The sequence below is a fragment of the Meriones unguiculatus genome, chromosome 3 (genome assembly GCF_030254825.1).
Source record: "Meriones unguiculatus strain TT.TT164.6M chromosome 3, Bangor_MerUng_6.1, whole genome shotgun sequence".
NCBI classification, from domain to species: Eukaryota; Metazoa; Chordata; class Mammalia; order Rodentia; family Muridae; genus Meriones; species Meriones unguiculatus.
The window spans coordinates 1,412,501-2,297,500 of NC_083351.1; the positions used below are offsets into that span (position 1 = coordinate 1,412,501).

Genomic DNA, 885,000 nt, shown 5'->3' on the forward strand with positions numbered 1-885,000 from the left:
TACCTGGGTATGCATACTCTTGCTCATGTGTATCTTGGCATGTCTTAGGGATGTGACTCCCACATGCTGGGTTTTGGGCTCGGTGATTAAGGAACCAGCTTTCACTGGCTTCTGCTTATTTCCTAAGCAAAGCCCCGGAGTCCAGGTGTAAAGGCAGTAAGGACAGGGGAGGAGTCACAGGGAGAACAGGCTCACAGTAGGGCTGCTGGTCTCCAGTGCCTCTCCTGAGACCCCAGCCTTTAGCAGACAAGGGTGGGGAAGAGCGGGACCCTTGGGATGCAGGGCTGTGGTAGGCAGGTAGCCAAACTCGGGTGAGCCTGGGGCATCAGCGATCATGCCGCAGTAGGTGTGTGTGTGTGTGTGTGTGTGTGCAGCCTTTGGGGGTTTCTACTCCCCCCTGGGCTCAGTCAGCAGGTTGGGAAGCATCAGCACCAGGCAACCGTTTTAGCTGAAAACCTCGGATTTATTGACTTTCCTCCAGAAGCCAGTGCGTCTGTTATTTATGCTACTTTGATCTAAAAAGCTGTTTGTTTACACTTTATTGGGTTATAAATTCCCCATAAGCAGGCGTGATATTTTTATGGTGCCCAGTGAGGATCCTCTGGTGGTGCATGGAGAGCGCCCAAGGCTCGGCTACCATGCACCTCTTCCCTGCACACAGGGAGGCTTCCCTCCCCAGCTGTCTGCCCATCATCTGGACACACCAGCTGGCAGATGTGTTTCTGCAGAATGTCTGTGGTGGCTGCCCTGTCTTCCTGGGTTAGGGGTGGCTTCCTGCTTCATGGAGCCCTGTGGGCTGGGCTGACCTCCAGCAGGACTAAGAGGAACAGTCCTCACTTGCCTGACTGGTGCTGGCCTGGGGAGGATTGCTAGTCGCCTGGCTTTGGCTCCTGTGTAGCTCTGAAGCAAGGACCTTGTGTGGCTTTCAACCTTAGTGAGAACTTGGGATGGGGCCACCTTTGGCATTTTGCAGGCGGGGAGCAGCACTCGTGCCACCCGGATGGTCTGGGAGAGCTTCCAGCTCAAAGGGGTCTTCCTCATCCACAGCGGGGTTTAACTGGGGCAGAGAGACCAGTGAGCAGCAGCAGACCCCACGTGCCATGGTGCCAGGAACAGCTGCTGATTCAGTACAGACAAACAGACAGCACACCAGACAGGGGCTCAGAGAGGCTGTTGATATACTTAGTTGATATACTGTTGATATACTTAGAAAGGCCAGTGATATACTTAGTCATATTCCCGTGGGTCTTCTGTGTCATTGGCTCTCCAGTCCTCACAGTCAGGTGTGCTTCCACTATGGCTGGGGAAACTGAGACACAGGCTTAGCATCCAATCTGACTGCTAAGAAAGCAGGAATGGTCTCCAAACTTGGCTCTTCTGCTTCCAGGCCCTTCTGATCACCACCTGAAGCCATTTGGGACCTCAGTCTGCAGCCTCCCATTCCTTCCCGCAGGAAAAGGAAGGAGATGGTCAGATGGTGGGTATGTGCTGAGAGCAGAGGCAGAGGATGAACTTGGGTAGGAGGGAGCACCCTTAAGAATAAATCCGACCTTGCGGGGAAGTCTTGAAAAGGGGAGAAGCAGTGTCCCCCAGTGTCTGAGCGAACGCTTGAAGCAGAGAGTGGTGGCCCAGGAGAGCCAAGTACTGAGGGGTGATGGGGCTGGCCACGTTGAAGACAGCATGTGTGCCTGCCCCAAAGGGCACAGCAAGAGGTGGGGGTGAAGATCTTGGGTCCCAGGGGATCTGCAGACCCACTGTCTGTGGGAGATGGCAGCACCTCTTCCCCCAGCTTGGGTGCACACACTAGGGTGAGGTGTGGCCGGGGCAGCTCTGCGCCTATGGTTTAGAGCTGCTTTTTACAGCTCTGGTTGGCAGTGGCTTGGATTAGTGAGACACTGGCCTTGGCTGAGAAGCCAGCACTGTGGGCTGTTATTCGGGGAAGCCATGTTTCCAGGTGGGCTCCTCTCTTGTCCTCCCTACAGAGCTCAGCAGGTGTAGCACTTGTGCTCCTATGCCCGGCACCTACCCTCCTTTGCTTCCTTTCTGCCAATTCTCTTCCTGCAAGAGCCCCAGGCCAAGCCTCCAGGCTCAGAATCAGGGTTCTCTGACCTTGAACGGGATGCTTACCTGCTGATAGTGCAGCCCTGCCTGTTCCTGCATTTCCAGCTGCCCATGGCTCTGAGCTTTGGGGATACAGGGCACAATGGAAAGCCTTGAGAGTGGGTGGACCAGTTTGGGGCGCAGCAGTGTGGGGAAGACCTGGCCTCTTCTCCTGAGCCACGACTCAGCTGGAAGACCTCGAGTAAGCTGGTTTCCTTTCTTCCTTGTTCAACAGCAGCTCCTGGGGTGAGACACAGGCAGCGGAGGGCGGTGCCATGGGTCCCCCGGGAAGGCAGAGCCTTCTCCCCATTCCCTATCTACCTCACTTAGCTCTTGGAAGTCAGACCCTGACGTGGGGTCTGAATGGGGCGGGGCTTGATCTCCGTGAAGGACAACTCTGAGTGTTGGAGGTTGGGTTTCATATTTGACCTTCTGCAGGAGGTTAAGCCATGTTGGGCCCAGGAGGACTTTCCCTTCGGCTTTTATGCTTGAAGATTTTCAGGTAGAAAATAAGGCTAAACCTAATATGGGGTCATGGAAAGCACTTACAGCCGGCGCGGCCCATCTGTGTCTGTGATCTCCTGGACCCAAGCCGGGAGAGTGCACACTCATTACCCATGGCCTTGCGTCGGCTGGGCTAGGCCCCGACCTGTCATCAGCTTTCAGGAAACTGGACCCAAAGAATAAGTATCAGATGAGCTGCTAATGTTGGAAAAAACGAGAAGAACATGCTTAGGGTCTCAGTTTTATGGCCGCTCTTGAAGTCAGAATTGGCGATTGTAACCCAATGCCGGCCTCCGCAACGTGTTCGCAGTACTGTCGGGGTAATTGAAAGTCCAGGCCAGTCTGGCTGTTAGGACTCTGACCAGCGGCAGCCCTCGCTGCCCTGGAGGGAGGATCTCAGAGATCCTGCCTGGCCCCACAGCTACCATGACACTCAGAACCAGGCCCTCATGGTCACTTATCACCACACAGATTTCCTGGACAGACGCAAAGGCTGGCACCAGCGCCAGGCCTTCTGTAGGACATGGACTGGGGCCTTCTTCTGGGTGTGCTCCCTTCTCAGACTGGGACACCCAAGTTGGATACCTTTCCAGGTTTCTGATGTCCAGAGGGACTTTTGTGCCTCCTGTGACATATGGATAAAAATCCATATGTTGGAGTCCTGGCCCCAAATATCTTAAAAGGAGACTTTATTTTGAAAAAAAAGTTTGTTGCAGGTGGTCAAGTTAAGATGAAGTCGTTGCTATGGGCCCTTGTCCGCCATGGCTGGTGCCCTCGTATGAAAGGGGAAGGTGGACACTCAGGGACACATGACTGTATGGCCACTATCTGGCCAGCAAACCTCTGGAGAAGAGGCCAGCCTGAAGCTGAAGCCCCTGAAGCAGCCTAGGAAGGGGTCGGCCAAGCTGTGCCTCATCCTGCACGCAGCCCCCTGGTTGGGAGAAGGGCGCACCTCCTGCTCAGTCTGCTGTTTACGGCTGAGGCACACTCTCGGTTCTCTGCCGCTGCCCCCGGGGCCACACTCCAGAGCTCTCGGAAAGGCTGGTTTTGTCAGCCCGGCGATGCTTGAGTTGTGTTCGGGATCCTCGGGATCCTGGGGTGACGTCCTAGTTTAGAGGAGTTGGGAGTGGCCACGCTGGTGGGACGGGTGATCTGTGCTGCGAGGCCGCCAGACTGACCATTTACAGCCTTCTCCCAGAGGCTGAGCACACTCAGGGCTGAGTCAGACGGAAGCTGCCGTGCCTGGTGGAGTTGCCTGCCTAGAAGGACAAGCTCTGCACAGGTCTGAGCACCCTTGCTCAGGACCCACCTGCATCTCCAGCCGCTCTGGCTTAAGGCCAATGGCGGTCATGCAGCCAAGCCCCAACCTGACTGTGGGTACCTGCAGTCCTGTTGTTTCACTGGGCTGAGCCAGCGGAGGTCAGAGCCGTTCTGAGCAGGGGCAGTCAGCAGCTTCTTGACCACCACAGTGTGGGGACATTCATAATGGAGACAGAGCCATCTCACCCCTCAAGACACCTGTGGAGGAGAGGCAGCGGGAGGGAAAGGCTGGCATGGAGACAGAGCAGCCTAGCCATGCCCGGGGATGCCCGGTACCTCTCTGGTAGTGGCATCTACCATGATTGGCACCTTCTTGGTACCGGCACCTCCCTGGTTCTGTTATCTCCCCTGTTTTGGTACCTCCTTGACTGGTGTCTCCCCTGTGTTGGCACCTCCCTTGGCCCTGGTGTTGGTATCGCTTTGGCTCTAGCTTCTCTCCATTGCTGGAAAGCCACTGGTGCTTGGATTTAGCCCAGGCCACATGCTGTATGGGGGATTGACCCAGATGTCATGTTTTCACAATTGGCCATTCTTCACACACCTGGGCTGGGGAATTCCAGAGAGGACCAATAGGCCAGGAGGAAGCAGGGTCTTATGGGGTGACTGCTGGAAAGAAGAGGTGCAGAGGAGAGAGAGGAGAAGGAAAGCTGCAGGCCTTGCAAACCCTCGCACCTGGGCCTCTAGGAAGAAATCTGCTCTCTGGTCCAGTCCCCGGGGCCAGGCCCTCCAGTGAATCGGGCCTTTATGAGTGGTGCAGCCTCAGCAGGGAGATTCATGGCCCTGCATCCTGGGCTCTGGGCTCTGAATAGCAGCCCTCAGCCATTTCCCTCTCATTCCATCCATCACTGTCACCATCTTTCAACACCAGTACTGCCCGCCTTTTGGGGACATGGGCCTGCCCAGAAGTGCTGCCATGGTTAGAAGTGTGCCCAGGAGAGTGAGAACACTGGACAACGCCCCTCCTCTTGGGGGACTGGCCCAGTGTGGCCTCTTCCAAGTGACCCCACACAGACCTTGGAGGCAAGCAGTGGCCTTGGGTTCTCTGTCCTTCATGTAGGACACAGAATTTAGGTTGATTCCTTGGCCCTGAGGCAAAGAAAAACCTCCCCCTTCTCCCAGGATGAGGAATGCCTGTGTCCTGAAGAGTGACATGACCAGGTTCCAGGCCCCGCATGGCACAGTAACTGTGGTTTGGAAGGGCCACTGTGGGTCTGGGTGGTTTTGCTAGTTTGGCTTCATCCAGGCCAGACCCTCCCACCCATTGCCGGTAGGTGGATGATGAGGCCTGTGTTCTCCATGACAGCATCTGCTGGAGCTGTGGCCTTTGGGCCATTCTGGGGAAACTCGAGGGCTGCCTGAAGGTCCCACGAAAGACTGTGAGCTCAGGAAGTGCACGCCTCATCTGGCCCTGCCACGAGGCAGGAAGTGACCCCGACTCTGACTTTTCATGCACACATCCCTGCCTGTCTCCTGAGCTGGACAGCACTTTCGGGTGCTCTGAGCAAATGTAGCGTGTACACACAGAAACACCTGCACATGTTTACCTATATGAGGTATATACACAAGTGACACAGTCTCAGAAGAGCACACATGCACACATATACATGCACCTGTGGTGTGCACACATGTACACACACATATACACATGCACACACATATACATACACACATGCACCTGTGGTGTACACACATGTATACACACATACAAACATACATATATGCACATACAGATATACATACACACACATTGATACATCACACACATATACAATACATACATCATCACACTCACATACACACATACAAACACACATATACACATACATACACACATAGATACACACATACACACATATACACATACATACACACATAGATACACACATACACACACACATACGAACACACATATACACATCCATACACACACTCAATGGGGTGACAGGTCGGCACAAGGTTCGGGCTCCGGAAAGGGGCGGATACTGGCAGCTGGTCCTTCCGGGTGTGATCGTTGTGCAAAGGCGAGATGTCACGTCACATCCGTCTCTCGGGGGTCTGTGAGGAGCTGGGCTGATGCCATCCTGGGTTGTGAGCAGCACAAGCCTGGGTTTACCTTCATACTTGAACGTGCGTGCTTTGGGTCAGGATGCGGCATAGCAGAGGAGGTCCTGTGTACATGAGGGAGGCTCTGGGTTCTGTGCGGAGAAGTGAAAACACGGAGTGACGGGCTGTAGCTATGCAGCACACTCGCCTCGGTCTGAGTGTCTGCTGAATGAATCGCCGCCTTGGCCCTGTTCCTCCTTGCCTCTCCCTCCGCACTGACAGCGAGGGTTCGGAGCCTGTGAGGGTTCGGGGCTGGATTTTCCTGAGGATGTTCACAACTGAGCCGCAGACAGCAGCGGCTTCACCTCTGTTCATCCCCTGTGTGCTCGTGCTCACCTTCTGTCTTATTTCCAAGTTGATGGCCATCACTGACGTCTCAACCACCAAAGGACATAAATGTCCCAGGAACAGCCGAGCGCATGGTGGCTCTGCTGCTGTCACTTATGTGTCAAGGATTGGTCCTCTTGGGGTCTTCTTTTTCCTCCCTGTAGTATGCTGGCCGCTTATCAGTTCATATCCTAATCAGGACATAGGAGGCAGTGAAAGGAATGCTGGGAAGTAGGCATGGATCAGTCTGGGCACACACACACATACTTCATACATGTTTTTCTGAGAACTTTATTTATTCGTCCCTCTATCATCTATCTATTTATCACCTATCATCTATTGATCTATCTATCATCTATTGATCTGTCTGCCATCTATCTATCATCTATTGATCTATCTATCTATCATCTATCTGTCTGTCTATCATCTATCAACCAATCTATCATCTGTCATCTATCTATTGATCTACCTATCTATCATCTATTGATCTATCTATCATCTATCAGTCTATCATCTATCTGTCTGTCTATCATCTATCAATCAATCTATCTATCATCTGTCATCTATCTATCTATTGATCTATCTATCAATCATCTATTGATCTATCATCTATTGATCTATCTATCCATTGATCTATCTATCATCTATCAGTCTATCTATCATCTATCTGTCTGTCTATCATCAATCAATCTATCTGTCTATATATCATCTGTCATCTATCTATCTATTGATCTATCATCTATCTATCTACTATCTATCATCTATCTATCTATCATCTATTGATCTATCTATCATCTATTGATCTATCATCTGTCTATCATCTATAATTATTTATCTATCATCTATTGATCTATCTATCATCTATCTATCTATCATCTATTGATCTATCATCTATCATCTGTCTGTCTATCATCTATCACTATCTGTCTGTCTGTCTGTCTGTCTATCTATCTTTGATGTCCATTCTGGGACCTGCCCATCAGTTTTGGACTCTTTATTGTCTGAATCTTATTCATACAGTTTTCTTCCTTTGGGTTTAATCTTTGGTTGACAGGACACTTCCTCTGGTAGGTGAGAAAAGGTTTTTCTATGAGAAAGGGTTCAGGCCTTGTAAGTTTTCCATGTTGCAGCAATACTTCTGAAAACTCAGAATTCTGAGAGTTGCTTCTGATCTTCTTCTTGGGCTGAGGTCTGAGCATTCCTATTTCTGATCCTCTGCACTTCACCTCTTGTGGCTTCCTCTCTCCTGCTGATGCCCACCCTCAGCTACAACCTCACCATGCTGCAGCCAGGTTTTCCTGGGTTTCCTTTGATCTTCCTGGCAAGGTGCTAGGCTCCCGAATCTGCCTCTATTTTCACCCATTTCCCCTCTTGACATATGATGGCATATCCCGGGAACTGTGGGCTCTTGGGCCTCATTGCAGCCTGGCAGTTTGCCCAGGCTCTCCAGTTCTCCTGGCGCTAACAGGACCTTACTAGGCACCCTTTGTGGTGCTGGGAATGAAACGGAGTTCATCCACGCTGGGGGCAAAGATGAGGCTCTTGGTCGGGAAGCAGGTGGACTTACTTTGTCCCTGTGTGTCTAGCAGGCTCCACAGGCAACACGTGCATGGCCCTGCAGCAGCTGCCCACTCTGCCTGCCCCGTCCTGAGGGCAGCTCATCCGGCTGGCCGGGCCCGACCTGGGCTCTGAGGAGGCTCTGAGCCTCCCTCATTCCCGCCAAGGAGCACAGTGGCCTGGCTGGTCCAGACACTCTCACCTCTGCTCATAGGAAAGGAGGCCAATCACAGACAGGGACCCCAAGCCCCGGCCATGCCTCCACACAGCCCTCCTCCCGATGGCACACTCTTTAATCAGTCCCAAGTCAACCACAAAGTCTCAGTGGAGATTAATCTGTCTCATGTCCCGCCGGTCCCTGTGCCCCTCTGGACTCAGGTCGCCTCGGCCCTTGCTCTCCTGGGCCTCTCCACCTTGGCGGGGCGCCAACCTCACAAGGGCCTGATTTATTGTCTCTGAAACAACCTGCACATGTGGACCTGACTTGTCTGCTGGCTGCTGCCAATTAAGATGCTCCTGGCGCTGCTGCTTGGAGAGCTTGCTGCACACAGGTTCGGTGCTGGCCATGTCCTGAGCAGAGGGCTGGCTCTGGGTAGTCCCAGGGCAGGTCATCTCTGTGGCTCAGGCCCCGAGGGGAAGGGTTTGGCTTTCTGCGTCCGGCCTGTGGTTAGCAGTGACAATGGACCTGCCCAGAGTCCTCTCCCATCAGCACCAGGACCTGCTAGCTCTGATTTGGTGGTACCATCCCAGTCTCAGGAAAGGAAGTGTAGGCACAGAAGCCAGCACACACCGGGGCTGCGGAGGCTGGTGCTGACCCCAGCCCTCGTCTCCGCAGACGGGCAAAGCCACCAGTCACATTCTGATGTCCACAGATCCTGGGTGTGTCGAACTGTCATTGAAAGACGAGAGCAACCCACCTGAAAAGCAAGTCTGTGCCTTATTTAAAAACAGACCCGTACTTCACAGTAACACACGTCAGGAGCCCCTTGCCAGCCCCGAGTCTTTGTTTGAGGACAATAAAGAGTCAGGACATGTGCAAGGGGCCTCTCCCTCCAGGTCAAAGCATGCCAATGCCAACCACACACCCTTCTTCAGATGGATGGTGCCGGTCACTGTGTGTGGGTATGTACTTGTGATGTCACTGTATCTGCGCACACGGATTTATGTTAGAATATGTGGCACACAGCTTATTCCATGAGACCCCCTCCCCCTGGAGAGCGGCCATGGGCCTCTCAAGTATGCTTTGGATGAAGGACCCTCCTGTGAGCAGACACCCAGATCTGACAACCTGTCTCCCCCGAAACCTCACAGCAGCGTCAAAGGCTTGTAATCTTTCCTAGAGATCCAGCGAGCAGTTTTGTTACGAATACATGGCCACACCTGTCTGTGAAGGTCTGAGGGAACCTGGCCCCGAACATGCATGCGTGCATCATGCTTTTATGTCTGAAGCCGTGGCTGCCAGCCGGCTACGCTGGGGCTTGAGGGTGCAGGCTTCAGGCTGGGACAATTTGCCCCTGTGCTATCTTCTTGCCACCTGTGCCTCTAGGGCTGTTAGCCTGAAGTCCTGGGTCTGTGGCCAGCAACAAGGAGAGCGGGGTCTGGGAGGGCTGACACTCACACACTGCCCCTGAAGCAGGAAGTGTGCACTGGGTGGGCATGTGTGTCTGCTGGGGGCAAGCACCCGTCTTGCCAGCCATCAAGGCCCCATCTAGGTGAGGAGCCGCGTTCCCAAGCTGGCCAGGGCCACTTTAGGTCCGTCCTGTGGAGCAGGGTCCCTCAGCCCCCAACCTGCCACTGGGGCCTTGCCTGTGCTCACTCTCAGCTCAACAAGCCACCAGCTCCTCCCCCAGGAGGCTCATGATAGGGGCAGTGGGGGGGACGGAAGAGGGTCGATGGCCCTGGAAGCTGGAAAGCTGAAACCGGCCTTCAGTGGGGGATCACTGGAGTTGGGAGGCCGTGAGTGTCCACACCGTCCTCCCCGCCGTCCCTGCGTCTTCTGCGGCCAGTTCCGCCGTAGGAACGCCCATCAGTTACCTGCCACTGCCCTCTGACCAGAAAGTGACGCACATGCTGTGCAGTAAGACATTTTTTTTTTCTTTTTCTTTGTTTTTTCCCCTCAAGACAGATTTTTTTCTGGCTGTCCTGGACTCACTCTGTGGACCAGGCTGGGCTCGAACTCACAGAGATCCACCTGCCTCTGCCTCCGGGTGGGATTAAAGGCGTGAGCCACCATACCTGGCTGCTAGCAGACTTTTAGACAACTGAACCCATTAAAAGTGTACTCACGCAAGCAGGCAAAATGGGCCCCAATTAGTAACGAGAGCAAAGCCCACCCCTGGCGCCCCAAATAGCCCAGGAGCCCGTCATGTTCCCAGCACCCTGTTGTCGCATGGTTCATCATGTTTAAGAACTGAGCTGTTTTATTATTAAATTTATTTATTTATATTGTACGTCCTGATCACAGATCCCTCCCCCTCCCTCTCTTCCTCCTCCCTTCCGCAGAAAAGGGGACCCCTCCATACACACCCACCCGGCACATTAAGTCACATCAGGACTGAGCGCATCCATCCTCTTTCACAGAGGCCGGACAAGGCAGCCTGAACTGAGCTGGTTTGTATGAATTTTCCTGCAGGCCCCTGCTCTGTGTGTGCAAGGGGCGCCCCCGATGGTGCAGGGCACAGACGAGGTGGGGGGCGTCCTCTGCCACTGCGAAGCATGAGGGCAGTTGCTGGAGTCAGCTCAGCTTGGCTCCTCGGCACTGGGACTTAGATACTGGGATAGGACACAAGCTCCCTGAACCTGGCCTTCCATGGGGAAGGCAGCCATGGCTGCTTGGAGGCCAAGCCCAGTGCCCTGTGGTCCAGGGTTTTGTTCCTCTGTGTCGCCACACCCAGCATCTGCGTGGCCTCGATGTCCGTGGGTCCCGCCTGCCACAGCTTCGTCACTGATGCAGCCTTGGGCATCACGATTTAATGGATTAGTTAAAGGGATGTGGAAAACGGACCTCTGATTTACGACCTGCAATTTTTTTGCTGACTGCGGCATGTTTTTTCCAAGGCCTAGCATTAAAATCGCGGGTACATAAGGCGAGGTTGTTCCTCTGGCTGCCCTCGGGGCTCATCCGTGGCCCCTTTGCCCAGGGCCCCTCCAGACCTTTAAACAGGAAGTTTAATTTTATAGAATTAAAAAAGAGAAAACGGTACTTAATTATCGGGCTGTGAAACAGCACTGCCCTTTCTTAATTTTAGTAGCTAATAAAATGCCGAGCCTGGAGTTAACTACTTCTGGTCCAAACGCCTTACAGTTTGGGCTATTTGAATAGAATATTTTATGAACTGTTAGATATTGCACTATGGTTTTTAAACTCTGCTATGACATATTTCTCTCAAGATTTATTAGGATTTTTTATTTAAAACAATATATTAAACAGGGAAGAAAAAGTAATCTTAGGTAAAATTCAAATATTAGCAAAACATAGCATGGTTCTAAAACCTCACTCATTTGAAGTTTTCTCTCCACCCTCACCCCTCCCCACCCACCTTCACCATAAAAAACATGGCCCAGGGAGCAACGGCTCACAGCTGCATCATTAATTCAACATGTCTTCCAACCTGGCTCCAATCAGGGACCAATCTCAAGGCCAGTTGCCACTTAAGTGACTTTATGGAAACAGAACAATGACCTATGAGGCGTAAAGAGCCCTGGGCGCCTTCCCACTTTCCAGCAGGCTCTGAGGATGGCCACACAGGCCTGTACCTGGAGATGCCAAAACTCCTGACCCCCTCGTCCCGTCCACGTCCCATTTCTGGATGGTTGGCTACCCAGGTCACTTGAGAGGACTGTTCTTTCCTTTACTTCTCATGATGCCCCTTGCTGCAGAGGACCTACTGTGTGCCAGCACAGGGAATCCATTTAGCAAGAGGGAGGGGTGTGGCACCCAGATCCACCCACCTGGAAGGCAGGAAGGAGGGCGAAGGAGGGGCCAAGGCTTCTGCTCACAGTGCACTGTGCCAGCACTTACTGAGAGACAGTGCTAAAGGGTCCCCAAACTACAGGCTGGACCCCATGCTGGGGAGACTGGTCTACCAGTTCTGCTGCTCGGGGGACACAGAGGGAGGCTTGGAATGCAGTTTGGCTCGGGGGGGGGGGCTTATTGGATAGGAGTCTTGTAAGAAGCACAGCTGGGGACCCCAAGGGTAAGTAGGAGCCCAGTGCCTGCCTGAGCCCTTTGCTCATCCTTAGTACCAGGCTTACTGAAGGCTGGAGATGGCAGGAGGGGGCCGGTCAGATCTGCCTTCATAGCACAGGCACCAGACAGGCAAAGGGCATGGTTAAAGCTTGCAGTTACACATGAGGAATCCTCACGTGTCTCCACCGACCATGAGGCATTTTTTGCTGAGACCTTAAGGCTCAGCCCAGGCCCACTCCCAGCCATGGAGGCAAGCATGAAGACTGAGCAGGATAAGGACAGGGAGGCAGGTGCCTGGTGAGAGGGTAACAGGGGTTGGTAGGGGCAGTGTGCCAGGGTCTCTGTGATCTTTGGGAGCCTTAGGTTCAGCCATTGCCCAGGGACAGACCTGAGTGCTCTTAAAGATGTCATGAATGTCATTCCTGTTTGCGACTTGGGACGCACCTGCTGCTCTCTACGGTAGCTGGGTGCCAGACCGCCCCGGGCTGGCTCAGCCTCCCAACTGTGGGCAAGCCAGGAGGAAGTCATCCTTGTCAATTACAGTCATCGGCTGCTTCCAAGAAGCCTCCTCACCAGCTGTGTGCCTACCCGTTAGCTGTGTGTAATTAGCTAATTTGTGGGCATTTGAGGCTTCGAGCAAATATCAGCAATGGGAGACTGGCATCAGGCTGCTAGCATCCGCACAGGTTTTATTGCTCCCCAACCCCACAGGCTGGTCAGCTGGCAGACTTAATACACACAGTTCCCGCGCTGCAGGCTTAATACGCAGCAACAGGCTAGCTTTGTACACCAGGAGGCACCAATATCTCTTAACTGCCACGGGGCTGCCTCTCACCGGAAGGTGCCAGTGGCTACGTAGTGCAAGGGGCCATTGAAGATTTGCAGGCCTGGGGGCTTCAGGGGGTGTCATGGCTGCTCTGCACGGTGCCAGTATGCTGGGAGCCAAGAAGAAAGAGGGGCTAAACTGTTTCATCTCCCCTCTGAATCCCTTCTTTCCCTCTGCCACTGCTTTTTTTTTCTATTATCCTCCTGCCTCAGCTTCCAAAGTGACAGGTTACAGCTGAATCTGCCACCCTGATGCCCTCCCGTCATACCTATTCTTTTTGGAGCCAGCTCTTGTGCCATCAACTCGGGAACATCCTCTCCCTGGAAAAGAGGCCATGGAGCAAGCCTGTGAATGCTGTCACACACAGGAAGGGGGTGGGTTAGATGTTGGGTCAGAGCGAGGCTCCTCCTCTGGGTTGACCAGCATCTCTTTGTTCCTCAGACTCTCAGGACGGGGCCTTATTCAGAAAGGGAAACAGAGTCTTTTAGAAGTAATTAAAACGAGATGATACTGGATTGGGGTGAGCCCTAACCCTCAGAACAGGCATCTCATGAATGAGGGGAGAAAGCATGCAGACACAGTCAGGACAGGAGCTCGGTGCCCGTGGAGGCAGAGGGGCAATGCAACCAAAAGCTAAGTGCTGTTGGCGGCTGGGAGAAGCTGGGGAAGGGAGGAAGGGCCCTGCATAGCCTCTCAGAAGCACCCATTCCAGCTGGTGTCTTTCCTAAAACGATGAGGCAGAGGGCAGAGGCTTCATAAGCTTTAGCGAGTTTTGATACTGGCACGGTCACATAGCTGGCAATATTGCAAAATAGGGACAGACTGTCTCCCCCAGGCCCCAACACAACGTCTCTCTCCAGGGTTGTCCGGGTGGCGAGATGGTATCGCTGCCAGCCCAGCCTGATGGAGGCCCCCTCCCGTCTGCCATGGAACTGCTCCCTGTGGGGTTTCAGTAGTTCGGCCCATGCAGCCAAGACGACAGCAGCAAGGAGCCTGCTGTCCCTTGCAGGTCCAGGCAAGACCATTTAGTGGGGAAGCAAGTGAAACTAGTCTCTCGGTGCCAAGGCTGCTGAGTAGCCATGCCCAGTGTTTCCTGTTCATCCAAGACTGCAGGTAGGGGTAGGGTGGGAAGCATGTCTGGAGGCAAAGGAGCATGGGTACATGAAGTCACCCTGGTGCCAGGCTGTGCCAGAGGCACAGGATTCGAGGAACGGAAGCTTTACTTGGATCTGGGTTGTTAGGAGGGCATGAAAACTTGCCTCACGGAAGGAACAGGAGGCAGCGACAAAGCAGAGTGCTCCTGGGGCAGAGAGCCCCCGCAGCCAGTGTAAGCAGCCCCCACACATCTGGCCGTCTGTGAGGGCTCCCCTTACATTCTAATGTGCCTGCATGCCCAGGGGATTCCCCCAAATCTCATAAATGCCCTGCTTTGTTTGGGGCAATGCTGGGTTGGTTTTGATTTCCTTTGGGCCAGCCCTCCCATCTTCACTTGGAAGTAAATGGAGCCGTCTAGGGTCTATTTTGAGTAACCCCTGAGCTAAAAAATACTTCTGGGATGATAAAAGCCTCTTGGAGAGGCATTTAATGCTGTCTTCAAAGGCGACATTGGGATGGAAATAGGACCCGCCACCTTGCAGGAGTGAGAGAAGGGCAGGCCTTGGGGGCAGTCACAGGCCCTTAGTGAGAAGTGAGGAAGATGGAGCTGAGCAACTCTGGGGCTGGAATTCCAACTTCGGCCCAAAGCGTCATCTGGGATTAGAAGCGGTGTAGAGAAATGGTGGCAGCCGTGGAAAAGTGCTTGGCTGGCCCTAACTCACTCCCCCACCCCCAGGCTGCCTGTTGCCATTTCTCCCAAGGCTCTGTTGGGATGGAGCGCAGTGGGCTGGGCAGGAGCTAAGCTTTTGCCAATGAGAGGGTGAGGGGTGGGAGGAGCAAGGGTCTGAGCGGGGCTATTTATAGCACTGGGCTGCAGAGAGACTGGGAGAAGCCCCCACCGGGGGTTCTGTCCTGCCCCTTCCCACCCCTTGCCATTCCCTCCCAAGCATCCGGAGTGTCAAAGAGTCTGAGAACTGGGGGCCACTCAGGCAGAGATGGCAGCCATGCCAGATCCATATGGAGGTCATTACTGGCCCTGGGAGGCTGGATTGGGGCTCCAATGTCCAAGGTGACAGCCTGCATCACTGAGGGTGTGGGGGAGGGGTGACAGAGAACACGGCTTACAACTAGGCCAAAGCTGCAGAAACTGGGCCCAGGGAGCGGAAGTCTCCATCCTGGGTGCCTGGCCAGTGAGGCTGATGTCCTCTGGCAGATGGGACAGGACAGGCATCGGTCTGGATGTGAGGGGACCAGTCCTAAGCAAGTACATGGCACGTTATGTGTAAGGGCTTTCTCAGCTCTGCCCCTGCCTCCCTGGCTCTTCCTGCATCCCTCACTATCTCCCTGCTTACTCCCCTGAATCACTCACTGGCCTGCTTTTGGCATTTTGCTTCTGTGCACCTGCCAGGCTCCTCCTTCCTCCTTTGTCCAATGTGCCTGACCTCTGTTATCCCTCTCCCATCGCTGTGATACTCAGATATTTGGTTTGAAGAGAAACCCGCTCTGGCAGGCCAGAGTAAGAGCTTCTAGGGACAGGAGACTGTCTGCATTTGCCATTCTAAGTCCAAGCGCACAACTGGAGTCCTCTTAGCTGTGCCAACCCCAGCTCCCCTGCTCTTTCCTAGCAAAGCTGGTACTGTCTGGACCTAGCAGGGCCATCTTTATCATCCACATGCCAAGGCCCTGGATCACATAGCCGCTGTGTCTGCCTCAGTGCAGTGTAGGTGAGAAGGTATGTGTTGAGCACAGACAGTTCAGACCAATGAATCTGCTGAGGACAACAGGAAAGCCCGGCAAAGGCAATTAGAGTAGAAAGTAACGAGGGAGTGAGCAACAAGTCTCAGGAGAAGATGCCATCCCAGAGACAGGATCTTGGCATTGGACAACACCCGCTTATTCTAACTCATCAGCACCAATTATACCTAGGCAGTCCTGGTGCCCCCAGGTCCATAGTGTTCCCATCTAATCACCAGAAACAAAGCAAGCCCTCTCTGGAGGAGGTAAGCTCAATTCTGAATTTTGGTTATCTTAGCAAAACATATGATGTCCGGTCTTCTACAAAAAATAACTAGACACACAGAGATAAGATAGCATCAATAAAGTCTAAGAAAGCAACAAGCAGTATAAATAGACAGAAACCCAAATATTTCACTATTCAGACACAAACATTATCTGTGTTTAAAATGTGTGAGGAGATAAAGTTAATATGTTGGAATCTTAGCAGAAAACCATAAGCTGTAGAAAAAAAAAAACATGTATAACCAAGGACTGAAAATTGCAATACAAAATTATGAATTTAGTAGCTATTTTGAACAACAAGTTAGACATAGAATGGGAGAATTTGACAAGCAAGAAGGTGTGTGAAGAAAAAAAAATCTGTACTGAGTCTTGTGGGATTAAACCTATGAAGAATACAAAGGAAACTTTAAGACCATGGGATGAAGTGAAATTACACATTCTTCTAATCAGATGCCAAGGGAGAGGCAGGAGAGATCAGAGAAACAATATTCATGCTGGTAATCACTGAGTTTATTCTAAAGTTATTGAATCATTAATACTTCTAATCTCATTCAGGAATCCCTCCAGCCCCATAACAGTCTGTGAGAGTTGAGGTTTCAAATGTGTGTATGTGTGGAGGGGTTGGGGCACAGAGATGTTGAAGAGAGGACCACCATGCGAAGTGTCTGTTTTCTATCTGGTTCATCGGACAAATGTGGCCTTTCCCCAGCTCTCTACTCTTCTTCCTCTTCCTTACCCTCTGTACCTCCTGAGTCACTGTTGCAAACACTAAAAGCTAAAGAACAAGAGAAATAGTTAAATAACCAGAAAATAAGAGACAAAACTAGACCCAATGTTAACCTAGACAGAAAGCAGAGGAGGGTGAAGCGATCTCTGTATAGCTGCAAGTAAAAGACACGCAACACGGAGAGTCCAAGGTAGGAGGGTCACAGCTCAAGAACAAAGACCAACTATGTAGCAAGAGCCTGGCTCAAGAGTTCATTCTTGATTTCTTCTTCCTTGAAGTTTGGGCTGGGAGCCTTAGCCTTTGATGGCTGAACTAGCTCTCTAGCCCCAGCCTAGACTCCTAAGGACAACCAAAATAAAGAGGTGAAACAAATGTCTTTCTGGGCAACAAAATCTGAGAAGCAGTTGTGAGCGTGAACACTTGAAGAGTGTTTCAATAGAGAAGGAGAGACTTCGAGGGTCAAACATTCAGACAGGAACAGAGGGATTTCGTCATTCTAGATAGAAACGAGCTGCCCCTTGTATGCAAATAATGATCCTTTAAACAAAGATTCCTAATGGATTTAAGAAACACACAATTAGGATCAATAATATATGAGAATATACAATACCTAATGCAAATTAAAGGGGTAAAATGAAATTATTCCTAAACACTTTCATGGTTCCATAAGAGACATTAAATTTGGTCCAGGCAAGTCTGGATGATGTAATCTCTTGGGTAACGTCTAAGTGAGCAGAAATCTATGTGTAACTGATATCTACACAGATAAAAGAAGCATAGAAAAAAATGGAATCAACCCAAAAGAAGCAAAGGGGGGGCATAGACTCTTCAGGGTGAATAGGGAAAGACTAAATATACCAGTAATTACACGAAGTGTAAATACATCAAATGATTTAATTAAAGAGATCGCCACACCCAATACTTTTTGTTTATGAAAGGCACAAAACCTAAGTATGTATTTAAGTATATATCATTTATAACTCCTACAGAGATTCAGTCTAAGGAGAAGGACAGGGAGGAGTTGAAATAAAGGCCAGGAGTGGTTGTGTGGGAAAGCTGGGGAGGCTACACAGATATTAGATAAAGTCAACCTCAAGGTAAAAAGCATTACTAGGGAGGGAGAGGGAGAGAATGGGGAAAGAGAGACGAGAGGAAGGAAGAGGGAGGAAGAGAGGGTAGGTAAAGGGGGAGAGAGGTTGTCAAGAATTTTCTATGAAGATCTCCCATGCTCATGGGTCAGCAGGGTTAACAGTAAAAATGGCCATCCTACCAAAAGCCATCCACAGATTCAATGCAATCCCTGTCAAAATACTAACACAATTCTTTACAGACCTTAAAAAGACAATTCTAAACTTCATATCAAAAACAACAACAACGTAACCCCTCAGGATAGCTATCCTGAAGAAAACAGAACTCTCAGGTATCACCACCCCGGATTTCAAGTCGTGCCACAGAGCTATAGTAAGAAAAACTGCAGCCGAGTGGAGCCATACACCTTAATCCCAGCATTCAGGAGACAGAGACAGGGGGATCTCTGTGAGTTTGAAGTCAGCCTGGTCTACAGTGTGAGGTCCAGGACAGTCAGGGCTACACAGAGAAACACTGTCTCAAAACACACACACACACACACACACACACACACACACACACACACACACACATACACACACAAAACCCACAACAACAACAAAAAAAAACAAACCAGCAAAAATGCATGATATTGGCATAAAAACAGATATGTTGATCAATGGAATTAAGTAAAAGACACAGACATAAATCCACACACCATGGACACCTGATTTTTGATAAACCAGAAATCCTGGAAAAAAGACAGTGTGCTCAACAAATGGTGCTGGTAAAAATGGATACCTATGTGTAGAAGAATAGAAAAAGAGTTGTAGCTGTCACCCTGCACAAAACTCAAGCCCAGTGGATCAAAGACACACTGAGCCTGATGGAAGAGAAAGCAGGGAAGAGTCTTGTAGTCTCTGGCAGAGGAGATGACTTTCTGAACAGAACACCAACAGTGCAAGCACTAAGATCAACAATTGCTAAATGGCACCTCATGAAGTGAAAAGCTTCTATAAGGCAAAGGACACCAGCATTCAAAGCAGCAGCTTACAGAATGAAAAAAGGTCTTACCAGATGTAGATCTGACAGAGGACTAATATCCAAAATATATAAAGAACTCAAGAAACTAGACCAAATAATCCAATCAGAAATGGGCTACAGATCTAAGCAGAGAATTTTTGACAGAGGCATCTCAGTGGCTGAGAAACACTTGAAGAAATGGTCAGCATCCTTAGCCATCAGGGAAATGCAAATGAAAACTACTTTGATATTCCATCTTATACCTGCTAGAATCAATAAAATCAATAACACAAAGGACAGCTCATGTTGGCAAGGATGCGGAGTAAGGGGAACCATCCTCCATTGTTGGTGGAAGTGTAAACTTGTATGGTTACTTTGAAAATAAATATGGCGGTTCTTCAGAAAACTAGAAAAGTGATCTACCTCAAGAAGCAGCTACTCTACTCCCAGGCGAATACCCAAAGCGTGCTCCATCCTCTCACAAGGACGCTTGATCAACTATGTTCATTTTGGCTTTATTCATAATAACCAGAAGCTGGAAACAACCTAGGTGTCTCCCAACTGAAGAATGAATAAAGAAAATGTATAAACTCCCCTCCCATACCCCCCGAGACAGAGCTGTATAACTGCCCTGGTTGCCCTGGAATTCACTCTGTAGACCAGGCTAGCCTCAAACTCCCAGACACCTGCCTGCTTCTGCCTCCCTAACGAGTGCTGGGATTAAAGGTGTGTGCTGCCACGCTCAGCATGTACTTACACACATATACATAGCCTAAACTGGAATAAGGGTGGAGAGACGGATAGAGATTAGGGAGGTATGTCACGTTCTTTCCTGGTTGTCTAGCGTGAACTGTGCAGGGCAGGCTACAAGGCTGATAATGCTATCACGTGTGAAGTTGCAGGCGTGAGACAGAAGGCCACTGGGGCACAGACTTCCTCCTCTCCCTCCCTACAGGACCTTGCACTTTTCTCTTAAGCTCTACAATTGATCACGTAATGATCCCTATACTATGAACGGTGTTACATTTTTCTCAAACTCCACTGACTTAAACATTGTCTCATAGAAAACATACATTGGCACTAATATTTAGGCTGTTTTGTTGACTAAGAAATTAGGTATTATGGATTAACTAAATGTTCAAAATATAAACATAATGTGTGACTATCCACAAAACGCATGTGAATGTGTGTATGTAAGTGTGTTCACTAGTGTGTGACATGTGTGGTGTGTGTGTATGAGGATGATTTTAGTGAGCCTATCATGCTTCCTGATTTCACCAGGGTAATGTGACATCCTGATTTTTTATAGCAAGACTGTTCTGTTCTTTATGTAGTATCTTATCTCTTTCACACTGAAACAATAAGCAGATCACACATAGATATTGAGTAAGATATGTTTGGGATATCTGATTCTGTGCTGTCTTGTTTGGACAATAGATAAGTGATTAAGTAATAGTTTGGATGTTTCTGTGAGGCTGTTTTTTTGATAATTTTAAATTTTATATCTGGGGAAAAAAGAAAATGTGGTACATTCACAAAATGGAGTATTACTCAGCTGTTTAAAAAAAAAGACATCATGAATTTTGCAGCCAATGAATGGAACTAGGGAAAGTATTACCGAGTGAGGTAACCTAGACCTAGAAAGATAAATACGGTGTGTACTGACTTACACATGGCTATCAGGTGTGGAGTGGATGATAGCTGGCCCCGTCCGTAGGCTCGGAGAGGTAAGGTGCGGACCAAGTGAGCTGTGTGGCCAGGGGGGCCGGCCTGGAGCAGGAGCAAGGTCAAGATGCATCCAAACCCAGACAGCTTATCCTGAGACTGGCGGGGTAAGGACCGCTCCCTCCTTGCTCTGGGTCTGCGTTGCATGCTCTCGTGCATGCAGCCTTGCAATCCCACCTTTGCCACCCCTGAGGTAGTCAGGTAGCCTGGTGGCCGGGTTTCAGATAAAACTTCCCATTCCTTGCCATCCTATGTTCCTCTACGGAGAGTTCTCTGCTTAGCTCTGTTCCTCATTTTGGTTTGCTGTTTTTCAGCTTCTTTGGTTCTTTATATATACTGGATATTAGCCCTCTGTCAGATAAAGTGTTGGTGAAGATTCTTTCCCAATCTGTAGGCTGTCGTTTGGTTTTGATGACGGTGTCCTTTGCTTTACAGAAGCTTTTCAGTTTCGTGAGGTCCCATTTATTGATTGTGACTGTGAGTCTTAGAGACTGTGCTGTTGGTGTTCTGTTCAGGAAGTTGTCTCCTGTACCAATGAGTTCTAGGCTCTTCCCCACTTTTTCTTCTAACTGATTTAATGTGTCTGGTTTTATGTTGAGGTCTTTGATCCACTTGGACTTTAGTTTTGTGCAGGATGAGAAGTATGGATCTATTTTCATTTTTCTACATGTAGACATCCAGTTAGACCAGCACTATTTGTTGAAGATGCTATTTTTTTTTTCCATTGTATGGTTTTGGCATCTTTGTCAAAGATCAGGTGTCCATAAGTTTGTGGGTTTATTTCTGGGTCTTCTGTTTGGTTCCATTGATCCACCAGTCTGCTTCTATGCCAATACCATGCAGTTTTTATTACTGTTGCTCTATAGTACAGCTTAAGATCAAGGATGGAGATACCTCCAGAAGATCTTTTATTGTAGAGAATTGTTTTAGCGATTCTGGGTTTCTTGTTATTCCATATGAAGTTGAGAATTTTTCTTTCCAGGTCTGTAAAGAATTGTGTTGGTAATTTGATGGGAATTGCATTGAATCTAGATTGCTTTTGGTAAGATGGCCATTTTTACTATGTTAATCCTGCCAAGCCATGAGCATGGGAGATCTTTCCATCTTCTGATATCTTCCTCTGATTCTTTCTTCAGAGACTTGAAATTTTTTTTCATACAAGTCTTTGACTTGCTTGGTTAGGGTTACAGCAAGGTACTTTATGTCATTTGTGGCTATTGTGAAGGGTGTTATTTCCCTAATTTCTTTCTCAACCCTTTTGTCTTTTGTATACAGGAGGAATACTGATTTTTTTTTTTTTAGTTAATTTTGTATCCAGCCACTTTGCTGAAGGTGTTTATCAGCTGTAGGAGTTCCCTGGTAGAATTTTTGGGGTCACTCAGGTATACTATCATATCATCTGCAAATAGTGATAATTTGACTTCTTCCTTTCCAATTTGTATCCCCTTGATCTCCTTCAACTGTCTTATTGCTCTAGCAAGGACTTCCAGAACTCAGCGCCATTAGCCATTAGGGAAATGCAAATCAAAACGACCCTGAGAGTTCACCCTACACCCATCAGAATGGCCAGGATGAAAAACTCAAGTGACAACACATGCTTGAGAGGTTGTGGAGAAAGGGGAACCCTCCTCCACTGCTGGTGGGAATATAAACTTGTACAACCACTCTTGAAATCAATCTGGCACTTTCTCAGACAACTAGGAATAGCACTTCCTCAAGACCCAGCCATACCACTCCTAGGCATATATCCAAAAGAGACTCAAGTACACAATAAGGACATTTGCTCAACCATGTTTGTAGCAGCTTTATTTGTAATAGCCGGAAGCTGGAAACAGCCCAGATGCCCCTCAACTGAAGAATGGATGCAGAAATTATGGTACCTCTACACAATGGAATATTACTCAGCAATGAAAAAATAAGGAAATCATGAAATTTGCAGGTAAATGATGGGACCTGGAAAGGATCATTCTGAGTGAGCTATCCCAGAAGCAGAAAGACACACACGGTATATACTCACTCATATAGACATATAATATAGGATAAACCTACTAAAATCTGTACATCTAAAGAAACTAATCAAGAGAGAGGACCCTGACTAAAATGCTCAATCCCCATCTTGAAAGGCAAATCCCCAGAAGAAGAAGAAAACAGGAAACAAGTTAGGAACCTGCCACTGAGGGCCTCTGAAAGGCTCTGCCCTGCAGACTATCAAAGCAGATGCTGAGACCTATGACCAACTGTTGGGCAGAGTGCAGGGAATCTTATGAAAGAAGTGGGAAATAGTAAGATCTGGAGAGGACAGGAACTCCACAAGGAGAGCAACATAACCTGAAAATTTGAACACAGGGGTCTTCCCAGAGACTCATACTCCAACCAAGTGCCATGCATGGAGAAAACCTAGAACCCCTGCACAGATGTAGCCCATGGCAGTTTAGTGTCCAAGTGGGTTCCATAGTAATGGGAAAAGGGACTGCCTCTGACATAATCTGATTGGCCTGCTCTTTGATCACCTCCCCCTGAGGGGGGAGCAGCCTTACCAGGCCGCAGAAGATGACAATGCAGCCACTCCTGATGAGATCTGATAGACTAAGATCAGAAAGAAGGAGAGGACCTCCCCTATCAGTGGACTTGGGGAGGGGCATGTGTGAAGAAGGGGGAGGGAAGGTGGGATTGGGAAGGGAGGAGGGAGGGGCTTATGGGGGGATACAAAGTGAATAAAGTGTAATTAATAAAAGTTAAAGAAAAACTTCCTATTTCCGGGGCCCTGTTGCTATTCACCAATTTGCATCATTATTTCTCCACCAACGCTGCCTCCGCCGCCACTGGTGTCCTCATGCTTTCCACTGCGGATGCTGTCAACCCTTCAGCCTCAGCACTCGGTTTATGTATCGCCCACGCCACTGCTTCTCGGCCTGCATTAGCGCTGGGAGCTACAGTACCCACCAGCGGTTAGGTAAAGATGGGGGCTCAGAGGGACACAGGGGTCTCTCAGGGAAGGAGAAATAGAATAGATTTTGTGGGGGAACTGGGGACAGGTGGAGATGAGAATGGGAGGGAGCAGCTGGGGTAGGGAGACGGAATGTAGGGAGAGAGAACTGGCATCAAGGCCACTGAGGGAGCAGTGTGGAAAGTTCCTAGACTCTATGAGAGTGAGCCTAGGGAGGATTCCTGCTAATGGGAGATACCAAGCTTGGACTGGCCATCTCTGGTAGCCAGGCAAGGTTTCCACCTTGGCAGTGGAGTTGTTGGCTGAGGGGGTCCTCGAACAATCCAGGCTGATGGTAGGACAGAGGGCTGCGTTCCACAAACTGACAGCAGCATCCCATCGTGGAGGACAGTGTCCACACAGCTCACCGAATGTGAAGAGGTCGAGCTGGTACCTGCACGGAGCCTTCACCCCTATCTCTAGTCTCTTTTGGGTGGGAAGGTTCTTTGCAGGTTCTGAGAAGCATGACATCAACCCAGCCACAAAAGCTGTGACCAGCAGTCGCTGTCACCTGAAAGCTGTGCTAGAGCGATGATAGCACAGAACTTGTAAGCAAGCCAGGCAATGGCTGATTTCACTCACGCCCACTCCGTGTGGGGGCCCACGTGGAGAGAGAGAGTCTAAACTTGAGGTCTCCATTGGGTCCATCCCCCCGGAGCTTGGGAATCCCGTGGAAGAGGGAGCAGAAAGACTGTAGGAGTCGCAGCAGGCCCTCCGTGTGTGTTGTGACTGTTGGCTTGGTGTATTCACGGGAGTCCTAACTGTGGGACAGGCTGTCTCTGACTCATTTGCCTGTTCTTGGGGCTCTTTTTCCTGTTGGATTGCCTTGTCTTATATTTTATTTTGTCTGTTTGGTTATTATCTCTTGGAGGCCTGTCCTTTTCTAGAGTGGATCTGGGGAAGATCCACGGTGTGTGTGTGTGAGAGAGAGAGCTGTGAGGAGTAGAGGGAGGGCAGATTATGGTTGTGGTGATGTATTGTATGAGAGAAGAATATATTTTCAATAAGAAAGTTTCCATGAAGACATATGGATTTTAGGCACATATGCACTCAATAACAGTTTTGGAAAAGATAACAGGATAAAAGGAAGAAGCTGCTGGTACACAGGAAAATGGAAGTTTATTTATTTATTTATTTATTATTTTTTTAAAGCACAAATTTCTTTGTAAGGAGCAAGTAGACAAGCTAACAAAGGATGTAGAAGATTTAAACAACACAGTTAGCAATGTAAACTAATGGACACAAATACACCTTAAAGTGGAAAATGTCAGGGCTGAAGAGATAGTTGTTGAGAGCACATGCTCTTCTTTTGGAGAACCCGAGGTCAGCTACCGGACCCCTGTGGCAGCTCACAACTGCCTGTGACTCCAGACACAGGTGATCTGACGCCCTCTTCACCAGAGGGCGAACACGTGGGGGCTGCACTCATGCTCACACCCACGCACAGGCAGACATGGGCCACAGACAAAAACAAGACCTTTAAAAACACAGAAAACACAAAACAAAGTCCCAATTTATTTCTAATATCAGAGATCAGACCTGTACTCTTGCCTGATGCGTCTAAAACAAAAAGGGGGAACTGTAGAGAGCTTCGGAATGCTATGCCTTAAAGATGGAGCTGGTTTCCGCCTTCCACCTTCCCGATGGTGAGTGCTCTCTGTCACGAACAATTCCACATTTGGCTAAGGCTGAGGATCTGGCTTGCTTCCATGTATGTGGACCTATCTGCATTGCCCACGTGGCACACCTGGGTTGGCTACCCAGAGGCTATTTAAGCTGTGGGCTGGCTTTCCCCAGGGTCCGAGGATTGTTCAAGGTTCCTGAATAAACTGCATTGAAAAAAAAAAAAGGAAATAAAGTGGAGAGACTAAGAAAAAAAAACACAGAAAACAAACTTTTAAGTAAAATCACACACACAGTGCTTACGAAATTAAGATTATGCAAGAAAATAAAACAGATTTCAAGCACTCTAAAGGAGTAAAATCATAAAAAGAAAGGAGTCTGACCACAAGGAACTACTATTATTTGAAAAAACAAACAAACGTAACAAACAATAATCTTTAAAGATTGAGAATTTAAAATGCTATTTTTAAGAAAAGCATGTAAGCTAAAGAAAGTACATTGGAAATAAAAATTTTAAAAGTCTAAAACAGTAAAATTCATTTTACCTGAGTGGGAAAGAGTTAACTTGCTGAAAGAAAGACAGACTGAAAATCAATTATATATGTAGTTATTTCAGGAAACCAGTTCTGAAACCAAAGGCAGTAAAAGAAATAAAATAATGAAGAGAAAAAATAGATAAAATAAAAAGCGAGAAAAACGGTTACAGACAGCAGCTCTGAGATGAAAATCCTATAAAGAAAACCTCAGGTCTGCCTAACTTCCCTGCACAAATCCACCAACGTTCAGGAAATCACTGCAGCCCCACACAAACGCCTCCAGAGCAGAAAAGGAAATCTCTTTCCTTTGTGTGCTCTGAGAACCAAGCGTAATTTTGATGCCAAAGCTTACTGTAGACGCTCTAAGAAAACTCCCCTGCACCAGCCCACCAGTCACCCCGGAAGATGGGTTCAGAGACTGCCCAACCTTAGATGCCGAAGCTCCATTGCTCACTCTCTGCACTGAGGTCAAGGCTAGCCCAAATGGAGCACCTTGACAGAAGCCAAGGGTCTCTCTTTTGGAAGCTCCACAGCCTTGCCTTGTGGCTGTCCTTGGCTAGCTCTCTGACTGGAGAAGGCCTGCGGGTCTTTCATTCAGGGGACTATGAACCATGCTGTCGTTCTTCCTCCCTGTGCTTGGGAGCTCTGTGGTCAGAGCAGAGCTGGTGACATCAATGATAGCCGTTCCTCATGGGTCAGGAAGTGGATCGGGCACAGAGAGGGAAGGAATGTCTATCTCTTGCATTATCACAGTGGTGAGGCAAAAGTTATGTCCTCATAAAACAAATGCCATTTCCTATTCTTGCAGGGACACACCAGCCCTGTGGCTCTCTCACTCACGTGCCTCCAGCTCCAATCAGCCAGGACAAGCTTTGGAGGGCCTGGAAGGGCCTCTGTGCAGGGCTCTATTCCATTTCTCCAGAGTTTCCCTCAGCTGCTGTGGTGTGGGCTGGCAATAGCTTTGATCTGGTGCTTCTTGGCAAGTCCCTGGGCTTGGGCAGAGGCCACAATTCTCAGCTTAAATATCATGCCCAGAACAGAAGTAGACAGACAGGGCATGGCCTAGAAACAGCCAGACATTTGCCTCTGTCACTGTCCTCGCTTCCTGGTGTCAGTCACTGCTGTCCAGAGGCCCAGGCCCTACGACACACATTGGTGGCCTGCCATGAATCCTAGCCTTTATTTAAAACCTGGAGAAAGGAGAGAACATAAGGGCAGGCGAGGCAAGCCTTGAGGGATTAGGATTCATGCCTCTCTCTCCTGGTAGATGTCTCCTGGGGGCCTGCTGCAGGACCTCCTGTAGATATCTCTCTCTCACGGGGACATCCAGTGTGCCCCCAGACAGAAGATGTCATGTCCCACTTGAGAAAACAAACCCTCTTCAGCAGGGAGGTGCGGCAGCCTGGGAGACCTTGTGTTTCCCTGAAGTCTTGTGGCTGTGGGTGGTTTTTAGGCATCTGCATCCCTGGCCTGGAACACGGGAGGAAGGTCCAGCCCTTCGGAGGTGGCACTTCCATTTCCCTCCTTGCTCAGGGCCATTTGATGTCAAGCGAGGAGCTTTGAAACAGGAAGGCTAGGTTTGCCTTCTTCAACCATAGGTGTCCATTTCTTCAAGTTGCTCTTGGCCAGGAGATGGGAAATTCAATGTAGGGACATGCATGTAGGAAGGATGGTGGACCCTGACCACGCCCCGAGTCTCACTGCCTTGGGTTGGACACTTGTCCTCTCTCTGATGGGTGGTGTGGTGGCAACAGATCTCTGAAAACCTGCCTGCTCTATAACTCCATTAGCATAGATAGGTCAAGTGACTCTGAGATGCCCATTTCAGAGCCAGAGGTCATCTTTCTGCAAGCCTCTTTATAAAGGGCTGAACTTACTCCTTCCCCACCTGCTGAAGTCCTGAGCACCCAAAACCCTAGGATACACACAGCTGTACCTGGAGATGGTGGCCCCTACAGGAACGCTTGTGTTATAACAGGCCGTTATGCAGATCCGAGGTTGATGTCTGATAAGAAGAAATTATACCAGTATTTAAGGACCCTGGGAAAAGACAGAATCTACCAGAGAGAGAGGGAGGAAGAGAGAGAGCAGGAGCAGCCAGCCCCGCCATGCCTGGCCAGTGAACTCCAAGCCTCCAGGATTGTCAGCACTCACTGTGCAGCAGTGACAGCCTACAGAGTTTCACTACGATCAGCCTGAGCTGACCAATGCCCCTGCTTAGAGGGCCGAATGGAACAGTCCCTGATGCCGGGCACAGCTGCCGAGGAGTGATGGCGCTGGGTAGAGATGGGGTGGTGGCAATAATGTGTAAACAGGATCCAGACACAGGGTGTCACTAGCTGGTCAAGCAAATATTTGCTCAGAGCTTTCAAAAGGTGAGCAACACACACAGTGCCCATCCTCACGGAGCAGACGGGCTATTAGTGGAATTAATAGTCACTCAGAGAAGCTAATGAGAACATATGTGCTCATTTGCACTGTTGCTTAGCAGATTGTCATTGTCTCCCATTGCTCTGGGTGGGGCAGCTTCCCTGCCGTGCACACGGGCTTGGCCAGAGGGGATGCTGGTGACAGGGTGTGACTAGAGTTCTCCTACCTGCTGAGAAAATGCCCTGGCAGGACTTACCACTGTCCTGCAGCTAAGCCCACCTATGGCCTCAGGTAGAGTTACCTCCTAAACCAGCTGGGGCAGGCATTCAGTCCAACCCACTTGAGTGTGAAGACCATGGGTTGCATGGAGGACCCATCTTTGGGAGTCTTTGCTACAAGGGTTACTTTTAGCTCATCTGGGACATTTGGAGGATAAGAAGAAGCATGCCAGCATCATCTCCTGAAAGCCCCTAGAAGGAGCATCATGTCCTAGGATGTTACAGAGAGAGGGACCTCTACTTTAGGATGAGGTCAGCAGGTCAGAGCCTGGTGATCCAGCCTAGCCCACTGCTGTTTAAATCTACAGTTTCAAATCGCGTGAAATCCAGGCTTTCCTGTTCATTGTCACGGTTTTGTTACAGTGTAGACGTGCTCACTCGACCACTTTCCTGAGTAACAGGGGGACTGAGGGCTCCTTATTCACTTCCTGGGAGTTTCTAAAAGCACGCCCACTCCCTATCCAGCTCCTCATGCATTCTCTTACTCAGCCAGCCACCCACCAAGAAGAGGAAGCCTGGAGTCAAAACATGGCACCCCTCATCTTGTTACAACTTGCTTCCACAAGGGCTGTGCAGGGCTCTGAGCACAAGGAAGCAAAAGCTTGTCCCCATGAACACCTGAGGGAGGGACCCTTTCCATATCCTGCGCTTGCCCCTGTGTCTGTGCCTCCTTCCGGTCTGCATGTCCCTGAGCACTTTCCATATACAGTGTGTGCTCAGAAAGAGGATGAAGCCCTAAGACAGTTGCCCACCCACTGTTCAACCCATCTGTGCACCCATTCACCCACCCATTCACCCACCCATCCACCCACCCATCCACCCACCCATCCACCCACCCATCCACCCACCCATCCACCCACCCATCCACCCACCCATCCACCCACCCATCCACCCACCCATTCACCCACCCATTCACCTACCCATTCACCCACCCATTCACCCACCCATCCACCTACCCATTCACCCACCCATTCACCCACCCATCCACCTACCCATTCACCCACCCGTTCACCTACCCATTCATCTACCTGTTCACCCACCCATTCATCTACCTGTTCACCCACCCATCCACCCACCCATCCACCCACCCATCCACCCACCCATTCACCCACCCATCCACCCACCCATCCACCCACCCATTCACCCACCCATCCACCCACCCATTCACCCACCCATCCACCCACCCGTTCACCCACCCATTCACCCACCCATCCACCCACCCATCCACCCACCCATCCACCCACCCATTCACCCACCCGTTCACCCACCCATTCATCTACCTGTTCACCCACCCATCCACCTACCCATCCACCTACCCATCCACCTACCCATCCACCTACCTGTTCATCTACCCATCCACCTACCCATTCACCCACCCATTCACCCACCCATCCACCTACCCATTCACCCACCCATCCACCTACCCATCCACCTACCTGTTCATCTACCCATCCACCTACCCATTCGCCTACCTGTTTGCCTACCTGTTCATCTATCCATACACTCACCCACCTGCCCATCACACATCTACTTGCCACCCCCCCATCATCTACCATCACCGACCGTCGTCTACCATCACCGACCGTCACCGACCGTCATCTACCATCCCCGACTGTCTCAGCATCCATCCACCTGACTACCACCTACCTACCTCTCACTCAGCCATCCACCTACACTGTCTATCCACACACTAACCCATTCCCTTACGTTTCCATCCACCCACAAACCATCCCTTCATTTAGGCCCCATCTACCCATTTACTCACCACGCACCTGCCTATCACCCACATATTTACCATCTATCCATCTACCTGTTGTCTAACATAGCTGTCGGTCCACCCACCCTCCTGCCCATTCATCTACTCATTTGTACACTATCCATCTACTCATCCATCCTCTTGCCCATTTATTCATTCATCCAGTGACCATCCATCTACCCACTTATCCCCTTATCTTTTTTCCATCTGCCATCCTCTCATGCATCCACGCCCTCTCCTGTCATCTGTGTACCATCCATACACTCACCCCACTCTCTGTCCACTCATCCATTCCTTCACACCCCTGGCCATCTACTCTTCATTGACCCATTCATTCACTTCTCCACCCACCCATCTGCTCATTCCAGCCAGCCATCCATTCATGCTCCCATGTACTTGTTCAGTAAGGGTTTCTCAGGAACCCAAGCTCCATGCTGGCTGGCTCAGAGACACACTGGAGGATGAGCAAGTGGATCTCTGCCTTGTGGAACACATATACATGACCTATTCTGTTTTTACAAGTCAACAGCAGCAGCCATGGAGATGGCTCAGTGCAGGAAGTGCTTGTTACATAAAAGTGAGGTTGGCATTCATATCCCCACAATCCACATAAAAGCCAGGTGGGTTATAGTCCAAGCCCATGGGAGGCAGAGACAGTGAATCCCTGGAGCAAGCTGGAGTAGCCACAGTAGCCAAACCTGGATTCAGCGTGAGGGCCTGCCTCAGTATATAAGGTAGGGAGTGACTAGGCCCAGCATCATCCTCAGGCCTCCACCGCACATGCCTGTGTATCCCTCAGTGTGCGCTTGCACACACATACACACACACACATGCAAAAAATCTCCCAGAAAATGAAGAAAAGAAGGAAAAAGCAGAGGTGTCCTGGTGGCCGCTGTGGGGGAGGGGTTCCCACGTAGGACTATCAGGCCCGCACTTGTGGAAAGGTGGACACACACACAGCTAAGAGGCTGAGGCTGGACTAAGGTGACCCCCTAGACCTGGGACAGAGAAGGGCAAAGCAGTTTGAAAGGCCACAACAGTGCTAGGGCCACAGGGGAGCTGCATCTCGTCTCGTCTTGTGTTCATAACAATTGCCACAAAGCCTGTGTGCCAGAACTCTGGGGCAGGGAAGGGCAGAGCCTCTGGGGCCGAGTGGGGGTCCTGTTCCCCGGAGGACTTTGTCCCCGGCCTGGATAAGTGTCCCTAAAAATCCTGGAGGCCACGTTGCTGAAGATGTAACTACTTAAAGTGCGCCATACTGGCTATCAGGTGGGTGTTCAAGCCAGTGACTGGAATCCTCTCAAGAGCAACTTCAGAGCTGCAGAGGAGACCCTCTGAGGAGGCAGAGCTAAGGGATGCTTGCAGGAGCCACAGAGGCCGTGTGGGGAGGGGAAGGGGCCTCTGGCCCCTCGGCATGATGGTGCTGTTCTTTTGGTCTCCAGACTGAAGAATGAGCTTCTGTTGCTCCAAGGCACCGTTTTCGGTGATGGTGCTGTGACCCCTGGGAAGCAGCCCCCAGCTCAGCCCCCGCCCCTTTCCGGGCATGGCCACCCTGCATGGGACTGCCGCCGGCCCCGGATGCAGCAGCTCATCACCAAGACTGGAGGCAGCGGAAGAACTGCCTGCTCCACCGTGGGTGCTTTAGACCCACCTTCGTTCCCTTGTTTTTAACTTTTTATGTGTGGTATGCATGCGTGTGCATGTGAACGCGTGTGTGAGCGTGGATGTGTGTGTGGATGTGTGTGTGTCTGTGTGTGTGTCTGTGTGTGTGTCTGTGTGTGAGAGTGGAGACACTACATTAATTACATTGAGGTCTGGAATCATCTTTGATCGCTCTTCCATTTTATTTACTGAGGCAGAATCTCTCAATCAACCCCAGAGCTCATTGATGTGGCTACTCTTGCTAAGCAGCTTCCCCTGGGGATTACTAGGCCCAGTCGGCTTTTTCATAGGTTTCTTGTGTTCCAAACTTGGGTCCTCATGCTTACATAGAAAATGCTTTAGTGACTGAGCTATCTCCCCATTCCACACCTTCATCTTCTAAGACAACCTGCCTCTAGGAACCTTGATCTGGCCACTGCAAGCCACACCCTGTCCTGAACCCCACAGCTCCTACCTGCAAGCGCTCAGCAGCTCACCCTGGCAAAGCTGACGAGGGTCTGCCATTGCTGGCTGTGAGAATGAGATGTCCCTCATGAGGTCCCTGCCTGCCTCAGCACTGAGACTTGGTGGGTATTCAGTTTCCCACTCCTGCAGATGATTTATAAAGGATTCGGAGGCCAAGGAGGTCGGTCTGGAATGCCGGCTAGACAAAATAATGGATCAGAAAATTCCAAGCGGCCGTCGGTCACAACCAGAATGTGGCTGGGGCAGTCTTTCCCAGCCAGGGATAGGGCTCTGGGGGGAGGTGTCTTACATCTGGATCTGCCTGGCTGGACTCCTACCTCTGCCAGTGACTCTCACTCCTGGCTTGGTTCAGAGCCTGATGGACAGGCAGGCAACAGTCTGCCCTGCTCACAGCCCCGTTGTTTGAAAGCATGCTTTCTCTGAGGACCCACTGTTCTTGAACACGTAGGCCAGGTGGGTTTGGAGCTCTGAGGCTCCCCCCTCAGGGCCAGGATTACTGTAGCAGTGAGGACTTAACTGAGCAACCATTTCTTCTCATGGGAAATCTGGGGCAGGAAGTTTGGGACAAATGATGACCTTGGCAATGGGGTGACCAGTGGGCTGTCTTCAACCAGAACTTCCGACGATGGTCACCCACGTGTACCCCACCTTTTCCCTTTCTGGCTTTAAACGGCTGTGAATCAAGATGGACCATACTTGCCCAGCTGTCTCCCAGGGACCAGCCCTCTTGTCCAACCAGCAGCTGCAGGTAGTGACCATCTGGGGGGTTGGGAGCCATTGTCTTGCTGTGGGGAGAGCTATGTTGCGGTCAGGAGGTCAACGGTGCCTTTATCTCCCCCAGGTTTGAATTCGTCCAGATCACATGCCCCTCAGTGGGAAGGTTCACTCCCCAGGACCCAGGCTGCTTTTGAATTTGGATGAGCTGGAGGATATGTCCTAACAGGTGGCCTGGGGCATCTCTGACACAAGAGCATGACACCAGCTGGGTCATCTTTGGTATGGTGTTCCCGTGCCACCCTATGGCGAGAGGACACTTGGTGCTCCCTGTGGCCTGCAGGGGCCTGGCCAGCGCTGGTGACAAGGAGAGGGGCCTTGTGGTCATGTGGGGGGCTTCACAGCTTCCATGCCTTTCACTCTGAGGGTGTCACGTTGTCCTCACAGTGGAAGTAAACCAACACCTCTGTGCCACATGGAGGCTCAGGTGGACGCTGGCTTGGAAACCATCCCGAAAGGACAGGAGGGAGGTTTAACTTGGAAAAGAGGCCTTTTTCTTCTTTGCATGAGTCACTTTCCTGGAGCGCAGAGAGATGGGCAGGCCGTTCTTATCTTTAAACCCCATGTACTTAACGCTTATTAAAATCAATACCGTCCATTAGCCGGCTCCGTTTCCATTTTTAATCATTTATTGATATACGGCCTGTGCTTTTATAGGACTAAGCAAATTTCCGCTCTCCATGTTCCTCTGCAGCCCGGGGGCAGGCCGTGCGCGGCCGCGGGACGTAAATGTTTATTTACTGCCTGCTTCCTGATTGAGAACATACCTGGTCCAGAGCTTCAGATGGCTTTTACACGGGGGACTCGGGCCACTTCCTGTTCTCCAGACACACAAGGCCATTTTTAAGGAGCATAATGAAAGCAAGGCATTGTGGCCACAGTCACAGGCCGGGCGGCCAAATGGGCAGTGGAGTGGGACTCTCAAGAGTTTGCTGTTTAATAGCACACTTGCTTCTTGCTGGGGGCAGGGTGAGCCCGTCTCAGCTGGGGCTGTAACACCTACCTCCCTGCACCTCTGTGGCTCCCTGCTGGGAGTCACCGGCTCCAGCCTGTGGCTTTTTGTCTAGGAGGAAGCAGGAGACCCAGGCGAGAGCAGGTTTCTGCATGTCTGTGTCCCCAGGAGGTCTGTTGGCCCCAAAGGATGGTGATTTCTGTCCCTCACCGACCTCTTGACATGGCCTGTGTCTTGACTTACCTCCTTGGTTTCTTTGAGCTTCTGTGAACTGGCCAAGGGGCTGAGCCCAAACTGTCTGAACACATCTTCAGACCTGCTGCCCTGCTTGGTCTAGGGAAAAAATACAGATGATTCCGCAGAACAGGAAGTCCTCCATATTGACACCTCATAAGGATGCATGGCTGAGAATCAGTTGTCAGCGAGGAGAGGCAGAGGGATGGACGGCTGCAGATGAGGCTCCAGGGCTGGGGTGTGCTCTCCCTCTGCACTCCATCAGCTCAGCACTCTTGCTGGTCCAGGAATATCTTGCAAGAACTGCCCCTCTGCCCAAGATGTGCTGGCCTCTAACAGCCCCCCAGAGGCTCAGGCTCACCTCTGGCAAAACTCAGCTTCACCTGGCCTCAAAACCAAGCACATACTCAGATACTGGTGGGTGGCTTGGAGGACATGAGAATCTGTGCATCTCCTTCCTGTCGGGAAGCCTGGAGCCCAAGGCTGCCCTGTCACGGGGGTTACAGCCATAGGGCTAGAGGAGGGGCACCCAGGCCCCAACTGTTTCCAGACCCCCCAGGAATTCTGGGTGCTCTCAGGGCCTCCTGGAGTGGAGTGGGTGGGATCCAGTAGCTGTTTTACATGTATAGAATCAGCTTTATTTCTGACTCTTGGTTTTGTTTTCATACCACTTAGTGGTTTGTGGGAAAATATAGTTGCTACTAAAATAAGCTGAAAGACACTTGTCAGCCAGGATACCTTGGCCTCACACACAAGAGCCTGAGGCCCAGAGAGGAGCAAGCAGCAGCTCAGGTCTGTCGGAAGCATGCTTGGAGACACCCTGACTTTCTTCAGTATGCCTCGGATTCCCAGCTGCTCCTTCGTTAGGGGCTTTGGTTGGTATGAAAGGAGAGGGGCCTGTCCATGCATGGTCCTGCAGACATCACTACAGGCATGCAAAAGGCACGCTGTTGGCCACCCAACTCAGGACACCAGGCAGCAGTTGTGGGTTGCATGAGCATCTGTGATCGGTGGCTTCATAAAATGCCTTCTAATGAAAGTAACACACGCAGAGGGGCAGGCAGCCCAGGATGCGGGGCTGCGTGCTGAAGAAATGCGCTTGTTAAAATGTGTAATGAGAGACAGAACAAATCCCCAATATCGGCCAACGCTGTCGTTAAATCCCTTAATGATAGGGGCATTTTCTCTGGTGTGCCGCACAGTTCGTTATAAACCTCTTTGGCCTGGCGGAGAGGGGGCCCGGGGGTGGAGTAAGAGGGTTGGGGGGAAGCCTGAAAAATGGTCTTTCATGGAGGCTGAGGTCAAACTTGCTGGGTCTGTCCTCAGCTTTGCCCTCCTGTGCTGGAGCCAGGCTACATCTGGTAAGTTGGGCTTCAACTCAAGGTCTTTGGAGCTGCCGGTGGTTCATCACCGGGGCTCACTGGGTGCCTGCTAGGTATTTGCACCTAAACCCGAGACCTTCTTTTCCTTGTGGCTTATCAACTTTTCAGAAAATGCTCATGGGTCAAGTATAGTTGGCCCAAGGGTGCAGCCCAGAAGTCCCACATGGAAAAGGCTCTCCTGGAGAGTGGAAATTGACCATTGGCTATGGAGTAGGGACAATAAATCACCTGAGTGTTGAGAACCTGAGAGATGAGCAAGAGTCAGGGCCTATTGCTCAGGGCAGCACATGGACCCTGAAGCCTGTGCTGACCACCAGTAGGTGGTCCGGGGGCTGGGGAGGTTCCTGTTGCCAGGCTCCTGCTTGAGGGTCGAGAAGGACTTGGGGGCTTTGTCTGGACCTAGCATTACTTTCCGGCATCTTCTCCCCTGTTGGCACACAGCCAGTGAGCCTTGGAGGTACTGTTCGTGTCCAGTCCTGACCTCTGTGGCTCCACTAAACCTAAGGCAGAGGCCTGCCGAAGTGAGGTAGACGAGGAAGCCATGTGCATGGGAGAGTAGGGCAGGCCGTGGAGTCCTGGGCCACCACCTCAGAGCTGTAACCACCCTGGTTCTTCCAAGCATAGGCTGGGCTGGGGCCCCTGCCTCTTGTAGCTCCAAGAATTTGACACTGAGGGGTCTCGCCTCTGCCCCGGCCTCAGGCTCCACAGAGACAGGCGCTTCCATGGGACAGGACACATTTCCCTGTGATGGGGACATTGCTCTCAGCACAGGATGGGGTGAACTCCCCAGAGTCCTACTCAACTCCTTGGAAAGAGCTGGGCACATCTTTACTGGAGGTGGCCATGTTGGTTGTGAGTGTTGAGTGGCGAGTGGCGTAAAGGGAGGAAGACACTGGGGCTGACATAGACCCCAAGGCTGGCGGCTGGGCTTAGGGGATGTCTTCTACCTGTTGTGAGCCACGGAGGGTGGCTGGGAGCATGTCCAGCAGAAGTCTGTGCTATGCACACTCTTGAGATCCAGTCCTCTGCACTGGGGTCTTTGCCCACCTTCTCCCGGGTACAGCCTCAAGATCAGGGAGAATATGATAGTCTAACTCTTAGGGGTAGGCTACAAAATTCGCACAGGATGCCCGAGGGACAAAACTACATCTGCGACTCCAGGACCTCTGGTGGATGTTGCCGCTCTGTGTCTTATGTCCATCTTTCACTCCCTCCAGCCCGTCACCCCACCAGCACTGCCCAGACTGCTCAGCCAGTGTCTTCTCATGGTTCTAGAAATTCAGACCATGCCAGGCTTCGCTGGGTTTCTCAGCACCCTCATCCAGGACCCCTGCCTGGGAGAAGACACAGCTGTGCTCAGTAGGTGGAGTCCATTCCTGTCTGGCTCTCTTCTGGGGTCTGGCTGACATGCCAAGCTCTGCTGGGTACACAGGGCTGGGCTCTTGGGCCCCCAGGCTCCTCATTTTTACATAGAAGTCCCCAGAATTTGATTACCTCCTGGAGCAGAGGCAAATTCTCCTCAGTGGGGGCTAAGAGGGGCCTCTGACACATCCAAGGGCCACATTCCAGAAATTTTGGAAGAAGGAGGCTAGTGCTCCCAGTCCAACCATGGTGTCCACCTCTGGGAGGTGAAAGTCAGAGCATGGTGCAATCCCTGCTCTCTGAGGTGGTGGCTGGCTGCCTTTCATGCCTCAGTTTCCTTGCGCTGTCTTGTCCACCAGGCAGACCAGCTGGGAGGGGCTATGAAGCTGCTCTGCTGTGTCCATGCTTAGAAAAGAGTGGGTGGGAACAGCCTGACAGCGGCCACTGTCCTTCCTACTCCAAGGCAGCAGAAGAAACCTCACAGGCATCCTCAAAGGAGATGGGTCAGAAAGAGCCTGAGGTAGTCAGAGTCGGCTGCAGTGACGGGCCAGCACATGGCGTCCTGGGGAGCGTCAGGTACTTCTGCTGAAGACATTCTTCATCTGTGCCATGGGTAGAACGCGGGCAAAGACATGATGCCGCAGCCCCCCGCCCCCAGGAGCCACTCTAAACCAGAAGCTCCTGGTGTGCTTGCTCCTCGGGTAACCTCCGGGGCCTAGAGTTAGGGATGCCCATGTGTGCCCCAAACCTTTGGCAAAGGATGGCAGTGATGGCAGATGCAGAGGAGCAAAAAGGCCAGGACAGGTTGGGCAGGTGCCCTCTTGCCCTCATACAACCTGCTTGGCAGGCATGTGGATCCCTTGGCTGGACTCTCTCTGCCCAGGGCAGTGGTTAAATGGGCTGCCTGAGGGCCCAGGTGTGGATATTTTTAATAGTCTGTGACCTGCCATCCACTCTTGGCTGGGTGTTAATGGCCAAATGTTTTGCAAGTAAATTACCAGAAAGAATTATTCCTGAGAGGCAGAGATTTGTGGAAAGGTGTTAGAAAACTGGACAGCCAGCAATGTTTGTCTTCATCCCTCCCCACAGGCACACAGGCCAGCTGGCATGGCCAGCTGGGCCACTCCTGAGGCCAGAGTAAGGTACAGGTTGGAAGAAAGGGTGATAATCCTCTTCGTAGGACCTGCTTTCCCAGAGTGGGGCCTGTGGTGAGCTCTCCCCTCAGCTTCCTTCCGCAAGCCAGGGTTGGGGTGAGGACTAGAACAGTTGTCTTTGACACCTCTCTGAAATGTCCTGCATATATCTTAGGAGTTGGGGCTGGATCTGAAGGAAGCTGTCGAGATAGTAGCCATGATCCTGGAGACAGGAGCTGGAAGATGGAGGGGTATGAGCTTCTCCAAAAGACAGTCGGGATTGACCTGCATTCCAGCCCATCCAGGAGCTCTGGGGAAGGAAGGGTACCAGGAAACAGTTGGAGATGGGGCATTCTTTATTCTAGGGGGCTCCTGGAAGGCTCTTAAGAGGAGAGCAGAAGTGTTCAGGGGACAGTGGCCAATCTTCCACGGCCAGGACACTGGTAGATGAACCTGAAAGGAGCAGGCTCTGTAAGGGCCTATGGTGCTCTATCTTTGGAGGGAGGCAATGAGGCCAGAAAGGAGGGTGCCAAGGTGCCTCAAGGCTGAAAGATAATGACAGCAGAAGGCACATTCCACTGTCACTGTGCAAGGGCCCATGTTGGGGACAGTGCCTAGAGCGAGGTTGGGCACAGGGAAATGTTGAGCTCGTTCCAGGGATGGTGACTCCAGAAATGGCTGGCATAAAAGCCATCCCCAGTTATCATTGATAAAAGTGACATCTGCTTCCTAAAGTCACGTCAGGGACCATGGGGCTACTCACCCCGCCTGCTCTTTCCCTACAACAGACTCTCCCCAGACTGCGGGCATTAGGAGCCGTGCTGCTGGGGCTCCTCAGCTGCTGGTCTGCTGCTTCGTGGGAGGGAAATACTGTGAGCCAGGCCAAGGTTGGTAGTTGGGCTGTGTGTTCCTGGCCAGCACTGAACATCCTGCAAAGCTCTTTAACCTGGTGAGCGACTGCCCCCACCCCCACACTCACAGTGTGAAAGAAAACCTCCACCTTAGAGCTTTGTGGACACTGAGTGATACACAGCCCAAGACCGGACTCGAGAACCACTGCTGGATTGACCTGGGATTCTTCCATTGCTTCTGGGGGCTGAGAGCTCCCTGAGGCCCCGAGGATACTCTCCGTGCTGTGTGGACACTTTAGTGTTGGGCTATTGACCTCGCCGGGTTTGTGCCCTGCACTGGGGCTGGCAGGTGGGCATCACTGCTGTTCTTAAGGAAGGCATCCTGGGAGGTAAGGGCTCAGCCTCTGTGGTCCTGGAATGAGTGTGCCCAGTCTGGCACACTGTCTGGGCAGTGGGAAGTTAGAGCGGCGAGAGGGCGAGAAAAGGGCATCTGTGAGATTACAGCAGTCCTGTCCCTTCCCTTCCCCCCCCCGGCCCACCCCCGTGGGCACTTTGAACAAACCCTTTGCTCTCTGCATCTTTAAGACACTAATGGGCCCTCTTTTAAAAAATGACAGTTTGCTCGCACACTCACAGGTTCTCGCCTGACATCAGCAGGGAATCAAAGATATTTTATTATTTGGAAATTCCATATAGGGAAGGCAGCCTCGAGGGTCTGTCATGGCTCCAAAACCCACACCTCCCCCGGGAGTTAATTATTTTCTTAAAATGCAACTTGCACTGTTGGTCTAAAACATTCCAACTGTGTTCACAGTCTTTAAATCTTCAGTAAACCTTAGACTTTAAATCACTTGCAGATAAGAGTAATTCTGCTGGGGAGAGAGGGAGCAAGGCTGCAGCAGAGGTGAAATCAGATGAAATGAAAAGCCCATTGACGGAGGCTCCCTGGGTCCCTCCTGGCCCGCCGCTCAGAGCATGGTGGCTGCAGATGGAACCTGGCCGGGCCTGGATCCCAGCACTCCAGCTGGAGCTTCCCATCTGCCTTCCTGGTAGGCTAGGCACAGGCCCTGTGGGCTGTCTGTGGGTGAGGCTAAGCTGAGCACCTCCAAGGAAAGCTGAGATGCTTGTCTGATAAAAGCCTCCACTCTCTATGATGGAGGTCCCCAGAGCAGGTGTCTGCTGGGGCCTGAGTGTGAGCCTGGATGTCGGCCGCAACTAGGGCCTGATGTCCACCTGAGGCTTGATGCCCACCTGAGGCCTAGTGCCCACCTGTTATGTAAGCACTCACCTGGGCCTCAGTGTCCACTGGAGCTTCACAGCCCCCCAGGGCCTACTGTCCACCTAGGGTCTGCTGTCCCCCTGGGGCCTGATGGTCACTAAGACACTGTTAATTGGGGCCTGGGCTTGGAGCCTGTTTGTTAGATACTGGAATTGGGATCTACCTGAAACCTAATATAAACTTAGACCCTGAGTGTGCACTGAAGCATGACAATGCTTGTGTAGCTTACATGAGGCAACCTGCCCTAGGGTGGGCAGCCTTTGGGTCGGCCCTGGACTCCTTTGGCTCTGGGCACAGGTAAGCTACCAGATCATCACGAAGGCTGTTCCCCCCAAACACACACACAGCAGGCTGTCCCCCCAAACACACACACACATAAAGCAGGCTGTACCCCCAAACATACACACACACAGCAGGCTGTCCCCCCAAACACACACACATAAAGCAGGCTGTACCCCCAAACACACACACACACAGCAGGCTGTTCCCCCAAACACACACACACAGCAGGCTGTTCCCCCAAATACACACACAAAGCAGGCTGTCCCCCCAAACACACACACACATAAAGCAGGCTGTACCCCCAAACATACACACACACAGCAGGCTGTTCCCCCAAACATACACACACACAGCAGGCTGTTCCCCCAAACACACACACACAGCAGGCTGTTCCCCCAAATACACACACAAAGCAGGCTGTCCCCCCAAACACACACACACATAAAGCAGGCTGTACCCCCAAACATACACACACACAGCAGGCTGTTCCCCCAAACACACACACACACAGCAGGCTGTTCCCCCAAATACACACACAAAGCAGGCTGTCCCCCCAAACACACACACAAAGCAGGCTGTCCCTCCAAACACACACACAAAGCAGGCTGTCCCCTCAAACACACACACACACAGCAGGCTGTCCCCCCAAACACACACACACAGCAGGCCAGCAATAGAGACAGCCAGGGATGGGCCGGCAGAGGGATTGGCCAGGCTTCGCTCCAGTCAGTTCTGAGTTTCTGAAGTACCTGATGCTTGCTGCCTCGGTCAGAATTAGATCACCTCCAGCTTACCTGGCCGCCATGCCCAAAATGAGCTGTGGTTTTTAACTGCCTCACCACTCCATGCTCTCCTCACCATCAAGCCTGGTCAATCTTGGCGGATGTGGGTGGACTGTCTTTCTCCCTCCTTATCCCCGGGCTTGACTGAGACATCCGTCCTTGGCTGGACCAGAACTCACTCACTCACCCCAGGCTTTCCACAAGCTAGGCCTGTCAAAGAATGACAGAGGAGTGGGCAGGAGAGTGAGTTGCCCCTCCCATTGTCACTGAAGCCCCTAAGCTGGGTTGGACTGTCCATGAACAACTGCTGCCCATCAGAATCTGAAACTCCCAGGACACCCACCACCTCAAGGACATCCCTAACCCAACCTCCAAAGTCAGTGAAAGGCGCTAGGGTGAGGAAGCAGGGCTTCCAGCTGGGCTGGGAAAGGAGTAAGTCTTAAGAGAGCTGGTTGGTTAGGATGAGTCTCCTACGCCCCACAGTCTGCAGCCCTGGGCCCACCTGACCACTTCAGGTCAGAGCATGGAAGGCACTCGTGGCATGTGTCCTCACTCAGGCTCCCCCTGCCCCTTGCTCCGTCTTGGAAGAGAGGACAGTGAAAAGGGCGGAGGAGACCTGTGGCTCCTGAGGACCCAGCATGCATTTGAGAACTCTCCCTGCCAGCCCCTCCACTCCAACACCCACACACAGTGGGGGCGGCTCTCAGGAGCCTGTCAGCCCTGGCTTCCCGGCTACACTTGCACATGCTTTCGCGCCCCATTTCCAGCAGCTTTGCAGCTACTTTGGGGTGAGTGTGTGCTGGTCTCTCAGTCACCCTGCCCCCAGAGTGTGGGAATGTACTTTTTGCCTCTTCCCCCCGGGCCCGCCAGCTGGCCCTCTCCCGGTCTCAGAACACTCGGCGACGGTAGGCGTGTGAGACACAGTGATGCTGCCTTTAGATGAAACCCAGCGGCACTGGCCACTGGTGAGCACAGCGTGTCCACCTGCTGGCACCCCGCCCTGTGGCTTCGCTCCTTCCTGAGACTGTCTGCTGCATTAAAGAGGCAGATGTGGCAGGTGGGGAGCACCAGGAATGCTGTCCAGGCCCTCATACCCACCCTGTGTTCTCAGTGTCCTCAAGAGCTGGAGCTGGAGAAGTTACAGGATCCAGATCCAGGGAGCCAGGATTCTCTGCAGGAAAGAAGGGTCTCCATCCTATCTCCCTGCACGAGCATCCCGGCGGCAGGAAGACTTTCATGCGCACCGCCCCAGCCCGTCAGCATCCTGAGAGAGACTGGCCATGCTTGGCCATGCCTGGCCACGCAGCCCTCGCAAGCAGAGGCTCTAGAGACAGCCTTGGCCTGGCCCTGTTCTCACTGAATAGCATTTTGATGAGTTAAGTGTAAGAGAATTAAAAACAACCCGATTAAATTTCCTTTATAAATACACATGGGTTTGAAAATCAAGGGGAAAGCGGCTTTGGGCAATAAAACTCTATGTCCATGTTCCCCGAAAGCCGAGGGCGGGCTACTGGCGCGCTCTCCCTCAGCCAGTTGCTCTGTGCTTGGCCCACGCACACAGCCTAGGCCCCACAGGCCCCTTCTCCACCTCATCTCTGCTCTGTATCTCTCATAGACCCGGCTTGCATCTCCTCACTTCCCCCAACCGTGACAGTGCCCACAGCTGCCAGCAAGACTGTCAGTCTCACCTCCGGCGGCCAGCCCAGCCCCAACTGGTTAGGAAAGTGAACTGCCACAGGGGGAGGGCGCCCTGGACACGTGCCTTTTGTCCCTGTCATGGAGACATCATCCACATGCCAGGGAGCAGCCAGGAGCGTGGGGAGGGGCGCTCAGGTCCTTAGCTTCTTTGCTTGTGGTCTGTTCCGGGAAGAGGGGGGCAGGGCAGTTGGGCATAGATGGCAGGGGGCGGGGTCTGGGGCAGTGGAACTTTTGAGGTCATTGGAAAGGCAAACAGAATCATTAACAGTTTCCGAAAATAACCAAGCAAGAGTGAGGTTCCCAGGAGCCTCTCCAAGTGGCAGGGCTTGGCCAGGGGCTTCCTCAAGGGAGCGGGCATAGGGCAGGCCTGGGGCTGGCCGCGTTCCTCCCAGTGGACCTCAGGTTACCTGAGCTTCATCTGTAGCATGGGTCGGTGGTTGAGAAGGGAACACAGAGTGCATGTGTGTGGATGTGAGTCCCTGCACTCTGCATGCCTTGGGGTTCAAATATCGGCCTGTGAGTTGTCGGGGTGCTCATTGGCTCCCACCTCCTCATACCACTGCTCACCCTTCCTCTACAGGCTGGACACACAATCACTGGTCTTCTTGTTGCTCCTGAGCTGAGTGTTCCTGAAATTCTGTAACAGTGGAGTTACGTAGCATGCACAGCTGCTGTGCTTTGTCAGTGGATGGCTTCCAGCACCTGGCGTGTGCCTGACAGCATACACCGTTCTTCGCTTGGGTTGCTGCTGCTGTGGTGAAACACCACATCCAGAGAAACCCAAGGAGAAAGGGTTAATCCAGCCTACACTGCCATATCTGTTCATCACTGAAGGGAGTCAGCGAGGAACCCACACAGGGCAGGAACCTGGAGGCAGGCGCTGATGCCGAGGCCATGGAGGTGCTGCTTCCTGGCCTGCTCTCCCCGGCTTCATCAGCCTACTTTCTTACAGAACCCACCCACAATAGGCTGGGTCCTCCTCCATCAATCACTGATTAAGAAAATGCCCTCCATGCTTGCCTACAATGATTTTGTATTTGTTTTTGGTTTTTAATGGTTTTTGAGACAGGTTTCACTGTCTCAAAAAATGAGTTCCTAGCTGTCCAGGAACTCATTCTGTAGACCAAGCTGGCCTACAACTCAGCCTCTCTAATGCTGGGATTAAGGGTGTATGCCACCCCACTTGGCTAGGGTACAGCCCGATCTTATGAAGGCATTTTCTCAACCCAGGGTTCCTCCTCTCAGCTGACTTTAGCTTGTGTCAGGCTGACATAACGCTACCCAGCAGAAGCATTCACCTAGAGTGTGGAAAGCCCCTTTCAGTCCCTCCCTCCCTCCCTCCCTCCCTCCCTCCCTCCCTCCCTCCCTCCCTCCCTCCCTCTGTGTGTCTGTACCTGAAGGTACTCATGAATGCATGTACACACATGTGCAGAGCTCAGAGGCTAACCTTGGATCACCCACAGGGTTTTGGTGACAAGGTCTCTTATTGGGGTCTTGTAAGCATTCGTTATGAAAGGCTCCTTGGCTGACAAACCCCAGGGACACTTCTTTCTCTGCCTCCTTTCTCTGGTGGGACACACTGCCTCATCCGACTTTTTAAGGTTGTTGCTGGAGACTGAACTCGAGTCCAGGGTCCTTGTAAGGCCAGTATTTTACCCACTGAGACACCCAGCCCCCTTGCTGCAACTTGGAGCTGAGTTGTAACTGACAGATTTGTGCTGAATCATTGAGTCTCAGAGTGGAGGGTTGCCTTGCCCGGGTCACTTGTCTGGCAAGTGCCTCGGGCAGATCCAGGGCATGTCCTCTGCGCATAGCTACCCTGGCAAGTGGTGCCAAGCCCAGTTGTGGGCAGGGGTTGTGAGCTCCAAGAACCCTGGACCACCCGTGAAGAGCAAGGACTTCTCCTGTACACAAGTAAAATGTGGAGCCCCAGGGGAGGAGAAAGGAGCTTACAGGAGCCTTGAGGGGATGGAACAAAGTCCCCCAGCCTATTCCCCGCCCTGACGGCAGATGGTAGATGCTGTGCAGATGTTGTGAATGGCCACAGCGAAGCCTCCTTCCTCCAAATCTTTTCCTCCGTTATCTTGTCAGGCTGAGCTTGACCTAAGTTACTATTTAGCCATTCTGACGCTTGAGCGAGTCTGGAACCCTGAAGATGGCCTTGTATTCCCTGAAGATGGCCTTGTCTGACCCTTCCCAAGCTACTTCAGGCCAAAGAGGTAGAAAGACAAGCCACCAGTTCTCAGGACCCAGCTTCTCAGGACAGCCTTTCTGAGCTGTGTCCCAGGTATCAGGCCAACCCCACACCTTGCCCACATTTGCAGGCTGAGGGTCCACTTGCCCTCCTACTCTGGGGTCCCGGTGAGCACCATGCTATCTGGCACGTAGGCGAGGGAACCCTGAGGAGAGAGCAGCAGTATTCTGTGCCTTTGAGATCTTTCACTGTGCTCCTAGAAGGACAACCCTGGTGTAAACATACAGAGCCCTTGGCTACTTCAGAAAGAGCAGTGAGGCCAGGATGGGTGACTTCCTTCACAGACCTTAGGTCTGGGGAGTTCTCAGTTGTAGATGGTGGGCCTGCATGCTGGCGAGAGAGAGTCCTGAAGCCCCAGTGGGGTGCAGTGCCGTGGCCTGCGGAGGACAGGCTTGGTCCTACTGGGTGCCTGGCCCTCACTCTGCCTCTGTGTGCGAACATATCACTTGGGAGTCCACATTTGCCAGTGTGCCGAGAAGTCTTTTTGGATGCTGGATTGGCTTGACCCCTCCCCTGCTGGGCCTGGTCCAGGACTACCAGAGAGCGAGACTGCACCTGAAGAGGCATCTTTGTTTCTGTAATTCCGCCCGTTGGAAAACTCCCCGGTATTAATATTTATGAGAAATGACCTAATATCCCCGCCGCCTGCCGTGTGTTTGCTTAACATATTTAATGTGATTTGGGGGCTGTGTTACTTTTTAACTGCCTCAGCGAGGGGGCCTGACCTGTCGCTCCCCTCCTGGCCATGCTGCAAAGGCAATGCCCTCCACATTCCCTATTTTAATGGCTTCAGAAAAGCCGTGGGCCCTGCCGGCCTGGGCCATGGATGGCCAGCCCTGCTTGAGGGAGGCCCAGTGCTTCATTCTGGGGGTCTAGGGACTCTGCAGGCCTAAGCAGGCGCACGGGGGGAGTGGCAGCAGGATTGTGTGGGAAGGAAAGGAAAAAGCATTCAAGGGGTTTCTGAAAATAGCTTCTGTGTAGTTCTAAGACAGCAATTTAAATAAGTGCTTTCTCTCATTTCTCTGGAACACAAAGGTGATTGTTTTTACTCTGAAATAGATGGCCATTCCACTGTAAATTGATTTTTTTTTCTTAGCATCCCTTTGTGTGTTGCATTAGCTAATGCAGGGCATCAGGCAAGCTCCTTGGGGTGACTGGACAGTGTACTGGCCTGCACCTGACTCCAGGAAGCCACATTCTAAGCAGCAGGCCTGCACAGCCCTGTGCTGCTTCCCAGAAGCTGTGTGACATTAACTCTTTTTCTTCATTTCTCTGAGCCCAGATCCTCAGGGGTGGTGAAAAATTGGGAGCCACAACTCTTTCAGGCTTACAGAGTCATTTGAAAAGTCAGGAAGGTCCATGCTAGCACCTTCCTCAAAGTGGCAAAACAAACAAACAAACAAACCATGGTATTAGCTGGGGCCTCCCTGGTGTGGCAGCTCAGTTCTGATACTATTGTTGAGTGCAGCTATCTGTCATCTTGGTGACCTGGAGTGGATAGAGACAAGGACTTTCAGGAACAAGGGCATTTCTGAGCCCAGGTATCGCAATCCTCGTAGTGATCGGTGAGGGCCCCACATTGCCATCAAGACTGTGGACTATCTGTGAGAAGTCTGAGCTCTCCCTTTCCTATAAGAAGATGACCAAGGGCCTGGGAACTCATGCACTGAAACCCAGGTTATTTCAAAATGAGGCAGAGACTGCCCTTGGCCTGGCACAGAGTATCCACTAGGATGAAAAGAATGCCACACCTCACCTGGTGGAGGGGGAGGACAGCCCAGTACCACCTTACAGGAAAGTCTAGTGGATGGGAGCAGAGGTGAGTCCCCTGGTCATACCAGAAACTAGGGTTCCAAGTCCTGTTCAGGTGCCCGCAGAACCATGAGCTGGTCACTCCCTGTGTCTAGGCACCCAGCTGATGGCTCATGTCTTTTCTATGACCACCTTTAGGGTGGACAATTTCCCATTTTATAGTCTGTAACTCTGAGGCTCCCAGGAATTAAGTGTCTGTGCCTTACAAGAGGGCCAAGTGGGAAGATACTCCCTGAGTCTGAGAGACCACTGCCCTGACCCTCATAAGACCCTGCTCATGATCAGACCCCAACAATGAGACAATAAGCAGCAAAGCAGCAGCTCAGGCCTCTCCCAGGTGTTGGTCCAGTAGCCCAGACAGTGCCTACCTCCAGACTAGTAAATTGGCTTCAACATCCAGGGGTACCTAGACAGCCTTCCCCAGCCCTCCCCACCTCCCGCCTTCTCTGTGGAGAAAAGGCAACAACTGTGGCCCACCCAAGGAGCCAGGCAGGGCCAGGCAGATAGGGTGGGGAGGAGGGGTGGGGACCTTGGGAAGGGACCATGCACACACACGTGTTTCCTCCAAGGCCCATGCCAGTGCCCAGTGTGCTCACTGGAAATGTGACGCGCACACACAGCATGCTCTTCCAGTTTCTGGACTGTGGGGTGAAGATGCAGCCCCGTCCCCAGTGAGAGACACAGCCAGCTGCCGTCTCGGGCTGGCCCCTCGGCCTCCTGGACACCAGCACACAGATCAATCAGCTCCAAGGCTTCCCACAGTGCTTCTCGAGTTTCACACTGTGGGGATGATGTCATGGCAGAGGCTGCCTGGGCAAGGAAAGAAAGAGGCCCCTCTGTTTCAAATGTGAAGGCTGCGACAAACCAGCTTCCTGGCACTGGGTGTTGGAATTCCTCTTCCTAGGGTCAGGAATTAGAGGCCAGTGCTTTCACTCCGGAGTTTGGAATGAAGATACCTGTCTGTCTGTCTGTCTGTGTCTATGTCTAAATATATACAGATATTTATGTATGCTTAACTACAGGAGTAATCTATCATCCATCCATCTATCCATTTTTTGCATCTATCTGCCTGCCTGCTTACTACAGAGGACTTAGAAAATACAGACAATAAGAGGAAATAGAAAACATTAAAAACCTTACCATTCAGTTATATTTTTCTACTACATGTTTCTACTTTTAGTCTGAGCAACTCATCAAATTATCAATCAATTGGTTGACCAATCAATTGATCCATCCATCATCCATTCATCATTTTCTTTCTTCCTTTTTCCATCCAGCCACTCACCCACTTATCTGTCATCCATCCATCCATCCATCCACCTACCCATCTATCCATCCATCCATTCACCATCTATCCACCTACCCATCTGTCCATCTATCCACCTACCCATCTGTCCATCTATCCACCTACCCATCTGTCCATCCATCCACTCACCATCCATCCACCTATCCTTCTATCCATCCATCCATCCATCCACTCACCATCCATCCATCCACCTACCCATCTATCCATCCATCCATCCATCCATCCATCCATCCATCCATCCACATATCCATCCATCCATCTCTTGTCAACCATAGGTCATTGTTATCTTTAAATCACATTCAATCTCTTTAAATGAGAAAAGTGGTGTTTTCATATGACTTAACCTGGTATCAGTGATCTATTCATCCTCTGTCTCTCTCAGATAGCATCTACATCCATGTGTCTTATGCAAGCTGTCTGTCCCTTAATGACAGTGTGAGAACTTTTGTCAGAGGCTCTGCAGGAAATGCTGACCTGGCAGCAAGGCGGCTATGAAAGTCTTCTGCTGGCTAGCAAGGTGGCTGAGGCTCTCCTCTGTGGAGCACAGCCCGTGTGATAGATGAAGAGGGGCTTGCAGCCCGTCACGTCACTGTGCTGCAGTGTGTGGGGTCAGCACGCTAGCGCTAGGTGGCTCAGTGTGTGGGGTCAGCACGCTAGCGCTAGGTGGCTCAGTGTCTTCTGAGTCAGTGTCAGGTGAAGCGACTTTTCTAATGAGCAGTGTGACATCTCCAAGGCAGCCCAGAGTCCCGAGGTGGGGCCAATGCTGGACTCTGACCTGGTCCTGGCTTGCTATATGATCCTCGAAGAAGACAGGCTTCTATTTGCTTAGCTGCAGATGGTGACCACTTCCTTGAGTGAGAAGCGTTGTCCAGCACAGGCTGGGCCAACTCAGAGAGGGCATCTCCAGGAGAGCCCTGTCCGCCACTCTCCACAACTCAGCTGAGCATACGCCCCAGCCCTTTTCCTGTGGTAACCTGCCCAAGTGGATGTCTGAGGCTCTGCTGTAGGGGCAGTGGATGTCTGAGGTTCTGACATTTAACTGACGCGTGGAAAGGCACACATTCACTAAGAGAGCATGCTCAGAACAGTCACGAACTGAGCATGTGTGTCACCAGCTCCTGGACTGGGGTTTCACTTTCTATGTGGACTTAGGAAAGCCTTACTTCTGTCTACAAGCAAAATGCTCTGGGAGGGACAAATGTGGCTGAGGATGATTTCTCTGCCCAGGTACACAGACCTTGCTGTTCAGAACAGGGTCCATGTCGGCTCTATGAATGGAATTCTTTGGCTTGAAGCTTTTTGTGGACTTGTAGGTCAGGAACCTTGAAAACGCCAGGTTGTGTCTCTATGCTTGACATTAAAGCAGAAACTGGGCAGCCCCTGAAGTAACATCCTTCCAACCCGGGACCTGGGCATTCATGTGGTAGGACACGCACAGCGTAGGCGTGACCGAGTGTGAAAATGCATATGCAGACAGGTGAGTGTGCCCGTGTGCTGCTGCAGGCTGGGAGAGCCTGGTGAGTAGAGCAGCGTAAGCCTGCTGGCTCCTCCCACGAGCTGAGTGCTCTGGGTCCTGCAGTTAGCCTGGAGCTGTTTCCCAGCCTCACAGATGACTGCCCCTCAACACTTGGCCACCACATCCGAGCAGTGGGTCACTTCAAGACGGATGAGCCTCGTCATGGAGCCAGGGCCTTGCATGCCGAAGCCCACCCTCTCCACACATGGACTGCGTTAGCCACCCCTCCCCCTCTCCGTGTCCATCCAGTGTTGTGCCCTGGTGGTCAGCCCCTGCCCCACAGCCAGCCCACCTCCACTTCTAATTGGGCCGCAAAGCCGTTTAATGGTGTCTGAGCGTCTGCAGGGCTGCTCGGGGCGGAACAATGCGCCATTCATGTCCCAAACAGAACACTAGTGATCGGACTAATATCTTTAAGCTAAAAAACAAGACTTAATTGGGACAGATGCTGCAAATTCCAGCGCAAAAGCCCAGCTCCCCTGCGATCTGGACCAGGCTTGTGCCAGGGCTTCGATTTTAACAGCGGCTTTTACTTTTTTATTGGCAGGCACAAAACCCACTAATGCTCTGTGCAGCAGGCCAGTGTGGGTCTCTGTGGAAGCCTCCGCGGGTGCAAGGGACTGTGGAACCTTGTGGCTGGCCTTGTTGTTTGGGTGGCAATAAAAAAATCCCACGTGGTGAACTGCTTCCCTACGGAACCCGGTGGTCTCTTCCTTCCTTCCTTCCTTCCTTGAGGATGGGACTGTGATTTTCGCCCAGACAGAGCCTTGGCGGGGCCGTCTCCTCTGCTGAGCCTTCCCTGCCTGCCGCGGAGCTGTTAGCCTTCTTGGGTGTGGCCTTTCCATGCCAGGAAGCCTTCTGTCCTTGCTCACGGGTTCAGCTCTTCCCCGTGGAGGCTTTACTTCATGCTATTCAGCAGCAAACACTCACCTTTACTGTGTAGCCTGAGCCTCCTGACAGTCCAGGAAGCTCTTAGAGGCCAGCTGCTGACTGCATTTTAGACAGTGTCCAATACTTGTTGAGAAGAATATTATTTCCTTTTCTTTCTATTTTTCTTCTGGAGGAGAGAAAGCCAGGGAGGCTGGGGAGGTGGCCCAGTGGTTGAGAGAGCATAACACTCTCACTGGGGACGTCACTGTGGTTCCCAGGAACTCCACCGAGTGAATCTCAACTCCTGGAATGCAGCTGCAGAGGCTCCGATGCCTTCTCCTGGTTTCCCTGGGCGACAAACACATGAGCACTTACCCACACAAAGCAGACACATGTACACATAATAAAAATAAATATAAATATATTTAAGTACTCTATCTAAACCCCACCTCCTTCAGCTGATGAACGTTATTGCTGCTGGCTCTGGCATCTGTTGGACACACTGAGAACATTGTTTCTGTTGGAGAGGGTAGAACGAGCACATCTTTCTGCCAGTGTGGATGCTCATTGGTTAGAATCCCTGAGACCCAAGAGCTGTTAGTGGGATTCCATTGTGTAATAAAAGCTTCCGGTGGGGGCTTCAGCGACAGGAAGATCCCATCTTCTATCATCTATCCATTCATCATCCACCTGTCTATCCATCCTTCCATCCATCATCCATCCACCCATCCATCCATCCATCCATCCATCATCCTTCCTTCTCTCCTTCCTTCCTTCCATCCATTCATTCATCCACCCATCCATCCTTCCATCCAACATCCATCCATCTACCCACCTATCATTCACCTATCTATCCTTTCATCCATCCATCTCTCTATTGATTCATCCATCTAGTAATATGCCCATATATCAATATATCATCCATGTATTTATTTGGTAATCCAACCATATATCACTCTATCATCTCTCCACTCCATCCATTCATCTTACATTTATGTAGCCATCAAACTATCCACCATTCATCTACCTAGTCCATACATCATATACTCATCTGTCCATCCACTTATCCATCCCCATCATCTAGTTCCCTATCCATCAGGAAACCCACCCATATATTTACATTTATCTGCCTTCCATCTACGCTACCCATTCTGTCTACCCATCCATCTAGCTATACTCAAGTATCTACTATTAATTCATTGATTATCTAGTCATCTATTTACCTACTCGCCCACTCCAGTCATCTACTCACCCACCCATCCACCCACCCCCCCCCACCCCCCCCACCCCCCCCACCCCCCACCCCCCCCACCCAATAGAGACTTTGCTCCTAAGTGCTACCTTTTGTGTACTCTTGTCTACTGGTACCTCCTTGTACACAGATAGGATGTGTTTTTGTGGACCACTGGGTAGCTCCTGGGATAGGCTGGCAGCTTGAGCAGGTATCATAGGCCCATGGGAGGCCACAGGGCCTCAGTAAACAAACCCTTAGTAAGAGCTCTGATGCTCCTGGTTGAAATGTAGATTTAGCTGTAAAGCTGATGGATACTTGCTATATACAAACTTCAAGATGGATGGATGCATTGACCAGGTCTTAGGAGTATTTACAAATGTCCGTCAAGGTGGGGGTGCTTTCTGCCAACACAAACCAGCATGAAAGACCTGGGTGAAGCCTGTGGACAGTTTCTCAGAATGTTTATTTTTTCCTCGGTGGTTCACCAGCCTCTCTCTCTGGCTTCTATGTCTGTGTGGTGCTAGCTCAAGGCAGTCTTGGCCATCATTATCCCCATGACAGTGAGGGTGAAGACTTTCTCTTCCCTGCTCCTCATTTCTTTTTCCTTTTTTTAAATTTTTGTTTTCAAGGCAGGGTTTCTCTGTGTAGCTCTGGCTGTCCTGGAACTCATTCTGTAGACCAGGCGGGCCTTGGACTCACAGAGGTCCGCCTGCCTCTCTCCCAAGTGCTGGCACTAAAAATGTGTGCCACTGCTGCCTAGCTTGCCTGATCCCGCTTAACAATCTCCTACCCAACACCCACCAAAACCTTTTGGACTTTCCACAGGGTTGCCCAGTTCCTTCCTAATTGCTCACGGTCTGTGTGCCATCCAGGCGTGAGTCTGTGCCGGCTTCACCATGTCCACACCATTGCTGCCGCTTCTCTTCGCGGCAGTGGCGGCAGTGGCCGGCCTCGGTGGTCCCACTTGCCTGACCCGACTGTTAGTGCTTCTCCAGGTAGCCTGTGACCCAGCGCCTGTGCCACTCCCCTTCGCAGCTGTGGTCTAGCACATGCTCATCTGCTGTGAGGTCAGGATGGCTGTTTTGTCTCTCCTCTCCCATGTCTTCCAGCCCAGTATTCTCCCCACTAGTTTGTACTGTCGTCTTAAGCAGAATCCACATTAAAGTACCCATGTTTGCGGACTTGCTTCTGTCCCTCAGGCCTGCCTGCACGGGACCAGCATGGTGGACCCTGCTGCTCTCAACGGAGAGAAGGTGCTTCGGATGTCTATGCCTAGACTCCCACAGCCTGGGCCACCCACCCGCCTGTGGGCTCTACAGTCAGCGATCAAGTGTGTTCTTGACTCAGGACTCATGTGAGGTGGTGCTGTTCCCTGCTGAACTTCAGGAGCTTCTTTCAAAGCTTCTGTGGCTGCTGGCAGAAGCAGTTCCTGCCCCAGCTGCCTTCATTTCTGGCTATCATTCAGGTTTTGTTGTCCTTGCTGTGTAGCCTCCTATGTCTTCAAAGCCACCTGAAGGGCCAAGCCCCTTGTTCAACTTCTCATAATCAATTCTCTTCCACTGAAAGAGCCCTGCCCATCTTTAGGGGATCATCTCATTAGGCAAGAACAGTCTCTCCGTCAGCTGATTTGTCACCCTAATGGCACCTGCAAAGCTCTCTAGTTCCTCTCAATTTGATTGGGGGTCCTTTGGGGTGTGGGGTACCACGCTCTGATGCAGAAAAAGGAACCACATTCTTGGGAGACAGAAGTTGGAAACAAAGTCACAACTAGATACAAATTTAGTCTCTCAGGACAACAAAGGGCCTGGCTGTGACCTTAGCCTCCGCCCAGTCTCTGCGGCACCCACTTGCAACAGTTTGACTAGTCGGGTGAACACTGTCCACTCTCTTACCTGCAGCTGTGTGCTCCAACTTTTCTCAGACCTTGTACACTACTGATGCGGGGCTGCAGTTGTGAGCCAGTCATCTTGGAGCAGACATCTGAGAATGAAGTCTTAGAGAAGGGAGGATAGAGCAAAGCAGATTCCCAGTTTCTCAGGTGACTTCCAGGGGCCTACTCCAAAATGCTAGTGAGGGCATAAGAACAAGTCTGCTCAAGCAAGCCTAACAGTCATAGTGCCTGACTCGTTCCTAAGCTGGCTGTGGTGGCACACACCGTTAGTGCCTGTAGTCCCAGCACTCAGGAGGCAGAGATGGATCGCTGAGTTTGAGGCCAGCCTGGTCTACAAAGTGAGTCTAGGACAACCAGAGCTACACAGAGAAACCCTGTCTCGAAACAAAAACAAAGACGCTTGCCTGTTTCACATTGCTGAGCTTAATTTTTAACTTAATTTTTAAAAATTCATTCCTATAAATAAATGTAACCTGTACTTTCCCCCTTTTGTAAGATCCACTTCTGATAGCAAATATTAAAGCAATTTCAGCAATATTAGATAATTCAGAGGGCCGGGAGGTGGCTCAGTGAGCACTCTCTGCTCTTGGCTGAGGACTCTCCTTGGGTCCCCAGCTCCAACACGATGGGTCACAAACATCTGTAACTCTAGCTGCAGGGGCCTCACACCTAGTTACAGCAACTCCAGACACCAGGCTGGCACGAGGAGCACAGACACACATAAAGGCAAAATCTTCATGCACATAAAATAGCTGACTCTTAAAAAATGAAGGAATAATGGCAATTGGTAAGTGGCATTTTGTTCTATGATCTGAAAGTCTGTTTAGACCCAGGGATTTACATTTATTTAGTATTTTAGAGACTATTAAAATACTCTATTCTGAAAGATTCCTTAATCACATTTAGGGCCACAGTCCCAGTTGTCTATGCTTCTTTTAGTCAGCTTTTAAGAGAAATCATGGACTCCGTTTGAATTTCATCTGTTTCCCGTCTACTCTACTCCTCTGTGCCAACATTCAGCTGTCATGTCCCTTGGCCTCTGAAGAGAGGTCCTTCTGCTTTTCCTTACAGTCTGTGGGCATGTTACTACTTCATCCTCCTGACTCACACACAGAACACAGCAGACAATTTATTTTGGCTCCTGGTTTTCGAGCTTGGCTGCCTGTCCATGGGCAGGATGCCCTAGCAGCTGAGATTTGGTGCAAGGAGCCCAGAGTGAGGTGAGAACGGAGGGCCAGGTATCACCTTCTACAGCAGGCACGTCTGGTCCAGCCATGCTGCACCTCCTTTAGTCACCCCAAAGCACAGCTGGAGGATGGCCCTCTTCCAGCCATGACCACGGGCCTCCAGACTCCTGAAGAGTACAGGTCAGGTACTTTGAAGAATGCACAAGCGAGTTCATTTTGTTTTCTTAGAATTTTGTGGTTCTAGATTCCGGTCAAGAATGTCTGAGAACATCATATCCTGGGTGTGAGATTTCACTTTACCCTTTGGGTGTGTTGACCTTGACCCTAGATTAAGATTAACGTGGTATCTGCCGTTCTCTTTTGTGAAGTTAACCACTCTTCCACTTGCAATTAGAGAATAGTTTGAGGCTCTTCAAAGCTCCATTTTTTTTCTGAAAAATTTGTCTACTAACTTCATTGGAGGATTTTTTTACCTGTAGCAATTACTACTGCATTTGTTTTTTAAAAATAAATTTTGTTTATTTACATGTGTATGCATGTTGCGTGCATGCGTGCATGCGTGCGTGTGTTTGTGTGTGCTGTTTGTGTCTTGGCATGTGCCTGCGAGTTCAGGTTCCAGAAGAAGCTGAGCAAGGGCGTCAGGTCCCGAGGAGCTGGAGTTCCATGCTGTTGTGAGCTGCCTCATGTGCTGGGAACCAAGTCATCTCTCCAGCCCCGTTACTGCCGTTTCCAGAGGAGGCGTTTCAATTGACGTAGCGTCGTTTGCATGACCCCATTGCCGTGCTGCTTTGGGAGAGTACTGCTTCTCTCGTGTTTACTCATCATTCATAGACTAGTTTTTTCCTCTCACCGTCACTGTTGCAGTTATTACTGACATCAGCAGCTTCGGCCAGTCGGAGCGCCTCGTGATAGGTCCCGTTTCCTTTGGACACCCCCGCTCCACTAAGCAACACACTTGTGTTAGCTCCATCCCTACTTGCTGGCTTCATAAGCTGTGTTGCTTCACATTTTCCCCACTCCAATCTTAGAATCAATCACGTCTCTGTGAATTTTTCCCCTGATCAACTTTGTTCCTGGAAGCTGGAGATTCATATACTGTGGCAAAGCCTGTGTGAGCGGGTCTCCTGATCGGTCCCTGCTGGAATGGTGAGCTTAAGGGGCAGAGCCCAGTGCAAGGTCCCCAAGTCAGGGATGTATGAGAGGGAGCGGGGCAATTTCAGCAGAGGTACTAGGCGCTTATTGCCAAGGCCATACCCAGCCATTCTGGCTTCTCACTTGAGGATCTGGCTCCTTCCCTTTGTACGCTTTGCCATCCACGAGGGCCTCTCAGCCCCTTCATTCTCTCAATCTGTGAGCTAATTAACCTCTTTTCTTTACAGCCTGCCGTAGGTGTTTCATTAATTGGATTTTGTATGTTGAACAGGACTTAAGTTCTTGGGACATATTCCATAGACTACAAGGAATAGAGTCCTCTGTATTGCTGGGTTGAATTTTAGTATTTTTTCAGCAATGCTAATAAGGGGTTCTGCTGGGCAGTCCCTCCTCACCCTCTGGATTAGTCTGATTTAGATATCAGGATAACTTTGACATATGGGGTCTGGTTTTTGCCTCTTTGCTTTCTGACAATTGTTAAGTGCTCTTTGAGTTCATTCTACTCAAAAATTAATCAAGTTTCTAGAATATGTAGACAAATTTTAAGTTGATTTCGGAAGTTCTGATCTTAATTTGCCCAGTGTCCAGTTCATTGGCTCTGTTGTTAAGTCTGTCTGCTGTTCGTTTCATCTAGTAAATTTTCTCATTTAGTTATACTTTTCAGAGCAGAGTCTCCGTTTGATTATTTATTGATTTATTCTCTGCTTGGTAAAGCATCCTTCTCATGGCTTTCTTTAAACATGTTTATAACATATGACTTAAAGTTTTGCCTAGTACATTTAGCATTTGATTTCCTCAGAGACAGATTTTTATCGATTAGAAAAACATCTTCATTTATTGGCTATATTGTCCTGTTTCCTTGAAAGTTTCATAAGTTTTTGCTGAAATGCAGACATTTTGAGCAATAAATTGTGAAACTAAAAAAAGTCATATTTTCCTTCCACACTCTAGAGTTTTGGTTCTTCTTTTTGGTTTGTTGATACTTTGTTTTTTTTTTAACCTGGTGGATTTCCTGTGAGATCTGCTTTCTCTTTCTTGTGTGGCCACTGAAGTGTCTGCTCTGTCTGCCTGGCGGTCAGTTACTGTTTGGATATGAATTTCTTTATTTTTTCAGCACTCTAGGTAAGGGTGGGGTAAGCAGAAGCATGTTGCGGCACGTGTGTGTTAGATGCTATTCCAGGAGTCTGCTCTACCTTCCTCGAGTTTCTCCTGCACTAGCACACTACATACACCTAGCTAGCTGGCCAAAGAGCTTCTGGAAGATTCTATCTCCAGCTCCATCTTGCTGTTGGAGGGTGGCATGCTGGGATTGCAGATGTGCATTACCACATCTGGCTTTTGTCGTGGGTTCTGGGAATCAAATTCAGGTGGTCAGGTTTCTGTGACAAGCCCTTTCACTGCTGAGTCACCTCACCAACCCCAGATAGAGAGGGGGTCTCTGAGAGTTCCGTGAGACCTCAGTCTCCTAGTGGGCACGTGCAACTCTGGCAGCTGCTTCCCAGGATCTCAAGGTCAGTCAGAATTCAGAGATTAATTTTTATCGATTCTCCCAGCACTCTCCTTGATTTTCTGGAGTTATAGGATTTAGAGATCACTAGCGCATTATTCTGTAAGTTCTTTTCAGAAGAAACCTTAAAACTATTATTATCATCACCACCATCATCACTTTATATCTATGTGTGTTTACCTGCACACACATCTGTGTATCACATTGTGCAGTACCTGTGGAGGCTAGCAGGGGGTACTGGATCCTCTGGAGTTACAGTTCTGAGCTGCCCTGTGGGTGCTGGAAATTGAACCTGAGCCCTCTGGAAGAGCAGTGAGCGCTCTTAACTGCTGAGCCATCCATCTCTCCATCCCCAGGAGTCACTTTCAAACCTCCCACCTCTATGCCTTCGTTGTGCTATTACAGTGGACTGTGTGAGACATAAAGCAGTATGGTCTCCTTAGCACTCAGCCATAGGGGCTCAGCTTTAAGACCAGGTAACATGACTGATTTGGGTCTCTGATGACCTCCGATGGCAGGCACACACTTGTAGCTCAAGCCAGGAAACTGAGAGCCTGAAACAAGGGCCCCAGTGACCAAAGCTCCTCCCACTAGGACCCTTCCTCCTAAAGACACTGCAGTGTAGAGGAATGTTAATTCAGAACATGGCTGTTCTGGCAAGAGAGCACATCCAAAGGCCTTGTAGGTCTATGTGATCCAGTAAATACAAACACGCCTTTAATCCAGGAGACAGAAACAAACAGATGTCTGAGCTTAAGGCCAACTTGGAATAGAGCAAGTTTCAGGTGAAGAAAAGCTTAGCTCCAGGTGTGGCAGTGCACACCTTTGATCCCAAACAAGGTAGTGGGTTCGCAGAAGGAAGCACCTGTGTTTGAAAGTGATGTCTGAGTGGCAGAAAACATAACAAATCAGAGAGAGATTTCAAACAGGATCTGCCCAACTCTCATGAAAAGAGAGAGGAAAGGGAGGCTACTTAAGGGGCAATGAGCGATAGAGAAAAAGACAGTTTTACTGTGACAGTAATAGAGAGACGGGTTGCAGAGAGAGAACTCAGGTGAAGCCAGAATGCGCCAGAGAATGAGAAGGAGCCCAGAGATGAGAGCAGATTGCTTGAGTTACTTTGAGGCCAAGCAGAGCAATTCAGAGGCCAAGAGAGAAGCCAGATTGAATAAGTCAGCTGGGAGAGGAGTTTGAGCCAGAACAGCTGAGCTGAACCAGCCAGCCCAGAGCTCAGAAAGGACAAGAAAGGGTGAAGTTACTAAGAGGTCAGTCTCAGAGGCTGAAAATGTTCTAGGCCTAGATTAGATTGTATGGAGGCTAGACACTTCCAGGAATAGGCCTAGGTGAGCAGACTGAGGCAGTTTATAAAGCCTCAGAGACAACATTTGAAACAGGTGAATAAAAGTTCTTTTTACACTGCAGGGACCAAGATAACTCATTCCAACCAGCCTGCAGCAGCGTCGTAGTCCGTAGTCAGAGCCAGGCAGACAGTCTTTCCCATCACACCCTGTTCTGGGGGCAGGTTTGCTAATACCCACACTGAGGTGGAGGCAGGGACAACAGCTTTACGCAGAAGTCATAGGTCTGGCTTTTGCCCTTGAGGGCTGGAGGGCCTCCTTGTTCTAGGAACCCATTCTAAGCCCCTTGACACCAAGACCAACATTTGCAAGCCAGCCCCCAGGCAGCACAGCATCACCTCACATCATTACTACTTTGGGTCGTGTTATTCATTTTGAGCCCCTAGAAATTTCCATTACTCTTTTGAAAGCTCAGTTCTGCATGGAAGATGCTCTTACCTTACCTGGCCTTTCTTAGCTTACTCTTCTGTAATGGGAGTGTTCTCGGATCATCTCAGCTGAGATACTCTTGGTGAAAGGCATTCTTCCTATTTAAAAGTCACACAAGCACCCACACACAGCTGTGGAAACAGGACAGGCAGGCCTGAACCTGCGTGTGTCGAGTGCTGGGTGCAAGCAGGGGACCTCAGTTCTTGCATGTTGCCTCAGCCTCCTTGATGTTCTCCAGAGGTCTTTATGATGTCAGTACTGGGGCCCAGCTGCTGACAGGGCCCCAAAACACAACAGAGAGACGATTTACCCAGGGCAACCAGACCAGGGGAGGTGTTGGAAAGGAAGGCCACCGGAGAGTAGGCAGGTGAGGCAGATGACCCCGAGGTTGGACATGATGGTGAGGACTGGAGCAGTGCCCAGGGCAGCCTGGGACGGTATGGAAGCCGTAGTCCAGGGAGGGAGCCAGGGTCCTTGTGGCATCCTCCTTGTGGTCCACACGTCCTCAGAACATCAGGAATCTCTCACTCACAGACACCCTATCTCATTGCTCAGTGTCCCATCGCTGTGAAGAGACACTATGACCACAGCCACTCTTACAAAGAGAGCATTTAATCAGGGACTGCTTAGAGTTTCGGAGGTTAGCCATTATCGTCACAGCAGGAAGCATGGCAGCACGAAGGCAGACACAGCAATGGAGAAGTAGATGAGGGTTCCACATCTGGACCCAAGAGCAGCAGGAAGAGACAGACTCTGGGCTTGGCTGGAGCTTTTGAAAGCTCAAAGCCCACACTTTCTACAGCACGGCCACACCTCGTTACTTCTCAAGCAGTGCTGCTCTGACGACGGAGCATCCGGATAGTGAGGCCAACAGGGGCCTTTCTCATCCATAACATCCCACTCCCTGGGCTCATAGCCACATCACAATATGGAAATGCATCCGGTCCAACTTCAAAAGTCCCCGCAGTCTTTCACAGTCTCAACCCTGTTTCAAAGTTCAAAGATCAGTCTCTTCTGCGACTCAAGACAATCTCGAAACTGTAACCCCCTGTAAAATCGAATTCAAAAGGCAGAGCATACACTTCCACATACATGGCATCATGACACAGTACACGTTACCACTCCAAAAGGGAAGATCTGAGCAAGCCTGGCATTTGGTCATGGTACCTAGAACATGTGCCAGCCCACAAGGGTAAATCACTGTCCTTCCCAGCATGCAAAGGGTTCTATGGAACCAACATGGCCTAAGCATGACAACTGCCAGGCTGCTGAGTCACCTTGGGGGTTCTAGTACTCCCACCGTGCTGCTGGGGGGGGGGCGGTGGTGAAGTTTGCTCAGGCCTGCCACTATCCACGTAACGTTTCCACCTCCCCAGGCCACTGACGTGGCTTCTCTCCACCAGTCTTTGACGTCTGACATTTTTCTTCTCAGGCTTGGGCTACACATTAATTATTCACTGTGGCACGGGAGCTGGTATCTGTCTCTCCACAAGGTTTATACCCAGCATGATACCCACAGCTCTGCCAACTGGGAATATCCCCATCTGGGAGGTCTGGTTTGAGGGAGCAGAGAGTGGTTGCCTTGTTTTAGCTTACACTGAAAGCCATGCCAAGTTTGAGGTTTAAGCTTGCCTTTCTTTCAGGAAGCCCAGGTGTGAACAGTGGGAGAGGGATTGGTGGGACAGGGCGGTGGGTGTGGGCTGAGGCCTACTCTCTGGGCAGTGGCATTATGCCCTCTGTGCTGGCTTGAGCTTATCTCTAGATAATCTACATCATCTGAGGGTGGCATGCAAACTCTGACTTGGTGGGTCTGTCAGCACACAGTTCTTGATGGGTTGTTTTGGCTGCATGGTTTCCTGGTGACTTCCAGACAGAGTCTTCACTCTTGCCAGAGGGGAATGCCAGGGCAGCTAGAAAAGATGGTGTTAATACAGCCCTGCAGGTAACTCTCTGTCCCTGGCACCGAAGCACAAGGCTATGGGCGGTATACCTACTTCTACCCACTGCTCCAATGTCTCTGTCCTGGGAGTCGGGTGGACAGGAGAGTGGAGCCCACCCTCACTTCGGGTTGAATGCCCTCTGGAGAGCTCCAGGTCTGCCTTAGGGGCAGGTGCATGGAGGACAGTGGAGCCCTGCCTCTAGCAGCACCAGGGTGACTACCGCGGCAGCCTCTCCGGTCTCACTGTACCGGTTGGTGCTGATGTCGCTGTGGAGCTAAACCACTGCAGCTGATGAGACTGGCAGGGCAGGTGTCAAGCCGGTGACTCAAATAAGAGGTGGACACCTGGTCACTGTGATCCAGATGCTGAGTGTGGAAGTGCCCCCGGTCTTAGGGGAGCGGGGCCCTGTGCTTCCTGGATCCGGGCTGGCCACGTGATCAGTTCTGACCAGTGGAGTGCGTGAGCAGAAGCCTGTGCACAGTCTTGCAGAGTATTTCTCCTCATGGCGAGCGGATGGCAGCTCAACGACAGGACGCTCACTACCCCGGGATCCAGGAGATCCCAGGAGACAAGCACACAAGCTCTGTGTGCTGAGATGGGCCTGGAGCTTTAGGAGCCTAGGACCTGCTCACACTTTCTGTGCCCACACTCGGGGAGTCTAGGCCAACTGATGGGCTGTCACCAGCAGATTCCCTCAGAAAAAATACTCAACTGCTCTCCTGGAAGACCCAGAAGACTGGGACAAAGGAACTGTGACAACATGAGGCTACAATGAAACTCTTGTCCTCAAAGTCCTTGGATGAGCTTTGGAGCAGTGTCTCTTCGTCCCTCTGATGGAGCTGCCTCTGTCCATCAGCACTCACCACAGTGTCTTCCCTTAAGGGGGAAGAACCAAGGTCTCAGGGAATGGCAGGTCCTCAGGACCTGGTGGGAGCCCCAAGCAACTCATTTTGAGCTCAATGTTGTGTGTTTTAGAAACTCTCATTTTCACTCTTCCAAAGTCCTGAGTCTGTTGCCCTTAAAACGTGGCTCTGATTAATGTGGAGCCTTTACTGAGGCCTCCCTGGGGGAGAGAGAATGAAACTAGCTTTGCTTGCTGAGGTCACTGCACTCTGAACCCCTGGCCTCCACACCTCACAGAAGCCCTGTCAGCCACGCTGGCATACTCTGGAAGAGACGTTGCCTTTTCTGGTACCTTTTGTTCCTGTGGGTTTCCTTTAAAAGGCGATGTCAGGGTGAGGGAAGAGGATTTTGAAAGATGAACTGGCTTCAAAGATAATTGTGGAATACAGTGAAGACACTCTGAGGAGACCCAAGCACCCAAGGACTTCCCTTGAAGGGGCATGGGGCAGGGCTGCTTCATACTGTCTGGCATACGTGTTTGCTCTCTCGTTAGACAGTTGTATATGTGAATTAGCAAGAGCTGGCGATGTTTTGAGAATCTGACTGACAGATAATTTCTGTGGCCACTGTAACGGAGAGCAGAATGGAACAGATAGAACACAGGGATGCCTTCCCTCTGGAGTCACACGGCCACTCCCAGAATCTGGCTAGGGACCTCCTGTCTCTCTGACTACTGGACACACCTGTGTTGTCACATCTTCCCGTTCTGGGGGTGCCAGAGGTAGTGTTTGAGGCCCACCCTAATTCAGCAGCCCTAATTTTAGCTTGCTTCATTAGATCTGCAAAGACCCAACCTACAAGTAAACTTGTATTCTGAAATTCTGAGTGATATAAGTTTGTGTGTATGTGTGTGTTTGGCAGGGGGAGATACAGTCTGGTCCAGGCAAAGGCCCAGCCCGAGTTTTAGGGAGCTTCAAACCTTTGTGTGCAGTCTCTCGTGACCCAAGTCCTTCTTGTTTGGTCTGAGACTAGACAAGAGGGAAACAGGTGGCCTTGGCCAGGCAGAGCACGTCTGGCAGCAGGGAGCTCCCAGCATTCCCCACCTCTTCTGAGGCAGCAGAACTTGCACACGGTGCAGCCAAGCACGTGTGGGGGTGCTTACTCTGCATCCGGCGTTCCAAGGTCCCCAGGGCCTCCCAGGCCGCGCACATTGGGCCAGGGCGCTCCATCTCCTCTTGGCAGGGCTGGGTCAGCAGCAAGCTCACCGTGGACATGGACAAAATCATTCCACCTGGAGCTGCAACTCCTCGGCGATGATAAATCTTCCCCCCTCATCGTGTCTGGCTTTTGGAATCACAGCCTGCCATTTGCAACATGAAAAATGTTGGTGTGCTGGCTGGAAGTGGCAGGCGCATGGTAAGACAGTTAGCGCTCCAGCCTCAGCCTCAAACACAAAGCCTTTTCTTTCTCCAGCTGGAAATGGGTATGGCCCATGAATGCAAAGAGCTCTTTCAACATTAGATTTTAAATTATTTGAATTAAATCTGGAATCCTTCCGGGCCCTGAGCCCTCTCGGTTATTCATCATTGGCTAAGTGCAGAAGTCTGCTTGGCCTCTCCAGGGACTGCCTGACTTCGAAGCCGCATCTGAAATGCTATAAACTATTTAAAACCCAAAGCTTGGCTGTGTTTGGTTGTAGGGAGCGCATTAACACGCACTCTTTGGGGAACGGACCGCTAGTTCCTCGGTGCGCTTGCTCTCCTCTGGGTAATCACCGTAATACACTTGAAAACAGACCTCTTCTCCACTGAGACAGGGTGATGCCTTTCCCTTATTTAGCAAACATTGATTCTTTTCTCTCTCTCCTAGTGTCCTGTCTTGCCCAGAAATTAACAAGCCTGCTTGCTCCTGCCCAAGATTCCCCAATTCTCCCACCCCCAGACCCTGTGGTAGTTCCACATGGGCACCAGCAGGGGGCAGAAAATGCTTTTTGTAACTTAGAGGGTCAGGGCACAGCTCCTCTGGGACTAGCCTGGGATCCTGGGTTCTGTATTTCCAGCTGCCTCAGCTGTCCAAGCTGGGGAAAGTAGCAAACAGAGGAATCCCGCAGAGAGAGCTGGGACCAGAGATACAGAGCTGAAGACAGGAGGGAGGAATCCCAAAGACACAGCCAAGGAGAGGAGTGAGGGGAAGGGCCTCTACAAACAAAGTTAAGGCTGGGAAGGTGGATGGGGGCTCAGGGAGGCCCTGAGCGGAGAAGAGGACTCCCACAGGCAAAAGTGGGGCCAGGGAGACAGGACTCTCCCTGGATGCTGAGAGGTAAACCCTTCTTTGTTTGGATCAGGTCACGACATTTTGAGAAAGTAAGAACTGGGCAGCAGTAGCATGAGCCATTTAAAGAGAGGAGATGGAAGGCCACTGGGAACTTCTCAGGCACTGTCTAGGTGCATCCCTGCTGGCTTGCACTCACTGGGCGTGTCAGGCAAAGCCGGACGCACTGGCCTCTCGGGGAGTGCGGCCCAGAGGGTTGCGCTTGACACACTGGGGAGCAGAGTGGGCTGACGACAGGAGAGGCAATGAGGGGCCCTGACTGGCCTGGGAGTGTCAGCTGGGAGTCTGGTGGTCTCTCTCCACTTTGTAGCCCTGACCTCATAGTATGGCCTAGATTGACACAGGCTTTCACAATGAGCTGAGACAATGAAACAAAGTAAGTCAGATTGTACCTGGTGAAGCTTCTCAGTACTGGGGTGCACAAGGGTGGGGTAGAGCAACAGGGTCCGTGATCATCACTGGGCATCTCAGTGGACCATGGATAGCCTTAAGGACTCCAGAGAAATGAGGCCAATAGGATGCTACAGGGATCAGGCCCTTTATACAGGATTGGGTTACATGAGGGTTTGTGACCCTTAGCGAGAAATGGCCAGCTGGCCTCAGATTGCTTTTCCAAGAACTGGGAAGGTCTGCTTCCCTTTGCCTACCCAAGGAGCTTCCACAGAGCCCCACAGGGACGATGCACCAAGGGCTTTTCTTTGGCTCCTCAGTGAGGGTCAAGCTTGTATCAAGTCCTCCCTCTCCCTGGTTCATGAGGTGGGAGGGCAGGCTGGTTGGCTGAGGTGGTGAGGCCTACCCCTTCAGTTCCACATGGGGGTGTGGTCTGGTTATCTTCTCTGACCCCACAGAATCGGAGGGATATTGGAGTGTGGAGGATTCCTGATGCTGGAAAGGCGTGGGCAGGGCGATGACTGTGAGTCTAAGCTTAAAATTATCCAAAGAAAGAGGGATAAGGCAAGAGGAGATGCTGACTTCAGTTACTGGATCAGGAAGGAGGAAGGAGTGGATGGAAAGGCATATAGATGAGTAATGGCTGGATCTGTGGATGATCCATGGAAAAATGAATGGAAGGAAATAATGAAAAAGAAAGGAGAGAAACAAACAAAATGAGAGAGAGGAGGAGGGAAGGAAGACGGGGAGGGAGGAAGGGAGAAGAGAGGAGAGGTTTGTGATATGACTGTGCTGGTAGAAAGTGAATGTTTACGTGAATAATTGAGCAGCGAGTGAGTAAATGAGAAGTAGATACATGGTATCTATGGGGTATGGTGTGGATGGTACCATGGTATAGATGGGGTAGGTGTGTGCCTGATAGATGCATGAATGATTGGGTGGGATAGATGGGTAAATGGGCGGATGGATGGATGGATGGATGGATGGATGGGGGATGGATGAGCAGAAGAATGGGCATATGTGTAGGTAAGCAGGGGGATGAAAGGATAGGTAGGTAGATGGATGCATGGGTAGGTGACGGATGGATGGATGGATGGATGGGTGAGTGAGTGGATAGGTGGGTGGACGGGTGGGTGGGTAAACAGGAGGATGGGCAGATGGATAAGTACATTGGTAAGTGCCTGGATGACTCCAGTTGCATCTCTGAGACTCAGAAGGGTGTAGTTGCTGGGAACACACTCTGGGTTCCAGCATGTTTGGGAGAGCACAGAGTGCAAAGGTAGCCTTCTGTGGAGCTATGTGTGGCCCCAGACTGACCCTCAGACAGCACTGATCTTACAATGACAGTGTGTATCCTGTCACCTGGAGGGCCACCCTGCTCCTCTGGGCTGCTAATGTGTGGACCAGTCCCTTGTAAGAGGATCTGGCCACCAGATGTTAGGTTGGTACTAATGAGCCCAGCCTGCTGGTCACTAATGGGCTGCGGTGCTGGGACACTAGTGAGAGATGGAACTACAGATGATGGTAAGACAGACAGGTAGGCCTGTCTCAGGGCTTAGGGACCCATGCATTTCAAGACAGGCTTGTGCAAAGGCAGGGATGTTGGAAAGGTACGGGGCTAGCCACTCCTACAGATGAATGTCTAGTACCTTCTCGGGCATCCCAGGGCCTTCTCCCACCTCCCACCATGACCTTAAATGGAGAGGTGAGATCATATGGAGGCAGGTGGGAGCGACTGCCATTGATACACACCGTGGGGGAGACACGAGGCACGCTTGCTGTGTGGGGGAACAGTGGCCCTCCAGAGCGAGCACTGGGGAGGGGTACGTCATTACAGCCAGTTTGCCCATAAACTTGTTCAAGCGATTTATGAGGCTTGGTTGGCTTAGGGTAGGGGCGGCAGACTGGGGCAGCTTCTAATTGGAGCCGGGAGAGGAGAGATCCCGTGTTAATGGCAAACATACCCTTGTAGTGGCTGCCCCTGAAACTGCACTGCTGGCCAGCTACCAAATGCTTGTCTTGCTGACAGCACGTCCTTGCAGGGACAGGAGACTCAAGGGTCTCAGCCAAGCTAAGGTGTGCACTGTCCTTCCAGGACATACAGACCCTGGGACTCAGGGTCAGAGTGTTTCTGAGGTGGACTGACATCAAGGATTCTAAACAGGGCAGAGGAAGTTCCCAGTACCCGAGAGGTGGAATTTCTGCCCCAGGGCAGCTCCCAACCAGCCCAACGTCACATTCACAGGCCATGGTTCATAAACCCACCCCTTTTGTTTTCTTTTGTTCTGTTTTTTGTTTTTCAGTAGCCATGTGGTGTTACTCCAAGGGATGCCTTGGCTCCTCCGTGCACAGTGTTCAGAACCTCCGAGTTTTTGTCCCTTGTACGGTTAGACACTGGTATTAGGACAGAGTTTGCTGAGCCTGCGCTATGCTCTGGGCTGGGCCTTGCCTCCTTTAGACTTCAATAGAAAAGCCAAGAAAGAAAATCCAGTCCTATCCTGTCACCCACTGAATTTGGCACCTGGCAAAGGTCTGCTCACCATCCTGTGGGACAACTCAGCTGGGTGTGACAGCCACAGCTGTCCTGGGACAGAGAGGAGGTGGTACCATACCAAAGCCCGTGCCTCTCCTGGGCTCAGCAGCAAGAAGAGAGACACCTGAAGAGGAGGGGTGGGCACAGGTGGGCGGCTGGCTGCTGCAAGGCCGCTGTCCTGTTCTCAGCTGTCTGCTCCAGGCTACAGATGTGCTTTCTCAAAAGCAAGGGGATCGTGGGAGAAAGGCCTCATGTGGGGTTCTCAGCCTTCCTAACTCGGTGACCCCAAGTTATCTCATTGCCTCCTCATCACTAATTTTGCTTGTTATGAATCATAAAGCGAGTGTCTGAGGGTCCTCATGACAAGGTTCACCGACCAGGTGCCAACACCAAGGAACAATACTCTTAGTCACCCTGAAGCTGTCCTCTGGCTTCCACGTGTACCTATACACAGGCACACACAGACACCACACACACACACCACAGACCGTGCACACACCACACACACTGCACACACTACACACACACCACACACTACACACACAGACACACACACAGCGCACATACTGCGGACACTGTGCATACTGCACACTCTACAGACATGCTGCAGACATGCTGCACATACGAATTGCACACACACACATTCACGCACACACACACATGCACACACACACACACATTCACGCACACACACACACATGCACACACACACATTCACGCACACACACACACATGCACACACACACACATTCACGCACACACACACATTCACGCACACACACACATTCACGCACACACACACACATGCACACACACACACACATGCACACACACACACATGCACACACACACACACATTCACGCACACACACACACATTCACGCACACACACACACATGCACACACACACACACACACATGCACACACACACACATGCACACACACACACACATTCACGCACACACACACACACACATGCACACACACACACACACATTCACGCACACACACATTCACGCACACACACACACATTCACGCACACACACACACATGCACACACACGCACACACACACACACACACATGCACACACACACACATTCACGCACACACACATGCACACACACACACACACACACATGCACACACACACACATGCACACACACACACACACACACGCATGCATGCACGCACACACACACAGAAGTGTGGAGGATGAGAGACCTGAGAGACTTGGGACCCTAACTTGGAGGCTAAGAGGTGAGACAGGCTGGGCTTGCCTGCCTGTGCTTGTGTCAGAATCTTCTGGCCCCTGGCACACTGCTATCACATGCTGTTATATCAGCAGGGTGCCAAGGAGCCTCAGTGCCCCATGACAACTGTGCACGGCAAACCCTCAGTGAGCCCTGGCCACCGAGACACTGGCCCACGCACCATTTCATCCCCTCCCACCACAGACCATGCTCACAGCCAGGAGGATCTGGCTGAGCTAGAAAACGAAGGCAGGGCCTGAGGTGAGCACACGGGGCCTTTGTGATGCAAGCAGGCTGGAACCCCAAGTCACAGCGTTCCATCACCCATCCCCCAGGCACTCAGATAACAATATTGACCTCAAAATGTGGGACTTTAAGTCTTAGCGATCCCGCAGCAAAAGCAAACGGGCAGATCATACAGAATCGGGTCTAGGCAGAGGACACGGTCAGCTCAGTGTTCACGGCCACTGGGTCCTTTTCAAGGTCGAGGCTGCCTTGTCGGGCTCAGTACAGAATGAGCCTCACATAAGCAGGATGCTCTATTGCTGAGGGCCACCATCTTGCCAGTCCAATATGACACCCCCAGGCATGCAGAACACCTTCAGGGAGGCAGAGCCCACGGTCTGCAGACCGTAGCCTCTGGGGAACCTCCTGCTCTGGTGGGACCTGACCCCAGCCCTGCAGCTCACTCTTACGCCTGTGTTCATGGGAGCCCAGCCCTGCAGCTCACTCTCATGCCTGTGTTCCTGGGAGCCCAGCCCTGCAGCTCACTCTCATGCCTGTGTTCCTGGGAGCCCAGCCCTGCAGCACACTCTCACACCTGTGTTCTGTGTTCCTGGGAGCCCAGCCCTGCAGCTCACTCTCACGCCTGTGTTCTGTGTTCCTGGGAGCCTGGCCCTGCAGCACACACTCACGCCTGTGCTCATGAAGGTCCCTCTGTCCCCTCTGTTCACCCTTTCCCCTCTGAGCCTCCTGATGGTTTCCTCTGGCCTCCTTTGGGGCAAAGCCTCCAGTGACCACCAAATTCCCCTCGCCACCCCGGTGGGGTTCAGGGGTGCTCAGGAAGCTGCATCTTAAGTAGATGTCCACACTGACAGCTCATGACATGTCCTTTCATGTGAGTGCTCAGCCCACTTCCCACTTTCACGGTGTCTGTGTCATGTCTATGTGTCTGAATGGTGTGGCCCCACGGTGGCTTTTCTTAGTAAGGCCTAGTGATGGATCAGCAGGGTCGAGCAAGTATCGAGGGACCCCCAGGCACTGGGAAGGCTGTGGCACCAGAAAGCGATGCTCTGGCATAATTTTCAGGATGGAGGAGACATTTAGCTTACCTGTGTCTTTGTGCATGATGGGAGGGGAACAGCTGGATGAGTCTACCTTTCCAAGGCTCCTGCCATCATTAAGGAAGAGGAAAGCTGTGTCCAGGCTCAACCCTCAACCCAAGCTAAGTGCCAGGTCGGCTCTTGAAGCCAGTGTACGCCTCTGTGTGTCTCTGAGGTCATAGTAGGTGACACCAGCCACCTTCCCAGTCTTGCTCAGTCTTTGTTTAGCAGTTTCTTTTCATCTGTCCATGGGCGTGCTTTGACTGTCCTGCAGGCCCAGACACACAGGTGTCCCAAACTTCAGGGGACACCTCTGCATGAGTGACATTGAAACGAAGTAGAAATTGCTGGTAGGCACCTTAGGGTGTGCACAGAGAGATGGACCCCGACCTGAACAGGAGCATGGACAGAGAACCAGAGCCAAGTAGACAGAGTGAGAAGACATTCCTGAGGGCTTCCTGGGATAGGGCATATTCAAAAAGAAATGTTCTGAGGGTCTGTGAGACATGGCCCCTTGGGCCTGGGAAGTGAAATGTCATCCTATACAAGGCATCGCCCTCAGGCTTCCTCATTCTGAAAGGAGGCCCCTGGAGTGCGGTCCCTCACAGCATCACCCAGATATTTTCTGCTGAGTACCTCACCCTGGAAGGACGCAGGGCTGCGGGGCCACTGTGCAGGCAGGGCTCTGACACCCACCAAGGACACTTGTTACTTCACTGCATTGTTGCATATTGACAAACACCCCTGAAAAGGCCTTGCAGGTCAGGGTGACCCGAGTGGAAAGCAGGCCACCCGAGAGCATGGAGGATTCCCGGGCACTGGAGTCAGTCTGCTAGCTGTGCCTGGGAGACCTCCAGGAACCCTGGAACCCTGTGAGCTTCCGGGGAAGCCTATTGTGACACGAACTGGCCCACGGAGGCTCATCGAGCTGTCTTGTGTCACTCAGGAGGGGGTGCTGCAGACATGTTCAACCCACAGGCGCTAGAGTCCCCTGCTGTCATTTTTGACAACGGTTCCGGGCTCTGTAAGGCAGGGCTGTCTGGGGAGATTGGGCCTCGGCATGTCACCAGCTCCGTCGTGGGACACCCGAAGCTCAAGATGGCCTCGGCGGGAGCCAACCAGAAGAAATACTTTGTTGGGGAGGAAGCCCTGTACAAACGGGACACCCTGCGCCTGCACTCGCCCATCGAGCGGGGCCTGGTCACCAGCTGGGACGATGTGGAGAAGCTCTGGAGACATCTCTTCGAGTGGGAGCTGGGCGTGAAGCCCAGCGAGCGCCCTGTGCTCATGACGGAGCCCTCCCTGAACCCCAGGGAGAACCGAGAGAAGGCAGCAGAGGTGATGTTTGAGACCTTCGAGGTGCCCGCCTTCTACCTGTCAGACCAGGCGGTGCTGGCACTCTACGCCTCGGCGTGCGTCACGGGCCTGGTGGTGGACAGCGGGGACGGGGTCACCTGTACCGTCCCTATCTTTGAGGGTTACTCCCTGCCTCACGCCGTCAGCAAGCTTTATGTGGCCGGCAGAGACATCACAGAGCTCCTCACGAGGCTCCTCCTGGCCAGCGGGAGAGCCTTCCCGTGCCCTCTGGATAAGTCCTTGGTGGATGACATCAAGGAGAAACTCTGCTACGTGGCCCTGGAGCCCGAGGAGGAGCTCTCTCGGCGGGCAGAAGACGTCCTGAGGGAGTACAAGCTGCCCGACGGGAACATCATCTACATCGGAGACCAGCTGTACCAGGCTCCCGAGGTCCTGTTCTCGCCAGACCAGCTGGGCACCCACGGCCCAGGGCTGGCACAGATGGCATCCAACAGCATAGCCAAGTGTGACACTGACATACAGAAGACGCTGTTCGGGGAGATTGTGCTGTCCGGGGGCTCCACGTTGTTCCAGGGGCTGGACGACAGGCTCCTGAAGGAACTGGAGCAGCTGGCTTGCAAGGGGGTCCCCATCAAGATCACGGCGCCGCCCGACCGCTGGTTCTCCACGTGGATTGGCGCCTCCATTGTCACGTCTCTGAGCAGCTTTAAGCAGATGTGGATCACGGCTGCAGACTTCAAGGAGTTTGGGGCTTCCGTGGTCCAGAGACGGTGTTTCTGAAGGAGTGCTTCACGCTCCCGGTAACCACATTGTCCCGTGCAAGGGGCACCCTTGGGAAGTCAACTATCCCCACGGCTTTAAAACCATATTCAATAAAAGAATGGTGAAGCATTTGACTGTGTCAGGCTCTTCATCCTCTGAGGAAGCATTGTTTTGGTGTGTGTGTGTGTGTGTGTGTGTGTGTCCATCCATGTGACCTCAGGTATCCTTCCTCAGGAGCATCCATACCTTTCTTTCTGAGACAAGCACTAGGACCTGGTGCTTGCCACTTAGGGTAGGCTGGCTGGCTATGGAGCCTCCTGTTTCTGCATCCCCAGCACTTTGTGGCAAGTACTTTACCAACTAAGCCATCTCTCCAGGCCTATACCAGGATCCTTGGGACTCTGTGGCAGTTCTTCTTAGGCCCCATGCTCCTGCCCTTTCTTCTGAGAGAGCCCTGGTGCTGTCCAGCTGCAGAGCTCTGACCCAGAGGCCAAAGGCTGCTCAGTAATGCTGCACGGGAAGGTGAGAGCTGCTCAGCAGTCAGCAGGAGGCTGAAGAGCAGGTCTAAGTGCTGCCGGGTCCTGAGAGCCCAAGGGCCGTCCCCTGGAGTCCCTGCCAGGCAGGACAGGGCTGTCCTGGAGCCTCTGTCCTCCGCAGGAGGTGACAGCCTGAACCTGGGGGCAAGCATCAGCAGTTCTGGACTCCTTACACCTCTTTGGGTGATTCTGTTTGTTTTCACTTTCAAGGATGTTTATAGCATCAGTTTGGGCTGAAATACTGGAAACAAAGTTAATGGCTGTCAGTAAAGTAACGGTTGAATAGCTGATGCATGAAGGGAATTTCCACATGCATTTGGTGGACCTCTCCCAAAATGTAATTGTCAGAGAAATGGAAAATACATAGAAATCCTATGACCCCTTACCCCTCCTCCCTGTCTTTGTGCATGCATGTGTGTGTGTGTTCATGTGTGCAGGTCATGTATTGTATGCATGCGTGTGGAAGCCAGAAGCAAGCCAGAAGCCTGGTGTCATTCACAAGGAGCTTGTCCGCTTTGCGCTTAGATCACTGCGTTGGATAGGTTGGCCAGCCATCGGGCCCACAAAGAGCCTGTGACTACGTCCCCAACATTGGAGCCACAGATACAGGCCTTCACATTGGACTTCAAAAAGAATAATTTTATTATTTTAGATACTTTATTTTATAATTGTGAGTGGTTTGCTTGCATGTATGATGAGCACACTTGTGAGAAGTTCAGAAGAGGGTTTCAGATCCCATGGAGCTGTGAGCCACCACTCTGTGACAAACCTTTTCTACGGGTTCTAAGTGGTTCTAACACACACTTCTATTCACTCCAGATAGGGATCCCACGACAGACTTAAGTATTGATGCCAACAAAATTCAACTTGGTGAGCCACGGGTTTTACGGGGGTCACTTACAGGGATAGAAATAATTCAAAGGATGCTACGTTACCAAAACTCACCCCAGTATGGCTGACAGACTATAAAAGCTGGAACCTGGAGAACATTGCAGTCTTTAGACGGATCAATGGGTTGGAGGGTATTTTTTTTCCTAGTGACTCAGTTGCTCTAAACCTTTTCCAGGCAGATAAAATGGTTTGTCCTTCCAGGCAGCTTGTCTGGTCTTGAGAGTCTTCTTAGCAGCTTGGCTCTTTTGACCTGAAGGTGACTCTCGGCAGGGAGGGGACTAGTAAGTCTAGTCAGTTTCAGGGACTTCCCGAAGCTCTTTGAGTTGTTTACCTTCCTGTTTAAGGAGCTTCCCTGTAGGATGAAATGTTTACTCTCAGAGGAAACTATAAAACAGCCATTGAAGCCATGCTCTCTGGAAGGGTGGCCAGTGTTCTTAACTGCTGAGCCATCTCTCTAAGCTCCTCTGTGTCTGACTGGAAATTAAATCTGAGCCCTCATACTTGGGTATAAATAACTTTACTGACTGGGTTATCTTCATAGTAACCTGACCCCACACCTCTTTAAAAGAAAACGGTGGTGTCCTCCCAGGCATAAGCAAACTGATGTTCATTTGTGCATGTTTCATCCATCTTAAAAGGAGTTCTGTGGGGGAAACCACAGAAGGTGACTTTAGGACCAATATAGTAGTTGACTGTTCTCATGAATAACCCCAAGTTAGACCAGCCATGTGGTACTCCCTGCACAGACAGGAGCAAGCTGCTATTTGGAGTGTGAGGGGGCTGTTGCCTATGTGGGCAGTGTCCTCCGCCCTGTGTTCCACAGTGTGCCCTGTCTTAGGCCTTGACTAGCAGCATCTTCCAATCTCAGCTCCTCCTCTGGAGGACAGCTCAGGGGTTTGCAAGTAGAACTCTCAGGAGCAGGTTTCCCAGAGGCCCAGAGGCCCACACTCATGGTGGAGAGTAGACAAAATTGAAGCAAGGTCTGGCCAAGATGTCCCTTGTACCCCGTCACCCATGGGCCATCTAGCAGCACAACCTGCCCCTGAATATCACCATGTTCAGTTACTTGTCTCTGCTGTGGGATCCGCTTAAATCCAACACAACTCAAACACCAGGTCAATGCAGATGATGAAAATTGATTGTAATCAAGCTGCTGCTGATTGATCAGGGCTGTAGAACAGATTGGGGAGCTGAACGGCAACCCTGAAGGGACCATGTTCGGCATATTTAAAGGAGGAAGCCATAAAGTGATCAGGAGAAGGCTGGGCTGTGGCATTGTCCAGTCATATCTGTCATAAGAGGTTGAGCAAGGGAGTTTCCGTCAATCAGGATAGGAATAGGTTCTGGGCCTGAGAACATGAGCTTAGTTGATCCTGTCAGCAAGATGGAGAAGTTGTCTCTGAGATGTGCTGGACTCAGACAACTGTCTCCTTACAAGTTGCCCCTGAGATGTCTGGACTCAGACAACTGTTTCCTTACAACAGAAGCTATTCAGCTATTGGGAAGTCCCCAGCTCCCCTAGGGCCTGGAACCTTGAACTTAATTTCTCCCTATGACTAAATGGAATCTGAAAACGAAACGGTAGTACCTAGAATGTGTCTCTTCTGCTCGTCCCCAACAGTCTCAAACTGCTCTTGGCTGCTGGTGCTGGGGCTGTCTCTATCACCTCCACGGTATCTCAGGGTCCCGGCACTCAGTTCAGGTTCAGAAGGAACGTGGCAGGTGACTGAGCTCAGCCCGACATGTGAGGCTGCCTCGATTTGGTACTTTGTTACGGCAGCTAGGGTGGCTCACCTGTTCCTCTTCCCGTCAAGAGCTATCCTCAGAGACCTCATTCTCCTAGGATGCTCATGCCAGGAAGCCTGTCCTGTGTACTTACTCATCCATCCATTCACTTACCCATTCATTCACTTATTCATTCACAAATCCGTCATGTCACCCACCCACTCATTCATAGTCAGGTGCTTCATCATCTCACAGGCACTCAAAGGAATCCGACCAGTCCGGAGCACCCCCAGGAAGAGGACCCTCGAGGGCAGGAGCTGGGCTGGCTGGCCATGCACTGACAGACTAAGACCCAGGAAGTGTGGAGCAGAATTCCATGTCCCTCAGCTGGTCCCCAGCTCTTTTTTGGCATAGGGTGGGTGCACCGTGGGGTTTCAGACTCTGTGCACCTGTGAGGACAGATGCTGTCCAGATGTGTGCCATGAGAACCAAAGAGCCCCAGGTGTAAAGTCCTTCTGGCCCTGGCCTCCTGTGAAGTTTTAATATCCCAATGGGATGCTCCCAGGGGCAGAAGATCTGTGCGAGAGAGATGGTATCCCTACCAGGCAGCTGGCCAGAGTCTGAGTCTGAGCAGCCAGCTATTCTGTCCTTCTCTGGAAAGAGCTGGAACTAGCAAGAGACAGGGCTCTTAGGCTCCTTCGTGCCACAGGTAGGGAAGAGCCTCTGACTCTACATGCACACCTGTGCCTCTCCCCAGCTCCCTTCTTAGGACAGTAGGGTTGGACAGGAGCCTGTGGGGACTTCCAGCCTCCTGGTCCTCTATGCTAGTGCAGGAGTCCTGTCAACCAACGAATCTAAGCACACATCCCCTCCAATTCCTCATGAGAGATGATGCTCAAGAGTTCAGACTTGTCTCCACATTCCAACACAGAAAGCCGAGCGGGGGTTGCTGGGAAGCCAGGTTATCTTGACGGCCCTGAGTGTGGTAGCCAGGACCTCTCCCCAGGGCTGTCCCTCCTACATACTCTTGCTGACTTCATGCCAACTCAGAGGTGGCATCCACCCTTTTCAAGATGTAGGACATGGCCATTCCAGGTGAGCTTGGCTGCAGGAGGAACCGTGGCCCGGGGCCACCACTTTCCAGTCCTCTCCGGAGTGATTATGTAAGATGGCCAGCAGTCTAGAGGAAATGGCGGGCTGTGGTTGGGGAGGGCTGAAGTCCCGCATGCTGCGAGGCTGGCTGGTGCTCTCCTCTCTGGGGGTATGGAGAGGAGAGGCTTCCCAGCCTCTGTGTGTGACAGAAAACTAGTGTCTATCCCTAAACCTGAGTCAGCAACCTGGTGTCCCCCTGCTTCCCGAACAGTATACTGTGCTTTCTTTGTTCTGAGACAGGACCTGAGCATCAGACTCTGAAGGCAGGTCCAACAGCTCAGGGGCAGGGAACATCCCCTCACCTGGCCCCAGGTGAGAAAACAAAGCCAGTTTCAGTCTAGTTATGTCTCAGGAAGGAACCTCTGAAGCCCATGTGCACTGGCTACCGGGGTGTTCACAGCTCCCACATGCCAGGCCCTGCCCAGCTGTGTGCCCAGCTGTCACCAGGCCACTTGTATAAAACTGTAATTCCCTGCAGACTCGCTAGTCCCTGCCCCCAGCCTTCGTCTTTCTACAGATGCCCGTGGTTTCAAGCGTGCTCTAGCCTACGCCCCGTAGCCGTGTTTCAGGGCACTGTCATCGGATAACAATACCCCGGCACAGGAAACAATGTGCGTATTGTCATGGCTGGCCTTGGCTCTGAGCAGGAGAAATGTAAGACGCCCCCAGTTATCACACCCATGGGGAGCAGGGCTGAGCTCCAGCTCACATGAAGACATAATAATTTTCTTCCATTATTCAAATCTCCCATTTCTCTGGCTCCACCTTTTGGCGGCAGCAGAAGGGCTGTGAGGGCCTTGCACACTGGGACCTCTTCACACCTGGGCCAGCTGGGCCGTGTCCAGGGGCCCACAGGGACCTGGATGCCAGATGCTGCTCCCAAGGCTCCTTCAGGGGCCCAGGCAGCGACAAGGGCACCCAGCAGGCCGTTTTCTGGATCTGTCCCCCAACTACACTGCTGTCTCTTGACCCAGGGCCCGCAGTGCTCTGGCAGAACCAACGATGACGTAGAGGCTGGGAAGAGAAGTGAGCAGTGGGTGGAGGCAGCCCCTTGCCCGCCTACACCCACCAGGGCCAACTCCGGCCAGAGGTGGCTGCTCTTGGCTCCTGGAGGCTCAGGCACCACGTGGCCCTGCCAGCTGCTGGGGGGGGTTGAGAGGTCCAGGAGACCCTACAGCTAGTCTGGTGGGGCTGGGCACCTCCCAGGGAGGCTGCTCCACCCAAGGAAGGCTGCCCAGGCCTTGCTGCAAGGAGGCAGCCGGCGTAAGCGGATACCTCACCGTTATGCAACCCGGGGTCTGCGAGGATGGGCTGCCTGCACCGGCCAGCCAAAACAAGCACCATCCCGGCTCCAGAGTGTGAAATCTTCAGGCCTGATTGCAGGGGGAGAGTGGGGAGGGTTGGACACCAATTGGAGTCTTCCTTGGAAGGGCAGCCTGCTGGGAGGTCTGGCCCACTCTTGCAGCCAGCCTGGCCCTGCAGCCGCCCCAGCGCCTCAGGGAAGGCAGGAGGTCCAGAGTCTCCTCTTTCCCCTAGTTAGACAGGGACATTTCACACACAAACCCTGTGCACGGCGGGGAGGGGGAGGGGATGGCGAGGCTTTTGCTCTCTTTCTTTGCGCTAGGATTGCACGGTGGGTGACGTGTTCTGTGCCTGGCAATGGGCGTTAGAGAGTCCCATGGGGGCCAGCTCACTGCAGGTGCCGACAACTCGGCTGTCACTGGAGAATCACTATGCGGAGTTGACACACACGAGCCGGCAAAGCAGGGCTATGCCTGTTTCACAGGGTGTCCTAGAACCGGGCGGGGCTGGGAGTGTGAATACCCCGGGTACTGGGAATGGAGGGCCCAGGGGATGAGCTGGAGGCACTCACTAGCTTTTGGAGTGAGAGGGCAAGTGTGGCGTGAGAGGAAGATGAAGAGTGGGGTCCTTGGTGGGACCCTGCTGGAAAAGAAGATGCCAACCAACTCCTGGTACCATCTGTGGCCAGCAAGTGTTGTGTGAAAAAACTCTTCCTGAGGAGACACTTTATATGTCTGTTCAACCCAGACAGGAAGCCCACAACAGAGCAAAGTATAGATACCACTAAAATCAACTTGGTTTACCATGCGTTTTTGTTTTTGTTTTTGTTTTCCAAGTGAGGGGTAGTTACTTATAGGAATGTGGGTGTAGGAGCAGAAAATGACTCAAAGACTCCATCACCAAAGCCCACCCAGCATGGGTGACAGATCACAAAAGCTGGGGCCCGGAGCACACTGCACAGCTTGCAGACAGCTCAACAGGTTGGAGGTTGCTTTTTCCAAGTGACTCAGTTGGCCTAAACCTCTTCCAGGCAGATGAACTCCTTTTGTCCTTTCAGGCTGCTCCTAAGAGTCATGTTAGCAGCTTGGCTCTTTTGATCTGAGGGTGACTCTGGGGTGGGGCATGTGCATGAGTGGGCCGGGACACACCCCACCTCTCCCCAACATTGTGAGTCTGCTCAGTTTCAGGGACTTCCTGAAGCTCTTTTGAGTTGTTTGCCTTCCTGTTTAAGGAGCTTCCTTGTAGTGTGAAATGTTCAATCTCAGAGGGAACTGTTACACAGCAAGGATGGCTATCGCGCAGAGGAGAGTCTCACAGACATTCTTCTGCACCAGGCCGAGGTTGATAGCAGACGGAGGCAGCCGTGTGGGAGGCTGCAGCTGAGCCCAGAGTGTTAAGATCTATGAGCGGTGGGGTGAGCGTCTCCATCTTGCAGGAGCAGGAGCTGCCTTTTATCTCACGGGAGCTCAGAGGCTGTTTCCTATAAAACTCATCCCCAGGAACATAAATCAGAGAAGAGGAAGCGGGGCTCTGTAAAAGCCTAAGATGTCAGCTCTAGGCAGTGCATGTAGGGGACAAGGATGATAAACAGAAAATCCTGTGCTCAGAATGGACTCATCCTGGGGATCAGAAACCAAAGGCAGACCACTCTGCTGACCCCCTGTGCCTGCGTGTTCCTACCCAGAGCCAGGGACTGGCCAGACAGATCTGGTCACGATAGTCTGTAACCCGGAAGCCCTGAGCTGGAAGCTGCCAGGGGAGAGTGCCCGGGGTGGGACAGCAGTAATTTCCAGGCAGAACCATGCCAGCGGGTGGGATGGAGGCACCTCCAAACCAGCTGTCCTTGCAGGGTCCTCTCTGAGGCTGGGCAAAGGGCATGGTCATTTCCAGGCTAAAACCCGTTAACCAGCTCTAAGTCAGCTGCTTGGCTCTCCAGCACAGCCACTGGGCAGGGGGACCACAGCAGGATGCTCCCCTCAGAACCTGGTGCTCAGGACATGGGGGAGGGGGTGTCTTTTCTTACGTGTGGCAGAAGCTCGGGGCACAAACTGTCCCCATCTCCTTCTAGCAGAAAGGGGGCCTCCTAAGTGGCCTTGGTCTCTCTGCTCTGTGTCACCCAAAGCTCCCTGTGATTGGGGGACCCTGACAATCAGCAGACCCAGAATTTATCTATCGGGCCAGGACTGGGCCAAGTCCACAGACTAGCCTTTTCTGAGCCAGAGGGCAGGGAAGAGATGGGGCGTTAAAGACAAAGCTGAAGACCCAGGTAGCCTGCAGGACCTTGGGCAGACTGCCGTAGGTAGTCTGGGTCCCTGGGTGGTTCGCAGACTAAGAGCCCTGGCTGGTTGTCCACCCACTCACAAGGCTGAGGACACACCCGCTTGCCTTGCCTCTCAGCAGGCACATCCCTGGGGAGACAGCTCTGTCCATCCCTGGTGCCACAGGCTCTGTGAAGCTACCCTAGCTGAGGCGACTCAAGAGCCTGACCAGCCAGACTGCAGAACTGGCTCTCTGCTGTGCTCTGTGCAGGTAAACCATCCACATCCAGTCGGCAGCCTGCTCCAGCCTCCTCTCACCTCCTCACCTCCCTACCCCAGCCAGGCTGTCTCGCTGGGGCTTCTCGCTTCTCCTGACGGTATGGACAGTGAGATGTGAGTGTAGTGTGCGTGCGTGCGTGTGTGTGTGCGTGTGTGTGTGTGCGTGCGTGTGTGTGTGCGTGTGTGTGTATGCGTGCGTGTGTGTGTGTGTGTGTGTGTGCGCGTGCGTGTGTGTGTGTGTGTGTGTGTGTGTGTGTGTGTGTGTATGCGTGTGTGTGTGTGTGTATGCGTGTGTGTGTGTGTGCGTGCGTGCGTGTGTGTATGCGTGTGTGTGTGTGTATGTGTGTGTGTGTGTGTGTGCGTGCGTGCGTGCGTGTGTGTGTGTATGCGTGCGTGTGTGTATGCGTGCGTGTGTGTGTGCGTGCGTGCGTGTGTGTGCATGCGTGTGTGTGTGTGTGTGTGCGTGCGTGCGTGCGTGTGTGTGTGTGTTCAGATTCAGCAGCCAAAGGGTTTTCACCCTTAATGAAGCACATCCCAAAAGTGAATTGACCATACCTCCACCTGAATGACCCCTGTGAGGTGTATGATGCTGCCCCTCCCCCCACTTATCCCCAGGGGAGGACCCTGACTCTCTTCTGCCTGATTCAGCTTTCTTTTCAGGAGACAGGCGGGCTTTTTGAGAGAATGGTGGTGAGACTGAATGTCCAAGTGACCCAAGCCACAGGGCCCTGCCTCAGCTCTGCCCCTGCCCTCAGCTGTCCACGTGGCCATTGCATTTCCAGTCCTCAGAGATCAAACATCTTCCCTCCCTCCTCAGAGAAGATCAAACATCTTCCCTTCCTCTCCTTGAAAGATGTTCTGAGTCCTCTTGGCCAGCTTGTAGACTCTTCTGCTCCTGCAGCTTCAGGCTCAGCTCAAGCCACCTGCCCATGCCCAGAGTGGATGAGTGTTAATAGCTACATTTACTGTTTACTCCTTTATTATCTCTTTATTTATTTTGAGGCAGGGTTTCTCTGTGTAGTTTTGGCTGCCCTGGACTAGCTTTGTAGACCAGGCTGGCCTTAAACTCAGAGATCCACCTGCCTCTGCCCCTCCAAGTGCTGAGATTATAGGTGTGTACCACCAAGCCTGGCTTTACATCTCTGTTTTTGCGTCTTTGTGCTTTGCATACTTAGGTAAATGCTGTACCATTAAGTGGCATCCCAGTCACAGCCTTGGTTTTTTTGTTTTGTTTTGTTGTTTTGTTTAGAAACTATACCCCTGCTCCTCTCACCTGAATTCCCAGGGAGCAAGACATGCAAGTCCCAGGCCTTGGGGGCTTCAGAGATGATGCTCTTCACATCTGCCAGGATAGAAGGTGGTACCCACAAATTGAATCAGAGAGTGGTTGACATTGCTGTGGAGATTTTTTTAAAAACATCAACACTTGAGTCAGTAGTCTTTGAGGAAAGCAGGCGCCCTGCTGTGGGTGACCTCACACTGTCAGCTGAAGGCCTCACGGGCACGACAGCGGCCTCTCAGGAAGGAGGGAGTCCTCCCTCCTGGCTCCAGACTGCAACCTCAGCTTTTGCGGGGTTTCCATCCCAGCACACCTGCCGCGGCTGAAATCATAGGAGCCAGCGCTTGAAAGAGACCTCACCTGTGCAAACACACACGCACACAGTGTATACAGATCATAGCACACAGGTGTAGACTTAGAGGCACGCATGAATATGTATGTATACACATACATGAGCATATATAGACTACAGCAACACCTGCATGCACATGCATGCATGAGCATATCCAGACTATAGCACATACATGCACACACAATGTGTACCCATAATAGAGCACACACACAGACTGGCACAGAAGCATGCATTTTGAACACATATGCACCATGCTATACAGATCACAGAACACATACATACACATATGCACACAGCCATGCATGAACACATTTCTCTACTTAAGCATATATATGCACACATATGTATCAACAGCGATGTGCATATCTACACACGTATGTATTTATGAATACACACATGTGCGAACACTGCAGACTATAGCACACATATGTGTATACAGAAAACATCATACTTTCTAGTGACTCTTTTTCCTAGAAACCCAGCTTGACTTTGATTTTTACTTTTTGAGGAAGAGCCTTACTGGGTAGCCCAGGCTGGCCTTGGACTCATGGCAATCTTCCTGCTTCAGCCTCCTAAATGCGAGCTTACAGGTGTGAGCAACCAAGTCTGGCCCCAGCTAGATTTTCTGAAAACTATTAAAGAAAAAATGATTCTACCTTTCAAGAATACAAATAAAAAACTTAAGTCCTTGCAACAAAAGCACAGCCAAGTCTCGGCTTAGAAATCAGTCCCAGGTTGCCAACGGCTCTCGGGTTTCAGGAGCTGGTGTGAATGCTCGTGTGCGGGCAGCCTAGCGATGCCTTCAGCTGCCAGGCCCTGGAGTCTGAAAGAGTTGTGACTGTCCCTGTGGCTGAGACACACTGTGGAAGGGCTCCCTCCCTGCAGCCCTGGCCCTTCCCTAGACCAGTGCCTGCTTCCTGGGGTGCATCGGAGATGCCAGGTGGTTCAGTGCGTGCTCTAGAGCAGACAAACATGTGCAGTCACAGACGCCCCAGGTATGTACATGAACACACAAACACCCATACATTTGTGTACCCTGTACTGGCAAGTGAGCACACAGGCACCACACATATGTGTAAGCACACACAGCTAAACAGCTAAACAGCTGCAGTCAGCCCCACCTCCAGCCTGGCCCCACAATGACCATCATATCGCTATGCAAACTAAATGTGTGACTTTCCAGGGTGCTGAGTGTGTGATACCTTACCTTCAAACCTGCTCTTGCAGAAGGAATGCCTCCTGAACAAGGTAAGATAGGGACCTGCCAGAGGCAGAAGCTCCCTGGATAATGGATATGGTGAGCCTTGGGCTTTGCTTCGTCCTCACAGTGCATCACCAGAATGAGTCCGTATGTCCTTTGCTCCCCACATCCCAGGAACAGTGGCCTTAAGAACTGGCTGCAATGTCAGGGCTCAGACTCAATTGACTCTGTGTTCTGTGCTCGATGCCTGGTCAAGTACTTGACCGACAGAAGGCTGGAGTGTCTATTTTCCTCATGTGGGGGGTCAAGACGCAGGTAGGCCTGTAGTCCCCTGGTCTAGGAAGGACCGAAGAAGAATGTCCTGGACCCTCCCCTTAACTCACACACAGATCGTCCAGCACAGGGTGTTGGGGAGCACAGCCCCTCCTGGCCTGGCTCCACCCTGAGCGGCAAGCTTCTGGACCAGAGCTTTTCTTATTTCCAAGGCTCTCCACTCTCTTGAGGTCAAAGGTCTCACTCTAGGGGCTACCTGTGTAGATGGGATCAGGAGAGGCAGTCCACCTGGGAGGTGATAGCCGAAGGGGTAGTTACCCAGGCTCTGCGGACATCCCCACCCTCGCCCCTGCGGTCAGTCCCTCCCTGCTCCAACATTAGCAGAACTAGAGTCTGAATAATGGCAGGATTTCTGCTGGGACTTCACGAAGCCAAAGCCATTCTTTCCACCAGGGTTATGCAATAGTTTTTGTCTCTCTCCCTGATGTAGGGATGAGTGAGACCTTCTACCCCCTGGCCACAGCACAAAACCACGGGGAAGATAAGGAGGCCCCTTCTCAGAGGGGAGCTGGCGACAGGGCTTCCAGCTGGGAGGGCGATGTCTGGCAAGGGCCGTGCCTGACATGGCTGACAGGGCCCACTCTTCCCCCAAGGAAGCTGCCTGCATCTTGGACTCACACTTGGGAATGTCCACATCTGAGTGTGGAGACACACTGGACCATACAGTGCAATGGAGGAAATCACCCGTCTTCTGAGAGGCTCCTCCACGCTGGGCACTGGGCGGCTCTCCCTCTGGGTAGCCTGGTTAGACATCTGAGTGGGCTCAGGCAAAGTAAGGCTCAGGCTACGTGTGAATGCAGTGGGGTCACGGCTGCCTGTGGAGTGCAGGCGGCCCACACCGTAGGGCTCAGCAGGGCCAGTTCTGAGGGCCATTCTTGAGGCCAGGAAGACAGCAGTGAGGGGACCTTGGCTTTGCGTCAGCAGGACCCTGCTGAGTGGTTTGGCAAGTGCTATGGTTGAAGAGTAGTTTTTCTCCTAAGTTTCTGGCAAAGCCTGGCCAGGGTGGTAGGTTGGGTGTACTGAGGTGCTGGAGTGGACCCCTCAAGAGTGGTTGGAGCCATTAAGAAAGTGAGATCTGCCAAGAACTGAGGTCATCCCAGTGAGGGCAGCTGCTGGGCCGTGGCTCCTGCTCTCTTTCCTGCTAGCTCCCCTTGTCCTGCTTCCTGTCAGAGGCTGAATGAAGCAGCACGGGAACTAACAGGAAGCTGGACCTCATCTTGGAGTCCCAGCCGCCAAAACCAGAAGCCAAACAAGCCTCTATCCTATGACCACTCAGTCTTGGGAATTCTACTCTAGTCACAGAAAATGCATCAAGATGGTGGAATTACCTTGGCCTTGTGAAGGATGACGGATAGCTGTTCTTCAATGTCAATTTGCCTAGATTTGGGAATCACCCAGAAGACTGAAGTTTTCAGAGAGAATCAAACGAGGAGACAGACCCACTCATGAACTGGGGTACTCAAGAGAAACAGTTTGGAGTTTGTCTTTCTCTGCTTCCTGACCCATTGAGATGAGAGCACTCAGAAATGGCCTCCTTCCCGAGTCCTGACAACTGAACAGGCAGGAAAAGCAGGAATGGCAAGGTAAGCAGAGCTGGCTGAGAATACGTGCAAAGGTCCTGAGGCCAGGAGACCAGAAAACAGCCAGTAGTGGTGTTCCACTCTCTGCTCCCTCAACACTGGCCCTCGGTGTCCTTCAGGTGACCTTGGTCCTGAGGCCCCTGTGCCTCCTCAGTGTAAGAACCGAAACAGCAAGCCAGCCAAGTGTCAGAGCCCAGCTCTTCAACCTTGGGAAGGGCAAGTTCCTCATCCGAAAAATACAGACAATGTGCAGTCTTGTGGAGGGTGAGAACTCTGCCCAGTGACAGGCAACAGGCACATGAGACTGAAGTGGAAACTGTCGGCAGGGAGGCAGCTTCAGCCCTGCTGCTGGTCCCGTGTGGCAGCCACCTCAGCAACACCTTGGTGGGGCCTGCAGCAGCTGGTGTAGGGTCCAGCATGGGGCAGCCGGGAGTGGACGGGGAGGTAGCGAGGGCAGGGGAAAGCCTCTTCTCACAGTCTCTGTCCCGCTGAGATGCAGCTGGGAACAGCTGCCCTTCTACAGCTAAACCCTGAGAGCGAAGGGACATCCCCCTGCAGCAGCCTGGGAATGGTGGGCTGCGGGCCGCGTGTTGCCGGGAGGCAGCCCTGCCCCTGCAGCTGGAAGTCCACCAGACAGACAACTGGCTGGAGGGCATCGGGTTTCTGGAGAGTAGTTGTGGCAGACCACCCAGACACTGGTCAAGTGTGGGCCCAAACCTCGGGGACTCTGGCCCGGGCAGAGCAGGGTCACGGGGAAGGAGACGTGCCCTTCCCCTTTCCGGGCTCCAGGGATGCCAGGGCTTCAGAGGTGTGGGGCACTCACGAGGACAAAGGCGTGTAGAGATGGGTGCCAAAGCCGCATAACTGAGCCCTTTAGCCTGAGTGTGGCATCCCATCCCTGCCCCCAGCCCAGCTACCTGAGCTCCTAGTTGATGGTTGTGGCTGCCTTTCCTCAGCACCTGCCTCTGTCATTTTACACTCTATCCCAATCCTTCCTCTCCATCCTTCCTCTTCTGCCTTGGGCAGCCATCTGGGGCATAAGTATGGTGGTGGAATATATACATATATATACATACATACATGTATATACACACATATGAACACATATGTGCACATACGTGCATATAAATATATGAACATATACATATGTGTGATTTCTGTGTACAGTGTTGACTATATGTATGTGTGTCCTGTATATAGATCGAAGGTATACACACAGGTATGTGTTGTGTGTGCATGTTACACTCTCTGTATGCATGCTATGTGTATCTGGATATGTGTTCTGTCCATGTGTTCTCAGTATATGAGTTGTGGGTGCATGTATGTTGTGTGTACACATACTGTGTGTGCATGTATTTTATATACTTGTGTGTTGGGTGTGTATGTGTTGATTTTTTATCTAGAATAGTACTGATAATGACAATAATGTTTTGTCTTTGTTTATTCAGAATTTTTGCACAGATGCTCACAGTTCATCTGTAGGAACGGGCTCTTTGTTTCTTTTGGTGTTTTGCTTATGTAGGCTTGACTGAACTCAGAGAGATCTCCCTACCTCTGCCTCCTGAATGCTGTTGTTGAAAACACATGCCTTAAAGCTTATAAGTCTCTGCACCCTGGTTTCTCATTTGCCTCTGGCAGCTGTGGCTAGTGGTCGTGGCTGTCCAACAGTCATAAAATGATGGTGGGTACACTTGTCTGGTCTTGGCAAGAATGTTTCAAAACTCTAGTGAAGTACGTGTGATAAGTTAGTTAAAATCATATTTACGCAGGGTCTTTGCTGTGTAAGCCAGGCTATCTGGCCAGTGTCCACCTACTTCCCATAGAGCAGCTGGAATTACAAATGTTGGTACTGTGCATCTGGCTTTCCCATGGCTTCTGGGGAGCCAAACACAGGTCAGGAGAGCATGGCAAGCACCTTTACCCACAATTAGGCACCAGCAGATCTGGTGTCCAGCGAGGAGCTGGAATGGCATGACAACCCGTCTTTCAATGTAGACCTATAATCCCAGCATCTGAGACAGGATCACAAGTTCAAGACCAATCTACCTAGTCAGATGGTGCCTCAAAAAAATTGAACAGAGTGTTTTTTTCCCTTTGTTACATTCTAGAAAATCCTTTCTAAAATAGACATCTGCCCCTTGCAAGAACTGGTCTGCAATCCATGCAGGCAGAGGGCTCTGCTGCAGAAGGGCAGAAGGACGGAAGGACGGAAGGGTGTTTCTTATTCCCATTTTGACCCTTTGTAACTTTTTGTTTTCTCTTGGGCCAAGCTCGACACTTAGTATCCATCCAGAAATATGTCTACTCTATCTCAGGGCCTTAAATCTTTCCCCACCCCAAAATGTTTATTTCATCTCACACAGTGAGAACCAAGAAATGTCACCCAGAGTGCAAGGGGCCTACGTCTATGGAGCTGGAGCTCAGCGCCATTAGGAAGGCAGGACTCCCGAACCTGGGCCAGCAGATTCAATGGCGCCTGGAGACGGAGCCGTTCTCATGCTTACATGGAGAGGAGCTAAATTTGTTTAGTTAGGATTATTATTGCTGCCATGAAACATCATGACCAAAAGCAAGTTGGGGAAGAATTTATTTGTCATCACATCACAGTTTATTATCAAAGGAAATCAGGACAGGAACTCTAACAGGGCAGGAACCTAGAGGCAGAGACCACAGTGCTGCTTACTGGCTTGCTCGTGGAGGCTTGCTCAGCTGCTTTCTTACAGACCTCAGGACCACCAGCCCAGGGATGGCACTGCCCACAGTGGGCGGGCCCTCCCCTATGGATCACTAATTTAGAAAATGCTTTAGAGGCAGATCTTATAGAGGCATTTTCTCAACTGAGGTTCCTTCCTCCAGCTGACTGTAGCTTGTGTCAAGCAGACATAAAACTAGCCAGCACAGTAGCCTAAACAAACCCCACCGAATTTGAAAGACATGGTATATTTTGGAGCATGTTGTAGCTGGCATTCACTTAGTCCCAGCACTCCGGAGGCAGAGGCAGGTGTTACATAAAAGTTACAGGCCATTCAGGGTTACACAGGGAGGCTCTGCTTTAAAAAACAAAACAAAGAGACCAAGCACACAAAACAATAAGAACAATAATAACATCCCCCAAAATATATTATGGAGCAATAGCGATGCAAGCAGTGTGGTATTGGTGGGATGAAGGACAGACAGACCCGGTGGAGCCCACGGACTCACTCCTGTCTGTTAGCTTTTGCAAGGTTGTCAACCCAAGTGATTCAGCCTGTTACTCTGTAGACACACTTGAGGTAAACAACCTAAACAGAGGAAAGGTTTTCCTTGGCTCGCTGTTTCTGAGGTCTCAATGCAGGGTGTCTAAGCTCTGTGTGCTGGTGGGAATGTGTGGTGAAGGCTCCTCCAACATAGAAGTACTAGCTCAAAATAGACCCTACATGAGTTTGCTATTTAGAAAATATTTAGTTTTGTTTATACATAGGTTTGTGTGTTTGAGGTAAAAAGGTAAAAAGGTAAAGAGGTGGTGCTGGCTCCCCTGCACCTGGAGCTCCAGTTGGTTTCAAACCACCTGGTGTGGGTGCTGGGAGCCCGGCCTCTGCCAGCGCAGCCAGTTCTGAACCGCTGGGCTCCAGCCCCTCCACTCTCTGTTAAGGACAGGCCTTCTGCTCTGCTGTCCTGACCCGCCCACAAGTTCTGGGCACATGTGACCCCCTTGCCCCTAGCTGGGACTGCTGCTCTATATCTTTGGTCTAAAAATAAATATATACAATTTTAGGGTTAACATGGTAGACAGTTTTGGCTTTGAGTTAGGCAAGGATTTTTAAAAGTGTAACAAAAGTGGAAACAAATTGTGAGTGGAAAAAAATATAGGATGCTGCTAAAATGTAAATGTGGGCTTTTGTTTTTGTTTTTTTTAAGCTCAAGAGGCTGAATGATGGCTTTCCTAGAAGGTGTGATGCTCTGAGTACTGTCCACAACACAGAATAAACTGGAGTGGGCTGCTGTGTGTGTGTGTGTGTGTGTGTGTGTGTGTGTGTATGTATGTGTGATCCTAACATGGAGGAGGTAATTTCAGGTTATCTTCAGCTGCATACAAAGCAGGGTCAAGGCTAACCTCGGCTACATGAGACCCTGTCTCAATTGTTTTATTTATTTATTTTGAAATAAGCAAATGTGCAGATGGGCTGGGGTGGAGTGCTTGCATAGCTCTTGTAAGACCCGGGCTGCTGAGAGGACTCAGCAGGTAAAGGAACCTTGACAACCTGACTTCAATCCCCGGGACCGACACGGTGAAGGGAAGGAACCACATGAGTGACGTGCACGCCCACGCATATAGCCTATATATACAAATAAACGAGAAATTTAAGTCCCACGGCATACCGAAAACAATGGAAAGAAAAGGCAAGCAGAACAGGAAGACATGTTTCCACCCTTGCCCGTGTGGCCGGGAGGAGCAATCTCTGGCAGTGGGAGCGTCAGGCACCCCTGAATCTGAGCACCCTGATGCCGTTCCTCTCACAGTACCACCTTAACGAATTCCCATTCTCCAGGCTCTGACCCTCTCTCCGGACATGCAGGCTGGCTACAGTCCAGCTGGGCTTGCTGCCCTACTCTGAACTGCACCCATCCGCAGGTAAAGCCCCTATCAACGTTCCCAGGACAGAGTGGGCAGGGGGTCGCCACTGTGCTCCCCACCAGCTGGGGGCCAGATCTGTTCTCCAGGTTTCCCCACGCCACCATCAGGTCGACCTCCAGAAAAGGCCTTGCTCCTCTCTGCTGCCAAGAGCTGGATGGAGGGCAGCTGGGCCAGTGCCTGGGTGCCTTTTGGAAGAAATCCACCTTGGAGGCGAAAGGGCGAATGATCCCAGTGTGGTTGCCCTGGCAAGAACGGGAAGAGAAACAGCGCGGACTTTACAGTGGAGTCAGCCGAACACTTTACGTTCTTCCCCAAATTGACTAAGCCATTTTCACAACATAAAATGCGCAAAAATGTAATTATTTCAAGGTGTCCTTCACCTCGAACTCACTCAAGGCCCACAGCTGAGGGTTTTTTAAAAAAACATATATTTAAAGCAAATATTATCGCAAATGACTACTCTGTAATTTGAATTAATTGCTTTGGGTTTTTTCTGGAATAAAATCTTTAAGGCAAACCTATAAAAGCCTTGGATCCTGGGGCAGCTGTTTCTGCCATGGCTCGTTTGCAGGGAGTCCACATTATCCCACAGGCAACTGTGTGGGATCACGGGGATATTTGGATAGAGGTTGTAGTGAGGATAGCCTCCGACCCAAACAACATGCCCCTGCTTCACCTGGCTGGAGTCATTGTGAGCCTCAGAGTGACCCAGACTCTACACAGGAGGGTCTCAGAGGGGCCCAATTCAGCTTCATCCTCTTTCTTTTTTTTCCTGCAGGATGAGGCCAGCGCCTCAGCCAGATCTGCTGAGTTCACCCACAATAGGGTCCCATATAGGGAAGAAAGTGCCAGAAACATGCAGGAAGAACACTGCTCCCTGAATTACATGAAAACACGCAGGGACTAAGCATGAGTCAAGGCAGCAGGAGGATACTATGAAAGGAGGAAGGCTTGGCAGACTCCCCTGTCGCAAGCTCCTGCCTTGGGGTGTCCTGCCCTCCTTGGAATCTTGAGGAAGATAGTCACTGTAAGGTCCTGGAGAAGCGCTGTCCTCGAGAACCAGATGCAAGAACATGCAGGGTGAGCAACGGTCGGAGCTTACCTTCCCTCGAGAATCTGGGTTACATCAAGCTGTTCATCTCCCTCTTTCCTGTCTTCTGCACAGGAAATGCCCCTGTGTTGGGGGTGGAGAATCACCCTCCTGCAGGACCTGCTGGTTCTGGGATCACAGCTGAAGTCTATGTAAATCCTAGAGAACACGAAACAAGAGGAATACTCCCCTGGGCTAGAGAAGAGAGCTCCCTAAACTCAGGATTAATAAGAACACTCCTGGAATTTAGGAAGAGTATGCTATAAGCAAGTTAAATTCCTAGCTCCCCTTCACTTCTCCACGAAGCAACTGTTTTCCCCTCCTGTTAGCAGAAATCCAAAGGTCTATTCTCCCGAAGCTGCAGAGACTCCCACCTCTTCAGTTTGGCTACTTAAGGCTGACAGCCAGACCCACCCCCAACAGCTTCCTGGAAAAGTCCCTGGGAGACTAGATGGGTTCCTCAAGATGGCAACACCTAGGATTCTTAGCAGCATCCAGTCATGGAGCTCAACCATGGAGATAAGCAGCTCCAAATCCTTTCTGTTAGTAAGTTCCTTGGCATGAATGGCCAGCCAAGGAGAGACAGACATTTGGGGTATGCATGTCCTACATGGGGAAATGAAAGCAGTACAGTCTTCAAGTTTCAAAATCCAAGGACAGATAATTCAGAAAATAATTCAGAAAATCAACAATAGCAATTCAAGAAAATTACCTTAAGTTGAAGGTTCCAGTATCGATGAAAAGAGATGCTTACTCTAGGACACAAGCTCAGGAAACACTGGAACACCAGGGACAAAGAGACGATTCTATGATTTTTCCAAGAGCAAAAGCAAGTCACACAAAACCCAAGGTAGTGAAATCTCTCAGGGACTTCTTAGCTCCCCTGGAAGAAAAGATGGCCAACACTCTCTAAATCTGAATGAAGAGGTCATCACTACGCTAGAATTCCATACCTAGCTCAACTATCCCCCTGCTATGCTGGAAAAAGACAACTTCAGACAGGTAAAGTCCTAAAAGAGTTACATCTCAAACCTTTCTTGAGTTACATCTCATTCCCTGTTGTGTCCTTAGCGTTCAGAACTTTCTAGCCTACTAGGAAAGTCTCCCAGCTTGTGAAGTGTTGCCTTTCCACAAGGATGTGACCTCAGGAAAATTAGAGGCCTGATTGGGACACTACTGTATTCTTAGGGCACTGGATCCCCTAGAACCCATGTTACAGAAGGTTGTGAGCCATCACATGGGTACAGCAAGTGTTCTTAACAGCTAAGGCATTCCTCCAGCTCTTGCAATAACTCTTGAAGAATAAAAGGCTCACAGTTCAGTCTGCTAGGCACCTGATCTGGGTCAGTGCTGTTTTCCTCAGCACATCCTCAGGGGGATGAAGCTGGACTTATAAGGCACACCTGCTCTCAGACCCAGAACTTCCATCTGCTCTGGTTGAGACATCACCACTTTTCCAGCTCTTGCCAGTGGTACGTTCTGTCTCGGTAACTTTGCCTGAAATCTCGTGCCATGTGACCTTCGGCAACTGGCTCTCTTCAGGTCTTCGTGTAGTTGCCAGGGTTCATGCACATTGAGGTGTAAGAGCGCCCTCCCATTCATGGCTCGCTGTACCCCAGAGAATGAATGGAGGACATTTTACTCACCCTTTAGAAATGGAAAGATGCCTGTCTTCTTTTGCTTTGATTTTGGCTAATTACGACTGCACATCAAATGATGGGGAAGGCTTCAAACCTCCAACTACAGGGAGAGCTGTGAAGGATATACACCCATCCTTTAGCTGAGCGCCTGTGTACTGCTCTCCAAGCTGTGTGAGGATACAGTCCTTATCCATGTGATCACTTTGAAAGTTAAAGCTTTGACGATGAGCGTGGAACTGTGTAGCCTGCTCTCCTGGCATAACATGGCAGCTGCTGTCTTGAATCTTGAGCAGCGGCGATTACCTATCAGAAACCATAAGCCCTCACAAGTTTGGACTAACATTCCCTCATGGCGGGGAGAGCTCGGGATCAGTACAATTAAGGCACCATAATCCGCATCCCTGGGGACATATATGCAGTTAACAGTTTGGGGGAGGGGAAGGCTTAAGTGGCTTGTGGTCCTGTAAATAAGCGGAATCATGTATTTGCTCTGTCCTTAGTGCCAGATCTGGGATGAATAGTATTTGTTTATGTCCACTGGGAAAAGTAAGAATGTTTCCTTAAATTTGAATGCTGGTTTTTGTGGTAATTATATTTTAATTTTTAAAAACTCAAATGCTGATTTGTGATGTGTAAGTAACTTTATTAGGGTCAACAAAACGGTGACATTTAAACTTCTCCATGTGCAGCCTGTACCATGCTTACTACAGAGATTCATCACTGGACACTCCACCAGCAGTCACTCCCTCTATCCCCCTCCCCCTCCCCATTTTGTCTCTGTGGATTTTCTGGTTCTGGACATATTGTACTGTGAATCATGTGGTGTGTGGCCTTTAATGGACAGCGCCATGCATTTGCCATATTTCTGAGGTTCATCCATTTTGAAGCACAGGTCAGTGTCTCATTCCCTTTGAGGTCACACAGCACCGTGTATGGATAGCCTGGCTTTTGTTTGTTTACCTCTCTGTGGCTGTAATGTTCCTCAGTCATTTCAGCATGGCTAAGCTTCTGTGGCAGTGCCATCTCTAGCTGGACTCATTCCAAAAGTCAGAAGACCAGAGGGACCATGACCAACAGCAAGAGCTTACTGTGCTCTTTGGGCAAGCCCAGCTTTCTTCCTCAGCTGCAGGAGAAGAATGCTCTTGCCACTTAGGCCTGCTTCTGCTGGGCTGACACAAGGCACGATCATCTCGATGACCTGAGACAGAGAAGAACATCCAGGGTGCTAGAGAAGTTGTTCTCTCTCTCTCTCTCTCTCTCTCTCTCTCTCTCTCTCTCTCTCTCTCACACACACACACACACAGAGACTGATCTGATTGAGAAGGCAGCCTTCAATGAATGACATCATTCCTTGAACATAAATCTTGGTTTGTATGATTTATTTATGTTAAGAAACCCACATATGATGCTGAGTTTTCAATAGCTTTGTTTAAGTGATAGCTTTGCCTTTTTTAGTGAAAGTTGGAGCGATGATAAACAGCTCCAGCTGTAAAAATTAAAGGCGGAAGGGAAGCCAAGGTGATTATTACAGAGAAATGCTGAGTGGGGAGGGAGGGGCATCTGGTCCTTCCACCCTCAAAAATGAAAATTACTCTCTGCCACATCGTGCCACGAGCAATTACCTGCTGTTTATTAATTAACCTCTTTTAAAAGTGCTGCATTTCTACCAGAACTGTTATTTCTCTAATGTGAAAACTGGCTTACTTGTGTTCACTGGAACCACTGTGTCCCATGTGCTCCAGGCCTCACGAACACTTAACGGACACTGTTTGTTTCTGTCCTGGTGACGTATTTTATAATTAAAAATGCCTCACTAGAAGCTCAAATACAGAATATACTGGTGTGTCAGAACATGACTCACTGTGTTAGTACCGTGATGAGACCCCCAAAGCGACTGTCTCAGGCATGAGGGCTTCCCTCAACCCAAACAGCCACAGCTCAGCCCTGAAATGAGATTAGGTTAAGGGCCTCCTGATTGCCCATGGAGTACTGGACTCTGGAAGCACAGAGCCCAAGCGGCTGCATCTGCTCAGTTCCAGACAAGCCTGGAGCTCAGGGGCTGTGAAGCCTGTAAGAAGTCCACAGGGAATGAACCCCACACATGGCTCCAATGGCCCTCTCTGTCCAGCCAAGGACAGGCACTTTCCAGGGCTTCAACTCGAAGCTCTGGGGACAAACTCCAGGTTCTGGGAGAGGAACTGAGAAAGTAGCAAAGGGAAAGGGGTCTTAGCCTCTGCTGTCACCGATCCACAGAACTGTAGGGAGCTCCTGGCAAGCGGAACCTTCTTCTCCTGAAGGCTGTTGCCAGGGTACTGTCAGATTCACCCACCCACTCACCCCGTGCCACCAGGAAACAGGGTTCTGTAAAGCTGAGGAGCTGAGGGAGGCTCCCAAAGGAGTGTGGGCTGTCAAGATTACAGGCCACCCAATCCCCTCCCTCTCCCTCCCCCCCCCGCCCCCCCCCTCACACTCCATGGACAACACAGTACGGGTGGAGGATTCCTCATGGGAGCATGAGTGACCCGGAGCTGCATCCAGCTTGGATGAAGTCCCCAGGGCTGCACAGTTAGAACTGTCCACCCCCATTTAGTCACCAAGACCGCATACTTTAGCCCTCTGGGACCACCTGCAATTAGGGCAGCATTACATACAAAAGGTGGGCTGAGGGAAGCAGGATCTCTGAGGCAGGTGCAATGCCCCTCCCCACTCTCACCTTCTGCAAGCCTGACCTCAGGGGGTCGCCTCCAAGGAGTCAAGCTGCTCTAATCAAATGGCTTCATGCTGGCTTAGAGGATAGTTTCTCCAGCAGCGGGCAGGACCCAACCCAGCCCTCCTTTGCTGATACTTGATGCCTATCTGTTACAATTATGACAGCCACCTTACCCCCAGAGAAGATGCTCAGGGGAGACCAGTCAGCTTCACCCCATCCCTATTCTCTGCACACAGACACCACGCTGAACCCAGGTGTGTCTTCCTCAACGCAGCTGAGGAGCCATGCGCTGACCGTCAGGAGGATTGAGGGCAGGATGCCAGTGAGCCAAAGTCATAAAGCCAGGTGAAGCCCTTAGGACTCCCTGCTGCCCTGGGCTTTTCCACTTTTGGGGCTTGGGAACAGGTGGGGATCTGGCACCTTGTCCCTGGAGGACACGGACCACTGAGTCCATCACCTTTAGTGACCCTGCAGAACTGTTAATTTTTTTCCCAGCCTCAGGCCATACTGGTCTCTGCCCTTTTCTTGCTGGCTCACAAAGCATGTCTACAGAGTTCTGCTGTTACTGCTTTAGTAGAAAGCAGAAGGTGTGTGTGTGTGTGTGTGTGTGTGTGTGTGTGTTTGCAGAGACCTTTTGAGCATCTCCCTGGCCTCTCTCGGTGTCTGGATCAGAGGTCTTAGTGGTGACAAAAGACAGGAAGTTTCTCCTCTTGCTGGACAGCACTCCGCCTTCTCCCAGAGAGAAGTTCTTCAGAAGCCCCAGTCGGGGCTTGGTCTCTGCAGTGCGCACCACACACGTCAGGCTAAGGTGGCCAGGTGGAGCTGGGGTGGTGTGAAGCTGTGTATGTGAGGGTGAACCAGTGTCCCCCAAAGCGGCTGGAGCTAGAGCCTCTGTAGGTTGTTCCCTTCTGGCTGCACCATGACCCCGTCCACCTTCTTCAGGATGTTGAGTGCCAAGTGGAGAGGCCTTGTTAAATCTTCTCCCGGGCCAAGAAGAGACTCTCAACTCCCCCACCCAACACGGAGTGAGGGAGGCAAGAGGGAGGAAGCAGGGACTGCAGAGGCATGACAGATAGCCCCACTGCTGCTTGGGAAAATTCCTCTCTGAGCACCCACGTCTCTCGGTCTTAAACTGTGGCTCATGAGGGTGGGCTGCGCTGTGCCACTCTGCCGGCTCAGCCTTCAGCCTGGCCCTGAAAACTAACCGTTCTTGCCTGCCAATCACGCAGAACTCTGAAGGGAAGGATGAATGGCCGAGTCACAGAAGGGTAAAGGAGGAGAATTTCCTAGCAGCTCCCACCCAACACTGTGAACTGTGAGATCCAACACTGCACAAGCCCAAACACAGAATCTGGTTCCCAAACAGTGTCCGCTGTACCGAACTGTACCGAGCCGAATCTACGGCCGAATCGTTAGGTAGTAGGCGACTCTGCAAAAACGAAATGTAGTTTCGGATTCGAGATGAGCCGAGGAGACTTGGTTGTCTGGCTAGCCTACCCAGCTCTGGACCTGGCTGCGCTTGGGAGGCAGGCTCCCACAGTGCGGCTCTGGAGCCCGGTCTTGGGGCGGGAGGCGCCGGCAGCTCGCTGTTTTCGTTGCTGCCAGGGCCCTCCCTGCTCGCACTCGCTGGAAGCGGGGGCATCCTAGACTGGCGGCAGCGTGGAGCCGGAGCGGTGCCACTCGGCTGCACTGTCTCAGCGCACGCCTCGGCTTTTACCTGCAAGAACGAAGTTGCTGCCGGTGAGCTCGGGCGAAGGGGAGGAAGCTACGGGCCGCGCCGCTGCCCGGTCCGGGATGAGCACGTGCCTCGCGGACACTCGCAGCGCCAGCCGCAGCTCCGGATTCGTTGGCGGATTTTCGAAGGTTAAGGGATCAGGAGGGAAGGAGCGGGGAACAGAGTCCGTTTATTGCTCCCGGTGGCCGCAGCCTCCGCGCAGCTGGAAGAGCCCAGGCTTCTCTGCACTCGATTCCGTACACTGTGCTCTCCAGGCGGGAAGGCGTCCTTGGGAGCGTCCAGCGCCTTCTGGAGCGGGTTTTCCCCTCCGCAAGACAGAAAAGCCAACTCCCTCCTGGACTCAAGCAGAGAGAGGAAAAGGGAGTGCAGGAGGCCCAAGCTATCGATATTTTAAAGCAAAACATCCCCCCCACTTTGTCCTCACTGTCCAAAAGGCGTGCAGGTGAGCGGCAAATCATCTCCTGTGCGTCCCGTCGGCAGGGGCTCAGGACGGAGGCCAGACGAGATTCTGCTGGAATCCCTAAGCCGCCACAGCCCTCCGCGCGAAGACTCCCGTGCAGACCTCTAGGACGCTGCATACGCAGGGACAAAAGTCGTCCTGTGATCCAAAGACGTCTGTTTCTGAACATCTGGGGGCTGTTCAAAATCGCTAAGCTTGCACTCCTGGGTCGGCTTGGTTGAGAGAGCCCCCACGCTCCCCAGAGCCACACTCTGGCCCTGGGAGGTCCAAAACCTTCAGAGAGAACCCCTTGGGCAGAAAGTCTGACCACTGTCCTTCCGTTCTCAAGGTCATTCAAGTCCCGTCATGGTTCCCCGGAGCTGGGAGGGCAGCTGGGCAGAACGGGATGTAAAAATGTGCCCAGCGTGGGGCACATGCAGTAGAGCCTGGGTACTGGGGGACCCCCATTTGGGGACACTTTCTAGGCCTGCCTGGAACCAGTTCTTTAGGTATTTTGAAGCCTATCCTAAGTGCGAGGTCAGACCCAAGCTGCAGCGAGCAGTCCGGCCTCCTTGCCTCAGGCTGTGACTCTCCCTGCCTCAGTCTCTGCTCTCTTTGCCAGTCTGTGCAGTGGTAGCCAGCCACCACCTCACCAAAAACGTGGAGCATGAAAACACAGCTCCTTGGTGAGGAGACTCTCACCCGTCCCGGCTTGGTGGCCCACGTGCCAGGGTAGGGTGAGTCCGATTGAGCTTCTTCCCGTGACACTTGCACGAGGAAGCTCGTGGCAACTCAGGGAGAGGTGCTTTTATCTCCTTTGCCACCGGCAGGACGGGGCCACAGCCAGGAGGTTGTACAGACTGAACTTGTGGAGAACACGGTGGAAGAGCTTCATGCGCGGGGAGGAGAGAGGAGGAAGACGCTGTGTGGCAGGCACACCTAGCCAGGCTGCACAAGGGGCTGCCCGCCCCGCTGAGAGGGGTAAAGACGGGGCTTCTGAGCCCCAGCCTCTCCAGAGGCTGGCTTCCCCCAGGAGGCCTGGGGCTGGGTGTGGCTAAAAAAGAAACTCCGTAGACCAGAGCAGCAGGAAGGCTGGGGGCACTCAGCACTCCCTAGGGGACTGAAGACCACTCCCGCAGTCTGGTCCTTCCCCAGGCCGGATGGTGATCTGACCTGGTTCTGCAGCCTCTTTCTCAGCTAGAAGGGGAGTCATCTCCCTAGCAGGGAGCACAGTAGAGGTTGCTGGGCTTCTCTTCACTAGCCTGCCCCTCCCCCGCCAGCAATGAAGCTGGTTCTTGAACTTGGCAGTGTTAGCAGTTGTCCAGCACAGGGGATTATTTAGCCAGCCCCAAAGTGGGCAGCATTTCTCACCGCAGGACCCCACACTCCCCCAAGGCCTGACTCGATTTTAAAAAACGGTCCCTGAAGCATCGCTCCCGCAGAGGCCCTCCGCTTGCCCACACTTGTTCCTGTGTCCACCACCATTCCTGCCAAAAAAAAAAAAAAAAAAAAAAAAAAAAAATTCTCTGTGGGATGGAAGCACAAAACTGCCTCCAAGGGGACTGGAGTCTGCGTTCCTTTGCTTTCCCACTCTCCTTGAGGAATTCCTCCATTTCTGACCTCTCAGGTTCTAACTCCGGCCACGTGGGGGCAGGGCCTGGCCAGGGCCACGGCCTTTCCAGGCCTGGAGGTCCGGCATCTTAGAGCCCCTGCCGCACCTGGGGGCTCCTGGTCAGCCTGGGTTCCCAAGCCTCCTCCCCAGGCAGCCACCCCTCCGGGCTCAGAGGGTGGCAGCTAAGAGCAGGAGGGACTTGCCCCCGCCAGCTCTGCACACCTCTACTGGCAAGGGTAGGCGCCTGCTTCCATCCTGGGCTGAGCTGGTCCAACCTGCCCAGAGCTCTGCGTCCTCCTTAGCAAAGAAGGGACCCGAAGAGGGGCTCCAGCAAACCGGAATCCCTGGAGGAAGCAGGGGCTTCTGCCTCGGCCGGGGTGTGTGTGTGTGCTCAGGGTCCCTCTGCAGCAGAGAGCTCTTTACCAGTAACTCTGTGTCTTCCCAGGTGTTCCCCAAATATCAAGGGCCGCCTGGGGTGCTACACTGGGTGACCTGAGCCTTCTCGGCTACGCTAGCCAGATTCAGCGCACACACTAGGGTCCCTCCGGGCCCAGGTGGAGCAGTGTCGCCGGTACTGCCGGCTCCGTCACCCCCCCTCCCGGGGGTGAGCAGGTTCAGGGCCCTCCAAGACCACCGGGAGCTGCAGCAGCGAGATCCGGGAGTGGATCTGTGACTCCGCCTAGGTAGAGAGGCTGAGAAAGGGAGAGGAGTGAGGCCTTTCCACAAAAGGGCCTCAGTCGGTGCAGCCAGCTGGGTGCAGGGCCAGGCACCCAGAGCTGTGGGCTCCTCAGAGACTTTGGGTCTCTGCGGGGAATCCTTTGGCGGTCAGAAGGCTCAGCACGCCACCGCCGCCGCCGCCGCCGCAGCCGCCGCTCGCCTGCCCTGGGGCTTTTCTCTGGGGTAGCCCGGGCCCAGCAGCGCTCTCCATTAGGTGAAGAACCTAAAGGAAGGAGTCTCTGGGGACTGCTGTTTAACAGGGACTCGGTGTGCGGATTTTAGTATTAGGAGACTGCTTTCGTTGCACAACAAAGGGGTGAGGGTGGCGAGAAGCCCCACCTGGGAGGCAGAAAGCCCCAAATGGCGCCTGACCCTGCTAAGGCTCAGGTGACGCCCTGACAGTTCTCAATCTCGTTGCCTGGAGGGACCTCGGTATTCGGGAAGGGCGCCCAGGGCCGTGACCCAGCCCGGGCAGCGCCTCCGTTTGTTCCCAACTGAAACTCAAATCGTGGCCGTGCTCGAACGGGGAATCCGTTCACCCCGTTAGGCCTCTTAGTTGGGGCCACCCTGCTCGCCCGGCCAGGCCCCTCGCTGGCCTGAGCTCCGAGGGGCAGGCTGCGGAGACGGAGGCGCCGGGCTTTCTCCAGCGCGCACTCCTCCACCTGTGCCTCGGGCTCCGCAGCCCAGGACGCACCAGGGCCGGGAGAGGCCGGAGGGGAGTGTCCGGAGAGGACCCCGGCTTCGGAGAGTGGCCGAGCTCCGGCGCTTCGGCGCCCGGTACTCACCTGGGGGCCGCGGCCGCAGCCCAGCGGGGCGCGGAGGCCGGGGCCCGAGGGCCCGCCCCGGAGGCGCAGAGGTGCGGGACGCCCCGCTCGGCCTCGGCACGGCCGCCCCCCGGCGCGGGGAGCGCTGCCCTCGGCCGCCGCGCCCGACCGAGGACCGACGGGTCCGGCGCGGCTCGGCGTCCCGGGCGGTGGCGAAGCGCGGAGCCGGCGGCGCCTCGGCTGTTTGTTTTCGAGCCGCGGAGCCCGAAGCGGCGGCCGCCGGGTGGGGGCGAGGGGGAGGGGCGGGGGCGGGGGCGGCGGCCGGCGGGGGCTTCGGAGGAGCCGGGTTCCGGGGCGCGCGGGCCCCGACACCCCCTCGGCGGGCGCGGGGTGCGGGCGGGGACCGAGGGGCGTTCGGGAGAGAGCGCTCTGGGGCGACGGCGAACGAAAGCTTTTTAATTAGTAATAAAACGCAACCAAACGCCGCGCGGCGGCCCGGAGCCGCGTCCGGACACTGCGCGCGTCTGCGGGGAGAGCCGAGGGGTCGGCGGCAGGCGGCGGCCGTCTCCTCCCTCCGCCGCCCGGCCAGGGCGGGAGCGGCGGCGCCGCGCGGCGCGGGGCGGGGGCCCGTCGCCTCGCCTCCGGGGCTACCTGGGTCCTTTTAAAGTGTCCGGGGTGCGGGCCCCAGGCGGGAGCGGCGGGCAGGGAATGTTTTCTTAAAGGGCCAGTTCCGAGCTGCGCAGAAAAGGGGGGGAGGGGGAGGGCGAGAAGTGAGGTGAAGACCGGGAAGGCCTCGGAGAGCCCCCCAATCCCGCGCCGAGGCGGCGGCGGCGGCGGCGCGACGAAGAGGATGATGAACACATTGCAAAGTTTTTTTGGCCCCGGCGAGGGGTGTCAGATTGAGTGCTCTGTGCGCATGTGCGAAGGTGTCCAAACTGACAATGCTAGGGAGATGAAGATAGTGTGTAGCTGCTTCTGGGCTCAAGGAGGAGGAGAGAGATTCCGCGAGCCGACACCATGCGATCCAAGGCGAGGGCGAGGAAGCTAGCCAAAAGTAAGTCTCCCGCGCTCCGCCGCGCCGCGCCGCCGGGCCCGGGCCGCGGGGCCGGGGTACCCGGGCCAGGGGTGCGCGTCGGGGCGCGGTCGGCGCGCCCGCGGCTCCGGCCCCCGGTCGGCCGCGCGGCCCGGGGGCTGCTCCGCCTCCCGCGCTCCGGGGCGGCCGGGCTCGGCGCGGAGGCTCGGGGCGCCCGGGCCGCGCGCTCCCCGAAGGCGCCGGCCCCCTCCCCGCCGAACCCCCTCCCCCCCACAGTGTCAGGCGCTCGGGCCCGGGAACCCGAGGCGCGCGGTGGGGGCCGGGGAGGGGGGCGGAGGGGGAGGGCCGGGGGTGGAGGAGAGAGAAAAGCGAAAGTTAGCGAAAAGTTGACGAAAGGGGAGAGTAACTTTTCCTCTCGCTCGCTCTCTCCCTCTCTCTCTCCGAGTGGCTCTCAGTCCTGGTCAAATCATATTCCGGGCTTTTGAAATAGTGGGCGCTAGAGCACCGCCTTTGGCGTCCGCCAGCCGGGCTCAGAGGAGGGAGACCCTGAGCCGGGGAGGGGGCGGAGGAGGGGGCGCGGGCCGGCGCCCACCCGGCTCCCCGGGAGCGAGGGCGCAGTTGGCGCTGGCGGGACGGCCGCGGCCGCTGGGGGAGCGACGTGGAGACTTTTTCCTGCGCTGGGAACTGCGGCCGCGAAGTTCCTGACCAAGCGGTGCCCCGCGTGGTGGCCCGCGCTCCTCCGCGGTCCAGCAGTCCGCTCGGGCCCGCGGGCGCCGGGCCCCGGCAGCGGGTCCCCCCGGCCGCTCGGCGGCCCTCCGCCCCGCCTCGCTTGCCCTCGCTCCGACCCTCCCGCACACGGTCTCCCTGGCACCCGCGAGGCCCAGCGGGACGGACTGCCCGGGCGCGGCTGCCCGGCTGCCCGGCTGCCCGGGCCCGGGTCTTACTTTCTCTTTCGCTCCGCCCTGGGCCGAGCCTGGGGCTCCGCGTGCACTCCGCCGCGGGCCGGTCCCCACCGCGAGCTCCCGCCGTCCGCGCTGCCGCCGCCGCGTCCCGGAGCAGCCCTCGCGCCCTCCCGTCCCCGCGCCGCCCCACGCCGCGAGCCGGGCCAGGGGCTGCGGCCCGGTAGCCAGCAGGTGGGACCCGCCGCACCGCGGCCGGGGAGCACGGCGTCGGCAGACCGGGCCGCGGTCCGGCTGCAGCGAAGTGGTGAGCGCCGCGCGCCGCGGGTCCGAGTCGCTCGCCCCTGCCGCCCCCTCCTCTACCTCGGGCCCGCGAAAGGGGCGCCCGGCCGCACGCTGGCTGGAGGTCCCTGCCCCATCAGCAGGCCGCGGGGGCTGCGCCTCCGGGCCCCGCGGCGTCCAGAGCCGAACTCTCAAGTCCCTGAGCCCAGCGGGTCTGGGATTCGTGATAGTTTTCCGAAAAAGCCGGGCACGTTCAGCTCGGGACCCTGCCGAACGTGGCCCCGCGGCGGCTGCCTTAGGCCGCGCGCCCACCCTGCAGGGAAAAGCAACTTCCAGCCTCCGCCAGGCTTCCCTGAGCTCCGCCGTTGGAGTTCGTGGCCCCTCGGCTAGGAGCCCCTTTCCCGCCGAGCTCCCAGGCCGGCTGCCCTTGACCTCAGCCTCCTGGGCCAGCCCTGACCTCTGACCCCTCTTGGTGCGAACTGGGCCGGTCGTTTCCCCGTGGATACGAAGGGGCGGTGTGCGAACTGTGGGACCGTCCACGACGCACGGAGCGGGTGTGCTGTGTGCTATGTGCTGTTCAGAGCCTGGTGTGCACCCTGGGCCTTTTGGAATCGCGATCCCCTGGCTGCAGGCCTGGGCTGGTCGGGCTCTCACAGAGGAAGAACCCAAAGCTGGAAGGAGAGAAGAGTAAAGCCATTGCGCCCTTTCTGTCGCCGCCGCCTTCGCTGCAAGCGAGAGACTAGCTCAGCGCTCCCTGCGCGGCCCCGGAAACTTCGCAGAGGTCCACACCCGCTCCGCGCCCTACTGGGCCTCAGCTCTCCGCCTGCTCCTCCTCCGCCAGGTGTGGAAGGTTACCCGCCCCGGCCCTATCCAGGATCGAAACGGGGTGCCCAGCCAAGGTCTTTGAGGCCTTCCCTGGAGGCCTAAAACTGGAGGACACAGCTGGTGGGAGCACGCAGTTCAGGCTTCTTTCTGGAGCGTCCTTGGAAACAGCCCACAGAAGCTTGCCCGACAGACCCAGAGTCCCCGCCTGGGTGGCACTCTGAGACCTGGTTCCAGGCTGCTACCACTCAGGCCCCCTCAAGAAGATGGTTGGCGCAGCTCGGGATGGAAGAGAGCCCGGGGGCCCGCTGGGGACTGTTGTGTTTCATTAGACAGTATTTTAAGAGGATGTGGAAGGCTCCTGGGAACCTGATTTCATTACCTGAAGAAGCAAGGGTGACCGGCAGGCACTCGCTAGACCAGCACCCTCCTAGGCTGGCCCCGGGGCTAGGGGAAGGAGCAAGGTCATGGCTGCTCAGGGTTCTGAGCTGCCCTTGCACGCGGGCCCCTGAGCTGTGGCTGAAACTTGCTGAGTGTAGAAGGACAAATGGACCGAAGAATGTAACCTCCGGACACGGGGCATGGGTTTGGGGCCTGGCCCAGGCTGTGTATCTTGAGGTACAGTTTCGTTTGTATTTCCTGGTGATCCTACTCCAGGTCTCTGTTACACCTACAAGGCGTACTCAGGCCGGGCCTTTGAGAACGTCCCACTTGGTGGGGTTTAGGGTCCCAGAGCAGACAAGCGGAGCTTTCTAAGAACGGAGGTCTCCAGGGTCCCCCCAAGGGTGATTGCGATGCAGATGGTGGGAACCGAAGCCTAAGCCAGGGGCAGAGTGAAGACGTTCAAGGCAGGGGTCCTGTTCAGCCTGGGCCCACGCTGGCCCGTACTTTAAAAAACGAAATTCTTGACAATAGCTTATTGTTCTCGCCACTGCTGGGACCCAGGTGGGCAGGTGGGGGTTTGGTTGATGATGGTGCTTTCCTGACCTTCAGCAACTACAGAACACAACTCGGACTCTGGGGCTAGGACCCCGTCAGAGCCACCCTTGGAGGCCTGGCTTCTGTGGAGGTGACAGGCCCTGCGGTCCCCCGGAGGGTCGAAGGTGTTGGGGGTGACGAATTGCTGATTCAGTGTGAAGGACTGGAGTCCCGGCTCAAGGCCTATGCCCTTCGAGTTGAGACAAGCAGGGGGCCGAGGTCTGGCTGGCTTTTGCCCTCCTTCTACCCTCCCCAGGACCGGGACCGGAGAGCCCAGGGGACAACCTTTTCTCTGGGACTGACAGGGCTGCAACAGCAGCATGAACCTGTAGGTGGGAATTGATTGTCTCGCCCGCTTTAGGCGAATGGTGGAGCCCGCTTGGTAGAGGGGCGGAGTGCCCGGCTGGTGGCCAGTGCCCTGAGGCTCTCAGGCCTTGCTTCCGCCTCCATTGGATGGTGTTGGAGGGGTCAATGCCAGTTCGGAGAGCCAGTTCGGAGAGCCAGCTTGCTGGATCTAGGTCTCCCCTCAGGCTGTGTCCCAGCGACTCTAACCATCCTGGGATTGGGGCTGCCTGCTTCTCTGCAGTCTGGAGGCCTGGGAAAGAGGAACAGGTGCAGATTAGACCTCGTAGTCCCTCCCAGTCCTGCAGCTCCCACTATCCCAGAACCCCTACCTGCACAGTGCTAGGGGCAAAGAAGTAAGTCCTCACTTTCTGTTCGGAGGGAGGCTAGATGAGGGTGCCGCGAGCTCCCTCCCCAGAGAGCAGGGCTGCCTCAGCTCCTCAGCTTCCAGGACTTTGGTGGGGTGTGATTAGCCCTCTGTTTTATTCAATTAGGAGGCAATTAGGGATCCTTGGGGGGAGGGGGCTGGTACTGGTAATTAAGGTTATGTATAATTAGAGTTTCAACAAAATTGTCCAGGATTAAAAAAACCTTTTGAGTAAATTTTGTTTTAAAAATTCAAATAGTACTAAATACAATTTATCAGGTTTTGACTTGTGTTCGGAAGCTCAAGGAGAAGGCTCTGGGGAAATGATGCTAGCACCGGTCAGAAAAGAACTTCGTGAGATGGAGGGAGTCTCTGTCTCTCTGTCTCTGTGTGTGTGTCTCTCTCTTTCTCTCCGTCTCCCCACCCACCCACCCACCACGGGCTTCAGCTTTGCAGAAAGGCAGCCTGGGGCTGGGAGTGCAGATTCCTTCATCTCAGACTGCCTGTCCCTGCCGGGGCACCTGCCCAGGGAACTCCCAGCCTCCCAGCTCTCTCTCACAAAGTCTAGGCAACAGTGGAGCCAGCAGCATGTCTGCCCTGCCCCAGAGCCACTTCAGCAGTGCCTGTCTACTTGGGGGCCACCTTCGGGCTTCCTGGGTGTCCCCCTTGAATTTCCAGACCCCTCCAGCTGGCCCCCAAGTCCCCAGTGCACTCTTCCTAGGCACACAGGTGTGTCGGCTCACCCTGGGTTTGAACTGGGGTGGGGAGTGTGATCCAGGTGGAGGGTGGAGGGTGATGCTGCTTTGTGAGCAGCTCTGCCCCTTTCTGAGAGGCAACGGCCTGGGAAGTGACCCTCAGAGCACCTGTGGGTATCCTTTTGCCCCATCCCCTTCACTGGCCCAGGGAGGGAGAGGAGGGAGCGTGCACCTCCAGATGTAGGAGACCCTAGGTAGGTGCAGAAACTCATGCTATTGCATATCAAGTTCAAGACCTTCAGGGTGCCTCAGTATGGCACTGCTGACGATGGTTAATTCGTAGTGTTTTTTAGTTAATTAATGAATCGAGTAGTTAAATGTGTCAGGGTTACAGTATCTAGAGACCAGTGCTTACCGTGGTCTATTCTTAAAGGGCAAGTAGAGTCCGTGCATCATGACCCCTGAATGCAGCCGTCAGCTCTATTCCCCACTTGCTGCAGGTAGAGTCCTGCTCAGAGCTGGACTCTCCCCTCCGGGAAATGACCACACAGCTTCACCTCCCCGGCTGTGGCTACCGTCTCTAAGGGCAGATTCTCTAGGTAGTCAATATTGCCAGGGATGGCCTTGACTTCCCATCCCCCATTGCCTTCTGCCCACCACAAGTACAAAAACCTCTCACAGAGGTGTGAGACTGCCCACTCGCCCCACCCCCAACTGCTCAGGGAAAAAATCCACCTGTCTCCTCAGGGAGATCTGGTGCCCTGCACTGCTTCTGCTGCTGTCACCAATAGACCGAGGGGCAGGACTAGGGCAGGGTGCGTGCTGCGGCCTGTTGTTCCTCAGGCTGGGACCTCATGGAAAGAGCCACTGTTCAGCACCCAGAGCGCCCTCCTCTCTAGTGGTCCTCAGACAAGGGATGGGTGGTCTCCCCCATGCCAGCCACTCCCTGCTCTCAGACCGTCCACCCTCTGGAGGGACATCTCAGGAGAAAGAGGAACAATACCACGAGAAAGCTGAAGACAGGAGAGCCGGCCACTTGAGATACATATTTGTTTAATAGTTAACATTTTGTGTAAAAAAAGGGAGGGAAGGCAGATTCTGGTGAAGGCTTTGCTTATTTTATATCCACTATAACTATTTCTGTCCATGAAAATTGGCTTAATTATATCAATGGAATGTTTCTTTTTCAATTCTGTATGCAATTAGTCCATCTTGCCGGCTGCAATTTATTTTAATAAAAAAATAAACCAGTGGTGTGTTCAGTTCCTCGTCCCCTGGGGACAAACGCGATTGGTGTGTTTAATTTCATTAAGTACAATGTGGCCTACTGGAAAAAATGTCTGAAATCAGCTTTGTGCAGCTTAAACACTGGCATTTGAAACAAATCATTATTGCATTAGCTGTCATACTGGTAATTCTAGAATCTAAGGAAAAAAATATATTATGGCTGTTTTTATAACCCTTTGCAAATGCACTGTTAAAATAATTTATAATCATTTTAAAACATGGCTGATCCTAGTGAATATTTCATCTCCCCTAAATATGGCTCTGCATTTTCCTGTGCACATGCACATCCAGGCTTGTGCAGCTCCCAACCCCAAGTGCTCATCCTTCAAAGCTGAGGTAGTGAAGTGTGTGTTCAGGCAAACCTCGTGACGACAGCACCTTTGCCACTCTGGCCAGAGCTCCAGACTGGAGAGCACAGGGAGCTGAGCAAAGTTATCAGAAGCCCCTCAGCCAGAGGGCACTCCATGGGGCCTGTGGCTCACGCAGCCTCTGGCTCAGGTGGGAAGGAAGGCCTTTAGAGGTACGGGAGCAAACCATCCATCCACATTCCGGCTCTGTGCAGGGCTCGCTGCGTTCACATTGCATTCCTGTTCCGGGAAGCAAGAAAAGCACAGTCCTCACACATTGGCTTTCTGAGCCCAGTCTCAGGGTGCAGCCGCATAGACTTGGCGATGACACTCAGTGGGAAACATACACGTGTCAGAAAACGGGGTTACCTCTTGGTCAGTGCTTTGTGATCAGTGCATGCATGTGTGCTTTCATGTGTGTGTGCTGGATCTACAGTTTATGGAAGTCTTGGATGAGCGGAGGATGAGTTTGCACTTGCTGAGAGGACCCTCATTCCTCCCAGCATGCATTGAGGCAGAATTGGAGGGTCTTGGAGCGAGCGGGTGGTGGGTGAGTGTGCGGGCCCTTTGGATTCTTGCTTCTTTTAGTTTCTGAGTTGTGCCCCCAGGTGGTTTGAGATAGTGGCTGGAAGCCAGTTTTTATAGTGGTGTCTCAAAGTGTGTGTCTGTGTGATGGAGCTGGCTGCACGGTGTGGCCGTGGGGTCACTCCATACCCAGGCAAAGTCAGGAGGACTATGACTTAGCCAGTGTGGTGGGTGTCCTGTTCTCTTCCCAGGCAAAGCTAACCCTGAGCCACTGAGGAAGAAAAAGCACCAGGTGACTGAGTGGGACAGCAGGAAGTGGGCCTGTTGGGGAGTGAGGTTTCCCAGGCCTTGGGGATTTCATGGGTGATTCTCTCGGGCCTCCTTCAGGATTTTCGTTCACTTCTTTTGCCCCCCTCATTTACCTAGATGGAATCGGGCAGACTTCGTTTTTCCCCTCTTCTGACAGAATATATTCCAAATGAATTTCAGTATTGGTGGGTTAGGTAGGGCGTTGGTACACCGCTTTCTCTGCATTGCCTGCTAGAGCAGGCGGAATGTCTGGGCCGTGTGTGGTGCTGGTCTCCGCGGATCCCTGCTTCTGGGAGCAGTCCCCACTGAAGTGACCTCCATATGCCTGCAATTTGCTTTCCAGTCGGTCCACTGTCGAGTTGAGAAATAAGTGGCATTGTCTACTTCCCTGCTTTAGAAAGAACAACAAAGCTGAATGCTTGGTGCCAATGGCAAAGCCTGGCCCAAGTGCCCTAGAAGCTACCCATGAGGGTTCGCATGGGCCTCGCTGCTTCTGCTGCACAGGCTTGGGGGAGCATTCCCTGTGGGGGGGGTCTTCCCCCGCCTGTGCTGTGTGTGCTGTCTGCCTTGTCGTGATCCATGGGTCCCAGCTAGGATTTGCCAGATAAGAGGTGAGAATGCTGTAGAGGAATCAGGTCAGTTTTAACTTGGGTGAGGCATTGCAGCATTTGTACGTGTTTGACTCTGTCCCAAACACTGCCGCTCCTTGCCTTTCTCCGGGAGTGCTGCCTTGAAGGACCCGAGAGAGTCTGGGGCCTGGGGCCACTAGAATCTCGCTCAGATAAGACAGGGAATCAGAGCAATTTTCCCCCTAACTTTTCCGTTTGGAAATGGCTTTGTCATTCTTCAGCTTCCTGCCCTGGAGGGTGCTGAGGGCAGGCGGAGGGTGTAGAGCTGTCTCAGGACAGCTGTGAGGGAGTCTAAAACCCGATCATGAAGCCTGTTGTGGCCTTGCTCCCCCCAGCAGGGTCCGCTTTTGATTCCTGCCATTTAATCGTGTCCTGAGATAAAGCATAACACAGATCATTCACTGTTTCTTTCATTTTCCAGCTCAGAGGCACAGGTGTCTGGGCCTGTTGTGGATGTGTGTGTGCAGAGGGGTTCAGTGTGTTCAAAGCTAGCTAGCCCCCCTCCCCACTGCTTTCCTAGCTTAGTCGAGCAACCCTTTTCAACATTACATCTGTCTTTGGGTCTGAAACAGCTGTTGGCATCTGCCAGCTCTTTCCTTATCAGAGGCCTCCCAGGTCCGTCCTACATTGGTGGGAGAATGGTTTGTGTTGGCAGCTCCGTCTCTGTAAAGGCCTGTTCACCTCTCTTAGAAGCCCAGCACAAGGTCTCCTGTGAGTGGGGCTCTGAACTTGGCTCACAGGGGTTAGAGGACCCTCATGACAGACTGCTGCTCAGAAGTTTAATCAGAGAAAGACATTAGATCTGGGTTCTTTGTGCCAGGTACTGCCTTGGGGTTTGTGTGTCCGTATCCAGTCTCCTCAGATGGGGAGAAGTTTCCTGGCCTACGCTGGCTGACTTATGGACCCTGCCCTGTGCTGGTGGAGAATGCTGGGGCCCACCTCTCCTTCACACTGGGAGAGCGGAAAGAAGAGAGAGAGGGAAGGAAGTTTGCTGGAGAACCTCGCCGGTTCGGTTGCAATGCGCTCTCTAGCCCCGAGCGGCAGGGCCGCTGCATCTCAGAAGAGAGCGGGACTGGGCCAGCGCATGAAGAACGAGTTCCGAAAATGATTAGGACACTTTGCTGTGCTGCTGTTTAATCCTGTGTCTATATTCACAAGCTGACAGTCGATATTACACCAAAATATAGATTTCCATAATAGATTCAGGTTGTTCCTTGCAGCCAGGTCTCCGAGGGAAAGGGGCATGAATTGAAAAGGCTCAGACATTTATATCTGCCCAATGGGCGGCCACAGTCTCCTCAGAGGCCCAGTCACATCAGCCCATAAAACATTTAAACAAAGACTGAAAATTATGCTCACCAGAGGAGCCTGAGTGGTGACCACAGAGAGACCATGCAGTTCCGGGGCAAAGAGGAAGATGGCAGAACGGCCTGGGAAATCCTGGACATTAATCTCTGACACCCCCATTGCCTCCTCCCTCTCTGGAGGCTCCATTGGAACCCCATGTGGAGGAAAAGCCACATGATGAGGGCTACCCTGGTCTCAGAATTGATGTCTCTGGTAGATGCAGGCCGCATTCGGAAGGTCCTGTAGGTTAGTCCTCTGGCACCCTGGCCAGGGCAGCCTCAGGGTCATCAGTGGAGTTCCTGGGCTGTCAGCATGCAGGCAGGCAGCACTCTTCCTACAGGTCTGGGTCCCTTGTGGACACCAGAGAACACCTGCAGGATTCGAACAGAATAGCATGGCTTCAGGTGGCAGCGGCCAGCAGAGATCTGGCCTGGCTTGTGGCATGGTGGATGCTGCCCTCCTCTTTGCCACATGCATATCTGGGTCAATATCTCCCTAGGAAATTCCTGGCCTTTCTTCCAGGCTCTCCAGGCTCTTATTCCTGGAAGTGCTGACACATTCCTCAAGTACCAGGACACCAGCGTGTTCTGCTGGCGGTGTTAAAAGGGCTGCAGAGGAAAATGGCCGCTTAGGTGGAGCCTTCATCCGGCAGACACGATGGGGCTGACTCCATACAGTAGATAGTCACGTCAGGTGTGTACCTGTGTGCTGTATGTCTGCACACACGTGTGCGCTGGCATGCAGGGGAGTTGCTGCTGTTTGAGGTTTACACTGTAGTTCTGTTTACCACAGGCTTCTCTGCCCTCTTAGTCCCTGTGCCCCTCAGTCTTCAAGGTGTGGAGAGCATTGCCACCAGCAGCTGGGGCCAGGCCTACCCTGAGCTGCTTGGTAGTCTGACTGTCATGGAAAAGAAGAGAGGCTGGGCGGTGTGAAAGTGTGTGTCTGCGGCCCTGAGGTGGAACAAAGAGGAGATGGGGCTGTTTAGACAATCCTGGGCCCTGGTGCTCACGTTGAGGAAAATCAGGCCTCTTGAAAATCACGGAATTATGCTGCCAGTGTCGGGTTGCGAGATAATGACGCGTCTCCGTGTGAGAATATTAAATTGCAATAACATGCCGTGTGAGTGCCCTTTGAATGGGTATTCAGTTCCCAGCTCAGACGGAGCATGGCTAGTGACTGACAGAGTACAAATGGCGTCAGAAGACGTGGGGCACTCACAGCTGGCCCCGGTCCTCCCGGCCGGCCTCGCTGTCCCGGCCCACCTCATTGCCCTTTCTTTTGACGAGATGACTCAGTGATGCAGCTAATTATTTATTTATCATATCAGCGGGAGGGAACGCTGTCAGAGACAGATCAGTTCCTCCCTGGAAGTGATTTTGGCTGCGTCGCTGGGCTGGGTGGTGTCCTCAGACCTTCCCGAGTTCATTATCTCATCTGTGCTGCCACCAGCCCATTCTGTGAGCCTCCTGAGGGCCGTGCCCCTGCACCTGCAGCCTTTCGCACAGGCCGGTGCTAGCAAGGCCAGCTGCTCGCCAGCAAGGCCGACTTCTCTTGGATTTGGTGCGGAAGAACGGGCTGGGGCAGCCATCCCAGGGCTTCTTGCAGGCAGGCAGCAGGTGGAAGATGGTCAATGTCCCGTGGAACCTGTGGGAGCCAGGCGTCTCCAGTGAAAGGCTGCATTGATCCCTAAGGCTTGAGACTTTCCAAGGGTCACGTGTCTGAGAGCGCACCGTGGAGGGGCAGTTTGGAGGCGCACATTTGGCTGAGTGCCCTTAAGACGAAAGTTCTATAAACTGTGGAGAGTAAGTGCTCGGAAGCCTGGGCAGATAGCCCCAGGAGGCACTCTCCAGTTTCAGGACTGAGAATCAGAATTGCAAAGCAGAGGCCCTGAGTTTTAACTTTCCCTTCATCCGAGGTGTTAATCTTACCTTCCCAAAGGTTAGGTAAAGCCCTGAAAGCAGCAGCTTGGAATTGAATCTCATCTGCTAATGATGGCGGCAGTGGCCTCAAGTTCAAGCTGCCTCCCCCAACCCCACCCCACCCCTGCACCTGGTTCCTGACATTGGCAGCCTCCATTGGGAACCCTTCTTCTCTCTTGTCCCAGCTCTCTTGTTGCCCAGGGTTTTAGGTTGCCTCCATCTTGACAGACTATCCTCGTTCAAAGGGGAATAGGAGCTGCTGGCCACAGGGTGGGGATAGGACGTGAGTAACCTGGGCCTTATTGGAGAGTTCCCCTCCCTGGACCACCGGACAGAGTGTGGCAGTGTGAAAGGAAGGAAGAACACAGCCTCTTGTCTGCTGCCACCAGGATCTGGGTAGATGTGTGGTCATCCCTGCCCTGGAGGCTGCGAGGGGAGGGACATAGACTAGTTCCCCGTCTGTGGGGGGGGGAGGAGCCGGGGACAATCCCAGCAAGGCTGTCGTGGCTGTGGCAGGACACCTGGGTCTCCAGCTCCGTCCTCGTGTGCTGGGCACTAGGGAGTGGTCTTAGGCTGGCCCAGGTACAGGGAAGGGCACGTTGAGGGCCAGACCAGTTAGCTGGCCCCACTCCCTGAGGCCTCTGGCCCTTCACTGAATGTGTAAAAGCAAAACCTAATACTGAGCATTCTCGTCTCACGTCTGACCAGAGGGTTTCAGGGCCTGCAAGCAAGACCCGGAGAAGCCAAGCCTGCGTGCCTGCTAGGCATGGAAAAGAACCCTGTGAGTGTCGCCTCCAATCTTCAGGCCGCCCCACTGCCTTTCCAGGGGTGCCTCTGAGCTGACTCCACCACCTCCAGACTCACTGATGGCCCCTGGATTTTACTTTCTGAACTCAACCCCAGGGTCCACCACCTTGTCTGACTTTGGGCCATATAATGAGGACTAGATGGACAGGCGGCAGGCTGACCCTTGTGTTCTGGTGTGACTAAGTGGTTTCTGTGTGGTCAGGCCATGGTAGCCATAGAGGCTTAGCAGAACCCCTCCCCATTCGCTGTGACATTTGGGATCTAATGGAGGCCCCTATAAGGCTGGGTCAGTGGCTCACTCTCTCCATCTGGCCATGCCCTTAGGATGGGAATGCGACTCACCTGCTAGGAACTCAGGGTGACAGAGTCAACTATGGCTTCCAAAGAGGCTTCAGGCTGAGGCTGGGTTTAGTTGCTAGGGATAGAACCTCAAGAAATGATATTTCATTGAGGAGGGAAGCGTGGGCCTTAGCCCCAGGGCCTCAGCTGTGCAGCAGGGCCTCAGAGGAGGAGGTACTCTCCTCCTCTGCTGGGTCAGAATACAGTGAGAAACCACAGGTCAGTGCAAGCTCCCCCTGCCCAGGGCCTTGAGCTGGACCCTCTAGACAGAGAGGCACAGCCAGAGCCCATTTTCTTTTCTGTCTCCTCCAAGCCACCAGCATGTGAAGGCACAAACTCACCTTCTCGGCCCCAGTGCCTGGTGATGCTGGAGGAAGGGAACAGGGAGTGTGTGACTGAGCTCCTTAGAAGTGAAGTTCCCACCTGCATCTTTCCTCTTCCTTGGGGAAGGGGCTCATCTCTGCCTAGGGCATGACGTATCCAAACAATACAGAGGAGACTTAAGAGGCTGCAGTTAGCACACACAGAGCCCAGCTAAGCCCTGCTGTGATAATGGCCAAACAGTCCTGTCCTCAGGTGCCAGGTTGTCATTGTTAGCAGCTATTTTGGAGTGTGTGTGTGTGTGTGTGTGTGTGTGAGCAGAATTGGGGAGCCTCCCTGGATTTCATCTTCCTGTTCACACAACTTCGTGAGCAGAGTGTAATGGCAGAGACTCATTGACTGCCCCAGACGCATCTAATCCCACTGGCACTTAGATACCCAGTGTCCCACACCTGCGTTAGCCCTGCTGTGGGATCGCAGGAGGCCTTATGAGGCCACCGTCCAGGCCGTGGACAGTTGGCACAAGCACCTGATGGACTGTCTAGTGTGGGGCTGGCAGGAAAGGCATCATTGTTGGATTGGGGTCCGTCCCACCTTCATGCTCCCACAGAAGACCACAGGTTCCATAGTAGCCTTTCGCTGAGGTGTACCAGCTGCTCAGGGACACCCTGTAGCAGGACAAAAATGCCAGCGCATAGGAAAGGAGATGGCGCTTCTTGTCCCTGTGAGGAGGAACAGGGTCAATGGCTCTAGGCCTGCACCCTCCTTTCAGGGGTTGCTTGTCACCTGTGTCTCCAGGCTCAGGAGGGATGTTTTTCTGAGCAACTAAGTTTTGCTTGCTTCTGTGCCCTCAATAGTCTCCCTCCTGACATTGTGGCATGCTTCAGGCTTACTTAGGGGTCTCCTTGGCAGTCAGTTTGAGCTCACACATGTGCACTTGTGAATACCTGTGGTTGTGAGATATGTCAGTACATATATACACTACTGTGAGCACATGCAGGCCACACCAACGCACATACGCTCAGAGAACCTTGCAGAGACATGACGGCATACACCAGACTAGACCGTCCTGTCAGGTATACAGGACTCTTGTTCAGGGATGGTGAGCCATTCCTGGGTCTCCACTCCCCGTAGGCTGTGGACAGAGCAAGAGGAAGGTGCGAGCTAGGGAAGCTAGCTGTGAGTTCCTGAAGGAGAAGGTGTTGGCATCTGTTGGGACATGATATGGTCTTTCCCTCCTCCTTCCTCTTCTCATTACTGACCAGGACCATGGTCTTGGGGGGGGGCTCAGTTTGTCGAGGGGGCTATCCTCTTCAATCACCCCTAGATCTGGTGTCAGACAGACCAGAGCAGAGCACAGGGGTTGCCTCCGACCCTTTCAAAGGGATATTCGATCTGAGCCCCGGGGCCCAGTAAGAAGATTCCAGCAAACCCAAGGCTCCCGGCTGGAGAAAGCACTTTCTAGTGTCCAGACTCTGGCACGAGGCCCTTTGTGGGATTATCTGCCCCCCTGGGAGGCATGGAATGCCAGGGTGAGGGGCCATGGCAATGGAGAGCTGTGCCGGCGGTGATAAAGCGGGCTGCTTTCTGTGGCTGCTCTGTCTCCGAAACCCGAGGTGCAGCCCCAGAACGGAGGCTGCTGTCCGGGACATTTGAGCCAGGGAGGCATGGTCCACTCTTGGGAATTTGATTTGAAGCCACATCTGCCTCTACCCAGGGCCCTTGCCACCTGTAGAAAAAGAAGTAGAAGAAGATTCAGAGGCCCCGGCAGATCTTCACATGGCTACTGCCTCAGGCCTCTCCTGGAGCACACCAGCCGGCTTTGTGGAGGGCGAATGCTGTGGCCACATGTTCTTAGACTGGGTTTGGGAAGGCTGAGGGTGCTGGGTGGAAGAGGAGCCTTGTGAACCTGTGCCCATCAGGTACTGGCCTAAGCTGGTCCTGGCAGTCGGGACAATTCAGGCCCCCTTCCCACCTGTTCTTTGTCCCTCCATGATCGTCAGGATTAGCTTAAGGCTATTCCCCGAGGCTGGTGCTCTTGACTCATCTCATCTATCTGCACATGCCTGTGTACTGAGGCCTCGGGAAGAAAGGGGCTGCTCAGGCCACCTGTATCCTCGATTGGAAGCTGGGAGGTGCTCAGGACCTGGTAAAGCTACAGTAATGGGGACCAGGCCTTCCTGGGTTAGAGTCGTCTGTGGTGAGGAAAGTTCCTTTATCTTACTGCCAGCAGGACTTGGGAATACTGCAGATGTGGCTTCATTCTCATGGAGTGGCTCGCCACAGTGGAAGACCCTGGGAGGCCTCTCAGGCTGTGGAGCGGCTGCCCTTGGAGTGTGGCTGACAGTGCTCGGAACAGGCCTGGGACTCAGGCAGGCTGGGTGGGATGGCAACACCTCCCACTTTTGTAAGCTGTGTGCCACAGCCAGGACTCCAGGAGCCATCTTCCCCCAGGAGTGGCACGCCCTGGGAGCTTGCCTCGTGGCGATCCTGTTCAGCACCCTGTTCAAGGGCTTGCTCTTCTCCTGGTGGCCAGGATGGAGGATTGACCTTTGGGGTCCTACAGCAGCAGTTGGCAGGAGGTCTTTGGTCAGATCGCTTCCCCCAAGGACTGCTGGAGCGTGCATGCCTAGTGCTGCCTTGGGCCTGACAGCGTTTCTGGTGTTGTGTATCTGAGCTTCACAAACATATGGCCATGTTGACTGGACTCTGGCAAAGCACCTTTTTCAGAGCTCAGGCTGACTACAGTGGCCACCACTCAGCCTCATAATGAATGCATGGGCACTGGCAGCCAGGAGCTGGTGAAGGGCACATGGCCTCTATGGAGGCTGGACAGGAGCCTTTTGCTGAGGGTCTTTTGGCTGGCTCCCAAACCAGGTTCCATTTCTGCATGGCAGAAAGATGGGTGGCAGCCTGATTCTTTCTCAGGGCGCTTGATGCTTACTTAATTTTTGTACACTCCCAAGATGCTTGCCTGGGTAAGGGTCTTGTGTTGTCCTAACCAGGCCATGGCCTGAAAGAGTGCCATAGTTGTCACCTGTTCAGACCCTTAGCTCATGTGTTCTCACCTGCAGCTGCTGCCAAAGGTCAAGATTCCTTGAGCCCTGATGTTGGCATTGAGAACAGCAACTCAGGACTGCTGACAGGCCCTTTCTGTCCACACGGAGATTCTACTAGCTGGAGCTGTTAGCCTACTTCCCTCCCTTTCCTCCTTCCCTCCCTCCTCCCCTCCTTTCCTCCTCTCCCTCCTTCCCTTCCTCCTCCCCTCCTTTCCTCCTCTCCCTCCTTCCCTTCCTCCTCCCCTCCTTTCCTCCTCTCCCTCCTTCCCTCCCTCCTCCCCTCCTTTCCTCCTCTCCCTCCTTCCCTTCCTCCTCCCCTCCTTTCCTCCTCTCCCTCCTTCCCTCCCTCCTCCCCTCCTTTCCTCCTCTCCCTCCCTCCTTCCCTCCCTCCTCCCCTCCTTTCCTCCTCTCCCTCCCTCTTCCCTCCCTCCTCCCCTCCTTTCCTCCTCTCCCTCCTTCCCTCCCTCCTCCCTTCCTTTCCTTCCTTCCCTCTTCCCCTCCCTCCTCCCCTCCTTTCCTCCTCTCCCTCCTTCCCTCCCTCCTCCCTTCCTTTCCTTCCTTCCCTCTTCCCCTCCCTCCTCCCCTCCTTTCCTCCTCTCCCTCCTTCCCTCCCTCCTCCCCTCCTTTCCTCCTCTCCCTCCTTCCCTCCCTCCTCCCTTCCTTTCCTTCCTTCCCTCTTCCCCTCCCTCCTCACCTCCTTTCCTTCCCTCCTTCCTCACCCCCTTTTCTCACTTCCCTCTTCCTCTTCTTCCTCCCCTCCCTCCTCACTTGAGCACTTCCTGGGCTTGGGCATGCTCAGCAGTGGCCTCTGTGGATGAATGAGAGGTCTTTCAGGACTGTGATGTATACGAAGTGGATGCTAAACCCAAGTCCAAGGTCCCTGCCCTCTCCTAGGACCCTTTGAATGGAGATTCTTTTTTTTTTTTTTTTCTTTTCATTAACTGTTCTGCAGTGGCTCAATTATTTGAAACTAGGGAGTAACTCTTGGCTCACTCCATCAGCGTTTGCTTTCTTTATTTTTATGACTTATGGCTGTCTATTAGGCAAAAAGCTCTGTAGAAATATGTCAGGCATGGAGATTCCCACATAAAATGGGAACCCACCTGAAATTTCCAGGAACGAGGCAACTAAGTGATGACATCTAAGATAGACACAGCATCATCCTTCCTCAGTGACAGTTGTTTTTAAAGGAGGAAAAAGAAGATCTGAAATCTAAGGTAGTTCTCATGCCAACACCCATATGTCTGTAGGGAAAGCAGAAACGACCATGAAATAAACACATTTCTGTCCTTCATCTCCGAAGCTCTGGTCCCTTCTGAGAGGGCACTACTCTTGCACTCTGGGTGGGTGCCGGCCAGCCCTGCCTGGAGCTGTGGGCCCAGGTGAGTTCAGAGAACATGGCTGGGCTGGCAGCAGAGGGCAGGTAGTGGCTTTTCTGCTCACTGTCACAGAAGGCCACGGCCTCGGAGCCTGGTCTAGCTACTGCTGCTTGAGCCAGGCCTGGAAATAAACTTCCCATATTAGGGTCAGGTCTGCAGTCGCCCCCCCCCCCCCCCCCCCGGCGTGCTCCACAGGGGACCCAACCTCAGAGGAGGAAATTCACAGTTTGTAGGTCAGAGATGACCAATTTTGATTCCTTTGTTTGCATGGGGCAGGAGGGGTCTGTAGTCTCAGACAGCCAGTCAGCCCAGTTCCTCGAACATTGTAAGCTTAACATTTCTACCTACCATACGAGATGCTTGGTGGAGCTGTCACCTCTTCCAGAAGCCATCTTGTGTTCTTGTGGCCATTCATGTAGTGCATTTATTTGTTTGTTTGTTTGTTTTAGATGCCTTTAGACAAATCTCTGGTTATTGGCAAATCATTTTTTTCTTGGGAGTCACATGTGTTGCTGTGGCTCTGGGTACACACTTCAGTTTGAGGACTGGACTGAATTTCCTCTTGAAGCACCTGCTTTCCTTGTCTCCCCTGGCTTCCCTGCCCCTCGACCTTCCTGCCTCATTGTTTCTGTTGTCCTGATTCAGTCTGGTAAGGCCATACTCACCTTCTAAAACCAGCCCTCAGTGTGGAGATTTATGAGCCTGTGCTAACGGTATTTTTTATTTTATGTTTTTTGTTTTGTCTTGTTTTCCTGCTGTGTTGCTTGACCTCAGCCATGGCTCTGGGTACAGCAAGTCTGTGCTGGAGTTTGAGTTGAGAAATCTCTTCCTGGCGGCAAAGGTGGGGCTCTGGAAGCTGAATTCAGGCAGGAGCAAGGGGCCTGAGTCACTGGGCTCAGCCCTGAAACCAGTAGCAGAACCCCGCCACCTTTTCCTTTCACTATGCCAAAGCAGGGAATGAGGGGCTTTGCTGTGAGCCAACCACAAGGGCAAAAACCCCCAACAGGTTTTTCAACATATGTGCTCTTTGTGTGCCTGGCCCTCTGGTGGGGTACCCCAGAGTGTGGAGAGGGACAGTCCCAGGGAATTTCCCTTTCCGTGCTTTTTCAGGTGAGAAAGGACAGGAAAATATGGAGACTGCAGCCAGTAGCCACCTTTCCATCGGCTTCTAAGTCCTGTGGGGGCAGGCAGCCCTGTAGCTATGCACTAGGCAGAGAAGGGGTGCATGGGGGTACCTCCTCCCCCACCCTTGCCTTCTGTTTCTCCCTACTCACATGGGGTCCATTTTCCAGGTCAGAACCCCAAATCCACTCCTGGAAGCATTTGGAAGTGTGGGTACTCCTGAGAACTGCCTGCTCAGCACTAGCCACCCGCTTGCTAAGGGAATTTGCAGCTGGATGGAAGCAGGAGAGGAGGTGTAGACTGTGGTTGCTCTACAATCTACCTACAAGCTGGAGCCTAAGCCTAGCCAGGCCAGCATGTAGACTCTGGAAGATCTGGGCTCTTGGTGTTTTCCTTTCCAGCCCCGGACTCATGGACCCTACAGTTGCTCTCCTGGGTCTGGAATCGAGCTGTGAAAAGATGCTGGGCCATAGGCCCAGAGAGGTGGGCGCCCCTCAGTGTAGCAGTCTGCTGTGATTTCGTTCAGGAAAAACAAACCCCATCAGAGTGTCTCTGGTCCATAAAACTCGATCAGTTGGCCTTTTTGTAGGACAACTTCCTCATTTAAACAGAAACACCCTTCTGGACATGGGCTTCTCGGTGGTTTGCTCATGGGGAGCTAACCCTGTTGAAACCTGTGAAGGAGCCTCTGTCTATCCCCTGTGAATTCCCCATCTCTTGGCTCCCCCAAATCTAGGACATGTGCATGAGCTCAAGTCCTCCCACCTTCCCTGTGTCTCTTTCCACTTCGTCAGGAGTGCAGGGACCCAGAGCATGCTGGCTGCACCCAAAGCTAACGGATCAAACATGTTCTATGCCGTCTGTGACCCATTCATGCTGGTTCTCTCCTTTGCTCTTCGGCTTAGTGGCTATGGAGGACTCCCCCGTGAGGCTCTGCCCTCAAAAGTCAGTCCCCACCTCCCACACATACAGACGAGGTATAAACACTCCATATTTAGGGCTGAGGAAATGGTTTGGTCGGTAAACTACTTGCCCAGGCAAACAGCAGGATCTTGGTTTCGACAACTCCCCAAGCCCCACGTGAGAAAAGCCAGGCATGGCGCTACATACTGCATTCCTAACCCTGACATGCAGAGGCAGGAGGGTCAGTTGGCTTTCCTGGCTATCCAGGCTAGTTGAATTAGTCCACTCCAGGTCCAGTGAGAGACCTTGTCTCAAAAAATAAGGAGAGCAAAAGAAGGCCCCAAATGTAGACATTTTTCCACATGAGCACACATCCCAGCACACGCATTCATATACAAACTAGCACATGCATGCACATACTACATGAGTATATACAGACAGAGCCAAAACAGAAACTACCACAACAAAAGAAACCCCCAAACAAAATGAAACCGCCACCACCACAGACCCAGTTTGCATTCAGTAGTTAGGTAAGCACAAGACCTGGGCTGCTCCAGCCTGTGACATGGCCGAGGACCCTGGCTTCACACCGACCACTGTTCTACTCTTTGGGGGTCCTACTGGTGTCACTTAACTCTGTCCACTTGTCATTTGGGGTGAGAGAGGAGGATTCCTGGAACCTGTCATCACAGGACACAGGATCCCGACCCTGCCAAGGACAGCCAGGCAGGGTGGAGTGAAGCCGAGGACCGGGATCCCCCAGGACCCGAGGCGCCTCTGGGCAGAGTCAGGTGTGAGGTCTTGCCACACGCGTGTCCATCCAGTCGGGGCAGAAGGCACCCTAGGGCTCTAAAGTCAGTCTTCATGTCCTGTCTGTGTACCTGGTGGGCCTGCTTCTCCTGGCTGGGTCCTTGGCTTTCCTGACCAGTCCAAGGCAGTACTAACAGTTACCTGCTTCGCTGCTTGACATCTGTGGCCCTCTCACTGAGGAAGCTTGCATGCCTGGCTCCACCTTGGATGAATTAAGGTGGTGTTGCTTCTGGATCAGTTCTCTGCCTAGATAAGATGTGTGTACCTAGGTAGTTCCCTTTACACTGTAGTTGTCCATGTGCCAGGGAAACAGTTGTCAGTTTTTTCCCTAAAATTCCAGACTCCTCTACTTCCCAGGAGACCAGGCATCCTCTCTCTTCTACCTGTGAGTCTCAGCCCTGGGCTGTGGTACAGAGCTGCCTTCAGATACCCCAAGCCCCGCCTCGCTGCTCCCACAGATTCCAAGGCCTTCTGTGAGTGCCTGAGAGACTTTTGACTTTGAACTTCTGGCCATACATGGAGACCTTACTTTGGGGCCCAAGAAGGGAAAATAGATGTCTGTTTAAGTTTTTAAAAGTGGCTGACGTTGCCCTCCTGCTGGTGGCCATCCAGCCTCCACCGGAACTTAGAGTAAGGTCCTTTTGGAACCTGTCCCCGACACTGTGGATGGTGGCAGCGGTGACCTTCGGGAGCTTGCCTGCACGGCCAGGCTACCCAAGCTTCCAGAGTGTGCAGGCAAGTGCCCACGGGTCATCCAGTTGTCCCTGGTTTGTCTGCAGCCACAGTGAAGCAGGTGTATGTGGATGGGAGGTTCTGTCACGCCTCCAGCCATGCAGAGACTAGAGAGTGACATCAGAATGCTCCTGAGGCCATGGGACCATTAGAGCTGGATAGAGGGCCACCCTGGGTTTTCCCAGGTCGACATTTGTCATGGCTGAGCCAGCCAGGCTCTCAGGTCCCCATGATGGGGAATGTGGCCTCAGGGGTGAATGCTCAGGAATTGTGTCACCCATGGGTGATGTCAGCACTGGAGGCCGTTAGGAGGCGCACCTGTACTTGCACAGGGTGCCAAGTTTCTGTTTTCTTGTTCTTGTTTAAGCCGGCCAAGATACCCCAGAGTGCATGGTGCTGGGCTCCGGGAGTGCCTAGACCCTGCAGGAATTAGGGGAAGGGCTGGGAAGAGCCCTGTGTGCCCTGAGTTCCAGCTCCTCCCTCTGCGGCCCCGGAGTCATGTCCTGCCACGCGCTGCAGGGACATAGCCACCAGGAAAGGATGAGATCTTGCAGGGTCACACACTGCTCTGCAGGGACCTTACTGAGCAGGGTGAGAACTCTGCCTTCAGCCTAGGAGATGTCTTCACTGTGGACATGCAACACAGGTGCGGGCTATGTCCCTGCCATGGACGGGGCACAGCCACCAGTCTCCAGCAAGAGAGCCACAGAAGTATATAGCCTTTGCTAGCAAGGCTATCAAAGAGAGAGGCCTGATCTCGGGGACCCAGGTGAATGTCAGGTGCTAAAGAGTCAGAGTTCAGGAGCCCCAGGTAAAATCAACAGGGTCTCTGGAGTGCCCAGGATAGGAGAGTCGCTTTAGGTAGGTGGGGCAGGAAGGTTTTCTGAGGAAGGGACGCAGGACTGTCCCTAAAGGAGAGATGCAGACAACTGTAGACAAAGGCTGGCATGTAGGCTGCACCCTCATTTCTGGGACCGGCGATGCTGTGCAGGCATCAGCTGCTTACGGACGAAGTCAGAAGTCTCGGCAGCTGGGAAACACGTCTGGATCTCCGTGAGGCCCAGACTCGAGGGGTTCAGAGAGGCAACTTGGACACAGTGTTGTATGTCTTCCCCCAAAGTGTGAGCCTGTAAGAGCCGACAGCCAGTTCACAAGCTTTCTCATGTCCATGTCCTCTGAGTGCCACTGGTCAAGGCATAGAGAAGATTCAGGCAGTGAATAAGATGGACATTTGTTCCCTTTGGTGTTTCAAGACAGGGCTTCTCTGTATAGCCCTGGCTACCCTGGAACTCACTTTGTAGACCAGGCTGGCCTCGATCTCACAGAGATGTACCTGCCTGTACCTCCCCAGTGCTGGGATTAAAGGCGTGGGGTGCTGCCACAGCTGGGCTGACATTTGTTCTCGTTATCTTTGTGGTAAAACACACCACTTGGTATATATGTCACACCCACTGTCTGTGACCAGTAAGTGGGAAATCACGACAGTCCCTCCAGGACTGCATGGACCTGGGGAAGAGGGACGGGTCTGCCTGCTGGCCAGGCAGCCCCCATTTGGCAAGGGCTGGAGTACTGTGGTTTTAACTCTGTAGGCCTAGGGACTAGGGCTGCGATGGAGGCAGAAGCTGCTCCCGCTAGCCTCAGAGACCTTGGGCCAGGGCACTGGTGTGGCCTGGCGCACATCATGGGTTGGTGGGGAGGAGATTGAGCTGCTGCAGGGTCTCCGTGGGCTGTGTTGCAGTCCCTCCTGGACCTCACCACCACTCCCTGCTAGTCAAGGACAGTCAGCCTTACTGACTGCCCTTGTTGTGGCTTCTCTGCTCTTCCTGTTCTCACCAGGACAGAGGACTGTCACCCACTCACAACCCCTTAGCCCACCCTCCCAAGGTCCCAGACAGCTGACATCAAGTGTTGAGCCCAGTCTGGGCATGGTGGAGCACATGGTGCCTCTCTCTCAGGGAGGCAGAGGCAGGCGAATCGCTGTGAGTTCCAGGCCAGTCTGGTCTACAAAGTGATTCCAAGATGGCCAGGGCTATGACACAGAGAAAGCCTATCTCAGAAAAGGGCCCAGATGAGCCCGGTGTGAAGGGTTGATTTTAGAAGGGCTGGAGCCTGGCACTGTGTGGTATGGGGATAGCACTGAATGGGTGGCCACCCTCTGCTGAGCTCCACGGACCACACTGCCACAGAGCTAGAAAGGGGCTCCCTAGGTATCTGTTCTGCATAGCTAACCAGCTCATGGTGTGGGTCTCTGCAGACACGCTGATGAAGCAGGGTGAGACAGTGAGAGTGTCCAGCATGGTAGGTCTTCATGTGCTCAAGACTCCGGGCATCCCCCCAGCGTTCTTCCTCCCTTCTCAGTGTTTCCAGGCCACAGACACTCACATTGGAGAGCGGAGGACGGGAAGGGCTACACTCGGCCCAGCCGTGCCACTGTGTGGAGCCGGGGCTTCTGTGTTGGTGCTGTCCCTGTCTTCTCACGAAGAGGTGATGGGGGCATGTGCAGGGAGAGGCTGAGCACTGGCTGCCGGAGCCTCTTCCGTCTACGGCTGGGGCACACAGCATTCGGTCCTTGTTAAAGCACGGGGGAAACCTTGGCTGTTAACCTGGCTGCACCCAGGCATGGGTCCCAGAGTGCAGGAAAGGACTGAGAACGCACGGGAGAGCTTGTGGGGCCTGTGCACCCAACACACCTAAGCAGGGAGTGGCTGGCAGAAGGAACGGGTCCCTGACAACTTTCACTGAGCTCCAAGAACTGTGTAAAAGAAGCCACCGCGGGTTTGTGGATTTCTGTGGTCCGTGGCCAGGTGCCGTGTTTTGGGAAGTGCCAAGGAGAAGTGGAGACTTTGGCGAGTGACTTTGGTCTGGAGAAAGTGGTGGCTGCAGTCAGTGTGGTCTGTGGCTGCCAATGACCCAGAAAATGAACACTTGAGGGTGCAGGGTGGAGGGTGGCTGGGTGCCATGTGAGACTGAGCTGGCTGCAGGACAGGGGAATTCTCAGTATATAGAAGCCAGCAGGCCATAAAGGCAGCCACAGGTGGTGTGTGTATGTGTGTGTGTGTGTGTGTGTGTGTGTGTGTGTGTGTGTGTGTGTGTGAAGAGCACTGGGCAGGAGGCTATGCCCTGTGATTGCTAACCTGTCCCTGTAATATCCTTGTTTCTGAGAACTGCCAGGTGGCCACAAACACTTAGCATGGAGAAAGGGCACAGGCCTGTGTTCAGCACAGCCGTGTTGCCATACAGAGAAGAGGGCTGTGAGTCAGTGATGGTTCCCAAGCTCCCCAGTCCAGGACCGCAATAAAGGGGTACAGTCCTTGGTGTGGTGTCGGAACCAGGGCTGCAGGAGGTTAATCCTGAGAGCGGGCGTGGCCAAGAGAGCAGACTTCTGGGCTGGGCTGCTGCCATGTTTGCTGTCGCTTTGACTATGTCCTCATGAGCTGTGATGGGAGGTGGTTGTCACACTGGTGAACACAGAGCATTTGGCTTATTGGCATTGAGAGACTCATTAGGCTGGGAAGCGTGGGCCATGCCCTGTGCTCTGGACTGAAGACTGCAAACAAGCAAATCTGGGCAGAGGCTCATGGTATAGCTTGGAGGCCAGGGTCTCATTCCTGTTGTTGGTGCCACATGGAGTCCAGGCAAGCACTGTCAGGTCTGGGGAGGAGGCGGGGCTTTCTTTTGTGTCTTCCTTGATGGAGCTTGGAGGTGGGAGATTGATCCAGCACCTTCTGTGGCAGCAAAGGTGCCGGGACAGCGGTGAAGCTGCTTGTCATGGCTGCTGGAATCTGACCTTCAGATACCCTTTCCCACCACAGCGTGGGATTCCTGGCCTCCACTCTCAGGCATGGTGACCTTGGCATCCCAGGCACTGACCCTGGCTAAGTTCTCATTGCCCAGCCTGGCCAAGGTGAAAAGGCCCTTCCTGTACTGGGTCAAGAGGCTTGAATGTCCCTTTCCACTGCTTGCCTAGAGTTGCTGAAGGAGTCATTCAGTGGCAGGCTGGGCTTGGCATCGAGGGCTGGGAAGAAGGGCTAGTTACCTTAACTGTTAAAGCTATTTGGGGTGCATCTGAGCCCTCTGCAGCCTGGCCTCAGTTTGCCCTTGGTGAGCACTGGGATGGTAGTGTCTTCTCAGAATTGGGGGCTGGCTCTCCAGAGCAAACTGGAGCCTACTGGGGGAATGGGGAAGACCTGTTCTCCAGGGAGAAGATGGAGATGGGGCAGCTGAGGGACACTGCGGAGATGGCATGGGGGCTTCCCATCCAAGGTGGGCATGAGGGCCGACCAGGACAGCCTCGCAGCCTTTCCTGCTGGTGAGCTTGGTTTTTGCTCAGTGTGTGGTTTGGGACAGAGCTTGGGCTTTGGCCTCATGCAGACAGGCCTGGGACCCCTGTGTGCTGTAGACAGCTTTGACCTTAGCGATGGCAGACAGGGAAGCTTTGGGGTCTGCTCAGGGCTATGTGCAGGCCCCGTCTTTGCTGCAGGCTCACTGTGGCTGGCATTTTGCTCCCCAGGGTGGACTCAGTGGAGGTTTCAGGGTATCAGAACATTCAGAGCAGAGCAGGGGGTGGGCTCCTTGCTCCCTCCCTCATGTTCTTCACCGTACAGATGGCTTAGTGAGTTCTGGCCTAGGGTGTCTGCCATCCTGCAGAGCTGTGGCAATTGTCTGCTCCTGACTGCCTCTCAGCCAGTGTGTCTGATACTTATCCATTTATGGTAGCACTGGGCCCCCAGAAAGGCCCAGCACCCCTAGAATTCTGAAAGGAAGACACAGCAGCTCTCCACCTCCTCTCTGGCACATCTGCTTGGGCTCTTACCACAGGCCCTGTTTGGAGGTTCCCATGCTATGCCTTCTCCCTGTCTGACCTCTCTAGCCCAGACCCTTGGCTTCCCCCTCAGCTCCCCCTCAGCTCCCACTCGGCTTTCTCGGGAGCCCCCCGTCTGCCTTGCCTCTGCAGAACTCTGGCCAAACTGGAACCACTGGGAAAGAATGAGGTCATGGGAGGGGCGGCTGGTCGTGCGTGCAGGCCAGAGGGTCTGTTTTTAGAACCTGTACCTCTTGGCTGAGTCTGGAAAAAACTTGCAAGGCCAGAGCTTCCCCTCCGTGCAGGGCTGTTCCTCTTTTGCCACACGGGCATCTGCCTACCCGCCTCCAGGTTCACAGCCTCTTTGCTGCACTCCTTTGGGCCCTTGTAGCTGCCACACAGAAACCCTACAGGCTGAGAAACGGGCTCTCCCATTCCCGAAACCTGGTCCCAGGCTGGCAGCTCTCCGACGCCTCCCAAACAGCTGGTGAACGGGCGGGCCTGCCTGGAGAGCAAGGTGGGTATGCCTTTGGCTTTGGTTCTCCTCCTTTCCCCGGCAGACCGAGAAGCACTCAGAACCTCTTGAGTTTTCATGCTGCATTCCTTGTCCAGTCCACTCACTGAAGTGGAACAGGCCCACGGTGAGGCTACTTCAGCCTTCAGATGTTTGGTTTCATGTCTGCTGAGGCCCTCCTCTAATCCCTGACATATTGTTAAGATTTTCCTGTGAGTGCATGGATGTGTGTATGTGTGTGTACATATATGTGTCTGTGTGTTTATATGTGTTTATGTGTATGTGTGTATATGCATGTACGTGAATGTATGCATTTGTATTTTTGAATTTATGTGTATATGTCTATGAGTATATGCGTATATACATATGTGTATGTATATGTATATATTTGCATATGTATGTTTGCATGTATGTATATGTGTATGCATGTGTGTATATGTGTATGTGTATTATGTGTATGTATGTCTGTGCATGTGTGTATGTGTGTATATGTGTGTATGATCTTTGTTTCCTGGAGACCTTCCTTCTGAGATGCTAGGTGCATTATTTGTGTCTGCGGTATGTGCTGACAACATGTGTATCCCTTGGGGATCATAGATTGGAACTGAGGTCAAAAGCAGAGCCATTTCTCAGGTAAAGAAGAGCCACTTGGAGAATTTCTGCCTGAGTTATTGAGGTCGCAAGGGGCCAGGGACAGTACTGGAGGTCCTTCCCATAAGCCAAAGGGGACATCATGGCTCCATATAGGAAGGGCTTTGGGTGCTTTGGGCTCTTCAGTGCTGGTGTGACCTTGGGCATAGTTTCTGACCTCTCTGGGGGCTGCTGAGGCCACGTGTTCGAAAGGCCTGGAGAACCCCGGCATGCTCTGGGCCTTGTGAGCCTTTTTTAGTGATGGCTCCAGCAGTGGACAGGCAGTCATGTCTATGTTCTGGCCTGTGCCCCTGCCCTGGGCAGATCCGGTTGTACCAATGGTCATTGACTTCCAGCACCCTGCCTGTCCCTCACCAGGTGTGCACTAAGCTGGAGCTCAGGGGCCTTCGCAGAGTGGCCTCTCCAGCCTAGGTGTGACCATGCTGACAGCTGCCTGTGCTGTTGGTGGTGAACAGCCTCTGAGCCTGAGTGGGACCCCATGGGTGGCTTTGGTGCCACCTTGCTGGATTCAGGTCCCAAGCATCTGCATGGCCGTGGGGACAAAGGGACCTTTCCAGACCTGCCTTGCCCGCCTCAGCTCAATGGGTCTTTTCAGGGCTAGTGTCACCATGAGCTGTCTCAGGCTGCTGTACTTGGGGCCTTTGTCTTCTGGGCAATGCTACCCTTACTGCCCAGCCAGGGCTCCCAGAAATACTTGATGTGTCTGGGCCAGGGCCTTCCTTTTTGCCTTTACTCTAACCCTTTCCTATGTAACGCCCCCTCAGAATCCCTTCTGGAAGCCGGAACTCTCCAGGAAGGGGAGAGGAAATGGTCCTCAGAGGGCAGAGTTGTTACATCAGTGGGCATGAATGGCTGTCGGGGTGGCTAGAAAGATGCTGAAAGGTCTGGCTTCCCCATTGGTTCTCATGGCAAAACCACAGAAGGGAGGTACCTGCCCAGAGTGGGTGCCCATACTGGTACCCTGCCTTATAAAAGGTGCCTGATTTTCTAAAGCGGGTGAACATACTTCTGAAGCCTCAGAATATCTTGAATCCTAAAGACACAAAGGGGCCACCCAGCTGGTCTCAGAGCCCCCTTCCTGTCCACCCAGCAGAGCTGACCATGCCCCTCTCACCATCCTGGTCTCGTAATTCTGCTGGCAATGGCAGGTGCTGTCCTGTGTCTCGGCCCAGCTAGCTGGATGAATTGGAGGGAGGTACCGTGTTCCTTCAGTGGTGACACTGTCGCCTAGAGCTGTACAGAGTGTTTGGCCAGCGCGTGTTTGGATGATGAGGGGTAGAGAAGGAACTGCCTCTCCCTTGATGATCACGGAGGGTCAGTACTTTGCTATGAGCCATGGTTGGCACACCCAGAATGCCAGGAGACATCACGAGGGCAGCTGCTTAAGAGTCAAGGCCACATGCAGTGGGAATTCTTAGGGCTTTCTCTTTGTCCGGTGAGGTGATGATCCTGAGACCGTCAGTGTATAAACTGAGACATCTGAACCTAGCCTGGCCCTCCCACTGTAGAACCCTGGGTCCCCAGACTCTCAAAATGCCCCAAAAAGGTGGGTAGTGCTGGTTCCCCACCGCACATCAGGGCTGCTCAGGGGACCCAAGGAGATGGGTCTAAAGGGATCTGGATTCAGTTTTTTCAGTAAACAGCTTGATGGTGGTGGGGCCTGGGCTTGGCACTGTATGCCCTAGAGCCATTTGCTTGACATTGGGCCCCTGTCCAAGAAGGGTAGAGGCTCATGAGTGTTGGCACTGCTCTCCGGTGGCTCTGGTCCTTGGTTATTTGTAGTGCCCTGAAATGTTCTAAGTGTTTCCTAGGAGGTGTTCCTCCCCCTGAACCTGGGACACAGAGAGCTGCCACTAGATTCAGAAAGAACTCAGGAAACGGCCTTCAGTTGATGTTTATTTATTTTTTTAAGGGTCTACATAGAGGGTCTCTCTACGTGGCCCTGGCTGGCCTGAGACTTCTGTGTAGATGAGCATGGCTTCATATTTACAATGATTCCCCTGCCTCTGCCTCTTCAGTGGTGGGGTTCAGACATGTACCACCAGACCTGGGTCAGTGAAAGCTAAAAAGGGGGTGGGAGTCGGGGGATCTGGAGAGAGACAGCATTTAGGAGCCTTTGCTGCTCCTGCGGAGAGGGCTGGGAGTTGGTTCCTAGTACCCACATGGCATGTCACAACTGTTAAGTCCAGTTCCAGAGGATCTGACGCCCTCTCCTGGTCTTCCTGGCATAGCACACATGCTACACATGCATTCATGTACACTAACACAGAAACACATGAAACATTTTTTAAAAATTCTTAACAAAAAAGAGAAAAGAAAGAAAATCTTCCCACTGCTCTCCAAATGAGGGCATACACATTCTTCAGATCATGAATGTCTGCGGGGAGTCAGGCCAGCCCTGGGCCCTCTCTTCTAACCTTGTATTTACCTTACCATCAGGTGAGTAATAGACCCCACAGCAGACAAATGAGGCCAGGAACAGGAAGAAGGTGGCTTGCTTGAGGACCCCAGCAAGTACAGCCCGCTAGTCCAGTAACATGACTCTTGGGAGGGGCTTCTCCTGGCCTGTCAGACTTCAGGGTCCCGGCTATCCCAAACGAGGCCCTCCAAAGGACCAGCGGCCCTGTGCCTGACTAGTGTTACCCTGTAGGTCCCCAGAAAAAGCCTTCTCAGTCATTTTTGGCCCTAGTAGGAAGGAAAGTCATAGGATTAGCCTTGATTCCCTTCTCTGTTTTTTTCTACCCTATTTTAATAGAACTCTGGGCATCATGGATACAGTCTCAGCCCAGGCAGAGGGGCTTCCCTGCGGTCACCCTATTGCCCTTTGGGTGACCGGCCTGGGCAGTCTCGGCCATTCTGCTTCCTGTCAGCTCCTGTCTCCAGTTCCTTTCTTGGGGGTATCATCAGATGCTGTTCTGTTCTTTATGCCTCAGGCTCAGACTGTGCCGTGTTCATTTAAGGTGTATGGAGAGGGGACCTTTGGCCTTTCTCTGGCTGGAGGATAGGAAGCAGAACAGGACACTCCTGCCCAGTCTGTGACTTGGCAATGATCTACATCCGTTCTCTGGAGGTGGGATGGGTGGACACCTGTGACTGGCCTTTCGAGTATCTTTGCAGGGGCATTTCAGGCAGGTCCAGGGTAAGTTTCTGGAGCTAGCTCTGTGGGCAGCTGTTCTGGCTTCTTGGGCAATCAAGGTGTGGGACCAGGTCAGCACAACAGCTCAGTAGGCCTAGACAGTCCTGTGGGCAGAAGCTACACCCCAGCTTGGCTGCCATACCTCATGGGGTAGACTAAAAGTAAGGCTTTCGGCCACTGTGGGTCGAGCTGTACAGATCCAAGATCTGAGTCAAGCACCTGTCTTCAGGAGTGGACAGCATAGAGGAGGCCCGCTGTCCCAGTAGAGGGAAGACTGTGTATTGTGGGAGCTGATGGCTCACAGGAGCCTGAGCCCCAACCTGGAGGAGCTTATAAGCATGAGAGCAAGACAGAGCAGCAGCATGCTGTGTGTCTGAAACACCTTTCTCCACGTGCCCAGGCTGAGAGCGTGCTGGGCTCCTACACAGCACAGCAAACACTGTCGTCCGGACAAGTTTCTTCCGTTCGTAAACAGCTGTTCAAAGAGGAGATCCTGGGGTGTGGAGATAACTCTGGCATAAAACACAGCCACACAAATATGAAGTGCTATGTTCCGATCCCAGAACCACGAGAAGCCAGGTGACACGCACACATGCAATTCCAGCGCCCCTGTGGGAGGGACAAGGAGCCCCCGGAAGCCTGGAGTGTGCAGTATCGAACAGTCTTGTTGAGACTCTGTCTCAAGCAAGGTGGAAAGTGAGGCCTGAGGCCCGAGGATGACCTCTGACATCCTTAGAGCGTACAGGCACATGTGACACACTCAAGAAGATTTTTTTAAAAAGCAGAAACCCCCATTTTCTCCAAAATATGTGATCACTGAACTCATGCTCTTTGTATTTTGACCATCTTTCATGGTTTAGATTTTAGACTACAAAACCTTCCTGCATGGCAGCTCAGCCTCTTCCTGTCGTCCTGCAGGGCGGTGACCACCCCGTTTTGACATGGACTTGCCCCTGAGAGGTAACGGCAGAGTCAAGTCGGAGTCTTTGTGGGGGCACAGTGAGCTTCAGAGCTAGCTTCTGCTGAGAGACAAGTTTGTGAAAAGGGGAGAATTGCTCTAGGGACAACTAGGCAGGTGCATCTTCCCAGGAGGATGGCTTCCTGCATGACCTGGAATCTTCCTTTGGAGTTGTCCTTGTGTGTGAAAATCATGCATGCCGGCTGCTCTGCTTACTGTTGTCAGGTTCTTTACTGCTTCCCTCTGCTTGCTGGCTCCAAGGACAGGCCATTCCTACAGCACTGGTCAGAGCTCTGTGCAGGAGGTGGGGGTCTTTAAGGGTTTGAGAACACAGTGGCACCCTTGAGCCGAGCCAGCTGGGACAGAAGCAGACGACCATGGGATTCAGGGACCGTCCTCTGCAGAGCATGTTTCCGGGGCCCACGCTGGGGCTATGTGCAGAGGCCTCGCAGGATGAAGAGATGAGGGAGGAGGGTAGTCTGCAGAAGCTGGATCTAGAAGATCCAATGGCTTCAGCGCCCTGTGGGCCTCGGCTGTATGGCCAAGGACAGGTGGTGTCCAGGGCCGCACTAAGGAGCATCAAGTGAGGAAGACGCAACAGACACAACAGCTCTGAGTGGACCGTGAGTCCTGTCAGCAGTGGAAATGATTCCTACGTGCTCTCCACGGTTGTTCCTGTACAAAGTAGCGCACAGCAGTTTTGACACTGCATCACGTATGTGTCTGTACACCGATTGCCACTCTCCTTCCAGGGACAAATCCTCCACAGCGGTCCTGAAGCGTCTCAAGGCCTTGGAGAAGCAGGCTAGATTTTCCTATGAGACACTCACAATTGTCTTCCTTCACCACCTTCCATCTTCCTGGAGCCCCTTTCGCTGCTGAGGAATAAGATGCCTCTCGTGGTATTTCTGGGCTGGGAAGATGAGTGAACATCCTTGTGAGGAGGACTGAGGGGGTTTTCGTCAGGTATCCATGGTAGGTGCTGTGAATCTGAGGCCTTGCCTGGAGTGGCCTTAGACTGTGGAAGATGGGGAGGGGAGAATTACTGTGGTCCTGAAGAAGGGAGGTGACAGAGGTCACAAAGACTGTACTCAACATCCCTTCAGGAGGTGAAGAGCAAGCAAGGCTAGGGGGCGGGAAGGGGTCAGCTTCAAGATTTCCGTGATAGGAGCCCGCCTGACATTCTGACCTTGCTCAGGGGCAGGGCAGTGACATCTTCAGCCGCAGGAGCTGCTCCCCCGTGGGAAATGCAGTTGGACTTGAGGGGCGTGGATCTCTCATGGCTTGCGCCCTGCGGGGCACGGGGGACTTTCTTGCTGTGCCCCCTGATACGCTGGGATGAGATAGCTTGGCTCTCTCCTCCTCACAGCCCTGGGCGGAGGAGCAAACACTTCCTTGAGAGATAGTGGCTTCCATCCAACGCACCTCGGCTAATCAGCAGCCATCGTGGGAAAGCTGCGAAGAGGGCCGAGAAGCAGCGCATTGTCTGGGCGAGATTAAAGCCCCAGGGCTGTATTGTCTGGCCAGGGGATAAATCTTCGTGCTGTCACTCAGGCACTGAATTAAATTCCCCCTTGATTCTAAAGGGCTTATCTGTGCTGAATGGGCGGCCGTACCACAAGGCCGAGTGGACGTCCAGGCACCTTCCAAACGGCTGGGGGAGCAGCGGCCTTCGGAGAAGCCAAGGCCAGCAGCTGGTGAGGCCTCGGCGGTCCTGGCAGAAAAGAGTGGGCTTACTTTGAGTCTATCCATCATCTGCCCCAAGTAACTCACACGGAGGGGCCTAGAGCCAGTGGGGATTTCTGCTGCAGGCACGTGGAATGAAAGGCTGTGCCTACCAAAGGGCAGTGGAGGCCATCAGTAAGAATTTAGGCTGAGAGAGCTAGCCCAGTTCAACAGGCAATGGCTGGAACTTTCTACGTGTGATGACATTAGTATGGGGCAGAGCTGGGAAGTTGCCTCATTTCCCTCTCCAGCCTCCCACAGCCTGGTGAGACCGAGCAGGGGAGCTGTGGGCTGGGCACCATCTCTGCTGGCCAGGCAGTGCGACCCTTGTCCATGCTCCATGGGAAGAAGGAGGTCCAGTGGTTTCCAGAACTTGACACAATGAGGCATGCTTTAAACAGAAACCCATCCCGCAGAGCAGTCAAAGGCAGAGTTGGGGAGGACCCCCCAGCCAGACCAGAGCCTCGAGAGTCTTTCCCAATACTCCCAAGACACGTCTGAGAACACACAGCTCAGAGCAGGAAGACAGTGAGCCCAGGACATACACGTAGTGAGGTGTCGCAAGGCGAGGCTAGCAGGGAAGGAGTGAAGTGAGTTTTGGCTGCATTTAGCTGTTCCCTGTATGTTCTTGGGAGAGGCGCACCCCAGCCCACCTATACACAGAATCACCAGGACAGACAAATGCCCCTCAAAAGGAAGCTGAGGGAGCCAAGGTTGTCCGGGAAGACACTTCCGGGTATGGAGCAGGTGAGGAACTGCCCAAGGCCATCCTGAGCCCTGACTAGCCCTATACTAGGTTTGGATACAAGCCCAATTTTTGGCTTTCTCTGTTCTGAGCATGGAACGCCCCCTTGACGTGAGCTTTAACATATGTGGGGAAAGATGTTTAGCTAGGAAGATACCTCTAGTTGTCCTTAGGAATAATACAAAATGCTTTCAAAGAGGTTTGGCTTGTTGCTGGTCTCTGAGCACATCCAAGGCAGAGCCAGAGCTTGTCAAAGATGGGAGACAAGGCACAGCCCACACTGGGACCCTGTGAGACCCTAGAGTAGTGGTTCTCAACCTGTGGGGCTCAACCTCTTTGGGTTGAACAACGCTTTCACAGGTGTTGTCTAAGACCATCAGAAAACATTGTGATTCATAACAGTAGCAAAATTACAGTTATGCAGTAGCAATGAAATAATTTTATGGTTGGGGTCACCACAGTAGAAACTATTAAAGGGTCGCAGCAGTGGAAGGTTGAGAGCTGCTGCTGTGGTGGTTCAGGAGCTCTGGGCTCCTGGCTGGCCGGCTTCCAGCCTCTCTGAGGAGGTGCCTGGGCCACGCAGTTCTGTTATTGCACATCTCCCTGCTCCTCCACAGACAGCAGTGATGGAAGCTGTCTAACTGTACTTGGGCTTGCCACCCTCCAAGTAAAGCTGAAGCCAGCAGTTTCAGGTGTCTCCAGGTGGGATGGATGTGCTGGTGTGAATTCCGAGCATCCCAGGTGGGGGTGGGAAGGTTGGCTGTCCCCTTCTTCTCTGACACAGCCTGCCTTGGGACTGTGGTGGAGGATGGGAGTCTTGGCCTTTCCCCTTATGTTCATCGTTGGGCATTAAACCTATGGGTTTATTATAGTCTCAAGTCCTGCAGGCTGTAAGTCCAAAATTAAGATATGGCAGGCTGTGTCTCCTGACACTACTCTACTTGGCTTACAGACGGTGCCCTGTGTCTACCTGTTGTCCTGTGCGTCTGTGTCCTGAGCCACAGACCTTGGCCACCTAAAGATCAAATTTAATGTAACCATCCACATAAATCCCCCCCCCCCGCAAACAGTCATATTCTTAGATACTGAGGGTAAGACCTGCAATACAGGAATTTGGGGGAACATGATTCAGCCACCCCAGCGTACCCTCTGTGACTCTCTCGTGACTTGTGACTGCTTCATTTTGACTCTACAGCCACCTTTCTCTATACTGTCTTAATGCAACCTCTACCCCTAAAATTACTGGCAGAGGGCCTGCAGGGGCACTATAGAACACCTGTGGGGGCGTGGGTCATCTGAGCCTCTCAGGAATGGGGGTTCAGGGTTGGAGGGTGAGAAAGCTGTAGTCAACCCCCACAATTTCCTGAAAGGATCCAACCGATTTCAAAGAGAGGCCTGCAGCCTGGAAGCGTCTGAGGAAATCAGTGCTGGAGTGCACAATTTTTCCCATTTTGTGGGGTTGATCCTTTTCAATAAGATTTCAAGGGAATGAAATCAACAGGCCCCAGGAAATTTGCATACGGCTACTTAACAGCAATTCTGTATTTTTTTTTTTTTTTCAAGAAATAAACACATCCACAACTTCCCCATCCACTGGGCGGGACTACCCTGGGAGTTAACAGTTCAAACCTTTACAATTTTTTAAAACCCAGCAGCTCTCCATAACAAAGGGCAAAATTCACAAACAAATTGCCTTCCTCCCGCTCGTGGCCTGGTGTTGATAACACAGTTAGGCCACCACTGAATGGTGGTTCCCACAGAGGCCGGCTCCCGAGGTCTGCCGAGAGCAGTGCGGCTCGGGGTGTAAGTGCGTGCTCTGCCCTGCCACTCTTTTCAAGGCTCCAGCGAACAAGCAGCATTGTGGGACCAGGGAGGCAGCACCGCAGGAAAGGAGGCTGGCAAAAAGCCAGGAGATGCTGTCCCTGCGAGGTTCTGGAAGGTCTCAGGAGACACTGGAAGACACATGCTCACATTGTTCCTGCGTGTATCACCCCTGGTGCATCTCTCCAGGGGGAGACAAGGCTTTCCTGGGGGCCTGCTCTAGAGACTAAGGAGATTTATGCTAAAGATGGTGCTTAAGAAGCCCTAAGCCCACCCAAGTGAAGGGGATGAGGTCCACCCCTCAAAGTTCCTGGGAGCTCAGCCCTAGGGGTTACCCTTTGATTCTGAGCCCCAGCTCCCCTACCACCTAGGAGAGCATCCTGGCTTTCGCACCCCAGTGATGCCGTCTTTGGTCAGGACCCACAAACCCCCTCTTACATGTGCCATTCTGTTCCTAGCTGAGCATTTCTAAGCTGTGGTCATTCCCACCAAAAGTCTGTGACCCCTGAGGGACAAGGAGGACGTTCTTGCTCTGGACAGTTGGTAGTCAGCACTTGTGCTGAACACATGAAGGATGAGGGATGAATGCTCACTGAGAGGGCACAGGTTGGAGGGCGTGGTCCTTGTAGTCAAGGACAGGACAGAGCAGTATTATCTGGGGGGTCCAGTTAAGAACACCTGGGAGGTAGGAAATTTAGGGCCATTCCAGAGAGCCGCCCTCTCACAAGCAAAGGAAGTAAGCCTTCCCTAACGGGAGGGGCCTCTGCTGCCCAACAGTCTCCTGAAGGTCAAGAGCCAGCTAGCCTGTTCCTGCATTACTTTTGGCGGCAGGTCCTCAGAGGCCGGGACCTGTCTCTCGCCAGGACCCAGCAGAGGAAGCAGGGGCGGGCCTGGTTGTTGGACCTGACCAAGGGGCCCTTTAGACGGTCATCACTCTGGACCCCAAAGGGTTAAGGAGCAAGTGCTGGGGGCTTTGTTCAGGGGCATCTCATCAGATGTTAACCTACAGCCTGTCCCCAATCCCTTCCTTATGACTGTGATTAGTGTTGCGGGATGAATAGCCCTCGGATTCCTATGGTAACCTTCAGAATGCATTCCTTGGGCGGGCCCTGCCTCCAACAGTAATTACATTCCTAACTCAGGCCCAAACAGCATGCTAATTAGCTGCTCGGGAGCCTGGCTTCAGGTCCCTGAGAAAGGGGCCGGAGGAGGCCACTTCTGTTTACAGCGTCCTTCCTCTTCTCTTCCTCATATAGGGACAGCACCCTGGGAGATGCCCAGGGCAGCAGGGTCAGTCCACAGGCCAACACAGCACCAAAACCTCTCCCAGTCGTACCCAGTGACCCTGAAAATCACCTTGACTGTGTCCTTACGGTGTGAGGGTAGAGTAGGCCCCAGTAAGTTACTGTCTGCCGGTTTTCTATGATAGGCCCTTGGGTACAGGACCCAGGGCCAAGAAGGGACTGGAGTAAGACCCCCCCTTGTCTTGGGAAGTCTCCTTCCAAGGGGTGCCAGCCCTGTCTCGCTTTTAGCACAGTAATGCAGTCATTTGGGTAAGCGGAGGCGGGGGGAGAGCAGAGCTCATCCTCTGGGGAGAGCAGCCCAGCAGACGGGAAACCAGGCCTGCACCTGCTTCTGTGTGGGAGACAGGCAATGTTTGTGCGATGGGAGCTGGGCTCTTCAGATGAGGTGGGACGATGGATCGTCCTGCCTGGAGCCTGAAGAAAGGACTCGGGATGTTAAAGGCAGGGGCTGGTGCAGCAGGGAGGAGAAGATGCAGCCTTGGTGCTGGTGTAGCAGGGAGGAGAAGATGCAGCCTTGAGGCTGGTGCAGCAGGGAGGAGAAGATGCAGCCTTGGGGTTGAGGAGAGCCTGGGGCCTCCAGAACCTGGTTATCAGTGGGGGCAGGAGGCAGTGGAGGGGAAGGGTCAGAATAGAGGGCTGTGGCTGTACAAGGCAGACCTGCTTTGCTCCAGGGGTTAGCGCAGGGATGGCCTTCAGCAAGGGAGGAGCAGGAGTCAAGTTCTGTTTGTTGAGTGAAACAGGTGGGTCTGATGCTAGGCTTTGGGGTGCACAGAAGGAGCGGGGGCCAGGGGATTGGAGTGGCAGGAAGTGCTGGTGGGTTGTAGAGAGGGATATGTTTCTCCTTATTCCTGAATACCAGTGGATGGCCAGGATTGACATAGGAAGGGGACACTTTTGCCGAGCTGCAGGGTCCAAGCGGGCATTAGTGAGGTGGCACTGCCCATTGCTGGGCCGCCACAGGTGGGCAGCAGAGGTATAGAGGCCAGCTGTGGTCCAGTAGGTGTTACTGCCTGATGGACAGGTATGGCCCCATGACTGCTTATTCCCTCCAGCATAGCCCTTCCCATAGTCCCTCAGGGCAAGGACAGTGGGTGTCACTGAGATTTGGTGTCTTGTGTTACCCTGACCTCAGAGGAGGACCCGGGATCTTAGAAGGACCCACTCTATTACTCAGGATTGTAGGGGGATGGCATCTCTCTGTGCTGTGTGGACAAGAGCCGCACTGTTCCCTCCAGCCTTACCCCTGCCGGCGTTTTGGCTGACTGGTCTTGGGGACCAGTCTGGTGGGTTGCAGATGGCTTGGCCTGCATGCAGCCATGGGGGCTGTGGCTCCTACCCAGAGTAGCCTGGCCCCAAGGAGCCTAGACTGGAGATTCTGCACCCAGGTGGTTTAGCGTATGGGGCTTAAGGAAGGATTAGCAGGCTCAGGTCTGGAAGCCAGCGGATCCTTGGTGTCAGTCTGCACAGCTAATTCTACTGTAAATAGAGCAATCTCTTAAGTATATATCATTTAATGCTCGGCAGGGAGCCCACAGAGCTCCCTGACAGCAGCCTCTTCGCATCACACCTGCTGGTTAACTTCTCTGGTCTCAGCCCATTTCCCTGTGGCAGTGTTTGTGGTGAGCCTGTGAGGGTAACACGGTAATTATGGAAAGCGTTCTGGATAGATTCTAGTCTCGTATTGTCCTTCCTCCCGGACTAACACCTTGGCACCACCTTCCCTTGTTAGGGAGACACATGATCCCTGAGAACTCTCCTGGCCAAGTGTGCGCCCCCCCCCACTTCCCCTCCCATCCGGGGTGCCTGCCCCTGGGCCTAGGACTTGGTTTCTTCAATTCAGGTGAGGTTTGGTCTTACTCAGCTCGTTGTCTGCCTGTGACCGCTACATGTGCAGCCTGAGGCTGGGCTCTCTTGAGTGACCCACACAGAGTACCGGTCAACGTAAAAGAAATCTGAGGCTCTTGTCTGAGAGGATGTCTGGGGAGCAACTACAGGCAGCTACAGTGTGGCTTGTCACAGGAAGCAGAGAACGAGCCATACCATTCCCTGACTGGGACAAACCCGTGAGTTGGGGGCTGTCAACATTCTGATTTTGTGGCCCGGGAGACACTGTCACAGCACTCTGAGTGCATGCCAGGCAGGCACTCCAGCCTAAGTTTTGAAGTTTTGATTTTTTTTTTTTTCTGTAATTAAAGGTTCTTACTCCTTGTACTGGGAATCTGAGTATGTGGGGTGAGGCTGGGACCTCTGTGAATTCATTTGTGGTGTGGAGTGGGGATCTAGCCCAGCTGTTGGTGTGAGTACCTCGTGCTAATAACAAACTCATTGATGGGGGTGTCCTGGGTCATGTGCTCATATCTGCCCTGGGAGTGGACGGAGGTCCTGAGAGATTGAGGTATTGCTGTCACTCAAGGCTTGAACTCAGAGAAGCATGTAGCCAGGCTCTGGACTCACTAACCTGGAGGCCACAGTGTAGTCAGTTCCAGGGAAGTTTGATGTCATCATAGGCTGGGGACAAAGTACAGGACACCAGCCCTGTGCTTAAGGCCCCTGGCCTGAGACAGAGACACTGGCTGCGCCAGTATGGAGTTTTCCTGACAGTGCTGGCAAACAAAACCCAAACAATAGCAGAACAGAATGGGTGTGTTCTGGGCGATGCTCTAGCTAGGTGCGTGGTTAACTGGTCTCTGGTGGTGAGAATTTTCCTTAACCTGGAGTGTTTTTTCTCCTTGGCACCAGCGCCTTCAGCTGGAGTAAAAGCTGCAGCTTCTGACTTCTGCTCATTGTCAGTATGACTTTCCCATTGGTGAAGGGAGGCGGGCCATCCCATTCCACCGGGGACACTGGTTCTGCCTTCTTCATGTGTGATCAGAGCAGCTCTGTGAAGAGAGGTAGGGTGAGGTCTCTCTGCAGAGCCCAGGGCTCAGCTGGCTTTATAAAGGTCTGGGCCTCAGTGCTCACAGAGGCCCTCCTGGGGCATCTTGCTTACCTTGGGCGGAGGGTGGGATGATTTGGAAAGGCTGTGTGTTCACTCTGGCGAGGTGGTCCTCAGGGAGCAGCCTCCACCTCCATGGAAACAGCGCTGGGGAGGGGAGTCTCCCTCTCATCCTCTCTGACTGACGATGAGCCCCATCACCCTGCAGTTGGGGCCGGTAGTGTCTCTGGTCATGTTGTGTTCCACAATCCCATGGACAGGACACAGTCACCGTTTGCAGAGCAACGATCGTCTTGTGCCCTGCAAAGAGCTTCAGGAGTGCGTTATTGGCAGGTAAAGGGGTGTCCTAGGCTGTGGCCTGCTCTCCACATGAGGGCTGCACACATTGAGCAGCTCCAGCTGGGGTCCTTAGGCATTCCCAGGGGTGTCAAAGACACCCTGTTTCCTCAGTTTTCAGCCTTTTCTCTCCCCAGATCTCTGGCTAGGGTCGAGGATACCGGCACAGCCAGAGTCCTAACAGATGTGGAATCTAGGTAAAAATGAAATGAGGAAATCTATCCTCGTCTGCACCAAAAAGGCTTCAGAAAGCCTGGGCAGCCTCCAAGAACGAGGTTCACTTCATGATGGTTGGGAGGACAGCAAGGCTCCCGGCACGCTGACCCTATAGAGGCTGATTCCCTGAGATGAGCAGAGGTGAGGTCCCACGTGGGCCTTGGTTCCATGCACACTTGCCTCCTGTTCTTCTAGTACATGTTGGTATTGGGGCAAGGCCCAGCTGACCTCAGTAAAGGCCACCTACCCCGACTGCCTTGACTGTCAGGCCTCACCCATCTGTCCTTGACTCTTAGTCCTGAGAGGAGCATTTTGTTTTGTTTTAGTAGTTACCATTTCTCAAATGTTCACGAATATGAGTACAAAAGCAATGGCTCATTTCTAAGAGTGGAGAGTGGTTTGATGTGACAGTCTTCCCCTGGTTGACATCTCTGGTCTGGGGGTCCCTGTGGTACTGGATAAGGCAGCCATGGCAGCCAGAGGATTGCCAGCTGAGCTGAGGGAGGCAGGGAGCACACATGTGGAGACAGAACATGGGTTGTATTGATGGAAACAGTTGCTGGATTCTTGTCTTTAGCAAGGGTAGGCATGCCAAGAGCAGGAAGCCCAAGGCTGACCAACTCTGAATAAGATGGTGAACACGAGTACCTGGCGGGCATGGAAGGAAGGGCCGGGAAAATTCGGTGGGGATGCCCCGTGGGGCCCAGCAAGCACACACATGATGATGGTGAACTTGGGGTCATTCTACCTTGGCTCAATTACAGGAGTCTGGACAGTTTGGGGAGCGCCTGGCCCCATGCGCTTGCAGCACTCCCCTCATTTCCACCCTTAGCTAGGGGGCCCAATGGCCCACTCTGGTCCCTGTGCCCACACTCCCAGCCTGCCTGCCAAGTCCCCTGGGAACAGCAGAGAGGAGGGAATGGCTTTGCCCTTTGCCACCCCTGGGTGGGGGAAGGTCTTCACAGGCCTCTGTGTGTTCTCTGTGCTGGGGGGAGGGCAGGGAGGGGTGGCGTGATGGGCAGGATTCTCCCTCTTTCCGAGGGTGAGGCTGTGGAAAGGAGGAATCCACACAGAGGCAGGATTCTTGTGGAAGGGCTAAGAGCCAGGCAGGGCACTGTGAGGACCCTGGTGCGCAAGGACCGCTCTGGGAAGGAAGGAAGGGAGGAGGGAGGAAAGATAGGGGAGGGTGAGAGACTAGGCGAGTACCAGAAGGAGGAGGAAGGGGAGGAGGGCAGAAAGAGAGGAGGAAAGAAGAGGAGGAGGAAGAGGAAGAGGGGAAGGAAGGCAGAGGGGAGAGGATGAGAAGGAGAGGAGCAGAAGAGAGATGAGAAAGGAGAGGGCAGGAGGTGGGGGGCCCAAGCAAGGTGGGGGCATGGGGCACACGCAGCCACAGCCTGTCAGGGCAGTGTGCACACCCCCTCAGGGCAGGGGCTCGGCCCGGCTTTCAGGTACGGCCTTTTGTCTGCTGCCCCAAGCTCGCCTGTCAGCCCCGCCGTCAGAGGCCTAATCTTTTTTCTTCACTGGCTGAAAAGGCCCAGCATCCCATCAGGCGACACACTGCTGCCTATTCTGTGTCCCCGCGGAACCCAATCACTGGACAGCGCGGCTATAATTCACTCCCGGCCCGCCCTTTGAAAAGGTGGGCCGCCTCGGAGCTGCTCCCCGGCAAGATAAATCATGTACTCGGAATTAACTTCCATTGAGAGGGAGGCCAGGAAGAAAGGCCGATGGCCCAGCGCGGGCGGCGTGGAGGACGGGCGTTGATAAATGTCAGCCCAGATAATTTGGGGGCTGTGATTAAGATCTTATCTAGGTAGGAAGTAGTAGAAAAGGCTGGCGTCAAACTCCTGCCCACCTCCTGCTTACTACCTGGCCTTCCCTGTGTTTCTGGGTGGATTAGATGGCAACATCAAAACGTCTTAGGGAAGGAGAAGTTGGATGGGGACCTTGGGAAGGCTGTGTCTCTCCCCTGGTGAAGGGCGGAGACATAGAATAAAGCACCGTCTTTGTCTCCAAGTTCCCGCTTTTAAGAAATGTTTAAAATCGTGAGCCGAGCCCCCGGTGTCCAGGGATCAGCCTCCCGCCTTGGCGTTGCTTCCCTGCCCTGTGCGTGATTCGGTGCTTTCAAAGTTTCTCTAGAATACAGTGTCACCAAGCCTCCCTGCCCCCAGCCTGTGTGCACACAGGCTCTGAGGGCTGTGTGCCATGTGATTATAAATGCACGAGTTGAGTGGCGCTCGGGAGATGCAAACCAATGGCCTTCTGTTAGAGGCCTGGCCTGGTGGACTTCACTTGGATATTTATTTTTGCTACCAGCAGCTTTGGCAACCAACAGTTCTGACTGAGCTACTGGAGGAGAAGTGGGTGCTTCTGTGGGCGGTGCCTGCCACGGCCACTGGCCATGCTTCCCCCTCCATCCCACACAGCCAGCCACACTGCTGGAGTCAGGGCTCGGGTGGGGGCTTCCGAGGCTCCCTGCTGCTGGGCAGCTGCTAGGTAATGATGAGGTCACACGTTTATGACAGACTCATGTGATATTGTCAGGGTCCATAATTGGAGGCTCTTGGGCTGATCATTGGGGGAGAAAGCTTACTGAGGGAATGTGGCCCTCCAGCCCAAGGTCCAAGCCTGCAAGTGACCAGGGATGGCACACAGATAGTGTACAATCAGTGAGTTCAGGAAGAAGGAGCAGATGGGGGAAGAGGTCAGGAAGATTAAGACAACAGATGCTTAGGCCGAGGCAGGTACTCAGCTCAGAGGGACGGAACGGGCAGTACCCAGAGCTCAGTACCCATTATCACACTGTTTTCTTGCCTGCCAACCTTGTGTTCCATTGTTTTTAATCCCACTGAGAACATGCAGAGACGTTTCGTGGGGCAATGCCACCCAGTTTTAAGCATAGATGTGTATGCAGATGCTCACTCATAGGACTGAGCTGTGTTAAGGCAGTGGTACTTGGGAATACGACCACACAGACACACCTGTAGAGCGGGGTGGGTGGTCCCTTCCGGATGATCTCAAGTCTCCTACTCCCCACCAACCACTCACTCTCAACCTCACCAGAAAAAGTCCCCAGGCCAACTCTGGAAGGACGGAGGGGCACTGTACAGACGCAGGACTAGGGCAGGGGACCCGGGTGTGAGAGGGGCTGCACCCCTTTGTTCTTCTGCTCAGCTTTGTTCTGGTGCTCACTTACCGCCAGCCCCGGTGTGGGAACATCATGGAATTGCAGAACGTGACTCCTGGAGTCAGAAGTTGTTTGGTTTTCAGCCCTAGCTTGAGTGCGGTCTCGAGGGAGTGCCGCCTTTGTCTGTGCCCCTCTGTTCACCCTGTATCATTGGACTTTGTTGAGTGGCTGGAGGGACGCTTGCTGAACAGTCAACCCTGTTAGCTCCAGACCTGCTAGAGAAGGCCTCGTGAGGAGGAGGGGGCAGGGGGCCTGTGAGAGCGTGGTAGCCCATTACTGTCCACCAGAGAGGACCAGGGAGGGCTTGGAAGTGGCAGGTAAAACAAACACCCGGCTCCTGAGCAAACCCGGCAGGACAGGCAACATGACAAATGGTGGGATTGTGTCAGCTCTGTGCAGATCCCACTACCGGCACGCTGGACTTTGCACTCGGGGAATCAATACTCCATCAGGCAGGAGAGCTCCAGGCCCATGAAAGCATTTATGTAGACAAAAGAGAGGCCAGGGATAGTCTGCACACACTGCCCGTGGCAGCCTCGCTGTAATCTAACTGAAGCCGCACCCTGCAGGGGCCCCAGAAGCTACAAGTTCCGAGAACCCCCAAAGTCAGGCTGACAGCAGCCCCTGGCCCTGGCATTCGGCTTTGGCCCACAGTCCGCCCACAGAGGTGCCTCTCAGGCGGGCGGAGTGCTGAAGGGGTACTTGGGGGCTGGTGATAGGTTCTCGATGATGTCTCTTGAAGCTGTCTTGCCTCTGGCTGCCCACCTTCCTCATCCCCTCCTCACTGGCTTCTCTAGAGGAGTGAGACCAACACCATGGCCTCCTGCCCTGTGTCCCAGCACCTGGAGTGGCTATGTGGGCTTTGCAGACTTGAGACTGTCTGGAAGGACCCCAGGCAGCCTGTTCATGGCGGTTGTGTGGTCTGTATGTGTATGATGTATACAGTAGCAACGGAGCCAAAGTCCAGAGAATGTATATGGAGGGCCTCTCATATGGAGAAAGTCCTGAGAAGTCTTTAATAGTTAGGGAGAGAGGCCAAGGCCAACCTAGTTGAGGAGACCATTTGGCAAGCAGATGCAGGCCCTAGTAGTCATCTGTGGGACTGCATCAGCTCTTATTGACAGCAGGCTGCAAGGGTGGGTGGCTGCCTTATAATGCGGAAGATGGTCCCAGGCCACAGGGCGCCTCAGGCTTCTGATACTGTCCTCAATTCCTGCCCTGTAACTCCCTGAGGTGTCCCTGCTTGCTAAAACTGATGGCTTAGCATAAGGCTATGGCCCTCCCTGCTGATCCTGGCACCTCTTCCCTGCCCCAGCCAGCCCAGCAACCAACATGTTTCCGAGCACAGCAAGGCACTTGTTCGAACCTTGTCTTGCTGGCACTTATGTCCTTTGGCCCATCAGGAATCACAGCTGAGGCCATTCCCAAAGTGCAGAGAGGGAGTTTGAATGTTGGATGACGAGGGTTGGCCTCCAGGGAACTGCTGTGGGGGAAGCAGCTACTGGTGTGGGTGACAGGCCAGAGTGGTTCTCCAGGCAGCACCCGTTACAGCACAGGAGGCTGAGTGCTCCTGTCAAGGGCAATGTGGCTCCCACAGAAGGGGACTCGCTCTTTCTGCAGCTCTCCTTGAAGTCTTTGGCCACGGTTTTTAGCCTGACATCCTCTGGCATAATTCTTTCCTGGTTTTCACCTCCACTGCTGCCTCTGTGAGCTGCCCCAGGCTGGCCTGGGTTCAAGGGCACTTTAAATACAAATGTGGCAAGCAGGGGCCAGGGGTATTGGCCCCACATTCCGGTGGTCATGGCCGTGGCTTCTTTAGAGTAGGAAATCGGATTAGACCGTGCGTGAACCAGGCCAATTGAAACCAGGGGTTTGAGGGTCTATGCAGAGGTGGTTGGAAGGTGGCCGGTGTGTGTGTGTGTGTGTGTGTGTGTGTGATGCAGGGTTGGGAGGGGTCTGGAGCCTCGGTGGACCATGCCTCCCCTGCTGTCCATTGGGGTTGCCATGCTGGCTTTTGTTTCCTGTTCTCTTCGTCATGAGTCTTTGAATGGCCATGGAATCCTGGGGCTGGTCTCCAGTGCCAGGAGGCCACCTGGGCCTGCCTAGGACTGTGAATGTCCAGTACTTCTGATGGGTCTGAGGAGTGTTTATGTGTAACTTGGAGATGAACAGCATTGGCTGAGCCAGGACCACAGGCCACCCTGACCTGTATCTAATCTCAAGGCTGTCACTCCATGGGGATTGCAGATCCCAATTTTAAGCACTTTTGCAATCTTCCTTCACCCGCAGAAGGAGCCTCTGTGGATCCTCATACATACATGTACAACATGGATATACACACAGGTACCACACAGATCCTTGGCCCCTCCTCCTAGCTCCCGTTCATGAATCATGAATAAGAACACCATACACACACAGATACATGGACACAAGCAGATAGATACACATGAATAAATGATATATAAACACTTTTACATATCTACATGATACACACACACACACACACACACACACACACACACACACAGGCCTGGGTCCATATACTCAGATAGGTAAATACAGACAGACAGGTACACATAAACATACAAATACACATTGACAAACAGACACACAGATACACACATACACAGATATGTACATACACAAAGATAAACACACATGACATTATAATACCATATACACATGGATGCACACAATACTACAACACACACAGATACACACAGACATGTATGCACACAGCTAAACACATACACATACCACACAGACACAGATGTACTTACACATAGATATGACACAGATACAAAACCATCTTCCCTTGAAAACAGACATTCCTGAGTTTTGTTCAGACCTGCTCATGGGCAGAAAGACAGTTATTCAGAAAGGAGTTGTGGCTCCAATGGCAAGTTCCCTTCCTACCCAGTGTGTGGGAAAATGCTAGCACCCTGTGATGAGAGTATGAGGTCATGCTGCCGCTGGAGGATGTCAGGGTACAGTGTGGCCCTGACACCACCAGCCATCCTTCCCTGTTTTCCTTCCTCTCTGGTGCTGCCTTCATGCCCAGGGCTGTTGTGGCCAACTTGCTGGCCTTCCGGCTTCCAGTGAGACGGCCATCGACCGTAGGTCTGGTGTGGACGGCTCCCTGCCTGGCAAGCCTGGCTGTTTTCTTTCAGTGGTGGCAAGCTCCCTGCGCCTCTGGGCCACAGTGGGGCTCCCCTCCGGGCACAGGGGGAGCGTGTCACCTGGCTTGTATGATGCTAGCAGAGTGCTGCAGCCCGGCCCTGCACAGTGGTGGCTCTTTGTGCGCGCACACAGGTGAACTGCGGCAGGCCTGGCCCTCTGGGGTCAGCTTAATTACCTCTCTCCAGACCTCAGTGTGGAGAGCCATTTTCCTGGAGGATGTGCTGTGTGGGGGAATGTCTCAGAGCCTTGGCCTCCCCTAATAGCCCCTGGTGGAAGTGGGCAAGAGTGTTCTCATGGCAGTTTCTTTGGCCCAGGACCTGGGGGCATCCTATTGAGAGACTTGGGCTGCTCTTCTGGTGGCTTGTTTCTAGGACAGGGGTTAATGCTGTGTGTATTTGTGTAGGGGTGTGTGTGTGTGTGTGTGTGTGTGTGTATGTGCGTGTGCTCACATGTGTGTTTCTGACTTGACCAAGCAAGCACACTGGGGAGAGGATGCCTGTCTGCAGGCCTTGAGGAAGCCGAAGCCTGAGAACCTAGGAGTGCCTGCCTGTGCTAACTTTACACAATGAGATTCTTGCAACAGGGTCTCTTTTAAGGCAACCAGATCACCGCTGACGCTGGGAAAGGCTTTCCCTTGGTCACACCACATTGTCCCCACTCACCGCTGACACGGCCCATCTGTGGAGCTCTAGAGAGAGAAGGCAGCCGGTAGAGGTGCTGTAAGTCTCCGCAGCCCCTGAGGGCTCCCACCACACACAGAGCCAGAAGATTGCAGGTGCCAACAGGCCCAGATCAGGGAAACTGAGGCCAGGATGCTGGGCCTCCCTGCTCCAGGCAGACAGAAGCAGTCGTTTTGCCCGCTGTTGGTTCAGGCTCCACAGGCAGCCATGGGACTTCTGTGGGGATGGTAGGAAGTTGAGGGCCCAGCCCAGCTGCTGGCTGTTACCAATTCCAGCTTGAAATCCAAGCAATTAAGGAGACTGACTGAATTTGTGCCTCCATGCTGGCCCTGCTTCACGCTGTCACATAAAGACAATGTGTCTCCCTTTGGGTCTGGTCAGGGTTATTGACTTGTTCAAGATTCTTCTAGCTGCCACCGTGTCGCTGATATATCAAGAAAAGCAGAGAGCCATACAAGCTTCCCTTGCTTGAAAGGACACTTGTAGGCCCGGGAGCTTGGCACAAAGACAGAGCAAGAGGAAGCCCCTGAAGTCCTGGTTCATGAACCTGAGGGATTGCCAGATGTCAAAAGAACATTCCACGTGTGAACTTGGTCCTTGGTTATCAGGCTTCCAGGGGTCTGCTGCCACCTCCTAAAAACCAAGAAAGAGAGGCAGAGACAGCTAAAGAGAAGCCAGAGCCCTCGGGCTCTCTCCCAGGCCTCTGCAGACCCACGGGCAGGTAAAAGGCTGGTGAACTCGGCACGGGGTCACCTGGGACCAGTGGGTCTGGGGGAGCTACCCCAGCCACATAGGGTCCTGGTCATAGTGACCAGGAGGAGGGAAGCTGCCAGCCGAGAGAGAACCGTTGGAGGCTGGTTTCCTACTTCTGCCCAGAACTCCTTCTGTGTTTAGATTAGAAACAGGATATAATAAACTTGTTAACATGTCAGAATCTCGTGTTGGGACAACATAAGTGGTGTTTTCTCCTCCTTTCTTTCTGTTGTACAGGAAAACGCTGCAATTAGTGCTGAGCTCTTAGGCAGGGCTGGGGGAACCAGGGGAGATTGGAGGCCAAGGCCAGCCTGCCCTGCAAAAAGCTTGTCTGCTCCAGGGGCAACTGGACCCTGTGGCAGCATGGGACCAGCAGGTCCAGGAAAGCCCTCCTGAACAGGACTGTCCCCAAGAACTTCACGAGTTAGCAAGGCCGAGGATGGGTGCTTAACACGTGTCTGCCTGTGAAAGTGGCATTGCACTGGCAGGAGAGGACAGAACTTGCTTTTTAAAGACAATTTTTATTTTAAAAGCTGTCTCCCCTGAAGGAAAGCCCTGAGCTGCTGGATCAGCCTTGATTAAGATGAAGTGCAGCAAAGGTGGCAGGGAGCCAGCAGACCCTGAGTGGAATAGCCAGGGTCTAGGACTCCTGTGAGTGGCGGAAGCCTTCAGAGGCCCATGCTCGCTCATCCCAGTTCTTTCTAGAAATAGTAAGTGTGGGACAAAGCGTGGCAGTGAAAAGTGAACAGACTTCCAAATGCAGAGAAACAGATGTGAGTGTGTGCCCGTGAACGGCAGACAGGTAGCCAGTCCAGGAAGCTCTGGGCAGGGCTGAAAGGCAGCCTTGAAACTGTGAGCTTGGTGAGCCTTGCTTGCTCGTTGCCCTACCCATCCCTGCAGGACTCCCTTCACCGAGCACCCCCTCCTCTGTGGAAGAATGAGACCACTGGGACTGTGACCCTGGGTGGAGCTGGGAGGGAGGAGAGGCCAGGCCCACGTCAGTAACCCCATGATATAGGGAGAGAACCGTCACGTGGTGTGAAAGCGAACCCCACTGTAATCTCCTCAAACAAAGGCCCTTCAGTTGGGCTGGTGCATGAGTCTTGGCTGGGGCTATCGCCAGATCTTTTATATTGAATGTGCACCCGGGTATGGATCTTATTAGAGGAACCACACTACACCATGAGCCTCTTTCCTGCCCTCAGTGATGGGGAGGTCAGGCGGGTGAGGGCTGTCTCCTGGTCCCAGCATATGGCACCCTCAGGTTGGCACCCTTGGGACTGCCTGTCAGGCATTTCTGCCTGCTCGCCTGCCTCTCCCTTTCCAGCCTCCTCATTTGAGGAAAACTAACCCGGTCTAATGACTTGTAGGCCTTCCGTGAGACCCCCTGGCTTCCAACTTCTCACAGCAGGATAATGATCCCTTTTGCCAACAGCATGTCCTCCTAAACCTTCCAGGGAGGCCAGCGTGCTTAGGAAGGCCCCAGAGTGCTCCGTCACAGGAAAACCATTTTCTCAGGAAGGGCAGACGTCTGATGCGAGCGGCATCCCCTCTGATGCCTTTAAGTTTTTCATAAGCCTGACGCAATGTCTTTAAAAAGCTCTATCTGAGAGGCCCACAGGCCACTTGAAGGTGACCAGCCTGCCCTGGGCCCCTTTGGCAGCTCTGAGCAGCAGTGTGGAAGAGTGTAGGGTTTAGGCAGAATAAACAAAACTCAAGTACCTGCAGGGAAAGAAAGGGTCATTCTATGAGTGAAAAAAGTAAGCATTTGATTCAACAAATCCCAGGACGCTGCCTTCCTCCAGGCTCAGCCCCCTGTGCTAAAAACAGCCTAGGAAAGGAAATCAAATTTAGAGTTTCCCTTACTGGCTAGAATTTTTAATTTAATAACGGGGTGGGGAGATGCTGTTGCATTTTATTTTATTCCTACTTTGAACAGGTTGAATCTTCCTGTAGGCTCTAGGAAGGCGGCTGCCAGAGAATGAAAACCAGCCCTAGCCTTGCAAATTCAAACCAGGACTCAAGTGCAAGAAGAAGCTGAGAGGCAGGGCACCCGTGTGTGGTGCTCATGGGCCCAGGAAGCATTGGTTCTCTGGGCAGCTGGGCACAGCTGTTCAGGTAGCCAGGGAAGAAAGGCATCTATCATGTCCTGGTGGAGGGATCAACCCTCCGTCCTGGTATCTGCTCTTACACATGGATGAGGCTGAGGCCCAGCATGGGGAGGACTTTGAGGTTGTCTGTGATGGCTGTGTGGGTCTGGGATGGAGTCTTTGGAGCAGTTCTGTTCCCTAGAACCTCGCATCACTTAACCTCAGTGCTTGATCACTTAGCCTGAGGCCCTCACGAGAGGGAAGCACCACTGCAGGTTCCCAGCAGGGTTCATGCCCCATGCCAGGGCACCAGAGAGCTGCCTGTCATCATAGGAGCCAGTCCCCAGTGGGGGGAGCAGTCGCCGAGGCAGCGTATTCCTGGGCACCTGCCAAGAATATAACCCCAGCTGTGATACTCAGGACAGCTCGAGCATATAGGGGGAAGGGGTGCTTGTCAACAGAGTTGGGGAGGGCCGCCTGCTACCGCCTGGAACCCTTCTGAGACAGGCTGTGATGCAGACACTGCCACTATCTGTAGACTTCTCCAGCGTAGGCCTCAGGGCTCCACTCCCATTCCCCAGCCAGGTGTAGAGGCCCAGGATTTTCTCAGGTGGCCATGGCTAGACAAGGAAGGTGTGACCGTTCATTTTAGGACTCCCGTAAGGTCAAAAGGTCAGGTCTCTACGGCCGTTGACTTCTGGGAGAATAGGGCCAACACATCTTGAGGGCTTTCTGCTTGCTCCTGGGAGGTGGCTGACGAGAGCCCCAAACCTTCTGAGGCAGTAAGACCACCAACTTTTAAGTTTCTGTGAAGGCACTTCAGGCAAGTCACTTGACTCCTGTTGATCTGGGGGAAAAGAATGAGGTAAGGCCTCTGGGATGCTTACCAAACCATCATGGAAGGTTGCTGTCTGGGAGTTTGCATGTCCCTAGACCCCCTGTCGTTGGGGTTGAAGTGACCTTCCCCTGGACAGGTGGTGGCCCAGCCTGAGGAAGAATCTTCTAGTAGGAAGATACTCCTGCTGTCTCCCGTTTCTGAGAACCACTGGAAGTGGGAGGCCCAGGCTAGCCTGAACACCATTGCCTCGGGAGAAGATCTAACTTCTGAGCCCCAAATGGCCTCTTTACCCATGGCCAGGCTGGGTTGGCCAGTGACTTTCGGCAGTGTCTGGTGCCTTGTGGCCTCTAAGCGCTGTATCATCTAGGAAAGGAGTGTCCAGGAGCCCCACTAGATTCCAGGTCTGCTCACTCAAGCAGCTCCAGCCATGTCGCCAGAACCCTCCAGGGCATTAGCCAAGAGGGCCCTGGACAGACAAGTCTGAGCCTGTGTCCCCACCCTGCCTGGTAGCCCCAGTGCATCACCCCTCTTGGCTTGGGAGTGTGAACAGAGTAGGGAGATATTAACAATTTCAAGACTGATTTCAGGTTCCACTGAACATGTACTCCCCACCGCCACCCCCTAACTCCCTCTTCTCCAGCTGGACAGGCACCCTGGAGAAAAGGGACTAAGGAAGAAGGCAGTGCTCATGGAGTGATGACTTGCTGTGGTGGCTGGGCAGCGCTTAGGCTCCCGCTGGCCAGACATGTCTTCAGGCCCGACTGCTCTCCGGGTTCTGTGCCTCCAGAAAAGCCTGCCCGCCAGAGCTAGCCGAACGCACCTCTCTTGAGTTTTCACTTTGCCTGAGCCTCTGACTTTTTTGACTTGCTGAGGCTGGTCAGCAGCAGGGGCAGTGGAGCCCGGTGGTTAGCACTGTTGGCAGCTGTACCTCTTGGAGAAGGCCCAGGCCTCCCCTGGCCTTATTTCCCAGATCATTCCATCATGCAGACCTGAGTCTGGGTCTGAGAGTCGCAGAGTTGACCAGTGCGTTCTGGGCTTGTGGGCATTGCTGTGGATGGAAGGAGAGGGCAGTTCCAGGCAGGAGCAGTCTTCTGTCCCCCATCCCACCCCATCCTGCACTTGCTGTCACTCACAGATCATGCAGGGTAAACTGAGGCATGGCAACTTGCTCAGAGCCACTCCATTGCTGCTGGTTCCTTGAAAGGTAGAGCAGCCATTAGGCTGGTGAACTCTGAACGTCTAGGGGTTTGTGTGGCTGGTGCTGGTCCAGCATCCAGAGGAGTGGGAGTTGGGGTGGTGCACAGCTCCAGACCGGGTTATCTTTGAAGAGAGTTCTTTCCCTTGGAGCTTGGCTACTGGCTACTACCAAAGCATACCATGTCATTGTAACCTGCTTGGTCCACTTGAGGGGTGCTGACCCTCCTGTGCCAGGCCCCTCAGAGCGCAGCGCATGACAGGACAGGCGAGGCGCAGGGCCAACGGGACCAGGTCCCCGCGCTGCTCTGATTCATTAAGGGCTCCAGTCCTTTGTGGGGCCTGAGCTCAGGGACCATTGCTGTCAAGCAAGCTGTTATGGGCATAATGACAGGGGCATTAGAGGCCCGGGAGCAATTAACAGGCTGCTTAATTAGCAGGAGGAATTAGAGTCTGAGTGGCTGGTGTCCCGTAAAGCCTTGCTGAGCCGGGCAGTTATCTGATTATGCATTGATCGCCCAGCGAACCTCGTCCTTAGGTAATCGTCTCTCGTCTTGCGATCTGTGAATATACAACTGTTTAAATATTCCACACTCAACTGTCTCAATCAACCAAGGGAGAAAGGGGCCATTGTGGGCCTGGGCGCTGCTGGCCTCTCTTCCCGGCCTAGCGGGTCCCTGTGGCTCTCACTGGCTGCTCATCTAGCCTGGGAAAATATCTGCCTGTCTCATGATGTCCTGAAACCGAAGCTTCACTTCTGCCTGGTCATTTCCTTCCTCCCTGTGCTTGGGATCCGATAAACAGGGACAGACCCATTGTACAGATGGGAACAGTAAGACCTGGGGTTGATGAGGATCACGTAGGTGACCTGCTGGCAGCATGTGGATGTTTTTGACTAGATTAAGTATTCATGGTCCTCTAGGAGAGAGTTTATAGATCACCTGGCTATTCTTCCAACGCCACCAGGTGCCATGAAAACCCAGGGCTGCATGACCGACACCAAGTTCCAGAGTCCCTCAATGCTCCGCAGACAAGCATTGCCTCCCAGGCTCCCAGGAGGACTTTTGAGAAGGCAGGAGAAAGTAAGGCAGGATGCAGGCCGGGAAGTGGCCCCAGCTCCTCCCGGATGAGCCCATAGGCAAAGCAGAGGAGGGTTTTGCTGAGGCAGGACAGGATCATACGGGATAGAGGGACAGGAAGATGCAGGGAATAGGTCAGAAAGGCTCGGGATTCAGGTGTAAGGGTTGGGATGGGCAGGAGCACGGAGATGCCAGTCAGCCCTTGCTGGATACACTCTGCAAACTATTTACATAGATCTGATACATTCTGCAAACTGAGGAGTTGGGGCCTGCTTCCCCAGATCCAGGGGTGAACCTAAGCCTGACTGTGAAGCCTCTTGTGGTACCTAGGAGCCTAGCAGGACTGCCTATCTGCCTTGCACAGATTTGCTGAGTTCCCCTCTCACACTAGGCTCAGCCCTCCTGGGTAGGGTTCGAGTCTGGCGGTGGGGACTCAGTTTAGATGTTAGTTTTAAACTGAAAAGGGAAATGCCGAGGGGGAGGGTAAAGAGAGAGACCCAGACGGTCTCTTGTTTTGCAAAACCAAAATAGATTTCAGCACTGTGCTTTTTAAAGACAAATCTTTGCACTCTTCTGCGATCCTCGCTTGACCTCTCCTGGTTCCTGGCAAGGAGCGCCTGCCGCGATCTGGCACCAAGCTACTTCGAACGCATAACAGGGAGCACACACTCTGCCAAAAGCTGATATATGTTGGTTTCTTGAACTTTGCTTTTCTTGTTTGCTACATCTGATATCATCCTACCCAGACGATGCCCCCGTGAGATAGGCCCCCACCCCTTAACTCAGTGGGTGCAGCCAACGTATTTCATTTTGTTGCTCGCACGATCCATGTGTCTGGGGAGAAAGGAAACCGGTTGCCTGTGTGACCCAACCCTGGCTTCCCCGGGCACTTGGGGAGTCTTTATCAAGCTCAAATGATTAGACCTGGTTTCTGGTTTCATTTTGGAAGACTAGCTGCTGAGCAGATCCCTTCGGCCTATAAAAGGATCCAGATGCTCTGAGCCCCTGAGCTGGGACAGTAGGCCGGGGGTCAGCAGGCCACTCTTGGCTGTGCCCACGGCCCGTGCAGATGTTGATGTACTCTGAGCAGGAGCAAGCTTCCCCATGAGAGTGGGGAGGTCAGAGGGTCCCTGTGGATGTAGAATATTCTGGGATGCCGTGGAGCAGTGGGATAAGAGGTAGAATGGACTGTAGTGCCCAGATGCCTGTAGGCTTTGGCCTCCTGCTGAGGTTACCCAGAGCAGAGATGCCTGTGTGAGGCTCCCCGGGGAGGGCTCTGAGCCAAGGGTCAGCTTCTGGCTCTAGCAGCTATCAAGGGGCTCCTTGTGTCTAGGGACCCTTTCTGGAACCTTTACCTAAGTAGCCAGTTCCAGAGAAAAGGGCCACCAGCTTCCTTCCATTGAAGGAATGAAGCCTTAGCATCAGCCCTGCCCCCAAAGGAGCCAGTCTCAGTTCTGAGTGCTTTAAAATGAAAAGGAAGGTTGCAGTCTGTTCCCTAACACAGTCTGCCTCATAGCACCGAGGAAAACAAAGACCAGAAAGTCTGAAGGGCAGCGAGGGACCTGGGTATATGTCCCCATGACTTGGCAGTCTTCAAATACTTTTGAAGTAGGATCCGAACTATTTTGAGGTTACTTCTGTGCCTTTCTACTCTTCACGGTGTTCCCTGAGAGGCTGTGGAGAGTGAAGACATGGAAATCATTCTGAGCCCAGCATTCTGCGTAGCTGTGATGATAAACTTTTATTCTGAAGTGGGAACCACTTGGCCTGGGAGTAAGAGCCGGGGATTTTCAGTTCAGGGACCTAAAATGCAGTCAGCTTGTAGCTCGGAGGAGCAAGCAGTATAAGGAAGCACCCAGGGAGGTGGAGGAGCCCAGAATGCTTGGAAGTTTTGGAATAGATTTAGGGAATGCTCAGGCTGGCAGCATGGTATGCACATGGCCCATCCACACGGCCCATACACACAGGACCATGTCCTCGGCGCCTCTGTATACCTAAAGACCCAGCTCAGACCCTGTGCCACCTTCTGCCTGAAGCCCTCCAGCTCTGCACAAGGTCTCCATGCTGCTGCTGCTCCTGTCCCTGCTTCCAGCTCAGAAGGGCTCAGACTAGCCTCTACCACTGCTATTGGTATGAGCAGCTTAGGACAAGATGGATAGAGACAGAGTCTGCTGGGGTGCCTCGCAAGCTGCCTTGTGGGCCTGGGCAGTACCTGGGTGGAGAGTCCTCTGTTCCCGTACCAGCCCCAGAGGACAAGATGTGTCTCCATCTTGTCTTGCTGTTATTGTGAGCTGCTATTTCTGGGTGGTTGCAGCCCTGGCTGCCCCGGTGTGAGTCGGTAGATGTGTTTTTCTGTGTGAGATAACGTATTCTTAGTCTACATGAAAACATATAAACACACTAGAGAAGGAAGCCATGGCCCAGGAACTGGAAGTCCTACCCCACCCCGTGTGGGATTAGTGCCCAGAAGTTTCTATACCACCGTCTGAAAAGAAGAGTTAAGGCCTTAAGCCCCAGGGACATACCAGAATAGACCTTGTTGGTCCCGGGCTGCATACTCAGTAACCCAGGTTTTGGGGTCCCGGGATCTTGGAGGCAGGTACTGCAGAGGCTGCCCATCTTAGTGAGAAGCTCACAGGCCCCTCTGTTTTTGTCCTGACTCTAGCCTGGCTGTTCCCAAGGCTCCGTGTATCCTCAGCAGGAAGTGTGGTCTCAACCAGGAGTGAGGCCTTGTCAGTCAGGTCCTGAAGAAGAGGGGCAGCTGCGGCCGCAGAGGCCAGTGCAAACAGCAGCGCCACGCCAGTGGCAGGACCCAGGGAAGAGCTGGATCCTGGCGTACCTGGGTGTGTAGCGAGGAGCAGCGAGCTAGCTTCTGAGCCCCCATGGTGTGCCACCCTGTCGCTGTGTAACACACAGTGAAATTTGGAGGAGATGAAAGTGTCCCGTTCGCCTTTCTGCCTCCAGGGGACCTTCGTATCTGGTTTCTTTTTTTTTTTTTTTTTTTTTTTTTTTTTTTTTTTTTTTTTTTTGATGAGGTCACCTTCCCCTGTTTACCTGTTTATCCTGTGGGACAGACCTCACCTCTGCACTGAGGTGCCTGGTTTCTGGACTCTTGTTTTGTGGGGATCCAGAGCGGGAAGCAGCCATTTGGCCCCCTGCAGGATCTATTGGCCAGGCTCACTTTCTTCCTGGGCATGTAGCTGTGTGTGGCTTACTCTGCTGCTCCTAACTGCAGCCACCCAGACACCCCAAAACACATGGTAAGGTGAGGTTCCTTTTTCACTGTTAAACACATGGGAAGGCAAGGCTCCTTTTTCACTGCTAAACACTCCTTTTGTTTCACTTTTTCCCCCTTTGAGGAAAACTTGAAAGTCATTTTATTTTTTTGAGTTTAAAGCGAAAATAAAAAGTTTTTATCTCTTGTAATATTAGCACATTGCTGGATGGGGGGGGGACCCTGGAAGAGGCTCTGTTACTTTTTATTCTTCCATGGAGGAATGTGACATTTTTGTTTTCAGTCGATGTTTAAATGAAAATAAGTGAGACCCTTATGCCCTTGCAATATAAGGATTAATTTAACGAGACAATTCTAGAAACAAGAAGCAAATATTCTCACACCACTGGAGAAGGAGAGGCCATGTTGGGCTCTGGTTGGCACCTGGTAATAAGAGATGGCCCCATTGTAGGTGTGGTGGTGGCCTCAGTGGAACCTGTGCGGCTCAGGAAGGCTAGAACTCCTAACTCGGAAAACCTCACACGGAAGCCACTTCCCTGTGCTCCCCAGTGATGAGCCTGCTTCCTGGAGCCCTCCCCAAGCCCAGGCTTTCAGCGAGCTCTCCCTTCCTCCCCTCCCCTCCAGACCTATGTCCCAGACAAGCTGTTAAATTAGTCCATAATACTTAAAATGCTAGTCCATTTAATATGTAAACAATGACAATTTTTTCAAAGGGTTTAGGATTTAAATTAGTTTTTTAAAAACCCAATTACTGCCATTTAATTCAGAGGGGAGAGTTCTTTACATGCTAATTATATAATGGGAAAATGAGCAATCAAGGGCACAATGGGCATTAAGGGCACTTTTTCAAGGTTTAAACTTACTTATCTGAGTTTAGGGTTTAGAGTCAGTGTTCTGGTCTCTGTAGTGTAGGCAGACAGGATGTTGGGATGCAAAGGGTAAATTCTGGAACTAGGATGAAGTGCACAGCAGATAGCCATGGAGGGTCTGAGCAGCTCTGTATCCTGGGCAGAGGAGCGGAAGCTGCTGAACAGAAGGAGAAAGGAGACATGGCCTTGCCAGAGGCTCATGAGGGCAGGTCTGGAACACAGAGATTTTTAGAACATCTCAGAACCCTGTAGAACTTTCTAGAGCCTTCCACAGTGCTGCACGGCCCACCAGTTGGCTGAACTAGGGAGAGTCCTTACCATGTGTGTAGTTCACCATTGCAAACCCCAGAGGCCAGGCAGAGGTGATAGGTGCATCTTTAATGCCTCTCTCCTCTTTCTGTCTTGCGTCTTTCCTCCTCTGACATGGCTCCATAGATCTAGAACCCGTGAAACTGGAGGATTCACACTGTTGTCTGGAGACATCGACACCTCTGCTTCCTGACAGAGAGTAGATGTTCATTTTAAATAGAGCCATTTTTACTCCTTTGGTCCAGCCTCCTTTGAGCGTGGGAATCTGGGAGTGGGTGCAGGGGAAACAGAGACAAAGGCCTAGAGCCTAAGAAGTTTGGCGTGCAGCCCACCCAAGCACACATCCAGGGTCCTCGCTGCTTGCAACCCATTTCCTGCTGTGCAGGACACACACACACCTTACGATGCTAATTACAGGACCCTCAGTATTGACAGGAAACACTGCTGTGGGGCTCAGGGGAGCTTAGCCTGTTTCTGTAGGGTGTCACTGTGGAGCCTTGTATGTTTGGCTGGAGGCTTGAGCAGGCGAGTGGTCTTGAGCCCAGAGTGTCCCTCAGGGAAGGCTGTCTCATCAGACAGCAGCCCCATGGCAAGCGTGACTCCCAGGCTCCCATGTGGTACCCGCACTGCCCGCTAGAGTACCATACAAACTCCAGCTGTGCCCAGAGCAGCTCTGTCCCCGGGGAGGCACTGTGTCAGCTCGACTAGGAAGAGCTTTGTATAGAAGAGGGAGGCCTTCCCCGGCTCTGGCTCCACGTATCCAAGCCTGCTTCTCCCATGGCCAAGGTAGGGTGAGGCATTTTCAGGCTTGTGGAGTTCTTTCGACAGTGTCTTCAGACGGGCCATTTTCAGGAGGCGGGGTGGGGATGGGCAGAGAAGCATGGCATGGCTCCTTGAAGCTTCTGTTCAGAAACACCCAGTTACAAAACCTAGACTCTCACCCGTCCTTACTGTGCCGTGTGTACCCAGGGCCCCTGTGCTAACTCTGTGGTCATTGGGTCAGGGCCTGCAAGAGTTGTTTCTCAGCATCCACCACCAATGGGAGTGGTCCTCAGTGATCATCCCTGACTGTCACTGAGGTCGCCTCCCTGTAAGCCCTAAGCAGTTGTGCTAAGCCCCATCTGATTTCCCGTGGAAGTTGACAACTCATGGAGATCAATCAGCTAGGGGTAAGAAAGCCAGCTGGCCCCGGTTTATGAGCTTCCTGTCATCCTGGAGGGCCATGGGAGGGGGCCTCTTGCACAGGCTGTGCTGCCTGCCAGAGGCAAAAGATGCGGGGCCAGGGGCCTTTTATAGGTGCTCCTCCTTTCCCTAGAAAGCTGGATATCACCTTGATGGGAAAATCATCCACCTACCCAAGGACACCCCCCCCAAAGGCCAATCACTTCAGAAGGAGAGCAGCCAACACCTTAGCTCCAACTGCAGTTAGAACCTGAGTCCTGGGGGCTAAGGTGTCCTACCCTACACCTTGAGAGTAGATACGTAATGGGGAAGGAAGCTGTTCTCAGGTCCGAGGCAAATAGGAAACATGCCAAGAAGACTAGAGTGGAGCTAGGACTGGTGAAGAGAAATGGTATTCAAGAAAGATCCATGGCTAAGGCAGCCATCTTTGTTTCTAAAGACAAAGAATTAGCCAGCCAAAGAGTAAGGGTGTATAAGGTAGCAGCGATGTCGTGCTGGGAGGGGTGCTGGGCTGGGAAGATGGCAGGGAGAAAAGCACTCACTCTTTAGATCCAGCTTTCTGCCCCAGAGAAGCCATGTCCACTGCAGGGTCACCTGTGAGGGTGTATGGGCTCTGTGGAACCTGCCTCCCTTCGGTGGGAGATAGGGTAAGGACTGAGACAAGCCCAGAGAGTTTACAGACAGGCCTTGAAGGACCTTGACCTCACTGATCTGCAGAAGTCGCTCTGGGCACCTACAGTGTTGGATGAAGCGAAGATTAAACTTAACACGATCAGACAACTTATTTTTCTTTTTCAAGACGTTAGCTGGTCAAAAATGAGAAAAATGTCCTTAAGCTGAGTTGAGGCGAAGGCGGAAACAGGCCACCTTTTGTTCTACTGAGGCCTGACCACTGAGCCTGCGTGGGGGTACCCGGGACCCACCTCTCTGAGAGCCAGCAGAGAGGATCGCCTCAAATTAGTCAAGGATTAGGCGGCCAAGCTGCTGGTGTGGCCCGGAGCCACCGACCACCCACAGGCCAGGGCCTGAGAGCCCAGCGTCCACATGGGAGCTACCAGCTGGGTCAGGGGTGGCTGGGAGAAAGGACACCCTCCCTACAGTACTGGCTGATTTGCCTACTGGAGGGCTGCAGAAGCCATTCCCAGACCAGCAACGAGTCCTCAAGGAGAGGCGCCAACCAGAGCTGAGTCTCCAGCGGCCATGAGGGAGTGGGCCCAGTGGGTCCTGGGCGGTGGGAAGGGTGGATTGAGAGAGGCCCTTCCCCTCCGCACCCAGCTCTTCCTGTCTGGCAGACACCGTCCAGGGACCTGACATTTTCTCAAGGAAAGAAAACACACGAGCCCGTGTTTCTTATCTGAGGGCAAACAATGAGATCGCGCCATCCTGGGAGGGGGCTCCCTGGACATTCAATGCACCAAGAGCTTCAGTAGTCATTGCCAAGGTCAGGAACTGACTGCCCCTCGAAGCCCTCGGCAGAGCCGCCCTTTCTGCTGAGGCAGGTGATACACCAGCTGTGAGCTCAGGGAACATGATCCCATCTGACTCGATCACCCTGCCATGGCAATGACAATTGGGCGTCTCTTCACCCAGCCTCCAAGTGTAGGCATTGTGGGCCCTGCACACCCGCCCAGGGCTTAGCCATAATTACAGGGTCGGGTTACCCGGGAAACAGGTATTTGTGCCATTCAGTCCAAACTTCCACCAAGCTGGACACAGCCATCTTTGGCCCTCCATAATTTGCCCTTTTGTCCCCGGGCTGGGTCTTCCTGTGCCCTCTCTGAGATTATTTATCAGTGTCCCCCAGACCCACACCCAGAATGGGGTCCTGGGGCCTGGGCATGCTGGGGAGCTAGGTATGGGGAGCAGAGCCCAAGGATTTCCTTCTGTTTCCCCAGCAGCTGAGGCAGAAAGCCCAGGTGCAGGATAGCGCGATCTCATTGTGTGCCCACATTGTCCAGGAGGCACAGGACACCGGGCAGGTGGGGCCTGGGCTCAGGACCTGCCCCCTGAATGGCTTGCCGTAGGACTACCAGCCTCAAGTCTTCTTTCTGCTGAACCCAGCAGAGCAGCAGTGCTGATGCCAACGAATCCTCTGGTTCCTGCACCACCTGTCCCCACCCCAGTGTGGGGCTCCCAGTAAGAGGGAGGGTGGCATAGGCATGGGCCTGAGTGGTGAAGTCTCATGTACAGATTAAGGAGGGGAGGTAAGGAAGTGGTGGGCCAGGGGGAGGGGAGGAGAGTCTTGGAAGTGGCTGAGCCGGAATTCGAACCCAGCCACCTCCAGGACCATCACTGGTCACAGAGGCGCTTTACATAGTCACTGAGTTGGAGGGCAGGGATGAACTGACCTTTGTTTGCACAATAACCACCCCCTCAATCTCCGTGTCCACAGGTACCAGTGGACAGCTGCTAAGGCCTAAGGGCATGTAGTTTTCAGGACTGAAAAAAAAGCAGTTTTTAGTGTCCCTTGGCTCTGGCTGGCTTCTATGGACAAAGGAAGGGGTTCAGGAGCTCTATCCCAAATGGCACCCCACCTTTTGGCTTCTGACAGGCTCAGATCTGCTCTTGAGATGGCAGAAGCTCCCCACCCTCAGGCACACAAGCCTCTCCTGGTGCTGCAATCAGGGCTTCTCTTGTCCCTTGTCTCATGCTGGGTGATTGGGCAATCCTAGGCTCAGGGATGCTGGGGGCTGCCCTGGCTATGGACCCCTGCTGGCCCCAGGCATTAGCAGCAGTGCCAATCTGTAAGTGGTGGCCATCTCTCCCACTGCTCCTGTCTGGAAGGAGCGGGCACAGAGAGCAGCCACAGCCTCCAGGGGCTTACTGCCCCCTGCAAGGTGGTCAGCAGGCAGATGGGTGACAGGGAGAATTGGTAGGAGTCCTATCCCATTTTACAGACAGAGAAATGGAGACAGAGAGAGGCAGTATGGGAAGCAGGGATCCTGCTCCAGCCTAGGTTCAAGGCATGGGTGACCATGATTGTCTCCAAGGTCTCCTTCCCAGCCTGAGTATATCGGGATCCAGAGCAGGGGCCTAGCTCTTCTCTCTCTGACCTGGCCACCACCCGGCTTGTGTGAGCACACAAGATGGAGCACAAAGTACAGATTTTGACTCAAGCCTGTGAGTCTGAGCAGGAGAGCAGGTTGCCCTGCCTCTTCCTGTAAAGCCTCATTATGTGTGAGGAAAGTTCTAGGGACAGTGTGGCTGCCTGGAGGCAGGGCCTGCTGGGAGCCAGGGGCTGGAGTCAGCTGAACCAAGAGGGCTTATCGGGAGACTCACCTTGGGGCTTCTTTCTTGTGGCTTCTTTCTCACGCTCAACCCCCTACCCAGGTATATGGCTCACTCCAGAAGTTAATGGAAATATTGCTAACTAGAATATCGGTTTCTCAATTCCTTCTCAGCCATCCTAGAGGGTCTCAGCTCTGAGTGGGACATCTAGCAGCCCCCCAGTGCACTACAGGCTTCAAACACTCCTGTGCTGAGCCGCCCTAGAATCCCCTAGGGCCCTCCTTGGGCCACGTGAGTAAGGCATGTGTGCAGAGCTGACCAGACAGCAGGCAGCCTGCTGAGAGTCTGGGTCCTGTGCCTCTTACAGAGGATTCTGCTCGGCAGACACAGCTCCCTTTACATTGGTTATGGCATGGGTTTGTCTTAGTTGTTGGCAATGGAAAGGACCCAACTTTTTCAAATTATCTTTAATTATCTTTTGTGTCTCTTGCTATTTCTTACTGCCACCCTCAATCCTGTCTTCAACGGTCTTGGAGCATTCTGTTAGAAATGGAGTTCATATGTAACCCCAATGAAGTGACTGGGCATCACTGTTAGAGAGAGAGAGAGAGAGAGAGAGAGAGAGAGAGAACATGAGCTCAGCTCACCAAAGCTGAAAGAAAAACCCACCAATTATACACAAAGCTGAGGTCCTGGGTCTTAAAGGGACAGGTCTCTACAGCTGGCTGGGGCTGATACTAGTTTTGGGCCCCAGAACTCTTTGGGGGTGCCTGTACCCATGTTCTGAAGGTTTACTTCATATGCTCATAAAGGGACTGTGCTTACCCCCCACAGGGTGGAAACCCCAATTGAGGTGCTTGTGAGAGGCGGCAAAGTTTGGCTGCAGAGGAGGAGGGGGAAGCTGGGAAGCTGCAGACCTGTGCCCTGGAATAAGATGCCAGCACTGTGTGGAAGTTCTAAGTAGTTCTCCAGGCAGTGAGGACCAGCATTTTGGATGTTTTGGGGTAGGTTTGTTTTGTATAGAGGCTTTGAAGGTTGAGCGAGGCTAGCCTGTCACAGGTTGGTTGGCGGACTTGCGGTTCATCTCTCTTATTGCTGTTTCTGGGTGCTTCTGAGGAGGACGATGGGTGAGCACCATTCCTGGTACTGCTCTCACTTCCCCTTCAGCAGTTTTCTCGTGTGTTGTGAGCATTCGACTTTGCCCTTTGGGATCAGGACAGGGGGCAGCTGTTGGAGGAGACTTTGGAGCTTGGACTTGAGAGATTCCAGTCTGACTTGTCCTTGTAGATCAGCCAAAGCACAGCCAACTCTGCAGCTTTTGGATTTTGTTTTGAGGGGATGCAGGGCATGGAGGGCTGCATGGTGATGGGACGGACGCCTCAGCCTGCTGGCCACCGTCCGGCTCTGGAGTGCCCTCCTGCCCAGAAGCCGAGCCTGTGGGAAATGTGGCAAATCTTCCAGCCTCTCCCAGGAGATCCATGGTGTCCATGAGGATCTGTGCGAGGAGCAGAGCTACAGGCCGCTCTCCATGACCCTGGGGTGCAGAGGCCCACTGTTTAAATAATGACCCAAGGCGGGCAGCAACCTGATGGTGCTTTTCACTTTTGTGCCTGCTGATCTGCAGCTGGCAGAGCCACTGGATGGAGCAGTCAGCAGGCGTGGAACTGGCTGGGGCTGCAGACCCCTCCACCCTGCGTCCTTCTGGGGCTTGGTAAGCAGTGCCGTGTCTTGGGGACAGTCAGTGCGGCCAGCTTGCTGCTGCTATTGGTGCTGTGGGGAATAATGCTGGATTGTCACTCAGGGCTCTGGAGTGGCCTGGGTACTCCTCGCCTAGGCTGGTGACTAGTCCTTCTCTGTTCAAACTAACATTTTTCAGAGTAAAGGGGCCCGCAAGCACAACCCCTTAGAAATGCTTGTGCCTCAGCCTGCTTCTGGGGCTGCTTCCACCCAGGGGGAAAGTTCCTGGCTGAGTGTGGTCTGGCTGGGCAGGGGTAAATGGAAGAGCACACAGGCTCTCGTTTCCTGTCTCAGACCTGACCCTTTTGTGGCCTGAGGACTATGCACCCTGACCTTGAGCCTTGACAGACCACTTTTAATCATGGCCGTTGGTCAAACAGGTCAGCTCTGAGTGGCTGTCACTGGCCAGCTACAAATCTCCTTCCAAATCTTTGGTGGAGTCTGGCTTAAACAAAATTGTCATCGAGATTGGGCTTTTAAATCAGTGAGTTAGGGACCCAGAGGCCCCAAGAGATTTATTATTTTATTATTATCATTATTTTATTATTATTATTACTATTATTTCAGACCCTGTATGTGCTGGCAGCACCCACAGGCGGGTGCAGTCTCTGGATGGCCACACTTGCTATGTATCTTTGTTCAGGAACCTGGTTTTTATTAAATTTAATTGCTTCCTTTTCTGGCCTTAAATCAAGGGTGGCCTCAAAACAGGGACAGCATCAATTTAATTTAATTACTCTGTACTGCAGCCTTCAGAGCCAAAATGTGGCTACTGGAGCCTCACTCAGGCCCCAAATTCAGGATGAGCCCAGAGGCCCCAGGACGATGGGCAGAGGCGTGAGCCCTCTAGGAAGGGAGAGAGTCTGGGACCCCAGCTCCGAGCCCGCTGACCTCCCTCCCCTCCCTAGTGCTCTGTTGAGCACCAGACTCTGCACCATAGTTCTCACTCTCTTATTGACGTGTTTATTTTTCATTTGCCATTAAAACCGCGTCGGCGCTTTAACTCAGAGGCAATTCATTAAGGGCCATTTATCTTTCGCACTGATATTTTGCCCGAAGAGCCCAGCCCGGGAAGGAGGCAGTGCAGGTGCTCCACAGCAGTGTGTGCACGTTTGCAGCCCCTTCAGGTGTAAGGGCAGGACCTGGGTGTGAGTCTCTGTACACGTCTGGTCCTCATCTGGGTTCTGGAGTGGGCGTCTGACGCCCGGATGCTCCATCTCCCTCAGCAACGCCAACACCATCCGAGGAAAATCTAGCCTGTCTGTAGATGGTCCTGGCTGCTCGGGCGGCTGAGCAGGAGCACAGACACTCCGTTCTCCCGGCATGTCCCTGTCCCCCAATTCAGCATGCCACAGCCCGCAGCCAACACAGCACAGAAGCAGCCCCTGGCAAGGTCTATTGCACATCCTCAATGGCTAGTGTGCAGCCAGAGTGGTCCAGCCTGTTGGGTTGCAGTGAAGTCTGAGGAAAAACACTGGGAATTATTAAGATGGTTTGTTAAATAATAGAAAATGTTTTTCATTTCCCAATTCCCAGTTCTCACTAAAGCCATCCTCTGGCTGCCTGCTTCTCATTCCTTAATATTTAGACTTATGGGCCAATTTGAGGGTATTTTCTCTTTCCTCCGTGATTAATGCTTCCATGAAACAATGTCATCACAAGTCACCCACCTGCCCTGTCAGCCCGGCATCAATCTCGCTGGGCTGGACGGTAATTTATGACTGGTGCTGGCAATTTGCAAACCTAATGGGGAGGAGGGTCTGAGGAGCCGGCTCGGAGCGCTGTCTGCAGCCTCGTCAGCCTCCCCCATTAGCAGAACAAATGGCACAGAGATCAGACATCATCTCCAAGGCTCGATAAATATTTTATCAGCCATAATGGGAATTGTCAAATTGATCTAATTGTACAATACGTTATCAGTGAGATATCAAAGGCAGCCTGGCCTAGACCCTCCTCGGCCACCCGGCTGTGGAGTTGTGAGCCAGGAGCTGCTGTTGTCCATCCATCCCGACGAGATGTGAATAACACCTTGGTCACAGAGCCCTGTTAAGGAGACGATAAATTCTGGGAAAATGAACGGCCTTATTCCCTTGTGCTTTGCCAAGCTTGGCTTTTGAGAGAGGGGAGCAGAAATAGCAGGACAGAGAAAGTGAGACAAGTTTAGAACTTTCCACAAACAGCAGACCAATCCCACCCTCTCAGCTTGGGGACAGTGATGGTCCTTCCTCAGTTATTCACATAGGTGCCGAGAGAAGGACTTGGCCTGCCTCAAACTCCCCTGGCCCTCGGGAGCCTGAAACCCTCAGGTACACCAAGAAGGAAAACATACACTATGCTGGGCTTTGCCTTAAAAACTGGGGCGGGGGGTGTCACACTCTATGCCGCCACCCAGGGGCACTTGGTAGCAGGGGCACAGAGTGGTGTAAGACAAGCCCAGGCCTCCAGTACCCAGCCTGTGGGAGCTCCATAGGCTTGCGAAGCTGAACCGCTACCATAGCATCCACCCCTCCTCTTGTCTGGGGGCACTTGTGGGTTTGGGCCTCCAGGAAGGGGGGAGGGGCTCAGGGCGGGTGGCGGTCAAGCATCTTTCACAGCCAGGCAAGACCTTTTGATTTCTAGAATAAACAGCGACGTATTAGGCCTGGAGCAGATTTGCAGAACCGAGTGGAAACATCTGGGCACGCTAACAATGAGCGTCCTCCTGGACGTGGGGAGCCGCACCCCCGAAGTTGGGGTGAGCGCTTCCCCCCAGGTCTGTTGGAGGGAGGCCTGACCTGAAGCCTCCTCCCTGTCCTAGCCCATGCTGTCCCATGGAAGCCTTCTTCTCTCTAGCCAAGCTACTTCTGGGTTTCCATGATGCTGGTGGAGGGAACAGCAAACCAGGGGATGCGTCTCATCCAAGGCAGGTAGTGGAGGCCGGTGGCCAGAGCGTGCAGCGTACAAGGTCTCAAGGAGGTCTGGGCTTCAGGATGAGTGGCCTTCACCGGCACTCCCTGCAGTGCGGTCTGGTGTGGACACGTGCGGCCCAGGGACATCTGCGTTCCCGTATCTCCTGCTCCTGAGAGAACGGGTGTTTACCTGAATGTATACGGTACGAACAAGGAAGCCCAGGAAGTTCGTATAATCACCTGCCACCCATGCAGCTGGAAGCAAGCAGCAGGGGAAGGGCCAGAGGGTTTGAGCAGAGGAAATGACTCTAACAGCTTGGCTGGGTCCTGCGCATTGTAGTACATGTTGGAGAGCGAGGGTTAGCTCAGGGCACAGGGTGGCTGGGACAGCCGCCCGCCATCTCAGGCTCCCAAGGCAGGATGGGAATCTCTCCCGGCAGCAGCTTTCCTGTTAGGGAATCCTAAATGTTTTTCCTTGGATATAGGCTGTTTCTCATTAGATCACACAGGGGGCTGGTGAGCTCCTGCGCGTACACAGAAGCTTGAAGTCTGTCTTTCTGGTGGCCTGTCATTTTAAATAAAAACAAGAAGGGGGAGTGAGTTGGTGGATCAGCAGCTGCAGGCAGGGCTTATTCCCCCTGCAGGAGTAGTTGGTGTTGCCTGTTGCCGTAAATGGGGCCGGGTATTCAGCTGCTGCTTGGCCTCCCTGCTGGTGTCCTGGCCATCTGGGCAAGTATGATCAGCACAGACAAGGCTGGGGCTCGACAGAGTCAGGACTCAGGGCACGGGGCTCCCAGAGTAGAAGGGGCTCTGAGGAATGGCTTGGATGTTGGGCTGCAGCTTGGCTTCCATGGCTGGCTCTTCAACTCTCTCCGTCTCATTTTCTCCTTACGTAAGAATAGCTAAGCTTAAAACTATGCTTCTCTTTCTCTGCCTTGAGTTGTCAAGTTCATGGAAAGACTGTGTCCATGTCTGTGCCCAACTTACAAAAGGACATCTGAGCTGTGGGAGAAGAAGGATCTGAGATCTGGCTGAGGAGGGAACAGGGGAGACAGACTGATCTGATTATCTTCGGAGCTTCTCCTTAGTGTCCTGAAGGAGTGAAAAACCTGTAAGAATGTTGAGGTGGGAAGAGAGCTGTGTTTGAATATGTATGCTCACCCAAATTGGACTTTCTCCTGCCCGCCTAACCCACTGAGCCCCCATTTTATTTTGTCCTCCTTTGTACTCTCTGGGTCCCCCTGCACGTCTCTGCTGGCTTCTGTGGATACGACCCAGGGAGAAGAAATGGCTCCTGCCTTTTAGGCTCTGATACAGTGAGAGAGAGGCCCAGAAGCACTGTCGCTGTGTCCCACCTTCCTGGGCAGCACATGCCTGGCCACCACAGCCCGTAGAGGGACACTGAGCACCCTGCCCAGGACTCAGCCCCTCAAGGACCTAGCAGCTCTAGACAGTGGGGGCCTGAGCTCCCAAGGGAAACAAGCCCATGCGGGCTGATCTTAGCTAGGCCTGGGCGTGGGCACACAGCTCCCTGCAATTTTAGGAAATGGTTCCTCATCCCTAGTTTCCTCATCCTCAGAGTTGGCCAGCCCCTGCCTCACAGATCCAGTATGTTTGTGCAGAGTGGGAAAATCCCCAGGTGGTCCCTCAGCTAGTGCAGACCCTGACTCCATCCGGGATGATGGAGGTTGGGGCAGGTGGTTGAGACGATTTGGAAGGCCATTCAGAGTATGTGCTGGGGAACCACCAGTAAAAGCAGCCCAGCTCCCCACCTCTGTCACAGATGCTTAGCACCCTGGCTGGAGTCTGATCTGTTCTCCCCACTCTCAGAAGAGAAAACAGAGGCATAGATGGGCCAGAGCTAGCCCTACAAAAAGTATTCTCATGGCCTCAACAACTAGACAGGAACAGAGATCTGAGACCCAGATGTTTCGGGCCACCTCAAACCCAGGGCTCTGCTCCGCTGCTCACATGGTGAGGGAAGGCCAGAGCCTGCTCTGCCTTCTTGTTCCTCCCCCAGCACCAACCCAAGGTCTCACCTGGAAGGACAGAAGCCATGTACAGAGCTGGGGAGAAGGCTTGGCTGGTAAAGGACCTGTGTTTAATCCCTAGACATCATACAAAAAGGCAGTCGTGGTGGTAGGTGCTTGCAGCCCTAGGGCTGGCGCAGCGCAGGCAGCACAGCCCGAGCTTCACAGCCCACCTTCACTAAGTGGCCTATTCTGACTGGTGCGATACCCTGTCTTAATCTGAAAAAGAATGGAAACGAGAAGGGTGGAGACTGAGGAATGACGCCCATGGTTGTCTTCGCTTCTAAACACATGTACGTACACATGTGTGCGCACTAATAAGCATACATGCACAAAGACATACATGTACACACGCATGAAGAACCATGCATAGACATTCCATGAGGGAGAAACACTAGAAAGGTTCCTTCTTTTGCCTTGATAAAGCCCTAAGGTCCCAGGCACCTGGCAGGCAACTCCCTGATGCCCAGGCTCCCTGATGCTTGCAGGTTTGCCGAGGATGTGGAGTCACCTGCTGTCCTTCCTCCCTGAATCTAGAATCCCAAGATGCCACCCAGCGGAGTCTGCTGATGAGTCTGAGGTGTCTGACACCTCTGCATAGCAAAGGCCACACAGAAAGGGGCCAGGCACTGCTGGCCCTTCCCAGACTCGGCTCTATGGTGGGTAATTTGTGGCTTTGGTTTTCCTTTTGAGACAGCCTCACTGTGTGGCCCATGCTGCTGCTCTCACCTTTGCCTCCTGAGTTCTGGCATGGTAGGCATATACCACTGTGCCCACTTTAGGGGTGGGCATTCAGGGGCTGGAAGCATGGCTTGTGGCCACATTCCCACCAGCTGGTCCCTCCACCTCCCCCTGGCAGGTGGAGCAGGACTCTGTGCCGTGGCCGGGGCTGGGATCCTTAGAGAAGTTTTCCAGCTGTCCTCCACGGGAGTGGGGCCTCTGTTGCCCTGGGGCATGTGTCCTTACCCAGGGCAGGATCAACAGAGTCTGGGGAACTCCCTGTCTTCCGTGTCCACTGTGCAGGCATTATCTGAAGGATGGGGTGATGTGTTCCTGGGTCTCCAGGCCAACAGCAGGGCTGGCCAGAAGAAAGCCAGTCGGTCTCATTGCACGCAGCCTCGCTGCAAGGACACTGAGGTCATGGCTGCCCACGAAGGTTCTTGATAATCTCATTTACAAAGTGAATGTATATAGTTGGGTTCCATTTAATTATCTAATTTGTCTGAGTGAGTCCTGGCTCCCTATCGCCCCAGCATGTGAACGGCTCCGTCACCTAGAGGTCAGCTGCCATCCCCAAGGTCCCCAGACAGCCCCCTGGGTCACACAAATCATGCAGGTGTGAGCGCCATCTCAGCAGACCCATGCTTGAGGCTGCTAGGCTCTGCTAAGAACGGACGGGACCCAGCTTTCTGCTCTGCCAGGAGCCATGAGCGGGTCTCCTGTGGGCCCCCCTGGGTGCATCAGGTTTCCTCGTGCATTTGGGGGTGTCCCTTATGCACCCCCATCCTGCTTATAGTCTCTGTCCTCCTCTCACCTATGGATGGTCATTAACTTCATGTGGAATTTAGAGCCTCTCACCAAATATTCCCAGTCTGTGAAAGATGGACCATCTGGGAGATGGAGGCGTATATCACGACCAAATGAAAGTGACTCACAAAATCAATGTTCTCTAGAAGTCCCATACTGTGCTGTAGCCTGCTATCAGAGATGGCGCACACACGTGAGCATGTGTGTGTTCGCTTGAGGTAGCAGCTTGAAGGTGCTCTGTAAATGCTGGCCGGTTGGGGCCCTGAAGGGGAGAACACTGGACCCCACTCATGCTCCTGATCTCCACTTCTCCAGCGAATCATTCTCAGGACCATGAGTGCATAGGAAACATGGCCAGAGTCCCCGGGCTCAGGCGCACCGACGCCGAACCTGAGCCCGGGCATCCAGGCTTCCAGCTGCCTGTGCCCGCTCTCTGTTCGCTCTTCTCGCGCCTGTTTGGGAAGTGGAACCTTGGTACTTAGAATAGGCCGTTGTTGCTCGGCAGTGTCTTGTAAAGGAGGAGACCCCCAAATCTGATTTTAGGTTCCTGAGGGGCTCCTTAGCTCCAGTTGACACAGAGCTTTATTTTCAAGTGCAGTTCAGGGTGCTTAGAAGCTGGCATCCCAGCAACATGGTCCTCCTCTGTTGAGCCTGAAGCCAGCACAAGCCCTCTGCCTGAAGCTGCCTGGTTTGCAACTACAGACCAGGCGTGTAGGCCAGGAGGAAGCTCTGTTATCACAAAGGCAAGTCAGAGGCTCCCCAGGGAGGGGGGGAAGCTGAGAGGGGGATATTGGCCTGGTCCAACCAAAACAGTGGGGTTGTTCTGCGCCTCCGGCACTCACAGACCCAGGTCCGTGGGGGTGAAGTGGGCTGTTGTGTGTCCTCGCTGGGCTGGTCTCATTGACTCCCTCTTGTCCTGTGTGTAGTTCTATCTGTATCATAGCAGCTGACACCGAGCCAAGAGCAGTGATGCAGGAGACTGCCTAGAGTTGGCCAGCAGGGTTCAGAGGCCCCAGAAAGACCATTTCCAGGTCCACTTCAGATATGCTACCATCAACACTGCCCAGTGATAATGTGGACCAGGCTTAGTGCCTGACAAAGATTCAGGAAAGACAAGGCTGAGGGCGCCGAAGTGATGGATGGGGGATGGGCAGTCACTATTTACGAATGGCAGGATGATGTGTGATGGAGCTAAGGTCGAGCTGGGCACTTCTGGGGTGTCGCCTTTGGCACCCACACAATTCTGGGGCAGAGGCTGGTGGACTTAGAGGCCCTCAGTTCTGTGGAACCTGCCATTGGGGTCAGGGAGTCTTTGGCTTTGATGTGAGAGACAGCGCTGTTGGGAAAGTGTAAGGGAACGCACTCGCGAACAGGCTGTGTGCAGTGGATGCCCCACCCCACTCCCCACCTCGGTTCCCAGCTCCGCCTCTGTCTAGCTGACACCCAGTGGCATGGCAAAGGCTGACCCCAGCGTAGTTGGCGTGTTCAGACACCCAGCTCTTCCTGTAGAACAGAGGAAAGTGTCAGGGCTGAGCTCAGAGGCCGTACGCAAGTGTGCCGTCTCCACAGGGCAGAGGTGCCGCAGGGGTGGGGCTGGGTAGCCCTGGCCTTCAGCATCTTCGCTAGATATGCTCAGAGTGATGGCAGCTTGATCACACAGCGCAGCAGGTGTGCCGAGTGCCCCGGTGGAGGATCGAGTAAGGCCATCTCACATAGCTCAGGCGGCTGAGTCAGTCTGGGCTCTGCAGCCTCTCCCCAGCTCTGGGCTCCACTTTTCCCAGATTTAGCATCTACTACAGAACGTTCTTGTTCTTCAGTTTGGCAGATGCTTGACAGTGTCTTTAGTATCTTCCAGAACGATGCAGGGCCTCCTGGAGGAGATTCCTCCCACTGTTTAGTTCAGAGACCCCCTTGACTCGCTGGTCTTCTCAGGAACAGTTCAAGAGTGTGCCAGTGGCAGAGTTAGTGCTCTGGGAGCTGCCGTGCTGGCCAGATTAGCCAGGAGAGCCAGCCACCTACGAAAGCACCACCATCTTCTCCCTGACAGGCCCAGTGAGCATGTGCCTCTCTCCTGCCTGAGCATGTGAGTGTTCTGGGTGTGATGGTGACTTTTAATGACCTTGAGGGCTTCAGTGAGAAGAGAAAGGAGAGGATTGGAACACATGGACACCCATGTCTATGCTTGTAAGAGCAAGCATGCCACACATCTCACATCCCCTCAACCCCTGCATCTCTTCCTGACAGAAACAGCGCACACCAGCTCCGTGGGGAGCAATTGGACACCTGCTGGTTTTGTTTGTTTTGTGTGCACATATGTGCACATGCACACAGAGGACAGAGGTTAGGCGTGCGTCTCAATTACTCTATCTTTTAAAAGGGTGAGTTCTATCTCTCAGGCACTAACTATACTGCATTCATTTTGACTTGTATGAGAGAGTTTGACTGTGTGTGTATCTGTGCATCATGTGTTTGTCTGGTGTGGGCGTGAGCTGTCCATGTGAGTGCTGGGACTTGAACCTAGGATCTCTGCAGAAGCAGCCAGTGCTGTTAACCACTGAGCCATTTCTCCAGCCCTTCCCACCTCACTGAACCCGGTGCTTGCAGTTTAGGCTACCTTGGCTGGCCATGGAGATGGGGGATCTGCCTATCTCTGCCTGCCTCGTGCCTGGGTTACATATGCATGCTACCATGCCTGGTACTGGATGTGAAAACTCAGATCTCCATGCTTGTGTGACAAGCAACCAACAACCCACTCTGCCTCTGGGGCCCTAGCATTCATATACCCTCTGAAAAGTCCCCAGCATTCCAAACATCACACAACCGCAGAAAGTATATGCAGCTGGCAAAATTATGCCCCCCCCAGAGCACAAGGCAAACCATAGTCAGCAGCTGCAAAGCAGGCCCACATCCCCACACTTGGGATTAAAATGGAAACAGGCTCTTATAATATTTTTGTGTTTTTAAAGAAATCAAAATTCCAGAATCCTCACCACAAGGGCTTACATGTCCATATTGCTGTTTGTTGTCAAAGGAAGTCAGGACAGGAACTCAACAGGGCAGGAACCTGGACAGGAGCTGAGGCAGAGGCCACGGAGGGGTGTGGCTTTCTGGCTTACTTCCCTGTGGCTTGCTCAGCTGCTTTCTTACAGAACCCAGGACCACCAGCTCAGGGATGGCACCATCCACAATGGTTGAGGCACTCCTCCATCAATCACTAATTGAGAAAATGCCATACAGCCGGATGTCATGGAGGTGTTCTCTCAGTGGAGGTTCCCTCCTTTCAGATGCCTCCAGATGGTGTCAAGTTGACACTGTGCAGCACACTGTGAGAGCTGTTTTATCACAGAACAGAGAAGCGAACTAAACATGTCACATGCGGTGGGATCCGGATACCCTGGGAGGAAAGACTCCTGGCTCCATGCCATCCAGCGCCATGTCCTGACTCATCACACAGCAGACTCCAGAGTCCTGCTGGACCTCACTCAGCCATGGCAGCAGCTGCTCAAGAAGCTCTGGGAAGCTTCACTTCCCACCTGTATCTCTGAGGAAGCCAGGGTCCCTAAGAGCTTCTTCAGATTCCCCTGATCCATCCTTGACCTAACTTGTCTTGGAAGCCATTTCATAAAGCCAAGACATTGTTAAGACATTCTGTAGTCTGTGAGGTCACAGTTCTGAGCAGGCACCTCTCTCATATGGAAGAGAGTAGGGGAGGGGTCAAGACTTCAGTCAGAGCTCTGCTGGCATTCATGGCACACCCCAGTTCTTTGGCCTGTAAATTCCTCCTTTTCAGATTGGTGGGAAGCCAGTGTGTGTGTGTGTGTGTGTGTGTGTGTAGGATTCAAGTAGTTGTGAGGCTGTGTGGGCTAGTAGGGTGAGTTAAGATGGAGACACATCCAAGCTTGACCATGGTCCAGGCACGTAGAGGAAGCCTCTCCAGGGGTAGAGATCTTGGGGAGAGAGAAAGCCCAATCTTCAGTTCTTTCTTTAGGATAGATCAAGCTAGCTAAGTCTACTTACCAGCAAGGATTTCTCCTCAAGAACCCAGTGATTTCCCTCCAGCAGATGGGGGCAGAATCAGATCTGGGCAGAGAACGAGGAGTGCAGGGAGCAAGTGGATCTGGTTCTCTGAAACTGACCAGGCAGCCGCTGAGGGCCCAGGGAGGCTGAGCAAGTGGCCTGGCTTATAGGAGGGTACTTGTTAGCTAATCCCACACTGCCCTCTGGGGTTCGCCTCAGTTGGCTAGGCTGGCATGCACACGCTCTTGCAGGGAGCATCATTTTATGCTGAGATTTTGCTGGGCATTGTCTCACTAAAGAAAGCCCACAAATTCATGAACTTAGCTTTTGTTTACTTCGTGGATTAAAACAGAGAGGCCCTGGCCCATTCAGGACGCCACTGATTTGAGGAAGCACAGCTCCCCAAAGGGGCAGAGGCTTTTCTGAAATGGATTCACAGTCGGTGCCACTTGGAAAGAGCCCCTGTGTCTTAGTTAGGGTTTCCATTGCTGTGATGAAATGCCATGGCCGAAAAGCAAGTTGGGGAGAAAAGGGTTTATGTCACTGTTCATCACTGAAGGAATTCAGGACAGGAACTCAAGCAGGACAGGAACCTGGAGGCAGGCGCTGATGCAGAGGACAGGGCGGGCACTGCTCACGGCTTTGCGCCTACGCCTGCTTAGGCTGCTTTCTCACAGATCCCAAGACCACCAGGCCAGTTATAGCAGTGCCCACCATGGGTCGGGCCCCCTACATCAGCCACTCATAAAGAAGATGCCCCACAGGCTGGCTCATAGCCTGGCCTTCCTGAAGCATTTTCCCAGTGGAGGCTCCCTCCTCTCCAATGACCCTACCTTGTGCCAAGTGACATAAAACAACCCAGCACACCCTGAGACCTGGGATGGGATACACTCTCCTGGAAGCAGCATCCAGAGCCCTAGGAGGTCAGGGGCCCAGGTGGTTTCCTAGACTCTGACACCCAGGAGACCAAGAGGCCAAGGTCTCAGCTTGGAATATGTCCAGGATTGACTCAGTACATGGATTTGACCCATCGTGGCCCTGCCAGGGAGAGAGAAGATGGTGGCCTCAGATAGCCAGGGTGGGCTCCAGATTCCTGCAAAATATGTTAGAAGCCGGTACCTGCAAGAAGGAGCACCAGTCTGAAACATGAGCTCACTGCAGAGTGGCCAGAGGAGAGAAACCAGGGCTCCAAACTGCTTCTCGTTGGATGAAGACTATGGAAATGGACATGGCTCCTAGCTGCCTAAAGAGTAAGGCTGGAGAGACAGCTCAGCGGTTCAGAGCACTTGTCTTAAAGAGGGCCAGACTCAGTTCTCAGAACCCACGCAGCAGCTCACAACTCCAGTTCCAGGGGATCTGATGTCCACTTCTAAGTTCTTTGAGCATTGCACACATGTGGTACATGGCAATACATGTAGACAAAGATTCATATTAAAAATGTTTAAAAATTTTAAAAGAAAAAGAAAAAAATCCTTGTAGTGTTCCAAGGAGATAGCTGAGCTGGCAGAGTACGCATCTAGAATGCACAAGGCCCTGGATCCAATCCCTGGCACCCACATAAACCAGGTGAGGTGGTACATGCCTGTAATCCCAGCACTTGGGAAGTGGAGGCAAGAGAATAAGGAGTTCAAGATTATCCTCGGCTACACAGCAACTCTTAAGACCAGCTTGGGCTACATGAGACACTGTCAATCAATCAATGAATCTCTTCAGTCCAAAAGCTCACCTATGCTAGGGTATGGGATAGTGTTCTCTCTCTCTCTCTCTCTCTTTCTCTCTCTCTTAAGTCCTCAGAAGGGAAAGAAAAGAGGTCCACAGAAGCCATCCTTTAGGGCCTCTGTGTCAGAAAATTATCTAGGGAGCTAAGCAGGCCAGAGCCAGCTCCTCACTGGAACTTGCCTCTCTCTTGCTATTTGCCTTTCCTGTCTGCAGGCTTCCTTCTCTCTACTTTGTGTTCTTAGACCACTCGCTGCTGGAGAGGCATGGAGACGGTGGGTGGATTGGTGCCAGGAGAGATCTGGGAAGGCTGAGGACCACGGGTTGTGAAGGGACAGGGTGGGCCTGGAGTCCTGGGCTAGGTATGCGCATATGCGTGCAGGTGTGTCTTTATCTATCTGAACAAGCACACAAGCGCATGCAAGCCTGTGTGCTGAGTCTGTGTCATGCGATTTGAGTCGTATTCTGTCTGGCTACAAACCCTGGGAATGTGGCCCATGTACGGCTGAAGCAGACACGCAGCTGACTCACAGCCAGTGAGCAACTGGCTGTCCGGGGCAGGAGCCGCACACATGCCCTCCTGATGGCTCCACTGCCCAGGGCTGACCACCAGGCTGAGCCGCAGCGGGCTCGGTAGAAACAACCTGACTTTAGCCAAAAGGAAAATGGGTTGGGGAAAGTTACTGGGCGTCATTTTGGAGGCTGGTCCCCAAAGCTGGCAGTGGTTTCTCTTGCTATCGTTTGGTCCCCGGAGAGCCCCCGATCCACCCTTCTGGAAAAGGCAGTCCTGTTTGGATCAAAAAATAATTATCTGGGCTTTAAGTGAGGGTTTCAAGTACACATTTAATTTACGCTGATTAACAGTCAGAGGCTCAGTAAACACCAGCTGAACATACCCCTTGTACCATTTAGAAGCACGGAGTGCAAAACGATAGCGAAAACGCAATAAATACACCGTTTCCACAACTGGCAATTATATTAATAACACGCGGCACTTGTCTTAAAAATTCAAATTAATATGTGCATATCTGCGTCGCCATCCGCCATCGGCAACTTTTGATTTAGCATGTTACCAGGGAGTCTCCCCTTGCTTGCTCCGTGTCAAAGAAAACCACAGCTTCCCAAGCAATTAGGCTGATGAGGGAAATACAAAACGAAACCAGCCTCGGGATTCCTCTCGCTCCCACCGGCCTCGGCATCCCGAGCCCTTTTGTCTGTGAGTTTCTGATTTTAGAGTTGCAGGTCCCACTGGGCCTACCACTGTTTGCCTCTGTGTGCCGCTGGGCTGTCACCGGGCTGGGTCGGTGATGAATCATTAGGATCTGCCTGACAGTCCACCACTGAGCCCCTAAATGGACTGTCGGGCTGTCACTGTGGGCTGGTGCACTCTCCCACGGAGTGGGGGCTGATGAGCACTCTGGGCAGGGGGAGTTCATACCAACTCGTCAATCTGGTGGGTGGGTGGCTTTAGGGACAGAGTGTGCACTTTCTGGTGGACGTTGACGAGTGTCAGAGGAATGGCTTCAAACTTCAGGGAGACAGACGCTGGAGTGTGGGGTGCGCTGACTCTGGGGTCCACCCTCTGCCCCTTTCAGCCTCTGGGCCGTGAGCTGGTTCACTTGGGCAGCTCACAGGGACACCCTTCCTCTTTCCACTCCTCTGTGCCCCCGGATTCAACTGGATCCCCAGGTCTTCTGAGCCCTTCAAAATGGGCAGATGAGGAGCCTTGATGCCCTGAAGAGAAAGGGAAGCAGAGCCCAGGTTAGGATGGCTGCAGATGACACCCCCCTCCAGGGACCCAGCATTCAGAGACAACATTATAGGAATTGCTGGAAAAATCTTTAGATTCACAGAGGGGAAACAAGTCTGGGCAAAAGAAGAGGAAACTAGGCCCTGGTAGTAAACAAAACAAGTAAAAGATCCAGATGAGGTCTTTGGTACCTGTGAGTGGATGGAGGCTTTTCGTTGTTCTGCTCCCCAGCCCGATTGATTGTCTTGGGCTCCTAGATAGTCCTGACCTCTTAGGAGGGGTCTAGATCTTTCCCTGTACCTTCCAAATCTGTGAGATGCTGCCAACCCCACTGAGCTCCCGAGGAAGGTCCCTGGAAGAGATGCCTTTGCAGGGAGAGTCCAGAGCCGACTTGATCCCTGCAGACACATTTTGTCGGCCAAGGCAGGTGTTGAAATCTGGGGCCCACGCTCCTTTCTTGGAGGATTTTGAAAGAAAAGAAAATAGTAGGAATGAAAATGTAGGCTTCAGGGTTTGGCGGTGGCTGCCGAGGTGCCTGCTCCTGATTAGTGCGGTCTCTGGGCCCTGGGGATGCCTGCATTATCACTGTTAGCCAGACTTGCTTGGTCCAGCCACTGTGGCAATACTCCTGCTTCTACCCAGCACCTTCCACCAGCCGTCTGTGTTCTCTCCCATGTGAGCGGCAGTTCTGTCTCGGGGGAGATGAGGGAAAGAACCGCTCCCCATCTCCATCGCCATCAGAGCCTTTGTAGTCACTGAGAAAACGAGATCCTTTCACATCACTCCCATCCCCTACTTTGCAAAATGAGACTGTGTCTGAGGGAGCAAATGTTTTCTTTTAGTAACTAAAGTAAGGTGGTCGGAAGGCTTCGGATGTGGTAAAAGAACAGCCTGCAACTCTCCCCCCCCCCTTCTCAAGGGGCTGATCTTGCTTTTTCTTTCTCTGACCCCCACGGGCAGAAGCCATTCTCCATTACCCCGTCTTCCTTTTCAGAGCTGTTGGGTGTAATGGACTCCTTTAAATTAATAATGCGTAGAAGGAGATTTACAACACATTGCTCAAATATTGTCTTTGCCTTTTATTCATGCATTTGTCACTGTGGCCTCTAATCGAGGTGCACAGAGAAGGGATAAATAATGAAGAGAGAAAAGAGGTCTGTCACAATCCAGAGCCATTTGCAAATTCATCACCGATATTCCTGGGGAAGGAAGGACAGAGGCGATGACGAATACCCCGCCACGCTAATATATCTCCTTGATTTCTTCTCCCATTTATTTAGATAACCTACTTTGAGCTGTGATAGAATGAGGGAGGGTCCGGCCGCCCCAAGCAACAGATGGGCCATTGCTGCTCCCGGGAGGCAGGCCCTCGCCCTGTGTTTGGCTGCGGCCCTTTGAATTTTGTTTGTTATCACTGGATTTTAGGTGACTTTTGGGGGAGGTGATTCTGCGTAAGAGCCTATAGCTTCTGTTTTCAAGGTTAGATTGTGTCAGTGTCTGTCATTCAAAAGGTGCCTTGGCTCAAACCGAAATCTACACTTCTAAAGATAGACAAAATGCTTTTCTAGTTTGGGGAGATTCTGTGAACTGGTGAAAGCTGGACTGTGCGTAGAGTTCCTGCCCCTCTCTGTCTGTCTCTGTCTCAACGCACAGGAACTGGGAGAGGAAACATAATTCTGCTCCGAGGACTGTTTTTCTTTAGACCCGTTTAAAGAGGCCCTGTGCTCAGGCTCCAGGGAAGGACCCAGCATGCGGCTTCTTCCCAGCACTGTCTCAAAGTCAGACCCTAACCCCGAGCCTGACATCAGGCTTGGTGTCTGCACTGGGAGGGGAACAAAAATAAGATTTATCTGGGTCACCTCATCAACCATGTGGCTTCCAAAGCTAAAGGGTGGGCATTAGCTTTCAGGGAGCCACCAGATGCCTTCAGCACACCAGCGGTTCCCATAAGTGTCAGGAGCAGGGAACCAGAGGGATTATAAGGTCTGCCTACTGGACTTGCACACAGTACTTGGTGGGGTCAGTAAGCATCTGGGCAGAGCTGGGAATAGGTAGGAAGCTCAGAGCTAGCTGTTACTGCCCTGTTTCCCAATAGAGAGGCCTTAGTACCCGCCTGCCATCCCACAGAGAGAGATGAGGAGTCACTGGACAATGGCTGACCTGTGGGGAAGCTATGCCCACTGGGATGTCCAGACTGAGAAGAGACAAGTGCAGGGGCCCAGTCAAACCTGAATTTCAATAAACAGCTGATAATCTTTTGGTACGTGCATGTCTGGAATGCCACCTGCATGTTACTATGTTATGGGCCCCTGCTGCATTTTATTGTGCTTGTGGCATTCTGTCTGACTTCTTTCTCCCAGGCTCCAGGCACCTCTTTAATCCCTCAGAGGCTGGGGCATGGTTCTTCTGATTTTCCTTCTTGCAAATGGACTGATACAGGAGCTAGCTGCTGGGAAGAAGGGCCAAGGCATACAAAAGGATTGTAGATGAGAGGGTTAGAGTGGCCACACACAAGATGAGCAGAGTCTCTGGGCTGGTTGGGGTCACCCAATGCTGCCCCAAATTCTGAGGTTATCCCAGGACCCACCCCCGCCCTGCCAGTAGCCCCCTTCCACTACTCCAGAGGTAGGCGGGTCTACCCCAGCTTCAAGACTTCATTTTGTTCCCATTCTCACATTTCCTTTGACATGAATGAAACTTACACATTATAAAAACATACACTATAGAGAAGTATACGTTGTAGAAATAACGGATGAATTCTGACTGGAGTGAGCATAGGCACGACCTGAATGTTAAAGCCTGATATCCCATTATCTGGAGAGGATATCTGAAACACTTTTTGGTCTGTGTCTCGTGTCTCTTACACTCACAGGATGATTCCTTCTGAGTCAGCATGGTGGCTTACTCTTCAGCTTGCCTGTCTTACAGAAGCACACCAGCTCCCTGACTGGGACATCAGCTGTCATATACTTGATGGACTTGTGTTCTTTGTAAACACATTTCCCTGCAATGGGTGGGACATGACAGTACCAAGGCTGAAACCGGCTCTAAACCAGCAAACTTGGCCAGCCTGGGCAGACACTGGCGAAGGACACCCAGCCAACTTTGAGTTTCAGTAAACAGCCCGTAATCTTTTGGTACACGTATGTCCCGAACACAGCCTGGACGTTACTTTTTTATGGCACTTGTGTCGTTTCATAATTCCCTTTGTGGTGCTCTGTCTGGCAGTGCTTCCCCCAAGTTCCAGGCCCTTCTTCAACCCCTCTGAGAGGAGAGTGCTTTGATCCCCTTCTTGTAAACTGACTGTGGGTGGACCTTGCTGCTCAGAAGAGCTGGCCCTAGGCAGAAAAGGGCTTGCAGATTCCTGCAAGGAGCTGATTTTCCCAAAGAGGTAATCAGCACTAACTGGGTCCTTAGAACTTATCTTGCGTTGAATATGTGGGTGATTATTTAAATTAGAGCCACTTAATTATTATTTTTTTAACATATTTTTCCACTTCGAATTTTAAAATTGGTATTTTTACATTGATCTCACAAGACCTGGAGAAAGCTATGATTTGTATATACTGAGTCTAAGGGAGGGTCCAACATTATGGAGGGAGAAGGGGCTGAGCTGAGGGCTTGTTGACTGTTTTCCTTTAAAAAGGCTAGAGAGTTAGTCCACCCGCAGCCGTTGGGGCAGCCACCAGCCCTGCCAGGATATGGACTTGGCCCCGAGGCAGACGGGGAGACAGCTGTGGGAAGGAAGAGCTTTGGGTCTGTTTCGGCAGCCGTAAGCGACATGAACACAGCACCTTAAGCTCACAGAAGTTCTGGAGTTCAGAAGCCTGAGGTCTTTGATCTGGCTCCTCCCGAGGCGTCTCTCCTTGGCTTGTAGATGGCTCATTCCCCCCTCCCCCACCCCATGCCTTCACAGGACTATCCCTGTGTGTGTCTGCATCTTGGTCTCTTCTTACAAGGGCACATGTTGTTTTGGGTAAATCCCATCCTACTGGCCTCATTCTAGCTCTTTAAATACCCCATTTCCAAACAACCACATTCTAAGGTGCTGGAGTCAGAATTTCACATGGGATCAGGCAGTTGGCACATTTCTCACTGCAGCAGAGGACCAGAGAGAGGCACTGCCAGGGGAGGCAGCTGGGGAAAGGTGATCACCAGAAATCAGGTGTTGCACAAAATGCAGGCTACATGGGACTCCGGGAAGGAACCATGCCATTTCCCTAGGGTCAGAATGTCCCACTCTTATGTGGACACGCTTGCCCAGCAATTCTCTGCTGTTTATCACAGTATCACAGCCACTGGGGGTGGGGGTCTTGACACACTCCATCAGGATCATGCCTGGGGAGTTCTGGCCAAGGGCAGCTGCATGGCTACACTGTGGCACCAAGGAATAATGGGCCACTGGCACCCAGACACAGCAGTGAGACCTTAGGTCGTTTGGGCAGGACAGAGAGGGAACATACAACCCGTGGCTGCCAGAGTCTTTTCTGGGGCAGTGTGGCCACCTCAGCTCCCCCAGGCTCCCAGGGTTGCAAGGTGCCCAGTGCAAACCAGTCGGGATGGCACGGCCAGGAACGCCATATCCCCTGCTACCCTGTCTCCTACCTTCATTTACGAACTCACCATGCACTGCTGTCATTACTGTGCACAGAGGCTCCCTGACACTGCGAGGTCACAGTAACTCTCTGACCTTCAGAGCTGCCCCTCCCACCCCTCCCACTCCTCCTTCCTGGGGAGGACCCTCAACCGGCCCTGAGTCTAGAGTCTCTGTCAGTGTCCTAGATTCGTATCAAACTGTAGCAGCATGATAATGATAAGATTATCCACCATGATAACGATCTCTGCCCTGAGACAGCGAGCCAGAGCCCAGAGGAACGACCTGTTTACTCTTCCCACTGCGTAGGTGAGTTCCCTTCCGACATGGACTTCCGAGAAGAACAGCCAGCGCTCCTACACATAGATCCAGGGCCGTACACTCGCGAAGGGGCTGAGCGGGTACTGCTTGTCAGTCAAGAAGTCTCTGTGGGCCTGAGCCTTTCCCCTGCTCTACCACTGTCCATCTAGAGACCATAAAAGGCTCAGGAAAATGCAGCCCAATGCTACCCCTCCCTGCTGTTCTTCCTCCTCCCTGAGAAGCCCAGAGGTAGGCAGGGAGTGGACTTTGCATTACTAAAAACAAGGCCCTTCCTCAGGTCTTTACTGTTGGAGACACACAGAGCTCCAGAGAGCAGCTGACAGGTGAGAGCACACACCAGCAAAGGAGACTGACACAGAATGTTCTGGCAGAGCAGAGCGGGTTCAGAGGTTCTTAAAAAGTGGCAAAGGAGCACTCAGATCTTACCAGAAAACACACACAAAAACACACTTGCTTGGTGCGTCCGGAAAAGTTTACTTGAAACTTGGCCCCCGGATCCGGCGAGGGTTCTTTGTTTTCTGGTCACAGCCACACCGAGCACAAATCGAGGTGGTTTCCCACATCTTGTCAAAGAACGGCATTTCCTCTTTCCTTTCTCCTCGAGCTGATTAGCGGGTCGGGCAATGGTGTGAGGAGATGTTGGGGGTAGGAAAATGGGGGTCATTTTGGAAACCCTCTTTGTGGATGGGTCGGGAATGGGGAGAAAATGAATAGTTATAAGCTCATTTCCATAGAAACTGTCTCATTATCATGCTGGCTGCCCGCTGGACGAGGCAGGGCTTCCTGCCAGCAAACAGGCTCCACAATTAAGTGTCCCCTGCCCGCTCGGCTGCAGGAGAAGCTGGTCACCAAAGATGGCCCCCGGCCGCAAACTCACCCAGGCCAGGAGGAAGCAGGAATGATTTTTCCTATACATCAGACATTTGTGCAAGGATTTTACCCAGCATGTAGAAATTTGCACGCAGCACTTCTTGTTTTTAGGTAGAAGCGGCCGAATCTCAGTCTTGTTTACAAGTTCCGCGGTGTGCGCCTTCACACGTATTTTTTTTTTTTCTGCATTCCCTGCTAGCAGATCTCCAGGCACCCCTAAAGACATTTAACAAAAGAAATGGGAACAATTAGGTTTAAAATCACTTCCTTGGCAGTGCCCTTTGTGTTCCGAGTGACATGGCCAGGCCGGCTCAGGAGGCACTTTGTCACAAGCCCCTGGAACACGAAGGGTGTCTGCCAGCTGCTTCCTTTCTGTGCCTCTGAGGCCCCGGAGAACCCAGCCCACTCTGGACCTTCTTCATTTCTTGTGCGAAGTCACTTTGTGCTAGTGTGTCACCAAAAACAAGTGTGACTGTGGCTGGAAGGGGGTCTGAACCCGGCCGGGAAGAAGGGTTACCCCTGAAGACCTCAGGGAAGCTTGCCTGTGATGTGAGAAACGGTTTTGTGTTTGCATTCTGGGAAGATGCTAGACATAATATATGATCCAGCTTCCTATCAGCGTGCTCTTTGGTGGCATTGAATCTATCCTGTGGGCCCTGTGGCCGCCAGCACTCTATACCAGCGATTGTCTTATCACATAAGGCCACCGCCCTTAGCCTCTTTCGCCGTGGATCTGCTAGGACGATCACTTCTTCAGGTTCTGGCCTCCTCAGGATTCTCTGTGGTTAGCAGCCTGCTCAGTGCCAGGTTCCTTTTTTCCTTTCTGCTCTGGTCCAGGCCATTGGCCTGCAAACACGGCCAGGCACCAGTCTTCATTAAGTGGCCCTTCCTCAGCTTTGTGAGGACCTGGTTAGGAAAATGACACTGTCTTCAGGAAGCAGGTCACTGAGGATCAACAGCACCCAGGCAGCTGAGTGGAAGGCGGTGGCTGCACTGGGTTAGAGAGGTTTGCTTTCAGGTAAATGCTGCTGTGCCTCTCCTCATTTATTCCTGCTATCCCTGCTTTGTAGAGAAGGAATATGAGCAGTCAGAGAGCAAGGTTCGAAGATGAAGGGCCACCTCAGCCAGAGATCTTGAAAATAGGTATGTGTAGAAAGCTGTGACATGGTCCTGCCTCCGATGAGTCTTTCAACATCACTCTTCCCACCTGGGAGTCTCCAGGTGCAGCATATAGACCTGCTGGGTTTGCATAACCCACCAGGCCCCGGAACCCCTTATGGCTGGCATAGCAGTGCTGGTTAAAAGTCATTACACAAACCCTGACTACCAAGGTTGTGGGTGTATTGGTTTTCCCGGGCTGGATAAGCAAAGAGCCCAAGCCAGGCATCTCGGGCAGAAGGAGTTTATCCTTTGGAGAGTCTAGAGTCTGAAGTGCAGGTTTCCCAAGTGGCTTGGAAGGCTCTGAACCCCCTTCTGTGCTCACATGGGGCACTTCCTTGGCGTGTGGGTCTGTTTTCCTGTGTATGATGGCACCGTCACATGGGTGAGGGCTCACCTTAGGAATCCACCCTCAGCTAAGAACTCAGTCCTGCCAGCATCCTGGTGGCCGACGGAGCTGGGGACAGAGAGCCACACATGAAGTTGGAGAGCACTAGGACAAGGGGGCAAACATGTTCACTAACACCCTAGACCTCGAGTTCCCACGGTAGCCTCTGGGGACAGTGGCTGGGAGACGTCTGGCCACTCTTTCCCTCTACAGCCGTTTCTTCGGAGACATCACACTTGCCTGTAGCTCTGAGACCCATGTCTCCTGTGAACTTCCACTGTGTGATTTATGCCCCGTTCAGACACCCAGCCAAGAGCTCAAGTGTAATGTGTGATAAAGACACCCATTCTGTTTTCATGGTTTTCTAAGATTTAAAAAAAATTATCTAAAATAATTTTAGGTTGTCTGAGGTTGGCAAGCAATGTGGCAGGCGATCTGAGAAGGCAAAGTTTCGTGGACTGAAAGGTTTTGCCTCCTTGTTCCCAATTTCTGGAAACATGATTGATGTCACTCTTCTGGGGCCAGGCAGGGACTGGCAGCTTGCAGGAGTGAGTTTCTTGTGTTCTGAGTCGCAGGCCGGGCTGGGCTGGGTGAGAAGGGCTGAACTCTGCAGACTGGAGCTGCACCCAGGCCCTTCAGCTGGGCTCTGTCTTAGCAATCCAGAAACGCTGCTGACCACAGAGCAAGCTTCAGGAGAAGTGTCCCTGGAAGGCGGCTCGGCCTTGTGAGAGATTGCTCTGTAAGTGCCTGAGGCAGGCGAGCTGCCTGCAAGAGGCATGGTCAGGTGAGCTGACCCACAAGGGAATGAGGTCACAGTTTTGTTGTGGTCATGAGGCAGGGCTTGCATCAGGGGAGGAGGCTGTGTTGAATAAGGAGGTGCTATAGTGGAGGGCAGAGCCCCAAGTGTGCCTCAACTTTCAGGTAGGTACCCAGCTTCTAAAGGACGTGCTGAGCTGGGCAGGAGCAGACAGACTATCTCACGGGTGGACTTGCCCCCCACCTTGGCTGTGCTGGTGCCTGGTGGAGTCTCCGCTCTTCCCCACCATGGTCACCATTCCTCGGCCATTGGTTGGTTCGTGCTTGACAGCTCACCCAGACACAGACCATTTGGATCAGTAACAAAGGCTCTGGGTGCCTCCTTTGTCTGGGCCTTCTGACATGACCTACCATGTGGCCAAATGCTTAATGACGTATCAAGTTGAATGGGGGCTCAGGGAGGAGTCATTGTGGGGTGTGGCTGGGTGAACACATCCCAGCCCTGAGCCTCTTTCTGCCTGGTCTGGATGACACAGGGAATGACGTGGGTGTCACCTCGCTTGTTTTCTATTTGAGTGAAATTCATGAACTGCTGGAAAACCACAGATTTGAGGGTCGAGCTCTGCCCATCCCCTTTCGATTAGCAGAGAAAATCAAACTGGTGCTAGCAGGTGAGGAGAAACAGCCCAGAGCACTGCTCAGAAGCTGTGGGCTTCCTGCTGGGCTGGGGACACCAGAGCGCTGCTCAGAAGCTGTGGCCTTCCTGCTGGCTGGGGACACCAGAGCGCTGCTCAGAAGCTGTGGCCTTCCTGCTGGGCTGCGGACAGTGATACCCAGACACACATCTCAGCTGCCCGGGAGGCCCAGCGGGCACAGTAGGATAGGTGTGTTGGTCTTAGGAGCAGCACTCTAAGGTCTACGTATAGAAGACTCTAGAAACAGAATGGCCCCCAGGCACCGCAGGGAGTAGCCCAGATGTTGGAGAACTCAGCTTCTGTTACGCATGGCTGCTTCGGGCCCCATTAATCGGAGCCTTCTTGGCCACTGCTGCTGCCCTGGGGTTAGACTCTTCTGGAGGCCTTAAAAGAAAGAACTGAGGGCCCCCAAGATAGCTCAGTGGGTAAAGGCACTTACTGCCAAGCCTCATGACTGAGTTCCATCTCCAGGACCCGCATGATGGAAGAAGAGAACCAACTCCTGAAAGAGGTCCTCTGGCCACTACACATATATAAATACGTGGAGAAACAAAGATACACAATTACTTTTTATGTAATTAAAATAAAGAGATGTTATCTTTTTTTAAAGAAAGAAATAAGGGGATAGAATTAAGAATTAAGGGGACAGTATCCATGCCCTGCTCCTGTCCTGCTGGCTCATTCTCCTGAACAACAGGGTACAAACCTCATGTGCCCCTCAATTATTGGCACATTCTGCTGGTTGGAGAGACAGGTGGGTAGAAGCCAGTGCCAAGCATGAGGCAGTCTTTCTGCCTCTTCGAGAAAACCCAAGATTGTCCCCTGTGAAGTGAAGCCGCCTCATGCCAGCACATCCTGGGTGCTGGCTAGATCACTGACCCAAGATGAAGCTGCTTAGTCTCAAGGCAGTCTTGCTGCATAGACACCAGGAGGCCCAGAGACCTCAGGACCCTTGGACAAGTAGCTACAACTGGACCCTGGAGTAAGTGTGCTTAGGCCTTAAACCAACTTCTGTTCTGCCTCTTCCTGCCTCCTCTGGAGGGACTCCTGTGGAGAGCTGTGGTGCAGTCCAAATTGTGTCTTTAATAGCAAGGGCACAGTGGATGCTGGCCTACACTGAGGTTACCACCACTGAGCTTGAGAGTGTCATGTCCAAGGCCAAAACCTCAGCTGAGGCATAAACCTACCAGTTATTTGAGAATTTCTGAAGAAGATCCCAGACAAATCCATCCTCAGACTCAGCAAGTGTCCAAGTGCAAAGCTGCCCTCAGTTCCCTGGGAATCCGGATGTGAGACTTGAATTCAGGCCACCGACTAGGGGGAGAGGTAGGTGGCAGAGTACTGGCCACAGGAGCCACGTTTGTATTCTGGTATTCTGACTCTCCCGTCGAGAACCCCCCGCAGGCAGAAGGGCCCCCCTTGCCACTCCATAGGGCTTTGGGCTTGTCTCTGGTCCCCATTCTGCATTTCCCTGTTTGCTGGAAGCTGAGAACCAGCATCATACAAGTGAGCGAGTGGCTATTTCTAAAAGTCCTCCATGAAAGAGACAGGGGAAAGAGACTTGTAAATTAGTAGCTAATGAGGAAAATTAGGAAATTTGCTGAGGCATAAAAATGAGAAGTCGGGAGAAAGGAAGAGTGCGAGCAGCATCCCCTCCCACCTCCTCAGTGCCTTCAGACTCTGGTTCAGCCTGGGCTAAGGTACAAACCTGATGCCTGGGTTAGTTCAGAGAAATTGGTTTAGGATGTAGAGCTGATGAGTCGGGTTAACGTGAAAAATATGGTGAAAGTCCAGGATTGGGGCCAGGGTGGCACTGGCGGGTACAGTCACCTGAGCTGCCTGTGAGAAGAGCTCCCTGGGTCCTGGAGGGCCCCAGCAGGTTGGTGCCTTCCAGCCGGGTTGGCGTCTCCAGCCAGAGCTGGTGGGCCTGCTCTCAGGGCTCCCTGTGCAGGAGAGCTCCAGCCACACCAGGGGACGCGTTTGGAGGCAGTAGGTGGCATGGGGGGGCTACAGCCCTGGACTTGTGATCCTCAAGAAGTAAGATCTAGCAAGACTGAATTCCAAGAAATGGCAGAGATGCACAGCCCTCAGGGTCTTCTTTGGAGAAAGGGCGTCTTGGGCAGCCCCTGGGGACTTTCCTGTTGGAGCCTCTGTGACGGAGCCTTCCCAGTGCAGTGTCCAACATGCACGTGAAGAAAGCTCCCTTTCTGCCATAAAAACCACCGATTGGAGCTTAGACATCAAACTCCACAAGAACAATTCCTGAGACCCTTGACCCTGGGGCCCTGCCGTTCTGTGTAGGGTTGGCATGCCCTCTCTTGAAGCCCATCAGAGTGGCAGACACACCCCAGCTCCCCAGCACCTCCCTTCAAGGCCGAGAGCGGGGCATGTTAGAGCCTAGACTGGGGGGATATTGCAGTCACTGGGCCTGGATCAGCACTCTGGGGATGCTCCTCGAGGGTTCACCACCTTGGGCAGGTCCTGGTCTCTCTGTCTAGTTTGTGAACTGTAAACTGGGATGCTAATGTCAATGCTCCCAGGCAGTGCTCCCAGGATGGGCGGTGAGGAGTGAGGGTAGGTCACTATGGCTCTGGGCAGGGAAGCACCTGGAACCCTGCTGCCCTGCGGCCCTGCCACCCTGCTGCCCATCACTGTCCACCACAGGACAGCTTGGGGGCTGTCCTGCTTACCTTGTCAGGACCTCAAGGGGCAGGCAGGGAAAGCCTCCCCCCAGGACTGTCACCTCCCCCAGCTTGCGGCCTTCTCCCCGGCTGCTGTGTCCGTGGGCCGTGTTCGGGTCAGCGGCGAGCTAACGCCTTTGTCAGGGTGATTAATAGTGGTGGGGACTGCCGTTAATTCACTGCCTAATGACTGCGGCCGGCGCGCTCCGAGTAATCGGGTGATGTATGTGGGGAGCGCGCACCTCGTGGCAGAGGTGAAAATCATTTCGACAAGTCAAATATTGTCACAGGGAACAAATGGCTCTCCCTGTTAATAAAAATTAATGAATTTTTTTCTTTCTTTTTCCTTCTCTCTCCCCTCTCACCACTGGCCTGCTAAATGAAGCTGCAGAGTGGCTGGACGGGAGAGGAATAAGGTGGCATTAGGCACTTTATTTGATGGGTAAAGCTGTGAGCGTCTTTATTAGGGAGACCGGGCCAGAGGCCAGGGCGACCTCTCACCTGCAGCCTTCTGGAAGGGAGGGAGGAGGTAGCGGCTCCTCTCGGGTGGGGAGCTGAGGGTGCCACCCCCAATTCCAGAGAGAGGGGGCTCTGGACTGAGGAGGGGAGGGTGCTCTCAGAATGACCTCTCATCCCTGTGAACACCCCTGGACAGCATTAGGCAGAACAGGAAAAAACAAAACAAAACAAAACAAAAAAAACCTAAACCCCAAAACAAAACAACAGAAAGCAGGTGTCCCTAGGAAGTACAGCCTCCCCAAACTGTCTGCCCGGCCCCCAGGAGTCAGGTCACAAGGTGGCACTACCCTCCCACAAAGCTTTGTGGTGCCCCCTGCCCCAGCCCTGGTGGCAGAGGGGCTCAGCATCTGTAGCTCTTTACCCCTGATTTGGTGGGAGGCCAGGACACGGCACAGAGCCAGTGGCCATAGTGCCCAGAAGAGGCGGAGCCTAGGAGAGTCTAGAAGGAGGCAGAGGACCCAGGTCCAATACTGAGCAGAGCCGTGCCAGTGGCTCCCCAACACTGAGGCTGGAGGCCGTGAACGTGCTGACCCGTGCCCCTCCCTAATGTTGACCTCCAAACATTCACAGCTATTGGAGGACTGATGCCGTGTCTACAGCCAAGGCCACAGGGGAACAGGCACAGAATTCAGTACCACCTTTCACCCTCTGCCTCATGGTGCCAATCAAACCACATATCCTCCCATTTCCCACCCTATCAAGAGATCCGGGTGGGTTCACCGTATCCCTGAGAGCAGCTTGGGAAAATGGCAAGCCAGCCCCAGCACCCGAGTTCCCAGAAGCCAGCAATCCAGGCAGAGGGCAAGCCCTCCCAGCATGCTTCCTCACCCTCATTTTCTTGAGGCATATGGGTTTACTTGCAACCTTACTCTGGCCTGTGAATGGCAGCCATGGGCTGGCTGGTAGGAGCTACAGAGATAAATGTGTCTATAAATAGTTTGGTGACAGTTGTCACAGCGTTTGCTCAGCATTTAACCCCTTGCTCCTCTACCGTGCTGCCGGGGGCAGAGGCACAAGGGAACCAAAGCAGAGAGCAGACATCAGGAGAGCGGTTTAGCTCACCCTGGCCAGACACAGTGCCGCACCCAGTGGCCCAGAGCCTTCTCTGGAACCCTGCAGCGGGCAGGTGTGGACTGCTCGGAAACGTGCCATCCCTGCCTGGGCCATCGCCAAGTGTTTCACCATGAGTGTGTAGATAGTATGGAGGCTGTGCCTGAGTCTTCTCCTGAGGCCTCTTTAGGCTGAGTAGGCCAGGTCTATCCTGGGCTCTGGTTGGCTACTGAGAGACTCTGGGACTCTGAGGCCTTGGCTGTAGACAGGGCAAGCCTTAGGTCCTCCAATGGCTCTGAATGCTTTGTGACTTGGGGGAGGGCACTGGCCTAAGCAAGCCTAGCTTAGCACCCCGGAGGAGCTGAGTGACCCCAGGAGGACTGACGCTTTCCCCCAACCGTGAGCGATTAGAAATCTTCTAAGCATAAAACCCCCAAACAGCCACTTACCTAAGAGACCAGAGCTCAGCTCCCTGGTGCTTCTCTGGGCACCCCACTCGCCACCTTGACCTGGGGCCACGGTGCATAAGAATCGGGGGCCATCGCATAAGTCAGTCACCAGGGCCACTCGCCCTAGGTGGCCACGTGGACAAATCAGACTAACTGTGGAGGTGGGGAGACTCAGTCTAGGGCAGGGTGTCAAGGTGGGCATCTCCTTGCCTCTAGAGAGCGGCAGGAAGCCGGCTTAACTCTGGGGGAACAGCTGTGACCCTGTTCCAAGTATTCAAAGATACGCCATGGACTCAGAGGTGTTTGCATACCCACATTCACTGTTGCACTATTCACGCCAGCCAAAGCGTGGAAGCACACGTGTCTGCGAGGGAAGCACGGCCTACTCACAGGCAGGAAGTTAGTTTCAGCGTACCCTGCAATGGGCGGGGGGTGGGGAACACCGTCAACACAAGGTGAGATGAGCCCATCAGCAAAGGCCGAGTCCTGTGGGAGTCCACCAGCATCTGGTCCCTAGAGGAGTCTGATTCATTAGAACAGACAGTGGAAAGGTGGCTGCTCAGAACCGGAGGGGTAAGTAGGTGGACTGTACTTAATGGACACAGTTTCAGCTCCAACACGGGGAGGGGTCAGAAGAAGGACCCGTGAGTACATTGTGTTACACAGTGTGCCCGTAATACCACTGACTCGCCGCTAAGAATGGCTAAGATGGTGGCTTTTATGTGATGTGTGTTCTGCTGCCATTTAATTGAAACTTCTTCATTGCTGGGTATAGGAACCGGGGCCTGGCCTTGCTTAGGTCAAACTGGTTCCGAACCCCTGAGCCCCACTCCAGCCCCACGCCGGTTGTTTGTGGAGACCCTGTCTCACCGCCGGGTCGGCGGTTTCAGAGCTGGTGTCTGCAGCCAACACTCCCACCCTGAAATTTGAGGTGCCTATGTGTTGCCCATTCAGGAGGCAAAGGGTTAAGGAGGGCACCCGCTCAGCCCGCCAACTCAGACTGGGCTCAGCAGGGCCAGGGAGCCTTGCTGTGATTTAGAAGAAAAACACTGAGATTTGAGCGATCCGTGGGCTACCTCGCTGCCCCCGGGGCTCGGGGAAGTGGTATATTAACCAAGGAATAAAGGAGAGGAAGAAAAAGGCCAAATCACATCTCTCTGAAACAAAGAGGCTTTTTACCAGGAACAAGCCTTGATAAAAATTACAGAGGCATCACAGCCATTCAGTGCCTGCCCCGGGCGATGGAGGCGGCCAGGAAATGGAAGATGCGGGTTTGCCGCAGAGCTCAGTGTCCCCAGAGCATTGCAGGACAAATAATCGTCCTGGAATAATGCATCAGCCTTAAGTGGGGCCAGGTGGCCGGGGCCAGAGCCTTCCACGGCCCTCAGGAAGGGCTGGATTCAGGAGGCTGGCCTTGGGCTTCTGGACCCCAATGGGTTGTGCGCTGGCCCTGGGCTGCATGGGAGTGGGTGTGGGGCAGGAAGGGCCTGGCTTTTTAGTATGCTTGGGCCTGGCTGTTTAATATGCCTTCTCTTCTGGATGGATCTGGTTATCTTTGAGCCCAAAGGCATGTGAGTACTTTGAGGTAGGCTGGGGGCTGACCTTGGCCAGCAGGTGGCTCAGAGTCTAGGAGAGGTGGTCCACAGGATACCCTAGTTAGCGTGGGCTGCTGGGTCTCAGCCATCTGAAGAGGGGTCCTAGAGGTGGCGCTTCATCCTCAGCTTGGCTTCTCCGTCGTGAAATGGTTGAACAGGAAGGGCATGCCAGCGTGGCAACACTGGGATAAACTGCCATGAACTGGGTGATGGAGGCTGGAAGTCTGCAGTGCTGGTGTGGCAGAGCTGCATTCCTCCAAGGACTCACTTTGGGCTGGAGTCCATCCTGATGTTACATCTTCAGTCCACACATTTACAAAGAATTTATTTCTAAGCCTCATTCTGAGGCATTTGGACGTGAGGACATGAGGGAGCCAGCCCTTACTGTACATGGGTGGCAGGAGACCCACCTACCAGGCTAATGCGGGCCCCACCAGGGGCAGGCCTGGAGCTGCCTCTACTGGGTGGGTCGAGCCCTGTTCTCTGCAAAGAGGAGGCAGTTCTGTGGGTCCCTGCTTCCTGTCATAACTGTGACAGAGACTAACATCCACATGACATGACCAGGTCACATGCTGACTTATGCCAGGCTGGAGAAACCAGGTGGGCAGCCCACGCTCCTGGCCAGGATGTTTCCATACACCCTGTCTTTGAAGAAGTATCTCAGAGAGGCCCAGGCCAGATTCAGGTCAGCCAGCACTAGCACCAACCCACTCAGGCTCCCCCAAGCCCTAATGGCAATTTGGTTGCTTCAGCCCTGCAGATGGGGACCATCCCCGCGGGCAGGGTTGCGGATGTAAACGGCGATTGATTATTATTAACATTTAGCATGTTTGCAGTGCCATCATTCCTCGGCTCTATTAATCTGCTGTGCTAACAGCTGCTGGGGTCAGTCCCGGCTCTGGAAGAATGTTGACAAGCTACAGATGAGGCAGGGCCCTGGTGGCCTGTCAGGGGAGGGATGCCCAGCCTCTTACCAGGTTGCCCGTGAGAGTTTCCAAGGCTGAGGGCTGGGGGCAATCACTGTAGCACAGGGTGTTTCAAAGACAGAGGACCAGGCAGATGGGAGCTGATCAGCTCCTGGGTATCCCTTCCTAAAACCCGCTTTGGGGAACAAGTCTTCAGGAAACTCCTGTGGGGCCCCACAGTCCTCTGGAGGAAGTGTCTGTCACCATGGCTGTGGAGAATCCCCCACCCAGGCTTCAGAACCTCTCACTGTCCCCTGAGAATGACATCTCGCTCTGCTCCCCTCAGTGGCTCCGGCAGTCCAAGCACGATCTGCCCTTTTCTGTCCACTCAGTGATGTGCGCAGCTCCTGTGAGATGTAGGCCTCCAGGCAGGAGAACTTTGCTGGGTTTTCTGAGGAAATCATTTGCAACCCTCTTCTCCACTTGTCTCTGAGGAGGAAAGGGAGATGAAAGTCAGGGGCCAAGTTCTTCCTTTTCTTCAAGAAAGTTCAGGTCGGAAGGAGGCAGCATCTCAGAGCCAGGCAGGCTACAAGCATGACCATGGATGTTAGACCAGGCAGGCTACCACACCTGAGTGGAAGGAGGGGAAAGGGTTGGCTTTGAAGGGACACCAGGGAAACCTGGCCTGCTTTCAAGAGGAGGGGGCTGTGGGAAAGAAATATCTTTCTAGTTTAACTGATTAGAGTGGAGGAAAGGAGGCTGATCATATCAGTGAGCTTCCATTTTCAGGAAGGAAAGGCAGGGTCCCCACGTTCACCACCCACACTGGGAACGTTCTCCAACAGCTGGCTGTGGTGGCACACCTATAATCCCAGCACTTTGGGGGCAGAGGCAAGAAGACTGTGGCTTCCAGGCCAGGCTGTGCTACAGAGTAAGTTCATGGCCAGCTGGGGATATAGAGTGAGTCCTTGTCTCAAAAACAAAAGCAATGACCTGCTCCCAGGGGCTTCCCTCATCCGTACCCATCCATCTTTAGAGTCATCCATACTATAATTTGTCCATTCATTCGTCTGCCCACACATTCAGCATCAGCTTGTCTGCACTTCCATTCACTGATCCATCCACTTGAGTCCATCCACTTTTCCACTTGCCTACCCACCCCTCATCCCTAACCTAGCCATCCCTTCACTCATCTTTCCTCCCATCTACTCACCCATCTATCCAGTCACCCATCCATTTACCCACCCATCCGTCATCAGTTAACCAAACCGTTCATTCGTTCCCCTGCTCATCCGCGCATCCAGCATTCGTGCGTTTCTATCCATCTGTTCACACATCCAGGCCTCACTCATCCATCTCTCTGTCCGTCCACCACCCATTCACCCATCCACTCCGTCCCTAGGCTAGGGCCAGCAGTAGATACCCCTGTGAAAATGTTGCCGCTGTGGATGTGGATAAAGTTGGGATTCCTTAGCGTGAATACTTGGTGGGTCCTCAGCTAGCTACAAGTGAATATGTGGCTTTAAGTCCGTCACCCACTCTCTAGGCTTCATGTCCTCGATGTAACAATGCTGTATGTCTTGTGGACTCTGAGAATTAGATCAAGTGCCATAACAGCCACATATTCCATGGGCTCAATTAATAACTGAATCACCAGGTAGTGAGCCTGAATCAGTGTCAGCAATGCCCAGCAGGACCGACAGGGGTGGGCGAACCAACGAGAGGCAGCATGCCGTAAGACCCCCTTGGGTCATCCCTATAATGTCCAGAGTTTGATGCCATATGGCCAGCTGGACACTGTGTCCTCAGCCTGAAGTGTGGCCACATGTATTACACAGGTCAAACTGAGTTAGTTGATCAGTGGGTGTTAAACTCTGCTTTCAGCTGGCTAGCGAAGCTTAACATACCTTTGGGGAGAGGTGCCCTGTGTTTGGTCCCGCCATTTTCTTCAGGAGAAAGCACCCTGGGAGCCCTTGCTTCTGGCTGGTAGGATGGCAGTTGCAGGTCACTGCTGACTGCCACATGGTGGCTCCTCTGGAAGATGAGGTGCTTGTGGCCCCGGCCACCTCTATATTCCCTTCAAAGAGATACTTACAAGGCGTGGCCAGGGTTGGCTTTTACTGAAACCATTGCTCGTCATTCTGTGGAAGGGTGTGTGAATCTGCTCTCTGCCCACATTGTTAGAGGGGCCAGTGAGGAGAGCTGGAAACATGGTAGGCTCTGGTTCTCCCTCACCCAATAAAAAGCTGCTGCAGTGAAAGGAAGCTGCTCATGGGGTTGGAGCTGGAGGCTTTGGTGCCCTGAGGAGCCAGCTCAGGGGAGCGTGACCCTGCCCTTCTGCAGCACCTGGTGCTTTTCTACCTCTTTGCCCAGATCTAAGTAGGTCCCGAGGACTGCTAGGGTCTCCAGAGACACAATGCAGCTTGAGCAGGAACCCTGCTATGACAGGCCAGAAGTCCCTCAACCCCACTGGGTCCACCTCGTCTGTGAAATTGTCCTACTGTGTTGCCCTTGGTGTCTTTCTCAGCCCTCCCCTTGGGCAAGACAACCCCCACCCCCACACTGAATATGTGAGTTCAGAGGAGGACACTCAATGGTGGCCCTTCTGGACACTGCAGGGCCCCGAGTGTCCTATGCTAATTGCCAGGGGCTCACACAAGCAAACCTTACCATATCACAGCGTTCCTTACAGGAGGCTTCTTCACTTCGGAATCCCTTCTCGCTGAGTGGTCCCACGCCACTGTCAGATGGACACTGCCAGGGAAGACTGTGAGTCTCCTAGTCTCTTGCCTCGCTCCCCTGAGAGCCCGCAGGGTTCTCACAAGGATGACGCACCACTGCTCATGGTGGACGGCGGAGATGCTCAGGCGACTTGTCATTCAGCATGACACTCTTGGGCCAGCTTGTCTGTGGACAGTGCGCATGGCTCGTGGGGCAAGGGGTCTCTTGGTCCACCGAGGTTTCTCTGCACACATGGGATGACCCACAGCCGGAAGTCCCGAGTACAGGGTTTTGTTTGAGACAGTTAGGGTGAACCTTGTCTCAGGCAAGGCTTCCTTTTCCTTGAGCATGGGGTGGCCTTTCTTTTGTTACCAGGTCAGTTCTAAGAGTTCTGAGAAGATTCCCTTCGACCCTTCAACTCTGTACTGGGCCCCTGACCCCCGGTAAGCTAGGAAAAGGCCCTCAGACTTGGGGCTGCTGTTAGGCCAGACAGGGAGAGAAATTACCCACACGAAACCACAAGCTGTGTAGCTTTTGGACAAGCACAGCTGCAAATCCCCAACAGAACGAGCATTTGCTGCTCATGGCTGCACGTTACTCCTGATCATGCCTTGTGGGGCTGGGCCAGGCAGCTTCTGCAGAACCAGCTCTGAGCTCAGCTCCTGGATACCTGTCACTGTTTCCTTGTGATGTCTCTTCAGCCCAGATTGTCTCCTGGGCAGAGATGGGGTGTCTGGGTGCTGCTGGGAAGCCAATGGGCCGGGTGTGGCTGCCACACACCCCTCTGTGGTCTCAGGATATGTGATGTGATCTCAGCTGTACAGTGGGGCCACGTCAGCTCCAGAGGGCCGGCCAGATGTGAGGGTCACTGTCAGATGAGCTGCTGAGGATGGTGAGGTTCTCCAGTCTCTGCCATGTATCAGGAACACTTCCTTCATGGGGCCCCGGAGCCCAGCGATGGCCGTGGTGGCTGTGCGTGTCCTCACAGAGAAAGAGGTCCCTTTGCACACCCGTGAGCCCGGCAGGCCTACGCAGCCCACCCCAAATCCACTTGTGGAGCCCCTTGTGCACAAAGGGATCTGTGCTCTCCCTCTTCTCTCGCCCTCGGACAGTAGTGACTGTTTGGGGAGGACAGTGAGTTGTTGACCTCTGGCTTCAGAACAGTGGTCAGAGGGACTGTCACAGGGTGGCGACAGGACAAACTGCTGCGTTGCTTCAGCCCTCCCTGCATCTGGCCTGTAGGGTTCATCTCAGGCACCGTCCTCCTTTAGCTGCTGCTGTTTCTAAGCTTCCAGGATGGTGGCCAGAAAAGAAAACCCCAAGTTCTCAGTGTGTACCAAAGGTCACTGTTCAGTCTGCTTCTGATCCTGAATAGGCTCCTGTGTTTCTTCCCTAGAAGAGTGAGTGTGTGTGTGTGTGTGTGTGTGTGTGTGTGTATCTGTATGTGTGTTTTTGTGTCTGTGTATGTCTGTGTGTATGAACGTGTCTCTGTGTGTATCTGTGTTTTTGAGTGTCTGTGTAAGTATCTATGTGTGTGTCTGAGGGTGTCTGTGTGTGTGTGAGTGTGTCTCTGTATGTCATGTGTGTGAGCGTCTTTATGTGTGTATCTCTCTGTGTGTATATTTGTGTGTATGTGAGTATCTGTGTGTCTCTGTGTGAGTATCTGTATATGAATGTGTCTCTGTGTATCTGTATGTGTATTTGTGTGTGTGTCTGTGTGAGTGTGTCTGTCTGTGTGAGAGACAGAGATGGTCTGTGTGTGTGCACACACATGCACATATGTACCACATGGACATCACACATGTGCATATGTGTACCCAGGTAGAGGAGAAGCCTCAATGCTGGTCTTTGAGGAAGCCCAGACAGAGTCTGGGCTGATGAGAACCCCTCACCCCCCAATGGTGCAGGTGCCCAGGTGGGTTCTTCCAGGTCCTGACTTTTCCGCTCTTGGCTTGCAAGTGATACAGAGCACACAGCCACCAAAATGAGACACAGACCTGGACAGAGAACACCCAGGTCTGTGGGGGCTCATGATTGCCCACAGCAGGGCTTGGATCGGTGCATGGGATCTGGGCTGGTTGGCCTAGCCTGCTCTACCCCTGGCTGTGGGTCCCCGGGTGGGCAGTGTTACCTCAGAGCCCCTGGCTCCCTGTGTGTCAGTGAGGAGGCAGCACCTGCGCTGGTACCTCTCTTCTCCCAGGGCAGGTGCCTGTGGCACTGATGGCTCACTGAGCAAGGCAAGGTCTGGGGTTATCAGGATCACGTCCTGAGTCAGAGGGGCTCAGCGGACAGCTATTCACAACCACCTCTTGGGGAACTCATCATAACCCATCGTGATCTTGGGGTCCTGGGGTCCCAGGCAGGGCCTCGAACTCAGGAAGCTCTGGAGTTTCGCCGACCATGTCCATACGCACCGCCTTTCTTGATGGTGGAGACTCGACTCACTGGAGGACTGGGATCCAGTGCATGCTCAGCAACACTGCTAGATCCAGTCACAGCAGATCCAACAGAAGCAGGATGAAGTAGGCTCTAAAAAGCCATACCTCCACCCCTTGCATAGGCTTAGTCTGGAGGGGCCCATGTTCTGAGGCCTGCGACCTCACAGCTGACACTACCCAGCGAGGCCTGAATGATCTTTCTGTATCATGGGCCCAAATGAATCCTGCAGAACTCAGAGAGTAAATGCCCTGACCTGGGGTGTTACCTGGCGTTAGGCCTGGACTCAGCCAGTGTTGGACCTTGGGTGCACATTTAAAGGGTGCTGTCTTAGTTCCGTGTCTTTTGCAGTGAAGAGATAGAACGAGCCAGGCAACTTACAAAAAAAAAAGCATTTAATTGAGGCCTTCTTACAGTGTCAGAAGGGGAGTCTATAACCAGTATGGTGAGGAGTATGGCATCAGACAGACAGACAGGCAGACAGGCAGGTAGACAGACAGACAGGCAGACAGACAGACAGACAGGCAGACAGGCAGACAGACAGGAGGCAGACAGAGAGACAGACAGGCAGGCAGACAGACAGGCAGGCAGGCAGGCAGGCAGACAGGCAGGCAGGCAGGCAGGCAGACAGACAGACAGACAGGCAGACAGACAGACAGACAGGCAGACAGACAGACAGACAGACAGGTAGGCAGACAGACAGACAGGCAGGCAGGCAGGCAGACAGACAGGCAGGAAGGCAGGCAGGCAGACAGACAGACAGGCAGACAGACAGACAGGCAGACACAGGCAGACAGACAGGCAGGCAGACAGACAGGCGGACAGACAGGCAGGCAGGCATGGAGCTGAAGCAGTAGCTGAGGGCTTACATCCTTGATCTGAAACTTGGAGCCAGAGAGCCAGAGACATCCACCTCAGGGACGCCTCTCCTCTGTTAAGGCCATACCACTAGTCCTTCCCAAAACAATTTCACAAACTGTGGACCAAGCATTTAAAATTTATGAGCCTATGGGGGCTATTCTTATTCAGATCACCACACATCCCCACTCAGAGCTATGCATCATGTCTTGGACACCTTTCTACCCCACCTTGCTTTTTCTGATTTCCTTGGTACTGGCGTTTTCTGGTTCTGAAAGATGTTCCCAATACCCAGAGAGTTAAGGGTGAGCCTCAGGAACCTACAACAAGGAACCAGGGGCCAGAGCCCGGGCTGCTGCCTGCCCAGTCCCATTCTTGAAAATCATTTTTGCTGTATGCAGTGTTCCTGGCACCGCCAGTTTCCTTGGCACTTGTGTGACAAAGAAATTAGTGGCAGTCTGGTATGTGGGGTTCTTACCCCTTGTAACTTTTCATCTGCTTTTCTACTCTGTGGCTTGACTTTTTCTGAGGTCTAAAACTTCAAGGACATGCTTAGGAAGTGGGCCCCAGGCCTTCCATGTCCTGCCACCCACCACCCACCCTGTTCTTCCCCAGCATGACTTTGCCGTTCTGCTTGTTCCCGGGCAGGATGCAGAATCCCTGATTGGGCAGCACAGCCTGAGAGTGCACAGCCCAGCACGTGGGAGGGCGGGAGCCTGCTTTTGAAGGAAGCCCCTTCTCCACTGAGAGCTTAGCTGAAAAGTTATGGGTGCATGCGCAGCTACAAGGCCCGACTCAGGGGCCCAGTGATCCGGCTGCACAGCTCCACCAACTGTAGAGCTCTGCCAAGGTCCGGCAGTGCATCCCACCCCTCCAGCACAGGCTTTTAACGTAGGCGACACCCACCTTCTTCAGGTGGCCCCGCGGACTTGCTCCTAACACACGCGGTGTACACTGGTCGATGGCCCAGGGTGGGCCTGTGTTCCCACTGCAGTCAGGATGCAGGTGACACTGCGTCTCCGGAAGGCATCGGCTCCCCTGTCCTGGGCACCCTGGATCTGAGGTTGTGCCTCTCCAGAAGGTCCTGCCCTGCTGTCCTCCGGGAGACCCCTGCCTTGCCGTTGCTGAGCCGAGGGAACACTTGCTTGACTCTTCAGGGCAGACTTGCGGGTGTCAGCATGGTGTCCTCCTTTCTGGGCACAGATGGCACCGACATGTGTCCTGTGAGTAGGCTCTGCGGTGGTTTGGGGGTTCAGAATGAGGTCACAATGTTCCTATAGCCAGTTGGAGGTGTCACGAGAGAACAAAGAGTTGTAGAGCCTTGTCTGAGCCTCCTGAGGGAGGTGCCAGCTAAGGCCTAGAGCTACCCTTAGGAGAGGGCTCACCCTATCAGTGAGGGTCACCCCTAGTAATACCCAGGCCCTAGCAGGGTGCCCCAGGGACCTCTCATGGCCTCTGTCCAGTGTGTGTTGAGCAGGGGGTTGGGGGCTTCTGGCACCCTTCCATTTTTCCCATCTCCAGGACTCATAGGGAAGAGGGCAGTGAACTTGTGGCTGGTGGATCTGTGCAGGCCACAAGCGCTTGTTCTCGGGGCTCCCCGCCATTGCCCGGGCTCACATATGCATTCTCTCTTTCTCTCTCTGAACACATTTCCCTTGCTGTACCTGCTAAGTGTCACTTTCATACTGCCTACTCCAGGCCTTCAAGCTAAATGCCTTCTCCTTTCAACCTGGCCTTACAGTAAAACAGGAACTATCGTGAGATACCCATCAACTGGGAAAATTCCTCAGGCTCCCTCTGGCCACTGATTAGGTTTAAATCTGCCTGTTGGTGGCAGGACAGCCAGTGGCCACCCTTTACAGACGTTACTGGCATGTCTGATGCAGAGTGCCAGCCTGGGGGATAGCATGACAGCCCCTCTGCTGCTGGTCGACACTACAGAGTTCAGCATGTGAGCATGCTGCTCTCCGTCTGTCTGTGTGTCTTGTTTTCCTATACCTTGGTTTCCCATTCATGTTTGCTCGTCAGTGGGGTCTCTGAAGGGACAGTGGGTGGCTGTGTCTGAGCGAGGGGGCAGAAAGCCCCTGGTGTGGGGTTGGAAGACACCCAACACTAAAAATCAGGTTGGGTGGAATCCAGCAGAGTGAAGGACAACGTCATGGGGGGTTCCCAGCCCATGCTTCCCTGATTCTGGGGAGGAGCTGAGGTCTGATATCTGCCACAGGGTCACAGTGGTCACTTGAACACTGGCTGGCATGATTCTCAGAGGGAGTCGGTGTGGAGCTCACCAGGAATAGGCTCAGCTAAAACCGGGGCAACCCAGCAGGTGCGTCTAGGATGAAGAGTGGACGTTACTGTGACTCAGGGCCATTTGGCTTGAGGGACAGCCGAGCTCATGCTGCTCTCCCCTTCCTGCTGCTCCCTGTACCCTCCCCTCCCCTTCTCACTTTTATCACTTTGTGAATGACAGCCCCAGCCAAGAATCCCCAGCACGAAGCCATTGGCAAGATCCAAAAAAAGAATGCAGGCCTCCTGACCAGTCAGTGACACCCAGAACACTCCAAGTGCCCATGACCTTGGCCCTGCTCTTCTACCTGGAGGAGAACATGGTCTGGAAAATGCACCTGCCATTCCAGCGCTGAGACTGGGGCTGGAGAGCAAAAGCGGTACCTACTCGGGGAGCATCCTGATCACTTTGGGCTCTGCTTCCATCTCCGTTACTGCAGCTCAGGAAAACGGAAGGGTGATCTCTGAGTTAAACACAAGACTCCCCACTCCCACCAAAAACTGAGTGACTCCTGCCTGGCTCCCCCAGGACTCCAAGACCCAGTGCCGGTGGCCAGCTTCTTCGTGGCTTCAGGAGCCCTTCCGGCATCATCTCTCAAAATATGTTCTGTGCACACCTACTAGGCCTCCTATACCCTCAGCGCCCACCCATGAACAGAGAGCTGTCTCCCCAGTGCAGGGGACAGAGGAATACAAAGAAGGAAGCTGTCACTTAAGGCCACCTGGGCACAGGAGGCTGGGCTGGGGCACAGACCTGCCTCTAATCAGCAGGAAACACTGCCTTCTCTCCAGTTGTTTGCTGGGCCTCCAGTTAAGGCCTTTATTACAGTGCTGGCTTCTGTGAGTAGGTGAGGGGCTTCAGGAAGTAGAACTCAAACGGAAAAAGAGGAAAGAAAAAGAAACGGCGCGGAGGTGACCATGCGCTGGATGGGGACGTTTCCTGCCTGGACCCCTGTGGGGCTCCTGAAGGGCTGCTCTGCTTTCTAGCCATTCTGGAAGGCAAAGGCTTCCGCACCCCGAAAGAGTTGAGGGGCACTTCGTGAGGAGGGTGGGCTTCGGCACGATCTTGTTTGTGAGCTCTGCAGTTACCAGTTTCGAATAATAGGGTGGCTTGTTAATTACCCCCTTCTAATTTACCTTTCTGCCGCACACAGGCAACGGGAAGGTTTACGGGGGTGTTCTTTCAAACCTAAACAACACCAGGCTTTTCGGTGGAAGGAACTGTGCTGCCTTCATGTTGCCGAGTCTCTGAAAGGATCCCACCAGCCAATTAAAAAGGAACCGTTGGCCACTTAAAACATAGTCATTACTTCTGTGAATGCTGCTAAATTAAATAAGTGTTAGCGGCATGATTTTTTTTTCCCTGAGACTTTGGTTTCTTTTGAAAGAAAACATTTTGTTACTCCCCCAGCCGGTTTGTTTGCAGCCAGCATGGGGAATCTGAAATCGTTTTTCTTATGCTTGAAAGTTCTTGTCTCCCTGGAGGCTTCTATTTCAGCAGCCAACGTCAAGGAGCAGGGAGGGGCGTGGGGTGACTTCCACAGGTCAGCAGACCAGTGGCAGGATGGACCTGACCTGGGAGATGTGGATCAGGGGTCAGAGGCTGAGCGAGGAGCCGTTCTCTGGGCCCCACCTCTGGCTTTCCTCACCGACTGAGGTCAAGTTCACAGTACAGAAAAAGTAACCATTTTAAAGCATGCAATTCCGTGGCACTTAGCACAATTCCCTGTGTTGTGCAACCAACCTCTACCTCTCTCTAATTCTGGAGCATTCTCACCACCCACAGGAGAGTCAGCTCCCAGCCCCTCGTGACCTTATGGAGTTCCCTCTTTGGGAAGCTTTGTATAAGCATGGTATTTGCCTTCCATTTTGCATAATGTATTTTTAAAGTTTCCGTGGACAAATAATGATCATTTGTATTGACAAGATGCAGTGGAGTTTCCATTCGTGTGCACACTGGGAAATGAGTGGGCCTTTATTGGAGTAGTGTGATTTTACATTGGGGAATGAGTAGGGATTTATAGGCTATCGTGTGAGGTTTACAATGTGTACACATGGTAGGCCTTGGGGAATGGTCAAGTCAGGGTGACCAGCGTGACACCTCTTGGGGGAGGGGCAGGGAACGGGAAGAGGCTGGTTAATGGGGACAAAGTCACAAACGGGAAAAATGAAATGGAGGTGTTTTCTGAGCACAACAGGATAGTCAGTCCTGTATGTTTCAAAATAGCTGCAGGACGGCACTGCCAGCATTCTGAGGTCTGTCTGCACTGCAGAGAGGTGGGCTCCTGGTGCGTAGCCTGGTGTGGACATGACAGAGTCTGATCATTTGCTTGTTCGGGCTGTTGGGAGCTTGAGCTGGTCTGGCCTTCCGGCTCCTCTGAGTCCTTGCTGGTCTCAAGCCCTGTTTGTGGTGCTATGGGGTAGATGCCAGGAACGGGCTTGTTTCTCTTTCTGCCTCATCTCCTCCTTCCCCAGCACCCCTGACCCTTCCTATCCAACGCCATGATAGCCTTAGTGTGCCACGGGTGCCCCTGTTATTTTCACCTTGACATCAGCCTTTGCTTATGATGGCCCTTAGAGAAAAGCCCACCCCTACCATAGGCTGGGGGCCTCTTCCTTTTGCTAGGTCATGTGAGCTGCAGCCTAAGTACCATGCCCATGACTGCAACTTTTCCTGCTCTGCCTCGATCTACCAGGAACTTAGAACAACCCCATACGGGACCTGGCTAGTCCAGTGTGAGTGGTTCCACAGCAGACAGCTCACCATCGCCACGACAGCCTTGCCTCCCCCGACACTGCTGCTCCACACCAGGATGGGCATCACCTCCTCGGGTGGCTGCGGAGATGATGCTTCCCCCCTCTAACAAATGAGGGAGAGCTCAGCTGTGAGACCTCTGGCATGTTGGGGTCTCCTCTCGGGGAGCTGCTGGCACTGCATGCCCACTGCCAAGCTTGGGGTGGTGCAGAGGTGGCATCTGCTGGGCACAGGGTGGTGGCTAGTGCTCTCGGGTCCCGTAAGGGCCACATCCCTGCTGCAGAGGCTGATGCTACGTTATCTCTTTAGGTGACGGTGACGTTGTAAATAATATGTATGAACCTGACCCGGACCTGCTGGCCGGCCAGAGTGCCGAGGAGGAGACTGAGGACAGCATTCTGTCTTCCATCCCTATGGGGCCGCCATCCCCCTTCCCCACCAGCGAGGACTTCACTCCCAAGGAGGGCTCGCCCTATGAGGCTCCTGTCTACATTCCTGAAGACATTCCAATCCCACCAGACTTCGAGCTGCGAGAGTCCTCCATCCCAGGAGCTGGCCTGGGGATCTGGGCCACGCGGAAGATGGAAACTGGGGAGAGGTTTGGCCCCTACATGGTGGCACCCCGGGCTGCACTGAAGGCGGCCGACTCTGGATGGGAGGTGAGTGTGCTCAGGCTGAGCATGATTGATCGTGGCCATTTATCTTGTGTTCAATCTATTTATAAAGCCGGTGCAGCCGCTGCCCCAGGCAGGAGGCTCAGTCTGTCGGAGAGAGAGCGTTCGAATGTCACATTTCCCAGGGTTAGTTCATCCAGCCGCTCGCATGACGTGACTCAGAAAACATTGCGGTCCCCTCCGATGCCCATCAGCCCGACGGCTGCGGCACCCTCTTCCCAGAAATGAGTCTTTTATGAGCTCATGTTTTAAAACAGCCGCCTCCACTGGATGGAGGTGCTAACCCACCCTCACTATAGGATAGCTGAATGTTCCAGGAGAAGCAGCTTGATGCTGAGAGCTTCACTCTATCTCCATCAGGTTGAGGCAGCTTGCAAAGCAGGCGTGGTGGCCACGCAGCCCCCACAAACGCTAGCATAGTTTGACGGAGCTCCTGACCGACAGACCATAATGGGGTCTCACGCTGATTTGGGAGCAGAAGCCTTGCCTACTTAAACTTCCTTACCCCGTCTCCATTGAGCTTGGTGGGACTGAAACTCGTGTGTGTTAACCTGTGCAGGTGGGCTGCGCTGTACGGGAGAGTGTTGGGATCTACAAGGTGTGTCAGGGGCAGTTCCAAACCAGAAGCGTCCAGAGATGTCTGCTCGGGCACGAGGCACACCCAACCCTGCTTTGAGGGGCTTGCCAAGGTGGCCTCGTGGGGACTAAGAGTGCCACAAAAGCATGCTTTCCCATAGGCCCTGGCCTTCCTGCGGCCCACAGGGCTGGGTTCCAGTGGTAGTCTTGGCGTGGAGCCTGCCTGGGTGGAAAGCAGGAATGTGGATCCAGATTCCTTTTGGTGTTTCACAACCTCCACAAGTGCCTGCATGGAGGTCAGTGCCAGGAAGGGCAAATGGTCCAGGGCAGGGAGAGAGCGGCTGGCCTGCTAGGCCCGTGGCGGTGGGGCTGGGGTGGGGCCAGGTGGGACGAGGTAAGCCCCTGGGCTGTCTGCCTCTCCCAGCCTCTTGACAGCCTGGGGAACATTCTTGAGCAGCTCTGGATGTTGGTTTTCTTTGTGGAGCAGGGACTTACGGCCTGGCTGTCTCACTGTCTCCAAACTTTGCACAGCTGCCCAGAGGTTCTGGTGAAATGTCTGCATGCGCGTAGTGTCCTCTTGCAGACCCTGGGAACTCTGGGCACAAGCACCAAGCTCACCCTCATCCCTGTCATGTGTAAAGCCTGTTTTGGGGCTAGCATGGAGAGGCAGGGGAGCTGACGCATCTGCCGGTGGTAGCTAGATGACGCTCATATGCTGTTCACGTGCCCTGCAAAACTCCGGGTGTCTCAGAAGGCAGTTGGATGAGGTCCCCGGTACCACAGGATCTTTGGTTCATCACCAGCCACCCTCACTCGCTCTTCAGTGGGCTTGGAGGGTCCAGGTGAGATGCTGGGTTCACCAGACAGCTGAAGAGATGCTGAGCTGGGCTTCAGCGTGGTGGGAACAAGTAGCTCAGGAGCTGACTTCCGTATCCAACCTTCAGAGGCAGCAGCTGTAGGTTAGGGGGCCCGAGGTTGAGATGGTGTTCGTGCCTGACTAGCTGGGGACCAGCCAGGTGAGGCAGGAGAGGAGGGTATGGAATCCCACCCCTCCAGTGGGCACACACTCTGCTGTGTGGCCCAAGGACAGTGTTTGTGAGCAGCACGGCAGCTGAGTACTTTGGGCTCAGTTGGATTTGGCTTTGCAGAGGGCCTCTCCTGCCTTCCCTGCTGGTGTGCTGGTGTGCTGGTGTGCTGGGGGTGTTTATTTAGCCAACTTGAGGCTCTTCACTATTTAATCAGCAGGCTGGCTTGCAGATGCTGATTAAATATACCTTACAGGTAATAGGGAGTTTCTTTGGATGACCTTGGAGTGACTTTGTTCTTGTCTGCTCCGTGGCTGATAGAAGTTTCTGTTTGATTTTGGTTTTTAAAGAAAAGCCCCGTATCACAGCGGCTCCCTGGGTGCCAGGCCTGGTACCGGCTGTCGCTATCACTCCTCGGGACCTGTTGACTTTTGCAGCATTGTTTACTCTCGGTGTAGGTGCTTGAGAGCGAAGGTGTGTGTGTGTGTGTGTGTGTGTGTGTGTGTGTGTGTGGTGTGTGTGTGTGTGTGTGTGTGTGTGGTGTGTGTGTGTGTGTCGCTGTTTCTGCAGAGAGCTCAGTTCCACAGCAGTGACCTGACGGCTACTTTTCACGAGGGTGCTTAGAGATAGAAATCGCTCCCAGGTCAATTCCCTGAAACCCAGGCACCCCTCATTATCTCATCTGACCTTGTTTTCTTTGCGAGTTCAGGCAGCGTCACCCGTTTCCGTGACCCTTTTCTGTGCTCTGTGTCCTTCCACAGCAGCTGGCTGAGCAGTTGCTGTGTCCTTGGATTGGATCCTTGGACCACTGGCAGAACTGAAGTGGAAACCACTGCTCTCCAGGGAGAAAAAAGGAGGCTCTTGGGGAGGCAGGTGGAAACTTGCTCAGTTCCTGGGGTCAGAAATGGGTTCTGTGGGTTCCACAGGCTAGGGCCTCTGGGACTGGGAATAGTCCTGAGACCTCTCCTCTCCTTACAGCCTTACTTTTCATGGCCCTCTCCCTTTTTCAAATTTATTTTTAATTTTAATTTTTTTTCTTTTTTTGGTCTTCCTTGAAGTAGGCTGGTAGCTCAGCAAAGTCAGTGAGTCCTGGTGGTCCTCCCAGCATTCCCTAATTCACTTAGCCTTCGTGCCTTATCTCCTGATCATGACAGAAAGAAAACCAAAGACCCAAGGTCCAGGTCTCTCCTTCATCCAAGAAAAGGGCCTTCCTTCAACCACCCCAGGTCCTTTTCCCGCCAGCCCACCAGCCACTCTGCAAGTGCAGGAAGAGGCAGGGGCTACCTGAAAGTGCCTGTGTGCAAGCGTGTTGAAGGCTGCGGAGCCCCAGTCACTCAGGGCAGTCTGAGGCGTGCCTGGGTGTAATCTCAGAATGGCCCCAGATTGCACACATAATTATTCACTCTCACCCTCATAATTAAGTTCTGTAAATCAGAGTAATTGAATTTTGCGATCATTAACGTGGTACTCATTTGCTGCAAGTGGTGACATTTTAGCAAAGATGACAGATGAAAGCCAAGGAGGGTCTGTTCCATTAGGCTTCCCGGAGGAGTGGCTGAGGAGTGGGGCACACCAGTCTGGGGACACCAGTCTACACTCCAGGAGGAGGAACCGTGCGGTCCTCTGGTGGATGATACCATCACTTGGGATGCTGTGAGCATACGTGATTTCCTTTTGAGGGCAAAGTTCTCGTTTCAGGTGACAAAAAGAAAGGATGGGTATCAGCCTGACTAGCACGAGGTTTCAGGGTAACTAGGAAGGAAAAAGTTCTTCTCCCCACATGGGTCAGACTAGGATGACTGCACAATCCACAGATCAGACAGTGACCTGTAAGTGGCTTTGACTCCCTGTCCCTGGTGGGGGCAGCCCCACCCCAGGAGAGTCTCCTCAGAGAGCAGAGCTAAGCTGGAGCCGCCGAGCCTGCCCAACTCCACCTTTAGGTGGGACCAGCCCACCCCTCTGCCCAGGACTAGCCCTGGACACTGGCCCTCTCCTTTTCTCTCATGCATGTATTGGAGACCTTCAGTGACTCTCAACCCCCTTGCCTGAGCGCACTGGAACCGTCAGGCTGCGACATGGTCATTTTAGAAGGAAGCATGTCAATTGTCCTGGGCCTGGATGATAGGTCTGTGTGTGGGTGTGGATGTGGTTTAAGTGCTGGGCCCCCCTGTATCCTCTGTCCCTCAAGGAGGTGGTTTTACAGAAGGGCATTCCAATTCCCAGGCTCCTCCATCTGGCCACCATCCCCCCATGTCACGCCCTGCTTACTGACACGAAGCCTTGCGCTCACCCTGCCGGTGGGAATAAATCACCCCGTGATTGCATTTTATTGCCCTGAGGTCTGCAAAAGCAATGATTTTGATCATGTGTTGAGTAAATTATGACATTTATCATTGTGCTATTTATTTTGCTAATTAAGAGATGGCTGCTCTGACAGCCGGGAGGGATGGGCTGTGGATGGGCTGCTTGGAGGCCACCTGCCCCAGGCGGGGTCTGTAGCTGTGTGCCTGAGCCTGCTTGGGTGAGGCACGTAAGTCGGGGTACCTGGGTAGGGACGGGGGCAGGCTTCTCACTGAGGCCAGCTGCACTCCTGCAGGGTTAGACTAGGCTCTTGCAGAGGATGTCTCCAGAAACTCACTCTCTGAGATTGTGTTGACTCAACTGTCACTCCAGAAAGTCTCTCTCTGAGATTGCGTTGCGCCTGTGATTGTCAGGCAAACATCATCTGCTGGAGGAGTGTCTCAGTGTTTAAGGGTGTTAATGTGGACTGATGGGGTTTCAATCATCTCAAGAATTTGTTCAAGTGGACTGCATCATTTGCTGGAGTGAGCGCATGAATATTAACGCGACCAGTCATCTGTTCAATCAACAAACAGGCCAAGGTAACAGGACAGGGAAACAGGGGAGGCAGCTGAGACCTCAGCCTGCCCATTCCTCCCTCTGTGCCAGGGTCTTGGGGTTTTCTGCCACCTCCTTCAGGGTCCTGAGACCCACAGATGTCTGTGGGGAGGGTCAAGATTCACTGCTCACTTTCAGGGACCCCCAGGTTACGCTAATGACCAGAGGTTCCAGGGCTGGAAGGCCGTGTGGATGAGATGCACCCTCGCCCTGTTCGGACCTGAGGAGCTTCTGTCCGTTTAATGTGAGCCTTCAGTAGCTTGGCTGGAAAGAGGAGAGTGTGCACTTGTGTATAGACATGTTAGCTCTCTCTGCACACTGCGGGGAATCTTGGCCTTTCTGTTCCTGAGAGTGGGGAACGAGAAGTACAAGTTTGGGGGCCAAAATGGTGGGATGGCAATGTTTGGAGCAGTCTGGCTGGTGTGTTTAGTAGGGAAGGCAGAGATATCCATAGAATGTGGCCTTAGCCTCTAGTCCCCAATCCCCCTCCAGGATGAAGAGTTTCTGAAAGACTGTTAAAGCCACTGTGACTTAGCACTAAATGGCTGTACCAAGAATGAGCTTCTCCACACTCAGAAATGCACTCAGGGGCTTGAAATGCTGACACTAAATTCAGTCCTGTGGCAAGAAGGATAATTGGTAGGTTTGCCAGTTCCCGGAGAGGGGCCTGACTGCAGGGGTCTGCGGTCTCACCAGGACCCCAGCCTGGGTCCAAGATTCAGCTTCAGGGCTTCCAGAGGCGGCGACCTTGTCCTTTCTCCTCCAGCCTTCACAGACCCTCACACCGAGCTGTTTCCCTCCCTTGGGCCTATGCAGACAGAGGCCTCGCCCTCCGTGCGCGTCTGTGCTTTGGGGTATGCCAGCCACTCCCCGCTTAGTGATAGACTGAAGTCCTGACGCTGGGCTCTGACCACCCAGGGCAGGGATCACCTGGATGTCTCCCCTGCCTGCCTTGGCTGCTTTGGGGGACCAAGCGCAGGGTAGAGGAGACCCTAGGGAACACCCTTCTCGCCAGGCACTGCCCCCAGCGGCGAACACCCTCATCTGCATCAGAGTCTGCACGCCTGGCCTGCAGTAACCATGCAGGACTGGGGCACAGAGCTGTGGGTCGGGGTGTGGGTCCCGAGACTATCCTTTTAAGGGTGTATTTTGGTGCTGGTGACAGAGCCCATGTAAGAAGAGTTCTTCCTGAGTCCCGGGATGAGGAGCGGCTTACTGTCCCAGCTCTGGAAGCAGTGCTCCCTCTGCAGATGGAATCATCTGAGCTACTGGGAGTCTGCCTGCCCTCTGTGATCCCATAGCAGGTGCAGGAGAAACGGAGTCTGGCTTAGAAGCCCCTGCCCATCCCGGCACAGCCCACGAGTGCAGCACTGCCTGGAGGCCTTCTGGACAAGGAGCTTCGCCGAGTCGCCGTGTGCTTCTGGGCATGGTCTGCCTCAGGTGTGCAGAACCATTTGGGCCAGATGGGCCAGACAGTTTCTGCCCAGTGGGCATGGTCAACTTGGGAAGGAGGCAGCTTACGGGCTTGCTTCCCAAGCTGCACAGGGAGGGCGTGATGCGCTCCCCGCTCTATTGAGCACCAGGCCCCTTCTGATTCCACATGAGCACATCCGCACGTGCCTGATGCTTTGGCTATCAACAAGCTGCCCGCTCCAAAGTGGGGAGTCCAGGGCCAACTGGTCAGCAGCCGAGAGCTTCCTAAACCGATGCCTGGAACTGCGCATAGGGAGGAGCTGGGTACAGACCCAGTGTATATGCAAATCATCCAAGAAGTGAGTGCACCCAGCTTGGGAATGAGGCCTCACAATTCCAACTTAGTTTGCAAAGAAAGCTTTCAAGGTGACAAGTTAATATGCCATTCTCCGTGGGTCAGGGGTGTTTCTCAGAGTCCCTTTTAGGTATCTTGGCCTCAGTACCAAGGTTAGGGTCATGACTCTCACTTGACCGCTGGCTGGTATCACCTGATCGCTGCCAGCAACACAGGAACCCAGGCTCTCTCCAGGAAGGGGCTGGTGATTGCTGCCAGGAGACCCGCATTTAAAACCCATAGTTCTCACACTCATCCAGAGCCAGAGCATGTGGCAGTGCCTGGAGATTATACTCCACAGTCGAGGTACAGAGCAACTGACCCAGGAAGGAAGAGGGAGAGCCCCTTCTGATACATGATACCTCAGCAGAAGGCCCAACACAAGGACAGCTATGGCAGGGCCTATTCTGGGCACGCTGCAGAGAGGCCACGATGCAGCTCTGTGGGCAGTGGCGGGCCTTAAAGTGCTCGGGAGGCGTGTTGCTTCCAGGAACAGGCAGTTCGGGGCGGTTTCTAGGTCCTGTGTGTTCGGTACCACACGGAAAGACCAGCACACAGCGTTCAGCCTTCCAAGTAGACTCACGCAGGCACACACTGCTGGAGACACTCAGACACTGATGGACACACCCACACACTTACATACTTCCACGAGCAAGGCGTGCTTGTCCCATGTGGTGGGAATTCCACCTCCCTGCGCAGGGGCTTCCCCTCTCAGTCCCACCGCTCTCCAGGGAAGGCACCTGTTCCTTCAGCTCTTGGACCCTCTTGTATGTCTTCTACACTTCCACCAGTGAGATTGAGTGCCACTAAGGTATTGTACGATGTGGGTCCTGGGCAGGGAGGCCAGCAAGGGCCTGTGTCCCTTGGATGGCCACACCCTCTATGGCCATGGCTCTCAACCTTTCTAATGCTGCGACTCTTTAATACGGTTCCTCATGTTGAAACCCCAACCATAAAATTATTTTCATTGCTACTTCATAACTGTAATGTTGCTATGGTTGCGGATTGTAGTGTAAACGTCTGAGATGCAGGACATTTAATGGACAACCCCTGTGAAAGAGCCATCAACTTTTAGAGGGGTCACGACCTGCAGGTTGAGAACCACTGCTGTGGGCTTTTCAGTGGTGGCCCCCATCTCATCTAAAAGCCAAATTCATCTTCTCGCTGTGCTCTCTCTCCGGTCCCGGAATTTTGCAAAGCCTTGCCCTCTACCTGGGTACTCCATGAATCCTTAATGCTGGGCAGCCTCTCTTTGTCCAGTTGCTGGAGGGATTTAACGAGGCTAAGGCATGCTGTGGGCTTCTCTTCCCAGTGACAGTTAGGAATGTGCTTATGGAGGCTAATGGAATGTCTGAAACTATCGCTGGCCTCGCTGAGCACACACTCCTGGGTGGACACCGTGAAGGCAGCACGCTGGCCACGCAATGCTGCCTCAGGGGCCCCTTCCCGGCCTCAGCCCACCATGTCTCCCTGGGAAAGAGCTTAGCTCAAGAACCCCTCAAAACCTAGGGAGAAAGCCACATATGGCCATTTCTCAAGGACAACTGTAGGGCCCAGGAGTCAACCTTTCCCGCCTCTTTCTCCCAAGCACACTGACAGCAGCCCCACATTTTCAGCCCAGGAATGCCATGGAATCCTGTACTATCTTAGGCCCAGCTCCGAAGCCGGGTATATAAGGAATTTTAGAAAAAAGGAGAGAGAATGGCTAAGAATACCTCCCGGTGGCTCTCCTCCACTTCCTTAAGGGGTAATAACTCTGCCACAACCCGGCAGAGGGCACTTGCTTTAAATAGAGCGCTCTGATTCACAGGCGAAAAAGGGAAATAAATGTTTTCTTTTCATATTCGAGAGACATCTGCGAATGCCAACTTCTTAAATGGTATTTTGCCATCCGCCTCACACACTACTGCAGTGACAGCCAGCGCCCATCCGGACTCGGAACGCTGCCTGTGAGCTGACATGTGAAAGTATGAGGCTGAGGTGGCGTGGGAGGTCCCAGCAGAGGGGAGGCTGGGGTGGAGGAGAAGGTGGGCCACTCTGGGCCTTGACCCGGTCTGCCTGTGGCCCCTTCAGGACCTCCTGGCTCTTTTCTTTCCTCTTATCTCCCACCTTCCTCGTTTCCTTCAGGAAAACAAATAAGGGCTGTGCACGAATGCATGCTCACAATGTCCCCTGGCTGTCTGTGCCTGGCCGCTTGACAAGCTGGTCAGGAGAGGCCCAGCCCTCAGGAGGGACTTAGCAGGCACCTGCTCAGGCCCACGTAAGGCTCAGTCTACTCGGGTGCCCTCTCCTAGCCGCACTGCGATTAACACGTGGCCATCCTCCTTTGGCTGAGAGGACCAATGAAGACAGGCTTAACCAGCCAGGTAGGGCAGGCTCGGGCACTGCCTGGCCGCTGCCCTCTTCCCTAGCTCCCGGGGCAGGAAGCTGACCTGCTGATGCAAGGGAAGAAAGGCAAGCCTGGTGCAGTGGGCCCACAGGGAGGGGCCTGCCTCCGTGAGGCCCAGGCTGAGCTCCTTGGGTGTCACTTTCTCCCCAGAGCTATGATTTCCTCTCCTAAAATCAAGTCCTCAGCCTCTGCTGTGTGGAATGCAGTGGGACCAGGCAAGGACCCCTCGGTGCCTGAGGTATCTGGGACGGACCATTCTTCAGACGACAGAGAGAGCTGTAGCCATCCTGAGGATGTGTGTAAGGGTTCTGGAGCAGCCTCCAGGGTGCCCCCCCCAGCAGGTAGGCAGACTGCAGAGGACAGGGGTGTATTTAAGGCGAGAGCCGTGGGGCTCTGGCCCTGACGGCCAGCAACACACAGCTTCTAGACCTGTCCCACAGTGCATCCGCACCCCTATATGGCCCCACGGCTGCTCCAGGCAGGCCTGGCCATGGCGAATCTTCAGTCAGCCTGGCAGCCAGTGACCTTGGAGGCTCAGAGAAGATTCAGAAGGTTTGGAGGGTGCTGCCTGGGCCCGGCATGGAGTAACATAGACACGTCACAGAGTCCAACTTCCAGTGCATTCCCACAGGGATAGCCTGGGCTGCTCTGGGATGACCCTTGGAGGAAGAAAATAGCCAGACCACCAAGGCTGCAGAAACTGTGGTATCAATCATCTGCACTGATGTCCCAACTGCAGGTTTCGTAAGGAGCAGGCTGAGCCAGGAGGGCAGCCCTCCCTCGGGTGTCTCCCTAGGGACCCCCAGCCACCATGCTTGACATCTGTCCCTTGTGAGCCCTCCCGCCTGCTGTGCACAGGGTCAGGCAAGAGCCCAGGCGTTCCAGGCCATAAAAGGTCTCCCTGGGCCTGGGTTGGGATGCGAGCCCGGGGGCTCCCTCCGCAGGCAGAGGACAGCCTCCTCGCCTGCTGATCAGCTTCTCTGTGGCCTATGTCCTCTGGCACTGGAGTGTGTTCTTAGTGTGTCCCAGCCACCTTGGCCTCAGCCAAGAGTGACACCTGCCACTCACAGGCCACCAAGCACCCCACGGTGCACCTGTGCTGCCTTTGCTCGGTGCAGGATGAGACACCTTAAGTGGGTTCTCTTGGCCCTGAGGATTGAGTTGTCTCCCGGTTTGTCCCAAATGAATGTCAGCAGCCACGTCCAGGAAAGTTCATTCTCAGAGGTAGGCTGACCAAGTTTTCCACTGATGCTTGGGAAACGGCAGTGCTGGACACCTTCCTGTGCAATGAAGGTCTGATGGGCCTGGAACCCCTCCCCCTCACACTGTTTGAAACCCGAGTCGGGCAGAGCCAGGGCCCACCTAGAGTTCACGAAACTCTGGGTACCATCCTAGCTGCATGGGGGTCAGCATGGTGGCACATGCCTGTAAACCGAGCACAGGAGAGGTAGGAGCAAGAGGTTCAGAAGTTCAAGTCATTCTTAGCTACACAGAAAGGTAGAGGCCAGCCTGGGCGGCAAAGAGATTTTCTTAAACAAACTTGCAAGCGAGAATCTATGTGCACCGGGCACAGTGGCCCACGACTGTAATCCCAGCACTCAGGGAGGCAGAGGCAAGCAGATCTCTGCATTCGTAGCCAGCCTGGTCTACAACGCGAGTCCAGGACAGCCAAGGCTACACAGGCAAACCCTGTCTCAAAACACCAAAACCAACCCAACAAAAGAATCTGTGTGCATTTTGGTGCCAGGACATCGCTAGGCTAGCCCAGGCTTGAGGGCAGCCTGCCCCGACTCCTCATCACCTATAGCACTGACTTGAGGCTGCCTGCGCACTGTGGCCTTGCCAGTGCTCTGGAACTGGCTGGCTGTGCCGTCAACACTTAGTGACGTAGCCACAGGCAGCAATGACAGCAGCCCAGATGCTGCACTTGGATGTCCTCATCCTCCTGTCCCAGCCTCACCCCTCAGCCGTGCGGGGCAGGAACACGGATTCCCGGCCCCGAGCAGGACCACAGGAGCCACCTTTGTCTGCCTTCTAGGCTGTTTCCCCTCTGGGCTAATGCCCAGCTTAATTGTGCATCCTATTGTGTCATCGCTGTTCAGTCATGTCCAAAAGTACCTACATCCACTCCTTTCCCATTTAGATCTCTCCGAAGTCCATTCTGCCTTATCAGCACAGTAATTCCACGAGCAGAGCTAAGATTTCTGCCATTTAGGCCCCAGGCATTGTCCGACGCTGCGGCAGCTGAGATAAACCCTCACCCAGAACAAAGTCGAAATGACCTTTTACAAGTAGAAGCAGCCTTGTTTCCCTCTAGACTAATTCGTCAGCCTTTGCCTCTGCCTCCGTGCTCAGCAGCGGCCTGAAAGAGTGCTGGGGAGTTGGGGGGCAGGGTTAGGATGCTTGGCTTTCAACAGGCGCCTCTGGAGCCATTGGCTGCCAGTGGACTCAGGAAGCAAAGGTAGGCCTACGGGCTGGAGAACACGGCCAAATGTGTGCTGCAGAAGGTGGGCCCTCTGGGTCTGGGTGCACAGGAGAGGCAGCCAAGACCTCCTCTAGCCTCCCTCAGCACTGCAATACAAATGAGTCAGCCGGACAGGGGATGCATAAAATAAAGAGAAGTCAGAGGCCACAGGTGCCTCCCCTGCCCCTGGGTCCACTCTGGGTGTGCTGATCTCAGCTCCAGCATTCTGCTTACAGAACTGTGACCTTGCCGCCTCCATGAACAAGATCCAACAGAGCCTGCTTAGGCTCCTGGGCTAAGTTTATAGTTCTAGAAGGTTCCAATAGGCCTGTCTGCTACAACTTAGTCCCCTGGCCCCTTCAGACATTAGCATCCCATAGGGTGGGTTGTGAACCCGTTATGTGTGAAGATCCGTGCTTTCAGAGAAGTGCCCAAATCCATAGCCAAAGGGTTTCCCTGGACAGAAGCCCCAGGGACACTCCAGGTCTCAGTGCCCAGAGCTGTGGGCAAAGGATGTCAATCTGCTAGTCCTAGGACCTGCAGTCTCTGTGATGTGTCCCTTACTCAATTCTCAGAGAGACCGCTGGTGACATGTTCTCCAGTGTGAGCCTTTAAGGGCAATGCCACCCTTATCACCTTGAAAGGACAGCTGAGCAATACTGTCAGCATCTCTTAGGGAGGGCCACAGAGGGGCCACCCCTGCCAAAGGCAGCACATTCCTATTTCTTCTTCTAGAGGCATAGCGCCCAGCCTGCTTAGTCTCTTCCAGCAGGGACTCCACTTCTACTCTAGCCCAAGACCCATAGATACTCAGACTGTAAGTGAGTCAGGACCCGGGGTAGAGGAACAGTGGGACTGAAAGAGGAAGTACAGGACCTGCCCAAACCTGATTGCTGCAAAAGATGCCAAGCCTAGGCCCTTAGACCAGAGGCCAAGCTTTGAAAGGTCATCCCACACCCTTCTGTGTCTGCCCTGGAGCAGCGGGCTTTCCCCGAGTATGGAAGCTGATGGTTAATCCCGGAGCGTCCTCACCTCTCTGCAGCTGAGCAAGCCCCTCGTGGAATCCAGCCTTGCAGGGTTCTGACTCACCTAGGGCAACCCTGCTCATCTGGTAGCAGGGGACATCTCCTAGTCAAGTGTCCGCACTGTCTTCAGACCGAGGTTGCAAGCAAGCTTCCCTGGGCTTCCGGGGACACTGCTTCATGTCGCCCAAACTACCTCAAACTCACTATGTAGCAGGAATGCTTCTGATTCTCCTGCTTCTTCCTCCTATGTGTGTGTGTGTGAATCCGTGCACCACCATATTTAGTTATTTTGACGTCAAACAGGCTGCCGGCTGAGCTTCATCTCCAGCTGAAAATCAACGCACAGTGTAAGATGGCAGGAGCTCAGCGGCAGGGTGCAGGGCCGTGCAGTGGAGAAAGGTGCTTCAGACCCTGGGCCACCCACTGAAGTCTCTAGGCCTCAGTTTCCCCACTTGTTCAACGAAGGCATTGAAATAAGTTTTGTAGAGATTCCATCCTAGACTGAATTCTGATGCTTTATCTGTTCGGATTTTGTTTTGTTTTGTTTTTCGAGACTTAGTTTCTTTGTGTAGTCCTGGCTGTCCTGGAACTTGCTCTATGAGCTAGGCTGGCCTCGAACTTTGATATCTGCCTGCCTCTGCCCACCAAGTAATGGGTTTAAAGGCGTGCACCAGTGTACCTGGCCTTTGAATTCTGGTGCTTAGGATATGTGAGAATGCATCTTTGAGAGTGTACCTGGTGGAATCTGAAACAAAGTCAGTGACTTTTCACTGTGGCCCCTCCCAAAGCTTTGCTCCTGTCTTGAGCTCTTCTATCCCCAATGAAGCACCTGCTGAGGTCACAGAGGTGTCTCCAGCAAATGGACTCAGCTCCCTATGACCTCCTTAGAGATTTGGAAAAAGCATGTTCCCAGATTGTGTGGGCAGGTCCTTGAAGGCCCCAGCTGTCAGTGGGAACCTGCTGATAGTTTCTCTGATGCTTGGGACATAGGTTTGGTAAATCCTGGTTGTGCTGCCTGGTCTCTGGTGGTTGTCAGAGTCAAGTCAGTCTTCTGGGGCACAGTGGGAAATGCCTGATCCTATTGCACGTGGCTAAGGAGGATGCCTATTTTAGGGTCCTGAGACTGCTGTAGCCAGTACTGGGCCGTGTTCTGGTGTGGGTGGGGGTGTTGTGGTGTGGGTATGGGTGGTCTAGTTTATGTCTCTCTAGACTTCTGGAGGCTCTCTGGGTCGTTGGCATTCTATGGCTTGTGGCCTTGTCACCCAGGATCTCCAGCTTACGTGCTCCTCCTGGGGTCTGTGTCTATTTCAGCTTACGTGCTCCTCCTGGGGTCTGTGCCTATGTACCACATGCATGTAGTGCCCACAGAGGCTAGAAGAGGGTGTTGGATTGCCCAGAGCTAGAGTTACAGATGGCGGTGAGCTGCCATGTAGCTATGGGACTCAGACCTGGTCCACTGAGACCACAGGCCTGCGAAGGCACCTCTCCAGTTCCAAATGTCACCTTCCTAACAGGAGGCCCCCAGACTGGAAGAAAGTGCACTATGCTCATCCTCAGTCAGTTTATCCCACCGGCAGAGGCTGTCTCAAAATATGACCACATTCCCTCGTGCTGGAGGCTTGGACTTTAGTGTGCAGAGTTAGGGGCGTGGCGCACAGGTCTGCCTGCAACAGATCCCCAAGGGATCAGATATCTGGGCTGAGTAATTCTCAGGCGGAAGGAATGACCAAAGATGGTGCAGAGTCATGCCTGAGCCATGGTGGCTCCCAAGACCCCTGGGACACAAAGGGTGAATGTGCCTGGCCTAGGGGTGTGCAGTAGTCCCAGGAGTGGGTAAACTTCACTACTGGCAACACCCTGACATTAAGACCATGCCTGGCTATAACAGTAACCTGCTATTTTAATGTTAGCGCTCTTTAAATTTTTAGATTCATTTATTTTATTTTATGTGTAAGCGCTTTGCATGCCTTACTGCCCGTGCAGGCGAGAAGAGGGAGTCAGGTCCCCTGACCCTGGAGTTACTGACGTACATGGCGATGAGCCAATGTGTAGGCGCTGGGAACAGGAACCTAGGTCCCTGGCCAGAGCATCCAGTGCTTTTTACCACTGAGCCATCTCGATCGACAGCCCCCAGTTTCCACCTATGTCATACTAGCAGCAAAATGTCACTTGCAGACACCGTGGAGGATCAGGTCCCTGGAGAGTTCTAAAACTCCGAATTTAGGCAGGAAGGTTCGTGGGTCTGTTGTGGGGTACAGATTTTCAGGATAAAGATAGAAATCTTAGATTCACCCCGCTCTGATTCTGAATTAGCAAGTGAAAAGAAAAAATAAAAACCACCCAAGGAAAAATTCAGGAACACCCCAATTTCTGCTGGCCAGGTAGCATCAGCTGGAAGGACTCAGAGCCTGTGGTGAGGCTAGGGAGACGGGAGAGACATGGCTATTCTTCCTCATGCAAGCTTTCAGACACTGTGCCGACCAGCTTCACACAACCTCACCGTGTCCATGCCTGCTGGCCACTCAGGGCCTGACCCGCAGTGAGCGATGCTCGCCCTTGAAGCTCTTGGGTGTCTAATTCAAAAAGGAAATGGTTAAAAAAAATGGGCGGGCAGACAGGAAAGGAGTGGAAAGGGACTGGGGCCCAGCAGTTGGCTAATTGGAATGGGGGACCCCCGTGTGGGGGGGCCACTCTGCCTGGACAATGTGCTCCGGAACGGGGGGCTGAGAAGGCCCAGTGGGATTACGATCGAATTAGTTGAAGTCAGAAGCCCCCTGAATGAGGTAAAGAAGGGAAGGGGAAATGAAGGTCCTGGTATAATGCTGCCTAAATGAGGGCCCCCATTCACTGCCCTGAAAAGCCCAGGACTCCTTTCTTGGGGAAGCTTACTTTTGTTTGGCTGGGGGCGGGGCGCCCCGAGGACATACTTACCTACTGCCAGTGACAGGCACAGAAGGAAAATTGAAAATAATCCCAGGGCTGGCAGTGGGAACCCACAGGCTCCAGAGGCTCCTCTGAGTTTCCCTTGGTCCCCAAGTTCACTGGGGTTCACCATTCAAAGAGGTGTGCCCCCAGTTACGGGTTACACCGTGTAAAAGTTTGAGACTCTGCATAACTGGCGACATAAAGAAACATCTTTAAAGTTTTACTGGACAAAAACCTGTTTTTATAATTAGCAATAAAAAAAATATATGTATAAAATACAGGAGCAGACCGGCCCAAAACTTGAACGGCAAAAAACTCTGTGGAGGGAGGTGCCCCGGGGTTATAAAAAGAAAAGTGCTTAACAAAATGCTATGCTCAGTAAATATTTGTTGAATTCATACATTAATTAATTTTCCAGATGAGATTTGCCTAATCCATCTTTTAAAGAAAGTGAGGATTAAGAAGGGCTCGGAATCTGATGACGGGGAGGCCTGGCGGAGATGAAAGGCCTGCGCGTGAGGTTTGGGGGCCCAGCCCTCCCGAGGCGCAGCAGGCCGGCCTGGCCTTCTGTAACTGCCTGCTGCACAAGCCCGTTTGCTGCTGGAGTTGAGTTCCCTCCCTGGGGGAGTTCACGGTGTCCATCCCCAGCACAGTGCTGAGCTCCTCCCCCAGATCCTAAGCTGTGAACGGTGAACGCTTTTGCGGAACTTCCATCACTGTTACCCACTCACTGGTGGGCTTGCACTGTCCTTCCTGGATATTGTCTTGTGGGAACTTAAGCGACTGCAGATGGATTTGGTGCCAGCAGTGCCGTTTCCCCGTCGCCACTGTCACCCAGAGGTCCCACCCAGAGGTCCCCAGCTTCTTAGCGATAGAACTAGAGCACGGGGACCTTGGAGTGATAGCACCCTAACATGGATCAGTGATCTACACTGGTGTGGGACCACCCTTGTAAATCCGATTGACAGTCCTGTCCAGGAAAGACCCCACTAGACAGCGAAGTTGGATCCTTTCCCTGGGTATTGAGAAAGCTCCAGTGTGCAGACTCCCTGGCCCCTGTGATCATCTCTGACACGGAAGATACAGCCAGCATTGAGCCCATCTAGGGACAGAGGCACCCCAGAAAGCCCTTGAAATCCTGTGGGTGAAATCCTGGCTGCGTGCTAAGATTAAAACTGCACCGTTTATAAGCATAGTGAGTCCAGTTTTCTGACCCGTGTCAGGGAAATTGCTATGGGGATGCTCAGTCTGTCCCACCTCCTGGGTCTCCCTACTGAACACAGTCCCACATTCCACCCCAAGTCTGTCCTTTCCAGTGCTAGTGACATCATAAATGATGGAAGGAGGCAGGGCTGGCTTCCTGCACCCTGTGAGTCTAGGATAGAGATGAGAGGAACAGACCCTAGAAATGATCTTGGCGAATGAATTCCAGGCATACTCTGATCCTTCCAAAGTCTGTGTGTGGCCCTGCACACAACGCTTTCATGCATAGCCCTGCTGTCTACACATACACAATTGCACAAACCCCTTCACATTCCCTGTGTGTGTGTCACACACACACACACACAGACATACTCCTCGATGTGGGTGCACATCCATGCATTTCAGGGAAGTGTGACCAGGACGGTCACCCACACAGGCTCTCAGCTGGTCACCATTCTAGATGTCTGTAAAGTCTAATACTGACACAGCATGGACCCAAATGGATCTGGAGGGAGGCTAGACGCAGGAAGATGGGAGAGCCATCCATCTTCCATGGTATATAGAATGAAGTATATCCTGGGCATATAGGAATGAAGGGTGGGGTAACCAGGAACTGGGCCACAGGCAAGGACTGATGGGCCCTGGAGCTGGCACCCAGGAGTACAGAGTGGAGGTGGTAGCCTGGTGGAGAAGGCCTCTCGGACACACACGGAGCCCAGCTAGCTCCCCAGCCTGCAGCCTCTAGGAGGACTGTGACCACAAGCTTCGCCTGAGGCATTTGGTCCCCTTCAAAAGAAATTCCTGTTCCTAAAGCTTAAGTTTCAAGTTGCAAGAGACCTATCCTGTCCCACTGCCCACACATCTTTCTATGGTGCAATGTGTAGGCCTAGGACTGTTTTTGGAGGGCAAGCTTTTGGGTCCTAGTGGTTTGACTTTCTGGATGGTGGCAGGAGGCGGGAAGGATTGCTTTCGGAGCCCTGCCCGCCTGCGTGGACAGTTTTGAAAAGGAGGAGGAACTTTAGTGAGTGCCCCCTGAACACTGATGAAGATGGCCCTGCTCCCGGAGAACACTATGCACAGTGGCAGCAGCCTCAAGCCCTTTGCCCAGTTCTCTGGCATCCTGCCCCTCCCTCTTGCCCTGGCTGATACCTGTCAGTTGCTGGCTCTACCGTTTGCTAGGGCACCTTCCTCGGGGCCTCAGAGAGAGGCCGACCTATCTTTGCCTGTCTTTCCCTGCTGACACATGGGCCTGGAGAGTCTCTGCCCTGTGTCTGCCGCCCGCATGCTTCACCTATTAAGCTGTGATAGATAGCAGGTCTCCCAGCTCAAGGCTGCCAGGTCAGTGATGGGAACTGGCCTCCATTTCCCCTCCCACGAGGAGCCTGCCAGCCCACCAGGGCCCCACCAATGGGCAGTAGGTCTCCAAGAGCTGTAAGGGAACCTTCCACACAAAGTAGTGTGAGGTTGGCATTCCTTGGGCTTGTGGTGACTCGTTTCATCTGTTCTGAGCTGCTGTCTGCTTCCTGGGCATGGGTTTGTCACTAGTCAGGGTGTTTCCACTGGTGAGTGGCTCCCTGAGCAAACCAGTGATCTTCAATTCCTGAGTGTGGGCCGATGGGGGGAGGAGGGCTCAGAACATGGCGTCCAAAATATGGGAAACTGTTGGTTCCAAGGGCAAGAAAAAAATTAATCATTTATAGGGTAGACGCTCATGCCTGAATGAAAAAGGAACAGAGTGATAAGGAGGCAGAATAACTCATAGATTGGGATTTATCAGGCTGAGACATGACTGGAGTCCAGGGAATGCCCCACCTTCTAAACCTGGAGCACAGTTCTTTTGTGGCCTATTTTGACGCTCACACCTGCTCAGGGTCACCTTGGACAGACCCGAGTCAGCCCACACCCCTTCTCCATGGAAAAATTAGGAAAGATCATGTTCCCCCACGCATGCCCTGGAAGAGGCAGGCAGGACAGAGGGAGCGAGGGCCAGAGCTAGGCATGGAGCAGGCTGGTGTGTGCCCTAAGTGTGGAAGCTGATCTCTCTGTGGACTGTTCTAGAACCTTGGCTAATATGATTCGTGTTAAATGCCGCCTCCTGCTTGGGAGCTAAGTTTGGACCACTGTGAGCATGAGGGGAATCCGGCTGTCCTGAAGAGGTGGCTGGCTTCCCTGGAGTTCGCCAAGGCTTATGGAATTTGTCAGGAGGCTTCACCTCCTTCATCCGTCTAGCTCTGAGCTGCTGAGGTAGGGAGTTATTTCAGTGTGGCAGCGGGGAAACTGAGGCCCAGGAAGGTTCACAGAAGGGACCACAGCAGGCTCATAATGTAGTCTCCCAACCAGAGGCTGCAACTTTGGCAGGCGGGCCTGAAGTGAGTGGGTATCTAAAGGAGAGAATGCTTTACTTTCAGTTGTGACTGGCTTCTATGCCGGTGTCCTATGCTGACCTGTATCTGAAGCAAGCCTGGAAGTGCAGGCGGGTTCTGGAAGGCTGGCTGTGGCGGTGTGCCCTGGGCTCAGAAGGCTGGAAAGAGCCCAACCCTGACCTCTAGGTGGGCACTTGGTTCTCCTCATTCACAAGATCTTCATACTTACTTGGTTTCTAGTATTTATTTCCTTATTCATCCATTGCCAATTAATTTATCTATTATTTCATTAGACATGTTGTTATAAATTAATTCATATAACCTGTGGGATCATTCACCATTCATTATATATTTATTTATTCATGCATTCATTATTTTTCATTCATCTTTATATATTCGTTAGTTGTTTATTCATTTAATATTTAATTATGAGTTTTTCTATACACTTACATAGATATTTGTTTATTGACTCTCTGTGTTTGTTAATAACACAAATTATTGTCATTCTTTAAATATGTATCCACTTGCTCATTTTTATTTAGCAGATATATTTGCTAATTCACTGACTAGCTATGAATTCATTAGATTTAGACTTATATAGTCAGTGGGTCTTTTTCATACGTTTATTGGAGATATTATCAGACACTCCTTCACGCATGTTTCCCCGGTTCCTCTTTAGATGTGTATGTCATATCATTCACTAGACACTGTGTTGGTAGCTCACTGGTCACTTGTGTGGGCTCAGGGCTGATCCCGCTTGTGTGGGCTGACAGCTGATCTGACTCGTCGGTGTGTCTTCCACCTAAAACGTAAAACGAAGAAAGCATCAGTGAGCATCTAGTGGGGTGGGGTCGGGGCTTGAGAAGCTGTGGGCTCAGCCTGGTGTGATGCAGGTGCTAATCGGGTTCCTGAGAAAGCCAGTTTAGCTACAAGGAGCCTCATCAGTTGAGCTGGGATTTTAGCTGAAGCCTAGAGGTGTCTCCCTTGGGGCTTGGGACTCTGTCTCAGAGGCCCTGGTCTCAGTCTTGGCCTAGCTGACTATGTGGAGCCATCTGCCCTGCCATTTGCCCTTCCCCAGCCAAGCCAGCACTGATTCTCAGAGAGTAGAGAATTGCACCGGCCCCATGGCTTCTGTGGCCTTGAGAGTGTGTGGGCAGGGTAGGCGTGGGTAGGAGTCTTCTGCTGGAGACGCCTCCGGGTCTGCAATGGCAGGCAAGATGGAGGCAACATGAAAGAAGAGACAATAAATAGCTTCCTACCTTGCTTTGATAATGGGCGAGCTCTCTGGATTGATTAATCCTCACGTTGCCTTTGGAGCTTCAGTTTGGGAGTGACAGTAACGAGGCTCCTGAGGACTCGGCTAATTTGCACGCCATTCACCAGCTCCTGAAAACCCATCAGGCTGCGGAAGAACTGCGCAGCGCTTGACCTCGTTCAATGGGAGAGTGATACGCTGGGAAAGGGGCCAGTTTGCACAATGCCCCAAAGAGCAAATTGGCGGAGCTTTGTTCTCCTGCCTCCCTTCCTCTTTCATGCAGCCCGGGGCTAGTTAAGCTCCTCGTGGTCCCACAGGGGATCAGGGCTTGGGTCACCCTTGGCTGCCTTTTCAGGTGATCCTGACACCCCCGCCCAGCTTGTTGGAGGAGGGGCACCCCAAGGATCTCCATTGTCTCCCACCAAGTACATGCAGAGACACCCAAAGCTGTCCTCTCCTTTAACAGCACCTGCCCTGCTCTGTCACTGAGGTCTCAGCTGGAGCCAGCCTCTCCCGCTTCTGAAGAGGATGGACATTCCTGGCCTGTCTTAAGCCCCGGCCGCTGTCCTATTTGTAGGGGCTCCAGCACATTGAAATGGATGAGATGGGGTCCTTCCGGTTCCTGTCAGTTTCCCATGGCAACCTTCACACAGAGATGCCCTCTTCCTTCTTCTTGGTCCCGCCTTCTTGTCCCCTCCCTCAAAGGTGGCCTCCAGGGACTATGTTTGAGATGTGTTCTTCATCAGACCCTCCTTTTGCTGGATGGAGTCCCTGAGCCTTCCCCTGCTGCCTAGCTCAGTCTGTGTTCCCCACATACAGAGACAGCCTGCTAGTGAACTCATGCATAGGTGACTTAAGACCCTCCCTGAAAGTAGGGAGGGTTCTCACTTCAAGAAAGAAAGGCCTGTCCCAAACTCACTCACACTTGTTTTCCTGGAGGGCTGCACTTGCAGATGTGGCCTTGGATCACATCCTGCATGATGGCAGCTCCATTTGCAGGAGGGAGCCACCAGCAGCAGCAGCAGCAAACACCCTATTCAGAGCTAGGAGGGAGAGAAACAGTAGGCTCCCTCCCCAGGTCTGCGTGAACTCAACATCTTGAACCCATCCAGTCCTAGGCAGGTGCTTCGCCTAATTTGCTGACACAAATCCCAACTGTCTTGTTAGGGACACGATGTTATACACAGGGCGGGGCAGGGTGGCAGGTCTGCAGGACTGCAAAGACTGTGATTTGCCTCTCACCACTGGTGACAAGGTGGTATGCTGGGTTTCATTTGGGTCCTTGAGGAAGCCTGCTTGGTTTCACCTGAGAGCCTCAGGGCTTCCCTCCGAGCACAGGTCCTGTAAGCACCCCTCCCCACACACACACACCTCAGGACTAGGTATCTGTGTTAGATGCACTAAACACTGTGCCAGGGTGCACCCTTCCAAGGAGGCCTGTGCTGTCCATGGAGGAAGTGAGATTTCCAGGACACTGTGAATGTTCCAGGTCGCCCACAAACAAGGTCACGAGCAAGGCTGGAGGCCAGGACTCTGGAGGCCAAATGCAGCCCTTCTGGGAGGCCTGGCCACCCCCCATTAATCCTGCAGTTCCAGATCTTTATCAGGGCACACTGCCTGGGACATTAACTCGGAAGCACGCAGGTGAGAGAGTGTGCTCTGAACCAAATGATGCAGCAGGGGAAAGCGCCAGCCAGGTGTCCAGGTCCCAGGGAGTCACCTGGGGAGACCGACCTGGAGCCTGCAGCCCCTACCTTATCACAGCCTGCTGTGTCTGGAGGCCGCATGACTGGCCCGGCAGAATGTTTGCCACAAACGGAAAGCATAACAAGTAGAAAATGGTTTCCTACTAGATGTAATCTAGAAACTTCCAGAACGAGGTGGGCAGCTTCCGGCCACCCTTCTCTCCTTCTCAGCAAACAGTGCTGGGCTTACATGGTGCTGAGCAGCTAGTTGCAGGGATGGAGGATTTGGGGAGTTTGTTTCCAGAAGGACCATCCTGTCAGCTTCTCTGGGCCTTGACCTCAGGCTGTGGACAAGAGCCTCCTCTGTAGAAACTTCAGGGGGGTGGGAAGAGGCAGCTCCAATGCTCCTTCTTCGCTTGGCACAACGTGGTGGGCTCTTCCTAGGAGACGATGCCTCTGGCCAGGGGCCAGGCCCAACATCCAGCCCTGTGGAGTGGAGCTTCCCCGGGAGACACAGGCCGGAAGCCCCCAAAGCCCCCCAAAGTTCCCTCCAATGGCTACAGCCTGTGTAGGGATGCTGAAGCCAGCTGACAAAGGCCATCCTTAGAGCGTCTTCACAGGAGACCCTCTGCTGAGCTGTTATCACCTTTTGTGGTGGAGGTGTCACCTTAGAGGACAGGCTTGAGTCAGAACCAAATGAGCATCTTGGGGAAAAAGGTGAATGAATGAATATGATGATATAGGAGAGAGAGGGTAACACGGCTAGAGCCTTGCCCATCGCACGCAGCCAGTCTACCAGCATCCCTTACGACTTTTATGTGTTAGAAGGTAGCATTTGAATCATGTCAGGAAGTCTGACAGGCTCCATTCACAGGACAAGTTCCATCTGGCCTCAGAAAAGCAGGAGCTCTTGGGAATGGGGCCATTCTGGGCTCAGACTCCTGTAGCAGGAGAGGGCAGGAGAAGGTGGGCTTGGGAAAGGCTCAGTGTTACAGCACGGTGGCAGCTCTGTCCTTCCTCTATCAGCTAAGCAGACACCTGACAGGCAGGTGGGCACCGGCCCAAGGACCCCCACCCTGGCACACTGTCTTCCACAGACCTGTTGAGTCACCCATCCATCAGGTCTGGTGGTTCTGAGGCCACACTTCCCAGCCCATCCTTTCCCACTGGGTGTGGAGGGGTGGCTGAGGCCTTCTCCCTGCCAGCCCCTGCCCTCCTCCTTCGATGCCCTCAGGTCCTGATTCCCCCTCGGCTCTCACAAATTCTGCCCGTGTCCGCACCCTCATTAATCAATGTCAGCGCGGCGTCGGCAACAAGGGCCGCATTCTTCCTCGGCCCCTCAGCCTCTTACATCCCATTGTTCCAGGCCGATTCAGATGGCAAGAAAACAGCCCAAGCAGCACATAAAAGAGATGAGACAAAAATGAAAAGAATCGAGGGAGAAAAAAGAGGAGGCATTTTCTCCCTGAAACACTCGAATAAATACTCAGCAATGATAATTTAAATTATTCATACATTTATGAAAACATCCATTGAAAGCCCGAGTGTATGATGCTCTTTGTCTCTGTCTCTTGTCTCTTGTTCGGGATTAATCTTTACTGTAACTCGGGCCGGCCGTGCCCTCCTTACAAAGGCCACACTTTCTTTCCATGGGAAAAATGTGTCCACATATCACAGTGAAATGTTGGGGGGAGAAATTTGTGCTGATGTGGCAGTTGCCAGGCCCTCGAGATGTAGGACGAACCACGTCCAAATAGTGTCCCACCAACAAAAAGAGCTGAGCAGTTCTCACGTTGTTGTCACACTGGTGACATCCATGCCTTGGGGCTGTGGAGCTGCAGAGGCTGCTGCAGAGAGGAGCTCCACTGAGCCCCTTGTAGCTCTGGCCCTGCTGAAGTTCCCACCTCCCGGAAGGCAGGCGCTGCAAAGGCTGGAGCGGCCTGCCTGGGGAGGATGGTTCAGCCGTGCTCCGTGCTCCGTCAGGAGCCAGGAGCCACAGGCCTCAGAGATGTTCCACGTGGTCCCTGCTGGCATGAAGACAGCCCAGGCCTGCAGCAGGTGACCCCTTCTTAGCCTGGAGGAGGGGCCACCCTGGGGCCTGACCTTTGATCCCAGTTAGCCTCGCAGAATGAAAGTTGGAGACCTAAACAAGAAGCCAGACATTTAAACTGTTCAGTATTGCAGAAAGCGGGACTTCAGCAGTGGCCCAACAGCACTGAGAACTGGGGTGGGCCGATTCCCTGACTCTTCACCCTTCCATCATGCTTCGATCCTCACCGCCTTCTCTGTGTCCCAGCCCTGTCCACGCCTTTCCAGGGCTGTGGCCAACCACAACTGGGCTCAGGCAAGGCTTCTTCCGGTGATTAATCTTGGAGTCCATTGCTGTTCCTGTTGGAATGTTGCAAGGGCAGAGGAGAGACAATTGCACCTGTGCCAGTAATGTTACCCTCCAGTGTCTTCCTTCCCAGGAGTCGTGATCAGTGTTGTATTTTCAAAGCTCATTCCCAAATCATGGGATTTCAAAAGCTCCGGTATAATTATATCCCTAACACTCTTCCACGAGGAAGCTGGGCTACTCAGTTCTGAACTAATCGGCGAGGATTGCTTCCTGCTGGAAATGGCCCAGGATGGCCTGGCCTTTGGAGCTGCCCTGCCAGCTCATCAGTGAGGAGTTCAGGATGTGGTGAGCACAGAGATGAGAGCATTGCAGGGCCTGTTCAGAGACTCTTGTTCAAAAAGCAACACCGTGACGTTCGGCTGGTGCCCCATCCCATCCGGACTCATTTGGTCTGGATTGGAAACAGGACCGCAAGGGAACAGCCCTCTGTGCTGGACTTAGTCTCTGGCTCAGGCCAGGTCAGAATCAGAGAAGAAAACCGTTCCTTTCACTCTTCCCTTTGGAGCCCCAGGAAATGGAATCCAGCCCCTTTGAACTTGGCCACTTGAACAGTTTGCTTTAGCTCAGGTTCATGGGGCAAGTGAGGGGTGCTCCAGCCCAAAGCAGCCAAGCTGGTGACTCCAGAGCAAGACATTCTGCTGAAGGCTCTCGCTGGCTCCCACTGCCGCTGCTGGGCTCTCTGCAGGCTGCTGCCTGCAACCATCACAGGTGCTACCTGCGTCCTATCTGCCCACTGCCTGACACCAAAACAAGAGGCTGGGAAGCCTCCCATCTCACTGGCCTTCTCTCCTCTGTCACCGGGGCTGGGGTCTTGGAAGGTAGCCAAGTGCAAGGCGGAGGGCATTCCTCATCCAGCATCAGCGGGAGAAGGCCAGCCCCACTGCCATCGCCTCTCCCTGCCTGTAACCGCTATTGTCATGGCCAAGTGAGGAAGACTCGGTTACATGGCCTGTTCAGAAGGCGCAGAAGTTGCAGTGTGGGCACTGTGGGGGCCAGTGGCTCTCAGCAGGGAGCCCGCAGGCCGCTCTTCCTTCCTTTCTGCTTCACACTTTTCCCTCTCTCGTCGGGGTCTCCCAAAGCCTTCGTTTGGATTTCATATTCACATGAAGACATCAAGAAAAGGTTCAACAGAAAGAATTATTAGGCATGGCTGTCAGAAGCTTTATCAGAAAAGCATGAGGGAGGGAGGAGGCTCATTAACCCTTTGTGTGCTGGCTTGCAGCCTGGAATTCCTGATCAGCATTGGACATAGAGGGGGCAGGGTCTGTGCATAAGGACAAGCTGTGACACACGTGTGTAGATGCCAAATCAGCCATGTACGTACGTGTATGCACATGCACACATATTCATACACAGGCAGGCAAGGATGAACCTGTTTATTGACAGACTTCTCAGCTCTCTGGGTCAGGTCCAGGAGACCTCTAGAAGATGGTCTTGGCTCCTCCATCTGTTTGTCTTTATTCTTCTTGAAGGACCACGTTCATCTGCCCCCTTCTCAGGTGCTGAGGCCTCTGTACCTTGGAACCAAGATGAAGGCAGACCGGGATGTCTCCCACCCTGGGCACACTGGGCAGAAGGGTGCAGAGTGAGCATCCTGCATGCTAGGCTGGAAGATGTGCTCTGTGCCAGGGAAGGTGTGAGCTGCTTCAGGAACCAGTCCTGTTTGCAGCTTCCCCTTATCTGGCGAAGAGCTTCCTCAGCAGCTTTCCCCAGAAAGCTTTGCCACCTGCAGGCCCTGGATAGTTCCTCACAGCATGGGATGGCCTCCAGAGGACCAGCCCTGGGCACATGGGGATGCTCAGCTGCTTGAGCACCTGGGGCTGGAGAAGGGACTGTCTCTGCACCGCTGACAGAAGGCCCCTCACATCTGTGGCAAGGGGCCCCAAGCCCCAGGGTGCACAGCGCCTTGGGATGCGTTTTCTACGCAGCCTTTCCTGTGCACAGAAACCGAAAACCGCATGCCGACAAACAGCTCCCTCGGCAAACGTTTTTATTTCCAATTAGCAAAAGAAAAATTGCTAATTTGCTGTAGTTGGACCGGGCTGACGTCTCAATCTGCGGAGTGTCAGGGCAGTGAAAGAAAAAGCTTCACACTGTGCCGAGAGAGCCAGCAGCTCTAAGAGGGTCAGGGCAGCGGGCCCAGAAACCAGATTGACTGGCCACAGTGCTAAATTACTCACACAAGACACACATTGTCTGCCGTGCCAGCTCCCGGAGGACCTGCTTTCTCATTCTCTCCCCTCAGAGCGCAGCGGAGCCGGGCGGGGGAAGGGTCCAGCGTGGGAGGAGAGGGCCAGGGCCAGGCAGTGAGCCTTTGGGAGGGTGGAATCGTCTTCAGAAAGGAGCTGGCAGAAGCAGGTTAATGATTACCTTGGCTGGTCCGCATCAGTTGGGAACAGAACGATAAAATCCCCCCAGCCCAGCCACAGCTCTGCGCCCTGGAGATCCAGGGTAGATAATGTCTTAGGGCTGACCCGGGAGAGGGACACATCCAGCAGGCAGTTGGGAGTCCCCTTTTGTGACCTGGAGGACCTCACTCCCCCGGAGGCTGAGCAGTGTCTCTCCCAGTCTGGGATGCTAAGAGAGGGCTGTGCCTGCTTCCAGGACTCCTCTAGACATGGGACCTTCTTCACAGAGCTAGGGCAGAAACGGATGGAGTCTCCCGTGGGAAGTAGTGAGGCGGTCGTTGGGCCACAGATGTTTGGCACTCAAGTAGTAATGAGCCTCCACATTGACCACATAACCTCGGCCAGCGCAGCCTCCCGGGCTCTCACAGGACGCAGACAGCTTTGCCCGCGGCTCCAGACAGAGGATAGTCATTACATGCCCACAGCAGCCCTGATGAAAGCACCGGTCTCCCTGCTCGGCCCACACCGTCTGTCCATCTGCATGCGATACCTCCTTCCGCATGTCTCTGTGGGTCCCGAGCCCACCCACCTCACAGGCCTGTTCCAAAAAGAGCTCCCAACGCCAGGAGACATCGCTGTCACAGTATTGTAGCCAGCCAGGTGGCCCAGGACTGGCTGTCAGACTGGTGTGGGCTCACCCCAGGAGATGCCTGTGGCCTTTCACCTCCAAAGAGCTTGCACTTCAGACCTGGTCGTGTAGGACCGAGACAAAGGAGGAAGCGGCTGGATGCAGGGCATGAGGCCTCGCTACTCCCGGGTCCTGCCGCCCACCTGTAATGCTTGGGGTTCCCTGCTGCGCCAAGCACAGGGAAGATGTCCAATAGAGCAGTCTGCCTTGGCCTGGCGGGAAGGAGCCCCTCATTCCCTGCCCCATTCTCTGGTCTGGCAGCTCCTTTGTGTCCAAACCACTCTAGGGGTGCAGTCTGCTCACCTCACTGGAGGATCTTTGGGACAGAGTAGATGGTGTCTGTGGAGCCCTGGTCACGGTGTCAGGAGAGGTGAGCCTGTCCCAGCACCAGGGAGAGCAACACCACAAGAACAAAGGCGCATCTGCCACTGGCCACCCAGAGGCACAGGCATTCCTGCGTCCAGCACACCTGGTCTGGGGAGCACTCGCCATCACACAGGCTAGGAGAATTCCTGAGGCAGAGGCTGTCAATGGACCTGGGAAAGCCTGTGCCCTGGCATCAGAGCTACCCACTGCTGATGTCTGGTTAAGACCTGCCATGTGCAACTCTCCCATAAAGTGATCTTGGAGAATGTTCTGGTGTTTGGCAAAGGCCTCAGAAGGACCCGCCGCTCCCTCTACTCTCTAAAGAAACAGACAGTCCACTAGGCAAGCCCGAGACTGTCCTTGGGCCATCCAGTAACAGGGCACAGCTCCCTGCTGTGTGTCTTAGAATAGTTACTTGGCCTCTCTGAGCCTCTGATTCACAATGTAAGAGACACAATCGAGCCAGATAATGTATGTGGGACTTTTTACACAAGCTGTAAAGAGTAGCCTGGGTGTGCTGTCTTTGTGCAAGCAGAGAGAGAATGCCTACTGCCGTATTGTTGGCGAACTCTTTGTCCTGAACGGACGCAGTCTATAAGTACTATATTTTCTTCAGTAAAAATAAAGAGTTACTGCCGGGGCCATCAATCACAGAAAGACATGCAGCCCTGTTCCCAAGCCAGTGGGGGCAGGACAGGCATTTGGAACTTGTCCCTCTCTCCTTGGCTCCCTTCCTGTCTGGCCTTGAGCTATCCAGAGCATTAGCGTGCTGGACACATGCACAAACACACATACACTGAGATGTATGTGTGTCATGCATGAGCCATGTAGTACTGGCATGAGCTCACATGCACAGATGTGTGCGTGTGTATGTGTGTGTGTGTGTGCGTTTATGCATGTTTGTGTGTGTGTAGTTCCCACACAGGGAAGATACTCTTAGCCCAGAGCACAGAACCTTGAAACCATCTCAGTGCCTGTGTGGTAGGGTGATCTCTGCAAGAAAGAGCATCATGGTTTCAGACATGGTGCAGAAAACCTCAGGAATAAGCATTCTGTCACTCCAGACCCTGGGATGCCCACGGATCCCCAGTGGCAGGCTGGGGACGGAGGCATGAGCATGAGTAGGAAGGGTAGAGGGGAAGGAGCGGCCACAGCAGGTGCACAGCAGGGCTGGCCTCGGCAGGTGCCCTGACCTTGAGCTCAGGTTCCCTCCCACTCGCCCCCTCCCCCACAAAGCAAACAGATCCCGGCTAGCCTCCCCAGGTAGAAGAGCCAATAACAATAGGCAAGATGCTCTCCGGGACTTGGGAGGTCCAGGCTGTGGGATATACATTTTTTTCCAGCATTCTGAGCAAGAAGGAGCCAAGCCTCTCAACAGACCTGAGTATCTCAATACTCTTTTCTCCAGTGAAGCCCCTGCCCCCGACACCCACCCGAGCTTCTGAGGAGTGGAGGTATCAACCAGTCCTTAACTGCCCCACCTTTGCTCCCTGAGGAAATCTGTCGTCTCCAGCAAGCGTCAAGTGTTATACCCCACTGGGCCCTGCCCAGAGATGGGCCTGGCACACAGGCCTTGCTCACTAGCTACTGTTCAGGGCCTGTGTACTGTCCTGGCTACAGTCCAGAACTGCTGGCGGCTTGGCCCAGGCAGAGCCCAGAACATGACCTCTGGCAGTGGGCGGGGCCTCGGTTCTTCACAGAGCCCGGCTGTTTTCACGTGCTGCTTGGGCTGGGGATCAGAAAGCCTGCCCTTGGAGTTGTGGCTGACTCAGAGCGCTGCCTTCCTGCCTCCGTGAAAACAATTCGATTTTCAGACCCTAAAGCTGAGGTGCTTTGATTCGGGGATTGCACTTATTTACTCTCAGCTGCAGGGCTGTAGAGTCTGCCATGGGACCCACGCCTGAGACCCACCTACAGAGAGCACTGCTCAGGCTGTGAGAGCCAGGGGAAGCGGCCCTGTCCCCACCGTGTCTTCAGAGGGCCTCAAGGATCCAGACTGGCCCTGCCTCTACCTTAGCCAAAATAAAGCCTCTTTCTACTATTAAGAAACTATCACATGAGCACAGCTGAGCCCCACTCTGAGCCGGGCCCAGCTAACCGCAGTGCGGAGCACGGGGTCACTGTCGATCTCTGAGGTGAGCAACCATTGTCTGCGTTTATTACGCCTCTTATCTTCTGACTAATAGGACTGCGCTGTGAGCCGAAGTTCATCTTTTGTCTGGGCTCGGCATGCCGGGCACACCCTACATGGGTGTGCTAGGGTCACACACAGACACAGATGTCTCCAACATGACAAGAGGAAGAGAGACATTTTGGCTATCACAGTGTGACAAAGGGTTGGGGTAGTGGCTCAGTCAGTAAAGTGTTTGCCTTGCAAGCATGAGGACCTGAGTTCAAGTCCCCTGGGATCCATGGGGAAAAAAAAAGCAAGGCACACTTCTCTCAGTGCTGGGGAGGGGAGACAGGCCTACCAGTCTTGCCTACCTATTGAGTTTCAGACCAGTAAGAGACCCTAGCTCACACACGCACACACACAAGTATGTGCTTTCCTGTGCATGTGTCTGTACACACAGACACAAAAGTATGGCCAGATTTCTAGAGTAAAATTGTGTGGACTCCCCCACCCTCTTAATTTAGGTCAAATTAAGTTCCTCAGCAAACTGCTTCTCCTGTCAGGAGTTGTGGGGAAATACAGTTTGAATCAGCTTTTTGGATGGTGGACGTATGTTGTGACCTTACGAACAACTTTCTTGACAAGTCACAGACCTGGCACAAATGCCCCAACCCCACAGGGCTTCCTGGCTTCCTGTTCTCTCCAGCCTTAACTGCCTCACACGGGGGAAAGCATAGAGCTGTTTCCCAGCTCCATCCTCAAATATTAAGACAAACGGATGTCACTTTCAAGAGCATTAAATATAATAGAAAATCCATGGAGGCAATTGAGGGATTTCTCTTCCAGAGACGCTCTTGTGTCAGGTAAAGAGGCTGCAGTATATCAGCCTGCTCCGCCCCTCAAATAGATAATCAATTTCCCTGAAAGCATCAATAATCAGAGTAGACATTTATTGTACCTCGGATGGTTTATCTTTGGGGCTGGGGGCAGCAGGGCCATGATGAATACCAAATCTTCTAGGGAACACAATTAAATGCTATATGGATAAAGGGTTTTATACCATGCACCAAAAAAAAAAAAAAAAAAAAGCAATCAAATTCATAATTGAACTCTATTGGATGAAATTGGCCAGAAAGAAATATCACACCCAAAAGAATACAACTTTGAGTCCTTGTGTTACAGTCAGGCAACAGTGTTGCGAGTACCCTGTTTGTTCCGGGCTGTAGCCTGGCTCACGGCTGCAGCAGGTGTGCCTCCTGCCCTCTCGCCTCCCCACGCTGCTCTGGGCTGGCGCTGTAGCTTCCTGTTTTCTTTTCTTGGAGAAGGAAAACACTTTTCTGGTCTGCATTAGCTCAGACTTTCAGGAGAACTGTGTCTGCTCACCTTTGTGAGGCGTCCTGGCAGTAAGACTGAGCAATTCAGACCATGGTTGGGATAGAAGATTAGAGTTCCACCAGACCAAAGAGAGAATTCCCCAGAAAGCAGGGATGACAGAGGGCCTGCTCTGCCCTCTCTCGGGGTGTCTGGGCGGCCCCCAGCTGGCCTAGGCAGGAGCTCTTGGGGAGGCTTGAGGTCCTGGTTATCAGTCTTGTCCTCAGAGAAGTTGCTGCCTCCTGCTGGATTCACATCCACAGGGCTTTAATGGAGTCATAGGCCAACTAAAGCTCCTCCTTGCACCACTGTGTCTCTGCTTGGGTAGGGGCGGGGCCAGGGGCTAGGAGGCACCTTTGGTCCCAGTTCAGGTCTGCTTGGACATCAGGAACTTGATTTTCAAAAGAACCTTGAGAACGTTAAGAGTTTAAGGTCATGCACGCTTGGCAGAATATGGCTTTTAGTTTGGAAGGGGAAAAAAAGCGTAAAGGGCATTTTGGATACAAAATAGCTCTTTAAAACAGCATTTTGATGAGTTAAGTATAAATAAATCAGAAACACACGGATTTCATTTCCTTTAAAATACCCGCGGGCTCAAACACTAGCGGGAAAAGTGCCTGGCAAACGGCGGTTTGGGATTTTGACAAACCCAAATATTTTGGAGAGGTTTCTGAGCTGTTTGCACCCAGTCTCCTCTTAGCTCTGCCGTTTGTGAGCGCCCGTGTTGACCGGTCCTTGGCTGCCTCCAGGGGACAGGTCCATTGAAGGTGGCACTGCCCAGCTCTGTGTTTTTAAAGAGTTGCCAAGACATGTTGCTTAGGTGTACACCGTGTGGGTACTGGCATATTGGTGTGCACAAGTGTTCAGAGGGAAGAAAAAGTGGCACCGATAAGGGACAAGCCTTCACGACTTTGTTTTGGTGTGGAGTGGAGACACACGCACACACACACACCCTCTTTTGAAGGCCTAAAATCAGGACCTATCTGTGCTGACAGAGCCCGTGGCATCTGCTTGTGGCCCAAGCCTCTGGGCTCCTGTTGAGAGACTCCACCTCCTAAGTGTGGGAGCGAGGGGACAGTTCCTGCAGTCAGAGCCACCAGGACAGCCGGATGTGTGGGCACAGTGAGGACAGAGCCCCGGTGGCTGCATCCCAGTCTCTCCCAGAGCAGATCTGGCTGCGTGGGGCCAGGTTACCTGTGCCGGTGGCTCAGTGTGAGCCCCGGAGTAAGGTAGGCCCCTGCGAGGCTGCTTCAGGACAGACAGTCTGAATGTGTGCCTAGGAAAGGCCAGAGCCACCTCCATCAGGCCCGGTGGATGGCCAGCTTTAAGGACACAGGAACACCAGCTTCCTTTCTTTTCCCGGAAGCTCGGGTGCCTGAGGGTCAGCCTTTGGGCGGCTCACGGTGAGCGGATCAGCTTCCGACCTGCTCAGAATTCAGGTCTGCCAGGATGTGCTGAGAGAGCTGCTCAGCCCAGTGGAGCTCGGTGTACAGATTATAAGCTAATAAAATTTAGAGGCATCCAAGGGGAACGTGGAAATGTGGTCGGCATGGCGGGGCTTTCTGGTGAGTCACCTGGGCGCATCGTTCAGCCAGGGGTGCCCGCACACGCTTTGTGTCCCCTGCTCTGCGGTCGCTGTACAGGGTCCTGAAGCAGCAGACAGGCCGCGCTCTTATCTGAGGTCTGGCCCATCCTGGTCGGCCTGCGTCTCACTGAGAGACGTAAACAGAGACGCTGCTTGGCCAGGGCTGCCTGAGACATCTTTCCCTCCACAATGTTCCTTTTGGCATCTGATTAGAAAAAAAATCTTGCAATCAATACCCAAAGTTGGATTTTGAGATTTTCTGCAGGACTGGGCTTGGAGCATTTAATAACAAGGTTCCTTACTGTACTCAGCCTCTAAATTTATAACAAAAACAAATATTTCCCCTTCTTGACGCAGAAGGCCATGCCAACGGCATAGAGGAGCCTGGATACAAGGGAGGAAGCAATTGGATCCGCTTAAGTGCCACAAACATAACCCCCCGGCGCTTCTCAGCAAGACCAGGTCCCTCGACGGGGACCCCGGGGAACAAGAACATTCCAGCTAATCTCCGACCACTTCTGCTAATTGTACGATGTTACGCGCTAATCAACAGCCAATGCCTTTGCTCTGTAAGACCAAGACAAAGCCTCAAATTACTAATTACACAAATACAGTGTCTTTTGCTAATTGGATTGGTTAATGTTAGTTCATAAAGCTCTTTAAGGATAGGCAGTGTGGTATGAAAGAGGCAATTCATACGTTTAATAACAGGCTAATAACTGTCAGCGATGAATAATCAGCCACTGTCACGTGTGTGGAACGTCCTGCTCTCTTTCCAGCTCCTCGCGCGTCTGTTACAAATTAATGCCTTCGCAAGAGCCAACTGGTGTGTCAAGCCCCGTCTCCTGTCGTTGCGTCCCCACCTTGCCTCTGGCCTCTGAGCCTTGGAGCACATGCCTGGCCGCAAACCTGGTGGCCTCGTGGGGAGTAGGTTCTCCTACATAAAGTGGAGCCCTGTTATTCCTATTATTTATGAAAGAGGTAGGCTATTGGGGGCAGGAGCCAGGGTCCTGAATCTTTGTCCTGAGGCCACAGGCTGAGCTGTTTTACTCAGTGACCCTGGGCAAGCTTCTTGACCTTCACAGGCCTCAGTCAATTCAGCTGGAAAATTGGGTAAAAAGATTGTGGTGGCTGTCAGGCACAGAGCTGCCGAGACAGACCAGGGGGTGGGCAGCCAGCATGGCCGGGTCTGCGTCCCTAGAGAAGTCAGGGCTTAAAGGACTTTGGGGCGCAATGACTGGTTTGGTAAAGTGCAGAGACCAAAGTCCCCAGCTCCTTGCTCAACTTCACGGCCTCACTGGGCCTCGGACTCAAGATCCGTATAATATATTAGAAAAAGCAGATACGCTGACCCTGTTGTGAGAATCTTCCAGGAGGGCCCAGTACTTGGGAAGTCGAGCACTGGCCATCATCCTGGGGGCTTTTTGTTTGCCATTAAGAGGCTAATGCAGGGGTTGGAGAGATGGCTCAGCATTGGTTGCTCTTCCAGGGGACCAGGGTTCAATTCCCAGCACCCATGTGACAGCTCACTACTGTCTGTAGCTCCAGTTTGTCACACAGACATACATGCAGGAGAAAAACAATGCACATAAAATGAAAATAAATCATTTTTTTAAGAAGAAGCTGGTGGAGTCTGGAAGGGAAGCACCCTTCCAGTCTGCTTGAAAGGGTGGGCTTCTTATTGTACCCCAATTTTTCCTGTCTTATCTGAATATGTTTCCATCAGGAATGAGCTTTAGGACAAAAGAGAGTCTTTTCACAGATCAGACAAAACAAGACGTCTCTGGGGATGAGAAGCAAGCTCTGAAGGAGATGCGGAGTATTTGCTCTCCATGAGCACGCCTCATTCTGTTTTGCTCTAGAGGTGACTTTGAAGCCACCAGGTGGCCCGTAGGCAGCCCCTCGCTAGCCCTGACTTAACTTTAAAGATTATAACTTTCTGCTGACACAAAACGCTATTCAGCAGAACCTGAACTTTTCCTGGGTCAGCCACACACAGTATGATCCTTTCTTACGGTACGGGGCAGCCACAGCCCCGGAAGCCGTGTCATCACCAGGGAAACAGCTGGCATTCTGCAGTGTGCTGAGCTATGCCGCCAGGCTGGCATGTTCAGAATTCGAGGTGTAGTCAGTACATTTTTGATTGGTGATATTTTAGGGTGTTTCACCAGGGCACAACCCCCTAGCAAGCCCAGGAGCATCTTTGCAGCAGCTCGTTACAATTAACACCATTAGACCAAAGCAAACAGAACGGGCTGTAAAGAGAAAAGGGAGTTTTGCCTGCTTCCCAGTATTGCTCTGCATTGCTGTGGCCCCTCCATTGGCTCCCGGGAGGAGGACCATGCCAGGCTGAGAGGGAGTCACAAAGAGGCTGAAGCAAAGCCTCAAGTGTCTTTATTGGCTCCTTCTCCATCCCTAGAGCTTAGGAGAGGCAGCTTGCCCAACCTGTGGAGCCAGGCCAGGTGGAGGATGGGAAGATGTATGGCTTCGAGCATCCCTGCTCAGGTGCCCCTCACCAGAGATTGTTCTCATTAGAGCCTGTGACCATCCACACTCGCCCCTCCCCATCTCTCCCTGCATAGAGCGTGCTGGGCTGTCACCCCTCTGGCCACACTACCCACGATTCACAGCTGGGCAGACTTCAGCTGTCTTTTCAGTCCTAAACAAATAAAATAAATGGCCAAACAACATGGCACCAGGACCAGAGTTTTCAAACCCTATCGAGACCTAGCACATCTTTCTCTGGCGCCGAGCCTCCCTGGTCCAGATGCCCTTATTGGATTGGAAGCACCATTTCTGCCATGTCCATGGGAGCAGACGGGCGCAGCTGGCTATAGGAACTGAGGCACAGAGAGAAGAGGCTGGCGTGTTCTCAAGCCCTTTGTCACCCACAGAGGATGGGCATGTCACACGTGCCCTGAGAGCTGGCTGTCCTGTGCTGATGGGTCATTCGTAGTCCACAGGCAGACAGATGGTGATCACGCCATGTTAGCTGCCCACCACACGGCAGCATGCCACTGGGTGAGGTGGCTGGGCCGAGCAGATCCATTCAGCGCCCAGGTCTGTGAGCTCAGCAGTGCAGTGGCTCCTTCCCACCGTGTCTTCTGACCTTGGCAGCTGGAGATAAGGAAGAATGGAAGGACGGAAGGGTCTTGTCTTCTCAGACCTCGAAGGAGAAGGGAAGGCTGCAGGCACCGGTGTGTTACCACAGCACAGAGGCAGCAGGGTGCTTCCAGGGAGCAGTAACAGCCTTCTTCGGGGGAGCACTGGGAAGCAGGGAAAGGTGACAAAGAGTAAAAGCCACACCCCACACTAGCACAAAACATGAATGTCCTGGGTATCTGGTTTGTATTAAGTACCCTGTGCTTCTGGTACTGTCGCTGAGTCTTGGGGCAGGAGTCCCGGCTTTCTGCACCAGTCTGAGATGAGAGCCCTGAACCTGCACAGGGCTGTCACAAAATAGAATACACGGGACACTTGCGTTTACCCATTGGTCTCTCTAGATGAAGCTTGAGAAGGTACAGACACACCTATTGTAACTCGTTACAGGCACCTACCTGATGTGCTGGACATTCCTCCTCAAGGAGGTGGCAGGGGTCCATCTGAAGGTCATTCTAGATTCCTGAAAGCACCAGGGCTCCCCCGAGACAAGGACACCCACCTCCTAGGTCTGTGGCCACCTAGGCCAGAGTCTTAACCAGCTCTGACCTCTGGACAGGGACCTGCCCAAGGAAGCGACCACTCTCCCCACCTCAGAGGTGGTTCACTGTCCCAGAAAGCATGTGACTGTAAGTCAACCTCCAGGGAGTACTTTGGGATTTCCTTTGTGACAATTGTTTGTGCTTCTTCCTAATGGAAAACAAGAGGGAGGGAGGAAGAGAGAGAGAGAGAGAGAGAGAGAGAGAGAGAGAGAGAAGCAAGAACCTTTGCAAACTGCTTCCACTTTCCCACCTTTATTCAAAGGAGGCTGAAGCTGAGAACTGTGGTCTTCTGGGTCCTGTAGGATAGGTCCCAACAGCTGCTGGCCAGATCAGATTTCCCACACAGCCCAGACAAGGCTCCTGATCCATTCTTTCCCACCTTCCCAGAGGCAAGCAAGCCCACGGGGCAGTTGGAGCTCTAGCCAGTGTTTTTCCTGCATGGGATTTCTGTCCTCATCAGTCATCACTGGCCGTTCTGTGGACAAGAGATAAGGCTAGAGCTCATCTCTGGATGCCCACTACAGTAGTCTATGCCTACTTTTTGGCTCACGCCTAACTATAAAAGTCCTGGCCCCCTTTGAGCAGTGATGTAGGCCAGGGTCAGTGGTCAGTGTACTTCTGTAAAATGCCTGTGTGCTGAATGCAAACCTCCTTTACACATTCTTTATTTGTGTGACCCCTCAAAACTGTAAAAGCTACACTCCTCTGTCAGGATGCACCAAGACAGAGCACAGGCTGGAGTAGACCTGTGAGAAATAGAGAGCTGATGGCTCCTGACCAGTGCTGGGACAACCAAGATGGCTCCGTCCTACCATGGGGTTGGATTACCTGGTATAGATTGACCTCCTCAGGGCTTGGTGGTTTTGGCATTAGTAGTCACAGAAGCAGGTTCATCTTTGGTAATATTATTATAGCCGAATGATAATCGGTTTCTTGTATCTCTTTATCATCCTTGGCAGCTTCAACTCGTCTTCTAGCTATGTGCCTCAGAAGAGAGGTAACAAGGCCGCCCAAAGCATGCGTGTCCAGAGAGTGTTTCCGGTCTCAGGACAGGCAAAGTGGCCTTGAGCCAGGTCCCTTGCCCCACTCCTGTAGCCTCTCCAAGCCCTGTGAGGGCTCCATACAGGGAGAAGGCAGAGAAAACATCAGAACCACATAGGAGCCTCCGAGGACATGCAGCCTCCTCGGGGTGCACTTGCTGAAGGCCTGCAGGCCGAGACAGTTGTGCAGAACCCCACAGCATTTTCATCATGCCTGGTCCCAAGCGAGGGCAAAGTGGGGCAGAGGAGGCTGCTTAGGAACGAGAGGCAGAGGGGGTGACACAAGCAAGCTGCCTCTCTAACCCTAAAGAGCAGATCTGAGCCCCAGGGCTCCTGGCTTCAGCCACAGCCTTGTGGATTCTGCAGGATCCTGAGACTGGAGCGTCACAGCCGCACACAGAATTCCTCCCCACAGCTGTTCCCGTAATCAGGTCCCATTAGGAAAGTGTGCAGTCTTGTCTGGAGGCAGCTCTCAGCCTCCTTCTGCCCTCTTGCACAGTGGTCTCAAGTTAGCACGGCAGCTGTGACCAAAACCAGACACTTGGGGCTCTGCTGCCCAGTCCCCTCCCAGCAGACTGAAAACATCATTTGTGAGAGAGAAGGCAGAACTCCTAGCAAGCCCCTCCTGCTTGTTTCTTCAAATGAAACCAGTTGTACAGAGGCCAGATGAGATAATGGCTCTGTGTATGCCCTGTGAAGTCGGTTGTGGGATGCTGGACACATGTCTCAGCCTCTGTCTCAGTCCCTGCATTCCCTAGCATCAACAGGGATGCCGACAGAGAGCAGGGTGAAAGACCCAGGAGTGACCAGCAAGAGAGCCAGCACAGCTTTTAGTCTCCTTGTTACTTTGTCATTGGTGGGAATGGGGGTGCTACAGCTGGCCTCCTTGCCTGCCAGTTGTTGAGAACCGGAGGGAGGTAAATTCAGGTGAGAACAGGATGAGAGGAAGGTGTGGGCAGATTGGGGGTTGTAACAGGGATACCTGGGGTGGCGCTGGTCTTTCTCCAGAGTGCTCTGTAGTTCCCCCTTTCTCTTTCTGTGTATGTGTGCGTGTTTCTGTGTATGCACAGGAGTGTGTGGTTGCAAATGCACATATGTGCACTATCGTGCACAGGCTAGAGGCTGCCGTCAGCTTCTGCCTCTGTTGTTCCCCACCTTAGTTTTTAAAGCAGTCTCTCACCAAACCTTAAGCTCACTGACTTGTCTAGAATTGATGGCTGCGAGCTCCACGGACCTTTCTGTCTCTCTCTACCTTTCCAACATTAAGGTTACGGGTGAATCCAGCTTTTAAAGAAGATTTTTAAATGTGTGTATGCCTCTGTGAGTTTATGTGTGCCACGCGCATGCAGGTACATGGGGAGGCAGAAGACTTTGGATCCCCTGGAACTGGAATTAAAGGCAATTTGAGCTACAGTGTGGTGCCAGGAACCACACCTGGGCCCTCTGCAAGAGCAGAGTGTGCTCTTAACCATGAGGCCATCTCTGCAGCCCCTGCAGCCCATGTTTTTACACAGGTGCTGTGAATTAGAACTCAGGACTTCAAGTTTATGCTTCAGACCCTTTGCCAGCTGAGCTAGCTGCCTTCTTGCCTTGTTGTTATTGTTTGTTTGTTTTCCACTGTCTGTTCTTTTCACAGGATCTAAATTTTTTTCGCCTTGATGCACTCCCACCTCCAGAAAATAAATGGTTGTCTCAGGCCCCAGGGAGAAAGTTACATCACAGCCCCGAGGAGCTGGACTGCGGGGACAAGCCCCAGGGCCTCCAGACGCTGCAGCTGTGACAGAATCTCCATCACAGGAGATCTATGAACTTTCTATTCACTTATGATTATTAAAGATTGCCATAACAAGCAAGCCGTCGATAAGTGGGGTCAGGTTGAAGTGCATTAATATAATTCTATCAATATCAAGGTTATTTCTATAACTAGAAAGGTTGAAAATAAAAGACAAATGTTTGTATGGAGCCATTAGTTAGCCTGGTGATTTGTTTTCCTCCACCTGGGAAGCAAAATGCCCTCCGGAGACAATGAGGCACAATGTCTGTAGGACCACTGTGGGTCTCTATTGGGCTGTCTTCATGGGCAACCTCCCTCCTGCCCGGGATGGGAGAAAACTGGCTGGCTGATGTCATCAGCTTAGTATCCTCATGTGTGCATATGAGGCTTTCCAGAGCTCTCTGAAGTAAGAGGGGAGAATGGCCACAAGGGTCCTAGGAGTGTGAGCCAAAAGAGCTACCTCTGGGTTTGTGATGGATATCGTTCAGAGTTGGTTGGAGCAATGGAGGACTGGACAAGGAAAGAAGGCTTGGGTGTCCCTGTCTGCAGTTGACATAGACATGTGTTCGTGGGGTTGGGAGTGCAGATCAGCATAAAGCTTAATGTGGTTCCATTGCTAGCATCCAAGAATGAAAGGAAGGGTGGGTGGGAAGGAAGGGGAAGGGAAGATGAGAGGAAAGGAAATGAAAAGAAAGGGAAGGGGGAAAGCAAAGAAAGGAAGAGGAGGGAGGGAGAAAGTTGGGGAAAGATGAATGGATGATGGATGGATGGATGGATGGATGGATGGGTGGGTGGATGGGTGGATGGATGGATGGATGGATGGATGGATGGATGGGTGGGTGGATGGATGGATGGGTGGGTGGATGGATGGATGTATGGATGGATGGGTGGGTGGATGGATGGGTGGATGGATAGATGGGTGGATGTATGTATGTAGGGAGAGGCTGTTCTGGTGCAGAAAGATTGCAGATGGCAGGGAGCCTCTCTTACTTAAGTAAGTTAGTCTCTTGGAACTTGCAAGAACATTCACAGCTACCTTCTGTTCCAGGTCCAAGTCTGCGTTTCGGGATCCCTCCTACAAATGCTCTACCACTGATTTCATCCCGGGCCTGGTGTAATGTCCCTCCGTCTGAACAGTTAGATCTTTGCTGAGAAGGAAGATCTTGTGTTGAGTGTTCATATCACAGAATAGCAACCATCACAAGCCTTGGGAGGTCACGGTGGCATAAGGCAGAGCATGTGGGGATGAGTGTGAGGCCGGTTGATGACTGTGAGGTGTACGTTGTCTCCAAGCTCATTATCCTGTGAACATGGAACACGCAGGGAAGCTTTTAGGCAGCCAGTCAGGGCTGCTGGAGAATGTTCCCACATGCCTACTGTCCATCTCTGGCACACTGGAGCCTCGACTCCATGTAACGCCCATTAAGAGCCTGTAGGGCTGGACCCACCTCTGCTGTTCACAGTGGCATGGGTTCCAATGGTCCCCATCAGTGTCCAGGAGTTGCTGTTCACAGTGGCATGGGTTCCAATGGTCCCCATCAGTGTCCAGGAGTTGCTGTTCGCAGTGGCATAGGTTCCAATGGTCCCCATCAGTGTCCAGGAGTTGCTGCCACCACAACTTAGCCCGTGACTGTTTAGTGTCTCTGGGACCTCATTCCTGACTTGTCCCTGCTTCTGGGTTCCTTACCTGCCTGTTGCCTTTTCTCCTCTGGTGGGTTGGCCAGCTGCTCTAGCTACACCAGTCTAACCTCTGCTGGACTTCACTGGGGCAGAAAGATGCAGAGCAAGAGAATAAAGATGGGAGAGTCAAGGTCAAGGGCCACACTAACTTGGAACTGATGTCTTTCACCCTACACCAGGCGCCCAGCACAGGAAGTTGAAATGAAGACCCCCCCCCCCAGCCCCTCAGCTCCTACCGTCTCTCACCTGTGTTCTCTGGATCCCAGCTCCTTAGAAAGATGCTCTGGAGTCAGGCTAAGGTACCCCATCTTCAATGCTGGCTGTGAGTCCCAGCTGCCCAGATGAAGAAAGAAAAGGGGAGACAGGATGCCCACCTCGAGGGCCCTCACCAGCTTCTGTCTTCAAGTCAAGGGTCATAAATTTCATGAAGAGACAGAAGTCCTTCCATATGAATCCTGCTGAGGATGTGCAGGAACATTTAACAGGCTGGCCTGTAGGTGGCCAGGAGCTGAGGGGTCTCTCCGCCCTCCTGGTCCTTTTTGGAGGAGAAACTTCTGTGGAAACTGTGCTGGCAGGTGCTGGGTGGCCTGGGGTCATAGCCGGGGCTAGAGCACAGCTTTTGTTTCAGTGTCCCTCAGGAGCGGAGACATCACAGTGGCCCATCACCGTCACCTGTACTGCCTCCCTGGGGCCTCACTTGGATGCGCGGCGGAGCCCACAGTGTCATCCCCAACCCTGGCTCCATCCAACTCCGTGCAGATCTGAGAAGGCTCTTTTGCATCTAAGTGCTGCTGCCTTCTCAGGAGAGAGATGATATAGCCCCTCCCACAGACTGTGACAAAAGTCCTCAGCATGGCAACTGACTCAGCCCAGCCCTTGGCTCTCCTCCTTCTGACTGTCTGATGGTGACACTCTTGTCTCTTAAACAGCCTCCAGATCTCCCAAGCCCAGCCTCCAGAACTTCCGGGCAGTTGGGCCACTGCTCCACCTTTGTTGGCTCTCTGCTACACCCTATCCTTGCTTACCCCTACTCCTGCCTCAGGATCCCTGTGTCAAGAGGAACCTAGGCTCACTGGCCTGTCCCCTGGCTTTTGTTAATGTTCACCTTAACTGTTGGACTGAGTAGAGTGAAGAAGTCACTGTTTGGTGTGTTATGGAGTGGCCCCAAGTCACTTCCTGTGAGGCAGTGTGGACAAAGGTACTCCATGACTGCCCACAGATAAGGGTAAGAAGGGATAGTAGCCTAAGACAGACAGAGACCCCATAACCTGTCTATCTGCTCATGCCGCAACAGGCAGCCACAAGCCAGCCTCTGCTGGACAAGGTGTCCCGGCAGTGCAGTCACAGACCCGGACTGCCAGTGGACAGAGTGTCCTTGGATCATCTGAGAACAGCCAGCTCGTGGCCAGGTTCTGGGTCTGCACCACCGTGTTGGCCAGGCAGCACAAGGCGGGCCCTGCCTGAGGGGAAATGTTTGGGCACACAGCTGAGACCACTGGCCCAGCAGGCTGCTTAGAGGGCCAGGCACACCCCATCCAAGTCATGAAGGGTGTGAAATATGGGTTCTACCACACATGGGGAGTGGGTTTCAGAGGACTTCTGAGAAAAATCACAACCAAAGTGACCCAGGGTCTTTGGTGAGCCAAACAGGAGGGCTTTAGCAGGTAGAATGATGCCAGCACTCCTCTGGGACTGGTCTCTCAGAAGGAACCCTGGCAGGGGAGGCAGGAAAAGCCCCTGAGGAGAGGAGGGCTGGCTGAGTGCAGATGACAGGCATGAAGACCTCTCTGCATCTCGGGGATGGGCCCGGGAATGGCCCTCTGCTGCCTTTAGTCCCCTGCTGCTGTGCTAGACTGTGTAAATATTTTCTTAGGAGGGAGGAGAGAGCCTCCATTCATTAGACAGCACTCGCTTGAAGGAACTGAGAAGTATCTGTTTAGGCATAAAAGCTAAAAACAGTGTCCACCGCTCTTAAAAAAATCATTTCTGCAGCTCAAACATGGCCAAGCTGATTTTTTTCAAGTGCAATAAATAAACAAATATGACCCCACTCTCCCAGCTGAGAGTACAGGAGTTTGTGTCAACACGGCCGGATCCTTTGCTCTGGAAGCCAGAACTGGCCTGGGGATTCAGAACATCTCTGGGTTCCCTCTAGAACTGCCAATGGGATGTGTCAGCTCAGCTGTGGCCAGTGCTCCAGCTGTGGGTGTGGCCCTCTCCTAGGCAGAACTGGACAGGCGTCAGGTGTGGGGCCTGTCAGGAGGGCGGGCACACGGCTGTTTTCTTCAGATGTGTCTGCCCCCGCAGCACTGAACAGAGGCCCACACTGATGCTCCCTCTCCCGCTGGCCATCTTCTTGCTTTTCCATCCGTGCTGTCAACTCCCCCTGTTCAGTTTCCTGATGACAAAGCCTAGATGCTGCCTCTGGGCCCTTGTGTGAAGGAGGTGTGTTCCGGAAACGTCAGACCAGGCAGGAGAGGAACAGCTGCTGATGTCATCATAGTCTCTGTGGATGGGGATCATGCACCATTTACACCAGGCAGAGTGCCGTGCCTGTAAGATGGTTTCACCTCCCAGGCTTTGGCCATTGCAAAGTGCTTCCTGCATAGATGTGAGGGCCCTTTTGGTCTCCCAGCACTTCCACCTAACAGCAGCAAAACCTATGCATGTGGTACATGATTCTAGTCCCCATGCTGGGGAGGTGGAGACAGGAGGGTGCCTAGAGCTCATTCGCCAGCCAGTCCAGCTGAACTAGTAAGCTTCAGACCAATAAGGGACTCTACCAGCAGTCTGGTAGCTTCTGATGCGTATGTGTACACGGCCAGTCATCCCAGAAAGAGGGAAGGTCCCGACAGCTCGAGGCTATTCCTCTCCTGTGGCTAGCTGGGCTAAAACCACCCCCTTGATGTCCTGTTCTTCAGCTTCTGAGCGTATGAGTAGAAAACCCTGCTGGAAGGGCAAGCCTCCTAGAGGTCAACACCACTGATGACAGAAGGCTCCATAGTTCCATTCTGTGTGCTCAAACAACCCTGAGCTCACAGCCTCCTCCAGTCGGCAAGACTCAGAGCCAGGATCCAATGCCTGGGAGTCTCCATCATCACTCCCTTAATAACATCACAAACACTCTGCCCTTCTCCCCAGGAGAGATCCTAGAATTAGCTCCCGGAAGGTTCTAGACTTATGCAAATCCATGGACCCAGAGAAACAACAACTTCAAACACAGATAAGAAAGAACTATGGGCCACAGAGACATGGGCTATATTCAAAGACTAGACAACGGCCCAGAGCAAGCAAGGACCATGCTCCCCAATCTGGCTTTGTAGTGGCCTATGTTGGGGCCCCAGCTGGCTTCCTCCCATAGGTCTGCTCCCAGATTCTTTGAAGGGAGAGACGCCTTCTGGGATCCATTTGTGACACCAAACAGAAAGTCGGCCCCTTTGGGGGACATGCCAGAGTTTCAGAGCTGTGAGCCTATGAGGTGTCTGTCTGTACGTGTTCTCTTCACCGACCTCCTGGAGAACAGAGGGTGTTTATTTTAAGAGTCAAAAAAGATGTTTTGAGCAACTCCACTTAGCTAAATCCTGGCACCGGTACTCGAGAGAGAAGCTAAATGCCGCAGGTCAAACCTCATTTTTTTGGCTAAAATGTTCAATCAAAACACACCTAATACTTCTGTCGGGGTGCGGGGAGGAGTTGAGAGCCTGGGGCAGCCATCGCCAGCGAGCAGCAGGCCAGCAGTGCCTATGCAGAGGCTGACTAGCGACATAAAGAGGGTTTTCAGTAGACGGCAGCCCAGCCAGGGAGGAAGCCAAGGCTGAGAGGCTCCGGAGTGCGCCCGGCACTTTCTCCACCCAAGGTCAGCATCAGGTGAGGAGGCCTCATTAAAGATACTCCTACCTGGCAAGGCTGCTAGTGAACCAGAACCCAGCTCAAACCTTCCCTTGCAGGAGGGCTCTGGAAACGCACCAGGTGCCAGCTTCCTCTGAGGGCTTGGGGCTCCCTCCTCAAGCACCAGTGACCGAGGAATGGTGCCATGTGGTGCTTTCCTGATCCTCAGCAGCTCCTCGAGCATCTGCTTAAAGGATGTGTGGGGAAGCCAAGGAACAGAGCTCCCCAGCGCCTGTCCCCAAGGATAGCCAGGCCCTGTGACCTAGAACGTGCAAGGCTCTAGCTGTCCCCTCCTACCTGGTAACTCCTGAAGAGTTGGGGATGAGGCTGTTGATGGCACTCTGTGTCCCGACTGATGGCAAACTCGAGGGCAGGCAGCATGCCCTGCACAGCTGTGCTGACCCTTCTGGGAATGAAGGAGCCCATAGTGGCACAGATGGGTTAACTGGGGTTCGTCCCACTTGGCTACTTAGCCTCTGGTGTGAAACACTCATCTGTAGGTCTGTGGGACTCAGTTTCTCTTCCACTAAGTTAAAGCACGGCAGGCCGGTTGAGAGAAGGCTGTATGGCCAATCACTGGCCGTCCTGCTAGTGAGTGCTGCAGTCTCCGTCACTCCTGAGCAGTGGGAGGCAGGCCCAGCTCTCCAGATGCCAACCCTTTTCCTCCCGGAAGGAAGGACTCTCTCCGTAAAAGTCCTCTCGGAGACAGCCTCCTACTCCAGAAGATGAGTGTGAGCAGGTGGTGAGCCCTTCCTGGGGAGGCCTGCTGGCTGCTGGTGGCCTTGCCGGCATCTGAGGCTTGGCTGAGCACGCAGAGAGCGGAGCAGACAGGTGTGCAGAGGCACGGGTCTAGCCTCAGCCCCACATTCCTTAGAGCAGTTTTCACCTCAGGAGGCTTGCCTGCGGCAGATATCCCTCTCAGATATCCCTCAGGGATGGGGCAAGGCACCCTTTCCATCGACTCCGAACAGCCCCTCTCTCTTGCAGTAGGTAGGAAAGCAGCTGGGTGCACCCGAGGCCCCGCCCTGTGCCCTCACCCTCTTTCCAGTGTCAAGCACCCAGGTGACCTCAGTGTGTTAGTACAAGGCGACTGTGGAATGCCGCCAAGCAAGCTCCTTAGACTGGTCCTAAAGCAGCACATGGTCTCTTGTGACCTGTCTGCTAACAGGTTCAGCACATACAGCACACACCGCGGCCTTGCTCTGAGAGAGAAGAGGAGCCCTAGAGAAGTACAGAAGGACAACTGCCCTCAGATATGGCTGGCTTCTGCGGCTGGCCGTGGGCAGAACCCAGCCAGGCTGGGCAGAGCACGTCGCTGGGTCCCAGCGGAGTCCTTGCTGGAGTCTTGAGTCTTGCCCGGCGCTCACCTTGCCTGGCCTCATTCTCGCTTTTCACTGAGTCACTTTCCAAACCACACTTTCAGAATTCATTACAAGAAACATAAAATTCACAATGGTTAGAATTCCCAACGCTTAGAATATGGCCTCTTGTCATTACAGCTGAGCCAGGCAGAGAGGGTTTGCTATGCCGCATTTTGGTTCCTTCCTGGCTGCACAGGCACACGCGGGCACCTCAGGCTAGTGTGAAGGGGAGGGAAAGAAAGCCCTTGGGCCTGACCTCACTCCTTGTTTTATTTTTCAAGTATGACTTTCCATCTTGGCTCTTATTCTTATGGAAGTAACATTATAACTTATGAATATGAGTGTAGGTGCTGGACTTTCAACCAGAAGGGAAGAGTCCAGTTTCTACCACTTGTTGGTTTGCACAGCGTTAGCACTGTGCGTCTGGTCACTGCCATACCAAGCTTCTAGGGCAGGTGGTGGTTTTCTGAGAGGATACACAGGGTAAGACGCCATAGCTGTGCAGATCCGAGCCAAGGAAAGCTGCATGGTGCTGGGGCGGAAGTATCCAAGGGTGGCGCTCTCCCTCTTCTGTGGCCAGATGTGTCTTTGAAGTAAAGGGATGAAGGGCTACTCTGCCCACAGCTGGATGGGGAGTGCCTCCTGTGGTCTGCCAGGCACCGTCATGGTGTCCCGAGCCACAGCTGAAGGAGGGCTCTCATACACCACAAGGGGCCATGCTCCTGCCCAGGCCATGCCAATATGAGCAGGTGACATGCTGCTGACTCTGCCTTAATGTTAGCGTCCTGTGCTTGCTCCCTCTGCATCTGCCGTCTCCTAGAGTTGAACTCATGGTCCCCTGAGCTCTGCCTCCTGAGCCAAACTGGAATCCCCAGGAGGACAAGGTCACACCCGCAGCCTACTCACCCTGTTGGAGGCTGGGCAGGTTGGAGCAGAGACTTTTCTCCACGTACTCTGGGTTTCTGGCAGAGCTCAGAGCCTGCCGTCCCTTTCAGGGTCTGAGCCCCCTGGATGTTGCAACCCCAGGTGGCCCTAAGATGCTGCCATGCCTGCACAGCACCCTGTGACGTGGGTTCTCACACTGAGTTCTCAGCAAAGCAACACCATCGCCGAAGTGGAGCTGTAAAGAGCCAACTACAGCCTTTACAGGGAGGAGACGCTGTGCTAAGGGGTGTTTTCCATCCCAGCCTAATGGAGGACCTCCGTTACAATAAGGACACTAAACCGAGTGATCAAGGATACTTATCTTCACTTTGCCCTTGACAGTGGATGTGATATGACTAGCTGTGAGAGTTCTGGTCTTCACTTTTTCAAAACGATGGATTGCAATCTACAATTGTAGACCAGGTTAGCCCTTTGCTCCCTTGTGTTACTTCTTGTCAGTGTTACTTTTTTTCCCACAAAAAAAAAAAAAAAAAAAAACAAAAGAAAGAAAGAAAGAAACTGAAATTGCCCCCAAGGAGAGTTCTGCTTCATTTCTCAGGGAAGCCACAAGATCTCGCCTTCATGCTGGTAGAGGTGCTGCTCTGCCGTGGTCCACAGCCCTCTGTGGCTTGAAGGCCGCGTCTGTCAGTCACTAACAGCCCTTTCCAATTTGTTTGCAGCAGATGCTGACAGATACGGAGGTGTCACCCCAGGAGAGCTGCACCAAAAAGGTAGGCGAGCACGACATCCCGGCCGTCACCAGCACCTTTATGCAGCTCCTGGGGGGCGGCTGTGAGGTCTTGGTTGTCTCTGAACTGCAGAGCACAGAAGCAGTCCATGGGCGCAGCGCTATCTGCACGGTATAGGAAAGCCATTAGGGGAGATGCTCATTTTCACTGTGTAAGCAAGCGGGGTGTCACCTCACTAGGCAACCCCAGCTCTTGAGAACAGAGAGAACCCAGTGCCCGTGGGAATGCTGCAGGCCGTGCGGACACATGGAAACTAAATAAAGGCAGGTTGTGTTTATTTAACTGTCTTCACTGGATACTCACATGAAAAGAATATTGGAGGGGGGTTGCACAGGGCCACAGATTCAACAGATCCTTTTGCTGCACTCTTAACTCCCAAAGAGGGCTCAAGCGTCGCTTTAAGTAAGCAAACCATTAGGCAAAAGAAAAGCATCAACTGGGTATTGTCTACGCCTTTCTCTCTGATGATGGCTCATAGCTGGTTGACAAACACGGCTCTGAAACCGGAGGCAGAGAGAGCTGTGCGGAGAGCAGGATGCACACGGCCGGGGGGAGGCGCACACAGAGGTTCGGGCATGCCTGGGTGTTCAACCTGCAGTCTGTGTAGTGGCAAGAAGATGCTCTCCCATCAGCTCCTGAGCCTTCCTGAGCTCACTCTCCAGGTACTGCTCACGGTGCATGTGTGCACAGGAAGACACGCGTGTGCACGGGTTCATGCAAGCATCCTAACCCGTGTTCAGGATCTTCCCATGAAATTAAATTAGCACCTCCTCTCTGGGCATCTTTGTCCAGGAACAAAAGTGGGCACCACGGCCTGTTTGCACACTCCCCTACCTGGAAGTGGTGGGGGCTCAGCTCAGGCTGCCGAGCACGATGTACCGGCACCGCGTGGTCCCCCCAGTGTTGTTCTCCTGGAGTCTTCCAACACAGAACATGTGTTGGAGGGGTCCTGCCACCCAGCTGAGCAGACAAGCCTGGCCTGATGTGCACTAAGGTAGGCACATGGGCAGAGCTCTCTGCCAGGGAGGGGACCTGTCCTTCCAGGCAAACCTTGGCAGCATTTCGGAGGGGATGTTTTGACAGTGGCTCTTCCTTCCTCCTTCCACCTCTCCCTCTTCCTTTTAAGTATACCATAGATCAGACTCTTCCCCACCTCCCCCTTTGCCTCTTCAGATAAATTTGTTTTCTCTGAAAAGAAGGGGTGGGGATGGGACAGAATTCTGTGACTCAAGAGCTGTGGAGAAGTGAATCACACACAGTCTCCAGTCCAGTCCATGCCATAAACAGAGCTGGGCACTGTGCTACCCTCTTGAGTGTGTTCTGTGGAGGTGGCCTAGCTGGAGGTTATAGGGCAAGATGGATTCTCAAGCCATCAAGGCTGCTCAGCCTGGGTATGGTGGTTAAGGTAGGAGATGAAAGGTTCAAATGGAAAGGGCCATGAAAAGTGCTGGATGCGTTTGAATGGAAACAAAGAAGCAAGGGCAGGAAGAGCCTAGCGGCTCTCCTCTTGCTCTGTGTGGGAGGTGAGCATGCTGTTTGTGATCTGTGCTCTTACATGTGGTTCTGTGAGATCTTGTATTACCTGGTCCTAGTCATCCTGAGAGGTGCTCACGTTCTGAGGTGCTCCACAGCCAGAGCTCCATGTGGTGCGTGGCTGACAGAGTTGCGTTGATTACAGCTCCTTGTGGTGCCCTAAGCTGCAGCCAGGCTATGGGTCTCAGAGACTCAGTGGGCCCACAGAGGCTGGAGCATCCTGGAAGGCTGTGTCAGTAGGAGAGCCTGGAGGGACCAGCATGGCTGGCTGCATCGTAGCTGCCTTCTTAACACCCAGCCCAGCCCTCTTCCTCTTTCCGCCATATTGGAGGAACTCAGAGGATGCTGGTGAGTGTTTCTGCCCAAGTTCCACAGTGCTACAATGGGCTGAGGAGCCGCTGCAGCACCCAGGGGCTGTGAACAGCACAGTTTCAGATACACATGGCATGTGGGCACGCCTCTGCCCAAATGCCATGTGCCCAGGGTCAGAGAACAAGAACTAAAACCTCGTCTTAGGTCTGGACCGGAGTAGTGGGAGATGAAGGGGACTGAACGGGAAATGACAGTTGTAAGTCAACAGCAAAGAGGCCACATGCCAGGGCCTAAGGGTACAGGGATACAGTTACCTTTGAACTTGCATCTGGATGGAAGTTTCCTCCTCACCAGTGGTTTGACACTTAAAGCCGTGGTTAGTATATTCTTGTGCCTTTTTCTTGCTGAGGCAATGCCATACCCACCTGTGTATTTTTTTAATGATGAATCCAGCAAGGCCCTAGGGTCTTATTTTGGTAGTTTGGATCATCCAAAGGAAGACATGCACACTCGTATTAAAAATATGGTAGGGAAAATGGCCTGTGGAGGCTTGGGTTGGTCAGCTGCCATCTCTGAGCTGTGTGTATTTCCTGCTGCCCGTCTGCTCCTGTGAAATGCAACCGACTTAGCTTGATTCTTTCCGCCCTTGACATTGATGTAGAAAGGAGAGATAGAGGAGGCTGTGACCATAAGTATTAAGTATTAGAGGGCAGGTTACTACAGAGCCACTGCACTCTTCTTAATTTATTCATAATTCACTGGAGAAGGGGCCCAGGACCGGGTGAGCCTGGCCGCCCATGGAACAGCTGTGTCAGGGCTCACACCTAAGACTGCAGGCTTGCACTGAGCGAATCCATGGCTGGATCAGGCTGCCCCCCTTTCCTTCTGCTCCCTTTGTCCCTCAGTGGACCCCGTCTCCTGCTCCCCCACCCCCACTAACTCCTGTCTCTCACTCTCAGTGTCCCTCTGGGCTCTATTGTCCCTAACATTGTAGCCTCGTGCCCCAGCTTTTGGGCCTGTGTTCTAACCTCCAGGGCCTAAAGGCCAGTGCTATCTCTGCCCTGGTCCTCTGTGCCCTCAGGACACACCACCTGAGCTTCCCCAGAGGTCACTTTGACTGTGGTCGGATCCAGTCAAGTCTCTTCCCACAGTGGAACCCAGGACCTCTGGGGCTGTCCCTCTGCCGGAGACTCTATTTAGTCTGTTTACTTAGAGGGAAGCCCGGGGCTCCTGGAGAGCAAACATCTGCGGGAGATAATCTAGCAAGCTGTCCATCCATCACTGGGCCGCAAGGCTCCCTGGAGAGCACGTCGGAGCCCGTAATAAAAAGGCCGGGAGAAGAGGCTTTGGGGACGAATAAAGAGCCGTGTTAAGGGCTCGCAGAAAATGGATGGAAGACATTATTAAGGCTCAATGGCCGCCTTATCAAAATCCAATAGGATAGACATTTGGCAAAGGCTTAAATTTATTCTTTGACTTTCTGGAGGGCTTGAATTTATCCGTTAACAAGAGTGTAGTCCACCCAGGGAGATGGTATCAGCCAAAGGAATTTTGATTCAATCTCTTCAGTGATATGAAAAGGGAAACACAGGGCCCCACGGCCTTTCCCTTTGTCCCACTTTATCTTGTTTTCTCTCAGCATCTTGCAAAGGAAAGAGGTGTTAATACAGGGCAACTGGGGAGAAAACACAAATGAAAGGAAGTGACCTTTTTCTCTCGTATTTTTATTTCCTCCCTTTCTCTGCTCCCTCTCCGCCCCCAAATAAAGAAATCAGGGATTTGTACCATTATAACTAGGACTCAGGGCCTGGAAAAGGTTCCTCCCTAGAAGGTCCCAGCCAGCACTCCTGGTCCATGGTGGGAGGCATGGAAAAAGCAAAAAATAAATTGAGAGGGTCAGCGATGGGTCTATAAATCTCTTCAGTTATTATTTCGTACAAAATGCTACAGGTCATAAAAGGAGCCTGATAGCCCTCAAGTGGTCCAAAGAGGATGACTGATTGATGTTATGAAAATCTATGAAATGATTATTTGGGTGTTAGAGCCGTAGCCTGTCCCACTGTACTTGGGGACATTTTTCCCATCCTACGGTCCTAGGTGAGCCGCCTCCGGTGACCAGAAGCCCAGAAGCCTCGGGCTTATGAAAGATGACTGGAGCCAGGGAGTGAACTCAGCCTGCTGTGGAGGTGGGAACCTCGGCAGCCGGGCAACTACCAGGTGGCTTTTTTGGGCAATTATTTGGATGTCACACATCCCGAGGTCTAAGCAGGGCCACAGCTGAGCGAGCTGTTTGCCTCTGTGGCAGTTTCTTCATAAGGATGGTGCAGCAGGAATTGGCTTATATTGTTGCTGTGTAGCTGGAGGGTGAGGTGGTGGAGACTCACACCCCAGTGCTCCGCAACAAGGCACTGACCTGCAGGTCAGGATCCGGCTGGTATTTATGGAAACCGGAAGGCTCTCCCCGCCTCCCCCCAGCTTGGTCAGCCTGGGTTACACTAGGGCTGACACTGAGGTGAGCCTAGAAACCTCTTCTTCTCCTACCCTTACCAGCCAGATGGCGATCATCAAGGTACATAACTATACCATGGTGTCCTTACAGATTCTCTTTATTACAAAAAAACAAAAGCAAAAAAATAGGGACACCACTAACACAACAAACTCTGCAATTGAAATTACTAATTTGCATGTGGGATCAGTTATGTCTTTATGAAATCAAAGTGTGTTTAGCTGCCCCAGAGACAGCCCTGAGTTGATTTTGATAATCTCAGGCTGAATAGACTTGCCTCGTTGCAGTAAGCCAGGGACAAAAGGCTGGACAGTGGTTGAAAGCCCTTTGAGGACATGTCTCTCTGTCCATTGTTCTGGGGTTGCTGATAAAAGAACCCGGAGTCCATTAATTCAGTGAATGAACATATAGCAAAGTCAGTCCCCTCTTGAGAACAATAATGTTGAGGTCAGCTTCAGTTGCCATGGAAACTAAGTACTCCTAAGAAGTTTGCATCCTTGATTTTGCTGAATCAAAGGCTGCAAACTGAAGAGGTGTGACACTGCCACGGAGACAGCAGAAAGTCGGGAAGCGCTGCCTCCAAGGGGCTCCTTCTCCTGAGGGGCCTGGGGCACTGGCCTTGGGACCCTCAGTGCCTCTCTGGAACCAGCCTGCGCCTGGCTTCTTCACTCACCCCTCCCTGAAGGACAGAGGATGCTGTTTTTACAACTTGAGACGTAACCAGAAGGGCACCTTCTAGGACTCTCTGCAGGGACAGGCGGAAAGCCGTCTGGGGGGAGGAGCTTCGGTGGAAGCTCCAGCCGCCCCTGTCCAGGCAGCTTGGGGCCCAACTGGACTCTGACCTCAGCCCCTTGCAGCCCTTGAACTAGCTTCTTAGGGCAGGGCCTCGAACTGTGGCTGCTTTGCATGACGATAAGGGTGACTAGTGGCCCGTTAGCGTGGCCTCCGTGAGTTATGGGCAGCCCCGAGCTTGGGGATGACTCTATAAAAGTACATCTCCTGAGCTTCGTGGAGGCTGATTGGCCCACCCCCACTGGAGGCTCCCTTAAATCAGCTTGAACCATCAGATTAGGTGGGCAGAGGTGCAGCTAATTAATTTCCTGGCGGTAATTTATTACCTGCTCCCGTGGTGTTGTCTCCAGGGCTGGGCTTGTCGGATAGAGGCCGAGACAGAGCTCAACCACCAACTGGAGGTACACAGGGCTTGGGGCTCACCATGGGCGGGGGGCCTCAGTTTATTTCTACTTTTCTGTGGGAAATAAGACAGGATTTGCCTTCTCAGAGACCTCTTCCGAGGCATCCATGAAGGATCTCTGGGGCAGTCTCTAGGGAAAAGTCTTAAGGGATGCCAGGAGGGAGAAGCCAAGTAGTAGGACACTTCCTGGTTTTCTGGCAGGGAGGGAGAGCTGTGCCCCTGAGCGTCTTCTCTGGCATCAGAACTGTCAGCTGGGGCACTGGCCGCTCCCCCAGAGGCCTGGGGTGGGAGCCATCAGCAGCCCACCTGCACCCAGGAGCCAGCTCTGCTTCTGCTTCATAGCCGGGGCTTTGAGGTTTGAAATTGTGAGCACACTGTCTCCTCTGAAAACTGTGCTTAGTAATTAGAGACCCAGTGTTCTGCAAGGTCTGGGGATTGGGGCGGGTATGCAGGGAGCGAGCAGCATTGCTCTGGACTGGACAGGCTGGGCAGCGGGGGCTGTGGCAGTTCCTTGATGGAGGTGAGAGAGAGCAGGGGCGGGGTTGTCTGAAATCAGGCAGCATCTGTCTCCAGGGCAGAGAGGCATCCACAGCACAGAATTCACAGGGACCCGCTGTCTGGTCCTCACAACAAACTGGCACCTCTGTGCATACAGGTGACCTTCTGTGGTTTCTCAGACCCTGTCACTGTCACCTGAGCAGCCCTTGCAAGAGAGCATTGGGGAAGACGGCCAAGTGGGACGGCCTCTCCCGCACCCGATCTGAGCAGGATTTATTGGCTGCATTACTGGCTTTATAGGAGCCAGATGGAAGTGTCAATAAAGTCGGTCCGTAATCTTCAGGTGGGTGCGATATTGAGTTAATTAAATTGTGCTGCACTATTAGGAGAGAAATATATATCAGCTGGAGGTGCTCCTCGGCCTCTTCTGTCCTAAACACCCTGAGTACAGACTCAGTCCAGAGTCAGGCGGGGAGGGTCAGCTGTGAGCTTCACCCGTCCAGACACCCGCTGCATTGCACAGTTCCCATCATGACCATGCGTGGCAGGGGTGCCACGTGGCTGAGCAAGGCTGGCTATCAGCTTGGGCACCACAGATGCTTTGAACACTTCCCTTCAGCCAATCGCCTTGGCATGCTGACAGCCCTGCATCCCTGGAGGAACTGCTCACAGAATACAAGTGGAGTCTGCTTCCTCCTTGTGGTGCTGAGCTTCCTAGGCCTCACAGACAGGTTTGGGGGTCCTGAGAGCATCAGAAAGCAGCACCCCTGTATTTGTGTGTTTCGGGCAGAACCTCCTTAGTGCTTTTTCTCCAGGTAGAATGTGGGTGGGCTCTGGGGCCTCAGGGTGGGGCTGGGGTGCGGGCTTCCCTAGACAACAGCTGCCTGGTTGTTGGGAGCTCTCTGGGGCAGGCAGGCCGTTGTGGAGGGCTGTGTCATCTCTCCACTTCTAAAACTGTTCTACTGTTACAGACTGCGCCTGACCTAGGTTAAGGGGTGGTCGCCATGGGGTGGAGCTGCCAGTGCTGGGAAACGGTGAGATCCCAAGGGGTCTCTGCTTGCTGATTCGTCTGTGGCTCCTTCTCAACCTTCCTACTTCTGTGACCTTTAACACTTCCTCGTGTTGTGGTGACCCCCAACCAGTTTTTTCACTGCCATTTCTTAACTGTAATTTTGCTACCATTATGAATTGTTATGAGAATATTTGATATCCCAGGATATCTGACCTTTGATCCCAAAATATCAAGACCTCCAGGCTGAGAACCTCTGCTCCTCTGCAGGGTGGTGCTGGCTCTGTGGCCACTGCTAACACGCCTGCTCTGGGGGCCCCAGGTGCAGATCTCACAGCTGCCCCAGGCCCCAGGCCCTAACAGGTGGAGTACACCTGCACTTTTCCTGGGCCGCAGTAGAGGCAGGAACGGAGGGTGTGAAGGGGCGGACAGACAGACACGGAGGGTTCCGCCTCCCTGGCCCAGGTGCCACACAAACTCACTCATAGCGTCTGCACTCGTGGTGGATGTTTACGGCCGTGTGGCGTGTTTGCTGTCCCCCAGCACACCTGCTAGCCTGGCTTTACTGAACGGGGGGTCCGGGCAACAGGGTGGGGCAGGACCCGACAGGACACTGTCAAATGCTAGCCAGTAGCCGCTTTGTAGCAAGGACTCCTCAGTGTGTGCTAAGTGGTTCCACATGGCTCCAGTGTTGCTCTGCACGCACCGTGTGAAGCTGATCGAACCCTTCCATAGCCAAAGTCACTATAGCTGTGCACTATGGTGCAGGTGCAGGTTCAGGACCTGGCAAGCCTGAGTGGGCGGCATTGTTGAAAGTAGATGTATCAGTGAGTTACTGTCATGGTGGAGCTGCATGGCAAAGCATTCTAGGAGCAGTGACTTGAAATCGCCTGACTCATTCAAGCAGACAAGCCAGGGTGCTCGTGGCTCAGCAGAGCAGGACTCTCCTCTGATGGCTGGGCCCAATCTATTATCAATTGTCTGGGTGTGTGACCCTGGGGGTTGGGGTGGAGAGGAAAAACTTGATGGGCTCACTGCTGTGTCAGGGTACAGAAAGAGCATGTGACCACTTCCGTCCAGGCCAACAGGGCAGGTGACCAGCCCTGGCCAACAGGGCAGGTGACCAGCCCTGGCCAACAGGGCAGGTGACCAGCCCTGGCCAACAGGGCAGGTGACCAGCCCTGGCCAACAGGGCAGGTGACCAGCCCTGGCCAACAGGGAAGGTGAGAAATGAACACTCTCTTTTTAAATTTATGCCACAAAAAAAGGATGGGCCAGCAGGCTTCCTGGAGGAGGCTGTGTCTAGGATGACATCTGGCTAGCTTGCAGGTCACAAGCAAGAGCATTGGTCATCCTTCTGGATGTGTTGAGAAAGAAGCCCAAGTCAAGCAAGCCTCACGTGCCAAGATGGATAGGATGAGGGCACACAGCCATCCTTACAGCACCCCTGCCCCTGCTGGGCTCAGGCCAACTGCGGCTCTGCATGCTCCATGAGAGTGACTGTGTAATCCTTGGGTGGGTGCTCTGGGCTTCCAGAGATGTAAGGCAAGTGGGCTTTGCTGCAGGAGATGTGAAGTGAATCTTTGGAGATGTCTTTTACTGGGAGAGAGCATGCCTGGGGCTGGGAAAGAAGACACTCAGGGCAGCTCCTGCCTGGTTGTCACTGACTAATGGTTGCAAGGTTGGGTAGCAGAGTATATAAATCAGATCAACCCAGTGTCCAGTGCCCCCAGAGTATCATCTTGACAAGTTGACATCAAAGATAGGACCTCCAGCTCAAACCACAAAACCAGAAAGAACAAGTGGACATCTTAAATGCTTGCGGACTTATGGGTGAGGCCCTTAGCAGATAAGCACATGGCAACACCCACATCTGCGACTGTGCATAGCTAGGAATGTAGTGAAATGATCAAAGAGGAGGGCCAGGGTACACAGGCTGGTCAGAGCTGCGGCTGCGCTATAGGCTGATGGCAAGAGATGCCAGGCAGTGTCTGTATGTTCAAACCCAGGGAAGGATCTACTCGGAGTTGGCCCTGCTGTAAGCCTGAATTCTGGTCAATTGCAATGTACAACATGGACAAGTGTGACTCTAAGTGTTAGCAGGGACAGTGTGCTCACCATTGGGAAAGCCCGCTGGGCTGGAGCGGAGCCGTGTGGAGCTCTACACGTGTGCTTTTGTTTCCGGGGGCCAAAACTTGTGAGAAAGGGGAGTTGTTACTTTCCTTAAGAGATGAGCCAATCAGCAAGGGTCTCCATGTGCTAGCATGAAGGTGTAGTTCAGATCCACAGAACTCAGTTAAAAAGCCAGCTGGAGCAACCTGTGCCTGTGAGCCCAGCACTGGGCAGGTGGGGGCAGGAGGAGCCCTAGAGTCCACTGGCTGGCCAGCTTGGGCAGTTGACGAGCTCCGGGTTCAGGGAGGGATGCCAGGCTGGCTAGTGAGACAGCTGATATTAACCCCTCACCTCTGCCTATCATGCCTGATGTAAGCCTGTGCACAGGTAATCTCGGCAAAGCGGCAGATCATACCTGTGTGGAAAACCCACACAGATGAACGTGCCTGAGGAGGCTAGAAGGAAACACCCCAGTGTCAGGCTGCTTCCTGGCGAGGCTTGTTTCAGATGATAACTTCGTGAAGTGTGCTGCAGCTGCTGAGACATTAGCTCATGTAGAGTATGTCCCAAGCTGCCAAGCACAGCAGCATGCCCATGGCAGACATTCTCAGCACCAGTAGTAATGGCCATCAGGCTCGGTTTGTTGAGTTACATTTTTTTTAATGCCTTCAAATGGGGCCTTTTGTCCCACTGGCCTGAATTTGGGGTGACATTCTGCCAGCTGGGGCCAGATGGAAACAGCTTGGGCATTCCTGGTCAGTCTCCATGACCGAGTCCCACAGAGCCCTTTGCCTTCCATCCTGCAACCACACTGGGCGTCCTGAGAAAACAACTCTGCGGGACTGAGCTTTGAAGGCTGCTGCAGCGGTGTGACAGCTCTCCTCACGGGCTCTCCAGCCCTCACAGGGGAAACCCAACTTGCTTCCTTCACCCACAGAACAAGCCTTCTTCAAGCACCTACTATGGGGGGCAGGGAGCTGTCCGGAGTGCTGATCTCCAGGTTTCTCCCCTGTGGAGTTGGGGTCCCGAGAACCCGGTTGCTCCCACAGCGGGCCCTGCTAGGCTGTGTCTTCTGTTGTGCTGCATTTCAAGCCAAGCACACCTCATGGAGATACGTTTTCACGACCTTCCTGTGGTATCTTGTCAGTGCTGTTTTTATTTTTAACTTGTCAGTCTTTTCCCTTTTTTTAGTTTTTAAGATTTATTTTTTGAGAATGTTGTATGTGAGTGTTGCACTTACATAGTTTTTTCGCCCTCCCCTCCCCCACTCTTCTTGAGAGCCGTCTGCTTCTCAGATTCGTGGATACCTATTGTCCAGTTGTAACTGTTACACATGCGTGTTCAGGACCCAGTATATACAACCTGCTAGGATGGGTTACTGCTGCTTGTGTGTCTTCAGGGCTCACCTCCTGGGCTTGGCTTATATCATAGGTTATATGGAGGGGTCACCCCAGAGAAGACTGATTCTTCGTCTCCAGCAACCATCAGTTGTGTGTAATTGATGAGGCCCCATACATGTCAACTGATAGTGGGTATTTTTCCCCCTCTCTTTGTTTAGGCAAACAAATTGTTGAAATTTCCTGGCTACACCTTCCCCGTCCTATATAGAAAACACAGTCTTAAGCCCACACACATCCTAGTGCTCTGGCTGTCACCGTGTTCCTGGCCCCTTCCTGTGACGTTCTCCCAGCCTTGGGTGTGGTGGGTAGAGGAGCTGCAGGTGCTTCAGAGGCTGGTCACAGCCACTTGTCACCTGCACTTTATCGGTTGGGGCTTTCTACAGTGATCTTTATCTACTGTCGTCTTTTTATGCTTAAAATTATGTTTCATTGTGTGTATGTGTGTGCTCACAAACATGTGAATTCCATGGCTATATGTGGGGGGCAGGCCAGAGGGCAACTTTCAGGAGTTAATTCTCTCTCCTTCCACCATGCGTGTCCTGGAGCTCCAACTTAGGTCATCAGGCTTCCCAACAAGCTCCTCTACCTGCGGAGCTGTCTTGCTGGCCCTGCCCTGTGGTTTTTGAGGCAGGAGTTCCCCGTGTGCAGATGGGCTGGGCTGTGCCCTTTGAGTACCAGGGAGCCAAGAGGCCCAGGCTGGTCCTCTGCCATAGACAGGGAGAAAGTGCAAGGATAACAAATTGGTTCTGGTAAGTGGGGGTGCAGCTCTTAATTTAACAGATTCAGCATGATCTGCCATTTTCTTATTTAATGCTCTTTTTTCCCCTGATGGATACCCTCTCCCTGCCTTAGCCTCTTTGTATGCTAACGGGATTCGTTATCCACCTGACACCCACGTCCATCAGCCTGCCGCGCCCGGCGGAACAGCTTCTTCTCATCCAGTTAGCAAGGTGTTGCTCCAGTGTGCCTTGATAAATGAAGTCATAAAAAGCAAGACGTATTCTTTTATGTTGGCGCCTCGGCTCTGCTATTTCTGAGCAATGGCTGAGACTTGGAGGATTAGCCTCAGAAATGTTTGCGTTGTCGGGGATGGAAAATGATCACCTAGACAGAGTGTGGCGTGATGTTCATCACAGACCATTGGTGGGGGCGGGGCTCAAAGGCTACAGCATCCACTTCCCAGGACTCCGGGGATAAGGAGGGAAGGGCTGAGCGCCTGCGGTTGCAATAGTTACTTACAAGGTCCAGTGTGCCATGGCCAGGCCAGGGCTTCCTTCTAGCCCTCCAGCCTGGGGACTCTGGGTTCCTAAGGCCCTGAAAGGGCAGATAATTATCGGAAGAGAATCTGAAGCATAGGCACCCCAAAGAGCTGCAAAAATAAACCGAGGAGGAGGGATTTTGAATAGCTTTCCTCCCTTTGTACTTCTGTTTTGGACAAGCAGTGCAGAGGCAGGAGTGAGAGGGAACTGGCAAGGTGGAAGAAAACATCAAATTAGACGGCAGAGGGAGCAGGGTTGGCGGCGCCTGCAGTGGAGAAGGGCTGGGGGCGTGGAGCACCTCTGTCCCGTGGCTGTCCATGTGCAGCTCTAGGAGACAGGGCTGGCCACAGAGACCACCTGAGTGGGGCCAGGGCAGGCCGTGAGGAGACTGCCTGCTGTAGGGGGTGGCGCAGCTGGGGCTCCGTGTGCAAGGGAGACATGAGGTGCAGCTGCTTCGTGGGGCTCAGTGTACAGGGGAGACGTGAGGGTGCGGCTGGTCTGTTGGCGGTCACGCCGTGGTAGCTCTGAGGCTGTGGTGGCCGAAGCCAACCTGTCTGTTCTTGGGCCACATCCCAGGAGCTCTAGGGGCCTCACAGCTACTCTGAAAGGCAGTAGCTATGCTTCCTCTTTGTGTACTTACAAGAAAGCTGATTTGGACAGGTACATTCACTCCTCCAAGGTCAGCCAGGTACAAAATGGAAGCCTGTTCCCAGTGGGGGAGGGGGAAGCCTCCTATCCAGGTGGATTCATGCTCTTGAGTACCCACTGTACCCAGAGAGGGCCCAACAAGCATTGACCTGGCAGCCAGCAGCCCACCTCCTGGGCCTCCCAGGAACCAGGAACCACACACAAAGGAACCCTGTGTTCCTTTCTGGCCCCTCCTAAAGCCTGGGGGACATCCCATCTCCTCTTCCTTGTTTTTTGGTGCTGTGGCCCCATTTTCCTATACCTAGTGTCATGGAAAGGAACTTCATTATTAAACCCCCAGGCTTCGTGCTGGCATGTAACTCAAATGTCCCTCAAGGCCTTTGCCCCATTGGGCCCCTGGCTTGCCAGCATGACTGTCCCTTTTCCCTTTTGCGGTTCCCTCTCTCATCTGGGTCTCCACGCTAGGGCAGTGCGGCTTCTCTGTTCACCCACCAAGCCCCTTCTGAGCAGAGGGAAACTGCTTCTCCACCAACCGAAGCAGGTCTTCTTGCCCTGTAGCCCACGGGCGCAAGCCTGTCATCATGGAAGTGTGGTTTCCGAGGCCCTCTGGAGCTTTGTTCCTCTCATTCTCCATGGTTTGTCTCTGTGAGATGCTGAAGAAATTTCATGTGGACTGTAGCATGAGGGACTCAGTAGTGAAAAGGACTCTGTGGAAGTCTAAAAGTCCCCATAGAACTTACCTGCTGAGCACATGGCTTCTTCATCTTTAGAATAGAGAGAATAGCAGCCCTCACTTCAAAGCTGTAGCTGTTTGCGTGGGTTGCTGTGTACAGAGCATGTGTGAAACAGCACCTGGCATGGGTTCAGAGCACACAGTGAGACAAAGGTTGGGGATGGTGGTTGTGAGAATGGCGACGGTGATGCTGATAGTGTGGTAATAGAGGTTAATGGTGGTGGTGGTAATGATAATGACGATGGAAATGAAAATGGTGATGGTGGGTGTTATGATGGTGGTGGTAATGATCTTGAAAAAGGAGATAGTGGTGAGATGGCAGTATGGTGATGATAATTGCCTCAGCCGTGAGTCCTTGAGGACCTCTCCAGATTCAGCCATTACCAAGGGCATCAAGAATCAGGAGAGGCTGCTTGCAGAGGGCTGTGAGAGCCACGGGTGGACCCGGGTGAATCACTTAGTTCCTTAGGGTCTTGGTTCCTGACTTGCCAGCACTGTGTGCCCACTCAAACTCTGCAGCAGTATGGACCCCAAAGATAAGGCCTGGGACAGCACTGTGGAGAATGTTCATTCAGCAAGACAAGGTATTAAAAAGAAAAAATAACAGGAAGAGGTGGAAGGAGAAGTCATAAACCTTCCTCACACCCTGGCCCTCATAGGCGACCTCTCACATAGAAAAGCAGGCCTTGGGGAATTAATAAGAAATACAGAACTTCCTGTGGGTTAGCAAGTAGATTGTGAGCCGTGAATTACTTTTTTCCTTTGAAAAATGATGTAGCCAGGTCAAAATATTTTTGCATTTCAAACACTTGAGTTCCTTTGTCCCGTGGGCCGCCGTGCCTTGGTTTCCATGCAGCCTCACAATGCAGGGAAACATCTTTTAACTGCCAGACAGGCCTCCTGATAAGCCTGCGACCCGCAGGGGTGAGAACGCAGAGGCCTTTGCAGACTGTGTTTACACAGCAGTGAGAGTCCCCTCTCCCTCTCGGCAAACAGGCCCCAGGGCACAAGTTACACAAGCCCGCACTCATGATGGCTGCGCACACCATGCTGTGCACCCAGCCAGGCCTGGGGAGGCCTGGCCTCCAGGTACCTTTTTTCATCTCTACATGACAGCCACCTGCTTTGCTGGTAGAGTCTGAGAGGCTGGCCATCTCCTCCCTCCTCATCTCATCCTTACCTGGGACCCAGTGCCCTGGAGTCTTTTTCATTACATCCTGGGAGAACCAGCCAAAACACAACTAGGTCAAGGTGTGCCAGGACTGGAGGCGGTGCCACGTTGCTGGGAGTTTCACCAGTTTCTCCTAAGATGCAGAACCTTGCGCTGAGCTCCCCCCCTGCTTGCGTCTGCCTTACGAGACCCTGCAGGCTCCAGCTGCCCCTAGTTTCTCTGGGCCAAAGCAACCTTCCCATTCAGTAAAACTTGACATTTGCTCCAAGGAGGCCAGCCTGGACAAGACAGGCACTAGCGGAAGAATCCCATCCAATAAGTTAGATAAGACGCGCTCGAAAAGGAACCTTTGACATTTCACGGGAAATCAGCCGCTGGTCAGATGACAAAAAGGGGTGAGTGAGCAGCGTTCATTCATCTATGTGTTCAGTGGCGGGATTCCCCTTACTTCACCTGTCCTGCATCTCACGTTAGTTCATTCACAGAGCCATTCAGTGGAAGAATTTCGCCCCATGTTGTAACCCTCCTTATCTCATTGACTCCTGGCTCTTCCTGAGGGTTCTGAGCTCAGGAAAGCCAGAGAGTGTCAAAAGCTCCGAAGTGACCAGCTGGCCTGTGGCCTGCCTGGCCTCGTTAGGGACTCTGTTCTGTATGTCTCTTAGCACACTTCCACCTGCTTGGGCCTCTAAGTCCTTAGTCCCTTAAACAGCAACGCAGAAGGTGAAAATCCCAGGGGAGTTTGTGAGTAAGGAGAAAAGTCATAGTAGCCATAGCCGGGGCTAGGGGACAGGGTCTAGGGTCTAGGGCCTCCTCAAGCAGACCTTGAAAGGTTGAGCTGAGAATTCTGGGGCTGGAGTGGCAGGATCACTTCCTAGTGGGGCTTGCCAGCCGTGAACTGCTGACTCCTTGTGTACCCAAAGGCAGTGGGCTGGCTACAGGGATCAAGAACGGGGATGATGGTGGTGGTGGTGTCGGTGGTGGCAGCAGTGGCGGCAACGGGGTGAGAATGGTGGTAGTGATGATGAAAACAGACATGTGCAGCCATGAGGGGCTGCTGCATCAGGCTCCTTTACTCAGGGTGGAGTTAAGATGAAATAACTCCATCACGGCCGAACATGCTGTAAGTGGAATGTGCTGAGTTTCCCCACCCTGGCGCACTGCTGTTTAGCAGCACAGCCCTCTGCAGGGTGAGAATTCTCCCCGTGTCCTCGGGGACTATGCAGGCATTCTGGCTTGCTGCTGCTGGCATACAGTGAGAGGGCGGGCCTGTGTATCACAGGACATCTCTGAGAAGAGACGTGAACTCGGAATTCAAAGTGTGGTTTCTGTCAAGTGTGGACCCGGTTGCGTGGTAGAAAGTGAAAGAGCTTCGAAGTGAAGCGTTAGAGTTGACAACTGAACCTGTGAACGTAAGATGAGGGCCTGGGACGACCCGTGTGTGAACAGCTGGCAGGCAGCTGTTTTCAGGGAGAAGCCCTGGAGAGGTGCGAGCAGGGGTGGAGGAGACAGAGACACGGATGTGGGCATCTCTGTCTGCTCTGTGAGGAACCACGTCTCCAGAGAATATTGAGTGGGGCCATAACTGGTGTGTGAGGCTGGTCCTTCATGCCCAGCGTCAGCCTGTCAGGAGGGGAGGCTGGAGCAGACTCAGAGCACATGCGAGACTTGGAATCAGGGTCAGGGGAAGCTGAGCCCCTGCGTCCCTGCCTGTGGATGACTGGGTTATTGACCTTGGGGGGACAGAAGCCTGGCAAGTACATAGCAGCATGTGTGCATGGTGTGGGCAGAAAAGATGCTAGAATAAGGCTAGAGTGGGCACAGCCGATAAGGGGTCCTGAGGTGAAGGGGAAGAGATAGGTGGTACTAGAGGAGCATAATCCCTTCTGGGTTCAAGATGGGGAGTAGAATAGGGAAAGGGGGTGCATTGAGGTGGGGAACAAAGGGGGATCAGCGATACATAATTTCACAGTGAGGAGGTTGGTAGCAGCACCATGAGCCTCAGACAGATACTCCAGTGACAAGGAGTCATGCTGAAAAGAGAGGTGGTGCCAGCCAGCTGCCTCTTCCAGTCTGGGAGCCTCACGCAGCAAGGGAGGGTGCTGCAGTTCACCCCGAGCACGGGAGCTGAGGGTGGAATGGGGAGATGGTGGTGAGATCCAGTGACCAACACAGAGTCTAGCCCGTGCAGCGTGTGTGGACAGCACCTGGTGGAGCCCTAGGGCCAAGGTCTGAGCTCCCCACAACCCTTGACCACCAGCAGCTGGTGCCATGTGAAGCCTGGACCCCTTCAGGGATGCCCCCGACCTGGGCGAGGCCGCATGGTCACTGGTTTCATTAAGTCCCCGTAGTTTGGGGCCCAGCCAGGGAGGCATGCAGCCCAGTTGCTCACTCAGCAAGAACCATCCTAGCTGCAGCCACCATGAATGCATATTTAATAACCATTTTCTCGAGAAACCATGCCGCTTCGGAAGTTCAGAAATGGGCCCTGCTCTTCAGCTGGTAATGAGAAGTTAATAAAAGTGGGATTTTGTGCAACATTGGCCCTCTGACATCTTAATCTTTATTAAAGAGACGTAAACTTCCATGGAACTGGCGGGCCTGCCTGGCACAGCTAGACGCCAGGAGAGTGGGTAGAGGTGGCTGAGGATGGCCATGGATGCCTAATCCACCTAGAACAGCTGAGCTGCAGCCTCCTCTCCCCTGGGGCTGCTGATGCTTACCTCAGCAGGTGTGACTTAATTACCAACCCCAAGAGCTCCAGAGAGGCTTGTGTGTGTGTGTGTGTGTGTGTGTGTGTGTGTGTGTGTGCAGAAAAGGGAAGAAGAAATTAGTTGGGGTGTTGCTGTCAGGCTTTGCTATGTGGAACTAGAGTGCTGCAAAGTCAGTGTCTTGTGTTTCCAAGGCCTTTTCCCACCATGGGTGGAAGGACCCAGAGGGTTTCCTGATGCCAGGCACTGCCATGCCAAGAGTGAGATATGGTGCGCTTGGAAGCCTGGCTGTTAGCTTCCTAATTTTATTTGGTGCATATGTTCATGTGTTTCTGGGTAGATGTGTTGGCACGTGCGTGACTATGGACGTCAGAGGTCAACTCTTGGTATCTTCCTCTGCCTCTTTCCACCTTTTTGTTTTGTTTTGTTTTAAAGATTTTGTGAGTGTGAGTGTTTATGTGTGTGTAATTCTCTGCATGTGTGTGCGTCTGTGTGGGTGTGGTTGTCTGCGTGTGTGCATGTGCACCACATGTGTCTGGTACCCTCAGAAGCCAGAAGAGGGCACTGGATGTCCTGGACCTGGACTTACGGAAAGTTGTAAGCCATTCGGATGCTGAAAACCACGCTCAGTCTCCTGCAAAATCAGCAAGTGCTCTGACCTGGTGACCTTTCTCTCTGGCCTTCCACCTTCTTTCTGGAGACACGGTCACCCCTGCAGCTGCAGCCATAGCTTCAGCTAAAGTCACCGGCCAGCAAGCCCCAAGCATCTGCCTGTCTCTGCCTCCCCAGAACTGGGAGTGTTGGTACACACGGCCACCCCTGACTCTTAAAATGAGCAGTGTTGTGGCATATGCATCATGGCATGTGCTCCATCTCAGAAAGCTTTCCTTAGCCCAGCGGGGACACTGCACCCATCCCTGAGAAGGCCCCAGTGTTTCCCCTCCCCCACCTCTCGGTCTCTGGACTAGCCCGCAGGGAACACAGAGCAGAAACAGAATCATGCAGCCGCTGTGGGATCAATGTGTTGGAGACTGACACCGGCCCCGCTGTGGGAGCTTCACTCAGCGCGAAGGATGGTGGGGCGGACTGAGCCAGAGCCGTGGCCCTGGCAGCCATTGCTCCCCTCGACTTCCAGAGAAGAAGCCTGTATCTGAGCTAGAGACAAGAATTGTTGGTGACCTCAGAAACCCTCAAGCTGTGGAATATCACAATTTGACATGAGCATGGGCACACACGTGCACAAAGGCCCTGGGTAAGTCACCCAGCATTAGCTGGCTGGGCTGCAGGTCGGAGCTCTGTGAGCATCTCATCCCGAGGGTCATGTGGAAGTGCACGTTTGTCACCTGCTAATCCACTGGGAAGAAGGGCAGCGTCTTTGTCAGTCTCCAAGCAATTAGGATAATTAAAAAAGAAAGCTTATTGGGTAAACATGCTCTGGGATTGTGACCCCTTAATTAATGGACTACAGGGAGAAATTACAGCAGTGGCAGGATAATTAACACGTGCTTGGGGAGGAGAGTTGCAGGCGAGGGTGAGAGGACAGGGCCACTCACCGGCAGGAGGCGGGCTGAGGAGGGTAAGTACGCACAGCCCTCAGGTCGCAGGCCCAACCCTGCCTCTGGGGCAGGTTAAGGGAGGCCTGCCCTCCACTTCTGGTGTCTGCCTCAGAAACCTGTCACACTAGGTCTCCAAGCTAGGTCTCCTCCTCAGCCATTAGGCCCTACCCGCTACCACTGTGGGGGGCTCTGGGCATATCACCAGAGACTGCCTGAGGCGGCTCCCTCTTCCCACCTCCATCTTGAGAGTCCATGGGGGTACCCAGTAGGTGGAGACCTGGGAGATCTCATCTGGCTGGGACCTCAGCCCTCCCTGTCAAGCATCCTCCTGAGGCCAGAGATGCTTCCACCCTCTGCACTGGGGACTAGAGTTGTTTGGCTTCTGTGTTGTGTCTCTGGGGCGCAAGACCCAGGCTGCCTGTGAGACACAGTGGGCCTTTTCTCATCTCCAGGCCTGCTGGGCACTGCAGAGATGGCTGCTCAGGCCTCACTCCACCCTTATAACAGTCGGGGACAGGGACCGATGTCAGATGTGGTCGACTTTTCTAGAAGGGTCCAGACAGTAGGACTAGTCATGTGCCGGTCTCTCACAGATGAGCTGCCTGTGCCTGGGTGGCTGAGAGCTAGTCAGTCAGTCCTGGGGAGGAGTAAGGCCTCCTTGCATCTGGGCATGGACCCTGCCTGACCCATGGTCTGGCATGGAGGAGGTGTCTGTGGCTTATAGGGACGTAGGCAAGACCAGCGTTCCATTTTCGGTCCTCTGGCTCTCAAGATCAGAACTGAAAGTGCCAATTCTCTCCTGGCACATACTCCTGAAGGAAGGACCCCAATGCTCCCCCAAAACAAGAGGCTATCCTACCACACACCTCACACCCAGCTACAGGGTGAAACCTGCAGGGCCTGGAGGCAGGGAGCCTGAGGTCACCTGTGAGGAGGCCCCATTGGTGGCCATAGGGATGGTCTCACAGAGGGGATGGCCACAGAAGTGCCCTGGGGTAAATAAAGTTGGAATTGGTTGAATGAGCTGGAGACCCAGGAGAGCCAGGTCCCCAGGCTGCCCACAGCCCTCAAGGACCATACAGTCACCTCAGGAGAGCCAGGTCCCCAGGCTGCCCACAGCCCTCAGGGACCACACAGTCACCTCAGGAGAGCCAGGTCCCCAGGATGCCCACAGCCCTCGAGGATCACACAGTCACCTCAGGTACCCAGCCTGAGATCTGACACACAAGCTGAGCCTTATGCTTTTCAGCTTCAGCTCAGGACAAGGTCAACTGGAAGAAATAGCTGGCGTCAGACTCCAGCCTCAAAATCAGACTGAACTAACACATCATTGGTCCCAGGAAGCAATGGCTCTGAATTAGGGTCCTAGACACAGGTCCCCCCACCCTCACCTGCCCATGCTGTCTGGTTATCTCCCAGCCCGACCCGGCCACCTGATGGCAGAGCAAGTGTCTTTGCTGCCAGACATGGTTTCCATGTAATGACATGATTCTCCTAGCTCTAGGCTGCCTGTCAGCTATCTGACTCGGGGTTGCCAGGGTGAGGAAAGTGTTATTGTGAGTAACAGGAGGACAAAAACTTCTAGAAGCCTCTTAAACGTTGTCCTGAGAGTGCTGGTGGCCTGGAGGTTCCCAGGGTCCTGGCTCTACTTTCTGTAGTGCAGGGGTAGGAGGGCTGTGCTGTCTCTCTCTTAGGCTTTGGTCCTGTGATATGATTTTTATTGGAAGCACAGCCCAGGGATAGCCACATCACAGGAATGAGAGTGAGGGGTTGCTGCATTTTTCATTGTAGTTCTTGGGGCCCAGGAAGTCTGTACCCGAGTGCTCAGGATCACGCCTGGCCTGGTCCTCTATAGAGAGGCAGCAACACACACATTGCACAGAATTGCACAGTCTCTACTGTCAGGCTCCTTCCAGGGACCCTGCTGTTCCTGCGGAGAGCCTGCCGGCATTGGCTCTGGAAGCACCTACCTCCCAGGCTCCTCCCCAGTGGCTGTCACAGTGGGGGCCTGTGAATAGTCACACCAGCTCAGGGCTTGCACAGGTTAGGACAGCCCGCTCTGTACTGGCTACCTCTGCTCAGGTCTGGAATTTTAAGGAAGGCATAAAAGCATTTCATCTGATTCCCCGCATCCTTGAGAGGCAGCAGGGTGGACTCTCTCAGCCTTGATATAGGGCTTAGAGCCAGTGCTCCAGGCCCTGAACAAGTTACATAAGGCCTTGGGCCCCCTCTATCCTTTCCTAAGTCCAGGGCCAGCTCCCACCACTCCATGCACTGAGGAGGTAGAGGACACACAGATAGAGCCACAGCTCTGCTACTCCCAAGCCTGGGCCCTGGGCATTGCTCTGACCACGGTCCTAGGATGGCACATGGGTTTGCTCTGAGGTTTGACTGGGACCTTGGCTGGGGCCTATCGTGTGGACGCCATGACAGCAGGAGCCTCTTTTCTTGGAGCCAGTCAATCCCTGCAGTCGGTTCCCAGTTCTTCTGCTCCACATCCACAGCAGACTCTGGCTACTTAGAAGGCTTTCCACTCTCTGTGAATGTTGGCCTTAGAAGAATCAAGGTGATGGTTACTGTGTGAGATCTACTTCAAATGACAGGACCCTGATGTCCACAAACCCACAGAGACTTGGAGGCTCAGCTAAAGGAGAGGTCTGCCACACGGAAGCCCTGCTTCTCCTGTGGTGCAAGCAGAGTGGATGTCAGTAACTGGCCTCTGAAATCGTTGTGCTGGTTCTTGCTCTTTTCTGAATCTCTCTGAACAAGCCAAGGAGATGCCAACTGTATCTTGGGAAAGCAAGAGATGGGGAGCGAGCCCACGCTTTCTTTTCCTTCTAGTGGAGACTCTATGTTAATTAATTTTCCATCATTGTGACCAAACTTCTGATAGGAATGACTTAAAAGAGGAGGGCTTACTCTCCATCACTCTTCAGGACTAGCTCATCACCATGGTGGGGCCACACTGGGATAGCTCTGCAGTGGTGGGGCGGGCAGAAACGAGGAAGGCTAGAACCCTCGAGGTGCAGTGCTCAGTGACCTACCGGAAATGGCCTCCAGAAGGCCCTGCAACCTTCAAAGCAGCACCAGCACCTGAGGATCAACTCCTGCCACATAGATTATGAGTATCTTCTGATATGTGCACACGTATGGTATGTTGGGCTCACATGAGCATGTGTGCATATGTATTTACACATGCATAAACATGTCTGTTTGCACATGTGGACATAACCATGCATGGATGTGTACAGGAAGTACATACACACATACAAATGTGTGGGTAGGTACACGCATGTGTCATGTGGATGTGTGGATATGGTGAGGTGTGTGCACACACGTGCATATGTGTGTAGGTGTGTGTAGGTATGAGTGTGCATACATGAGCATCTGTGTGTATGTATGTATGAGAATGTATCTGTGTGAGTTATCTTTGTGTATGTGTGATGTGTGAATATGCATATGTTTGAGGATCATGTACATACATATGTGTGTGTCTGTGTGCCTGTGTATGTGTGGACATATGGAGCATACATGCATGCACATGGGTAGGGCATCTGTGTAGGCGTGTGTGTGTGTGTGTGTGTGCGTGTGTGTGTGTGTGTGTGTATAACAGCGAGAGAGAGGAGAGGGGGGTGCTGTTTGTTCCCTTACCCTGGGCAAGCAGGGAATGAGCTGCTCAAAGTGAACCAGTCGCATCAATCTGTGATTAATGAGCCAGGATCCAAGTTTTAACTAATTGAGTACATTAAATAGAAAGTCCCTAAAAAAGCAAGGAGGAAAAAAAGACTAATACAAGACACTTTTCAAAGCTTCTTTAATAAAAAGTGTATTTGGGATTTGACCGTAATGGCTATCCTTGCTTGCCAAAACCTGACGCCCTAGCAGGTAACTTTCATCAGGCAGATCTGAAATGGTACCTAAATGAATTAGCAATAAAATGGACTTAGGCCGAGCAGTGGGGGCCCCCATTAATCTTGGGTTAATCACTAAAGAGGTGCCATTCACTTTTCTTAAGAAGCCACATTTTTCTCCCCTTGCTGGCGACCAGATTTCATAAAGTAACATATTTCTAATGAAAGGTCTCTGCTTGAATTAAACCCTGAAGGTTTATGCAGATTTTGCGTTTGATTACTGCTGGCATGGGCTCTTAGCCGGCTGCGGAAGGAAGGTCCGTTCTGAAAGGGCCCCAGCGTGCAGTTCATAATATTCTTTGAAATAAAATAGCGCACTTGTGCTTAGTGGCTTTAATCAGCCCTGACTTTTGATAGTCAAACAATAGCTAATTACAGTAGCACCTGCCTTCCAGGCCCTGTCACGTCGGCTCCTGCCGGAGAGAGGCCTTGTCTGGAAGCTGCATGATCGTTACCCTCTCCCTTCACAGGGTCTCGAGAACTGACACTCAGCAAGTTTGGTAGCCATTAGCAAACGGTTATTTTGCTACTGCCACTGCATTGCTGGCTTTTCTATTACATTCTTCTCCTTTGTATTTTCGGGGGGGGGGGGGGTGAGGGCAGGGAACAGAGAAAAGAGGTTGTGGGGGTGTGAGTCCCAGGTCCTTTGAACCCAGCTGCCAGGCGAGTGTGCTTGCTCTGGAGCCTCAGGGCGCCTGACATGCCGAGATTTGAATGGGGTGACCCTGAGAGTGGGCTCTACACAGAGGGCAAAGCGATGCCCTCAGGTCCCCGATGGGCTGCCCCAGACTAGGGCACAGGTCCAGAAAGCTCTCGGGCCAGCCTATCTCTGCTGGGCAGAGTGTATGTGCTACTGGTGTCAGGGGGGACCAGAGAGACCAGCCCAGTGGAAACCATAAATTACTATCTCGTTTAGGCCTTTCTTTTCTCATTAATTTTGCCTGGCAAATGAGCTCAGGTTTTCTAGAATCCAGCCAAGTGAGTAACATCGGGCTGTCAGCCCTGGGCTTGACAGGCCTGTGACAAGTTCCTGAAAATGAGCAAGGATGTCGGCAGTGAGGAGGTGGTGAACGCCATCCTAAAGGCGCTGGGAGCGCTGGCCCTCACTCTGCACACAGCAGCTGCCCTGGCCCTTCTGCACACCTGGCTCCTCCCAGATCCCAGACAAAGGCAGAGCCAGGGAAATGAGGATCTGATTGGATCTGCCCAAGGCAGGGTAGGGCAGAGGTCATCCCACAGGGGGTGTGGCTCTGGGAGCATGGTTATATGGCCATTTGTTTTTGTGGGGACAGTCTTGGGCACATGAAGCCAATGCCAGCTGGTACACTAGCACCCAAATTCCCCCAGGAGAATATTGAAGGGACACGAGGGCCTCTGTCCCACCACTTCAGGTGATGGGCGACATGGAAACTTAAGAGAGATACAGCTAGCCACAGTGGTCCCAGCACAGGGAGCGGAGCCCAGAGGTGTCCTCCTGAGCCATCTCCAGCACAGCCAAGACCAAGTGTCCCCTTCCCCAAGGTTGTGCCCTGGAGCATATACACATGCCAGCGCGTGAATGCCCACCAGCCAGACCCATTTGCCAGCAGCCCACCAAGGTCCTATCACTCTGTGGATGCCATTTCCATTCAGCTGGCTTTTTCCCCATGCTACGTCACGTCAACGATTGCCCACTGCCACGACTTGCCAAGGCCTAGCGTTGAAAAGGCTTCAGGGAGGGAAGGACAACTGGAAGGCTGTTTTCTGTTATAGCAGGTTTATTTTTCCTTGCAATTATGTCTGACTAAAATGTCCTTGTGCGGGGGTCACTTCCCAAGAAAAGGCTGATTCATCCTGCTTTGGACAGCCCCCCTCCCCTCCAGGCTGCTGCCAGGGTCTCTCTGAAGCTCAGCCCATGGGAGGAGACCTAGGCCCAGCGTGGCCATCCCCACCCGGGGCAGCTTTGGTGAGAGGCTTCTGGACTCTCCTTGGTAAAACAGCCCTTCAGCTCAGGAAGCAGGCGTGGGCTGCTTGGCTTCATCAGTTGGCCCAAGCAACTGGCAGCTTGAAGCCACCACCAGCTAGGGAGCTGGGATCCCCTTGGCATGTGGGTCACAGGTTTCATCTCTTTCCGTGTCTGTCCCTAGGGACACCGCATCCCTGGCTTTCACCTCCCTGTCTCCAGTCTACTCAAGTGACTATAAACAAGACCATTGACAAGAAAGGTCTCCTCTCTGATCATTTCAACTGCCTCCTTAGTTGGCAGCCCCAGCCCGGCCCTGGCCGGCCCTGAGCCTGCTGGTCTGGCCCTTCCCCTCACCAGGAGCCTGGCCCAGCTGGTGCCCCAGGCTGCACAGTAATAGAAGGTATTTGTGCAGTAAGGAGACTGGAGTTGAGTCAAGTGCAGCCTCTAGCCCACCACCCTCCCTACCAACACCAGTAGGCCAGCATCTGCCTCTCGTCTCTTGAGCATTTGCCATCACCAATCAGTTTGATTGATCATCTCTGTGGCAACAGGTTGGTAATAAAGCTGTTTTTAGAGTCCCTTGCATTTCCCCCAGGACCCCGTTGGTATGACAGGACTTGACACTAGCCATTCGTCACCTGCAGCCTGTGATCACTGTGGGCAATGACCAGCAGACAGACAAGAACCAGGCCCGGAGGGAGCAGCAGTGGTGAGCCGGTCTATTTGGGACAAATGGAAGAAGTCAGGCCTGTGCCTCCTACCTACCATCAGAATTCTAGGCAGCTGGAAAGGCTCCAGCCCCCAAGCCAGGGGCCTGCTATGCCATCAGGAACATTACTGTGTGCTGCAGGCTCTGCCCTCTGTAGATGGGCTTTGGCCCTGTTCTTCAAAGGCCTGCGGATGTACCATTGGAAGGGTGTGATGGCCTCAGCTGGGCCGTTGGTCCTCTTCTTGCCACCAGGCATCTTTTATAGACAAGGCAGCAGAGTGCAAGTGATCCAGGCAGCCCGCCATCCCCTTCTTGGGAGAAAAAGATCTGCTGTTGCCTGAGGACAGGGCATAAGGTCAGGGATAGGGGAAACTTCTCAAATACTGGGGCCTGGACACATTGGGACACTGGCCCCAGGCAAACCACAAAGCTGCAGAGAAAGTGGTATTTGCTGCCTCTACACAGAGAGAGACTCCAGACACACATGCACACAAATACATAAAAATACCAAATATACGTGTGCATACGTGTGCGGTGACAAACCAAGAGTCATGTGCATAGAGATAGAGAAGGCACATATGCACAGAGATAGAATAGACACATGAATACGTACACACAGACACACATGCATTCGCAGACACTGGAAACATGCACATAAATACACAGAAACACACATGCAGTACCTGCACAGGCATATGAGATATGCACGCACATATGCACAGATATACAACAAACATACATGCACATAGAAACACACGTGTACAGTGATACATCAGACACAAGCAGAGACACCCAATGCACAGACACAGAGCAGACCACACAAACACCAAGATATGTGTATATATGAATATATATGCATATACCGTCCCAAAATCTAAGTTCCCCATGGAGGCTAAAGCTGAGAGATTCCCATGCATGGGATATAGACCTCTCACCTAGAAAAGAGCAATATGCCGTGTGTTGGGGACCCCGTGTCGGTGCCTCAGCTCTATGGTCTCCCTTCTCCTTCTAGTTTATCACATCCCATCCAGGGTCCCAACCCTCTCACGAGTTGGGTATCATGGCTGTTGCTCAGTTTTTAGCATCCTCCACCCATTGCAGAACAAGACCTTCAGGTCCTCCCTGGCCAGTAGGACCCCTGATCCTCCCCATGGCCTGTCGCCCAGGGAGCAAGAAGAGCTGACTCTGCAGGATAGCTTGGCCTAGCCCCTTAGCCAGGACCCTAAGCATTTCGCTGTATGGGTGACAGAGACTAACTCGGCCACTGGTATGGAGCAGGACAGCAGCATCTGTCACAGGGCCTGTGTGCTTCCCACCACTGGGCTTTTGCTGAGCTGTGAAGCCCTCAGAGCCCACAGAAACAGTGTGCTCCTCTGCAGATGGACACACGGCCGTGTCAGCTGCAGCGGGGGAGCATGCGGTGAAGCGGATGCCCTTCAGGCAGGCCTCTCTGGAGCTCCTGTAGGTTCCTCCAGAGGCCCTTCATTCTGGGCCTGCTCTCATTGTGGCCCACACCAGCAGCAACCCCGAGACACTGACCCCTCCCCCAGTTTGGGTGACAAGTTCACTGGTAACACATCTCCGGAAGATCTAAAATCTCTGCTGATATGATGACAGGAAAGGTCAGCCTGAGTAATGGAACCAGACGTAGAAGATCCAGACATTTCCTCTTTATAAGGCAAGTCCTCCATAGCTTTCGGACCCCCTCCTCCTGCTGCCTCTCCATGCTTGGTATTTCCTGCTGGTCAGTCTTGGGAAAGAGCTAAGCCAACAACCGGTATCCGACACGCTTACAGTGTGTTTTCTGTCTGTCACCATCAGCCTGCTTCCTTCAGGGCCGGGCCGGGGCTGGGCTGGCTGCACTGTGCATTTCTTTTGCATAGCAGGCGTGGAGGTGGTTGCTAGTGGCTGCAGACGAGCTCACCCCACCATGGGGTGTAGTGAGAGCCTCCCCTTGCAGTGTGGCCTGTCCCACCTAGAGGGACAGTCTTGATGGGCTGGGGAAGGCTGGGTGGGTCTGAGTGAGAGGGAGGGCGGTAAGGATGGAAGGAACAGTAGAGGGAGGTGGCCAGAGAAAGAGCAGCTCTGCCACCCCCAGATGGCCCAGTACACAAGGACCAGTCCTCACGCAGCAGGGAGACTGGCCTATGTTCAGTCCCCTGAGCTCTGTACCCCAGAAGGTCAGCCAGTGTGTGGTGGACAGGTGAGCTGTTCACTCACCATCATTGATGGGTGCCTCCATGACACAGCCAGGGAAACATGAGTCTAGTTGCGGCAAAACCTTGTGGAAACCCAGTCTCTTATAAAAAAATACCAATTTACTCATGAAACAAACAGAAACATTTAAGTTTTAAAAAAATCAGTTATGAGCAGTTGCTCAGCTGTGTGGGAAGCTAAGATGCAGTTCAAAATTGATACATGACACACTGCAGAGGGACGCCCAGAGCCCATAGGCAGTGTCTGCAGACTGCATAGCTGACTTGAGCATGCATAAGAGAGAGAGGGAGAAAGAGAGTGATGGCGGTGGCCATGGACATCTCTCAGAAAATGTGAGTGTTCCTGTCAGAGTCACCCAGTGCAAGAGGTTCTGGGAAGGCACAGCTTCCTCTTGCTTTGCACATGGAAAGTGAGGGTTCTGTCACACACACACACAACCATGTGCCGCAACCCCACGAGAGTGAAACAGCCTCTTCCAGGGAGTCTAGTTTTGGTGGACAGAGGCAAGGAGGCTGTTTCCGCAATGCCACCGTCCCAGGAGATCTGCGCTCAGACCCCACAGCTCCCCATTCCCGTCTATGGAGTGACTGGTGGATCCCAGCTTCTCGCCCCAGTTCAGACCCATGGCTGAGGCTAAAACCCTCTCCAAGGTCTGATAACCACAGTTTAACTTTGAAAACAAGAAATGAGTGAAGGGAGTCTGAGGGGGGAAGGTTCCTGGGTTAAGAAGGAAGCACACTTCATTGATGAGCTGTGATCGGAGTCATTGATGACTTCCATCAGCTTGAAGGGCTCTGTTCGGAATTGCCGAAGAGCTATCATAAATCCTAGTACAACCACGATAGGATTGATAAGCTGTGTTTTTAGAAAATAAAGATCAGAGGCAAGGGGCAGAGGCCTCCTCCTCCCTCAGAGGGTGATGGTAACTGTGGTGGCAGAAGGTTTCAAACTGGCCAGGCCGACCATGACCTCTAAACACATGACAGGAGCTGAGCTTCCTCTAAGCCTAATTATCCTGACAGAGTCTGTGACTGTCTTAGGGCCGGTTTCTCAGTAGAGGCCCTTGACCCATGCCAGGTCCTCAGAGTGTGCTTTACAGGTGGGAGTGTGATGCTGAGGAAAGAGGTGGGCTAGAGATTCTGGAAGGGCAACCCTGGGCCACAGAGTTGTCAGAAGTCCCAAGGACTCTTCTGGAGGCAGGGCAGGGGTGTGACAAGGCCCCTGTGTAGTATTCACGAGCATACCTGGCCTGGGTGCCTATCCAGCTTCTGTGTGGGTGGAAAGGGACCCATCTTTGCCTCTTCTAAGAAAGCCCTTTAGATTTGCAAATTAAAAGCATCTGGTTTCCAACTTGGCCCCATTCTCCTACCTATAAACAGGCCTGAGCCATGAGTTCTCAGAATGTTCTAGAGGAGGAATGTGCTTGGGGCTGGGGTAGCCAAACATTAGCATGCAGACATTTCCATGGAGAGGCCAGAAAGTGCCAGGCACTGGCATCCACCCTGGAAACGGAGGCTGACTCTGCCAGCTGGGCAGCGCTGGCCAGTGCACAGGGCAGAGATGGAGGCACCCTGCCTAGCCCCCAGGTCCTCAGAGACTCTGACCCTAGGCCAGAACTCAGGACATGCTACAGCTGACTGCTCAGCCTTGTGAGCCCTGAACACCTTATGTACCACCTGGCAGCTCCAAGCTCTGTGCTTTTGCCAGCCAGGCCTTCTGCTGTATGCTCAGGGCCGGGACCTCAGAGCACACCGAACCCCTGCTCCTCACAATGCAGTCAAACAGAAAGGTAGCTTCCCAGAAACCGGGGAAGGGCTCTCTTAGCCACGGCACTTGAAATCTCGGTCTGAAATCACTTACTCCGTGAGCTAATGGATGCTTAGTCCTGGGATGAGAACTCGCTGAATCCCTGGGCTGAACATTATTTTCATGGCAGCTCTGTGACCCTTGGTGACCTAGAACTGCTACCTCCCTTCAGGGAGACACATTTTACCTCCCGAGGCACAGGGTCCCAAGAGCAGGCCTCACTCAGGCTTACGTTGTACTTAGCATCAGTCAGCCACCCTGAGGGAGTCACTCCTGGGGTCCCTCTGAGGAGAAGTTTCCCAAAGACTCAGGTGAGGACTGCAGTCACCTCCATTTCTGCTCACTCTCCTTGTCAGAGAGCCACCATATTTTTTTCAGTGGCAATGGCCAGAGCTTTTTTTTTTTTTTTTTTTTTTAGAAGTGCCTCCCCTCCTCTGCCCTGTGAAAGCCTCCGCAGGAAGAGAAGCAAGTGCTTTATAAGCAGGTGTGGTCTTTGATTCTGTCCCTCTCACAATTTATTTGGACCAGCACTAGTGGAGTGACCTGTGACCTTGGCCTTGTCACTTTCCCTCCGTCTCACTGCCAATCGGAGGTAGAACTTCTCCAAAGTCAGGGTGGAGAGAGAGCAGGAGTAAACACTGTGGAGAGGCTGCCTTTCTCACCATCTCCTCCAGGGGCCTCCACACAAGCATAGCAAGGCCTGAGAGCAGAGCTGAGCAACTCAGCTTTGGTGAGGAGACACTCGGGGACAGCCCCGAGGGCTGAGGGTAGAAGAGATTGAGAGCTTTCAGGGCTGGCCAGTGGTTGCTACTTGGGGTGCTCACCTCTGTCTAGTGGAGAGGGCTAAGGAGCCAGGCGGCTTTCTTCACTGTTCCTGACCAGGGGCTCTGGCCCACCTTGCCTTGAAGCTGGGATACAGGCGCCCTCTATTGCCCAAGCTGGGTCCACTTCACAAGCAAACATAAAATGTCACAGTTCCCCTAGATATGATCTGCCTTTTGGGAACCTTTAAAATAAAGACTGGTCCGTTTTAGTTGCTGTGTGAGTCCTTGTGTAAATCACCGTGTGGTCATTGAAACATGAACACTTTCAGAGTGTCTGTGTGGCAGGGAGACAACCTGGCATTCACCTGGTAGGCCAATGTTCACCAAAGGAAAATAAAGACAGGGCCAGGCAGAACCTCCCCAGAGGTTCTTTCCTCAGCAGTCCTGGGGTGTAGTAGCAGGGTCCTTCCCTGAGCCTTTGGGCAGATCTTGTGGGCAGAACCTACAGAGAAGGGAACAGCTGTGTAGCACCAGGGAGACCAGGGGTTCTGGAGATGTGTCAAACAGCCACGTGCCGTGCAATTTCCACGTGCCCCTACGTTAGGTGCCACAGCCTCCTCTTATGGCTTTGGAGGGAGGGCCAGAACTCTCAGACCTGGTGCCAGGATTAGCATTCAGCATCCCTCATAGGGGATTTGCACCTGAGACTGAAGGCAAGGATGCACTTTGGGGCCCTTGCCAAGGTGCCACCTCTGCCTCAGTGGGCCTCTGGTGTCTCATTGTCAGAGCCTAGAAGCGTAATTGGCCGGGATAGAGGGGGTGGGGTTGCCAGCAGGGCTTGGGCAGCTGGAACAGAAAATGGCTCCTCTCCAGCTCCCACGCTCTCTGTGTGTTCAGATGGGACACTAACCTACACCTTTTAAATGCCTGGCTCTGTTGTTGTTATTGTCCCGAAAATGTCAGTATTCTACCCTGGAGCCAAATGTTCTTCCTGGTCCCTGGCAACTTGTTCACCACTGACTCACTGAACAGCCGTGCCCTGGGGCTCTGGTCTGGAGTCCCTGACCCAGCCAGCAGGTGCCCATCTTTACTCCTTAGACCTCACCCAGAAGACAAATGTGTGGCTGGTGCTGGGGCCCCACAGGCACACAGGGACACACAGTGTGGCTGGTTGCCAGGGAGGGATCCTCAGAGCAGACTAGCCCTGAGAGGTGGGAGTTCTGAAGCCCTTCAGAGGCCATATCAGCTGGGCAGCATGTGAGTGGCAGGTGGGGCAGGGCTGGGGCCATGCAGAGCCAACTAACCAACCTGGCACTTCCAACATCAACAAACTTGTGGGGAGCCCAGGCTAGGCTCTAGAGAGGGCAGGGGAGGAGGGAGGCTCTTTCCAGGTTCTGAGAAGGTCCAGTGTATGAGACCTGTTCGGCCTTCATGGTTCTCTCCTCAGGGCCAGAGCTCATTTTAAAATTGTGTGGTTCCCTGAAACCTTTGGCACTCCAGAAAGAAGCTAGAAGCTGAGAAAATAGTGGCTTCACACACCCCAAACCGTGGGTTTATGACAGACCTGGAGGCAGTTCGGAGGAATTTGGGATTGATGTCACCAGCTACAATTTTATGAGTCCTGTGTTTGAGGATTTGCTCATGGAGGACAGAAGCCACTGTGTCCTTCCAGAGTGCTCTGTAGTACCTGCGATGGTGCTGGGCTGGTCTCCTATCTATGTAGCTGTCCTTGGGAATGTGTACCAAAAAGAGAGTACCTTGCTCTCCCACAGGCAGGTTCCAGAGAGGCCAGTCCTCGGGAGCTGCAGGCTGGGTGCGCTCTGGGAATGGATTGATGATCTGATCACTGGCCATGGAGGGGTTCTAAAAAGCTGGTAGTTGGGTCTCTAAAGGGAAACTTTCTTGTAGAAGGCCTCCATGAAAACAAAAGGGCTGTAAACCATAAAACGTAACAGTTTACCGCCCAGTGTCAGGGCAAGATTGCAGGCTGGACTCTGGGGACAATGGGGTGGGGAACACATTGGCAGGGGAATCTAATCTGCAGCAGCTGAGGGAAACTTCCAGATCAGTGAACTGGTGCCCTGTGTCACGCTGGTTCCTTCCCTGGCAGCAAGTTCTGGAGTGATGTGTTCCTAGGCAGAGGCAAGCTTTGAGAGTTGTGTGAGGCATGTGGTCCTTGATTCTGAACCCTCGGCTTTGATGCTAAGAAAACAGCAACAGGTGTGAAGGAAGCAGTCTGGCAATACCTGGGCCCCAGTTCCTGAGAACCCCAAAACACTCTGGTTAAGAGGCCCAGCATCCTTGGTGAGACTTCTAGAGCCTGCTGGGCAAACTGGGGCCATCTAAAGCGGATGTGGGGCATGTCTCATGGAGAGGGCTTGTCCCTGAGGTCCTCTTCCAAGCAGGTGGCCACCTGAGCTTCTTGTTACCTCTTCGGGTGCACTTGGGGAGCCAGCTCCGCTCTCCTCTCCACTCGTTGTTCCCCAGGCTGCTCTTAGCTCCTTTTATATTCTCATCTGATCCCTGCAATTCTGCAGAAGCCAGCTCTGGGCAGCTGAGTCCCCACTCCCAAAGCTCAGGGCCAACATGGGCCCTGTGGGCCTCTGGCTACCATGACCAAACACACTTACCGGGCTCCTCGTCTTCACCAATACCCACCTGTGGACGTGGGGCTGGGTCCTGGCCGGAGCCTGAGCACACCTGGCCCTGCTGCCTTCTAAAACAGCTCCCTGCAAGAGTTGATCCCAAGCAGCTAATGGCCCCTGTTCTCCCTGGAAAGGGTCAGCAAGGGCACACTGCAGCCACTCTCAACAGGCCAGTGACAAAGCAGGAGTGTAGCTACCACACGGACGCCGCATGGTATCCAGCCAGGAGTGGCATCAGGCCTCTGCACAGAGTGGCACACATCCTCCGACTGGAGGACGTCAGGCTCCGGCAGGTGGATGGTGGCGCTGTCTACACAGAAGCAAGCCCTGCATTGCTGACAGGGAGCTGGAAAAGACCCCACGGCGTGACACAGGGAAAAATAAATATCAAAAGAACATTTGAAGGGCTCAATAAATTGATCATATTCCCTGAACCTTCACCCCATAACGAAGGGACCATTTAAATGCTAATGCCGCTTTTTAAAAGTCAATTACAGGAGTTTGCCAGGAGTAGTCAGCATTCTTCAGCCTCTCCTGCCCCTCCCACCCCTCCATGGGCACTGAGCGGTGGCCAGCCCTGGAGGGAATATTCTGCAGTGGTCTTGGTAATTGAATCAACTTGACACAGACACCAACAATATTGTAAGCTGTGTGGGCAATGGGAGGTGCATGTTGATAACGCCGGCAGTGGTGGGTGCAGGGCCAAGGCAGGCGTGGTTAACCCTTCCAAGAGAACTGCCTCACCGCTTTTCTCAGGTGCAGAACCACAGCCTGGCCTGCCCGGGCCTGCCTGGGGAGGTCTTCCGGAATGTGCCAGACGGAGCTTGGTTCCACCAGCCCCTTCTGCATCCCCACTAGAGACAGCCAGGGCCCCGTGTCCTTCCCCCTGGTAGCACTTCGTTCTCTGTGGTCTCGGCTGAAGGCGTAGTGTGCCCTGCTCAGCACAGGTATCCTGACTGCATGGATACCATACAGACCCCTCCCAGTGACCTCTTCTGTACTTATGTGTTCATATCTTGAGCACTTAACTCACAAGCCTGTGGTCCTCCCTATGCAGAAAGGCAAACTGAGGCACAGAGAGAAAAGAAGCTGCTTAGCTCGCCCACTAGTGAATGAAAAGAGTTAGCACTCAAAGCCAGGTCTGCTACCACCCCGACACACACCCTGACCCTCCATCCCCACCCCACTGCTGGGGCTGTGCACTCCCAGAGGCTGCTTTTTTTCTGCCCATGCTCTAGGCTGTGGGGTCCTAGGGCTCTAGAATCCACCCAGTGGTCAGCACAAGGCCACAACAGTGGGGACAAAGGAAGATTATAGCAGCACTGTGGACATAGGCCTGGACTTCTGATGGCTGAAATGATGGTTTAGCAGGAAGCCTCATCCTTTGAGGCTTCTAGATGTAGCAGGGTTTGTGGTCCCCATGTCTGTGGCAGGAAGCACACATATCTGCATTGTTCACCTTCAAAGCTCGGCCAGCTGCCTGGGATCTGCCCACGATAGCCTAAATTTCCAAGGAAGTAGTCAGTTCAGGGTCCCAGAAAAAATACAAGTCTTGTTCTGCACTTGGGCCTACCTGTGGTCCCCAGAGTTGCCTCTCACCTCATACCCCAAGTCTAGCACTTGGGCTGGTATGGCAGAAGTTTAAGCAGCCATGAGCAGGTTCCTGAACATCCTGTGGGCACACCAGAACCTTTCTGTCCTCCATTTGTCCTCCCCTACCATGCCAGCTCCTGGGTAAAGCTACTTCTGTGCTCTTCACCAGAAGCTGCCAGGGAAAGCCAACTCTCTGGGTCACTGACCTGCTTTTCCTGATGCCCAGGGTACTTACTGGGAAATGCCAAATGCTGACTCCAAGCATGAGGCCCGGGACTGGTAAGGGCAGAGCTGTGCAGAGAGGTTAGTGCTTGCTGCTTTACCTGCGGGATGTGGGTCGCTGTGGGACATGGCAGCTGTGCTACCATGCCCATCCACCACGGTACAGGGATTTGAATGCCTGAGTACCATTAAGAATCCCTAGGCCTAGAGCCAGGAAGGCACCTGGCCCTTTAGAGGCCCAAGACAAGTTCAGCGTTTTAGCCATCCCAAGGGGAGGGCGAGGCCAAGGGTCCAGCTGTACCTTGCCTGGAATACAGCAATGCTGTCAAGCCTTCCAGAGTATTCTCCTGAGTGTGGCTGTTGCCCACAGAGGTGTGATCTCATCCCACTTCTGAACCCAAACCAGAGTCCCTTTACTGCTAGGGAGCACTGGTGTTTGGCTATCTGAGAGGCAGGTGGCTCTCATACACTGGGGTTCCTCTCCAGGACATGGGCTGAGTACCGGGTAAGCTACAGGAACTCTGTGCCCACCCAGGGGAAATTGGGTCAGAGGGTGATGCACAAAGAGAAGGAAACCCAAGACAGCCTGGGCTGTGGATGGCAAAACCTTGCAAAAGTTCCTGAGGCAGCCCTGTGAGCTGCCTGAAATGGGATCCACCAGACTGAACTTGGCCACATAATACAGCTCTGTTTAGGACGGGCAGGAGCACCCGGGCCCGAGCTGTCTTTCAAAGAGTGATAGTTACGGAAATTAGTGATGCAGAGATCCATACTCATCAGTCATCAGGAGCCTTATTAACTGTCTTAGACGAGACCAGAGTGGCTTGGCCTCCTGACTTCAGGGGCCTGGGAGAGGCCATCCACACCCTGTGCTTCCAAGAGAGAGGCCAGAGGAGCCCAGGGACTCCCAGCCCCTGCAGCAGCCAGAGGCCCCTGGAATACAGGGGGCAATTTTAATGTGTGACAATTGAGCCACGAGGCAGGACCAGGAAGAACAGTGTGTCTGTATACCACAAAACAGCCCACACGTTCCTGCTGGGACAGCAAAGCAAGCATCACGTGTGAAAGCAATGATGATGTTAGCCATGCCCCCTCCCCCATTGATTCCCACCAATTCAGAGAGCTCAGTCCTCCCGCTTCCCCCTTTGGGCCTTGGTTTCTCCATCTGCACCATGAGCACCCTGACAGTGGAGCCCTTTCCATGTTTAAGGAGGCATTAGGAAAAACACTTGACTTTTGGACAAAATCTAGTAAATGCTGTGATTATCCTGGCAGCCCCAGCAGCAGAGGACCATTCCAGGAGTCCACGAGCCTGCTTGATCTCAGAGCCCCACTTCCTCTCACCCTGCCAGCCCTAGGTCAAGGTTACAGTGCTGAACACAACCTTCGAGCTTGCTTTAAATGGCAGCCCCCCACCCAGGTGTGAGCCAAAGCATCACACATCACCCCAGAATGAAATCAGATTCTCGTCCCAGGCCCCTATCTTCCGTGGCTCAGTACTGTGTGGGTGGCTCTGTGCCACACTGATCAGGGACCTTGCTCCAATTTGGGACCCACTGATATGGACACAGAGAACAAGCTCTGCGTCTAGCCTCCCAGAAATCTCCTCAAGGCAGATGGCCTCCTATAGCCATAGGCCTAATCCTCCCGGGCCTGTCCCCTGCATCGGTGAAGCACCTTCCCATGGACCCTGGGGCCTGCTCAGCTCCTGGACTCTCCGAGGTGCCTTTATGTCCCCAGCAGGCTGAATAAAGTCGGAGTTCAGTGTGCAGGGTACAGCCACTTCAGAAAGGATGGTCTGGAGACCAAGGTCTGTTGGACTAGGGAGCCCTTGGCGGGATGTGTGCCTTTCAAGGTCGCACCAAGGACCTTGCACACATGACAGGTTTATTGAAGGGAAGCATGTTGAAGGGGGCCTGTTGTCCAATGGCAATGCTAGAAGGAATCTGCCTGGCTGGGCCCTGTCTTGTTACTCAACACTTGTGTTATTGCTCAGTGAAGCCAGAGGAGAGCAGGGGTGATAATGTGTGGGGAGGGCGTTTTGCCTTCCTAAATCCGTTCATTTTTAGCCCCTGGTGTCCGGCTCTGTTTGGTGGCCCTTGATCTCCTGCCCCCGCGTCTCCAGAGAGCATAAAAGATAACCACACTTGAGCAAACTGTACTCGTCCCCGGCAGCCCTGGCAGCCTGCCATGCTGAAAGGAGCCCCCTTGATGGCTGTGTACCGCCTTTCACCTTGACCGTACTGTTGGAGCAGGCAAAGGCTGAAGGTGTCCAGGAAGGATGTGGTCTGTCCACTGCCCGGAAGGAAAGATGAGGCCTGCTGGGAGGACAACTGCTGAGCTTCCTTGAGAGGTGGACGTTTGAATGACCCTGGGGTCCACGGCAGGATGCTGAGCGTCCTTGAGCCTCACACAGGTTAGGGGCCAGGAATGCAATCCCGCTACCAAACCTAGAAAACTGCCACATGCGGAGTGTTTTAAAACAGCATGAGTGGATTGTGACCCTGGGTTTTTGCCCGCCTTGGTTAGATTTTCCTAGGCAGATGTTACTTTCCATAGCCAGACTTAGACTGGAACACAGGCTCAGTGTGCACGGGGTCCCGAGTGTGCATAGAAGTGCAATAATTAATTTTTTTAAGTTTCTCTTTATTTGTGTGTGTATATATGTGTCTGCCATGAGTGTGCAGGTATCCTCAGGGGCCAGAAGAAGGCATCAGGTCCCCTAGAGCTGAAATTACAAGAGGCTGTGAGTTGTTCAGTGTGGGTAGAAGAGGCTGTGAGTTGTTCAGTGTGGGTGCTGGGAGCCAACAGGTTCTCATGCAGAGCAGCAAGTGTTCAACTACTGAGCCATCCTGCCAGCCCTCTGTCTTTCTTAGGAGTGGCGGCCGTGCCAAAACCACTCTAGAATCAAACAAGTGACTATGACTCAAAGATATTATTGATTGAAAAAGTGCCACTCTGGGCAGAGAAGAGACTGACCCCTATAGGGTCTCATTTTAGGACAGGGGAGACCCCGGAAGAACCTTCCCATCAAAGGTCCCTCTTCACCTGAGAAGCAGTACAACACCATCAGATCCCCAGGAGGAGGCGGCTGTAATGGGGCCAGCCATGGCCTCAGCGTCTGAGGCTGAGCTCATCAGCACCCCAGAATGGTCAGAATGAAGCCTTCACGCCAGCTGTAGACACTAGTTTGCTAATAGTGTGTGGGTAAAGGGTGCACTGCTCTCCAGGCCGCGATCCATCCGTCTGTGAACCAGGACAAGGCAGTAATAGGAAGGAGCAGATCGCCGGGGGCAAAGTTACGATGCAAACTTATCAGAGGCAGTGAACTCCGCGCTGCGCTGTTAAATAGAATTCCATTATTGTTTCATAAATAGAGAGATTGAAGTGCCCGGGCCGGGAACTGATGATCATAGGAGAATGCGCTTTAGCTAAACTCGTGAATAGTGTTGGTTTTGAGTAAGTGGTTGTCTCAGCTAATAGTTGGGTATTTCACTGTTGAGAGCTTGTTGAGCGGGATTTACGGCGGGACCCTGCTCAGCCGTTGCAGGGAGGCCGGCATCGATGACAGCGTCCCTCGTCTCTAGTGGCCTCCTCTGCATCTCCTGGCTAATGTCGGCCCTTGGAGACGTGGTGACGAGTCTGGCTCCCACAGGTAGAGCAGCACCTGAAGGGCACTGCCCGGAGCGTCCGCACAGCTCTGGGCAGGGGCTCAAAGAGTGTGCCTGGGGGTCAATGACAGCTGCCAGGGTTTGGCATTCTCTACAAATCCCGCCTGTCACCGCCTGCCATCCCCCGATTCTCTCAGGCCCTGGAGCTCTGTGGAATGTCTACCAGAGCTTCAGAGGCTAGTGATGGCGGCGAGTGACCCGGGACTGGTGTGAAAATGACTGGGTGGTGGTGGGAAGAGCTTGTGGTGGGGTAGAGGTGCTGGCTGGGAATGGCTAGGGTCGCTGCCCAGGCTGGGCGTTGTAAGCAGGCCTTCCGGGTGGAGAGAGCCAGCGAGCCTTCTCTCATCTTCTGATTCGCTGATGTTTCCAAGCACCTCCAGACATTCTGCTGACCCACAACCTTCCTCTGAGCTCAGCTCTGGAGACCAGGTGGAGAAAGGACCCAGAGAGCGGATTTGTTTCCAGATAACCAGGTCAGGACCCAGCCTCTCTCCACGGACACTGGTGGTCTCCCACCCAGAGCTTCCTGTGTGAGCCTTTCCCCTACTTCCAGATACAGTATCCCCAGGCCTGCTGTAGTGAGCGAGGCCCAGGAGATTGGGGGAACCTGAGCAGCCATTCCTGTCTGGCCTCACCTCACAGGGCCTGTTGCATTAAAAGGAACAACCATAGTTTTCCTCCAAGAATGCCCATGACAGCACAGTACCTGGCCTAGGCCCGTGGGGGCCTATACCAAAAAAGCCTCACAATTGTTTTTTGAGGTTGTTTTTTTTCAATTCCTTTTTTTTTTTTTTTTCAAAAGAAAGAAGCATTAGTCTCTCTCTCGTTCTCTCTCTCACACACACACCCTAGCACAAGCCCTATCTGCTCTCAGAAATGGCAGACCCAGGACAGAGTGAGGCAGGATATGAGGATTTTATCTGGACTTGCGGCCCTGTCACCAGGACCTTATCCCACCTGGATGCTGCTGAAGGACTACAGAAGGCCCTGGGATAGTTCACTCTGTGCTTGCACTTGGGAGAGCCCAGAAGCTGCCTGGTGTGGGAGGCCTAAGCATGTCAGAGTCACATCATTACAAGCTAGCTGCAGGCTTACCCCAATTCGCTGGCCTCAGTTTCCCTCTTCAGATGATGCTAGAGCTAGTCTGAGATCAGACATGGCAGTGTCCAGGAGTGGGAAGAAGATATTCTAAGACCAGCTCTGGAGGCAGTGCTGCTCCTAGATTCCTGCTGACCCCGGGTCTCCTCCCTGCCCTGTGCTCGTCAGCTCTCCATGATAGGATAGCAGCGTTCTCCAGCACAGGTGTGCGGTCCCCACGACCATCAAGCAGCTGGGGACGGAACGTGCGCCTTGTGAACAAAGAGCCCTTCACAGTCCCCGAGAGACTGCCGCCAGCCCTGTCTGTGGTGTGGAACCTGTGCTGTGTCTGCTCCCACTCACAGGCAGGGACAGATGCCACCTCCAGCTCCTGAAGCTGGTTCACCACAGCGTGCCCACCTCCAGCTTTGTTTAGTCTGAGGGCAGCTCCGTGGATGGGGGTTCTGGGTCCTGGGATCTTCTCTCCTCAAAATGCTCCCAGAATCTTCTAGCTGAAGATATCACTCTCTCTGCAGGGGGATGAATTATTGCCAAAGTAGAGACATTCCTCTCTCTCCTGAGGGGAAAGTGGGCAGAGCCCTGCCTGGAGAGAAAGGTGGCAACTGAGGCATAACGCCTCGTGGTTGAGGACAGTCATGGCGATGGTTGAGTGTGGAGCAGTGACCAGCTGCCTCTGTCCTGAGCCTGGGAGTCCCTGAAAGGCGGGGAGAGCTACGTTCAACCTCAGCCCAGCCTCCTCCCTTGCCTACACTCATGACAGAAGCCATGGGCAACAGCTTCCAACCTGGTTGAGTGGCTCCAACTGGTGCTCCCGTGCGTGGCCACAGGGACAAGGAGCCTCATTCCCTGTGTGGAGAACAGGAAGCTGGAGTCTGGGAGGCTGTGGGACTCGGGATGTCTGCACAGTTGGCCCTGCTGTCTGCTGTCTACAGGGTAGCAGCACCGCTGTATCTGAATGGTCACCTGACAGAGGTCCAGCTGCTGTTTGATGTGAACACTGATCTCCATGCTAGGGGTGGAGGAAAGTCGCAGCCACTGCCTGTGCAGAATCCACTGCAGATACAGGCAGGCAGTGGGGCCATCCAGTGACTCCAGAGGTCTTTGTTGCTGGGCGTCGCAAGAGAAGGGGAGCCAGGAGGGAGTGGGTGAAGTTCCTAGCAGGGCAGCCTGCCCCAGGGTGACAGGGAAGTCCAGCATCCCCGACCATCTGGGAGGAAGCGAGGATGCTCAGGGTGGCAGGGGCAGGGCCCCGGGTGAGTGCCAGGCAGCCTGAGCATCGTGTGTGGGCCAGCGCCAACAGCTGCAGGGAAGGGGAGCAGTGAGAGAAACAAGCCGAGCTGGGAGGGAGCCAGTTTGCTTTCAAGGAGACATTTTGAGTATCACTGGTGTGATGGCTTGAAGTACAGCTGTGGACTGCTAACACTGTGCTCTGCATCCCATCTGCGAGATGTCCCCACATCAGCTTGTCACAGAACAGAAAGTCACTGTTGCTTAGTCGCAGCCTTTGCCGTGCCATAATGCAAATGTGAACAGACCTGCCACTGTGTCCACCCTCTAGTGATGAGCCCACGTGGCCACGACACTGGCTTGTGCATTTGCCACGCTTTAGAGTGCAGTCCGGCTCACGAGAGTGCTGTGAGACGTCGCCATGCCATGGGCAGCAGATGCCTTAGATCCCACGGCCCAGCATCTCCTCGACTTCCTCTCGAGCCTCATCTGAGAAGTGGCTGAACCCTTCAGGTTATGCTATACTCTGCCAATTGCCCAACAGCAGACCTGACTCCACACCTTACCTCCCGGGTCTGTCCCCACTGTGAAGTGATTGTCCAGAGGACAGTGCTTGAGTGGGCATTGCTTGGCACTAACTTCCATGTTCTTCACTGTGGCATTGTGCAGGATGCCCACTCTGCAGTGTTCTCAGTCTCACAGAGTCCTTGGCCATCCTGGATTGGAGTGGGGTTTGCAGGAATGGTGTCCAGCTATTCTTCTGTTCTTTCTGTCTCTCTCCAAGGGCCTGGTGGAATGCGGGGCCCAGTGGGCTCCATCTCCATCTGGTGAGAGGGCTCTGAGGACAGGGGAACTGGAAGGAAGTGGGAGGAGTCTCAGAGGTAGGCTTTGGCATCCCGTTGAACCCAGCCACCATCTAGAAGGGCGGCCTGGTCGGGAGAACAGAATCAGGCAACACTGCCCAGGGGGAAGGAAGGATACAGAGGACTGGAATTCAGAGCCCAGCCGTCCAGAGGGAACCCAGCCAGATGCTGGCACCTGCGCATTACTGCGGCCCATGGAGGAGGATGTGGAGCTCTCAGGAGGTGGGAGATGGAGGCACGGGCCCCGCCTTAGAGAACATTCCTAACAGCCACACCTCTGGGGCTCAGGAGTAAGTGACTGAAAAACCTTAAACAGTACATTCAAATCAGGCTTTATGTTGGACAAATCCTGGACAAAATCAACTTAGAAGAGGAAGAACTTATTTTGGCTCACAGTTTCAAAAGGTTCAGTCCCATGGCCAGCTAGCCTCACTGCTTTGGGATGAGGCAGAGCATCATAGCAGAAGGGCATAGAATAGCTGCTCAGTCCATAGTGGGCAGACAGCAGAGGAGCCCGGGAAGTTGCAGGTGAGATCTGTCTCCTGAAGGCCTGGCTCAGTGGACAACTTCCTCCTTACAGCCTATGAGGTATGAACTCATTTGTGGATTCACCCATTGATTGCTGCCTTCACAGCACAGTGACCTACTACCAGGTAGCAAGAAACCTTCGACACAGTGCCTAGCTGCTCTTACTCAGACCCTAAACCACGTGAGACAGGCTCCCTAAGCCCAGATCCTGCTCCCACTGTCCTTCCCCATCCTTCTCACGGGGCTCTGAGCATCCAGGTCTCGGGCCAGCACAAGGGTCCACGGCGGAATCGGGCATAACGTCGGAGAGCCTTAGCACGGCACTGTGTTCGTAGAAGCCGTGGAGCTCACTGCTGAGCCCGGGAACGCAGTCAGTCTGCAAGGTTCTCTCAGATTTCCTTTTTACTAATTTCAGCTAGGTTGCGTTTGAACAGACCCTGATTGGGACAGGCAACACTGACTGATGGGCCCTTCAGGTGAGATGCTGGCTCACAGGGGACTCTTGCCTTCACCATGATGAGTTCTGTTGACCATAGTTTGTTTTTCATAGTCAGCTGTGTTACTCTGTATCTGATTCTACCAAGATCTGTGCATGATCACAACTTGAGAAGTTTCCCTTTTGGCTACAGTATATCTTTTTTATTTTTTTAAATATGTGTGTGAGTGTATATATGCCACATGTATGCAGTACCCGCAGAGACCAGAAGAGGGTGTCAGAGCTCTTGAACTGGGAGTTACAGGCGCTTGTGAGCTGCTTGGAATTGAACATGGAACCTATGGAAGAATAGCAAGAGTTTAGCTTGAGTCATGTCTCCTAACCCCCACCCCACCCCATGTGCCTTTTCCCCTTGTCCAACTTGCACCTGATCTTGTTAACCCATGTGAAATATATCACCCTGCCTATTAAGCCAGAGCCAGGCCCTGCAGGTGGAAGCCTTCCCCACAGCTTCCCTCTCAGGCCTGGATGTCCCTCTTTTCTTCAACATTAGAGGGAGTAGGGAACACTTTGTCCCTGAGAACCTGTGGTGCTCTGGTTATGGTGCTGCCTTTTGGCTTTGGAAACTTTTCAGCCAGAATTGTGATGACACCTTTGTGTCATGATGAGTCCAGCTTTGTTTGGCTGAGAACCCTTGTAAACAGCAAGGCTCTTGACTCCGCAAAGCTTTGCCAGGCAGATGGACAAATGAAGAATGGCCGAGTATGCAGTGTTTGGATGTGTGCTTTGGAGACAAAGGGGGACTTGGAATTGGCATTCTGATGGTCCTCGGTAATCAGTTCCCGAGAGTCTAGATTTGGTGGCCCTGCGCAAATCGGGCTCCTCTGACAGTCCAGCTCATAGCACAAAGGCTTCTCTAAGACTCAACTACGGACCGTGTCCAGGGATTAAAAACCTGGTATGGGGGCTGGTAAAATGTCCCAGTGAGAAAAGGAGCCACAGGCTATGCTCTTCATTGTAACTCCAGGACCCATGGTGAAAGGAGAGAAACAACTCCTTCAAGGTTATCCTTGAACCTACACACACACACACACACACACACACACACACACCCTCTCTCTCTAAATTAAAAAGAAAAAAACAAAACAAAACAAAACATACTAGGGGAAGACCGTGTTTGTAACCACAAAGACCCCCGGAGACAGGGGTCTGTGCTTTGCCTCAAGGTTGTTGGTTGTTCCCAAGCACAGCTGTTGTTGTAAGCTGCCCCACAACCAGCATCTGTTCCCTCACACACTCTTGGCGTGCAGAGTCATGCCAGGCCACGGGATTCTCAGAAATGCCTGCGACACCCCCCCCCAAGGCTCTGGGGGGAGTACAGCAGTCCGGCACCTGGAGGCCACAGACTTCTGAAATGCTGGGATGGCTCTACCTTCCTCTGTCCAGCCCATCTGTTTCTGTTTTGCTTCAGGTCACTTCTAAAAAGACCCACAACACTGAGTTGGTGAGCCTTGAACCCTTGGTCCTAGGGGTTCCCGCGTGTTCTGGTTGCAGCATTGCATCAGTTAGTGAGTACGCCGCGTTGCTCACATGTGCAACTGTGTAAAGGCACCAGACCTAAGCAGCGTGTAACTGGCACTCGGGCATTATGTGGGAATCCTAGATAAAAGTAAGTGGGTAGGTTAATTCATACCCAGGAATCTGCAGCTCAGGGCTTCAGGCACAGCCCAGATATAAGAGTTTGCTATGGCAGTATAGCGGCCTGCGTTTGCTCTTACAGAACTCACATGAAAAGGCCAAGTGTGGTGGTGGCACAGGCGACGCCAGGAGGATCCCTGGAGCTCATTGGCTAGCCAACCCAGACTATTGTCCCAGGCCAAATGAAGGACTGTCCCGAAACATCAAGAGTACAGATACAAATAGAAATATATATACGTGTGTATGTGCATTGACTTTGAGAAACAGTTTACATGCTGTGAAAAGACCCTGCCTGGTAAAGGGATGACTTTGAGTCACAGTGTTCAAGTGTCAACATTATCTACAGTTAGAGAGCCATTGCCCCCCACAGGGGCCCCCACAGCCAAGGGCTGCCACTCTCCCCCACCTCCTACAGCCCCTGGAAATGCTCCCTGGATTAGCCAAGGCTAGACATTTCATATGGGAGGAGCCAAACGTTGCAGTCCCTGTCACGGGGCCTTCTGTCCTTGCATAGTGCTTCCAAGTTCAGCCACTGCATTCCCTGGGTGCTCTGTTGGGTCAAATAGCATTCGGTGGCACAGACAGGCTATGTGCCATTTTCCATCCATCCATCCTCAGACCTTCAAGCCATCGCCACTGAGGCGAATGTGAGCTGGGATGCAGTGTCTACCTTGCAAAAGCGGCTGCGTGGCCAGCTGTCTCCATTCCTGCTGGGCACGTCCTCGGCAGTGCGTCCTGTGGCAGCTCCAGGAGTTCCAGGCTGCGCCCCGTGGTGGTGGAGTGTCGGCCTCTCCTCAGCAGCTAGTGAGGGCGGTCTCTCTGTGTCTTTGCTGATACCTGGCAATATCCATCAGTAATAGTGGCCACTTGTGACGTGACGTCTCTTGCTGAGTTCCTCTGTGCTGCTTCTTGAACGGGCATCTGGAAAGTGCAGGAGGGGGTCGTGCTATATTTGTAAGGATGCCGGTGAGACGGCAGATATGCCTGGGGACTCCCACCCAGGTGGCTGGAGCCACACGTACAATGCTGTGTGATGGCGGGGTGGGGAGAAGCGATTTCCTGTGGAAACGTTCCCTTGACAGATCATCTCCGTCGCTGAAATGGAGCCTGTGGTCCAGGATGGAGGCCTGCCCATTTGTAGGGAACAAAGAAACCTTTCATGCCATCTGGGTACTGCAGAGCCACTGGCTGGGACCCACGCTTGGGGGTGAAGGGTGTGACACAGAGCCTCTGACTCTTGACACAGCCATGCCAACCTTTGTGCACAGATGGTGGTGTGTGTGAGGCCCTGTACGAGCTGACCCTGTGGCCCCCAACAAAGCTTGCTGTCCTTTCTCCTTCTTTAGGTGGCCGGCAGGGCTCTGGGCTCTTCTGTCCGACAGTGGGGAGTGGCCTAGAGTACCCCCTTGCCTCTGAGACTTCCTTCCCAGCCGCAGCTCTGAAGCCAGAGGAGAGTCAGGGAGGTGGTCACCCAGACGGCTCCTAATCCTTCATGGACTGTCTCCCTGCCTCTCTGCCAGCCTAAGCCTATTCTTGAGTCCTGGCTGAAACAGGGTATGTCCTGTCCACCTCTGCAGTTCTGACCGGTTGATGAGCTGACCAGGAAGCACTCCAGGCTCAGCATAGCCAGGTGAGCTGATGGAGGGGTCCAGCAGGGTCATCTCTGGTCCCAGCAACAGCAAACACTTTGGTCCCTGAGAGAGCCTTTCTAATAAAACTTACTGGGGACCACTGTAGGTGAGGTCTCCAAACCCCCAAAGAAAAGGCATTAGCAGAAGATACAGGAACCCCGGAGTCTAGAGCCCCTGGCACAGTCAGGACCCAGACAAGCATTTCTGGATTCCTCACTCAGAGCGTCCCAGCCCTGTGTCAATTCAGCTTCAGCTCTTCTGTGTCTCTGGCCAGGCAGAGGCAACCATCCAGCTACATGGCCCTGCATTGGTGGCTTTGCCTCTGTTGTTTTGGTCTGGGTTCCCACTCGGGTGCTTTTGTATCAGCAATCAGGCTCTGGCCAAGGTGTGCGGGAGTGGAGGGAGCCCGTCAGTGACGTCCTTCGTAATCAGACTGCCAGAGTGGCAGGAAGGGTGACTGACCCTTCAGGTGGCAGGCGTCCTACAGGCTGAGGAAACGCGCTGCCACGTGAGGAGAGGGAGGAGGGAAGGCAGGGCCGGGACCAGCAGGTGAGGGTCGCCCGTGTTAGAGGAAGCCTGTGTAGAACTCAGGAGGCAGGCAGCCTCGCCTGCAGGGCCTGCACCCTGCTCAAGGTGGGAGCAGGGAACTTCCTGGAAGCTGAGAACCTCATCAACTCTTCCTGGTCATCCTTTGATCCATTTGCTGCCTTTTAATCCTGCTGCTCACCCGACCTCCATGGCGGGTGCCTAGGCAGTGGGACCTTCACTTACCCTCCTCACCGTCGCATGCTTGGGGTGCAGGCTGGTGGGGTGACAGTTGGTAATGCCAGCGCTTGGACCAGAACCCGCCTTAGAGGTGCAGGTGGCAGAGCACCCTTCCCAAAGGAGAGGCCAGCTCCCCTCCAGCGCCAGACATCGGGAGCGGGGCTCCCTCCAGCATGAGCACATCTGGAGCGGGGCTCCCTGCATCTGCAGACAACCACACCCACCATCCAAGGGCCTTGAGTCACCGCTGTCATCCTAATAGCTGGGAGGAAGCACTGAGGACCGCTGTGGCCCTCAGAAGGTGACTCAGTGGCACTGAGAGTGTCACCTCTGGAGCGATGCACAGTTCACTTTTGAGAACATCAGGAAACAGGGTTCGAATCTTAGCTGTCCGGATGAGAATGGGTTGGGGAGAGACTGGTGGGCTCCGAGGCTTGGTCTGCAGGGACTTGGTCCCACTGTGCCATTAGCCTCACCGTGACATAGTTGCGTGTGACGCTCGTCTGTCTTGAGGATGGAGGTTGCCTCTGGGAATCCACTGTGCGGCCATCTACAGGAGGCAAGGGGCATTTGGGGAAGTGTAAGCACTCCAGAAACACACGGCTCCTGACACGTGTGCTCCCGTGTAATGAAAACTGCATTTAGAGCATGTTAGACCCAGCTCACATTCCCGAGTTAGAATGTGCAGTTCAAGGCTTCCCGCGTGGCCACAGAGAGGCTAGCAGTCACAAGCTGTTAGGAGGCACCCCAGTTCTCTCGTAGCCTCGCTCAGCACCAGGTGATCACTGGTCTACCTGCGTGTGGATTTCCCTCATCTGGACAGTTATACCAGTGGGACCACAAGCTGCAGCAGATTTCTTTCGTGTTTCCAAAGCCCATCCACGGTGTAACATGTGGCCTGCCTCCTTCTTTAACAAAACAAAATGTGCTTTTGTGTGTGTGAGGATGTGCATGTGCACCTGTGTGTCCAGACATGCTTTTACACATGTGCACATAGGTGTAGACAACACTTGATCCTGGGTGTCATTCCTCTGTCTGTCTACAAGTCTTCTCACTGGCTTGGAACTAGTCAACTAGGCCAAGCTGCCTGGCCATCAAGCCGCAGGGATCCTCCTGCCTCTGCCCCCCAGTGCTAGGCTCACAGCTGTGTCGCCATGCCTGGCGTGAGGACTGCGGATTGGGTCCCCATGCTCACAGGTAGGTGACTCACTGCGTCGCCCCTGTGCCTGGCCATCAAGCCGCAGGGATCCTCCTGCCTCTGCCCCCAGTGCTAGGCTCACGGCTGTGTCGCCATGCCTGGCGTGAGGACTGCGGATTGGGTCCCATGCTCACAGGTAGGTGACTCACTGCGTCGCCCCTGTGCCTGGCCATCAAGCCGCAGGGATCCTCCTGCCTCTGCCCCCAGTGCTAGGCTCACGGCTGTGTCGCCATGCCTGGCGTGAGGACTGCGGATTGGGTCCCATGCTCACAGGTAGGTGACTCACTGCGTCGCCCCTGTGTAATACAGAGTTCCGGGCTGGACAAGCCTCTTCCCTCCGTCGCTCTGTTGTCCCCTCTGTGCAGCTCTTGGAGCCGTTTCAAGCGCTCCGTTGCACATGTCTGTTGTCCTCTCTTCTGGAGACATACGTGGTCTAGACGTGCTGAGTCATTCGACAACCTTTTCTGTGCATGTAAGGCAAGCACTGAGCTGCGTGCCGGGCCTCTGTGTGCCTACAGGTTGTCTTCCATGGCAGCGCCCCTTGGTGTCTTCCTACCAACCGTGGCTCCCTCCTGGTTGCATAGCAGAGCATCTTCTGGGCATGTCTGATGGCAGTTTCTCATACACAGGGCATCCAGGCTTCAGGCCAGTCTGGGTGTCGTCTTGGCTGTTTGAGTGTGACTTCTCACTGCTGCACCTTGAGGCCTCCGCAGGCTTGGTGGGATCGTGGTGAAGTACCCAGGATGTTAGAGCGTCAGTCTCTCCCGAAAACCGGACCTGTGTTCACAGGTCCGCACCTGTGATAAATTCACGTACTCAGAGGGCTTCCCAGGCGTGTCTACGTGTGTCTCCTCCTATTTCCAGTGTTTCTAGACAGAGCTTAACGTACCCCGTAGCCGGTGAGTACTCTGGAGGACCCAGGGACGTCACCTACCTCTACCACCTGCTGCCTCCTCAGACAGTGGCTTCTGCAGTGAGTCAGTCACATATGCTGACCCCAAACTCTCCCGTCTGACCTCATATCTGCCCCCAGGCCATCTGTAGCTATGGCAAGAGCCAGCCAGCATGTAAGCATTTACCAAGAGAAGCTACGAGGGACGGGGCTGCTGCCACAGGCCCAGCGATCCCCAGGGCCCCCGTGCTGGCTCCAGTCCTCCCACACAGCATGGACTCTGTGGGAAGTTCACCTTTCTATCCCAGAGGCAAGTGTCTTAAAAAAGACCTGCGGACCTGTCAGGCGCTGCAAACTGCCATGCGTTGGCACAGCTCCGCCCTGTGCAGTCACCCTTGCTCTGTAACTGGGCTGAGTGAGCCTCCCCAAGGGCAGGGACATTTGTGACACATGCCACCTTGGAGGTGAAACAGCACCACGTGACCTCCCTTATGACCTTGAGCTCTTAGAATCCCCCAAATTTCCACTTCTGATCACCATGAACCCCAGGGTCTGGAAGATTGGCCCCACAGAGTTTCCACCTAGTTTGGCCATTGATGTTTTGTGGCCTTGGATAACATTCACACCCTCTCTGCTTCTTTCTCTTCCAGAGAATACTGTAGAGACATAAGGATTGAGTGAGGTGTAAAGTTTCTCAGCATGAGTCATGTGACCCGCTGTCAGCAGGGGTTACCAGGCTTCCGTGTTCCTCCAGGGCCAGCATGCCCCGCGCAGGGCTCAACCACACAGAGATGGACCCGTGACTCTGCAGGCCAAGGCACTTCCCTATAGCAGCCGCTGCTCTCAGAGGCCACGCTTGAGCTGAGCCCCTAATTACAGCCCCTGAGACTCGGATGTGCCACACTAGGCGTAGACCGTAAGTCCCCAGAAGAGCCCCAGGTGGCTTCCCTGCCTGGACCCACCAGGGAAAGCCTGGCTTGCAGAGGGGTGCCCTCAGCACCGTGCTGTCCAGTGCACGCTCGTGCCCATGTGCGTCAATGGGCGTGGCTTCAGTTGTCTTTTTGCACAGGGCGATACACCAGGGTGTAATCACACATGTGTCCCGTAGTCTGTGCCTGTCCCAGCATGCAGGCACTGCCCTGAGCTCTGTGAGCCTCAGTTCCCACACCTGTGAAATGGGCATCAATACAGCAGTGAGCTCCTTTGGGCCCTGGGTGGCTCCCAGGTGATTCCTGCAAAGCACACCGACAGGGAGAGTGGCTGGGAGCTGGGCTAGGGTGCACATCCTCTGGAGTTGAGCCTCCGATCACCCTCTCCTGAGAAGGCCCGGCCGTGCCAGCACACTCTCCGACACACCAGGTGCTGGGCACTGTTTGCAGGACATCGGCTTCTTGGACCCCGCACAGCACTTTCCTCTCTAGCTCAGCCCAGATGGTGACACCATAACTCACAGGGCTTTAAAGCTGTCCAGAGCCCTTGCCAGGCCTCTGTGGTGAGCTCAGAGTCACTGGGACAGCAGACCCCTCAAGATCACATCCCAGTGGGCCATGTGGCCCCAAAGCCCAGGCACAAAAGCCTCCTCACCCAAAGATAATGGCTGTCATGCACGCCCGGCAGGCTCCCCTTTCTCTGCCTCTGCCCTCTAGTGATGCTCTGTTCTTTGGAGCCTCAGCTGTAATGGGTCCAGAGAGGAATAAGGTGTGTGCATGTGTGTACATACATGAATGTGTGACAAGAGGAGCATATGTTAATATGCACATGGATGTGAGCATGTGCGTCTGTGAACATGTATGGGCATGTGTGTATATGAGATTTTGCAAATGTACATGAATGTGTATACACATGTGAGGTTGGGTGCGTGTGCAGTTACACTGTGAGAGTGTGCACATGCATGTATGTGCACGTGGCTGTGTGCATAAACATGCGCACACATGTGCTGCTGGCATGTGAACTTGTGTATAAGAGGCAGGAGCAGCATGGCGTAGGCTGCTGGGGTGCAGGCAGTCCCCAGCTGACGGTGACCCAGGACGCCTGAGCTTCAGGGCGGAGTGTGGTGAAGTGCAGGAGGGGTTAACCCCTGGGACCGGGCCTGAGCTGTCCGAGCCCTGGCTGTCTTCCTGCTAATGCCAACCAGAGTGTCCTGCGCACGCTGCTGCGTGCCCAGGGAGCGTGCTGGTCCGGAGTCGCCCTCTTCCCTCCTTTCCCTTTGGAAGTGGACAGGGAAGCTAAAGACAGAAAGGAATTCTTATTTTAAATACCACGCGCACGCGCGTACATGCACCGCGAGGGAGGTGTGCGTCACAGCATGTTCACAGCGAGTTCAAAGCGTGTTGTGGCGTTAGTTCTCCCTTTCACCTGTGCGAGGTTCTGGGAATCAAACTCCGGTCTGCAGACCTGTGCAGCAAGCGCCTCTCCTAGCCACCTCAACCGCTCAGGGAGACTCGGGTGGAACTCGGCTCTTTCCTGAGCTGCTTGGTAGCTGCCTGTCCGGTGCCATGTTAAACTCACGTGTCCACCATCCAGCATGTGACCCCGGCTCCTAGGAGACCTTTCCCGGCACAGAGCCCAAGGCCTAGGGGAAGCCCAGGGCTGCTGCAGGGAGAAGGCAGGGAGAGGAGAGACAGGGAGGAAGGAGGAAGGCGGGTGGGAGGAGGCAGGGGGAGAGCATGCAGTGGCCAAGGGTTGCTGGCAGAGGAGGACCAGCAGCTTCATGTGCCTAAGGAAGAGGTTTCACAGTCTGGCTTGGTGGTGCCATCACGAGATGCCCTGAGCCCCGATCCTGCTCTCCGCTGGGACTGAACCGGGGCAGGGTTCAGTCAGAGATGTCAGAGATGGCCGTGTCCACCTGGAGCTCTCAGCAGGTGGCTGCCACACCTGTGCAGCTTGTTCCCGTGCCCGCTCCTCCCCCAGGCTGTGACCCAGGGAGGGACTGAGGGAAGCAGCCGTCACAGTGCCGAGGACCACAGCCAGAGCACCAGGACAAGAGGATACACGTCACAGGACCAACGCCAGCGCAGCAGGCCTGAAGCCTTCCTCTGTCCTCCTGGAGGCCACCTCCCAGCTTTTCCTAACAATACCGTCAGCACGTCCTTCTGGGGAAGCCTCGGGAACCTGGGGCCAGCAGGCGTGGTCAGCAATGGGGTCACTGACTTGTCCACCGAGGTGAGGGGCTTCTGGGAAGAGACCCCCCCTTCTCCATGGAGACAGCTCTAGAGATTAGAACTTAGCTCTGATGATGGGATCTCAGACTCACACACATCCCTGTATTTGGGAGCATGCTCCAGACACAGGTTTGTGTTGGCTGAGCCAGTATTTTTCTTTTATTGCTGTTATGAGATTCAACATTTTTCCAGAAATAACTTGTGTGCTTGGATATGGAGCACGTGTGACCTTAGCATGCAGGGACAAGGGCTTCTCAAAGCATGCATGCACACATGTGCACATACCACACACATCTGTGCCTTGGGGAAGAGCATGAGGTTCTTCATGAAGGACCAAGTTTGTGCTCCCCTAGACTGGCACACTCGTGTGCTGAAACCTGCACAGGCACTCAGGCCATTCGTCCCTGAAGGAACCTGCCGGTGGCAGAGCTCCTGCTGCTGCTGTTAAAAGCCCGTTCTGGTGGGCGGTGGTGATGAGGATGTGGTTTCGGCTCATCCACGAGCCTTCAGCCCACGGAGGGTTAGACTTAAAGGCGAGAATACTCGCTGAAAAGGAATTTAACCACTAGCTGTCTACAAAATGATCCCGGGAGTTCCGCTTGGCTCTGGAGGCACCGGAGCCGATCCCTGCTCCCCTGCCACGATTAGTCATCCCTGAGGCCTGAGTCAGGGTGGAAAGCCTTGCCAGGCGTGGGAGCACAATGTCCCAGGAGCCCGGGGGGGGGAAGGGGGGAGAGGAGCCGGTGGCATTTAAAGCTGCTCCCAGAGCGGAGGGTCTCGGGGGCAGAGTCAGGCTCCCACCTCCCAAAGCAGGCAGGACAAGAACCAAAGCAGGAAAAAAAAAATTAAAATGTGCACAGAAACAAGCAACTGTCAGCTCAGGCCTGTGACAGTCACATCTCCTTGGGAGCCCTGCCATGCGAGTCTCAGGCTACTTTGTGTGCCCTGCCTGGGCGCCTTTAGGGTCCGCTGTGGCCCCTGACCCAGGGACCCCCAGCTGCGCCTGTACCCAAGCAGGGGTTTGTGAATGCGCTAAAGCATTAGCTGCCAGTGAGGACTGGAAGGCGGCCCAGAGGCCTCACTCCTCCTGCGGAAGGCTCCTCATGCAGCGGAGCTGGCCGTCGCCCGGCTTCCCGACACAGGAAGCCTTAATGGGAGTCAATGTGTGTGCTGTTAGCACTCCGCCACGATTTATCGCCGCCTGTGGGGGGCATGGGCTGGTGGCACAGACTCACAGGCTTGAAAATAAAACAAAATTGCTAAGTCACAGTGTCGGGAGATGAGGTACGATTTCCACAGTCCATCTTCGTAGTAAAATAGGAACAGGAAACAGATATAAGCCGTGTCACCTGAATTCAATGGAAGAAGATCCTGGGTCCTGAGTGGCCCTGGCAGTTCAAAGTACCAGTCTCTAGGGATGGTAATGAGGGTGTCTGGGAACAGGAACTTTGCAGGAGCAAGGCTGCACACGGCCGCTTTTGGCGGTTTTTCTCAACACCTCACTGCCAAGACTTTTTTAAATTGTCACTGGAAATTTGGAGAGAGAAGGGTGGGATTGGGGGAGAATGGGAGAGGAAGAAGAGATATGGGAGAAAGATGAAAGGGGAGAGAGGAGAGAAAAGAAAGGAGAGAGAGATGGAGGGACGGAACCTAAGTCTGAGCAGTCTGAAAGGTCGTTTTCACAGAGCTAAGTAGATAGCCAGATGACAAGAGAGATGCAGGTCAGATGGAGGCCAGAGAAGAGAGCGTCCGCTCGTGGTACCCTCCAGCCTCCATGCCCCGTACCACCCTGGTCAAGCCATTCTGCTCTGCCCTGGGAGCCAGTGTCATGTGCCATTGCCTCATCTCTCTGCCTCACTGGCAAAGGCGGGTGGGCTTTGGGGCATCTCCCATCACTGACACTCCCCCCCAGCTGCTTCTCAGGGCTTCTCCCCCCTCCCCACCTCGTCTTCTCCTGAGTTCTTAGTTCTTTGATCTCCTGGTTCAGGTTCAGTTGCTTCATTTTTCGCAATTACCAGCCTTGGGGGAGGATGTGTTAGGCCTGCAGCCACGGTCTGGCAGACAGATGGGACAGGAAGCCAGGAGTTGACTTCAGCTTTCGCCCCTCCTCATCTTGGATAGATTATAACAGTAGCCGCTTTAAATGTCTTCATTGCCAGTTTATGATAAAGTGATGGTTACATCACAGGAGCAGAAGGAGATTGACTGAGCACCCACAGCCTGCCGTTGAGAAAGCTGTTGAGACAGGAACCGGAGTGGGTGCAACTTCTGTCTGTCTGTCTCCATGTCTCTTCCCTTCTCCCTTACCTTTCCAAGTTTATGAAAGTCTACAGGGCAACCCCGCCACAGTTCCAATCAATCAAACTGCCAAGAATCTCGGTACAGGCCGGGATTTATATTCAAGTTCCAGGAAGGGGTCCATCCATCACCCAGGATGCTGTGGCTGTGGATTTGAACACTGCAGCAGCCAGGGTGGCAGGCGCAGGGGTGGGGTGGGACCGAAAGCCAGGAGGAAGTGCTTATGAAGGACTCGGAGTGTGCAGGGAGCTTCGCTTTGTTTCTGTCAGAAATAAGCCCAGCTGGCCGCTTTGTTAGAACATGGTGGCCGTCCCTGGCCGCCGAGGGGAGGGCCCCAAACGCTTTTGTCTTTTGCATTTTTCATCTTTTTACTTTACATGGAAACTGACAAGAAGTCTCCTGGTGAGGGAAAGCTGATCCACCCAAGCTGCTTTCAAAGGCTTCAATTGAGAGCATCCCCAGTGACTTCACCCTTAATCACGTTTTACTTTTCCAACCTTCCAATCGGAGTCCCCCCAGGTCTCTGGTTTACATTGATTAGAGCAGGCCTCCAAGCTGAGGCTGGGATCCACGGGGTGAGGGGAGCAGGGGTGGGGTGAGGAGATGCGTCGGCCAGTGGCTGTGGCCTGCCTGCAGAGGTCCGAGGGCTTGAATGTCCTCTCAAGGGACAGTATCGGGCTTCCAGATTCCTTTCATCCATCAGATGAGAGAACAGTGGCGGCTCTCAGTGGGCTGGGGGCCATCCTCCTGGAGGAGAGGGCTCGGGCCACACAGATAAAGAACAGTCCCTTCTCCTCCAGGAGCCAGGCTGCACAGGAATCCTCTGTCCCGCAGGCAGGCGGGCTGGAGGCTCCTTTCAGTTCTGATTAAAGTCACAGGTCCAGGGCCCCAGCCCAACTTCCCAGCAACAGTCTGGCCCTTTTCTCCAGTCTTTTCTCATGTTGACCCCATGCCACCCACAGGGTGGGGGTGGGGCGGGTCAGCCAGGCTGGCCTCCTGAATGCAGGGAGGGCCTACCCCCCTTCCTGAAAGAGCTTTGGAATTCTTCAGGACTCAACTGCACCTTCATCCGACTTCCAGGGAAGGCTGGTCGGATATTAAATGCCAACGACATGCATTAAGTGCTGAGAGCAAGGAGGGGAAGCAAAGAGCTGGAGTCTGGGCTGGCACTGTAGTCGGTAGGCAGGGCAGGCACCGTGATCCAACCAGGCCTGGGCTCGAGGCTCTGCACAGCCTTGTGTACAGAAAGCATTAGACGAACCTTGGCTGTGATCTGCCACTGTTGGCAGTGTGGCCAGTGTGATGATGTCTCTTCTTTCCTTCCTCCTTCCTTCCTCCTTCCTGCCTTCCTTCCTTCCTGCCTTCTTCCTTCCTTCCTCCTTCCTTTCTTCCTTCTTCTTTCCTTCCTCCTTCCTTCCTCCTTCCTTCCTTATTCCTTCCTTTCTTCCTTCCTCCTTCTTTCCTTCTTCCTTCCTTTCTTCCTCCTTCTTTCCTTCCTCCTTCCTTCCTTCCTTCCTCCCTCCCTCCCTCCCTTCTTCCTTCCTTCCTTCCTTCCTTCCTTCCTTCCTTCCTTCTTTCCTCCTTCCTTCCTTTCTCTTTCCTTCCCTCCTTCCTTCCTTCCATCTTCTTATGTGTACAATTGCATGTACACACGAGAGGAAGCCAAAGGTCAACCTCAGGTGTCCTTCCTCGGGTGCCATCCATCTTGGTTTTTGAGGCCTGAAGCCCCAGGATTCACGCGTCACCATCTCCTTGATGAGATTACAAGTGTGTACCGCTACACCTGTGTGTGTGTGTGTGTGTGTGTGTGTGTGCTGGGGCATTGAGCTCACGCCCTCATGCTTGCAAGGCAAGCCCCTTCCTTACTCATGTGTTGCCAGCCTACAGACATCTCTTTCATACCATTCGATGTAAGAGACATTTGCTACTTGTCTTTCTTTTCCTGTGACATAAGTAGATGTTCTGAGTAGACCTGAGAGCGATGACGGAGAAGAGATGGAACCAAGGACGTTCCTGGCTGGACTGTCACTGACCCTGCAAGGGAGCCCAGCAGACAAGGACAGACACAGGGGCCGCGTGTTCTCTTGCAACCATTCCTTCTTGTCTCCCTGCTGATTCACAGGGGCTGGTCCTGGACCACACATCCGTAGTAGGGATGACCCGCTGGAAGCCACAGGGCTGGCTCAGTAGCTTCTTGCTTGCCTTTTAGACGCTAATGTCCAAGCAGAAGCATCCTCGGAGCCAGCTCCTTCCTGGCCCTTCCCTGACTGGCCACCTGGCCTTCAGAGCTGTCCCTAGAAGCCACCTGAAGACAGACAGCCTCTCTGCTCTCCTGCCTCCACCAACCTTTACCCCCTCTCTCCTGGACACCCCAGTGCCACGAGGATGCACATTGCTTATGAGATTATTTCCTTTAATGGAGACCCAAAAAAAGTTTCCAAAAGTCAAATGACAGGCTGGTTAACTTTATATCCCAACTCCAAAAAGATACATTTTCATCTTTGTAATGCACTAGTTAGTGGTTACTGGCACATTACATTAACTAATTTGAGATCGAATTATCAAATTTGCTCATTGCTGCTAGCGCTAATTTGAAACCTTACAATAAAGACCGGTTTGAGAGGCACATGAAAGGTCGCCACCCACAGCGGCCCCGAGCGGCCCGGAGCATCGCAGCGAGCGCGCAAAGGGTTCGGGGTAATTGCAGTCATGAGTCAGGCTTGATTGAAGAAAATTATACCCCGGTTTTTCACTGCAAGGTTTTTTTTTGTGTGGCTTTTCTTAAATTATGCGGTGAAACCCAATTATAAGGAAGACACGGACCGGATTTTAATAACTGTATTAAGAGTGTCCTTGGAACTGCTTCCTGCTCTGTCTTGCCGGGTTCTTAACCCACAGCTCTCTCAGACCCATGCCTGCTCCCAGGACCTGGACACTGTGGCTGGTTGGTTTTTAAGAAAATTATTATGTAGTTCAAATTCCCTTTTTTTTTCTTCCAATGTTCTGTTTCTTTTCCTTCTTATTCTTTCACAACTTAAGCCAGACAATGTGGGCAGAGAGGACTCAGCACTCCACAGACATATAAAACTCCTTTTCTAACTTGGGGCCATTTGTGTCCTCAGCAGTCACCTCCATGACTTGTGAATGTCCCCAAAGGGCAGGGAAACCTAAGGACCACATACCAAGGTGAAAGTCACAAAACTAGAATTAGAAATGTTGAGTGTCATCAGGATACTTAAGGCTCTCCAAAAGGGAAGACTTCTCCGAGCTCACTGAAAACCAGGAACAAGGAAGAGAGTCACGGGGCCTCTGGAGCTTAGCACACCCAGTGGGCCCACTGATGACCCAAGGTGTCCATGTCCAGTGGTCAAGCTGTATAGGTTTCTGGTGGCCTTCCACTCCCTTGCAGGGACAAAGGAGCCAGGACAAGGCTTTGGTGTGGACTGAGCCTGCATCTTCTTTTCTAATGCCACCAGCATCAAGGGATGAAGGAAAGGAGGGTGAGTCTCCTTTTGCCAGCCTTGGGCATTGTGCCATGGCTGGGAAGGGCTGGACAGCAGGAAGGTGGGCAGTTCAGGCTGATGGGCTCTGCCTTGCTCCCAAACTGAGCGGAGCTTAAGGAGGGATCTGAACCACTATTGACGAGCTTGAGAGTCAGTGGAGCAGAAGGGTGAAACATCTTCAGAAGAGGTGGGAGAGGGCCAGCAGACTGCTGGCTGGCCCCGGGCTCCAGGTTGGAAATTGGGCAGGGAGTACAGGGTCCTCGTTGCATTAACCACTTCACAGTCTGGTAAGGAATGCTCGGTGTCAAGGGCAAGATCAAGCTGCCCAGGTCTATGGGCTCCCAGCTTGGCTTCTTCTACCCCAGCACAGCCACACTGCCCTGGAGCTACCTGCCATGGCCAGCCACCTGCTTCTTCACGGTTCTACCCGCCCTGCACAAGAAGCTTTATTCACATTCTCACAGAGACAGAAGATAGGCCAAGATCAGACCCTACCCTTAGGGACATCTACCCTTAGTCCCTCTGCTGAGGGTCCCAGGGACGGCTGTTGTCCTAGCCAACAAGATGCTGGCTCCACACAGCAGGTCACTCTGAGGAGAGAGACCAGCAGAGCCACTCCTGAGGAAAGGAAGCTTACAACTGCTAGCCATCCCCTGACGACAACGAGGCTTCCCCAGAGCCCTACTTTGTCTTCCTAGATGCAGAACCAGGCAAAGCGTACACCGCTGCCCTCTACTGCTCATCAGTAGTATCGCAGCCCCACAGTAAAACAACACACATGTGCCAACTAACAAGACAAAGAGTCTTTAAATATTTTTTTTATTATTTTTAAGTTATGTCTATGTGTGGGTATATGCATGTGAGTGCAGTACCAGTAGAAGCCAGAGGAGGGCACTGCATTCCCTTGGAGTTGACATATTAGCCATCTCTCCAGCCCCAGACAAGGAATTTAAACTGAAACAAACAATAACAAAAAAGCAATCACTGTTGAGTCCAGACCCTGGGGATAGATCCCTGGGGATTTGAGTGTGAGACACTGGAGTTTGCAGTGGCATGCTTCCTCTTCTTCCCTTCCCTTCTCTTCCCCTCTTCTTTCCTCTCTCTCCCCTCTTTCCCTTCTCCCTTCCCTTCCCTCCTTTGTACTCTCCCTCTCCACCTCCCTCTCCTTCTCTGCTTCTGCAAAGCAGTGTACTGAGGACTGCCTCTGGGGTGCAGAGACAGGAAGCCAGTGAGCAGAGGACCTGCACACTGGCTAGGCCTGGCGCCCTGGAACAACAGGCCTTGTTCCTATCATCTCTGAGGCCAAAGTCTGCATTGGTTCCCCTGACTCAGAGCACGGAAGAGACAGGAATCAATAACGTACTTGTTTAAAGAAAACCCTCGCACTTTTTGAAAGCCCCGTGCCTTCCTGCTGAATCTGCCCAAGGTGCTGCACAAAGGTCCTCCTGAGATAAGACAGAGTTCTTTGATCTCCATCGATCTCCACGTGGAAGCAGCTCTGAGGCCCTGCACTCCCAGCCACACCATGGCAGCCAGAGCTTCTGAGCTACACTCACTTGCTCTGTCTGCCTTCCTTGAGACCTGGGTGAGGTCAGGTCTCGGCACACATGGACCTGCTCACGCCTCGTCCACCACTTAGCCAGGTGGCATGGCCAAGCCAGACACCTGAGAGAGACTCCTGCCTTGCTTTGTCCGCAGTGCATGCTGTGTTAGCCCCAAAAGGGACAAAGGCTGGACAAGTTTGTCCATTCTACACACATGGGGAGCATCTCAGGATTGTTTGTATAATAATACCACACATGCACACGCATACACACACAGCAGCAGGAAGCTGAAAACAGCAGTTGCTGCTCTTCTGGAGGAGTTGAATTCAGTTCCCAGTACCCATACTGGGGGGTTCACAACCACCTGTACCTCAAGCTCCAGGGAATTTGACACCTTCACCAGGCCTCTATGGGCATTGGCATTCATATGGCAGAGACACACATAATAAATAAAAATAAATTTTTTATTGTAAAAAAAAAAGTGAAAGTAAAAAATTAGGGAAGGGAAGAGTTTGAAGTGTATGAAAGCAGCTACTCTCAGCTGGACAGACTTCCTAGGCAGCTACATGCTATAAGCATTTAGTCGTGTGTGTGTGTGTGTGTGTGTGTGTGTGTAAGATACAACATGGGTGAGTGCTTCTGTGTATAGGAGCCTGTGCATGTGTGTAAGTTTGTGTTTCGTATAGATATATGTGTGTTACTTATGTGAGTACACATGGTGTTTGCATGTACACTCATGCATTTGTGTGTATGGGGGGTCCGTGTGCCTCTGCACATGGCAGACGTGAGTGTGATCATTATCAGCACTGAGCACTGTGGCCGTGGGCAGCAGCTCTCCGTGCGGCCCCGGTGCTCACAGTCTCTGGCAGACCCTGAGAGAAGCCAGCCCAGCATGAACTGCTGCCGACTGACTCAGGTTACAGCCGTTGCTTCCCCTCCGGAGCCTGTAAATCTCACACTCCTTGTAAAAACAGAATTAAAGGCAGCAGAGCCTCCAGCCGCCCTTGGTCCGGTCCCTGTAGCCTGATCTTGAAGAAGGGCCAGTGAGTGTTCCCGAGATGGACGCTCCCCGTGTGTCCCCTGTGGGATGCTCCCGTTGGATCCGGGACCCCAGGCAGCCCACTCTAGGCAGGCAGACCCACAGCATGCCCGGGCTAGGGGGGCCTCGGAGAGCATCTGTCTTCTGCGGCGGACACTGGCATCCAAGCCCCCTCCCCTCAAACCCGGGATCTCCACTGTTGGGGCCCTCTTATACAACTGCGTACAAATACCAGATGCACTCACAGACACATATCTATACGCAACACACAAGCATACACCCATGCATACAGAAATACATAAGCAGTCCATGTCACACACAGATGCTCCCACTCCTACAGTCCACATGGAAAGACACCCACTCATGTTGTTGTCTTACGGCCTAACCACACACACACACACACACACACACACACACACACACACACACACAGAAAGAGAGAAAGAGAGAGAGAGAGAGAGAGAGAGAGAGAGAGAGAGAGAGACATGTGGGTGCAAGTGTGCTCGAATGCGCACGACAATGCTCATAGCACATATGAGCTCAGTCCAGCTGAGCAGCGGCTCCTTTCACGTGTCCTTCGAACTTTTCCCCCCACCCAGCTTTCTTGCTTTCACTTTTCCTCTCACATCCTATCTTACTCCCCATGCCTGTCAAAGCTGGGCAGAAATGACAGACAAAAGCATCTTAACCGAGAAGGCTTGAGGGGGTCCAGGCTGTGGCCCCGCTGTCTAGACTTCCTGTGTGCCTGCCTCCTCCAGGGCCCTCTCCAGGCTCCAGGAAGTTCAGATAGTAGGGGCGGCTTGTGGGTGGCTCTCTGTTGTCACCTGCCAGACAGCCCTGGCTCTCAGGCCGTGGCAGTGACCCTAGCAGCCCGCAGACTCTGTTCTTTGCTGGTGTCTCCTGCATGCTATTGTCAAATCTGGGGTTTTGTGGGGGTCTTATGAGTGTCGGGGTCCCCACTGCTTATGGACTCACTGGTCTAGTTGAGGCAAACCCCATACACATCCTTCATGCTCAAGGCTATCCCAGGGCTCAGAGCGACTCAGAGACGATGGCACCGCTTAGCCTGAGCTCAGTGAGGCAGACACAAGTCCCGTCCCTGCCTTCATGAGGCCTGAGCAGCCAGACCTGAGCATGTAAGCTGACAGAGCAGGCCTGGCTCAGCACCCGAGAAGGGTCTTCCTTCTGCCCCCAGGAGCGCCCTGCTGTCGAAGTACCTCCAGAACCAACGGAGGACACTGGCAGATTGTGGGCACTAGACTATCAGCCTGCGTGAATACCCAGAAGTCTTAGGCCAGAGGTTTCCCACTCCTCTCAGCATTAGGAAGCAAACACAGCCTGAAACATTCTGACGGTGGCTGCTTGGCTGGGAGCAGCAGGGCTTTCCAGCAGGCCTGATTGCCCTTAATCCAGAGCAGTAAAAACTACAGGCCTCATATCCCAGAACCTCATCAGCAAAGAGGGCTTTCCTCCAGTATTTACAACCTCTGGCCCCTGCAGGGAACAATGAAACGACTTAGTAACGATGTCAAAGAGGCCTTCTGAAGTTTTAGGGCACTCACTGTGCCCCAGCTCTGAATCCTGCATCCCCCGGGCTGCACATGCTGGCAGCAGGATCAGATTTTTCACTGGGAAAAGAGGAAGGGGTTCTCTGCCGTGGGGCAGTCCACCTCTTTTTTGTGGATGGGAGGAAGAGGCCCTGGCTGAAGGAGGATTCGTCAGCCAGACATTGGCAAGTGTTAGCATACAGAATGGTCTGACAGCCCATAGGTGTTTCCTCCCTCCCGTCCTTCCTTCTTCCTTTCCTCCTTTCCTTCCTTCCTTCTTCTTTTCTTCCTTTTTCCTATCCTTCCTTCCTTCTTTTTTCCTTACATCCTTCCTTCCTTCCTTCTTCCCTTCCTTTCTTCTTCCTTCCTTTTTCCCTTCTTTCCTTCATCCTTCCTTCCCTTTTTCTTTCCTTCTTTCCTTTTTTCTTCCTTCCTTCTTCCTCAGTTCTTCCTTCCTTTCTTTTCCCCTTCTTTCCTTTTTCACTTCTTTCCTTCATCCTTCCTTCCCTTTTGCTTTCCTTCTTTCTTTTTTTCTTCCTTCCTTCTTCCTCAGTTCTTCCTTCCTTTCTTTTCCCCTTCTTTCCTTTTTTCCTTCCTTCCTTCTTCCTCCCTTCCTTCCTTCTTCATTCCTTTCTTCCTCCCATCCTTCCTTCTTCATTCCTTTCTTTCTCCCTTCCTTGCTTTCTTTTACTTCCTACCCTTGTCTTTTCTTCCTTTCACTGTCCTTATTTCCTTCCCTCACACCCTGGTAGAGCCTCTCTTGATAACTGAAGTAGCATGGTCTGTGAACATAATTGCATGACCAAGCCACAGGCTTGCTTCTTGATTGGACATGTGCCCACCCCAGCATAAGCCTGTTGGTCTGGCCCTGAGGTCTGCACAGGGTCTGGATTTCAGTGATATGGCTGTCCCTTTCCATCTACCATGGCTTGGAAGGTGATGAGACACCCTAGAACATGACACACTGAGACCACAGACAGCAAGAGTAGGTATTTCCAGAGCTGGCCGAGCCATTATCCTCTGGCATCACCTGTGAGACAGGAGTGCCAGGGCTAACCAGAGGAATGGAGTCAGAGCAAAGAGCACATCCAGGTAGCAGCCAGCAGGTGGCCTTTGACAGTCTCCTCTCCTGGGGGCCTGCCAGCAGAAGTAGCTCTTTGTCTCAGGGCTGGGGACAGAGGTTGTCTCTTGCCCCAACACAGGCCACGCTTGGCCTCACTAGGCACAATGTCTCCTCTGTTTCAGATAGAAAAATTGCTCCTCACAGGAGTCGGCTTTCAGTCCTGCCAGGCAGGGCCTCCACAGGTACCTGGCCTGTGAGGATTGTGGACAGGCTGGAGCAGCTGAATGGCCCTCAGACTCTAAGCTCCTCATGGGCAGTAGGAGGCCATGGCCTGTACACAGGCAGGAAAACCCCAACACTCTCATGTGTGTCTGCACCTACATCTTGCCTTCCTCCTTTTGAATTCTCACTTGGTAAGGCGTCCCATGGAACCACCTCTTACAGCCTCTGAACCCTTCAGGACAAGCTCTGGATCCATGGGTGCTGGTCTGTGCTGGATCCCTTGGCTAGTGGGGAGTCTACGACCATTCTCAGTAGGGAAGCCTGGGGTTGCACTGGCAGCATCGAGGCCGGCATCCCTGCTTCTCTGTTCATTCTTTCCCTGGACAGTGCCCTCCATCCCTCCCTCTCACCCTTCCCCAGTCACGCACTTGGGAGTCATCTTTCGGTGACCTCTCCCTATAGTTAGGCCCAACAACGGGTGGCTGCAGCAGGTCCAGGTGGGGCTGCCATCCCAATGCTGTTATTTGACCCGGCACTGCTCCATTTACCCACGGGATGAGTATCAGCCACTGCTCATGGCTGCTGACCACGAGCAAAACTAAGCCCTTCTCAGAGGTGAGGGTCATAGAGACAGGGAGGAAGGCAGCCAGGCGACTGCATGGTACTCAGGGTGACATAAGACCCCAGTGCACTTCTGAGCTTGAGCTGCCTGCTCTGGAGGGAAGGGCAGCGAGAGGCTTAGGTAGCTCTGCAGGGTCTTGGAACCTTCTCTAGATCAGGCTTCATCCACCCTCTATCTTCTGACTCCACAGAGAGCATCCCAGGAAGCAATACACTGTCACCCGTTCTGGAGGCCCAGAGAACAGAAAAACAAGCTCTTCAGAGGGTGTGGTCTAGGGACACCACATATCATAGCTTCTTTCTCTGTTGCTACAAGAAAATGCTCTTATGCAAGCAACTTAAGGGAGGAAGGCTTTATTTTAGCTCATGGTTAAAAGCACAGACCATTATGGTAGAAAAGTCAGGGCAACGGGAGCTTGAAACAAGCAGATCGCATTAGAGTTGCAGGCAGGGAACAATGACTACATACCTGCCTGTGCCCAGCCTTCCCTCCTGACGTACAGTCCGCACACCCCTGCTAGGGAGTGGAGCCACCCATGGTTGGCAGGGTACCCCACCCCAGCCAAAATACTCAAGATAATTCCCTACAAACATGCCCACAGGTCAACATGTTCTAGATGGATTCATGTTAGACTCCCTTTCCTTCGAGGCGATTCTAGAATCTGACCAACACACTAAGGTTACCAGAGATACCCTGAGGACCTTGAATCCTCTCACACTGAGGAGACAGCTGAGGGAAGGGGACACAGCCAAGCCTGGGAGATTCTCCAGTATACCTTTTCTGCCTGGGGCTCTCAGCTGTTTTGTTGACCCTGGCAGGAATATTAGTACTTCCTGGTCCAGAGCTGTCAGCCTAAAACCTCCTAGTGCTTAGGGTCAAGTTCTGTCCTAGGGAGCTGCCTTGTGCCTTACAGTGTCTCTGCTGCCACTAAGTGACGGTGAGAACTGAAAGTGTCTCCCTGGGCGGTAACAAGGCCCTGGCTGTGTCAGCTGGCCTTCCAGAGGGGCCACAGGGAAGCTGACAGCATGTCTAGCAATTTCATCACTCTGCTGGCAGCTGGGCTCTTTACAAAGCTGGGTAGGAATGTGCAGATGTCCTCTTGAATCAAAGGCTTTGGTCTCAGTCGCCGGCTGAGGGATAAAGCCCAAACCGACCACTGACAGCACAAGCCTCCCTACGGGGCAAGGAAGGCTGCTGGAAGAGCCACTCCTGTGCCTGGAGCTTGTCTCTTCAGGCCTGGGGATGCGCCTCCACCCTGAGAACCAGGCTCGGATACCAGAACACAAGCAGGGCCCTAGAGCACCCACTCATCTCCAGCTACAGCTACAGCCCAGTGGGATGCTGGCTTGTTATCTAGCTCTTGTGGCTCAGTTTCCTTAGGAAGGAAGAGAAGTGTAGACACCAAGACACCCACTCAGAGTCTCAGGTTCAGGGTTCCCAGGGTCCACTCCACAGCACTGGAGGACTTTGGGTCCTGTTCCTCTGTAAGGCAGGAACCCCTTCTTCTTGAGGTTGAAAGAGCTCTCCCTCCCTGGACCAGTTCTAACAGAAACTGATCCTGCAGCCCCCCCCCCCCAGCCTTCCTAGCAGCCATCCCTCTTCCGTGGAGGCCTCCAGAACGTCCAAAGGCACAGAGATGCACTCAGTGCAGGGCAGATACGGGGCAAACCATCCCAAGTTCAGCAGCTCCAAGGTAATGTGAGACCTAACGGGGGTATAGGTCCTGGCACTCAAAGTCCACGCTGGATAGTTGGCCCCATTCCTGGGTTTCTGACGTAGGAACCCTTTCAGAACCTTTAGGTTCCCTCAGTCATGTGGCATCCTGTGCAGTGCGGGCTGGAGGCTGGGCCGCAGTGTGCTGGAGGTGAAAGTCTGTAAAGATGGGTGAGTTTAGCCCCAGTGGAGGCCTCGAGCCTGCGGAGGATGTTTTGATTTTGTGAGCTCTGCATTGGAAGGTCTAAGAAGCGTAGGACAGGACTCACTATGTTCCTTTCACTGTGCCTGACACCTTGAATGTAACGGGACTTGTCTAACCCCTGGATGCTGTCCATCCCTTGGATGGTGAGCCATGAGAATGCAACTTTGCTGGCCTGTCAAAGCTGTACTCTTAGGCCAGGAAGGGTGTCACCATCAGTACTCCAAATTAGTGAGGCAGGTTGTGGGCTCAATCTAGCATCATTATTCCAACCCCATCACAAAAGGAAGACCAGACAGAGGAAGGGCTGTGGGCTTGAGGGTGTGTGGCTCACTAGTCCAAGGAAGCTCCCCACAGGCTGGCAGCAGCCAGCCAGACAGCCCCCGGCATCTGAGGCCACCACCCAGTGTAAGTCCCCATTCTCTCCTCATTTTCAGGAGCTGAGTATAGCCCTGGCTGTGGGCAAATCAACATTGTTGGGGAAGAAAGCAGGGAGACCAAGAGAATCAGCTGTTGGGAAAGCTTTGAAGACCCCATGCTCTACCAGCCAGGAACCCCACTAGGGACTCTTTGAAGCTTCCAAGCCAAGTTCTTCCAGCTAGGAAGAAATGTACACAGAAGGTGAAGCAGGGGAGCGAAAGAAATCCAGGAGGCTTTGAGATCTGTCCCTTTAAGAATGCAGCTCTGTGCTCTGGGGCCTCTGATCCCTATCACAGGTGATAAAATCTGAGCCTGTCCAGAGGGCTGTGAGATTTCTCAGCCAAGAGGGGTTAAGGATGCCTCTGAGACTTCTGACCACCCACTTCACCTTGGACTTGTCAAATCACACAGAAGCACTTAACCCTTGCCTGGCCAGAGCTAAGTGGCCAAGCTGAGTGTTGGCAGTCAGTGTTGTGAATGCAGACCAGCCATCCTGTGTGACTTGCTTCTGTTTCCTGTTTCCTGGATGCTTCCCTGTCCCCCACCTCTGGGACCTTGGACATGCTTGGACCCCCAGGCCAGCTTCTAAGTCAATTCTGCCCTTTCGCTGACCTTCTCAGTGAGAGGATAGGGGTGCAGAGGGAGCTTCAGGCTGGGGGAGGCAAGCTGGCCCCCACCCCCAGGGGCAGGTGTCATAATCGCTTTTAGGGCCTCAGGCTGAACCTAGAGGTAGAAAGACTCAGGCCCAGGCTTAGAAGACCCCTCCCTACTCCTCTCCCTGCCCACCAGACCCTCCCTTCCCCTGCAGGCGCCTGTCTCACCTGCTGAAACGAGAGCAGCCTGGGCGTGTGCATCTGGGGTCAGGGGATGCTGAGATAAGGGACAGCCCTTTGTGTCTAGGGCTTGGCTCTCAGCTCACAGGAAGTGGACCTGAATGCTGGGAATTGAAGCAGCTCCATCTGATAAGCAGGGGACTGGGCCCACACAGCAGACAGCATTTGCCCACCACGGGCTCCCGGAGGAGAACCTGGAACAGGCTTTTCCCCAGGGAGAGGGCTCACTTCTGGGTGGGCTTGGACCCCCTGTGGGCTGAGGGGGTGGGAACTGCCAGGGTCCCAGGTTGCAGCCTGGTGGGAGCACATTGCATGGAGATGCTGGACACAGGAGGGAGCTTAGGGAGCCATCCTGACACCCCCTACATACCGGAGCTTACTGACTGGTGGGAAGGACCATCTCCTCGAGGGCCTGCTACACCTCATTATCAGAGGCTGGGGCACCAGTAGGGGAGCCCCGATGAGTAAGGAAGGAGTAAACACGGCTGCGCTGGCTGCAGGGAAGTAGTAGAGTTGGAGTGGTGCCCGAATCCTTGACAAGCCAGGTCTCAGGGACGAAGCCCACCTGTGTGGCCCTCCCCACAACCCTGACCCCCACTCGCCAGCGGCTGGATGGTACAGACTGCGCTGGCCTGGCGTCTCCCTCGGGGAAGGCCAGAACGCAGCTTTTCTTCTGGTTGCCAGCCCCTGGGCTGAGACCTTGGCTGAGCTTGTGGCTCTCACCATAGTTCCACCCTCGGTGCCATGGCTCTGCTCTAGGCTAAGGGAGCCCGCCACAGCTTCCTCTCTGGAAATGGTGGCTGGTAGCAGTGAGGACTTAAGAGCTTGCAGTTCTGTACAGACTGGGGATTCTGGGACTTCGGGACCACTGACGCACGTGTGGACTCCCACGCACTCTGAGGATGAGGGAAGGATGTCTCTTGCACCTGGACACCCACACATACCCTCAACAGAGCTGATGAGGGCATCTCCAGGGCAGAAAGCAGGCTTGGGGATCCTGTCTGGAAGACCCACCTGCCAGGAGCACCTGCAGGTACTTGGCCAACCCCTCCTATCAGCCTCGGCCACTCAGCCCCTTGGCCATCACGTGGAAGAATTCAGGCATGTTCCCCCTGCCAACATGAACCTGTTTTGGGGAGGAATGTAATTGTAGAAACTGCGTGTGTGTGCTTGCGAAGCCTTGTGCCCCGTGGAAGCCGTCGGCGTGCCTGTGGAAACCGAAACGCGATTCCGCCTCTTGTTGTGTACGCTTTTGGAGAAAATCACATATTAATTGATGCCAATTACTCTTAATTGTTTCTCATACATTTCAATTAGGGAGCCTGTTGTTTCAGCAGGAGCTGGATTAGACAAGCCATCCTCTTGCTGCTAATCACAGGGTGGAGGGGGGCCTTGGTGAAGGACTGCAAGAACAAGGCAGGGCTAGTCCCCTCCCCAGCCTCCTGGACAGGGTGGCTCCCATTGCTTCTTCTCAAAGCTGTCTCCACTTTGGGGCAGAGGGACACCGTGGGCCCGAGCCTCCTTATCTGAAAGGAGAGGGGTTCTTGGGCTTGTCTCAGCCTCATTCACCTTGCCAAGTGACATCCCCCTGCCCCCACCCCCCAACACAGACATGCCCTGCCCCAGGGGAGCGAAGACAGCTGACAGGAAGGGGGTCCTGAGGCTCCGGTGAAACACGTTTGGTTTTGTTTAGTGTTTGTTTGTTTCTTTCTTTCTGTTCTAAACCAACTTAAGTGTCAAGGGTTTGCTTATTTTTATAAATTGTGGCAAAATACATATGTTTAGCATTTAAGCTGTTTAGCACTCCCACGGAGCTGTGCTACCAAGGCCGCTCGTCTTTCCCACGGCACTCTCCTCTCCCCAGAAGCAGCCCCTGCCCCTGCCCCCAGCTCCTGCCCTGAGTTCTCCGCCTGGTTTGCCTGGCACTAGCATCTCCCAGGAAGGGAAATGAGCAGAATGTGCCCTTTAGCTACTGGCTGCTGTCCGTCCACATCCTGTTCTGAGGGCTGGCCCGTGTGTCTCCATGACCGGAGCCTCTGTCCTTGAGTGCGGCTGGACCTTGCTATGTGTCCAGCTCACACCTGCTGGTGGGGTGGGATCACCTCCAGCCCACAGGGCCAGACCCTGCGCAGTCCAGGGTGTAAGTTACCACCTCGACATTCAGCCTGTTAGGGCAATGTGTAGGAGGTCAGCCGTGGGCCAGGAGACCGACTGGCTGAGTGCGAGCATTTCGGGGAGGCAGGGGTGGTGAGGGGACACTGGGGAGAGGTCCCTGTCTCCTTGCTCAGATACATCACATATTCAAGGGAAAGGAAGCTGGCTGAGATGTGGCAGCGTGAACAGGGACCCTCCGTTGAGCAGGGCTCTGGCTCAGGCAGCCCTGGGCACCCACAGGGTGGATGGCAGCTCAGAACTGGAGTGACAGGATCAAGGAAGAAAGGCCTGCCAGCTGTGAGCACAGGAGACCCCTTTTTCCCAAGCGTGAGTCTTCCAACAGAGGCTTCTGGAAGCTTCTCTGAGATGTGATAGCCAGGCACGCATTTCACAGTAACCAGCATAAGCCTGGGCAGAGCCACAGTGCCCATGTGTCCATTTCCCATTGTCAGGTGAACACTGACTGCAGGAAACCTTGACCTAAGGGCGGGCAGGGCTGTGGTGGCCCTGTGCCTGATGGAGCCTTTGAGAAACAGATGTACTGAGCATCCCAGGAGAAAGACTGCTCCCTGGAGCCCACCCTGTGCCTTCCAGGGGTAGCTGAGATTGGATGCAGGGACAGCTGCTACCCCCCATTTGTGTTGTGGACAGAAGTGTCCATCAGGAAGGGCATGAGAGCTCATAAGACAAGCACACTGCTCCTCGGTAGTGTCCTGAGCTGAGTATGGCTGGGCGCCCAGTCCTCGGGCTCAGGCCGCTGCAGAGGCTTTGAGCTCCCTGGGTTATCATCAGCAGGTGGCAGCTCACCAGCCCCTCTACAGCTTGCCTGAGCATTCCATCAGCCACCTCATGGGGAAAGAAAACAGGACACAGGACCAGCCTGAGATTCCGGCTGGTCTTGAGGTTGGAGGCGATGGGGATGGAAGGTGCCAGGGCTCTGTTCTCCCAGCACCCCATCCAAACCTCTGTCTGTCCAGAGGCCCCTGTGTTTCCCACCGATGGTTCAGCCCTAGCTGTCGAGGCTGGAGCTTGCATTAGCTGTGATCTCCCAGACCTCTCATAGCTTCAGTGACACAGCAGCTTCTGGGGTTAGCAGGAAGAGGGGCCTCTGTGCTCCCCAACCTCCCCAAGCCTCCAAGACAGCCTGTGTGAATGTCACCTTGGTGCTCCAGCTATCACGACCAGTGGGACACCACTGGAGGCGAGGAGTGCTATGGAGACCCAGGTGCCATTAGAAGGTGCAGAACTCACTGCGAGATCCCAGCCAGACCCCGAAGAAGTGGTGGTGTCTGCCTGCCGAGCCTCCTGAGCCCGGGAAGGCACCTCAGAGGACTGTTCCACAGATGCACAGCAGAAGGTGGGTGAAGAACGGAGTAGACAGAGGGCAGGGGCGTGGAGACAGCAGGACAGTGAGGCCCCTGAAGAGCACGGGGAAATCCCTCCCATAGCATCAACAAAGAGCTCCTTCTTACTCGGGCCCAGGCAGCAGGTCGCATGTCCAGCGTGCGCTGAGCAAGATCCTAAAAGGAGCAGTTTAGTTATTTTAACTTCTGACTGGCCAATCCAAACAAATAAACAGAACTTCAAGCAGACAGAGTCAGCGGAGGATATCTGAAATCCAACCTCTGACTGAGACTTAAAGAAAACACACCCTTGGATGCAAACCTGCGAATGAACTTTCCAAAGGAAAGCGTCCACTCCATTCAGAACCCACCCCTAGCCCATGCTCCATCCTGCATCCCCAAGAAGGCAGAGGCCTGTCGGGGGAGGGGGTCACCAGAGCCAGCAAGACCTGAGCCTCCTCACCCACGGTCACAGGTCACTGGAGCCAAGCCGGCGCAGCAGACTGGGCTAGCTCCCCCAGCTCGTCCCTGTAAACAGCCCTTGCCCTCATCTCCAGAACGTGACAGCCACACAGATCCCTCATATAATTCCAGGCCCCACAGGCAGACTGTGGTGTCTCTCTCTACATACTTGCGAGTGGCTGACCCCACTGAGCGACTGTGCCCTGGGCAGAGAAGAGGGCTGGCAAGGAATCTGACTGGCAGCCCAGCCCCGCTCTTTTGTTTGGGATTTAAGACTCACCAATATCCCGAGGCAGATGTGAGTGCTCATGTAGCCTGTGGATTCACAGTCTGTGTATTTTGTGTGTGTGTGTATACATATGTATGTCCTGTGTCTGTGTAATTGACTGAAGTTTCTATGCTTGTGTGTGTGTGTGTACATGTGTGGAATATGAATGAGGGTGAGTATGTCATACTCTTGTGTGTGACTGTGTTTCTCCACGTGCATGCACTTCTGTGAAAAGCTGTTCAAGGGAGGCCTCTCGGTGCGGCCTGGCATCCCAGCGAGCCGCCCAGGTTCTGCCCGCGTCCAAAGCCAGCTCTCTCGGGCTGTGAAGCTGGGAGGGATCATTTAGAATCTTAGGAGGAGCCTGGGGTTCTTCACTGTGGTCCTTGGGGTGGAGCAGGGGCCATCCTGGTCACCAGGTCACCACGTGTGATCAGCGTGTTTTTATATTTCTAGCTTTAGCTGACACATGATAATGACACACTTGCGGGCTGACATTTCAATGAAGGTGTATATGCATGTATGTATGTATATATGATATGTGCTGGCCAGGTCAGGTGACTGCCTTAGCCATCATTCCCAACACTTTGTGTTAGGACTGTTCTCTATTAGATATTTTGAAACATGCAATTAACTGTCATGAGCTCCTGTTCTCTGCCATCCTTTCTCAGTTCAGCAAGCCACTATCTACTGAATGATGGAAGCTGGTTTTTAGCTTCCACATGTGAACAAAACACATGGCCTTCATCTTTCCGTGCTTGGCTCACTTAACGTGACCTCTTCTGTGCTCACTCATATTTTTAATGTTCGTCCATCATGTTTTTATGCTCACCCGTTTTGCTTATCACATTAAGGTTTATTTGTGTGGACTGACGTGGGTGCGTGTGCAGGTGTATGTGTGCATGTGTGTGCGTGCTCGTGCAGTTCAGGAACCAACCTCAGATGCTCTTTACAGGATGCTATCTGTCTTATTCTTTGGGACAATCCTGCTCTCATGTCTGCCTGTGCCTGTCCTTCTAGCACTGGTATTATGAGCACATGCCAGCATGCCTGGCTTTTTATACAGGTCCTGGAGACCAGCCTCAGGTCCTCAGGCATGCCAGGCACATAGTTAACTGAGCTGACTCCCCGCCCTCAAGCTGAATATTCATCATGCATACCATACTCTATCCACAGACCTTTCAATGGACACCTCAGTGGCTTTAGCACGGTTCTCAAGAGCAATGCTAAATAGGCCTGGGCGGGCAGGGGTCTCAGTGCCTTTGCACGTACATCCAGCAGTGGGGTTGCTGGCCTGTAAGTAACTCTGGCCTTACTGTTCCGAGGGACGGCCATGCTGTTTTCCAAAATGGCGGTACCATTCTATGCTCCCACTGGCAGTGTGAGTCCCCGCTCCCGGCATCTTCAGCTACAAGCATTTGCTAACTTTTGTCCTGTTGGTCATGGTCATCGTACATGAGTGAGGCAGTGTCTCGTCATGATTTCCTTGATGGTGATGCTGGACACCCTTCAGGTGCTTTTTGGCCACTTAGATATCTTCTTTTGAAAAATGTCGTTTCAGATGATTTTCCATCTTTGGATCCAGGTTCTGGGCTTTGCTGGGTCTGGGGTTCATGTGTGTTCTGAATATTGATGGCTGGATTATCTCCACCCCACGGGCGGCCTCTGCTTGGTGGTCACCTTTGCTGTACAGATCCCTCTTCTGACTGGAGATGATTCTGTTCATCAGTTGTGACATTTTACCGCCTGTGCTTCTGGGGTCACATCTGAAAGCTTTCTAGCATTCCTTTTCAGCTCATTTATCATTCTGGACCCCTGTGCTTTGACTGTATACCATTCACCTTTGTGAATTTGCTCTAATGTTTTCTTGGTAGAATCTCTCAGGTTTCTCTGTAGGAGGCACCGTGTTGTCTGCCTGTTGCAGCCCTGAGGATTCCTCTGTGTTTTCTTCTACTACTTCTGAGCTTTCCCAGACTTATATTTAAGGCTCTGATCGCTGTGATTTACCCTGTAACTGACGATGGTAAGATCTAGTCCTCCCCATTACAGACACTCAGTTTCTCCCCACCACCATTTATAGGGTAGACTTGCCTTTCTCAAATATATGCTTCTGTTCTCTTTGTCAAAAAACAGTTTTCTCTGGCTGGAGATACAGCTCAGTTGGCAGAGTACTTGTCTAGCATGCTTGGGGTCTGATTCTCAGCACTACAAAACTTGGCGTGGTGGAGCACACCTATAGTCCCGGCACTCAGGAGGTAGAAGCAGCAGGGTCCGAGGTTCAAAGTCACCCTCAGCCACATAGCAAGTCCAAGGTTAGCCTTAGATACGTGACAGTCTGTCTTTTAAAAAATAGGTTGATTATAAACATATTCATTTATTTTTAGATTTTTTTTTTTTTTAAATCTTATTCCATTAGTCCTTATGTTGATTCTTGTGTCAGTGTGGTTCAGCTCTGTGGCTCCTGAAGAGAGGTTTGTAGTCAGCTATTGTGATGCAGCTGCTTTGTTCTCTGTGTTCAGAATAGTTCTGGCTATTTGGGGGTCCTTATGGTTATTCTACAATTTTAAGAGTATTTATCCTATTCGTGACAAATGCATTAGTGTTTTTGGTAAGAATTGCACTGAGTCGATAAATTGCCTTCAGTAGTATGAACACTTAACAACACTGATTTTTTTTTCCAATCCATGAACATAGGCTGTCTACTCCCATTTCCTCTCTCTCTCGTTATCTCTGTGTCTCTCCCTCCCTCCCTCCCTCCCTCTCCAATTTCTTTCACTGGTATTTTATGACATCACTGTATAGCTATTTTGCTTCCTTTATCAGCTGTATTTGTGGGTGTTCAGCTGCAGCCGTTGGCAATGGGATCACCCGCATTTCAGCATGTTGTTATTGACAGGTAGCAACACCACTGATCTTCATGTGCTCATGTTCTGTCACGCGACTATAGAGCTATCAGCTCTAACAGCTCTATACTGGTGTTTTATCAGTTTTAATGCTTTTAGCATGTATAATTTCTTTGTAATAAAATCATATCAAGCAGGGGCTGTTTGACTCTCCTCTTTCCAGTTTGGATGGTCTCTGCTTTTAACTTGACTGGATTGACTAGGACTTCCACAATCATCATTTCTATGGGAAGGGTCCTCTTTCCTGAGGCCTCCTCGGAGGAGCTGAGGGAGACCAGCCATAGAAGGAAGAAGGGTTGGCTGGCCCCCTGGCCTTGGCAGAGTGATGGGCACACACCATGCTGCTCACTCTGTACTAACTCTGGTCATGTAAACCCCATGCAGTTTTCATCTGTTGTCTCAAACCTGGGGATCCCAGCATCTATGAGGCCCAATTTCTCACTGATTTCCATCTCTCCCCCCATCACTCTGGTAACCTAGAGCCCCACACCCTGGAAAACATGCTAGAAAGAGAGAAGAAAAGAAAACAAACACATATGCTCTAGCCCACTGACATACTGACATGCATGTGCACACAACTATGAATGTCTTTGTATGTACCCACATACGTCCAACTTGGTGGGGGTCGATTGTTTAAGAAAATCAAACAGAAGTGAATTCCCCCTGAGGCTAAAAGCAGCTGCTCAGGGAGGGAGCTGGAATCTGACCTCAAAGGAGGAAAAACTGCATGTTTCTTCCAGTCACCAAGATGTGGGGACTTCTACACCTAGCCAGAGGCTCCCCAGACCCTCTGGACATTTAGCCTTCAGAAGCATCACACACAGTCCAAGCAGAGTGCTCAGCTGTGTTTGATACCTGAACATAGCCAAGAATCAAAGACCCAGGAGGCACCCCTGGCTTCCACCCAATTCCTGACTTATGATCTTCTTTCAGAGTTGGAGAGGGGCCTCTCCCATCTGTCTATCTGTCTGGGTGCCCAGAGTAGGAGGTGGTTGATTGTCTCCAGAACTGCCCTATGGGTGCCTGCCTTCCGCATTCAGCCTGATAGCCCAGGATACAAGGTCACAGGTGCTGCCTGGCCGGTCATGAAAGCACGACCTGGTACTCCTCCTGGTACTGAGGAGTCAGGACCACCCGACCGGAAGGATGCAGTGTGGACGGGATGAGCATCTTCTCTATAGGACTCACTGTGACATGGCGCTGAGCCCTGTTGTCCTTGAGTCCTGCAGAGTCTTGCCAAGCTGACGTGCCTAAGAGAGGTGACAAGCCAGAGGGAAGACGAGCTAAACCATTTGTCCCCCTCACGTGGGCCTGGGCCAGCCTCCCCAAAGCTGATGCGCAGCGCTGATGCCTTCCTGAGAATGGCAGGAAGTGCCCTGCTGCTTGCATGGGGCCTTCTCTCTCTGGGTAGAGTTACAGTTTCAAGGCTGTTAACTGGGAGCTTCTGAGCCCCCAGATATGTAGGGGAAAGTACATATCATACCTGGTCCCTACCCTGCAGAACAATTTTCTGGCCACTGATAACTGAGCCACATTTTGTGGGATGTCACCTTGATGAGAAGTAGCTGTCACTCACTCTTCAAAGACAGAGTTACGCCAGCCAGCTTTGGCACCCTGGGCTCTTCTCAGGACAAGTGGAGGTCAGCCTCGGCATGTCAGTGATAGAGGGACAGGTGGACAGGCACCACTGATGGACACAGGCCCGAAATGTCCAGAGTGGAGGGGAAAGGACCTGTGTCTCCACGCAGTGGCTGTCTGCTGGTCTCTGGGAGAAGCACTGCTTGGATAAACATGGAGAAAACAAAAATCAAGGGACGTGGGCAGGGAGGCCAGAGCAGCATGGGAGGAACTGAGGAGGGACTCCTACCTTGGTGCCACATGACCCAAGCACTCCCTGCTAAGGCAGTGAGGACCGGTTGCAGAGGGGAAGCCAGAGGTCAGGAGATGCTACAGAACTGGAGGGGACCCCTCTCCATCCCCTGCTTCCACAGTGAAAGGGGAGTCCTTATTTCAGAAAGGAGCCATCCACCACCTGGAGCCAAGTGGTGGGAACAGCCGCCTCTGTCCCACAGGATGGTGACATTTGTGTGCGCAAGATGGACATCTCATTAGACAGATAGGCTGGGGCCCCAGGCTTGCCCAAGGTCAAGAAGTCCACCCTGTGGAATCCACTGTCCAGGGGCCTTGTTGGTGCTGAATGTGACCCCATCTTTCCTGGTGAAGTACTTGTGGAGGGCCTGGGTCTGCGTCTTAGGGTGTCTGGCAGGACAGCTGAGTTCTTACTGGGGTCCCACCCACATGGGGTGCAGGTGGCCCCTCGTGAGCTAGCATTGGGGTGATCGTCCTCCGAGGAGGGGGTGGTTGCTGATTGACACTCGCAAGCTCGCTGTTCCTGGAGGGCCTGTGTCATGGATCAGTGCACCGGGGGCTCTGAAACACTCCCAGGGAAATAAAACAATTATTTTTGACAACCCGCATCAATACCGTCTACAGCTCCCCACACACGGCACCCCTCCCCCGACAAGGCCGCCTCTTCCGCACTGGCCTGTGTCTTCAGGAAATAGAGCCAGGAAACTCCAGAAGCCAATTGTTAGCTCCATCGATCTCATTTGGGGGCCTGAAAATTCAGCAGACAGCACAGTGTTAAATTATTAACTAAATGTTTCCACTCGCCGGGGACATGCTTCATAAAGACCATCCAGAGGAACAACGGCCTATTTATGAAATCAGCAGCTGGAGGGGTTGGCGGGATAGGGGCAGAAGTCACTGCTCGGCCGGTGAAGGCAGCGCTGTGCCCGGCAGATGGAAGAAACGCTGAGCTGCGGGGCCTCAGGCAGAGGAGCTGGCTGAGGGCCGCCATGGAGGGTGTGGACCACCTGTCCATTGGCTTCACACTAGCACACCTTTCGTGGCAAGCAAACCTTGAGGCTGGGAAGTGGGGCTTGTCCCGTGGTGTGATTTACAGCTGGCCACGGCCTCACCTGGCAGAGTGTGACACCGTCTTCCCTAGCAGGGTTTCCACCCCGGCTGACGGGGGGTCTCAGAGGTGTCAATTGGGCCCAGCCAGGTCGCATGCTACGTGAGACTTCGGACCAGAGCCGAGTCTTAAGGGCTGTGCACGAGGCTGTCTCCTCGGGAGCTTCCCGTGGAGAGTAGGCAGGTGACGCAGTGCTCGGGATTTGTGCCCACAATGGACAGTCGGAGGGCCTAGGGGACCAGGGCCGGTGAGTCAGGGCAGCTGCTACGGCCTGTGGTGGGGAACAGGGACCCATGAGATGCCAGCGTGTCAACATATGCACCTTAAGCCAGAGGTGAGAAGTGCCATAATGAAGGACCCGAGTACAGTGACAGTCTCAGGTCCTGCCAGGTCGTGGGGCAAGGCCTGGGGAAGCCATGACACAGCCGCCTCGCGAAGGGCAGCTCATTCCACCCACACCACCGTGCTGCTCACGTCCTGCCGGCCCCCCTGAGGCAGCCCTGCAGCCCATAGGTCCATTCCAAGCTCGTGGAAAGCAAGAACATCCCCTGTGAAAACCTCAGTTCCATTCCCGGGTAGAGCCGAGCTCTTTGCGGGAAGCTCCCCATCCGTGACCCCAGGAAGCCCCAGGGCAAGAGGGGGCTGCCGGACCCCTCTGTCTAGGCCACGTCCCGATGCCTTGGCTGCTGGCTGCTGGCTGCAGGAAGGATGGCGGGCTGGATGATCTGCCCAGGCTGGCACTGTGACAACACCAGAGACCCCTGCCCCAGCACCCTGCCTCGGTCACCCATGTGTGTCCTGTGCATTTCACGATGAAATTCACGCACTGCGGGTGCGAGTGTGGGTGGCTACTGACAGGATCACGTCAGAAGGCGTTTCCATAGCCCTGGACTCTATCCATGGTGCCCCCGGGCAAGTAGGCAGCGGCTGACCTGAGGACCACTTCCTAGATTAAGCTCCCTGCCTTTGACCTCCACACAGCCTTCCACGGTCTGAGCTCCAGCTAGGTGCAGCACCGTCTGCCTGGGCTGTTGCCATGTTCCGTTTTATTGCCCGTGAACTTGCCACAGGCTGTTTGTTCACCATCCCGGCAACATTCTGGGTTATTTCCCATCCTGGCTGGTGTGGATGAAGTTTCCGTTAGGCTTTATGAGCCCACGCTGTTCGTTGTGTGAAGTAGGAGTGGTGGAACTGTTGAATGTGTGAGGAACGGCCGTTCCCCAGCACCGCGCTCCTTCCGATTTTCAGCTGCTTCTGTTCTGACAGGCTGTGATCTGAAAAGTTAACCGTTGCCTCGGGCGTACCGTCACGTCTCACATAGGTTCCACATGTATGCCTCGTGAGTGCTCACTCCCCTCTGGTGTGACTGCCCTCGTGAGTGTTTGCTCCAGGTTTTTGTCTACTTTTGTAATTGGGTTTTCTGTCTTCGAGTGTTTGATTTTTGTGTTGTTTTAAGATAGGGTCTCATCATGTAACCCTGACTAGCCTGGAGCTCTCTATACAGACCCAACTGGCCTTGAACTGACGGAGATCCACCTGCCTCTGCCCCCTGCCTGCTGGGATTAAAGGCGTGCATCACAGTGCCTGGGTACTGGTTGGTTCTTTTAAATATTTATATAAATACAACTCCTCGGTCATTTCTACCTATTGCGATCATTTTCTCCTGGTGTGTGGTTTGCCTTTTCATTGCCTTAACTGAGCCTTTTCATTAGGGGATGGTTTCTTTCTTTTGAATTCATTACTTCTTCAGCCAGCATGTCCTCCTTTTTTTAACTATTCCTTTTCCTCTGGAACTCCAGTTACACCTACCCCAGACACTGTCCCACAGGTCACAGGCTCTGTTCAATCTGTCTCAGGATTTCCTGTGCTGTGTAGACTGGGTGGCTCCAGTGGGCCTCTCCTTTGTCTCCACCCCTTCACCTTACTGTTCAAAGCCCATACTATTCAGTTTTAGAACTGAATTTGATTCTTAACTGTTGTTGTCTCTGCTGGTATTTTCAATGTTTTATTTCTTTGATCACCTTTTCCTTTACATCTTTGGATTTACTTAGAGTAATTATTTCCAAAGGTGCTAATTCGCCTGTCTGAGTTAGTTGCATTGACTAATGTTTCTATGGGTAGTGGGTCATATTTCCTGGAATTTTTGTACATTTACTAACTTTTGTGCATTACATTGGATGCTAGCTGATGCTTTGTACAAAGTCTGGATTCTGTGGTATTTCCAGAAAAATGTTGTTTTCCATGTAGCAGGCATTTTAATCCCTAGCTGCTCGCCTTGAGCTTGCCAAAACCCGAGTGTATTATACTTGACCAGGGTAAGTCTGTGCCGTCTGGCCCTTAGTCAGTGGGTATGGTCTCTGTCCTTGATACATACCCTTCTGTAGTCTTAAAGGAAAGTAAAAAAGCTTTACCAAGCCCTCTATACTGACAGGATTCTGAGTCCAGATTCCCCTTCCTCTGCTGTGTTGAGTGGCCTGAACCTTTGCTCGGCATCTTCGTCTTCGAGGCCTGCACTCCTGAGCTTCTTGCAGTGCTATTAGTAGGGATGATCAGGAGCAAGCGCTAAGGGTTTACCAGACACAGCGGGGCTTCCTCCTCTATGGCTTCTTCCTCTCCAGGACTCCTGCCTCTGGTTACAGATATGCCATTCCTGGACAACTTCCTCCCACAAGGTCCAGTTCTTCGCAGGGGCCTTGAAAGAAAAGCCCAATGGTAACCCATTTCCCTTCCTTCTTACAAGGGCCTCATCCCGCCTTGCTTGTAGCTGCGAATCATTTTTAAAGTATTTTGTGCATAGCATGTAATCATTTTTGTTGCAGGAGAGCAAATGTAATCCAAGCCAACCTTCCGTCACTACATCCCTGCCTCTTTATCATGCCACGCGCAGCACACGCTTCGCCAGTGAGAACACAAGTTTCTGATGTGTGCCTCATTACATCATCCTCACCACACCTGGGAGACAGACACCTCGTTTTACAGTTGGCAGGGATGAGGGTCACACTGGCCAGTGCCTCAGCTGAGAACCCCCAGCCAGCAAGGAAGGCCCTGGGCCGCAGGCACTGCTGTGCCGCTTACCGTTCCTCAGCTGTTCCAGGTGCACCCCGCGACAGCTCCTCTGCCGACCCCAGGTCCTCCCATGCTGCCTACTAACCCTGGATTTTTCTTGGCAGCCTTTTTGCTCCACCCAAGCCTGCACAGCCCCACCCCCACCCTGGGCTCCAGGGAGCTGACAAGAGACCCACAGAGACCGCGTGGCGGCGGTCCAGGGTCTCCACCACGCCGGGTAGTCTGGGGGGCTGCCTGTGGACAGCAGTATAAAAGGGGGCATTGAGGGGCGGACTCCAAGAAGACTCATTCTCCACCAGCACCCCACAATGTGGGCTTTGTGAGACCTGCCGGGGCTGAGCTGAGCAGGGACTTTTCCTTTTTCTCCTATGGAGAGGTTATTTAATTTAAAAATAATCGAATGTGGAAAATGTTGGAGATGGAAAGTGTTTATCAGTTTCCTTTCCTGCTTCTCCCCTTGGCGTTGCCCCCAGTGTGTCAGCAGAGCTGTTTATGCTCTGGTCACTGCATGACAAGGAGGAAGCTGAGGCCACAACATGGCTGTGAGGGCCAAGAGGGTCTTGAGCGAGGCACTCGGGCTTGCTCAACAGGAGGTGGCATTCCTGCAGTCTGGCGTTCTGGAGGCACCCTTGTTCCAGGGTTCTTCCCCGGGAGCAGCCCAGGGCTCCGTACAGCTTTCTGCCTTGCTCCTGCCCCAACCTGCTTCCTTCCTTCCTTCCTTCCTTCTTTCCTTCCTTCCTTCCTTCCTTCCTTCCTCCCTCCCTCCCTCCCTCCCTCCCTCCCTCCCTTCCTTCCTTCCTTCCTTCCTTCCTTCCTTTTTCCTTTCTTTTCCTTCCTCCCTTCCTTCCTTTCTCTCCTTCCCTTCCTTCCTCCCTCCTTCCCTCCCTCCCCCCTCTCTCTCTTTCTTTCTTTCTTTCTTTCTTTCTTTCTTTCTTTCTTTCTTTCTTTCTTTCTTTCTTTCATCCTTGCCTGTCCCAGTCTCCTGCAAACACACCCCTCCTTCAGATGACTTCCATACACCATCCAGGCTCCCTCTGTCCTCACCAGACAGTGTCCACTACCCTCCAAATGTATGTGGAAGATGTGCTATCTCACCAGGTGGCTCTGAAGCCAGTGCCTACTCAGGCAGCACCCTCAGGAGGAAGTGCAGGTTGGTGGCTCCTTCCACAGCTGTTTTGATCCATCAGTGCCCTGACGTGTCTGTTGAGTGGCTAGAGAGGCTGGGTGATTATTCAATGCGTCTGTTGGCTCTCGCTGCCAGCTTAGGTGCCGTCTCATCACCACCTCCCAGAAAGGAGGTCGATGGTCAGCTTCAGCTGTAACCTTGACTCAGCCTAGAGTGAGCTGGCAGCAGAATCTCAGGGATGGGCTGTCCGTGTCGGATTGGCCTCTGAGCATATCTGCGAGGGTTACCTTACGTTGATTGATATGGGAAGACTCAGTCCTCTGTGGGCAACACCATTTCCTAGGCAAGGGGTCCTGAACTAGACAAGTAGAGACTGAGCCACACACAAGCAAGCATGCAAACAGACAATGTGTGCACTCGTGTCTTGCTCTTGACTGTGGATGTGGTCTGACAAGCTGCTTCGAGTTCCTGCCATCTTCAACTCCACAATAATGGACTGTAACTTACAATTGTGAGCTAAAATAAACCCTCTTTCCCCAAAGTTGATTTCTGCAGGATGTTCTATCACAGTACTAGAGACCACAGAAATCAGGGTGCCGGGGTCGGGTTTAAGGATACAAAGGCACCTGCATTAGAGACTCAAGTTCTTGGCGCAGGCCTCAGGGATGCTCAAAAACACCTCACGGTGAGCATCTCAGCCTCCAGCAGGGCTTGGGAGATGCGCCCAGCCTCCCAAGGAAGACAGGGAAGTCTCTAAAGTCCCTCTGTGCCAGACAGAAGCCCACAGTAAGCCGGGAGCTTGCAGGGACCTCAGCCCGATGCCTGTGGACACGTCTGTCCCTGTGACAGACAAGGGTAGGGAAACCTTCAGCACCATCCCAAAACACAGCCAAGGACACTGGGACAAAGAACAGTCTTCATTCAGACCAGTGGGCATGGCTTGTGCAGCTCACCAAGGAGGCTCACCTGGAGGCACCACCTTTGAAGCTAGGACCTCTGTGGATGCCCCAGGTGATACAGGTCCTACTGCTTGTGCTGCTGGGTGTGCCCTGCCTTGCTGGGCTCTGCACATGGAAAACAGGTGCCTAACAATAGGGACCACAGGGCCCAGACATCAGCAGGTAGAGCAGTTTCCCCTGCTGAGCAGAGTGGGATCTGGGAGGAGCTATGGACGGTGGGAACCTGAGTGACAGGAGGGGCCGGGTCCCATGCAGTCCAGATCTGGTATAACTTGGCAATGCTGGGACTTATAAGACTCCCCAAAGAACAAAACCCAAACCTGTGTTTCCCAAAGTTGGCTCTGCTGCTGCTCCAGTTCCTGTAAGGCCCTGGGCTGGGCAAGAGAAAGAAGGCTAGAGCCTGGTCTTAGGGTTTAGAGAGACTCATTCCTTGTGGCCATGACCTCTTGGCACTACTTCTGGTCATCTTTGGGGTGAGTTCTGAGTCCCCTTGTATACCTGAATGCTGAGGCTCTGCGGAAGTGGCTTTGTCTGTTCTAGAAGAGACAAGAACCAGGCTGCCAGTCAGGCTACTGGGCCTCTGGCAAGACCATAGGCCCCTCTGGTGACAGGAAGCAGAGTGTTGCCTGGGACCCAGCAGGGGTTGGAGGGTCACCCCAGCCCCAAGTCCCTGGTGCAGCCCTGGCATTTCTAAGTGACTCCACTGTTGGGCTTGCAGTGGCATCTGTCCCTAGTGCTCTCATGCTGGCCCTGAGCTTCCTACAGGCTATAATCCAGCAGTTGCTTGGCCCCTGGCTGGGTCACTTTTTAGTATTCTGTGTGATGCCCTGACACAAGCAGAGTAGAAAGAGAAACAAGGGTAGGGAAACCATTCAACACCATCCCAAAACACAGCCAAGGACACTGGGACAAAGAACAGTCTTCATTCAGACCAGTGGGCATGGCTTGTGCAGCTCACCAAGGAGGCTCGAGCATGCAGAGCAGTGGGAGGGACCCATACTTTGCTCAAAGACACCCTCCTCTGCCGGCCTCTGACAGAGAGGACAGACAGAACGGGCTTCTCAGAGCCTTTGAACTCCAGAAGCTCCATTTGGGAGGTGGGAGGTGACCTTGGCTGTCAGGGGCCACTGGGCCCTGTCCTGGCTCTGGACACCAGCCATTCATTCGGTTCTTCCTAGGATGGGGTGGCTCCCAGGGGGCAGGCCTCCCCTCTCCTCCAGCAAGCTTGTGCTCTGAGCTCGCCCCCTGTCGGCAGCAGGCTGTTTCCCACTCAGGCCCTCCAAAGGTGTTGATTTGGAGACTAGGGGAGCCAAGATGATGAGCCCACAAGACACAGTCCATGAATAACCCCTGTAGTGATTATTGGACTATGAGAGCCAGAAATCAATGTGTTTCTGTACAATTTCATCAGCAAGAAATCACACAGGCCCCCCTGCCCCACCCCCATCACGTCAACACCTGATGACCTGGCTGTCTGGACCCAGCATTCCTGGACCTGCTCCCCGGCTCCTACAAAGGTCCCCACCCGAAAGAGATAAGATAGAGGCCGTGCTGGGGAGGAGGTGTGGACGGGGCTGCACCAGCTCCTCTCACTGTGAGTGATAAAAGGGGCTTTGGAAAGGTGCTGACGTGGCCACCACACTTAATGAGGTCATCGCCAAAGCTAGTGCCCCGGTAACCTGGAGGTCAGGTTCCCAAAGTGACAGCAGCGGGGAATGGGGCCATCTGCCACAGCCTGTCAACACCCAGCACCCCATCACAGCGGCCAGCTCCAACGCCTGCAGGGGCTGGGCTCCAGACTCATTTCAGGGCTGTCATCTTGAGCCCTGGGGCGTCCTGAGAAGCTGAAAGGGACCTGAGGCCCTATGCGGTGGTGGGGAGGGGCTGCTCAGGCCGTGCTTGTCAAGGCCAGCCTCGGGCAGTCCCTTCTCTGGCTCCCACTCAAGTTTCAGCTTTGAGGGTCTCTGAGGCTTCTTAGCTGAGCTTCCTGGAGGCACCCCAGTACTATTCTAAGCATTCCGCAAGGCTGGGCTCTGCCCTCCACCATGTGGGCTTGGCGACCTAGTGTGTGACCCTGACATAGCCTGGCCTGCTCAGGAACCTGGCTTTTTTTGGCAGACTGAACTAGGTGTCTGTCTTTGAGCGGAAAGTAGGGGAGGACAGAAAAATCTGAAAGCAAAAGAGGTGGAGCTCTGTTCCCCAGCAACTTCCCTGCTGTTCCCTGCTCTCTGTCTTTGCAGCCAGGCTTGAAGGTAAGTCAGGGCCCCACCTGGGGACAGTCCAGTCCAGGTGTAATGTGTGTTAAAATCCCCAGGGGGCAGCATGGCCCCCTGAGACCAAGAGGCCTTGGCTTCTCAAACGACAGAGCTCTCAGACCCGATACCCTGCCTATCTGATATTTACATTACAATTCATAACAGTAGCAAAATTGCAGTTATGAGTAGCAATGGAAATAGTTTTGTGGTTGGGGGTCACCACAACAGGAGGAACTGTATTAAAGGTCACGTCGTTAGGAAGGTTGACATCCACTGCTGTAGTCACTGGTATGAATCCCTGCCAGGACACGGGGACATGGCTAGGGGAACTTGGGTCTCCAGGGCCTCATGTAGGATCAGCTGAAGGCAGAGTCCTTTGAGAACACAGCTTCCCAGAGGACTGGGCTACCTCCTTCCTCCCTCCCATGATAAGAGCTTTGCATCTGGGAAACTTCTTACTTCAGTATCTAGTTTTCTCTTCCTGGCTGCAGTCTTCTCTGTGTCAGATATGCAGACAGTTGTGGGGAGCATAATCCGCAGTCTCGCAGACTGACCCTGAAAGTCGCTCAGGGCAGCATTCAGCTCTTTGTATTATGGGGCCTGGGAGAAAAACAAATCAGAAAATCATTTCCAAAAATAGAGCACCGACAGCAAGAAGCATGTGGTGTGGCTGGTTGGCAGCACTCTGGATTGGGACCAGGCCGGCCAGGGAATGGCTGTCACCTACTTGCGGACCATGAGCCTTGAAAAGGCTCATGTTGCCCACTGAGGCCTCCGGGTTCAGCCTTAGCAGAGGCACCTGCTACTCACGGGGGTCAAACAGGGTCCTGAAGAAGCCGCCGTCCGCTGAAAGAGTGTTGGGCAGAGAAGCAGGACTCCCCAAGGATGGTCAGCCTTAACCTTTGCTGTTCTGGTGACCACAGCTTGGCTTAGGTGCCACAGACCAGCTGCTGCTTAGAAAGAGGCTCCTGTTGGCCTTGGATTAGTTTTCCTGACCTCATAGCTATGGTGAGGTCAGGGCTCCCACCAAATAGCCTTGAAGCTAGGGAGCAAGGCTGGGCAAGTCTTCTGCCACTAGCCATTTGATGTTAGGGCTCAGAGCCATCGTCTTCCTCATCTCCAGGCTTCCTTGCACAGTTAGGTCTTTTTGAGTAGTCTCCCCAGCAGACACTCCCATGGCTCCACAGAACACTCCTTAACAGAGCAGGGCTCTGATGGTCTACTATGTGGGAAGAAGGCTGACTCCAGTCTGTCCCCAGCCCAGCAAAAGCACGGCTATGCTGGGCATTGTCTGCAGGTACCTCTCTCTCTCTCTCTCTCTCTCTCTCTCTCTCTTGCCATCTCTCATCACAACCCTTTACCTCTATTCTGAGCCCACTTAGGAGGCAGAGAGAAAGAAAATATACACATACCCAAACCAGGAGGGACCCTATGTCTGTGGCTTGCTGAAAGCTGGGGGCAGAGAGGGTAAATGGATGCCTTAGAATAGATAAATAGATGGCGAGTGTGGCCCCCTTCCTAGCCACCCTCCCCCAATCAGGACTTCCCCAAAGATAAAGATGATCACATACCATCAAAGGCTGGGGTAGGGGAACACACTGTGAATGTCTCTGCCCAAAAGCAGATGAACCCAGATAGCTCTGGACAGACAGGACAGTGGCCATCCTTTAGGGAATGGCAGAGCAGAGGCTGGTCTCACTGATAGGTGACCCTCGCTCTCACTCCTGGCCACCTCCCTCTTTGTTCCCACCATGCTCTTCCTCGGCACCAGGGTGCTGTCTCCCCTGTGGCCCCCACCCTGCCCCTGCCCGTGGCTGATTTATTTCGGCCACTGATGCCCACCCCTTGTAAGACTTCCCACGGACAGAGTTGTGGTCTCTGGCGGCTGGCTGCAGTTTTTAATTGTTTTTCTCCCCCTCTGCTGGCTCCCCCCTTGCTGCTTGCAGTGACTGGGGGAGGGGTCAGGGGTTCCAGTAGCATTTCCGGCCCTCTCGATTTGTTCTCTTTCTCTTTTCCCTTTCTTCTCCCTCCATGGGCCCAGCCTCTGTGATTAAGCCTGGAGGCCTCCCGCTGGTTCTAATAGGCCTGCGGGCTTGACCATCTGATTGAGAACTGCGCGGGCACAGCTTGTTCCCGAATGCTTGCACTGGAATCTCCTGATGCACGGTATTAATCATCACTGTCAGGCCGCTCAGGCCTAAACACATCCGCCCAGTATAAAATTATACTAAACAGAAGAAAGAGAGGCAGTGATTGGCTACATATTGAAAACAGACATTAGACAGCCCCGCCCCCAGCTTGCCCACTCCCTCCCCACTTCAGGTCCCCCAACAAGGCCTTTGCCCCTCTCAATGAACAATAGATGGCTCTGGGTGTTGATCGGGCCACGCTTGGTAGTCATCAAGTTCTGAGTGTCGTGTGCACAGTGACATGGAGGCAAGGAGGGAATTTACCTCTGCAACCAGGGGCTGGGGGTCCACCACGGGAGCTACCCCCACACCCCCGTGCTGTGGGAGCTTTTAAAAGCATACTGAAGGCAGGCAGGGGACTTCTGGAAAAGGCTGAGGCTACTTACCCCAAGGAGAGGGGAAGAATTGGTGAGGTGTAGAGCCCCAGGGCTTCCTGAGGGGTTAGGTGAGACAGAGATCCTAGGGACTAGAGAGCTGGCCCTGGCCTGGCCTCCCTGTACGCAGAGCCCTGGGAGCAGAGCCTGGATTTGGCTGCCCCAAGGGCGAGCACCCTCCTGTTCCCCAGAAAGCGAGCTGCTCATAAAAGTTAACTGGGTGTGAAATGCTTGCCTGAGGTTGGTAGAAGGGCATGAGGTGGCCGCCTGGGATGGCTGTTCCTCGCCTGCCTGGCCCTGGCTCAGCTTCATAGCCTGCAGGCAAAGAACCTCAGGGCCAACAGGAAGAGGCCCAGGATGCTTCCTGTCACACCTGGAAGGTTGACGGAGCCCCCAGAATGAGCCTTTCCAGGTAGCAGCTCAGAGGTCCTCTGCATTTGCCTCCATATCGTCTCAAAACGCCTTGCTGCAGAAGCTGAGTGCTGGTCGCCAGTAGGCACCATGTCCCCTGGCTACCTCCTATGCCCTACGTCAGAGGCCATGGTCCTAACCCATAGACCTTAGGCTGGGTCCCAGGGGTCAGGCCCCTCCTGTGGGTGGCTCCTCTTCCCTCCTGTGGGCAGCTCCTCTCCAACGTCACACTCCATCCTGAGGTAGAGAACTAGACCTCAGTTGATGATGGTGGGTGTCAGGCCATCCACACAGAGCAGACAAGGTCATGGTCTGTGAGGCTGAACCGTCTGCCCTCACAGGCATCCCTGTGTCCCTCAGACTGTCTCAACCGACTTCCCCCAGAAGTCACACTGGAGAGAACTCACCAGTGCCAGAGAATAGGAACCACATGGTCATGATGGCTGGACAGCCCAGCCATCTGTTCCACCGTCCTTTAGAGGGAGCAACGTCTGTGTGTGGACAGAGAGAGAGAGAGGGCTGCACTTGAACCTGGGTAGTAGGGAGAGCTGCAGGGAGAGTCTCTCTGGCCTTTTCCTAGCCTGTTGAGACCAGACACATGTAACCTCAGCACTTGGGAAGGTAGAGGCAGGAAAGCCCATCAGGAGTCACCCTTGGCTTATAACAAGTTGGAGGCCAGCCTGGTTTATGGGAGATGCCGACTGAAGAAACAAAGAGCAGAACCGTAAGGAGGGTTAGGCAGCATTTGCACTCAGTGCTGGATCAATGTTGGTCTGTGTATACATGTGGCTGGCTGCAGTGGGGCATTGTGGGTCAGTTAGCCAAGAAGTGGTGAGGCTGCCAGGACAGGGGCTTCCCCCGGGGAGGCAGCTGAGCTCAGATGGGAGGGGCTTTCCTCCAGTTCCCTCACCAGATGTTAAGCTCTTGTCTCCCTTTGCTCAGGAGCAAGGCTGCTTTGCTCAGTGCAGCCCTGAGCCCCGGGCACCCTCTGTTCTGGCCCAGTTGGAGGCAGCTTCCCTAACCCAAGACAGTTGCAGGGCTCGGAGGAAAGGCTGGGCTGGGCCATCTGAGCTGCCTACAGTCAGCCCTGCCCTGCCCGCCCGCATTGGCCAGTCCACTCAGTGAGATGACCTGGCTCCTGTGCCACCAGAGCTGGGCTGTGAGCAAGGGCGTCTGGCATCTCAGGCCCGGCCAGTTTCACCTGGGCCCCGGTCTGCCAACACCTGTGCTGTGTTAATGAAACACTTTCTTCAAGAACCTATGACAGCTGGACACAGGTGGCAGGGAGCCATCTCCTAATGCCAGGTAACCCATACCCAGCTTTCCCCACAGCACCAAGTCCTGGTGCTGGCCAGGGGAAATGAAACACTATGGTTTCGCACACTGGGAACTGTGACTGAGTTGCCTGGGCAGAGCTCTCTGGGGGCCGTCACACATTCTGTCAGCGTGCCTCCACTGTGGGTGTCTGTCTCCCTTCCTCCTCTTCTGGGAACCCAAGAAGCACAGTTTTCCTATATGGGCTCTGGCTAGAGCCCAGGAAACAGACACACGAGGTGATTTCCTAGTGTCCTTCCATACTGCAGTGGTCCCTCCCCGGTGCTCTGGAAGGCAGCAGCAGCACAGGCTGAGAGGTTTCCACCTTTGGTGGCTAGTGGTTCCCAGCCAGAGCCGTCCTGACCTCTCCTGCCCCTCTGCGACATGGGAAGCCTTTGCAGATGGCTGCGGTTGTCACCACGAGGGATGTCAGGGGGTGGAGCCCAAGGAGCTTGATGGACCCTCTGCAGGGTCCAGGCCAAGACCCAGAGGCTCGTGCAGTGAAGGTGGTGGAGGTCAGGGTCTTTCTTCTTTATGTGTGTGTGAGTGTGTGTGCATGCGTGTGTTTGTGCATGTGTGTGTATGAGTGCATGTGCATGTACGCATGTATGTGTGAGCGTGTACTTGCGTGCATGTGTGTGTACATGTGCACGTGACACAGCGAGTATGTGGAAGGCAGAAGAGAGTTTTCGGGAGTTGGTTCCCTCCTTCCTCCTTGAGGGCCTTGGGATGGAGCAGAGGTCTCCAGGCAGCAGACGCCTTTGCCCTCTGAACCGTCTCACTGGCCCGGTGGTTGACATCAGAGCGTGCAGACGTGGCCTGGAACTGGGTGGGATGTCTTGGGGAGGCTTGGCCTGTGCCAGTGTGACCATGTTGCTTATATCCTGGCTCGGCACATGTGTGCCCGTCGTCTGTGCCGATGTGGGACACAGGTCAAGGAACAGGGCCGCGTGCAGCTCAGACACAGAGTGTAGGATGGTAGGAGGACAAGATGGCCCTAGTCCTTGCCTTGTGCGCTTGAGAATCGCAATATAATGCTTGGCTCAGCCTCTCGCTCATCTGCTGCAGGGAATTCAGTTAAGACGCTGGCTTTTTCTGGCTGTAAGATCTTCCCCACACCCTGGCAGGCTGCTAGAGGCTGGAGCGATGAAGGCTGGCAGGCCCAGTGTCTGCAGAATCATTTGCCTCTGGTCTTCACTGAGGCCCGTGGCTGACAGCTCACCTTGCTCCAAACAGAGGGCCTTGCCTGGAAGCTAAAATAGAAATTGTCCTTTCATGCCCTCAGACTGAGACCTGGGTTCTCTCATCTCTGCACCCTGCTTAAAAGGTCTAGGATAGCCCTACAGTGTGGTCACAAGAGGGACAAGTTCCTGGAACAGCTAAGCCTGCTCTGTGAAAACAACCCTCCCCTGGGCTTCCGCTTCCCCCCAAGTCTGTGCACAGCCACTAACTAAGGGCCAGACACACTTGGCAGCACAGAGCACGGACGAACGCTCCCGAGAGCCACTGAGGAACCCTTCAAGGTTCCATCGCCTTTAAGAAGCTCAGGAGATTATAAGCAGATATCAGCCATCTAACACAGGATAACCATATTACAGTCCACAGACGTAAAGAAGCCAAGTAACAAGGAGGACCCAGGGGAGAATGCTTAATTATCATTCAGAGGGCAAACAGGACAGACACTGGAAGCTGTTGACGACTGGGAACAAGATGGGAGCCTACTAGAGATGTCCTCTGAAGGGCTCTACCCAGCGGGAGATCGAAACAGATTCTGAGATTCACAGACAAACTTTGGCCAGAGTTCAGGGAGTCTTATGAAAGAGTAGGAGGATAGAAGGACCTGAAGAGGACAGAAGATCCACAAGAAGACCAACAGAGCCAACAAATCTAGGCCCAGGGGGTCCTGCAGAGACTGATGCTCCAACCAAGGAGAGGACCTAGACCCCCTGATAGGAATCTCAGTCTCCATGTGGGTTCCCCAGCAAGGGGAGCAGGGACTGCCTCTAGCATGGACTTTGTTGCCTGCTCTTTGATCATTTCCCCCTGGTGGGGCAGCCTTGCCAAGCCACAGAGGAAGAGGATTCAGGCAGTCCTGATGAGACTTGATAGGCTAGGGTCAGATGGTAGAGGAACAGGGCTCCCCCTGTCTGAGGACTAGGGGATGGGATTGGGGATAAGTGGGAGGAAAGATGGGACCGGAGGAGATGAGGGAGGCGACTACAATCAGGATGTAAAGTGAGTAAATTATAAAAACAAATTAAAGATAAGACAAAGAAGAGGGAGAGGAGGAGGAAGAAGAAGAAGGGGCAGGAGCAGCAGCAGCTTAGGAGAAGCAGGGCTCAGTGACACATGCCTGTAATCCCAGCACTCCGGAGACAGAGGCACGCAGATCTCTGAGTTCGAGGCCATCCTGATTACAAAATGAGTCCAGGACAGCCAGAGCTACACAGAGGACCCAAAAGCTCAGGAGAGAATGTTAATGCCCTTGTGCCTGATGTTGTCAATGTGGTGTGTGTGTGTGTGTGTGTGTGTGTGTGTGTATGGGTGTGTGTCTCTGTGGGGGAGGGGCTGTGGAGAGTGGTTGTGTGTGTATTTCTGAGTGTGTCTGTGTATGTGGTGTGTGGTTGTGTGTGTTATCTGTGTGTGTGTTGCATATGCTTTGGAAATGTGAGGTTTCCTTCCACCTGCAGAACACCGTGGGCTGTCTTCGAGGCCTGTTGTTCATCCCTTCGTCCTGTGTGTCAGGGTTCAGGGAACAGCCCTCCCAGACTTGCACATCAGACTCAGTGGGGCTGCCCCGGGTCTAGGGGCTGAGGATTCCAGGCAGAGGCTTGAGCAGCGGGATCCAGGCCGCCGTCAGAAGCAAGGTGGCCGTGGCTTCCTGACATGGGCGCTGTCTCTGCCATCTGCACCAAATCTCATGGCAGTTATTGTGGGGCTCAGATTTCAGCCGCCCCTCCACCTGTCACCCCTGTTTACTCTTCCCCGCACTCACAACTCCATCCCAGGCCTCCCTCAGAAAAGTGTTTTTCGATCTCCACTCCTTTGCACTGGTGGGGACAGAGTCCCCTGTGTGCTGTGAGAAACACACGAGACTTGTCTGTCAGCACCCACCTGGGCTCACAGGCCCAGAGGACGCACCACCAGACACGCTGCCCTCGTGCCAATGACATTTATTTAGCAGTTGGCATTGGACGGGGGCTTCAGACATGAGCAATACACAAGGCTCCTGGAGAGCAGAGGCTGAGTGCGTGTGCCTTCATCTGGGCCTGGTGTGAATGAGACTGAGAAAAGCCTGTTTAACCCCAGGACAGGGAGCTGACCATCAGTAAAGAGCATGCTGTGCAAAAGTGAGAGCCTGAGGTGAGTATCAGAGCCTACGTAAAAGCCAGGTGTGGTGGTGTGGACTGGGGGAAGGAGGAGCCAGTGTCAGTGCCAGGGGAGACTGCCACAAAGGAGGGGGTATGGAGAGGCGGCTCGTTTGCTAAGAGCCCGGGCCTCTCGTGCAGAGGACTTGGGTTCTGTTTCCAGCCCCCACATCATGTAGCTCACAACTGCCTGTAACTCCCGTACCAGGAGATCCGACGGCCTCTGCTGGACTCTGTGGGTACCTGAGCATGCACACATGTGTGTGCACCGTGCATGTGAGAGCACATAAACACACACACACACACACAGGGGCGGGGAGCATCTTAGGACCAGGTCTCCTTGGCTGTCTGGCCAGCAGCAGCTGATATGATTGATTCCATGCATCCTATTAGCAGGCCACTGTCCTTGCCACTAATTGTCACATGGTCATAAGCTCTGGTAGATAAGCAAACACTTCTTTTATCTGTCATCTTGGACATGACACCTTAATGATGACCACATGTGCAGCGCTTATGGGTTGCTGACCAGGGACTTCAGGCCAAGAGATTCCAGCCTGGATGTGGTGCGGATACTCACAGGGGACAAAAGTGGGTCCCTCTGGAGGCCACAGATGGAAGGCAGCTCAGCTCTAGGTTCTGGAGCTCCTCCATCGAGTGAGCCACAGGTTCTTGGCCAGCACAGAAGACCGAGAACCTTGTGCATGGCTTGGGTTTGCTGTGGTCCAAGGGGACCAAATTCAGGGACTTGTTTCTGGGCAGCAGACTTCACATGAGGGAATACGAGGGAGCCGATTCCAGCACTAGAAGGTGGCACACTGCGGTGTGCTGGCCACGCCAGCCACCTCGACACACCACCTTGAAGCTGGCCTATGAGTCGGGCCTTCCTGGGTTCTCAGGGACATGGCCTCTAGGCAGACTCCCAAAAGACTGGAGCTGTGCCCTGCAAAGCCCCCAAGGCTGGGGTCTGCTGTAGCCCCTCCCCAGGGCTGGGGTCTACTGTAGCCATGATGTGGAGGGTTTGACAGCAGCAACCAGGGCAGCTAGAAGCTGCCTCGGCTCCCAGCAGGACGCCCTCCCAGGCCCCATTTGGAACCAGAGTGGAACCTCCCTGGAAAGTCACAAAAACGGAGCCAGATGTGCAGTGCCGTCTTGCGGCAGGAAGGAGGGGCGAGCTGCTGGCTGGGGCAGTGCAGCACTTTCATTCCTCCGGCAGAGCACTTGTGTGTGATTGAGTGAAGACGGCTGTAACAATGGTGGCAGTGTGTGCAGAACAGAGCTCTACTGAGCACCATGAAAGCCTTTTGAAGTGGGGGAACAGTTTGAAGACATGGCATTCCTCACCCCATGTTTTGACTCAGAGAGGCCAATGGACAGAGCCTTAGACGCCTCCAGAGAGGCCCTCGTCCACCTTTGAAGCATGCATCTGTTTCTGCTGCCCAGCCTGGGGACTCCTTCCCTGGGCTCATGTCAGGCGTGTCCTTCCCCGGCTGCCCACAACCAACCAGGGGTCTCTGTGGGAGACTGACTAATGTCTGAATCCAGAGGCAGCACCAAATACTCATTACCAGGACTGACCCCAGTGCCATACATAGCCATAGGGGTGCCATGTTCAGTGTATAGAGGCCAAAAGCAAAGTTCGCCTAGCTCGAACACTTAAACCTTACCCACTTGTAACCCTGAAGTTCTAAAACCCTCTCACGTGGATGCAGAGGAAGTATCCTGGGACCTTTGAGAGAAGGCCTGAATGAGTGGGCTGGAGAGTGGACTTGTGGCCACGACAGGAGTGGTGGGCACTATTCCTAGCTTAGTCCTGCGTTTGGGGGCATTCAAGAAGGTGTCGGTTCCCACCCCCACCCAGGGCAGACCTTCCTCCCGGGGTTGTGGAGTGGCTTTGAGCAAGCCTAGCCTGGCCTTTGTCTTCGTGTTAGCTCAGGGGACACGGCCCTTCTGTCTTCAAATGCCCCCACCTGGCATTTATTAAACCTGATTGAAAACTCTGAAAGGGGGAACGTAGCGACAGCAGCCCGTTTGCTCTGCACGCTGGGCTCCCGGGAGACTCCCCGTGAAGCTAAAGAAGATTCGGGCTTGTTCCCGGCAACATGGACGGGGATGGGGAGGAGAAACTGAAGCGCCTCCACCCTTAAAGCTCACTGGAAGGAGAACAGAATGCGGTTGGGAGATCAGGATCATCCAAGAACAGCAAGGGGATAGATGCAGACACAGCAAGGGCACAGAGAGCCGTAAAGAGGTGTAGTGGGGTCGCTTTGGGGAAAACACACAAACACACACACCACACACACATACACACCACACACACACCAAACACACACACCACATACCAAACACACACACCACATACACAAACAAACACACACACACACATACACACACACAACACACATACATATACACCACACACATACACACACACCACACACACACACATACACACACACACACACACACACAAACACACACACACACACACACACATACACACACACCATACCACACACACATACCAAACACACACACACACACACACAAACACACACACACACACAAACACACACACCACACCACACACACACACACACACACACACACACACACACACTAGGCTTAAGAAAACCTCATCTTGGATTGCCAAAGCCATGGAGAGTCTGAGATTTATATATTCCTCTCCAAAGAGCAGGCATGGCTGCCGTTAGATCGTCCTGGCAGCAGCTACCACAGATTCCAAAGGTGAAGAACACCGGCTCAGGGATGCCTCACCTTGAACCCTACGCAAAGCAGATGGGTGCCCCACACCTCCTGGCTCCAAGCATCCACACTCTGGTGAAATTGTACCTTACTGCTGCCCCAGGCAATGGTGGAGGGCAGGGCACTTACTGCTGCCCCTGCTGGCTGCACTCAGCTCCCAGGTCACTAGTGATTCAGACAGAGCTGCACCTCCATGCCACCTAAGCTGAGAGGGCACCCCCCCACAGCAATCATCTTTGCCCTGGCACCGCCGGTTTTGGGCTGAGTCGGGTGCCGAGCAGACCCTTGAGACCTCCGGCTGCAGTTTTCCTCTGGCAGGCCCTTCGGCACAGTGAAGAGCCAGAGCCGACAGCAGAATGGTGCTTGACTACACATCCCGGGAGGGTGTTGGGAAGGCCTCTAGGGAATGCCTCCACCTTGGAGTGGGGCTCCAGATTGACAGCCCTGGAGTGATTGGGTCTGGAGGAATCTAGGCCCAATGCCTCCCACCTTGGAGTGGGGCTCCAGATTGACAGCCCTGGAGTGATCGGGTCTGGAGGAATCTAGGCTGACTCCAAAGTCTCTTTCCCAGCCTGCACAGACCATGTCTCCCAGCATCAAGGCTGTGTTTCCTAGGAGTCCCCAAAGCGCCCTTTATACATGGAACCTCCCTGGGAAGTCTCAAGAACAGAAACAGATGTGTGATACCATCTTGCAGCAGGAAGGAGGAACTACCTAGGGCTATGAAGCAATTATTGCCATGTCAGAGACTCAATTTCATGAATGCGAAATTTGGGGGTTCTTTTCAGTCTTCCATAGGCTGCCTTCCAAACAAGCCCCCAGGAAAGCACCAAGAAAGGGCACTGCTCAGGGCTGGTCACAAGACCACCTGCCTTCTTGATGGCCTCTTCCCACAGTGATGACAGTCACCCCCGAGGAAAGCCCAGGCATAGAGATGTCGGGACCAAACCCTTCTGAAGAAGGAGGGAGCAGATGAAAGGAGGGAGGGGAAGAGGAGGAAGAGGAAGAGGAGGAGAGCAGCCCCGCACGAAGCGGCAAGGATGCAGGGAGCCATGACTGTGCATCTGCTGTGGAGGCAGACGTTTGAAGGGCTCCGACAACTCCTGTCACGCAGCAACCTGGAGGGTCTCTGTCAGCCTGAACCAGATGACTTCTCTGCGGAGTAGCGGTGCTCTCTGCCCACTGTGCTCTCTTGCCTCATGCGGCCTTGGACATGCCTATGAGATGCAGACAGAGGCTCCTACCAACCAGCCTGCTAGGCAGGTCAAGGTTCTCCAAGTTCTGTATGCATTCATGGAAGGTCATGAACCTGGATCATTGGATCCTTGCCACTCAGTGTCATGTGGCAGTGAATGATGAATGCTAAAAAAATAAAATAAAGACAGTAGTACTGGAGACAGAGGCCCCAGGGACCATGCTTTTCCCCTGGGGGAGGTCTGGGCTATAGATCTGTATTCAGATGGGGGTTAATGATTTAAGTCCTGGTTTACAACAGAGTGAATCCTACATCAACCTGCACTGCAGCCTCACTTGAACTTTATAACATTTAAACTCAAAAGCTCCAGGGCACAGCTGAAGCCTTCTGACTCCTAGAGAGACACCCCATGGACTCTTCCTGATACAGGGTGCTGCCTCCTCCATTCCTTCCATGCCTGACTGGGGCCACCCCTGCCTAGGGTCTCCACCCTGCCTCTCTCTCTCACACATCCCATCCCATCTTACCCATCCCCTCAGAGGCAACAGGGCCATTTGCAGCCAGACAACTACTTCCTCCCTTTGGGAAGCCGTGGGGACAGGTAGGCTGTATTGAAACTGGAGCCAGAACACAGTTTTAATTATCATAGCCTCCGGGTTGACAAGAAGCCCGAAACACAGCCACCTTTGTTTCCAGTCCCAGGCAAGGCATGTCCATTGCTTGATGGAGAAATTGCATATATGGAGCCCAGTGTATGAGCCTATCCTACCTCAGCCCAGGGAAGGCTTGTCAGTGCTGGGTTGCTGTGATTTCCCTCTGGGAAATACTCAGGGAAGAAAAGTACCAGGGATCCCCAAGTGGGGGAAGCCATGTGGCTTGTGAGCAAAGGCACAAGCTGTGTTTGGAGCTGTAGGCTCACTGTGCATCTGTTTTGGAAAGAGCGGAGCTGTGTGACCTCCAAGGGCTGAGCAGTAGCTGGAGAGCTCAGCAGCACTGGCAATGGCTTTGCTCCTGCCTTTCTTCTATGAGCATCCGCTGAGCTCCTATAGTTGGCATGAAGGGCCAAGGTTGCTGTTCTAACGCCGGCGTAAGGACGGTCAGGGAAAGGAAATGGGGTGCACTGGTATATACGGGAGGGATGGTGGCAAGTAGGACTTCCCGGCTGGTGTGGGATCCCCTCATTCTTTTCCTACTATCTGAGGCAGCTGCCTATACCCAGTCATTACCTACGGCTGCTGTGGCACTTCCAAGTTGTGGGAAATGTGGGACCCGTGAGCTCAGACAAGGAGGAGAGACACTGAAGCAATCTGTGCTGGGCATCCGGCAGCCCCGCATGTCTGACCTGATGTCATCCACAGGCCGGAGACATTGGGGCACAGTGTCGACTGCCAGCACATACACAGGTCAAAATACATCCAGTGGCCCCTGGCCGCAACCTCATTCCCATCCTGTAGCAGTCAAAGGTGATGAATGGAAATTCTCATTAGTGCTAATCAGAGCCGTTTGGAGGAGGCTGAAGCAGAAGGAAATGACTTTCATGAAGCTGCTGAGACTCCTTTGAAGAGTTTCAGGTGTGTGTGTGTGTTGTGTGTATGTGCATGCTCAGGTATAAGCTTGCAAACACATACTCATGCACAAAACGTGGGGCTGGCTAGTAGAAGAGGGTCCAAGCAGTTGGAATGAAGGTGAGGATAAAACAGCTCTGTCTTGTCTGATTATTATCCAGTCCTGGTGTTTCTGCCGCCAGAGAACACAGACTTCACACAGATCGGTGTGGCTGCGGTGAATTTCCTTCTCTGGCAGCTCTGATCATGACTTGCTGCTTGGAGCCTACACGGGCCAAAGTTAGAACAGGGACCCGGCTGGGGCCCTGGAGGAGGATGGCATCCTCTTCCCCCCAAGCACAAGGCCTTGACCACCACCCGTGGCCCAGTCACACCAGGATTGCCCCAAGGAAGGTAGACGGGGCTGTACCACAGCCTTCCTAGGCCAGCCTGGCTGCCAGATACAAAGTGTCCTTTTATTGGGAATATCAGAGCAGAAGGGGGCTAGTAGTAAGCTGAGAGTATTTGGATAAACTCGGCAGCCCCAAGACTGAAAAAGCCCTTTTGTTCCGCACAAGAAGGCAGCCCTGCCACCCTGGCTCCCTGGAGCCACTCCAGATAAAACTGAGGTTGGAATAGGAAAATGATTACGGTGTCTCGTGAAAGATCTGTGCTCCACACTCAATGTTTATTATTATTATTTTTTCATTAGAATGTGTGGCTAACATCCTATTGCGTGATGCCAGGCTATAACCATGCCTACAAATACCACGGCTCAGTCGGCCGGGTCTGGCCGGGAGGGGCCTGCATGCGAGTTTTAGTTTGCTCAGCTTTGTTTTTGAGGTGTTGGCGACCAATTCCAGAAGGTGAAAGCATCTTCTGGGGTTTGTACTCTCGCCACATGAGCCGGGGAAGCTGGGTACGCAGCAGCACGTGGGCATGGCCTTAGAGGAGTCTCACCCTGCAGGAAGCTCTTGGCGTTGCTGAGAAGGGTGCCTTAGAAGCTGCCTTTCTACTGACTCCACACCAGCGGGGTGGAAGGTCCAGAAAGAGAGGGACCCGGCTTTCTGTTGTTCAAAGACTGGTGTGGTCGTAAGGTTCCTCTTTTTCTAGAAGGAATTCTTGCTTCCACTGCAGAATACAGCTGTCCCTTGATATATGAAGACCAGCCTGGTCTACAAAGAGAGTCCAGGACAGCCAAGGCTACACAGAGAAACCCTGTCTCAAAAAACAAAACAAACAAACAAAACCATTAAAAAGTGTGTGTTCGTGTGTGTGTGTGCACGCGTGCATGCATTTGTCTGTGTAGGTTCTGTGCATACACCATTCTCTTTACATCAGGGACATGGTATTCTCAGATTTTTGTCTCTGGAGTTTCCTGGAACCAAACTCTTCTGCCTCTGCCTCCCTGAGTGCTGGGATTAAAGGTGTGTGCTGCCACACCTGTCACTCACACACTTTAAGTCATGTCTGTGCGATTCCAGTCTCTGGTACAATGCAAACAAACAGTTCTCACACTGTACTGTTTAAAGGACAGGGATAAGGAAAGTGTGTCCGTGTTCAGTAGAAACACCTTTTTAAAAAAAAAAAAATTTTTTTTTTGATCTATGTTTGGTTGAGCCCATAGAGTAGAATTTGATGATAAGGAGTGCTGGTTGCATATACAAACTATTGACAAAAAAGAAGTGTGTTCAAAAACAAATGCACTTCTGGGTTGATTTTTTACACCAATGAATGTTAAAGAATTACTGGAGTAGATAGTGAAAGTGCTCATTTTAAATGTTATGAGTCTGTCATATTTTTTTATTTATTTTGAAGATTAAGCTGGACATGAAATTGAAAAAAAACCACACATCTTTATACTAAGGCATTTGGGGAGAAATCATAGTAGTTCCTCTGACTTAACAAATCATTATAAGATATTATTTCAGATGTGGTGGTATAGACTTACAGTCCTCGCACTCAGGAGGTTCAGGAGGTAGAAACAGGAGGATGGTGAGTTCAAGGCCAGATTGAGCTATAGAGTGAGTCTGAAGGTTCAAAGTATACCAGATTATATAGTGAGACTGACTCTCTCTCTTCCTCTTTTTCTATCTATGTATGTATGTGTTTCTGTCTGTCTGTCTCTGTGTCTGTCTGTCTGTCTCTGTGTCTGTGTGTCTATATGTCTGTCTGTCTGTCTCTCATTCTGTCACACACACACACACCACACACACATACACATACACACACACACACACATACACACACACACACACACACACACACACACACTTCTTCTGTTCTTCCACATCCTAGAGCTGAATAGACTGGGGAGCCAAAAGAGACCCAGGCAGATGGTGGAGGGCACCCTCATTTGTTTGCCACATTTGCTCAGCAGTGGAGCCCAGAGCCAGTTGGATGGCTTCTGTCTGCTGTGCAAGGCTGACTTGGCTGTACCTTTGTCTATGACTCACTTCCAACAAGCTGAGCCTGAGGCAAGAGTCTCAGGTCGAGCTCACACCCAAGGGCAAGATAACACAAAGCCCAAATCCCATCACTAGCAAGGTGTGTGGAAGGCAATGTGAAATCTCTATGCCTGTGTCTTATCCTCTCACCTCAGGTGCCAAGACGGCTGGGCATGAGGAGAAAGCATGGCCCAGTTGGACTGTAGTCAGTGGACATAAGGCCCATCTCTTCTCAACCAAGTGGGCAATGGCTGAGGTCCGGACTCACTAGAAAAATAGATCATGAGAAGCACAGTCATCACAAAACAACATTTGGAGGAAAATCTCATGCCACACAGTCAAAATAAGGGCCGAGCCTCGCCAGCAGCTTTTCATGTGCGCATACCTGGGCCCGCTCAGGGAAGAAGCTGGCATTGGCCCTTTGCAGCACCTCCAAAGACAACACTGTCTGCACCAAGAATCCTTTGCCAATGACCATTTTTGTATGTCAAAGAGCTCCAAGAACTGCTCTTTGTGGAGATTGGCATTTGCTTAGACTTGGCCTGTTGAGATTTGCGCTGTTTCCAAGAGTTGACCTCAAACATTAGGCTGATACAGAAGGCGGTGAGTCACCGTGTTCCTCTGTCCCCATGTGTTCTAGTGAGAGGGACGGGTGCCCAGGAACTGTGTCTGCTGCAGCAGAGGCACCAGGCATAACCTAGCAGGCATGTCTAAGCACCTACCATGTGTCATGTCACAAGCCAGCCATAGCCTCTGCGCTGGGAGATAGAGGTCATCATTATGTTAAACCCCAGGAAACAGACTCGGGGTAGTGATTCAGCAACACTGGCCTGGAAAAGATGGTAACTGGTTTCCAGAGAGGACAGGAGGGTTGACAGGCCCTTCAGCAGAGTCCAGAGTGGGATGAGAAAGAAAATGACCCAGACTAAAAAGGGGAGATAAAGAAAGGAATTCCAGTGGACAAAGAAAGGTATGGGGGAACACGGGAGCCCTCCATGGTTATCCTGAAAGGCCTTCTCTCCTTCATTCATTCCCCATCCTTCTCTGAACACCTACCGTCTCAGTGGCCGTAGGACTCAGCCAGATGAAATCCTCGAGACCCTCACCACTTGAGGCAGGAGAAGTAAGCTAGAAAATGACCACTAGGGTCCAGTCCATCTGTGCTGCTGAGGGTCCCTGGCATAAGACATCAGAGCTGCCTCCCAGGAGAGGTATGCTGTGTTCTGGTGCACCAAATTACTGGAAAGAGGTTCTTTTCCGGCTCACCATGGAAGCTGGAGAAGACAGAGAGGTCTGGATAGGTTGTGTTTCCATCCAGCCATCTATCCATCCTCCCATTCAGCATCCATCAGTCCACTCATTCAGTATCCTCCCATCCATCCTCCCATTTAATGTCCATCTATTCACCCATTCAGCACCCATCCATCCACCCATCCAACATCCATCCATCTGCCCATTCAACATTCACCTCTCCATCCACCTCTTCAACACCCATCCATCCACCCATCCAACATCCATCCATCTGCCCATTCAACATTCACCTATCCATCCACCTCTTCAACACCGATCCATCCACCCATCCAACATACATACATCCACCCATCCAACATCCATCCATCTGCCCATTCAACATTCACCTATCCATCTGCCTCTTCAACATGCATCCATCCACCCATTCAGTATCCGTGTATCCTCTCATTTAATATCCATCTATTCACCCATTCAACTTCTGTCCATCCACCCATTCAGCATCTTCCATCCACCTGTTCAACATTCATCCTTCACCCATTTAACTTACATCCATCCACCCATCCGCCATCCACCCAGTCACCCGTTTAACCTCTGTCCACCCATCTACATCTCTTCGCTACACATTCAGCACACATGTGTCCATCCATCTACCCTCTAATGTATGCACATTAGATGTGAATACCAATGTATGCACATCCAACATTAGTTTAAAACGCATCCACCCCTCTGATATCTATGTACTCACTCACCATCCACTGTACATCCAACAGCAGTCCATCCCACTGATCCATCCAAAGTCCATCCATTCATACCCTCATCCATCTGCCTACTCATGAAGACATTTGGTGGGCCTCGACGAAACACTGAAGCTTCTCGCCTTAGAGAAGCTTCAGTTGCCTTAGGCAGCTCTGGGGTTGTGATCCGTTAAAGAGTAGAGGAGAGTTAGCTAGGGTGAGAAACAACACATCCTGACATAGTAGGAATGTGGTTGATAAGCAGCCAGTGCTCACTGCTTAACCCATCTGTGCCTTTCTATTTGTACAACCTATAGCACATTTCCAGATACTTTGTGCCTGAGGGGTAGCTCCAGCTGGGGAAACATGAGCTTTCAAAGTCTGGATGGCCAGCCTCAATGGTTACCACTGATCAGAGATCCCCGTCTGTAGGGAGATGACCCTCCTGCTGAGCATGTGGTAAGAGAGGTCAGGGCCAGCACAGTGGCCTGAGCTCTGCACACCACTGCCTTCTCCGAGGAGCAAAGGAGTGGGAGACAACCACTCGCAGCCAAGCTGCGCCAGGCTCTCCTGAAGCTCCACCTGAGAGGTACTCCGCACAGGCTTTCTGTGACAGCCGCTGGGGCAGCTGGTGATAGGCGTGGAGGAGAGGGGACCTTTAACACCCCAACCTGAAGCTGTATGACTAGAGCTCGGAAGTCCCACTGGACACCAAGCATGGCTCTATCCCAGCAAGCTGGGTGCAGAGGCCCAGGACTGTGTGTTGGTGGGCTCCTTGGTCTTGCATCCAACTCCCATGTATGTGGGCCTTTGTCAAACAGAAAGATCTGGGCTCGCGCCAAGGCCCTGCTCCCACAGGCCTGAGAACTCATGTGGCCCCAACCACGTGTTGGTGGCTAGCTTGTGGTGGGAACTCCTCCCGCATCCGCTGTGGGGGTTGCTACATTCACAAGCGCTGCAGTTTGTCACCATCTGAGAGCCAAAGAAAGGTTATGTGTGTGACACCTCCCAGGCCCTGGATGCCCTCAGAAGAGCCACTTCCTGTGGCAAACCTAACACTGCACCCCCTGAGCAGGGGTGTGGCCACAAGCATTTGGTTTGGGGTTGTGTGATCGTAATATATTTTATGATTAAAAGAAGCAGCAAGAGTGCCTTCCCTGCTTCGGAAGGTCAGGGCCAGGTCTGCACCAGCATGCAGGCTTCAGGCTTAGGATGCTGCCTGGCCTGAGCTTGACTCCGGGCAAACTTTGATTTGAACAACCCTTCACAAGGGTCCCTAAAACCATCGGAAAGCATGGATATTTACATTACGATTCATAACAGTAGCAAAATTACAGTTATGAAGTAGCAATGAAAATAATTTTATGCTTGGAGGTCCCCACAACATGAGGAACTGCATTAAAGGGTCTCAGCGTTAGGAAGGTGGAGGACCACTGCTTTAGAGCGTTTACACCACCGGGGTTCGGAAACTGTGCTCCCTTGTTGGTGAGATCCAAGGAGTCCCTTACAAGACCCACCTCTGGGCAAGCAGACACTGTGACTCCAGCAGTGTCTATGAGCAGCAGGGAGAGTGGCTCCTGAGTTCCTGGTTCCGGCTCACCCCTCCCCCAAAGCCTGGCTTTGAGCTTGTTCTCTGCGTACCAGCTGAAACCCTCTCTGTGCGTGCTGCTAGATCACGTTAGATGTTTGCCTCTAAAGAGCTGTTTATGGACTGGACTGCTGCAAGGGTGTTGAGTTTGCCAAAGCATCCCTTTGGAGGCATGTTACGTGACATTCAGATGGGTGACTCGGCCAGCCATGGCTTTGAGCAGTTGGAGCAGGGCAGAGAAGGAAGGCCTTTGTGAGAGTCACAGTTTGGCTTCACGGGAGGAGTGGAGGCATTAGCAGTGTAGAGAAACTTACCCTACGACCCCCACTCCAGAGATCCTGGGAAAGGTGCTCAGCGCTAACCACCGCACCACGCTGTCCATGCAGACAGCACACAGGTCACCTTTTTGTTTATGTGGTGAGGACGAATGTCCTGACTGTGTCCTCCCAGGAGCATTTAAGAATGCATCCCACAGACCCTAAATTCACACCCTTCTTTCGTCAGCAAACCCTCCTCAGAACTATTCGGGTTTTATAAGCCTAAGCACCACACTGCAATGTTCTGTTCAATGGCCCACTGTCCACCAGTCAGACTCATTTCCTGGTGGAACCCCAGGGACCCCTGCCCAGGGCGCAGACCGCTTCCCTCCATCCTTCCTGGAAGCTCGAGGCATCTCCAGCCTGGTGTGCCAGAACCAACGGGTGTCTCTGGGAGTCAGTATGGCTGCACAGTCTCTGGGCGCCTCCCTTGCTGCTGAATGCCTCAGCTGCCTTCCTCACTAGGACCTGAGTGGAAGGGGCTTGTCACAAGGGTCTGGCCACAGCGGCAGACCTCTGGTATTCCCAGTACTCTTTCCACCCCAGGAGGGCATCTGAGGTCATAGTCCCTGTCCTCCCTAGAGGGGCCCTTGCCTGGAGATCCCCATCACGCCAGGTCTCCTGCCCTCCTCCTCACTCACATACCGCACAGGAGTGTCGCCCCAGAAAGACCAGGGCTCCTCCCTACCAGCCACCCAGCAGCTGGTGTTTTGGGAGACCCCAGCTTCGTTTGCAGTGGCTGTGCAGTTTCTGTGGGGGACCATGCACACATCCAACAGCTGCAGACAGTGACGGCCCCCACAGGCGGAGCAGAGGCACAATGAGCAGTGAGCACTGTTACTTGGTGCCCTAACCCCTACTTACTACAAGGGTTGTTTGTCCCCTTCGCCTGTGTCTCACAGTCCCCACTGAAGGGCTTTCAATTGGCCAGAAATGGCTGTACTTCTTGTGTGTTATGAAGACCGAGGAGGGGCCTGCTCTGGGCACCTGTGGTGGTGGGCATTAGTCCCAAGTGCAGACACACAGGTTCAGCCTGGCCAAGAGAACAGCGCTACCATTGGTGTTCAGAAATGTGTGCACATAGCAGGAATGCTGGCCAGCCCTGCTCGTTCTTGAGCCTCCAGCGGCTGCCCAAAACCCACTCTCTATGCAGACAGCCATGGGCTAGAGAGCAGAGAAGATGCTCTCTGGTCTCCTGAGTGGACACTGAGGCAAGACCCCACACAGGCCACACTACCCAGCTGAGAGTGACAAGCACTCCGTAGTAGCTCCCCGGAGGCAGAGGCTGCCACCAGACCGTCCTGTACCCCCAGGGGTGCAGCACATTCACTTCAGGGCCCTCACCCCCTCTAGCAGTAGAGGTGTCCGGCCTGCCAGCCCAGCTGCCAGGGGACCCTCTTCCCAGCCGTTGCTGCTAACCACCCCAGATGCTCTGTGCTGGCCCCGTCTGTACCTTACACCTCTGCTTTGTGAAAGACACAGAATGCTAGTGAAAGAATGCCAACATGAATCACCAGGTTGACCTTTTATTTCTTGTGGCTCAGGCATGCAGCCCATGACCAACGAGACAAACCACAGATGCCAAGATAGATAAGACATATGCCCCACTTCAAATACCGGACTCAGACCACAGGGCCTGCAGTGTGCTGGTGGTGCGAGGGCGGTCGAAGGACCCCTTGGCATGTTTGTAGTAAGATCACGGGAAAGGCTGGTGACCCAGCCTCTGCCACGGGTAGCAAGAAAGAGCCCTCACAGCTCCAGGCTTCCAAGGCTTCTCTTCTGCTCTCTACCTGAGCTATGTGAGGCCTCTAGAGGCTTGCATCACTCAGGCAAAGCACAGGACACCCAAGTCCTTTTCCACTTCACCATCCTGCCCTCTTCCTTCAGGCAAAGTCATAGATGCTGGTGGAAGGATCATCCCCCTGCTCAGTGGAGCCTAAGCCAAAAAGCAAAGAAGGAAAGGGGGACATGATAAGCCAGCATAACACATGGAGAAGGTGTGAAGCGGGCCAGCATCAGGCTGTGTGCACAAGGCGTGGGCCCTGGGGCTCTATTGTACAGGGAGGCTGAGGACATGGGAGAGAGTGCTGTGTGCACTCAGCCCAGAGTCTGAGAATTGAACAAGAATGCCTGGAAGCTCAGCGTGTTCACAAGGCATGTGGATGTCTGAGCAAATTCTGCTGTGTGGCTTTCTTCAGATCTTCAAAGGCCTGAGTGGGGCCCAAATGCTGAATGTGGAATTCAGTGACTTTTTTATGACATGCATTTCTTGGTGTGGCTCTGAGCCCAGCAGATCTGCCTGTGACTGACACAGGAGCCAAGTTCTCCAGGTGTGGAATTGGGACAGCACCAGCACCTGTCAGCAGAGCCCGTGTCAGGCAGCAGCCCTCCTTTAGCAGCATCCAAACCCTGAGCCATGCTCTGGGGTCTGTCCAAGACCCTGTAACTCTACCCCTTACCTGCATTATGAACCACTACGCTGGCAGCCGGCCAGCGGAGGCCAAGGTCAGAGGGGATACAGTCCCAGACAACATACATACTCTCTTCAGCTCCCTCCTCCTCAGCTGGAGCGGGTGGGCCCCTGACCTCCTGGCCCAGCCAGGCCTTTTCTGCTGGCAGCCATAGACCCCATCCCGCCGCCGTGTTTCTGCTTAGCACTTGGTCATGTCACCACCAAGCCCATAATGAGCGTCAGGACCAGATTTATGAGCTCGCTCAGGCTCCATGTCCGCCACGCCGAGGTGTCTCCAGAAGGCCCACCCTCCTCTTTCTGTCACAAGAATGGACTTTCTGTTTTGGCTCTTTGTAGACGTCATAAATCATAACCATTGCATGTATGCTCGCACATGTGCCTATGTGTATCGGTGTGTGTGTGTGTGTGTTCCTGTTAGTGTGTGCACCCAAGTGTGCACAGAGGTGTAAAGGAGGGACATGTACAGCAGCCCCGCAGACACCCAGCACAGTGTCAGCTTTAGGGAGCTGCAGCCGGGGCACAGGCCGGCAAGGAGACTCCTAGGCCTCACTCCGTCCTGCAGGCTGAAATCCATTAGGTGAGCTGACGACAGATGCCTCTACATTCCTGCCGTATGCACATCCAATACGGAGCCAGCCGCTGGTCGTGCCCATTAAATGTGAAAGAGTGAGCCCAGTAGAGAGCCACAGATTAAAAGTGCAGGAAACCTCAAATGAAGTGCAAAAAAAATTGTCAAGGTTAAGAGGATTTTTTTTTCCATCTCTTCACTTCTTAACTCTGAGTTTCTAATGGGGGTGATCGATGAGCTGGGGAAACTGGCAAGGACATGGGGGCCAAGAGGCCAAGGGGGGGGGCAAATGGGCAGAAGGGCCACTTCTGCTGGCAATTATGGGAGTCCACAGGCTCAACTCCAACAACTCCAGAGCCAGGTTTTCAAGTGAGTAGGTACTGAACTGAATGAGGTTCGGCTCCATCGCCAAGAGAACACCACCACCCTTGATCATGACCCTCGTGTTGCGTGTGTGAACAGAGCCTAACGCGTGAGCCCTCGCTCTTTTGGCCCAACGCTACACAGCTCCCGCCAGAGCTGAGGTACCAGCAGAGGCCAGACTCCAGATCAGGAAGGCTGGGCCAATGCTATTGCCTATGGCACTAGGTCCCTGGCACTTGATCCAGTACAATGAGGATGTGCCCGGCTGCCTGGGGCTGTGGCCTTGACCATCTGACCCCCAGGCCTTCCTCTCAGCATCTGAAGAAACCCCAGAGCCAGAAAATATTGGTCAGAGTCTCAGCGGGCCACCTAGGGCCCCTCAGCTAGGAAGGGGCACTAAGGCCTCACACTGTGAGTGGGCCGAAGACCTGCTTCAGGGCAGCAATGCCAGGCCCGGGAGGGGCTAAGCTGTTGGTGGATTCCAGATCTTAGAGAATCTGGAATCTACCATCTCCTAGTGTGTCCACGCCTGCTCAAGCCTGAGACAGGAGGTCCTCCCTCCCTGGAAAAGGCAGCTTAGAATCCACTAGGCATCCCTCAGACAGAAAGTCTGGCCTCTGAGAGAGGGACTAGCAGACCCATGGTGACCACACTGGAGAGGGGAACTGTCTCGGGCCTCTAGGGGCCATCAGGAAGCAGCCATCCAGAGGGTCAGGAGCTGGTGAGAGACGGAAGCCTGGGCAGGCCACAGACGAAGACCGACAGGCACCCACATTACCTTCTCATAGGAGTGAATTTGTCTCTTTTAAAAATATACCAGCTGACTCATGACTGTGACCCCTGAGTGCAGGCATGCACACATGTGCACACATAAGTAGAGATTCTTGTGTATATGCATATGTACATGCATATATGGATAGACAGACAGACAGACAGATAGATAGATAGATTAGATAGATACATGATGGATGGATGATAGATAGATAGATTAGATAGATACATGATGGATGGATGATAGATAGGTAGGTAGATAGATAGATACATGATGGATGATAAATAGATAGATAGATAGATAGATAGATAGATAGATAGATAGACCTATACACACATACCTTCAGAGGTGCACAGCTGTATATGTATACCCATAACCATGTGCACACATGTATGCACTTTGCATGTACACATGTGAATCCATATAGTTATCTGGACCTCAACAAGCTCCCAAGCACTTTACCATAGTGGTTACTAGCTAATTAGTAAAGATTGTTCTTGGGGAAATAGGCCTCAACTATGAGAAATCGACAGCCAAACTCCAGGGAAGTCCTGGGGACCGAGCCCTGAATGCAGACACGGTCACTCACAGCATGGTTAACCAGCTCCCCAGGCTCGGCACCACAAAGGGGAAAACAGAGGCAGAGAGATGAGAAGGAGAAAGAAACACAGGGTGAGGGGCAGGTAGGCAGGCAGGACCTGGGGTTCTGTTCCACCTGCTCAGAAGTCTGTGTGGCAGGGACCCGTGGGGAGGCCCTTCCCCTCTGGCAGGGAGAAGGTCTCTCCGGAGCCCATCTCAATCTGCCTCGCGAGGTAGAGGTCTCACTAACATGGGCTGACCTCCTCAGCAGTTTCCTGCAGTGTCAGCAGTTGGGAAGAGGGTCTGAGACTGGGCAACTAAGGAGGGCGCTCCCTCTTTGGGCTTGGTGGCCGGAGCCAACTTCTTGGCGAATGGAAGGCCTGCCCTCCTGAACATCAGCCCTCGTGGCTTCATCACGTGGCCACTGTTCACTCTGCCTCCACCCCACAGGCTGTGGGGTCACCCAGTGGTGTTTGGGTCGGAGCATGGCAGGCAGAGGCCTCCAAGGACATGTAAGGAGCAGGGAAGGCGTCACCTAACCCTCGAGGGGCAGGGTCTTTAGTGAACTCTAGGCGGATGGATGAGACAGCCTCTACTGAGCTCAGATCCCTGGGAGATCTCTCTGGGCATGCACCTCCTGAGCCCCAGGGGACAGGCTCACCTGTGTCCTAATGTCTCTAGAGTTGAGGGTCCTGCCTCTCAGGAAGCAGCCTGCCCCCCTCGCCTGCTCCCTAAGCTCAGAGGAGTACAGTTGGGCTCCCAGCTTTGCCAGCAGTGTGTGAAGCCTAGTGTTTTAGTTTTGAGAGGAATGTCAGGATCCCTGGCTGGGTGGGGCGAGCCTCTGAGGTGTGTTCATGCTACCATCTGCTCTTTGAGCCTCTCTCACCCCGTCTTCTTCAGGCCCAGAACATAGCTTCTTCATGGCCTTATCCACAGCCAGCCTGGAGTGCTGAGGCCTCTTCTCTGATTCTGGGGTAAAAGGCAAAGTGGGGGCAAGTGGTGAGTCGGTGCTTAGCTCATTTCTGCCACTGCTGCCCCATGGGTAAGAAAAGCTTCCAGAGAATCCGCTTGTGACCCAAGGCGGCACACAGGGCCCCGGGAGCAGGCATTACAGTGTGCTACTGTGTACAACCACAGAGCCATGTGCTGGGATCTGATCCATGTTCTAAGTCTCTCCTACTCGGTACCTTCAGACCTTCATTGCCGCCTTTGTCAGGAGCCCAGGGGGTCAGGGATGGGCGTCAACTAAGAGACGAAGCGAGCTGAGGGGGAGAAAGACTGATGAGCCACTTCCTGCCAGTGTGCTCAGGGTCTGACTTTGGACCAAAGTCCTTGGGGAAGACGGAACAGAGGCAAGGCATGTGTCCCCATTGCTGTGTGCTGATGTTTTTCAAGAGTCTCAGTGTCTGCTCTGGGTGCACAAGGATCCTGAAGAGTGACGTGTCCACTGAATAGAGCCTCTCCTGCCACCCTCGCTGGGTCCCTCAGGCTCCCGTTTATCCTGCCTGCCTGCACTCCCCCACCCACCTGGTCACCCTTCCCACCTGGAAACACCTTCCCCGGGACACCCCTACCCACCCTCCGCCCTTCAGCCATCTGACTTTTGTGCCCAGTTAGCCACCCCAGTTGCTGCTGGCTTCAAAGGCTTTGGTTAGGGCTTACCATAGGCACGGGGCAAAGCAGGCAGGAGCAGGAAGGCGCTATTGCACCCGCAGCTGCCAGCCGGTGGTCCAGGTCTTCTTGCAAGCAACCCTCAGGGTGGGGGGTGGGGGACAGAGGTCAGCAGACAAGGCTCAGAAGACAGCAGCAGCAGCAAAGCTAAACCAGTGCTGGGGCCGCCTGCAGTGTGAGGAAGCAGGACCTCTGGCCACAGTCAAACTGAAACGTTCCAGTTAAAAGGAACAAAATGCTTTTCTGGCATTCCGGTGATGTGCAGTCTGACAGGAGCAGGTACACACAGGCACACATGTGCACTCTGGCACACACACGGAGACTCAGGTGCAGCTATCACACCCTGATAACACCTTTACCTTCAGAACTGCTTTTTCTGGCTCAGCGCACCCACTGTCCTTAGCAGAGGGCTTGTGTCAGACACAGAAGGCTCTGCTTTCTCACACCTGGACAGCTCACTGGAAAGTTTTAAAATGCTAGGGCTCGTCACTGCCTAACTTGCCTGTGAGCTGCTCTGTAAGAACAGGAGGGGGCACCCTCTTCTTTCCACCAGTCTCCTTCCTGGAGGATCCCAGGACCAGGTGGGCTAGGTGAATGGGGCCTCTCCAATGCCTGGGACTGGCTGAGGTCCCAGCCAACCTGCCATCCTGCCGGCGTCTGCCTACGCCTCTGAGGCCTCTGACACTGCACACAGGGCATCTCTGACCTCGGGTTGCTTCTTCCCCAGCAGATCTCTGAAGACTTGGGCAGTGAGAAGTTCTGCGTGGATGCCAGCCAGGCGGGGGCCGGCAGCTGGCTCAAGTACATCCGTGTATCATGTTCCTGTGACGACCAGAACCTCACCATGTGTCAGATCAATGAGCAGGTAGGTCTAGGCTGGTCAGCTGGGCTTCTGTCTTCGGGGACTGTCCTTGGGGACTGGACACCAAGGTGGCTGAGTGCTGAGGGGAGGGTCGGTGAACCTCTTGTAAGATCCTGGACCACCTGCCAAGCTCTGTCTTGCCCCGGGAGTGGCCATTTGACTCATGCCCAGCAGGGGATACCTGGAAAATTTAGCTGCTCCAGAGTACTCTACGAGAGCGATGACCTCAGAGCAAAGTTCAGAAGAACTTGTCTAAGGCTGGTGGCATTGGAGAACTGAAAGCGTGTTTTTAAAGGCCAGAGGGAATAAACAGGACACCAAGTCCAGGGGTCCACTTTCCCTACAAATGCCAGGAGACAGGGAAGAGCAGCAGATAAGAACCAATGGAAGGAATCTTGCCTCAACAGCCCTGGTCAAACAAGGTTTCCAAAAGGGTCCGCACTGGCCAGGTGCTTCCTAGACCAGGCTAAGGAAAAATGTTCAAGCCCACAAGTCATAACTGTGGCCTGACCTACTGCCAAGAAAATGGTCTTTCATTGGCATGGTCTCCTTTCTCCTAGGAGTAAACTGACCTCAGCTGCAGTCCCCTCAAAGGCTGAGGAACCACTAGTTCTGGGCGTAGCTTCTCAGAGCAAGAACACTCTGAAGTTCCCTGGCTCCTCCAGCTCCATGGCTGGCCACTGCATTCCCAGAGCAGGGGGTCCAGACCTGCCAGCCCCATCAGGGGAGGAGATATGCAGTTTCTTTCCACTCCACTGGGCACTGTGACCAGCACTGCTTTGTCCCTTCTGTAGCTTCAAGGTTGACCCTGCAGACTCGGTATTCCAGCAAAGCCTCCTGCTGGCAGAGCATGGGTTCCTCTGGGTACCAGCTCCCAGCCCTCCCGATAGAGCGGTTTATTCTGCCTATGTCTTTAGGGCTACATGTAAGATTTTGTTGGGAGAAAAAAAAGGCTCCATTTACTTTTAAAACGATTTGTGAAGACCACGTAACAAAGACCCCATTCTTGTGTAGCCTGTGCAAGTTGTCTGAAGTGGTTCAAGGCTCTTGACTCTAGAGAAATATTTTGCATTTAAAAAGACAACAAGGAAGCTGTAGCGAGGCCTCTGACCCTGCACACTGCCTCAGTGCTCCTCAGAAGCTTAGTCTCCTCAGCTCTTGGGCTCCATCTGGACCAGGCGGTGAGTCCACCAGACACCTGCTGGTTCCAGACAGCCGGGACCAGGGCCTTTGCCTCAAAGACTTCCATGACCTTCAGCTGGAACTAAAAACTTTGAGAACAGGAAAAAGAAGAAGAAGAAGAAGAAGAAGAAGAAGAAGAAGAAGGAGAAGGAGAAGGAGAAGGAGAAGGAGAAGGAGAAGGAGAAGGAGAAGGAGAAGGAGAAGAAGAAGAAGAAGAAGAAGAAGAAGAAGAAGAAGAAGAAGAAGAAGAAGAAGAAGAAGAAGAAGAAGAAAGAAAGAAAGAAAAAACTTTCTGACTAACCAAGAAACTTCAAGTGCAGAACCAATTGTGATGTTAACATGGAACATAGAAGGAAAACTTTCTGCCTCTAGAAGAAAGAGACAGGTGCCTGAAAGCTGGATTTAAGGTGCACAGAGCTTGGCGGTGCTCCTCCTCAAGCACCCTGTCCTGGGAAGCAGCGGGGTGGGGGCTGCAGCTGTTTGCAGGGCAGGCTTCTGCAAGGTTCGGGGAGACCAGAGGATGCAGGTTTTGCTACTTGGAAAACAGATGCTAGAACTCAGATTAACAGAAACAGTGAGGTATGAATCTTCTTGGGGCAAGCTTTTAGAAAACACAAAGTGTCATCCTTTCAAAGAAGAACTGGCCTTCAAAGCCTTTTTAAAAAACTCATTTCAGGGAAGGTTATTTTAAACTACCTTGTGAGTTTAAAGTGAAGTGATTGGCTTGCAGGGAATTGGCATTTCATTTCTGACCATGGGCAAGAATGCTCCAGGATAGGGTGAGTTACAACTGTCAGGTCCCTGCATCCTTATAACCCAAAGCCACAGCATGCCTAGCCTTGCCCTGTGCCCTGTGCCACCCACCTGACTATACTGTCTGACTAGCATCAGGTCAGACTTACCTGCTGGTTGTCTGTCTCCCACATGGCCTTGCAAAGTGAATTCTCCCTGGATTAAACTGGACAAAAAATAGCCTTGTGTTCAGAGGAACTGGAGCATTAGGCAAATGCCATCTTCTGAATGGCCCAGAACCAAAATCACCCCCAAACCTGGGACATTTCCTGCCCCTACATCTCACACTGAGACCCCTCTACTCTGAAATCTACTGAAACCCACAGACTCACAGCAAATATTCACCAGTTACATGAACTGGCTTCCTGAAAGGTAAAATAGGTTTCAGGCTATTTGTCGTTCTCCCCCCAAACAGAGATATGTCTACACACACACACACACACACACACACACACACACACACATGCATGAGTGCACACACCTGCCCCTCTTTTCCTCCCTTTCCTTTCCCCTGTCCTTCACTCTTCCCCAGATGGCCACAGCCTCCACATAAGCCTTCTACCCCTGGCCATCCAGTAGAGACCATTGACCCACAGAGTAGCACTCTGACCCTCTCTGTGGCTAAATAAAAGTTCCTAGAGATGCAGGACTAAACTGAGTTCTGAGGACATCCTTGTCTTTGAGAACGAAACACTGAAAAATCTCAGTAGTGTTTCTCAGGTTATTTCCCCCTCCCAAGAGTGTCTACAAAGACTTCTAGGCAGTCAGCAATGGCACAACCATTAGGCAGTTAGGAATGGACACGTAGACAATGCATGTGTGGACACATGGGTGCCCGGACATACCTAATGCGTATGGTGAGCACACACACACACACACACACACACACACACACACACACACAGCATTCCCAGGATGCCCCAGACCCTGGAAGGAAGGCACCCGTGACCGAACACCCAAATAGCAGCATTGCAGAAATGGGGCCATACTACCCAGGGCACTCGGTGAGGAAATACAGCAAGTTAGAAATGGATAGGCCTTGGTTCAAGGTTCAAGATACATGACCTCATCTCCAATATCCAAAAGAGATGTAAGAACAGGAGAAGGTCCCGGTGTCCTAAGAGAAAATTCTGGAGCTACAGTCACCAGAAGAGATGAGCTGTCCATCCTGTGGAGGAAAGGTGGCTGTTAACTGAAGGTCAGCACGAGGTTGGGGACCAGGATCCCTAGGCCTACGCTCATTGTGGTGGTCAAGGCTTGGGCTTGAGTCAGCTCAGAACCTGGCTTTCTGGTGTCCCATGTCCTTGGGAGAGACCCACATGTCCTCAAATGAATGTTGAGGAAAGTGAATCTGTCACTGTCAAGGGCTGCACCGGTCCTGCCAGCTGCTGCAGGGGGCTGTGACCCAATGAGGCTCTGGAAACCACAGCAATCCACCTTTCTCCTGGTTCAGCTCAGCTCCAGATGCTGAGAGTCCCCTCAGCCCAGCCAGGTGGCCTCGCCCCAGCCTTGCCTTGTCAGGAGAGGCTGGGGCAACAATGTTCAGACCTGCATTGGGCCAGAAGACAAAGGTTGTCTCATGTGCTCCTCTGCAGCTTTTGGAGTCAGGCCCAGGGCTCTGCTGGGCTCAGTTCCCAGCTTTCCTGAAACCTCCCTCCAGCATCTAGCCTCCCGGTGCCTGTGGAAAGATGTGAAGCAGGTGGCTCCTTTCTCCAGTAGGGCTACCCGGGTGGGCTCCATGACCCTCGTCCATCTCAGATGCCATCCTGCCTAGTGACAGTACGAGGTGCTCATTGACTAGTACCCAAGTTACCAACTGAGCCGTGACATTCCTCTCTGGGAACTGTGAAGCTCTAAGAGTCCTCCTTCCGGGGACCTCATGAGAAGGACTGGTCCCATCCCTTGAGTAAACCTGGGAATCTTCCTTATGGTTCTGGGAAGGCGGGGCAGGTAGCTGGAGAGACCATGCTAGGCCAAGGGCATTCCTCCGGTATACACAGAGGCCAACAGAATTCCTGGACCCTCAAGATCTTGCTTTTGAAAGGCAAAGGCTTTGGGCTGGTCCATCTGGTAAAAACAAGTGCAGAAGTGGGTGGTAGGGCTTCACCCTGGCATTTGGGGGATAGTGAAGTCACAGCTGTAGAACACGTCCAGATGCCAAGCAGTCACGAGCAGCCATTTCGGGGTGCTTTCGCTGTCCCTTACAAGGGCAAACAAGCACCCACAGGCCTCTCGGTTCACTCTGTTCACCTGAGGTGCGTCCCCCCCCCCACCAACCCCTTCTGTCAAGACCTCTCTCTCTCTGGAAAATTCAGAACATCCAGGTCACCCCTGGATGTGTGATTTTTTTCTCCCGCAGTTATGAGCAAATGAGTTGGTCTGAAACATTCAGGCAACACAAGCAGGCTCTGTTTCTGAATTTGTTTTAGTGTTAAGAAAGGAAAGGAAAGCTTGGAAGTGCTGTGCCCACAGGAAGAAGCAGGGGGTAAGCAGGGATCTATTCTCAGAAGGGCTGTTCTCTCTCTTTTTGCGCATTGCCTCAATTGGCGGTGGGGGCGGATGAAGGAGTGTTCGCTGGTCAGTCGGCTGAGGTTGGGGGCTGGCGGAGGCCATGCTCTTCAGCAGCCTGGGAGAGGCTGCTCCAGGATCCAGCTCTTTTGTCTGTAAGAACAGCCCAAACCTGTGCTCCTGCACAGCACCCCAGTACTGCAGCCCTCAGGATGCCCTGTCCCCCCTCTAGCTAGAAGGCTGAGATGGCCACAGCAATGAAGCTCAGGGGGCAGCTCTGCCCACAGCAGGGGATCAGCACCTCTCGAATGCATTGGACGAGGGCTGTCCTTGCTTCTTAACAAAAACCTAGTGCCGGTGTGCCCAGGGAAGCCCAGTGGCCCGTGGCAGCTCTCCTGGTCTCTCCCCGGCCGAGGTGTCTCAGTAGGTAAATGCACTGGCCACCTCACTTGATGACCTTAGTTCAGTACCTGGAACCCACATAGTGAAAGCAATAACAAACTTCTCCAAGTTGTCCTCAGAGCTACATGCACAAACACACACACACACACACACACACACAGACAATGCAATTTAAATTTTTTTAATCCTTAAAAAAATACATGTCAAATTCATTTTAATTAATTCATTCAGAAAACCCTATCCAGGGCTCTCTGTGAATCAAAAGGATCCTCTTTTTTTTTTTGGAGAGCAGTTAAATTTAAATTCAGGTTTCAGCTGTGGTGATGTCACAATACAATAACTGTCAAAATTACTCTTCCATCAATTAAACTCAGCCACATAATGGCATTGATTATTTAACTGTGGGCTAATACTTTATATTTTTATAATCCTTATCCAAACTGTGCAATCAAGGAAGAAATAAACACATGGGAATTTTTAGATTTTTAAGTGACAGAACATATAGTAAGTAACAAAATGATAAAGGCTTGGGCCCGGATGAAGCTGATCTGGCCAGGCGTGTGGTGCAGGGACCACGCCACGTGGGGACACTGCTGAGTAATAGCATGGTCAAAGAAAGGAGCCGCGTGCGCATCCACTGGATTCACACCTGTGCTCTGCTCAGTTTCTTCCTGAGTCACCTGCAGGGGCTTTATTTGTTCCAATGCTAGGATGCTAAGTTGAAGCAGGCCTGGGGCTTTGGTCTTACTCACTAAACAGCATTTTCGGTACAGGCCTAGGGCCCTAAGGCGCTGGGAGCTGACGGTCACCGTAAACTTTTCTGGGTGTTCATTTGTATGAAAAGCTTGAGCCTGATCTGCAGGTAGGTGTGTACCTTTGCTGGCAAGGCCCCAGGTTTCCCTTACCCACACAGAGACACCTCTTTGTGTCTGGGCAGCAGCGGGAAAGGCGGACAGTTGGGCTGCGTGAAGCACGGTTGCAAGCCACGGCGCTGGCCCGGATAAGGGAAGCTGGGGTCGGGGAATGAGGGCTCAGCTTCAGGCTGTCTGCTGTGCCCTTATTAGAGAGCCACTGACAGCAGCCATTTATTTGCCTTGTCATCTCAGCTGCTGGGGGAAAGGTTCCCACCCTCAGGTTCTCAGACAAGGAGTAGTCATGTGACCTGTGGTGACAGGACCCCAGAACTCAGATGTACCTAAAACGTGTGGCACTGTGGTTTAGAGAGAAGGCAGCTTGAGCCTTCCCTGCAGCAACCCACCCTGTACCCCAGGCTGCTGCTGGGGGCTAGGGCATCAAACTTATGCTTTCTTATTGTCCTTGTGAAAACTTAGTGGCAGCCTGGCTAGCATCTCGTGACACTGATGGTCAGGGGGCCAGAACATTCTAGATGGAGGCTATGTGATAAGTCAACTGCAAGGTTCTTAATAAGGGTTCTAGTTATAGTTTGTCACAGGCCGGCACAGAAGGGGCCTGGGCCATACAATGGGCAGCAATGTGTAATCCCCACCTTGTCCCCCTCAACCTGGCACCCCTGTCCACGCCACCAGTTCCTACTGAGGAGGCCTTTGTTAAGGAGAGTCACCCAGGCCCACAGAGCAGGAACCACCTTTCTCAGAATGCCTGGCTGATAAGGCCTTTGTGCCTCCTGGAACGGGTCATAAACGCATGGGTTGGCTCCTGTATCCACCTCCTGTGGTTGCCTAAGGCAGGGCCAAAACTTCAGGAGAGTCTGAAGACGCCTGGTCACTGCCCTAGCCTTCCGGGTGCAGGCAAGCTGAGACACCTCGCCCCGCCCCACCCTGGCCCCTGCAATTAGCGCTAATAGAGATTGATTAATTACGTCAGGGGTGGGGTGGGTGGGGGTGGGGGGGCTCAAAGTCCTGCTGGCCGCAGCTGCCTGCCACTGCTTTGTGTCCCCCACATGTCCCTGACAGGGGTCGCATGGCCATTCCGTCAGGCTGAGGAAGGAAGGCCTGGGGCCCCTTGTGGCTCCGGGTACAGTGTCCATGCTGGAGGGAGGGTCCCCAGAGGCTCCCTCTTCAGAACCGGAGCAGAGCTCCCTGGAGGCCTGGTGAGCTCAGAAGCAAAGGTGGGGGAGGGTGTGGAGCCCCAGGGTTCCCTGTAGTCCTCACCGGGGACCAGAGAGGGAAGTTGGGCCTAGAGCCAAAGTAGGGGTCAGGGGGCCCAGTGTCCCCAGAAATGGGGGCTTGGGATGGTCAGAAATGGCCCCAGGAGGACTGGCCACCAGAGGAATCAGGAAAGAAGCTGGTGGCCATATAGCTCTCAGAACCGGAATTGGGTGGCAAGGCTCCAGGTTCCTGTACCCAGAGAGGAAGCAGTGGGGTCTGTACAGAGGGGCCTTGACAGCCAGGCAGCTTACGCAGGGGGTGATGGGGAAGCAGGCCAGAAGGCAGGCAGTCTGGGAGGGGTGGAAGGGAAGGGTGCTCCCCCTTTACCTTCCAACCTTGGAATAGGCACCCAGAGTCGGGTGGTAGGAGGACACCTTGGCAAGGTAGCCGTGGCCCATGCATGATTACAGGCGGAGGGAAGGCCTGTGGTGGCAAGTTCTAACTCTAACCAGGACCTCAAGGGCCCAGGTTCTCATCATCCTCTCTTTCAGCCCTGTGCCCAGCACCAGGTTACCTACCACGCCGGGGCTGAGCTGTAAGCACAAAGCATGCATTTGCTGAATTCTTGTGTTTTCGCGCTGTGGCCAGAGGGAAATGTGGGTGAGCTTGTAACAGCTGAGCCCCCCTCCAGCTCAGGGGGTGCTTATGTGGCTGCAGCAGCTCCTCTGGGCAGCTGTGGGTGGATCCCCTTCGGAAGCAAGGGTGGCTGGAGTCTGACCTTCCAAAAGAAGAGTCCCTTGGCCGCAGTATGATGACATAAAGCCGGGGTCTTGGAGACTGTTGGTTTTATTCAAGGACTCTGATCTCGTTTCTAGTCTCCATTTTAAAACCTCTTTGTCTTACCTTCCCTGAGGGTACCGCCCAGCCAAGCAAGTCACTGCTGGGGACTGCTGGGGAAGGAATGTGGCCACTGATAAGATACCCGTCTACCTGCAGACTCCTGAGTGCGGACTTCCGCTGCCAGGTGTTCTGGAGTGACAGCCATGGGCACTGGGGAGCAACGCACAGGCTTCGCTCTGGGGCTATCTGCTGGTGCCTGGAGTAGGGCAGTGTTCCCAGGGGGGAGGGCAGGCAGCTGGCTCCCCTCAGTCTCTGGAGGGCACACCTCTGCCAGGATGGTGATCGGGAACAGAGGCGTTGCTTGTTTGCCGTTCACCCCAGGACAGGCTATTCACCTCTGTCCCTATGCTTAAGCCAGGCTGTCTTCCCTTAAAGTGCTCTTTCTTCTGTCCTTTCTCCTGCCGTGGACCCCTCCAGCAGTGCAGAAGGCCAGCCTGGGGCAGCTGGATGGGCCCTGCAAGGCCTCCTGGAGCAGCAGGTGTCCCTGGGGTCTGTCCCCTCAGCAGGTGTCCCTGGGGTTTGTCCCCCCGGCAGGTGTCCCTGGGGTCTGTCCCCCCCAGCAGGTGTCCCTGGGGTCTGTCCCCCCCAGCAGGTGTCCCTGGGGTCTGTCCCCCGGCAGGTGTCCCTGGGATATGTCCCCCCGGCAGGTGTCCCTGGGGTCTGTCCCCCCGGCAGGTGTCCCTGGGGTCTGTCCCCCGGCAGGTGTCCCTGGGATATGTCCCCCCGGCAGGTGTCCCTGGGGTCTGTCCCCCCGGCAGGTGTCCCTGGGGTCTGTCCCCCGGCAGGTGTCCCTGGGGTCTGTCCCCCGGCAGGTGTCCCTGGGATATGTCCCCCCGGCAGGTGTCCCTGGGGTCTGTCCCCTCGGCAGGTGTCCCTGGGGTCTGTCCCCCCCGCAGGTGTCCCTGGGGTCTGTCCCCCCCAGCAGGTGTCCCTGGGGTCTGTCCCCCCAGCAGGTGTCCCTGGGGTCTGTCCCCCCCAGCAGGTGTCCCTGGGGTCTGTCCCCCCGGCAGGTGTCCCTGGGGTCTGTCCCCCCCACAGGTGTCCCTGGGGTCTGTCCCCCCCGCAGGTGTCCCTGGGGTCTGTCCCCCCGGCAGGTGTCCCTGGGGTCTGTCCCCCCGGCAGGTGTCCCTGGGGTCTGTCCCCCCGGCAGGTGTCCCTGGGGTCTGTCCCCCCGGCAGGTGTCCCTGGGGTCTGTCCCCCCCGCAGGTGTCCCTGGGGTCTGTCCCCCCCAGCAGGTGTCCGTCCCCCCCAGCAGGTGTCCCTGGGGTCTGTCCCCCCCAGCAGGTGTCCCTGGGGTCTGTCCCCCCGGCAGGGGTCCCTGGGGTCTGTCCCCCCGGCAGGTGTCCCTGGGGTCTGTCCCCCCGGCAGGTGTCCCTGGGGTCTGTCCCCCGGCAGGTGTCCCTGGGGTCTGTCCCCCGGCAGGTGTCCCTGGGATATGTCCCCCCGGCAGGTGTCCCTGGGGTCTGTCCCCTCGGCAGGTGTCCCTGGGGTCTGTCCCCTCGGCAGGTGTCCCTGGGGTCTGTCCCCCCCGCAGGTGTCCCTGGGGTCTGTCCCCCCCAGCAGGTGTCCCTGGGGTCTGTCCCCCCAGCAGGTGTCCCTGGGGTCTGTCCCCCCCAGCAGGTGTCCCTGGGGTCTGTCCCCCCGGCAGGTGTCCCTGGGGTCTGTCCCCCCCACAGGTGTCCCTGGGGTCTGTCCCCCCCGCAGGTGTCCCTGGGGTCTGTCCCCCCGGCAGGTGTCCCTGGGGTCTGTCCCCCCGGCAGGTGTCCCTGGGGTCTGTCCCCCCGGCAGGTGTCCCTGGGGTCTGTCCCCCCGGCAGGTGTCCCTGGGGTCTGTCCCCCCCGCAGGTGTCCCTGGGGTCTGTCCCCCCCAGCAGGTGTCCGTCCCCCCCAGCAGGTGTCCCTGGGGTCTGTCCCCCCCAGCAGGTGTCCCTGGGGTCTGTCCCCCCGGCAGGGGTCCCTGGGGTCTGTCCCCCCGGCAGGTGTCCCTGGGGTCTGTCCCCCCGGCAGGTGTCCCTGGGGTCTGTCCCCCCCGGCAGGTGTCCCTGGGGTCTGTCCCCCCGGCAGGTGTCCCTGGGGTCTGTCCCCCCGGCAGGTGTCCCTGGGGTCTGTCCCCCCCGCAGGTGTCCCTGGGGTCTGTCCCCCCGGCAGGTGTCCCTGGGGTCTGTCCCCCCGGCAGGTGTCCCTGGGGTCTGTCCCCCCCGCAGGTGTCCCTGGGGTCTGTCCCCCCCGCAGGTGTCCCTGGGGTCTGTCCCCCCGGCAGGTGTCCCTGGGGTCTGTCCCCCCCAGCAGGTGTCCCTGGGGTATGACCCTGCCCCTGCCAGTCCTAACATCACAACAGAGTCTTGGGCATCCACCTGCCCAGGAGGCAGAGAGTCGCAGTGAGAGAAATGATGCCCGGGGTAACACCCCCAGATAAAGGACGGACTTTCCTGTGCCCCCGGGAGGCCTGGGCTCCCCACAGGGCCTTGGGCCTCTGGTATCTTTGACGCAGAGTCTGGGTGAAGCCAAAGAAAACACCCCCCAAATCACCCAAACCTGCGGTGCTTCGGTGACATGCAACAGTGAAGACCAGGCCTGGCTTTGAACACACACATGCACACACACTAGCACACACATCACATAGACACACACACACACACACGTGCACACACCACACAGGCACACACCTCCAACCCCTGTCACTAGATGTAGCTCCTGACAGGCACTCACTCCATCCCGTTCCTGCTGCCCTGGACTCACAGGCTGGCAGCACCCTCACCCACAGAACCCGTGCCTGCTGGAGAGCACCTTCACGGGCAGCCGTGCTCCGAGCCACCAGGCCCCCGGCCAGAGGCCTCCAATGCGCACTGACTAAGGAGGTTTGGGAGTGGACTGGAGCGTGGAAGTCGTCGTCATCTGTTTCCTAGGAAACTCCTGGTCGGGGTCTTGACACTGAGTGTCACCTGCCCTTCCTGTCAGCGCAGAGTGAAACTGAGCAAAATGGGCTCCATTCCTTCCTTTCTCCACAAAGCCGAAAAGTTCTGGAGAGGATGTTTTACCCTGTAGCCAGCAGCTGCGTGAGGCCAGTGCAGGGCTCAGCAGGCACTGCCAGGCCGCAGGAAGGACCCAAGTCAAGCCTCAGGACCCACACGGGGGAGGAAGGCATTGACTCCCCAAGTTCTCCCGTGACCTCCACATTTTGCCCCCACTACACACAAAAAGAAATACATTAACTTTTTTAATTTAAAAATAAACCGTTTGGGGGCAGGGGAGACAGCTCAGCGGTTAAGAGTAATCGCGGCTCTCAGCCTTCGTCACCCTCCGCCCTCTGACACACTTCCTCATGTTGTGGTGACCCCAACACTAATACTATGTTGCTGCCTCATACCTGTAACTTTGCCCGTCATGGACGGTAGTGTCAATAGCTGACCCGCACGATGCTGGACGTGTGGGCCCTGTGGAAGGGCCATTCGACCCCCAAAAGGGTCACGAGCCATGGGTTGAGGACCTCTGTTTGCGAGGCTTCAGCAGCTTTGAACTCCAGTTCCGGGGATCTCTTCTGCCTCCTCAGGCACCGCGTGCATGTGGCGCACATTCGTGCTGGCCAAACACTCTTACACATACCATAAAAAGAAATCTTTTTAAACAGTTCAACAGGCCAAGCGGCCACCCCCGGCAGCCCCTCCACATGCACCTGTGCGGTGAGAACACACATGTTCACGCATGGTCTTTACTCTCTCCTAGATTTACTACAAAGTCATCAAGGATATTGAGCCTGGAGAGGAGCTGCTGGTGCATGTGAAAGACGGCGCCTACTCCCTGGGTGTCATGGCGCCCAGCCTGGATGGTAAGACCCTGCTGCGCTGTGGCCCTGAGCCCCCACTCCGCGGGCTCTATCACCGCGAGGACCAGGTGTTGGCAGCTGATGCCCTGGGTGTGTAACTCAGGCGTCCATTGCTGTTATGACCAAAAGGGGACAAAGGGCTGCTTTGGCTTCTATGTCCCAGGTTACAGTCCATTGAGGGAAATTGAGGCAGGAACCTGGAAATGGAGACCCTGGAGGAGTGCTGCTTACAGGCTTGCGCCCATGCTTTCTTATACAACCCAGACTGCTCGGGGGTGGCCCCGCCATGGTGGGCTGGGCCCTCCCATACCAGTCATTGACTGGGAAGATGCTCCACAGGCTTGCCTAGTGGCCAGTCTGATGGACGAGCCATCAAGCACACGGGGCTACCAGCCCCTCGGCCCTGAGACTAGAGGTCCCTCCCTTGCCCTGGGGCCTCGGAGCACACCCTGAGCTTAAGAGGGCAATGCGGGCAAACTGGTGTTATTCTGAATTACATCCGCACAGTGTCAGTGACCCGGAACACTACTTCTTTGTGCGTCTGCTGTGTGTTTATGTACATGTATGCATGTGTGTGCGGGATGTCCCTGTGTACAGGCATGTGTACACAGAGGGCTCATGCACGTGGAGGCATACGGCTGTCTTGGTATCTTCCTGATCATGTTCCACTTTATTTCCTGAGGCGGGGTCTCTGGAAACTGGAGCTCACCAGTTTGGCTAGCCTAGCTAGCTAGCTCGGCCTGGGGACCACTGTCTCAACGTCCTGAGCATGGGGGCTACAGGGGGCCGCCACAGATACCTGGCTCTTGGGGGGAGCTGGGGATCCGAACTCTGGCCCTCACACTCATGAGCCAAGCCTTTTATCTCCCCGGCCCCTGCATAGGTCAAGTGGATTCTTTCTTGGTTTTGGTGTGTGTGTGTTTTGTTTTGTTTTGTTTTTGTTTTTTTGAGACAGGGATTCTCTGTGTAGCCTTGGCTATTCTAGACTGACTTTGTAGACCAGGCTGGCCTCAAACTCACAGAGAATCTCCTGCCTCTGCCTCCCCCAGTGCTGAGTAAAAGGACTCCAATCTAGTTTGGCACTTGGGAGCGATTCTGATGTATATAAGAGGAGAAAGCAACCAGGTTGCCTCTACAGTGATGCCCACCAGGAGTTAAAAGTCCTAGAGAGACGTGCATGGGGGGGCTGGGAGGAGGTTTTCTGTGTGTGCAGGGGAGATACATGTGTGTGGGCACGCATGTAGAGGTCAGAGGTCAACAGTGGCTGTCCTTCATCTGGTGAGGCCAGTGCCTTGGACTCCCTCAGGAGACACAAGGCTTCCTCAGTGAAGGCCGGGAGTTAGATGCTCACTGGATTCGGGAAGGCTCTGCGACCACACTTTTGGCAGCCTCAGTTTACCTGTTAACCTTACCTACAAGCCTGCCAGTGAGCAGAGCGCCTGGGGGATTTTGTTTGTTTGTTTTGTTTTGTTTTTGTTATCCTGTAGCAATGTATATCTCTAAGTTGTTCAGACAAGAAACCAGGGTAGAAGGACCTTTCCACCAGCCAGGTCCTCTCTGTCCACTCCTGTAAATTTTGGGTTTAATTGAGCCATTGAGAAAACAAGAATAAATTGCCAAGACTGTACAGCAAGGAGGTTTCATTTCCTCATGATGATTGTTGAGGGCACCTGTGAATTTTAGCCAGCACCTGAGAACCACAGAAGATAAATCTGAGCTCAGTGGAGAATCCTCAGCTATGCAATTGCCTTTGTATAATGAAATTTCTTTCTTCCAAAAGGTTTTTCTAAAGCCTTGATTCTTGATTCTTGATTCTTGTCCCTCTCCACACACACACCTCCCATCCCACCCCAAATATAAAAAAAAAACCACTCTACATTTTCCTAATAACTGATCAAACATTTGTGAGCTAATTACTTTCCACACATAATAGTCTGACATCAAATATTTGACTTTCTAACATCTGCTGTCAAGATCGTTCCCTTGCCGCCCCAACAGCTAACCCCCAACACACGCCCTAGTTAAACTCCAAATCGCACAGAAAGAAAATGCAAGCGCGTCCCTCACTAAGATAATTATCATAAAAAATCTTTTATCCCAGCCCTGGCTAAATGCAGCCAGCCCCTTATCGCCGCAGGAATTTGGAGTAGGCTCTTGAGCGCTTTTGAGCTGGAGCTGTAGATTAGGACGCGGGTGCCGCGTAATTGTGAACCCCTCGGTCTCAAAGCCATTAGGCAAGGATTTATTTTTCAGTTATGTTCCTGTTCAGCCGAGAACGTTGCTGATGGAACTTGAGCTAGACAAGCGAGGTGCAGGGTTGATGGGCAGGCAGCTGGCACAGTATAATTTGGCATAAGGTTGATCTACCCAGCCCAAGACCCCCACCACATTTAGGCAAGAATTTCTTTCCCAGTTGTTCTCTCCTGTGCTTTTGTGCGGGGTCTGGAGGTCTGGGCGGGTGCCGTTGTGCAGAGGACGCCCTGGTTTGCCTGCTCATGGTAGGAAACAGCACTGTTTCCCCAGAGATGGAGCCCTGGACAGATAGGCTGACTCAGAGTCCACACAGGTGACCAGAAGGACGGCACAGTCCACCCCTAGTCATGTGACCTTACTGTGTTTTGGTTATTGGATGGGGGAGGAAGGCTTCCTTTTCCTGAGAAGTACTTGCTCTTTTGTTTGTATTCAAGCCCTCTCTTCATCTGGAAAGCCTCCTGAGGACCCACTTCCCCTCTCCCAGATGTGGCCATTGTGTGTTGTGAGCAGGAAAGACGAGGGCTGTGGTGGCTGCAGTAGGCATAGTATAGCCTTCCCTTTCAGCATTCCCTTAAGTGGAACTTTGTGTGCTGGGAAAATGAAATGCCAGGCAGCGTGCCCCGGGTGTGTGCCAAGGCCAGCCCTCCCGCCTGGAAGAATCTAGGAGGCTCTCCCACCCCACCTGCCTGGACAGACTAGGCCTGGGCGTGGCCCTGGCCCTGGCCTATAGAGGCTGGCTGAAGTCAGAACATTCGGGTGATGCTATCACCAAAGTCATTCCTTCCTCTTGGGGTGACTCCTAATGCATGAGTGAGAGTCATGCTGGGTCTTCCTGTTAAGTCCCTGAATTTAAGGTTTAAGCTCAAGGCCTGATATGGTGGCACATGACCTTAATCTCACAGGTGGATCTCTGTGAGTTCAAGGCCAGCCAGGGCTACAGAGTGAGAACCTGACTGCAAACAACTTCTTAAACTTAATTTTAAAATAAGATAATTTTAAGGCCAAATTCCAAATCAGGTCCAGAAGCCTTAGCCAGCCAGTGATGTCCCGCTCCCCTTGAGCTGCTCCGACTTTTCCTCGCTGAGTCTAAAAGGACTCATGTCACTCCTGACATTCTGTGATTCTCACGTCCCTTCCACCTCTCAGGAGCAGCTCTGCAGAGCCACAGCGTGCTCTGTGATAGCCTGTGCCTACACACAGGATCCTTCCTGGTGGGGTTCTAACTCTGAAGACCAGGGTCAGTGTGCCGGGTGAACACCCTCAAACTCTGGATGTTGGCCTCAAAACCCTCTACGGGAAATCAGGGTGCGCTACCCTGAATCTCATGCTCAAATACTGAAAACGTCCAGCCACAGCTGACAAGTGTAAAGCAGGGACACAGGGCACCACCTTGAGTGGAAGGTCTTAGCCCCTCCCCAGATGGGGCCCAGCAAGCCTTAGCTTCACTGATGTGAACAGGCATTCCTGTGGAATGGAGAGCTCCAAGGCAAGGCGAGAATACAAAGCTCATTTCCCTAGTGCGGCACAGCGGGGCTCCGTGAGGAAAGAGTCCCACGACCCGAAGGACCTGCGGCGCCTTCCTTCCATAGAGCCCCGAAGAGGCTCGCTGTGTGACTGAGATAGGCCAGCAGGGCCGGGATGCCTGGGCCCGGGCAGTGACCGGGTTGTCTGGAGGAGAAGCAGTGCCTCATCAGCCCTGAACAGTCACGTGTCTGTTCCCGGCGTCCCGGGTACTGACCAGCTGCGCGCACTGGCGTGGGGGCTGGCGTCCCAGGCTCGGCAAGGTGTTTCATACCGGCTCTGCAGACTCCCGCCTGGATCGGGTGCCCACCGTGAGGAGTGCCAGGCACGGCCCAGACAGGCACGTCAGCACCACCCTGTACACACTTCCACTCCGGGCAGCAGGAACTCAAAACCCCTCACTGTCCAGGACAGAGTCTGGAGCAGCCCATGGCTGTGGTGGGAGACAGGATCGGGCAGCACTGCCCTTGCCCTAACCCCCGGTCCTGCTGGACACTAGGCCACTCCTCACAACCCCACACACTTGCACAAGCACACAGATGCAAGCGTACCTCCCACATACAAGCATTCATAAACACAGACACACATTAGCATACAGGGGCAAGTCCCCAACACATGCCCCATTCACATACAAACACACGGGAACATATTCACAACTGCATATACAGTGACACAAATCCACACGTGTACACAGAAACACTTCACACATAAGTATCCATGTCTTCAGATGTATAGAACATGTGACCCACAAAAATACATATAAAGTCACAAGAAGATGTTCATGAATGCATACTTGCCCTTTTTATGCAGACATGCAGACACTACATGGATGTGAAAATACGCTAACACATCACACACGTAGTTCGGCACATAAACATGGACACACGCTCACAGGCAGGCTCACGCGTGCATGCCCACTCTCCGAAGCCTGGGCGCACACTCCCAGGCTTGCCCTCTTAGCGAACCTGAGTGCAGGTGGCTCGGGACACACTCACACACAGTTGCACGAGCACACACATCCACGTGCAACTTCAGAGTGCGCACAGAGTGCGCACACTCATGCGCGCGCCCATGCGTGCACACAAGCCCTCTTTGTGCAAGCTCTCGGAGCAGGTGTTCTCTCTCCAGGCCTGGGTGAAAGCTGAAGGGCTGCCGCAGCAGGGGGCGGGGCGCACACCCGAGAGGCCCCGCCCGCTACAGCTCAGGCTGATTGTTTGGCTTGGCACTGCACTCGGGATGCTGCCTCATAAACTTAATAATAGCTGCCCCCCTTTAATTTGTTTGACCTTGACGACAATAATTTATTATATGCGATGGAGTTCTGCCTTCTTTTTTTTCTCCTAATTCATAAACAAAGCGCTTGGCCTGGCTTCCTTCTCCACTCTGACGCAGGGCCTCCTTGAATCCACAGTGGCCGCTAGGGATGCAGGGAGGAGCCTGACGAGGTTCAAGGTCTCCGTGGTGCTGAGATGGGAGCCTCCAGCATGGGCCCATCTGACCTGTGACCTCTGCACCCCTAGGCAGCCAGGAGGGCTGGGAGGAGGCCAGGCAGGAGCAGCCAAAGTGATGGAAGCCCTGGGGAAGTGGTGGGGTGGGCTGGTCTCTGGGGTCTCCTGTGCCTCTGGGGGGGGGCCTGGCTCTCCTGCACACCTCTTTGCCCTCTGTCTTGCAGAGGACCCCACGTTCCGCTGTGACGAGTGTGATGAGCTCTTCCAGTGCAAGCTGGACCTGAGGCGCCACAAGAAGTATGCATGCAGCTCTGCGGTGGCCCCGCTCTATGAGGGCCTGGGGGAGGACCTCAAGCCTGAGGGCCTCAGCGCGGCCAGCGACGGGCAAGCGCACGAGTGCAAGGACTGTGAGCGGATGTTCCCCAACAAATACAGGTGCTGGCCTGCTCCTCTCCCCACCCCACTCTGGTTTGGCAGCCCCCTCGACCCCTAGCCCACCTCCCCGTCAAACCTGGGCTCTAGGGCTAGGAGACCAAGGGCTTCTCTGTGCCATCTCCCTGCTCTGGAACAGAGCGGGTGCACATGGCAGGAGGCTGCAGACATTTTCTGATTCTTACCGTAAAGGGCCTGACCCCCACAGGAAGACCCACAGAGCCTAGGCTGCAGGCCACTGGCATGACTGCCCTACACAATCAGGGCTGTGGAGACAGCATGAAAGACAGAAGGAGCAGAGACCAGAATGGGTCTTGCCACCATCTGGCCCAAGTGCTACTTTTGAAATAAGGCCCCAGTCTGGAAGTTTCTGGGGACATAGATCAGCCTGGCTCTCTGGACATACATAGCCCTTCTCAATGGACCTGGGAAGTGATCACACAAGACTCTCATTCCTGAGATATCACATACACACAAACACATACACACACACACACACACACACACACACACACACACACACCCTGGCAGCCACCTGCTTGGGAGGGACTCCAGAGGCACCAGCAAAGAGCTTCAAGCCCAGATGTGTGAGAACCACACACAGGCAGCTGGAGCAGGCCCAACAGGACAGCTGCTCTGTCCTAAAGGCCTGGCATGGGTGAGGACCCAGGCACTGGGAGCCTTGGGGACCTGGGACAAAAGGGCATCCTGGCCTGCGGGCAGAGGAGACAGGACCTCTGGCCCCAGTGCTCTGAGGAATGGGGGAGCCTAGGAGCTTCCCTGGGCCGAGTGTCCCCCGCATTGAAGAGTTTGCTCAGGACAAGCTTGTGGAGTCAGAGCAGAACCCCTGTCAGGCTGCTAACGGGATTTACCACCAATCCCATCACAATCTCCCTGGGGACCGCAGATACTCCGCCCTGAACAGATGACTGAGAGCATGTGTTGGGCAAATCCCGCCTGAGTGCGTTGCAGGGAACAGGGCTGAGGAGGGCCCGTGTTTTCTTTACATAAACACATAAATCACAATTAACAACAGGGAAAAGATACAATCTCTGGGAGCTGGAGGAGCAGGCGTCCCTGCTCTAAACGGATGGCTGGGCCCCGTAATTAACGGGCCGTGATATATTACTGCTTTGCTCATGAAGATTAACGGTCATCCCGGGGACGGGAGAGGCAGAGTCCCCGGGGAGGAGGGGATTAGGAGTTGCTAGTGCAGCCGAGAGGAGCGGCCCCTCAGAGCAGCTGTTCTCACCACTGTAACGTGTCTCATTCAAGACCCTCTCTGCCACTGCCCACTGTGCCTGCACTGTAGTCAGCCAGCCAGCAAGCCTCTCAGAGGGCTGGCTGAATCATGGCCTCCGCCTTACCCTGGGACTTATGGCAGAGGTACCCTGGAACCCCTTTCCCTCAGGCCCAATCTTGGATCTTTATGTTTTCAAGATAGGGTCTCACCGGGTGGTACAGGCTGGCCTTAAGTTCCAAATTCTCCTGCCTCAGCCTCCTGGATGTTGGAATTATAGTTGTGTACCACAGCATCAGACCAAAGTTATCCCTAATGTTGAGGTCACCTAACAAGTGTCTAGGGCGCCCCACCCCTGCCCCTGACTGGCTGAGGAGTGGGTAGAGTGAGGTGGCTTGGGCACTGGGTGCTTCCTCTGGCATGGGCAGGCTGTCTCTGCCCTCCTCCCCAATGGCACAAGAAAGAGGTTTGGACCTGCTGCCAGCAAGCACTCCCGTGTGCCTGCAGCATGATGGCACCTACAAGGGGCCACCTGCAGGAGAACAGGCTAAATGGGTCAGGGGGCCTCCTCAGCCAGACAAACAGACCGTAGAGTGATCCCCATCCCCTGTACACAGCTTGGAGCAACACATGATTGTCCACACGGAGGAGCGTGAGTACAAGTGTGACCAGTGTCCCAAGGCCTTCAACTGGAAGTCCAACCTCATCCGCCACCAGATGTCTCACGACAGTGGCAAGCGCTTCGAATGTGAAAACTGCGTTAAGGTACCAGGCGCCCACCCCACAGAGCGTACACCGCTTGCACACCCTCCCTCCTTCCACCTACAAGAGCCTCCGAGAGATGTGCTGTGCTGGGTTAGATGCCCTGGGGTCATTCAGGTCCTTTCTCATTACTGGGAAGGGCAGGAAGTACCAGAGGTCATCAAACAGCCCTGAAGGGAACAGTCAGGACCAGAGCTGAGTCTTCTCCAGGGCAGCCCTGTGCCCCCTGACAGCGTGCAATGCTGAGGGTTGCGGGGGTGAAGCCCCCCAGGCCCAAGACCACCCAGGGTAGTGCTCTAGGAAACGCTGTGTATCTTTTGGCGCCTCAGGGTCACAGCATTCTGAGGCCTCCGGCAGAGAAACTGAGGCCAGAAAGTTCAGCATCCTGCCAAGGCTCTCTAGTAATCACTGCCACAGCAAAACCCATCTCAACCAGCAGGGCGGCAAGGGAGAGGGGCCTGGCCCAGCCTCCATAGGCTTCCGGTAGGTTCAAGACGGGCATGCAGCAACGGCATCTGTCTCCCCAGGTATTCACCGACCCCAGCAACCTCCAGCGTCACATCCGCTCACAGCACGTTGGTGCCCGGGCCCACGCCTGCCCAGACTGCGGCAAGACTTTCGCCACCTCCTCCGGCCTCAAACAGCACAAACACATTCACAGCACGGTGAAGCCATTCATATGTGAGTTGGCTAGCCTGGCCCCTCTGGTCCCTGCTGAAGACCCTGAACAGACAGGCCTCTGCTCATGCCATGCAGTTGGGGTGACACGCCTGTGTTAGATAATGTGAAAGAAATGCAAGCTGCACCACTGTGTGCATCTCAGAGAGCATGGAGTGTGCTTAAGGGAGGTAGGAGGCTGGGGGAGGGGGCTACAACCCAGGGGAGGGGACTTGAGTGAGGTGGCCCTCCAGGGCTCTAACTCCCAGGGACCAGCACCAGCCACAGATAAGCACACTCTGTGCCTGCCTAACAAGTGAGCCCTGGTGGACACCCCAAATCCTCCCTCGCTGGGCAGAGGCACAGATGACGTATTTCTAATTGGGGAGTTCTAGTGTGCAGGTGTGTACAGAGCAAAGAGACACGGAGAAAGGGTGCTGCAGAGGTGGTCTCACGAATGCTTTTCATAAAGGGAATCTTTGAAGCAGGAAATGTGCGTGTGTAAGAGAGTGTGGTATGGGCTGGCAAGTTGATGCTATTACTTCACACACACATAGTGTGTGTGTGTGTGTGTGTGTGTGTGTGTGTGTGTGTGTGTACGTTCACATGTGTGTCTGTGTTCATGCACACCTACACACATATCCAGAGGTCAAGGGCACTCCTTCCCAGGATCCCTTCCTGTTCTGGAGGTTCATCGGCTCTGCTCCTCATAACCAGCATGATATAGCTGCCAGGACTTCCTCCCATTCCCAAAACCGCCACGTTCTTTGGATGGCTCTGCACTGGCTGGCAGCCACTCTCAGTACCCAGGACCCACCCTTCCTGGGGCCTGCCCAGTGTCTCTGTAACCCCATACCACAGAACCCCCTGCCTGGGATGAGTAATGGGTCTGGGTTGGAACCAAAGGCCTCTCTGCCCCAGAAGCCCCTGAGTGTGGGGCTTGCTTATGACGGGTGATATCTGGGGGCCACCAGAGTCCCCTGGGGGCCCAAGAACACAACCAGGGTCTCAGGGGTTCCTTGTATGGCCTGCCTAGGTAACCTGATCTTGAGATCTGCCTTGAGGGTCCCTGTGAACAACCAGGTGTTACGAGTTAAAAATAACCAGGGACGGTTATTTATAGACCACCTAAATGTGGCGCCTCCTCACGGAACAGCGTCCCAAAAAGGGAAGATTCGATTAAATGAAGCAAAATTTTCTCCTTTCAGCCAGAAGACGCCCTGCCATGACGACCAGGAGGGCAGGGGCTTCATATAAATAGATCTTGAGCTTCAAATGGTGATAGTCTCAGAGGAAAAGCACAGCAGATGAAGTGGCAGATCACAATTTGTTGAGGGCAGAAGAGCAAGAGACAGGCTAGAACCACTGTTTCCACCATGCCACAGAGAGCAAACTGCTGTGGGAAGAGTCACAGAGTGACTGTGTGTGTGCATGTGTGTGTGTGTACTCTTGTATGTGAGAGTGCGGTGTGTGTATGTCAGTGTCAGTGTGTGTGTCACTGAGGGGAGAGAGATGAAGGTAAACAGGGTGTGTGAGGAGTGTAACATACACATGTATACCTCCTCCTTTCTTCACCTTGAGGCAAGTCGTGTGGACGCTGTGAGCTAGCCATCTAGTGGCCCCAGGGGGACTCTGCTGCGCTCTGCTCTGCCCTCACCCAGCCTGGACCACAGACAGCCTTCCCTGCGGCTTCCTGAGCTTAGTGTAGGCATTAGTGATGCTCCAGGGTGAGAATCGGCAACCAGGCTTCTCACCACAGAAGGCCGAAGCACCACGGTCCCCCGGGCCAGGACCGCAGGGAGTCTAGGCTGGGAGGCCGCCTCGGGGTGGGGCACCCGCACCCCAGCCTTCCTCTGTACCTGAGGCTCCTGGGGATCTCACTCTGCGTCTGTTTTAGGCGAGGTCTGCCACAAGTCGTACACGCAGTTCTCCAACCTGTGCCGGCACAAGCGGATGCACGCCGACTGCCGGACGCAGATCAAGTGCAAGGACTGTGGGCAGATGTTCAGCACCACCTCCTCCCTCAACAAGCACCGGCGCTTCTGCGAGGGCAAGAACCATTACACGCCGGGCGGCATCTTCACCCCGGGCCTGCCCCTGACCCCCAGCCCCATGATGGACAAGACGAAACCCTCGCCTGCCCTCAACCACGGGGGCCTAGGCTTCAGCGAGTACTTCCCCTCCAGGCCTCATCCCGGGAGCCTGCCCTTCTCGGCCGCCCCGCCGGCCTTTCCCACACTCACTCCAGGCTTCCCAGGCATCTTCCCTCCGTCCTTGTACCCACGACCACCTCTGCTACCTCCCACGCCACTGCTGAAGAGCCCCCTGAACCACGCGCAGGACGCCAAGCTCCCCAGCCCGCTGGGAAACCCAGCCCTGCCCCTCGTCTCCGCAGTCAGCAACAGCGGCCAGGGAGCCGCGACCGCCGGGCCAGACGAGAAATTCGACGGCCGCTTGGACGATACCTACGTGGAGAAAGTCAAGACCAGGAGCCCTGACATGTCTGACGGCAGTGACTTTGAGGATATCAACACCACGACGGGGACAGACTTGGACACCACCACGGGCACAGGCTCAGACCTGGACAGCGACGTGGACAGTGACCGAGACAAGGGCAAGGACAAGGGCAAGCCGGCGGAGAGCAGAGCCGAGTATGGGGCTGGCTCAGTGGCCCCGGGGGCCGTGAACAGTGTGGCAGAGGTGCCGGCCTTCTACTCACAGCATTCCTTTTTCCCGCCACCTGAGGAACAACTGCTGACGGCCTCAGGAGCTGCCGGCGACTCCATCAAGGCCATCGCGTCCATCGCGGAGAAGTACTTTGGCCCCGGCTTCATGAGCATGCAGGAGAAGAAGCTGGGCTCACTCCCCTACCACTCCGTGTTTCCCTTCCAGTTCCTGCCCAACTTCCCCCACTCTCTCTACCCCTTTACGGACCGAGCCCTCGCCCACAACTTGCTGGTCAAGGCTGAGCCAAAGTCACCCCGGGACGCCCTCAAGGTGGGCGGGCCCAGTGCCGAGTGCCCCTTCGACCTCACCACCAAACCAAAAGAGGCCAAACCTGCCCTGCTCACACCCAAGGTCCCCCTGGTCCCCTCATCCGGTGAGGAGCAGCCGCTGGACCTGAGCATCGGCAGCAGGGCCAGGGCGAGCCAGAACGGGGGCAGCCGGGAGCCCCGGAAGAATCACATCTACGGCGACCGGAAGCCGGGGGTCGGCGAGGGGCTGCCTAAGGTGTGCCCAGCGCAGCTGCCCCAACAGCCCTCCCTGCACTACGCCAAGCCTTCACCCTTCTTCATGGACCCCATTTACAGGTATTAACATGGTCTGCCCTCACTCGCTCTCCGCAGAGGCCCACATCCATGGATCCATCTCCTCCTATTTCCTTCTCTCCTTCTGTTTCTATCTCCTTCCTCTCAACCTCCTAATTCAAGGTTCCGCTATGCACATTTGCTGGCATCAAAGAGCTGCCTCAGCCCACGAGGGTCCCATGCACCCTCATGGAGCCTTGCGAGGAAGGGCAGGATCCCATCTCCGGAACCTGTGTGGTTCCCTTGCACTGATTACAACTCAGGCATTTTCCAGTCTCCCTCGAGCCTCTCCATCAGACCCTCCAAAGCCTCTCCCCCACCAGCTGTCTTTTCTGGAACAAAATCTCTGCTTCCCACAAAGGCCACTGTGCCCTACTCTACCTTGAGCACTTGTTCTATCCCCTGCTCTCCTGAGACTGCCCTGGGTCCCCACCCTACCCTAGGGCCACACTAGGCCCTACCCTAGAGCCACACAAGGGGGCCTCTGGTAGCCCAGAGCAAATCAGGCGGGTTGCTGGTCCCTGGTAGGGTGAATCCTTGCCCAGCTTCTGGTCCACTGCAGGGCGAGTCTGAGTCTACTGTGCTTTATGGAAAGGCGTTGAGCCTCCCAAAGAGAAGGGCGGGCTTGGAAAGAAGAGTCGGTTTCCATGTTTGGAGTCCTATGCCTGCCAGCCTATGCCACCTACGTTGCCATGTGAGGGAGTCACAGGGAGGAAGAAGTGAGCGAGCGGTCCTAGCAGAGGGTTGTGCATTTGACGCTGACGCTGCTTTGCCAGGCATTGTGCACAGATGTGGCATCCATCAGGAGACGTGCGGGGACCAGGCCTGTGTGCCCACTGCCCACTGAGTTGAGCATGGTGTACAGGTGGGGATGGACCCATAGCTCTGAAGGAGGCAGGCAGGCAAGGAGGATCTCAGGAGATGACGTTGTGAGGCAGACTCAGCAGCTGCCACACAGACAGTCACCTCCACCCACAGGTGCTCACTCTCCCTGCCCAGACCGTGCTTCTGTTTCCTGTTGGAGTCTGGCTTTGAAGTCCCAAGCAAGAAAAATACCCATCAGGTGTTTCTTAGACAGTGTGCCTCCTACAGCTTATGTGGGGGAAAGAGAGGAGGGAGTAGTGGCCAGGACCTCACTGAGACAGAAAGCGGGGGCCCAAGCTGCACCATGGACCCTGCAGACCAGAGGCAGGTACTTGGAGACCAATAGAACCTTCTATTTAGACTCTGTGACAGAGGGAACTCTACCTAAGCCTCCTCCTGCTTTTTCCTTCTGCCCTGCCTACCCCTTCTGCCAAGTTGGTTAGACCCTCATACCTTTCCTGTAAGCTACAAGGACTCCATGACTAGTCTAAGAGATGAGAATCATGGGAACTGACCACAGGACCCCAAGGCCTCCCTTCTATTCTTCTCATGATGGCAAAAGGCTAGGCTGAAGGTTTGTCCTTAGAAGCTGAGACCTGTGGCCACCGGAAGGCTGGCTTGGCCACTGGAGGGCTGGCTGGCCCCTGGAGGGCTGGCTGGACAAGCCTCTGTAGACAGATGGGTGCGAATGAAACAGCAGCAAAGCACCTCAGTGCAGATGCTCTGCAGAGTCGGTCCAGCCACAGTGGACAAATAAGCGTTTCCAGAATCCCCTCCAGGTGAAAACACAGGGCAGAGGGCAACCAGACCTTAAGGAGGGTCCTGAGCTGCCACAGGGGAGACCCATGGCTACTCAGCCTGTATCTCCTGTGGTCCTCAGGCCCCTCCTCCTGCTACTTGGGTCCCTTTCTCTGCCAGCGTCACCATCCCGAGATGACGGAAAGGCTGAATGTCTGCCACGAGAGACCTCTCCCTGAAGCAAGCGGGCCTGAGTGAAGCCCCGGGCTGACAACTCTTGCCAAGAGCCAAGTGCCTTGGTGTTCGTTTCACTCCTTCCCAAAGCCTTTTCTAGAGCCACCCCGGTTCTTTGCCTTGACTTCCTCACTGTCCCTGGAACAGGCCTCGGGTCCCCTCGGGGAACCCAGAGCTGCTGTCATCCTCCTATACCCCTCTGGCAGGCTCTTTGCCTCTCCTGCTGTTCCCTGGAAGGCAAGGAAACAAAGGCTTCACCTGGTAGAAGGAGAAAAATGAGTCAAGGCCAGGGCCCAGGTGGGATGCAGGTGAGCGACTTGGGAACAGCTTGTTCTGTTCCAGTGTCTTTGGGAGCAAGAGGGGACTTCTCCACCACTAAGACCTGAGACAGGGGATACAGCCTTTGCTGGGAACCATGGGGGCAAAAGAAAGGACCTGGCTGCCAGCCGTGCTGCGTGCAGATTTAACAGGTTGTCACTGGCACTTGAGGAAGATTCTAGAATTGCAATCCCCAGCAGCCTTTGAAGGTTTCCAGGTACAACCTGTCTGGCTGCTGTAGGGAGTCTCTGGTAACTTCCCCAGGACAGAAATCTGTTTGTCACTCACATTTGTCAGCACAAATAGGCAAAGTGCACTATGCCAGTGACCAGCAGGGACAGGGGATTTAGGGTGCAGGCTGCAAGGCCCTGGAGGAACCGCTGAGTAAGTAACAGGGCAGCTGGGAAAACTGGGGAGTCCGAGCAGGTGAGCAGGTGGGCCTTGCCCCCACTGTCCTGGACGCAGGCCCACTGGAGTTCAGGTAGGAGCTGGCTGGGCAGCCCTGTTGCCACCTCCACACAGCCTCACAATGGGTCTGGCACAGGCATGAGGAACAGTGGCTCCGTGGGGTATGTAACCCTCTGTGTTGCCGTCCAGCAGGGTAGAAAAGCGGAAGGTGACCGACCCTGTGGGAGTCCTGAAAGAGAAGTACCTGCGGCCGTCCCCCCTGCTCTTCCACCCCCAGGTAACAGCTGCGGAGGGCATCTGAGGGGGTTGCGGTCAGTGACCCCGTGCGAACAGGCTCTGGGCCTCGGGTTTCTGGCTCCCAAGAGGCAGAGGGGGCGTTCTGCGATCCAGCAGGTCACTGTGGAGCTGGAGAGCAGAGAGAAGGGTGGGCTCTCATAAAGAATCCCCCGGGTCCGCCCAGGGGCCTCTTGCCCAAAGGAGTCCCATGCTTGGGAGGGCCCCAGGCCCCAAGAAGGGGTAGACAGGTGAAAATGGCAAGAGCAGCAGAGTCTCAGACCCAAGGAAAGAGATGCTGAGGCTAGTGTTCCCGGGTGGTTGATGCCTTAGCATGTTTCAGGGAAAGGACCAGAGAGAGGGAGAGGTGCGGGGGAGTCAAAGCAGGAAGGAGCCTTCCTCAGGACACAGAGGGAAGCCTGGAAATCCTGGCAGTCTGCAAGTGGAGTATAGGCTTCTCCAGCCTGCGAGTGCCCCGTCTGTGCCCCCAGCCCACATGCTCCCTGGGGAAGGGCACAGCCCAGGGTAAAGCCCTCCAAGTGTCCTGTTCTCCTGTCTACACTGCATGAGGCCTGGCCCCCTCCTATGAGCTGCAGGCCATAGCCCTTATGCCTCCCTCACCACCAGAGAATCTTCAGGCCAAAAGCCCCGCACAGGGCATTGTTCTTCTCTGAGCTTCCCGCCTTGGGTAGGCCCCAGTCTGTGAAACCTGTGCCCTGGCTGAGTTCACAGCTAAACTTAGAGCCTCCCATTGTTCCACTGGGCCTCGGAGTTTGCTTAATAGCTTCCCCCAATTTTCCCAGGGTCGGCTGGAAAGAGTCGCCAAGCCAGCCAGGCACATCCGGTGTTTGTGTTTGTGCTGGGAGCACACGGGAATGTCTGATGGGGTAGAGCAGGCCAGGCAGGCAGGACCCACCCGCCTGGGGAAGAGAGGCCTGTGGGGGGCCAGCTGCCCATTGTCCTTTCTGCCCACTGCTCCCGTGGGCCTACCTCCTCTGCCTGCCCTATGGCCCAGAGCCAGGATGAAGAGGCAGAGAGGATATGACTTATGGGCACCGATTAAATGGCCTGAGGCTAGGCTGGCTGTCACTCAGAAATCCTGGCAACCACAGACAGAAGGTTTCCACAAAGTGGACATCACTTCTAGGCAGGGACGCTAAATAAGCCATACCCTCTGATGCCTAGCCCCATCATCCCCAAGTCCTTCTGGGCCTGAGACTTTACAGGGTGCAGACAGAGTGGCCCTGCCCCAAAGCAGGCCCTTTCCAAGCCTGGGAGCCTCAGGGAGTCCCAATGTTCACAGGCCATTGCTAAGACCTATGGGGAGGTAGGCAGTTATCTCGGTGCCAAGGACCTCCGTGTCACCCTGAGGACCTGTCTTTCAGGCTTTGGAAAAGACTCTAGAGGGCCTGGTGGCAGCCTCGAGAGAAAGGCACCAGTGAGCATGGGCTGCAAAGGGCAGGCATGGCCTGTTCTGAAAGGGTCGTGTGTTGGTCCCATCTCGACGGGGCAAAGCCCGGATCTCTGCAGCCTGTGCACAGATGTCCAGCGGCCAAGAGGAGGCCTCGCCACTGTGGCTGGGCATGGTGTCCACTCACCAGCTGCTTTCTATGGGTTTCTGCTCCCTGCTGGCGTTCCCCAGATACCAAATGTCTCCACTGTGTCATGAGGCCTCCAAGTAGCAGTGGCACAAAGCCGTCTGTTCCCTGATGTCAGTGCCCAGCAAACAGCCCATAAAGATGCTTTGGGCATTCCAACAAGGTGCCAAGGGCTGGGTGGCTGGAGTCACGTGCCGTGCTGCCTTTGCTCATCCACAGGCAATTGGGTCCCAGATTCTGACATCTGTGAACAAGCGCCTAACACTAAACAATAAACACTCCCCAGAGGCAGCTGGCTGTGAACAAGGAGCCTCCGTGAGTCTCACCCATGCTCCGTGGTGATGGCGGTGGGTCAACATCGAGGCCACTTCTCCCAACATCCGCAGTGTCTTCATCTGTGCCTGTCCCACCTCTGTCTCCCTTTGCCTATCCTCCTTACCATCTCCTCCAGCCATCTCTGCCGTTTGCCAGACAAGCACCGATATCCGGGACAGATGTTCAGCAGAGGCATGTTAGCGCCTCCTGAGGACCAGGCCAGCAGGACACCTGCTAAGGACTTGTAGCAGGGACCAGGAAGTTGTTCCGTGTGTTCCTTTAACTCCTCTATTCTATTGGCCCTTGCCTCAGCCTCCCTTGGCCCATAGGACAGGAGGAAAAGGTACAGCTCCACGGTCAGTGCCCCTGTTAGCCAAGCCTTACGCCTCAATGGAGCCTGCATAGCCTGGAGTTCTCATCCAATCCTGTCTCCTAGGTCGAAAGAACCGCTCCAGATAACCCCAGACAATAGCTTCGGTTCTACAGTCGGGGCAGAGTAAGCTCTGGCCCTGGTCCCAGTGGCTGTCTGAGGGCTACTGAGATGGTTAGCCACAGGCCCCCAGGTGTGCACTCTCTGAGGACAGGTGACAGCTGTGCCGTCATTGATCTCTGTCCTCCCCATGCCTGCAGATGTCAGCCATAGAAACCATGACAGAGAAGCTGGAGAGCTTTGCAGCCATGAAGGCCGACTCAGGCAGCTCCCTGCAGCCCCTGCCTCATCACCCCTTCAACTTCCGGTCCCCACCCCCAACGCTCTCGGATCCCATCCTCAGGAAGGGCAAGGAGAGGTACACGTGCAGGTAAGGCACCGCATGGCCCTCGGGTGCCGGCGGGAAGGGGCCACACACAGCCGTGGCCGTGAACCCGCCTCTGCAAAAGCCCAGAGTTGCTGGTTAAACGGCCTGCTGTCTCCTGGACATCACGTTCTGCCCCTGAGTAACGTGGGTAGGCTTCTAAAGCCATCTTCTGTGCTGTGCCATCTGAGTCCAACATTGCAACTTAGCTGAGTTCAGAGGTCAGAGGAGAAGAGGCAGCCAGAATTTAGCCAGAGAGCTAGGAAGGGTGGTGAGCCCAGGGCTGCAGTTTCTGTAGCTGGTGAGGGGTGGGGAGGATGTGTCCCTCATCCTCATCCATGTCGGGCTGACCACAGACATGATGGCCCCAGACTGAGGCACTGATGCTGGTCCCTCTGCTCTGAGCCTGGGGGCTCGGGGCAAAGAGGAGATTATAAAGCAGGGTGCCGGCATGACAGGCCATGCCCCAGGTGTAAGGCCTCTGAGCTGGGCTCTGGATGAAGAGAATCTGGAAAAGGGCAATGTGGACCATCCTAATGTGTCTCCCACCTCACCCCCAGGTACTGTGGCAAGATCTTCCCCAGGTCTGCAAATCTCACAAGACATCTGCGGACGCACACCGGGGAACAACCATACAGGTAGGGGCCATAGAGTGTTAGTGACAGAGGGTTTTCCCTGCCTGCCTCCATAGGCCCTTAGTTCCCTACATTCAGATACGCCCACAGGGCTGTGGACACCAGGACGACTGTGGACAGGAGCCAGAGATCTGCCTCTGTCTCCTGGCCCAGCACCTTCCAGCCTAGTGTAAGGATAAGGCAGGCCCAGGAGATTTACTGAAGGCTCCTTCCATGCTCCCAGGAGAGCGTGTGAGAGAACCTGTCTCCTCCTACAGCAGGAGTGTCAGGGAGGGTATGACTTGAAGCCAGTGTCTCCTCAGGCCTCTGGGAAAACCTTAGCCAGCCAGTCTTGTCCCTGTCGTGTTGACCATAGCCACCCCATCCTGAGAACGAGTGCTTAACAAATGGAGAGTACCCTTGATTCCCTGAGCGGGAAAGTGTCCATATGTCACACGGTAGCTTGGGATTTGTCATTGAGTGACAGGGGCAGCCTCCCAGTGGATTTTTGTATCCCTACTTCAAAAATGAGGCCCTACAGCTAGACATGTCCCAAGGTTCTCCAAGGTTCTCCAAGGGACCGATGGCCACTTTTGCCAACTCTTCTGGTTCTGGGTCCCTGTCTTCTTTGTCCTTGAGCCTTTGTTTTTTGCACAAGAAGGGCTGAGAATGATGGTTTTTTTCTTATCCCGTGCTCCCGGTCAGGGAGTAGGCCTTTTTAAACAGAACTCAGGCAATTGTCACCCTGAGACAAACAGGGAAATGGCCACTTCTCTGCCAGGACCAGTTTAGCAACACGTTCTGGGGTGTGTCTGGCTGGCGGAGGCTTTGGGAAAGAGTCTGGCTTGGTTTTAGAGCGATGGCATCTGACTCCTGGGCTGTGCCCATGTAGAGCTGTGTCACCAGGAAATAGCCACATGATGACAGAGCCCTGCCGACTTACCTGTGTGCCCTTCCCTGTGGAAGGGTCCCATGTGGGTGTGCGTGGCGTGTGAGCCCCGCAGCCATGGGCCCAATCTGTACTCCCAGAGTCAACGACAGCTCTTTCTAGTGCTGCGTCCTGTGCTCACAGCCCTCCCTGACACGCAGCCCCCCTTGTCTGCTCTCTGAAAATAGTGACTTACAACTTAACAAAGGCAAGCAACAGAAAGATTTATTTGGTCTGGTCCTCGCCCAGAAAACGAGCCCTGTGTTTTTTCTGTAATGAGAGCCGACTCCTGGACAGCAAGTCATGCTAAGGGCCCCCAGAGGGTAGGGGCCATGTTTATAGAAGAATTTAATTATCATTGATTTCTTTTGCTCTCTCCAATCTGAGAGTTTCGACTTTGGTAACAATAATTGCTTTGCAAGTTTGTGTTGCAAATCCTGACTTTATCTGGCTGGAGGCAGGCCTCCGCCGGGGGGCGGGGGGTGAAGTGTGCAGCGTGCCTCCCGACACTGCTGGGGACCTTGGACTCTCTTTGATAGCTGGAAGGCGTTTAAGTTGGAGCTGGAGAATGTGTAGCCCATCCTAGAAGTCCACTGCACAGGGCATAGGCCTGCCAAGGATGCTTGGCCCCTACCCCAGCTGTGACGCCCACCTCAGTGTCAGCACACGTGTGTGGTCACTGTGTGTGCACATTTGTGTGCCCGTGTGGGTGTGTGTGTTCAGGGAACCTCCAAAAACAAAAAACAAGAAAAGACTAAGAGGGTTGCCTTGAGTGACCAGGAAGCTGTCGGAAATTTCTCTGTTTCACACATGTCTCTGTGTCCTGACATGGGGTGGCCTCTGCTTGCCCCAGGGGCAGCTCTTCCACATTCCAGCCAGATACAGTCCTTTGCACTCGGCTTCTCCTGGCTTTGGAATCTTTGCCTGAAGTTGGAGAACACACACCTAATGACAGTGTTACATCCTAAAACTCCAGCTTGTAGGTTTTACAGAACTTGGGCTACAGAGGTAGAAAGATCTGGTCAGCTGCAGCAGGGGAAGATGGCCTTGAAGGCATGGGATCCTGCATTCAGATCACAGGCACCCACAGAAAAGCTGAGCATGGCAGTGTCCCCCTGTAATCCCAGTGCCAGCTGGGCAGAGGCAGGAGGATCCCTGGAATTTTCCAGCCAGTCAATCTAGTCAAACCAGTAAGTTCCAGGCCTGTGAGAGATCCTCAAAACTAAGGTAGAAAGAAACAATAGAAGACAGCCTCTGGTCTCCTCACAAACGTGCACATACTTGCATATATACTTGCATAACACACCAGCACACGCACGTGAACATTTGTACACATATGTGCTCACATATGTAGTCGTTTTTAATTAAAAATTTAAAGGGGAAAATTACGAATTGAGGATGAAGGGACTGTACCCCCAGCACACCTTCCAGCTTCGAGGTAGAGGCTCTCCCCGCTGTCGGGAGAGCCTGCATCGTATGGGGACGCTAGCGTTCTCCTGAGCAGGTCTGTGACTCCTGCGTTGGGGATGCGCACCTACAGTGTGGAAGCCGTGCTGCCTTCATCTCCTCCTCCCCAGCTCCTGCTGCCTTCATCCCCTCCCCAGCTCCTGCTCTATGTCCTGAGTTTTAAAAGCTGACATGGTGTCCACTGGGGGCGACAGGTGGCTCCTGCAAGTCTTCTTTGCTGTTTACTTTCACCCTTAGAACACTTTTAATCCTCTGCTTTCTTCGTCTATCCTCACCCTTGCAATGATGGAGCAGTGCTGGCTGGTGGTGCTCCTAGGTCTCATGGAGGACGCTGCTGCGCAGGGGCTGAGGGGCCTGATTTTGCCCTCTCCTGCCTTGTGCACCCCTCACTACTCTGGACCTGCCACAGACTTGGTCACAGCAAGGTCCTCCCAACGCTCTCTGCTGGGCCGCCCGTGCCCTCTCCTTTCTGTGAGCACAATGGTGTGTTGCTTTATGCAGCACAGCTGTAAATTTCCCAGCTGCCTGTCAGCTTCCTCACAGAGCAGGGCCCAGCTGCTGGCTGAATCTGCTCCCTCACAGCCCTGGGCTCTCTGCTCCCCTAAATTTCAAGTGGACGTCTCTGCCTGGGCCATTTATTTAAATCAGAACAAGGAGAGGCTACATTCAGCACCCGCAAGCAGATGGATGCTGCAGCCTGTCCTGGCTCCAGAGTTCTGTGCACAGGAGCTCTGCCCCCCCCACTTCCCCCTCCCACCCCCTCTGCACCCCACTTCATCCCAGCTCCCACGCTTAGGAGCTATGCCAGAGTGTGGGGGGATGGGGTGTCAAAGGGTCTCTATTTCCTGAGGAGCCAAAACAGAAAGAAAAAGGAAGAAAGAAAAGAAGAAAGAAGGAAAGAAAGAGAGAGAAAGAAAGGAAGGAAGGAAGGAAAGGAAGGAAGGAAGGAAGGAAGGAAGGAAGGAAGGAAGGAAGGAAGGAAGGAAAGGAAAGGAAAGAAAGAAAGGAAAGGAAGGAAAGGAACTGTATGAACGTGCTTCAAGTGGACAGGCATGCTTGGGCTGGCTGGCTGACCTGTGGTCTACAGAGAACTCTCATGCCCAGCCCAACGGGCAGCTTAACCTTGGCTTTACACTGCAGATGCAAATCAAGCGGTTCCCTTCCTGAGCATTCGCCCCCCCCCCCAAAGAGTAGGAAGACCTGGGCCTGGCTCCTTCAAGGTGTCTCTGTGTTTTAGGGTGTGAGAGGTGAGAGTCCTTCTAAAATGTTGCATCCATAGGGGCTGCAGAGCATACAGGAAGAGGCCTGTGGATGCTCAGGCTAGGAAAACCAGCAGTGACACCTCCAGAGCATGCTCTGCAGGTGGTCACATGAGTCCCCCCAGCTGTGGGAGGAAAGGTTGTGACCAAGGACACCCATGTGCCCTTGAGGCCATTCAGGACTACCTAAGCAGAGGCCCAGACCTGGGCCAAAAAGGCACTGAGGTAGTTAAAAGTGCAAAAGGAGCCAGGGGGAGCCTGGGCTCAGATGAGGCTGGAGGCTGAAGTACTGAGGAAGGGAACCATGAAGGGTAACAAGAGCTCAAGGCTGGGAATTGTGGCCAAGCCTGAAAGAAGATCGGGGGGGGGGGCTCGCATCAGCCCCCCCCCCTTTACCAGGTATCCAGAGGCCTTGCAGGCTCTGAAAGTCCAAGGGCGAAGTTAATAACTGCAACCCCGGAGGGTTGGTTCTGGACTCAGCAGGGACACCCTGCAGAAGAACATGGCCATGTCCTCCAGACACCCTGGGCAGGCCCACGTAGACCTCCAGTGTCAATCTCTGGGCCTGGCCCCTCCTGTACCGGACAACGCGATGGCCCTCCTGGCTGTGTCCCTGGTGTCCCCTCAGGCACGTACTCAGCCACATGACAAAGGCTCGTGACCAGCGTACCAGGCTGGAGCAGGCCACCAGCTCCAAATTGCAGTGGGGTAGGGCCCCTAGGAATGCAGAGCTGCTCTGTTTAGAACAGTGGGTGGGGAAAAGCCCCCGCCTTTGCCCTGGCTGAGGCTGACATTGCAGCCTGCTTCACGGCACTGGCACTGGAAGCTCGTGTATTGCAGTCGCCTGGCTGGACTCGCTTCCCAAATAGGAGAGTATACGGTCAGGCAAACGTGGTCCTGAAGTGCCGTGTGCCTCCAAGATCCAGATAAGCACTCACAAGGCATTCTGAAGTCTGCCGTCCACTGCCGGGTGTATGTGCTCATATACCTGAACACACGCATGCACACACATACATGCAGTTTAAAAAACCAAAGCGTGGACTCCGAGTCCCTGCTGCAGGGTCTGCTGTGTGCACAGGCCCTCGGGAAAGGCATGCTGCCAGCGTTTGCTCCTCTTGCAGGCATTTCAGCATTTCACATGTGCTGCAGAGCTCGGAGCCCCCCCCCCCCAACCACCACCAAATTGCTTCCTGCTCTTTGCTTCAGGCTTGATTGCCTTATTGCGGGCATCGCTTGGGCTCTGCTGTAAGACTGGGGAGAGCAGGACTGTGCTCTCCTCTGCTGCCAGGCGTCACGCCACACCTGGAGGGCATCACACAGGACGTCCCTCACTGCACCACGCTTTCTGAGTGCTGGCTTTTTTTTTTTTTTTTATTTCTGAGTGCGTGGTCCATGACACTAGTGAGGCCCATGACAATAACCTGAGCACACAGGAGCTGGTGGTGCCAGCTCAACGTGGCTCCCAGCTGGCCTCAGCATCAAGGCCACGGAGGCCAAAAGCCCCCACCTAGCCTTCAGGCCTATTAAGAGCATTCAGTAGTCACCCTGAGTCCCCAAGTGAGATGGGAGCCAGAGCCAGGCTTTCCTGCCAGAGAAGGTAACCAGCCGGAATAGCGCTCTGCTTTTCATGGCTCAAGGCTGCCCTCTCGAGGCTGCCTAGCAAATGTCACCTCACACTGTATCAGCACCTCGCTCCCTCCACCAGCTCAGGGACAATTTAAACAGGGCCTAGAGACAACGACCCTGGGACATGTGTGGTCTCTCCCACTGGGTAGCCAGATGGCCTCGGGAGCCCCAGAGCTGCCGTGGAGACAGCGGTCCGGCCCTCTCCCCCCACATGCGATCTCGTCTCCTCTGAGGCAAGGTGCGCCTGTTTTCCAGGTGCAAGTACTGTGACCGGTCATTCAGCATCTCCTCCAACCTGCAGCGGCACGTGAGGAACATCCACAACAAGGAGAAGCCGTTCAAGTGCCACCTGTGCAACCGCTGCTTCGGGCAGCAGACCAACCTGGACCGGCACCTGAAGAAGCACGAGCACGAGGGCGCGCCAGGTGGGTGGGGCGTGGGGCGTGGCGGAGGAGGGGCCACGGGCAGCTTTGCCCCTCCAACAGCTCTCTAAGAAACGTTCCCTGAGGCCCTGGGGGCCGGGTGCACCCGGGAATGTCCCTGACACTCGCCCATCCACAGTGAGCCAGCACTCCGGGGTGCTCACGAACCACCTGGGCACCAGCGCCTCCTCCCCCACGTCCGAGTCTGACAACCACGCACTTTTAGATGAGAAGGAAGATTCCTACTTCTCCGAGATCCGAAACTTCATCGCCAACAGCGAGATGAACCAGGCCTCCGCTCGGATCGACAAACGGTAAGAAGCTAGCCAGCCCGGGAAGGTCTAGACCACTGCTCCGGCGCCCTTGCCCAAGAAGCATACCCCACCCCTGGGTCAGGCACGAGGCCCCCAGGGAGGAGGTGCCAGTCTCTGTTGCTAGAAACAGGAAGAGTCCTCCTTGCCAGCCTCCACGTGGGCATACCTGCCACAGCTTTTCCACTAAGGGAGGATGAGAACTTACACCTTGTGAGAGAATGAGCATTTGCACCCAGATGCCAGCGCAGGGCCGAGTGGCAACCCCACTGTGTGTTTAATCCAGGCACTCATTTTCAGACAAGAGTATTGCCCATGACACACACACACAAGAGAGACAGAGAGAGGCAGAGAGAGGAGACTGCAGAATTCAGCCAGGTTGTGGAGGTGTTCTCTGAAACCTCACATCCCAGCTTTACCTGGGGGTCTCCCTTCTGCAAGGACCTCCCCCTGTACACCAGGAAGTCAAAATGACAGAGAAGCCATTGAGAAACAGAAGTTCTGTAAGAGAACCGGAGGGCCATGGAAGTGGGGTGCCTTGCTATAGCCCAAAACTGGCCCAGAACCTAGAGCCAGGACTCAGCCTCTATCGCATGAGCCATCCTGGGTCAGAGCTCTGTGCCCAGCTTGCTCCGGTCCATTTTGAGGAAGTGAGGGAACAGGTCTTGTTCCCTCAGTAACCTGTCCGCAGCTCTAAGGCAGGCTGCCTCTTCCTTGTCGCCCGTGCTTTGGGGAGACCATCAGGGATGGTGCCCTGAGCTCTGTTTTTGCTCAAGCCTGTGGTCTTGCTGGGGATCCCTGATGGTGCAACAGAGCCCAGGTCACAGCCCGAGTGCCCTGACATGCCCACCCTGGCTTTAAGCACAGTGCTCTGAAAGGAACCTGGCCCTGCCGCCTGTTTGATGATCCCGTTCAGAGCAAGCTGTGGGGGGGTGGGGTGCCTCTACAGCAGGCCTTCCCCGGCCCACAGAGAGCCAGAGAACACATTGCTGCCGGAGACTAGCTCAAAGCGTGGCTTCCTCAGGCCCCTAGGAAGAACCACTCAAAGAACAATAAAGACTGGACCGGTGCCAGGTGTGGCTGGGCTGCCAGGGCCTGGGCACCCAGAAGGCTGCAAGACTCCCATGCTCTGAGCTATAGCAGCAGGCCAGAGGACCCTTACCATGGCTCAGCAGCACAAGAGGCATTTGTGGAAGGCAGAGGAGAAGCTGCGCGCACACACACACACACACACACACACAACCCTAACCACATCATGAGTACCTGACAGAGCTCCCAGCAACTCTTCTCTCATAATCAACGCTGCTGGCAACAGAGCTGGGCCTGGACAAGGCCCACCCCCTTCCAAACCTACCCCATTTTGTTGGAGAGAGGCCTCCAAGGTCCATCCAGCTTTTTCCTGAAGCAGAGGAAGGTTCCCCATGTCACCACTACTGTCGCAAGAGCAAGCCATTGTGAGGTTACCATTACTTGGAGATCTGGTGGGGAGGAGAGCAGTCACAGCTGGGGCTGGTAGCCATATTATCCTGGCATCTTTCACTGTTCAGTCCTTCAGTGATCGGTGAGAACCTAGCGCCTGCCAGGCCAAGCCAAGCCAAAGGAATGTCCATGTGCAGAACTGTGTCCCCAGAGATCACCCAGGAAATCCTAACCCTGTGTTTCAGATGGTGACTAGAGTCAGGGTCTCTCTGAAGGTGACAGAGTTATAGCAAAGTCCTACCGGATGGTGAGGATACTTCCACAAATGGGCACACAGGCACACACACCGCACACAGCATGAGAAGATAAAGGTGGACTGGGACACACCAGGTTCTCCCTCAGCCCTCAGGAACCAGCTGTGCTGCATCTTGACCTCAGCCTTTTACTTCCCTGTGTCTGGGGCTGTCCATTCCTGCTGCTGTGAGCCATGTCAATCAGGATGCTAGCACACCTGTCTAGGGCAGCTTTCCCGTCCCCACCAGAGAAGCTGCCCTCCTACCACAAGCTGACACGGGCCTGCCAGGGCCCGGCTGTCCCTGCTGGACCACATCTACTAGAGGGTGGGCATGCGAGGAGAGCGAACGTGGTCTCTGCTCCTGAGTAGCAGGGTTCCTTTAGCCTGGCCAAAGACCAGGCAGCAGGTGGAGCTTACCCTCACCAGACACCTGGTGAGAGTGACCCAGGGCCAGGCTAGGCTCTCTGCCCACACTTTCTCTTCCTGTCTTCAGAACTGTAAGGACTGAATTCTCTCATACTGCAACTACGGGGTGACAGGATCCAGACCCCACCTGGCCTAGAGCTTTCAGTGCCAGGAGATGAGTTTGACATATTCTTGGCCAGCCCCCAACACAGGTGACTTAGAAGCCAAGGACATAGAGAGCTCCCTCAAACCCTGTCAGAATTCTGTCTGGCCTGGAGGGCATGGCAGGAGGCAGTGTCATGGGTGGGGTCTATGGGGCACTACAGTAGAATCTCCCCAGTTCAGCTCCATCTGTACAACCACAGTCTTTGCCACTAAGATGCCATGTTCAGTGAAAAAGACCAAACAGACCTCTCCCCCAAGACCACAGGCACTGCCCATCAGACCCCAAGAGCCAAGTGAAAGTGAAGAGCAGGAAGAGCAGAGGACTCAAGATGTGGAATCCAAGAACTGTTTGTTTCACTGTGTCCTTTGCCGGAGTGGATCCTGCCAAGATAGCTGCAGCTCCTGGCACACTGATTATGGCCATTGAATTGAACATGAGCCAAACTGGGGGTGCTCTTTGAAGGATCTCACTCACCCTCCTTAGTAAGGAAACAAAGCAGGAAAGTCTTGCCTGGGGTCAGGACTCCTGCTGATCCTGCAGAGGACTGGTGTTGGCTTCTGTCAGCTGTCGCTCCAGCCCCAGGAGGCTCGGTGGCCTCCTTACTCCAGCTCTGGGAGACTCAGGGGCCTCCTTTGACATCTGAGCACCCACATGCATGTGCACACACAGGCACACACAAACGTGCAAAAAGATTATTTTAGAAAATGTAAGTCTTGCCCAGAGGATTGGGGCATGTCTCAGATGGAAAGTGTTTACTGTGTGAGCCTGTGATTCTGAGTTCAAGCCTCAAAATCCATGTTTACAAAAAAGAGACAGAGTGAGCACAGTATAAGAAACAGCCCATATTCCCAATGCTGGTGGTGCAGGGTCAGGTAGCCCTGGGGCTTGCTGGCCACACAGTTGAGCCAAATGGTGAGCCCAGGCCAATGGGAAACCCTCACAGTGGATAGTGACTGAGGAGGACATGGGTAGTTGACCTCTGTCCTCTGTGCACACACACACACACACACACACACACGATTGCACCCATACACAGTGTGTGTGTGTGTGTGTGTGTGTGTGTGTGAAAGACTAAGATAGACTGACAGACCAACCAACCAACAGACCCCTAGGACAGAGGACCAAGGACGGAGAGAGACTGAGTGTCTGAGAGCTGCCTAGGCTGCAGAGACCCTAGGAGCTGTGAGTTAGAGTCTGGGCTGCAAGCCGGGACCAACATTCCCCAATGCCAGCCCACCCTGGCAGTGCGTCTTGGTAGCAGGGGCAGCTGGAGCCTTCACTCCCAGGCTCTGCAATCGTGGATTCTCATGGCCAGCTGGGAGGTGTAAGCACAGATGCAAATCCCAGAGTCCAGGGCAGGAAGGGATCAGAACACTTCCCTGACAGTGTCCTCAGGGCATCCTTGGTGCAGCATCTGCCTCAGCACCAGCACAGGGCCCTTCCTCTCCAGGCCTGTTTGAAGCTTCTTCCCTAACACCTATGTTTCTCACTGGTCCCCCAAATGGCCTGGTATCTACTCCTCAGGGCCCTACCCTGAACTCCATCTCTCCCTCATGGTGCTTCCATCTCTTCCATATTTTCCTACTTTCCCCATCACTCTCAGTCCTCAGGGACTGAGGAAGTGGGCCATTGCTTTTGGACCTGTAACTCCATCTTTAGTGGCCACAGCCGGGAGGGCAAAGGGGGATAGCCACCTTTAGAGATATGCAGTAAAGAGAAAGACCCCTAAACACAGCCAATTTCCTCACTTGTCATTTCAGGCCTGAGATCCAAGACCTGGACAGCAGCACCCCGTGTCCAGGCTCAGCCAGTGCAAAGCCAGAAGATGTAGAGGAGGAGGAAGAGGAAGAGATGGAGGAAGAGGATGATGACAGCTTAGCCGGGAAGTCACAGGAGGATGCAGTGTCTCCCACACCTGAGCCCCAAGGAGTCTATGAAGATGAAGAGGACGAGGAACCACCCAACTCCCTGACCATGGGCTTTGACCATACCCGAAGGTGGGGGTGGTGAAGTGCCAGGGTGTGGGCTGGGTGGAAGGGCCTGAATACGAGGTGATCATTCAGGAGGCACCTCCTCCAACTGGGCCTCACTACTGCCCAGCAAATGCTGCTACCTCAGGGATTCAGAGCTAGGGTGATGCTAGCCAGAGTCCAGGGCCCCGGGTCTGCTTCCAGAAGCTTGGAGTGGGGAAAAGGAGGGGCCAGCTATGCTCTGATGAGCCTGAATCAGAGTCCCTGGCTCTGCCATAGTCGTTCATATCCACCTGGGGCAGCAGGGTCCAGCCTCTGGTAGGGCTGTGGCCTAGCACCCATGACTTTAGAAGTTGGGCAGGCACAGCCATTTCTTTGTGCCCTAACTGTTCACCAGTTACCTTCAGCAATGGGTGATACTACCAGCATTTGAAAGGCCCTGGGCTGGCCCTCTGGAGCCAGCATTTCTTCCCCAGCCCCTTGGTCCTGGGGGTGGGTAGGGTAGCCAGGGCCCTTCCAAAGTTGCCCAGAGCCTCAGAAAAGTAAAGGCTCCTTCTCAGCCCTGTATCCCTAAGACCAGATTGCCTGCTGCCTGTGACATGTGCACGCACTCACCCTTCCTGCTCTCTGTCCACTCACCTACGTCTGTGTGGCTTCCCATATAGGTGTCTGTGTGTCAGTGTGTCTGTCTCCTTGTGCATGTGCCTCGTGGAAACCTGCGGCATGCATGCAGGCACGGGGAACAGCCAGGAATCGCTAGAGAGGTGCCACCGGTGGCCAAAGAGCTGACCCCAGGCCTCTCCCTGGTCCTTGGTGCAGGTGTGTTGAGGAGCGAGGAGGCGGTCTGTTAGCTTTGGAGCCTACGCCGACCTTTGGGAAGGGGCTGGATCTCCGCAGAACAGCTGAGGAAGCATTTGAAGTTAAAGATGTGCTTAATTCTACCTTAGATTCTGAGGTTCTAAAACAAACCCTGTACAGGCAGGCTAAGAACCAGGTAGGTACCCAGCAGAGCCCTCGCCCCCTCCCACTTCCACTTGGCTTAGGGGCAAGCAGCCACCATGCCCCCTCACCACAGGACACCTGAGCACCTCCAGCTACAGCCACCCCGTGGCTGGAGGGCATTCAGATCCACAGCGCCACATGTCCACCACACTGTCGAAAGAGGCAGCCTGGTAGAGCAGGTGGGGATGTTAGAGACAGATAAACATGAGCTAACTCTCTCCCAGCCCCAGTGGGTAACATCTGTGCTCAGTTCTGGGTCTCTTGCTGGGCCTTCACACCTCTGGTCTGAACCAGGATGAGTGACCGCCCTGCTGTTTCAGGGACAGTCTCCATCAGGGGTTCACTGCATCTAAGCTGGAGCTAACACAGGGGCCTTGAGGGTGAAGGCTTGTCCTGGGCAATTGCTGTGTCACATCTCTGGGACAGCGGCCACAGGACTCTGGACCCCATTGCTGGGACAATCAAAGGGGCTTAGCTCTCAGTCTACCCTCAGCAGCCTACCCAGCACCACCTCAAGATTTCCACCCCGATTCGTCTGCGTGTCTGTCTTCGTCTTTAACTAATCCTGTCTAGTGTTTGCTCAAGGGTGGACAGATCCGTATTGGTCTTCCCTGGCCCACCTGTGGCTCATATACTGTGCTTCACACAGCCCACAGCTCTGTTGCCTCCTGCCCTGAGTGAGGCAGAAGGATGCCCCATGATCACCTGAGGCCAGCAAACACAGCAAATCACCCTATGACTGTGCATCTCAGAGACATTGCTCACTCTGCTCCAATGCCCACCACAGTCGTTCAGAGCCCCACTCCAGGCCTCCTGTCCAACTGCGCAGGGACAGACTCACCAGCAAGGATGCTCTCATAGCAGACACTGATCATTAGTTTCTGCCAGCCACTAGGCATAGAAACGGGGGTGGGATGCAATTGCAGGGGAGTACCCCACGAGGTCAAGGGATCCCAGTGGGCATAGAGGCCCCTAGAATGACCACTGTGTCCTGGTGTCACTCTGGGCAGGTGTACCCTGCTCTTATACACACCTATCTCCCTCTCCCAAGCCAGAGGAGTCTGAGCCTCTCTGAAGCCTTTGTTTCCCTTTCTCTATCTAAACTGGGTGGACTGGGGGGGCAGGAGGGGTGGACAGGCTGGGGACAGCTCTCTGGGGTGCCCCTCACCTGTCCTGTGTGTGCTGTCCTCTCCTCACCAGGCGTATGCAATGATGCTTTCCCTGTCTGAGGATGCCCCTCTCCACGCCCCCTCCCAGAGCTCACTGGATGCCTGGTTGAACATCACGGGAGCCTCATCAGAGCCTGGAGCCTTTAACCCCATCAACCACCTCTGAGGTCCTGGAGGCCCCAGGGCCAGAGTCCAAAGCCAGGGTACCAGCTGCAGGAGATGGAGGAGGGACCAGCTCCTGACCCTTTACTTGGCCTCACCTCTGCTTCTAACCCCGCCCGCCATGGCCCAAGTCCAGCTTCTCCAAGGAAACTCAGAACCTGAAGGTCCCTGGAGTAGCCGCTGACCTTCACCACGTCTCAGAACTGGCCTCAAGGACATGGTCTGCAGTGGTGCAGTGCTTGGCCACCAGGAACAGCTCACAGAGCTGTCAGCCAGCTAGTGGGCAAGGGTGGAATGTCTATCCCAGTAGGAGCCAGTTGGCCACATCTTGGCAGCTGCATGGCGCGAAGGAGGGGAACAGAACCAAGCATGTGCTATGGAGAGAGACCTCACAAATGATTTTTATAATGAAAATTACATGGATAACCCTTTTGGTAATCTTATTGACTATAGAATCTATTTAAGCATGTGCGTTTTAAAAATAGACAGTATTTTTTAAAAAATCAGAAATGACTTGCAAAATGTTTTTTAAAAGTAATTTTGCATTGCTTTGAAATTTCAGCTTATTGGCAAACCCATATCTTCCAGGACATTGAGCGCTGCTCGGGTGTGCCCTTTCTATGTAGATAATGGAGAATTTTCTATCTCTGACCCTGTTTGTACAAGCCAAGGTGATTCTGGGTGTGCCCAACACAGGATAAGGGGCATGGAGCCACTCATCTCAAGAGGACGCTGACTACACAGGACTTCAAGACATGGTGCCTGGCTGCAGGTTTGTGGAGGCCAGGATAGGGAGGTTGCCTTGCTCCATGTGGCCTGCAGAGGAATCCACAGGTCCCCACCCAAGACCCCCAATTGTATGGGGAAGTCGGGAGCCGGTGGCTCAGGTCTTCCATGCTGGACACCCAATGGTCGGTTCCCCTTCAGCAGCCCCAGTGCTGGCCTCAACTGCTGCTCTCTGGAGGGCGGGGATCTGGGCCACTTCTAGGCCTCCAGCCCTCTATGCCAAGCCCTGGCAGCCTGATGTCCTCCCCGTGGCCACTGGACAGCCTACCCACCCGCTCCGCCACTCTAGGACACCGAGCAGTACTGTGCCCAAGACTCCAGATCGTCCACATACCGTCACTTCTGGCCCTTGTGTGGGCTCCTGGAGAGATGTGGTCAGGAACAGGAGGAGGACACAGGGGACCTGCCACAGCAAAGAGCAGAGACAGCACACCCTAGGACTGGATGCCTCACTCCCTCAGGACAGTCGGGACGTGTCTACTCTGCGTGGATGGGCTTTAACTTATCCCATAGGGGCCAATTTCATAATTTCTTTCCCTGATGGAATTTACCTTAATCTGTATATAACTTGTAATTTTTTTTCTAATTCATTTCTTTCCTTATTTTATTTCTTCCTTAACAGTATTTTTTTGGCATTGGACAACTTATTCTGAAGAAATGATGTTAATATAAGTACGTAGTGAAGGACCAAAACCGTGTGATAAGGTTGTGTGCCGTGTGCTCGGTAGCCAGGGAGTGGGGCGGTTGTTAATGTGCCAAATACCCCCGTCCCTCTCTGGAGGAGCCCTGCGGTCACCGCTGCCCATTTACCAGACAATCATATGATTTTGTTAAATTTGAGTTTCAGTTACATTTTAAGACAAGTGTTCTATTTATTTTATTGTTTGGAAGGAAAGACAAACAAACAGTGAGTATTCCAACAAGAACAAAGGGGAAACTGCCTGGGTCGCCCTGTTAAAGAGTGAGAGCTAGTGTCAGCGTCATCAGCCATGGTGCAAGTATGTCACACACTGGGCGTGTCCCTGATTCTCTTGGGAGCACCTGAAACATCCAAGCAGGTGTGTCTCAGATGTGCTGTGGCTGTCCTGGGGCAGAGACAATCATGTCTGTCGATGTGGGGCAGCCCAGGGTATGCTGAGAGCCATGACAGGGCAATCCCCGAAGCCTCTACTGCCCTGCAGATTCCAAGGAAGCCCACTGACGTGGCAGAATAGCAATGTGTGGAGTCAACAGCTGGGGGGGGCAGCGGGGACACCCTGCCAAAGCCTTGTGGTGGGGACTTGTAGGCCCAGCTGCTCTACATGGCTCATGGTGTCCTCTCAATGATGGGCCGGGCCTCGGCTGAAGGATTCCAGTTTCCTCTAGGTGGGAGCAAGGTGGGATCTGTGTATAACTTAGACCTCAGATTTACATGTCCCACTTTTGTAAACCCCAAATAACTTGCCTGCTTCTGAGAAGGAAAAAAAAAGCTATGTGCTTTTTTCCGAGATGTGACTTAGTCTGTCCAGCATGGAGAGTCTCAGATGTAGACCTCTGTGTTCCTTTGGACGGCAGCAGAGCAGGTGTCCTCCTTGTCCTCTTTGGCATTCCCAACCCCTGTTCTCCCTTTCTAACCGTTATCCCTCTCTGCAGGAGTCCCAGCTGTGCTGAGCCACATGCTTTGCCCCCAAGCCAGGTTCTCTTCAGCACTCATCCCCTTGGGCACTTGGAACTTGAAGGGCTCTGTCCTTGTCCCCCACCCCGACCAACACTGCATCTCCAACACGCTGCCTCCACGCTGCATTGCTCCCAAGCAGTGAGCGCTGCCAGCCTGGCATCTCTGTACTCTTGCAGTGCCCAGCTGGCTCAAGCAAGCATTGGGGTTCAGGAGACCCACTCAGAGTCAGGGAGCTGGACCATGTCTTGACCATGCAGCCTAGGGGGGCAGGACAGGTGTCCGGCCAGGACTGCTTCCCCAGCGATACACTTCCCTCCCAAAACAAGTTCCAAGGAGGCCTCCCAGGTTGCATTCCCTCCAGCCCCGATAAGGCCACACTGTTGCCCTGTCATTGCTGCCGTTCCTAGGGTGATCAGGTAGGAAACACAGGGCTTCGCCTTCCTGCAGGTAAGGTAGAGTGTGCATGAGCGAGACCCAGAGCAAACCCAGGGCGCCTGTGTCAGTGCTGGGCGAGCACGCGGCCGAGCCTGCTGGCCTGAGGGGCCCTTCTCCCCAAGGCCAGGAGAGCAGGTGATCTACCCAAACCCTGGTTGACCTAATCCCTCTGCCTCCCAGAGGCCAGGCTCTCAGAGCCTTGGCTTCCTATGCCTCATCTGCTTCCCCAGTAAGTGTTTGTGAAAGCACCTGCTAAAATACATATCACGTGTTTTAGACGCGAAGCTCAAAGCACTGGATCATGGTCCCTATCCCATCCCGTCTCCATGCCCACGTGACTGAAACCTACTGAGCTGTTCATTGCGCTGTTCCTGGAAGGGAAGAGGAGGCTCCCTGGGCTGCTGCTGGGACAGGAGGGCGGGGAGGCCTGGGATAGACAGCGTTCCTTCCTGCCAGTGGACACTGGGACACCCCTGTCCACGGAGATCAGCCGGGTATCAAAAGCCATGGAAACTGTCTCTGTAGCCTTGAGCCGTACTGTGACAAGACATTCTTGCATTATCCCAGACGAGTTCCTTTCTCCATTCCAGTCATTTGTTTGTTCGTTAATTCCTTTCTGTCACCAATCCACATCACCACTTCTAGGAGGGAAGAGGCCAAGTCGAGGAAGGCAGCTTGAATTTCAGGATGTGCGATTCACTTGCAGTTAGAGGAGGCTGGGCACTTTCTGCAGTGCCTCCTGCGGCACTGATACTCTCTTTAGCACGGGGGGAGTGGGGCCCTGGTGTCAGAATACATAACTTAAAGCCTGTGTGTGTGAGTGCGTGAGGGTGCTTGAGTGTGTGTGTGTGTGAGAGAGAGAGAGAGAGAGAGAGTGATGAGTGCATGTGTGTGGTGTGTGCGTGCACTTTGAACCAATAGTATATAAATATAAATATAAATATATATATATATCCCTGACACCTGCGAGAATTCCTGACCTGTACGAGTGTGGCCATTGTTACATTCAGATCTGATCCAGTTTGTTTCTGTTTCTGTTTTTGGGTTTTTTGTTTTTGTTTTTTCTTTTTAGAACTATATAGCGTTGAGAAAGAAATCAAATGTAAATGTCTGGTTTTCATATAATGTTAAAAAATTAAAAACCATTAAGGAGGAGGCTGGTGTCTGCCCTGGCCCCCTTCCTTGTAAATTGCTGTTGTGTTGATAAGCTGTGCATGGCTCGTGTTTAGCGGTCATTATTGTGTCTGTTTGTGAAATTTTTATTACGAGGAAAATCCCGTAGATGCACTTATTGGCTATGTGATTAGGGTCTAAGTCAAGGCCAGGAGTCCTGAAATACCCATGGAAATGGACCGCGGTTCCGACGACTATGGAAACCACTGCGGCAGAATCATGAATTAAGAAGACACGATGTAGAGAGTAGTCAGAAGTGATTTTTGCAGATCTCATACTGAGGCTTGTGGCAAAGACAAATGAACTTACGTAGAGATTTCTGTGAGGGAAAAGCCGGGAGAGGCTGCCTTTGAGGTCAATGCTGTAGAATAGGACTGACTGGATACCAAATGTAATCTTTCCAATGCTACAATGAATTTATACATGAGATTGATATGCAATAAATCTGTGTGTTTTCTAAGTCTCATTGCCTCAGTTGATTAAGGGGAACCCTGGCGTCTGGGATGGGATGGGAGGGGTGTGACCTCCCCAAGCCTAGACTGACTGTGTCCAGGTACGAGGACAGCCACCCTCTGCAACTAGGCGGACACCCTGGCAGTGTCCACTTATTGCACTGCACCCAGCTGGACCTGGAGCTGCCCCAGTCGATGAAGGGGTTGAGAAAGGCCCCTAGGGCTGCTGGGGAGCATACTCGGCTCCCTCAGGGGTTTCTCTGGCCTCTCCTGCAGAGACCCAGGATGCCCCTCTACGGTACACGCCCTCCAGCGTCTGGTCCCCAGCTTGATTTAACTCTGATAGAGAAGCCTGAAAAGATGGGAGCCAGCTGTGTAGGCGGTCCCACGTGGAGCTCACCACGCACTGCTCTGCTCTGCCAGCTGTGTAGGCGGTCCCACGTGGAGCTCACCATGCACTGCTCTGCTCTGCCTCTTACAGCAGAGGCCAGCTCACTTCTTGGTGAACACTCTTGCCTCTCACTGTCCACCTCTGCCCAGAGGCTCTGATTTTCTCCGAAGCTCTTGGCTCTTCTCCACTTCCTCCTCGCCCCAGGTGATTACCCTTCTCTGTTTCTTTTCTTCCAAGCAGGCCTGGCTGGTTTTGGGCAGTTGGGCCAAGTAGTGCATGAGTTTGCTGCAGAACCAAGGTGGCAGGCCTGCCTTCCAGCTGATACCAGGGATGGCATTTTGTTTGCTTGTTTGCTTGTTTGTTTGTTTGTTTTGAGGCAGGGTCTCTCTGTGTAGTCTTGGCTGTCCTGGACTCACTTTGTAGATCGGGCTGGCTTTGAACTCACAGAGATCTGCCTGCCTCTGCCTCCCCAGGTGCTGGATTACAGGTGTGTGCCACCTTGCCCAGCTCAGGGATGACTTGTTTGGGGCTGCTGAAATCGCTCAGAGATAAAGGTGCTTGCCACAAATGATCCTTCAGATCCTCAGGGAAGCAGGAAGAAAACTGTCCGCCTCAAGTTCTCCTCTAACCTCCGCACACATGCCATGGCATGCACGTGCTCACACACATACACACCAAAAATAAATGTTGCTTTCTTTAGAAGACCCTGTTCTGAGTGGCCTGGGTTAATGACCTTGGACATGCTCTTACGATCTTTACATTCCGGGCTGTCTCACCTGCTGCTGGAGCTGCCCTTTGACCTCCCAAGACCCTTTGCCTCCCTGCCTCTATTTTCCTGCCTCCTATCTTCAGCTGCCTAAGGACTCTCTCCAGACTGACCCTGCCTTTGGCTTCTCCTTGTCCGTGGGACTGCAGTGATAGAGCATCTGGGCCTCCCACCAAGTCACCATGCCTCCCAGGTGTTACACCAACACGCTGCTGGGCACAAGACCGGCGTCTAGACTCCATCCAACAGCTTTGAAGCCCTTGAGGTGAGCAGGCCCCAAGACACAGAGAACCTCCTGACTCCAACAGCAGCGTGCTCTGGAAAATGGTCCTCAGTGCAGCTCTTGGTGCCCACAGCAGACTGGGTGCCGCCAGGGAAAGGCCACTGCACCAGTGGATGGCTGGGTGGAAGAGTGAATGGATGGTGGCTGGATGAATGAATGAACAGGTGGGTGGAGGAGTGAATGGATTCTGGGTGGAGGACTGAATCGATGGTAGGTGGATGAGTAGGTGGTAGATGCAGGAATGGAATGGACAGGGATAGAGAAGTGAATAGATGATGGGAGGAGTAAAATGGATGGATGGAGAGAGGGAGGGATGGATGGGTGGGTGGATGGATGGGGTAGATGGGTGGATGGATGGGTGGATGGACACATGGATGGATGGATGGATGGATGGATGGATGGATGGATGATGAATGGAGGGATACATGGAGGGATGGACAGATACATGGATGGGTGAGTGGATGGATGGGGTAGATGGGTGGATGGATGGGTGGATGGACACATGGATGGATGGATGATGAATGGAGGGATACATGGAGGGATGGACAGATACATGGATGGGTGAGTGGATGGATGGGGTAGATGGGTGGATGGATGGGTGGATGGACACATGGATGGATGGATGGATGATGAATGGAGGGATACATGGAGGGATGGACAGATACGTGGATGGGTGAGTGGATGGATGGGGTAGATGGGTGGATGGATGGGTGGATGGACACATGGATGGATGGATGGATGATGAATGGAGGGATACATGGAGGGATGGACAGATACGTGGATGGGTGAGTGGATGGATGGGGTAGATGGGTGGATGGATGGGTGGATGGACACATGGATGGATGGATGGATGGATGGATGATGAATGGAGGGATACATGGAGGGATGGACAGATACGTGGATGGGTGAGTGGATGGATGGGGTAGATGGGTGGATGGATGGGTGGATGGACACATGGATGGATGGATGGATGATGAATGGAGGGATACATGGAGGGATGGACAGATACGTGGATGGGTGAGTGGATGGATGGGGTAGATGGGTGGATGGATGGGTGGATGGACACATGGATGGATGGATGGATGATGAATGGAGGGATACATGGAGGGATGGACAGATACGTGGATGGGTGAGTGGATGGATGGGGTAGATGGGTGGATGGATGGGTGGATGGACACATGGATGGATGGATGGATGATGAATGGAGGGATACATGGAGGGATGGACAGATACATGGATGGGTGAGTGGATGGATGGGTGGATGGACACATGGATGGATGGGTGGATGATGAATGGAGGGATACGTGGAGGGATGGACAGATACGTGGATGGGTGGGTGGATGGATGGGTGGATGGGTGGATGGATGGGTGGATGGACACATGGATGGATGGGTGGATGATGAATGGAGGGATACGTGGAGGGATGGACAGATACGTGGATGGGTGGGTGGATGGATGGGTGGATGGGTGGATGGATGGGTGGATGGACACATGGATGGATGGGTGGATGATGAATGGAGGGATACGTGGAGGGATGGACAGATACATGGATGGGTGAGTGGATGGACACATGGATGGATGGATGGATGATGAATGGAGGGATACGTGGAGGGATGGACAGATACGTGGATGGGTGGGTGGACATGGGGTGGAGGAGTGAATAGTTTGTTGTTTGAACCATCACTGAACAGGGACTCTGGGACTTCCTGAGCCTCCAAAAGCTCTTCCAGGGACCAAGACATGCTCTGATAAACGTCATCAGAGCAGGGCTCTGAGGCTCCTAATCAGCAGTTCCTTGTAGCTGCCAGAAGAGAAAAAAAAAAAATGGAAGTTGATCTTGGCATAAGATTCTAGACCCCAATCTGGGTGCCGAGCCCTTCTATTTTCTTAACACCATCACATGGAGTGCGGTGGGGGTGGGCAGCATTAATGTTTCAGGTTGCTTTCCTTCCCACCATGATTGACGAAGTGCCGGTGAGAATCTGAGCCTGGATGGTCAGCTTTGGGGCCTGCCCAGGAGCCTGAAGCCCAGGGCGGCTTGAAAGGTTCTTTGGAAAGTACATTTCCGTTCTCTGTGAATCACAAAGCTGACTGCCATGCTCCCAAAAGTGGTTCTCCCAAACGGCGTGACAGTGACCCACAGATCCCTGTAATGGTGCTTCCCGGTGCTTGCCACGCTGGGGCTCCAGCAGAGCGAAAACTGTCCCGTTTTGTCCAACCTGGCAGCCTCACTCCTCGTTAGCCCTTGAGAGAGAGGAAAACTCTGCGGAATCAGAGAGGGCCGATAATGGCTGTATTGTTGTGAGAACCCCAGAGGGAAAGGGAACAGCAACTGAGAGGAGATTGCTGACAAGTGGACTTTGTCTCCTTGCAGCCCAGTCCCCACATAAAAGACTGAGGAAAAAGGCCCCATTTTGGAAAAGGGGGTGGGGTATTAAGAGGAGAAAAAACTGTGTCAAAGAAGAATCTGTTTTCTGGGAAGAGAGGGGCTTTTCATTCCCCTTCAGCTTCCCTCTGGGCCAAGGAACCGCTGGCCATTTGCAGGGAAGCTATTTTAGGGAGCCCTAAACCTTATTTCTCATGCAGCAGAAGTTTTCCACAGGGCAAGCTGTGTCATGCTTTTGGGGTACAATATCCAGGGCTGTGTGTTTCTGCAGTTGAGAATGCTGTGTAGGTTATCCAGGGGGCTCTGGGACATGAGGGGTCCCCGGCCATGAGCCTGCTGGGGAAAAGCACATCTCTCCCCACCAGGCTGGACAAGGCCGTTCCAGGACTACACCTACTCTAAAGGTGGAGGAGAAAGTGTGGTGGGCATTGGAGCCAGATTCCACAAAGTCAAGGTGGCCCCAACCAGGGGCTGGAGTCCCCAGAACCTGAGGGGTGGAGCAGGCCCTAAGTGGGGTTTTGTAGATCCTGTATTCCTAACCCCAGCAGGCAAAAGGTGGTTAGACAAAGACAGAAAAGTGGCAAAGTGGGATTGGGGAATCTGCCTTTCCAGTGTGGTGCAATGTGAATTCAGAAAGTCTGCAGTGCAGTGTCCAGAGTGTGCATGACCTCAGCTCTGCAGTGTGCTGTGTGCATGACCCCAGCTCTGCAGTGTCCAGAGTGTGCATGACCCCAGCTCTGCAGTGTGTTGTGTGTGCATGACCCCAGCTCTGCAGTGTGCTGTGTGTGCATGACCCCAGCTCTGCAGTGTGCTGTGTGTGCATGACCCCAGCTCTGCAGTGCAGTGTGTGCATGACCCCAGCTCTGCAGTGTGCTGTGTGTGCATGACCCCAGCTCTGCAGTGTGCTGTGTGTGCATGACCCCAGCTCTGCAGTGCAGTGTGTGCATGACCCCAGCTCTGCAGTGCAGTGTGTGCATGACCCCAGCTCTGCAGTGCGCTGTGTGTGCATGACCTCAATCTCTGCAGTGTGTACATGACCCTAAGGTCTGCAGTGTGTTGTGTGTGCATGACCCCAGCTCTGCAGTGCAGTGTGTACATGACCCCAAGCTCTGCAGTGTGTTTTGTGTGCATGAACTCAGCTCTGCAGTGTGCTGTGTGTGCATGACACCAAAGCTCTGCAGTGCTGTGAGCTGGACTCAGGTCCTCTGCAAGAACAGCAAGCGTTCTTAAATGCTGAGTAGAGTTGGTATTTTTAGAGCCATTGTAGGCTCATAACAAAGTCGCTCAGAAACAACAGAGTTTTAGCTCATACCCATGACCCCCAGCCTTCCCCAGCCTGGACACAAGGACTGTCAGTGACTGGTTTGTTACAGACATGGACAAACACTGCCATGTTGTCACCTGTACCTGCTGCAGGGCCCTGCTGCTAAGTAGGGCCTGTGGACCCTGGCAACTTTCTGAGAACGCTATGGCAATCCCTCTCCAGAACCTCTGATGGTGGCTTTCTGTTTTCTCCATAATTCCATCTTTCAGATTGTCAGTGTGCCATTCACTCACCATGCAGCCATGCAGCCATTCCCTCACCATGCAGCCATGCAGCCATGCAGCCATGCAGCCATGCAGCCATTCCCTCACCATGCAGCCATTCCCTCACCATGCAGCCATTCCCTCACCATGCAGCCATTCCCTCACCATGCAGCCATTCACTCACCATGCAGCCATTCACTCACCATGCAGCCATGCAGCCATGCAGCCATTCACTCACCATGCAGCCATTCACTCACCATGCAGCCATGCAGCCATGCAGCCATTCCCTCACCATGCAGCCATTCCCTCACCATGCAGCCATTCACTCACCATGCATCTGTTCACTCACCATGCAGCTGTTCACTCACCATGCAGCTGTTCACTCACCATGCAGCCATGCAGCCATGCAGCCATTCACTCACCATGCAGCCATGCAGCCATTCACTCACCATGCAGCTGTTCACTCACCATGCAGCCATGCAGCCATGCAGCCATGCAGCCATGCAGCCATTCACTCACCATGCAGCCATTCACTCACCATGCAGCCATTCACTCACCATGCATCTGTTCACTCACCATGCAGCCATGCAGCCATGCAGCCATTCACTCACCATGCAGCCATGCAGCCTGGCCTTTTGCACTTAGTAACATGCACATGCAAGTCCTTAGTATTTTTTTGCATGGATTGACAGGTCGTATTGTCTGAGCACTGAATGATCGTCCAAACTGGGATCTACCACAGTTTTCTCAACCACCCACCTGCTGAAGGACCTCTTGGCTGCTTCTTGCTTGGGCAATTATAAAGATAATCAGGGTTTTGAGTGGATCAAGGTTTCCAGCACCTTCGGGTGAATAAGAAGTCATGACTGCTAAATCAAATGGTGGACGTGTGCACGCCGTCTCGGCTACACAGCTCGACTTTCATCTGCAGTGTGACAGTTCCACAGCCTTGCCAGCTCTTGGTTTCATCAGTGCTCTGACCTTGGCCATTTGACAGTGTACAAAGCTATCTCACTGTTAATTTGATTTGCAGTTCCCTCTTCTCCAGTGGGACGGCGTGTAAGCCACCACAACGTGGCTGAATCTCGCACAGGGTGCAGAGTTGAAGGAAGAATCATGGCCATAATACCACCCAGCTGACCCTCTGGAAAGCGCAGTATGTGGATGGTCACCATGGTTGGGAGGGGACTGCACAGGGGAGGGAGGAAATGCCCAAGGTAATCAGCATGTTTTACATCAGACTGTGGTTACACTGCTGTGTATCTGTGAGAAACTGAACACTTTCAATGGAGGCTCCGCTGCACACAGACCAGGCCTAGATTAACCACTCCCCCACCCCAAAACAGTGTGTCAGACAGTCCTGCTATGAGAAATGAGTCTAGACGAGGACAGGAATTCAGTAAGGTTCTGGTATGAGTACAAGCTTTATGTCATGATGTCAGGGTCCTGCTGACCCTTGTCCCAGCTTCCCCTAGCAAGCCAGCCAGCCTCTGTGGAGGAGCCCTGCACCCTTCAAAGCTCAAGTTGCCCAAAAACCAAAATCAGCAGCCCCATGAGATAAGACAGACAGAGGATAACAGAAGGGCAGAGAGGAGAAGCAGCATGGAGGGGAAGGTGGAAGGCAGGGGAAAACATGGAAGGGCAGAGGAGCTGGTGGAGGGGGTAAGGGAAGACAAAGCGTGGAGGGGAAGGTGGAAGGCTGAGACCGTGAAAGGGTGGTAGGAAAGGGAGGGTGGTCAGCAGGGCATTTGGTTTTGACAAGCTACTTCTGCGGGGTCCAGAATCACTCACCCTTAGCCCTTGGCCTGAGTTCTGCCGGGACTCAAACAAGTCCAAGTGTATCTGCAGGGCTTTTCTCTGTAGGGTATCATCTACAGACTTCCAAAATACTCCAAGCAAGAACAGAGACTTTATGATCCATACGCAAGTAGCCTAAGAACAAAGCCATGTGTGAGATGGAAAAGTTCAATAGAGGGGAGAAAAGGGGAGAAGGAGAAACTGGAGTGTCTGGAAAAGGTTCAATGTCATCTTCAAGCACTCAGGCCCCCAACGGGGGGCTTTCTTACATACGCCTTATCATGTTGAATAGTTCCAACCCCCACGAGGCAAAAACAGCCAGTCAACCTCATGGTCTTGTCCAGAGCCTGAGAAAGCAGCCAGCCTTTCATCATCATCTGGTGTTAACTCTGCCCTGCCCTTATCAGGATTCACAAGTGCCCTTCTGTCTACATGTCACTGAGATTTTTATTATTAACAGGTGCTGGGGCATGTCAAATGCCTTTTCTCCATCTATGCAAAATAGCTCATGACTAGTCTCCTTTGTCGTGAATACAGTGAATGATGTTTGTGTTTTAAATATCAGACCACCCTTGCATTTAAAAAATAAAGCCTGACTTGATTATTTCATCCACCACATGCATGATTAGATCTGACCCACTGATACTTTTGTCAAAGGCTGTTGCCTGTATGTTCACGCAGGGTATGAGCCTGCAGTTCTGCGGGGGGTTCACAATGTGGTCAGTACTGATTTTAAGATAACAGGAGACACGTGAAGTGAGAAGGGCAGCATCTGCTTTCTTGAGTCCTTGATGTCCTCTGTATAAGGTAAATATTATTTCTTCCCTTGATCGGATCTTCAGCTGAGTTCACCAGCAACATCATGGGGCCTGGAGTTTCTCTTCAGAAATGTGTTTGTTTGCTTGGAGCTGCAGACTGTGCTTGAGTAGCGGTGCTTGCTGGCGAGTCGACAACCTGAGTTAGAGCCATAGGACCAACATGGCGGAAGGAAAGAACTCCCGCAACACGCACCATGACATATATGCCTCCCACACTAAATAAACAAATACATGCAAATTTTTTGTTGTTGTTGTTTTTTGTTTTTTGTTTTTCAAGACAGGGTCTCTCTGTGCAGACCTGGCTGTCCTGAACTTGCTCTGTAGAGCAGATTGGCCTCCAACTCTCCTGGCTTTGCCTCCCAAGTGCTGGCATTAAAGATATATGCCACTACTGTCCAGTGTAATTTTTTAACTCTAATTCTTCAATAAATACAATTCCATTTAGATAATTTATTTGTGCTTTGCCCATTTTGATGATTAGCACCTGTGGAGGGCCGTGGCTGATTTCCATAAACTGTTGAATCTACTGGCAAATCCCTCATCATTTCACTGTCTGTAAGATCTGTAGTGATGGTTCTCTCTCTCTCTCTCTCCTTCATGATAATCAGTCATTTGGGTCATACCTCTTTCCTTTTTGAGAATGTAGGGATATCAATTTTTGAGCTTTTCAAATTATATACCTGATGTCTATTGATTTTTTTGTTGTAGACCAATTTCCTGCTATACTATCATTCCATAATTTATATTTTATTTCTTCTATTTATTTTAGTTTTAATTTATGCTAATTTTAAATATTTGAAGATAAAAATATAAAGCATGGTTTTAAAATGTCTTATTTTTAAAGTGCAAGCGTTTGAAACTGAGCGTTTCCTTTGAGGAGTCAGGTGTGGTGGTCTTGGTTGGGATTTCCACTGCTCTGATGATACACAGTGTAACCAAAAGCATCTTGGGGAACAAAGGGCTTATTTCATCTTACAGCTCAGAGTCCAGGGATGTCACGGCAGGAACTCAGTAAAGACCGGTCCCTCCTTGTGTTTTGAGCTTTTGCTGTCGTTTTGATTCATTTTACTTCACAAATACCAGAGTTACTTTTTAAAAAAAAAATTATCATTATTAGTATGTTAAAAATTATTACTTTTGTTTTTTAAAGATTTCTTCAAAAATTTTAAAGCACATAAAAACGGTCTCTAAATATTTATGCACATGCTTGCCTCTAGTGGGCTTCTCCCCCTGTGTGGACCTGAAATTACACATGGTATCCTTTTTTTTTTTTTTTTTTAAAGAAGACAAAACCTTTCCCTGAGCTCTCTTGCTCTCTTGCAGAGTGCGTGTGTTGCGATACCCTCTTTCAGCTTTTGTCTTAAAACATCATTATTTCCTTTTCAGTTTTTGAGAGACATCTTCACTGGGAACAGATGTCTTGGTTGACAGTATTGTTCCTTTTGCTCATGAGAGGTGTTTGTCCTACCCTTGCTGTGCAGATTCTGACATCTAATTGGTGGTTACTTTTTCTCTAGCCCTAAAGACTCCCTGCACCATCCATTCATCTACCCAGCATGCTTTGCCTGGAGCATCTGCTGTCCTGAGGCTCTCTGATTGGAGGATCTGTGGCCCTTACTGTTATGATGAATATTATCATCAACTTGAAAGACTGGAATCAGGAGGCGGGCGCCTGAGCATGTCTGTGAGGATGTTTCTAGACTGGGTTGACTGAGTTTGGAAGACCACTCTGGATGTAGGAAACACCATCCTGTTGGCTGGGATCCCAAACAAAACAAAGGAGTAAGTGAACTAAGGACCAGCAGTAATTGCTGTCTGCTTTCTGACTGTGGCTGTAATGTGGTCTTGACTCACACTCCTGGGCCATGATTTCTCCACAATGACAAACTGTCCCTTCAAACTGTGAGCCAAAATAAGCCCCCCATTCCTCCAGTTGCTTTTGTTGGGCATCCTCTCCAGCAGTGAGGAAAGTAGCTAAGACAACTGCAATGTGAAGTTTTTCAGAAGACTTTTTATTTGTGTGCAGGTACCCTCAGAAACCAGAGAAGGTACCTTGGAGCTGATGTTACAGGCAGTTGCAGGCCACCCAACACGGGTGCTGGGACCCGAACTCGGGTTCTCTGGGAGAGCAGCAAGTGATCTTAACTGCTGAGCCGTCTCTCCAGGCCCCATATTTTGAATTTTCTCCTCTTTTTTATTGAAAATATATTCTTCTTTCATATACTGCATCCTGACTGGTTTCCCTCCCTCCAGTCCTCTCAGCTCCTCCCTCACCTCCCTTCTCCCCTGATCCCTTGCTGTTTCCCATCAGGAAAGAACAGGCTTCTAAGAGACAACAACCAAACATTGCCGCACTAGTTTTTAAACTATTCTATTTGGGTTCCTTAAAGCCTCTCCCTTCCAACCCCCAACCCCAGGAGAGAGGAGGTTAGTGGGGAGAGGAGCCACAGACCCCTGTACTTCTCCGGGCTGCTAGGGGTTGACGGTTCTTTGGGAGCTGTACCAATCTCCATCAGCAGCAAAGGCAGCAAGCCGTCTCTCTGTTTTTCTCCTCCAAGCTGCTGTACCATGAAGCATATCTCCAGGCTCTCTTCAAACTGCCACACCTTCTCTGGCTGGGCTCTCCTATTTCTATCCCTCAGAGTCCTGGACCACACCCTTCTCTGTGGTGCACAAGGCAGGCGCTTACCAGCTGGCAAAGACCACGACACACAGAGACAACTATCAGCCCAAACTAAAAGTAAAGCCAAACTAAAATCCCACACTTGGGATTAAAACAAAAACATATAACACAACTGAGTGTTTAAAGAAATCAATCCTTGCACTACAAAACTTGACAAAACAAAATACAGTAAGACAAGGCAAAGCCCTCACACTGACGCTGGACAGGGCAATCCACAGGAGGAAGAGAGTCAGAGACATACCTGCTCCACAGTTAGGAGCCCCACAGAAACCCCAAGCCAACAGTCACCATGCATGCAAAGGGCCTGGTGCAGACCCCTGCGGGCTCTGAGAGCACACATAAGTCCTGCTTGGGTCAGTGGGCTGCATTCTCCCTCCCTCCTGGCTCCTACACTCTTTCTTCCCCTCTTTCACAGGATTCCCTGAGCTCGGAGGGGAAGGACCCTATGGAGACCTCCAATCTCTCTTCATGTCTGGCTGTGGGTCTCTGCATCCCATCTGCTGCTGGAGGAAGCCTCTCTGATGACGCCTGGACAAGGCACCAAACTGGTACTGTCACCCTTTCAGCATCTTTCCTCCTGCCCACCCCTTCCTGAGCCTCCATGCACACAGCCTGTTAGACGGCCCAACACTGTCTCTCTTTGGCCTTTTCACTACACTTTACATAGTGCTTTTGGTTTCCCTAGAACCCTGAATAGAGTTGGGGACAGCTCAGCAGCAGTGCTGTTACCATGCATAGGGTCCCGGGCTCACACACATGCATGCCCACACACCTGGGTTTAGTCATGTTACTTGTGTGTTCATGCTAGCTGCCTCAGAAGCGTCACCCACTCTTCCATCTCCTGTATTGCTTCCGGGTCTGCCTCTGATGACCAGTTTCCCCTTCCTCCTGGGCCCAGCCTCCTTCCTTCAGGCAGCACTGTTGCACCTGGAAACCTCACGTTGCTAGAATTCTGCATTTGGCCAGCCTTTCACAAGTGCTGAGGACAGTGCTGGCAAGCTCTTGACTGGCCCTCAAAGGGCTAATTTATGCTTTCATGTGAGGTAGAGGAGCACAGCCTTCCAGGAGAGCTCCGCTGCCCCTGGGCGGGGCTGCTCTGACCTCTGCCGTGTCTCCCATGGACAGCAGGTTTCTTTACTTCGGATAGCTAGAATGAAGTATCCCTTATCTATGCAGAATCTGGGCCCGGCCCAGCCAGGGTGGTAACTACTGACTGATGGGCACTGAACCAATGCTATGAAGGCTGGAAAGCTGGAATCCACCTCTTCTGCCCAACCTGAGGGCACAGAGGCCCTCAGAACAAGCCATATTAGGTGGTCCAATCCTGTCTCGCCTTCCAGATGAGTTCTGTGCAGGCTTTGACCAGGTACCCTTCATGAGGGTAAAGGTAGGTGAACAAGCCTGCCACCCTCTGCCAATTACAGGTCTTAGAGCAAAATGATAGGACATTTATCTGACAGACAGACAGGCAGGGATAGGCATAGAGATAGATAATTTCAGGCCTCTGGTTTTCCTGACCTGAGACAGAGGCCTGGTGGCCGCTTGATACAAAAACCTGCCAGGCTTTCCCTAAATACAGAAAAGGGGTCCCGTTCCAACCTGACAAATGCCCTTAAAACAGTGCCATCCTCCAGGAGGAGACTGGACTTCAGTCTCCCAGGCCCCTCTGCTTCGCAGCAGTGGGGCGTCCTTCCCTACTGTGCCTTGCTATGTGCATTTGTGCTGTACACCTTTAACCCCAGCTCTTGGGAAGCTGAAGCAGCCAGATCGCCGAGACTTTGAGCCAGCCTGGGCTACACAGTGACACCCTGTCACACACAAAAAGGCATTTTTCATCTATCGATTCCACCTGCAGAGTCTGAGTTTTTCCCTGCTGTTAAAACTGTTTTGTGCTCGAGATTTTTCCCCCTGTCTTCTAATTCTTTAAGAGTCAGGTACCAAAAGAGGGTGTGATGAGACAGTGCCTAGCTGGCATGCCAGGTCTTGCTGGGGAGCCTCCCTGCCCGACCTTGGCCTTCCATTGGACATCAGTGTCCCACTTGGCCTCGGTTTCTCCACCAATTTGTCTGTGGCACACCGAGCAGCTTCAGGGAGGTGGAGTTGGGTGGGTGCAATACCCCACAATGGCCTCAAGAGGTCAGCAAGGACCAGCCTTTCCCAGGAGCCGGCTCGCAGCACACCCGCAGGGCCCCGGGGAGTTCAGGACCCAGGCTTCCGTCCACAGGTCACTGTGAGCTCCTCTTCTTCCTCCAGTGACTGACGCCATGTGGGCCTGGCCCTGTGGCCAGCTAGTGCCCTGCCCAGATGATATCACACCGGAAAGAGCCGAGGATGGCACAACCAAACCACCAGCTTCAGGGCTGAGGTCAGAGGTGGCACAGGAAGCCCCCAGGGTACAAGCAGTGGCTGGGCGGGCCTGGCAGCCGGGCACACCCCTCACACTGTCATTGCCAAGAAAGCACCAACCCAGAGTCTCCAACATCACCTCTCTCAGAAATGGGGTGCAAGCTCTTGGGCTACACTGCCCAGGCCACTGTGTGGAGAGCGTGTGTGGGGACCATGGCGTGAGGTCCCAGGTCTTTCCTGAAACACAGATGAGCGGGGTGGGTCAGGATGAGGACTGGAACTGGCTGTGACCCAGGGGCCCGGGTTACACGCAGGTCACCAGACATTCACTGTGTCCCCGTCACACGCGCCCTGGGCTCTGCACAGTGCGTCAGGCAAAGAGCACAGTGAGAGACGGCGCTTACACGGTCCCCACAGGGAAGAGCTCATCATTGCTCTTGTCGTCCTAGCGTGGGTGCGGGTCTGCTCTGATGACCAGGTTTTGAGGTGTCTTGGGGCTGTCAAACCATCTGAACACAATGTTGCATCAAGAAAAACTAAAATGCCAGACACAGTGGTGCCGGCGGGTAGGTAACTCCAGCTCTCAGGAACCTGGGGCAGCCTGGGGAGGTTCAGTCTAGGCTGAGCAAGTCAGGATGGCAGGGCAGGGCCGGTCCTGACCACCCTGCCTCTAAGGAGGCTCCTGCCTTTGGATGGGACTGGACACTCCCCGGCCCTGCCCTCAGCCCACCCTGGTCAGCCCCCTCCCTTCCCCCCCTTCCCCGTCATGTTCCCTCCACTTCTTGGTGCTTGCGCTCACTGTGGCTCTTGCCTGCTCTACCCCTCTCTCCCCTTCTTTCTGTTAACTGCTCACCCTTGGGGGCTCGGGTTTGGTGGCACTTTGTCCTTTCCCACACGAGGGCCTGACCCCTGAAGCCCCCATCGGGGGCGCTGTTACAACCTCATCCTTGAGGACACTACATGGACTTGGTAGCTGTTTTCCTGAGCTCGGCAGAATCGAGGCCGGCCAGCCCTTAGGGCTCTCTGTAAAGTGGGATGGTGGCGGATAGGCTACGCCCGGAAGGTTGCTCTAGGAGAGCCTGGCCACGGCTGCCCCGAAGCAGCCAGGTGCAAGGAACGCCGAGGGTGGGGCCTTCCAGCGGCAAACAGGTTCCCGCAGGCCCGGGCTCTCTCAGAAGGCTTCGTGGAGGAGGCGGCGGAGCCGGGAGAGGCGCAGGAAGGAAGCGGGCGTAGCAGCGGGAAGGAGGGAGGGCAGACGGTACCCGCGGGCGGACTTCGGGCCACCAGGCGGGTCACGTGAACGCAGGCGGGCGCAGGTAGCGCGGCGCGGCCAGGCCGGGCGGCGGCGGTGCAGCAGGTGCCCAGGGCTCGCCCCGCCCTCCGGCCGCGCAGCCACCGGCGGAGCCCACCTGGCCCGGGCCCCGCCCGCCCGCTCGCCCGCCCGCCGCGCAGGAAGTGGAGAGGGCGGGACCGGCCGGACGCGGGGCGCGGAGAGCCAGCGGCGCTGCAGGCTGCGCCGGCCCGGCTGCCCCTCGGCGCGCACAGGTGAGTCTGGGGCCGCCCCCTGGGGCGCTCGGAGCGTCTCCGCCCCTTCCGACTCCGGCGACCGCGGGTCGCGCCCCGCCCTCGCGCTGAACTTCAGGCCGGGGACTCGGAGCTTAGCTGCCCTGAGCCGCAATTCGAGGGACACTTTGCAGCCGACGGGGTTAGACCATGGGACGCAGAGACTCCTGGGAAGTCCTGGGAGCGTGGAAGTGACTCTTCCGGGAGCTGGAAAGACGGTCTGTTTAGATGCGCTCCAAGAATGAGGGACTTGACCCCCCTCGTGCCCTTTCCCCGCTTTGCTAGCCTTGGTGGGTAGCCCTCCAGCCGAGCTCCACAGTGCCTTCCAGTGGGAGGGGACTGCTCCGGAAAGCAGCGGGTGCCACTTACAGGCTGGACAGTGGGCACCTGGCCCCACCCTCTGCCTTGGACCCCATATCTGTAAATCAGGAGCGGGGATATATTTTGAGGTTGAGCTCGAAAGACGTACCTGGGCACCCGGGGCAGGGATCTGAGTTGATGAAGGGTTGGTGGCCTCCACATCATTGGAGGCCAGACGGGCGCTGATAGCCTCTACAGTGGACGCTTGGGTGTGTTGGTCACTTGAGTGACCAGCTGCGGGGTCCCAGGTACCGTGTGTGGGTCAGTTCGTGACATTATCCTGGCATGCCCAGATACCCGTGGCTTCCTGCCCAGGTGTGTGTGTGTGTGGACACTGGCTTGAAAGTTGCCATGTGTGAATTCAGCCAAGCTGCCGGCGTATCTTTCAGAGCGCGTTTATTCGGTCTGCTGCTGCTGTGTTCTCTTCTGGGGACCAACACCGTCGGCCCATGCTCTCAGGATGCACATGGCCCAGAGGGAACCGAACCCTTTGCCCATGAGGTCTCAGCACTGCCTGGTGGAGGGAAGGGCTCTGGGCTTCCTTGAAAATAATAATAAGGGTTCAGTCACCCTGAGAACAAGATGGGGAGAGCTAGGTAGATGTTCCCTGCTGCCGCCCTCCTCAAGCATCTGAAGTCAGACATCCCCCCTTTAGATTTACTTATTTTACGGGTTTAAATGTTTTGTCTGTATGTATGTATGGGCACCACAGGTGTTCCTTGTGCCTGGAAGTCAGAGAAGGCCATTGGATTCCCTGGGGTCAGAGTTACAGTTATGAGCCACATGTGGGTGCTGGGACTTGAACCCGACCTGGGAGGGCAGCTGGTACTCTTTTCTGTTGAGGGGCTGGTTGGGGTTCCCACGCTTGTTTGTGGAAGACAGACACAGGTCTGCTGCAGGGAAAGGGATGGTCACATTTCCGTTTGGCCTCTTGGCCTGGAGGTTTTGGTTTTGGTTTCCAGGTCGGTCCTGGCGTTGGCTGTCACTATGTGACATAATGTTCAGGTGACTGTCCCTCTGTAGCACCGTGAGTCCAGAATCCAGTCATCCGCATCCAGTTCCTGGTTTGAGAACAACCATCTAGGTCAAGATGGGGCCTCAGAGCTTGGCTCCTCCCCTTGTGCTCTGGCTGGCAGGGGCTTGACCCGGGCGGGTCACATTCCCTCTGTCCCCGCTGCTTCTTACTTCCAGCAAGGGAAGACACTCACTCTGGGGCCAGAAGTTGGGGCACAGGGTGCTGAGAGAGCCGGCAAGGGGGTACCTTCTGTGGGCCTGTTTTTCAGCTGGCGAACTGGGGTGGCCTGGCCCCAGGTTCCCATCAGGTCAGGACTCTACCTCCCTAACCCACGCTCCTTTAGGGATGCTGCTTGGGCTTATGTGAAAGGGGAGTGGAGAGTGATGGGGGGTGTCCTGGGCTAAGACTGGATGTGCCAGGTGGGGGAAGGGTGACTACCTAAGACCCGCTGTCCCCACCTCAGTTCCAGGAGCATTTGCTCCAGTCGGCTGGTACAGGCTGCTTTGTGCTCTGAGGAGCCTAGGCTCGGCCACAGAATGCCAATTGGTATGACCAGCAGTGTCTTGAGAGGTTACAGACTATCTCCAGGTGGGCAGAACAGCTCTCAGCTGAGATCCTCTGAGCTCAGGATTCTGCCCCCACACACCCACACACACTTGGAACTAGCTGGTGGGTATTAGAAGCAAATTTTGTATGTGACTCCATGTCCAGCTCAGGCAGGCAGAATCACCTAAGCAAAAGGCCACCACCGTGGGTTGGCTGAGGCCGATCCCTGCCAGGTAGAGATGGCCCCACCTCAGCTGGTGATGGAGGCCTCCATCAGGGCAGAAACTCAGGCTCGAGTGCTTTGGGTTCCTGTGACCAGCTGTAACAGGCTCAGACTAGGAAGAAATCAGGCTTAGGGAGCTAGAAGGCAGTACAGTATGGATACCTGCAAGACTTGTAGGAAGCTGAAGGGGTGAGGGAGCCGAGGACCACACCCCAGTGGTCCTCTGAGGTCTCACTGACTCTGCGTGGGACCCTGCTCCATGACTCTGCTACTCCTGTGCTCCCGGTTTGTTCCCACTGAGGTTTGTTTAGTGGTAAAGAGAATGCAGGCTAAGGCCTCAACCACAGGAGGCCATTTCCAGCCCACTCTGAGCAGGAACTGATAGGACTCGCCCCCACTGTTGCATATGGGACTGCTGAGTGGCTCTGACTCATTTTCTGCTCATTTTAATGAGAACCCCTGGGCAAATTGGTTCTCACAGAGTACCAGAGCTTCTTCAGTGAGACGCGAGGTGGGGCCAGGACAGAGAAGGTGCCAGCACCAGTTTGAGACCTGAGCCCTGGTGTTTGTGGAAACAAGAGAAATTAATCATCCCTGCATCCCAAAGGCCCAGACCTAGGGAGACAGTGGCCAGGCACCCAATTAGAGGTCCTCTACGTGGCGTCTTTGGTGATGCTTCCATGCTCCCTGCCCAGAGAGCCTGGGGTGCCTGAGACAGGGAGAAGACACCCCCCCCGCCCGCCCACGTGGAGTCTGCGTGGCCTCACACCAACTCTCAGAAGTGCCCCTGGTGGATGGCATGGCTGGTAGTGACCTGCAGGCCACTACCCCTGTGCTGCCAGGGTCGTGGTGAACCAAACAAGTGCCAGAAGTCAGCCAGTCTGGAGGAAAGGCTTCCCCACGGAGACATGGGCTGGAGTGGGCGAGCCTGTGCTCCTGGACCCCATGGGCCTGCCAGCAGCAGCAGAAGCTAAAGCAGCTTTTGAAAGTTTCATGTCTGAGAGATGGAGGCTGAGTGGCCGGTAGCTGCCCAGGAGACACCGGTGTCTCACACGTGTGTGTGTGTGTGTGTGTGTGTGTGTGTGTGTGTGTATGTGTGTGTGTGTGAGAGAGAGAGAGAGAGATTCTTACTGTCTAATAGATGATGTTGCATCTGTGAGACAACAGGACGCTGGCAATGAAGAGCAGTGAGGGTGCCAGGGAGCCCTTTGTGGGGGCACAGAAATGACAAAAGGCCGATGGCAGCATTGGAAGAAGGTTCAGTGGAGGCAGCTCCAGGGGAAAGACAAAGATGTAAGAAAAGTAAAGGGGGAAAGTAAGAAACTAGAAATTTCAGAGGGCTTTGGTCTTCATTAGTGCATGTCTGGAAAGGAAAAATAGTGTAAGGAATTAAATAGTCAGGCCCAGAGCCCCAGGAGGAGCACAAATTCAAAGGCTGCCTGGCTGCAGAGTGAGTTCAAAGTTAAGCTAGGCAATCTAGCAAGACCCCATCTCAGCAAAACATCCTAACAAGGTAAGGGGCTGAGGATATAGCTCGGTGGTGTAGCAGTTTTCTGATGTGGGTCCCAGGGTTGTCTCCCAGTAGGGGTGAGGAGAGGAAAGGAAATTATTCAAGAAATAATATTAAACCACGTGTAGACACAGGCATAAAAAAATAGACACAGCTGTTTGAAAGTCTACCTGGTGCCTGGCTCAGTGAGCAAGTGTGGGGCCCGAACCTTCTACGGGGCTGGCGTAGGGTTGGGAGAAGTTCAGGTCACAGTCTGAGGAAGAGAAGTCCAAAGAGTACTAAGAGGCTGTAACAGCAGCAAGAAGTGAAAAGGATGCTTCCAGATTCTAGAGGAAGATTGTCACCAATGGGAAGCCCAAACCTGAGGAGAGAAAGCAGTCTGGCAGTCCAAAACCCAAGTCCTGCCAGGCTTGATGGCACACCTTTAATCCAGCATCCAGGAGGGAGAGACAGGCAGATCTCTTGAGTTTGAGGCCAGCCTGGTCTAGTATAGAGTTCAGGCCAGCCAGGGCTACACAGTGAGACCTTATCTCAAAAAAAAATAATAATAAAATAAAGTAATACATAAAAGATCTGTGCCTGGAGAGATGGCCCAGCAGTTAAGAGCACTTGTTCTTGCAGAGGACCTGGGTTTGGTTTGGGATCCTAGCACCAACATGGTGGCTTACAACCCTCTTTAACTTTAGTTCCAGAGGATCTGAGCCCCTCTTGAGACCTCTGCAGGCACCAAGAGTGCCTGTGATGTTCGTGCACGCATGCAGGCATACGTGCATACATATTCATACATGCAAACACTCCTACACCTAAGACAAGTAAATATTTTTAAAAAAAGGTTTAAAGACATTAAAAATCTGCCCTCAACCCCTTCCTGAGACAGTGCCTTGAGTTTGGTTAGCCCTTGTGGCCCAAGGATAGCTGGAGCCTAGCCTAAGGAACACCCTCGCCCGCCCATCTGCCCTGGGCGAGGAAAGAGGGTGCCTGGCAAGACCCAGAAGTGGCCCCTGCACAGAGGGGCATTGAGAAGCAAAACTGGACAGGTGGGAGGGAAAGTAACAGGGGAGCTGGCTGTGAAGGAGTGGAAATGATTAACAAAGGCAGGTCACTGAGCGTGGAGCCCTGTGGCTATGCTATGTATGGCTGGCAGCCCAGGTCCCCTCCAGAGAGTGGCTGGCATTCACAGAGCTGTGTGGGGACGGGCCAGCGTCAGGATGTGTCCAGTAGGCCTGTCAGCGCTGTTTGGCAGGACAGGTATCTATAGCCCTCAGCCCTGCTCTCTGGGGTCCCAGGCAGGTTGTTTGCCAGGCCTCTGAGTGTAGTGCCAGGCTCGGAACAAAAGCCACGCCACGCCGCCCCGGATTCCCTTTGGGCACCTTCTAGCCCTGCAATGGACTTTGCCCTCTGCTGAAGGAGGCCACCGCCTGCCAGGGGCCATGTTGTCCTACAAGCCTGAGCTTAGGAGAGATGGATGTTTGTTGGAAGGAGGCAAGCTAATGATGCTGGGCCCTTCTGTGTGATCTGTTCCCGTGACATGATCACTGCAAAGGAAGAAGTCTGTCCTGGGACATCAGAAGTCAGTTAAACCAACTTCTCCAGGCCTCTGTAAACCAGACCCATTAACATGAGCGCAGTCCTACCCTACACCACACGTGTGTGACAGATGCCAGCTCCTTGTGGGAGGCCTGGTGTGACTGTTATCTTCCTCAGCCACAGTGTGGAATGTCCTTAGGAATGCACCCTCCCTTGCTCACAGGGCCCCAGGCTGCAGCCTGCCCCTCCCTGGGGCCAGTGAGGTTCAGCTGCACTCAGCTTCTTTGGATAATTTAGTCAAGAGAGTTTACCCTAGGAGAGCCTAGGGCTTCAGGGGGTGAGCTGGGGTCTAGCCAGCTTCCTGGGTACCTTATGGGTGTTCAAGCAGTGTGGATTCATATTAGCAGTGTGGCCAGGCCTACCCTGTCCCCTTCAGGAGGGACTGCTGGCACCATCCTGGGGTCTGAAATGGGTGGGATGAGTAGGAGGGAGCTGTGACCTGCCTGGAGGCCAGCATCATCGGATCCTCAGGCCCTGAACCATCCAAGCAGCCTTAGTCCCTGCCCTCTCTCTGGTAACTGTATGGGTAGCTGGTCCGGCTCAGTCTGGCTCTGTCAGGCAGAGCAGATAGGTACCACACCCTGGGATGCGATCCTGGACAGGGCAGATGACAAGGGGGCATTGTGGCCCCATGCTGAGCCTAAAGTCCCCCCTTTGGGAGTAGAGAGATGGAGCCTCGTTTAACCAACTGAAACTCAAACTTCCTCCTTGCAAGGCTCTTTCTTATCAACTGGTTGGTTTTTTTTTTTGTTGTTGTTGTTTGTTTTTGATGAGATAATCTCACTGTGTATGTGACTCAGGCTGGCCTTGAACTCAAAGCCTCCTGTCCCAGCCTCTTTGGTGCTTCCACAGCCCTCTTAGGCTCATGTCATTTCAACCCATAGAGTTCTGAGCATATAAAAGGTTTTCTCTATGTTGACTCCTTTGTTTCTAGGGAAAAAAATACAGGGAACATATTTGCAGAAGGATGTTTCCCCTCTTTACATTAGGGTCCTGCAAAGTGCTGGCTTCCTTATCACTGAGGGGTGAGATGCCAGGAATGGTGTTTGGTTCACGAAAGCCTTCGCTGCTGCTTTAGGACCCCTGCAGCCAGTCAGGAGTGTTTTCATGGATTTTGCAGGCCATTGAGGAGCCTATTAGGGCATCCTCGGATGAGGGCATTGTTCTTACTGAGCCCATTTTGCAGATTTGGAATTAAAACCGAGAGGCAGCACCTTTAATCATTGAGGACAGCAGGTTTCCAGCAGGGCGGCTCCACGCCGGAAGTGTGGAGGACCCCCCCCCCAATCACGAGGTAAGTGGTGGCACCGTGGAAAGGTGGCCCTCAGCACATTGGCCTGTGTTGCCTCCAGATAAGCATGTACTGAGGCTCCTGCTAGGTCTGTGTCAGAGCTCTGTTCACCTCAGTCTCTGGGTCACAGGCTCATGGGATTCCCTACCCAGGAGGGATACTTGTTCCTTCCAGTCACATCTCTCCTATTTGCCAGAGCCAACCTTAGGACCATGCTGCACCCAAGGGCACAGAAAATGCCAGTGCTGAAGAAAGAAATGGGACCTTTTGGAAAGCACTGCTCAGGGCTGTCTACTATTGCCCGAGTGGTAGATGGGCCAGGGTGGCAGGACAGGGCCAGGTCAGTACTGAGGAAGAAGGAGTCGGAGGCAGGCTCGGGGAGCATGAGCTGCTGGGATGGACGGGTGGCTTGGCTGAAGAGCAGCATTGGTAATGGCTGTCACTGGGCAGTGCGCAGCATTGGTAATGGCTGTCACTGGGCAGTGCGTCCCCACGGCTGACTCAGGCTGAAGCTACTGCTGCCATCACGCTTCACTGTGACCCGGGCAACTCCCAAGCTGACCCCTAACTTCAGAACCACGGAAAGAGCAGGTGTGTATTGGAGAGTGCTGTGAGGAAAGGTTTTGTGGCCAGCCTTGGCACTGTGGAGAACACGCTTGGCCAGGAGAAGGGGCAGCAGCCAGCTAGCAGCATCCTAGCTCTGCTGTCTCTGTTGTGGACTGAGCAGAAGGCCTTGGGCAGCTAGTGTCTTCTCCTTCCACCCTCCATCCTGCTGGCTCCTTGTCATGTTGTCAGGGTCAGACATTTGAGGCATGTCCCCAGGAGGTCCCTGGGCCTCTGGCTAGCCCATCCCCTTAGCAAGAATGCAGAGCCAGGCAGGGCCACAGTCACTGCCACAGCGGTTGCAGTCTCTAGAAACCATAATTGTTCCCACGAAAAACCCACACAGTACCCCGGCATCAGTAAGGGCCTAACCAGGATTCTAGTCCTGGCCTCTGGGCCCAGCCACAGACCTGCCCTTATCTGCACCCTGTCCAGGACCTAGTAGTTGGGTCAGAGGAATCAGGGTAGTCCTTGAGGCACAGTCCAGCCATAGACTGTTCCCACCAGGCCCCTCATCTCAGAATAGCTGCCTGCCTGAGGCACGGAGCCTCCATCCTGAGATAAGCCCAGACGCCAGCTTCCCAGGTGAGGGCCCTGGTGACCAGCCACAGCCAGCCCTGCTCCCCTTGTCATTGCCAGGGAACTGTTAGGCAATAACTGGACAGCAGGGAGGCTATATACAGGCAGCCCTTCTGAGCCTCTCACGTCTTGCTTCTCTCTCTAGGCCTCCTCTGCACCTCCAGCATGTCCCAGAGACATTCTGACAGCTCTTTGGATGAGAAACTACTGGAATATCGCTTCCATGCTGAGCTGCGGCTCGACGCCAATGGGAACCCTGTGCCGGGGCTGCCCATGGTCCGGAGCTCCTTGAGAGCCAGAACCAATGCTGCCTTTGAGCCTGAAGCCTCAGAACCCCTACAGCTGCCTCCAGGAGATGAGGAGTCACATTCCATCGTCCTCAGCACACAGAGCCCTGCGGCCCTCAAGATGGGCACCCAGCAGCTCATCCCTAAGAGTCTGGCTGTGGCCAGCAAGGCCAAGAACAAGTCCCCGGCCCGCCACCAGAGCTTTGGGGCAGCCGTGCTCAGCAAGGAGGCCGCAAGGCGGGATCCCCGGCTCCTCACAGCCCCCGGCTTCTCCTTGGATGACATAGATGTGGACACTGGCGCAAGTCTGAAGAGAAACCTGAGGAACCAGTCCTACAGGGCGGCCATGAAAGGCCTGGGGTCAACTGGCAGCAAGGGGGACCCAGTCCAGCTCGGTCCCAGGCTCCAGGCCCTCGCTGAGGAGACCGCTCAGCCCCCTCCCCGGTGCCCAGCCAAAAACAAGGTAGGGGCCTGCTGTGACAGCACTGTTGCTAGGGGCTCAAGAGTTCACAGGCAGGGAGCCCGCCTGGTCCCGTGTCTCCCTCGTCTGCATCATGCCTGGCAGCTGTCACTGGCCATTCTACTCTAGTTGAATCTATCCACATCTCATGGCTGTGGCTGGAAGAGGTTGGATCAGGCCCAGGAAGTAGGGGCTCTTCTCCATCCAAACTTCCACCCAGAGTAGACAGCACAGGGAAGCAGCCACTCTTGAGCCAAAGCATGGAGCCAGTCTCTCTGATGACACTCCAGCAGTGGCAGGCTCAGGCTGCCAGAGGGACAAGGAGGGACAGTGGGTAGCCCTTACCACCTGTCCCCCTGCCCTGATCTCCTGCCTGCCCTGGGGGGAGGGGCTGGGTGTAGCCCCAGCTGATCAGAAGAGCAGACTGGTGTCCTAGCTCTGTGAGTCTCCAGCCACAGCAGGAAGGCCGTGATCAGGTAGTGGCCTCTCCTTCCACCCTCCATCCTGTGTCTGGGCCACATGGGGAAATCTGTGTTTCACAGCCATTCATGGCAGCTGCTTCCCAGGATATAGGGCTGGGGCCTTCTGGGCCTCTGCCAGGTGCTTCTCAGATTTGCTTAGGGGCACCCCAGGCACAGGGCTCGGCAATCTTCCAAGAAGGCCTGGGATGGGCCTTTGTGGCTTTGTCGCTGCTCACAGATTCCTGGCACTTCTGAGCTTCACTTTCCCCATATAAGAGATAGCCACCATCCAGCTGTAGCATACTCCAGAGATGAATATATGCCCTGTGTTGCCTAGAGCTGACACAGTGTCATGGGAAGAGCATGTCTAGAGATGTACACAGCGTCATGGGAAGAGCATGCCTAGAGCTGACACAGTGTCATGAGAAGAGCATGTCTAGAGATGTACACAGCGTCATGGGAAGAGCATGTCTAGAGATTGTACACAGCGTCATGGGAAGAGCATGCCTAGAGCTGACACAGTGTCATGGGAAGAGCATGCATAGAGCTGTATGCAGCATCACAGAAAAAGCATGTCTAGAGCTGTACAAAGCATCATGGGAAAAACATGCCTAGAGTTGTGCACAGAGTCATGGGAAGAACATGCCTAGAGCTGTATGCAGCATCATGGGAAGAACATACCGAGAGCTGTACACAGTGTGGTGGGATGAACATGCATAGAGCTGTATACAGCATCATGGGAAGAACATGTTTGCTTGGGCGTTGGCTCCCTAGACCCTGAACCACAGTTTGGCTTTGGGAGAAGCAGACACCTGTCAGAATGGTAGCCACCAGCACGCAGTATGGGCACCGCAAGCTTCCGTGCAGGCCAGTGGTGGCCAAGGCCAGGCCTCCATGCCTACAGTGCCAGCCACTGTCCTTCATCATGGTTCCCATGCCACATCTACCTGAGGTGCCTGGGCCTCAGGAGCTGCATCCTTGCCAGCACTTCCCCAGAAGCAGGGCTGCCAAGGTCTCACTCATTCCTCTACTCCACAGTGAGTGCCGTCCCGAGCACATTCCTGAGTTCCTGTTGCATGTGTCATGCGGGGCACCAAGCTGTGGCTGCCCCTGGGCAGAGAGGGTACTGAGGGGGCATCGAGGGCTGGCAGGTTAAGGTGCAGGAGGCACTAAGAGCCTCCTTGGTGAGGGGACCTATGGTCTCAGGGCCAGGGGGCCGAAAGTAGAGCCTGGGGAAGGATTTGGAATGGAAGAGGTGAGGGAGTTAGGGTAGGTGAAAAGGACCTAGGCCAGCTGGATGGCCACGCTTTCCCAACCTGTAAGGGGAGTTTTCAGGCCCCAGCTGGTTCTAAGGAACCGGAAGCAACCAGCCTTTCTTTCCTGGAACCGGCATCCCTGAGAAAACCTGGTGTTCTGGCCAAGGAGTGGGACAGTGTGGACATGCCAGTGCAGACTGAGGATCCCCCAGAGCTCTGCCCTTGGTTTCCTCTGCAGTCCCCTCCCCAACCAGTGCCAGGGCCAGACTAACCAGCGGCATTCTGCCCACCTCGGCTCTTCTCCAGACCCCTCTTCATTCCCACCATGCCCCACTGTCTAGGTAACACCTCTTAACTGGTTCCCCTAGGCAGCCTTCCTGGGCTGGAGCAGGCCCCTGCTCTGAGCCCCAACTTTTCCCTTTCCTGGTCTCTCCTGTGTGAGGCTAGCACTTGATGAGCATCCTGGAGTCAGCAAAGCCCCTCCCACCAGGCATCTCTACAGTCTCTGGGCTGCCATAGCAACAGAGAGGAAGCCGACCCATCCCTCTCCACTGATTGCTGGGGTTTCTGTTTCTTGTCTGCAGAAAACTCTGGGACGGAAGCGTGCGCACAAGGGCTCCTTCAAGGATGGTGAGTGGCTCGGGGGAAGCTGAGGGCTGAGTGCGGTCAGGAAGGGGTCTCAGTAGGGCCAGCCTGGATACTGTGCGGCCTGAGATAATGAGGTCAGCCTGGGCAGGACACAGCACAGATCCCAGTCTGTGTGACTATGTGGCTTAGAATTCCCTTGGACTCCCAACTCTGTGGCCCAAGGACAGGAGACAGACCAGCCCCACATTATCTTGAACATCCAGTGGGACCCAGGTTGGATCATAAAGATACCAGGCCCCCAGAGAGGCAGATGCTCACCTCTGCTCTCTGTGTGGACTCTCCCTGGTGTGAAGAGAGCCTGCTGGGAACCACAGCGCATGAGAACGTAGCCAGTGTTCTGTCTGCCTGGTCCCACTGAGGCTTAGAAGTTTAGAAGCTCCAAGACACGGTGTCTCCAGTAAGAATGTCCTCCCTCCTGGCCATGTCAGCTCTATGGGTAGCCACAGGCCAGAACACAGGATCCAAGCCCCTGCGAAATCTCTGGGAGATGCCCTGTGCGGAGCAATAGCACTGATCCGGGTCTCAGGTGCAGGTGATGGTAGCTGCTTCATGGGCCCACAGATGCCTTCCACTGGGTTGGCCCATGCCAGGCCGGGCCCCACCTGAGTGCCCAGCCCCCCTCACCCAGACCGAGCGCAGCTGGCCACACACAGCTCCGCTTGGCCCGCTTGGCCTGACCTGGAGTGCCACATTCTGCACTGGGCTGCTACCCAGGCAGTCCTCCACCGCTGTAGGACGCAGCGGGGCACAGCAGAGCCTGCATGTTTTTGAGAGCTTTGTGGGGCCATTGGGAGGGCCAGGCCACCACCAAACCCTCCTGCAGACCAGTGGCTCTCCTCCCCCCAGACCCCCAGTTATACCAGGAGATCCGGGAGCGGGGTCTGAACACCAGTCATGAGTCTGATGATGACATCCTGGATGAGCCCTCCAGCCCAGGGGGACCTCAGAGAGCAGACACCACCATTGTGGTCAAGAGCTACCGGCCCGCCCAGCTCACCTGGAGCCAGCTCCCAGAGGTAAGAGTCCCACACCATCCTGAATGCCTAAGGGGACCCAGGGAGACCCCATGGCCTTCCCTTCCCCAGCTGTGGTGGTGCAGGCCCCTACAGGGAGTTCAAACAGTTTCCCGGGCCACTGGATACAGTCTGCCTGTGGGGCTAGCTGGGCTCCTTGGGGACATCACTGGAATGGGCACTAAGAGCGTCTGTCTTCCTGTGATTGGAGCTCTGCTCTGTGACCCAAAAGGGCATTGTGAGTGCCAGGAGCCCTTTCCTAGGATCCTCATCTCATTAGGGCAGGAAAGGTCCACAAAGAAGCAGGTAGAGGAGAGCAGCGTCCCACTCTCCCGACACTTCCCACGTTTGAAAATGGGGTCCTGTCCAGGCTGTGAGGGGTCAGTCAAAAGCACGGTAGGATGGCGGATCCAGTGCATGGGGGACTCACATGAGGGACGGGGCTGGCTGCTGTTAGAGGCACATGACCCTGCCCTCTTGGGTGTGGTAGGCTGTGGGGATGGTACACCAGCCTTTCCTATATTTCAGTACAGTGGAGCTTCTCGCTTGCTTCCTGTGGGGGGGGTGAGAGATTCCCCCCCTCCCCTGTGAGAGAGTCTACAGTGGGACCCCAGCTGGGGAGGGTCCAGCCCAGGGCTGCAGCCAGGCAGGCTCCGCTTCATAAGTAGCGATGTCCGGAAGTACACATTTATTATCCTGCTGAAGGCTAGCAGCTGGGGGGAGGTAATCCCCCCCAACTGGGATGGGGCCCGCACCCTGCACCCCATAACTTTGCCCGGTATTTAGGGCCTGGCCTGGCCCAGCTTGGAAAGCTGCAGGGGCTCGTGCACCGTCGACAGTGCTGCCCAGCCGTGGGTAGGAGGGCACACACCAAGGCCAAGCACCGTGGCAGCCAGCCTGCCCTGACACGTTCTGTAGCGACAGGTGTGGGGAGCCACACTAAGGCAGCCTGGGCTCCCAAAGGGGTGAAGAGTGCAGGTGATAAGAGCCTGTGCCTTTCCTGGCAGGACTGACTCAGCTGCCAGGTGTTGTCTGACTAACTCTCTCTCTCTCTCTCTGACACACACACACACACACACTTCCTCTGGACTCCCTGTCCATCTTCCTGGCCTTGTCCAGGGCTCTAGAGATGGAGTAGCATCATCCCGGGAGGTTTCCATGGAGAGGAAGATAAGCTGAGGAGACATGACAGCTGAAGTCTTCTGATGATGGCAGCTCTGCTGAGGCTCCTGCCTCCTCCAGGCTGCTCTGTACTCCTGGTCTGGGGGATGGAAGTGAGGGCCTGGCTCTGTCTGTGGGGCCTGAGACCCATAGCTCTGTGGGCTGCACTCTCCCTAGGTGCTGGAGTCGGGTGTCCTGGACTCACTGTCGATGGAGGAACGCAAGAGACAGGAGGTAAGGACGGGATGTGCTGAGCTGGCTACAGCCCAAGCTGTCTCACACGGTACGCTGGGAGTTAGAATAGGAGCCACAGTGATGCCCTCCCCTCCCCTGCCCTACTGGCCACCTCATGGGCCAGGTGCAGTGATGGCTAAAGACTGAGCCCCTCAAGCAGCGTCAGGGAGGGGCCCGCCTTCGCCTCCTCAGGCAGGGACCGGAGTACTGGCCAGAGACTAACATGGCTCAGAAGTAGAATGTTTGCTGCCAGGTGTGACCCTGTGCTCCATAGTCTCCTGAAAACAAAGTTCTGGCCGCCCTCGGGCAGCTTGAGCTGATGAGCCAGCCACATGGGGCTGTGGACTCAGCTGTGTGGTGGCCATGACAGCCCTGTGATGGATCCCTCCCTCCCTCCCTCCCTCCCAGACACGTTCTGTCATTCTGAGCACCGTCTTCTCATGCAGGCCATCTTCGAGATCCTCACGTCTGAGTTCTCCTATCTGCACAGCCTAAACATCCTGGTGACAGAGTTCCTGCAGTCCCAGGAGCTGAGGGCCACCATGACACAGACAGAACACCATCACCTCTTCTCCAACATCTTGGACGTGCTGGCGGCCAGTCAGAAGTGAGTGCCCTGTCCTTCCACAGCTATGTCCCCCTGAGCCCCAAGGATGCCACTTCACCTTACCTCCAGGAAGTCCTCACTGGTGATCTCCAGAAAGCTCTGGGTGGGCCCTGAATTGCATCTGTGGAGGAAGCTTGGAGCAGCCACTGGCTTGAGATAGACCATAACAACCTGTAAGAGCCCTTGAGAGCTGGCGGTGGGGATACCATGGCAGGGGGCGCCCCAGACTCTCAGAAAAGGGAAAGTGCTGCTCTTGTGTCCAGCCCTGTACTGCCAGTGGCCGTCTCGCCTCAGCCCTGGGCATCAGCAGTGCCCATGGTGCACTCACCCAGCCCTCTGGCAGCCTCGAGTTGCAGCCCCGGTCATGTTCTACCCAGCAGTGTCTGGTGGCCTAGCTGGGCTCTGGTTGCAGGGCCGAGGATCAGAGGAGATGCCAGGCGTACAGCTGCAGGCTTATGAGGGCATGTGTCTGTGTGTGTGCTTTGTGCATGCTACCAGGGGCATCTCATCCCAGCACTAGGCATATTGCTGTCCTGAGTTTGCTCATCCCTGTATAGTGCATACATCATTGGCCCCAGTCATGTGTGTGGGGTCAGCCCTTGCTACTGCTGCACTTTGATCCAGGAGACCCTGAGACTCCCTGTCCCTTTAGCCTCGATTTCACTATTTAATGAGGCTGGTGCCTTCTCCTGGGCCTCAGTGGGTTCAAAGAAGAGTAAGGGCTAGCTGCCAGTCTGGGCCCTCCAAACAGGATGCTGGTTCCGCTTGTCAGGATGAGCCTGGCCCTCACCGAGCACACTGAGAGGCTGCTGTTATGGGTGACCCCTCAGCAAGTTTCAGAGTGGTGTAGACAGAGAACAGAGGACTGACTGCCGTATCCCTGGAGACAGGGCCTTCCAGTAAGAGATTCGGTGGCTGGCTGTGGGAACTACCTACTCCTGGCTTCTCGGAGGTGGGGGGGTATCCTGGGAAGTGACCTCTCATTCAGGCAGACTCCTGCCCCCAGTGTGGTCCCACGGTGCTGTGCAGCCTCTAATCGCCCAGCATGGCCGTTGCTGTCCTGGGTGGGGCTCTCTAGCCTCCTCCCTAACCATTCACAGTGGTCTCTTCTGAGAACTGGTACTATTTGGGGCCACTAGGGGGAAGCTGGGCCTCCCAGACCTTTCCAGGAAACCCTAGGAATTACACAGAGTGGCCTGGCCTACCTGGTGGGCCTACATCCTCAGGCCACCTGAGGGCGGCCTCAGCTCATCCATGGGGCCATGTGCTTCTGAGCCTCTCTGCCAGTTAGATGGCTTCCCAAGCGCCAGTGGCTCTCAGAGTGTGCTTGCTTATAGGAAATGAGGCCCCTGTGGGCAGAGGGTCTGTCAGGAGCCGAGGGCGCATCCCATGCCTACATCCAAGCTGGGAAGGCTCTCCTCTCAGCTGCCTGAGGTAGGGCCTAGAGAGGTGGCCGCTGGCCCCACACAGCAGGTGGCCAAGGCCTGGAGAACCCTGGGCCAATCCCTGACGGCGTTTGCTCAGTTTGTCATCATCCTGCCTGGGTCACTGAAGGTCAGAGGCTGTCGAGGGCCGAGGCCTCCTCACTTGTCCTGTATGGGCTGAACTCCATGCTTGCAAGGAGCTTGGCTGGCAGAATCACCTCAGTTTGAAGACCCATCCCTAGAGAGAGGTGGCTGTTCCTGGTCCCTTGGGGCCCTCCTGTGCATCAGAGAGCTACTGCATCTCTGTCCTTGAGCTCACACCCAGAGACAGACATGGGGCCGGGTGTCACAATGGCCGTGTGGGGAGTGGATCTGTCAGGGGCCCAGACAGCCTGAGGTATACATGGAGACTCAGCCCCGCAGCTGAAGCATACAGTGAGGCCCCCACAAAATGGAGTGCAGTCAAGGCACCTCCACAACTGTTCCCCGTGAACGTGGATAGTCTGTGAAGCCTTGCACGGAAATGTGGCCCAGCCTACACAGGTTCTGCCCTACCCATTGGGAGAGCCGCCTGTGTGAGTGTTTTTGTCTGTATCACGTGTCTGTGGAGGTGTGTGCACCCCCCCCCCCCCCGGAACTGAGCCTTCTCTTCCCCAACCACACCCCACTCCAATGCTGCAGGTTCTTTGAGGCCCTGGAGCAGCGGCACAAGGCGCAGGTGTGTGTGGAGGACATCAGCGACATCTTGGAGGACCATGCTGAGAACCACTTCCTCCCTTACGTGGCCTACTGCTCTAACGAGGTCTACCAGCAGCGCACCCTGCAGAAGCTGTCGTGAGTGGGGCTCCGAGCTCCCAGCCCACCCCACGCAGTCCCCCCTGCCCAGCCGCTTCCCAAAGCCCAGGTGACGGAGTGTCCCTGTTGCAGGAGCAGCAACACAGCCTTCCGGGAGGTGCTGAGGGACATCGAGAAACGACCCGCATGTGGGGGCCTGCCCATGATCTCCTTCCTGATTCTCCCCATGCAGAGGGTGACCAGGCTGCCACTCCTGACAGACGTGAGTATCCTTGGGGCTTGGGTGTGGCCGTTGCCAGGGGAACCCCTGGAGGCCCTGGAGTTATCTCTCCAGCCTCTTTCTTCACCTCATACATCTGTAATTGGGATAATTGCGGTGCGCATAAGACGGTGTGATTAATCTTGATCACTTTGTGGTCTGTAACCTGATACTGTAGCCTGTAGACACACGTTTAGGCACATTCACCCTCCGCCTGGCAAAAACAGCGCCTCTGGGTCCGACGCTGCTACTCCCCGGGTGGGCAGTAGCAGCTCTCCTTTCCACCTGCCGTTTGTGGTCTGTAGACACACCGGTGGGCCCCTCTCACACTTTCCAAGTCTGCCCCATGCCGGGGCCCCTGGGAGGGGCTCCCGTGCTTCCCAGCTGCTCTGTCCCGCAGACACTCTGCCTGAAGACGCAGGGCCATCCTGAACGGTATAAAGCCGCCAGCCGTGCCCTGAAGGCCATCAGCAAGGTGAGGCAGCTTCTGCCCCAGCCCATTTAACAGGAGGGACCCCCGGTGGGGAGCCGGTGGGTGTACTGATGGGAACAGGGGCCAGATCCAGGCCACTGTCGCCTGGAGTGGAACACCCAGAGTCACGCCTGTGGTATCTCTGCCAATGACTCCGCAGCTGGTGAAGCAGTGCAATGAGGGGGCCCACAGAATGGAGCGCACAGAGCAGATGTACACACTCCACATGCAGCTGGACTTCAGTAAGGTCAAGGTAGGTGCTGTGCCCCCCACCCTACTCTGGGGTCACCGGCTGGAGCAAGCGGCCTCTGGGGACACCTGCCTGGGAGGGATGGCTAGGCCTGTTGGTCTCCCCAGGCCTCGGTTTCCCACACGGAAACGGAGACGTCAAGGCCGCTCCAGGACCATCCCCTACCCAGCTCATGCAGAACATTCCACAAGCACCCAGAAAATCAGGGCTGGCAGAGGCTGTCCTGCAGCCTTCTGTAAGGCTCAGGCGTTCTCCATGCGGTCCTGATGGCCCGGCATGCTCAGGGAGGCAGGGACTGTCCCTACCACCCCCTTTGCTGTGGGCCAGCTCGTCCATCTGTTCTCTCTGCCCCAGTCCCTCCCGCTCACCTCCTCCTCTCGCTGGCTGCTGAAGCGTGGAGAGCTCTTCCTCTTGGAGGAATCCAGCATCTTTAGGAAGATTGCCAGCCGGCCCACATGCTACCTGTTCCTGTTCAGTGATGTCCTGGTTGTCACCAAGAAGAAGAGGTGGGCACTGGGCTGCTGGTGCCAGGCTAGAGAGCAGCTTGGTGAGGGGGATGAACCTGACCCCGCTGACCTTGGCATTTAGTGCTGCATTCACCTCACTTGGCATCACCTCACTGATCGGGGGTGACCCACGCCTCTATAGAATTGGGTCTCAGCTCAGTGCAGGCTGGGGTTTCCCTCTGTGGCCACGGAAGCTCCTGGAAGCTCTGTCTCCAGGTCCAGAGGACTAGTCTGAGGAGCTCTCTTGTGGCCAGCTGACCGTGGCAGAAGGGGCCCTGACGATTCTGTGTCCCCACAGTGAGGAAAGCTACCTGGTCCAAGACTACGCCCAGCTAGACCACGTGCAGGTCAGGAAGCTGGAGCCCTCAGAGTCCTCGCTGCCAGGAGGCAGCAGCCGCAGCTCCTCCGTGCCCCACCCCTTCCAAGTGACCCTGCTCCGCAACAGTGAGGGCCGCCAGGAGCAGATACTGCTGTCCTCTGACTCAGCGTAAGATGTGGGCCACTGTGGAGGGGGCACTGTGCAAGCAGGAGCCCCGTGAGGAAGGATGTGCCTAGCTGTTTGAGAGCCTGCGAGTCAGTGCCAGGCAGGGACATGAGCAAACACAGCCTGCGGGCACACCAGATGAATGGCTATAGTGCCCCCTAGCCAGGGAGGGAGCGCCAAGGAGAAGAAGGGATGGGTGTGGATGGGAGTGATGGGAGCTTCACCACTGTCAAGGTGGCATTTAGGTCAAAACCCCAAGGGAGGGAGGGAATGAGGCAACGAACACGGGGATGGGTGCTCAGTCAGCTCAGCTGTGCAAAGGTCCTGAGGCAGAATCCTCGCATTGGGCAACAAGGTCAAAGTCGGGCTGAAGGACAGCGAACCTCAGGATGGCAGGGCAGCAGTCAGCAAACATAGAACAGGGGCTCATGGACTGTAAAGAGGGAAGCAGGGCCTCAGCTATACGCCCTGTGGCCCACAGGAGTGACCGAGCCCGCTGGATCACAGCACTCACCTACAAGGAGAGACGGTGGCACGGCCTCGCCAACAAAGGTGGTGAGTATATGTGTGTGTGTGGGGGGGGGGGGTTACAGGGTCACACTGGGCTCCAGCTGGTTTGTCTGGATCTTACACCACACCACGGCCTCCGAGGGGCACCTCACTTGGCAGCTGGACCTTGGCCTGCTGTATGTGCTTGTGCCTGTGTCCACGTAGCCTCAGCTTAAGCGGATTGATCCTTAAGAGGCCTGCCGTCCTGGGAACAGAACAGGCTGGGCCGCCACTATCACTTTGGCCCTGAATGGTCTTGGGAGAAGTCTGTCTGCAGCTGTCTGTCCTGCACCCCTGGAAGGCCAGGCTTCCCAGGGACAGCTGGTGTCAGGCATGTGTGGGAGAGAAGTGCTGCCCGGGCGCCCTCTTGGCCTAGCTCTCCCTCTTTGCCCCCAGAACTGCCCCAGGTGGAGGTCACCAAGGCATACTTTGCCAAGCAGGCTGATGAGATCACACTGCAGCAGGCTGACGTCGTCTTGGTCCTGCAAGAGGAGGATGGTGAGTGTGGGTGGGCAGGGGCCTGAGTGGGTGCCAGCCCGACTACTGGGGTGCAGCAACCAGCACTGGCTCAGCCCGCCTCGGCCCCCTAAGAGCTTCCTCAAAGGGAGGACTGTAGTACTAGAATCACGGGGTCAGAGTGAGTTCATCACTCAGGGCCCTGAGTGAAGCAAATGGGTGCTCCCCACGCAGTGGTCCCAGCATAAGGTCATGCTGGTGTGGTGGGAGCAGCCCCTTACCGCTCAGTGATGGACTCCTGGGAGGCCAGGAGCCCACGTTGCCCTGAGCAAGGCCTCCTTGGCTGGCTCTCTCCCTCCCCCCTCCTCCCAGGAATGGTCGGTTAGTCACCCACGCTCTAGAACCCTCCGGAGCAGAGGTGGAGAGGACAGAGCCCCTCTCATCTGCATGCAGGCTGGCTCCATGGCGAGAGGCTTCGCGATGGGGAGACAGGCTGGTTTCCCGAGAGCTTTGCTCACACCATCACCAGCCGTGTGGCCGTAGAAGGCAACGTGCGCAGGATGGAGCGCCTACGGGTGGAGACGGATGTGTAGCTGGACAGCGCAGCCAGCAGTGGCGGACACAGCCTCAGTCCTCCGACCAGCAGGTGGTCCTGCCTGCCTCCAAGGAATGAAGGGGCTTGTCCCGGGATGCAGCTCCGTGCCTGGGCCTTCCCACAGCCTCGTGGCTGAAGGCAGCGCACCGAATGTCCCTAGATTCCACTGCTCCAGGGACCTGCGTTCTAGGAGGAGCTCAGCCTGGCCTCTCTCTGGCCCCAAGGCCTCAGGCTAATAGTATGTAAAGCAGGACTGCTGCCTTCATTGAAGGCTACATAGGGTCACCTCCCAGATGCACCCCTCCTTCCCATATTCTGGTAGAAGGTGACTGGAGGAGCCAGCAGGGATTTCAGTAACATTAAAGTATTTCTTTAAAGCCTGGGTTTACATCTGAGCTTACGCCATTGCCACTTGGCTCAGTGAAATCCCGAGGTATGACAGGTGTGTGGAAACCAGCCTCCATCTGTCACCAGGGAGCCAGGGGGTCACAACAAGGCTCTGCTTGTGTGGTCAGGGATGGTAACAGAAGGACCTTGTACCGTAGAATCCTCCCCTTCCCACTGGGCTCAGCCTGGCTGCAGAAGCAACAGATCAGCTGCAGAGTCCCTCTGGCCTGCGGAACAGCTCTGCCTCAGGAGAGGCAGCTCCTCCCCATGGCCTCCATGGCCCAAGGCAGCCGAAGGGCCAAGTCCAGGCTCAGCCTGACACCAGTCCTCAGCAGGCTGAGCATTCACCCACACATGAGTGGCTGCTTGGAAGGGAGGGCCAGGCCAAGAGTTCAGGGAGTAGGCGTGGCTGGGCTGACTGAGGCGGGGCTGGGCTGACTGAGGCGGGGCTCCGTACCTCCTTCAACCTGAGAGATGAGTACCTCCATGTTCCCCACCACAGTGTGTGTGTGAAGGGGACAGCAGGCTGGTGGCTGTGGGGTGGTGAGCACATGCATGGGTGCTGTGTGTACACTGGTGTGTACTGTGACAGAAGCAGGGGCACCTTGGTGTAGACCCACTGCCCCGTGGCCTCTGGAGTGTTCCTCCCACCGATTCCTGTGGAGCAGCTGCTATCACCACGTGCATTCAGTAGGTAGGGTGAAGGGGACTGGAAGGCTGTGGGCTCTGACCCTGGACCCGTTGTCACTACAGACACCTGGAGCAGGTGACCCCGTTCCTAGTCTTGGCTAAGTGATGAAGACAAAGGACAAGAACAGTGCAGCACCTGGGGGAGGGTGGACAAGGCCAGTAGAGAGTGGGCAACAAGCAGACGTCTGGAATAGGCCCGGGTCAGGAAGCCTCCCCCAGTGACAAAAGCATAGGCCTAGGTTGCCAGTGGGGTGGGGGCTCCAGGGACAGAGCCAGCGCCCTCTCCTCCCAGCAGCAGATGGCCCGCCCTCCTCTCCAGTTACAGGGGTCATATGGGATACCCTGCCCACCCGCTCAGCGGGGGGGAATCACTGCACCCTCCTGGGAGATAGGGTAACTAAAGTCCAAAGGTCCTCTGCCCATGTTGGGCCAGTTGCTTACAGGAGCTGTCTCCAGGGAGGTCTGTGCCCTTGCTGGGGTTAAACGGGACCAGATCCGAAGGTCCGAGGTGTCCTGAGCCACCTGCAGTGGCATTGCCCGTCATAGATGCTTCAGCAGCTGCTGATCTGTGGGGCAAACCTCTGTGCCCAGCCCCACATGAGCAGAGTAAACCAGGCTAGGGCCTGGTGGGCACACGCCCTAGCTTTCTTGTGGAGACAGTAAGAGGCATCTGAAGCTTGGAGATGGAAGTCCAGCCATAAAGGTGTGCACACAGCATCATCCTCAGCCTTGGGATTGCTGTCTTCCCTGCCCATCAGGCTCATTTCTGGTTCTTCCAGAACATTCCTGATTCTGTGCCAGGCTGCCTAACTCCTATTACAACCGGCCAAAAGGTGGGAGTGCATTGCTCCCTCAGGCCCCTTGCTGGCTAAGAGGCGTTAACATGGGGGCTATGCCCTGGGACCCCAGCTTTTCTGCCTCTAGCTCTGACCCCAAGAAAGTGAAGCCACGGCCAGGACCCCTCCCAAGTCTTTAGCCAGTCAGTGTATGGACCATTGTTGCCCAGATTTTCATCTCTGCTTGTCCAATGGCACCAGCCACTACCTGTCCCCAATGCCCTGTCCCTTGCTGGACCCCTGACTACAGGCTAGGGTCAAATCTAGTTCAGTCCAGAGGTTATTCCTTTGGTCAGGACACAATGTCCCACTGTCTTCTATTTTCCTTTTTAGGAAAGGATTTAAGCCAGGCATGGTGGTGCACGCCTTTAGTCCCCACACTTTGGAGGCAGAGGCAGGTGGATCTCTGAGTTCAAGGCCAAGCCTGGCCTACAAAGTGAGTCTAGGACAGCCTGGACTACACAGAGAAACCTTGTGTGTGTGGGGGGGTTGTCTTTTTATTTTATGTGAAGGAGAGTGTTTTGTCTTCATGCCTAATACCACAAGTGAGGCCAGGAGAGGGTGTCAGAGTCTTTGGAACCGGAGCTACAGAGGATTGTGCTTCATCATGTGAGTGCTGGGAACTGAACCCAGGAGTCTGCAAGAGCAGCAAGTGCTCTTATTTTCGAGACAGGGCTCCTCTGTGTAGTGTGGGCTGTCCTGGACTCACTTTGCAGCCCAGGCTGACCTTGAACTCACAGTGATCCTCCTGCCTCTGCTCCTGAGCCATCTCTTAAGTGCCCTACCTTTCCTCCTTGTAGGTCCTGGGCTCAAACTCAAGTTATCAGGCACCTTTACCCACTGAGCAATCTTGCCTGCCCCAAGTTCCTTCAGTCTCTACTTAGGCCAGTTCCTGTCCTTTTTCTTTCCCCAAGATGTCTCCACAGTTCTGCTGTAGAGGTGTTAGCACCTGGCTGCCCGTCACATTTTCTCTGCTCTGTCTGCAGCTGCTGCTTCTCTACTCTTCTCACTTCATGTTTAAAACGCGTCAGTCTAGTGAGGCATGGCGGTGCAGGCCTGTAATCCCAATACTTGGGAAACAGAGACAAGATGGCATCTGAGTCCAGGTCAGCCTGGTTTACACAGCAAACTGCAGACTAGCCAGGGCTACATAGTATGGCCTGTCCCAATCGGTCAGTCAGCCAGCCAGCAGATTTGATCATTGCTTTTCCGTTGGCCTAATCAGTGCATTTTTCACTCCTGTGATAGCCACCAGTGCTCTATGGATTTTTGAGCATCTACTGTGTCTGTGTGTATGTGCATGTGTGTTTACAGACGGCCACATGCTTTGCACCTTCACAACTCCTTCCCCAGCGGCTGAAGAGATGGCTCAGTGGTTAAGAGCAATAATGCTTTTGCAGAGGGCCTGCATTCAATTCTTACATCGCACATCAGGCACTTCACACCCTGTAGCTTTAGTTCTGCTGGATCTGATGCCTCTGGCCTCCACAGGCAGCCTCACTCACAACTGAAAATAGACCTCTAAAAGTTTTTTTTTTTAACCTTCTTCCCCAGCTCTTCTGCCTATGGTTGTATTTCTACCTTCCAACTGGGTCTTACAGGCTAGATCCTATGACTGACTTTTAAAACTTTTTTAATTACATTATTTATTGGGGGGTATATAGGTGGAGGTCAGAGAAGAACCTGCAGAGGTCACTAATCTCCTTCCACCACACAGGAAACACACTCAGGTCATCAGGCTTGGCAGCGAGGACCTTAACCCACTGAGCCACCGTGCCAGCCACAAACATAAGACTGTTAGTGTGGTCTGCACCTCTTGTTTACCTAGGCCCTGTTAGCCTGCTCTTTCCTTCCATATTTCTCTCCCTTCCTACCGCTTAGTGGACCACTCCATCACCCGCCCATGCTTGCTGCGGCTCTCCCTCTCCGCCTGTCACTCACAGTACCAGTGATGCCCTTTCTAAATTCCCTTGCGCCTCCCCCATGGTGAACCACTCTGGGGTTGACCTCTGGGTTAGAAGGCCAACTCCAATTCTCTTCATGATGGCATTGCACTAAATGTGCTGTGTGTTCTCCTGGGGCTAGTGCCAAATTAGACACCGGTGAATGTGGTCATGGCATAGTTTAGCTGGATATAAAATCCAGCTAATTTTTCAGTACCAGTGACAGAACAGCACCATTTCCTAGCTGTCCCTTGTAGGGGTTCTGGCCAGTCTGATTCTTAATTCTTTTTCTGTCTGGGCACTTTAGAATTCCTCCTCCATTTCCATACTGCCTGCTTCACATTCACACAAAGCTCTTCCCCACTCACTGTTCTTCCTTTACATAAGTCTCTGTACAGTGGCCTGCTGGCTTGTTGGCTCCCGCTGCTGACCATCCCATGGGAGCCCTTGTGGTGTCCCTGGGTTTCAGCTGCCTTAGCTGCTATGGAAGAGGAAGGAGGCAGTCACTACCCAGATCCAAAACAAGGGGCTTCTTTGGGTGGGATGTGGGAGCAGAGTCTCAGGTCTAAGTCCATCCCTCGCCCAGTTTCTGCTGTTCTCAGCCTCCCTGCACTGCCTGCAGCTCTGCTCTGGGCTGTGCTCTCTACTGGGCATCAGCTCCACAGGGAGCCCTGGCTCCTGTGATGCTGCCTGACCCTCATGTTGAGGACGGGTGGTCTGCCTGGGGCAAGCCTTCCACACCAGCCCTGCCTTGCCCCTTCTGGCACATCCCTCCTCCTAGGTCTCTGGAGGAGTCTTAGGCACCAGTGCTTCTCTAGCACAATTCATCTCGGCCAGGCACTCCTCATGTCCCCAGAGGCCAGGAAGACTCCCAGTGGGACTGTTGAGGCACCTCTGTCACTACAGTGGGCTACAGAGCCCACCTGAGCCTCCCTGGTTGGGGGAGGTCCACTCTGAGAGCCCTCGTGACAGCTGCTCTTGGAAGGACCCAAGACTTTCACAGACTCTATGAAAAGCACAGAAACCCAGGCCACGATGACACCACTGTGCCTTTAACTCACTGGGTTTTACAAAACCCTTGATCCCACTTGCTAGAGACTCCACAGCCCGCCAGGCTGAGTCCGAGTTTCTGGGATCGGGCAGCTTCCAGCTGACCCAGGACCGTATCAGCAAGTGTAACTGCCCATAAATAGCTTTACATAAATACGGGCTGGGCTGGACTGCGCTGTAGGTAAACAGTTGGCTGGCTGCGGCAGTCCATAGCACCAAAAGGGCCTGGTGGGCCTTGCCTACTCCCACCTCAGTCCCAACCAGGTCCCGGAAGAGGGTCGGGGTTCCTCAGCAGTCTGCAGGGTCCCCATGTAAACGGCGGCCTGGGGCCTGGTCCACTTCCCTGGGTTCCTTGTGTCCACAGGCCCCGTAGGTGTCTATGTGAATAGCCACAGCCCTCCACAGGGACCAGAGCTTTCCGGAAGAGGCGTGGAGCCAGGAGTCCCGTGAACGTCCTCTCGGGCACCAGCAGAGGCTGGACACAGTGGTGGGAACACCGTGAGGGAGTCCTCCAGGTTAGTGCTTCATGCTGCTGGGGTGCTGGGGTGCTGGTCTGCTGGAGGGTAGCTGTGCGGGCGCTGGGGACGTGGAAGAAGAGAGGATCAGCAACAAGCTGGGGCAGGAACCTCCAGGCAGCCGTGTTCCCTCATCAGGCAAGCCCGGTAAAGGAGCCCATCCCTCTCCCAGCACGGTCCAGCCCCCACCTCCAATGTCCAGGCTCTGAAAGTACAGAGAAGCAAAACTGGCTATTGGTGGGCCTCTGGGAAAGCTGCCCTCCACCCATGACCTGAGCCCTGGGTTGGGAGTGGGCTCTCAGGGAGCTGGGTAACAGACAGCTCATGTTGTCCACTTGGGTAGATGCCAGCAATGCCATAGTGCAGTGTCGATTACCCACACCCACAGGGACCCACCCGTCCACCAGCACAGCCCTCTCCCTTCCATTCCCTTGTAAGCAGTGGGGGGTCTGCTCAGCTCCTGTTCTGCCACCTTCCACGAAGGGTAGAAGCAGAGCTTTAAGGCTGGTTGGGAAAGGCTTCACCCAAGGTTAAGCCAACTCCCCCCCCCCCCGGGGGGGAAAGGGTTGGCCCAGGCCTCCCATTGGCCAAAAGCGACAGGCTAAACAGCAAGGCTCTGGATGCAGGATGCCCTGGCATGTAGTGCCAGGTGTAGCCACTAGGGGTCACTGTGGACAGTATTATGTACCCAAAAACCAGTCAGCAAATTCCAACACAACCGTAAACGAATCCCTTGCATCTCAGGAGGCCAAGACCACCTTGGTGAGACTAGAAGGGATGAGGAATTACACACCAGTGCACACTGGTGCTTTCCAAGCTGAGGACGCCTGGACTGGGCCCTCCCCTCAACCGGCCCCAACCCTGAAGAGCACCACGCTGGCCTCCGGCCTCCCTCTGCAGACTGAGCCTGGAGAGCCACCAAGAGACCCACAGAGGGCGGGCTACCGCAGGGGTCCTCCAGAGCCACGGGGACTGCTGCCTTGGCCCTGAGTGTGGGTGCACGTGTCTGGTGCACACACAGATATTGGGACACATGCCTGGCACAGGCATGCACCGTAACACGTGCGTTCGAATTCAACACAGTCCGCATGCCTAGTGCGCAGACACCACTGGGACATGCATAGGCGCTCGTGTAACACACGCCTGGGAAACACATACCCAGTGCACATACGCCTGAAGAATGTATACATGAAACATACTTACACGCCCATAGAAAGTGTCCCTTGAGCACACATGTCAGGAAGCTACACGCCTGCAACACACACACACACACGCCAGGAGGACACATCCCTGAAGTGCGCCACACCTGGACTGCACACACGCCAGGAGGACATGTATCTGGAGCATATACACACACATGCACAAACACCAGTGTGTGCACACTTGCCTCACACGCTTGTGTCGATGCTCTGATGTGCACTAGCTTACAACAAGCTAATGAACATGCATATACTGGCTCGCAGACAAACACGGCTGCTCACAGATCCGTGGGCATACAGCGCACACACACACACCCCACACCCCTACCCCCACACTGAGTCATTTCACCGTTGCACACGGTCTGTGAGCTCCCACTGCATCCAGGTCACTCTCGGGAAGGGCCTGGTGCTCTGGGCTGGTGGTGCAGCCCTCTCCTGCCCTCATCACCGCCGGGAGCTGTGTGCACTGTGGGTGCCAGGAAGGGATGGCCACGCTTCTCGCTGACTGGTCTGGGGTGAGGGGTAGCTGTCTGGCCAGGGCAGCAGGGTCTTCAGTCCTCCCCACTCCGAGCCTGACTCACCTTCCCGGCAGGTGGGCCCCGTGTAGCCATCCACACAGCGGCACTGCCCACTGATGGGGTCGCAGTCAGACCCACCCCCGCAGTCACAGCGCAGGGCACAACCAGGCCCAAAGCGGCCCCTTCTGCAGTCTATAGGGCAGGAGGTGGGAGAGGGAAGCATAAATACCGTAGCATCTGCCTGGACCATGGATGGAGGAAGGTCCTCTGGGGAAGTGTAGACATGACGATGGGCCTCAGTTTCCCCTGAAGAGGACAGCGGTTCCCACCCACTTTCAAAAATCTGTGTTCTATAACCAGGTGCTCCTAAGCCCTGGGCACACACTCCTGCCTAGGGTCTGGGTTGGTGAGGCAGTAGCCACAGCTGCTGTCCCCAGGGCTGGATGAATCCAGAAGGCACAAGGTCAGTTTTGCATCCCCAGCGGGACAGTCTCCATCCTCAGGTGGTCTGGTCTCAGGGGACCATGGCCACAGTGGTTGAGTCAGGGACATATTCCCACCTCACTGGGGTCATTCTCATGCTAGCCAGACAGAGTCCCAAGCCTCTAGGCTAACGCAGTGCAGGGCCTAGCCTTGGCAGCTGCGATGGATGTCTATGCTTGGTGGATTGTGTCCTGGCTACTGCCACGACCCCCAGAGGTTGGAGGCTGGAGCAGAGATCACAGGGCCACAGTTTCAGTCAGAGGCCTGGCATGCAGGTGCCCCGCCCACATGATTGATACTTGATTAGTGCAGACCTACCCTCAGGTCCCATCCTGGGAAGGGCCCTGTACTCACCCAGGTCACACCTGGCTCCTGTGCGCCCCGGGGGGCAGAGGCAGAGGCCGCTGACGGGGTCACAGGGCGCACCATTGCTGCAGTGACACTGCTGTTGGCAGCCGTCTCCGAAATAGCCTGGCTTGCACCCTGGTGGAGACCATGGTCAGCGTTCCCTTCCCCAAGTCAAGCAAGGCAGGAAAGGGTAAAGGGACAGGATGGAGGCCGGGACACTCACCCCTCTCACAGAACTGGCCTTGGAAGCCTGCAGGGCAGAGGCATCGGCCACTGACAGGGTCGCAGGGGCCTCCCTGTTGACACTCACAGACTCCCTGGCACCCAGATCCATGGAAGCCAGGAGGACAGGCTGAAGAAGGATCTGGTTAGTCAGTCAAAGGTAGGAAGCAGCAGAAACCCCTAATTTTCCCAGGGCGATCATGTACCAAATCTGGGAGCTGAGAGAGGCCCTTTACGGTATGTTCCAGCCCCCCTCCTTCCCGGCTCACACTATGTCCTCCATCATGCCACCCAGGGCTCACATGCTAGCACGGGAGCCCATCTCCATGTGTCCCATGTGGCCCTGAGCAGGCACCTTCAGCCTCAGAGCCTGGTCAGGGTCATCCCATCTCTTCCTGTGAGCAATGAGTGGGAAGGGGGCCATCGCTCTCATGAACCAGGGCCAGCCTGGAAGATGTGCGCAAGGTAAGGGGACAGCCACTCACAGTGCTCACAAGCTTGACCATAGAAGCCAGGGCCACAGAGGCAAGCACCCGTGGTGGGCTCACAGGTGCCGTTGTTCTGGCAGGAGCACTCCAGGAGGCAGGCAGCACCGTAGCGCCCAGCAGGGCAGGCTGTGCAGGGACAGGATGGCTTCTTAGCTGCTTCCTGCCTCAGAGTCCCCGAATAGGCCCCCAGACTCTGCATCCTTCTCAGGGCCCAGAGCAAGGCCCTCCCCTGTCCGATAGCCAAGTGCACAATTAAGTCCAGCTGCCCTCACTCACCCTGCTCACAGCGTGGCCCCATCCAGCCCAGAGGGCAGGAGCAGCTGCCATTGGTAGCATGACACAGGCCTCCATTCCTGCAGGCGCACTTGAGCTCACAGCCCTTGCCAAACCGGTCCCGGGGACAGTCTAGGGGCAGACGGCAGGCACCTGAGAATGTTTCTGGGGCATGTCCCTCCACAGATTGGCATTCATTCAGCAAAAGCTCCCTAAGCTGTTAGTGCTGGCCTTGCTGGCACAGCATCTACTCTTCACTCCGAATCCCGGGCAGCCACAGCACCAGGTCCGAGGATCTCCCTAAGTAAAGGAGACCACAGGCTTCGGGGGGGCCGTAAGCACCTGCCCAGCCAGCAAGGCTGAGGCTGTGTGCCCTGGAGACCCACCATCAGGCATGGGCAGCATGTACCTACTCAGAGGTGGCCTGTGAGGACACATGCCCGGCCACACTGCTGCCTTTCTAGGTGGCATCCTAGCTACAGCCTGGCCCTGGGCTTCTGATCCCTGACTACACTGGTCCCAGGCACTAGGCTAAGAGCAAGCGTTCAGAGAACAGCCTAGCGAGAACTAAGAGAGGGCTGCGTGTGTGGCCTTGGGACTGCTGTCCCCCTTCTACCTTTCCTCACCATTACAGCCTGTCTCTGCCGAGGCCCCGGAGCATGGGCCTGGCAAAAAGGACCGAGAAGATACCCTTCCCAGACGACACCAGGACACAAGTGCTACCAGGCTCAGGAGGCGTCCACTGGCCACAGAGACTGGAACTGGCCAGAGTGGGTGGGGCCCAGGTTGGCATGGAATAGCGGGCTTGCCAACAGGTGTCTGGAGAATCCACAGTGGCTGTGAGTGTGCATGTGTCCCGGGGGTGGGGCACAACCCTCAGTGAGGGGTTCACTTCAGCAGCCAGCGCCACCGTGGCGCGTCAGTGAACCGGGTGTGCCCAGCCCCCAGCAGCCACTCACCGCGCTCACAGCGGATGCCAGTCTTCCCAGGAGAGCAGATGCAAGCCCCTGACACAGGGTCACAGGCCGCCCCGGGCCCGCACGCGCACATGTGGGCACAACTGGGGCCAAAGCGACCCTGTGGACAGGCTGTGGAGAGGGGCAGGTGAGTAGTTGCATTCACTTGGGCCCTGCCAGAGGCTGTGCTAGGCCCCAGGGACAGGACAGGAGAGACAGAGTCCCAGCGTCCCTTCCCATCTTCCTCCGTGGCTCTGCTGGGAGCTGGGCCCAGGCCATCTCTATAGACACAGCCACAACATGGCCTGGATTCCAAATGCGGAAAGTCCCTGTGTGTCTCAGGAGCTTGGCCACTGGGTTTTGCTCAGCTATCTGGATCAGAGCTGGACAGAAGCCGGGGCCTTTTGGGGTCACATTGATGGCCCAGGGCAGCGTACCTGCCTCATTGCTACTCTAGCTAACTTCAGCAACAGGGCATTTAGGAATCAGGGAAGCAGGTAGGCAGGGGGCTCTCCTCCCTCTCCTCCTCTCCTCCTCCCCCCCATGCTGGCCAGCAGAGCCCTGCCCCCTTCCCAGAAATTCAACAATAAGCTACCCAGCCCTGCAACTTGGCTCCTTACCAAGGCTGCAGTCAGCCCCAAGGAACCCAGCAGGGCAGTAGCAGGCTCCCGTGGCTGTGTCGCAGGAGCCACCATTGAGACACTTACAAGCTTGTTCACAGCCTGGCCCATAGTGCCCAGACGGGCATCCTGCAGGGAGAGGGAGGATCTGCTACACAGGCTGGGGTGGAGTCAAACATGCAGCACCCTGAACATGGCCTGGCAACCCTGTGAGCTGCGCACCCACCTCCCACCGTGCGACCGGAATGGCAGACAACCCCCAGACCCCAAGACAGCGGGGGCAGCACTCACGTTGCTGACAGTCAGTGCCATGGTAACCAGCAGCGCACACACAGGCCCCTGAAGCAGGGTCGCAGGCCCAGGTCTCACCAGGACACTGGCATAGGTGCGCACAGTCCTTCCCGAAGGTGCCAGGCTGGCAGGCTGGGTACAGGTCGGGTAATGTCAGGCCTGGCCAAGCCTTCAGGAGTCCCTCTCCACAGTTGTACCTCTCCACAAAGGAGATGTCAGGGTGAGCACCTACCCTGCTCACAGCCAGGGCCAGTGAGGCCAGGTGGACAATGGCACTCCCCAGTCACGTGGTGGCAGGAGGCACCGGGTGGGCAGTGGCAACGCTGGGCACAGGCCTTTCCAAACCAGCCACCTGGACAGGCTGTGGGAAGGGAAGACTTGGGTCGGCTTTCTGGGAAGGGGCAGTGGGGACCCCGAGACGACCATGCAGGACCAGCTGCCTCCTGTCCTGTGCTCACCACTCTCGCAGCGTGAGCCCCTCCATCCTGGGGGACAGAGGCAGGCCCCCGTGACGTGGTGGCAGGGGGCACCTCTCCGGCAGGTACAGCGCTCCTCACAGTGAACCCCAAACTTGTCCTTGGCACAGGCTGTAGCGTGAAAGACAGATAGACAGGCGCTGGGAATTACAGCCCCAGGGCCTCTGTCCATGGAAATGGAGGGAGAGGGGAGGTTAGGACTGGAAGCAATGGAGAGTCCCTGGGTCCCCCTGAGACCAGGACCCCAACTTGGCTTCCCAGTGTCAGTGGCCACAGGCTTGGGGCTGAGCCAGGGGTTCTCTAGTCTGGGCTGCAAATGGCAGTGGCTATGTAGAAGGCCATCCGGTGAATGGATGACTCAGGGAGGGTAGACTGAGGATGAGCCAAGTACATCTGGCCCAGCGTCGCTTGTCCGGACTCTAAAGGGGTTTGAATGGGGAGGGGAGAGCAGTGAACAAGGACCACAAAAGCCACAGCCTGAGCAGCATCCTGCAATCATGGAGCCCCAGGAAGTACAGGCCTCAAGTCCAGAGAGCAAAATCTTTCTCTCTGAAGCCTTGAGATGAGACACATGGCTCTCTCCAACAGAAGCAAACCAGCCAGTCAGGCTGATCTCGTAGGTACAACCAGAAGGCCCCAAACCCATTTAACAGTGGTTAGAACCAGTCCTGGCCCACGTCTTCAGCATGGAGTAAAACTGGGTCACCCTTGGCAGACCCTCCCAACTTCCCAGAACCCACTCACGGCTCTGACACTTGTCCCCAATCCAGCCAGCTGGGCAGAGGCAGTGGCCTGAGAGCCGGTCACATGTGCCCCCATTAAGGCAACTGCAGCTGAGCTGACAGCCGGCTCCATAGTGTCCCGGAAGGCACTCTGCAGAAGTAGGGTAGGATGAGGGTCTGCCAGGAGACACCAGCCCGGCCTTCTCACTGGTGTCCATGGAAGGCCAGACACCGCAGCCACCCCAGGACGCTGGCCCCCTGACGGGTGGTTCTCCTAGGCCTGAGGGCATGTCTACCACTGAGGCCGGACAGCTCACCACTCTCACAGGCCAAACCGGTCCAGCCCTCTGGGCACGTGCACTGGCCCAAGACGGGGTCACAGCTCCCTCCGTTGCGGCAAAGACAGGAATGCTGACAGTTCTTGCCATACAGGCCAGCGGGACAGGCTGAGGCCCAGAAAACAGAAGCGAGCCTCAGCGTCGGCCAGCACAGACCTTTGGGGTCCCCTAAGTTCCCACACAACCCCAAAGCCCAGCCTGACTTTCAAGCTGGAATCACCTGGCTTAGCAGTGTGACACTAAAGGCTGAAGTCATGCTCCCTTCCAGCCTCCCTGAAGGGAGGCTCCCTGGGTCCCTCATGCTGACAGGTGAGCCTTGCACCTAACATGGCATCTCATGCACACATGCCCCTCCATGGACCCACTGAGAGGCCATTACCCAGAACCGGGCCCCAAGCTCCTAAGCAGGGCTTACCCTGCAGGCAGGTGGGTCCCAGCCAGCCAGGGGCACAATGGCATTGTCCATGGACAGGGTCACAGGATGCACCATTGAAACAGGTACAAATCTGGCTGCAGTTAAGCCCATAGGTGAGGGATGGGCACGCTGCAAGGGGAGAGGAACCATTAGGAGCATAGCTAGGGGCTGCAGCAGGCGGTGCCAGAGAGCTGAGCAGATCTGCCAGGGGCTGGTGGCACTGGTCAGCAAAGCAGCCACAAAGGGATGGACACCTAGTACCTCATGGGCAAAACTGTGTCCTCAGTCGCATGCTAGGAAGGGGCCCCAGGGGTGCTCCCCACAGTACCCAGGCTGAGGCCCCTTACATACTCTGGGCACAGTGTGGGCCCCGGCGGCCAGCTGGGCAAATGCAGGAGCCGGTGACAGCATCACAGCTGGCCCCAGCGGAGCAGTTGCAGGCACTGCCGCAGTCTAGTCCAAAGAAGCCAGCAGGACAAGCTACAGACAGAGGTGGCGTTGGCAGGAGGCCCAGAGGCAAAGAACCCTGCCCTGCACCCAGGGCCCACCCGGCCTGCATCCAGCTTACCATGCTCACAGAAGCTCCCCCTCCAGCCAGCTGGGCAGGTACAGGCCCCACTGACATGGTCACAGGTTGCTCCGTGCTCACACTTGCACTTCTGCTCACAGTTAGGCCCAAAGTACCCCTGGCGACACCCTGAGGCACAAAGGCCAGCCCGCATTTGGCTAGGACACCAAGTCTGGCCAGAGCCCAGGACCAGGGGGAAAGGCCTAACTGACAAAGAAGCCCCTCCCACCCCAGCAGTGGAGACACCTCTTACCATACACCCCTCCTGCCCTTTCCCTAGACGGGAGGTGAGAGTCCAGACCCCATCTCACGGGGGGCTGCCTCTGGGACCAGCTACCCTGACCCACTCACAGCCTACCCACAAGTCTTGGAAGTTCTCACACAGACACCGAAGGGCTCCCCTCCCAGGCTGCGACAGCTCTGGCTCCCCAACTGCTGCCCCAGATGAGCCATAAGTCTGCCACTGACAGGTGGGAGAGAGCATGCACCTGCATGGTCTGTGTGCACCAGAGTACTCAGGTACATGTGTGCACACGTATGCGCATGTGCAAGTGTGCTGTGTGTGGGGCTGCACACGTGTGCCTGTGTCCACAGTGTGACAGGGGCACAGGTGCCAGACCAGTACTCACACTGCTCACACCGAGGACCGTCGTAGCCAGCTTCACACAGGCACAGACCACTGACGGCATCACAGCTCCCGTGGCCTACACTGCAGTTGCAAGGGTGAACGCAATCGGGCCCCCAGTGTCCACTGTCACAGGCTGTAACAGAGCTCAGGTCAGCACACAGGGCATCTCGAACAGGGGCAAGGGAGGGAGCGGGGACAAAGGGCAGGCAAAGGGCCCACACACCTCTCTGGCAGCTGAGGCCGGTCCACCCAGGGGCACAGCTACAGCGTCCAGTGGCTGGATGGCAGTGGCCGTCGTTGGCGCAAGCACACCTCATCTGACAGCCTGTCCCAAACCAGCCTGCTGGGCAAGCTGTTGGGGATGAAGAGGGTGAGCGTGGAAGCCTGGTGTGCCCACCCACGGCCACAGGCTGAGGCTGAGGCCAGACTCACCATCCTGGCAGCGGCTACCAACAAAGCCGGGGAGACAAAGGCAGGCTCCGCTCTCAGGGTCGCAGCTGGCACCATGCTCACACGCAGGGCAGATCTCCTGACAGCCAAGCCCCCAACGGCCCTCGGGACAATCTAGAGCCCACTCCCAGGGTCAGTGATCCTTCCCCTCCTGCTCTAGCTGGCATACTGGAGTGTGCCCAACACAGCACTGAGGGCCTCTCTTGCCACAACTCAGAAAGGGGACCACTGCTTCCATAAAGGACTACCCAGGAAAGAGGCAAGCCTCAGAACCCCAGAGCTGCAGGGCACCCACGCACAGATGAGTAAACCCAACCCCAACAGAAAGATAAGGCGCCTGCTAGAGAAGCGAAGCCTCCTTGCAGGGAGCCGAGGGTCCAGGGGGCACAGAGCAGGGCCAAGGCTTGCTGGGCAGCTGCAGACACTTCCCAGATCCCAGCTTGTTCTATCATGAGTCCCTGAAGCTATTGCTATGAAGGAGCCTGTCATTTCAGGGTCAGGGCTAAGGTCCCCAAATAGTCTATGGCAGGGTTCCCAAGCACCCCAGGTCTGGGTCAGGGGTTCCTCAAACAGAGCTTAAGACTGGGATCAGGGTTCCTACATGTGTTCCAGGATGGTATTCTGGCTGGGGCTGCCTGGGGCCATGTGTCTGTGGCTCACCTGCTCCACAGTCCTCCCCAGTCTTCCCTGGGGGGCACAGACACTGCCCCGTGACTCGGTGGCAGGGGGCCCCCACACAGGAGCAGGAACCAGAGCAGTTCACACCAAACGTTCCCACCGGGCACTCTGTGGGGAGAACAGGCCTCAGCTTCTCTGTGTGTGATGGTCAAAGCTGGGAGCTTTCTCTGTGGCCCCAGGGAGACCAGGACAGTCATAGGCAAAGGAACTTAGTGGGGAGTAGGAGTTGGGAGAGGTCGGTCTGGGCCATAGGCAGGAAGAGGCAGGGGCAGGGCAGCTGGAGGACTCAGCAGCCTGTCCAGCAGGAGCTGTGGTCATCCAGGACCCTGGAGAGCTCCCAGGAGTGGAAGCCCATTCCTGCCCAGGCTGCTGCTCCCAGGAGACCTTCTCCACCAGAGTCAACCCAGGGGTGAAATCCAGTCCCCTCCCCTTCATGCCGAGCTCCTCAGCCCCACAGCTGTAGCCATTGGCTGACAGACTGGCAGGATGAGGGGTGGGGTAGGAAGGAGGGACCCATACAAAGCATAAGGAAGGTCCCAGAGGTCAAACCTGAAACAAATCACACCAAGGAATAGAGCAGCACAGGAATCAGGTGTCAGAGGCAGGGGCTCAAGAATGCTCCCTGTACCTGCAACAGCCCTGAGTGGACTCACTTGGTAAAGGGCCTCTGTGCTCCCTACACCTGCCCTGCTCTCGGGGCCTGAGAACAGCGTGAGATGTGGGCAGGAACTTAGGAAGCACAGAGCTTCCTGCCTACCTAGTGCCTGCCCACTCTGCCCTTTGCTGGGATGAAACAGCAGGCTCGAGGCAGAGGTACAGCAGGCAAGGGCCACCCACTGGGGATCGGGGACAACACATGTGCATGCTTGAGCAAATTGTACATGTGCTTGCACACACACACACACACACACACACACACGCGCGCGCGCGCGCGGCAAGCACGGAGCACAGACCAGAGAGAAGCTCACCACTGCTAGTGAGGTGGTTCCTCAAGGCCTCAGGTGCTCCCCCCCCCCCCACTAAGTGAGCACAAACTTATGCAGCAATAGTTCCCAGACCTCAGAACGAGGGGAGCGAGGTGTGTGCCATTTCCTATGGTCTGTCCTGGGGGGCACTGGAGGTTTTAACAAAGGAAGGAAGGGGGATTCCTTTTCCTTTTAGCACAGGGGCCAGACTCCAGGACTGGTGGGAAGCAGGCTGCCCTGCACAGCTCTCACTGGGCCTCACAGGGCCTGGCATGAGGCACGGAATCTGGAAGAGAAGGACTTGGGCCTGGGGCGGAAGGTGAGCTACAAGCGTGTGTCTACACAGGCACATGAATGTGTGCGCGTGTGCGTGTTCCGGGTGGCTCTGTCAGGAGGCTCAGTCCTGTCCGCCGACCAGACGCTTGCACAGACAGAAATAGGGACACTCGGAGCTGGTAAACAGAGCCTGAGGCCATGGTGTCCTGCAAGCAGGTCAGGCCTGGGGACTCTAGACTGAGCTGGAGCCCTGCACATTCTCTCCTGTGCCAACAAGACCCGAGAACCTCACCAGGCCTCCTCCCACAGATGAATTCTGCCAAGCTGCCCTCTGTCCCTGGCTGGGTGGCACTGAGGACATCTCTGCCTTTATCCCCTACAGCGAGGGAAAAGGAGGGAGTTGCTGGGGGCTCCTGCATTCCTCTCCAGCCTTGTCCACCCGTAACTGGTCATACTCAGGCCCTGCAGCTCCCTTCTAATCTGACCAGGGTGTAGACAGCAAGCGCTATGCCAAGAGAGGCTCAAACCTCCCCAACCTGTTGGCACAGCTGTGCTGACCCCTCCCTTGAGGACTGCATGGCTGTGTCCTTTCCTGGTCATTAGCTTTAAGCTGAATGTCTGGGGGTCCAGCCTGCCATTCCACAAGTTACACAGGCTTAGATCTCATTTTAAAGACCACAGCGCACAATGACTGGTCACATGTCTCCTGCCAGTGGAGACCACAGCTCTCTGTCCTCCTCCTGGTCCTGCAGGTCACACTCAGCCCCATATACGTTGCCATCAAATCAGGGTGTGATTTATCCCTTCTCCCCTGCTCCCCAGCTCTGCCTCAGCCCCCCCTCCCAGTGACGCCTAGGACCCCATGTCACCAACCTACCCCACTGCAGTCCTGAGGCCCGTTCTTCTACCTGCCAAATAATGAAGTGTCCAGGCTGCGCTCACACACCCAGCATAAGACGCTCCCCAGGGGCCACTCGCTCCTCCTCACACCTGCTCTCTTGCTCCCTTCTCATCCATCTTGCCCCAGAGCCCAGCATGGAGCTTCAGTGAAGTGAAGTGAGAAGGGTCACTCTGCAGAGGTGCTGGCCTTTCTCTGGCCTGAACCAGGCGACAGAGCAGCCTTTCCTACAAGCACGTCTAGGACAGTCCAGGGACACACGCCACAGAGATGAGAGTAGGTAAAGGGGCCATTTACACCCAGGCACTGGGTGGCAGGTTCCAGCTGCACATGTTGGCAGCTCCGAAGTACAAGTGGCCCCAGGTCCCTGGAATCCCAGGGGACAGTCACTCACCTTGGCCACAGTCCTCCCCCTGGTAGCCAGGAGGACACTGCTTCCGACACACGCCACTCACAGGGTCGCAGGCTACACCAGGCGGGCAGCTGCAACGGTGTCGGCAGCCTGGCCCGAAGAAGCCTGCCCCACACTCTGCGGCGAGAGGCAAAACAGGTGTGGGATGGGTGAGGTTCTCGGTGGCCCCGGGACCTCCCTCTCCTCCAGACTCACCTGTCTGGCAGCGCTCGCCCTGGAAGCCGGCCTTGCAGGAGCAGCTGCCGTCCCTCGGGTCACAAGACCGTGTGTGTGCCTGCTCGCAGCGGCAATCCTCTGAGCAGCCCGGCCCAAAGGCCCAGGGAGGGCAAGCTGCAGACACAGAGCCGTGAGGGCCTGCCTCCTGCAGCGCCCACCCCCGTCAGCCTGAGTCAGCAAGGGTGACACCGGTGGGCTGCTGTCGCGGAGCGCCCTCTGGAACACTCTAGGACTCCTAGCATGTCTGCTCACGGGCTAAGGACCAGGGTTACACAGCGGAGGAGCTGTGCCTAGCTAGCACCACTTTCCGGCTAGCACCACTTTCTGGCTAACGCGACCCCAGCTTTCTCCTCTCTTTCCCTGCTGATGCACTGCCCCATTCCTTCCCAGAGTGTTTGGCACTCAGATGGGACTCTGTCAGGGGTAGGGGAGGTGTTTGTTCCCAAGCCGAGATCAGTGTCCCCAAAGCTTCCTGGGAAGAAGTCTGGCCTTCCTTGCCTCCACTACCAGCTGAGGGCAAGGAGGGACACCGGTGCAGGCAGCAGATGTCTGAAGGCCAGCACAGTAGTGATACAGGCCTTTAGCTGGTAACCTCAAGCCAGCCCGTGCACAAAGGCTGCCACCTGCTCACAGCACAGGAGGCCCAGGGCAAGGCCGATGGTCCCGTTCGAACTGACACATGCAACAGAACTCACCAAGGTGGCAGAAGCGGCCATAGAGCCCTGGGTCACAGAGGCAGGCCCCGTAGAGGCGGTGGCACCGGCCCCGGTTGGCACAGTGGCATTTCTTACGACAATGTTTGCCATAGAAGCCCTTGGGGCAGCCTGTGAGGAACAGTTTAGTGAGAACTGGAGAGCAGTTGGCCCACCCACACATGGTCCTCAGAGAAGAGACACTCGGGGACCTAATACCCAGGACAGGGGACTGGAGCAGCCATGCCCAACGGGCACAAGCTGAGCCTCCTGATGAGGCCGGTTGGTTGGGCTGGCCAGTCCCTCAGAGCCAGCAGCACCAAGGGAGGAGGCTGTGCACACTCATGAGCTCAGGCCTGAGAGGCACAAAAGCTCTCCCGACCTCTGACCCACACAGGCTGCTGAGGCCAACTCTCCACCCCAGAGGGAAGGTCTCAAGGTCCCACCTGGTCAGGGCCACACCCAAGCCTGGGAAGCCTCAGGGCTAAGGCTGCCCTCCTCCCTCTGCCTCTACCCTGGCCCATGTCCCCCTACAGAAAGGGATACAGAGAGTTGAAACCCCAAAAGCTGCCATGCCCTGATCTCCAAGATCTTGAGATAGGACCAGCCCACATTGCCTAAGTGGGCCCCCAAATCCAATAACAAATGATGTTCCTGGCTCAGGGGCAGGCAGCCACTGACACACAGAGAAAGGCATGAAGAGGCGTGAGCACACGGGGTCATGGGCAGAGAGAGACGAGAAGAATGATACCCCAAAGCAAGGGATGCCCAAGGCCAAGCGAGCACAGTGTCCTGTGAGGTCTGCACCCTGAAAACCTGCCTGTCCGCCCCCACAGGCCTCCTTCAGCTCGCCTACACGGTGCATTTCACATGCTGGGGAGACTGGCGGCCGTGACGTAAGTTCAGATCCTCTACCTGCCCTATGCCCCGAAGGCCACCTGGAGCCTGTCACATCGATGGCTCTTCCAGTCTCCACATACTAGCAGGAGACTGTGGAAGAGGGACAAGGGGTAATAAGCAGGGAGAAGGAGAAGCAGAAACACTGTGTGGCTGCCTGGGGGCCCTGCTGTCCTCAGGACCCTGGGTGGGTGCTGTCAAGTGTGTCTTCTCCCTCTAACACAGTGGTTCTCTCAAGCGGAGGTTTGGAGGTACAATGACCCTTTCTCAGGGTTGCTTAAGCTCGTCTGCATATCAGACATTTACCTTATGATTCATAACACCAGCAAATTACAGTTATGAAGTAGCAACAAAGATGGTTTTATGGTCGGGGTCAGCACAGCATGAGGAACTGTTAAAGGGTGGTGACACTAGGAAGGTCGGAGCCACTGCTCTAACAGGAGCAGCTAAAGCAGTAGAACCAAAGTGCAGAGACCCGAAGACTAAGCATATTAGTCTTAGAAGCTTATTCCCACGAACGGTAATTATCCCACAGTGCTGCAACTACAACTAGACAAGATGTCAGGCAGCCCCCGTCAGCCACCGGCTCAGACAGACTTCCTTCGACAAACCTCAGCCGGCCACCCCCCAGCTCTGCTTGAATGCTCCCAGGTCCGAGGACTCACCACCTCCCCGGCAATCCATTCAACCCATCGAGTTGAGTCTCAACCTCCTATGTGTAAGTCCCAGGAAATGACAACAAGGCAAAAGCAATCAATGCCAGTCTCCCTAAAGGCCTTTGCTCCTCCTGGGCACCGTCTAAAGCCCTGAGGGCAGAAGCATAGGTGTCTGCACCACATTGCTTCCCTTTCTCCAGTTTCCAGAGAGGTGACACATACCATCCTCACAGTGGACGCCACTGACACCCGGGGGACAGCGGCAGGCTCCTGACACCGGGTCACAGGTCCCACCGTTCTGACAGATGCAGGGAGAGCTACAATTCTTCCCAAAGGTGTCTGGAGGACAAGCTACAGGGGGATGACAGGGAAACCCCAGGGTTACCAACCAGCAGAACTCAGGTCTGCCTGGCATTACAGGCATCCATTTTAAACAACAGCCTGGAACAGCAAATGATGCTATTTGTGCCTCATGGGTCCAACCACACTAGTGGCAGACATCGCTAATCAATGAGTACATCCTGACATCTAGACACATGACACACACCAACCCTTTTAATCAGATGATCCTCACAGCACGAAGTGCCTAACGCCACCCTGGTCAGCAGGCATTGGGTGGGGGGAAAAAAAGGCTTGGGAAAGACTCATTTCCAGAGTGCTTCAGCTGCCAAGCTGTATAGTCCTAGGCAAGGTTCTGCTCCCATCAGATGGTTTCATAGTCCCCACCACCTCTCCTTCATAGTCACCTCCAACAGTCTTAGCTATTTGTTGACTTCACTGGATTCCTGGACTGACTGGGAGCAATATACACTCTGGCCTGCTGGTACCCAAATGTCCCACATCTTAGCACCATGTCTACTACAAAAGGGGATAGTCAACAGACTTAGCAAAGGGAGAGAAGGACTTATAAGATGATGGATGGATGGATGGATGGATGGATGGATGGATGGATGGGATGGATTGATGGGCTGGACTGATGGGATGGATGGGATAGACTGATGGAATGGATAGATGGATGGGATAGACTGATGGAATGGATGGATGGGATGGATGGATGGATACATGGATGGGATAGACTGATGGGATGGATAGATGGATGGGATAGATTGATGGAATGGATGGATGGGATGGATTGATGGGATAGATAGATGAATGGACCGGACTGGATGGATGGCTAGGTACTTGAGTGTATAAATAGATGGACGGGTAGGTGGGTAGATGGCGGGTGGTTAGACAGATGGATAGGTGACGAAGTGTGTAAATAGTGTGTAAATAAGTGTGTTTGGTAGATGGATGGACAGATGGATGGGTGGACACACTCAAGATTCTTTTCCCAAGAGTTTGGTAGCAGAAACCACACAGAATGGATGCACAACTCTTGGAGTTCCCAGACTCTGCCTAGCCCACCAGCAGCCTCACTTTCATTACAGATGATCCCAGTCCAGCCCTCTGGGCAGTCACAGCCATCCAGGCCTGGGAAGCAGGTCCCTCCATTTCTACAGTCATCACAGGTCAGGCTGCAGTCATGGCCAAAGGAGTGGTCCAAGCAGACTGAGGGAAGATGGGGAGGGGGATATCAGAACTAGAAAGAAGAGAGGACCGGCACATCCCTAGCATCTAAGTTCCAAGGTGAGATACTAGAGCCCCACCCTAGGACCTGGGGACAGCTGGGTGTCCTGAGCCCTGGACGAAGCATACAAACTGTAAGGAGCCTCTTTGGACCTTCCAATACCATAGGGCAGCCTAGCTCAGGAACTGCAAGATGCCATCCCCAAGGGGAGATGCCAAGGACAGTCTCGTGCCTCACCAAACTTCTCAGTGAGCGTGTGCTCTCCCCGCAGCTCCGCCGCCTCCTCCTCAGCCCCATAGTCATCCTGGAAGAGCTGAGGCAGCTCATCCCTCAGCACCGCAATGTGGGGCAGGGGCCGCACAAAGGGCAGCTGGCCATCCAGGTCCACGGACTCTTCTAGGGCTGGAGAAGGACACACAGGCCTCTCAGCCTTCGCCATCCACTACTTAGCATCAAGACTGCCTTAGGTTTCTCTTGGCTGGTTAGCGCAGCAACCAGATACCCAAGACCCCCAGAAACACTGTGCCATCCATCACCAACCACTTACCCGACCAGCCTGCTCCCCTCAGCCTGCTGGCCCTACCCCTACAGCAGGAGACAGGCCCACACAGGGCCCGAAATGGTGACTGTAAGCCAGCCGGACATGTGAGCTACCAGGCACAGGCACTCAGAAAGTAGTGGGCCTAGGGGAAGGCTCACGGGTGCAGCCCCTGCGGTCCTCATCCAACCGGTAACCAGCCTCACAGAAGCACTGAAAGGAGCCAGCCAGGTTTGAACAGTGATGCTCGCAGCCGCTGTGACCGGAGGCACACTCATCAACATCTGCAGACAAACATGGCGGCTGAGGCTCTGCTCCCACCGTAGAAGCCTGGAGGACCACTCCTGTCCTGGCTGGACCCCACCCACGGTCATCCCTCTAAACCCCCACCACCATCACCCCACCCCTGCCACAGTGACTACTCCGGTGAAGAGACAGTGGAAACCCGTCAGGAGAGTCATTTAAGGATCAGGCAGGAGCGTGTCACCAAGCCTGTGAGGGGAGTCAGTGACCACAGGCCAGAGGAAAGAAGGGAGGGGCAATGGCATGTGTGATTTAACAAGTACATTATTATACAAGTACGTGCCTCTGGCTAGATGTGAAATTGGCTAGCTACACGTACAACTTGTGTGTGGCATCCAAGAGGTCATATGCACATTTACGTGTGGTCGGGATGGGTTGTGTGGGTGTGAATGAGCATACAGCAGGTACTTAATCAATGTCCATGAGCAGAGCAGGAAGCAGGCTGACCCCATGCCCACCTCAGGAGGGCCAAGGCTGACCCCGATATTCCTCCCCAATCACCCATGTAGCGTGTGCTCACCCTCACAGCCACAGCCATCCGTGCTGAGCCGGTAGCCAGCGAAGCAGCTGCACTCATACCCACCAGGGGTGTTGGCACACACCTGCTGGCAGCATGGGGAGTTGGCACAGTCATCGACGTCTGCGGAGCACACACAGGCGCTACTGGCACCGTGGCCGTACCCTCCCACAATCCCACAGCAACAACCTCTGCACAGCCTCTGTACACGCCTCCCTGACCACAGGTGAACCTGTACAGTTACTTGCACACTACATACAATCATGCACACAGCCACAGGAACACATAGACCCGGGAGGGACAGTTACAGGGACATGAGATCTCGGTCTCTCTCTCTCTCTCTCTCTCTCTCACACACACACATACAGGACACATGCACAACCAGAGACCATAAGTGTGCAGGCAAGCGAGAGGCCAGCATCCAACGCAAGCACTCAGGACCCTTCTGAGCTGCGATGCTAACTCTCAGCTCCCCTGCAGCTGAGCCCAGGCAGTCAGAGAGAAACTTCCAAGCCGTGGCACCACACAAGCCCAAGACCGAGTGTGGCAGTGAGTCCTGGGGCTGCAGGGAAGGGCAGCCTGGAAGGAACTGCTCGCACCAGTGCAGGTCTTCTGGTCTTCCTCCAACTCGTAACCTCGAGGGCAGGTGCACAGGGGCCCCGTGCTGGTGTGACTGCAGCCGTGCGAGCAGCCGCCATTGCCAGCCTCACAGCTGTTCACAATCTCCATCTCGATCCCTGTGGCGACATTGACAGGGTTCAGCGCTCCCTGACCAGCCCCTGGGGACCCACACCCAGGGCTGCCCAACCGAAACCAACTCTAGGGCCTTCGGAAGCCACATTAGTGTCCCTAGCACCCCGCCCGGTCCGCTGCCTACTCACGGTAGCACTGCCGGCCGTCGGCACCCGGCTCATAGCCCGCGTGGCACACACACTTAAAGGACCCCTGAGTGTTGAGGCAGCCGTGAGCACACTGGGCCAGCCCCATGGCACATTCGTCCACATCTGAAAGGGAGAGGTGGAGAAGGGGTGTCACAGGCTCCCAACGGGGGGGGGGGGAGTGGCAGCTGATATCCTAGAGCACTTTAACAGCTTAGACAGCATAGTGTAGACCAGGCTGTCCCAACACCTGCTAGGCACAGCCTCACACACTCCTGGGCTGCAGGCTGACCCAGGCTGGGTCTTTTCTGTTGCACTAGTAATGACTTCCTCGTGCAGATGGGTATGTCGCCACCCACTGTCCCTACCCTTTGGGCATCCAGGCCTCTGACATGACACTTGGGAGGCTACCCACCATCTCCCTGATGGCCTTAGGAGCACCACACTCACCCTGAAGTCACAGGGCAAAGCACAGACTCCCCAAGGCTGCTCAGCCCAGACCTACTATTCACAGAGAAGATGGGACAGCACACAGCTGGGGATGTACCACAGCAGCCAGCAAGATGAAGGGGCAATTCCAGAAACAGCACTCAGCTAGTTAATGACACCTTTACCACCTGAGAAAGCACAGCACCAACTCGCTGCGACACTTTCTGGGGTGTACCAGTGGCCCTTGCTCACCTCTCCCAGGTCTTAAGGATCAGGGGCTAGTCAGGCACTATAGAAAGCATGTTCAAAACAGACACCCAGGTTCCCTCTGTTCTGCACAGTCATGATTAGCTGTAGACAGCCCCTTGGGTGCCTCCCTTCCTACCCAGGAGGGAGAGGACACTAGTCAACAGTCCAGGTCAACCAGAGCCCCATCCAGCAGGGTGCTCAAGGACGCTGGGCTGGGCAGAGTGTCCTACCTTCACAGGCCTTGCGGTCTGCAGCAAGCTGGTAACCTGTGTGGCAGCCACAGTGGGCAAGGCCCCGGAGCGCCTGGCAGATATGCATGCAGCCACCGTTGCCATCTGCACACGGACTTCTACCTGTACACCGGAGCCAGGGAGGGGGGATGGGGGTGGAGGCGAAGAGGAGAGATGGGGAAGGGGGCAGATTCAGAATCCCTCCCCTGTGCAGGAATCCCTCTGTGCCCCAGCCTGCACCACGGTCCCCCAGCTGTAGGTAGCTCTGAGTTCCCCCAAGGGGACTCCACAGCCAAGACCAGGGCTCTTAAGGCTCTTCCAGAATACCCACAACTTGGCAGTGTCATGGTTCCCAAAGATTGCTATGGCAGAAAGCAAAGTCTAGCCAGAAGAGGGCCTTAAGGCAGGTAGCCAGCCCAGCTCACCTCTGGCCGTGATCCTGGCCTGCTCTGCCCAGAGTTTGTACTTTGAGATAAGGTGTTGAAACTGACATGGGCTAGGAGCCTCAAATCCTGTGCTCCCCAGCCCCCCACATGCTCCCCAAGGATCTCATGTGATCCCCAATGCTATGATCCTCTAGGGCCTTGTGCCCCTCAACCCTGTGACTCCTCCAGCCTTGCGAAACTCTCATCTTCACACTCCCAGCTCATCACAGCTTCATCTCTGTGACTCCCTCCATCCCATAACCTCCAAAGTCCTATGACGTCCCATCTCAGCCCCATGACCCTCAGAACTTCCTAACACCCCCAACTCTGGCACCTGTTCAGCCCTGCATGTCCCCAGTTCTGTGGTCTCCCAGTCCTGGGGTCCTTTGCCCTTCCGCACACATGGCTGGCCTTGGCCCCCTCATATCTACACTCACTTCCGGCTGTGCTGGGGAAGTCTCAGCACCTGCTCTGTCCCACTTCCACATCTGGGAGAAGGGGCTCTGATCCTGACCTCGCCACGCACACACCACCACCACCACCCCTTTAGCAAAGTCTGTCTCCTATGCAAGCAGCCCAAACTCCTGGAGCACTGGCCTGGCTGCCTCCTCCGCCCAAACCCCAGACGGACATCTAGGAAACCAGGCGCTGTCTCCATCCTGAACTTCCTGCCCTAGGGATGTGCCAGCCAGTAGTGCTTCCCAGCCCAGCGCCTCAGCCCACAGCTGCCCGCGCCTCCCTCCTACCAGCAGGCACCATCACATCAGGTTCCTCCCTGGATTCCAGACCCCACCCCGCCCGTTCCCCCAGCTCCACACTACTTACGGACACAGCGCCTGCCATCCTCCTGCAGCTGGTACTGGGGCCGGCACCGGCAGCGGTGCTGCGTCGCCGTGAGCTGCACGCACTGCTGCTGGCAGCCACCGTTTCCCAAAGTGCAAGAGCTGATGGCTGCGGACACGAAGAGCTTGATCAGGCCACGGGGGCAGATCCTCACTCCCATATCAGCAGGACAGAATATGGCAACCTCCCACACGAACCCTCGCCACCCACTTCCTTGCTCTTGTTCCCGGCAGGCCTGACTTTACAGTCTCAGCCACCTACAGGGCCCACAGTACAGTGGATGTCTCTCTGAGTCCTCTCAACCCAGCCCCCGTGGGGTAGATCGGCCCACCTTGACGGGAAGCCAACATCCCCCGGCACAAAACCTGAAACACCAGGGTACTACTGAGGAGTAGCTGGCTCTTGCCCTAGCACCAGGCTAAGAGGCATGGAAAGATCTCCCTGTTCCCAGTACAGGACAGAGGGGGAGGTGTGGAACCTCTATGAATAGCCACCTCAGCCCACAGGCCAGGCCACACCTCGCACCCTATCAGTGTCCAGTCTTCCCAGCATTCCTAGGTCCTCAGTGAGACCACGGCCGAGAGGGCAGCATCCTGCCCTTCCTGGTTGGACAGCTGCTGGGCACGGAAGAGAGATGGGCTGGCCTCGTGGGTACCTGGGCACTCTATGAATGAACTCGGTCATACCCTCAGCTGGCCTGTGGAAACAGGAAAGATGCTATGCCTGGCAAAGCACGCAGGATGGATGCTGAGCTTCTACGGGCAGTGGCAGCCAGCTCCTGGCATGGATTTGGTTAGAATCAAGTCTCTGGCATTGGCCTTGTGGTTAAAAGAAGTTAGCCCTCAGTCTGGAAGGAAGCCGCAAGAATGCTGCCCCTGGCCCGGGCTGTTTGCCTACGGGCATGTGCCCAGAGCTGTGTCAGCAAACCTGAGACTCATTACTGAAGCACTCTGGGGGTGACCCTCAACCCTAAGATGCTGCATGAGATGTGGGGACACTGTTAACTTTAAGCAGCACTATCCCTGGCCTAGTTTGGGGTCTTGGCACCATGGAGGACAGCACAGCGAGGCCCAGGTGCTGGCAGCTGCATGGGCCTCGTGAGCTGCCTCGGGCTCTGAGAAGGCTGGGCTTCCTTCAAAGCAAGCTGGTTTAAAGGCCACATTGCTCACAAACAGCTCTCTTCTCACATGAAGCACAGCCGGAAGAGCACGTGGAGGCCGCCTTCCCTGGGGCAAAGCCAGCCATGGGGGGCAGTGACCAATCTCCTGGCCTCCCAGGGGCCCCAAGGGAGGAGCTGCAGCAACTTCCTGCAGCACTGAGGTAAGCCCACCAACCTGAGCCCTTCCCCAACTCTGCTCTGACCCCTAAACTGGATGGAAGCCATGCTGACCTCAGGCCTGGCTAGCCTCACCTGAGCCAGCTCTTCAGCCACCAGCCCTCCCTCCTGAGGTGCCTGAGCGCCCGTGCACATGGCCTCAGCTGGCCCCACATTCCTGGGGGCTCTGTTTACTTGTGCTCACCACACCAACTGCATCCCTACTCAAGACACGTAATAGGAACCAGAAGTCCATTCTGGCAAGACCAGGCAGGCGCAGAGGGGCGCAGGGTCTCAGCACCTCAGCAGGAAGGGCCATCACCCAGGAGGGAAAAGCACTTCATCTCCAAAGCAGCTGAGATGGCCCATGAGCCAGCCCACTGTGACTGGCATTAAAGACCTGGGATGCCAGCGCAGCTTCCCACACTCAGAACCATCCCTGTCCTTCACCCCAGAGCTCTGTCTCCCCAGATGCTCCCAAGCTGTGCACACCAGGGAGCCAGGCCAGCATCACCCAGCACATCCTCTCCGATTCCCGGAAAGCTGAGCCAGGCAGATTTTTCTCCTCTCTGTGCTGGGCTGCAAGGCTTCAGGAATGGCCAGGGTCTGTATGCCTGGGTGTCAGGGCTGATGCTGACATTTCCAGGCCCCTCAAATTACTGTAGGACACACACTCTGGAACCTCAGCCAGGGCCAAGGCCTGAGGATCACATTGGTTATGATCCTAGAAACCAGATCCAAGGCCAGACAGGAGCGAAGCTGAGTGACCTTCAGAGCAGAGGTCAGGGATTGGCCTGCCGCCTCCAGCCAGGGATGGCCTCAGCGAAGGGTAGTGACACACTTGAGATCACAGTACTAGGGATATAGGCAGGAGGGTCGGGAACACCAGGCCATCCTAGGCAACAGGGCTGGGTAGGTCTCATTCCACTTCTCCTTTTGCCACACACTCAGCCTGTGATCTGTGGACAAACCTGCAGGACCCAACAGTACTGCTCCACAGTCCCATCCCCCAATTCCCAAGCCCTCACTTAGGCCTCTACCCACTTCCAGATCAGACACATGTGACTATAGTTGGTGACACTCTATAGTAGACTCTCAATGTCTGTCCCTGCGCCTCCAACTCACCCGCACCAACTCACATGCTGAGGCCCTCTGATATGACAGTGTTCAGAGGCTGGGTCTTCTGCCTTAGCTAAGGTTGGGAGTGGTCACACACAGGGGACTCTGACCTTACCGGGGACCAGAAAGGCTGGCACCTTGGCTCTTGGACTTGCAACTATGAGGAACATAAAGCCCTGTTGCTTGCATGCAGGGGGTGTTTTGCAGCTCACCCTGACCTATTTGCATTTATAGGAGTTTGGAGTTCCAACAAGGCTGGGCTGCGACTCCACCCACAGCCAGCATGAGTCGCTCCATTAGGGGTAGGGTGTGAGGTGCAGAGAGCTCTGAGGAAAGAACAGTTTCGTGGAAGAACAGCCCAGACCTCATAGAAAATACTCCATCGCAAAAGTAAGGCTGGGCCCCGAGGCCAGAATAACGGGGACCCTCCCATCGTTCCTCCAATCACTTCAAGCCAGCACTGCCTTCACTCACCAGCCTTGTCTCCTGTGGCTGCATCTCCCTGCACGCCCACTGTGACTGCCAACCCTCCCTTGCAGGGCTCTGCCCCCAGCTCAGGGTCTGTACCCTCTTCCCTGGAAGCTCCAGGTTGGGAACAGAAACCCCGTGTGGGCTGCTGTACCTGGGGACCCCTGTTCCATCTCAGCCTGCTCTTCCAAGGTGCTGGCTGCCCTGTGACAAGCCCAGGGCGGGATCCTGAGACAGGAAGGGACTGACCGCAGCAGCCGCTTCGCTCTTCCCACCTCTCCTCTCAAGCTGCCCAGGGCTGGGATGCTGACCCCTTGTACAACTGCAAGCCCTGCCAGGCTTTGGAAGGATGGGAAACATGGGCAGAGCTGCATCTGTGGCTTCATGGGGATGAGTTTTGCAGAAGAGCCTGGCAGTCTGCACATTTGAGCTGCCTGTGGCTTTGGCCCCAGACCCAGGACTCTGCCAGCAGCAGCCATCAGGGCCCAGAAAGCTTTCTTTGAGGCTTTCCCTCTAGGAAGGAACCTTGGGGACAGACTAGAGCCCCTAAAGCCCATTACTATCCTGGTGCCTGGGGAGTGGAGGCTCTGTCAAGTCCACAGGTACACACAGGCAGGACCAGGCCAGGGGCAGGGCTGGGCAGCCTTCCTCCAGCCATGTACCCACTAGCACCCAGCTGACTCTGGCAATGGGACCACCATAGGTATGTATTGGCAGCAAAGCCCTCCCCAACGCTGACCACCCTGAGCCAACAGGTGTGACATAAGGAGAGGCCACCTCTGCCACAGGGCTAAGCCCGTGACAGCCACCATCCCTTAGACTGGAAACCGCCAGTGACAAGGCCAGTGACAAGGCCAGTGACAAGGCCAGGTCACTGACAGCCATTAGACAGGCACATGCCACCCACAGCACCTCTGCCCCATGGAGGAGGAGGGCCCCTTGTGGTATTATGATACCCTGAGGCTGCTTCACTCTGGAGCTCTGCAAAATGTCACAGGAACACAAAACGACACTCCTGGACCATCAGCCAAACCACCACGCTGGCCAGGCCTGACTTTCCATGGCCAGGGAAAGAAGCAACTAGCTCTGGCCCAAGTCCTGAAAACTAGAGCAGCCTTAGGCCTGGCTGCTCCCCATCCCAGAAAGGAGAGGGAGGACAGAGCACCCCAGGAGAGCACATCCCAAATCAGGGTGGGGCCTTCTGTCTCCACTGGAGTGGTAGCTCTGACAGGGGACAGTGTTCTTACCATAGTAGACTGAAGGCAAAGTCCTTGAAGTCCTCATTTTCAAGAGCAGGAGAGGGCTCACCAGTTAAGAGCACTGGCTGCTCCTGCAAAGGGCCTGGATTTGGTTCCCAACACCCACATGGCAGCTCACAACCATCTGTTAATTCCAGGCCCAGGAGATCCAACCCCCCCTTCTGGCTTTGATGGGCACCAGGCACACACATAGTGTACACACATACATACATACATACAGGCAAACACATACATACAAACACTCATGTACATAAAATAAAAATAAATAAAATTTAAAAAGAGAACAGAAGTGGAAATCTTTCTGTCTTTTATTTCTATGCTTAGACCATGTGAAGCAGGGTGTGGTGGCCCCTGCCTATAATCCTGACACTTGGGGCTGGAGGAACACAAGTTCAATGCCAGCTCTGGCCACACAGTAAGTTCAGGCCTGCCTCAATCTCATGACACCTTAGGAGGGAAGGAAGGAAGGAAGGAAGGGAGGGAGGGGAAGGAAGAGAGAGATGGGGAAGAAAGAAAGAAAGAAAGAAAGAAAGAAAGAAAGAAAGAAAGAAAGAAAGAAAGAGCCAGTGCAGAACTTATATGTCTCCTGGTTTGCCTGGCCTTGGGGGTGAGAATGTGGCATGGAGTCCTCCACAGGGCCCAGGACAAATACCTCTCAGCTCCCTTGGGCAACCTCCTCAGCTACAACCAGAGCTACTCAGACTCCTCCATCCTTGGCCAGCATTTCAAAGCAATGGTAGCTAAGGCAGCTTCCTCAGCACCTGGAAGAGGCACCCAGGCACCCTTGAAGGAAGCTCATAGGAGATCCTATAATTACTCAGGAAGCATTTGAACTTGAACTCTGCCTCCTCTGAGGTCTTTGCTAATCTTTGGGGGCCTTTAATGTGACCATCTCATGAGCTCACATCCTATACCACTAAAGGACAATTATGCCTCTTCTGGCCTCTTCTCCACCTTGGCCTCTGAAATCCTCGCCTCAAAAGGCTGCAGGGAGAGGCTGTCCAAGGCCTTAAGACCTGAGCCTGGAGGTGTGTTTGCAGGGCTCTCTGCCAGGAGCCCAGCAGGAAGGGGAAAGCCGGCACCAGCTGTGCGCCAGCTGACCTCCCAAGAAGGGAATGGCTCCAATAAATTCTTCCCACGTATGTCAGCCAAGGACCCACCACACTGTAGGTGTGGAGGGCACGGTGATGAACCAGGGACAGTGACCACTGCCTCAGCCTACACCATATGCTTCAGGAGTTCCAAAGAGGGCGATGAAGCTGGGGTGAGGAGATGAGCCCCTTGGCTCTTCAGAGACCTCAAAAAGTCTAGGAGGTTTGGCATGGCCTGTGTTGGGTCCTCCAAAGGGCCCAGGACTAATACCGCTATGCTGGCTCCCTCAGGTAACCCCCCTGGCCACAGGAGAGCTGCGCAGCCACCTCCACCCCAGGCAGTTTCCTCAGCAACTGGAAGGGGTGTGGGATAGGACATAGAGGAGCACCCAGAAACTCCTGAAGGAAGCTCCCAGGGGACCCCGAATTGCTCTGAAACCTTCTCAGGTCCCCCCAGGCTCATCATAGATGCTCCCTAGGAATTCTAGTCATACACACACACACACACACACACACACACACACACAAATCCATCACCCACAGCCAGATGGGTGGAATACAGAGAGATGACTGAGGATGGAGGATGAGTAGGGACCATATGCTCAGAGAACACAGACACAGCGCGGGAACAAGGATAAAATAATGCTCAAGGGTCCTCAGAACACCACCAGATGCTTGCAGGGAGAGCAGCAGAGAAGAGAAGCTACCACACCTGGAGAAGCCAGTGTAGAGTTTGCACTAGCATTCCCAGACAGGAGGCGGGAACCTCATTAAACATCAGTGTAAATCCCTTGTTGAAAGTTACAGACAGAGAGACGAGAGAAATGGAGAGAGAGGCAGAGAGAGAGAGAGAGAACATCTGAGCCACAGTTCCACATCTAACCAAAGCCAAGTCAGGCGAGCCCTCAGGTGTGAGGAGTGAGGAGGTGGGCACCAGCATGGAAGAAGGCTGAGAAGCCCCGAGAGGCCACCCATCTAAACAATGTCAGGGTGACGGCCACAGAGGTGCTGCAGACCACCTCCACACAATACACACAAGCCTACCCTTCTGGAGCCCCAAGGGTGCACAATCTAACATGTCTCATCCTGGCCCTTGGTCCTCTCGGGGCACCTCAGCGAGGGTCGCTATCAATGCAGACAGCAAAGAGAAACGCAGGGAATGAGTGTCCCAGTCCTGGAGCCAGCAGCAGGGGTCACCCCTCACACCAATCCCCAGGGTTACCCTTCTTTAAGGAGTACCTTGCATGACAAGGGTACCCAAGACTAAAGAGCCCAAGCCACAGGCTCCCAGAAGGGCCAGCAGGCCATCGCTGGACTCCGCTGTCACAGCTACCCGGAACACATGGCAACATTCCTGCATCTGCTTCTACTTCTCACTCAGGCAGCTGCCTGGCTCCCGCAGCGGAGCGGACAGAGGCTGCGACATGTGTGCGTGGGTGCAACCCCCCGGGGCTGGCGCACTGCCAGCCACGTAGCAGCCAAGACCAGGCTGTTCAGAATTGGCCCAAGCTGTCTGGATCTCCAAAGCAGACAGCAGGGGTGCCTCCCCAGAACAACACAGAAACAGGAAGGAATCACCCATGTCTCAGGGTGCCTGTCCCCAGGCCCAGGGTGAAGTGAATGGCTGCCTGACTCTGGATGTCTCTTTAGCCAAGCTAAAGAGTTTCTGTGTTCTCAAGAGGCCACTAAGCCCTTCCCTCGTAGCTGAGACCCCAAGATAATCATGGACCAGGGGCCTGCTCACACCCCCAGCTTCCAGGAAAGCCCTGTTCTGCAGATCAAGAAATGCTTTCTGTTGACAGGGCCAAGGCTCAGCCTGCCTCCCTACCCAAGAGCCATCCAGAAGGTCCGCCACGCCATGTCTCGGTGCAGCCCTGCTGGGCTGGGTCCCTGCAGACTGACCAACCCTGCAGGACTCGGCATAGTTGCAGGGCTGCGGGGAGGCTTTGACCCGTCCAAACCTCGGCCTTACCTGAGGGGGAGTGCAGTCCCACCCCGCAGGATGCGGCAGGACTCCCAGGCAGCTCCCCAGGAAGGAGCACAGAGCACAATGCCAGCCCACCCCGCCCCACTGGGCCCCTCCCCCAAGCACGTTCTGAACAGCCCCAGGCAGGCGACACATACTCACCCAGGCAGGTCCTGCCGTCTGTGTGAAGCCGGAAGCCAGGTCTGCACTCACAGAGGTAGGAGCCGGGGGTGTTCACACACCTGTGTTGACAGCCACCGTTGTGAGCACGGCACTCATCCACGTCTAGGTAGAGAGAGTGTGGTTACTGGCCAGGCTCACACTGGGCCAGGCCCACAGCACTGGGCACATGGTGCAGGAGCTCAAGACCGCATCAGACCACATCTGCCTCCCCAGACACAGGCAGTGCCTATCTTCCAGGGTGGAATATCCCGACGGGAAGAGCTACCGAAGGAAGGCTCAGCATGGGCCATCGTATTCTTCATACAGCTGCACGCAACCAAGGGCAGGCCCAGCCCAGGGACCCAGAAGGGGACAGTGAGGGTTCTCAAGAGGAGCTTCAGGGCCAGGATGGACTCAAGGCATGGAGGGTGCCTTTTCTTTGTCTGTGCAAGTGGCAGCCTCCTCTCTGGTTCTCATGCTTCCTGTGTGTCGAGAGTGTGCCCCTCCCTCGTGGTGCCCCTTCCAGGAGGGTTTTCTGGAATTTCCATGGTAAGAGCCACCAGGTATCTTTGGGCAAAAATAGGGATGTGGTGGAGTGCCGACCATTTGACTGGCAAGGGGCTCACCGGGAGCCTCACGAGGGTGTCCTGCTCTGTGTCCCTGTCACAAGAGGCAGGAAACAAGGGCACAAGTTCCATAAAGCCACTGTCACACGAGTCCTCGGGCTGGGGTGAAAAACAAAGGCCTGATGGCACTGACAAGGACATGAAATACTAAGGGAGACAGAAGAGCCAGGGCACGATGAAGGACTCAGGCCCCAGGCCAGAGGACTGTGGTGACAACATCCGTCCCAGGAGTCCAGAGAGGAGTGTTCCTGAGCTCAAACCCCTGGAGGGTCAGAGGGGTACACACAGCGCAGCTGAGGTGCACGCCAGGGACTCTCTCAGCCTGCTAGTCTATAAAGCCCCGGACGGTCTGAATGTTCCTGGGCTTCACTCCTGCCTGCCCCCAGCACTGACAGTAAGGTGAGCAGGCTTTACGAGAAATGGGCTCTGGGCCACTCTTGGCACCCTGGCAGGGGGTTCTCGATCCTCCCAGCCCAGGGAAAGCGGCCAGTCCACACACACTGCACGTTAAGCACAAGACCCTCAAGCAGAAAGTAGCCCGTGAAGGACCCACAAGGCGGGAGGGGAGTTTCCCAACAGGCCCTCCCTGCCAGCCCTCATACCCGGCTGTGGCAGTGAGGCTCTCCCTGATCACACGGTCTCGCCAGCTCTCCACAGTCCTTTGAGACAGGGACAGTCACTCCAGCCTCCCTGTGTGTGCAACCAACTCCCTACAAGGGTAGATCACCTCCATGATGGATAGGGCCTTTGTCAGCGTCCCCTGAATACCTCTGAAGAGGGGCCAGCACACTGACTGAAGCTTCCATCCTTCCTACATTTAAGGTGCTTCCTGGAAATGGAGGCTGCTATTGTGGGAGTGACGGCCTAAGACAGCAGAGGCTGGAGCTCTGTGGCACCACCATGGCTCTCAGGTCTGCCGGCACTGCCGTCCTCCCAAGCCAACATCTGGTGACAGCAGGCCCCTTCCAGGATGAAGGGTTTTGCCCCCTCACACACCCCTGAAGCCCTGACTGCCAGGCCTCTTCTGATTCCACACAAACCCGTTTACAGAAATAAGTGACTTTCTGAAAGCAGGGCCTAAGTCCTGCTCAGTTCAACACTCAGCGGGCCACATGGCGGCAGCACAGAGCTGCACTCAAACAGCCTGGAGGACCTCTGAGAAGCTGGGCCTACAGCCAGATCTTTGGCCATGAGCTGAGGAGCCATAGGCTCAGCAGTCCTTAAAGTTAGGAGGGCAGGCTAGAGGAAGGGTGCCCCTCAAGATCTTCATTCCCAGAACACTCTACAGGGAAATAAAAACCAAGGGCCTTGGCTTGGGGAGTGTTCTGGGTTATCTAGATAGACACAAGGCCATCAGGAGCCTGGGAGGGTCAGAGGAAGCAAGCCAGGCACGTTGGCGAGGCCTGCCATGTCAGTACTCAGGAGGCTCAGACAGGAAAAGCATGAATTCCAGGCCAGCTCGTGCTACCCGGTAAGGTACTGTCTCAAAGATTAAGGACAACAATTGACAAGGAGGGTCAGAGCAGGAGGAGCCCTCAGGATGGAGCAGGGGTCAGAGACTACAAGACACAGTGTGGCTAGTGTTGAGGATGGAGGACGGGCTGTGCATCCACAGTATGCCTGCCTCTGTGAGCCAGAGGGAAGAGACACCAGCTGTCCCGGGTTATGCCTCAGTTCTAGCCTCTTTGGACCTCCAGAGCCATCAGGTCGTCCATTTGGTTGTTGTTGCTGTTGTTTGAGATAGGCTCTCATACAGCTAAGCCAGCCTCAAGCCCACTATGGAGCTAGGGCTAGCCCTGAACTTCTAATCCCCTGCCTCCACCTCCTGAGTGCTGGGATCACAGACATATGCTACCACATCTGGTTTTTGACGCAGTCCTGGGAACCCAAAGCTTTGGCATTGTCAGGCAAAAGCTCTAACAACTGAGTCACACCTTAAGCCCATGATCATACTGCTTTAAGGTACCGAGTGGAGACTGGGAGAGTGGTCATGGGGAAAACAAAACAAAACAGAGCACAGACAGGTCTGTTGTTTGACTCAGTCACACGAGCTGCTTTTCTGTGAGCCCACAGTTCCTAATTCCTAGCTTAGCCTCCTGACTCAGCAGTACCTGCTGGAGGTCATCTTTGTGGCCGGGCTAGCAAGACTCTGTCCCCTGACATGGCCAGAGGCTAAGTTCCCCCAAAAGCCCATGCCCAGAACTGTGGTGTAACTCCCCCACACACAGTGCAGCTGGGGGCACACTGAGCCTGCAGTGGGGACCATCCTGACAGGCTCCAAATAGCAGAGCCCTCCGAACAAGCAAGAACAGCTGGGCTGCAACTGCAGTACGGATACCATCTTACTGAGGCAGTGAGAATGAGCCTGCGCAGAGCATGACGGCAGCATGACCTGAGAGTGAGAACAGAACCTGACTGGTCATGAGGCTGTGTCTGGTAGCAGGCAAACCACTGTGTGCTGAAGCCCCAGAGCGCCAGAGCAAGGCCGTCCAGCTAGGGGGACTACCCCCCCAATCTGCTATGACCAGTGACTGAGGATGTAGTGGCTTCAGGACAGGACCACATGGTAGCTTCGCTGTGCCAGCCTGGGCCAGGTCCCTTGGGAGCTGGTTAAGCCTGTAAGTAGCTGCTAAGCTGGGGCTGGCGGTGCTGCAGGGAAGCACTAAGAACGCCATCAGGAAAGGCCAGGGAGTCCTTACCCAACCCCCAGTTCCTGGCTCGGCGACATGCAACAGTCAGAGCTAGCCAGCCACCAAATGCTGCCTCTGTGGAAACCACCGCAGAGCTTTCTCAAGCTTCGACAGAGACCTTGGGACCTCACCAGCAAGCTCACTCCTCCAGGTACCAACTGAACGTCTCCTTGCCACACACAAGACACCCGGTTCTCACTCTTGTAAACTGTGCTCCACTTGCCTCTCTCCTCCTGCTGCCTCTGTGAAAGCCTCAGAGCAGGGACTGGGCTCCAAGCTCTCCAAGGCCTGGGCATGCCCAGCCGAGACCTTCTGATGGTACAGGCTCCCAGGCACCACTCGTAAGACAGTGACATGCCAGCCAGTCTAGGAAGAACCACTAAGCATGGCGTCAGCGTGTTGCTGGAGGCTCTAGGGCCCTTGGATTGAGTGACGCAAGAAGAGAGCGGCAGCATCTGATCATCCCAGGTATCCTTCAGGCATGGGGGAGTGAGACTCGCCCGGTGATATCACCCAAGAGCCTGGGGGGAGGCTTGAAGGGGGCACCAGCAGCCCTTATCACCCCCTGGGGTGCAAGTGGTGAGTCGCTGGGGAGATGAACACACCACAGCCCCTAGTTACATTCCTGAGGGTGCCCGCTCCAAGCTCTGTATAGCCACGTGGAGGGAGGCTGGCTCAGACATCAAATCCCGGCTTCCAGGGTGAGAATAAGAGGATGCTGATCCCCATGGCTGCTGCAGGCTCAGCCCAGAGCCTCTACGTGGCCCTGCCGGCTGGGCCTGAGAGGCTTGGGGGCCAAGCAACACCTACCATTCTCACACAAGCAACCCCAAAGGTCTAGCTGCTGGGACACCACCTCCAAGCACCCCTCTGCAGTCTGCCTTCTCAGCTGACTCCAGAGTGGCAGATGGAGGGGGGGACATCGGGGCACCGGAAGCTTTGAAAAGCAAGATGTTTGCCTCCCCTCTCAGGTGACTTCCCTGCTGCTTGCTCAGGACACATCTGGGCCCTGTCTCAGCAGCAGCAACCACCTGCTAAGCCCTTCTGGGTTCTGCTTTCTCCAACCCCTGTGCTAACTGGCTGGCATAAACTTTGAAAACAAGGAAGCAGGGCTGACGGCACTTGCTGCTTATCCAGAGGACCTGGGTTCGATTCCCAGCACCCACATGGGGCTCACAACTGTCTGTAGCTCCAGTTCAGAGGATCCAATACCTTCTTTTGGCTTTTGAGGTCATTGCATGCACCTAGTACACATACATACATGCAGACAAAACACCCAAATGCTCAAACAAAAAGAAATAAATTTAAAAGAAAGCATAAGAAGCAAAGGGAGCATGCTGGGGAGGGGCATCCTGACCCCACCCACCCTGGCTCCTGGGGTGCCCACCTGGCCTCTGATCTGTGGTGCTCACGGGGTAGCCGGCCTGGCTCAGGTGGCATGGATAGCAGTTCCTCCACAGAGAGCGGTAGTGAGTACCGGCGACACCCATAAGGCTGCCCAGGAGGCCAAGGCACCAGAGCACCACCAGCCTGCCCCAGCCTCGGGACGCCTCCATGCCAGGAGGGGTGGGCGGCGTGGACTCAGGGATCTTGTTGAGGGCTCACAGACGAGGGCTCCAGCTCCAGGCTCCAGTGCACACCCAGCCCGGACACAGACAGCCCAACTCTGAGGCACTGGGGCTGCGTGCGGCAGGGAGCAGCTCTGGTCTGGCACGTCCCGCCCCTTTGCCTTTATGGTCTCAGCTTTCCCTCCACCCCTTGCAGGTAAAGGCCAAATCCTCAAACTGCAGAGGGAGCCGCCCCCACTCCCAGCCCCGCCCCGCCCCCAGGGGGCCATGCTAGTCCCGCCAAACCCGCCCCGCGCATTCCTGCTGGCGCACTCACAATCAAACCACGATCCAGAGGCCCAAATCCCACAAAACCACAGGCACAGACAGCCACATACACAGACACATGTGCACACACGGGCCCACTGTACAAAAGCACACATGAGAATACACAGATGCACAACTTCAGACAGAGATGCACTCACAAACGTGCACAGACGTACAGTCACGGTGTCCTGGCCAACACAGAAAAGAAACCAAAGTAGAGAATGAAGCCATCCTGGCAAGGCTGGGAGGCCCTGCAGAGGAGGATCGGTGGGGAGCTAGGGGAGGTGGAGCAGTACAAAGCCAGAATCCTAGGCATGGAGATGCTACACCAGCCCCCTCAGCCCTCAGCCCCTCAGCCCAGTGTCCCAGTCTAATCACGAGCTCCATGAAAGAAACCCGGAAAGAGTCCCCACATCCCTCAGCATGTGGAGAGAGCTGGAGAGCGGGATAGACAAGCTAGGAGGGACAGCCAGGAGCACAGACATGGGTCTACAGGAGATGCTAATTCCAAGAAGCTGCACATTCAGGCCCTTCAGCAGCTGACCTGTAGCTGCTGCTACAGGTCTGGGGCTCCGGCTGCAGCCTGCACCTTTTCTGACATGTTCTCCCAATCACAGGCTCCCTCCCTCTTCCCAGGTCCTACATAAGGATGGAAAGAGACCTGTGCCCAGCGTGCGTGGACAGGGTGCTTGGTGACCATGTGACCCCTGTTAGACCGGCATTCTGACTCTAGGCCGAGTCCCTGCACAGGGTGGACGGTCCCGGCCTTCTGGGACACTGTTGACAGCGGCCCACAGAAGAGGCAGCGCAACATCCTAAGTGGAATCTGCTCTCCTGGAAGTGAACAGCGTCTGCCTATGCGCACTGCAGACCCTGAGCACAAGGCTGTGGTAGACAGCCTTTAGGGAAGAAGAGGAGTCATGCCCCCAGAGCCCCCAGAATATAATTAGAAAGGTCACGACCCATAGTTTGACCCACTGGCTATACATGGCAGACAGAAGCCCTGGCAGGCCAGTGGCCTTGCCCAGCAATCTGGAGCCTCTGGAAGAGGCAGCCTTGCAAGCACACACTGTCCCTCCTGCCCTGTCCTGTCCGGAATCTGGAGCCCAGCCTGCCCTTTCTCCTACCTGCTAGGACATGAAAACGCAGAGCCGCCTGTCTGGGATCTGCTGCTCTATGGGAAAGCCCCTCTCTTGCCTTTTCTAAATGGCACACCTAAGAGACTCCAAGCCCCTGCCTTGGTGTGCTTCCAGACACCTCCCCAAAAAGCATGATGTAGGCAGGGCCTGGGTGGCAGGCAACTCTTACAGTAGGGCGCTGCTTGCCAGTGTTTGTCATATACCCAACCTGTCAATGGCGTCTCGAAGGTCTCAACCGCTACAGTCACTGGCTGCTGGAAGGTTGGGGCTAGCTGAATCAGACCAACATAGGATGAAGTAGCCATCTCACCTGGAGAGACAGGAAGAAGATTCTCCAGCTCAAGTCACTTCACCAGTCAGGCACCCGCTGGGCCACAGGCGCAGTCACAGGCAAAGTGACACTAACTCCTGCTTAGGGGAAACACACTCTTGACACCTTCCACTCAAGACCCTGGAAGTAGGAGACCACCCACACCCACCTGGCTTTTTGTTTGTATGTTTGGTGTGCATGAGTAAATATGAAACAATCTCCAGTCATCTGAGAAAAGGAACCTCCATTAAGAAAATGTCTCAATCAGATTGGCCTGTAGTGAAGCCTTTGATTAGGCATTTTCTTGATTATGATTTATGGGGAAGGGTTCAGCCCAGCATGGGTGGTGCTACTACTGGGCAGGTGGCACCAAAAAGCAAACACAGCTGGACACGGTGGTGCACGCCTGTAATCCCAGCACTTGATGAGGCAGAGGCAGGTAGATCTCTGTGAGTTCAAGGCCATCCTGGTCTACAAAGCAAGTTCAGGACAAGCCAAAGCTACACTGAGAAACCCTGTCTCTGAAAACCAAAAAAAAAAAGAGGAAACTCTGCAAGCCAGTGAGAAACTGTTGTATAGCAGTATCCTGCAGGGAAGCTCCTTAAGATAAAAAGTAACAACTTAAAATAGCTTCAGGAAGTCCCTGAAACTGACCAGATTCATTAGGCCCTCCCCTCTTAAGAGTAAACAAGACTGAGCTGCCTGGAGGGGGCTTAGGCCAACTGGAAAGGGACCTGCAAAGCACTCCCCGACCATTTGAGCTACAGGCTGTGCAGTGAACTCCCAGTGCACAGCTTTTGTGAACAGTCACCCGTGCTGGGGTGGACTGTTTCTGTAATGCAGCAGTCTCCCAGTCCCAGTCATTTTCTACTCCTGCAAGTAATGCCTCACCCATATTCCTGTAAGTAGCTCCTCCCCTCCCCCCCCCAAAAAAAAAAAAAAACAACCTCCTCGGTTTACCAAGTTGGAATTGGATGGCAACCATGCTTTACTCTGTGGTGGGCTCCCCATCTGGGGTGAGTATAGACATTGCCTGTGCATGTCTGCCCAAGAGGTCGTCATACAGCAGCAGCATCCCTCCACGGCCCCCGCCTCTGCTCCTGCCACACTTCCTTCAGGCATCAAGTGTGTTCTGAGAGTTGTAAGCTGAAATAAACCCTTCCCCCACCCCCAACTTGCTTTGGCATGATGTTTGTGGTAGTCTGACAGGATGTCCCCTGTAGGACTCGGACATTTGAGGTCTTGGTCCCCAGTTGGTGGCTGTTTGGAGAGAACTGGGAGGAGGGCCTTCCTGTGTATCACTGTGGGTGGGATGAGGGATTTCCAAACGTTGTCACTTCAAGTTAGCTTTCTTGGCTTCCTGTGGTAGATCTCGTTGTAAGTTCTCAGCTGCTGCTACAGCACTGTGTCTCCCTGTCTTTCCCGTGCCTGGTCTCCAGCCACACACCTGCCTACACCTCAGTTTTCTCCTCTGTAATAAGGGTGACAGTGGCAGTACCTGCCTCCTGCAGAGAAAGTGAAGGCAGAATGGGGGGGGGGTGTCAGCCTTCCGTTCTTTATTGATGCCTAAACCCTATTAAGTCAGTGGCAGGGTCCAGAGCTGGTCTCTGAAGGACCTGTCCTTCCCTATCAGTCCTAAAGATGTCGGAGGAGGCAGCCAGGCTGGCCTGAAGTAAGCCAAAGGACTCCAGCACTGGCCCTGTCCACCCGTAGCCACATGCCTGACCTCTGCCCCTGCAGTCTGGGACCACTGGTGGCCTCTCATCCACGCTCCCTCATCTACCGACTCCAGCTCGTACCCTAGCCTAAATGGGGCCATTCATCCCCATGTCCTGCATCTGTCTGGCCTCACCTAAATGGCAGCTCAGGGACCTCCAGAGCCACCCACTGTCCCAACCATCTCTCATCAGTGCCATTAAACATATCCAGACACAGGACTTTGGGGTCTGGATGCCGTTTGGGAAATGCCTTCCCAATGCAAACCCGCTGTGGCTCTGCCTGTGGAATGTCTGTGTCAGCAGCAGGGGCCACTCCCACTTCCAGGCAGCCCAGCTCTCTCACCAAGCCAGCAGCCACCAGTCTCAGGAATCCCCCCAACACTAGCATGACACCCCGAACACCACTACTTCCTTCAGAGCTAGGAGGCCCCTAACTCTAGGCAGTAGGGCAGAACAGACATCTCCCAGGGCCACACATAAGAGAGTAGGCCCTGCTCTCTGGGCCTGTCCCCCAGCCTCCTCATTGGATACCCTCTGCATGAATCCTCCCCTGAGGGCAGAGCCAATTAGGAGAGCGAATACCTAGGCACGTGCTCCGAACCCCACGAGATGTGCAGTGCCCAGGCCGCCCAGGCTGAGTGCAGAGCGCCACTGGGTGAGACATCCAGCTGCACGGGGCATGGTGTCTGAGGGTGTGCGGATCTGTGTACACCTCCTCCAGGTTCCTGGGAGCTCAGAGACACTCCAATTCCAGGCGACCAGGCTACCCTGCCACCCACCCACATTACCCACCGGGCAATATCCCATAGGACCAGCCCTCGGTGGAACTGCTTATGTCGACCCGGTGGAGGAGCAAGCAGTAGCCAGGTCCACAACAGGAGGGGGGTGGGGGTATAAAGGATAAGAGGAGGCAGAGAGCTTTAGAGATGGTCCTAAAGGGATCTAGATCGGAGGTGCTAAGCCACCCCATGGTGGAGTGAGGCACGTGGGTGAGTAAGCAATGGTGCCCCACTGTGCTTGGACCATTGCAGCATGCTCCCAAGCATGGAGAGGGCTGAAGGGGCAGTCTTCCAGCCCAGCACAGGGACAGACTGCCCAGGCCAACTGCATCTCCAGCTACAGGGAGAAGGGCAAGGAAGGGGCTTGGGATCGTCACCTTTAATTGTCAACATGACACAAACCAGAATTATTTGAGAAAAGTCTCAGTGAAAGCCTGACTGGCCTGCAGCCATGTCTGTGGTGGACTGCCTTAACAGAGTTAATCGAAGTAGGAAGACCTGGGCTGGTGTGGGAGGCACCATTTCCTACGTGAAGAGGCTAACTGCATGAGTGGAGAAACTCAGCGCAAGCGTGTGTGCATGCATGATTCCTCTCTACTCCTGACCGTGGGTGTGCTGGAACCAGCTATCTGAGGCTCCCACAGCTAGGACTTCCCTTAGGGAAGAACCATAACCTGGAGTTGTAGCTAAAATAGACCCTTTTTCCCCTAATCTGCTTTCTGCTGGGGTATCAGAGCAGCAGAAAAGAAACCAGAACACAGCTTAAACCTGTGTGGAGAAAAGGAACTGAGCCGGCCCCCCTTACCCCTGAACCTTCTCCCAGACACCACATGCACCTGCTGGCTGTTTCTGACTCTTCACCTCCAGAGGAGGTCAGTCTGTAGTCTGTAGCCAAATATAGCTTAACTTACTTCCCTAAGGAGCCCAGAGCCCACAGCATTCCTCCCAAGTCTTCTCCTACTGGGCTGTGTGGAGGTTATTTCAGGAGCAGAGTGTGCCAAGGCCCCAGCCTGGCCTCAGAGTACACAGGGTCTGGCTGTGCCTCCTGGAATCATTCTGAATTAGCCTTCTGGCAAACCCATTACCAGTCTCTGCTCCTCACCCAAGCCGAGGAAGAAAAAGGAATCCAGCTGCCTTTCCTGCCCGAAGCCATTCCTGGCAGGGCCACGTGGAAATAGGGGAGGCCCCTATCCTGACAGATGGCGGTGAGCATTTCTGACCTGTGGCCTCTTTTAGAGGCCATACATCCTAGGGAACAATGGACCACACAAAGCATCTGAGACCCCAAACCAGAATAATGCCAGGAAGAACTACAGAACCGGACCCAGAGCCACACGGGGACCTCGGGCCCTGTGTACAGTGTATGTGAACAGACCTCAGGCCACAAACATAGTGTGTGTGAATAGTTTCTCATTGGTTGTCTGGTGTCGGGTGTCTCTTCTGAGGTTATGTGACACCCAGAACTGCCTGATGGGCACCCTACCCCAGGACACATTTCCCACCCTCGGGGCAGTCAGTCATCTCTCTGAGCCCCAGGAGAGCAGTAACCACAGACAGGCCCATGGACACCTGAGTCTCACATGGCACTAGTGGAGAAGGGAAAAACTGGCTCCAGTGACTGCAGCAGCTTCCTGGGGGAGGGAGGCTGGACCTGGCCTTTCGAAGTGACGTTTTCAGGAATACTAGCTTGTCAGAGAACATAAGCAAATAGGTGAAGGTCGCCAGGCAAGGAGGAGGGAGAGGCCTGCCCACCAGGCAGTAAAGGCAGGAGACCTAGACATAGTGCCTAGCCCACAGCAGGATAGAAGGCACTGGCAGACTGTGTGTTGGGACTGGCACCTGGATGCCTCCCTGTCACCTCCATGGCCCAGCGGCCCCTCTGTTTGCTCTTCCTCCACCTGCTGGATGTTAGGGCAAAGGTCGGCAGCCAGGTCCTGGTGGGCACCTGCAGGAGGCCCCAGAGGCTGCTCTCCCACAGTACCCATAGGACTGCTAACTTGTTATGCCCAGGGTCACTGGCATACACACTGCCCAGACTCGAAGGAGCAGTCTGCACCCACGTTCTGTTCCCGCCTGCTTCTCCCTCTCAGGATCCTCTATCGATGGCGGATCTGGCTGTAATGGGTGGGGAAGCAGATCAGCAGCAGCAGCCAGAAGGCCCCTAATCTAGGGCAGAGGCTTCCAGAACCAGATCTTTTATCATCTAATGGTCATTTTCTCAACCCAGGGACCTCGCCCTGCCATGGGACACTGGTTAGGAACACGGTGGGGTGCCCGCTCTACTGTCTACTTCCTTTCCTTATATGTAGTTTGAGAATGTAGCTTCTTTTAGAGTCAGTCTCTATATCCCAAAGCTGGCCTCAAGAGCGGAGGAGGGCGGCCTTGAACTTCTCCTCCTTCATTCCCTCCCAAGTCTGAGACTATAGGTATAAACGACCATGAAATCTGTGCAGTCCTGAAGAGTGAGCCTAAGGCTTTATGTATGTTAGGCAAGTGCTCGAGCCCCAGCTAGAGACTGGGGACCCTGAGTCATGCTGCCCTAAGTCGGCACTCAGGGCCTCAAACTTAGGCCTCCTGATGCTTATGTCCAGCTCTTTCTGCAGGTCTTCCAAGAAGGGTGTTGGTGTCCCCCAGAGGCTGAGGCTTCTGTCCTGGTGTCCCCAGGGATGCGCCAGACCCCTTGACTTAGGAAAGGTGAGCAGGCTGTTGCACCATTGTCACTGGGGCTGGCAATGCGTGGACCTTAAAGGCAATTACTTTCTTGCCTTGGCCTCAAACAAGAGTTTACCTTCCAGTTTGCTCACTGGAGGAATAATCGTGAGCCAGCAATGGGAAATGAGAGCTTTCAACTCTCAGCACCTCTGATGGAGGAAGGCCCTGGCCATGGACGTCTCTGGAAAACCTGCCACTGCCCTGGAAGGATTGCATTTATACTTGGGCTTCCTTTCCATTTCCAGAAGACACTGGACTGGGAAAGCCCCACTTCTGGACCTGGCACAGAGACGGTTATGACTCTCTGGCCAGAAGGCCAGGTTCATGCCTGACTCTAGGTCCCACAGGTACGTGGCCACATCCCCCAGCCTCAAGCTCTGCCTGTGGAGCAGGCCACTCTTCTGCTGTAACTAAATTCCTCATGTGGTGTGTGATCAACAGTAGAAACTGACTGATCAGAGCATTAGATGCTAAGCCAGGACAGAGGCCAGCAGAATTAGCATCTGGTGAGGCCTGTTCCTCATAGGTGGCTCTCGGGGCTTCCTTAGAGGGTAGATGGGACCACAGGATCCCTGTAAGGCTTTCTTATAGCCACTTCCTCCTTTCATGCTACCATACTGCAGATTAAACCGAACATCCAAGTTCACGGAGGACATTGGTAACCACAAATGCCAGCCATGTGCCAGGTACTGCTAACCACAGAGATGGGGGATGAACACAAACAACACAGTTCTCATGTTCCCAAAGGCCCTGGGAGAATGGAGAGGGGCCCAGAGGGCGCAGGGTTCAGCAGAGGCTAAACACAGGGACCCTAGGTCACCACCAGCCCTGGGCTCACTGTCCCTGCTTGGGACTCCACAGCCACTACTGCTCCTGTCTAGTTTAGCTCTTTAACGGTGCATGAAGCGTGGGAGGCCTTCCCTGCACATCTGCCTCCTTGGATGGTGACATAGTGTCAGTGATGCAGCACTGACCCATGTGGCAGCTCTGAGTGCCAAGAGCATAGTGAGGTGCTTCAGTCGCCATTTTTCCAGCCACTGAGGCCAGGGTACCCCAATAAGTACAAAATCCACAGATACTAAAGACTTTGGGAAGACTCATAGCACAGCAGCGTGCAGACACTGTACAGCAGGAGGATCCGAGAAGGCTCTAGTTCTAAAGGGGCACAGTTCACAGCACCCCAGGTGTCAGGCATGAGAACTCGAGTCTGAGGTGGCGCCCTGGTCTTCCTCTGTGAACCAGCACAGCCGGCCTGGGTCAGCTGCTGTCAGCCTGTCCTAATCAGAACTGCAATTCACTTCCCACGTTCTGTCTTCTCCCTAGGGACTGAGGCAACCTGGCAGAGCTCTCAGGCAACAAAGCTGCCTTAGTGGGTGTGACAGAAACGGGACTGGAGCCATGGTGACAGCTGAGAGCTGGCGAGACAGGCTTCTTGGGAACCCTGGTCTGGGGGAGCCTCCTTGGGGACAATGACGTAGTGTCCATGAAGAGTTGGAGCCCACAAAGTCTCAAGAACATCCATGATGACTCCAGACCTTACCCTGAAGTCCCTAAAGCTGAGGGGAAGAGGGCAGCCTGGGTCAGCAGGCCGAGCCTCCCCAAGGAAGAGCTGTCCATTTCCTCAGGAAAAGCCCTGGCCAGCGCTGTCCTGGGCACAGTGGTCATGCGCTTTCCCAGTCTCCTCCTTTATCTCCTGGCAAGAGTGGGTTCACCTGGCACTCTCTTGCAGTGCCCTTCCGTTCATGGGAGAGCAGGCCTGAGACCTGAGCCAAGAAGGGCTCTCTAGCCACCCACCCGAGAGCACTAACTTCACAGACAAGACGGAATAATGCTCCCCTGTTACAGCTCACAAGAGCCTTCAAGCCACTCACTCAGTAAGGACTGGACCCATCTTATATAGATGGGAACATTTTAGACAAGAACCCGAAGCCAGAGGGCAGCAGAGGCAGGAAGCATACAACGGTAAGCTCTGGCCCTGGAGCTTGCCTGAACCTGCCAGCAGCCCCAGCCCCCAGCAGAAGGGAAGGCAAAGCCTGGCCATCTACAGACAGTGCTGGGAAGCAAGCAGAACCTCTCTGCCGTGTTCTGCCTCTGACGCTGGCCTGGGGACTGGCGGTAGGCATTTCCTCTGAATCCTCCAATGACTTAAGAGCGGGGAGTCCTAGCTATCCTGCTTTACAGACAGAGGTCCAGGTTCAGACACATGCCTCAGTGACGAAAAAGCTCAACCCTCAACAGAGACTCCTAAGCTCAAAGTGGAGACAGCTGGAGCTCTGTCTGGTCTGGGGAAATCGGCTCAGAGTGTGCCTCATGAGCGTGTAGGCCAGGCGGGTGGCCAGGCATGGCAGTGTGCGCGTGCAGTCCCAGATCCGCGAAGGGGGAGACCGGCAGGCTCCTGGCGCTCACTAGCTGCTGGCCTACTCTGTGACTTCCAGACCAGCGAGAAACCGTGTCTCCAAAAAGGTAGTGTCTAAGGGCAACACCACAGGTTGTTCACACACACACACACACACACACACACACACACACACACACACACAGAGACACACACTACACAAACCAAATGGCTGTCACTGAAGAGCCTGATCAGACTACCACGCACAGGACTATGCAGAAGGACTAGCCCAGGGCAGATCACACCCAGCAACACAGAAGCAGTGGCTAGTGTCACTCTGGCCACCCAGTCCAGCCGAGTGGACTCGATCCTGGCTCCAGCAGAGCCTCTCAGAACATGACGTACAGCAGCCTGGACCAGGTCTCAGAGCCGGGGCCAAGACACCTCGAGCCAGGCTCCCACAGCGGTACTCAGCTTTACGGTGACGATTCATCACTCGCAGTGGTTTCTGGGCTCACCCCGCTGTCAACCCTGCACACACCTCCCTGCACGAGCAAGCAAGGCCGCCCTGGCCTCCCCGGACATCTTCATTTCCTACAGCCTGTGCTCACATGCGCAGACGGCCTGCACACCACAAGCTGTGCTGCTTCATGTTTGCCAGAGGAGGCCGGGTTGGCAGGGGACACAGAAAGAACTCAGCAGGCTCCTGGCTCTCGGCAGAGGCCCCTTGGCCATGAGGTGACTTAGTACTCCAATCATTCCAAACTCGAGGAGGTGGGGCATGAACGGGGGGGGGGGGGGCTAGGACCAGGGAAGAGGCAGGAAGGGGAGAGAGGCCGATGCTGCTAGAATACAAGGTCTGAGACAATCCATGTCTGAGATACCATTTGGCCTCTGCCTAAGACTCAGTCATCCGGCCATGCCCCTGCCTCTACCCACTTCTGCCAGATGGCAAAGACGTGGTCTACCCTCAGGGACCCCAAACAGAGGCTCCATTGCCTCACAAAGAAATGCAGAATCAGCCCTGGAGCCACCGGCCTGTAATTCCAGCTACTCAGGAGGCTGAGGCAGGAAGATCCCAAGTTCAAGGCCTGCATGGGCCACAGAGTGAGGTCAAGGAGAGTGTGGGAAAGTTAGCCAGAGCCTGTCTCAAAGAAAGCTGGGGATACAGCTTCATTCTAGAGACCCTGCCTAGCAAAAGCAAGGCACAAGCTCAGCAGCTCCCGTGGATGGCCAGCTTTGGCCGTGGTCATTGTCTTTCCACCTCATACCTGGGGGTGCACAGGTACAGGCCAGTCCCCTTTGCTTGCTGGCACTGTGCCTAGCTCCCAGTGTTCATGTCCCACCTGGATGGACATCAACACAGCAGCGCAGGCTCCAGAGCACACACTACAGACTCTAGCTTCTGGGAGAAAGATAATGGGACGCACATACACAAGAGCATCTCTCTCCCAGACAGGGTGCAGATAACGGGCTGGGGAGGCAGCAGTGCTCTCTGGGGCTTCACAGGCCTTCAGGGGGTCACCCTTCTCCAGGCCTCAACACATACCTGTCTGGAACTCCACTGTAGAGCTCCCAATCCAGTTTCCTGGCCTATAAGAAATACGGGGTCAGCAGAGCCAGGGTCTGACCTACTACATCAACCCTGGGTACCAAGAAGTTCCTGCCCACCCCAAGCACCATTGCGTCTTGATGATGAGTGCTTTGGCCCACAATCTATCGTCCATGTGAGGGGCTTTGGGAATGTCTTCATGGCTAGGGTGAGCCTTCTCTGCAGGCTCTGGAGGGACTCTGAGCATGCCGCCTCACTGCCCGGCCTCAGAGAGAGCAGGTGCCCTGGGCATCTGCTTCTGTATAATCGCTGCCAGGCAGGCGTAGTCACCAGCAGGAGTGACTGCTGGGTCAGGCCAGACACAGGTCAGCCATATGGATGACTGCCACACGCTCCAGAAGGCAGCCCAAGAAATGCTGGGAATCCGCACTGCCCAACAGAGCCCTTGACATGGCTTTCTGTACACCACTGAAGAGTGGGGATTTCCGGGCCCCCAAAGCTCAGGCAAGGTGAGGCTCTGGGAGCAGTGGGAGGCACTTCAGGCCAGCCGCTTCCAGGAAGCCACGGGGCCAGGGAGCCTGATTCTTGGGTGAGAAAGAAGCCACCAGGGAAAGGGAGCTGCAGGACAGCTGGCATGCGGGGCAGGGAATAACCAACACTTGTTAAGATGAACTGGCCCACAGCAAGCTGCCCAGGGCCAGGCCTGCACCCAGACTCCCTGCCTGCTCCTTAAGCCAGCTCAGCATAACTCCGCCCTCTCAGAGGGAGATGCTTCGGGCTTATGGTGATGAGGGAGGACACCTGGGCTCTGTGACTGATTGGGAGGACACATCTAGCCCACAGAGGTCTTGGGTGCTGTGTACAGCCATGTCAGAGATATGCAAGAACAGGGGACAAGCTGCTCCCTAGAGTTGACTTACTAAGCCAGTTCAAATCATGAGCCATCTCTAACACTTGTCAGCCCAGGACCCAATTCTCTGCTCGCAGGCAGACCTGCAAGCAGAGGGCATGCATCATCGGGGATTCACTGCAGGCATGGAAACAGACATAATCATTAAACCCTTATCTGCACAACTTCCCTTTAGGCTAGACACATGGAAGTACAGGCCAAGGGCTGCCCCCCAGCTGGGGCATGACCCTTGGGTCACAGCAACATTCCCCACCTCCAACATCCTGCTGGCTGTAAGAACAAGTCAGAAAGGAGAGTGTGGAAACCCATTCTTCTAGAATGTCTCACGCAGAGCAGACACCCCCGCCTCAATGCCTCTCCAGACCCCAGCTCCTGAAGGCTAAGCCCAACTTGTAGGCAGATGGTTCACAGATGGACGGCTGAATAGCTGGAGACAGTATGACATTTAACTGAGGACATTCTGAGATACAAGACAGTGACCGCCTGATACAGAGAGCAGAGACAGGCTGTTGACCCAGGAATCCTGGCCACTCATGGCCCCAAACACTCCAAGAGGCTCAGCTGTTCAAACCAGCCCTGGGCTCAGATGTGAGGGCAGCCAGAGAATGCAGAAAAGGGAGGGGGAGCGAGGGGCTGGGGACAGCAGGGCCTCCTCATCCTCCAGCTTCCTCCCCTCCTCAGTTCTCTGTGTCTCTCCAGGATCTACTTCTGTCTGGTCTTGATTTTGCTGACAGCCTGCCAGCAACGTTGGGGCGGAGTCAGAGGGGCTGGTTCAGAGCTGGCAAGTCGCTTCCAGCCCCAGGCCTCTGACAGTCTTTGACAGGCAAGGTTCCTATCCGTGTCACCTGACGTCCACGGGGATGTGGGCCCTTCCCCCATGGGGACTTAACTCCTAGTTCCAGCTTGGGCTTGCCCCTGCTCCCACCACCCGCCTGCCCCTCCCCAGGGTGGAGTAACAGACAGGCCCTCCCTTGGCAGGTTTTCCCTCTGCAGCTGGTAGCCAGGTGGGCAGCGACAGTAAAGCCGCCCACGGTGTTGCGGCACGGGCCCTCACAGCCCCGTCGGCACTGGCACTCATCTACATCTGTGGGTGGGAAAGGCAGATACGCACGTGGCTATGGAAAACTCCGTGTCCTCAACGGGTGGACAGACCCAGAGCCACGGTGCCAGGCCCCCACCTCCCCCAGGTACCCAGGGAAGCGGCTCTGCTAGCACCTAGTGCCACAGGTCTGCAGGGCACTATCTGAGCAGCTCGTGGAAGGGGACCCGACCACCAGGAGCAGCTACAGCCAGTGGTGTTGGCCCCAGAGTGTCCTATGTGCTCCAGGTGGAAAGAAACCAGCCTCCCTTTGCTCCGAAGCTAAAGGACCCACGGGATCCCTCGTCACAGCTGCTAGGACCTCGCCAATGGGTTCAACACCCAGGTCCCACCCACTATGACAGCTCTGGTCTCCCTTTATGCTCTTGCAATCAGATGGAGCGGTGTCAGGTGAGGGAGGGCAGTGAGCTCAGAGCTGAGCTACTGGACCCGCACTGCCAGGGTCTGAGCCCACAGCTCCTTTTCCTCCCATCAGCTGTCATGGGCACGGATGATCATCCTGAACAGGCATCTGGCCAGCTGAGATGGAGGACTCCTAACCTGGGTTCAGTCTTACGTAGGAGAAACAGTGAGCTTCCACTGCCCCCCGATCTGGCCAGCCCGGGCCTGGAGGGGCCTCTCGACTGTGCAGACCATCAGGTAGTGCCTCTGTCCACCTGCCTGGCCAAACTGCCTCATCTGTGCGCAGGGAGGCTGACCCTCCAGTGTCCCCAGATGATAGCAGCCAAAGGCTGAGTGAGGCTCTCCTCTGCAGCCCCAAGGCAGGCTCAGGGCAAGGAGTACCCTACCACGTCACAGGCAACACGGATAAGCCTTCATTCCACCTGCCATGTACTACTGCCAGGAGGAAGCCAGACCCATGTCAGCTGTACACAGGAAGTACACAGAACTGGGTGTGGGCACTCTCAGGCCTGGCTGGCCCAAAGTGTGCCCAGTTGGCCCAGTATCTCTCTACATCTCAGGAGCACCCCTAGAGGAACCTCCTGCAGCTAAGCTAAGGGCCTCAGAGATGCCAGCAGTCGCATGAGAACGGTGGTGGCCAAAGGACACTGGCCAGCCGCCTCTGGACTTGGAGCACAGCCGGCAGCCTAGCCCTGCAAAGCCAACAGTGGGACTTTCCAAGAATTCCTGAAGGGTTACAGAGTCTCAGCAGAGGTCATAGCTGAGTGCCCAGGGTCACCTGTCTGCAGGCCTGAGGAGACAGCACGAAAGCCAGGCTGGCAAGCCACAGTTTGAGGCTCAGCACAGCTTAAGCCTGTCCTGTCACTCAGTCCACTGTGTGGGAAGCTGGAGACAGCCAGGGGAACTTGAACATCAGGGTCATAGACCAAGGCTCTCTCATAATATCGTATAGGGCCTGGATCCGGGTCAGGAACCCTCACAAGACCGTAACCTGGGCAAGTGAGCAGCAGAGTGAGAGTGCCTGCTGAAGCTTCCCCGGTCTACAGGAAAAGCCCCGAGCTGGGCCACAGTGCCAACCTGGGCAAGTGAGCACCAGAGTGAGAATGCCTACTGAAGCTTCCCCGGTCTACAGGAAAAGCCCCGAGCTGGGCCACAGTGCCAACCTGGGCAAGTGAGCACCAGAGTGAGAATGCCTACTGAAGCTTCCCCGGTCTACAGGAAAGCCCTGAGCTGGGGCACAGTGCCAACCTGGGCAAGTGAGCAGCAGAGTGAGAATGCCTACTGAAGCTTCCCCGGTCTACAGGAAAAGCCCTGAGCTGGGCCACAGTGCCAGGATAGGCACTTGCTGCCCTGTCACCACAGCAGCTTCTAGCTGCCACCACCCCACCCTGTCCTCAGCACCTCTGAGTAGCTTTCTTCGCTCCTGTGCTAGCCTGGGCCCTGCTGAGTCCCCCCCCCCCATCCTGAGCACCCCGAGGAGCTTTCTTTACTCCTTCCTGGGCTAGCCTGGGCCCTGCTGAGCCCCTACAACCCTATCACTGCATTGGGAGTTATCCACACCTGGATATGTAAACCTTGGAGAAGGTCTCATTCCCACCCATCTCAGGGTTCCTGTCTCCAGCCCAGGCCCACAGGGGTGATGAGAAATAGCAAATGCTACATAAAGTCCACACGTAAGAGCTCCAGGACTGTCAGGTAGTGGTGGTACACACCCTTGATCCCAGCACTCAGGAAGCAGAGGCCAGAGGGATCTCTGTGACTTCAAGGTGAGTATGGTCTACAGAGCTAGTTCCAGGACAGCCTGGAACCAGAAACAAGATAAAGAAAAACCAAAACACCCAAAAAACAAGAACTCCTGGACAGAAGTCGGAGTACTCACCCCTACTCTTCTTCCCACCCCGTAGCAATGTTTATCACAACCAGGAACCAGGCAGAGCGGGTAGGCCCCTGGCTGAGCACCCTCCTATGCACTTGGCCAGGGCCAGTTGGCCATCTGGGCAGTAATGAAACTTTTAAGAGGCGGGGCTGGCCAAGGAAGGTCTACATGCTACGTTTCAGGTACAGACCCCATCATGCTGTGTAAATGGCCCTCCCTGCATGCCCGGCGAGGTCCCTCCTGTGCTCAGAGCACCTGGGAGCATGTCCTGTTTACCACCCGCTCCTGGGAGCACCGGCCTGCAAAGGCAAGACTTCAATGCTTGGGTAGGAGTCCTCATGAAACCCTCTCAAGTCAGCACAGCTGGGAAGCTGTGATGCTGGCATTCACGGTGGCATGAAGCCAGAACTCTCACGGCGGACTCCACTGCAGCCAGCCCAGAGGCCCACTAGGAAGCTGCCCTTGAAAATCTCGGCTGGCATCACCCGATCCCGATGTTGAGGGTTGAGGACCGCCACTTCAAGACAATATATGCACCCGTCAATGCCTTTAAAAGTCCCCTAGGCCTTGGCACTCCTGAGTCCCCTCAAGGCTCAAGGATGTCCCCACAGGTCATAAGGATGCCCCTCCAAAAATGGCTCACTAAGAAATCTCCACAGCACTGGAGAGATGGCTCAGAGGTAAGGAGTCTGCTCTTCCAGAGGTCTTCAGTTCAATTCCCATCAACATGGTGGCTCACAACCATCTACAATAAGATCTGGTGCTCTCTTCTGGCATGCAGGTGTACATGCAGATAGAATAGTGTATACATTAAAAAAAAACAACAACAAATCTTTAAAAAAAAAGCTACCTCCACACTCACTAGAACACCCCCATGGCTTAGTGGGATGCCCTCACTGTTCATTGAGCTGCACCAACAGCCCACTAGGACACCCCCCAGGGAATGTCTCCACGCCTCCTGCAATGTCCCCATGTCAATGTCGTCCTCAGAGCAGCTCCCTAAGGGTCCCTAGGTCGTGAGAAGTGACCACACACTGTGGCATTCTGTTAGTGTGAGACAATCACAACAGAAAATAGACGACAAGCTGGCACTGGGAATGACCCGACGACAGACGAGACCGTCTCCACCAAGGTGACAAACACACTGTAGGGATAAGTGATGGTCTCAGAGCACCAGGAACACGCCTCCAAAGCCTGGTTTTCATAGCGTGAAGTCCACCTCAATTTAAACAGAGAAGGAAATGATCTTCATACTAGGCGTGCCCTCCTGCTTCACGGATTCTGATACAAACGTGAAAATGGGGCCTGGTCCCCTCTGCAGTTCAGGCCTCAGTACACAGACTCCACGAATGAGTACCGAGTCACTAAGATACCTTGGCATCTTGGGGCTCAGCCTGAAAAGGCTGGCGCAGTCTTACCTGCTTATCCATCAGTGTGAGGGGCTAATGGGTACGTCGGTGGGCGTGTCTGGTTGGCTGCCAGGACCTGAGGGTCCACCCAGGACCTCAGGTGCGACCCAGATGAGGAAGGATGCAGCACTGTCACACACAGCAGCTCCACCATGCAGAGCCAGGGCTGTGGCAGGTGCCCGACAGACTCAGTCCTGCCAGACCTCGGCACAGCCCCCTAACCATGTGGCTTTTGTAGGGTCCACTGCAGAGGCCAGAGCATGTTTCCAGGAAGCACAAAGCACAGACAAACAGCCAGAGCAGACTCCAGGGACAGACTGCAAGCTTGGCACACTTGGCCATCATTAATCATCCAGGACGGAGATTGGAGATGACAGGGCCACAGGGACCAGCAGGAGGTGTGATGTGCAGGGAACTTTCTCCCCCTGGAGAAGCAGTTCTTAGCAAAACACTAACAACAGTGCAAGCCCAGAGCCTGAGCTGGTCATATCCACACATGCCTCAGCCCCCAATGGCAGCTGTTGATAGATGGGCCCTGGCAGGTCAGCTTGGGATCCTGCCCCAGGGATGGATGACCCTGATGCCCAGCCTTGCTCTCCTCCTGTCAAGGCTGGCTTCAGCTTGTAGTTGTAGGCCAGAAGGGCCTTCTGCAAACAGCCCACAAGGACAGGAGACTCCTTCCCCATGCGTCCTCCTGCCCCACAGAGTGAAGGCAACTTCCACACAGAGCCCTGAGTAAGCGACCAAGGACCGCTCAGGGGAGTTGGGTGGGGCAGAGGCCAGACACTGAGGAGAAGCAGCCATGTGGAGACAGTGGTCCTCCCCTCTGTATGAAGTGTGCCATATCACACTTCGCATAGATATGGACGCCAAGAACCAACTGCTGGGGCAGGCAACACGCCACCAGTCTGCACTGGGCTCCAGGCTGGACATCACCACCAGGCCACAACCCAGGAACCTTTCTCTGCAGCAGCAGTACTGTGGCTCCATCCTGGGCACCCCACTTTACCACACAGCCTCCTTAGCACCCCTCCCCCAGCCATAGGCAGGGTGAATCCAAGCCTGGCCACAGTGGTTCCTATGACCGTGGCTTCGTCTGCCCCTCCCCCACCCAGGCAGCTGCCTTTTCCAGGTTCTGAGATTACAACTAGTGAGCATTAAAGCACCTGGGGCCAGGCCTGATGGACCTGGAGGATGGACCTGACAGGGGCCAGAATAGTGCCCAGAGAGAGCAGGGGAACCTGCAATGGCCCAAGAGACTCGAGAGAAAATGAGAGTCACAGTCTGGGAGAGTAGCCTGATGGACAGGCAATCTGCCTCACCCATCTTGCCCTGCTCCTCGATACCCCACAGCTACTGGGCACCCCAAACCAGGCAGCATGCAAGAGTCCTCCAGCCCAGCAAAGCTGCTTCGCTTAAGGCCCTGATGGTGGATGGAGCCTAAGCCCAAGCCTTCCGCACAGCTGAGGTTTGGCCCAAGGACTGGTACCCAGCCAGCCTCAAGAACTAGCAGCAAGGTCCAACTAGCTGACATGCTGAGCTAGAGGGCACAGTCCCCTTCCAAAGGTGAGGGAAGGCCCACGTGGCCCCCACTGGACTCCCAGGGTCACTAGCCCTCCTACCTTGAACAAGGGACTCATAGCCTACAGGATCTTCCTGTGTAGGCCTCGGCCTGCCCTTGGCTACTCAAACCCAAGCCCGTAGGTGACCTGCTGGCCTCACAACTTGGCTCTTGACATCTCAATACAGCCTTTCTAGAGCTATTCCAAAGGAGAAGAGAGGAGGGCTCAGCCAGAGGATACCACCCTGACTCGCCAACACACACACACACACACACACACACACACACACACACACCACACACACACACATATACACACACACACCACACACACACACCACACACACACACACATACACACACACACACACACATATATACACACACACACATGCCACACACCACACACACACACACCGCGGCCTGAGAGGAAGAGCCTCCCAGACCAGGAGGTACAGCGCATGGGCTAGGACACCCAAAAGGCTTGCCCACACCTACTGGATAGGGGAGACAGCCAGGGCCTCAACTCGTGGACCTGTGGGGACAGTTACATCTGATCCTGTCTGCCCGCCTGAAGCCTTGGGCTGTCTGTCAGGAGCCAGGATTTATGAGGCCCTGCCTGCTCATGAGGCTAATAATCCCCTCTTCCTATAGCCAGGTGTCACCCAGACAGGCCGGGACTGCTCCCTTAGTCTCAGCCAAGAGCTGATGCAAACCAGCTGGACTAGAGTCAGCTACCCAGAGCTCCAGAGGAAAGGCAAGGAGCTGCAGGCACAGGGGGCTCCAGAAAGAGCCCTGAGCCTGGGAGGCCCAGAAAGACACCCCCCTCAGAGGTGTGGGCAGCCTCTCACTTTCCTGTGCCAGACTGAGAGACAAGCCCAGGGACCCCCCCCCAACTCCAGGAGTCTGGTCTGAGCGGGATACACTGGCCTCTTTCCTACCTCTGCAGGAATGTTCCCTCCTAGGAATCTTCCACCTGAGCCTGGATGGCCCCCCTTCCCTCAAGGCAGCGGGACAATTGGGAGCCCCTGTGTGAGCTTGCTCTGCAGCACTGACATGCCCGCTCAGCGCTCCAGGCTGACTAAGCTCAGGGGGTGTTGCTTGGGTGGGGCTGAGCGCCCACGTGGTCCCCACCCCCATCCTTCCCCAGGAAGCTACCATGCTCCCTTCCTAAGCACCCTGCCAAACGCTCTGGCAGGTGTCTGGCCTCAGGGACAGGGAAACGGATCTCTTTAGGAAGACAGTGGGGATCTGTGCCAGCTCTGGGGATGACAGTGACTGGGGGTTAGCAGTGCTGCTCGGCTGCTGACAAGATACGGCTGCTGTCAGCGGTGGCCATCTGTGGAAGGTGAGGTGTGGTCTGGAGAGTCAGTCCAGCCAGGTTGGAAGGGAAATGCAGGCTCAAAGTTGCCTGGCAAACGTCAGTGGACAGAGCTGAGGCAGCCTAGGGCCCAGCCTGGACTACAGGTTGATACTTATCCACCTGGGGTCAGGTGGGAGCTTCAAGGTACCCCGGAGTTAGAGAGGTGGTCCCTGCTGCCATTGTCACCAAGGACCACCCAATGGTGGCCAGGGGCGCCTCTGTGCTTAAGAGCACTGGCTACTCTTACGAGGACCCACGTTTGGTCCTAGCACCCATGTGGTCTGTAACTCTAGTTCAAGGGAACACAACACCTTCTACCCGCCACAGGCGCCAGGCAGACATTCGGTGCACAAACATATACGCAGGCAAAATGCTCATATCAACAAAATGTAAATCTTTTTTCAAAATATCTCTAACCAAGTAGCATAAACAATGATTCTGTTCTCTCTCAGCTCTAACAGTCAAGGAGCCTACAGCCTATCACGAAGTCAAACTGGGCCTTGGGCAAGGGGGCCATGCTTCCTCTAGAGTCTCAGGCAGGAGCTCCCCAGCCCCCATCCTCCCCCACATCATTCTAGCCTCTGCCTCCAAGGCCACATCACTTCTCTACCATGACTAATCCCCATCCCTCCAAGGGGGAACCTTGTCCTCACACAGATCCCTTGGGTAATCCTGGCCTGTTTCTCCCTCTCAAGACTATGAACTTGATCAGATCTTTTCCAAACCCATCCTAAATCCAGGGCTCTGACATCGCTGAGGGATACTAAGCATCAGGCTTAGGAACTATTGGTCCATACCACTTGTTCGTGCTTCCTCCGAGCACAGATAGGAGAGGCAGAGCCCTAGGATACCTTTTCCTTCCTACTCCCTCAAAAGCAGGAGGGACCAAGAGCCACCTCTCAGAACTATAGTCAAGGCACAGCAATGGGACACCTACCCAGGGATACTCAGAAGAGATCGCCTACCTGATTGGCCAGCCACCAAACCATCCTCAGAATGTCCCAAAGCCGCCCCAGGACCTGTGCAAGCATCCACTGTGGTTCCCTGAAGCCAAGGCCAACTGCTTCTACCCTCATGAAGGTCAGAGCTGAGAGGGGCTCACTGTCCTGGACACCGGAAACCCCCACTTGGCAGGCCCAAGTGGCCTCTTGAACCTTAGGCATGTCACACTAAGGATGGGTGCTTTGTCAGCTACTTAGAAGCTGGGCATGGGTCCCCTGGGTACCAGGCTTGACCTCCAGTGGGACTAAGGTGACCCCCAAACCTCTGTGGTCCTTCACTTCACCTTAGATGCAGGAGCACAGAACAAGAAGACCTAGATGGACCACTAGAATAAATCTACAGATCAAATCAGGAGCCACAGCCCCAGGGTCCTATGTAACCCAGGCCCAAGACAGCCAGAAGCATGGCTCATCATCACACCTGGTTACCAGGGGACCTGGGAAGCATGGCCAGCTCCAAGAGCTGAGTCTCCTAGGAAAAGTTGGGACCCACAAGGGCTCACTAGAACCTTCACAGCACTCCGGCTCTCGGGCCACATGCCTGCCTTGGCATCTGACATGTACCACAGCTCTCCCTGGGGTGGCAGCCAAAGCCATATGCTGAGTGACCCTCTGAAGTGTCTGCTACATGGAGTGACAGGAGCAGGACCAACCTCCCTGTGCCTCTGTCAAGGAGACAGCTGTGCACGCGCTGCCCACAGGAAAATGGACTCAGAGCGTGCCCATCACCACCTAGGGCAGACTCTGGCCTAGCCACCCCAGGTGTGCTGACAGCACAGCAGCCCTCTAGCATTGACCCACAGTCCTAGACCCAGCCGGGGCAAAGTGTTAGCCAGCAGCAGCCCCTCTCCACTGCAGGCCAGTCCCAGCCTATCACTGGGTGACCCAGATGTGTCTACAGGCTCAGAGCCCCTGCTCTGCCTCTCCCACGTAACCAAGAGCCTTATGTAAGGCCCATAACCTTGTTCCCCGAGGTCCCTGGGGGCAGGAAGTGCCACTCTGGTTTTATGAAGCACATACAGTAACTGCTACAGCCAAGACTTCACAGGACGGAACTCGGCGTTCTGTTACCTCTCCCAGAGCTGGAGCATTCACAGAGGTGGAGGAGGGTCCTGCAAACAGCCTACACAGCTGCCACCCCCACCCCATCCCACATTAGACTCCTGTCTGCTGCTCCAGCAGTGAAGGGCAGCCCACTGGCCCTGGAGCAGCCTCTGGGTCCAGCAAGGGACACTCAGCAATGGCCTGAAGACAGCTCTGACCAAGCAAGCCTTCATCCTGCACTGGATGCTTGGGTCCCATGCCAGACACAAAGGACAGTTCTGGCAGGCAGGAGGCCCCAGCCAAACTGTGGATGGGCAGGTAGCTGAGCACAGGGCTCCAAAAATGTAAATGTTCTGGGCTTGCGAGGGGAGGCTACAATTACTCTCCTTGTTCTAGTTCCCAGTGCTTAGTTACTGAGTTGCTGGCCCCCAAGATGCTTGCCTCCCATCCCTAAGGTTTATAACCGTGTCCCTGCATCATCACAGCTGGGCTGCTACAACAAGTGAAGCTGCTGAACAGACTACCCTCGGGGGGTGTCCGATGCAACCGTGAGGCTCCTGTAAACGGGGCAGGAGGTGGGAGATGAGCTTAGAGCCAGGTGTTGGACCCTGGGCTTGAGGGTGGACAAAGGGACCACAAATCAACATACATGGGACCCTGGGAAGCCGCTCAAGGCCAGGGTGTAATTTCTCCAAAGCCTCCAGAAGAAGGCTGACTCTTGGACTCAGTGAGGGAATCTGTGCCATAGAACTGAGAGGTAAATATAAATCTTCAAACCTCCCCCTGTGCCCAGTCTGAACGGTAAACAGAAACACTGACACTGTCACTAAGCATTGATTGTCTTTAAAAGGGAAAACCAAGCCAGCAATGGCGCAGCCTCGTCCTGAGAGCCAGGCTGCAGCTTGCCCTTGGCTCTCAGGCCCGGGGAGGCCCAGCAGAGCCGCTGTTGTAGCAAGCCTGGCTTCCGTCACCCTGCATACCTTCCTGGGTGGTTATCTCTGTTCAGGAGTGCTGCCAGCCTGGGGCAGCTACAACATTCCAGACTGATTCCCACCGGACCCCGCCCTAGCTTGCCACAAACTAGTGGGAGAAGGAGGAGCCCCCCTCCCTCCCACTCAGCCCTCCAGAGCAAGCCCCGGGAGGCCTGGCCTCACGAGAGCAAGGTGGGATAAGCAAGGAACCACGGGAAGGGACCTGGGTAGTGCAGCCAAAGGGAAGGGCCCAAAGAAGCACATCCGGGAAGGTTTTCAGGATGGAGCATCCTTGGGCCAGAAGCATTCGGAAAAAAAACAGCTCAGGCAGGTGTCCCAACACAGGGCACCGCCCCAGGAAGATCCAACAACCACGTCTGTGTAAATGTGCCCATGAGCAGATGCCGTGGCATGCGTGTGCCTTCTACTCTCTCAGAAACAGGCCAGCCAGCGCACCATCTAAAAGTGTCAGAAAGAACCCTTTCGCCTGGGAAGTGTTTCTATCACGTGACTGGGCCCCTTCCCTAAGTGCTGGTTGTGACAGGTGGAGCCACATTTGCTATGAGATCCTCTGATTTAGTCCTGAGGTACTGTGGGAACAGGAGCTGTGCGTGTAACCTCACTGCACAGCAACCCAGCTCTCCAGGACCACGCCACTGGTGGTAGCGGCAGCCTGCTCAGCTTCCCGCCTCTGCCCTGAGCCTGAGCAGGAGACAGTCCTTTCCCGGCACCTCGGAGGAGCCCTCACCACTGCTCCCACCCCTGAGGTGAGAACTTATCTCATTGTGCAATGGTGATACCCAACAGAAGGAACGCATTGCACCGTAGTAGCGTGTGTACACAAGGCAGATGCCCAGTCTGTCCTCAAAATCAGCCTCAGAGCACTGAGGAGCCACTTGAGAACGCTGCCTGCCCTGGCTGGCTGGGCAGTACATGGCCAGCCTCACATCAGCACCACTGCGTGCTCAGCTACAAGCGCAGCAGCCTGGGAAGCCTGGAGACAGCAGAAACCAAAGCAGTCTAGTCCATCCTCAGAGAACACAAGCAACAAGCAGCAGGAAAAGGGCCCTTCACACATGTGCGGTGGGCGCTTTCAGAGGACCAGAGTTCAAGTCCCAGCACCTACAGTGAGTGACTCCAGCTCCAGAAAGAACCAATGACTGTGTGTGTACGCCACAACATACACGGAAGTCAGAGGACAGCTCAGGGTTAGAGTTGAGAATCTGCTCTTTCTAGCTCTGTGGATCTAGGGATAGGATTCAGGACGCGTGGACAAGAGTCGTCACCCAGTGAGCCATCTGGATGGTCCTGCTCTGCCTTCCTTCCCTTCTCCCTCCCTTCCCACCCAGAGCCCTTAATGTTCTCTTCTCCTGCTACCCATGATTCTTTCATCTTTAAAAGTCGTTATTATTGTATGTGTATGGCTATTCGTTGCATGCATGTTTGTACAGCACATGTGTGCCTGGGGCCCACAGAGACCAGAGATTATGCTGGACACTCTGGAGTTGGAATTACCATGTGGATGCCGCGAACTGAACCTGGGTCCTCCGAAGAGCAGCTGGTGGTGCTGTTAGCTGCTGAGCCATCTCTCCAGCTCAGCTCCTTCCTTATTAAATGCACTGGAGTGCATTTGTGCAGAGCGTGGCAGACCACTGTGACCCCCAGCTCACGGCCCACATCAGAACTCACACTGGCTGTTGCACATTCCAGGGTTTCAACACACACAGTGACACAGGTCTTCCACTGAGGTAACGAAGCATATTTTCACTGCCTCCACATGTCCTGTGTCTCCTCCCCCTCTCTCCCTAGTCCCTGGAAATCTTCAACTTTTCACATTACCTCTTATTTCATGTGTGGAGAGAGAGAGTACTCATGTCACAGTGCTCTCGTGGAGGGCAGAGGGCAGCTTGCAGGACTCCGTCTCTCCTTCCAGCATGTGCTCCTGGGGATGGAACTCGGGTTGTCACCTGCACACACTCTGGCTGTTTTAGCTTCTTCCCCTTCCAGAATGTCAGAAGTTATTAGCACCAACATGTAGCCAGCTAAGGTCAGTTCACTTGAATGAACCAGGCCCAGTTGATGAGCTGGGCTTAAAGATACTTTCCAACAGGAAGCTGGAGATGGAAGTAAGACTGGGAGCCAAAACAGACACATAGAGACGGGCACACAGACACACTTACACACACATCTCACACGCACACACACCATGGCCTCCAGAGCAACTCGGAGACAAGACACAATGACCCAGAAATAGCAGGAAAGCCCCCCTCCTCTGCCTGACCATCCAAGGTCATTAGTAACCTATTTGGAAAAGTCACAGCCCCCCCCCCCTGCGACTACAGAACAGCTGGACAACAGCTCTGGTTGAGACAGGGAGGAGGCTCCTCCACAGCTGGCCTCGCTCCCTGAGCCCCTGTGCCCTCAGACAATGCCTGTCCACAGTTGCCGGGTCCCTGGAAGGTAGGACAAAGCACCAGGCCTTGTGCTCTACCCTTAGGCCAGACACAGAGGTGGCCCTGGGGGGCCGCTGGAAGGGAAGGCCTTGCCCGGCAGGAGAGGCAAACTTCACAGTAAGGATGTGTGCAGCAGGGAACACACTGGCTCTGGCCACAGGACTCGGAGGGAGCATGCACCTGCCAGCTTAATGTGGAGGACAGTGGAGGAGGACCACACTGTTCCCTAATGGAACCTGAGAGCCGAGGCCCAGGGTGAGTGAGGAGGGAAAGACACCACAAAAAGTCAGACACATGGGTGACAAGATGGGACAGGACCCAAAGGCCCCACACAATCACTGAGACAGCCAGGAAGTGGAGCCACCAGACAGGGCCAGAAAGACTCCCGCTTCCTCCCACCTTCAGCCCCACAACCAAAAGCCACCAAGTACCAACAAGAGGCTCTTCATCGCACTGACGCCTCACGGCCAGGTGACAAATGGCCACTCAGATGAGGCTGGCATAGGGCACAGCTGTGCTCTACACAGTGCACAGGGTAGAAAATCTCCCCGAGTGCCCAGGGAGGAAATGGTCCCCGCCAAACTGCTGCAGCTGCAGAGCCATGACCAAAACCAGGGGAACGCACCGGCCTCCCCACAGACCCTCCCTCCCCCACTCGCTCCCCCTGAGAGCTGTCAGGTTCTCTCTGTTTATATACACCAGCATCCAAAAGTGTAGGAATGGGCTTTGAATTTTTTCACTCTTTTTCCATTTGTTTCCCAGAAAACAAGACAAGATGTAAAAGGCTCAGAAGAAGCCAAGAACATTCCTCAGAACCCCCAAATGTCCAGGTCTTCACTCCCCGCCATGGCCGTGACTCCAAACATTTCATTTCCCTGCCAGGAGGGCGGACTGCAGCAGAGACCAGCACCAGGCTAGCAGCGCCACTGGGGGCCGCCAGGCATGCTGGGAGCCCCTCTCCTACGCATGCCTCTGTCTCTCCCTCACTGTCTGTCCCGCTCGCCCCTTGTCATTCTGCCAGGACACTGACTTCTGGTTCTCCCGGGTCCTGGATGGTCTCAATCCATGTTTCCCCAGAGTCTGGTGACCGGCCATGACCAGCTTTGCCCCTTGCTCAGTTTCTGGGCCAAGAACCAGAGGCTCCTGGGCACTCTTCGCTCTGCTACGGCTCTTCCAGCGGAGCTCAGCACACTGCCAGCGCTGGGGCTGGGCCTGGCTGCGAACCCACCCTGGGTGTCAGCTTTAGCCAGAGCTGGCCAGCTGGCCACTCACCCTCTCCTGGTTTATGAGGGAGGGCTGCATACGTGTGAGCCTCTGGCCAGCCAAGTGTCTGACTTGTCCCATGCAGCACACGCAGCCAGATCAGCAGCTCCTCCATGCACTTGCTCCAGAGAAGGGCACTGGCCATCCTCAGGAGCCTGGGACTTGGCTAAAGACCTCTCCAGAGAGGCCGCCATGCTTAATGGGGACGCCTACCCTCCTGGGGACCTCTGGCCACCCTCATCTGCTGCCACCACACCTTCCTGAGTCTCCCTGCCTGCTGACTAGGCCCAACCACAGTCAGTATTGGTCCCAGTTTGGCAAAGTGACTCTGTGAGTGGCCTGTCCCCTCTGCCTTCCTGCTGGATACAGGTCCCTGTGAACAGGCTGCACCTTGGAACTGTAGCACAGCCATCTCTCTGAGATTCCAGGAGCACGTAAAGGCAACAAGCACCTGTTGAGGGCGGGGAGACTGGACCTGGATTTCAATCCACACAGGGTCTGCTCTGGCTTAAGGTCTACAAAAGCCCTCACACAACAGGACGCCCTGCAGAGGAGCAATAAAGTCAGTGCTCAGGGTGTTGGGATGAAGAGGAGGCCATGAGTAACATGCTTGCTGGCACTTAAATGCCCAGCGCTCACGTCAGCTGGTCTGTACCTCTCGCACTCTGAAGACAGAGATGGTATCCTCCAGGCTGTACTGATGAGCTCTGGCTTCGACTGCAAGGCTCTGCCTTAGTGAATGAGGTGGAGAGTGACAGAGACTTACAAAGTCAACTTTGCACCTGCAGGAGTACAACCCACAATCCCCTTCCATACACAGACCACACATTGAAGCACGCGCACATACACAGGAGGGAAAATGAAGGGGAAAGACACCTAGAGGGTAGGAAGGCTGGGCTAGTGAGGGCTGTCCATTCTTCAGGTAACGTGGAGTCAGGGTGTGGGCACAGCAGGCTCAGGCTGCACTGCCTCTGGGAAGGGGAGGTTGCGGCCCTGCCCTCCCTGTGCCTCCCACCCTGGAGGCTTGAGTTCTCTTCCTCAGGGCGCTTCTCTGCCACACCCATTCTCACCCCTCCAACCCTCCCTGGTTCAAGAAAAGTTCCAAGAACCTCCACACTCACACCAGAGCACTCAAAGCCCCTCCCCACACCAGGGCTCACCAATGGGACCTACTTCCCTTCCCCATCACACGGGCTCTGTTTCTGTCCTGGTCTACTGTCACCACACACAAGCCCAGCTACCATCGCCCCGGGGTAGCTTGACTCTCAGCTTCCCATAACCAGAGGGAGCCCTCAAAACAGGCGTTTCGTACCCTACACCGCACAGACCTGTGACCAGCCCCTCCTCACCATCTGGCTGCTCTGTGCCAGTTGACAGTGCCACCCTGGACCCACCCAAGTCTGTGCAATGTTGCCTAGCCCGGACCTCCCAGTCCTTGCCTCCAGTGCCCAAGCATCTCGGCCCATCACCTCTAACTCATGATGCAGAGGAAAAGGGCTTGGGTTGGTCTGGCTGGCCAAATCCTGCTGAGAGCCAGAGTGCCTGGGGTAGGGTGGGGTGGATGGATGGCTGGGCCTTGTCCTTTCTCCTACTGCTCCCAAGTCCTGGGCAGATGGTGCAGCAGATCATCATGGCCATTGTCAAGAGTAGATGAGGAATGCAGGAAGGAAGCCCAACAGGTAACAGGCTCTCAGCCCACTCTGTCCCAATCATGACTGCTCTAATGACCCTAATAAATTCTAGGCAGCCATGAGACTGTATTGACCTCTCATAGCCACCAGAGGGCACCAGCACACCACCCTGAATACAGAGCACCAAGGCATTCTCTGTACCCAGTGCTTTCCTGCCACCCGGGGAAAAGGTCTGGAAGAGATGGAAAGCTGGGCACCCTAGCTCTGGCAGCAAGGGACTAGGGGCCAGCCACCCTAAGAAGAGTGGGCATACTGTAAGTTCTATGCCCTTCCTCTGGAGGCAGAGAGGACATCAACCAGGGTAGTCACAGGACAGATAAGCACCAAGTTCTGCGCAGCGCAGTCTCTGGCCTCTGTGAGACTGTCTGGGCATCCAGGCTGTGGGGACACAGTGGCAGGAAAGAATCTCCCTTTGTATGGTCACAAGTCCCAAACAGGAATCCCCAGGCCCCAGAGCTTGGCCCTCCTCACCCCTGGTTGAATGGGTGTGGGACACGGACTCCCGCAGTGTCAACACAACTCCATGCAAGCATGCAACCACGATCGTGGCCATTGCCTAGTCCTGGGTCCATGGAGGACATGCTGACCTCTCACCCTACATTCTGCATTCCTCCAGCTGTTGCTTACAGGCCCTGAAGTCCACAGGAAACAGCAGCTGGCCAGAGCTAGGCTCAACACCTGACAGGCGCTGCTCTGAAAGTTTGGCAGGGAGATCCTGAGTCAGCAGGGCCAAGAAGTGGGGGAATGTTCCTACCACAGGCTACAGAGAAGCCTCGAGCCAGTGCATGTACCGAGTCCAAATGACTCAGCTAGGAGTACAGTACCAAGACACAGGAAAATGCAGGGGCCATAGACTGAGTGGGGCCTGCTGCCCAACCCCTGTTCACACCAGCCCTGCATCTCAGCCACGGGAAAGCAGGCCGGCGGCTCTGCCCTGCACACTTTCCCAGATACAAGGTGATGGCCACACTGAAGTCCCCCGAAGAGCTCAGTTCCGGGACGTTGCTCTGTAACTGTCATCTTCCCCATCCACAGAATGGGTAGGAGAATCTTACAGAGAACACATATGCCCTGGGCACCGCAGAATACCTGTTTTACAGGGCCACCCAACACCTACAGAGAAGATCACAAATAGGGGACAGCAAGGACTGAACCCTGGGAGGGGCTCCCTCCTCCACAGGAGCTGCAGTGGCTTTTCTGTGGAGCCATGGGTTCTGAGTGCCATGTAGGGACAGTCATCAATAATGCCATGGACTCTCAGCACCACCTCCTTAACTGAGGGGCAGCGTGCCTTCACTGTGCTCAGCCTGCCATGGGCTCTCACCACCAAGCAGCACTCACCACTCAGGAGCAAGGCAGCCACAAAGGACTAGTGTGTACAAGCTGGTTAGGACACACACATGAATGCTCTCAAGGATGGGATGCCCTGGGAAGCAAAGAGATGCCTTAAGGGCTCAGAGCTGGTCAGAGAATAAGGAACACTGTGAAGAGGAAAGATACACACGGCTGCAGCCTGGAGGGACCCTGGTGGCAGACACCCCAAATTCAAGTGAACACAGATGCAAACCCTGCTGCAGATAGGGGTTTGCCAGGAAGGCAGAAAGGCCCAATGGACCACTGACGGACATCAGCCCTTTGACTGAGTGGGTTACAGGCCCAGTGGACACAGTCACTCAGGACCCTGCCTACCCCCTGCACAGTCCCAGACACAAAGGAGGTGGCGCAGGACATGTAGCCACTTCCTATCCATGAGGAAGAAACTGTCCTGGGGTGCATCTCCAAACACATCGGGGTAGAAAAGGAGATGACATCATCCTCACGGGACAGAGGCCAAGCCACACCCTTCCCTTTTCCTTGGCAGCATTTTGGAAGAGTCTTTGAGGGTCAGACACAAACAGCTGGGTGAGGCCGGCCTTCCCAGGGGAGCCTGGAGGAAAGCGCAGGCCAAGAAGGCATAAGCTGGGCCTGAGGGAGTAAGAGCAAAACCTGAGGTGCTGGGCCTTGGGCGCCAAATGACTAGACTGTCTCCACAGCGGGTGTAGCACAGTGGTGCCACTGTCTAGAAATCTGAAATGCCCAGTTAGGTTGAGTGAGGTTTACAGGCCTCTCTGCCCTAGGAGCTCAGGGCCTCAGAGCTCCCATGGAGCAGGAACACTGCAGTTCCTCAGGGGCATGGTGGATCCTGGCCTGGTGACCATGTCCACTCAGGGGACAGGAATGTGTCCAAGATCCACTGTGCTCACTCACTCCATCCTCAGAGGCTGGCACCACGAAAACCAGCAGCCTTCCTGAGACCAGGATGCCTCCCTCCTGAGATCCCCTCCTCTCCCACATTCAGGTGCCCCGCCTACCATGGAGGAGCAACCTCCTCATGGCTCCACAGAGGGATGGTGTCCTGAGCGTGACCTGGGCAGGAGCTCCCTCGTGGCCAGCCCTGATTGGATGCTAACTATATATGCAGCCATCAGCACCTCAGTGGCTACCCCCTTCCCCCATGGTACCTGACGGGCTATCAGTTGGCCTGGATCCTCATGATGGTGTACAGGCCTGGCACCACTGGGCACAGAGGGCAGGGCCTTGCTCTGGAATGCCTGGGGCTGAGACCCAAGAGCAGACTTGGGAAGCAGCTGCCAGCTACCCACATGCAGAGCCCTGTTAATCACCCTGTTGGAACAGGAACAGAGACACACACCCCAGAAACCCTGAAGACAAGCCGTCAGCAGATTCCCTAGAGTCTGACCCTCCAGACGACGCTGGCTGTGAGTGGCCGTCGCTCAGGTAGAGTCTGTACAGGATGCAAGCTAGCCTATGCTGTTAGAGTAGGAATGGTACCTGCTCCCAGGCCACTCTGGGAAACCTGTGTCTTCTGACTAGAGGAAGCCAGGGCTTCCTTCCTCTAGCCTCAGATGTAGCAGCCATGGAAATACCTGCGCTGGCAGGCCTTAAGGGGTTGTGATCCAGTGTCACAGGTCAGGCAGTGCTTCAGGAAAGCCATCTCAGAGGCTCACAACAGGGACCCTGGGGTGCGGGACTGCAGGATGGGAGTACGGAGCTCAGCAAGCAGTCCAGACCAGGAAGGCGGGACGCCCCTCTGTTGCCCTCTGAAGCGCCACCCTCTCTGTGGTTAGATACTGTTGGTCACCTACTGCCCACCTGACTCAAGGCTACCTCTTTCCCAGGGGGAAATCGAGGCACAGAGTGACTGTCCCATTTTTCCAAATGCTAGGTGAGGTTTAGCACCCGTTGGGAACTCCGTGCCAAAAGGGACAGCGGGCATTGCCTGTGTCCTCTGGCAGTCAGCAGGGCTCCAGCAACCATGTGTGCATGCCCTGTAAAGCCTAGGACAGAGATGCTGAAGCCAGCTTCCTCCGCACTGCACAGTGCCACTGATCAGCCTGCCACATGCTGATGCCTGGCCTCCATGGCAAAGAGAAGTGCTGCCTTTCATGCCCACCCGCTCATGGCGATGGAATCAAAGGCCTTCCCCTCAGAGACCCGCTGGCACTGCTCCTACAGCAGGACCCAAACAGGCCCGCTGCTTATTCACCACTGCTCAGCCCACCCTTGAGCTCCATGGATGAGGATTCCCTGCACAAACAGCTCAGGACTGGCACCTATGTGGACCCCAGGGCAGGCCAAGGCCTGGAGCACTACAAGTCTTCTAAGCCAACTGCCCCCAAGGCCTGTGCAGGCAGGAAAACAGACGGGCTTTCTCCTTAGCACTCAGACCAAGCGTGCAGCCTGCCCCTCTGCTCTCCCTTGATCCCAGTCAGCTGACTCGCCCCAGCACACTAGCCTGGAGCTCCCAGTTCATGGAAGCTGCTGTTGCCCACAGCTGCTCGCAGGCCTCTGTGCACCGCCAGGCTGGGGCACAGGTGAGAGACAGGGTCAGCCCCGGACTTGCTACTGAGCAGCCTCAGAGGAGCCCGAGCCTCTGGGCAGGCCGTCTGTCTCCAGAGTCAGAGTGGTAGCGTCCTCCTGCGTCACCTGCAGGCTGCACCTTGCTTACTCCTTTAGGGAGACGACACAGACCACGGCCTTGCCCGGATGGGCAAGCCGGTAGGGTTGCCTTGCTGTACTGGGCTCCTGAGGACTCCCTGAGTAACCAGAACAGTGACGTGTGCCCCAGGCAGCAGGCTGAGCAGCCTGGATGGCAGGCCGCAGAGGGCTTTCCTTCTAATGATGTCTCTCTGCATGGACGATGAGGCCCTGGAAACAGCAGCGCAGCCCACCGGCTAGGCGCATGGAGGGAGGAGATGAAGTGAGCCACCACCACGTCCTAAGATACTGTCCCAAGCCCATGCTGCTTAGAATTCTGGAAGCGAGGGAAGGCTACAACCAGGCCTAGGCTGGCTCCTTCAGATGCCTCGGCCACTCCCTCCTCCGTGTCCGTCAGCACCTCCTGATGGGGAGCTTCCCATACAGGCGACGTCCTCAGCGTCCCTCTACAAGCTGAAGAAAGGCAGAGCCAGAGGGCACGAGCTCAGCAAAGCAGACACGGCCCACGGACGCCGGATGCGTCTCCACTTAGAGCCTGGGCAACTACCGCTCCCCGACTTCAACCCAGTCCAGCCTTCTTAAAATAAGAGCGCTCTGCCCTCAACCTGACCAACGGGAGGTGTTAAACTGGGGACTGTGGCCTGCTAAGTGGGGAGAAGCTAGGCGTCACTGGGGCACCAGCTGCCAGGAAGCCATGGCCCAGTGGCCCCAGGGACCACCAACACTGTGCGGGGCTTCTGGACACAAGGTCCTCTTCTCACAATCCAGGTTCCCATGACCCCAGCCTGGAGGGTGGGAGATCAGCTTTCACAGACCCCAGTGTGTGATACGGTGGCCACCCAGCACCCCTGCAGGCAGGGGTTTGATCAGCACCCAGGTACACACCAGGACTCCCGAGTCCTGTATCTGGATAGTTTCCATAGTGACTCGGACAGGGCACCATGGCTGAGCCAGGGGACAAACTAAAGCAAAGGATTCAAGAAACAGTCTTTTCACATGTCCAGTGTGGGGGAGGTGTCCAGAAAGATGATCCAAGAGAACAAGGATGGGGACTCAAGCCTGCAATAGTACGGAGACCCAAAGGCCTCGTACACCCTGAATAGAGCCTTCTACTGCTACGCCTGGACACTGTCAATCACGTGAGATGTCAGCCGCCATTCTTCCAATGCCCAGCCCTGGCAGCTCAAGCAGCATGCCTGGGAACGAGCCCTCACCGTGTCCGCTGTAATTATGTCATTAGAGACCACCCATCTCAAGCCAACCCTGGGAGACTGCAGACAAAGACAGAAGCGCTCTTGTTAGGAACGTGGAGTGGAGCAAGCCTGGCCATTACTGACTCACTGAGAAAACATGAATGCTCTGGCCGCCGCTGACACTGGAAAAGGTAGGAACTGTACAGAGGATGCACAACAGAGGGACCTGGAGCAGCCACATCTGTCTAGACCACTGTTTTCACAAGCCAGGCCAGGCAGAGCCAAGGCAAAGCCACCCACTCCTCCCTCTACTCCACCTGGGACAGAGGTGACCTGGACCTACCTAGTCAGGAGGCTGCTAGAGGCCACCGGTAAGCTTCCGCAGAGAGTGGGGCTTCAGCAATTTCAAGGAGTCATACTCTGTGGGAGGGGCATGGAGTACCAGTGGCCACATAAAGACAGAAGCAAGACCCTCTGTCCCCTCAGGAAGGGCAGCTGGAAACTAGGCAGAGAGAGGGGATCTGAAGGGCCAGCTGAGGAGAACACAGCAGGCCACAGGGATGGGATGGTTTTTCTTACCCACAGACCTCAATGGCCTGGACCTGAGGGTGAACCAATAAAAGGTGAAGCCAAGAGGCATCAGGGCCCAGACACCCTAACACCTGGATTAGAAGCCATGCACCCTTGTGTGATAATCAGTACTTTCGTTCAGTGGCTCTGCAATGTCCTGAGCCGCCTGTAAGGGGTTTCTGCACAGCTTGCTGGCAGTACAGCACAGACCCCAAAGACGGTAGGTGTCTGCCCTTCTCAGGCAGCTAATACAAAGCTCTCTTGGCCAGAGATAAAGGCCTCTGGGTGCCTCTGCTCTGACAGACCTGGCCCTCAGCAGAGAGCAGGCACAGAACACGAAAGGCCATATGCCCTGGAGACTGGGCAGCTAGGTCTTCCCAGGCACTCTACAACCCTAGGGTCCAGGGACAAAGACAAAAAGCCCCACTAGGTGACATGCTCACTGGACCAGCTCAAGCGCCAAACAGTTGTGCTGAGCCCAGACTACTGTGAGAATATGGAACTATAGCCCAGGATGCCTGCCCAGCGAATCAGCCTGGGCTGGCCCACCACAGCTGCAGGCCTCAGTACAGCGACCCTGTGGCAGGTGTGTAACAGAGCCAGCTTCCAGGACAGCCAGGGCAAGGTCGCTCCCTTCCCACCCTCCCTGCAGGCCAGAGTCCCAGGGCAGCCACACCCAGGCCTGCCTGAGGCTGACAGCCAAAAGTAGCCCTGAGTGGCATCTGGACCTGAGGTAAGGGGTCAGCCTCCCACCCTGGGACAGTGGCAGCATTGAGGCCATCTGGCTTTCCCTCTATTAATCAATTATCCCAGTTTAGAACCAGGCGCCACTTGGCCCAAGGCCCAGGGTTCAAAGGCTGCCCAAAACCTTCCCAGCCAAGCCTCGAGTCCCCTTACCCCAGGCCAGCCTCATGGCCCCTTCTAGTTCTCCCTCCTGGCACATTGACAGAACCCCACCAGCTGTCAGAGACCACAGACACTCACCAGTGACCCCCCCCACACACACACACTTACCAGCTTCCCATCTGTGACTCCTCACACTCTTGCCCTAGTCTCTCACTCCTGCTTCCAACTCCACTCACTCTCCCACTCTGGAAACTCATCCTGACCCTTGCCTATTCTTCCTAGGCCTCAGGCCCACCTCCACCCAGAAGCTCTGACACCATCCAAGTTCTGTTATTCAGCACCACCACCCTGACCACTGGCCACTCCAGTGCAACAGCCTCAGAGACACACCAGTCTCTCACAGGTGAGGAAACTGAGGCCAAGAGGAGCCCCAGAGAAAAGCTTCTTGGACTGAGAAAGCACACAGAAGGCCCAGCCTTGGTTTACCTAGAGCAAGCCTGGCCTTGTGTCACAAAAATGCCATGGTTGCACAAGGCCAGGCGCGATGGGCACAAGAGGGGGACAGTTGTCTGCACCACCACCTCCCAGACTGAGCACAAGCTTTTGCCTGGCTTTTTCCTATTCAGTGCCAGCCATGCAAAGCGCGGGTCACCAGAAGACGCGGGGTGGACGGGGTGCTGCCCACTCACCCATCTAGAGCAGACCACACACAGTAATGGCTCAGGGTGGGAAACAGAATGAAGTCGGATCCCTGGAGGGTGAGGGTGAAATGGAGGATCTGCTCTGGTAAGATGGAGGATCTACCTGGCCCTAAAGACCTGCACAGGGCAGGACATCACCTGGGTTCTTTTCCCACCTCACTGTTAGTGCTGGCCAAAACGGCACAGAAGACCAGAGTTTCAGTCCTTCCTGAGTGAGAGGCAGCAGGCCCGTTACGGTCACTCCAGCCATCTACCCTTTCAACCTCATCCTTGTGACCAGCCCTGAGTTGTCCCCAGGGACCTGATTTCCCCCATCCCCTACTGAGGGCAGCGGCAGCCAATGGCTGAGATTGTCACACTGGTCACACAGGTGCTAAGGGCAGCCTGGGCCAGCTGTGCCCCTGGTGCCATCCATGAGCATGCAGAGGATTTATGCTGCCACAGCCTCGTCTCCTGCTAGGGGTGGTGCTCTGCTGCAGGTCGTGCCCAAGGCCTGTCTCTCCACTCCACAGGCCTGCTTTGTGCTCCAGGGGCCTCCCAGGCTTCTGCAGACAGGCTTCCTGGCAGGGAGCAGTGCGGACAATGCAAAGGCTGACTTGCGGTGGGGGATGGGGAGGATGGCAAGAGGGAGGGAGGAGGCCGAGGGCACAGTTCCTGGGGACCTCTCCCTGCACTGCCCACAGGCATCACTCATTCAAATGAAGAATTTGGGGAACCAGAAAAATACAGCTTTTGTTTTCAAAACTGGAACCAATTATAATTGAGAGGTTAGTCAAATATCTCCAGCTATGTGTGAGTCCAGGTCTGTGACACCCAAACCCAGCTTTTAGAAGACAGCAGGCAGACTGTGGGGCTGGGGAGGAGGGTGAGACCTTCCCCAAAGCAGAACTCACACACCTGAGTGCGTGCCCGGCACTCAGCCCTACAGGCCCTCGTCTACACTGGGCACATTCAGGCCTCCATACCCAGTTCAGCACAGCATAGCTGGCACACCTGGCCGAGCTGTGGGGCCCTTTCCACTGCCACCATCTTCCTCAGAACAGGGGTAATTACAAGAGACCCTCAAGACCAGCCCGTCAGCTACTCATATCCCCCTCATGGGACAGGGTGGGAAAGGTTCGCTGGGTACCCACCTGAGAGTTGAGCCCGCCCTCCTGTGCCTCCCGGCCATCTGCCTGCTGTTCTGACCTGATGCCACCAGGCTCCTGGCCTCAGGAGGTGCTGGAGTGCCCAGACGGGAAGTTAATGGAGTGGGAGGCACCCCAGCAAGGCAACCGGAGGGCAATCATCCCCTGTGCCAGGCCAAAGCTCTGGTGCTGCCCACCTCCTGTATGTGACCACCCACCGTGCTTTGTATGTAAGCCCAATAACTCACAGGTTCCCCAAGCCGCCTGCTCACTTTGGTTTGTCATTGGGGGAGCTAGAAAGAGGGGGCAGACATTTACTTACAGCTCCCCAGAGAGGGAGTTCTCACAACCACCCGCTCTACATGCTCAGCCTTGCACACCCAGGTCGCCCGGCCCACTCTACATCCTTGCCCTGCACGCTCACCCCACCTACACCCTACCTTGCACACTCTAGCGCACACACCCAGCCCCTCAAACTGGTCCTATACACCCATTCCTGTATACCCTACTCTATCACTACCCCATTCTCCCACCCGGCACACCCTAGCTCTAAGCAACCAACCTCTGCTTCTCCCAGGAGAGGAGTCCACCCCAGCTTACCTACCTCTCAACGAACACAGCTTCAGGTGGCCACTAGGCTACAAAGCTGGCCACTGCAGAGTGGCCAAAAGACCAGTCTTTCCTGCACAGGTGCCCTGACACATGATGATTCAGAGGTGACACAGAAACAGCCAAGCTCACAGCAAGGGAGGCCCTGGGATGGCGAGCAGTGCAGCTGCTATTGGAAATGCCAAGTTCAGGGCCCAGGGCCTGTGAGTATACTGACATCCACATCAGGATCTAAGATGCCAGTAGGCAAGGGCCCCAAGTCACCCATCCTGAGAGAAGGGCACACACCGTATGTGGGGAGGAAGGATTGGAGGAACCGGAGGGGTCGGGGACACACAGGAGAACACGGCCCACAGAATCAACCATCTGGGACTCATGGGAGCTCACAGAGTTCGGCAGCCTGCAGGGGTCTGACCCAGGCCCTCTGCATACACGTCATGGCTGAGTAGCGTGTTCTTCTGGACTCCTAACATTGGGAACGGGGCTGTCTGACTCCTATGCCTGCTTGTGGGACCATTTTCCTCCTCCTGGGTCTCCTGGTCCAGACGTGATGGGTCGTTCCTGGGCTTACCAGAGCTTGTGACGCCTAGCTTTGTTGATGGCCCGGGGAGGCCTGCCCTTTACTGAGGGGAGATGGGGGGGGTGAATCTGGGGAAGAGGAGAAGTAGAAGGGAGAGACTGGGGGAAGGGAAGGGAGGGTAGACTGCAGATGGGGCGTAATATATGTAAGAATTTTTTCTTAATCTGGTCATGGTGCCTCTTCACAGCACTGGAACACTGCCCAAGACAGGGAGTGTGACAGAACATGTACATGCACATGAGCACATACAAGTGAGTACACGAGTGAGTGGGGCATCTCAGTGTGGAGAATACAGCAGCTCACCAGGGTGGGCTTCGGTCAGGGTACACATGTATGGGAGCTGTGCCATGAGGAGCCTAAAGGGGACTCTGTGGTCAGATGATCTATGCTACCTAAAGGAAAGAGCAAGAGGCGGTCACAGCAGCACAGCAGGGCCCTTTGGGAAGGTCCCTCGACCGTGTGGAGGAAGAGAGGCCCAGGTCCTGGGAGCTGGCATATCCAGTTCCCACACTGGGGTGCAGGGCTGACAGGCAGCCAGAACGGAAACAGAAAAGGAAAAACAGAAGCTAGCGCAGGAAGTGGAGGGGAGCTGGAGTCCAAATGGCCTTCCTGCAGCTCCTCTGGCATACCCCTGAGAAGCCAGCCAGAGAGACCCAGATGTCCCGGGAGAAGACCCACAGTGGCCGCCCGCCTGATGCACCAGCAGCTGGGCACCCTCGGCGGTGGCTGGCACCCTCTCCAGGTCATCCATCGGTGTCCAAGAGCAAGTGCCAGGCTGCCAGGACACACACCAGGGGCACACACACCAGCAACAGTGCCTTCCGGTCCCCAGAGCAACAGGTGCCTCCACCTGGCCATGGACTTTCCCAAGAAAATGCCTGCCATCTTTTCCAGACAACCTGGCATGTCACTTCCCATCTCCTAGCACCAAGGAGGCAGGTGTGTGTGGCCAGGAAGGCCAGGGCCTGAGGAAGCCTGCATGGCCACAGCGAGCATCCTGCAGACTGCAGTTGCCTGAGCAGAGTCAAGAGCCTGAGGTCTCTTCCCCCAGACATACAAAGCACAGGCAGGGACCAGGGCAGGAAAGGCCCCAGCGTCCAGCTTCTTGGAGGTAGAGTAGATCTGGGTTCCCTTTCCATCTGCCCAGCTGCTTCTTTCTCCCTTAGCTACTTTGGCCACACTCCAGCACCTCTCCTGCCTAGGCCCTACACCAGCCCTCCGCAGCCTAGGCTCCCACCTACTAACTCCGTCTGCCCAGTGTTGAAAGCCTGCACCGTGTGGCTGGCTAAATGACACCCAGCAAAGATTCTAGACCTGTAAGGGACCTTATAATGTGGCCTTGCTGGAAAATGGGGTCAGCATCAAGACAGAGATGATAGACTCCGGTGTCTCCTACATACACTGGAGTGTCCCTCACACAAAGTGTAGTCTAGGTCAGGTCCAGACAGAGGCAGAGTGAGAGCGAGGTACCTACATGCCACCGGTACCACAGAGCCGGGCACAAGCAGCTGGGAGACACGGTGTGGTTGACACGGGCCCAGATTATGGCTAGCAGCCCTGATGGCTAGTTTTGCCAACTCAGCACAATTCAGACTCTCCTGGGAAGAGAGCCTCAGTGAGGAACTGCCTGGACTGTGATGGCTGGTGGGCGTGCCTCTGAGAGACTTTCTTGGTTAGGTTAATCGAGGTGAAAGATCTACGTAGAATGTGGGCAGCGTCATTTCATTTCAGGAAAAAAAAAAACAAACGAGAGCTGAGCACTGCCAAGCATGCATGCTCGTTCTCTCTCTCTCTCTCTCTCTCTCTCTCTCTCTCTCGTTCTGTCTCTTTCTCTCTCTCGTTCTGTCTCTTTCTCACTCTCTGTCTGTCTCTCTCTGCCTCTATCTCTTTCTTGCTCTCTCTGCCTCTGTCTCTTTCTTGCTCTGTCTCTTTGTCTCTGTCTCACTCTTGCTGTCTCTCTTCCTCTGTCTCTGTCTCCCCCATTCTTCACTGTGCGTGTAACTCACTGCTTGGAGGTCTTGCCTTGACCTGTTTGCAGTGAAGGACTGTAGCAGGGAATTGGGAGCTGGGCAGACCCTGCTTTACTTAGCTTTCTATGGCTGTGATGAGACACCAACCTTAGGAGGAGAAGGACTGTTTGAGCTTATACAGTGGCTCATACAGGCTAGGCGTCTAATCCATGTGGAACCACCTGCCCAGGGGTGGCACCGCCACAGAGGGCTGGACCCTCCCACCTCACTCATGAGTCAAGAAAATGCCCACGGACCTGCTCGCAGGTCAGCCTGATGGGGGCACTTGCTCAGCTGAGGCCCCATCTCCGTAGATGACTCTGCCTTGTGTCACACTGATAGAAGACGAACCAGCACAAACCCTTTATGCCCTAAGTTCATTTTGTTTTTTATCTTTGAAAAGGAACCTCTAGCGGGGTAAGACGCTGCAGGATGCCCAGCTGCCACTGCTGCCCAGCCATAGGAGCATCCCCTCGACCACCGTCCCCACACGTTTCCTTAACTCCTGCCTCGTTCCCTGGTGCTGTACCTCACACCCACTACCCCGCTGGAACTCCTGCCAGGTACACACACGCCTGCACACCTTCACACGCAGGCAACTATGGACCTGGGCAAGGCTTTCTCCAACCGCTCCAGCTTGACCTGCCTCCCCCCACATCTGCCCCCACACTTCTCACTCAAGAGAACTGCCCACTCTCCCAGGAGATACTTCCTCTGTGCCACAGCAACAGTGAGTGGCTTGCCCACACTGGTAATTACTGACACATGCACTGAGGCACTGTGTGCCATGATCCGCTGCTTCTCCTTCAGAAGGTGCCCGTGGCCTGCAGTGAGACACACTGTGACAGTCTGTCTTGGGAACCCAATTCACATCCTACAGAAAGCTGGAGGCCTGAGGTATCTGTTAGATGTGAGCTTGCCTAACATGCACAAGGCTTGACCCTCAACACCACACAGACCAGTAATCCCTTTGACTTAGTAGATGGAGGCAGCAGGATCAGAAGCTCAAGGTCATCCTCAGTGGCATAGCTGTGTGAGGGCATTCTCGGATATACCACATTGTCTTCAAAGGAGAGTGGGGAGGGAGAGGAGGAGGTGGCTCACGTACCCAGTACCCAGTACCCAGTACCCAGGAGGCAGAAGCAGGAAGATCTCTGTGAGTTCAAGGTTAACCTGGTCTACATGGTGAATTCCAGGCTAGCCAAGCCAAGGCTACAGAGAGAGGGAGCTGCCTGGACTCTCTTACAGAGGTCTGTCACAGTGCCCGTCATACCCCATGGAGCTGAGGCAGCTCTTGCCTCAGCCCACACTGGGTCCAGCCGTCACAGAGAGTGGAAGGGGGGTCACAAGCTAGGGCTTCACCCCTGGAGGTCTCAGGGACTAGCAGCGGGATGGGGATCAGTTGCTGAGGACAGGCACTGTGTTGGCTGTGACATACATTCCCCTCCTTCAGTGGAAGGCGGAGAGCCCCAACACAGGCTCTGAGCAGCTATGGTTTAGACATTAGGAGGGTCGGAGCAAAACTTGTCACCTAACAAGAGTGGAGTTCAGAGAAACAGGAAGCAGAAGGCAGAACAGCAGAAAGGGGCACGGGCCAGCCACACCCACATCACAGGGCTCTGGGAAGCTGACACCCCACCCAGCACTTTTTCTTTCTGGTCACCTCCCAGCCACAATCTCACAAATGGACCTGGGAGAAATCACAATCCCATTAGCGGCTTCCTGCCATTCTCTGGCCTCCATCACTCCATCGTCCCCTGCACAAACAGTACCAGGCTGAATGAGCCCCCTCAGAGACACTGTCCTCCTACAGTTTCCAGGTCACATGAAGCAAGGAAACTTCACAATGGCTGGGGAGGGGCTGGAGCCAGCAGCCAGGACACGGCCCTTCCCTGTGGAGGGGCTGGAGGTGATGGAGGAAGAGGAAGGCATACCCCAGCCCTTGAAATAAATGAGCTTCTCTCTCTCCTGCATGAGGACTTCTGACCTCAGCTAGTTCTCACTGGTCCTACCTGGCACACTGACTGGGAGGGACCTATGGGCAGTTGCTCACGTTCACACCTGACAGAAGGGAGTCAGAACTCTAAGGGCTCCAGGTGCGGTGAAGAGCCCGAGACTTCCACTCTAAGGCGGAAGCCCTCTCCACCTGCACCTGCCTTGGTCTCTCACTGGCAACAGTGGGAAGCGCACAGAAAAGCCGGAAGGCAGCTACTCAGGAGCCCTCGCCCACAGGATGGAGGAATGCAGAGCCAGGCGGCTTCAAGGGAGCCTCTGCGAGCATCTGAGCTCTACAGACCTCACAGACAAGCGAAGAGCTAGCCTTAGCCGCTAAGCCACCACGGCAGGTAGTCCCCAGACTTCACAGACGGGAAGCCACAGATTGACACAGATCCGCCTGAACCTGCACCTGAACCATCAGTAACGTGACCCGTGTGCTCCCATCCCCACTGCTAACAGGTATGTAGACCTCCTTTAATAATGACTGGACAAAGTGGACACGGCCTGAGCTCCTACTGTGTACCCCGAGCAGTGTCCATGAGAAGTCACTCATTACACCCGTGGTTCTGAGATGGGCTTTGTCACACTTGTATCACTAGCACAAGCCAAGGTCCTGAGGGCTGACACGCCACAGGTCACAGCCCAGGGAGGGAACTAACCTAAGGGAACGCCATTTTATTTGGGGTATTTAAGCTTTTATTTCCCTTCCACCAGTTCCTTAACCCTAGGTGAGAGAGGGAGGAGGTTAGTGGAGAGACGGGCTGTAAAGCACTCTACTTCTCCCAGCTGTTTGGGTGGTTTCTTTTGGATCAATACCAATCTTCGCCAACAGCAAATGCAGCAAACTGTCTCCTCAGTCTATCCACACCAATCATCTTTCCTGTGTCTCTCCAAGCCACCACACTGTCCATCCCTGTTCTCTAAACCTCCACCCTTACCCTTCCTGGGCTCTCACATTTATCCCCTTCAGTCCTCAACCACACCCCTCTCTGTGCACAAGGCAGGCCGGTACCAGCTGGCAAAGACCAGGCCCCACACAGGGCAGTCATCAGCTGTGCACAAACTAAAGCCCAAACTAAAATCCCAGTCTTGGGATTAAAACAAAAACGTATTTCTATAACATAACTGAGTTTCTAGGGAAAGCAAAGCTTCAGTTACGCCTTCTTGCTCCATTGCTTGGCTCCCACCGGGTGGTATCGAGACCCTTAGCAGCCACTTGTCCCACATTTCTGCCTGCGTCAGACTGGGGTCACAGAACCACTCCCTTTATCCTCGGGGTCTCTCCCATAAAACCAAGAGGAACCCCAGGGTCTGCCTGGAACAACACCCCCACCACAGGGCCTCAGAGCAGCTGGCATGGCAACCCCGAGGCTGTGACTCACCACATACCGCCAGCTCCTGAGGAAAGCTTGGAGACGGTAACACAAACTTGATGTGGGGCAGACACCGTGACCGAACCCCTGCCCTGCCAACCGGCCACCCCAGAATGCTTGCCTCTGCTTACTCCCAGCCTCCCTACCAGGCCATGAGCTCCCCAAAGCTAGCGCTGTCCCTGCCAGATCCCCCCAACAAGCACTGGCACTGAGTAGCTAGTGTAGAAACTGGTGGACAAAGGAAGGAGTCTGGCCACCAGGAAACATGGGGCCTTCAGCCCCGAGGGAGGACACAGGCCCAGGGTCACACCTCCACCAGCCCCTCAAGGATGGGAACCAGACTGTGATAAACAAGGAAGGCCCGGAGCATCCGGAGACAGGGATGCTGAACCGTAGGCTCTGCTGGGACCATTAAACAAACAAGGTCACATGCGGAAGCAAAAGAGCTTAGAAACAAACAACTAAGGAATCGCAGGCTCTGGGTGGAGCTCCTGAGGGGCTCGCTGGCCATGTGACAGCCAGAGCTCCACTGCTTCTGCCAGCTGCCCAGGGAGCCACCTGAGCTCCCTAAGGTTCTGCGTGTGGGCCATGACCATACTCACAGTGCTGCTACAGACACTCCCTGTCATGATGACCTCCCTGCCCACAAGAGCCAGCACCTGTGCCCTGATGCCACCCCACAGCAGGGAGACAGCCAGCCTGTACAGGAGGGTCCAGCCTGGCTTGGCCTGCCTCTGCCCACCGTTACTCCGGGATGTTCACCAGACCCCACTCATGACTCAGAGGAGACAGGCAGCTACAGGCTGCCCTGTTCTCCTTCCACACCCTACCATCTTGCCCCGAGCATCCCCACAAAAAGCTGTACATTAGCCCTGTCCCCACTTGCCTCCCATACAGCCATGCTCTGTGCTTCTCCACTGTCTCATTCCATTATTAGCAACTTCTTTGGCAGGCCCAGGGAACCCCCACCTCAGAGGAGAAACCCAGGGGCCCTAGGCATTGATGTGTGTGCCCCATTATAAGCCACAGGAAGCAGGAGACACAGCAGACAGCCACAGAGAGGAAGGAGATACTGGTGTCAGGCCAGAACACCCCAACCTGAGAGAGTGCTGGCCAGCAGCCCAATCTTGTCACCTCCAAGCTGGCCTCCTGTCCTCTCCCTTCTGCTCTCTTCCGGAGGGTGACTCATTTCCCTCCTGGAAAAAAATCAGCAAGCATCCCTTCTCCCTTCCCTATTTCTCACTAGAGTTCATCTCAGGATGAGCAACTAAGTCTCTAATGGTGGAGATATGAGAGAGCCAGAGCCCACCACGCTTAACCTTCAAGGTAAGGAGTGTGAGTCCCAGCCACCCCAGTGACTTCAGGAATGACCTCTCCAGAGGAACACCACTCTTGCCTGGGGGCCAGCTGTCTTCGCATCCACCTGCCAACCACTGTCTCCACATCCACCTGCCAGCCACCTGTCCCCACATCCACCTGCCAGCCACCTGTCCCCACATCCATCTGCCAACCACCTGTCCCCACATCCACCTGCCAGCCACCTGTCTTCACATCCACCTGCCAGCCACCTGTCTTCACATCCACCTGCCAGCCACCTGTCCCGTTTCTGCAGGCCTCTCCAGCAGCTGCCACAGCCATGCTTCATGGCCAGAAGCCTGTTCCTTTGTCCCTGACATGGCTAGATGCTCAGGTTTGCCTCTCCCTCCCACCCACCCCCGCCTGTATCAGCACCAGGCTAGCTCTGCCTCCTACAGTTCTAGCAGACTAAGCTGGGAATCCACTGGCCCTTCCGTTTGAATTCTGCTGACAGTCTTGAGTAGACAGAAATGGAGGTCCATGGCTGAGGGCAGGGGCTCGGAGTACAGAAGCCATGGGCCAGCAACCGGAGAGTCGAGGCCAAGCACATGCTCCCCATCACACATGCCTCGGTACAGAGATGGCCTGGTATCAGTTGAGAGAGGTGGACACTCACCTGAGAGGCATCCTTCCTGGCCAGGCTTCTGGCTCCAGCCGGGACAGCACCTGAACACAGTGCGGGCCTCTGTGGCGTACACCTGCCTGTAGCTCATATAGTACACAGTCCTGGAACATAAGAGACAGGGTGTGTGATCATTACATCATACTGGAGCCAGCACATGGGCTCTCACCACACCAAAGACAGGTGCTTGTCAATGCCAGGTAAAGAGGCGAAAGTACCCAGGGAACTGGTATCCCACACACCAGTGCCAGCTCCTTCCGTCTTCCAAAGTATCTGCCTTCTTCATAGGGTCAGCTAATAGCCCACAGGGCCACTTCGGCCCCACTCTTCCCACTCTTGCCTGCCAAAGCTGCGAGCCACCCTCTCCGGCTCTAGTGATGACCAGTAAGACAGACGGCTGCTGCTGCTGGCTGTCAGCTCCATCCACTCTGTCACTTCTGACACTAAGTGTGAGCACTGACCCCCCCAAATCCATGCCCACCTATAATGGACTTGACTAGGGAACAAAATCTGTTTAACCTATAATCACAAGCTGGGGACCCACTGGGAGCAGCGAATGGCATCCTACTGAGACTACAACAAGGAGAGCTTGTAGCGATGGGGCAACTGACACCCTAACATAGACCTGACAGGACAGCCAGTGACTCCAGAGCTGGGGCTGGGACAGGCGCTCCCTCTGAACCTCACCCTATACTGTTCTTGCACAGACACTTTCCAGGTTAAGAAACTGGTTTGTCTTATTTTATGTGTAGGGTGCACATACATGTGTCATGTACATGTGTCATGTACATGTGAAGACAAGGACAATGCTGAGTGTCTTCTTCAATCTTTTTTTTTTAAGTCTCTCACTGAACCTGTAGCTCACTAATCGGCTACACTGGCTGGCCAGAGATCTTTTTTTTCCCTCTTTGGCACTGGGATTACAGGTGTGTAATGCTATGCCTAGCATTTTTTAAATGTGGGTTCTAGGGATATGAACTCAAGTTTTTACAGTTGTATGACAAGTAATTTACCAACTGAGCCATCTCCTCAGGCCTCTCCAGAGCTGCTTTTAGGCCTCCTGATTTATCAGCATTTGTCACAACAGCTCTAGGAAAGGAACACAGAACTCACAGCTTGGACCCTACAACTGTGGAGTCTGTGTTTGCAGAGACAGACTGCAAAGGCGACACAGACAGAGGGACCAGAGGCAGAGGCAGGGGGAGGAAAGAACAGGCAGAGAGAAGCTGGTGACGCCAGCCTCCTCCACCAGCCTGCAGCCTGCCGGGCAACAGCCACAAGGTCCAGGACCTTCGAGGCTGTGTCTGCAGCCTGTGACAAACCAGGCTGGGCTCTCTGGGGCCAGCACACGGGAAACATGTGGCCCTGGGCTCGGCCCAATCAACAAGGCTGAGGCTGCTTCCCGGAAGCGTGTGTTCCTGCACAGACTCTTCACACAGAAACTCTGGGAGTGCCTTACAAAATACCACCTTGGCAGGACATGAAACCACTTGCCTGGACAGAAACCGACCACAGCGTGAACAATATTTGGCAGCAGCGGAGCACTAGAGCCTGGCCATCGTAAATATTTATCCCCTTGCCTGGGCTGCAGACAGGGCTGGGCTACGTGTGGCTCCCTGGACACTCCTCTACAAGGCCCCTGAAGGAAGAGACTCTTGGTGAGGCCAGGCAGCCATGAGAACCAAACCCAGCTTCCCTTCATATAGTACCAGCTCACAGGGGCTCTGCACGTAGGGCTGGAGGCTGCTGGGATGTCAAAATGGATGCTTCAGAGACCAGAACAAAAACTTGCTCTGGCCATATCAGAATGGAAGCCATAGTACTCATGAGTCTGGGCTTTCCAAGAGGGGCATAGACCCCCTGATTTGAATGCCAGCCACCTTCAATTCCTCCTACTTTCCTTCCCTTCTCGGGGTGACTCTTCCCATGCCCCTCAAAGAACCTCTTTATCTAGCCTGGAGAACTCTTCCCATGCCCCTCAAAGAACCTCTTTATCTAGCCTGGAGAGTTCCCAGCCTGGTGGCATGGTTATCTGTCTGACCTCTCAGGAAAGACTCTCCCACAGCAAGACTCTGGAGTCCCCCCTGGCCTCTCAGGCATCAGTGTATCCTCACCCGTGACTGATGAAATCACACACCAATGCCAAGAGCTCATTATCTAAAGACAGGAGCCACCGGGGCTTGGCCACCTAGGCAGTCACCTTAGCCTCAGCCAGGTCAATACAGATGGAAACTGAAGCCATACCAAGTTCTATCCCTGGCCAAGCACACTCAGACTGAGAGCTGGCATCCTGAGTGCATCCTGGGATGTCTACCAGGCAGGCCACACAAGAGCTGGAGGAGGTCCCCCCAAACACAAAACAAAAACCTAGAGGCTAGAAAAATGGCTCAGCGGGTGAGAGCACTTACTGAAGAAGCAAGACGACAAAAGCTCTAACCCACAAAGTCCATGTAAACAGCGTGGCTACATGTACATGTAAGCCCAGAACTGGAGGAGGGGGTGAGCCAAGGAGCGTGCTGGTCAGCCAGCCGAGCCAAGTAGCCCGTCAGCTACTTAACCAAAGAAAGAGTGAAAGACAGAAACAGAGAAACCCTCCATAGCAGCACGGTCACAGCGTGGTCAAAGCCTGACATGACAATGGGAAGTGATGTCCCTCAGGGCTTGGACACCACAAGTGGCTCTCACACTTGGGTGAGTTACAGGCTCAGCCTGCTGTAGGGCCAGTGAAGCTGAAAACAGAGCCCACTGGCAGAGCCCACTAGCAAAGGCCACTGTGCCCCACCCCCTTGTAGTTAGACTTGACGGTAAGATATTATCTGACGTCACTCCCATATTCGACACCGGTGCCACTCAGGCCACGCTTAGACTGTGTCCCATTGTGCGCTCTGCTCATGAGCCTGGGGAGAGAGACAAGGCCAGAGGGCTCTGGGACCCAGACATGTCGAGGGGGAAGGAAGTGGTGTCCACTGGATCAAGCACTCTACAGAAAGGGGTGTGGCTTAAGGATGCACTGGGGCCACCACAGCAGGACAGCTACTGGGAGAACTTTCCAGCATGCCTGTGTTTGCTGCACACTGGGAGCTGAGGGGAGCGTCGCTGCTGTGTATGCCCTGACCTCCACGGTTGGATCCCTCATCCTCCACAGGCACTGAGGCAGAGGGGGGAAAGGAGGAAAACAGGCCAGTGTCCAGCAAAGAGGATGGCCTCAGCAACGGTAGACAGCCGCCCACCCACAGGGCTTTGGTCCCCACCTAGAGCCCAGAACCCAAAATGCCACATGGGACCCCTACCCCACCTGGGGCTGAGGGTGGGTGAAGAGCACCAGATGCCTTGAGCTGGACAGTAGGATGGGGATCTCTGGGCACAAGCCATCTTGAGAGATCCAGAACGCTCTGACTCAGACACTACACCAAACAGACCATTGTCTCTGCCTACTCACCAGCACTCTGCCCTCCCCCACATGCCAGGGAAGTGTGGTCCTCCCAGACAGTAGGACTCTTGAGGATACCATGCCAGGAGGCTGGAGGTCATCAGCCCCTTTGGAAATGCTGCCACATCCAGTCCCTCCCAACCTATAAAGGTTGACGGCCACAGAATCTCCAGCTTCAGGGCCTCAGCGGCTTCCACCTGTCCACCTGCTTCCAGAAAGAGCATCCTGCACAGGCTGTGGACAGGAAAACACAGCCAAGAGGAGCAAACCCTGCTTCCTAAACATGGGCATCCATGGCAGTGTGAAGGCTGGACGGAAGCTACAAAATGTTGACCTCTGAGAATGGGAGCCTTCTCCTTCCCTCAGGGCCCCTCAGTCTCCTGACCTGGCACTCCACGGGAAGGGGCTGTGCTGTGCTCTGCACATCTGAGCAGCATGCCCCATCCAGGGCTGTAGCCCCCTCACCACCTCCAGACATTACCATGGTTTGTCCTGGGCAAGGAGACAACAGAACTTGAGAAAGAATGCTACTGTACTTTTCTACACAAGCCCTATGGACAGCAAACAAACACTGAGTGCTGAAACAGCCCCTGGAGCGCCTGGGTCAGATGGAGCAGGCCCAGGTGCCCCGTGAACCCCAGACCCAAGAGAAGCAGCTGCACTAAGCCCCCCCCCCCAGCACCGTGTCCCTTTCCCCCTCAGACACACACCTTCACCTAGCCAGGGCTGCAGCCAACTCTCGCTTTCCCTCAGGCAGGCCCCGAAGAGGAGAGCTATGCAAAGGCACTCCCTAAGTTTGATTTTTAAATAAAACATTGAGCAATAGGTTAACCACAGGCTTGGGCACTAGGCCCAGGGGTCAGGTGGCAACAACCTCCAGCTGGGACCTCTGCTGGCTGAGCAGGAACTCTACCTTCTGGCCAAACGGCACTCCTCCCCCACAGGGTCCTCCCAAGTAAGTCCCACAAGTGCCCTGCAGCCGGCCTGCAGAATGTGGGGCTGAGAGAGCATGTCCTCAGTGAGGGGTCTCAGGTGGAGGTGGTGCCGCAGGCCTAGCCGCTTGGCCCTCACTGAGAACCGGTCCCCGTTAGGTAAGCTCTCTGCCCCGTACCTGCGCTCCTGGCCAACACACCATGCCTGCTGTCCACAGCCAGATCTCCACACAGGCACCATGCGGCTGAAGGCTTGCACACAGGGCTGCCGGTGGCCCACCAGGGTCAGCTTCTGCTCTGCACACACGTGCGGCCTGGAAAAAAGGACAGCGGCAATTCAGCTTCTCCGTTACCCATAGCTGGCTGGCGCCAGCCACGCCTCCACACCTGTGCCAGGTGTCCAACCATCTCGTGCCTACGCCTCGGTACACTGCCCACCTGGCAACCACTCTGGACTCCAGAGCAAGGGGGCTGAGAAGGGATGGGGGGCCAGCATCTTCCACCAGGATCCTGTGCTGCACAGGACACGGCCTCGAAGAATCTTCAAGGTAGACAGAACTGTCTGTCCCTTTGGGCAGCCCGGGAGCTCAGGATAGAGGGGACCTGCAGGCCTTGTTGGGGCTTAGGCTGGTCCCCAAGTCCTAGGCCCCAGAAATGTTCTCTCCACGCCCTCCCTCACGCCTGCTACCTCAGTGCCTCCCTGGCATCCTCAGACTACATAGGGGTAGGTGGACGTGACCCAGGGGTTGGGGTGGGGAAAAGCAGAAATTAGTAAATAGAAAATCAAAGATCCAGCCACTATCCAGCCATACCCAAGTCAGTGACTGTTTTTATGTCTCCGAACCCACTCAGCCCAGAAGCCAGCCTGGGGAGCACAGAGGCAGGGCTGAGCAGCCTGAGACAGCCCTCCTGGCCTACCAGTAGACAGGGCATGCCCTGGTCCCTCAGGGTACAGGCTTGAGTGAGCCTGGGTATGGTGCCATTGCCTGCTGAACATCTGCAGATGGCTGTCCAGGTGGCTTTCTCTCCCATGGCCGAGCCTCCCCTCCGCTGGTGGGCCAGGAGGGCTGTCTGTCTCAGGCTCCCTGCACTGCCCCTCTGCTCCCAGCTATAGGCAGCCATGCGCAGGAGGACAATGCGCCACGAAAATTCAGCTGCTATCAGTGCAAGCAACGGATCCCAGAGGTGTGGCAGCTGTGCCAGGCCCTGCCAGCTAGTCAGAACTCCCCAGGAGGGAAAGACAGAAGGCAGAAAGGATCAGCCAGGAAGAAGTATTTTCTACGCTGCCTTCCCTGCGCCCCACCCTGCTCTTCCAAGTTTCAGGGAGCTAAGAGCAAACCCGCAAGGTCACCTCTGGAAGCTGGTTCTCATGGCTCCCACCTGCTGCCCGTTCAGCAAATTAAGCGGCTCCTTCTACAAAGCCCAGCGAGGTATCTCCATCGGTCTGACCATATGAAATTCCCTCAATGACCCAGCCAGCTGGGGCCCCTGCACAGATCCCAAAGAGATGCAGGTGTGGGGAAGACAGCCAGGATTTTTGGCCAACCTGGAACTCCGACCCACCCAAAACGACAATCTGAGAACAGAGGCCTATTAGGACACAGAAGGGCCAGGAAGTGGGCGCACAGGCCCCAAAGATGCAGCTCCCACTGCAGGAAGGGAAGGCAGGCTCTGGAAAACACATCAAGCAGGAAGGGAAGGCTCTCCTGCTACCCATTCACAGCTAGCTCCAACAGCTAAGGCTTCCTGGGCCCAGGTGAGCAGGACCCAGGCAGCAAGCCGTTGGCTCCATTCCCAAGGAGATCAGCAGGAGTGGACAGAGCCGGGTGTGGGCAGCCAACAGTTCCCACCTGTGCCTAGGGCTGCATCCATCCGCCCGGAAGGACAGACATCAGGAAGCTCGCGTCTGCAGCCCCTCTCAACCAGAAAGGGGCAAGCAGGCTGCAGCCCTAGCTCACGGTGCTGATTGCCAGTCATTCTGGGGCTGAAGCCCCTTTTGGGCTAACTCAAGAGGCTGCAGAAGACAGGGACACAGGTTGCTTCCACAGGTTGCTTGAGAAGCCCCCAACTCAGATCCAGCTCTCCTTAACAATGACCACAAGGACCAACGCAAGACCCAGGTGGGGGTCCTGAAGGACGCTTGTCCTCTCATTTCCCCAAGAAGTCACAGCTCTGTCCTCAAGGCCAGATACCTGGTGGCTCTATCGGCGCCAGCCCTGGACAGGAGCAGCAAGTCCCTTCTGTGGCCCAAAGGGTGCCCGAGCTGGCAGAGAGGAAGCCCCAACTCTGGCCTGAAGGGGCCCCGGCCCAGCCCCCGCCCACTCCCCACCTCCCCAACCGCCTTGCCAAGTTTGCAAGGCCCCCACCTTCATCCTGCAGGGGAGGGCCTGGCGGGGGCGGCAGGCCTCTCATCCAGGCACCTCGTCCACTTGGTCTCACTTCGCACCAGTTTTCCTTTGAGGCCAACAGAGGGATCGCTTTGCAGTTTGAGAGAGACCGCTAACCGGCCTGCTGGGGAATCATCTTTCAAAATTAAATCCGTCGCCGCTGGCTCCCTGACCCTCTCTTCCTGCCCATTCTAGTGCTGAATTCCTTCTCCGCGGCCCCAGAGCGCACGTGTTTAACACACAAACCAGTTCTGGCAGCCCCCTCTGGGCACCCCCGCCCCTGCGCAGGCCCCCAGACCCCAGGAGACCAGCTTGGGGAGGAAGTCGGACTAGGCTGCTTCCTCTCCGCCGCCTCCAAGCCGGCTCCCCAGCTGGACCCTGCGCGGCAGGGGCTTGGATTCCTCACCTCTCCAAAGTTTGGCATCCCCCTAAGTCTGCAGGACCCTCACTGCAGAGGCGGGAACCGGGAGGCTAGTGGGCCTGAGGCAGAGCCAAGGGCCCCAAATTCAACCTGGGACCCCGAGTCTAGACCATCCTCCTCAGTTTAAGGCAAAGAGCCCATTGTTCTGGGGCCCCAGGGACAAAGCCCCGAGCTCTGTGGGTCAGCGTCGCCTCAGGGGCCTCGCGACTCACGCTACTCACATGCTTGGCTGCAGCGGGCGCGGGGGGCGCGGCGAGGAGGCTGCAGGCACGGCGGGGAGTAGCAGCAGCGCCAGGGCCACCGTGCGCCAAGCCGAGTGCACCTCCGCCCGGACAGGCATCGTGCGCGCGGTCGCGCTCGCGCTCGGTCCTCGGCTCTCCGGCTCACAGGCGGCCGGTGCAGTCGGGAGAGCCGGTCTTCACGCGCGCCATGCCCAGAGGACAGCGGAGCACCGCAACCGAGCCGCGCTTGGGGCGAGGCGCGAGGTCCCCGCAGGTGCGGTTGGTGCAGCCGCCCCGAGCTCCAAGACCTTCGCGCTCAGCTCCGCGCGGCCAGGCACTTGCCAGGAGTGATGGAGAGCGGACTCGGATCGGACGCCCCCGACGTCAGGCCCGCCCGCCGCACGCCCTCCCGCCTAGACCCCAGCCCCCTCCTACCCCGACTCCCGCCCCTCTTCGGCCCCACCCCACCAGTCCAGGCCACGCCCGTTCCGCCTTCGGCCCCGCCCAGACCGTCCCAATAAGGAGAGCCCGCTTGAAGCCCGGAGCCAGGCCCTCCTCTCCCCGGCTCCTGGTCCAGCCAGGAAGACTAAGTTCGCTTGTACCTACCCCACTACCAGGACCACTTGCTCAGCCTCTTGTGTTCCCTGCGCACCTCCACCTGAGAGGCCCAGATCTGATCCTATCCCAGTGACCAATCCTGTCGGGGCTGAGCGTTGCACACCTCGCAAACACCGCCCGCTCTATGCCTACTCTGCAAACTCAGCCTTGACTTCTCCAGGGGGAGTCACCTACCCTTTGCCCCTCACTCGCGCCCTGCCACCGCTGCCCCAGAAGCAGGGAGGTATTGGGGAGTGGGGAGGGCGCCTCTGAGTGCCTCTGGACACCTCCTTTGGGTACTGACACACCACCCTCTGGGCGTTTGTGTTCCTAGGTTTGCTGAGTGCTCTGGCACGGTAGCATGGGTGGAGTGGGCGTGAAGGTCCCACCAGGCTGTAAGCCTGATTTTGGTTTGATGTGACCTTCTTCAGGGCTAGACGTGGTGCCTCTGAGGCCGGGACTTACCACTCAGAGTGGCTCTTTGTGAGGTAGAGCTGGGAGGGTCCCACGAAGGCACATCAGGAAACAACTAGTTGCAGATGGCTGTGTGAGGGTCAGCCCCTGCCCCAGCTGGAGAGGTGTGCCTACCTTTCCATGATGGGTAGCTGCAGCCTGCCCTCCTTTGAAGACCTCCCTCCTCCACCATTCCCTGAGGAATGAGATGATTGCTTCAGTCTCCCCTCCCCTAAGAGCAAGTGCTTGAGGGAACCTCTGGTTCCACTCCCATTTCAGGAGGCTGCAGTCACATTACTGGGTGGGTGCTGTCAGCTCAGACCTGCTGCTGGCCCAAATAGGGAAGCACAGGGCCAGAGAGGGAGCAGAGCTCCCTGCCCCAGCTTAGAAGACTGCAGGTCTGAGCACTAAACACAGGAGCCTGGCCCCAGGAAAGATAAAAGGGGGAGGGAGGGAGGACCGGACACAGAGAGAGAGAGATACTGAAGGCCAATGGGTCCTGGGACTTGCTACCTGATGCTCCAAACAGGACCCGAGTTTCCCGTGCATTGTTCTGCTCTGGCTCTCACCCTTCTGCCCACACCCATTGCTGGACCCTCCGGGGATCTCAGTAGCTGATGCTAACCTAAGTCCTCGGGGTGACTCTAACGTACTTGTCCCTAAGTTTCTACACCCAAGAAGTCATTTAGTGCCCCCCTCAGCCAGAAGCCCCCACACAAGGGGGCCCTGTGCGTGTTCCTGCTCTGCACCGCTCTCTCCTGCAGCTGGCTGGCTTGGATGCCTGTGTGCATGCATGGACTGGGACCTGAAAAAGCTCACCACCCCCTCTGCTAAATCGTGCCCCAGGGCCAGGGTTCAGGGGTGAGTGGGTGAAAGTTGATCCATCTCAGGGCTTTCTCTGGTGGTTAGTGGGAAGAAGGTGGCCCTGGGCTAGTAGAAATGGAGTCTGCAGGTGGGGCAGGGTCTGGGTTTTAGGACCCTGAACCCTATGTGGGGATCTTATTGAAGAAAACAGTAAAAGGCAAGTTATTTTGCTAATTTTACAAAGGTGCATGGCCTCATGCATGGACGTCTCAGCCCTTCAAACTTGAAGACTTCCCTGGATCAAAGCTGTATTGGCCGTAGGCTATTCTCTCTCGGCCCACTGCCTGTCCAGGCGCTGACTTTCTCTGCCATGTGAAGAGTCCTGGCAGGTGTCAGCTGGTCAAACAGAGAGGATGCCAGGTGCTTCCCCAGCCCCAGAGCCCCCTGTTCTTGTCCAGGCTGGCTCCCGTGAGCACGTATGATGGTTGAGCATGTGACTGCCTAAAGCCTGTCTGATTCCCAATACAACAATGGAGTAAAGAGCACACCCCAGCCCTGGGGAGGTAGAGAGAGGAAGAGCAGAAGTTCAAGGTCATCCTCAGCTACCTAGCAAGTTCAGTGCCACCCTGGGCTACACAAGACCTTACCTCAAAATCAAATAACCCCCCCCCACAACTAGGAATGAAACTGCACATGTGTGTTTAATTCACTTTTATAACTCACAACAAACAAGTTTTCTTTTATGGCTACTAAATTAAACATGACAAATACTCTTCAAATGTTAGCCACTCTGTTGCCTTTTCATGAGGAGGTGACACCTTGCAGGACATAATTACTTCAAACTGTGTCATGCACTGTGACAGTCATAACACAGGTAACAGCAGCCTTGCTCCATGAGCCATGCACTCAGTATGTGTCTCCATCACTCAGAAATGAGTGCAGGGCGAAGGGAAGGGACATCAAGGTTCATTAAGTGCTTGCATGGTAATGTCCTTGTGTAAATGTATGTGTGAAAATAAGCAAGCAGGCAGCTCAGAAAGATGGCTTTGTTCTGTTGCTGGATCTCTGTATTTCTCTCACGTGGAGTCCATGCCAGCGCCTGCTGCTATGACCACTCATGACACTCTGGATGGTGGCTTTACATAGCTGTACACGTAGATCCTTGAAGCTTGTTACTTGGGTTTCCCTGAAAATAATATTAATTCTTTTTCCTAATTTTTTGTTAGATGTAGTAATTTGTTGGGTTATCACATGAGCCACAGAGCTTGTGTGGGGATCAGAGGACAACTTGATGGAATTGATTCTTCCCTGATGTGTGTCATGGGGATCAAACTCCGGTCACCAGGCTTGGCAATAATCACCTTTACCTCCTGAGCCATCTTGTGGGTTCTATAATGGTCATTCTTGCAAATTAATTTGGAGATTAATCTATCCAGTTCCTGTCAAGTTGCATTGGAATTTAGCTGTGATTGCCTTAACCATGTTAACTAAAGAACTTAGGGATATTGGTGAGTAACTGGACTGTTGTCGCAGCGCCCCCTTGTGGGCATTGAGTGTGTTGATGACCACAGTGCCGGCTTCAGGAGGCTGATGATGACTCAGGCCTAGGCTTTATTGAAGCCAGTGGTGGCACATGCGGGTAGGATTTGCTGAAGAGGCAGAGATCAGACCTGAGGAGAGTAGGGGCATAAGGAAAGAGGGCCAACAGAGAGAAGAGAAACCATGGGCGGGAGCATCTCTGTGACAAGCTGGAGATCTAAGGTAGGCTTCTGGGAGGATATGGGGGTGACTCTAGCTGAAACTCCTAGTAGCAGGGGTCATGGAGACTGAAGAGGACACCCTCTAACTAGACAGGACTCCTGGTGGAGGGAGAGGAGCACCAACCCACCCACAAAAATTTTGATCCAAAACTTACCCTGCCTACAAGATGTGCAGAGATAAAGATAGAGCAGAGATTGAGCGAATTCCCAGCCAATGCCTGGCCCAACCTGAGCCCCACCCCATGGGAGAGAGCCAGCCCCTGACACAGACAGGAATCTAGCATAGCTGACCTCTGAGAGGCTCCAACCAGCAGTGGATAGAAAGAGATGCTGAGACTCACGGTCAAACATTGGGTGAAGCATAGGGAATCTTGGGGAAAAGTGGGGAGAAAGATGGAAGGACCTGGAGGTGACAGGATCTCCAGAAGAAGACCAACAGAGCCAACTAACTAGGGCCCAAAGGGCTGTGGAGACTGAAGCACCAACCAAGGACCATGCGTGGACTGGACCTAGACCCTACACGGATGTAGCAGATGGGCAGCCCAGGCTTCATGTGGATGCCATAGTAAGGGGAGCTGGGTCTGACTCTGACATGGACTCTGTTGCCTTCGTTTTGATCACTCCCCTCTGGTAAGGCTGTGTCATCAGGCTTTGGGGGAAGAGGATAAACTCAATCCTGATGGGACTTGACCTGGAGTGGGTGAGTAGGGGGGACTCCCCATTTCTGAGGAATAGGGGAGGGAGTATAGGGAAGAGGGAGGGAGGGTTTGAGGAGGAGGAGATGAGGGAGGGGTCTGGAGAAGGAGAGAAATCAGTGGTTAAGAGAGCCTAAATCTCTTCCGGAGGACCTGGGTTTAATTGCCAGCACCCGCATGGCCACTCACAAACCTCTGTAACTCCAATTCCAGGGGACCTGATGGCCTTTTCTGAGCCTCTGTGGATACCAGACACTCATTTGGTAAACATATATACTTTAAGGCAAAACACACACACACACACACACACACACACACACACACACACACACATGCAGGGCTTCTCTGTGCGGCCCTGGCTGTCCTGGAACTTGATCTGTAGACCAGACTGGCTGTGAACTAGAAGATCCACCTGCCTCTGCCTCCTGAGTGCTGGGATTAACGGTGCCACCATACCAGGCCTACTTATATTTATTTATTCAATCCTGAGCTTTAGGGAGCACATGGCATTTACACCAGCCTAGAACCCGCTGGCACAACACAAACCTCCTAGAATCTTAGATTTCCCCTTGCTCAGCCCACCCTGCCACCATGCCTCCCACCCAGCAGTCAGAACTCCAGTGACACTCTGGGTTGGACTTTGAAGATCTATCCCAAATAGGTAAGAGGCCTGGCTGTAGTCCCACTTTCTTCATACCTGGAAAATGACTGCTTTCATTTTCCTAAAAAGCATTTTCTTGTTTCCTCGCTAGCCTTGGCTATCCTGAAACTCCCTGTGTAGACCAGGCTAGCCTTGACCCCACAGAGCTCTGCCTGCCCTTGCCAGCTGCTTGGATTAAAGGCCTACACCCTTCTGCTCGTAGGAGACAATACTTTTCATTGTTGTTGTCTCATTCTCTGCTGGAAATAATTAAAATAGTCTTTGGCTCCAGGAAAAATAATGTGGGGAGGAAGAAGACTCAAACCGCAGTGCTAATTTCCAAAGCAAACCGCTCCCTCCTTTCCCAGAACCGTGCTGCCCCCTCCTCTGCAGCCTGATGCATCTTGCAGGAGTTAGAAGGGAGAGGCCTCCAGACAGAAACCTGAACATCCCAGCAGCTTCGGAGACATCAGCTGCTGGGCCAATAGCTACCCCCCCAACCAAGTCAGCCAGTGTTCTGTTCACATTTTCATGGCCCCTTCTAACAGGTGAGAGGCCAACCTAACTGACACCAAAGGCTGTCTCCACAGCTGGACGTGGCCATGCCCATCTGTGATCTTGGTGCTCCATGAAGGAGGCTGGGAAGAAGGCTCAGGAGTTTGAGGCTAGCCTGTGCAACATGGTAAGACCCTCTCTCAAAAGCAAAAAGAAACAAACACCTAAGGTATATGCAGGTTCTCAGATGCAGCGTGCTGACCTCAGTCACCTATTTCTGCCAATGGCATCAATGATAACCACAATTCTGCAGAAAGGGGTAGTCTTGAGAGCAAAACATCACCTGATGTCCTGCCCAAATGCCACTTAGAACCCTGGGGCTCACTCATTCCCACATCCATTTCTAAAACTCCAAACCTGTCATGAGAGAGCAACCAAACTGAAAACACCCCTCACGTAACTCACAAGGGCTGTGGCCCAGTGTGGGATTAGGGCAGGTGATTCTGTAGCAAGAGCCCAGGCTGGACCGTGTTGGTAGCCAGCTGCCTCTCCTGTCCCCAGCACTCTCATCTCTGTGCCTCCCTGACCTTGAGCATGACACAGAAACAGCACCCTCAGTGGAAGCTGGCTCCTGCTCAGTGACTGAGCATCCAGCCTGTCCAGCAACGGTGGGCATACAGGTGCTACTGTCATAATTACCACTGCTGCTGCTGTGATAACTATCGTGACCAAGAGCAACTTGCGGGGGTGGAGCAGTACAGTCCATCACCAAGGGAAGGCAGGGCAGGAACCCAAGGGCAGGAACTGCAGCAGAGGCCATGGAGAAATCCTGCTTGCTGGTTTGCACCACCCACACCAGGAAGGACCCTCGAGCATCAACCACCAATCCAGAAAATGTTACACAAGTTTGCCCACAGGCCACTCTGGGGAGGGCTAGTTTCTCAACTGAGGTTTCCTCTTCCCAGATGACTCTAGGTAGAATCAAGTCATAAAACAGTAGACAGCGCGACTGCCAGCAACCACGTGGTTTCTGCACACCAGCCTGGCCTGCCCTTCAGAGGCCGTCACCTTATCTTTACCCTTCACTGAGCGAAAGCAGGTAGAATGACATCCATTCATGTGACAGGCTGGGCTGTTGGGGAGATGGCTCATCTGGGTTGAATAGCTTCTCCAGAAAAGTCATGTCCTCATCCCCACATTCTCCAGTGGCGCCTGATTTGGAATCACGGTCTTTGATGAAGTTACTGAGGGAGGGGTCTCAGCTTAGACCATCCTGATCTGAACGTGCTCCTGGAGAACAGGGGAGACAGGAGAGGGCCCTTCACGGAGACTAGCAAGAGGACTGAGCTGGGTTGGTGGGGACTGTGGAGCCACCAGACCTGGGAAGATCTCTGGAAGTCTCCACCTCTGGCTTCTAGAGTACAGGACTTCTATGCAGGGCACTTCAACGGATTTAGCTGCCATCTTGGGGTCACTTGTACAGCAGCAGCAGAAATCTAAGGCAAAACCTACACTGAGCAGGCTGTGGAAGTTTCACCTGAGACTGATGCCCGCCGAGAGCCAGTGGCTGCCTGCCGGCCATGGGGCGGAGAGCCCCGCAGGCTCTCTCTGCAACACCTGCTCTGGGGTGGCCACATGGGGGACACAGATGGCTAGTGGACACGCCCTGCATGTGCAGCCTGGGCGTGTCTTAGCCTTTGCCTGACATACCTGTCAGAACCAGAGGGGGAGCCTCAGGTCCTTTCAAGGTCTCTGTGGAGTTCTGGCTGTAGCACAGTTGGCAGAGACACTTGCCTATCATGCACAAAGACCTGACTGAGTTCAGTCCCCAGGTTTCTCATAAAACCTGAGATACATGAGGGTTAATTAAACAAATACCTTTTGGCCCAGATTCCTCCCACTTCCCGCTAGTCCAAGGGAAAACCACAGAAGTTCCTTCTAAGGCATACATACAGGAGATGTAAGAAGGTCAGGCCTCCTCACAGGACCAGGTGGGCATCAGAGCTCTGGTTGGTTCCAGAGAGACCCTCTTAAACTCAGTGGGACATGGAGCAAAATCAGCCTCCTGGTGTCTTGGCAATTGTTGGAAAGTTACCATAGAAACAGTTTGTGAGGAGCGCCCAGCCTGTAGCCAGGCTGATTTCCCGTAAGTGCACATTGTCTGGAGCTGGCAGCTTTATGCTACCGCCCTGTGCCTTAGTGGTTAGGAGCTGGTTTCTCCTGTGTGTGTGCATTTAACTCACTGTAAAACGTTTGTCTGTATCCATATATATGCCAGAGAGTATATGAAGGTCAGAGGACAATTTGCACTAATTACTTCTCTCCTTCCATGTGGGACCCAGGAATTGAACTCGGGTCATCAAGTCTGGCAGCAAACACCTTTATCTGCTGGGCCATCTCTCCAGCCTGGAAACTGGGTTCATTGTCAAAATTACCTCTGCCTCTGCTGTAGATGCTTGGAGTCAGTGACTAAGGGCAATGTCAAAGCACCATTGCAGAGCTGGTGGCAGTGCAGATTGCTCCTGTGGCCAATTTCCAGGAGGGGAGATCCAAGAGACATACCCTGTGCACACACAGCAATCCTCTGTGTGGGAGGTAATGGCGGCTCCTGGAGGAGACCCCACTCCTGCATCCTCACAGGTATTAGATGTGGGGTTTGGTCTTAGAGTGAGGCATCCAAGGGGCAGAAGACTGGCCTCCAGCGTGTGGGCGTCCTGGGATCCACTCTCAGCACCTTAAAAGGAGGGTGGAGTTGAGGGGTGAGGACCCACCCTTTGATGCTAAGTCAAAGCATCAGGAAGTTCAGATGAGAATTTACTCTTGACAGCCAAGGTTCTGAGTCTTCTGCGGGAAGACAGTGGTTTCACCTAGGACTTTAAAACTGCCTGCCAAGCTGTGAAGCTGTGGCCTCCCAGGAAGGCTGTGTGGGTCATTGCCCCATCTGCTGACCACTTTGGGAACAGCCTCCTGAAAGTAGCCTGATAGTGGGCCTCTGGACCAAGCCAAGCTCTGGAGCATCAGTACCGTATTTTCCTAGTCATAGTCACCACTCCCTGCTCCTTGTCCCCAAGCCTGATATGTGCACATGTGGAGATAGTGTAAATGCAGCACCTCATTGCTTCACCTGCATGAATCCACCATTACCAGCTGAATTATGGAGCCCCTAAAGGTTCATTCAAGTCCCAACTAGTATCTGTGACCGTTACTAGACTCTTTAGAAAAGAGTCTCTGAGCACCATTAGGCCAAGAGTCGGCCATTACAGTGGTAAGCCAGTGCCAGTATGTCAGGAACCCTTACAAAAGAGAAAGTGAAGATGGTGATGTAAAGACAGCCTGCAGAGACAGGCAGCCACAGGCTGAGGGGCACCAGAATGGCTGGCCACACCAACAGCTGGAAAGGCAAAGGATATGCCCTCGGGTACCAGAAAGGACACACACATGCACACACACTCGCACACAGTGGTTCTGGCCATCCAGTCTCAGCAACCTCACTGTATGCTTCTGCTGCTTCCAGCAAGCCAGTTTGTACCCTGTCCTGGCAGCCTCACAGCAGACATAATGCTCTTTATCCATGGTGAGAATGCTGGAGACACCAGGTAGTAAAAGTGAGACAGATTTTCACTTCTCTAGATGTCAGGTTTCAGAGTGGACCAAAGGCAAAAATGGTCAGTGTGCAGATGTGTCAGGCTGAGAACTATGGGTTTGGCAGTCCCCGATCTAAAACCATTTCTGCCCGTTTCCTCCCAGGCTGCTGCAGAGAGCAGCTGTCTCTCCCGCTTTTCTAGCATGATCCCCACTTCAAACTCCCTATCCTCCTGGGACCAGAGCTTCTCCTCCCATTTCCTGATGCACAGGCTCTGTCTTAGAGCAGACTGTCTGATTTGCCAACCTTAAGGTGTACTGAGGTTCCCAGGTGAGCACACCCAGCTGCTCATCCCTCTGCGGGGGACAGACACGGAGCACCTGCTTAGCTGTGACCCTTAGATGAGTTCTAAATGCCGCCTATGGAAGTGGCCCAGGAAGACTTCTCTTACACCTTACGTTATGCAAGCCGCAGAATGATATTTGCTTTTTGTCTTGTATGCACTTAGCTGGTCACATGCCATCCCCGTCCACTCTCAGCTTTGTGGGCGGCCAGAGTACTCCCCATATCCACAGAGGGCTCAGGAACCTATGTGGGCATTCATGTCATCATGGCTGCTCCTACCTGTGTCCCAGAGACCTCCGCTGTGAGCTGGATTCTCTGAAGCCACACTCACTGTAAAAGGCCCTGCAGGCTGATTCAGTAGCCCCTATGACTGTCAAGACACAGACTACCCCCAGAGCTCAAATGATCTTGGGCAGTCATTCACTCCTGAGGGTAAACCATGTCTTGGTGACTGTTAGAAAAGTCACATTGTCCTGGCAGACCATCAGCTCCACCTTACGTGGATTTCCCTGACCCAGGGGCCTTGTGGTTTCTGCTGGCATCCACACACCTGCACCGTGTGGCGTTTTTATAGGAGGGAGTGTTCCTGGCAATGCTCCTACAGGGACTATTGCTTGTATCCCTTGTCTGCAGCCACCATGACTGCCCCCTCCTTCCAAATGTGGACACTCACCCAACTCCACACCATCCCTAGTCAGTATCCCATCCTTTTTAAAATCTCAGATATTCAAAACCATCTTTATCAGCCTCTAGCTCCTCTCAGAATGCTGCTCCTCATTCTTTTCCATCTCAAACTGCTCTCAGCCTAGTTGTTCTGCCTACCCCTAGGGATCCCACATAGAAAGAGGAAGTGAGAGAAGGGTCATCACGATTCTGGCCACAGCCTCCTGGGTCCCCTCTGTTGCAATTGTATTCCAGCTGTCTATCATTGGTGAAGGTGTTGCAGTTCACAGGTGAAAAACAAAGGAGAGAGCCATCCATGTTGGGTTAGGCAGCTGTCTGGGGATCACCCATGTTCCCAGTAACCCCTCATCTCTGCTTCTCTAACTGAGCCCAGTGAAATCATTAGTGCACTCAGCCCCACGTGTGCAGAACTGTTGTCTTGGTCTGTCGTTCGTGCCCTGTCTGGGTGAGCGCACCCTCTCAGGAAGCTATCCCACAGGTCTGACTCACTCAGTGCTCCCAAGGGCCACGGGAGACATGGTGGCCCCACTGGGACAAGGCCACAGAGCCACAGACAGCTGACGGGAGACAGACACAGAGGGCCAGGGTTCGAACCTAAGACTTTGGGTTCCACTCCCCTCAGCCGCCTTACCGGGCCTAGGCTCTCCTGCCCCTCCATGCTGAAAGGAGCACAGAGGTTGGCAGTGGCCCACCCCGCTGACTCGGGCTGCCCAGGGAGTCCCAGTCCCACAAGCTGCTGCAGGGGCTGGTCTGGGTGCTGGCTGACAGAGAAGCCTGCCCACGGTGAGGGGAAGGGTGGGGGTGTGTTGGCCCCAGCCCACAGCAGGAAGCAGTTCTCAGCCACACTGTGTAGTCTTGGCACTAACTAAACCGAGTTCAGCCTCTCCTGTTACTGCCAGGGCTGATATGTAGTATAAGTGACTATGGGGGAGTGCTGTGTGGTCCCCAAACCATCCCCAACGCCAAGAGGACCCAGGGGCAGAAGCTCTGGCTGCTCCATGTTGTCTGCACGGAGGGACTGTGCCCATCATCGGTGCTGTATGGCCACAGGCACTTACAGGACCGCTCCAAACCTCTCTCCAATCCTACACTTACAACAGTGGGAAGAACTCTGCCACAGTTAGAGAGCCCAGAGTGCCCGTCACAAGCAAAGGGCTACACCCACAAACCTTCCCACCCTCCATATACACCTGTGCACACAGATCCACACGGAGCAGTACGACAGGCACACACAGGCCTGGAAAAGAGTGAAGCAAACACAGAGCCCTGGTGAACGGCAAGTGCCTCCCAGGCAGGCGTTTTGAACCAGGACTCCATAACTGAACACAGCACACAGGAGGCAAAAGGCAATGCGGTGAGGGGTGCCAGAGAGAACGTGACAGAGACAGGGAGTCAGAAATGACTACTTGGTAGGGATTTGAACTGTCACCAAGCCTGTGGGGACAGTGCGATGGAGGGCGGCATGGGGGTCAGCTAGACTCCTAGGACAGCTGAGTCCAGAACTGTGTCCAGCATCTGGACAGACGGAGGGCCCTTCGTCAAGAGCAGGGCAGGAGACTTAACTAGTATGAATTTATACACACACCACCCACTTAGAGACTGCTGTTATCCCACTGTGAGCCTGCTGGGTTGGATGAAGTAGGCTAGGCAGGGTTTCCCTCCCAGGAAGGAGCTGCAGGGCCCTGAGGGCATCCAGCAATGCTTTCTTCAAGTCTCTCACAGCAGCACTCTTCTGTGACGTGGAAGCTTATTGTGCGCATCATGCCCAGGAAGAACAAATGTCTGCCGTCCATCTCCGACCTGCACACACCCTAGATGTGGTCCCCAGGTACTCAGACCTCCACGGCGTGCAAACACCCTATAAACCCGCACACCAAAGGTGCTCCAGATGCCCATGGTATCCACATCTCCAAGGCGCCCACCCAACAGGGTCACATACCTGAGCTGCCCACCCACAGGCATGAGGCACACCCCTGAGATGCCTATGTCTGAGGCTCCCATGGGATGCCCACAGCGAAGCACCCACAATCCTCAGATGCCCCACTTCTACACTCCGCAGGCACACACACCTCCTGGGTGTGCCGCGCACCGCCGCCTAGCGCCACACCCCGAAGAACACAGTGACTCCGGAGGTGAAGGGCACAGAGCCAATACGAGGACGCACTGTCGGGGCGCCGCCCCTCGCGCGAGCCCCGCCTTCCACGTAAGTCCGGTTATTACATTTTTTCCTGTCCTAATCCAGGAACCTACAACCTGCACTTTTTCCTAGCCTTTCCAGTTGAGTAAACAGGAAGTGGCTCCGCGCGTGGCGGCTGCTTCCGGCCAGGGGCGGGGCAGCCGTGATTATGAATGGCAGCACACGGGGCCAATTGCAGAAGACGGCTGAGGAAAAGCCAATCGCGAGGCGCGATATGCGAAGCCGGAGGCGGGGTTCTGCGCGATGCAGCCAATCGGGAGGCGGCGAAGGGTGGGACGCAGCCGGGGTGACGCCGGGGCGGCGGCCGCGTCCGTGGAGCCGGCGGGTGGCGGCGCAATGCTGCAACTGCGGGATACGGTGGACTCGGCGGGCACGAGCCCCACGGCGCTGCTGGCGGCCGGCGAGGACGCGGGCGCGGGCCGGCCGGGGGCGGGCACGCCGCTGCGCCAGACACTGTGGCCCCTGAGCGTCCATGACCCTACACGCCGCGCCCGTGTCAAGGAGTACTTCGTGTTCCGGCCCGGCACCATAGAGCAGGCGGTGGAGGAGATCCGCGCCGTGGTCCGGCCTGTGGAGGACGGCGAGATCCAGGGGGTGTGGCTGCTGACCGAGTAAGCCGGCGCAAGTGCGCGTGGGGGCTGCGGGGACGCTTAGCAGGGAGCGGCGGGGCCCTTGGTGACAGGCGGACCTCTTCCCTCCAGGGTGGACCACTGGAACAACGAGAAGGAGCGGCTGGTGCTGGTCACCGACCAGTCACTGCTCATCTGCAAATATGACTTCATCAGCCTTCAGTGCCAGCAGGTGGTCAGGGTGGCACTTAGCGCGGTGGACACCATCTCCTATGGAGAATTCCAGTTTCCTCCGAAGTCGCTCAACAAGTAGGTGCACGGGTCCCCAGCGGACCGCGTAAATGGTTTTGTTTCGGTCTTCGGTGAGCTAAAAGGTCTCATCTTGAAAGACCAGTGGAAAGGACCTTAAAATAGAAGCTGGTGCTTTCAGGGCGGCCCAGTACTTCCTTGAGAGGGATGCTGGCACAGTCTCTGCACTGAAAACTATTTAGGATATGTGGAAGCAGATCAAAGCTTTGTTGAGTCCAGAGTACTCCCCATAGCCGGGCATTTTACCTCCAGCAGGAAGGAGACACAGGGTATGTGTTCAGTTTTTTTCTGGTCGTTTAAAAGAAAAGCATATTGATCAATTGATCGTACTAAAAATTCGATAACTCCATAAACACCCAACAGCCATTTGCCAAGAGCTGGTCGGCTTGCTATAAAAGAATTATTTGAATAGGGAATCCAGGAAGCTAATGGCTACAAACTTCAGCATCATTCAGTAACACATTAAGAAAAAAACAGTCCATAGTTTGGCCAGGTTGAACTGTATACCTGTTTCACAGGCTGTAAGACGACACTTAGTATCATCAAGACACTGACTTCTTACACTTTGAACGAATGTGAAGTAGCTAGTGGAGACCATCATTAGACCAAATCACAGCTTTCCCAGCCATCCCTGATGCTGCCTGCAATGTTGTACTCATGTGGTAAGCAAGGCTCTCTCTCCCTTTCCCCCTCCCCTCAGGCGAGAAGGCTTTGGGGTTCGCATTCAGTGGGACAAGCAGAGCCGCCCTTCTTTCATCAACAGATGGAACCCCTGGTCTACAAACATGCCCTATGCCACCTTCATAGAACACCCGATGGCTGGCATGGATGAGAAGACAGCGTCCCTGTGCCACGTAAGCAGACCCACACCCTGGGCCCCAGCAGCGACTGCTTTATCCTGGGCTGTGCCGTCAAGTGTAGGCCCTGAGGGGCAGCTCCTGACACCTGGAAACTAGCCAGTGTGGTAGATAGGGGCCTCAGGGAGCAGAGGAAGACCCCGCCCCACTGCAGGATGCTCAGTCTGGACTGGGTAGGTTAGCACGGGAGAACCCCACAGTACAGTTGAGTACATGGGAGAGGTGCTGAGGGAGCCCTGAGCACAGTGCACTGCTTACTGTCACACTCTGGACAGGTTACAGCAGGGCTGAGAACGTCCTGTCATGAGGTGATAGTCCTCATGAACTCCTCCTCCTGTGATGCTTCCTGTCACTAAGCACACAGCGCGGCTGGGGAGTGCACCCACCACTCCACAGCGTGTGTCTGTAATAAGGTTTGCTGCCTGTTGCGGTGCTGTCCGCCTTGTCCACCTTGTCTCAGGTCACTGAGTCTGGATTGCACTTTAGTGAGAGGCTGGTCCTCTCTAGACTGGACTTAACAGGAGTCCCATCGTAATGTTTGCACAGGATGACTCAAGATGATACAGCTCTTAGAGGCTGGCCTGTCATCAGAGGTGTCAGACTACATGGTGTTTGGAAGGACTCGAACTTCTCAGAGCCCTTCTTCCCCACTCAGTGCACACCTGTTGTCTTGTCTTGAGGCTAAAGCGCTGTTTATTCTCTTTAAAGTTGGAAAGCTTCAAGGCTCTTGTAATCCAAGCTGTCAAGAAAGCCCAGAAGGAAAGCCCCCTGCCCGGACAGATGAATAACGTGCTGGTGCTGGAGCGCCCTCTCCTCATCGAGACCTATGTGGGGCTGATGTCCTTCATCAACAACGAAGCCAAATTGGGCTACTCCATGACTAGGGGCAAGATAGGCTTCTAGAGAGCTGCATCCTAGGAAACCAAGGTGGTGGGGACTCTAGGCGTCACCTCACGCCACCCACAGTGGCTGGAGGGAAGAAGGGCATTGCCCTTTTATGTACCTGATTAGAATAGTGACATTAATTCTATATATTTAGTAGGATATTGACACCTTGAAAACATGATCTGTAAAGGCAGAATGACTGGCTGTCCCATGCCACTGTGTTTCTTCTGTAACTCCACTCGTTTTCTCCAGTGTCCCTGTCGGGCATGTTCTTCCTGCCTGCGCCTCCAGCATGCTGAGCAGAAGGTGCCGGCCCACACCTGCTGTGTCACAGGGCGGAGCAGTGACGGCCAGTACACGTGCATTCACATTCCCTGTCAAGTTTTGTATTTTGAAACTCAGCTTATTTTTTAAAAGAGCTAAACACAACAGCAGCCAGCGGACTGGCCACCAAGACAGTCTGCCTAGAGCTCCTAGTGAGTGTGTCTGACTTAAAGTTACACTTTGTAAGCTAATTTACGTTGTGTTAATACAATAATTTTCCTAGGCCAGTCTCATGATCCAGCCCCTCCCGGAAGTCACAGTGGTGGGTTTATATCTGTATCATCCTGTCTCTGTTTAAAAGGGACTGAATACCTTGGTTTAAAAAGTGCATGTTTATAAGTAAACAGACAGGCCTCCTGGAACCCCACCAACTGAGCGTTGGGCTTTGGCACGCCAGCCACCACAGCTTGTCCCTATGGCTCTAGCACTTGTCAGTCTACTGTAGATGTCGGCCTGTCACTTTATTACCTCTGCCACAGCTTTAAGTTAACCAGCATGGATGTGACCAGAATGTCATGGCCTGTGAGGAAGGTGACCTCAGATGCACCTAGTCTTCAGCCTGTGCTTTTGGTCTTGTAGTAAAGACATTTAAAATCAAATGGAGTTGCTCCTTTCTGAAGTTACTACCAACCAAAGACTGTCTTGAGGCCTAAGGAACTGAATCTTCTGTGACCCTTGTGGACCCTTGCCAGTAGTCCTCTTCACAAAAGCTCAGAGGGGCAAGTACAGAGTCTAGTTGGCACCCTGTTCACCAGGGCCAACATTCTGGTCTGGCTGCTGTTGGGCACTTGCTAGAGATACGGCTGTGCTGGGTGAGCGGGGCACTGCCGCTCTACAAGACCCAGGCCTCCCCGCAGAAATGACTCGCAAGGCCGGAGAGCTGGCCAGCTGTTGTGGGACTTACAGCCCAAACGGGGACAGGCACGGGCTGGGCTCACAGCACTTCCGAGCTCAGCAGAGGGCGGACAGTTCCCACAGTGGTCCACCCTTGTTCAAAGCACTCTGACTGAAAACGGCTCAGGGGACAGCAGAGCCATATGGGAGGTTGGTGTTACTTCAGGATTCTTCATCCTCCAAGGCAGACCTTGAACCTGTGACCTAAGGCCTTGAAGAAAAGGACCACCATTGTTCCATGGATTAGCACATACCTATTTTACATTATAACTTTATACATATTTACAGAAACACCTCAGAAAACTGGGCAGAATATCCCATCCCACCTGGAGAGCCTATGTAGCTGTTGCTAGAGTTGGGATCAGCAGCGCCAGCACCCGCTGCCTCAGTTTCCACTCAGGTCTTAGGCATGGCCGTCCCGTTGTCCACAGGCTGTGCCAGCCCCCTCCTTGGTCTCCAGGAAGCAGAGACAGAAGTGATCCTTATTCAGGAGGGCCAGGGCGTCCCCACTTAGATGCCAGCACAGTCCAAGCACAGGAAAGTCACCTAGGGAGACGGGTGGCCAGTTAGAAACCAGGCCCTGTGGGAGGAAGCCTGTGCGTGAGGAGCGTGGCAACCCCATGCGTGGAAGCCGAAGCCTGTAAAGCGCAGGGCCACAGGCTCCCTGACAGGAGTGCACACCAGGTAAGGTCCTGTGAATCTCCTCCACGATGTGCAGGGCGCGTGGCGCTGACAGGTGGCTGTAGGTGTCAGCAGGTGGACCTGAGGCCAGCCTGTGCTGAGCCCACGTCCCTGTGGTGGGCTGTGCTCACCTTCCCCGGGAACCTGCGCGGACACACAGCCTGCCGGCGACCACAGGCACACCCTGCCCCCTCCTGTGCAGATGGCCAGCCGTGGCCGCTGCGGGTCCCACTGAAAGGAGCGCACCGGAGACGAGTGCTCTAGCACCGCAGACAGCTTCAGCTTCTCAACGTCCCACACCCAGACAGCGTTGGGGACATTGTCTGCAAGGAAGCAGAGAGGACACGTCAGTGCTGGCCCTCTGCAAGCAAACTCTGGCTCTTGGGGACCAGCGCCCAAAATGAAGAAAAGGCTTCCCAAGGCTACAATCCCTCTTTCCTGTGGTTTTGATATTTGTAGAGGTTAAAAAAAAACAAAACCCAGACTCATAGAGGGCAATGCTGGACCCCTGCTCCTGTGCATTGAGAAGGCCTGCAGTAGGAAGCAGGCAGGCAGCCAGGGCATGTGCTGACTACCAAGGAGCTGCTGTGCAAAATGTCCATTTCAGCAGAAAGACAGGGAGACCAGCACACAGCTACCCTCCTGATTCTCCACTCACTTTTCTTGGTGTCAAAGGGTACAGTGAGCAGCTAACCGTGCCCGTGAGTGTGACACTGACCGTTTCTTGTTGCCAGGAAGTAGCTGTCAGAGCTGAAAGCCAGCATTCCCACACCCATCCTAGGGTTCGCTCTGTCGGTTACTGGCTTTAGAGTCTGCAAGGAAACCGGCCCAGAGGCGATCTCATCTGGAATACCAACAGGGAGGACATGCTGAGGGAACTGGTTAAGGATGAGGAAGGGCAGGCAGAGGGAAGGGAAAACACGCCTAGAGCATGGGAAGGTTTGATGGTTTTGGAGCAGCTGAGCTGTGAGGCCTAGGGGACATTTCTGCTGCCTACGGGGCCCCAGTGGGGACAGGACAGTGCAGTCTGGAGCGCAGAAGGGTATGCGCTTGCTCAGGTCCGCTTTCTGAGCTGGTCCCGGCTATGTGAATCCGGCGGTTCTACTCACTTCCAGCATCATGGGACACAGATGGCCACTCCTTTCCAGCCGGGAATGAGAGAACCATCAACAGCAGACGATGGCTCGGTAAATACAGGCCACTGTGAGCAGCACCTCAGGCCTGGCTGCCCACAACCCTCCAAGCCTGCACTACACAGCTCATGTCCCCTCACACCTGCAGGTCCCTGTCCACTTGCCTGCAGGCAGGAAGTCAAGCTCAAGGTCCCTATTCCAGAACTGGCCAAGCCACTGCTGTGTCTGCTCGTGTTCTCTCTGCCTCCGAAATCCCTTTGAGGTGCCCTCAGAGCACTGTATTTAAAAGGATGCCTTAGAGTGCCAGGACTGTTAGCCTGGGCTACAGTGACAGGTGAGATGAGGCAGTGACTGCAGTGTGGGAAAGGTGGGCTCGCAGGGGAACACACCTGTGAATGCTGCAGGGCTGAGACATGGTCTCATCCCCCACCCCAACAAACCGCGCCCGAGAGAGAGGTGCTGCACTTGCGGACAGAGGACCCTCATCTAAGACAGAACAAGCTGCTTTCCACAGCAGGCACAGCCTCTGCTTACATTTGCTCTCTGAGGTAGAGAGGGCACCAGCCATTGCTCGGGGTGGCGGGAAGGACAGATGGCCCAACCCCAGCCGTGGGATCTTCTCAGCTTCCTTATATACAACCTGAAAAACACAATGTGGACGCTCAGCGACCAGGACCAACAAGAACGGGGGAGCCCAAGGGAAGCTGGCTCAGCCTAAGTGCCAGTAACAAAGTTAACTGGGCAGAGGCAGCAGCCAGTCCCAGCCTTTGCAGTGAAGGACAGCTGGCCAGGCTGTCCTCGGGAGAGGGGGACCAACACTTGACTGTGTTTACACGGTGAACCGCGTCACAGCTGTGCAGAAGCAGCCTGTGTGTTCATTTCAGCATACTGAAGAATGACGGGGCCAGGCCAGAGGACGGTGAGTAGCCGCAAGGCTGTGGGAGCAGCAAACAAACAGGCCTCACGGACGTGGTGCTAGTGTGGGGCTGCCTGCCTGCCTGTGGCACTACTGGACCTGGTAGTAACTTTAAACAGTCGGTGGAGAAGGCCGCGACGGGCCTGACTCGTGCTTCCTGCTCCCGGCGCTGTAAGAGCAGCTGTTCCACCATTCATTCCCAACCACACTGTTGCCTGGCACAAAGCAAGCGGTGAAGGACCGGAACCTCAGGAATGAGGAGCCAAACTAACTTGCTCTTTTAAGCTGACCCTGTCTCGGGTATTGTGTGACATACAGCCGGCTCATACACTAGGTACACCACAGTCCCAGGTGGAGAAACTGCCATACACGTGAGGAGACTTAGACGCAAGAGCCACAGGCAGTCTGAGTAGCCAAGTTCAACCAAGACTGCTGGAAGAGCACCCTGACTAAAGCCCAGCTCCTTCCTGCACGGCTCTGCTGACACAGCCTTTGAGACAGCTGGGCCCTGAGCCGCGCCTCAGCCCTGCCTTGTCCAAAGGGAGCAGAGATCTGCCCTTGGCCCTGACCACTGACAGAAGACAGGGAGGACCCAGCACCTGCGCTGCAGAGTATTCCTTCAACCACTTGCAGGCCCTGGGCCTGGGCTTCCCCGCCTGAGGCCCGCACAGAGCGACTCTCCTGGCCCCGCCTGAGGCCCGCACAGAGCGACTCTCCTGGCCCCGCCTGAGGCCCGCACAGAGCAACTCTCCTGGCCCTTCCCTGCTTGTCTGTCTGCTCTATGCTGGTAGAAGTCCAGAGCACAGGGCCTGGCAGGAGGCAGATGCTCAGGGCTCCCCAGCTTCTTCTGCAAACACCAGGGATCTGCAGATGACAGCGCATGAGTAAGCACAGCATCTGCCTAGGACAGAGGCACAGTCCAGAGGAACCTAGACCAGACACACCTTTGACCAAGGAGTGTGTGAGGGTTCAGGAATGGGGAAGACAATCCCACCGCAACGGAGAAAGGTCAAGAGTACCCTACAGCACTGGACAAAACACTGTTGCTCAAGTGAGGATGTGTACAGACTTACTGTCTTGGGATTATTAATAGTTGCAGGATGCCCAAACTCCGTGATCATCTTCCAGGTCACATGATTAAGGAGGCGAACCTGGGAAAGGGACCGTGATAATGACATGCACACGGCTAAGGGAGCTGCCAGTGTCCCACACCCTAAGCCATTTCCATTGTACCTTTCCATCATAGCTCCCAATGGCCAGGAACTGACTGCTGGGACTCCAAGCCACAGACTTGATGCCCAGGGACCACTCATAGGCACAGTACGCTGCCAGCAGGCGGCCGTCCAAGGAGTAGAGCAGAACCTTGTACTGCAGGTGAGACATGTGGACACGTTGCAGGCGCTGAGTGCAGTGCTTCGGCGCCCGCAGCCCGCTGCACTGGCAGCACACAGGTACCTGCCGGTGAATGCTCGACCAGAGCAAAGTGCTGCTCGCCATGTGCTATACCTCCAAGCAGGTGTCCCACGCTGCCAGCACACAGCCGTTCGGGGCCCACTCAATCCCTGAGAGATCCTGGGTGTCTGTGTCAAAGTGCTTCCAGACAAGAAAAGGATGACAGTTTGAAAGCATTTCCTTAGATAAGTGCATTTGTTTTATAACTAATGATTCTGGCTCAAGTATCACTTCACACACACAGAGCATGTGCATGCGGTCCTCGTGAGCGCACACATGCCAGTGCCGACCGTTCTGGGCAAGGCCCGAATCCCTCATCCCCAAGCCCAGGTCCAGGTGTACCTGTGCTGTCCTCACTTTTTCCTGCCTGGCAAGCCTCACCTGCCCTGCCTGACCCTGCTTCCCCAGTGCTCCCTCAGATGTTCCTCCAACCATCTGACACTGACATGTGCTCACGGGTCTAAAGCTTGTGGACATGGAGGGCAGTAACCCAGGGTCACAGCTCCTGAGGCGTTCTGCCCAGGGCCAACTCATTCCTCCCAGTGAGGCATTCCCTTATGCAAATAAGACAGTTCAAAGTTCATGCCAACTTCTAATGTGCACCAACTCTGCACCTTGAGGTCTGGATCATACTTACTGTACACTAATTAAAGTCACATACAGTACCCCTGCCCTCTGGCCATGGAAACCCCATCATTCTGTCTACACAAGGAATTGCAAAGAACCCTGGGATCATCAGCAACACTGGTTCCACCCCTCTTCCTGGCCATCAGGAGAGGACAGCCGTACCCGGAGGAGCTGCCAGTCACTACACACGAAGATGCTCACGTAGTCCTTACAGTCTCGTCTCTCCGCCAAGGCCAGGTATCGGCCATCCCTGGTGAAAGTTATTCCTGTGGAAAGTAAGGGAGACTGGAACCAGAGCACATCGGTGACTTTTTTAAAAGGGATGAGGGAAAGAACCAACCGAGACATCATCAAGGAAATCTGACAAGCAGGGGCCTCACCCCTCCTGCAAGGCAGGTGGGTGATTCATTCACAGGAGCTCTGCAGGGGCCATGAATGAAACCCATTGTGATGAGTCACAAATGGCCCTGAATGAATGCAGGGCCTAGTGGGAAGCTAGGAAACTGCAGGGGACACTTGGTGGTTAAAAGCCAGCCTGCTGTTGCGCGCGCGCGCGCGCGCGCGCGTGTGTGTGTGTGTGTGTGTGTGTGGTGGTGGTGGTGCACGTGTGTGAATCCACACACATATATGTCATGGCATATGTATGTGTGACGGTTAGAGGATAACCCTGTGTGTCTGTATTTCTCATCCACCTTGTTTGAGACAGATCTTTTGCTTGCAACTACATATGCCAGTCCAGCTGGCCTGCAAGCTTCTGGAGTTAGTCTCCACCCCTCATTTTGATAAAGGAGTGCCGGAATCATAGACTTGTGCTTGGCCCTTATGTGGGGCCAGGGATTTGAAATCATATCCTCATGCTTGCACAACAAGCACTTTATATACTAAGCCAGCTCTGTAGTCTGTAACTGCACTTCTTTTTGGTTTTACATTTATTTTTATTATTTTTAATTAGTGTGTAAGTCTGTGTATTGGTATGCACACAGCCTGCAGGAGTACCTGTGGAGGCCAGAAGAGTCCCCTTCCCCTGAAGATGAGGTTAGAAGCAGTTGTGAGTCTCCTGACATGTGTGCTGGGAACTAAGTTAGAGTCCTCTAGAAGAGCAGTGTGTGCTCTTAGCTACTGAGCCATCTTTTGAACCTAATCATTTCAAGTAACTAAAACTCAGATGACTATTCAGAACAAACTTACTTTAAAGCATTAGTCAATTTTTCCAGTCCAGTCTGAGGCCAAGGTTGTAGCTTCATGATTGACAAGAACCCTTCAAATAACAGGACGAGGGAACCACCTCCACCCAGGCCCACCCAGACTGTTCTTCAGATACAGTAACACTACAAAAATCAACACAAACCTACAATGCATTTCAGTCCTCTGTGATCTGCAAGCTGCTCCTGGCAACAAAGGAAACAGTAACAAACCCAGTGTGTCTTGTTCCCTCTTCTGTAGTTTCTGGGTTCAAGGGCAACACTGCTTGCCCACCCTGTCATCCAAAGTACTCTGCCCAGCCTTCCACCTTCTCCCAGGAGGCAGTGAGGTTCTCTTTTCCCTGTCTGGCATGCTCAGGTGTGACAGGGTATGATCCCCTGACAGAAGAGCTAGAGATCTCAGCTGAGGATGGCTCAGCAGTTGAAGACTTGTATTGCTTTTCCAGAACACTGGTCCTCAGCACCCAGACAAGCGGCTCACGATCCCTGTAACTCCAACTGACATTCACATAATGTATAACGTACAACACACACACACACACACACACACACACACACACACACACACACACACAGAGTTAGTGGAATGAAGCTTACAGCTAGGCACCAAAGGCAAGTCCTTCCAAACTCTAGTGGGAGGGAGGGAGGGAGGGAGTACCTGTCTAAATGGAGTAAAGGGTCTCCCTCCCAGGATGCCACTCCTCTTTGCTACTTTCCAGGGCATCCTGTTGTCAGGGAAATGGCATGAACACGCTCTGGCTTACAGACATAGGGAGGAACAGGCACAGGGTGAGGAGATCCAGGAGTACCTGAGGATCATCTGAGGGCATCAAGGAAGACACAGCGATGGAGGCTGGCTGGGAGCGGGTATGCTGATGAAGCTACTTCTGTCTCCTTCCATGACAGAAGGGCCACACTCTCAGACTAGTTACAAAGACAGCGTGTAAGAGGCAGACTCACCCTGCTGACAGGCTTTGGGATACTTGATGTAAGACACAGATTTTGTGCACAGGGACCAGACAGTTATTCGCAGCTACCAGGGAGAAAGGGAGAAAGATGGAATTAGAATGCGTCCCACTTTGGAAAGAGCTTTCTAGCTAAAAAAGATCAAGACGGACCCACGCTACACAGTCACATGAAGCTTAATTTAGTACAGCTGCACAAAGCAGCCATGAGCACACCGTCACCCATCATCAGAGGGGAAAACAGGCCACAGTGTAGGGCTGGGGACATGCTCAGGGGAAAAGCCTTCCTGCTTGAGGGAGCAGTGGAGTTCAGAACCCTAGCACTCCTGCAAAAGCCAGGTGGGTATGTGGCCTGTCTGTAATCCCAGGGTCCTCGAGATAGAGACAGGCAAGCTGGTTGGCCAAACCAGCAAAACTGGAGAGCTCTGGGTTCCAGTGAGTGGCCGGGCCTCAAAATACAAGGAGCAGAGTAACTGAGGAAGATGGTCGACAGCAGCAGCAGGTGAGCTTGCAAATACAGGACACACATCCGACATTTACCAAAACCCCCCAAGGCAACATCACTTCAGCGCTCCTAGACTGGCAGCCATTGCAAATCCTGAAGCAAATCCCTGGAAAGCTGAAGACGGCCAGTCTGCAGTAGCCAGGCAGGACCCTCTGCCACTAGACAAGACACGGAAGAGCCACATGGCTCCCCAGGACTGAACGCCCAGCAGCACAATAGCTGAGTATGCTCCGGCAAGCCTTTCCTCACACGGAGTGAGAGCAGCAGCCGTGTCTGCCAGGAGGGTGATGCACAGGGCTATCTACGTACTGTGAACTGCTGTAAACCACCCAGTGTCATAGGCACTGCAGACCCCAAGACTCAAAAAAAAAAAAAAAAAGAGAAAATGGCTACTGTGCAATGCAGCCAAAGGTGCCCTCTGGAGGCCCGCAGGCTCTCAAGGCCTGGAGGTGCCCTGCAAAGTGTGCGGGTGAGTCTCCTCCATGGCTTGGGCACCAGCAGCACAGTGCAGCTCTCTTTGCTGCCTCCCCCTGCAACACCCTCACACGGGCATCCTGTCTCTGAGGGTGACCAGTGAGCCAACTGTCGTGGGTGGAAATGTGTCCGACTCTTGGTTGTGTGTCCACTCTACCTTCTGTCATGCCTATGGGGTCACCTCCTGGCCACTGAGCATGGCTGGTGGTAACTGAAGTCTGTGGGACTTTTAAAAAGCTAAAAGTTAAAGCTGGGGATAAGAGGGGGCACGGTGGACAAAGCTTCAATCTCAGTAGTCACGAAGCAGATCTCTAAGGACTTGAGGCCAGCCTGGTCTACATAGTGTGTTCCAAGCCAGCCAGGGACACACAGTGAGACCCTGTCTCAATACAACAAAAAACATGGGGACATTTTTCAGTGGCTTCCTCAGGGTGTCCCTGGCTATGACATGACATTCCTCTACACCTGACTTAAATGCCACCAGCAAAGTGGCTATGACGTAGGAGGTTAACAGTTATAGGTTAACAGTGTCAGCCAGTGGCTGTCTGTACCGTTTACTCTGTTCAAATGTTCTTTCCATTTCAGTGTGTGCTTAACACGGGTGCTGAATACGTGATAAATAGTTCGTAAACTTTTCCTTTGGGCCATTAACAGAAGGTCTGCGCCCAAGTCCATGAGACCTGGAGGCTGGATGTTTGTCTACAGAGCTCTAAGCATGAAGTCTTCTGGCCAAAGCTGTCTAGAAAACACTTGAATGAACCTCTGAATAGCCCAGACCACATGTCATGTTAGCATACCCAGTGCAGAGAGGCGGGCCTCGCCCCCAGCCTCTCACAGCCTGTTCAAGAAGACAAAGTTTTCCCTGCTTACACTGATTCTGGGGTAGAAGTACGTGTATGGTCAAGAGGACAGCTTTTACAAGCTGGCTCTCTCCCTCCACCACGCACGTTCACAAAATCAACCCAGGCGGTCAGGCTTGGCGGCAAGAGCCTTTAGCCACTCAGACATCTTGCCACCCCCTTTTGATGCTCTGCTTTCATTTAAAATGGGATTTAAAAAATCATTTTTATGAACTGTGATGTACATCCTACTCCAGAACCCAGACTTCCACAACCCCAGGCTCTTTTAGGCACACAGGACAGAATGGGCTGCGTTTGGCCAACTCACGTGGAATTCAGTTGTGTTCAGAATGTGGCGGCCATCTGGACTCCAACAGGAAGCAACCAGCCCTGCAGAGCCCTCATCAATTTTGCAGTGCCATTCTGGCTGCTCCAGTGACCAGACCTTGATTCATAAAAGAAACACAGGGTTGCAAGCCAGCTGTACCACCCAGGAAGCCTCTGCGCAGGCGAGGACAGGGCCTTGTTACCTCAGGTCATCCAGGGACAGCAAGCCTTACCTCTTGGTGACGTCATTTCATTGGACTTTTAGCGGGCCTGCTTACGTCCCCATTCCTAGGACCGCCTGTAGTCAGGCGCCGTGACTAATGAACCACTGCCTGCTAGCCCTTCCTAAGACGCCCTGTCCACGTTGCTCCACTGCTGTTGGCAAGTACCTTTCCCTCTGAAAATCATACGTGCAAAGACCAACAACACTTTAGCCTTTTCCCCACATCAAAGTATCTGGAGTAAACTGTTAGAGAGCATTGCATTTTAAAGAAGGCGACTTTGGGGGCTGAAGTGATGGAGAACTCTGGCTGCTCTTCCAGAGGGCCAGGTTCAATTCCCAGCACCCATAAGGCAGCTCATAACTGAAACTCCAAGATCTGACAGGCTCACACAGACATGCATGCAGACAAGACACTGATGCACACAAAATAAATACAGCATTTTAAAAAGAAAAGCAGCTTGGAGTTTCATTGCATTCCCCGACTCAAACCTGAAAGGGTACCCCGACTCCTTCCTAGTTACGCTCCTGGAAAGGTTTCCTAACTGGAACTCTGCTGCAGCCACAGCACTAGACCAGCACACACGCCATATGAGTGCAGGTGCCCCATCCACACATGGGACAAGCATAAGTCTTGTTTTACATGTGCACATGCCTGCCTACACATACCACATCTGTAAGTGTCACATACCTGCACAAGGCACATATCTGTACACTCTCCACTAATACACACACACACCTGCACAAGCCCCCGTCGGTACATGGCACAGAGGATGAAGAGGGAGTCTGCTGACCACTCTACGTGCTGGATCTGGTCCAGGCATGTGTGCAGCTGAAGGATCTGAAGGGTCTTCACATCCCGGACCACCAAGCGGTACTGGACACAGGAAGCCTAAAACACGAGGCAGAAAGCACTTGATTGGAGTCTCAGAAAAGTGCTGCTGTGGCCATCTCCTTCCCTCAGATCTGACATGTTTCATGTGGACCAAAAGTTACAGAGCTCATCCCAAAATGAGTCAGAAAAGGAGGAAGTTGGAAATTACCAGCCAGGTGGTGGCGGCACACGCCTTTAGTCCCAGCACTCAGGAGGCAGAGGCAGGTGGGCCTCTGTGTTTGAGGCCAGCCTGCTCTAGAGAGTAAGTAGGAGAACCAGGGCTACGCAGAGAAGCAGAGAAGCTCTGTCTCAAAAAGATTCACACACACACACACACACACACACACACACGTATATATTCATTATTATATTTTTTTTGTTTTTCTTGCTTGGGTGTGAAGCTGCACTCCTGTAATCACCACACTAGGGAGATGCTCAGCTACTTTCTGAGTCTGAAGCCAGCTTTGTACACTACACTAGAGTCTAAAAGCTAAGAACTTGCATTTGCCTCAACAGCAAGTTTGGATCCCAGAAGCCAGATAAAACTGGTGCACCGGTTTATAATCCGGTTCCTACAGTTTGAGGGGAGCAGAGGCAGCTGTGTGGGCTCACTGGCCTAGTGTATGCAGTGGACAACAAGAGACCTGGCCTCCAACAAGGTGGAAGGTGAGGAGTAATGCATGGGGTTGTCCTCTGCCCTCCACATGTGTGCTGTGGCACACACACACTAACACAACAATGCACATGTGGCGTAGTCACACACTAACACACGTGCATGTGGTGCAGTACAGAAGCCATATTTGTCTTCAACGGAAAAAGAGAGCAAGAGGGCCAAGTGCAATTTAGAACAAGGACCTCTCCAAGCATTCTGTTCACCGGGGAGTTTTGTCAACTGTGACCAGTTACAACGGATTCCTTATGAACCAATGAAGACACTGAAACTGGAAACAGGCTTGCTCTGCCCAGTATTTAGGGCAAGAATGGCAAGAAAAAAAAAAATCAAGAGTTCTACAATATTTTGATGAGTGGGAAATCCCATACACAGGTATCAATAACCAAATGCAACCTCTTGGCTGTTCGCTAAGACTTTCAAGATCAGTAATACATTTTACCCCAATCAGCTGGATGGTGGTGATAGTGGTGCACGCCTTTAATCCTAGCACTCAGGAGGCAGAGGCAGGCGGATCCCTGAGTTCAAGGCCAGCCTGGTCTTCAGAGCAAGTTCCAGGACAGTTAGGGCTACACAAAGAAACCTTGTCTCTAAAAACAAAAAAGCCCAACTCTGTGGAGGCCGTGGAGAAAGGTAAAACATGCCAATGTGTGGTGCAGTTAATTGTCTCCTTCCACTTCTAGTCCCGGGGGCTCAAGCTGCAGGCCGCATGGCAATACCGTCACCTGCTAAGCTATCTCTATCCTGACACTTTACACTCTGTTACAATGAAACATAAAGCGAGCAAACAATGTCTCAAAGGCCTGGACAGATACAGCAGGAGTGTACATTAAATCAAGACAGCCACAGTCACCTTTAACCCCAGCACTCAGGAGGCACAGTGGACAGATGTCTGAGTTCAAGGCCATCCTGGGCTACAGAGGAGTTCCAGGGCAGCCAAAGCTACACAGAGAAACCTTGTCTTGAAAAAAATGATAATAAAAAGGTAAGAGGATAATAGATAAATAAAAGCGTGCTAAAAAGTATGATTACATTTGTATGTGGCAAGGGTCGTGTACTAGCTGTGGCTTATGAGGAGGTCAGAGGACAACTTGCAGGAGTCAGCTCTCTTCTTCCACCATGTGGGTGCTGGTGATGGAATTCAGGTCATCACCCTTGGTGGCAGATACCTCCAAGCCACTGGACTGGCATGGAACCAGTTTTTATAAGACGTGAGCTTTCCTGATGGCTTCCCAAGGTCAAGTGTCTGCCTTCTGAGAATGCACAATGGTCATGTTGGTGGATCTTGAAACTTAAGAACAACAGTAATTTGAACACTATTCTGTCACCCACAGATTGGACAGCTAACATCCAACCTTGGGACTGAAAGCTATCTATTTAAATCTAAAGATCACAAAGGAGGGCACCATTTAACTAGCTTACAGGCAGAGAAAACATAGACTATGCTTTTTGTGACAAAAAATAACAATGACCTGGCATCCCCTGGGCCCCATCACCTTATCACCTTACCCAACTTGAATGAAGTAAACCGGAGCATGGAGGCTGGCACCCGCCAGCCCGAGCCACCTGCTCCAGGTCCTCCTTCCCCACCCTGGTCACCTGCCAGGATCCCCTCAGCCCGGCCTGGGTCTCTCTTTAGCTTCGGGTTCCTCTTCCCTGATCATATATCTATCTGATTCTCCCACGTCCGGCCCGAACCCCCTCCACCCGCCTTCACCCCGACCAGTCTGGCCCGAGTTCCCCTGACCGGCCCCCTCGGGCCCCCTTCCCGACCCCCTTCGATCCGCTCCGGGCCCCCGGCACAGGTCGCGCGCCCACACTGAGGTTCCTCCCGCGCGCCGCGGCTCACCAGGTACTTGCCGTCCGGGGAGAACCTGCAGAGCAGGCCCGAGAGCTTGAATGACTCGGAAAAGTTCATGGCCCCGGCGAGCCCGGGCTCGGCAGCTCCGAGGTAAGGCCGGCAACCGCCGCGGGCCGCGGGCGGAAGTACGGAGGCGGAAGCGAGCTGTAGCCAATGGGAGCCTCGAGCGGCCGCGCGGCATTGTGGGGCGGGAAGTCCGAGCTCGCGCCATTAAAGGGGCCGAGCGCCTTTGCGCCATGGGGGATCTCTGCGAAAGCCGCGAAAGGCAGAGCTAAATTCTGACTTCAGATAAATCACAATATAAATATACTCCCAAATGTTACATGGGACTTAAAGCTAAAAGCCTCCCCTATTTGGAATTCAGATTTAACTAGACGTCTGAATTTGTAAACATTTATTTACATATAAATATATATTTATGTGTAAGTACCTAGTGCCGAGACACCCATTTAGCATATAACAAAGTTTCTGTTACGGGGTGGGCTCGCGGCTCGGCCGGCCGAGTGCTCACTTAGCATACGCGGAACCCTCGTTTTCGTCCCTGGTACCGCATAAACTCCGCACAACGGTAACGGACCTGAAGCCAGAGGCACAGACAGACGTTCAAGGTCGTCCTCCGCTCCCTATAGAGTTTGAGGCCATCCTGGCTATATGAGACCCTTTCTCAAACGAAACAGAGCAAAGCGTAGTGTCTCCTGCAGTTTATTTTCTATGTAACGTGTAAACACAGGGGTGCTCGGAGGCTTTGTTGAGGGCAACCACCTGCAGCGCGGCCTCGGGACGCTCAGGGGCTTCTCGGGAGCGCGGCGGAACGAATTCGTTGGCGGGTGGATCGGCTCACCTTCCTGGAGACGCTGGGTTAGATGTGGACTTAGATGCGCTTGGCCCGGCCGTGTGGCGCGGCACCCGGGTGGGCAGTCCGGCTAGGCATCTGCGGGACAGAGCCTCGACAGGGCGGCGCGGCCCGCTCGCTTCCCGGAGGGCCGCGCCCTCCCTCGCGCAGCACCCTCGCCCTCTGCGCCCCGGGGCTCGGTCAGCAGAGTGGTTGTTTCCGTCTGCTCCCAGCGCTTCTGAGGACCCCGCTGGAGCGCAGCCGCTGCCTTCCGCTGAGTTCTGAGACCTGGTGTTGTTCTGTGCGGCCCATAGCTCCCAGGCGCGTCTATACCGACGCTTCTAACTTTCGAGGACGCGAGCCCTGTCCGGAGAGAACCCGCCGAGCGCGCGGGGTGCTGAGCCTCCCTGGTCCCAGCCAGTCCCAAACTCTAGCTGGCTATTCATGCCCGTCCCCACCCTGAATCTAGCAAATAATTCCTCCCACCTCTCTTGCAACGCCACTAGCGGCACCGTTGCGATTCCGAGGGCCCGTGGGAACATCTCGGGCAAGGCCCACCCTGAAGAGCCGCTGCGGGGTCCCACGGGGAACCAAAGGCAGGGCACAGCTGGTGTCCGAGGCCGGCTCCGACCTCGTTCTGTGCGCCAGGCCGAGGGCCTGCGTGATGAGCTGAGGACACGGGGGACACCTCACTTACTTGCCTAGCGAGGAGGTGGCGGTGGGGCAGGAGACCTACCCCCTACCCCAAGCCTCTCCGTGTGTGCAGCTGTGGGCATCCGTTGAGCATCGCCCCCAGCACTAACACCTACGTGCGCTTTTGCAACCAAAGAAAAGACGCTGATACCTCGGGCTAGGAAACCCACACCGAGTGGCCCCGGGGTGTACCCGGCCGAGGAGGCTCAACCTCTGGGTGGAGCTGGAAGGGTCGAACCCGGAGGTTCCGCGCTCCCTCCTCTTTCCAGGCTGGCAAAGCGAGGGGCCTCCGAGCTGTTTTCAGAACAGCCGAGGTGCAGAGCGGGCCACAGCGGTCCTTCAGGGCCTTTGCTCTTCACTTTCCATCCCTCCAGGCTTTCTCAGGCCACGGCGAACCTGGAGGAGGCGCCGCCACCCCGCCGAGCGCACTCCCGACCCCACGGGTTGCAGGCTCAGGACAGGGGAGGGCTGAGGGGATCGGGAAGACGGGCGGGCGTCTGGGAAGAAGGCGGGGAGAGTCAGGGAGAGTCCGAGCAGCAGGTGCGGAGTCCGTCCCGCGTCCTCCTCTCGGCGCCTGCGCACCCTCCCGGCGCCCCGAGCCCCGCCAAAGGTCGCGGCCCTGGCCGGCTTCCCCCCGGCTCGGGCGGCCGGCTGGGGGCCCCGCAGAGAAGACCCCGCCGGGGCTCCGCGGGCGACGCGCGCCAAGCGGTGGCGGGAAGGAGGCGGGGGGAGCGGGCCCGGACCCCGGCTCGGGCAGAGCCAGCTGGGGAGGCGGAGCGCGCGTGGGAGCCCGGGGCCCCAGCGGCCGGCCTCCTCCCGCCACGGCTCAGTGCCCGCGCTGCCTTCCCGCCGGTCCGCTGAGAAAGGCGCTAAGCCCGCGGCAGCCCCCTCGCCGCCGCCTCCTGCCCCGCGCGCATTTAACCCGCTACCCGCAGCCCAGCCTGGAGGCAGCCGTGCCGCCCGGCCCTCCGCGACGCCAGCGCCCGGTCAGGAGCAGGTAGGCAGCGCGGGTATCAGCTCAAGGGCCAGGGATCGCGCACGAGGCTCCGACACTGGGGTTAGGGTGAGCGGCAGCCGGGGTGCTAGCCCCGTGAAGGGCCCCAGGGGCCCCGCGTCAGTGGCAGGAGGGGCCCGAGTGAGGCTAGAGGTAGGCGCAGTTGCTGCTAAGGGCCTGCGTCCTGCCCACACTGTCCACCAACGGACAGCGCCAAGGGATCTCGGTCCCGGGCAGATGCTAGAGCTCTGCTTTGGTGCCATTGGAAGTTAGGAGGAGCTTGGACATCTTACCTTTGGAGCAAATGCAAACCCTACTCTTTAAGGCTGGAGGCCTTTGAGCAAAGCTAGCTACAGCCACGACCTCTGTGCTGGCCCCAGGTGTGGGTTCCCCGAGGTTGGCTGCTCTTTTGAGTTGACGGCCTCCGTAGTCTTCCAGTCTTCTGGACTGGGCAGCTGCTTCTCACCGCAGGGGCCGGTCCACCTACGTACAGAGGTGGGGGGCAGGAAAATAGGGCTGACTTCTGAGCCCCGGGACACTTGGTTCCCTGTACGTTCTGGGGCAAGGCCGTTGTTTTTTCACTTAATGTTAAATCTTGTCTGTGTGCGCCTCAGTGTCCCTGTCAGAGAACAGCCTCAGCAGTTGATTCTGCCTCCTCCATGACATCAGTCCTGGAGGTTTAACTTAGGTTGTGGTGCCTCTACCTGCCGGGCCTCACAGCCCCTGTTTGGTTTTTGTTGTTCTTGTTGCCTTTGTTACTGTTTGTTGATATTTAGCTTTGGAAGAAAATCGACAGAGATAAAATACATCACAAATCCTTGGTGTATTGCAAATGTCATCTTCTCATCCTTTGATTTATTCAATAAAAAGTTTAAAACATTACTTTGTGAACAAAAGGAGGGCTAAGTATTTGGGATTTTGTTGCACAGGACTGTATGGATTGTGCATGCAATTTTAAAAGTAAGGTAAGCGGCTTCAAAAGGGTTGCATGCCGGCTAGCTAGTCCGGCAGCCTTGAGCAAGGGGTGGGAGATTGGCTGTCAAGCACGGGGGACATCAAGCAATGTGGTCCTTGTATTGAAGTCTCTGTGGGACCGGCAGGGCCTGCTCGCTCTGATGGTTACCCCGTTTGAAAGCATTCTGTACTAGAAGTCCGATGCTAGACTCAATTACTCTTCACGCTCTGGGACTTGGAGCAAGTTACTTAACCCTGGGAACCTCAGTCAGTTTACCCATCTGCAAACAGAGTCACAACAGTGCCTTTGGGAGGAAAGTACCCAGGGTGCAATAGCGAAAGTGGATGAGTGTTGATATCCACCAAGTGGCTCCCAAATGCCGTGGCGGTTGGTCCTCAATTTTGGCTCTAACACTGGCTGGGCCAGTTCCCAGGTTTTGGAGAGGCAGTGGCAGCAAGGCAGGAATCTGCTATGACCTGGGTGGAGGCTGGTGGCATCTGTCAGGAGTATATCCTGTAGCAAAGATGCTTCTGCTCCATGTCTATTTATAGAGCATGCCCAACCCAGGTCCCAGAATGGACTTTCGGTGTGGCACATGCAAAGGAGCATGGCTAAAGCAGAGATGAAGCGGGGAGACTGAGGGCCCAGAGAGCTTCGGGAGGCCCAGTTGGTATCCAGGATGCACTAACTCAAGACTCCTAGAACTCCAAAGTAAAACCACTTTCATCATTGCACTTTTTGAAAAAGTTGCATATACATCTTAACAGGAAACTGTTTCTGGCACTGAATTCAAGGGCAATTTACCTCCCAGAAGTAAACACAAATGATCTCTTGCTTGGTGTTGGGTTCCAGAGAAATCCTCAAAACACCCTTTGTGTTCCTTCTAACACTCAATCGTTCGAGGCAGCCTTTAGTTTCAGGCTAAGCTGAAACTTTTAAATTTCAAACTACTTCAACAGCGGAGAAGACACTGTGATGAGTAAATCTGTGACAGAAACTCCTAAAACGCAGATCACTCTGTCTTCTTTCTGTCTGAATGTGCAGCAATGAGGGCAACAGACACATTTTGTCACTTAGACCAGCTATGACAGCCCGCCCCTAGGCGGTGTCCTCTCAGTGCCTCCCACCCCGATGGGAGCAGCCTGTGGTCTGTCTGCCTTTGCAGACGCTGTCTCTTTCAAACTTTGCCTCTCCTGGACTTGTTGCTTCACAGGGGAGGATCAAAGAAGAAAGAAATGCTTAGCAAAACTATTGCTTATGAAGTATCGGCAGGAATTAGCACTTAGTGCATAATGGCTGTGCTCTGGTATTAGGCTAAATAATTTAGGATTTTATTTTTGCCTGTAATTCTCCAGTATCTCCTTGATGTAGGTGCTGCAATTTTGGCCATTTACAGATGAGGTAATGGAGGATTTAGCATGTGATTCAAGGGTCCTGGAGTTACATGTCTTCACCATGCAGGAGTCAAGATCCCAGATCTGAAAAACAGTCTAGGATGGGTGTTTCTCTCAAGTGTAGCTTGTGCTGGATATATGAAAATATCCTAATAAATATAAGACAGAATCACAGGGCCCTAGTACTTTGCATGGAACATTCTGTTGACTCTTTGAGGCTGGGAGACTAGAATTCGGAGTGATGTGAACTCATGTAAGGAAAAGAGAAACATCTTTATTTGTATTAATACCAAAGTAAATTTTCTCATCTTTAGAATGTAAACACAAACCGCAATTTTCACAGTCCATGGGATTTTCCTCACCCATTGCAATTACTGATACTGTCACTGAATGTCACAGCTTAGCAGAAGGCTCAAATTTTTGTTCTTATTGCCAACTTGAAATTCGGAGTTATGACACCTGCCGCTTGACTTGACCTTGTCCTAACCAAGAGATACATCCGTGGTCCTCTCACAGCTGCTGTTTAAACACTGTGACCAGTTCCTTCTTGCTCTTTCCTGCTGTGGTCATGAGTACACACCAGAAAAAAACAGCAGGAATTCGCCACTATGTATTCTGATGGCCAGAAGCCACCTGTCATGGTATGGGCAAGGCTAGTTCCCGTCCCAGGGGAGTCCCCTCTACACTCCTCTCAGACCAGCAGCTCCCTGTCCTGCAGGTCTGCCTACAGGCTCTGGCTCCGTGTGGCATAGCCTCCTCTTAGCCTCCTCTGAGGCTCCTGTGTGCAGATGTGTGGCTCACCTCAGCGACCCATCCTGAGATCTTTGCCCTAACCACAGCTGTAGAGACGCCAATTCTAGAAATACACTTTCTGAGGCCCCAGGGGAGAATGCCCTGTATTCAATTCTATGTATGTGCAACACTCCTTCTGTGTGTGCTTCTGCACCATCAGGGCCACCAGGCACCATCAGGCACCATCAGGCACCATCCGGCACCTGGAGAGGTCCACAGAGCATCAACATGGCTGGAGGGGTAGCAGAAGCACGAAGTAAAAGGCAAGGGAAGGTGTCCTAGGACATCATCACGGAGGCTGGGGTGGCCAGACGAACAAACAGTCCTGCTAGTGAAGGAGCAAGGGCTCTGAAGGTGGGTCTAGGCTATGGAGGAGGCAGGGGGACACAGAGGGACAGTGCCTGTGACACTCCTTGGGCCTTGCAGGGGGAGTCAGGTTCCCCAAACAGTGACCCATGAGGAAAGAAAACTACATCAGTCCACTTGCCTGGGTTCTTTGCTTGATGCATGACTTGGTATTGGTATTGACTAGGTAATGGGTATTACCTAGATGAATGAGAGGAAAGAAATGTTAGAACAATGGGTAGGGACAAACACCTACAATCTCAGCACTGGCGAGGCTGAGATAGAAGCATAAGAATTCAGGTCACCCTGTGCTACACAAGATCCTCTCTCTTTGAGTGTGTGTGTCTGTGGACTGTGTGTGTGTGTGTTTCTGTGACGCTATCAATTTTGGAGCCTGTTGTTGCCCTGTGCCTGTTGTCCTAAAGCTCTGGATCAGCAGGGCTGGCCTTTCACAGGTCCCAACTCTTCATGGATGATATAGATTTTGGGGTGGGCCTGGGCCTGGTGGTAGCTGAGCTTGTCAGCAGGATGGCTCTTCCTTACCCACGTCACCCGGGCGAGCTCTCCAGCACTGTTCCATCTAGGCCACCCAGTGCTGCCGTCAGCAGGAGGCGGGGTCACCTCTCCTGCTCTCCTGCCCTCAAGCTGGTTCACCCGCACCCATGCCTCCAAACCCAACTCCTCCATGCTGCTCAGTCAAAGCTTGGGAGCTGCTCTCCCAGGTGCTGCCAGCTGTCCTGTGCTCTCGCCTTCAGGGCCGGCTCATCTGCACCCCGCCATCAGGGGGAGCTCTGTAGTGCTGTCCAAGCAAGGTGCAGGGCCTGCTCTCCTGAGTGCTGCAGCTGGTGAGGGGCAGGGCCAGCTCTCCCACTCTCATGGTCCAGAGGCCTGTTCCCCCAACTGCCGCAGATGGCAGGGGCAGACAAGCAGTAGGGTCAACTCTCCCACACACATGCCCTGGGGTGGCACCCCTCCCCTGCCACCAGGGCTACTGTGCTGCCTGGGCAAGGCGAAGGGCCACTCTCTCCAGAGTCCTGCTGCTGGTGAGAGATGGGGTGAGCAAACTCGTGAGGGGCATGGCCAGTTCTGCACAGCCCCTGACATTCATGTGGTTCCCTACCTACCAGGGTACCCTCATGTTCTCTAGTGGAATTATAAGCTACAGACATTGACACCAACCACTGCCGCTGCATAACCACGGACCCAGACGTGGCCTTCAGAGGCAGCTTGGGCTGGAGCCACACTGTGGTCCCAGGTGGTGGGTCTGGCCACTCACAAGGGGCTGCTCCTCTCCACCCTCCATCTCATCTCTGTTTATAAAGCTCAAGCTGCCCCAATCCTCTTTTCCTCCCATGTGACCACCACAGACTCGCACACTGTGGTTGCTCACAGTGCAGGCTGGCCCCACAACTGGCGTACCCCTGGGTGACATCCTTGGTCCAGCTGTGGCGTGGCAGCAACAGGGTATCTATGGCTCACCCGTGTGGAGTTCTAGGGGGCAGATGTGTGGGTGCCATGGCAGGTCTCTGTCTTTCTTTCTCCTCCTGCATGGTGGCAGGCGAGGCTCTCTGCCTCTATGGCCTGCCTGTGCCATGGGGTGGAGGGCCAGCTCTGTTGGTATCTCTCCCCACCTGTGCTGTATGGCATGGCAGAACACAGGTTTCTGCCTGTCCTCCTCCTCCCACCACTGTGCTGCCTGCATTTGATTTGATATGATTTGATTTGATTCTTAAGTGCCCTAGGCGTAAGACAGCTTTGGCCACCAAGCCAGGCATCAGGCTAGGAAGAACAGAGGACTGCCATCTGCTCTGGCCCTGACGGATGTAAGAACACCACCACCACCAAGTTGTCTCTCTGCCTATTGCCAGGGGGTACAATTATTTTTCATATGCAACATTTCACTATGTAGCTCTGACTAGCCTGGAACTTTCTATGTAGACCAGGCTGGCCTCAGACTCTCAGAGACCCACAATTCTTTGCCTCCTGAGTGTTGGGATGAAAGGCCTGTATTGCTTGCAGTCATACAATGGCTAGAGGGTCTCTTCCACAGGAGAGAGGCAGGCTTTGGAGCATGAGGGAGACTGAAAGGTGAGGAACAGTTTCCTCCCCATTAAGACATCCTGTCAGGGAATGGATGCCATTTTGGAGTAGCTGTCCTGGGTACCGACTCTCTCTCAGGTTTATTTTCTCTGTGATACAGATTTCCTTCACAGTAGAGGTTTCACATTTTGTTTTAGGCAGTTGGAGCTGGGAGAGGCTTTGCCTGTGTCGCCTGGTTCTCTGTTGATTTGGTTTACAGTAAGTGGTACACCAAAGTGACGTTTTCTGGTTTCCACAGCCCGGGTCTGGGTGAACCCTTCAATCTCACCCGTCGTCCATCTGACACTGTCCAAAGAGGGCTCGCAGTACAGACTTGGGTGGGTGCAGTGTCGTATCACAGTCCACCGAAGAGGGACTTCCACAGACCAAGGAGGAAACAGGAATTAACAGTTGGAGCAGGCTAAGAACAGCATGAAGTGTGGAGAGCAGAGCTGCAGAGTTCTGGGTGCCAGGCCTTCAAGTTCTTTCATAGTCCGAGGCACCAAGGATGTATGAGCCGCCGCAGAGGCACCTGCACTGGAGGGGTTGACCTGGTGCAGCCTCAGCCTGAGGACTTGAGGGAGAAGGACGGGTTCTTCACGTGCCGACTCCAAAGCAGAAGCCTGAGAGGAAATTAGAACATGGCTTTGGGCAGCTGTAGCCACATTCTGGAGCTAAGCAGTTGATTCAGGGTCCTGTCCCGTTTACAGATGTTTAGCAGAAGATCAGATGCTGGTGCCAGATGCAGTGGTTTCCTGTGGAGACAGGGCTTTTCTCTGGAGTCACACCACCTCTTCTCTTTTCTACAATTTGGGTGTCTGTATGTTCCTGCGTCTGTAGGTATGCACGTCTGTGTGTGCATGTGGAAACCAGAGGCCATGTTCAAGGTCTTCCTCGGTTCCTATCCACCTTACTGTTTTGAGACAGGGTCTCTCACTGACTCTGGGGCTCAGACTAAGCAGCCAGGGAGCTCCAGATGTCCTCTAGTCTCTGCTCCCCAGGGCTAGGATTGCAGGCATTTGCTGCTCTGCCTGTTTTCCTGTTGTTTAAATTTATATTTATTCATTTATTTTACTTGTGTTTTGCATGCATGTATGTCTGTGTACTGTGTACATGCTTGGTGGTGCCTGTGGAGGTCAGAAGAAGGCATCAGATGCCCTGGAGCTGGAGTTACAGGTATTTGTGGACCCCTGTGTGGGTGTTGGGAACTGAACACAGGTCCTCTACAAGAACAAGTATTCTTAACCACTGAGCCATCTCTCCAGCCCTGTTGTTGTTGTATCAATGTCAGTTTTTTGTTGTTGATGTTGCTTTTATTTATTTATTTTTATGTGAGTTCTGGGAATCTGGACGCTGGTCTTCACACTTTGCTGATTGAATAGTCCCCCAAGTCACCCCATGTCTGCCAAAAGTAATCACATAGTCTTGTTGAACATGCTCTGCTTATTTGCATAGACTCAGTGAGACTGTGCTAGTCAAATAAGGACTTTCACAGCAGATCTCAGAAGCCTGTGCTGGCAGCCGAGCCGATCAGGGTCCCCGAGTCGGAATCCATCTGCAGAGCTGCTTCTTCTAGAGATTCCCCCAAATACCCTTCAGGCTGCTGGTCCCTCTGTTGGTCACAGTCCTTGCCTATGGGGCCACAAAGCCCTCATAGGCCGGGTATCAACCAGGGTTTTAACATGCATTCCCCCACCTCTGCGTGTATGTGGTGTGTGTGTGTGTGTGTGTGTGTGTGTGTGTGTGTGTGTGTGTGGTGTGTGTGTGTGTGTGTGTGTGTATGTGGTGTGTGTGTGTGTGTGTGTGTCACAGTGCACATCTGGTTGCCAGAGGACAATCTTCTCTCCTCCACCACATGGATTCCAGGGATGGAACCCAAGAAGTCTCCCTTGGTGGCAAGTGTCCTAACCCACTGAGCCCCAGTTCTCTCCCTTTTTACTTATATAAGCAGTTCTACCTCTGTGGAAATAAAGCATTTCAATCGTTTCCCCCTTCAGCATGGGTCAGGCGGTTTCAGTTCTGTTTACAAAGACTAATTGACCAGGTTCTCTAGGCTGTATATAGCTTTCTTTATAATTCTAGACATTTTTACCCAGTCCAACGGGTCTGACTTTGAAGCATGTACCAGAAATAGTCCTTCTCGAATCTCTTTGAGAAGGAACACTCGGATCACAGCTGCTCGCAGAGGCCGTGAGGAAAGTGACCGCCTGTGGCTGGAGAACTGGTCTAAAGTTGTGGTTCATCATCAGGTTGGGGGTGCATCACGTAGCGACTGGACATGAAAGGCAGATGTTTCCGTCACGGTGTAAGAAGACTTAGAGGTGTTGGGGAGAAGGCCTGGTGGTGGCTAAGCGCACTGCCCACTCCTGCAGAGACCCTAAGTTCAATTCCCTGCACCCACATGGTAGCTCACAAGCACCTGTGACTCCACTTATTCTTCTGCCGTCTGTGCGTGTGTGGCACACATACTACATGCAGGCAAAACATTTATATACATAAATAAACAAATCTTTACAAAAAAAAGAAAATTAGAATTATGGCTGGTAGAAAAGAGGTTGGATTTCTTGGGGTGTCATATAATTAATTAAATATTCATGCAAATATATACCGATAAAGGCCAAGCATCCTTCATTTGTAATTGAGCTCTGTGAAAGTGTGACAGAATTCATTTGTATTTCATAATAAGGGGACAAAAAAAATGTTCTTTTCAGATCTTCCAGGGGGCTGCTTCTCAGCCTCTTACATAAGAACTCAAGAGAGTTTTATGCGGCCCATCTGCAAAAGTTCAGCAGAAATTTGGAAAGCACTTGACATGGAGCTGGCAAGAAGGCTCAGTGGTGATGAGTACTTGCAGCTTTGCCTGAGGACTGGAGTTCAGTTGCCAGCACCCATGTTAGTGGCTCACAACTGCTTGTAACTCCAGCACCATGATATCTGATGCCCTCTTCTGGCCTCTGCAGGTACCTGCACACATGTGCAAATACACATAAAAATAGTAAAAGTAAGCTTTAAAACTTTTTTTTATAGAAAAGAAAGTTTTCAGTCAGGCATCCCAGCACTCAGAAAGCAGAGGCAAGTAGATCTCTTGTGAGTTTGAGGCTGGCCTGGCATATACATAGAAAGCTCCAGGTCAGTCAGGACTATATAGTGAGACTTTTTCTCAAAAAAAAATTTTTTTTTTCTACAATGAATCCAATTTTAGACAGCTTGAACCCAGAGATGTAGGGTATTTCTGTATTCCCAGCATTCAGGAGGCTAAAGCAAGAGGGGAGCTGAGACAGGAAGAGAAAGGTTAGGAATTTGAAGCTAGCCTGCAACACATAGTCAAAAAAGAAAACTCTAGAAGTGCTGGATAGTTTTTATGTCACCTTGACACACAGGGTAGAGTCATTTGGGAACCTTAATTCAAGGAATGACTCCACCAGATTGGCCTGTGGGACATAGTATTGATTAGTGACCCATTGGGGGCAGTGCCACTCTTGGGCGGGTGGTGCTGGGTGGTGTGAGGAGGCAGAGCAAGTGGGCCACAGGCAGCTTCCCCTGCGGCCTCTGCTTCAGTTCCTGCCTCCAGGTTTCTGCCTTGACTCCTGCCTCGACTTCCCCAGAGGATGGACACGAAGCTATAAGATGAAATAATCCCTTTCCACCCCAAGTTGCTTTTGGTTGTGGTGCTTTAGCACATCAGCACAAACCCACCTTTGACAATAGTTAACTTGAGCAACCAGAATTCTTTGTCTGTCATCCCTTCCCAACCTTCTACATCAATTTAATTTTGTTTTTCCTTCCTCCTCCCCACAAGCCTACTTTTCTTCCCTTCCTTCTTCCCCACCATCTGCCTTCTTGTCCTTTCTCTACCCCATCTACCCTTCCTCCATCCTTCTCCCTCCATCCTTTTTTCTTTATTCTGTAGCTGTTTTCAAATTAACCTTCAAACTAAACAAGTTCTTTCCCTTGAACCTCAATCTTCCCTTACCTTGCCTCTGAAGTTCCTTAACACAAAATGCCGCTCCTCTTCTTGTGTAGGGAAGGCTCCCTTCGAGCTTCCACTGGTGAGAGACTGAAGAATTTGAACTCTTAGCAATTCTAACTTCCCAAAGAGGTAGGCAAATGTGAGGCTTCACGCTGGCTTCCTAGCCATGGATGGCAGATGCAGGAATGCACACATAGGCATTTCTTCAAAGCTCCTTGCTGTGCATTTTCCCAAGTGGCACAGAATGTTTTTACTGGCTACTCTTGAACAGGGCTGGGGTTTAATTCTTGGCTTGCACATGGTGACTCACCACTATCAGTAACTTACTTCTACTTTCTCATCGTGTGTGTGTGTGTGTGTGTGTGTGTGTGTGTGTGTGTGTGTGATTCTATGTACATATGTAACATCTAGGGACCACATATGAGAGAAAACACATGATGTTTGTCTTGCTGAGACTGGCTTAATTCACTTAACATGATCATCTCCAGTTGCTTCCATTTCCATGAAAATGACCTACTTTTGTCCTTTATGGCTGAATATTTTCCATTGCATATATTTGTCACAGTGAGTGTTGGCATGCAGGTATCGCTCTGATGTGCTAACTGGAGTCTGGGGTGGATGTCACTAGTGGTGTCGTTACACAGTGGGTCTGTTTCTGAAGTCCCTGCGCCTGCACGCTGACTTCTGTGCTGGTTGGACCAGTTTGCCTTGCCTGCTACAGTCTGTCAGGTGGCCTTCTGTCCACGTCCTCACCAGCAGTCGCTGCTTTTCCTTCTCTGATGGTTGGTGAGATGGAATCTCAGTAAAGTTTTGGTTTGCATTTCCTTGATTTCCCATTTTAAAATACATTTATTAGCTATTTGCACTTCCTCTTTTGAGGATTGTCTGCTCATTCCATTGTCCCATTTTTAAAACTTAGGTTGCTTGAGTGTGTGTGTTCAGTTTTTAAAATATTTGCTTTAGTTTTATGTGTGTGCAGGTATGTGTGCCTGCGTGTACCTATGTGCAACACATGTATGCAGGAACCCAAATAGGCCAGAACATATCAAACTCCCTGGAGCTGGACATACAGCAGTTTAAATCACCTGATGCAGGTTCTGGGGATTGAACCTGGGTCCTCCACAACCGTGCTATGCCCTTTGGACTGCTGAGGCATCTCTGTAGCCCTTGCGTTTAGTTTTTTTGAGTTCTTTGTATATTCTATTATTTTATGGGTTGGGATGTTTTGCCTGCAAATATGTCTGTGTGCCACATGTGTGTCTGGTGCCCATAGAGGCCAGAAGGGAGTTTTAGGTCCTAGAACAAGAATTACAAATGTTTGTGAGCCACCGTATGGGTGCAATGGGTTGAACCCATCTCCCCTGGAAGAGCAGCCAATATTGACTAGAGCTGAACTGCTCTCTTTGAGTCTCTAAGTATCAGTCCTCTGCCAAATATTTAGCCAGCAAAGACATCTTCCCACTCTGGACTGTCTCTTCATTCAAGCAGCTGTTTCCTTTTCTGTACAGTCTTTTGAATGTCATGAAGTCCCCAACAATGGTCTCCTGCAGGGGGAAGAGGTGAGGGACAGAGAGCATAGTCTTCCTCGTTCTGCTGTCTTCTCAGATGCCACTGCGTCATGTACTGAGCCTCCACACCAGGCTCTCTGGAGAGGGCAAGGCTGCATCCCTCCAGCGACCTTTCCTGAGCCACCATGGACCACACCCTAGACTCCCTGGGAGAACGATTCAGGGATAGCAGGAACCCAGGACAGTTAGCACAGCTTCTCTGCAAACCAGCTCCAGCACAGGCACCTTGGGCATCACCCATCCCATCACCCCATCTTCTTGCCGACCATGGCCAGGGTATGGAGTAGGCAGGGCCTGGGCAGGAGATGCACAGGGCAGGCTGTGCCAGGCTGCTCGGGGTTGCTGTATCTAGGAAGGGCTGCCCTTCTTAGGGTGGCAGCTGTGGCCCCTCCCATGGGGACAGCAGGGACTCTTAATCACTCACCTGCTGCTCAGAGCCACTGCCAGCCTGGGAGGGTGTCTGGGGAAGCTGTGCTAACTGTCTTGGGTTCCTGCTATCCCTGCACAGGGCCTGTCCTGGTAGGGGCAATACGCACGGTGGACACCTTTCGGTGGGCATTTTGTAGAGAGTGAGGAAACCCCACTCTCCCATTCAAAACTACATCCTGGGATTTAGACTTCCTAGCTATGTCTACCTCCGGATTTAGCTAAACCCAGGGACTTAGGTTTTGAGACCTCCAGGTTCACCCAGTGATGTCCAGGTGGAGGCTGCCCTGCTCGAGCACATGCCTGGCACCCCTCAGCTCAGCTGACCTTTGGGGAGCCCCTCGTGGGACTGAGGAGAGTATCCCAGGTGCCAGGGCTGGTCTTCAGGGCATCTTAGCCAGCAGTGTGGGGGGGAGGCTCACAGTAGAGAGGGGTCTCACTTCTACAGAGGTCCCAGCAGAGGGAAGGTGACTTCCCCAGTGGCAACGGGGACTTCCTGTTATCTGAGCTGTCCAGACGTGAGCAGTAAGCAGCCCATAATATTCTTTTAGGAAGCCCCAATGGGGTCCCACAGCGCAGACTAGACTCATCTCTCATGCTAGAGAAGGAGGCTCTGCAAGTGATTGTCACGTAAGTTATGGGCATTCCCTTGATTCGCAAGACCTGGAGTAGACAACGCAGCCCCTCCTTCCTGCCACCACCATCCTCGGTCTCCCTGTGGTCAACTACCAGCAACAAGCTTTGTAATTACCACAGCCTCCTGTCACTTCTTTCTTTTGGAACAAGGCATGCTCCGGCTTGCTTCTGGGCCCTTAATTTTTGATCAGGGACACCTCCTTGACTAATTATTTGGCAGTAATGAGGAAGGAGAGATGAAGTTGTGAAAGTGTCCCCAAGCTTACAGAATGAAGCTGCAAATTAAAAAATGAGGCATGGGTAAACAGGGCGCTAATTGGATTAATGTGAAAAAGATGGATTGGGAGAAGAATAGTGAGGTAACCACAGGAAGACTGAGTAATTCCAGGAGCGTCGCCCAGCCTTCGTGGGGTAGGTGTGAGTTTCAGAGTGTGACAAGAGCTACAGATAAGGTCAGCTCTTGATAGTAAAATGTGCCACTGTGTATGCAAAACACATCTGACTCATTCATGCGTGCAAACCCACACCATGCATGGCTGCTGTGTCACTCTCTGGCCCTGAGTCATTTCTGGAGGTACCAGAACTTGCATGTGCCAACTGCCTTTTTTTTTTCGCAGTTGTAATAAACGCCTCGGTTTCTTTTTTCAAATATGTATGAGTGTATGTGTGGGTATGCACATGTGAGTGCAGGTGCCGGTGAAGGCTGGAAGCTCAGATTCCCCTTGAAGCTGAAGTTTCAGGCAGTTGTGAGCTTCCTGGTATGGCGTGGGAACCAAGCTCCCAAGTGCAACCTGCGCCCTTGACCACTGAGCCATCTCTCCAACCCCTCATTCTATTTCCCCATGGCTCTATCTATCTAGTGCTTTTGAATTCTTTGAATCTTGAGCCAAGCCTATATATGTACTACCTGATGTAATTTTATTTAAAAAAAAAAACCCTCATATGTCAGAAGGTAATAAAGTTATGGTGGGGGCGTCCCACTTTTGAATGAGCAAGAGGGTGCTGAACTTTTCAAGCCCTGATGTCATCAGATAAGGGGAAGTGTCTCTCACATGAGAAGCTAGTAGTGAAATCGGCCAGAGCTCTTCGGAGGGCAAGGGGTGCTGATGAGTGCTCTCCAGGGCTTCTCCCGGCATCTCGGCAAGGTGTCGGGTTTCTGCAGGGCTTGTGGGGACTCTGAATGGCCTCATTGTCCTCTTCCCCTGGCCACAGTGATGCTCTGTAGACCAGATTAACTCTGGGTTACTGGACTCACTCCCAAGCCCTGGTCGGCATCTAGGCTGCTCAAGAGTTAATAGTTTCTATAAAATACTAATTTATACACAAGTAGCATAGTATTTGAGCCATGCATGCTTTTAAGTTTATTAAGTCTTTATTCTTAGGATGAACCTTATCATATAATTATTACCTTGTGCTGTCTTGATCACCATGGTTCTTACTTGGATCAAAACTCACACTGAGCAGTAATTCTGTGCTACAAAGGAGAATTGAGTTTTGCAGCTGTCTCCAAGTCTACCAGTCCAACATAAACGCAGGCGATACTTGAACTATATATTACAGTTCCACCAAGAGGCTAAACACACCCCAGCCAGCTTTGCCAGAGTGGGGACAAGCCGCTGGCTTACGAGCGTCCTGAATTTCTAAATGCACAAAGGGACTATGAAGTGGGGAAAATGTATTTTACTTAAGACTTTGTCTGCCCACCCATCCTGTCCATTTATCCATCCATCTACCTACCTCCCATCAATCTGTCCTCTCTCTAGTCATTTATCTATCTGTCCACCTATGAATCCACCCATTTGTTCATTCCATCCATCCATCCATTCATCCATCCCACCCCGTCCTGTATGTCCATCCATCTGTCCATCCATCCACCTGTACATCCATTCACTCACCCACAAAACGAATATGAAAACATTTATCTCTTGCTTTTTATTGAGTGCCTGTTGTATACTAGGTCCTGTTCTGGGGCTAGAGAATTCATACTTTATAAGCTCTGCCTTTGCCATTCCATGATATCAGTTTGAAGCTGCAGTTTTAATCCTGTGAAGTGCAGGCCTCTTGGAGGTCCCCAGAGGCTACCACAGCAGAAGGCAGAACACAAAAGCCCACGGTCCTCCAAGGATACTCTTTGCTCATTGTTCAGGTGTGGGTGGAATAGGTCTTGCAGTGGGTGGAGGGGGGCAGTCTTGGGTCTGCCCTTCGAGGGACCATCAGAAACATCAGCAAGCAAGCAGGGCCACTTCTCTGAGGCCACTCCCTTTAACCGTGTGAAGACATCAGAGAGGACACAATCAAATGTGCTGAAAGGCACAGTGGTTTTGCCAAAACCATGCTTGGGGGAGCCAGGTCCGCTGTCTGTGGATCGCTGAAAAGAGTGAAAGTGGATGCTGCAGGGAAGCTCAGTGAACGTCTGTCAGGCAGGTAAGGTGGACATCATTTCAGTCATGAACTATGCGTTACGTACATCGATCCCTCAGTTTCCTCACAGGAGACAGAGACAGCGGCAGTAACTCGGTATTAGTGCGACAGTTCCATTCACACCAAATGAGCAGCATCAACCAGGGCATGAGCTGTCTGTCACGCCCTCTGACTCCTGCATGCTCTCAGGGCTACTGGGAGAGCTGACAGCAGGACTGAAGAGTCGTAGGCAACAAAGGAGGAGCGCTCTGACAGTGTCAGGCAGGTTGGAAGGGCAGGCTGTCTTAACTGGGCCTCCATCTGCCAACATCCCTGGCCTTGGCTGTCATCCAGGGCAGCCTTTGACCTCTTAAAGAAGCGTCTCGTGTTTTACTGAGCAGGAACGGGGCCCACTCAAGACAGTCCTTCAGTCTCAGAAATGAATCAATATTAACACTAGGGCTTTGGGGCCCTAGCTGTTGCCACTTGAGCGAGTATCTCTATTGGAAGCTCAGAGCGGCTGAGGGCTGACTCTGCACACTGGGCTCTCAGGACGCCTCTGAGCTAGCTGGGAAACCTGTTCCCTAAGGCAACCACATTCTAATCCCCTGGAGCGCTTCCTCCTGCTTCAGGGAAGGTGAGATCCTGATCATGCAAGGTAATTAACCAGGCGGCCCAGTAGGCCCAGTACCACCAGAAACAGTGATTAAACAGGTATTTCAGAAGAGCTGGGTGCCCGGAGTCATTGAGAGGTGCGGAAGCCAGACCCTCCAGCAGCCTCTGTGGAATGGAAGGCTCTCCTGTTGTCAAACCAAGGGTGTGAGAGCAGAAGATCCGGTCCCACTACTCGCCTGCTGTGAGGTGGTGTGGGCACAGAGCGATACTCTCTCCACCTTGCCCCTCGCCACCTGCAGCAGTTGGGAGAGCTCGCCCTGTCCCTTGCTGACCACAACATCAGGAGAGTGAGCCCCCAGCCTCCACTGGGCAGCACAGTAGAGCTGGCTCTGGTGACATGGGTGTGAGTGACCCAGGACCAAGGGTGTGCGAGTAGGAGACCTGGCTTTGCCCCTTGCCAGCTTCAGTATTGGGCAAGCCAGCCAGAACAGTCCTCGAGCACTCACCCTGGTGGTGTGGGTACGGAGGCTGGTGGGTGGACCAACTCAGCTACCGCCAGGCCCAGATCCAGGGCTTTGAGTTTGCCCACCCCAACATCTACCTCATTTACCAGCTGTTCCAGTGCCTGAAAGGGCCAGCCTGCAGATCCAAAGCCGAAGGATCTCCACACCATGGGGCAACAGCAGGACACCCAAGAGGATTCAGTATTGATGGTGCAGCAGAAGCCAGAGGCCTCGAACCAGACCAATGACTCACTGCAATAGACATTTGCAAGGAAAAATGTGTGGACAAAAGCGTATACTGTGGAACACACTATGATATACTACAGCTTCTAAGATGAGATTTTTAAAATCTTTCATTTTTTTGTTTTTTATTTTCTTTTGGGGAGTGACGTTGCAAGAGCAGAGGGCAGTTACGAATGTTTGGGGGGAAAAGTGGCATTGGGGTGCATGACATGAAACAAATAAGAAAGAAGATGCTTTAGCCAGCTATGGTTGCTCACATCCAGGAGGAAGAGGAAGGTAGATCTTTGTGAGTTTGAGGCCAGCCTTGTCTATATATCAAGTTCTAGGATAACCAGGGATATATAGTTTGCCCATGTCTAAAAAGGGGAAGATGAAGAAAGAGAAAGAAGGAAGGAAGGAGAGAGAGAGTCCCCCAGGCCTGGCATGTTATGAAGCTTTCAGTACCAACCCTATGGACTGGGTTTTGAATCAGTTCAGAGGGAAGCTTGTTATTACCCTCAGCAATTAAGCCACTGTTTCACAGTTGGGCACATATTACTTTCCAAATGGTGTTTGTTTTGTTCTGTTCTGTTCGAGACACAGTTTCTCTGTGTAGCCTTAGCTGCCCTGGACTCACTTTCTAGATCAGGATGGCCTCAAACTCATAGAGATCCACCTGCCTCTATCTCCCTGAATGCTGGGATTACAGGCGTGGGCCGTGACACCCATCTCCAAATGTTTTGTTTTGTTTTGTTTTTCTATTCCCTTTATCCTGCTAATCCTCCCCATCTCACAACCTCAATTTCCCAATCTCCTTCCCTCCCTCTTTACCTAAACCTTTCCACCCACAATATTTCCCCTCTTTACTTACTTTCTTTATACCTTTGCTCTACCATCTTTCTGCCTTTAAAGGTCACTCTCCCTGTAATGGTTAGGTATGAACAGGGCAGGTTCCCTCATGAGCATCAGGGGAAATTCGACGATATAAAAATGTCTGCAGTGGGCACTGGAGAGATGGCTGAGCCACTAAGAGTTCAGACTGTTCTTTAAAGGGACCCAAGTTTGGTTTCCAGTACTTACACTGAACAGCTCAAAACCACCTGCAACTCGGGTTCCAGAGGAACTGCCACTCACAGCCTCCAAGAGGACCTGCGTCCACACTCACATACCAATGCGCAGATACTTATAATTATTGTTTTTTTTTTTTAATCTTAAAAATGCCTCAGTGGAATGGGAAGTTCAGGCCTGGAAACTCATTCACAGAGAGCAAGCCCCGGAACTGCCACCAGCTGCCTCAGCTTCCCAAGCCGACTTCCGCTGGGTGTTTATAAGCCCCAAATTTGATGATGTTGCCTTTGCTCTATCAATCGGGCTACTTCATATGTCTCCACTGGATGTTGTGAGCTTCTGACTTGATGGTGTCTCACTTTTATCTCATAAGATGAGCAATAGCAATGTCTGTTGGAAACGGTTTGCCTTCTAGAGGTCACCATGCAACCCTGGATGGTCTGGAACTCGCTATGTGGATCAGGCTGGCCTCAGACTCACAGAGGTCAGCCTGCCTCTGCCTCCTGAGTGCTGAGGTTAAGGGTGTGCACCACCGCGTTCCAGCAAGGGCAATGTTTTTGATGTTCTTGGGTGTGTGCTGTTTTTCCTGTTACAGAGTCAGGGGCCCGACCTGGACAAAGGCAAAGGGTTTCGGGGAGAGAAGGAGGCCTCCTCACTCCCAGAGTCTACGTTTGCAAAGCCTGAATGGCACATGATGGTTTCCTCATATAATGTGTATTTCAGCAGGTGGAAAGCGAGGGTGCCCCGGGGTCCTTTCACCTGCAGTTAAGAACACGGGGGAGAAATTCCGAATTTGGCACTCTGGCTGCTCAGCATCCTGGGGCCACACCAACTGGAGTTCAGTCTGGGTATGAAAGGACAAAAGCATCATTCCTAACATTTAAAAGATGGGCTCTTAGCTGCTGCCCACACAGGTCTGTGTGGTTGACAAGGGTGGGTACTCAGGACTTATCCGAGTAGTTCAGGGGAGGACTAAGCAAGGAGAGAGATGGGGCCGAGGTGTGAAGGGCTCTTTGTGCCACCTTCTGGTTTAGTTTATGTGCGTGGGCTATCAGTGGACGAGCAGACGGTGCAGGAGCTGCCCCTGTGATTTCACCTCCCAAGCCCAGGTTTCCCAGGTAACGGTCCCCATGTTGGTCACTGGGGTCAAGAACACAGGCCAGCAAGGTGCCTGTAAGCCTAGTAGCTGGTCCCCAGGCCCAGGGCTCCCAGCCAGACTCCACCCACTGGCTTGAAGCTAGCCACACAGGCCTCCCAGCTTCCTTAACTCCAATGTCATCACCTAGGCAACTGGGACGCTGCTGCCACTGCCCTGCCACTGCCCGCCTGCAAGCCACGGGGCCTTCAGCACCTCTACCCAAGTCTACGGACCCAGCCAGGGCCCAGGCTCAGCAAAGGTAGGCAGGGTCTCTGCCTGACTCTCAGCTCTGAAATCAGGGTTCTCCTGCTGTCCCCCTTCCCCACAGGGCAACAGCCTCCAGGTGCAAACAGGTTACAAAAGCCCCTCCACACTAACTCTCACCTGGTAGCCCGGAAGGAGGGCACTGTGTGAGGAGGCAAGCCCCATCGCTAAGCCGGCAGCCAGGCCAGTCTGAAGAGGCATTGTCTGTGGTTCTGATGGGGCCAGGCAATGCGGCACGGTGCTTTGGGAAGTCATCTGTTCTGAGGGGTCTACGGGCTCTCCCTGTGACCCTGTGCTATGGCAGACCAAGATGGAGCTGGAAGGGATTCTGGCATCTCCACAGCCTCATTCCGTTGAGCCACCTGAATTTCTCTTTAACCACTGCCCAAGAGACACCAAACATCTACCCGGACCCCCTGAGGCCACGGTTAGTCCCTATAGGACGCTGCCACTGCCCAGAACTGACTGGCTCTCCCTAGCTCCCGCTTTACCACCTAACCTCCGAGCCTCTTTCAGCCTGGGCCTGGCTTGGGCTTCCTGATCCTAACATGCTGGCCGAAGTGTGGAGACAGGGCCTGGACAGGCCCTGCTCCTGCTGTTGTCCACTTGTTTATTTGCTGTGAACAGGTGTGAATGTCCTAGGACAGGCAAATTATACGGGGTCCTGGCAGGGTGAGGTGCAGAAAATCCTATGGAAATTGTTGCACCAAGGCCAGAGCATATGTGAATAAGCATGTGAACAACTCAGTGTGTGTGTGTGAGCCAGTGTGCACATGGGGGTGAGAGAGTGGGCAGAGCCGGGGGTCGTATGTGTGTGTGAGCCAGTGTGCACACGGGGGTGAGAGAGTGGGCAGAGCCGGGGGTTGTATGTGTGTGTGAGCCAGTGTGCACACGGGGGTGAGAGAGTGGGCAGAGCCGGGGGTCGTATGTGTGTGTGAGCCAGTGTGCACACGGGGGTGAGAGAGTGGGCAGAGCCGGGGGTCGTATGTGTGTGTGAGCCAGTGTGCACACGGGGGTGAGAGAGTGGGCAGAGCCGGGGGTCGTATGTGTGTGTGAGCCAGTGTGCACACGGGGGTGAGAGAGTGGGCAGAGCCGGGGGTCGTATGTGTGTGTGAGCCAGTGTGCACACGGGGGTGAGAGAGTGGGCAGAGCCGGGGGTCGTATGTGTGCGTGAGCCAGTGTGCACATGGGGGTGAGAGAGTGGGCAGAGCCGGGGGTTGTATGTGTGTGTGAGCCAGTGTGCACATGGGGGTGAGAGAGTGGGCAGAGCCGGGGGTCGTATGTGTGTGTGAGCCAGTGTGCACATGGGGGTGAGAGAGTGGGCAGAGCCGGGGGTCGTATGTGTGTGTGAGCCAGTGTGCACATGGGGGTGAGAGAGTGGGCAGAGCCGGGGGTCGTATGTGTGTGTGATTCAGTGTGCACATGGGGGTGAGAGAGTGGGCAGAGCCGGGGGTCGTATGTGTGTGTGAGCCAGTGTGCACACGGGGGTGAGAGAGTGGGTGCCAGGGAGTGTACGGGCCAAGCCCTCCGAATTTTATCATTATCATCTCAGCAGGCCCTACCCTTGGCCCTGGAGCCCAGATGGCTGGAATTTTACATGAGAGAGCTGTTTGCCCCCAGTTTTTAAAGTCAGGGTCTTGTTTTGTAGCTTAAGCTGGCCTAGAATCCACTGTATACTCCAGGCTGGTCTTGAGCTCTGATCCTCCTGCCTCAGTCTCCCCAGTGCTGAGATTGCAGCCATGTGTCACCATGGCTAGTTGTCTTGGAGTCTCTCTAAGTTGATCTCTTACTGGTTATCGGTTGCTGGCCCTGTTAGCATGCACTGTAGTCATGAGGCCCTCATAGCATGAGACTTGCATTATGATGGTCTCGTGCCTACAGTGAATGCTAACAGGGCACACAGGAGGACTCGGGGCTCTGCTGTGCCACACAAAGCCAGTACTTGGTCCTAAACTCGGAATTCCCAACAGACCAAAGCCCAAATGAGGATACAGTTGCTATCTGTCTGTCTGTCTGTCTGTCTGTCTGTCTATCTATCTATTTATCTAGTAAATATATATAAAGGCATGTGAATACATCCCGGAGATTAAACTCAAGCCACGCTTGGCAGCAGGTGCCTTTCCCTGCTAAGCCAGCTCACCCAGCCCCTATAGGAGCCTTCTAGTCTTGGGGTGCAAGTGGTGAGGCTTAAACCCTAATAGCTCACTCCTGGGGTTCACTCAACCTTCCCTGACCTTCAAGGCCACTTGATCACACTAATTGACTGATTCTTCCACCAATGTCTGTTCATTAGGACTAATTTTGTGCTGTGCACTCAGTGAGCAAAGTACACAGGTCTGTCCTCTGCATTGTATCCAAACCTGGGTTCTATCCGTGCAGCAGATGCCATGACACTTGGGGGGGGGGCAGGGCTTGTCCAAAGACCCTGGGGGTGAGGCTCTGCAGCCGTTCTTGGTCCTAAGAGGACCAGTAGGATTCTGCTACCAGGCAGCACAGAGCCTGTCCTCACAGCCCTAGGGCTGAGGACAAGGGGGTTCTGACGTGTTTGGCATCTGGCTCTACCAGGTTAAAGGCCAGTTGGAGAGGTGAGTGGGACAGAGAGTGCCTGCAAGAAGCCATTTTCCAAATCCAAAATCAAATAGAAGCTGGGCCATGAGGACCCACAGGTTACTGAATTGCAGACACAGGACTCTATTCCACCCTGGGTCCTTAGTAACAGCCTTGTCCAGGAATCTCCCAAAAGCTTTCCACAGACCATTTGTGCAAGGAAGGTGTGACAGCCTAGAAAGACTAGAGGATACGGGCTCCACATACAGGAAGAGGTGGGCACCCTGACTGTTGAAGGTCTTGATGATGGTCAGTCCCTCGGTCTGAGGGTCAGGATGCACGCTTTAGGCTCCGTTTCTGCCCGTGTCCCCATCACTGTCCACACTTGCTCTACCTGCCTCTGTCCAGGCCTGGCTCGGTGACCTCAGACCTCTGCACTCAGCGGCTCTGGCCTGGAGTAGGCTTTGTGTGGAAGACCTGAGGCTTCCCAGGAGGAGGGCGCCCACCCTGCTGAGCCCTGTTCTGGCCACCTGTGTACTCAGCGTCTAGGCAGACCCTGCTGCAGGCTCCTGTCTCTCCTAACTGTCAGCTGAGCCCCACTCTGTCCTCAGTGGCCAGTAGACCTGAGTCCTCTGTCCACTCCATCGTTGTTGGCTTGAGCCAGTCTTGACACTCGCTTCTTCCCGCCTGCTCTCCCTCGGAAGCTCCTCTTCTCCATTGCTGCTGCACACGGCCAGGAGAGGTCTGCTCGGCTGCACTGTTGGTACCTGGTGGTCAGCAGGCTCCCGTGAACTGCTGCACTCATCCCCTGCCCCTTAGGAGCACTCACTCCATCAGCCCGGTCACACCGCTGGTGCCCACCCTCCAAATCTACCTATCCTGTCCAGGCTCCCTGGTCCTTCTCCCCAGCACCCAGCCGTTGGCATCGTCACAGGCATCATCCATTCTGCCTCCGGGTAACCAGGTTATCCCTGACTCACCTCTTCCATACAGTGGGAATCATTGCTTTTTGAGACATCCCGAGAATGAGGTGGTGCTTAGCAGGCTTGAGACCCCTATCAAAGAGGGCTGAGACTGGGGGGTGCCGTGATGGGGGCAGAGGCCGGACCAATGTCCCGTCTCTCTCTGTGCACAGGTGTTGTTTCTCACCCCGCCTTTCCCTTACGATAGGACCTGACCTCGTCTCTTCCACCGTGACCCGGAAGCTAACAGAGCTGGGTCTCTGCTGTGCATTCAGCGCCTGCCCAGTGCTGTTGCTCCATGGTCATCCTCTTACTTCATCCCGTGGGGGTGGGCATGACAATGCTCTATTGTCCCTTCACAGGTCAGGGCACAGAGGCTTGGGGTGGCCATGTCACCCGCCCAGGTTCACACAGCTGGAGAGTGGCAGAGGTAGGCAGTATGGACAGAGCAGGAAGGGACCCGGCTCGTGTGGCTAGCAGGGCTGAAAGTCAGGGTAGGCGATGATGGGGCTGGATGCCACATGTCCCACATGATCCCAACATGTGGGTGGGGAAAATGAGGCAGAGGAAGGCTGAGCAGGTCAGCAGAGGATAGGGGGATCCTTGGTGCCTGCATGTGGGCACGGCCTTGAAAACAGGACTTTCTCTGGGAAGGCGGGAATGGGTACTGGAAGCACTGTCGGCTCCAGGGAGATGCGTGCAGAGTGCAGGTGTCAAGAGCTAGGCGCTAAGTATGTGTCCTGAGTGAGTGACCCGGCCCCTTTGTGGCTGTTAATCAAAAAGAAGCCGGGCACACTTATTCTCTGTACTTGGAGGGGTTCCTGCTGTCTTGGGTCAGGGGTGGGTCAGCATGCTGCAGTATTCATTTCCTTTGGGCTTGTCTGAGTGTCCACGGGGTGCCAGGTGACTTGGCATGGATGGGGGTTTGACCAACTGTTGTCTCCTTCAAGAAGTGGGGGGGAACCTTGGGTGGCCTGAGGGATGAGGGCTAGGCTTCCTCCAGCCCCAATTCCCCTACCTACTGGTGGCCTCACTCCAGGCAAGAGAAGGCAGCTGCTTCATACCATGCATCAAACATCCGCCCCACATGGAGCGGCTGTATTTGCCTTCCCTCACCAGTGTTTGGCTCCCCCAGCCTGAGGAGAGGGCAGCATCTGGACATCACCAGCCTCACCTGGCTAGGGAGCCGCATGTCAGGGCTTCAGCTCACTTCCAGCTGGAACAGGACCAAGATGGTTGCCCCACTGGCCCTAAGGAGAGAAGTACTTCTGCCTGTATCAGGTGGGACTCTAGCCTCTGACCAGCCTCCTCTGCTAGAGTCGGCTTGACAGAAGCAAGCTCCTGGCACTGAGGCCACAGTGTGGCATGAAAACAGGCCCCAGGTTCTGGACTTCCTGAGTCTTTTGGCTATGCCACTGCATTTCAGGAGGGATCCTTCCTGGTCATGTCCCTGAGCCTGATCTCATGTGTGCTGTGATCTTTCATGTCCCCTAGAGGAAAGGCCAACAGTGACTGAAATGGGCCCCCGAGCACCTCTCCTAGGGTCCCCACTAAATTACTAGGTACTTCTGTTTCAATCCCCGGTTTGCCTAAACAAATTACTAGATGGGAAGGCAAACCGCATTAATGATGACATCATGTAGACATACCATGACAGGGATATTCCAGGCAGGATGTTTCTCTGGGGGTTTCCCTGCTGACCTGAACAGAGAGGACTGCTGCCACACGCAGGAGGCAAAGTGGCCTGTTGCTGAAGGCTCTGCCTCTCCTGTGTCTGTGGACAGCCTTGCTTTAGAGTTTCCATAAGGGAGGTTGGGTTTCAGGTCCGAAGGTGGGAGGGGGTGCATCCCTACAGATGGGGTACCCCTCCAGAGCAGGCTCAGGATGACTATGGGCATCTAGAGATGCTGGGGCTGAGCAGGGGTAGGAGGGGATGGGGGTGAGGCTAGCAAGGGAGAGGTGCCCCATCCGGTCTGATTGAGGTGTTCTGTGTGGCCAGGTGGTGTCTTTGTCCCCAACCCCAGTGGGGGTATGGAAGGGGGTGGGGGAAAAGGCTTATTCTCAGAGTTGGCCAAGCTTTCTTGAGCAGCTGCCTCTGGCTTCTAAGGACGGTGATGGGAGAAAAGGCTGGAGAGCCAAACATGGAGTGGCACGTATCCAGCATCCAGGGCCGTGGTTCAGGGGACAAGGAGGGGAAGCTTGGGAGAAGGACGGGCCTGGAAACATGTGGGGACCAGACAGAAGGTTCAAAAGGGTGGAAGCTCTTGCTGGAAAGTTGAGACCAGATAGAATGGGCAGAGTGAGGTAATGGCAGAGTCGGAGAGTTTCTCAGGGGCTGGAGGATGGAGGAAGTCACCGGCAAACCCGCTTCAGCTCAGACCCTAGCCGGTATGTCGAGTCAATTGGGCAGGTCCCTTGGGTCTCAAACATTGCCGCTTGGGACATTGGCTTATTCATCTCTGAACTGGTTGGGGGAGCCCGGCCAGGCTGTTGTGTGCATCTAGTGGTTCTTCCGGGAGCTTTAGCATTGCTTGGCTCTCTCCGTGGAGGTTGAGAGCACCCTCTGCCTCACAGCTGTGACAATGGGACTGTTCCCCGCAGATGCAAATACCCCGTGGGGCATGACTGCAGTTCAGAGTGGCCATTTCTGAGAACAGCTGTGTTGTCCTTGTTTCCATGAAGGTACGCTATCTGGGTGCATTCTTTCCTCTTAGAGCCTTATTCTCCTCCAGGTATCCTGGGTCTACAGGCCTGGCTGATGTACCCCTGACTCACAGGCTTGCTGGGGCTCCTTGGGGTGCAGAAGGTGCTGAGGCTCAACAAAGGGGAGAGCCTGTCTGAGACGTTGATGGAGGTGGAGGCAGAGCTAGGGCAGGGCCAGAGGCACCCCATATCCCAGCCATGCCCAAGCCTGGACCTGGCTGCTGCCAGAGCTTCTGGCATGATGGGCCAGGCAAGGCCAGTGCTCCTCTGGGCACCGTTGGTGCTTCTGCCATCAGCAGACACTGTGGCCTTGAGTTACTCAGCCTAAGATCTTCCTCTGCCGATCCTGGACTTTCTGTGCCTCTCGTCACATCATGGGATGCATGTCCTCTCTCTAGAAAAACTCAGTTCTTCATAAAAATCTACAGTTCCAGGGCCAGTGAGAATGCTCAGTGGGTAAGGCTGTGTGCTGCCAACGCTGACAGTTTGAGTTCTGTCCCTGGGACCTGAAGACTGACTCCTGAAAGCTGTCCTCTGACCTCTGGGGTGTACATCTGCCAGCACACACTCGCTCACCCACACAATATAATTTTTTTTTTTTACATCTATGCTTCCAACCAAGGTTTTACATGTTCTTTGTTATAACTTCTGACATAGTTTCTCAAAACTATGTGACATGGGATGTTTTTAATGACTTTCCGTGCTTACATAATCTGTTCCTATGGTGTCCAGACCCTGTTTCTCTGGTGAGCACATCTCCGAGTGAAAGAGGTGTGGGGCCTGTGGAAATGGCTCAGATGGTAGAGGGCTTGCTGGGCAAGCATGAGGAGTTCAGCTCTCCAGCATGCATGTGAAAAGCCAGTCAGGGCAGACTTCATCTGTGATCCCAGTACAGCAGGGACAGAGACAGGAGAACCCCTGGAGCTTGCTGACTACCCAGTATAGTTGAATGTCTCAAAAAACAAGGTGGAGGGTCTGGAGAGATGGCTCAGGGGTGAAGAGCGCTGGATACTCTTCAAGAGGACCTAGGTTTGATTCCCAGTACACATATTGGTGGCTCATAACCATCTGTAACACTAGTCCCAGGGGATCTGGCCTTGTCTGGCCTCTGCAGGGGGCCACAAACAGCACACGGACATACATACAGGCAAAATACCATATACACACAAGAAATAGTAAAGAAAAAAGGAGGGTGGTGAGAAATAGGGGAAGAGCCCTCTCCCCGGTTGACCTCTGGCCTTCCTCCACGTTTGCACACACACACAGGCAGGTTGTTGGGGAATGTGGATTAATTGAGAGGGTTGATTTACTAGAGAGCAGGTGAGGACCTGCCCTCTCACCCTGAGGCCACACATACCTGAGGCCAGGGCCCCAGGAAGCTCCCTTGATTGGCTCCTGTAGTGGCCAGCGCCACACACTCCTGGGGGTGGCCAGTCCTGCAGTCTGGGTTGGGATGAGGAGCAGGGAGGGCAAGCCTGGGGTCCTCATTGAGCAGATGGGAACGCGGGGAAGGGAAGACACCAAAGCTAGCAGGGCAGGAAGGGGGCGTTGCAGGATTTGAGGTTCAGTGGGAAGGCGAATGGGCTAAATTGGTGTTAGCGTTGAAGCTACAGCTGGTGCCCTCCATTGGGTAGTCACCAACAGTGTGGTGTTCCTGACCAGCTCCAGAGAGCTCAGCGCAGGAGATCTTGATGTCCCTCGCCAAACACCAGCCCAGATATCCCAGAGTGTGCTCTGTCTGTCTGTCTGTCTGTTCTATGTATGTATGTATGTATCTGTCTATCCACCCATCCATCTCTCCTGCCTCTCACTCTTCATCCTCATCTGTTGCTCTCTCATCCCTCCTTCTCTTTTTCTCTCCCTCTGTGTCTCTCTGAAGAGAGGGACTACATGGTTATAACGTAGTAAGGTTGGGCTACTCTCTGGGGGATTTTGTGGCCTATAAGAGAAGGGTGACAAGGCTGGATGGTATAGGTGGTCTCCCCAAGCCATGGTGGTCTCTGAGTTTAGAGCTGGATGCTGGGAAGGAAACTTCAAGGACATGGCCGGAAGGCATGTCCAGGCCTAAGGAACAGAAGTGCAGAGCCAAGCACTAGCAGCTGGCCCATGTGGATCCTGTTAGGACTAGAGGAACAGCGACGGGCAGGAGAGGACGGTGGGCAGGGACCTGTGTCCATGGCAAGCAGGTCAGAGCTTGGTCTTAAGGTGCCGACAGACATGCTTTCCTGTGTGGATGCAGGAGGGCCTGCCGGCCAGGAGTGTGGCGAGCTGAGCACTCAGCAAGGAGTCTTGGGTTTGTACTGGGGACAGGGCTGCAAAGTCTGCTGAGCGCCTGGGAGTCAGGTGCCTGCCGATGGCCCCTCCCCCGCTCCTGCTCTGTGTCCGGCACTGGGTACCTGCCACTTTTCAGTGTGGCCCCGCCACCTCCCTCCAGTTGTCCTGGCCATGTAGACACCAGGGGCGAAGGGGACCCGTGTACCCCCTTTCTTCCTCGGAAGGCTGGCCATCTTCAGCTGTGTCACTTCTGGAACTGGGAAGGCCAGCCAGCATGGGTGGGGTGAGGTGTGGCAGGTGGAGGCACTCCTGGGATGCCCAGACGGAGGTCCAGTCCAGGGCTCCTGCTGCCATCTTCCCGGGCTACATCCATGATGGGATTGTGGAGGACCATGGCCTGACAGGGAGTCCTGAGTGCTGGCCGTCAGCAGGTGGTGAGGGAGCTTGGGAGCCCACACAGAGTGATCACAGCGTGATTGACATCCATTCCAGATGCTGCCATGATGGGGGCGGGAGTGTCCTCTTTCTTTAATTAGAAAAAAGAAAGTGTGGGCTGGCCAAATGTCTCAGTGGGTAAGGGTGTTTGCTGCCAAGCCTGATGACCTGAACCCAACATGGTGAAAGGAGAAGACCCACTCCTGAAAATTCTTCTGCCCATGTACACGCATATACCCCACCACACCTGTATAAATAAATAAATAAATGTAATTAAATAAAAACTTAGGGGATGCCCTGAAATTCTAACATATAATTAGCATTTTTATTTATTTTTATGTGTCCTTTTTTAAAATTTTTATTTGATTTGAGTTTATTTACTTTACAATCCAAGGGTGCCCCTCTCTCCTCTCCTCCTAGTCTCCCCTCCTCCTCCCCCTTCCTTCTCGCTTTCTCCCTAGAAAAAGGAGCCTATCAACCCTTGCCAGCACATCATGTCACATCAGAACTAAGCATCTCCTCATCTGTTGAGGCCAGGCAAGCTGGCCCTGCCAGGCGAAAGTGATCAAGAAGCAGACAACAGAGTCTATGCTAGAAACAGCCATTAGCATTTTATTTTAAAAATGTTATTGTTGCTGCTTTTGGAGACAAATCTCGCATAGTTGAGGCTGACCTTGCACTGAGGCTTCTGCCTCAGTCTCTTGGTGGCTGTACCGGCCCTCTTGGCTTGTGCCCCTTCTCTGGGGACCGATGGCCTGGCCATCTCTAGACGTGTGCCACAGACCTCTATGAGCAGCCACCTGCCTAGGGTCAGACAGAAGCGGCAGATCTGTGCTGCCAGCCCTGGGCAAGTCTGAACCTGTCAGCTTGGCAGTGCCGGGCTGGGCCACGCTGGGCCACGCTGGTTCCCAGGGCTTGGGAGGCTGCCCCTGGGAGCTGCTTCCCAGCTGGATTATGGGAAGTGGGCAGGTGGGCTGGGGTTTCCCTGCTCCACCCTCCTACAATGCTCCCCGAGAGTGGGTGGAGCCTCTGTGTGGGAGGCTGTGCTGTGGAAATAGTGGGGAAAGAGAAAGTGGGTGCTAGCTGGGGTCAGGATGCCCCTCCTTTGAGGAGGAGACTATCCGCAGGCGACAACTGCAGGGCAGTCTTAGGACCTTGGCCTTAGACTCTGCAGGGTGAGGACCCTGCCTCTCTTGGACCCCACAGCAGTCTACACAGCTATGCGTCTCAGGCCTGTCTCCAGCAGGGGGCACCCTACACATGCTTCACTGAGAGGCGCTGTCCTGGGGACAAGAGACAACCTTCCCCCACCAACAGACACATACCAAGACCTGGCTTGACCTAACTCTGCCTGTACATGTAGGCTCAGAACACGGTGATGGCAGTCCTGGCTCATTCCTGCACAAACTGACCCACAGCATCTACACAATTGCCCTTATTACAGGTTTTTCTGGCAGCTGTTTCCAGCAGAATCCAAGAATGACATCTCTAAAGCCCAACTTGCCTCAGTCTCACTTCCTAGACCAGAGGGCGGGTTGCTTGAGGAGGGGATGGCAGGGAGGACGAGGAGGGGGAGGAGACACATCGGTTGCCCAGCATGGGTGGGAAGACTTGGCAGCTGTTCTGGGGTCTCCTTGCACCATCATAGCCAGTCCTTGTCCACTTGAGGCCCCATGGTACTGAGGACAGAGGATGGGACTCCCCGGATGCTCAGGTTGTCCTCCTTCTTCCTCCAGAATGAGCAGCAGTGCCAGGGAGATGGCCCAGTCCCCGTCCTCCTCCCCCGGCGAGGGAACCACCTTCGAGCACCTATGGAGTTCTCTGTGAGTATGGTGGGCTCCCTCTCGCTGGGCCTGGGTGGCTTTGGCTAGCTTTGAACAAGTTGGGAGAAGGCTCTGCCAGGCAGGGTAGCACGTGCCTAGGTGCACGTGACCCGCAGGCATGGTGTGTCCTCTGACCAGTTCTCTAGAGAGCTGCAGCATGGAGACCATGCATCTGAAGCATGTCCTTCCCAGGACTACCAGGTCTGCGGGCCAAGCCAAGGGCTGGGGGGGATTGCGGGCGGGATAGGGAAGCCCCAGAAGGCCAAGGACACATGATTGATCTCAGGGCGTACATGCATGCTGCCAGGAGCCATGGGGTAGCCTGGCATCTGAGCCAGGGGGAACTCACAATGATGGAGCAGATGTAACGGCCAGTTTCCCTTTCCTGCAACACAGAGAGCCAGACAGCACCTACTTTGACCTTCCCCAGCCCAGCCGAGGGAGCAGTGAGGCCGCTGGCAGCGAGGAGACCAGCATGGATGTCTTTCACCTGCCAAGCATGCCCTCCTCAGTCATGGTGAGTGGGCAGCCCTTGCTGAAGACTGGACGTCGGCAGTAAGTGTGGCTCGGCTTTTCTTGGGAGCCAGGTGGAAAACTCGGACACAGGACTTTGGGTAGCCATCTTGAGTTAGTAGGGACACGTCAAATTGTAAAGGAGGAAATATATAACCAGCTCATGTGACTGTTGACTCCTGGGTAAGAATGGATTTAAGCAAGTTTTGGTCTCACAGTAGAAGGGCTTGGCTGGACCCAGATGTTTCACAGCTGCTTCTTTCTTTAGTTTTTCCTTCTTTTTTATTAAATTTTTATTTTTTATATTAATTACAGTTTATTTACTTTGTATCCCAGCTGTAGCCCCCTCCCTCATTCCCTCCCAATCACACCCTCCCTCCCTCATCTCCTTCCTGCCCCTCTCTAAGCCCACTGATAGAGGAGGTCCTCCTCCCCTTCCCTCTGACCTTAGCTTATCAGGTCTCTTCAGGACTGGCTGCAATATCCTCCTCTGTGGCCTAGCAAGGCTGTTCCTCCCTCGGGGGTGGAGAGGTCAAAGAGCCAGCCACTGAGTTCATGTCAGAGACAGTCCCTGCTGGTTTTTCCTTCTCCCCCCCCTTTTTAGTTTTGTCTTTGTCGTTAAGGCAGCCTTGCCCCTATGAGAGAAGGGAGGTGGGACTCTCCTACCCCTTGGGGCTCTGTGGAGAGGGCATCTTCTTTTTCCTTTGCCCTGAAAAACCTGTTTCATGTTGGTCTGAGTGTGCTTGCTGCTGTCTCACTGTGAGATATCCCTATCTTTCTGATTGGCCCATACCCCTGTATCTACCTTTGGACTGGTCAGGATGGAGGGCAACGAGGTAAGGGAAGACGTGGCCAGTGGGGGCAGTGGCACCATTCCCCATCACCTGGGGTCGAGAGGGGTGCCACGCAGCCAGCCTTGGAATTTGGGCACCTAATGGGAGTTCCCCTTGGCAAGAAAGCCAGCCACAGTAGCTGGGGGGGGTCTGCTCTTGCCTCTGGCTACCACCACTGCGCCGTGGTGGGGCCGGGAGCTGGAGGGAGGTGGCTGGAGCACACAGAAGGGGCATGTGGAGACCTCTAGTCCTGAGGGAGCCCCCGGAGGCCTTCTGTCCTCAGTAGCCCCTCCCCACACTGGACCACCAGGGCTCTGGGATCCCACAAGACAAGAGGGCTGGGAGTGTCAGGTGGGGACTTGTTGGAGGAACCATGCAAGCACATGAAGAAAGAGCACAGCCCAGACCAGGTTGGCACATGCCAGGTGCAGAGGCACCAGAGAGCATCTCCAGCACCCCCTTCTCCCGCTAGCAGCAGATGGGCCATGTGCCAGAGGGTCAGGCACTCTGGAGGGTAGGAAACTATGAAGCTGACCCCTACTTAGAGAGGGCCACCTGGCCACCTCAGGCATCAGTGAATGAGAGGCCCGGGAGCTGCAGCTGCAAGAACGAGTGCAGCAAGGCTGAAGAGGCTGAAGAGGCGCTACGCCCTTGTTCTCCTCTCTGTGTGCAGAGGCGCTACGCCCTTGTTCTCCTCTCTGTGTGCAGAGGCGCTACGCCCTTGTTCTCCTCTCTGTGTGCAGAGGCGCTACGCCCTTGTTCTCCTCTCTGTGTGCAGAGGCGCTACGCCCTTGTTCTCCTCTCTGTGTGCAGAGGCGCTACGCCCTTGTTCTCCTCTCTGTGCAGGGTAGAGGGTTGGACAGGGCCCACGGATCCCCACGGAACTGGGAGAAGACTCCCTCCTACAATGGCAGCCCCAAGAGGTAGGGTGCCCACTTCTCTGAGCTCTGCCTGTCCATCCCTGGCCTCTGCCTGCTCAGAAGCCTGTCTCAGAGTAGCAGCTCACCGTCATTCAACACCTGTGAGTGTCCATTTTGCAGGCAGGTAAACCGAGGCAGATGCTGTGGAAGCCTGGGGCTTGGGGGAAGAGAATGGCCTGCAGCATGGTGAGGATAGTCCCCCATGCTGCCTGCTACTCCTTAGAGACAAGATTCTGACCCTCATCATCTACGATGTGTCCTCCAGTCTAGAGAGACAGGAGATGGCTACCAGGCTCCAGGGAGGGAGGGCCTTACACAAAGACTCTAAAGATGGCTGCCTTGGGAGCTCTAGAAGCTGGCCCCAGCCCAAGCTGCCTGAGAGGGCCGAGTGCTCAGAGACCCCACTGGCCTGCCTTGGTGAGGGTCTTGGGCTGAAGGGAGAAGCAGGGAACAGTCCCAGGCCCCTGAGGCAAGGGATGTGGTACCCACCCCTGGCCCTAAAGATGCCCAATGTAAACATGTTGGCGGGGTGCTCATGAGTCCTCACCTGCTGGGGCATGCTGCTCCCAGCAGGGGTAACATGGGTGGGGCACAACGCCTCCGCAAACAAGGGGCCCGCTTTGTCAGGTAGCAACACGCCTTGCAGTAAAGTTGTGGATGAAATTCCTGGGTGCACAGCTCAGCCCCTGGAAGTGGGAATTCCCTGGAAGCAGGACTCCTTAGCCTCCGTTTTGCAGGCCTCATCTGACCCTTATGCCCAGTCCTCAAGAGGCAGCTCCTGGCCCACCAGCCTCCTGTTTGTTCAGAACTCGCAGCAGCCCGGAAAGCAAAAATCAAGACTCGGAGATAAGCAATGGCTGGGACTATCTGGCTACAGTGCTCCGGAGACCAGTGGCAGGGTCATGGCCTTGCCACCACTAGCTGCAGGGGACTGCGGGAGGCTGGAGGAGGCACGGAAGTAGGAGAGGGAGGGCAGGGGCCACTGGGTGTCACACACCATGAAATGAGGTAGTTGAAGTTTGATCCCATAAATTACATGCTTAATTATAGCTCATCAGGATCCCACTGCTTAGGGAGGAAAGGGGCATCCTGGCACTGCAGAGAGCACGCTCCCAGAGCAAGGCGAGGAGGCCGGTGATTTAAAAATGGCCTAGCTGACTTCAGGTCCAGTGATCACATGGGATGGAGGTGGCTATGGGAGTGACAGTTCGGGGTGCAGTTGTGAGAGGGTGGTTTGGGGGTTGCAGTGTGGGGCTCTGCGGAAGCAATGGCGTGGGCACAGAGCACAGAGTACGCCCTGGTGTGGGGAGCTGCAGACAGAGGGCACCTGCGGAGGCCCACACTCTCCAGTGTGCTCAGGGGGTGCTGTTCTGGTATGGCCAGTGTCTGAGGCCAGGAGTCGAGGCCAATGACTCACATTGGGTGAGTGGTGGACACCAGAGGAGTTGGCCTTCACTCCCTCAGAAAGGTGGGTGTGCACGCCATGGATTCACACGTGGGTTCCACGTGTTGTCACTCTTGAGTAGAACATCAGCAGAAAGCGAATGCCCAGCCTCACACCCGAAGGTCAGCAGCAGCTTCTAAAGTGTTGGATGTTTTTAAGAGGTTGACTGAGTACGTGTGATTTTAGAGTCTGGGGGATTGGAAGTGCTAAGAGGGAAAGATCCCTGAGCCTACACAACCCCACGACTGTATGGAAGCTTCCAAGTGCTCTCACTGCCCCTGAAAACTCTAGCCCGGTCCGTGGCTGGGTCCAGGATGGAACACTACCCAGGCTTGTTCTCAGGTCAGTGGGCAGTTCTGGCACCTGAGGTTCCCAAGGCTCCCAGCAACCCTACCTCCTGTGTCTTCGGGCTGTCACCCACCCCAAGATGCTCACTCAGTGCTGACTGGTGCCCAGTTCTTCCTATGTGCTGGGCAACCCCACCCAAATACCGGGATAGTCCAGCCGGGGAGGCGTGGCTTAAGCCAGCACAGTCCTGAACAGGATCTCTTTTCTTCAATGCTCCCTCTGTGTCTAAGTGGGAGATTGCTTCCTGTCACATGGGAGGCCTTGAGCAGGTCTACCTGCTGCAGTGAACCCTCAGAACTCCATGGCGCCCTTCACCTTCACCTCGATGACTGACAGAAATGGTGCAATCAGTGAGCTCAAGTTCTGACATGTGTCTGAGTCTCCCTGTCTTGCTTGTGAAGTTGAGGTGATGGAGAGGGCTGGAACAGGAAGGACACTGAGAGACACGAAGTCTCCTGAGGACCAGCTGATTCTAGGTACCAGCTCGCCTGCCAGGCCTTGTGTGGAGGGGGCCCCAAGGCCATGACATCTGATCACACCAATGTCTCATTTGAGGGGGGGTATTAAAAGGTTAAATCCAGTGGGGTGAACAGGAGCAGCTGGGCCCCGTGGGTCTGAGGAGTGCCCCAGGCATGGTGAGGGAAGCCGTGAGCCCTTGTGGCCTTAGTGTCTTGTGGCCATGTGGATGATGTAGCGGAGTCTAGAAGGTTGTGTTAGGTAGGGGGAAACTGGAGGTCTCTGAGGCTAGATGTCCTGGGTTAGTAGCCTATCCTGGCCTTCTCAGCTGGGAAGGCCTCAGGATCCTTTAGTCTTCTGGATCTGAGTGGCTTTGTCTGTAGGATGGGGAGATGGACAGGTTAGAAGTCTCTAGAAGTTGAGGACAATGGGTACTGTTCTTCTCACAGGGAGGACAAGGGTGAAGTCCTACGTTTCCCACACTGCGGGAGACCTGAACATTTGTCAGGCAGGAGCTCTGGGTCCTATTGCTGGTCCTGGATCTTGTCCACTTTGGCTTCTACATATGGAGCTCCTTCCCCCTTGCAGTGGCCTTCCAGTTCTGACTATCCCTGAAGATCCCAAGTGGTTTACAGAAACTCTTCTTTAAAACGGGGCCTGGTAACTTGCCTAACATCACAGCCCTTGGGTGGCAGATGGAGCTAAAGTTTGAAGCCAGTCTGATCTTCACAGGGAAACTATCACAAAAATGAAATGACCCCCTGCCCAACAAAAGGAAAACTCAGCGACGCCTCTGCCAGGTGCTGGGTAGGGTTTGCTGAGGGGTCTATGGCAAAGACTGGGGATAGGAATGACTGGTCCCACCTGTCACGGGTGCTCAGCAAGGTTGGGAGGCTCTGGACACTGTCACATGTGTGTAGAGGGTCCCAGATCAATGAGGCCCCACTGCATTGACTTGGGAAATTGAAGGGAGAGCAAAGTCCCCATGCTAAGCACCAACTGTATGCTAAGGGGCAGTAGGATCTCAGGGGCAGAAATCCCAGTTCTCAAATCCCAGATCCCAGAAATCCCAAATCCCGGTGTTGGATCAGTCCTTTCCCTCTGATTCCCTCCGATTCTTCGTGTGGTCTCCATGGATCACATAAAGGTGGGCACCATGAGCCAGAGGTCCCTCCAACTCTTAGAAGGCAGGAAAAGGACAGAGAGTGTTGTGGATTGTCAGAGGAGAGGGGAGAGGGGCAGGAGCCCTGGGCACGGCTGCAGGATTCTCTCTCCACATACTCCTCCAGGCCTGCACCTCCACTCTGGGATCCCCTTCCCGCTCTTTCTGGCGCCTTTCTCTGGCAACAGCTGTTGTGAGCAGATGGCCTCGGAGGGTTGAGGTGATGTTGAGGCTGGCAGAAGGTACTGTGCTGATCTCTCTGTGGCCGGCAGGGGGCTGCTCAGGGAGTGAGTGCCTTCAGATCCCGAGGGGCACCCACGGAAGCCTGTGAGGAAGAAGGCATTTCTCCTACCTTGTGTGTGCAGCCTTGGGGCAGCCTTGGGGAGGGATACCCCTTCTCAGGGAGAACTTACAGTGAGAGCAGGGTAGGGAAAATGGAGGCAGAGACCGGGTTCAGTGAGGTCCACTTGGCAACCCGCCACTCCCCAGCGGTTCCTGGCCACCCTCACCTTGGCAGGCTTTGATGGCAAGAGGCTCTTAGGTGTACGATTCTCAACTCTGCCGACCCCCAGCTCCGGAGCCTCAGTGAGCCCCTGCTCCCAGTCCTCTCCTCCACTCCAGGGTCCAGGGGAAGAGGGACAAAGCCACAAATCAGGGACAAACATGGTGTGTTTGCTCCTGAACCAACACACCATGCTCAGGCACACCTGTCAGGCAGTTTCTTTAGGGCAGGCGGTGTAGAGAGAGCAGCAGGGGCTGCAGAACCTCACTCCCTCCTCCGCTGAGGGTTCTACAGGAGTGGCCAGCAAGGTGGGCCCTCCCAAGAGGCACACACAGACGCAGGTGCTGAGGACCCCTACCATTACCTGAGGCACCTGAAGCAGACAGGCAGACCACCCAGGAGGAAGCAGGAGCCAGGCTGGGACAGAGGCGGCAGCAGAGAGGAGATCTCAGTTCTGACACTCCTTCCCTGGCTAGACCTTCCCTCAAGGGGCTGACAGGCTCTCAGGCTGGCTGCCTCCTCTGGTAGTGAGTCAAGAGCTCTTGCTGAAATCAGCCCTGCTCTCCCCCAGCCCTAATCCCCACTTTCACTTTCTTCTTTGAGCATGTGTAAAACCAACATAAAAGGTGACTGATGAGGACTCAGCGGCTGAGGGACGCAGTTCCCCAAACCCATTCTGGAAACTGAAGGCTGTCTTCTCGGCGCTTTGGAGCAGCCTGGCCACACCTACCAGGGTGGGGTCTCCTTCCCTTAGGCCCTATGGAAAGAGGCTGTAGCTGCCCTGAACTTCTTACTGTAGACCCCTGAGCATGTTCCCCAAAGACTGCCTCCCCCAGTTTTGACCAGTAACTGACTTTATTGTTCATAGCTGGCTTATAAGCAGTGCAAACCTTGTGCAGCCCCAGCCACGGCCAAGCCCCCAGACGAGGAGGCAGATGCTGTCGTAGAGTGCCTGGCTGGGCAAGGTCCACCGTAGCTGAGGTACATGCTCAAGGGGTCCCTCAGAAATTCTCTTTGGCTGAGTGGACATGTCCCTGCTTCCTGGGCTTAGCCAGAGCCAGGACAAAATACTCTATAAGACGATGCTATGGCTTCTTTTGACGTACTTGACCCTGTTCTTGACTCTCGACAAGTCCCCTGGCACAAGCATGCTGGTATGTCTTCCCTCTACCCAGACCTTGGTGTGGCCCCTATGGGTCCACAATTCCCTGGAGGAGGCAGGATTTCTCACCTGGGCTGGATCTCTCGCCAAGGCTGGCAGCACCATCTCTTCCTTTGGGGTGGCCCAGCCCTGGCCACAAAGGTCTCCAGGACCAGGGCTAGTCACGCATTAGGGGGAGGCTGTTTGTAGGTGACGGCACTGCCCCCAGGGCCTTCACCAGGTGGCACCTTGGAAGGAGCAGGGTGGGAGCGTGTGATCTCTAAGCCGGCCGCTGACCCTGCGTCCACCTGCTCCCCCTGCGTAGGCTCCTTGGTGTGGTCCAACACATCTCCGGGCAAGCTGAGGCCTGCCCTGTGTTGATGAATAGTCATGAGAAATAAAGGGGTGGGCCCGGGTTTGTTGTTGGATGCAGCCAGTTGACAGAAGTAAGGGAGATAGGCAGGGTGAGAATGCCAACCCTCAGCCCACACGCGCCTGAGCATCCTCGGCTCCTGCCTCTCTAGCCACGGAGCCTCAGCTCCTCCGTGCACCCCGCCGAGAAGCCAGCCGCCCGCCCCTATCCTGCCTAGCCACCCAGACCCATGCCTCGCCCCGCGGCACACCAGCTCTTCAGCGTGTGCAGACCCCCACAAGCCTACCATGCTCTACGTCGGTGACCCCATGAGACACCTTGCCACGGTAGGTGCCACGGCTGGGTCTGCTTAGAGGCCTGCTGCTGTCCGTCCCAGGGCCTTGGCAGGGTCTGCCATGATCGGGGTTCAGAGAGACCTTCTCTCACCTGTTGCTCTTGTCGGGTGCCTACTGGGCTAGCCTGGAGGGTGGGCAGGTCTGGCTCTGTTCACCCTGGGGCAGCTCTTGAGGACCAGCCGCGACTGGCTCCTGGGCAGGGCAGGTGAGCTGCTGCCCCTGCCCTCCGGGTTGGGTACTCCTGAAACAAGCGTTGAGGCTGGTGGCTCTGGCCACGCTCAGGGTCCCCGATCTTCACATTCTGACTACCCAGCTGCCAAGGAGCTCGGCAAACAGGTGTCTTTGTTTTGGGCTTTGGTGTGAGGCTGCCCCGCCCTGCCAACAGCATCCTCATCTGGGACTTGCTCACTTGACAGCGCAGGTGGAGCGTTGCTCATCCACGCTCTCTCCTCCATGTGGGTGTGAACTCCAGCCGAAGCCAGGCAGTGGTCTGGACCCAGGGTTTCCTGGTGTTCCTCTCAGGCAGGTACAGCTAGCCTGGCAGAGGGCAGAAGGACGGAAGGGGCCTCAGCCCGTGCTTGGCCTGAGCCCAAGGGACTCATTTCCAGACTTGACGGTCCCTGGGGTCAAGCAGACACTTTGCTGCTGCCTGAGCAGATGGAGGCCTGGGTGCAGCTGCCCCACACAGCTACGGCCCTGCTAGGGGAGCAGGGAGAATGAGGTCATTGGCACATATACTGCACAGGGACCCTGCAGTGGAAGAGGTGGTGTGTGTGTGTGTGTGTGCATGTGAGTCCCTGTACATGTGTGGTGTATGTGGTGGTAGTGACTGTGTATCTGTCAAGAGAGTTTTTTAAAAAGATTCTTATGAGGATCTTGTTCATATGTTACAAAATATATTTGTAAATATTTTGCATAAGCTCTTTATGAGTGCCTGGTAGATGTAAGTCTCCAAAAACTGTGTTAAAATATCCCCCTGTATTATGTGTGGTGTGTGGTGTGATGTGTGGTGTTGGTGGTGGTGGTGGTGGTGTGTGTGTGTGTGTGGTGTGATGTGTGGTGTTGGTGGTGGTGGTGGTGTGTGGTGTGTGGTGTGATGTGTGGTGTTGGTGGTGGTGTGTGTGTGTGTGTGTGTGAGTGCTGTGTGTGAGTTTGTGGTTGTGTGATATGTATGTGTTGTGTGTGCATGCACATGTTGATGTGTCTGTGCAGGTGTAGGCTGGAGGTGAACCTTGGGCATCACTGCCCAGGATCTGTCCTCCGTGTATTTTGAGAGTCTGTCTTGCACTTGGGTAGAGCGGAGTCAGCTAGATTGGGCTGTCTGTCTGTCTCTGCATCCCAGCGCTGGCATTCAAGCACACATCACCATGTCTGGCCCTTCACATGGGTTCTGGGGATCAAACTCAAGTTGATATTCTTCTGCAGCTTGCACACTACTGACTGAGCCGTCTTCCCAGCCCTGTGTCATCTCTTTTTAGACCAAGGATGCTGTGGCTTTCTCTTTCATTCATTGCATCATCACAGCCAGCATGTACTTCCTTGGAAACTGGCCCGTGTAGCAGTGCAGCCCAGGACTTGCTGGGCTCCAAGCTTCTCCCTCTGGGAAGGGGCTGAGCCATCATCCTAACTGGGTGGTGCCTCGGTTTCCTTGTTTCTCTGAGAGGATCATGCAGGAGAGAGTAGCCTGTAGCTCAGAGTGAACCAAGAACTCACGGGTGTCTTTCTGCCTGTCTGCCTGCGTTGTCCCTGCTGTGGCAGCCGCCACCTGGTAGCCCACAGGCTGTCCTTGGAGAAGTGGAGCTACAGAGGACTGGGCACATGCCTTCCTCCTGTGGCTGTCTATGCTCTTCACCCTGCCTCCCCACTTCTCTCTCTCTCTCTCTCTCTCTCTCTCTCTCTCTCTCTCTCTCTCTCTCTGTGTGTGTGTGTGTGTCTTATCTATCATTTATCTATCTGTCATATCTGTCATCTATCTATCATCTGTCTATCATCTATCGATCTATCAATCATCTATCTGTCTGTCTTTCTATTATCTTTCTTTCTCTCTCTGTCTCTTCTTTCTTTCCTTCTCTCTCTCTCTGTCTCTCTCCCTTCCTTCCTTCCTTCCTTCCTTCCTTCCTTCTTTCTTTCTTTCTTTCTTTCTTTCCTTCTTTCTTTCTGTCTTGACTAAAGAGTCTTGAGCCAAGTGGTGCCACAGAAGGATCCATCCCTGAATGCAGGACGGGCTCGGTCCTCCTGCATACTGAGAGCCCATTACAGAGTAGAAAGGAGTTGCGGGCCAATGGGGCGGGGTCCTGGGATAAGATGAACATGTTGTTGCCAGCAGTATCTCCTGAATGTGCAACACCCACACACACACACACACACACACACACACACACACACACACACACACGGGAGAGGGAGAGACAGAAAAAGACAGAGAGAGAGGGAGAGAGAGAGAGCCTCCCAAGCTACAGGCAAGTGTGTGCACCCTGGTTCTTTCCGGCTTCCTATGGAGTGGGGCTCAGCTGTCTCTGAAGAACCAGCATCATGGCTGGGTGGCGCATGTCAGTACACAGTGGTGCAGGAATGCTGCATAGCATTGTGAGAGGCAGCATTAGCAGGGCATGTGCTCCCCAGGTACGGAGTCTGCTATGCCTGGAGCAGGCTTCTCTGTGCTCCTGCAGAACGCATGGTTGCTGGACCAGCAGAGCCCAAGGGAGGGTCCCAGGTGAAAAAAGATGGCTAGTGCAACAGGAAAGGAAGGGCTCTAGAACAGAGGGGTGGAGCTGGCCTAGGTTCTAGAAAGGCCTCATGCAGTGCTGGGAACTGACCACAGCGGGGCAGGAGGGGGCCTGGGAGAAGGGATGTGGTCCAGGTGAAGGATGGCAGCACCTTGGGAAGGTGGGGTGGAGAGATGAGCTGGACATCCCTCTGCACTGGCCTGAGGGGCTGTGCAGGAAAGGAGTGTGTAAGAGTGTGTAAGAGGAGTGTGTAAGGGCGTTAGAGTGTGACGGGGAATTGCTGCAGGGAGCTCGGAAGTGTGCATGGGGTGCTGTGCTCTGGTTGTGCAGTGTTTGGGGCCTCAGCAGCTGAACAGGTGAGGTGGAGCGGCTGGCAGGTAGGAGGCCGTGTGTGGGGCTCCTGAGGCAAAGAAGGAAGGAGGAAGAGGGAGGGAGCTGACAGCTGGCGGCTGGGACAGGGTGCGTGTGAGGTGGTCAGGTGTGAGACAGACTTTGGAGGGATCTTCAGAGGGTGGAGACTCGGCTGGAGGTCAAGGTCACGGTTGCCTTAGGATCCCTGTAGTGATGGTCAGAAGGCTGCAGGGCTCTGTGCGGGAGGTGGCCACGCAGACATGCAGGTACAGGAGGAAAGTCTTTTCCACTGGCCCAGACCCTAGAACTATCCTCACTCCCAGCCCAACACTTCGTCTGTGTCCTCCACTGCCTACCCAGTGCTTGGACAGGTGCAGACCCACTGCCCTTCCTCTTGCCAGCTGTCCTGCACTACCACGCAAGGGGGTCTTGGAGGCCTAGTCTGTGAGCTCTCTGCTGAGCCCAGCGGCCCTGTGCCCAGCGGCCCTGTGCCCAGCGGCTCTGTGCCCAGCGGCCCTGTACCCCAGCCTCTTCTGCTGCCTCCACCACTCAAGCACTTGCTCTTGGCCCTGGCCAGAGTCCTTTCCCGGACACCCCGCCTAGAACCACAGCAGACACCACAAGATCTCCAGACTAGAAACCACAGCAGCCCTTGCTTCCCCAGAGCCCCACCCTGCCTGGACACCTGTTTCTGCTGCCTTGATGGGCAGTGTTCTCCCTTGCTTGCTAGAGGCCCTGAGATTATGGCTCACCTCTGTGCTACCGGCAGAGAGCTCAGAACCCCCTGCCAAGAGATGACATGAGCAGCACAGAGCCAGTTCATACCTTGAGTATGTGGGCAGCGTCTGCCCTCAGTTTTCATGGCTTTCTCTGGGCTGCCTTCTCCATTGGTTTCAACATAATGTCATAGTCTCCCCGTGGGCCACTGGAGCTGACACACGTGGGCCCATGTGGCTCTCTCTGCACATCACGTTTGTCATGATCTGTTTTCTGAGTTTAGCTGCTCATCCTTTGTTCCACGCTAACCTAAGATCTAGGAAGAGCCTGGGAGAGCCTGAACGGTTCCATGATGGGGTAGATGGACAGAAGGGCAGTAGGGGGATTCATGGACATGGATGCTGAGTTTCAGAGTACAAGAATGTGCCCAGGGAGAGATGCTGGCAGAGGCATTCCCCCTCCTACGTCTTCTCACCTATACTGTTGGGGTACACTCAGGTGATTTAAAATTTTCTGTGAATCACTGCTACTCTTGGGTGGTGCCAAAGAGGTGGGGGAGGTGCCTAGAGACCCTCTGGGAGGTTGTTCCCTGGGATGCCCAGAGTTCAGGCTACACTGGGTGGAGGGCTGGCCTGGGCGTCACAGTGGGTCGTGCACATGCGCCTGGCATCTGAGTGGAGCTTCTGGGGGCACGCTTCCCAAGTGTGAGGTGTGGAAAGTTCCACATGGCCCTGGCATGGGACCGGGCAAGGCCCTGCCTCAGCGGGCAAAAGGAGGGTGCTATGTGCATACCTCCAGGGAGGCAGCCATTTCCCCCTGGCGCAAGTTGTGTCTTGCTGACATTTCCATCCGTTTAATCATAGGCTCAGGGAGACTGTGGGACGCACCATCAGGACGGAGGTCTCCAGCGAGCACGCAGGCGGGAGGGATGGCTGTCTCTACAGGGCCAGGCTGCTGTCAGTCACTAACCTCGGGCAAGCCGAACCCAGGTTCAGACATGCCTGTGGGAGAAGACCAGGGCTCCAGAAGCTTTCTTACCTTAGAAGAATCCACACAGGTTTGGCTGGAGTTCTGGAAGCAGGGGGACCCTGACTCCCCAACCCCCAGTGCTGGGCTCAGGGCACAATGAGTGTGACACTTGCTGAAGGGTGGGGGAAAGAAGCCTTGGGGTGCGCAAGCTCCCACAGAACACTGAGACCCCCACGGAAACCCATACCTGTGCCTCTCGGCTCCTACCAGAATTACTGCTCTAGTGCGGGAGCAGAAATGGAGGCAGAACAGCAGAACAAGTACCCAGTGTGGTCTGGGGAATCAGGTTCCCTCTGTGCACATCGGAAGCTCAGGGAGCACGGTGGATGGTGCGGCCCCCTGCTGTGCACTTGGGCCTCTGGCATTGTCTGGGTGAATCTGGCCGAGGAGAGGGCTTGGCCCGACCAGGTGGGCTGTCGGAGCAGCTGTGGGCTCAACATGAGGCTGGCATGTAGGGGATTCTCCTTCCTGAAAGGGCACGCTGAAGGTATGGAGTTGCTGGGTGCTCCCCCACCCCGAGCCGCCGAGCCCTCGACTGGGGGCTGTGAATCATGGACTGAGCTTTGGTGACTGGACTTGAGTTCTTTTTGCCTGTGGCAATCTGGAGGCTCCAGTGTAGGGTCCTCAGAAGCACACCCGCATTGGAGCCTGCTCCCCTGTGAGGCAGCACTCTGGAGGTCCCGTGTGCTGCCGTGGCCCTGTTCTCACTTCTGTGTGGCTTGACTTCTGAGTCCCTCAATATCATCACCTCACAGCACCTCAATGTAAACGGAGGCAGAGAGGTCACGTGAAGGTCTAGGGTTCTGTGTGAAGCAGGTCAGGGAGACAGGAGGCAACACCGATGAGTGGGAAGGGAAGCCGAAAGTATCGGGACAGCTGAAGAGCACATCAGGGCTTCAGGAGGTGGGGGCCTTGGCAGGCTGATCTTGTGGCGAGGAGGTGGACGGTACAGGAACCTGAAGCCCTGCATGTCTGCACTGAAGTTTGACAGGCAGGTTTTTCTGGATGTGGTGTGGAAGTTGCTAGGCAGCTGGTGCAGCCAGCCCCCTCTGTGGTCCATCTTGGTGTTCTGGGCTATGACAAAGGCTGTCATGGATGGTGAAGTCAGAAGAAGCAGTTGAGGAAGGTACCTGCTCCCAACCTGAGACACTTATTTTCCATCTACATTTAAGGATAGATCGATTGACGGTGTCTGTGGGTTTGAAACAGTTAAGGTGTGAGATGAGAATGGTCAGGGTAAAATCGTAGTGTCCATCTTCTGCATATGAGGGAAGAGCCTGAGAAGGGGAGGGGGGCAGCCTTCCTTCTCTGGTCAGGACAGTACACTGGGGAGGGAAGGAGGTGAAGGAGGAGGCCCTGCCCTGGCTCCAGACTGAAGAGCCTGTCTATTTTTAGGTGTGTGTGTTTCAGTGTCCCTTTCATTCATCCAAGAGTTCCTGAGTATCCCTTTCCATGCCAGGTGTCAGTACACACCCAAGAATGAGACCCTAGCCACTGTCCCCACGGAGCCTCATGGGCCTGCTCAGTTGTCTTTGGTGCCAGCCTTGTTCCTTGTGGGCAGACAGCCACTGTCCCTTCCTCACGGGGCCTTGTGCCAGTGGGCTGATGGCGACATGCCAGGGCAAAGTGATGAAGCTCCTAGATTCTGGTCCTGGTGGCTGGACCAGGGTTGTTCCTTTTGATGAACAGCTGTAGGGTCTCCTGTTTTCAGACCCTACCCCCCCACCACATAAGTAATGTCTGGATTTCATCCCCATTATGCAGCAGAGAAAATGAAGGCCCAAGGATGTGGAGCCATATATCATCCCTTTCCTTCTCCTACTGCCCACCCCCCAGCCCACCCAGGACACAGTGCCCACCCTGGACTCATACTGTCAACGTAGCTTAGCCAAGAGAGCATGCTTGAAGACTGGATTGGTGCCACCCTCTTCTCCCTCTGCTTAGGGCAGACAGGAAACTCAGCTGCCTCCTAGCAGGAGCTTGGGGATCTGGAGTCCCAGTTGTGGGGGTTCCTTGCTCCTCTGCTATAGGGCAAGGTCACCATCCTGATGTCACCCCAGGGCATGAAGAGACCAAGAGAGACAAGGTGTGAGAACTGACTTGAAGTCTGAGCCTAAGGGAAACGGTGCAGGTATTGATGGCTCTGTCCGGCAGACAGCCCAGTAGGGCTTCCGGCAGAACTACAGGCCGACACCAAGATGAGGTCCTTGACACCGAGGGAGTAGGGGACTCTTTTGAGAAAGCGTGGCCTTCTCTGCAGAGGGTGTGGCCCACAGGAGCTCTCATTCTCCTGAGCTCAGGACGGGTCTCTCCCTCAAGTGCCCTGGGGTTTGCTGGATGACCACAGCCCCTCTGGACAAAGCCTAGTGTGTGACACAGAGACAGGGGTGGGGTGAGCTGTGTTCTCCTCAAACCCCCGTCCCCATCAGCGCTATGTCCCCATGCTGATGTTTCCCAGGAAGGTTGGTCTCCCAGTGGCCTGGACACTGGAGGAAAGGCCACCCGCTGGCTCCATGACTCTCATTCCTCGGGGCCTCTCCAGGTCACGCCCAGGCACCCCGAGTGCACATGTAGGCACACGCATGCTGCCGCAGGCTGGGCATGCCCTAATTAGCCCACTATCTTGGAGTTCTCATTGAAAGCAAAACAAACCAAAAAAGTTTGGGTTTGTCCAGGTTCTTCCCTGAGGCCAAGTGGGCCTTGTCTGGGCTTCCGGGGGGCCTCTGAGTCTGGGGAACCCCTGGGCTTCTGTGTAGATCTGCTTGGACCTCTCTGACAAGGCTCTTCCTATCAGCAGCCTGACTGCAGGCTGAAGTGGGGGCCAGACTGAGCCCCACAGTCTGGCAATGAGGAAACCGTTTTCTTCCCCTGAGCCTCAGGATGGGGAGGGAACCCTATGCAGAAGGTCACTTTCCAGGCAGTGGGGTCCTTGCCATCTCGGGGAGGCATGACAGACACCAAGACCAGACTGTGAGTGAGTGGAAGGGGTCCCTAGGGAATGCAAGAAATGAGCAGGCATGGGAGGCCCAGCATTTGCCAGACAAGGGACAGACTGATCTACTGGGCAGCCCAGGGAGGCCTGCTCCTGTGAGGGCCTCAGATTCACCATGCCAGCCAGCTTCTGCTCCGAGGTACTGAGGGCCTGCCTTCTGGATGTGCCCGGTCCCTCCTGCAGAATGCTCCCACAGATGCTATCGCTGTTCCTTTTGGTTCAGTGACTAAGTATTTGGCACCCACCTCCAATCATTGAAGAATGCAGACAAGTTAAAATATGAACCTTGCTGCCATGGGCCTGTACCCTGCTTCTGAGCAAGAGAGGCAGGGCTCCCTGCCCGTCAGGGATTGGGCATGGAGGGGCTGCTACTGCCTGCTGCCACCGTCATGGCCTCCCTTCCCAAAGCCCCCTGGGAAGACATTGAACCCAAGGCTGCAGGAAGGAGGTGGTTCTGTAGTCCAATCCTGGATCTGAAACATAACAGGGAGATCCCTACCCTGAGGTTCACGGACCCGTGGAAGACAGGAAACATGAGCTAGAACCATGGACCATCCGTCTGTCTGTCTTGGTTCCTAGACAGCCACACCAGAGAGCTGTCTTCCTGACCATCAGACTTAGCACATGGCTATCCCACTCACTCACTCACTCTGCATTCTCCTGCTACTTTGTTGCAACAGAAAAAAAAATGCCTTAAGCAGCCAATCTGCACCGGGAACACTGGTGGTCCGGTCCAGGTCAGCACTGCTCAGGGAATACAAGATGTGGGATCCTGGGTCTGTGAGATCCTGTGTCCTCAAACTCATCTGTGTGCGTGTTCTTCTTTGTCTGTGGGTTTGCCTGCATCTGTTAAGCCCTTCACATTTTCAGGATCACTGTGTCTGTGGGGACCTGCGTCTGTAGGTTCCTCATCTTCAAATCTAATGAGTAGGAATCCAAAAAATATTTGGAAAAATTGCATTTATAGCGAGCATGTGCAGACACGATTTTCTTCTCCCCGTAAGCAGTGTGCTGTAATGGCTGCACAGCATATGCGGTGTGTTAGGCTCTGTGAGCCAGCCAGGGGATGTGTGTAGGCTCGTATAAATACTACACCATTGTCTCCGAAGGGCTTTCTCTCGGGGTGCCCATGGCGTTGCTGGGCCTGATCTCTCATGAACACTAAGGGACAAGTGTAGGACCCCAGCCATGTGTGGACTGTGGCTCAGTCGAGGAATGTCTGCCTGGTGTGTGTGCGTTCTGGGTTCAGTCCCCAGGACTGCAGAGGAACTGGTGGATGGAATCATTTGCTCTGCCACCTGGGGTCATCTCTGTGTGCGTACAGTCCTTGCACTCGACACGCTCCTCTTCACATGCTCAACCCTTTGGGGTCGTGGTCCAGCTCACAGACTGTGTGGGTCCTCACAGGCTCACAGTTCCATAGGACATGGGAGCGATGCCTTCTGGAGGAGAGCATTAGGACGAAGGTCAGGGCATGTAGGTGTCCGGGCTGCTGTGGCCAGGGCTGGCCCCTCTGAGCTCAGCTGAGGCTGTGACAAGACCAAGGTGGAGGTTTCCTCCAGGAGGTAGGCTGTGGTCAGAGGTCTGTAGGAGGATTCTGAGAGTGAAGGTGCTTGAGTGCGGTCTGTGCTAGGCCAACCAGAGCTCCGCCTTCATGCCGCTCAAACGCCTAGTCAGCAGGAGGAGCGGACCATGACCTTCTTGCCAGGAGTCTGGGGGCAGGGCTTGGGATGGGGAGGGGTCTCCTAGCATCGTGTAGGCTCCACAGTATAGGAGGCTTGTGGTCTTCCCCTCTCTGATGGGGCCAGCTGTCATGCCCCATGCTCCAAATGGCCTTGGTGCTGGGGATGTAACTCTGGTGGCAGAGTACACGAGCCTGTGGGTTCAATTCCCGGCACTGTACAAAGTGGCCATCCTGGTGCCTGCTCGTAATCCCAGCACTCAAGACATAGTGGCAGAAGTTCAAGGTCAGCTTCCTAGATAATGAGCTCCAGGATAGCCTGGGCTACATGAGATCATGTCTCAGAAACTGAAAATAACAAAACAAACAAGTAAATAATAAGAAGTACTACCCAGCAGTGTTTAGTCTGAACAAATGTAGGCAACCATTGCTTCTAGAACATTTCCACCTCCCCCAGAGAGAGAAACCCTGCCTGGGATGCTCTGCTTCCCGCTCTGCAGCCCAGCAGCTTCTGCTCCTCTCTCTCTCTGGATTTGCCTGTTCTGAAGGTTTGCCTACATGAAGTCACACTGTGTGTCTGATGAGAGCAAAGTCTTGGGTTGCATCCTCATGGTTGCTATGTTATCACAGTCCTGTGGCCGGTGGTCTTCTAACTTGTTTGCCCACTGCCTGGGGTAGGGGTAGGTAGAGGGGCTGGCGCCCTGTGGCACAGGAAGTTGAGAACGTGTAGGAGCCCATCCAGGACTATGGGGAGGACTCGGTGGTCAGAGCCTAGCCTGCAGGCCCAGCCCTCTGTGGGTGGACAGTTTTATACTATGGAACTCTGGCCTCCTCGCCAAGGCCTATCCACCCAAACCCAGCAGGGCCTTGCATACTCGGGAAAAGGTGGGTCTTAGACATTGGCTAAGCTCTGGCAGCAGTTGGCTGCCCCACAGTCCCCAAGCTAGAGCCTCCAAGAAAACCTCTGCATGGCCCTCAGAGGCTTAAGGTGCAGAGGTCACAAGTGGCAAGAGCCGGAACCTTGGGATGGAGAGCTGGCTCAGTGGCTAGGAGTACTCACTGCCCTTGCAGAGGACACAGGTTTGGTTCCCAGCACCCACACAGCAGCTCAAAACCATCTATAACTCCAGTTCCAGGGCGTTTGATGCCCTTGCTGTTATTGAACTTGGGGTCACATCCTGTGTCCTGAGCCAGGTTTGGCCACCCATACTCAATAAGCCAAACGAACAGTAGAAAGCATGAAAAGGCCACATTGGGAAGCAGGACATTTGGCTTAAGTTTGGCTTCAGGGTCCAAAGTTAAAGTAAAACCTAAATAGAGTGTCAAGAAATTGCACATGTGAGCACTCTGGTCACGGTGGGATTCAGCCTACTGATGACCCATGACTGAGCTTCAGTCTCAGGGGGGACAAGTTGTTAGAACTGGGTAAAATCTCCTTTTCCTTTTCCCAGCACGAGATTCTTTGGGGGAAATTCCCATGTCTTTGGGGTCCATTGTTTTAAACCCTGACAGTCAGACTGACAGACAAGTTTCCCTTCAGAATATCTTCATTTCTGTCAGTCCTTTTACATCTTTCCAGCCTGTGACCTCATAGGTCACACATGCAGTAAATAATTACACATATAAGTTTTTTTTTAAGTCCTTAAAAAACAAAAACAAAAAAAGCCCAACCAGACCACTGTCACTTGCCCTTGTCTGCCAAGTTTCCTCTTCTGTCTCCTGAGCTGGTCTTCCTCCTTCTGGGAAGCCCTTAGTAGGACCCTCCCTCCTGTATTAGCTTCCATCGGGGGTTGTCCTGGACCCTGGCCTGACCCCAAAGCTCCTGCCCAGGACCCACACTGGACCACTGGGGCTTTGTCATCACCTGTCACTTTGTACAACCGTGCTCCATCTGAGGACTGAGGCACAGGAGGACGGAGCACAAGGTCCCCCTGAGAAGAGGGACCTATGCTAGGAGCACTGTCAGCCCAGGCCATGGGTCTTGGCCTCCCTTGTGGTCTAGAAACACTGTAGACATAGAGGAGGCAGGCTGGAGGGAGGTTCCAGTTGGGCCAAGTTGGGTCCATCATCTGTGAAGTGGGAACAAAAGGTAGTGTCCACCTCCAGCCTGTGGAGGGCCAACTGTGTGTGCAGGAAGGTTCCTGGGCACAGAGAGGATCAGGAAGCACCTGCAGTTAGGCAGCCACTCTGGGCAGTGTCAGCCATGGGTACTGGCCTCCCAAATCCTTCTTGCTTGATGCTTTTGGATGTGGACTGGGTAGTCCTCAAGTTGATATTTGTTGAAACATCCAAGGCAGGCAGGTAGGGCCTCCCTAAAGCTCATTGGGGCAAGCTGACCTAGCCGAGGGTCCCACAGATGGTGGAGGAGGGCTCACTGAGTTCAGGGTCATTAAATACATTTTTTTTGGGGGGGGAGGTCTGGGCTGCCTGGGCTACCTAGCTGAAAGCCAGCAGGAATCATCCCTGGGTGGAAGAATGGGGAAGTCACTGTCAAGGAGATAAAGCCAACAGCTTAAACAAATTCTTTTGAAAGTGTTCTTTGGGACCTCCAGGGACTGACTGCTGCCTCGGCTCTGTTCATCACTTAGGGGGCTGGACTCAGGGGTCACATCTGGCCTTCCAGGACTCCAGGGCACCCATGCTCCAAAACCTGCTGTGCACCCACCCCAGATCTGCAGCCAGCCTGCAGGCATGTGTGTGAGCACTCCAGCCCGTGCTGCCCTGGGAACACAGTGGAGGCCACGGGGGTCATGGTCTGGGAGCCCTCTCCACCAAACAGCTCCCCTTCGGGAGGTGTGCAAAGCCCCAATCCACCTTGCTGGCAGCTGGGTGGATCCCCAGGAGCCCTGGCACCCGGCAGGAGAGGTGAATGTGCGTTTATCCCAACACAAGTAGTGGCCTGTTGGGGTGGGGTGGGGGCCCCAGGAAATATTTGGGATGACTTGGAGCCGGCTGGCCCTTTAAGGCTCCTGTAACAAGACACCTCCCCAACGGGACAGGAGCCACAGGAGCCTGAGCTGGGGCTTCCACCTTAGCCCTGGTTTCTCCCCTCCCTCCTCCCCCTTCCTTGCCAGGCCCAGTTCAATTTGCTCAGCAGCGCCATGGACCAGATGGGTAGCCGCGCGGCCCCAGCCAGCCCCTACACCCCAGAGCACGCTGCCAGTGCGCCCACCCACTCGCCCTACGCGCAGCCCAGCTCCACCTTCGACACCATGTCTCCGGCGCCTGTCATCCCTTCCAACACTGACTACCCTGGTCCCCACCACTTCGAGGTCACCTTCCAGCAGTCAAGCACAGCCAAGTCGGCCACCTGGACGGTGAGTAGCCATGTTGCCAGTGGCATCGGAGGGAGGGCAGCAGGGTAGGATGCCACAGCCCTGGCACTGAGGTCTGTCTGAGCACACACAGGCTGTCCACACGGGGTTCCCACCTGGCCAGAGCCAGGAGGAGCATCAAGCAGGAGGCGGTCCTGGGGCTGGGCAGTGTGGGTGTGTCCACCCCTAGGACGTGCGGCCAGAGCCAGCCAACCTCCCATGGGGTCCAGAAAGGTCGGGAAAGTTGCAACCAGCGAGGTCTACAGGGCAGGGAGCGTGGCCAGTTTTTCTGTGCTCAGTGCCTTGAACTCTATCTAGTCCCGCACCTCTGCTGAGAGTCTCGGGCACCCACAGAGGCTGCCTGTTCCAGAGAGTTTGGTTGTGGATTGGGGTTTTGTCCTTACATCTCTGTGCATTGGTGTGAGACCGGATCTCCAGAAAGCACGGTGCTGAGGGTTCCGGTTCTTTCCCCGGTGCCTGTTCTTTCACCGGTTCCTCCAGAAGCAGTCTGGCTTGCGGCTGGGAATTAGCTGATGTTGACAAAATCCCACCTGTTCGCTTGCTGAGAGCTGGGCAGCCGGCTAAGTGCTGGTGTCTGTCCCCATTGCGCAGCCAGGAAAGCTCAGTTGTGAGAAGGGAGAGCAGTCTGCTCAGAGTTATGCATGCAGTGAGAGATGCTGAGCTTGGGACACTCTGTGGGAGAAGGGGCTGCAGGAGGAACACAGAGACGCTTGAGAGACTTGAGAGACGCTGGTCTGGGCACAGTGTTGGGTAGGAAGGGCATTCTCAGGGCCTTCTGTTCTCCATACCCAGCCAAGGCTAGGGACAGAGGACCTGGCACCTGGGACAGTAGGAGGTCCACTGAGGGATACTGAGTCATCCACGGGTCCCCATCTTCCTCATCCACGCTCTCCAGGGAACAGCTGGATATGGAGCAGTCCATGCAGTGCAAGCTCCTGAGCAGGGCCATCCTTCCTCCCAAGTCCCCTGGTTGTAGCTTTCACACTCTCCCAGGAGACTGAAGAGCTGGACAGAGCCAGACCTTGTAGGTGGCCACAGACAATCAGTCTGGCTGGCCAGGGCCTGGTCTCCTCTAGTTTCTTTTGGCTGCTGTTCAAGGCAGGCTTCCCAGCTCCTGGCCCATCATCAAGTGAAGGCTCAGCCCAAATGCTGGAGCTCTGAGAGGCTTCAGGGGGCAAGAGGGGCTGGGTACCTTTGGCGCTTCATCCCAGTGACTGCAGGCCCATGTGCTCGGTTCTCCCTAATCACAGATCATTGCTAACTGACGGTGGTGATGAGGGTTTGAGTGAGATGGGACTGGTGCAGCACACAGCTCTAAAGCCTACCCTGGGGCAGCGGAGGGAGCCACCCAACATGGCCTTTCTGTAGAACCACCCCTGAGGACGGCCTCTCCTGTACGGCCTGTGTGTGTGTGTGGTGGGGGCTGGCCTAGGCTCGTCCTCCGGTAGGGAGTAATGACCTAGACTGAGTGACCTGTGGCCAGGCTAGAAAGCCCAGCATATAGGTGCTTCCAGTCCCAAGAGGCTCTTTACACTGCTCTCACACTTTCAAATGTATTCCCTAAGTCCGTTGTGGGGGGAGGCAGAGTCCTGTCTGTCATAAAGGTCTGGTGGTGTAAGAAGTCGCCTAAATCCTGGGGATGCTGCTGCGCATGGGATTGCCTCCATGACTCTTCTTTGCCTGAGATGTTGATGATGATATCTTTGCCATGCCTGAGGGTTCAGGTGCCTCAGGGCTGATCTTTGAGAGGGGCAGGTACTGCCCGCCTTACTGGCTTCCTCCTGCCATCTGGGGCTTCTGCAATCCCCTCTGAGGTGTTTGACATCAAGTATCCCATAATGCTTTGTTTCCTGCCACCCTGCTCTAACTGCTCCCATGGTGTAGTCTGCTCGGATGAGACACACTCCTGGCTGGCCAGACATACCAGGGAGCAAGGACGGCATGGCCTCCCAACCCAGCCTTCACCCAGTGCCAGAGCAGCAGAGCGGAGCTGTCAGCAAGAGGACGCTGTTGCCTACCCACTCCCAGCCTCGTCACACAGGGGGTGAGGTGGGACCAACATTGATAATGAGATTTTTGGCACCTCGGAGATCTGGGAGCAGACACCCGAGGGCTTTTCTCGATGCCTAGGGAAGGGGCTGGCAGTGGCCGCTCTCGGCTCTGGGGGTCCAACTGTGTGGTGCTGCCCAGACTTGCCACCTAGGCTCCTGCCACGCCACTGGCTGGTAACTGATAGATAATTCATATTTTTCTCAAGTACAATTCCATATTGACTGCTGCCTTCATTCCTCTCAGATTGGCAAAAACACCCTCCCTGGCCTCCAAGTGACCACAGCTGTTAATGGGGCTTTTGGCCTCGGCATTGCTGAAGCCACTTTGGGGACTCTCTGGCCTCAGAAGATCTGCTTGGCCTGACCAGATTTTCTCTTAGCCTGAAAATCACTTGTTCAATAAGGAGCCTGGGATTCTAGTTCATGGCCCTGCGTGAATGTATACATACATGTACAAGGTCCCCTACGCCCCAACACCTAGGTACACAGGTGTGTGTAGTGTATGCACTTATGTGCCTGTGAGCACACAAGGATGTAAACCTACATGTGCTAAGGGATCTACATATGTAGACACACACACTGGTCCCCCTGATTGCTTCCTAGAGTTCTGACAGCCCCTTGCCTCAGAAAAGGCTAAGAGGAAGGAGGACTGGCGAGAAGAGGGCTTTATGTTTGGGCGTGAGACTGTAGACAGCTGGTCTCAGGAGTCCTTTAGGAGGGGAGGAATCGGGACAGGTTCTTGTACATCTCCCGACAGCAAGAAGAGAGGGGCGTCCAGCACCAGCTCAGCATCTTCACAGTGGCTCTGCACTATGAGAGAAGTGGGTGTTTTCAATATTGTGGACATTTAGAAACAAAGCTCTGTTTAGACAAGATGGCCACTGTGGATGGTAAGCCTGGCCTAGTATGTGTCTGGAGAGCCCGAGAGGCAGGCTGTGCCACAGCAGCTACTACAGAGGCAGCTGCAGAAGAGAGCAATAGTGAAGGTGGTCCTGGATGGCTTGACTGCCTGGGAGCTTCAAGAATAAACATATAGATGGCCTGGACATGTCCCCAAGTAACCTTCAGCTGCCCTCAGTGTGTGTGTGTGTGTGTGTGTGTGTGTGTGTGTGTGTGTATGTGTGTGTGTGTGTGTGTGTGTCTGTCTGTCTGTCTGTCTGCCCGCCTGCCTGTCCTGAAAGAGAGCCCCTACCCACCCACCCAGCAGTCCCTGGCAGGAAGCACAAAGCCTCTGTGAGGGCTTCCTGGGGAGGGACGGGGCTGAGTCAACACTAATGGATTTGGAGCAAACTTTCCAGCCCCTCAGAGGTTTGCAAAGCAGAAGAATAGAGGAGGTGTCCCGACATGATTGTGGTATCAATTGCGTTATCCTAAAAGTTTATGGAATGCATAAATGGAATTAATACCTTTTACTGGCACCAGGAGCAATTATGTATATTTAAAGCCTAGAGAAGAGTTCTAACAATGTTTATTGTAGAGATGAAACGTGAATTATTAGGGGAAACAAGAGCACTCACGGAGGAATTGCAATTGCTCATATTGTGTGTAGCTTTGCAGGAGAGGACGGGCCCCACTAAGCTGGCCCTGGCTCTGACCTGGGCTGGGTACCTGCAGCAGGGATGATGGCCTGAAGGACTCTGGCCATTGGTGGCCTCCCAGTAGGCACAGACTCTAGCCTGGAGATTCTGAACCCCTGGCTCCAACTGCAGCTTGACACTGCCAGCGGTCCCTGCATCTAAGCGTGCTCCCCAACAGAGCGGTCATACCACATACCTCCAGGGTGCTAGTGGGGGGCATGAGAAAGGGCATCTTGGGGGACAGGACTCTATCCCATGGTTTGGGGCTATTGAGGATTGAGTTCTTATTCATGTATTGCCAAAAATCATCCTTTTTTCAGAGTCAGCTGTGTGGCTTGGGAGTGTGGTTCCTGGTTCACTGTTCTCTGCACTCAGGAGACTGGTGTGACCCTGGAAGGCCTAAAGCTGACGCTCCACAGACTCTCCCACAGTTGCTCATGCCACTCATGCTGAGGAGACTATCACAGCAGAGTGACTGGAGACCTGTTCTGAGTGGGGCTGTGGGAGACTCCCTGTTGCTTGTACTCTGCACAGCTGATGCAGCCATGGCATCCTGGGACCCCAGCTGCCATCCCTCAGCGCACAGCAGATACAATTACCTCCTTTCCCACTTTACAGACCAGAAACTCAGAGGGCAGGTCAAGGCCATGTCACCCATCCGCAAAGGGCTGAGACAGGACGCTCACCTCAGTGCCCTATGCCGGAGTTGGCGGAGTTCTCTTTCTCTCTCCCCTGTCCACAGCTCTAAGTTCCCTAGTGGTGGTTCTGAAACCTTAGAGTTCTCTAAGCAACAGGAAGGGGGCCCTGACACCCAGAGGCCCACCTGCTTGCCTCAAAGAAGGAGATCTGGGCTTATTCCTTAGCATGGGGAGAGCTTCTGCTACCGCTCACATTGGTGGAGAGACACACCATCCACCCAGGACAGATTTGTAAATGCTTTCTGACCAACATCCGAGGTGAGGAGGCCAGCCAGGCCCGTGGAACACTCCTCCTTCCTCTTCCCATTGTTGATCTGTGCTACATTTGCCCTGGTGGACCTTGAGCACCTCAGCTCTACCAACACACTCTGCAGCTTGGAGAGAAGCCAGTGGGGGTGGGGCATTGTTCATCATAGGTTAAAGCTGGACAGGGTTTGGGGAGCACAGCAAGGTGCCATCTGGGGCCGAGTGTTGAGTTGACTTCCTGCATGCCTGCACCTCCAGGCTGGTGGTAGGCATAGGGGAACCACCTGAAATTTATCAGACTCCCACCTTGGAAGCTGAGCTAACCTTAGGTGCATGGGGGCCACTCCAGAATAGTTGTCTGTGCCCTGGAGGCCCAGACCCTGTTGCCTCCTCTTGAGAAAATCCCACAGCCACATCCAGTAACATCACTGCTTTTACATGAGCTGGAGTGTTCTAGACTTTGAGATGGGAGGAGGGGCCCTCTGCCTCCACCGCTGACCAGTGTAAGACCAAGCCTAGTACTCCAAGACCAGGTATCAGGTGGCAAAGTCAGACTGCGCCGTACACTTGAAGGCAGAGAAGCTTTTTGGAAAAGCTGCTAGTGTGGCAGATAAGGCAGAAACCTACAGTGACCCGAACCCCAGTCCTGTTTACCTGCCTCTCCACAAGCAGCCTGTCCTGCATCAGCTCGCTTGGTGTCCCGCTGTGCTGGACAGCCTAGGGAGGCCTTCTGAACTTTGGGAGGGTGAAACAGGGCAGTGCCATGCTCTGTACCTGGCCCTGGTTCCGGGAGCTCCTACTCAGCTCTGCTCAGGGATTTGGACTCTAGAATGTTCCTGCCCTAAAGCTACAATGAAGGTGTCTAAAGCTCAGTGAAAACTTATATTCTAACCAGCTATTGCCTGCAGCACTAAAGCGCAACTCCCCTAAATACACACACACACACACACACACACACACACACACACACACACTCACTCACGCACGCACACACACACCTGGCTGTCACTAGTCCCTGAGACTGTATGGAAAGTCACAGATCTTGAGGAAAGGAGCTGGTCAACATGAGTGTTTAGAAGGGTCACAGGGATGGACTCTTCTGTGGACAGTCTGCCCTGTGATACCCTTGCAGTCCTCATGCTGACAAGGGCGATCCTGCCTGGAAGCTACAGCTGGGGATGGGCAGCAGGCTGACCCGGTCGCCCTGCGGGATCCTGCACTGACAGTCCCGGGGCCGGAGGAGACACTGAGCAGGGCCGAGCAGGCTGCCCTCGGCGGTGGGCAAGACCTCAGGAACAGCTCTCCTGCTGGCTGGACCAGGAAGGAGGAGCCCTGTTTGGGCTTTCAGGGAGGATCAGCCCATGGTGCTTTGGATCCCATCACAGAATGTTCTCAGAATACACTGTTCCTGAAGTCCCCAGATGGGTCCTGGAAAAAAGATTAGATGTTCAAGTAAGCGTGGTGACAGTACCTTCTACAGAAGTCTCAGAAAATCCGGGCAGTGGCCCTCTGAAGCTAGAGCATTATATGGCATTCTGCAAAGGTCAGCTGCACCCATCCAACCAGCTGCCCGGGACCTCCGTCCACCTGATGAGTTGATATCGAGGGAGACACTTCCCACTAATGTCAGGACAGGACAGGACAGGACCCACCTGGCAGCTTCCTCTCCCCCTGTAAAAACAAGCCCAGCCCATTGCTGCCTGTCTTTCCTGGCTTCGATGCTCTACTTGGCCACCTGACTGTCCTCTTACACTAACCCAGTCTCTCTGGACCCTGATCTCAGGTCCCTGACCTGCCAAGTCTGATGGAAACAAAGGGCCAAAGATGGAGATACCTGGTCTTGAGAGGACAGAACCAAACTCCAACTCACTTCTAAGACTTCTATGTCGTCCCCACAAACGTGTGGAGACTCCTCCCTGCAGCAGGCCAGCAATGCCACAGCAGCAGATACCAGCGTCAGCATCAGATGCCTCCTAAGGCTTCGACCCTTTAATACAGTTCCTCATGTGGTGACCTCCAACCGTAAAATCATTTTTATTGCTACCTCATAACTGTGATTTTGCTACTGTTATGAGTCATAATGTAAGTACCTGATATGCAGGTATCTGATATATGACCCCTGTAAAGCAGTCATTTGACCTCCTCCCGACAGGGGTCATGACCCACGTGTTGAGAGCCACTTCTCTGGACAGTTCTGACACTGGGATGCCTGGGGGTCTAGTCTGAAACCCTTCCCAGGGGAAGGGTTCTGTCCTCAAGGCTGTGCCGTTGGTACCACTGCCTTACTTACGGTTTCCGGCTACTGTTCTTTGGGGCCGTCGGTCTGCTCCAGCAGCTCACAGGACTGTGAAGACTGTTTCCCAGACAGACAGGTGGACACACGGAGTAAGGAGCAGCAGGGAAGGAATGTGTGGGATGAGGGGAGAAGTACGTGAGCTACCTGGCCCTCTCCGGCTCTGCTCTCAGCCAGTCCTCAGTTGAAAAAGGCAACGTTGCTCTGAAAATTCTCCAGACTTTAAGAGCTATTTACCAGGAACCAGAGATGTACAGAAAATATAATGTAACGTCTGTTTACTGATCTACCCCAGCTCAGCCGTCAGCTTGTGGAAGCAAAGTTCTAGTTCCTAGGAAGTGAGGGTGAAAGGTAAGAGTGGGAACCTACAGAGAAAGTGATGTGGGCAGGGCCCGTTTTCTGCCTTAGGCTTCTATGTAGAACCCTCGACCACGCATTCCAGATTCCCAACCACTGCCCTCCCCTTGTCTGAGGTTCTCACACACAGGTCTCCCTCTGCTGCTCAGCTCCCCGAACTAGGACAGAAATTGCTGAAGGTTCTCTGCCCATGAGAAGCATGCCCAAACCCCATGACCTGGGGCCCTTGAACTTCCTGGTCTTGGTGCTCATATGGCTTTTGCTTACCTGTTGAGATTTTGCTCAAGGATGTGGTAGAGCAGGCTGCCGAGCTCCTGGTGCGTGTATGTGAGGGGTGGGGGGAATGTTGTGGCTCAGCTAGCTCTTTGTCTGTCTCTCCATAGGGGACTATGGCACTCCTCGCACAGGACAGTGGTCAGGCTTCACATCTGCCTCTTGGGTGTCTTCTACCCTTCCTCAGACCGCAGCTCTTTAGGAATAGCGACTACCTCTTTGTTGTACACTTAGCAGGACCAAGCACTGGAGCCTGGGTTCATGGAACGTGGACTCTCCTTGCCCTCAACTACATCCTGGCATGAGGGTGCTAGGCTGGGCGACTGTCACCTGAGCATCATTCCCTTCATCCCTGTTCTTCTATAGGGGCTCCCTAAGCTGTGTAAGATGCTCCCTGAATGAGCACAAAAATGAGCAATGATGGTAGTGAATTGTGAATTGTGCCAGCCAAGGCCAAGATGTGCCCACAAACAAAGTGGCTTCCCCAGAGCTGTTCTTGGCTAATGGGACGCGTGGGTCTGCATCTCTTGCAGTGGCCTTTCCTGAGGAGAAATGCAAACAGGCAGGAAGCCAGAGCTCAGGGGCTGTAGCCCTGGGTCCTCCAGATTTGAGAGAGCAGCCCCAGCCTGCCAGATCGCATGCCCTGCTGTGTGGATCTGTCCTGGGGAGTAAAAGCCTGTGAGCCTGGGGCTGACACTCAAAGGGGCCCACAGCCCCAGAGAACAGGAGCGCAAGTGTGTGCGCGCACACACACACACACACAACTATATAAAAGTGGGCTATGAAAAAACTATTTTAAAAGAGCCCCCAGCACAGCCTTTCGCTCCGAATCTGTCCTAACAGATTCACCCAAACTGGTTAACGGTATTTGCGGTTTGCAAGATACTACATGTCCCGGGAAAATGACAGACAAGTTATTATCACCTTCCCACTGTCCTCTTGCCCAAACCTGCCTGTGCCGGGCACCCAGCTGCCGGGAGCGGGTGCGAGGAAATTAACAGCCCTGTGCCGCACCCGCCCCTGCCCGCCCTCTCACCCACCACCCTGCACAAGCCCTGCCAGGCTGGGGGCTTCCAGCCAGGCCGGCCCATTTGGACTGGGATGGGGGAGGAGAGAGGAGGAGGGAGGGAGGAGGGGTCAGGAGAGGAGCCGTGGCAGGGGGGACGTCTGCTCCGATGTTGGGCAAAGTATTTCCTGCAAGCCCCGCGGAACACACGCATCCTCGCAGGCAAGTCCGGACGGCGCCGTGTCAACAGCCGAAGATAAATAAGATTTTATCAGCTCGGAATCTGTTGAAACACATCCATCTAGCGGTTCTAGGGAAGGAGAGGCAGGAGGAGGGCATCGGGGAGGAAGCATACCCTCCTGACATCCTGGAAAGGAGCTATCCACCCCCTGTCCCTTCTCCAGAGCCCGGCCCTGAGGACTGACCCCACAAACTTTGCCAAGGCAGGGGAGTGCCCTGCTGGCAACCTCCTGGTCTCAGGACTTGGGTATCCTGGAGTCCTGTGTCGTTGTGCCCCGCCCCCACCCCATGGCGGCTGGTTTTACCACCTGATCCTCTGAGGTGTGGGGAAGCTTTGGCATCTTTCCCTGAAACTCCCCACTCCTGACTAAAATGAACTACCACAGATTTAACCTGTGGCTGGTGTGGGGCTGGCAGCTGTGTGCTCCCCAAAGCCCCATGATCACTGGATTAGGGACTCCATGCAATGGTGCAGACGTAAGGCAAGCCCTTCACCTTGCCCTAGGGCGAGGGACCTCCCGTATCTTCATGGGCTGGGGCTCTCCCTCCAAGCTGTCCCAGATGGCTTGACTTCACATTGAGTCTCTCTGAGAGGAGAACGCCCTTCCGCAGCTGCTGCTTCGGTACCAGGGACAGCTCCCGGCATTTTGAGCTCCTCCCCCAGGGAGGGGCATCTATGGCTCATCCCTTCCTTACCAGGCCTGCTACCCTGCGATGTATCTCTAGCTCCCTCCAGACCCCCAAGGGTCCCACTCCAGGCCATGGAGGGCAGTACCACCTCATCCCCATCCTAGGACAACTGTTGGCACAAAAGCCACCTTCTGAAGAGGAGGCTCAGGCCTCAGCTGCCTCTGGCCACACCTTGGCAGTGGCAGTGCTTGGCTTAGGGTTGTAGCCAATTATCCTAGTCTTCAGAGAGCAGCGATAGGGGTGGGACAGTGCTCCAGGGATGGGCTCTCATTCTCAGGAGTGGGTGTCTTAGGGCTGCTCTGATGCCTTTCTCCGGGCTGTGCCCTAAGCTCCATCCTCATAGGAGTGCAGAGGTGAGCCTGACGCATCCTCCCTCCAGGCATGTTTGGGCTCCCCAGGAATGTGGCCTCAGGGCACCATCACACCTGGCCTACTCCCAGCCCATCTTGGCTCATGCCCTGGTGGGTCCGTGACTGCTTCTGAGGTGGTGAGCTAGAGCACTGGAGAGGAAGGAACCTCTGGGTCGCCAGCTCTGGAAAAGCTAATGTAGGAGACCCCAGGTCCATAGGCCTCGTCAGCTGTGCCAACCCACAAATTACCTTCCCTGGTAATGAACAACCATGCTAGAATAAGAGGCATCTGACCTTGCCGGCACTCTGCCACACAGCTGGCATCTGGGGTCTGGTGATAGGTCAGTGGTAGGCAAGCCTGGTATGTGGTCCAGTGTTTGGGGCAATCCAGCCTAACATTCCTGAGTCAGAACAGAGAGCCAAGTGGCCAGACTTGGAAGACTAATTTTTTGCTGCCTCTGGTGCCTTTGAGCCCAGTGCCACCCCAAACCCCGCAGGCAAGGCCTGTTTTATGGAATGTCTGCTGCCCCACCCCTCAGCCCATTTTCTTTAAGTAGCTAGGCCCCACAAAAGTGCGCACTCAGCAATGGAAGCTGCAACTCACAGCTTCACCAGGAAGCTGCCTTGGTTGAGTCCCTCTGAGCTCAGGACTAGCTAGGTTTCCCCTCCCCTCTGGAGGCCACACGCAATTGTCTGAGCCTGAGGCTTGTTGGGAAGCTTTCATTTGTGAACAAGCAAGAGGTTGGTCACTTGCTAGTACCAAGTGCTTGTCTGGCCCTGTGTATGAATCTGCTTAATGTTGGGAATCCTCATACTCTGAACCTTATATCTCCCCAAGTGTCTTTTCCAGGGAGGCCACAGTGAGTACAGAGTTAGGATGCCTTTACCAAGTACCAGCTGTACCCCCAGCCACTGCATGTTGCTGTTGAAGGATGGGGGGAGGGTGGCTGGGTGAGTAGAGCTGCCTATCTGCCTTCCCTCAGACGCCTGCATTCCAGGAGGTTGTGTATACTGTATACCTGAAGCGCGACATAAGTGCTCAGCAATGCACAGCTCCTGTGCAAAGTTCCTGAGCCCCAGAGAAGCTCAGTAACCTGCCTCCTACCTGCCCATCCTGCATCCTTTACCTGCCCAGGTTACTAGCACAGACGTTCCTGCTACCCTGGTCCCATAGCTTGCTACTCTGTCCTCAACTTGCACAGAGGGAGACCAGACTGTGATGGGCCAGCCTGAGGGGAGGCTTTGTGCAGAAAACTGGAGCTCAGATATGGATCTGCAGAGGCCAGGTGTGCCTGTCCAAGTCACATGGTTTCTCATGTATCCTTGGGCTAGGCCTGTGGCTCTCCCTCCAGAAGGTAAGGATGGAGATCCCCCAGAAAGTCAAGCTGACCTTAAGGTGAGGCCTTGGGCTGCTCCTTGAGAATCAGGCCAGTTCCTTCAGCTAGGGCTCTCTCTGAGTTCCAAAACAGCCCCCCAGGCCTTCTGTGAGGTCCCTGTAGTGAGTCTCTTGCTCTTTAAACAGGCAAAAGGGACCTACCTCACTCACCTTCCCCTGCCTTCTCTTCCTTGCATTTGCCTGTGGTATATGCTCTTTCTGCAAGCCCCTTGCAGGGAGCCATAAGCCTATAGGGTTGGGGCAGTCAGGGTCCTCCACTGTCCCTTTTGAAGGAAAGACTTGCTCACGCACCACCTCATCTTTCTGCTTTTGTTAACAGCTCACCATCTCTGGCCTCAGTTTCCTCAACTATCACAATGGAACATGGAGAACATTTTACAGGGTCATGATTCTGAGTGGGTTGGGACTTTTGAGAGAGAGGAGCACCATAACAATTCCCTCTAAACCCAAGGGCCCAGGAACCTCCACTGCCCTTGAGGAGGACACTGTGAGGAGTCTCCAAGGGTCTTGGGAGCCAGAGTGGAGGGTCAGATGGCCTGTAAATAGATGGACATGACTGAAGTGGCCTCAGCAGGGTCAGTATAATCCTTAGATGGTGACCAGAGCCACAGGGCATGGATACTGGAGGAATGGTAGCATCCCATTGTTTCTGGCATTGCCCTGGCATGACCTCGGGTTCAATCAGGTTCCAGAATGGGGAAACTGGGCCTCACACAACTGCAGAGCTTGGCTGCCTGGACTTGGTGGCTTCACTTGGTGGAACAGTGTGGGTGACTGGTCAACCTATTAGGACTTGCTGGTCCAGAGAGTTGTCCATTGGCAGGCAAAGGTGGAAGGGGCGAGTCGTCCACTTACAGAGTACCTCATCTGTGCAAGGCAGAGGGATGCAATTCTGAACTTGTCAAGCCAGCTCGATGCTGCATGCCTAGCTCTGCAGCCGAGCCTAAGAGCAGGTCTGGGAAAACAGGACTGGGACTGATTCTATTGCCCTCCCCACAACACCCTCTTGCCCTTTGCCCTCCTTATCCAGTGGTCCACCACTTGCAGCCTTTGAGACACAGGTATAAGTAGCAGGCAGTTGCCGAGTGGGCAGTGGGCATGCCTACCTCTATGCTTCGAAGAGAGGATGCCCGAAGCTTCTGGGAGCAGGCCCCGTCAGAATGCTTGGGAAAGGGGTCCTGTGGAAGGGACCCAGCCCAGGCAAGCATAGAGAACTGAGCTGTGATCCTAACCCAGCACTCCTCTCCCTCCAGTACTCCCCACTTCTGAAGAAGCTGTATTGCCAGATTGCTAAGACATGCCCCATCCAGATCAAGGTGTCCACACCACCCCCCCCAGGCACGGCCATCCGGGCCATGCCAGTCTACAAGAAGGCAGAGCACGTGACTGACATCGTTAAGCGCTGCCCCAACCATGAGCTTGGCAGGGACTTCAATGAAGGTGAGCACCCCCTTTCCATGGTGGGGCCCCAACCTCTGCAGCACTGTGGCCAACTGAAGGGAAACCCGGCCAGCAGCACAGCTGAAAGACGCAGCCTGTGAGTGTAGCCTGGTGGTATTCCCCGTACTCCCTCGCTAGCAACTTCGAGTGGGAACCCTCACCCCTTCCCTCCGGGTCCATCTCCTCAGCTCTGACTGCAGCTCAAGAGGCTGATGCTCCAGCAGGGGCGTGGCTCTTGAGAAATCTGAGGGACCCCAGGAAGCCTTGTGAACGTTCATGCAGTGTTCATGGTGGAGGCTGTGACACCCCCACCATCAGAAGAGCCAGGAACAGCATCCCTCAGGCTCAAGGCCACCTGGATGAGGGTGGCACAGCTCTGGGCCTTGCCTGGGATTCTCACAGGGACAAGCCCCATGGTCTCAGCTCTGCCATGCAGCTGCTACAGGGGTGACAGGCTGGAGGAGGGCCCTCTCTAAAGCTGTGTCCCCTCCCGGCAGGACAGTCTGCGCCGGCCAGCCATCTGATCCGTGTAGAAGGCAACAGCCTCTCCCAGTATGTGGATGACCCTGTCACCGGCAGGCAGAGTGTGGTTGTGCCCTACGAACCCCCACAGGTAGGCCGGGGGCCAGACTGGGATACAAAGCCAACCTTACAGGGTGGGCTTCCCTGGGACACTGCTCTGAGCTCAGCTGGCCCCTTAGGGCCTTTTCCTGGCAGTTAATTTGTGAGCACATACTGTGTGTACTGACCCTCAGGCTTGGGCTCCATTCAACTTCAGTTTCTGTCTGTCTGTCTGTCTTGGTCTCTGTCTGTCTGTCTGTCTGTCTGTCTGTGTCTCTCTCTTTCTCTCTCAGTATGTGTGTGTGTATGTCCTCAGCAATATATCTCGGTATGGTCACACGACCTCTAAGCTTCCAGCCCTACCCTCCCAGGGAAGTCTAATCCTCTTACCCGTTTCTCTCAGTGTCAGTACAACCTTCTAGACGTGGGAGTGAGAAAGTTCCTGAACATCTCAGACTCCACTGGCAGGACAAAACCAAGCCAGGAAGCATGGGGTGGTGGGTAGAAGGTAGGGAACCCATGCTTGGAGCTAGGAATCATGAAAGGGGTCCTGGAGCAGCCTGGGGGTCACGGACGCCGACTACAGGGGGCTGGGTCTGTGGGACACGGGCTCAGGAGGGTCGGGAAGACTGGAGTGAAGGGTGAGTCTTCAGAGGGCGTGTGTGCAGAGCCTCAGAAGTGGAGTGCAAGATGGAGGTGGGGTACACCAGAGGTGGTGGCAGCAGCTAGATATGAGGTATGGCGGGGGGCTATGGAGGCTCAGGCTGGAGGCAGAGGGCACAGACCAGAGGTCAGGGAACCAGGCTGGTGGTTGCAAAGTAGTCAAGTGATGAAACAGTGGAGGAGGCAGGTGCCCACTTCTGGCAACAGAGGGTGTGTGCTCACCATTCTAGATCTGATATGAGGCCCTGTTGGGGCCAAAGGCAAGGTGGGGGAAGCTGAACACAGGAGTGACGTTGGGTGGTATCAGGGCAGATTCTGAAGAGGACAGCAGACTGAAGTCTCATCCCTGTGATGACATGAGGACCATCCTCTACCCGGTCCTGCAGGCCTGTGAGGCAGCTCTTCATGTAGTAGGACAGGGCCCAGGGGTGGGCACGCACACACCAGCACCCTCCCCTTTCCTCAGAGGAGGCCTCACGGGCTCAGGCTTGCAGGCAGCGTAGGATTCTTTTGCCCTCTAGTGGCTGCCAGGTGCAAGTTCTGGGAAGGGCAGAACCCAAGACAGTTGTCTGAAACCAGAGCCAGCAGAGTGCTTTGAAAGCACAGGTGGATCACTGGGTGGGCAGGCAGCCCCGAGTGAGTGTATAGACCGGTGGGTGGGTGGATGTGGGGTGGGCAGGCAGCCCCGAGTGAGTGTGTAGATGGGTGGGTGGGTGGATGTGGGGAGGTCAGGCAAGGAGTGAGTGTGTAGACGGGTGGGTGGGTGGATGTGGGGTGGGCAGGCAGCCCCGAGTGAGTGTGTAGACGGGTGGGTGGGTGGGTGGATGTGGGGTGGGCAGGCAAGCGAGTGGGTGGTGGGCAGAGGGTGGATGGGCAGGCATGGAAGGGGGTGACTAGATGGACGTATGTATAGACAAGTGACTAATGTATGGGCGAGTGGATGAATGGGTGAGGTGGACAGGCAAGTGAATGGGGTAGGTGAATGGGTGGGTAGACATGTGGGTGAGTGGGTGGGTAGGTAGATGGATAGGTGGGAATGTGGTGAGCAGGTGGGCATGTAAATGGAGGGGTGAATGGACGGGAAGATGGCCTGATGGATGGCAGGTAATAAGTGGAGAGGTGGGTGGATGAGTGCAAAGGCAGGAGTTATAGTTGGTGGGTGGCTGGGTGGATAAATGGGTAGACGATAAGAGAACCACAGTGCAGCACGCCATGCCCACCCAGAACCAGGGCCAGATGTGGCAGCTAGAAGTCCTTTCTCCGGAAGGTGGGGCCTACATGCTTGCACTAAGGCCTTTCCTGCCTCTCCTGTGGACAGGTGGGAACAGAATTCACCACCATCCTGTACAACTTCATGTGTAACAGCAGCTGCGTGGGGGGCATGAATCGGAGGCCCATCCTCGTTATCATCACCCTGGAGACCCGGGAGTGAGTCTGCGGTGACAGGATGGTGGAGGTGGGGCAGGGACTTGGGCCAGCACTGTGGGGGGCATGTCATGGACACCGGGAGGGCTGGCTCTCCTCGGAGGGCACTCAGCTTCAAGCCCAGTCCTGTGGGGTCTGCAGGAGGTAGACAGGCTCAGGAGAGGTCCCTGGAGCTCACAGTTACGCTGTGCCCACCCAACAGTGGACAGGTACTGGGCCGCCGGTCTTTCGAGGGTCGCATCTGTGCCTGTCCTGGCCGTGACCGCAAAGCTGATGAGGACCACTACCGGGAGCAACAGGCCCTGAATGAGAGCGCCACAAAGAATGGGGCTGCCAGTAAACGTGGTGAGTGGGGCTCCGGGCCAGGACACGGTAGAGGGTGGGTCATCCCGCAGATGGAGTTGGGCACACTCGGTGTGAGCAGGTGTGCCACTCCAGAAGGGCACCATCCAGGGGATGGATCTGGGTCTGAATGGCCTAGGCCTGGAAGCCTCCCTGGCTGAACGTGGCCAGTGTTACCCATCTCGCTTGTCTCTATGCTCTGAGGCTGGGGCCGTGCAGGACCCTGTGCCCAGATCCTGCTGGCCTAGGTTTGCACCCATGCTACACCTAGGGCAGTATTCACCTGGCACCTCAGCCTTGCTCGCCGGCTCATGTGTCTTCCCTGACCTGCCCTCCAGCATTCAAGCAGAGCCCCCCTGCCATCCCTGCCCTGGGTACCAATGTGAAAAAGAGGCGACATGGGGACGAGGACACATTCTACATGCATGTGAGTGGCGTGTGGCTATCACAGCGGGCTGGGAGGACAAGGCCTATGTCTCCGTCCCCCAAGAGCCCAGGTTGGGGGATTCCAGACGCCACAGGAATTGGGCAAGGGTAGACTCCTGACAGCTGAGGATGGAGACTGTGGCCTTGAAGAAGGCAGGGTTCAAGGGAGGCTCTGTTTAGAGTCAGATCCTGCAGGGCCTGAACAGCTGGCCAGGTTAGCTTTGCATCCGAGAGACCCAAGGATGACCCGCACAGTGGAGATTCAGTAGGAATCCATGACCCTCTAGGGTCTAGCCTATGTTTACAAGACTTGTTGAGCACTGGAGAGTGCTGAGACCATGGCGTACGGAATGCTTTCTATTTCCTTGAGAGTGAGTCCTGCTTTAAGACCTATATAAGCTGACTGGGAGGAGGAGAGACACTTAGGAAGATGAATGAGAATGCTCCCTGAAACCTAGGGACCCCCTTCTTAGACCTGCCCCCTGGAAGAGGAAAGCCAGGGTATCCCGAGCATTGGGGTACTGGGAAGCCCCGAAAGAAGAGCAGGCTTTGGCTGCCCACCTACCATCAGAGGTTTGGGGCCAGGGAAGGGGGGTCTCCCAGCCTCCTGGGCAGAAGGTCTGCCTCTTTGTGCTCAGGTGCGAGGCCGGGAGAACTTTGAGATCTTGATGAAAGTCAAGGAGAGTCTGGAACTGATGGAGCTTGTGCCGCAGCCTCTGGTCGATTCCTATAGGCAGCAGCAGCAGCAGCTCCTGCAGAGGCCGTGAGTGAACTCCAACATCTGGGTGAAGAAGGGGGGATATTCCTACCCGGTGGGGAAGTCCAAGAGCACAGGAGGTATGGGGCACTGGGCTGGAGAGCAGGTCCATGGCAGCTCAGGGCTCAGCTGGCACCTCTTCCAGGAAGCCTTCTGGGTCTTAGCCTGCCCTGGGATCCTAGATCCCCATCTTAAGCACACTTCTGCCTCCCACCAGCCTTAGAAATCTTGATGGGGAATTGGGGCAGGGGCGGGGATGGCTGCTAAGGCTGGTGAGGTGTTAGCCTTCCTGGTAGCTTTCTGAGAGGCAGGGTTCTTCATCTACCTGCATCCACAGAGGTGCCAGGCAAGGGAGGAGTTACTTTTGCCTCTTGTGAATGCACACTGTCGCTCCCCAAGCAGGAGTCACCTGCAGCCTCCATCCTACGGGCCTGTCCTCTCCCCGATGAACAAGGTACACAGTGGCGTCAACAAGCTGCCTTCCGTCAACCAGCTGGTGGGCCAGCCACCCCCGCACAGCTCGGCAGCTGGGCCCAACCTGGGGCCCATGGGTGAGTCCCTGGGGCCGCGGAGGCCTCGTGGGGGCTGCAGAGACCCAAGCAAGGGCCTGGTTGGATTTACAAAGATCACAAACAGGAGTGATGGGGGCTCTTGGTGGCTGTCTCTCCCTGCAGGTCCAGCCAGGTGGAGGGCAATGGCTGTGGGGATGTGGGCTGTGTTCACTCCAACCCCAGGAGTACTGTGCTGGGGGTTTGCAGAGGTGGTATAGGTGAGAACACGTACCTGTCCTCTCTCCTGATAGCCACAGGGGCTTGGGGATCTCTAGCTTCATTCAGCCTCAGTTCCCCCATCAGCAAAATGGCACTACGAGGTCCCCTCATTTCAAGGATTACAGGACCAGAGACCTCGTTGGGGCAGCTGTAGGGAGATAGGCAGAGTGGAGTGTGGGTGGCCTCTGAAAGGTCACGTGGCCATGGAGAGGCACACTCCTGACACTGAGCAACACCTCCAGCGGTGTCCCCAATAAAGCTCTGGGACCTGGCAACACTTAGGTGCCAGCTGCCAATCCCTGGCTCACTGAAGCTAGGTGCCCTGTACACAGCCACCTTCCACTTCTACCTCTCAGAGAAGAGAGCTGGGCCTGGGGCTCAGCCCTTGCTCAGCCTCAGACAGCCCTGACAACGCTGTGTCACACTGCCAGGCTGGACCGCAGCCTGGGACACTGCCCACTGTGCAGGGTTGAGCTCACGTTCCTGGGCCCCCTCTTCTGCCCAGGCTCCGGAATGCTCAACAGCCACAGCCACGGCATGCCGGCCAACGGCGAGATGAACGGAGGCCACAGCTCCCAGACCATGGTTTCCGGATCTCACTGCACCCCGCCACCCCCTTACCCTGCAGACCCCAGCCTCATCAGGTGTGTGGGCTGCGGCTGGACCTGAGTTTGTGCTGCCTGCCCTTCCTTCCCTCCCCCACTGTTCCCACTGTTTAGTTCCTACTGGAGAGAGCAGCCTTGCATGTGGCTCTGTCTTACCCTGTGTTTTAGCTGCTTGGCTGGCCCAAGGGAGGACAGGCTGAGATGGTCATGGCGTATGGTGAGCCCTGGCTCATCAGCAGGCGCTGGGAGAGCCTTAGAAAGAAGGTCACTTGAGCCAGGACTCCTCTGCTGAGACACTTCTGGCTGGCCACACCTGCTCCTAGAGACCAGCAACATACCCACTGTGACAGGCAGCCTTCACCCCCCCCCCCCAAAGCAGAGCCACTCCTGTGAGGCCTGAGCTCACCATCCAGCATAGTGAGTTAATGCTACTTTCTCAAATTCTCCTGCAGCTTTTTAACAGGACTGGGGTGTCCGAACTGTATCGAGTGTTTCACCTCCCAGGGGCTGCAGAGCGTCTACCACCTGCAGAACCTCACCATAGAGGTAAATGTCCAGTCTTCCCCAAGGGGCGGAGACCTGGCCCAAGGCAGAGTGCGCCGTCTAGCGTGGATAGCTGGGGAACACCCAGAGCCTTTCCCACAAGCCCAGTTTTGAAGTCAGCAGGCTTGGGCAATGTGAAGAAGGCTGGCTGGACATGGGTCCCGGTCCCTGGGGGTGACCTGGAGGGCTTTCTCTCTTGTTAAAGCCTCCTGGTGCCCCAGCCAGGCTTCCTTTGATTTCTTAGTCTGGGATGTTTCAAGGATCCAATTCCTTAGAAGTGCAGGAGCCAGGGGAACGGGCCTGGAAGGAATAAGTGGGGCTCCAAGGCCAGCCTACACATAGGGCACTGAACATTCTGGTTTGAATTCGGGATAGAAAGCCTCCGGACATCAAGACCAAAGCCCTGGTATCCCATTCCGGCCTAGCAGCACAGTCATCCTTGACTGGTCTGTGAGACACAGCCTCCGGGCCCAGGGTGCTTCAGCTGGCACCTCCTGTCCTGGCCACTGTTTTCTAGACTCTCACCCAGGCCGAGTTAGAGACCAGTCTGTATCTGTCCCCTGCCCAGGCACCCGGGCTGGATACAAAGACTTACCAGAGGCGGTGGGGCCAGTGCCCACCACCCTGCATCTCCCTCACTTTGAGCCACATAGTAACCCTTGTTTCACTAGTGCTTGAAGCAAAGAGATGAGCCTGGAGCAGCTGTCAACTAACAGGTGCCAAGGGGCAGCCCGAGGTCCGGAGACGGGTGGTCTCTCGGCCTCCCTCCATCTCTGTTCTCAGTGTGCTCCAGGCCCCAGGCTCCACACAGCCTCAGAGGGGGCTTTCATCACCATCCCCTTCCATACCCACACACGTCATTTAGCTGCGCCACAAACTATGTGGCTAGACACTATGTCCAGGCAGATGACCCTGCTGCTGCCGCTCCCTGGGCTGTTCTGTCATCTGCCTTGCCATGTCCGAATAAGTCAGTGGCCCCTAAAGCAGAGGCTTCCTTGCAGGTAGGACATCCCTGCCCTGGGGAACACACAACCCTGTAGCTTCCCTTTTGGAACCCTGAGGTGGCCATCGCTCTTGCAGGACCTCGGGGCCCTGAAGATCCCTGACCAGTACCGAATGACCATCTGGAGGGGCCTGCAGGACCTGAAGCAGAGCCACGACTGCGGTCAGCAGCTGCTGCGCTCCAGCAGCAACTCAGCCACCATCTCCATCGGTGGCTCTGGCGAGCTGCAGCGACAGCGGGTCATGGAAGCCGTGCACTTCCGAGTGCGTCACACCATCACCATCCCCAACCGCGGAGGCCCGGGTGGAGTGACAGGCCCCGACGAGTGGGCAGACTTTGGCTTTGACCTGCCTGACTGCAAGTCTCGTAAGCAACCCATCAAAGAGGAGTTCACAGAGACAGAGAGCCACTGAGGAGCGTGCCTTCTCCTCCCTTCCTCCGTGAGAAGCTGTCCTGGGGAGGCTGTGCCCACAGACGCAGCCAGGGCCTCCTGCCGACGGGATGTGGCTCATGAACTAAACTGCCCTACCTACATGTCCATGGGGCCTGGCTGTGGGCTGAGACAGGGGCTGCCCTTTTGTGGGCGGGTGTGTCAGTCCCCATCCTCTACTCCCCTTCTTTCTTGAGGACTCTGCCAGCTCCAGGACAGAGCGAGATCCCCTCTCTCACTTAGCCACCGGTACTCCAGCCCTTTCCGGTTCCCGAGAGCTGCGGGCAGCTGGGCCACCGTGTCTTCTGCGCCATCTGCAGGCTGATTCCACTGTCTTGAAGGTGAAGTCAGTCTGGGCCAGACGTCCTCTATAGGATGTGGAGAAGGATCTGTCCCTGTGCCATTCTGCTGTTCTTGATGAGAACAGGTCAGAGTCTCAGCTGCTGGGGTTGGGGGAGACCGGCAGAGCAGAGGGAGCGTCTGCCATCAGCCTCCGCCCAGCATCCCAAACATGCTGGCCACAGCCGCCTCTAGGGACCCCTCTGGGCATTCAGAGGGACCGAGTAAGACTCAGACTGCTGAGAATTAAATTGTCAATATTTGATAAAACGTTACTCTTTCTACCTGGTGGGTCGGCTTGCTTTTTTCCTCCTCTAACTTTCCCAGCATTCCTCTCTGAGAACTTAGTGTATCACTGGCTTTTCCATCCACACTTGTCAACAAGTCTGAGAAAAGTGTCAAGCCAGGGAGGGCTGGATGCAGACAAGCCTTAGAGAGTGCAGGAATGGGAGGGCAGGCCGTAGCCCAGCTGGGACAGGAACGTCTGTTCTCCCCAGGCCGAGTGCTCAGAGTCTCCTCCCTGGGGGTAGACCTGGGGCAGCTGCTGCCCCCCCCCCCCCGGGCCTTCACCATGCACCCCAAGGAGTGAGTGGGGTTGAGGGAGGGAGGGCCCTCTCTACCTGCCAGAAACTCTCTCAACTTGTGCAAGACGAGCCCCAGGCAGGCCCTGCCAGGAGTGGAGGACCAGAAGGGAGCCCGGCGCCGGGAAGCCCAGCAGGCTGCCAGGGATCTGGGGAGCCATTCCTTGCAGGCCTGGCTTTCATTAGAGTGGCTCAACAGAGGCAGGGAGGCCCAGGAAAGGACGATAGAATCAGCACTCCCAGGGCTGCCTCCTGCAAGCGCAAGGGCAGATGCTTCTAGCTGTAGCGGGCTGTAAACCACCCATACCAAGCTTCATGAGACTGAAGGGCAGGGTTTGGGCACACTTGGGTGCAGGCATCATATTGCCAGTGGCCAGGGATGACCATGAAGGCCCTTCCAACTGGTTAACAACCTAGCCTCTGGGGGTCCCAGAATATTAGGCTTGCACCAGATGGGCCGTAGCAGCTGCAGCATCAGGCTTAGAGCTTCCTGGGGACAGGGTGTGGCCATCCCGGCATGTTAACACACCTCACAAAGCCTGAGGGTGAGGACACACTTCTTGTTGTTGTACAGATGAGGAAACTGAGGCAACACAGACTGAATTCCTTGCCTCAGGCTTCAGCCCCTGGCAGAGGTGGGTGCTTACCCCTGAGGCACATACTGCCTCATCATGCTACCTCAGGAGTCCTGCAGCACATCCTTGCTTCTAGGCCTGTAACCCCACTGAGATGTGCTTGAGTTCTGGGAGTATGTTCACAAGAGTTCACAAGACTATGTCTCGGGCATTGTCCATGGGGGCCTGTCCGAAGGACCCCACCACATGCTCCTGGGAAGGCTTAACAGGAGTGGCTTAAAGGTGGCTGTCACCAGACATCTGAGGAAGGAAGAGCCCCTCTCCGGTAAGGACCCAGAGCTGAGTGTCTCCCCAGACCCCAACTCAAGTGCCAGAGCTGTCCTGTGAGCCTCCAGGATCCTGATACGCTCCGGGGGAGCTTTTAAGGACCATTTGTCAGAAAGTAAATGTCACAGGATCAAGCCTTGCCACAGCTGTGAGCACGTGTAGCTCCAGGAACCAGGCTTTGAGTCTGAGCCAAACTTTGTTCTGCAAAACACAGGGAGCAAGAGGAAGCAAAGCCTTCAGTCACCAGCTTTCCTAGGAGCACTGAAGCGGTGGTCTGAAAGTGAGTTTGGGGGTGTCCGAGAAGACACCTGTTGAAAAGGGCGGTACCTCAAGGCTGGACAAGCAGGCCGCTCCAGCCTCAGCCCCTGTGGTCCCAGGAAGCTAGCAGCATCCAACTAGCAGCAGCTCTACTTACCATGCTGGCGCTGTGCACCACTCCTGGCAGCTCTGCCTGGGCCTGCTTTGTGGGCACACTGAGTTTGTGGCGCCAGCACCCAACCCCTGTGCAAGAACCCTTCGAGGATCAAAAGGCTGTCAGAGGTCAGAGGCTACTCTGAACAGCATTTCAGGCAGAAGACAAAAAAAGAAACCAAACTGTCCATGCCTCAATGTGATGAAATGCTTCTGGGCAGTATCGATGGGTGTAGTCCAATGATACTATTAACTGTTTTGGGTAATGTCATCTTAGAAAAATGTGTTATTTTTTTAGCTGTGTTTTGGTGGGATTTTTGTCTTTGTAATTTAATAAAAATCACATGTTCCCATGACCTGGCTCTTGTAACTAACCTATCCCCCGGGCTTGAGAGGTGCATCATGAGAATGTTGAAGCCGAGCACAGGCAGGAAGTGTGTGGGCGCACACTGGCCCAGCAGCACCCCCTGAAACATCTGCACCGTCCTGCAATTGTGCCTGAGTCCTGTGGGCGGGAAGGGGGCACCCTAAGCGATGTGCGGTTGGCGTATCTACCATCTCTGCGGGACTCACAGGGAGGGTCTCCTGCTGCCCCACCCACCTTCGCTGCCACTCAGGCCTCCTGTGGCTCTCAGATTTCTTGTTTTCCAGCCTGCTGATGTGTCTTAGCAAAAATAAGGTTCTAAGAAGCTTTGAGGGAGGCCTGAGACTTTAGAACAAGATGAGAAAGGGTGAGGTAAGATGGAGAGGGGCCCACACTCCTCCTCACCTCGCCGGTGCGGCTGCCAGTGCAGAAGCACGGCAGTTGTAGAGTCTCCACGCCAGCTGCCTTGCACAGGTGAGACCACGTGAGGTGCAGGGCCCCGGCCGCGGCCCACACCGCTGTACTTGACCCTTGTTTACTCACTCTACACAACGACCAGCTTGTTCCCTCCTCAGCCCTGTGGAGGGCTGAGGAGATGCGCTACAGCAGCACACACACACGTGAGTGTGAAACTCTGATCTAAAGCCTTTGTGACCCTGAGGACAGAGAGCCAAATACTATACCATTATCGCGACTTAGTGTGATAAATTACTGCACACTATGAGGGTCCCAGTGCTATGTGCTCTGTCACTCATACACCTAATGAAAAGGGTTTACTATGATCAGGATATCCAATGCTTGGGTAAATTCTAGGAGATCTGTGACCCATGACATCTCAGGGCCAATCTATCAGCTCTTTCTCTGGTTCCCTGAACCCAGAAGGGTTTAGCTATTCGGCTGAACTGGATAAAGAATCCAGATTCAGCGAAGTCCTGCTGCGCCCATGAGGGCCCCTTCTGGCTGCATAGTTCAGTTTAGACCCTTACTGTGTGGTTCATTACACAGCCTAGGTGGACCTACACCAAGACCTACACCTTTTGTGAAGAGATTTGAGCTTTTGAAAGAAAAACCTTTTACCTGTAATAATGTTATATCTGTTTCTGAAGAGTTAGGATGGCATCTAAATGATGTACGTATGGAAAGAGACTATTCCCAAGGTGATATTTAGGGGTATGACAGGTCTCTTGCTGGGGTCTGTACATAAGGCAGGGGCTAAGCCTGAAAACCTTGAGGTAAGACAGTATCTGGGAGCTGCTGAACAATCTGAGAAAGGGAGCCCCGCCATTACAAGGAAAATAGGAACTGGGAACGTGGCCATGCAGGAATCTGAAAGAAAGCCTCTCTTTTGATCTAGCACCTTGCCTAAGAGGTGCTGGCAGGCGTCTGTCCCAAGAGAATGTAAGGATTGGGACCTACAGGACAATGGAAAACGCAGCCTCGTTCATGGTCCCAGGTCCTGGACTGTTCCTTAGCATCCAGCTGACCTCCTTCCTGCTGGGGCAGGATGTTTCCTAGAGGGTTACAAGGGTACAGAAGCCCACCAACCAGGAAGCCATGGAGAGAGACTACCAGCCTTTCTGCGCCTCAAGTTTTAAAGGATATTGGGGACTTTAGGGAAGTTTGCCATTAAGTGTAGTTGCATCTTTCAGTGAGCATCCAGGAATTCGGGAAGCATCCCAGGTGTCAGAGGGAGTTTGTCCTGGTGAAGCAGAGATGTACAGCAAGGGTCCAGGCCGTTACAGGACAGAGTGTCAGGAGAGCCTCTGGACTCTCAAAAAGCCTTAACTGGACTTGACATTTAGATCTGGCATCTCGCCTAGGAGGAGAATGGTGAAGGAAGGGTAGACCACATAGGAAAAGACTGAAAAGATGAAGGTCTGTCCTCCCAGTTACAATGGGTGTAAATCAGTATCAGTGAGGATGAAGATCAAACCAGAAACGGTGAGGGTAGAGAAGTCGCTCCATGTCAATAAAAATTGTAATGTCAGTCTCTGCCACATCTAGGATTATGGAGGTTCGTAAAAAGAGATAATAAACACCAGGATCCTGTGTGGCCTTGGGCTTCCCTCCGTCCTCACAGACAGGGGGACCTCCTTCCTCACTGGACTGCTCATGCTCCAGGAACAAAGTCAGGGTTGTCTGCATTTTCAGTGTTGACATGAGCTGATGACCTGGGGTGAAGGCTGGCTGTTGTACAGGGCTATCCTCTGAGGCAAACCTCCACCATCTTCAGGAGGCCAGCTGAACCTTGCTTACCCAAGACCGTCACAGCCAGGTTTGTTGACTGTTGATCATTTTTTCCTGGAAGGAGTGGGTAGGGAGACTCATGAACCCCTCCCAATCAGCTGTGCGCAATTCTGACCAGAACCACTGTGACCTCGGCATACTGAGGCTCTGTCAGCACAGCCATGGTGAGGCCATCATCCCTGCTGGGTGCAGATCTTCCACTATGACTGCTTGAAGGCCACCTGGCCACAGCCCCCCATCACCCTCCCTGTAAGAAGCCCTAATGAACTCTGGTTCTCCTGGCCACAGCCCCCCCCCATCACCCTCCCTGTAAGAAGCCCTAATGAACTCTGGTTCTCCCAGTGAACTCTGCTGGACTCACACCTGTCTGTGCCTGGGACTTTTGGAGGAGGGACACATGTTCGTGTCTCCCCTGGGAAGAACTTTCAGCTGCACTGGCTTTCCCACAGGAGAGAGGAGGGGCATCTTCACTTCCAGTCTGTCTTGACTTTGAAGTCTGGATATGGATGTAGGAGGGGTTTGTGGCCTGGTGGTTTCGGACACTGACAGTTCTTTGAGACTGGAGCAGATGGCCACTAAATGGAGTAGTAGGATTTCCTGAGAAGGGCAGGGATGCAGCTGTGTGCTAAGCTTGCCATGGATCTCTTTTCTTCCCTAGCTCGACCTTTCTGACGTTCCAGATCTCTTCCTCATTATTGAAGACTTTGAAAGCTGTGCCTAATAGAGGGGGGAAGGAATTTGGGGCTCTGGGCTGGTTTTGAAGCTTCTCTTCCACTGGGCGAATGTGAAGGTGATGATGGAGCCCTTGGGGCCGGTCCCAGCCCAGGTGCCAGGAGAACTTTGCCTGGTCACTGAGGGTCCTGTATCAGGTAGCCAAGGCTGGTAGGCCTACTGGACAGCAGAGGTGTGAGGCTTGGTAAGGTCTGTGTGGGCCTCCAGCCGTCCCCAGCTTCGCCCAGCTCACAAGACAAACCAGGTGACCGAGATCCAGAAGGGTAAATTTGGGGAGCAGGGAGGACCATATCAGGGAGACAGACAGTATTAGCCCAAGCGGAAAATGTTGGGGTGGCTCTTCGGTGGGGGGGCGTGGCTCTTGTCTGGGGCCTCAACAGAAGCAAGTTCTGGCCTGTTCAACGCTGTCCCCAGGTGCATCTCTGCCTTGGAGTCCCTTCTCAGTACCCAGAATCTCTCTGCTGCTGCTGGGTTTCCTCTCAAGGGATCTCCTTGGTCTGTAGACAGATTTTCTTACCAATTTACACCTTTGAAAAAATTAGCTTTGCAGCAAAAACCACAGCGAAGACACATGTTCCAAGTGAGTTTTATTAATGAGCTTCCTGGAACACCCAGGCTGCTTTCCTGTAGGGAGGACACCCGGCCCCTGTGCCTTGCACAGGGTGCTTGAGCTCCCTTGGGCCCCTGGTGAGCTGGTGAGCATGAGAGGCTCACAGCCCTGCAGGAGTTATTCTCGGTTCACAGGCGCCTGGAGAGAACCTGGCAGGCAGTGGAAGGAACCCAAGACAACAAGGAGTGCCAGCCACCAGGGAGTCCCACCCCATTAAATGAGATTTCCGATGCCATCTGTCTGCACTTAAGCCAGTTCCACACGTGGCCTATTAATGGTCCCTTGAAATAACAAGACTAGAGTTCTGATTCGCTTATTAAATCTGGGTGTCAGTCCCAAGATAAAGCCTTCTATTTAATAGCAATTGATTGAGCCTCTGTATCGACTGCCCCTCGGCATTTCTGTAACTGAACTGGAAGTCTAGGGGTGGGTGGTAGTGACCACAAGTTTGTAGTTAGGCTGAATTTAAAACACCGGAAGAAAATGGTATGTGAGCTTTGCTTTTTATGCATGTTCAGCATATATCTGCATCTGGTTCCTATAGAGGTCAGAAGAGGCCACTGAGTCTTATAGGTGGTGTGAGGCATGGCAAGATGCGGGTGGCCCCCAGACCCACCGTGTGAGTGCAGGGGACCAAACCCAAGGGTCCTCTCTTCGCCCCTCTGCACCATCTCTTTAGCCCCATCTGTGACTTTAAAAAGATGAATTTTAAAGCCAGGTGTGGTGGCACACGCCTTTAATCCCAGCACTTGGGAGGCTGAGGTGGGTGAGCTGGAGGCCAGCCTGGTCTACACAAGTAAATTCCAGGACAACCAGAACTAGATAGTGAGACCCTGTCCCAAGAAATCAAAAGACATTTTTTATTTTATTCTTAATTGTGTGTGTGTGTGTGTGTGTGTGTGTGTGTGTGTGCTCTTGTATGTGCTCACGGGCATTGTGCATGCAGGGCTCATGGAGGGCAGAAGAGGGTGTGGGGCCTCTGCAAGAGCAGGACTTGCTCTTAGTGGCTGAGTCATCTCCCCAGTTCCCAGTCTGTGACTTTCAGAGGGGCAGGGTTTGTTCCCAAGAGTGCTAACAGCATAGAGCTGGCCCCAGAAAGCCTTAGGCCCTGTCCTGCAGGGTTACAGAAGAACCACCAGGGAGAAGTGGGCAAGGTGCGACCTCTGTACGTTTCTGGGGATAAAATTCCCCATTTCCTTTTCCTTTTCCTTTTCCTTTTTTTTTTTTTTGAAATAACTTCTCACAAGTACATGTTACATGGAACACGCTCCCTTAATACCCCCTGCTCTTCTCTTTCTCCCCCTTCACCCTGCTGTCAAGCTCCCTTTGTCTCCCCCAGACAGTTTCACATCTATTTCAATGTTGTAAAGATGCACATGATTTGATGTGTTTATGTAAATGAGAAAACATGGTGTTTGTCTTTCTGAGACAATTATTTTCACCTTTGACCATTTTCCTGAGGAACATAATTATTGTTTACGACTGAAAAGAACATGACTCTATATCACATTTCACCCTCCATTCCTTTGTTGCTGCAGGCCTATGCTGGTTCCATATCTTGACCACTGTAAATAGCAATAAACTCCATTTCCTATTAAAATCTGTTTAAAAAGCAAATACAAAAGTATTTATTTTGTAACTTCATATTTGGCTTGCAACATTTTAAAAGCATTTGTAGGTCTTTGAAACTGTCTTGAAAGGCATTCTAATTTTATTCCTTATGCTGTGGTAAAAACCACAGCCAAAAGCAACCTGGGAAGAAAAGGGCTTCTTTAGTTTGCAGGTCCTGTCTGTCACTGGGGGAAGTGACAAATGGAAGTTAAGCAGAGCCTGAAGCGGGCACCATGGAGGGGTGTGGCTGCTGGTCCCCGGGCTCATGCATATAGCTCTCATATACTAGGGAGTTCCTGCCCATGGCTGTGTTGCCCATAGTAGGCTACATCAAGACAGCAACCCTCACAGGCCAAGCTCAACCACAGGCCAAGCTCAACCTTTCAGGTTGCTCCAGGCTACTTCAAATGGACCATTAGAGCCAACAAGGACAGAAGGGACAAAATCACAAGTTCCCTTCAATCAGCAAGAAGCCCATTTCCGGAGACAGTTGATGGAGCAGGGCCTTGTCCTTGCTTTATAAAAACCTCTAGAGACAGGTACTTTTTATGTAAGCCTGGGCTTGCTATGCCGCCAGGCCTAGAACTCAAGACTCTCCTGCCTCAGCCTCCTGCGCGCTGCCATTATGGTTGTGCTGCACCGCTATACCCAGTCTCTGAGACAGAGGGACGACGTGAAGTCACCAGCAGGGACCCAGGCTTTGGATAACAGGCATGTGCCATCACCCTCAGCTTAGGCATTGCTTTAAATAGAGGCAAAATTAATGGCAAGAAAGATCTTATCCTGACCTGAGCAAGCCTGTTGAACTCAAGGAGCCCTCCAGAAACCCAAAGATTCCTTCTAATGGTTGAGAATGTCGTTTGAAGAAATGGTGACTAAAAAAGTCCCCATCTGATGGAAGACATGCAATTACAGATCCGAGAAGTTTAAAAGCCAAACAGAGCTTTCTGTGTTGCTCAGGGATGGCTCGATTGGCAGCGCTGTTCTTGATTCCCATCGTAACTCAAAGGAAAACCCACCCAGTGTCCAGAGCCCTTGATATCCTGCAGACAACAGAGGAGGGTGTCTCAAACTCCTTGCCACAGGAACCCACTTAGGAGGCACTACCCCTGACTTTCAGATAGAGCACTATATTTACAAGAGGAAAAGTGATGGTATTTACATCATAAATCTGAGGAGGACCAGGGAGATGTTCCTTGCAGCTCAGGCTATCCTTGCCATTGGGAACCCTGCTGCTACCAGAGCCAAATCCAAGAGCTGACTGCTTCCCACCTGGGACCTTCATTCACCAGATCCAAGCAGCCTTCAGAGAGCCAGGGCTTCTAGCGGTGACGGATCCCAGGGCTGCACACCAGCCCCACACAGAGGCCTCTCGAGGCACCTTGAGCACCATTGTTCTGTGCCACACAGATTCTCCTTCGCGCTGTGTGGCCGTCGCCATCCTGCACAGCAGCAAGGGAGCTCACTGGGTCTGATGTGGTGGATGCTGGCCCGGGAGCAATGATGGGAGGTCACCCCTGATCTCTACTTCTACAGAGACCCCAAGGAGCTGAGGAGGAGGAGCAGGCTGCTACTGAGAAGGATGAGACCAAGGAGGAATCTCAGGAAGTTCCTGAGTTCACCGCTGCTCAGCCAGAGGTAGGAGGATAGAACCTGAGGGTGTACAGGTACCAACCCGGCAGTTCCCTGCTTGCTGGGGTCTCAGAGGCCACAGAGGTCATAGAGAACCGGGGTTGCTAATCATGCCAGGGTATCTCTTTAACGGAGGAGATAAAAATCAAATACCTGCATTCCACCCAGAAGGCTGAGAGTGGATTTGGTTAATGACCTGGTGACCTCTTTGTTATGTGTGGAGACAGACTTCACTCAAATTACCCAAAATGATTGTTCCAGAGTCTTCCCTCTAGACCTTTATTTTAATCTCCCAGTTAAACCCATCCTTAGGGGAGATGCCGTCTGTATTTTGTAGTCTCCTGACCTCTATGTTCTCAGGGACCATACTAGATTCTAGGTGTTTTAGCAATAGAACTCACCCTCATAGTCACAAAGGAGTTCCTATGGAGTCACACATAAAGCTTTATTGTGCACCTGGAATTGGACTTATCCAAATGAAGTTTGCCTGGAAACTTTTCTCCAAATTGTTCTGTGTTTTACATATGCTGACAGTGAACCGCCCGGAGTCCGATCCAGGTTGACAAAGCCAGTCTGCACCAGGTTTTCCTTCTTCTCTCTTTGAGTGGTTTATTTTCCTGCCTGACATCTTCAGGGACCCCTCCCTGCCCCCTCCACCCTGTCTGTCCCCCCCCCAATGACCTACTGAGTGCCCTGCCAGCCGCTGAGTTCTGGTCAGCAGCTCCCACAGCGCAGGCCACTGAGTGGGGTAGAGCCACCGCTGAGTGGTCCTGAGCTGCTCTGCGGACACCTGAGCAAACAGTGGAAGGAAAATAAAGTTCCTAAAAGCTGGGGGGGGGGGGGGTGGAGCCAAACAGAACAAATGTTAAGGAAAGTGTGCCTGGGTGCCTCAGAGAAAAATTGCTGGAAGCCAGAGGTCATGTTGCTTTTGCCCAGGACCTACAAGAAATGCTAGGTGGGCTGGCATGGTGGCTTCAGGGTTAACACCAGCTCCACAGGCCTGATGGTCTAAGTTCAAAACCCACAGTGGGAGGAGAGAATCTACTCCCCTAAACTGTTCTCTGATTGCCACACACATGTGGCATACAGGTGTGCACACATAAATACAGTGATAAATCAGTACAAATTCTAGCCAGGTGTGGTGGCACATGCCTTTAATCCCAGAACTCAAGAGGCTGAGGCAGGTGGATCTCTGTGAGTCCAAGGACAATCTGATCTAGATAGTTCCAGGACAGCCACTGCTATGTGGAAAGACTCTGTCTCAAAACAAAACAAACAAAAAACAAAATAACATCTATAAATTTAAAATATTTAAATAAAAAATAAAGAAATGCTAGGTGAAACTTTTCAGGCCAAAAAAATACATAGCCACAAGAAGTAATTTTTACAACTTGTTTTTTGAGAAGTTCACATGGTCTCTGAAAGCAAAATGGGTAACTTTGTCTTTTGATGTAGGAAATATAAATAGACCCAGCACTTACAACAACAGCATAAAGAATAATGAGAGGGCCCCAGCCCTGTGCCTCTGGTGCTCGGGGAAGCTGAGGCAGGAGAAGCTCTTGTTTGAGGTCAGCTTGGGGTACATAGATACCCCATCGCAGAGAAAAGAAGATGGGAGGGAAATTGCAGCTGGTGCACCCAACTGTTGTAAGACATGGAAAGGCGGAGCTACCCGCCGTGCAGCGGTGAGTGCCCAGCGCAGAGGCGCGTATGGAGGCTCAGCACCAAGTGAGGCGGAACCCTGCAAAAGCTAGAAAAAAGAAAACAAGTAATAAAATAGCCCAAATCAGCCTCAGTCACTACATCAAATATCAACCGATGGAGTCTGCCAAAATAAGGATCCATTAGCCCAGATGAAAAGGCCAGACCCAGCCTTGGGCTGCTCATAAGAAAGGCGTGTTGTTTTATTTTTAATTTTTAAAAAAGATTTATTTTTGCTGGACAATGCTGGCACTTGCCTTTAATCCCAGCACTTGGGGAGCAGAGGCAGGTGGATCTCTGTGAGTTCCAGGGCAGCCTAGTTAGTCTACAGGGTGAGTTCCAGGACAGCCAGGGCTACAGAGAGAAACCTTGTCTCAAAAACAAACAAACGAAAAAAAAATTGTTTTTATTTCTAGTGCATGCCTGTTTTGCCTAGAGGTATGACTGTGTCCTGCATGTTTGCAGCTCTCACAGAGACCAGAAGAAGTCACCTGATCCCCTGGGGTGACAGATACAGATGGTTGTGAGCTATGTGGGTGCTGAACCTGGGTACTCTGCTAGATCCATGGCGCTCTTCACCCCTGAGGCATGGTTTCAGCCCTGTGATATGCATTTTTAATAGAGAGGGTCAAGCTGAGGGTGAGCAGATGGGCAGGCAGATTGTGAAATGGCAAACATGCCCAATAAGATAGACTTCAAGGACAAAAATGTGAAACAGACAGGCAGTGTATCAATGAATGAGTTGGGTGTTTTGGGTGTGTGTGTGTGTGTGTGTGTGTGTGTGAACAGCCCAGGTATCATTCCTCAGGTGCTATCCAACTTGGTCTGATAAACAATAAGACCTTGAAAAACAAAAGAGTGATAACATGATTGAACACCCCTCATTACTTGAAAAGGGAAGAAGGGTCATGTCAGTCTAGGCTAATGCTCACCTCTGCAAGATGGTGAAATCAGCGATGATTTCCGTTTCCAGTGCTCTGATGAAGTGGGGACCACTGTTTCTCATGATGTGGTTGAAGCATGTGACACCTGGAATGAAAAGTCTGTCACTGTGTACAGTGAAGACATGCCAATAAAGTAAAGAAAATCACTACTGCTGCACCCAAAAAAATGAGAGAGAAGAATCTGGGCCTCTGGGGTCAGACCACCTCTCTTATCTTGTGACATCCTGGGATTTGGTGGGACTACTGTTCGGGTCAGATTCCCAGCCCCTTTACCTAATTGCAGGAAACTGAGAAGACTATGACCTTGCCCTGTTTCTATGGAGACATCTGTGATGCCACACAGTGCTCCCAGGAGCCTGAAGGACGGGAGCATTGGAAGCCTGTCTTTTCTGGCTTGGACCCCTCTGAAGGGACAAGCTAAGGCTGACTTTCCCTCCATAACTGGAGCTTCGCACGGGAGCAATAGGCCTGTGCGGTCATTCAGGGTGAGCGTCTGTCTTTGGCTCTGTCTTCTCAATGAAGAAAGAGAACTCACTTGAGGAACACCAACCACGAACTCCTCAGATCAGCAAGGGCCTGGCCCTGCTTCAGAAGATTGCCAGCCGGATCGCCCAGGACCCTGACAAGAAGCTGCTGCAAGGAAGCGGTCACAGCCACTCTCAGATGCTCAGCAATGTGGCTCAGACCCTCAGCAGCTACAATGAAAAAGTGGTAAGGGCAGGGCTGGGGGAGCACCTTACCTACTGGGCGAGCATGGCCGCCATGGAGCTGGCAGCTTTCTCTCTTGCCTAAGGCCCATGGGATCCGTCAACCAGTTGAGCTTGGTGGCATGAGCCGTACACAGAGCCAGGGGGGCCTAAGGACGGCAGGGGTCCAGAGCTCCCAGGCTTTCCTGGAGAGGTAGCTACGGTGGAGTAGCTGACTCCCCCCTCTGCAGACCTTGGCTCCTGCTTGGTCTGGACAGCCAAGCCCAAAGGAGAAAGAGAACCTGAGCAAAGAGACCCAGTCTGTCCTGAAAGTCAGAGAGGAAGGTGAAACCGAGAGAAGGAGCCCATAAAGGGAAACCCAGATGGTAGGGTCACCTGACCCACCATGCACCAGGGGAGCCTGGGAATGGTGGTGACAGGCTCGGTGACTTCCTAGTTGGGTGCTGAAAACGCAGCCAAGGGTTGTCTTTAACGTGGGGCTCCCTGGTATGCTTTCCAGCCGGCCAGGAAAGGGATGAACCATGGCGGGAGTGACCTCGTAGACACGGCCCGTGCAGCCGTACCGAAGGCACACCCCAAGCATCTGGTCTCACCTTTTCTCCTGCCAGAGCGAGCTCAGGAAACGGCCTACCCCTGCCAGCTTTGTGACAGAAATGGAAGAACTGAAAAAGGCCTTCCTCATGCGGCCTGGATGCCCCCAGTTCAGCACCAGGACCACATCCGTGTCTCATGTGGGTAAGATCTCCCCCACCCCACACCACCAAGGGTGACTGGAGAAACTTGCCGCCTCCTGGGTCCCTTCAGCCTGTGAGGAGCCCCTGCTCATGATTCGGAAACCTCCCATGGCAGCGCAGCATGTGAGACCTGTGTTGAGGCTGGGGGGTGGCCAGCCCCCGAGGAGAGATGCGAGAGGACAGAATTCTCCCCACTCTTGACCCTTCCTTCTTGTTTTTCTGTTAGAGTGTGGGGGTGGGAGAGGAGAGGGTTGGAGTTTCTAGAAACTTCTGTGAAGAGGACTTTAAGACCACAGATGCCTCAGTGGGAGCAAACACCCCAAGGAGCACTAGAAGCCTTACATCTTGCACCTCCTCATTCTGCTAGAGCACAGGAGTGCAGACAAGGCCATTGGCCAGCTCAGCCGCCACCCAGGGGGACATCACTCAGGGTCAAGGTGACACCCCAACCTCTTAGCTCTTTGACCTGCGATGGCTCCATGTCCCCAATGCTGGCTTGGGGACTTGAGTGTGAAGTTCAGCAGTAACCAAGAGAATGGTGGGACTATTGGGGGTGGGCCGAAGCTCAAAGTCCAGCATGCAGGGTCTGTATCCACATCTTGTCCTTGGGCCCCACCATCGGTCTGTGATCAGATGGGCAAACAGACAGAGGATGTGTTGTGCTGGAGCCCTGGAGTGAGCCCCATGACTGCATCCGAGGACTCACTTGCTCCTGGCCTCATGTTTAAAGACAGCATGACAGCCTTGGCCCTGGAGATTCTGGGACAGGGAGAACTTCTTGTCAGCTCCTGGCATCTTGCACATTGCAGGCTCCTCCACCATGGCTGACCTGCCCAAGGACCCATGTACCACCTCTGGGACTTGGAGGACAACTGATTACCATCCCCTAGACAGGAAGTCCTCTGCCACCAGTGTGGATGGTAAGGGATCCTGCAGGCTTCCGCCTTCATCTTGCTGGGGCCCTGGGTAATAAAGCTGCTCCCCAGGGACGCCTGCTGTGCCCTGGTGAAACTCTTCCCAGGATTTCCTGCCTCTCAAAGACTCTGGACACAGGCTGCCCAGGGCCAGGCCTGCAGGCCTCTACTCCCACTGGGGGAGACACTTGCACTGTCCATTGTCTTTGATGAGCTGCAGTGGAAAGCTAAGCCCTCCTTCTCTGTGCCACCTGCTTCCAGGCCCCCTGGGCACCGCCTCCTTGAATGGAGAAGTAGGCTTTCATTTGCCAGAAGGTGAGATAAACATGATAGTTTCAGATTATGACCTACATGCACAACTCCTTAAAAAGGTGAAGGACCCCAAAGTCTAAAGCAAGAATCTCGGGTTGAAGAGGGCTGGGTCACAGGCTGAACAAGGGCGGTTTTGGATGGTTCCTGCCCTGGCTCTGGGGCTCTGGCTCCTCTGCCCTGGGATCTGGGTGTGGAACCTGATGCTTGCCCACCGGCTGAGCACATGCTAAGGGGATGTGGGTAGATGTGGCAGTCCCGGGGCAGTCCCGGGGCAGCCCCGGGGCAGCCCCGGTAGCCTCTCTCCACAGGCTTCTGGTGGAGGAGCTAGATGAGACTTTAAGGCTTTAACTGGGCAGTGGGAGACAGGCAGCTCACAGGCACTGGCCTCTGAGAGAGGGTCTGGAGGGGGCTATCACAGGGAAGGCTCCACAGCCAGACTGCCCTCTGGTCTCTGCTTCCTCCCTAGGGCGCTTCTTTTCATCCAGCAAGAGTGCTTGTGAGCTCAACTACTCAAAGAAGAAGAGTGAGCCCCCAGGCACAAGTCCCTCCAGCAGCCCAGCCATAGTCAAGAGGTCCCAGAGAAACAGAATTCCTTGGTACATCTCAGTCATCCATGAGAAGGTAGGGTCCCGGACCCCAGGGGACTGTTGTTCTATTGTCTGGCTGGCTGTGGCCTACAATGACCTCCAGACACCCTACTTGGACTGCTAGAAATCCAATGATTCACGCACACACAGCCATACATAAATAAATGCACACACACACACAGGCATACATAAATGCACACACCCACACGCTGCCTTCTTCCTCATCTCAGCGTATGGCACTTTAATCTGGCACAGAACTTGCTAACACGTGTGGCCACCAGCCATTCTGTATCTCTGCAACCCAGAAGCCCCTGTGAGCATGAGTTCTAACAGTTTGAGTGACAGAGACAGCAAATGCCCAGAGATTTGTGTACAAGCCGGCACATGCTGGTGTGATCTCTTCTTTCAGAAAAGAAAATAACAATAAAGCTTGTGAGAGTCAAGCCCACAGTTTACCTTGTCTCAGAAATCTGCTGAACTTGGCGTCCAGGTTATTCTGGCCTTGTTTTAAATTTCCAGAAGCACCTAAGCTAGGCTTTGAAAGAGTCTAGATCTGCCTGCTGTACCACTTTCCTTTCCAAGGCTCGCACCCTGAGTTCTGCATGTGCTTACAGCCCCTCACCTTTCTATTCCTTTTTAGCTTCAGACAGTCTCACTGGTTTGTTCAGGCTGGCTTTGAACTCACTACAACCCAGGCAGACTTTGAACTCGCAATCCCCTACCTCAGCTTCTCCAGTGAGTTGGGCTTGCATGTTTACACCACAGACACGTTTTGATAACTCACAGATCACACTCTTTACGAGGTAGGTGCTTCTTTCTTGTGTGGTGCCTGCAGCGGCAGCCTCCTCATTCCTGACCTCCCTCAGGAGGTCCTCAGTCCAGTCGTGGCTCTCTTTGGTCAGCTGCCTTCCCTGTGCGAGGCCTTCTCTTAGCGTCAGCTCTAGGTTGTGCTGACTTGCCCAAATGTGTACTTACTATCTCTGTACCACAAACCCTCGTGTTCAGGTGGGCACGTGCAGGTGTGTGTGCCAGGTGCTCGTGTGCACAGGACAAAGGGCAACCTCAGCGTTGCTCTGAGGGTGCTTCTGTTCTCTTTTACGAGACAAGGTCTGTGCTGGCCCCAAGGCTCTGCTGTGTCCATCATCCCAGTGCTGGGATATAAGCATGCCCCACCTCTCAGCTCCAGCTTTTCTGTTTGTTTTGGTTTGTTGAGAAAGGGTTTCTCTGTATAGCCTTGGCTGTCCTGGACTCACTCTGTAGACCAGGCTGGCCTCAAACTCAGAGAGATCTGGCTGCCTCTGCCTCCCTGAGTGCTGGGATTACAGGTGTGCAGCCTGGATAAATGCTCAGCCTGGCTTTTGTTATATATATTATATATATATAATATATAATATATTATATATTATATATTATAATAATTATATTATTATTATTATGTTAACTTTAAATTCTTGGCTTTAATAGGGTGAATTTTTCATCTTGATTTGACTAGTACTATATTTTTAATCAATTATTTCATGTGCATGAGTATTTCGCCTGAACGGATGTCTGTGTTCTGTGTATAGTATCTATGGGGTCTAGAGAAGGTGTCAGATCCCCTGGAACTGTAGTTATGGATGGTTGTGAGCCACCACGTGGGTGCCGAAGGTAAAACTCTAGTCCTCTGGAAAAGCAGCTGCTGCTCTCAACCACTGAGGCACTTTCCCAGCACCAGTGCCTGTCTCGTGTGGTTGCAGAGATCACACTCAAGCTCTGGCAGGGCAGCTCCCCAGCTCCGACCCATTCTTTTCTGTACAATTCTTGAAAACACACGGAGGAACACAACTAGACAAGAGCAAATGAGTGGCTGCAAGTCTCGGCAAGGATGAGTCCTGAGCACTGGCGTGTGTGCTGCTGACACTACATGATGATACACCGAGGAGTTCAGAGGTGCAGCTGCCCTTTGACCTGGCACTTCCTGTCTGCTGTGCTGGAAACAGTGTTCACCACGCTGTCACTACTCACTTGTGCAGCCTCACAGGCCGCTCAGCAGGCTGGAAGCCTCTGAGGGAGGTCAGCAGGCCTGGCGCCCTCCAGGATCTCGGATGGCATTGCTGGGTTGTCCCTGTGCCTTCTGGGAGGTAGTAGCTGAGTCCTCTTGTGCAGTGGCAGGAGAGTCACTCACACCAACAAGCTTGCACCAGCAAACTCACGCTGTGTTGCCTCCTCAGCAGCCCCCACAGGAAATGAGCTCCCCAACCCCTGCCGTCCTCAGACCACTTTAAGAGATGTGCACATGTCTAAAATCACCACAGGCAGAGTCATAACATTTGTTTTCTGGTATTGTTTTCCCACTTTATTTTGAACATTTGAAAAAACTGTAAGAGACACACAAATACTGCCCATGCCCCCTTCGCGTTTCCCAGTGTCACAGTGGTGCGTGCTGGCTTCTTTCTTTTTAGTGGGTGCCTGTGTGTGGCATTTGGCTCGTGGACATGGATTCAGGTGCTTGTAACCCATGCCTGCAAGAGTGGGAAGGAGTTAGGTGCCCTCTCCAAGTGGTTTCTTCTTTAACCTGCAGGCTGCACAGAAGCCTGGGGTGTTATTTCAAGTCCTATGAGAGATTAATAGTTACCTTCCTTTCTAAAAAGCTCTGTCTGGGGTCACTTTCCTCCAGCCTGAAGACTCCTCTTTGATCTTTCTCTGAGTTCTTATCTGCTGGTGGAGAACTGTTTGCTGTAAGACATGGTAATTTGTCTTTCCTGTTGAAGAACTGTTGGAATGGAGGTTTTGAGAATGGAAGGCTGGAAGGCTCCCTGAAAAGCCCTGGGGAGGTACTCTTAGGTGCTGTTGCCTTAGTGTGAGGACCATTAAGAACACAGGTACCTAGAATTTCAGCCAGAAGGCTGACCAGGCTTTGGCCCTCACCTGAATGCCTTTGCACAAGGGTTTAGAATCTGCTCTCAGGCAAGATGTATAAAGGCCATGGGCACCCCAGGGCATGGCTGTAACAAAGAGCTGCATGGCTTGTCTCAGGGTTTGAGTGTTGGGAGCTGCTGTTGTCTGGGTGGCTGGGATGGGCCTAGCAGCCCAGCCTCTGGTTTCTACACAGGGTCTGAAGGGACTCTAGAGCACTTGAGCACGGCTCTGGCAGCCCCTGTCTTTCTCCCCCATTCCCTCTGCCTTGCTAAACAACAACAACAAAACATTAGGTTACATTCCTAAAGTTAGCCACCAAAGTCTATTCCCTTATTTGGCCACTTCTTCTTCTTCCTGAGGCTGACTACCAAAGTCCAGCTATCAAAGTCCAGCAATCAAAAGCCCCCTTTGGCTCACCTAATTAACATGCTCAACTAAAATTAAACACCTCGGGGCTGGAGAGATGGCTCAGAGGTTAAGCGCAGTGGCTGTCCTTCCAGTGGTCCTGAGTTCAATTCCCAGCAACCACATGGTAGTTCATAACCACCTATAATGAGATCTGGTGCCCTCTTCTGATATGTTGGTCTGTATGCAGGCAGAATACTGTATAAATAATAAATAAATCTTTAAAAAAAAATTAAACACCTCATCCTAACAGAGTTTCCCGATTTACCTTTATAAACCGCCATTTGCCTATAGTCCACATCTGTCTCCAGAGGCAGTCCTTTGTTCCCTTGCTTCTCCCTCTTCCTTGCCCCTTTTCTCCCCCTCCTTTGCCTCCTCCCCCCTCTTCCTGTATCTCCTGTCTTTGTCCCTTATCCCTTTCCTGTGTCCCTCTGGATCAAGCACATCTCCTTTGGGCTAGGAACTTGGTATGAGGGTCCTGAGCCGACACCTTGATACCTTCCCTTCAGAATCACTCCCTGTTCCTGCTGGGAGAGGAACTCCAACGTCTCTCAGAGCTGGAGATCCAGATGCAGAAGAAAGATCAGGAGATCCTGATGCTGCAGAAGGAGAGGGAGACCCTCAAGAGGCAGCTGAAGAGCCTCCTCAGAAGCAAAGCCGCAGAAATGTCTTCAGCTTCCATCAAGACGGTGAGCCTTCCGTCAGGTGGCCTGTGGGAGCACGCAGGTGTCCCCCAAAGCTGCAGGCTCTGCTTCCTCTGTCCTCTTAGGTCTTGGCAGAGGGCTGGGCAAAGCAGGTCCATATGGCCAGGAATGGTCTCTTGATTGGTCCAAGATTTGATGTCTTTCATGTCTAATGACACCCCTGAGCTTATGTTGGGGCAGGCATTAAGTGAGAGCAGGGAGGAGTCACGGGCAGTGTCTGGGCACCTTGGGAGAAACTGCCCACACAGATGCCTGAGGAAGAATAGACATGACTTCTGCTACCCCATCCCCCAAGGGCTCTTATGCAGGCATGGGAGGACAGGGAAGCCAGGTGAGCTACAAATGAGCATGATCACTGTGCCAAGTGTTTGCTGGAAGCTGATCTGTTGAAACCTGGAGCCCTGTTGTCCACCAAGGCTGCTAATCGGCAGACCATTGCCTTGCTCTGATGGATGGTCACCCACCTGTACCTGGAGAGACTGACGTTCCCTTTGAGAGGAGGGAGGAGGGCCATCCTCAGGGGCTCCTGTGGGAGCAGTTGCAGAGCCTGAGGTTCACAGCATCATCTGACAGGAACAGTCCTTTGACACATCGATGAAGCTGGGCAGGATGAGTATGCTGAAGACCATGTACAAGGAAGAAGAGGGACAGCAGCCCTGGACACAGGTGTGCAGCCAGCGGAGGCCCAGCTGTCACCCCACAGGTCTTCCTAGCAGGACGGGTGCTAGCGGGCTCCAGCCTACAGTCCCGGTCTGTGGTGTCCTTCCCGAAGTGCAGATGAGGGCAGTGGGTCAGCTTGGTCCCTGTCCTCCCCAAGTGCACAGGTCAGCTGTGTCCTGAGAGGAGGAGGCAAAGTTGCTGGATGCTTACCAGAGTTGGCACCTTTTCCTGTACCCGTGGGCATCCGTATTCTTCTCTCTCTGTCCCCAGATGCAGAAGGAATATAGCATGGCAGACAGCAGCAAGGAGCTGCATATGGGACTAGGAAAAGAAGAGGAAAAGAGCTCCGAGGGGTCATCCATGGGGCCACTCAAGAAGGCTGTATCTCCCAAACCCAGGCCCAGCACGGGCAAGATCAGGACTGTGCCGAGGGAGGGCTTTGAGGAGGAGGAGGAAGAGGGGGAGGAGGAGGCAGAGGAGGAAGAGGAAGCAAAAGGAGCTGAGGAGGGAGAGATAGTGCTGGAGGAGGAACAGGAGATGTGGGAGCTGAAGGAGGAGGAGGAGGAGGAGGTGGTGGAAGAAGAGCATCGCCCCAAGGCCTTCTCCCTGACGGAGTCCTTCGAGGAGGAGTTGATGGCCCACCTGGAGGAGTATGAGCGCATGCTGACGGACTATCAGAAAGAGCTAGAAATCACCAGGACCAGATATTCCCTGGCCACAGGTAGGAAGGGCCAAGGGGCGGATGCTCCTGGGTGTGGGTGCTCAACTCTGCTGCCTCTGCCCAGTGGGTGGGAGAGGCAGGAGAGGCGGGTCCCTCGCCACCAGGAAGTGTGAGCAGGCATTCAGACAAGCCACTCAGACCCAGGGCCTAACAGCCAGTCCTCACCTCCTTGCCCTGCCTGTCTGCTCCCTTGCTCTTAGGAGCCATCACATCTTTACAACGGCAAATCGAATTCCAGGAGTCTCAGCTGCGAAAGGTCACCACAGAAAACGAACTACTGGAAAAGGAACTCCGTGAACGGAAACAGCAGATACAAGCCATGACCGACAAGGTGGTGTGACCATGCACTCAGCAGCCCCAAGAGCCTGGCTCAGTGAGCACAGCCAGCAGGGCCCATAGTCCCAGCAGCCCAGGGAGCATGGCCTTATCTAGAAACAGAGACTCCAAGTTCAGGGCACCAGCTGGTGGCAGCAGAGCCAAGATTGCTACCTGAGTATGTGGACAGCTACAAGCCATAAGCACAATGCCCTCTGTTCTTTGCTCTAGAGTGTGTGTCCCTATGTCCTGTGCCATGGTAACCCCAGTCACTTCCTAAACATTTGCTGGTCCCTGAGCCCCAGGACTATGTTTATTCACCTTTAGAGGATGCTTAGCTACTGTGTTCACTCATGCTTCTGTTAACAAATACCCAGGATAAAACATGTTATGAAGTAGAAAGGTTCCTCCCAACCCCAAGCTGCTCCGCAAGTTCCTCCGACAGCCATGGCTTCTCAGTTTTTTAGCAAATTCTTCAGGAAGCTCTGCTCAGGCAGCAGGTAGCAGTCTACCTAGTGGTCTTCTTGGTGACAACAGTGGATGACTTCCTCTTTCCCCATTTCCTCATCCGCCTTCCGAGGGTGGGCACTCTCCTCACCCTTTGCTCTCTCCAGTATCATCTTATTCCAACCTGAGGGAGAGCAACATTGTGCTGACATCATTCCAGCAGTTGCCTGAGACACAGGTGACTTTCACTAAACACTGCGAAGATTCACGTCACCATCCTAAGCTTGTGCGCCCACGTTCTTCTCTTTCTTGATGATGCCCTTGAGGTTTTGCGCAACACATTTCTAGGAGTTTTCCAGAAAGGATGAATATCTGTAAGGCCTTTGGGAATGAATACCAACTACCTGAAGATGCCTTGATCCTACACATTCATAACCATCAGATTGACAGTTTAGAAGTCATTATCCCACCTTCTGTGAAGGTGACAGGATTGTAGCTTCCAGACCTGCCGGCGGGAAGTCCAAAGTCAAAAACTCTGTGTCTTAAGGCTGTCTGTTGGAAAGTGGTGAGGCCCTGTTCAGGGCGACCTGGAGCCACACAGCGCGGTTACTTGCTTCTGATTCTCAGGGAATTTCACATCATCTATCCCATCACATCCCTTCCCAGCCCTTCCATGTCTGCTCTCCACACTGGGCCCTCCCCTGTAAAAGAAGGAGAAGAGAAAAGTAATTCCAAAAAGAAAAAAAAAGTCTGCTTTGTGTTGGCTATACACTTGCTGGAGCAAGTTTTTAATGGCCTGCCCTTAAAATAGAGCTGAGCTCTTCCCCTCCCACGCTGAGCTGTTCCCTAGAAACCTGAGGGGTGTCATCTCACACTGTCCTGGCCCCAAGTGGCCTTCAGGAAGTGTGTCCTATGTTCTAGAATTTTTGTCTGCACGGCTGTGCACTTCTTTGTTCTACTTTTGTTTCTGTCGCTGTGACAGAACACCCTGACAGAAAGCAACTCAGAGAACAGAAGCTTCATGTTTGCCCGCGGTTCCAGGTCACAGTCCCTCATGGCAGTGAAGTGAAGGCAGGAGCCAGAAGCAGCTAAGATCTACAGTCGAGAGCAGAGAATGAACGCTTGGATGCTCAGACAGCTTTTTCTTCTGCACAGTCCAGGACCCCAGCCAGGGCATGGTGCGGCACTGTGTGGCCTTCCCACGTCAATGAACACCCAAGACCACCTCCACCCAGATGTGCCTGCCCAGGCACACCCAGTGAGACCGACAGGGTCTCTTATTCCTGTTCAACTTGTTGCCCTGGGGGCTGGCTGGAATCTCACTTTTCAGCAGAGTACACTGTCATCCCCAGGGTCCCCCCTGGCCAGTTTCCATAGAGTCTCATCTTTAGGGTAATCAAATTTCCTTGAAAGCTAGGGAACTGGAAGAGTGTCTTAGCTAACCAATAAAGGCTTTTTGCTTTGGGTTCTGGGCCTGGAGGCAGGAGGTTGAAAGTATCCACAACTCGTCCTCAGGCCTGAAACTGAGTGGTCTTTACCAAGGCTCTTGGTACATCTGTCTTGTTAAAGCTGGCCACTGACCGCCAAGCCTCTCTAAAACTGGTAGGAAACTGAGTGTGAACTGTGCTTCCCCGTGAACAGCTTAGGGTGTGGTGTGGGCTTTCTTGGGTTAGGTCTGGGAATTGCTGAAGGAAGACCTCAGACTCAGGTAGTCTGCAAAAGCAAGGAGTGTTTATTCTGCAGAAATTGCCAGCATGCTGGGGCCACCATTCCATAGAATGGCAACTCTGAAGTGAGCACCAAGCTCGCTTTAAAGACAGTTAGGGGGTTTCCCTAGTGTGATTGGGTAATTTTTTATTGATTGGTTGGTGCTGATCTAGGGGATGGTTGTGGGGAGGGGCTTCACGGAGTGTCCAGGTAACAAAGAGTGCTAACAGAAAGTGCCCAGGCGATAGCACCATTTTTACTAGCTAAGCAAAGCATTTCTAACTAACTTTTAGTTTGATTGGTCAAGTGCTTGGGCACCTTTCAAGGCGGTTATTAGGGAGATATTGAGTTATTGTATCTTGTTTCCACGGACTGTAGTTTTCTTTTTTGAGATATAGAAGCTTCAGGCCTGTTCAGTCTGAAGCCAGTTTTGAAGTCTCTCATGGAGTCAGACTGGCTTATTAAAAACCAGTCCTCTCGCTTGGATCTGCAATGTCAGACAACACCCAGCACTCTGCTTCTATGTCCTGGGACCCCTTGTCTTCTTCCACATCTCTCTGCCAGAAACCCACAGCTTTCATTCCTGGGACTAAGGAGGCAGGTTGGGCGTCTGTGTTCTGCCTGTCCTGGGCCCGGGAGCCAGGCTGACCCCACTGTCTGCCCTGCAGTTCTCCAGCCTCCGTGAAGAGAAGAAGCATCAGGAGATGATGGGGCTCATCGAGAAGGAAAACCTCTTCCTCCGACAGGTGACGGCCCGGGCGTGTCTGAAGGCCGGGCAGGGCTACCATCCTTGTGGGTTGGGAAACCGTGACGGATAGGAGGAGACTGGCGCGCCTTCACAGCTGAGTTGGTAGTGCCCCCACTTTACAGACCCACACTGGGGGCATCTGGCAGTGGCCGGGCTGGGCTGCAGGAACCTGAGGTTGGGAAGGGGTGGTACAGATCACACAGGAGCAGCTAATGCTCGACCCTTCCTGGTTCCCCGCAGCAAGTGTCTGACTTGGAGGCAGAGGTCACCAAGGACGAGCAGGCCATTGCAGAGCTTCACAACAAAACCAGGGAGCTGCAGGCTCAGGTTAACCAGGACAAGGACCAACTGAGGCGGTGGAAGGAACTGCATGATGACCTCCAGAGCCGGAATGAGATGATCCAGCAAGCAGAACAACAGACCCGTGTGGTTCTGGAGGGTGCTCAGATCAGGGTAATGCCCACCCTTGCCCGCCCGCCACCCAGAGGTCAGGTATCATGTTTGTGGCTGCCCACATTCTTACCAACCACCCAACCCACACAGACCATGTGCCCAGTAGACAAGGGTTCTGGCTCATTCTGCCTCAGATTGCAATCGATGTTTGGGAAATTTCGGGGGAGTGGTGAGGGCTCATGGAACATTCTGGAACACAGCAGGCAAGGGCTAGCATTGTTCATGGAGTGGGCCTTGGGCCCAGCTAGAAAAACAAAAGGTGGGAGGGAGGGTGGTTGTATCCATGTCTGTCCTGCCTTCATCCTGCTACCTCCCTCCTGTTTCTCCAATGTTTCTCCCTTCCTGCTTCAAGTCCTCTTATCTTTTCTAAATTGCCTTAAAAAAAAAAATAACTGGGTCTAATTAGGACTGCTGGTATGCGAGCATGAACAACCTGACAGTGCCTACCCCTCAAAGAAAAGTGACTGCTTCATCTCCATGGCTCCTCAGCTGGGGGTGGGAGCTCAGGAGCCCACTCCTTTTCATGCTGAAAAATAATCATATGCACGTGTGTGGGTGTGGTGGCGCGGGCAAGAGCAGGTGCCTGCAGAGGCCAGAAGCCTCAAATTCCCGGGGAGCCGTAGTTCCAGGCAGCTGTGCACACCCTGTGTGGAGCTGACGTCTTGTCATCTGTGGCGGTGTCATTGAAAATGGCCCTTGTAGGTGCAGGTGTCCCCAATTGATCCAACTGTCTGGGAAGGGTTAGAGAGTGTGGCCTTGTCGGAGGACAGTCTTTGAGGTTTCAGAAGACTCTTATCATTCCTAGTGTCTTCCTCTCTTCCTCCCACTTATGGGTCAAGACGTAAGCTCTTACATGTGTATGTTACAGGCCTGTGCTCCACCATCATGGATTTCAACTCTCTAAACCCTAAGCTCCACTTAAACACTTTCTTTTGTTAGTTGCCTTGGTCATAGTGACTTACTGTAGCAATAGTAAAGGTAACTAGACCGAATCAGATTCAGATCTTCTGCAGGAGTGCTACAGGCTCTCAGCCACTGACCCATCATGCCCGTGACAGCCCGTGCTGGAGTTTTTAACTGCCTTGACCCTGCGTAGTGAGCACAGCTCTTGGGAGTTCATGTATGCGATGGCCACATCCAGAGGAACACTGCACAGCCCTCCCACCTTCTTTCTTGAGGAGGAGCATTCTGACTATTCCCACCACAGGGGGGAGCCGGAGCAGAGAGGATGGACATCCAGTCCTGCTTGCAGGTGAACTGGGCCTGGATCCTCCCCTTGTGTCGCTGCGGTGCCCTGAGTCCAGTGCAGAGACGTATTTGCCAGGAACCCAGGCTGCAGGAGAGAGTCCATTCACCGCTCTTTTTTGGAGTCCAGAATGAAGCTAAAGGGAAAGGTTGTATGCAGGCACAGGCTCTAGAGAGATCTTTAATTCCTAAGCACCCATGTGCCAGGGCGGGCAGCTTACTGCGGCTCTGTCCTCCTTTCTGCTTGGGTCACCCCTCCTGGCCATCTGGTCCCGCCGTGTCCTAGGGACAACGCTGGCCTAGAGAAGGTGTGTCTTGTATCATTTGCTGCTGTGTATGGTTATGGTAGAGTCTCTAATTCAGAGACCAGTATCTGCAGGGGAGGAAAACTGAGGCTGGACACCCCAGATGACTGCTCCCTCTTGACCGGAGGCAGCAGCTCCAGAATAGAGTCTGAGCCTGCAGCCTCTGGGCTCATTGGGTATGTGGTATGGTGCTTGATACCAAGTGGGCAGCCAATAAAAACTGGGAAGAAAATAGAGGCAAGCAAATCAAGAGTTCTAGGCTAGCCTCAGCTACACAGGGAGCCCCAGATGAGCCTGGGCTGATAAGACCTGTCTCAGGGGCCTGCAGAGATGGCTCAGCAGTTAAGGCTTCTCTTTCAGATGACCTAAAGTCAGTTTCTAGCACCCACACTGGTGCACAAACCACTGTGAACCCCATTTCCAGGGGCTCTTACTCCCTCTTTTGGCCTCAGAGGCCACTAGCATGCAGGACACAGACAGGCTGGCAACCGTTAAAGTAACTTTTATTAGCCTGATTCGTTGTGTGGGAGGCTTACTGCTTCTGCCTGCTAAACTAGGGCAGCTGTTCTGGCCCAAATTCCTCTTAGCTGACTGATTCAATCTGGTTTCTCTGAATTGTGCTGCTTGGCCTCAAACTAACTCTAGCAACATGTTGTAATCTTCTGGCTCCTTCTCATTCTCTGGCTCATCCTGTCTTCACCTGTGTATAGCTTGTTCTCTATTCAACCTATCTTTGTATGTATGCGACGGCCACGTCCAGAGGAACTCTCCTGATAAAACTGCCTCTGAATTCAATGAACCGAACTGCCATGAACTCAGCTCCACTGCACTGCCTCTCACCGCCCTGATTCAACCCACCTGACTGCACAGAACTCTACAATTCAGAGGTCTGCACGCCTCTGTCTCCTGAGTTCTGGGATTAAAGGTGTGTACCACCACACCTGGACCTAAGCTTTTCTTTACCTGAAGCTTGCTCTATGCCAAGCTGGCCTTGAACTCTGTGCTTGCCTCTGTCTCCTGGGATTAAAGGTGTGTCTGTATTTCAGCCAGATCACACAGACCTAGAAGGTCTTTGGATGTGTGATTTCTTGCCAGAGCAGCTACATTCTGAATTTAAAATCTTTTACAGGCAATACTCTTCATATACGTGAAATAAAAATAGATAAATCTTAAAAAACAAAAAACCCTGTGTCAACTGTAACATCAGAAAGAAGGAAGATCCCTTCACTTGACCCCTGGACATTGGCTGGATGACAGAGACCCAAGCTTAAAGACACTGACAACACCAACATCTAGAACACCTGCGGGATAACCGCTAGGATGACCCCTACGATGACCCCCTAGGAGCTGGTTCACAGCAAAGCTGCCTTAGGAGGGAAGGAAGAAGGGTCATATGCCCACAGGCAGGAGCCCAGGGCACTTGGAAACCAGCCACCTGCTTCTGGGAGAACATCCTGGAGGGCCAGGAGGAGGTGCTGACTGGGGAGGAGAAAGATGGCTTTAGGGGTCAGGTACAAGTCTGTACCATTTTGATTGGATTTTATTTATAGTTTTTCAATGTCACAGGCGAGTCCTAGGGTGCATGCTAAGCAAGTGCTTTACCAGAGTGAAAACCACTCCTGGTCTATTTTAAAAGTTGTGTTACATCTGTTTCCCCCTCTGTCTCTCCTTCTCTCTGTCTGTGTCTCATGGAGCATGTGTGGGTCAGAGGTTAATTCTGCGGAGTTGGTTCTCTCCTTTCACTATACAGGTCCCAGGGATGGAACTCTGGTCATCAGGCATAAGAGCAAGGGCTTTTACGTGATGAGCCATCTCACTGGCCCCATGGTTGTTTTCTGAGTGTCAAGGTCTAATGGATGTGTCTGTGTGCCCACACGTGCACATGTGTGTTTAATATATATATATATTGTAGATAAGAAAGTGATTTGTGTCAACGACTGATAGTCTCTAACAAGGGCTGGGGTAAATAGTTAAGAGGCTGAGATGGGCCTGGGGAGGTACTCAGCCATTAAGAGCACTGGCTGTTCTTCCAGAGTACATGGGTTCAATTGCCAGCAACTGCAGGGCAACTCACAACCATTAGTCCAGTGGGATCTAATGCCCTCTTCTGGCATCTGTGGGCATTGCATGGAATTGGTGCACAGATGTATGCATATAAAATAAAATTAGAGTAAAACAAAGAGGCTGAAGTCTTCAGTTGCATCCAGAAACGAAAATTTAAAAAATGATTTTGTCTATGTGTCACTCTTAGTTTTTTAAATTATTTCTTTTATATGTGTGTGAGTCTGTGAGTATGTGCCCACAGAAGCCCAAAGAGGTCATCAGATCCCCGGGAGCTGGAGTTAGAGGCAGCTGTGAGTCCTGTCAGGTACTTAGGAAATGAACTCAGGTCCTCTGCAAGAGCAGCAAGTGTTCTCAGTCACGGAGCTTTGTCCCAGCCCTGAGCTGGGAATACATCTCAGTGGCAGAGCGCTTCCCTCGTTAGCATGTGAGAGTGTCTTGTTCCAACTGGGGAATGTGGTGCACTTTTCTAGTTGAAGAACATAAAAATAAGTATGTTGGTGTGCTCAAGCTTTCGGGTTTCAGTGTGGGGCCACCCAGAAACTGGGTGTGATCCAGAACATTCTAGCCCTTAGGCAAGTCTTGTTTCCAGCCTTGGCAAGCAGAAGCAGAAAGCACCTTCCTGGCCTGCAGGGCTTCCTGTGGCAGGGCCAGGCCGTGCTCTCCGCAGCAGCAGGCAATGGCTTTCCCTTTGTTCGCAGCTTGAGAGGCTGAGGAATAAGATCATCCAGGCCGTCTACAGTGTTAGTGGGACCAAGAACTTGTCCACTGAGCTGTCTGACAACTATATCCTGGATTCCCTACAGGTGAGGGGAGCCACGCTGTGTCCCCACTGCCCGCCACCTGAGGCTGAGAGAGGAGGGGAGCCAAGCTGTGTCCCCACTGCCCACTGTGGAGGCTGAGACAGGAGAGACATGGGCTCAGTTCAGAAACCTGGTTCTTAACCTGGCTATGCCACCCATGCATTGTAACCCCAGGACTGCCCTTCTCAGCTTAACCAGAGGGGACCAGGCTACCCCTTAGGGGTAGCTCTGGCATGGAGTTGGAGAGTCTGAGCTGCTGTCAGCCTCATGGATCCAGGAGGGGTGCTCAGCGACCCCTAATCTCCTCCCTGCATGGGGAGAGAGACAAACCACCTGCATTCTGGAAGTTCTGTGCCCAGCTCAGTTTCCTTGGTGGAGCCCCTCCATAGAAGCTCCTGGGCCAGAGTCCTGGCACAGATGCCTGCCTCAGCCTTGCCAACTCCTACAGATCCAGAGTCCCCCAAAGCAGAAGCTTTAGAGAAGCCTGAGGCAAAATTACATAGGCTCTAGTGCCAGTGGCCCACCGGCCCTTGGTGCTAATCCCAGGGCTCTCTGTTTCTCTGAACTGTAGGGCCTTTCCTGTATAAGGGGGATGGACATGCCTACCCTGATGTATAGGGCACCAGAGTCCTGGGGATCATTGAGGTAGCAGGCTGCTCTGGTTGGCCATGAGCCACACAGGATCACATCTCATTAGCAACCACTCTGTTCCCAAGTTCTAGACCTTCCCTGGCCTTGCTGTGTGAGCCCAATATGCCCTGTGGCTTATGGGGAGTGAGCCTGGGTCACTGCCACCTCTGGAGAGCTGGACCCTGGGAACAGGCCTATGGCCTTGTGTCTGATGGGGATGGAGGAGGGACAGAGGATGGCGAAGATGCCTGAGGTCCTGTCCTCCGGTAGGAGTGAGAACATCGCTGGTGAGGGTCCAGACTGCCCTTCTGCATTAGCTGTGAAACAGATCCCCTCCTGGTCTCTAGGCATCTAAGGTTCCCTTCATGTTGACCGAAGCAGTGGGGTTAGTGAAGGACAGGTGTGAGCTGACTCCTGGAACAGCAGGGTCTCCTTCCACCCTGCCTCCTGCCACACCATCTCTGCGGCCCCACCACAGCCCTACCACAGCCCTGACAGGGACTGCATGCTCCAGACGGAGACTTTTGCCATTGTTCTGTTATTACCGGTTTGTGCTTGCCTGCCACAGCAAGTCTTGGGGTGGGTGGGCCTGGGAGACCACCCACCGACTATGTTTCTTGTCCAGAAAATCATCACGGAGAGAAGTGACTTCTACAGTCAGCTGAAGCAAAAGGGCGTGAAGGTGCCCCCGCTGCAGCAGTCTGATGTCTTCCTGTCCAAGACCAAGAAGGCCCCCAAATGACGCGGCCTACTCTGCTGAGGCCGGGGCACTGCTGGCGAAGCCACCCTGAGCAGCCTGTTCTGTGATAGAATTAAACCTTAGCGTTGGCCACCATCGTCACACCTCTTTCTCTGGCACTTCTAGGACCTCATCCTCTGCACCCTGACCACCTGGGCTGTGTCCCATCCCACAGCTCCCTCTCCTGGGCCTCTCTGTGGGGAGATCCACATCACATCCCCAGGGTCCTCTCCCAGGGTTCTCCTTGCGGAGGGCCAGAGACTGGGTGCCCCCAGGCCCCTTCAGAGCCACTTCTGCCTGGGGCATGCTCTTGCTAGTGGGGACAGTTTGGAAGATGGAGAAAGGGTGGGGTGCAGTAGGGAAGCTGGTACCCGTGCCAAGGATCATCCTTCCCCGTCCTTGGGCTCCTGCTGCCTGTGCCACGTGCCCTTCTCAGTGTAGCGCTCATCTGCTGCCCTTCGCCCACATCTTGTGCACACACTTTTCTGCTCCTGCAGCTGCCCAATTGCAGCTGCCCAAGCAACGGGCGCCACCAATTCAAGAGGGCCATCTCTGTCCTTCATCTGAGCACCCAACCCAGCCTTTCTCCGAACTCCTGCCCGGCTCTGCGAGGCTGGGCAAGGACTTGGCGCCCTCTGCAGGCCTCTCCGGTGGCTCGCACGGTTCCGCAGTGGACCGGGTGTGTGTGGGGGGCAACCGTAGGGGTCCGCCCCTCCCCATCTGGACTTGGCCTTCCCCGCTAGGCCTCCCTCATCGCGGTCCTGCCCTTCAGACCCCGCCCCCAGCCTCGCGCCCCGCCCCCGTCCCCCTAGGGGCTGGAGACGCGTCCCCGCCTAGCGCGGCGGGCCTTAGCCGAGGGGCACAGGTGAGAGCGCTCGGCAGATACGGACTTCAGCTTCCCGCGCGGCCCACGGAGGTGGGCCTGGCAGCACGCCCCCACCACTCCGGGGTCCGCCGGGGCCAGAGCTTCCCTGGCCGGAGAATTCCGGAGTGGGAAGGGCTAGGTAGGCCTAACCACCGAGGGCTGTCGGGCCCGGAACTGCCGGCCCAGCTCTTGTCGGGCCAGGAACACCCTTGGGGCCAGTTCCTCCCTTCCCTCTGGCGGGCTGCGCCTCTTCCCACCTCTGTTTTCTTTATTTAAGGCTCGAGGCACCAACTCTACCTCACGTCCTGGTTTGCCCTGCTGAGGGAAGGCGGGATCTACTGGCCAGACCCTGACAGCCTTCCCCAGCACCTGAGGCTTCGGCCCCACCACGACTCGCCTTTGTAAGTTGGGGTCTCGCAGGTGCTCTGTGGGCAAACAGGTCTAACGAGCAGCTGCAGGTTGGACCCCTGGGACGCAGCTCATCAGGGGAGGCTCTGGGTTTGAAGGGGCCTTGTCCGCCCTTCCTACTGTCTGATGGTCGGACAGATCAGAGTGAAGGAGGTCCCGGGAAGCCTGGCCCAAGAGCTCATCTGACGGCCTGGCCAGCCGGAGATGGTTGGCGAATAACAGGATCCCACTACCTCAGGCGTGCACAGACTGGGGAGACTCCTCCTGCCCGAAGTCTACCAGCGGGCAGGTTGTGCTGTAGATTTAGAGACAGCCCTGTCAGGGTGAGTGCTGCACAGCAGCTGCATGTAAGCATAAAAACGCACAGGCTCCCTCGCCCTCTATTCCACCGCACCGGCACCTTGCCCACAGCTGGTGACATGACGAAGGAGGGACTGGGGTATTTAACTATCTCAGTCTAATGTGGCCGCCACATTAGGTTGGACTGAGTCCAACAGTCCGCTGTCCACCTGGAGGACGGGACAGCCTTGTACAGGCAGCTGGCGGATTCTGTATGGCACACTCAGCCGCACAGGCTCACTGCAGGCTGCTAGCGAGGGCCCCCACCTGAAGACAAGGGCGGCTGTTAAGATGGTGCTCTTCTTCCTACCCCAGCCTGGCATCCCGAGCTTCTGGAGGCATTTCCTGCAGCCCAGCAGCCGGCAGTGCCTTTAGGCCAGTGTTCAGGCTTATCTAGGGCGGTCTGCATTCCCACTGCCTCAGCTGCTGGGAGACAGGGTCCTGGAGCTGGGTGCCGTGAGGGGACACAGAGTACCTGCTACCTAGCCTTATCCTTATCTCACAGCCTGTACTTGTAGTGTGTCCTGTGCCCCTTAAGTAAACAGGAGCTAACAGGAGGGGTCAGAGGGTAACTGAGATGCTAAGCCAAGCGTCCAGTGTAGGCTTGTGGGTAGGCAGGAGCATCCATGCATGGCAATGTGGTCACTGTGTCTCCTGCCAACCCAGTCAGTTCTGTCCAGGGGTGGCTGGCCCTGAGGGGGGCCAGGAATAGTTTGGTAATAGAACCCTTCTGCTCTAGGCACACATGTGTCCCTACTTCCAACCTACAGCCTGTGGAGCCCCTGGACCCACAGAGGCCTTGCTCCAATCCGGGGCAGCAGAAGGAGGGGGGGCTGAGGACAGCTGCTGCCCTGGCCTCCTTCCTGGCTGGCTGGGCTGGCCGTACCAGCCACCAGCCACTGCTCATCCCTCCCCTTGCCAGCCTCTCTGGAGGGCGGCTTCAGGCCTTATCTGCAGGGCTAGGGAGCAAGAAGTTATCAGGTCGCTGGCAGCCATACTTTCCTGGTCCTGGGGGCTGTACTGTTGCCTACCCTGATAAATGTCCCACCAAGGAGGAGAGTAGAAGAGGCCCCCGTTGAAAGTGCAGCTGAGGGTCAGGGCTGGGCCACCACCCTGTCTCCTGGGGCTGGAATTCCTTCCTTATCTGGTTCTTCTGTTCTGACCCTGAGCTAGTTTCTAAGAATCCTGGTAAGTCCCCGCCTCCTCTGTGGCAGACCCTAAAAGGGGCAGCTCTAGCCCACCTTTTATGGGTCTGCTCTGATACCTGCCTTTTCTTCACACCCCAGGCCTACAGCATGCAGTCCCAGGAGAGTGGTGTCCACTACAGCAGGTGGGATGACAGCAGCCGGGAGGAAGTCAGCATGACCGCCATGTCCAGCGCAGAGGAGGCCTCCTGTTACAGGAGGTAAAACTTCAACCAGCCTGTGGTCCCCATTGTACTGCCTCGCTCTGTCCAGGCCCAGCCCCTGTGGCAGCCCAGCCAGGTGCCCACAGCTCTGCGCATTACCTCTGGGGTAGGCAGGTAACTCCCAACTCCAACAGCACTCAGGCCTCTTTCTGGTCAAGCATTTTCCTGCTCTAGTGACCCTCCCCTGCACAAGCCCATTTAGCTGCCCTGGCTTGTGCTCACTGTGATTTTTCACTCTAGGATCTCCCAGAAGCTGTGCTCTGGCAAGCTGGGGACGGCCATGAAGGTGCTGGTTGGAGTGGCCCTCTTCTGGGTCATCTTCATCTCGGGCTACGCCACTGGCTACTATGTGCACAAGTGCAAATAAATGCTGCCGCACTCCCAGCCCTGGGGATTCCCTCCCACGTACACAGACCCTTTGTACAGACACTCCTCCATGTACAGACCCCAGGCCACGTGGAGATGCCAGTGTGCCGTCAGTGCAGCTCCAGCACACAGGGTGGACCAGCTGGGCTGCCAGCAGAGGCACATGTGCTGGAGACTGGGCTCAGCTCCAGCTATAGGGCTCTTGTGCTCAGAAGCCTTTGGCCAATGCTAGGTGCTATCCTCACCAGCCTAAGGCAGAGGTCAGTCCCGAGATGAGGCTGGGATAAAGACTGGTTTGTATAGAGGGGCGCCTGACAGCCCTCAGCGGTGGGGCTCCTCCCTGTGGGCAAGGCTCCTGGTTCTCTAGGCCTTCCAGATTTCTGGTTGTGCAGGGAGGGCCCTGAATAAGGATTGTGTTTCACACCTACGTTTTCTAGGGGAGAGAGACGGCCACAGACAAGACCTCTCTGTGCCCTCACAGGTCCCAGCTCCCAGTCTTGGAATGTGTCCCCCGCCCCTCCCCCTGCCTGGGTCCTCTCCCAAGAACACACATAGACCTGTGAGGACAAGGCCTTGAACACTTGAGGGTGCTGTGGTCCCTCCCCAGCGGCCCATGTAGAACCTGGACCACACCTGGCTCCTGTGAGCTGTGAAATGGTCCCAGGCTTATTGGCCATGGCTAGAAAATTTTGAGGTCTGTAATCTGGGATGAGAAGGTGGAGGGCACAGGGGCAGCTGGTCTGTGGCCAGAGAGGGGAGGCCATACAGTAGGTGAGGAGTGCCACAAGACTGAACCCGTTGCTCCCTGTCAGGAAGGCCCCTCCGTTTTGGTTTTACCACTGACAAGCTGAGTGGCTAGCCAATCTGGCCAGGGAGACTGGTATTGCTGGCCACCTCATCCTAAGAGTTCTTGGTTTGGACTGTCCTGAGCTTCCGTGGCCCTCGTGTGGGAGTTTGCAGTGGAGTTGTCCCAACTGGCCTAGATCTCTCTACTATAAGTCAGAGATCTCAATTCTGACATCTCTGCCTCCACTCCCAGGTCCTAAATGAGGTAAGATGGTGGAGTGGGACCCATCTGAGCCATCACAGGACAGGCCTAGTGTGGCCCTTGTCAAGCACAGACCATCCAGGCCTGATAGTCCCTGGGGCAGGAGCAGGTGTGTGGCTGGACAGTGCAGACATGGCTGAGCCAGGAATACAGGGTGCAGTAAGGAGATGGGACAGGGAGAAGCAGGTGTATTCCATGTAAGGGAACCAGCTGAGGAGAGGAGTACCCAGGTCTCTCCTGGCAGTCCTGCACTGCTGAGCTGACAGTGGGGGTGGGCACCTAGCAGTACCCTGCCCTCCAAACTGGGCCAGGTCCTCCCAGCCCCTCCTGACAACTGTCCAGTGTCTTCACTGGACAGTGTCTTCACTAGCCTGGAGCTCTGGCTAGTAGTATGCAGGGAGCTGCCCCAGTGACCCCAAGGTCATGTACACCTGGTGTGGGTTAGAACCAGGTGGGGATTTAGGCTGCTTCCCCATGTGTGGCAACTGTAACACACCCCTGAGACAGTGGCAAGGCTGCTGGGGTGCAGAGATGCTGCTACCAATGGGTTTTTATTAGTTTTATTAGAACAAAGAGGCGCTCTGCTTGTATCTGTAAAAACAGTTCCAAAATCCCAAGGTTGTCATGGGCTGTGGTAGAGGAACAGCAGGAATGAGGGGCAGGGGACAGGGTGGGCACAGGGCAGCGCCACCCTTACACACTTTGGTGGAGCCACACAGTGGGAGAGTTCTTGCCATGGCTGCTCAAAGGGACCTGTGAGCAACTGTGTCTCATGGAGCTCTGGAAAACACCTACCAGCTTTGTCCAGGACACTCCCAGGAGAGGCCTGGAACCTCACTGGTCTGACAACTAAAGGCTCTTACACAGCCTCAAAACAGAACCAAACCCCCAAACAGCAAGCCCAAACCCAAACCATTGTTCTTTTAAAGAAGACAGAAATTGTCCTTTGGTCAAAGACCACCCACGAGAAGATGGTGTCAAGTGGAAAGGCTGGAGGGCTGGTCGTCTGCCCCGCCAGATGCTAAGGCACGGGGCCAGGGAGGCCCTTTGCAGCTGGCTGGTTCTTAGGACCAAGCGCTCTGGCTCAGGGATGGCAGGTGTGTGCTGGGAGCATGGCCACAGCTCCATGCTAGGAAGGAAGCTCGAAAAAGACTCAGATCACAACATGATGTTCCTGCACAGATGATGTTAAAAAAAGCTAACACGCTGTAGAAAAATAAACACTGTTCAACAGAATGCCTGAATTCAACGTGAATTTACACTGCACGGCCAACCAAGGGCAGGGTCTTTCCTACGTTATCTGACGCATGATTCCGAGCATTTCCAGCAGTTATCTCAACGATCCATGAGAACAACAGACAGAGAATCACATTTCACATTAGTGCTGTAATGATACACAACTCAGGTTACAACAATCACCGGACAAAGCAGACTCCCTAAAATACCCTGGGAAAGGAACGAAGAACAGCCACACTTATCTACAGCACACCGCAGGGCCACTGCAGGGCTGTCAGCGAACCACAGTCACATGGGGAGGGATGGCTAGCAGGTCGGCCTTGGATGGGTACACCACCTTCAAACTCCCCTCCAGGTCCACCACCCGGACCTGCTCCACCACCAGGGGGCACTGTCCATCCTTCCCAGCTCTCAGATTCAAGTTGGGATCAGAAAGCCCACAGCTGGCATCAGCCTCTGTACCCGAGAGCGCATCTTCCTCTTTATTTTCTGAAGTGCTTCTGCTCAGTTCTGCCATTCTCTGCAAATGAAGACAACCTTTTTAACTGGGAGAGAAGGGACCCAGGGAGTTGGCTGCAGTAACCCACAGAAGGAACAAACGGCAGCTATATAAAGGTGGGAACACAAAGCTGCCCCTCATGCAAGGATCTAGGGCTGGGCTAACTTACCAGGATGAGGCTGTCCATGATGTCCTTACAGAGCTGGAGGCTGGTGGCACTGGTTACTTCCAAGAACAAGTTGCATGTTGTTTTCTTAATCTTAAGAGTCGGATTTCAGAAAAGAATAGTTATTGGTGTGTGGACACCGGCCACTCAATGTATTCAGAAGAGAAATCTAGAAGCAGAGTTACACAGGGCTGGAGGAAGAGCGAGTGTGCTTGCCTCGTATGTATGAAGCCTTGGATTAATCTCCAGCAAGGCATAACCAGGCATGGTGGTGCATGCCTACAATCCTAGCATCAGGGACAAGGAAACAGGAGGGTCAGAATAATTCATGCTAGTTCTCAGCTTACGTATCAAAGGCCAGTCTGGGCTACATGAAAACCTGCTTCAAAACCAGAAACCTGTAGCAGAAAGGTCCCCAGCCCTCTGCTCTGCATGTCTGTCACTCAAAAGTGGGTAGCTGGGCGGTTAGGACTGCCTAGAGGGCAGGGCTGTCACTCAGACACTGCCTACCTTCGTCTTCTCACTGTTGGTTATAGGTGGGAAGGAAATCACATCTCCCTCCGCGTCCACAAGACATGGGTAGTTTTCTTTCCCGTCCAGTAGGTGAAGGTACCTGCGTGGGAGGGATCCAGGTGACAGGCACGGTGTGAGCGGCCAGGGAAGCCGAGCAGGGGCAAACTGCAGACCAACTAGGCGCAACATCAAAGCCTAAGTGTGCAGTGATGTGACCCCAGAGCTGCCTCACCCTGCATCCTCAGCTGCCCGGAGATCCTGGAGGCAGAGCTCAACAATCCTCACCCCAACATGGAAAAGCCGACAGCTGCCTAGAGCAGGAGTCCCCCACCCCAATGCAGCCTGGTCCTTTCAGGAGGGGTAGGAAGAAGTCTGGGGAGATTCCCTCCCCATCCAGTTATGTTTTTGAGCTTCTGGCAGCTAACGAGGCTGGCCAAGGTACCGCTGATTGGTGCTGGGTGGTATGCAAAGACCACCCTGTACACGCCAGCTGACCGACCTGTGCAGCCCCGAGACGCTCTGCCTCTTCTTCTGTTTTCTCTGCTCCTCAGCCTCCAGCTGCAGTTGCCTCACCAGCTCCTTGGCCTTGGCTTCTTTCCGCCCCAAAGGCACAATCTGCAGGAGCAGAGCCCATAGTTCCTCTTGCTGCCGAGGGCACCTTGGAATATAAGGGATGCTGGGAATCTCCATCTTAGCCGCTAGCTGGGGAGTGGCTTGCCAACTTTCCAGATGTGGAAGCAAGAGAGCAAGGCCCGTCACGGTAACAGACTGGCTGGCTATCTCCAGGACACCTCTCCCTCCCCCCACCCCCGGAGATGGGGTGCACAACGCTCAAAGTTCCTAGGTGAGCTTCACTTTAAACGCAGCTCACAAACAACTGTTTCTTAGAACCTGTGATTGCTGAGGCCAGTGAAGAGACAGGATTTAGTTGTACGAGCTGGTTGAAACTGGCACCTGAGGACTCCCTCAACCCCCTACCCCCAGTCCCCTAGTCTCTCTGCCAAACACAGCCCAGAAGCCAACAGCCTAGAGCAAGCAGCACGGTGACTCAGCTCACACTGGTGTTCTGTGAGTTCTGGGACATAAACCAGAATCACTGGTAATAAGCTGGGGAGCCATAGTGGCACATGCCTTTAATCCCGGCACTTGGGGGCAGAGGAAGGTAGAGCTCTCTGAGTTCAAGGACAGTCAGCTCCACACAAAAAGTTCCATGCCAGACAGGATTACAGAGTGAGACCCTGTCTCAATAAAAGAAACAGTGAAAGAAGCACCTTCTAAACCCCTTCCCTACCATGGGCATTTGTACAGCTATGTACTGCGCCCAGAGTGAGGGCAGGAGTCTCAAACCTCATGCACTTGCCTGCAAAGTACAGGTTAAGCTCCCCAGGTCCAACCCTCAGCCTGAGTCTCCTAAGGGAAAGGGCAATGTGGCCAGAGGGGTGGATTGGCTGGCACCTTGAGGTCCTCCGGTGGCCGGGCTGCATACAGCAGGGGCCCACGCACTGCCTGGAGATCATGGGTCGCAATGGTTGCTGCTGTCCTCTTCTCACCGAGGTCGTCATGAAGCTTCGTCTACAGACAAGAGCACAGCAGTGTGCTTCAGGGTCCCTGCTGTCCAGGGAGGCACCACAAGGAGGCCATGGCCGGTAGTTCCCTCCCAGCCTGCAAGTTCACTATCACAAAGTGTACCCAATCTGTCTCCCAACCATGTTTTTCTGGTCACTATCAGCCTCTCTCTTCTCTTTAATTCTAGAACATGGGACTTCTTTTGAGGATCTTTCATCTTAACCTATCACCTCATTCATAAGATAGCCTGAAGGTCTGCAACTAGGCCAGGCAAGGCTGGGGGCAGGGCACCACTGGCTTCCTGCCTGTGCTGCTGAGGGAGGTCTCAGATAGCAACTCTGGCCTTACTTGCACATGCCGTACTTGTCTCTGCTAGGCATAAACACAAAGATGTGCTTTTCATTCCTCAGCAGAGGCCGATGCCAGAGAGACAACCTTAGCAGGTGTCCAGTCAGCCAGAGCCAAGAGCTCCCATAAGAGCGTGCTGCTGACAATGGTCACTTAACTCATCATCATTTCCCTGTTTCTTTTTCTGGCTTTCTTCTTTGGTTTTTTGAGACAGGGTTATTCTGTGTAGCCTTGGCTGTCCTGGAACTAGCTCTGTAGACCAGGCTGGCCTCTACCTCACAGAAACCCACCTGCCTCTGCCTCCCAGAGTGCTGAGATTAAAGGTGTGAGCCATTAACTTGGCTGGCAGTGAACCTTCTACACCCTAAACCAGGGCCTGCTATGCTACCATTGAAGCAGGGACACTGAGGCACAGAGACCACCTTGCGTCTCCTGTCTCCGACTTGACTGCTAGCCCCAACAGCATCCCCAGCATGCACTCCCCAAATCTGTCTGCTATAGCATGCCCACCCCAGCATGCAGCCCCCACCAGGTAAGCCTGCTGCCTGCATGCCTGCCCTGCATGCAGCCACGTCTGCCTGCCTTGTACCCACCCCAGCATGCAGCCCCAAGCCTGCCTGCTGAGTGCCCACCTGGGAGCTGAGGAAGCGCCGGAGCGCATTTCCCGGCTGCAGGTCCATGCCTCTCACAACGGCCCCCACGATGTAAGGGCGCACGTCTCTGACCTCCGGGCTCACCCTGACTGTCAGGGGTGTGGGGTTCTCAGACACATGCAAGACCTTGAGCATCAGTCTGGCCGAGTCGGCTATCTCCTCCTCAACCTCCCCGCTTTCCCGACGCTGCTTCCGCTCCCGCCTCTTCTTTCTGTCCTCCTTCTCGGAGCCCTCTTGCCGGCCCTTGCTCCGACCGCCGCGGCCACCAGCACGCAGGTACTCTAGGATGGACTTGGTCTGGCAGCCACCCACCATCTTCTCCAGCCGCTTGTCCCGAAGCCTGTTTCCTCGAAAGTTGATCTCTTTGAGCTTAGGGCAGTCTGCCAGCTCGGCGGGGATCTCAGTCAGCTGGTTGTTAGAGAGGTCCAGTGTCTAGCGAGAGAAGAGAAGAATCAGGCTGCCCAGGTCTGCACAGGTAGACAACAAGCTCTCCTGTGGCCCAGCCCAGGAGCCGCAGCCGGGCTGCCCCATGAACTACCTGCAGGGCCGTAACTGCTTGCTGGGCCCCTCTCCCCTTCCTCAGGCCACAGAGGCTAGCCACTTCAACATGTCAGGCCTGCACGCAGTCTGGATCAGTGGGGAGGAGGTCAGCAGCAAGCTGGGTGTCACAGAGACAGATGCTGCCCTGCCTTATACTGCAAGTGTCTAACTCAGGGAGCCAACGAGTCTAATGAGCTTGCTCAGAGAATGTGGACAAGGCTTATTTACAGGAATGTGAGTGACCTCAAAGCAGCCATACTACTACAAAGAATCAACACAGCATGGATGATGCTTCCTCACAGCTGACTAGATGAGTGTCTGCACACACCTCCCCAGATCACAAGGCCTCACGTAACTAGGGTAGAATTACATACAAGTGGCTAGGAGGGGCTGAGATCAGTTCCAATGACCCTCTCTCCTTCTACGAGGGACACCAATAGTCACTGAGCCTGATCTGGGAGGTCCACCACAAGCATCAGTCACAGCTGCTCTGAGGTCCAGAGGACAGTGTTTTACAATAGGAAACCAAGAGGCATCTGCTCGGTGTTTCTTTGCCAACAGGTAGCCTGTGCTGCGTGCCTGGCTGGGAAGCAGTGTGAGAACCACACATAAACACTTCTAAGGGTTGGTGGGGACTCTGGTCTGCCTTGTTCTTTGCTCATCATCAAGCATCTTTCTGAAAGAGCCTGGGGGAGGTCTACAGCCACCATGGGTGTGAACACCCCCACCTCTGCGCTCAGCATAGTCTAGCAACATGGGGTGTGCAAACAGAAGGATGACAGCACAGGAAGTGGACTGCTACCGAAATGCCATCTGCTCTGGATGGCGGAGCTACTCAGCGTCAACTTATGAAGCAAGTGAGAAGAAATCTGTTTGGCTCAAGCTGTCAGGCTGCTTGGGCGAGAAGACAAAGCACAGAGGAGGGCTCCAGGCATACCACCAAGATACAGTAGTAAACTATAAAAGCTAAAGGAGAAAAACATGTAAAAGAGGGACACAGGCCCTTGAGGAGAAAGAGGCCAGGCAACAGCAAGGCCTTCTGGGTAAAAACACAAGGTTGGCTTGCACATGTGTGTGTCTCTGCAAGGGAGCAATAGTCTGAATGCCAGCTCAGTATCTGCCTGGAGCCCTGTGAGGACGGAGACAAAAAGATGAAAGAGGTCAGTGGGTCCTACCACACATAGCCATAGGGTGAAGCACCCTTCACCTGATGCTTGCTCATCTTCAGCCAGCCCTTGGTGCCGAGTGGCAACCTTGTCATGGGCAGGGAGCTGGGTTGGAGGTGTGCTGGGTAAGCAAGGATGGGAAGGCAACATCAGCAGAGGCTCAAGCAGGGCATGTGTGCTAGTGCTGGCCTTCCAGTGCCTATAGGAAGCTGTGAATGGCTGTGCTTGGGACATCTAGGTACCTTGCAGGATATGCTGAACTTCCAGCTCAACACAAACCCCACCCAGTTCAGTGACAAGTGGGACTGCCTGTGCTGGGAAAGGCAGCACAACATAGTGGTCAGAGCAATGTGAGATGGCATGTGTGGGAGACACGAAAGGACCACCTCAGTGTCAGACACCAGTCAATGCCTGCTGGGTGGATCACCAGGCCCCCAAGTCAATCTGGCTACCCGTGGCTACAAGTGAGATTCAGAGCTTAGGGAGGGTTTATTTAGCCCAGGCTCTCTTGCCGAGAGGCTTTGGTCCCTGTGTGAGCTACAGGGAGGGAGCAATCCTCAGCTGGGGGAACCTCCATGGGGGTGTCTTTGATGACTACGCTGCTGTCCTGCCCACTGCAAGAGTCTCAAGTGAAGCGCACTGGAGGCCCTCTTGATAGCTCCCCAAGCTGGTGTGGAGTCAGGTGTGGTAGCAGCTCTTGGGTAATGACCAAGGTTCCTGTGTTTGAGTCTCTCTTCTGGAAGTGCAGAAAGAAGTGGAGGTCTTGGTGCCGTTGCCCAGGGCCTAATCACATGCTTGTCTGTGCTGGGCTTTGCTTTCCTAACTGTGGAACGTGGTTTAGTGGCAAGTTGACAACGATGCTTTGAGTTGCCAGGTGAGGAGAGAGAGGTCCCAAGAGAAGATACATAGACAACAGCCAGCCAGCTCAGCTCAGTGTCAGCTAAACAGCCACTGAAGTAACTGGCAGGAAAGGCAGCTGAATCAATTCTCGAAGCCAAAAAGGTCAGTGGGTGAAACAAGACAGGCACCATATTATAACAGCCACCAGCCTCCTGGAATCCGAAACATCTGCTGCAAAGAAAGGCAGAGCAGCGCACATGCTGTGTCCTACCTAAGCCATGGGGAGGCCTAAAGTACCCAACGTACATCCCACAGCCTCCTCCAGGAGATGCCAAAAACATGCCACATCTGCAGAGTGGCCCACCCACATCCCACTTCTCTCTAACCCCCCCCCCCCCAGAAACGACTCACACACAGCCAAGTCTTTAAATCTACATAATAATCATATAGACATATTTGCAAAGTGAACTCTGATCTCTCAACAGCAAATTTCCTTGCAATCCAGCTGCTATGCTTATCTACCTTCATCAGGAAAGGTCTGCATAAACTCTAGGATGAGAAGTAGGAGACACAGACCTGCTCTGCCAAGAATGCCGAGGGTAGGGAGAGGGAACAATGGACACAGCCAGGTGGCCAGGATATGACTAAGCGACTGTGGAGACCCTAGGCTGCAGTCAGGTCTCGCGGGCTTTCCCGTGACTCACTTAACAGACAATGAGCACCTGGTGGGAGTCTGGGACCACAGAGCACAAGAAACCAGTCCCTTTCACAAGGCAGTCCCGAGGAAAACTCTAGGTGTGTTGTTGGCTTTGGGTAAGCACTTCGGCTTTCTATGAAACAAAAGCCTCGACCCCGACCAACCTCGGATGAAGGCTGTTGTTAAGAGTGAATATTACATAGCCCTCAATCCGCCGCCCAACGCCAATTCCTGTTCTCTTCTGTTTTTTTTTTTTTTTGTGCTTTGCCTGGATGCTCCGCCATTTGGAAACCCGATCAGCTTACAATTATACACACAAAACTAGACCTGGCTCCCTGCTCTTGGACTTCTTCCCACGTAAGAAAGCCAAGACTGGTAACTTTCAAACTCACACGTCTGGAGACCCTTGAGTACAAAGGTCCGAGAAGTGAGCTGAGATGGACCGGCTGCATAGGCAAAGACATCCTCCAACACCTCCAAAGAGGGGCAGCAGGACGCGTCCCCCGCCCCTCGAGCCCCACTGACCTTGAGCGAAGCCAGGTGCGCGATGTCTGGGCTCAGCTCCCGCAGACAGTTGTCGGCAGCTGCCAGCTCACTGAGCAGGGGCAGAGCTCCTGGCCGGAAGAGCTCGGCGGGGAAGGCGTCCAGGCAGTTGCCGGTGAGGTTGAGGCTCTGCAGGCGAGGGGCGCAGCGGGCCAGGTCGGAGGGCAGCTCGCGCAGGCGGTTGCCGCTGAGGTTGAGGCTCTGCAGCTGCGGCAGACCGGGAGGCTCGGCGGGGCCCAGGCCCTCGCCCGGCGGCAGCGCCTCCAGCGCGTTGCCCGACAGGTCGAGCACGCGCAGCGCCGGCAGCGGCCCCAGCTCCGGGCTCAGGCCGGGACCTAGCGCGTTGCGCCGCAGCACCAGGCTGTGCAGCTGCGGCAGGCCCTGCGCTAGGCCCGGCCCGGGGGCACGCAGGCTGCCGCAGCCGCTCACCTCGAGGTAGTGCAGCAGCGGCAGCGTGAAGAGCCGCGGCGGTAACCGCCCGCCCGCCGCCTTCACCCGCTCCTCCAGCCCGGGTCCAGTCAGCAGCAGCTCGCGCCGACGCTCGCGCTCCGCCAGCTCCAGCTCCGGCCAGGCCTCGGACATTGTCATTGCCGCCGCTGCCGCCGCCATCGCGCCGCTTCCGGAATGCGGGGCCTTACTTCCGGCGGCCGACGGAAAGGACCATAGAGAGCACCTTCGCTCGCCAGGGAGCCACCGCGCAGGCGTTTGTGGGACGGATGAGTGGAGCCACTCTCTCTTAAGCCTCACTGGGGCTGTCTAGTGTGCCTACTGGGAATCCTAATAGGCTATGGTGGCCACCTTTCCGAACATCCAAATACCTACTAAGGACACGATTATTCTGGGGATGTAGCTTAATTAGCAGAGCGCTTTTCTGGAATGCGTGAAGCCCGAGTTCGATTCCCAGTACATCATAAATGGGGCCTGGTGGTGTGCTCAGCCTGTCAAGGCAAGAGGATCAGTTGTTCAATGACATTCTAGGCTTACAGCAAGTTTGAGGCCAGCCTGAGCGACAAGAGCCATATTTCAAAAATAATAAAAGAGACAGACAATGAAAAATAAAGATTGTGTAAATATGGCATACTGGGATGAGGAAAACGAGATAAAGGGCTTCAGGGTACTGCCAGGAGCCTTAGATTTAACTAGAGGAAGATTTGGGATGGGCAACAGGAGGTAATCCAGTTGTTAGAAACACATGTCAGTCCGGTACTGGGAGCTTGGGGGCCAAGGAGCAGTCTTGGGACAAGATATGGTCTAACCACCTTAAATATGTTCTGGCTCTGCAAGGTGATTCAAAAAGTTGAGGTTGTAGCTGCTGCTTTCCTTACAAGACAGAGCCATCACGTTTCCATAGGAACTAAATGCTCCAGGGCGAGGCCTGGTGGTCAGAAATAATGAACAAGGACAAGACTCTGGATCGGGACTGGAATGTATCACCCCACGATGTGCTCCAAGTATTGCCTCTCTTTGACCTTCACTTCTCACCGGACTGTCTTGACCTGCCAGCCGCCCAAGTAATGAATGACACAGAGACTTATTAATATGAAAGCTTGACCTTAGCTTAGGCTTGTTCCCAACTAGCTAGTATAACTTAAATGAACTCATTTATGCTAATCTGCATTCTGCCATGTAGCTCATTACGGCTCCTCAGAGCCAGCACCTGTTTCTCCCTCCATGCCTGACTGGTGAATTCAGTGCCTGATTCTTTCCCAGCCTTCCTATCTCTGCCAGATGTCCTGCCTAGCCTCTCCTGTTTTGCTATACGCCATTCGGCTCTTCATTAAACCAATCAGAAGGTGATGGAGAAGGTATTTACAAAACACTGAGACAGGTGATGCTTCATAAAAATAACAGTATCAAAGTCTGGCCTGTTCTCTAATCTCTGTTACAGCAAGTAGAATTTGAACAATACAAAGACAACCCTCACACACTCACAAGAGATCATCCCAAAATCTTCCTCTTTTAGTCCAATAAAAGGCTGCTTCTTTAACATTAATAAAATATATACAATAAGAGCAGTTATGAAAAATACCAGGTAAGAATTATATTCACAATGCCTAGTTCATTTGTATTTGGCAACTTTGGAGAAAGTAATCCATTATCTGTCCTATCTTGGTGAGTCCAAAGTTATATACTTAAATCATTTTGCATCATAACTTGCTTTTACCAACTTAAAAACATCTTTTTAGACATTAAAACATTTTCTTAAATCTTAAACAACTTAAGCATATATCTGAAACTATAACAATCTACTCAACACCACCAGAGACTTGAGCAAAATAAATATTAGCCCAGTAAACAGGAAATGTGTAAACAGGAAGTACAGAACAAGCTGTTTCCAAAACTGTAGAATTGATAGAGACTGATGGCTGCCTGCACAGTCACCCAAGATTCTATGTTATGTGTACAGGCCATTCAGCTGGCCTGCCCTCAGGGGCCTTTAGGGTCCTGACAACATCCTTTGTCACCACCTGCTTCCTACACCTAACACCAGCTGATTGGTGAGTCTTCCCTTCTGGTTGGTGCAAACATTCTCCTGTGTCCAAGAGACAAATTGTTAATCCTCTGGCATTTCTCTGGTTTACTGTAGAACAGACACCCCCAATCACAGCCTTCAAGGCTATGGTTAGGCCCTCTCACTTATCCTCATACAGACACCCTCCCTTGGGTGAATAATCTTTTTCTATAGACACAGTTTCTGGCTTTTCTTGTGCATTGAAAATCCTAGTACTAGGTGAGGCCGTGTCTTTCATCTGCCACGTGGCCCCTGGCACAGCTGTGACAACCTGCTCTGCCAGCTTGTGCCATCGTGTTTCTGGTTCTCTTGTATTTTGTGGGGATGCGCCAAAGTCTGACAGAACTAACTTTTCTCTCTTCACCCATGGGAATCTCGTCTTCCACTGCACCTCGCGGCTCTCTTCTGGGGTGTTTCCTACACACATAGTGTCTGATCCCTACACCTAGTGCCCGCTTTAAGGGCTTCCAAGCTCACATGCCTCTGCAACCAAACTTGGCCTCAGTAGTCCTTAGATGAGGGACCCAAAACAAGACCTTTTCAATTACGGTCAGAGATCGAGTAAATGAAGGTTCTCACGTTCGAGGTTTTTCTCTTCTTTGCTCAAATCTTCTCACTCTCCCAAAAGTTTCAAATGTACACCTAAAAAGAATTTTCTCCTTAACCTACTCAACTGTATCTCTGCCCTTATAATTGCCAGTATCCTGCCAGACACGGACGGTTCCTACATCCAGGACAGCACCAAACCAGCAGTCCAATCTAACTTCGCAGACTTCATCAGACCAGACCTGCACTTTCCCTCCCAGCCATGGATGTTCTCACAGACCCTGGACAGCATCAAAACAGCCTCTTTCTGGACTTGGCCAATATTTCAGCCTTTTGTCCATTTATTATCAACAAAAGGCTGGAATGCTATGCTTCAGACCTGGGACAAACCATTCCAGGTTCTCCCAGCATTCCTCAGTCCCTATCTGCTGCTGGGCATGGCTGGCAAACTCCACCCTCTACCCGGAACTTTCTGGGCAGGAGCTTGCCCTCATCCTCATTGTGTAATCCGGAAATTTTGGTGTTCTTACTTTTTTCTTGCCCTCTCTCTCATCTGCTTGCATGGTGACCAAGAGCTGCTTCCAATGAACCTACATTTATACACTTTAACATGCCTTAGATGAGAAGTTCAGCATCCTCATTCCCACCTCACCACTCCACCCTAGCTCCTCATTTTTAAAAATTAAGCAAAAAGGGGGGAATGTTATGTTGTGTAGCAGATGGAAGAGGCTGCATACCTCATGGCAGCCAGGAAAAGAAGAGAAGAGTGAAGAGGAGGGAAGAGAGGTGACAGTAGAGGCATCCTGTCCTGGCTTAAAGAATGCTGACTCAAGGCCGATCTTTGGTTAGTTCTCTCTGGACACACACCCCACAGACATACCCAGAATGTGCCTTACAAATCCAAGTGTATCTCAGCTCAGGCTAATTCACGATGGAGACCGTCAGAGAGGCTCTCCGTGCTCACTGAGGCTGGACAGTGACCAACCAGGTGCTGCACAGAGGACAGGATGTCTTCATGAACCATACAAAACATTTGCTCCATGGACCCCTTGTTTTGGGGACATTTGTGTGGGTCCTTTGCGCAGTCATCAGGCTCTGTTTCTGTCCTGGCCCAGACCTCCCACCTGTGGTCAGAAGGCAGTACCATCCACTGAGTGACCACTTGAGCTTCCCAGGATGGTCTCTGTCTTAGGGTTTCTATTGCTGTGAAGAGACACCAGGACCACAACAGCTCTTACAAAGAAAACATTTAATTGGGTCTGGCTTACAGTTCAGAAGTTTAGTCCATTATCATCACGGTAGCAAACAAGACATGGTGCCGGAGAGAGTAGCTAAGAGAGTTCTACATCCAGATCAGCGGGTGCCAGGAACAGACACTGCGCCAGGCTTGAGCTTCTGAAACTCTGAAGCCCAGCCCCTGTTGACACACCTACTCCAAGGCTACATCTCCAATAACGCCACCCCTATGAGTCTTTGGGGGCCATTTTCATCCAAACCACCACAGTCTCTTTTCCGCACTCCCAGACAGACCTTCTCAGTGGCCCAGGAGAACCCTCCTTGCAGAAGCCCTTAACCCTTTGACAAGGGTCTGACATAGAGGTAGCTCTTATGGAGTCATGGAAAGCGCCCAAGAATTTCATTCAGAGCAGGAGGGGTTTTGCCTACCACTAAGGTCTCAAGGTGTACATCTGGAAATTCTTGCTGTGGGCATGGTAGCACAGGCTTGGAATATCAGCACGGAGAAGGGTCAGAAGTTCCAGGTCATCCTCAGTTAGACTGTGAGTTTGAGGTTACCCTTGGCTATGATGAGACCTTTTTTTTTTTAAAGCACCTCTTTAAAACGATGCCTTAAGCCTGTCTATTTGTCTTCTGGGACTGCAAAATTAGTGTGTTATATAGATAAGCTTTGACTCACTGCTCCTCGGCAGAAAGGAAATACGTTGAATGTAATGCTGTGCCTCACCTTGAGAAGTCTCAGGTGTTGTGGATTCGATCTACAGGGTGAATTCTGTCCTGCCCGCAGCTTAGCATTCAGCTTTACGGCAGACTGTAAACTTTTTCCGACAGACTGTGACCTGCAGCCCTTGCCAGCGACTGCAAATACCACAGGACTCTGAAGTGACCCCACAGAGCACATTCTCTGTCCTGCAGGTAAACTCATTTTAAACACTGCTGTGAAGACCCAGCTTTCCCAAGCATCTCTCCTCAGCAAACACTAAGGGCCGAGCTACTCTCACTACGAACATCAGGGTGATTTACAACAGCCTCCCCTCCCCTCCTTCCCTTCCTTCTAGGTTGGGCTGCATGTAGCCCAGGCTGGCCTCTAATTCACATGTAGCCAAAGGATGACCTGGAACTTGGGATCGCCTGCTTCCAAACAACAAGTGCTGGGAGACCGACCCTTGGGCTTTGTGCACACTAGGCAAGCACACTAGTCGTTGAGTGACAGATGCCTCCAGCCCACCAGCTGCTTGCTCCTTAATTACAACTTTGAGCTGGACATGGTGGTGCTTGCCTTTACTCCTAGTACTTGGGAGGCAGGGGTGGGTGGATCTCTGAGTTCAAGGTCGGCCTGGTCTATACTGTGAGCTTCAAGCCCAGCCAGGGATACACAGTGAGACCCTGACTCAAAACAAACAGGATTTTAGGAGAGATAGCTTGGTGGCTAGGTGCTCTTGTTGCTCTTGCAGTGGACCTGAGTTTAATTCCCACGACTCACATGGTCCTCATAACCACCTGTAATTCCAGTTCTAGAGGATCCTCTTCTGACCTCCACGGGCACCAGGCACACATGTGGTGTACAAACATACATGCAGGCAAAACACACATATAAGGAATACATATAAGAAAAAACAAACACATGAGATATGTATATAAAAATCTCAAAATAGAGGTGACAAGAACACTGAATGATCTTTTTACTGTATTAATGTACTCAAGGCAAATTAGCACATAAACCCTAAAACAATGACAATAAAAATATATTATTTTATACTTCTGGTACCTGAAATAAAGACAAATAGAAAACTATGTTAAAACATTAAAAAGTTGCAAATTTCCATTAAAGGTATTTACATTTGTATTCTAGTATCAGATATGACACAATTCTTTTAAATTAGATTTAATAGAATATCTTTTATGAAAAAAATATAAATAAATATTAAATATCCACAATGTATCGTTCGTGAAGGTTTGAGGAGTGCTCCACATTTAGATATTAAACGGCTGGGATTCCTAGCTCCTTTCCTGAATCAAGAACAGGGGTGTAGAGCTGTGTGGCTGCCAGTCACCTCTGCAGAGACTCATGATTCTAGAACAGGCAAAACATGGCAGCTAAAAACGAAGGATTCTTTTTTTCTGTTTTAATTCTGTGTCAGTGTCTCACTCTGTAGCTCAAGCTTCCCTTGAATTTGCGGTGAGCTTCTGACTTTGGCCTCCCAAGTGCTAGGAGTACAGGTTTGAGCCACCAAGCCAGGTTAAAAATGAAGGATTTTCACAAGTATCTTAAGGTTACAACAGATAGAAGACATTACAGGTATCGGTTTCTTACATTCTAAGGTTAACTTTCCGTTATCGTCTGTACTTTAAGGTGGGCCAGAAATCAGTGGCTGGCATCTCTGACCCGAAGGACTGCCTTGTCATCCTTAGTACCTGTGCTCTGCTCTTAGGCATTTCATGCTCTCTCACTGCTAACAGCCTCTGACAGGATCCTCCTCTCAACAGATCCTGTTCCACTTGGTACTCTGAGTCAAGCAAAGCAAGAGCTGTTTGCCGGATGCAGGGGTGACTCATGGGGTTAACTACCCAGGGTGCTTGCTGCTCAGGTGCCTATAAGTTTTTAGGCATTTTGTTTCACATGGTTGGGAATTTTACAGAAATATGCCCTAATTTTATAATAGTCAGTTTCTCAATCTTATACATCCCAAAAGGGGCATTAGGAAAACCTCAGGAAGCAGGCACAGTGCAGGCCCTCAGTGGGCACATCCTTCAGCCCACGGTGGCGACAGAGACAGGAGGGACGAGGACACGGGCGTTTCCAGGAGGGTTTCAGATGGACTCCATCCTTCCCACAGATGTGTGTCTAACTGGAGCTTCTGGAAGGAAGGCGGGTAGAGGCTGCTGATGGGTGTTTCCTGAGGTCTGCGCCACTGTTCAGTGAAGCACTTGTTAGTGACACACTAAGGATGATTTGGAAAAGTGGGTTTGGTTACATCGCAGGGAAAGACAGAACTGATTTGGAGGCTCTGGGCCAGCAAGGTGTGTGTGGGGTAACTTTGTGGGTTAGGCAAATGTGCAAGGTGCTCATATTGCCATAAAGAAAACTGAGGCTTGCAGGCGGGCTATGGTCAGGGGAGCATAGGGTAGGCAGGAGAGCAACATCAACCTGGGCTCTGCAGCAGAGCCCCCGACCCACTGAGGAAAGGTGTCTAGGCTGTCCGGGGTGGGGGGTCACAGGGACATGTGTGACCAGGAGCATCAGGCACAGTGAGTATGGGAGGGGCCAGTTCTCAGAATGGCTGTCTTTTGCTTTCCTTTATTGCTTGTTGCTGTACATGGTGTGACAATCTAGCACATAGGCCAGCGAGAGATGGCACAGCAGGCTCAGCGTGGCTTGCTGCTGTCCTCTAGGGCCACCAAAGCCTACTGTGTGCAACAGACACCAGTGAGCTCAAAGTTTGGGGTGTATCTTCTCAGTAGCAAGGGAAGTAGGTGCTGTGCTTGCTGGCTTCCTGAGCAAGAAGTTCTTCTGTGCCTGAGCACTACAGGACCTAGCTGTGGCGGGTTCTTTGGTCATATCCATACACTCTATTCCTGTGAGAGTAGACATTGGGACACAAGAGGCCAAGGGACAGCAGGTGGAGCCCTGCACCACCATGCCAACACACATGGCTTAGAAGAGAGAAACTTGCAAAGCCCCTGGGCAGAGACAGAAGTGGAAACTCTGTCAACGTCGCGTGTATGTCCTGCTGGAGCTCTTACTCAGGCCCCCCTTTGGGGTGGGGATCTTGCTTCCAACCTTGGGTGCCGAGGTGCCTGACTTTGATGCTGCTGGGCCTTTCCCTGCAGTGGAGACAGAACCATGTGAGAGGAGCAGCTCTGACCCTCACAGCTTTGACGCTCACATGGCCTGCAGTCCCCACAGTGACAGCACGAATGCTGGGAGAACCCACACTAGGACAGATACACCCAGTGGCAGCCGGAGAGGGATGACAAAGGACACAAGGCTCAGCAGCTATGGTGGCCCTCATCAGCCCCTGGTGAGCTGCCAGGAGGATTTGTGGGGAGCAGCCATAGGCTGCTGCACTTGGAGAATGGGGTTACTAGGTCAGCTGCAGGTGGATAGGAGACTCGGGTTACCTTTCAGCCAAGCTGGGGCAGAACGTGGATGCCCCACGTGTCGCTTGTGTCTCACCTTGCTGCGGGGCTGCAGCCTTGCAGAGAACGTGTGTTCTGCGCTGGTTCATTGTGCACCCACTAGGGCCCATCAGATGAACCTTCCATGCCTGCAGCAAAGAGGAGGCACAGCACGTTAGCCTGGTGGCTCCAAGGGACCCGGGGTGTCACCACAATAGACCACTCACTCTTGATGATGCGAGTGAGGGCTAAGCCAGTGAGAGGGTTGGAAGCATGGTTCCCTGCCCTTCTTGGGCCTTAGGGTAACCCGAGTCTCCTATCCACCTGCAGCTGACTGTCTTACAGTCTGGTGAGCCTGCATGTCACATTCCATCCTGATGAGTGGAACCCGAGTCCTGCTACCAGGAGGATATGTTTCTGCCAGCTGCTAGGGTGCACTATGCAGTGGCCCCTCCCCCCGTGAGCTGCAGGTGAACTTGTAGGTTGGCTAAGCATTCCATGGTAGCCCCAGGAGACCATGAATGAGCAGCCAGCAGAGGCCCAGCTGCCTAGGCCCGAGTCTGGGAAACCATGAGGTGGTAAATGGGTGTATGTTGTGTAGCGTAGATATACAGAAGAGGGAAAGCAAGCAACAGCATACAGCTGCGGACAGAGAGGAGGTATTAGCTCCTGGCCATGGCGGGCATGGAGGGGAGAATGGAGGCAGCTGCTGGTTGGTTCAGTACTGTTCACTGTGGAGACCAGCAGAGCACAGGGTGGGCAGCTGGGAGTGTCTGGTGAAGGCAGCTACTGAGATGGAAAATGAAGAGAGGTCAGGGACAGCGGCCTCAGTGTGGATGCAGTGCTTAGGACACGCTTTACTTACAGATTTGGGGAGACCAGCTACAGAACCCAAGCTCCCAACACACCCAAGCAATCTTCAGTGGGTATCCACAATGACAGCCCTGCCCTGGGCTCCAGAACAGACCTGACTCTGGTCACCCCTGGGGACCAGATAATGGCAGAAGAAACTGGACCCACTGGCCCCAGTGCCATCCAGGCTGTGCTGGGCTAGAAACAATAATTTCTTGCCCTTAGGGCCTTTGAGGTTGGCGAAGCTACAGAGTTGGGGGAAGAAACATGCTGGGCTGCCAGGAAGACAAGGTCAGAAGGTATGTGACATGTATGTGTCCCAGCTTTGTCCACTGTGGCTCGGCAGCAATGGCCTTGCCTGTGCCTCTGAGAGGGCCATACCTCTCAGCAGGACAGCTGATTCCTGGTCTGGACAGAAAGTTCCAGAGAGGAGGACACTATCTGAGCCTATGAGTCAGCTCCCAGGCAAAGGGACTGTGGGGTGACCATCCGTAAGGGCAGGAGTGGCCGTGGCTCTACACCTACTCTCATCCGTGAGTTTAGCAAGACACTGAAAGCAGGTAAGTTAGTGAGCTGCTGCCATTCTTAACACTGCTAGCTTTGTGTAACAGTTTCCTTCTATCCTTTGTGAAGGATCCTTAAGCAGGAAGGTAAATAACTCAAAATAGCTTCAGGAAGTCCTTGACACTGATCGGATTTACTAGGCCCTCCCAGTGTATACAGCTAAGCTACAAAGAAGACCCTGAGACCAGTCCAGCTGACAGAAGGAAGCAGAAACAAGATGAGCTGCTTGGAAGAGGTTTAGACCCATGAGTCACTTGGAAAGGACAATTGTATGCCTGAACAGAGTTCCAGGTTCCCAGCTTCAGTGAGCTGTCACCCATGCTGGGGTAGGCACTGGGGATGCAGATGAGTCATTTCTGCTTCTGTAAGTAAGCCCTGCCTAGATTCCTCTTATCTTAATACAAGTCATGGCTCAACAAGTTCACTTCGATGGTGTCGGTACTATTGTGGGATCCCCGTCTGGGATGAACGGACATGTGTTGTGTCTTCCCAGAAAAATTTCATAGCATCTCCTAGGACAGAAGTAGAGCCAAGAGCAGGCCTCTGGAGTTGCCTGGCACGGTGGGCACTGACTCTAGCTGGCCAGAGCATAGCAAACATGGCTCTGGCAGGCCTTGCCTTTCTTCCCTTTTTCCACTGCTTTGCTAAAAACTGTTAGATTAGCTGGGGAGCAGTGGTGCACAGCTTTAATCCCAGCACTTGGGAGGCAGAGGCAGGCAGAGCTCTGTGAGTTTGAGGCCAACGTAGTCTACAAAGGGAGTTCCAGAACAGCCAGGACTATACAGAGAAACCCTGTCTCAAAAAACAAAAACAAAAACAAATAAAACCCCCAACCTCCCCATGAATTCCCCCCTCCCAAAACCAACAACAAAAAGCCCAACCAACCAACCAACTGACCAATCAATCAAACAAACAGATAAACAAAAACAGTTAGGTTACATTTTTAAAACTAGCCACCAAAGCCTATTCCCTTATTTGGCCAATTCTTCCTCCTGAGGCAGACTACCAAGGTCCAGCTATAAAAGTATTGAAGTCCGGAAATCAAAAGCCCCCTTTGGCTCACCTAATTAACACGCCCAATCAAAATTAAACACCTCATCCTAACAGAGTTTCCCATTTTACCTTTACCAACTGCCGTACATGTACAGGCCATATCTATTTCCTGTCTATCCAGTTCTGGGACAAATGCCCCTTCTCCTCTCCCTTGTTCCCTTCCCCTTCTCCCTCTAACTCCCCTCTTTGGCCCTTATCCCTGCCCTTTGTCCTGCTGGGGCACATAAATCCCATGTTGTGCTGAGAACATGGTCTTGGGGTGTCCTGAGCTGACTCCAAGGTTCCCTACATGCACCACCACAGAGCCATGCAGAGAGCCAGAAAGAAAGGGTAGATCCATGGATTCTCAGGCCCTGCATGCAGACCCAAACACCAGAGGCAAAAATCTGCCTGTGTCACCATGCTACTTCCACAGGATGGGAAGAGAGCACGGCACTGAGTAGGAAGAAACCAACCATTAACCACCATGGTGCACATTTGGTTAATCCAAATGGCTAACAGGCTATAGACCTGACTGTGATGCTGGGGAGACCTGGCTCCACACGTGAAAGCTATGGCCAGGAGTAACGGCATTGTTGCTGACTTGGCAGTGAGGTGAGAGCAGCGCTGACCTCTGAACTGTTAGGAGGTCAGGAGGGCTATGCCACACAGCCACCATCATCAGAGTGTGTCTGACACCTCCCTCAGCTCCCATCTCAGCTCAGGCCCCCTCACCTCTTCTCCAGGGGCAAAGTTCTCGTGACACAGAGGACAGCGGTTTGCCACCTTCTCCGATTTGGCAGCTGAAATGATTTCAATAAAAAGGATTTGGTTACTTGGATGAACGCTCTGCAGGGGGAAAAAGGGTGCATTCAATTCCACAATGCCCATGCCCGACCCCGATAGCAGCTGGCGCACATCCAGGAAGGACTCACGGTTGCACTCCTTCGTTTTGATGTGCCTGGGAAGCTCCTCCTTGGCAACAGCCTCGCCGCAGCGGTGGCACTTCCCAAAGCCGTCCCTCTTGTCACATTCTGTCAGCAAGTGCTCCGTCAGGCTGCAGATCTCAACCACCTGTACCCAGGAGAATGCACAGTGTCACCTCCGTGGGGCAAGGCAGAGGCCAGAGACCAGGGCAGCTAGCTGTCCTGGGCCCTTTCGCTCTTTGGCCCCAGTGCCTACAGTCACACACTTGTAGAGACCCTGTGTTGGCCAAGGTAGGGAGTGGGACTGCAGCTGACTGGAGTGTCTGTTATAGCTCTGGGTTCAAATTCTGGCTCCCCAGTATTTCTTAGAATGGTAAACAGGATTCTCCCACCTCTCTAATACTTGGCAGGAATATCTTCCTCATAGCCATGGCCCCACAAACTGCTGGAGGCCAGCTGACCACCTGGGGCTTTCAGAATCTGTGAAGACTTCCGTTCAAAAGACAAGAGGAGACAGTGAAAAGAGAGAGACGAGGCAGAGAATGAGAAAAGACAGGCCCGCTACATGTAATGGACTGCTGGAGTCCACCAGCAGAGTCGAATGGGGGTTGGGGGTGAGGATTGAAATTAATAAACTAACACACAACACATGGGACCTTTCCGAGAGGCTCTAGTGGAAGCTAGAGACCTTGCTTTATTCCAGACTGCTTTTAAGCCAGAGCAAAAGCACCTCAGCACAACGCGTAAATTCACAAGGAAGTCAAGCGAGAGGTGTGACTTTGACAAGGTTTCTCACCTGCTGGCTCAAACAAAAGGAGATAGACTTGGAAATTTATCACTGACTCCAGTGAAGGCCTCGCTGAAAGCAGTCTTTCTGCCGAGATCTAAGTATCAAAGCAAGCTGGTAGAGCAGCGGCTCCCAACAATGGACAGATGGCTACATCCAGATGTAGAAGGTGCCAACAGAAAGGTACCTAGCAAAGATGGCCAATGACCAGTGGACAAAGGGTGCCCATCTCAGTCACGGGCAGCATGCACATGTAAGCATGGTGAGAACAGAGGTGCCCTCTCTTTTTGCTGTGAGCTGTAAGGTAGCCAGGACTCGGCTGTATCTCTGGGTACTGGCTTAGTAGCCAAAGCCTGTCCCACAGGACCAGGCTAGACATGCAGCCTAGTGCAGCGCTGTGGTAACTGTCATGGCCACTGGAGAACAGAGATCACTGTGCTGATCTTGAACTCACAGTCATTGCAATGACATTATGAAAACATTATACTGACAGCTTGATACACAGTAACAAATGGGGCTGCAGCCTTCACCTGATTCCACCCACCACTGCTGCTCCTGCACCTCAGTTGTATGTCATTCTCAGGTTACTAGAGAATGGAAGATTAGCTGAGGACCACGCTTGCTGATACAGCTTTGACCTGTCTCCAGAGCTGTTGAGCAGCCTCAGGAACCTCCCTGGCTTACCATGTTGGAGAGAAGAGTCTCTGATTTGCTGGTGTTCTAATGCTTCTGTATACCCCCCTCCCCAGGAAAATGCACACAGCAAATCAGAACCTGACTGCAGACGTAACAGAATCAAAACAGTCCTGGAGAGGCAGCTGCACACACTGCCTATTACAGGTACTAAGAACCACCGAGCCATCTAAAGGTGGAGTGTCTACAGGGCCATTCTCAATATGCCTGTCCTCATGTAGTATAGGATGGCATGCTTTTCCATAGGAGGTCCCGAAAACAGTACTCAGAGAATACAGTACATGCCTTCAAGTATCACTCAGGGGTCAGGGATGGAAGTTGGCTAATCACTGGAACTGGAAGGCAAGAAAATGCTGTGAGCTGGAAGGCAAGACAATGCCTTGAGCCACTGTGAGATGGAAACATTGTTAAGATTCTTCCCATGTTCCTAGACCAAACAAAGGAAAAGCAAAGAGATGAACTGAGGCTCACAAGAGGAAGCCATCCAGACAATGCCCAAGAGCCTCTATGAGGTGGAGGCCTGACAACGCCCATGAGCTTCTGCAGACAACAAGGAGGTGCCTACGGAGGAAGGAAAGCTCAAGAAGTGGTAACCAGCCTAAGCTTCTTTCTAGGAGACCTTCAGAGACCTGTCCACTCTGAAAAAGGTCTCGCATACTTCTAACAGACTTGGAAAGCATTACAAGGACAGGCACATAAGCAGTTAAAGGGATTAAAAGCAGAAGGCACCCTATTCCAGGAACCATAAGGCTACTGCTGAAGGAAACCTCAGTGCCAGGAGGGGACTGCCTCCTATCATCGGGTGACCAGGAGGCCCCTTCAGGCACCCACACCATACATATTGTGGGCTGCATGCCAGAAGTGTGTGGTACGTCCCTCCTGCTAATGACACCACATGCTGTAGGAAGAAGACACGGAGGCCCACTCTGTGTCAGAGCTCATGTAAGCTGGGGCAAGACCTGTAGTGATGAGACCAGGGCTCTCGTGGGGGGCTACTGCTCCTGTTTCCTTAAATATGTCTGTCAGACTGTCTTCTGAGTATCTGTGTTCATGTCTCTAGTTTACTGCTACTAAGAACTGTGGTCACAGGAACCTTCCCTTCGTAACAAGCATCGCTTACTTCAGAGAGTCCTAAGGTCCAAAATGCTGCACAAAATGTGTGCTGCTGTGGCATACAGAAGGATAAACTTAATATGGCTGTTAACCTCAAAACTGCCTTCTCACATAGCTCTGCTTTCTTTGAATCTTGGCTAAGTGGAAAAGTACCGTGACCTATGTACCTTTAGCTATGACCCTGTCCCAGAGTCTGTTGAGCCAGACAAGGGACAAAAGAGAGAGGTTCAACTACGTACAGGAGACAGCTTTGGGGAACAGCATTGCAGATGACTTCCATGAATCAGCCACTGGCATCATTTAGCCCTGTATGAACCCCAGTGCCTTTGTGCCCTGGCCCCTGTCTATGGAGTGTGAACAAGTTTTGTTGCTTATCATGAATAATTTTTTTTTTCTCACATTTATGTTGGTGCAAATCTTTGGTTTCAGTTTCTACCTAAAAGCATGTAGCTAAATGCTCAGTTACACACTGAAGGAAAAAGTCTGTATTACCCCACAAGGCTCAGCGAACAAAGCAGAAGAGGGCAGAAAGAAGGTGAGCACTGGAGGAAGATGTGACCTAGGTATTTCCTCTGGGCTTAATGTAACTATTGGTCTCAAGGAGCAGAGACTTTGGTGACCTACAGAGTACCTTGGCTCCATGGTTATGACAATGAAATAAGCAATGACCCTCATGACCAGGAGGTCTGCATGACCATCAAGGAGCTGTGAGTATCCCCTGAGGCTCCACCCACCATTCCTGGTCCTACCACAGCCACACACGTGCTGTGCTGGAGTAGGCGTTGGGTGGAGTCTGACTGGGGAGCCAGGGCGTGTACCACTGCTCAGGAGTCAGCCATCGTAACTAATTAGCTGCTAAGCTGGACTGACAGCCATAATCAGGGTCCTAGTTGGGACAATGGATATTTCTTTGTTTCCCAGGAGTAATGCAATATGCAACTGCCAACAATAAAGCGACTCCCAGCAGCCCCAAACAGAAATGGCCACGGGCATGAATTAGTTATGGTCTGGACGTGGCAGTAGGCAAGCCAACACAGGGCAGCATGGGCCCAAACCGCAGGGCTCCACTTATAGGAAGAGCCAAGCGACAAATGCTTTGAGTGCCCCTGAAGTGGGATGCCGATGGCTTGGGTTGTGTGTGGTAGAGACAGTGGCTGACACAGATAGTCACTCCAGGCCAAAGCATGACTTCTCTGCTCTTTCGACTTCAGAGATAGGGGCTATCTATGCTTTGGTCTTTTTCTCAAAACCTAGGAGCCCTAGCTGTGTCCTTGTGCCCAGCACCTGACTTGCCCACAGCAGTCACCTGTGAGTGGCCATGGCCCACGCCCGGCTCCTGACCTGCCTGCAGTGGTCACATCTTGTCAGCATGAGGCAGTGTTTCCAGTAATGGAGGTCCAGGCCCTCTTCTGTGAAAGACTCGTTCCTTTCCCCACAAAAGATGCACAGACTACAACGAAATAGAAAAAATGGAACTGAAAGCCACGCTCTGACTACTGTGACCACTCAACCCTGATCGCACTAGACTCAGGATTCTCCAGACCCCTCCTGTCCTGAAACGCCTGGTGCTCCAAGGGCTAGCTGGACCTCTCGGGGAGAAGAGCATGGCTCAGGGTTCTTGTACAATGTCAGGAGAAATGTTGGGCCTGATAAGGCCTGCTGCATCTGAGTTTGGAGACCTGTCTTTAGCTTCCGATTTAAGAGGTGCCACTTCCGGGCAAAAGTGATTCAGCATATCCGCCTTAAAATCAACCCTGCCTGGTAACTGTTAGGTGGAGTTTTGTTGCTGGCCCACCTGTCCTTGCACTACCTAACCTTGCCCTCTACGTCATCTTACCTCACTTCCTTAATCCTGCCTCCTGACCCAAACCTATAAAAAGGACAGCTTTATTCAATAAACCGAGTTCCTGATTCGACAGATCTCCCGGCTCGGTGGTTTTATTCCCTGGGACATATGGGGAGGTCCAGGCCGTCGACACTTATCATCAGCCACAGAGGGCATCCAGCTGGACTGGCCACCCTCCTCTCAGCTCCACCTGCCAGACATTGACCTAGCAGGGAAAGGGCCTCACCAAGCAGGATAAAGATTCCTCTAGTGTGAGCCGTGCTGGCACAGTCCTGTTGTGGGTGGTGTAGTCATAGAAGAGGTGGAGGGCATCTAGTGCCTCCCAGGCTGGACCTGCCCTGGACAGCGCAGGTCATGCCTATGTACAGGAAGCAGGATGGACAGGGAAACTCTGGTGAGGCAAAGCTGAGACTCAGGCGGTTCCTGGCCGAGCCATGTGGACCAGCTTAGGGCAATTTCCAGGCTTTGGTATCAGGAAGAGGAGTTGAGAGACTGAGCAGCCAGAGTAAGCCAAGGAGGAGACCTGCATGCCTAGAGCCTCCCCCCATGCACAGGCCCAAGTGACATCACTCACTTATCCAAATAGTGGTTATCTGGGATTTCCGGAGTATCGAGTGGGGCAGCGTTCCTTCCTTCAGGGTCTGAGGAGATCAAAAAAGCACAATTTAAGTAACATTTGGTTGAAATGTTTAAAGTTTCAGTAAAAATGGTAACTACGACTACAGAGCCAAGGGAAGAAGATTTCTTTCTTTTTCTTTAGTTCTAGGGGTCAGATCTGGGGCCTTGCACACCCCAGGACAGCACTGCCACCGCGAGCTACCCCTGAACCCCTGCTGTGTGAGCTAAGGCCCTGCTCTGGGAGTAGCCTCAAACGCGCTGCAGAGCTTTGATGAGAATGGCCCCCACAGGCTCACGTGGTTAATGTTTGGTCTCCAGCTGGTGGAACTGTTTGGGAAGGGTTAGGAACTGTGCCCTTGTTGGAGGAGCTGTGTCACTGGGGGCGGACTTTGAGGTTTCAAAAGCCCCCACCATCCCAGTGTCTTTCTCTGCCTTGTGCTTGTAGATCAGACGTGAGCTCCCAGCTACTGCTCCAGCATAACACCTGCCTGCCTGCTGCCATGTACCCTGCCATGATGTCATAGACCCTACACCTCTGGAACCATGAGCCCAAATAAACATTTTCTTTTATAAGTTGCCTAGATTATGACATCTTATCACAGCAACAGAAACGCAACCATAACACATGCCATCCTCCTGCCTCACCTGCTATTCTCTGGGCTCGTAAGTGTGACACCAGTCCTGCTAAAGGAAGTGATTTTGTTTTGTTTTGAGACAGAGTCTCACTATGCAGCCCTGGCTGGCTTGCAACTTGGTATGTAGCCCAGGCTGGGTCCCAACTCACAAAAGACCCTTCGATCTCTGAGTGCTGGGATTAAAGGTGAGCGCTGGCATACTCGGCAGAGGAGTGTTTACAGTGTTGAGTTGCCCTGATGGGAATTTGCTCACCTTGGTTCTTGAGCTGCACAGCATCACTCTCCTTCTCCTAAGGCACAAAGACAAAAAGGTCAGGAGCGGGCGGGCTGTGGCTGTGTGAGCTGCAGTCCAGCCAGGATGCACTACCCTCATAGTACATGTCTAGATATTCAATATTTCTATCAAAGAATAACAGGATGCATGTTTCTTTCTTTCTATCTATCCATCCATTATCTATCTCTCTATCCACCCATCATATCCATCCATCCATCCATCCATCCATCCATCCATCCATCCATCCATCCATCATTGATTAATGACAGTCTCATCTATGCAGCCCAGGCTGGCTTCAACATTGCAATCCTCCTGCTTCAGTTTTTCTAGCGCTATAATTACAGGCATGTTCTACCCAGCTCCACAAAACTATTTTAGCAATCTTTCCAAGCTGAACTTGGTGGTGAACATTTATTTTGTTGGTACTTTAGAGGCAGAAGCAAGAGGATCACAAGTTTGAGGCCAGCCTGGGTGACTGAATTTCTAGGGCAGTCTGAGCTACATGGGGAGACTTCATTTAAAAAACAAGAATAACTCCAGCATTTCCTCCTGTTATCATATCCCCTTCTCCCAGGCCCTTAGCTCCACCATTCCACAGATATGACACATACCAAGGCTACCAAACGCCCCCACAAGTGACTTATTTCCACTAGCCAAAGTGACCGCCAGCCCTACCAACATAAGCATGGTGAGCAGACACCGGGTCATATCCCAGGTAGCCTGTGACCTTGAGTGTACCCCTAGTTTGCCCATACTTGTAAACTAGCAAGGAGACACTCAATATGAACTGCCCCAGCTGGGTGGCTGGCGCCTGCTACGACGTTACCGGTGCACTGCCAGGGCGAAGGGAGCCGCCCTCCCCAGCCTTCCCTGCTTTCTCTCCTCCTGCTATTCTCATCTTGGCCTTTTGTGGGAAGGTATGGGGACTTTCAGCCCTTCTTGGGAAAATATGTTTGGAGACATGATTTCTGCTTCTCAACTTCTTGTTCTTTCCCATGTGTGTAGAGAGAAGCATGTGAGATCTCTGCCCATCTCACAGCATCCCTGGAGCTTGTGCAGTAGCTGTGGCCATGGCCACAAGTAGTTTGGAGGCAGGTTCCAACTGTGCCTTGCAAGAGAAACTTTGCATTTGTGTCTGTGGACCTCCTTAACACTCCTGACTGCTTGCATTTGTAAAATGATTTTAATCTGTGTGTATGTGCATGCCACAGGGCAAGCACAGATCTCAGGGGACCACTTTAAGGAGTCAGTTCCCCTTCTACCATGAGGGTCCCAGAGGTTGAACTCAGCTCATTGGTTTGGCAGTAAAGAACCCCTGTGCCACCTTGCCAGACCCTCCTCTTTTCTTATAACTTCAGGAACTCAACTACACAGTTAATATTAAGAAACTAAGTGCAGCCCAGAAGTAGGATGTGCCGCAAAGTTTCCACACTACACAGAACCTGCTCCCACTGCATGTATGACACCCACAGTTCTCAAGGAGGCCTCAAGCACACTGCCTATTGGATTTCCTTGCACACAGTGAAATTAAGCCTTCAGCTGCAGGCCCCTTTGAAGGTAGGCTGGAGAACTTCCCTTCAGGCCCCACAGCAACAGAGCCAGCTAGTAACTGACATGGGATACCCAAAGATCAGTGCAGACCTCTTTTAATTGTGCTGCCAACCAAACCAAACCAAACCAAACCAAACCAAACCAAACCAAAGGGCACCATCTGCACTACCGCACACCCACGCACTTGGGTGAAAGATGTGCCAACGTTCTTACCTGGGTACCAACCTGGGTCTCTCTCAGTGCTGCTAACTGGCCCTGCAGAGCCTTCATTTCTTCTTTCTTTTGCTTTTCTGCTTCTTTTGTGGCTGCTCTTTTCTGGGCCTTTTTTTTTTTTTTTTAAGAACAAAAACAAAAATAAAACACTTTCCCCATTAGAAGAGCTTTCTGGGCGTAGCTTCAGACATTGGAAGACAAATTATAGCATCTAAGTTTGGTGATAAGAATGTAACTCATATTAAAAGTAAATTCTCCAGTAATTTACAAAAGGTTTGTGCATTGGTAATCCTGCTCTTCTCAGACAAAGAAATACTGGTCTCAGCTCACAGGCAGGGCATGGACAGGCCAGGGCCTGGCTCAGGGACCTGCTTCTCACTACAGACTGTGCTTCTCTGCATGGGGCTCCTTAAGAAAGAAACTGGCCATTTGTTCATGTCTCAAGTAGCACTGCACTCTTCCTCCCTCCCTCCCTCCCTCCCTTTTCTTTCTATTCCTTCTTCCTTCTCTCCTTCCTTTCTTCTTTCCAGCTCAGCCTGGCTAGTATTCCCAGCAACCCTCTCAGCTTGGCCTCCCAATGCTGAGATTATAGGTATGGGTCAGCATGGTTGGTTTATGTTCCAGGTCACTTTTTAAAATTTTTTATTTTTTTAAGATGTATTTTTTTTTTTATGTATGCAATATTCTGCCTGCATGTGTGCCTACATGCCAGAAGAGGACACCAGATCTCATTACAGATGGTTGTGAGCCATCATGTGTTTGCTGGGACTTGAACTCAGCACCTCTGGAAGAGCAGCCAGCGCTCTTAACCTCTGAGCCATCTCTCCAGCCTCACTTCTAAACAGAGTACAGCTTCGTCAATCCATGATGGCCAACTCACCTTGACTTCAGCCTCAGTTGGTCTGCCATCTATCTTAGCAAATCCCTCAAAAATGGCTTTGTAGAGGAGGTTTCTGCGTGTGCTGCTGTCATCTGGAGGAAGGTGATCCAGGGTGAGGGCAGGGTGCTCTCTGTACATGTCCAGGATGATTCTGACCGCTGTCTCCCTCACCTCATACACCCTATGCTCCAGGGCACTCACTGCAAACTGCAAAGAAAGCCATCTCATCTCTGCTGCTGATTTTTCTGCACAACCAAGTTAACTTCTTCAGCACAAAAGGTCCACTGCAGACTTGAAAATAATGACCAGGCAGAGAGGCGGCAAGCACAGGGAGAGCCATGCCACAGTCCTCTTCCCTGTCCCGGCACACAGCACACCCAAGTCCAGTGCTGTGCTTTGCCTTCTCCATCCATGTGCTATGAAGCATTCTTTAATTCACATCCATTCACAAACGTAATATTATAAAACACTTTAAATCTATAGGGGACTAATGCAAACCGGGGTTCTGTAATCAAAGTTCTGTAAGCAGTTCTGTAATCAAAGTTTTGGTTTCTTTACAAACTCAGTTATATTATATAAATATGTTTTTGTTTTAATCTCAAGTATTGGATGTTAGTTGGGCTTTAGTTTGTCCACAGCTATTAATCATCTACGGTGGGCAGTGGCTTTTGCCAGCTGTTAACAGCCTTCCATGTGCGGCATGGAGAGGGGCAGGGTCTCAGGCTCTGAGAATATAAGAGCCCAGAAAGAGAATATGCGTTGTTGGCATGTGGCGTGTGGAAGTTTGGAGCAGACAGATGGTGAGAAACGCTTCAGGGCAGCAGCTTGGAGGAATCTGCTGGCTGTGTTTTCTGTTGACGGAGATTGGTATAGAGCCCTGAAAAAACCCATTGACCCTAACTAGCAGGGAGAAGTAAAAGGGTTTGTGCACTCTCCCCACACTGACCTTCTCTCCCCTCCATAGGTTGGGAGGCTGGAAGGGAGGCAGAGGCCTAAACACCCCAGATAAGGAAGAGTTTAAAAATAAGTGCTGAACAGTTTACCAGGCTCTGTGGGACTTTTGCCTGTAAGAAACAGAAGTGAGGCTTTCCTGTGCCTGTTTCCCAGGCTGTTTGTCCCCTGCTGAAGGCGCCCATTCTCCTGCAACTGCTATGAGCTGCTCCCACAGGCTGTCACTCTGCATTCTCAGACAAAGACTTTTTTGTTTTTCAGTTTTTTGAGACAGCATGTCAGGTAGCCCAGGCTGACCTCAAGCTCACTGTGTAGCCAATGATAACCTAAGGTCTTGGATTACAGGCGTGTATGGCCCGCTGTATGCAGTGCTGCAGATGGAACCTGGGGTTTTATGCTTGCCAGGTGAGCTTTCATTCAACTCCCCGAAGAAGGACTTTCATGACTTGTTCCCCACCAGGGATAACAGCCTGTGCATTCTATGCTCTTGCTAGTTAGTGTAGAAACAGCAGGAAGATCCAGGTGCTCAGACACCGCTTAGGCAGCCTGCTCTCAACTGCGGTGCTGGGCCAGAGTCCTGCCTCACGCGGCTGGCTCACCTTCATCACATTATCCACAGCAAAGCCTGAGCTCCCAGTGCCCAGGTCTCTCAACAGCCGGGCCAGGAGGTCCACTTGGCTCAATGCCAGATGAACGGAAGTGTTGGCCTTCAGCGGCTGCACCAAGTAAGATGGAATGAGCTGCAGAGACTTCACCTCCTTAAACAAGGCCATTTCCTACAAAAAGCATCACAGTTTGTTAATTTTTACAGGTAGAAGCCAGAGATCACTTAGTACAACTCAGCATGACTGTCACACCGAACAATGAAGGAAACAAGCAGGGACAAGAAGGGACAATGACTAGCTGCAAGAGGATTACAAACAGGAGCTGGGGATTCTGGGAAACACTTGCAGTGGAACTACAGAGCTGACGCACAGCAGGTCAGCAGAATCAGGATAGCTTCACAGAAAACAGTGAAGATGAAAGGCTTATGTTCTTGGTATTTCTCAATCTCACCAAAGCCTTTTTCTGAATTTAAAAACTGGAAAGAGATTGGTCTTAGAGCTGGATTTCTAGCAGAGTGCCAACAATTCTCTGGTCACTATGCTTCCTGGTGAAGCAGAGTATAAGAACACAAGTGCCATCCATTGTCTCCATTGTTGGGTGACAGGGTCTCACCATGTAGCCTAGGCCTCCTTGAAACTTACCACATGCTCAGTATGTAGTAAGGATCTCTCTTTGTGCTGGGCCCACAAAGGCACCGTAACTATGGCCTTCACACGTCAGGACAGCAGCTCCTGAAACAAGCAGGCTTGCACATGGAGGCTCAGAGCCAGTTACCCTGATGTCTTTGGAAGTGTATTTTTTTATTTGTGAGTGTGTCTGTGTGTTCACCTGTGTTATGTGTCTGTGTGTGTATGTGCCACATGAATGCAGGTGTTCTTGGAGGCTAGAAGAGGGCACTGGGTCCTGTGGAGCTGGAGTCATAGAAGGGTGTGAGAAACCATACAGGGTGCTGGGAACCAACTGCAGACCTCTGGAAGAGCGGTGTCATCACCAATGAGCTGTCTGCCTAGCCCTCCCTGCTAACGTTTGGCACAAGATGGATCTCACATGGAGACAGAGTACCCAGAGACTACCAGGGAAAGACATGCAGGGAGATGCACGCCTGGAACCCTAGCACAGAGGAGGCTGAGGCAGGGGAATGAGGAGCCGAGGGTAGCATGCCTAAATGGTTAAAACCATTAAACGTGAGGAGCGGAGCACAGTGGCGCACTCCTGCAGTGCTGGCCGCGGGAAGGCTGGGCTGGGAGCAACACTTGTACTCAGGAGGGTGGCTGGGGTGACACGGACAGACCCGGCTCTTAAGAAAAACAAAAGCCAAACCAACTTACTGAAATCCTCCTTCCTCTATCTTTCAAGGGCTGTCACATCTTTTAACAGGTGACATCCTGCCCACGTTTTATGCTGCGAGCACAGCACAACACAGCACTTCTGTTCCGTTCACTTATTTTTTCCATGTTTGTTTTCCCTGAACATTTCTTTATAAAAGTTTCTTTATAAAACCAGGTCTTAGATTCTTCATACTTTGAGAAATGACAAAAGCTCTAAGACAGATGTATACCCTCACCAAACTTTGCATTAAATTTTAAGGAATTCTTAGATTTTTCCCAAGTCCAGATAAGGAGCTTAACTTAAGGGACCCTAAGTCAGCTGGGCGGTGCACACCTGGAATCCCAGTGCTCGGAGGCCGGGGCAGGTGTATCATGTTCTAGCTGAGCCCTGTCTCATAGTAAGGGGGTGGGGGTGGGAGGGGAGGGGAGGTGTGAGGGCAGGAATGGCTGGAGAGAAGGGAGCGGGGCTGATATCAGGCTGTAAAGTGATTACAACAAACAAACAAAGGAAAAAAACGAAAAGAAAGAAACAAACCCCCCAAGCTTCCTGAAGTAGATGTGCTAGCGCAGCTAGTTTAAGTAAAGCCAAATGTATTTTCATGGCACCTCACAGACTGTGTGTCAAAACCCTCCTGCCATTTACATGTGTTAATGTTTTACACTCCCGGCCCACATTAAGCACGCCTGGTGAGAGAATGGCGTGTTTTCTCTTTTTGTTAATACTCCCTGGGTAATTACACTGTCTTTACCCTGTCAGTGCATACCTGGGTATGAGCACACCACAGTGAGAGTAGGGAGCAAAAGACAATTTGCTGCATCTTTTCCTGTGGGTCCATTTCAGGGAGTGAACTCAGTTTGTCATGCTTGGTGGCAGGTGCCTTTACCCCCTGGTGAGGCCTTTACCTCACCAGCCCTTTCTTTTGTTCATGTGAATTGTGTGAATGCATGTGCCTATGCATGTTGGCATGTGTGTGCATGCATGGTGAGGCCCCAGGTGATTTCAGAGATCTTGTTCCATAGCTCTTACACCTTCTTTTAAGGCAGGATCTCTTTATCAGACCCAGTGACTGCCAATCTGGCTGGACCTGCTGGGCAGCTTGCTGTATGGATCCTATCTTCACCCTCCAAGGGTGGGACTGAGGCAAGCCACCATGCCCACCTGGCATTATGTGGGTTCTAGGGATTTTAACTGGGAGATAAACTGCTGAGCCATCTCCTAGCTTTATACGTTCATTATTTTTATCTCCACTAAGCTGGGTGTGGTATTAGACCTACAATATGAGCCCCGGGGTAGCTAAGGCAGGAAGATTGCTGCGTCTGAAGGAGCCAGCCTAGACTATGCATTCAAGTCCAGCCAGCATTACAGACTGAGAGACTCTGTCTCCAAACAGCAAAAGCTCATGCTTAGGCGGAGCTCACTGGACCAGGGAGCATGGCGGCAGGTGTCTCTGTTTTAGGGCAGAGCCCTGCACGGCCGAGCCAGACAGCTACAAGAAGACAAGGGGGGCAGTTCAGACCTGGATGAAGTTCAAAGCTATGACACGGAGGCGGGCAGAGGAGTCTCCGGTCCTGGCGAGTAAAAGGGGAACAACTCTCTCAACACAGTGCGTTGTTTCTTGTTTGCTCAGCTTGTGCTTCGGAATATACTGTGTAATTATCATTTTCAGCAATTTCAGTGAAGCCTGAAAGACCTGGAGAAAATGAGGTGAGACAGATCAGCACCTGTAGGGGGAGTTCAACAGGGAACAGGAAATCAGCAACCAACATGAACACTTGTACTAGGCGCTGCTTCCGGGTCAGCAACACAGCTCTCACTGCAGGGTCAGCCAGGCCCCACACGGTCCCCACATGACGCTCCTGACCATGTGACGCCAGCTCACCCCTCCTGAGCTACACCCAGCCCTCAACTCCTCTTCTGTGGACTGCTCATCCTAAAGCCTATTCAGAGCTACAAAGATGAATGACTTGCCAGCCCCTTGGGCCTCATGAGAACTATGGAAACTGAATGCTGTTGGTGGGGACTACAGTCTCTGTGCATCTGCTGAGGACGAAGGAAAAACAGAGGCTGTGCAAAGCTGGGGCAAGGATGGCATCTCTCACCTGTCACTTACCCTGGGGCCTCGGATGCGCCTCTTGCTGGAGAACCCTTATTCCTAATCTCACGGAAAGCTAAAGTTGTGTCAATGACCTGAGGGCAGTAGGCTGAGGGACTTACTGAGGACACGATGTCCTTTATGGCTCTTCTGATGAGAAAGACAGATGCCCTGAGCATGTTTTTCAAATCTTCCTTCTGGGTTCCAACAGGCATCTCCATCAGCTTCTTGTACAGTGCCAGTAGTGCATCTTCTCGGCAGGACCACATCTTAGAATAGGCCCCAGCCACCTGCCAGGAAATAGCAGTCTTGCTGTACTTAAGGAGGCGGCCTGCCTAGCACCACAGCCACCCCAGACTGCCATCTTGCACCTTAAGGCTCTTTTCCAGTAGGGAGCCCTCTGCACAATGAGGTAGGGCTTCCTGATGGGAAAGTCTGAGAAGCTGCAGGATGAAAGGAGGATACTGACTCCTGCAAGATGACCTCCACATGTGAATGGCAGGGTGTGCACACAGCAGACAGACACAGAGACACTCACACGCAGACACACAGAGACACACACAAACATACAAACACACAGAGATTCACACAGAGACACACACTCAGACTCAGACACACAGATACACACAGACATAGACAGAGATCCAGACAGACACATACACAGACAGACACATACACACAGATACACACATAAAGATATACACACTGACAGACAAACAGATAGACAGACTACACCCACACACCCACAAACAGACACACAGGTTAAATAATCTTAAAAAACATGCAGCTGTTTTTCCTTCTTTATGAGTACGCACACACACAGGCATGCCACTGTTTACCAAGGCTTCGCCTAAGATGTCGATGGCAGAGCTGGCTTCTCTCAGGGCCTTCTCTGTCAGGGGCTCTGGCTCCCCTGAGGCGCCCCGTCTCCGAACATCACTGCTGTCCACCTCTCTCATTTCTGGCTCTGTGGATGCTTCCCCCAGCTGCTTCCGAGTAACGGGAAGAGGCCGCTCATCATAGGGCAGGACCTCTACCTGTCGGTGAGCAAAGAGCTGTGGGTGCGCTGCCGGGCCGCCTCCTCCAAGCCTGACAGGCTACTGGGAGAGATGCCTAAAGGTGTTACTCTGTTGAGGTAAGTAGCACCGGAGTAGAATAATGTCCACAGTGGATCATATCTGAAAAAATCAGATGAAGTCTCCCACTCCTGTCAGACAACTACAGCCATTTCAGTTCAGCTTACACAAAGTACGAGAAAAGTCACCCATTTTTCAGGCTAGTTTGTTGACATTCTTTTCCTGCACTACATAGAGCAATATATTGCTTGTTGTCTGGAGGCCTCAGACCCAGCCCAGCATCCCAGGGAGGTAATCTGTAACAATCTTCCTCTGGGGTGCTCCTTGGTGAGGTGGCTGCCACGCCAGTCTGTAGTCCTCCAGGACCTAACTCACCAGGCAGTGTTCTTGGAGCCCACATGGCAGTGAGGACCGACCTCTTGTCCTCACTGCCTTGTCCAGTCAGACAAAGGCAAAGAGTGAAAAAGGTGAGTACACAGTAGTGAGCGCAGAGAGGGAGCACTCCTGACTGAATACACACACAGTGACAACTCCTAACACTCACTAAGACATCAAGGTGAGTGCACACCTGTGACAGTAAGTTTCTCAAAGTCTGAAATAGGACGTGTGAATCCTGAGGCGACATGGAACACTAGGCTGCAGAGGCATTGCTACCCTAGGCTGACACACGAGCACAGTGGCCCTTCTGTTTGACAATGACGTGCCCTGACAGGCCTGGTGGGGCCAGTCAGCACAGGGATCTCCTCTGTTCTTGCTGCTGCTTCACAGGCTGGTGTGTGGCTGAAGTTGATCTAGTTGGACTGAAGTGAGGACCCTTGGAAAAATTTTCTCCTGTGACAGTAGGCAGTCTAGGGAGACAAGGAGCTGGAGAGTCAAGTGACAGCAAGGATCAGGTTTCTGATGATGCTATTGAGTTCCTGAGTCAAACCAATCCTGAAACCACAGGACCTACTGTGTTCCTTGTTAGCACAGTCAGTCACCAGCTGGCCACGGGTTTCCTGTCATAATGCTCTTTTAAAAGGCATGGTGAGCGTGGATGACGACTGAGGCGCTATCTGGAAAGTATGCCTAGGGGAATTTCCCCATTTATTTTGAGAAAGGATCTCACTCTATAGCCTTGTATGTCCTGCTATGTACCATTTAGTCCAAGCTGCACTGGCAGGAATCCTGCCTCAACTTTTTCAGAGCTTCAGGTATGAGCGTTTTATACATGCTCTCTTATTCCTTAAAGCAATGCTTGATACCACACACACATCAATGCTTGCATATATTTTCTTACAGAGAAACCAGGGGCTCAAAGGATAGACTTTGTGAGACCACAGATGATGGGGCAGACCCAGGGCTACATGTGTGTCTCTCATGAGGTGTGGCCAGCGGGTTATTGCTACCTCTTGCTCTGTTCTAGCCAGTATTCCAGCTCCCTTCTGGAAGCAGGGAGGGCTGGCTCTGTGGAAGGTATGTACCTGTGCTTTGAGGTCAGTACCCAGGACAAGCCAGTACTTCAAGTGATGCTGTTGACCAGCACAGTGGAGAGGAATGACTTACATGGCTCCTTGGGGCAGCGCCTGCCGCGGGCGGGGACTGGTCCACTGCTAAATGCTGAGGAGAAGATGCTAAGGCATATGCCAAGGGCTTTTCCTGGAGGCTAGGACTAGCAAATGTATCTTCTGCCACCAGCTCTTCTGTCTTCGGGAGTGAGGATACTGCCTTCCAGTGCTGGGGACTGCTGGGAGACGCAAGGGGCTGGAGGGGCAAAGCCAAAGGCCTCTGCATCTGGGGAAAAGAAGGGACAAAGGGCCATGAGTATTGCAGAGCATCTGACCAAAGGGAGCTGTATTGAGAGAGGGCTCCAGCATGCCAAGCACTGGGAAAAGCTCATGAACGCACATGGCCACTCTAAGTCCCAGGACAATGGCATCTCCTCAGCCTTCTCTCCCTTGATTACAGTTCACACTACAGGGCAGACCCACATTCCTACTCAGCACGGGTGCTTGTGCATGTTTTACAAACACATCTGTGCTGGAAGTACAAGTGTAGGCATGGGCGTTTGGGCAGGACTCTGGGTTCAGAGCTGGTCAGGTGCTTCCGCATAGTACAAACAGGCAGAGCTGGCAGGCAGGGTCTGCCCAAGAAGTCACACTGGAGCTCCCACTGGCCGGAAGGCAGCCATCAGCACCAGTCTGAGACTGCAGCCTGGACACAGCACCCAGACCTCTCCCTCACCTGCACTTTGCAGGGAGCCCCCCACCCCCACACGCATGGACGTGTGGTGCAGGCTCCACACCCCACACAACATGGAGACCAGGGCGGAGGGCTTCCTGGGGAGTGGCAGTGTTGATCTTCCCGACCCTGGGCTTCTGGTCCTGTATGTGACCTCTAGAGGATCCCACCACAGCAGAAGCCTGCTCACTGACATACTCGGAGGACCTGCTTTAGCCCACACCCTCACAGAGCAGGTCTCTGATCAGCCCTTCTCTCCCTCCCTGTGGCCCATTCTGACCTCTGGCTCGGCCTGCAGGAGGCCATGCAGCTCCAGCTGTTCATACACCTGGGCACGGTAGCGTGCCATCTGCTGCTTCTTTTCCTTGGCCAGGTCATAGTCTTCCTTCTCCACCGCACAGCGCTTCTCTACCTCATAGCGCCCTAGGCGCTCACCGACCTGCAGCACACAAGGTGGACATCTGCCCTCACAGGACAAGTGTGGGTGGGAGGGGTCTGTGCTGCGTGCTGCCTCAGCACCTGCTACGCAGGATCCCCACGCAGGCCAAGACAGCCCAACCCCCAGAGGAGCAGTGAGCCTCCGCTCCAGCTTCACCTTCAAGGGGCTCACTACCCCAACTCTACCTGCCCAGGACTCTAGCTGCAGGTGTGTTTCTCAGCCATTAGGAACCTTCTCCTGAGGAGGTGGAGAGGAGGGCTACCCTAGGCAGATGAGGGTACGTTCTCAGAAGCTGTACCTTCTGTAAGTCAGCAATTGCTTGCTTCAGTTTCTTTGCATGGTCATAGCGCTCCTTCTTGACAGCTTCCCGTTTCCTTTCATCCAGCCTGCGGATGATCTGTGCAACCTCAGGGTCTTGGTACATGTCAAAGGCCAAGTCATCAAGTGGAGAGAAATAGTCAGGTCTCCTGAGGACAGAGATGACCTTCATGTCAGGGGAGCCAAGCGCTCATGCGGAACAGTCAAGAAAGGCTCCAGCACTGCTCACAGCGTCTCCTATGTGAGGGAGGAGACTCAGAGAGGCTGGCCAGGCTGCAGCCGTGAGCTCTCTAGGGTTCCCACTCCTGGTGCCTCACTGAGAAGCATGTCAGGCCAAGCCCCAGACATACTCAGCATCCATGACCTGTCTGTGACTATCACTGTTATTCTTAAGTTTTACAGCATGGCAGTAAATAACTTTATTCTGGGGCTACAAAGCGCAGCAATTACACATGCCTGACCACACCACACAGACTTAGGGGAGCAGCCTCTGGGTCTTACATCTAGTACATCAGCTGCATGAAGTGAGCCAAATAAAGCTGTGACTTGGGTATTTTACAGAGGGGGAAAGTTTATATAAATATTTGTCACTAAGAATTTAGCTGGAAAACTTGAATGATAATAAGTTCAAATGGGACTTGGGCATATACCATATTTAAAAATCCCCAGGTCCTTTCTGCCACTTCCCCACCCTTTAATCAGGCCCTTTTCCCACCAGCCCAGGGACTGTGATGGAAGCTGCAGCAGTTCTGAACCCTTCTCTCCAGTAATGTAAGGGTTGATAGTACACATTAACTGTCAGCACTCTGTTTGCAAGTCTATGCTTTGCCATGATGTCCCAGAAATCACCACAAATATTTTTTAAAACTTCACACACACACACACACACACACACACACACACACACACACAAGTTGCATGGTGCCATAGTTAGAATTTGTAGGGCAGGTACACACCCACTCTTCCACAGTACCCCAGGAACAAGTCAGGTTCTCACAATGAATTTCAGCACTGCCACAGGCTGCCTCTGCCCTCTCAGAATCCCGGGGGCCAAGCACAGCTGCCCCCCCACTGAAGATGGAAGCTCTGCTGGAGCAACTGTGTGCTATAGCTGCTCTGTAGGCTCAGACTTTGGGGAGGGCAGAGACCAAGGTGTGGCCATCAGGAAGAAGCTGCCCAGTGGTGATACAGCTGAGGGTACTCCTGGCTCCCTGTAGCAAGGCTTGAGAGCTGAGGCATGGTGGAAAATTGCATCACTGTTCTGGGTCTAGGTGTTAGACCTAGGCTAACACCTGAACACACAGAGCTGAAGCATCTCTGAGTGGCACTGAGTAGGTGTGCGAGATACAGTAACGTTAACCTTTGCACAGACACAAGACAGCCCAACCAATGCCTCATCTGCTCTCAGCTGACCCAAGCTTCATCTAGACCTGGACTGTGCAATCCTTTGGGATGACTGAGGAGTTATGAAGTATCTTGTGGAGGAACGGGGGAGGATTCTTACCCAGCAAAAGTTCCTTCTAAGGCTGGGTCCTCAGGATTGTGGGGACTGTGGCCCAGGTAATGGTCAATCAGCTTCTCCCTAGAGGTCTTTGGGAACAAAATACCTTCTTAGACTCTCAGCAAACAAAGAACAAAACAAGTCTTAATTTTACAACTGTTTAATAGAGTGGTGCCAACAAGGCTCAGTGGCCCCAGCCTTCTGGATGAGCAGCTAAAATTCTTAAGGAAAATGGCTGCTAAATCATCTGACAGTCATTCCCTAGTTGTATGAGGCCTTCTGAATTGATATATTTGTGATGAGAATAAATGATCCCCCCCATCATAGAAATTCTTTTTATTTCTTTAGTGATGAAACTCCCATACTTACAATATTGCTTTCATCACCAAAATCTGCAGGGTCTCCAATGATATTTATTGCAACCAAAGCCACCTAAGAAATAGTTAAAGCAGCAGGAATTAAGTCTGAAATGTTTGAAATGTCTTAAGCCTGTTAGCCAACTCCTCCCTGTGGTGGGGTCAGTGATGTTCACGACTGGGAGGGGCTCGACAGATTAACAGAAGTACTGTTCTAATGCTCAACCAAGTGGCTTTGATCCTAGGCTTCCAAAACAATAGTCGCTGACCTAGAGCTTTAACTGGGTCTCCCAGGAGCCAGCACTCAAGGAAAAGTGCAGAAGTCCACATCCACTGTTCTCCAGAAAAAAGGAAAGAAGAGACACTACATTAACCCAGCTAACGCAGGTGCTGAGTTCCACCTCTCACCCTCTTTACCACCATCATTGTGACTCAGGTTCCTAACCTGTTCCTACTGGTAGACACATGCAGATGGGGTGGAAGGAGACAAAAAGATTAGAAACCATCCTTCCAGTTTCCCATGAGGCCATGCTACAATGGGCCTCATGAGATATCTCACAAATCATTTGCTTGTTACCTGTCTGTCAGCTTGTTGCTACTCCTCTTGGAGAGACAGCGGGTGGTATAAATGTGCACACAATATGGTTTTAGAGATGCCTGATCTCCTTTTCCAGGGTGGGAAGGGGTCCTGGAGATTGAACTCAGCCTTTGAGTAAGCTGGGTAAGCAATCTACTACTGAGCTACACCCCAGCCCCGATTTCTAGTTCTAAAGAAAGAAAAGGCAGCAGTGCGGCTTCAGCAGTTGGAGTGGACTGTGCTGCTGGACCAACCGCTGGCAAGCTGCTTTCATGGGCACTGGCCTCAGACAGAGGCGTCCTCTGGACCATGCTGCCAAAACAACCAACCGCGAGTCACATACGCTTTCAGCAAACGTCAACAGGGAGCGGGAACAGTCAAGCTACTACACACAAGTGACACGAAAACCTCCAGGAAGCTTTTCGTACTTTTTTGTCTGAGTCTGGTACAGTCACAGAGGCTCTTGTATGCCCCGTGATCATGTGCCCAGAGTTGACATGGGAGAGCCTGGCTTCAGAGAGCAGCAGACACTCCTGTGAGAGCACCCTAACTATGTACATACGCGACACCTGAGCAATCCTCTCACAGAACTTGGGGTGAGGGGCTGTAGAGGGTGGGGTGTGTGCTGTGGTGTCAGGGCAGAGCCTCAAGCACACACACAAGTCTCACCTGATTATATATGTTGTACTTGTTGGCGTGGTTTTGGTGAAAAATCAGCTTAAGAAACTGTCCCACGGCATCCACATAAACAGACTTGAGTTCCCGGGCTTTGCAGCCTGTCTTTTCATTATCACAGAGAGAGACATATCTGAAAGGAAAGCCATGACTGAAGTGCTGGTGACAAAGCAGTCTGTCCCACACCCATGAACCCCACAGGACTTGAACTAAAAACCTAGGGACTTTCCGGGATCAGGCTCCAACTGATGCTCCTGAGAAAAGCTTTCCACCTGAGATACAGCCATGGCTGAACCCCACATATGTGGGGACGCTGCTTGTTAAGCATATGAACTCTTAGGTGTATTAAGAAGACCACAAAGGGCCAAGAGGAGCAATCCATGAAGCCGTCACGCTCAGTGTCACTACACACTGCATTTCCCTCTTACCCCAGCCTGCGGAAGCGCTCTGCTTGGTAGGGCACCAAGTAGTCAGGCAAGCTTTCACTGATGTAGAACTCGACCTTGCTGGAGATCATGTACTGGTGAGCAAGCAACTGTAGTTTCCTTATTCGACACCTCTCCACCATCTGGAGAACAATCTCTTGTGGAAACTGGCAGAATCTGAAAGCAAATGCAATTCTGGGTTTCTGAGCAATGCCTGCAGTCGTCCTGTCTGCTGCTTCCGGGCAGGGGAGTGTGAGATGCAGCCGGATGTGGGGTGGCCTGTACTTGACTAGAAGACTGTGTGTCTTCCTCCCTTCTAAAGCCTGGACTAAGGCAAACTGGCTCTGCCTAAGCTGCAGACCTAACCTCAGGCTGTTTAGACGAATGGCTCATGTGGAACCTCAAGCTGGTATGATAACTGACTATTCTTATTGGGCTGTTCAGGCAGACCAGGGTTCCCACAGGAGCCGGAGGTCTTAAGGGAAGCTCCTGCTGGCAGGACGCCAGGCTGTCAAAGTGCAGGAGGTGACTTCTGGGTGTGCTCAGTGCTGCAGGGGCTCAGGACCTACACATTGTATGAGCTCCAAGTAAGACTTGGCTAGAGCATCAAGGAGCCCACACAGCAAGGCATGGCCATGACTCAGCAGTACAGTATGTTAAAAGGACAGTACCGACAGACATTAGCTGGCAGGCATTGTGGCACGAGGAACAAAGGAAAGGCCCCTCCTTTCACAGGTATCGTGCCTGGTAACCTGCGGTGTCTGTGTGTGCATGCATGTGTTGTCTTGCAGGCTCAGAAAACCCATTCCTAGGTGAGGACCCTATGTGGCTGTTCAAGAGCGGAGCCATCCTCCAAACTGGGCGGGGCAGAGTTAGCCTGGGCACCACTAACACCTCAGCCGGTTCTCTGCCATCTACAACTCAGGCTACAGGCTTTCCCACTGTACTACATCCCAAGCCTCCCATCCTTACAACACATACGGATGGGCAGATGGCTCTGAATAACACCGGCTCAGTGGGTGAAGGGGACTGCTGCCACCCTGAGTTTGATCCCTGGGGTCCTCAGGGTGAGAGGAAAGAACTGAGTCCCACAATGGACCTCTGGTCTCCACACATATGCAGTGACACATGCATGGACGTAAACACAATATTAAAAAAAAAAAATCTGGAAACTGAGCCTGGTGTGCAGGCTCAAGCTGCCAGCACATGCCACACTCCAGGGAGTCTCTTGCTCTGGAGATTTTAAGTGTGGATCCCAGGCTCTGAGGAAGATGGGGCAGGAACGTCCCCATCCTATGCCCATCCCCAGCAGCACCCTAAGCATGCTTTCTGTAGCCCATTTTGGTGACAATTTGTCTGAGGATACGTGTCTCCTGGCCAGGGTACATCCCCTTTCCTTCAGTGTCCTCTGGAAGCATGTTACTAAAATGAGTGAGTTCTGACCTTGAAGAAACACTACGCAATAACAAAAGCACCTTGCCAGTGTGATTGCGCAGTTACCCCTACAAAGGAAGCCTGTGTGTCTATTTAAGAACCTTCATGGAGTTCCAGAGCAGACGTAGCTAATGCTGAAGATCTCTGCAGAGGGATGTGCAGAAGGGAGAGAGTGGAAGCTTCACCCTTTGCAGCTGGATGGAGGCAGGAGACCACTGAAATGAGGAGCTTGGGAGGAAAGTGGGAGTGGCTGGGGTCATGGGGCTGCCCTGGCCTTTCCAGTGGCACCTGGATTGGTAGGTATTTTAGGGGATAGCATGCCTTGTGTGTGTGTGACAGGAAGCTCAGCACCTACAGCCCAGCAAATGCTGCTCTAACCCATCTGTTTTAATTCTGTCCCTCAGAGCTCAGGCACAGAGGGGAGGGGGTCCTGCTTGTTGGATCCACGAGGAAAAACACACTTTAATTTTAATGATTTAATTTATTTGTCACTGAAATATACTATAAAGCTGACTGGAAATGCATTTCATGCTTCAGATATGAGGTAAGCCTGCCATGTATTCAGACTCAGAGATGAGCTCTTAGCCTGCCCCTTAGCCCAGCCTTACTCTGGTGACCCCTGCCCCTCAGCTCAGCCTTACTTTGGTGACCTCCACCCACTGACAGTTGGAGCGTGGATCATCAGTTCCCGGGCACTGAAGCCATCTTCATGTCCAGAAGAGCTGACCACTACAAATCCAATCTTGTGGGGCATTCTGCACAGCGGGCTGTTCAGAAGAGCAGGGAAGAGTTCTGTGAAGGGATTCAACTAGGTCAGATGCAGTGCTAGCTCATGCCATGCAGGGAACGCCACAGAGTACTAGACCCACCACTCTGAAAAGGTTAGTTCATCTGCAGAACTTTTTTTTTTTTTAATAAATGGATGTTCTAATTCTACTTAATGCACCATTTAAAATATTTTGATGTTCCCAAAAGTCTGACCTGTGCTACAGGCTGAATTACATCCTTACTGATGAATAGTCCCTGCCTTTGCTGCACATGAATGTGACCTTACAGGGGTCCCTGCAGATGTGATAAATTAATGTCACCCTACTTGGAGGACTCAATGTGGCGGGTGTAATTTCAAGAAAAGAAAAGGATCTTGGGGGTGGGCACCACAGAGGTATAGTGGTTTCCCAGCATACAGAAGACCAAGTGTGGGCTGCCTCTCCAGAAACACACACACACACACACACTCCAGTAAACATAGCCACAGACACACATAGGGAAGAGGCTACATACTAACAGAAACTGGAACCATAAGAAGCTAGAAAGGGAAGAAGGACCCGGACCTCAGAGCTGCTTTTGCCCCTGCTGCCACTTTGATGCAGCCCTCTAGCTCTGAAATTAATTTCTGTTTTCTATGTCATCCAGTTTGTGATAGATACCCTCATGGCAAAACCAAAGCTATTGGTAGGGTACCAAGCACCCTTCTGCATTATCGAGGAGACTGACAACTATTAATGAACATGGAGGAGCAGCCTGATTAGTATAGTGATAACTGCCTGTGGCACTTTGCAGCCCTAAAGAAAGCAGTTCTCTTAGATGCACCAGGGCAGAAGTGGGCAGTCGGGCCCAGAGCCTGACTCAGGACATGTTAAAGTGTTATCTGAGAACAGGCTGGGCCAGGGTCATCTGCTGGCTCTCAGATTCTGAGTGTGTGGAAAACCTCCCAGAGATGGCTAATAGGCACTTTGCTGGCTTTCCTCCCCTCCCCCTGAACCTAGACAATCAAGCCGGGAAAGGATGGGCTCTAACCAGACAGAAATTTTAGATTTAGCCCTCAGTGGAGGCATGGGGGCAGGCCCTGCCCCACGCCACCCGTGTGCTAGTGAAGGAAGAGTAGCACGCTTATTCTAACAGAAAGTCTGCTGGAAGTCAAGCTGCCAAGCTGAGGGGGACATGGCCAAGCTTGGGGGAGCTTGAGAAGGAAAAACTGGCTGAATGACTCTTTCAATGTAGTTGTTTTCAGGGAACTCACCTGTATCCTAGCTCAACCACTGTTATTTGGATGATGTAATGCTGCGCTGTCTATTTTGCTGCTTGGCATCCCGCTCTCCATGTTGAAAAATAGCACAGAGTGAGATTTGCTCTAGTGACTCTGCTGGGGCCAGCTACTGCTGGCTGGGGCCTGCTGGCACTTTCCCAGGCTGGGACCGCCCGAGTTCCACACCCCTGCACAGCGAGGTTCACGAACGGGAACGCACATTTCCCGGAAGTAACTGGTAACACTCAAATGCAGGGCTGTCTGTAGAGGCTGCAGCAAGGAGCTCTCTCCCCACCGACCCTTAGCACTACAGCCCAGGGCTGCCAAGGCTCCCCGCAGAGGAGGCGGTGGCCAAGCTGAGCTAACCCTGGGTAGTAGCATGGCCAGTGAGCAACACACAGGCCCTCAGATGTGACCACAGCCTAAAATGCCTATGGCCTCATGGCTACTTCTCAGCCACCAAGCCAATCAAATATCTGCTAAGCAAGCCAGCTGTTGGTGAAGTAAATCATCAGAAGAAAAAAGCACTCCTAATACAGGACAAAGAAGTCCACTGGACGTTTCTTGGAATAAGTTACGTCACTGAAATGCTTGGTATAGTGTCATATCCACACTATCCCACGGGGAACCTGGCTCATGCAAACATGTTTGATGTATAATCTAAAGCTTTTTCTTACTTTCACCAGATTTGAAAAAGACCATTCAAGACTCAATGTCTGTGTGGTGTTTGCTAGGGTGTTTTTGTTTGTTTTGTTTTGTTGTTGGAATGTATGTAGTAAATTATTACTTAGAACGGCAAGTCACTGTTAAAGATGCTACCCCACCCCGCAAGTTTCCTGTGGCTGTCACAGCAGAGTGGAGGAAACTGACCCAGAAAGCAAATGGGAGCAGAACATAAGCATGGCTGGGAGAGTTAATATGCTTCTCGTTTGGCCACATTCCTAGGTCACTCAGGTCTTGAGTTCAGAGCTAACACTCCCCTCAGTCACTACACTTCCCCTCAGCACTCATGGGGCAGCATGGTATAAAGTCTTACTGGATTCAGCCCTTCTTCTCTATCTCTATTCGAGACAGATACAACTGCCTGCTTGACCTATGTTCCTGCCAGACAAACATTCTTTAAATCTAACTTCGGTCACCTCTATCCAGGTCTTAATTCTAAAACCCTAGGTGGCCTCCATCTAGAAATTAAAGTGCTAACTGTATCCCGACACCTTGTTTCCCCATTCTCATTTCTCGTCTTGACTTTTTGTTTCTATTTTTGAGAGAGGTTCTCATTTAGAGCCCTGACTGGCCTAGAACTTGGTATGTACTCTAGACCTGCTTCAAACTCACAGAGATCCTCCTGCCTCAGCATCTCAGGTACTAGGATTAGGCATGTGACACTATGTCAGGCTATGACTTAAATTCTAGAGAACAGCCAAATTTAATGAATACTTAAAGGTATATCCTTGGTTTTGACTTCTCCAATTCTTTGATCACCCTCAAGAGGCTGGCCTATGCCAGGTGTGGTAGCAAATACCTTTAATCCCAGCACTTGGAAGGAGGATCTATGTGAGTTTGAGGACAGCACAGTCTATGTAGTAGTTCTAGGACTACATAGTGAGACTGTCTTAAAAAACAAAAGCAAAAACAAAAACAAACAAACAAACAAAAAACAAAACAAAACAAAAGACCAGGCCTGGCTACCTTGACACAGTTGTGCTCAAACGGCTCTGAGTCCGTCTTAACCAGCACCCTCTGTGGAGCACAGAGACTTAAGAACAGAATGTTAAAGGCAGATAAAGTGTATCCCCAATAAAACCAGGACAAATAACTGATACTGAGGACCCTGAGGCAAGAGTGCTGTGGGGGTAGTGTAGCCAAAAACCGCCAGGGCCTGAATACGGACATCTGCAAAGGCATTCATTCTTCAGACCATACACGGCAGGAGACCTTCCTAGTCCTTTCCTTTGCACAAACCCACCACAGACACATCCGGATCTGTGCAGTGCTGGGCTACAAGCTGTTCGACGGAGGTGGGTAATGTCCAGCCAGCAGTGTCAGGTGACATTTAACCTAGCGTTACTTACAAACTGTACCAAAGCCAAAACTTCTATTTTTGGTTGTGAGCCTACGATTTAAAGCCGTCTTTCCAGCCCTAACCCAAACTCAATGTAGCAACTTCCAAACATTTTGTTACAAGGAAATGAAAAGTGTTTCCAGTTTTCTTTTCAAGACAACGGAAATGTTAACAATATTAAGTAGGATTTGGGAACAATTAATCTTAAGGACTGAAAGCGCTTTAGAGAATCTTAAAGATTAAGAAGCATGCCAAGCCAACCCCAACTAACAACCTCCCCTCCCCACAAACAACTCGGATCGACGTGTAGCCTACCCGGGGCCAGAGCTACCGCCTTTAAGTCTCGTGGTAACTGGTCTTGTTCAGCAACGCATCCAGAAGAAGACAAGGTGAGGCTCGAACCCAATTCCTTTAGTCTCGACACTAATGCCGAGATGTGGTGCCGGAGGCCTCCGGCCGGCACCGGCCGCGTCCCTCCAAGGCCAGGTGTCAGGGAGCCTCCGCCCCGGGCGCCTGCTGAGGACCGAGGCCGCGCGGGGTCACAGAGCGTCGCGGAGAAGAGCAGGAGGGACACTGCGATCCCGGGCTCCGTTACCTTCGGAGGGACCTGGGTCCAGCCGCCCCCAGCCCGGGTAGCTGAGGGGAGGGCAGCGGAGGAGCAGCCCGGGCTGCCTCTGCCCAGCGCCCGGGCCGCAGCTGCGCTCCCATGGCAACCAGGCCGGCCCGCGCTGTTCGCCTGTGCTTCCGCCCGGCGGCGCCTGCGCGCGCAGCCACAGCGAGCGGAATCCGGCTGGGGACCGGTCCCACACCCGGACGTTTCGGGCTGCACGTCCGTAGGTAGAGAAAAGCGTTCCGGGTCGCGCTTGCGCATCACAGTTCCGAGAGGGAGTGTTGCGGAGGCTCAGTCACTCTCTTCCCGTGCCAGCAGAGACCGCTGGTAGCAGCCCTGCAATGTGCGCGGTGCTCAGCCAACCCAAGAGCGTCAAGTTGCGAGCCCTACACAGCGCGTGCAAGTTCGGCGTGGCGGCCCGGAGCTGCCAAGAGCTACTGCGCAAGGGCTGCGTCCGCTTCCAGGTGGCCTGGGGATTCGGGGTGGGCACTGCTGGCCGGGAACCCTGGCTACCACCCGCACGGTTTCCCTCCCCTTGAATGGGCTTGGATGGGCGCTGGTCTCCTGCAGTCAGGTGGTACCCTGAGCTGGCTGTCTGGAGGCCAGGACTGTTGCGGGACAAGGTTTTCTTCCTGTCCTCAGCTCCCGATCCCTGGTTCCCGGTTGTGCCTGTACGAAGATGGCACGGAGGTGACCGACGATTCCTTTTCGACCCTCCCTAAGGACACCGAGCTCCTGCTGCTCACCGCTGGCCAGACCTGGCAAGGCTGTGAGTAGGAACACTTTGGAGATGGGAGGGACCTACCCGGTTTAAGGCCGGGTCCAGGGGCCCAGGGGCCCAGGCAGGAACCTAGTAGATCAGGTCAGGGACGCCGAAATTCTCAAAAGCTTTTGCTGAAGGACTCTATTTTCAGTGGGTTTTCATTTTGCAACTGCCAAGAGCTAGGGGAAAGAATTGAGGGAAAGTGCTGCTGGGCTGGGCAGGGCAGGGCAGGGGAGAGGAGGGCTCACCCTTTCTCAGGGCTGTTCTTTGACAGATGAGTACTGAAACACTGTTAGGGATCATGGTTTTCATTCAAGCTATTCTAGGTAGGTGTATGATGACAGCTCTTTGCGGCCTTAATCTGAATTTCCCCGGTGGCTAATGGGATTGGATATCATCTTCCTATGTTTTTATTTGCCACCTGCAGGCACTCTTTGGTGAAGTTATTCTTCATGTCTTTCGTGTTTCTTAATCGAATTTTTAAAGCTGTTTAAGTATTTACTCCATCCCACAGAATATCCTGGTTATGAGTTCGGTGTCAGATAATATGGTTTTCAAATATTTCCTGTTATGTGGCTTTTCATTCTCTTTTTTGGAACTGAGCTCCAACCAGCTGAGCTAACTGGCCTTGCTCTTTTAATGATTTTTAGTAGAGCAGAAGGTTCAGATTTTGGGGGGCCAGGGGGAGGACAAGGTTACATGTAGCTGAGGCTGGCCTTAAATTCATTCTGTCCTAAGGCTGGACTAAAACTTCTGATTCCCCTGCCTACTGATTCTTTTTCCTATTGCTGGTATTCTAGGCATGCGGCCCCAGCGTCACAGGCTTACTTTGATGGCATCCAGATTGTCATTTTCTTCACTGTGCATTTACACTGTCCAGGAACCTCTTGGCAAGTCCTCCCTCCCGGGGTTTTCTCCTGCATTTTCTGCATCTCTTGCTATAATCACAGAGCCTTACTTCTTCAGCCTGCTAACACAGTGGATCTCACAGTGGATTTTGATTATGAAACAGACTTGCAGCCTCACTTGGCTGTGGTCTGTGCTCTTTAAGTCTTACTGAATTCTGTTTGTTTCTGTTAGGTTAAGTTCCTTAGTAGAATACACTTGGTGTTTAGCTGTTGGAGAAAGGTCACTGTAGGCACTTGTGGGAAGGCTCCCATGGAAAGTTGGGAAAGGGGCTAGAAGTCCTGAAATGGCCAAAGGAAATGGCCAAAGGAGGTGAGTTGGTTTGAAGGAGAGAAGGCCAGAAGAAGAGCAAGTGTGCCAGGGTAGTGCTTTTCTAGACTGGAGGTGCCCAGAAGCATGGAGTTGGTAATGTCAGCCCAGTGGAGGTGTCAGCCCAGGGCCTGGGTTGGTGACACCGAGCCTTGACCTCTGGCAGGCTCTGGGTTGTGTGGAGCCAGAACAGCACCAATGCTTTTCTGTTTGCCTCCCGCTGGTGGCAGATGTGAGCGACATCACACGCTTCCTCAGCGTGTTTAATGAGCCACATGCTGGGGTCATCCAGGCTGCACAGCAGCTGTTGTCAGACGAGCAGGCCCCGCTGAGGCAGAAGCTATTGGCTGACCTTCTGCATCATGTGAGTCAGAACATCACTGCTGAGACCCGGGAGCAGGACCCATCCTGGTTTGAAGGTAAGTCCGGGTAGCCATGGTGGCCAGGGTGTCTGGGGAAGGCAGAGAAAGGCCTCTTTGGAGCAGAGACTTAGGAGGATATCTGTCTATTTCAGATCCTAGTGCTTCTCAGTCATGGCTGGACAGGCCTCTGGAGTGAGTGATAACAAAATGTGTCTGTGGGAAGGCATCCGTCCAGGATCATGGTACAAGCAGTGTCCTGGAAGCCTGGAAATAGCCTTTAAAAGTTAATTTTTTAAAACATTCTTCTATAAATCATGACAAAATGCACGGAACATGTAATTTACCACCTCACCATTTGAGGGAGAGGGAGAGGAGGAGGATAGCCCTGGGTATCTAACTTCAAGAATACCATTCACCTCCCTAGATCCAGGGTCACGTTGGCTGGAGCCTGACAGTTAGGCTAGACGAACTGGCCAGAAAACTTCGGGGGTCTCTCCCATATACTTGTCATCCCTAGGCCATTTAAAGTACCTGATGCAATGTAATCCCAGGAAAGTAGTACTTGGTTGATCACTAAGGAGTATAAGAGAAAACAGTCTGTAAGGGACTGATGGCTCAGTGGGCAGTGAGCATGAGAAAGGCCTAAGCATGAGGTACATCCCAAGCACCCATGTCCAATCCAGGTGTGGTAGCACATGTCTAACCTCAGTGTTGGGGGACAGAGTCAGGCAGACCCTTGGGGTTCACTAGTCAGCCAGTGTAGCCTAAACGGTGAGCTCCAGGCTTAGTGAGAGAGCCTGTCTCAAGAAATAAGGATGGAGAGTGATGGAGGAAGGTGACCAGTGGTGACCTCTGCCCTTTGCATGCATGGACGAGGGTACCTGCACAACACGCACACACTTGTTGCACATTCCTATATGCCATATGCAGACACACAAATTTAAATCATTTAAAACAGAGAACAAACTACATACTTAGTTCAGATCTAAGGGGTTTTGTTTTGTTATTTTTGAGACAAGAGTTTCTGGGTGTTGCCCTAGCATTTCTGGAACTTGCTTTGTAGACCAGGCTGGTCTCAATCTCAGAGATCCACCTGTCTCTACCTCCCGAGTGCTTGGATTAAACGCGTGTGCCACCATGCTTGGCCAGATGTAAGCTTTTTAAATTGTTAAGGACTGTGGCGGGGTGAATTTGTTGTATAGCAGTCTGATGGTGTGAAATTAGTGGCACTCAGCATGTTCAAGCACCTTTACCTTGCCCTGTTGTCATCACTGGCGTTTGCTCTTAGAGCCCATTTCATCTTGCACATGCATGTTCTGTGGCCCTGCAGCCCAACCCCTTCCCTCTCTCCAGTTTCCAGCTGAATAAATTGGACACCTTCACATGTGAGAGTGCGCTCACACAGTGCTTGTCCCACTGCTCATCTCACGCAGCATGCTGCCCTTCATGCCATCTGGGGGTGGCCAGTGTTAGAATGCCCTGCCTTTTAATAGTATCATCCTATTGTACAGATGGAACATACTTTGTCCATTTATCTGCTGGTGAGCACTTGGGTTGGTCACCTGATGGAGTTAACCTGAGTAATTAAGATCTGAGGGTTTGAGGGCCAGCCAAGCAGAAATGTCTTTGCCGTGTTTGAGATGCCTCAAAACAGTTCTCCCAGATGGAGAGCATGCGCACCGCTGTGGGGTAGCTCTGCAGGTGATGCGGGCTCTGGGACCCTCCTCCTGGGCCCTCTCTGGTCTTCTTGGCTCCTGAGCTGTGTGGGATACAAACCAAGCGGTCACAGTCTGCCTGTGGATTCCAGGGAGTCATCTTTCTTGCAGGTTTGGAGTCTCGATTCAGGAATAAGTCTGGCTACCTAAGATATAGCTGTGAGAGCCGAATCCGGGGTTACCTGAGAGAGGTAAGGCCATGTTAGGTCATGCTGTGAGTGTTCAGCACAGGATGGACTAGTTGGTGGGCTTGCCAGCCCTCTCCTGCTGCGTATCAGTAAGGCTGTGACTAAGTCGGCAGAAGGCGTGTGCACCAGAGTAGACCTTCCTGTCTCATGCATCTGTTCTCTTCTGCACTTTAGCCTCTGCTCTCATTGTCCAGCAGGCGTTAGGACCTGTGTGAGCTGTCGGAGGCAGCAGCCTCAGCCTTTGCTCTTGCCCCCTTCTGTTTGGCAGGGATCCTGTTGTTTCAGAGCAACACCAGCTGGAGTCTTGTGCAGCTGGTCTGTTCTGATGCGAATTTAACTCCATTATGAATAAGTGTCCTGTGTCTCCTCCATAGTCCTGATGACATCTTCGTAATTTGGTGGTAGTATTTTTCCAACGCTTTGTTTCTCCCCCTCTGGGCACGGCGCAGTCCTTTGACCTTGGAACAGCGGAGCACAGGACTGAAGACCCCTTCTGCTTTGGGAGCTTTGTAGATACACCCTGAGTGGCTGCTGGGCCTCAGCTCTGGCTCTTGAGTAGACCAAGTCCTTCGTTGGGAAGAGCGGCCAGTGGCTCTAGTGCAGCTACTCCTGGCCTGAACTCCAGAAGGAGGCTGTCCTTGATGCCCTGATGCGCCCCCTCTTCCTGGCTTCCTCTCAGTGAAGACATGATGTCAGTGAGGTGCACAGTGGAAGGGAACCCTCTGTGGTCAGTGGGACCTGCCCAGACTGAGGCTACGAGGCGCCCATCACGGAGGAGCGGTTCTCCAGGTGAGCCCTCGTGCCTTTCTGCACTGGGCTCCACATCTTCTTTCATCTAGACAGATGAGCACTGGATGGGTAGCTTTGGGACAGCAGCTTGGCGCTTGGGGACCCTTTTCTCCCTGCTCTCCTCTTAGGCATATTTGTTAGCAGAAGCTCAGGTAACTGCATAGTAGTTGGACAGTGGCGGAGGCCTGGGCTTTTCCGTCTGCCTGTCCATTACAGTGTGTCACCTTGAGCGTCTTGGCCGCTTTCTTCTTCATTCGCTTCCTCCACCTGCGTCTTCTGGTGCTGTTTGTTGTATAGCTTGAGCTAAGTGTTAGCATCTGTGGGGAAAAACCTGTTTTTCATGTGTGTTCACAGAGCCCCCCGCTGTGTTGAATTCCCCCATCCCTCCATTTCCCATGGTTATGGAGGACCTGCCTGACCAGCTGGGTTGAAGTCCTGACCACCTTGGCTGTGCTCTTGTCACTGTGGACACTGCCTGCCTGCTTTGGGCCTTCTGGGCTCTCAGGCTGTGTCTCTGCTGGGTGTGCTCCAGAACTTCCTTCCTAGGCTGCTGTGACCCTGCCCTGTACTCACCTGCCTGTCTGCCATCCTCCCTGCAGGAGTGAGGTCTGCAGGGTCACTGTGGCGGACAGTGGGAACAGTGGTAACAGTGGTGTGCCCCGTCTGACTGCTCTGCCCTGGTTTCTCCTGGGTGGCAGTAACCAGCCCTGGGTAGACAGGAGGGCCTAGAGCTTCACAGAGCTTGAGTTTGCTGGACTATGACCAAAGCTTGGCAGGTGCCAGCAAAGCCAGGGTGGCCAGGCAGCTGGGACAGCAGGTGTGGGTTCCCCCCACCCCAGGCTCTGTTTGTTTTTAAACCTTTCACCGTCCTCCTCTCTCCCAAAGTAGTCAGCTTGGTTTTCATTGTCTGCTCATTTTCATGTGAGGCTCCTCATTGATTGGCACATAGAATGTGCTGCAGGGCACTGAAGGGGCTGTGTGCTACCTCTGTGCCTCTGTACCCAGCTTCAGCCACTCGGGGGCGTGGCTGCTAGGATCTGGTGGCTCGTGTTGTGAACTTGAGGTAGCCTTGTTGACTGCCCCGCATGATGCTTTGACTGGTCCTGATTCTCACCCTCAGGTGCAGGCACTGGAGCCCCTTTGTCACTGCCGCTCACCTGAGCAGAGGGGACACTGCTCTTGCTGACTTATGTGATCTTGATGTTTTTTCTCAGACTGGATCTTGCTATGGAGACCAAGCTAGCCTTTTTGACTCTCCTACTTCAGCCTCCCAAGTGCAGGGATTACAGGTGTGGACCACTCCGCCTGGACTGATCTTGTTTCATTTTCCCAGCTGATGGGTAGTATGGTCGACTCCATTTCGTGGGCCCAGAGTGGATTCCTCGGCTGTGACAGTTGAGCAGTGGTCAGACCCTCTGACTAGGACAGGGCTGGGGCACGTTCCTGACGAGCACTGCATGACATAGGTTGTAGGAATGCAGGCATTAGGGCCCGGGCAGGGCCTGGGCTCAGGCTCAGTGATGCCCCTGGCTCACTCTTGCAGGTGAGCGCTTACACCTCTGTGGTGGATGCCGAAGCTCGAGAAGAGTACGTGCGGGTCCTTAGCTCTATGAGCCAGAAGCTCAAGTCCATGCAGTACAATGGCAGCTATTTCGACAGAGGTGCTGAGGCCAGCAGCCGCCTCTGTACTCCAGAAGGCTGGTTTTCCTGCCAGGTAAGCTTTGTGCCCTCTGTACTGGGCTGCTAAGAGTGAGAGGCAGGGGGGACATTCAGCTGCTGGCCTAAGAGGAGATGCTGGTGTTGCTCACGGTCAAAGTGCAGAAGGAAGTTGGGGTGGGGGTGTGAAGCTGCTGGGGTGTTAGGATGTGGTCCATAGGAGCACAGGAACATGCTGGGAACAACAGGTCTGCTCTTATGTGGACCTGAAGAGGTACCTAGGAAAGGGTGATATCTCTAGTAATGGATAGAAATGCCTTCAGCGTTTGGAAACTCAGAATATAAGATCAGGGGTAATAGAATGTCAGGGGTAGGATCCCAAAGACAGAGTATTAAAAACATTTTTATTTTATGCATATGGGTGTTTTGCTTGTGTGTATTTCTGTGTGCATGTGTGCCTGTGGAGGCTGGAAGAGGGCGTCGGGTCCCCTGGAACTGAAGGCACAGATGGTTATGAGCCACATGTGGTTCTGGGAGTCAAACCCAGGTCCTCTAGAATAGCCAGTGTTCTTAACCCTCTCCAGCCCTCAAAGAGAGAATTTTCAGTCTCAGCTGAGTAGCAACCAGTTTCGTTTTTTGAAGATGAGGTCTTCCTCATCATGTGGTTGCGCCTAGACTAGGCTGATTTAATATTTGATTTTGTGGATGTGTGTGTGATGTTTCTGTGTGAGAGTGTGCACATGCCACAGCATGGGTCTGGGCAGAGGACAACCATCCCTGGCTTCCCCACGGGCCCCAGGGATCAAACCTGGTTCTCAGGCTTGTGTGGCAAGTGCTTCTTCCTACTAAGCCACCTCCCTAGCCTGACTCTCCAGACCCTCCTGCCTTTGCCTCTTAGTGCTGGGGATACCGGTGTTGCCACCGCGCCTGGGTCCAGTGTCTGTTCATGAGCTGAACTCTCGGGGCCGGCTCCTTAGCAAGCTTGCTGGCTGGGAGGACAGTGATACCGTTCCTCACTCCTGCCTTTCTAACCCTGCCCTTGGTCACCTCAGGGCCCCTTTGACCTGGAGAGCTGTCTTTCCAAGCACTCCATCAACCCCTATGGCAACAGGGAGAGCCGGATCGTCTTCAGCACCTGGAACCTGGATCATATGTGAGTGTCTGTCACCCAGATTCAAGTTCACTAACCAGAACTGACCCACGTCTGGTTGGGATGCTGTCCCTGCTCAGACATCTCAGGTCTGGACATCACAGCTGTGCGGTTCAGGCCCAGGGACAGACCCTCACATGCTTCATGGAGGGGCTTCTGGACAGATGCTGCTGTCCTACCAGCTGTCAGTGCCTGATGTGAAGCTGTCCCTCTGCCCTTCAGCCCCCATCTATGTGTGGGTTGTTCTGGTGGCCTGGCTCTTCATGGCCCAGTGTCAGGCCCCAAGAGGCTGCACACTGTGTGTTTAGCTCAGAGATGACGGCTCTAGGGCTGTGGTGTGGGAGGTCAGGGCCAGCAGGATGGTTTCACAGCTGGGCAAGCTGCAGCCTCTTCTGATGAACCAGGGCAGGGCAGTGACGTGTTTCTGTGGCTGCAATACTCTCCTGACTGTAACTTCCCTTGACCTTGTTTTATGAAGGCAGGGGGCCTAAGTACCTCCAAGTACTGCTAAGTACTCCAAGTACTCCTAAGTACCTGACTCTTGGAATCAAAATTATTAAAAGTATATAAAAAGTGAGTTATGGTTGAGGGACCCCTTATCCCTCTATACTCAGTGCCCCTTCCCTGTTGCCAGGGAAACCACTGTCCTGAACTCTGCCTCTTGTATACCTTTCCCAGGATACATGAGTGCTGCCTGCTCCTCTCTGGTTCTGCAGCACTCTGTCCATCTACACGCCCAGGTGGACAGCGCAGACTTCCCTGTGTGCAGACTCTAGCTTCACGTCTGTCTGCCCGCTGGGTGCCGGTGACACTTGGGTGCTCTGAGAGGAAACACCAGTCCCCAGTTCCATGCAGACTGTCTGATCTGTGGGCTGGGTGTACCCACAGCTCATGAGGAATGAACACATAGACCCGCCCAGCATCAGGAGGGGTCTGGTGCACGTCCGAGATGAGAAAGACTGCCATGGTTCTCCAGTCTCTCTGGGGAGATGAGAGCTATGGGCCCCTTTGGAGAATTTGCAGCCTTCTACACACGTGTGAGCTGCTTCGTGCCCTCGCCACCACTGTGTCACTGTGCCTCTGCGTCTTCCTGTCTGAGGCGAGCGCCCATTTTGCTGCTCTTGTTTGCTTCCTGTTTCCTGGGAAGGCTGTGGCCTCTTTGTGGCTCTCTGCCATTCCTGGCTTTCATGCTGCTTCGCTTGCTCATTGTCCTCTTGTCTTGGGCACTAACATTGTTGCTGTGTTTTTGGCACACTTCTGATATCACACACCCTGACCAGACAGGGCGGCTGTGGTAAGCCCTAGAAGACTAGGCCCTCTTCTCAGGGTCTGACCTGCTGTGTTCAGCGCTCTAGCTGCAGGCCCAAGTGTGCAGGACTCTGAGACTCCGCCATTCCTCTGCAGGTGCAGGGTCGTCTTCCCCTGCCTTCGCCCTGTGCTTAACTGCTTAACCGCGGTGACTTTTGCTTTTGTTTTTCTTTCTACTTTCTGCTCCTTTTGTAGTTTCTCCTGTTCTCTAGTTTGTCTCTTCTGTGCTTTAACATACCCTCAAGGCTACACGTGTCCAGCTGCCCCTGACTTTAGTGTTTTGAGGTCAGTGTGAACTGAGTGTTCTGATGTGTTAGTCTTTGGCAGCTCCTGCGGCTCCCAGGGCTGTTCTGTCCCTTCATGTCATTCTGCTCATCCTTTTGTGCTCTGGCACCTGTGAGAGGCTGAGCCTCTCTATGCCTACTGTTCGTGGCCTCATCTTTCCCTCGGCTGGGTTTCCGTTGCCGTCAGGCGATGTCTCTTGTTGGCATGCTGGCTGCCTTTTGTCTTGTCTAGCCGAGACTGTCCTGCACTGGTCTGTTGTCCCAGTGTGTGGACATTCAGTATCTATTCCATATTTTGTAGCATGAATAAGTGGGTTTGAATTAACCTCAGTTGCTGTTTGCTGTAGTACCTGTTTGCCTGGTCTCTTTGTGCATTCTGGACCCGCCCTCTTCTAAGGCTGGTTTTTTTTTTTTTTTTTTTTTCATGGTCAGCACCTACTTGTGCCACCTGCTTCTCCTCACTGCCTCCTGAGTCTCCCTGGTCCTGCTGTGGCTGGGCTAATGAGTGGGCCTAGTGCTTCTGTAAGGAGGCTCTGCAGGTGAACTCCCTCTCTTCTACAACAGGGGGAGTGCAGAGTGGCTGTCTCACACTCAGTCTGCCATGACAGGTGTCTAGGTCCCTTTGCACTTCCCGTGAGGGAGGCTGAGGACACAGTTTCCTGCATCCCATGGGAGCTGCTGTCAGTCAGCATTCCGCCTTTCCAGTGGAGACTGGTTTGGTTCCCTTAACTGAAAGTGATGTACACCCAGGGCAGACCTCTGTTTTTGGTTCTGCTGGGGCTTGTCTTCCGTCCTGGAGAGTTCTGATTCTCTTCTGCAGTCTCCTGGATTCCCGTGGGCCTGCTGGGACCTCCTTGCCATTCACCCTCTTTATTTACACTGGCTCTGCTTGCATGTTCTGGATCAGTGTTGCTGTTCTGGGGTAACTTCCTTCTGTGGACTCAATTGTGGCTCCTCCCACCGCAGACACACAATGAAACTGTCACCCAGTGAGACCGTGTCTGGAGATAGCTCCTCTGAGAGAGACAGCTAAGGTAAAATGACGTCATAGGGAGCAGACTAGCCCACTGAGCACAGATGTTCCTGTGAGCGAGAGAGCGTGTTCGTGTTCTCAGTGCTATATGAGGACAAGCCAGGAAGTGGACCCTGACCAGAGCAGACCACTGTGCAAGGGCTTGGGCCTCCAGGCTTCAGGGCTTGATCAGATAAACTTGAGGTGGTGGTTGCTCCCACTCTGCTGCTTTGGCCACTGTTTTGGGCCTGAGTCTCTCTTTGGTGGTCACTCTTCTGTTGATGACAAAGTGTCTCTGCAGAGCAGACTTGCATTTGCTCCCTGTAGATGTCCCGGTCTCTGTGGCTCTGAAGTAACATGACTTTGTTTTTGCTTGCCATTTCTGTACCACGCTGGTCATACATATGTGGGTCACATGCCTGTGGGAGATACAGGCTTGGGGGTCCTTGGGCACCTGTGTAAAGTGGTACAAACAGGAGTCACCAGGGACTGAGAGGTAGTTGCACATGGTGAGTGCTGGGCTCCGCTGAGTAGCCATGTGAGGGCCGTGGCCTGGCCTTCTTGTATTCTTTTCAGTGTGTTAAGCAGTGCCCACTATTGGAGTTTGCAAAGTAAGACAAGCAGCACTGCCTGCAAAGGGCCCTGCCACACTGATTGTGCCCACGGCCCATCAGGGATGGCAGCGTCACCATCTGCCAAGTGGTGTCGGGATCCTCTGCTGACTCATCTTTGAGTCCTGTCCATTTTACTGCTGCTGGGCTGCTCGAAGCTTAGGCTCCTCAGGAATGCTCAAGGTCCTCACACCTGCTCTTGGGGTTTCTCTTGTGACAAATCACCGAACAAAAGCAAGTTGGGGAGGAAAGGGTTTAAGCTTAGTCCATCACGAAAGGGTCAGGACAGTAACTCAAGGCAGGGACTGATGCGGAGACCGTGGAGGAGCACTGTTTGCTGGTTTGCTCTGTCTGCTTTTTATACAGCCCAGGACCAGCAGCCCAGGGGTGGCACTGCCCACAGTGGGCTGGGCCCTCCCACCTCAATCATTAATCAAGAAAATGCTTCACAGACTTGCACACACACCAATCTGATAAAGGCAGTTTGTTTTGTTTTGTTTTTTTTCAATTTTTCAATTGAGGCTCCCTCTTCCTTTATGACCCCAGCTTGTGTCAAGTTGACAAAAACCCAGTCAGGACAGCAGGGGTGTCTGCTATGGTCGGCACTGTGCTGTGAGCAGCTGAGGCTGATGGGAGAGTGCACAGCACCCTGTGGCATGTGGCCCTGACAGCAGATGGGTTGTCTCCCCCTGCCTTGGCAGAATCGAGAAGAAGCGTACCGTGGTGCCCACGCTGGCCGAAGCGGTCCAGGACGGGAGGGAGGTGAACTGGGAGTACTTCTACAGCCTGCTCTTCACTGCTGAGAACCTGAAGCTGGTGCACATTGCCTGCCACAAGAAGACCACACACAAGCTGCAGTGTGACCACAGGAGGATCTACCAGCCCCAGACTGGACCCAAGAGGAAGCGGCCTGCTCGGAAGCGCCAGTGACTCGTGCTATGCCGTCTTCGCAGTGACTACAGTGGTGAGGGGGCTTTGTTTTGTCACTCTAGAAGGTTCTAGAAAGGTCCTTAGCAGTCTTTCCAACAGATCTTCCCAGTGCTTCCCCAGCCTCTGGCAGCCCCTCGTGTAGAGGACAGTGCTGGGTGCTCACTGGGTTCTGTGGCAGGGTCTTCACACTCATGACCCAGGGCTGAATGTGCCCACTGTGGTGTGGGGGAGGGTGCTGGTTTGTGCTCAGCTTTTATGGCCTCCATTTCCACTGCAAATGGCAGCTCTGACTACATTCCTCTGAAAGAAATGGTGCTTCTGGGGTAAATGTTTGCATTTTATAACGAACGTGCAGGACGCTCTCTGCTGAGCTGTTTAAAATGGCAGAAGGTGGGAAGCCTTCCAGATGTCTCCTGGTGGGAACAGCTGACTGTGGCCATGTGAAACTGCTGTGTTTAATGCGTTAAATAATGGCTGTCATGAATTTCATAACTCAACACTGATAAATGTATGCACAATTGGAGCAGGTTTAAGCTTTTATGTGTAGAAATGGGAAGCTGTGAAATGCACAGATGGCTTACCTATGAGGAGAATGACCTTGAATTGGTGATCCTCCTGCCTCATCCCTAGAGCTGGGATTACAGGTGTGTACCACCACAGCTGGTGTTTGCTTTTGTAAAGTTGTCGTCTTGTGCCCAGAGACAGTCTGAGGAGCTGCCGTAGTGTGAAAGCAGCAGTCCTGGGGGGTTCTGCAGGGATGGGATTGGTCACCAGGTACCAATCTCCTACAGCACCTGTTTTATAGTACTTGATTTCCTTTCCCGAGGCCGGGTCTCACTGTGTGGCTCTGGCTGGTCTGGGGCTCACTGTATAGATCAGGCTGGCCTGGACCTCAGAGTTCTGCCTCTGACTCCTGAGTGCTGGGATTAAAGGTGTGTGCTACCACGCCCAGCCTGAGTTTATTTTGGAAATTAGCATTTTACATGTTCTTTAATGTTTGGATTTATACATGTGCCATGTAATCAGAAAAACAATAAAGTGTTTAAGAAATAGACATGTCAAGAAAATTGGAACGTACTGAGGAAGATGGGGCGAAGAGATACAAGCAGCCAGAAGTTGAACAGTTGTCCTGGGTGAGTCCATCTTCACAGAAACAGCCGGATGCTGCCTCAGTCTAGCCAGGTGGAGCTTGTGGAGGACCTGGCAGCTTTTTTTTACAGTCCTGGGCCACACAGTCACAGTGTACCGCCTTCTGTTTCTCTGCCTTTCCCAAACAGCCTGGGACATGCAGAGTCACTTTCCTACCAGGACTGTTGCCAGGACTGGGCTCTCTGAAGTTTGACTTTTGTTATGTGTGTGTCTGAGTCTGTGTTAGTGTACCACGTGTATGCTGGTACCAGTGGTTGGTCGGGTCGGATCCCCTGGAACTGGCATTGCAGGGGTTGTAAGCCGTTGTGTGGGTGCTAGACCCCAGTCTGGGTCCTCTGCAAGAGGGGCAAGTGCCTTAGAAGCTGAGGCCTCTTTCCAGCCCTGAGTGCGACACGTGTGGCCTTCTGTCACCCACATCCCTGCCATCGTGCCTAGGGGTGGACTGCTTTGCACCCCGCCCGAGTCTCCGTTTTCTCCAGTAGGCGGGATGCAGAACACTGCTGCAGCTCTGAGTGGAAGCCAGAAGCTGGCCTAGGTGGGACATGCTTTGCCTGCTTCTGGGCCCTCCGCTGGTCAGAGCATGGAGTAGTGGGTGCAGATGAGAAGTATCATGGATACGAATTGTCACCCAAACCCCCAGACTCCAAGATAGTGTAGGGGGTGAACCTCCGAAAAAAAAAGCAAACTAAAAAGTATGAAATGACCTGGATTCATTGTGCTGTCGACAGTCAGTGAAAGACAGCAGAGGCCTGGGACCCAGCAAATGTAGGGAGTGTGAGCTGCACAAGCCAGAGGGCGGTGAGCGAAGGGTTTAGACGCCAGACTGCTCTGAGCTACTGCCAGCTAGCGTGACAGCTGGGCATTCCCAAGCAAGGCAGCTAGGAACACTTCTCCTTAAACCTGGGAGTCCAGGGAAGGGCCTGTCCTCAAGACACTCCTGCAGGAGACAGCGCCCGGTGCCTACTAGGTGCATTCTGTATGCTCCAGGCCCTCGGCCCATTTGACCTGTGTGGAGTGGAAACAACAGGTCTTCTGCAAGGAGCCAGGCGGCTGGCCTCCAAAATATCCAGGGCCTGACCGGCTGACTCCCATTGTCTTGGGAGTGACCGGACTCCACACAGCCGCCTCCCGGGACCCTGCACTGAGCTCCCCATGCAGCTGCTTCAGTCAGTGTCCTCTTGCTGCATTCACTGGCTGTGGAATCCTGGGTCACTGGTTCCCAACAGGGTGCCACAGTGGGAAACCAGGATGTGCCTGCTTCAAGTTGCTCTGACTGGGCCCTCCACAGGGCCCATGTAGTGCTGAGCTGGCTCAGGCTCTTAACCCAGCATAATCCCAAGTGCTAACAACCACTGATTCTAATAACTTGCATTAATGTGTTTAAATTCTGATATTTAAAGCAGTGTGTGGGTGTGTGTATGTGCTCTCTCGCGCGCGCATACATGCACGTGTGGGTGTTCTCGCTCATGCACACAGCATGTTTGTGAAGGTCAGGGGACAACCTGTGAGGGTCAGTTCTTTCCACCGTGTGGGGTCTGGGGATTGAACTCACAGGCTCGGCAGCAAGCACCCTTACATGCTGAGCTGGTGTGGAGGCCCTACTTAGGTTTTGTCTGTCTGTTCTTGTTTGCTGTTGCTGCAGTGGACTGTGTGGACACTGCTGGACCCTCTCTTTGTGTCCTTCTGTCCTGTAGCCACCCACCATCCTGTCTGTGTTCTGGCAACTCTTCCCTCTTCTGATAGGCCTGGGGACTCAGGTCTGTGACTGCCTCCCTCAAAAAATACCCTTCCAATTCCCATAGGGAAGGGTTCTGATAGCTTCCCAGGGGGGACGCTGCAGCAGCATTGGGGCTAGTTAGGATGGGACAATTGTCCCCTGCCGAGGCCTGGTGCTTTCCAGCCAGTGTCCATCGGCAGGGTGAAGAGTGAGTAAAGGAAGTATGTACCCAAGGAGGGAAGTGAGATGGTTACAGCATGTCTGGACTAGGTGTGTGCTGCTCCCTGATGTCTGCTTGCAGACACCACCCAGCTGTCTTTTCCAGAGGCTGTGTGCTATTGCCCCTGGCTACTGGAAGAGGACAGGGAACAGCTTTAAACTGTAGCTCATCAATAAGGAGGTGAAGGTCACGCTAATGAGAAAGCATCTCAGTGGAAGGTGAGAATGATGGGGGTGCGAAATTATCTGGGTGGGGTGGGGTGGGCAGGTCTGTCTGAACAGGACTGAAAACTCCTTACAGGCCTGAACACTTTGCTTTTGCACAGGACCCAAGTTCAGTTCCCAGTCCCCACATGGCTAGCCTCCCAGCAGAGCAGGGAAGGACCGTCACGATACCTCTTGGTCAAGGCTTCTATCAGTGGCCTTGCCTTTCCTGCTTGCTAATGGGCCTGCAGAGTGGTTTGAGCCTAGGACGAAATTCATTTCCTCCCTTGGTTCTCAAATGAGAGATGATAGTTTTGGGGATACAATATGTCCTTAAAAGTACTTTCAAAATAAATTTTATTTCCTTCTCATATGTACTTTGCAAAAAACTACAAGATAAATGACTATCTTTACTCAGAGTCCTTCCAGAAGAATTGGAATTCATTTCCAGTGATGAGTTTGGCATGGAAAAGTAAGCTTCTGTTACCAAAACCAAAGCTCTCAGGAATTTTCCTTGTTTCCCGCTGCCCAGCCCCCTGCTGACCTGTGCCAGCATGGTATGTCTATGAAAGCAGGAAAAGGCATCAGCACACAGGCCTGCAGTCATAGCCAGCTGCTTGTGCTGGTGATATTCATGTCAGTTTTGTGTTCAGTGAAGATTGTGTTCTCTTGAAGGTGGCATAGAAATCTTAAAACCTGCTGCATCGTCCGATGGTTAACTGCTCAGCAGGCAAAGACCGCGCTAAGGCTCTGCGTCATCCTCATCGTCTTTGGCTCTGAAGTGCATTTTTCTGAATTCTCGTCTGCTCATGGAAGGACAGGATGAAGAGGCTGGTGGCAGATCCTTAGAGGGAAGAAAACACCACTTCAGTCTTGAGTGACATTGCTAGGGCCTGACCATAGTCTGCTTGGGGCCTTGCAGAGCAAGCCTGTTACAGATATGGGAAGTCTGTCTAGACACTGGTCCCTTGGTAAGAAAGATGCCATACTCCAAAAGAGACAGCCACAGAGACATGGCAGCATGTTCACAGAATCACAGATCTGAATTGCTGACCTTGCTGTGTGAGGTCCAAGACACACCCTGAGGCCAGGGACCCTATCTTCCCATTCTTTTAGACTGGAGCTGCTTCCCAGCTCGTGAGTCTGAGAGTGGGGCTGGGGTGACAGGGGAGCCGATCCAGTGAGCACATACCTCACTTTCTCCCTCTCCCTGCATTACCAGGGTCAGTTTATGCTCACCCTTGTGTTGTGGCAGTATGGGTACACTAAACTGGGAGCATGTGGAGGGAACTGCAGTTTGCTGCTCACGTACTGCAGCAGAGACGAGGTCAACTCTCACCTGCATGAGCTCGACGTTCCCGAAGAAGCGGCTCACAGGCATGGGCTGGTTGCTGTCATCGTCTAGAAAGACGCTGCTGTCCATCTGAAGCACAGGTGCCTGCCCCTCCTCTGTCCTGGGCACGGGCTCGGCCTGTCTGGCAGAGCCGTCAGGGGGCTCCTGGGCTGCAGCAGCATTGCTGGGTTCTGCTGTGGGCAGGCCATCTTCGGCCTTCGCCGAGGGTTCCTCACTCACAGGCTCGGAACAGCCCTGGGGTGGTGTGTCGACCTCTGGTGCAGGGACAGCAGCCTTAGCACCCTCCTCTGCCAACTTATTTTCACAAGGGGCCACTTTTGGCAAAGAAGAAATGTCACTTTTAGAGTCAACTTTTGGTGATTCTGCCTTCACAGGGTGACCTTTGTCATACTTGAACTTTTTGGAAGTGCGCTTGTCCGTAGCCTTGTGTGATGAGGAAGCCTGCCAGGAAAGAAAAATGTAAGGAAACCAGACCCATGGAGCAAAGGCACAGGGCTCAGCCCCAGAAGCTCCTGTTCCTCTGCCTGAGACATGTCAATGCTGAAGTCACCGTCTGTTTTGCTGCTAAGGAGCAAAGCAGATTGGAAGCCAAGGAGGACTCCACAGCACCAGCCTAGCAAACTGCTTTCCCAGGGCTCTCTTTCCTGAAGTGCATGTTTGCTTACTTTAAAGCCATCGTAGGGACAAGCAAGATGGCTTAGAGCATAAAGGTGCCAAAACTGTATCCCAGAACCCACACGATGGAAGGAGAGAACCCTCCCTGCTGTAAGTTGCCCTCTGACCTCTACCTATGCACCATGGCATGTGTGCCTCTCCTCAAAATAAACAAATCACACACAAGAACCCAGTTTCCATCTCCCCTTGAACAGCAAGCACCAAATGCCCAGGAGTCTTTTATCCCTTGACAGTGCCTGGACACTGTAGGAAGCCAGCAGATTCTCAGGCTGGCTTCAGCAATGCTAGTGTGCTGTGTTCTGAGGAAAGCGCTGTGCGAAGCCAGGCGTGCCTCAAGCCGCAGCTGCACTGACTTAAAGGATAAGAGTCCTTGCTGTGATGCACAGAAGAATGTGTGAGTCCTTTCCTCGCTCACTGACAGTTCTTTCAGCTCCAGGGGTGAAGAGGGTAACAGACTCACACACTGCACATGGTACAATGTCAAAGGGGCACAATGCACAAAGCTGTGCCTTAGTGCCTGGGTCAGTTCCACAGAGACACATGCACAGTGCACAAAGGCCAGAAAAGCAGCTGTATAACAAAGTACACCCCTCTCTGACAGCAGTGCAGGCCCTGCCATACCCTCTGTAATGTCTCCCAGGCTGTGCACAGCAGCAGCAACATGTATTTTACACAACATATCTTGGAGTGACAACTGTAGAAACAGACAGAGCCCAGGCCTTGGTGTTCTTGGTATTGAGGCTTACTAGACATGGTGTCTTGGCAGACGTGGATGTGGTGATGTCCTCGGCAGAAGGCAGGTTGGCTGAGGTGTAACTCTGGGCCCGAAGGCGAGGTGAGGATCGCACTCCACCTGTGAGCTAGACAAGAGTGAAGCTCAGAGAGCATGTTCATGGCAGACCACAGCAGAGCTCAGTGCCCCAGGCCTACCCCCATCCCCTCACCTGCAGGCAAAGATGACTGTGCCCAAGCTGGTTCAACCCACATGTCTAGGTTTAGACACAGGGTCAAGGGTCAGTGAGATGGCTCACTGGGAAAGGGGGCTTGCCGCAAGGACTAAGGACCTGTGTTCAATTTCTAGGACCCAAATAGTGGAAGAAAATAACTTCTGTGAATTGTCCTCTAGCCTGCACATACACTGTGGCATGTGTGCACGCACACACACACTTTAAAGAAAAAAACTGGATGCAAGGTTGGCTGTCCACTATGGAGGCTCAGGACCATCAGTCCTCTTGTCTTGTATGTTTCTTAAAACCAGGGAGTAGACATGAAGCAACCCATGTGCCCCAAATAAGTGTACATACCCTTTCTTAGAAGGCTTTCATGTGCTTATATGGTGTCAAAGCCCCTGACCACGCAGCATGGAGCACAGTCACCAGCCCCTGCACCTCTCCTCGCCAGTGCCAATCACCAGAGCATACGGCTTAGATTGAGTATGTTTGTTCGGGGTGCCTCCAGGGCCTACGCTGTGCTGTGCAGACCTCTGCTATGGCCCAGCTTACCTTTTTTTTTTTTTTTTTTTAATTTTAGTACAGGGTCAAATGTGTCCCAGGCTGGCCTCAAACTTCCCACAAAGCTAATGATGAGCGTGCACTGCTGAGCTGGCCTGTATACCACAAGTGGTAGATCACAGATGTGCGCTGCCATGTCTGGCTTTTGCGGGGCAGGGGAGGGAACACGAGTGCATGCACACCAGGCAAGCATCCGACCACATTCCCAGCTCCTTTTGAGATAGCTTCATTAAATTACTCTGACAGGTCTTGAATGCCAGATGCGTTTGAAAGGAAGAAAAGAAGGAAGGAAGACAGAAGGGAAGAAAGAATGAGCAAGCAAGAGAAAGAAAGTAGAAAAGGTATTTGAATCCTGCTTATTGAAAACAATAATTACACATCTAGAAAGCTCAGACCCAGCTCCAAGCTGCCAGACCAGCTGCGACACAACAGGGAGAGGATAAGGATAAACACACGAAGTCCTGTGACGGTTCTAATCCTGGAGGAGCTGCTAAGAAACCCCCAGCTCGGCACAAACCGTGGAAGCCACGGCCAGAACGCTCAGGCACTTAACAAAACGCCAGCACAGAAAATCCACAGCCGGAAACCTGTCCTGGGAAATGAACGTAAGAATAAAAAAATTTCCAGCTGGAAATCGAGGGCTGTTGCTTTGGAACTTCTAGTGACCAAGTACACACAGATGCACCCCCCCCCAGGCATGCCCTTATACAAAATATTTTAAACACACTTCTCTCGAAAGAGGCGACATGTTAATAACACAAGAAATAACAGAGGAGGAGGGTACGAGGAAGCCTTGCTGGAGTGGCTGCAGATGGTCACGACTGCCAGGCGGGGCTATTAACAGATTTCTAACAAAATACCCCCAAGTGGGGAGAGAACTTCACGAGAGTTAGACCCTTCTGTGTCTCCCTGCAGTTGAGGTATTCTGAAAACAGCCACACAAAGAAGTACAAAACATACTGAAAAATTATTGAAGTCTTCTGATGCAAACGAGGGACAGCAGTGAAGACAATACCAACACGGGAGACACTTTTCTATCAACCACGCTACAGGTAAAGGGCCTGGATTTCGGCCAGCTGTACACACTTGCAGACACACTTCAGGCTCAAGGACGTGATAACGGGAGTTGGGGTTCACTGTAGCTGCCGTGCCAGGCCAGAGTCCCTTTGCAGTGGGTCCCCGTCACCTTCCCTACTGTCACCCCCGCGTCCTCAGCCGCGTCAGATACGATGCAGGGTCTCGGCTGAGCAGCTGCACCATGCTCATTTGTGGGCAGTGGAGGGACGGGAAGCCAGGGCGGCAGCCCGCACTGCCTGGGGCAAAGCCCGGGTCTCGGAGGGCCCCATCCAGTCCAGCGGCACACTTGCAGCCCTCAGCCCAGGGAAGGAGGTGTCTGGGCCTGTCCTGGGCTCAGGCAGAGGTGGGGAGGAAGGGGGTGTGGGGGCAGTGAGGGCTTCCGCTCCCAGGGGCGGGGCGGGGCCTGGGGAGTCCAGAGAGGCGCCCGCCCCTGGGGCCCCCCAGGGAGCGCACGGCCGGCGGCGCGCAGCCCGCCTGCCCGGCCCTCACCTTCCTCCTCCTCATGAGTGTGCGCCCCGGCCTAACGCTCCTCGGCGAGTCTCAACCGCGCGGCTCTGAGCGCGCGCGGGGCGCCGCTGCGTCTGACGTCACTACCGTGCGGCCAATCACGGGCCGGCGTCTCCGGGCCACGTGCCCCTAACAAGGTTGGCTCCTGTCGAAAGCAGGCCGAAGGCGCCTCCCGGAGCGCCGGAAGCCGGGCGACGTGCCTGCGAGCCGGGCGGGGGCGCTTCCGGAGTACGCGCGCCGTGTCTGGCCGCCATGTTTGAAAAAGGCACGTCCCTGAGGCCTCCGTGGCTGCCATGTTTGAAAAGGGCGCTACCTCTGATGCTTAAGGTCGCCATGTTTGAAAAAGGCAAATCCCTCGATGCCTCCGTCGCCGCCATGTTTGAGAGGGGCGGTTCCCTGGCTGGAGGGCCCCAGTCCCTTCCCACCCCGCGGGGCCACAGTCAGTTCGGGTTCCCAGTCATCCCGAGCGAGCCGCGGGACTTCAGCCGGGCGACGCGGGCCTAGCTCTGCGCTCTGTGAAGCTCAGAGTCTGTGAAGTCGCAGAAGCTCAGCGACTAGAGCCACCTGCAGTCAAACAATCTGAGTTTTGACCCCCAAGACCCACATGGTGTAAAGAGAGAACATAATCTTACAAAGTATCCTCTGACAAGACTGACGCTCTCTCTCGAGATTGACTCAAAATTAATAAGTGTAATAGTAATAATAATACATTTAATAAAAAAAAAGCGCTTCAAATATACAAATGAAATCTTTGCCTCAGGCTCTGGTCCCGCTGGGCAGCCGGAGGGGTACTCTGGTCTCGTTACTTACAAAATGAGAGACTGGCATCTCTGTTTTGGCATCATTTAAGGGTGAGATTCTGGAGGCCTGAGAGTAAAAGCTCTCTGGTTCCCCTTGGGTCCTGGAAGTCGTTCTTGTTCCTTGCTGCCCACAACTCTCTCCAAGCCTAGACCAGGCCGCACCTCTCTCTAGTGCACTGAAGGAGACGAGCATGAAAAGACGAACATGTGTGCGCTGCAGAGCCGCACAGAAGGCCCCACTACGTATTAGAGACGGATGGAGGCCCTGAAATTACTAGGATTAGGCTGTGGGCATGGAGCCAAGCACCCTGCAGCCTCAGCATGCTGGTGCCCTCCGTTCACCTTCCTGGCTGGCATTCCCTCCACCTCAGCCTCACGCCTCCTCACCATTATTTTCCATGGTGCTTGGAAGGGGACTGACAGATGTGTGACTGGCAGGAAATCCATTGGAAAAGGAATTAATATAATCACAGCCAGTTATTAAAAACCAGCATGTGCTGTGACACAAGGAGTCAGCCTGGTCATCACCGTGGTTAAGTGTAAGCTTGGCTCAGTGATATCTCTCTGCCCTTCAGCGTGATCAGGGGCAGAAGCCAGTTCCCGGTTCTTCTGAGCTTTGAGGTTGGTGTCAGTCAATCTAAAAATGTGCTGTTCCAAGGTTAACACACCAAAAGCCTCATGGTCTCTGTTTGTTTCAATTTTGTAGTGATTTACCCTATTGTAAGAGTATTTTGCCTGCATATATGTCTGTACCACATGAGTGTCTGAAGCTCTTGGAGGTCAGAAGATGGCTCTGGGTCTCCTGGAGTTATGGGTCGGTGTTAGCCCCTCTTGGCTGCTGGGAACTCAACTTAGGTTCTCTTCGGTAGCAACAAGTGCTCATCCTGAGCATAGGTGTCTTGTGCCCTCATTCCCAGCTAGGGTGAGAATGGTGTTCCCTCAGTTGCTTCCCTGGGTGATCCCTGTGTTGTACTCTTACCCAGCACATCCACACAGCAGTTGGTAAGTCTGGACTGGCATGTCAGCTAGACTACCCTCTACCCTTTCCCTGGCCCTGTCATTGCAGATGTGTCAGGATAGATCTATGGCTGGAGCTCTCCTGATGGCCTTACTGCTTCTAACATTAAGGACAGGGCCTGTGAGGTCCTGCCAGGCACCCACAGTAGGCCCTGGATGGGGCCTCTCCCCTTGCTGGCTGTCATGTCTTTCTAAGGCAGGACATAAAGGTAGTGGAGAGTATGGGGATACCAGAAGGGAAAGGAGCCTGTTATACCCAGTTCGAGAGCCCCCAAAAGATCTACAGGAATCGACTCCGTTGCAAAATACATGAGGGTCTTTTTATTATAAATTACAAGCTGCAGCTTGGGCCCACAATACTTTGCGGTGGGAGCTGAGCGTGCTGCGCCCAGGTTAATTGGGTGATATATAGATTCTGGTCCCTCCCAGCATGCCCAAGGCAGGGGCAATTTCTGCCTGGCAAGCATCTATTGGTCAAGATGCTACATTTTGAATTGATTGGCTATAGGAAAGTTCCCAGACCATTAATGACCAGGTGTCCTTCCCTAGGGGGAGGGTCCAGTTTCCTAGCAACTGTATCTCTAGTGGGTGGGGAAAGAATGCAGTGAGGTGGCTCTTTCCCTCAGGGCATTACTAACTTCTTTAAGGTACCTACTTTAGGTCTTAATAGCTGCTAATTTATCTTTTGGTCTCTCAAGCCCCTCACCTTAGCGTCTGGCTGAAGCCTCTTGAGAGATGAGAAGGGAGAATCCAGCACCATAGACATTTCTTATGATTGCTGGTAACATAGGTTTAAGATTCCTTTCATTTTTGATGTTTTGTGTTAAAATAGCAATAGGTCAGGCTGAATTTACATGACCTTAGGAAGAGTTTCAATCCTTTTCTCATTTTCACTTGTTTTACTTTGTGTGTGTGTGTTCTTTTTCCCCCACAGAGTCTATGAAGTCAAATCAATTTGTTTATAGTAAAGACATACCACCTTCCTGCATATCCTTGACCGAGAGTTTAACCCTATCAATCACAGTCTCATCAGGGCCCCTCAGGGACCACCTGTAATCTTACTTAGGTTCCTTAGGAACTCCTTGAAGACAACAGCTTCAAAGTCTACCATGCCAGGCCTGCATCTAACTGTTAAAAGATAATGAGATAAGACTCTCAGAGAAGCTCATCCTGACGCTGTCTCTAGATCCTTGTTCATTCTCTTAATCTTTGACTTTAAAATCTATATTTAAAATGTCTTTTTAATAAACATCATACTGTTTTATACTGGCTTGCTGTGAAATATTTTTCTGCTAAAGTCAAAGATTTAGTATTGTGCCGGAGCCCGCTGGCAGAGTTAAACAGTTTCCTGAGTGGGGAGTGAGAATTAAAATAATTAAAGTAAGTCACACTACACATGAGATCAGCTTGAGAGGGCTGTCAGTAAGACTGCAGTATGAGTTTATCCCACAGTTCCTTTTTATAATCAAAACAAAAACAAGTCACATCAATACAAGAAGTCTGTGGAACTGCCAAACTTGTTTTATAAAACTACTTCCCTATAGCAGATATGGTCCAAGGTCACACAAACAAGTTTTAAAGAACTTGGCAAAACTTCCTCTTTCTCTGTCTCAAGGTGAAGGCCAGGGTGAAAACACATTTTTTGATGAACAACAAAGCATCTTCACAAACCAGCAGCTCTCCACAGTTTTGTTTCAGTCAAGTGGAGGCAGACAAGCATAGGGAATGGCTTAGCAGCTGGGTGCTCCATCTTGGGCTATACACACACCCTGGCAAACTAGGATCCCTTACCTGGTTATACTATGCTTGTACACCCCTCTCCTAACAAGGCACCTAGCCACTTAACAGCCTCCACCTGCACCAAGCTGCTATATGGGCCTGCCATGACCTGCATGGTTTTGGAATTGTCCTGAGTAGGGTGATGAGAGAGCGAAGAAAGGGCAGGTATGCTCAGAAAAGCTGGGATTGGGTGGGCAGTGTGCTGTTATGGAGACAAATCAGTAGCCTCTGGAAACTCGGAACATTTATTTATAGGTGCGAATTGAAGGGGTGAGTTGCATAATCTTGGTAGGAGGTCTCTGAAGAGGGATAGTTTCAGGTTGTAGTGATCTGGAAAGAGGAAACTGTGGTTGATATTTTCTGCATATACAGGTTTTAGCAAAAGATCAATTGTTGGTAACATTTGAACTTAGACCAGAAGAAGGCTTTGACATTCCAATGGGTCTGAGGGGTTGGGGTCCTTGACGTGGCTGTGCCCATCAATAGTACAGACTCACTCATGACATTTACTCCTTGCACACCGTACTCTGAACAAAGGAATAACGTGTTCCTTTTGGGCTGGATGTGGTGGCACACACCTTTGATTCTAGCAAGTGCATAGCAAGTGTGTCTCTGAGAATATGAGTCAGCCTGGTCTATATGGTGAGTTCCAGGCCAGCCTGAACTACATAATGAGACCATGTTTCAAAACACCACCACCAAAATATCTGCTCAAATGCCATCCGTAATTCTCCTTGTGTTGTCAGTTTCCATTCAAAATAATCTAGAATAACTGGGTACAGGGTGAGGGAGTCAAGACTGGCTTTGAGTGCTTGGGCAAATAAGGAAACTGTGTCCCCTGAGTGATTTTTTACAGAAGAACTATTTACAACATATGCCAATCTGTAAGTGAGTCTGCATATGATTAAAACCAGATACCTCTCTTGTTATGCCCTGTTTGGTTGATATCAGTGGGAGGCCTGCTCTTTTCTTAAGGGAAAGGAGGATCTGGGAGAGAGGAGGTGAGGGTGGGAGAGACTGGGAAAAGTGGAGGGAAGGAAGGTATGGTCAGGACCTATTGTATGAGAGAATAATAAAGAAAAGGAAAAAAAATCCCAGGTGCATCCTGGGAAGAGGCATTTGTAATACACCCAGGCTGACATAATCCAACCCTGTCAATCAAAACAGAACTTAGTGCACCCCTTAGCAACAAAACTCCTTTCAGACCTCATAAAGGAAGGCCCGGGACAATCACCTGGGTCCCTCGAATAGCTCAACCTGAGGAGCTTGCAGCTCTCTTTGTAATGTATCTGACCTACACTGCTGCTTTTTTTCTTTTTTAGTTTGCACATCATCAATTTATTATGAAAGGAAGACATGAAGATGATTTATATGATGAAATATGTCAGAACTTGTGAAAAGGGCACTGTCGTGTCCAAGAATATCACAGCTCTAAATGAGAAACAGCTCTTGCCACGGAAAGCACACTGGTGCCTCCATGTTCCAAGAAGAACTCTGTCTCTGCCTTCCTACTGTTTGCCTGAATGTCTCTTCCCTTTCTTTAGCTACTTACCCACAGCTACTTCTGTTACTGGGAACCCTTTTTTTTTTTTGGAAAAAATTCTGGAAGCATAATGTTGCCCAGGTGGTTAGTTTCAGCCACAGCCCTTTTAACCAGTGCTGTCAAAGTGTGGAAGATGCTTTCTCAGTGCTTGTCCTGCCGTGACATACTGCTGCACATCTGACTTAGCTATGGTGGTGTGCAGGCAGGAGAGATCTGCACTCTGCTTCTCTTGACCAGAGTGGGCCACCCAGTGTCCACGAGTGCTCGGCTCCATCGCACTCAGCCCATCATGTTGGTGGCTCCGCTGGTGAGCAGTGAGTGCTGTCTAGGCCCCTCCTAGGCTTTGCCAGGCTGCCAGCAAAGTGAATAAGGTCTCTTGTAACTTTGCATTCTGTGTTCTCTTCTGCAAGTCTTTGATTGTGAAGCCAGAACCTGTTGACACCTGGTCCAGACAGTGACTCCTGGTTACAGGTATCCCTGAAAGATGAAGGGAGGTCCTGAGGGTGCTGTGGGCCACAGCCTGGAGCTGTGTGGCCATCCACAGGATGTGGTGATGGGGTAAATTTTCTCTCTGCTTTCTGTTCTAAAGTGCAGCTCTTTCACTCATTTCCCTACGGCTCTGGGACAGGGAACATGTTACAGTGGTGCCAAGTGAGTCATCTCTCATGCCTTTTTACAGCCTTTGGACCAGTGGGGGATACAGGTGCTACTGGAACATCACATAAAGAACTCTGAAGTTTCCAAGGTAACGAGAACCACAGCGGGAGATGCTACATGACACAGTGGATGATGAGGTCAGACGAAGCTCCTTGGCGACCCTTGGGCCCCTCTTTCTGGCCCACCAGGAGAGAGCAGGAAGGACTCTTCAGAGACAGCTGAGGTTAGGCAGTACTACAGATGGCTCAGTCGACTCTCCCTGAGTGGACAGGTGCTTAAACGGGTGGAAAAGCTGTTTTGGAGCACCCCCCCCGCCACCTCCAACATACAGTTCCTATGTTGGTGTGTTGGGATGCAGAGAATCCCGAGAAGCAAGTCCATATAGAACTAGAGCCAGCCATCCCCCAAATCCCTGGGATCCTCTTGTCCCCTTCATTGTGTTATTTGAGATCAGCCATACCCCCTGACCTGCCAGGGTGAGGGAGTAGTTGGGGGTGGTGGCATCGAGTGGCATGTTTTGGTGTTTGTAGAGCATTTGCACGTGGTCTCTCTCCCACAGACTGGGAGTCTGCTGAGGTCAGGGTCCCACACAGCGGCTGGGGCATGCTGGCTGACAGCCCGTCCAGGCAAGAACTCTGCCGTGAAACCACACTCCCAGTCCCTTTCCTGGCCTCCTCCACCAGACTCCATGGAGCTAGCATTGTGCTGCTGTTCCCTGTGCAGCAGCTTCCTAAGTGCAGGATAATATCTGTGGGATAGATGGCGGTGGCCTAGAAAATGATGGAGGACGAGAGTTTCTGAGGAAACTTTGTATGCTTGTACATGACACACATCTACTGATTAAACAGCGTGTGTCCACTGTCCAGTATTTGCCTTTGACAAATACTGTAGGCCTGAGGAGAATTTTGAACAGATTAGTAATTGATCAGTAGCCTCATTCACTGGGGCACCTAGGCCAGAGTATGTGTCATTTATGCTGAAAAAATGGAGTCCCCTGTGATTAAAGATGGCCTTCTACCCTCTGTCTAGAAGGTTTAGAAGAATGCTGTAGTGGCTACTGAGATGGCCCGGGGGTAAAGGCAGTTGCTGCTGAGCCTGATGACTTGAGTTCAGTCCCAGAAACATGATGGAAGGAGAGAACTGACTCTTGCAGGTTGTCCTGTGGCCTCTTCGTGTCTAGATATGTATAGATGTGTATGTATTCACACACACACACACACACACACACACACACACACACACGCACACATAGATGTACACTGAATAAGTGCAAACATTTGGAAAAAGACATACTATAGACAGAAAGTCCCAGAGAGAAAACACCCCCTAAGAGCTTACAGTCCATTTAAAAAACATTCTCTTACTTTTCTGAGAAATGTCTTTCTGGTAGGCTGCCTTCTTCCTGGCTTTGCCAGAAACAGCAGGCTTGCCGTCACTGGATTCAGCATGCACTGATCCCACACATTTGCTGAGGTTCTAGAGGGCCAAGGAGGTGGAAGGAGGGTGTGCAAGATCAAGGACCTCCTTGGCAAAGATTCGGCCCAGCTATGGAGCCAGGACAAACTTCCATGGGAGGTCACACTGCCTTGAGCTTTGGGCTGCAGGACATGTCATAGGAGTTGTGGGAGGCAACAGGGATGAGGGCTGAGTTTGATGGGTGGAAGCCCTGCGTCTGCTCCTTGCCGGGCTCACTGGTGGTAAGCGATTTTGGCATTTAGGCAGCTTCACTTTATAGACTAATCAATAGCCTGTGACATTAAAATGTTTGAGTACAATAAGCCATTTTATGCTTCAGCTAGTCTACAACCTGCTGGGATCAGGATCCAACGGTGGGTCCTTCACATTGGCTCTTGCAGCATGGATCCTCAAGATCCATGGTGAGAATGGGTTGGTATCAGCTGCCTTGGTTTATGGTCACTCAGTCTGCCTACTGACCTCTCTTAAAGCCCACAGTCCCAGCCGATCTTCCCATCCCCTTTCTGCTTGCAGGGAACCAGAGGTCCCATGTTTACATCTCTTACACCAGTGATTCCACTCATTCTCAGTCTCCTGCCTCCTCCTTCTCAGGGATTCTATCTTTTTCTATCAGTCAGTTGTGTGTGTTTGAAAAATCTCGTTGTGTTTCCATAGGTGATGGAAGCTCTAGGTCATGTTGGTCACTCATTAGATATAAAAGAGAGACCAAAGCCTCTTCATGGAACTGGTCAAGTTGTCCAGGAATGCTCCCCAGGGGCTCCCCAAACCCCCAAACTTCCAAACTGCTGTTGGCATCTGATAGGTTCACCTGACAGGTAGCCCTAGTGGGCTTCAGCATGATGAGGAATGTCATAGACAGCATAGAATGTAGCAGGTACAGAGCGTCTGGCTTGGAACTGCTGTGTATTTGGAGAGTCCAAATATTCACATCTGGGCAGTGGAGAGATGCCAAGGGGCTGTGGCTTTGGGAGCCCCAGCCACGCCAAGGCATTCTTCATTCAAGTGTTAGTGAAACTGCAAACCCTGTAGAATGTTCACATCATGAGCTTCTACATGATTCTGGACACAAACGCTGAGCCTCTCATGGCTCTCTGTCATCTCTGCAGCCACAGCACAGTCACTGTGTCCTTTAAATAAAAGGCTTGGCTTTGCAGAACTCTGAAATGGCCATTTCCAGCTCAATAAAAACAAGTACCATTTTTTTGAGAAACTTTGGGCATACAGGAAGAAACACAGATGCAAAGCCCTGTTCTGAGGGTCCCTTGCCTTTCGGGGGGCACAGGCAGTGATGGAGAACTCCTGTGAGCTCATTAAGTGGGACCCGGGGCTCAGCCTGCAAAATGGAGTGGGTGAATTAGCCTTGAGCAGTCACTGCTGCCTGCCATTCAGATATTTCCGCCTCTTCTTGCCCTTTTGGATCATTTGGCTGAACATCAGTGACACAGTAGGGACAGCTGCTGGAGAAGAGGAGCTTGCCCATAGATGATGATCATTAACTGGATGCCTTCTTTTCCTCAGTGGCTGTGATGACATTGCTGTACACAGGAGACTCAAGTTCCTGGGGGTCAGTCAGTGCCAGACACATTGCCTTTATCAACCTTGGGTCCGAGCTGCGTGGTGGCTCTCCACAGTAACCCCAGTAACGCTGAGGTAGGAGGATTGCCACGATTTTGAAGCCAACCTGGGCTACACAAGGAGCTCCTGGCCAGCCAGCCAGCCAAGGCTATAGAAGAAGAGCCTAGAGGTGACGTCACAGTTAAGCCAGCTTGCTGCTCTTGCAAAAGATAGGCCATCAGTTCTCAGCACCTACATCGCTTGGTCTAAAGCAGCTTTATTGCCAGTTCTAGATCTCTTCTGGCCTTGGGCACCCACATATATGGCACCTCCCCCCACAAATCCTTAAAAGAAAGAGTGAGATCCTATCTCAAAAAAAACAAAACAAAACATAATAGCAACAGAACCTCAAGCATCCATTCATCTTCAGCACCTTTGCCACAAGGAAAGGCACCAGGGGAGGCTCACAGTGGGGCCCTGTTTGTTCTTTTGAGCAAACTGACTTCATGGTTTCTCCTGGACCACAGAGACCTAAGGGATGGCACCCAATCCCATCTGTCCACAGAGGAATGGTGGCTTCTCAGGTGGCAGGGAATCAGGAATCAGGAGGTGTAACGAAGGATGGGCTCAGAAGGGCTGAGTGCCACTCCCAGAGAGTGGGTAGCACTAGGAGGCCATCTTCTCACTCAAATCATTTTCCTCTTGGGGACTGGATGGATTTCAGACAGCACTGTTGTTTGCAGGAACAAGAAGGATCAGGGAGTAATCTGTCCATTTCCATACTGTGAATCTGCCCTCCTTGAAGGTGTCCAGAGGCTCCTCTGCAAAAACCCAGCCATGGAGCCCAAAGGTCAGCAGGAGGGACCGCCAACAAATCCAGGGGCCTTGTTGATGTGGTGGTGCCTCTATTCACTGTGGCTCCTCCGCACAGAGCAGATCCTGATTCCTTCAAGGGCATTTGCTTGCTGAGGTCCCCATGGCAGCAATCCAGCATGCTGCTTCCCAAAGCCAGAGCACAGCGAGGTCAGCATGTCTTGGGCAGCTAAATGCTGGATAATGACACTGTGTGTTCACGTGGGCAGCAGTGCCAGGACTGCCTGCTGCTGATTCACGTGGCGAACAGGTGTGAACTAGTGTTGCAGATGTAGCCTTGCCTCTCACAACTGTACCAAGGTCTGGCCTGCCTGAGGTTGCTGGGCCTCTGGCTATCTCCCAGCTGTCTCATGGAACAATTTCCCCTCATCTGTCAGAGTGTAAGCTCCTCTCCTGCCCCACAGGCTCCTTCATTGCAGAGTCTGGGCATGAAGTGGGAGGCAAGGTCCACCTCCTTATCTGGTCTCCACAGCATCCCTTGGCTCAGGGTGTCGGCTCCTGTGTGTAGGTTGCAGCTAACAAGGTTTGTGTCTTGTCTGGGATTTTATGGCAACCATCTGGAATTCTTGGACATTCTCAGACTAACTCAGTTGGCTTATATTTAGACTAAAAAAAAAAGTGGGGGGCAGGCAGGGATACTCCATCCATTGATTTGTCATTTTGGGGATTATACTGTTAAGTATCCCAGAAGGTAGGATGGGAAGGGGCCAGACCCAGATGTTGGTGAAACGGATTCTCTTTCTGATTCACACAGAGCAAATGTCCAGGCTCGCTGCAAAGATAAGTAAAGACACAGTCGTTACCGTACAGGTGACTTCTGAAAACAAAGTGCTCAGTCCCCAAGGTTCAACTCCGGGTTCCACGTTCACAGAGGGGCTTGTAGAAACCTGATGACTGTTACTGTCTCCGAGATGATTTCTCATGAGGAAAGGACACAGGGTATGACCATCCAATGAAGAGACACGTTGGGTTGGAGTGGGGGTGAGGGTGGGCTTCAGGAAAAACCCCAGAGTAGAACGTTCTGTGCTATTTCCCAGGGGTTGCTCTCCTGGACAGGTGTGTGACAAGAGAGCTAGGCATGAGACTGAAACTCATGACTGGAGTCCTATTAAGGCTCAGATGCAGGAGGAGACCTGATCAGTGGTCAAAAGCGGCTGTCACAGCTTCCCATTTGGACTGGTATCCATGGCCCAAAGCGCCCTTCTGGGTTGGCCAGCCCTGCATTCAGCGTGGCTCTTACCACCATAAATAATACCATTAGCGTATCCACGGCGACTCAACATCCCAGATAAGAGTGTGGATGCGATTAGGGCAACTTAGAGGTTAGGCTCCGCGGAAGCCAAGGACAAACCTAGGTACCATTTGGGATTAAGGATGGAACTCTTCACCCTACACAGTCCTCTGGAGCACGGCATACACAAATGGTGAGAGAGGAGATGGAAGAACACAGCTCTGCTTTCTAATACCCTTCTCAGAGGCTGCGGTGCCTCTCTCTGTCTCTGTTTCTGCCCGTCTCTCTGTCTCTGTCTCTCTCCATCTCTGTCTCTTTCTTTGCGATTTCTGTTGAAATTTCCCAGAACTAGCACCCCTTGCATGCTCCTCATGACAAAGACAGGTTTTGTAGAACATTTTCCTCTGAGGGAAACAGTAACCCTGCCTTTCTCTCAGTGAGGGAGAAATGTTCTTCCAGATACTTTTTTAATTTACTAAAAATCTTTGACTCTTTTGCTAAGGGGAAACAACCTTCCAACGGAGAGACACACAGATAATGTCTTTTTAATGGTGGCGCAGAGCCTAAGTGAGGCCAGGGGGCACCACGCTCCTAATGTGCTCCACCCTCCTTCAGAAGACGGAAAGCCAGCGTCCCCCTCCCTGAGGCATGTCAGGAGAGTCCTGTCCGGGGGCGGAGTACTGTTGCTCTGTACCCAGCAGCCCATGGTTTCCGTGGCCACCCGCACAGTGGGTGCCACAGTGGAGGATGTTTTCTGCTTGAGAATCTGGGGGTCGATGGGAAGAATGTTCTAGCAATGTTGCTTTAGACTTTGCACCAAAGTGCAAAGTGTCTAAGCAGTAGAGACACCTGACACAGAGACTGCAGGGTCCATTCGGAGCTCCCCTGGTGCAGGCCCAGAATTCCCAGCTGTTCCATCTGGTCTTTATTCTTAGGATGTTGTGTGTGCGCACGCACGATATGACATATGCAGGCTGGGGCTGGAGACAGGCAGAGTAGCAGGTAAACTTGCGGATCCCAGTGTCTTCTGAGAGCAGGGAAGCAGGCAGCCTTCCTCAGAAGCTGCACGATGCCCCAACCTTGCTGGCTCAGCCATCTACTTTGGGGCACAGGGCTTGGGGAGTCTGGGACAGCAGCAACTGTTGTGGGCTTCCTGTGGCTTGGCTCCATCTTGACAAGGACAGGGGTAACCATGTCTGTATGTGTGGAGAGCACCTCAGATTCTGTACAGCATAGTTCAAAGCTTGTTCTGTGTATCACCATGTCATTGTCAGACACCACAAGGCATGTGGAAGAGGTATACCTCACCCAAGATCACGTACAAACAGGTGCTAACGGCCACAAAGTGGCTGTGGACCCACTGGAGCCTGTGTGCCTCTGGTCCCTGACACCAGGGGGCAGGATGAGACAGGAGAAGAGGCAGGCTGCTGCAGATCTGCCCACCTCCTGTCCACTTGGGCAGGAGCTTAGCCTCTGAGATCCAGCCTCTCAGGAGGCCCTCGAAGATGGGGCATTAGGTGACGCATAGAGAAAGCAGTTCCTTTCCCAATGGCTTTTAGAACCTTCCGTGAAGGGCGGAGAAGGGGGTAGAAAAGACACCTGTAAAAAAATGTGAGTCTTGAGCTTTGGGGTTCCTGAAAAGGCGAGAGAGAGAGAGAGAGAGAGAGAGAGAGAGAGAGAGTATCAAACATGCACCAGAAAGAAGAGTCAGTGCAGCCGCCTGCAGGACAGGTACTCCCCCACCAGCCTCGCCACCCTCAGGGTGCTCACCCCGCCCACCAACCCAGAGCTTGTCTGATGCTATCTGGTGCAGAACCCATCTTCATTCATGTTCGCAGGGCACATGTCACGTTGCTGTGCTGTGGGCTCCTGGATGCCCTAGTGCCATGCTTTTGCTGGGGTTCTACCTTCTTGTTCATTTCATTTCTTGGGGGAATAGTCTCAGGTCTCTTGACTCTCAGCCTTCCTGTTCACCGGCAGCAGGGCACTGTCCTACGCATGGAAGGAGCCCAACCCTTTCCATGATCTCTCTAGGCAACCCATCCCTCCATAACACACTGTGCTCCAGTCCCCAGGAGACAGCAAAGACTCAGGACCCCAGCCAGGCACCCTGGCATCCCCTTCTCCCGAACCTCACTCCCATGGCACTTTCTTGAGCGCCATGAAATCATGGGGAGGTGCTCAAGGGTGTGCTGGTCTAGATAGGGGAGACTGAGGCTTAGAGTTACACAAGCCCCGGCTGAACCTTGGGCCAGTGACTTGTGGAGCACGTCTTCATGTGGACTCTTTCGGGATAGTCCTCCCTATCTTCCTATAAACTGTTCTTCCTAAATTTGTTCTCTCTCTCCTGTCTCCTGCCTTCTTCCTTCCCCTCAGCCTCTCGGCCATGACTCCTGGCAGAACAGCCATCCACATTCCCCAAACCTGCTGGAGGACTCTCTTCCACTGGCCTAGATTGTTTGGGGAGCCTGGAATGAGCTTTCTGGGTTTGCAGAGCCTCTGGAGAGCTGTCCCCAGAGACCCACTCTTCCACAGTGTGGGTTGTTACCACACACACTCTGGTGTAGTGCATTCAGCCATCCTTTGGAATACACCTCAGTTCCTTTACACCAGGACTTCACTTAACCAGGCACAGACACACATGTAAGTAAACACGTGGGTTGACTGGGTTACAGCCAGCAGTGTGGGCACAGTGGGCACCAGTCTACAGGACAAGGGTAAGCTGGCACAGGCTGCTTCTCCTAAGACTGAAGCCTGCATTAGGCAGGGAAGGGGCTGCCTGTAATTCTGAACTGCCGCTCATTTTGTGGGGACCAGGGAGGGGAGGCATTGCCCCTGAGTGTTGCAGGAGAGTCAGCCATGACCCCTGTGTACAGAACCTGTGTACAGAACCAAGTGAAGAGAAGAATGGGAGGTTGTCTCTGATCCTGGCCTTGCTCAGGCTGGTTGCTGCCTATGGGTCAGAGCAGCTTGCTGGGCCCAATTGCCAACATAAACACAGATGTGGTATGCCTGTCCCATGCCTAATGGGCATATCCTGCCAGAGACTTCTGGGAGAGCCCGACCCATAAGAATGGAGGTGCAGCTGTGAAACACACTAGGCCATAATGGTGGCTGGCTGTGAAGTCACTTCAGCCAGGGCACACGTCTGCAGCCTCAGCTCCTCAGCCCTGTCCAGAGCTCTGGTTCATACATCCGCGTTGTGCCCTGAATGGCCCCAGGAGGACGTTTTGTTAGCCTGACCACCATATTCTCCGTGGATTTCAGGTGACCTGTGTGAATACTGCCATCCATGCAGGGCTGAAGATGCACTTGTCACCAGGATGTCTGCTTTCTGGTGTCGCCTGCAGTCCTCAGAGCTCTTGTGGGCCTCAGGTGGGGAGGTCGTCTGCTTTCTGTGCACATGTGGGATTTTCTTGTGAGTGTGGGTTTCCTTGTTGATGTGGGGTTTCCATGTTGGCCTTCCTGGTTCTTCCTGGTCGGCTGTGGGCAGCTGGAGGCTGAGCTCCTCTGCTGCCCTTGGATCATCCCTACACCTCTCTGGAACCTCACAGGGCTCTGTCTCTAGTGTCCTAAAGCTGTTGCTCCTATCTCCTCTGCCTGACTCTGTTAGTGACACAAGTGGGCTGTACTCTGAGGAAGGCATCAGGGGCTTGCACCTGTGGTGGGGATGTCCAGGTGACCATGAGGGGCCACCCTTGTGTCTGAAATTTGGTAGTTTCTTCTGTCTGGCTCCCAGTTACTCTTTGGAGGCTGGCTGCTGATATCTGATCCTTAGGGTCCTGGGTAGAGTCAACTGTGGTCAGCGGCCCCCGAGTCACCTCAGGGACTTCAGGGCTGTGCTTGATTCCCCTCGAGAGATGTGTGGCTCCCTCAAGATCCACCCCACCCCAGAATCAGAAGATCCAAGGTTACAGGTTCCCCAGCACACTTTGACCCTGGCTGTGACCCTCAGCCCCTCTGCAGGACACCTGAACACCGCATGCCAGCTTGTTCCCCATGGCTTCCCCGAGGCCCTACTTTGCTCTGAGGTGGAAGCAGGGTCTCCCTTGGGTCATTAATACCTCCAAGAAGGGAAGTAATATGTAGATAGGGATCTTGCCCACCATGTTCTGAAAGTCCTGTCCTTCCACCCCCTGACCAACATGCCTGGGTGGGGCTCAGACTGTGGTTGAAAAGCCTGCCTCTGTACTGTGCTGGGTCAAACATCCCACACAAGCCAGAGGCCTGGGGTGTCACTCTGTAATGGAAGTTTCAGTTTCCTTGTGGGTTTTGAAACTATGCATTTGTTTTAATCCCAAGTGTGGGATTTCAGTTGGGCTATCTTTTGTTCCCACCTGTTAGCTGTCACGTGCAGGGCGTGATCTTTGCCAGCTGGTAATTGCCTTCCATGGAGAGGGGTGTGGCCTAGGACTTGGAGAGTGTAAATATGAGGCCAGGGAAGAGACCATATAGTGCTGTTCTGGAGTGGCATTTGGTACCATTCTGAATGGTGTTCAGTGTTGGCGTGTGGTGTGTAGCAGTATGGAGAGACCAGAGACTGTGTGGTGGTTTGGAGCAGACAGATGGAGAGAAACACTTTGGGGTGCAGCAGCGTGGAGGAGTGTGGTTGATGGAGATTGGTACAGAGCCCTAAAAGAACCCTGTGACCCTAAATAGCAGGAAGAAGTAAAGGGGTCTGGGCCCCCTCCCCCCACAAACCTTTTCTCTCTCCTGTTTAAGGTTGGAGGGTTGGTGGATGGGTGGTAGAGGCCCAAACACCCCAAATAAAGTAGAATTAAGAAAAAGAGCACTACAGCTGGCTTCCTGCTACACTCCTCGCTTGCCAACACCATTGTAGTCAGGCTGGGAGCTGCACATCCCAGAACCTGTCTCCTGGGGTGTCTGGGGGTTCTAGTGAGACAGATGTGGGGGCTTCAGTGTGGAAGTGATTCCCAGGGGGTCAATAGTCCAGCTGTGATAGCATTGGACTCAATGGCTTCATTGATCCCTCCTTTGTGTCCACGCCAAGGGGACTGCTTTGGGACTAGACACCCATTTTCAGCTCCCAGGACACCGGAATAGCTCCACCTGCTTCAGGCCTTCAGGCTACTGGCCTTTCTCTCCTACCCTGTCTTCTAAACCTCCCAACCCCCAGATGGAACCCCCTGCCCTTGAACCCATGCAGGCACTGTGCTCCTCTGACCTCTGCTACCCCCTGGCACGGGGACAGAGCTCTGCGCAGGGGTGCTGCTGCCCGTAGAAGGGGTGGATGTGCCGGCTGCAGAAGCTTGTCCCTCCCCATAGCCTGGGTCTCTTGCTCCCACTGCAGCAGTGCTCTGTGCACTGAGGTAACTCTTCCCGACAGGAAGGGGGTCCTGGCTGGGTCGTATGCCCGCTCCTGATGTTTCTTTCCAGGTAGAAGTGGCCTCTTAGTGGATTGTGCCATGATGTACTTTTTTCTCCAGATGTAGACAGAATCTAAGAACACACGAGGTGAGAGGGTTGGCGCTCTTTCCCTGCTCCCTTTGAACCAGATCTGGAGAAGCAGTGAGCCATCGGTTTCCTCGGCAATGGAGTCCCTAGCTGGGAGGGCTTCACTGGGTCTGCTCTGGGCCTGAAACCCCATCTGGATCTCTTCCAGAGCTGTGCAACCAGATCTCACCTCCCTCATTGCAATAGCCCATTGACCCACGTGTCTTATTCCTTACCTAGTCCATAGCTTGGGTTGGAAGAAAGGTTGTGTTATTTGGATTTTAGCAAAGGTCTCGACAGAAGTCAGTTTAAAAGATCATTGTTCCCCCCCTGCCTTGGTGTCTCTGTAACTGTAAGTGAAGCACTGGCTCTGGCAGCAGCAATCCTGAATTTGAATCTGGGTGCTGCTCCATAGCCTGGGCACCGGTGCGTCCCCCGCCCTGCATCCTGCCGTGAAACAGTGACTCCTGCTGCCTGTTACTGGTTTAAGGGTCAGATGGGTGCTCACTGGTTATGCACGTGCTCTGTCAACATAGGCATCTCGCCCACTGGTCTGCAGCATCCAACCGAAGGACCCCCTTTCCTGTCCCAGGATCTTTGTGTTGCCTGTGCCAGGGCAGCAGGTGCCATATGCTGGGCCTCAGTGTTGAAATCCCCGGCCACACACCAACAAAGGACCAGCCCAGGAAAGAACTGTGGTCCTCCATGGGCTCCAACCCTCCTGTGGTTTCTATGGAGGGATGGTCACCCATGCTCAAAGGGGGCAGCAGCAGCTTGGAGGATGTCCCAGGTGCAGCAGCAGGTCTAATGACCACCCTGCTGCTCCTGGAGACACCCCAGGGACCATGCTGTGTGGGAAAGCACAGGCATCCGTGCCGAGTCAGAGGATGGCTCAGGAGAGCTTGGCTCTGGCGGTGAGGATGTTTAGAGACAACAAATCAATCATTTTCATAATCTTCCCTTTCTGTCTACGTACAAAGAAGATATATGAAAAAATTCCCAGTAAATTTCAGTACTTGCTCTCAACAAGGATTCTAAAAGCAGCATGTGAGGGTTTAATATTCTCTGTTTTTGTTCTTTCTTGGGGCCCATCACATGATGGTCGGCTGCAGAGATTGGATAGAATGTGGTACTTGCTCTAGACACAGATCTGACTTAAAAATTAAGTTCAGCTCTGCAGCTCAACAGCAGGGTGAACTCAACTACTTGATCCGTTTGAGTGTCAGTTTCCTTATTGACTGTAGGGCTGACGTGAGCTAGGGCCTCGAATTCTAGGTGAAAATGTGAAATGACTCAAATTGGCTCAAGCTAGAGAAAGGATCAAAGTGAATCATCTCCTGCAAACCACAGGGCCCAGCCTCCATCTTTTCTGGCTTCGGCGACGGTTCAGAACCCAGAGTTGCATCTGAGACTCCAGCCACTCTGAGCTGGTCTGCCATTCTTGCACTCTTGGGACCAGGCCCTGCCATGAGCCAATCCTCGTTGCCAGGAAATGGCTGGAACCTGATTGGAGAGATCTGCCAGGGATCTGAGGGCAGAGACAGTTCTATCCCGATGAAATCTCCACTGCCAACAGGAGGTGGGTGCTTCTTGGGGTGCCAATGACCAGTTTCACAGACCACCACAAGTGCTCCCACATAGATACGTGCGTGAGTGGGTACGTAACAGGGGTTGTCATAGAGTGAGGCTCCATAGGCTGGGTCTTCCTTTCCTCACATTGAGAACTAGCTGCAATTTGGGACTAAACAGGGCAGGTCATACAGGCTGCGGAGGTGTGGAGGTGAGGAGGAGTGTGGACATTCGAAGGGGCTTCTGCAAGTACCAGAGCCCACTGTTCTCAGAAAGGGGTTCAGATGGTTCTCATGACAGACCGTGAGCATCTGTCTTGGGGAGGGCGTAGAGGGAACGTGTGCGTGGTGTCACTGCAGACTTTGTGGGTGGGAAGCTGACACCCAGCCTCTTTGTTTGGAGATAAGCAACATGGAAGTCAACACTTGGAGGTGCTTGCTGAGACCCATGTGGGCACATTTCCTAAGAACCACCTGAGCTGCTTGCAGGTGGAATTCTCCCCTGAAACACATGCTGCGAACAGCCAAGCATGTGGAGGGACGGCTGGTGGTGGCCGCACAGCCGAGAGGAGCAGCCTGGAGTCGGGGGCTGCTGGTGGGATGAGGGGGAAGAGGGCCTTTCTGAGTGCATCTGGAAGACTCGGGGCAGAGCATGCCTTATCCTCCCAGCAAGGTCCCCCACCGTTTCCCTCCTGCCTCTGGACCCCTATCCAGACATTCACCTGCTACAAAGGGCTCAACCTCTACAGTGCTATTTGTGGCTTTCATGGCTCACGTGGCTCTCCTACTTGTACAGAGGAAGCCTTTGTGTAGCAGGAAGGCCAGCAGAGGAGGCTGGCCCCTCCTGCCATTTAATCCCGGCCCACGGCATCAGCTGCCTTTGCCGGGACATTTTTTTTTTTTTTCCTTTCCAAATAGGGACTCAAAGTCGCCTGTGTGTCTAGCTGCTAGGATTCCTCAGGAGCTGTGGTGCAGGGCAGCCGGTGATGCTCTTTCCGGCTGCAGGGACCGTTCTCTGGGAGCAGGCAGCATGGGAAGTGGGGGTTGGGTTTACCTGTGGCTACTCACTTTTTCTTAGTCTCTTTATCTGGTGACAGATGCAGGTTGGTGCAGTGGCTGGCCACACAGGACCCGGCAGGCACAGGAGGAACACTGGGGTAGGCTTGGTGCTACTAACTTGGAAGTAAAAGCTAAAGGTTTCCTCCACAGTTGCTTTGGTCACCGTATTCATTACAGTAATAGGAAGCAGCTAAGGTGGATGGCTCTGGTGGAGGCTTCCTGCTGCATCTCAGCATGGTGGAGGAGGGTACTTCATAGCTGGGGGAGTGTGTCATCTCATCTCCTTTCCTCTATTCTTTCTCCATTGATTGGCTTCTTGTCAGGCATTTTATCACAGCCACAGAATGGTGTTCCTCTGTCCTCAGGATTCATGGCAAGGGGTAGCAGAAATAGAGGCTCCACAGATTCCCAGCTGTTCTTTTGAGAATCTGGAAGGTGATACCGGACTCTTGCATCAGGAGAAAATGCCATTTTTTGGGGGAGGGGAGATGTTAGCAGCTGTGGTGAGTAGGATTGTTTTCCCTATAAAGGCATATTCAAGTAGGGGCCCCTGGTACCTGTGTCCATGGTCTCATTTGGAAACAGGAACAGTAGAACTGATAATGGTGGATCCCAATCCAATGACGTGTATTATTATAAAAAAGCTGGCCACAGCCCAGGAGAAAGGGCAGCCCCCTGTGAAGGTGGAGACTCACACATTCAAGAGGAGCACTGTGTGAGGATGAGGCCAAGTTAGTGTGATGCAAATGTAAGCCAAAGAGAACTAACCATGGCTGCAGCCACAAGGAACAAGGAGAGAGGCCTGGGATACATACACCTCTGGATGGCTTGAATAAGCCTCTGTGATGGCTTGAATCAGAACGGCCACCAAAGGCTCATGTGTTTGAACACTTGGTCTCCAGCTGGTGGAACTGTTTGGGAAGGGTTAGGAGCTGTGGCCTTGTTGGAGCTGTGTCACTGGGGGCGGGTTTTGAGGTTTCAAAGGCCCCCACCACCCCCAGTGTGGGGATGTGTCTGTCTTGTGCTTGTAGATCAGATGTGAGCTCTCAGCTACTCCTCCAGCATCATGCCTGCCTGCTGGCATGTTCCTGCCATGATGGTCATGGACCCTACACCTCTGGAACCGTGAGCCCAAATAAATATTTTACAAGTTGCTTTGGTGATGGTGTTTTGCCTTGGCCACAGTGTTTTGCCAGGGCAATAGAAAAGACGCTAAGACACCCTCTAAGACCCTAACTCTTTAGACTCTTGGATTTGTATTTCTGGTCTCAGAGACTCTGTGGGAATCAATTTCTGATGTCTTAATTTTCTGTTGTTTCTGAGGCAGAAAACAATATGGTGGTCCAGATCTAACCTTTGTCCTGGTTAGTCTCTTTCTTTCTTTTTTGTCAGATTGATATAAACTAGAGTCATTTGGGAAGAACAAAACCTCAGTTGAGAAAATGCTCCCATCACATTAGCCTATGGGTATTTTCTTCCTTCCTTCCTTCCTTCCTTCCTTCCTTCCTTCCTTCCTTCCTTCCTTCCTTCAGATTTATTTATTTACTTTATGCATAAGAGCCCTCTATCTCCATGTATACCTGCAGGCCAGAAGAGGGCATCAGATCTCATTATAGATGGTTTTGAGCCACCATGTGGTTGCTGGGACTTGAACTCAGGACCTCTGGAAGAGCAAACAGTGTGCTTAACCACTGAGCCATTTTCCAGTCCTATGGGCATTTTCTTGATTCATGATTGATGTGGGAAGGGGCATTCTACCGTGGGTGGTACTACTCTGGGCAGGTGGTTCTAGAATGTATAAGAAAGCTGGGTGAGAAAGCCATGAGGCCAAGCCAGGAAGCAGCATTCCTCCAAGGCTCTGCTACAGCTCCTGCCTCCACATTCCTGCCTCTGGGTTTCTGTGTCTGGGTTCCTGCCTCCATTCCTACCCTGACTTCCTTCAAAGATACTATGACATGAATGTGCCATCAAACCTTTCCTCCTCAAGTTGCTTTTGGAGTTTTAGGTTTTATTTGTTTTGTTGTGAAACAAGGTTTCTCTGTGTAGCCCTGGCTCTCTTGAACTCACGGTGTGGAGAACATGGCCCTGAACTCACAAAGATCTACCTGCTTTGCCTCCTGCGTGCTGAGATTAGAGGTGTGAGCCATCACACCTGGTGATCATGGTGCTTTATCCCAGAGTTGAGGTCGCAAATGAGTCACTGTTCAGTGCGTGTGTGGAACAGTGTTGACCACTTTGTGTTCATCGGCCCATGACTTCCATCCCTCTTTCAGCTGCAGACATGTCGGGATCCGACTTTTCCCATTTCCTCCATGTTGCTAAGTTTGATAGGAATGTACCTTACAGCCTCAGTGCTTAGTCCTCACACCCTTACCCTAGAGTCCCGGCAGAGCCCTGAGCATCCTGAAAGGCAATACAACAAGTACAGAGTGAAAAGCCCAAAGTCACTTTCCACTTCATTTCCACTCTGTACATGGCTATTTTTTTTTTTTTTGTCAATAGAATCAGGTGATAGTACCATTCCCCTACCTAAGGCCTTTTGAGGGAAAAGCAGAGAATACCCATGAAGCTCTATGGTAGACACTGGTCTACAAATGATCAGAAATGGGCCCAGTCTTGCCCAAGCCATGACTCCAGGGTTCTTGTAGACATCTTCCTCCTGCCCCTTTTCAGGATCACACCCTGGGGACAAGTAAGGACCCCAGCCTCATGCCAGGTGTCCTCCTTTGGGTACACAGAGACCCACTGCATTCCTGGACACGGTATGTTGGGGGTCAGCAGACAGGCCACTGGATGAAGGGCATGCCCAGGCCTCGGGTCAAGATTGAGGAAAGACGTGCCAGGCCTAGCTTGTCCCAGAGAGGGGCTAATAGTGCTGGGCACCAGAGAGAAAGCAGCTTTGTTATGTTTTGGCCCAGGCAGTGTCGAGAAACCCAGTGACACAGTATGAGGCTCTGAAAGTGGGAACTTACGGCTGCTGGCTGAGGAAGAGTTTGGAGGTAAAGGGGGCGGGAAGTCTGTTTAGTGGGAGGAGGAGTCCTCACCCCAGCCAGCACATGGCCTGGATCATTTGAGGACTCCTTGCTCACTGAATGCCAAGCTTCCCTGGTGATGAACACACTGTTCGGGTAACTTACTTGTCGAGTCAGTTAGATTAAGGGTAACTGTAAAGTTGTTGCCTATACGCTGGCATCTGTGCTGAGCCAGGATGGGTTTCTCCTGGGGCCTTTGTGGGGCTCTGCTACAGAGCATGACCTCAGGGAAACTTCAAGAGAGCACAGGAGGAATGCCCCTGGGGGACCCACCCCATAGCAACCTCCCTTCTTCCCTGGGAGCTTTGCCTTCCTCACCCAGTGATGGTCTTAGTCTGTCTGCACCCACACCTGCCAGGGATGTGATTTAAGCCAGCGGGAGGAATGCGCTCTGTGTGTTCGGAGGTTTTCAGTCCCCACAGGCTCCGAAGTGTGGCTCATGTGCTTGGAGGCTCATGGACTCCTTGGGCTGTGACCGTTGTTATGCTAGTTGGCTTCCATGTGATCCCCACTGTGTTTTCCCATGCCTCCATACCGAGACTCTGCCTGGATCAGAGTTCACGGCCCAAAGCCAAGCTCACGACTGCTCTCCCCAAGCCTTCTCTTTGACTGTGTCCCACCTCTGTTTGAGGATCCTCTGTTCTTTCACATGCCCCTGCCCCAGGACATACAGCAAGAGCACCAACAAGCCCCTGTCCCTCTTGGTCCCTTAAGAAAGGGAAGCCCCTGTCTGTATCTCTGCCAGCCTCTCCACCCTGGGTGGCCCTCGGTGTCTGCATCTCTCCTGAGCCAAGTGATTTGCACATGCCTCCCTACAGGCAGATGACAGATGTCTTGCTTGGCTGAGACCATCTGGAGGTCTCCCTTAAGCCCTGGCAGTTTGTGTACGCAGCAGGTGCTTAATGTGTGTGGAGCATCTTCCCTCTGGCCGGGGCCTGCCTCCAAAGCACCCGCCCCATGGGCCATGGTAGAGTCTTCCTGCAGTTTTTCCCCCATCCAGACCTTGGGCTCCCTCAGGGCAGGGTAGAGGTTCACTATTCGCTCTCTCTGCCACTCAAGTGGGTCCATTCTGTTGCACACAGAATGATGGGATGAACTTAGTGTTCTGGGCATTTTCTCTCTCCTTGTGGAGGATGCTGAAGTTGGGAAGGATCTCCACTTTCTGTTCCTTTAAGGTCATTGTTGAGTCATGAGCCTGGTTGACATTGCCAGCCCAATCCTTCCCTTCCCCTCAGCATATGCCGATTATCTTCATCCTTACCTTCTCCTCTGTGGGCTTGTGTCTGTCCCTGAGGTAGAGGACGTTTCCTTCTTGTGCTTCTGATGGTGGACACTCACAGCCTCTGTGATGATGTGAGGAACATTCCCCCTGCTCCTCCAGCCCTGAGAGGGCAGGGGGAGGCATCACTCCCAAGGCTCCTCCCTGGACCAGCTGTTGTCCTTCTTAAATGGGAGACTCCTGACAAACCACATGCCTGAGGCCATAAAGCTGGAGCCAAGGAAGGGGGCGGGAAGCTAGGCCTGATAGGGACTCAAGAAGCCACGTAGAATAAAACTCCTTTAGCAAAAGCCAGGGGAGGGCCCACCAACCACTCCCTACTCATCCCACTGCAGTGACATATGACTAACTGTTCCATAGACCTTAGTTTTATCTGTTTATTTATTTTATAGTGCTGCTGACTATCAAACACAGAGCCTCAGGCATGCTGGGTAAGGGCTCTTCCATAAAGCTGCATTCTAAGCTCACAACTACCAAGTCTGCTTTGCCGTATCCACAGTTCTAGTGATAGGACAGGGCATGTCTGGAGGTCTTCCTTCATCCCTCCATCAATTTCAAAAGCGATCCACTGTAAATGTCATGTAAATTTAATGCAAATGTTATGTAAATACTATGTAAATCCAATGTAAATGCTATGTAATCCAATGTAGAGTCTCTGTAAATAGTCCTTATCCTGTATTGTTTAGGGAATAATGACAAGAGAAAAAGTCCCTGTACAGACGTGAATTTCCTTCTTTTTAATTTTTTTGATTGATGCAGGGTATTTGTACATATTCATGAAGTACAATGTGATGTTTTGTTTCACAGCTACACTGGGTAGTGATCAACTCAGGTAATTAGCATATCTATCGCCTAAACATTTATCATTTCTTTATGGCAAGTGGATTCAAATTCATCTCTTTTAACTATTTTGAGATTATTCTACACATTCCTGTTAATTACGTTCACCCTACCCTGCTGTCAAATGCCTGAACATAATCCTATGTCAAATACCAGAATTATAACTTCCCTACCTCTGCCCGTCCCTCTTCCACTCTTTCTTCTCTGGTCATTACTATTCTCTCAATTTCTATGTGAACAATTGTTTTACATTATACCTGGAGAGATGACTCAGTGGTTAAGAGCACTGGCTGCTCTTCCAGAGGACCTGGGTTCAGTTCTCAGCACCCACATGGCAGCTCACACCTGTCTGTAACTCCAGATCCAGGGCTTCTAACACCCTGACACAGACATGCAAGCAAGAAAAAAACACCAATGGAGCTAGGCAGGGTGGTGCATGCCTGTGATCTTAGCACCTGGGGAGGCAGAGGCAGGTGGATCTCTGTGAGTTTGAGGCCAGCCTGGTCTACAAAGTGAGTCTAGGACAGCCAAGGCTGGCTACACAGAGAAACCCTATATTGAAAAACCAAAACCAATACAAAACCAAATCAAGCCAAACCAAACCTACCAACCAAGTGAACACTAATGGACATAAAAAAAACCAACAACTATATATTAGATTATACTTATGAGCAGATGGAATTTGTTTTGGTAGTTTAAAATTTTACACTTTATTTTATTTATGTGTGTTAGTATACAGGCAATTCAGCTGGCTCGCCTAGCAATTGCTATGACATCACCTGTGGCCACCACGTATACCAGGCACGTGTCATACGTAAGGATGCTGACCACCCCAGCTCTCTTCCCCTCTTTGTCTTCCTTTCTTTTCTTCCCTGCCCCTTCTCTCTCTGTCCTCATGGTTCACTCCCATTCCTTCTCCCTCAATAAACCTCCATTATACCAGATCTGTTGTGTGGCATAATTCCTCAGTGGAGTGCACCTTGGCATGGGCATGCCATGGCGCTCCCCCAGTCATCATTATACATATAACAATGTGTATGGTTGTTTTCCTGCATGGAGGTCGGCGCACCATCTGCTTGCTTTTTGCCTGTGTGTGTGGTCCCTGGGACTAGAGTTACAGATGGTTGTGAGCTGCTAAGTGGGTATAAGGAACCGATCCTGAGCCCTCTTCAAGAACAGCAAATGCCGTTTCCTGTTGAGTCATCTCTTAAGCTCTGTTCTGTTTTGTTTTTGTTTTGAAATCTGAGGTTGTTTGAATACACGGATGCAAATCCATGGATCAGAAGGATCAATTGCAAATTTACATCAGTATCAATCCATCAGTCTCTGTCGCCTACCTCTTTTTTGAAAATAAATTCATTATTATTGTGTGTGTGTGTTTAGTGTTAAGTGTGGGTGCACACAGCTGTGGAGGTTGGAGGATAAATTTTTGGATTCAGTTTTTTTTTTTAACCTGGGTTAAAACTGTGGTTACCAGGCTTGTGTGGGATGTGCTTTTTTATTTACTAATCTATCTATCTATCTATCTATCTATCTATCTATCTATCTATCTATCTGTTTATCTATCTATCATCTATCTATCTACCTACTATCTATCATCTATAACTATATCTCTATATCATCTATATCTCTTATCTATCCAATATCTCCCATGTATGTGTCTTAGTTACTGGTTCTATTGCTATGAAGAGACATCATGACCAATGCAATGTATAGAATAAAACATTTAATTGAGGGCTTGCTTATAGCTTCAGAGGGTTAGTCCATTGTCATCATGGCAGAGAGACAGACAGACAGACAGACAGACACACAGACACACAGACACACACAGAGGTGGAAGTTTTGGTTTCTTTAAAAACTCAGTTATGTTCCCTAGGAAGGGGATCAGGGGCTGTCTCTTTGAGCTCCTCCTCCTGGTGGTGGTGGTGGGGAGGTGCAGCCTTGCCAGGACACAAAGACAACGCAGCCAGTCCTGACAGACCTGATAGGCAGCAGGGTCACATAGAAGGGGAGGAGGACTTCCCCTATCAGTGGACTAGGGAAAGAGAAAAGAAGAAGAAGAGGGAGGGTGGGTGGAACTGGGAGGAGATGAGGGAGGGGGCTGCAGCAGGGATATGAAGTGAATAAATTGTAATAAATATATAAATAAAATTAATTCATAAAAACAAAACTCAGTTATGTTATGTAAACAGGTTTTTGTTTTAATCCCAAGTGTGGGATATGGGACTGACTTAGTTTATCCATAGCTAATAATTGCCTTATGAAGCTCAGAGAGGAGCGTGATCCTTGCCAGCTGCAGTTAATTTAACCCTGAGGATGCTGAGGAGGTATAAATACCAGAGCCCAGAGAGAGAGACTGCTGCTGACTGCTGTGTGTTCTCTGTTTGTTGGCCTGCTGGCTATCCTGACTGTGAGGTTGGTGTTGCCCAAAAGAACCCGGCAACCGTAATCAGCAGGAACTAAGTCTAATGAGGTCTACATCCCCGTCCCTTCTAACCTTCTTTCTCTCCAACCAGGGTCAGGGGTAGGGGGTTGGAAGGGAGGTAGTGGCCTAAGAACCCCAAATGAAAATAGGCACTACAAGCGGCACCTAGACATGGCTAGGCATAATGGGAAACTTGGTTTCTAGTGCTGTAGAGGCGACAGCAGGTTACAAAGGAATAAAATACTGTTTCAGGAGGTCAGCAAAACGGCAGGTACTGCCACTGTGTTCTCCCCTGCTTTACTCCTAGAGGAGACTTTCTGGTTTTGCTTTGTTGTCTTCTTGCATCCCGTTTTAAGAATTTTGGGGGGAATGCTTGAAAATTTACGAAAAGTTACGAGTAGATATGGAGGGGTCTGAGAAACAGGAGGTGGATGAAATAAGAAAACAGGAAGTGTCACTCAATTCTAGTGTGTTTTTGCAAGGATTGCAGAGTTGGCAATGCAACAGGAGTTGAGATGGCGGGTTGAGATGGAAGCACTTGAGGAACAAATAGCACTGCTGGAGAAGAGGAAAAAGGAGTTCACACCTGGTGACTAAGAGCCAGAGTCTCCACCCCCATCCTGTGGCCTCACCCTGCTCCTGCATGGTTCAAAGGGCCAGGAAGAGCAAGAGACCTTATAGGGCAAAAGGGTTCCTCCTGAGCCAAGAGCACCACCAGAGGAGTTGCCTGGGACTGCAAAGTCGCCATCAGCTTCCCAGTAATTGTGCAGCACATGCCTGCTAATGATGGTCATGAATATTATGTGATAACATGGTATCCAATAGAAACACTAGATCTAAAGCATTTTAAAGAGTCGGTTGTGTCCTACGGAATGCAGTCTCCATTCATTAAGAAATATTAAGTAACTGGGCTACCCCAAATAGAGTTATTCCCCAAGATGGAAGGGATTGGTGCCAGCTGTGCCAGAAGCTGGTTAGCAGTTATGGTGGTTATTGTGGTAGAGGGGCAAAGCTATGAAAATAGAATAATGAAATATAACGGGGGGTAAATGTTGTTAAAGGTCAGTTGCTTGTGAGGGCCATTATGCTTATCTACGGTCTGATGATGTAGGTATGGAACAATGTCGCATACAGCTTTAAGAGCTTAGAATGTGTTTGAGGAGCCAGGAAAAAGACCTACCTCATTTATTAAGATAATACATGGCTCTGGAGAAGCCTTCACAGACTTTTTACAGAGTTTGGCTTCAGCTTTAAACAAAGTCATATCAGACCCTGATGCCAGACAGGTGTTGATAGAGACCTTGGCATTTGAAAATGCAAAAGAGTAATTAGACCATTAAAGGCAAAGGCATGAGCAGTCCTAATAGATGAATAAGAGACACAACTGATATTGACTCTCAGGAGTGTCATGCTGATATCATAGGACAAGCCATAGCTAGAGGGCTCAAATATCAAAATACCTGGTGCTTTAATTACAGTGAATTTGGCCATTTACAAAGAAATTGTAAGGTTAAAAGTCTCAGAGCTCAAAATGGCAGGTGCATTAACTCTGACGAATATGGTACATTCACTTATAGACACTAACAAGCAATTGCTGGCCACAGTGGAATGTCCAGGTTTCCTGAGGTTTGCAGATGCTGTGGTAAAAGGGGTCATTTGATTAGTGACTGACGGTTCAAGAGACATATAAGGTAACCTCTCACCATCAGGAAACAAACTGAGGGGCCTATCAGCTCGAGGACCTGAAGCAAAAAATATGAGCCTCTTTTTTTTTTTTTTTTTTTTTTTTGTCAGCCGGGAGGTAATAAGCAGTGCAACTTTAGATCTGGCCACAGATACATCTCTTATACTACCACCGAAAGTTGAATGTTACAAAATAACCACAGTGTTTATGGTCCTTTGCCTCCAGTAGCAGTAGGGATGATCTTAGGAAGAAGAGGATTAACTTCTCAAGGATTTATTGTGCATCTAGGAATTAAAGATGGGGTTTGTAAGAAAGAAATTAAAATCATGGCATATGTAAAGAAGGAGATGCAAGTTAATGCAGGAAATAGAATTGCTCAGCTGTTACTGTTTCCCCACATCAAGGCCAAAGCTGCTCCTGTAGAAAGAACAGGGACATTTGGGAGCACTGGAAAATGTGTGTTTTGGCAAACAGTAGTTAACAATCGGAGACCAAAATTAATATGTTACAAATGAATGGTGTTGAAATATAAGGTTTGGTAGCTATGGGAGCTGATGTCAGTATCCTTTCCCAAAAGTCTTGGAATCCAGAATGGCCACTTCAGAAGGTTTATACACAGTTTATAGGAATTGGTAAATTTTCTCAAATAAGACAAAGTGTCTGGGATTAAGTGTATGGGACCAGAAGTGCAAACAGGGAATTTGAGAGCCTATGTGACTGACATACCCATAAATTTATGGGGAAGGGAATCTTCTACAACAATGGGATACTCAAACTAATATTCTTGCAATCTCAGATACAGAAAATGATGAAATTAGGAGTGAAATGGTTGTTCCTGCTGAAGGTAATGATATGTGTATTTAAGAGCAATCACAAGCTGTGCCCACTGTCCAAGCTTAGGACATCACAAGAACTGGGTTTCTAAATTTATAATAGGGGCCAGTGCTGAAATACCAATGACCCTACCCCTAAAATGGATATTAAAACACCTGTGTGGCAAGAGCAGTGGCCCATAACAAAAGAAAAATTGAAGGCCCTTGAACAACTGGCACAAGAGCAGCTGGAGGCTCAAATATAGAAGAACCTGCCAGCCCATGGAATTCCCCTCTGTTTGTTGTAAAAACGGTATCAGAAAAATGGAAGATAATAATGAATTTAAGAGCAGTGAATAGAGTCATTCAACAAATGGGTCCTTTACAGCCTAGAATTTCTTTACCTTCTTTGTTATGTAGGTCATGGCCTATAATAGTAATTGATTTAAAAGAGTGCTTTTTCACAATCCCTTGCATGAGCAGGGAAAGGTTTGGTTTCTCAGTACCTACTTTTAACAATAGTGGTCCAATAAAGAGATAGCAGTGGAAAGTCCTTCCACAGGGATGTTAAATAGTCCAACTTTATGTCAATATTTTGTGCAATAACCACTAGGGATAATTTAAAGGTAATTTCCTCAATTTATTATTTATCATTACATGGATGATATTTTGTTGGCTGATTCTGACAAAGATACTTTAGTGAAAATGTTTAAGGAGACACAAAGAATTCTGCCATGCTGGGGGTTACAGATTGCTGCAGAAAAAATAGAGAGTGGTGTTGCAGGATGTTTGATCCCATTGTGAACCCTTAAACTATGAATGATAAAATCCTGTTTCTTTGGTGTGGTTAAGCCTTATCACACACCTTTAATCCAATAACTTTCTGTTTATTGTAAACAGGTGATTATGGTGTGGTTCACCCAGCCCTAGCACACACGTATAATCCAAGAGCTTTCTGTACACAGGATTTAATAAAGTTAACCCTAGGTCAAAAGGTGGAGCAAGAAATTAGCTAACAGAGATTAAAGAGTAGAAGGGACTTTGAGTTGAGGGGTATTTAAGAATTTGTGGAGAAGAAGAAAGGGCAATTAGTTCAAGCTATGGCTTTAGCTTAGGCTTCAACTCCTCAGCTCCCTGGCTTTCTGGGCTTTGAGCTATCAAGTTTTTGGCCTTGAGATTTTTTGGCCTTTTGCTCCTGGGCTGTCAGTTGAGCTAGTGAGTTTGTTTGTTTGTTTTCTATAAATACCTGAGCTGAGAAGGAAGGTTAGCTGATTACTTTCTCTGCCTCTCTGAGATAGCAGGATTCCCCCCCCCCCAGCATCTGTCTCCTGAATTTTTATTGGTAAAATAGAATGGTTGGCGTTGTCCTCCTTTTAAACAACAGAGAGGAGAATCAATTAGCTATTTGGGCTAGAAAAAAATTTTTCCACAAAAGGTACAGCTCCATAGAGATCAGTTGCAAACTCTTAATGATTTTAAAAAATTAATGGGAGATCTTAAATGGCTGAGGCCTGAATTGGATTAATTATATATGAGTTAACTAATTTGATTCAAACATTACAAGAATATTCAGACTTAAACAGTCCAAGATGTTTAACAGCTGAAGCAGAAAAAGAGTTAACTCTAGTAGAACAAAGATTGCAAGATGCATGTGTGGATCAAATTGATCCTAAACTTGATTGTATTTTGGTTATTTTGCCTTCAACTCATTCTCCTACTGGGCTCATTATGCAAAAGGAAGATAGTATTATGGAATGGATTTTCTTAGCACATAAACAAAGTGGAAAATTGAAGACATACATAGAAAAGGTTTCTGAGTTAATTATAAAAGGTAAAGTAAGACTACATCAGTTGTCCAGAATGGACCTGGCTGAAGTTGTAGTGCTTCTTACTAAGGCTGAGATTATGTCATTGTGGGTAACCAATGAAGGTTGGCAAAGAAATTGATAACAAATATCCTAAAAGTGAACATTTACAGTTTGTAAAAAGAACTAATTGGATTCTCCCCCATATTGTAAAGGAAATAAATCCTGAGGCACCAAAATTCTATACTGATGCAAACAAGTTGGGAATGGCAGGGTATAATATAAGTCAGACAAAATAAGCAAGGTGATCAAAAGCTGCATTCTTCAGCTCAAAAACCAGAGCTGTGTGCAGTCCTTATGGTATTATTAGACTGTACTGGATCTCTTAATTATTGACTCTCTATATGCAGAAAGAGTTGTTTTGCATATAGAAACTGCTGATTTTATTCCTGATAACTCAGAATAAACTTTGTTATTTATACAATTGCAACAGGCCATTAAAGCAGAAAATATTCATTGCATGTTATTCATATTCAGTCTCAGACAGGTTTTCTAGGTCCACTGGCACAAGGAAGTGAGGAAATTGACCAATTACTAATGGGAAATGTGTTAGAAGCCTCAAAATTTCATGAAAAAAAAAACCCATCATGTTAACACTCAAGGTTTAAAGAAAAAAATTTCTATCACTTAGCAACAAGCCAAAGAAATAATAAAAAAAAAAAATTCTACATCTTCTCTGTATAACCAAACTCCATTACCTGCTGGAAGTAACCCTAGGGGTACCAAAAGAAATGAAATCTGGAAGATGGATGTGTTTCATTTTGCAGAATTTAAAAAACAAAGGTATGAACATCATACCATTGATGCATATTCAGGGTTCCAATGGGCAAATCCTTTAAGTTCTGAAAAGGCTGATTGTGTAATTACATATTTATTGTAAATAATGGCAATTACGGGGGTACCTGCACAAATTAAGATTGGTAATGACGCCACATGTGCCCAGTAAGATGAAGCATATCATAAAATAAAGCACATTGCTGCTATACCACATAATCCCGGACCTGGTGTGGGCTTTTGAAACCTCAAAGCCAACCCCCAGTGATATACCTCCTCCAACAAAGCCACACCTCCTAAACCTTCCCAAAGAGCTCTTCTAACTGGGGACCAAGCATTCAAACATATGAGCCTGTGTGGGCTATTATTCAGACCACCACCATATGTATGTGTATGCCTGCATGTATGTATGTATGTATGTATGTATGTATGCATGCATGCATATATCCATCACTTCATAATCTTACATATCCTCAATTAATCATGTATGTATCATCTATTTTCTTTTTATTTAGTTATTTACTTTACATCCCAATCATAGCTCCCTCCCTCCTCTCCTCTCGGTCTCTCCTCTTTCTTTCTTCCTCTTTCCTTTATCCCCCTCCCCTGCCCCTCAGAAATGGGGAACCCCTTCCACTAACCCATCCTAGCACATTCAGTCACATCAGGACTGAGCGCCTCTTTTGCATCATCTATCATGTCTATAATGTATGCATGTTGTGTGTGTGTATATGCATGCATCTATCTATCCATTTATCCATCGAACCACGTCATTGTGGTGGTGTGAATAGGTCTGGTCCCTATAGTCTCATGTGTTGAATGCTTGGCCCATGGGGAGAGGTACTATTAGGTGTGGCCTTGTTGGAGTAGGTTTGGCGTTATTGTAGAAAGTGTGTCACTGTGGGGGTGGGCTTTGAGGTCTCCTGTGTTCAAACTGCCCAGTGTGGAGTCCAGTCCCCTTCTGCTGACTGTGGATCAAGGTGTAGAACTCTCGGCTCCTCCAGCACCATGTGTGCCTGCATGCTGCCATGCTTCCTGCCATGAAAATAGACTAAACGCCTGAAACTAGAAGTCAGCCCAGTCAAACCCTGTCCTTTATAAGAGTTGTCTTGGTCATGGTGTCTCTTCCCAGCAAGAGCACACTAACTAAGACAATCATCTAACTCATTTACCCATTTATCAATATCTGTCCATTTATTACCTAACCATCCGTCACTGATCTCATTTATCTATTATCTATGTATCTATCAATCATGTATGTATGTATCTATCTATCTATCTATCTATCTTTTTATCAATCAGTCATCTGTCTTGTCTGCCTACCCACCTGTCTACCTGAGTCTTGGCATTCATGACTGTAGGCATGAAGTTCTGTAATCTGTTGCCTGCAATCTGAAGCCCCAGGAAAACCCATGTGTAGTTCAGGGTGAAGGCATTTGTGTAAATGCCTGAGTATGAAGGCCCAAGAAACAGCTATGATGTTTAAGGGTAAGAGAAGGGAGCTCCAGAGACCACATTTATCTTCCCTTCACCCTTTGTTCTTTGGGACTGCTGCTCTGACCCAGTCTCATTGGGTGGGGTTCACCTATATTACATCTTTGCTCCATCTTACATCTACCAAGCCCCCTTGCTATGGATTGTAGTGACTAAGACAGGAACATGTTTGGGGGTCCTTAATTCTCCTGACACAACCCTGGGAGCTCTGTTTAAGGGGTATCACTCAGCGTTCAGAGACACAAGAAGAGAGGGGGTGTAGTAGCAAAGGAAACTCTTGCCTGGACCAAGGGGCCCCACCTGCCCTGCAGCCCCAGGCACAGACATGACAGCTGAGCACCGTTGGAGGAGATTAAACCGCATCTGTCTGTGAATGCTCCTGCCCCAGCACCTGCCCATGACAGAGGTGGCTGCCGTACAGAGAGGCTCATTAAAAATGAAAACACGATGCTGCTTTCCACAAAACTTAAATCACTTAAGCTAGCATACGTGAATAAATATTTCACGTGGCAGTTTACAAGTTCCTACTGACACTGTCTGGTGTTTGGCCGGAGGCCTCTGTGAAAGCTGCTGCTTGTCTCTGTTGGGACTCAAGGTCCCAGATGTGTCTGCTGGGTTTTGGGTCTTGGTTGGGCCCAGCTCTAAGTCACCTTCACTGCAGCAACTGGTCAAGAGGGAGGCTACAGAGTGAGTGACGCTGCGCGTGGCTGCGTGTCGTAGCGAGGGAGGTTGACACTGTGACGGTCTGGGAGCTCACTGTTGCCCTGCTCCTTCAGAAGCTTGTGTAGAAATTGGTGGCACCGTGTCAGCCAGGTGGTGCACTGTCGTCAGGGCCTTGTCGTGTGTGTCTGGAACACTTGCCACGGACACAGGACACCCTGTTGCTCTGTGCCCCTTTTCAGCTTCACTTTGTCAAGCCTGAAAACTACACAGGACTCAGCTTCGGGGTGCACACAAGGCTTGTGAGGAGGTGGAAGGCTCCAGCAGCCCAGGTGTGGCCAGTGAGGCTGCTTCACACCTTATCTCCATGTTCTCACGGTGGGACACGGCAGTCATTCACACAGCTGTCCCTGGAAAAGGCGTTCTCACCTCTAACACAAAGGGCTAGTTATGGAGAGCATGGCAGCCCACCCCCAAGCTGAAGGCCCATCTCCTGTTCCAGAGAATGTAATGTGATTCAGGAATAGAGTCCTTGCAGTTGACATTAGTTAAGATGAGGCTACCTGAGGAAGCCCTCACTTTTACACACACACACACACAATCACAGACATATACACACAGATACACAGAGATCTACAGACAGACACAGACACAAGCTTGTGAAGTGCTGTCCTCAGCTCTGATGGCCTAGTGATTGGGGCTGGCATTCTCTCACCTCAGAACCCATCCCAGCTCCTGTAGCCGATAGGTGGGGAGTGGAAATCTGAATGCACAAGCGTCCCACTCTGGGTTATGCTTTTGCACGGAGCTGTGGAGGACATCCTGGGAACACAGGTGACATGCCAGCCACACATTGCCAAAGGTCCTAGCTGTGTGGCCTTGGGCCTGAGGAGAGTGGACCAGGGTGTGAACATGTACAGAATCCCACAAATGATGCCTGCTGTTCATTCCAGGAGCTCTGCAAAGGCTGCTGTGTGCCTCAGCTGGGACTAAGGGGCTCATCCACTGTTCTGCCACCGGGGTTCTTGGGTCACACTTGGACCCCACTGGGAGTCACCTCCACAGTGCCCAGTACGGTGAGTGGTCACCAGGATTTAGAGAGCTACAGTGAGCAAGGTTTTGTCAGAGAGGGCGGCCGGGCCTCCACAGGTTCCAGCGCTCCCTGCCGGAGAGAGGATGGTGAGCACCGTGGTCTGCTGTCCTGTCCACTCCTGGTGGTCACTCCATGCTGAGGTGCTCCAGGGGACTCTGCCTGCTCTGGAGTTGTCTGTCACAGGACAGTCGCCAGCTTCTGCGGGAGGCAGACCTCTCTCTGGGTTCCTTCCCCTCCACCCACCAGACAGAAGCAGATCCCTCCATGGCTGACTCCCCTGAGCCTGTCCTGGTCTCCGGGGTCTCTCTGGGCCTCTGAGCAGGGGCACCAGCAGCTGCTGGAGGAGCAGCCTTGCCTCAGCTCTGAGGTGAGAGTTGACATTCTAGGCCAGGCAGCGCAAATGGCTTCCCTTCCCAGGCTGACCTCCTTACATTTGGGCCGTTGCTCTGCCCTGGGACACGTTGCTCTAGCCATGTCAGCCTGTGGTGGTTGTAGCTGGGGAATGACTTCTGGGAGCTGGCCTAGAGGCTCCTGCTCTGTATGGCTGAGCTTTGGCAGCCTAAAGATAGAGCCGAGGCTCACCAGAAAGTCAGCCTCCCTTAGAGGAGCCATTCTCACAGGCTCCTGATGGGGTTGGTGCCGAGGCTGAAGCGTGAAAGGAGAGAAGAGCAGGGCATGCAGGGTCTGCTGTGTTTTCTCTGGTCATTGGGATATCCCATCTTGCTCACAGAGCCAGAATCAGTGTGCCTTACCCATGGCGCTCTCTTTGATGCCAAGTTTGAGACAGGCTCTGGTCACTGTTTTTCTTTGCATGTGACAGGCTTGTGGGCTTCAGGGCTGTGAAGATTCGGTCTCTCCTCCCCTCCCATAGGATCTCTGGAATTACAGACACTCATGCTCTGCCTCTGGCCCTTTCATGGGCTCAGGGGATTTGAACTTAGGTCCTCACACAAGTGTGGTGAATGCTTTACCCACTGAGCCATCTCTCCAGCCCCTCATGTTTCTTTGCGTGTTTAGAAATTGTCATTGGGCACTGGATTTTGACTTAGGGTTGGGGTTATTTTGGTTGCTGAAAATAAGAACAACAAACCCCTACATTCTTAATTTTTGTCCTAGAATGTAGTTAAAGTTTTTGAACACACTTTATCCTTTCAGATTTTGCCTTTAGGTTTGGTTCAGTGGGGATAAACTCGAATGTGATGAGGGATAATCGCTCCTAGCAGTGAGGTGGGGTTCTCCGCCCAATGCCCCAGGAATTCTGGCCCAGGTTTCTAGGCTGCCTTGTGGGAGTGCAGGCACAGGGCACTGTTTCTTCAAATCCTTTGGGCCCTCCCCCAGCTCGTGGTCCTTTTCTACATGCACTGATCGCTGCTTTGCTGGACAGTTGCCTTTGTGGCCAGCTCTACACCTCTCAAGAGTGCACCATGCAATTGCGGCCTCTCTGCTGCGCCATCCTGTAGACTCTCGGCGCTCCTGGTCTCCTGGGTGCTGAGCCCTAGGGGATGCTCACCCCATTTAAGGGTCTGTCAGTTCCCCGATGCTGCGCTGTCATCTGCTGTGTTGAGACTGGGGCTCGCTGCTTCCATTTGCCTTGGCTGCCTGTCTGGCATGGCTTGACAACCATGACCTCTAGTGTTTGTTGCTCTGTGGTTTCCACTGGGAGGGAACGTTGCGTCTCTGTTACTGTACTTGGTGAGACACACTCGTGCTTTAATTACTGAGAGAAGGGCATGAACACTCACTCTGCCAGACACTGCTTCGCCTTTCTTCTCTGCCACGTGTTCCTGGCAATTTGGTAAGGTAGGTTCACTGTCACACCCTCCGTCCCATGAAGCAACCGTTCTTGCTGGGATGGCTCAGCTCCTAAGTGGCTGGTACCGGGCCACACCATAGAGCTTCTGGAGGCTCGTGCCAGGCCCCTCCAGAGCGGCCAGGGCTACGTGTGGATTAAGTGTGGCAGCTTTTTGTGACAGTTCCTGGGAAGCTTTACACAAACTTCTGGTTTTCACCTTAATTTTCTTGTGCATTTTGTCCCTTACTTTGTTGTGGCCCATCTTCTGGGAACTGGTTTCCAGGTTTGGGTACACCTGGCTCCCCGGAAGTCCATCTGCAGCCGAGGTCCTTTCACTGTGTATGTGGGGACATGGAGGCTTGCATGGCTCCTCTTGTTAGAGATGACGCTGGGAAGGTGCCTGGCCCCGGCTTCTGTCTGGCTGCCAGTGAACAGACAGCACTAGACCCCTCCTGCTGTGTACTAATCTACCCCCCCAAGCTGCTAACACCCCCTCACACACATATACAACCAGAGAGCTTAGAGTGGAAAATTATTCACAGCTAAGCTTTTCTGAAGGGTCATGAGTCTGATAAGGTTTTAAATGTAGAGGTGAACAAATGCCCGGGTTTTGTTGAGGAAAACCCTCTGAGGTGGCAGAGGGAGAGATCAGACTGGGAGACTTGTAAAACTGAACCCTCTTGATTACTCAGCTGAAGAAGAGATGGCAGGAGGGCGGCGAGTGAAGGGTGATAAAGATTGTGCTCTGGGGACTGAAGAGATGGCTCAGAGGCTAAGAACCTGTAGTGCTCTTGCAGAGGACCTAAGTACAGGTCCCAGCACCCATATGGTGCCTCACAACTGTCTATAACTCCGGCCCTAGGAGACCTGATGCCTGGTGTGGGCCTCTGAGAGCAACTGTTTCCCCCCACCCTCCTGCCACACACACATCCACAGACACAATTAAAGACAGAAATAAATTCTAAAAGCTTCTTCTCTGCCTCAGTCAGCACACCTACCATTCCAGGATGACAGCCTGGCTTTTTGAGTTTGTGAAGTAAACTGGCCCATTTTCACTGCTCTGAGTCCCTAGTGCTTTTATTATGTCACGTGACGGTGGCTTCCACAAGCTCTTGCCTGCCCAGGCTCCTCAGTGCCCTGCCTGACCGCCTTCCATACTCTGAGCTCCCTGGTTGTGGGTGTTGGCTGCCGTTCTTTGGCTGCCGTTTGTCTGCCGTTCTTCCTGAAGCTCTCAGCACAGGGGCAGAGGGCTTAATTTGGATTTTCATTCACTGCACTAAGGAGAGTGAAAGGCATGACTGAGAATGAATGAACGGGTCTGAGACTTGTAACAAGGACAAGCTGGACCTTACAGACCTCTGGAAACACAAGTTCTGAGCCAGTGTGGGCTGCAGGCACATGCGATCAGGGGTCTAGCTCCAAGCTTTTGTCTCTGCCTCCTCCTGCCCTTAGTCACCCTCTGGAGATAAGCTTACACCCATTGAAAGATAGATAGATAGGCAGATAGAGAGACAGAGACAGACAGACAGACACACACACAGAGACAGAAACAGAGAGAGAGAGAGAGAGAGAGACAGACAGACAGACACACACACACACACACACACACACACACACACACACACCCCTTACATTCTTCTGTTTCTGATTGGCTAATCTAGGCTATGTGCTTGCTCCTGGACCTATAATAGGCAACCTGAGAATTCACATGCTGATTGGCTGAAATAATCATTGACAAGATGGCAGACTGTGATTGGAGATTGAGCAGAGCCAGAGTGAGTAGACAGAGACTGGGGAGTGCATTCAGGTGTCTGCTCTGGCTTCAGTAGAGGCTCACAAGGAAAACTTGTATGAGGTCCAAACACAAGCCTTATCCTAGTGCCCTGTGGAGTTGTCTCTGCTCTGTGTCAAGGCTGTGAATCACATGCACCCGATGGCCTCTCAGGGTCCCCTTAGCAAGGGACTGTGGTCGCCCACTGAGAGACAAGGAAATACAGACAGGGCTAACAAACTTGCCCAAGCCAAACAGCTGGCTAGCAGAAGAGCTGTGGGCCAGTGCCCATGTGCCCCTCTCCCTCCACCCTTATGGAGGGCTCTAGACCAAGGCCCTCCTTCCTCCCTTGCCCTCTGTTTTCTCATACCTCATTTCCCTTTTTCCTCCCCCTTCCTCCTTCCTCTCTATCTCTTTCCCTACTTCCCTTCCTTCCTCCTTTCTTTCTATCTTCCTTTTTCCCCTCCTTCCTTCCTCCCCTCACTGTTGTCTTCCCCCCTTCTCTCTTCCAGCTCTCTTCTTTCTCCTTCCATCCTTCCATCTTCTGCTCTTCCTCTCCCCACTCTCCCATATATCTCTCCCAACCTTCCTTTCTCTATCTTCCATCCATTTGCTTTCCTCCTGCTCTTCCCTCTCCCCTTTCCCTCCACCATCTTCTCTCCATCTCCCTCCATCCTGCCTTCCTCCTCCCCCTCTTTCCACTCCTCCCCGTGTGCCCTTCCTCTCCATCCCCCTTTCCTCTCCCCTTTCTCCCTCCTCCATCCCCTCTTTGCCCTTGGAGCCAGCAGCAGCTGCTATGTTTGCAGCCATGCCTCTCAAATAACCCACCAATGCTTGGAAAAATGCAAATAAAAGCAAGATTATGATATTTTTCGTAAATAAGCAATGTAGCAACTCAGATCTGGTTTGGGCTGTCAGCCGAATCCACCAGAGAGATATCGGTGTTGAAATATTTGCGTACATTCTCGTGGAACATTTATTGTGGAGCACGGGGCTCCAAGAAAGCCTTCCTATAAATGATTCATTAGAGCATCCAAATGAACTGCCAGAGCCCTCCCTGGCAGGGGCTGCTCGCTCGCTTTCTTCTTTCTTTCTTTCTTTCTTTCTTTCTTTCTTTCTTTCTTTCTTTCTTTCTTTCTTTCTTTCTTTCTCTTTCTTTCCTTCCTTCCTTCCTTCCTTCCTTCCTTCCTTCCTTCCTTCCTTCTTTCTTTCTTTCTTTCTTTCTTCCTTTCTCTCTTTCTCTCTTTCTTTCTTTCTTTCTTTCTTCCATTGCTGATGTCCCCTCTGGAGCGCTGGGCTTAGTGAGCTTGTGCCACTGCCCACCATTGGGCGGCACAATCACCCGGAGGGGTGGGTTGTTCCGCTCAGCAGTGCTGACCTCGTGCTCTACCTTTTCAAGGAACTTGGCTTCTCCGAGAGGATTTTACTGTGCAGGTGGATTGCTGATGTCCTTTCTTGCCCAGGAGCCTGGTGCTCGCAGGGTTGCTGGGTGAGGCAAGGCCCTTCACAGCCGACAGCCCCCAGGTCCATCCACAGAGTTCCAGGACTTTAGTGTTGAGTTGTGTCTCCTCCCTATGGTAGATATGGACGGGGGCCAGAGGGCACCCTCAGTGGTTTCCAGGTTCTTGTGTTCAGGAGCCTTGGTATGTGTCTATGACCTAGGGATTGTGATGGAAGCCGACAGCTTGTTAAAGGAAGCGGGTTGAGGGGGTGGCTATGTTGGTGTAGAACCTGCTCTTGGGCACAAGGACCTGAATCTGGATCCCAAGCCCCCCTGTGAAAACAGCTGAGTGTAGCCGTGCACCTCTATATTTTAATGTGTGCGGTATCAGACAGACAAAGTCCTTAGAGCTCAGCAGCCAGCCCGTCTAGTCAGCTAGCGAGTATCGAGTGCAGTGAGAGAGCCTGCCTCAGTGAGAGACCCTGTCTCCTCAGTGAGAGAGCCTGTCTCCGTGAGAGACCCTGTCTCCTCAGTGAGAGAGCCTGTCTCCTCAGTGAGAGAGCCTGTCTCCTCAGTGAGAGACCCTGTCTCCTCAGTGAGAGACCCTGTCTCCTCAGTGAGAGATCCTAACTCAGTAAGAAATCCTGTCTCCTCAGTGAGCGATCCTATCTCCTCAGTGAGAGACCCTGTCTCAGTGAGAGACCCTGTCTACTCAGTGAGAGACCCTGTCTCCTCAGTGAGAGACCCTGTCTCCCCAGTGAGAGATCCTGTCTCCCCAGTGAGAGACTCTGTCTCCTCAGTGAGAGACCCTGTCTCCTCAGTGAGAGATCCTATCTCCTCAGTGAGAGATTCTGTCTCAAAAGACAAAGTGGGAATCCATAAAGGAAGACATCGATATCACCTCTGGCTCCCACATGCAGGTAGGAGGGTACTGAGTTGGAGGTCAGCCTAGAACATACACTGAAATTTTGTTACAGACAGACAGACAGACAGACAGACAGACAGACAGACAGACAGACAGGCACCAAATAGGTTGGGGAGATGGTTCAGTGGTTGAGGGTGTTTGCTATTCTCACAGAAGACTGGGAGTTCAGTTCCCAGCATGCACAGCAGGTGGCTCACAACCACCTGAAACTCCAGGGAGTTCTGACAGCCTTTTGTGGCCTCTGTGGACACAGACACACACTCCTGTACACACATGCACACACACATACAAATAAGGAATAAAAATAAATCTTAAACAAACAAACAAACAAGTAAATATGTTAGATTGGGAAAAAAGGTTAGGAGGTTAAAACCCAAACACACAGAAAGGCTGTGTGAGGCCATGGGGAGAGAAAACTCCATGTGAGCTCAGGCGGGTCTCCGGAGGAGCTGGCCTTGCTGCCCTTGCTCTGCGGCAGCGTCTGTGTTTGAATGGCTCAGCCAGTGGCCCTGTTACATTCAGGAAGGTGACTCAGAGGCAGAGCGGGCAGTGACTCTGTCTTGGAGTCTAGTGCCTTGTGGCAGGCTGGAGGGATTAGGAGCCTGGCTTCCTAAACAGCCCCAGGATCTTTCCCGGAGCAAGAGCTCAGGGAGGTGGAGGCTTAGGCGGGAACTCTGCCAGCATCTTCATCCCTCCCCTTGGAAAAGTAAAGCTGCGTGTAAATATTTGCAGGATTAATTTCACAACTCACAAACGAATAAGTGCATGAGTGAGAAGCAACTCCCTCGTGCTCAGGACAACACCTCAGGCACAATGCTATTCCCAGCACCGGTCTTTCATGCTCAGCATTCCTGATGGGCCGTGTTCATCTTAGCATGTGCCCTCTCAAGGACCCTGAGGCAGAGGGCTGGCTCTGAGGGGCAAGGAGGCACAGACTGCTTGGCCTAGAGAGCCAGAGCCTCCTATGCTCCAGCTGTTGGGGACAGATGAGATTTGAGAACCTAGACAGCCCAGGGCCAGAGAGCAGTTACAGTGGGTGTGGAAAGTCAGGGGCACACTTACTAGAATTGCAGCTGTCGAGGAAGCCTGGGGCTTACCTTCTTTCTGGGGTCATATTCCTGGAAGACCAGCTGCTGGCCTGAGTCATGACCACAGTCTTCCATAGTCCCTTGGCCTAGTGCAACAGGAAGCTACCTCTTTGCTCCTTCCCAGCCTGTTCCTTTTGAGGAGACACCTGATCTTCCATACCCATACTCACAGAATCAGGTCTGGCCAAAGCTTTGGGGCTGTCCTGGGCTTTTAGGGGTCTGTCCGGCAGTGTTTGACTGTGGCTCAGCTGGCTGCTCTGACTCTAGCCTTCACCCAGAGTGCTGTGAGGCAGAGATGTCTGGCTTGGCCTCAGGAACAGATTTCTCCCATTTCTTATGGCCAGGGCTCTGACTTTTGACCACCCTTCAGGCGTCTGTTTTCCCTGCCCCTGCTGCGGCAGTCCTTTAAACAACCACAGAGGTCACTGACTGAGCCAAGGGACCAGCATTGCTTTGGGTGAAGTGATTCTTCATTCTGTGCTCATTGGTCTGCCGAGTGGAGTCTTGTCTCCTGGAAAGGGCAGCATTGGGCCTTCGGAGGCCTCAGCCGTAGCCTTGGTAGAGCCAGGGTCATGTGGTACTACACAAATACACCAAGCTTCCCAAACACCTGCTGTTTGTCAGGAGCCCTGGCTCCTCCTCCCCGTGGCCCAGCATGCACCTGCTCTCCTGTAGTGGAGCACCTTTGCTGTAATTTAAGATGGAGTGAGTCCTGGTGGCTGCAGGGACTCGCTGGCTGCTTGTCCTTCATTTGAAATGCAATGGAAAGGAGTCTTGTCTGTTCTCCACCATGCCCACCATCAGCGTCTAGGCTGTGATAGACACTTGTCACTTTGGGCTTTGACACTGGGGTAGTGTTAGAAGTCCCAACCCTTGAAGTGGTAAGCGTGCAGGCTAGGGGATGATGAGGAGATGGGAGAGGGCGTGGACAAATGCCTCTCACGAGCTGATCAAGGCTGGAAGCATGGCAGTGGCCTTGTGGAGAGTGGAGCCTCTGCCACTCAGTGGGTGCTCCAACACACTCATTCCTGGAGTGCACACTTGCACCCTCACATCTGTCTCCTGAGCTGGCAGAGAGGAGTTACACTAGGCAGTTATAAATTGTCTTTTTCCCTCTTTCATGCTGCGTGAAGCAGCTCTGGGCCTGAAGGGGCTGTCATGGTTTACAGTGTGCCTTTCTGGCTTGTTTTCCACATGACAGGGGACACCCCTTCTTTAGAGGTCTGGGGCAGGTGTGCCTCTGTGTATGTGTGTGTGTGTGTGTGTGTGTGTGTGTGTAGGGTGTAGGGTGTATGGGGATGCCGAGCAAGGCAGTGTCTCCCATGTTGTCTGTGTACTCTGGGATGTGGCAGTGATGTGCAGGGCAGGCCCACTGAGGCATCAGTCTTCCTATCTGATGGGACACTGACAGTAGGGGCTGTGGATGGGGGAGGGACTTCTGGTACCTTCTGGGCAAATTTTCTGTGGAAAATCATAATAATTGTTAACTGTGCTAAATAATAATGTCAATTAAGAAAAGAACCCAAGAAGGAACATGATCAATATATATTTAATGAAAAAGAAAAAAATAAATGAAAATGAAAGAAGACAGCTCAGCAGGTAAAGTGCCTGTTGTACAAGATGACCTATGTTGGGTCCCCAGAATTTACACTGTAAAAACCTGGGCATCGTGGCATGCTTGTAACCTCAGAGCTGGGAGGTGGTGACAGGAGGATCCCTGGGCCTCGCTGGCCAACGCGTGGCCCCGTTGGTGAGCTCCAGGTCAATGATAAGATCCCATCTCAAAAGAGCATCATGGAGGACACCTGAGGCTGACCTCTGCGTTCTTCATGGACACATTAAAAAACAGGTGTCAAAGGAAGAGTGTGGCGATGCGTCTGTGGCCAGGCGCAATCCCAGCATGCCTGTGGGAGAGGCTGTGAGTCAGAGGGAGGCAGTGCAGACCGAAAGCTTCAAGCACGGGCTGAGTGTGGTCAGGGGGGTGGAGCCACCCACAACGCCACAGCTTTCGGCGGCCCAGTGAGCCTTCCAACTGAATATTTTCAGGTTGCAGAGGGTTTATCAGAGTCACCCCATTGCAACTGGAGGCACACCTGTGTTCCTTCTTTCCTGTCACGTGACTGAGGAGAGGGGATGCAATAGGGCATCAGTGAGCCACACTGCCACGAACCACCAGCAGCTGCTCAGGAATAGTATTCACACTTTGAAGCTCAAGCTGAATGACTGTTGTGTGATGTTGCTGTGATGCTGTGTGCTTTGGACTTTATTGGAATGGTTGGTGTCACCTCTGTCAACACAATAGTAGGTGCTTTTATTTGTGTGGATGATGTGAGATGTTTTTCCTCTCAAAACAGAAAATTGCCACAGTACTTCTAAAAACAAGACAAAATAAAACAAAACCTCAGACCTAAACAAAACAAACTCCAATAAGAGAATGACTGTTTCCATCTCTGCAAAGAGCCTCTCAGTGATGAATAGATGCAGCTTCTCTGCTGGGCTGAAATGCTTCATGGCCTCTGTGTGATTGTCCGTATTCTCACTGTTGGTTGGACACACCTTTGGGCACACCGTTAGGACATATCTGCAGTAAGGCTGGTCTGCGAGGGTTGGTGAAGGGTTGCTCTAACTGTGCTAATTGATGTGGAAGACTCTTCTTAATTGTAGGTAAGACCATTCCATGGGTGAGGAAGCCTTGGCTGTGTAACGGAGAGGGCACACTGGGTGTGCTGTGATGAGCTGCTTCAGGCTCCTGCACACTTGTCTTTGCTGCAGTGCTCAGCTGGAGCGGGGACCGTGAGCCACACAATCCCTTTCTCTCCTACGTTGCTTTTGCCATCAACAGAAGAGAACCCGAAACACCTTGTAACAAAAGAGCAATAGCACCCTGGCAGGGACAGCTTAGAGCGGCGTTCTCTGGCATGCAATTGCAGTATTGCAGAACCAAGTACCCAGGTCTCCTACGACAGCTCTGCAAGGTCAAAGGGCTGTTTCTCCTTTTGTCTCTTTGTTCTACCCTTTTACCTCCTCTGATATGGCTGCCCCATCTCTGTCCAGCATTGCTGTGCTCAACTCCAGACAAGGGGCAAGAAGAAAGGGAGGGCTTATGTTCTTTTCAGAACTTGGCTAACTGGCTCTTTTTTGGGGGGGTTCTTTATTTTTGTTAATTTTTTAAGTTTGCATACAAAGTAATGGGGTTCATCATGACATTTCCATGTCTGTGTTCCCTTATTTAGTGCTAATGCTCCACTCTCCCATACACACTGCCCCCTCTGGTCTGTTCCCTTCCGTACCTCAGACAGTCCCTTTTTGTTTTTTCCATATTGTGACTTTTGCTTCCTAGTCATTTCTTAGAAATGATGACAGCCTACCCACAAAAACTTCGACCCAAATTTTACCCTGCCTACAAGAGGTGCAGGAATAAAGATAGAGCAGATTGAGGGAATGTCCAACCAATGCCTGGCCCAACCTGAGACCCAACCCCTGGGAGAGAGCCAACCCCTCCCTGACACTATTAAGGACACTCTGCAGCATTACTGTCCTCTGAGAGGCTCCAGCCAGCAGCAGATTGAAATAGATCCTGAGACTCACAGACAACATTAGGCGGAGCGTGGGGGAGTCTTGTGACAGAGTGGGGGCAAGGATAGAAGGACCTGGAGGGGACAAGGGCTCTACAAGAAGGCCAAGAAAATCAACTAACTTGGGCCCAGGGGGCTTGCGGAGACTGAAGCACCACCCGAGGACTGGACCTAGGCCCCGTACACATATGCAGCCAATGGGCAGCTTGGTCTTCATGTGGGTTCCCTAATAAGGGGAGCAGGGACTGATTGAAGCAGATGCTGAGACACACAGCCAGACTTTGGGTGGAGTGCAGGATGTCTTGTAGAAGAAGGGGGCGTGGGAATGGAAGAACCCAGAGGGGACAGGAGGTCCACAAGGAGACCAACAAAGCCAAAAACATCAGGGCTCAGGGGGGCCTGCAGAGATGGATGCACCAACCAAGGACAGCGCATGGAGAGGACCTAACTGTGGCTCTTGTCATGCCATGTCACTCAAAGTCTAGACACGTGGCCACAAATGGCTGCATGGAATTTAAGGACAGGAAGTATTCAGCTGTTTAATCATGATCCAACTAAAAGCTATGGTGAGTACCCGCTCTGCCAGTGTGGTTGGGGTGCCACAAATGACATAAAATAAGATGGCTTCTGGCAGTAGGCATGAGTTTTCATTGTCTAGAGGCTGCATATTCAAGGCTGAGGTGCTTGTGGATTCACTGGGTGCTGAGGCCCCTCTTCTCATCTTTCCAAACCTGTCTGATTGCAGCCTCATGTGGGAGGAGCAAACTCTCCTGTATCTCTTTTAGCGATTGAGAGAGACAATCTTACAATGTGAGCTCTGCACCTCTCCATCTCCGCCTTTACTGTGGGTGTTGAGTAGAGGGAACAGGCTGGGAAGGAGTGTCCGAAAGGAGGAAGCCAGAACCCGGATGTCCTGGACGCTCAAGAGGAGAGGACAAGCATGAAAAGTTGCCTGGGCATCGAGTGAGAAGGAAAGTGACTGACCACCCGATGTGGGGAGTGGCCCTTAGGAAGCAGCCACCGTTGCTGCTAAGAGGAACCCAAGATGCCTGACACAGGAAGGCAGGGTTGATGGAGGGCTCATCCAGGCACAGACAGGGCAGGTTGGAAGGGGCCCGGAGGCCAGTGAATGCTGCCCCCAGTGGCCAAGGAAGCCATTATGGAACCAGGAGAGGTGGGCCACAGTCAGACCTGGGTACTGATCCAAGAGCGTGCTCTGCACTCTCGCCTCTTCCTCAGACCTCACGAGTTCTGTGGGAAATTCTGACCAAGGCCTAGAACACACCCGAGCAGTCAGTGTCATCCAGGAGGAAAACAAGCTGCTTCCAGCTGACCTCACCAGGGTCAGCCATGGTGGGCACATCTGCAACCCCAGAGCTCAGGAGGCTGCGCTCAGTGGCCTTTCCCCTGCGTGGACACTGGTGCCTCCCAGGAGGATCCAGTGGAGCCAGGCAGGGAGGATGGTCTAGGAAACGGGATAAGGCAGAGATCATGTGGGTGATGGGCAGCAACTTCCCATAGGAAGTGTGTCCTCACTGCCACGCTGTTTATCACCCCAGACCTTCCTCTGCTCTAGCTGTGGCAGCTGCGTCGTAGGGGGCCTCGTTCACCAACTGGAGATGTTTCCCCAAAACTTAAGGGAGAAGTTTTCCCATCTTCTCAGAGGCACGCAAATGTCGTTTCCCCTGTAAGCCAAACGTTTTAGATTATCCTTGTTTAATTTGACTAATTTAGGAGGAGAGCAGTGATAATTTGTCAGCGTGGCATAGTCTCTTGGAGAGGCATTAATATTCTGATTCCAAGAGGGATGTGTGAATTCCTCAGCTACAGATAACGCCATTATATTCTAAATTCTTTCCCCCGAATTAGTACAGATGGCTAAAATACCCTCCCTTTAATTAATCTTCCTAACAATAGTTTTGTGAATACAAATAGATCATTAGTCTCCTCCGAGAAGGGGTGGGCGGTGACGGAAAGTTGGGTTGGATCCAGCTACTGTCTTGCAGGTGGACCCAGAGGCCCTGGTACGTGCTGGGTCTCAGGGAGGCTTAGGGTCACAGGCCCAGGTGTAGAAATGGGACCTCCCTACTTAGTGCCACTTATTTATGCTTTACTCTTGCTGAGACTTTCAATTTGACTGGGTTTCCCTGGGCTGTGTTGGGATTCCTGGTACCCCCTTATTCATCTGCCTAGGAATGACTTGTCCTTCTGGTGACAACCAGATGCAAGCAAATGTCTCTTCATCCCAGACAGGGCAATAAAGACAGACTAAAGAAATTATTTTTCTCAAGTTCAGTGAATCAGTGAAGGTATCTGGGGGGAGGGAAGGTTACTTATGGGAGCATGGGTGACTCAAAGTCCCCCTTGTCACTGAAAGTCCACCACAGCATGACTGATGACACACCCTTGGAACTCCCTGCATGCCTTGCAGCTGAGAGGATGGGAGAGTATCTTTTCCTAGCACCTACTTCCTGTATGGCCCTGGGTGAGACCCTTGTGAATCCTGTAAGCTTCAGGACATGAAAAATTCTGCTTGCTTCTTTTTTGCTTCCTTCCTGAGTCTTGGGATCTTCCTTACTCCCTCTGATGTGCGATTTTTGAGTATGGCAGGACTTTTCTTGGCCCCAGTGTGCTAGACCCAGGATCCTAAGGTGCCAGCATTTAATAGTTAACAAAGGCCATCTCTTGACAGTGACTTCAAGTTAGTTCTCATGCCAGTGAAGATTAAAACACAGATTCATGGGAGCATGCAAAGTGAAGGCAAGCTTTATTAAGGAGAATTACAGGTAGGCACAGTGCATGCCTTTAATCCCAGCACTATTTTCCTACCATGTGGGTCCCAGGGATTGAACTCAGGACGTCAGGGTACTCTTATCCATGAAGGCATCTTGCTGACCCTAAATTACTTTTTTGGAAAGGAATTTTGGAAAGGAAGCAGCTGCCTTCTCCCTCAGCTCATCACCCAAGGTGCCTGATTTCTGTGTAACAAATCTTACAGAACAATTGGCTACACAGCCAAGCATCACAGTAACAGCACACTTTAAAAAAGGGAAGGTTTGTGTAGCCTCATATTCTCAGTTACGCGGTTCACAATCAGTTGAGCTGCTGCTGCAGGTCTATGGTGATGCAAAGCACAGTGGGGAGTGTGGGTGGGAAGTGAAGAGAGAGGAAGAGGAAGAGGAAGGACCCAGAGTCTCAAAATCCCCTTCAGGAGCATGACTCCAATTACCTAACTTCCTCCCATTGGATCCCACCTCCTAATGGTTTTACCTTGTTCCATGAGCGCCACAAATTGATAACCAATTCTTCAACACATGCCATCAAAGGGTGTTTAAGACCCAAACTATGGCAGTAGTCATATGTCATAAGTATGGCACAGTAAGCTAGTCCTTCCTATATTAATGAGAGATTAAGAAAAATGTCCCATAAATATGCCTACAGACCAAGCTGAGGGAGTAAATTCATCAATTCTCTCTTCCCAGGCATGTCTAGGTTTGTATCAAGTTGACAAGAACAATGACATCACATGAACATGAGGGCTGGGGTCTGGATCTCCAGCACTGTATACATTCTGGATGGGCATGCATCTATCTACGTACTCAGGAGCTGGAGATGGGGTCCTGGAAGCAAGCTAGCTACCTAGACCTGCTCAACTGGTGAACTCTGGGTTCAAGTGAGGGATCTTAACTCCATATATGAGGTGGAGAGCAATTGAAGGGATCTGACATCAACCTGTGGCCTACACACACACACACACACACACACATACACACACACACTTATGTAAAGGCCTTCCATGTGCACCTCACACATATGAACACGAACACACACATAAATGTACACACACACACAATGAGTAGGACACACAGTTACAAAAGAGTCAGGTTGAGATGTGGTTAGCAGACTGTTTACAAACATGTTGGAGGATTAGACATGTACAGTATTTTTTTTTTTTTTATCAATGCATCAAGTGCCAGCAACAGGTCTAATTAAACACAGAATTCTGAAGGAGAGAGCAGTGAAGGATGTCATTCTTCCTCAGTCTCTCTTGTGACATAAAATGCCTAAGATTTGTCTGTCACAGAGCCCTGAGGTCCAAGAAGGTGCCTTATGAAGGTGGCAATAACTGCTCATGATGGAAAGATGTGCCATGTCCTGGCCACAGGAAAGTGAAGGTTAGCATGTGATTAATTCCCATCCGAATTCCTAGACCTCTGGCTAGGAACTGTTGTCTTCCCATGGTGGGCAGGGAGGTGGCAGAGGACGGGTAGAAGTAAACCCTTGTCATAGTTACCTTTCTGTTGCTGTGATAAGACACCGTGACCAAGGCAACTTATAGAAGGAAGAGTTTATTGGAGCCTCATGGCTTCAGAGGTTTAGTCCATAACCATCATAGTGGGAAGCATGGCGGCAGGCGGCAGGCAGGCAGGCAGGCAGCAGGCAGCAGGCAGCAGGCAACAGGCAGGCAGCAGGCAGGCAGCAGGCAGCAGGCAGGCAGGCAGCAGGCAGCAGGCAGCAGGCAGCAGGCAGCAGGCAGGCAGGCAGGCGGCAGGCAGGCAGGCGGCAGGCGGCAGGCGGCAGGCGGCAGGCAGGCGGCAGGCGGCAGGCAGGCAGGCAGGCAGGCAGCAGGCAGGCAGGCAGGCAGGCAGGCAGGCAGCAGGCAGCAGGCAGGCAGCAGGCAGCAGGCAGCAGGCAGCAGGCAGCAGGCAGCAGGCAGCAGGCAGGCAGCAGGCGGCAGGCAGGCGGCAGGCGGCAGGCAGGCAGGCAGCAGGCAGGCAGCAGGCAGGCAGGCAGGCAGCAGGCAGCAGGCAGGCAGCAGGCAGGCAGGCGGCAGGCAGGCAGGCGGCAGGCGGCAGGCGGCAGGCGGCAGGCGGCAGGCAGGCAGCAGGCGGCAGGCGGCAGGCAGCAGGCAGCAGGCAGGCAGGCAGGCAGCAGGCGTGGAGCTGAGATCATACACCTTGAGACAACAACCTCATGGCCAAGAGAGACACCAGAAAATAGCATTTGCTTTTGAAACCTTAAAGTCTGTCCCCAGTGACACACTTCCTCCAACAAGGCCACACCCCCTAATCCTTCCCAAACATTTCCACTGAGGACCAAGTATTCAAACATACAAGCCTATGAGGGACATTCCCACTCAAACCACCACAAGTTGTCTGGGAAGATGCACATCACTGCCACCCATAGTCTATTGGCAGGACATGGAGACGGGACTACCCTGCATGCCCTGCTCGACCCCAGCTGAGCCACTGTGGTGGGAGTCATGATAACTTCAGAAAGTGAACCCTGACTGGAGGAAGTCACGAGCAGCTTCCTGAAGGTGTGCCATCCCTGGACTTTCCTGCGCCTTCTGCTCCTGGTTGTCTGTGCTGTAAATGTCAGTCTTCTGTCACATGCTCTTGCCGTCATGGTGTTCTGCTCCAGCAGCGGCCAGGGACAAGTGGCCCCTCTGAAATCACAAGACAAGTGATTTTTAAAAGTTACTCCAGGAGTTGGGCCACAGAGACACAAAGCAAACAATACAGGGGCATTAGCAAAACAAAAAGGCTGTTGCTGGAGGGGGTATGATTCCGATATGAGCAGTATCCTCACAGGAGGAGAAGGTGCTGGGTAAACAGGCATATGGGAGAGTCATGGCAGCAGACTGGAACCAGGTCAGTACAGACGCAACTGCAGAATGTTAAGGATTTCCAGGAACTACTGGAAGATCCAAAGTGGGCTCTGCCAGCGGGAGCTCCCCAGCTCAGTGACCTGGAGGGACACCTGGCCATCTGACCCTGTTCCAGACAGCCGCCCCTGCTGGTGCACTGCACTCTCTGCCCTCCTAGGACTCCCTGGGCTGACCCAGCTGCCGTAATGCTGGTAATAGCTCTCCTGCACCTGTGATGTCAAGCCCTGCCAAGACTCACAATTTAGACATCTAGCCAGACCCGTGGGAAAGTCATCTCCCGTTTCACACTATTTAATTTGTGGCACACTGTTACAGCAGCTCCCAGAAACTAAGACATGAGCAGTTGCCTAGGAGGACTCTCTGGAGATGTCTGTGTCCTGTGCATCTCCTCTGCTTGTAGCAGTCATGCACTCTGCTACAAGCCCTGAAGTGTGCCACAGTCAGGGTCACAGAGCGGAAGAGACACGGGGAAACTCATGGTCCAAGGTCATATGCTAAGCCCACAAGTAATGCGAAAGTATTGTCATAGCTACTAATGGTGAGATACCTCCTCAAGAGTCCTGGAAGAGAGTGTCAGGGGACCTGGCTGGCATGGCCCCCGTAGCACAGAAGCTGAGGCAGCTCCCCCAGGCAGCTGAGCCTGGATCCTGCAGGAGTCATGATGGGCACTGAGCTGCTCCCTGTGGCTGGATAGAGTCCCAGACACCAAGTAGGAACGGGATAGGGGGCCATAGGGATTAGAAAGGGCCACTTTTGGGGGTGGATATGTAAACCTAGGTGAGCTCAGGTAAGGTAAAAATGCCCCCAGAAAAGAGGGATGAGGTAATGTCTTCTCACCTTTCAAATCTGTGACAAAGTTCTAAGAGAACCTAGGAAAACCGTGCATTGTTCACACCCATGTCAGCTTGACCACCTGTGTCTCCTAGGAACCAACCCCCTCTGCTCTAGACAGCACATCACACCCCTATGCCCTGTGTGGATGCCTGCTGCAGAGAGAAACACCATCAGCTGCCACAGTTAGCTTCCCTGACGCCCCGGTTTCAGTTCAGGGAGATGAGTCAGGAGTTGCCTGCCCAGCAGGAGAAGAGGTCGATGGCTCAGTGTGGGGAAGGAGGAAGGAGGCCTTTGGAGGATCCACTGAGGAGTTAGTTTCTACACAGGTGACTGGGCCAGTCCCGCTGCAGACTCCTGAGGAATCTTGAAATTGCTCTCTCAAGAAGAGATATGTGCATTGAGCTACCAGATCCCAGACGTCACTGCATGAGGGTTTTCGGTATGCCAGAGTGTTCTACAACATTGCGGTAGGCTGGGAGAGAAGAGAGCTCAGAGCAGGAAGGTGGTAGGGGAAGCAGAGAGGCAGCCATGCTCGCAGAACTGTCCACAAGGGCAGTGCTGAAACCTCTGGCCGGTGGACCGCCTGATTATTCACTCACTGCATCACTGACTTCAGATCCGCAGAAGTGGAGATCTTTTCTCTGCCATGCACTGAAGCTAGGCAGGGCGAGGGTCTGTCTTTCAGGGTGGATGTGTATTCCCACAGCTTCCCAGATGCTTCCCACCTTTGCAGAGGTCTGCAGCTTTCTCTGCTATGTTCCAAGCCTTACCTGTCAATGCTAATTCTCCCTTCCAGCCGCTATATCCTATGGGCTTGCATTGTTAGGGTATTTAGCATCTGTACCTAGCTAGCAGAGTGTAGCACCCAAGCTGGGCACTTGTTGGTAACCTCTTGTTGGCCTCTGATTTTGCCAAAAAGACACTGGCCAACCATTGCATGGAGCGGAGAAAGCCTCACATTGGGCCCTGATTTTGTATTTTGGTCGAGTAGTCAGCTGGATTCCCAGGGGATGTCAGGCCAGAGGCTGTAATCTCTGGCTGGGATAAATAGCCGCTGTCCCAGTTTCCTTAGTTTAGGCTCCTGGAGACAAGTGTCAGCTGTTTCATCAAAAACAAAGCGCTCTCCTGGGGACAGTGAGCAGTTCACCTATGAAGGGTAGTGCTTGCTCTTTTGCTTCTCAGAAGGCTGCCCTAGTTTTCTCTCTGACAGCATCGTCCTTGAGTTATACATCTCCCAGCCAGAGAAGAGATGGAATCTCACCCTTCGTGAACAAAGGGATGAGGAGCAGCTGACAGGGGCTGCAGACAGCTCTCTGAAAAATGAGCTGTAGGTGTGACCTTGCTCATGGCAGATACTCCTCCCTGACGAGACAGAGAAGCCCACGTGTGGGATAACGTGAAAGAGGAGATGGGGAAGGGTGGGCCATGTGTGAGGGGTGGGTGGGTGGGAATTCTGACTCCAGTGAGGGAACATGACTTCGTGGAGGGTGTGAGGGTGCAGGTCAGCCCCAAGCTGAATTTGAGAATTTGTATGTATGTGTGTGTGTGTGTGTGTGTGTATGTGTGTGTGTGCACGCCTCGTGTGTGCACTTTCGTGTTCATTTGTATGCAGTGTTTAGGCCGGTGCACATGTGTGTGTTTGTGGAGGACAGAGGTTGATCTCAGGTCTTGATTATTATTATTAATATTAATTTTGTGTATTTATTTATTTTACTTTTTGTGCACGAGTGTTTTGCCTGCATGTATATCTGTGCACCATGTGTGTACCCGGTCCTTGTGAAGGACAGAAGAACGTGTTAGATCCCTGGAGCTGGAATTACAGGTAATGGCGAGCTGTCCTGTAGGTTCTGGGTCTCTGGAAGTGATCTGAACTGCGGACTTATCTCTCCAGCACCCCCACATCTTACTTATTTATTTTTTGAGACAAGGTTTCTTGCTGGCCTGCAACTAACCTGGCTGGCCAGTGAGCGCCTGGAATCCACTTGTGTCTACCTCCTTGGCACCATGGCTCGCTTGCCAGGTGAGCACGAAGGCTGTGATGATTCACCCCACGTCACCTGGCACCTTCAGGCAGCAGCAAGGGATGAAAGGGTGGCTTCAGAACTGGGGAGCTCCAGGGGCAGCCTCCCTCTTTGATCTGTCTTTTTAAAAAATTCTGTCCCTGCGGTAGCCTCCCTTCAGGCTTTTTCGGTTCTGCAGGATTTCCAAATCCTCCTTTAAATAATGATCAAAAGGGGACCAGCTGCTGGCCTCTGCTTCCCTTTCCTGCTGGCCATTAGTCTGTCGAGATTTGAGTTGAAAGTCCTGGTGAAGGACCCCTGAGGATAGAGGATACTAGGATGGGGATTCTAAACCCATCGGAAAACCTGCTCACCAGCTAGAGTCCAACCCCAACCTGCCTTTCTCAGAGTTTCTAAATAACGGGGACAGTTGCTTCTGTGGGCCAAGCATGGGGACATTCATGTGTCCTTCAAAGCCCTGGAAGGTCAGCGGCCACAGTGATTATTTTCTTTTGTAGGCTGGGAACTGAGACTCAGAAATGAAAGACCTTGTCTCAGATCACACAGAAGTCTAATCTGGGGTTTAGATCCTAGGAATTTGGATTCCAACCCACACATGGAACCACTCTGCTTCTTTGCCTAGCAATGTGTCCTCTCCAGCCTGACCAGGCTCCTGCATCCAGGGATGCCTGTACTATGGCATCTGTCAAGTGTGAAGGACCCATGGAAATGGAGCAGTCCATAGGTGGCTGGGGACCTGGTCACCCTTTATGACTGTACTCAAGGAAGGCAATGGCTGGTAATCTTGTCTCAGGGTTAGTAGTAGGTTAGACATGGGACTGAAAGGCCGTTTTCCCTTGACCTTGAGAGAAAAATCAAAGACAGCTGAGCTTGGCTACCTGGGAGCCACAGACCCTGCTTTGCTCTGTACAAGGGCAGCAGGGACCCCGGCCTGGTTGTGTCGTGACAGGGGGAGATGGGGAGTCAGAGGAGGCAAGTGGGTGGGTATCATGAGAGTAGACAGAGGGTGTGGGGGTTACAGTGCACTGGTCTTGCAGATGGCTGAGTATTTGACTTGGGAAGAGAGGTCTGAGCTGAGAGCCACATGCTGAACTGTCAGTCTTGCACCCAAGGCTGCAGATGCTGGAGGCCCTGCGTGGTTCTCATTGCCTCAGAAGCGATATGCTCTGGGTGGGTTCTTTTCAGCCCTCTTCCCTCGGGAGACAGGGCGTCTGAGGACACAGAAAGACTGAGGAATGATGAGAATGCTTCCTTCCAGGCCCACCCCCATGCACATTCTCCATGTGCAAACACACATACCCACGTCACACACAAATACACCCTCAAAGTTGCATGTGTGCTCATGTTCCATGTTCACACACAGGGACACCCTTCCCCAGATTTACTCTCCAGGGATGGAAGGCTCTAGGGATGTTCTGTTTTTTAACTATAAAAATAAGAATTTATTGAATATTAATTGCAACTGCTAAATATCACTTCTGCACACCACCACTGTAGGCTGTTCTTTAAGGCGCCCTTGCATATGTGTGCTGACTACATTTACACCAGGGAGCTGAAAGGGGCCAGATATCGTCAATAGCCATGGCTGCCTGGTGGTTCCCAGGCTGGAGAGTGCACCTGGGAGTGTCAGCCACAGGTTCTGACTTGCAGTGATGGGGAGAGTGTGGGCTTGAGGAGTGGGAGGAGTGCTGCGATGATGCTCTCTGCACATCTGGTCAACTGATGTCTGCACTATTCCTTCACCGCAATTTACTGAGCACACACTACTGCCAAACTCGGGTGTCTACAGAGTCAGTAGAAAAAGAGGGTACACCTGTGTGCTGTTGCTGACATCTGGGAGAGAGATAACAGGTGTGTGTGTGTGTGTGTGTGTGTGTGTGTGTGTGTGCACTCTCAGGTGTTGTTTCTTGGCAATCATACACCTTTTTCTTTTGAGACGTAGTCTCTCATTGACCTGAATAGCATCAAGTAAGCTAGGTTTGGTTTGGCCAGTAAGCCCTAGGAATCACTCTGTCTCCTCAGTACTCAAGTTATAGGCACACATACTACATCCACCTAAACAAACAAACAAACAAACAAACAAACAAACAGATCAAATGTGGGTTTTGGGAGCAAACTCAGGTCTTTATTCTCAGCCTGTACTCTACTGAGTCCTCTCTCCATTATCAACAACACTCTTCAATGGAGTGGGGTGGGGGAGGAAAAGAGGGAGGTGGGAGGGAGAAAGAGGGGAGGGCATGGGGATGGAGGAGAAGAAGAGAGAGCAAAAAGACAGGGTGAGAAAGGGATGGGATATGGGGTTGAGACCTGAGAGTGGGGCCAGGCTGGATGGGGTCTCCCGGGGCCCAGTGTGGGAAGATGGCAAAGAGGTCCAAGAGTGAAAACCAGGGCCTTGTTTCAGGACACAGGATAAGAGGGTGTAGAACTATCAGTGCCATTTGCTTTGCTCTGTGGCTTTCCTGTGTATCTGTTAGCTGTGTAACAAGTGGCCTGGAAACAGCTGTTGTAAGACTGCAAAGCATGACATTGATCGTCAGGGCCTGGCTGGCTCCTGCTGGCTCACATGCCCATTGCCTATCTACTGGCTTGCTAGTGGCTCCATGCTGTAGTTGGACAGAGTGGCATGGGAGGGAAGGGCAGTATGACCAGACACTGACCAAGCCCCCTTGCCTCTTCTACACATGACTCCTGTCTTTCAGAAGGCTTTCTTGGCCTGGACACTGTTGCAGCCTGCTATTTCAGACAAAGCTGCAGCCATCTTCATATTCAGCTTCCATTTTGTTTCTAAGGTGAAATTAAGTCCAAAATTTTACACTTTCCAACTCTGCTTCCTGGAAGTGGTTGTTCATGGCTGACCTTATGATTCAACAGAGTCATAACTCAATCTTGGTTATCTATACACTTGGCTACACTCTGGTTGCACTCTTGTTATCTATACACCTGGCTGCACTTGGTTGCACGTGGCTGTGCTCTGCAGGACCCTCACTCACCTCACCTAGAGCTAATCAGCTTAAAGGTTAGCTGACAAGCCTTTGTCTAGTTAGCCAAAAACATAATATTGCTTTGTTGTGCCCTCACCATGTCATGCATTTGGTTCTTTCTGTAAAAACCTGCTGTGAGACCTTGTAGAGGTCACGGTCAGGCTCCCTGCTCTGTCAGCTTGGGGAGGCGTTCAAATAAACCATCCGTATCTGAGACTGGAGTCTGAGTGGTTGTGGTTTTTATACCACAACACACGCAATGGTCTCAGAGGGTGGCAGAGTGGGGAGAGTTGGGTCTGGGATATGATTCAGTTGAGAGAGTGTTTGTTTAGCACGCACGAAGCCACAGGTTCAATCCTCAGCCATGGTGGCACACACCAGTAACACCAATCCTTGGGTGGCAGAGGCAGGGGGATCTGTTTGATATTATTATCTTCTATTAGCTCAGAAATCCTGCGGGCCCTCCTCACAAAAGAAAAAAAATGAGTGGAAGGGTTCTGAGAGAAAGGCCGGGGCCGGCCTCCCTGGTTTTCAGGTTTCGTGTGTACTTCCCTGGGAGGCTGGGCTCCACGGGGCAACAGTTACAAGCAGGCTTGTAGAGTGTGCCAAGCCAGTGTTGATTTGGTCCAGCTCGCTGCACACACGTTGAGGGGCAGGGCCCACAGCATCACGGTGGGAACTAGGAAGTGGGGGTCTCCTCCTCTCTGGGGACGTGACTTTGTTCTGGATTGCACGTAGCAAACTGAATTGTTTGACATCTTGGTGGCCAGTTGTCTGTGAGCCACCAGCTCTCTCATGCTTGGGTGGAGGCGGGGACACTTTGACCAGCTGCCTTGCAGGCTCTTACTGTACAAGCATCTTTTGTTAGATTTTAGAGCCCACATTTGTGTCCTATTAATTTGAGGCATTGAAGTCCCTCTACTCTGAATGCCACCAGGAAGACCCTTGCCCAGGAAGGTAGAGGACACCCATGAAGTGGAAATGCATGGACCAAGTCTGCAGCCAGGGTCATAGCTGTCCTGTGAATTGACAGAAGCGTTGACCAGTATGTCTTGCTGTTCTGGGTCTCCGAATCTGGATGCTGACCCATGGCTCCCTCCTGGAACCAGCCTTCTTCTCTGTCATTCCTTACTCAGAGTTCTAAGATACTCCTGGTCCATAGGGAAAAGAGGACACAGGTGCCATCCTGCTGGTGTTTCACGCTTTTGCAGCCCACAGCCTGGCGTCTCAGAGTAAACAGGCTTTCTGGGTCTCTGGTGTGGGAAAACGCAGCTTTGTCTAAGTTGATCTTTAAACACTGGATTCTATAGTCCAGTGCTGCCTTGGACTGTGCCTTGATCCACCTGGGCAGCTGAGGCCCAGCTGCTGGTTCAAGTCTGTTTTGGCATGTGTTAAAGGTCATAGATGCTTCTCTTTGTGTGACTGCACACCAGAGATGGAGTCTCTTCCTTTGTTACTGTGTGTGAAGCACTCATTGCTTTTGCTTAAGCAAGTTTCTATTTGAAGGGCAGTATGATGTGCAAGGAAGATCCCTAAACTTCTGTCTATGCTCTCCCCATCTGTTTGCCTTTCCTTTCATCCATTTATCCATCTATCCAACAACCCTTTTTTCCACCATCCAACCATTCACCCAACTTTTCCTCTATTCCCCTATTCACATCATCCATCCATCTCTGCAACCATTCACTCATATTTCCCTCCATTTATCCATCCATTCATCCATCCATCCATCCATCCATCCATCCATCCATCCATCCACTCACCCACACACTATCCAACCATTCACCCATCTTTCTTTCCATGATTACATCCTCTCTCCATTGCTCCTTTCCATCTCTGTGGCCATCCATCCAACTATACTTTCATTTGTCATCCATCCGTTCATCTTTCCATCCAACCATCATATGCTTATCCACGGTTCCCTCCAGCCACTATTCATCTACCCACCTTTTCTTCTGTCCATAACTTATTCATCAATTATTTCTTCATCTGTCTTTTCTCCCAGTCATCATCACAATCACAGCCATCTATAATTCATCTAGTCATAAATCACCCATTTATCACCCATCCACTGTATTTGCAGCATCCATCCATTTATTAATTATTGCACACCATCTGTCCCTACAGAAGAGGATGAAGTGGGCACAGGCAGTGTGTCTCTGCTTCAGAGTGCACAGGTTTTAGAGGTGCCAATGGGATGATCTGGAAGGGCTTCTCTGATCAGATGCTTTACCTGGGGCTTGAAGAGCAGGAAGGTGCCAGCCATCTGGAAACAGGAAAGCCCTCTGAGTTCTTAATTCCTGTCCAGGTGGAGCATTTTTGTAGCCTCCTTGTCCCTCCGACTTCAGTATCTCCTTTATCTCATGACTGTCTTGCCCTACTCATTCTTGATACCTTGGAGACAAGATGTTCAGAGGCAGCTGGTGCAGAGCTGGTACATGACCCTTTATCCTTCCATTTTCTTCTTCTTCCTCATAGCAGGTCCTTTATCTTCAAGGTTGCTGGCTACATTGTGGACAGCTATTGCATATATATGCAGGCATTGCGATGAAAAGCAAATCTACCGTCTCCTGAAGGTTTACCCTTTTAATTTGGAGGACACACTCCTTAGGGGCTTCTGTCCATACATATTTGACCAGATTTCCACAGTCCTTTCCCTACTGGCTGCAAAGAGGCAATTTGCTACCTCATTGTGGAGAATGCAGGAGACCACCAAGAGTTTCCTCCTGGACAGGGCTTCCTTTCTTCCAGTTTGGGTGATGTTGCTAGGGCGAGATTGCCATGCTTTTTGTACCTCTGTTCCCTCTGTTTCTGCAACTTAGAGTTGCTAAGGGGTTGGCATAGCCCTGATGTCTTTACCTGAATGTCTGGTCCCCACTGCTGAATGAAGAGGCTTTTAACTGGGCTGGGGGCATGGTCCCTCAACCTACCCTTCTTTCTTGCTTCCTTGACACCCACTGCTTGGCTTTTTTCTTTGTTGCCTTTAAGATTTTTTTCTTGTGGAATAATCTGTGCTATTACTGTCTCAGAAGGGAACACACTAGAGTCACTTGGGAAAAGGGAACCTTTGAGGCATCACCTCCATCAGATTGGCCTGTGGGAAAGGCTAGGGAATTAGTTCTTGATTAACGATTGATGTGAAGGGGCCCAGTCTACCATGGGCAGTACCAATTCTTGGCAGGTGTAAGAAAGCAGACTGAACAAGCCACGGAGAGCAAGTCAGTAAGCAGCGTTCCTCCATGGTCTATGCTTCAGTTGCTGCGTCTAGGTTCTTGATTTGAGTTCTTGCTCCAACTCGCCTTTAAGAAGGGCTGTAAGCTTTAAACAGAAATCCACTTGCTATGCTGGTTGTGGCATTTATCATAGCAACAAAAGACACGCTAACACACAGCAGATCTCAGTGTGACCTGTGCATTACTGCTTCTCCTCAAGCTGGGAAGGGATGACACCCCTACATTGGCCTTCGGGTCTTGCTGTCCTCTCCCTCCTGGCTTCTTGTTGAGATTTCTGGGGGCTTATTTGTGGGAAATAGTGTGCAGATGTCATCACAGGGAGGGAGCTGGGGCTGTCAGAGTGGACACCAGTCCCCAGCATCTTCGCCACCTCCAACAAAATGTCACCTAGCAAATAAATACAAGCTTTTCTGAAAAAACGTAATTCCATAAAAGTATCTCAGAGGGGCCTGAAGGAGACAGCACAGATGATATCCTTCACCCTGTGGCTTCCAGCTGGGCTCGCACCTTTGACATCTGCTATTCTTCTCTCTGTGAAGCGTGGCTCGTCAAGCCCCTGTTTCCTCACAATGCTCTTGGCTGACCAGTGTGTTTATGGCCTGGTCAACACAGAGGACAAATGTGGCTTTTATCACAGCTTCAGAGCAGCAGGAGGGGGCTGTGGCCTGAGGGAGGCTGAGCCCCCTTCTGAGCTCCTTAATGGCATCTAGTATAACCAGTCTCTCATTTTTCTTAGCCTATCACACCCTCTCTAAGGACCACTCTCATTATTGTCCATAGAATCAGGACCCAGATGGAAATTCTCTCTCCTTTGTAGTGAGTGTCCTGGTTTAGTGATCAGGGGAGAGAGGACATTGGGGACTCTCATGGGAAGGATTTCTGGGGATACTTGGCCAGGATGGCTCCTAGTCCATGGTCTGGGAGGCCCAGGTGTCTGGGGAAAAAGTCCAGTGGAGAGGGATGAGGCCCTGTATCTCATGTCCCTCCTCCAGCTGAGGTGGGCACTGTTGGGCTCATCCCTGGCAGCATCACAGGAGCAAAACTTCTTGAGCCCTCTCTTCAGGGCTCAGAGGTGGGAAAGGCCACTAAGGCTCTCGAGGTCCTGACTCCACCTGCCCTCTTCTGTGCTGCTGATGTGGGAAAGCCTCGTCTCCTGGATGATTGGAATGATGGCTGTCAAGATGGTCAGGAGCAGGTGACCTCCCATGTCTGGGCCCAGACTCTGGAGAACAGTTGTCATCGAGAGCAAGCAGCCTGCCCTGCACTGTTCTGGACTCTAATATCTTCTGAAAATACAGGAAGCAGCACCTCTTCCCCCAGCGGCCAAGGTACTCCAGACTCAGCTATGGCTGCAAGTACCTCGTAGAGATTACTCAGCGTGTCCATGGGCAAGCTTGCTTTCTACCTCAGGCCCCCATTGCCAGCACCCAGAACCTCCAGCCTGCTGCTCCCTGACTCAGGCCCCCATTCCCAGCACCCAGGTCCTCCAGCCTGCTGCTTCCTGAGCCTTAGCCAGATACTCAGCAGTCTGCTCTCAAGTGCCAAAGAGGTTGTAGAGGAAGTGACATCAGTATCAACTTAAAGGTTAACATGGACCTTTCTTCTTTCCCTCTTGAAAAGATTTCAGAACGGACATTCCCAGATCATACTTGTGCAGAACATCTTCTCTCTCCCATGATGCCCAGGGCCTCAGTCACAGGAAGCCACAACAGCTCATACCACCCAGCTGAGGCCGAGGCAGCTCTCAGTCACAGGTAGCCAGAGCCATAGGAGTTCAGCCCACCCACCCGTAGCCTGATGTGTCTGGAAGAGACCTTCAGCCCCGTGTCTGTGTCATGCCCCACTCCCTCCTCCTCTGCAGTGGAGGCTCTTCATTCTGTGGTTGTTGTGAAGTGAGAGTTAGCTTCCTTCACACAGGCCACGCCTGACCTTCAGCTTGAAGCAAAAAATATCAGAGCCACAAAAACCCCGATAGGACATGATCAAAATATATTACAGATGTGTGTGAAATGTCAAAAGAAACCCATTATTATGTATAATTAATATATGTTAATAAAACCCAAAAAAACTAGATCAAAGCTAAGCCCACTGGAGAAACACTTCTTAGCCACCGAAAGCAGTGTGATGCTGCAATGTTGAAAAATTCACTGATGGTGGCTTCATTTTATTGTTTACAAGAAACCACTTTCTTTAAATAACTTAATTATGCCTTTTACAAGTACAAACCCATTTTCAGGATATTATTTCTATTTTTCACTGTTTTCATAAGATAATTTTGTCTTTGTTCATTAAATGATAGTCATTCATGTTTGTTTATGTCCTATTAAGGACAAAATAAAATGCAATATTGAATGCAACAAAAACAAAACAACAAAAACAAAAACATAACAGCCCAGGGTTGGAGACAAACCCTGTAGCTCCAGACTTGGGAAGCCAAGAAAGGAGAATATCAAGTTTCAGAAAAGACCGCGTCTCAAAAAAAAGAAAAAGCTGGAACACACACACCACACACACCCACACACAACCCTCCCCCAGCAACAACAATATCAACAACAAAAACAACGGAACTGGATTGGAGAGGTGTCTCAGTGGTTCACAAACACCTATAACTCCAACTCTAGGGGAATCTTATACGATCTCTGGCTTCCAAGGGCACCTGTACACATATGACCACACCTGCACCAGACACCCCCACCACACACACACACACACACACTTGAGAGGGAGAGGGAAGAGAGAGAGAGCTAGCAGACAGAAGCCCCCAAGTTGTGATCCTCGTGGCCACACCCAGGGCAGTTTCTAGATGCCCCAACCCTTTCTTTACTGTTTCTTCTGGCACCTTCCTGCTGTGCCAGACAGTTAGTGCCAATGTGGGAAAGCTTCCTGCCCAGAGGAGGCAGGCTGGGGTCTGGGCTGTCTCCTCCCACAGGCAGATGGACCGAGTACTTCCCTCCCAGGGCAGCGCATCCTGTTGTTTCAGGGAACATTCCCACCCTCAGCTGTGGATCATTTCAGGCTGGAGCTTAGGACTCTATGGACTATCTTATGCAGTAGCACCACCTCCCGTCTCCCCCTCTCTCACACACTCCGGAAGAGTTCCTGCTTTCTCCGAGCCTCCCTGGGGGTTACTCCAGAGGAACCACCACAGGAGCGCCCAGGCAGGGCCCACTGGGTTCAGAGATCTGCCAGCTTTTCTTGCAGGGAATGGCCTGGCCCAGGGCTCATAGAAGCTGTCACCTCAAGGAAGCTTAGGGACCATTCCCTCCATGCCCTACCTCCTGGGTGGGCCCAGCCACTGTCCATCCCTGACTGCAACAGCCTGCACTGTAGTTATGACTGGCGCAGTCTGTCTGAGCCCTGGGCAGCCTGGAGCCAGTTTCCCCTCCTGGACTCTCCAGCCTGGCTCCCGGTCGTCAGCGTGCTCCTATTTGCAGGAGCTTTTTCAACACGGGGACAAAATATCATTTTAAGGAGGAATGTCAGTTTGGCTCACAATTTTAGGTGTCAGTCCCCCCTGGATTGACACTTTATGCCAGGAAGCAGGGAAGGTGGATGCTACCCCTCAGCCTTCGTGCTCCTTCCCTTTCACTCCCTCTGGGCCCCAGCCCATAGGATGGTGTCACCCATGTGCGTGACGGGCCATCCCTTACGCACACATCCCTACTAGAGCTACGTCCTTCCAACCTCCTGGGATGTTCTGAACCCAGCTAACGTGACGAGGACAGACCATTCCAGGACCCTATGTTCATGTGATGCTTCGGAATACAGGGTTTCTGAAATATCTGGGCGTTCCCATGGAAACAGAGCTGTGCGCCATGCCAGACACCAGGACTTCCTCTTGTTTTCTCACATTGGGGGAAACTGAGGCCACAGCTCTGGGGAGCACAGGCTGACAGAAGGCACTGTGGGAGTCGGCTGCATCCCTAGCCTGCATCCAAGTGGACTTCCTACCTGATGTATTTCCCTCCTAAGATGAATAAATGCAGCTTTATGGGAATTTAGTAACGGGATAAACCACAGATGGAAAATCAAACGCTTAGAAAAATCATGTTTTTATTTACTCCACGTGAGAAGCTTCCAGCCTGGGCTGCAGTTAGAGCTGTTATATAATTTATGGCCACAAAACCAATCCCCAACGCATCATATCACAGGCTTTGCAGGTCCCTGAGGCGCCCAATTCATATTCCGTTCTAGTTGGGCAGGATGAATGGCAGAAGGGTGCAGGGAGGGGAGCCGCCTTCTGGAGGGAGCAGGGCTGAGCTGGCAGGGAGGGAAGGTAGGCACAGCCACGGCGGCAAAGCCCTCTGCCATGGTTGGATGGACCCTGGTGGCATGCTGTACAGTCAAAGTAAAAATAGGCCTTATTGGGCAGGAGAGCAGGCCTCTTGCCTCCCACCTTCACGGTGCCACTTGCGACACAGCCATGCCACTCCGTTGTAGAGAAGTTTGTTCACATGTTTTGACCACACTCATTATTAAATTCTCTCAAAGAGAGACTTGACAACACTCAGCAGCAGTTACAGACCGGCTTATCCCTGAAGTGAGCCTGGAGGTCCTGGGTGGGGACTGTGCTGGGACATGGCCTTAACTGGGGTGCAGTCAGGCACCTCCCTTCTGCCCTCCCTCCTGCCATCCATCCCTCCCTCCTCTTCCTCAACCCCCACTATGCATGTTTCTCTTTTCCTCTCCCCCTCTTCTTTTTCTTTCTTCTGTCTTCCTTCCTTCATTTCTCCTTATCTCACTGTCTCTCTCCTTTCCTCCCTCTTCTGTCACATTTCAGCTTCAGGGATCATGAACACAAGCATCTAATGATTTTTATAAACCTGTAAGACAAGTGTCATTGGCTGTAATTTTGCAGGTGACAGACAGAAGCCTCTGAGGCTGAGGAATGTGATTATGTGTTCAACATGAAGCTGTGACCTCCATCACCAAGCCTGACTTGAATCTCCCATCTTGCTGACTCCCTGTATGGGCTGAATGGTGTCCCCGAAAGTCAACCAGGAACCTCACAACATAAACTTCTTTGGAGACAGAGTCACTGTGAGGGCCATCAGCTGGAATGAGGTCACAAGGGAGTGGGCTGGGCCCTGAATCCAATGTCTTGTGTCTTTGGGAAAAAAAAAGACACAAATACCCAGGGAAGGTAGAGACACAGATCAAGTGACCTAAGGATATTCAGCAATGCCAGAAGCCAGAGGAGTCATGGAATGGACCATCCCTCCTAGTCTTCAGGGGAATCAGCTGCACCAGGCTGCCCTGGTAAAGCCTGGCTTTGGGATACAGTCTCTGTCAGTTTTTATTCATCTGTGACCCCTGAAAAAAGTCACATGACTTGACTGGACAGGAGGGGACTGGTTCTTGAAAGATTCAGGGAGTACCTGGATGGACAACCTCACCAGTGAGAAGGGAGAGCTATGCTCTGACGCTGGGCAGCGGCCTCCAGGCTGTGGGTAGGAGGGAGAAAAGAGCTCCACTTGTGTGGTCATGGATGGAGTCCACGAAGCTGGGCATGTCTGTTCAGGGATAAGACCGCCCAGAGCTGTTTTGCTTAGCATACTTTTGGGGAAGCTCTTGTGTGGGGCTGTTAAGGTCCCTGAGCAGTCTCAGGTGCCAAAAAGATGAAAATCAGATGTTTCAAAACGACGTGGCACTCGCAGATGAGACACAAGTGTGTCTGGTGGTAAGTTAAACTGTGCTGAAGTCTGTGTCCAACCTGCTCCTTGGGTCACCTGTCACATGCGAGCCACTTGCCTGGCACAAGGCCACCCAACGCCCTGCCTTCCCAAGGAATGTAGTCTTCTCTATGTTCCCTTGTTTGGGGCTGGCCTGGTGCACTGTGTCTTCAGATGCTGAACTCTGTACCCTGAGATCTGGTTGCAGTCCAGATGTGGGCATGGCCATGATCATTGGTCAATGTTGCATAGACATTGCTCTCCCAAATCTCTAATTGGTTAATAAAGAAGCTGAATAGCCAATGACTGGGCAGAGAGAACTGGGAGGCTGGACTTCTGTTCCCAGTCTTGGGGTTTCAGGTAGGGACCACGAGGTAGAGGAGAGAGGGAAGAAGAAAGAAGAGGAAGAGAAAGGACATGGCCACAAGGACTGACCTGAGGGAGTAGAAGCAGCCCAGGCAGTACCAATATGGCAAGTAATTCGGAGAGTGTGGCTGGGAAGGAGCCAGACTAGCATAGGGTTAGTAGAATAGATGAATATCTTTCAGCTCTAGAGCCTTAAAGTGTGTTGGATGAATCTATAGGTCTCTGCCTCATTCTCTGGGAGCTAGAGCAGGTGATTTGAAAAGGCCTCAAGCTATAACGTATATTTCTGCTGCCTCTTGCTACTTCCCCAACTCTCTGCTCAGTGGTCAGGGGTACTCACTGTTGGATGTTCCCAATCTAACACATCCAACCTCCTCCAGGCCAGGGCTTCAGGGAGGCAACAATGGTGGCTGTGAGGACAGACAAATGGCCACATGTGAGGAACCAATGCAGAAATACAACTGGCTCCTGTGGAACAAGACACCCCCTGGGTATGATGTTGGGGTGACACAAGGGGCACAACTCACCTGTGCCCCTGTACGGCCACTGGGTGATTTTCCCTTTCAGAGGTCAGTGGTTGTCCTGGAGTTACCTTTCTGAACAGCCTGTGTGGCCTAACACGATAACCTATGTTCACTCATTCTGGAGGCTGCTATTCATCTGTGATGGGAAAGAAGCCCTTCTGCCACTTCTCGACCTTGGTGGTTCCTAGTGGCTAAAGTTCTGTGGCTCATGGCTGTGTCACTCTGGTCTCTGCCTCCAGAGTCACATTTGTCTTATGAATGGTGTCTTTAACTACTGTCACTGGACTTAAAGACACCATGACATCCTGCATGACTTCATGGTTTCCTTAATGAATCTCTTTGCTAACTTCCTCCACTCAGCCCCATTCACAGGCTCTAGGAGTTGAGATTTGGGCAGATATTTCAGGGGACACTTTCCAGGACCCAGGTGTGTGCTTTGATAAAGCCTGTTGGGCCTTTGTCCATGATGTAGAAATCTCATCCCGTCACACAGGTCCGTAGAGGGGCTCACCATGGAACCTGGTGTACTAGTTTTTTGTCAACTTGACAGAAGCTAGGATCATCTGGGAAGAGGGAACCTCAGCTAAGAAAATGCTTCCATCAGATTGGCCCATGGGTATCATCTGTTGGCGTTTTCTTGAGTATTGGTTGATAGGGGGAGGTCCAGCTAGCTATGGGAGATGCCACCCTTGAACAGCTGGTCCTGGACTGTATAAAAAAGACTGAACAAACCACGAGGAGCAAGCCAGCTAGAGCATTCCTCATGACTTCTGCTTCAGTTCCGGCCTCCCAGTTTCCGACTCTCCTTCTTGATAGACTATAAGCTCTTTCCTCCCCAAGTTGCTTTCGGTCATGGTGTTTATTGCAGCAGTGGAAAGCACACTAGGGCACCTAGGAACTGCAGCTTCTAGTTTCCCTGGCAGATACAGGCACGTGGAAGGGTGAGGGTGGTGACCTATGGGATCAGAGTCAGGACACAAGCAAAGAAACACAGCTCTCTCTCTCCCTCCTTCCCTCTCTCCTCCTACTTCTCTCCCTCCCTCCCTCCCTCCCTCTCTCCTCCTCCTTCTTCTTCTCTCTCTCCCTCTCTCTCCTTCCTCTTTTTTAAAGTTAGGGTTTTGTTCTGTAGCCTGGTTCTGATGCTGAGATTCCAGGTCTGTACCATTTGACCAAGGCGACATTTTCAGTGCATGACCGTGTCTTATCGCGGGCCTGTAGATAGATGTTCAGCTGGGATCCTCTGAGTGGCAGGCAGCTGACCCCACCCTGGCTTCTGACCTTCTTGTGATCTCTGATGAAGGGTGTAGCTGGTGCCCCTACAGCTCTGGGATACTCCCTGAGAACACGCCAAGGTTTGGCGGAGATGGAGCAGAGGGTTTGGGCTTCACACAGGAAGGCTTAGGAGCGAATGTATAGATTTATTTTGCTTAACAGTTTTTATGTGTGCCGCACAGCCATGGCCAATGTGAATCCATGTCTAATTAAGGTTAGATGAGCTCCTTACCAGCATAAGATAAAAACTGTAAGTGATAAGAAGGCACCCTGTCGGTTTAATTGGCAACGTTTTTTCTTTCTTAGTGGTCCATAAAACAGCAGAGTGTTTTTCCATCAATAGTGCCTTAAACTTGAGCAATATTCTAGGTAAAACTGAGGGCTGAGCGCATGCTGTGTGCGTTCACTTTTCAGTCTCACGGCAGTCTTAGGAGGTGCCAGGTGAGGCAGGAGAGACTTAACCAGGGGTCTCCAGGGGGTGGGGGAGGACCAGACCTTAGGCGGGAGGCAGGAGCTGAACTCGAGGAGGGACTGCTGCTCTGGATGAGGGGATGCTTGGTTACAAAGTCCTGTCAGGTTCAGCTGTCAACGCAGTCCAGAGGGAGTCTCAAGTTGGCGGAATGGCCCAGATCAAATTGTCCTGTGGGATGTCTGTGAGGAATTGCCGTGATTGCTGACTGATGTGGGAGATCTTTCCACTGAGGGTGGCACCGTGCCTAGGCAGGTGCACCTGGTCGGAATAGGCAAACCAGCTAAGTGTGATCCTGGAGTGAGCCTGGAAGTACTATTCCTCCGTGGTTTCTGCTTTGAGTTCCTGTGTGGAGTCCCCAGTGATGGACGGTGGCTTGGAAGTGTAAGTGAAATAAACCCTTTCCTCCCTAAGGTGCTTTCGGTCACGGTGTTTACCACAGCAACAGAAAAACAGATTTGAACACAGGCCCATGACCAGCACAAATCACATAGGCCCTGCAGCATGTTCCAGTGGTCCTGTACTGCCTGGACAGACACATCACAGAGACAAATAGGTGTGCTGCCTGGTGGCATGAAGCTGTACTCCAGGCAAGGATGTTCTTTTGGATCCTTAGATGCTCAAGGCTCTGAGAGAGAGGAAGGGGCAGAGCCACGGGTGCTCTGTGGTCCCACTGCCCACACTGGGTGCTCTGGCCCCTGTGGGGCGGCTATAGCTGTGTCCTGTCTTACTCAGCAGGTGTGGTGGCAGGAATCTACCAGCTGAACCATTTTGCTGGTCCTCTACCTGTTTTGTGAGTCAGGGTCTCTCCTACTCTAGCCTAGGATGGCCTCAAGTTCGTGCCCCTGCCTTGCTTCCCTGAAGTGCTGATACAGATGTGAACCACCATGCCTGGGTGGCCATTCTTTACATGTGGATGGAAAGAGGGATGAAGGACTCCCTTTTCTGAGAAATTAATTACCTCTCAGCCTCCTATACCACCACACGTGAGGTAGTGGTGATGGATATGAATCTGTGAATCGAGTAACAAACATTTAGCCTCACAGACCCTCACAGACTCACTGACCCTCCTGACTCCCCAAGGACCAACAGAGCCCAAGTCCCACTCCTAGCCAAGGCCATCCCTTTGAGCTCTGCTCTTCTTTCTTTTGTGGAATGCTGAAGCACACAGAGGGATAGACCTGATCTTAGAGTCCTGGAGCATTCAGAAACTGCTCAGACATTTTTTATTGTGGGGGCATACAGTCAAGCTGCTCTGGGGTCTTGGGGACCATTATGCACGACACCCCAGGGTCCTGGTTTCCATCTATATGTTCCATCAGGATCTGCTTTCTTCCTGAAGCAACTGGGGTTGCTCCTGCCTGGGACCCGGAGTCTCTGGCTTGTGCTAAAACTTGACAACATTTCTAATAATTCTACTTTAGCCTTAGCCTGTAACTTTCATTTGTCCTATGTTCCTTGCTCTAACTGTGATGTCTTGCTTTTCTGGTCTGGAAGATCCCCAGCACTAGGCCCCTGAGTCTTGGAAACTCCATAGACTCCTATGACGTTAGACTTAGACAATGAGCTTAAAGGTTACAGAGTGCTTCTTCGTCAAGATAGTCTAAATGTTGCAAGTGCACCTGGCCCTGGGAACTGCCCGGGGTCAGCTGGCTGCGTCACTAATCATCAGCTCTCCATAGGCGCAGTGAATAAATGGCTTTTGCTTAACCCCAGCACTCTTTATTTGTGAGACCTTGGACCCAATAAGCTCATGATTGGCGGGGCTTGTGGAGAGATTGTCTGCTCCTGTTTTGCTCCCAAATGGATGTCTGCGACACTGCTTTGTGGGATTTAGGGGATGATGAAGGTTGTGTGCTCATGGAATGGACCCAGGGCAGATTCTGCTACACACGGGCCACTCAGGCCTGTCATTCTGGGTCAGTTCTCCCTCAGTGTGTCTGAGACAAGATGGCCTCCAGGGTACATGAAGGAGTGTGAGCTGTATCTGCACCAACTCTGGCCACCTGCAGGTCACTCTGGAGCCTCAGGCCCTGTGACACCTAGAGGACAGCTCGGAGACTGAGTTCCCATGCGTGGCCAGGACAGCGCGTCCTGCTGTTTCACAGCTCAGGGTTTTGTAAGCGCACGGCCGTGCAGAGGAAGCGGTGGACGTCTGTGGGCAGTGCACAGACAGGAGGGTCTTCGGATGCAAGGGAGGGGTCGAGGGCTAGCAGCAGTCCCTATTTGGCTGTGATCCCAGACCTGAGGCCTAGGAAACAAGACAGTACTGTAGGAGCACCCACGGATATGGGATCCATTTGTTTGTTCATGCTGTCCTCCCTCCTGGACTGTGAAGATGGTCCAGAACCAGGCTCAAAGCCCAGCTTTGAGTAGAGATGCAGGGAGGCCACACACAGGGTCTGCTTCAGCTCTCTTTCCCGTTTAAGGCCAACTCCTCCAGAACGGAGCTGCTGCTCTGCCGAGCTGGCTGTGTGTGCTTGGACTGCTTGGAGTCCCTTGTGCCCTTTGCCTGGACTCAGATCTTCCCTGCCAGTCCTCCTCCCACGTCCAGACCATGGTCCTGGTCTTTCACCTGGCCAGCCATCCGCGTTCTGGTTTCCTGATCCACAGAGACCCTTGTTCACAGTCAGTCACAGTGTGGAGGTAGCCAGGCTGGGACACCTCATTTCTGTGTAGGAAAGAGGGCCCAGGATCCTTGGAATGTGCGCGGGGGTAGCCAGGCTGGGACACCTCATTTCTGTACAGGAAAGAGGGCCCCGGGTCCTTGGAATGTGTGCGGGGTCCTTGGAATGTGCGTGGGCTTCTCTTTGGAGCCCGCTGGGCCAGAGATAGGTGGTGGTGTGGGCTTCTTCCTTCCTGTGCCGCTGGGCTGGGGGCGGTGTCTATGGTTTGGCTTGGCCTAAAGCTACAGGGGCAGCTTACGCCACCTGTGGATTCTCTTGGAACCTGGCTACCACCTTTCGCTCCAGAGAAATAAGAGTTACCAGGCTTTCTTCCTCAAAGTATGAGTACCATTCACAGGACGGCAAGGGACAGCTTGTAGCAGGCACAGGACAATCTCTTGTTCATTTTCTGATTACCCATTGCAGCCATCCTGTGTGCCACAGACTTGACATAGGCACCCTCAGCCATTGGTAACATTCAACCTTCTTCCCTTATTAGGGACATAAACCATGACCCAGAGAGTACGGGTGACCTCAAAGTCTCATAGCTACCGCATCCCAGCCTTGAACCCATGGCAGCTGCCAGTACAGGGCAGGGTCAAGGTTCTTTGGTTGGGACTCAGGGTCTGCCAGGGGCAGAGCTGGCCAGGAGTGACATCGATGCATCCCTGGGACCATCCACAGACCTGACCTACTGCAGAGTGTTTAGACACAGATAGACACATGCTTGTTAGGTTTGGCTGCCAGGCGTGAGCCTCAGGAGAATGGCTTTACAGCCTGCCAGCGGCAGAGATGGGTGCATCTTTCCTGGAGCACAGCTGCTGTGCTAAATATTTGAGTAAAGCACAAATCATTCCCGTTACAGAGACATACTGTTTGTGATGGACAAGGCCAGTGACTGGCAAGGGGTAGGCACTTAACCAAGGCTTTGAATCCCGGAAGTGGCAGGAGCACATTTCAGTGGGACCTGAGGAGTCTGAGTGGGCAAGAGAGAGGGGGAGGCAGGGAGGCAGGGAGGGCATCTCACTTTCTTGGCCACGGTCTGGGAGTATTAGTGATGCCGCCTGAGGGAGACATCTCTGCTCTGGGGCTGAGGGGGTCAAGATGGAAGCTGTAGGTGCAAGATTTTGCCTCCTGCTAGCCCTGCCCATCTCAAAGAGCAGCGTGTCAGACATGGGGGCCCCAGATCAGCGCCGATTGTCACAGGCCACTGTCTGCAGCTGGTGCTTCCAAGGCTGCTGGAGGTTGGAGCAGCGCTCTGTCCCGGCAGCCCCTGCTTCCGAGAGCTTCCCAGTGTTTGGGGTAGTCCTCAAGGGGGCTCCATCTGCTCCTATCTGGGGTTTCACCAGACATGAGCTAGAACACAGACGCCAACTTTCTCCCACAGTCTCTCAAAGCTGATTCCAGGAAAGGGTAAGCCAGGTCCTGGCTGGGGTTCTCACATGAGGAGGGCATCAGTTCTGTCGTCAGCTGGGGTGGAGTTGGAGCTGTGAGTGGAGAAGCAGCAGTAACAGCAGCAGCAGGAGCTGACGGAGTGTGGAGAGCAGTGGTGGCAGAGCAGCTGCTCCAGAGGTTTGAGGGACTGCCCATCCCATCCCCATAGACCTGTGGCTGTCAGCTGCTCCTGGCTTCAGCTCTTTGTTTGGTGGCCCTCTGTGTGAGGACAATCATGTGGTGATCCAGTGTGTGTGTGTGTGTGTGTGTGTGTGTGTGTGTGTGTGTGTGGAGAGAGAGAGAGAGAGAGAGAGGAGAAACTAATAAGGACATCATAATTTATGACTCAGTCTTGGAAGTAACATCATGGCTGTCATATTCCTCATGCTTACACAGACAGGTCTAGTTGCTGTGTGTGTGTGTGTGTGTGTGTGTGTGTGTGTGAGAGAGAGAGAGAGAGAGAGATGCAAAGATCTGGGTAGCGGATAGTGGAATCGTTGAAGGCAATCTTGTTGGCTACCTACATGCTCACCCTGAACTGATGTGATTTCCAGCCCCTGTGACGAACATGTACCTGCAAAGTGTATGTCACATGACTCAAATCTCTCCAGGACCATCTATAGGGAGGCTTGGTAGCCCCAGCAGTGGACTGTGATGTGAAGGACAGGCATGTCAGAGGATGGGATATCAGATATTTTCCTGCTCTGCATATTCCAGCCCCTAATTTTCACACCGGTCCTTCTGGATGGTTTCACCCTTCCTACATCACAGTAGACAGCTAACACCAGACAGCTGACCAGGGCCCCTTTGCCCTCCGTGGACAGAACTGTGTGTTGTCGAGGACAGGCTCTTCCTTGCTGGCCCTTGGCAGCTCTCCTAACCTTTACCTGTGATGCAGTGAGACAGAGCAGCTGTGCAAGTGGAAGCGCCCTTTGGTGTCACGGCTCTGTGGCCTTGGCCACGGGGACCTGACCGCTACACTGACACAAGCTTAGGAAGCTGGGGTTCCCCAGTCCTGGACAGCAGCATGAGAGCTTCTGGCAGTGGGGTGTCCAAGACTGTCAGCCTTTAAAGCTGTTGCCACCACTGTCCTTGCTGCTGGGGTGGCTGGCACTGCCTCTTTTCTCTGCTGTTCGCCCCCTGTTGCCATCATCAGCTCCACTGCTGCTCACATGGGCCTATCTCTGCCATGTCAGGCATGTTGTCCTGCAGCTTTGCCTTCTCCGTGGCTCTGCTGCCATCACTATTTCCCGGGCTGAAGCTGCTTCTTCGTTTGTGCTTACAGCTCAGCCCAGATTACTAAGAGCAAGCAAGAGAATACCACTAGTGAGCATCCTGTTTTGGGGCCTAAATAACATAGTAACAATACAAAATTACATAGTAACAATATAATATACCATAGTAACAATATAAAATTACATAGTAACGCTATAATATAACATAGTAACAATATAAAATAACTAGGAATAATGCTGCAAAAAGGATATCTCTGAGCCAGTGGAGAGGTAGGCAAACAGCCTGCTTGTATAGTTAAGAAATGATGTTTGTACCATCACAGCCAATCTTCATGCAAACGAAGGCTTGCTTTTACACCAACCACAGCAGACTTTTATGCAAATTAAGGCTTCTGTTCACACCAGTGATGGCATTGTCTTCTTTGCACCAGTCCCAGCAGGCCCTGTGCTGGGCCATCAGGGAACTTGCTTCCCTGTGGCCCGGGTGGAAATGCACCAGAGAGTCTGGTGGACACAGTTGGTGACAGTCCTGCTCAGGGCTGTCCCATCAGGAGCCAGAGCTGTGCTAAGGTAGCCAGTAGCTGCAGTTGCTCTGGAATTGTTGAGCAATGGCTTCCTCAAGGCACCTGCAGAGTGGCCAGCATGATGGTGTTAGCACTAGGCTCTGTCTGTCTGGCTACTTGATAGATGGTCCTTTGCCTAAGGCAGCCAGGGCACCAAGGATGGGGTCCAAACTGCCAGTTCTGGAGCCAGATGACCTCATTGCTCCAGTCTTTGCTTATTTACTTATTTGCTCAAGAAAATAAACATGGGAAGAAATGCTTATAGTGAGAACTTAGTATTAACATTGGTGCTGCTTTCACTAGCAATTGAGATGCTCTAACAGCACTCGACCCCTGGCCAGTGCCTCAGTGGGAGTGAGCCCCTCATCTGTCTCAGCGGCAGTCTAAGGAAACAGTAGCTTCTGCCAGGGGAGGTGACTGCAATATGCAGATGCAAAGCTTCCTGTGTCCCAGGCTTGCTGCTGTCCCTCTATGCTAAGTGTAGGCTCCGCCTAGAAGTGGTGGCTCTTCCTGAAGGCAAAGGATGTCCAGGAAAGGAGAGGAAGCCACACGTCTCCTCTTCCATGGAGAAGGCTGAGCGTCCGGTCATCATACCAATGGGAGGGTCGTGGACACACAGGCCTGCAGGGGTGAGGGGCTGGGGAGTGGACTCTTCCCTCCAGAGCAGGCCACAGCTCTGACATGGAACCCTCGCAATGACATGCTGACCTCAGAGTGCTGCTTAACTCATTGTCTTATCTTCTTACAGGCAGGTTTGCTTTTGTGTGTGTGTGTGTGCCCACACACACACACACACAGGTGCATGCTTGTGGAGGCTGAGGGTCAATGTGAAGCGTCTTCCTCTGTCACTCTCCACCTTCCTTTTTGAATTAAGATTTATTTCTATTTTATGTGTATGAGTATCTTATGTGTCTGTGTGTATGTATGCATGTATGTATACTAAGTGCATGCCTGGTGCTCACAGAGGTCAGGAGAGGGCATTGTGTTGTTTGGAATTGGAGTTATAGACTATTTATTGTGAGTCACCATGTGCATGCTGGGAACTGACTCTAGGTCTCCCTAGCCCCTCCCCCTTTACAGTCACTCTGCTTGCTAGTTTTTGTGTCAACTTGACACAGGTTAGAGTTATTCAGGAAGAGAGAATATTAAGATTTCTCTAAGATTTCCCATGGGTTAGACTGTGGGATGTTTTATTGATGATTGGTGTTGGGGTGTCCAGCCCATTGTGGGTGGTGCCACCCGGGGCTGGTTCTAGAGTGTATAAGGAAGCAGTCTGAGGGATCCATGTGGAGCAAGCCAGTAGGAAGGGTTCTTCCAGTCGCTGTTTCCGCCTCCATGTTCCCGCCCTGGCTTCATGGGATAATGAAGTACACCTGTGTGCTGAAATAAACACCTTCTTCTCCCAAGCTGATTTCAGCCATGGCATTTTATCACAGCAGTACAAACCCTTACTAAGTCAGGGTCTCACTGAGCTCGGGGCTCGTTGACTTTGCTAGGCTGGTCGGTCAGCAAGCCACAGTGAGCCTGATTGTGGTATCCCAGTGCCAGGAGGACAGCCATGTGTCAACATGCTTGGTTTTAAAGGTTAACTAATTAATTCGTTTACTTTACATCCTTACTGCAGTCTTCCTCCTCCTCTACTCCCAGTCCCTCCCCCCGTTCCTCCACCATAAACTCCTCTTCTCTTTCTCCCCAGAAAAGGGAGGCCTCCCATGAATGTCAACCCACCTCGGCACATCAAGCTGCAGTAGGACTAGGTGCATCTTCTTCTATTGAGACTAGCTGAGGCGGCTGTGTTAGGGGAAAGGGATCCAACAGCAGGCAATGTAGTCAGAGACAGCCCCTGCTCCTGCTGTTAGGAGTCCCACATGAAGATCAAGTGACACAATTGTTACATACGTGCAGAGGGCCTAGGTCAGTCCCATCCTCAATGGCCCCATTTTCTTTATTAAATTAACAGAAAACCATCAGTATACTCTATAATAGAAGGTTAAGGGGAAAAGAAAGAAGCCTCCTTTACAATTTTGTTGGATTAAAAAAAAATCTAATCTGAGTGTTTGAGCCTTCATTCACACTGAAATGAGCACCACAGACTCTGTAAGGAGAGTTAACTTAGGCACAGCCAGAGTCTCAAATCAGAGCTGTCTCCCAGGACAGTACTTGGTGACATCCTGCGGTTGAAGCTGATGGTACAGGTGGCACCTGCTCTCTCATGGCTGCCAGGAATGGATGGCATTTCCATCCTTGAGCCCTCTTGGCCACTTCTGTGCAGAGTTCTGAGGGGTATGTTTGTTCAGAGGTTCATCCTTTGAAATGATGTCAGTCTATTCAAGGCAGGGAACTGCTGACTTTCTGAGGCTTCTTTTGGGAGAAGGTGGGGATATCAGCTGGCAGGAAAACAATCAAGAATGTAAGAAAAGCACCGAAGCATTCTAAAATTATAAACAATGAGAGATCCAGGGGGCTGGAGAGATGGCTCAGGGGTTAAGAGCACTGGCTGCTGTTCCAGAGTTCCTGAGTTCAATTACAGATGGTGGTTCACAACCATCTGTAATGGAATTTGATGTTCTCTTCTGGTGTGCATAAAAACAGAGTGTGTTCATATACATGAAATAAATAGATCTTAAAAAAAAGATCTAGCCACCAGACATGTGAATATGCCTGACAGTGAAGCTTCGGCAAATGCTCAACAAAGTGAAAATGTGGGTGGGGCATGCATCAGGGTGACTGTGACAGCACAGCAAGTGAATGGAAAGGGACGGATGAGTCTGATCAACACAGAATAGCTCAACATACATGCACAGTGCCTGCCCTTTCCCGTGCACACACCCACGTTCCAGAAATGGACTCCACATTCAGCAGCAGACAAGTCTCGATTAGCGTTTAGGAATTAACAAAATAACTGCATTGTCTGAGCACAAAAAGTGAGATTCAGGAGCCCAGGAGATGGCTCTGGAGCTAGGATTGCCTGTCACTCTTGCAGAGGACCTGGCTTAAGTTTCTACCACCCACGTGGCAGCTAAAACCACCTGTTACTCCAGTTTCAGGGGATCTGATGCCCTCTACTGGCCTACTCAGGAAATGGACACACTCATGGCACATATGTAGGCTGACATTTATACACATAAAATAAAAATGAATAAATCTTTTTAAAAAGAGAAACTCAAAGGACAGTTTTTAAAATCATGTTGCGTTACTTTTTGACTCTATTTTATTTTATTGTGGTTTCTTATGCCTCTACCTCCCTTCTCCACCCCAGTCTCTTCTAACACCCAACACCAGGTAGGAGAGAAAGAAGGTTAGTGGGGAGAAGGAGCATAGTTCTCTTTAGCTACTTCCTGCTGGTCAGAATCATCAGGTTCCTTGGGGCAAGTCCAATCCTCATTTCAGGAGATCTCCAACTTCCTGTCTCACTGCAGCAACACCAACCAGGGCAGCATGGGAGAGTGCCAACAGCCTTCTTCTTCCTTGGAGCCCCTCCTCCTCTCTCTGGACTCTGGCATTTATTCCCTCTCTAGAGTCCTCAGATTTAAACTATCTGCAGCTGAGAAGAGCTCCTCTCAGAGCCCTCAACAGACAAATAGTTTGCTGCAGTGGACCATCTGAATCAGCCCCATACCCCACACTTGGGATTAAAACAAAAACACAAACCAAAACTTCTGCAACAAAATTGACTTCTGAGAAACAGGAATTTTTAATCAACAGAATTGTTTCTATAAATAAACACTTAGAAACGATTAAGGGCACTAAGACATACATAGAATAGGTGATAATAAAATGGGATTGGCAGGCTCAGTGAGGCAGCCAAAGTGGAGACCAATGGCCATAAACCTATTGCTAGGAAACGAATGAGGAATGACACGCGTTGAGCATTTAACAAGAAGAGCTAGAGGGAGAGCCGGAGAGGGTCCTCACCCTAACCCACCTCAACAAAGAGAAAGGCAGCTACAAAGGGAAAAAGCAGAAGAGGGAAAACCTATAGCTGCCGATTAAACTCAAAAGCTGGTGTAAAAATCTAACATGTCTCAGCCTAGGAAGCTCTGAGCAAAAGCTCTGTTTTTACTTTCATGTCCTCCACCGCCCCAGATTTGCTTTTATTAACTAAAAAAATTAAAAAATAAAAAAATAAAAAGAGAGAGAGAGAGAGAGAGACAATATTGGACTTCCGGGAAAGAGAGAGAGAGAGAGAGAGAGAGAGAGACTGAAAACACACAGGATCTGAAAATGGTCTCACAAACAAACATGACATTTTAATACACTTGACAAATGACATGGACAAATAAAACCGATGTCTAGAACAGATGGGTACACAAGGAAAGGGGTAGATGATGCCAAAGGCATCTACCACAAAAGCCAGGCCGGAGGACTGCAACACTCCTTCCTTCCTTTCCCTCCCTTGCTCCCTCTGCTCTCGTTTTCTTTTTTTGGGACAGGTCTCATGCAGCCCAGGGCGACCTTAGATTCTACCTGTAGCTGAGATTGGCCTTGAACTCCTGGTCATCACAATAGTGCTGGGATTTCAGTTGTCATGGCCACAACTGGCTTCTGCAGTCTTTTCTAGGAACAGTCTTTTCTATACAAAGCATTTAGAAACAAAAATAAAAACAAAAACAAAAACAAATAAAAGTTCTTTTTGAAAAAATAGTACAAAAATATGAGGTACTAGAACCTGATAGTGGACAAAGGAAAACAATAAGCCATGAGATGGGACTGATCCAGGGGTGCGGTGGTGGAGAGCCTCTTTCTGTGTTTATTTGTCATAGCCCCAGCCAGAGCAGGAAGAGCTTATGTCTTGGGTGAAGCACGGCGGCTTGAATCACAACCAACAGAAATGTATTCCTCAGTTCTGGGAATAAATCCCTCAGTTCTGGGAATAAATCCCTCAGTTCTGGGGGGCTGGGTGTCCAAGGTCAGAGGGCTGGCAAGTGGCAAGGGCCACCCTGCTGCCTCGCTGCATGGCAGAAGGGCAGAGAGTGAACAAGGGGCTGGGGCTCAGCCCTTTCTAAGGACATTGACCCCGCCATGGAAGCTCCTCAGCTTCCTCATCTCTTACAGGTCCTGTCTCGTAACAAGCCACTCTAGTTTATTTTCTGTTGCTGTGGTAAAACACCTGACCAAAAGTGACTCAAGGGAGAAATGGTTTATTTAGCTCACAATTCCTGGTCACATTTCATCATTGTGGGTAGCTCACAAAAATGGGGACTTGAAATGTCTAGTTACATCACATACACAGCCAAGAGCAGAGAAAGAACAGATGCGTGCATGCTCGCTTCCTTGTGCTCAGGTCTACTCCACCACTCTAACACAGTTCAGGATCTTTTGCCTAGGGAATAGTGCTGCCCACAGTGGGCAAGTCTTCCCACACCAATTAATAATCAAGACAATCCTCCACAGTCATGCAGGAGGCCAACCTGACCTAGGCAGTCCTCCACAGTCATGCAGGAGGACAACCTGAACTAGGAAATCCTTCACAGTCATGCAGGAGGCCAACCTGACCTAGGCAGTCCTCCACAGTCATGCAGGAGGCCAACCTGACCTAGGAAATCCTCCACAGTCATGCAGGAGGCCAACCCGATGTAGGTAGTCCTCCACAGTCATGCAGGAGGCCAACCCGACCTAGGCAGTCCTCCACAGTCATGCAGGAGGCCAACCTGACCTAGGCAGTCCTCCACAGTCATGCAGGAGGCTAACCTGACCTAGGCAGTCCTCCACAGTCATGCAGGAGGCCAACCTGACCTAGGAAATCCTTCACAGTCATGTAGGAGGCCAACCTGACCTAGGCAGTCCTCCACAATCATGCAGGAGGCCAATCCGACGTAGGCAGTCCCACATTGAGACTCCTCCCAGGTGATTTTTGATTCTGCAAGTTGACAATGAAAGCTGTTACACATAATTACAGTGACAGCTACATTTATGTATGCATTCTGGAGAGGATAAACACCAAACTATGGCAGTATCTGTTTATAAAAAGATACGGAGCCCCTCAGTCCCCCACAATACATCCGTTCTGAACCCCACAAAGCACGAGATACACAGCTGCATCCTAGGGGGATTGTAGAGAAATGAAGTTAAAAGAAAATGGAGGAGGGACTCTCACAACTTCACTAGAATTCAAAAGCAGCTGCCACAAGGGAGGGGCAGATGCATTTCAGAGTTAGACTTCTAGTCAGGGAAAGACAGAAAGGACATCAGGAACATAGCTGAGCACACGAGAAAAGATGTCTGTAGTTAAACACTGACGGGGGAGTAATACACTCTGCCTGCAATTAACAAAAGTGCGGAGAGAAACCTCAACGGAAGCTGAGGATGAGACGTGGACCATTGACAGAGAGACAAAGGGGGCTGATGTACCCATGAGGAGAAGCTCAAAGTCATTGCTGATCAGATGGACACAGATCTGACTGTGGACATCTACAAAACTAGGAGAGCCACAGCCTGTCCTGGGGGCCACAGGAGAGCTCAGGGCGATGAGGGTATCAGCGTTATACAGGATGGCACAGCTGTGATCCTGACGTGTGGTCCAGCGATACAGCTGTGGGACCGGGGACCGGGGCGAGGCTGCCATGTGGGCAGCACTAAGGGCTCCTGAGGTGTGCCAGCAGTGGGGTTGTAGCCAGGAAAACATGGCTGCTGGGATGCGCCTAGAACCCTGTTTGTGTGGTCATCCAGCGTGGCCATGAGCTCAGAAGCCAGTGCTGGGGAGAGTTTGGGTAGAACATGCTACATAACGCAGTCCTGGTACAAGCCACACGTCACTGTTGAGACCCCCAGCAAGCGAGAGATTGGGAAGAAACTGCATGGCCATTGCAGGGGAGTGTGTCCGGGGGAAGGCGTGAGAGCAGGACATGGGAACAAAGCAGGAAGATGGCCATTGCAGGGGAGCATGTCCTGGGGGAGGGCGTGAGAGCGGGGCATGGGAACAAAGCAGGAAGTGCTTACCTGGTAAAGTGAGCTAACACCTTCAGTGGAGTGACCATGAGAGATGATGAGGGTGTGACCTTTACCCTCTGCATCTGAGGTCTCAGTGCAGGGGAGCCCACTGGCTGAGGGCTGCTAGCAGAGCCCACTAGAGGGCTGGAGAAATGGCTCCTCAGTCAAAACGACATACAGCTCTCTCAAAGGACCCGGGCTTGGGTCCCAGCACTCATATCAGGTGGCTCACAACCACCTAGATTCTTGCCCTAGGGGAGTCTGACACCCCCTTCTGGTCTCTGTAGGCATTTGTGCTCATGTCCACAAGCACACACATCACATTATTAAAAAAGAAAATAAATCTTAAAAAAGAAAGAACAAAGGGCTTGAGATAGGCTATCAAGATGGCTATGGGTTTATTTACATTGAACAAACATTTTTTTTGACAAGGGGTAATTTATCTAATTATCATACTTCACATTTTGCATTTATTTAACTACTTACGAGGCAGCCAAGGACTTCACAGTTATTGCAGTAACACAGTGAGGTGTGCAGACGGGATGGAGGGCTGGAGTCCTCCTTAAATGCGACACTCTCAATGGTCTTGTGTGCTTTGTACACAGCTTGTACAAAGCCTTAACTCTGCAGACCTTTGTGAATGTGAGGCCATGGCCAAGTGGCACTCTCTGCCCCTACCCTGCCCCTTCTGAGTCCCTGTCCTCATGGGGTGGCTTTAACACAGTCACCCTGGGTCTGGTGGTTCAGCCCTTGGTGCTCCAGATGCAGCTCTGCATTAAACTGCTCGTTGGACTGTGAGCAGGCCACCCCAGTGGCACCCACATCCTTGACCCTTTCATTGACATGGCCAGCAAGAGCGATAAGTTGACACCTAGCTTTGAAGGAATCCTAGAACGAATGATTTAATCCTTAGAAAGAGCCCATGAGGCCCCTGATGCCTGTTACTTTCACCCCGCAGTCCAGGAAAGCACAGAAATAATAAGCTTTTCTCCAGGGACAACAGGTGCTGGGGCTCAGCCTAGCGACTGTGACAGCTCGCCGTTGACTACGGCACTCGGCAGCCAGGCTGGCTTCAAGGGCAGAAGCTGGACACACGAGTTCTTGAAGGCTTCCTTCGACAACAGCATTGAACTGCATTTTTCTCCTTAAGAGCCCTGACTGGAACCCATTCAAGGAGCTGGACAGATGGCTCAGCACTCAAGAGTGCTTGCTGCTCTTCAGGGGACAGTGGTCAGTTTGTATCACCCACGTCAGGAATCCCAGAAGTACCTTTAACGCCTGCTCCAGGGTATCTGAGGCCCTCTTCTGGATTCCATAGGCATTACAGTCACGTGGACACACCCACCCACAGACACGCATATACACATAACAAAATACACATTCATAACATTCACCATGGTGAACACGTGTAAGCGCACATGTAAGCGCACACACACTGGAACACACAAACACACACCCTCATGCAAACACACCTCCCACACTAGTGGACTCACAGGCATGCATGCAAAGACACATGTACACACAAAGTCACACACAGAGAATCTTTCTGCAGACGCACAGACACCGGCAAACAACACACAGCACACCCACTTCCCAGCTTGGGAGAAGGGCACAGAGCTCGGCAATCCTGAGTCTGAGCTGATATAAGATAATGTAGACAAATTCTTTCATTATTTAGTCTCTTTGATCAAGCACACCACACTCTAGAAGATAAATTATGGACATGGAGGCTTGCCTTCTATCTATCATTCAGCGTGCAAGCGCCTCCAGCCTGGGGCTCTGCCAGACATCACACGCCGATGGACGGCTTGTTACCCTGAATCCTGAGGATGCCTTCGTGGTGCCCTTCTGCAGATGTGTCTCCCGGACCCATCTCTTGCCAAGGTCTCAGACGGTGGCACTTGGACACCCACTGATGTGCTCTGCTTACTGAAAGGCCATGTCTACAAGTGACGGATCTTGTGTTTGCCTGTGGCTTGGCATCTGTGGCGACCGAGGGACGTGTGTGGAGGGTGACGCAGGCTTGGGGCTCCGGCTGTCATTGCCCTCTCTGAGGTAACAGCTGTGGCTGAGGTGACGCCCTTCTGTATCTGGGTTAGCAGACCTGGAACCCGATGTGTGAGGTCTAGGGTGGCCGACAGCATCCCAGCGCCTCCTGGAGCTGAGGAAATGTGTCAAGCCTCACCATGTCAGGTGAAGCCAAAGGCAGACATGACGGTGTCCCCACACCCCCAATGCTTGTCTGCTGGAGAGAGCCTCTCTCCCATCTGTCCTTCAGTGTCCCTATCTTTCTCAATGAGCTTGTGACCCAGTGACCTGCTAGGACCCAGGAGCCTTGGTCACTACCTCATAACATAACTGGCCTGAGCGGTGACCTTCATGGGCCACCACCACTGTCTTCAGCCACCTCTACTGTTCGTGGGTTCCACCTCAAGTCTTTAGATCAAGTGTTCACTCCCTGCTCTGCTTCACTCCTGCCTCAGGTCCCTCACTTCCTGCCCCCTTCTTGGTCCTTCAGTTAAAACTGACTGAACAGTACTCCCCACTATGAGTCTGTGGATAGCGTTATCTGCTCACTGTGAGTCCTGGTGTAAGGCCTGACCTCTCACTTGTGAACCTACGCAGGCCACAGAGAGGAGCAGGTTCCACGACGGTGCTGCCTGGTGGCCGACTTGCCTCGGGTTCCTTCATCTGCTCAACCGTCCTCCCACCCCACAGCTCTGCATGTCCCGAGGCTCCGGAGGACAAGCTTCCTCACCCTCCACATCATACCCTCTCTCCACAGCTGTTGGAATCTGTCTGTCTCCAGCTTAGTTCTCCAGGACCCCCCTTGCCAGTTCCGTGTCCTGTGTCTGCAGCCTGGTCTTGACGTGTGTTCCAGAGGGACAGGCAGTCTGTAGAATCCTGTCAGCAGTCTCTCACACAATCCCTCTCTCTACTGCACTCTGCATGTGGCCACCGTGACTGTCATCAGATCCCCTTTTGCTGGCTGCCTTGCCTGCTGGGGGATCACCCAAACCTCTCTCCTGGCCTTTGTGGTCCTGTGGAGCAAGCAGCGAGGGCAGAAGCAGAGAGGAGCCTCTGTGGCAGCTGGGTCTGAAGGCCATCCTGAGGGAGAACTCTCTCTTAAGCCCCCCACCTGATGCAATGCAGCCAACTGCACTGCTTTACTCAGCACACTGACTCAAGTATCAGTTTATCAGGTCATGCGGTAACGGTGGCATTCCGACCAGTGCTTAACTGTGTGTGCACTATGGCACCGAGAATCAACCACAGCACAAACACAGCCCTCAGACCAGGAACACATGGAATCCCCGGGAATCCCTACAGTCCCTAGACCAGGAACACATGGAATCCTGGGGCTCTCCTACAGCCCTCAGACCAGGAACACACGGAATCCCTGGGACTCCCTACAGTCCCTAGACCAGGAACACATGGAATCCAGGGCCCTCCTTCCTCATTATAGTCCTCTGTATAGCTTAGCCTGACCTCAAGCTTCCTGTGCAGCTAGGAACATCCTCAAGCTCTGGAATAGCAGGGCCACCCCGACACGTAAGCACTGGGGATCGACCTCTTTTCTTGGGATCTGGGGTCTCTACCATGAGTCTGCTCCAGGGTGGGTAGAGTGAGAGCTGGAACGGGTGCACACTGAGATCCTGCAGGCCTGGCCTCCATGGGCCTCCATTTTCCTTTTTGGATGGGAGTGTCTTGACATTGCTTTCCTTTGCCTCTTAAAGTCAGGGTCAGGGAAGCTAAACCAAGAGGCTGTGCTCAACCGAAACCTGTGCAGCTGAGGCAGAGGCCGGCTTGCTCATAGGCTGCTCTAGAATCTGATTTCCAGTGCACATTTGGTGGAAGTGATGTCTCCAGGACGGAGTGGGTTGAACTGGCTTGTTCTGCCCATGAGAACACTCAGCTTTGGGCTGGAAGCTAGTGATTATGTAGAAATGTTTCCCCATCTGCCTGTTCGGATTCTGTGGGGGCAGACTCCGGGTCTGGAGTGAAGGTGAGGAGTGCCCGGGGAGCTGAGTGGAGCCCCTGATGAGTGGACAGAAGGAGGCAGCAGAGGAGAGTCAGGCCCTTAGGCTGCTGAGGGACGAAGGAGGAGACGGAAAGGTGCCCTCAGGACTCATCATGGCTGCAGAGGAGGAGAAGGGCACCTTGGGAAGAACTCTGTCAGGCACTGGAACACCAGAACCGTGTGTGAGGGCTGCCCCACCAGCGGGGCCTGTGCTGGCTGGGCACCGGGGCTCCGGGAGGCTCACCCTGCCTGCGCTGGCCTTCCCTGTCCTGGGTGGGCTGTCCCCCTGGCTCTTGTGGCCCAGACTGTCATGGCAGAACCCTTCTTGACCCTGCAGTGGCCCCACAGCTGGAGATGGTGACATCGCATGGACTGGAGCTTCTTCTGGTAGCTCAAATTAATTTCATTTTATTTGAACTGTGTCAGATTTTAGCGCAAGATAGCAGCAAACCTTTGGCAACCTCAGGCAGTTTAATAACCAAAACCTTTGATTAAAAATTTTAATAGTCTAGAGTGATGGAATCACATGAGAGAAAAATGAAGCCTGGCCCTCATGCTGGTGCACATGTTTTCTGCCTGAGACAGGAAATCTCTTTTCTTATTTTTTTGTCTCCAAAGGAATGACAACCTCAGAAAACCTCTCTCAAGCAAGGTTTCCTTATAAAATTCCTCCCCCCCCCACTTTGTGGTGCTTTCTTCTTTGGCTCTACTGGTGGCCCTGTCTGGTTTCTCCAAGGACAGGCTGGGTGAGCCTCATCTGGACCTCTGTGGACTTCCTCCAGAGTGTTCTGTGTCTGTGTAGTCGCCAATAGAAACCACCTCAGGCTGGTACTTCTCTTCCTGATGTGTGAGGCCCTAAGCTGTTGGGAGGCAGATGGCCTTGGGACGGGCTTCCTCAGAGGATTGTCAAGGGAACGGCTGCCTCTTTGAGCTTCTGGTGACTGTCTGGTGACACTGCAGGCTCAGCTGACCCCTCCTTTTCTGGCCCTTGGAAAGGGTGCTTGTCTGTGGGAATAGAACTACACATGGGGGTGCAGCTTTTGGGGGTACCATTCTACTCACTTAAATCCTACCACCTTGGGATGAGCACAACCTCTTCTTTTAAGCAAGGACCCGAGGCCTCTCCTGCTTAAAAGAAGCATGGCTGGATCGACAGAGCTCCCTCTGAGGTTTTGCGGGCTGTCGCTTCCGGCTCATGTGGAGGATACAGGGAGGACAGCAGAGGCTGCCTGCCTGGCCAGCGGAGAGGGGCAAGTGTGCAGAGGGCTGGGTGTCTGTGGCTCCCAAACTCATGTACTGAACCCATCTGCAGTGCAATGGTGTGTGGGGATTTAGCCTTTTGGAAGTGATGGCAGTGCTGGATGACGTTAGAAGGGCCCACGGTGGGCTTCAGTTGCCACATGTCCCTCTCATGTGGGAAATGGAGAGAAGTGGCTGCCTGTGGCCAGGAAGAGCTCTACCAGAGGCTGAAGATGCTGGTACTTTCTCTGGGCATCCTGGCCTACTAATCCACTAGGTTCTTAGAAACCACGTTAACCAAGGTGGGGGAAGGGGAGGTCATCTTTACTAAGTGAGAACAGATGCCTCAACTGCCCTTCAGGTAACCTCTGTGCTTTCTTCCTCTTCATCTATCTATCTATCTATCTATCTATCTATCTATCTATCTATCCATCATATATCCATCTCTCTATCCATCTGTCATCTATCTATATCATCATCTATCTATGATTAATGTATGTATTTATACTTTATCATTTAAGTGCCTGTCTAGCTACCATCAAGTATATCATCTATCTACCTAGCTATAATTTATTACATTTTAGGCTCAGCTGTCTTCTCCTCTTCTGCTCCATGGGTGCACTAGCTGGGACAATTTCTTCTCAAGATCCTGAGCCAAATAACACTGAATAATCTATTGACTATCTGTGCAAGCATGGGTCTATCAATCATCTATCATCTATCTGTCTATCTATCTATCTATCTATCTATCTATCTATCTATCTATCATTATATCTACCTATCATATCTATCTATCTATCTATCTATCTATCTATCTATCTATCTATCATTTGTCTATCTATGTATCTGTGTATATATGTATGTATGTATGTATGTATGTATCTATCATTATATCTACCTATCATATCTATCTATCTATCTATCTATCTATCTATCTATCTATCATTTGTCTATCTATGTATCTGTGTATGTATGTATGTATGTATGTATGTATGTATCTATCTATCTATCTATCTATCTATCTATCTATCTATCTATCAATTCAACCATCTCTCCACCCACACATACTGAAAAGTACAAGCATTGTGTCCCAGCTGACCCTCTGGTAACTCACTTAGCAGGACCCTAGCCGCTAGCTGCACCATGGTTTTTTAATACTGTAGAATAGGTAGAGCTGGAGGGTTTCATGAATGAGTGGGGCAGCTATGACGTCATGGGACATATGATGATCCAGGAAGAACACCCACAAGGCAGCATCTGGAGGTAGAAACATGTTAACAGCAGTTCATCTCCAGGGGCGTGGTCACAGATGGTAGCTCAAGGTTTGATTTCCTCCATTTCACAGCTCACATGAGGAGTTGGGGTACAGAGCTGGGATTTGGCCTCAGAGGACTCCAGTATGGCTAGGGTAAAGAAGATACATAAGCAGTGTCACTAATGCCACACAGTTGTGACCAGTCGGAGCTTGGGCAAAGTCCTCTGTGGCAGGGACCTCTGTAACAGAGGTAGGAGTGCCTCCCCCAGGCTGGGGTGTGGCTCCCGGGACAGCCGCCCCGTGCTCCTCAGGGCCGAGCTAGGCTGGCCGGGGTGGTCAGGTGAGCCACACCCACCGCCTCAGGCTCCCCCGAGGCTCCCCTCAGGCCCCCCCGAGGCTGCCCTCAGGCTCCCCTCAGGCTCCCCTCAGGCTCCCCTCAGGCCCCCCTCAGGCTCCCCTCAGGCTCCCCTCAGGCCCCCCTCAGGCCCCCCTCAGGCCCCCCTCAGGCCCCCCTCAGGCCCCCCCGAGGCTGCCGACAGCACAGATTCTGCCGCCATGTGTTTAAGTGTTGCCACCACAGGGCATTAGGCCACATCTGTGCACTTGCACACCTGCTCTTCTGTGTCCTTTCCTCTGCCGCGACCACTGTTTACCCTCTGTCCCTGGCTTGTTCTTCTTTTGTCTCTAAGTTTCCTGATTACACTGTCCTGAGCGGTGGATGGCTGGGCGATTTGGTTTCCCTGGGGCGGGGGAGCTGGTGGCTCTTTCTTCTTCCCTTTGTTTCTCTTACTCTGCCCCTCTGCCTCTTGTCTCCATTTCTGTCCTTTCTTCTCCTTCCTTCTTTCCTTCCTTCCTTCCCTTCTCTTTCTCAGGGTCTCTTGAAGGCCAGGCTGGCTTTGGCCTGCCCATGTGGCCGAGGACAACCAGAAACTCCTCATCCTCCTGCCTCTTCCTCCAAGTGCTGGGATGACAGGGTTGCATCACCAAGCCTGGAAAACTGTTGTTAGGTTGAAAGCAGTGACATGATCAAGTCACATCTACATCCCTGCAGAACTGGCCTTGTTCTAGTTTGCTTTCTGTTACTGTGTTAAAACATTGACCAAAGCCAACCTGGAGAAGAAAGGTTTGTCTGTCTTATGCTTCCATGTCAAAGTCCATCATGAGGAAAGTCAGGGCAGGAACCTGGGGGCAGGAACTGAAAGAGAGGCCATAGAAAAACACCACTTACTGGCTCGTTCCCCTGTGGCTCGCTCAGACTGCTTTCTTGTACAGAACAGGGGTGGTATCTCCCACAGAGGGTTGGGCCATTTCATATAAATCTCTAATCAAGAAAGCGTCCTGCAGACTTGCCTACAGGCCAGTCTTATACAGATGGATTTTCTCAACTGAGGTTTCCTCTTCCCAGACGACCCTGGCTTGTGTTAAGGTGACAAAATCTTACCTGTGCAAGTCTGGAGGGGATGCCTCTGAATCAGGGCACAGAATCAAGCCTGGGCAGAGAAGCCTAGAACTGTCCATTTCTCCTGCCTGGCATATATGACTTCTCTATGACATCAAGCCCCACTTTGTAGATGGAACACTTTCTCTTGAAATAAATTTAAAATCTTCAGAGGTCTGCTCCTGGAAGGAGATGCTCTGACTTCAGGGGTGGGGCAGGGGATGGCTGGCAAAGAACAAGATGGCTGTGGTGCTGGCTCTCAAAGCAGACACATTCTCCCTGTTGTGGGGGCTACAGGAGGCCGCACAACTGGGTCCCCAGGGAGATGGAAGGTTGTGGTCCCGCGGATCACGTGCAGCTAACAAAGCCCTGCTCAGTGAGGGTGGACCCTCTAGCCGAGTCTCCAGAAAATCCTCTCAACTCACACAAATGGATTCAGGGACCTGGTGACCCAAAATCGCCCTCAGCTCTTGTTGGGAAAATCAGTTTTCTGTGAGAGACGGGAACCTCTTACCATGTTTTATTCTGTGGACTCTGAGGCAGGATGGGGCAGCAGAGAATGAGGAAGAAAGGAACACAATTAATGAGCTTGTCCTTGGGAAGGGGTTCAGTGGGGTCTGTTTGTCTAGGGCTTGGTTCTCCATCTCTCTTTCTTAGCTCTCAGTTAAATACGGGTGGAACAGACAGTGCTGGGTGGCGTTGAGAGGCAGAGTGGAAACCCAGCTCAGCGTTTGTTTGCTTGTTAGTTTTGTCCCTCTCTGTCCAGTTTCCATACGCCTCTTGAAGGGCTTAGGATGGTGTGCCCTGTCTTAGGCCATCTCCGTCCATGACTGGCCTCAGGATTCCCCGAGATTGTGCCAAAATTAACCTGAGGACACTAGAATCTCTGAAGGGGTGGACCAAGGTCATGCTCTCTCTGCAGGGCTCTTTGCTGCATGCCCATTTGAGGACAGGGTCCATGTGGCAGAGAGGTAGCCTGAGGCTGGTTGTGGCCAGGGGCTGCTGTGTCTGCGGGTCCTTTTCTGCCAGAGCAACTTTTACATAGTACCCTTCCCACCTGGACGGAGATTCTTACTCTCAAGCTACCAAGGAGCAAGCTACATCCTGCAGGATAGGGACAAGGGCTGATCCTGAGATCCAAGGCCTGAACAGCTCCTTCCAGCAGCCATGAATGGCGGGCCTGACAATGTGTAAGAGGCTCACACATGTAGCCTAAACCCTTCCAGCCAGTCTGACCACTGAAGGGACTGAGTGAGAATCCCAGGTGCAGCAGGAGCCATAGACTATCCTCAACTGGACAGAGTACCCACAGATACCTAAAGAAACATGGCTTCTGGGAAGGCATGGCATTTCCCTCCTATTTAATAACCAGGGCTCAAGGAACTTGCCCACAAAGGCACTGGCTGCTGGCTATAATGGTGGTCCCATCAGACGCCAGCACACAGGCTTGGCCCTGTCAGATCCCAGTGTACAGGCTTGGGCCTGTGAGACCTCAGCACACAGGCTTGGCAGATGGCATTGACTCTATTTTGTGGAGGGCTGAGGTCATCTCCCGTCTCCTCCTGCTGTGCTAATCCCTGACCACTGTCAGGGCCTACCCTGTGTTCATCTCCTGGAGGATGTCACCTCAAACAGGCCATCGACTGCTCTGCAGGCCACAGTTCGTCATGACGTGGAGATGCTCTGCTCTTACACAACACAGTGCTTCCTGGTGAAGGAGGTTTTGCCTCTTTGCGGCTTCCATCTTGGGATCTGGGAACTGCACACTCAAGAGTTTCAACATGCCTCGAAGTCTGACTTCTCTTCCTCAGCCGGGAGCCTGGGTTCTTGGTGGGACGAGCAAGCTAGGATTCTAGGGGCGCTGGAACTCTGAGGGTGGTTCAAGACGTGTGATAGCTCAGTTAGGCCTAACAGTAGTCACTAAGTCAGGTTCGTCTGGATTTAAAATGGGTCATGAGCTGTGTGTTTGCAATGGGCTTGCCTCCTCATCATGATTAATTAAGCTAATTTGAGCTTGGCTTGTCCTTACCAACAGCCCTAGGTGATTCTGAACTCGGAATGGCAGGAAGGAGCAAGCTCAGTGACTGAGAGCACCAAGAGAGTCATCTGAGCTCCTGGGCCACCTGACCTGAGGCTGGCAGGTTCCTGTCTCTGATGGCTGGGCCCGGGGAGGCTCCCCCCGTCCCTCTGTGGGAACCTGTTGATCTGTGCATTCAGTCCAGTGCTGTCATTCGCAGCTCTGAGAAACACTGGGGGTTGGTGCTCTCCTCTGGAAACCAGGAAATTGCATTTTGTCTGAAAACGAACCCCTGCCCCCTCCCCTGGTAAAGCTCCCTTTGGAGCACAGGACACTTCAGTGTATGAGACGCCCACGTGCAGCCTGCATCGAGGTGACCACTGAGCTTCCTCCCAGCAGCAATGCCCCATCATGGAGAGAGGCCAAGGGCAGGAACGGGACCCCCGGGCCGCCGTGCTGGCAGGCAGAGGGAAGAATTGCTTGTCCACAGCACCCAGAGAGGACTCTGTTCCTCAGAGAAGCCAGGCCCACAGCACAGGCTCTGGGTCGCCAGTTCCTAGAGTGACCCTGTGTCGTTTTGTGCAGGAGGCTCTGGCATATATGCTCCTTTGCTCCAGGGCACTGAACAGGACTTGACTTGGCGGCTTTGCGATTTTTGTGAGCTCAATTCTTGGAACAGGTGCTGCATTAGCTACTGTTTTGTTGCTGTGATAAAACACTGTCTTAGTTAGGTTTCTATTGCCACGATAAACACCAAGACTGAATCCTAGAGGAGAGGGTTTGTTTTTATCTTATGCTTTCAGGTCACACTCTGTCACTGAGGGAAGTCAAGGCATAACTGAAGGCAGGAGCTGAAGCAGAGGCCACGGAGGGGTGGGGCATTCCCCTGTGCGCACAAGCCATTGTGCCCCATGGCTTGCTCAGTCTGCTTTCTTTACCCAACCCGGGACTACCAGGTTGGGGGTGGTACCGCCTGCCGTGAGCTGGTGCTCCTCGGGGTAGTGGCGCGGCCAGCAGGCATGACGGCCTTGGTGGCTGTTTAGTGTCAATGGAAACTTCCTTCTGCATTATTCTTGATGCCCACCCGCATCAAGAATAAGTTGAAAAATTCTCCCACAGACTTGTGTACAGGCCAGTCTCATGAAGGCATTTTCTCAGCTGAGCTTCCCTCTTCCTAAATGACTCCAACGTGTGTCAACTTGAAAACAAATGATCCAGCCTGATTGACCCCTTGTCGACTTGACGCCCACATGCTCCTATTCAACTGTAACTTTCCCTTTCATCCATCCCCAAGATCTCATTAACATCATTATATAAACATAAAGTGGCTACGAGTGTCCCGTAGTCTTTAAATTTTCCATTTAAAAGTACAAGATCTCTTGAAAATATAAAATTTCTTGAAAAGCTCCAAGTCTCTTTAAAATACAACTTTTGACTTCTTTATAATAAAAGAATAAAATAAAAGTGAAATACTTCCTACTCCAAGATGGAAGAACCAGGACACAATTATACTTAGGTAAAAATAAAGCCAAACTCCACAGTGTAAAGAGCTAAGGGCTGACGTTTGGAACTAACAGTCTCCTGGGATTCAGACATCTTAGACCCAGTTCCTCATGTTGTGGTAATTATAAAATTATTTTCACTGCTGCTTCATAACTGTAATTTTCTACCTTCCTGAGTTGTGATGTAAATGTCTGATATGCAGGATATTGGATATGCGATCCCTATGAAAGAGCCATTTGAACCCACAAGGGGTTGCGACCCACAGGCTGAGAAGTGCTTTCTTAGTTTAATTCCTCCAGATTTGCCAACCACAACAAACACAGTTTGCCTTGTGGTTCCACTCCATGGCTGCTGCTGTCCTGGTGGGCATATCATGGACCTGGCATCTCCACAGTGCTGGGCTCCACTGTGACTGAGCTGCGTCCTCACCGATAGCTTCTCCCAGGCTCTCTTCAGAGGTTGTCTCCTCCATGGCCTCTGCCTCCTGTCCCTGCTCTGATCCCCCTCAGTGATGGGGTGTGACCTGAGAGTTGAAAGCTGAAATAAAGCCTTTCCTCCTGAGTTGCTTTTGATTATTGTGTTGTTACATAGCAATAGAAACTAAATTAAGACAAGCATATGAGTAAAAAGCAGCTTATCAATGCGAGTGTTTATGGTTGGTCTGGTGGGAGAGTCCACCAGTGGAGGAGGCGTGGCCGCAGGTGTCCTGCAGGAGCTGAAGACTGGCTGAGAAGATTGCATTTCCATCTGCACACAGGAGGGGAGAGAGAACTGGAGCTGGGTTACAAAGTTTCGAAGCCCAAGGCTGAAGAAGTGCTCCCGGAAGCAGCGCTCCACCTCCACAGACAAGCCAAGTGCTCAAATATAGGTGCCTAAGGGGCACAGTTCCCATTTCAACCACAACATTCCACCCTCGATCTTCCATGGGCTCATAGATCCTTCAGGATGCAGAATGTGTTTTGTCCAACTTCAAAAGTTCCCATAGTCTTGATGGTGTCAACACTGCGAAAAGTCTGAAGTGTAAAGAACCTGGAGATAACTTGTCTTGGTACACCACTGGGGAATTCCATCGACGTGGCTTTGTCAGCTACTGAAGGGAACTGCTCATGGACACATCTTTTTTTTTTTTTTGTATTTTCACCACACTGGGCCTCAGCAGCCCTATTTCCAATCCCACCTGAATATCATGGGACTTGGTTCCAACCAGTGGCGGTCAGACAACCTTCTTCCTTAAAGAACCCAGGGTAGGCTCTCCAACAGCAGGTGCCAGGCTACAGTCTCTTGTATATGGATATGTCGTAGGGACCTCAGAGAACCAAGGTGGCAGGTAGAGATGGTGAGTGCCTTGGAGAGGGATAGTTTCCATTGGCATGCATGTGCCTTGGGCTCCTTGAGGATAGAGGGAAAGCATTGGGGTTGGGGATCAGGAAGAAGAATGGCATCTCTCAGTCATGGCCGTCACAGCTGGTGAGGCTCAGGAGTGGGATGTTTGCTTAGTATTTGAGGACCTGGCCTTCATTCTAGCATCTTCCTTTCCTTCAAAGATCCCACGGTCCCATTTAATGGAAATGAATGGCAGTCACTTCTTGGAGTGACAGGTTCTGGAAGTGCCAAACTGGGTCAGAAGATCCCACTGTGAAAACATTACTATTCACCCTGGCACCTCCCCACTGCCTTACAGGCGATGGCACATCCTTGCCTGTCTCTGATGACTCCTCGGGGTAGTGACCCCGGCCAGCAGACATGACAGTCTTGGTGGCTGTTTAGTGTCAATGGAAACTTCCTTCTGCATAGCTCTGCTCTGGAATGGGCTGCTAAGTGAGAAACTATGCTCTGTCTCCATGCTCATGTAACCCTTTCCTGGCAGGAGCCTGGCCCTTCTTCTGTCCGTTTCTTAAATTTGGCAATTGCTCTTTCTTGCCTCTGAGACAAAGGGGTGGTTTTGGAGTGGTTCGGGGCAGGAGCAGGGGGCCGGAGGATGGCAGTGGGGCTCGGGATGGCAGTGGGCAGCTGTGGGCAACCTGAGTGTGTTTGGCAGGTTGATGTACCAGCAGGCTGGACGCCTAGGCGACTCCCTAGGTGACTACACAGCAAGGGTCACAAGGCATCCATGCGGTGATAGACAGCACAGCAGCCAGCCCCACCTCATTTGCTTCTGTTTTGCACAAGTACTACCCAAGGTGGGTGCCATGTCTGATTGTGTCTCCCAGGCATGTTGACATTAGAATCCAAGGAGATGGCGCTGGAGATGGCAGCTTGGGAGTGATGACCAGAGCTTGGGGGTGATAAAATAATGAGGCTGGGGTATGTAGACCCACAACAGACAACCAGAATTTGGGCCTGGCCCCATTGCCTGGGAGGATGCATGGAAATGACTATGGACTGAGAAATAGTGGGCCCTCTCCAGACTTTGTTCCACAGCACTCTGACCTTGAACTTCTGACTTTCAGAGCTATGGGCATGAGGTTCTGCTGTGCATCAGCCATTGGGCTGTGGTGTCATGTCACAGCCACCTTGAGTACAGGGTGATTGTGGGACAGAGGGGCAGGGGAGGGTCACTTGCCATAGCACCAGGACAGGCCTGTGGAGATGCTATGAAAGTGTCAGTTCTGCCCGGTGGCCTGCTTCCCCTTTTCTCTTTCTGGACACAAAGGTCTGAGAGCTCTGGGTGGTGCAGCCAGAGATCTCTTCGGAAAGGAAGACTTATCTGCAGGGAGGCAGAGGGCATGCTGCACCCTGCCTGGTAAATATCAGCCCAGGGATTGCTAGTCAACACTTCAGGGAGTTGGTTACTAGGCAGCCAGTTGGGGGAGGATGGTGATTTGCATATGCAAATTAGGCAGGGCCATGCCAAGTGATCTCACTCAATACCCCGTTTGCATTCCAGAAGTCCTTGTACAGGGGTCAGCAATGACCAGTTAAGGACTACAGAGCTATTAACAGAGGCGGTAAGATGGCAGGCAGTGGAGTCCACAGTGAGGTAACCTGTCTTAAGCGCACAGGCCTCTGCCACTCTTCACTTACAATGTGAAGATAGTGAGGCTGCCTGGGTCTCAGAGCCCGGGGTGGGATCCAGTGGGTACCCCCTGCTTATCCTCACCATGATGGAAATGCAGGAAGGTTAGGGAGCCCTGGGCTCTCGCCTCACAGATGTACTGGTGAGAGGCTCTGCTCCCTAGGTCTCCATTCCGATAGGAGCCAGTGCAGGGGCATGTGAGTGAGCTGCTGAGTTCTGTGTGAAGTCAGAGGGTGAGGCGGCTGCCGGTGCTGCCCCACTGTGCTGGCCACAAAGCAATTAGCTCGGAAATTGAATTGAGAAAACCGATTTCCTTAATAAAGTGATTGCAATGTGCTCACTCGTTAGGGTCTGGAGCTAGAAAGAGACGTTTTGTATCACACCACAGTTCTCCGTCCTCATCCTGGCTTCCTGTTGGGAATCACATGCTCATCTCCAGGCTTTGCTTACCCTCCTGGGTCAGGGCTGCTCCTCTACCAGTCCCCGAGGCTGCTCTCCTGGGCACAGGTTTTAAGTTGTAGGGATCGTCCTGACAAAGCTCTTTGCAGTAGGCGCTTGCAACAGTTCAGGCTGGCTCCACAGCCCTGAGCTCTGCTCTGTGTGTTCTCCCTTTACGTCAGAAGGGCTGTCAAGGTGAGCGGAGGGGATAGTTCATGTTTCAAGACCCACAGGCTGTGGAGATACCAGGACATGGACTCCAGAGCCCAGGACCACACAGCACCTGAAAGGTTCAGAGGCAAGCTGGGGAGATGGCCCAGTTAGCAAAGCACCCACCTTGCAAGTATGAGGACCCAAGTTCTAGCCTCAAAAGTCACATAAAAAGTGGGTACACATCTGTAATCCCAGAGCTGAGGGGTCAGAGACAGGAGAATGCTTGGGGCTGGTGAGCAAGCCAGTCTAGCTGAACACCAGTGAATTCCAGGGTCAGAAAATGGCTGTATCTCAGGGCAGATGCTGGATCCCGCTGCAAGTGAGCTGCAGGGCTCAGGGCCAGGAAGGGGCTGCCTCCTCAGGACGCGGGGGAAGCCAGCTCTGCTCCTCCCATGTGTGGCCTGGCTTCTTGTCACCATTCCAGAATCATGTAGGAGACAAACATGGCCGTGAGGGAGTTTCCAGACGGTATTGACTGAGGTGGGAGACCCTCCATAAATGTGGATGTTCCCAGCTCCGAGGTCTGGACTGAACGAAAAGAACAACCAGCTGGGCACCCCACTCATCTCTTTGCTTCCCGACTGTGGGGTGATCAGCTGCCCCAGACTCCTGCCACATGCCTTCCCCACCACCAGGGAGTTGCTTTTGTCAGGCGCTTTGTCACAGCATCCAAGGTCGCTCCTCTGGGTAGGGAGTGGGGTGTGAAGGGGATTCCTCTGAAATGACATCTCCGTGTGTGATCAGAGGCCACTGGGAGCCCCGGGGGAGGGGATGGTGGGCCTGTGCAGAGAATGGCCACTCCCTGTGTGAAGAAAATGCTCACCCTCTTGGGGTTATGTGGTAGGAGATGGTGAGGCAGGCCTGGGGCTCCTCATGATGTGAGTGAGAACCCAGGACTTCAGGAAGAAGAGTGGCCATTCCTTTAAAAGATGCCCACATGTCAGCACCGAGAGATCAGATCTTACCAGCTGAACCAGAGCGTGCAGCAAGGGTAGAAAGCACAGCTGTGCCACCAAGAACCTTGCACCAAGAACTGTGCTTGTCAAGAACCTTGCACACGGCAAGGAAAATGGAGACAGTCCCTAAGAAGGCTCCCTGGTGCAAGGGCATTCCACGCCTGGTAAGAACCCTCTGCTCTCTGACAGATGTTGTCTGTAAAACTCTTGCTTGCCAGCCCAGTCAAGTACAAGAACGATTGCAGAAAAAAAAGTCTGATAATGCTTTAAGTATGTTTGTGATTTTGTGTTGGGGCACGTGCAGCAAAGGGGCGTGAGCTGGACTCGTGCGAACAATCACGTCTGGAGTAAGGTTTTGGGTAGGGTCTGGGGTCCTGTGTCCCTCACTGAAAACTGGAGGAAAGACCAGAGCTGGGGCCTGAGGGCCTGGGAGAAGAACCTTGGGGACCTAAGGTTTTCCCTGGCAGGGAAACAGCTAAAGGAAGCTTGTGGGAGAGCTGGGGATGGTCTCCTGCTGAGGTGAGGAGCTTCTCAGCCCCGGGTGAGCCTCCCGCACAGCCTGCCTCTTTGAAATGCCCTGGGCCTGCAGCATTATAGCATCATTCAAGAAAAGACCATGACCAAGTCCCATTTATCTTATGAAAATTGTCCCTGCTCTTGACATGTGGAATAGGACACATTAAAAAAAAAATAAAAACAAGGCTTTGAGCAAAAAAGCCCAATTTGTTGAAAACAACCTGTGGAATTATGACAGATGTGATTTTGACTAATGAGGGCCAACTGGATGGGAGCGGGGTGTTCAATTACGGATGAGCTAATTACAGGAGCGCGTCGCGCCTAGATCGCCACCATAGCTCTGCCTCTCCTCTGGCTGGGTCCAGCCTGCTAGTTAGGATAATTAATGAGACCTTAGCCTTGCATTATTTTGCCTGGCACAAACTCTCACTTGATTTTCTGACCTGCTATTTACGATGTGGTGAGCACAGAAATCCAGGTGTGATTTGCTGGCCCTCTGCAAGGGTCTTGGGGTTTAATGAAAGCCCCCTGTAGCTCTTCAGAGCACCTATTTCCATCTGCAGGAATGATTTTAGCTCAGATATCCAGAGCCCCCTGTGGACACTGGCTGCAGGAACGGGCATTAGGTGGAGCACAGACCAGGTTGACGTCCTTGGGGCGGTTTTGTAAAAAGCCAGCTGCAGACAGTGGTTGGAGGACAGATGCTGGCCCAGGGTCTCTGGGTGTCTGGCTGAGGACCGCTCCATCTGGCGACGTTAGCCTCTGGAAGCACCCATCTGAAGGCTTTTTGTTTTCCTTTACAAAGGTGAAATATGTCACCCATTTACAAAGTTTGGCCATCAAGGCCTGTACGTGCTATTTAATCCTTGGAACCTTCATGTCAGGTGACATGCAAATGACTAAGTTCAGGCAGAGGGGGGCAGGATGATTTGTCTAGTCACCCAAAGCTTGCAGCCTCAGAGCTGGATGGATCTGAGAGAGCTGACTTCAAAGCTGCCATCCTAGCCACCAGCCACACACCTGCCGTGCGAGCCCGATAGGGAGCTGCCCGTGTGCAGGACGGCAAGGCTCTCTCCTCCCGGTCATTTGCACCTGGGAGGGAGTTAATGCTGCGAGTTAATGCTGGCACGTTAACCCCACACCGTAGATTCATTCCCAAACCCAAGGCTACGATTGTCAGGCTGTCTTGGCAGCTGAACAAATGTGGCCATTACATAGGCAGGTAGTGGCTGGGATTTCCTTTTCACACAGACTCTTCTTGCAGAGTCCAGTTCCCTTTCTTTTGCTTCCATGTCATATCTCTAACATGCTTTTAAGGTTTCTCCCACCTCCCTGTAACTGTAACAAGTTTCTGGGACTTAATTTAAAAAGCCCTGACATAACATTCTACAGTTCCACCCATTTTGATGCACATGATGGATGTTATTCTTTCTGTGGCTGAATAATATTCCAGTGTGTGTGTGTGTGTGTGTGTGTGTGTGTGATGCACAAGCTTTTTGTTTTGTTTTGTTTTGTTGTTGTTTTGAGAAAAGATCTCATGCAGTCTAAGCTGGCTTCAAATTTACTATGTAGCTCAAGATGACCTTCAATTCCTTATTCTCCTGTCTCCTCATTTTATTTCTTACTCTTATGTTGATGGCATCTATACTGGCTCAGAGTATCTGGCTGCATAGATGCCCTACAGGCAGCAGGTGTCTCTGTGACCTGTTGACACCATGTCTTTTGGGTGTAACCTCTAAGATGACATGGCTGGACTTTTAAAATATATATATTTTATTTTTTAACTATATGTCTCTGTGTGGGTGTGCGCACATGAGTGCAGTAACTGCAGAGGCCAGAAGAGGGCATCAGATCTCCTGAAGCTGGACTCAGAGGTGGGGGTAAGCTGCCAGATACAAGTGCTGAGAAGCAAACCCAGAGGTCCTCTGCAAGGGCAGCGTGTCTGGAGATCACGCACCCTTGAGTTCTGAGGGGCTGACCCATGCTTGTTGTTTGTGGAGGGTGTCTGCCGAGAAATCACACACAGGTGAACCAGAGCTTCCTGGGGCCCCGGGGGAGGGCAGGGGGCCTGGTGAGCCCTTCTCCAGCATGGAGACAGCTGCTCCCTGGGGGTGGGCACTTATCTGCAGGTGTCTGTGATGTTACCCAGCCCTGGCGCTCCAGCAGCTCACTGAAAACCTGCCTCTCCAGGGAAGGGGAGTGAAGCACTCTTGACCTGTTCACACGGTGTGTGATATTGTTGAACATGAAGAGATCAAGTGACAAACCATGTGAGTGCTGGTTTGAGAAGCTAATTTAAACTATCTGAGGTGCTAGCATGGGTCCCTAAGTATCCCGCAATGCGAGGCCTTGGGAGTGACGACAGCAGGACCCAGCTACGGGTGCCCAGCCAGTGATGGCTCTGAGCAGTCATAAAGGTGATGGGATTCCCCAAGATCCGCAGCAGGATGAAGCAATTTCCCACCCACCTTCCTTGAAAACAAGCCCCATCATGCACCTGAAGGAGCGATTTCATGATTCCCTTGGCTCAGTAAATGGGTGAGTTTTCATGCTGGTCCCAGATCATACACCAGAGACATCATGTGCCACTCTCAGATGAGACAGGGACAGAGGAGAGAGAACATAGAAAAGAGGAGAGAGGAGAGAGAAGAAGAGAGAGCAGCCCCTCATCCCCACCCAGTGACCCTCATCCCCACCCAGTGACCCTCATCCCCACCCAGTGACCCTCATCACCACCCAGTGGCCCTCATCCCCACCCAGTGACCCTCATCCCCACCCAGTGGCCCTCATCCCCACCCAGTGGCCCTCATCCCCACCCAGTGACCCTCATCCCCACCCAGTGGCCCTCATCCCCACCCAGTGATCCTCATATCCTCCCAGTGGCCTCATATCCACCCAGTGGCCCTCATATCCACCCAGTGGCCCTCATCCCCATCCAGTGGCCCTCATCCCCATCCAGTGGCCCTCATATCCACCCAGTGGCCCTCATCCCCATCCAGTGGCCCTCATATCCACCCAGTGTCCCTCATATCCTCCCAGTGACCCCTCATCCCCACCCAGTGATCCTCATCCCCACCCAGTGACCCTCATCCCCACCCAGTGGCCCTCATCCCCACCCAGTGGCCCTCATCCCCACCCAGTGGCCCTCATCCCCACCCAGTGGCCCTCATCCCCACCCAGTGGCCCTCATCCCCACCCAGTGGCCCTCCCTTACATACTTGGCAGATCCCAGCTCACTCATGTCCCCGAAGCCCATGTGTCTACATTCTCCAGACGTGGATGTTTTCATGGCCATTGCTCGTGGCAGTGGGAGCCTGGCAGTAAAAATAATTTATTGGGGGCTGTTGATAAAGCCCTGCTTATTGCAAACAGTAAATTAGAGGTGAGTGCTTCCACCTTTATTCTCCACCGGGGGAACAATAACGGCTCATGGTGAACTCGAAGGAGAAGGAGGAGAAGATGCAGAGCAATCGTTCAATTCACCAGTCTTTCCAGCCACCTCATAAAAATTAAGGAATAATTTTTCAAAGAGATAAGGGCTTTAGGGACAAGAAAATCAAAACAACCAAATTGTTCCTGCCCGGAGGAGGTACATGCAGGATGGAAAGGGATTTCTTTTCCCATTTTTAATTTACAGGAACCTTGTAAACTACAAATTAAAGAAACAACAGCAATTCCAAAGGCTTGATTCATTAAGCCTTTATTTACCCCAATGCCTCTGAAGAAAAATCATCTGCCTACTGAGTGTGAGTTATGGGCTCAGGGCTGGTGTCTTCCCCGGAGATCCTGAGACCCTTTCCAGGGTGGAGCTGCCATGTGTCCAGCAGAAGTGGTGCCTAATAGATGCTCAGGACATAGGGTGGAGATGCTGTTTGCCAAGCAGAGGTGGTGCCTAATCGATGCTCAGGGCATTGTCCTTGAGGGAGGACAGACTCAAAGCCCCTACACCAGGCATTTACTCTCAGGCTTGGAGAGTCCTTGTCAATTCTCAAATCCTTTACTCAACTAGCCTAATGCTGCCACTGTCCTCCTTGTCCCTTGCTTCTCTCCCAGTTCAATTATCTTAGATAAACCTTGGTCCAAAACTATTAAAAAGAAAATTCCATCTCTATCCAGCCAGCTGGTGTGTGCTCAGGGACAGAGCCTGCCCTTGTGCCCTGCACCCTCAGATCCGGGCTGCACAGAGCCACGCTGGATTGTGACTGTGTCCTGGCAAAGCCACTATCTGTCCAGCCTTTGTTTGTCCATCTGTAAAACAGAGCAATGTTGCTCTCCCTGGCTCGGGAGTGTTTGGCCAGACACGCTGTGTGTGGGCTGTGAGGATACAGAGTGGGTAGGGATGGGAAGTGGGGGGCTCCGAATGTGGAAGGGGTGCATGGGAAGTAAGCACTTGGATGAAGGCATCAGAGGCTGTGGGCTGCAGAGTGTGGACAGGTGCAGGGTGTAGCCACGGCCTCAGAGTGTGTCCTCATGTCCAGAGTGCTGGGGTTCCCCAGAAAGGGCAGGACAGTCCAGGTGTTTGAGTCTGTCTGACTGTAGCTCAGATGTCATGCTTCTTTTGCTGGGGTTGCAGAAGTCTTTGGAAGTGAGCCTCGTCAGCTCCTGGGCCCCTGGGAGTGCCCCAGTCCCAGCCAGCCCTGTCCTCACACCTCCGTCTTACGTGTGATTAAGTTAGTACCCCATTTGTTTTAAAGACTTGGCTTATCGCCTATTTACAAGACTTATGGGTTTCTCATTACAGCCTTTCATGGGACTGATGCTAAAGTACTTTCTGCTCACTCCATCCAAGCTCTGCCTATAAAACAAGACAGTGAAAACAGCTTGGGACAAGTGGAGCTTCAGAGCCTCAGGACCGGGTGGGCGGCATCTACCCACCTGCTTGAGAGATTTATTGCTGTTATATGCACTGAGATGCTGTGTATCTTTTCTGGGGGCCGGGAGAGCAGGTCAGTAAGGCACAGCAAGGGGCTGGGGAGACGGCTCAGTGGTTAAGAGCAATTGCTGTTCTTGCGAAGGACCCAGGTTGGGCACCTAACACCTTCACCAGGCAGCTCACCACTTTTGTGACTCCAGTCCTAGGAGCTCCACCTTCTCTTCTAGCCTTCATGGGCTCTGTAAGCAACTTGGGGAGGGAAGGGTTAATCTGGTTCATACATCCCAATGATAGACCACCACCGAGGCTAGCAAGGCAGAGGCTCAGACAGGGAAGGACCGCGGAGGAGAGCTGCTTATTGGCTTGTTCTCCATGGCTCACTCAGTCTTACTTTTTATAAATCCCAGGCCCCCACCTGCTCAGAGGTGGCATCACCAATAGCAGGATGGACCCTCCCAAATCAATCATTCATTAAGAAAATGCCCTACAGACTCCTCCATGGGCCAGTCTGATGGAGGCATTTTCTCAACGGAGGTTTCCTCTTCCCAGATGACTCTGGCTTGTGTCAGACAAACGCTAACCGGCAAATCCCCTAAGATTCTTTATTCTAATGCCAGCTTCAGCATTTGAGGGTCCCTGGGCCTCTTGGGTTTAGACATTCTCTGGGAGGGCATGCAGATATGGCTGTGTGCCGATACTCAAGATTATCATTTCCCACAGTACAAGGACTCAGAATGACAACAGCTGCGGGCTCTGGTGAGAGGCTAGAGTCCTGTGGACTCGAGATGTGGGGCTCACACTTGAGTGATGTGTGAGCACTCCACCGTCCCCACGTCCCGCTGAGCACTGCTACGTCTGTGTCCAGCTCCGTGTCTCATGGCAGAGCAGGGCTAGGCGAGGCTGTCCCTTTGCAGACACCTCAGTCTGACATCCATGGCACCTCTGGACCCTCTTACACGGTACTACATCTGTGTTTAACTTTTGAGCCTTGCTGCCACCTGTAAGTACCACAGGCACCCTCCCTCTGAGGGTGTGAATGAGCCACAAATCCCGAGGGATTCCCAGTGCTCGGTGGGGTGTGGCTGTCTTCCTTTCCCAAGTTTCCATTCCACATGTGGACATGGCCTCGACCACAAAGGGCACACCATCACACCTGTCTGTCTGTCCTTCCTGCAAGGAGAAGCTGCTGTGCCTCTCCTTGGCTCCTGTAGACCCTCCCCCAAAACTTCCCCAGCGGTCCTTCCATGGGATTGGAAGGCTGTAGACCCTGTGCACGGCTTCCTCTAGACCCCTGCTGCCTTTCAGGTCAGTCCTGGGGCTGCTGAGGGCCAGCGGAGCTCAGGATCCAGAAGCTGTCACTGCCAACTGTGCTTTGTCGGTGGGGAGGCAGGCTGCTGGGTGGCCTGCTGGGGTCCCCTGTCTGTGACTGGAGCACATGGCTGGTGGGGGTTCCTGTGCTGAGGAGCCACAGTGGAGCATGAGGAGCCCGGATGCCTGACCAATTTCTCCTTTAAGTGCCTCTCTCTCCACAGTCACGTCTTTGTGCTTCATTGGCTCTTTTTGGGTTTTGGTAAGTTTCAGGCACCATTGAATGCAAGATCATTTATTTTATTAGGCAATTTATTTTCCAGTTACGTTTTTAAAGGTCAATTAATCAATTTGAGAGGAGGGGTGAGGGATGAGACTCCAGTGATCCTGAGATCTTCTGGGATCTGCCAGCAGCACTGACCCCTTGGGCAGGGGTGACTTGGAGAGAGGAAGGGAATGGGAGACTGAGCTGGCAAGGGGTACCTTGGCACACTGTAGAGAGAGCCCCAGTTCTCCTGTGCTCTGACTGACCTCGGAGGTGGCAGCCACAACAGAGAAGAAAAGGGAACTGGGTGAGGTGTGTGTGTGTGTGTGTAAGGCTGTTCCTAGTCCTCAGAGTCTTGGAGTCTGTGCCAAGACACTTTCCACAGTGGAAGGAACACTCACCCAGTCAAATTGCCATCTTCAGAAATCAAGCTCTCCTGTGCTTTTTAAATAATAAATAAAACAGTAAACATTCAACCAGAAAGAACCACACTTTGAGCCAAAATGCAACCTCCTATTGCTGGCTTCACCTACTGCACATTGCCTTCTCTTCTGGATCTCTAAGAGGACCTGGGAAGGAATGAAGTTGGAATCTGTCTCAGACTGGGATGGAGTGATCTCAGATCCATCTTTTGACTTCACAGTGGTGGGACAAGTCTACTCTCAGGACAGAGGAGCCAGTGTTCTCCACCGGGAGTCCTGGCTCTTCCCAGGCAGGCATTTTTCTCCGGGTGCCTAGTATTGTTAGAATTGAAGATTTATACTAAGAATGGCCACAGTGGGGACAGGAAGAGTGGCTTACTCTGGCCCTGGGATCCTCCCAAACACAAAGCTGACACAATTTCTATCTTACAGCCATAGACTTGAACTCATGCCTTGTGGTATCCCAGTCAGCTTGTCTGCAGTGACACTTTGACACCTCCATTCTGCTGCCTCTGAACAAAGCTGGACACTGCCACCGTCTCAGGGGCAGTGGACAATTTTCCATGGGTGGTCTTCTAGCCCTGGTGTCCCCATTCAGTCCCCAGGTAATGGAAAAAGTATAAAGAATTAGTTTCAGTTACATGGGCTGTTCAGTAGTGGCACCATGTGTTATTAGTCTTGATGCTTTTCAAGGCAGGGCAGGTCTGGCTGCTCTCTCAAGCTCTGGAAATGTGGGAGACATTGTTGCTATCAGGGTGTCATTTTAAAAATTAAATTAATAGCCAGGTTTTACGAACATCCATGCCTTTTCTCACTTCTGATGGTGGATTTATCTGTTCATCATAGGGATTTCTAAGAAAGGACACAATTCACAATACAAACAGAAACACAAACACAACAGCTTAAGATAACCAAATGTTGTAGACAGTGCCAGCTGGTTCCAGCACACAGTGAGTGTTGCGGAATTTGCATACACAGCAGAAGAGTAACTTAAGAGAGCATGTTGGGGAGCTGATGAGATGGCTCAGCAGGTAAACGCTCTTGCTGCCAAGTCTGATTGAGTTCAGTCCTCGAACTCACATGGTAGAAGGACAGAACCCTCCCCAAAGCTGTGCTTGACCTCCACACACATGCACCATGGCTGTCTCTCTTCGATCTGTCTATCTGTCTATCTATCTATCTATCTATCTATCTATCTATCTATCTATCTATCTATCTATCTATGTATCTATCTATGTATCTATCTATCTATCTATCTACCAGCTTTCTTTCTTTCTTTCTTTTTCTTTCTTTCTTTCTTTCTTTCTTTCTTTCTTTCTTTCTTCCTTCCTTCCTTCCTTCCTTCCTTCCTTCCTTCCTTCCTTCCTTTCTTTCTTTCTTTTTTTCTTTCTTATCTATCATATATGTATCATCTATCAACCATCCATCTATTATCTATCTATCTATCTATCTATCTATCTATCTATCTATCTTCTAATATTTAAAATAAGGTCCAGAAGAGACTTGGAAAGCTGGAGAGGGGAACTTGGCTTCTCTTCATCCTCTTCCCAGACTTTGTCACATCAACACAGAGTCCTGAGGGTCCTCAGTACATTTTCAGAAAAGCAGAGTGACAACTCTGGTCAAGCCACTGAGCTGTTTCCCAGCATAAAATGGGTAAGTACTCAGTTAGTACAGTCACTTAGCATACTCCAGCAAGACTCTTACTGTGCGGCTAGGGAAAGCCACCAGGGTGGACACTTTCTACGGAAGGAGATGGGGCTTGCTTCTGGGTCCAGTATGACAAATGCATAGCTTAGTGTGGCCAGCACTTGTGTACTGGGATGAAGGCTGTGAACTGGCAACAGACGCTTGACTGCATTCTTTTCTGAGGACACACACACACACACACACACACACACACACACACTCATATGCACATCTGTGCATCAGATTGAGTCCTGGTACACAGGTAGACACCAGTATCATGGAAGTTGTGATTAGAGGGACAAAGGACAGCACACACCCAGAGGGAGGGATAGGGGCTGGGCTCCTGGGCTTTGCAGGGTGCCAAGTTTACTAGGAAGTAGGCTAAGAAAGCAACTTCCTCTTTCACTATGGAAGCTTTCAGTGCTTCAGCCAGCATTAGACAGAAGACCTCGTGGTATAGAGCAAGTCTGGTGATGTCATGGCCATCAGCGTGATTTAGCAGTAACTACCATGATTTTTCTCTGAGAAAGAGCCCCATGGCTCAGGCCTCACGTTCACTCAGCATGAAAAGTTTTTCCCAGTTGGAGCAGGACACTGATGAGGAGTCTTAGGAACATTCTAGGATACCGTACACTATTATCCCAGAGTATGAAGGACCCCCAGGGTCCAGTGCCATGACCCAGGCCCCTCTTTTTCCTCTAGACATGGGGTATTCATGTTCCCAGACTTTGATTACATGGCTATGTCACAGAGCTCTGGGGTTTTCCGTGAAAAGCTTTTAGGGTCATCCCTCAGGAGCTGCTGCCCACAAGCCCTCCACACTCCCCTGCCTCAGCAGTCTTGAAGGTTCCAGGGACTTCCATCATTGCAGGAGGAAAGAAGAGGAAGAGCCCAGATGTGGGGTTGTCTTGGGGTGCAGGAAGTCTGGCTTTGGAGCCCATGAGAGTAAACACACACACACACACACACACAGACACAGACACAGACACACACACAGACACAGGCACCTGCCATTGTCTGTTGGTGTCATGACTACTAGTCTGACCATCCCTGATTCTCGCTAACACGGCCAACTGGCGTGAAGATCAATGTTCATTATAGTGTGCACAGGTGTAAGTGCCACTGGGTTGTTTGTGCAGAACTCAGTGGAATCTGACGTCATGAAGGGCAGAGAGTGCGTTTATGTGGTGCTTGGTGAATGCCAGATGCTGAGCAACCGATTTAGAGCCTGAACGTGTCCCTGTAGAGTGCAGCCCCATTGTCAGGCACAGTGCTTGAATTCTGACATGGTGACATAGGCAGGCAGCTCATGTGTCTGCCATGTGGCAGCCATCAAATCCCATCTCCCTCCTCTCTCCTTAACTTCAGGGCCACAGAGAGCTGTCCAGAGGAGCTCAGGCTTTCAGCTTCCATTCTTCCTCTGCTCTTCCTCCCTATCTCGGACTTGGCTGAGCCCCTCAGGCATCCCATCCCCCTTCCACCCTCCCCCGCTGCCTCTTTGAAGGCCTTCTGGGGTTCCAGGAGATCATTCCTGGGTTCCTGCACCAGAGAGCTTCCTGCACCAGAGAGCTTCTCCATCCTTCAGAACCCCAGCTAGATAGCTTTAAGACCTGGGGATCCAGGGGCTCCTTCCCCAGACACTACTGGCACTACTGGCAGAGCACTGTCCCTACACTTAGATTTGCCTTCAGTGTGACAGCTGACTGGTGTTTGCAGAGGGCAGCTGTGAGAATGTCCACACAGGAGGACTCGGTGTGGCTCCTGCCCTTGGTGCTCAGCACAGCAGATCGTGCGCCTATGACAGACTTTCAGGTTATTCACTTCCGCCATGTTCAGCTGAAGGGATAGAAACAACTTGTTCCCAAGACATCGGTGGGATACAAGGACAGGGATTGCCGGAGGCAGGAAACCTGGCCACTCCCCAGCAAGTATCCCGCTGGAGTTTCCCCCAAGGTGCATGCTGGGTTGGAGTTTGGCTCCCTGGATGGCCCAGGGGCCCAAGTAATTAGCCCCAATCTATATTAATGGCATTTTAGATTAGCCACAGCTGTGCCTGGCTTGTGTTTGTGCAACAGGGACCCAGATATGAAGGGGAGATGCTGAAATATAAATAAAAAGTGAAAAAGACAAGATGACGGTGCTACTGTGTGCAGGAGGGAGCAGAGGGGCAAGGACGCCCATGTCCACCCAGCTCACACTTTCTCATTTTCATGGGGCCATGGCTTGTGGAAGAGTGGAGACTGAGCCTCCCTGGGTGACTGGGTGTGAGGAATAGAGCAGCCCTGAGAAGCCCAGCCCACCCCACCCCACTGTTTGGCAGGGTAGGAGAGAGATCTTCCAACTCACACTTGGGTTGGAAAGGAAAGGAGAAAAGCATTGGTGGAGCAGGGGTGGGGGCTGGGTAGAGACAGGGAAGGCCTAGGGCAGGAGCTTTTGAAACAGAAAGCAAAGGCGCTATGAGGGGGGTGGAGGTGGGCAAGGGTGCCCCAAGAAGCTGAAAGTGGGGACCAGGAGGCTTGAACATGGAAAAGATCAAGACGTGACAAAAGTGTCTGGGTGTGAGGTGGAAGGGATCTTGGGCAGGGCAGCTGCAGGGCTGCAGTTGGCCTCGGTTCGTTGGGTTTAGCGTAGAATCGGGTGGCAGGAAGCTAGGCTGGGGGTGGGAGGTGCGAGAGGGGCTCACGAGGCTCCAACTTGAGCGTCCCTGAATGAGGAGAAAGTAGCCTTCGGGGAAGCTAAGAGACTGGCATAGAGTTACAGCAGACACCTGGGCTTTCCCAGGCTCTCGGAGCAGAGAAAGAACCCAGAGGACTCCTGTGTGGGCACCTGGCCCATAAGTCAGGGATGCCAAGTCAGGTTGGTGGTGGGTAGCCAGGGTCTGAGGGATGTGGACATAGCTCTCCTTTTCTGTGTACGTAGTTATTCTGGGGCTCACGGTGTGGTCTCATAGCTTTGTGGGCAAGCTCAGCCAGGTCCTTCGCTTCAGGCTCTTCTTAAAACTGGTACCATCTGGGGCTGAGGAAATGGTTCAGAGATAAAGAGCACTTGCTGGCCTTGGAGAGGGCCTGGGTTCACTTCCCAGCACTCACACGGCAGCTCCCAACCACCTACAACTCCACTTTTAGGGGATCTGGTGTTCTTTTCTGGCCTCTGCAGGCTCCAGGCATGAGCACTGTGCACGTATATGCTCACCAGACCAAACACCCATACACATAAATAAAAATAGACACTCCTGAAAAGTGGTACCGTCAAGGTGACAGGCTTGGAGTCTCATGTGAAGGCTTGACTAAGGAGAGTCTTTGGGAGGACCCAGCAATCCCCCAGCCATGCTGTCTCCCTCTTCTCCTGGCACAGACTCTCTCAGTGACACGAAGCTGGAGGCTCCCTCCTCCTCCAGTTTCAGGGTATCCACACTGTCTGCCCTTCCTCTTAATGTCTTTAAGCTCTTGCTAATCTTTATTTCTTCGCCCAGGGTTCCTTCGGACTCTGTGATGCACCAGGCACAGGGAATATCGTGAAAGATGCCATCAGACTCTGAGGGCCACTGTTCTCAGAGGTCAGATGCTCTTCTACATGCTGTCCTGAGGGACCACCCGGGAATGAGAAAAAACAACTGATTCTTTGAATTGAAGCCAGGTGCAGAGAGCTCTTGAAGGGCGGGGTGAACTGTTCTGAGAAACAACCAGCTGTAAACTATCTACAACCAGCTGTAAACTATAGAGCAAAAGTGGCCTGATTTTCAGGTATAAAAACCCTGTGCTTTGCATGTTCGGGGTCGTCTCTGTCTTTGGAGGGGCGACCCTATCGCGATAGCAATAAAACCTCTTGCTTTTGCATCGAGTTGTGGTCTGTGGGAGTTCCTGGGAAGGGCGCAATCCTGAGCTCCTGAGCTGTGAGACTCCAGGTCTTACAGTCCCTTCAGTGAAATGCGTGACACCCACTCCGCTGACCCTTGATGCTCTCCCTCTGGCCTCTGGGGGTCCCTCACTGCTGAGATTTAGAGGCATCGCCTCCTCCACTCATCAACAAGCTTGGTGGAGTTTCAGTGAAAGCCAATTTTCTAGAATTTTTTTTTTTTCTGACAACATCTCAGTGTGGGAGCCAGGGCCAAGCTTTTCCGAGCAAGCAGGTCCCTTCTCCCACCTAACCAGGGCATCTTTATAGCTCCAAGCTTTCTCCCTCAGCATTGTTCTGACCCCATTCTCCATGGCCCTGAAGCCTCTGATAGAAGCACCTCTTTCAAGGGCTACAGAGCCCCGGAGCATTCAGAATTATAGGCTGGGCAGCCACAGCTGGGAGGATTTCACTCTGGGCTGAGTTCCAGAAACTAACCTACCTACCCAGCTCCTGATGCAGAGAAGTGGTTTCTGGGAATCCAGATGGGGTCAAACACAGGACTGAGTTTGTGAGAAGTGACTGTATGAAACCACAGCCCTCCATCCCAGCACTATAACATGAGGCATGCTGACCCTCAGTCCTCAGGGAGGTGGTGTGCCATTCCATTCATGATGGTGTTGGTGTCCTAACCCTTCTTTGTGCATTTAAAGAGGGAGAGAGGTCTTTAGAAACAGTAGTCCCTTGAGGTGGGTCTCTGAACATACATATCCAAAGCCAGTTGTCTTAGCTACTTTTCTGCTGCTGTGGGAAAATACCACTGCCAAAAGCAACTTAGAGGATAAGATGGTTTATTCTGGCTTATGGTTCCAGAAGGACAGAGTCCATTATGGAGAGGAAAGGCATGCTGACTCAGGAAAAGTATGTGTGAAGGACAGGAAGGGAGGGGCTACTAAAGCCTAAAGCCCACCTCCAGTAATGAGCTTCCTCTGGCAAAGCTCCACCTCCTGAAGGTCCCATAACCTTCCCAAACAGCACTACCAAGCAGAGACTAAGTCTCCAAATACCCAAGACTGTGGGGGCATTTCTCATTCAGACCACCACTCCAATCTTGCCCTGTGCTACCAGAGCCAGCCAAGGTGACACTCTGCAATGAAGGAGGCACAGAACAAAATCTTCAAAGTCCCAGAGTTGGTGGCAGCAGACACACATAGTGACATGTGGAAATGATTTTCAGGCTCTCATTTTTAGGGTTGTGTAGAGCCTAGCTGTCAGTCAACCTTTAGCCGTGACACTCAGGTCAGTGTGACAGCTGGCAGTGGCTCTGGGTCTGGGTCCTTCCTGAGTACAGTTTGGGCTGCCTGTCTGTTTGTTGGGAGGAGACTTGGGCACTGGCATGCTCTCTGTAGGGCACTGGGCATATCTGTACTGTTACCAGGTTTGTATACCTGCTAGATCTTCAGGTCTGAAGCCAGGCCTCCTTCTCAGGTGTTTCTGCATTCCTTTTAGTAAGAGGGACTTGTGGGCCTTGTCCTTCCCGAATGCTCCTCCTGCCAAGGTCTCAGGGAACTGTCGGGAACATCCTTCTTCTCAGACTGTGATGGATAAAGCCCTCCTCCCCCAGACAAGCCATCTGGTTGGCATGAGATGGTGCTGAGGAGGGAGGACCCTGCATATAGTGTGTCGAAGCTTCCTGGGCTATAAAATGTAGGCAGAACTCACCATGACAAGCCTCGTTTTCCAGCAGAATCCACCCTGTGACCCGTGAGCTCCTCTGGAGGGTTGGCATGTTTTGATCTTCAGGGCAGAGACAGATGGACGAGCAGGCAAGGAACCATAGCAGAATCATCAGGAAGCATTGAGTAAGGCCTGGCAGAACACAGATTCAGCCGCTGTAAGAACCAGCCAAGGGAAAGCAGAATTCAATGAGCATGGCAAAGACGTTGATGGAACCAAGTCACCCGGGGTGGCCCTCATGTTCACTGGAGTTCACAGATGAAGGGATAAAGTGGGGGCTTGGGAGCCTGGAGGCTAACTCCCTCACAGAAGAAGGATTCGTAGAAAGTCATTCTGGCCTGAGAAGAGCAGGTGTGTGGCAGGACAGGGCTGGGGCAGCATCCAATGAGGACAACTGACAGGTTGACAATAATCGTGGCTCTGTTTTGGTTAGGCACAAAGCCCCTGACCCTGCTGAGCTGGACCAACAGTGGGAGCCAACAGTGATCTCCTGTGTGGACAGGACCTGACCTGGTCAGTGGGTGCCACACTGGGAGTGTCTTGAAGATCCACTGACATTCAGCCCTCAGCACATCTGTGAGGGACTGATGACTTGGAGGGTAGAGGGCTTCGAAACTGCAGCTGGCAGGACTTGAGGCAAAGTCCTTAGCACACTTACAAGAGGCTGGGGTCTGGGAGAGGAAAGGAATCAGTTGTTCATGTTCCTCCAGCAAAAAGCGTGCTTTGTAAGTAGTCACTGGCTTGTAGCAGAGAACATGCAGAAAGGTTGGCTGGAACCTGGGAAAAGAAGATCAACTTCTGCACCCGGGACTGTGCCAGGCCCTTTGGCACCTGGGCATGCACACAGGAAGCAGTTAGATGTCATGGGACGGTGGGGACACTCAGCTCTCAGAGCTGTCAGTGACTGAAAGATAATGGGGTTCTCTCTTCAGTGTTTCGGATGATGAAGCGTGTCTGTGTGTCTGCTGTCTGCCTAACGTGGCTGGTGTGGAGACCATCTGTGTTTGGGTTCAGTCTTCCTTACACAGTAAAGGATCTGGTTCCTGATTTTTTACACAGCTTGGAAATAATCTCAGAGCACTCCCAAGCCCCCGTTTCTGCCATTTCCCTAAAGCCTGCCTTTCTGAGGGTCTCCTTCTCAAACCTCTGACCAGACAACTCTGTCAACCCAGCCGGCACCATCGGTGGGTGGAGAGGGTTTGCCTCTCCCAGCTGCCACATAGGCAGTCAGGACCCTCCCTCCCCTGTGGGCCTGGGGTCTGTGGGCGGTCACAATTACTGCTGTGCTTAGCGGAGTCACATAGTGCACTCCCTGGGGAGGGGCATGAGAAGAGGAGCTCCCCACAGGCCACTTAGGCATCCATGTTGGGATTAGGGCTGAGTGGAGGTCAGCCTGGGGACCCTGTTCAGTGCAGCCTGGGGTCCTTGCACTTATGTCTTTCTCTCTGTCTTCTGCTGTTTACTTCCTAAGGCTCCAGGAACTGCCCTGAGCACTCTTCCTTGGGAGAGGGGATAGGGCAGAGCCCGCTTTTTCCATGTCACCTCCAGAGCTCACCTGTTTCAGGCTTGTGGGTACCTCTGAGATCCTCCATCTTGTTGGTGATGTCAGAGTGTCCCTGGGTTGTATTTCTCAGTAGAATATCTCAGGTATCACCAAATAAATAACTATCCTAGGGTGCCAAGAGCAAAGCCAGAGTTCACAATGAGGAAAGCTTGACCTTACCATCTGCCTTCATCACACTGAACTAAACCATAGCTCCTACCTCAGACCTCAGAGCTGTGAGGTCATCAGCCAGGGGCCAAAACCATAAAGACTTATACTCCCAGGAGATGGGGGATGCAAATCAGGGTGGTCCACATCTGGATTCAGCCCCTGGCAGACCCGGTGTGCCTTAAACTCTGACTCGCTCTTTTTCTCTCTCTCACTTTCCCTTCTTGCCTTGTCTTCTGGGACTCCATGGTAAAAAGCCCATGGCCTGGACAGTTTGGACAGCAGAACTCCAGTCTCTCATAGTTTAGTCTCTGGAGAGCCAAGGTCAAGCAGATGGAGGCTGCTTCATTTCTAGGCTGTGAGTGTGGTCCTTTGCCATGTCTCTATCTTTGCTCCTGGAGGCTGTAACATTCCTTCTAGAAGCATCGCTCTGACATCTGCCCTAGTCTCCATCTGGACTCTCCCTGAGTGTACCTGGCTGTCGATCTTCCCATCTCACAAGGACTCAGACACTGTGCTCTGCCTCAGCCTTCCCTGTCACCTCTGCCAGACCCTTCTTCAGGTAAGCCCACTCTCCTCGGGGCAGCATGTGGTTCTGGAGGTCATCCACCCCGCAGTGCTAATATTTTCTCGCAGAGCGACCTTGCTTACTACGGTTGACTCTGGGCTTGTCCGTTGGTTTCCTTGGGCCAGGAAGTGTGAACAGCCATGACAGCCCACCTGCAGGAGAATTCTTAAATATGCATATGTGGTCTAGCCCTCCCTCTTCTGCTCCCATTCTCCAGAACATCAGGCCCCGGGTTTGAGAACTCCTTCTGCCAGGGTTCTAAGAAAACGAAAGAAGGCAGCACTCAGGGCCCTTCAGAGGATCAGCCAGTCGGCAGCTCTGCTGTTCTTGAAGAGGAGCTTCCACTTGGTACAAGCTCCTGAGGTACCAGGGTTGACTGTCCCTGCAGTTCCAGCTGACTGTTACATTAATTGTCAGCATAAGTAATGGCCGCAGGGAACGACAGATGCTCTCGGAAACCGACATGACAGAAGTACTTAAAAACACCATCACACACCATGAGCAGATTCTATTATTTTAAATACCATTACTGCTAATAAGAGCCACGCGGCATCAGCTTCGCTGATTTGATTAGTGAGCACGTGGAGTTAGGTGTGTGAGACCCCGCTCACGTACTGATGCCTGCAGATCAGGCAAAGTGGTTTCTGTCGTAGGATGCAGGAGCAGTGGGCTGGGCAAGGTTCAGCAGTACGCCTTGGCTGGGCTGGAGCTGAGCCTCATTTCTAGGGAAATAAGCAAGACCCCAGCTTGGCTCTTGGTGGGTGTGGGGAGCACAGGGTGACCCCGAGTCCACTGGGTCCCAAGGCCGCTTGCACTGCTCTAGCCCCCGGGGGGCATTTCTCTCCAGGCAGATTGAGTCTGCAGAGGACTCATCCCCTTGCTCCTGTTCCCTTATCCCAGGCCTGCAGAGGAAGCCAGGCCTTTGATTCAGAGTATCTCACATGGATGGTGTGGAAAGGCAGGAAGGGGCTGTCACCTCTGGGACTAAATGTTACTCCTGGGTTCCCAAGAAAGGCTCAGACAGAAATATCTCACTTTTCACTCTGAGCTATGCTTTCTGTTTGACAAGCCAGGAGGGAGGGTCCTCACTGTTAGCGAGACTCTGGCACCCACCTCATAGCAGGGGAGCCAAGAGAACTCACTAGGTCTACAGAGACTCCAGGCCCTGAACTCAGGTTTCTCTGGCTCCAGAGCCCTCACACTATGGCCTATGAGATGAGTGGATGGAGAAACTTTTAGGGCCCCAAGGGGGCTCTTCTGCAGTGCATTCTGTCTCAAATTTCTACAGAGCTCAGATCTTGGGTTAGTGAGTGGGGTCCACATCTGTCCCCTACTGTCTGTGTTCACTTTAGTAGGGTGGGCTGATCTGATTGGAAGTGTCCCATTTGGAGAGGTCGGGGAGGTCTTGGGGCTGAATGAGGGTGGCAAGTAGGGGCTATGTTCCTAGAGCAGCATGGCCCTGGGGCACTTGGCAAACAGAGGGCAGAGAAGATTGTGAAGCATCTTAGCTTTGGAAAAGAGAAGCCACCGGCCTCAGACTCAAGGATGCTGGAGGTGGTGGGGCTGAAGTGGGAGCTTTTAGACTGGGAAGGGTGAAGCCTCAGGGTCCAGAAGACACAATGCAGACACAGAGGTGAACAGGGAAAGCCGTGGCCCACTGAGTGCCAGGGAGTGTGTAGCCTGGGCCTAGCCTGTGCTCTTGACCCCTGCTACAAAGAAGGCCGCTCTCCTGCTGTGTCCAGCTTTCATCCAGTGGCTTCTGCCTCCTTCCTGGAGACTCCATTGGCCCCAGGTACTCACGAGGACAGGCTGACTTATGGTGGGAGTGTGTCAGCACTGAGGCTGCTGACCAGAGCTGGCACAACAGGCAATGGCAGAGGGGATGTAAGTGGGAGGAAGAAGAGGCCCTCCGGGTCTGAGGCCCAGGATGAAGGTTGGGAGAAATGCCTTCCACTGTGAAGACACGAGCCATTTCAGTCCTTGTAAAGAAGGGCTCCTTCTCGTCCACTTTACTCTCTCCTGTGCTCTGAGAATGAACAGGAAGTGAGTCTTCTTCACGTTGATTTCTAATAGTTTGTGTGTTTGTGTTCATGTGTGTACGCAGCTGTGCGCACACATGTGTTCATATGCGTGGAATCCAGAGGTGTCTTCCTCAATCACGCTCCACCTTACGCTGGCCTTGTGTGTTCAGCGAGGCTGACTGCAGGCGCTGGCAGTTGCTGTGAGGGACCCACACCACAGGGACCCGTAGGACTGGGTCCTTCTGAGAGTTGGGAAAACCTCGTCACGCTTCAGCTCACAGTGGATGTGGTCCTTGCAGCTTCTCGGATGGCATGTGTGCTTCGCGCTGTGGATGCTCCTCCTAGCCTCCGCTTAGCCTCTGTGCCGCTGCGGTGCAGCCTCATCTTACCTAATCCCCTTTCAAAGCTCCCATGCCCGGTGCAGGCTGTGCTCCGAAGTTTCTTACAGAAAAGTGTGTGCAGGCGTCTGCCAGCCAAGAACACTCAGTAGGCTTGGGCACCAGAGTCAGAATCTTGCTTTCGGTCTTCTCTGACGAGACCGGCCCCAAAACCTCAGCGATGAGTGAGGTCAGGTGGCTCAGACCTCGCTGGGCTCAGGTGGGCAGCAAAGGCGGCTCCTTCTGTGTGTGTTTCTTGGCGGTGAACTGGGCCACTTCTGACCTTTTCCCTGTGTGTTTAGTGCATCTCCTTGAAGGCTCTTCTCATGAGCCTATCTCAAGAGATCAATGACTAATTCTCTTGTGAACACAGGCTTTGCTGAAAGCCTACTCCAGGCTCTGTAGCTCTCCAGCCTGGCTCGTAGGACCCAGATTGGTTTTCTGAACTGTGGAACACAGATCAATACGATTCAGAGGTGTAGGGTCCTGGAAGGGCCCTTTGACTACGAGGAGGCCTATCAAATGTGGCTCACTATTCCAGCCACTTAACAAGTTATTGGCAGCCGGAGGGCCCTTGGAGAGGCAGGTGCCAGACAGATAGAGCCTGAGAGCTGCAAAGTCAACAGAGGGAGAAAAGCTGTCTTTAGCTTTTAATTGAGAAACTATCCAGACCCAGCAGGTCTGTAGGTGGCTGTCCTTCCGTTTAACCTGATTCTCTCAGAGGCACTGCGGGCCATCCCAGGCTGCAAACCTCTCAGGACAGCACAGAGGGAGTCTGACTTCAAAGGTGGCATCTTAGAGATGGGGGCATGGATGCCGACATAAGCATGTGAGCTCAGCACTTGAGTAATGTCGGGGAGAGGGAGAGGTGCATAAGTTCAAGGCCAGCCTGGGCTACAGAGTGAGACCCTATCTCGAAGAAACAGTCTTGGGTGTGGCCCAGCAGTAGAGTACTGGCTTAATATACACACAGCTCAGCTGGTGTTTGTTGCCCAGCCCCAAACCTTGGGTAGCAGAGAAAGGAAAGCTCCCAGGCCCCTGGCTCAGGGGAGCTGAACCTCAGCGCTACTCAGCATGTCCTGGTGTCTTGGGATGGAGAAGAAGCTGGAGAAGAGGAAATGAGCAGGCAGGCAGCCGGGCCAGGCAGCTGTCCTCAGGTCCCCATTTGGTAGTGTCTGCGAGTTCTGCATACTCCGTGCCCCTAGCGGGGTATGTATCCACCATTACCATGCCGAGGCTGTACACCGCCCTTTCCCAAAGCAGACGACTTCCCTGGGAAGCTCCGGAAGACGACTTCCCTGGGAAGCTCCGGAAGGTAGCTTTAGATTCTCACACCGAGTACCACTCAGAGAACATCAAATCAACACTCAGGGTAGAACCACCTCCCAAGAGTCCCGCAGAAATGGAAATGAATCAGTGGGAAGCAGGCTCCGGCTCTGCTCCACTCCCCTTCATCGGCTGGTGACCACGGCAAACTGCTTATCCTCTCCTGAAGCCAGCCTCACCGTCTTTACACACACTTCCCTGTGGCCGGAGCGCCAGGGCTCCTGCAGCTGGTGGGCTGCAAGACTCACTGAAACATGTCCCATGGCTTCTGCAGCCAGTGCCTCGTGTGTGATGGTGACAGGAATCACGGCTCAGCAGCGACTTACCACGCAAAGCCACAGCAGAGCGAAGCCCAGACCTGAGAAAGCAAAGGCTGCACCCACGGCTTCTTTGAGCACGTCGTCAGGAGAGACAGGCCTGGACCCAGTGAAGGGTTATGGGGTCAACACTGGGCCGAGCTCCAGCCTCCAGGTGCCACCAGACTCACAGCCTGACCTCATGGGGTCCCACGATACATATGGACAAGATGTCGACTGCTTGCTGAGCATGGGCACATCCGGCCTCTGGCGGCCTGTTACTGCTGGGACTGCCCTTCAGCACAGGGGGAAGGCCAGCTGTCCCTGGTCAAAACTGGGGTGCTGCACACCTTAGTGCAGAGCCTCCAGCCCAAGGGAGAAGGGCCTGGGTTGGGTTCAAGCCAGCCCTGTCAGGGTGCCTGTCAGCTCCCGGAGGCTGGAAGTTCCCAGGATGGAAGTAAAGTGCCGATATTTGGAAAGGGGGAATCCAGAGGAAACATGGCTGCCTCTTCTCTGTGGGAGTCCTGGGCACAGAGTGCTCCAGCCAACTGAGCTCAGCGAAGCTGGAGGTGGAGAGGTGGAGCAGCCTGGATCCAGACCCATGTGGTGACATGGCTGCCTGGTCACCCTCAGGCCTATGCTTTCTGTGCACCTGGCTGGTCCTAAAAGGGCTGATGTTCCCCCTTGCTTGGTAGCTGCCGATGGGGATGGAACAGAGATCCCTGAAATCTCCCTTGTTTGTGTCTGTGTAGAGACAGAGGCAGGCGTGACACTGTGGTGCCCTCCTCGGATGTGGAGAACGAGAGAGCAGAACATGTATGCAGTTCCTCCCTCGGGAGCCCTCTCCTCCCTGCTCAGCCAGGAAGCCACAGGCTTGCACGCTCTGCCATGCCACCAGCCTGCGGACTCATGGTGCTTGGGCTAGGTGACTCTGCTCATAGTTTGTACTGGAATCCCGCCACTAAAGGTGGCAGAGGTGTTTTGGTGGGTGTATGGGGTAGGGTGAAATGTGAGGTGCTTCAGGAAGCCTGAGAAACCCAGGTCATGGAAGTGTGGCCAAGCTCTGTCCTCTCTTCCTGAAGACCTCTGTGTTTTCTGTGGAGAGCTGGTGGCATGACCCTCCTCCTTTCCCTACTGCAGACTGTTCTTAGTAAAGAGGAGAAGTGGTTAACAGATCTCAAAGGCTGATCTGGCCAAGGCCCTGCTATTACTTATTTACTCGCTCAGCATTCTCCGAGAACCCAGAAGCAGGTGAGTTCTGGGCACGTGTACCTGTCTGTGTTGTGCCCTCTGCCTGGGGAGGTGCAGAAGGAAAGCCACACAGGATGGTGCAGTTTCAGGCTAACAGAAAGTCGGGATGACCTTGGAAAGAATCTGGAGGCAGCAGGAGGTTACAATAGACATGGGACAGAGGCATCTTCTCTGGGGATTATGTAGTCTGTGTCTGCTCAGGGAAGAACCAAGGGATCTGAGCAGGGCGTCCCTCCCTTCAGAGGATAAAAACCCTGAATGGGGCTGCTGAAGCTTGGGGGGGTGGTGAGGACAGAGGCGTGTTCCAGGTGTGTCCTGTCCTGCTGGGGGTTTTCCTGGAAGGTGTGTCGGGTCCACTGGGAATGTGGGATGATGTTGGTCCTGGTGGGAGGGGCTCTGCTTACGGCTTCACGTCTTGGCCACTGGGTGGTGCTGCTTGTCTCTGGATTTCCACTTTTCAAACAGGCTTTGACCTTGACCCCATGGCCCGCAGCACACTGCGTGTGCCGTTGCTAGATAACTTGTACGAATTCATAGGTCACTATCCCGACATGCTGGAGCAGACTCTGAACCTGCAGGAGGTCCCAGGCTTTGAGTTGCCTGTGATCAGGTTAGATGGGCCCATGGGTTCCTTTGACCTCTAGGCACCCTGTAGCCGTATGCATAAAGAGACTCCATTTCCCAGCCTGCCTTGCAGAGGAGAATTTTCCAGTACCTGTTGGCTTTTTCTGGCCAATGGGAGGCAGATGAAGAAGAAAGCGCAAAGTCCTGAAATAGAAAAGTCCAGGGCTGAGGAAGATACCCTAATGGAGAGCAACCCCGCTGCTGTCCGAGCTATCTGAAACTTTTTCCAAGGTGCCTTTGGAGGCCGGTCATGTGGCTCCTGCCTGTAATCCCAGCTGGAAAGCTACAAATCTGAGGCTTTCCTGGGCTACACCGTGAGACTATGTGTTCCAGTTTCAGCTCTGTTGCTGCGGTTATGGAATAAAATGGTGTGTGTGTGGGGGGGGGTACTATGGCAGGCCCATGCCAAGGTGTGCCCCTGAGGAACTACGCCATGCAACAAATCTGGTGTAAGGAGGATTATTGGGGGAAGGGAAAGGACCTGAAGAAGGGGTAGAGGCAGGCAGACAGGAACAGAGCCACGAGGGCAGAGAAAAGGTGGGCAGAGAGGGAGGGGCCGCCAAGGACAGAGAGAGAGCTAGGGAGGCAGTCAGATCCTTTTATTCAGCGCACACACCTAGTGCACCTGGCACACCTGGCGATGATGTAAGCCGTTGCTAGGTCCCTAGAGGAGGCTAGTGGGAGAGGAGAGAGGCTACCGGGATCGCCTGTAAGCTAACAGCTGTGATTAAAACCCTGGCCAGGAGCAAGTTGGTTCATTTCAGTTTACAGTTCCAGATCACAGCCTGTCATTGGGGGAAGTCGAGGCAGGCCCCGTTGCCATTCCACACAGCATTCGCCACGAAGCAGTGTTGCAGGAACCTTGGAGGCTGCTGCTTCCTGGCTGTTGCACAGGCCCACTGGCACTCAAGTAGCTTCCCTCTACAGGTCAGGCCTAAGGATGTGCCACCCACAGTGGGCTGGACTCTCCTACACCAATCAACAAGACCATTGCTGACATGCCAGCTGGGCAATCTCACGGGGGCAGATTCTCTTCTACAGCTTTCCTTTCAGATGGCTCTCAAGCTGAGTTGACAGTTAAGGCTAACCAGGATATGTATGACTCGAGGGGCCGGGGCTCTGTTGTGTGAAACTGTATGCGGTTTGGTGCTTTTCTGAGAGCAACTGGCCAGACTGCCCTCATTGGCTGCTTCTCTAGGCCCTGCCTTTCCAACATGGCGGAGGGAGGACAGGACAGTGTGACAGTGTAAAAGGTCAAAGGGGAGAGCTGATGTCATGGTCTCACATCAGGGAGTGTCATTGGTTGGCTTTCGTTCCTCCACCCGCCCTAGAGTCAGTAAAAGAGAACACCATGTAAGAACCAGCCTGCCTCCATCTTGGGTGTGAAAGCCACCTTGTAGTAAAGAGAAAGTAGGTTCATTCAGGTTTATGATTAAATCTGTTTCTCGGGGACTGGGCTGAGCCCAACCTGTAACCTTAGCTACAAGTGGTTCTGTACTGCCTGTTCCAGGAACCAGAGACCACGCCTTTGTTCCAGGAGGCGTTTATGTCCACCTCACAGCCCTACCTTCGTTTCACAAGGTTATTATGACAACCTGTGACTATGACCACCTTGTGTGCACTGCTTCTGGAACCCCACCTGTTTGTCAAATCCCTCATTCGGAAACTCCTCTCCCTGAGCTATAAAAACCTTATTTTTACCACCTTCAGTGCTACCCTCTTGAACCCTGCCGTAAGGGGAAACAGCCCATGTACACAAATAAGAAAGCTTGCCCCAGTTGCTGGCTTTAATTCATTTGGCCACGATGATTTGTGCCAGTGGTCTTTCTCCTCAAATCTTTGGGATTAACAAGTGGCCCTCAAGTGTCTTCTGGGGATTGTTCCTGACCAGTGTGGACGGCAAGGCCTCCAGGAGGTCATTTCCCTTGTAGGCAAGGACACATATCCCATAAGCATGTCCCATGATCCCTTAGTGATGCTCATGCCTGAAACCACACAAAGACTGTGGAGACTGTATGAGCTGCAACTAAGGGCATAGAGGGGCACATTCTCAGTCTGGATGCATTTGTCCCTTGCCCAATGCAGGGCAGGAATGAGAGCCAGGCATTTGTTACAAGGTCTCCATACGGCTTCTCCATACCCTCCTTGTTTTATACCCCAACCCCTGCTTTGTCTCCCCTACCCTCTGATCCTCTTCCTGCTTAAACCTTCCTGCTCCCAGGGTTCCCACACCTGCTTTGACGTTAGGGAGGAGGGATAACAGATTTTGGGAAGCCACTTTCTGTATCTTACTGCAGAGCAGAAGCCAGCGACTGCCTTCCCTCCCAGCAGCCTCCTCCATGCTCTGCCTGGGAGAGGATGGCTCCATTCTCGGAACAGCTTTCATAGTCAATCTGTCACAAATGTTGTTTTGTTTGAAATATATGATGACAATATGGTTCCACGTAGACCTGAGGAACAGGGGATTATGAAAGCTGTCTTGGATGGTAGTAGATTTTTCTGCTTTGATGCTAAACTGAACATCAACAAGTGGTGAATTTTAAAGGTTAGTTGCAAAGTGGAGTGGGAGCCATATAGATACATTTTTTTGCTCCTCTGTCACATAAAAACTCATTCTTTGAATGGATTTCTCTTTACCTGTGTGTGATTTTTAAAAGACATACTTGGGCAATTTGGCTATAACACCTTGCAGTGCTTTAGAGACCCTTCCAACATCAGTTCATCTCCTAACTCAGCTTCAGGTCACCACACGCACTGGCATCCCCACCTGCTGTGTCAGGACGTGTTGGGGTCTTGGGCAGTCATTGAGCTCAAGGGCTCAGGCATTGTCTTCCTGCTCCTCACACTGAAAGATGAAGCTCTAGGACTGAACTGAACACTGTAGGTCTCTCTTATTTAAGTGACAGCCTCCTTTTATATGGGTTGGGAGAGTGTGGTTCAGGTCTACATAACCCCAGCTTGGCTCCTGACTGTTAATTCAAGTCTAAACAAGGGGCTTCCTGAGCTCTCGACTCCGGGCTTTCCCCAGACAAATGTTCTCCTGCGCCTTGAGCCCAGAGCACCTTATGCATATTTCCTGTTCAGTCTCAGTGGTAAAATGGTGCAAATACCAGGAAGATGCTTAAAAATAAATGGCTTTTGCTGGCTGTCAAGCCAGACCCTGCTGTGCTACCCATAACCCTCTACCATCAAGGTTCTGTGACTTTACTGCTCATAGCATAGGTACCGCTATTGGCACACTCTGCTCACCAAACTCTGGGATCTGGCTGGGGACATCTCTGACAGCCTGTGGCATCAATGTCTGGGACAATGGCCTCCACGGCTGGTCCTGGGATGGGGTGCTGGACAGCTTGTTTTGCACAGATGCACTGGAACTGAACCATGGAAACCGAGAGGGGGAAATCAGTTGACTCATCTTTGTAGAGGAAAGGGTCAGCTGGATGGTCTCCCAAGTCCCTCATGGACATGCCTTACTGTGGAGTTGTAGTCACTAATGTCACTATAGAAACACATGAGAGAAGTGACTAAAGAGAAGAAGGGTTTTCCCTCATCACAGAGGGAGAGGCGTGCTGGCTGGGCTCAGCCTGTGGTGGAGGGAGGAAGCAGTCTCCTGCCTCTGACCCTGAAGCAGAGTTGAGAGTGGAAGCCAGCCGGATTGGCTGGAAGTCTCCAGCTCCTGGATCCCCTGCTGGCTCTCTCTTAAGGTCTGTACAACCTCCGGAGATGCTTGTTTCCAGAGCAGCCTGTGAGTGTCTGTCTAAGCAGCCACACCCCCCTGCAAGGTGCCCTTGAGAGCACATCTCTGAGAGCCTCTGTGTGTACCAGCTGAGCTCCACCCTGCGCCTTCCGGGCCTTGCTTCCCTCTTTTTTGTCTGGACACTGGCTAATGAGCACCCTGTGGGCACGCTGCTGCCCAGACCTGGCCTTCAAAGGGCTCTCCAGGATGGACGGGAGCCTCCTGAGTTAACCAACGGGGACCCGGGGCGCCGAGTCCTTTACCGTGGCTGAGCAAGGCCCTGGAGCTGCTGAAGGGGCATTAATCCTCATTTTATGTGGGGGAGACGGTGAGGAGGAAAGGCCTGGTTGCAATTTAATGTATCTAAATGTCACTCCACGCCCCCTGTATTGCTGCTCAATTGAAAGCAACGGGGACGGGGCAGAGGGGGACGAAGGCAATTGCATAACCTGATTCATAACCCTGGGTTCCTATTTATCATAAAATCATTTACAGCTCCATAAAATGTGTTAATTTGGCGGCTGGTGATGTATGTCTTTGATTTAGGAGCTGACACTTGTGCCCAGTGGCTGCTCAGCGTGGGTTCCACAACCCTGCGCGAGCGTGAAGAAGCAATCACACTAGGGGGCTGTGTGGTGGGCTTGTTCTTGGTAACATGTTTGGGCTGGCCTTGCCCTCCTGTGGGGAGCCTGACCGGGGGAGGGGCAGGAGGTCTGGGGCATTTGGTACACAGTAATGAAGATTAGATGCCGCTTTATCCCAAGGCTGGGAACTGAGCAGAGTGCTGGCTGACTGTCCATTTTCAACCCAGAATTCTGCAATTTATTGGAATTTTTTGGAGGTTTTGGAGATAGAATCCAGGACCCTGTATATAGAATTCTACCCCTAAGCCACAGTACCCTCCAGCATATTGGAAAATTTAAAAATACATTTCTTTATTTTTGGAAATTAAAATATAACTACCCCCCTCAAATTTTTCCTTCCATCCCTTTCCATGTATCCCTGCCCTCTCTCTCAGATCCATGGCCTCTGTGTCTTTAATTGTTGTTGTATTTTATAAATTACAAACGTGCTCTCAATGAGGGCACCAGCTGCCTTAATGGGTCTGCTAACCTGAGTGTATGGAGTGGCTCCTATAGAGCAGGGCTGTTTAACTCAGGGAGGAGTCACGCTCAGGACAGGTGGGTTTCTGAGTCCAGAACCTTCCAGCGTCTGGGTTGGACCTTCATTCCTGCATGTTTCCAAGGCAGACTGGAAGGCAGTACTCTTGGGTGACTGGCCTCTTTGTCGATAAATGGGAGGACACAGTTCAGACAGCTGCACCTGCTCCTTCACGGACAGAGGTCCTGGAGAGTGCGTGTGGGAGTGCGTGTGGCCGAGCACGGAGACAGAGCTCGTTCACGCGCTGAGGGGCTGTCTTCTCACATGCAGGCGTTGCACTCCCTGTGTCCCAGTCACCGCTCTCCCTGTTCCATGTCTGACTTTCCTTCCTTTCCACGGTTTCTTTTTTAATAACTCAAAAGGTAAAAGCCAGCACTCTCCCAGATGTCATATTTCCCCACCCCCACCCTCAGCTTATTAAAAACACTAAATGCTCAGCAAATCACTTTTATGAGCAATTAAGCGCCAGCGTGCACGTGGGCGCTCACGGTGGGGCTCAGCTGACAGGCGGATGGGCGCACAGGCAGGGGCCTGAGTGAGCCGTTCCGGCCTCCGCCCTGCTCCCCCCCAGCATGGCCTCTGCCCCTGCTCCCCGTGGTGGCTGAGGTGAGTATTTCCATCCTCCCTTCTCAGGAGGAAATGGTAGTTTATAGTCTGGGCACCAAGCAGTTTTATTTGCCAATATTTTCTCTTCTCCATAAGAACTCTTGGTTCATAACTTTCATTATTGCAGAATATTATTTACAGATCTCAGCGTAAGGGGAACCAGCTGGGGGAGTATTTGTTCACACTGCCCCCTGGCCCCTCCCCTTCCCCGCTCTCTAAATAAACTCTCTGTTGATTCTGAAGGGCGGCATCCATCAGCCTTCGCCGGGAGCACGATGGAGGAGCCTATTTCAGTCCTCTTTTCGGAACATTTACTCTTCATTCGCTGCCCTGAAGATGGAGCACTCTCATCATGTTCCCAAGCACTTCTGCCAAGGACCCCCGCTCCCAGTCAGCAGGAGAGGCTCCTGGCTGGCAGCCCCGAGTGCTCTCCCGCCAGTCTCCTCTCTGGGAAAGGGCTGCTTGCTGAGGGAAGGCAAGAGCAGCCTTCGGAACCCAGATGTTGACCTAGAGCTCTGAGATGGCGTGTTCGTAAAAGAAGCCTGGCAGAGGCCAAGATTTAACTGGAGAATTAGACAATCTGACTTATTTCATGATCCTGACATAATCTGTGCTCATAATTCGGAGTGTAATCACTCATGTTCCTGTGAGGAATCCTAGTGAAACTACTTGGGCCGCCAAGAGAGAAAGAGAGGAGGAGCGAAGTCTTGAAAGAAGAAGCACCATTAGTTGGGAAGAGAAAGAGGATCAGCGGAGGTGGGAAGAAGATGGAAGAGGATGAGGGCGAGGATGACTATGACAGAGATACATTACATGTGTACGTGTGTGAATATGTTATAGGGAGGCCATCGTTGTGATTAATTAATGCTAATAAAAACTTTTAAACACAAACAAAATGGTGTGTGACCGTGACCTGACTTTGAAGATTTGACCTCTGTGATCACACCCATCACGTGACATTCAGATTGTGGGATCCGGTCAGCTGCAGAGAACTGCAGATCTGGCTCCCTCCAGGGTTTCCCGCTGTGTGGAGCAGGGGTCATCCTTGACTCCTGGGAGAAGGATCCTGAGGCCAGCAGACATGATGGATGGCCTGTGCTTAGCCCTGGCTTTTTCCTTGAATTCTGTTCCAGAAATGGAGTGAGGACCTCCATAAGCTCAGCCTCCCTGGGTCTTCACAAATACCACTGTGGGTGGAGATGGTGACTTCTGGTTTAAGGGACTCTTATTACTGGCCCTTGGCAACTGTGTGCCCACCCACCCTGATGCCCGTGGGCTGTGGGAGTCAGAGTGTCATGGTAGAGACGTACAATGGGCAGAGGTGCTCACCTCACCTCACGGTGGCTAGTGAGCAGAGACAGCCATAGGAAGAGGCTGGGGACAAGAGTCACCTTTCCAGGCCCTGTGACTTCACTCTTCAACAAGGCCTATCAGCACCTCACAATGGCATCAACCAGTTACGGCCCCATCCAGAGACCGAGTCACCAGGGCAGGCGGAGCCTAGGAATCCAGACTCCTTCCCAGAGCCCCAGATATCGGCACCGCTGCACAGCCATCCAAACACCCAACTCACATCTTAGTGGGAGGTGCCATGTCAGAGCCAGACCATGATAGAGTGCCGGGAGCAAACTCTGTGGCTGCTGATGTTTCTGCTTCTGTTGACAGAGTGAGCAGTGGCCTTGGGTCAGAGGCAGCCTGCAGCAAACGGGCTGCCATGAGTGTGTGTGGAGGTCCCAGAGGGACGGGGGTGGAATCTGAAAGAACCCAGTGTTCCTCAGCTCTGAAACGCATCCTCTGATCCTACTTGGTGATTCCCTCTCCCTTCCACTTCCCTCCCTTATCTTCTTCTTTTTCGTCTTCTCTCTCTGTCTGTCTGTCTCTGTCCTGCTTGCTTTTTCTAGAGACCCGTTTTTGCCAAGTCTCATCTCTGTGACAGGTTAAGCTACCTTTCTCTATACGCCTCACTCCCGTTCTGCCTATCCAGCGGCCTATGGCCCCTTTCACAGCCTTTTACCTGACATGGTTATCCTCTTTCCAGCTGCACTTCTTAGATCCTGCCCCCGCCCCTGCCCCTCCTCCACCCCTGCCCCTGCCCCTCCTTCCAGCCAGCCGCTCCAGAAGTGGTGAGGGTCCTGGATCTGTCTTTCTGTTTCTAACCTCTGAAAGCTGGCCATAGTGTCGGCATGCCCGGAGGTTCCCTGATGCCAGCTGCCTCTCAACCTTCCCTTCCTCTTGAGAACTGAGAGGTGAAGCCACTAGGAACCTGTGCTTACTCCGAGCCTTCCCTCTGGGCGTGCAGTTCTCTGAAGTTTCTGGTCTTGGAAATGGGCTGATGGAGGCACGGTGAGGATGGAAGTGGAAGTGTGAGCTCTGCACGGGAGGAACAGGCAGAGAAATGAACCAAGCTTTGGAGAGGGGGTTGCTGGGGCTGGGTGTGGGGCTGCCAGTCACACTGCTCACTCTAGGGTTCGGGGTAAAAACTGCCCTTTTCATTGTTTTGCAGACACCACGGGCCTGAGGGTCTGTCTTAGTGTTTCTCTTGCCATGGTAAACATGATGAAAAAGCATCGTTGGTGACGGTTTATTTCACTTACACTTTCACAGACCATCACTGAAGGAGTAAGGGCAGGAGCCTGGAGGCAGGAGCTGAGGCAAAAGCTGAGGCTTGCTCTTCCTCACCAGCCTGCGGCCCACCTGCCTAGGGGTGGTGCTGACCACAGTGGGCTGGGCCTCCCACAGCAATCGCCAGCAGCCGAGGAAGTGGCTCAGAGTCTTGCCTAGAGGCCAGCTGGGGAGGCGTTTTCTCAGCTGAGGGTCTTTCTTCCCAGATGATCTTAGCTGCTGTCAAGTTGACAAAAACAAAACAAGCAAACAAACCCCAGAGGCCAGCTTTCTTCTGCCTCAGCACTCATCACATGGCTCCCAGGAGCCTGAGGTGGAAGGGAGACCTTTCCTGCTGCTCCAGAAGATCCCACCCGAGGCCTTCCCACCACAGTTTGTCCCGTTGTGGAGCACGGAGGGGCAGGCCACAGTGTTTAGTGTGTGGATAAAAGAGAAGGTCCAGTGGGAGGCCTGCTGAGGTCTCACCCTCAGAGCTGGCTGCTGCAGGCATTGCGCGGTCTCGGGTTGGCAGAGATTCCATGACAGGAGAGCAGGCGCTTGGAGGGGGTGTGGGGCTCTCCAGGTGTGTCTGACAGGCTGTCAGGTGGGGGTGCAGAAGTTGGCTTGGCGGAAGTAGGGCACCGCCAGCTATTAGCTGGGGAGGGTATTTAGCTTCCTGGATGGTCTTGACAAAGGAAGGGAACTGTCAGCAAGGAATCAAGATGGAGCTCTGTGTGGGCTGCTGTTGCTGAAAGTCTCGTCTGGCTTCCTGGGTTATTACCAGAGATAACGGTGTGACTTTCCTGGATCTCAGTAGCAGCAGTCTGCCTCCCGGGCTGATGGCTGCGGATAGGGGCGTCCTCTGGGCTGATGACGGTGGATGGGGTGTGGCCTCCTGGGCTGCCTGCTATAGGTGGTGAGTCTTGTTCTATGACCTGGCACTTCTGGTCCCCGAGCCCTGTATTCCCAGCTTCCTCCCTAACAAGGAAGAGAGGCGGCTGCCGTCCAGCCTCATTCTTCCCGCAGAGCTCCCAGGTCGGTCATGGCTGAGCACTGGCTCAACGTGATGGTTCAGACAGGGCTGCTCACATGTACAGTGCTCACATGTACAGTGCTCACATGTACAGTGCTCACATGTACTCTGCTCACTTGTACTCTGCTCACATGTACAGTGCTCACATGTACAGTGCTCACATGTACTCTGCTCACATGTACAGTGCTCACATGTACAGTGCTCACATGTACTCTGCTCACATGTACTCTGCTCACATGTACTCTGCTCACATGTACTCTGCTCACATGTATGCTGCTTACATGTGCGCTGCTCACATGTACTCTGCTCACATGTACTCTGCTCACATGTACAGTGCTCACATGTACAGTGCTCACATGTACGCTGCTCACATGTACTCTGCTCACATGTACAGTGCTCACATGTACAGTGCTCACATGTACGCTGCTCACATGTACAGTGCTCACATGTACAGTGCTCACATGTACAGTGCTCACATGTACTCTGCTCACATGTACGCTGCTCACATGTACAGTGCTCACATGTACTCTGCTCACATGTACTCTGCTCACATGTACAGTGCTCACATGTACTCTGCTCACATGTACAGTGCTCACATGTACAGTGCTCACATGTACAGTGCTCACATGTACAGTGCTCACATGTACTCTGCTCACATGTACTCTGCTCACATGTACGCTGCTCACATGTACAGTGCTCACATGTACGCTGCTCACATGTACTCTGCTCACATGTATGCTGCTTACATGTGCGCTGCTCACATGTACAGTGCTCACATGTGCGCTGCTCACATGTACTCTGCTCACATGTACTCTGCTCACATGTACTCTGCTCACATGTACTCTGCTCACATGTACTCTGCTCACATGTACAGTGCTCACATGTGCGCTGCTCACATGTGCGCTGCACTTGCTCTCTGTCCTCTGCAGCTCAGCACGTCCATGTTCAGGTACAATAAGAACGGGATGGGTGTCCTTTCACCAACACCCAGACTCAGAGCCATATGTGAGGGGCAGATGTCATTCTCTTCTTCCACTCTCCCGAGTCTCTCTCCGCCACCAACGTCCTCGTGGCTTCCTCCACTGCCTTCCCTTATCCATCTCCCCAGTGCTGTGTCAAATGTGGAGTCAAGCTTCTGTAGTCCCCAAACTCAGGTGCGTGTGTGTGTGCATGCGTGTGTGACCACTGAGAAAGAGGCTGGGCGATTCTGAGAGAGTGAGCAGGTGTTGTGAAGGCACTGTGCTTCCTGTGGTGTGTCCTCCCTGTTGGAGCACCTCAGAGGTCAGCGGGGGAAGACTTTCAGCCTCCCTTCACACTCCCTAGCCTTGGAGCGCAGTCTCCTGCTTCCTCACAAACACTTCAGCCCTCCAGGGCACCGACTGTGGCCCGGAGATGTGTCAGCCAGCACGTGTTGTGGGAGCAAGGCCATGCTGGAATCAGGATCAGGGGGTCCTTCAGGCTGTAAGTCCGTGATACGGGTCCTGGTGAGCCACAGAAGGCGTGGTGGGTGGTGTGCTCAGCAGGACAGCATCTGGAATCACGGGAAACCAACTTCCAGGCTTGTCTGCACCGGGCTCTCTCAGCTGGATTAGCTGAAGTGAGAAGATTGTGAATGTGTTGTGTTGTGGGGACACTGTGGGCTGCAGCCGTCTCTGCTGCTTTAGTCCGTGGTGTCCTTATCCCAGCCAACAAAGCTGTAGGGTCACAGACCGAGTGTGATGGCTCAGGACTTCCGGAGGACGACTTACCCGATGAACCCTGCTGCCCACAGCTTACCATGAAAACAGGCCGTGTCCGTTTCCACTCTCCACTGCATCTAAGATACATGGATGCTGTTTTCACAGTTCATGGCTCAGGGAAATTTACATTCAGTTCCTTTTAGCGACTAGAGCAGAGGCTGTTTCATAACAGGCTGTAGAGAGCCAAGGGATGTTTGTGCAATTTAACTATTTAAAACAGTAATTTAAAGACAAACTAAACATTCTGGCTATCCAGCATTTGACCACTGGTTCGCAGGTCAGTGAAGGGTTAACTAGAATAATCAGGAATGGAATGATAAAAGAGGTCAACAAAAACCCCATTATTTAACGCCTCATGGATCTTCGGCTGTGCAAATGGCTTCTCTCTAGAGTCTGAGTTTATGTAATGAGACACCGCCCACCCCAGGCCTGGTGCCAAGAACATAGCAAAATCACCTTCCGCATCATCATTGCCTTTTCAAAACAAACCCCTTGCCACCGAGCACAGACCTGGGCATTCACAGTTTTGGGCTTTGTGCTTCAGAGTAACTTGCTGGGCTGAAGGAGAAGAACGTGGCTGGGCTGGGCTTGGACCTGAGGCCGCTTAGCCTCCTGGTGTTCTTTCATTGGTACTGGGAGGCTCCTGGTTAGCACACGGGGTCTGCCTAGGCAGTGGGAGGAAGGGCCATGGCCTGAGCACCATTAGGTCTGCACAGCTGGAGCAGCTGCCTAGGGGTGAACTGTGCTTTTTCCACTTGCCAGGTGTGAGAACTCAGACCAGCGTCAATTAATGTAAGCCCCAGCTCCCTCTCTTATGCTACGTGTCCCCATGTCAAAGCTTTTGCGGGGATAAATGAGTGCATTTGTAAACAGTACAGACACCTAGTGAAGTACCCAGCACTGTCACAGCTGCCACCACCACCATCACCATCATCAGCACTGTCCTATCCGCTACTACCACAACCATCAGTACCAGCATCATTACTATCACCACCATCAATATCACCACCATATCAGGCCATTGCCATCATTATCCACCATCACCACCATCAATATCACCACCATATCAGGCCATCGCCATTATCGCCATCATTTTTGTCATCATTATCAGCACCATCGGCATCACCATTATCAGTTCTGTTACCATGAGGCCCTGCCTGCCTCAGAACTTGCTGGGGTGAGATTTAGTCAACTGTGAGCATCAGAACGGAGAGGCACATTGGATACCCTGTGAAATAATAAAGAAAATGTTATCTTTGTCATTACCTGCCAGTACCATCTCTATTCCAGAGACACACAGCAGGAGCACAGAGAGCCACGGGCACACAGAGGAGCCAGAACGCTAAGCTGGGAAATCCTGGTGAAGCTCTCATAGCCGCCTTTAATTCTCGAAGGAGGCTAACTTCGTAGGCAGCTGCGGCAGGCTCAAGCATCAGGAAAGGAGACTTTTGTGGACACTGTGGTTTAGGGCCAGGATCTAAAACAGGGAGGGAGTTGGGTGAGATATCCTAGAAAGTGTTTCCAGATAAAGAAAAGACTAGGGGGAGAGACAGACCAGAACAAGACACTGTGGAGCGGAGCCTGCGGCAGTGGATAGCGGTGTTTCCAGGCGCAGGGAGGGCTGGCTGTGGGTGATCGCCTTGCTTATGCTCACCTAAATGACCCTCCTCTTGCTGGAGCTGTGGGATGTGAGGATCCAGCAAACTGCAGCAGAAATGGAAGCGAGACTGCCCTTGCCCTCCCTGCAACATCCCGTTATCTCCCTTTGTCTCCAGCAAGCAGCTTCAGTGTGGCAGCAGAGAGGAAGCACGCCGCAGCCCCGCAAAAGGACCAAGATGTTCATTTACTGTCAGGATGACAGATGCTTCAATTAGCAGACAGGGCCCATTTCTCCCCAAAATAGATAAAGATGAAATTTTTATAAGATCATGCTGTTTGTGAGGCTGGTGCTGCTCTGTTCGAAGCTGTCGTTACGATGTACATTAAAATAAAAGCCTCCCGTGTCGGTGGTGGCTAACCATCCAGCTAATCATTTTCCAATTCAGAGCCACAGATTATCAAAGCCCTATTTCCCCTCACCTAGGAGCCTCTTCATGGTTGGGATGCCATCAGTGTAAGGAACTCTCTCTCTGACATCCAGACATCCTTTTCAGAGAGAAACAGAGGCAGGGTTTGAAGTTATCATTTGGCTAAAGCTTGGGGAGGTATTTTCTGATATATTAAAATTTTTTCTGCCTCATCCAAAATATTCACTTTGTCTTTCACAGGCTGGCCCAGGGGCTGGGGAAGCCTGACCCTCTCCTTCAGGGGTAAGGATATAGCTTCAGGGTTCCTCACTGGCACCTGAAGGACCCCACTCCCTTAGTCACAGTGGAGACTTATCCTGTGACAAAGGTCAGATCTCTAAAGCTTCATTGAGAACCCCGCTCTGTTATTCATATTAAGGGGTTTGTGGTCTCCAAATGAGTTGGGAACACATTGTTTTAACCAAAAATCACAACAGGTCTGTAAAAATATTTATAACCACATAACTAACCATAGGTTCCAGAAAGACCTTGAACATAGATGATGGAGAGCTTCTAAAAATGCAGAGGATCACAGATAAAATACAGGCCTTTCAGAAGGAAGAAGACAGTCAGAAAGATAGAGGGAGGGAGGGAGAGGTGACAGAGAGGAGATAAAAAGGAGGGAGATATGGAGAAAGGGGTAGAAAATGGCAAAGAAAGAGAAAGGAGAGAGCAATGAAGAGAGAAGAAAAAATGAGGGAGAGGTAGAGAGTGGCAGGTGAAGAGAAGGAGAGAGAAAAAAAGGAGAAGGACAGAGAAAGAGGGAGAGGAAGAAAGATAGTAGAGAGATGAAAGGAGAAAGAAAAGGAGAAGAGAAAAGAGGGAGACAGAGAAAGTGAACCAGCAGATGGAGATCAAGGAAGAGAGAGGGAAAGGGGAGACAGAGAACAAGTTAGAGAAAGGTAGAAAGAGAGGAAGAGTGGGAGAGAAAAGAGGGAAGCAGAGTGGGAAAAGGAAGGTAGAAGGAGGAGGTAGAGGGAAGGAGTGAGAGGGAGAGAGAGGGAGAGAGGTAGGATGAGAAAGTGGGCATGAGGGAGAGAAAGACAGAAAAGGGAGAAGAGAGGAGAGAAGGGAGAGAGAGGGAAGAGGAAGAGAGAAGGGGAAAGAAAGAAAGAGAAAGAGGGAGAGGAAGAAAGGCAGAGAAGACAGGAGAGGAAAACAACCAATGGGAAACAGACAGATCGAGAGACAGAGAGACAGACACAGAGACAGAGACAAAGAAAGACACATGGATGGAGACAGAGACACAAAGGGGCACCTAGGAGACTGTTAGGGCCTCCCATTGCATTCTGTGGGGGTGGGGCTTGGGCTATGGTTGGTGCTCACTCAAGACTGGGGTGGGGCCATGGGACCATGGAGTAGTGGCTGGGGCTTAGATCCCGGGGGAGGCCAGGACTATCACAGGGCAGAGCCCCCCCCCACCCCAGAATGATAGTGCCCCAGTAGGCCCAGGTCTACAGGGGTGGGTTGCTGGTGTCAGTGAAGACTGAGAACTCCTCCATGCATTTGAACTTTCATCACTCACATGATTCTTTGTGTGACAACCACATACATGCATCCATAGCAGGAAACGTATAAATGAGGAGAATGTCATGAGCCTTGTGTTCTGAAAGTTTTCCTCTGAAGGAGTTTTATCTTTGATTTGGGTTGCTTCGGAGCCCCTGTTTCTGCTGTCACCAGATGAACATTGCCCACTTGGGAGCATCATCTTGAGACATCTGGCTCCGTGAAGGCCACCTCCCTGCCTGCACATACACACACATACACACTCACACACACATGGATGGTAGGGCTACTTCACCTTGTGCACAAGGAGGGGCTCCCCATGTGCACCCCTGAATCCACGTGCAGAACCCCTGCTCAAGCTTTAAACAGGACCAGACACTAGTTTTTGAGAAGTCTTTCCATCCCCCAGCTCAGCATCTCCTTGAACTCCTGCCCCTCCCGCCTCTCCCTCATGGAGCGCTAGCGTCACAGGCACGCACCCCCCTGATGCCCAGCTTCAGGAGCTCATTTCTCACAAGTTAACAGGAAAGAAAGGAGGAGAGAACACCTTTTATCTGGTCAAGTTTTGAAATTAATAGCTGTTTTAAGCTGTTTTCCTTTGCTCCGTGCCAAGATCCCGCCTCTTTCTCCTTGTGCATCTGTGGAGTCCTGACATGGAAGGCGACGCTCTTAAACAAAAGGCTTTTAATAAAGGAGATTCATCACCCCGGGCTTCTTCCTCAGACTGTCAGGCCCCTGTGTGCAGCGGAGGGGGTGGTGCGGCCTTGCAAAGCGCTTTCGAGGGAGATGCGAGGAGATAATTAGAGCTGTGGGGCGGGAGGCAATAGATGGCTGCACCAGCAGGAAGAGGCAGGAGGGTGAAGACTGGGAGAGGAGGGGCTGGCCTGATGTCACCAGGCCTGAACTGGAGACAAAGGCTAAGGGCGCTCACCTGCCCGCCCGCTGCACCTGCTACTGTGAGAGGATCCGGTGGGAGGAGATGACTGCGTCTCTCCAGCACCCACGTTCCTAGAGAGCAGTTTACTGGCACTCTGCACAGCCTCCTCCTGTCTGCAGCCGCTGGATGATGTCGAGGAAGGAGGAGGAGAAAGTCCAGGTCCTCCTCGGAAAGCCCAGCAACTTGCCCCAGGCCTCACAGCCACCACAAGGCAGGATGGAGAGGTGATGAGGGGATGGTGGTTCCCTCCGAGGCCTTAAATCTACCCTGACGCTTTCTTCTTATTCTTTATTTTCTATGTCCAAGGTGCCACAAGTTAAGATGAAGGTTGCTGCATTCTGAAAATATGTTTTAAGCCCAGTCCTGTGGAGCAGAGGGGCAGGGTGCCTTCACTTTGAATCCCCAGCAACCCTACATCCAGGGGGACAGCCGAGTCTGTGTGGAGGCCCACCTGAGGCAGCTCTGCTCTGTGCCCAGTGCAGCTTCCGCATAAGTCCTAGTCTCGGTTTGAATTATAGCACTGTGGGCTAGCTGCTTGTGCTGGTGACGAGGGCACAAGGCACTGGCCTTGCTCCCACAAGACCAGGGGGAAGGTCCTGGAACATCCCACCTGGAAGACAGAAGGCCAGAAGCCCTGTCTGAGGGCAGCAGGACTGATGTGCATTTGATCTCACATAACCTAGGTCACAAGTCACCTCGTGTTGAAGAGGCAAAGCATCACAAGTCAATTCTCACTCTCCGTGTGTGTGTGGAGACATTCGGGACACTTCCTCCATCCTTCAGCATTTCTTCTTTGTACTCTCTGTGTTTCCCAAGGCAGCATAGCTCATCCTGGCTAGGAAAACTCTCAGTATCATCATTCACTTGAATTTGGAGAGGCTGAGGCAAGCCCTGCAGGGAGCCTGGAGGGGAGTGGGAGTCTGGAGTGGGAGCCACTGTGTAAATTCTGAGGGGATCGGGGCCTCCCTGAGGTCTTGGAGGCCCTGGATGGAAGGGTCATCACCTCCTCCAGTTCAAGCACAGGCAGACAGACAAATGAACAGCCAGGGCCTAAGCTGGATGATTTGAAGGCCCAGGCCGGTGGAGTTGGGCTCTTCCTCCCGGAGGTACACTGCCCTGTCTGCCTGTGGGGAAATGTTTGCGGATGGACAGGACCTTCCCCAGCACCAGCTCACACCTGTGCTCTAAGCCTGTCCCTGTCCCCAGTCCAGCCAGAGCTGACTGTGATAGGCAGGTGCTGAGGGAAACCCTGGAAACCTGCTGTGTCTACAGACCCACACGACCTGGTGGACCTCGGTCTCAGACCCCATGAGGATTCTCCTTTGCATTTCATCTTGGACCATGGGTTGAGAGGACCTGCTTTTCCAGGTGACCAGTCAGAGCCCCTTCCCTCCTTGGGGGAGGACGAGGGTTGCTGGCTGGCTCAGCAGGTGAAGATCAACGTGCTCTATGCTAGTGAGGAGGGGCTGGCTCAAAGACAGGAGAGCAGCCACGAGCCAAGAGCGCGTGTGAGTCTGGGGTCTGGCTGCTGCAGGAGATGAGCAGTAACTTCAGAGGTCATGTCCCCTTAGCTGTGACAGCCGTCCGTGTCCCTGAGCGGCCAGCAGCAGAGGCAAGCCTGGTGGAAGAGACTTTCCTCAGATCTGTTGGCGACTCATGATCTCCTTGTGTCCCATGGGCATCGCAGTGGGTGGCTGCCAGAGTCCCAGATGTGCCCGGGACCTCCAGCCTCTCACCCCGATGAGGCTGGAGCAGCTTCTTCTGCCACTTGAGAAGGGAGCCAGGTCCTTCTGCCACTTCTTGCCTCTCTAAGCAGGGAGCCTAGAAGGGTTTCTAGGGTTTCTAAGGCCCGCCATGCTGCGATTTGGCTGTGTTTGCCTACGAATCAAACCTAACGATATTCTATTTAATTTCCCCCTCTCAAATATCACCATGCTTAGTGTAAACCAATTACTACAATTTTGCTTTCTAAGAAATCAGGAAATGTAATCAAGGAGATGTGATTTGTTTGCTTCTCGTGAAACATTATAGCATGGTAGTGACAGCAGAGGCAGGAGGTGGCCTGAGCATGCTGTGGGTGTAAGGCATAGCTCCATGTGTGTGTGTCTGCTCATGTATGTGTGTGTGAATGTGTGTGCATCTGTGTGTCTGTGCATGTATGTGTGTGTACATTGTGTGCCTGTGCATGTATGTTTGTGCATGAGTGTCTGTGCATTTGTGTGTATATACATGTGTATGTGTGTGCACATGTGTACATGTGTATGTTTGTGCATGTATGTTTGAGTGTATGTGTGTGTGCATGTATACGTGTGTGCATGTATGTGTGTGTATGTGTGTGTGTCTGTGTATGCATGTGTCTGTGTGTATGTGTGACTTGGAGATTTGGCTAGGCTGCTTCACATAGTTCATACCCCGAGAGAGCCTGCCGTCAGGTAGTGAGGCAAATGCACAGGCCTTCCAGGCAGGTGTCTCACACTTAGACCCTGGGGCAGGGGTGGGAGGAGATTATTTTTCTGAGCACAGATGCTCACCAGTGTCGACTGGGTGGAATAGCACACTTCTGATGAGGGATGCCTTTCTCCCGGACAGAGGGGCGAAGGCTCTAGCTTGGAAGGGTGGCATCAGGATGAGGAAGGGATGAGGACGTTGAGTTAGGCTGCAGGATGGGAGCGAAGGGCAGGGTCTTGGGGTGCCTCTGGTTGGGGGAGCACGCCGTGGCCACTCCCTCTGCCTGCCCTGTGGGGGGCAGACTGCACCCTGCCTCACTCAGAGAGAGCCTTCCTCTGAAGAAGATGGTCAGGCCGCCAGCATCTCCAACATGGCGTCTCGACAGGCAGAGAGGAATTCAACCCCACCTTCCCTCCAGTTCCTGCCACCTACAGGACAGCAGCCTCCGCTTGCAGACTCAGGAGTGGGAGCTTCCCGGCAGCCAGACGAGGCAGGAACAGGCAGCCACCTCCTTCTCCACTCCCACAGGTGTGTGTTCCAACCTGGGCATCCGTTCTGGGACACAAAGTCCTACCTGTGGGGAATCACACACGGTAATCCCCAGGGATTTAGGCCGGCCCTTAACTCTTTTATTTGTTTGTTTTTGAGTCAGGGTCTCGCTGTGTAGTCTTGGCTGGCCTGGAACTGACTCTGTAGATCAGGCTGGCCTCAAACTCTCAGAGATCTACCCGCCTCAGCCTCCTGAGTGCTGGGATTAAAGGTGTGCGTCACCACACTGGGCTTGGGGCTTTAACTCTTTCCTGTTCTGTTTCGCTTTGAATAGAAGTGAAAAACTGCACATTAATCATTTCAATAGATGGAGCCTTGTGTGACTCAGGCAACTTAGTGTGCGTGTAACTGCCTCTAACCGGCATTCCTGCCATCCCATGGTAGCCATCTTGCTTTCGTTTTGAAGCCTTTGTCACCCCAGAGGAGACCCAGTCCCACCCCCCTCTCTAACTCACTATGATCTGGGGTCCTTGCCTTTGAAAAACCTAGGTCTGGTAGTTTCACCCGACTCTCCTTCATAGCCTGCGTAGTCTGTCTGCTTCTCCAGCTTCAATAGGAGGTGGCTGAGGGGCTTTCCATGTTGGGCCACACCATGGCATCTCTAAGATTGGGGATGCCTCTCCCTCCATGCACATCTGGGAATCCTGGAGACCTGTGAGCGGAGACAGGATTCTCAGGCACTGTGGCACCTTTGGGGTACCCTCATACCCTAGGCTCTTGGCCTCCTTTCAGGGCAGAGGGACTCTCTCTGTGGTCCCGCTTGGTGGAGACAGACACCGTGCAAGAAGAAAAGTCACCACACAGGAAACAAAGTGAACCCGGATGGTGGGTGCCCCTTCACAGCAGGATGGCAGTGGGGGAGCTGCCGGGAGCCAGGAAGTGGGTGAATGGTGCAGTTTCTCCTGCCTCCTGTCTTGAAGCAGGAGGACATAAAACTGACTTTTCTCTCTGGGTTCACTGCATCCCCCTTGGCATCTGCAGTCTAAGAGTGGATCCCCAGGTGTGCGGCAAAAAGAACTCCAAACTAGGACGCTGCTCTAGGCCTGCCTGGTGGTTTGGGCTCTCACAGGCCTGTCTGTAGTTTCTGGCCCTCTGTGGATGGGCTCTTCATGCTCTCCACCCACTGACTTCTGAGGCCCAAGCCAGCATGTGAGTGTCTGAGTGTCTGAGCCTTGTCCATCTGTCACTCTCTCTGATTGGGCAGATCCCAGGAAGAAAAGCCTCCAGCCACGGAGGCTCAGCCAAAGCCACCCCATCTCCAACTCTTTTTCAATTGTTTGGGAACCGTGTTTCTGCCTCATCACACCTCACTGGAGCCTCCATCTCTGCCTTCTCGGGGTTCCCCACTGTAGATAGGCTGATGCGGGGTCACCTGCTAAACACCCTTCCAGTGACTCACACTGAGCGCAGGACCTAGGCCTGAGCTTCCTAGCCTTTGCACTACTCCTGACCACAGGCCCAGCCTGGCTCTGTTTGACCTTACCCTGACCCTGTACCCATGGGTTCACCCCAAGTTCCTGTGTGAACCTACAGTCCTGTTAGGCTCTACTCACGGGCCTCTCACTCTGTTACCTACAACCCTGCTCTGCCAGGAATTCTCTGGGCTGTTCTCTGGGCTGCTCTTTGCGCCCCCTTTCCCCTGAACCATGTATATGAATTGCGACCCTTCCTGAGATAATCCTCCTGCCTCAGCTTCCCAAGTGCCCAGATTACCAGGCTAAGGCACCACTCCTGGGTCACAGGACTCTTATGTAGCTGCTGGCTTGTGGGTCTCTCTTGAATCTAGAAGCTTTGAACATAGAAGAGGAAGCCCAGCCCCATCCTGTCCTCATTTTTCCTGGACAAGGGAAGCCTGGCACACTCTGGCACTTCCGGACCCTCCTTGCTGCTCACCTGGTGATGAGGTGCCCAGGCACGTGTGTGAGGCAAGGCCTTGGGGCTGATAGGATTGTTCAGAGAGGCTTGGTGAGTACCCACTTCCCATGATGCTGCTCGGGGGCCGTGGAGTGGCTTTTGCTGGAACATCCCTGACCTGCCAAGTATCCACAGGAGTCAGCCTGATGTCTTGAATACACCTTACGGCAGTTTAGCATCTGGCCAAAGGAAGAGAGGCACCTTGAGGTCATCCTGACTCCGGAGATCTCTGCTGAGTTCTCCAGTCACACAGCCCACATTCACGGGGAGGGGTCCTGGCAAGGTGTCACCCCCACGTCTCTGTACTGGATTCTCTGTCAGGCTCTGCATCCCGTCTGAGGCTTCCTGGACCTCGGGGCCAGTGCTCACACCCTCTCTCAGTCTAGCCTGTTAAAGATTGCCTGGAGAGAGGGGGCTTCATAGCTGTGCATGGCTCTAGGATGTGTGGATGTTGCTAGCCTTACTCTCTTGGCTTGGCTCTGAGCTCTGTCAGGGGCTATCTGTCCCAGGGATGGGGACACATCTTCAAGGAGCACACAAGCATCATGCATCCAGGGGGTCCACTCACACTCCCAGGGTGTCAGCACCTAGTTGATGATGAACGTCATGGTGCCCCCAGCCAAGCCCTGCCCCCTTCTGTCTGCATTTCTTGTATTCCTTCTGTCTTCCATGGGGCCCCCTGTCTGTCCCTGGCTACAGTTCCTACCTCCCACATGGGTCTCCCTTTCTGCCCAGGGTGTTCTCTTCTCTGTCCCAGCCATGTAGGTCCCCTCTGAGGTCTCAGACTCCCGGGCCTCTTCCTTTGGCTCTCAGGGGGATGCCATGTTTCTGTCCTATCTGCCTGTTCCCCGGTAGGACTCAATGCTTCTCACATGCGAGTCACCGCCTTCAGTCAGCCAGCCCGTGAATAACGACACCACGGCCTGTGTGTTAAACTTGGTGTGATTCAAGGAGTGTTGGTGTCAAGGATACACCCTGCAGGCTTTGCAGTCATGAGTCCCTGAGGAGGGGCAAGGGACAGGATGTGGGCTGGAAAGGAGAGCCTGCCGCCAGAGAAAGCAGCACCAGGGGAGGCTGGCAGCTGTGGGGCACCAAGGAGCTCACCATTTTCTCCTCAGCACCCCAGTATCTGCCCTCTCTTAGGACCCCTCTTTCTCTCCATTCCCTTCTCTCACTATACTGTCACTTGCATGTCCCCAGAGACCCACTGGGGTCTGGGGTGTTGGCCACTTTTTCCCCCTGTTGGCCAAGAAAGCTGAGGGTCCTAGGCTTGGGTTCCTTGGCTGTGAGTGTGAGCAGATGAGCCTTCCAGAACCTTCTTGTCTCATTGACCTCAAAGGATGGATGGTCAAGCTTCACCTGCCCAGGCTCTGAAGAGCTGCTGAGCAGCAAGCGCTCCTGTTATTATCATGAGTTTTCGTCGTTCACTATTACTGAAAGCTCTGAGAGCTGAGTGCTGCCTCTCAGGTGAGTCTTCAGAGCCTGGGTGCCAGACACCCCAACTCCACAGCTGCCAGCTGCCACCCAGAGTGTCTAGCAAGCATGCCCTTAAGCTGCTGGGTGGCCAGAGCAGGTACATGCAGAGAGTATCACACCAGACTTTATTTTTTGAAACGATGTCTTCATTTTAAATCTATGTGTTCAAGTGTTTGAGTGTTTTGCCTGCATGTATATATGGGCGCTGCATGTGTGAAGTCATAAGAGAGTGTCAGATATCCTGACTTTCTGGAGTAATAGAAGATTATGAGCCACCATGTGGCTGCTGGGAATCAAATGCTGTTCCTCTGGAAGAGCAGCAAGTGCTCTTAACTGCTGAGGCTTCTCTCCTGTTCCCACATTGCACTTTCAAGATCTGAGCTCTCTCCCAGGCTGGAGAGGAAGGAAATGAGATAGCTGCTCCAGAATGCTTGTGACTTGCACAGAATGCAGAGCTTGGGACCTGAGGGCAGAGCTTGGTTCTCCTGTGGCAGGACTCTTCAAATCCCACCTTGGGCCAGTTCCTCTGCTCTATGAGCTTATTTCCTCAGCAGAGACCAGTCCTGCCAAACTAGTGTTTGGAGGCTGCGCTAAGAAATGAGACCAAATAGCTTCAGATGACAAAAATTTGTTCTTTCTAAGCTTTAGAGGCTGGAGCCTAACATTCCTGTGGGGTAGAGCCGTGTACCCTGTGCCCTGTCCCTTCCCAAGTCCTCAGGGGAGGCTTCCTCTGCCTCTCAGAGTCTTACAGTTTCAGGTTTTCCTTGGCTTGTGGCCACATCAGCCCACTCTGTTCTATTCTCACTTGCCTTCTCCCTGGTGTCTCTGTCTCCATCTTGGTATGCTGAGTGTCCGGGGAGCCCGTCATGAGGACATTGTCCAGGACCCACCTCTGTATAAGGTCACACGTTGGGGTACTGGGAGGGAGTGCTTGAACATGACTTTAGGGGGTTATAGTTCAACTGTCAACAAGCTTGTGTTTCTCAGGGCTGATGAGGGATGCTCCAGCCTGTGAATGAGGGGCAGAGGGCACTCCCGGCAGCTCCCACCTAGGTGCTGCTGTGTCCAGCATCTCTGCGAGTGTGTACATCACTGCTGTGTCACACATGGTGGCTTCAAGGACAAGCAGGTGTAAGCTAACAGTGCCAAAGTCACCTTGAGGAATGAGGATGTGGCCCTGAGGTCCCCACGTTGCTGAGCAGAGGGAGGCAGAGCCGGCTTGTGAAGTGGTTGATGGTGGCCATCATGTCCTGGGCCCTCTCCCTGGTTTTCAGCTTCCATCCATACTTCCAGTGGGTGAAAAGGCCTGGAGACCCTTCTTTTGCTCCCCTTGGGGTGAATGGTGTCTCCCTACTCCCGACAGGTTTTCCCGGTTCTGCCATTAACTCTTATGCCTTTCATCTGCTCATTTCACAGCCGTTCATTTTAATCATGAAAAGGTCAACTTGTCAGCACACAAATGTTACACTTAATTTGTTTTCTCGAGGCACATCCTAACCATGATAATTTGGCCCAATTTTTAGTCATTTGCCAATGGAGGCTGCAGTGGGAGGGGTTGCAGGCAGTAGCACCTGGGGATGACCGCAGCAGTTTACCTGGAGAGCCACTGAGTGACCCTAGGGCATGATGTGGGGCGGGCATGCCAGGGACTTTGAGATTAATTGAATCTTCTGGTCCCAAACATCTGTGGTAGTGCTTGGCAGCCATTAGGACTAGGGGTCAGGAGTCCTGGGTGGTCCCGACCTGGAGGAGATCCCAGAATCTTCTCCTTGCACTTGGCATCTTCTTGGCATCTTCTCCTTGCACTTCAGCATTCCCCTTTCCCCCAGTGTGTCCTTGCGCTTGGTCCCTTTCCCTGTGTCTCATCTTTGTTCATCGTCTGTACACTCTCAAGCTGTGAGACTTCACTGAGTTCTTCTCCTTTCCAGAGTCCTCCTGCATGGTGGGAGGTTGTTCCTGGGCATGGCTTGAACTTGTCCTGAGAAGATGAACAAATGTGTATTCTTGACTTCCCTCAAGTCTGTCTTGGTGAACCAGTGAGTTTAATTACTTATGTGAGTCTGGGTGAGGGGTCCTCGATAGGTACAGGAGCAACCAATGCATAGCAGAACCATGATGGAAATGGCTCCCACTCTCCCCAGCAGCGATTACATACCTTCACGAAGGGGTCTGGGCCTTTTGAACCTTTCCACCCTCCAAGATGAAAAGTTCATGGGCTGGTCTTATTCAGGTCTCTGGCAGATGATTCTGGTTTCTGAGAGAAGAAGAGGATGATGCCCATGCTGTGCCCGGAGGACAGTGGATCTGGGTGGCTTGGTAGGGCCAAGGAAAATGGGAATGTCAGGGGAACCAACACCTTGACTGCTCAGTCCCCAGCCCCATCTCACACATGGACGGGAGATCTCTTGCATTGGCCTTAGTGCCTAGTGTATGCCAGGCCCACAAAGAGCCACTGCAAACAAAGGGCAGGAGGTGGACAGGAAAGGTGGCTGGATCGATAAGCTGTGTCGCCGGGAACGCAGCCCCCGCTGGAGGCAGCATCCCAATCAAAAACTGCATCTGCTGACCACCTGAATGTGAGATCCATTCTGGGGTCCTCAGAAACTAGCTGTCCAGTATCCCAGCACTGGGTCTTCGTTTGTCACGAGAGATGGAATC

General features: G+C 53.3%; 13 protein-coding genes, 2 long non-coding RNA genes and 1 other non-coding gene across 49 annotated transcripts; 9 read left to right on the forward strand and 7 right to left on the reverse strand.

Annotated features, from left to right (window-relative positions):
- Positions 1-70,892: 70,892 nt before the first annotated feature.
- On the forward strand, positions 70,893-72,330 carry Actrt2 (actin related protein T2). Its single transcript, XM_021656373.2, has one exon. The coding sequence runs from the start codon at positions 71,082-71,084 to the stop codon at positions 72,213-72,215; it is 1,134 nt and encodes a 377-aa protein (XP_021512048.1). The 5' UTR covers positions 70,893-71,081; the 3' UTR covers positions 72,216-72,330.
- Positions 72,331-87,664: 15,334 nt separating this feature from the next.
- Positions 87,665-100,670, reverse strand: LOC110559775 (uncharacterized). Of its 2 annotated transcripts, XR_009590407.1 has the most exons (6): positions 100,429-100,670; positions 93,391-93,628; positions 92,437-92,542; positions 91,503-91,673; positions 90,803-90,949; positions 87,665-89,942 (listed from the first exon to the last, which is right to left on the reverse strand). It is a non-coding gene; the product is annotated as an uncharacterized LOC110559775 (long non-coding RNA). The 2 variants fall into 2 exon arrangements; XR_009590406.1 differs by lacking the exon at positions 100,429-100,670 and having other exon boundaries at positions 93,391-94,868.
- A 78-nt stretch (positions 100,671-100,748) lies between these two features.
- Positions 100,749-411,086, forward strand: Prdm16 (PR/SET domain 16). 9 transcript variants are annotated; one of them, XM_021655376.2, is made up of 17 exons: positions 100,749-101,461; positions 205,638-205,987; positions 253,535-253,585; positions 364,388-364,525; positions 376,098-376,200; positions 381,644-381,854; positions 383,709-383,856; positions 384,381-384,534; positions 386,408-387,821; positions 390,570-390,657; positions 393,197-393,366; positions 393,921-393,998; positions 399,510-399,679; positions 399,903-399,990; positions 404,033-404,269; positions 405,062-405,236; positions 406,445-411,086. In XM_021655376.2, the coding sequence occupies exons 1-17, from the start codon at positions 101,425-101,427 to the stop codon at positions 406,577-406,579; spliced, it is 3,747 nt and encodes a 1,248-aa protein (XP_021511051.2). In that variant the 5' UTR covers positions 100,749-101,424; the 3' UTR covers positions 406,580-411,086. The 9 variants fall into 9 exon arrangements, with proteins under 9 accessions (XP_021511051.2, XP_060234923.1, XP_060234925.1 ...); XM_060378940.1 differs by having other exon boundaries at positions 100,750-101,461; positions 390,573-390,657; positions 399,816-399,990; XM_060378942.1 differs by having other exon boundaries at positions 100,750-101,461; positions 253,538-253,585; positions 390,573-390,657; positions 399,816-399,990.
- LOC132652927 (uncharacterized) lies at positions 234,917-239,118 on the forward strand. Its single transcript, XR_009590408.1, has 2 exons — positions 234,917-235,552; positions 238,844-239,118. It is a non-coding gene; the product is annotated as an uncharacterized LOC132652927 (long non-coding RNA).
- Positions 411,087-425,488: 14,402 nt separating the features above from the next.
- On the forward strand, positions 425,489-445,646 carry Arhgef16 (Rho guanine nucleotide exchange factor 16). Of its 11 annotated transcripts, none has more exons than XM_060378954.1 (18): positions 425,489-425,620; positions 432,066-432,173; positions 432,367-432,510; positions 432,621-432,761; positions 433,498-434,102; positions 436,401-436,446; positions 437,311-437,480; positions 438,816-438,872; positions 439,319-439,479; positions 441,585-441,737; positions 441,831-441,960; positions 442,358-442,432; positions 442,590-442,682; positions 443,034-443,185; positions 443,484-443,672; positions 444,151-444,224; positions 444,615-444,716; positions 445,128-445,646. In XM_060378954.1, exons 5-18 carry the CDS (start codon positions 433,518-433,520, stop codon positions 445,265-445,267), a joined length of 2,127 nt encoding a protein of 708 aa, XP_060234937.1. In that variant the 5' UTR covers positions 425,489-425,620; positions 432,066-432,173; positions 432,367-432,510; positions 432,621-432,761; positions 433,498-433,517; the 3' UTR covers positions 445,268-445,646. The 11 variants fall into 11 exon arrangements, with proteins under 11 accessions (XP_060234937.1, XP_060234938.1, XP_021510984.1 ...); XM_060378951.1 differs by lacking the exon at positions 425,489-425,620 and adding an exon at positions 425,687-425,856; XM_060378952.1 differs by lacking the exon at positions 425,489-425,620 and adding an exon at positions 425,687-425,856 and having other exon boundaries at positions 432,654-432,761.
- A 4,897-nt stretch (positions 445,647-450,543) lies between these two features.
- On the reverse strand, positions 450,544-536,300 carry Megf6 (multiple EGF like domains 6). Of its 5 annotated transcripts, none has more exons than XM_021655285.2 (36): positions 535,890-536,300; positions 533,040-533,174; positions 528,493-528,602; positions 478,738-478,860; positions 471,340-471,465; positions 470,090-470,212; positions 469,185-469,307; positions 468,903-469,040; positions 468,307-468,426; positions 467,645-467,767; positions 467,183-467,347; positions 466,795-466,926; positions 465,598-465,726; positions 463,826-463,954; positions 463,110-463,244; positions 462,897-463,031; positions 460,346-460,471; positions 459,668-459,799; positions 459,459-459,587; positions 459,237-459,368; positions 458,608-458,736; positions 458,391-458,519; positions 458,040-458,168; positions 457,604-457,732; positions 457,309-457,437; positions 456,547-456,675; positions 456,321-456,449; positions 456,089-456,220; positions 455,798-455,926; positions 455,181-455,309; positions 454,225-454,353; positions 453,946-454,074; positions 453,462-453,590; positions 453,245-453,373; positions 452,471-452,599; positions 450,544-450,753 (listed from the first exon to the last, which is right to left on the reverse strand). In XM_021655285.2, exons 1-36 carry the CDS (start codon positions 536,006-536,008, stop codon positions 450,692-450,694), a joined length of 4,584 nt encoding a protein of 1,527 aa, XP_021510960.1. In that variant the 5' UTR covers positions 536,009-536,300; the 3' UTR covers positions 450,544-450,691. The 5 variants fall into 5 exon arrangements, with proteins under 5 accessions (XP_021510960.1, XP_060234930.1, XP_060234931.1 ...); XM_060378946.1 differs by lacking the exon at positions 452,471-452,599 and adding an exon at positions 452,637-452,713 and having other exon boundaries at positions 450,560-450,753; XM_060378947.1 differs by lacking the exons at positions 533,040-533,174; positions 535,890-536,300 and adding an exon at positions 532,639-532,661.
- A 12,121-nt stretch (positions 536,301-548,421) lies between these two features.
- On the forward strand, positions 548,422-551,685 carry Tprg1l (tumor protein p63 regulated 1 like). The gene is made up of 4 exons (XM_021655271.2): positions 548,422-548,753; positions 548,844-549,020; positions 549,721-549,874; positions 550,586-551,685. The coding sequence occupies exons 1-4, from the start codon at positions 548,479-548,481 to the stop codon at positions 550,778-550,780; spliced, it is 801 nt and encodes a 266-aa protein (XP_021510946.1). The 5' UTR covers positions 548,422-548,478; the 3' UTR covers positions 550,781-551,685.
- Positions 551,686-551,810: 125 nt separating this feature from the next.
- On the reverse strand, positions 551,811-564,864 carry Wrap73 (WD repeat containing, antisense to TP73). 3 transcript variants are annotated; one of them, XR_009590409.1, is made up of 13 exons: positions 564,715-564,864; positions 562,061-562,213; positions 561,103-561,219; positions 558,952-559,024; positions 556,952-557,055; positions 556,217-556,303; positions 555,944-556,078; positions 555,784-555,861; positions 554,329-554,434; positions 553,380-553,505; positions 552,793-552,984; positions 552,307-552,526; positions 551,811-552,191 (listed from the first exon to the last, which is right to left on the reverse strand). XR_009590409.1 is itself a non-coding variant. In XM_060378956.1 (13 exons), exons 3-13 carry the CDS (start codon positions 562,082-562,084, stop codon positions 552,384-552,386), a joined length of 1,185 nt encoding a protein of 394 aa, XP_060234939.1. In that variant the 5' UTR covers positions 562,085-562,213; positions 563,898-564,118; positions 564,715-564,837; the 3' UTR covers positions 552,212-552,383. The 3 variants fall into 3 exon arrangements, 2 of the variants coding, with proteins under 2 accessions (XP_060234939.1, XP_021510924.2); XM_060378956.1 differs by lacking the exon at positions 551,811-552,191 and adding an exon at positions 563,898-564,118 and having other exon boundaries at positions 552,212-552,526; positions 564,715-564,837; XM_021655249.2 differs by lacking the exon at positions 551,811-552,191 and having other exon boundaries at positions 552,212-552,526.
- Positions 564,865-566,953: 2,089 nt separating this feature from the next.
- Tp73 (tumor protein p73) lies at positions 566,954-639,928 on the forward strand. Of its 3 annotated transcripts, none has more exons than XM_060378958.1 (14): positions 566,954-567,248; positions 596,278-596,364; positions 596,761-596,881; positions 616,962-617,204; positions 629,653-629,839; positions 630,337-630,452; positions 632,382-632,491; positions 632,691-632,833; positions 633,169-633,257; positions 633,895-634,019; positions 634,416-634,564; positions 635,289-635,427; positions 635,841-635,934; positions 637,012-639,928. In XM_060378958.1, the coding sequence occupies exons 2-14, from the start codon at positions 596,279-596,281 to the stop codon at positions 637,345-637,347; spliced, it is 1,938 nt and encodes a 645-aa protein (XP_060234941.1). In that variant the 5' UTR covers positions 566,954-567,248; position 596,278; the 3' UTR covers positions 637,348-639,928. The 3 variants fall into 3 exon arrangements, with proteins under 3 accessions (XP_060234941.1, XP_060234940.1, XP_021512244.2); XM_060378957.1 differs by lacking the exon at positions 566,954-567,248 and adding an exon at positions 585,503-585,615; XM_021656569.2 differs by lacking the exons at positions 566,954-567,248; positions 596,278-596,364; positions 596,761-596,881 and adding an exon at positions 604,138-604,382.
- On the reverse strand, positions 572,461-572,604 carry LOC132653348 (small nucleolar RNA SNORA48). Its single transcript, XR_009591115.1, has one exon. It is a non-coding gene; the product is annotated as a small nucleolar RNA SNORA48 (small nucleolar RNA).
- Positions 639,929-649,954: 10,026 nt separating the features above from the next.
- On the forward strand, positions 649,955-667,616 carry Ccdc27 (coiled-coil domain containing 27). The gene is made up of 12 exons (XM_021656508.2): positions 649,955-650,149; positions 650,754-650,880; positions 651,689-651,799; positions 652,572-652,726; positions 656,505-656,684; positions 657,273-657,365; positions 657,630-658,080; positions 658,281-658,411; positions 661,218-661,295; positions 661,538-661,750; positions 666,063-666,167; positions 667,420-667,616. Exons 1-12 carry the CDS (start codon positions 649,955-649,957, stop codon positions 667,534-667,536), a joined length of 1,956 nt encoding a protein of 651 aa, XP_021512183.1. The 3' UTR covers positions 667,537-667,616.
- A 676-nt stretch (positions 667,617-668,292) lies between these two features.
- On the forward strand, positions 668,293-670,952 carry Smim1 (small integral membrane protein 1 (Vel blood group)). Of its 3 annotated transcripts, none has more exons than XM_021655215.2 (4): positions 668,293-668,398; positions 668,676-668,799; positions 670,432-670,550; positions 670,794-670,952. In XM_021655215.2, exons 3-4 carry the CDS (start codon positions 670,441-670,443, stop codon positions 670,918-670,920), a joined length of 237 nt encoding a protein of 78 aa, XP_021510890.1. In that variant the 5' UTR covers positions 668,293-668,398; positions 668,676-668,799; positions 670,432-670,440; the 3' UTR covers positions 670,921-670,952. The 3 variants fall into 3 exon arrangements, with proteins under 3 accessions (XP_021510890.1, XP_021510900.1, XP_060234942.1); XM_021655225.2 differs by having other exon boundaries at positions 668,398-668,537; XM_060378959.1 differs by lacking the exons at positions 668,293-668,398; positions 668,676-668,799 and adding an exon at positions 670,072-670,333.
- Positions 670,953-672,511: 1,559 nt separating this feature from the next.
- Lrrc47 (leucine rich repeat containing 47) lies at positions 672,512-681,372 on the reverse strand. Its single transcript, XM_021655204.2, has 7 exons — positions 680,717-681,372; positions 676,928-677,380; positions 675,837-675,953; positions 674,881-674,996; positions 674,379-674,481; positions 673,872-673,961; positions 672,512-673,723 (listed from the first exon to the last, which is right to left on the reverse strand). Exons 1-7 carry the CDS (start codon positions 681,341-681,343, stop codon positions 673,478-673,480), a joined length of 1,752 nt encoding a protein of 583 aa, XP_021510879.1. The 5' UTR covers positions 681,344-681,372; the 3' UTR covers positions 672,512-673,477.
- Positions 681,373-685,024: 3,652 nt separating this feature from the next.
- On the reverse strand, positions 685,025-719,977 carry Cep104 (centrosomal protein 104). Of its 3 annotated transcripts, none has more exons than XM_021655171.2 (22): positions 719,534-719,977; positions 715,772-715,897; positions 713,700-713,873; positions 713,266-713,404; positions 712,033-712,095; positions 711,667-711,752; positions 710,143-710,311; positions 709,686-709,844; positions 708,731-708,958; positions 706,949-707,146; positions 706,232-706,399; positions 705,534-705,707; positions 702,682-702,858; positions 701,132-701,338; positions 700,252-700,359; positions 698,467-698,503; positions 697,535-697,601; positions 696,456-696,564; positions 692,531-692,669; positions 692,331-692,398; positions 689,206-689,296; positions 685,025-688,853 (listed from the first exon to the last, which is right to left on the reverse strand). In XM_021655171.2, the coding sequence occupies exons 2-22, from the start codon at positions 715,882-715,884 to the stop codon at positions 688,738-688,740; spliced, it is 2,790 nt and encodes a 929-aa protein (XP_021510846.1). In that variant the 5' UTR covers positions 715,885-715,897; positions 719,534-719,977; the 3' UTR covers positions 685,025-688,737. The 3 variants fall into 3 exon arrangements, with proteins under 3 accessions (XP_021510846.1, XP_021510839.1, XP_021510862.1); XM_021655164.2 differs by having other exon boundaries at positions 715,772-715,922; XM_021655187.2 differs by lacking the exon at positions 689,206-689,296 and having other exon boundaries at positions 715,772-715,922.
- Positions 719,978-720,069: 92 nt separating this feature from the next.
- Positions 720,070-866,527, forward strand: Dffb (DNA fragmentation factor subunit beta). 3 transcript variants are annotated; one of them, XM_060378961.1, is made up of 8 exons: positions 720,070-720,292; positions 720,471-720,597; positions 722,037-722,225; positions 723,995-724,074; positions 726,404-726,574; positions 727,569-727,669; positions 731,583-731,845; positions 866,317-866,527. In XM_060378961.1, the coding sequence occupies exons 1-7, from the start codon at positions 720,170-720,172 to the stop codon at positions 731,809-731,811; spliced, it is 1,020 nt and encodes a 339-aa protein (XP_060234944.1). In that variant the 5' UTR covers positions 720,070-720,169; the 3' UTR covers positions 731,812-731,845; positions 866,317-866,527. The 3 variants fall into 3 exon arrangements, with proteins under 3 accessions (XP_060234944.1, XP_060234943.1, XP_021510820.1); XM_060378960.1 differs by lacking the exon at positions 866,317-866,527 and adding an exon at positions 738,887-739,314; XM_021655145.2 differs by lacking the exon at positions 866,317-866,527 and having other exon boundaries at positions 720,071-720,292; positions 731,583-732,863.
- On the reverse strand, positions 735,441-740,363 carry C3H1orf174 (chromosome 3 C1orf174 homolog). The gene is made up of 4 exons (XM_021655133.2): positions 740,207-740,363; positions 737,876-737,989; positions 736,440-736,895; positions 735,441-735,944 (listed from the first exon to the last, which is right to left on the reverse strand). The coding sequence occupies exons 1-4, from the start codon at positions 740,219-740,221 to the stop codon at positions 735,843-735,845; spliced, it is 687 nt and encodes a 228-aa protein (XP_021510808.1). The 5' UTR covers positions 740,222-740,363; the 3' UTR covers positions 735,441-735,842.
- Positions 866,528-885,000: the final 18,473 nt, after the last annotated feature.

Excerpts from the sequence above, each read along its gene's own strand:
- Dffb (XM_060378961.1), top strand. The coding sequence starts at position 720,170 with ATGTGCGCGGTGCTCAGCCAACCCAAGAGCGTCAAGTTGCGAGCCCTA. Across the intron at positions 720,598-722,036 it reads TGGCCAGACCTGGCAAGGCT|ATGTGAGCGACATCACACGC; the intron begins GTGAGTAGGAAC and ends CGCTGGTGGCAG. Across the intron at positions 727,670-731,582 it reads ACCTGGAACCTGGATCATAT|AATCGAGAAGAAGCGTACCG; the intron begins GTGAGTGTCTGT and ends CTGCCTTGGCAG.
- Smim1 (XM_021655215.2), top strand. The coding sequence starts at position 670,441 with ATGCAGTCCCAGGAGAGTGGTGTCCACTACAGCAGGTGGGATGACAGC. Across the intron at positions 670,551-670,793 it reads GAGGCCTCCTGTTACAGGAG|GATCTCCCAGAAGCTGTGCT; the intron begins GTAAAACTTCAA and ends TTTTCACTCTAG.
- Wrap73 (XM_021655249.2), bottom strand. The coding sequence starts at position 564,783 with ATGAACTTTTCCGAGTCATTCAAGCTCTCGGGCCTGCTCTGCAGGTTC. Across the intron at positions 561,220-562,060 it reads ACCGACGGGGGCTTGTGCAG|GTCTGGTCACTGGAGCAGCC; the intron begins GTGTGTGTGTGT and ends TTATGAATCAAG. Across the intron at positions 552,527-552,792 it reads CGCGCAGGTTCCCGGGGAAG|GTGACTTTCCTGTGCTTGGA; the intron begins GTGAGCACAGCC and ends CCGTCTCCCTAG.
- Cep104 (XM_021655171.2), bottom strand. The coding sequence starts at position 715,884 with ATGCCCCACAAGATTGGATTTGTAGTGGTCAGCTCTTCTGGACATGAA. Across the intron at positions 701,339-702,681 it reads CTGTGGATAATGTGATGAAG|TTTGCAGTGAGTGCCCTGGA; the intron begins GTGAGCCAGCCG and ends CTTTCTTTGCAG. Across the intron at positions 697,602-698,466 it reads TGTGCAGCTCAAGAACCAAG|ACCCTGAAGGAAGGAACGCT; the intron begins GTGAGCAAATTC and ends TGATCTCCTCAG.
- Ccdc27 (XM_021656508.2), top strand. The coding sequence starts at position 649,955 with ATGAAGAAAGAGAACTCACTTGAGGAACACCAACCACGAACTCCTCAG. Across the intron at positions 658,081-658,280 it reads CAGATATTCCCTGGCCACAG|GAGCCATCACATCTTTACAA; the intron begins GTAGGAAGGGCC and ends CCTTGCTCTTAG. Across the intron at positions 658,412-661,217 it reads TACAAGCCATGACCGACAAG|TTCTCCAGCCTCCGTGAAGA; the intron begins GTGGTGTGACCA and ends TCTGCCCTGCAG.
- Arhgef16 (XM_060378954.1), top strand. The coding sequence starts at position 433,518 with ATGTCCCAGAGACATTCTGACAGCTCTTTGGATGAGAAACTACTGGAA. Across the intron at positions 437,481-438,815 it reads CCTGGAGCCAGCTCCCAGAG|GTGCTGGAGTCGGGTGTCCT; the intron begins GTAAGAGTCCCA and ends CACTCTCCCTAG. Across the intron at positions 438,873-439,318 it reads AGGAACGCAAGAGACAGGAG|GCCATCTTCGAGATCCTCAC; the intron begins GTAAGGACGGGA and ends CTTCTCATGCAG.
- Tp73 (XM_060378958.1), top strand. The coding sequence starts at position 596,279 with ATGAGCAGCAGTGCCAGGGAGATGGCCCAGTCCCCGTCCTCCTCCCCC. Across the intron at positions 596,365-596,760 it reads GAGCACCTATGGAGTTCTCT|AGAGCCAGACAGCACCTACT; the intron begins GTGAGTATGGTG and ends CCTGCAACACAG. Across the intron at positions 632,492-632,690 it reads ATCACCCTGGAGACCCGGGA|TGGACAGGTACTGGGCCGCC; the intron begins GTGAGTCTGCGG and ends CCCACCCAACAG.
- Prdm16 (XM_060378939.1), top strand. The coding sequence starts at position 101,425 with ATGCGATCCAAGGCGAGGGCGAGGAAGCTAGCCAAAA. Across the intron at positions 384,535-386,407 it reads CACGGTGAAGCCATTCATAT|GCGAGGTCTGCCACAAGTCG; the intron begins GTGAGTTGGCTA and ends CGTCTGTTTTAG. Across the intron at positions 405,237-406,444 it reads ACAGGCAGGCTAAGAACCAG|GCGTATGCAATGATGCTTTC; the intron begins GTAGGTACCCAG and ends TCTCCTCACCAG.
- Megf6 (XM_021655285.2), bottom strand. The coding sequence starts at position 536,008 with ATGCCTGTCCGGGCGGAGGTGCACTCGGCTTGGCGCACGGTGGCCCTG. Across the intron at positions 470,213-471,339 it reads GGATGGCAGGCGCTGTGTCC|GTAGAAGTCCGTGTGCAGAT; the intron begins GTAAGTAGTGTG and ends TCCGGTGTACAG. Across the intron at positions 465,727-466,794 it reads TGGGATCATCTGTAATGAAA|CTTGTCCTCCAGACACCTTT; the intron begins GTGAGGCTGCTG and ends ATCCCCCTGTAG.
- Tprg1l (XM_021655271.2), top strand. The coding sequence starts at position 548,479 with ATGCTGCAACTGCGGGATACGGTGGACTCGGCGGGCACGAGCCCCACG. Across the intron at positions 549,021-549,720 it reads CCTCCGAAGTCGCTCAACAA|GCGAGAAGGCTTTGGGGTTC; the intron begins GTAGGTGCACGG and ends CCCTCCCCTCAG. Across the intron at positions 549,875-550,585 it reads AGACAGCGTCCCTGTGCCAC|TTGGAAAGCTTCAAGGCTCT; the intron begins GTAAGCAGACCC and ends TTCTCTTTAAAG.
- Actrt2 (XM_021656373.2), top strand. The coding sequence starts at position 71,082 with ATGTTCAACCCACAGGCGCTAGAGTCCCCTGCTGTCATTTTTGACAAC.
- C3H1orf174 (XM_021655133.2), bottom strand. Across the intron at positions 736,896-737,875 it reads CTGCCAAGACACCATGTCTA|GCTTCCTCATCACACAAGGC; the intron begins GTAAGCCTCAAT and ends CTTTCCTGGCAG. Across the intron at positions 735,945-736,439 it reads GGAACGTCGAGCTCATGCAG|GATCTGCCACCAGCCTCTTC; the intron begins GTGAGAGTTGAC and ends CTTCCCTCTAAG.
- Lrrc47 (XM_021655204.2), bottom strand. The coding sequence starts at position 681,343 with ATGGCGGCGGCAGCGGCGGCAATGACAATGTCCGAGGCCTGGCCGGAG. Across the intron at positions 674,997-675,836 it reads GGCCACCGGAGGACCTCAAG|ATTGTGCCTTTGGGGCGGAA; the intron begins GTGCCAGCCAAT and ends CTGCTCCTGCAG. Across the intron at positions 674,482-674,880 it reads AGCGTCTCGGGGCTGCACAG|GTACCTTCACCTACTGGACG; the intron begins GTCGGTCAGCTG and ends CCTCCCACGCAG.